This window comes from Phaenicophaeus curvirostris, chromosome 1 (genome assembly GCF_032191515.1).
Source record: "Phaenicophaeus curvirostris isolate KB17595 chromosome 1, BPBGC_Pcur_1.0, whole genome shotgun sequence".
Classification (NCBI taxonomy): Eukaryota; Metazoa; Chordata; class Aves; order Cuculiformes; family Cuculidae; genus Phaenicophaeus; species Phaenicophaeus curvirostris.
In genome coordinates, this window is record NC_091392.1 from 2,015,944 (window position 1) to 3,131,460 (window position 1,115,517).

At 44.3% G+C, this 1,115,517-nt stretch overlaps 2 protein-coding genes across 3 annotated transcripts; both read left to right on the forward strand.

Moving 5' to 3' along the window:
- Positions 1-51,854: 51,854 nt before the first annotated feature.
- On the forward strand, positions 51,855-230,881 carry CHCHD3 (coiled-coil-helix-coiled-coil-helix domain containing 3). Of its 2 annotated transcripts, none has more exons than XM_069865723.1 (8): positions 51,855-52,012; positions 54,661-54,748; positions 83,771-83,855; positions 106,721-106,865; positions 155,871-155,954; positions 193,314-193,384; positions 223,561-223,696; positions 230,154-230,881. In XM_069865723.1, the coding sequence occupies exons 1-8, from the start codon at positions 51,929-51,931 to the stop codon at positions 230,178-230,180; spliced, it is 720 nt and encodes a 239-aa protein (XP_069721824.1). In that variant the 5' UTR covers positions 51,855-51,928; the 3' UTR covers positions 230,181-230,881. The 2 variants fall into 2 exon arrangements, with proteins under 2 accessions (XP_069721824.1, XP_069721905.1); XM_069865804.1 differs by having other exon boundaries at positions 230,157-230,881.
- A 112,961-nt stretch (positions 230,882-343,842) lies between these two features.
- PLXNA4 (plexin A4) lies at positions 343,843-831,940 on the forward strand. Its single transcript, XM_069860812.1, has 32 exons — positions 343,843-343,930; positions 374,893-376,152; positions 395,725-395,907; positions 593,958-594,089; positions 672,470-672,570; positions 711,447-711,570; positions 714,925-715,078; positions 718,043-718,142; positions 720,349-720,463; positions 736,237-736,437; positions 746,577-746,673; positions 749,421-749,611; positions 757,146-757,297; positions 757,934-758,051; positions 764,325-764,461; positions 766,611-766,778; positions 772,403-772,496; positions 774,447-774,686; positions 775,425-775,571; positions 780,778-781,012; positions 781,414-781,556; positions 784,434-784,702; positions 787,153-787,219; positions 789,353-789,499; positions 796,585-796,744; positions 803,950-804,053; positions 806,567-806,666; positions 809,072-809,262; positions 812,892-813,061; positions 815,649-815,861; positions 826,363-826,513; positions 827,237-831,940. The coding sequence occupies exons 2-32, from the start codon at positions 374,974-374,976 to the stop codon at positions 827,330-827,332; spliced, it is 5,679 nt and encodes a 1,892-aa protein (XP_069716913.1). The 5' UTR covers positions 343,843-343,930; positions 374,893-374,973; the 3' UTR covers positions 827,333-831,940.
- The last annotated feature ends 283,577 nt before the right edge of the window (positions 831,941-1,115,517 follow it).

Consider the following 1,115,517-nt stretch of genomic DNA (forward strand, 5'->3'; position numbering starts at 1 on the left):
TTGAAATGTAAGTTGTGGAATTTACATTGGTTTCATTGCTCTTCAGGTGAGAGGTGAACACTGTCTAGACTTTGTCTAACTTCTTGCATAACTTAGACCAGGGGGGTTCACCCAGCGAGTCCTGCAGAGACCTACTACTCAGAAAACCCTCCTCCCCTAGTCCCATCATAACCTGTTCCAGCAGAAGCCTGTCCTTCCTGCTAAAATTGTGTCCCATGAGGCCTGTTTTGTCTTGGCCAGGCCTTCAGCCACTATGCCAGAAGATCCTCAGACCTCTCAACCTTCTTCTGTCTCCGTGACTGCAACATTTTCATGCAACTGTGTGATCTGAGGCTATGTGATGTGAAGAAGGTTCCAGGCTAAAGGGATGGTTAACCCATTACAGAGCCTTCTAGTTATGTGTGCTGTTGCCCTGGCATTCAACAACCTTTTCTTGTGTCCCAGATATTCACAGAAAAATAGGGACTTGTGCCACAGGCATGGGTGGATGAGGCACTGAGGGGTATGGTTTAGTGTTTGATAGGAATGGTTGGACTCGATGATCCGGTGGGTCTCTTCCAACGTGGTTTTTCTATGATTCTGTGAAATATAAACCTGGCTTTGGAGGAACAGTTTGCAGGAGGCAAATGCTTTATATCTCATAATGAATGCACGTGACTTGACAGACCTGGCTATGAATCTCTGAGCTTTAGCCACATATCCAGAACCTGCATCTCTTGTTGAGAAACGTGGTGATGAGAACAAATATTTGTGCTGTAGCTGTGCTCTTGTGAAATTCTACGTATTATAGAATCACAGAATCACAGAATCATTAAGGCCAGAAAAGACCTCTAAGATCATCCAGTCCAACCGTCAGCCTAACACCGCCGTGCCTACTAAATCGTGTCCCCAAGCTACACATCTACACTTTTTTTGAACACCTCCAGGGATGATGACCCCACCACTTCCCTGGGCAGCCTCTTCCGATGCTTGACCACTCTTTCAGTAGAGAATTTTTTCCTAATATCCAAGCTAAACCTCCCATGGTGGAATTTCCAGCCATTTCCTTTCATTCCTGTCACTTGTTCTCAGTAGCAAGAGGGCCTCATGGGGTCACCATGGGACATTGCTCCAAGGAGCAGACTGAAGTTGAAAAGTGGAGAACAGTGAACAACCTTTTTTTGGCGTGTTTTTCTCACTGAGGTAAACAGGAACCGGAGAAGATATAACACAAACTCACTTTCATTTTTCCAAGGGAAAAAGCAATAAGTGCATAGCCTTGGGTTATCAACATCTTGATCGCTCAGTTGCATCTCGGCAACTGGCTGTACTCACTCCAAGCTCAGTAAATTTTGGAACCTTTGGAAAACCGCAGCTGCCTTTGCAATAAGAAACCGTTTGTATGAAGCGGTTTTAGTTCAGTGGGTCCAGAAGTCACCGGGGTGTAATGGCAGGAAAAGCCATGGGGGTATTTCTGAGTGTATTTCTGCCCTCGGTCCTTACACCGACAAGACTCCCCTGCTGCCATGGAGGTAAGGAGGGGCTAGAATATCCATGAGCATTTTATACCCACCACAGCTTGAAATGTAAATCAACACACTGCAGAATGAAAACAAAATCCAGAGGGTTTTCCATTGTTTGGCTTTATTCTTTCCCTGCGTTCCCATGCGGCTCCCAAAAGCTCAGCTCTCCCTGAACTGAGAAAGAGCAGTGAATATAGAAAACAGTCTCAAGCCACTGAGGATCACCAGGCTAGCAGCACGGTAAGTGGAGCAGGGAGGCTGGCACACACATGAAACCTCTGATAATACGGGTTCCACTCTCTCCTCTGTATGGTTTCCCTGTGTGACTTCAGGCAGGATGATGGACCTTAGGAATGCAGGAACATTCTCTTCTTCAGAATCCCTGCAGGCTCTATAAGTGCCTACGTTTTCACCAATAACAATCTCTTGATACATAAAGTTTTCGTTTTGCAACTCAGAAGCATCTTTACCCCAGCAGAGTTCTTAACTGCCCTTGTTCTCACCTAGAATGAAGCAAATTTCTGTCTCTCACTTAAAAAATCTGATGTGAAGTTACCCTTTACCCACCCAATACACACCTGGATGATCACAAGTGTTGTCTGTTGTGGAAGAAGTGGCCTCCTGTGGTAGCACAGGGGTTAGAGTGCTCATTTCTGCCCTGCCTTGAGGGATGCTTCAAACCTGTTGCCTCCTGGGGGGCATCCAACCCTAGACTGAAGTCTGCGAGCACTTAGGAGAGGGAAAAATGCTTTCTTCACTCCCAGGCTGAAGGTCTTTGACTTGCAAAACCCAACTGAGACGCTCATTTGATGCTCAGGGTTGTAACTCACTGCAAGCTAATTCTAAAGTGTCTACTTGGGCTGCACACAGAGCAGCAACAGTGATGTCAGGGTTCAGGAAGGAACTAATGCCATCTGCATTACTAATGAACATCAGGGGTAGGACAGGAGTGTGCCTTGCTATGCACATGAATTTTTCCTTTACAATAGCTCCCTAATATTTACATTTTCTATTTTTTTTTAAAATATGCATTTTGTTCTCTGCAGCGAAGGTTGACTTCCCTGGCAGTAAAGATCCTATCGTGCCTGTGTTAATTGGGAGAGCAGAAAGACAATAGCCTATACTTTCACCAGGGTCTTATGTCAATAAGAAAAAAACTAAATGAACAAAACAAATCAAGATCTGGCATGTAAAATTCCAGCGCTCCAAACTCACGCAGGTTTCAAAAGAAAAGAAAGAAAATTCAAGCCGAGAACAAGGGATGAAGAAAGCCTTGATTAGGAAAGTGGCTCTGAGGGCTTGACGAAGGAATTGCTAGTGCTGAGAGAGCGTGGAGTCAAACACCAAAACCCAACTATCAAAATATAGACAGGTGAAATTATCATATGACAAAACCCAAGCACGGAATAATATCCCACTGGGAATTGTTTTACTGTGCCGCAAGGAGTGGATTTCAGATTGTCTCTGCTTGAAAATCCTTTATGCAAAGACAACCTTTGGCAACTCCTATCTGCATTTGGCATTACAAAACATTAATCCTCAGGGACTGCAAAACTTTTAGGCTAACCACATGGAAACAGCCAGGAGGAGGAGACGTGGTTTTGGAATATGTCTCCGAGGCTTGTAGTATAATGGAAACATTTATGCTGCAATGAGAAAGTGGCAGTAGACCATGTAGAAATGCCTGTGAGAGCTTTAAATAGCTGTCTGGGAGGATAGAGCGTAGGGTAGCATCGACAATGGGATGCCCAGTGCCAGTGGAAAACCTTATCTGAGACAGCAGATATGCTGAAGCGTTCAGCACACAGTATCTCCCCAATTAGCACTAGTGGTGTTCGGCTCTATAGCAAGAGCCTGGTGGCTTGGTTTCTTTGAAGATCTTGACCTCAGCGTCTCCATAAATCAGCTGGGAGGAAATAGGGTCCTTGGCTGGTGGTATCCATGTCTAGCTGCACTCTGGAGGACAGACTGGCCCAGGTGGAGCCTTGGAGCCACAGCATGTGGCCAACAGCACGGAAACATTTGGAGAAGAGGTGTATCCCCAAAAAGAGTCTGGATCAAGAAGGTAAGATAATTGCTTGGCTGATTTTACAAGGAAGAAGGAAGATTGCAACGTAAGGGAAAGAATCAAGTTGGATGCTGGAGGTTGCCCATGGATGACTCCCTGCTATGCTGAAGGAAGGAGACAGCAGCTATCCAGAAGACCTAATCCTGGTGGTCTGGTTTAGGAGCTTGGTTTAGGTTTCCTTTCAGTGACTGGCCAGCTGCCATCACGGCTGGGAAAGGGGCTCTGTTGGGCAGGAGGCCAAGTTGGAGAGTGAGATTTCATAGGATAGGCCGAGTCATTTAGGAGCACCCGATGGTCAAGTGGCTGTGGTGCTCTCCTGCCTTCCTTCCATTCCCTTCTAGATCATTCCCTGAGAGTTCAAGAAATTCTTGCGCTTGCCTCACTGAATCAGTACCAGCACTGGATGCTGAAGCAGGAGACGAGTGACTGATAAAATTTCCTAGGGCATTTACCAAGCTATTCACAGCACGTAAGTCCCAAAATGACTTGGGCCAGAAGATAGAATTGAAGAAAGTAAAGAAATATCAGATTCTGAGGTAGTGAACAACCCTACGAGCAGCAAATCCATGGGGCAGGGTCCTGCTCAAGGGAGACAAAAGCTTTGTTATTGACTCACTGCTCACTTCTGCTAGAGGAGGAAAGTGTTTTCCTGCTGAGAATAATGAATGGCCTGAGCGAAATCATGGCCAGATGGTCCCAATCAGTGGTTGTTTATAGCAAGACCTGGGAGAGCCGATCAGCCAAGCCCCCTGACCCTAATATTGTCTGTAGAAAAATAATCAATTTACAAGGCCAGGATGACTGACCTGTTCGCCTTGTTTGTTGATCCAAGACGTAATGGCTCAATAACTTTAATTATTAAAGCCAGTATAGACAACCATTGATCCTCCCACTTAGTGCCATCTCTCTAGCCTAGATTCCAGGGCTTCAGAGCAACGGCGTCTGTGGAGAAAGAGAGAGAACAAACCACCTTGAATGGCTGATCTTCTGGCATCACCTACATTTTGGATCTCAATATTGAAATTCTGGCCTCCTTACAGTCCACCCATCCCTCCTCCTTAGAGCAACCAAGTGACGACCCTTCTCTGAAAACACAAGTCCTACTTCTAAGCTATCAAGACATTGAAAAGACCATTTATAGAGTTGACCCAGATCATCTTTTCTCTCCAACAGTTCAGAAAGCGATTGGCATAAAGGACATTAATCGAGTTGGCGCCAAGAGGTAATTGAAGACAGTAATTACTCAGTTTTTATAGAGCTGGAAATGTAATAAGGATTTTAAGAAAGTAATAACCGAGGCTTTCTGCAGAGAGATCCCCTGGTGCATGCAGTTTAGCTAAGGGCCTATCTTTCTGAAAATACATTTTCTTGTAGTTATTACATCACTGTCTTGCTGGGACATCTCTCCTGAGCCTTTGTAAATGTAATGGGCTTTGCTAAATCTGAATAGACTGTCTCCCTGCGTTCGGAGTGACTGTGTCGGATTGACACCTCTAATGCAGCAATAATGCAGGAAACAGAAAACACCCACATTTATATGCTTTACCTTCTCTCAGCTCCTGGCTTCCCTCTTCAAACCTGGCAGATTTCTGTCAGTCGCCCAATTTTCTTTCTGCTTTGGAAGCCGAGACAAAAAGGATCTGATTGTGTTTCCCAAACGCACATTCAACTCACGTGGCAGCTCCGAGGCTTTGTGGTCAGAAGTGGATGCAAATTTGCCCAGCAGCCTCAAAGGGTATTTAATCTTGCTGGGCATTTTCTTGCTTAAATCGCAAGATCCTGCAATGGAAGTAAAATCGCTGATGAAATGGCAAATTTATCTTCTCTTAAGCATGATGAAATTTGGCAAAAGCTCCCCCTTTATGCAGAGTACCCTGATTTCGGCTGAGATGCTGGTACAGTCATAGACTCATAGTATCATAGAACCGTTAAGATTGGAAAAGACCTCTAAGAACATCCAGTCCAACTGTCAGCCCAACACAATCGTACCTATTAAACCATGTCCTGATGTGCCACACCCACACATTCTTTGAATACCTCCAGGGATGATGACACCACCACTTCCCTGGGCAGCCTGTTCCAACACTTCACCACTCTTTCATTAAAGAGATTTTTCCTAATATCCAATCCAAACCTCCCCTGGCACAACTTGAGGCCATTTCTTCTTGTCTTGCTTCCTGGGACGTCTTCAGGTTCTATCATGTTTCCTAAAGTGCAGGACTCCTGGATCTCCTTCTTTACCTTAGTACTGATTCCTTACGGACCTGAAGCAAGAACTTGCATTGTCCCATGCATTTGCTTCTCCATTCTTGCTTACTTTTGTCCGAATTATCTACTTATCTCAGTCATGGCGGTGTTGGGCTGACAGTTGGACTTGATGATCTTAGAGGTCTTTTCCAACCTGAATGATTCTGTGATTCCTATCTAGGAGCAATCTTTCCAGAGAGGAAAATCTTCCATGCTCTTTGCTGAGATGGGGTCCACCTGGACTACAACTTAAAGGGTTCTGCTTCAACCTCTTCCCTGCCACACAGCCAGCAAAGTTCTTTGGATCTCCAGGAAGGGAAAGATGTGCATTTTCTGTTTCACATAACTCATCACTGCATCCACTTGATAATCTTGTTAATTTTCATTAAAATCTGGTGAGGGATTCTAAGATCTCTTATTGACCCATTCCAGTATATGCTCAAAATTTATTCAGGTCAATTAGACATCTGCCAGTTTCATACCCAAAGGCCATGACATATGTTTGCTCAACAGGGTACTGCAACAAGGAGAGACTGAATCTGCATCCAGAGTAAGGTGGCACAACGGTGTATCGATATTGTTTTTTAATGAGATTTGCTGGCTTTTGCAGACTTGAAAAACTGTAAATTTATGCTGAAATGTCAACAAATGCCAGTCAAAGAAAGTTCTGTATCATGCCTGAATGCAAAAGAAACAGAGGGATTCAACGAGTCATTTTCATCAGCCTGTTAACTCTAAGAATTACATCCACGTGCATTTGAAACGTAGAATCAGAGAATCACGAGGTTGGAAAAGACCTTTGAGTTCATCAAGCCCAACTGTACCTGTCCGCTACTAAATCATATCCGTAATCACTTCATCTTCCTGTCTTTTAAATACCTCCAGGGATGTTGACTCCACCACTTCCCTGGGCGGCCTTTGCCAGTTCTTGATAACTCTTTTCAGTGAAGAAATTTTTCCTAATGTCCAACTTGAACCTCCGCTAGTGCAGCTTGAGGCCGTTTCCTCTAATCCTATCACCTGGAAGAAGAGACCAACACCCACATCCTTACAACCTCCTTTCAGGTAGTTGTAGACAGTGATAAGGTCTCCCCTCAGCCTCCTTTTCTTTAGGCTGAACAATCCCAGTTCCCTCAGCTGCTCCTTATAAGACTTGTTCTCCAGTCTCTTCACCAGCTTCTTTCTCCTTCTCTGGACTCGCTCTGGGACCTGAATGTCCTTCTGGTAATGAGAGGCCTGAAACTGGACACATTTGGCTACACTTGCCTAAGCTAAAAGTCCTTTCCTGTTGCTCTGTTAAATTTTTTGTCCACTTCAGAGGGAGCCATTCTACCTTTAGGAGACCCTTTCCAACATCTACATCATATTCATGTCTGGGCCACCGGGTGGTGGCGCAGCCAGGAGCAGAATCCAGAAGTCCTGAGTGCCCCGTAGCACCAGACTAACAGGACTCTCCAGGTCCTACACCTGAATCGGGGCCATCCCCAATTTCAGTACATGATGGGGGATGTGATTGAGAGCTGCCCTGAGGAGAAGGACTTGGGGCGGTGCTGGTCGATGAGAAACTCAACGTGAGTTGGCAATGTTCGCTCACAGCCTGGAAGGCCAACTGAGTCCTGGGCTGCATCAAAAGTAGCGTGGCCAGCAGGTCGAGGGAGGTCATTCTGCCCCTCTATTCCTCTCCTGTGACACCTCATCTGGAATATTGTGTCCAGTTCTGGAATCCTCAACATAAGAAGGAGATGGAACTGTTGGAACGGGTCCAGAGGAGGCTACAAAGATGATCAGAGGGCTGGAGAACCTCCTATATGAGGACAGGCTGAGATAGTTGGTCTTGTTCAGCCTGGAGAAGAGAAGGCTCCAAGGAGATCTTATAGTGACCTTCCAGTACTTGAAGGGGGTACGGGGAGGCTGGGGAGGGTCTGTTCACAAAGGCTTGGAGTGATAGGACAAGGGGCAATGGGGATAAACTGGAGAGGGGCAGATTTAGACTAAGGAAGAATTTCTTCACTGTGAGAGTGGTGAGGCACTGGAACAGGTTGCCCAAGGAATCTGGGGCTGCCCCATCCCTGGAGGTGTTTGAGGCCAGGTTGGAGGGGGCTTGGAGCAACCTGATCGAGTGGGAGGTGTCCCTGCCCATGTCAGGAGGGTTGGAAATGGTTGATCTTTAAGGTCCCTTCCGAGCCAAATTATTCTATGATTCTATGATTTACTTACAATGTATAGAGTAAGTATAAACATATACACAATCTGTAGCTATGCATATTAAGTACGTATAAATAGATCGCACACTAATCCCGCTCCCTCAGAACCACATGGTTTCATCAGGATGTTGGACAGAGGTCACTGTCCATTTGATTTGAATGTTTCCAATACTTCTAATTAATTTGGTCTAAAAAGCAGTTTCTTCACCAGTTTAGCTGAGTAGCCCTCTTTGCCAGTTGTCCCAAATGGAGAACATTGTACACATTTTACATAATTAGCTAATTTAACCAGCTAATTTAACATTAGCAGCAAATCTGTGAGTTGAACGCTAGCAAATGAACTCATTAAGGAGAAAAGAACAAGTGCTTTCTCCTCTTCTTTTTTTTTTTTATTTTTTTCCTTTAGTTTTGCACTTTTAGCGAGATGCTCTGGGGAAATCAAGATTTCAGGGAAATTCAGATGATCAAATAAATAGATTTTTATTGATGAATTTAAAAGGCAGCATCAGAATGTCAAAGAACTTTTATAGAAAGATGTCTCACCTGTCCTGCTTTGGAAGGACCCAAGACTAAAGGACCCCACAAAAGAACCAGCAGAGGTTTAGATTGGCTATTAGGAAACATTTATTTAGAGAAAGAGTGGTGAAGCATTGGAAAAAGCTATTTGGGGAAGTGGTGGAATCTCCTTCCCTGGAAGGCTTGAAAAAACGTGTAGACGTGGCCCTTCATGGTTTAGTAGGCACACTGATGTTGTGCTGGTGGTTGTCCTTGATGATCTTAGAGGTGTTTTCCAACCTTAATGATTCTATGATTCTAGCTGAACCTTTCTCACACACCCGTTTCTCACTTCCTAGCTCACATTTTTCCCACCTCTGTGCTCCACACCTCCTACCACTTGAATTGGGTAGGAGAGCATGTGGAAAGCTGTATGATGGGAAGCACCCTAAATAAGGGTATTGCAGCAAGAAAAAGGGTGGAGAGCAAGAGGTTTGGGGCATAAGAAAGTGGGGACACTTCCTGGGGAGCTACGGGACAGGATGATGGAAGAACTTCCATTTTGTTCTCATAATTTATCATTAAGAAACCACTTGTTATAAAACTAAGTGCTAACTAGCCCTTTAGAGGCTTCCACATGAGTGAAAAGGACACAAGGATGTAACAATCTACTCAGTCAAAGGCTTTAAATAATTTAAATAATTACTTCAGATAAAGTGTCACCTCCTGAGGTCCCTTCCAACCTCAATCAGCCTGTGATTCTATGATTTCTTCTCTTTTGCTGGTGTCTGTTTGTAAAATGGAGGTAAAAATACAAGGGTTAAGGATGCATAGATGGCTTAAACATTGAGATGCTCAATTAGACCAGATATGGAGTATGAAAAGTCTCTATTATTTCTGGACACAAGCTCTGCACCTGAACTGTATCTGGATGGACAAAACTGCAGTTTTGTTGGGGTGAAGATCACAGAATCACAGAATCACCAGGTTGGAAGAGACCCACCGGATCATTGAGTCCAACCATTCCATGTTTTTCTTCTAAGGGACTAAGTCACTCCTGAAGGTGACTTGGGTGAGATACCATAGAATTATAGAATGTCCTGAGCTAGAAGGGACCCACAAGGATCAGCAAGTCCAACTCCTGTCCCTGCATAGGACAACTCCAACATTCACACTACGTGTCTGAGGGTGTTGTGCAGACACCTCCTGAATATTGACTGCTTCCCTGGAGAAGAAAAGGTTTAGGCATCTTAGGAGGAGACATAGGAGGACTGAAAGGAGAGGGCAGCTCTCCATCTCACTCCCTCACAGGGTTAACGAAGCACAGTCAGCACGTTTGCATCAACAGCTTCTCAGAAAGGTGGTAACCCAGGGGGAAGAGGCACCTGGTAGACACCACGCTTTGCTGACCCAAATCACAGAATCATGGAATCATGGAATCATGGAATCATAGAATCATCGAATCATCGAATCATAGAATAGTTCGGGTTGGAAGGGACCTTAAAGATCATCCAGTTCCAGCCTCCCTGTGATGGGCAGGGACACATCCCACATACCCTGTTACTTCAGCTGGTGATTCCTCTCTTGTTTGGAATAGCATTGGAATATCCTTGCCGAACTATGAAGCTAAATTAATCCTTGGTTCAGTGTATGCGCGTATGAATAATAGATTTGCTGTGCTAAAACTATCAAAGGCTCTGGCAGGCAGCTGCTTGGCTCCCTTGGGCAAATATCCTAGAAAGGAGCTGCAGCGCCAGACCAGATTTGCATGTTTGATGCGTTGCCGTGTCTCAGTTTCAAAGAAGTCAATCTGTTGGGTCTTAGTTCATCACATGCCTGTTGAAGCTCAGGTTTGGACTGCAGCACGGTGGCAAGGGTGGATATTTTTTTTCTTAAGATATGGAGATATTTTTCTCTCCCAGGAGTACAATTTACATCTTGATTAATCTAAAAGTTGGGGGATTTTATGCTGAGGGGTGCAGGGGGGATTTTTTTTTTTAAGAAGCGTGGGTAACAGTGAAGAGGAAAAGGGAAACGTCTGCTGGAATCGCTTTCATACCAGAAAATCAGCTCTGCTGTAGGCAAATGCTGTGCCTCAGTGGAGCAGAGACGATTTCAGGTAATTAATGTTCTTCCTTTACCAGCATTGGGAAAATCACAGACTTAACAGGAGATATATACAACTTTCTGTCGACGCTTAAAGCCGCTGCGGAAAGGGGGTGATTCATAAGGGAAAGTTTAGAACCCGCATGCAGCAGCTAAGCCCCTAGTCAAGGATGCTGAGTTGTAGCTGATGTGGTTTAAGCCGTTTTCTTCCACCGGTAGAGAGTTGTTCCAGCCATTTTTCTTACTCTGACTCAGACATCTTGCTAACAAACCCATGTTTGGCAAATAGATGCAGTAAATCCCTCACATACCCAAATAGTAGGGAAGCAAGCCTGGCTTTTTGGCTCAAAAAATGCATGCCTCTTCTGGCTGACAGCAGTGAAAGTAATAGGATTTTTTTTTTTTTTTTCATCTCTATGGAGAACTTGATTAGCCAAGAAAGTTTCATCGTGGAGGTCAGAAAGTAAGAGCTGCCAAAAGTCAAGCTGAGCAAGATTCACTCATGGAAATGAAACCAAATATTAAAAAGTCCCTATGAAGGATTTAGATTGAAGACAAACAAGATTTCCCCACCTGCTCCAAACACACAGGCTAAGGAAATAGTTACTCTAAGTAAAAGAATTGTTAAGAAAAGTGATTTTTCTTAGAGATACAGCACTTGCTCCATCTCACTTGCCATCACAGATCACTCTTGGGTTTTTTCATCCACTTTCATTTTTAATCAGCCTACCCAGACCTCCTCTCAGGCACACAACTGCCAATCCACTGCGATGATTTGGCTCAAGTACACGGTAGACTGGCCTGTGCCTCATTGCTCTTATCGTTTGTGCTGTCTCTCCACGCAAAGTCATTGATCTTGCTCAGTCCCTGGTCCTGCAAAGGACTAGAAGTGCAGAAAAACACATAAAAAGTCAATACTATGGTTTCTACAGCTTCCCTGATTCTAATGTAACAAATTTAATTCCAGTCCTCCATCTTCTAAATGTTTTGTTTGTCCTACATTTGATCACATGGGATTAGAGGGAGAGGAACATCTAGGTGTTTCGAAGATGAAGGGTGCATAGAGTGCCGAGGCACTGGAACGGGTTGCCCAGGGAAGCTGTGGATGCCCCCTCAAACCATTCTATGATTCTGATTCTATGATTCTATGATTTTACGTCTCAAGTACATTAATTAGCACCTCTCTACAAATTGCTAATCTCTGTTGTTACCTGATGAAACAACTAAGGAGACTTTGGCAACACCATCCCATGAGACATTATTACCTATCTGCCTATAACAGGCTCTGGGTTTTCTTTCCAAACTCAGCAAACAACGTTGTCTCTGCCGTGAAAAGACTTGAATCTGAGACAGGTAAGCACAGAAAGAAGAGTACATGGTATGTAGTAAAACCCACCAATAAAATGCTTAGAGCCTAAAACCTACCACATTTAAGGGAAAGATTCCCTCTTATCCCTTTCTTTCTGCCACCATTTTTTTTTGATAAACTAACGCTGGTAGATCTCTCAGCTTCCTTGTCTTCAACTAAATCATGTTTCCTCCACTGATAGCTCTACCTAGTTGCTTCTGGAAATGGTGTTTGGGCTCATGACTGCAGTTTGCCATGCGCTAATCTGACAGCTGCTCAGTACTGAAGAATCACAGCATCACAGAATCATAGAACGGTTTGGGTAGGAAGGGACCTTAAAGATCATCCAGTTCCAACCCCCCTGCCATGGGCATGGACACCTCCCACTGGATCAGGTTGCTCAAAGCCTCATCCAGCCTTGCCTTGAACGCCTCCAGGGATGGGGCAACTACAACTTCTCTGGGCAACCTGTGCCAATGCCTCACCACTCTCATAGTGAAGAAATTTCTTCCTAACGTTGCGTTAGATAAGATTAGATAAGATCTAGATCTCCCCTCTTTCAGCTTAAAACCCTTCCCCCTTGTCCTATCCCTGCACTCCCTGATCAAGACCCCCTCCGCAGTTTTCCTGTAGCCCCTTTCAGTACTAGAAGGCTGCTATAAAATCTCCCCACAGCCTTTTCTTCTCTAGGCTGAACAACTCCAACTCTCAGCCTCTCCTCATATGGGAGGTGCTCCAGCTCTCGTATCATCTTCGTGGCCTCCTCTGGACTCGCTACAACATGTACGTGTCTTTCCTGCACTAAGGACTCCAGAACTGAATGCAGAACTCCAGGTGAGGTCTCACCAGAGCAGAGTAGAGGGGCAGAATCCCTTCCTTCACCCTGCTGGGTGTGCTCAGCAACACATCCACAAAAGGTGCCTGAGCAAAGGCAGGAGGCAAAGGTGAGCCTGCACGAGTGGAGATGGAAAACTGAATTATGTTTTCATGTCTGTTTTTGTGATTCCATTCTTCTTAACTAGTTGAGTATCAGATGAGCATCTCCAGAGTTTGATCTGAAACCAGAAATAATCCCTTAATGAACTTTTATACTGGGCCAAGAAAGCTGCCTGAGGAAGAGGTCCCTCTGCCTGTCCTAGGAGCAACCTGACAGTGTCACTAGTTATGACTAACGAGCCTTCCATTTTTACAGATGTAATCTTTACAAACAAATTTTAGAAAACACATACGTGTTTCACAGAATCATAGAATCATAGAATCACCAGGTTGGAAAGGACCCACTGGATCATCAGGTCCAACCATTCCTATCAAACACTAAACCATGCCCCTCAGCGCCTCATTTATCCTTAACAAGAGGAGAAAAGAAAAATATTTACTTTTGTAACTCATTTGATATAATTAACTGGAAGATCTGTGAAGTTACCTATTGATATTCATAGGTCACTTCCTCTATGACTGAAACCATCTCTATTCTAAATGTGAGGAACCTCGTCCCCCGAACTGGAGCTCCACTTCTAACCTGTCTGACCTTTATATCTACAGCTTGATGAGTTAAATCGGTGTCACAGACCACAGAATAGTGAGGTTACTTTGACAGGAGCACAGAGACACTGTCAGTCTGGTTTTCATGCTTCAAGATCTCACTGCTCCTGTAAGATGCAGTTTGCACTCTCTTCACTTGCAACACCTCAGAGCAGCAGAGAGAGCACATGGTGGGATTTAGCTCACCGAGGGGACCAGAAGATTGTTTTGTATGTGCTGCAGTCTTATGAGTGTCAAAAGGATGAACCAAAAAATCAGGCAGAGAATTATTTGAAGGAGCCATGGAGATAATTAAGGGGCTGGAGTACCTCCGCTATGAGGACAGGCTGAGAGAGTTGTGGCCGTTCAGCCTGGAGAAGAGAAGGTTCTGGGGAGACCTTAGAACAGCCTTCCAGTACCTGAAAAGGGCTACAGGAAAGTTTGGGAAGGGCTTTTTATCAGGGAGTGCAGGGACAGGATGAAGGGGGATGATTTTAAGCTGAAAGAGGGGAGGTTCAGATTAGAGATTAAGAAGAAATTTTTTCCTGTGAGAGTGGTGAGTCCCAGAGAAGTCGTGGCTGCCCCATCCCTGGAGGTGTTCAAGGCCAGGTTGGATGGGGCTTTGAGCTCCCTGATCCAGGTGGGAGGTGTCTCTGCCCATGACAGGGGGTTGGAACTGGATGACCCAAACAATTCCATGATTCTATGATTCTTTTCACCTCTACCAACTGAGACTTATAAAGCCATGGCTGGGGGCAGCAATCAAACCCCAAACAAATCCCAAATGCTCTACAAACAAAAGGGTAATTTAATTTAAAATTGATTTGCACTCTTGGTACGAGACACTTGATTTTGTAACATTCAGCAGAAGCATAAATATAAAAAGAGCATCTAAGACTGATTAACATCTGAGTCATGGATTGCTGGGGTATGTTACGCCAGCTGAATTTAGCTATTCAACTGGCACAGTAACTCCTCTACGATATTAAACTTTCCTGGCATAATTTACCACTCCTTCATTCACTCGTGCATATGCTCAGCACACGGTCCCAAAGCTTGCATGATGATTTTGCCATATATAAAAGGCATACTGACTTTTCATCAATAAGATGCGCGTTCTTATTTGACAAGAACAATGTGCTCAAAGAACAGGCTAACAATAGCTTCTATCAATCAAGCGCTCGGTGGAAAATCAAAAATGACAATGAAGCCTACAGCATTAAATAACCCACGGTGCTGGAAATTAATCAGGAATCTGGTGTGCTTGAAAAACAAATGTGTTTTTAATAAATTGGATTTGAGTATCACTTACAAGCCATGGATTACCAGCTGAGTGGAGACTGGTTTGATTTGCACTGATAACCTCTGGGGGAGCTTGTCCATGTCTGTATTGGGGAGGGACTGTTTATAAAGGCTTGTAGTGATAGGACGAGGGGCAATGGGGATAAACTGGAGAGGGGCAGAGTTAGACTAGGCATAAGGAAGAATTTCTTCACTATGAGAGCAATGAGGCCCTGGAACAGGTTACCCAGGGAAGTTGTGGCTGCCCCATCCCTGGAGGCGTTCAAGGCCAGGTTGGATGGGGTTGGAGCCCCTGATCCAGTGGGAGGTGTCCCTGCCTATAGCAGGGAGGTTGGAACCAGATGATCTTTAAGGTCCCTTCCAACTCAAACTGTTCTATGATTCTGTGATATTCCAGCCATTGATGTCACTGTAAACCTGCTGGGCCTGGGGATATATAAGTGACGTGAACACTGTTCTTTTTAATACCTACAGTGCTTATAAAAAAACCAAACCAAGTCTCTGATTCTGCTCCCACGTATCTCCAAAAAAACGAAGGGTTAATAATAACCTCTGAAAAGAAAATACTTCCCAACACATAACAGTTCACCCCCTGAGAAAAAGATGAAAGAGAATGAAGAGTGGATGACATAAATTAGCGGTGTCACTGGCTGTCTGAGCGGAAGAAACTTGGGTGTGACATAAAAAGGGAGGGATAAGACCTCTCCAGAAACAGCACTGAAGGTAAATTACTCCAGTATTTTTAAGGGCTCACTATGAAGCTGATATTAACTCACTACTTCGAGCAAGAGGGAAGTAACTTCGAGCAAGTAACAGCTGTTTTAGCAGCTTTTCCTTCCTGCTTCAAAATTTCCAAAGGCCAAAATGAGAAAAAAATTGTTAATTCTAATAATTAGGCTGGACATTAGGAAAAAATTTTTCACAGAAAGGGTCATTGGGCACTGGAACAGGCTGCCCAGGGAGGTGGTTGACTCACCTTCCCTGGAGGGGTTTAAGGGACGGGTGGACGAGGTGCTAAGGGGCATGGTTTAGTGTTTGATAGGAATGGTTGGACTCAATGATCTGGTGGTTGGACTCAATGATCCAACCTGGTTATTCTATGATTCTATGAATTTTCAGCAAGTTTGCTATCTACCCTCTCCCCACTTCCTCCCATCCTCTCATTCCTATAAAACCAGAGTATTTCGGAGACTTCCTTGGTTACCAGAACAAGGACTGAGTGCTCTCTCACCAAAATCTTGCTTAAACAAAACACTCACTGAGGTCAGGAAAACACTGAAAACCATTCCTGGGATTGGGCTTTTGAAACCAGCACCTGTGAGAAGAATTTCAGCTCCTGCGGACTCCCATTTAAACAGCACAAAACATATGAAGTTAGCCTGGTACTTGGGGAAGTCTTGAGCTTTTCAACTATTTGTAGAATCACTGCATGGTTTGGGTTGGAAGGGACCTTAAATATCACCCAGTTCCAACCCCCCTGCCATGGGCAGGGACGCCTCCCACTGGATCAGGCTGCTCAAGGCTCCATCCAACCTGGCCTTGACACCTCCAGGGATGGGGCAGACATCACTTCTTCCCTGTGCAACCTGTTCCAGTGCCTCATCCCCCTCACAGGAGAACATTGCTTACTAATATCTTATCTCAATTTCCCCTGTTTCTGTTTAAAACCGTTCCCCCTTGCGCTACACCTGCAGTCCCTGATGAAGAGACCTCCCCAGCACTGACTGATGTCTCCTCTTAGGTGACTGAAAATGCAAGAGACAACCATACCTCGGGCTGATAATCTATTTAACCATGACAGAAATATGCAGAAGACCAAAAAGCCAGTGGGGAACGAAGTGAGACTTCCAGTTGTTTCCCATCCTGTGAATAAAACTGAGAGGTGACAAATTAAAACTTGAGGAGAAAAAAAGCTATTTTAGAGAAGATTTCTTTGTTAGTTGGCAGATCTCATAGCCACAAAACAGTGTTGAGGCTTGGAGATTTGAAAGACCCAGACCAAAGATGTGGATCCTATTTTGTCAAATTAAAATAGGCAGCTGCAATAAATCATAAAATAGAATCACTAGGTTGCAAAGGACCCACTGGATCATCAAGTCCAAGCATTCCCATCAATCACTAAACCATGCACCTCAGCACCTCAACCACCCATCCTTTAAACACCTCCAGGGAAGGTGACATTTTGTGAATGCACAAAAGAGCTCAGGGAAGACCATATATCTTCAAGCCCCCAACCACAGCCTGACTCTCAGAGGGGAATAAACTCATCTGAAGACATATAACAGGTGACAGCTGAGCCCAAGTGGCACTGGCCACCCACAAAGACATCACCAGGAATTACACAGCCCACTGGTCTGGTCATCAAGAAACATCTCTAAGAGGCACACGGGAAAACTGGAAAGGGGATCTTGATCTGGATGTGCAGGGATAGGATGAGGCAGGGGTGAAACGATGGTTTTAAGCTGAAAGAAGGGAGATTTAGATGAGATGTTAGGAAGAAATTCTTCACAATGAGGGTGGCGAGGCACTGGCACAGGTTGCCCAGGGAAGTTGTGGCTGCCCCTTCCCTGGAGGTGTTCAAGGCCAGGCTGGATGAGGCTTTGAGCAACCTGATCCAGTGGGAGGTGTCCCTGCCCATGGCAGGGGGGTTGGAACAGGGTGATCTTTAATGTCTCTTCTAACCCAAACCATTCAATGATTCTATGATCCCCATGTGCCTAGCAAAGAATTTTGATTTGAACAGGGAGCTCATTCTTTTTCAGGATGATCACCTCCAGCATAGAATCATAGAATCATAGAATCATAGAATCATAGAATCATAGAATCATAGAATCATAGAATCATAGAATCATAGAATCATAGAATCATAGAATCATAGAATCCTAGAATTGTAGAATCACAGAATTGTACAATCACAGAATGGTTAGGGTTGGAAGGGACCTTAAAGATCATCCAGTTCCAATTCCCCTGCCATAGGCAGGGACATCATCTCTCACCAGATCAGGCTGCCTGAGGCTCCAGTTAGATGCAAACGTGAGTACATTATCTAAGTCGATCTCATTTGCAGCCAAACTCCCATTGACTTCAGTGACAAATATCACTCAGGCCCACAGAGGATTAGCAAACTTCAAAAAATAAATATGCCCAAGCTGCAGAGTTTAAATCCCACTGATCTCAGCCAGACCTGTGAGCTTATCAAAAGAGAAAGCCAGACCTCTAGATCCTATGGTTTCTTGTCCAGCCCAGGCAATCTCGTGCATCCTGGGCTCTGCTCTTCTCAACAATTAGACTGATAATTAAGAAATAACAGCATAATAAAAATGGATAGTTGCTGGCTAGCACCGTTAACATCGGGGATAAATGGAGCAGTAATCTGCAAAGGATGTTATTGCTATTATAAAAATAAAGATCTGTCTCCCCAGCCAATCAATTCAGCAGATATATACCAACAATCAAATTGTTAAAAATGACTTCTATAAATTACCCAGTCTTCCATCTAATGGAGCTCGAAACAGCTGTGAGACAATTTAGAGCTGATATAACCATACGTCGGGAGCGCTTTTTCATCCTGATGCCTTTCCATTCTCTTCAAAGCTGTTGTACTGTTGCAGGCATCTTTGTTTAATGCACCCATGTGAAAACAGACTGTATTTCACACCATGGGTTAGCAAAGTAATTTTGGCAGAAATGCTCAAGAATATATGCATTTAATATGGGTGGAATAATTCAATTTCCTCCCTATTATTTCAGCGATGCAGTTACAATCTCCTTAATTCTTCATTAAACCCTCCGGGGCTTGAGGGATGTTGCTGTGGTTTATGATCTGCCATAGTTCTTTCAAATGAACGTGGAAAGACACACAGAGGAGCAGTTGTAATCGTGTATTTTTTAGTCAGATATACTAGTGATTTCAGCTAAATCAGAGCAATTTAGCACCTTGCTTTGGCCACGGCAGCGCTAGCTACGTGGCGTGTTCACACTGCTGATTGCTGGGCTTAATCACAGAGCATATAATGAGATTTAGGGGTCGCATCCTCTGCCTTTTGCATCTTCATCCTGGCTGTGCCCCAGCCCAGATTGTTCCAGCTGGAAGCCACCAAGTGACCCTTTCCTGCTTGCAAGTTACTATCAGCGTGTTAGTTTGCAGAGAGGACAGGGTGAAATGAGTATTGTCCGTGCTGGCTGCTCTGTTGAGTCCTTTCTGAAGCAAATAAGGAATATCCTGGCTGGGGACAGTAGAGATGTTGCTGTGATCCGTGGGGAGCAGTTGCAGGGTCAGGACTCACATCTCAGGCAATCTACTCCTGCGAGATGCAGGGTAAAAGAGCTGGTGGCCACTCAGTTGGGCTTCTCAGTCCCTGGAAAGCACCTTGACCACTGTTGTCTGAGAAGCCCTCACTAAGTTCTGCTCTCCATTACACGATAAATCCATACCCTACTTCTCCCTGGCTATGAAATTACTGCTGCTTTTTGATGCACGCAGAAGAGAAGAGCTAATTTTCCTGTCTGAACATAATGTATGATTATCTAGGCTCTCTAAATGAATTTTGGACTGTGGTTTAAGTATAGATGGACTTGGAAAGACCCATAGCTGCCAGCAAGCAGACGTTGCCACCATCAGATTACTGCAGAACTGACACTGGATGGGGATAAAGCTGAAAACAGTCTGGTCTAAAAATCTCATCTGTTTGCAAATGTCGCTTTTCCTAATTTTTCCAGTTGGACATGCACAAATGGGAGCGGCTCTTTCTGTGCAGCTCTTGCATTGGCTTGAATTGACTTTGCATGAACCTCACTTTCAAATCTTAACATCAGCTCCAACTTCCCTGTCTTGCTCTGCCTGCTCTACAAACATTTTCTCCTCCCTTGCCTACTTTAAATCCACTTTCAAAACCAATCTTGTCTCTACAACACCACTCTTCCAAATTCATCTGCATTTCCAGCTATTATCCCATCTCTCTTCACTTCCCTTTATCTATGTACTTCTCCGGCATTCATTTTTTCCCCTTCCCATTTACCTGCTTCTCTCCAGTATCCTCTGTCTCCATGGAAACCTCTTTGGAATGATTCCTACCTGAGCAACTGGCCAAAACTTTGCTTCATTTTCATCCCCCATCATGATCTTTCCCTTTGACTTCTTGCTTTCTCTTGGCTTCTGCAAATTGCTGCCACTGTCACCTCTCTGGATGCTCTCTGAATATTTATCTCTCTGCAGCTATCCTCTTCCTTCTCTCACTTTTTCCTATATTTTGGAATCTTTCTCTGTTTCTTTTTACCCATCAATTTGTAGTTCCACTTTAAGGCAGGTTTGAAACTATCCTGTACATCCATGACTTCCAGGGATCCGTCTTCCCTTCTCCAGTCCAAATCTTCTGCCTTGCATCTTCCACCACCTTTCTGAGCTCTCAATTTGCATATTATTTCATCTGAGCAGCCCAAATTACTTACGTGCTTTGGCAGACCTCATTTCATAGTCAAGGCCATGTTTATTCCATCATTCACTTTCACCTTTCACTCATCCTCAGTCGTTTACAACTTTATTTGAATTTCCACCAAGCACTTCAGGAACCTTAGAATTCAGATCAAGCTTCCCAAAGGACTCACTTTCCTCTAAACTCTTTCTATTACCTCTCTTAAATAATACACTTAATAACACCATTCTTTTTCTTGCATTCTGGCTGATTAAACTGGAGATCATGTTTGACTTCCTGGTTTTTCCCTTATTCTACTTCATGCTGCAAAAATCCACCCCTCCGTTATTTGTCCTGACAGCTGAATTACCTTCCCACCTTCCCTAAATCAATACGCCACCATCTACCCTTGCTCCATCACTCCCTAAAATTTGCTATCGCAGCACTGATGACAAGGCACATGCAATTCCTAAGACAAAGTATGTGGAGATATCCAACTAACACTGAGTGACTGGTCATAAGCAACCTGATCCATGCCCCCTATTGTCCGCATCCTCTAGACAGGCTGAGATGCTCCCCTTGTGTTTCAATGGCCTCAAGCTCCACCAGGGGAGGTTTAGGCTGGATATCAGGAAAAAATATTTCACGGAAAGGGTCATTGGGCACTGGAACAGGCTGCCCAGGGAGGGGGTTGAGTCACCTTCCCTGGAGGGGTTTAAGGGACGGGTGGACGAGGTGCTGAGGGACATGGGTTAGTGATTGATGGGAATGGTTGGACTTGATGATCTGGTGGGTCTTTTCCAACCTGGTGATTCTATGATTCTATGATTCTATGATTCTATGATTCTATGATTCTATGATTCTATGATTCTATGATTCTATGAACAGACTTCTTGGTGCACTTTTCCAGACTCTATTAGCAGATAATGAAATTATGAGTCTTAATGGATATTTTAGTGTTTAGCAACCCTTGGTGAGTTTTACCCACTCACACTTTCTGAGGTCCTGGAGAATTTCAGCACCTGCATTCTGCAGCAATGAGCTGTGCAGTTTAACTGTGCCCTGCACAAAGCATTTCTTTCTCTGAACTAGCCACCTCCTCACTTCAACTCTACCCTGGACTGCATCAAAAGCAGAGTGACCAGCAGGTTGAGGGAGGTGATTAACCTCTACTCTGCTCTTGTGAGACCCCACCTGGAGTCCTGCATCCAACTCTGAGGCCTTCAGCATAAGAAGGACATGAACCACAGGAGATCACTCAGATGATCGGGGGCCTGGATTACCTCTCCTTTGAAGAAAGGCTGAAAGAATTGGGTTGTTCAGCCTGGAGAAGAGAAGGCTCTGGGGAGACCTTAGAGCATTCTTCATGTACCTGAAGGAAGCTGAAGAGGGATATTTTACAAGGGCCGGTGGTGATAGGATAAGGGGTAATGCCTTTAAACTGAAAGGATGAACATTTAAAGAAGGAATTCACAGAATCACAGAATCACAGAATAACCAGGCTGGAAGAGACCCACCGGATCACCGAGTCCAACCGTTCCTACCAAACACTAAACCATATCCCTCAGCACCTCGTCCACCCGTGCCTTAAACACCTCCAGGGAAGGTGACTCAACCACCTCCCTGGGCAGCCTGTTCCAGTGCCCAATGACCCTTTCTGTAAAGAATTTTTTCCTAACGTCTAGTCTAAACCTCCCCTGTCGGAGCTTGAGGCCATTCCCTCTTGTCCTGTCCCCTGTCACTTGGGAGAAGAGGCCAGCACCCTCCTCTCTACAACGTCCTTTCAGGTAGTTGTAGAGAGCAATGAGGTCTCCCCTCAGCCTCCTCTTCTCCAGGCTAAACAACCCCAGCTCTCTCAGCCGCTCCTCATAAGGCCTGTTCTCCAGCCCTTTCACCAGCTTTGTTGCTCTTCTCTGGACTCTCTCCAGAGCCTCAACATCCTTCTTGTGGTGAGGGGCCCAGAACTGAACACAGTATTCGAGGAGCGGTCTCACCAGTGCCGAGTACAGAGGGAGGATAACCTCCCTGGACCTGCTGGTCACGCCGTTTCTGATACAAGCCAAGATGCCATTGGCCTTCTTGGCCACCTTCTTTCCTGTGAGGGTGGTGAGGTACCTGGTGGTACAGGTTGCCCGGAGAAGTCATGGATGCTGTGTCCCTGGAGGTGTTCAAGGCCAGACTGGATGAGGCTTTGAGCAACCTGATCCAGTAGAAGGTGTCCTTGACCATGACAGGGAACTGGAACAGGATGGTCTTTCAGGTCCCTACTAACCTAAACCATCATGTGATTCATTCTAAGATGCATCTCAGGTGTGTTGAGCTGCTGATCTTGTCCAAGGATATAAAACAGGTCAAGGGATAGGGAATGGTGATAAATTTGCTAGGCAAACTGACATAATTGGAAGCAAGATGCAAGGTCTCATAGTCCCCTGCTCCCCTGGAGATCATGAAGTGTCACAAAGAAGCAGCTGCGTGTCCAAGAAGTTTGTTTCCTGCGGATGAATCAGTTGTTCTGATTAAGGATATTACCTTGCTTTGCCCCATACAGACATTTGCTGTAATTTAGGATGATTTCAGTGATGACAGTAAGGGTATGAAAACTTTTAGCAGCTGAGCATCTGGCTCATTCATTTGCAAAATGTACAGGGATTACTAGAGGTTAAGCACACTCTATAAATGTCAGATGTCGACAGCATTACACTCAGTGATAATAAACTTGAAGCAGAAGAAAGATCCCTTAAAATATCAACCTTTCACCCAGCAGCGCTCATTTAAGAGTTTAAAAGATGCTGCACATTGCTGGCCCATAAATAATAGTAATGAAAAGGTCAAGCAACCTGTTAGGAAAATCTTATTGTTCAGAGAAAGAGCTTGCTGATCACTGGCAGTACAAAACCCGGTGTTAGAGCTGTTGCTCATTTGTGTCCAGCCCTGCTTCAATTCACGGTGCTAAGCCCTGTACTGGCTGAAATCTGAAAGGATTTTGAAACTATGGTGACTGCACAACTTTCAGTAAAACTTTTAAACCATTTTTTCAGAGTGAGGATTGCAATGTTGTAGATAAGAATGTTTTCCTCTTTAAAAAGAATCGTAGAATGGTTCGTGTTGGAAGGAAAGTGACAAAGTGACTCGGCTGCTGGATGAGGGAAAGGCTGTGGATGTATCTTCCTGGACTTCAGCAAAGCCTTTGACACAGTTTCTCACAGCGTTCTGCTTCAGAAACTGTCACCTGTGGCCTGGCCAGGCGCACACTCTCCTGGGTGGAAAACTGGTTGGCTGGCTGGGCCCAGAGAGTGGTGGGAAATGGAGTTAACTCCAGCTGGAGGCCAGTGACAAGTGGGGTTCCCCAGGGCTCAGTGCTGGGTCCAGCCCTGTTCAATGTCTTTATCAATGACCTGCATGAAGGCATCGAGTGCACCCTTAGCAAGTTTGTGGATGACACTAAGCTGGGTGGAAGTGTCGATCTGCTGGAGGGTCGGGAGGCTCTGCAAAGGGATCTGAACAGGCTGGACCGCTGGGCAGAGTCCAATGGCATGAGGTTTAACAAGGCCAAATGCCGGGTCCTGCACTTGGGGCACAACAACCCTGTGCAGTGCTACAGACTGGGAGAAGTCTGTCTAGAAAGCTGCCTGGAGGAGAGGGACCTGGGGGTGTTGGTTGACAGCGACTGAACATGAGCCAGCAGTGGCCCAGGTGGCCAAGAAAGCCAATGGCATCTGGGCTTGGATCAGAAACGGTGTGGCCAGCAGGTCCAGGGAGGTTATCCTCCCTCTGTACTCGGCACTGGTGAGACCGCTCCTCGAATCCTGTGTTCAGTTCTGGGCCCCTCACCACAAGAAGGATGTTGAGGCTCTGGAGCGAGTCCAGAGAAGAGCAATGAAGCTGGTGAGGGGGCTGGAGAACAAGAGGAGCGGCTGAGAGAGCTGGGGTTGTTTAGCCTGGAGAAGAGGAGGCTGAGGGGAGACCTCATTGCTCTCTACAACTACCTGAAAGGAGGGTGTAGAGAGGAGGGAGCTGGCCTCTTCTCCCAAGTGACAGGGGACAGGACGAGAGGGAACGGCCTTAAGCTCCACCACGGGAGGTTTAGGCTGGACATTAGGAAAAAATTTTTCACAGAAAGGGTCATTGGTCCCTGTCCGAGGCTGCCCAGGGAGGTGGTTGAGTCCCCTTCCCTGGAGGTGTTTAAGGCACGGGTGGATGAGGTGCTGAGGGACATGGGTTAGTGTTTGATAGGAATGGTTGGACTCGATGATCCGGTGGGTCTCTTCCAACCTGGTTATTCTATGGTTCTGTGATTCTATGAACCTTAAAGATCATCCAGTTCCAACGCCCCTGCCATGGACAGGGACACCTTCCACTGGATCATGCTGCTCAAAGCCCCATCCAACCTGGCCTTGAACACCTCCAGGGATGGGGCAGCTTCCCTGGGAAACTTGGACCAGTGCCTTGCCACCCTCACTGGAAAAAAAGTTCTTCCTAATATCTAAATACCTAACTACATAAATTCTTCTACTGTGTGCTTAAAAGCAGAACTACAGTCGAAAGATTCAAAAGGTGCCCACACACTAAAACTGGGAAACCATACTTCTCAGGTTTGCTGCACCAAAAATATAGCTTATTTTAAATTTTAAAAATTAGTTCTGTTTTATGTGTTCAAAAAAAAATTTGGAAAAAAATCAAGTTATATGAAATACTTTCTGACAGTGTGAATCTATTCTGAATATGATTGAAGGCTCAAAAATACATTTACTTAGGCTCTTTCACTGAAGGTCTATCCCTGCTCTTGCAGGGGGGTCAAGACTGTTACCTATTATCATAGAATCATTTGTTTGGAAAAAAAAAACTTTGAGATCATCAAGTCTGACCATACCTGTCCACTGCTAAACCACATCCCTGAGCACCTCATCTCCCAGCTTTTAAGCACCTCCAGGAATGGGGACTCCACCACCTCCCTGGGCAGCCTCTGCCAGGGCCTGAGAACCGAATAAATGTTTCCTGATGTCCAATCTGAACCTCCTCTAGTGCAACTTGAGGCCATTTCCTCTCATCCTATCACCTGTCACTTGGGAGAAGAGACCAACCCCCACCTTGCCACAATCTCCTTGCAGGGAGTTGTAGAGTGATAAGGTCTCCCTTTCAACCCAAAGCATTCTATGTTTCTATGATGGTAAGATTTGTGTCAGCTCCAAAAACCCATTAAGACACCATTAAGGTATGCAACACCCAATTTTGGTTTTGAGCAAGAGTTTGAAATTTAGTAAGGGAGATGCAGTGTTTGTCCCACCTTTCCTCCCTCCTCTAGATTCCAGCTGTAATTCATGTGTCTCTGAGGTCTAGGAAGGGACTTGTATCTCACAGGACTCAGAACCTCATATTGATGAGACCCTGGCACAGGTTGCCCGGGGAAGTTGAGGATGCTCCCTCCCTAGATGCTTTCAAAGCCAGGCTGGATGAGTCTTCGAGCAGCCTGGTCCAGCAGGAGGTGTCTCTGCCCATGGAAGGTGGGTTGGAACTGGATAAGCTTTAGGTTCCTTCCAACCTAAACCAATCTATGGTTCTATGATCTCCTAATCCTCTTCTAACCATCAGACCAATTTAATAAAAACATATTAGTTCATTCAGATGATTCAGTATCTTTTGCACAAAACTGCCAGAAAGCAACATCTCTTTTTCTTTTTTTTCCTTTTTTCCCCCTTGTTCTTTCCAAAACCTGAATATCTATGAGAAACAAAAGGTGAGTAAGAATTACAGCAGGTTTTTTATTCTCCCTGTTAGATTGCAATAAAGATTAGGTAGGTCAGTGCTGTGCTGTTCAAAAGTTTATTTACTTCACGCTGTGATTTCTCCTTGAGAGAGTAAGGGCAAAGTAACCTTTGGATCTTCAAAAGCTGTGGCACTTCTGTGATTACGCCAAGAGAAATTTGTATTTTGTTAGGCTGGCAGCAAGCCGTTCCATCCCGCAAGAGATTCAGCTAATAGCTCAGGTGAGATGAGAAGAGCTCCGGTGCCTTGGATGTTTCTATACTGCATATCATTAATTAATCTACTACAGCCAGCTCCTTCTGAACCATTGTATATTCTCTGCTTATACAGTCTTATCGACCCGACCCTGGGGAAAATCAATTCCTGTAATCTATCTTATTACATTTAAATATATGTACAGAACTTGATATAGTACAACAGCAGTGGGGCCTGAAAGAGGCGAGAAAAAATGTCCAAGAAGGAGGAGGAAAGGCAGGAAAAGCAGATTATACGTTGAGTTATTGGGGTAAACCCTGTAGATCTGCCCTAATTTAGATTGTTCAAATTCATACCATTACAAAATAATGGACGGGGCCGTGAGCAGCCTGGTCTAGTGGGAGGTGTCCCTGCCCATTGCAGAGGGGAACTGGATGATCTTTAACGCCCCTTCCAACTCAAACTATTCTGTGATTCTACGGGCCCTGTGAGAATCATGGTGTGATTCTTATTAGAACATATTTCTGGGCAAAGGAAGGAGAATAAAATAATTAGGAAGGGTTAGCATGGATTTACCAAGCATAAATCATGTCTAACCTTAACCAGGCTCTTCATGGTGATGTAGTGCAGGAGGACAGAAGACAGTGGATATTGAAGCAAGAGAGGTTCAGACTAGAAATAAGGAAAAGCTTTGTCACAATAAGACCAGTCAGAGATTGGAAGAGTTTCCCAGGGAGTCTGAGAAATCTTTATCCTTGGAAATTTTCAAGGTGCAGATGAATAAAACCCTGAGAAACCTCGTCTGATCTCAAGGGTGACCCTCTCTTGAACAGGAGGTTGGAGTACAAGAACACCCGAAGCCCCTTCCAGCCAGGATGAATCTGTGAATCAACAGTGCTACAAGATCATAGGAGTACCTAAGACACAGCTGCTGTGAAGAAGAAGGAAAGCTCCATTCTCTGAGGCCAAAACCATGCAAGCATCCATTGCTCAGACATCCAGTAAATTTTGGTCACCACTCTGGGGAGTCACAGAGTGGTGACCAAAATTTACTGGTGTTTGAGCATGGTGTGCTGGTTTTGGCTGGAATGGAGTTAATTTTCTTCACAGCAGCTAGGATGGGGCTGTTTGGGATTTGTGCTGGGAACAGTGTTGGTAACACGGGGATGTTTTCATTATTGCTGAGCAAGGCTTAACAGTCAAGCCTTTTTCTGCTCCCCATCCCACCAATGAGGAGTATGGGGGATGCCCAAGGAGCTGGGAGGGACACAGATGGGACAGCTGACCCCAGCTGACCAAAGGGATATTCCATGACATAAGACACTATGCTCAGCATATAAAGCTGGGGAGGTAGGGGAAGAAGAAGAAAGGGGGAGATCTTCAGAGTGACCAAGTAACTGTGATGGGACTCTGCTTTCCTGGAGGTGGCTGAACACTTGTTTATGGGAAGGAGTGAATTAATTCCTTGTTTTCCTTTGCTTCTGTGCATATTGCTTTCCCTATGAAACTGTCTTTATCTCAACCCATGAGCTTTCTCAATTTTACCTTTCCAATTCTGTCCTCCGTTCCACTGGGGAGAGTGAGTGAGCGAGCAGCTGTGAGGTGCTGAGCTGCTGGCTGGGGTTAAACCACAACACATGATATGGTACCAAACTGCAAAGAAAACATTTGGTCTTTGCTGGTAAACTGGTCCCTATATAAAAGCATCACATGTGGATAACTAGAAGTAGGAATTCTATTACATCCAAAATGGACAAAAATGATTCTCTAGTCATCAATTTTACTTTCTTCATAGCTTATTGAGTGAAGAGACTAATGAAATAGACCTATTGAGAGATTAGAACTTGGTATGCAGGCACCCAGAAAAATCTTGAATGACAGAGGGCGGGTATGGAGAGGTTGATTCATAGAACAGATGGAACTGTTGATATGAGCTGATTTTTTGCATTAAAGCAGAGAACATGGAAAGGCAGCACAGAGCACCAACGCCTGGTGTTGTCCCATGTTCAGCCCTCCCTTCGCTCGAGGTGGGAAACGGATGAGGCGACCACAGCAAGCTGAATCCATAAATGTCTTCCTGGGTAGTTTGAAGTGGGTGCAAGTGCCTAGGATTGGGTCAGTGTGCATGCAAATGATGTGAAAACACAATTTTACCATGGGAACATGCACAGGTGACGAAGATGTACCAGACAGGTGCCTTTCAGCCTTCTCCTCTAACAGCTTTGCCCCTCTCTTTTGTTTTCTCTTCATAAGCCAACTTTAGAGCAAAGAAATAGGAAGATCTAAAAGCCTTGCTTTGGCTTCCTTCCCTCCAAGAATAGAGACAATGACAAATCCAAGATGCTGCCAGCCCTCCTTCAAGGGCTGGATTGATGTCCCTGCCTCGTGGTTAGACCCAGCTGGGAGAAGGGGAATTAGGCCTTGTCTTTCAATTACTTCTGTTTTGCTCAGGGCCGCACACTGAAGCCTCCCAGCGGAGAAGTCCTTCTTACTGCTTATAATCTCTGAATTGTATTTGAAAATAAAGCTTTTAATTAAAACTGGCATTTCTCAGCTTCCCACTGGCAGCCGACATCTGCCTGCAAAGAAATATCCTTTGTGACACTTGCAGCAGAGAAGCCCAGCGTTAAAGAGAGTAAACTAATTCCCCTCTCTCCTGCCATCGGATGAGATGTGAAAGACAAGCTCCACAACGCTTATGTCCATTAAAGATCCCACAGCATTTTGCAACAGCGAGGGGGTTAACCCCAGTGACCTGGCCACATTCCAGCTCAAGTCATCTCCATCTCAAATCTCCCCCTCCCACAGTTCCTTATGTGACATAATCTCCTTCCCTTCCCACACTCTATCGTTACTGTTGATGCAAAGAGTTAAACAGCCACCCAGTTTGCATGAAGGTGACAGCGTTTCATAGATGGGTCCTTCCACATGCACCCAAAAATAATTTGATGGCATCTTTTTCCGGTCCCAAGGTGATGCCCCTGACCTGAATCATAGAATCATAGAATCATAGAATCATAGAATCATAGAATCATAGAATCATAGAATCACAGAATATTTTGGGTTGGAAGGGACCTTAAAGATCATCCAACCTGTCCTCGAACACTTTCTAAAGACAAACCTTGTGAGAAACTTCATGCCCAAAGCAACATCTAGGCAGAGCCCTCACAGCTGACGGGGAGCATTTCAAATGCTACAACCCAACCATTTCCTTAATGCTGCCTGTATTATCTCACTTAATTAACATTCAAGGATGTAGAGAGTCTTAACAGTATTGGCAAAGTTCTTTAAGGACTTCAATTGCACAATGATACAATTAAAACCTCTTATGACGTCTTTGAAATCTGATGGGGGTCTTTTTGTGTTTTAAGTGAGGATCTTGACATGTAAATTAATTTTTTCATGCCTGTTTTTCCAAGGGTCCTGAGGGCAAGGGTTTTTTTCCTCTGCTCACTGTCGCATATTCTGATGTGAGCTAATTCGCTTCTTGTTCTTCTCCCTGCAGCAGCCTCCACTTCAGGCATTTTATGTACATTTTATGTCCAACCCAAACATTCTGTGTATCAAGTATGTCATGTGTGGCATAATCCTGCTGAGGGAGGATGCACTTCAGTCACAACAACCCCATGCAATGCTACAGCGAAGAGTGGGGAAGCGTGACTGGAGGGATGTCCAACAGCAAAGAACCTGGGGGTGTTGGTAACAGCGGCTGGACATGAGCCAGCAGCAGCCCAGGTGGCCAAGAAGACGAACAGCATCCTGACTTGGATCAAAAATAGTGTGATCAGCAGTGTTAGGGAAGAGATTGTGTACTTGGTGCTGATGAAGCCACACGTTGAATCCTGGGTTCAGTTTTAGGCCCCTCGGTACAAGAAAGACATTGAATGGCTGGAGTGTGTCCAGAAACAGGGAACAGAGCTGGTGAAGGGTCTGGAGAACAAGTTTAATGAGTAGTGGCCAAGAGAACTGGGATTGTTGAACCTGAAGAAGAGGATACTGAGGGGAGACCTCATTGCTCTCTATGACTATCTTAAAGGAGGTTGTAGTGAGGTGGGTGTTGATCTCTTTTCCCAAGTGATAGGTGATAAACGAGAAGAAATGGCCTCAAGCTGTACCAGGGGAGGTTTAGATTGGATATTAGAGAAAATTTCTTTAGTGAAAGAGTGATGAAGTACTAGAAGAGGCTGCCCAGGGCAGTGGTGGAGTCACCATTCCTGGAGGAGTTAAAAAAACATGTAGATGTGGAGCTTTGGAGCATGGTTTAATAGGCATGGTGGTGTTGGGCTGACAGTTGGACTGGATAATCTTAGAGGTCTTTTCCAACCTTAATGATTCTATGATTCTATGACTTATTGACAGCACTTCTGCTGGTCACATTAGAGGTCTATGCTGTGAGTTTTACAAGAAAGTTCCGTGAAGACCTGGAATGAATTTAGACTAGACATAAGGAAGAATTTCTCCACTATAAGAGTGGTGAGGCACTGGCAGAGGATGCCCAGGGAAGTTGTGGATGCTCCTTCCCTGGAGGTGTTCAAGGCCAGGTTGGATGGGGCCTTGGGCAGTCTGGTCTAGTGGGAGGTGTCCCTGCCCATGGCAGGGGGGTTGGAACTGGATGATCTCTGAGGTCCCTTCCAACCCAAACTATTCTATGACTCTATGATTCTATGATTCTGTGATGACATCAACCCCTCAAAAACACAAAAACCAGGTGGGAAATGATAATTCAACACCAGAAGCTAAAAATAAAAAATACTTATCCTCCAGCACTGGTAATCCCAATGTGTCATGGAAGTCAAAGAAAAATAATAAGAAGAAAACAAATGTGGCCTCAGGAATTTGTTCATAAATTTCTATGGCAATAGCACTGCATGTTCTCAAAAATGAAATACCCCCAAATAAGATATTAAACCTCAGAATCATCTCTGCTAATGTAACGTTCCTTTCTGATACAATTGAGATTACCCTGTAGATATTTCATGTTTTTAGTAGCTTTTTGCCTCCCGTCATTAAATATTTAATAGTTCTAATTTATCACTTTAATATTAAGTTGGTTTTGGCTTAGATGTTTGGGCCATGAACTGAATCGCACAGATGAGAGGAGACTGTGCATGTTTTTCAGTTACATAGGGAAGATATGGTAGCTTACATCTCCAATGTACATGTGATCACTTATATCAAGTGAAAATATACTGAGTGAGAACCACTTGGCACCTGCTCTGCCCATTATTTCTATTTCTATTCCCCAAACATTTAAAACTGCTGTAAGAGGCCAATGCTTCAGCATGCCAGCTACCCCACGGACACAAGGAATGGATACAGCATCTCAAAATAGGAACGGACAGATGGTGAAAAGAGGGAAAGTACCCCAGCAATAGGCCCGTCCAGACAACAGATTATCACATCATTAAAACAAGTGTCACTGTGCAGGCATCTAGTTCATAGAAACGTAGAATCGTAGAACGGTTTGGGTCAGAAGGTTCTTTAATGATTATCCTGTTCCAGCACACCTGCCGTGGGCAGGGACACCTCCCACTGGATCAGGGGGCTCATAGCTCCATCCAACCTGAACTTGAGCACCTCCAGGGATGGGGCAGCTACGACTTCCCTGGGCAACATGTGCTGGTGCCTCACCACCCTCACAGTAATGAATATCTTCCTAATATATCATCTAAATCTTCCCTCTTTCAGCTCAAAACCATTCCCCCTCATGCTATCCCTGCACTCCCTGATCAAGAGCCCCCCTCCAGCTTTTCTGGGGCCCTTTTAAGTGCTGGAAGGCTGCTCTGAGGTCTCCTTGGAGCCTTCTCTCTTCTAGGCTAAACAAACTCAACTCTCAGCCTGTCCTCATTTGGGAGGCACTCCAGCCCTCAGATCATCGTCATGGCCTCCTCTGGACTTGCTCCAACAGATCCACGTCCTTCCTGTGCTGAGGATTCCAGAACTGAACACAGGACTCCAGGTGGGGTCTCATGAGAGCAGAGTAGAAGGGCAGAATCCCCTCCCTCACCGTCATGGTCACATTTCTTCTGATGCATGCCAGGATATTGTTGTTTTTTCTGCGCTGCAAGCACACATTGCCAGCTCTGCTATCTTTATGCTGATAAAGCATTCAATCCATTTCTGCACGTCTTTTTCATTATCTGAGCAAAGATGATCCATCTGTCTTCTGTATCAGAACAGAGCCTCTGCCAATGGTCAAGCTCTGTCTCTGCTGCATGACTCCACAAGCCAGACAAAATCCCTCTAACTTAGTTCTATTGGTCATATTTATGTAGAAAGTCTCATAATCTTGTTCAGCCTTTTGCCTTGAAATTTCTGTTAAGACACTTCAGTAAAGTTTTCTTGGTGACTGTGACTGATTTATAGCATTTTTAAACCAATCAACTTCACTGCCTTCAAAGAAAGATGGTGGAGTAATGGATCCTTTCTAGACCTCACAGCACAGTGAGGAGCAACAGCAGAACAAGCGGACTTAGGTACAGGAGGTTTAGGCTGAACATTAGGAAGAAATTTTTCACAGAAAGGGTCATTGGGCACTGGCAGAGGCTGCCCAGGGAGGGGGTTGAGTCACCTTCCCTGGAGGGGTTTAAGGGACAGGTGGACGAGGTGCTGAGGGACATGGTTTAGTGATTGATGGGAATGGTTGGACTCGATGATCTGGTGGGTCTTTTCCAGCCTGGTGATTCTATGATTCTATGTCTTCATTTCAGGCTTGATAACCATGAGCAACTCAGATGCAAACCACTGGTTGTGAGGTAAATTTCTTCGAGGGAAGTGGTGCATTGTCCATCCCTGGAGGTGTTAGAAAAGTGTGTAGACGTGGTAGTTTGGGACATGGTTTAGTAGGCACAGTGGTGTTGGGCTCATAGTTGGACTTGATGATCTTAGAGGTCTTTTCCAACCTCCCTGATTCTATGATTCTGTGATTCTGGAAGGTTGGTTGTGGGTCAGATGTGCCAATTCAGATCCAAAACCAGCACCTACAAGGAGAACTTTACAGCCAACTGCTCTGGAGAGAAAAACAACCTTTCAAGGGTGAAGCAGCTTCATATCTTCTTGGTGTCCTTCTTGGGTCTCTGCACACCAATCAATGTACACAGGTAAAAGCAGTACAGATTGGTCCTAGCCAGTCAGGATCAAATATATAAATAAAATCAGGGAATCTTGGAAAAGACTCGACCATCTCTTATCTCAGTAGGTGGTATCACATCCTACTGAGTGGACACATCTGCAAAAAGAAAATGTTCTTCAAAATCGACTGTAGCAAAATGTGGCCTGTGGCCTATTGTGGGATCAAAAAAAAGTGTGTCTGATATGTGCACTTCCCAAAAGGGATTGAGTGAGAGAAAGAAGAATTATGTTCTCCCCAGTCTCTTTTGAATAATCTTATCCTTAGAGTTTTTTGATGTCCCCAAACAGCAAATGTAATAGAAGTGGACATTTTCCCACAGAGTCCGATGCTTCAGGCCGTGGCTTTCTTTCACTGAGGGTCATTTAATTAATTCAGCCCCACTCTGCTGCCATCAGGATTTGCTGCATATGCTAGACAAGCATTAAAAGAAAAGCACTGTAATCCAAATTTGTATAAAAATCTGAATAGACAGGATTTAAGTTCCATGAAAGGAATAAAAGAACAATCAGCATTTCTACTACCAACCAAAACACAGTCATAGAGTCATAGAATCATAGAGTGGTTTTGGTCAGAATGAACCTCAAAGCCCATCCAGCTCTGACTCCTGCCACGGGCAGGAGCACCTTCCCCTGGACCAGGTTGCTCAAAGCCTCATCCAACCTGGCCTTGAACACCTCCAGGAATGGGGCAGCCACAGTCTCTCTGGGCAACCTGTTCCAGTGCCTCCCCACCCTCATAGGAAAATATTTCTTCCTAAGATCTAACCTAAACCTGCCCTTTACAAGCTCGGTTGTGTGTGGCTGGAGCACTGTTCACTTCTGCAAGCTCCCTGTGATTTACTGTCAGTGAAAACAGGAAAGGAGGACCATCCCCAGACTGCTCTGTGAGAGAGAAATTGAACGTTTGAGTATGATTGACCAATACCTTGGTTACAAGGGTTATGAACAAGTTGGTCTTACATTTCTTCCCATTTACATACAGAAAATCTTTGCATAACTCACTGTGGGAAAAAAAAAAAGTCCTTACAAGACTGGACTGAAAGATGGACACCTCAGCCAGATCTTAGATCTTCCTCAGATTTTACATTTTATATTATACAATGAAGTCTCCAGATCCAAACTTCCCTGTGCTCTAGAATATGGGCAGAAAATATAATTAACAAATGTGATTTTTACCGTCACTAGCTTTGCTGCTGGTTCTGGGGACCAAGGAGGAGGGAGCAGGTGGTGGGGAATGGTGGGATGAAAATGCCTCCAGGTGATCCCAAGAGTGAGGAAGATAGATCCCCACCATGGACATCATGCTCCTGCAAGGAAGACCTCTGGGTGGTGGCAACTTGTAACCTTCTTCCTGGCTGTGGCTGAGCTGGATTGATCCTGTCAACCCTGTGAGTGAGCACACCCAGAGATAAGGGGTAGAGTCTAGGAAAGGGGTTTGTAAAAAAAACCTAAATAATATTATAGATGAGACTTTAAAAACATTAATTAGGAGGTTTTGGAATATTAGACTATCAAACTATTAATTGGAGCGACAAATTCTTGGAATCATTTATAGTGCATGTTTTGCCCCCCACCTCCTCCTGCCCAACAGCAGTTTGGAAGGAGAATAATGGGGTTCTGTTATCTGAGGGCTGAGATCTCATGAAGCTACTTCCATTCTGCTTTGGTGCATAATTTCCACCTCTGAGTTGGCTTTGAGTTTAGCCAGGTACAGATCCAAGGATATCTTACAGCATCTGTCTTTGACTTGGCTTCATCAGTAATATCAGCCCCTCATCCCGCTGAGCGAAATTTCCTACTACAAGCAACAACGTTATTAAGGAACTGTTCACCACCTGATTTTCCAAAGGGAACCCAATACCTCTCTCACCTCTCTTGCATCGAAGCAGCAACCCGGGCTGCATAGATGCCGGAATTTTCCTGCCCCTGGGAACAATCTTTCCCTGAGAACAAAACCCCATAAGGTATGATTTGGCTGCCAATGTCATCTCCAGCATAATCAATTATTGACTTAATTAGAAATCCTTTTAAGTGATGCATAGGGAAGAAAAACCACATTTTTTTCCTAAAGTATTCCTCATTTGTAATTATTATTTCACTTGTGAATCTTCCACACTTCATTGAAAATGCCATATGGAAAACAAATTAGTTTGCTACAGTGACTAATGTTTGCTGCCACTTCTGCTCTGAAGTTTTGGGCCAAGTTTTTAAATCATCAGTCCTTTCTCTGGCAAAACTGCCAGTGAAATTGGTCTGTGTGATCAAAGCAGGAGAACTACTATAGGAAACGACAGCACGTCCCACCTGGTCACCAAGAGGAATCCAAGAATTTAATAGCAAGCAGGTTATTGATTTAAGCAGTTGCCTAAGAATGTTGCATACACTAAATATGATAGAATTGAAATGCTTTCATTAAAACAGTATTTCCTGCTGCATCGTGTGGCTGATTGTGGAGAGATTCACGATCTGTTAGGAGCTTCACAGCCTGGCAAAGCATTTGCACCTTTCTTTAGCTCAGTCTCTCCACTTGGAATTACATTTAGTCCCAAAATATGATTTGTTTAATTATAATTTTGCACCGCATCTATCACGTCAATCCCATCTATTTCCCCTCCACTTGGCTGTTCCCTGATCCTCCAGGGTAACACGGAGTGCATTTATTTCTCACTGTATTCCAGTACCTGAAGGTGCTACAAGAAAGCTGGGGAGGCACTGTTCACAAAGGCTTGGAGTGATACGACAAGAATTTCTTAACTATGAGGGTGGTGAGGCACTGGAACATGTTGCTCAGGGAAGTTGTGGCTGCCCCATCCCTGGAGATGTTCAAGGCCAGGTTGGATGGGGCTTGGAGCAACCTGATCCAGTTGAATGTGTCCCTGCCCATGGCAGGGGAGTTGGAACTGGATGATCTTTAAGGTCCCTTCCAACCTATGGTCCCTTCCAATTCTATGATTCTATGATTTTATGTACCTTGCTTTCACTGAATGTAGGCATTGCTTTTGCAGAATAGTGACTTTCAGGGTTATTTTCATTCTTTTTTTGAAGAGAGGCCTTAAGTTGGATTCTCTCCCACCTTCTGCTGCTTTCTCAGCGTACTGTGTAGTGTTTCCAAACACTCAGTAGTACAAGAAATTCATCTGTTTTGAGCGATTTTGCCCAGGTAGAAGTCATTGGCTCGTCTTCCAGCCACGTCCAGAAGGTTATTGCAACAACCATAAATGATGGGATTTCACTTTTGCTTTCAAATGAACACTTGAATTCTGTGGCATCGGAAGGGACCATCTGGGTACACGTGCGTAAAGTCAGTGAGTTTTTGGCTCCTCTGCCCTGGGAATTTAATGGAAATTTTGATTAAAGTTTCCATGGCTGAGTCCTGCATGAGTAAGTTCCATTTCTAATGGCCATATGGAATTCCCATTGGTGAGAGCTCGTCCGGAGGATGCCAATAGGAACTGCTTTAAAAACGTAGTGACTGGGAACACAGATCAGAGAGAAGGTCTTGGCTTGGTGCAGTAAAACAGTCAACACGAAGCACTGAAGAGTGTAGGAGTTGCCGAGGACTAAGGACTTCGGGGTTTGGACTGTTTGTATCATTATTGGGTGTTATTTATTAATAATAATATATCTAATCACTACTTGGAGGACAGGACAGTTGGCAATAGTAACTCTATTAGACAAAATTATGAGTGTTTCAAAACACCATCTGCTGATGGCTACCTCTAAGCAATGAAAATAGAAACCACATTTGCATGCTGGTTGGCTGTGGAGCACCTCAAGGACTCTGACTAAGAGCACGCTACTGGGCACAAACTTTATGACTGAAAAGACAACTACTTCTTACTCTTCGTGTTCATTTCTACATGGATCTCCTTGCTGCTGCTTCTTCAGTGTTAAATAGACTCCAATACTCGTCAGCTACTGCATCTCTGCAGCACGTAATCATTTATTTACTAACCCTAAATAGAAATATAGGACAGAAATGTTTGCAGTTATCACAGGCAACCACATCATATGGAGTGGAAAGGTCCCTGCTGGTACTACCTCAGCAATCTTTGAAATCAAAGTAGATACATACATTTAAGCTCTCCAGCCTGGATTCAAACCCTGCGTAAAAAATATAGGGCAGAAGACAAATCTTTTTTAACAGAAAACACTGTTAATGTTGCAAAGTAAAGTACTTGAAAATTAGGGAATGCCAGATTGATTGTTGCCATGGAGAAGTCCTTGAGAGCATTAATCACTGCCTTGAGAGCTGGGATGGAAAAGTGTGCAGAAAATAAAGCACAGGGCCACACGTGGAACCACAGTGTGGGAACTAAACATCACATAGCTGCTCATTAACCAAACACCATTATCCCGTGCACTGAAAGTAATTGTCCTGCAGAAAGAAACACTATGGAATCATGCAATTAACATTCCACCGTCACACATATGCACAGCGAATGATCTGGGAGCTCGCCAACACATCTGAACTTTTGACTGCTTGAGTGTGTAACGTCCTTCTTTCACGTGATTGTGTTTGAATGCAAACTTGCCATTTGCTTTTTGTAGAAAAGAAGGGAATTGACAGAAGACACGTCATAGGTCGTACTGCTTTATTTCAGCCCCAGGGTCCTCACTTACAGTGGAAGGAGGGCGATGCTCAGACTACAGAACGCAGGCTTAAATGGCTGGGGATCTGGGTCCCTGCCAGCCACACCTTCACTGAGAGGCAGGTGAGCTCTGTTATGGAACTTCGGTTGTGATCCTCTTTAGAATTATAGAACCATAGAATCATAGAATCACCAGGTTGGAAAAGACCAACCGGATCATTCAGTCCAACCATTCCTATAAAACACTAACCCATGTCCCTCACCCGTCCCTTAAACACCTCCAGGGAAGGTGAATCAACCACCTCCCTGGGCAGCCTCTGCCAGGGACCAATGACCCTTTCTTGCTTGAGGCCATTTCCTTTTGTCCTGTTCCCTGTCATTTGGGACAAGAGGCCAGCACTCTCCTCTCCACAACCTCCTTTCAGGGAGTTGTAGAGAGCAATGAGGTCTCCCCTCAGCCTCCTCTTCTCCAGGCTAAACAACCCCAGCTCTCTCAGCCATTCCTCATAAGGCCTGTTCTCCAGCCCCCTCACCAGCTTTATTGCTCTTCTCTGGACTCGCTCCAGAGCCTCAACATCCTTCTTGTGGTGAGGGGCCCAGAACTGAACACAGGATTCGAGGAGCGGTCTCACCAGTGCCGAGTACAGAGGGAGAATAACCTCCCTGGACCTTTAGGGTAGGAGACCTTCATAGAATCACTAGGTTGGAAAAGACCTCTTAGACCATTGAGTCCAACCATTCCTACCTGCCACTAGACCTTGTTCCTGAGCACCTCGTTTACCCATCTTTTAAATACCTCCAGGGATGGGGACACCTTGTGGTGCACACAATGGCACTGGAGACAAAAGCATGAAGTGCACACAGCATGAACGTGTGAATCAGCCCAGATGTCCAGGACGCTCCATGGAGTGCATCTCCCCACAGTGCAAATGCTGAGGACCTCTCCACTCCGTCATGAGTAGTTGTGTGATCACGAGTAAGACATCCTCCTGCTCTCTGTGTCACTTTTTCCGTCTGTGAAATAGGGGTAATGGTGCTTAACTTTTCAATGTCTTTGTGAGCAGTGGGCAAAAGCTCAATATATTATTATATGGATGCATTTCTCGATGTTAATTAAAGCTTTTCCAAAATACAGCCTGAATTTTGGAGGAATATCTTTGTTTCTCTCTCCCTGCTTTGTTACCTGTTCCCCGTTTCAACTGATTAAAATAAATCTTACTCTTTCATTGCACTTTTCTGTAAGCATTGGCTGCCCTTCACTCACGATTCAGGTTTAATATTTCCAAATTTTATTAACCAGTTATTTGCAAACCGCCAAATCAAACAGATTAGCAAGCAGGACTCAAAACAAGACAAAAGATCCTGTGTTAGTCTCTCGCTGAGTAAATAATCTGCTTGGGTCATGTATAATTAATCAATTTCCTATTTCACAGAGAACTCAACCATTCTTGGCCATCCTGGTAAATAACACAGCGCACTGTATTATCTCTAGGTTGGAAAGCATTCTGCTTGAGAAACTGTCACCTCTGGCCTGGACAGGCGCACACTCTCCTGGGTGGAAAACTGGTTGGATGGAGAGCCCAGAGAGTGGTGGGAAATGGAGTTAACTCCAGCTGGAGACCAGTGACATGTGGGGTTCCCCAGGGCTCCGTGCTGGGTCCAGCCCTGTTCAATGTCTTTATCAATGACCTGGATGAAGGCATCGAGTGCACCCTTAGCAAGTTTGTGGACGACACTAAGCTGGGTGGAAGTGTGGATCTGCTGGAGGGTCGGGAGGCTCCAAAGGGATCTGAACAGGCTGGACCGCTGGGCTGAGTCCAATGGCATGAGGTTTAACAAGGCCAAATGCCGGGTCCTGCACTTGGGGCACAACAACCCTGTGCAGTGCTACAAACTAGGAGAAGTCTGTCTAGAAAGCTGCCTGGAGGAGAGGGACCTGGGGGTGTTGGTTGACAGCGACTGAACATGAGCCAGCAGTGGCCCAGGTGGCCAAGAAGGCCAATGGCATCTTGGCTTGTATCAGAAACGGCGTGACCAGCAGTTCCAGGGAGGTTCTTCTCCCTATGTACTCGGCACTGGTGAGACCGCTCCTCGAATCCTGTGTTCAGTTCTGGGCCCCTCACCACAAGAAGGATGTTGAGGCTCTGGAGCGAGTCCAGAGAAGAGCAACAAAGCTGGTGAGGGGGCTGGAGAACAGGCCTTATGAGGAGCGGCTAAGAGAGCTGGGGGTGTTTAGCCTGGAGAAGAGGAGGCTGAGGGGAGACCTCATTGCTCTCTACAACTCCCTGAAAAGAGGTTGTAGAGAGGAGGGTGCTGGCCTCACTGGAGGGCCAGGACAGGGGACAGGACAAGAAGGAATGGCCTCAAGCTCCACCAGGGGAGTTTTAGGCTGGACATTAGGAAAAAAATTTTCACGGAAAGGGTCATTGGTCCCTGGCAGAGGCTGCCCAGGGAGGAGGTTGATTCACCTTCCCTGGAGGGGTTTAAGGCACAGGTGGACGAGGTGCTAAGGGGTATGGTTTAGTGTTTGATAGGAATGGTTGGACTCGATGATCCAGTGGGTCTCTTCCAACCTGGTTATTCTGTGATTCTGTGGTTCTTCTGTTGGGGATTCCATAACTGGACACAGGAGTCCAGGTGAGGTCTCACAAAAGCAGAGCAGAGGGGCAGAATCCCCTCCCTCCACCTGCTGGTAACAATTCTTCTGATGCAGCCTGGGATGTGGTTGGCTTTCATTCATTGACTTTTCATGTACAGAAACATTCATTTTAAGTTGGTTTATTGTATTTTAATAAGAATGTGATTAATAAAAGCATTTAAGCACGTGCTTTGCTTTAATCATGTTGCTAGATCTGTTGGTGTAGGAAACAGCCCGACCAGAAAATGCAAGAGGACCTTTTCAAGGTTGTGCCAAAGAAAGGACCTGTCAAATTCTTTTCCACTTTAATTCTCATAATCATTTTTATTTTCTTTTCCTACTTTAAGAACACCATGGAAGGGTCAATACTTGACCACCGCTCCCTTTCTGCAAGATTGAGTCAAACTCAGCAACGGACTTGTGCTGAGCAACTGACTTGTGCTGAATGCTTTGGCCTCTGGTGGGAGGAATAATATTCGATAGAAATTGGTGTGACAGGTTGCTTTGAGGCATCTGAGGCTCAGCCAGCTTTCTGGAAATCACAGCTTCAGCACAGACTGGTGGGGTTTTTTGACGCAAGCAGTGAAATATTACGGTTCCCCTAATTATACCCTCTTGTTTCCATAGTATGCCCCAAATCACACCTGAACAGATACCTGACTTTTCAAAGCAGTGCAAGAGTCTGTTCCTTGTCTTGATCATCCATATGCCCATGATGTGCAGATTAGTTGAGGATTGGAGTATTGTGTTCAGTTCTGGAATTCTCAGCATAAGAAGGATAGGGAACTGTTGGAGCGGGGAGAGAGGAGGCTACAAAGATGATGAGAGGGCTGGAGCATCTCTGCTATGGGGACAGGCTGAGAGGGTTGGGGTTTCAGCCTGGAGAAGAGACAGCTCCAGGGAGACTTTATAACCAACCGTCTTCCAGTACCTCGAAGTGGGCTACAAGAAAGCTGGGGAGGGACTTTTTACAAGAGCCTGTAGTGACAGGACGAGGGGGAATGGCTTTGAGTTGGAAGGACGAAGACTTAGATTAGACATTAGGAAGAAATTCTTCCCGATGAGGGTGGTGAGGCATAGGCCCACGTTTCCCAGAGAAGTTGTGGATACCCCATCCCTGGAAGTGTTCAAGGCCAGGTTGGATGGGGTCTTAAGCAGCCTGATCTGGTGGGAGGTGTCCCTGCCCATCGCAGTGGGGTTGGAACTGCGTGATTTTAAGGCCTTTTCCAACTCAAATCATTCTATGGTTCTATGATAATCCACTTTAACCTCCTGACATGGAGTCTCATTCACTTACCAGGAGATGAGGTGCTTGGGGACATGGTTTAGTAGTAGACAAGTACGATTGGAGTCGATGATCTCTAAGGTCTTTTCCAACCTAATGATTCTATGATTCTAACTTCAGCCTGTCTGAAGAAAAACTTGCATTGGCACCCAGGCAGGAGACAGAGGATTTACCTGTTCCTTTGGGTTTGTCCCAATGCCTCGATGATCTGACTCATAAATTGAAATCCTCTTCTTCTAACACCCAATGTCTGTTACACCTTCTTCTATTAGTCTGAAAGGCTGCAATATTTTCTCTTTATGAAAGTGCCTAAAGACTATAATCAAATAACCCATCAGTCGTCTTTTCATCAAGTCAGAAACACTGAACTCTCTGACTCACTCTCAAGCTTCATTTTAACTACTGAATTGTTTCCTGGGCTCTTGTCTGCACTGCATCCACCTCTAGAATATGTTTACGTGTTGGGGGCAGAATGCCATTACTGGTGTCACTCATGTTGCATTCAGTGGTAAATTCACCTCCTTAAATTACTTGCTGTTCTCCTGACTTGTTTAATCTCCTGTTTAATTACTATGGCGCTTTAGCAACTTCGCTGACAGCTTCTTTGAAAATTTACTATTGGAAAAGCAAACAGTGCAAATGGAATACCCTGGATGGCAAATAGAGGACTTTTCCTGATGATTCCCACAGACTATGCCTTGGTTAAAACCACTATAATGAGATAAAAGAAATACAGGCACATTTCAATTAAAGAACTTTGATCTCCCTGGGGCAAATCCTTCGAGAAAATTGTGTAAAGAAGTAATCTGACTGCTACTCCATTTTGGGTTTGGATACGTGAAATTAAGATTTCTTTAAAAAAGGAAATATTTTCTGCTTTACACAATTTGTAGCAAAGTGATGTTGATCCTCTTTGTCTCCAATAAAGCTTAGGTCATCGGATTTCACTAAGGGTTTACCTTTCACAGAATCATAGAATCATTTTGGTTGGAAAAGACTTTTAAGACCATCAAGTCCAACCATCAACCTAGCAGTGCCAACTCCATCACTAAACCATCTCCCTAAGCACCACACCTACACATCTTTTAAGTCCCTCCAGGGATGGTGACTCCACCACTTCCCTGGGCAGCCTCTTCCTTCTTCACTTCAGCTTCTTCACTACTCTTTCAGTAAAGAATTTTGTCCTAATATCCAACCTAAACCTAGGGATGAGATTCATGACAACAGCTGCGTGGAAGTAGAAGAATCTCCCCATGTTACTGATAAATAAAGAGACAGGGCAGAGTATAACTCTCACTACAGAAGGGCAAAGGCTGTTAGTATCTGCATCCAAGCACCCTGAGTTTTTTCTGACCTCTTTTGCTATCTTGCTGGAAGATTGTAAACGACTGCCCCATCCTGTATGACTTTGAGTCTTTCTCTACGTGCTCCCTCAAGGAGATCCCAGCTTGTGTAGTATAAAGTAGTTTTTGTTTTAATCTTTCCTCTCTCTTCTTCCTCTCTTATGCCTTTTTCATGCTGGCTAGACCATCTCCAGGCTGATGCTCTCCTCTTCAGCAGTAAAGGGTTTACATTTCACTTGGGATGTAGCCTTACAGCTGTCCAGAGAAGCAGCCTCCAGGTCCCCATGGGCAGCCTATCCCTCCAAGTCTATACTCTTGCAGAATTCTATGAAACTCACCATAACCATGCAGCTGTTTCCTATTTGTCCACTCTGACCACTGTACAGACCATGACTGGTCTTCCTAGGTGCTGAGGAAACACGAGCAATAAACAGAAATATCAGATTACAGGTTTCCAGAGAAGAATTGTACGCCAGCTAAGAAAAGCTGAAGGAAGGAGGGAGGTGCCTAATGATACGCTGGAAGAAGTGAATATTAACTGAGATTACTTCAGATCTCTCTCTCTCTCTTCAGGCAGAGCAGAAAGGATAGATAATGATCAAAAAAGTGCTTCTGAAAACAGCTCCCAGCCCTTGTGACTCTGGCACCAGTGGAGCGAGGCCAGAGAGACTATCAATGCTGAGTCCCTGAGCCCTTGATGCTCTCGGCAGGAGGCACTTGAATGTGTCCAAGATGATGCTACAGCCCAGTCAAGTTTTCTGATGAATAACTCCACAGGGGGCAAGCGGCCTGTTGAAGGTCATGAAACATTTCTGCTGACATTGATGTTAAATACTAAATCCTTTGGCTTTTGTACTGAAGCAGCTGGAACCCAGCGATGTGCTGCAGTCCCTGCCATTTGTGTGTTGACGAAGGCAACTGCAGCGAAGCCAGGAACAGAAAACCACCTCTGACAGGCAACCCCCCATCTTCAACGATCACCTGAATCCATGGATCTCTTTGTGGCATCTGGTACAATCCACCTGGTACTCTAGTAAGTGACTCATTTTTGCAGTCCCTTAGATCTTAATGTGTATTAAAGAGATATGATCTAGAAAAAAAAAAAACTAATATGCAATGAGGAAACAAAAAGCTTCCTTTTGCCTTGTATTATGAGAAGCATTTTAATTTATTAAAACTAGATAAAGCAGAACTTTTATTCTTTGTTTTCTACAGGCTTTTAGAAATGGATGTGAGATGGGGTTCTGCCCTATGCTACACCAGATTCAGAGACTGCTCTGTATGTCCAAACATGTTTGTTTCTTCCAAGTATTTTTGCTTTTTGTGCAAAAAACCATACATTACACTATTGATGAGACTTTAAAACATCGATTACTTTGGACTACTCAACTGTTAAAATTTATCTGGACTGACAATAAATTCTTATCTCTTCTTATGAGGTGTGTTCTACTGTTGTCCACTACAGGAATTGCAGTGTAACAGCATCCTGAGCCTGTCTCTACCACTGCCAGGTGATGAGGTTTTCCCTCATAATCGTCTTTCTAGAAAGTATCAGGAATGCAGGCTCACTGAGAGCATTGCTGCAAGTACCTGAGTTGTCAGGAGGGACTGAGCTTGATTTCCTTAGCATAGATATTTGCTTGATTGCCTACACCATCTGGAAGCAGTAGAAGGCTGTTAGACCATTTAATTTAGGAATGTAACTTAGATGTCATCTTTAGCAATGTAGCTGCCCTGAGCTGCCTATGTAATTGATAACGAGTCACCTCTAAAGGTAGGTCAGGTTTTGGGTGCCTGAACTATACAAGCCTTAATTGAGTTTAAGACTAGAGGACCATCCATGAGAGGGAGATGTAAACTGTGCTTGGGCCATGCTAGGGGCTTTCTGCTGAGCAGAAACATCACTCAAACCAGATCCTCCAGCCAGCTATAGTGCGACGTTTGTAGTGCTCTCATACACAGATCTCCCATGAGCAGCAGTCTTCACAGCTGTACCAGAGGTGCCTTGCATTTCGCTAGAAGAGCAATTCTGTTAGCTGAAAGTAGTGGTAGGTTGTTGTCATAAACTGGATGAAGCGCTTAGGAGAGAGATGACAGGGTTTGCACTGTGTGCTTCTGTTGAAATAGCCTGAAAAACCCATTTGCACAACATATGCCAGGTACTTTGAGATGTTCTCAGATGCCCTCCAATTGGAAAACATATTTACATGGTCTATAAAACTGAGAATATAACCTAGGCATGGAAAATCTTCCAAGTGACTCACCTGACCAGCTACAGTGGAAAGAATAAATGCAGAGAGCAGCCCGAAAGCAAACCGTAGCCTAATAACTGGGCTACAGGAAAGCTGGGGAGGGACTTCTTACAAGGGCCTGGTGTGACGGGACGAGGGGGAATGGCTTTAAATTGGAAGTGGGAAGATTCAGATTTGACATCAGGAAAAAATTCTTCATGATGAGGGTGATGAGGCACTGGCACAGATTGCCCGGGGAAGTTGTGGCTGCCCTATCCCTGGAGGTGTTCAAGGCCAGGTTGGATGGGGATTTGAGCAGCCTGGTCCAGTGGGAGGTGTCCCTGCCCATAGCAGGGTGTTGGAAGTGGATGGTATTTAAGGTCCTTTCCCACCTAAACCATTCTATGATTCTATGAACTGTACTGTTGAAGCGTAAGTTCAGCTCCCTCTCTGATACATCCATTGTGCCTCAATCGTAGATGTCTCCCCATAGCAAATATTTTAATAATCAGTTCCACAAATGATAATTCGGCTAATTTTTTTTCCAGTGTGTTGGATTCAATTTAGTAGCATATCTGTAATGCACTAGAGAGTAAAAAAAATGTTCTTAGCTTTTCTCCCTATTGGCTCCTGCTCTTGCTCCAAGGTAGATTCGGTCTCAGAAACTCCAGAGGTGGCACAGGCCAAGGGATGCGTGTGGCACATGCCTGGCAACTATGAAAAACAAACCTGAATCCTTGCCAATATTCAACAACAGTCTTTATATGCATAAATATTTTCCCAGAATCACAGAACAGTGGGGATTGGAAGGAACCTCTGGAACTCATCCAGTCCAACCCCACCCTAAAGCAGGGTCAGCTCCAGCAGTTGGCACAGGAACCCATGCAAATGTGTTTGAAGAAGGAGATTCCTCACCCTCCCTGAACAGTCTGTTCCAATGCTTTGTCACCCGCACAGAAAAGAAGATTTTCCTCATGTTGAGGTTTGCCCCTTGTCTTGTCACTGCGTACTGCTGCGAAGAGTCTGGCCCCATCCTCCTGCCACCTGCCAGTCAGATATCGATCAGCATTGATGGGATCCCCTCTCAGTCTTCTCTTCTCCAGGCTAAACAGACACAGGGCTCCCAGCCTTTCCTCCCAAGAGAGATGCTCCTGTTGTCTCATCTTCTCTGTGGCCTCTGCTGGATTCTCTCCAGTCATTCCTTGTCTTTATTGAGCTGGGGAACCCAGAACTGGACACAGGACTCCAGATGGGGCCCCTCTAGGGCAGAGGAGAGGGGGAGGAGAATCTCCGTCACCCTGCTGGCCCAAGGACCCCTTGGCCTCCTTGGCCACCAGGGCACATTGCTTGTTCACAACTAGCTTGTTGTCCACAAGTTTTCAAGGTAGAATGCCTACTGGCACCACTTTTCCTGGCATGGATTAAAGATGAAGCCTTTCCTCTGCAGGAGACTAAGTCCTCTGCTCAGTTTGGGACTTTATTTCTTTTGATGTCAGTGCTCAGCACCACATCACTTCTGGTTTGCAGCTTCATACCTCACTGTATACAGAATGCCAAGAAAATATTTTTTCCTGTGCCTTTGTGCTTCGAGGCCTTTTTTTTGCAGTGCTTGGGAACTCCAGAATTATTCACTTGGAATTGATCAAATCATGTGTCTCTTTTTTTGTATTCATTCAGTCATAAGGAAGGCTGAGTTCATCAGCAGAACAGGCAACCCAGATAAGACAAGTTGGGGAAAGAATTTTTATTGTTCCGAAGATTTAGTAGTCACACATTATAGACTTGAGTAAATTCTAATTGTATTTCTAAGTCTACATTTAATAAATGGACCGTGGAGAAGAAAGAAGAAAACAACAGGGGGCTGTGAGCACTGGGAAGAAAAACAGGAAATGAGACCATGAATCAAATCTGGTTGCAAAGATGACAGTCAGGCCAGCTGCAAATTCTGCAGCTCACTTGCTACTGATGTGAACCACACCAGTCAGATAAAAGCATATCAATATAAACAATCACATATTAATGTGAAAGAATATTAATATACTATGCTTTCAAGTCTATAGGAAAATCTGAGGGTCCTGAACCACATGATTTGCCTTAAGTAAGTAAGATTAGCAACAGCTTGCGGTGGATAAAGCTGCAACGCATGGAATCCAAGTTGCTCTCTGGAAAAAGGTACACGGATCTCTGGGATAATACATGTAGTCTTAACCCAATACTGAGTGCACAGTAGCCAACAGAGAAATAAAGACTAATAAAGGAGGAATTTTTTCATTACAACCCCAACGTTCACACCATGTGGCTGAGGGTATTGTCCAAATGCTTCTTGAATATTGTCACACTTGGTGTCATCACTGCTTCCCTGGGGAGCTGTTCTAGTGCTCCACCACCTTCTGGGTGAAGGACATTTTCGTAATACCCAATACTCTGATGCATCTTTCTCCAGTTCCTCGGGTCCTATCATTGGTTGCCAGAGAAAAGAGATCAGCACCTGCTCCTCCTCCTCCCCTTGTGAGGAAGCAGTAAACTGAGATGAGTTCTTCCCTCAGTCTCTGTTCCTCTAGGCTGAACAGACCACGTGACTTTAGCTGCTCCTCATATAACTTCCCTTCTAGACTCTTCACCAACTTAGTAGCCTCCTCTGGACACTCTCCAGAAGCTTTAGATCCTTTTTATCCTGTAGCGGCCAAAACTGCACCCAGTACTCAAGGTAGGGTCAGACCAGTGCGGAGTAGAGCAGGACAACCACCTCCTTTGATCAGCCAGCAATGCTTGATGCATCCCAAGACATAGTTGTCTCTCTTGGCTGCCAGGACATTCTGCTAGCTCATGTTCAAATAGTTAAATCTCATCTTCCAGCAGAAGGCACTGTTGCATCCAAGAACAAAGAGTAATTTCCAGACTTGGACAACGTGCAGGGTTTGCTATAATGGCCACTGCTGACAAAGAGGAACCTAGGTGCTATCAAAGTCCTGCCATGCTGAACATTTCTAAGAAATAGTGTCCACCAAGGGATGACCAGGTAAAGTAACATGGTACAACCTGCTCACCATGGCAGTGACCGAGCACGATGATCCTCTGTGGAATAAAAACTCACAGCAAGTGTGCAATGAGCCTTTATATGTCAGCTCACCTCTCAAGTGTTCTCGTAGCATATTTTAAATCTTGAGACAAGAGCCTGAGATTTAACAGTAACTTGTTCCTGGGCTCATTAGGATTTATTTGTTTGTGGATGTCTGGCAATGCTGTCCTTCCCTACTCTTTGGGCAATGCTTTATAGTAAAGTGTTAAGTGGCACAAGAAATATTTCTACTACAAATGAACACGTCCAGGGAAGGACAAATCAGGTCTGGACAAAAGCATTGCTTTTTAACAAAGAATCAAGCATTTCTAATCCAGCCATAAAAACGTGTGGGGTATGTGGGAAGGCACAAAGGACCACAAGAAGCGAATGTTTTTAACCTAATAATACAGCTTGTTTTTCAGAAATGCAGTGAAATACCTATATTTTTCCGGTCTGAGATTTTCGGCTTACACAGGTCAGAAATGGGTTTGGATCAAGCAAGACTCAGAAGCAGGTTTCTATTGATTGCTATGTTTTTATTTGTCATTCTGCTCTCGCGTTATCTTTTTTCTTGGTTGAAATATCCCGTCTAGTAACCACTGAAGAGAACCAACACCGAAGACCAATGTCCTGCTAGCTTGGCACCAAATGACTTCGGGCATGTCACTTGGTCATCTATGTCTAGGAAGAGTTTTATTCTGACTGCAGGGCACTGGAAGCATTGGAGGCAATACACATAGAAAAAGCACCTGGCTCGGCTGTGTAGAACTCCTGTAGACTGAGTAACACTACTGAACAGTAACAAATTATTCTATGCTGAGCTTTGTTTTGATGTTTTGATTACTGCTGCTGCCTGCGCTCATTAGTTTAAACTAAGTTGGGGTTTTCTGTGCTGCAGAGCAGTCAAGTCTGTGTAGCATATTGATAGACACTACTCTTAAAATAAGTGTATTGTTTATGTGAACATATGAATTGTTTGAAATTATACACAGAACAACTTCTTTTCCTGTTTGCAAATTGCTTGTGAGAGTTGTGAACTAGACATAAGTTTATTTGCCAGCTGTTATCAAATGATTTTTGGACTGCAATTTTGTTGCAGCCTTTTCAAACATTAATTTCTAATACTTTTTTCATCTAGCAATGTCCTTGAAAGAGCTCTCAAATCAGTTTGACGGTCCACAGAGGAAAGCTTCTGACATATAGATAGCTCTGGCCTGCAGCAAACACTCTTTCATTTCCACCTATTATAGGGGAGCCATAAATTCTGGGGTACCTCAGTCCTTCTCCTTCTACAGTGAGTGAATCTTACAGACTCATCAAAATGATTTTGAGATGGTATTCTGCCCATTTGTTCTCTTCCCCCCTCCTAAAATCTATGCATGTGTTACAGTGTTTTGAAATTTCAAGTCATACAAAACAATCATAAACCATCCTGGTAGAAAATAGCTGTTCTTAAAGCCTTAATTCCTAAATATAAATCCTTCTGTTCAGCAAGGCAGGAGTATTTTCTCAGAACTCTCCCAACGGAGCACACATATAGTAGAAGAGCTGCTTCTGATTTGGAGATGAGCGTTTCCACAAGTTATGTCACTAACAATAAATACAATTTGACTCCCTAAAAAACATTCCCAGCCCAGACAAAAAGAAAATTCAATACCCTCACTTTGTTGGCTCTCACTCAGTACCAAGACAGATAGATGCAGTCCATTTATTCCCTTAAAAACATACAGTTACCAGGTTGCTGAATTCTTAATAATGCCCCCTCACAGAAATAGGTTTACCATCTATAAAACCAGACATAAACATCACGTCACATACCTCAAGAGAATGGCTTGTATGTCCTTGATATATTTTCAAGCAATTTTTATTTGGTGGTAAAGTAGCTATCAGCCAATGCCTCAGCAATATCTTTCGCCCCAAGGAAGGCAAATACTGTTGAAATGTTGGCAGATAGACACTTCACATCCAAATAAAAATTGCTGGAAAATATATCGGGGACATGTGAGCAGTTCTATTGATGCAACAGACACGATGTTTACATTGATTCAGAGAAATAAAATGCGTCGGTTGACACAGTCTGCAATAATCTGTTGTGATCGTTGTGTAAACACTTTGGGACAAATTCCTTGCAAGGCGAGTGGAAAGCTTTGGTGTCACTTTGGGACAAATAGGCTACACTTCCTTGAGCCGAGCAGATGAAAGACTTGGAAGAGAGAAAAAGAAGAGGTAAAATTTCCTAGATAACATGGTTATTATTATTTGTATGTTGTCAGGATCAAGAATTCACCTTCCCTGGAGGTTTTAAGGCACGGGTGGACGAGGTGCTGAGGGGCATGGTTTAGTGTTTGATGGGAATGGTTGGACTCAATGATCCGGAGGGTCTCTTCCAACCTGGTTATTCTATGATTCTATGATTCTATGAATTGCCAGTGGAACACGGGGGCTTCACTGGGTAAAACAAGTGAAGAAGCCAGTTGGTAGGAGAGACAGATGTATGTTCGTTCATTCCACCTACGTATCGTGGAAGCACAGAATCATGGAATGGTTTGGGCTGGAAGGGACCTCAAAGATCATCCGGTTCCAACCCCTCTGCCATGGGCAGGGACACCTCCCACTGGATCAGGGAGCACAAAGCCCCATCCAACCTGGCCCTGAACACCTCCAGGGATGGGGCAGCCACGACTTCTCTGGACAACCTGGGCCAGGGCCTCATTCTCCTCACAGAAAAAAACATTGTTCAGCCTGGAGAAGAGAAGGCACCGAGAAGACCTTACAGTGACCTTCCAGTACCCGAAGGGGCTGAAAGAAAGCTGAGGAGGGACAGTTTACGAAGGCTTGTGGTGATAGGACAAGTGACAATGGGGATAAACAGGAGAGGGGCAGATTTAGACTGGACATAAGGAGGAATTTCTTCACTATGAGAGCAGAGAGGCCTTGTCACAGGTTGCCCAGGGAAGTTGTGGCTGCCCCATCCCCGGAGGTGTTCAAGGCCAGGTTGGATGGGACCATGAGCAGCCTGATCCAGTGGGAGAGGTCCCTGCCCATGGGCAGGGGGGTTGGAACTGGATGATCTTTATGGTCCCTTCCAACCCAACCCATCCTATGATTCTATGAGGGACAGCACAGCCACAACGCAGCAGGGCTGTGTGGGTGAAAGAACTACACTACCCAGCATGCCCCGCGCCAACACGCAGCGCCACCCCCCGCCTCCCCGGCGCTGAGCATCACGGGAATTGTAGTCCTCGCTCCCACGCGGCTCGCACCGAATAAAGTTTCCGCTCCCTTTCCGGGTCCTCCTTCTCTTCTCGGAGGGAGTGTGCGAGGTTTCCAAGGCTACAGCCCCTCCTCCAATGGGCAGCAGGGTTGTAGGGGCAGGGGGCGTGCCGTGTCGAGCTCGGGGCCAATGCGGGGCGGCCTTGTTGCGGGGCGCGTTGGCAGCGGGGAGCGCGAGTCTCCTTGGGGAGCCCCGGGGGCACCGCTCGGCCATGGGGGGCGGTGGGAGCAGCACCCGCCGGGTCACCTTCGAGGCGGATGAGAATGAGAACATCACGGTGGTGAAGGGCGTGCGGGTGAGACAAGGGCTCCCCGGGACACGGGGGGGGGTCACAGCGGGTCCCCCTGGGCCGCCCCCTCTGCCCCCTCGCTGCCTCTGCCCTGCTGGCTCCTGTCCCTGCAGCTCCCACCCCGTCCCCTCCCATCCCGTCCTTCCCTCCTTTCCCCATCCTGTCCCTTTCCATTTCTCTTCCCCTCCTCTTCTCATGCCACTCAGTCCCCTCCCCTCTGCTCCCATGACCTCCCCTCTGCTCCTATCCCCTCCTCTTCCCACCCCCTTCCCCTCCTCACCCCCTCCCCGTCCCCCTCCTCGGCCCCTTCCCCTTCCTCGTCCCCTTCCCGTCCCCTCCCCTCTTCTCTGCTCCTGTCGCCTTACCTTGCCTCCCCTCCCATCCCTTCCCCTCCCCTTCTCTCCCCATCCCATCCCCTTCCTACAGCTCCCATCGCTTCCCCTCCCCTTCTTTTCCTACCCAGTCCTTCCCCTCTGCGCCCGTACCCTCCTATCCCCATCCCTATCCCCATCCTCATTCCCTCCCCTCTTCTCTGCTCCTGTCGCCTTACCTTGCCTCCCTTCCCATCTCTTCCCCTCCCCTTCTCTCCCCATCCCAACCCCTTCCTACAGCTCCTATCGCTTCCCCTCCCCTTATTTTCACACCCCTGCCCTCCCCTCTGTCCCCATCCCCTTCCCCATCCCCTTCCCCATCCCCTTCCCCATCCCCTTCCCCATCCCCTTCCCCTTTCCCCTCCCCTCCTGTCGCTTTGCCTTGCCTCCCCTCCCATCCCTTTCCCTCCCCTTCTCTCTCCATCCCAACCCTGTCTTAGAGCTCTCATCGCTTCCCCTCCCCTTCTTTTCCCATCCCCTCTGTCCCCATGCTCTTCCTTCCCCTCCTCTCTGTTCCTATGCCCTCCCTTCTTCTCTGTTCCCATCTATGTCCTCTCCCCTCTTCTTTGCTCCCTGTCCTGTCCCCCTGTGCTCCCATCCTGTCCCCTGTAATCCCATCCCCTCTCCCACAGGAACTTCCAGCCCTTCCCCCCCTCCCTGCTTGGCTTTCTCCCTTGGATCATCATAGAATTGTGGAATGGTTTGCGTTGGAAGAGACCTTAAAGCCTGTGGTGGACTCCATCCACTAGGTTCCCTTTGTTGCTTCTGTCTCTGACTTGAAGCGACAGAAGTGCCCAGAGATAGACCTCATCATGGATGTCTGCATGACACCAAAACTACAGGCAGAATCATAGAATCACAGAAAGAGATTTTTTGGGGTTAGAAAGGACCTTAAAGCCCATCCAGTTCCATCCCCTTGCCAAGGGCAGGGACACCTTCCATTGGATCAGGTTGCTCAAAGCCTCATCCAGCCTTGTCTTGAACACCTTGTAGTTGATACCAGGGAGGATAAGAAGTTGGCTTTTACTTTTTATCACTGCTCTTGGAGAGGATTCTTGTGGAATGGACCATAAGAGTAGCTGCTGCCTGTTTGAGCGTGCTAATATTTCTCACTTCTGATCATTTAATGCTCTTGTGCAGGTCATGTTATGTGTTCACAGCAGAGTTCATCCACTCTCAAACACACTTAGATGCTAGCGAGGGCTATTGGAATTTCTCTAAAGTATCCTGGATCTTGAAATATTGGGAATAAAAACTGAGTGATATCATGGGATACTAGGAAAATGTAGCTTCACTGAATAAATAATGTTAGTAGAGCATCCCAAAGCGGGGTGAAGCACTTTGTATCAGAGCTCCAGAAATGTTAATGGTTTCAGTATTCCCTGAGGGCCTTTTGCCTGGATACTTAACAAAATCCCACTAAAACTCAGCACAGATTGTACGTAACTGTTTACGTATGTAAAACTAACTGTGTGAAGCTATGAGTTTCAAGGGTTCTTATGCAGAAGTAATTTTACACTTGCGTATTAGATTACTGATTTGGGCAAAATCTCTGTAACATGGATATCTGCTAGTGAGAGACGTTGTGCTGTAGGTTTAGTAAAGAATTTGCTAATTAAAACGAATTCTCGTGGGCCGTCAAACCGGTATTTTAATAGGTTTGATTTTTCAGGAGACCAGTAGAAAGTTATAAGCTGGAAAGCAAAAGCTTTGGTGCTATTAATTCTTCTTAAATTGAATGTTACTCTTATTCTGTTTGATCCTGTGTAATTTGTGACGGTGTTTCGTTAGAATGAACTTTGTGGTTGACTCGCTGCCTACTTGTGTCCCACAAGTGTTCCTGGGGCTTTCCCAGGATGGAGTTCTCCTGGGTTAAGTGCTCTGCAACCTGCATTGTGTGGTATTTGACTGTCATCCAAATAACAGAAGGCAAAAAAATGATTAGATTAATTACAAGCAATGTGTTGAAGGGTGTTGTTACCATGCCCCTGTATCCTATATTTTGTCATATTGGTTTCTTGTTCTGTGTGAGTGCCAAAATGGTCTTGTTCAGTCGTAACTGTTCGCACTCAGCGATAAATGCACAACTCACAAATAAAAGGAAATAGGAAGTTTATTTTGCATTGTGGATAGGATTTTAGCAGCTGTCATGTCTTATTTTGGGGCTTTATGCTCTTTTTATTTTTTTTAAAGTTTTACTTGATTTTTTTGGGGAAAGAGAGGGATGGTGGGGATAAAGGAGGAGATGCAGCCTGACTCTGTACTGGGGGTTGTCTTTTTCAGCTGTCTGACAGCGTCATTGATCGCATGAAGGAACCGTCCTCACCTGGTGGAAGACCACAGTCTCAGCAGCGATCAGCATCTGGTGCAGGTATATCCACGTTTTCTGTCTCTTTGTGAGAGAAAGAAAATAAAATACGCTTTCAGAGCATTGCAGTCAACTCCTACCATTTCATAGAGGTGACGTTTTGACATGAACTATTTTGCTCACCTCCTTTTGGAGAAGGAAATAAGTTTGTAGTCTTTTAGAGGAGTTGTGTTACTCTTTATTCTGACATTGAAATGTAAATCACCTCTGTTTATTAGGGTTGTTTTTCTGCTTTGTTAAAGGTGTTTTTTTCTGAAAAGCAGAAAAAGCAAATATCCGCTCCAAACGTGTGTTCAGTTCTGAAGTGAAAATTCTTGTATATTGAATCAACACTGAATTTTAGCGTAGTGAGTGTCCGTTTAAATCCACTTAAGCAAACATTAAAAGAATAATATGCTGGTTTCCTATCACGGAATGGAACGTAGCAGCTTGCTTTCCCCTGGAGCAGAGAGAGTTGCCTTCCTGCTGCTTCTCTGAAGGTGTCTGTAGTGTAGGTGTCCGTATCCGAGCTGGACTCCCTCTGTGGTAGAGGGAAACTGTTGTTGGTAGAAAGAAAAAGACATTTTGGGGAAAATTCATCTGGCTTATTTGAGAATTCCACTTCAAGATGAGATGGATTGCCTTCTCGGAATACAGGGTTGAAGAGGTTGAGTGTGAGCATCTACTGATACCAAGTGAATCCAACATGGAATGTTTTACAAATATTAGGGCTCCCAAATGATGCTGGTTTAGTTTTCCAATTTATGAATAGGAAGACTGTGGTGTAGTGGTGGCAAGGAGAACACCAGCGCTAAAACTTACCTGAACTGTCACCTGGCTTGTGAAATGTCATCTGCCGAGTGCAACCGCTTAAATTACAATGCTTGATTGAGTAAGGTTTGAGTGGAGCAGGGCTGTAGTTCCCTGCATGGACTGCCAGATTGTCTGTCCTTTTCTTTTGAAATAGTAGCTTTCTTGTTACGTGCGGTGTTTTACTGTGGTAAAGAAATTATTCTAGGTAAAGGACTTCTATGAGGTAGTATTTGAACATCCTCCCTACTTTCATGGCATTGCTTGTTGGTTTTTCATCCTTGACCCTGAGTTATGGAAGCCTTGTGAACAAACATCTATGACTTTTGGGGCGTGGTGACTTGAGATGAAGACTGTGATACCTTTGCTAAGTTACAGTATGTCTAAGTTGTAGAATCGTAGAATCATTTGGTTGGAAAAGACCTTTGAGATCATTGACTCCAGCTATACCTGTTTACTACTAAACCAGATCCCTGAGCGCCTCATCTACCCATCTTTTAAATAACTCTGGGGATGGGGACTCCACCACCTTCCTGGGCAGCCTCTGCCAGTGCCTGAGAACCCTTTTGGTGAGGAAATTTTTCCTCATGTCCAATCTGAACCTCCCCTGGCACAGCTTGAGGCCATTTCGTCTCATTCTCTCGCCTGTCACATGGGAGAAGAGACCAACACCCACCTCGCTACAACCTCCTTTCAGGGAGCTGTAGACAGTCTCCCCTCAGCCTCCTTTTCTCCAGGCTAAACAATCCCATGTCCCTCTGTCACATCTCATCAGGCTTGTTCTCCAGACTCTTCACCAGCTTCATTCCCCTTCTCTAGATGAGCTCCAGCCCCTCAATGTCCTTGTAGAAACTGAACCCAGGACTTGAGGTGCAGCCTCACCAATGCTGAGTACAGGGGCGCAATCTCTTCCCTGGTCCTTTATATCTCAATTCTTTATTTTGTTTCTCTGTGCATGTTAGAAATAATGTTTTTCTTACTTGTTTGGTTTTATGTGTGGAAAAGCCAAATGAATCGTTTGACCCTTTGCAGGCCTGGGAAACCTTATGCGTATTTTTGCTTTAAGAACTAGTGATTTAGGTGAAGTGCTTGTATTTCCCTGGGGAAGCATAATCGGTGTTAGACCTCAGTTGCTAAGATGATTTATGTTTAATAGGATTAAATTATACTTAAGTACGTGTTACCATACTGTCCATTCCTCTTTTATTGCACGTTTTTTTGATGGAGAATTACAAACTTGACATTTCTTTGATGCTCTAACAGCAGGCAACCTGTTTGTTTATTTTGTGGCTACATCTCACTCCTCAGAGTCTGTCTTTGTCTGGAAGGTGTTGTTACAGGAAGGACACTGGCAATAAGCTGCAAATCTGATCACTCGGTATCAAACTGCTGTTTATGGCATTGGCGGCTGGATCCCAAATCTGAGGAGCAGCAGTGCTGGGGCTTGGTTTCTTGGTAAAGCCTCTTGCACTGTAATGAGACATCTCTCTCCAGACAGGTTTTCCCCTTCTGTTTATGCATCTGATGATAGTGACTTGTTTTTCTGACGGAGCAGATCACTTGACTGCTTCTGAAGAGAGTTTTCTAAGGATAGTGCTGTTTGGAGGCTGGATTTTGGATTACCAGCTGGGCAGCTTTTGAACTTGACAGTTTGTTAGCCTGTATTTATATCTTCATATATTCTAGACAAATAACACTTTCCTACAAAAGTAAAGATGTCTAGAGGGGGAAACATTAGAGCTATTAAAACTAGCCCTGTCTTTAAGTCAGTTCTCTGATAGCTTTCGGTGGAGTAATAATGGATTAAGTTACATGAAAGAATGTGTATCTTGTTACTTGCCAATGCACGATGAATTTATTGACTTCAGTTTGGGGTCAGAAAATGAAATTACATACACTTCCAATGAAATCTGACATCTAAATACTGCATCTTAAAGCATCCTAGCTTGCTGGATGGGTTTCTGCCTTCTGTGTAATATTAAATGCACTGAAATATTTAACAAGTGTAAAATCTTTAAAGTACATCTGTAATTCCTAAAGCAGTATTGATAAAAAGTAATTTGGTCAGAGAACAAGAAGGTTTCTTTTTCCTGATTGTGTATTATACCTAAAGCTTTAGTCACAACAGACAAAGGGAACAGTTTAATTCGTTTTAGCTGAGTGGATATCTGAAAAGCTAATGGTCTATTATGGAGAAAAAAAAAAAAGAACAAATGCTTAAATTATCAAGAGTCTCTGCATCTCAGGAGGCCTTTTTTTTCCTTTTCCAGAAACAGATAACACAGGAGGAAACAGAGGGTTTTTCTCTCTTCTTTTAATTTATTTTTACCTGGAGGTGACTGCATGAAATGCATGCACTAAATGTGCTCCAAGAAATGACACTGGTGTTAACATTAACTTGGAGTTTGGCATGATACAGATTTGGTGTAAGAACATGATATGATGGCTGGAGCATCTGCTGTACGAGGACAGGCTAAGAGAGTTGGACTTGTTCAGCCTAGAGAAGAGAAGGCTCTGGGGAGATGCATTTCTTAGCCATTTTCATTTGTTTTGAAAGATACATTTCTTAGCCATTTTCATTTGTGTGGAGTGATGCCTTTTAATTGTGTACTCTTTTGTCTTTTGGTGGAGTTTCTGTGTCCCAGGGTATCTTGGGTTAATCAGAAACAGAATCATAGAATAGTTTGGGTTGGAAGGGACCTTAAAGATCATCTAGTTCTAAGACTCCTGCGATGGGAAGGGACATGTCCCACTAGATCAGGCTGCACAAAGCCCTATCCTCCTCCCACATAAGTAGGTGTTAAGATGTACAGAGATAAGTATTTGAAAAATTAGGTTCCAGTTACAAATGCCAGGATTTAACTGAATGTTAGGGGAGCAAACTTCAGCTGATGAAGAGAGCTATTTGATGGGATTGCATGGGAGGCTGCTCTGAGGGATAAACTCAGTAAAGCTGGGAGGTCCTTGAGGACAACCTCTTTCTACTGCAAGAGAGGTCCATTCCAGTACTCAGGAAAATGAATTGATGTATTGGGAGGTGGCTCTGGTTAATCAGGGAGCTGATGATAGAGGTTGAGTGTGAGAATGAGGTCAGCAGGAGGCAGAAGACTGCAATATGGGTGGATTTGTGGATGAGAGGAGGGGCCGTAGCTGTCATTTATCTCAACTTCAGCAAGGTGTTCTATCCCAGTATTATTATATCCAAGTTATGATATTGCAGTGTGGATGGCTGGACAACATGCTAAGTTAAAAAAAATCTTTGGATGGTCAGAGTCCAAATATTGTGCTTAATGAGTCATACTCTACCTAGAGGCTGGTATCATGTGGGGTTCTGCAGGAGTTTGTCCTGTTTAACAGCTTTATCAGTGTTCTGATAGAGTGTTCTGCAGTTCCAAGCACAAATATGGGTTGGATGGAGAATGGATTGAGAGCACAGCTGAAAAAGAAGGGCTTGGGGTGCTGATGGATATGAAGCTCAACATGAGCCGCCAATGTGTGCTTGCAGCCCAACAGTATCCTGGGCTACATCAGAAGAAGTGTGACCGGCAGGGTGAGGGAGGGGATTCTGCCCCTCTGCTCAGGTCTTGCAAGACCTGCCCTGGAGTCCTGCATCAGTTCTAGAGTCCTCAGCACAGGAAAGACATGGCCCTGTTACAGCGAGTCCAGAGGAGGCCACAAAGATGATCCAAGGACTGGAGCACTTCCCATACAAGGACAGGCTGAGAGAGTTGAGGTTGTCCAGCCTAGAGAAGAGAACGCTTCAGGAAGACCTTATAGCAGCCTTCCTGTACTGAAAGGAGGAAACAGGAAAGCTGGGGAGGTGCTCTTTCTCAGGGTGTGCAGGGCTAGGGCAAGGGGGAATGGATTTAAGCTGAAAAGAGGGTGGATTTAGATGAGATTTTAGGAAGACATTTTTTCCTGTGAGGGCGGTGAGGCACTGGCCCATGTTTCCCAGAGAAGCTGTGGCTGCCCCATCCTTAGAGGTGTTCAGGGCCAGGTTGGATGGCTCTTTGAGTAATGTGGTTCAGTGGGTGGTGTCCCTGCCCATGTCAGGAGGGGTTGGAACTGAATGGTCTTTAAGGTCTCTTCCAACCCAAACCATTCTATGATTCTATGATTCTATGATCTGGAGGTGGAGTACCTGCCCCTCAGTGCAGGTCTTTTGGAGAGACAAGATCACAATATTTGGGAGCACGGCTTCCCTCTGACCTCTGTGGAGGAAAGGGATGCAGAGATATTTGTGAGAAATACTGATGGCTTGTGATAGGCATCGGTCTGAAAATCTTGGAAGCCTCTAATGTAGCTGTTACGGGCAGAATACACTCCAGAGACTGTTTGGCAGTTTTGTTGAGTAAGGTTCATCCTCCTGCTCTTGATAAATGATGCAGATACATCTAGAGGAGGGTCAGCTTCATCAGATCTTTGTTGCTTCTGACATCCAGGCTATAGGTTGCTTGGGGTAGGTGTTTTTTGATGTGGAATCTAAATTTGAGCAAGCCAGGTTGGGTGTTCTTGAATGTGTGATCCTGCAGAGCTCGCTCCTGTGCTTGCTATGTTGTCACTTTGGTGTCACTGAGTTTCTTAGATAACTGTATTTTCAGTGATGTCTATTGATATTCTTCGGGTTAAAGGTTTGCTATTGGTGGAAGTATTTTATTATCAAAAGGTGAAACGTCTTGTAGCTCTCTAGGCTGCTAAAGATGCCAAACTTTAATGCTGTCACTGTAACAGCAAATCTTTAGTTGAGCCTGACATTCATGTCACTGGATTGCAGGAGCATAGGGAAGGTGGAATTGTGCATGGGAGATAGAGCAAATATTGCATAAATTAAAGTTCTCACTGTCTGTGTGACACACAAAGTGTTCTGTGAGCGCTTTCAGGTGCCTAGGTACGTCCTTTTAAAATGAAATTAGAAGGAAAACCCAGCAAATAATGCAACTTAGACTTCTGTTTTTAATTTTAGTTTGTAGTAATTTCAAATTCAGGGCCGTGGAAAGGCTTAGTTCACTCTGTGTCCTGCAAGTACAATGTTAACATCACTGAAAAGGTGGTGTGGAATTAATGGAGCGTTGGGTGGAGACAGTGAGAATATTGGAGTAGGCAAAAAGCCCTAATTTAATTGTTTAAAAGACTTGGATTGTTGTACATGGAAAAAATACGTAATTGTATAAGAGGAACATGTAGAACCCCACAAATGCTTGTGAACAGAGATGTTTTCAGGGGTGAGTGGCAAGACCTGGATGTCCCTGGCATACTGTCTTGGACTGTATTCCCAACACTTGTCCAATTCAACAGCAGCGTTCGACTCTTTGCTGAAGTACCATCTTTGAAATCATCAAGGCTGCACCTTGGACTGACACATTATTGTGTTTTGAGAGCTGATCTGTCCCGTGGAAGGCAGACTTTTCAAACCAGTGTCCACAGGTGAAACAGGGAGAAATAGCAAAAGGTGTTGGAACTTCTCATGCAAATGCCATGTATTTAGGGCTGAAGTCTGATGTTACAATGAACCTCACATAACAGTCTTGTGTCTGATCATCTCTGCTCTGGGAATAACTTGGTGTCCAGTGATCTAAGCTACTCAGAAACACCCTGCATGAAGAGTTTTGTACCAGTTTAGCTTCCGTAGTTGAACCTTGTGCATTCAGAGAGAGGAAGCGGGAGCTTGCACAGAAGAATCAGTGTTGCTTTTCCTTTGGGAGCAGCTCTACAGATTATGGCAAACTGAAGCTTTTCTTTCCTGAATCAGCTTCTTAAACAACTTCACTACTGGTCGTTGAAAGCCAACCGTGTCCTGGTCTGTATCCGAAGAAGTGTGACCAGGAAGGCAATGGAGGTGTTTTTCCCCCTGTGGTCCTATGAGACCAGGCGTGGAGTCCTGCATTCAGTTCTGGAGTCCTCAGCACACGAAGGTCATGGATCTATTAGAGCAAGTCCAGAGGAAGCCATGAAGATGATCCGAGGGCTGGAGCACCATCCCTATGAGGACAAGCCGAGAGAGTTTGTGTTGTCCAGCCTGGAGAAGAGGAGCCTCCGGGGAGACCTTAGAGCAGCCTTCCAGTACTTAAAGGGGCTGCAAGAAAGCTGGGAGGAACTCTTTGTTAGGGAGTGCAGGGACAGGACCAGAGGTAACGATTTTAAGCTGAAAGAGGGAGATTGAGATGAGATCTTAGGAAGAAATGTTTTCCTGTGAGGGTGGTGAGGCACTGGTGCAAGTTGTCCAGAGAAGCCATGGCTGCCCCATCCCTGGAGGTGTTGGAGGCCAGGATGGATGAGGCTGTGAGCAACCTGATCCAGTGGGAGGTGTCCCTGCCCGTGACAGGGGCTTGAAACTGAGTCCCTTCCAATTCAAACCATCCTGTGATTCTATGAAGTGTCAGTGCTGGTGGAAGGGAAGAAGTCCAATTGTGCAATCAACGGAGCTGGAGCGTTTAGGCATGGCTTAAGTGGCCTGGGCTGTATTTTCAGGAGCAGAGTGTTTTGAGGTGAAGGTCAAACAATCCTCAAACTTCCCTAGGCTAGTTTTGTGGGTTTTTTTGTTCTCTGATACTAAAATAATATTTTATGGTGTTTGAAGAAGGATTAATTTTTTCTTTTCTTTAACAAAAAAAATTTACTGGTGAATTAATAATATCAATTAACAAAACCCAACTGAACCAGACACCTGAAATACCTTATTTATATCTCGGTATAGCAGATGACTGCATGAAATACAAAAGCTTAAATATACTTAAAAAATGCTCCAATAAGTGACACTGGTGATAATGTTGACACAGAGTTTGGCATGATCTAAATTTGGTTTAAGTTTGATCATACAGTTAGAAAGACGAAGCAAATGTAGAAGAGGTTTCTCTGTCTCTTCCTTCCTCTCTCCCTCTGTTTCTTCCTTTTATTGTAACAAAATTATCTTGTTCAACTCTGTATGGAAAAAGTGCTCTGTGTGTGGGAGGCGTTTAAGGCTGAAATTGCAGTAATTGATTCCCATCTCCCCTTTCTCCTTCTGTTCCAGCTCTTGCTTTATTTGTTGTTATTCAGTGTTGTAAAGGAACTAAAGAAACAAATTCGGAAGCTTTCCAGCATTCTGCAAATGGAAGAATATAGATTTTTGAGACCTTGTGGCGTTGAGATATGTGTTGTTTTTCTCTTCCTCCTGCATGAAGCTGGGGTGAGAAAGCCAATACGTCCCATCAAGAAGGGAGATTGAGATGGGATAGTAAGAAGAAATGTGAGGGTGGTGAGGCACTGGGGCAGGTTGCCCAGGGACGTAGTGGCTGACCCATCCCTGGAGGTGTCCAAGGCCAGGTTGGATGGGACCTTGGACAGCCTGGTCTAGTGGGAGGTGTCCCTGCCCATGGCAGGGGGGTTGGAACTAGATGATCTTTAAGGTCCCTCACAACCCAAACTATTGCGTGATTCTTTGATTTAGGGGTACTCATTTTACGTCTTCCAAATGCAGTTTAAAGGAAGAGCACTCTGTATCAGGTCCTGTCGTGATCCTGTCCCTAAGTAACCAGGTCTTAGGCTGAGGGAGATTCATTGTGATGAATCTCAGCTTCTTTGGTATTTTTTCCCCTTACAAACGTTTTTCTGCGTGTGTGGCTTTTTGCAGAGAGGCAGCATTTATCTTTCAATGGGTATTCATTTAGACGTGTCATTTTTGTTTCTATATATTCTTAGAAGCAGGTAATTCTTATGTACCGCATACTGTGTGCTTTTTGGTCTCAAGTGGTTTTGGTGAAATTAAATTTCATGCTATTCTGCTTAAGGCTGCGTGTGCTCTATTAGGGTTTACTGAGTGCAGACGTTCGCTCTAAAAACCCTTCAGAGTAGTTGTGCCGTACACATATAAAGCAATTTTTGCCTTAGCATATCCAAAGTGTTTGCTTAGAATTGGCAGGTGAGTTAAAAGTTACAACCACCTGCTTTTTGATGTGGAAGCACAAGATTTGTGTGTACTAAAATGTAATCTTTCAGGAGTTAGCAGAAAATCTTGCTGAAAAAGAGATTGGGCACGGTTCATGGAGCCCTTTGTAAAACAGCATGCAGTAATGAGTTTTAAGGACTAAATGGGTTTGTATTCATGCATGGACTGGGTTCTGTTGCCTGTTATTAGTTCCGTATACTGAATTGTTTGTAGTTAAATCATGGCAAAGTTTTAGACCTTTGAGCATGGCAGTCAGAGCCTTAGGCTGAACTTTGGAAAATGTGGCCAGAGCTTCAAATGTTTCATAGGTTCATAGCCTCTTCCAGTGCTTCTTCACTCTTTCAGTGAAGAAATTTTTCCTGATATCTAATCTGAACGTCCTCTGGTGCAATTTGAGACCTTTTCCTCTCATCCATTGTTAGTTGGGAGGAGAGACCAACACTCACAGTGGCTCCAGCCTCCTTTCAGGGAGCTGCAGAGTGGTGTGGTCTATGCTCAACCTCATCTTCTCCAGAGGAAATAGTCCCTGGACCTCCCTGGTGTTCCTCATAAGACTTATTCTCCAGATCCTTCCCCAGCTTCATTGACCTTCTCTGGACACGGACCAGCAGCTCAGTGTCCTTCTTGTAATGAGGTGCCCAAAGCTGAACACAGGATTCGAGGTCTGGCCTCACCAGTGCTGAGTACAGGGGGACGATCCCTTCCCTACTTCTGCTGGCCACACCATGGCTGATCCAAGCCATTGTGAAGTATTTTCTCCGTATGTCTAGTCTAAATCTGCCCCTTTTCAATTTCTAGCCATTGCCCCTTGTCCTGTCACTACATGCCTTTGCAAAAAGTCCCTCCCCAGCTTTCTTGTAACCCTCTTCAGGTATTGGAAGGTATCCATAAGGTCTTCTCAGAGCCTTCTCTTCTCCAGGCTGAACAACCCCAACTCTCTCAGCCTGTCCTCATGGGAGGTGCTTCAGCCCTCTGATCATCCATGTAGCCCTCATATTCTTATGTTGAGGTTTCAGACTTGTGGAAAGACAGTGGATTTTTGGATTTTGGGCAATATAGGTTTTTTTCTTTCAGTTTGGGATTTTGGTGTGGGTTTTTTTAATGTCGGAATCAAGTAAAATTCTATCTGGCAAAATGATTTTTTTCCCATTCTTTTATTTTTTTTCCCTTCATTTTTTCTTTCTTTCAGTTACATCTATTACTACATCCTTAATTTCAGTTACATCCATTAGAAATCAGAAGGTGCCAGAAGATGATGTGTGTCTGGGACGCATTTGTTGTGCCCTTGTTAGAAATCTCCCACGTGCGTTCTTGCAGAAATCAGGGTTCACACATGCTCAGGTTCTTGGTTCATATTGAGAGTTAATTATGTTGAAGATTGCAAGAGTAGAGATTGAACTATTTAATATTTCCTCTTAAATTTCAGCCTTCTCTGGTTTGTGCTGTGTCTGAGCACCAGAATAAACCCCAGCCGTGTCTCCTTTGTCCTTCAGAGACCTTCCTGGGATTATAGGTCAAAACAGATAACTGATGAAGATAAAAGGGTCTCTAATTTAAAGGATTGTTAGAATAGGAGTCATTTGGAGCAGTTTGAATGATTTTTGTTTTTAATCTTAAAGAGTAAAATCAAATATATTGATAATTTTAATGAAATAAACTCAGTGACTAAATTAGAGCTGTTTGCTTTCATCAGTATTAGTCTTGATAGCGCTGTGCAAAGGAATTGTTGTTCTGCTGTATGGCAGCCTCTCTGATTTTATACTAAAATATATTCTTATCCAAATTATGTCTCTGCTGAGTAGCTGTCAATAAAATAAAGTGAGGGACAAGGGGAGAATGAATACAAGTATTTCTAAATGGAGCCGCCAGTGAAGCGATGAGACATCATTGTGCAGGACAAGGAGACCTCCAAGTAATAAAACCTAGAGGTTTTAATAGTAAATGCCACTTTTCTTTCCATCACAGTTTATTTACCAGTTAGAGAAACTTCAGTGTGATATTAAAGAATGCGTTAAATGTGTGGTTTATTGCATTAAGAGGAAAAGAAAAGCTTTGTTTTATTCTTTCATCTTCAGACAGCAGCGAAGTGTTGCTAAAACTCTTCATCACTTGTCAGATCCGGCAGGTTAAGTATGAAATATTTTATAATGCTGCTTCTGGAAAGCTTTGTGCAGGTTGTTTTTGAGTTAAACAGGATGCAACCACTTAGAGAGTTCATGTCTCCTGCCTTAGGGGAATAGTAGGCAGTTTCAGCTGCTCCTGCAGTGTTTTTTCCAAGACTAGGTAGTGTGTGTGTTGAAATCCTGGATTTTCAATCATGTATGACTAAAGTTTGGGGGAACACCAGACTGAAAATTGCAATTTTCAGATATTGCTACTTGGTTTTTGAATCTAGAGGCAGGACATTGTTTTCTTCTCTTTGGGTGATAGGTTTGTTGGTACTTCTGACGGTGCTTCATCAAGCCAGGTTATCTGATTCACATTTTTAGCTTCATTAACTGTGTTTGTTCATTAACCTAACGTTAGTCATCTGAAAAATAAGCTTCTAATCTAGGATAGTCTTTCAGGCTAGGGGTGAGATATGGTGCTTCATCCTGTCCTATGAAGGACTTCTACTTCCCCTTAATCTCTGGAGCTTTGTACAGAAGGAGTTGAGTGGTTCATCCAAAATGCTTGACTTCCAAAATATTTCTTCTTTTTTTTTTCTTAAGTGACATTTCTGAACATGGGGAGATCATAGAATCATAGAATGGTTTGGGTTGGAAGGGACCTTAAAGACCATCTAGTTCCAACCCCCCTGCCATGGGCATGGACACTTCCCACTGGATCATGTTGCTCAAAGCCCCATCCAGCCTGGCCTTGAACTCTCCCAGGGATGGGGGCAGCCACAACTTCCCTGGGCAACCTGTGCCAGCGTCCCACTGCCCTCATTGTGAAGTATTATTAGGACACCTCTTGCCTGCTAGAACAACTTTTTTCTTCTCCCCTGTACCTCTTTAAGTTCTTGGATTCGCATTTGAGGTGCTACAAGACCTTGCATTTGCTCCTTCATGCTGCATTAATGTGCTGCTTGGTGACTAATCAAAGCATTTTATTTGTAGAACGGAAAGAGATCTCCTTGATTTTGACAATGCTGCTACTAACTGTGTCCTTCTCTACTATCTTGTTTTTCTTACTGCTAACAACTTCAACTTAGGCTGTCTCCACCACTGACAGCTTTTTAGTGTTGTAAATATTAGATCACTTTAGAGACCAGCCATTTGAAACGTTGTTTTTGTTAGCAGATTTCATCACCCCATAGGTGTTAGATGATGTGAGAATTTTAAACATTTCAGCATTTGTCCTTTCTTATGTATAACTGCTCAATAATGAAAATAGTCATAAACATCGTATTTTTTATATTGTTTACCACTGGTTTTCAGTTATCTTACAAGCAGTAACACAGTGCTGGAAATTCTTCAGTTACCACATTTCAAAGTTGACAATACTGTAGCTGCCTGCTGACAATTAAATACAAAGCTGGTTTCGCAGAAGCTGAAAGCTCATTACAACGCTTTGTAAGTCACCTCCTCTTCCCTCGATAGAAATATATCCTTGCTTCTGTGCAAGCAGTGCCAGTCGCCTTGATAGGGGGCTGTAAGAGGCTGCCCAGAGAGGTGGTTAAGTCCCCATCACTGGAGGTGTTTAAAAGATGAGGAGATTAGGTGCTCAGGGATCTGGTTTAGTAGTGGACCGGTGTAGTTGGACTCAATGATCTCAAAGGCCTTTTCCAACCAAGAGATTCTATGATACTTTTGTGGTGCCGAGATTTGAAATGTGCACAGTAGCTGTTTCTAATCTGACTTCTTGTGTCCTACCGTTAATATTACACGAAATAAGTGTTCTGTTGCTTTGTGACTGAACCTTGAGTCTCAGATTATTCTCTAAAACAAACATGCTGCTTTATGGGATGTAGGAATCTGGAAATGTTATCCTCAAGGCAGGAGAAGTACCTACAGATTCTCCTGTGCTTCCCTTTCTGAGTCGGTGATTCTCATCTACAGGACCTTGTTACAGCTGCTCTTTAAATTCTGTTCCCTGTATCCTGCTCGAGTCAGCAGTGAAGAGACTGAATGTGCTGCAGTTCTGCATCTGAGCTGAATGAAGAAATTCAGGAATTACTGTTTTCTCTGCACTGATACCAAACACCCACATATCAGCCTGTTGTTATAACTTGAATGAACAAACAGGAGATTAGATTTGAGCATAGCACAACAGCTGTTAAAGATCCACTTACTTATCACTGCAGGCTCCTCTGTACCTAATTCTCAGTGAAGTGATTGCTTTCAGATTTTGTGCAGTTTCTGTGCCCATGTCATCAATAAATAAAATCAGGACTTGATACAGAGATGGTTACACTTTTTTTACCTGAATACTCAGCATATACTGGAAAATTTTTACTCCCTTTAAAATTTTGCACTGCGTTTATAGATTGCTTTAAGTCATGGAATCATGAAATGGTTTGCATGGGAAGGGAGCTTAAAGGTCGTCCAGTTCCAAGACCCCTTGCCAGTGGCAGAGACACCTTCCACTGGATCAGGTTGCTCAAAGCCCCATCCAACCTGGCTTGGAATGCCTTCAAGGCATTACTATACCATATCCCTGAGCACCTCCTCTCCCTGTCTTTTAAATACTTCCAGGGATGGCAAGTCAACCACCTCCCAGGGCAGACTGCCACAGTGCCTGATAATCTTTTTGGTGAAGGTATTTTTTTCCTGATGTCTAATCTGAACCTACCCTGGTGCAGCTTGGAGCGATTTCCCCTCATCCTCTCACCTGTCACTTGGGAGAAGAGACCAACCCCTACGTCGCTACAACCTCCTTCTCGGGAAGTTGTAGGCAGTGATAAGGTCTCCCCTCAGCCTTCTTTCCTCCAGGCTAAACAGCCCCAGTTCCCTCTGTCACCTCTCATAAGATTTGTTCTCCAACCTCTTCCCCAGCTTCATTGCTCTTCTCTGGACGCGCTCCAGCCCCTCAATTTCCTTCTTGTAGTGATAGACCAAAAGTGAATGCAGGATACGAATTGCTAGGTGCCCTGCAGTTTGAACAACGCTTATATAAATGCAGGGCCTCCTGCCCCACAAGCAGTTGAAACGTGGACATTTGATGGTAAAATTTGATGCCTAGGGCTGCTCTGGGCTTGTATCCCCACTGATGGAAAGAATGTGAAAATATCCTCAGCAGAGGGCTTTCTGATTCAGAGTGATGAGCGGCTTTGGCAACCTTATTCCTGTCCAAAGCGACTGTAATCCAGAGCTGTAATTGAGGAAGATGGACTTTTCAATGCCACTGATTGTCTGCAATCACAGCTGGAGAGTCTGCTTTAAGGATGATGGTAGATGAACTGTACATCAAACTTTGCTATTTATATAGCCTTGACAGTACGGAGACTCCCATTTGGGAGCACTGGCCTGGGCAATAGCACTTAGTAATGCTTTGCAATTAGTGGCGACTTCTAAGTGTAAAACTAAAGAGATCTTTTAGTTTATAAACCATTTTTCCTAGTGATTTTGTGTTGAAATACATGATTATTGCACTATCTGCTATTATGGGAGAAGTTGTTTCATGAAGTCATAGAATGGTTTGGGTTGGAAGGGATGTTAAAGATCATCCAGTTCCAACTGCCCTGCCATGAGCAGGGACACCTCCCACTGGATCAGGCTGCTCAAATTCCCATCCAACCTGGCCTTGAACACCTCCAGGGATGGGGCAGCCACGACCTCCCTGGGCAACCTCTGCCAGCACCTCACCACCCTCATCATGAAGAATTTATCCGTAATGTCTAATCAAAATTTTCCCCCTTCCAATTTAAACCCATTCCTCCTTATTCTATCACTACACCCCCTTGTAAAAAGTCCCTCCTCAGCTTTTTTGTAGCCCCTTCAGGTACTGGAAGCTGCTTTAAGGTCTCCCTGGAGTCTTCTCTTCTCCAGATTGAAAAAGCCCAATTCGTTCAGCCTGTTCTCATAGCAGAGGAGCTCTGATCATCTTTGTGGCCTCCTCTGGACCTGTTCCAACAGTTCCATATCCTTCTTCTGTTGGGGATTCCAGAACTGGACACAGGACTCCAGGTGGGGTCTCACAGGAGCAGGATAGAAGGGGAGTATCCCCTCCCTTGCCCTGCTGGTTGCACTTCTTTTGATGCAGCCTATGTGGTGAAAGGGTTGAGAGTTTAGTACATGTGGTGAAATAATTTAGAGATTATTTTGTCAAAGAAAATAAAGAGATAGCAGTAAATTTCCCCATACTGTCAGATAAAATAGCTTTGCATTAACCTGTAAAGATCAGAAACTTAAATTGTCCTGAAAGAGCACTGCATGCTTAATCCTGTTGAAAGCAGAATCGTAAACTGCTTCCCATTATTGCTTACAATATGATTACTTTTAAATGTTGAATTATGGCATCCTGATGCTTTTATCCATTGTATTCAGTGAGAAAAGGCTTACAGTGTGCGTGCAGAAGGAATTACTCGCAAAGACAGTGGAGATGTCAAGCCTCTCAGCTCTTGGTTTCAATCTCGGGTTATTCTGCCAGTGGTAGTCTTGTAAAGGGCAGTGACACTGATGTGTCATTATTACTTTTCTTAATTATTTAAAATCTATAGGCTGGCAAAATGACTTATGGCTAAACGGTTGCTGAAATAAGTGTGTACATATACAAAATAACTTTGGTTATGGAGGTGATTGAGAAGGATGTGTTGGTAAGAAGGTTTGGTTGAAATGTTTCTTCTCTTGCAGCGCTTCCCTGTGTCTGTCACCTGTTACATCTAACTTACATCCCCTAAGATGGGGTGTTCTGTCTGTCTTAAGTGTGCACATTTTTCGTATTGTAGAATGGTTTGGGTTGGAAGGGACCTTAAAGCCCCTCCAGTTTCAACCTCCCTGCTGTGAATCAGGTTGCTGAAAGCCTCATCCAACCTGGTCTTGAACACCCTCAGGGATGGGGCAGCCATGGGCAGAGACACCTCCTGCTGGACCAGGCTGCGCAAAGCTTCATCCAGCCTGGCCTTGAATACCTTCAAGGATGGGGCATCCACAACTTCTCTGGGCAACCTGGGCCAGTGCCTCATCACTCTCACAGTAAAGCGTTTCTCCATAGTCAGAGCCCCTTCACCAGCTGTGTTGCTCTTAACTCCATTTACCACAACTATTTGCATCCTTTAATTTTCTGTCTTTGTGGTTTGTATGTATCTATTTCTATTGACTTGATATTTTTTTACTAGAATGTAACCTTGGACAGGTTGGGAGTAATGAAAACTCTTTTTTTCATTTAGGTGCAGATCTCAGAAAGGACTGATTCTAGTTAAATGTAGCTGTTTAGCATGAGCAGATAGAACCTGATTCAAAGAATTTCAGGGGAAGGATCTTATGCTGCTCTCCCCTTTTTTTTTCCAGCTCCCCCCATCAGTTCGTTGTTTGATTTACTGCTAAAGTCACAACAGTAATGGGATTCTGAAGAGAGGATCTTCTAGATATAACATGAATTAACTTTCCTTTCTTATTTCTAGATGATGTGCCATCTTGTTTCAAATTTAAATTAGTATAAATTGATTGATACTCACATTTATGTTGTAAAATAAATAATGTAATATATGCGAGAGCGCCTTTGGAAACTAAAATATTTAATATTTTTAAATTATGCACACTTAATTGCATTGTTTTTGTATTTAATTATCCTATGAGCTTGTTAAAGTATTGCTGCACATTACCAGTGTTTAGCAGTTAATACAAATTTCTCTCCTTGGAGGCGTGCTTTGTGTTTGTACTGAATCCACAATAGTAGGAAATGCTTGTAATTCTGAATTTAAATGGAGATCTAGCTGGCTAGAGCCTGAAAATGGATTAAGATTGCTATTTTTTAAAAATTTATAATTAAATTAATAGGGGCCTTGAGCAACTTGGTCCAGTGGGAGGTGTCCCTGCCCGTGGCAGGATGTGGATGATCTTTAAGGTTCCTTCCAACCCAAACCTGTGATTAAAAAACCCCACAACAAACAACAGTTTAAATGCTCCCCATGCCCTGATCCATGGCGCATAATAAAGAAATCTGGGAAGTGTGTAATAAGATCACTCATAGAAGCAACTGTTGTGGCACATGAAGATTCTTGTTTTCCATAGTTCACTCATATGTAAACCAGCAAAGTTCCTGAGGGTCTCCAAGGGATCCCTTTGTTGTTGAGAGAGACGGGGAGAGAAACAGATATTGTGGACTTTAAAGCAAATAAGTTATTTAGGGAGTTTTTTTCTTCAGTGCTGGTGGAATGAAGGGATGGTTTGTTATTTCTTAGTTTGAGCATAAGGAACTTAGACTCAGAACTGGACCTCCAGTAATCTATTTGGAGGTGTTCAAAGCCAGGTTGGATGGGGCTTTGACCAACCTGATGCAGTGGAAGGTGTCCCTGGTCGTGGCAGGACATTGGAACTGGATGATCTTTGAGGTCCCTTCCAACCCAAACCATCCTGTGGTTCTGTTTCAGGGAGGAGACAAGTTTTGTTTCTCTCATTAGCCACTTGAGGCAACTTTGAGAATGTCAGGCATGGTATCAATATTTTCTTGTTGTTTAATAGAGTAATAAATAAATTATGTAAATTTTTTTCCTCCTGAGTCTAATGGAAACTATGCTACTTGAGTGCCTGTCGTCGATATAGTTGGCTACTATTTCTAAATTAAGAGTGATGAATTTGGTATTTTCTTTTTTCTCTGCTTTTCAACTTAAATGTCTACTGTTGATATTGATGTTTTTTTGTGATATATGTAATTCAGATATGGACCAAACTGGACTGTTTGTTACCTATAAATCTAGACTATTTGCATATTACGCATCTTAAATGGGAATGTGGATAGAAGAAGTGGTTTAATTGTGGAAGACCCGTTGTGTGTTTATAGGCTTGTAGCTTGATACTGGAAAGGTACCAAATTGCCGACCTGTGCTTTCCGATTCAATATTTATGGCTATTAGTGTGCAGTTAGGAATTTTCCTTGTGACATCTTCATTAACTTTAACGTCTACAAAGATGCAGTTGCCCTGCCAGCTACTGAGATGGATGATAGGTTTGAAGACAGCCCTAAGGTCCGTTGTCACAAGCGAGCTGGTTAATGCTCATACGTAATGTGCACAGGGACATGAGAACTGTCTCACCGGATCAGATCGATGGCTTGAATGCCCTGATGCTCTGTTGTCAATATTGGATCAGTAGTAAGTAATTGTGAAGTAATTTTTGCAGCAAAAAAGGAGTGTTTGTGTTTCTGGGACTGGTTGGTGCATACTTTGAAGCTGTGTTGTCCAACCCCACTTCAGTGATGTTTAGACTTTTTTTCCTCTCTTGATTTTAATTCTTTTGGGCTTCAAGAAAGTTTGTGACCAAGGTCAAGGGAGGTGATTCTGCCCTTCTACTCTGCTCTTGCGAGACCCTACCTGGAGTCCTGCATCCAGTTCTGGAGTCTGCAACACAGGAAGGACATGGATCTGTTGGAGCAAGTCTGGAGAAGACCACGAAAGATGATCTGAGGGCTGGAGCACCTCCCATATGAGGACAGGCTGAGAGAATTGGGGTTGTTTAGTCTGGAGAAGAGAAGGCTCCAGGGAGGCTTTATAGCAGCCTTCCAGTACTGACAGGGCCTATGGCAAAGTGGGGGACGGGCAGGGATAGGATGAGGTGGAATGGTTTTAAGGTGAAAGAGGGGAGATTGAGGTGAGATCTTAGGAAGACATTTTTTCCTGTGAGGGTGGGGGGGCACTGGGACAGGTTGCTCAGAGAAGTGGTGGCTGTCCCCTCCCTGGAGGTGTTCAAGGCCAGGTTGGATGTGGCTTTGAGCACCCTGGTCCAGTGGGAGGTGTCCCTGTGCATGGCAGGGGGTTGGAACTAGATGATCTTTAATGTCCCTTTCAACCCAAACCATTCTATGGTTCCGTGATTTCAGTCAAGTCTAGGTAAGAGGGGGCTGCAAGGCTCAAGGCCCCAGTTAGTTTTGATGAATCAGTGGCTGGGTAGAAAGGAGGCAGTAAGAGAAATGCCTTTGTGGGGAGGAAGCCTTCAACTGCAGGTGGTTTTGCTGAAGGTTGACCACTCCACACACATGCTGTGGCTGGCAGATTGGCACAGTTTCTGCAAAAGCTGTGTATGGCCAAGCCAAACTAGAAGTCCTCAAGGAAGACAATATTGTAGAATCATAGAATCACCAGGTTGGAAGAGACCCACCGGATCATCGAGTCCAACCATTCCCATGAATCACTAACCCATGTCCGTCAGCGCCTCGTCCACCTGTGCCTTAAACACCTCCAGGGAAGGTGACTCAACCACCTCCCTGGGCAGCCTGTTCCAGTGCCCAGTGACCCTTTCTGTGAAAATTTTTTTCCTAGTGTAGGGACAAGAGAGATCAGCTTGGATTGATGTGAGGGGGCAGACAAATGTGCAGTGTGGATCCGTGAGAAAGCAGTCCGTGTTAGTGCTTCTGACACAAAAAAAATACCCAAGCCCCCAAATCTCTCACGTTTTTATGCTTTGTTTCACAGACTAGATTTTCTAATGTTCCCTTTACCTTAAAAGAAAGAAAATGTTAACGTAAGCTATTGGACAAAATTGTTTGGAGAACTTTTCAGAAGTCATTATTATGTTGAGCTCATAAATTTTGGTGGAACTGAAATAGATCCCAGCAAAACTTATCCTTAATTTTATCTGTTGTGTGGAAAGACTGATAAAATGCTATGCTTGAGGAAGCATGGGGGTGCATCCTATTTTGTCTATTTTTTATATTCTCTCAATCTTTATGTATTATGCACTTACCTTGGACTTTCTCTTCCCATTCTACCTTCTTCTTTTTCATGCTGAGCTGGCCATTAAACAAATTTTATTTGTGTGCAGGACTTGCTTGTGATTGTGGTCGATTTAAAAAACGTCAAAATATGAGATAAAATTGTGTTGTGCTTTCCAACGTGTGTGAAATTCATTTTTCAAACCGGAATTTGTGTTGTGCTGCTCAGCTTGCTTGGCCTCATTTTCTCCCTTTTAAAGTTTTCCTGTATTCCAAAGTCTTGATTATAGTTATCTTAGTCTATTCTTGCGCAGAGTTTGAAGTCTTTGCTTAGCTTTCCCATTACTCGTACTCTCTGTCCTCTGTTTCTAATCGGTGACAGTAATTTACCACTGATTTTATAAATACACTTTCCTCACACTGAGTGGTGATGTAAAGGATGAACCCAATTGCACGCGTAGCTTCTTGTTTGTTGCCTTGTTGATGCTTTCAGACACTAATTTGAAGATTGCGCATTATGGTTTTTTATCTCTTTCACCTGCTTGAGTCCTCTGGGTTGCACTCAAGGTGTCCTTCATTTAAATGGCATGGGATGTCTCTTATGGAATCATGGGGTTGGAAGAGGCCTTTACAGGTCATCCAATCCAATCCCCCTGCAGGAGCAGGAACGTCTTCAACGGGACCAGATTGCGCAGAGCCCAGTCCAACCTGACTTTGAACGGTTCCAGGGATGGAGCCTCAACTACCTCCCTGGGCAACCTGTTGCAGGGTTTTACCACCCTCATTGTAAAGAAATTCTTTCTTATATCCAGTCTATGTCTCCCCTCTCTTAGTTTAAAACCATTGCTCCTTGTCCTGTCACAACAGGCCTTGCTAAACAGTCTGTCTTGATCTTTTCTGGAGCTCCTTTAAGTACTTGAAGGCTGCTATAAGGTCTCCCTGGAACCTTCTCTTCTCTGAGCTGAACAACTCCAACTCTCTCAGCCTGTTCTGTGTGGAAGGTGCTCCGGGCCTTGGGTAATTTTTTTTGGCCTCCTCTGCACTCGCTCCAACATCTCCATGTCTTTCCTATGTTGAGGACTTCCTTGTGGACTTGTTTATTTGAAGGCAGATTTGCTGGTGCAGCCCCAAACACACTGCAGAGCTGCTTGGGTGAAGTAGCGATGGTGTGAAATGTGAGAGGAGAAACTAAGGGACCTGGTCTTGTTAGGCTTGGATTTGCCCTTCCAGCAAGGAAGTCCTTGAGGAGACAGAATCAGTCTCTTCATGATGGTGCATGGCAGGAAGACACTAAACTAGGGACGCACATCGAAAGAGTGAATTTGACCTGTAAGGAGATATCATCAGACACTGAAACATGGTGCCCAGCAGGGCTCTGCTGTTTCCATCCTTGGAGGTAGTTGTTGTAAACGCGGATTTTTATCTCTAAGGAAGGTGGTCAAATGGCATGGAGAACATGGGTATAATTCTGTCCTGGCCTTTGAATCAAGAGTCCTCTCTGAAGGACGTTCTTTTTAGCGGCAAAGCTGAATGAAAAGGAAATGTAGAACTGATTTGTTTTCTTTTATTCCCCCCCCCCCCCCCTGTTTTTTGGTAAATTAATTCTCTGAATATTATTTAGCCAAGTATTTTCTAAAAGCTGTTTGATTGTATCAAACCAAAGTGCCTCTTAGTTAATAACTTAATGCACCTGCTCTTTCAAGAGGATTTAGTTAAGGTGCCTGATAATAAAAGCTGTTTGCATTAATGATCTTTTGCAAGTGCAAGACTAATGGGCGGATTCCCAGCTCTGCAGGCTTAGAGGTTGTGATTAATTTCTTCATATTGTATTCCTGATTTCCCAGGCTAATCTTTCAGAGGCTGCAGGTGTCTGCTATACCTGATCATAGAATCATAGAATAGTTTGGGTTGGAAGGAACCTTAAAGATCATCTAGTTCCAACCCCCCTGCCATGGGGGTTGGAACTGATCCCACTAGATCAGGCTGCCCAAGAAGCCCCATCCATCCTGGACCTGAACATCTCCAGAGATGGGGCATCCACAAGGACAACCTGTTCCACTGCCTCACCACTCCCATCATGAAGAAGTTCCTCCTTCTGTCTAGTCTAAATCTGCCTCTCTCCAATTTATACCTGTTGCTCCTAGTCCTATCACTACAAACCTTTGTAAACAGTCCATCCCCAGCTTTCTTGTAGCCCCTTCAGGTACTAGAAGGTCGCTATAAGATGTCCTTGGAGCCTTCTCTTCTCCAGGCTGAACAAACCCAACTCTCTCAGCCTGTCGTGGTATGGGAGGTGCTCCAGCCCTCAGATCATCTTTAAAACCCTCCTCTGGACCCGTTCCATCTCATGTTGAGGATTCCAGAACTGGACACGATACTCCAGATGAGGTCTCACAAACTGAAGTTAGAAACTGATCCTGCTTTAGCTCAGACCACAACAGAATGAGAGGGAGAAGGTATGGATTTAGATCTTCTGAGAAGCAAGTGTAGAGAAATTGGGGAAACATATTCCGAGAGTAGCTGAGTTGCTCATACCCTTATGCACCAGCCTATAGCAGACTTAGGAGGTGAAATTGCTGATTGCCTCTCCAGAGTATTTGTTACTATGTGAAGCTCTTTGCTTTGCTCCAGTACTGCTGGTGGAGGGCCTCTAAAGTTCTAAGATGAAGGGCGTATTGTATGTCTGAAACCTCTGTGCCTGTTGTTAAGTGTGTCAGTTTTTCAGTACCCTTGGCTGCTCTCTCCTTATCAGCTGTCCCTGCATATCTTTGAAGCCTTTTGGACCCTGGAAAATGTATTGGTTGTATACTTTCTTATTCTGGTTGAAGCACTAAATCAATACCTGTGTCTAGAATAGCTTCCGAAAGCATTTCCGTAGGTTTTGGGGCCTTGAAAGAGTTGCAGAATCACTAAGTTGGAAAAGACCCCCAGGATGATCGAGTTCTACCATTCCTATCAACCACTAGGCCATGCCCCTGAGCACCTCATCCACCCGTCTTTTAAGCAAGGATGCCTCCAGGGAAGGTGACTCAACCACCTCCCTGGGGCAGCCCAATGACCCTTTCTGTGAAAAAACAACCCTAGGTACCTCAGCCGCTCCTTGTAAGTCTTGTTCTCCAGCCCCCTCACCAGCTTCATTGCTCTTCTCTGGACTCGCTCCAGAGCCTCAACATCCTTCTTGTGGTGAGGGGCCCAGAACTGAACACAGTATTCGAGGAGCGGTCTCACCAGTGCCGAGTCCAGAGGGAGAATAACCTCCCTGGACCTGCTGGTCACGCTGTTTCTGATCCAAGCCAAGATGCCATTGGCCTTCTTGGCCACCTGGGCCACTGCTGGCTCATGTTCAGTCGCTGTCAACCAACACCCCGAGGTCCCTCTCCTCCAGGCAGCTTTCTAGACAGACTTCTCCTAGTCTGTAGCACTGCACAGGGTTGTTGTGCCCCAAGTGCAGGACCTGGCATTTGGCCTTGTTAAACCTCATGCCATTGGACTCAGCCCAGCGATCCAGCCTGTTCAGATCCCTTTGGAGCCTCCCTACCCTCCAGCAGATCGACACTTCCACCCAGCTTAGTGTCGTCTGCAGACTTGCTCAGGGTGCACTCGATGCCTTCATCCAGATCATTGATAAAGACATTGAACAGGGCTGGACCCAGCACTGAGCCCTGGGGAACCCCACTTGTCACTGGCCTCCAGCTGGATTTCCCACCATGTCCCACCACTCTCTGGGCCCTCCAGCCAACCAGTTTTCCACCCAGGAGAGTGTGCGCCTGTCCAGGCCAGAGGTGACAGTTTCATAAGCAGAATGCTGTGAGAAACTGTGTCAAAGGCTTTACTGGGGGAGAATAGAAGTGGGAGAATAAGCCTCCTTCAGAGGAGAAGCAGAAGGCAGTGGGATGGATAGGGATCTTGGAGTGTCTTCGTTATCTGGAAAAACCTGAATGAAAAAGTGGTGAAACACAGCCCTGTGGAGAATGCTCTTAGGCTTCCATAACTGCCAGCCCACTCTGAGTTCTTTCAAAACAAAACACAGTCTCTGTGAGGGGTGTCCTCATAACGTTTTGCTGCACACATCTGTCTGCATGCAGAAAGTAACTGGAATGATTTGGCAGAGGACTTGAGTAAATGCGCTGTAACTTGTATTCTGGAGGTCACCTCTCCCCTGTTTGGTGTGTACAGTCACAGATTTTGGCCAGTAGACACGTATTGGATGTGTTACGGTTCCTTCAGATCTGATCTTTGACTCTTGTTTCCTCTTTCTTCCATGCTCTTAAACCTTTCTTTTAAATGTGAAAGAAAAAAATTACCTTTTTCTCTGTGTGCATAGGGAGGGGATTTAACTCTGCCACATGTGTATGTTATCTTGTCCTTGCAGTCCTTGAAAATGGTCTAAATGCTGATCACAGAATCCTAGAATAGTTTGAGTCAGAAGAGACTTTAAAGATCATCTGGTTCCAAGCCCTGCACCATGGGCAGGGATGCCTTTCACTGGATCAGGTGGCTCAAAGCCCCATTCACCCTGGCCTTAAACACCTCCAGGGATGGGGCATCAGCAGCTTCTCTGGGCAACCTGGGCCAGTGTCTCACCACCTTCACAGGAGAAAATGTCTTCCTAGTACCTCATCAAGATCTCCCGTCTTTCGGCTTAAAACCGTTCCCTGTTGTCCTATCCTTGTACTCCTTGATCAAGAGTCCCTCCCCGGCTTTTCTGGAGCCCCTTTCAGTACTGGAAGCTGCTTTAAGGTGTCCCTGGAGCATTCTTTTCTCTGGGCTGAACAACCCCAACTCTCTCACCCTGTCCTTGTATGGGAGGAAATAATTGACTGAATTAGCTGTACTCTTTTTAAGGTTAGAAGGTGCACGAAGCGGGGGAAATGCATCATGCATTTGCACTGTAGTACTGGGCATAAATAACCACGTCTTACAAACTTTTCAAAAAGAGTAGGTGGACAAATATGAAATTTCAAGTTACTGCGTCTGGGAGGCCATCAAAATGTCATTGTCTGTTGTCAGCCACTGCTCAATCTGCTAAGGTGCAGGCAAGAGCTCTGTGGGTTTTATCCCGGAGAGATGTTCTGTGCCTGTGATGTTGTGACGTGGAGCAGTTTGGTCACTCTCTTAAGAATTATGCAACCTGCTGCTAGATCTGAGCATGAAAATGAGCCCGTTGGTCATGCAGCTGGTGGCACTCCATTCCCATTACCCTGGAGAGAATACTGCTTGTCAGACACCTATCAGCATCCACTCTTCACATGCTAAGAGGACAGAAAAGAGTTATTTCTGGCTGTAGGACTATGGCTTTTTGAGTGAAGTTCTCATTACTGACCATCTGTCTAAACTGTCGTGTGATGTGAGCTGTGCGTTAGCACATTCAGACTTGGGAAATGCTGGGGATACGTTCATTTTCCACTCCTTTAGGAGCATAAGAAAGCACTGGGATGCAAGTTTGACCTTCCTCAATGTACTTGCCTGAAAATCTTCCAAATTAGTCTGCTCTAGGATGCACCTACTATGATGTTGACATTGATTTCAGTGTCCTGAAGAACTTGAAATACTAAAGGGGGTGGGGGGTGGTAGCATAATTTTGGGGCACTGCTGCATATTTATCACTGAATCACAGAGTGGTTTGGGTTGGAAGGGACCTTAAAGATCATCCATTTCCAAGCCCTCTGCCATGGGCAGAGACACCTTTCTTCTGGAGCAGGTTGTTCAAAGCCTCATCCAACTGGCGATCAGGCTTATTTTAGCAGCTTTACACCCACCAGGTTCTACTATCCCCCAGTAGTTTAATGGTCAGCTGTCTGTTTTTAATGCCCCATAAGTCTGGGCAGCAACTGCCATCATAGAGAGTTGTTTTTGCTTCTCTCTAGACTCAGTTCCTTTCTTTTTTCCCCCTGATGCTTTTTCTAATAAATTAACTTTTCTCTTTTTAAATGCTTCTTCCCCCAGAACAAATCCCTCCTACTTGTAGAACTGCAATTTGTTACCGAAACATCATAAAGTTCCCATTTGGGAGCTACCCAATTATATCTTACAATAATTCTAGTGAATGATCTATAGCTTCACTTTTATTCCCTATTAGTATTGAGCTGATCGATGGGCAACCTTATTGATTGTTGAGGTCAAATGTCTTTATTGCTGATGCCTGAATCTTTCCTCATTACGACTTAAAGCTGCTCTGTGGTTTGTTAAGAGTTCTTGTACTCAGTTTTGCACACCAGAATGATAAAATTCATGATGTAGGTGCCATTGAACAGTAAACTTATACAACATTTTGTGTATTCTCACATTGAGCAGGACTGCAGTAAGAAACTCCCAATCATGGGTTTTCAGATTATTCTGTGAGTACGGTTGCTGTGATGTGAAATAAATTCTTTCTTTTTATGACAGCTTAATAATTTCTAAATGCACAAATGCAGAACCTTAACCTCTCTTGTTTTGGTTCGTGATGCTTGCTCAGGTGTGACGAGATAAATGTGTGATGGAATACAGAAATAGGATCCTTACGGTTGCCTGGTATTTTGCGGAACTTTTTCCCTCTTCTGACCACACAGTTAACTGTGATGAGCTGATTTAATTTGGAAAGGTACAGGTGTACTGTAACAATTCAGTATCTTCTCAAATGGAGAGTCTCCTCATAGCATCAGAGGAGAAAACAGTGGGATGCTGCCAACTGTCGGTAGGGATGGTGCAACTAAAACAGGGTTTTGCTTTTTCATCCAATCCTTGTGACAGTTACAAGATTTATAACTGCCTCTGAATTTTAAAATCGTAGAATCATAGAATGGTTTGGGTTGGAAGGGACCATTAAAGATCATCCAGTTCCAAACTCCTCCCATGGGCAGGGACCTCCAACTGCATCAGGTTGCTCCAAGCCCCTTCCAGCCTGGCCTTGAACACCTCCAGGGATGGGGCAGGCAGCGCTTCTCTGGGCAACCTGGGTCAGTGCCTCACCACCCTTACATAAAAACGTTTCGTCTTAAGATCTCATCTAAATCTCCCTTCTTTCAGCTTAAAACTGTTCCCCCTCATCCCATCCTTGTGCTCCCTGATGAAGAGCCCCTCTCCAGCTTTCCTGTAGCCCCTTTCATACTGGAAGGCTTCTATAAAGTCTCTTCAGAGCCTTCAGGTACTTAAAGGGGGATCATGTATAAGTTTCATTTATGTTAATATATGGCATTCACACGTGTCTCCAGCCCATGTTTTCCAAAACACAACTCTGCTTCTGCCATCAAAGCATTTTCTGCATCTGGCAGGATGGATATCGATTCGTTCTGCTTTGCTTAAGATGGTTGTAACTGAATTAGTTGGCCAAGACTCCCGTATAGTCGATGAAATTGCTCCATTCATTCATAAAATTCACTGTTTTAAAAGTCTGGTTTAGAATGAGAGGAATTGCAGACTGAACGCTATTACCTATAATGGGAACGTAAGCTAATGATGTTGGACAATTGTTGCAGATGAAGCAAATTCCTGGAGAAGAGCTCACTGAGATAGGCAGCTGTTTGTCACTGGCATTTTTTGTGTGTCTCTGTTGTTAAAAATCTAATTGCTGCCTCTTGTGAAACAAATAACTGGTTCCACAAAGGGGGTACTGGAATCAGAGGATGTACTAGTTTTGTCTTTTAATCACTAGGCGTCCTCTAAGGCACGTTTTCTTTAGCTTTATTTGTCAAAAAAAAAAAAAAGAAGAGGATATATCTGCTTAAATTAGATGGTAGCTCCATGGTGAGAGCAATTCACTGGAGTAGATATGATGTGTGGACTCAAGGAGGCTTTGAGCAACCTGTTTCAGTGGAAGGTCTCCCTGACTATGGCAGAGGGATTGGAACTGGGTGATCTTTAAGGTCCCTGCCAACTCAAACCATTCTATGATCTTAGGAGGATCTGAATTCTGGATGTTCCACTTCCAGGGCAAACGGTTACCTTGCTTTGAAAGAGGAGGCTGATGGCTTTTCCACCTCTGCCCCAGCATCTCCCCAAGTTTCTGACTGCCAGCGGTTGTTGAATGCTGCCTGTACGCATAAATATTTAATGCAAATGCAACCCAAATACCACCCCCTGTACTTGGTCCTGGTGAGGCCACGCCTAGAACCCTTGGTTCAGTTTTGAGCTCCTCAGTCCAAGAAAGACATAGAGGGGCTGGAAAGTGTCTGGAGAAGGGAAACACAGCTAATGAAGGGTCTGGAGCACAAGTGTTACGAGAATCAGCTGAGAAAATTGGGATTGTTCAGTCCAGAGAAGAAGAGGTTGAGAGGAGACCTCATCGCTCTCTACAGCTCCCTGGAAGGAGTTTCTAGTGAGGTGGACATTAGTCTCTTCTCCCAAGAAACAAGTGATAGGATAAGGGGAAATGGCCTCAAGTTGCACTAGGGGAGGTGTAGATTGGATATTAGGAAACATTTCTTTACCAAAAGAATGGTGAAGCATTGGAAGAAGCAGCCCAGGAAACTGGTGGAGTCCACATTCCTGGAGGTGTTAAAAGAGTGGCACGATGGGACATGGCTTAGTAGGCATGATGGTGTTGGGCTGACAGTTGGACTTGATCTTGGAGGTCTTTTCCACCCTTAATGATTCCATGGTTCTATGACTGGGTATTTTCTTTTTGTTCTTTAATTCCTCCCATGTATGGATAGAGATAAAACATACAAAGGCATCTCCAAAGCTGTGGGTTGAAACAACCTTTTTGTTTTGACTTCTTCTGCCAATTTATTGAAACTTGTTTCATTGCCACAACTTCTATTAAAGGAAGTAACAGCAAATAACTCCTGTTGTGGAGGTGGTTAATAGTGAACATTAGCAGTGTAGTGGCTTTCATGACTGAGCCCTTGGCTATCAAAAAGTTGGGAATGGACCTGTAATGTATTTCAAAACCTTGTTGAATAGGTTTTTGGTAATCTTATAGGTGTTTTTCAAGCCTGTAGATTAGTTGCTTTCATACTTTTCCACAGAAAAATACTTGAAGAAGTTGCTTTTTCCATTCTTAACCAGGCTTTCAACTAATTGATTTGAGTGAAGAAAATATTCTTTCTATGTCTCCTTGTTTAAACAAAATGAGGAGAATTTGAGTCAAAACCTTTTTCTAAGAGTAGAAACAGTAAGTATGGATATCTAGGATGTTGCAAGTGCTTTGTTGGGTAAAACTTGATAAATACTTGATTCATTACATGGGAAGGTGTTTTTCTTGTTTCCATATGAATAAAGATGGGTCTCAGTCCCATCCATCCCACCTGCCCTCAGATTTACTTTATAAAGGCACATTGCTTAAGAAAAATGCGTTTAATTTAACATATATTGTATGTTCCAGATTTCACTAATTAAGAAATGATTTAATAAGCCTAATTTTTGAAGGCTTTCTAGTGTTATATGCTAAAGCATGAAAGGTGTTTAAGCCACAAGAAAGCACTCCAATTGCTTTATAGGAAAAAGAAAGTAAAATAGAGCTCTGCTTTATGCAGTTGTTGCTGTAATTAGGAATATGTTGTATTCTGTTAACGTTTCATTTAATTTTCTTTTAATTGTAGCTAATGATGAAGAACTAAAGAAAAGAATAGCTGAAGAACTGGCGTTAGAACGAGCCAGGAGAGACTCTGAAGCTCAGAAGAGAAGGTTGGTTTGTTAATAACAGTATTTAAAACGACCGTGTACTTAATGCTTTCATTAGTGGTATTTATCTGCTTACCATAAACAGCTGAATTTTCTGCCCCAGACAAAATGAGAGGTAAGACCTTTGGGTGATACAGCAAGTTTGGAAACTAAATACATGTTAAAACAACAAATGAACTGCAATTTCTTTGTAAGAGCTGATATAAAATGGTGATCTAAATCCCTTTTGACCTTCTAAGCCTGACTATTTTTTGTAGTCTTTTAAGCTCAGCTTTCATTGATTTCTCTTGAGTCCAAATACTCACTTTGCAGTACAGAGATAGCAGTAGCTTGAGAGCGATGTGGAGGTGAGTTCCTTAACCCCTCTGTTTAATCAAAAGGTAAATTTTAACAGCAGTAGGGATGGTAATTCTTGTTATTCCTGTCAATTCTAGATATTTCTGTGAGCTGTAGTTAGGTTCAGAGCTGCTGTAATAGTACAGCACAGGGCATTGAAGAGACAAAGTGCTGTATTAACACAGTTCATGAGTAGGAAATGCTTTTGAGATCCTTTCTGTCTATGGAAATACTACTTTCCCACACGTGTTTTTTCAGAGACTGTAGTTACTGTGAAATGCTGGGTAGAGTCTTACAGAACTCAACCTTATCACAGAATCACAAAATCATGGAATAGTTAGGTCTGGAAGGGACCTTAAAGATCATCTAGTACCAACCTCCCTGCCATGGGCAGGGACATCCCACCATATCAGGTCACCGAAGGCCCCATCCAACCTGGCATTGAACACCTCCAGGGATGGGGCAGCCACAGCTTCCCTGGGCAACCTGTTCCAGTGTCTAACCACACTCATAGTGAAGAAATTCTTCGTAATGTCTAATCTAAATCTGCTCCTCTCCAGTTTATACCTCTTCCCCTTTTTCTTATCACTGCAAGCCTTTATGAACAGTACCTCCCCAGCTTTCTTGTAGGCTCCTTTCAGGTGGAAAGTCGCTATAAGATCTTGAGGGACTAGTGCTTTAATTCGTGCTTTCTTTCAGTGAATAGAGAATATGAGGCACTGAATGTAAATATTAACCTACATGTTATCCTCCATTCTGGGAATGGGAAGAAAGGCTCATTATGATGGATTTAAATAATTAGAATGTAATTAGTACTACTTAAACTGTCTGCATATCTATCAGTTGTTTCCCGCACCTCATTATATTGTTCTTTAATTGAGTTAGGTTGATAGACTCTATAATCAGATAGGACTACATAAACATCCCAGGAAAAAAAATCGGGCCTTTTTTTGGATCAGCATTAAAGGAAATCAATGTTTTACAGTGCAACCTTTCCACTCCTGAACTGGGCTTTAACAGGAAAACTTATATTACATTTGAGCTTAGTGTTGACGGCACAAGAGTTCAGCTAAATGTGATTACAGTATGGAAATATTTGTTATGTCACTTCAGTATTTTCTCATTTGATACTTCTGGAGCACCTCTGCTATGAGAACAGGCTGAGAGTTGGGGTTGTTCAGCCTGGAGAAGAGAAGGCTCTGGGGTGACCTTAGAGCAGCCTTCCAGTACCTGAAGGGGCTACAGGAAAGCTGGAGAGGGATTTTTTACAAGGGCCTGTAGTGATAGGATGAGGGGGAATGGCTTTATGTTGGAAAAATGAAGATTTAGATTAGACATTAGGAAGAAATTGTTCACGATGAAGGTGGTGATGCTCTGGCAGAGGTTGCCCAGTGGAGCTGTGGCTGCCCCATCCCTGGAGGTGTTCAAGGCCAGGTTGGATGGGACCTGGAGCAGCCTGGTCTAGTGGGAAGCATTGCTGCCCATGGCAGGGTGGTTGAAGCTAGGTGATCTTTAAGGTCCCTTCCAAACCAAACCATTCTATGATTCTATGAGTTTTGAGTAATTTTCATTAAATATTCTCTAATTCAGTTTTCATGGGTTGTACCTGTGGAAGGTAGGGAACAGACTGACGTGTCAAATACCTGATTTTATATTTTGTAGGGAATAATGCTGGCAGTCTTTCCTTTTTTTGGCTGTGGACTAGTGGAAAGATAAAAGAATGCTGTGAAATCTTTTAGTTGTCTTAAAATTAGGTGGAAGAATTTGTGCTTTTGAAATGTAAACTCTAAAATCAAGCTAAAATAAAAATACAGAGAATAAAACGAAGACTCTCAGCTCTTGTTAGCAGCTTTAATCCTTTTCTAGGTTTGATCTTTTTAGGAAGAAGCAAGGATTTTTTTATTATTCCTTTTTCACAGTAAAAAAATCTATCTTAACAGGGTTGTAGAAGCTCTTTTCAAGTTGGACAAAACAACTTTAAAAGATGCAGATGTTTGCTTAGCTGTTATGTGAGGCCTTTATGGGCTGAAGAGTGGTTTTTGTTTGTGTTTGTGTTTTAAAGACATGCAGTAAGTGCTGTAGTAAATGTGGAGCTGTTCTAATCCAGATCCTTTTCTGACAACGAAGTGGACACTGCTCTGCTGATTGCTTTAAGAAAATATTTATGTTGTTTAGGATAGCGTATGCCCCCCTCCTGTCCAGAGAAGAGCAAAAAAGCTGGTGAAGGGGCTGGAGAACAGGCCTTATGAGGAACGGCTGAGAGAGCTGGGGGTGTTTAGCCTGGAGAAGAGGAGGCTGAGGAGAGACCTCATTGCTCTCTACAACTACCTGAAAGGAGGTTGTGGAGAGGAGGGTGCTGGCCTATTCTCCCAAGTGACAGGGGACAGGATGGGAAGGAATGGCCTCAAGCTCCACCAGGGGAAGTTTAGGCTGAACATTAGGAAAAAATTCTTTACAGAAAGGGTCACTGGGCACTGGCAGAGGCTGCCCAGGGAGGTGGTTGAGTCACCTTCCCTGGAGGGGTTTAAGGGACGGGTGGATGAGGTGCTGAGGGACATGGTTTAGTGTTTGATGGGAACGGTTGGACTCGATGATCCGATGGGTCTCTTCCAACCTGGTGATTCCATGATTCTGTGATTGCACTTGAGAAAGCAGTCACTCCACAAGGAAAGGCCATGACAGTGTTCTTTTTCGAGTCAGGATTCATGCTTTTAAATGAAAAAAACAGTCTTCTGTACAACGTTTTATGCCAGTCTTCTGTGCACTCTTCACTTATAGAGTCAGTATGTTTTTTCTCCATCACTGGACTTCAGTTATCAAGCAGGTACGTACTTAAGAGCTAGATGCACATTGCTCAGATAAAGTACTTGATGTCTTGTCTGTCTTCCCAGTGCGGAGCGATTTAGGGAATATAAACATTGATGCTGTGTTGGAAAATGGAACAAAACTTGAGTTCCCAGTTATTCTTAAGCATTTTTTATTTAAGCAGTTATTCTGCTTAAAACAATCAATGGAAAGAAATGGTTAACAGAGAGCAGTTTGAAGTAGTCGCATGACAATAGTGGCCCAAGAAAAATGCAGCGTAATGCGGGTTTCATAACTGACGTTATGATGCAAAGTACAAATGTGCTGGTGCAGTTCCATAGAATCATAAAATGGTTTGGGTTGGAAGGGACCTTAAAGATCATCCAGTTGCAACCCCCGTGGCAGGGGAGATGATTTAAGGCTAGTTAGATTGAAGCATGATGGTGTCTCGTGTCTCTGAGTGTCTCTCGCAGACCTGTGACTCACTGGGTCTCTTTCAGGCCCAGTGCGAGGCTCTTTGATAAGGAAATGAGTGAAAAGAGGCCTGAATGTAAATTTGGAACTTTTCTTTAGGAAAAACAAATCAGAGCGTTGGACTTGTAATTTTATTTACTTACTTTTTTTCTTGGAAGAGGTGCAGTAGGGCTGTAAGCCTGTCATTACTGAATTTAACTGGTGTCCGTGTATTAAAAACTGCTTGATTTGCAGTGTGATCCATTAACAGTTTAATTTGATAACTCACTACCTTCCTTTGTTGACCATCTGTCAAAACCCACAAACAAACTGTTCCTCATATTTTACCTTAAACCACTGTTTTCGAACCGTGTTTTGATGTGAGGTGGTTGGTGGACATAACAGCATCTTTTAAGACACTGGACTATGGTATGTGACATGAAATTAAAGATTTCTGCATTCATTTTATGAGATTTTTTTTTTTTTAATAATAGATGGTGTATTTTGCAAGTGTATGTTTATATTCCCTTCTCAAAAATGTTACAAGAAGGACACTGAGGGGCTGGAATGCATCCAGAGAAGGGCAACGAAGCTGGTGTGGAGGCTAGAGAACAAGTCTTATGAGGAGGGGCTGAGGGACCTGGGGTTGTTTAGCCTGGAGAAAAGGAGGCTGAGGGGAGACCTTATCACTGTCTACAACTCCCTGAAAGGAGGTTGTGGAGAGGTGGATGTTGGTCTCTTCTCCCAGGTGACAGGTGATAGGATGAGAGGAAATGGTCTCAAGCTGCACCAGAACAGGTTCAGATTGGACATCAGGAAAACCTTTTCCACTGCAAGAGTTCTCAGGCTCTGACAGGGGCTTCCCAGGGAGGTGGTTGAAAAGATGGGGAGATGAGGTGCTCAGGGATCTGGTTTAGTAGTGGACAGGTGCATATAAACTTGATGATCTCCAAAGTCTTTTTCAACCAAGTGGTTCTATGATTCCGATCTTTGAGTGAAACAACACTGAAACTTATAAATGTCTGAATCTTGCAACTGTTTGTTGTGTCTCATTCCAAATGTCTATTAGCTAATTTCAGTGCTGTTTTTGTATGCAGTGTACGACCACATTTTGATCTGATTATGAGATGTATCTCACTCATTTCAGACTGTCAAGGAAATTTTAATTTTAACTTGCTATATAATTTATTTATTCACACATGCATACCCAGTGCAGATGGACTACTCGTACTGTAGAAAGTTAAGATCTGTTCTTATTTCTGGGATTTGAGCTAAAGGGTGACTCTTCAAATTGTACTTGAATGCTGTCAGTGCACTCACAATGCATGAATTGCACTGTTCTTGTTTAAAATGACTTCGAACAGTTATACATAAAGTAGTGATTTAGATTCCACGTTAGAACATGTCCTAAATGGCTTACGCACTGGTCATTCATATTATTTCTGCTTCTTCATCCTCTCTTTTCTTGTATAATTGAATGTGGAATTCTCTTTGCTGAGAATATGAAGCTTGCGTAAACTTTTGATTATGTGTGACTCAGATGAGAAGAACTAGGAGGTTCCTCAGGAACTTAAATTTCTGCAGAAATAATGATGAATGTTCACTGGATATTTTGCCCTCAGAATTTAAAATTCCATTTGACTCTCTAGAGTTTCATGATGGTGATGATGTGGTTGAGTGGTTTTAGGTAAGAATCAGTTAGAAGGCCAAACAGGAGTGGTCGGAATCTATTACAGACCAGCCAACCAGAATGAAAAGGCAGATGAAATAGTAGCTGGGGCAAGTCTCAATCACCAGCCCTCGTCGTGGAGGTCGTCGGCCTACCAGATGTCTGCAGAAATGCAATGGAGCGGAGAGGAGACATTGTAGGTGGTTCCTGGAGTGTGTGGAGGAGAACTGCCTGACACAGATGGTGAAGGAACCAATGAGGGAAAGTCCGTGCTGGACCTTTTGTTCAGAAACAGAGAAAGACTTGTGGGTAAAGTGATGGTTGGAGGTTGTCTTGAGCACAGTGATCATGAAATGGTAGAGTTTTTGATTCTTGGAGAAGTGAGGAAGGTGTTCAGCAAAACTACTGCCTTGGACTTCTGTATGGTGGACTTTGGCCTGGCTGGTCGTGTCCCTTTGGAGACAGCCTTGAAGGGCAGAGGAGTACAGGAAAGTGGGACATTCTTCAAGAATGAAGTCTTAAGGGTGCAGAAGCAGGTTGTCCCCATGTGGCAGGAGATAAACTGGCAGAGAATAAGACCAACCTGGCTTGACAGAGTGTTTTGGCTGGAACTCGGGGAAAAAAAAAAAGAGTTTGATCTTTGGGAGATGGAGCAGGTAACTCAGGAAGACTACAGGTGTGTTGTGAGGTTATGCAGGGAGAAAATTAGAATGGCCAAAGCTCAACTAGATCTTAATCTGGCTACAGTACAGGACAGTAAAAAATGTTTCCATAAATATATTAGCAACAAAAGGAGGACTAAGGAGAATCTCCATGCTTAATAAAATGCGAGGGGAAACACAGTCAGAAAAGATGAGGAAGAATCTGAGGTACTTAGCGCTTTCTTTGCCTCAGTCTTTAGTAGTAAGACCACTTGTTTTCCAGCTACTCAGCCCCTGAGCTGGAAGACAAGGACAAGGAACAGAATCAATGTCTTTATCCATGACCTGAATGGGGGAATTGAGTGCTCCCTCAGTCAGTTTGCAGATGACACCAAGTTGTCTTGGGGTGTTGATCTGCTCTAGGGCAGGAAGGCTCTGTAGAGGGTCCTGGACAGGCTAGATCCGTGGGCTGGAGCGTAGGAATGGCCTGCAGAGGGATCTGGAAAGGCTGGATCAATAGGCCAAGGCCAGCTGTGTGGGGTGCAACAAAGCCCAGTGCCAGGTCCTGCATTTGGATCACAGCAAAGCCAGGGAGTGCTCTAAGCTTGGGGAAGAGTGGCTGGAAAGCTGTCTGGTGGAAAAGGACCTGGAGGTGCTGGTCAACAGCAGATGTACATGAGCCGGCAGAGTGCCAAGGTGGCCAAGAAGGCCATCAGCATCCTGATTTGGATCAACCTTGGTGTGGCCAGCAGGGTCAGGGAAGGATTTGTCCCCCTGTACTCAGCCCTGGTGAGGCTGCACCTTGAATACTGTGTCCAGTTTTGGGTGCCTCAGTACAAGAAGGACATTGAGAGGCTGGAGCACATCCAGAGAAGGTCAACAAAGCTGGGGAAGGGTCTGGAGCCCAGGGGTTATGGGGAGTGGCTGAGGGATTGTATTTCCTCCTTAGGTATCTTCTTACAAATATACATCGTTGCTCTATGTCTTGTTACGGCTGTTGAGCTCTCTTTTAATCATTTTGTTGGTGTTGGTGATGCGACAGTCTAAAATAGCTGCTCCTATTGAAGTAATTGGAAGCGTTTCTCCTGATAGCACGGAGATGGCCCTAAGTATACCAGATGGTGTCATGCCTCATGAACTTCAGTGATGAGAAGCTGCTTCTGGTCAGCAAGATGCATCTGCTTCATGGAGTTCTGCAGAGCAATCTGCACAACTCAGTGGACCAGTAGGTGCATTCTGGGATGATGCGACTGCAGTAAACGAGCACACGGGATCACAGGATGCACAGTTAGAATAAAGAGAAGTGCTATTATGGTACAGGGAGTTAGTGCTAAGAAAAAACTTGATCAATTATGAGAGTTTTCCAGATATAACTGTTGTGTTTTGAAGTATGGGGTTGTTTGGGGTTGCTCAGCCTAGAGAAAAGGAGACTGAAGGGGGACCTTATCACAGTCCACAACTTCCTGAAAGGAGATTGTAGCAAGGTGGGTGTTGGTCTCTTCTCCCAAGTGACAGATGATAGGATGAGAGGCTCCAGGGACACCTTAAAGCAGCCTTCCAGTCTTGACAGGGGGCTACAGGAAAGCTGAGGAGGGGCTCCTGATCAGGGAGTGCAGGGATAGGATGAGGGGAAACGGTTTTAAGATGAAAGAGGAGAGGTTGGGATGAGGTCTTAGAAAGATACGTTTTCCTGTGGGGGTGGAGAGGCACTGGCACGGGTTGCCTGGGGAAGTTGTGGCTGCCCCATTCCTGGAAGTTTTCAAGACCAGGTTGGATGGGGCTTTGAGCAACATGATCCAGTGGGAATTGTCCCTGCCCATGGCAGGGGGTTGTAACTGGATGATCTTCAAGGTTCCTTCCAACCCAAACCATTCTATAATGCTACGAACTGTACTGTTTTCTTCCAAGAAAACAATAAGGAAAGTAAATCAAGCCTCTAAGACAGCTTGGTATTTCCAAACCCTCAACCTCAGAAGCAGCAAGACTGTGAATACATTTATGCTTCCTTGGCATTTCACAGCTAAGATCACATGCTAAACTTTTATGATTTTAAAATGTAAAAAGGACAATGCGATCCTATTCCAAAGGAGACCTGCACTTCTATAACACAATGCTCTTTTCCACCGCTGGTTCGCTATAGAGGCATCAATTCCAGCAGCTCACCCGATCACAGTGCTTGTTTTATAGGTAAATCTCTGCTCAAACCCACAATGTCTTCACACTTAATCTTGGCTTCTTCCCCTGCCTGCAAAGGGAGAGTCTTGACCCACCTCGACCCTCCTCATTCGCTCTTCTCCTGTGGCAGATCACTATTATCCTATAATCCTCCAGCCCTCAGTAATATTACAGCTGTTGAGGAATAAATCCACATCTCAATCTTCGGCTGGGTACAAGACCAGACAAAGGAAAATTCTGCTGTGAGAGTGGAAAAAACCTGTTTCCATTGGCAAAGAGGGAATAGCAGGAACTCAAATCTGTGGAAGCAATGCCAGAACTGAAGTGGCCTTCTGGACACTAAAAGGAAATAGTTGTTACTTTGTGTGTTTTTATAAAATCAGTTATACCCAACAAACCTGTCTGATTTGGTTTGTTAAACAAAGAACCTTCACCCCTGCCTCACCTTATCCGTTTTACTCTGTAGAAAAGCCTATTTTGCCATTTTACTCAATTAGTATCTCAAGTCCTCTCTCTACCAACCATACATCTTCAGATATGGAAGGAGAAAGTCATGCAACCTTATACGTCGCATTCAGAAATGGAAGACCCTTATCAGATGTCACATTAGCTTTTCTTTCCAGTTTATATGCATTTTTTTTTACTTATCTTCCTGTTTATCACTTTAAAATATCAAAGCTTTGCTCTCTGAAATAAGTACCCGTGGGTTTTTTTCCGATACATTGAATGTCACATTAAAAAGAAGTAAAGCTTCCCAGCATTTGTGGAATACACTGAAACTGGAAAGTGGTGCATGAGCAAAGATAGAATAATTATCAATAGGCTACACAAATGTTGCAGTACTGACAAGGAAGCTTTATTTCAAAAGTACCTTTCCACTCCAGAGGCTGCGACTCATTTTTTTTTCCTCTAGGAACGATGAGTGAAATGAAGAAATTTCCCTCTAAAACCAGTTTCTCTCAACTGTACTTTTAAATGGTGCTTGAATCTCTCTCTGCAACACTTATTGGTGGAAATCTTGTCAGAGAGGGATGATCAAAGGAGACAAGCTTGATGAAAGTGAGATTTTTGGTGCTTTGAGACTACACCTGGAGTCCTGCATTCAGTTCTAGAGTCCTCAGCAAGGAATGAAATGGATCTGTTAGAGTGACTCCAGAGAACACTACAAAGATGATCCGAGGACTGGAGCATACGAGGAAAGGCTGAGGGAGTTGGACTTGTTTAGCCTGGAGAAGAGAAGGCTCTGGGGAGACCTTAGAGCTGCTTCCAGTACTTAAAGGAACTACAGGAAAGCTGGGAAGGGGCTCTTTATTAGGGGGTGCAGGGATAGGATGAGGGAGAGGCAGTTTTAAGCTAAAAGAGGGGAGATTGAGATGAGATCTTAGGAAGAAACGTTCTCCTGTGAGGATGGTGAGGCACTGGCACAGGTTGTCCAGGGAAGCTCTGCCTGCTCCATCCCTGGAGGTGCTGAAGCCAGGTTGGATGAGGCTTTGAGCAACCTGATGCACTGGGAGGTGTCTCTGCCCATGGGAGAGGGTTGGAACTAGATGAGCTTTATGGTTCTTTGCAATGCAAACCGTTCTATGATTCCAACTCTGCCGTATCAATTTTTTACGTTCCTAAATGTGACTGTCCATTGGGCAATGTCTTTAGCAGGTTTTTTAAAACAATATGGTCACTCATGCCAGATGATTCTAAAACTGTTATTCTTGACTTACCAGAGATCAAGACAATGAGAATAACTTTTAATGCTTCATGGAATTATTTCCACCTTCCTATCTGACTGTCAGCTGTAGAGTAGAACCTCCTGAGTGCTTTCACACTTCATTCTAAACACCATCGTGAAGTCCCTGTGGCAGAAGACCAGATTATAACTATTTTCAAACTAAGTAGCTTTTTGTCCCCCCTGAGAAGAACACTGCAAAAAAAGCCAGTCTCCCAATTTAACACAGCCAATTATCTGGGAAAATATAAACATTTAGGAAGAAAAAAATTCTACTTCAAAGAACGTTTTCACTACATTTACTGCATTAATGAACTAAGTAAGATACATGAATATGCTCTTCATAAATCTACCTCAGTAAGATACAGAGGGAAAATTATAAATAAATCAATCATTTTATGTTTCCTTATGTTCTCTAGATCTATGCCAGTAAACTAGAATAATCATGTTATTAAAACAGAAATCGATAGTAAGCTTTAAAATATACAGGAGCACAAAAAGGTCAAGCCCTGGTATTGATTTTAATATAACGTTTTTGGTGTGTAGTTTCCCAAAGGGTTCTTCTCCAATACTTTTCTTCATTCTTCTTTCGCTTTCCATTTTCACTGGTGAATTCTCTTCTGCAAAAGCTGTCTACTCCACGAAGTTTACTAAGAGCCTGTCATGTATGCAATGGACTGCTGAGATATGACAAAACAAGGTTGGGGGAAGCACTTGGATGCATCAGATATCAATTAAACCATAAAGTGAATTGCAGTTATACAGGGACCCTCCCCAAAGCGTAGCAACAACAAGTAAAATGTGAAGAAGCTGATGGTTTTGTAATAACCTACCACTGAGAGGCACATCCATGCACCAATGTGGGAACATTTTTGAACCTGATTTAGAGTTTAGATTTTCCTCAAACGGATGAGAATGTTTTGAATTACAAAGGTTGCAATAACTTATCCAGCTAATGACGGATAGAATGCCACACGACATGGAGCTCCGCTAGTCAAGTAGAACAGACCCCCATCAGTTTATTACCAGGGAATGTTTGAAAATCTATCATCGATACAAGTCAAGGAAAGCATTTTTCATGTGACTTTCAAGACAAAAGTTACCCAAGTTATCACAGAATCATAGAATGATTAAGGTTGGAAAAGACCTCTAAGATCACCAAGTCCAGCCATCAGTACACTACCACCCTGCCTATGAAACCATGTCCCAAAATGCCACGGCCACAAGTGTTTTTAAACACCTGCAGGGATGGTGACTCCACCACTTCCCTGGGCAGCTTCTTCCAATGTTTGACTGCTCTTTCAGTAAAGAAATTTTTCCTAACATCCTCTAAACCTCCTTTGGAACAACTTGAGGCCATTTCCTCTCATCCTTAAGTTGTCACAAGAGATTAGATGTTCAAAGCACAGCAAAATCTCAGAGCTAGTAAAAGCCATCACAGAATCATAGAATGTTTAGGTTGGAAGAGACCTTAAAGATCATCCAGTTCCAAACCCCTCCCATGGGCAGGGACACCTCCCACTGCATCAGGGTGCTCAAAGTTCCATCCAGCCTGGCTTTCAAGACCTCCAGGGATGGGGCAGCCATGACTTCTCTGGCCAACCTGTGCCAGTGCCTCACCACACCCGCAGGAAAACATTTCTTCCTAAGATCTCATCTCAATCTCGCCTCTTTCAGCTCAAAACCAATCCACTTCATCCAATCCCTGTGCCTCTTGATAAAGAGCCCTTCTCCAGCTTTCTTGTAGCCCCTATAATTACTGGAAGGCTGAACTTTTAGTTACTCTTGGAGTTACTTTCCAAGATTTCTGTTACTGGTCTGAGCCTCCATTTATACCGTTGTGTCTGGTTCTCAGTGGATATGGAGATGAATCTTGAAGACGGGAAGTAGAAATAGAAGAAAGCAGTGCTATAATTCACCTTTATAAACCCAATTTTGAAAGCATTATTTTTCACTTTGATTTTAAAACTTAGCGTCTTAACTGACAAGTGGGATACCAAACTTCATCTTGGTAAGTTTATTTCTTGGAGAGATGGGAGAATGACTTGAAGCCACTGAGTTTTTTTTTGGAGAGAGCATCAACAAAAACAATACTGCTTCGTAGCTTGATATTCAAGTAGGAAAACTATGTCCCCCCGGTGACTGCAAAGAAAACTTTGCTTTCAAACTGCTGAGCTGTTTCATTTTGAAAAGTAGCAAATGAGTAGACATAGCGGAGAAACACAAGTTATTGTTATTATTATTATGATTTTTTTTTTTTTAACTGCCCATTCATTTTAATGGATAATTAATGTCGTTATAATGTCAAAACTGCCTTTGCAGGTCCTGAGAGGAGTGATATTAAGTTTGAAAGTTATTGCAAGTGGAGCAATGTGGGTATTGGGAAAAGCCTTCACTAAATACACATACAAATTATGTAAAACAGTTTTACTGTTCCGACTCAGGTTCTTACGTGCCTCTGGCATAAAGGTAGAAATTCATTCATCTATTTTGTCTTTCTGTAATACTGATCTATATGCACATATTTAAGAAACAGTGGCTTTATGAAGTTTAATTACAAAATCCCCTCAAACAACCTTCCTTCCTACCTACTCAGCCTCCTTCCTCTTCACACCCGTCAGCCTAAGCATCTTTAATGAAGAAAGTCAACTCCTGTCCCCTAGAAGTTATGAGCAGCCATTGGACTGACAAGAATCATAGGATCATTACAGTTGGAAAAGACTTCCAAGATTATCCAGTCCAATTGTCAACCCAGACCCACCGTGCCTACTAAACCATGTCCTGAAGTGACACATCTACATGTGTATTTAACACCTCCAGCGATGGGGTCTCCACCTCTTCCCTTGGCAGCCTCTTCCAGTGCGGTAAATGAATTTTTACCTAATATCCAATCTAAACCTCCTCTGGCAGAACTTGCGGCCATTTCCTCTTGTCCTATCCTTTGTTAGTTGGGAGAAGAGACCAACGCCCACCTCACTAAACCCTCCTTTTAGATAGTTGTAGAGAGCAATAAGGTCACTAAACCCTCCTTTTAGATAGTTGTAGAGAGCAATAAGGTCTCCCCTCAGCCTCCTTTTCTTCAGACTAACCAACCCCAGGTCCTTCAGCTGCTCCTCGCAAGACTTATTCTCCAGCCCCTTCACCATCTCCATTGCCCTTCTTTGTACACACTCCAGCCCCTCGATGTTTTTCTTGTAGTGAAGGACGGGCCCAAAACTGAACCCAGGATTCGAGGTGCAGCCTCACCAATGTTGCGTACAGGGGGACAATCCCTTCTCTGCTGCTGCTGCTCGCATCATTTTTGATCCAAGCCAGGATGCTGTTGGCCTTCATGACCACATGAGCTGCTGCTGGCTCGTGTTCAGCTGCTGTTGACCAACACCCCCAGGTCCTTTTCTGCTGGGCAGCTTTCCAGCCATTCGTCCTCAAGCCTGAAGTGTTACAATGTCAGTGTCCATCTCAAAGTAGATTAGCATGCTGTCTGTTCAGGTGGTGTTAAATGGAAGAGCTGTACGTAATTACAAGTTTTGAAATGATATCTGTGGTCTTTTGATAACATAAAATGATATGGCCATTAGTGGAGACCTTTCAGTTGACAGATGGTAAGCTGAGGCTAGAAGGCAGCTGGAAGAAGAAATGAAGGAATACGTTCAATTGGATGTTAACTGCTTAGACCTTACTGTTCCGGGTGATTTGAGAAGCACAGTGTTTGCAGTGGGGGATAGCTGCGAGAATGGAAAGAAAAGTTTCAGTAAGTGATAATTTGTAATAAATTCAGCGTTTTCTTGGGCTGGATTGCAGAATGCAGCCCAAAGAAAGAGAGCAAGGAGGGTGCTGGCCTCTTCTCCCAAGTGACAGGGGACAGAACAAGAGGAAATGGCCTCAAGCTCCACCAGGGGAGGTTTAGGCTGAACATTAGGAAAAAATTTTTCACAGAAAGTGTCATTGGGCACTGGAACAGGCTACCCAGGGAGGGGGTTGATTCACCTTCCCTGGAGGTGTTTAAGGGATGGGTGGATGAGGTGCTGAGGGACATGGTTTAGTGATTGATAGGAATGGTTGGACTCGATGATCCGGTGGGTCTCTTCCAACCTGGTTGTTCTATGATTCTATGAAAGCAAACCATGTGATACTTTGCCTTCTTTGTTATCATTACGGGGTATGGAAGTGTCAGAAACAACAGGAGAGCTGAGGATGCCTTCTCAGGGAAGTGATGGAATTCCCATGCCTGGAGGTGTTCAAAAATATGTGTACACATGGCACTTTGGGATGTGATTTAGTACGGTGAGGTTGAGCTGATGGTTGGATTTGATGATCTTAAAGGCCTTTTCCAACCTTAGTGATTCTATGAGGGGCTCTCTCAGGAAGTTCAGTAATAGGAGGTCGCGGAACTGTTTAAAGCTGAAAGAGGGGAGATTTAGATGAGATGTTAGGAAGAAGTTCTTTACTGTGAGGCTGGTGAGCATTGGCACAGGTTGCCCAGAGAAGTTGTGTCTGCCACATCCCTGGAGGTGTTTAAGACGAGGTTGGATGAGGCTTGGAATAACCTGATCCAGTGGAAGGTGTCCCTGCCCATTGGAACTGGATGATCTTTAAGGTCCCTTCTGACCCAAACCATTTTATGATTCTACAATAATGCGTAAATAGGGCTTAGAAATTCCTTCAGTTTAGAAGAACTTTTGTGTGTTTCCATTTAGAGACTTTGGTAAAGAAAAATACATTGCCTTTCAGATAGCTTGTGTGTATATCAGTTCTAGTTTTGCAAAGGCAGACGAACTTTAGATAATTTGTCTGACTTTCAGTCAGGTGAATAATCAGTTCCTAGAAATAGAGGAGGAGAAATATCCATTTCACACTTCTCGAACCTCAGTTCAGGTTTAAGTTGTTTTCCTGGTGTCTCTCGCATCTTTTGAAATCCCTTGTCAGCTACAGTGATTTTCAACCCCAGCTTTCCATCGCACTTTCTGCGTGCACTCATTAAATATTGAAACTCGGTACTCAGAAATATTATTCACTCATTAATATTACATTGTGGTCTAAACTGTGTTGTTCAAAACATTTTTGAATGTTATGCAGTATGTCAGAATGCATTAACAAACTCGCCTGTGTCAAACTAAGCAAGAAACCCAATGAACAGTTTCCACTGTAAACACGTTTTACTCTTAATCAGTGTGAGTTTTTTGAGTCAAGGGGGTATTGTGGAAGATGAAGGAAGCTGGATAAAATTAACATTAAAAAAAACCCAACCAACCAGCATTGTAAGAAACCACACAGCTATGGTTTTTTTTTTTTATGCTGGAATGTTTGTTTTATGTCTTAAAATCGTAGAGTTATGGAATGGTTTGGGTTGGAAGGGATCTTAAAGATCATCTGCTTCCAATTCCCTGGATCAGGTTGCTTAGAGCTCCATCCAACCTGGCCTTGAACACCTCCAGGAATGGGACAATAACAACTTCTCTGCTCAACCTGTGCCAGTGCCTCACCACCCTCACAAGAAAACATCCTGATATCTTATCTAAATCTCCCCTCTTTCAGCTTAAAAAGTTTTTCAGCATCTAAATCTCCCCTCTTTTAGCCCCTTGTCTTACCCCTACAATCCCTCATAAAGAGCTCTGACTCGTCTTTCTTGTCTTCTTATATGAAGTTAATATTTAAGGATAATTTCCAACTTTTAAAGACTAATATCTCTTTAGGTTTTTTTCTGCATTTTACAGAGAAGAGGAGAAAATGATTTTCCTGATAGTGGACTTTGAAACAGGACATATTTTGATTTGGGTTGGTTTAATAAAGAAGTTAGTTCCTTAGTTTTGAATGATTTTTTCTTTGATCACCACAGATCCATCAGATTATTTAACTTGGAGACTTTTAATAAAGATATAAAAACCGGCAAGTAATCATTTCTCGGAAAAGTAACAAAAAGAGAATGTTTGATTTTTGATAGCATAATAAATTTTTAATATCCGTAATAAGGGCTGAAAGTGATCTATAGCTGTATTTGATTTTAATATAGTATTGTTTACCATTTTGAGATTTCCTCTATTTCCTGTGGATTCTGGATTAATTTAGAATAAAATGTGTAGTGGCCATTGAAGCACAAGACTAATTTTTTTTAACATTTCACTGGGTGGTGTTGTGTGAATCAAAAAGTGCTTTTTCCTTAATGATAATCTTTAATATCTGCAGGTGTTTTTCAAGGATGATGAAAATGGCAATTTTGAAGTAAACAATAGAGTGTATTCTTCTGGACTGAAAGTTCAATTATTCATCTTGTTAGTGTGGCTAACGTGGCCCATGCTGTGCAAGATTACAGTGCCAAGTCAGAAATTCATGGGACAAAATTAATGATTTTCTTCTCTCTAACTGATTTAAAAAATGGATCTTTAAGGGATTGAAATTGTTTTCAGAGCGCGGTAAAATTTTACCATCCCTTTCTTTCAAATCTGGTTTTGTATTTCTGAAGAGATACAGAAAATGAACAACCTGTACTACAGTTGTTCCTTCATTTTACGGTGTGCAGAACAGACATAGCTTACTGCTTTTAGATCTGGTTCTTAAATTCTTAAATTTCTAATTCTGCTGCACAAATAGGAGCTGGCTGCGGATTTTGCTCTCACTTGTTTTGTTGCATCCCCTACAAAAATTTCCAGTTATTCTTTTTAAGTCATTGCATAATTGAGGAATTAGTCCGTTATTATCATTATGTTTTGTATTATTGTTATGTTGTTATTACTTAATACTGGTTTCATTAGGATAGAATTACTTTAAATTGATATGTACAGAAAATCTCCCTTCCTTTAGGATTTCCTTATGCTTTAAACTATGGTAGATAGTGTTTTAATTGGCTAAACTCCTCTGAAGGTGTAGAAAGTAAAATAAGAGGTCACAGTACTACATATAGGCATATCTGTTCTGGCTTTACTCCAGATTTTGTTGCTTAAGAAGAAACATGTAGTATTATCATCTTGCTTAGTGGAGTAACAGCCCAGATTCTTCTTTTGTGGTCCAAGCTTGTGCTGAAACCGAAGCAGCTTCATTTTCTCTGCTGTTGTTATCCAGTGAGCTAATAATTAAACAATTGTTTAATTATCTTGTTAACTAACTGTAGCTGACTTTCAGTACTGTGGTTGTTCCTTCCTTTTACTGTGTGCAGAACAGACAGATCTTATTCCTTTTAGATCTGCTTGCAATGCACCATTGGTGGGTTATTTTTATTACTGATTTTCCTTGCATTCAGTGCTGAACACTCTTTAAAATCTAGTGTATTTTAGCCAAGACGTTGTAAGATCTTACCTGTTCTCTCATGTCAGAGGGGTGCTTACCATTGCCTGCTACATCCATGTGTAATTCCAACCAGGCATTAGCCCTCAGACTGTAATTGATATTTGGAATTTTATACTTTTCTTACTTTCTACGTAAGCTTTTAAACATAGATGTAGTCATAGAATCATAGAGTGGCTTGTGTTGGAAGGAACCTTATAGCCCATCCAGTTCCAACCCGCCTGCTGTGGGCAGGGACGTCTTCCATTGGATCAGATTGCTCAAAGCAAAACATTCAATGTATTTATTCCTTAATATGCATTAATTTAGGCAACTTTACTTTTCCTCTGCAGTAAATGGCCAAGATGAAGTAAGAAATTGAGGTGATTAATTTTTTCATGGTGCTTGTGATGGTCAAGCAGAAGTGATGGGCTTGTTGCGTGCAAGCTGGGAGTGTCGCCTGTAGCAGGTTTCTTTGGTGACAATATAGAATCATAGAATAACCAGGTTGGAAGAGACCCACCGGATCATTGAGTCCAACCATTCCTATCAAACACTAAACCATGTCCCTTAGCACCTTGTCCACCCGTGCCTTAAACACCTCCAGGGAAGGTGACTCAATCACCTCCCTGGGCAGCCTCTGCCAGGGACCAATGACCCTTTCTGTGAAAAATTTTTTCCTAATGTCCAGCCTAAACCTCCCCTGGTGGAGCTTGAGGCCATTCACTCTTGTCCTGTCCCCTGTCACTTGGGAGAAGAGGCCAGCTCCCTCCTCTCCACAACCTCCTTTCAGGTAGTTGTAGAGAGCAATGAGGTCTCCCCTCAGCCTCCTCTTCTCCAGGCTAAACACCCCCAGCTCTCTCAGCCACTTCAGCCACTCCTCATAAGGCCTGTTCTCCAGCCCCTTCACCAGCTTTTTCTTTTTGTTTAGTAGTGGACAGGTATGGTTGGACTTGATGATCTCAAAGGTCTTTTCCAACCTAGAGATTCTATGATAGTATGATTAAATCAGCTGCTATAACTAAATAGTTGTACACTTCTTGAAACAGTATTTCATAATTAATTTAGAAGTATTTTATCCAAACTATCAACTGGAGAAAAATGTATAGCCAGCAGCCCTCTCTGCTGGTTCAGCACTTTTTTGTAAAGCACTTTCTTTCTGTATAAATGATTAGAGTAATGGATAGTGTCTCTTGTCTGTTAAATAGAGCTCTGTGCTTAAACGTGAAAACCATTGTACTGAGCCTTTAGATTTGTTGTAATTAAAAATGCCATTTTAAGTGGTCTGTTTATGTGGAATTCTAGGAGTAGTGGACTGCACTGACATTTTGTGCTGCTTAACTCATAAATTGCAGATTTGCATCTACCTATTTATTTTTTTACTTTTGGCTAGATAATAATATAATTTATTACTGTAGATTTAGCTGATGTTTGCCTTTATTCAGCAGCAGTAGATGTTGAATGCCAGTAAAATGAATTTGTAATGTCAAGGAAGAAAACTACTAGAAGTTGATGCCAGCAAATGTTTGAGATCAGCCACGGATCTGTCTTGTGTTTGTTTCATTAAGCTCCTACAAGCCACCCAATTATGTAACTCAAATAAATGAAAATTACTTCAAAATCCTACTTATTTTGTGAAAACTCTGGTGAATTTAAATCAGTTGAGACGAGTATTTAGGACTTCTTTTTTTTTTTTTTGTGAATAGAAGTTGCCTAAATGAAGAAGTCTGAGTGTTTCAGGAAGTTAACTAGTTCTTTGAGTAGATAGGAAGGACTTTAAAGTTTTGTTTTAAGATGCTCCTATGAGCAAGACAGTCGTATGTGTTTTTGAAAAATACAAACCAAGTGCTTTTATTGTTTAAATCCTGTAAAATTTGATCATGAAATAGACCTTTCTTTGAGATGACTGGAGTGTCTTGATCTACAGGTTCAATGTAACTACTCATATACATGTTGGAAAAGCTGGATTCACAGACATCAGCAAGCCTTTGAGTTTATAGATATCATAAGACAGGGAATTACATTGGTTTGCAGCTGACGTCTGCGAAGCAGCGAGTGTTTGCTTCTGGAGATGAGCACTTAAATTGCAGAATTGCTTTGGGACATCGAGTAGGACTTGATGAAAGGAGACACATGGTTACACCAGCTGAAATGAAGAGCTGATAAACTCTTCATGTAGAGTAGAAGAGGAGGAAGGTAGAGAAGAGCTGGAATATTCAAAGACAAATTCAAAGAATAGAGAAGACAAAGCTGTGAGAACTCCAGTATTTCAGAGCCAGACCAGAAGAAAAGTTGTAGAACAGCACTCCCAACAAAGGATAGATCAGAAGAGAAGTCTCTGGGAAGACCTTATAGCAGCCTTCCAGTGTCTGAGGGGGTTACATGAAACCTGGGTGGGGTGTCTCTTTATCAGAGGGTGCAGAAATGGATGAGGGGGTACAGTTTTAAGCTGAAAGACGGGAGGTTTAGATTAGTTATTAGAAAGATTTATTTTCCTGTGAGGGTGGTGAGGCACTGGCCCAGGTTGCCCAGAGAAGTCCTAGCTGCCCCATCCCTGTTGATGTTCAAGGCCGCGTTGAATGAGGCTTTGAGCACCCTCATCAAGTGGAAGGTGTCCCTGCTCATGGCCGGGGGTTTGGAACGGATGGGCTTTGACATCCCTTTCAATTTGAATGTTTTCCTTATATCTAATCAAAATTTCGCCTCTTTCAGCTGAAAACCATTACCCTTTGTCCTGTCACTATGCTGTCTGGTAATACTTTAGCAGGAATTTTCTGACTGGTGGGATACAGGTGTTCGTGGCCAGGAATATATTTAAAACTGGAATGGCTACAAAGTAGTATGGAGATATGTGAAATAATTTTAAATGGGCTGGTTGAGGTCAAAATAGCGAGTCTTTCCTTTGGTTCTCTGCTTGTGGGAAATGAGGATTCTATAGCCATCACTTCTGTCACTGGTGTGGCCATACCCACAGCTGTGTCATTGTCTGCTAATTCTATAGGATGTCAGAGCTTGAAAAGCTTTTTAACAGCTCGCTGTAGGGTGGGGAGTCATACGACTCGCGTGTGTAGACGAGATTCCGGGTCATCGTCTAGGAATAAGTTTGCAGCAAAGGATAACGCAGAGTTTTGGCAAAAGTAGAAAAGACCATCCTGTCCCTCTGTAGTGCACTTGGCAGGGAAGCTGAATGTCACAGCAGTCAGGTTAAAACAATCAAAGGATTTATCTTGACATCGGGAGCCCATTATTTTTGCGTCTAAGGAAAACTGATTTTCTTCTTTTTGCAAGGGAGGCTGAGAGAAGACCTTGTGAGGGTTTGTAATTCCAGGGGCACGAAGGAGAACGCTTGAAGATTAACAGAACTTGTATCAAATATGGGAATAATTTGGCAAGAATTAAAATCGTAGAATCGTATGGTTTGGGTTGGAAGGGACCATAAAGCCCATCCAGGTCCAGCCCCCTTGCCATGGGCAGGGACACCTCCCACAGGACCAGGCTCCTCAAGGCCCCATCCAACCCAGCCTTGAACATCTCCAGGGATGGGGCATCTACAGCTTCCCTGGGCAACCTGTGCCAGTGTCTCCCCACTCTCGTCGTGAGGAATTTCTTCCTGATGTCTAATCTAAATCTTCCCCCCTCCAATTTGAAGCTATTCCCCCCCGTCCTGTCAATACACGCCCTTGTAAAAAGTCAGATGTAAATATTTTGGAGAGTTTGCAATGTGGAGACCTCTGGGAGCCTGTCCTACAGCATCTGTCAAGGGGAGACATTTTTAGGGGAAAACCACTTGTGGGAAGCAAAGCCCAGAAAGGATTAGGAAGGAACTTCTCAGGAAGTGCAGAATGCTTTCTCTGCTGCCTCTCACAAGAAAAAGCTGCCGAGACTTGTATTTTGACATTTTTTTTCTTTTTAGGCAAAACATGATTTCTCCAATCGAAAAGACAACCAGCGTGTTTTGACTGTAACATTGATTGTGTGAAGGATTTGTTATATCAATGCTGCTGGAATAATTTGGGGGACCTTGGGAAATCACATAATGGAATTTGGTCCACGTCTGCATAATCTGACGTTTTTTTGCTCAAGTAATTGAAGATGCTGCTTAATAAACTTTTTATCAAGATTCCCAGTTGGTTGCTGCATTTCAGAGGGTTGTGTCTGAGCACAGAAGTAATACATCCTGTAATTGTCTTTTTCCTCCCCACCTCACTTAAATGTTTTCCCTGGGGAAGAATCTAATGTACTGTAATGCTAGTACCTTTTACAAAGTGACCCTACTCATTACGATTTGTTCTCTGAAGCTCCCTTGACAACATATAAATGCACTGAGAATACTTAAGCTTCCTTTCCATCACACATACAAAAAATCTGTGTTTCACGTTGCCATTACTATTCCAAGTTCCCAAGTGCTGACTTGGTGTTCAGTGTCACAACATACATGCAACAGCTAAGTCTTATTAACTGAACCATTTCTATCTATGTGTGTTCATGAAAATGAGATGTGGTTTGCTTATATCGACTGCTGTAGTGAAGATTTCAAATACATTTATGGTTTGTGACTTATAAATGTTGAGAATTTTCCAGGAATGGAGTTGTTTTTATTAACTCTGTTGCAACAAGTTCAATAGCAGCCTTTATCTCAGTCTCTCAAATGGCTGGGAAAGGCTTATTATGGTTGTTTGGTCTTTTTGCAGCTTAGTAAATCATAGAATGGTTTGACTTGGAAGGGACCTTAAAGGTCATCCAGTTCCACCCCCCCTGCCATGCGCAGGGACACCTCCCCACTGGATCATGTTGCTCAAAGCCCCATCCAACCTGGCCTTGAACCCCTCCAGGGATGGGGCATCTACGTCTTCTCTGGGCAACCTGTGCGAGTGCCTCACCACCCTCATCGTGAAGCATTTCATCCTAATTTCTAATCTAAGTCCTCCGCCTTCCAATTTAAAGCCATTCCCCCTTATCCTATCACTACAGGCCCTTGTAAACACTCCGTCCCCAGCTTTCATGTAGCCCCTTCAGGTACTGGATAGAGGTAAATCGATGCAACATTTAGGTTTATTGTATGTGTGGAGATAGGAAAGCATCATTCCAGTAGCTGAAGGGGGCCTACAAGAAAGCTGGAGAGGGACTTTTTATGAACGTTGGTAGTGATAGGACTAGGGGCAATGGGTATAAACTGAAGAGGGGCAGATTTAGACTAGACATAAGGAGGAACTTCTTCAAGATGAGTGGTGAGACACTGGCACAGGGTACCCAGGGAAGTCGTGGCTGCCCCATGCCTGGAGGTGTTCAAGGTCAGGTTGGATGGGGCTTTGAACAACATGACCCAGTGGGAGTTGTCCCTGCCCATGGCAATGGGGCTGGAACTGGGTGATCTTTAAGGTCCTTTCCAACCCAAACTATTCTATGATTCTATGATTTTCACATTGGTGTAAAGAACAGAGGTTTTAGCTGAAAGTCAAAAGAGAAGGGTTTTCTGGTAAAAGGCTCCCCTAAAAACCGAAGAAAAGCAAGCAAGCAACCAACTGAGTTTTGTCCTTATTCTTAAAGATGTAGTTTCATAAAGCTGTTGAATGAGTTGTATTTTCTGTGATTTAATAAATAGTGTTAAGACTTGTTAAATTAGTGTATTCTGATTTCAACGCTTCAGAATAAAACTCTGGACTTTGTGGTAATTATTCATATTCAGATGGTTTTAGGCTGATCACAAATTATTAGACCTACTTTTTTTAAAATGACTGTGCCTTTTTTTCCTTTTAAGTTACATTTGGAAAATATATTTTCAATCTTAATTTCCCTCCACTTTTTGCAGATTAAGGCAAGAACAAATGTATGTACGTGATGAATTTGGGAAACTGCTGGAACAAGAAAGGATTTCTTCAAATGAACATTTGACTCGAGCCATTCTTCGAGAGCGAGCTGCGACGGAGGAGGAGCGTCAGAAGGCGCAGCGTTTTGTAAGTTCAGAACCTTTTATAGAAGCCTCAGATTGTTCAAATAAGTGTGTCTGCAGAGTTGTTTCAGCCTCTTAGCAGAAGAGGAAAGCAGATTTCTTCTTGTTATTTTTCTTTCTTTATTGCTAATTAATACTATGTCATTTTATATCTTATTTTTGATAAATATCCCTGTCTTAAGAACAGCTGATCAGATAGAGCCTAACCTTTCTTAAATTTGCAAATACAACTTGTCTTCTGTGTTTGGGTAATATCAAACATCTTTGTTTCAGAGGGTGGAAGAGTAGTAGTCAGGGTCTATTTACACAATTTAGTTATTCTGTGTTAAGAAGTTAGGGAATACTAGAGAACTTTCTTAGAAATTAATCATTTCGTATTTAAAGGAAACCCATAATATTTCTGGCTAGGAATCTGGCTAACAACAGGAATTGAAAAAGTGTCATTTCACATCTCTCATGTGCTAGAAAAGAGCAACAAATAGTGAAACTCCTCATGATTGTCTTAAACCTTGGAACCAGCTTAATGAAAAATTCCGTATCGAGGAATCATTAGAGCCAATGTAGAAAACCTTCCTGACAAGTAAGTTGTAAAATATAGCTGACTTTTCTCCTCTGAAAACTCACACTGAGTATTTCAGTGCATTTCAAATGTCTGGCAGATTTATAATTTCTTCTTCATAGTGGTTTCTTGCTATGTTGCATCTTTCTTGGCTCCTCTGTGTAATAGTAACTGTTAGATGTGGCGCTTTTTCACAAAAAGGGTCATTGAGCACTGATGATTCTATGATTCTATGGTTTGTAGTAGACTTGGCAGTGTCGGCTTTATGGTTGGACTTGACGGTCTTAAAGGTCTTTTCCAACCTAAATGATTCTGTGATTATACTCTGTGGGGTGATTATACCTTCTTAAAATACTTCTATGAGCATTCCTATTAAAATAAATGGGAGGTGTTCAAGGCCACTTTGGATGAGGCCTTGGGCAGCCTGATCTAGTGGGATGTGTCCGTTCCCATCGCAGGGGGATTGGAGCTAAGTGATCTTTACGATCATCTATCATTTGTGATAACTAGGTGATCTATGATCTTTAAGGTCCCTTCCAACCCAAACTATTCTACGATTCTGTGATTCCATGATTACTTATGTCAGCTTCTGTATAAATACTTATTTGGCCCTCTGTATCTGAAATAAAAATCAAAGATTTCTGAAGTTTACTCATTTTTTATGTAGCAAACCAATCACTTCAATATAAAATAGCACTGTCTGTGCAAGTAAAAATCTATTACCCATTATATTTTACCAACTCACAATCTGAAAACAAATTTTCCCTAACTATACCTGGATATTAGTATCTTTTGCAGGTGTTTCCCAATGTTTTGTCACCTCTAAGTTAACAGATTCATAGAACGGTTTGCATTGAAAGGGACCTTAAAGACCATGCAGTTCCAACCCCCCTGCCGTGGGCAGGGACACCTCCCATTGGATCAGGTTGCTCAAAGCCTCATCTCTGCCTGACCTGGTTATATTATTGTTGAAGAATAATTTGCAGTACAGTGAAAAAAATATTTAATATTTTGTTGTATTAAAATGTGGTAACAAAGGAAAATGGAGTGGAATTAGGACCAAGGATAGAGCCTTAGTGTTATGCCTTAGACCCTTGGATCCTTAAAGTTGTGCGGGAGAGATAAGCGTTTTGTGGCCTCAGCCTAATGAGGAGCGGAAGATTTATAATGGGGAATATTATTTGCATGATTACCAGGGGGATTTCATCTTTCGCATACTACTGTGGTTAGCACTGTGCTCCTCAGAAGCACACAATACCTTTCTCATCAGCCAAATGCTTGAGAGGTTTCTTATTACGGGTATCAAACTGGTTTATTTAGCTATTTATTTAGCTATTATGTCAATTTTATTGTTAATTTTTACTTACTCTGGAATATTTAAGTTAACACTGCCTACATGAAGCAATAGGGAATTTCTGTTAGCTAATTTTGAACCTTATTAGACTGGGAAGTGGTGCTTCAAGGTGTGGGGTGTTGCTTTATGTTCAGTTGGAAGAAGAACATTGAAATGGTGCCAATGAAATGAAGAAAACACCTTAAAATCTTGCAAGTTGTCCCCTCACGTGGAGGACAGCATGACATTTCCCATAGTCCTATCCTTACAAGCCTTTGGAAACAGTCCCTCGAATCCTGTGTTCAGTTCTGGGCCTCTCCCCACAAGAAGGATGTTGAGGCTCTGGAGCGAGTCCAGAGAAGAGCAACGAAGCTGTTGAAGGGACAGGACAACCAGTCTTATGAGGAACGGCTGAGAGAGCTGGGGGTGTTTAGCCTGGAGAAGAGGAGGCTGAGGGGAGACCTCATTGCTCTCTACAACTCCCTGAAAGGAGGTTGTGGAGAGGAGGGAGCTGGCCTCTTCTCCCAAGTGACAGGGGACAGGACGAAAGGGAATGGCCTCAAGCTGCACCAGGGGAGGTTTAGGCTGGACATCAGAAAAGATTTTTTCACAGAAAGGGTCATTGTGCACTGGAACAGGCTGCCCAGGGAGGTGGAGGTCTTTAGAAGATGGGTGGATGAGGTGCTGAAAGGCATAGTTTAGTGGCAGATAGGAATGGTTGGACTTGATGATCCAAGAGGTCTTTTCCAACCTAGTAATTCTATGATCCTGTGTGATTCTGTGTCTTTTCCATGATAGTTTGGTCATTCTTTGAAGAGTGCTGTAGGATAAGGAGGAGGGTGCTGGCCTCTTCTCCCAAGTGACAGGGGACAGGACGAGAGGGAATGGCCTCAAGCTCCGCCAGGGGAGGTTTAGGCTGGACATTAGGAAAAAATTCTTCACAGAAAGGGTCATTGGGCACTGGTAGAGGCTACCCAGGGAGGTGGTTGAGTCACCTTCCCTGGAGGTGTTTAAGGCACGGGTGGATGAGGCGCTGAGGGGCATGGTTTAGTGTTTGATAGGAATGGTTGGACTTGATGATCCGGTGGGTCTCTTCCAACCTGGTTATTCTGTGATTCTGTGATAAAAGAGTAGCAAATAGGTTTGTTTGTCTGTTTCCATAAAATGGGTCTAAATAATAAAACACTGAGTAATTCTCACCTTCCTTGTAAGACCTTCTATATGTAACCTCCTTTACTTTCCTGAAACTGGTGAGTTGTTATTCCCTTGGCTTCATTGCTTGTGCTGTTTGTTCCTAAGCTGAATAATATCTGTAACGTGGGGGGATATATCAGTGTGTATCATTTGTCAGGTAGAATGAGTAATTCTGTGTTCTAGTAAACTGCTACAGTAGTTTTATATTTTATGCAGTCTGTATTTGATCTGGCCTGTCAGATTCTTTTTGGAGAAAAAAAGAACGTTTTGGAAATGTCACTAGCATTATCTACAAAATTAATTCCTTTGCTACTGCTAAATTGTTAAAGTAGCACACAGGAAAAAAAAATTATGCTTAGAAAGGAAGGATTTTATTTTGCTTTATAAAGGTCGCGAATTCAGCTTTAATAAATAGCTATAAAATTGTTAGATTGAATTAATATTGCCCATTTTAAAACAATTTTAACAGCAGCTGCTGCTTAGTTTCAGAGAGAAGAAACTTTTAAGTGGTAATAACCCAAAATCATACAAACAAAAAAACTTCATGAGGGTCTGGAGAACAAGCCTTTTGAGGAGTGGTTGAGGGACCTGGGGTTGTTGAACCTGGAGAAAGGAAGCTGAGGGGAGACCTTCTTACTGCCTACAACTCCCTGAAAGGAGGTTGTAGTGAGGTGGATGTTGGTCTCTTCTCCCAAGTGAGAGGTGATAGGACAAGAGGGACTGGCCTCAAGTTGTGCCTGTGGAGGTTCAGATTGGACATTAGGAAAAATGTCTTTATCAGAAGGGCTCTCAGGCACAGGCAGAGGCTGCCCAGGGAGGTGGTTGAGTCCCCATCCCTGGAGATGTTTGAAAGATGGGGAGATGAGGTGCTCAGGGATCTGGTTTAATAGTGGTCAGGTATGGTTAGAGTTGATGATCTCAAAGGTCTTTTCTAACCAGATGATTCTAACAGGTAAACGAGTAAAAGCTTTGTAGGTACAAAGAACCACAGAAAGTGTAATTTATCTCTAAAAGAATGTTTCACTTCTCAAAAAAATGACACTTAAAGGAAGTCAGCAGAGCTTGGGCAGCAAAGTAAGGGAAAGAGGGGTTAAATTCCTTAAACAACACCTGAAGCAGAATCATACAGTCATAGAATTCTTAAGGTTGGAGAAGACCTCTAAGGACATCCAGTCCAACCATCAGCTGAACAACACCGTTTCTACTAAATCATGTCTGAAGTGCCAAATCTATATGGTTATTCAACCTCTCCAGGGATGGTGGCTCCACCACTGCCCTGGGCAGCCTCTTGCAATGCTTCACAGCTCTTTCGGTGAAGACATTTTTCCTGATATCCAATCTGAACTTCCCCTGTTGCAACTTCAGGCAATTTCCTCTTGTCCTATCACTTGTTCATTGAGAGAAGATACCAGTCGAATGAGGAGGTCTGTGACACTTGTTGGGCTAAATGCTAAAAATCATAAAGTGTGGCAAAAAGTATTTTAAGGAACAGTTAAGACAGATATAAAAGCTCAAGCACATGTACACACACGTGTTTGCACACTCACACCCACTCACCATGGAACAGGGATCCTACCAAAGACTGTAGATGCAGGAGAAGATCGGAGAGTATGAGCAGCGCACAGAAGAGATGAGGACATAGCAGCAAAACACCCAGCATTATTCTTTTCATGTGTTTCTTCTGAGCGAAGAAAATTCTTATGTAAGTTACTATGCTAAGACTTTGCAAGCATCTCAGACAAGGCTCAAATGAAGACTGAGATGTGACATGTCAGCAGAAGATGCTAAGAGAAATGAAGAATTTAACCTGTAACGGCTCTTGAAGCCTGGACGGTATTCATAAAAGCTCTGAAGGGAATTCGGTGTTGATAGATGAGCTAGTGATAGTTGAACTACCTACATGCTGTGTAAGCTGTTAGGGAGATCTCTGCCAGTGCACGTAGACTGGAAAGAGGCTGATGGGTTGTCTGCTTCTTCAAAAACTATTTTGTGGGAGAGCTAGAGGTTTACAAACCAGTAAGTCTGATGTTTGTACCAACCGTGGTAGAAATTACAGTTTAGAGTGGAATTTCTAGACCTTGACCAAAACTGTGGAAATCCCTTGTGGAGTAAGTGTGAGGATTTGTTCAACTGTTGATGCTCGATTCAGCAGAAGTAAATCCAGTGGCTCTTGGTTCCTTCAGTGAGTCCTTCAGATGTCATTGACTTTGAGAAGCATTTCAGACATAGCTTCGTTTTCCTTATCATTTAGATCTAGTCTTTCGTATGTGATGCCAGTGAGACTCTGTGTGCTGAAGAGCTGGTACAGTCTTGCATCTCCTCTGCCTTCTCCCCCATCTCTGGCTGTGTGGTCCTGCTGTCTCCATTGCAGTGGGGCTGGTATTTGATGCTGAAACAAGCTGACTTGAGAGAAGTTCATTCTCCTTTTTTTCCTTTTTGTTTTTTTTCTCCTCCTCTCTGACTCATGATGCAAACCAGCTTATTATTTTATAATTATTTATTATTATTTTGAAGGGTTATCGGTGTTAGGTGTGAGGGATGCTTTCCTGATGAAGAGTTTCTTTACCTCTTTTTCTACCTGTTTTCATCTCTGCACTGCAGTTCACCACATTTTCTGTTGTGTTGGTGCAGGTGTTGTGGACTGAAGGAAATGCATTACAGATCTATCCTGGAGGCCGTCTTCTTGAAATGCAGATGTGCCCACAATCTGCTTTATAGCTTGACTACACAAGTACCTGAATTGAAGAAATTGCAAACTGTGTATAGAGGGCAAGTTGTTGGAGGAAGAAAAGGAAAACTTTGTGAACTGGCCTTGCCACCAAGAAAAGTGGTTTTGTACCTTTAGATATACTTACAGGCAGCTTTCAGACATGAGATTTGCTGAGTATCTTGGTGTTTTCACTGAAGGACAAAGTGCACTCTGTGCTTGAGGTTGTGCTTGAGAACTGCCTGTAGCAGTGCAGCTGATAAAAATAATTCTTTTTTCCATACTTTTGGCATGTATATTTTTTTCTGCCCATCCTTCTTGAATCATAGAATATACTAGAATCGTAGAATCATTAAGATTGGAAAAGCCCTGCAAGATTATCAAGTCCAACCATCATCCCAACACCACTGTGCCTACTAAACCATGTTCCAAAGTGCCACGGCTAGATGCTTTTTGAACACTTCCAGGGGTGGGGATCCCACCACTTCTCTGGGCAGCCTCTTCACCACTCTTTCAGTAAAGAAATTTTTCCCAATAGCCACTCTAAACCTCCCCCAGCACAATGTGAGGCCATTGCCTCTTGTCCTATCACTTGTTACCTGGGAGAAGAGACCAACACCCAGCTTGCTACAACCTCCTTTCAGGGAACTTCAGAGAGTGACCAGGTCTTCCCTCAGGCTCCCCTTCTCCAGACTAAACAGCCCCAGTTTCCTTGGCTGCTTCCATAACCCCTGTGCTCCAGACCCTTCTCCAGCTCCATTGCCCTTTTCTGGTCACACTCCAGCCCCTCAGTGTGTTTGTTGTAATGATGGGCCCCAAACTGAACCCAGGATTTGAGATGCAGCCTCACCGGCACCAGGTACATGGGGACGATCCCTTCCCTGCTCCTGCTGGCCACACTATGGCTGATCCAAGCCAGGATGCTGTTGGCCACCTTGGCCACCTGGGCCACTGCTGACTCATAGAATCATAGAATCACCAGGTTGGAAGAGACCCACTGGATCCTCGAGTCCAACCATTCCTATCAAACACTAAACCATGTCCCTCAGCACCACATCCACCTGTGCCTTAAACACCTCCAGGGAAGGTGACTCAACCACCTCCCTGGGCAGCCTCTGCCAGGGACCAATGTCCCTTTCTGTGAAAATTTTTTTCCTAATGTTCAGCCTAAACCTCCCCTGGCGGAGCTTGAGGCCATTCCCTCTCATCCTGTCACTTGGGAGAAGAGCCCGTCACCCTCCTCTCCACAACCTCCTTTCAGGGAGTTGGAGAGAGCAATGAGGTCTCCCCTCAGCCTCCTCTTCTCCAGGCTAAACAGCCCCATGTTCAGCCATTGTTGCCTGGCACCCCAAGGTTGTTTTCCACCAGGCAGCTTTCCAGCCGCTCTTCCCCAAGCCTGTAGCATTGCTTGGGGTTGTTGTGACTGAAGTGCAGGACCCACCATTTGGTCTTGTTAAACTCAGAGGGATATCAAAGGAAGACTTCAGAGTAAATTAAGTCTTTTATTTCAGTCCAACCATAAAGAATTTCAGGGTGAGGGTGTTCTTGTTTAGCAGAGACTGGTGCAGTTGAAGGCCCTGTACTTCCACCTGCTCTGAGGATGCTTGTTGGGCTAGTTGTAACTCGCACCAGACCAGTCCTGCTTTGCAGTATTTGTTACTGGAAAATTTTGCTGCACTAAAAATTGTGGATAGTTGCGTTGGCATCGTCTTGTTGAGTGGCTTTAAATGTGGTAGCTTTGCTGTAAATAGCTTATTGACGTTCCATCACTCGAGTCGTTATGTGAGTCAGGGTGAGACATAGAGAATGTGGAGTAAAAAAAATCAATAGTTATCCAAAGTGCAGAGGACCTGTTGTATTTCCATCTCTTTATAATGAGCTGGAGTTTACTGTTAACATATTTGCTTCACTGTCTGGACTGAAATGAGCTGTCATTAAGACCCTATATGTTAGAAAATGATTTTATTGAGCTGCCAATGACATTAAAGTTTCATTTCCCTTTGAAGAGGCACAGAAATATTGTTCTGTTCATTTGCTATAACCATAACATTAAAATTTGATTATTTCTGTCATTAGAAATATGTATCCATACTAATACAATTATATTTATTTCCCCATGTAGTGTTCCAGGCTTTCATTGAAGTACCTGTTAGAGAATGAAATTTGTGTTTGAGGAGGTATTTTTTTGTTTTGTAAATTGTTTTCTACACAAGGAGGCCTATTAATGAATTCTGCCTTCAAAAAAATCAATTTAATAGAACTATCCTTATATTAAAAAGCACTTTTTGCACCCTAGGTGGATGTGATGATTAGATTATTGGCTATATTTTCCTAGCAAAATTGTATTTGTGGTATATAATTCTTCTTTTACTTTTCCAAGCACTGAAATCAATAGACAAAATACATTCCTCGATGTATTGGAACTGAACCGTGTTGAGTAATGTGAGGAGCGAATTTGACCTATTGTCATAATTGAATATGTATTGTTAAAATAGAGCATTTTGCTCCTCTTGTGTCTCAACTGTTTAGGTGTTTTCCCCATCATCCATGGGTGGCTGGTCCAAGCCACTATGTGCATGTGCTATACGGTGACCTTTGCTTTAGTGTTGCATTCATTTTTCCTGTCCACAATTCATTAGCTTCGTCAAGAGGAGGTCCCCTATTTTCCATAAGCAGATTATATCCTGACCCTTCCTGCTCTTTCCGAACAGTCCTGCGCTAACCATATTTTAAGGATGACTTCACTAGAAAACACCAGGGGGAAGAATTACTAAATGAGTTAAGGCATTAGTTCTCAAGAGAGAAGAAGTCTGTTTACAAACCTGCAGTATTTATTACATACCTCATTTAGCCCATTCATCATTTTAATAGAAAAATGAATCTTTTTAGATGATTCTGAAATAATTTGAGGTAAACTACATAGCCTGAGGCAAAACATGATTGTTTACCGTAGGGAGGGCCAAGCTGTTTCTGAAAAGTATGATATGATTGGTGACGATAATTTACAATTTATGATAGTGAAAATATTAAAGGCTCATATTTGAAGTAAGATTGGAAACCACATGGTACAAAATTAAATCTACTTGCAGTTGTTTTGTTCTTCAGTTTTATAATTCAGAATGTAGAAATTTCTCTTGAGATCTTCCTGGAAGTAGAGATGTTTTGAGATTTACTCATGAGATTTTTCTCAGGTTTATGTACATGGTTCCTCTTTACCATGCGCTGCTGTTTTTCTGCTTTAGAAATAGCTGTTTTGTTGCAGCAAATAGACTTTTTGCTTTACAGGTCTTCTGAAATGGGCAAAAGTCACCTGCTTTTGGTTGCTTCTGTTGTACAAGACAGGGCTAGATTGGATAGTATAAAAAATGTCTTTACTGAAAGAGTGTGAAGCACTGGAAGAGGCTGCCCAGGGCAGTGGTGGAGTCCCCATCCCTGGAGGTGTTCAAAAAACATGTCACTGTGGCACTTTGGGACATGGTTTAGTAGACAGGTGGTGTTCATCTGATGGTTGGACCTGATGAGCTCGGGGGTCTTTTCCACTGATAGTGATTCTATTATTCTAGAGTAAAAGACAAGAATGCAGGAAGAAATTATTTTTTGAGTACTGAGGATGTGATCTACCTTTTCTTTGATTGATTTTATTTTGAGGGAGAGGAGTTTGGTTGCCTTTTAGGCAAAGAGGTGGAAAAAAGAAGAAGTCATTTACATTTTAAAAACATTAAGCTCCATTGCACTGTAGGTGCTCATCTTCGTTTGAATAAACTTAATATCATGGATATGGCTTATGTGTCTCCTGGCACACATTTCTTCTCTCACTGATTCTGTCCTTCTCTTTCTGGCATTTCTACTCCAGCAGTAAGGTGCTTGGGATTGGAATCTGGCTTTCTGCCTGTTCTAGGAAGTTAAATAGATGAAGTGAAGTTCTACTGTATGAAAAAGAAGCTGTTGCTATGCAAAGAGAGATCAAGAATGGATTTTTTTTTTTTCAGCTGTGCAAGAAATGGGACTTTATACCAAATATTTGCTAATCATAAATGATTTTCTTATCTGGACAAATAGATGTGCCTTGAAGAAATGGTAAAGACCCATTTGCAAGTCTAAAATTACTTTATTGACAAGAGTGAACATTTCCCCCCTTCCTTGTTACAGTTAAACAGTAAAAATAATTTAAAATAGCCTGTGGGTGATAGCACTCTACGTGCTGCAGGCTGTAATCCCAGTACGATCTCTGTCGTGTGAACTGTTGAGCAAATGTTTTATTTCATCTCTCAGACTCCATTAAGTGCCTGCGAACGAGAAGAGGTTGATTACCTGCATGTCTTCCATCCCTTTAAAACATCCATTCTGTCATTTCAAATATTTGTTTTGATGGAACAATACAAATAATTTTCTCCTTCCATCAGGTTTTCGCTTGGCAACATGTTACAGACCTTTATTTGAATTATTTTATATGTAATGGTGCGTTGTGTTTTTTAATCTATGTCAGAGTTTGACAGATACAGAAACCACAGAGAAACCAGAAATATTTGAAGGCAAGTAAGAGATGTACCTCACCTCTGCTATAAGAACAGGCGGAGAGAGCTGGGGTTGTTCAGCTTGGAGACGTGAAGGCTCCAGGGAGACCTTAGAGCAGCTTCCAGTACATGAAGGGGCAACAAGAAAGCTGGGGAGGGACATTTGCAAGGGCCTGGAGTGATAGGAGGAGGGGGAATGGCTTCAAATTGGAAAGGGGAAGATATAGATTAGACATTAGGAAGAAAGTCTTCCTGATTATGGTGGTGAGACACTGGCACAGGTTGTCCAGGGAAGTTGTAGATGACCCCTCCAAGGAGGTGTTCATGGCCAGGTTGGATGGGGCTGTGAGCAACCTGATCCAATGGGAGGTGTCCCTGCTCTTGACAGGGGGTGTTGGAACTGGATAGGCTTTAAGGTCCCTTCCAACCCAAGCCCTTCTATTATTCTATGTACATTGAGCACTTACTCTCTTTAAATATTGCTTTTTGAATGGTGAGAGAAGTGTGTTTTGGTCGTCAAACTGCATTTAAAAGCATGCTGGTTTTTTAATTCTTATATAGCAAATCCCAAGATATTTGACAGAAGCAAAATTAATCACTGTGTTATCTCAGCATCCAGATGAAGATCTAGTGCTTTACAAAGCCTGCTGCTCCATCAATTTGTTCTTTTGGTTGAATTCAAATTGAGTTCATTTTTATAGATTCACTGCATAATACTCTCCTCTCTCCTCCCTCGTTCATTAACCAATTTGTTCTTGCGACTCCCTTTTTATTGAATGGCTAACAAAATTGCCATGCTATCTTTTCAAATGAATATCATCATTCCTTGTCATGCATGGGCAAAAAGTAAGCATATTAATCATTTTTATGTATAGCTTCCCTTCTTTCAGGGAGAAGACCCATTTTTGCCCTCAAGAAATCCTGGAAAGAATGTTCTTACTAACGTTCTCTGGAAGCTTTGAGCGCAATGCTTTACATAAATATTCCTACCCAGACTCTTTTTGATCTCTTCTGGGCCTTTGGAGCATGTCCACTCTCCTCATGACACAGTAAAAGTCAAATCAAAGAGTTGTCAGGACCTGTTCCTGTATATGCCATGGTTCAAATACATGCAGTGAATTAAAACATATTCAAGGACTCACTGGATGAGCGACCTGATGCAGTGGGAGATGTCCATGCCCATGGCAGGGGATCTTTAAGGTCCTTTCCAACTCAAACCATTCTACGACTCAACGTTCATTCAACATAGTCTTGAAACATAGTACAGACAGTCTCCTCCATTTCAACAAAACAAATTTCTGGGTCTTGAGACTCTCACTCAGACTTTGATTTAATATTTACTTTTGTAGAATCACAGTATCATAAAGTGGTTTGGATTGGAAGTGACCGTGAAGGTCATCCAGTCCAACCTCCTTACAGTGAACAGGGAAATCTTGAACTGGGCCAGGTTGCTCAGAGCACCATCCAATGTGATGTTGAATGTTTCCAGGGATGCGGCATCTGCCACTTATCTGGGCAACCTATGCCAGTGCCTCACCAACCTCATTGTTAAAAATTTCTGCCTGTTGCTACAGGCTCTGCTAAAAAGTTTTTCCCTATCCTTCTTAGAAGTCCCCTTTAAGTATTGGAAGGCTGCATTAAGGTCTCCTTGGAGTCTTTCCCAGGATGAATAACCCTAACTCTCTCAGCCTCTCTTCACAGGGGAGGTGTTCCAGGCCTTTGATCGTTTTAGTGGCCTCCTCTGAACCTGCTCCAACAGGTCCATGTGAAGGTCCCTGTTCAGCTTAGTTTAATTTTGGTTAGGCAAATGTTCCTTTGTCCCTCCTTTCGAGTACTCCAGTTATTTTCCCTCCTTTGGGCTGAATTAGAAGACTTACAAGAAAGAATGGTTTGGGGGACAAAAGGGATGGAAATTAAGAGCAATGTGTTTTATTAATCACCAGCTGAATAATTAATGAAAATCCTTATTTCATGATAGCTGTAACTTCTTGGAGGGCTCTTTACTGCATAATGCGGGTGTTTTGTTTAGGAACACCAGCTTAAAGAGGAGCACCAAGACATTGAAAGAGACAGTTTGGAAAGATCTACCCATCTATGTGTATATAAATAACTATTAAAAAGTCACTGTATTGATTTGTGATCTTGATACTATAGCTTTATCATATTACTTTGTGTGCTGTTGTATTTGATATCATCAGAGGATTTGTTATGAGTAGCAGTAAGATGACGGAGTGGTGCATACGGGTGTAATGTTCCTTATGGCTTAATTTGATGGCTTTATTTAGTAGACATCCTTCTTATTTTTTTTTTATAATTCCCCTTAATTCTTTATAGCTTCCCTTTTATTGAGAGCAGTTGAGAATCTGGACGCTGAGTTTTGTTGACAGCAGGTTGAGGGAAGTGATCCTGCCCCTCTATTCCTCTCTTGTGAAACCTCATGTGGAGTATTGTGTCCAGTTCTGGAATCCTCAACATAAGAAGGAGATGGAGCTGCTGAAATGGGTCCAGAGGAGGCTACAAAGATGATCTGAGGGCTGGAGCACCTTCCATATGAGGACAGGCTGAGAGAGTTGGGCTTGTTCTGCCTGGAGAAGAGAAGGCTCCAAGGAGATCTTATAGCAACCTTCCAGGCCCTAAAAGAAAGCTGGAGAGGGACTGTTCACAAAGGCTTGTGGTGACAGGATGAGGGGGAACAGGTATAAACTGGAGAGGGGCATATTTGGACTAGACGTTAGGAGGAATTTCTTCACCATGAGAGTGGTGAGACACTGGCACAGGTTGCCCAGGGAAGTTGTGGCTGCCCCATCCCTGGAGGTGTTTAAGGCCAGGTTGGATGGGCCTTGGGTAACCTGATCTAGTGGGATGTCCCTGCCCAGGGGGGTTGGAACTAGATGATCTTTGAGGTCCTTTCTGACCCAAACTATGTTATGATTCTACGATTCTATGACAGAACCTGTTTAGGAGTGAGTGGGATATGGGCTTTTTACATCTCAGAAATCCTTGAATAATGGAAAATTTCTTTCCTCTGGGTGATACAGAATCATAAAATTATAGAATATTAGGATCATTAAGGTTGGAAAAGACCTCTAAAGTCATTCAGTGCAACCATCAACCCAACAATATGTTGTCTCTCTGTCTTCCAGGCAGCTCTGTGGTGACATTATTTCTTGGGAATGAGAGGAGTGGAGGGAGGAAAGGAAGGAACCTGGAATTTTTGTGTACCTAAGAAGATGAATAGACTGTGTCCAACCAACTCTTATGTTCACAACTATGCCCAACGTTAGATTCTAAATAGTTAATTACTTGTACATCACCTCAGTTAGGAGGAGGCGACTTCCTTGGCGTTCCTTAGGAAATAAAGATTAGTGGTGGATATCCATTTTCATCCGTGATCTACTACTTAAAAATCTTTTGTGTTCAGGAGGCTCATTGCCACTTAATTTTACATCTCCTTCCCATTTAGAAAGTTATCTTCTTGACTCTAAGAACAAAAGCTTTTTCTTTTTTTGTTGTTTTCACTGAGTGCTTATTTTTTAGTGCTCTTAATTAGGGAATGGACCCTGTGCCAGGTTCCTCTACCCTGAGTGCTGTAAAGCATGAAAATGACCTTCCAGCCTTAGTACGAAGGTAATGTTAACGCTATTCTTCTTTATGCATTTCTGAAAGCTTCAATCTGGTGCTGTGTTTGTAGGAGAGAGAAAATATACTTATGGGAAGCTCTGTTAAATATCCCCAAACAAACCAAAAAGCACTTTGATTTTAATATTGGTAAGGCCAAAGTAAGTGAAAGAACCGTCTACATTATCAGCATTTGCAACAATGATGTCATATTCTTCTTTAACCAAAATAGAAACCTAAGTGATGCCTGAGACATTTTTATTTGGTTTGTGTTTTTAATACTTTTTCTGCTCTTTGTGCGCTTTGACATCTTCTCAATTTATTAGAGTAAAATTGGATCACTTGGGTTCCTGCTGTGAGTCATTGAAGGAGTGAAACTTCACTGTCTCCATAAGAGAATTAAATGATGACTGTGAAATAACTGTTGCATTCCTTCTCCTCTCCCCTGAGTTCAACTGCAGTTTTTAAGTTCAAAAAGTTCCTTTTTCTTCAGGAAGAAAAAAATTAACATTAGAATCATAGAATTAGTAAGGTTGGAACAGACCTCTGGGATCATCAAGTTCAACTGTCAGTCTAACACCACCAAGCCTACTAAACCTTGTCCCAAAGTGCCACATCAACATGTTTTTTGAGCACCTCCAGGGATGGTGACTCTACCACTTCTCTGGGCAGCATCTTTAGTGCTTCACCACTCTTTTAGTAAAGAAATTTTTCCTAATATCCAATCTTAACCTTCCCTGGCACAACTTGAGTCCATTTCCTCTCATCCTATCACTTGTTATGTGGGAGAAGAGATCTACAGGTACCTCTACTAGTGGAGTTCGCAGTCTTAAGGCACGAGTCATGCAGAGAGTAAAATCAAGACCCTGAATTTTAGGAAAGCAAACATCCAGCTCTTCAAGGAGTTGGTCAGTAGGACCTCCTGGGAAACTGCCCTCAGGGTCAAGGGGTTAGAACTGAGCTGGCACATCTTTTGTAGAGCACAAGAACTCTCAGTTCCCAGGTGTAAGAAATAAGGAATAGGAGGCAAGAGACTGGAGGAGTTTTTCAGTGTTCAGTTTTGGGAAGCCATGACAAAAGGAGATGGCCGTACTTGCTTGTCATCTTACTTCTCTTTTAATATGGTTGATACTTAGAATTTAGTTGTGAGCTCGGAAGATCCACCATTCTATTAGTATGGTGGGATATTGCATTGTCTTTTTTCATCGATGTTTGAATTCAAATCATGCCTGTAAATAAATAAATAAATAAAAATTCATTACTTCTCATTTTCCTAATTATCATGCAGATAAACAGTGGGGATTGTGACATTAGGATAAGTAAGTGGCTTATGATTTTTCTTCGGAAAAAGAAGCTCTTGCTGTTCCTCCGTTTCCCCCCTTGGGCTATGCAGCGGTAATAAATGAGCAAGTCCAGAGTACTTTATGATAGATAGTTAATGGTGCTGTGCCTGAGCCAACAGGCTTGTTGCCGCAGCAGCTGTCACAATTCATAGTCATTAGCATACCTTTAATGGTTGCATTTCAAAATAATTTCTGCTAGGGCATTTAGCACACACAAAGGAAAAACACCCATGACATTGAAAAAAGGAGTTTTAGGTGTAGGTGAATGTTTTGGCCAAGTGCAGAATTAGTGTTTGCATGAAGGATGTAAGAGTGAGTTGAAAATTAGTAAAGTAAATTTGGAGGTAGAATGATAGAATGGAATAGAATTGTTTGGTTGGAAAAGACCTTTGAGATCATCGAGTCCAATCGTACCTGTCCACTGCTAAACCATATCCCTGAGCACCTCATCTACCTGTCTTTTTAACACCTTCAGGGATGGTGACTAAACCATCTCCCTGGGCAGTCTCTGCCTGTGCTTGATAACCCTTTTAATGAAGAAATTCTTCCTGATGTCTAATCTGAACCTCTCCTGGTGCAACACGGGTTGACTTCTAAAGTCCATTAGTGGCCATGTGTCTGTCTTTAAGCCTGTGAATAACCCAACAAGGAGCCTTCTGCACTGTTTTGCTGGGTGGTTCTGTTACTTGTTCTCAGAGGGGAGAGTATTACTGTATGCAACAGTGCTAGCAGAATTATTTCTAGTGTGGACGGCAACTGAAGGGCTACTAAGTAGTCAAGTCCTAACAGCAGCCTCCTTGTGATGTCTTAAAGTTTGTGCTGTTTTGGTGCAAGAGGAGAAATCTTATGTAGAATATCTATCAAGTTTTCTTTTAATGCTTCTGAAGGTAGGCAGGAAGGATGTTGAAAGGAAGGCTAATGAGTGGGTGTTGGTTCTGTCTTAGTAATGGGGGATCTTCTAAGAGTACTCGGGTAAGTAGGTCAGTTGGATCTTTGTTTTACATTGTAGTAACTCATGTAATACTTTAATTTCCCTTCTCGCTTTCATCTGCCCGTCTGAAGCCTGAGAAAAAAACTCCCTCTGTAGTTATTTCTTTTCAAAGTAATTATGTTGGAAGAAGATACTGAACATGAGAAAAGCATTCTTTGAACATGCTACCTGCAAGTGAGATATCATGCAGCAGAAAAATAGTGCCTGTCATCTTTTTCTTGCCGTTCGGTATTAAGACTGTAAAATCTCTTTGAGGCGGTTTGTATTAATTTTGGAGAGAGGAAAAGAAAAAAGAAATTCCATAAGTATTGAGAAGAATTAAGATCTGCTGATTTTCAGTTGGCTACCCAGACCTGGTGAACTCATTTAATTGTGCTAGTCTTGATTTCTCTACTGTAACCTCAGTTTGTAAGGGCATGATAGGAAGCATTAACTTATCTGAAAACACTGTGTATTCTTTTTTTCGTTTGGTATTTTGTTTGGGTTGGTATGTTCCATTATAGAGGCCTGTAGCATCCATTGGAGGTGGAATATAACAGAAAAAGCTGAGTATAATTATCTATTCAGAGACTGCTGACAATCTGGTGCTCAGTAAAGTGTAAAGGTGATAAATATGTTAGATGTAAAGATTGCATAAACACAGAGTTTGGAGCTGAAGCTCAACAGATAAGAAACATCAGATAAAATAACTTCTGAAATTGTGGGGTTTTTTTCAGTGTTAGTATTGTTTTGATGTAGCTTACTTGACTGTAATTATATTTATTTTGAAAAAACAAATCCTCCTTCTCCTCTTCATCCTTCCAAAGATGTGACAAGGTAATCACTGATCTCCACTCGTTCCCACATTCCCTGGGGCTGGATCATGTTCTGCAGGATTATGGAGTGAGTGTTTGTGGCCACAGAGGGAGACGAAAGTTGATCTTAGAGCATCTTCCCACAAGGGTGACTTCAATCATCCAGGCAGTATGCAGGTTTGAAACTGGGATTTTCCTAAGTTTCTGGAGGAACTGATAGCAGTCCTGTGATTTACCTGAATTTTACAGTTCTCTGTAGGATGCTGTGATAGGATTTTAAGAAAATAATAAATAGGTGTTATAAGTAATTCCTTTAAGTTAGAGTTTATATCGAACAATTTGTAAAATTGTTGCATCTGTCATAATTCTAAATGGGAAAAGTACAGCAAATGTGGAGCTGGCAACGAAAAAAACAGAACTTGTACTACTAGTAAGGAGGAAAAAAGCTATTTTATACTCCATTAAACTGTTACACATCATAAATAATTTATGCTCAGCTTGCTCTGTTCTGTAGCAAAGAAGATAAACTAGACATTTTAGCAGCATTTTAATGAATATAATAGTTTTCCTGACTTTCTCTGTAACAGAAACCTGGTTTCTCCAGTATTCCCTTGGTCCTTTTATGTGTGTTACTGGGTTAGATTATAAGAGTACATTTAAAAGTGAGTTCCTGAGTTCTCTGTGAATTATGCAGGTATCCAGGAATAGATGGAAAATACGGAATCCTAGAATGGTTTGGGTTGAAAAGAATCTTAAAGCTCATCCTAATCCAACCTCCCTGCCATGGGTAGGACCATCCTCCACTGGATCAGGTTGCTCAAAGCCCCATCCAACCTGGCCTTGAACACCTCCAGGGATGGGGCAGCTATGAATTCTCTGGGCATATGTAGTTCATGTACGTAGTTTTGTTCATGTTACTCACCATAATAAATTTATATTGATTATTTCTGTCATCACCTCATGTAGTATTAGGAGGATGTCTGTATTCCTAGACTGGAATATTCCTAAGTTTTCCAGTTTATACTAAACTCTCAGATAATGCGAACTTATAGAGAGTTTTTTTGGCTAAAAATGTTTTTATGTTTTTAAATACTTTCTTTGCTTTCTCAGTGAAATATTCTTTTTCTTTAATTTTAAAAAAAAACCCAAACAAACAACGAAATAACATTGTAAAAAAATTGAAATTGCTTGGAGATAAAAAAAAATGAAATCTTTTGCACTACAGCATTTCTTAAATATGGAATTTTAAAGTTGAGTTTGGCTCAGATTGTCAGAATTATAGATAACTAGCTCTATATTCAGACATTTACGTTTATCTTTATTGTTTGGTGCTGCTGAGCACGTCACATGGGTGTTTTACTGAAATGTGCTACGTGTTCTGAGTGTCTAAATAGCTGAAATTGTACTTCACTTAGTTGCCTCATTTGCTTCTGATAATGAAAGTATAAAATGTGATATTCCTAACAGGTACAGCCTGTTCATGTGAGTGATTGAGAACGAGAACCTAGGAGTCCTATTTCACTTTCCACAGCACCACTGAATTTAAGTGTAAATCCAGAGAGTGCGCTTAGTAGAAATTACAGGTCAGGTTCACATTTTGATAGTGTGTGTTCATCCTTAAACTTATATTAGAAATACCTTGAACTTTTTCTCCATTTTTGTGCAATGAACTGCAATCTTTTTTGGAAGAATTTTCTTTTTTACAATTAGTTATTCTTGCTTATACTCATACAGACTTGATGTTCTATCATCTTCAACTTGCTGAATATTAAAAGAATAATCAAGTAGTTCAGGTCTCTTTGGGAGAGAATGAATCATACAATGGTTTGGATTCAAAGGGACTTTAAAGCCCATCCAATTCCAACGCTCCTGCCATGGGCAGGGACACCTCGCATTGGATCAGGTTGCTCAAAATCTCATCCAACCTGGCCTTGAACACCTCCAGGGATGGGGCAGCCACGACTTTCTGGGCAGCCTGTGCCAGTGCCTCACCACCCTCACAGGAAAAAAATTTTTCCTCATATCTCATCTATATCTCCCCTCTTCCAGCTCAAAACCATTCCCCCTTGTCCTATTCCTGCACTCGCTGATGAGGAGATCCTCCACAGCTTTTATTGAGCCCCTTTCAGTACTGGAAGGTTGCTATAAAGTCTGCCTTGAACCTTCTCCTCTCCAGGCTGAACAACCCCAACTCTCTCAGCCTGTCCTTGTATGGGAGTTGCTCCAGCCCTCAGGTCATCTCCATGGCATTCTCTGGACTTGCTCTAACAGATCCATGTCCTTCCTGTGCTGAGAACTCCAGAAATGGATGCAGGACTCCAGGTGGGGTCTCACAGTAGTAGAATAGAGGGACAGAATCCCCTCCCTCGACCTGCTGGTCCCACTTCTTCGGATGCAGCCCAGGACAAAGGTGTCGTAGAATCATAGAATCATAGACTCACCAGGTTGGAAAAGACCCATCGGATCATCCAGTCCAACCATAATCATTTAGTTACTTGGAGGGGGAAGGGGGGGTCAGGCATACAAGCCTTTCTCTTTATCTGCAACGTGTCCCTGAACCAGTACAAAATGGACAACATTGACACTGAAAATTCTTCTTAGAGCCAGGAGATGAAAGTCACTGCAGAAAAGGCAGAGGAGTTCACACCTCATTAAGGGTTATTGACAAGTTCTTTCTCACTCTGAGAAACCATAACTTGGGGGTCTCTGCAGACTTAGGTAACATCCTATTCCAGGCAACACAATAAATTTCTTTTCAGAATAAGTAGTTTAAACCATTAATTTTATATTAAAAAACCCTTTATTGTGCAGTAAGCGAGGTGGATCGTTGGGAAATCATTGGTGTGAGCCACTTTCATTCAGCCAGTGTCTTCTCGTTCTGGGCTGCAAGCACATGTTGCTGGCTCGTGTAGAGCTTCTTATCCACCAACACCAAAGTCCTTCTTCTCATGGCTGCTCTCAATCCATTCTCCTCCCAGCTTTTAATTGTGCTTGGGATTGTCCTGACCCAGGTGTAGGACCTTGCCTTTTTGAACTTGAATGTGTGTGCTATTGTCTCTTAATTTATATTTTTATATTTGTGTTATTACCTGCTTCTTTAAAACATTTTAAACTTTGCAGATATGATAAAATATTGCTGAAATGAGTTTATAGAGAAATAAATTCATGGGACTGTGCCAGGAGATTACTTTGACTGGGAACTGTCCTCTGACAAATTAGTGGTCGTTCCCTTCATGTAGTACATTGCAGAAACAGCAACCGCCATATTAAATCTTAATCAATAACAATGTTTCACTAATTACAGGAGCGAGTTTATATATTGGATAAATTGCTGTTTGCAAATGTTGTATTATATTAACTAAAACAGCTAATTACCAGCAGCAGAATAAACATAAGGTTTGCTAAAAGCTTCCATCCGTAGCTTGGAGCGGTCTCTGCTGCGTAATATTTCAGTCAATGTGGAAAATAAGGTGATGACATTATAAATACATTTATAATGCAGGACAATTTCTTCTAAAATGCATGTAAGTATTATTGCTTTACTATGAAATACGATTTATTTAATGCATTTCAGCCCCCATAATATTAAGATATAATTGAGATGGGGGGAAAAAAATTGCATGCAGTCAGAGCCTACATGAAAGCGAATCATGGTCTAAATTGCTTGTAATTTTAAAGGCACTTAGGGGAATCGTGAAATTTATATAATGCAGTCTTTGGTTTAAAAAATGTGAAGAAAGCAATTGTCCAGTCTTTCAAGTATTATTTGACTTCAAATATTTTTTTGTATGCTAATGGAAATCTGGCTCAGAATGAATAAACCAAAAGGCAAAAGTTTTACACCCATATCAGGATGAAGAAATGGATCTAGATCTGTTGAGAGATGGACATTTATAGTGAAGATTCAGTAAAACTGCTAACAGCAGAGTGTAATTTGGATAAAGCCGTATAAAGGGAATGGATGATAACAGCAGTGATGCCGCTGATCCTAGACGGGAATAATTTAAATGGTGCTGGGAATTCTGGTGATTATTACTTGGAAAATCACATCTTGCCTTTATGGTTTAATTACCTGCTTACAGTTGCCAGTGATATCGATAAGTCATAAAGCGCCCGAAGAAGTAACATCAGCAACTGCAGCTCTGCCTGAGCAATTCCGATTTTCATGGTAATGGCCACCAAACTGTTTTCACCCTAACCTAATGGAGGCACGAATTGTAGAATCATAGAATAGTTTGGGTTGGAAGGGACCTTAAAGATCATCCAGTTCCAACCCCCCTGCCATGGGCAGGGTCACCTCCCACCAGACCAGGCTGCCCAAGGCTCCATCCAGCCTGGCCTTGAACACCTCCAGGGGTGGGATATACATGACTTCCCTGGGCAACCTGGGCCAGTGCCTCACCGCTCTCATCTTGAAGAAGTTCCTCCTTACATATAGTCTAAAGAAGCAGAATGAAGTACTCAGGAATATGGTTTAGTAATGGACAAATGTGGTTGGACTCAATGATCTCAACGTTTTTTTCTAACCAAATGATTCTATGATAAACTGTCAGCTTGAAAGAAATCAGTAGCATTCATTATCTTCAAGCATGTATTTTGGGTCCAAAGATGTAGTATAGAATTCTTAGGAGCCCATACTTCTCTGGCAAGATTCACTATACCTCAGTATTTGAATAAAATTAGTGCTTGTAAAATAAAGCTTTTGTAGTTTTTATTATATGCAATAATTAAGCTTCTCTTGAAGAAATGACTTCATGCTTCTAGGACATCTGTAATTACTTGTGTCAGATATATTAATAACGCTATAGAGTATAAAACATGTAGCGTTGTGCGTAATTTCTCTTGGCAGCCACAGCATCACATCGCCGAAGCTGGAAGGGGAAGTCAAATCTTCTCCCTGTCGTTTATTTATCTTGTTATCATTTATTTTATCCCTGTCACCCTGGAGGTGTCAAGGCCAACTTGGATGGGGCCTTGAGCAACCTGACCTAGTGGGAGGTGTCCCTGCCCATGGCAGGGGGGTTGGAACTGGATGGTCTTTAAGGTCCCTTCTGACCCAAACCATCCTGTGATTCTATGATTTACTGCCTGGACTCTCTCTGGTCTCTTTGGTGAGTATCTTTTTCTTGATCCCATATACTAGTGCAGCAAGTTACAGGCTTCCGCAGCTCCTCATTGTTTCCCCTTGCTGGAGGTGAGTGTCCCTCACCAGCTTGCCTGGTGAACACTTCCCTAATTTGCTTTGGGCAAAATCTGTTTGCTGAAATACTTTAAATGAACGGTGTGAGCTAAACTGATTCCCTTGCTGCCAGATTCACATGAACAACTCCAGCGGCACGGCAGTGGGATCAGTAACCTTTTCAGTGGGAGCAGCTGCATCTGGAAGATGAAGTTGAGTCTCATTTGACCCAAATTAATTTAAATCTCTTTGAATGATTAGTTACTTTGTTAGTGATGTGGGCTGGAAAATTCTATGAGCCTTTCTAATATTAACTCTAGATTACTGGATGTAATCACTTTTTTAATAAAGGAGAACTTTGAGGCTGGCAAACCACATTGGTTTTATTTTGTTTGATTAATTAAAAAGCATAGTAAGGATGAATAATAAACATAAAGAACTGGTAGCTTGACTGAAACGCTGCTACTCCCTTGCCTCTCTATGCTTCCTATACGCTGTTGCCAAGAGATTTTATGAGGATTGATTAAAATAGTTTGAAATAAGGCACTGTCTATAGAAGCTCAAAGTAATTGGTAGAAGTACTTTTATTAATAAAGAGAGCTTCCATAGAATGAATTCTATCTTGGGGGCTCTCAAAGGGCTTTTACAAGTTAAATATATAATTAAGTATATTATCTCACACTATTCACAGCAATATCTTTTTTCCTGTGGTAGAACACAGTAGCAATTTATGATGTGAAGATCTACTATGGGAAATTTCACTGTTCAATGAGAAAAATACAGTACTAGTATTGTCAAAATTCATTTACCAAGATGACTTTGTGCTAGACAGAACAGAAAGACCAGTATAAGCTCAACGTAAAATGAACCAGCAACATGAGTTTGGACAGGCAAGGCAAGAGCTGCTTTCAGAATAGAGGACATTGAGTTAAAATCCATTTCGTGTGGAGCTTTAATGACTTCTAGTCAGGGACTTAACTATATCTAGCAGTAGTAATTGCAAACCTATTGCTTTTTAACATACTGCTGCAGTGGATAGCCGTGTTTTTGTGTTATGTCTAATCTGGTTTAGCAGTCGATGTTGATTTGGGACCAGCTTTGTGTGGAATCACTGTGTAGCTGCAAAATTCCCAGTGAAAATGTCCACAGCAGCATATGACATGAAGTAGAAACTGGGGCTGTCCCTGGCAGTGAACTGAGGTTGCATTACAGTTCCCTCAAAATGCTCTGCTCTGGCTTGAAATGTTAAACAAAGGTAAAGTTGAAATACAAATGGGTAACATTCTGCAGGAGCTTGCAAAGATGCATGGGTTTTTTAGACCATAGAATAATTAATTAGAATAACAACTTTAAGAAAATGCGTTTTTCTTTAGTAGCTTTTCTTGTCGAAAGACATAGTGGTAGGTTTTTTAATAGAATCATAGGATAGTTTGGATTGGAAGGGACCTTAAAGATCATCTAGTAGACTGATTTGGTTCCTTTTCCATAGTCCTTCTTTGCTCTCATATGCTCTTTTCCCTCTTTTGTCCATCCTGGCGGTGCCAGATTCCTTGGTGAATTGTGGAATCATAGGATGGTTTGTGTTGGAAGAGACCTCCAAGCCCATCCAGTTCCAGCCCCTGTCATCGGTAGGGATGCCTCCCATGGCTCAGAGCCTTATCCAGCCTGGCCTTGAAGATCTCCAGGGATGGGGCAGCCACGACTTCTCTGGGCAACCGATACCAATGCCTCACTGCCCTCACAGGAAAATATTTCTTCCTAAAATCTCGTCTAAATCTCCCCTCTTTCCATTCACCCTTGTCCTGTCTCTGCACTCCTTGATGAAGAGCCCCTCCCCAGCTTTCCTGTAGGCTCATTTTCAGTACTGGAAGGCCACTGTAAGGTCTCCCAGGAGTCTTCTCCAGGCTGAACAACCCCAACTCTGTCAGCCTCTATGGGAGGTGCTCCAGCCCCAAAAGCCAGAGGGGATGGCCCCTGCCCGTCTCCCAGCTTTACTAGGGCTGTAAGTCCTGCCTTATGGAGTTTTGGACTTCGTGGTGCCTGTCTGTTCGCCAATCAGGCTGCTGTGGTAGAAGCGACCTCACAACTGATGTCATCTTTATCTGCTTCTTCTCATTCCTCCTCCCCACACGCTGCTGTAGCACTTGGTGGGTCTGTTCAGGTATGGCAGCAGGAGATTCCTTTCTCTTTCTGTGTGAACACCAAATGCTGCAGGAGAAATGCAGCTGGTTGATGCCAAGGCTATTGTTCCTGGAAACCGCCACCTAACGAGCAAACGTCCATTTAAAAGAAAATTGAAGACGCTGTGTTTCTACACTGAAACAATTTCCTCGGAAATTAGTTTCTAATCTTAAAGGTTTTCTTTCTGTAGCTCCGTGATCTTTGTGCTCTTCACGCCTTTGGCTAGTGGTTGTCATGACTCCATATGTAGTAGGAAATGGGCTTCTTTTCTCATAACACCTACTCGCTCAGCAGGAGTCGTGTTTTGAACTGTATGAACATGGTTACGTGGTGTGCCTTAGTGTATGAGTGCCTATATTTGAACTTCTTTTTTTTTTTTTTGTAATTGTTGATGCAATACGTGAGCGCACTGAATGGGGAAAAATACAGATTTCTTCATACTGCGTGACTTGTGTTGTACTGGGTAAAATCAGACTCAAAAAACAGGAAGAAGTTCTTAGGCTGTGTACCCAACTGCTGGGTTGTCACTACAGAGAACTGATTGTGTTGTGCTGAGGCTTGGATCTAAAATCCTGTTTATAAACACTTATAGAAATCCATTTTTTTATCAAATGTTTGCCTTAGGAAAGATAGAGTTTCAAACAGGTAAAGAACCAAGATAAATGGTCCTTGATATACAAAGATGAAGAAATGGTAGTTTTATTATAGCAGCCTTCCAGTACTTAAAGGAGCTCCAGCAGAGCTGAGGAGGGGTTCTTTATCAGGGAGGGCAGGGATAGGATGATGGGATGAGGGGGGTTGTATTTAAGCTGAAGGAGGGGAGATTGAGATGAGATATTAGGAAGACATATTTTAATGTGAGGGTGGGGAGGCTCTGGCACAGGTTGCCCAGAGAAGTTGTGGCTGCCCCATCCCTAGACGTGTTCAAAACCAGGTTGGATGGGTCTTTGAGCAACTTGATCCAGTGGAACATCCTGTCCATGGCAGGGGGTTGGAACTGGACGGGCTTCTAGGTCCCTTCTGACCCAAACCATTCTATGATTTTGTGATTTTATCACTTAATTGTACAGGAAATGGTTTTGAATGTTGCTGTTTCATTTGTCAGATGGTCTTCATTTGTTTTGTGAGAAGCTGACACCTGCATGCTGAGCACCACTGAAGTTGTAATGGAAGTTAAAGGACTTGGGAGTACAAAACGTGCAAATTAGTACCCAAATTATTGATTCTAATGGCAGTTATGGAAAAAAAACTGTTTTTCCTTCCCGCCCCTTTGCTTAAATAATGAGATTTCTCAGATATAGTTTACTTTAGACCTCAAACGTACTGTTAGCTGAGAATCATAGGATCACAGAATGGTTTGGGTAGGAAGGGACCTCAAAGCCCATCCCGTTCCAACCCCCCTGTCATAGGCAGGGACACCTCCCACTGGATCAGGTTGCACAAAGCCCCATCCAACCTGGCCTTGAACACCTCCAGGGATGGGGCAGTCACTGCTTCTCAGGGCAACCTGTCCCAGTGCCTCACGACCCTCGCAGGAAAAAAATTCTATAAATATGGAATAAATGTGAGTTCTTGGCATAGTGCTGAAAATCCTAAGTATGAGGGATGGATTTGAAATATGTGGTAACATGCGTGCATACATTGATGTGTGTTTGGTGTATTTACATGTATCTGATTTTTTTCCCGTTGACATTTCTGCAAAATAGGAAAGATTCAAGTATTGAAAACAGATAAAATTATTTGGTTTTTTTTTCTTCTTACAGTGCTGGAAGCAATATACAAATATAGGTCCAGTGTCAGAGGAAAAACAGTGTATCTTCTGGAGCAGAAAATCAGAGAGAAACAGATAAGACAGCTGTATGAATGGAGATAGTTTGAACTGTTGTTTTGAAAAGTAAAAACTAATATTCTACCTTTTCCATGTCATAGCTCATAGTTTTCCCCCCCTTCCCTGACTTTCGATGTAATTCCTATCAGGTTGGAATCCCCCATGTGGCGATTCCCTGCAGTACAGCCACCTTCCTGCTTGAATTTTCAGAATTCATCATTCGTATATGTTGCCAGAAATGTAAAAAGAAGGGATTGAGGGCATCTAAGCTGACAAGCTTTGCTTTGAGAGAAAGATATTTTAGAAAACAAATAGAGAGTGTTTTGTCATTTCAGTATTAAAGTAGCTTTTCATTTATTTTTTATGCTTGGGGGCAAAATTATTTCAAAGCTGGAGGGTGTGATTATACACAAAACCAAACCCTCTATATTGAGCCATAATAAATATTTATAAATAGAGATGTTTTAGCTCTTCTTTATTATTTAAAATATATTTTTTTCCTTTGGACATTTGAGTTGGGTGTAATAAAAACAGGGAAAGTGGCTTAGACTAATAGTATCTCTTAATTCAGAAGAAAATGGTATCTTTTAGCAATAAAGACTAATTTTGTCTAGCCCTATGGGGAACTGAGGTGTCTGCGTAACATCCAGTTTAGCAATATCAGTCCTGCATCTCTGCAGATTTCTTGTTTCTGCAGTACAGGTATTGTTTTGTTTGATTTTTTCATGTCCCCATGCATGCAGGTTTATTTTGTGAGTCTGCAGGTGCTGTGGTTTGAGCTAAAGTAGAGTCAGTTTTCTAACTTCAGCTCTGTCTCATCTAAGTAACTTCATTTTCTGAAAATTAACTGCATGGTTTTCAGGCAGGGTTTTTCTCTAGCAGGGATAACATGGGGTGATGGGATGCAGAAAGGCCATTACTTATACTTGCTCCTGCAGTACCCAAGACCATCCTCAAGCTGCTGGAGCTGTTAGTCTAAGACAACGGAGGTTCACACCTGCAGAGAGGGACCAACAGCGAATTCCATCCCATATCCATCATATTCAGTATAAGACTGAGAGATCATGAGGGTCTTGCCCTCTTCTGTGGTGGCTGACGTCCAGTGAGGACCTTTTCTGTCTGTTTGCCCCTTATCCCGCATCTGTTTATTCCTTAATCCAGTTTCTGAGCCCAGCTCCCTCTTGCTGCTGACCCTTTCCCTTGTGCTCTACAGCATTTATGGCGATGTAGTCATCGAGGGGTGGGGGCGCAATGTCATATTTGTATATATTCTTCTCCTTCTCCTTCTCCTTCTCCTTCTCCTTCTCCTTCTCCTTCTCCTTCTCCTTCGCCTTCTCCTTCTCCTTCTCCTTCTCCTTCTCCTTCTCCTTCTCCTCATCTTCCATCTCCTCTTTCTCCTTTTTCTTCTTACTCCTCCTGCTCTCCTCCTCCTTCTCCTCCTCCTCCTATTTTATTAAATCTGTTTTAGTGCAGTTTCCAACCCACGTTATCTTTTTCCTCTCATTTCCCTTTCCCATTTTCCTGGGAGTGTGGGGAGGAAGGGAACTGGGAGTCCAATTGCTTGGTTTCAGCTGCCAAAATTGACTGGACTGGGGCTGAACCATGACAGCAAGTTTTCTTTCCTCCAGCACTTCCCATATGTTACAAAATACACAGAATTATCTGGAAATGACTTTTTTCAGACTTGGTTGGGTGTGATGTTTTGTACTCAGAACTTCTACAACTTTCTTCTTCTTTTTCAGTATTGTGTGTAGTGGAGATTTAATTTTAAAAGAGTGTTTTGTTTTGCTCAGCTGTTTTCACATCTCGTTTATTCGTTCAGCAAAATTAATATTAAGGGCTGCACTTAATGAAAATTTCTTAGAGGAAACTGGACTGTAACCTTAAACCAGTGAGTGCAGCTGATAGCTCAGATAGTGAGTAATGTTGGAGACCAGGCTTCAGCAAACTGAGCCTTCCGTCTGTCATCTTGTCTCCTGTATTTAATTTCCGCTTGCGTGACCTTTCATTATCATTTGGTTGTAATCCATATAACGGTTGTCCATGTGGGAGATAATCATCTACCACCAACATCTGTATTGTAAAATAAAAAGAGATAAATTACCACTTTCCAGACATATTGGACTTCTCAGGGACCGTTTCAACCCAGGTCCACAACAATTCCATGTGCAGAAATTGCAGATGTAGTTGAAAGCTAGGAAGATTTCATCAATACTTGTTTGGAGAGGAGTCATAATTACTTAGAGGGTTTCTTAGGGAAGTGGCAAATCCCTGCTGTAGCGTAAGCTAGTCTTGCCCTCCCAAATGTAGGCATCAGTTTGGATGAGAGGGAGGTTCAGACTGGACATTAGAAATAATGTCTTTGCTGAAGACGTTATCGGCCTCAAGCTCCGCCAGGGGAGCTTTAGGCTGGACATTGGGAAAAAATTCTTCACAGAAAGGGTCATTGGGCACTGGCAGAGGCTGCCCAGGGAGGTGGTTGAGTCCCCTTCCCTGGAGGTGTTTAAGGCATGGGTGGATGAGGTGCTAAGGGGCATGGTTTAGTGTTTGATAGGAGTGGTTGGACTCGATGATCCGGTGGGTCTTTTCCAACCTGGTTATTCTATGATTCTATGATTCTATGATTCTGTGAAAGGGTTCTCAGGCAGTGGCAGAGGCTGCCCAGCAAGGTTTTTGAGTCCCTGTCCCTGGAGGTGATTAAAAGGTGGGGAGATGAATAGCTTAGGGATATGGTTTAGTAGTGGGCAGGTGAGATCTGGCTTGATGATCTCAAAGGTCTTTTCCAATCTAGTGATTCTGTGATTCTGTGATCATTGGCATGGTCAGTAGAAACTCTTAATTAAGTTGTATTTGTTAGTTCTCTCATGCAGGTGATGCCCTGAAGTTCTCCCAGTTCCTCCTGCCCCCACTGAGTTAACATAAGATTGTGCAGACGACAGAGAGCCTTCTCCTTTTAGAAATGATGTGGCTCTTTGATAGATAGCAGATCTATGCTCACAAAATGTAATTAAAAAGCCTGTACAACACATAACCCCTGTGATGTGTCTTTTAGTCTAGAAACCACCAAATTACTGTCTCCTGTCTGCAACGTACACGTGAGAGTTTCTGATATTGCAAGTGAAGAAAAGCTGTGTCATGGTACAAGTAAATTCTGTGCCATAGAGAGGCTTCAAGAAATCTGTACTTTCACAGAATCATAGAATCATAGAATAACCAGGTTGTAAGAGACCCACAGGATCATCAAGTCCAACCATTCCCATCAATCACTAAACCATGTCCCTCAGCACGTCGTCCACCCATCCCTTAAACACCTCCAGGGAAGGTGACTCAACCACCTCCCTGGGCAGCCTCTGCCAGTGCCCAATGACCCTTTCTGTGAAAATTTTTTTCCTAATGTTCAGCCTAAACCTCCCCTCCTTTGTTTTCCCTTTGGTTGTTTGGGTCTCTTGGAATATAAAGGTGATTTTCATTCGTAGCGGAGCTAAAGGAAAACCAGAGGGATACTTTTCCAGGGATGGCTGCTGAAGCAGATAACCCCAAATTGCCAATTATTTTGTTTCTCAATAAATGAGCCATGAACTTAAGGTTCAGGGTTTTCAGCACAGCTTGATGCATGCAGCCTCCTCCTAAACATCACCAGAGCACATTGAAGAACTGAGAATTCTGCAAAGGCTTTGTGGCATTTTTTAAGTGGAGTTGTTTAATATGTGCTGATGATGAGAATAAAATCATTATTTGCAATTTGCCTGTAGCATATGTGAAGTTTAAAACTCTCTTCTGTTAGAGAAGCAGCTCATAAATTGCTCCTCTGCAGAACGTGGGAGTTGGACAGCTGCAGTCACTGTACCCAGAGCTGTGCTGGTCTTTCCAACAGGGAAATGGTTAACAAAGTTGTACTTAGAGTGCAGCCCTGCTAACTTCAGGTCTGCTAGGAATGAGTAAATGAGCGGTAGGACTACCAACTAGAAGCCGTTGATAGTTATTCATAAAGAAAAGCAAAAATACTGCTGTGGAATTACAGAATAGCATAGGTTGGGTGAGACCTTCGGGGATGGTCCAGTCCAGCCCTCCTGCTGGAAACAGGCTCGGCGAGAGCTGCATGCTTTCTTTTCCTCAAAATGTAATTTTAGCAATACATTTAGGAAGGTTAAAGTGATCAAAAGCTTAGTTTTGAAAAGAAAAAACCACAAAACCCCCCAAACTATATTTTGAAGTATGATATTTTCATTGCTTTATGATGGAGATCTTAACATAACCATCATTAGCTATTACTTGGAGCACACACAACTGGTTAAAAGTGACTTCTGTAGACATAAACTCTGTAAGGTGCCCAAGTTAGCATAGAATCATAGAATGAGTGGGCTGCAAGGACCTTAAAGATCATCCAATTCCACCCTCTGCTATGGGCAGGGACACCTCCCGCTAGACCAGGCTGCTCCAAACACCATCCAGCCTGGCCTTGAACAATTCCAGGGAGGGAGCAGCCACAACTTCCCTGGGCAACATTATCAACGTATTTTCAACGTATCAAAATATCTTGATTTTAAGGTATGTTACCTCAGTTGTATATAAGAGTGAACGTTGCTTTGTATTCACAGCATCCTTTTGTAGCAGCCTGTCAAATGCTCTATTAAAATAGAATCATAAAATGGTTTGAGTTGGAATGGACCTTAAAGATCATCTAATTCTGACCCCCCTGCGATGGGCAGGGACACCTCCCACTAGATCAGGCTGCCCAAATAGTCAGATGTCATTTTGTCTTTCTGGAAATAGAGACTGAAATATTGAGGAATGAATTTCAGTTCACCCTGCAATACTAAGAGGTGGAAAAATGAAACTCTTGACCTTCCAGTTCTTAATTTTACAACATAAAAGTTCATGCTTCTTTTTCTATTTTGATTTACTTGTTTAAACCACAGTTGTGTTTGAGCCAGTGACAGAATGACATATTATGTACAACTGATATTTTTATGTGCATTCTTCTTTTCAGTATGATTTTCATACGTGTATAATCATAGAATAGTTAGGTTTGGAAGGGACCTCAAAGATCACCTAGTTCCAAGCCCCCTGCCCTGGGCAGGGACATCCTACTGGACAAGGTTACCCAAGGCCCCATCCAACCTGGCCTTAAACAGCTCCAGGAATGGGACAGCCACAACTTCCCTCATGTCAAGCTTCTCATCAACCAGCACCCCAAGTCCTTCTCTGCAGGGCTTCTCTCAATCACATCATCCCCCATTCTGTACTGAAAAGGGAATCCCCATTGACCCAGGTAATGTAGTAATTAAAAGTAATTTGGGAAGTGTGGTAGGATGAGGGGGAATGGTTTTAAGCTGAAACAGGGAAGATTAAGGTTGGATCTTAGGAAGAAATTGTTTTCCTGTGAGGGTGATGAGAGTTTTGAGTGAGTCTGATTAGTATTGCTTTTTTTTAGGCTTTAAACAAATTTCAAATATTTTTTTTAGAACTATGGAGTTTGTTTTTATTTATAATAACAAAAAAACCCCGAGCACTCAGCATGCAACAATAACCAACCATCCAAATGCCACATGCCTTGTGAGACATCTTAGATGGGAACAAATTAGCTTAATCCTGTTACTTTAAGGTCCAGGACTGAAAAGAGCTGCTGAACAATTGTGGTGAACCTGTGTCACTTTGATCTTTATTGTAACAGGAGAAGCAAAATGACACGCTCAAGTGAAAATCATTTAGAATAGATGAAAGCAGGGCAGAGCACTCCATGGATTAAATGTGTTTAGGAGAGTCAGAGGGTGAAAAATAAATAAAAATTACATATTTCTCCAGCCGTCTTCCCCCATCTCAGATCCTTTTCTCAAATGCAAGCTCTTGCTTTGTTGAATCATAGAATGGTTTGGGTCAGAAGGGACATTAAAGCCTATCCAGTTCCAACCCCCCTGCCATGGGCAGGGACACTTCCCACTAGATCAAGTTCCTCAAAGCCTCATCGAGCCTGGCCTTGAACATCACCAGGAATGGGGCAGCCACAACTTCTCTGTGCAAATTGTGACCCTGCTTCACCAGCTTCAAAGTAATAGTTTAAAAATAAGTAGGGAGGTAGCCCCACTTTCCACAAGATTTCTGATACGATATTGTTAATAAGCAGATAATTAATTGCTTTAAAAATTAATATTTAGAACAGTGGATAAGGTTGTAGACATAATTTCTCTTTTAAATCTAAATTTCCATGCCATTATGCTTTTATGACTGTATAAACCTTAGTGATAATACAAATTATTAACCTATTCCATTTAACTTAGTCTCTTAGATGTTTTTATTCCTTTTTATCCAGTGGTTTTTTTAATACCAAGGCAATGTTTGAATTGCTTACAAGAGTAATTATGAATTTCTGAACATTTTATGTCTTTTTTTCTAGCTCTGAAAATATTAGCAATAATTTTACTTCAGATATGTCGAGGAAAACAGCAGTATGATTGTATCTTTCCCTCCTTCATGCTGTGGGTGCTTCTTAATTTAAGAAAATCCATCAAGATCTTACAAAAACAGAAATCCAGCAGAAAACAAGAAAACTCCCAAGACGCGCCCCACCCCCCGCCCGCAGATGCAGTTCAGAAGCGTGCTCCAACAAATCAGCTTCTGAAACCATAGTTTGTTATTTCCTACCTTCATCCTTTCATAGAATCATAGAATCACCAGGTTGGAAGAGACCCACCGGATCATTGAGTCCAACCACTCCTATTAGACACTAAACCATGTCCCTCAGCACCTCATCCACCCATCCTTCAAACCCCTCCAGGGAAGGTGACTCAACCCCCGCCCTGGGCAGCCTGTTCCAGTGCCCAATGACCCTTTCTGTGAAAAATTTTTTCCTAATGTTCAGCCTAAACCTCCCCAGGTTTGATGATGCCCAGCCTCATCTAGTGCTGCCAGCCCTTCTCAGACCCTCAGCTATAACTTTTCTACTGGCATTGTCATCATCTCTGCTTGATTTTCTCCTTTTTGTTAGTGTTTGGTGATGACCTATCATCCAGTTCCACCCACCTGCCAAGGGCAGGGGCATTTTCCACCAGACCACGGTGCTCCAAGCCTCGTCTAACCTAGTCTTGAACACCTCCAGCGATGGGACAGCCACAACTTCTCTGGGCAACCTGGGCAGTGCCTTACCACCCTCATTATGAAGAATTTCTTCCTAATATCTCATCTAAATCTCCCCTTTTTCAGCTTAAAACCATTCCCCCTCATCCTATCCCTGTACTCCCTGATGACGACCTCTTCCCCAGCTTTCCTGTAGCCCCTTGAAGTACTGGAAGGCTGCTCTACGGGTCACCCTGCAGCCTTCTCTTCTCTAGGCTGAAGAAGCCCAATTCAAAAGCAAACAAGACTTTCTTTAATTTTAATTTATAAGAGGTGAATTTATGCATCTATGGGGATATCATGCAGAGTACAGAGTCATGCCTGCACTTCCTCTTTCGAGTGTATCTGAGCTGGGCTGTACGTCACTGTCAGTAATAACACTTGTGCTCCTTCCACTCCTACACTGTCAGTATTTCAGTGCTTGAATACATTTCAACTTCTGCATGTAGATATATTGCTTCCTCCACCTATAAATTGAGACTGGGGGAAGTACAATGTGGCAGACATCTAATAGTTCTCAATCGCTTAAAGACGTGAAAAATAGCCACTGCCGGAGACTGCCTGTTGCATTCAGAAAGTGGATTCTGGGTGTTCAGTCAGGGGAATAGAGAATGGTTGAGCTTGATGATCTCAAAAGTCTTTTCCAACCTAGTGATTCTATGAACCTAGTTTTTACACGAGGACTTCAGACATGGTACTAACAGGCAGTTAGGATGGCAAGAGCTTCTAACTGGATGATCTTCAAGGTCCCTTCCAACCCAAACCATTCTGTGATTCCATGATTCTATGATTCTATGATTCTATGAACGTTTCTTGTTTGAAAACTCTCTTGCGTTTCCTTACCACTGTGTCAACGCACTGATTCAGCGCTGACTTAAATTAAAATCTGTGGTTGCTACAGTGGTGGCAGCATGGGCTTCATTGTGCTGTCTCATTTGATAACGACGCTGAACCGCATCTCCTCAAGTTGTTAAAGTTTAGCAGGATCTTAGTATATGGTGATGAATGTACCAGCAAATGTCTGAGTATTTTCTCACATACAAATGATTTTTTTGTAATTTTGAGAGTTCAGTGATTGGTACATGGTGAGGTTATAAGGAAAATGAAATTGCTGGTCGAAATTCAGTTCTTTAGTCTCTCCATCCCTGGGCATGTTTATCAGTGTTAAAGAAAGGTTGACTACCAGGTAGGCTGAAATAGCTGTGTTAGCTTGCAGATAGATGCTACTACCTGCAAGATATCACAAGATAATTACATATAATTATATATGGATAAATACATTATATGTATATAATCGATAGGACAAGGGATGATGGTTTTAAGCTGAAAGAGGGGAGATTTAGAATAGATACTAGGAAGAAATTCTTCACTCTGAAGGTGGTGAAGCACTGGTACAGGTTGCCCAGGGAAGTCATGAATGCCCCATCTCAGGAGGTGTTCAAGGCCAGGCTGGTTTAGGCTTTGAGCAACCTGATCCAGTGAGAGGTGCCCCTGCCTGTGTCAGGGGGTTGGAACTGGGTGATCTTTAGGTTCCTTCCAACCCAAACCTTTCTAGGATTTTGTGATTTCTTGTTTTCTGTTGCACAATGTTTTTCTTCTTTGGAAATTCCCCTGTGAAGTCTCTTCATCTATATGGAATGTGTTACTCCTGTAGACCCAAAATTATAAAAAAGGAGAATCTGTTTAGAGTGGTTTTGGATTCTTGCAATTAGGAATGAAGAAGAATTAAAAACGTATTTCAAGAAAGGCATGTGGAAAGTTAATTATATATAACTTTTCTACTGTTTGTCTCTGAAATCTGGCCTACTTTACAATTCACAAAATGATATGAAGACAGGAGGGAAAGTGGATAAAATGAGAGTTCATCCATTCCCTTTTTTCAGCCAGTCTGCCTGGATCGTGTCGCCATGACTTCCGTATCTGACACTAGGGCAAGACATGTGGAAGACAAGGGAAAGTCCTTCAGTCCCTGGTCCAGGTTTTCTTCTCATTTCATTGCAGAGCTGTATCTTGTTTAATAACCCGAAACCTCAACATGGTGTCGTGTACTCTGTGTTATGAGGGATAAATAAACATTTTATTAGATCGTTTTTGCCTATTTATGATCGTTCGTATTTTGTTCCGCAGGAACAGAGAGACAGGACAGAGGGAAGTTGCTCTCCTGCCATTTCTGAATTAATCTGATTTTAACAATTCTTTGCTCTTCTCAATGTCATGTAAATACCAGTAACATTACTTCTGCGAGTACTTGGTATGTCTTGCCACATTTAGAAAATTAAGCACTAATTCTCACTGTGGGCTAGAACGGGCTGTATCGCATAAAAAATAATGTTTAAACATGCAGTAAAATGAAACACTTAACAAATTCAGAGAAGAGCTTTGCTTTGGAGCGCTCAACATGTTGGGCCGTACACAAAAGATTGTGTAAAATTGACATGTTTTAGCAATTCCCAAAATGTAAGAGGGTTTTTTTTTTTTGACATTATTATAAAAGTACTTGGCAGCTTGTATTTTCTTGAAGCTTTCTATTGACTGGGGTGAAATCACTTTTCTGTAAAGCACTTTTAAGTGCTTGCTTTCTGTTGTAGACATTCTCACCCGCGACGTGAAATGGTCACGTAGAAATAATGGTGTTCCTTTATGAAATGTATGGATTGGGTATTCTACAATCACTGTACAGACAGTCCTTGCAAATATTACTGACACCCTGGAAAAGGAAAAGAAGAGGAAAGAAAGCATTTTGTGAGATTGAACGAGCAGTTGGTTGAGGACACAGCTTCTGCACCCAGGACTACACTACAAGTAGTAGTGAGGGTCCCTCATTGAAGTACTGGAGAGTGTCCAGAGAAGGGCAACGAAGCTGGTGAAAGGGCTAGAGAACAAGTTTTAAGAGATCTGGGGTTGTTTAGCGTGGAAAAAGAAGGCTGAGGGGAGACCATATCACTGCCTACAACTCCCTGAAAGGAGGTTGTAGCGAGGTGGCTGCTGATCTTTTCTCCCAAGTAACAGGTGATAGGACTAGAGGAAATGGCCTCAAGTTGTGTCCGTATCTTCAACTTGCTTCTCAGCACTTTTTCTCTTCTTCAGGCTGAAAAATTGTGCTGTTGCTGCATGATTTTTTCTGTCTTAAGAACAATAAGGCTAATGGTAAGAAATATGCTGAGCAGTGAAACTGCCGTCTTTCTTTCTGCACAAGTCATTTGAACCAGTTTGGCATTCTGGTTTCTGTCTCAGCAGTATTTAAATCTACTTGTTAGCTATTTTTTTCCTTGGTGATTAGATATTTTGTTTTATTTTTTTTTTTACCTTGAGTTTCATTTAACATCGTTTCTTTGCACGGTTTAGCTGTTACCAACACACAAATGAGAGGCAGTTCTGCAAGAAGACTTCAAGAAGTGTTCCCATGGATCTGGTTAATCCCTATATAAATTGGCATCTTGATTTTGAATGAAAAAAGTTGGCAAGGATTAATTAGGGCTTTTTTTTCTTTCTTCGTTGTGTAAATACAGCAGCACAACAGCTGATGGAAAGTGGCTGAAATTTTTGACTCAAATAATGGTTTTTTTTGTCATAGACCATGACAAACAGCTAAGTTCTCTGGAGGCACTTGGTACAGGTGGTACAAAAGGGATGAGGAGTTTCATAGAATCCTAGAATAATTACGGTTGGAAAAGACCAATCATTAAGTCCAACAATCAGCCCAACAGCACTGTGCCTACTAAACCGTGTCCTAAAGCACCACATTTACATGTTTTTTGAACGCTTCCAGGCATGGTGACTCCACCACTTCCCTGGTCAGCCTTCTCTGATGCTTCACCACTCTTTTGGTAAAGAATTTTTTTTCTAATATCCAATCTAAACCTCCTCTGGTGCAATTTGAGGCCATTACTTTGTGTCCTGTCCTTTGCTCCTTGGGAGAGGAGATTAACACACACCTCACTACAACCTCCTTTCAAGCAGCTGCAGAGAGTCATGAGGTCTCCTATCAGACTCCTCTTCTCCAGACAAAACAGCCCCAGGTCCCTCAGCTGCTCCTCGTAAGATTTGTGCTCCAGTTTCCTTCTACTCTCTTGTGATTAATATGTGCCAGACTTCAATATTGCCAATTGTCAGAGTGATGAGGTTTACAGTCCTCAAAGGACTCCAGAGTCTTGAGTACCTTCAAGGAATAACTGGGGGTGTTTTCAGAGTTAATACAAACACCTCTTAAGTTTTTTGGGTTTTGCTAAGCGATTGGCTTCACTGATAACTTGTGGCAATGAGTTCTGCAGGTTAATTATGCATTTAATTGGTTTCAAATTTGTTGCTTTTCAATTTCACTGTTCACTGAATATCTCCCTGGTCCTGTATTATGAGAAGGAGTAAATAAAAAAGCCGGGTTCACATGCTCTGAAGATTTAATTATTTTGTATGCCTCTATCATCTGCCCCTCTGTGTACATGAGGTATTCTGATGGGTTTGGTCTCTATGTACCTCCAGCTTCTTGCTTTACTGGTGCTTTTGGCTGTAGTGACCAGAGCTCTGGGAGGATCTGGGAGTTTGTTTAATCTCTGTCAAATAATGTGATCTCAGGGTGTGCTGTCTTCTCTTTTCCTTCTTCATCATAAGTCTCTCTCTTTGTTTGTTCAGCTGCTGTTCCACCTGGGACAAGATTTTATTGGCTTGCCTGCAGGAGTATAAAGTCTTTCTCTAGGGCTTTACGATCAGGATAAAAATGCTTCACGTGGCTGGCGCAAGCTTTTGCTTCCAAGCTGTATCATATTCCATTCATGCTCCCTGGATCCCGAATGTCTTCAGGCTTCTTGATCCTTATGCCTTAAATATAACAGCTTCTTGTGGTCATAGAATCCTAGAATGGTTTGGGTTGGAAGAAACCTTGAAGATCATCCAGTTCCAACCCCCCTGCCATGGGTAGGGACACCTCCCACCAGACCAGGTTGCTCAAAGCCCCATCCAACCTGGCCTTCAACACCTCCAGGGATGGGGCAGCCACAACTTCTCGGGACAACCTGTGCCAGTGCCTCACCACCCTCACAGTACAAATTTCTTTTTAGGATCTTATCTTAATCTCCCCTCTTTCAGCTTAAGAGCGTTCCCCCTCGCCCTACCCCTGCACTCCCTGATCAAGAGTCCCTCTCCAGCTTTCCTGTAGCCCCTTTCAGTACTAGGAGGCTGCTCTAAGGTTTCAACAGAGCCTTCTTTTCTCCAGACTGAACAAGCCCAGCTCAATCAGTCTGTCCTGTGATGTTCTACATGGTCTTCATGAATTAAGATGATCTCTAGTTGCAATCATCTTAATGTATCCGTATTTACTTCAGTCCTCAGGAATCTAAATTGTAAACTGCAACATGGGTGTTGGCCACATAATCTTCTCTAGTCTGTTCTTTTTTGCCATTTATATCCTGTAGTTTTTATTAAATCCTTGAGCATTTTGTTGGATTTTATAATTATTTGCTTTCATCTTTCTTTGTTTAAGATATTGAGTTATTTTGAATATCCCATTAAACAACTGTTTTATTCTTTCCTATTACGAGAATAATTTATAGTAAAATGTAGAACCGTGGTTTTGTAACTGCCAGTCTCTACCCTGCTCTGTAATGACTCTAAATGTTCTGTCAACAAATGCACATGACAAAATTGTAGAGTAAGGGACAGAAATATTGGCATCTGAGTCTCTTAAATATATTTCCAGCCTCTGATTAGTAATTGATATTTATAAATATGTTTTTTTCAGTTGCTCAGTCACAAACACACTCAGGTGTTCACCATCTGACCAGCATGGACTTTACAAAAATGAAATGTTTGTCTCTCTTACTATCTTGTATTAAATCTGCTTTTTCTATCAATTTTACATATTTGTATATAATATCTGTGCTCAGAATATTCTTTATTTCTGTTAGAATAATACAAACACCAGCCGAGCTTGAAGTATAATTATGTTAAACATTGCACAGATGTGTAGTGAGTTCCAGGCTCTGCCCTAGAGACTCGGCAATCAAATGAGAAGAGAAATAAGAAGTGCAATGAATGGAAGTTGGACACAGAAATTCAATGACACGTGTTATAGGATGATACAAAAGGAAGATGCTCACCAATAATCAATACATAAATCAATCCTTGCTCCTTTCAAGGGTTCTCTTCTCCAGGCAGGATGCCTCTGGGGGGTTTATTTCAGAATAAGTTGCTGAAACTTTAAAGAACAATTCTGAAAGACCAGCATTGTAATTTACTCATTGAAACGCAAAGAGCATTAAACGTTGCTGTATCTCCACACAATCTTCCTGCCATTTCCCTCCACTTTCCCAAGGTTTTGATTTCTAATTTTGCTGAATGTCAGCTTGTATTTAATAATTTAAACAGGTAGAGTAATTTTTCTTATCATGAAGGACTTTCACACTTAGTGAAATGGTTTAGAGAAGAGGAGAACTATCTTTTATTTTTTCGAGTTTAGTTTCCAAGGTGCTGCAAAGAACAAAAGAGAAGAGCTAAAAAGTAATGACTTATTCAAAGGGGTAAGTTCTGTATAGGCTTGATGTATATGATATACGTAGGTGCTGGAGCACCTCTGCTATGAGGACAAGCTGAGAGAGCTGGGGTTGTTCAGCCTGGAGAAGAGGAGGCTTTGGTGAGACCTTGTACTGACCTTCCAGTACCTGAAGGAGCTACAAGAAAGCAGCGGAGAGACTTTTTCCAAGGGCCTGTTGTGAGAGGATGAGGGGGAATGGCTTCAAATTGGAAGCGGGAAGATTTAGACTAGACATTAGGAAGAAATTCTTCCTGATGAGGGTGGGGAGGCCCTGGCCCAGGTTGCCCAGGGAAGTGGTGACTGCCCCATCTTTGGAGATGTTCCAAGACCAGGTTGGATGGGGCCTTGAGTTGCCTGGTCCTGTGGGAGGTGTCCCTAACCATGGCACGGGGGGTTGGACCTGGATGGGTTTTAACGTCTCTTCCAACCCAAACCGTTCTATGATTCTTTCTGTGAATCTATGACATACCCATTAATGATAAATATCTTCTTTACTGTGTCAGTTTTTTCTGTATCTTGATGGAAGAGTGTAATTTGTGTGAGCGTTCTTATGCAGGATTTCCAGAACTGACCGAAATCATACTCCTTTGACAGTGCTGAGGTTAAATACCTGAACACTTTGCTATTAATTCATATGCTCCATTGGAAAGGTCTATTCGTTGCTGAATTACAGCTTTTGTCTCAAATCATCTACTCTTTGCATTTTTTTTTAATCATGCTGATTATCTCAAAACAGAGATTTTCTTAATAGTAAACAGTGTGAATGCATTATTTGAAAGGAAGTCAATGAGTTTTTATGTTTTGTTCACTACTAAAGAGAAGAATTCAAGTTAACAACATTAATTTCTCCAAAAATACAGATAATCTATTCTTTTAAAGATGTCTTTAAGTAGTGCCTTCTTGAACATTCAAAAATGAAGATATTGCTTATATTGTATCTCTCAAATTGAGAGACGCCTGATGGAGTTATGAGTGATTCAGTTTTGTGTCTTAAGCAGAAATCAATAACTTGAATAGCAGAGACGACAGAAATGTACTCTCATTTTGTATTCTAAAGTGGATTTACCTTCTTGGGCATCATTATTTTTTGCATTTAGTTGAAATTGGTTACCAGGATAAGAGATTGAGCAGCCAGTTCCAACGCTGCAACTTCTGTTGGATGGAAATGATATCAATTCATATATAGTTTTGATCATTTGATACAAGAAGTAGGACATTCGCAGATGGAAAATTGCACTGGAGAATGTGCAGTCCCTGACACTGCTAGACCCTCTTTCTATGGGATTTCAGATGAGATTGACTTTGAAGTGGGCTTCAATGAGATGCTTAGTTTTCATTCCTTTTATTAGCGCAGCATCTATAAGAATTCTCTGACTGTCTTTAGTCTACTGAATCTTCAGTTTACAAGGCAAAATAATAAGTTGTGGCTCTTATAAATATAATAATATAATGTCAATGTATTGACAAAAGATGCTGGATTCCTGCAACAAGAGTAAAGGTTCCTACCTGGAAAGCTTGGAATCATAGAATGGTTTGGGTTGGAAGGGACATAAAAGATCATCCAGTTCCAACCCCCCTGCCATGTGCAGGGACATCTCCCACCAAACCAGGCTGCTCCAGGCCCCATCCAGCCTGGCCTTGAACACCTCCATGGACGTTACTTCTTATTGGTTTGTTTTTAGACTTCAGTGGTGATACCTAGAGTGAGAGTAACTTCTGGAGGAGTGATGTTTCCTTATGTTTTCCTTTGTTTACATGATGACTTATTTTAATGGACATCAAATACTGCCTCACAGTGCTTTCTAATACCTTTTTTTTATCTTTCTGTTGTTCATTTCATTCAGGAAATTCGAAGTATTTCTCTAAAATTATAGAACAGTATCATAGAATGCTTTCAGTTGTAAGGGACGTTAAAGATCATCTAGTTCAACCCTCCTGCCGTGGGCAGGGACACCTTCCACTGAATCAGGTTTCTCAAAGCCCCATCCAGCCTGGCCTTGAACACCTCCAGGGATGGGGCAGCCACAACTTCTCTGGGCAACCTGGGCCAGGGTCTCACCGCCTTCACAGGAAAACATTTCTTCCTAATGTCTAACCTAAACCTCCCCTCTTTCATCTTAAAAAACATTCCCTCTTATACTATCCCTGCACTCCCTGATGAAGAGCCCCTCCTCAGCCTTTCTATAAGCTCCAATCATTATCATCAGGGCAATTCTGAACACAGTATAAAAGGACACAAATATTTATGGCTTGCTACAATACTGGTAAAGCATCAAAGCTTGTAGTAGAATGTAGTCTTAAATCTACTTACTGGCAGTTGTTTTTTTTCTGAATTATGCAAGATAGTGGTTCCCTTGCTCCATTTTTATGTAGAGAAATCCACTTTGACTCATACCGAGTGGGTCTGTGACTGCTTCTTTAAGATTAGTGGAAAACTGAACATATTTGACATACGACTGAAACATCAGAAGCTGTCAGAAATGGTTATAGACATTATTTGAATTGCTACAAATACCTGGCAGCAGTACAGAAGATAGTCTTTAAAATGTTTGATCTTTTTGGACTGTGCTAGTTAACTGAAAAGCATGTATATAGTTTCAGAAATAAGTCATGCCTTTCTTTTATTCCCGTTGACATGCGTATATGTAGTACAGTTTCTTTAGTGTCTCTTCTCTTTGAACTTAATCACACGAAGTTTAACAAGGGCGAGTGCCAGGTTTGGCACCTGGGACGTGGCAACCCTGGCTGTCCACAAAGACTGGGGTGCGAGAGGCTGGAGATGTGGAAAAGGAGCTGGGGCTTCTTGTTGACAAGTTGAACATGAGCCAACAGTGAGTCCTGGCAGCCAAGAGGACGACCGTGTGCTGAGGAGCATCAAGCACGACACTGCCAGCTCATCAAGGGAGGGGATTGTTCTGCTCTGCTCCACATGGGTGTTGGCCCCATCTAAAGCTACTGGAGAGCATCCAAAGGAGACCACGAAGTTGGTGAAGGGTTTAGAGGGGTTGTTGTATGAGGAGTGGCTGAAGTCACTTGTTAAGTTCAGACAGGAGAAGAGGATATTGAGAGGAGACCTCATTGCAGTCTGCAGCCTCCTCACAAGGGAAGGAAGAGGAGCAGGCACTGATCTCTCTCACAACCAAAGACAGGACCTGGGGGAACGGCAGGGAGATGTGGTACTGAGGTTTAGATTGGATATTAGGAAAAGGTTCTTCACCATGAGGGTGGTGGAGCACTGGAACAGCTCCCCAGAGAAGGAGTCAGTGCCAAGCCTGACAATATTCAAGAAGCATTTGGCTAACGCCCTCAGACACGTGGTGTGAATGTTGGGGTTGTCCTATGCAGGCCTAGGAGTTGGACTGGATGATCCTTGTGGGTCTCTTCCAACTCAGGACATTCTATGATTCTGTGAACTCTTATTGGAGGGAAACATGAGTCTTTTGTGCATGTTGCTAATGAATATAATAGTCATGAATGTATTTTAATTTTTATTTTCAAGAAAAAGAAATCTTCCATACCTGTTGATTTCAAACTGAACAAACCAGATGATTCACCCAGTGAGGAGTAAAGTATGGTGATGAGTGCTACTGTTCTTTAGTACTCATATCGCTCATTCCATAGTAGCTTGGTACAACTGTTTGGTCATTCTGATCTTTGTTTTGTGGACAAGATAAAAAAATAGAATCATAGAATCACTTAGATAGGAAAAGACCTATAAGATCATTGAGTAAAGCTGACACTGCCAAATCCACCACTAAAAAAGTAAGCTCCACGTCTACACATCTTTTAAATACCTCAAGGGATGGTGACACCACCACTTCCCTGAGCTGACTCTTCCAATGCTTGACAACCCTTTCCATGAAGAAATTCTTCCTAATATCCGATCTAAACCTCCCCCGGTGCAGCCTGAGACCATTTCCTCTTGTCTTAACACTTATTACTTGGAAGAAGAGACCAACACCCACCTCACTATGCTGTCCTTTCAGGTAGTTGTAGAAAGTGGTAAGGTGTCTCCTCAGCCTCCTTTTCTCCAGACTAAACAACCCCAGTTCACTCAGCTGGATAGAGCCTTGAAGTACCAGGTCTGGCCTCTTAGTTAATCCTGTTTCAAGCAGGACCTATGTGACCTCCTGAGTTCCTTTTGAGTACCTCATCTGTATGTGTTGACTTGTTTCCCACAGTTTCCTTATTCGGCTTTTTACTTCTAACATCATAATAAAAGCTCTTTTGTTGGGACAAGAACATCAACAAATGTCTGTCTTGATGGACAGCAATGTGCCTCTGGATTTCAGTTGCATTTTCCTGCAGCTTGCAGTAGAAATTGTAATCCATAACTCCTTTGTTTGACACAGTGAATGTTTGAATTTTTTTTCTCCTTGGTCTGTAACTAGATTTAGTAAATGAAGCTTAATGACACATGTTCTGTAGAGACTAGATCCTAACTTGTTTGTAAATTCAATTTTTTCATTGTCTCCATTAGTCTTCTCTCAACGTGATCTTTTTTATCTGCTCTACTCATTCTTTTAGAACTTCATTATTTTTAGAAAACATACTGTAGCACATTTACTGGTAATTACAAAAGCTTGTTTTAATTACAGTTGTCAAAGAATGTGCTTTATGATGCATTATTGTTGCTGCTGTTCCTAATTCGTAACTATTTCTCTACCTCTACAAGTGGGAATTAACATAGCTTTTCCTAAGTGGTGTGTCTGGATCATTTTTTGTGGTGAGGAATGATTTTGTGAGTAGTTACAGCTTCAAAGAGAAATTATATCAGAGGGGAGGGGAGAAGCATATGTTGCAAAGAGTATCCGTAAGTTATTTCTGTTGCCTATTCGGAATGATGAGTGTGGTTGAAATGGAAGGCTGTTGTAATCGAATATATATTAAATGTGGAAATTTAGAATAATTTTTTATTCATAGAATCATAGAATCTTAGAATGGTTTGAGGTGGAAGGGACCTTAAAGCCCATCCAGTTCCTGCCATGTGCAGGGACACCTCCCACTGCATCAGGTTGCTCAAAGCCCCATCCAACCTGACCTTCAACACCTCCAGTGATGGGGCATCCATAACGTCTCTGGGAAACCTGGAGCAGTGCTTCAGCACCCTGACAGGAAAAAAATTCTTCTAAGTATCTAATCTAAATCTCTTTCAGCTTAAAACTGTTCCCTCTCACCGTATCCCTGCACTCCCTGATAAAGAGCCCCTTCCCAGCTTTCCTATAGCCCCCTTCAAGTACTGGGAAGCTTCTATAAGGTCTCCCTGGAGCCTCCTCTAGTGCAGGCTGGACAACCCCAACTTTCTCAGCCAAGCAAACACTTTGTTTATCAGAGTTACTTTGTGAAGAAGCAATGAACCTGTTCGAATATCTCATTTACATCTGAAGTGCAGCATTCACCTAGTTGAATACATGGCTACTGTTAATTATTTTGCTATGGCTGATTGATATTCACTGGGATCGTATTGCTGTGGCCCTGTAAATATATTATTATCGTACAAGTTTTTATTTCTCTTCTGTTGGTGTATTTGTATTGTCTCTAGTACCTGAAACTTGGTGGGGGAACTCTTTACAAATGCATGTAGTGATAGCATGAGGGGGAATGGCTTTAAATTGGAGGGGGAAAGATTTATACTAGACATCAGGAATAAATTCTTCACAATGAGGGTGGTGAGGCACTGGAACAGGTTGCCCAGAGAAGTTGTGGCCTCTCTATCCCTGGAAGTATTCATGGTAGGTTTGGATGGAGCCTTGAGCAGCCTGGTGTAGTGGGAAGTGTCCCTGGTTTGAACTGGGTCATCTTTAATGTCCCTAAGTGGCCTACAGAAAAGCTGGAGAGGGACTGTTCATAAAGGCTTGTGGTGACAGGACGAGGGAGAGCGGGTATAAACTGGAGAGGGGCAGATTTAGACTAGGCATTAGGAAGAATTTTTTCACTATGACAGTGGTGAGACACTGGGACAGGTTGCCAAGGAAAGTTGTGGCTGCCCCATCCCTGGAGATGTTGAAGGCCAGGTTGGATGGAGCCTTGGGTAACCCGATATAGTGGGATGTCCCTGCCCTTGGCAGGGGTGTTGGAACTAGATGATCTTTAAGGTCCCTTCCAACCGAAACTATTCTATGATTCTATGATTCTAACCCAAACCACTGTATGATTCTATGTGTTCTAAAGTTCTCATGAGCATAATGGAACATTAGTTTTACATTTTCTTTGTCACTCACCTGTTTAACTCCACATGCATACATGGGATGTTTGCAAATATTTCAGGGATCATGAGGTGGTTGTACATAAAATATTTGTGTATGAGTGACTGTGTTGATACATTGAAGTTTCATATTCAATATTTGGTAAAGGATGTTTGGGGAGCCACAACCCGCAATGAATTTTCCGCTGTTTCTGCAACCACAGGAAGGGGCAGGTTTGAGAGATGATACACGGATTGGCTAGAAAAAGGTGAAATCACAATCAATACCCAGCACAGTAGTCAGGCTGTAGGATATTTAGTGGAATCAGCTTTGGAGAAAGCTATAATTAATTTTCTGTAGCAAATAAAGAGTGTTTTAAGTGGTAGTGGACAGCGCTTTAGAATGTGCTCCGTGGCGCTACACTGAAGTCTCAGTGGTTAGGGAGGGCAAGGTTTGGTTCATCCAAGTAGAATTGTAATTGAGCTCTGTGTTTTTTGGATGATCAGGAATATTTTTGATGAAGTCCCATGAAAAAAATCCAACTTCCAAGCAGTTATCTGTTACAGATGTGTCTGATGTGCATGTGTTTTTCAGCATTCTTTCAACAATTATATAATAAATTTAATTTGAGTTTTTTTTTATTACATGCTTCAGGATATAGAAAAAAAGGTAAGTACCTGAGGAAAAACCAAAATCCAAAGTTTTTTATTTTATTCTTTAGCTATTTGCTGAATAAAAACTCAATCTTAACAAAGTGGCTGAAGTCCTGGATACCTAAAAGCAAAGCACAGTGCATGGTCTAAGTTTTCTGACATGAACGTGATCTGGAGATACCATCTTGAGTAGTAAGAGTACGTGAGTTTCCCATTTTACATGGCCATGAAGATGATCTGAGGGCTTAAGCACCTCCTATATGAGGGCAGGCTGAGAGAGTTGGAATTGTTCGGTTTGGAGAAGAGAAGGCCTCGTAGAGACCTTACAGCAACCTTCCAGTACCTGAAGGAGCTACAGGAAAGTTGGTGAGGGACTTTTTACAAGGACCTATAGTGATAGGACGAGGGGGAATGGCTTTAAATTGGAAGCAGGAAGATTTAGACTAGACATCAGGAAGAAATTCTTCTTGATGAAGGTAGTGAGGCACTAGCACAGGTTGTCCATAGAAGTCCCCTCCTGGAGGTGTTCAAGGCCATGTTGGTTGTGGCCTCGAGCAGCCTGGTGTAGTGGGTGGGAGGTGTCCCTGCCCATGGCAGGGGACTGAAACTGCGTGATCTTTAAGGTCCCTTCCAACCCAAACCATTCTGTGATTCTGCATGATGCTGGTAAAATAGGAACATTTTGTAGTTGGCTTTGTGGTGTCAGTACCTGGTTGAAAATAATAAGTGAGAGATAAATTATTAATGTTGAATAGGCAGTTGTGGTAATGACCACTGGTGCTTAATTATTATTCACTAAAGATATTTTATTATTAAAACATTACGAGCCTAGAATGAATTAGGACTGATAATTTGGGTGTTAAAAACTCCAGAGCTTATTAAAAATCACTCGTTTAGTAATTCCTCTGGAGGACTAGAGCTTTGTATGTATTATGTGTGTTCATTTAATGTATTTTTGAATTCTTAGTAAGTAAACGCGACATGGGTACATAGTACAGTTGAAAAGCCAAACAAAGGTGAACTTGCTCAGTAGCACTGAAAGCAGCGTCTCTTAAAGAAAAACTCAATTCATAGTAGTATTCAGGAGTATTCAATGTTCAAAATTGTTCTGTATTACTTAGAGCGAGTCTAGAGGAGGACCACAAAGATGATGCAAGGGCTGGAGCACCTCCCATGTGAGGACAGGCTGAGAGAGTTGGGCTTGTCCTGCCTGGAGAAAAAAAGGCTCTAGGGAGACCTTAGAGTGACCTTCCAGTACCTTAAAGGGACCTACAGGAAAGCTGGGGAGGGACTCTTTATGAGGGAGTGCAGGGATGGGATGAGGGGGAATGGTTTTAAGCTGAAAGAGGGACATTCAGATTATATATTAGGAAGAAAGTCGTTCCTGTGAGGGTGGTGAGGCACTGGCACAGGTTGCCTAGAGAAACGGTGGCTGCTCCATCCCTGGAGGTGTTGGAGGCCAGGTTGGATGGGGCTTTGAGCAACCTGATCCAGTGGAACATGTCTCTCCCCCTAGCAGGGGGGCTGGAACTGGATGATCTTTAAGTTCCCTTCAGACCCAAATCATTCTATACTTCAGTGACTTTAAGTTACTGGACATGTGAGTGATCCTACAGTAAAAGGTTTTGGCTTGCTTAGACAGATACTTAACCCATCTAGGAATTTGGAAAGGAATGGTCACTAATTAAAGAGGACAGCACAGTTTCAGATGTCCTGCTTTTGCAAATAGACAAGCATTTGGTTTTTCCAAACTTTCATGTATTTAGAATTAAGCACATCCTAGAGATATTCCTGAATTGGAGCTTTAGAGAAAAAGCAGCCACGTAGAAAATGTTCTTTTTACCATTCCCTACACGGATATGGATGCAAGGTTAGCAATTATGTGAAAATGTCCACTTAGGAACAGTTAACAAATTAATATAAATATTCAATCTCTGTGCATGTGTTTTTGGTAGCTTGAGCAAGTTTCTCTAAGTTCAGAAATGATTATTTAAAGTAAAATAAAAAAAAAATAAATTAACCTCAGTGGGGTTTGCTTGGTTCCATCTTTGTGATGTTTCCAAATAGATTTTGGCCAATTATGGCACAGCTGTTGAGAAGAGAAGGGTACCGAGTACAATAGACAATTTCTTTAAATTTTCAATGCAGCAATCATCCTTTTATTAATTTACGGTTTGTCAAAAACTGGTAGGCTGCAGTTCTCAGTCGCTGTGTGTTCCTTAGTAGTACAATTTATAGGAGATGTTTTGCTCTTTCTTGATCCAGTTTTATCTTTCTGTTTTTTATTTTAGGCCAGGCAGCTGGAAGAGAAGGACAGAGAATTGAAGAAGCATGATGCTTACTACAAGGAGCAGCTGGCGCGACTGGAAGAACGGGTAAGCCTTCTCTCCCTTTTACTGAAGAGGTTTCTGTTCATTTCTGCTAGTGACTTTCTGGTTATGTTTTCCTGTTAAATGAGATGAGTTTCCTAAAGAGATCCTGATTAAAACTGTGGCCAGAAGGTTGTTTTGGTTTTTTTTTGTATTAACTGTTGCTGTTTCTGGCTTAATATTGACAAGTTGGAGGCTTTAATGTTGAGAATATTGCTTTCTTTAGTAAGTGCTCACATTTGCACTGGGATTTCATCTATGCTGGTAATTCCATACAGAGAAATAATGCTAACAAGGTTACTTTTCTGCTAGCACTGATGAGGAGGCAGCGCAAGTGAATGAGTGTCACACCAAGAATTCTTGAAATCACATGTGAACTGTGTTTATATACTGAATTTCTGCGTTAATCAAATCATAGAATCATTTTGTTACAGAAGACCTTTGAGATCATCAAGTCCAACTTTACCTGTCCACTACTAAACCGTATCCCTGAGCACCTCATCTCCCATCTTTTAAACCCCTCCAGGGATGGGGACTCCACCACCTCCCTGGGCAGCCCCTGCCAGTACCTGAGAACCCTTTCGGTAAAGAAATTTTTCTTGATGTCTATATGAACCTCCTCTAGTGCAGCTTCCATTTCTTCTCATCCTCTCACTTGTTACCTGGGAGAAGAGACCAACACCCCCCCTTGCTGCAACCTCCTTTCAGGGAATTGTAAACACTGATAAGGTCTCCCTCAGCCGCCTCTTGTAAGACTTGTTCTCCAGCCCCTTCCCCAGCTTCCTTGCCCTTCTCGGGATGTGCTCCAGCTCCTCAGTGTCCTTGTACTGAGGGGCCCGCACTTGTAGTGTTGTGGTCCGTGGTTGTTTTTCTTGTGTGGTTAGTGGTTCCTCTGGAAGACACCAGTATGTGTAGAGTTTAATGTGAACTGAAGTTGTTTATGCCTTGTTCACAAAGCACTTCAGAGTCCTTTTTTCTCAGTAGACTTGAAGCTAAACTGTACAGAACAGGTTGGTAAGCTGTGTGACGTGCTTACAATGTTCTAAACATATTGCCATTAACATTCTTATTCTTTATAGGGTATTATTTTATAGGATGTTAATTTCAAATAATTACTGCTGTCATCATTTGCGAGATCCCAGGTTGGTTGTAACCTTCAGCCTGAATACATTTGCCTCCTTTCTCCTTCTGCCTTCTTCCTGAAGCTAGCTATTGTTCATTAATTTGGGTTCTTTTTAGTTAGTTTTGAAAACTATTAATATATTATATATTCATTTATGCAGCTTAGCAGTAGAGAAGAAAAACCCTGTTCTTATGGATTAGGAAGAAGAGCCTGTTGCATGAATTGTCAGTGTGCATAATTGGTCATAATGAATATTTTAAATAGAGGCCATATCAGATATGGTCTCAGTGTTTTGTCCTACCTTTTTGAAGATGACATTAATGAAGTCATGTTCTTGGCAATGAAAAATAGTTTGAAAGGATGAGGGTAAATTAGTTTAATGATGCTAAAACTGTGCATTATTTAAACAGTTAAAAATCAAGATCCATCACAAAACACCCTTACAGAATGTGTTCCTTATTCTCAAACAACTGGCTGATGTTAGAGGATAAAGCTCCTGCAGTATCTCATCCAGACTGGCTTCTTGTGGCGTGGTTGAACCTCTGCTGTTACATATCAGCTTTCCATTTTATTGCTCTGGTGCAAATTCTGGTGAAACTCGTGGTAAAGGACGTGTTACAAACCATGACTGCTTGAAAGCTTTTGCTTTACCTTTTTAAGGTGCTATGTAGCAAATAAGGTTCTACCCTTTGTTATTTTTCATACTAAATCAGGTCTCTGATACAGTGTCTTTGCTTGGTCCTGTTAGGTGAAGACTTCCCATGTGGAATTTCATGTTAACGTGCATGTGAATGAATTGTTGTGTGCAAATGGGATGATGAACTTTAAATAACTGCATTTAAGCACTGCTGGAGTGTCATAGAATTACAGAACGGTTTATGTTGGAGGGAACCTTCAAGCATATCCAGTTCCAACCCCCTGCCATGGGCAGGAACACCTCCCACTCGATGAGGTTGCTCAAAGCCCCATCCAACCTGGCCTTGAACACTGCTGGGGATGGGGCAGCTGCTTCTCCGGGCAACCTGTGCCAGTGCCTCACCACCCTCACAAGAAAACATTTCTTCCTAATATCTCATCTAAAATTTCCCTCTTTCAGCTGAAAAACATTCCTCCTCATCCTATCCCTGCACTCCCTGATAAAGAGCCCCTCCCCAGTTTTCCTGTAAGTGTCTCCAAGTGATACGGAATAGGTGTTCTCTACATCTCCTACTTTCCCATCGTGGACTTGTGAGTCTCCAGGACTACAGCAGGCAGTTCTGAACTGACTCTTATGCCCCAGACAGTGTTTGTTCTGTCTTCACAGTGGAGCTTTTGTGATATTAAGGCCTGTCTTTTCATTCTGAGTTTTATTTGTAAGCTAAGGACCCTTTGCATTGCCCAGGTGTCGTCTGGGTTGTTTTTAAAGTACTTGTGCAAATCTCTTCTACACAAAAAAATAGTTGTTCCAGCTCTGAAAGGAGTTGAACCCTGTGCTCCAAATCTGGCTTTGAACTTTTTCAGAGATGTGGAGATTACAGAGTGAAAACCTGCAAAAGGAGAGAGGTTCATCTCTGCTGTAATCCCAGGTTCACTGAGGCTGCTGCCTGCAGCTGTTATTAAGGTCATTTCGGAGTTTCAGGACTGGTGATTTTTGTGTGCTGGGTTTGAAATGGAGCACTAAGAAAAAAGGAAGGTCTAGAAAGGCCCAATGTTTTGGAAATCATAGAGCACGATAAGAGGCTGCTTACTTGTTCCTAACTTGTCCTGATTTCAGGATATGGATCTGTTAGAATGAGTCCAGTGGGCATGAAGATGATCAGAGGGATGGAGCATCTTGAATATGAGGACAAGCTGAGGGAGTTAGAGTTGTCCAGCCTGGAGAAGAGAAGGCTCTGGGGAGAACTTAGAGCTGCCTTCTAGTACTGAAAGGGGGCTACAGGAAAGCTGGGGAGGGACCTGTTATAAGGGGGTGGAGAGATAGGACAAGGGGGAACAGTTTTAAGCCAAAAGACGAGAGACTTGGATGAGATTTTAGGAAGAAATTCATTCCTTTGAGTGTGGTGAGGCACTGGAACAGGTTGCCCGGGGAAGCCTTGGCTGTCCCATCCCTGGAGGTGTTCAAGGCCAAGCTGGATGGGGCCTTGAGCAACCTGATCCAGTGGGAGCTGGAAGATGGGTTTAAAATCCCTTCTAACCTAAACCATTCTATGGTTCTGTGATTCCATGACACAGTGGAATGTACACAAAGTCAGTGCGGGCTGTTCGGAAGAGAAGAGATCGGAATGGGAGGTGAGGTGGGAGTGGAGCTCAGAGAAGTAGTGTCAGCATGAAGAAATGTGCAATATGAATCTGTCACCTGTGACAGAGAACGCTAATTACATTCTCAGATCAGTCTGATCATCAAATAAGCACACTTTAAAAATATTTGAGTTATGTGTATGTGGTATTTCTGTCTGTTGCATCATTGGGTGTCAGGGCTCATCTGTATGATTAATTGGCTTTTTGATTACTTAGCTTTTTTCAATTAGAGGCTTCGTATTTGTGTTCTTCAATGCTGCTGAAAAAACAATGCAGACATTGATAATAAAGGAAGATGACAACAGAACAGATTAGTGTCAGCACAGCGCTCTCCTTATGGAGAAAATTACGATACATATGCAGTGCCAGATGAAGTCTGTCAATTATGAAATATTTCAGTGACTGAGTGAAGATGCTCAACCTTTTCAGAGGATTAATACAGGACAAAATAACTGCACACCAGTGACAGCTGTGATGCTAAAACATAAACAATTCTATTCTCCAGGGCGATATCTGTTCATAAATTTGATTTATGTGCTAAAAACCTTTTGATACTTTCCAAAAACCCAGCGATTCTCCTAACAGCTGCCAGTATTTCTAGGTCAAAGATAGCACATAAGCTATGAGTTATCACATGCAGCAGCACAGCAAAGCAAAATGAGATAGTTCAACAAAGGAGTTAAGGAATAACCTTCTCATACTGTATCTCTGACTAGGATGTAGAGCTGTTATTTAAGACTTTGCACATTAAGCTTTCAGAAAAGCTTGTCGGTGTTTTTCCTTGTCTGCTGACAGGCTCATGGTGCTTCTTGGCTGTGGAAAAAACAGAGATAGCAGTATTCAAATCACTGACATATGTGTACTCTATGTTGTCTTAATTATTTACAATAATGAGGAGGTGTTAGTAGTATTTTAAATAATTTGATTTTTCTTTTAAAATAGCAGAGCAAGAAAAAGTAACTTCTGAAACAGATTGAGCTGTTTGCCAACTGGAAGGACAATCTATGGCCTCATTCTCTATCATAGTCCCATGTGTAACCGCACATTCACTCGGATGCTGCTGTCCTGTTGTATTCCTCGTTGTTCTGTTCCTCTCCTCTACAACCACCATCCTTCCCTTGTGCCACTGGTTTCAATGACAATTCCAAGCCCCAGTGGCTGTAGACTTCATAACCATCTTTGCATCTTTAACATCGCTGTGATATATAGATTCCCATCAACATCAACAGTTGAGTTAATTTTGTCTGCAGAGCAGCTAACAGGTTCTTGCTTTACCCAGGTCCTTTAGCCGTAGAATATTTTTGCTTCCTCTTCTACACCTGCACCTGGGTTGTGGCAATCCCAAGCACAAATGCTGGCTGGGCAGAGAATGGATTGAGACCAGCCCTGAAGAGAAGTTTTTGGGGGCTTTGGTGTATGAGAAGCGCAACATGAACCACCAGTGTGCTCTTGCATCCCAGAAAGCCAACTATATCCTGGGCTGCATCAAAAGTGTGACCAGTGGGGCAAGGAAAGGGATTCTGCTGCTCTACTCTGCTCTTGTGAGACATTCCCTTGAGTCCTGTGTCCAGTTCTGAAGTCCTCAGCACAAGAAGGATATGGAACTGTTGGAGCGAGTCCAGAGGAGGCCACAAAGATTATGCAGGGGCTAGAGCACCTCCCGTAGGAGGGCAGGCTGAGAGAGTTGAGGTTGTTGAGCCTGGAGAAGAGAAGGCTCCAGGGCAACCTTAGAGCAGCTTCCAGTACTGAAAGGGGACCTATGGGAAAGCTGGAGAGGGACTCTTTATGGGGGAGCGCAGGGACAGGATGAGGGGAATGGGTTTAATCTGAAAGAGGGGAGATTCAGATTATATATTAGGGAGAAATTCTTTCCTGGGAGGGTGGTGAGGCCCTGGCACAGGTTACCCAGCGAAATTGTGGCTGCCCCATCCTTGGAGGCGTTCGAGGCCAGGTTGGATGGGGCTTTGAGCAACCTGATCGAGTGGGAGGTGTCCCTGCCCATGGCAAGAGGGTTGGAACTGGATGATCTGTAAATTCCCTTCCAACCCAAACCATTCTAAGAATCTATGGTCAACACATCCGTGTTGAGGTATATTTCTTCATGCTTCCATTGCTTCAAGAATGATGCAGCTCTCCCTGAAAACCTGACCTAGGGAATCCCAACTCTTCATGTTACACTGCTTCATAGCACTATTATGCATCATTATGAGAATCATGCCCCTGGTCACAGGAGCAGAAGGAACTTAATTTTAATACACTGCTCTATGACACAACTGCTTAGTTTATCAGTGTGAATGAGCAAGATGCAGATCCCAATATTAATCAGGTTGTTTCTCACTTGAGCAAAGTTTCCATGCTTGTGAGCTTCCTAGAAATGCTTTCAATACGGACTGAGTAATATGCATGTTAATATGGGTAGACCATAAGGTAATGCAATTATTCTGTTAGCGTTTGGAGCTTTCAGCACTATGTTAGACACGCTACAGATTTTAGCAATCAACAAGTTGCTGCCCTGCTAGTTCTTTCTTGCTGATTCCATAATTCTTGTGCATGTCCTTGCTGACTTCAGTGGCCTTCGTACAGTGTGGCTCCGGCACCGCACAGTGCTCACTGCCACATCAGAGCCGGAGAATAGAGACATAAGTTCTGGAAATGTGATCCTCTTATCTGCATCCTTTTTGTCATGACTGAAATTTTGAGGAAGGATTTGCAAATCGTAGGTTCGGCACTTAATTTGGGGATTCTACTTCCCATGTAGGCTGTCAAGGAGCATTAACCTTAAGGTAAGATGAGCACACAGAGCACAAAGCTGTGAGCTGATGGCACATCCTGTACCAGGTGTTAAATAGCATTATCCATCCTGCTTGCTACGGGAAATAGGATTTTGCTATTATGATGTGTCAGGATTTTCAGAGAAATCAAATTTACCAGACACTAAACTGCCATCCTCACTGCTGAGCAGCTTTATTCTGGGATCTTGCGTTCACACTAATCCTGTTGGTAAGAAAAGCTTATACCAATTGTGTGGGGAAATTATAGTTTAATGATCTCTTCCTTTTTTCTATTCAAGGCTTAGAATGGACCAACATGCTTTGCAGCGAGAACCCCAGTGCTCAGAAAAGATGATACATGGTTCAGCTTCACAGCCAAGTATTGGCTTTTTGTAGGTGTTTATAATGAACATAAGTGCTAGGATGCAAACAATGCAGGTTCTACATTTGTTCACATGCTTCAGAGTCTTGTTTACCTTTTCAAATCTCAACAACCAAATAATCAGAATCTGTTTACTGTGTTTTTTGTAAACTGTAGTTTGCAAGATGTAGATAACAGAGGGGAACCATTATAAAACATTGTAATAACGACAAACATTATTTATTCCCTATATCATATTTTAGCAGTTTAAATATTTTCATTTCTATTTGTTTTAAGTTATCAGTCTATTTAATTTCTTCGGTCTTGCATGACTGTATCAGCAAGAATTTCATAACCACAGGAAGACTCTGCTCTCACCTCTTGTGTTTAGAAGTTTGTATTCGCTACAGCAAACATGTTTACTCTCCACGCGTTTGTACTGCATTCTTTCATGTCTTTCAAAATCAAATAGCAGTGATGTAGGTGTTTTAAGACTTCAGGCTGGAACCAGCAAAGCAGGAAATGGTTTTGGTTGATGATACTATGTGGGGAGCACTTAGGGGAGACACAGGGAAAGTTCATCAAACCTTTTGTCATTGTTCCCATGAAAAAATGGAATTCGCTCTAGCAGTGAGCTGACAGAATCATGGAATCATTGAATGGTTTGGGTTGGAAGGGACCTTAAAGATCATCCAGTTCCAACTCCCCTGCCATGGGAAGGAACACCTCCCACTGGATCAGGTTGCTCAAAGCTTCAACCAGCGTGGTCTTGAACACCACCAGGGATCAGGCATCCATGACTTCTCTGAGCAACAAATTCCAGTGCTTCACCACTCTCATGGGATCTTCATCGTTCTTGTGTTCACATCTTCCAACAAAAAAAATGGGTTCCTTTGAGCACCCACATGATCTTTGGGAAAAGGGAGCCAGGTCTGGCAAATAAGATGGGTGATCAAGCACAGGGATGATGTTATCAGCTCAAAACTGCTTCACAGACAAAGCACTGTGGGCTCGTGCGTTGTCTTGATTGTGAACTCGCTGTTGAGTCTTGCACACTGACATTTTCCGACCCGGGGTACGAAAATGTCTCTGTTTGAACCCTTGTCAACTCACACTGAGTGAAGTGAGCGAGCTGAGCCTTGTTTCACTGTTACAGGTCAGAACATGGTCTATAATCATCTCTTTGTCTCTCCCCTCCCACTCTTTGCTTCTGAACGATAGGCTTGGTCTTGGATTTTTTGGTTGTTTTTTTTGGTCAGATCTCATATATCACAACTTTATTAATGAATTATATTGTTTCTGTGAAGTTCATGAAGCCTTTTCTTTTTTACATAGATACTCAGCTGTGACAGCGGAGTCTTGCCATTTACCCCAAATTGGTGCAGCAGTAGACCTGCATATAAAATCAAGATACATTAATTTCTCATTTTGTACTTGGACCAGGAGACTTTTCTATGGCTGAGCTTATATGCTGCACCGATGAGATAAAAGAAGGAGTTCATCAGAATTTCCCAGTGCTTTGTATTTCCATACTGCTCAGGAAAACCATGTTTTTCCAGTACTGACCAGAGCTTAATGTTTTTGTCAGTTTAGCATAATAAAGCTGTCAACCTAACCTGTGATCTTGCTTCATGTTGCCCATATTAGAAAATTTCTCTCTTCAAATTTCATTATATTTTGGGGATAGAGCTTTTGTTCAACGAGTCTTGCCTGGCAGGTTGAGATTAGGAAACTTGCTCCCAATTACAATATCTGAAACCTCAACCTGATTGACGAAGACAGACTGAGCTGTAGCCTTCTGACTGGAGTGCCGCATTAATGCGTTACCTCCATATCTCACCGAGCCACAATCGTTATTCCCAACAGTTGTTTTTAAACCTTGATTTTATTTTTTTCCTCTCATTATCTTTTATTTACCATTTCCTGAATAAATAGCTAATATGCTAGTTATTAAATACACACCTCACCCATATATTTTTTCCCCACGCCCACCAAAAATGCACAGTGTTTTCTTTCGAGACATTTTGCCATTAATAAATGCCTGTTTCAGTCTCAACTTTCACTATCACATACCCAATCAATAGCAATGCTGAAACGCTGCCTAATAACAAAATAAGGAGTTGTTCCATGCTGAATAGTAAATATTGATGTTTCTCTAAATGTTTGTTTATAGATTATTTTTCCATTCTGTGTGTGTCTCTTCATATAAATGGAGACCAAAAAAAAAGTGTAATAACTAATATTCTTTTTTTTTCCCCTGTGCAGAAAGATGCTTGATAACTTATAACATGTAGCCAGTAATTTCATATACTTTGTTTGCAGTCCTTTTTTTATTTATCCAATATCTGCAAAACCGTTGTTCAGAATGGGTTTTGATTTTTTGGTAGATTCACTTTGAAGCAAAAGATGGATAATTACAGGTTTTTGTTTTGTAAGAATTGACAGAAGACTGGATGCAAACTAATAACTTAGAGTCCTGCAGCAGGGAGGTGTTTATTTGATCTTACAAGACTTTTCAAATAAGCTGTGCTTTCTGTTCCTTTTTTTCCCCTTTATTTTCTCTCTCTAAGCCCTCATCATTCTGACAACTTCATTTTCCAGAGTAGTTTCTGGTTTCCTACATTTTTCTTACGTCACTGGCCATAACTGACTCTGGTATCAAATTCCCCCCCCTCCACTATATTTCATTATTCTTTTTGTCCTAAATTACCGTTTTAAACTCATCCCGAACACCCTTTCTTAGCCTATAGAATGCCCCGGTGTCGTTTCATACAGAATTCCATTAGTGACATTTCCTCAGATATGGGAGAAAGCGTTTCTTTGCAGTGTCACTCCCTACATTATGCAGGGAGAGGTGGGATAGAGTTTGATAGGAAACGCGGATGCTCAAACCCTCTAAAATACAAACTCTTAAAGATATTTGGTAGTAAATAGAGGATTTACTGAGCCAAAAAGCAGGGAAATAATATTTTCCAGGAACTGACTGTTTATATAGTGCTTTGTGTTTATCCAGCTATCATATAGCTTTGTAAAGATGATTTCTTTCATAAACCTATTTCTGTTCCTGCAGCTTTTAAGTCCTCACTGCTTGAACTGTATGTTTTTCCCTAACTTTTCCTCAGTTACACAATTATCACTGCTCTGGATCGTAACATTTGCTGACCCCCTACTGTTCTTTAAGAACAGGAATTTCTTTACGGTCCCATGATAACAGGTCATCACTAATCATTATTTTCCTTTGAGAGTGTTTTGGTTTGTGTTCAGGACACTTGAATCCTGGTGCTTGTGAAGTCTGAACACATACGCGTGTTCTTCTTATGAATGAAAAATACACATGAGGATAAACTGTGATGGGAGTGGGAACACGTGGTGTAAGACACTGGATGCCACCCAGAGGGACCTTGAAAGGGTCGATAAGGTTCAACAAGGCCAAGGATGAGGTGCTGCATCTGGTTGGGGGCAGCCCCAAGCACTGTAACAGGCTGGGAGGAGAATGGATTGAGAGCAGCCCTGTGGAGAAGGTCTTGGAGTGCTGATGGATGAGAAGGTTAACATGGTTAACAGCTGACTGAACATGAGCCAGCAGTGGCCCAGGTGGCCAAGAAGGCCAATGACATCTTGGCTTGTATCAGAAATGGTGTGACCAGCAGGGCCAGGGAGGTTCTTCTCCCACTGTACTCGGCACTGGTGAGACCGCTCCTCGAATCCTGTGTTCAGTTCTGGGCCCCTCACCACAAGAAGGATATTGAGGCTCTGGAATGAGTCCAGAGGAGAGCAACAAAGCTGGTGAAAGGGCTGGAGAACAGGCCTTATGAGGAGCGGCTGAGAGAGCTGGGGTTGTTTAGCCTGGAGAAGAGGAGGCTGAGGGGAGACCTCATTGCTCTCTCCAACTCCCTGAGAGGAGGTTGTGGAGAGGAGGGTGCTGGCCTCTTCTCCCAAGTGACAGGGGACAGGATGAGAGGGAATGGCCTCAAGCTCCACCAGCGGAGGTTTAGGCTGGACATTAGGAAAAAATTTTTCACAGAAAGGGTCATTGGTCCCTGGCAGAGGCTGCCCAGGGAGGTGGTTGATTCACCTTCCCTGGAGGTGTTTAAGGGACGGGTGGACGAGGCGCTGAGGGACATGGTTTAGTGTTTGAAAGGAATGGTTGGACTCGATGATCCAGTGGGTCCCTTCCAACCTGGTTATTCTATGATTCTATGATTCTATGAGCCGGCAACGTGTGCTTGCAGCCCAGCAAGCCAGCAGTAGCTTGGGTTGTACACAAAACAGTGTGGCCACCAGGGCGAGGGAGGGGATTTTGCTCCTCTACGCTGCTCTCGTGAGACCTTCCCTAGAGTCCTGCATTCAGTTCTAGAGTCCCCAGCACAGGAAGGACATGGATCTGTTTGAGTGAGTCCAGAGGAGGCCACAAAGATGATCTGAGGGCTGGAGCACCTCTGCTCTGAAGACAGGCTGAGAGGGTTGGGGTTGTTCAGCCTGGAGAAGAGAAGGCTCTAGTGAGACCTTATAGCAGCCTTGCGGTACTTAAAGGGGGACTGCAAGAAAGGCGGAGAAGGACTCTTTCTCAGGGAGTGCAGGGACGGGACGAGGGGGAACAGTTTTAAGCTGAAAGAGGGGAGATTTAGATGAGATCTTAGGAAGAATTGTTCTGTTTTGATGGTGGTGAAGCACTGGCACAGGTTGCTCAGAGAAATTGTGGCTGCCCCATCCCTGGAGGGGTTCAAGGCCAGGCTGGATGAGGCTTTGAGCAACCTGATCCAGTGGGAGGCATCCCTTCCCACGGCAGGGGGGTTTAACTGGATGATCTTTAATGTCCCTTCCAACTGAAACCAATTCTGTGGTTCTGTGAACACTGAAAACCAAAGCAGTCCAAACCCAGCATGTTGGGCAGCTGCTTTGGGCTCCCTCTTCTTTACTCCATGGCTGAAGTTGTTGTCAGGAGAGCTGGGTAGCACCTTTTGTCTCCTGTTGCTGGCCTTGTCTGATCAAATGATTGGGAATTGCAGTGAGCAGGACCTGCATGAACACACGGCGTGGGAGCAAGTGCATCTTTCCTGTGCTTCAGCTGTCCTATAAGAGCATAAGCCCGATCCTAACTAGGCTAAGCGGGTTGTTCATCCGGCACTACTCACTTTTATGAATACAAATTAGTGCCTGCACACAGTTAAACATAAACATGTCAGCGTTGCCTGAGTCACCCTCAGTGATTGTGTCTGCATCTGTTTTCGTTTATAGTTTCAGCTGCGCTTTTCCCCTTCCCCTTCTTGAGGAGCAAAGCGGAGTATCGTGAGAAAGAATATTTTAATAGGCAAAATGGAACAAAACGAAGAAAATGATCATTTGAATGTTAAATGGCAATGTTTATCGCTTTTCATAGGATGTGGCAAAATGTTTTAACATATGGGTAGTTAATGAATAAGCGGCTTTCATTTCACCCAGGTCTGTTCCATCCTCCCACCCTCTTTCCTTTGCAGAAGTTGGAGTTTGGGAACAAATACTGTACAAAGTTAACACTATGTTTAAGCAAACACTCGGTAAAATAGTTTGCTTGGGTTTCTTTGTTGAGGTGACGTATTTAGAAAACATGCCAGCTCTGGATTGAATCACGTGGCCAGATTTTTAGGATACATGATACTTGAATTAGAATCATCGAATCATTAAGGTTAGAAGAAAACTCTTAATATCATCCAGTCCAACCCTCAGCCCAACACTACTGTGTCTACTAAACTGTGTCCTGAAGTGCTGTGTGGAATCATGGAATCCTAGTATGTCCTGAGCAGGAAAGGACCCACAAGGATCGTCAAATCCAACTCCTGGCCCTGCGTTGGACAACCTCAACATTCACGCAGTGTGTCTGAGGGTTGGCTGATGCTTCTTGAATATTGTCAGGCTTGGCATTGTGACTACTTCCCTGGGGAGCTTTTCCAGTGCTCCACCACCCCCTGGATGAAGAACGTTTTCCTAGTATCCAACCTAACCCTCCTCTGCTGGATCTTCCTCCCATTCCCTCGGTTCATACCATTGGTTGCTAGAGAGAACACATCAGCGCCTGCTCCCCCTCCTCTTGTGAGCTCCCCTTGTGACGAAGCTGTAGACTGCGATGAGATCTCCCCTCAGTCTCAACTTCTCCAGGCTGAACAGACCAAGTGACTTTAGCTGCTCCTAATATGACTTCCCCTCTAAAGCCTTCACCACCTTTGAGAGCCTTCTCTGGCCGCTCTCCAGTAACTTTACATCCTTTTTATCCTGTGGTGCCCAAAACTGCAGCCGGTACTTGAGGTGGGGCCATGTTGATGAGGAGCAGAGCAGGACAAGCTCCTTTGATCAGCATTGACATCCCAGGACCTGGTTGGCCCTCCTGGCTACCAGGTCGCACTGCTGGCTCATGTTTAAATTGTTGTCGACTTGAACTCCATGGAATACATACCTGTCCCTGAGTTTACGTTTGTTCTGTTCTCTGTCATCCGTGCAATTGCATTTAAAACCCAGAAGTGTCTAATTTAAGTGCACCTTCCATTTAAACAAGTATTGATGGCATTGTGTGCATTAAAGCACTCTCTGAGTGCCCTTTTTCTTTAAAACATTCCCTTTTCATCCTAAACAGTAGTTAGCAATTTTTCTCATTATAAAGCAATAATGTTTATGTGAAATGTTGCCACGCTTTTTTGGTAAATAGTCTTGTAAACCTAAAGGCTGAAACAGCCTTCCAGAGCACAGACTGGCTTCATTTTCACTGCTGTCAGTCTGAGTGATATTTTAATATTTTCTGCCCCTAAAAATACTTCAGTCCCGTAACCAATAGATAAATGAGAGAATCCCTGGGAAATGCTGCAGAATGTTTCTATTTGCCAGCACAATAAATGCAGAAGCTAATAAATGTCCTCTTCTATCAGGAGGAGGCGTATAATGAGTAAATGATGGGAAGAGGAATTTGGGAAATAAATGATCAATCCAATCTAAGTCGACAAACAATTTCTTAATAACTTGGCCTTTGGTGGGAGAGAGGGCTCTGCTCGGCTCAGAGGAGCTGCTGTAGCGCTGGAAAAAGGTGCTGATGGTGTTTGTGAGACTGTTTTAGGGTCACTGGACAATAAGCTGTGATTCAGACGCAGCCTTTATCATGTGGAGTTTTGATGGTTCACCCTCTGTGTGTGTGTGTGTGTGTGTGGAAAAGGGACAGTGGATTTAATCCTCATTTCTGTTTCCATAGGGTAAACACAGAGGATGCTGGGTTTTGAGAGAGTCTTGTGTAAAGGACATGGGTCACACCATTCTTGAGGAAATCACAGGATGATTTAGGCTGGAAAAGGCCTTTAAGATCATGGCGTCCAACTGTAAGCCTAACGCTGCCAACTCCACCACTGAACCATGTCCCTAAGCACCATATCCACAAGTCTTTTAAACACCTCCAGGGATGGTGACTCTGCCACTTCTCTGAGCAGCCTCTTCCAATGCTTTACAATCCTTTTGGTAAAGAAATTCATCCTAATATCCAATCTAAACCTACCCTGGCACAACTTGAGTCTGTTTCCTCTCGTCCTATCACTCCTTACTTGGGAGAAGACTGACACCTCATTATAACCTCGTTTCACGGAGCTGTGGAGAGCGATGAGATCTCCCCTCAGCCTCCTCTTCTCCAGACTAAACAACCCCAGTTCCCTCAGCTGCTCAGTGTAAGACTTGTGGACCAGACCCTTCCCCAACTCCCTTCAATGTTCTGTATTGTGTCCTCCTCCTGCTAGACACATAACGTCTTCCTCATCTCATTTTATTGTGCCAGACACCAAGTCCTCCCCAGCAGCTGTTGTGCCTGGTGATGGTATTCTTAATATCAGGGAGAGTCCAGCCATAGAGCTAAACCAGCATCTTAGGATGCATCCACATACATAGCTCGCTGCAAACAGAGGAGATAAGGCAGATGTACTAGTTACAGAATCACAAAATTGTGGAATGGTTTGGGTTGGATGGGACCTTAAAGAGCATGGCAGGAAAACCTCCCACTGCATCAGGCTGCTCTAAGCCTCATCCAGCCTGAACTTGAACAACTCCAGAGAGGGGACTTCTCTGGAGAATCTGTGCCAGCACCTCACCACCCTCACAGGGAAAAAATTCTTCCTAAGATCTCATCTAAATCTCCTCTCTTTCAGCTTAAAACTGTTGCCCCTCGTCCTGTCCCTGCAATCCCTGATGAAGAGTCCCTCAAGACTGATTGTGGCCCAGATCTCAGCTTTGGCCAGGCTTTGCTGCAGGAGGAGTGAAAATGCGTTCTGTGTTGAGAATTGAATACAGAAATCCAGACCTTTTTATTTTCCTGTGTTCAGTGAAACTCCCCAGAAATATAAACATTAGTTTTAAAGGTAGCAGAAGGAACTCGAATTAGACTAGACGTAAGGAGGAATTTCTTCAGTATGAGTGGTGACGCACTGGAACAGGTTGCCCAGGGAAGTTGTAGCTGCCCCATCCCTGGAGGTGTTCAAGGCCATGTTGGATGAGGCTTTGGGCAGCCTGATCTAGTGGGAGGTGTCCCTGCCCATGGCAGGGGGGTTGGAACTAGGTGATCTTTAAGATCCTTTCCAACCCAAACTCTTCTGTGATTCCATGATAATAAATTCTAGATGATCAGGAGTGTTGAAGAAAGAAAACTCGGGACAATAGAAGAGGAGAAGATCAGAATAATGAACTCGGTGACAAGCTTAGTGATAATGTCTTTTCAGCCAGGTTTTTGCTTTGACGAGAGCAAGAACAGTTTGTCTTCGGCATTACACGTATTCCTTTAAAATCCCTGACTCCCCCTTCCTTTAAAAGGAAATGGATGGCATTCAGTTTCTGTATTTGAGATCTTTCCTGGAATAATAATGTGTCATTTTTACACTAACATTTCCAAAGTGAAGGTTTTTGTCTTCTTGTATTCCATTTTAACTGTTTTTCAGGACTTTTATGGGTTCTGTGATATAAACTGCTCGCTATGAAATGGGTCCAGTTCTGCTGTGGAGGGGCTCGTTGTTGCTCTTGTAATTTTTAATTGGGATATTGAAGCAGCGTAGCAAAAGTGATAGTAAACCATAAGTAGCTGGAAGAGGGGACAAAAATGATAATACCAGGCTTGTGGCATGTTCTGCTCCCTTTAAGCAAGTCAGAGAGAATTGAAAGTTCCCCCATCTTATGCCTTCCTAACTGAAAAGCATTATACCTGAAAGCTGAGACTTTTCAATATGTTTCTATTCACATGCATATTTTTCTGCCTCAAAAAGGCCTTTCCTTTTGAAATATGGAAAGATAATCATGTGTTTGAAATAAGGAGATACTCTCCTGGCACTTTTGAAATCTTATTTTTCCCCCGTGTCAGGGAGTTTAACTGTTTGCATTGCAGTGGGCCATAATCGTGTCGGAATATGTATTTATGCACACTAAAACACAAAAACAGAGCTGCAGTAATTAGGAAGCAAATTCAAATGAACCATAGCAGAGGAGTTCAAACATATGTCTGATTCTCAGAGAAGAATTATAACTTTTAAAATGCCTTTCCCTTAATAACATTTTAGTGGTTTCCATATCTGGTACCACTACAATCCAGTTAGAGATCATTCCTGCCGCAAAATGTATTGCTTGCTCGTCTATATGTTTATTAAACACAAACTCCAAAGAAGAGTTTCCTTGTTCCCAATTGACTGCGACAATAACGCAGGATATTTTTTGGTATTTGATACCATATGTATTTTTAAAAGCATGGCAGATAATGGTTGCTGCGTGCCAGCTCAGATGTCTGTTCATGCCAAGCTTGCTGCCGTGTTAATCATGGAATAGTTTGGGTTGGAAGGGACCTTAAAGATCATCTAGTTCCAACCCCCCTGCCATGGGCAGGGACATCCCTCTAGATCAGGTTGCCCAAGGCCCCATCCAGTCTGGCCTTGGACACCTCCAGGGATGGGGCAGCCACAATTTCCTTGACAACCTGTTCCAGTGCCTCCCCACTCCCATAGTGAAGAAATTCTTCCTTATGTCTAGTCTAAATCCACCCCTCTTCAGTTTATCCCCATTGTCCCTTGTCCTATCACTGCAGTCCTTTGTGAACAGTCCCACTCCAGCTTTCTTGTAGCCCCTTCAGGTACTGGAAGGTCACTATAAAGTCTTCTCGGAGCCTTCTGTTCTCCAGGCTGAACAACCGCAACTCTCTCAGCCTGTCCTCATACGGGAGATTCTCCAGCCCTCTGATCATCTTTGTAGCCTCCTCTGGACCCGTTCCAACAGCTCCATACCCTTCTTATGTTGAGGATTCCAGAACTGGACATTATACTCCAGATGAGGTCCCACAAGAGAGGAATAGAGGGGCAGAATAACCTCCCTCAACCTGCTGGCCACATTAATCATAGAATCATAGAATCATAGAATCATAGAATAACCAGGTTGGAAGAGACCCACCGGATCATCGAGTCCAACCATTCCTATCAAACACTAAACCATGCCCCTTAGCACCTCGTCCACCCGTGCCTTAAACACCTCCAGGGAAGGTGACTCAACCCCCTCCTTGGTAGGCTGTTCCAGTGCCCAATGACCCTTTCTGTGAAGAATTTTTTCCTAATGTCCAGCCTAAATCTCCCCTGGTGGAGCTTGAGGCCATTCCCTCTTGTCCTGTCCCCCGTCACTTTGGAGAAGAGGCCAGCTCCCTCCTCTCTACAACCTCCTTTCAGGTAGTTATAGAGAGCAATGAGGTCTATCCTCACTAGCCTATAAGAAGAAGCATAGGAGTGCTTGGCAGTGGTTAACGTGATATAATTACGGCTTTCTACAGGTTTAAATACTTGCATTTTGACCCATGTTAGATAAAGTGACTCTATTTTTTGAATAAATAGCAGTTTTGCCTTTGACTAACAAGTTTGAACAGAGAGTCTGTTTGATAATCCTGTTTCTGTTTCATATCTTAGAAAAATCAACATTTTTTTGATGCATTAGTTTCTCCAAGTGAGGGAAGAACAATGTAATCATCAAAGTATCATACGGAGAGTTAGTTTGCTGCTAAATAGGTAGAAATTTGTTACTGTGAGGGTGATGAGACACTGGCACAGGTTGCCCAGGGAAGTTGTTAGTCCAGGTTAGATGAAGCTTTGAGCAAGCTGATCCAATGGAAGGTGTTCTTGCCCATAGCAGTGGGGTTGGAACTGGATGGTCTGTAAAGTCCCTTCCAACCCAAATAATTTTATGATTCTATGAAATAGCAGAGAAGATATCTCACACTTCAGTGTCTAAAGAAGTAAGGAAGTTAAAATACGCAATCTTTTGTATTAACTGTTTTATTCGACTGAATGTCTACAAATGTGAAGGCATGATTTTGGGTTACTATTTACTCATTTCTTGCTTAACTTGTCTTGCAAAATCTGCATCATAGTTGCATTTTTAACAGCTCTTATTTTTGAAGATAGCAAATTCCTATTTTTCTTATCAGGTAGTTATAGTGCTGCATGTGTAACGCCGTTTAGTGCATTGAAACAGCATAAAGCAAGCTACAAAAGTAGGTATTAAAGACTTCCAGATTGTAGTGAATGCTATCTCATGCATTATTTTCCAGCAAACCCTACTTTGTGGGATTTACAGTAGACTTAGGTGCTGGATGTATGTATGGCTTTTGTGATTACAATGGTAATACAGAGATTTTCACTCTTTCTTCTTATCCCAACCTCCCACTGGGTTTCAGTTACTCAAGCTTTGTATTCAGCAGGTAATGCTGGAAATGAACACAACATGCCAAAGTGATCTTTTTCAGTAGCTCTATATTGTTCAGTAGAGGAGAAAAGGAAAGGTGTTTTGGAATAAGGAAGATGCTACAGGCTTAAATCAAGGCTCCAGGAGCCCCTTTTTCAGGGGGTGCTGTTCATACCATGTGTGGCAGGTGCTCAAGAGCTCTGTCCTTACCCAAAACACCTCAATATAGTTTCTTGTAGTTGAAGTATAATTTCTTGTAGTTGAAGCTGATCATTATAGGAAAAAACTGTTGATATAGAATCATTAAGATTGAAAAAGACCTCTAATACACAGTCCATCAGTGTAACATCACCGTGCCTACTAAGCCACATGCCAAAGTGCCACTTCTATGTGTTTCTTCAGCGCATCCAGGGACGAGGACTCCACCACTTCCCTAGGCAGCCTCTTCTAATGCTTCACTACTCTTTGAGTAAAGGAATTTTTAGAAATATCTAGTCTGAACTTCCCCTGACACAACTTGAGGCCATTTCCACTTGTCCTATCATTTGTTACTTAGAGAAGAGACCAGCATCCACCTCACTACGACCTCCTTTCAGGTAGTTGTAGATGATGATAAGGTCTCCCCTCATCCTCCTCTTCTGTAGTCTAAACAATCCCATTTCTGTCAGCTGATCCTCATGAGGCTTGTTTTACCAGCTTTGTTGCCCTTCTCTGGACATGGTCCAGGAACTCAGAGAATCATAGAGTCATTAAGGTTGGAAAAGACCTGTAAGGTTGGAAAAGACATCAAACTCGATGTTCTTCTTGCGCTAAGGGGCCCAAGACTGAACCCACCATTCAAAGTGTGGCCTCACCAGTGCCAAGTACAGAGGGATGATGTCTTCCCTGGTCCTGCTGGCCACACCATTTCTAATCCAAACCAGGATGCTGTTTGCCTACTTGGCCACCTGAACATACTGCTGGCTCATGTGCAGCCAGATATCTTTGCTCTGTTGTCCCCCTTAATACCAATGAATAGGCAAACTATTTTTTTTTTACATAACATTACTAAATAATGCCTTGCCAGCATAATACGCCCCTTGAAATTAATACAAACCATACTGTATTCCTGACACATTTCAAACAGCTTTCATGAGCTTCCTTCCTTCTTAAGAATTTGCTGCTGCTACTGTCACTGAATTATTTGAAGATTTCTTTAATTACATGCTTTAAATAATGTGCAGAATGCTGAAGACTTGGGAACATCTTGCGGCTAAGCAGGCAGTAGTATTTCTGTAGGCTTTCAACTGAGCAAAACAAAATATTACTGTCTATAGGTGAGATGAATTATCGGATAAGAGTGGAGGCTGGACTTTCTTTTGTTAGAAAATGTGTAGAGGTGTTTTAAAAATGCTTTTTCAAAAGCAGAAAATGACCCTTATGAATTCAGAAAACTTCAGTGATTTTTTGCTTTGAATTGTTGCCATGAACTGACAAGAGATGTTTTCAGATACTTGTAAAAGTGAAAGAACTTCATAAAACCCAGAAAAATCCTTACAAGACCTATGCTTTTTTACTTGAAAAGCAAGATTAAAAAGGTATGTGTGTTTGGAAAACCAAGAGTAAAAAGCGATGTGTGTTTGCACCATACTATGTGTTCTTGAGGTGTTCAGGGCCAGATTGGATGAGGCTTTGAGCAACCTGCTCCAGTGGGAGGTGTCCCTGCCCATGGCAGGGAGGTTGGAACTGGATGATCTTTAAGGTTCCTTCCAACCCAAACCATTCCAAGATTCTAGGTGTAGAATATTTTTGAAGTGGGATTTTTACCAGTGGTAAACAGAGCAAAGATTTATGGACAATATTTGAAGTGCTATCTGGTGTCTTTTTATTTGACTAGTTGATGTATTTAAAGCAAGTTTTCAGACACATCAATATATTTTCATGTGGTTTTGAGTTTACTGGCAATATTTCACTTCTCTTCTTGTTTGGACTTTAAGAAATACTGTAAAAATGGAGACAAGTAAATAGAAAGCATCAGTTTGCAGGTACCATAAATACATTTCCTGGTGATGTGTTCATAGAGTCATAGGATCATATGGTTGGACTGGATGATCCAGTGGGTCTTTTCCAACCTGGTGATTCTATGATTAAAGTTGGAAAATACGTCTGAGATCATCAAGTCCAATCATCAGTCCAACACCACCGTGCCTACTAAATCATGTCCCAAAGTGCCATGCCTACTTGGTTTTTTGAACACCTCCAGGGATGGGGACTCCACCACTTCCCTGGGCAGCTCCTTCCAATGCTTCATCACTCTTTCCATAAAGAAATCTTTCCTAATATCCTACGCAAACATCCCCTGGGTGCAGCTTGAGACCTTTCCCTCTCATCCGATCACTTATTACTTGGGAGAAATCCTTGAGACACACATTTAGTACAAATGAGGAATCATCCTTGGGGTTGTTCACAACTCAACTGGACAAGGTAGTGAGCATCATGATCTTTTTGGACCTGATCTGAGCCAGAGACTAGGATTATGTGGCCTCAGAATGTGCCTCCTATATTATTCTAAGAGCTGGCACTATGAAATTAAGCTTGCTAATTCACCAAATTTACCTTACCACTTGTTACATCTGGAAAATCAATACATAAAACAGCAATACATGCAACACTGCAAAGAGCTACTTAGTATTCAGTAACCTTCAGTGATGTAGATCCTACAAGGTATTTCCAGGTTTTATAATAGCAAAATGGGTGTTTTTCCCATAGATGTTTAAGATAGCTGACCAAATCCAGAGACATGGGAGCTTTTGTTGAGTAGTTTTGGTACTGTGTAGGGAAAAAGAGGAGAAAAAATATTGACTGTATCAAGTACATTCTGAATGCTCCCCCACATTTTATAGATGTAACATGTTATTTAGAATAAAATTCAAAAATCAAAACTTGAAAGTACTCCCATGTATTTATCAGGCAACTGTGTTAATCAATATAGAGATATAATTTATCTTACTAGACATGTTGCTGTAGGGAAAGAAGAATTATAAATAATTGTGGTTAGGTTTCTGGTATTTTGAAAAGAACTGCTCTGTGGAGTCTTCCCTCAGTTTTTATGTATAGTTTTGCTGTTAAATTGGCGTTGTACAAGTGTATAACAAAGTATTTATCAATATAGGCTTGCAGCCCAGAAAGTGAATCATAGCCTGGGCTGCATCCAAAGAAGTGGGATGAGCAGGTCAAGGAAGGGGATTCTGCCCCTCTGCTCTGCTCTCGTGAGACCCCACCTGGAGTCCTGTGTCCAGTTCTGGAATCGTCAGCAAGGAAGGACATGAATCTGTTAGAACGGGTCCAGAAGAGCCCGTAAAGATGATCAGAGGGGTGGAGCACATCCTGTATGAGGACAGGCTGAGAGTTGGGCTTGTTCAGGCTCCGAGGAGACTTTATAGCAGCATTCCCTTACTTAAAAAGGGCCTATAGGAAAGCTGGGGAGGGGCTCTTTATTAAGGAGTGCAGAAAAAGCATGAGGGGGGGTGGTTTTAATCTGAAGGAGGAGAGATTTAGGTTAAATGTTAGGAAGAAATGTTTTCCAGTGAGGGTGCTGAAGCACTGGCCCAGGTTGCCCAGAGAAGTGGTGGCTGCCCCATCCCTGGAGATGTTCAAGGCCAGGCTGGATGAGGCTTTGAGCAACCTGATCCAGTGGGGGGTGTTGCTGCCCATGGCAGAGTGTTGGAACTGGGTGGGCTTTGAGGTCCCTTCCTACCCAAATCAATCTATGATTTTCCACAAAGTTGGTCTCAATTATGGTGTCGTTGTAGATGATCTGTGATGAGTTTCTGTGACACTGAGGCATTTTCTCTAGCTTAGCTTAAAGTGGAAACATCTAGTCTGCATTAAATATCTGGGTTCACACTGTAGCTGCTGGTGATAGATGCCACTGAAAGTTGATCAAACCGTCCTGTCTATTTTGCTGATGATTTTTGAGGAAGCGTAGTTTAAGTACCAATCTATAGTAGCTGAGGTTGAGTGAAATGACTCCCATCCTTAGAGATAAATGCTGTGGAGCACTGCCAGTGTGGGTAGGGTGATTAGACCTGCTTTGTAATAACAAGAGTGAGGAGCAGCTGAGAGAGCTGGGGTTGTTTAGCCTGGAGAAGAGGAGGCTGAGGGGAGACCTCATTGCTCTCTACAACTACCTGAAAGGAGGTTGTAGAGAGGAGGGAGCTGGGCTCTTCTCCCAAGTGACAGGGGACAGGACGAGAGGGAATGGCCTCAAGCTCCACCAGGGGAGGTTTAGGCTGGACATTAGGAAAAAATTTTTCACAGAAAGGGTCATTGGATGCTGGCAGAGGCTGCCCAGGGAGGTGGTTGAGTCACCTTCCCTGGAGGTGTTTAAGGGACGGGTGGACGAGGTGCTGAGGGGCATGGTTTAGTGACTGATAGGAATGGTTGGACTCGATCTGGTGGGTCTTTTCCAACCTGGTGATTCTATGATTCTAACAACAGTGACCTACACTGCCAAATCTGAGCTCCCAACATTTGCATAAATAAGTGGGTGCGATGTGGGGCACAATCTGTAACACAGGCTGCGTTCTCAAGAAACAACTAAAAATCTGTTCAGACTAACGAGGAAGAGATGTCTGCGAAAGGCTGTGGACGGTTGGAGAAATGCAGGTATATAACACAAATGATCATTTTAAGTGGAAAGGGAAACTAAAGACACCAGTGGGGGAATATACATACGCAGGACAGACGGACTGAATGCCTGCAGGGTGGTTGAAAGGCAGAATAACAGCTCTGGACGGAGAGATGCTCTGAGCACTGCAGGAGGGAGAATTGAAATGGATAGCAGGAATTAGTAGAACCTGCAAAGAATGCTGGAAAAAAAGGAGCCCGGTAAAGAGGGGAATCATCCTTAGAGGTCACAAAACATAGTAATAAAACATGAATATCTTTATAAGGCTGCATTTCTATCGTTTGCCCTAGCATATCATCCAGCTGTAGGAAGTTCATGGCACATTGCCTTATTACTTGTGAGCAATAGAACAACGTGTTTGACTTCCAAAGCAATGTATTTGGTGCTAATGATTACGCTGTGGCAGGCTGAGACACTTAATCGGGTTTTTGCACTGATCCTGGATTTTTTTTAGCGGGTTTTTGAGTGAGAGAAGGCCACCTGCCTTAGTTTTGGCTGCATTTCATTCAGAAGGCTGTTTGTGAAGAGAATGGGTCCACTGGGATACACAGTTGTAAAAGCATTGAAAAATTCTCACATTAGTTTGATTTAAACGTGTTTGGAGCTCAGTTTGTTTCTTGCTTCACTAAATATGAGCATAGTTCTCAACCCAGACTGAGTGTAAAACACAGATTTCTTGGATTCAGGTACTTATCAGTCCTCCAAACAAATACTTACAGCGTTTTTCACTGAGCAATTTTTTTATATCCTCAGCATTCTTCTCATACCAGTCCTGGTATTTCCTCACTGCTCTCACTTAGTATTCAAAGCAGCTACAAAAGACCATCCTTAAAGAATTTTAGTCACTTCATAATCACCAAAAATAATTATTGCTACATAGTTTTTTTTAGTTTTGCTTAGATTAAGATTGAAAGACTTGCTCTCTTGATATCTTTTGGCTGGTTTGTCATGGATTGTGAACTTTGCAAAGCAAAAGGATGGGCCAGCAGGTCATGGGAGGTGATTCTCTACTCTGGTCTTGTGAGACCTCACCTGGATTACTGTGTTCAGTTTTGGAGTCCTCAGCACAGGAAGGACATGGATGTGTTAGAGTGGGTCCAGAGGAGGCCACGAAGATGATCCAAGGGCTGGAGCATCTCCCATACAACGACAGACTGAGAGAGTTGAGGTTGTTCAGCCTGGAGAAGAGAAGGCTGCGGAGAGACCTTAGAGCAGCTTCCAGTACTTACAGGGGAGGGGCTCTTTATCCGGGAGTTCAGGGGTAGGATGATGCAGAATGGGTTTAAGCTGAAAGAGGGGAGATTTAGATGACATATTAGGAAGAAATGTTTTCCTGTGAGGGCAGGAAGGTGTTGGCCCAGGTTGCCCAGAGGAGTCATAGATGCCCCGTCTCTGGAGGTGTTCAAGGCCAGACTGGATGAGGCTTTGAGCCCCCTGATGCAGTGGGAAGTGTCCCTGCCCATGGCAGGGGTGTTGTAACTGAGTGGACCTTAAGGTCCCTTCTGACCCAAAGCTTTCCGTTTCTCTGACTTGATGATCCCGACATCATCAAAATCTTTTCACCTGACAGAGATACGAACAACCACATACCAACATTAGAATGTTCGTGCCAGCAGTATTGAAAGACAAACAAAAAAGTTTGTTGGTATCACTAAATCACAGAATCACAGAATCACAGAATAACCAGGTTGGAAGAGACCCACCGGATCACCGAGTCCAACCGTTCCTACCAAACACTAAACCATGTCCCTCAGCACCTCGTCCACCCGTGCCTTAAACACCTCCAGGGAAGGTGACTCAACCACCTCCCTGGGCAGCCTGTTCCAGTGCCCAATGACCCTTTCTGTGAAAATTTTTTTCCTAACGTCTAGCCTAAACCTCCCCTGGCGGAACTTGAGGCCATTCCCTCATGTCCTGTCCCCTGTCACTTGGGAGAAGAGGCCAGCACCCTCCTCTCTACAACCTCCTTTCAGGTAGTTGTAGAGAGCAATGAGGTCACCCCTCAGCCTCCTCTTCTCCAGGCTAAACAACCCCAGCTCTCTCAGCCGCTCCTCATAAGGCCTGTTCTCCAGCCCCCTCACCAGCTTTGTTGCTCTTCTCTGGACTCTCTCCAGAGCCTCAACATCCTTCTTGTGGTGAGGGGCCCAGAACTGAACACAGTATTCAAGGAGCGGTCTCACCAGTGCCGAGTACAGAGGGAGGATAACCTCCCTGGACCTGCTGGTCACGCCGTTTCTGATCCAAGCCAAGATGCCATTGGCCTTCTTGGCCACCTGGGCACACTGCTGGCTCATGTTCAGTCGGCTGTCAACCAACACCCCCAGGTCCCTCTCCTCCAGGCAGCTTTCTAGACAGACTTCTCCCAGTCTGTAGCACTGCATAGGGTTGTTGTGCCCCAAGTGCAGGACCCGGCATTTGGCCTTGTTAAACCTCATGCCATTGGACTCAGCCCAGCGGTCCAGCCTGTTCAGATCCCTTTGCAGAGCCTCCCGACCCTCCAGCAGATCGACACTTCCACCCAGCTTAGTGTCGTCCGCAAACTTGCTAAGGGTGCAAATATGAAAGTGGTCCTGAGTAATAAGCTCATCCTACTTGGATGCTGCAGCTTTTAATTCCACGTTATGAGGGTTTTAGACGTTTGGGTCAAACTTGTTCTTCAGTCTCAGTGGATTATCAGCATTGACTGAGACAGTTACTTGAGCAAGTTACCACAACCTGGTATCAGTTCAGAAAAACAAAGACAAAACCTTTTAAACCTGTGATTTAGGGCCAGGAAGGAGCCTGAGGTGACACTGTTGCCGGAGCAGTTGGCTTGAGAGAGATGGAATATTTTAGAACTTCTTTCAAGAACTTTATTCTTGATCTCTTGAGGGTTGGCACATAAGTATTATTTTTGTGGCAGCATTGTGCTTTTCAAAAAATGGTAATCTCTCACTCATTATGCCCTTAGGCAGCCAATCTCACTGAGCAATGACAGTGGTAGATCTAATAAACATCGCTAACTCCAGCTACTTTCCATTTATTTGAAAGAAGATGGAGCTAATGTGTGATTCTTTATGTTGGGCTTCTGCCACAAGATGAGTTTCACATACAGCTGCAGAGCAGATCATGCATCTAGCAGCCAAAACAGATTTTCATTCTGATATCAGATTTATCACGGAGTGTAAGCATACATATTCATAGACATATTTGGACTGTAAAGAGCCTTGGGAGGTTCAACCTCCTACTCAGAGCAGGATCAACACTGAGGACAGATGAGATTGTTCAGTGTTTTGTCCAGTCAGATCTTTGACACCCTCCATGTCTGGAGATATCACAGCCTCTTCAGATTCCTGTCCATCTCCTTATTATCCTTGGAGGGAAATATTTTTCCTAACATATATTTGTCACTTCTGTTGATTGATTTTATAGAATCGTAGAATGGTTTGAGTCGGAACGGACCTTAAAGACCATCCAGTTCCACCCTCTGTGCTGCAGGCAGGGACACCTTCCACTGGATCACATTGCTCAAAGCCTCATCAAACGTGGCCTCGAACACCTCCGTTTACAACCATTGTCTTTTGTTCTCCCATTGCACATTAGTAAAGAGCCTGTCTTTGACTTGACAGCCTTCTCTTAGGGCTTTTCAGGCTGCTATTAGATCTTCCTCTCCTCCCAGCTGAACAAGTGATGTTCCCTCAGTCTCTCTTCAGAGGCCATGTTCTGCTAATTTGATTTCACCTTCAAACTTCGTGACCACGCACTCCATCTCTGGGTCATTGATAAGGATATTAAACAGAGACTGCTACAGGATGGACCTGTCAGGAGCTCTCCGTGTATCTGGCCTCCAAGCAGAGCCTGATAACCGGGCCAAATTTCCAGCTGTAATTCAGAGAAGTGATTTCATCTTATTCTTTCAGCCACTGTAATGGGATATCTCTCTGCCTCTGAAAGCTGACCAAAATGAGTTTGAAAGAGGAGGTGTTTAAAGTGATTTTCCCAGATCATTCCTCTGACTGCAGAGGATGTACGACATGATCTTAAAATTACGGCTGCTATAGTCCATAGAAGACCTACCTTGAACTCGGAGCTCTGCAAACTGTCTTCCCTTGAGTCTCTAACACTGGGCTTTGTAAAAGTTATCCATACAGCAGATGAGCTGCAACTATGCCTGAATGGCATAGAAGACTTCAGATAAGTTGACTTTGCGCTGCTGTAGCAGAAATCTAAGATTTCTTACTAGCCAGATAGACACGACCATATACATTGAAATAAAATATTGGGGTATCCTTGCAACCCATGGACAGGCACCCAAGGCTCATGCTGATCCTGGTCTGCTTGTGAGCTGGTGTAGTTCCCTGTGGGGCAGCTTTTGCTATGCAGAAGTGGTTGTTGGATCATAGAATCATAGAATGTTTTGGGTTGGAAGGCACCTTAAAGATCATCCACTTCCAACCCCTTGCCATGGGCAGGGACACATCCTACTGGACCAGGCTGCTCAAGGTCCCATCCAACTTGGCCTTGAACGCATCCATGGATCAGGCATCCACAGCTTCTGTGGGCAACCTGTTCTAGTGCATCACCATCCTCATTGTGAAGAATTTCTTCCTTATGTCTAGTCTAAATCTTCCTCCCTGTGCCCTGGGACAAAGGATTAATAGAATCATAGAATCATAGAATAACCAGGTTGGAAGATACCCACCGGATCATCGAGTCCAACCATTCCTATCAAACACTAAACCATGCCCCATAGCACCTTGTCCACCTGTCCTTTAAACACCTCCAGGGAAGGTGACTCAACCACCTCCCTGGGCAGCCTCTGCCAGTGCCCAATGACCCTTTCTGTGAAAAATTTTTTCCTAAAAACTGTTCCTCAACTTATATTTCTTGGGCATTGCCCCCGGCAGCAGAAGGACCCATTCTTATATGCCTCAAAGATGGTACTTGGCAACTTGACATATTCATATGCCCTTCAGAGGGGGGGAAGTCTAAAAGTCTGCTTAGGACATGGAGAAATAATACCTATTGGTACCTTAGGGAGAATGTAATTTATAATGTATAACAGTAAAAGGGATGAGACAGAGAAGGAAAGTCATAAAGAGGAATCACTTAGATGAGGCATCTTGTCATCAGTAGGAGATGTAAATCTAGTTGTGCATTTACACATGCATCTCTAAGATTGAGAACGTTTGTATTAAAGACTGCACTGCAATTACATGCAGATTAGATTATTGGCTGAGTAGCTGTAAGAAGTTTGAATAGATTTGTCCTTTTCACAAAGGATTTAATTTTCTTTGGCATCTCTGAGCGTTAGCAAATTAGAGATCAATGTTCTACTAGGGCAGAAAAGTGAAGGGAACCTTATCTTGGGAGAGACTTTAGAGACATTAATAGTTGCAGTTAAAAGTTATTAGTGGTGCCTGAAAAATAGAACTGGAAATTCAAAAGAAAAGGTCAGAGAAGATGTTGTTTTCCCCATTTTCTGCTGGTAACCAAGTTAAGTTTATAATTCTCTGATTCTATGGTAAGTACTATGCCCCACTTGCTGCACACTGAATCTACACTCTTTGACAAACATACATGTCATGAAATCAAGCAAACGATGTTGGGAAGTGAATTATCTCGCAGCAGAACATTTGCTAGGATGCAGCATCTGTTTCTCCTCCTTTGTTTGAGTAGGTCATTGTACTGTTTCTTTCTCTAGCATCTTCAGCATTATTCTGGGTACCCGATTGCCTTTTCATCTTCTGCAGAAACAGGTATGTGGTGGCCTGGATATCTGAAGTCTTGCCTACAGTCTCCAATAGTTCAGATATCTCTTCAGTTACAGGAGTACTCTGGTGCAGAGCAAATTTCTTCCAGGATACGAGAGGGAGATATCTGTAGAGGTTTTCTAAAGACTTGTGAGTATAGGACACCTGGTGAATGAGAAGCTCAACATCAGCCAGCAACGATTGCAGCCCAGAAAGCCAACTGTATCCTGGGCTGCAACAGAAGAAGTCTGGCCAGCATGTTGAGAGAGATTCTGCCACTCTGCTCACTGTGGTGAGACCTCACCTCGAGTCCCGTGTCTAGCTCTGGAGCCCTCAGCACAACAAAGACATGGAACTGTTGGAGTGAGTCCAGAGGAGGCTGCAAAAATTATCAGAAAGCTGGAGCACCTCCCATCAGGCTGAGAGAGTAGAGTTTGTTCACCCTAGAGAAGAGAAGGCTCCAGGGAGACCTAATAACAGCCTTCCAGTACTTAAAGGAAGTTTACAAGAAAGCTGGAAAGGGATTTTTTACAAGGGCATGTAGTGGTAGGATGAGGGGTAACAATTTTAAGCTGAAAGAGGGGAGATTTAGATGAGATACTAGGAAGAAGTGTTTTTCTGCGAGGGTGGTGAGGTTCTGGCACAGATTGCCCGGAGATGTCATGGCTGCCCCATCCCTGGAGGTGTTCAAGGGCAGGTTGGATGAGGCTCTGCGCAACCTGATCCAGCGGGAGGTGTCCCTGCCTATGGCAGTGGGGTTGGAATTAGATGGGCTTTAAGGTCCCTTCTAACCCAAAGCATTCTATGATTCTATGAGAGGGAATTGCACTTGTATTTCAGCCAACAAAGGAAATACTTAGCTCTAGGCAAACTCTGCCAAAACCCTGAAAATCAGTCTTAGCCTTAACTTGCCACCTGGTGTCCTCTGCAGGCCTTGTCCAAGATCTCATATCGCTACCTTAGCTTTTTTTTTTCTCTTTCAGTTCACCTCTCTCTCCCTGCCTTGTAGGTACTCTTCCCCTTCTTGCACATAAAAAAAATCCTCCTGTGCTATGAAACGTGTCCCCAGATCTGTCTGTGTGTCTTGTCTCTGTGGCTATTTCTGAGTAGCCCCGAACATCCACATTATGTGGTCGAGGTCTCTCATTAAATGGTCTGTTGGTGCTTCTCTGGTGGTTACCTTTGTGCTGCATTTGGGCCTGGAAAACTGATTTGCTCTGGGCAGCAGCCATTCTTTTTGGCAAGATGCTCCATTTGAATAGAATCATAGAATCAAAGAATTATTAAGATTGGAAAAGACCTCTAAGATCATTCAGTCCAAACATCATCCCAACACCAGCATGTCTACTAAGCCATAGATTCATGAAATAGATTTTCATAAAAGCTGAATGCCACCTTATTTTCAGCCCTGTGACAGGTACCGAGAATTTTCTGGTCCATCCAGTGAGTTCTTGTCCTCTGATGAAGGCAAAACAAAGCCAAGGTCAATCAGTCCCCTCATTCAAAAGGGAGTTCAGAACAGCACGTAAAAATCTCAAGAAGAGCACAAGTCAGAGCTGTACGTAGGTTCCCTGAATGCAGAGTTGAACATCCTTTGTTTCATCTCTGGAGCTGAAAAATGCAACAGTTGGCTGAGTGGCGCAGCTGGATCAGATGAGAAAAGTCATAACTGGTATAAAAAATAACTTATCTAAAAAGTCGAGCAAAGGCCTGATTTGATGACATTTCAGAAGAAATTACTTCATTCATGTATCATTTTAATTCCATTTGAGGTAGAAAAGAGATGCAGTATTGCTTGGGAAACTGCGTGATGTTATACGCTTGGTTTTCCATAGCTTATTAAAATCAATTCAGAGACAAATAGAGGTTTTTAATTCCAATAAAGATGCCATAGAAATGGTCGTATATTTATAAAGCTGTAATTTCATATAATTTGGAACTGGGATGTATGCAGACTGCAGGAGGTAATCTTATTCTCCTTTTGTTATTTCACCTTCCCTAATTCCTCCTCTTCTTGCTCACTTGTTGCTTTTGGTGACAGCTTCACAGATCAAGAATGACTGGGCGTTTTAAGTCTTTTCTTCTAAGAGTTAATCTTATGCTTATAAACCATATGGTCTGCTTTATAGTGTGCTTAACAGTGGGGCGTGATCACACACCTCTCATGATGCCCCTTGGAACCCAAAACACCCTCCTGTATCCATTTCCTTTGCATAACTGCTGTACCAGGACTTTTGGGCCAGGGGTGGCTGTGCTGGACTTCGGATCATAGTTGGGGTTGGAAGGGACTTTAAAGATCATCCACTTCCACTTCTACTGCTGTGGGCAGGGACATTTCCAACTGAGTCAGGTTGCTCAAAGCTCCATCCAACCTGGCCTCGAACACCTCCAGGGATGGGGCATCCTCACTTCTCTGGGCAACCTGTGGCAGGGCCTCACCACCCTCCAAGGAAAAAACATTTCAGCCTACTGTCTAATCTAAATCTCCCCTCTTTCTGCCTAAAACTGTTCCTCCTTGTCCTATCCCTGCACTACCTGATAAAGAGCCCCTCCCCAGCTTTCCTGTAGCCCCCTTTAAGGACTGGAAGGCTCCTGTAAGGTCTTCTTGCAACCTTTAGTTCTCTAGGCTAAATAACCCCAACTCTCTCAGCCTGTCGTTGTATAGGAGGTGCTTCAGCCCTCAGATCATCTTTGTGGCCTCCTCTGGACTCACTTAAAGAGATCCTTCACTGAGGGCTCCAGAACTGAACACAGGATTCCAGGTGGGGTCTCACGAGAGCAGCACAGAACAGCAGAATCAGCTCCCTTGTCCTGTTGGTCACAATTTCTTCAATGCAGTCCAGGATATGGTTGGCTCTCTGAGCTGCAAGTGCACATTGCCGGCTCATAGAATCATAAAATTGTAGAATCACCAGGTTGGAAAAGACCTTTTGGATCATCAAGTCCTATCTGTCTATTCCTATCTGCCACTAAACCATGTCCCTGAGCACCTCATCTAGCTGTTTAAATACCTCCGGGGATTGGGACTCAACCACATCCCTGGGCAGCCTCTGCCGGTGCCTGATGACCTTTTTTATGAAAAATTTTTTCCTGATATCCAGTCTGAACCTCCTCTGGTGCAGCTTGAGGCCATTGCCGCTTGACCTATCACCTTTCACTTGGGAGAAGAGGCCAGCTCCCTCCTCTCTACAACCTCCTTTCAGGTCGTTGTGCAGAACAATAAGGTCTCCCCTCAGTGTCCTCTTCTCAAGGCTAAACAACCCCTGGTCCCTCAGCAGCTCCTAGTAAGACTTGTTCACTAGCCCCTTCACCAGCTTCATCGCTCTTGTCTGGACACGTTCCAAAGTCTCAACATCCTTCTTGTGGGGAGGGGCCCAGAACTGAACACAGGATTCAAGGAGCAGTCTCACCAGTGCCGAGTATAGGGGCAGAATAACCTCCTAACCATCCACCAACACCCCCAAGTCCTTCTCTTCAGGGCTACTCCCAATGCATTCTCCATCCAGTCTGTAATTGTGCTTCGGAGCGTCCCAACCCAGGTATAGGACCTTGCACTGCCCTTGTTGAGCTTCAGTTGATTCACAGAGGCTCTCAAATCTGACCAGGTCCGTTTGGGTGGCATCCTTGTCCTCCAGTGTGTCAACTGCACCACACAGCTTGGTGTCATTGGCCAACTTGCTGAGTGTGCTCTCAATCCCACCTACTTCTTGTAGGACTAGTACTGAATGTGGACTGCAGAAGTCTTGAGGCTGGATTCAAACCTGTGAAGCGACTCTACAGGCTTAAGAGCCATTCCTTCTTTCTGGTTTTGTAAATCTCTTTTAAGGCTGTATAGATCGCAGGCTGCGTGTCAACAGAGTGAATAAACCAAAATGCTTCATATTATCCGCAAATGAGTTCGTAAAAGATACTGAGATGAAATGGCCAGAAGTTAAATTAAGGGATAAAAGAAAGCTTAACTTCAGCAGAAAGGGATTAAAAAGAGGCAAAGAAAACTTTCCAATTTGCCATTCAGGGGACATGATAATCTTTGCCTGCCGATGCTTTGAGTCCTTCCGTGGGGGAGGATGACAAGGCAAAAGAAGTCTTTAAATTAAAAAATTCTCCCCTGATTCTCAAAGGTGCCAAACAGCCCAAGCTCTTCGTTCCTTTGGTGGGTGGAGCAGGTGCTGCGCTGCTCTGAAGTCAAGCTGTGCTCATTTTTGTCTTTCACAGCACTAACACGAAGCAAAGGCCAGGTTTCTCTCTTTTGTATGGCAGTCACACGTCTTTTTCTTTGTCAAATAAACTCTTAACTGCATAACTATTAAATTAAATTTAAAAAACTCAAAAACTTAAATAGGTTGCATGAATGTTACTCTCATATTGAATCTGTTCAAGGCTTTAAGAGCCAAGGGGCTTAAAAGAAAAATTTCAATGCCAAGAAGAAGTCATGGTATGTCTGCAGTAAAAACAGTTTCAGCACATTTGTAATAAAATAGTGGGTATATGTGATGTATCTTTAGTGAAATTAAATGAGGGCTCTCAAGTTCTCCTGGTTCTTTTCATAACCTTTTATCAGCTTGGATGACACAAGATCTTTCAGAACTTTACCTGGCTGAAAATCTGAAGATTTTCAGCAGAGACTAAAACGCGCACTTGTGCTTTGAGGTCCCACATGCAGACAAAACAGCTGACCTGGGGTTCTGTAGGAATTTATTTTCTTACACAGACCTTTGAAAGCAGATATGTCTCGCAAAATAATTCTTCTCCGATTCCTACGCAATACGTTCTTGAAGAAGCTTCTGCTCCCACTTTTTTTTTTCTGGAAGATTATTTCAGGGGCAAACAGGACGAAAGTACTTTTGCCCCGATCAGATCTCATTTTTCTCTATCTGAATTATATCATTAGTTAGACTTGCTCTGGCTCTGTATATTCATCAGGTGAAACTGGATGGATTTAAAATTAAAATTTATGTCATCTCTTCTTTAGCTTCTCTTCCACAATGCCATCCTATGCTTCTCTCTTTTCCCTTTTTTGAAAGTAGCTCTTAAAAAAGCACTTTTTCCCCCAAAATGACAAATCCAGTTCTTTCTTTTCAAGGAAGGATACAAAGTATAGAAAATATTACTACTATTCCCTTTATTTGGTCATCCTATGTGTTATCTTTGGGCCATAAACACTTAAGTAAGTAACTTAATATACAGTGGTTGCCTGGAGAAGTTGTGAGTGGGTTTAAGGAGGGGTTTAAGGCCAGGTTGGATGAGGCTTTGGCTAGCCTGATCCAGTGGGAGGTGTCCCTGCCCATAGTTCCTTCCAACCCCAACCATTCTATGATGCTGTGATTCTATATATATATTTATCTGGCGATTGAGGAAAATCTTTATGTTAACAGTCCTATCTTATAGCACCATTTTTTTCTGTATCTAGAGAAATGACCACTGCACTTTTATCTTAAGGATTAGGGAGCACTTTGAAATGAAGCTTCATCTCTGGATTGTAAACAGTATATCTCTAAAAGAGGACCTGAATGAGTTTCAAAGGAAGAGCTGATCCAAGAAACAACATACTTTATCTAAGATAACAAATGATTTCTTGATAGCTTGAGTCTATTGTAGGATTAAAATTTCTTGGCATATGTAGCAGCGCAGTTGATCACTTGAACTGCAATTAAAAAGTAGAACAAGTACACTCAGAATATTGTTTTTGTGTCAGAAACACTCCTTCATGCTCGAAAATGATAAAAAATTGCAATCGATCCTTACAACTGTTGTGTTCATCTTTATTGATCAGGCAAAAGAAAGATAAATCGCAGCCCAAATAAGATTATAGTAAATGTTAGCATCGTAGGGGACTGCAGGATGATAGAGAGCTATTCATCATCTCAAAGGGTGACCTGTCCGCACTCACACCGTAGTCTCTCTGCTGCCTGATCACATGCCTATTGATTGGCTCTCCGTCCAAGGAACCTGGATGTGACTGTCATTGGGCAGCTGGGATTGCTAAATGCAAAGGGGTCACTGGTGTGGGGAGAATTTCATTTTCATTTTCTTACACACCAATGATGATTTATGAAAAAATAAATGAACCTAAGTCACATGTGTGGAACCCTTGATTCCAGTACAAATGAATTATTAGGTCCGAATCTCAGAAGCCGGAGCGCAGTCGACCACTGTGCTCTTTGTGATCTGTGCGTGACCTTTGACTACGGTGGCTGTTACGCAATTTGTTATAATTTGTGATAAAATATTAGACTTGCAATACAATTTTCCCTGTGTTTGGAGTTGGTATTCTTTTCAGTGATATCCGTACTTTTCAAGACTATAATTCACAAGGAATAACCTCAGAAGATGGAATCCTCGAACACAAATGGAAAATAGTTTTCCTTTTGCTTTTGTAGATAGCGCTGCCTCTTTTGGAGTTCCAATCTGGTGTTTTTGCCGTCGTGGGCTGTCTTGCCTGCATTCATCATAACGTGATTTGGCACAGATAAATGTTGCTCAGGACATGTTTACTAACCTCAAATGCTGTGTTCTGTTTTGGGACCCTCACTACAAGAAAGACATTGAGCTGCTGGAGCATGTCTGAAAAACGGCAGTGTAGCTGGGGAAGGGTCTGGAGAACAATTCTTATGAGGAGCATCTGTGGGAAATGGGATTATTTGGCCTGGAGAAAACGTGGCTGAGGGAAGTACTTATTGCTGTCTACAACTGTCTGGTCTCTTCTCCCAAGTAACAAGCAGCAGGACAAGAGGAAATGGCCTCAACTTGTGCCAGGGGAGGTTTAGATTGGATATTAGGTAAAATTGCTCTACTGAAAGAGTAGTGAAGGATTGGAAGGTACTGCCCAGGGCAGTGGTGGAGTTTCCGTCCCTGAAGGTGTTGAAAAGGTGTGTAAACATGGCACTTTTGGACATGGTTTAGCAGGCACAGTGGTGTTGGGCTGATGGTTGGACTGGATGACCTTGGAGGTCTTTTCCAACCTTAACAATTCTATGATTCTGTGATCTTTGACTTGTACGAAAGGGTGATCTCCCTAGCTATGAGTTTGGGGGATGGTAATTTTCTTTTTACCTAACAATGATTTAGGCATATTGCTTTTTCATACATCAATATGGGGTTGTTTAGCCTGCACAAGAGGAGGCTGAGGGGAGACCTCATTGCTCTCTACAACTACCTGAGAGGAGGTTGTGGAGAGGAGGGAGCTGGCCTCTTCTCCCAAGTGACAGGGGACAGGACGAGACGGAATGGCCTCAAGCTCCGCCAGGGGAGGTTTAGGCTGGGCATTAGGAAAAAATTTTTCCTGGAAAGGGTCATTGGATGCTGGCAGAGGCTTCCCAGGGAGGTGGTTGAGTCCCCTTCCCTGGAGGGGTTTAAGGGATGGGTGGATGAGGTGCTGAGGGACATGGGTTAGTGTTTTATAGAAATGGTTGGACTTGATGATCCAGTGGGTCTCTTCCAACCTATGATTCTATGAGTATCTTTAATTAAAAACCTGCTTACTTTACCCAAAATAAAATTTGAATGATGCTTTCTATAGACTGCATTGTGCCATTGATATATGCTAAATGTTTGAATCAGTTTTGTGGCATGAATAACCTTAAACCATGATATTAATAGGTAGATTGTTAAAATAAATATTCAAACTGGTTTTTATGTAATCCTGCAGTGTGTGATTTGTAGAGTTTTGTTGCCATGTTAACATGACTCCCTGCAATGCCGGGCAACTCAAGACCTGCAGAGCTATGGAAGAGTTCTTCCAAGTACCAGCAAAAGCTTTGTACATCTCCATGACCTGTTTGCCCCACCACTCAGAGAAAAATGGTTTTAGAGAACTTTCAAACTGCTTTAACTTTTCTTTATTCCTCCAACTGTGAAGCCAGGTGCTATCATTATTACATCTCAGGTCCAACTGTGCTAAGGCTATAAAAACCTCTTTAAAAATACGAAGTATATATTATCTAGACATGAAGCATCACAACATTATAGTGATTTGTCTTTGAATATCCTACATCCCACTGAGAAACTTGGCCTTTTATAAGTATAGAAAAGTTTTATTGCTTGATGATTCAATCTTGTTTTGCTTGCATTTTGGAAATTAATGATTTGGTGGAACTGAGTGAAAAGCATTCCTCGGTTTAGAGGAGATGAAAATACAATCTGAAGCTGCCTGATTTTGTAAATTAAAATTAGCAACTGATTGAAGAGACCTGGAAGTTTGGAATATTAAAATAACTCCCTGTGAGAGGCATTATCAAGGCAAGGAGCAAAAAAGAAAGTTAAGCCATACTTAATTTAATTGCGCAACTTTGTAGTTTGGCTTGAGTAGCACTTGCAAACTGTATGGGGATATAGGTGTAAATAACAAATAAGGATGTGCAAGGAAGTAAGGATTCAGTAATTTGGAGTTTTTTTGTCATATTTTTTAATGGAGAAGCTTCAAAGGCTCCAGCAGCACCTAGTGCTAAATATGTGATTTTTACTCGGTCTCTCTCTTTAGTTTCCTCCCGAAGAGCCAGCTCCTTTGCACAACCTTCTGGAATCAAGAGGACACACTTATTTTTAAAAAGGCACCTCAAAAAAGTAATCTCTGAAACTTTGTAGAGTAGTTGATTTGAGAGTTAGATTTCAAGACGTTGGAGCAACTTAAATGGATAAAATGTCCAAATTAATGTTATTTACTAGATATTGGCATGCATATAAATGATTTTATACAAAATCTATTTTTTTCTTTGTTTTTTTCTACTTTCCAGAGTGCCCAGTTCTACAAAGTTACCACAGAGCAATACCAAAAAGCTGCTGATGAAGTGTCAGCTCGGTTCAAGTAAGTCTTTTTTACTGTTGTTTTTGAGCCTGGCAGCCAGGTGAGTTCTTATCCACATTAAAATTCACAATAATTCCCCTTCCCTCTGTCATAGATCCGGTTGGTCTGTGCTGGTTATTGAAATGAGCTGTAAGTCAGTGCATGGTAACCATAAGCTAGATAGAAACTGGATGCACAGTTAGTAATGTACTAGTTAATTTTGATTTGATAAGATGCGTAAAATATTCTAAACATATATTCCTTAACATTTTTTTTGTCTTAATGGAGCACCAAAAATGTAGTTCCAACTTTGCATTACAATAGTATTCGTCCTGTGCTTTGCTGATGTGAAAGAATTTAAATTAGCAACTTCATTTTGCCCTTACCAGGGAAGGTCAAATTAAATAATTTTCATTAGTCCTGAGGATGGTTAAATGAAGATACAGTAATTGATGGATCAAAGTGACTCTGACCCTTAGCCTTGGACTCTTCCCTCGCTGCCGGTTCATCCATTAGGCAGAAGGTTCCATTTATCATTTTAGTAAGGATACAGAGAGAACTTTTTACAACCTTTTTGTGTCAGCAGTAACTGAGAAATGCTGTATAAAATGAATTATTCTGTGATGGTTTTTTGGTCTGTGGAGGGATTTTCTTTTGGTTTGAGTTTTGTTTTGTTTTTTATGAGCAAGAAAAGGCTTTTTTGAACTGATGATGATATAAATAAAGTTCTTAACTGTAAGGTAAAAATAATTTTATCACTTAATATCGTGAATTGTTTAATAGTCTCCAGTGTATCATAGAATCATTGAATGGTTTGTGTTGGAAGGGACGTTAAAGATGATCCAGTTCCATCCCCCCTGGACACGTCCCACTGGATCAGGTTGCTCAAAGCCTCATGCAGCCTGGCCTTGAACACCTCCAGAGATGGAGTATATAAAATTTTTGTACTGATTAATGGTCCAGGAGTGCAGGGATAGTATGAAAGGTAACAGTTTTAAGCTGAAAGAGGGGACATTTAGATGAGATATTAGAAAGAAGTGTTGTACTATGAGGCAGTGGCAGAAGTTGCCTTGAGAAGTCATGGATGCCCCATCCCTGGAGGTGTTCAAGGCTAGGTTGGATAGGGCTTTGAGCAACCTGATCCAGTGGAATGTGTCCCTGCTCATGGCAGGAGGTTGGAACTGGATGGACCTTAAGGTCCCTTCTGACCCAAACCATTCTATGATTCTATTATTATATTGAGCACTGAATTCATCTGTCCCTTAAATAAGAGGATCAGGATGACCATTGTCTCTTGTTCTGACTTCAGTGTGATTTGGAGTTTCCCATTATGGATGGGAAGCCTGGTATGTTGTTACTCATTGTCATTTTTTTCACCTGTGATGCGATTCCCATCAAGGGAATCAAGTCTCTCCTTCTGGTATTACACTGGGATATTTTCACATTTTGAAATTTAATTCTTACATAATGTCACTTTCATTTTTCTAAACCAATCTTTTATTTGTTTATAGCTCTAGATGGTTTTTGTGGTCAGAGGTGGGAAATGGTTTTGGGTTTGGTTTCCTCCCTGCCCAATATATAAATAATTTATAAATAATTTCCTAAGTAAATCAAATGGGTTTGGGTTCCTTTTTGCACAGACGGAGCTGGTTTATGTAGCAAGACCCAATCTTTAGCATCAAGCAATATGTAAGAATTTTAAGAAAGCCATTTTATTGTTTTGTTGGAAAAGACCTTTGAGATCGTCGAGTCCAACCATACCTATCCACTGCTAAACCAGGTCCCTGAGCAGGAGGGATTGTTTTGAAGGATGTTTCGGTCTATCTGCATAAACCAAAGAGTATTTATTTTCCGTGAATTTTCTGTGCTTCCTTTGCACTTTAAGCCAAATTTTTTGAAAAATTATTTGGAGTTTTGGTCCATTGCCTTAAAAAACAAAAAAGAAAACCTTATAAAGGGAAAAAAGATATCCGAACTACACACTTAAGCTGTGGTAGGTTTGATAAAGTGCAAGAAATATCAATATTATTTTTAAAAACTGAAAGTTTTCTTTATATAAAATCATTTTAAATGTCATGCCTTTTTATTGAAGGTTTAAACTCATCAGATGCTATTTTATTACTGTCTTTTGTGTGTAACTTGATGGCTAAATTATGAATGATTTAGTGAAACCTAAAGATGATGCTCTTTTGGTGTCACCAGGCACTTCTCATGTTCAGTTTAATTGCATATGAGGATTGAGGACAGAGTTTCAAGCAATGGTGTTTAAAGAGCATGTTTAATTGGCTGTAAAAGAAGAATTAAATAAGGTTGAACTGCTAAATTTTGTTAATGCATAAAGCGATGTGCTACATGTCAGTGTGATTTCAGGTCCTAAGTGCGAGATTAATAGATCTAATTGTGGTGTTACAAAATAGTCTCACTTTATTTTAAACATGCCTAGAATGAGTCACTAAGGCTTATTGAGATAACTTGCATTTCTTCAACTTTTTTAAGCTCCATCTCTTTCAAGGGCAAAGAGAAGTGGATACTTAGAATCAGAGAGTCAGAGAATGCTTTGGGATGGAGCGTCATCTAGTCCAACGACCCTGCAGGAGCAGGAACATCTTTAACTTGATCAGGTTGCTCAGAGTCCCATCGATCCTGACCTTGAATGTTTACAGGGATGGGGCCTCCGCTGTCCCCCTGGGCAATGTGTTCCAGAGTTTCACCACTCCTATTGTAAGGATTTCTTCCTTGTATCCAGTATTAATTACTTAAATGTTTCCTGAATTTTCCTTTTCCTTCCTCCATTTAGCTCCTGAGATTACACCAGCTGTGGCTTCATCAATTTTTAGGCATAATTTCCACCATTAAAAGGGAAAAAGACAAATAACCCACATAGAGTCGTACCAGAGAACCAGCAGGCCTTCTGTGCTTTGTCTGCAGTCCTTATTGATGCCTGCTTACTACCTTCTCTGGCGCTTCCTGGATTAGACCGATATTCCAAACGTTCATGATAAATGTTTCATCTCCATGAGGTCTTGATTCGCATTGATCAAATTCTGAATTATCAAATGGTTCATCTCTTTAAGGCACTAATTCCCATTGATCAAATCCTAAATGACCAGGTTCAGTCAGTTCCTGCAGTACACAAATTACATTAAAAGAACATTACTAGAGCACGCTGCCTTTTCTAATGTCGGAGTTATGTTACCCGGAGTTGCATTATAACCAGAATTATTATATTATGAAGATGTCTCTGTTATAATGAGAAGTTTACACAAGAAGAAAAGAATGCCCTATTACAGGAAGAGCCAGGCTTTGGGCAAAGATCTGAACTTTAACTAATCAAATTGTACATTTGTATTGTGGGTTTTTTTCCTTAATTTGAAGGGCTGGTAGCGGGAAGTTTGGCAGCTGTGGTGGTGACATTTTATTCCCCTGTGGTGTCTAGAGCCAAGTAACATCTTGATTATTCATTTAAGAATAGAGTAAGCGGGTAGGGCAGATTCTGCCTAAAATAAATGTTTTTACTTTGTCGTCTGTGGGTTTTGATTCTTTGTAGTAGAAAACAGACTTCCTAGTTGTTTTAAACTAAAAGAGGATAGACTCAGACTAGATACAAGGAAAAAAAATTTTAATGTGGGTGCGGTGAAACACTAGCACAGGTTGCCTGGAGTGGTGGTAGGTGCCCCATCCCTGGAAACATTCAAGGTCTGTTTGGATGGGGCTATGAACAACCCGATCCAGTTGAAGATGTCCCTGCTTATTGCAGTGGATTCGACTAGATGACCTGTAAATGTTCCTTCCAACGTGACCCATTCTATGATTCTGTGATTCTGTGATTCTGTGCACTATTGCTTTTTGAAACAGTTTGCCATTCCTCTCCCACTCCACTGCTCTCTCTTAGACAACTTGGAGCTGCTTCTTGCTGCTAGTTTCTTGGCAAAAGATGGAAAATCCAGGTCCTTTGTGGGCATTGGATGTTCCTTTTGGTGGTGCTTGTGCAACTCAAAGCCCCATCCCTAGAAACATTCGAGGTCAGGTTGGATGGTGCTCTGAGCAACCTGATCCAGTTGAAGATTGCCCTGCTCACTGCAGAGTTGGACTAGATGACCTTCATGGTCCCTTCCAATCCAAACCATTCTGTGATTCTAAGGGGTGAGGCTTTCCCTGGTATCTCAGTGCATCACTTCTAAAATCCTGTGTCTTGACCAAATTCTGGATATTCTGCATCAGGGCACAGGGTTTATTTGTGTTTGTACGTTGATAGACTTATGGATGAAATTATTAAGCTCTATTATTATGGAGGATTCTTTGCATCATCTGTGTGCCCAGGTGGCTGAGAAGGTCAACGGCATCCTGGCTTGGATCAAAAATGGTGTGGCCAGAAGGAGTAGGAAAGGGATCATGCTCCTGTACTCGGCATTGGTGATACTGCACCTCAAATCCTATGTTCAGTTTTGGTCTGCTCACTACAAGAAAGATTGAGAGGCTGGAGTCCATCCAGAGAAGGGCAGTGGAGCTGGGGAAAGGTCTGGAGCACAGGGTTTATGGGAGCGTCTGAGGGAACTGGAGCTGTTTAATCTGGAGGAGCCTGAGGGATTACTCTCTGCACCTCCCTGAAAGGAGGTTGTAGAGGTGAATGTTGGCCTCTTCTCCCAAGTAACAAGTGATAGGATGAGAGGAAATGGCTTCAAGTTGTACCAGGAGAGGTTTAGAGTGGTTATTAGGACACATTTCTTTACCAAAAGGACTGTCAAGCGTTGGAAGAAGCTTCTCAGGGAAATGATGAAGTCACCATCTCTCTTAAGATTTAAAAGCTTTGTGGTTGTGGTGCTTAGGGACATGGTTTAGTGATGGAATTAGCAGTGGCAGGTTCATGGTTGGACTTGGATCATCTTAAAAAACTTTTCCAACGTAAACTGTTCTGTGATTCTATCTGGAAGTGTGGGTGTTTATCCTGAATTACAGATAGGATTGCTTTATTCCCTTACTATGAGACTTTTGATTATTAACCTTGCCATCAGGAGGAACACCTCTCAGGAGCTGGAGGAGCTCATTTGATTAAACATAGAAAGGGTTGGGATTTGCTCAGGCTGCTTCACACAGTATTGTCTTCACATATTTCAGGCTTTTTAGCAACAGGTTTACAAACCAAATCAATGTGTTTCACATGATCCTTGATTATTTTCATTGCTCCTATCACTGGTGGAAGTTAGAACTCAGTGACAGCCAGGCAACGGGCTATTACAGCCTTGAAAATACGGTCAGCAGGGGGGTTGATTCAGGATAGAGCAAATGGAAATAGATGATAGAACATCAATATTGTGTCTTCCTTTAATTGATGACTTCTGTATCATGAAGCTTGTTATTAATGTTTACTGAAAATGTTTGATGCTTCTTTGTAAATACATAAAAGCATAAAGAGTATTTCCTTTAAGTTGTGTTTTAGCTATTATCCATTTTTAACTGGGAAGTGAAGCTGAGAACATTCGTAATGAAGCCACGTTAAGTGAATAACAGTGACACTGCAATCTTTGCATAGAATTGTCTCACCGAGCAGTGATGCCAATTTTCTGGACATTGAAAAAATTGCAGTAGAGGGAGAAAATAAGCTTTTTTAATGATAACTTTGAACTGAGACCAGGGAAATGTGGGTTTATTTTACTGTTCTTGTTGCCCTTCTGATGTTGGGCACATATGGTGGCTTTTAAGGGACTCTTCTGCACTGTCTGTCAATTAGGGATATTGATAGTTCCTGAATGCAAATCTCTTCAGTCACTCTCATGTTGTACTCACATACTACTGTAACATAGAAATGCATGTTGGATTTACCCAGGCAAATGGTTTTTCTTTGTTTCTGCTTGTGCAGATCTGCTGGGTGAGAAACTTTCAGTTTCCTAGCAGTTCCTTTTGCTACCTTAATTAGCATTAGTTGCTTTTCAAAACCAAAGCTAAAAGCAGAGGCTATAAATTATTTATGAAATACTACATAGTATTTTTCCAGTAACAGAAAATAGAAAGCTATTTAGAAATCCTTGGACAGAGCCTGCAGGCTTTGCCCCCTCCTAGCTGAATTCGCTTTGCTCAGCCAAAGATGATGAGTTCTAAATAGAAATACCCTGAATTAATCTTTTCTCTTACAAATATATAGTGCTTTGTCATGAAACAGTTGTTTCAGTATTGTTTGCCCTGGTGGTAGAATCACAGAATGGTTTGGGTAGGAAGGGTTGAAAGATCATCCAGTTCCAACTCCCTGACATGGACAGGGACACCTCCCACTGGATCTGGTTCCTCAGAGTTTCATCCAACCTGCCCTTGAACAGCTGCAGGGATGGGGCAGCCACACCTTCCATGGGCAACCTGTGCCTAGTGCCTCATCAACTTCACAGGAAAACATTTCTTCCCAATATCACATCTCAATCTCCCCTCTTTCAGCTTAAAACCATTCCCCCTCATCCTATCTCTGCACTCCCTGATAAAGAGCCCCTCAACTTTCTTGTAACCCCCTTGAAGTACTGGAAAGCTGCTCTAAAGTCTCCTCAGAGCCTTTTCTTGCTTGTGGTATTCTTGAATTCTTTTTTGACATTACCACCGGGAACAATGGTGCTGAGTTAGCCACAACATAGAATCATCTCGCTGGGCAACCTGTGGCAAGTGTCTCACCACTTTCATAGTGAAGCAAATCTTCCTTATGTCCAGTCTAAATCTGCCCCTCTCCAGTTTATGCCCATTGCCCCCCGTCCTATCACTACAAGCCTTTGTAAACAATCCCTCCCTAGCTTTCTTGAAGCCTTCTTCAGGTACTGGAAGGTCTATAAGGTCTATAAGGTCTCCTTGGAGCCTTCTCCAGCTGAACAACCCCAACTCTCTCAGCCTGTCCGTACGGGAGGTGCTCCAGCCCTCTGATCATCTTTGTAGCCTCCTCTGGACCCATTCTAACAGTTCCAATGAGTCTACACTCTGGTATGTTTGTAAATTATGCTAGGAGTGCACAGTGTTAAATACCATCAACTCAGCTTAAAACACATCTCTACATCAGAGGTACACGAAGATTTCTCTTTCCTTCTGCTCTTCCACCTTATTCCCTTTTTGTTACCTGGGGCTCCGTAGCTGCACAAATAGTTGTGCTGACAAGGTGCAGAGGGTGGCAAAGCAGTGGGAGTTGCCTGCGGTGACATAAGCAGTGCTGTTGTCTGATACCTAATGGCATTACACTTAACTAGTGAAGTATAAGTGGTGTTTCATGGAATGGATTTGATATTGTGACCCCTCTTTAGTTTTGAACTAGTCTGGATCCAGAATACGTAGAGCTGCTTCGGGTAGGAAGATAAATTAATGGAGAGACTACTAATATTTTCCATCTCTGTTATTTCTCTTGTACCTCCTAAAGGAGGATCAGGAAAATGATCTGAGGGCTGGAGCACCTCCCGTGCGAGGACAAGCTGAGAGAATTGGGGTTGTTCAGCCTGGAGAAGAGAAGGCTGTGAGGAGACGTTGTGGCAGCCTTCTAGTACTTCAAGGAGGCTACAGGAAAGATAAGGATGTACTTTTTAGCCAGACCTGTTGTTACAAGACAAGGATTAATAGTTTTAAACTAAGGGAGAGTAGATTTAGACTGGATATTTGGATGAAATGCTTTCTTGTGAGGGTGATGAGGCACTGGCGCAGGTTGCCCAGAGAAGTTGTAGATGCCCCATCCCTGGAGGTGTTCAAGGCCAAGTTGGATGAGGCTTTGAGCAACCTGATCCAGTGGGAGGTGTCCCTGTGCATGGCAGGGGATTGGAACTGGATGATCTTCAAGGTTCCTTCAAATCCAAACCATTCTTTGATTCTCTGCATTTCTGCCTTTCAGATAGAGTTGCCTAATGCTTCACCAGCTTGGCTTGAAAGGGACTTTGATGGTCAGAGGTTACCCTGTCTCAGTTGCTCTCCAGCCTATAAGCATATATAAGAGGACATCCTTTGAACAGCTTTAGAATATCTGAATTCTATGAACCCTTTATTCGTTGCATTTACCTATGAAATGGTGATCACTTCATAAATGACAACTTTAGTTTTCCCGACAGCAACAGAGATGTTTAGCTTTCTTCCTTTGATCAATACAGTCCATTAGGAATAAGAGTACTCAACAGAGCTGGATGAAATATTAATTGTGTGCTTTTCAGCTAGATGCAGATTCATTCTGAATGAAGTGGGAGCAGGGGATTCTTGTGTAATGTCTGTGTGTTTTTCTATTAAGCCCAGAATACTGAGTCTGTTTGCAAGGGGATGTGTGTTTTCATTGAAAGGTATGAGCTGAAATGTGAACTCTTAACTGTGCTTATTTGGTCAGGAGATGGGTTTGAAGCACTGAATATTTTTTTGGGAGTTATATTACCTTTTAGAATACATTATTCAATGGCTTCAATATCTAATTCTATTAGATAGGACGTTAATTAAGAGGGCCAAGCCAATTCTTTCCATGTTTGCCATAATCCTTTTTTCTCTTTTGTTTCCTTTCTAGAAATCATGGGTACATTCATTAGAGCTCCCCTCAGGCTGTCACCAGTTTTTTACACAGTTAGATACTTTACAGTCTGGAATGGAGAAAGCAATCTTAAAATTAATAAAGCTTTAGTATGCTTTATTAAAGCAAAAAGTCATAGAATCATAGAATGGTTTGGATTGGAAGGGACCTTAAAGATCATTGAGTTCCAACCCTCCTGCCACGGATAGGGACACATCCCATGAGATCAGGTTGTTTGACTTGGAATTTGTTTTATATGAATTAGTACTTGAAGTAATAAAGTATTTCCTGGAAGTTAGGGTAGTTGTAGTAGAATGAAGTTAAAATTGTAGTCGGATAACCCTATGGGCAAGCATGCCTTTTTTTCTGAACGTACCTTTCCTCTTCAGGTGAGTCTGTTTGATGTGTTTGAAGAGGAAAACATGCTCATTTTCCAGAATCATAGAATGGTTTGGGTTGGGAGATGACTTCGTAGACAGCATTGTGCTTCTGGAAAACTTCACTGAGCTCTCTATGCCATGTCAGGGCTCAGCCCCACAACCACTTCTATGGGCACTTCTGTCTAGGAGAAATTAAGGTCTGGATCTGATGTCTGGCTAATCCTGTACCGTGTGAGGCCTGTTTCAAATCTCTCTTTCTTTGGTGGCTTTGGTCAGAGTCTCCTCCCCCTGACCTTTGCAGGGAGCTGTTGGAGATCTGGGGCGGTGAGGCTTGTCATAGAATGGTTTGGATTGGAAGAGACCACGAAGTTCATCCAGTCCAACCCCTCTGGGGTGAACAGGGACGTCTTCAACTCGATCAGGTTGTTCAGAACCCCATCCAGAGTGACTTTGAATGTTTCCAGGGATGAGCATCTACCATCTCTCTGGGCAACCCACTCCAGTGTTTCGCTGCCTTCGATGCAAAAAAAATCTTCATAATATCTAGTCTAAACCTCTCCTCTTTTAGTTTAAAACCGTTACCCTTTGCCCCATTCCTGCAGGCTCTGAACACCACAACTTTTCTGTATTTGCTTACATAGACACGTTAAGTAATTTTATAGACATCCTTATGAGAGCAAGTGAGTGAAACTCTTCCTTCATGCATCAGTGACCGGCAGTTAAATTGGCGTGTTCCCTGGGTTTGTGTGCTGGTAATCAACCAAGTCCCCTGAAAATTGATGGATGCGCTCATTAAGGGCAGTTCTTGCTGCTGGCTGCAGTTTCCTGAGCCGCTCATGACCAACGAGGACTGACTCTTCGCAGCACAGTTGGCATGTAACGCTCTGCAGCGGTACATCTGGCTTCGTGCTCCCTTTCAAGGACTAAAGCCTCTTGTTTTAATGCGTTAAGCAGCCTTTGTTGGGATTTTGTATAAACACGAGTAAATTATTTCCCAATTACAGTATTAAATCAAGGAAGGTCAAAACCCACAGTCTCTTCTTTTTTATTATTAATTTGTTCTGTATTTTGTAATCTACTGTTGCTGAGATTTACAAATACTGTTTTTAAGGAGTTTTTTTTTTATGAGTCCAAGCCATCTGTAGGCTCAAAGAGTACAAATCTCACAGCCCCTACTTTGGAGCACACAACAGCAAATCTCTCTTTCTGGAAGGAAGCACGTTTTGCAGAGTTGATAGTATATATATTTTAAGCAGCATCCACCTGTTTCTGGTTACTGGGTGAAGAATGAATCACCAATTACCTTTACGTGTTAGAACATGACACTTCATGTTGCAGAACCTTGTGCTGTCTGTTTAGTTAAGGCCCCCAACTATGTAACCATCCGTTCTGAAATCATGGGGTGGAAAGACAGCAATCCTTGATCAGTCGCTAATATTTGTGTGTGTGCAAGCTGCGGGAAGGGAGGTCAGTGCCACCGACCTTTGTTTTCCCATCAGAGCTCTTGAACAAGATGAAGTGATGGAAGCAGGATGCCAGCACATCAGCACGATCTCATTACTTCGGAAGCTGCATGCACAGATGCTGCTGTTGCTGCATCGAGCATCACTGATTTACATTCACAACACCTCCATTACAGCTCATTTGCTGCTACTTTTAATTAACCAGTCCTTCTCTTTTTTTTTTTTTTCCCCTCCCTTCCAATAGTGTTGGGCTAAATCAGGGAAAAAAATAAACCAGACTCATTCTGCTTAGACTCCATCTAAGTGAAATCACAGTCATAAAACCAAAGAAGACATTAAACATTTTGGGAAATACTACCAAATTATAAGCTTTGTTGCAAAGCGCTGTCCCACTCAGAAAATCAGGTTTGTAAAAATATGAAGAAGTCAAGGGAGGTGATTGTGCCCCTCTATTCCTCTCTTCTGAGACCTCATCTGGAGTATTGTGTCCAGTTCTGGAATGCTTAACATAAGGATATGGAACAGTTGGAATGGGTCCAAAGGAAGCTGCAAGGATGATCAGAGGGCTGGAGCACCTCCCATATGAGGACAGGCTGAGAGAGTTGGGGTTGTTCATCCTGGAGAAGAGAAGGCTCCGAGAAGACCTTATAGCGACCTTCCAGTACCTGAAGGGGCTACCAGAAATCTGGAGAGGTACTGTTTACAAAGGCTTGTAGTGACTGGACGACGGGGAATGGGGATAAACTGAAGAGCGGTGGATTTAGACTAGACGTAAGGAAGAATTTCTTGACTATGAGAGTGGTGATGCACTGGAACAGGCCATCAAGAAAATTGTGGATGTCCCATCCCTGGAGGTGTCCAAGGACAGGTTGGATGGGGCCTTGCGCACCCTGATCTAGAGTGATGTCCCTGCCCATGGCAGGTGGGTTGGAACTAGATGGTCCTTAAGGTTCCTTCCAACCCAAACTATTCTATGATTCCACATCTTATAAAGTTGTTAAGCTGTCTTGTTGCTTCCTGGTTCATATAAAATTAGTTCAAAATAAAACTTTCTCTTTAAATGTTGTTAGTAAAAAATATTATCGGACTTGAAAATTGTGGCATCAGGCCACAACCTTGCACCTGAACTAACCCTTACCTTACTCTGTAGCTCTGAAAGGCTAAGTGGTATAAAAAATACTCTATTTTTTCTGCTGTCAAAAGTTGGCGAGACATTAGCCATGCGGAGAACAGGTATGCTCTAATAGCTCCTTCTCTGAGCAGAGCTGCACTTTTAATTGCAATTTATCTTCCACTGTTGCTTTTTATCTTCCTGTTTGCTTAGGGCAGTCCGAATTGAGATCAGTCTCCATTAGATTTGGACCTTGGTTAGCGGTCAGGGTTTCATAACATGTCCATCATGTCTGGAGCGTTCCACAGGTTTCTCTGTGTCTTCTGGCACTCACCCAAGCAACCTGTTGCTTTTTCATTTACCACCGTAAACTAAAGGTCTCATTCTGAAAACATCAGAACAGCAGAAGTACTGGTGGTGGTACTGGAACTGGATTGCATTTATTTTATGCTGGTCTTCACATGTTTGTGTCTCAGCATGTTGCAGATATTGGAGATGCAGAGTGCAGAGCTGCAGCTGGCAACATCTGGAGAAGGGGCTGTTGCAGTTCTTGACATGTGGGAGGGTGGTACCTGGGTGGTGGAGTGGGATTATCATGTTCATAGAATCATAGAATCACTAGGTTGGAAAAGACCCACCGGATCATCGAGTCTAACCATTCCCATCAATCACTAACCCATGTCCCTCAGCACCTCGTCCACTCATCCCTTAAACCCCTCCAGGGAAGGTGACTCAACCCTCTCCCTGGGCAGCCTCTGCCAGTGCCCAATGACCCTTTCCGTGAAAAGGGTGTCACTCCTCTGTTTCAATAGAGGAAGAAGTTCATTCTTTTGCTGTCATTCTGTGCTGCTTGCAGGTGCAAACAGATAAATCATAGAATCATAGAATGGTTTGGGTTGGAAGGGACCTTAAAGCCCATCCAGTTCCAACCCCCCTGCCATTGGACACCTCCCACTGGATCAGGTTGCTCAAAGGCTCATCCATCCTGGCCTAAACATCTCCAGGAATGAAATAAATGAAATTCTGCCAGGCTGCACTTTATTAACTTTTATTTTTGTTTGTTGAATAAAGCAAAATTGTGCAGCAGGAAGTTGGCAACAGTTATACCACATGGATGCTGGACCCTGAAGAAACCTGTATAGGTCTGTGTAGGATTTATGCTTTTTCATGTATTAGAATACCTGACAAATTGCCCGCCTAATGTAAATTTAGCTTTAATTAGTCCATCCAGGTAGTACTGTAATAAATATAACGATAGAACCTCTATAGATGTGACATAACAGCGTGTGGTTATTCCTTAAGGTTAGTGGATTTGGCTGAGGTCAGTGGGTAATATGTACTGAATTTGAGTCTAGAATTAAAAGGTCAGTTACTGTCATATTTTAACACAAATTTTAATGTCTGTTCTTCCTAAGAGAGCCTTTTTTTTTCTCAAGTGACCTGATTGGGTTTGGGTCTCATTTGTAGGTAAGAGGTTAGAATAGTCCAGGAGCATTTGTTTTCTATCCTAACTACCATCAAGCAATGATATTTTGGCTTTCTCTGTTGATCCTGTCAGTAGGACTTCCAGCATAAGATAATTTTGTTTTTTAAAAACATAATGTTGTTTCTTAAGCAGTTCTGTTCTCTCCGAGTTGGCCAAGGCACCACAATATACATTTTCATGTAGCTTTGAACAGCGGAGCAGCATGAGTCCTATTCTCATGAACATTACTTCTTCCGCCTACCCGTTAAGTTATTTTGTTAGCAGTTATTCTCTACTAAACAGAGAACAGTTGACATTTTGATAACTGAATTTTAGGTAGTAGAATCATAGAATCATGGGACGATTTGGATGGGAAGAGATCTCAAAGACCATCCAGTTCCAACTCTCTGCCATGGGCAGGGACACCTCCCAGTGGATCAGGTTGCTCAGAGCCTCGTCCAGTCTGGCCTTGAACACCTCCAGGGATGGGGCAGCCACAACTTCTCTGGGCAGCCTGTGCCATTGTCTCACTACCCTCACAGGAAAAAATGTCTTCCTAATATCTCATCTAAATCTCCCCGCGTACGGCTTAAACCCATTCCCCCTCATCCTGTCCCTGTGCTCCATGATCAAGAGCCCCTCCTCAGCTTTTCTGTAGGCCCCCTTTAAGTACTGGAAGGGAACAAAGAGTTGTCTTCCTTAACTGACCATTTTGAAATTATTTTGCAAAAGATACAAATCTTAAAAGGAAAATTTTTCTCATTTTAGTCTGAAAATTATACCGATTTTTCCCAATGGGCATCTCTCAAAACACAACTGTGTAAGTCAATGAACTGATCAGAAAGTAGCTGTGCCAGCTGCTCACAGAGCAGCTGATGTGACTGCGCACGTGCTTTGCTCAGAGACCAAAGTAGGAGACCAAAGCTCCAATCCATAGACTGCAAAATCCTAATTGTAACGGGGCTGTACATCTCATGGCTTGGAAGAATGAGCTCCTTCCCTTTCATAGAATCATAGAATCATAGAATCACCAGGTTGGAGAAGACCCATCGGATCGTTGAGTCCAACCATGACAGTGCCGTGTTAGCCGTGGAGCTAAGAGTTTGCCTGAGTGCCATGTACTCGGGTCGCACAGGATAGTCTGTCTCTCTAGCAGGAAATTCAAGTTTTGTTTCTTTGCCTTAAAATACTATTCCGTTATTTAATGCATGTCCTGTAAAGGAGGATTTTTTCACAGAATCATAGCATGTCCTGAGTTGGAAGGGACCCAAAAGGATCGTCTCCTGGATCAAGCCCAGCTCCTGTTCCTGCAGAGGACAACCCCAACATTCACACTATGTGGCTGAGGATGTTATCCAAGTGCTTCAGGAATATTGTCAGGCTTAGCACTGTGGCTGCTTCCCTAGGGAGTTGTTCCAGTGCTCCACTTTCCTCTGGGTGAAGAACCTTTTCCTAATACCCAACCTAAACCGCCTTGGCACATCTTCCTTCCATTCCCTCTCATCCTATCGTTGAAGAGTCTGTGTTTTCTTTGAAACTGGTCCCGTTATTCTCAGTACTTCTCAATGCAAAATACTGAATTCTATTCTGAACCTACTTCTTGATTCTTTCAATGCTTGTCACTGCATTTTTAAAGCGTGAGTCCTGATGTCTGTAGGAGAAAATGCATATATTGGCCATGAAATGTCCTAACCAATTTTTTAAAGGCTTTACATTATCTCTTAAATGCCTTTTCAGATTTGCTTGAATATGATCTGCATTCTTAAGCAAATCAAAACTCATTTCCTCCTGGTTTTGCAAAGGGGATTTCCTAAATACTTCTTGTTTGGTTTGGCATTGTAGAACATTTTGCCTTGTGTAAACGTGCCCTGATATTTATGTTCTATGTTGCATACTTAGTAGCATGAAAATCACGCCACCTTCTAACCCTAAAAGACCATAATGCACAAAGCTGTTCAATAGGAGAAATTTCTCCCTGTTGTGGTTTATGGAGCAGTTAAGTGTTAGTGGGTTTTGTCAATGCAAGTGCTGTGTGCCTCTATAGAGGATCTATAACTGAAATTGGAAAACTTGCCAGTGTTTAAAAGAAGAACCATAAAGATGCACTCTCTCTCCCTGTCCTCTGCCATTCCATTCATCTGCCTGCAGTATAAAATCAAAGTATAGGTCTGAAACATTTAAAATACATGTTTAAGCCTGGGGAAAGGAACTGAACACAATAGATAAAACTAATATCTGTATCTTTAAGGAGACCACTCAAGTGCCGTGTCTGTGGCTATAAACTTTATAAAGATGGACTCCCCTGTCAAGGCTGTGTTAAGATGGATAATATTCTGCAGCAAATGCTACGCTGTGCCGTATGCATTACTGGAAGCAGAAGAAGATCGGGATCGAAAGGTTTTGTGAGACAGGCTTTATAGATCCGTGCGTAATAGACTGCCTCTCTGTCTGCATTGCTTTACTGTTAGTGAAATCTTGTTCTTGCATGGGCTGATGAAATGCAGTCCCTTTTCTTCCATCATGTATATTTTCTGTCATATATATTCTCCTTTTGCCTTCAATAGACACAGTACTTTGGCAAAAAAATTGTTAGAAGCCCCTGAATAAAAAGGTGCAGTCAACACAGTCAGTGTAGATTTTAAAACCAAGTTATTTAGAGATAAATTCAGTGTTAAATCCAGTTCCTTGGCTTTTTTTTTACTAAATATTTTGGCTTCTTTAGGTGAAGAAATGCAGATATTCTTCTTGATAGTCTATAAAAGAGGTTTTGGTGGGTTTTCAGGAGAATTGATTAAGGATGAAGCTGATTTAGAATCACAGAATCGTAGAATCACTTTGGTTTGAAAAGACCTCTAAGATCACCCCATCCAACCATCACCCCAACACCACTGTGCCTACTAAACTATGTCCCCAAATGCCATGTCTACACATTTTTTGAACCCTTCCAGGTTCCAATGCCTCTTCCAATGCTTCACTACTCTCTAAGTAAGGCAATTTTTCCTAATATCCAATCTAATCCTCCCCTGGTGCAACTTGAGGCCATTCCCTCTTGTCCTGTCACTTTTTACTTAGAAGAGACCAACACATACCTTACTACAATCTCCTTTCAGGGAGGTGCAGAGATTGATGAGGTTTCCCATCAGCCTCCTTTTCTCCAGACTGAAAGTTCCCAGGTCCCTCAACCACTCCTCATAACCCCTGTGCTCCAGACCGTTCCCCAGCTCTGTTGCCCTTCTTTGGGTGAGCTCCAGCACCTCAGTGTCTTTCTTAGACTTAGGTGCCCAAAACTGAACATAGATTTGAGATGCAGCTTTACCAGCGCCAAGTATAGGGGGATGATCTCCTGCTGGCCACACCATGGCTGATCCGAGCCAGGATGATGTTGGTCTTGGCCACCTGGGCCACCGCTGGCTCATGTTCAGCAGCTGTTGACCAACAGCCTCAGGTCCTTTCCTGCTGGGCAGCTTTCCAGACGCTCTTCTGCAAGCTTGTGGTGTTGCATGGGGTTGTTTTGACTGAAGTGCAGGACCCAGTACTTGGCCTTGTTAAACCTCATACTATTGATCTTGGCCCATTGATCCAGTTTGTAATGGCTCTGTTCCTAATTCTCTTTGCTTTAAACTTGGAGGCTTGTACTACTCTCTGGTTGCTGAACATGCCACTGGGTGGAGCAGAAGTTGGCTTCAAAGTTCTCAGTACCTGCCAAACCTCCTGTTTAGGCAGATAGAGTTGTTGTTGCTTTTTGGATTCCTGCACTACAGATGTGTGAAGGTCGAGCTCCACCATCATCCTCTTGATCTGGATATGCAGTGCATACTTAATTGTTTTCAGGTAGTATCCAAATTAATAAAGATCAAACATTCGCCCTTCTCCTTAAGAAGGTGTGTTTGCTACTGAAATATTTGTTAATACAGTCAGACTTAGTGTTCAATGCTTGAACATAAAAGTTGTAGTAACTTAGATCTCTGCTAAAAGCAACTACTGAAGTCCAGATAGTTTTCACTTAGAATCATCATAGAATGCTTTGGGTTGGAAGAGACCTTTAAAAGCCCTCTAGTCCATGCTCTCTGCAATAAGCAGGAATATCTTTAACTCGATTGGATTGCTCAGTGCCCCATCCAACCTGGCTTTGAATGTTTCCAGGGATGGGACATCCACCACCTCTCTTGGCAACCTGTACCAGTGCCTCACCACCCTCATAGTTAAGAAATTCTTCCTTATGTCTAGTCTAAATTTGCCCCTGTCCAGTTTTTCACCACCCTCAGTATAAAAAATATCTTCCTTTGATCTAGTCTGAATCTCCCCTCTTTTAGTTTCAAACCATTCCCACCTGTCCTATCCACTTCTTGCTGTATTTTCTTGGACACGATGTCCATTTACCTGAGGTCTCTGTTTTGTGTGTGAAAATTCCTATTGTAGTACAACAGACATTTCCCAAGCGAGACCTGCTGTAACGTGTAATCATTTTATCGTATATTGAAAGAAATGAGAAAAGCAGTTATTTCTTTAAAACTTTCCTTTCCACTTAACATAGGTCCCAGTTTCAAGGCATTTAGGAGATCCATTAAGCCACTGGCTTGCTCCTGTGCATGCATTAGTAACAAACTCAGTGTAATATGGAACAGGCTTGCTATATCATGGACACATTTATGAAGATTGATAACAGCCAGGGTTCAGTGTTAACTTTTATTGTCAAACAGGCTGCAGGAGAAACTGCCTGGTATTGCTTTTGCTTTGATTTATGAAAAGGTTGCTGCATGAAAAAGACATCACATGAAATAGCTCTGCTGGCAGTAGCATTATAAAATAGGGCTGAAAGTAGACCAAACAATAACCAACTATAATTATGTTCATTATTGTCTCTCTCAGCTCTCTGTACCTTTCGCAGGGTGCTTGCACTCGCTGCCGATTTAGCTTTAAAGTGGACTCACCTTTCCCACCACGTGGGATGAGGATGATAAGATCCTGCTGTTCTGTGTAGGCAGTACCCCCAGAAGAGACCTTTTTTGTTTGTGCCATGAAATGAAAGAGGTCATTTAGATTTTACCTACTTGCAGGAGTGATGCTAGGAGGAGGAGGAAAGGTCTTTGCAAAAAAAAATTGCTGTTTCCGATACAATTTCCATCACTGAGGTATTTTGCGTTAAGTTGTTACCATTCTCCTGTAAGTGTTATTTCAGACTGTGTTTTGCTTAGACCCCTTAAAAACAAAGCAAAAAAAAATCCAGTATGATGACAAAGATCACCAGTTTTCATCCGTAGCTGGCAAGAAGAACTATTTTCTTTCTTTTAGCTTAGTATCATCCTTTGTAACAAGATGTGCTGCTGCAGGAGCGAGTGGAATTCTTCAGTTAGCAGCAATTAGCAGTAAAACTTCAGTAAGAACCAGTTGAAATCAAGGTGCGTGACCTAACTGGGAACAATCGTAGTGGCTGATCTAAAGTTTGTCAAACTTCAGATACTTTAAAATCCATTCCTCTACCAAACTTGTCTGAAGACCTGGGCAAAGAAAATCAGACACTTAGAAATCGGGGTGATAAAACACAAGGCATCAAAACCACTTTCTTGGGTCAGACTGAAGTTCCATTAAATAATCCACTGCCTAATTAATGCTTCCAGCACACAGCAGGTCATGCATGGAATCATAGAGTGGTTTAGGTTGGAAGTGACCTTAAAGATCATCCAGTTCCAACCCCCTGCCATGGGCAGGGACACCTCCCACTGGATCAGGTTGCTCAAAGCCTCATCTGTCCTGGTCATGAACACCTCCAGGGATGGGGCAGCCACAACTTCTCTGGCTAACCTGTGCCACTGCCTCCCCACCCTCCCAGGAAAACATTTCTTCCTAATATGTCATCTAAATCTCCCCTCTTTCAGCTTGAAATCATTCCCTGTCATCCTGTCCCTGCACTCCCTGATAAAGAGCTCCTCTCCAGCTTTCCTGTAGGTTCCTTTCATGTACTAGAAGGCTGCTATAAGTTCTCCCTGCAGTCTTCTGAGTCTTCAACTCTCTAAGCCTGTTCTCGTATGGGAGATGCTCCAGCGCCCAGATCATCTTCAGGGCCTCTTATGGATTTGGTGTAACGGATCCATCTCCTTCCTGTGCTGTGGACTCCAGAACTGAATGCAGAATTCCAGCTGGGGTCTCAAGAGAGTGGAGTAGAGGGAAAGAATCCTCTCTCTCCAACTGCTGGTCACACTTCTTTTGATGCAGCCCGTGATATGGTTGGTGTTCAGGTCTGCGGGTGCACATTGCCAGCAAATGTCGCACTTCTCATCCACCAGCAGCCCCAGGTCCTTCGCTTCAGGGCTTCTTTCAGTGCATTGTCCATCCAGCCTCTATTTGAGCTTGGAATTGCCCCCATCCAGGTGCAGCACCTTGCACTTGGCCTTGTTGAACTTCATGAGGTTCGCACAGGTCCACCTCTCAATCCTGTCCAGGAGCCTCCAGGTGACCTGATTTATGATTCGTTCATGGCGAGAGATGCATTTTCCTTAGTAGGATGCTACGAGGGATGATCAGGGCATTATGTTTTAATATTTCTGTAACACATTGTACCAGCACATTAAAAGGAAGATATATTATACCAAGGTCCAGTACCCACTTATTATCAGCGTGTTTGCAGGGTGATTATTACTCTTTGTATGAGTTTGCTAACACGTTATTGTTGTTGCAGCCCAGCTGATTACATTTTATGAAAAGGGTAGCTCGCCACAGCCTTGTGCCGGACCTGGGGAAGTGCACGTAGCCTTTGCAGCTTATCAGAGTGAATCCAAACCTTTTTTTGTTTAATAACTTCATGCCCAAATGAAAAATTGGCATTTATTCTACTATCTCTTAAGATTGCAACCTTCAGTTCCCTCAAGTAATCATTGCCTACAGGAGCAGTGATGCTTGAGGTGTTTAACTGTTGATTGCTTTTTCTGTACACTACTTCTACTCATGATAGCTTGTATTTTTGTGGTCAGTAACAGGCTTTTGGACCTCTTATGACTGAAGAAAATAGTTAAACATATATCGCTCTGGAGAGTAATATTTGGATAATAACGTGCCACAAGTCAATGTCTTGTGATGCTTCGCATTGAGTGCAGTGGTTGACCTTTGCTGTAGATAAGAAATGGTCTCCTTATCAGAACACATTATATAGCACCTATATAAAGGGAAAGCTGTTTTTTTTAGTGTAGTAGTGCAAGGTGCTGTGAAGATTTTATTACACAATTTTTGGATGATTGTGTTACTCATGAGTTTACAAAGCCTGAAGTGAGTTAGTGTAGCTCTTGGGAAATAAGTGGTGGTAATAAATCTACAACATGATACGCTGGCATGTGTTGGTTTATGCCGTAGATATTTATCTAGTGGGAGGTGTCCCTACCTATTGCAGATGGATTGGAACTGGATGATCTTTAAGGTTCCTTCCAACCTAAAGCATTCCAGGATTAACAGAATATCAATAGAAATATCAATAGAAATGGATAAAATTCAATATTTTTGCCACTTTCATATAGAAGTAGGTTTCAAACTGTTGCAAAATTATTTTTTCTTTTAAATAGTAGTAGTCTATCATATTTTTACGTAGTATATAATGCTGTTTAATATATCCAAGTAGTCCTGGAACAGCAATTTTGAAACCACTGGCATCAAGTCATTATGAGAAATGTTAGCCAAAGATCAGTTAGATTTCCCAAAGACTGGGTATGTCTTATCTTGAGCTCTAGGTAGATGGGAAGAGTATGGCAATTCCCTTGCTTCTTGAACAGCTATAGTGCCAGAAAGCCCCCCAAAATTCATAGTGGAAAGAAATGGCACAACTTGTTGGTGTTTGCTGACTTTTCTGCTCAAACAGCTGAGTGAAGGGATCTCCCCAGTCTTCATTAAATAATTTCTTGGATGGAGTAATGAGAAGGAGCTCAAGTGATGCCACATGCAAACTCTAAAAATAATTTGTGGTCTGCATTTACATTATGGGAGTTGAAATGCAAGCGTTGAGATGCTGGTCAAGTATGCATAAAAATGGGGGGGTTTGCTCAATTCAGACTGAGCAGGTTGGATTGTTGTGATGGGATTAGTTTGTTTTTTGTTCTGCTGAGTGGTTATGTGTGTCTGAGACTGCAGAACCATAGAATGGTTTGTATTGAAAGGGACCATGAAGGTTATCTAGTCCAACTCCCCTGTAGTGAGCAGGGGCATCTTCAACCAGAGCAGGTCGCTCAGAGCCCCATCCAACCTGATCTTGAATGTTTCTAGGGAAGGGGCATCGACCACATCTCTGGGCCACCTGTTCCAGTGCTTCACCACTCTCAGTGATAAAAATGTTTTTCTATTATCTAGTCTAAACTTGTCCTCTTCTAGTTTAAAGCCATTACGCCTTGTCCTGTTGCTACAGATCCTGCTGAAAAGTTTTTCTCCATCTTTCTTAGAAGCCCCCCTTATATATTGAAAGGCCGCAATAAGGTCTCCTCTGAGTCTTCTCTTCTCCAAGATGAACAACCCCAACTCTCTCAGTCTCTCTTCATAGGGGACATGTTCCAGGCCTTCGATTATTTTAGTGGCCCTTCTCTGACCTGCTCCAACAGGTCCATGTCTTTCCTTTGCTGAGGGCTCCAGAGCTGGAGATGATTGTTCTTCTTTTAACTTGCCAAAGAAAGGAATGGTTTTGATCGGTCAAGACCAAGAAGATTTTGTATTAAATATAAAACACATTGATAAATCACATTCCTATAAAATATTCCATGTAGATAAAAATACTCCTTCCAGAGTTTCTTCTGATTAAAGACTGTAGTAGCTATCTTTTCTACACTTTAAAGGCATGCCTACCCCTGTTAGAAGCCTAAAATTTGTATCATTATCATCCGTATCATTGTTTATTTTAATATCTCTGTATTCAATAGAAACTGTTCCCTAAGCTAAGGAAAAACCCCTGTATCCTGAATTTGGATAATTCCAGCATGTGATTCCCTTTGCAGCTGCAAGGACCAGCTGTGTGTAAGGTACCTTTGTATAATAATATGTTGGTGTGGTTTGTATTTTAAGGGAGTTTTTGTTCTTTTTCTCAGGGAGGGGAATTTTATAAATGAACGGTGATTTGGGATAATAAAAGTCAATGAATATCAATTTGAATAAAACTGTTCCATCTAATTTTGCCTGTCAGGGTTGATGGGAGTCTTCTATTCCTTTGAAGATTTGCTCCTCAAGCTATTTGGAGTATAAGCAGTCACTGCAGGTCAGATCAGAGGTACTCCAGATTTGTCGGGCAAGGACTAGAAATGGATATTTAAGGAACGCTGTAAAAATAGGGGAAGTATGCGGTGATGCCGTTTCAGCTTCAAACAGGTAGTGCTTTACCTTCAAGCAGCAGGGCTTTCCCGAGCCAAACATTGTATTTCTGCGTATAATCTCTACAGGGACTCCTCTTACGTTTCTGTATAACTTATCTTTTAAACCAAAATGTGCTTATGATAGCCCCAATATCCTCTAGCAGCAAGTACCAGCTTTTCACTAGGTATTATTTGGAAAAGACCTGAATTATTCTTTTGTTGCAAATCTACTGCTAGAAAACCTCACGGGCTGCCTCTCTTCTGTCTGCCATTGATGATTTGATTCATTGATGATTTGATTCATTGATGATTTCATGGTTCCATGTCACATTCACTTGCAATTGTCTTTCTTGAGGCTGAAGAGATCTAGTCCTAATGTAATGTCCTAAGACTCTGAAGACTTCACCTTGGCAACCATCGCTTTGATTAGGATTCACAACCAGGAAATTTTTGCTGATCCTCATCCTAATTTCTTCCTGTTCTAAGTCCCAGCCCAACAAGGGGTTTAAGAATGTGCATAATTTTGCACATGCAAATGTGGAATTACTCACTTCTTGAAGTTCTGCTCATACTTATATGCTTTGCCAGATTTGAGATCGTCAGTTCTCTCTTTTAATGTGATGGTCTTTCCTCCCTGTATGCAATAAGTAATTTCATAGAATTACAGCATCACGAGTCCAGAGGAGGCCGTGAAGATGATCAGAGGGCTGGAGCACCTCCCGTATGAGGACAGGCTGAGAGAGTTGGGCTTGTACAGCCTAGAGAAAAGGAGGCACTGTGGGGACCTTATAGCAGCTTTGTGGTACTTAAAGGGGAGCTACAAGAAAAAAAGGGAAAGGGTTTCTCAGGGAGTGCAGGATGAGGGGGAATGGTTTTAAGGTGAAAGAGGGGAGATTGAGATGAGATCTTAGGAAGAAATGTTTTGCTGTGAGGGTGGTGAGGCTCCGGCACAGGTTGCCCAGGAAAGTTGTGGCTGTCCCATCCCTGGAGGTGTTCAAGGCCAGGCTGGCTGAGGCTTTGAGCAGCCTAATTCAGTGGGAGGTGTCTCTGCCCATGGCAGGGGGCTTGGAACTAGATAGGCTTTAAGATCGCTTCCAACCCAAACCATTCTATCTTTCTATGAATATGAATATGAGCTGATCACTGGTAGCACAAAAGACACATATAGCAGCAGGCAGAGTAGGCTGTATTCTGAATTCTGCATAAGTCGTTTGTTTAATATTACTACACACATTTAACATTCTCAACTGTAGAGCAGAAACCACTGTTGTTCTCTTCCACCCTTTTGTCACAGATTTTTTAGGCAAATTCCTTCTTTTACGCCTCTTGGAAAAGTCACACTATGTAGTCAAGTGTAAATAAAAGCAAGAATCAACGCTACAGTACTTGATCTTTTGCTGGCAGCACTTCCCACACGGTAATTTTGAGGGCTCTGTGTGGGCACGGTTTCAGTATGGACTGCTTCACAACATCAGTTGTAGATATTCAGAAATCAGATCTGTGCTATTACTTCCAAATGATTTTTAGAAGAACATAACCATTTGGTTTGTGCTTTACATGTTTTATAAGGCGCTTTCAAGTCATCACCTACTTAATGTGCGAAGACAGTTTTTAAAAATAATCTAATATAAAGCGTAAATTAATTTAAAAACTAAAAATAATGGTGCAGCAGTAAAGACCTTCATTACCATCTGCCCTCTTGTATTTTTTACCCCTGTTATCTGTTTTGCAACTGTTTTCTATCCTATAAAGAGGTCCTGCAAATTCACTCAGCAGAGATGCTGTTGCAAGGGGCTCTTTTTGGATGAGGTAATCTTAATAAACCCGTCACTGCCAGCTTTTTGTGTCATGATCGAAAGCATCTCTGTTTTGCTGCTGTTTCAAACTTGTCGCTTATGCTTCATCGTTGAGCTGACCTCTCTAGGTCTTCTCAGCTAGGCTTACATTTTGCTCTTGCTGAGTTAAGGCAGAGTATCTCTCTTGTCCATCTTCTCAGCTAAATCCATCACAACTCAGGCTACCAGTTACTGCAAATATTTTTGATAGCCCCATAGCCGTGAGAATTTTAGAAGTTATCCTGATGAATGCAGTGCTGCAGAGAGGTAGTTTTCTACCCCTGATTCACATCAACTTTCATCCTGCCACTGGCTTCCCCATCAACGTTATCCCATGCAAGTCACATATCTTCACTTTTGAAGCCCACAGTGTCCCATTTCAGCTTCCCTACTGTTTCCAGTTCCCTATTTATTTTCTCTCTGAACCGCTCGTGATGCCGTCTTCCATCCCTCACTCATCCACTTTTCAAATAAGCACCAAGTTTCACTGTTTCTCAACAATGAGCCAACAGTGGCCCAGGTGGCCAAGAAGGCTTGTGTCAGAAACAGTGTGGCCAGCAGGAGCAAGGGAGAGATTGTGCCCCTGTGCTCAGCATTGATGAGGCCGCACCTCAAATCCTGGGTTCAGTTTTGGGCCCCTCACTACAAGAAGGACATTGAGGGGCTGGAGCGTGTCCAGAGAAGGGCAACGAAGCTGGGAAAGGGGCTGGAGAACAAGTGTTATGAGGGGTGGTTGAGGGACCTGGGGTTGTTTAGCCTGGAGAAGAGGAGACTGAGGGGAGACCTTATCACTGTCTACAATTTCCTGAAAGGAGGTTGTAGTGAGGTGGGTGTTGGCCTCTTTCTCCCAACTGGCAAGTGATAGGATGAGAGGAAATGGCCTCAAATTCAGATTAGACATTAGGAAAAATTTCTTCACAGAAAGGGTTCTCAGGCACTGGCAGAGGCTGCCCAGGGTGGTGGAGTTGCCGTCCCTGGAGGGGCTTAGAAGATGAGTAGGTGAAGGGCTCACAGATATTGTTCAGTAGCAGACATGTACCGTTGGGCTTTATTATATCACAGATCTTTTCCAACCAAGTGATTCTATAATTCTACAGTTCTATCATCCAAAAGAAATTTCTGCTACACTGGACAACATTAATTGATTAACTTCCCTCATATCCCTCTAAAATTCCTCTCAGTTGCTCATCAAGCTCTTGAAAATAGTTAGACTCTTACTGTTCTTAGTGCAGGTTGCCTATTGCAGAGTACAGATTGCTTCAGTTTTCTTGTTTCACCATCAGTTTGTTGCTGCTTAGTGTGGTTGGGGTCTGGTCACCACACGGCTCCTCTACGACATCAGCAGGAGTAAATAAAATGGATCAGGGCATCATCTCCAGTGCTGTCACGCGAGGGAGCATTGGATCTCATAGAATCACAGGATGGTTTGGTTTGGAAGAGACCTTAAAGATCATCAAGTTCCAATCGCTCTCTCATTGGCATGGCCAGCTTCCACCGCATCAGGTTGCTCAATGCCCTAGCCATGACTTTTCTGGCCAACCTGTGCCTCACTACACTCACAGGAAAAGATTTCTTCCTAATATCTCATCTAAATCTTCTCTCTTTTAGCTTAAACTGTTCCCCCGCATCCTATCCTTGTGCTCCCTAATAAACACCCCCTCCCCAGCTTTCCTGTAGCTCCCCTTTCAGTACTGGAAGGCTGCTGTAAGGTCTGCACAGACCCTTCTTTTCTCCAGGCTGAACAAGCCCAACTCTCCCAACCCATCCTCATACGGGAGGGGCTCCAACCCTTGGATCATCTTTGTGGTCCTCCTCTGGACTCACTGTAACAGATCCATGTCCCTCCTTTGCTGACAACTCCAGAACTGAGTGCAAGACCCCAAGTGAGGTCTCACGAGAGCAGAGTAGAGGGGGAGAATTTGTTCCATTGTCCTTCTGGTCACACTGCTTTGAATGCAGCCCAGGACATGGTTGGTTTTCTGGGCTGCAAGCACACATTGCCAGCTCATGTGGAGCTGCTCATCCAACAGCACCCACAGCATCAGCATCCTTACATCAGTAGGAGTAGATAAAACAGATAAATGGTATCTTCTCCTGTGCTCTCCCATGCTGGTGCATTTAGTCTCATTGGTAGCACGTTGATTTACAGGGTTTTGTTTTGGAGCTAACACTTCCTTGGGCAAACACCAGGCATGACTCGGGGAACGACCCTTGCTGAGGACTGTCCGAGTTTGCGGTTTGGATGTGGATGTGCTGAGCTGCTTGTTGGAAGGGGAAGGCAAGATGCAGCTTGCGCTGTATTGTGCTGCTTGGCCTCGCACTCAGAGGATCGTCTCTCATCTCTTTTATGTAGTAGTACAAAGCTAGCCTTAGGTGCCAAGGGTTACACAAACGAAAACAGATGCTTTTGATAGGTGTCAGTATTTTAATGAGGAATGAAATTAAGCCCTGGATACTTCTGGCCACCTAATGGCACTATTTTTTGTATTGCACGCTGGTTTTTTTGTTGCTGTTTTTTTCCCTGGATTTCATGACAATTGCCTGAAGTCTTGATCTGGTGGGATTATGCCAGATAGCTGCACAGTTGGAAACTCATCAGCGATTCAGATTCCTTCAGTCAGAATGTCAGTTTTATCACAAAACTTGCAAAGCTTACCGTGGTGATTTCAAATTTCCTCTTTAGTAGACATTTTGTTTGAATGCCATGAAGGGGCTCCTTTCTCGACGCCCCCAGGAGTACAATAAGCTATGCTCTTTGAGAGATGAGTACAAAGTTACCTTCATTAAATTTTCTCTTCGTGCTTTAGCATGGAATATTTCTTTTTAAAACTCTCTCTCATTTTCTTTTGTGTCTTCATCCTATTACCTTTATGAGATTGCCATGCATCAGCTTGATGGAAAAGGTGGGTGCGCGGCTCCCTTGGAGGTTTATTCCAGCACACAAATATTCTGCTGGCGTGTGAGGTGCTTGAGGAGCAGCTGGGAAAGCAAAAGTAGATCAAGTAATTGTAAACTTAATAAAAACACGCCGTTACTAGCGTGCCGTGTGGCGCACAGTGCAGATCAGACTGCTGCTCATATTGACTTTTACTAAGAAAGTCATTTTAGATTTCATGTGTGTTGATTCTGTAGTTATTGAGTGGCACTGAATGGAGATAGAGATCTGTCAGGGTTCCCTGGCAGTTCAGGTTCTCTACTAGGTTGTGCATTTTTCCTTCAGTTTAATTGTGAAATTGCTAAGTGATTATAAAATAAATAAAAATAGTGGGGGATGACATGACTGAGAGCAGCCCTGCAGAGAAGGACTTGTAGGTGCAGACTGATGAGAAGGTTGACCCATAGCAGAGGGTTTAGAACTGGATGAGCTTTGAGGTCCCTTCCAACCCAAACCGTTCTGTGATTCTATGCTTTATCCATTCAGGTATTTTAAGCCTATGTGGTTTTACTACAGCTTTTGCACTATCTGTCTTTTCTCAAAAGGTTTTTCTTTGGTCAGGTCCCACAGACCCCGAAATGCTTCTTTAAAATTATCCTTACTTATAGGAACATGAGAGACATTCTCTTTTATGGTGATATTTCATTTCCTTTTTGAGGAGTTTCCTTGCTGTTGGCTGTTTCTGACCATCCACCTGAGAGTCCTGTCATCTATCACCAAACAGAAATCAATCGCAAACCCTTCAGTGGAGTTACCATAATGGACATTGCAACCTTCTCTCTTGAACGAGAGATGCTGCAGCGCGTGGTTTATGGCCATCTAATGTTAGACAGTAATCTCATTTAGTGTTTTCCCAAAAGTGCAAATAGTGCATTAGGATAGCGTAACAAGCACAACAGATCAATACGGAGATGGTGCTCTCCTTCAACAGATTAATCCAAGAAAATGGACTTGGTTGACTTGAAGGAAGTGGCCCTGTTCGCATTGACCTGCATCAGCGCTGCAGTGCCTGGAAGGACAGGCAGTGGGGCTGAGAGCATGTTTTGAGATGTCGTAGTATGAAAACAAGTAAGCGGGGGGGGAGACAATGTCTTTTACAGGGCTCTGATATGGATGGCAACGTAGAGTCCATTGAAGCATTCAAATAAAGAATAATACTTGGACTTCAAATGGTCATTAATGGCACGGCTCAGGGAAAATAAGCGATCAAAAAAGCTCCTTAATGTGGGTTAAAGTATAGCCATTGAAATGGCTTTAAATACGTTGACAGTATTTATGTAGCAAGTGTGCAGCAACCCATTTCCTTCGCTCTTCACCTTTGTGTAAGACGCACTCTATGAAATCGCTTTAAAATCTTTTGTGAATAAAGGCACAGCTAGGTTTACTTTTTGTATGTTTTGTTAACTCACTTTCTATTGTACTGGTTTATCAATCCAGACCAGGGTTTCAGGCATTTAAAACGCGCTCTGGTTTAGCTGGGTGTAAATCATCACCACTGTGAGTCTTAGGTGTACAAAGAGTGAACGTGGTGCTTCCTTTCGTACTCCGTCCCTATACAGACCTTTCCGTAATCAGTCGATGTGCAGCAGTTTATGGTCGTACATTTTGATGCCTAACATGCTTTTGAAGCGCTTGCTGATATCAGCAGAGGGGGGATTAAGGGAAAATCCTCATCTGTAAGAGTCTACAGAAGTTTGAACTACCAGATCATAAAGTGCGTAAGAACCTGGGACTGCATTTACATGCTGTTTGGGGCATTTCACAGATGTGCAGTAATGAATGAAAAGAATAAGAGAGATGTTTTATATAGGTATATACTGTAAAATCAAGGCGACCTGATGTTCTTTTTTCTGGTACTACATCTTAAGTGATATCCAAGAAGTCAGTTCCCCTAAGGAAGCACATTGTGCTTAGTGTTTCACTTTCATACCGTAGTAAAATAGAGATCAGCCTTGGCCAATCAGCAAAATAAGGAGAAACAGGTTATTCATTTGAGGGTACTGTGCCCTATGAGTCTTTTTTTTTTTTTTTACCTTATTGAACTAAAAATAATATGGGCTGGAATGGATGTTACAGCAGCCAATGCCGGGCTTTACTGGTAGGGTAAAAGGGAAGGTGCATTAAGCAAATGGTTCTTTTCAAGGTTTATCAACTATAAGTGGTTTTCTAAATGTCCATATGTTTTTTTTCTACCACTGAAATATTTTATTTTTGGTTTGAAAGGGGTTTAACTGTGATTTGATTCGCTCTTTTATAGAAATGAGTACTTTATAAAGTTGATGTATTTAGAAGTATTTGTGTTAGCTTAAGATTTCAATGGGCATTTCATCTCTAAAAAATGCCACCAACCCTCTTACTCATGTAACAGGAAAGTATTGTATCCTGATTTTAATTCTGTGGCACTATCATTGTGGATAACATTTTATAGATCAATGCAAGTGACAACATTTTTGTCCAGAAGAGGCTGGATTTTACAGGACACAGTAAAGAATCTTCCATTCCTTTGGCTTCCAATGAAGGCAAAAAGTATATTGCATCAGCCAAAAAGATGGCAAAATAAATGAATCCGTACAGTAAAGAAACAGACAAAATTCCTAAATAACTTGCACATCTGGCATCAGGATTAGAGTTGAGGTGATGGGAAGAAGGATGCACCAGAAATAGAGGCTATCATCAGATCAGCAGAAGTAGGTTGTGTAATTTGCTGATGGTAGCAGGGTTTTTATATTCTCGAGGTCAGCCCAACGGGTGATTTCACTTTTATGCAGGAGCAATATTTAATAAGTAGCAAGATGATATGTTCAGAGGGCTACACAGAGATGAAGATTTCCCGTGGTTCTGTGACTGTTTTTCTATTGTGAATGAAATCAGATACATGTCGTTAATGCTGGGATCTCCACTTAAAGATGTGCGTTCATATGTTGATTTTCTCTGCCAGCTGGAACCTGACTGCTGAACCAGGAGGACACTCATGGACCTAGTAGCCAAACCTCTGCAGCTCACGTTGATGTGTCCGATCTTACACACATTGTAGTAAAAATAGCTCTAGAAACAGCCTTTATTTATTACTTCTAAGTGTTATCATTCACTTCTATCATTTAGTTTACTTCTTTAAAAGAAAAACAAAATAAAAAACGAGTTGCATCTTTCCTGAAATCTTTTTGAGTAGGAAACCAAAATGTTCTTTTCTGTTTCTGCAGGAGATATGAGTCTCATCCAATCTGCGCTGATCTGCAGGATAAAATTCTACAATGTTATCGGCAACACGCTCAGGAGACCCTCAGCTGCTCTGCCCTGGCTAACCAGTACCTGCGTTGTGTCAATACTGCCAAACAGGTGAGCTAGGAACATTGTCACTGAATTAATCACAGAATCATAAAATAGTTTGGGTTGGAAGGGACCTTAAAGATCATCCGGTTCCAACCCCCCTCCCAACCTGTCCTTGTATGGGAGGTGCTCCAGCCCTCTGATCATTTTTGTAGCCCTCCTCTGTGCCTGTTCCAACAGCTCCATCTCCTTCTTATGAGGATTCTAGAACTGGACACAATACTCCCGATGAGGTCTCACAAGAGAGGAATAGAGGGGCAGAATCACCTCCCTCACCCTGCTGGCCACGCTTCTTCTGATGCAGCCCAGTACATGGTTGGTCTTCTGGGGTGAAAACACACATTCCCAGCTCATGTCGAGCTTCTTATCAGTCAGCTCCCCCAAGTCCTTCTCCTCAGGGCTGCTCTCCATACCACAGGGCTGCTCTCAATGATGGAATGAAGAAGAGAGGAAGACTATTGGACTTCACAAGTTCTGTGAAGTCCACTTTTTGTTTATTTAGATGCTAGGGTTTCCATCTCTTCCCTTGGGATAGTTTAGTGCAGCAGCTATTGGTGTTGCCAGATGTTTTGTGGTGTCCACAGTCTTAGTGGGGCAATTAAACGACGTGGTACAACGTGTCGTGAATAAAACCGCTTCCAGTAAGAAGTGAATGGATGCATTCAACTAGATTGCTCACCGCTTGGATGTCTTGATTTCTTTTATGTTGTGTGCTTTGAAAATCTAACACCACTGTGTGCCTCATCTTGCCCTCTTCTCATCCAGTTTGCTAGGCTATGGTTTGTTACTTTGGATTATAAACTTTAATGCTTTATTAGAGCAGCATACGGGAAAATAATAGCGATAAATCCATCTTTCAGTTAAAAGAAGCTTAAATTCCTAAATATGATTCTTATTCACCAGCTTACATCTTTCAAATACAGAGATGTACACGTTGACCTTGATTCTGTTCTTACAGAAGCCAGTTGCAAATGTGCTTATGGGCTGTATGCGCAGTGTGTGCTAGAAGTCCTTAAATAAGTCTGTTGATCTTTATTTCTGCTAAAATCACTAAGCTACTGTTTGAATATGCGAAAAGATGTGCTCTAATGTGTTAGCAGGGACCTAGCAAGCACGTCTGGTGTTTGATAATGATAATTTTCACTTGAGTTAATTCTGCCTGCACAGAACAGTAGTAAGACTTTGACTGCAATCCTTCACCGTGACCTTTTTGCTGCTGCACTGGTGCAGTCTTGTCCTGGTATTACTGAAGATCTCACTGGAGTTAACACTGCTCATGGTCTAGAGCTCTGTAAAACATGGTAGGAGCCAGTAGTTGTGTGGCAGTGCTAAAGGTGTTCCTCAGTCTGCAACACTCAATGCATTTGTGCAGTCCTATTATTGTTAATGCTCACTTTTATGGAGTTATAGAAAGATTTGGGGTGGAAGGGACCTTAAAGATCATCCAGTTCCATCCCCCCTGCCATGGGCAGGGACACCTTCTCCTGGATCAGGTTGCTCAGAGCCTCATCCAGCCTGGTCTTGAACCACCTCCACAACTTCTCTGAGCGACCTGCAATTCTTTTATTTAATTCTTACTATGACAAGCCATAATTGGTGTCCATAGTATTTCTAGTTTGATATTTGTATGCCGACATCCAGTTTGAAGTTACTGGACAATGGGTGGGGTTGAGACATTTAGAAAAAAGGCCAGTGAATAATAAATACTAGGGGGTTATGTGGTGGACTAGATTTTCACCATAGCTGGCATCATCAGGAACACTAATTTACTCTATTTATAGAATCACAGAATCCTAGAATGGTTTAGATTGGAAGGGAGATATATTATATATATAATTTCATAATATTTTTAAAGTAATTATGAAGTTTAGATAAATTTCTTATAAATGTTTAAGAAGTTTGTATCTGATAGGAATTTCCTCAGAAGGCTATGGTAAGGATGAATTAATTCATGTTCAGAAGGTGCAGGAAAAGGAGATTGCATAAATACGATCATTACATTTTTAAACCCTTTTAAACACCTTTTTTTTTTTTTTTGCTGTTGTTGAAGATCTTCAACCAAGCCTGTCAAGTAGTTAAAAGTGTTTCCTAAATGCTTCTTATTCTCTTTCACACATGCTTCAAGATGAGAATTCAGAGAGGTTTCTCTCGTATGATAACAGAAAAAGAGAAGCCTTTTATGATGGAAATATTTGCAAGCAGGAGCAGTTGTTTTTTGTAATGAACGTCAGTCCTATGCAGCTCGTCGTCCATGTGTTGCAGCTGTAATTGTAATTATTTTTACTCTCTGATTGCCCAGAAGTCCAGACAAACAGTTACTTTGAAATAATTGCTAGATGCTGTTATAAAATCTTGCAAAATTACCTTCTGTGTGTGCTTGGTTGGAAGACGGAGGAGTGGAATAAATAGCAGCTTCAGAAATGAAAAAGTTACCTGACACCGGCTACAAGAAACAAACAAAGAAGGAAATTTGCTAGAGGGAATAGACCGAGATATTGAAAACCAAATAAGTTAACTAATCCGATTTCCTGGCGGTGAGTCTGGGCACTTGTGCTCAGGCTGAGCACACTCTGTGCTTTTCATAAATTGAATTTATTGACTCCTCTTTCTTTCCTATCTTGCTTATAATTATCTCACTCTCTCTTCTGTATGGTCCTTATTTCTCATCCTGTCTGTAATCTCATGTCTTTATCTGTCCTTTTCTCCCCTTGTTAGAAAGGCCCAGAGAAGCTGTTAATTCAGAGGAGTTTGACACATTGTTGTATCTTCCCTTCAAATCTTTTCCCAAAGTCATGAGAAGCTAGCGAGATAGATTAAACTCTATTATTAATATTTGCATTTTATTATAATAGTAATGGAGAGAAAAACCTACTTAATGGAGCCATTAAGGAGAAGATATTAGGATTGTCTGTGCTTTTTGTGCTCCCAAGAGTAGCTCCAACCACAGCAGCCACTGCACTAATAAGGACCATCCAGTGGCATTTTTATCACTTGTCCTGCTCTGCCGTCTGCTGATACGGACAAGGTGGCTGTTAAAGTACCCCCCTTTTTTTTTCTTTCCTTTTTTTGCCCCCCCTTGGCTACAGGGAGTCCTAATTCCTATACGGAAACACACCTCCTCTATAGCTTAATGAAATCTGTGCAACAGCTTCCTATTAGACCATTGTATTTCACAGGGATGTAAGTCTCTGCGGGTCGGTTAGATTTGCAAGTGCTTCAAAGAAAGATACCGACAGCTGCTGGTGTCTGACAGCCAGGCTGCAAAACGTTATCCTGCAGCCTCTTCAGCCTTGCTGTAACCATTATTGTAATTTGTAGGATGGAGGGGCCATTTATCATGCATCCTAGTCAGAATAAAACCATTATTTCAGCCAAATCCACCAGTATTTTTACTAGATAGATCATCCAATCTAATAGAAAATTATGTAAAATTAGTGTAGCTGGCAACGCTGTGCTGAAACACAGTAAAAAGGCATTGATTTTTATGGCCACTGTTTACCACCACCTTGATTGAAGGAAGGTTGTTACAGAAGAATCAGACCAGGTTCCCTTCATTGGTGTCATGAAAAAAAAGCACAAGGAAAATATTTTAAATACATTAATTTCTTAGGTGAAGTGGAAGAAGTCATAGAATCAGGACTCCAGGACCCCCTTTTTCAAAGGATGCTGTTCCTATTAGTGATTGATAGGAATGGTTGGACTCGATGATCCGGTGGGTCTTTTCCAACCTGATGATTCTATGATTCTCTGATTCTATTCTATCCTGTGTGTCAGGTGCTCAGGACCTCTGTCTTCAGGCAAGACACCTTGATATAGTTTCCTGTAGTTGAAGCTGTTCAATTATAGGAAAACCTGTTGGTATAGAATCATAGAATCATTAAGGTTGGAAAAGGCCTCTAAGATCATCAAGTCTAACCATCAGTCCAGTATCACCTTGCCAACTAAACCATGTCCCTAAGTGCCATGACTACACATTTTTTAACACCTCCAGTCATGAAGACTCCAACACTTCCCTGGAGAGCTGGTTCCAATGCTTCACCACTCTTTCAGTAAAGAATCTTTACCTAATATCCAGTTTAAACCTTCCCTGGTCCAACTTGCGGCCTTTTCCTTTTGTCCTATCACTTGTTACTTAGGAAAAGAGAACAACACCCACCTCGCTATAGCTTCCTTTCAGGTAGTTGCAGAGGGCAATGAGAAATCCCCTCAACCTTCTCTTTTCAGTAAATGAACAGTTAAAAGTCAGTAAAGAGCAGTAAAAAACTCCAAGCATGTAGACAAAACTGAAGGAAGCCCTGGGACGCTCCCATTTGTCTCAAGGTGAATTTTTGTGAGCAGAAATATGCATGCAGTGAACAAAAATCTGAAATTCCTTTCCATAGGATGCTAAATAAAAGTAACACAATTTTTCTCAGATCTTTTGGGAATTTCCTGCGTTAACATATGCAGTGTTAAATTTACATAAAGTTAATATTCAGCCCAGCGATGGCTTCAAGCAAGTTTCTGTAATGCCACAGCAAAAAAAGAGTGTTCCAGGTAAAGTAGCCTTCATCAGTTTTACAGAGATCTCTCTGGGGTTGCTGTCAAACTGAGATCGGAGATTTCATTAACTAATGGAAGTTTCCCTTATTTTTGTTTGTAATAGCACACAGGGAGCATAAACCTGACTCCTTTATTTTGTCAGTGAGTGTCTGGAGAATATTTGTGATGACAAGGACACTTACCATCTTTTCATGTGCACACTGTCCTTCTCCTTGGTACACTTCAATTCTTGCGGAAACCCTGAAAGAGGGGAGATTTAGGTGAGATCTTAGGAAGAAATGTTTTCCTGCGAGGGTGATGAGGCACCGATACAGGAGAAGTCATGGATGCCTCCTCCCTGGCGTTGTTCCAGGCCAGATGGGGCTTTGAGCAACCTGATCCATTGCAATGCGTCCCTGCCCATGGTGGAACTGGATGATCTTTAAAGTCCCTTCCAAATCAACCCATTCAATGATTCTGTTATTCTATGAAACACTGTTTGATCACCTAGTGATTCTGTGATCTTGTTGAATGGTTCACCAGTTTATTTTTAGAAATTCTGTAAGAATCTGGTTGAAGACATACATGACAACAGGTTTTTCATTTCCTTTAATTTTAACTTTCCTAAGCCCTAACTTCTGTGACTCTGACAATGACTTTAGACTCACAAGACACAATGCCCTTCCCGTCCAGGTACTACTGCTCAAATACGTGAATCAGTGGTTTGTAGATCTCCTGTAAAATTTTCAGGGCTTGCTCCTGATGTAAGGCCTAAGAATTATCAAATCCCTTTGTACCATTTCTTACAAGGATACTCATAGTTACTGTCTTCCCATTTTCTGTATTTTGAAGGTAAGAACTTGGATCAACACTGTAGTTCTTCAGTGAACATAGATGGCCTCCAGCCTGCTTTAAATGCCTAGCCTGTCGGTGTCCTATTAGATCCCACTTTTCTATTCTCCTTACTGATCTAGACAAGTAGTATCCATAGAATCATAGAATCAGTAAGGTTGGAAAAGACCTCTAAGGTCATCAAGTACAACCATCCGCCTAACGCCACCATACCTACTGAATTGTCAATGTCTACACATTCTTTGAACCCCTCCAGGGATGGTGACATGATCATTTCCCTGGGCAGCCTGTTCCAGTGCTTCACCACCCTCTCAGTAAAGAAATTTTTTATAATACCCAACCTAAACCTCCCCTGGCGCAACTTCAGGCCATTTCCTCTCATCCTAGTTACCTGGGAGAAGAGACTAACACCATATCCATACGTATACTTGTTTCTGCAGACCCTTTATTTCTCAATCATGGCTGTAGTAAGTTCTTAGTAGAGCCCTACACACTGTCCTTGCAAGTCTACATGTTCATGGTGGAGACCAAGATCTCTCTGAAAAGTCAAGACCTTGATGACGGAGCTCTCTGATATGGCAGGAGGAATAACTCTTGGACTACTTGACAGGTCTTTATTTTTAGGTCAGTGCAACATGTTCAGACTGTTGAGGTTTTGTTTATGACTCAGAACAGAGCGAAGAGGTAGGTAGGGAAGATACTTAGTCTTGTATGACTTTCGGATGTATTTTCTCAACTATGTAATTGCTGGGAATGGGATTTATCTGATTGCAAGGTCAGGTGTTTTAATTTTTTAATAGCCATAGCATGGCTACAGCCATGATAGCATTCGGATGGATGAAATGGAATAAATCCTGCAAGTCTTCAAGCCTCTGGGTGGCTGGCTTGCTGAGTCCTCAAGTAGCTTCATTCTGCCTCCGCGTCTTGTCTCTGTGATGATGTGTGTGTTGACAATGTTTCTCTTTCTACATTTTATTTTTTTAAAAAAAAAGGCCATTCTTAAGGAATTGTAGACAAACTTCTCTGGAATAACTCAGTTATTGAAATATGTGTTTTTCTTTCTCTCTTCCCCTCCTCCCCACTGTTTTCTTAGCAGAGCATGCTTGGAAGAGGAGGGTAAAGACAATGTCCAAATCAGTCACAAGACCATCAACTTTAATTTCAGCAGAAGAGCGTTTTTCCCCAAGAATGACATGACAGCCCATTTACAGGGCAGACCAATAAAGAGAAGAACTGGAAGAGCCATTTCAAGAGCAGCAGCCATCACGGCTCAATCAGTGTGACCATTTGAAAAGCCAAGACCTGTATCTTATTACATCAGAAATCACACATCCGAAGATACTGTTCGGTCTTAGTAAAATCCACTTAGAGGTGATTGAAGGAAGGAAAAGAAAAGAACCTTTTACTGACCTTAGAAAGGGGAAATATCCTTCAAATGCTGCTATTTCATTGTAGAATCTCCTCCAAAACTTCTCACTGTCGAAGGCAGCGGTATGTAACACTTGGTGTGCCGGGATGTGGTGGTACAGGGAGCTGGTCAGCAGCTGCTCCTCACTGTACAGCCTGTGTTTGCTGCTCGTATTAGAGTTTTCCTTGTTATGTATAATGACTTAAATTGTGCTTTAACTTATTTCCCAAATTATGTAACGTAATGAAGTCTCTCCCTAGGCTTTCTGCTGGAATGATGGTAACGATCCAACACTTAAGATGTAACATGGTCTCTATTTACGTGAGATGATTCTGTTGTGCTCCTCACTCCTATCAAGTCCTGACGAATATGCCTCGCTCTTTACCAACAATAAATGTATTTTATGCACCAGATTGATATTTCAGTCTGTCTCTCTTTCCACTTCTCTGAGGCGGATGGTGTTCCCTCTGCCATGTCAATCATGTTTTTCCAGCAGATGTTATTGCTGAAACTTTAAAGAATAGACTTTTATTCATAACCAACCTTGGTTTCAGGAATGGTATTTAGATATAGCTGTTTTCCATCACTGCAACCTAAAAGGATCCCATGTGATAGCGTGCTCTGATTCATGCACCACCAGAGTTTCCTTTCTGGGAAGGTACTTGTGAATGAAGGGTCATACAGTGCCCAAAACTCCAAATCATCTTTATGCAAGCACCCAGTTTCATTTGGTTTTGTTCAGATAACAACTGCTGCATTCATCTTACCAAGCAATCTTGGGGAAGTTTTTTACACAGTTGTAATAGTAACAGTGTCAAATGAGCAATGTATCCAGAGCCTTTTGCTATTTATTTACCTGTTTCTATAATTGGCTGCATTTGAACTGCATCCTACTGTACAACTGTGAGTGCACCTGCAGATCTCATTTATATTCAAAATATTGCCAGTAACTCTCCTATTCTGATTATCGAGTTGCTTTGTGAGTGCTGTTTAATTAAGAAAGGGTATTTTTAATGCTACAAAAAGCAAGTAGGCTTTTTAATGTGTGAAGCAACTGTGATGTCAGTAGTAGAGGAAGATCCTTGAGTTCATCATCAGGTACCAGGTAAACTGCTTGAGAGAAATAATAGGACATAAGCGACATGTTTACATGGTGACTTGCTGTAGTGTTTACAAATCAGCTAACTCACAAATTCTCCTTTATAATGTTCTCTTTTGTAACAGAGAGCCAAGAAGTTGGCAGATCCCTCCTTGCCAGACTTAGAATTGGCAGCAAAATGCAGCACAGAGGAAAAGCAGATGTTTTTAAGGCCAGATGATTCTGTAAAATCAGGCGAAGAGCTATGTTGGGAAAGAAGGTCTCTGTTATTGCCAAATGTTTATTGGTTTCCCGTCCTGACAGCCTTGAGCAATGAAAGTCACTCTTGCTTGCTTAGTTCCAACTGTGTTTCAGGCTTCATTTGAGATGCTGTGTTCTTTAAACATCTTCTGGATCATTGGTAGTAGCATCTCTATGATGTGTTGCTGGACCTCTGGGGATGCTGATGGCGACAAACAGGGGGTAAACTTTAAAACTGTCCACATTGTGGACAACTTTAGCCTTTAAAGTAGAGTAGTAATTCTGAATTTTTCACAAATGAGCTTCAGTTTACCACCTATTCTGCCTTTGCCACCCCTCTAATGTAACTGCATCCTAGTCCTTTTGTCAGTCTGACCTCTTTCCTTCCTCTCTTCCCTCTTGCAGGGAAGATAAGATAACAGAGATAAGCAGGACATGCTTCTTCTGAAAACAGAGTTGAGAGATGATGTTGGATGTTTCTGCTCAAGAAAGCACTAAGTATGCCTAAATAGAAACACTTTCCATCTTTTGTTTCCAAACTGAACTAATAAAGAAATAGTTAAAAAACCAAGGTTCATAGGATCTGAAGAAACACAAGCAAGAGGAGTGTGTGTCTGCAACTTGCTGTTCTTGGTACTGGAGGGAAGGAGAAAAAGTGCTGTGTCTAGTAGGTTCTAGACAATTTTCTTCCAGCCAAGGCACACCTTGTAGCTGCATTTCAAGACTGAAAATAAATTTTAGCTTTCCCATTTCTTTCTTTTTTTCAGAATAGAAAACCTGTGGGAAGGTCTCCCTCCTTCTCAGCAAGAACCAGATCTTTCTATGATGGCTCACGGCCAAACTGAGAATTTGAACTCAGCTTAATGTATCCTGATATCAGGTGGCTTCATAGAATGGTTCGGGTCAGAAAGGACCTTGAAGCCCATTCAGTTCCATCCCCTCTGCCCTGGGCAGGGACACCTCCCACTGGATCAGGATGCTCAAAGCCTCATCCAACCTGGCCGTGAACACCTCCAGGGATGGTGTTCTCTAGGGATGATAGATAAAGGCATAGAATCATAAAGTCGTCCAACCATTAGCATGACAAACTTTACCTATGGTAGAGAATCATTTCAGATGTGGTTGTTGATCAGTGACAGGCTCTGATCAGCTGTAAGAGGGCAATTCTACCTAGGGTTTTAAAGGGCAAAGCCGTATTGTAACAGCTAAATCAAAGCTTTTCATTGTTCTTTGCTCTGTGTCTGTGGAACAAATCACGAGCCTTTCAGTGGTGTGTCAAAATAATCACTGCTACCTGACTCTCATGTAATTTAACAGCATCTGACTCTTTCATATACTAGACCCCCTTTCCTGAGGAGTTGTCTGTGTCTGAGACAGATCACGTAACCTTGCACTGTTGGGTTTCCTGTTCGGATATTCCTGCATTACGTTTTTAAGCAGATATTTGGAATTAGCTTTAATATGGAAATGGCTGTGGGTTGGGATAAATTTTACATCTCAGACGACCACGGCTTTGCTTTCTTTCAGATCTTGTGCCCTTTTTGAGAGACTCTAAAGAGGGAATGGAGCTCAGGTGGACTCCATCTGGAGTCATATGTAATCTCTAAAGCTGAAGAAGTGATAGGAGGGGGAGACTTTCTCATTTCTGTCCTGTTTCTTTCCAAAATAACAAAAATTCTAGACAAAATTCTTCTCTGCAAACTGTTTCAAGGTCTTCCCTCCAGCTGCGAATGCTGAACAAGTTTGAGCAAGGCGAACTGATTATTTCTAGCGTTTTCTTTGTATGCATCTTTCTATACTGTGAGCACCTAGAGATCCCTCACCAAAACTAGCCATTCATCACAGGAGCTGTCGCTGGGACAGAGAGAGGCAGCCTTACTCCCCACATTACAGGGACAGGGAAAGCCAAGGCTGAGTCATTTGCCCACTGTGCTGAATCTCATTTACAGGACCCAGAAATCATCAGGGATTTGTCCCGTGCCAGTTGACAACACAATGCAGCTCACCTGCCCATAGTAAATCCTATTTGATCAAGAGGTGGGTGTTGCCACTTCAAATCAGATGAGGAGTTAGATTTGGGTGTCTTCTCACCTGCTGGCAAATGGCTGTGGAAGTGAATTTTGTGAGCTGGTCAGCTCATGATTTTTTAAGGTTTCTGCTGAGCTGACACTGGATTTTGGAAGTTGGCTGAAGCCACAAGACCTGGAAGAAGAGAGAAAGAGAGGGGGTGTGCAAGGTGGGCATCCATCCTACTGCCTGTCTGCTCATGCTGTAGCATTTCTACATACAAAATCATCCACAGGTCATGATCAGCATAAGCAAAACTGTTTGTGTTCATGTTTTTAAAATGATCCTTCTCCCTTAAAGAGCTGTCGTCACGGCTAAGTACCTGTTGTCACACTGAAGTTCAGGAGAGTGGCTGACAGAACTAAGGTAAGATTCACTTAAAGGCCTGGAAAATGAAAAAGGAGTAAGCTTGGGGAGAGGAAGTAAGTGGATGGTGATGTTCATATTGGATTTTGCTGGATGAACGTGCTGGCCGTTTTCAACTCTGTGTTGGAAAGTAATGTCTGTCATCTCAAGTCACCTTCCTTTTTGCTTTCAGCTGCTGCTCTCTTCAGAGGGAGCAATACTGAATAGGGCCTAGAGCAGTCTCATCTCTGGTTTCATCATCAGCGTGGTGGTGATCCCACAACGCTACGCTGAAGATATTCTCACCAAAGAAACGTATGTGCAGCAAAGGTACCGTGCCCTTCCATAGTCTGCCTGGCAGCCAAAAAGTTGCTGCAATGCAAACTTGTGTTCAGCAATCAAGGAGCTTGATCAGCATCCCTGAGGAAGAGGGAGATATCCTGAAGATGGTGTGAAGAGGACCCGGGTCTTCAAGTCGTTGTGAAAGAACCAGGCAGGTTCCCAGAGACCATGGGGCGCTGATCCAGGGCTGCACTGCAAGAATGTGAACAAAGACACTGCTCAGTAATTAGAGAGGTAATTAGTTTTTTAATTACTAAGGTAATTAGTTTGATTTTCTCTCAAGCCAGTGACTGCTGGGAAGAGAACACTCAGCCATTGTGGTGGAGGGAGTACCTTGAATTGCAGTGCTGCTGCAACACCTGCCAGGTTAACTCTTCTCCCTCCTGTACAGGAAGCAGCATCTGGTATATTGCTAAGATTGGAGTGGTTTGGAGGAAAAACAACCCTAGAAGGTCTGCTTGTCAGAGGGCTTGTGCCTGAAAGCTTTTGAGCCACCTTCCAATGACATCTTGTGCCATCGGGAGAGGATCTAAGGCAGCAGAGAGCTCAGCAGTGATGTATTTGTCACAAGGATTTTACATACTGTTAAGAGCTGGTGAGGGGGATGGAGGCCTTATGAGGAGCAGCTGAGAGAGCTGGGGTTGTTTAGCCTGGAGAAGAGGAGGCTGAGGGGAGACCTCATTGCTCTCTCCAACTACCTGAAAGGAGGTTGTGGAGAGGAGGGAGCTGGGCTCTTCTCCCAAGGGACAGGGGACAGGATGAAAGGGAATGGCCTCAAGCTCCACCAGGGGAGGCTCAGGCTGGACATTAGGAAAGGATTTTTCCCAGAAAGGGTCATTGGTCCCTGGCAGAGGCTGCCCAGGGAGGGGGTTGAGTCACCTTCCCTGGAGGTGTTTAAGGGATGGGTGGACGAGGTGCTGAGGGACATTGTTTATTATTTGGAAGGAATGAATCAGAGAATAACCAGGTTGGAAGAGACCCACCGGATCATCGAGTCCAACCATTCCTGTCAAACACTAAACCATTCTCCTTAGCACCTTAAACACCTCCAGGGAAGGTGAATCAACCACCTCCCTGGGCAGCCTCTGCCAGGGACCAATGACCCTTTCTGTGAAAAATTTTTTCCTAATGTCCAGCCTAAACCACCCCTGGTGGAGCTTGAGGCCATTCCCTCTTGTCCTGTCCCCTGTCACTTGGGAGAAGAGGACAGCTCCCTCCTCTCCACAACCTCCTTTCAGGGAGTTGTAGAGAGCAATGAGGTCTCCCTTCAGCCTCCTCTTCTCCAGGCTAAACACCCCCAGCTCTCTCAGCCGCTCCTCATAAGGCCTGTTCTCCAGCCCCTTCACCAGCTTTGTTGCTCTTCTCTGGACTCGCTCCAGAGCCTCAACATCCTTCTTGTGGTGAGGGGCCCAGAACTGAACATAGTATTCGAGTTCGAGTGGTTGGACTGGATGATCCGGTGGGTCTCTTCCAACCTGGTGATTTTATGATTCTATGATTCTGTGACACCTTTTTGGTAACTGTTTCACTGTCCCCGTGGCATTGCTGCTCTTGAGAGATGTGGGTTGTTCCACTGCTCCTTGTACTGGATGCTGCCCATCCCTTCAGTCATGGGCTGCTTTGCTTGTTAAACAAGCATTTCTAGCAGCTTGGCGTGCACGTCGGCAAGCAGAGGTATTTTCTCTTCAGCTGTCATATGAAACCACAGTTATTTGCTGACCAGCCTCGACAGGAAAACCATCCCTCCTTCCTTTCCAGTCCCACAGATGGATGGGGGCAGAGCAGCTGTTATCCCAAAGTGAGGGTCACTGCATAGATCAAACTCCCAGGGCTCATTTGGGAGATGGCAGCACTGGAGCTGCAAGAAGCAGATCAAATTCCCAAGTAAACCGCAAGCTAAGCGTGTTCTTCTTCATGTGCATATGTTGCTTATATAGAAGTAGGAGGGATTAAAGTGACTTAGCAAATGTTGGAGTCCACTATTCCATAAATCAAGAAATTCTCATGTTCTTTAAACTAGGTCACAAGGAGAAGGGTCAAAAAGAATATCTGAGGGCTGGGGCACCTCCTGTACACGGACAGGATGAGAGTTGGGGTTGTTCAGCTTGGGGAAGAGAAGGCTCCGAGATCTTACAGCGACCTTTCAGTACTTAAAGGGGGCTGCAGGCAAGCTGGGGAGGGGCTCTGGATCAGGGAGTGCAGGGATAGGAGAGGGGGAATGGCTGTAAACTGAAAGAGGGGAGATTTAGATGGAATATTAGAAGGAAATTCTTCCTTGTGAGGGTGATGAGGCACTGGAACAGGTTTCCCAGGGAAGCTGTGGCTGCCCTTTCCCTGGAGGTGTTCAAGGCCAGGCTGGATGGGGCTTGGAGCAACCTGATCCAGTGTGAGGTGCCCCTGCCCATGGCAGGGGGGTTGGAACTGGATGATCATTAAGGTCCCTTCTGACCCAAACAATTCTGTGGTTCTATGATCTCCTTCCAAAGTCGTTCAGAGGTTTGTTTGATTGAGCTTAGTTCTTAGGGGCTTAGTTCTGCAGAGGGTTTAGCAGAAGAAGTATAGGAGGGGCAAGAGATGAGATACTGACAACCCATTAATGAACAGGAAAATTTTTTGCTAGAGTGTCTTTGAGAATTTACTGGATCTCCTCCCTATATCTTATGTCAGGTAGTAAGAGATTTTATTCCCTTTTCAGTTTTAATGTTATTAACACTTGGGCTGTTTTGAAAAGGTCAAAGTCTGCTTGAATGTCTTCTAATGTGACTCTTAAAAACAAGCAAACAAGAAATCTATATTACACTATAGCTGCCCTTAAATAGCAGAGCCTGATGTTTTATAAGGGACGTATTTGCAGGTGTAAAGGAGCTGATAGCAAGTGAGTGCTTATTTATAGGGAATGTTCTCATGATCTCTTTAGTTTTACTTAAAATTACTTGCTCCTGGAATCAGGTGGACAAGTGAAAATCACTGGTATTGCCTGAGATTAGGTTTGCAGTGAGAAGTCTGTAAGCAGGATCATAATACAGCTCCAGCAGCACAGAAAAGGAAGAACGAGCAGAGTATTTATGTGTTAGTGGTTTTACTCCTTAGAAGCTGATCTTGTTGCTGTTAGTAGGACTAGTGTGAAGTGCTGGAGAAATGCTGAGGATGGGACATGTGAGCAGGTAGATGATAAGACACCAGCTTGGTAGGCAGTACCCTTCTTTCTTTAACACCAAACAGGAAGGAAATGATAGAATCATAGAATGGTTTGTGTTGGAAGGGACCTTAAAGATCATCCAGTTCCATCCCCCTGCCAGGGGCAGGGACACCTCCCACTGGATCAGGCTCCTCAAGGCTTCATTCAACCTGGACTCAAACACCTCCAGGGATGGGGCAGCCACAACTTCCCTGGGCAACCTGTTCCTGTGCCTCATCACCCTCAGTGTGAAGAATTTCTTCCTTATGTCTCATCTAAATCTTCCCTCCTTCTATTTAAGGCCATTCTCCCTCATCCTGTCACTCCAGACCCTTGTAAAAACTCCCTCCCCAGCTTTCCTGTAGCCCCTTTGGGCACTGGAAAGCCAATCTAGGGTCTCCCTGGAGCCTTCCCTTCTCCAGGCTGAACAAACCCAACTCTCTCAGCCTGTTTTGTCCTCAGACCAGAGGTGCTCCAGCCCTCTGATCATCACAGCCCCTTTCAACAATTCCATCTCCTTATGTTGGGGGTTCCAGAACTGGACACAATACTCCAGGTGGAGTGAAATCTCCCCACTCCTGTTCCTTGGTCCCAATTTGCCATCTCAGAGGAGCAATGAGGGAGCGGCACAGCAAACATGGACCTGTGTTATTTGTTTTTGCAGGTTTGGGGGAAAGTCGTGGAGGAGAGGCACGGTGTGAAAAGCAAGAGAATATTAAATAGCCTCCAGTAAAACAAGAGGTGGTTGTGAATCCACTTCAAGCTCTCAGAATGGGTGATGTGTGGCTGCTGCTAATGTTACCGTAAGCGGCGCGTGTTCTGGGATCTGCCTATCGACCTGAGCGCGCTGCCTTTGTAGTGCAGAGTCTGGCAAAATCATTCACTCAGTGTACTGTGCATTTTCCTTGAATGGAGAATGCACCCATCAGGGAGCCTGTAAAACAGCATCATTATGAATCAGTATCAAGTCTCGCCTTGTTGGGTTTGGGGTTGTTTTTTTTTTGCTTTAAATGGAAGCCTTTTAATCTGACGTTGTGGTACTTTTAGGGGTTTAGAATGAAGCAGATTGCTGCTGCTGCAGCTTGGTCTGCTGTTACCAAGAAACCAAATAGCATAACAAATCCATGTGTATTAAACCTCAGTGACTCAAGGTTCCTTGGAGAGGCAGTGCTTTCTGCTGTGTTGGACCCCCTGCTACCTGGGGTCAGCCTTTATCGTAGAATCATAGAATCACCAGGATGGAAGAGACCCACCGGATCATCGAGTCCAACCATCCCCATCAATCACTAACCCATGTCCCTCAGCGCCTCGTCCACCCGTCCCTTAAACCCCTCCAGGGAAGGGGACTCAACCCCCTCCGTGGGCAGCCTCGGACAGGGACCAATCACCCTTTCTGTGAAAAATCTTTTCCTAACGTTCAGCCTGAACCTCCCCTGGTGGAGCTTGAGGCCATTCCCTCTCGTCCTGTCCCCCGCCACTTGGGAGAAGAGCCCAGCACCCTCCTCTCTACAACCTCCTCTCAGGGAGTTGGAGAGAGCAATGAGGTCTCCCCTCAGCCTCCTCTTCTCCAGGAGCAACCTCTTTCTCCCTCTTCCCTGAGGGGAGACCTCATTGCTCTCTACAGCTCCCTGAAAGGAGGTTGTGGAGAGGAGGGAGCTGGGCTCTTCTCCCAAGTGACAGGGGACAGGACGAGAGGGAATGGCCTCAAGCTCCGCCAGGGGAGGTTTAGGCTGGACATTAGGAAAAAATTTTTCACAGAAAGGGTCATTGGGCACTGTCCGAGGCTGCCCAGGGAGGTGGTTGAGTCACCTTCCCTGGAGGGGTTTAAGGGACAGGTGGACGAGGTGCTGAGGGACATGGTTTGGTGTTTGATAGGAACAGTTGGACTCAGTGATCCGGTGGGTCTTTTCCAACCTGGTTATTCTATGATTCTATGATATTCTGCCCCTGCAAGTATCTTCAGCCCCTCCATGCTCTACTCCTGAATTTCAGGCCTTGACTCTGCTACCGGTTCTTAAGCAACTCCTTCCCTCAGACAGAATGTACTCACCACTTGATTTATGGGATTACAAAGAGAGTTATTTTGCCATGGTTCATCTCTGCTGTCTCTGGGGAGGCTCATTTCCTCCTTGCCATGAGAGAGGATGGAGAAGGAGCAGGCTCTGGGCTTCAAGGTAGGCTCTAAGTGGACTCCTTCACTTTTAAATCAGGTTTCTGCTCAAAGGTTAATCATTTCACCTCTGATCCTCCTTAAAAGTGGTGATTAATCCCCCCGTACATATGGTAGGCACAAAATAACGACATGGCACTGGGCATTTTTCCCCCAGTAATGAGAGCTATTCATAACCCAGCATCCTTTAAAGCCTCCAGTTACCGTGCAGAAGACAGCATTGTTCATAAAAACAATTCAACGGTGTTTTGTTTCCTAGTTTTTGGTGGGGAGAAAGTCTTCAGAGAAAAGTAATTGTTGGCTTAAAACTTCAGCCTGCATTCAGCAGCAATCCATCACCTCCATGTGTGTTTTGAAGCTTTGGTTACTCAATATTCAGGCTGGGAATACTCAGTAGGAAAGAATGGACTAGGGGCAGCATGAAATATTGCCATGAATTTCTCTCTAACTTGCTTTCATTTCATGCCTTTCTCTTTGCGGAGGGACTGGTGGAGGGAAAAGGAACAATCACAATTCTTTTTTATGTTCTCATCCTAGGAAGAGTGGTAGGAATGCAGTCATGTGGGGATCCACAGTCCAGCTCCCTGGTGTCCACCCTGGGATGCTAAAATATCCCCAGTCCCTGTAGAAGGTTTGTGATTCTGCAACAAGGACCAAAATGGCCTTGAAATTCATAGAATCATGGAATGGTTTGGGTTCCAGCTCTTCTGCCACTGGATCAGGTTGCTCAAAGCTACATTCCACCTGGTCTTGGATGGGCCATGGATGACTCCTCTGGGAAATTTATGCTAGTGCCTCATCATCCTCATAGGAAAACATTTCTTCCTAAAATCTCATCTCAGTCTCCCCTCTTTCAGCTTAAAACCATTTACCTGTACTCCCTGATAAAGAGCCCTTCCCTGACTTTGCTGTAGGCAAGAGTGGGAATTGGCTTCTCCTGCTGTGGTTTATCAGAGTGCAGATCATTTTCTGTCCTGGAGCTAAGCTTCCTAGACCCTAAAGCCCAGAGGCAGCACAGTCATTCCTTTTTTACAGGAACAGAGATCCTGACACAGCCAAGCCCAGTTCCTCAGAAATGCTTTGGGTTTCTTTGTGCCACTGAAATCAATGAGCATTCAATGCCTCATTACCTTTGCAGATGGGGATCAGACCAACTCCTTATGCAGTTAATGAGCATCTTACTGTTTCTGCTTCCACAGCAGCAGCACAAGAAGCCAGAGTACAACCCAGGCATCTCAATCCATAACCCTCTGCATGGACAGCGTAATGTTTTTCCACCTGGTAATGAAATTTAAACAAAGCTTTTTATTGTCCTGACATAAGGAATGTATTTGGTTACAGGTCTGCAGCTCTTGTGTTACTCAGTGGGGCTGGTTTTTGCCCTCGTGTACGTGTGGGTTTAATAGACAGGGCAGTGCCAGGTGGAGGAGAAGAGGTTTAGCAAAAGGCAAAGTCTTTATAGACAGCATTTTACTGCTGGAAAACTTCACTAGGTTTATGGTGCACGGCTGGTGGCCGTGGGCTGGAAAGCAAAGTGCCTGAGCTCCCCGTGCCAAGTCAGGGCACAGCCCTGTGATGATTTCTGTGGGCACTTTTGTAGGTCCAGGAGAAATTAAGGTCTGGATGTGATGTCTGGCTAATCCTGTGCTGTGCATAGGCCTGTTTCAAATCTCTCTTTCCTTGGTGGCTGTTTTTGGTGGTTTCCTCCACCTGCCCTTTGCAGGGAGCTATTTGGAGATGTCGGGGAAGTGAGGCTTATCATAGAATCACAGAATCACCAGGATGGAAAAGACCCACCAGATCATCGAGTCCAACCATTCCTATCAATCACTAAACCTTGACCCTTAGCACCTCATCCACCCGTCCCTTAAACACCTCCAGGGAAGGTGACTCAACGCCCTCCCTGGGCAGCCTCTGCCAGTGCCCAATGACCCTTTCTGTGAAAAATATTTTCCTAATGTTCAGGCTGAACCCCCCCTGGTGGAGCTTGAGGCCATTCCCTCTCATCCTGTCCCCTGTCACCTGGGAAAAGAGGCCAGCACCCTCCTCTCCACAACCTCCTTTCAGGTAGTTGTAGAGAGCAATGAGGTCTCCCCTCAGCCTCCTCTTCCCCAGGCTAAACAACCCCAGCTCTCTCAGCCGTTCCTCATAAGGCCTGGTCTCCAGCCCCTTCACCAACTTCATTGCTCTTCTCTGGACTCGTTCCAGAGCCTCAACATCCTTCTTGTGGTGAGGGGCCCAGAACAAGAACATCTTCAACTTGATCAGGTTGCTCAGAGCCCCATCCAACCTGACCTTGAGTGTTTCCAGGGGTGGGACATCTATCACCTCTCTGGGCAACCTGTTCCAGTGTTTCACCACCCTGAGCATAGAAAATGTCTTTCTAATATCTAGTCTAAACCTCTCCTCTTTCAGTTTAAAGCCATTACCCCTTGTCCTACTGCTATAAACCCTGCTAAAAAAGGAAAATGAAGATGGAGCAAGGCTGGAAAACTGGAGCTGGAGTTCTTGTGCTTTCTCTGTCTCCATGACGCCTTTCTGAAGGGTGTGTTGTTTCATCAAGGCCATAAAAAATGGTTGTTTAGGAACCAAAAATCCTGTCAGACCCTGTCTGGGTCATGCGAGAACTTCACAATGGGCAACATGGTCCCCAGCTGAGGAAACCCGAGCAAAGAGATTTCCAACCCAAACCCTGAGTTGATAGGAATGGTTGGACTCGATGATCTGGTGGGTCTCTTCCAACCTGGTTATTCTGTGATTCTGTGATCTCTGTTAAATAGACCTGGTCTGTAGTTTCAGATGACCATCAGCAACCTTGGCGAGTGTAAATAGAAATGGGACTGACAGTAACTTTGTCCCCACGTCTAGGAAATCTCCCTTTAAAATAGACTCGGAAAGAAGCCAACTGAGAGTGAAATGCTAAAGAAGGAAACACAAAAGACTGCTGGTACCTAATACAAATTTACATCATAAAGGCAATTTCAGGCACCAGAGTCTCAGAGACAAGCTTGCATTTGGGACCGACTTTGGTTTCATGTTGATTTGCTGTAGTTACTGGTACCTAAGTGGATGTTCAATGCCAAGCCTTTCATTTCTTGATGATAATTTTTAAAAGCTATTATTGATCAATTTGGTTTCAAAGCTTGCTATAGCTCCAGGAAGCTACCACTACACTGCTTCACATATGTACTCATCTCTCCTCAAACTCTACCTGTTCCTTTTTTGCCATTTTCCATCCCATGGAGAGAAACAAATCAAGTCCTCACTAAAGGAAAAGGCATATTTATTTGTTCTTGTGCAAACAAAGTCTGAAATCTGTTTCTGTGCATCCTTAACCTGTTTTTTTCTGACCTCAGTGTCTGGAGAGATGTGGCGATAAATGGCTTGCTGGCTGGAAGAGGAGTATTCAAAGTGTGTGTTTGATGGGATGGAGGGGGAGTTGGAGGAAGAAGCAGCGTTAACTCAAGGGATCCCAGCTAGAGGTGATAACAGAGGGTGGTACAACAATAAAATGAAGTTACCCTGATCTTTTCTTTTCCTTGACTTTTCTCTCTGTTTCCACCATCTCTCAAAAGCCTGGTGTGACCACAGTAGCTGACAGCTGATGGCACCTTGGTGTTACAGAGCAATCTTCCCTCAAAACAAAGAGGTTTATAATAGCTGTGGCAAGGATAAATACTAAATAACAGGGTTTCTCCTGGATACAGAGGTCCTCTGAGCCTTCTGCAATGTTAGCAGCTACACAAGAGTCCAGTTCGATCTGTCTCAAAGCAGGAAAGTTTTGAACTGTGGGATGATGGAGCAGGAATGATCAGTGTCTGGACAATGGCCTCTCTCATCTTCATCTCACTCTTGCTTTTCAGTGAAAAAAGAGGTGGAAGAAAGGGGGAATTTAATGGATTTGTATGTATTTTGCAAAATTTTCCAAAGGAAGTCCTCTCACGATGGCCAGGAAGGGATTATTGAGCACTGTAACCAGCAATTTAGCTTGGTGTTCCACCACGGTGCATGGATGCTCTGTATCTCCTGAGGTTAGGAGAAGACACTCAGTTCAGAGAGTTTTCCAGACTCTGCTGTGTGTAATGCTACCTGCATTTATTCATCCAGGCTTTGCTAAATCCAAATCCCATCTCTCCACTCCATGCAACAGGCAAACCTTAAAAATCTTCATGTTCAGTGTGACAAGGGAAAGAAGCTAAGGCAAAAGCCAGGCAAGCTGAAAGGTCATATTGCCTCAAGAACTAGCCTGGGGCTCCTGTCTAACAGGAGCTGTGAGGTCCTGATCCCTTCTCCTGCTGCCACATGTAGCAATTGGAGATGCAGCCACCTCTGTGAGCATTCCAGGGATCAAATCCACAGCTTCCCCATGAGAACCACCTCAGATCCACAGCTGCTGGGACAGGCACAGCCTGGCAGAGATGCTTGGGCACCAGGATTTGCCCTGGAGAAAGCTGGAGCTACTCTCCTCTTTTTCTTTTAACTGCAGAAATGACAAGTTTGCTCGTTTATTAAGACTTGAATCACTTTTTTGGCCCCAATGTCCTGTTATGCATCTGATGACTGAAATGCAAATGGAGCCATCTCATTGCTCTGCTTTATAGAATCATACAATGGTTTGGGTTGGAAGGGACCTTAAAGATCATCCAGTTCCAACCCCCCTGCCATGAGCAGGGACACCTCCCACTGATTCAGGTTGCTCAGAGCCCCATCCAACCTGGCCTCGAACACCTCCAGGGATGGGGCAGCCACAATTTCCCTGGGTAACCTGCTCCATTGCCTCACCACCCTCAGCGTGAAGAATTTCTTCTTAATGTTTAATCTGTATCTTCCACTGTCCAATTTAAAGCCATTTGCTCCTTCTTCTCCAGACAGTTTGGACGTCTCACTCTTCTGTCTGCTGGTAGATGCTGATAGGGATGGGATCCCATCACTGAGGCTCCTGGGAATTGCAAACACCCGTGTAGGGGTCTGCATACATCCGTGCTGTTCTGGAGGAGGCTGCCAGCTCCTCTTTTCTTGCCAGCTGAGCAGGGCTTGGCATCACAAACTACTGCAACCTGAGCCAGATAATTGATTGATAATCTGTGGCAAAAGCTGGCCTGTAAATCTGAGTTATAGGGTGGATCACAGTGCAGAGTGATTGAACGGGTTGTCGCTTGGGGCACTATAACGGTTTATGCCTGGTAATATCTTGTAGAATAAAAATAAAATCTGACATAACATCCTGAATTATCATCTGATAAAGAGCAGGATTCTTGGCTGTATGCAGCCTGGTATGCAGTGATGTCGATGTCGTTACTATTGGCCATAATTAGCTCCCTTGTTGGCAGTCTCAGGGAAGAGGCTGAGCATTGAATTTGCTTTTGGATACTCGACTACTCTTTTGCCTTAAGCAACAGGTTCAAGACAGGCAGATGAGGATGTTCCCAGTGCAGGCAGAGTTACCTTTTGGTGCTGTTAATTCAAACCCTCTCACCAGGATTAAATAGCAACTGCAAAAGTTTCACTCAGCTCTTTGTAATGGAAAGGAAGGAACAAATCAGCGTTTCTTACACCCCCACAAGCCTGTTTATTGGATTAGATTGATGCTTCTGGGAACAACCTGTTTGCATATGAGCTAAACTGTAGTCTTGCTAAACATCTTCATTAATTAACTCCATCTGGCTTGCCTGCTTTTAAATATAAAAGATATATTGCTTTGATCATTTGCTGTTTACATATTTCTTGCAGTATGGTAAAACAAAGCAGCAAACACACAATAAATACCGTGCAGAACAAAACAAACACAAAAACCCTGAAACATGTTGAAAAGACTGCTGAACACCTACAAAATGTGAATCCTACTCAAGTGTAAGCTCAGTTTCCCTTGAGGACTCCTGAGTATCAATAGTAAACTAAATGTATGGTTTAAGGTGGATTTTACCCCCTTCAAGCATTTCTTCAGCATCTCCAAAAGACAAAGGGGATGCACCAAAAATCATTTCCCTGCAGATTTGATTCTGCAAGAACTTGCATCTGCTGCTTGAGCTGGCGGAGGGGAGAGAAACTGTGAACATGGAGTCTGGATTCCAGGTCCATCCTTCCTTCACCACCTTCCTGGGAGACAGAAGAATGGGATTTAGAATCATGGGTTTTTGGAACACCTCCAGGGATGGAGACTCCACTAATTCCCTGGCCAGCCTCTTCCATGCTTCACCACCCTTTCTAATTTTTTCTAATATCAAATCTAAACCTCCCCTGATCATTTTCACTGCTCCCTCTGAATGACCTTTGAAATTTGGGTCTTTTCTCTTCCCAGGTCAGTGTTGGCTCAAGCGTGGCATCGATAGAAGAGACCTGCATTGTGATAGGCAGATGCACGGGGACAGCAGATATGGGTGTGCATTATGCAGTGCTAAGCAGGATATTTGATCTGGATATTTCAGCTGTACTGCTTGCCTTGCCTTCATCCCTGCTCTAGCTAATTTGAGCAGCAGGGCTCCTGGTCCTCTGTCTCCAGGAGCAGATACCCCATGATGAGTAACCCCATAGTGAATGAGCAAAGGGAATTTTCTTCTGACCTTTTATCAGTTTGCAGCATTCCTGGCTGACACCTTTCCACCTCCTACTTCCCAGGATGCACTTGCAGGCTCTTCAGAGGCTGCCCAGGCTTCCAACTTAATGCCAGATCTAACACAGGGATAGGCTCACGGTTCCTAGGCTGAGATGTGCAGAGCCTGATCTCATCCCATTTGCAGAGCCCTGAGGACCTGGGCCACTCCTTCTCTGCTGCTGGGCTGGTCCTCTCCTGGGAAAGGTATGGCCAGTCCAAATGTGCAGAGCCATCCCCAGCCAGCTGGGATGCTGGGGAAGGGGTTTCCATGACGACAAGGCAGCACTTTGAAAAATCTCTCAGCGCACACTTTTCTCCAGTCCGGTTGGCTTGGGTGCCAGGAGGAGATGCAAGAGCCAGGCTATCCCCCTGTCCTCCCCACAGATACACCCTGTCATCACATCTGCCCTATCCACTCTGGGCTGCCAGACAGCTCTGCTTGCATAGATGTCCCATGCCCCCCTCTCATCTTGCTTCCCTGGAAAGCATTATACCAAAATCCCTTGCTTGCCTGCTTGATGCTTTCCTTTCCACTTGCCAGCTTGCTCCTTAGGCTGCTCTCATGCCTGCTTAATGGACACATCCCTCTTTACTCACTGTCTCCTCCGTGCCACAGTCATGGACAGCATCCACATGGAGTCTCTTGCTTTCTCTCCATCTCTCTTCTCTCCACAGCTCACAAAGATGCAATGAGGTGACTGCCAGAGGCAGATATGAGGTTGAATGTTGGATCATCCAGACCCTTTGGTCCAGTAGGATGTTTGGTGATATGAAATCTGTTAGCCAGCCACAGACATAGCGTCACGCTAAGCTCTTCCCTTTGTACTCTTCGGGTTCTGCAGACCCTGTGTGTCCACATCCCATGTGAGCCATCGCAGCAAAAATGCCTTCTGCTACTCCAGTCCATGAAGAGATCTCCTCTTTCTTCCCAACACTGCAGAGAGGCTGTAAATTGTCTGTAAAAAAGAAAAAAAAACCTGCATCAGGTACTGAATTTTGGTATGTAGGGGGACAATTGTGTGGGCTTTGTTATCGCTCCTCCAAAACTGTCCTGAAGGTGAACAAGGCTTTGCTCTCTGCCAGGAGCTTTGCAGCTACCAGCTGATGTCTGGTGACAGCAGACGGATGGCACTCAAGGGGCTACACTCCTGTCAGCTTCTAGAGCTCATGATGAGTCTGAGTGTCCACTTTCCATGCAGATATTCATCCTTCAGCGCTCCTTTCCTCCCTCTCTGTTATAAATACAGTTGGATGACTTCTACCCTTGGTGATGTCCTGGTGGGAAGTGAACTCTACAGCGAGGTGGCATTTTCAAAGGAGAGGCTGCAGAAGAGCCCAGGGCTCTTTGGCTTTGTCATTGTCACAAGTAACATGGGACAGAGGTCATTCACCGGTCCTGAGACACAGCATGGCATAGTTGTGTCCTCATGCTTAAATTTTCTTGTTCTCCAAAATAGGGTGGCCAAACATGATCTATGTTCTGGTAAGGGTCTTTTGGCCTATGTAGACTGCTAGTGTCTGGGAAGCTGCTCATCGTGGTCTGACTGTGACAGATAGCCCTCCAGTAGCTTAAAAGTATGCGTAATTGTGTGCTAGAGTTTGATCCCGTGCCCTGACCTTGTCTAGTTTGCTGTAATAGATGTAGCTTTGTATGTCTGCTCCTGTCAGGGCAGCCGTGGGTCGCGGTGGTGAATGACAATAGGGTTTGGATTGACCGAAGGACACATCTGTTCACAGCCACTGGGCTCTCCCCAGCGGTGAATCTTCGTGTGTGCTCTTATTAAAAAGGCAAACATTTATTCCAGTTGTTTCCTAAGTATTCTGGAGGGATGAAAAGGATTTAAGTCTTAAAGATAGACATACAATGTGATATTGGGGTCTCCTACAATGAAGGTGTGGAGCAAGGGAAGTTGGGGGTTGTAGCTGTCAGGGGATCAGAACTCAGCTTTTGAGATGGGGTGAGCAGCATGGGGTGCTCAGGGAGAGTTTTGAGGTGGCAGAGCCTGGTAGCTGGTGTGCAATGTTTCTCATCTCCTTCCTAATCGGCTCCGTGTTGGTGGAAAGGGAATATCAGCAGATGAGCCTAAGCATGGTGGGGACCAATACCACTTTGGACACATGTTTATGTGGTAATGACATGGAATCAAAGCACCACTTTACATAGTTCAATGCTTCCTGCAATTTCAAACAGTCTGGTAAAATAACAAAATAGCCTTTTCTTTGCATCCAGAGCTGCTGGGCATTAATCTGCAGTGCTTGGGGCACGGGTGCATTTTCTGCAGAGGAAGAAGCACTGTCAGTCCAGGTTGGATGTAGAGACTTCTTGGCCTGAAAGGCTGGTGAAGGAGTTTCATTCAGGAGCTGTCTCAGAAAAGATTTTAGGCTTTTTAGATGAAGCCTCTGCGTCCAGAAGGGATGTCACATCCTTTCCCAACCTGGAGCTGGATGAACTCTGCTTCACCCTTCCCTGACAGATGTTTGGCCACTGAACAAAGTCTGATTTTTGTCCATTAAAGGGAAATTATTTGCCATCATTGAAGCATCTCTGGTCACGCCTTTGTGGTTAGCACCACATGGACTGGCATAAAACACATTCCCTGTGTCCAAGAGTTTACAGTCCTGCTAGTATCCTTGATAAGTTCATCTTCCACACCTTCTGTTTTCATATCAGCATTAGTTAAAAAGTCCTGCACTAATTCCCCAGGTCTTGGACATAAAAGGGAAGGGAATTGCTGGAATTGGTCTCAGCACAGATGGATGGCCTCCCAGCAGGACATAGATCTCTGTGGTCTTGGAGAAGAAGTTCAGAAGAAGAGCTGCAGCCCCTAATGGTGACTCGGCTTCTATCCTTCCCCATTTTTAGGAAAAGGGTGTGGTTTATCCCTTCTGTTGGCAGGGGAAGGGAAATGAGTGCAAATGCTCTGTGGTCCCAAACAAGCATCAGTAGGAAAAATCCGACTGCCTTGATCCCAAGCTGGCTTGCCTCCTCCTCTCCCCCAGTGCTCTGAACATCCCCAACCTCTATTACTGACCTGCACTGTGGAGGTGATGACTCTCCCCTTCCTCACAGCCTGGAGAGGGGGTTAGTTAGTTAATGTTTGCACAGCACCTGTACCCTGTTGTAGAAGTGCTGAGTATTAATCGATAGGTCTCGGACCACCCTGCATGGATAAATAGATGAGTGAAGGAGAGACAGCCCATCCTCCTGTTTCTATTTACAGCTTCCTGACACCTGCCATCCTTCTAAAAGGAACGGCTGATGCTGTCTTTGATGCCACTTGATTGCTTCCAGTCCAGGACCTTGCAGTTGCTTGAACTTCAAGGTGAAACAGTGACGGGTTCCTCATTGAGCAGCAGAGGAGAAGGACAGGGAGAGCTTGGAAGAAAAACCTGGTGGTACGTGCTGAGTTATGCCTTCAAACAGCTGTGATGTGCACAAACTGCAGACAGATGCAGCAGGAATCCAGTGCTCCCCATAATGTGTCTACCGGTCATCATGGGGAACATGAGAGTGATCATGGGGCTAGCTCCAGGTTATGTCCTTTCACTGGGTCTTGCAGACGTGTGAGGAGCTCCTGCTTCAGCCCCTCTGTGCCTCATGAGCTGGGGGAATGATCTGAAAGGGCTGCGGGATTAGAAATGAGTTTGTGGTTTTAAATCTGAGTTTAACCCTGAGGCCCTCCTGGTCTCCTTTTGTGAGCCCTGGGGATACTTGGGAGCCTGTTTCTTACTGATTTCAGTGGATCTCTGCATTAGTGTTTCTGGCCAAAATTCAGAGCAGCTGAACTGGGAGCTGGAGCCTTTCTCTCCAGCAGCACCCAAATCCAAACGTGCATTATTCCAGACAAAGACAGAAGTACCAACTGGGGTCTGCAGACAGCCTAAACCAAGTACTCTTTGAGAGGTTAAATGCCTCCTGCAGGATGGGAAAATGTCACTATAGGACTCGTGCATCAGCACATAGGGAGAGGTTTTGCAGGGTTAAGTACTTCTTCCTTAAATCTATTTGTTTTAAAATTTTCCCCTGTACTTAGGCACTTCAAAATGCTTACAGCTATCTGATAGATATGGTCTTAATAAGCTTAATAAACTTGTGCAAGTGTTGTTTCCTAGGATGGATTATCTGTGAATTTGCAGTAAGAAGAAGATAGCTGAGCCTGGATGAACTAGCAGGCTGTGAACCACCCTCTTGTTTGAGATAGGTAGGCTGGGGAGAAGACAGCTGCCTTCTTTGATATCGCAGAATCCCAGTATCAGGTAAAACTGAATAACCAACCTCTGTCAAATTCAGCTGATTTTTATGATGCCCAACCCCCCCTCAAATGATGCAAATCACTGAACAGAATGAAAAAGAATCAGTCTTAAACAGAGCTTAATAAACTTAAGACTGTCACTCTAGCAGTAATGCATGCGCTTCAGTGTATCTGTCTCCTTAATAAAGCAGTGACACGGAGAGATAGACAGAAGGTCCTGGAGAATCTCTTCTGTATCCCATCAGACTTAAAAAGAAAGCAATGGTATAAGGTTGCCTGTGGCCAGGCTTGTTACCCTCTCTCTATCCCCATCTACAAGAGAATATATGGAGGCTGGGAGCACCGGACTGATCACAGCCCCAGAAATTTCCCATTGCTTTCTCCAGTGTGGCCAGCTTTGCCAGAACTGGATCTCAAGGAATGCACTGGGATGAGACCCCACCCAGCAGACGACAGCAGAGCTTGTGCCAGGCAGAAATTGGTGCATCTTTTGCTGTTTTTTCTTCCCTGTGGCATTGTTTCCACTTTTTCCTTATCAAAGGAGAAGTCTGGAGAAGAGGAGGCTGAGGGGAGACCTCATTGCTCTCTACAAATACCTGAAAGGAGGTTGTGGAGAGGAGGATGCTGGCCTCTTCTCCCAAGTGACAGGGGACAGGACGAGAGGGAATGGTCTCAAGCTCCACCAGGGGAGGTTTAGGCTGGACATTAGGAAAAAATTTTTCATGGGAAGGGTCATTGGGCACTGGAACAGGCTGCACAGGGAGGGGGTTGAGTCCCCTTCCCTGGAGGTGTTTAAGGCACAGGTGGACGAGGCGCTAGGGGGCATGGTTTGGTGTTTGGTAGGAATGGTTGGACTCGATGATCCAATGGGTTTCGTCCAACCTAGTGATTCTATGATTCTATGAAATGTTCAGCTGTCTGCTTCAAAAGTCTAGCCTGGATTTAGTCTTTCTCCTGCAAGCTCAGCCATGGGGTAATATTTACCCCTTCCATGTCCCTTCCTGAAAGTGGAGCTTGAACTTTTCCTTTAAGATGCATCAGGAGACTTTGTGTGTCCCAGTGATGATGCTGAAAGCAGCTTGGAAGTATTTGCCTCTTGGGGAAGGGAGAGGGACCTCGTGTCCTGTTACACGGATGTCCCAGTTTATATTAATCCAGCTGCTGCCATAGATCTAAAGCACTGCCAGCGTTTGGACTCAAACAGGCGTGTGTCTGAGTGTGATAGATGTGTTGATTTTTTCTTTCTTTCGGGAGTTCAAACACTTTGCATTGATTTGTGTCTTCGTTTGTATATCGTATGAGCAGCTCACACTGAAGGCAGCTCTGCCTGTCGTCCATCAAATCTGCCAAGTGCTTTGTCTTCATTTCGACTTGGCTGCTCCTCCGTGGGCTTGTGGCCGGGCTTCTGCCAGACGGCGGTGGGTCTAAATCTGCTGCTGGGAACACTTCACTGCAGGCTTACAAACTAGGAATAAAACCACGACATTAGAACAAACTCTGTGCTCACCACACTGGCTGCTGAGCACAGCCCATCGTCTGGGGCTCCAGGAGGGCTTGTGTCTCATGGAAGGAGGTGGGTGAGTTCCTTTGGGTGTGTGGATGGTGTGATGCATCTGTGTTCAGACAAGACCTTTACATCCCCAATGTGGAGAGATTTAGCTCTCCCCTCCTAAATTCTGCCATGTGGCTGCACTTTATAATCCTTGATTTCCCCTGTTTCTATTAAACACAGAAGAAAATCAAGGTGATCGCTGGTGTTTGTGCTAAAAGTACCTCTAATAACATCCTGGAAGCACCAGTTACTGGGATGGGAACTTATTTGGGAAAACAGGCCTATTCTCAGCTTCTTTTTTGGTACCTGATCTGTGATGAATACAGCAGTTTTCTTCCATGAGACTGGTTTTGGATTTTTCTCTCTTCACAGGGAATCTGGACAGGGAGAACCTGGAGCACTTGGTTCTCATAGGATGCTCTTTTTTCTTTAATGTCTCAACAGCTTTTGGGTTTATGCAGGTATCTCAGTCTAACAAAATACCTTATTGCTCCAGAAACTAAAGGTGTTGTCAGTGCCCATCATGTGTCCCACAACTTCTGCAGACTCTCCTCAGCTTAGGAGATCCGTACCCACTGATGTCTGTAGGTGAGCTAAGGATGCTGTAGCTTTCTGCATCCATTGCATATAAACCAGCCTTCATATTCAGCCCGACACATTTCCCAACATCTCCCAGCATTTGCTGTATCAGCAATGAGAGAAGTTCCTGGTATGGGAAAGCCATGGGACAAGGTCCCCTGGACAGTTCTAAATTACCCGTGGCTGCTCCCAGTGCAGTCTGACAAGAGCATGAGACTTGACTCCACCTTGGTCCTGCGATGCTGTCCTAAAAAGTTGTATTTAGAAGCAAAACTCACTGCAGCCACACTGGAGTATGTGAATGCGTGTAGTTAGAAATCTCTCCACCACCAGACCTCCTCAAGCATAGTAAGTGCTATTCAAATACCATCTCTCATCTACGTACAAAACCCTGCAGACCTCTTGCTGGTGCAATTCACTCTGGATCCAGCCAAGTGTGATTTGTACAAAGGTGCTAACTGCTCCCAGTGTTGGTGGCCGTGGCAGAAGTTCCAGGAGCTCAGTTATCCAGGGAAGCTTGTTCTCCTTCCCCTGCAGAGACGCACCGAGGCTCTGTGAGATCAGTGCTAATGTAGCAGTGTTGCTCTGGAGACAGAAAACACTTGCTGTAAAACCCTGTTACATGAAAAGGATCTCCAGTGAGAAATAACCTGTTTGGAGACCCTAAGATATTCCTTCCCAAGTTAGGCTAATACAAGATGAGCAGCTGGAGCATGTCCAAAGAGAGGCAACAAGGGTGGTGAAGGGTGTGGAGCACAAATCTTAAGAGAAGTGGCAGGCAGAGCTGGGGTTATTTAGTCTGAAGTAAAGGAGGCTGAGGAGGGACAATATTGCTGTTTACAACTTCCTGAACGAAGGTTGCAGTGAGGTAGGTTTTGGTCTCCTTCATAGTAACAAGTGATAGGAGGAAAGGAAATGGCCTCAAGTTGTGCCAGGGGAGGTTTAGATTGAATATTAGGAAATATTACTTCCCTAGAAGTGTTGTCAAGCACTGGAAGAGGCTGTCAAGGCAAGCGGTGGAGTTATCATCCCTCGAGATATTTAAAAGAAGCATAGATGTGGCCCTTAGAGACATGGTTTAGTGATGGAGTTCCTAGTGTTGGGTTTATGGTTGGATTCAATGATCTTAAAGGACTTTTCCAACCTAAACAATTCTGTGATTCTGTGACGTCTCTTCCTCTGTCACAAGCCAGTCCAAGCTCTGGTCTTGAAAGCATCCACCAGAGATGGTGTGGCTTTATGTAACATGGTTGGACTCTATGATCCGATGGGTCTTTTCCAACCTGGTGATTCTATGATTCTATGAAACCCACCAATTTCCAGGAAAACCAGTTAAATGGGGCACTGGGGAAACGGGGGACCTTCTCAGGCTGCAGATGGCAACATTTTGGGCTGTCTGCCTTGTTTTATGTTCTGCTAATGCCTGGAAGATGTCTACAGGATGGATGATTTGAGCTTGGGGTGGGGGGCACGTGTCCATTGTGGCCAGGCCATTACCAGCTTGTGCTAAACAAAAGGTCAGATTTGTGAGCTGAAGTCCGAGGCTCTCAGACCTGAGTTACTGGAGGGAGAATCAATCCTGCTATTATAATGATAATTCTGAGCTGCCGCATTCCCTCCTGCCATCTAGGGAGATTTATTATGAGTAGAAATGAAGCTATATTCATTAAGAAGCAGTGGTGGGAAAAGTCAAGAAAAAGCCCCCACTGCAAGAAATTTGGAGACAAAGCACCTGGGTTGGTGGGCACTGAGCCACCTTCTTTGGGGAGATGTCAGGATAGGAGGTGAAGGAGCCCAGTTTGGCTGTATTGGATGTTGCCTCTGTTCGAGGTGTGCCGTTTTTTTATTTGCTTTGCTTGGAGTTTTGTTGTTTGTGGGGACTTTGGATTGTTTGTGTTATTTCTTGTTTTTAAACATTATGTTTTTCACTTTTTTTTTACTTTGAAGGTTGAGGGGTCTTCCAGATTAAAGGTGTTTAGAGGGGAATTTTTTAGAGGGGAAGACGTATGAGGAACAGCTAAAGTCACTTTGTCGGTGACTGTGGAGACTGAGGGGAGAACTTATTGCAGTCTACTGCTTCCTCACAAGGGCAGGAGGAGGAGCAGACACTGATCTCTTCTCTCTGGTGACCAAAGATAGGATCTGAGGGAATGGCAGGGAGATGTGCTGGTGAGGGTTAGGTTGGATAATGGGAAAAGGTTCTTCTCCCAGAGAGTGGTGGAGCACTGGAACAGCACCCAGGGAAACAATCACGGCTCCGAGCCTGACAGTATTTAAGAATCATTTGGAAAACACCCTCAGCCACATGGTGTGAATGTTGGGGTTGTCCTATGCATGGCCAGGAGTTGGACTTGATGATCCTTGTGGGTCCCTTCCAACTCAGGACATTCTGTGATTCTAAATTCTTTCTTTCTTTTTCTTTAGTTGTTTGTTTTTGTTGAGTTTTGGGGGGTTTTTTGTTTGTTTTTGTTTTTGTTTTTTTTTAATTTCAAAGGATATAAGTTGAAGCCTTAGAGAGGCTGGGGGGTCACATAACGGCATAATGGCATTTGATTTTGTTTTTACAGCAAGGGGCTAAGCCCTCGTTGTCTAAAAACCCACATCTTCAAGCATCCTTGCCTGCTTTCTCACGCCACCCATCCCCAGGGTAACTCTGGCTTTTAAGCCCCAGCAACATGATGCAGCAGCTGATGTTTGCAACCTCAGCCGTGCTGTAAGCAGAGCACCCCAAGGCTCCCCAGCTCACAGGCAACCCCCTTTCCTCACCCTACGGATTAGAAACTTGAGCTCGCATAGCCCTGCATTTGCTGTTGCACCGGTCCCATGTAGCTTAGCAACAGTTGCATCCTTATTTGCCAACATTTATGCTTCAAGGAGGAGGTAGGGATGGCTCAGTGAGTGTGTGAGTACTGAGCTGCCCTGGCCATGGATGCTCACCTGGAAATTCTGGGTTTTGCTGGATGGATTGAAGAATCATAGAATCATAGAATCACCAGGTTGGAAAAGACCCATCGGATCATCGAGTCCAACCATTCCTATCAAACACTAAACCATGCCCCTCAGTGCCTCGTCCACCTGTCCCTTAAACCCCTCCAGGGAAGGTGACTCAACCCCATCCCTGGGCAGCCTCTGCCAGGGACCAATGACCCTTTCTGGGAAAAATTTTTTCCTGACATTCAGCCTGACCCTCCCCTGGCGGAGCTTGAGGCCATTCCCTCTCGTCCTGTCCCCTGTCCCTTGGGAGAAGAGCCCAGCTCCCTCCTCTCCACAACCTCCTTTCAGGTAGTTGTAGAGAGCAATGAGGTCTCCCCTCAGCCTCCTCGTCTCCAGGCTAAACAACCCCAGGTCCCTCAGACTTGTTCTCCAGCCTTCTCACCAGCTTTGTTGCTCTTCTCTGGACTCTTTCCAGAGCCTCAACATCCTTCTTGTGGTGAGGGGCCCAGAACTGAACACAGGATTCGAGGAGCGGTCTCACCAGTGCCGAGTACAGAGGGAGAAGAACCTCCCTGGATCTGCTGGTCACACCATTTCTGATCCAAGCCAAGATGCCATTGGCAGAAGCTGGCAGAGCAAATTCCAGCCTCTACATCCCAAGAAACAGCTTTGTGGACAGGCAGCCTGGGCAAGTTGGCAGCCATAGGCATGTTTGCAGGTGGATGCTCCTGCAGTACATGCAGGGAAATCACAGGTTCATCTTCCTGGGATACAATGGAGGGTTTTTCCAGCACAAGAGAATAAGAAATACCAGAATCCTGGGAGGAAACAAGATCTGACCTATTTTTATCTTATGAACTGTCTACAGATGAATACTTGATTCCCCAGAGGAAAGCAAATTTTCCAGGCCAAATGTGACATGTCACGTGAGGAAGGATGTGATTTTCCACCCTGAAGTGTAAAACTCTCATAGCCCTCTCTGCCTGCACGTAGCTGACTTGGCGGTTGCAAAGATGTATTTAGCTTTACAATTCAGACCCAGGGCTGAACCAAGTGGACGTGGAGTGGTTTAGCCTGGCTTTAAATTGTCCTGGGCAGCCTAGTGTGGTGAATATCTCAGGGGGTAAGCTCAGCACATGGTGCCTGTATGCAGCATTGGGCAGCGAGCTAATAGCCATAAATGAATATAAAATGAGATTGGATACTTTTGTAATGTAACACAGTGATGGCACAGAAAAAAGAAAGTAGAAAGTGACTCTTGTAAACATGTAGATCATCTGGGTAATCAATGCTCACACATCAGGATCTCATCTAATCACAGGGCTAGGAGGAAATTGTCCTTTCAGGCCACTTGTTGCAGCCCTGGTTGATTCTTTTTCTTAGCTTTTTGAAGTATCATCAGCCCCAGCCTTGTCTGGGAGATTGCTGAAGACGAAGGGTTTGGTGCTAAGCTCTCTAACTTGCCTTGGTGTTGATGCACATCCATTGAGCCCTTGGTGAGGACCTGATTGGGTCCATCCTCATCAGTTTGTCCGGGATTCTGATAGGCAGCTGTGGGATCAGAGGTGATCTCTTATTCTGGAAGCAGATTCAAGAGATGGAAGGATGTTCTTCTATGTTAACTCTTGAACTTTTATCATTCGAGCCCTGCTCCAACCAATGCGTCTCCTCCTGGCCCTGAGGACAATTCTCTCTTCCTCTGTGTGGGCTTGGAGCAAGCAGGTTCCTTTCAGCGATGGGTGAATGAGCTCTCCTGATGCAATATTTCCCATTATCACATCAATACGCTGCATTATAAATTGCTTTCACAACACTGTGATGGTGGCTGCAATCATCTCTCATGGCTCTGCCTCTGCTCATGCCAGGTCTTGTTTTTACCTTGCAAAAAGCTGCTTTTGCAGGGAACTGACATGCTTAAATTTTTCCTGGGTTTCCTTGACTCAGGTAGGATGGGAAAAAAACCAAAAACAGTGTGGAGGCCGGAGCTCAGCATCTTGTCCTTCTCTCCTATGCATCTCTAAGTCAACTTCCACACTTGCTGCATTCCTTTATCTACAAAACTTCAGTGCTGCTGGGTGTTTTCAGCCACAAGGGTTTGAGCAAGTGGCTCAGAGTTTCATTTAGCCACAGGCTTAAATTTTTGTGAGACATTTTATCCTTGCAAGGACTGTACTCTGACCTGTAATGATCCTCCTAATGAGATGGGAGAAAAGGAAGGACAGAAAGCTGCTGTGACTTAGTCCATATTTTAGATTTTTGGGAGATTCCTGAAGATGAGCAAGGAGGAATGTGGATTTTCTTTGTTTTTTACTTTGTCTATTTATTAATCCTATTTCTTGCTATAAAAACAAACAAATGAGAGGTAGCAGCACGCATCTCAAGTACTGAAGTGCTCTACCCCAGGAAATTACAAAGATATTTATTACTTGCTTGGGTACCCAAGTTTTTTAAGTGCATGGAGGTTTCCTGGGCACATATCAAAGCAAAATAGCACAAAGGAGTAGTAGGAAGGGCAAAGATGAAGGAGGGAGGTAGGGAGGAGGGTACTGCTTTCTTTCATGCCTTTCATTTGGGTCTCCTGAGGGTTCTTTGGTCAACCAGAAGTTACCCTGTGTGGCTTGAATGTGCAGCTTCCTTTAAAAACCAGCTCCCCTGATCATGCCGATGTGCCTTTGGGGAGGGTTTTCTGACACAGCAGACCCCCCCTTGCAATCCAAAGCACTCCAGTTGGCCGCTCACTTTAATGTGCCTCTTGCTTCTGTTTGAAGGATGCAACAAAATCCAGCCTGCTGCAGAACTCCAGGATTCTGCTTTGCTTTGCAGCAGACTGGGATAAAAGTGCGCTGCCAAAACATATGTACAAACACAACTCTCTGGAGGCCGCTTTTGTAAGCATCGCTTGGGGTGGGGGGACCACAGCTTTAACTTCACATTGATTTTTAAGGTAGTTGATGCACCTTCATGTTGTTCTTTTGGTTCTTTTCAGTTGTTCTGTAGGACACAGACAAAGATCCAAGGACGTTTCCTTAATCATTGTATTCCACTGTGGTTGAGGTATTTACTATAAATTCTTTATCCCATTCGTGCCTTATTACACTCAGATTAACTCTTTGGTGGGTCATTAGGAAATCACACAGTAAAGTGAGCGATCTTGAAAGAGAAGGATTCTGACTTGGAGCATTTCCTGGCTAAACTCTGGAGTCAGGAGATGAAGGCTTTGAATGCTCATTTATCGGCAGCTCTTTCCTATGCATATCACAATTTGCCAGGTGTAAACACTAGGATTTGTAATCACTGGATACATAAAAACTGTATTTCATATATTATTCACATATTGAATCTTTTTTTTTCTCTTCTTCTTTGTTTATGTACAACTTCTTCCAAGCCTGAGATTCCTATGAATGGAGAAGAAGCCTGGAATTGTGGGCTGACAAAATAAACAGGTCAAGAAGGGATAGCCTAGGTGGTCACCACCATGCTCTTGTGCTCTTTCCTCTGATTTGAAAATCAAAACTCCATTAGTTTAACTGACAACTGAAGTTGCTCAAGAAAGATACAAGGTGTTCTTTGTCCAACAGGAATTTCATTTAATTAATCAATTTAGAAAACTAGATCTGATTATCTCAGTGCATGTAGCAAACATTTACAAGTTCTTTCTCATTAGAGTAAAACCAAAGTCTTAATTACCTCCATTTATTGTTTATCTTTTTATAAATGGAATATCAAACTGCGACCATGAGCAAGATAAAAAGCAGAATATAGGAAGACAGAGCAGGGAATAACTATTTGCCCTCCAGACGAAATATTCAGCAGGAATGTGCCCAGCAATGGACAATTGGCTTGAGTGAAAACAACTTTGGATGCTGAACACAAAGATATGAAAGCTCCTGCTGAAAATTTCATCAAAACCTTCCTGTGCAAACTGTTTCTTTTGAATTACTGGCATTTTGCAATGAATAACAATATCACTGAAAAAGTCCTATTGGAATATTTGCAACAAAGTCCCCTGAGCCTATGTATTAATCCAGGTAGTATGTTCATTTTTATCAGGTTTATTCTTCCCTAGAGGCTGAGCCAAAGAGCTTCCAATTTACCCAGGTCATTAGTGATTTACATGATAATTGGATCTAAGTTGATTTTAACTATTTGCTTTAAATCTCTGGGGATTTGTATTCTTAGACATTTTAATGCCATTGGAAATTTCACTGATTAAGCAAAGCCAAGTATATGTACTTAATTAGTCCTGAAACCAATTAGTCCTTTGTCAGTCAAATTAATCTTGTATCTGGACCTTAAATGAGCTCTAATAATTTGGGCATTGACCTTTGTGGGCTTGAAAGAGAAGTCAGACCATTGCTTACAGTCATCCTGGGGGAGAACACATTCACCAAGGCTGGGAGCGTGATCAGCTTTGTCTTCTCTTGTTCTTTCTGCCAATAAATGATCTGAAATATGGTTGTAGGTGATGATCTCAATGGAAAGTAGCTACGGAGCTGATGATGAAACAGCTGAAAAGCCCTAGTCTTTTGAAGGCAGCAAGGCAATAACCATGGTAAATGGCAACATAGGGTCTTCCTGCCCTACTGGCAAAGCCCAAGAGGGTCTTTCTAGTTCTAGAACAGAATGACAGGACCCGCTGGTTGTCTGTGGTTGTTTGACTGAAGCCTGGATGTGGTAAAAGTGATGTCTTTTACATGCATAATGCAAGTTAATATCTTTTTACAGTCTTCTACATTAGGATTTGGATGAATACTCCTTCCCTCCCTGCAGGACCTCCTAGGATGGTGAGGACTCACCGTGACAACCCTACCTTTCCGCTGGAGATGACTGGTGAATTTTACCCTAGGACCCAGAAGGACACTGTCATGGAGAGCATCACCCATTCACTAGTAATACATGAGTATTTTCCTAAATTGGGCATGATCCATTTTTGTTCACAGTAAGATTTTGGGTGTTACACCCGAACTATCAGCAAAGCTTGTCTGTGATGTTTATGAACTGGAGGCTGTCTCTTTAGGTTGGGTTTAGCAGTCTGAGACTTGAGAACTGCTGGATTGCTCAGAAAAATCATCAATGCCTCATCCCTGGAGATGTTCGAGGCCAGGCTGGATGAAGCTTTGAGCAAACTGATCCAGTAGAAGTTGTCCCTGGCCATGGAAGGTAGGGTGGGACTTGATGATCTTTAAGGTCTCTTCCAACCCAAATCATTCTATGATTCTATGATCTTTTCTCTTTATTTTTGATTTGAGAGGGATTGTTTTTCCTTCCTTGTTTTCAGTTTCAAATTTGTTTCCTAACAATGCATTTAGTATGTCTGAGCTTGTTCATGGTGACAGCTATATCGCTTGAGTTTGTGATGGGCTTCCTAGTGTTTCTTTTGGATATCTAAGGTGTACTGAGAGCAGAACTAGTAACTGTGGCTCTGCTTTGTACAAATTGTAGTAGAGATGCCAGAAGAGTTCCCTACATTCTTCAGTCCTTCTTCCCTTCCTTCGTAGTACTTAGCAATCCTGTCCTGATATACGTTTTCACCCTTTCTTATTCTAATGCATTTAAGGGGTTTGTTGTCTCTGTTCTCATGTAAAGGCCTCCAGCCATCATTCTGGAAAGCTACAGTGGTGGAGCCCCCAGGAATTACTTGTGAATCCCCGATGACATCAGAGGAGTGTCCTTCTTTGCCTGGGAGAAATTTAGCTTGATTTTCTTGCTATTTAAATGAGGCTGCAGGCATTTACGAGATAATTGCAAACTCTGTTCTTTGATTATGTGTTGAAAAAGCAACCTCCACCTCTGTGAAGGTGAGAAACTTTGCACAGAGTGGAACTAGTAAATCTCTTTAGGTAGTGGGTTCGGAGCTGGTATCTGAGTTGATATTATTTATGTGTTGCTTGAGGATCCACACAGACCTTTTGGGTGGAGGTTTCACACCATTGTATTTCCTGATGCTCATTGTCACAAATCCAGCCCAGGATGGGATCACATTTTGTCATTCATGAGAGTTCAGCATTGTCAGCTTCTCTAAGGACTAGAACTATTCCAGTCCAGCCCTGCTCCAGTACGAACCAACCCTGCATTTCCCATCACACCGTCATGCCAGCATTTTCCATTAAAGGCAATGAATCCCTCCCTTCTCACCAATCTTAGTGGTTTATTTAGCTTGTATCTGTTCTGGAAGCCACAATTAAGAGTACAGAAATATTGACTGTAATGATAAAGTAATACTTTGACTCCCAGTAAAAGAGGGTTCCTGCAGGGACTGGGACAAGTGGAGGAACCCCAATCTCTTGAGTATCTGAGACTTGAAGAGGGTAGGAGTTGGAGACGTTATGGACAAGATATCTCTTTAGAAATGGACTGAATTTGCGTCCTAATCCCAGATGAGAAAAGGGGCAGGGAAGGAAAGGAGGAAGCTGGAGGGTGGCAGGTGGACAGGAGATGCCAGAAATGGTGGCATGACTGGGGTGTGCAGGAGCAATAGATGGAGGGTCATCAGTAAGACTGATGTCCCAGGAAATGAGAAGGAATGTGTGGATGTGGAATCAAGATTTAACCTCTGAGGAGGAGGGGGAGGCTGTGCTCTGGAGAGTTGTGGTGTGATGATGAAGATGGTACGGCAGTAAAGTTCCTTATGTTTGCTCCAAGACTCTGGCCATCTGAGATGCTAGAAAGTCCATAACTGTATTTTAGGCTCAAGTGCATCAATACAGGCTCCAGCCAAATTGCATCCTCCACCCTTTGATCCTTCTACTGCTACCAGTGCTTCCAGCGGATATTCATCAGGGTACGACCCCACACAGCCTGGAAATAGAAAGACCAAGTAATTTTGCCAAGGGTCGGGGAGGAAGTCTGCAATGGAACCAAGAATAGAGCTGCATTCTGCTCGACCCTCCCAGTCGCGTGCTGCCTTCCCTCTCCTATTCTTCCTCCCAGCAAGCGGCAAGACAAATACTCAAACACATCAAATCCACTGAGATCAGAAGTCAAGTCAAAGGTCAGTGCTTGGGCACAAAGATGCTTCTATTTACAAGGCACTAATCTGGGCTGCCGCTGAACATAAAAGTTGTTTTCACCATATAGATGAGGTCCAGAGTGGAAGGTTGTGGCCGCACAATGATTAGCTACTTTGGGAAAATGAAACTTAGAAGGATCAGAGCACGCACGAATGAAGTGCAAGTTGTGGCTCCGTTGACAGGACAACATATTCTACTGACATGGTCACCAGGAGAATCGATGACCAACCAAAGTCTTCCTTCCAACCCCATCTCTCAGTGTAACTTGGCACTGCCTGAGCAATGTAGACCTTCTGCTGACCATGTGAATGCTCCACAACCTGAGCTTTCATCCCTGTAAATCTATGCACCACGAGTCCCATCATTTTTGGGAGAGGGCTTGCAGGGCTTAGTCGGGTTACAACCACACGGAGGAATCCTGTGGTCTAATTGTCCTTGTTGCCATCAGCTCCAACACTATTAACTTCCCCCATCCTACCTCGGTGACTAGAAGTCATTGTCTTTGAGGAGATGTGTAGAATTGTCCTTCTGATCCAGTAAGATCTAGAGGGTCCCCTATATTTAGTATAATCATTTTTGGAAGATGAAGAGGGCAGCAGTCCAGTGTAGACCCACCAGAAGGAAATGTAGGGAGGGCAGACAGGAGAAGGAAGCAGAACCAGCTCCACTGGCTTTGTGGTTCAACTCAAGTTCTCTCTCTGCAGCATCTCTTTAGTTAACTTGTACTCTGGTGAAGCAATTTTTGCTGCCCTCACACAATTTTTTCACCATCTTGGTGTGCTACCTCCTTAAAGGGCTTTGTGGGGGTCCTTGGAGGCCAGATTTAAAGGCCTGTGCTGAGGGACTGCCTGAAGCAGTGTGGTTTTCTGAGCCCCTCTGCATTTGAAGCCCTTTACTTGCTTTACAGAAAGGGATCTGGAGCTCTGAGTCATGCTCTCACACTTTAGCATTTGTTGCCTGCATAGTCTTAGCTAGTTTTTAACCTCTGAAGGTCCTTAAAACACATAAGTATTAATTAATGACTTTTCTTATTCCTCCTTTTATAACCACGCCACCGTGGAAGTCGGGAGAAGAGGGACCTTGCCTTCCTTTAATTCCTGCAGCCTCATCTCTTTCCTCAGCCTAATCCCACGTCCTTCTAAACTGGTCATTGTCTCACCCTGTATGAGGCTATGAACTCGACGCTGCAGGAGAGAATTTGGCAGGTACTCTCCGGTTAGGGGTTTCTGTAACCAAATGATGACACGTCCCCCCTTAATATGAGCCTTTTTTCAAGCTTGACACCAGCAGAGAAGCAGCTCAGCTTGTTCACAGATGCAGAGGTGGAGGAGAATGGACCAGTTGACCAAAGAACCCGCTGTACTGTCCACAACAGCTACAGGTGGAGGGATGTGCTGGATGTACTTTTGCTGACCGTGCCTGTCATTGGTCAGTGTGCAAGAAGCAATATTATGAAATGCAGCCTGCAAATACACTACGCAGTCTGCAGCCTCTTGTCCTCCATCCAGCTGGAGAGGAGCCGTCTACAGAGCACTTGGATTTAATTCACTCCCGAGTCTGGATGAATTGTCTGCTTCTGCATGCCTGTTGCCATTAGAAGCCCTCTTCTCAAATGTCTGAGATCTGTCATTTATTATATATAGGAAACTATAAGATGAAATCTATAGCTGCAGCTTCAGTGAAGGATAATTCACAAGGGCTTGCCTGGTGGAGCCGGGAGCTAATGCTGTTAAAATGTGACTCTTCCTGCAAAAAGCAACCCTTTAATGACTCTCAAATGCAGCTCATACAACAATCACATCACTTACATCCTCTCCAAAGATCCGGACTCTGCTAAATGGATTAACTGCTTACTGAACTCTCCCAATGTGGTGGCCAAGCTCCGACCTTATAATGGACCAATTAAAAGGTCATCATTACTTATGGTAGCGACTTCCTTACATGAAAGATTCCACATTCCCATCTGGCACTGCAAGCCACTGCAGGCAAATACTGACATTTTAATGTGTCAATAATGGAGCAATAAATTGATCTTTTAGATTCCTCTCTTTGCTTTCTGGAAGGCATTGAAGAGTTAATATGAGAGGTGCTTGCAAAGCTGGGAAGCACAGGCAGCAATAATATCTTGTTGTCAATGCTTTATCACTAACAAAACTCTTTCCATCGTGGGGGAGATGCCTTGTCACCTGGTCTGGCACTGAGCAGGGCCAGGCTGGATTCATACCAGGCAACTCCTGCACCCACCAAGCTGGTGCCACCCTTTGGCTTGCCAGCTAGAAAAAAATGTCTCGTGTCATTCCCAAGCAGCACAAAGCAAACAAGCCACCATCAAGCCTTATCCACAGAGATTATTGCATCCTGGTCCTGACCCATCTCGCAACAGGAAGCTTCCCAAGTCCTCGCAGATGTGGTATCCCTCAGTCCATGCTTAGATCTTGATGTCTAGTGACAGGAGAGCCCAAGGCATTCCGTCATGTTACAGCTTTTTATATCAAGCCACCCAGATGGCTGATTTCAGGGACGCCTGTTTTTCTCCAGGCTGTTTAAAGAAACCCTGCTGAGAATGAGAGATGAAACCTTTGTCATCTTTGGAAGGCTTGACCATCCTCTTTTTTTTTTTTTTGTATTATTTCTTTGGCAAGCAATGAGGGGGTTAATTCCTAGCAGAAACATTGCAATCCTTCTGCTGTCACTTGCCTGTCTGGTCCCTAACCTTGAATGATGCACCCTGGCATCCCAAGGGGCTTCCTCTGATTGATTGATCCTTATCTAAGTTGGCGGATGAGGGAGGATATTTACTACGTAGCAGAGAGCCCTTCAGAAAGATGTTTTATTAAGGCTACTCACAAAACAGGAAATGCAATAAAGCACCGAGAGACAAATGAAGAGAGGTAAATATACCGTCCTGCCTATCGCGCCAGCCTAACAGCTATAATATACTGGCCTGCACACTCACACAGGTCACTCTTTAGCCATCACCTGAAGAAAGAAATAACTTCTGTTTTCTAGCTGATGTATTGACCCAATAAAAGGTATTATTACATTGCCTATCACTACTGACTACAGGAGAGCATTTTGAAGAGAGTGATGACTCCCTTTGGAGAATCACAGAGCAGGAATAAGTGTGTATGGATGCGAACACATCAGTCACAGAGAGATTCCTCCATCTGGAGGGAGCAGGGCTCTCCAAAGACATTCGATTGGGCTGCGGCGTAATAGGAGCAGCTTCTCTTTTCTAGGGTAAGTTTTGGGGAATGTGAAACAAAGCTTTTTGCCTTTTTAGTTAGGGTGTGATCTGTGAGCAGCAAAGAAAGTTTAGATCCCAAAGATGGCTGTTCACCACGCACGGGTGTATTTTTTAGCCAAGCAAGCTCGGAGTCTGTTTTTATCATCAAACTTACTCCTACAGATGATGCGGGGTGAGCCACTGGGTCAGAAACGTGCTCTTTGCCATCCAGAGGTATACATGCATGCACATTCACACACACGCGCACACATGCTCCTGCTCACCTTTCCCCACACGGTATACGCTTCTTCCATAGTAATAAGGAAGCAGGGGATTTAACATCTTCCGAGTTTTCTCCCAGGTTTTGCTATTTGTTTGATCCAGTGACTCTGTATGTGAAATGCATGAGCAACCCAGACTCCTCTCCAGCTCCTTTCCCTCCCTTTAGATATTCTGAGGCTACAGCTTCAGCCATCCCATCTTCGCTTTCCCCCTGGTCCTGCAACTCTCGGTGTAGCAGACTGGCACCATTTAGGAGCTAAAAAGTGATTTCACCTCCTAGCCAGCATTTAAAGCGGCATGTAAGGACTTTTCTCAGGTGATGGAGGAGACGGCAGCGCTGTGGGTGAGGTATACCACCCATGTTGTCCCATCTGCAGGACACGGGGCTCTGGTGCACAGGGTAGAGGTAATTTCCCACCTGGTTTCTGCATTGCTGGTCAATAGGGTCACACCTATACCATCAGTACAGGGGCCCAGGGGTACCAAATGATTCGCTGCTGCATGGCCTCGCTCCTGGAGCTTATTACCTAGAATTACACATAACAAGGTCTCGGTTGATGTAAGAGCACAGGCATAGGTCTGTTTTTGACAGCATAATCCTTCCCACCTCCACTCCTGCCATAAGGCTCATGAGACACGCTTCAAGGCATGACCCAAGGGGATTAGCTGGACGTGGGTTTGTTCCCTCTGTTGGAGTTGTATGGATTACATGGAGGGGCACGTGGCTGATTACTCAGTACCGATTATCTCATTCACAAAAATGTTCCTTTTGAAACTTCAAATGGTGCTTCTGAGCTTTGTGATTGAAGGAGGAGTCACAGGGAGACAGAGAGGGATGCTAAGCAATTCAATTCAGAACTTCTGTGGCCAAATGCACTGGAATTGCTATGGTAATTATAAAGCATGTTGCACATTTCCATCACTTTATGCCTGCAAGGCTTGCAAATACCACTCCCCTTCCCCTCTTTATTATGTTTTATTTTTTATAAGGGTTTATATTATATATATATTATATATGTGCAGGCACATGCACGCTGAAAGAAGCTAATAGCAGCTTTAAATTCCAAAGGTTTTTTCCCTTCCCATAAATCATGGAGTAAATTTGCTATAAAAACCCTGAACAAGCTCTCCCTCCCCACCCCATCACATTGGTGGCTTGAGAGAGAAATAGGGCAGAATGTTTGGCTTACACTGATCAGCACGGACTCCGCTGCCAGCCGCTGTGCCCCAAACTTATTTGCAGCTCAGAGGTCAGAGCTGGTTCAGCAGCAGCCTGAGGTAATTCCAGGCGAGATGCTGGCTGTAACCTAGAGGTAAAGAAGAAAAGGAGAGGAGCTGGCAGAGAGGGAGCATTAATGAAGAAATTTCCACTGTTCAAGTTCTGAATGAATGCTGCTGGTGGTCTTTAGTCTTTAGTTACTTCTAACAAGTCCTTGTGTTGCTGGATATAGAAGCAAATACCAGGCAGGTTTACAAATAGCCTGTGCTTAGGGCTTGATGTCCTCCCAACAGACATGATCATGCTGAGCGCTCTGTTTTCCTCCTTCTTCTCTTATTTCTCATTCTCATCCATTCTCAGCCCATGCCATCTCTCTTCTCCATGGGAGCTAGGAAGAGGCAGAGCGGTACCCACTCAGTGCTAGTCCCCGGCATGGAGGTACCAGAGCTGGAGCACAAGGCAAGCCAGAAAAGTGCATCCCCTACCAACCTCCTCATGCAAAAGTCATAAAATCATAGAGTCATTTAGACCGGGAAAGACCTTTAAGACCATGTAAACCTAACACTGCTGAGGCCACCGCTAAACCATGTCCCAGAATGCTGCCTCTAGGCTTCTTTAAAATCCCTCCAGGGATTGTGACTCAACTGCTTTCCTGGGCAGCCTGGTCCAATGCTTGACAACCCTTTTGGTGAAGAAATTTTTCCTAACATCCAATCTAAAGCTCCTCTGTCACAACTTGATGCCATTTCCTCTTGTACTATCACTTGTTACTTTTGAGAAGAGACCAACACCCACCTCATTACAACCTCCTTTCAGGTAGTTGTAGAGCAATAATGTCTCCCCTGAGCCTTATCTTCTCCAAACTGTACAATCTCAGCTCCCTCGGCTGCTCCAGCTCCTGCAGTGAAACTGGCCTTTCACTTCTTACATCTCCAGGCTGGAGGAGCCAAACTATGCTTCACTAGTCTCCATGCAGGCTCCTCTCTGCCTGGAAGTCTTCCAGTGTTTCCCTTTTAGGATGTGGCTACACTGAACTATGAGAGGCTTTTGGGGCTTTGATGCATTAGGACTCTGCCTCTCTTCTCCATGCATCAAATGCAGAAGGAAGGAAAGTAGATGGAACATCAGGATATTCATCATGCTCCTTTCTGATCACTTTAGGGTGGATTATGTATCTTAAGGACATGGTCAGGTGATGGATGCTGGTATGTCTAAATGAATTTTCTAGGGTCCTCAGAGGCATGGGTTCAAGCATGTTTGTCAGATAGGCTGAGGGCTGCTAAGCAATGAATGCATCATAGTTTTGACACTATGGCCCATCAGAAGGGAGTCTCCTTTCGTTCAAGCAGACAGTGACTTTCCACGGTAGCAAAAAAGACCTGAGGTCTGTTTCCATGCCCACAGTCTCATGAGTATTCATGCAGGTAGCTGGGTTCTTCCGGATAGCTATGGTTTATCAGCTTGAAATGAAGGATTCGTATCCTATACCCAGACCTCCAGAACACTTCAAACTTGAAGTTTTTCTTTCTGTTTTACTTTTCTCCTCATCTCTTTGCTTCTGAGCTAGTACTTGCATTTTTTTCCTTCACTCTCTGGTCTGACTTTTGTATCAGTGCAGAACTTTCTCTGACCTGGGCTAGATAGTGCAGGGCCCACAGCCCCAGCAGCAAGAGGGAAACTACTGCCACGTTACTCTAAGCCAGCATAGCCTGTGGATGTCAAGGAAACATGGGCAGGGAGCTCTGAGAGGAGCCTTGCACTCCATTCAGCTCACCCTCTGCCACCTCTCTGCAAAATCCTCCCTTCCAAATTCCCCTGCAGGCATTGTGGGCAAAGATGATAAGAAAGGCAGAGCTGTGAACTAGTAAAACTATGAGAACAGGCTGAGATTAACTCGGCAGTTCAAGACGTACAACTGAGAAGCAACTAGGACATCACAGAAATTGCTGCCAACAAGTCCATGTTCTGCAGAAAGAGCAAGATGTTGATCAGCTCCAGGTTGGCACCAGCAGTGTCTGTAAGAAATGTACTGATCTAGGGATTTGTACCAATGAGGAAGCACAGTGGAAATGGTAGTGAAGAGCTAGGAGGATGCACTTGGGTGGAAATAAGTCACAAGTCAGTTATCCTTGGGAAGGAAGGTTTTCCACGTACTCCATCAAACATCCCAGCAGAGTGGAGGGCATCGGGTATCAGGAGCTCGGAGCTACCTCTGTCCACTCTGGGTCATGTAGGTAGAAGTTCATGCTGGCATGTAGATATTGTCCTGCTAAATAGCCTTTTGGTCTGGGAGGAACAAGAGAGACTTGGGAAACTGCAGGTCAACTTCTGATTTAGCCAGTTTTCCTACATCACTTGGAGGAAGGGCTGCAGAGATGGGGGCTACGATTCACGTGGCAAAATCTTAGGTACTATTTGGATGGCTACATGGAGTGGAAATTAGTAGAAACCAAAATCATAGAATCATAGAATCACACAATCACTAGGTTCGAAAGGACCTGCTGGATCATCAATCACTAAACCATGTCCCTCAGCACCTCATCTACCCATCTTTTAAACACCTCCAGGGAATGTGAGTCAGCCATCTCCCTATGCAGCCTATTCCACTGCCCAATGACCCTTTCTGTGAAAAAGTTTTTCTTGATGTCAAGCCTGAATCTCCCCTGGTGGAGCTTTAGGCCATTCCCTCTTGTCCTGTCCCCTGTCACTTGGGAGAAGAGCCCAGCTCCCTCCTCTCCACAACCTCCTTTCAGGTAGTCATAGAGAGCAATGAGGTCTCCCCTCAGCCTCCTCTTCTCCAGGCTAAACAACCCCAGCTCTCTCAGCCACTCCTCATAAGACTTGTTCTCCAGCCCCCTCACCAGCTTGGTTGCTCTTCTCTGGACTCGCTCCAGAGCCTCAACATCCTTCTTGTGGGGAGGGGCCCAGAACTGAACACAGGATTTGAGGAGCGGTCTCACCAGTGCCGAGTACAGTGGGAGAAGAACCTCCCTGGACCTGCTGGTCACGCCGTTTCTGATACAAGCCAAGGTGTCATTGGCCTTCTTGGCCACCTGGGCCACTGCTGGCTCATGTTCAGTCGCTGTCAACCAACACCCCCGGTCCCTCTCCTCCAGGCAGCTTTCTAGACAGACTTCTCCCAGTCTGTAGCACTGCACAGGGTTGTTGTGCTCCAAGTGCAGGACCCGGCATTTGGCCTTGTTAAACCTCATCCCGTTGGTCTCAGCCCAGCGGTCCAGCCTGTTCAGATCCCTTTGGAGCCTCCCGACCCTCCAGCAGATCGACACTTCCACCCAGCTTAGTGTCGTCTGCAAACTTGCTCAGGGTGCACTCGATGCCTTCATCCAGGTCATTGATGAAGACATTGAACAGGGCTGGACCCAGCACGGAGCCCTGGGGAACCCCACTTGTCACTGGCCTCCAGCTGGATTTCACACCATTTCCCACCACTCTCTGGGCCCGGCCATCCAACCAGTTTTCCACCCAGGAGAGTGTGCGCCTGTCCAGGCCAGAGGTGACAGTTTTCGAAGCAGAACGCTGTGAGAAACTGTGTCAAAGGCTTTACTGAAGTCCAGGAAGATACATCCACAGCCTTCCCCTCATCCAGCAGCCGAGTGACTTTGTCATAGAAGACGATCAGGTTTATTATTAAAGATTCCATTCAAAAGGCAACTTTAAGCTTTAACCTTGCCTCACTTCCCTTTGAAGGATTTATTTCCTTTTTTTTTCCTTAGAGGACCCGTCCACTCCATCTCCTCTGAAGTATCACTTGGATGTGACATTCGCTCTTCAGCTTCTGCCACATTATACCTCCAAGGAAGCCATTTCAATAATGACACATCAGTGCCCTTAAGTACTCTAAAGTGTTTTAAAAAACAGACCTAAGTGCTTGATTTACCTTAAGACATCCCATGCATGCCCCCAACAGATTAGAGATTCTCGTCTTTTTCTTCTAGTTCCCCAACAATTAAAATCGTCCTGTACTTTTTGCCCATAATGCCCAGCATGATTAAAAAGCCATTTTTATTTTGTAGTGGCTTGATGATTTATAGACAATGAGATTTTTATCAGTAGAGCACCACATTAAGAAAATGCTTGTTAATTATCTGCTGGTTAATATGATAATTTAGCAAAAAAACCCAACACCTATTAAGAGCTTCTCATTAGGTGAAATGCTTCTCTTTTTTAACACACAAAGTGTCCAAGTTAATGAGGTTCACCTTCGATTTGTAGTTTGCTCAGAGATTAAAAGCTCCCTGCGTTTATAACTCGTCACATCCCTCCATTTGTAAAAGCCGACACAAGCCAAGCTTGAATACCTGACAGCTGCAGTGTCTCTTCAAAGGAAAGATGACAAAAGCCCATCTCCCTTCATGAAAGCCTTTCCAGCCCAACGCACCTCTCCGTCAGTCCCCTGCTGTTCCTATTTGTGCAGAGCTGGCGCTACTGAGGTGGAAGTTAGACAGAACCAGAAGCGAACCAGATGCCCATGGTTTTAGGGACAATTTGAGAACTACTTTGCCAGCTCTGTGCCATTGAGACCAACCTCTGATCTCACTGACATCAGTGCAAAACTGACTAAGTTCACTGAAACTGGTGGAGTTCGTCACCTCCAGAAAAATCAAACCTTGTCTACATGAATTAGATTTCCTTCCTTTCATTCTCCATTTGAGAAAAACTACTTTTAGGGGTAAATATGCAGCCGTTTTGGGGAGTTTTGCCCTAGGAACTGTGGTGAGGTGGATCTTGCATTCTGGAAAGGTGACCCTTTCATGAGATGCCTCCTGTGAGTGCTGCAAATCTTAAGCTTTATGGTACGTGTTCAGATACATCTTCATCCTTTTCTCCTCTATCTGGGCACCTTCTCCTGGATAAGGTTATGTGACAGTGCTTGATGTTTTTTTCCTACAGGACTACATAGTTTTCATAGAGTTTGAGAGCCTGTGTTTGTAGGCAGGTGGTGGGAAGCAGCTATTGCTCTTGGGGAGTCATTTTGCAATTCAGAGGTAAATCTTATACGCTTTGTCCAGTTGGAGAATGCTCTCAAATCCCAGTAAATAGTTTTAAATACCATCTCTGCTTCTTCCTTTTGAAGCAGGTAGCAAATTCCATCTGCATGCTAAAAGCAAGTAATGTCCAGCATGTGTATGCGAACAAATACTAGAAATCTTTAGGGAAAATATTTGCAATCAGACTCTTCTCCCTCCAGATTAACACTTTCTGTTGCTGTGGATTTTTATCTCCACCATTTCTTCCACTTTGCCACCCACAATGAATATTCAGGCTGACTTTGTATTAACCTAGTGATGAAAAGAAATTCCTTCATCTTCCCCTTTTACACCCTTCCTTTTCATCCTTCATCTCTTCAGCCCTTGCCTCTATCAGAACAGATCAGCCAGTTTAATTTCATAGTGGCCTGCGGATTAAAGATTGTATCAAGACTGTGAAATGGGTGTGACAATCAGATTGCGGGGGCCCACGTTTATCTCACTTGGCAAGTAGCAGCTTAGATAAGCTCTGTGCTGCAGAGAAGGTTCTCTTTTTGTTTTGGTTTTGTTTTTTTTCATATCAGTCTTGCAAACTCATCCTGAAATTCGAGATGCAAGTTGGGTCCTCTCTGTCTTACAACACGTCACTAGTAATAAAAGCTCAGCAGTCCAAATGAAAAACTTCTTGACAGCTCTGTAAAATATACTGTCTTCAAATTATGCCTTTGGGGACTCATCTCCCACCTCGCTGCTGTCAAGAGGCTGGTGAAGGTGTAGCTGCCTGGAAACAAGTCAAAAATTGGAGTGGGCAACTGGAAGGAGTGAAATCCAGTGCATGCTGTATTTGATTAATGCCAGGGCGATGAGAAGGAGAAGAAAGAACTTCCTTTTGTTGGTGCAGTTCACAAATCTGTCTCTGAAAAAAGGCAGCAGCTGCAGCGTGAAGGAAGAAGGCACTTTATGCACTGCCCTTTTTTAGGACGGATCACTTTAAACAGTTTAGTCATGCTGCTTTAATCATCTTCTGCAAAGCCTGAGCAATCACAGTCTCCTCACGCAAATCTTGTAAGTGAGCCCCCCTAGACTGTACGGTCATGTAAATAAATAATTACATCAAAAATTCTACATTAAAAGGACATTAAAGCTATAAAGGCAAACTCTTGAAAGTTGGGAAAGGGCAGGATGTTGGCTGCCGGTGCCCACGTGGGTACGTGCATTAGGAGAAGGGCTCTAATTGCACAACGGTAGAGGACAGGAGGCTATCATCTAGGCTGCCTCTCATGAGATGCTCCCATGGCCTGGAAAATCACCTTTCTCATACATCTGGCTGGTTACATGCTCGGTACTTGTTTCTCTGGCATTTCATTACACTGAACATACTAATGAATGCAATTAAACAACTGTGGTTTAGACAGGGTCTGAAAAGTTCTTCAGAGAGTGCAGGAAATGTGGTTTGCAGTTATCTCACCTGCAAAGTAAAGCAGGTTTGTTAACAGTTCATAAACCTCTATGATTTTTTAAATACGACAATGGATGGAGACGTGCATTCCTTACAGACGAGGTGCAGACCAGGCAATTTATTGCCCTGTTGCAATAGAACATGGAGTCAGGAACCTCCCAAGAGGCAGCAGAGCCCCTGGTTCACCATGGCAGGTGAGCCTATCCAGGGAAATCCATGGATTACTTCTCTGTTAAAGCCATAGCTCAGGGAGATGACCTTGAGAATCAGAGAATGGTTTGAGTTAGATGGGACCTTAAGATCATTCAGTTCAAACCCCTCTGCCATGGGTAGGGGCACCTCCTACTAGACCATATTGCTCAAGGTCCCATCCAACCTGACCTGGAACACCTTCAGGGATGGAGCAGCCAGAACTTGCCTGGCAACCTGTTCCAGTGCCTCACCACACTCAGTGTGAAGTATTTCTTCCTAATGTCTAATCCAAGTCTTCCCCCCTCCAATTTACAGCCATCTCCCCTCATCCTATCACTCCGTGCCCTTGTAAAAGGTCCCTCCCCAGCTTTCCTGTAGCCCCTTTGGGTACTGAAAGGCTGCTCCAAGGTCTCCCCAGAGCCTTCTCTTCTCTACACTGAACAACCCCAATACTCTCAGCTTGTCCTTATAACAGACAAACCTCACCTAAATTCAAAGCTGCGTCGAACTTTGGAGTTGGCCTTTCTTTGAGTGGGGAGATGGTCAGAGACCTCCAGAAGTCCTTTCCCACCCCTGTTGTTCTGTGATTCTGTGCTGTTTCCTGTTGAGTGTCACATTTTTGCCTAAAACTTCAGGGTTTACCAGATCTGCAGCTTCTTAAGGGAAGCAAATCTCATCGGTATTTTCTTAAACAGGCTCTACCTCCTTTGCTGCGGAGGAGGTATGAAGGATGGAGTTTGCAACAGAGGCCAATGGCATCAGGTGGAAGCAATGAAGAGGGTGAGATACTGAAAGGGAGAAAAGCTGGTACAGAGTTGCAGGCAGGAAAATGTAGAGCCAGTTCAAAACTTTGTCACAAGTTGATTTTCTGAATGGAAAAGCATGATTGGCAGGAAAACTTTTGATGATTAGCATAGGGTTTTAAGTGACAGCTAAATTTGAAGATAGGAAACCCAGAAGCTCAAAGGTGTGTGATAATCCCAATACCTCTTACCTAAGGAATATTTCATTTATTTATCTTTTTCTATAACTTGGAAGAGTTTATGGAGAGTTTGATTCTGCTTGATTCAGAGCAGGGATTAAAGTTTGGCTTAAGCTTGTTCCAGAAATACAACCTAACCACGACTCTCCTTCTTTTTGCCCCCTGGTCCATTGCAGAAGGTCTCAGATTCATGAAAACATTTTAACAATGAAATCTTGATTATTCATTTCTCCTCATTCAAAAGAGAATTTTTGTTTTGTTGCAGCTCTGACTTTACCATTCTACCCTTCATCACGCGCATACAGAAAGTAATTTAGGCTAAAATCTGTGTTGACCATTCATTGAAATCAAGCAGCCTACTTTGTAAAAATGTTGAATAGTTAAAATTGCAACTGAAATGAATGGCACCTTAAGAGATATGACAAAGAAAGCTCTAAAAAAGGCTAACCTTTTGGAAAAAACTGGGTCATGGCAAGCTCAAATCAAACAGTCATAATGGATATATGTTTTTTATCTCTGTGTCTCAGCTCGTGGCATTTACTGTGAGGATCATACTACAGTTTCATCTCAGGAGGGTGTTTTGAAAGTAAATTCATTCATAGTAGTGAAACTTGTGGCATGAAGGATCAGCAGAGAAAAGAATTCGAAATTTATAATGCTGCCTTTTGAGCAAGGCTCATATGCTGTGCAGAAAAATAAGGGATGTGGTTATCCATTGAATAACAGGGCGAAACCTGGTGCCTGACTCAATAAGCACATTGTATCCTGTGAGCCAAGTTCTGGAGACAAAACCCATGCAACCGTGTAATTAAGATTATAATATAACGAGTATATATGAAAGGGGTTGAACTAAAGTATGCACACTGGCAATTTTGGCATTTCCTAGCTTTGATTTTAAAAATCCAATATTCTTTTCTCTCAGGGTTGTAAATAACTCCCTCTTGTCTTTTCTCCTGCTTCTAAGGGAAAAAGTTACATTTCCATGAGTTTCTTCCTTGTCACAAGGATTCATCTCTCAGATTCAGCCTGCAGACCTCCTATGATTGTGGCAACCCTAATGGAATGACAGCGTGCTCTGTGGTGATCAGCATGTGAGGAGTAGAAAAGTCCCATTTATGTCTGCTGACAGCAGCGAATGTGAGCAGAAGGCTGCCTCTTGTGCTGGCAGGGGAACACGGGCCAGGGCTTGGGCTGACAGCACCAACATGTGGTCGTCCAAGTTCTAAGCATGATTCTTGGTGAAGTTTTGGCCTAGGCTTATTAGTAGAGTCCCAAAATGATGTCTTGGGATGGTGTCTAGTGCAGCAAATGTCTGCTGCATCATCACCTCAGCTCCTCTCAACCAAGGCAACATTTATTACTGAGAGGGTGGTCAAACACTGGAAGAAGCTTGGTTGATGCCCCAAGCCTGTTAGTGTTTTAGAGATATTTGGACAATGCCCTTAAAAACACCCTTTAGTTTTTGGTCAACCCTGAAGTGGTCAGGCAGTTGGACTAAGTGATCATTGTAGGGTCCATCTAAATGAACTCTTCTCTTCTCTTCTCTTCTCTTCTCTTCTCTTCTCTTCTCTTCTCTTCTCTTCTCTTCTCTTCTCTTCTCTTCTCTTCTCTTCTCTTCTCTTCTCTTCTCTTCTCTTCTCTTCTCTTCTCTTCTCTTCTCTTCTCTTCTCTTCTCTTCTCTTCTCTTCTCTTCTCTTCTCTTCTCTTCTCTTCTCTTCTCTTCTCTTCTCTTCTCTTCTCTTCTCTTCTCTTCTCTTTTTCTTCAGACATTTCCTGGGAAGACAAAATGGGCCCTAATAAGTTTATGGAGAAAAATTTCCTTGCTCCAAGTTCTTGTCCTAAATAAGATGGGACTGCTGCAAGACAAATCCCAAGTTGCTCTTGCTGTGATGGGATAGCAAGTCTTCAACTGTCCTTGGTTTACCCAGTTGCTTTCCTTGATGGGAAGGAGCACGGTTAGTGCAATTAAAGGGCTCGGAGGATGTAGTCACTATGTATTAAGAAGCACTTCCTGAGTACCTGGAAAGCTGATTTTTTTGGAGGTTTTTAACTTACCCAATACACAACCACCAGGGAGTAGGAAAAGGCTTTCCCCAGACATCAGAATGACATCATCTCTCTTTTTCTCATGTCAAATCCCTAATCCAAAGCAAGGAAAAGACAGCATTGCTCTTTCCTTCTTTTCTTCTTACACAAAAGATTCAACAAGAATTTTTTTAATGGTTTGTTTGATGTGTTTTGACTTGGAATGAGTTGCGCTTATTTCTTATTGAAACCTGAGTTTCCTCCCCTCCTCCCTGCTTCCACCTCCTCTGGCAAATAATAACACAAATAGCTAACTAACCAGCCTGCAGCAGACACCCAGCTTGGGAAGCATCAGCTGGGCCAATTAAACTTTGGCAAAGTAATAAAGATCAGAAAACAGGGTGTAAGCAGCAGGAGCGGCCTGACAGCTTTAAGTAGCAGCTGAGAATGATGCTTGGAATCAGGAGAAGCTGGAGAAAATGAGTCTCCTTCTAACTGTCTTAAGGGTTGTTAGCTGAGCCCATTGTTGCCCTCACCTGCTTCCCCTGCTGACCTCTTGGGAAGGTCTGACCCTGAGACATTATATTACATCACCGTACAATGACGGTAAATGGTGATTCTGTCCGTCAAGTCCAGATCTCATTCCTTTGTGTTACTAATTCAGTGTCATTTAAAATGCACTTAGCTCAGAGACTGCTCTTACCCCCGTGCATCACTTCACACTTAGCCACATTAAATTTCATATTCTACTCTGTGCCTATTCACCTCCACTATTATGATCAGCCTGCAAAGCGGTTACGTCCTTCCGTGTCTTAACCACTGCCCTTATTTCATTATCTCCAGCAAATTCAATGATCTCCCATGCCTCAATCATTAATAAAAACCATTACATGCTACCAGCCCGTATCAAGATCTTTGTGAGATTTTATTTTCCAGCTCTGCAGAATGTCTATGACTACAAACCACTTTTCTACAAGACCAGATACCAAAAAAATGAAAAGGAAAAAAATGTCATGCCTGCCTTAGTTTCTGTCTATATAGATGGACAATGCTGCACAAAAGCCTCTTCCCTTGCTGGCCGAAGGGTCTTCTGCTCACAGGATGCTGCAGCTGTGGAGGATTATTTCAACCATGTACTTTTACCTAGCAATGATGAATAGCTGAGATCACAATTGTTTATGGTGTTGGACTCGTGCTAGGTGTTATCGTTTCTGTTTATGGGTCCCAAACGAGGTCAGAGATATTGTTTTAATCCCTATAAATCCAGACTGAGTGATCGTCTATATCCCAAAGAGAGACACTGCTGATTTGGCACTGTATTTGATGAGGAGAAGCTGACAGGCCAGTCCCCTGCTTTAAACTGACCTAACTTTGCTGAGTCTTGAGCTAAATGTGTGACATGCTGGTGCTGTCTTGTCATGCATCTGCAAGGTGTCTGCATTGCTGGTCAGTAACCAGGAGAGTGGTGGCACATAATCTGGGTAGAAAGCACTATTCCCTGCTATGATCTTCAAATAAAAGTCATTTTCTCTTGTGCAACTACCTCCAAAAGACTGCAGTTCCAGTATTAGTAACCTGGCTTGGTATTAACCTGGATGACTTTCACAAACCATAGTTTGTTCAGGAAAGAACAGCAAGAGGCTCAAGGAGCAGATGTGCATTTTGTCTAGGGAATGACAAGTAGGAGCATGTCCTAAGAGAATACAGATCTTGGAAGAGAGAAGGAGAGAGAACTGTGTTGTGCAGTAAAGTGGATTATGTCTAGGAGAGAACAGTACCTCAGGTTAAATATCAGAGATATCAGTTCCTGATGATCACAACAGTCTCTAAGAAAAAATGATAGACACTCCAGCACTTGGAGTATTTAAATTTATTGCTAAAGGGACAATCCTTCTGTGCTATAGCGATCCTGCCTCTGGCTGGAGGCCACAGTGGTGTTCTGAGTCCTGGAGCTAATTTCCAATGTGTTTTTGGAAAGTTAGTTCACCTCCCTGTGTCTCTTGTTCCTTTTACACATTGTCTTGACTATTTGAATTCTAAGCTTTAAAGAGCAAAGATGATCTACTTAATCTTGTGCCTACATTAGAAGACTGTGATTTTTTGCACTACTGAAATAAAAACTGCATTTTTGAAGATGCTCTGAGGAGCAGACCTGCCACAGGGAGACAGGCTGCCTGAAAGGAAAGTTGATTTTATGAATACAATATAAAGTTTGCCCTTGGGAGCCTTCTGTCTGCTGTTGCTAATGATCAGTGATTTTCCTGTTCATCCGGTATCGAAAGCAACAGGGAAAAGCAGCAAACAGCCCAGCTGCATTATGAATGAGATGGACACGTAGCTGGGAGTGAGACAGTTTGCCCCGTGTCACTAAGATGTCACCCTCTCTGCTTGCCTGCCCTGGGAAGTCATATCAGTCACTACTCCCATGGCAGCTGTCCCTTCTTACTAATTGGCTCTGTAGATGTGGAAGCTGTTTGCTGGCTTGAATACTGAATGTGCAGACCCTGGGTCCTCCTCTGATGGGCAGACCCTCCGGGGGGGTTGGTGAAGCAGGGCTGGAAGAAAGGCTGCCCATCATCAGAAGGAGCAAAGGAGCATCAAGGTTTGGTTTTACTGCAGGGAAAGGCGTATTTGTGGAGGTTTGAAGCTTCATTATTGATCAGCACCTAAAAGGCTCTAAGAAACAAAGGCTTCCTCCTCTTTAAAGTTCACTTGCAGAAAATGGTATAACTTGTTCCTTGGGTGTCTGCTTCCCAGGGAAAGGTTGATGTGGTGTGTGTTCCCACTTTGCACAGACCATTCGAGGGTGGGAACAATACTTTGTAGTGTGGAGGAGGAAGCACTTTAAGCGGAGACAAATTTCTCTCTTTAGATGCTTTCTCCACCTAAACTGAGAGGGAGGGTCAAGGCTGGACTGAGAAGGAGAGAACATTTCTGTCTAATCAAGTCCACTGAGTGTCTGCCACAGAAATCCTTCACAGGGGTGAAGGCTTCCTTCACAGGGACTCCCTATGGGTAAGTCACTTGGCCAACTTGCATTTATTTTCTTTGGTAGCATGTATGGAAAACAAGGAACATGGAAGGGGCAGAAATGAACATTAGGCACCACATTATGGAAAGTGAGAGAGCAGCAGGCACAGTTGAATTGGTAGTGGTGAGGCTGCAGCTTAGATATCATGTTCAATTTTGGGACCCTCACTCCAAGAAAGACATTGAGGTGCTGGAATTGTGTCCCGAGAAGGGCAACGAGGCTGGTGAAGGGTCTGGAGAACAAGTTCATGAAAACTGGCTGAGGGAACTGGGGTTGTTTAGCCTGGAGAAAAGGTGGCTGAGGGACCACGTTATAGCTCTCTACAACTACCTGAAAGGAGGTTGTAGTGAGGTGGATGATGCTCTCCCAATTAAAGAGTGATAAGACATAAAGAAATGGTCTCTAGTTGTGCCAGAGGAAGTTTAAATAGGGTATTATGGAATAATACTTCTCCAAAAGGGTTGTCAAGCACTGGAAGAGGCTGCCAAGGGAAGTGGTGGAGTCACCATCCCTGGGGATATTTAAAAGAAGCATAGATGTGGCCCGTAGGGACACTGTTTAGTAATGAACTTGGCAGCGTCAGGTTTATGGTTGGACTCAATGATCTTAAAGGTCTCTTCCAATCTAAAAGTGATTCTGTGATTTCATGATTTTTTGAATCCCTGAACAGGGACAGAGACCAAGGGGCAGAGGAAGGCTGGATTAGAAACTGAGGGATATGGACTGTGATGGGTTCAGAGCAAGGTACAGGACACATCTTCAAAGCTGTCCACATCACAGAGATGTTTTTTGCAAGCAGCTACTTGGTGGCTGGTGCTGAATATAAGTCTAGTGGGATCTGGTTTGGGTTTAGCAGGCAAGCAGCAACAGTCTGCTTGCAGAAAGGATTTGTCCCTGTCTTGCAGTTTCTCATTATGTTATTTTAGCACCAACCAAGTAGCCAGTGTGATATGAGACAGATCTTGCCCTAGAAAGCCTTCACTGCAGTTGTTTCTCTGCCATGCACCATAGCTGCTCACAGCTTGGCAGAGATTAAATTCCCAACCTTTCTACCCTCAAAGCTCTGCAGTTTGAGCTATTGGAAGGCTTGTTTGCTGATTGCTATATGGGCTCTGAGAAAGTCATGTGGTTACATGGTTTGGATTGCATCTCCTAATGGGGTTTTAGAGCGTATTTTTTCAGAGCTGGTTTGTTACAGTGCTGTGGTCATTTCATTTTTAGAAGTTGTTGATAATTTTTCATAATTCACTATGCCTCTGCTGAGCCTCTCTCTAAGATTTCTGTGTGGTTTAAGAGAGGATTTTTCTCCATAAGAAAACCCTTGTCCCCTCCTGCTCCCGGTCCTAGGGTTTCCCTCAATGAATTTAATAAAAATGCTCTTCAGGCTTTTTATCAACGGAGAAAAATGAGCCTGCCTGCCTTTCTCAGCTCTGCAAACTTTCCAGCTGATTTCTTGACACTGAAACCAATTCTGTTCTAATGCCCTGTGATGTTGGAATTGTGACTTTGAATTTGCTGCATGCTGAGGGCAAACGGGACAGAAAGAAAGTTCCCATGTAGATTCTCATAATTGCACTTGGGGTGCACAAATAAAATGCAAGCGTGGCATTGCGACAAGCTGACTGGAGCAGATGGATTCCCCACTGGCTTCTGCTGGACTGAGCTGAAACTGCTCCAATGTGCTTTGTGTGCCCTACACCAATGACTTCTGATGGATTTTTCCTTTAACCCAGATAATAGGTCCATAATTCTGTGTCTGAGCTCCAGCTCAAGGGAACAGCACAGAATGAACTGTGGATTTGCTGGTTTGTTTTTTTTTTTTCTCTAAATGGATCACATTCCAGAATTTGTCCTTGGGATGCACAGGTTTCTTGATACCTGTATTTTATGGCTTGGGAGGTTTTAGAAGGGGATTTGATGAGGCGGCTCCACTAGATGAAGCCCAGTTGATGATTTGGCCCTGGAAAGGATTCTGTACCTTCAGAAGCCAGTTCCTTCATGGACTTTGTCCATTGTCTTGGGGAGACACACTTTGGGTATGTACGATTGCACAACCAGTAGCAACCATTGCATTTTTGGTGAAGTGACTGCCTGGAGAGGCGATGGTCCATGTGCCCACCTTGTCCCCACCTAGAACCTTATGAGATTTCAGTTCTCTGCCATCTTCCCATAAGTCTCCAGCTAAACTACTTTTAAGCTTGAGCTGTGGCATCCAGTCTGTTGTCTCTGCCATGGTGTGTTAGCCAGGATACTGATGCTTGTAGTCTTCTTAGAATCATAGAATCATAGAATCACCAGGTTGGAAGAGGCCCACCAGATCATCGAGTCCAACCATTCCTATCAAATACTAAATCATGTCCCTCAGCACCTCGTCCACCCATCCCTTAAGCACCTCCAGTGAAGGTGACTCAACCACCTCCCTGGGCAGCCTGTTCTAGTGCCCCATTTGCCACCAGGGCTCTGCAGGATCTCAGGTAATTTAGAAATACTAACAAACCTGGAGGTCCTTGCATTGGGATCAGCACAAAGGGAAGGACTCAGAACTGATTCAGCGGACTCTTGAGACATAACTATAGGTGCATCAGCCTTGCATGCTCATAGGTTGTTGCCAGGTGAGGAACATGAAGCGCTCACTGAACAGCAGGTTACACTGAGATGGGGAAAGGGAATGCTGGTGGAGCAAGGACTGCAAAGCTTGGTTGAAAGCCAAACCCATTTCTTATCTGGTCTCCAGTCCCATGCAGCTCTGGCTGCAGCAGTGACATGCAGTCATAACCACTGAATCCTCTCTGCTAACGACAGCCGCTCGGTGGTGTGTCACAGCCGCTCGGTGGTGTGTCTCACCCTGAGCTGAACTGAGTTAACAATCTGTTCCCAGTGAGCCAAGATGTGTCTGCTTATTTACCAGACTTCAAGCCTCTGGCAAGCTGCCTGTTCCACATGTAGATGGGAACTGTATTAACTCTATCATTGCCACCCACAGGGTGAATAAGTAGTGCTAGGAAGTGCCCTTGGTCCTCCTCTCATACTCTACGGCTATTTATCTTCCTAAATGCCTGAGGGTTGTTCTGGAGGATTGAGAAGTACTTTATGGCTGTAGAGTGGGACAGTAAATTTTGTTTGTCCACTGTTTCCTCAGAAGAAGGTCATATCTACATTATGATTTCCAAGAAGGACTTGGGTACAAACTGCAATACGCAACAGGCTTTCCTGTAGTGATTGGCAGCTCAGGTCATGTGTAGTGTAGGACCACAACATACATGTATAGTTGAAGAAGGGAGGTAAGCATCGTGTCGCAGAGGGTTGCTCAGACAGTTTGCCCACCTCTCTGCATTAACATCAGGAGATGAAGGTCTGACCGTCCTGGGTAGCAGAAAGCCAGAGTCACCCCTCTCTTGAACCAAAACACCATGATATAGCCCTAAATTAATCCCCCACACCTGGGGAGGCAGCTTAAATACTGGCATGTCCATCACATGGTTGCATGTCCTAGTGGCTGAGTGGTCTCTACAGCAGGGGGTTTGTCTTCAGACTTATGACGGCAACGAGTGGTAGGACCTCTGCACCTCCCAGACTATAGGAACAAAGTTATTCCGTATTTTGCTTGTTTCACCTTCCAAGTTGTTTCATATCACAATCCCTCCTGATTCCTACGTTTCTCACTCCAAACTAGTTCTCCTACAATGCAAAGAAAATGTATTATTACATCTGTAAGGGATATATCTCAGTAAACTCGATCAAGTCAAGTGATCATGAGACCAGGTGTCTCAGCACAGCTCGCATCCACATAACCAGACTCTGTTTTCCTGCAAAGCAGGATAGCTCTATCCAAACAAACGGATGGAGATATTCTTTGGCATGAACTTTTCTCCACAATGAGTGTGAGTATTGTCCTCACACAAAAGACATCCTTAATTCTCTCTAAAATTGAGTCTAGTATATAAGCTTGAGGTTTTGGAAGTACTGGATCAGTGCTGAAGGGTAAAGACTTGCATTTCAGTCCTGTGCTCTCTGAATGGGAAGATTAACCAGTTGTTTAGCCTGGAGAAGAGGAAGCTGAGGGGAGACCTTATTACTGTTTAAAACTACCTAAAAGTAGGTTGCAGAGAGGTGAGTGTTGGTGTCTTCTCCCAGGTGATAGGTGATAGGACAAGAGGGAATGGCATCAATCTACGTCAGAGGAAGTTTAGATTGGACATTGGGAAAAATTTCTTCATAGAAAGGGTTGTCAAGCATTGGAACAGGCTGCCCAGGGAGGTGGTTAAGTCACCATCCCTGGAGGTGTTTAAAAGGCGAGTAGATGATATGTTTGGGGACATGATTTAGTAGTAGACAGGTATGGTTGGAGTTGGTGATCTCTAAGGTCTTTTCCAACCTAATGATTCTATGATTCTATGATTTGAATTGCCTGATCATACTTTGCTCCTGGGAAAGTCACTCAAGAAAATGCTTATTGCTGTCCCTTTTTACTGCAGCAGTGAGCCAAAACTGCTCACAAATAGCACTTCTCCTGCCCCCTCCAAGCTGGGAACTCAGAAGCAGAAGCAGCAGGATGTTAAACCACTCGCAAATAGCAATACCTCCCTGAGAGCCCAAGCCTGGGACAAGCACAGAGTGAAATTGTAATTAATGCAGTTCCACATCACTTGACTCCTTTCTCTGCAACATCATGTTGCAAACGCTGATTCTTCTCCCCAATAGGGATTTACTAATTTGAAGATACTTCATATGTATCAGAGGAGCCCACAAGAAGGCAGATATTGTCATGGGAGTCTGCTATAGACCACCCAGCCAAGAAGAAGAAGCTGATGAACTCTTCTATAAACAACTCGGAGAAGTCTCAAGCTCACTAGCTCTTGTCCTTGTGGGAGACCTCAGTCTTCCGGATGTCTTCTGGAAGTACAATATGGCAGAAAGGAAGCAGTCTAGGAGGTTCCTGGAGTGCGTGGAAGACAACTTCCTCACACAACTGGTGAGTGAGCTGACAAGGAAGGAGCTCTCCTGGACCTGCTGTTTGTCAACAGAGAAGGCCTTGTGGGGGGTGTGAAGGTTGGAGGACGCCTGGGACAAAGCGATCATGAGATGGTAGAATTTTCATTTCTAGGTGAGGTGAGGAGGGGGATTAGCAGAACAGTCATATTAAAATTCCAGAGGGCAGACTCTGGACTGCTCAGAAGGCTGGTTGACAAAGTCCCATGGGAAACAGTCCTTAAGGGTATGGAGCCCACGAGGGCTGGGAGCTCTTCAAAAAGGAAATCCTAGCAGCTCAGGAGAAAGCCATCCCCATGTTCTGGAAAAGGAGCCATCGTGGAAAAAAACCAGCTTGGTTGAGCAGGGAGATCTTGAGGGACGTCAAAAAGAAGAAGAATGTCTATGAGCTTTGGAAGAAGGGACAGGCATCTTGGGTGGACTACAGGGAGGAAGTGAGATTGTGCATAGAAAAAATCAGGAGAGCTGGCCTCTTCTCCCAAGTGACAGGCGACAGGGCAAGGGGGAATGGCCTTAAGTGCCACCAAGGCAGGTTCAGACATGACATCAGGAAAAAATATTCTATGGAAAGGGTCATTGGGCACTAGAACAGGCTGCCCAGGGAGGTGGTTGAGTCACCATCCCTGGAAGTATTTAAGAGATGGGTGGATGAGGTGCTGCAGGGCATGGTTTAGTGATTGATAGGAATGGTTGGACTCGATGATCCAGTGGGTCTTTTCCAACCTAGTGATTCTGTATTTGTATATATACATCTACATACTGCATATATATGTATTATACATATATATCTCAGATTTCTTCTGCTTTTCAAGGCTATGAACCAATGTATGAGTGTCTGTCTTGTGGTTTCAGGCCATATGAAGTTTTCAGTAGAAACTTACAAGAGTTTATCTTTTCCTTTTAAAGCTTGGCAGACAATGTCTTTTGTATATACATGAACACTTCCCAGGTCAAAAGTGAACATAACAATCCAAATGTAAAAGTAAAGCCAAAAGTGGATCTTCTTTGACTGCTCATCCCTGACAAATCAAAAGGAATTGTAACCGGCACTCCCATTCTGTGCAAATCTCTCCTCATATTTCTGTCTGTTTCTAAGAAATAAGTGTATTATTATGTAAAACCCACTTGAGACGAACAGCAGACCCTCCCACGGTCTGGCTGATTACTTTCCAGAGGGCAGCAGTATTTTGTAAGTGCATATCCACCAGATGAAAATGGTTACTGCCCTCCTTCATTAGAGACTCCAGTTTGCTCTTACCTGGCATAAGCTTCTTATTCCTCTGAGCGTGCTGAATTTGTCTTTCATCTCATCTACGCTTTCAAGAACTAAGACTAATTCTGTCTGTAGGCTTATGAAGCTCTGTCCACACAGAAAGCACTAACTAAAAGAGCGTGGATTTGCTGTATGACATACGGGTCATACCGATGCATATGTCTAAGACAATGACTGTCTGAAATACACCACCAAAATATATTCATCCACAGAGGGAGAGGTCAGGGTAGAAAATGAAGAAATGTCCTTTTAAGGATGCAGGATGAATTTGGGCAATAGGATATACAGTAATTGCTTGGACAGGAGTCTGTCCAAACTGGTGCCCATACTTTTTCCCTCTTCTTTAGTGACAGTAGAATCATAGAACTTTTTAGGCTGGAAAAAAAACTGTTAAGTACAACCACAAACCTAACGCTGCCAAGTCCACTACTAAACCGTGTCCCTAAGAGCCACATCTACAGTTCTTTTAAATACCTCCAAGGATGGTGATTCAACCACTTCCCTGCACAGCCTGTTCCAGTGCCTGAGAACCCTTTCAGTGAAGGAATATTTTCTAATATTCAATATAAACCTCTGGCACAACTTGAGGCCATTTCTTCTCATCCTGTCACTTGCTACTTGGGAGAAGAGACCAACTCCCACATTGCTACAACCTTCTTTCAGGTAGTTGTAGGGAGCAATAAGGTCTCCCCCCAGCCTTCTTGTCCCCAGACTAAAAATCCCAGTTCCCTCAGCAGCTCTTCATAAGACTTGTTCTCCACAGCATTAATGGTATGACCTGCCTTCTTCATACATCTCTCATAATCGTGAGGTCAAAATGCATTCATATGTGGCCTGCTGGGGAGATAGATGGTAGATCTCAGGTATGTGTGCCTCCTTCTGTGCCCTTGGAGGTTAAGCACTACGTATGGAAAGGCAAGGTGAAGAAAAGAGAGGGGGATGCTTCTTATAATGGAAGCTCTTCCCCCCGCCGCCTCCCTTTGGAAGAGAAATTGTTTCCAGTAAGTGAGCAGGAAGACTAGCCCCTGCCACCAGAGAGTATTTAGAAGTAATTGAATCACTGGATTAGCTAATGCAGCATCCATTAGGAGTCCATGCTGTTCCCAGAGGACTTTGCAGCTGTAAAGGAGTGCAAGGAAGCCCTGAGTATTTCATGAACGAACATAAACCTCCTGCTTCCAGGCTATAACTTGCTTCCCAGGTGACGTTATAGAGGTGTTGTTGGCCCTCCTCCATTTCCCTCGGCACAAGATCTGAGTTTGTCCAGATGGCCCTGAAAGGTAAAGAGAAGCCAAAGCAGTTGCTCACTCCTGCTACAGCTGATGTGGGGGTAGGGGAAGTGACAGCAGAGCTCCCAACTTGGCTCCTTTCTGGGTTGAGAAGAGCAGTTGGAGGGTGCAGAAGCACTTGGGCATATCTGGACTGGGAAGGCTGGTGTAGGGAGAAGCAGCCGGCACCAGACTTGGCCCAGGGCACGGCGCGCCTGGCAGAAGGCAGGAAGGAGTGGGTGTGCAATGTGATGAAAGATTTAAACACAGAAGGCCAAGTCCTCAGCCAGGGGAAATATGGCTTGCTGAGGATCCACTGACAGCTATTTCCATTCAGTGGCCGAAGCTTGTGCTAGCCACAGTGTTATTTCAAGCTGGTTTCTGGCACTAAATCCATAGTGAGAATTTTCTGTGTTTTGAGCTGGTTCTCTTCCCTAACTAGCAGCACCAGCCTCCAGATGCTACAAACTTAGTCTGTGCTTTGAGTGCTGGTGGAGGATAAAAGAAGAGACAGTTTGGATGATGGGGCAGAGATCTGAGTGCCATAGGTGGGTCTGAGGCTCCACCTGCTTCCAGATGGATTTGCTGGTCTCACAGTGGGTAAAATTGCTTTAAACTGTGTAGCCTTCCTGCCAAGACCATGCTTTCAAAGTGGAGCAGTGCAATTTCAGCTGTATGAGAGGTTTAAATCTCAGCAAAACAATACACGTGCCTGCTAATCCTAATTCACTTATCCAAGATGCTCTATCCTTCCTCCCACTTGCAAGTGTCATTATTTAACAAGTGCAATAGCTAAAAGTTTGCATCACTGAGTCTTTTCCAAACTGAGAGCTGGCGAGCCATTTCTCTGCCTCCCTCTCTCCCACGTTGACCAGTTCACACATGCAAAGATGCCTTGCCTTGTGTTGCAGTGGGAAGGACCCTATGGCAATGTAAATATAGATGCACATAGGGAAGCAAATGCTACCCTTGTAAATTTTGCCACCAGCAGCTGTGGTGAGACACACTATTGCTTAGCAGGAGATTAGTTTTGTAGGCTCTGTGCATCTAAAAGGAGAATCATCTATTGTTTGCCATTTAAGATTTATTGCATCTCCTTTTAGACTGAATAATTTATCCTGAATGAGCCCTGAAACCCTTTGCCAGATAAAGGGAGAAAAACACTCCCCAGAAAAGAGCGTCACCTTAATAACAAATAACCAGCAGGCAACAAACAGAGCGGAGGGGGTAGGTGATGGGTGGTGGCTGGTTGCACTGTTGGAGACCTCAATGGTTATGTATCTTTTGTCATTACTTTATAATGATGAACTCCATCATTAGGAGCCATTCATTACAGCTTAGCCCGTGTGATCTGATGCTGATTTGCTAGGATCCAATTTAGCATTTCACTCTGGGCTCCATTCCATAACCATTTGGATTTGGATGTAAAAGGCAGTTTGATGCCGCCTTGATAGTGTTTTAAACTGCTGTAAAAAATGCTGGCGTGGCAGTTCAATAGTTATCTGACTAGGGGCGACACCACGGGCTTGCACGTTGAGGCAGCTGCTTTTCTTTGTCCTCGAAGTCAAGTGTGTGGGTGTGGGGGTAGCTTGTGCCTGGTTTTGGATCATTTACATGGTGAAGCAGTTGGGTGGACAGTGCAAGGAGAAAGGTGACCCTGCAACAATCACTGGGTCTCAATCAAATGGAGGAAACTTCAAAGGTAAAACAGCAGGAGACTGTTCTCTACCACCGAGATGTGTGCATGGGCACAGCTTCTAGTTGCATCCCAGTTTAAGAGAAACGTAGTCTGAAATTTCCTGTGTTTTTGGGGAAAGAAAATTACGGGTTCAAGACCCATCTCAATGAAATATTTCCCATTTCTTGTTAACCCTTGGAGATCAAGCTCTTCCCACTGCTGATTCACTGGGGCTGGGTGTATGGATTTTGAATAAAGGGAGACTTGTCCTAAATCCCATCATCAATCTGCTTTTATTCGAGCATCCCTTGTCATCCTCCTCTCCCCCCTCCCCTGGCTTTGATATCTGACTTTAATGCTACTTTTGAACTTTCCAGTTCTTGAATCAAATACAGCAAAGCACTCCTGTTTCCATCCAAGGGAAACTGAGGAGAGGGAAGATTCTCCTATGACCTCAGAGTCATCAGACATATGGAGCAAATATCTGAGGACAGCTTTTCTCTAGAATACCTCCTGAATATCTTGAGTTACTTTAGTCTAAAAGCAGTGTCTATAGACCATGGAGCTTTCTAAAAATGGCTCCTACTCATTCAGTTTGAATAATTTTCACTTCTTCCAAGGACACTTAATTTTATTAAACCAATGCCATCAATCTCCTCCAGATTTTCTACGCTAATGCGAATCAGAGTTAGAAGATGTTTGAACATATGCTTAACTTGAAGCTACCTAACCATGATGTATGTCATCCTGTTGAAGAGGTGCAGCCATCATGGAGAAAAGAATGGGTCTTGAATCAATAAGTTAGAGAATGCATTGTTTTATAATTATCTGTTTCTGTACACATTCTTTCTAGGTATCTGCAACTCCCCATCATTGGATAGTGGGCTTCAACAAAGGAGATATCTTTGTATAGACCCACTGCAGCCAGGTTATTTGATGTTATTATGACAGATGATACGAGGAGCTGTGGAGGATGAAGACCACTTTGGGGCTTATCACCTTCCCCTCTGTTTCAAGTTGGTCCTGCAATGTTATATGGAACCAGAATGGAATCAGACATGCACTGTGTAAAGGTATGGGTAGGTGTATAGTTTCCCATCTCCTGCATCCAAACAGCATGAAGCATCAAAGTCCCGTGAAAGGTATGATGGGTCTACCAGCATCACGTACAGTAGACTGCAGATGAAGCTACTAGTTTGCTCACTTCTTTCTCGGTAACCATAGTAAACGTCTGCTCTGTAATGAAAGACAAAGACCATGTGGTAAGAATGAAAACTAATAAAAGCATCATCGTTCTGCACATTAGGGAGGCAAGTCCACCTCAGACCAGGAATTAAAACATTTGTACCAAAGGAAACAGGTGGCCCAAGAGACCAAGGGCTTGAAATGAGAAACAGAAAGACCTACTAGATCATCTCATGGCCAGTATAAGATTTTTTCCATACTTGCAGAGGGCAACCCATTTTCTAAACAATTCTAAGTGACCAGGGTATTTTCCTACCCTTTTGGCAGAGTGCTCCATGGTGCCTTCCGAGAAATACGTCAGAATAAAGCTCTTATTTTCCTTTACTTTGTTCCATCCAAGTATATTATCTTCAGATCTATTCTCAATAGACTTAGAGGCTCCTTGATATTCAGGACTCAAAGTACTTGTAAATGTGCTTTGATATCCACTAATGTTTTTCCTGTATGTCCTACAAGTTCCTTTGGCTTGACCATGATTAGTAAGGGAATACCAAAGGCTTTCACCTCCAGGTCGCTGTCTCACAAGCCAATCCAGACTAGGTCAGTGGCCAACTGAATGATATTACTATTCGACAGCTGTTGTATGGGTTACATGACAGGGAGTGCTGTCCAGGTCAGATGGTCTCATGTCCAAGTCAGATAGGATCTCTTTTCAACTGCTTGAGCAAAGATGAGCAGAAATGACAGAGCAAAAAGGAGAAATTGCATTGCTGAAATAATCCAGTATCTCTCCTGTCATTCAAAGACAGGACTCCAAGTTTCCTTCATAAGAATTATTTTTAAAGAAAGAGGGAAAGACAGTAGGAAAAAGTTCATTTGTTTTAAAATGGAGTACCACTGTAGTTACAGCCAGACGAAGAAGGTTCAATCTCTACCTTCTCAGATGTTTTTTGGAGGATATACGTGAAAATATTAATTTGCAGAGAGAATGACTGAGAATGAGAAACATTAGTTCCAATGTACCTGCTTGTAATGCCTAGGAAGATTGGCTCCATTTTCTCTAGACTATCTTGTTAGTCTGCATCTTCCTCTATCATCACAGTCTCCTTGAAAATGGTTAGTGGTATATTGTTAAAGATGCATTCCAGACAGGGGGTCTCATACTCTGGGAGAATGGGGCTAAAAGCAAGTGAGTGATACTCCCATCCAAACACTTCAGATTTTGGGCACTGAGATGGTGAGATTTGTTGTTAAAATTACTATTGGTAAAATAGTGTAGTTGGGAAAAAAATATGATTGGTTTGAGAAAAAATTCATGATTTTCAATTATTCCTAAATGCACCACTGAAAAAGGAACATGTGGAATCTAACAGAACAACAGGCTGCAAAGATATATATAGGATTCAGAAGATGGCAGCACAAGGGCTGCTATTCCATAGGTCCCTGTAACACTTTGACTAAGCTACGGTCTCCAAGACTTGCAAATAATTCAGATTTTCACAAGTGCCTGACCCTTCAGAATTCCCAGAATTTCAGACCAGTTCAGTACCCAGGCTGCTGAGCTGTCCTGAAAATCTTCCTTCCTTTGCAAAGTATCTTTGGAAAATCTAGTGAGTCTCTTCCCAGACACTATGATGTACTCTTAAGTCAACACTTTTCCTAGGAAATGGGGAAACATAAATTTAATCCATAGTTAAACACAAGAGTGGATGGTTGGAGAAACAGGTCCATGTGGCCTGATGCTCTGCAGGCACAAAGAGGATACTACAGAGTTGGAAGCTGGTTTGGGAAATGAGTTTTTGCCAGCTATTGGTTCCCACTTGAAGATGACTTTTGAATGATACAGTAAAGATGTGGTTATCGTAGAATCATAGAACGGTTTGGGTTGGAAGGGACTTGAAAGATCACACAGTTCCAACCCGCCTGCCATGGGCAGGGACACCTTCCACTGGATCAGGTTGCTCAAAGCCCCATCCAACCTGGTCTTGAACATCTCCAGGGGTGGAGAATACACAACTTCCCTGGGGAACCTATTCCAGTGCCTTAGCACTCTCATGACATTAACACACACAAGTAACACACCATCCTTATGACATATAACTTAACAAATGTGGAAACCCTTTAAAAAGTGCCTTGTAGATGAGCTCAGGGACAAGAACTGCCTGCCACCAGCTATACCCTATCTTCAAAACTGTATGTTATTGCATTTCCAGGTGTTATCTGCTTACTTTATATACTTCATAAACGTTTTGGGCATGTACAGCACCATGCACTATAGTGTCTGCATCAAAGCTGAAAGCATTAAGGTCACTTGTAATACAAATTAAAACCTGTGTGAATGCATAGACTCTAGATGGGGACAACAAAGTGTTGTGCTGGGCAAGGAAAGAATGCTTGTGGTCTCCTGGGGGTCAAATCTCAGCTACTTCAATGTGTGAATGGCAGCTTGTTGGTGTGGTTCAAAGATGTCATGTTATTGCTGTAACTTGGGGAAACCAAGAATACTTTGAAGGGCTGTGTAAGATGGTTATTTGTGGACTGCAGAGGTTGTCACCAGTGAAGGCTGCTTTGCAAGCAAAGCGACAGAAATCAACCACTACAGGACTTGGAGGAGAACTCTGAATGTTTCTTGGGCTTTTACCTATCAATTTTACTGAGTTTTAGTTTAACTGCTTGAGAAAAGCCTTTTCCATTGCTATCTCCCTGTTTCTGCAGGCTCTGAATCCCTGGGAGCATCATTGCAGGTGTGAGCCAAATAAGTGCATCAGCTGCTGGAATTTTCCGAGGGGAGATTTGTCTAGTTCTGTTCCAGCCCAGGCACTTAACTGTATGGACAAAAATGGGGAAGAAAATATTCTTTTTGTTTGTTCGGCAGGGGATTTCTGTTTAATCAGCAGTTGTTTTCAAAACCAAACACTGGTTGCCATGAGCCAAGGTCCAGGAACATAAATATCTGGGCCCTCTTCCAGGACCGTGGCTGAGCTCCAAACTGTTTGTGAGGAGGGAGGAATTGGGAAAGTGGCTCCCGATGTTCTGCAGTTGGCAGGACTTGTGTTTGCAGCAACACTGTGACAGTATTCATCTTCTCTGGTCCATAGCGTAAGATTTGGGTTGCTTTGTAAAGAGCTTCCATTATGCGTGATGAAGCTGCTACCTTGGCCACACAAAAATGGACCACGGCGTCTTACATCCCAAGAGGAGGATCAAGTGCAAACACTCCAGAGAGTTTTGATTGAGTCCCTACATAATGCCAGAAACGGTTTCTGATGGCTGTAGTTTTATTGATATAGATGAGGGTTCCTGCACATTGGGTACTTTGGGAACTGTGCTCTCCTCTCTTGGGCACTTAGTCAGAAGTCGTATAGCTTTTTCCATGAGATTCTCAGCTTTGCTTGCTTATTTCAGTTGCTGTTGCTATTAAAAAAAAAAAAAGTAAAAACAAAAAAAAACAAAAAAACCCCAAGACCCCAAGAAAAAGAAGAAAAAAGAGCAGGTTCTCTGAAGTGCATGTTTTTAATAGAAAATGATTTAGTACAAAACAAAAATGTATGTCTGTTCTCCTAAAAAACTAAGAAATACACTATTTCCAAGTGTCTATTTTTTCAACAAAACCTCAACGTGTTGTACAGGAATGATGGATAAACAAATACAATTGTTTTGCTGCTAGCTGAGGTGCTGATCTCTCTGGCAAATCTAGCCGTAAGCAAGTGGTCAGGTTAAAAAAACCTAGAGTGGAGCTGCGATTGAAATCTATACTTTCTGAGCTGCTAGCAAGTGTTTTAACCAAAGTCTCTCTTGCCATTCATAGTTTTCCAGCTTCTGTCATGCTCTACATGCTCATGTAGCAGCAGAAATGAAGTAACTTCACTGCAGTGTTATTATATTTCTGTACCTGGGTATCTTCAGGGACTTACTCCATTCCGCATCAATTCCTACTGTCTTTTCTCCCATCTATGTCTATTCCAGCAGTCCAGACATCATCCTTCTCTCTCCTCCTATTCAGGCTTAGCACGAGTGACTTGAGCATCCATCAGTTTTGAAGTTCTGTCGTACTGTTGTTTCCTTTTCTAGGTCTTTTAATAGAAAAAACATTCTCCTCCCTATCCCCCTGTTTATACTCTGTGGTTGGTCTTGCTGCTGTCTGCTGTCTCATGCAATACTTCTACTCCGTGATGATGTTGTTGCTTTCCATGCATAATAATAACAATTCGAGGCCCCAGTTGAAATCAAAAGCCGGTTGAGATGGGAATCAGAATGAGAGTTACCATCAGCAGCAAGAAGACTCATCATCCAAGAGTTGCTTGCGTTATTTTTCTCCTCCTATCCACTGAAAACTTTATATGGCTTCAGGAGATGGTGCTCTATGCTTTGTGTGTGTGTGGCTTTCTGGGTCTCTTTGCTGTTTTTCTTTGCTGCTATTGTTTGTAATTTCTCTGAAAATCCTGAAAAATGTCAAGTTTCTGTCAGTGTTCAAAGGAAGAGACTTGATGCAGCATATTCAGATTCAGATACTGTGGTAGCCATTGTCCCAGGAGACTGGAAAACATGATTGTAAGAGACCTAGGTTGGCAAGTACATTTCAAATCTTACCATATCTTTTCCCTATTAATAAATAAACAATCCAAAATCTTGAAAGAAACACTGATCAGAGAAGGTAGTTCAAGAATTTGAATACCTAAGTGCTTCCTTTGAGGTGTAGAGACAAGGCCACTGTGTAAGTAAGCGAGGGCATCCCAAACCTTTCCCAATCGCTGATATTTCTGGTGATTTGGGATAATTCTCCGTCTTTTTTTCCTATTTTTTCTGTTTAGATTCTACATTCTTCCAAGTTGGGGATACATATACTGTCTGGCGTGCACCTTGGCTGCAAATCAGCTTCATGTTTGTGTGAACACAAGATTTCTCTCGTTCTTTCACCAGCATCTCACTCTAGTCCCAGTGAGAGGGTTTCGCTGCACTGGCCACATGACAGGGGTGATGAGGGTTGAGAGACCTTTTGGTACCAACCCTAAAGGTGCAGAACTGGAGTGTCTTTCTGTGCAGAAAACCAGCTTCAAGGTCTGGAGAACAAGTCTTATGAGAAGAGGTTGAGGGAACCGGGATTGTTTAGTCGGGAGAAGTGGAGGCTGAGGGGAGAACATATCACTATTTACAACTATGTGAAAGGAGGTGGTAGTGAGGTGCGTGCTGGTCTCTTCTCCCAAGTAACACGTGATTGAGCGAGAGGAAATGGACTTAAGTTGTGCCAGGGGAGGTTTAGGCTGGATATTAGGAAAAAACCTCTTTACTGAATGATTGGTGAAGCTCTGGAAGAGGCTGCCCAGGGGAGTGGTGGAGTCCCCATCCCTGGAGGCACTCAAAATGCATGTAGATGTGGCACTTTGAGATATGGTTTAGTAAGCACCGTGGTGTTGATCTGACATTAGGACTTGATGATCTTAGAGGTCTTTTCCAACCTTATGATTCTATGATTCTATCAGGTGTGTTTTCCTGCCCTTCCCAGTCCAGTTACCTGCAGATTTTAACATGGTTAATAGTGGTGAAACAAACAGGCCTGTGTTTTGGGGAAAAAAAATTCTGGTGGCTTACCTGAGATTACTCAGAAGATCAGTAGCAGAGGCAGTGATGAAACTAAAGTTCAGATAAGGTCTTTTATGATATATTCGTCTCCTCCACACTTCGGTACTGCATTTGTTCAGGCAGGCTGATATTACAAACAGGTGTGGATGAAGCTACCATAGATAGTGTTGACAAGGGGCAAGCTGGGCAAACAGCCCTGTTGAAAACTATTTGTCGGGCAAATGAAGGTGGGAGAGAGAGTGGGGAATTTACATTTGTGTAATCTTTCCCCACATTCATCTCTTTACATCTCAGCTAGAAGGAGAGAATTGAAGCTAGAAAAATTTGCTTTGGATCAACTGATGCTTTATTTAAATTAGAATAAAAAATCTGTTCTGTATTTTCTCTAGATGAGTATCAAAAGGTGACATAACTGACAATCCAGCCCACTACAACTTTGCCTCCTATTTGGATCTAAAATGGAAGAAATGTCAGTAATTTTCTTACTGTGGGCATAAAAGGGACTGTGGGTCTCTAATCACTGCCTGTGGGTTTGACTCAGCCATCCATAAGCTGCAATATCCACTCATTTATTCCTTTTCATTCAATTGTCTCCAAATTGCTTCAAACAAGCTCCATGGCTGCTGGGGAAGGAGAAACGCTGCCTGCTTCTAGTCGGAGTGGACAGGAGTGAAACAGGAGCTCTGTGTTGCCTGCCCTAGTCCTTACCTTCCTTCACTCTGCAGAGGAAGGGTGGTCGAGGACACTTCCATGGAGCATGCAAAGCTGGCGACAACCCACTGTTTGTTGCTCTGGGGCTTGCACAGCCCATTAAATGCATTGCTGAGCATGTCTGAGTTTTGTGTGAGGTGTAAAGCTGCTTTCTGTGCATTTGGATGAGGAGCAGAGCAGAGGCAGGGCACTGCTATTCTGGGACAAAGCTCTTTAGGTTTAGATGGAAGATGTGAGCACAGAGTTATAGAATTATAGAATATCCTGAGTTGGAAGGGACCCACAAGGATCATCAAGTCCAACTCCTGTTCCTGCATAGGACAACCCCAACATTCACACCATGTGGCTGAGGATGTTTTCCAAATGGCACTGTGACTCCTTCCCTGGGGAGCTGTTCCAGTGCTCCACCACCCTCTGACTGAAGAACCTTTTCCTAATATCCAACCTAACCCTGCCCTGGCATATCTTCCTGCCATTCCCTCACGTTCTGTCATTGGTCACCAGAGAGAAGAGATGAGTTCCTGCTCCTCCTTCTTCCCCTGTGTGGAAGCTGTAGACTATGATGAGAACTCCTTTCAAGTCTTCTCTTCTTGCGGCTGAACAAGCCAAGTGACTTTAGCCATTCCTCATACGCCTTCCCCTCTAAACCCTTCACTAACTTGCTGGGTTGCAATGCAAGGGATGGAGGCAATTTCCTTCAAAAAGACAGGAATCCACAGCACACTTTATGCATTTCCCTGATTCCTACATGCATACCAAGCACAGAGCAGCTGGATTTCTGCCAGCAGCGTTGCAATAGCAATCCAAGGTGTGGTTGTTTTTTTTTTGTTTTCCAAAGGTTAATAAGACTTCTGGGTTCGCAGCCTCTGCCTAGAAAGCCAAAGGGATGCATCTACATGTTCCACTTAGCTCCCTGGATACCTCCTATACCTTGGTCCTGATGCTGCTCATACTGCCTGTCTATTAGCTCACCTACCATTTCACATTTGTGTGCAAATATCCTTGTGCCTTTGAGACAAAGCCTGAACATTTTTGGGGGGATAGCTTTTCTATTTTCAGACATTTTGGAGAAACAAGATCCACCAAGCATAATTATTATGTTTTAGAGCCATGGGCAAGGCATGGGTCTGGTGCTCTGCAGTGTGAACGTGGCCAGTCCACCACCGAGGTTCTAGCCGTGAGGCAGTGCTCGTGGGACTTGATCACCGGCAGGAAAAAAATGAGTTTATCCAGCTGTTTTTCCTCTGTCTTACACGTGACAAGCCATGCACTACTGATGTCTTTTCTAATCCCTCTCCACATCAGCTGACACAAGGAGAAACATCTTAAGATGCTTTCTGAATTGCAGGCTGGTGATCTGAACACAAACTTCCCAGAAACTGGTCTCTCCCACTGTATAACTTTGCTGGTCCTCTCACGATCTGCACTTTGCTAGGAGCAAGCAGCAGAACTGAGGCATAAAAGATCTTTGTCATGCTTCTGCTCGATCACTGGGCTAAGTATGGACCCACCAAAGATGGGAATGGTAGCTCTATGCAGGGAGGCTTTGCAAAGCAACCCCCTCATTTTCTCCAGCACTTGCAGGGCTCCAGTGAGCAAAGCAGCTAGAGCAGAAAATACTGCATTGCACCAAAGGCACAGAAACAGGGAGAGAGAGAGAGAAATCCAACAGTCTGACAAGCAAAGGCTGTGACCGTCCCACTCCTGACAGGTTGCTGTGTGGTGCAGTGGAGGGAGGCAGAAGTGTGAACTGTGCTCCAAAAAGCACCATTCCATTCCTGTGAATGTTTATCGTGGTGCATTTCATGATAAGCTGCCCTGAAAGCTACTTTCTCAGCTCAGGCACCTTTGGCATCTGCAGACAGAAAAGGAAACATTTCCAGCTTGCTTCCTGGAAATGAGAACTGCAATATTGGCTCGGTAGAGGGAAAGGGTCAGTGGAGACAATGACAGCCCATTTTCTACAAGCAGTTTCTCTGCTGAGCTTTCCAATTTCAGTCTGCTTGGCTCTACCGTAGCCGTAAGACCTCTTCGCTCTCTGCCCTTGCCATCCCACAATGAGCTGGGTCAGTTGCACCTCCTCCATCCATCTACCACTGCAGAAAGTCTCTTTAGATAAGGATAACAGTAGCTAACCAAAAGCAGAGGTGCAGAGATGCTGGCAAACACCAGCAGCTGAGGCTGCTCACCTTTTCCTCAGTTCCCTCCTCCCCAGCAGCCTGAGACTGGCTCTGGTTCACACTATCCCTACTGAAACTGAAGTGAGCTGCTTCTGGCACAGAGACAGCTGAGTGCTGGAGGAGTCGGAGAGCGGACTGCTGCCCATCCTATTGGACTTGGTCATGAATCCAGTCTCTAGAACTGACCCTAGAAAACCTGCAAAGCCAAAGGAGGAGTGCTTCCTAGCTGCATGGATGGGGGAAAGAGAAAAAAAAATAGGAATAAAAAAAGTATATTGCTTTTATATTGCCAATGATTGAGCTGGTAATCGGGAGCTATAGCAAAACAGATGTTTCAAAATAAGCCTCACAGCCATTGATTTGATCTCCCAGCTTGATCTCTTGGCAATAGTTTCCTTATGCTGGTGCAAGAACAGGTATGAGCCTCCTCCCGGTTCCCGCGCCGGTCACTTCTACACAGTGAGGTCTCAACAGTACCTGGGAAGCTCTACATTTCCACAGGAAAGGCTGCTGTGGTCTTGCTCTTTCATAGCTGGCAGAGTGGGGCGAGAAATCCTACTTCCATCTCACATGTGTGGAAAGCCAGCAAAGGCATGTTGGGACCCATGGAGACAAAGGTTATGTATGAAGTCACTGTCAGGTCTTTGTCTAGTATAAAATCATGGAATCATAGAATGGCTTGTGTTGGAAGGGACCTTAAAGACCATGCAGTTCCAACACTCCTGCCATTGGCAAGGTCAACTTCCACTGAATAAGGTTGCTCACAGCTTCATTCAGCCTGGCTTTGAACACCTCCAGGGATGGGGCTTCCATGACTTCTTTGGGCAAACTGTGCATGTGCCTTTATCTTAAAACCATTCCCCCCCATCCTACCCCTGCACTCCCTGACAAAGACCCCCTCCCTAGCTTTTCTTGAGCCCCTTTTAAATATTGGAAGGCTGCTTTAAGGTCTCCACAGAGCCTTCTCTTCTCTAAACTGAACAACCCTGACTCTGTCAGCCTGTCCTTACAGGGAAGGTGCTCCAGCCCTTGGATCATCTTCATGGCACTCCTCTGGGCTTGCTCTAACAAATGCATGTCCTTCCTTTGCTGAAGTATCCAGGGCAACTGGCTGTTTACTCTCTGCTAAAGACCATCTTGGTATTATTAAAAGCAATTACAACTGGGGGACAACTCAGGTCTCATATTCAGACTAGTGATTTAAATTGCAGGTGGTTAAATTTGAGGTCGCATCTTTTTCTTCTCTTGACATCATGTATTACAATGGAGGTGAGTCCCTTAAGAGCCCTTGGCTGATGATGCTCCATCACTGTGATACCAAAGGCACCTAGAATAGGCTGTCTGAACATGACCCTTTGTCTTGCAGACGTGCTTAATATCCTTGCACACAAAGCATAAACAATAAGGTTTGTCTCAAAAGTAGTTTGAATACCTAGGCAGTGTCCAGGTAGGAAATGGAGGCAAGAAGGAGGGTTGAAGGTAGGAAAAAACAAACAAACAGAACAAAAATCATGAATTTAAGCTGTGAGAGGCAATAATATCTCCTGCAGAGACAGTAAACGGAGATGAGCTGTTTCCAACAAGCACCTGGTAACAGATCCTTGAATCAGTGAAAACTCAGAGTAAGGAGGAGGAGGGGGGCAGGAGTACAAAATGTATCATCTTAACAGAGAAAATTAAGTGAACCTTTTTCTTCTCATCTTCTTCATTGCCATTGTTCATCTGAACATCAAAATCACACAATATTGTGTCTCAGGGAAGACAAATCACAATGCCAGCAATAAATGAGGAGGGGTGCATTCAAAGCCTTCTTGTGCATGGATTCCTGAGGTAAGCAGCAAGGTTTCAATCCTGCAAATATATGGGATAACACCAAATCCATGGTAGTCTGGATGGGTGATGGATGCACGTGCAATTGGCAGTCCTTGCCCAGAGGTTTCAGCACCCCAAGAGAGGGTGGAGCAGAGACAATGTGATATAAAAAGGAGTGGTCACAAAATACCATGAAACCATATTGTCTGATGGCTGCTCTTTGACTTTGGATTAATGCTGGAGGAACCCAGACAAAGGGCAAGAATGCTGCCCAGTTAAATCGATAAGCCCATAATACAAGAGACCATTCTTGCTCTGTGAAAACTCTTTTGAGATGCTCCTAGTCATTCTTTGCATTTTCCTCCTGCTTTTCCTTTGAAAACGAGGGAAAAAATTAAAATCATAGAATAACTTGGGTCAGAAGGGGACTTAAAGATCCAGCTCAAACCCATGGGTTGTGGGCCACGACACCTTCGACTAGATCGGGTTGCTTGAAGCCTCATCCAACCTGGTCTTGAACACCTCCAGAGATGGGGCAATATTGTATCGTATCGTATCGTATCGTATCGTATCGTATCATATATCATCATATCAATATCTTGCGACTTCTGTTCTACAGTTTATCTAGACTGGGATTTTCTGAAGTCTTGAAACAACTTAGGACTCTTTCATGAGACATGACTCCAATATCTCCTTTTAGGGTCTCACAGCAAAATGGTACAGATGTTTTATCACAGTTAATCAGACTTTTTCCCTCTGTAGTCATTTGAGAAGGACAAGCTTTTCCAGAGGTCAGGCTGACTAATCTGTTTACCATCTAACTACTGTGTATTTTAAGAGGAGACTCACTTATTTGTGGTTATTTATCTTGAGGGAGCATCAGGTGATCACTTTGGACATGGCTGGTGGGTAGGAAACCTATTCTTTGCATCTACAGAGTGAAGCACAGCAACAAATAAGGGCTGTGCCAACGGTGACTTTAAACTGCTCAGCTATTGAGGAGGCAGATGCTGTGTGGGGAAACAGTCACTTGCTTTTTGGTTTGTCCAAGGGCAGACAATGACAATGGGTTAATATGGAGATGCTCTTGTGCGTGCATGTTCTTAATTGTGAATGTCTGGCTGGAGACTCGAGGTTCAAACCTTGCCATTAGCAGAAGGGATGGGTCAGGAGCGCATCAATGTTCTTGCTGTTTCATGCGGACCCCAGAGATTTGTGCTTCCAGTGTAGGAAATGCCAGGATCAACTCCCTCCATCAGCCAGACGAGAGGCAATTATACCTGAAGGGCAAGTGGCAGGTACCAGTAGCTTCCTCACATGTTCTGCCGCCTTCCCTTATGGCCCATTAATATCTCTGCCACATTATCCATCTTCCACAAACTTCCCTGGGCTGGGACCTTGCTTGTTTGTGTCAGTACCTCTGGATAAATCAGCTAGAGGTGTCCAACCTTCCCAGCCTGAGGGCTGAGCACACTTTTTCACAAAGGCCACAGGGTCATCAATGATGCTGTAACTAAGCCAAGGCTCGGCCAGCTGAGCTCCAGCACTTCTCTCCCTGAGGTCTGCGAGCCCTGCTGTGAAAGGTGACAGCTGAAGCTGCCCTCTTCCTTGGCATGTCACAGTGGGCTATCTGCAAAAGCATGGCTCGGGACTCCTCCTAGGACATATGAGGACCTTTTCCCCCATCCTAGTGTGGGATGCTAAGGTTCAGGTCTATGCTCTGACACCTGCAGTCTCCATAAGCCAGATCAATACCTTCGACAGTGTGAGCAAAGATCCCTTGCATAGCTCACTTTCTGCTCTCAGCTCCTCCAAGGCCACCTCAGAGCAGCCGAGCTCGGGGAAGTTTGGAGTCAGATGTGAGAAGGAAAACGGCTGCCAGCATCGACAGCATTGTTCACTGAAGCTGAGCATGTCTCAGCATCCGTCACCATCTGAGCAGCATCTCTGACACACCATGCACTGTGCGGGAGGACCTTGCACTGCATATTCAGTGGGTTGGTCCTTGCATTTCCAGGGGATGGTGGTGAGAGGCTTCTAGATGCCAAGAAGTTTTCTCCATGTCTGCTGAACCTCTCTGGACTTGGCCACCATGCACCTACAAGGGTGATATTGCTGTGCTCATTGCTGTTTACAACTGCTCTGTGTGAGTTCACCCTGTTTTCCTGGAGGAATTAGTTGGCTTGGTAGTGAGTAAAGGAAACACAAAATGTTTTCAAGAAAGATGAATGTGAATGTGTGATGCAGTTGCCATAGACGAGCCTCTAACTGATTCCCACTCAAACACGTTCATTGAACAGACACTGTTCTCAGCTCCTTTTTTTACATCTTTCTCCCTGCCCCCTGTTCACCACCACCCCTTAAATCCCACGCCTGCAGTTTTCCATGCAGCCAGAGGACTGATGTGTTTATTAGCACTGTAACAGGCTGTGATTCTTAATTCTCATGCTGATTTTTTGAATCACTGGCCAAGTTATTTGCCCAACTCCCTGTATGTCAAGTCCTGCTCGTGTAAAACAAGCAGGGGATGATGCTGAGAAAATAAATATGGCACTGGCTGGCTGTACATAAAAATAGCAGTGATGGTGGGGAAATTCAAGCACCAAGCTGTGTGCTTGTTTTGCTAAGGATTTGCAATGAATTGTGCTTATTTCATTCAGATTCTGTGAAGCTTTGTGGGAAATCATCCTGGGGCTACAGTCATCCATCCTGGCCTTTAGAAAAGCATCAAGTTATGCTGCTTTATACTAGCTGAAGAAATACTCCCCTGTTAAAACGGATTTTCTCTCTTTTGCAAGCTACCCAGAGCTAGGATAACACAGGATATCCCCATCCTATGGACAGGGACTGCTGTTATTGAGGATCTTTGCACATCATTAGTTTGAGCACTATAATTGCAATCACTGATCCCCTCTGCCCTGCAGAGGAAACCCAGCTTTCATATTTCTCTCCCAGCACAGTGAAAAATGAAAGAAGAAGAGGTGGAGAATGCAGGAAGGATTTGCTTCAGGACCTGAAATAGTCTTAGAAACAGGGCAGGAAAAAAAATCAGAGCTTGGCCTGCAGGAGGAAGGAGGGAGATCACTGTGGCTGTACTCTGTCACCCTGATGCTTCTTGGTGATGCAGCAGAAGTCTCAGATGGATGTGGCTGCTCTTGCATATATACCTGCTTGGTGGTCCTTGCTTCTGTCCAACACTATAAACATGATTTCCCCCATTTCTCCCTCCCATTCATCTGAAAAGAGCAATATGAGACAGACCAAAGTCGAGGCTCTCTTGGGGTGCTTAGGGAGACATGGGTGCTTTCTCAGCAGGATGGGGATGGAAGGGATGTTTTCCTGAAGGCTCGTCTGGCCTCGTCAACAACATCACAGGCATTGCTCACAGATTTTGGAGGGAGATATTGCATCGTCAGGGCAGATCCCCTTTTCTTGCTGCCACCATTAATCTTTATACCCTCACTGGGACTGCAGGAGCTGATTTGGAAGTAAAAGAATAAGGGTGAGCAGCTGCCTCCATCTTAGGAGGGAAGGGCAGATATTGCTCCATAACAAGCTCAATTTTTTTGAGCAGGGATGATTTTGAAAAACTGCTAAATAACCTCAGTTGAAAATAGCGCTTGGAAACCCAACCCCACTTCCAAAAATCACCCACAACTTCCAGAAGGTTCTCTTTAGCCCAGATGTTTCAGTGACACGATTTTCAACGTGGTTCCACAAGCAGCCCTCCTGGCCCACTTTACCTGTGGGAATAAGGAGCAGGAGGCAGAGTTTCCTAAGTGGGCTTTGCAGCAGGAAAAGAGATTTTAAGAAATACCCCTGTATCAAGATGCTCAAACTAAGAGCTCCCATTGGTGTAGGAGAGGAAATCCAAGGAGCTGGGATGATGATCTTGACCACAGGAAAGCCCTGAAAAGCTGTAATCTCGAAACTTTTCATTTCAAGGAAACACTTTGCATAAAATATAACTTTGCCTTGTGCTTCAAAAGCATCCTCATGCTTTGTGCAAATCAATAATTCTTCAAGAGATTAAGAAAAATAACCCTCATCCAATAGCAAGTTGCTCCTCTAGGGTGTCTACAGACAACAGCACATCTGCTGGGCAGTAAATATCGAGGAAGAGGTGGCTGGTGCTGCCAAAAACTGCACTACTGGGACAGTCCCCTTCGGGGAACAAGGCCCATCTGTGGAGCGTCCATCATTTGGGACGGTGCCATTAGAGATCATAAATAAAAGGGGACATGTGGACCTCCAGGGAAATAAGCCCTGGTTCCGAGCACAATGCAAAAAGACAGCCGCTTTCTTTTTATCTACAACAATGCTGCGTGCCCATCTGACCCCTGCTCACACATGCATACGCATGCTGATGTGTGTGTACTGTTTCAGGGCAGATTTTTCACCTCAAGCAGCGGGAAATACACAAGCAAGTTCAAAGCAACAAGAACGAAACTCATTCTTTTCTTGATAAACCAGTCGCCTCAAGCCATTTCAGACCTTGTAATACATGTAGAGATGTGTGGATCCACCCCTTTGCTCCAAAACTGGAGATGTAGGTAATATAACCAGGTATCTTCTGCAAGCAAAGGAAAATAAGCCTCCTGACTTGGGTGTTTCCTCTAAGCAGAGGAACCAAGGAAATCAGTTTTACAGTCTACCAAAATCTGTAGGCAGCACAAGAGCAAATTCATCTCCTTTCATGTTTTCTCGCATTGAAATGTACCCAGCACTGCTGAGAGTCATTGCAGCAACCTCACTATCTGTTTGTCTGTCTTAATCATTGCAGTCCCATTATTTCACATTCTGTCTCTCCTCTGCCTTTTTTTGTGCTTTTAACATTTCAGTATTGATATTTCCTTTCCACTTTTAGGTAGGATGATGCTGTAGCTGATAACTGCCACCTTAACCAAAGTTGCAGTCAATATCAATAGATCCAGCAGGCTCCAGCTGTCAGTCTCTCTTCTGTCTGCTCTATTTAATTTTCCATATTTTTCATCCCCCAAGGAAGATTTCATTCCTCTACTCCCCTTCCTTCCCAAGCCCCAGCCCAAGCAGAATGGGCAGCATTTATTTTTGCAATTCACTAAAGCAGCTACTAGATGACCAGCAAAATGCTGGTATAAACCATTCACAGATGTCAACAACTGACCACTGCAAGAGATGAGGTCCGAGGAGAGATTCATCTCACCATCACACTGAGCTTATCCATGCTCCACTGAGAGCCATTCATTTCACCCTAAGAGATGACATCCAAGCTTGGGCAGATGAACTTTATGCTCTGAGTGCCTCGTTCTGTCCCTTGAATCTCAAGGTAATCAGGGTGGATTTGGTCAGCTAGAAATACCTCCGTGGCGTAAATGGGATGGACTCCAGGCTGCTTTCAGTGCTCGGTGGGAGTACATCTTGGCTTGTATCAGAAGTGGCGTGACCAGCCGGTCCAGGGAGGTTGCTCTTTACGACTACCTGTAAGGAGGTTGTGGAGAGGAGGGAGTTGGCCTCTTCTTCCAAGTGACAGACAGGACAAGAAGGAATGGCCTCAAGTTCCACTAGGGGAGGTTCAGGCTTGACATCAGGAAAAAGTTTTTCATGGAAAGGGTCATTAGGCACTCAAACAGGCTGCCCAGGGAAGTGGTTGAGTTACCTTTCCTGGAGGTGTTTAAAAGATGGGTGACGAGGCGCTGAGGGGCATGGTTTAGTGATTGATAGGAATGTTTGGACTCGATGATCCTGTGGGTCTTTTCCAACCTAGTGATTCTGTGATTCTGTAATGTCCAGGAGTTTGAGGGGTACATGGACAGGCAGAGTGGCTGAGCTTGGAGTCTGCCTGAGAGCACATAAAGAATAAATTCAAGAAGAGACTAGAAAGAATTTCTTTGGTCAAAACGTGTACTTAAGGAGCCAAATAAATACTCTTAGATATAAAAGTGCTGCAACCCAAGGAATCAGGAGCATAAACTTTGCCTCTATCACCAAATAAATAAATAAATAAATCATCCTTTCCTTATGTCTGTGAGAAAAGAAAAGAAAAATACAGCACAGACATGTAACTCATCTCATCAAATTCAGACCAGCTAAAGTTTGGGTGTCCAGGCTGAGCAAACCTTAGGTCTCCCTCCAGAAAAGGAAGGTTTCATTGTAGCCTAAGATTAGCATCTGGGCTGAAACATCCCATGGAGATGTTGCTTTCTTTCCATCCTCTATTTGAGAAACCAAACGGAGTTTTTATTCAAATGAAAATAAGGGTTTCTGAGTTTATTATCAAATCCTTTCAGTCTTTTTCTGGGAGCTCCCTGTGAAGGTTGTCTCAAAGCCATGGCTGATTCAGTGTCCTGTGATAACCTTCAGTGTCAGACAATATAAACCAGCTTACATATCAGCCTAACCTCTGAGGACCTACCCAGAAAGCAAGAAGGATTCCCACAGCCCACGTGCCTCAGGCTGTTGAGACACCTAGAGCAGTTAGATTAAAACTCAATATTCCTTTCAGTGCAGTTATGCTGGTGGGGAAAAGCATCACAAAGGCAAACGCATCACACAAGCTGAAGAAGCAGCATGCAGAAAAGCTTGATGAAAGAAAGTCTCAGAGCGCCTTGCTGAGAAAGGGTTTGCGCTCAGAGCAAGGGAATCCTGTCTGGTAGTTTGATTACTTTTGTAATCAGCAAAATAGGCTGAAGGAATTGCATCTCTTTAGCCAAGAAAAAAAGAAGCCAAGTGAAAGCAGAATCATAGTCTTCCAAGAGACTAAAGATACTTTAAAAAGTTATGAGAATGTTTCGTCTAGTCCACTGGGAGAAAAAAAAAAAAGCAGAAATTAGCTTAATTTTCAGCAAATAAGATTTAGTTTGCATGCTAGGGGAGACTAGAAGTCATGTTCACAACAGAACACTGAAAGTGCTTAACAAAGGAGGCTGTAAATTTCCTTGATAAGGGGTTTTTTTTTTCACAAATTATTTGGGTAATCTTCTGTTGAGCATGATCTATATGTCCCCGATTCAGCTTTGGTCCAGGGGACTTAACTTTATTTCTGTGATTCTGTGGCTTGGATACAATCTTGGATACTTTCTCCTTGCGGAGAAAGATTATTGCCTTAAAAAAATACTGATGCTGCTGTTAATTTCTCTTCTTAGTAGGAGCTTTGGGATTTTGGGGTAGCCGCTTGCAAGGGGTAACTGCAAAATACTTCATTCCCTCTTAGGGTTACTTATCCTCTCTGCACATCCTGACTGCAGGATGGTAAGATTGACTTCAGGCTGAAACACCCAGTCTGGGACTATTCTCCAATTCTATCTATATCTCTCTATATTTTAATTTCTATAGGCAAACTCAGGGTTATACCCTGCTTTTATCTTTACCAGAGTTCTCTGAGCTTCTCTGCTGGGAAAAGCTGTCAGATTTAGATGCAATTCAGTCCACCTTAAAGCGCCCTTAAGTGCAAATATTCTCCAAAGGGTAAAACTGGACTGGTCCTGCATGGGCTGACTTGATGGCAAAAGGTTCTGGAGTCTGCTACCGACCTTGTGGCTCCCACTTCCATAGTCATGTATCTTTTTAATGACTTGGCTAGAGATGCTGCCTGCAAGGCAGCCTTGGGAATTCTTCCCTTTTTGAAAGGCCAGGTTAGGAAGATAAAGATATTCAGTGATCAGTATATGCTAATGCTAAGCTATCACGTTACTGACAATTGTCAGGTTACTTCCCTTTAGACTGGTTGTATCTGGTGTTTCTGTACAGTGTATTATAGGCTAATTAATGCTGTTAATGATAATGGTTCTACTGCAAGAAGCCTGCAGTATTATCTCTATTTATCTTCTTGTCACCCTCCTTTTAACAAACCATTAAAGGCAAGCAGGCTATCTAATGGAGCTATCAGCCCCCAGCACACTAATTCACTTACATCCATATGGAAATAGAAAGCACTCTACAGATGTAGGATGGATGCTTACGCTAATTATGGAGACTACACATTGGTATTCTGGCTTTCATTGTATGCCTTTTCCGTTGCACTTTGAGCCATGATCCAACTCTTCTCAAAGTTGGAAGGCAATTTATCTTCTGCAGTGCACATCTTTGCGGTTTGGATTTCAATCTGTCATCTTTAATATCAGTTGGAGACACAGATATTGTACATTCTTCTAAACCACAAATCAGCAAAGCTGCTCCTTCTTTTTTCAATCTACCGCGAAGCAATTACAGTGGTTGGAGACCATTTGTATTACTGGTACTGCAAAGAAGAGGGTAAGTGATATTTCATTTGGGGAAACTAATACTCAGTTGAGATGTTCTTTCCAGGTCAGTCACTACCCCCAAGTGAGAGAGCAGCAAATTCTCAACATTGGCTCCTTGACAAAAAGAAAAGGGGTCTTTTGTTTTTCTGTGGTGGTGGAAAGAGCCACAGACACCTTTCCCAGGGGAGAAATGATCACAGCAAAAGAAATCCATTGGACAGATAAAAGCAAACTATCCTTATGCTCAAAGGCAGCATAAATAGAAGCTGGGGAGGTCTGAGGCACATGCTGCAGAAATCACCCTTTCTGATTTGTGTCTCTTTGGCAAAATAGCTTAATATTTTTCTCAAATGCAGGGCTGAAAGCTGACTTTGTAAAGAGAATGTTTAAATAGAAAGAGTTTGAAGAAGATGTAGGGATAATCTTCAGGGATCAGATATTACGGCAAGAAACTTTGGAGAATATAGGTACAATTCAGTCACTAATCTTACCACTGCTAAACCTAAATGCTAAAAGAAAATACTTCAGGATTTGAAAAGCACTGATACCTGGGGTTCTTCTACAGCCCTCTGGTTTCACACCCTTGAGGGCTCACGTGTTCTAGCTTTGCTCCTTAGTGAAATTGGCACGGCGTTTGCTTTTTAACATACAAGCCGTTCACTGGTTCAAGACACCACTAGACGTTGTGAGGCTGGCAGTAAAATCACAAAAGCTGGCAGAGCCACACTACCACCTTCCACCAGTCCTCTGCGAACTGCGAGTCTGTTATTTTTTTTTTTCATACTTTTACACCTGGGGAGCTACGATTCCTGTGGATTTCCTTCTGGCTGCCGTGCAAGTGAGAGCCAAGTCTCATCTGTATGCAGCACAGAAGACTCACTTCATGCAACAGCAGTGAAAGACAGATGCACAACCCCAGTTCTCATCAGCTGAGGACAGGGAGTCAGGAACAGCAAAGTACTGTGAGATGTGAATCAACAGTGTAAAATAAAATAAAAAAAAAATCAATTAAATTAGTCATAGAGAAGACTTGCAGTGCACCAAAACACCCACTTCGGATGTGGTTTCCCCAGTTACATACTGAGGATGGAATCATAGAATGGTTTTGGTTGGAAGGGACCTTAAAGCCCATCCAGTTCCACGCCCTGTGCTGTGGGCACGGACAATTTACACTAGGTCGGGTTGCTCAACACCCCATCCAACCTGGCCTTGGACACATCCAGGGAGGGATGGGGGCATCCACAGCTGCTCTTGACAACCTGAGCCAGTGCCTCACCACCTTCACAGTAAAAAATGTCTTCCTAATATCTCTTATTACTCTCCCCTCTTTCAGCTTAAAACCATTCCACCTTATCCTATCCATGCAAGCCTTGATAAAGAGCCCCTCCCCAGCTTTCCTGTAGCCCCCTTTAAGTACTGAGAGGCTGCTATAAGGTTCCCCAGAGCCTTCTCTTCTCCAGGCTGAACAACCCCAACTCTCTCAGCGGGTACTCATATGAAAGATGCAGATCATCTTCGTGGCCTCCTCTGGACTCACTCCAACAAAACTATGTCTTTTTTGTGTCGAGTATAGTTGCAACCTATCTTGTGAAGGAGCTATAGAAATACCGAAGCTGACAGGTACTGTGCAGGTATTGAAAAGTTACAGTGAAATAAGAAGATGCTTCTCCTTCGGCAGCACAACACCTTACCTTACCTTTTCCCTGCATCTCAAGACTGAGTAGCAAGAAAACAGCTTATGCTTTTTTCCCAAAACATCAAATCAATAGGAAATGCATGATTTTTTTTCCTTCATACAGCTATCAGCTTGTGCACCATGGAAAAAGGGGAATTCCTGCTGTCTCTAAAATACTTAGCTCACATGATAACCTCATCTGAATCCTTCCCCTGACACAAAACTCAAACCACTGATTATTTTTGGAAAACTGAGCAGGGCAGAACTGGTGGGCAGTGCCCATCAGATCCCAAACTAACACTCTTCTTCAAGTAGCAAAGCCCCATCAAAACGATGTGTCTTACCTTTAAGTCCTAATACCAGTTGTAACTCAGGGACAGAAGAGAAAGATGCTAAAACTCTGTAGCTAACCTGAAAAACTGGAACTAAGAGCTCAAGCTTTTCAGAGCTTCGTTATGTTTGAGTATGATTAAGTCTAGTGCAAACAGCCTGGATGACAAATGGGGAAATGTGCCTGGTAGGTGGGTTTACAGACCTGAAACTGTGGGTCTGATTCATATTCTGGTTGTTCCATCAGTTGCTCTGGGTGTACACAGACACAAATATACTCATATCCAGCCCTGTGTTTGAAGGGCTACGATGTCGGTGTCCTCTATACGCAGAAGACGTGAGAAATTGTTCTCATTAGTGAGTCATAAGACTACAGCAATAAAAAAATATAAATCTGCACAGACCTTCCTTCCCCTAAGGCTCTAAAAGTGCCAGACAAATGTTTTAGCTTCCTTCTAGATCTAGTCAGTGAATCAGTACTCAACATTTAATAACAACAACAACAAAAGTCATAGAGTCAGGTTATGGTCACATCTCCTTGCTGGTTTATTGTGTGCACCCAGATGCGCTCCTAAATAATCCATGCAATTTTTTCTCAGTGCCTTCTACATGCTTGTCACCTTGTTGTCTCCAGCTATTTGCTCATTTGTTTTCCCTGCTAAGTATGTTGTACATTTTGCTCTCTACAACTCCCTGAAAGGAGGTTGTGGAGAGGAGGGAGCTGGGCTCTTCTCCCAAGTGACAGGGGACAGGACAAGAGGGAATGGCCTCAAGCTCCACTAGGGGAGGTTTTGGCTGGACATTAGGAAAAAAATTTTCACGGAAAGGGTCATTGGGTACTAGAACAGGCTGCCCAGGGAGGTGGTTGATTCACCTTCCCTGGAGGGGTTTAAGGGACGGGTGGACGAGGTGCTGAGGAAGATGGTTTAGTGATTGATGGCAATGGTTAGAGTCGATGATCCAGTGAGTCTCTTCCAACCTGGTGATTCTATGATTCTATGATTTTGGAATGTACTTGTATTGCAAGCAAGAGACATTATTTCAACACATGTGGGAATACCAAAGTTGGCCTTGGACTAACTTTCTTGGTGTAGCATCACTGTCCTGGGCCCAGATGCAAGAAACAGAAAGGCACTCTATGTCCTGTGACCAAGAAGTGCTTGTTACTCCTCTTTTCCATCTTTATAACCACATTATCCATTATGCAATCTCATGTCTCTGCTTTTAACAGCTGTGATGTTGTAAATTGGTACTGGTTTACTCCTGAACAAGCCAGAATCTTAGAATCACAGAATCACCAGGTTGGAAAAGACCCATCGGATCATCGAGTCCAAGCCATTCCACAAGGAAACCTTGATAAGTGACATATGGCATATCCCTTGCTCACAATACCATCCAACAGCAGGCAAATGTACCCCTTGGCTCTCTCTGTTAAGGTGGATGTGCAGCATATGGATGAGAGATGTCTAGCACAATTATGTTATAAACTTTATGGTTATCTACCTACAATCCTTCACAAAAGCCATAAATGCTAGAAATAATTGCATATATGTCCAATGTCCTAAAAGTCCATAGAAATGTTTGCTATATCAAAGATCTTGAAATCCGGACCTTGAGGCTTCCCAGAAGAACCCCTACGGTCTTTATGGACTGGAGAAATGAGGCAAATGGGTGATCTAGGACCAAAGGAGAACATCACAGAAATTCCTCAGTAAAAGAACAAGGAAGGAAGGATTTGAGGAGAGGTGTCTTTGATGGGCTTAGTTGTTTAACTTCATGAACACACTGGATCTGTTTCTCATTTGTACAAAGGTCTCATGACATCATTCACCTGAATAAAGCTGTTTTAAGGTGTGTTCACTATCCCTTAAAGTGGCCCCCAAAAGGCTTTCCTGAAAGAATTGAGTCAATCTCTCCAGTTCCCCCACATTTTTAATTCCCCTTTTCACTCTCAAAAAGCTCTCCAAGTTAATTCATTGGGAAGAAAAATAAGAAAAAGGTCTATTCCAATGGACCATTAAATTATGATTTTAACTCACGAGGGCCAGAAAATGTAGAGTTAAATCTCCCAAAGCTCAGTGTTATATTCTTAAGCATTGAAAGGCCCTGTGTCCTAGCATGATGATATGGAGAAGGGGTCAAAATTACAGTGGTCCAGGGAGCTTTAACTCTTCAGCCTTGAAGCAAAATCTGATCTTTACACCAATGCACTTCTCCCTCACTTACCAACATATTTGAAGCATTGTAAAGAGAAAACAAACCCAATTTCTAATAGTCTCAGTGTGTTTTATGTGCTAAATACTACTCTGTTTAATAACACATGCTTTGCTAATATCATACGTTAGGTTTAATGGTCCAATTTATGAAAATCTATCCCAAAACTACACTTTCAGTGCGCCTTCATTGTTCATCTAAAATTGATATAAACAGGTGTATGAGGAAAGGGAGACAGAGACAGACTTTAACCGAGGTGGTGGAAGGTTGTTCCTGAACCACTCATGGCTGCTTCCAGAGGTTAGAGAAATTAAATTTTAAATGGAAAAAGAGATGGGTGGGGAAAGACTGGGCATAAACTGAGAGTAGGAAGAAGAGTTCACTTGTCTGTTGGTATTTCAGTCTGTAAGGTGCCTTTTAGGGTGATATAAGGTCCTTCTTCCAATCACCTGATGCATATTTTTTCCCTTTCTTCTTTGAAGATGAGCCTCCATCAAACCAAATCCTCTTCAGACTTTCACATCTGCCGTTTCTCAGAGTCCCACCAAGCCTTGGAAAACTCCAGTGATTCCCTGCAGATGCTCTGGGATGCTTGGTGTCTTGGTGCAGGAATGAGGGCATTAGGTGAGATACAGGAACCAGCGGCGCTTGTTGGATGTTAGGTCTGTACAGTATTTATAGGAAAGAGTTTCATGTAAGTTATAGAGGGTTTGAGCTGCTGGATGAAATCTTTGCTCTGGAGAAGACAGTGCAGACAAGTTACTTCCCACCCCTGTGTGCACACACATACATGCACCATCCTTTTCCTAGACCTATTTCCAAATCTGCAGCTGATTCCATGTAGCCTGAGATGTGTAATGCCCCTGCTGCCCTCATCTTTCTCTCCATGCACAAAAAAGAACAAACATTGTTTCTCCATCCTCCCTGATGTGCCTTGAGATCCACCTGAACACCAAACTGCTGGTCCTGCTTTCCTAGGGCATGGAGGTAAAAAAACACTGTAAAAATGCAAAAAGCAGAAGGACATGGGGCAATATTATAGTGTAAGCAGATTACTGCCTCCCAGATAAAAGCTTTTCCTCTCCATCGTGACCCACAAAGCAGGTGTGATTTATTGATTTAGGCCAGTCTACATCTATCCAGCAAAAAACCCTGAGAATGGACAATACAGACATACACTCTTCGGAGTCACTGGAAGCCTTTTGACCTATCAATACCCGCGAAATCAGAATTAACCTATCGGGACTGCTCATTTAAAACCTTTGCCCAATCCTATGCGGCACTATAATAGTCGCATTGACCTTCGGCCAAACACAATCTTACATGCTGCTTCTGCATCCCACTGTGACACTTGTTGACTGGCCCCATGATGTGAAAATATCCATGTGCCTGCCTCTCTTCCCTGTAAGAAAAGAGCTTGAATTACAGTACTGAGAAGGCAATGATCTTCATGAATTAATCCACCAACACATCACACAAATTTAGCCATGTCCATAAAATTGGATTTCCTGATAGCTGGGGGGATTTGCACTGTGCTCAGCCCTGACTCAGGTATTACGAGCATTCAGCTGTGCAAACAGCAGAGATGACAGCACGCAGCTGCCTGCAGAAAATGCTCAAAGAAGCCCTAAGTGCTGTGTACATTCGGCACTTGTTAGTGATGCTGGCCAGGCTTGCAGCAAGAAAAAGGACCATGGGCCAGAACCAAAAAATGCGCTGGAGATGAGTTTGTATTTTCCTGACTTCTTTTGACTCACAAGAACCCAATAACAGGGTTAATGCTCCTTTCCACTTCTGGATGATTAAAAAATAATCTGAGAAGGTCTTTTTCAGCTATTTTTTTCCCCACAGTTGCTTTTTACCTTAGAAATAGGAAAACCATGAAGGAGCAGCAATGTGCAGACAGAGGGGGTCCCAGCTGCACATTGGTGGGTTTCTTGCCCTTCACCAGAGAGATTAGTAAGTCAGTAACAAAACTCCTTCCTCCTACCTTGTTCTTGAGCATTCAAGCCGAAGTGGAGCTAAAAATAAAACAAATGCCAACTGGAAGATGAATTATAATTCCTGTCTCCTTCTCTTCTTCTTCTCCTTCTCTAATTCACTGTCCATCTCTTTTGACATCTTGGCCCTTCTAGCCACAGATTTATCAAGTAGCTGGCTTTTTCAAAGAAGAAATCGTGGACGTACTTCCTAAGAACAGTATTTCTATGGTGCTATCCATCTTACCAGCCCTTTGCAGCCATTGACTGATTGAGCTTCTAAATAATGCCATGAAGTGGGGAAGCTGGTTGGATTTGATGATCCAGTGGGTCTCACCCAACCTGGTTATTCTATGATTCTATGATTTAGATTGTTAGAGGTAGGAGGTGAATCCAGCTTCAAGTGGTTTAACAAGCTGAGGGAGTTCGGGTTGCTCAGCCTGGAGCAAAGAAGGCTGTGGGGAGACCTTATAGCAGCCTTCCAATGCTGAAAGGGGGATACAGAAAAGCTGTGGACAGTCCTTTTAGCAAGACCTGTTGTAAAAGGACAAGGAGTAATGGTTTTAAACTGAGGGAGGGTAGATTTAGCCTGTGTATAAGGAAGAGATTTCTTACAATGAGGGTGCTGAAACACTGGCACAGGTTGCCTGGGGAGGCAGTGGGGGCTCCATCCCTGGAAACACTCTAGGCCAGGTTGAATGAGGCTTTGAGCTACCAGATTGAGTTAAATATGTCCATTCTCCTGCATGGAGGGTTGGACTAGATGACCTATAAAATTCCCTTCCAAGGCTAAGCATTTTATGATTCTACAGTGCTGCAGAGCAAGTTGTCAGATGCAAGGGTGGGCTATAGCAAGTTAGGACCATGGATATTGAAAACCTAATCTCTCCTATTTCCCCGTAAATATTGGTCAGTTTGTGGCTTGGAGCCAGAAATTAGATCATGGTAATGCAACATGACTGCAATACTTAAAGAAGAGATGGCTGAGAGTGGATGCAGTAGGCATCTATAAAACCATAAGTGCCACTGAGGGATGAAGAGACAAAGCTTGTTCACCATCCTTTCAGATACAAGAACAAGAAGGCATCAGTTGTGGCAGGCGGACAGTACTTTCCGGAAAGCAAGATGAAAACAAACACAAGGACATCTTTCAGATGGCAAGTTGTTCTGCTGGCTGCCTTCTCATGGCAGACATTTACAAAAGTTCAAAAAGCCACTGGAAAAATTTCTGAAAGGAAAGCAAAAATTCTAAATGCCTTCAAAATATAGAGGTCTCTTTTGCAGGCTTCTACAGTGGAGCCCTGCTGGATAGGACATTGTCATGGTGATTCTGAGATTTAGGCCATGAAGAATGCTGGGTAATATCTCTACCATCCATCCATCCATCCATCCATCCATCCATCCATCCATCCATCCATCCATCCAGGACTTCTGCTACTTTCAAATCCTGTCTGAGGCTGCTGATTCATTCTCAAACCCACTATGAAAGACTCTAACTGTACCAGGGAATGCTTCTGAACTGCATGATTGCAGCACAAATAATACCTGTGGGAGATGTTCTGCTGGGTAGCAGAGGGGCAAAAGACCAGTCTTCACACTTCTAATCCTGCAGGAATAGGTTAGCCTCACAGGCAGGCTGTGGACATGCACGTGTGAGGGAAAACTGCAAAAACCACTTCCCAAAATGCACCTGCTATGCGACTAAATAAAGCTGCAATGGTCTGGCAGCTTTTGCTGCCACTAAACTTGCCTGTTATTTAGGTTTAATAGCAGAGGCAGAGCTGGGTATCAAACCACAGAGAATGGATTTGGGCTCAGTCCCATCCACGAACCACCGAGTGTGATGATCTGCTGCTGAGCCAAGCCTTTAGACTTAAATGTGCTCACTGGGGAGACTTATAGTGAAAGGAGAGCAGAGAGAGCAGCATGGGAGCCACCTCTGCCATCCAGATGCAAACTGAATTATCCCTTAAAATACCTCATTGACATAAAGGCAGGAACGTACTAGGATTTCTCTCTTTTGAATATGCCAGGAATTCTCTTTTTTTGCTACTGTAGGCTGTACATTAGCAAACACAAATCGCTTCCTGCCAAACTTCAGCCAAATGCTGTCTTTATTTCTTCAATTCGCAGTTTTATGCAGTGTTGAGCACCTATTAGCCAAATGGATTAAGGCTGCTTCAGCATCTATTCTGCAGTAACAGCTTCTCCTGTTCGCAATACCGCATCGGGATGCTGGTGGCTCTTGAGCTTCAGTTGCTGCATTTTGCTGTCACACCCCTGCAGCTCTTACGAAGCCACAGAGAGAAGCAGCAGTGCAACACAGCTCTTGGGTGGGCATGTGTGTTTGCCCTGCTATCTGTCCTCTCCTCCTGCCTTCACAGCCTCTTGTAAGAGGGCAGCCTGCATCCCGTGATGGAGATGGGAGATGAGAGGAGAGAATGCAGCCCCAAATCGCTCCTGCTTTGTTTTCTGGGGTTTGTTTTGTTTTGTTTGTTTATTGGAAATATTTCTAAAGACCCTATTTCTTATGTAATTACTCTGTGCCTTGTTAATTCCTACTGTAGATACCCTTTGTTCCTTTCTGGGTACCTGGACATCACAGAGGATTAGAGGAGTCCATCTCTAAGGAGATGAAATTGCACCTTTTATGCTCTATTTCCATGGGAGCAAACCCCTAGATGGTTCATTTTTTTTTGGAGTTCACATCAGGGGGTAGCAGACCTTTTGCAGAAGGTCTGAGTTGAACCCCTCAGCCCAACACCCTTCCTTCTGCTGCTGTTGGACACATCCTGGGACAGAAGGAGGCAGTAGGAGTGGTGGGCTGTGGTTGCAGCTCATGAAGACACCAGGAGTGGGTCTCAGAACAGAGTGCTGATTTATAGAATCATAGAATCACCAGGTTGGAAGAGGCACACTGGATCATCGAGTCCAACCATTCCTATCAAACACTAAACCATGCTCCTCAGCACCTGGTCTACCTGTCCCTTAAACACCTCCAGGGAAGGTGAATCAACCCTCTCCCTGGGCAGCCTCTGCCAGGGACCAATGACCCTTTCTGTGAAAAATTTTTTCCTAACGTCCAGCCAAAACCTCCCCTGGCAGAGCTTGAGGCCATTCTCTCTCGTCCTGTCCCCTGTCACTTGGGAGAAGAGCCCAGCTCCCTCCTCTCCACAACCTCCTTTCAGGTAGTTGTAGAGAGCAATGAGGTCTCCCCTCAGCCTCCTCTTCTCCAGGCTAAACACCCCCAGCTCTCTCAGCTGTTCCTCATAAGGCCTGTTCTCCAGCCCCCTCACCAGCTTTGTTGCTCTTCTCTGGACTCGCTCCAGAGCCTCAACATCCTTCTTGTGGGGAGGGGCCCAGAACTGACCCCAGGATTCAAGGAGCGGTCTCACCAGTGCTGGGTCCAGAGGGAGAAGAACCTCCCTGGCCCTGCTGGTCACGCTGTTTCTGATCCAAGCCAAGATGCTGTTGGCTTTCTTGGCCGCCTGGGCACGCTCCTGTTTCAGCAGAGGAGGGGAGGGGGCACTGCAGGTTTTGCAAGCCTGAAACTGTCAGAGGTAATTTCAACTTTTAATCTCATCCCCATTTCACTTTGTACTGTCACATTAGGCATTGCCAGGATGAGGGCTGCTGTCATGCCCCAGGGGAATGTCTGGGGAGCTGGAAGGGAAGGATGCCTCACACCTCCCTCCTCCAAGGTGCGTCCCTGGCCCCATGGCAAGTCTGGTGGCACGACAACCTCCGTCTGACAACAAAACACCATCCCTGAGCAGAGCTGAAAATGAGGCTGCAGAATATGCTCTTAGCTGTGCTGCCTCCAGCTATTTCAGGCTTTGGAGGAAAAGACTAAAACTCTGAAATTACTGAAGAGCTAGAGCATTACATGAAATAAATAATAATAATAGCAGAGTTATTCTTGTGTGACTTGTGCCCTTTTGTATCTGATTAATGCTTACCTAGGACACAGCTCAGGGAAGCTGTGTGTGAGGCTGCACACCCCTCCCCACTCTCTAAGAGCAGACAATCCACTCCAGCATCGCTCTCACGGTTACCATGATACTGTTATTGTTAGCTGCTTCTTCCCTCTCTGTCCCCAATGACTTTAGGCAGATTAGAGCAGAGAGATGATGGATGGATGGATTAGATGCTGCACACCTACTTCAGGTTTATAAAGCAGTATTTTTCTGTCCTATTTGGATACATCTCTCTCATTGTGAGCACAAAAGAGAGAATAACGGGGAACTATTGTTGCAGGGCAGTGACTCTGGTTTACACGTACATGCAGCACGAATCCATTCATGGCATTTTAAGAAGAAAAAAACCAAACAGCAAGTTGACAAATATAATCAATTACAGCAGGCCAGCTGCAAGGTGAAGTGGAATAACAGTGTGTTTCACCATTCAAGGTTCACTGAAGGTCCCAGGCAGGGAAAAAGGAAAGATTGCTGCTGGCCTTTAAGGAGAGTTACCTCTTCTCTGCTCAAAGCTGAGTCCCACATAATCCAATTTCACATCCTGACTTTAAAATGTTATTGGATCTTCCTGGAATTGACAAATGTTGAAACCCTCAGCTAGGAAACTGTGAGCTAGAAAGAAACCCAGGTCTCCAACCTGTATTTACAGGGCTGGAGTAACATAGATGAGCCTTTGAGTAAAGCTTACAATTAAAACTGTCCTCTCTGGGGTTGAATCTGCTATTGAGGGGCTAAGTTGTGCTGCTGAGCTTTGAACTCAGCTCTTGGTTTAGTCATGGGATCTCCAGGTCTTCAGGAATCACTTGCTGTCCCTGTGTCCCCCAGTGGCTGGAGAGTGCATTTGAAAACCACTTAGTGTGACCCTTCTGCCTGTGTGGTCACCTTGTTGTTTGCACACCAGCAGCCTCTATAGACAAGCCTAGTGGTGACCCTTACACCCACAGGAGTGTGGGAAGCATGACGTCAATGTTTGTATTCATAAGATTGTTGGGGGGATGCTTTTGCTGCAGCTGGAACAGCAGCGCTGGCTGAAAATAGTCAAACCCTGAGGTCTGGCTTGGATGGCCAGGTGACTTCAACAGACATAGCAGTCATGCTCTTGCTCCCTGGCAAAATTGCCCCATGGACCTTCTCCTTCAGCTTTCTCTTACTTCTTCATTTCTGGAGAAGACATCCCTGGAGGAAAACCAGTGTGGATTCTTAAGGGTACAAGGTGGTGGAGTCCTGATGTGATGCTGATGGTCAGTTCCTAAACTGAGTGGTTTACCCAGTCATCCGAGGAGTCCTGAGGTGGCTCTGGGCCTCCCTTTCTTCCATAGGACTTTATTTTACTTACATAGAATTGTTAAATCTTAATGTGGTAACAGTGTCCATAAATTGCATTCAGGGGTTCTCCTCCTGCACCAATAAGACTTTTGAGGAGCACCACATTGCCCCTGGAAGCAATGCTGCTTCTAGGGCTCTACCTGGATGATCTGCAGAAAGCTGGAAGATCGTACATACAGCACAAATAATTGAGGGTTAAATTTAACCACACACCAATGATTTCTCTCTTCTGTGTGTGTGCTGGGGATAGCATTCCCACAAAAGGAGGGGGCAGCTGGGTGCCACAACAGCGTTATTCCTTGCCACTGTCCTTTTGCTCAGTGTCGGTGCTGATCTGATCATCACAATCTGCATTGGAGCAGGGTCCAAGGTCAACCAGGGAAAAAGAGCCTAGAGGGAAAAGACAAAATAGAAAAAAGTAATCAATTGGAACATATGATTCTATGATCTGGGGGACCAGCTTTACACAGGAGGCATCAGCTGTGCTGGAGCTTTAGGAAACTCTTGGTTGGGGCTGAAGTTGCAGGCAAGCAGTGGTGCCTTGTGGCTTGCTGCACTGCAGGTTGCCCACCTGAGTTACGGCGTCTATAAACTGCTTATTTTATTACTGAGGCTAATGAGCTCTGGGCCCCCTAGGTAGAGCCTCGCAATTACGCAGCTTCTTATGATGCTGCTTTAGGGATTGCATGGAATTTTTCCTCTCATGAGCCACTGCCTTAGCACCTTCACTGATGAAGGCTGACCAAGCCTCCCAGTTGGGATGCCAGTACCATCAGATCTTAGCTATTTCTCCCCTCTACCCAAAACCAGATAATTACAAGTGGCCAGAAAGACCTATCTGATCATCAGAGACATGCTAGGAACCTGTTGGAGTAGCTGGTCCTTCTAGCAGCATTGTCACAGCAGATAGAGGAGAAGGGATGAATATTTCTGAATTTTCACTCGTCTGAAAACCCTACAGTGACTTATTTTACAAATATAGGCCCAGGATTTCCAGGAGAGGAGCTGTATTAGGGAAGATCTGGCACACCCTAAATAATAATCATCATTATTAGTGTAATTATATTAATTACTATAATTACAAGGAGGGCAAGACACTACAGGAATCACAGATGAGCAGGGTACTATATAGGTGCCAAGCGTTACTGGCTTTTCCCTTCCTCTCTGCAGTCTTAAGTCAGCTGCATTGCTTGCAAAGCAGGAGGAAACAGCTCCAGAAACACACACACACACACACACACACGCTTCTGCTGTACGTGTGTGTCAAGATCAGAGTGTCAGGTAGAAAATGCTGCCAGAGCCTGGTAGGCAAAAATTGACAAGGGAATCCAGTGTTATCTGGAACTGCTCTCTCCAGAGAGGCTGAAAATCTTTGATAGGTTCACTCCAGGGGAAATAACTTCGGAGGATAAGAGGCATTGATGTGTGCTGAGCAAAAGGCAACCCGTGTGCACGCCGGCATGGCAGCAGGGTTGGAGCTGACATGCATTCTTTTCTTTTTCTCTCTCCTTTTAGCTCTGCTCCCTTTCCCTTTGGTTTTTTTTGTTTTTTTGGTTTTTTTTTTTAAATTTATTTTTTTATTTAATTTTTCAAAGCAGCCCTTGGTCTCCCAGAAACGGTGAATGTTCTGAAGAATCGAGTTACGCCAGTGCCTCCACGGAGTGGGGGAAGTGAAGAGCGGGAGATGGAGAGAAGAAGGGAGGGGGAATGTCAATAGGCATATCTGAAAAGCAAACCTGGGGAATGACTGTGTATCTAGTATGTGTGTGTGTACATGCTGGTGGAACCTCCAATGGAGCAGAGGAAACATTTTCCTGTATTTGAGAAGGAAGAAAAGGTGGAGCCTCTTTTGTCAGGAAAATCTGCAGCAATATTCTAGTCCTTTTATAACTCAGTGGTCTGTCCTTGCATCACCAGGAGTCAGATGATGTTCCCGGCGCAGCACAGCCCACACCATCCTGTGAGGGTTTGGAGCATCTTTTATGCTGTCCAACTTCTCTTTTGCTGCAAAACCCAAACCTAGGGGAGTGCAGCTCCTCGAGGATACTGCAGCCCCAAATTCTGGTCCCCAATTCTGGCACGATGCATTAAAGCCAAGGTTTGGAGCAGCTCTTTTGCCAGATAAGGCAACTCAATCTTGGTCAGGAGCTTGTGCTGATTTGAGATTAGTGGAAATCACGCTGCTGAGACACGGTTCTCCCCTGAATAGTTTTATTCTATTGCACCACGGGAGCTGTTTAGGGAAGCTAGCAGTTGTTTGTGGGTTATTTTGAGTGAGGCTTTTCTCAGCTAACTGCAGCTTGCGGAGAGGTAGGCGGTTATGTCTGAGCTGCTTTTTCACTGCTACTTTCCTTTACGGTTGGGAAAGAGAGATGGTTCCTTCCAGAGCACAATTCATCTCTCCCAGCTGGGCTGAATTGCACCCGGGAAGTTCTTCTTTCTCTCCATCAACTATAAAAGGCGTCTAGACAACTCGTTCAGATTTATGCATCCGAACTGATGACACATAAAGCTAGACGGATGAAACCCGGCCAGGCATCATTCTCTCCCTTTCACACTGCGAGAGTTTTTTCAGCCTGCTACGACTTCTTCTTCTCCTGCTAGGCAGAAAGGGCTGGAGAAAGTGGTGCCATGGGAATGTAAACACTGTGGGGACATGGGAAACCTTGTGGGCAGGTGCAGTGTGGTCTCTGAATGCTGCTACAGATGTCCAAAGAAGCTCTGTGAAGTGACTGCAAACCTTTCATTTTTGGATGAGCCCACACAAACCTGAACCCACAGAAAGGGTCATTGGGCACTGGCAGAGGCTGCCCAGGGAGGTGGTTGAGTCACCTTCCCTGGAGGGGTTTAAGGGATGGGAGGACGAGGCATTGAGGGACATGGGTTAGTGTTTGATAGGAATGGTTGGACTTGATGATCCAGTGGGTTTCTTCCAACCTGGTGATTCTATGATAAACAAATAAAATAAGGTAAAAACAAAGCAACGTTTCAATGTTACCATTGCTTTCAAACTCTTTTGTAGCACTATGACAGAATAAAAAACTCCAGGAGGGAGTTATTAATATCTTATCATGGTCTTTGATTAAAAAATATTGACAAACACCAGTGTAGAGCTCTCAGACAGACTGTCAAATGGCAGCTTCAGGTGGAGAGATGCAATTGCCGTGTTCATTTCTGCATCAGAGCTGCTGGAAAATGTTGGGAACTACTCTTTGTGAACTTTTAGGCCATAACCAATCACTTCAAGGGAACGTGTTCCTCTGCAACCAGTGGATCAAGGCTGGCGCAGATGGATGATGGACCATGGTGAGCAGCATCATTGATACCCCCCTGCTCTAATGACAGGATTGCTGCCAGGGAACTCTTCCCCAGGACGTAGCAAGGTGATGGCAGTGGTGCTTGTGTTTTTTCAGGCTAAGCCAGGTCACACTCGCTCTGTGAACAGGTAGGGGATGCCAAATGCTGTTCAGATAACTTCTTTAGAAAATAGCTCTCCTCTCGCCACATCATTTCTGAACCACTGCCCCTAATAGAGTGCGCTGAGAGGTGTGATGGGGGCAGAGCCTTTTGTAGGAATGCAATGAACTCAAAGCAATGTGTGATCATTACAGCCTCTCCTCACATTGGCCAACACCCTAATCTCTCTACACTTGGTGCATTGCAATCCCCACTGCCTTATCTTCTCTGTCTCAGTAGACCTGACCTGAACAACGAGACAGTTGTTTAAACTCCCTTTTTTGAATCCAATTAACATTGTCCATAGATGCCCACATAGGATTTTTTTTGCACATCAGGGTGAGTAGCCATACCTAGCTGAGCATTTATGAAAGCAAGAAGACAAAATGATGTTTCTTTGCCAGTCTTTCCTTTTCTTAAAGATTCAGAGGTGAAAGGGAAGAGCTTTTTGAAATCAACATACACTAAGATAGTTTCAGTGATCTCCAGTATTTCATGTTGGTGAAATCTACCCCAATCAATATTTCTTTGCTTGTTGTTGCATTTATTTCTGCCATGGAGCTTAAAAAAGTAATTTTTTTCATGGGATTAGTACTGACAGTATATCTGCAAACCCTTTATATATCTTTATATCTTTAGTTTGGGGACTACTAAATGCAACTGGGAATTGCTCCCGTTGAAGATGACTCTGCATACGTAAACAACCATCGTGGTTAGCATGGACAACCTCGGGAAACCCAGCCACAAGGCACAAGAGCAGAAACCCATGGTCTCTGTGATATAATGAATAGGTCATGACTGTCAAAATCTGAAATAAACTATGGGAGTGAGTGAATGTAATAGGAGATGGCAGCGAGAAACCTGTACCAAAGCAAAACTTTCTCCTTGCAGATAATGGGAAGAGCACAACCCAAAACAAGAAAACAAGGTGGCCTGTGGTTTCTTCTTCTTTTTTTTTAATTTTCTATTTTTTTTTTTAATTTAATTGAATGTGTTTGCATAGTGTCATTAACATATTATCTGGCATTCATGAATATGCATCAGTGAGTTATTAGCTTCACTACACCACTAGCTTGGCACAGGCAAGCAGCACATGCAGGGAATGTAAAGAGCATGATATAGAGGGAAATACAGACTTTCCTTGGATGCTTATACCCTCAGATGCAGATTCTCTCAGATGAGAAACAGCAGGAGGGTCCATCCTGGTCATCTTTACCTCCCAGGGGAAGATGAGAGAGATTCACACAGGCAGGAGAAGACCTAATTGTACTCTCTGGTGTGGTACAAGGTAGGTACTTTGGTTTTCAACAAGCTAAAATACAGGAAAAGGTCATTTCCAGGTCCAGGGGCCTTTGCTTTTTAAGTTCCCTGTTTTACTGCAAGCACTGTTTCCCAGAGAGACTAAAGGGGCTGTTCACCTCTATCCTGTGTTCCCAGTTCTATGCAGCATCCTCAAGCAGAGCCTGGCTAAACCAGTCCCCTGCGTGCAATATGTGTAAAATACCAGTTCTACCAGAGATTTCCTGGTTTTACCAATCCCAGAAGTCTGAAGAAGGCAAACCATTGCTTTTATACATAATATTGCAGTAAATTTTACGTGTGCCAAGCAGAATTACTACTCCATTTTTCTGGGAGGTGTGCAAATCCAACTGCACACCCTGCTTTCCAGCAGCTCCTAGTCCGAATGCACAAAAGCTTTAATTCAGTCTGTAGAGAGACTGCAGTGGAAGATGTGGCAGGAACTGCTCTTCTGGTTAACATAAACCAGTGTTTTAAACACAAAACCATCTCTCTTTTCTGTGGCTCTTACGGTCTCCTAGGATCAAGCATGATTACTCAATAAGTACGGTTGATTTATTGCTGTGGAGCTCTCCTAAGGATAATGACTGCAGTATTTAAGGCCAACTGAATGACCATGGAGAACCTCTGCATCAACATTTTTCCATCCTAAGTAAATAAGTACAGTAAGTGTCTTCACCGTAAGCATTAACAACTGGGATGAGTACACAAAACAGCCTCCTGTTGTTTGAAATTAACTTGGATTTCATTTCTAGGGTAGCTTTGACTTTACTGAGCTCTAAGTTACTCTATTATTGTTCATGGGGCCTCATAGGGCAGAAATCTTATCACAAGTATTTCTTAATTTGGCCACCTTATCACAAGTATTTCTTAATTTGGCCAATCTGTCAGAAGCATCTCTCCTGGAACAGTGATCTCATGTCAGAGTGGTGGAACTCCCCAGTAGGAGATAGGGTGCATTTGCTGCGTAGCTGAGAGCTGGTGCAAGCTCTGCAGCATGGGCAGATATATCTCAATTTCCTCAGGATGGCTAAATTGCTGAGATGAGTCTGCTTCTCCGGAGTATGAGGAGCTCAGGCAGAGCTGTGCATTGCAGGTAATACAGACCCTTTCAGCAAAGTGCTTGCAGCGTCAGTATTTTTGGGGAAGTCATCTGAAAGTTCGAAAGCTGGCTTGGAAGCTGTGTTCCTGTCCCAAGGGACGTCTTACAGACTTAGAAGAAAAAAAAGATTACACAAATCCTGCCTTGACTTTGGAAAACTATCAAAACCTCAAAAATCTTCCTGGATTGACTTCTTAAAACAGTGTGGGTTGAGTTATGTGAAACATTTCCTTCCTAGAAGGAGGCAGGCTGAAGCTGGAAAAGTCTTTCCCAATAACACTCAGCAAACCTGTAGCTTCTAACTTCTTCCAGTACCCAGGAACACTGGAGATCCTTGATTCTTGTTCAGGATGCGACGTGTCCTCTCTGGCTGAGTGAGAACAGGCTACGTACAGGCAGACTTTTTGCCTGCTATCAGCTTCCACCTGGATTATGTGGGATTTGATTCAGAAAAATAGTTGAGCAACAGGTATTTACAAACAAACAGTTCTCAGTGAGGGATTGCATTGACCTTATAAACTGTGTGAGTGATTTTGCGGGCTCCTTCCCTCCCTCGCTGTAATTAGCTCCATGCGAGGCTTTGCAGTCCATTTCTTGTAGTCTACATTTATACACGCTTTAGTCCATAAACATGCATTTAATGTCCCCTTTGAAATTATTTCCTGCCCATATTTAAAGCTTTGCATCATCTTAGGGCAGCAACTGGATGAAAATTAATTGAAAACATTAAGATCAGCTTTTCTTTCAAAGAAAAAGTCTTTGCTGGAATGTGTCTTTTTTGAATTACACAATCCCTGGGATGCCTCTGCCATTGGTATGTTTTAATGTGGTAACAAAATTACAACCCATTGAGGTTTTCCAGTGAGTTGTAATATTACATTTCTGACCATGCGGGGCCACAGAGACCCAGCAACACACGACTTGCTGGAGGGACTTACATCCACAGGCTGCTTTCGGACATCAATTATGCTCCTACGTGTCCCTTAGAATTGCAAATGGATCTGGGACTTTTTCTCATCTTACCCAAGTGCAGCAATTATAATCCCTTGCTGTTGCTGATTTAACATCAAAAAGGTAGCTTCAAGTTGGCACTGGATGGAGTGAGGGCTGACTACTGATACAGAATAAATTTTGGCTGAACTAGGTGACTTATTTTCTCGTTTTAAACAATTTTATGAATCACCTGCCCAAGTCTGCATGAGATTTAACATGTTTGTGTCAATATTTTCTATGAGTGGAACTGGTATGAAAAAAGATGAGATTTTAAAAAAGAAATCAATAGTCCAGGTTGATCTCAGCTATGCACTTTCCCAAACATCGTATTGTAATTACTAATTATTTTCTGCTATGAGGAGTGAGTCCACTGACATAGAATGCATTTATACTGTGGTAAATATGATGCTTTTAAGGAGAGTTGATATTGTGTGCAAGCATGGCTTTTTTCTCCTTCTTCACTTTCCCCCTGAAAAATAGTGGTAAAACAGGATTGCAAACCTAAAGATGCTGAGCTCGGTGTTAGTTGGAATTTGATTAAGGGCACGCATGGGGCACTACGGGATTCCTGGCCATAGCATAGCTAACAACTCTGGGACCTCTCATCCAGACCCATCCCTTGGGAAACGCTTAAGAAAGGAGTGCGTGTCTCCATTAACTGGCACTTCTAGGACTCTCGAGAGCTTTTTGTCCACAGTGAGAGACCTGGTGGTCTTTTCCTACTGAACTCTTGGCCTTCATTCACATCCAACACTGCACCTGTCAGCCATATAAGTGAACTTTTCCTTACAGCTCACTCCTGACGCTGTGGTTTGGTTTAATTACAGATGCTTCTGCTCCTTTTGAGCATGGATTCTAATTAGATGTAAGTGGCAAAGAAAGAAAGCATAAGAGCTGATGTGAGTTGCTGCTTGAGAAATATAGCCTGGAATAAAAGAAATTGGGGTCGTCACCTGACTACATTTCTGTAATGCTGGTTGTTGATTAGCTTGTGTTTACATGAGTGGCTACAGTTCCTGCCTCCATGGGAGGTTTGCAGCTCCTCATCAACAACAGGCAACAATGAATGCTGGGCAATGGGCATCTTGTGGTGTATTTATAAATTCATAGTTTTTAATTGTCTGGAGGAGCTTCAGGACTCTTGGTGGTGGAAGAAATATTGATGACTATAACATTGTTACAACCCTGTGCTGAAAACTGAGGCATGGCCAGGGTGAAGCATAAGAACAATGCCTAAATCAGACAAACGTATACTTTGAGTATGATGCATTGTCCTCAGAATGATGGAGACATGGTTTTGATGCTCAGCTCAACCCAGTTCTTTCATGCCACAGGGTAATGCAGAAGTATCTTTCATGTCCTGCAGTCACACAACCTGGTGGACATTTCAAAATTGTGCCCTGCCACGTTTTTGCAGAAAATGCTCATGAACTTGCTTCCCCCTGACTGTTGCTGCTGCACTAGAGTGAGACACGAGGCTATGTCCAGTCTTATTTGGCTGATTGCTTCAGAAAACCGCGGTTGCAGAGTAGCATATGAGCATAAACCATCCTCTGTGACCCAAGCAGGACATCTTCCCTCTCTTCACTTGAATGGACCATCAGAAAAGAGAAGCTCCTTTTCTCTGCATGCATAATCAGAGGTGCAGCATTGCAGGATATTCTTTGATGACATGCTTTGATTCCTCCCAGCAAAGCAGAAACCATCTGTACTGTTATGCTGCTTGAAAGTAAGACTGTGGAAATCCTTACTAAGGACAGCAGGGATGCAAGAAGTTTGGGGGGGTCTCAGGAACAAGCTCAAGGACACTATAGACTGGATTAGTAGACAACTAGACAGATAAATTGTTGGTTGAATGGCTGGACTCAGAGGGCAATGGTTGAGTGCTTGGGTTCTGCCTAGAAGCTGGTGACAAGCAGAGCACAGAGGATCCATCCTGTTCAACATATTTATCAACAAATTGGAGATGATAGAGCGCACCAAGCCATGGGGAGATAGAAGCTTTGCCTACACCACACTGAGCCCTGGTACAGAAAATCCTCAGATGTCTCTGTCTGAGATAGCATGTTTTCCAGAAGGTTCAGAGAAACTTTTGTTGGAAAGGATCTCTGGAGGCTTCTAGAAGTAACCCTCTTCAAAACAGGGACAACCCTGTATTTAGATCAGGTTGCTCAAGATCTTGTTCAGTGTTGATGTCTGATGATGGACATTCAATCTTTGGGCATCTACACCATGCACAATCACTCTGTGAATAATTTTTTCTTTACATGCAGCTGGACATTTCCTTGATGTATTTGTGACTGTTGCCTCTTGTTCACCATGGAATCATGAGAAGAGACTGGCTCTGTTTTCCCTGCAACTTCCAGAGTGAGGCAGCAATTAGATCTGTCCTGTGCTTCCTATTCTGGCTGAAGAAATGCAGCTTTCTAGTTATGTCATGTGCTCCAGTCCCCTGCAATTTTTGTAGCCCTCCATAAGGCTTCCTCCATTTATTTGGTATTTCTGTTGTACTGAGGGACTCAAAGCTGGGCACAGTGTTCCAGATGTGGTCTCAGAGTGCTCAGCAGAAGGAATAACCACTGTTCTTGACCAGTTGCCAATGTACTTGCTAATACAGACGAGAATGGTCTTTGCCTTCAACAAGTGAAGGGCACAAAGCTAATGTAAGTTCAGCTTGCTGCCCATCAGAAGAAAGACCTTCTTTCCGTAGATCCCTCAGACAAGTCCCCAACTTGTCATGCTACAAATGGTTGTCTCAGATTCAGGATTTTGCATCTTTCTTGTTGAACTTCATGAGGTTCCCACAGACTCATTTTTCCAGCCTGCCAGGATCTCTCTAAATTACAGCCTTGCCCTACATCAATTTGGTGCCAACTGCAAACTTTCTAGATTGCTTTCCGTCCTCTTGGCCAGCCCAGTGATGAACCCAGTATTGACCCCTGAGGAACACTGTATGTAACTGGCCACAAATTAATCTTAATCATTGAGCCGAAAGGCTCAGCCAGTTTTTCACACACTTTCAAGTAGCTGACACATCCCTTCCTCATCTCCCCTGTTTCTCTAAGAAGAGGGTGTAGGAAAGGACATTAAAGTACTTACTAAATCAAGGAAAACAACGTGCCCTGCCCTCCCCTTGTCCACAGAATGAGTCAAACCATCACAGAAAGCAACCGATTTAGTCATGCATGGCTGGTCCTTGGTAAACCCATGTTGACTATTTCCAACCACCTTCTTGTCCTGGGCCTGTGGAAGTGGTTTCCTGCTGTAGTCAGCTTGGAGCTGCTCAAGGTCTGGAAGTTATCATGGGTGGAGTATCATCATCATCGTCATCATCGTGATCAAAATACCTGAAATGTTGAAGAAAGAGTCAATGCAGCTGCCATGGAGCTACTCCATTCTCACTACTACTACTACTACTACTCACTTCTCTGTGATGTAGGTGTGACTTTGACTTAAGAGACATGTGTGGCAGAGCTGACGCCTGAATCCGCTTCTGCAAGCCTTGATTCATGGAATCACAGAATTGTTAAGGTTGGAAAAGACCTCTAAGATCATCAGTACCAACTAAAATTGATTCAACAAGTACCATCGGACAGTGACTTTAACTGATCATGACCAAAGTCAACAAGCCTCCAGCACCAGGGAGATGAGAGTCTGCCTGAGAAGAACAGCTTGCAAGAGGAAGGCTTTGATGAGAAACAGAGAATGAGCCAAGCTGACAAAGAATTAATTGCTACTAGGCCAAAAAAAAAACCAAACCAAAAACACAAACAAATTGAAAAAGTCTGTTGGTTCTTGTAGCTGAGGTTTGTGTACTGCCACAAGCACAAGATCAGATTCATTGTTGCACAGAGACATGGATGTTGAGTGGGTTTCTGTCTACGCAGTAGTCATAAGTTTAAAAAATTTATTGATTTTATAATTAAAGAACTCTGCAATACACAGAGTTAAAAGTCATGCAAACATATACACAGGGACCACACAAAGATAAACAAACATTTATATTTAACACAGCATAAGTGCAATAATCATCCATAAAAGTAGTAATCACCAACTGTTTAATATAGATCAGTAGCAAACAAAAGAATAGATGGAATGGAAATTATTATTTGTACTAGAGGAGCTGTAGAGGCCACAACCAAGAACACATCTCTGTTATGCCAGGCAGCACCCACATACATAATGCAAGGCAGCCCTTGATGCAAACAGCTCCCAAAGTAAGACCAGACTCTAGAAGAGGAGCAGTGGAAGTAGCAACATGCTCCCACCTCAAGGTCACCAACCTGCCAGGTCAAATCATAGAATCATAGAATCATAGAATAACCAGGTTGGAAGAGACCCACCGGATCATCGAGTCCAATCTAAGCCCTTCTCATGCCCAGATCCATCTCCACCACACAGTGTATGAATGAGATTAAACTAGAAGGCAGTTTTATTTCAAGTACGTAATAACATTGTCAGGAAAAATAATGCAATTTCTTCCTTGGCTGTTTTGGCAATGCTTGAAGTTCTTTTTCAGCCTGTGGCTGTAGGAGAACTGAGTTCGTGGACCACAGGGACACCTGTGTGTGGGGAGAGCCTCTCCATCTCTCCTTCAACACTTTTCTGCTCTTTAGAAATCACAAACTGTTCACTGAGCAGGAACTGTGAACAAGGTGTCCCAGCAAGAAGCTTGCAGGGTCATTTTTCTTCTGCCACATCAGTGACAGAGTAGGATTCATCTCATTTAACCAGAGATGTTTATATTTAAGATTCTCCCCTCAGAGCTTCCTTTGATGCTTAGCAAAAAAAGAAAAATAGTCCTTTTTAGCCTTTTGAGGAACATTCAGACATTTTATCCAAGGCATGACAGCCCCTGAATGTCAGCTGAGGAATATCTGCAGCCGGGTGGTGCCTGAGCTGAATGCCAAGGACAACTGTCTTGTAGGTGTTGCAAACCCAAACCCTCCCTCTTCCCAGCCAACGCGTGGATTTGGAGAGCACGCTCCCACCTGCCATGAGAGCATCACAAGGAGCCGTAGGAAGGCTGGGGAATTGGACAGACTTGGCCTCAGTCACCATCTTCTTCATTTGACCCTTTCTCCCGCATGGAGCATTTTCTCTGCAAGATGTTGCATCTTTAGCGTGATCCTCTGAAGAGTGTTTCATGGTTTCCCAAGCTCCTTGAAAATAATGGAGATCAATTTATCACCTTAAATTACTGCAGGATCTTAAAGCTGTAAGAAAAGAATTGCATTATATTTCTCCTGTTGCACATCCTCTCTGCATCTGCTCTAGACAGGGCTGTGATCCCAGGACACGCAGCATATGTAGGGTTTCACATTTTCTAATTCCCCCAACTATAAATAGATTTTTCAGAAATAAAGACAACTCCTGTAGCTTTCTAATTAAATGTTAAAAGCCCTTGATTAAAGAGCCATAAATCATGGACAGGCCTTTAAATTCCTATAATGTCTTATGGCCTGGCATGTACCATTTGCAATGTCACATTCATTTGGCTGAAATGTTAAAAGACAGGTACCTCCAAATATTGGCCATCAGCCAATATGTAAAGGTAAAGGATAATAAGGAGGGAGTGAAAGCAACACTTAAGTCAGGCTAATAAAAATACAGTGGCAGGACAACCCCTGAGGATTAGGATTTGTGTCCTAAAGGAAATTTTATTTCTTTAAGATGCACAGAAAGTGTAGTGTGGAATAAGCTGTAGACAGATTAAAATGTAATTTTAGCCATATAGCTTTATCCTGGCCCATCCTGTGTCCCATGTGGTGGGTGATGGCAGGGCTGTGGTACCCGCGGAGCTGGTGATTCTTCTCACAGACATTTATGGTTCAAACCTGCTGCCTTAGAGAAGTTCCTCAAAGAATTCACTTTGCAGTGATACAGGAGCAAGCTCCTCTACTGAAGTGCTTCCAGTCTTATCATAGAATCATAGAATGTTCTGAGTTGGAAGGAATCCACAAGGACCATCCAATCCAACTCCTGTTCTGGCAGAGTACAACCCCAACATTCACATCATTTGTCTGAGGGTGTTGACCAAATGCTTCTTGAATATTGCCAGGCTTGGAGCCACGACTGCTTCCCTGAGGAGCTGTTCCAGTGCTCCTTCACCCTCTTTTCCTAATATCCAACCTAGATCTCCCCTGGCACATTTTCTTGCCATTCCCTCAGGTCCTATCATTGGTCACCAGAAAGAAGAGATGAACATCTGCTCCTCCACCTTCTCTTGTGAGGAAGCTGTAGAGCATGATAAGGTCTCTCCTCAGCCTCCTCTTCTCCAGGCTGAACAAGCCAAGTGACTTTAGTCACTTCTGGTATGGCTTCCCCTCTAAACCCATCATCAACTATGTGGCCTTCTCTGGACAGACAGATGACCATGGGCTGGAGCAAAGCATGGATGCAGAGCATCCAGTGTAGGCCCACGTTCAATGAGGTTAGCCGTGGTTGTACCTATTTCAGCTAAGCCCCATCTGATGCTCTTAGAATCATAGAATCACCAGGTTGGAAGAGACCCACTGGATCATCGAGTCCAACCATTCCTATCAAACACTAAACCATGTCCCTTAGCACCTCGTCCACCCGTGCCTTAAACCCCTCCAGGGAAGGGGTCTCAACCCCCTCCCTGGGCAGCCTGTTCCAGTGCCCAGTGACCCTTTCTGTGAAAAACTTTTTCCTAATGTTCAGCCTAAATCTCCCCTGGTGGAGCTTGAGGCCATTCCCTCTTGTCCTGTCCCCTGTCACTTGGGAGAAGAGGCCAGCTCCCTCCTCTCTACAACCTCCTTTCACTTGCCACGATGCTGTTCCTGATGTCCTGGGCTGCTTGTGGAACATGGGAAAACATCCATCCATCCTCACTGGCCATGAAGATCTGCACACCTGGGATCTGATCCTGCTGTCTGCATGCAGCATGCCTAGTCTGTGCGAGAGCACCTGGTCTGGGATGTACCAGGAGAACACCTGTGAAACATAACCTTGTTCTGGAAAGCCCCCCAAGCCTTGTGGTTGGTCAATCAGAGCATGCAGCGCTGCTCTTTGCACCAGCCAAACAGATGAAGCAGGGCTCACCCCTTTTTTGAATTTTCCACTGCAGATGAATTTAATACAATGTCTCAAAATGTGGCAAGGAATTTAATTATTTGGAAAAGATGTGAAGGAAGGGAGAGTCAAACCTGCTGGATAATTTATTCATTACTAATATTTCCAGAGGCTGTAATTGAGGTGCTCTTTTAATTGTCCGAGCCACTCCAAAAAGCAGCTTTTCTAATAATGGATTGGAAAGTAACTGTCATTCAACTGTATAAATCCCTATCAAAGTTGGCTTTTGACTGGCTGATGGTATCACCCAGTGCCTTGACTTTATTTTAGCTTATTAAAATTGATCCTAAATAAACCTGATATGCCCCAAATTATTTTCCTTAAATTAATTTGAATGCAATTTGTTCTCAGCTAAATTTGCTGCCATGTTGAATCTCACAGTGCAAACACGAGTTTGTTGGGTCACTCTAATTAATTTGATTTTCTATCTCAGCCCTCCTACCCATCACCAGCACTAAATGGAATTATTTAGAAATAACAAACATAATTCTGGTGCAACAGTAAGCCTTGACAGGACCAAGCTTCGCTTCTTAAGAGAAAAAAATAATACACAACATGTTGAGGTGGTTTATTTTTGATTAAATGCTTTGACTTTGCCTCGAGATTTATCTTTCAGAGACAGCTCGAGATCAGACAAAATGCATCACTCCATTAACATTATCTCTCTGTACATTTGAGTGGGGCTCCCCAGATAATAAAGGGTTACAAGATGTGTGGCCAGCTTACACCTCCAGTGGCTTTTATTTCTTGGTGGGGATTTGCACAAAAGGTGTTAGGAGGCAGAGAAGGAGGGGGGAGGGATGCTGCTGCCAAGTTACTTGGGTGAGAAGTCAAATGGCTTCAAAGAGACTGAGTGGAGCTGTTTAATTCAAAGGCCCTAATGGAGACATCGAGGCCTGGAGCTGTACAAAATGACCTGGGTTTAAAGAGATAATGTTAAGTCATTTTATTCAAAGGCCATGACTGAAGTGCTGAGCAACTTCACAAGGCGAGATAGCCCCTGCATCCGAAGAGCTTTGTCTGGGTAGAAACAGAAATGGGAAAGCAGGAGATGCGGCAAGTGACCAGAAAAATGGGAGGAATTTGGAATGAAAAGACTCCTGAGAGGAGCATGTGATGGTTTGGGAGAACAGTGAAGATAACTGAAATAATCTGGGGTTCAAGAAAAACGAGTTGTGCTCCTTTTCACCTGTCCCTGAATGAAGGAGATCTCACGAAGCTGAGAAATGGAGAAAGCAGAGAGGTGGAGATCTCAGTGGGATTTCAAAACGAAGTCAATACCAGTGATGAAAACATAGACAGGAGTAACCTGAAAAGTATTTGCCTATAGAAAGGAAACCTCTTGTCCCAGATTTTGCTTACGCGAGTGTGGGTAGTGGCTCTAATCATCCTCAGTGGCTATGGTCAAAGGCTGAATTTCAGTTTTCATAGACCATTATCCTGATTTTTTTTTTTTTTTAATTTGAAGACACTTAGAGGTGAAAGGAGATAAAACCCCTTAGTTTTAGAAGAAAAAGAGGTTAGAGCTTGCACTCTTGAGTTGTTGCACCATTAGTTTAAAGCACTGCTCAGGAGTCATAGCTCTTTGAAGCCACCCTCCAGCACAGTCCACTTCTACCACAGATGAATCCACCTGATGCAGGATAAAAAGAAAGCAAATCAATGTTGTTTTGTACAGGTCCTACTGGTAAACAAAGCAGAGAAGGCGTCTGTCTTGTTTTTACGCGTGTATACATATGAGTTTTTTGAAGCTTTTAGGAAGGACTGGTTGAATAAGCCTCACTGCAGCTTTACAAAGAGAACATGCTCTTGTGAAGATGGGAGGATTTAAGGGGTGCTGCATAAGAGGGGTAAGAGCATTGCTGTCTGTAAGCACAGGGTACCAGAGTGACCATGCCCCAGCTAAGAAGTCACATTGTTCATTGGGGAAATGGCTTTTGCTTCCCTGTCCTGTTTCTCTTTCTTCAATTGCTCTGCTCCACTCCCCTCGTGTTTTCTGTCATTTCTCCTTCTGTTCTTCCTTTCCGATACCATGGTGATGAAGCTGACATGTAAGAATAGCTATTCTTCACTGGGGTTCCCACAACATCCCTAGCTGAGCTTATGCTTCTTCCCCCTCTGTCTCCCACGTTCACTAAGTGGGTAACTCTACATGTGCTGCCAACCCCCCACACTATAATATCTGGGCTAGCCTTCCGCCTTCTCATTTTCTCTCTTCCTCCCTCTATCCCTCATATTTCCATGCAGTTGCCTTAAAAATCACAAGTTGCAACCATAAAAAAAAAAAAATCATAAATGTTTTGTTTGGTTTGTTTCTTTTTCTGTTTTTTTTTTTTTTCTTTTAGTCTGGTGTTCTAACAAAACAAATCTTTTGCCACTGTGCTGCCTACTGGTGCCCACTGCTGATTTCAACCACGTTTGACAGGCAGCAAGATGATCTTGTTCCTCAAAGTTTTGCAGAAGTAGGTGGCTGGGCAGACATTCTCCGAGAGAGGGAAATGCCAAAGCTACGTAGCAGAGAGGCTTTATAAATACCCTTTATTCAGAAGCAACTCTGATTGACATCCACAGCTAGCTGCGAGATTTGGTAGGCTGTAAAGTATATTTTGCATTTCCTTTTCCCACTATCTGAAGGAGGCAAAGTTCCTGAAACACCTTCCCAGATTTATTACCAGAAGCAAGGGCTGGGCAGTTCTGTATCATCCTAGGAAAACCCCTGCAGGTTGAGCCTGGCTCCTATCCTCTCTCCTGCATTTGTGGTACCACTGGAGCATCACCCAGGAGCTGCATCACAGCAGCAAACCTGACCTATGCTTTCAAATCCCAGAATAAAGTCCTAATCTCTGGATTAGGCCCTTCCCCTATTTAGGACATCCTGTTTTCCATTGTATTTCTTCTGATTTAAGCTCTGCTTCTCCCTAGCTGAATCCAGCAGCACCTTCCAATGTTGTGTGCCTCCAGTGTCAGCATCCAGCCTTCCCTTCTCACTTTCCAGTCTTCAGTTCCTACTGCACATCCCTGTCCTGCTTTCCTCACCTCTCTACTCATTTCTCCATCTCATCTCTCCACCTCTGAAACCGTCTTGCTCCTTATCTCCCTCCTCCCCCACCACCAAGTGCTCTCCAGCCCTCCTGAGCAGCAATTTATTTCTCTTCCCACTTGCATTGTCCTCCAAAATTAAAAAACAATGAATTTGTCTGACTTCTTCTGGCTGCATCTTATCGCTTCACCTGCCTGCTTCCATATTATTCCCTTTCGCTTGTCTCCTGTGGTTTGAAGGAGCCCCTCTCAGGCACCCTCTCATTTAATTCGACAGCCCCAGCCTGTGTTTTATACTCCCCTTATCATTATGGCCTGACTGCTCCCCTGGCTCTCATTTCACCCTGCCAGAGTCCATCTGCCCCTCTTCTGTGGCCGTCCCCCTTCTGTTTTGTTTGGACAAATGACAGCCTGGGTGTGACTGGCGGTGATAATAGTCGACAAATATTTGAAGGGAGAAGGAGAAAAATTGTTCATTGGGGAGTTTCAAGCGGGAGGGCAGGGGGTGAGTGGAGGGATGGCTCCTGGGCTGGCAGGAGGAGGCTGGGACACGGAGAGGATGGTTGGACTGGGAAGATATGCAGATAATGCTGTTGCCCTAAGCACATCATAAATCCCCTCTGGACAGACAGGGGATGTGGGAGTGAGCATCTTTCTCATCCCTGGGTCTGCTTGGAAGGACAGGCTCTACTCAGCAAGGGCGCGTTGCTGGTGAGGTGGAAACAAGGAGGGATGGACTGAAGTATGGGGGACAGAGAAGAAGGAATGTGAAGGGAGGAAAACGTGTTGAACGGGTGCTGAGGGACATGGTTTAGCATTTGATAGCAAAGGTTGGAGTTGATGATCCGGTGGGCCTCTTCCAACCCAGTTATTCTATGATTCTATGAAATTACAACAAAGAGGGGAAATTTGGGCTGAATCACTCTGGAAAGCTTCCTGTTGCTCAACTGGGGTTAGTGACCTAGATGCTAACATGAACTGGAGTATACACTGATGGGAAGGAGCCCTGGAGATAAAGACAAGGGAGGGGACACTTGAATCCTACAGATCTGTGGCTCCTGCCAGTTGTTGGGTTTGTTCCCTTGGACAGAGTGAAAGGGGATTTTTTTTCTTCCTGAGAAAAACATCCAAATAAGTGATAAAAAAATAAGGGCAAGTCTCATCTCTCACTGACACTGCATCGTAGCTGCTACAGGGCTAGGAAAAGGAGGAGACTTTAGATAAGTCACAGAAATGTTATTTAATAGGTGTTCTACTGAAAAAAATGTACTGAAAAAAAGCACATCTGCAAGGACTGGCAGGGAGGTGCCACAAGTTGTGCAGCAAAGCAGTGGCAGAGGAGAAAGGGCACCCTGCATAGCTCTGACCCATTCTGGGATGCTTCAGTGTGCAAACCCTTGAGATTCTACTCAATTGCTGGACAAAGGAGAAACGAAGGATGGTTTGGATAGATCCTCTCAAGGGCTTTTTCACTACCTGTCATTAGAAATGGCTTGCAAAGAGGCTCTGACCAAAGGGGAAGGCAGTGGCTGGTGACCAAGAAACACAATCCTTCTCTGCCCTTACAAGATTTTTCTACTCTGGCAGGGTTTTTTTTTTCATAGCACTTTTGTCTCATTTTCTATCAACATGACCCTTTTTGAAGCTGATAAAACTGCCAAAAAGCTGATAGCGCGACAACCCTGACAGCCTCACCCAGACCGAAAACTGCCCTTAGGTGCAGAGCTCATGCTGTCTCTCCCTGTTGTGTGTCAACAATGACTCAAATGAATGAAAACAGCTCACAATGAATTTTTCTACCCTCCAAATGTGTGATGAAGACATCCTTTGTCAGCAACAGGAATGGTGACAGCTACCAGGAGACACCAATTTTCTTTTGGGTCTCAACAGAGTGGGGCAAGTTGCTTAAAACCTCCAACACTTGAAAGACTGGAGGGCAGCAGGGGGTGAAAAAGAGACCTAGAGGAACAAGCTCAGAAGCTAGCAGCCCTCTCCCAGGGCTGTTTTTTTCCGATTTTACCCGGTTTCAGGGATTTCCAGGGCTGCCACCCCGCTCAGTGCCTGCAGGTGGAGCTGCAATGTAGGTTTTAAGCGATGCCTGCGCTCGTCAGAAGCCCCGAGCTATAACCAGCAGCGCAGGCTGGGAGCAACTTAAATACCAGGTTGGTTTAACAAACTTGTAAAATGGTAGGGAAAAACAGAAAACAGCAGATAAAAACCCCAGCTGACTTCTTACAGTAACCTCTTTTCTTTTCTTTTCTTTTCTTTTCTTTTCTTTTCTTTTCTTTTCTTTTCTTTTCTTTTCTTTTCTTTTCTTTTCTTTTCTTTTCTTTTCTTTTCTTTTCTTTTCTTTTCTTTTCTTTTCTTTTCTTTTCTTTTCTTTTCTTTTCTTTTCTTCCCTTCCCTTCCCTTCCCTTCCCTTCCCTTCCCTTCCCTTCCCTTCCCTTCCCTTCCCTTCCCTTCCCTTCCCTTCCCTTCCCTTCCCTTCCCTTCCCTTCCCTTCCCTTCCCTTCCCTTCCCTTCCCTTCCCTTCCCTTCCCTTCCCTTCCCTTCCCTTCCCTTCCCTTCCCTTCCCTTCCCTTCCCTTCCCTTCCCTTCCCTTCCCTTCCCTTCCCTTCCCTTCCCTTCCCTTCCCTTCCCTTCCCTTCCCTTCCCTTCCCTTCCCTTCCCTTCCCTTCCCTTCCCTTCCCTTCCCTTCCCTTCCCTTCCCTTCCCTTCCCTTCCCTTCCCTTCCCTTCCCTTCCCTTCCCTTCCCTTCCCTTCCCTTCCCTTCCCTTTTGTCTCTCTCTTTCTCGCTCTCTCCTTCTCACTTTCCTTCTCTCTTTCCTTCTCTTTTTCTCTCTTTCTCTCTTTCTTTCTCTTTCTCTTTCTCTCTTTCTCTCTTTCTCTCTTTCTCTCTCTCTTTCTCTCTCTCTTTTTCTCTTTCTCTCTTTCCTTCTTTCCTTCTTTCTTGCTTTCCTGCTTTCTTGCTTTCTTTCTTGCTTTCTCCCCTGCTTTCTCCCTGGGAACAGCTGAGTCTTAAAGCCTACAGATGTACATACTCAGAAAAATCAGTGTTTTCTGTTCTTTGGCTGTTGTTGGAAGTAATCCCTGTGTGTAGCTTAGATAACAAGATATGAAATGAAAGGATGCATGTGTTGTTTGCCACGGTCTTTCTTACCAGCAGGGACTGCAGGCTGTGGTGATGCTGTTGATCCAGGACTTTACAAGCCATGGGGATCAAAGTGGGTGTTTTGGGGCTGGCGGTTGGCAAGCAAATTAGGTATAGGAGGTTGTTTGGATGCAGACAGCATGATTTTGCCTCTCCCTAGATGATGCTAAGAGCAGCTTCGATGCTGTTGGTGCGGAGTCCCAGGTGGGATTCCCCCCTGGGAGCAGCGAGGGTGCTCAACGTCTCTCTGGAGGGACCCATGATCTCTGCTGTCAACGTGGCCAGGGGCAAAATATCCACTTGATGACAACTGGGTGAGCCTAAGCCCTCCTTGTCCTTGGGCCCTTTTACTGCAGCTATTCACAGGTCAGAGGAGGTCATTTGGGTTTTCCAGCCCTAACCCTTTTCCGCCCCCACTGCCTAGTTCATGAAAAGGCCTATAAATAAAGTCTCATTTGTCACTCGCTCCTTTATGAACCCAAACAGCGCAGGGCTACGTTGGCTCATGCCATTGTCTTAAGAAGCAGAAAGAATTCGTATTAATTTCTTCCCCCCTGCCAGAGAGTGGGAAGTAATCTTGGTGTATCCAGATTATCCCTTTATAGCAGAACAGCCCGGCTTTAAATGCAAGACCAAATTTGCCAGAGATTTTCATATGTTTTATTAAATGGAGCTGCAAGCCAGACTGGACATTAAATAATACCATACTGTTCACAACAGCAGTGATCTTTAGAGGTTACTAACCTGCCATTGTATCTTTCAGATTTCTGTCTCGCTCTTCCGTTGTCATTTTGCTGTGTTATTACTCTTCAGGCTTCACATAGTATTCATTTCTCTGAATGAAAACAAATGACTCCTTGCAAGAGGCAGAAGATAAAGAATAATAAATACATTTTATGCACCACCTTAAAAAAAAAAAAAAAAAAGGGCTCTGAATCCCCATCCATCCATCAGGAAATGTAAACCAGAGCTCAGGCAAAACACGCGCGCACACACAGGCACGCGCTAGGGAGATAAAACTTGTTTTAAGGAAAACATGATATTGTTTAAAAATAAATATCTTAGGGCATGCAAATAGACAGCCCCTGGCCCCCATGTATTGTGGCATAAATTTGCAGATAATTAGAAATACAAAGCTTGGGTTAAGCCTGATTTTCTGTGAATGGTAAAGGCTGTGGGGAGGAGGGGGAGTCCTGCTGTGTTTGGTGCTGTACAACCTACCTCCTGAGCGGCAATCCCTGCCTCTGATATTGCTGGCTGCGAGCAGTGGGACCCCCTTTACCAGCCACCTCCTGCATCCCTGCTGGATGCTTTCCTCTTGTATGAGGTATCGGGAAGCAGGATCACCCTCAGGGATTTCCCTTCCCTGTCCTGGAAGTAGGGGAGATCTCCCCAGCTGCTTCCCCATCTCTTCCCCTCTTCCCCAGACCTTTGCACGGTGCCCATTCTCACGGCGTCGGGGCTCCCCCCGTCTCTGCAAGGAGGCAGCCCTGTTGCTACGAAGAGCTACCAACACCCTGAGAGCACCGTTTTCCTTCCCACCATCTGCTGCCTGCTCTGCTTTCAGCTTGTGGAGAGCCCAGATATTACCTGCAGAGAGGAGTTCAGGTCTCTGCATGGTGGGAGCGAACTTATAGAGTGAGAACTGTTGGACTCGATGATCCGGTGGGTCTCTTCCAACGTGGTTATTCTATGATTCTGTGATTCAGCCAGGCCAGCAGCCTGCTGGACATGAAACTCAGGCAGTAAGCACTAATAGCTTTCGAAAAAATACTATTATTCCTGCGGCTGCCAGGAATTAAATGAAGACCCGGAGAGCAGAGCAGCTTGCAGCCGCTCTCTAGGATTACTGCTCACCCAAGCTGAGAGATTGATCTTCCTCTGAGCCTCCCTACGCCCACTCTGATCGGCTCCCCTCCTCGTTTTGTCCTAGCGGGAGGAGAACGGCAGGGAGAGGGGAAGAGGAGGCAGATGCCAACCAACCCCACGATGCTGGGAAGGGCTTTTCTGGGGAGGTGATGGAGAGAGCCAGCAAGATGCGTTTGATTTCTTGAGGTTTTGTGTTTTGATTTTTTTTCTTTTTTTTTTTTTTTTTTTCCTTTTGGGCAGCGACATTTCCCAATTAGCCCAATCAGGCAAGAGATCCTAGGTGTCAGTAGTGAGTAGGAGCGAGGGAAGGCGCCCGGAGGAGAAATCGAGGCAGCCGGAGTTGCAGCCGTGGGAGAAGCGGCAGCGGCCGCAGCCCCGGAGGCGGCGGCGGCTCCATCCCTGCATCCCTGTCCCCGTCCCCCACCCCCTGCAAACTTTGGGACGGCGAAAACCGACTTGGGGGTCCCACTCTAGAGGCAAGCGGCGCCCCTCTGCCTTCTGCCAGAGGTGGGTGGGCTGGCGAAAGGAGGAGCAGCTGGCCACTCGCTTTGAAAAAGCCAAAGCCAAAAAAAAAAAAAAGAGATAAAACAGAACAGGAAGAACAGGAAGGGATTTTATTATATTTTTAATGATTATTATTTTTATTATTACTATCTCTCGCTTTGCCACCGCACTTCCACACCGCTCCCGCTTTTTCTAATTTTTTTTTTTTTTGGAAGAGGGGTGTGTGTATCCGTGTTTGCAAAAGAGCTTGGGTGTCAAAGCCCGCTCCGCAGCCACCATTGGAGAGGAAAGCTCGGGAGGAAGGGCTGGCGAGACAGCCGCAGTGCGAGAGCCGGGCATGGACCCGTAGAGCATCCCTCGCCTGCATCCCGCTTGCCAGCTCGGCTGCCGGTCTCCCCCCGCCTTGCTGATTTAGAGGCGGGGGGGGGGGGGAGGAAGGGCTGGGGGAGGGAGGGAAGGGGTGATTTGGGAGGGGGGGGAGTGAAAACTGGAGCTGCGTTTCTCCCCCCTCCCTACCTCCCCCCCCGTCGCTCTGGGCGAGCCAGACACGGTTTGCCCAGTGCAGGGAGAGGGGCTCCGTGTTCCGCCTCCGTGGAGTATTTGGGATTGGAGAGAGACACACACGCGCGCACACACACACACACACACACACACACAGACCATCTGCAGTGTCAATGCGGCGCCTGCTCTGAAGACTGAAGTGGGGGGAAAAGGAGAGGAGGAAAAAAAATTATATATATATATATATATATCTCAAAACCCACCCAAAGCAAGCGAGGAACCTTCCCAGGTAAGGAGCCCCCCGCCCCGCCCGGGCAGCGGGGACTGGCGGGAGGATGCTCCGGAGGATGCCTCGGGAGGGATGCAGCGGTACCTGCCCTCCACACCTGGGAGGAATCGGGGGGAGGGCTGGGAGGCTCCCCCACCCCCCCGCAGCTTCTCCCCACCCCTGGGTGATGGGGAGGGGGTCGGGGCTGGCGGGCAGGGACCCCCGCGGGCAGCGGGGCTGAGCTGGGGGTGCTCGGGCACAGCCCCTCCGCCCCTCTCGGAGGATGCTGTGGGGACCCCCGGCATCCCTGACTCATCTCCATCCCCAGAGCGAAGGGGACGCGGTGCCCGGAGTGTCGTGTGTGTGTCCCCCAAGCCCCCCCGGGTCCCCGGTGGCTTTTCCTTCATGCACAAGGCTCAACTTTTCTCCCCGGAGGTAGCGGCTCCAGTGTCGCAGCCTGTCCCTAAGCACCCCCAGCCATCCCTGGCTGCGGATTTTCCTTCCCTCGCGGGGGAGGGGGGTATTTTCCCCTACTCGGTGCCCCAGAGCCTTCCCCGGGCGTTGGGCTGGAGGCATTTGCAAACTTTTCATGCTCCTGATAAGGTTGCAGCTGGATGGGGCTGGAGGCTGAGCCTTTTTCCCGGGGAGGATCAGAGATGGGGACAAGTGCCACCCTCGGGGGGGATCACCTAGGAGAGAACAGGGGACCCCCCCATCATTTCCCTTCTTGCAAGGTGCTGGAGAGTTTTGACTGCCCAAAATCCCGGCTGCAGAGTCAGCAGTGATAAAACCTCCCTCCCTCCGTGCATGTGTGTGTGCTGACACCGAAACCTGCGTATTGATGCTCTTCGTTTATCAGACATATGCCCTTAAATTATGTAGACAGGGAGAAGTGATCTAAACACCGAGCCGCACATGGTTTTGGTGGAAATATAATACTCCGGCAGCAGATGAGTTCCTCCCAGATAAACAAACCCGCTTGCTCAGCCCCAGCAGGGCTAAGTGCTCTTTGGGTTTGTAGTGGCTGCGTGTGCCTGCTACATACCCAGCCCAAAGGAAACCCTCCTCCTGGGGCCCCATCTGCTCCCCGGACTGGGAAGGGATACAGCATTTACCGTGTTGGATTTGGGTGTACGACCTTCAGGACTTGCCTTCGTGGAAGGGATCAGGTGGAAAATGCGTGGCCGTGCTCCTCTCCCGTAAAACTTCCACCCTGCGTCTGCTCCACTTTGCTTTCCAGCTCAGCTGCTGGGCAGCTGTGCCAAAGAGCTCACTGGAAACGCACCTGATTTTTCATGGCTTCCCTCCGCCACCGGGATGCGATATCTAGGATGCAAGGCTTTGGGGAAAACAGAAAGGATCTGAGGCTTCCCCGGTCATGAGCGGTTCAGAGAGGGGAGGTTTGGAGCGGGAGCCGTGGGACTGCTGGAGGATGCTCTTATTCTGGGGAACAATGATGATATCAGGGAATTTTTACAGCCGATGCAACCTCTCGCAGCCTCCTAGGGACTTATCTTAAGCATGCACCAGCCCTGCACAAATATCTTGGAAGGCGTGAAGCATGCTAACTTATTTTCTTTATCTGTCCTCTGTTTCACTCGGGTCTTGTTCATGGAAGCTGGTTAAATCCGCGAGCGGGTAGGGCTAGTGGAGCATGGGGTTGCTTTGCCTTCACGGTCTCTGTGATTTTAATTACAGCGTGTGCCTCCCAGTGTGAGATTAGGTGATTCCTCCCCCTGGTTAAGCCACTGTCTTAAGGTCTCAGGGATGCGAGCAGGGGTTTGTTTGTGGTTTAATTGCCTTGGGAAACGCGTGTGTGTTTGTTTGTGCGTGGGACCCTTCACTAGAGCCGGGCTTCAAGCGGTGCAACAGATGTGTGTCTGCATTTCGCGTGCAGCCAGGTTCAAACGTGCAAACCCACCCCAGTCACGAAAGCCTGGGATTTTCTCCCCTCCTCTGCCCAGACCCATCCTCCGTGGGGGTGTCTCCTTTGCGAAAGGACCAGTTGAAGGCTTTTCCTTTCTGTCCCATCTTAAATGCGCGGCGCTTGGTGATATCAATAAGATGCAAAATAAATGACAGCTGCATGATCTAAGTGTTGTTTATGTCCAAGATGGGTGTTTTTAAATACAAGCTGATGATCAATCACAGTGCTGTTGGGAAGCTTTTGCTTGATGATCAGAACTGCCTTGTAGGCACTGAAGGCTGGTGTTAAGTCTGTTCAGTGTGCAAGCTGGCACCTGGCTAGCAGAAGGGCGAGTGCTGCTGCAAATCCTAAGAGAGACGCTAAACTTCTCCATGGGGAGAGGAAATATTTGAGCCTTTCCTCATGCATTCACCTGCCAGCATCCCTCTCTCCACCCGCAGCGAGCCTAGTGCTAGACAGCCTGTGGATGTATCAAAGCGAAGGGCTCACCACAGGCACGAGAGCGACTGAGATCTGCTGCCGCAAAGGCAGAAACCGTCTTTGGCAGCCAGATCCCAGGGGGCAGCGGGTTGTTGGAGCTGGTTTTGTGTTGACTCCTCTACTTTTACCAGGTGAGGAGGGGAGGAGGGATGCTGGAACCCCTTTTGTGTTCTACCTTTTTCCTTTCACTGCTTTGCATTATCTCTGTCTCCCCATTTCTTCAGTGTTGAACGCTTGCAATAAAACCTACCTCCTTCCTGGAGTGCTGGGGTTTGATTTGTGCGCTCCCAACCCCAGGGTGAAAAGCCTTGCAAGGTATTAAGATGCTTGTGTACGCTGAGGGTTAATGCTGTGTAGCAAATAATTTCTTGTTTGAAAGGGAACTGTGAAAAGCTCCGTAAAAAGCTGAGACCGATGAAGTGCTCCGTGGTAGGAACCTGTGTGAGGAGGGTGTTAAAGCTTTTGAGTTTTGGAGTTAGCGGTGCCAGAGTTTGTGGCTTGGCATTGCCTACAGGTGTTTTTTAGCAAAATCGCATGCTGTCCTGGGGGTTGCTTGGCTCTTCTTGATTTATTATTCACAATATCCCCTTAAAGTGAGGTCCTGCGTGGCTGAGACTGAGACCACAAGTCAACCCTTTACAACCGCAGCGCTAGGACTCAAAAGTCTCATCTCTTGCCCATGAATCCCTCTCCCCAGCTAGGGGTGCAATTAGGATAATGACTGTTTCCCATAGCAGAGCCCTCAAACTGCTCGATGCTCAAATAAAAAGCCCTTTCTGGTCCGTACCAGTTTGACAAAAGGCTTCAGAGAGCTCTTTCTTACTTCTTCCTTCTTGCTTGGAAGACTCAGCTAATGGACACCAGAGGCTCCAGGCGCCCAAGGCAATGAGACTTCCCGTCTGTGCAGAGAGTCTGGGCAACCTACTGACATACTGCAGGGTATCAGTGATGAGCGTGTTTCCCTGCATGACTGCCTTCTGGCGAAAAACGCTTTATATCCCTTAAGTTTGAGCTCTCAAGGAGCCTACAACAACAACAGAAAAATATACTGAAATAAATACATGGGGCTCCTTAGATGTTTATCACTTGATCTCTGAAGTATTTTAAAACAGTGGTACAGGCTGGGAAACTGAGGCACGGAGAGGCAAAGGGCTCAGTCTGCATTTAACAATGAGAATTTTTACTCATTGCCATGAAATACAAACTGAATCCCGAGTGGTACTTGGAGATGAGAACGGTGAGTGTTCCCCTGCCCTTGAGCCTGTGCTTCAACAGCCAAGAACAGCGCTTGGTCAGAACAGGACACTTTGAAGCTTGAATTTTTTCCAGCTAAAATGACAAATGAGTGCTTTAAAATGAGAAAATATCGTCTTGGATTAGCACATTGGCCAGGATACAGCTGTGCTCCCATGAACCTTGATTCCTATCTCTTTAAAACTGAGTACTTTTAGTCTTCTTTGGGAATGGAGAGATCATCGCAAAAAATGAGATGTGTTGTGATACTGATAGATGTGGTGATTTTCTGGAACTGGCGTTCCTCTTTGGCTCATCCTACTGGAACTGTCTGGTTTTCTTTGCTCTTTGTTGGTGCATGTGCTCTACTAAATTTGCCTGGTCTTTGCTTGGTTGCACCTTGTCAGGTGCTAAGCAGCCACCCAGGTAAGAGATGCCAAGTCTCTGCCCTGCATCCCCTGCAATGGGAGCCAATGAAACGTGGCATCCATCCTGCAATCCTTTCATTTGGAAAAAAACCTCAAAACCCCTCTGTGAGCCCTTGGAGAGGCTCTGAAGACTTCGAACAGGTACTCCTGTATTTAGAAACCAAACGTTCACTTCATTTGAGACACTTGTAGTCCCTGCAGCTCAGTGCTCCTACAGACAGGAACCTTGCTGGGGACACATGTTCTTCAAAGGTGATTCCTGGAGCAGTGTCCCCATGGAGGAAGTTTTGCTGTAGTTGAATGTTCCCACCTGTTTCTAACTCGAATACTAATGTTTGTAGAAGGCTCCAAGTTCTCAGGGCTGAAGGAGAGCACTGATTGGGTTGACACCTCCATCCCTACTATGCTGCCGATCAGCAAGTAGCTTTGACCTTACTTAGGGGGAATTTCACTAGAAAGAGCGAAGTCATTTGCAGAGTCTGTGGCTTGCTTTTAATCCAGGCTTGGCTGCCGAGAAGACTTTCCAGTCTTAAATACCAGACCTGTATTTCAAGAAGCTGAGGTTCACAGGCTTCTTTTACATAGGAATAAAGAAAAACTGCCACTGAGTGTAGCTGGATTTGCACTGACGACCCAGAAGGAAGACCTTGCATTGCCATCTCTCTTGGTTTTCATGTCTGATCTCTGAGTTTCCTTCCAGCTATATTATCTACGTATGCATAGTCTGTCAGGGCTTTCCCACCAAGCCACTGGCAATAAATTTACGGGATCTGACTGGCAGTTGAATTTGCCTTGTCCTTCTGACAGAACGAATGTGTGGATCTAATGCAGATAATATGGGATAGGTTTCCATTACAGGCATTTGCATGATATATACTCACACACTCCCCCTTCCTCTGAGCTCGTGTGAGGGCTGGAGGAATAAATCTTGATGCTTGGTGAACCCTTGCAGCCAATGTTGAACCAAATGCATGTAAATATTTGCAAAATGAGCCACCCTGACCTGCTTGTTATTTCTCCTTGAACATAAAACACTACATGGGGGAGGAAATGCAAAGGTGGTGGAGGGTTTTTTTAATCCTGATATTGTTTTCCTTTGAAATAGTGAAGTGATCCTGGACTTGTGGACTGCATGTAGATGGTTAATATTTATATACTTGTTTCTTCTGAAGTGAGGAACGTGCACTTGCTACCAGCAGCCCCCCGATGCTCATTCATGAAGAGTCTGTCTACAGAGTGTCTCGGCATTAAACTGTTTGGTGATTTGAGTTTAGAGTTATAGGAATCGGAGCGACGAATTAGCAGTAAATCAAAGCCCGAATAGCTTCGTACTCAACTGCAGCAAGATTTAAATTAAAAATATCTTGCCGAGATGAAGTACTCATAAGTCAAGCACTGGTGTTGTGTCAGTTTGAGCTTCGGTGGCAAGAGCTCAACCCCTTTGAAACAGAAACCACGAGGAGCCCACATATTGATCCCCAGCTGAACTGGGAAATTGCCACTTCATTTCTTCCATTAAATGTTTTTTCTTTCCTTTCCTTTTCGTCTCGCCCCTGCTGCCCGCAGGGAAGGTGGTGGGAAGTTGGGAAAAGGTTTTCAGATTCACTGCACGTGCGTGTGTCCCTGTTTGACTTGGTTAGAACATATTTGATTGTGAAAAGGGTTTTATTTATTTTTTTTGTGACCAGGGATTTGTCTATAATGTAGTGCTGGAAAGAAAACTCACTTAGAGACTAAGGAGGTGTATCCTGTTACAATTGCCTGTTGATGGGATGGCAAGTGCTCAGTGTGCAACGCAGCTTTATTTTACTTTAGGGAAACTCATTCTGGGCTGCCAAAGGGAGACTTTGATTTGCCAGAGAGCTGCCCTATGGCCCTGAGCAAGTCTCTTGGCTTCTTGTCTCCTCATCTGTCAAATGGGGGTGGTCTTGTAGAAGTGACTGTCCCTTTAACCATCATCTAATAGTTGTTTTGCTCAAACAACCTTTATAAATGACTCACTTTTTCTAAGTGAGGGAACTCACTCACTAGCTTGAGGAATAGCATCACGTACATGGTTAATAGCCACTAAGAGCCACTGTCTCATCCCTGGGCAGTGTCACCACCTTCAGCTGACTGGGAAAAAGCTTTCAGAGATGGTGAGGGGCAGGTGAATGTTCTACACTAGGGGAAACGGCTCTGTCACCATGGCCCTGTTGGGAAAAGGAGGTGAGCAGGGAATGCAGCCATGCCAGTTGTGGAGCTAATCAAAAACTTTTGCTTGGATTTTTGTTTAGTGAGCAATTCAAGGCACACTTCCACCCCCTCTTCCTTCCCTCCGCCCTGCAACTCCATACTCTAATTAGGATGGACACGTTTGCTTGACTTGTTATCTCAAGAGAAGTGAGTTTCTGAGTTGTTTGGGGAAATTGCTTTTATTTGTCAGGGGTTTTGTACGCATTTCTGGTTCTTGCTAATAGCAGAGAAGCATGTGGAGTTTTGAAGCTGTTACCCTGAAACTGGTGTATGATGGGAGGATGGTATCTGCGTGTCTAGTTTTAGGGATCTCCTCTTTTTTGTTGCATCTCACCCTTTGCACTCTCCCCTTCGTGACGTCCTTCAGGCCAGAGGTGGGGGCAGTGTCCCCTGCCACAGACCCCTTTCCTTCCAGCTACCCTGGAGCCCTGGGACCTATTTGGAGGATTGCATTGACCTCAGTGTCTGGTGCTTTTGAGGCTGCATAACCCCATCACCTCTTGAACCCTAGGCTCTGCCTCTCCAGAGCGTGCAGCCACCTCCCCTAGCCACCTCTCCTGGGGAGAGGACAGTGGTCTGGGACAGCCTGGAGGGTGAGCTGTTGGTTCAGGTCCTGGCTGTGTCACCACCAAAGCCACCTTCAGGAGGGCATTTGCCTCCTCACCCTGAAGACGGCAGGATCAGCTCTGAGTTTTCCCTCTGCGCTTAGCTGCTATGGTGATGAGTTGCTATAGAAACACATAGTTAGCATTATTATTTATTATTGAAAGGTGCTTCTTTTCATCTCTTAAACGTCGGGTCATGCCAAGAAGCTTGATGCTGGGTGTAGGATGCTGCCCACCCTGTCCACACAGGTTGATGGGTTACGCTTCCCGGCAGTCCAGGCTTTAGCCACGGTGGAGGCAAGGAACCGTGCTGTGCTGGCCCAGCAGGCTGATCTGGTTAAACAAATCCCCCCAGTATGTTCCCGTCACAGGTTCCTTCCTTCGTCAGATCCATCCTTTGGAGGGGGATTTGAGCGAAGCGTTTCATTATAATGAGCTTAGTTATTTCCAAACTAGTAATCGCATGTCACCATTTGGTGCAAAGGGTTTGCGTTAAGTTCTTTAATAATATGTCTATTCATCCATCACAAATACTATATTCACAGGACCTTGTAGTGATTGCCTGGTAAATACCTTCTCTTATCTCTTCGCATGTGCTGTTCCTTGTTGTTTGCTGAAGCCCCCCAGCTCTCTGCAAACCCGTCCCTCTGCTCTGGGAGGCAGGGAAGCTCTTCTGGTGCTCCTGTCCCGGGCTCCTGCTCTGCCTGAACCCCCCTGCAGCTGGGCACCCAGCCAGGCTGTGCAGGGAAGGACCCTTGCAGCATGCAAGATGCCAAGGAGAGCAAATGGTGCTAAGGATAGAGCTAACTCTCACTTTCCAGCTGCTGTGGGTGGGGCAAAGCACATTTTGGGGGCTTCTCTTGCTTCCCAGAAATGGGTGTGATGACTAGGAGCAGGTATATTCTGTAGTCTGGGTGCTGAGCAATGCTCTGGCTGAGAGTTGCCACAGGGGGTCCTGCAAGGAGCCCGTTTATACAGAAATCTGAACGCATCCATCGGTTTGGGGAATGCATAGCTGCGAGGTACAGCAGGGATGGAAAGCCAGATGCTTGGGTGCCCTGCCTGCAGCCACCAGCTTCATGGCTTCCCCGCGAAGCTGGCAGTGCTGCAGAGGTGGCTCTGCAAGGAAACCTCCCTCTATCCGTGTCCTTCACACCCCGACAGCCCTGAAGATGCTGCAGCTGCTGCAGAAGGGTGGCTTGGGGGGGCCAGGAGGTGGGTGGCTGAGAGGATGATGAGATGTCTGGAAGCACTGGGAGGAACAGGGCTGCTTTCCCTCTCTGTCTGGGACAGTTACAGTGTAAACTGGAGGTGGAGGGCTCAGTTTTGCTTGCAGCAGCGATAAGCTGTGCGTTTCTTCCTTCTTCCCCATCCTAGCTCCAAAGAACTCCCTGGTGGATTTGGGAAAAAAAAAAAAAAAGGAAAAGAAAGAATAAAAAGAGAAAAAAATAAAAGAAAGCAACATAGTTTTTTTTTGATGCAGACTTAACAGCTTGGAGGTGAAGTTTCAGGGCTAGTTGATGGAGCTGGAGGGGGATTGCTCAGCCCCTCCTCTCACACTTGCTGCAGGTGCAGGGCTGGGCTCTCTGTGCAGCCGCTGCAGATGCTCCCCTGGGGGATGCACCCCTGTGGGGTGGGATGCAGGAATGGCTGGACCAGTGTAGGATGCTGGGTATGGAGGCACTAAAGAAGGGGAAAATCTCTGCTGTTGCTTGCAGAACATGGTTGTTGAAGTTCCCTGAATCCCTCCTGGTCTCCACCTTCCCCAACCTGCCAGGCTGAGGCTGGGAAACATCCTTTCCAGCCTTTGAGGAAACAAAAGGAGGCTTTTTAAAGCACTCCCTCGAGCAGGAATAAAACACCTTCCTTTGCAGAGCCTGTTTCATTGCTTGAAGTCAATCCCTTTGGGCTTTGTGTTCTTCTTCTTCGAAGCTGTGCTCCCTGCAGAGAAGAGAAAAATACACCCGGGGTGTGTGTGTGTGCAAGAACGGTGCTGGGAAGGGTGAGTGAGAGGAGAAGCATCCTTGGAAGTGTAGGTTGGAGGTAGAGGGACAGGTGAGGCAGGTCCACGGTGGGGGTCTGGAGGGCTTATTGCTCGCCCTTTCTGCCAGAAACCCCTGCAAACTGTTCCACAAGTGCAGTGTTCAGTCGTTAGCATTAAGGTCACGTCCAGCCCATCTCAGGGGTGTTAATGGTCAGGAGCATGCTACTGGGGTGGGAGATGCTCCTGCATGTCCTGTATATGCCAACTCCTCCTCTACTTCTGGTGCAATGAAAAATCGCACTAGTTGGGACCTTCCTTAAAGGACTGGGAATGGCTGTGGAAACGAAAGCTTGCTGTGTTTTAGTAGGGTCACTCATGTTGATGTGGTCCTGGAGGGGTCATGCTTCATTTCTGTTACTCCTTTTTCTCCATCCTGAGCTGCAGCCAGCTGCTTGGATACTGGGTTGGGCTGCTGATGCATTTGGAGAGAAATCATCCAAGGGATGGCATGGGCTTGACACTGGTGTAGGATGCCTCCTTGGATCCCACTAGCGGTGAGACCATCGAGTCTCAGATTTCTTTCCAAATCCCTGCCAAGAGAAGAGTCATTTTGGCTCATAGACTCGGAACATCTTCCATTTATCCCTGCTGGGCCTCTGTGGTGGCTCCAAGAGATGAGGATCTTCTTGCTTTGGCCCAGGGAGGACAGGAGGCTTGGGGCATCCTTGCAGCTGCACCAGACCCCCAGACTGGGGAGATGGAGAAGGGAGATAGGCAAGTTATGTGCAGCAGGAGCTGGGTGCTAGAACCAATGCCTATGAGAGCCATTCAGGAGGGGTTTTTTTATCTCCTGGACAACAGAGTTGCTGCCCTTGTCTGCTTCAGCAAGGCAAACAGCTTAAAGGGATGCTCTGAATGAAGGTAATAACTTTTAGGACAAATTTTGCTTTGCACAATATCTGAAAGAAAGCAGGAAAAGGAAATGGCAAGCGGGCATAATTAGGTAAGTATTATCCATTAGGAAGGGGAAGGAGACATCAAGTCGATTTCCATTTCCTTCTTATTTTACATGCCTGATTTTAACACCTCTCCAGGAGGTGGTGTGTGAAGTAGGTCTCTCCTTAGCTTGGAGAAGTAAATAATCAGAACATGATGTGCCTGAAGCTCTTCCCAAGCTTTCCAAATCTGGACTAAGCTGAGGATTTTTAGCAACTTCACAAGTCTGAGCTTTCCAGCATCCACGAGACCTGATAGGGATTTATTTCCCACCTTCACAATGGGAAACCATGGTGCAAGTGGGCAGCGGGGCTTGTGGCTTCTCATCGTAACCTGCTTGTCTGTACATATTTCTCTTTGTTTTACCTGTTCTACGTGAAATCAGGGATAACCCCTTTTCTCCTGGTTGCTTCCAAGTGTAAACCTGGGTGTTTGCAGTGTGAATCCCAGGCTGCCCAGGGAGGTGGTTGAGTCACCTTCCTTGGAGGGGTTTAAGGCACGGGTGGACGAGGTGCTGAGGGACATGGTTTAGTGTTTGGTAGGAATGGTTGGACTCGATGATCCAGTGGGTCTTTTCCAACCTGGTGATTCTATGATTCTATGATTCTATGAATCCATAGAGGTACCCTGTGCTGCACTGGGAAGTGTGGTAGGGCTGAGTCCCCACAAGCCACCACCTGGTCCACCCCTGCCTGATCCCAGCTTGTCTCCATCTCCTCTTGGCCATGGGACCTCCTCTTCATTCCCATGTACTCTCCCAGCTGGGCTTTCTGTTACCTCTTAGGATAACACATCGCAGCATGGGCTGCAATTACGGAGCCATCAGCGGGTGCCTGGAATATGTTTTGGCAAGGATGCGGGGTGGCTTGTGCACCAGCCTGCGGGAGAAGTGCTTGCCTCCCCCCTCGCCTGCCCCCGTGCTCTGTAGTTGGTAAGTGGTGTTATTAAAGGCTGTCGGGAACTGCTGTCATTGGCACAGTCAACGGCTGACACAAGGCAGCCCTCAGACTTTGACTCATCTGCAGCTCACACACATGCGCGCGCACACACACACTCTCTCTCTCTGTTATGCATCAGCCAGAGAAAAACAGTTTCTTACCCTTTTCCCAGCTGTTTGGGCCCTTTTTTGCATTCAGTTCAGAGAAGAAGCCTTTATTGTCCCAGAATATAAGGAGAAGATTTGGGTTGCATCATACTGCTTGCATGTGCCCAGCTCTCCTTCATTTGTAGTTGAAGTTGGGGTCCCTTTTTTCTTAAACACACCTACATGCATGCATCTATAAATGTATATATATTTATAAATATACATATACATATACATAAACCATACACATTTATACTCGCATTTCTACACACAAATGCAAAATGCACATGGTTAGAAAATGCTAATCTGTTCGCTTTGCACATTTTACAGATTGACGCTGATTTTTCCCACAGTTCAGGGAAGGTCTTGAAGGTCAAGGATGAGATTCCTAGGGAAGGAAAGCAGCTCAGCTGCACACGAAAGGTTTAGGAGGGATTTAGGGCAAATCCTGCTCTCCTTTTTCCTCCCTTGATCAGATGCTGGAGTTGGGGTGGGGGGGAGAGTTTTTTCCTAGCTTGTAGGGAGGAGAAGGAAACGAGGAAAAGGTTTGAGGTTTTGCTCCACTGCAGAACTGGGGATAAATGGTGCAATCTTGGAAAACCCTTTGTATCTGGGAATGTGGCTTCCTGTGAACTTGGTTGCTCTAATAGTTTTCAGGAGCTGTAGGTCTCATGCAGGCTCTGCTGCTTGCAAAGAGGTCACTGAGAGGCTGTCAGAAGTAGAGGATGAAGGCTGTGCATCACTTCTTGTCCCTCCAAGTGGCTTGGCTGGAGCTCGGCCACGAGCACTCAAGTGGGGCAGCACAAGGTGCCATGATCCTGGAGGAGATCCCAAGCAGATTGCACCTCCGTGACAATCTGCTTTCCCAGTCCTTGGTCATTCCCACACTTGTGCTTATGCAGACATCTCCATGGCTCTCACCGGTCCATGCACAGACTGTGTTGAGCGGCATTTCCAACCCAGCAACTGCCTCATGCGGCCACGCAGGCTGCTTTCCTGCTCTGCCTCCCCTCCTTCTGGGTAGGTGTGTATGTAGGATAATTTGAGGCTTTGCCATATCTGCACTAGTATATGAAAAAGTTACAGTGTGATGCTTAAAGGCTGTGCGCCTTAGACATGCAAAAGTGAGTTGGAAGAGAAACATATGGCCCCTTCCATGTGGCAGTTTCCCTTAGTGGTTGTCCTCTCCCCTGTCTTGTTCCTCCTTCCCTGGTAAAGCAGGAAGCAGTAATGGATTTATTTCATAATAAGCAAAAAGGTCTCCAGGTGCAGCTTTGTGCTTGCCTGTCTCTTCTCTGCTCTCTGCCAGTGGGTGCCTGGCTTTGCCACCCATAATTAGACTCTTCCAAGGTCTCCTTGTTGCTGGGCTGAGGCAGAAGGCTTTACAGCAACTGCCTATTCTTAAACACAGGAAAAAAGAATCCCTTCCTCAGCTCAGTGTTAAGAGGGAGTGGATTTTAAAATGTTTCCTTTTGCTGCTGAAGTGGGACAGTCAGAAGAAGGGGACTAAACTGGACCATGATGATGCCATTATGTGAAAGGGAAGGTGGATGGGGAGGTGGAGGATGCGTGTGTCAACGTTCCCACACAGAGGAAGGAATCAAATATCTGCTCTGTATCAAATATCATGCTCGATTCCTGTGGGACTGAGTTACTTATGAGGAGGAAGCCGACCTCCTGTACTTATGAATTGAATCTCTAGTTTGTTTTGGTTTTGCTCGTTCCTCCCCGGCCTGTTACACAGTGCGATGCTTCATTTCACAGGAAATAACATTTTCTTCATTTTCTTCTTTGGTGTGGGATTTTTTTAAAATGCTGCTTGTGATGAACATGCTTTCTTAGAATCATAGATTGCTTTGGGTTGGAAAGGACCTCGAAGATCATCCGGTTTCAACCCCTCTGCCCTGGGCAGGGACACCTCCCACTGGATCAGGTTGCTCAAAGCCTCATCCAACCTGGCCTTCAACACCTCCAGGGATGGGGCAGCCACTACCTCTCTGGACAACCTGTTCAGTGCCTCACCACCCTCACAGGAAAAAATGTCTCCCTAATTAATAATCTAAGTCTCCCTTCTTTCAGCTTAAAACTATTACCTCTCATCCTGTCACTACATTCCCTGATGAAAGGCCCCTCCCCAGCTTTCCAATAGCCCCCCTTTTAAGTACTTGGAGGCTGCTCTAAGGTCTCCCTGGAGCCTTCTCTTCTCCAGGCTGAACAACACCAATTCTCTCAGCCTGTCCTTGCATGGGAGGTGTCCCAGCCCTTGGATCATTTGCATGGCCCTCTGGATTCACTTCAACAGATCTATGTCTTTATTGTGTGGAGGACTACTTTCCCCGTAGGGTTTTTTGCTTTATAGATGGTTCTGTGCACTGGACGTGGATGTTGCTGCCCATGTCTGTGTGGGACTATAAGCTGTGCTGGAGTCAGGGGATATTCCCCTATCACAGCTGCTGAGTGTGAACAAGCTGGACAAGCATATTATTATTATATTCGTAGTCACACTCCAGCAATTTCAAGAATTAAATGTAGTCAGAATTTCCCTTCCTGCTGCACAGTTCTATCCTTCTTCTTCCTGTCTGTCTTATCACCAGCCTTCTGTAAATCCTTTCCTGCAAGAGCTGGTCTTGAGCATCTTTAGAGCAGCAAGTCCTTTGGAGTCCACCACCTCCTTTTCCTTCCTCTTCTGCTGACAGAAAGCTGAGTTTTGGAAACTCAAGAGCTCTGTGTTTCCTATGTGTAGGTCTCTTGGATATATCTGAAACTACTTTGCTGAAGTCCACAGGTGACTTCTGAAAACCTTGGCTGTTGCATTCGCGTGTGTGTATATATGTGTATAATCTGTTCTCTCTTCCCTCCTGTTTTCTTTCTCTGTCGGGAATCCAGCTGTGCAACACGTGGCATTTGTAGGACTTGGAAGGTAGGAAGATCAAGCAAACACAGAGCTTTCAGTGAGAAGAGATAAATTTCCAGAATAAATTCAAGACACGCAGGCCCAGTCTGTTTTAGTTCTAAAACCCCAGTGACAGTGATGTGTGGGAGCTGTAGATATAAAGCCATGGAGAGAAGAAGAGTTTATTTGTGTTAATTCTAATACCTTGGTAAAGAAACCTCTGTTCTGAGTTCATGATGCTTGGCACAACGTTGGTCTGCATGGTCTGTGCTAGAGAATCTGCCTCTTGAGCGCTACCTTCATGCATGATTTTCTTTAACTAAGGGAGGGTAGATTTAAACTGGATATAAAGAAGAATTTTTTTACGATAAGGGTGGTGAAACATAGGCACAGGTTGCTCAGGAAAATGATAGAGGCTCCAAGCCTGGAAACATTCAAAATCAGGTTGGACGGGGCTCTGAGCAACCTGATCCAGTGGGAGGTGTCCCTGTCCATTGGACTAGATGACCTGTAAAGGTCTCTTCCAATGGAAGACGTTCTATGAAATGATGATTCTATGATTTGAAGGCAAAGAAAACAAAAGGAATTATCTGCCTTGAATGACAGAGAGAGAGAGTTGCAGCTAGAAGAGGAAAGTGCCGGATTTCTGGGGGTGTATGGCATGCAGCTGGCCGCAGAGGAGAAATATCTTGTTATTAATAACCCATTGAATTGTGATAGCATTTTTACACCTCTGTACATTGCTACAATTTTTATCCCGGCTCTGCGCCGTCTGGCAGAACCACAGCTGTGAGCTGTGGGCTCCCTTCTGCAGGCAGCCGATGAGGATTTCCTATTTACCACAGGCAGAGGACAAGTCAGAATTTGATGGATCCGCAGAACTGAGCCATGGCCAAGGACTTGCTGGAGCATGGTTTACTTTAGTTCACATGGCAAGTTCTGTGTTTCCTGAGTGTGTTTGCTGACACTGACCTAGCAAGGGTGAATCCAGTGAAGAGATTTGTTTGGTGGGATTTCTGCTTTTTGGAGAAGTCTGTGTCCCTATTTAGCACTAAGCTTTTGTTTTATTAAGTAAAAGAAATAAATAAGAAGTGGTACCTGCATATGCTCTCCAGGTCTTTCCTGATAAGCTCAGCAGCACCCAGTACAAGCTGAGGCTGAATTCAGCTGAACACCATCCCCTATAACCCTTCATTTCCTTTCCTCTCCCCCACTGCCTTTTTCCTCTAGTCAGAGGAAGAGATTTACAGACTGTAACTTTTGAAGTGTGGGCAAATTCCAGCCCAACCTCCCATCTGAGGGGATGCTGCATGTCATTAAAATCCATCTGCAGCCATCCAAGCCTGCCCAGCCAGCTCCAAGCCGTGTGTCCTAGCCATGCAGGAGCCAGGACAAAGCTTTGCATGCTCCAGCCCCTTGCCCAAAGCCCCCGAGGGCTGGAGCACAGATGATGCTCTCCTCGAGTAGAGGGGATGCTCTCCTTGAGTAGAGGAGATGCTCTCACACTGAGTCATATCACAGTTGTGATTGCATCCCTAAAGGGCAGAAGTGCATGGGCAGAGGCTTGTGTGCTTTTTACAGTATTTGAGACTTGTGCAGCACTCAGAGGATCCACAGGATCCTGTGTGGTGAGGGAAGAAAGCAACAAATTCTGTTTTGGAGGGGATGAGTGGAGAGGTGGAGGCAGTGGGAAAAAGAGGTGAGGCTTGCCCTCTGCAGTGCAGCTCAGGGGGCTGGAGGGCACGTAAAAACCACTTCTCTGTGGGTTTTACTCTTTCAGCACCTGTGCATCTGTTCTGTAGTGTTTCTTCAGGTCTTACAACCTGTCTTATCAAGGCCTCCATTTACAATGAGCAGGATTTTATGAACAGAGATGACCTTCCCACGCCCCCGCATTAGAAATGCCCCATGTCTCAGACACAGGTGCCTTCAGACTTTGTGCGAGTAGAGATGAACAAAGCAGATGCTGTTTAGATGAGGGTTAAATTAGAGTTTGGGGTGACATTTTGCTTGCAGATGACTTCAAGTAAACAAGTTACTTTCTTCTGGGTTGTAGGACCCAGATCTGAAACCACTGGTTATTGTAAGCACATAAACGATCTTTTGCAGACTGAAAGGGCTCATATGCCTAGTTTTGGTGCTGGGTTTTCTCTGTAACACCTATCCTAACACAGCTAATACTTTGGGATGATAGATTTACAATTATGAGTCTGTGCAAATAGCTAAAACTATTGCATCACCCTCCTTGTGGCTGCTTTAGAGTGATTTGTTGGTTTGTTGATAGCACTAGGCATTTGTTCGTGCAAACGAAAGGTCAGATCCTGCAAAGTGTGGAGCACTTGCAGCTTCCATCCCTGTCTGAGAGTCTGGGCCAGGGAAGCTATTTATGGAAGGAGAGATTTTGCCTTTTGCAGGTGTGCTCTGCATCAGTAGCAAGCTGTCTACAAAGTGCCATTGTTGATGGCAGCCTAGCAGTGTCTTCTTTCGAGGTTTGTCAGTACAGGGAAGCGCATGTATAAATTGCAGAAAGCTTTAGCAGCAAAGTAGTCAGAGCAGACACCCCCTCCCTTCCTTCCATCGGCTCGGCAGGCTGGGTGCCAGCAGCAGGATGCTGCACTCTCTATCATTTCAGGAAGCACATCCATGCAGACTCACAGCTGAACACAGTGACCACTGAACTATTTAAAGTAGCTTTAACAACGACACTTGAGTGTATAATGCACCTATTCTGCTGATGCTGGCAAAGAGCTGGTAAAGTGGATGGGTTTAAGACTGATGGGAATTTACTGCTCTGGAGCCATTAGGATGTGTGTGTATGTTCTAAAACATGCACCAAAGGAGGTGGTAATAGAGAAAACAAGCTCTTTATAGCTGATATAGGTTCTCCAAGTGCTGCATATGTGGCTCTGCAGAATAGTCGTCTTGTTGCTGTGGCACTGAGCTGCATATTAAATGCATGGACTGCATTTCTCTCTCTGTGTGACCTTGGCCAAGTCCTCAACTCCCTGGACCTCTGTCTCCCTGGTGTGTTTCTAGGCTGAATCTTCTTGAGGTGAGGACCTGCTCTCACTAGGTATGTTTTGATTAGAGCCACTGGTTGTCCTTGCAAGCAGCAATGGGTTATTTTACTGGGGGGATGCAGTAGGGCCCTTCAGGACAGGGTTTATGTGCTAGTGTGAGACATGGTGGGATGGTGAAATAACTGCAGCATCATTTCATCAGGCTCTGTGCCATTCTGTCCTCCCATGCCACTCATGTAGTTTTAATAGTCTGTAAGTAAGGGCTGCTGCTTATGATTCTATTAAGTCTTATAATTTGGTAACTTACTCCAGGCTTGATGTTAAATGCTGGTGTTAAGAAGGAATTAGAAGGAGATAGTGTTGTTCTTTGCTCAGAAAGGCCTCCTGCAATCTCTTTGCAATGCACATAGAAGGGGTGGGAAAGGCACTGGATATGTCTGCAATAGTTCAGCAACTACTTGCTCTTTTTTCCTTTCTTTTCCCTTTTAAAGTAGCATTTTTTTTTTGGTTTTGATATGCATTTTCTAAGCTCTTGAGCAAGGCAAAAATGAAAATTTTTCCCCAGAACTTTAACCCTGGGTAAATGATTTGACCTCCAGATTTGTCAGAAGCTCTAGGAAACCCATCTTAGGGGAACTGGGAGACTCAAGAGCTGTGAGATCAATGTCCCATTCGTAGGAGGGGATGTTTCAGTGGTTACATCACTTGCAAATCTGCAATCTGCCCACATTTTCCAGTCTCTGCTCATATCCCTTTTCCTAAGTTGTCTCTGCTCTGTTTTCGCCCCCCTCCTCCACTTACCAACCTCCCATTCCTTGTGTCAGAGCATGCTCCGCTTCTGCTTTCCAGTTGGGTTAATTAAGCTGAGCTGTAGCTTAAGTCCATCGGGGAGCACAGAAGAGTTTTCCCCAGCAGCCGTGCTTAGCACCACAACAGCTTCCAGCTGACACAGCGAATAAACATAGGGAAAACCTGCTTAGTTTCTTCATCCCTGATGTTGAGCATGTTTTATTCCTCCTGTGGTGATAGCCCAAATGCTGTGTGATCAATCCTGGGAGCAACGGAAAAGGCAAAACCTTTACTTGCAATTTATGTCTTATTAGGTGCTGTAACATGGTCAAATTTAGACAGAATTTCAGGCATGGCCAGAAGATGCTCATGACAGCTTGGGAGGACCTCCTCAATTTTTGCTACCTTCTCCAGAGCGTGGAAGCTTCTCAATAAGACAGTGGAAAAAGTATAAGCAAGGTCAAACACAGGGAAAAAAAAATAGAATCAATAACTTGCAAAAACTTTTCTCCTAATTTAGTTCTCAGAATCGCCCAAGCTATTCTGAATGCAACTTTCTACGGCGATGTTAGCCTGAGGCAGACACCGAGCTCAGGAAGTTGCCCCCTGAGCAGTTCTGGTCTGTCAAAGTAATGAGGACCTTAAAACCGAGTTTTCGTACAGAACATGTCAGGCAACCTGAGCTATAGGTGTTGCTGCTAATGCTTGGTGTAATTATGCATGCATACACTGCCCTGCACTGGGAGTACAGGAATTGCATAATTTTGTGCAGAAATAAACGTGTCGGTATGCTGTACAGGATAGATTTGTGTATCTCTTTGCAAATGCAGCCTCTATGTGTGTATACAACATCAGCTCGCTCCTAATCTTCCTGTTAACAAACATAGCATGTGATTATCTTTTTTACCTCTATTAGCACAATTCTGTCTTTTGTCTGTATCTGATCCTGGCCATAGGTATCCTGTCTAGCTCAGCGGTATCTTGAGGCTGTCAAGCGTGATTTGGAGCTAGTTATCGTGCAGCAACAACCAGGCAGGGCTCTAAGAATAACTTCCCATTAGCCTTTGTAATTGTTGGCAGCAGCCAGGCTTGTCCTCTGCCTTGCGGTGACAAAGTCACTGGAAGACCAAATTAATAGTAGATTAGTAATAGTTTATCCAGGTATTTTTTTTTTGGAAGGTATTTTTTTCTCTGCTGAAAGCACCTGTTGTGGTCTTCCTGCGTTGTCTGTAAAACGGGGCATCATGGGACTGTGGTGGGAAAGGTGTCAGACTGTTGTTTTTTTTTAATTTTATTTTTTTCTCCAGAAATGCTCACAAAGTTGCTGCTTATCAGGGCTGTGTCCACACTGCTTCATTATAGCTATTGGCAGAATGAATAGAGTCAATCCCCCTTGCTGCTGCTGGGCTTGAAATTGTGTCTCAGCAGGATGTCTCTGCTAGTTTAAGTAAGGGGTTCTCTATCAGAGCCCTGGTCGTTCATTTGCCTTTCGGATTGGGTGGCATCTCAGCTGCCCTTCAAAAATCCAATTCAATTGGGGACAGAAGGTTTTAGCCAAAGCATTCTGAAGCAGAAGTCCTCTGAAGAGGACATCTCTCATTTGGGCTGATCTTGAGTGGTTTTTCTCAGGAGGAATCTTGGTGCGAACGCAGCAGCTGCACTGAGCCCTGCTTCATTTTGAACTTGACAAAAAGTACTTTTATGCCAGAATGATTAGAAGTTATAAGCAAATTTAATGCAGTTTTTATTGTATTTGTAAGGGAAAGCCACATAAGGCTTGCAGTAGATTAATATAGTTTAAAAAATATCTGATTTATGTTGTATTGTTTCATTTATAAAGAAGAGGTCATGCTCTGTAGCAGTCTCATATCTGCAGAAGATGCCTGGAATTTAAGGACGGTGAACTTTGGGGCAGAAGTATGGACTATTCAGGTCTTCCAACATCTTTTAAAGATCTGCTTTCAAGCCTGTGGAGTCAGCAGGAACTGATTACTTCAGCTAACACGTGCAAATTATGAACTAACCAGTTTGGGACCTAATTGCCCTTGGTGTTACAAAACATGGAAAAAAGAGTTTCTCTCATCTAACCTGCTCAAAGGCTGAAAGAGAGACCCTGGTTGTTGGAAGAGCTGTCATGTTAAACGCAAAGTGCTAAAATAAATAGCTTGTGTCTGCCCAGGAGGTTCATGGGTGCAGAAAGACCCACTCAGAAGACCAAACGTGTACAGAAAATGAAACAAGGAGACGTCTAATGTATGAGGTTTTTTTTCACAATCTCCAGTACAGATGTCACTATAAAAATATTACTAATGATTGCAGTAAATTGAAGCTTTCCTTTAGGTTTAGGAGAGCAAATGCCAGTCAGCATTGCTCCTTCCTGCTAGTGATAATGTCTATGTTGGACTCAAGATCTGGCTAGGATCTGATACAGTCCAGCCATCCTAGTTCTGTGGAACTGTACTCGCTCATCTGCTCTCTTTAGCCACTGACAAGGGAAGCTGAAGATGAAGGATTTGCTGTGTCAGACAATTTCACTGGCCTCATCCACGGCTGGTAGTTGCTGCTCCAAAGTGGGTTGGATACCTGCCATGAATGAAAGGAGGAAATTTTATGCTGAATAAAGCATAAAGGGAGACTCCATTCTCACCTCTGCTGCAAATCCTGCATCACTGAAGAGAAATCATCAAACCTTTATCTGCCCCTTTCCTCCTGGTAATATAGTAATGTTAGTGGCACTTTCTTTATGCTCCTATACCTACTGTGTGTTCAGCCTACTTCTGACTGTAAGATTTGATACAGCTGCAGGATTGATGGTCCTGACTGTAGAGGATCCCAGATATCTGTGAGTGCATAGCATGCTTTTCATTAATCACAGTGAGCTGGCCAGCTACACACTCTTCATAGAATCATATAATAGTTTGGGTTGGAAGGGACCCTCAAAAGTCATCCAGCGATGAACGGAGACACCTTCAACTCAGTCAGGTTGCTCAGAGCCCTGTCTAGCCTGACCTTGAATGCTTCCAGGGACGGGTCATCCACCGCCTCTCTGGGACACCTGTGCCAGCGTTTCACCACATTCATCGTAAAATATTTCTTCCTTATATCTATTTTGAATCTAACCTCTTTTAGTTTAAAACCATTACCTCTGGTCCTACTGCTACATGCCCTATTGAAAAGTCTGTTCCCATCTTTCTTATCTGAGAGAACTTCCCATACTCTCTGAACCATCAGGTATGGGTCATTGGTAATTGAAGCTGATCTGGTTTGCAGATAGGTTGGTCCTATGCAGCACCAGCTCTACATCCCTCTGAAGCTTTATTTCCAAACATTATTCCCCATCCTGGTATCACCTCTGATTTTCCCAGTCCAGTTGCTTTTACCCTGTCTCTCAGACTGCTCTGCGACTGCTGCCTTTTGAATATGCAGCAAAATCTCAGACTTTGAAGTCTGGGAGTTCTGACTTGGCTTCTTTGCAATTGGTTTCACCACCCCCAAATATCAGTCTTGATGCTCCAATAGCCAATAGATCAAGTTCTAAAGGTTTTTTCGGTTTTGTTTTTTTTTTTTTTTGGTTTCTTTTTTTCCTTTAAGTCCCATGTTTTATCCTTGCTGGCCTCTCATGTAAATCTAGAGAGAGAAATAGCCAGAGATCACAAAGTCATTGTGAATGAGGAGTTAGTCTCTGTGCCAGGCTTTTGGGAGACAGCTGGACTATGGTCTCTGTCTTACAAAATTTGGCTCTTCGTGGTTTTATACAGTGCTAATTACAAGACTTCAACCTGAGGGAGAGGACTTGTGTCTCACAGGTCTTTCTAAGTTTGCAAAGCTGGGGAAAACATCCTCCTGCTAGCATCCAATGCAACATAAACCATGCTATACATCCTCAGCCAACAGGAAAGTAATTGCCTAATGACTCACAGAGAAATCTGGGGTCAGGGCCCTTTCCTTGCTATTTGAGGGCCAAAGTGGTGTTTTAGGGATCCCTTCTGGACCAGGTCTAGAAAATATAAAGACTTCTTTCGGGTACTCTCTAAGGCCCCCAAAGCCTTGATGGGAGTTTTTAAGTGTAAGTTTGACTTCTGAGGAAGGAACCACACTTATCTTCAAGGCTGTCCTAAAATACTCTGATTGATATACAAGCTGGGGAGATATGCTGGGCTGAAACTCAGTTCATTTTCTTTTCAATATTCATGATCCCTTTAGGGGCAGAGGATGTGTTTATTTCTCTTTGTGTCCAGAGCCACAGTCTGATCAGGGTCTCCTTACCTGTGAGGTAGCTTTTCAATTCTTGGCCAGCTTGACACCACAAACCCTACGAGAGTTGCACCTCATTGAAATACGGTAGAGAAACACTTGGTAGTGAGGAGAACAGGGCCCCAGGAGTGTATGGTAGCTTTGTTGGGAGACAAGAATGAGACTGAAACAGAAGTCAACCTGACCCCTGGGTTCTGGCAGTGCTTCACTTTTCTCAGTGCTTTGGAACGGTGTGTTCTCATACACGTTTCTCTCACAAGGAGAGTGGTGAGGCACTGGAAGAGGTTCTCAAGGAAGTTGTGGCTGCCCCATCCCTGAAGGTGTTCAAGACCAGGTTGGGTGGTGCCTTGGGCAGCCTGATCTACTGGGAGGTGTCCCTGCCCATGGCAGGGGAGTTAGAACTAGATGATTTTTAAGGTCCTTTCCAACCCAAACTATTCTACAATTCTATGATTCTCAAGGTAGGATCAACAAAGTTGGGCAGCGTTGTGACATAGTTTGCTTAAAATCAATGACCTTTTGTGCTCTTGCATGCTCTTGCTACAACAGTTTGTTTGTCTGGGGGTTTACATTCCCCCAGTTACATTGATAAAGAATAATTTTAATAGATTTAGCTTCAGAATACTTTCAGGCAAGTTTGCTCCCGAGAGAATTTAACCTCAGTCTCTGAATTTATAGGTGATTTCCATGACTTCAAAACTGCATTCTTATTTCTGTGGCACTGAATATTTGAGTTCTTTCATTCAAGGCTCTGCGTAGCAAAGCACTAGAGGAACCGAGAAACCATTACAAAACCAAACCTCCTTTTTCTCCCTCTTAAGGACAAAGGAGTGCAGCTCTGTCCTGCTTTTGCTGATAGAAAACCAAATCTGAAATGCAGGCAGAGATGTCATCCACATACAGTTTATCACATGGGGGAATTAGGATAAAAGGGACAAAGTCCTACTCATGGCAAGTGTTAATCCCCTCACTTAATATGCTTCTGGCAGATGCACAGGTAATGAGGTGATGGGCACTGTCTGAGTGCCTGAATAAAATAATTTGTGTGATAGAGAAAGGCCATGTTGTGCCGCTAGAACTTAAGTGCCTTGCAAACAACCCACTTCTGAAATTAAACAGTTTATTTGGGACAAGCTTCAGCTTGTTCTGGGATCTGTTCATTGCAGCGAGTTCCGAAGAAAAGATGGCCTGGCATGGGATGTCCTCAAAGCGAGACTTGCCTTCAGCTTCCATCAGGCGTTGGACAGGTTGTAAGTTCAGGGAGAAAGGATTTAGCCGAAGTTGGAAGCCGCTCTTTGTTGGGGGAGCTGTCAACAATGTCTCTCTATGAGTTTTCTCGCCATGTCGGCTCCCAAAGGAAAGCTTCTATCCATGGTGATCAGGGTTTATTAAAGGAAGCCAGGAAAAAAAAAATCTTTAGCTGGGATTAAAGGGATTTTGTAGCTGCACTTGGTGCTGAATAGCTGTATGCTGGCTCTGTCACTGGGCGTCTGCCTTGTCAGCATCTGTGCCCAGCTTCCCGCATCATGGGAAATGAATAGCTGTGCCTAAGTGGAGCAAAAGTAAACAGAGGAGTGTGCCGCTTGATTAATGCTGAGCGTCATTAACCACCTAGCATTGGCATTGCCCGGGAGTTCTGGGTGCTGCTGGCTTCCTCCTAGCTAGGAGGTTCCTGATGGAGAACTCACTAATCTTGTCCTATCAGCCCGTGCGACCCTAGGGTTGTGTCAGACCCACTCTGCGGGAGGAGATGGTGGATATTCTCCCCCTTCCAGTGCTGTTTTCTGCACGTTTTGTTTCTGTTCTAGAGTTAAGCATTTAGGTTTGCTCTGATCCCTTGACTGGACCTGGACCTGGGGCAGGGATGTGCTTCTATGGCTCTTTGCAGTCAGGCTCTCACGTGTGACTCATCTTGCCGGTGACCTTGCTGCCAACATGTGGCTGTGGCAGGGGACCTGGTGATGTGAATCTGTCTGCCACCTTTGATGGCAGAAATGTTGTGTGTGTGTGAGCCAAATGGAGAGATGTTGTCATCTCCCATGTTCACCCAGTGATAAGTTCCTTCCAAGAGCTGTCATTGCAGGGGGGTGGATTTGTGCCCATCTCCAGTAGAGGGACGCGACTATGGTTTTGTAACCTTGTCAATCGAAACTGAATGCCCTGTCCCTCTCTTTCCCCTTTCACTCTACATTTCTTCCCAAGTCCTCTCCTCTTCTCAAGTGACAGACCAGTCCTTTGTGTCCTCTTTATTCCTGAATTATTCCTACTTCCTCGGCCATAGTACATCCTTCTTGACTCTCTCCCCTTGAAACCTGGTGCATTTTAAGGATGTGTTCACCATTCCCTACCATTCCCATCTAATAACAGCCACCAGCAAGTTAAAAGAACTTAGGAATATTTCTTCCTCTTAGGCTTTTTTTGCATCCAAACTTTTATTTTTTTCCCAGGGCCATATCTATTTACTATAGGGTTGCATGTTGTAGAGTCTTGGGATCGTATTCTGGAGACCCCTGAGCAGAACCAAGCTGCATCCTCTTAATTCATTGGTCTCTAACCTTTGCTGGAAATAGTCGATAACAATAAAAAAATAACTACGCCATAGAGTAGAACCATAACCTCCTGTCCTCCAGGAGAAAACAAGCCCTTAAACCAAAACGTGTGAATTCAAGGGGTCTTAAAGAGAATGTGTTATTTGCAAGCTATAGAGTTGAGCTAGTTCCACAGGCAAGAGAGCAGTGTGAGACCTTATGTGGGAGCTGACACTGAAACCTTCCTCTAACCATGGATGGAACCCTGTCTGAAACCACTGGATTTGCAAGAAGGCTTCCTCTGCTTTGATTTCATGTCCAGACTAGGTTCATATCTGGTGTAGCTCCAGTTCTGAAAAAAAGAATGATACTTTCAGGCACTGGAACGAGATGCCCAGGGAGGTGGTTGAGTCACCATTCCTGGAGGTATTTAGAAGACCGGTAGGCGAGGTGCTCAAGGACATGGTTTAGGGGCAGATAGGAATGGTTGGACTTGATGATCCAAGAGGTCTTTTCAAACCTGGTGATTCTGTGATTTGCTTTGAGTGTCTGCATGTCATGAAGGCTGTGTAGCACCATCACAATTGTGGTCAGATGAGGAGGTAGACAGTATCTTGGCTTTTTTAAGCCATGGGGCAATGAAGGCCAAGTGCAGAGTCCTGCACGTGGGACACAACAATCCTGTGCAGCAATACAGGTTTGGGGAGGAGTGACTGGAAAGTTGCCTGGAGGAGAAGGACCTGGGGATGTTGATTGACAGCAGCTGAAAATGAGCCAGCAGTGGTGCAGGTGGCCAAAAAGGCCAATAGCATCTTGGCCTTTATCAAAAAAAGTGTGGGCAGTAGGGACAGGGAAGCGATTGTGCCACTTGACTCAGCATTGGTGCGGCCGTATATTGACAAATTTGTTCAATTTTGGGCCCTTTATTCCAAGAAAGACATTGAGGTCCTGGAGTGTGTCCAGAGAAGAGTAATGAAGCTGGTGAATGGGCTGTAGAACAAGTCTTGTGAGGAGCAGCTAAGGGAATAGGAGCTGTTTAGCTTGGAGAAAAGGAGGCTGGGGGGGGACCTTATCACTCTCTTCAACTCCCTGAAAGGAGGTTGTAGCAAGGCGGGTGTTGGTCTCTTCTCTCAAGCGGCAGGTGATGGGATGAGAGAGAATGCCCTCAAGTTGCACAAGGGAAAGTTCAGATTGGATATTAGGAAAAATTTCTTCACTTTTAAAGTGTTCTCAGGGACTGGCAGAGGCTGCCCAGGGAGGTGGTGGAGTCCCCATCCATTTAAAAGATGAGTAGATTAAGTGCTTAGGGATATGATTCAGTAGTAGACAGGTACGGTTGGGCTTGATGAACTCAAAGGTTTTTTCCAAAGTAATGATTCTATGAAGAGATTCACCCAGGAGAACCAATCTTAAGGAAAAGCTTCGTATTGTTATGACCTGTAATATGCCCTCAGTACTACCACTGTATGTGAAGGGTGCAGCAGAGCAAGGGGGGACAGCTGTTCCTGACAGAGAGGAAAAGCAGGGCTGCTTGCTGCCAAAAATTCTTTCCCTACAGATTCTTGGGGCTGTAGAGGCTCTGTGACCTTCCCAGGGACCTTGCATTTTGCAGATGACTCTAAGCTAGGTGGAAATGTCGATCTGCTGGAGGGTAGGGAGACTCTACAAAGGGATCTGAACAGGCTGGACCACTGGGCTGAGACCAACAGGATGAGGTTTAACAAGGCCAAGTGCCGGGTCCTGCACTTGGGGCACAACAACCCTGTGCAGCTACAGACTAGGAGAAGTCTGTCTAGAAAGCTGCCTGGAGGAGAGGGACCTGGGGGTGTTGGTTGACAGTGACTGAACATGAGGCAGCAGTGGCCCAGGTGGCCAAGAAGGCCAATGGCATCTTGGCTTGGATCAGAAACGGCGTGACCAGCAGGTCCAGGGAGGTTATTCTCCCTCTGGACTCGGCACTGGTGAGACCGCTCCTCGAATCCTGGGGTCAGTTCTGGGCCCCTCACCACAAGAAGGATGTTGAGGCTCTGGAGCGAGTCCAGAGAAGAGCAACAAAGCTGGTGAGGGGGCTGGAGAACAGGCCTTATGAGGAGCGGCTGAGAGAGCTGGGGGTGTTTAGCCTGGAGAAGAGGAGGCTGAGGGGAGGCCTCATTGCTCTCTACAACTACCTGAAAGGAGGTCGTGGAAAGGAGGGTGCTGGCCTCTTCTCCCAAGTGACAGGGGACAGGACAAGAGGGAATGGCCTCAAGCTCCGCCAGGGGAGGTTTAGGCTGGACATTAGGAAAAAGTTTTTCACAGAAAGGGTGATTGGTCCCTGGCAGAGGCTGCCCAGGGAGGTGGTTGATTTACCTTCCCTCCCTTAAACACCTCCCAGGGAGGTGTTTAAGGCACGGGTGGACGAGGTGCTGGGGGGCGTGGTTTAATGTTTGATAGGGATGGTTGGACTGGTATGGTATAGAATCGTAGAATCATAGAATAACCAGGTTGGAAGGGACCTCAAAGATAATCTAGTTCCAAACCCCTGCCATGGGCAGGGACACCTCCCACTGGATCAGATTACCCAAGGTCCCATCCAACCTGGCCTTGAACATCTCCAGGGATGGGGCATCCACAGCTTCCCTGGGCAACCTATTTTTGGATCTCACCACTCTCATGGTGAAGAAATTCTCCCTAACATCTAGTCTAATCCTGCCCCTCTCCAGTTTATACCTAGCATGTGCTGGCGAAGAGGCTGTTGTGGCAGGAGCCACGTAGAAGGACAGTCTGGTCTGACACAGGAGCCCTACATGATGGGTCATGGCTTTGCTGTTGGCCATGTCTCTGGGGAAAAAGGCAAATGAGCCTAGTCATTGCGGGAAGGCAGTTTGGTTTTATTTTGGTTATACTCAGCTCAGAGCCTAAGCCCAGACCTCACTGCCTGCTCTCTGTGGCCTTTTGTTTATTTGCTTTTTTCTTATGATATAATCACTCTCTTGTAGATGGAGCAGCCTAAGAGGCTGGGTATTGCCATGGCACTGTATTATTTGTCTTCCCAGCTGCTATGATTTCTGCTACCCAGACATGGGTAATAAAAAGACATGCATAACCCCTTCTCCTTGGTTCATCCTCTAAAGGGTAGCACAAACCTTGCTTTGTTCTGCAAGCTAAACAACCAGTCCTCCTTGCCTCTGCCCTCTGCTGTTATTTATTAGTTAAGCTAAATTATTAATTATAGCCCTTCGAGGCTCAAGTACTGACTGGCACTCCAGGACAGAGGCTTCAGGGCAAATAGCACAAGCAGATGGGAGAGAAGGAGAGAATGCCAGCAATGTTCAGAGAGAAAAACCTGCTTCCAGGGTCACTCAGATGGCCGATGGAAGATGGTGAGATAGCCCCAGGCTCCCAGTCTCCCTCCTTTGTCACAAGAAGCTGCTCCTGTTCTTGGTGGCTCTTGAAGCTCTTTTTTTCTGCAGATGAACATCTTCCCCCATGAGGTTCACTCTTTTTTGAAGTGCGCTTGTCTGCTACAAAAGGGAATCCAGCCTTGCTGGAGCTTCTCACTGGGATCTCTCTGATTTCCAGACCAAATTTGCTGACTTTTCCTGGAAGTCAGTCACAATTCTCACCTGCTCAGGCCTCAAAGATTTCATGTATGGAGTGTATATCCTCTTATTTTGTGTTGGCCACTTATTTTAATGGGTCGATTTCCTCCTGTTGCTGCAACTCTGCCCTTGGGTGTTGTGATGACCTTTGGGCTTCTGTTGCAGAAGAGGGGGCTGTTCGTTCCCTCTTCATTCTCTGAGTCATGGTAGTTCCCATTTCTCTGTCCTGCAGCTGTGCTGAGTCTGCACAGAGCAAAATATATGAGAGGAACGAAATATAGTAAAATATAGGGGTAAAATAGATACCTTTTTAGTACTTGAAAAGAATAATTTCTTCCTAGATCTGTCTAGTGCCTGATCAAACCAGTGACTGTTAGAAATATGGATCGTAACTCATATCTGACAGGAGTTGGTGTTCAGGGTCACCACGTGATGTTTCTGAACACAGGACTCAAACAGGGACAGCTTCTCTCTTCTGCTGCTCTCTCCAGGACGGCCTCTTTTGAAGGAGGAATGGTTGTGCGGGAAGACCTCATCCCAACACCGCTCTATCTATCATAATAAAAGTTATTAAAAGCCTACGTGACCAGCCTGCATATCCCTGCGGAGCGAATCCTCTCCTACTTGCTAGACAGTCTTGCAAACTCTGCAGTATAAGCTTGATTTTATTAAATATTTGCTTGACCAGAAAGGCAAAGCAGAACAGGGTAAACACTACTAAAGTAAATGTGAAATGACCTTTGTCTGTCATCTATCCAACGCCTGGGGCTGCTGCGATAGAGAGGGCAGTGGGAGGTGAAGGTGATCATAAAACAGCTCTCAAATTCTGGCTACTGTGAGAATTTTGAAATATTTGGGGTGGCATAGAAGTGGTGGATTTTCTGCAAGTCTAGATTTACCCTTTCTACTACCAGATCTAATCTAGTTTACAGGTCAAAAGAAGACAGGGTTTATTCTCTTTATTATTTCTTGACGTAAATTTTTCAGTTCCACTGGTGTTAGCCGAGATTTGAAAAATCTGTGAATCCAGATTTGTGTCACTGCCGTGTCTATCTCCCTGCTGGGATCTGCAGTTATTTTCCCTTGCATCCTGCTTGTGCAGGGCTGGCTGTCATCACCTTGGCTCAGCTAGTTACACCCCTGATTTCAGCAATGTCAGGTTGTGAGAGAGGTGATAGGACACTGGCCTGCGGCAGTGGAGCTGAGGTTTGTCTTGAGTCCTTTTTAAAATCAAGAAAATTTTGTGAAAATCTGATCTGGATGTTGAAGAGGGGTGGAGGAAGGAAAGACTTGAATGCTTCAGCCTGGCCACCAGTAACAAGGCTTGTGCATTCACACTTACCAAGGAGCTTGGCTGGTGAGACCTGAGGTGGTAGGACTCCGTTTCCCGTGCATTCTGTGGGGCCTTAAAGGACAAAGCTCTTCTTGATACAAAAGCAGCCATGAAAAAGTGAAGGAAGAGAGAGCAGATGGATGTGTTGAATAGGAAGATGCATTTCCACAGCATGAGGATGAGGCTAGGTGGTGTGATCACCAAATTACGGAAGCTGTTTGAACCCATACTGCTTCCACCACCTTGGTTAAAACCTGGGAAATTTAAAGTGACTGAGTGATGCAAGGAACGGCTGAGAGAGCTGGGGTTGTTTAGCCTGGAGAAGAGGAGGCTGAGGGGAGACCTCATTGCTCTCTACAACTACCTGAAAGGAGGTTGTAGAGAGGAGGGTGCTGGCCTCTTCTCCCAAGTGACAGGGGACAGGACGAGAGGGAATGGCCTCAAGCTCCGCCAGGGGAGGTTCAGGCTGAACATTAGGAAAACATTTTTCATGGAAAGGGTCATTGGGCGCTGGCAGAGGCTGCCCAGGGAGGGGCTTGATTCACCTTCCCTGGAGGGGTTTAAGGGACGGGTGGACGAGGTGCTGAGGGACATGGTTTAGTATTTGATAGGAATGGTTGGACTCGATGATCCGGTGGGTCTTTTCCAACCTGGTGATTCTGTGATTCTATGATTCTATGAAGTCTTTCCTTCTGTTTGGGAAGTCACCGGGCTGGTGTCTGGGTTGTTACTTTTCCTGCTTCATGGTCCTTTTGATTTTATTGCTGCTAATAGTTCAGCAGCCCCAGTCTCCTCATCTGAGGTGTCCAGGGAACAGTATCTCTCTTTCAGACAGTGTTTTCTTGACTAGGCAATAGATGGAGGGTGGCCGTGTGGTGAAAACTCAGGGAAGGAAGGAGACGTGGTACTCAGTTTGCTCCATACTTGGCTGCTTGCCCTTTGTTGTTGTGGCTGTGAGGGCTGGCACACCACAACCCCTACATCTGTACTCCAAGCTGGACTGGCACGATCCAGCTTTGATCTGGAAGCCACAGAGAGCCTGTTCAAACAGACCCAGTCTGGACCGAGGTCTCCATGAAAGGATGTTAATGTCAGACCAGAGCTGGTTTCTTCCTGGCAAATTTTAAGGGCTGCAAAAGAACTCAGCATCCATCTGGACCTGTCCCTGTAGGCAGGTCCCTGACCTTCTCAAGATTTCAGTCCCTCATCCAGAAGAGCAGGATAATAATCCTTCTCCTGTCCTGTCTTCTTAGGTAGAAAATGCACAATTGGGTCAAAGTTGGCAGTACAAACAGCAGTACTGCCTGATATTTCTACCATGAATCTTTTGCACTGGTTTCCACTGAATTTTTATGCTGCACCACAGGGCACATGAGTGTGTAATGGAGAGTTAAAGGGTGCTGATTTATTATTCTGCTCTGTGACTTCTGCTTTTTCTACCAGCATCTTTTCTTTCAGGAGGGCTCCCTTTGTGCTGGCTTTAAGTAGAGAGCTCAGAGAAAGGGAGGATTAGCAATTAAATACGCTCTGATGATGGCATGCTTGTGAAGGAGGGAGGAGGAAGGAATACTCCATAGTAATGTACTTTTGTTTTCTGTTCTCTTTGCTTGTAGGACAAAATCTGCCTGGGAATTGGTTTTCTGAAGACACAACTTTTAATCCACATTCCCTTGGAAATACAAACCTTTCTAATCATGTCACCAGCCATGTGGAAGTGGACTTGTCTGGTTTCTCATCTCCTGCTATCCACCACAGTATTGCCTCTTGGTAGGCAGCAGCCTCTTCACCCAAAGAGGTCCTTCATCACTTTCACTGGAGACCAAGTGGAGGGGAACTTCAACCATTTGGTGGTTGATGAAAGAACTGGGCACATTTACTTGGGAGCTGTCAACAGGATCTACAAACTCTCCAGTGACCTGAAGGTCTTGGTAACCCACCAGACTGGTCCTGATGAAGATAATCCCAAGTGTTACCCTCCCAGGATAGTCCAAACCTGCAATGAACCCTTGACACTCACTAATAACATAAACAAAATGCTTCTCATAGACTACAAGGAGAATCGGTTGATAGCCTGTGGGAGTCTTTACCAGGGCATCTGCAAGCTTTTGAGGCTGGATGACCTTTTCAAGCTGGGAGAGCCCTTCCACAAGAAGGAGCATTATCTCTCTGGGGTGAATGAGAGTGGCTCTGTTTTTGGAGTCATTGTTTCTTACAGCAACATGGATGACAAGTTGTTCATCGCCACTGCTGTGGATGGCAAACCTGAGTATTTCCCCACTATTTCCAGCAGAAAGCTCACCAAAAACTCTGAGGCAGATGGGATGTTTGCATATGTCTTTCATGATGAGTTTGTGGCCTCTATGATCAAGATCCCCTCAGACACATTTACCATCATCCCGGACTTTGACATCTACTACATCTATGGCTTCAGCAGTGGTAACTTTGTCTATTTCCTAACTCTGCAGCCTGAGATGATCTCACCACCTGGCTCCACCACAAAGGAGCAGGTTTATACCTCCAAGCTGGTCCGGCTTTGTAAAGAGGACACAGCCTTTAACTCCTATGTTGAGGTGCCCATTGGCTGTGAGAAGAACGGGGTGGAGTACCGTTTGCTCCAGGCAGCCTACTTGTCTAAGGCTGGAGCCATCTTAGCAAGCTCTTTGGGTGTTGGCCCTGAGGATGATATCCTCTTCACGGTCTTCTCCAAGGGGCAGAAAAGGAAGATGAAGTCCTTGGATGAGTCTGCTCTTTGCATCTTTGTCCTGAAAAAGATCAACGATCGCATCAAAGACAGACTGCAGTCCTGCTACAGGGGAGAGGGGACGTTAGATCTGGCCTGGCTGAAAGTCAAGGATATTCCCTGTAGCAGTGCGGTAAGTGAAGCCCCTAAGTAGCCAACCTTAACCTCATGTGTCCCTGGATCAACAACTAGAGCAGGAACCAAGGAACTGAGACTGCCTTGTCACAGTGCTGGCTCTGCCTCCAGCTCTCTGCACCACCTTATTTAACCAGTTCATGCCTCAGTTTGCTCATGGACTAACTGAGGAAGGTGTCACTTTCTGACCTCCCCAGGCATGTTATGTTTGCTGATGGACTAAGCCAAAGGACTCTGAAATCTTTAGGAGGAATTTGCCCGTTGTTGTTATTTCACTGTGCAATTTGTTAGGGGTGAAATCACATTTCCTCATGCAGTCTTGGCTCCAACCTAAACCAAAACAGGACTTAGATAATGGCTTGTGGTGGTTTCTGTGTCCGCTGGTGTAATTTTATTTCCCCAAGCTGAAATCAGAGCACGATTTGTTCAGGGAGCTTTGTGAAGCCAGGGCTTCATTTCTTCTAGAGCTGAGAAGCACTGGTCATTAACCATCAAAGTCCCTCATCTTCCATTTTCCAGCAAGCTCTGTGTTGCCTCTGTGCTGAAAAATTAAGTCCTGGCTACAATTCAATGATTAAATCCTGCAGGCTTTAAGGGCAGGGTTGGGTGAGGCTGGTCTACCTGACCTATAAACGCTATTAAGAAATTGTCTTAGTTTATTCTGTTGGTTCACTAAAGTGTCATTGCAGAAGTCTGCATCAGCCCAGCCAGTGTACGGCTGGCTTTGATACCATCCACAGAAATCAGCATTACAGCCAGCACTGCACCCTGGCTGCTGTAATAGCTGCCTCTCTGGGCTTTGATTTCCTTCCTTAATTAGCTCTTTCAAGTGAGAGGCAAGTTCAAGTCTGAGCAAAGAGAATACGGAGAAACACCAGAGCATTTTCCTGCCCCGTAATCTCAAGGCAGAGTCAGAGCTTGGGATATAGGATTGCTCCGGCTTCCCTTTGTACTCAAGCCTCCTTTGCTTGGGGATCCCTGCTGTTGCTCCTTTGCAGGACAAGGACAGACCAAGAGGAACACAGACAGAAATTTCAGTCCAGGGATAGTAATCCTGCCTTGTCCTGCCCTAACTCCCCTTTACACCAGCACCCTCTGCATTGGTGCATGACCTTGCACTGCTCTCACACTCCAACACCAAACGTGCGGTGGGGCAAGCCCTTCATTTCAGTCAGGATCTCTTCTGCCTAGACCTGCAAAGCTCCCTGTGGAGTATTGCACAGGGAGAAAGGCTGTGCCCAAATCTGGCTTTGATTTTTTTTGTTTAGCCTCAAGGCCTCTGCACATTCAAAGAGCTGCCTTTAGATTTAAGCTGGGAGCTTCCCACTGGAGTTACTTTCCTGGACTGTTAAGCCTCTCCATGCATTTGCAAATCTGCTCTGCTTGTCCTCCATACTAACATTTGCAATACTGGAGCTCTCAAATCAGGAGGTTTGAAACCTCTCAGTCACCTGGCTTCTGTGGCTTTAGACAGGAGCAAAACTGCCATCAGCTTTCTTGTGTCTCTTGGGATAAGTCCTGGACCAATAAAACTGAATTTGGAGGGACAGGACTGCAGAGTCGGGGAGAGGACAAGGAGTCAGGGACTGAGTAACACAGTGGGAAAAACTGTTAAAGTATATTTGTGATTCATTTCTTCACTGTGAATCAGAGTTGCTAACACTTCCCAGCTGGATAAAAAGCCTGGAGAACCTTGAACTAAAAACAGGACTCTGAAAAGTGTAACTAAGTGGGCTGCCCTCTCCTTAAATGAGTGTACTTAGAGCTGCTGGCAAGCCCTGCCTGAGATCAGCTGTGCTGCCCGAGGGAAGAGGTATTAGTGACTTGGCTGCTATAAGGATTGCAGAGTCCAGCTGCTAAGCTTGGAAAGTATTTGATGGTTGGTGAAGTATTTTGGAGCCTGGATATACATCTGTGAGGGCCTCGTCTCCTTTGCTGATGTCCTGCTTGCCAGCCATCCTCCAGCACTGTGCTCTGCCTCTTAGCACAAGTATTTGAAGCAGCTTTAAAACCAATTACAAAGCCATCAGTGAGACTTACCCTGGTTTTGTGTGGATGTCAAATATTTCTCTGCTGGTGCAAATAGAGGCTTAACCTGCCTGTGATAAATGCTGGACCTGAACTTCAGCTCTGCTGCTCTGCCTTCAGCAGACAAAATCCTGCATGTGAACAGATACAGCTGATGTGCCTGGCATTGAGCAGATGGGTAGAGATGAGCTGTGGGAGGCTTTCGCTGAGCATTGCAGAGAAACACTGTTAGAAGACATATTCCAGCCCTTCTTTGTGGTCTTAACTGTAGGACCATGGATTATGGAGCTGGGCTCACTGCATTGTCCTCACATCTTGGTGTGTGGTCAAGTCTGGCTCTTGGTAACTATTTTTTCTCATAGGGAAATAATTGACTCAGAGGGGATCCACATGTTATGATGCTTCTTCTCCTGCCCTGGTGTAATGCTTGCTCAAGGCTTCTGCAGGGCAAGAGAGGTTCCTAGGGGACCAGTCCCAGCACAGCTCTCCTAACCTGCAATACACACAAGTGGTTACAGGGATGTAGGGGAATGGTGCTCTTGGCTGGAGTAGTGCAGTGCAAAGTCTCCAGCTTCTCCTATCAGGCAGCTTTGGTGGTGGGGCTGAAGGTGTGAAAGCTGGATTTAAGATAGATAGGACCTGGCAGCAAGCTGGGCTAGAAGCACTGAGTCTCATGGTCAACATGAGGCAGGAGGCATTGGGTTTCCAGATGTCCTGCAGAGTTGGATGTTCTTGAGACTTTCGCTCGTCTGGTTTGCAAACCCAATGTGAAGGCAAAGTGTGGAAAGACAACTGTGGAATGAGCCTGTCCTGGTGTTCTCTGGTGCCAGCCATGTGTTCATGTTGCAGATGTTAGCAGCGTGATAGAAGAATTTCCAGAATGGGAAATATAGAAGCCCAGGACTAATAGAGAGTCCTCAATGTTCACTCTTCCTCTTTCCCTGTGTTATAGCTAGCGTCCTATTAATCTTCTGCATAAATCAGGAAAAAATGATGGATTTTTATGTCTGGGCAGTTGATTTGCATATTGGCGATGTTCACACAGGTCATGAACAGTCCCAGATAATACCTCTCCGGTGTTCCTCTCTGCAAATACAGGATAATAGCTAATATTTGAACAGTACAGTTGACCCCAAATGCTTAGAAATTCATATAATCAGAGAAAAATGAGACTGAGGAAAGAAAGAGTCTTATGAGGTCATCTGATTTGCCCTTCTGCCCTCCTTATAACATCTCTGACAGATGTTTGTCTCACCTGTTCTTAACCTCTGGCAACAGAGATTCTTCTCTCTCCCTATGTGATCCATCCTTGCTGCTAGGGAGCTTTCCCTCATGTCTGATATTAATCTCCTTTCCTGATACTGAAGCCATTCCTACTTATATAGCCACAGAGAGCAACTTCATCCCCTTTGCCTGTCTGGCATTGTGGGTCACCAAATGTGACCACATCGGCGGTACAATGTGGAGCATCAATGTATGGAGCAGCGAGAGCGAGCCTGTATGGACATGCAGGGTGCTTCATGTTGGATAAAGAAGTCTGTGGGTTAAATATGCTTTGCAAACTTTGTAATTAACTGTATTAACCGCTGGGGAATATCTAGATTCATTTTCTTTAAGGCAGTTTTGGAGAAGGATGGAGATGTAGATATAGGACTTGGTCATTGCGGGTTTTGTTGATTTTCAGTAACATGGAATAGGTTTAACAATAAGTGCATTTTGAAGCCCAGTGATAATTTCACTGCCAGGATGCTCAGTAGTAGAGGCAGAGGAGCCTTCCCATCTGCCTTGGGTAGCAGGCAGGTGGACCACTCTGTGGGACATGCAAACATGGGTGAAGAAGAGAAGGGTGTTGGAGACCAAGCTCAGAGCATCATCAGGGTGCCGGGGCCAGGGGGATATAAAAGGAATGGGGAATCCTTGCTGGAGACTTGAGCTGCAATCCCAACCACAATGAATTGTTGGCACATGATCCCGGCTGTCAGTTTAGGAGCTGGTTGCAACCCAAGGCTGCTGTTCTGGTAGACCCTGGTCTCCTCATCAGCCTGTTCTGCCTCGCAACATCACCTGCTGCTCTGCAGCCTAACAGACTCCAGTCCCTGAAATCAAAAGGTGTCACCTCCTTTGCTGTAGCTTTTACCGGATACACAGCACAAATATCTGTCCAAGATAATCAACGTGTCTGTCCCTAACTATTGCTTGGCTTCTGCCTTTTGCTGGTATTTTCTTTTCCTTTTGGCAGGAAATGGAGTTTGACTGTTTAAATTACTGTATTCAATCTCTTCCTGTTTTTCATGGCAGCGCTGCCACTTGGGGGAGAAAAGAAATGTTTTCAAAGCTGAACAGCCAACAAAAGGCCATGTGTAAAGAGCTGGGCAATATTTTCCCAACACTTTCCTAAGAGAGAGCAGGCGAGGTAGGTGTCTGGGACCTGACTCATCGTCTGACAATTGGCATGGCTATAAGGTCTTCCTGCGCTTCTGATGCTTCAAGGCACACCTAAGTCAGCAGCTCCCAAAAACATCCTTGCAGTTGTCGGTGCCTAGATCCCCAAGGGTCCTACATCTCCTCCATACATCTATTCCTCAAGTTGTTCCTCTTTCTGCTTTCCCTGAATCCCCCCTAACCATGCTATACGCTTGGTGCCCACCAACTAAGCACTATTGCACTTTAGTGATTTAGCTGACTGCAGGAGTAGATTGTGGAGGGCATGTTGCTGATTAGACATAGAATCATAGAATCACCAGGTTGGAAAAGACCAATCGGATCATCAAGTCCAAGCATTCCTATCAAATACTAAACCATGCCCCTCAGCACCTCGTCCACCTGTGCCTTAAACACCTCCAGGGAAGGTGACTCAACCACCTCCCTGGGCAGCCTCTGCCAGGGACCAATGACCCTTTCCATGAAAAATGTTTTCCTAATGTCCAGCTTGAAGCTCCCCTGGCAGAGCTTGAGGCCATTCCCTCTCATCCTGTCCCCTGTCACTTGGGAGAAGAGCCCAGCTCCCTCCTCTCCACAACCTCCTTTCAGGTACTTGTAGAGAGCAATGAGGTCTCCCCTCAGCCTCCTCTTCTCCAGGCTAAACAACCCCAGCTCTCTCAGCCGTTCCTCATAGGGCCTGTTCTCCAGTCCCTTCACCATCTTCGTTGCTCTTCTCTGGACTCACTCCAGAGCCTCAACATCCTTCTTGTGGGGAGGGGCCCAGAACTGAACACAGGATTCGAGGAGAGGTTTCACCAGTGCCGAGTCCAGAGGGAGGATAACCTCCCTGGACCTGCTGGTCTCACCATTTCTGATACAAGCCAAGATGCCACTGGCCTTCTTGGCCACCTGGGCCACTGCTGGCTCATGTTCAGTCACTGTCAACCAACACCCCCAGGTCCCTCTCCTCCAGGCAGCTTTCTAGACAGACTTCTCCTAGTCTGTAGCTGCCCAGGGTTGTTGTGCCCCGACATTTGGCCGTTGCCTCATGCCGTTGGTCTCAGCCCAGCGGTCCAGCCTGTTCAGATCCTTGCATGCTTGGATGCATAAGCATTTTGCTTTGGCTGCATGAACACCTTCCCTCAGGATGAATGCTGCTTGGCCCATGGGTTGGGTGCATGGCCTCTCTTCTGCTCCATGGCATCAGGTTTGGAAGGGCCATTTCTAGCTCAGGTGGCAGAAAAGCTTTTTATATTGTATAGGACAGTCATTGTGACTCTGGGCAAGGCCACTGTCGGTGACGGAGTGGCCATGATTTTCCTACAAACAGCCTATTTCATGATTTTGCTTTTAATCCCAGGGGCTGTGTTTGTCATCACTGGTGTTAACAACACACAGGTCTGACAGACACCAAGGTGAGGAGAGACATTACCCCTTTTTTACAGAAGGGTTGGCTAAGGCACAGTAAAACACAACTTGCAGCGCAGTTGCAGCTCAGGGACTCCTGTACCTCATTGCTGTGCTCAACATTCCCAACTGTTGTAGGAAAAAGGAATATCTCCCATGCTATTGTGTTGCTCTCTAGCATGGAGGACAGCAAAACAGATTCAGTTAGAAAGAAGGAAACAGGCTGGAGTTGCTGGAAAGAAGAGACATTTTGAGGGAAGAAAATAACTTAATTAAAAATCGGGAATTGTCATCTCTATCTGCCATTTCTCTCATTGTTTTCCCTTAAAAGGGAAAGGTTGGGATGAAAAGGAGGGTTAACTTTCTCTTAGCCCCTGGGAAGAGGAATACCTGGAAGGAGGTCTGTGTGGTGCTGCTGCTTTGACATTTTGCACACCCAGCCCCTGCCCGTTTCTCCTGGCTGGGATGGCTGGGACATGAGCCTGCTGCTTTCCCAGGGGAATGACTCACAGTCACAGGAACGAGCTATCGGTTTCATTAGACCTCGTAGTGTCACTGCTTGCCAGTCGGGCCATCCTAAGTAAATCTCTGTGGGAGTCAATGCCACTCGTGTTTGCACAATAGGTCTTTTTGTTCATCTCTACTCGGTAGAGCATGCACGAGAGTTTTGCGGACGTGTCATTACTCTAAATTATACAGACTGCTCATGGGCAGTTGAGGTCAGTTCTTGGTCAGCTTTTAATAGTGTTTTCCTCTTCTTGCTCTGAAGATACTAACAAGAGCAGGAACAACAACGACAAAAAAGACACAGTGCAGGCTGTGCAAAGGCAGCAGCCTCAGAAATACGGTAATGCCTCTTGGGGAATGCTCACTGGAGACTCGAAGACGGAGCAAACAGGCTTATTACTGCCAGATCTGTGTTTGTATAATTGGTCACATCAGTTTGTGTTGGATGGGAGCGTGTGTGCATATGTGCGGAGCGTGTTGTCAGAGGGACTCGCTGATCCCAGCAACTTTGATAAGAGGCGACAAGCGTCCTCTTGCTGATGCTGGGAGCTGGAGTGGGTGGAGGGCTTTACTGGGGAGGCGACACAGGCAAGGGGTAGGGTGCTGGCTTAGAAATCTCTGCAACTAAGCTCTGCAATTTGAAAAATCTTCCCACATGCACCTTCCCATTCCTCATTTCTCTGTCTCCAGCAGGCCTGACCATCATCTCCTCTGCAAAGCTGGTTTTGCTTTGGTGTGAAAGACACTTAATTGGAGAGAAATGTCATGTTACCTCGCTACATGAGGAAGCTCAGATGAAAGTGGAGCAGGGAGCTCTCTCCAGCCATGTGGCTGATTATTGTCAGCACTGGAAGTGACCAGAGATGTCTGAGGCCATGCTCCTCAGGCTAATGGAAAGCAGCTAAGTTCAAACCTCCACTGCTCTGAGCAAGGTCTTGGCCCCTCTGTAACTGGAATTAGGAAAGTCTCCCCACCTCTTCTGCTGTGATGTGACCAGGCAGCCTCATTAACTAATTAGCACTAATTCATTGATTAACGTCCCCCATGTTCATGCCAGGGAAACAACGGTTGGTATCTAATGGAGTTGCAGGAACAAGACTCTCTTGGATTTTCCATCAATGTGCCTATGGCTGAGCAGTGCTGGATGAGCACTATAGGTCTTCTCCAGCATCTGCGTGAGCAATCAGTTCAGCCTGTTTATAGCTGCTGGCAACATCCCAGTCATCTGGACATCCCCAGAAGTCCATGGCTAATTCAGATGTGCATCCATATGATACTCTGGTGAGAGCTCACTTGCAGGGGCTTCTGAGGCACCATGTGTGCTTATCTTCACTTTTTTCTCTGTGATGGTCTTTCTTCCTGCATGCCAGATCTCTGCTTTGAGCCAGCAGGGATAAGGACACTTCCCTGCCTCTGTAAAGTGCTCTGTACTCCAGGTGAGAAAAGTGGCTTTGGAGGCCCTGGGGAAGAGAAAAGAAAAAAATCTTAAGCACGTACATCAACTGAAGCGTGCACTTAAAGGCTATAAACCAGGGCCTAATCGCACAGAGAGGATGATTGCAGTTGAGGTATTAAGTATGTTCCTCAGTATTAAACACCTGCCCTTGAAAGGATACTTTCAGATCAGTGTGCATGCAGAAATAATGCTGGTGGTAATTAGTTGCATTCTTATTACACCCCTGCCCCGTAGCCTCTCCTTCCAAAATCCTCATTTTGTCCCGGAGGCAAAACAAACAAACAAACAAAAGGCATGCTTTGGAAACAGTCTCCTTCTCAAAATCATTTATTTACTTTCCAAGCATAAAGCAAGAGGAAATCCTACGCCTTTAAGTGGCTGGGTGCCAAACCTGTGTGCACAGTGCAGTTCTTTCCAGGCTCCTCGCATCTGGTTGACCCCACTCACACAAAATGTTCATTGAGGACAGAGAAGAGACCAAAGCTGCTGAGTTGCTGTTGTGTCTGAGATATTTCAAGTGTTGTTCCCTCCCCCACTGTCAGTCCCATCTCTGGACCACGCTGGCTGTTTCTGAGCAGCTCAGCATCTTTCAGCATCAGTCTAATGTCCTGGTGGTGGCTGCTTCTGCAGGTGATCAAGGTACCAGCTTCTCCACCACTGTGCATGATACTTGCCTGCATTTCTTGCCACATGGACAATTAGATTTGCTTCTGGGAACTGATCTTCTCTGCCTCCTCTGCCAGTATCCCAGGCTGTTTTTTCTTCTGTGGTTGAGCCTTGTGGCTGCCCGTGGCTCAGCCTTGCATTTTTGGAGGGCTCCATGTGATCTCCTCACATTCTCTTCCACGCTGGCAGCTCAGCTACTTTACAAACTTGACCTCGTGTTGCCTCTCCGGGAGGTTTTGCTGTGTGGTCCAAGGGGAATGCTTGTGCAACAGCTTTTTTTTCTTTTTTATAAAAAGAAGCAAGCAAACCCCAACCATCCTGGATGAACCAGAAGCAAAGTGACTCCATCTCCCTGACTGAGCCTGATGCTATTTAAAGTACCTCCAGACTTGGGGCAGCTGAGCGTGTGAGTTTGTACAATAACCATTCTGTTGAGGAGGGGGTCGAGGGTATGCTGGATTCAGCATTGCTTTCTGAGCTAAATCCTGCACAGACCCTTTCTCAGTTGCCTGATGCAAGTGTAGCTGTCAGGGTGAAAAACAGTGCAGGGTCTGTCTTAATACTCAGAGAGTCACCTAAGATGTTTAGCCTCTGGGAACAATCTGATGCACGTGTCTATTTATTCTATATTCCAGCACATAGATAACACAAGCCTTCCTTCCCCTACTCCCCAAAATAAGTCTGTTTTTCTGTTTATCCAAACTGCATGGATATATGGATCTCCATTATATTAGGCAGGATTAATAGATGTTGGAAACATCTACACTGACGACTGGCTGGTGTGAAGATGTGGACAATCAAGCATCTGTAGGAACTGGGGTTGTTTATTCTGAAGAAGTGGAGGCTGAGGGGAGAATTCAGCAACCTCCCTCACTCAGGGAGGTGGTTGAATCACCATCCCTGGAGGTATTTAAAAGATGGGTGGGTGAGCTGCTGAGAGGCATGGTTTAATGGTTGATGAGAATGTTTGGACTCAATGATCCTGGGGTTCTTTTCCAACCTAATGATTCTGTGATCCTGTGATTCATCGTCTTCTACAACCTATCTGAAAGGAGTTTGTAGTGAGGTGGATGTTGGTCTCTTCTCCCAAGAAACAAGTGATAGGATGAGAGGAAACTGCTCCAAGTTGTACCAGGGGATGTTTAGACTGGATATTAAGAAAAAATTCTTTATTGAAAGAGTGGTGAAGTACTGGAAGAGGCTGCCCAGGGAAGTAGTTGAGTCACCATTCCTGGGGGTGTTTAGAAAAACATGTGGCACTGTGGGACATTGTTTATTAGACACGGTGGTGGTGAGCTTATGGTTGGACTGGATGAGCTTAAAGGTCTTTTCCAGCCTTAATGATTCTGTGATTCTGTGGGAAAGGCAATTGTCCATACAGAGAGATGTCCAAGTTTCATCTGACCATATTTATGCCCCAGACACCCCCAGCCTGGCACCTGCATGGCTGTGTTAGCGTGGGATATATTTTTTCTGTAAGTTTGCATGAGAGGCAGTTTATTAGTAGTGCTCAGTCTCTGGTGTGACAACAGCTTTGGGACAAAATGTAGTGTTTGCAGAGCCAACGTGGACCTGGCTGGGTAGATTTATCCAAGTTCAGGATGAGCTGGGTACTTGAGTGTCCTGCACATCTACCTCTGAACTGCCCTTCTCTTGCTCTGCTTTGTTACACAGATAAATGTCAGTAAGTGGATGAACGTGGCTTGCTGAAATGCAGAACTTTGTAGCATCTTTCTCTGGCAGAAAGCTTCACAATACACAGGACTTAACATCCTCCCTGTGCCACCAGCACCCAGTCGCTTAAATTTAAGAGCTATGAAACATTGCAGCCCCACTGTTTTCTGCCATATGGTGCAGAGTCTAATAGTGTTTAAAGCAGTTCTTGAAAAGCAGGAAAGGCAAGACAAACAGATATGCAAGCAACTACATGGTAGCATTGCAGAAAGAGAGACACCTCTGTTTCCTCTGTGCAGTATTGGAACCGGCATAGCTGATAGAGCATGTGGGTGACATTAGATCAGTAGGAGAAACATAGTATTTTCCGTTTCAATGTCATTACCCTGTCATTGTCAGTGTTCCAAAATATAATAGGATTTGTTCAGCTGATTTATTCTGTAAACAAGTGATATTAGCCCGGCGCGTATTTAGACACAGAGAGAGAATGGGAGAGGCTGAGTGAGGGAGTGTGCAGGAGGGAATAATAGAAACGTATTCTTTCTAATGAGGGAATGACCCAGCACTTATAAATGAGTTGGGGCTATTGGTGGGGATCCTGCGCCACGAAACACGGGGCTGTAATTGCAATGGTATCCCTGCTTCTGAGGGCCGACTGCAGCCTTCCACTTGCACAGTCCCACTTTGAGATGCAGCAGGAGTTTGAGCTTAATGGCTTGAGTGAATTTGTACTGGCCTGACACAAGTGTTCTGAATTCCTCAGGTACCAAGATTTGCACAGATAGAGGCAGCAAGTGGTAGATTTTTCTTTTCAGAGCTTGAGTGCTTTAGTTCATTGTTTAAACCGATAACCAGGCTTCTTTTTATTCATTTTCCATGAGATGATAGGACCAGACACATCTCTGTTCTGCCTGATAGAGATGCGCAGCCCTAGATTTCATCATGACTCTCCATTATTTGGTGAGCAAGCTGTGGGGTCTTGTACCCAGCCAAGCTCTCTCAATTTCCCTTTGCTGAGGAGCAATCACACATACATGTCATTCATTACAGCACTTAGCTTACCTTTGCAGGACTGTGGTGAGGCTTAATTAATGCTTTTAAGCAGCTCTGGGATCTCCAAGTGAAGGTGTTTCCTGCATGCAAAGCAGTGTTGTTGTTTAATTTATATAGCACTGTTGGTGCGTGTGGCACTTTGCAGCCCAAATGATAATTTTGTCTGTGTAACAAAATAATAATTATAGTAATTGTGATTCTGTGGAGAATCTCTGGTGGTGACGATGTAGGGGAGGCAGCTGGACTCTAGCCGGCAAGGTGCTGGTGTGCGTCACTGGAATGAGAATGAGGGGTATCTGGCAGCTGCCAGAAATGCTCCAGAAGTGATGGTTTAACCATTCTCCTGCCAGAAATCATTGAGAGACAATGGGCCAGGCATGTTGTCTGTGAGAGGGAGGACGGGTCAGCAAGAGAAGACTGCTACACCCTTCAACATTGGCTCCAGCAAACAGAAGTCTTATTGTTGTGGAGATACTAGAAGGGCCCTCTAGTGTGGCTGTTGTGTCTGTCTGGTGAAGATGGATGTGAGACTTCGTAATTTGGGGAAAGGAATGTCTATGGGATGGACGCATCTGAGAGACACCCATGTTATGGCAAGGATGCTCAGGATTATGGGGCACAGCTGCCAGAGGACAGAGATCCATTCTCTTCTTACTCCTCTTTCACCAGTTGACGTCTTAGAGGAATTCATTATATAGACAACCTTTGGCTGATCATGGAAATGCAACGTTCTTTAGGATAAAACGCAGCAGCTGGTGAGCACTTCTCCCTCTCTCAAAGGTGTCAATCTGCATACACAGAAAACCCTTATCACCCAAGGTTTTCTCTCTGTGGGATTCTTACAACCCATGTCATCTACAGCAGCACCAGAGGAAGTCAGTGCTGCTCTGTTTCAGGTGCATAACACAGCTTTGCTGCTGGAATATGTTCTTACAGAAGAGCTCTAGCAGCTTATTTGATCAATATTTCACTTCTGAAAAATCCCTAAATGTTGATTTACCTCACAGATGATGGCAGTTTCAAAGGCAGAGCCTCCACATGCAATAATCTCTTTTTGGGGGGGTGCATGTGTGAAAAATTTTAAGTGAATTTTTAAAGCTCATGGAAAACATCAAGCTGAGAGCCATGGAGATCATATTGCTCTGTTTATCCTTCAGTGCCTCATTCATATGATCCTCCATCCTCTGAGCCAGCAGAGGGAAGTTTATTGGACTGTAGAAGAACTCTGCTTCCTTTTACACTCACACTCGTTGCTCTTCAAGTCCCATCCATCCTTCTTGATTGCACATACACCTGCCAGTTGTGAGGGGATGAACCTCGGTGACCACACACATCAGGGATCTGATTTTCACCACAGCTTGCATGGTTTGGTTAGCTAATGCAGAGATTTGGAATCGAAACATCATGATTTTTTTGAGGAGGTGGAAATGACTTATGCCAAAGGAAGGTTTGGCTGACACAACGGTGATGTTTGGGATGCAGGATGTGAATACATCCATAAATAAGAGTGTTTTTGCTATCATGATCTGACACTCTGCATTGCTGCTAGAGTTGCTGTCATCCTTTTCTGTCTATATTAGACCCTTGGAGTCTAACCAAGGTACTCAAAATATCACTTAAGTTACAATATCCAAATCAGAGGGTGTAAATATCCCACTGAAAATTATTCCCAGATATCTGAGTCTGTTCTGCACTTGTTTACCTTGACATTGTGTGACTATTATTCCTGGCAAACGCTTGAAGCTGAAGTTGGCATGGGAGCTGAGGGGTACGGTGAGAAGGTATCAGTACATTATCTGCCAGTTAAATAAATTCATTCTTTCAGGCTAGATATTTAGTTGCATCTTCACTTGTAGGAATGTCTTCACAGTAGGAGTGTCTTCTATGCAAGTGACACAGAAGGAACTACGTTCTTTTGCTGAGGATGGTATTATACACTTGCTCTCTGTGATGTGCTTCTCTGCATAGTCAGTCTTGGACTTTCCTTCATGGGGGTATGAGCTGTTTCTCTGTGCTGCTTCCAGAGCAGAAATGCTGCTGCTGACCACTCCCATGACAGTAATAAAGCAACACTCATAGCGAAAGTGGGAGCAAGAGTTTGAGAACAAGCAACGGGCTGAAAGGCATTTGCAGTGACTGCTCACTAGGCTTGTGGGTATGACAGAGTCACCAGACTCTGAAAGCTGTGGTCTGCGCCCACAGGGTCTGCAGTAGGAAATAAGAAAAGCAAACTTACTGACAATACTGCTTAAATATTGAGATTTAGAATATTTTTAGGGCTTCACTAATTGATGTGCTTTGTACACATCTCTCAGCACAATAATCGCTCGGAAAGTTAGGACTTAGAGGATGTTAAATTTATGGCAACAATTGCTTCTTATTAATAATTTACCAGCTCTGCTAAGCAAAAAGCCTGAAGACTAAAGAAACCTGTTGGTCTCTGTAAGAAAGGCCTCCTCTTCTTCAGGAAATTGCAAATTTTATGATGTGGAGGTACATGGTATAGACTGTTTGGAAGCCTTACACTCACAGTGTAGCAGGAACATAAATGCAGGCATAAGAGAGTCTGTACTACATTAAGATTCTTCAGCCCTCTGGAAACTTGACACCAGTCCTTGAACTGATGCTTAAACTACATACCTAAAAACCAAACGTCTGTACCAGTTCTAGTCAATTTGAGTAAATTTCCCCCCGTTCATGCATTCCTGAATTATGTTTGAATGAAACCCTCTTAGCATAGTGGGTGCAATTTCCCTGTAATTGGTAAAGTTACTGTAACTGCACTGTCATTTGTATATGGTGACATGTAATTGCATGGTAACCATTGTGGTTGCACAAGTGAAAAGCAGCGTGCAATTATAATGTATTTCCAAATACTGGCTCTTTATCCAGCTTCCATTATATCACAGAGCACCCTGGGGAAATGGCACTGGATATTTTTGTATGTCATTAGACTGCAGGCTAACTGCTAAAGGGTTGGCTGGTGATCTATGCTATCTTTGGTCAGTGGCCCAGGGTTCCCATCTTTTTGTCCACAAAATTTCCCCGTGGCTTTGAATTGCAGATGACAAAGGTCTAGAGCCATTGATGCTCTCTGGGCAGTCCTGCAGCCTTTTCCTGACCCACTGTCAGGAATGCATGTGATGTGGAAGACAGTTACTGGCATCAAGTTATGTGAATGATGTGGCATGAGGTGAAAGTCATGAAAGTTATGGCTGGACTCAATTATCTCAATGTATCTTTTCCAACAAAATGACTCTGTGATTCAGAGGGGCTGTCTCCATCCTGGACTAGGACCTCATAGCTAGCACTGCCAGTGGATTGAAATGTGGTGATTCTGCTGAAGTTCACATCATAGATGGTGGGGAGAAGGTCAGATGAGCTGAAGTCCACAGGTCTCATAAAAGTCAGAAGAGAGATTTGGAGGCAGTATGGCCAGAAGCAGAGATACTGCAAGAAGTCAGTGGCTGAGACAATCTGGCTGAAGGAAGGCAAGGTACTAATGCCAGGAATAGTAAAAAAAAAAAATCTAATCAGAAGTTCACAAAGCAGGGAAGACCATGCTGATACCATCAAGAGCTGCATCAAAAGAAGCGTTGCCAGCAGGTTGAGGGAGGTGATTCTGACTATTCCTCTCTTGTGAGACCTCATCTGGAGTGTTGTGTCCAGTTCTGGAATCCTCAACATAAGAAGGATATGGAGCTGTTGGAATGGGTCCAGAGGAAGGCTGCAAAGATGATCAGAGGGCTGGAGCTCCTCCCATATGAGGACAGGCTGAGAGAGTTGGGCTTGTTCAGCCTGGAGAAGAGAAGCAGAACTTACAGCAACCTTCCAGTACCTGAAAGGGGCTACAAGAAAGCTGGGGAGGGACTGTTTACAAAGGCTTATAGTGATAGGACCAGGGGGAACATGTATAAACTGGAGAGGGGCAGATTTAGGCTAGACTTAAGGAAGGATTTCTTCACCATGAGAGCGGTGAGGTACTGGCACAGGTTTCCTAGGGAAGCTGTGGCTTCCCCATCCCTGAAGGTGTTTAAGACCAGGTTGGATGGGGCCTTGGGCAGCCTGATCTAGTAGAATGTCCCTGCCCATGGCAGGGAGTTGGAACGGGATGATCTTTAAGTCCCTTCCAACCCAAACTACTTCATGATTCTAAGAGAGCCTGCATAGGCAAATAGGAGAAAAACAAATGTTTGGTATCACACTGCTGCTGCTGGAGTTTAAAGACTTGTTTACAAGGAGATGGTTCCCATCATTTGCAGCTCTGCTGGGTGGTGATTTATGGTTCTCCCCTTTACAAGGTGATCTAGACCCTAAATTTCCTAGCTTGTGTCTCTTCAGGTACTGCAAAGTTCATGGTGACAGATTATCCTAGTGCTTCCTTCTCTCTAGATTTTAAATTACTTGCTAAGTAGGATACATGTTCACCCTCACTCAGTCCTTGCTGTAAAGAAAGAAAGAAGATCTTGCAGTCAGGTGATGGAGAAGACCTTGAATATCTCCTTGCAAAGACTTGAACGCATATTACTGTTGATTTCTTACTGCTGTTGGTTCCCTGGCCCTGCTGGCAACCCAGCCAGCTGTAATGTATGCATCCCCTCCATCGTCTGGCACAGCCAAGCCTGAGATAACACGAGTGAGAAGCCAAGTACCTGCCACCACATGAAGACAGGGCTGTTAGGTATTAGCTGTAAATCAAAGGCGAGACTTGGCCGTTGGGACAGCCTTTATCCCCAGTGAGTCTGCGGAATTGCTTTGGAGCCTGCTGAGATATCTGGAAAAAGGCCCCGGTGCTTTGATTGGGGAGGAAGATTTTGCTGGAGTGAAAGCAAGGAGGAACAGGAGATGGCTAATCCTTATCAAAGCTTTTCCCAAAATATGGATTAGGCTGTATTTGATTATCAGGGTCTGTGTTAGAGGCAAATTGCTAAAGCAGATGTTTAAGGGAAAGTAGCATTTTATTATGAACACTGTTTACACAAATCTCCTAATATCTGGTGCTTCAGCCCTTCACACTGTGCTAAAGTGCTCGCTTCTGCTGGAGAACCAGATGAGGATGGGGAAGGAGGTGTTATAACAAGGGTTCTAACCCTTCTGCTGAGTTTGGGGGTTCTGGGGGGCTCAGCGAATCCCCAGAGGACTGAGCCAGCATTAGCTTTGTAAAAGCATGTTCTCCAGGAGGGCTTGGATGTGTTAATTATTTATTTGATAGGCTTAATGCTGGAGAAGGCAGGTGCCTGCCAGAAACGTCCTGTAAATCAGGCCCATTCTTTGCACATCCTTCCTATTTCACTACCGAATGTAACTCTTGGCCACGGTGTCACGGCTTCAGATGAACCCTCTGGTTGCTGATGCAGGGAGTAGCAGCAGAAGCAGACTGCAGCCTCTCACCAGCTGGCTTTGGTCTGCACGTCAACCCAAGATGGAGAGGCAGCTGGTGGGACTCAGGAGGGCATTTATGCCCTGGGAGCTGCCAATCATTCTCACATGAAGATATTTTGGATATGTAAAGCACCTTATAAACCTGTGTTTAGCAGCTTCCCTGGGGTAGAGGTTTGGTGAGTAATATTCCCTCTTTTACAGGTGGGAATCTGGTGTGGGATGATGAACTGATTGATTCCAGTCCAACATCTTGACCACAAAGGTCTCCCTTCCCTTCTGAGTTACTTATAGACTGTGCTGTGAATTTCTGAGTTAGATTTTAACTGCTTAGGATGCGAGAATTGCTGCTCCTGTTTCTACATCTTTAGATCTTCTCTTTGCCCCTCCCTGATATCCCAGCTGGTGTGGCAGCAGTGTTGCAAGAGAGTAAATTCATGTCCTCACCTCCACTTTCATTCTGGAAAGTTGTTAACGTGAAATTGCCAAGCAGAGAAGCTCCAGAGAGTTTAACGTGGCTACTTTATATTGCTGCTAAGAGTGTCTGGAATTGAAAATAAACCTGTGCTTGCAACTCCTGACCCTTTCATCATAAATCCAAACTTCCTTATGTGTTTCTCTTTGCTGAAGAAGATGACTGTATTTCTGTCTTTACAAAGGCGCGTGTGCAGCTCAGAGCCACAGCTGCACAGAAGCTGGGTGATGTTTATTTGTAGGGTTTCACTTGCTGGTATTTTTTTTTCGCAGACGATCCTCAGAGGAAATAACCCAAACGTATTAAAGGAAAATGTTTTTCATGTGGTGTGTGCCTTGCTGGCCTTGCTCCTGTTCTCGGGGCATGGTTGTCCACATTGAAAACCACAATTCTATGATTGCTTCTTCTGCACCTGTGCAAGAGCATATGAGTGAATACCATGGCCTTATCACACACTAACATGGGTGTCTTGGAGACTGGGTATGCTACAATGGTCCTATAGCTCATCTGAATTGTGTCACGAAAGAGAAAGTGCTAATTTCACTCTTCAGCCTTGCCCTGGTGCTTGCATCGCAGAATCATGTAGTAGTTTGGATTGGAAGGGACCCTTAAAAATCATCTAATCCAACTCCCCTGCAGCTGAGCAGGGACATTTTCAACTCAATCAGGTTGCTTGGAGTCTTATCCCATCTCACACTGAATGTTTCCAGGGATGGGGCACCTACAACCACTTGGGAAACCTGTTCTTTTGTTTTACCATCCACAGTATAAAACCAATTTCTTCCTTGTATGTGGTCTGAATATACCCACTTTTAGTTTAATACCATTACCTCTAGCCCTGTCACAACAGACCCTACTAAAAAGTCTGTCTTCACCTTTCTTATAAGCCCTTCTTATAAGGCTGAGTTCTTCTGTAAATAATGTCAGGGAAATGAGATTAAATAAATGGGCTTAAATTTAGGTTTGTGTCTGTAGGGGGAAATCCCATCATTTCAGTTCCATTTAGTGTAGGTCTGAGTTCAGCTGAAGCTGGATATGGTCTGATGGGGGAGGAACTAACCTGTGGCAATTGGATTAATTAACTTTCAACAGGTTGAGCGATGTACTGCAGATCAGCCACAGGTCATTGTGCTTGATTCTGGGATCTCGGAGTCTATATCCTCTCAGGGTTTTGTAGGGAGATGAGAGCTCACTCTGGCTATGTGAGCTCTGATACACATCTACAGCAATCACATACTCTAGCAAATGTATCCTGGCTGTTGATTGAGTGTGTTACAAAGGGCTCAGTGCTATATCCTTACAGCCCTGCAGACTTAGAGCTGCCTGGGGAGCAAAAAGAAGTACCTTGTATCTCCCCACTAAACAGTGCAAGCAGCTCCTTCCTCAGATTCAAGGTCCTGCATCACGGATCCTTTCTGATCCCCGAGTGCTTCAGCTGGACTAGTTGGGTTTGGCTGTTCTGCAGGGAGGGGAATGTGTGGAAGGCTGTGCTACACCACGGAGACTGCCTTGGACTGCACCCCCTCTGCTTGATTGCTCTCCTTTCACTGCTTGTTGATGTAATTTTCTGTTGTTTGAGACAAGCTTGTTCTTGATCCCATAAGAATGATGTGCATAGTTTTTTTCTTTCTTTCTTTTTTCTTTCTTTTTTCTTTCTTTTTTCTTTCTTTTTTCTTTCTTTTTTCTTTCTTTTTTCTTTCTTTTTTCTTTCTTTTTTCTTTTTTCTCTCTTTCTATTTCTTTCTATTTTCTCTCTTCCTCCCTCTCTCTCTTCCTCCCTCTCTCTCTTCCTCCCTCTCTCTCTTCCTCCCTCTCTCTCTTCCTCCCTCTCTCTCCTTTTTTCTCTCTCTCTCTCCTTTTTTCTCTCTCTCTCTCCTTTTTTCTCTCTCTCTCCTTTTTTCTCTCTCTCTCTCCTTTTTTCTCTCTCTCTCTCCTTTTTTCTCTCTCTCTCTCCTTTTTTCTCTCTCTCTCGCTTTTTCTTTCACTTTCTCTCACGTTTTCTTTCTCTCTCTCGCGTTTTCTTTCTCTCTCTCGCGTTTTCTTTCTCTCTCTCGCGTTTTCTTTCTCTCTCTCGCGTTTTCTTTCTCTCTCTCGCGTTTTCTTTCTCTCTCTCGCGTTTTCTTTCTCTCTCTCGCGTTTTCTTTCTCTCTCTCTTTTTTGACAGATCTAGATAAATTGAAAGCATTTATAGCAGACTTTCTCTTTGATTGCTAGGTCTTGACTGGTAAAACTTACTGGTAAAGCAGTAGGAAAAGGGCTTAACGTAATATATCCTGCTGGGCTGTCATTCAAGAGAAGCAAGTTTCCAGTTCTCCTTCTGTCTGTAACTCATCACACAACTTTGGACATTTTTTTTCCGCCTATGTATTTTTCCATTGATATGTCAGCCTGCATAAATTACAGACGTATTATGCACTGGTGTCCCAGCTTGGGATGAATACTTTCCAAATGGCTAAACAATCGATGCCTTCATTTTTTTCACACTCTCTTTCTTTTTGTTTATAGCTGTTAACAATTGATGACAATTTCTGTGGCCTGGATATGAATGCCCCCTTGGGAGTATCATCTATGGTGCGAGGACTTCCCATTTTCACTGAGGATGGAGATAGAATGACATCTGTGATTGCCTACGTCTACAAGAATCACTCCCTGGCTTTTGTGGGCACCAAGACTGGGAAGCTCAAGAAGGTAAGACCTAATGTGGTCTTCTAACTCAGTGTTTTGTGTTCTTATGGAGATTTGCAGTGTTTCATTGAGCTTGAGTGTAGTCCTTATCCTAAGGTGCATCACCTGTTTTGAGGATAGCAAATATTATTTTGGCTGGAAAAAAATTGTTTTCACCCTTGAGGTATAGAGCTGATGTGAAAAAGGATAAAAACCTTCTTCCAAATTGTTGTTCATCAACACATGAACATTTCTGAAGTCGAAATGTGGACACAGTCACATACAGAGTTGATGCAATTTACATCCAATAGAATATATTTATGTTCAGGCTGCCTCCAAGTAGTTGATCACAGGGTATCTGTACGTGCTGGGTAAAAAAAAAACATGACCATGGCTGAAATCTGTTAAGAAAAAGGTTTAATGCTCTGGAAGTCTTTCTTCAGAGCAATGTGACCGGGCTGTGATTTCACCACAAGCCCAGCATGGGATTAGCAGTTGCTCTGTTTAGGTCAGGCTGGGTGCTTGTACTGAAAGAAGAGAGATTTCATCAAAAGAAAGCTCTGTCTTGAATGATAATGAGCATTATGTTTGTGGTTGATGCCACATAAACCCAAATACAATTAAGAGTTTATTTATGTTCTTCATTGTGCATTCTCACTAAAAAATATGTCTGTTGTATGGCTGTAGCTCTGTAGTTTGCCTTGTAAGGCAACAGTAGAGAAACTTGAGAGGTAGAAGCTGAGAATCATCAACCTGTGGTTTTCTCAAGAGTTATTGGAAGTGACCTTCTCATGCTAATGTTGGACACTGCCTCTATTTCAACTCTTAAGTGCCAGTCTGGTGATACTTGCCTGAATGTTAAGCCCAGAGGTGTTGCAAAATATTATGTGTGAGTGGAGGTTGTGTCTTTGTTGCAATAATGGAGCTGGGTGAGAAGCTGGGAAAGGAGGTTGGGCAGAGACTTAAGGGTTGGGTGCTGATTCCTCTTAGAATTCCTTGTGCAAATAAAAACTTCCAGATTCGGGAAAGGAAGATGCTATGGAAAAGTGACCTATTATGCGTGTGTAGGATGGACAGAGCAGAGAGGGGAAAGGAAGGGAGTAATTTGTTCATGGATGGTCTTAAATATGCTATGAAGTCTCTGGTTTTGTTGTTCTACATATTTCTTCTCTTAAATAGAAAATCAGGATTGTAAATTCAGATGGCATTGCCTCTGTGCTGAGGGAGGTCTGCAAAGGGAACAGGATCCTGCCTACTGGCAAATGTCTCTGGCTTTGTTGAACAAAGGAGAGGCTGCTGATGCTTTTGAAAAGAGAATTTTCTTTTTCTTTCTTTCTTTTTTTTTTTTAAGTCTATTTAGGCATGTGGCAAAGGAGCCAAACTGTTTTTTCAAACAGTTGTAATAAAAATAATCTTCTCCCCTGACTAATTAGCTTTTGCTTCCCTGTCATCTGTGATATCATAATAAACCGTTTAGTTCTCCAATCAGTCTCTGGGGGTGGTGGTGGGGAGTAGGGTAGCAGAGATCAGTAACTCTCCAAAAGATCTGAACAGTGAAAAATAACTGCTGCTTCCCTGCACTCACAAGCTTTTGTTTTTTTACTTTTGGCTTCAGTTGAACCAAACTCAGACACAGCTCTGTCTTTGCCTTTGCAGGTCACATTGTAGAATCCAAGATCTGATTCCTTTTAATATGAGAAAGTAGGAGTGAGAAAGCTTTTAGTGCTTTTCAGAGCGTGGTAGAGAGCAGGGACAGCCTTATAGGGTAAAGAATGAGAAGAGGGGAGCTGAACTGGCTGATGTAATTGGAGAAAGCTACAATTTATTCCTGTGCTGAATATTCTGCCTGTGATAGTTGTTGGTGCTTTGGTCCTGTTTATCAGGGCAGAGCTGGAGTCTCAGGTGAGATCTTCCTTGGCTGAGTAAGTCTTCACTAGAAGGGCTGAAAGCAAAGCAAAACAGGGCTTCTGCACGTGTGTGGTTGTTTTGGACCTGTTGATCCAGGCTCTTGGAAACCTTCAGCTCCTGCAGGTTCAGATCCATATTTCATGACTTTTGCAATCACTGACTGTTCTCCGTACGTTGACCTCCTCCAGGACTGCTGGGGGTATATTTGCTGAGGACACTGGTCTGTTTTCTGTTCTTGTGCCAGTTTAGCACTCAAGATTTTTGCTTAACGCTCTTTGGCCCCCATCAAGACTTCACGGGTCTTTTGAAACTTTGTTTTCCATCCTGGCTCACCAATCAGGTACTTTTGAATAGGAAGCATTCATATTGCAACTCCAGCATAATCTATTATGTTAGCATGAAGCTGGATTTATGTTTATAAAACAATGCCTGTGGGTGAACTGGAATAAACTTTGCAGGATTAGATGAAGCTCAATTTACTAATGGTCAAAGCCCAGGAGCTGCCTTTTTTTTCTGCTTGCTGGGTCTTACCATGCGTGGCCTGTGCTGCTGTTTCTCCTGGTGCAATGCTGCTACTCAGTCAATCTACAGTGAAGTAGTTTGGATAGGATGAAGAGAGGAGTTATGAGATTATCTTCAAGATAGCAGAACCTACTGGTTTTGGAGAAACTTTCCCTATTTTTCCCCCAGTTTCATTCTTTTTCTGCGTGTGTGTATTTTTATTTGAAAGTGGCAGACTGTATATCAGATTTTGATGCACGCAATCCATGAATACTCTGCAAAATACCCACAGTCATAAAGCAATATCTGTTAGCTGATATACAAATGTCACATATGTCAAAGGAATTTATCCAGTGGCACACACAACTGAAGTAAAATATTGTGCTTTAGAGGAACGTATCATTAAAATGAAAACTAGCAGCATATCAGGAATCTGCCCATGTAACCAAGACAACAAAGAGCGAAAGAAAAGGGAAAAACAAGATAGAGATAGGGTAGGAAAAAAGTGAGTGAAACAGAATGACAAGGTTAGCCCCAGCTATTTCACTGCCACAGGCAAAATACATTTTGCAACCCTCGCTCATTCACAGAGCTACATGTGCAGACCAACAGGAAGGCACTGCATAATGTGCTGTAGAAATATACCCTCCAATTCTCCTGGCTCGTCCACAGCGCAGTCTGGCCCTGCAGAATGAAGTTATAAATAGGATAAAAATGCAGAGCTATGGAAAAGAAAAAAAATTCCTTTGTCCATATTTCATGTAGAGAAACCAGCACCCTTGGATTAAAGGCCTGAGTGGGGCTGGTGGCATCTTGGGAATGGGGAGGGGTGGCCCAGGGATAAGTGAGTTGGGAGGTAGCTTCGTTTAGTTCTTTGCACTACCAGAAACTTCTGATGTGCCTACATACCTTATTTTTCCTCCTGCAAAAGGTAGGAAGTATTTTACTTGGTCAAAGAAGGGTTGGAGCACTGAAAGTTGTGACGTTTGTGATCGTATCAAACAGCTAAACTAGACACAACAGATGGGGTGGAAAAACAGCTCCTGACCACTTGTGGGCTTAAAAGATCCTGTGGTGCTTTTTATTGAGAAATATTTCATCTTGCAGTGCTTTGATCAGGTCCCAGTATCTGTAATTACCTCCTGTGCTGGCTGGCCCATGGTGTTCCCTGTGTTTCCGTACCATGCTAGTAAGAATTGCCACAGCTTTAGTGTTCTCCAGGGTGCCTGGTGGGCTTCATGGGCAGAGGGAGATCTTGTGTTTGATGGGAAGCGCTTCGAACAAAACCTGTGGCTAAAAGTCAATCGGCCCCTCTGTGAATTTGTAGTGATTTTTTTTTTGTTTTTCAGGAGACACAAGAGCATCACTTGAGTTTAATGAATGTCTGTTTTGTCTCTCTGCACGCAGCAGCACAGCCAACCATTGGGAACTGGAGTTAATTCTGAGTATGTGCTTCCTACGAACCACTGTGCTGTAAAACAGCCAGGTGCCAGAATCTACCAGCTTATATTTCCTTTGCACAATCTTTCATTACACGCTTAGCTCTTTACTCCAGTAGCAGGAGAAAGCTAGAGATGTACCCATGGAGATGTTTTGCACGGTTTTGTATGCTTGTTTTGAATCTTTTTTCCAGTGTGTCTGGCCAAATTATGTGCCACTAATACCTGTCATCAGTAAGGAAGCGTAGCAGTATTCAGTATTCCTTGTATTCCTTCCCTAGGCATTTAATTTATGGGTCATTGCTTTTGTGCAGATAGCTTCCAGTCAAATAAATACAACTTACCTGCAATTATTCTGTGTGTAGATGCGGGTGTAAAGGGCGATTTGAGTTTACAAATGTCAGCCTGGGAACAGCCCTAGGAACTGCATGAAACAAAGCTTTTTGTCCATTTTGAAATGTTTATTTGAAAATGGAGTAGTAGCAATTTGCATTTATTTGAAACTTTCCCACAAGAAATAGGGTTTTTTTTTTATTTCATCAAAATATTTCCCTCAAAGCCTTTTCTCTGCTAAATTCCTTGCAGAGAAAGAAAATTTGGCTTAAAACCCAATTCATTCTCTCTGTGGCCTGTATTTAATTTTTTTGTAAAACCGTATCAGTTTGAGGTCTTTGAAGGGCTTTTTAGATTTGGGCTGCCATTTGGGGTGAAGGTTTTAGTTCAGATCAGACAGCTGTGAAATCTGGCCAACGCTTCCCATCAGGTATCCGCTCTATTTAGTAGAAAATTCTCAGTATCGGCCAGTTTCATGAACCGCCTTCTGGATTAACTTGAACACTCAAGACTTGACTCTATTTGGATCCAGAGACAAAAAAACATTGGGAGGTTTTTAGATCTGAGAGCTTGGATTTGCAGTTTTCATTTTGGCCCAGCTCACAGCTGCCTTGTAGAAGGCTGGCTTCCTCAGATAGATAATTGCGTTGGAAAGAACATGCCAGTCAGAGCTCCTGCTGGTTTGTGGCCACGTAGCTGTGGTTACCTTGTCCTGTTAGCTGGTTGATAGGTGTCCAGGCTGGATGCTGCCACGCTGTTTATAACCCACCTTTCATAAAAGGGAGTAGGAACCACTGGCATCCAGTGAAGGAATCAGCTTGGAGAAGGTGCAACTTGGTCTACAGCATTGTCAGAACTACTTCAGTAAGCAGGATGCCTAACCCTGAGGATGTGTCATCGTTGCTGTGTTGGATCCTCTTGCTGCAGTCATTGCCCTCTCATGTATGGGGCAAGATCCTTTCCCAGAGCAGGGCTCATCTGGTTTAGCAAGACAGAGCAGCTGAATCCTGGTGGGACTGGAAATGTCTGTTCCTTCCACAAAGCTGGATTGTGTTCAAGTGCCATAAGGTTTAACAAGGCCAAATGCCGGGTCCTGCACTTGGGGCACAACAACCCTGTGCAGTGCTACAGACTAGGAGAAGTCTGGCTGGAAAGCTGCCTGGAGGAGAGGGACCTGGGGGTGTTGGTTGACAGCGACTGACCATGAGCCAGCAGTGGCCCAGGTGGCCAAGAAGGCCAATGGCATCTTGGCTTGGATCAGACACGGTGAGACCAGGAGGTCCAGGGAGGTTATCCTCCCTCTGTACTCGGCACTGGTGAGACCGCTGCTCGAATCCTGTGTTCAGTTCTGGGCCCCTCACCATAAGAAGGATGTTGAGGCTCTGGAGCGAGTCCAGAGAAGAGCAACAAAGCTGGTGAAGGGGCTGGAGAACAGGCCTTATGAGGAACGGCTGAGAGAGGTGGGGTTGTTTAGCCTGGAGAAGAGGAGGCTGAGGGGAGACCTCATTGCTCTCTATAACTACTTGAAAGGAGGTTGTGGAGAGGAGGGAGCTGGGCTCTTCTCCCAAGTGACAGGGGACAGGACATGAGGGAATGGCCTCAAGCTCCACCAGGGGAGGTTTAGGCTGAACATTAGGAAAAAAATTTTTCACAGAACGGGTCATTGGTCCCTGGCAGAGACTGCCCAGGGAGGTGGTTGATTCGCCTTCCCTGGAGGTGTTTAAGGGACGGGTGAACGAGGTGCTGATGGACATGGTTTAGTGTTTGATAGGAATGGTTGGACTCGATGATCCGATGGGTCTCTTCCAACTTGGTGGTTCTATGATTCTATGAGTGGGCAACAGAGGAGTGAGATGGAGTTTTTAATGCAAAAAATTTGAGCAAGGTAAAATCGTGCAAGAAACAGGCAGAGGAACTCACAGGCAATAGAGTGGATGGGTTGGTGATACCATAACATACCCACATAGAAAAGAGCATCTTCCTGTTCTCCTCTCTTTCCTCACCTACTAACCAAGGACCTGGAGCTAATGAGAGAGTCCTGGGTTTGCCATGCACACGTTTGCAGTCTCACCATAAGTGTAGGCAAAAACAGAGCTCCTCACTGTTTCTCCAGGCAAGGGGGTTTCTAAATACACATAAGATGATAAACCCTTTTTGATATTCCCTGGAGGATATTCTGCTGCTGACAGCTCTGTGTGAATGTCAGCAGGGAAACTCTGCTTCCTTCTCCTTCCCTCTGCTGCTTTGAAAGAGTCAGGGTTTTTTTTTTTATTATTTTATTTTTTTCCACCAACTGTTTGGCAAGTGGACTTGACTGCTCTGAAAACGTGCTGTACATGCTCTGACTTCTGCTGGGAAGCTGGTTTCTGCAAGAGGGTCTTGTTCACCCTGGTCTCTCCTCATAGCTTCCTAAATCAGTGGGAGTCCATGTGTTTCACTCACTTGTGATGGAGCGAAACTGCTTCCAATCTGTATTTGATGTCTGTGAAGGATTCAGTTGTCTGTGTCCTACATTGGTATGCTGTCCCTCTCTGAGAGATCATTGCCAGCTTAGAAGCCTGAAGAATAGTTTGGTTTTCTGGCTGTAGCATTTGGAAAACTATGATTTTTAGTAGCTATGGTGTACTTGGCACTCGCCACTGGTGTTGGGTGTACCAGCAGGGAACCCTGAAAGGGATGGCGATGGGAATCTATGTGGACATTCAGCAGAGACACGTGTATATTTACTGGGTTGGGTAAAAGATATTGGCTGGTGATACTGGAGTCCAACATGACCTAAAAGTATTGGGTGATTGGATGCTCTCTCCACAGTTGAAATCAAAGATGCAGGAGTGGTGCATCCTGATCATAGGCAGCTGTGCTCTCTCCCTTCCCTGCTGCTCTGAAATCTTGCATGTGAGTGGACATCTTTCTGTTGCACCTCACCTTTCATGAGCTAGAGGTCAAATTAGGTGGAGAGGACGTTCCTCTGTGCATCTGTTCATCCCAGAGCTGCAGTCAGTGGGAAGGATCTGGCAGAAGAGCAGGGCTGCCATCCAAAGGGACCTAAACAGGATGGAGCAATGGGGTTGACACGAACTCGTTTAAGGAGAGGCGTGAAGTCCTGCAACTGGAAAAGATAGAGCTCTTGCAGCAATTCAAGCTGAGGACTTCCTGGCTGCAGAGTGGCTCTCTAGAAAAGGACCTGGTGGTCCAGGTAAACGGAAAGTTGCATGAGGCATGTCTATGCCTAAGCAGCAAAGGAGGCCAATAACATCCTCAGCCATACAGATAGGAGCATTGGTAATAGATTCAGGGGAAGGTGATCATCTTAAGCTCAATTGCAAGACTGTATCTAGATATTGTGTTCAGCTTTAGACCCCTCAGTACAAAAAAAAAAAAATATTGATCAATTTGAGCAAGTTCAGGAGAGGATGAAGAGATTAGCCAGGAGCTGGACAACCTGCCCTGTGTTGAGAGGATGAGAGAAATGAGCTTATTCAGGCTGGAGAAGGGGAAACTTGGAGGGACCTAACAGCAGCATTTTCATGCCTAAAAGGTTATTAAGAAGATGGAGATGGCTCTTCGTGTTGGTGACTGGTGGGAGGATGTGACAAAGTGCGTATAAGTTGATGTGAAAGCCCTTCCAACTGGGTATAAAGAAAAGGTTTTGCCCCTGAGGACAAGCAAGCATTGAAACAGGTTGCTCATGGAGGTTGTGTAGTTTCCATTCTTGGAGGTTTTCAAGGCCTGAATGAACAAAACAACCTGGTCTGACCTCACCTCTGACCCTGCTTTGAAGAGGAGGTTGGACTAGAAACCTCCTGAGGTTCCTTCCAGCCTGGGTTACCCTGTGATCCATCCTCCACTGCAAAGCCCCAGACCCTAACCCACATCAGAGGGCTTGTATCCAGACTCTGTTGCTAAACTGGTGCATCTGATGCTTGTTTAAAATACACACTAATTGCTCTGTCACTGCTGGTGGGCGCTTTGCTCCTCACACCTCTTATTTCCATTGCCTTGTGACTTCAAGCTATGACTTGTCAGCGTAACACACTGCAGTTAACGCGTTGCTTGTTGTAGTATCTAACTGCAGTAAGAAAACTCCTTTTTTTTTTTTCTGCTAGGAAGGTTGCTGTTCCCAGCAAGAGCCAGAGCCTGCTTTTTGGCAGAAAGCAATTAATTTTCCATGTCTCTCCCTCAAGTACCCCTCTCTGCTTTGCAACTACTCAGTAGTCTCTGTGTTGGTGTGCAGAGTTTGGCTGAGCTGTGCTTTTGCTGGGTGCCTTTCATACACGTGTTAAGTGCTGCTCTCTCTCTTTTTTTTTTCCTTTTGAGATTCTAGTTTAACAGTGCCTCAGAGTCTTGTCAGAGATGGGATCTTCTGACCATGCAATGAGATTTGCAAGACTATCTAATCTCTCTAGATGCAATCTATACTTCAAAGTCCAGTGGTGCTTGCTGGCTGGTACCGTGCATTCTGCATTAGTGGTGCTGTACCGTGAATTTTTATTTCTGACTCTAGGAGAAATAACAGGCTCCAGTAGACCCATTGCAGCAGGGAAGGTTGCAGGTTGTGCCATGATGTCTTCGAATTCTTCCTTTAAGAAGCTGCAGCTTGAGTTTGACAGATATCCAGTCACAAAGCAGCTGTAATGGATTTCCTTGCAGTGGGCTGAGGATGCACCTTTGGCAGGCAGGGAGGTGTTAGTGGCAAAATTAGGCACAAAGGGACAGATAATAACATCCTGCTGCAGATAATCTTGCTGAAATCCATGGGTCCTGCTGCCTCCTTGGAGACAGTTCGCAGTGATGCTTGTTGTCACTTGCTTGGTTGTGGTGGGTGACTTTCTGTATGGTGCAAGTAGCTGTGTAAGACGTGGAATATTCAGGCTGCAGTACTTGGCGTTGCTGTGCTGTTGATGGAAACCATTCAGGGTTTGAATAAAAGGAAAAGCTGATACTTCCTTGTTCCCCCAGGTCTATGTACTTCTGTTTGTCCTTCTGTTCTCTGAAAAGTCTTCTGGATGGGATATCAAGTGGTCAGCCTGAGTCTTCACCTGCTGTTTCTCTCCAAGGTGACAAAGAGATGCTATTTACCTCCCCGTATGTTCCATCTAACGCCTGGACGGACACCCAGCCAAAATAGCTCTTGACGCGCCTTCCTCCTCCCTATCCTCTTCCCTTTTGGCTGATATAATGACTTTCCAGGGAGCCCTTGAAGTGCCTCTTGCATCTGGCTTTGATTTGAATGCCTTTTGCCTGCTGAGCCTTCTTAGGAGAAGTCGGCTTAAGTGCGATTCTCCTAATTAGTTTTGCTTTAATTTAATCTTTTGAATAAGATTTATCAAAAAGAGAAAACCTTCTACTCATTCCCTCATTTTATCAGCTTGTTTTCATGCATGGTCTCTGGGTTTATTTCTCTATTTCCCTTGTCTTTAGATAGGACATCATTTGCATATTTGATTAAGCTCCGTATGTTATCAGAGAGCCAGTTGAAAGAACAGCAAGTCCCTGATAAGGCACTGTGCATCCATCTCTTCCTTTCGCCATCCTTCACTCTATCCCCTCACCATCCTGCAAACATATCTGTGTCCAAAATCACCTCTATAGCCTGCCTCACCTCTGCCTTCTCCTGTTGGCCAGGTGACAGGTCTCTAGTTCAGCACTAGATGTAGGATGATGTAAACATCACAATTTGACTGCTCCCAACTTCAGGAAGGAAGGAGAAAGGGTGTAGAGGATGGGAACCGAGTACTGGCGTGGGTGTAAACCAATACAATGAGGTCCAGATTCAGATCCCTGTGCTCTCTGGGGTATGTGTTGTATGAAACCTGCTTGTTCCCATTGTTCACTCATTAAGTTTTCCAGGGCTTTGTTGAGAATCTCAGCTGGGCTCTTTGCTGCAGCCTGGACCCACACCTTTAGCTCATTTTTCAGGAGCTGGAAGTGGTTTCTGTGCAGAGACAACAGGGTAGGGTCAGAGTGGCTGGATCCATATATTTTCCCTGAAATGTGTTTTAAAATGTGTATTTTTATGTGTGTGCATGAAAAAGATACTGTTTAGAAGTTTAAACTCATGCTTTTCAGGCTTTGTTTTCTGGCTATTGCTCTGTGAAAACAATTTGCCTTATAGTGTTTTTCCCAGCCCACCTCTAGGAACACTTTAATTTAAAATAAGTTTTGCGTCCCCCTGAGGAAATGTAAGAAAATCCTTAGTTTAATTGTATTTCTTCTCCTTGTCACTGAGCTTACACTGGAGGAAGCCTTGGTTAGTTTGTGACCCATAGCTGGGCATTTCTGGGGGTGATTAAGGACTTAATTCCTGGTGTGAGGCAAAGGCAGGATGGGTTTGTAACAGCAAAAAAAAGTAGTGTGATTAGCTATGTTACTAGAGTTGGAGGAGGGACCACAGCTTGCATAAGAATGGCTTGGTTAATCAAAAGAGAACCATTCTCTTAAGTGGTGTCCAAAGTGTATGAACAAGAGGTTTGATTTATGAACTAGCTCTTAATTAAAAGGCACAAAGGAATGTGCCTCTCTTTTGTTAGGATAAGCAACTTCTGGCTTCAGCTAATTTGAAGAGCCTCTCTCCACTTCTTCCCTGCGTACGCCCAGTCTTCGCAGTGTTCAGCAGCCCCTCAGCATCAGCGTGGTGGTTGCAGACCCATTAGGGGGCCTTAATGTCATCTACATATCCACCACTTGTGAATCCTGCTGGTGGTATTTGTGAAGCCAAAGAGAAATGAAGCAGAAATAAGACCCCTCCCTCTGCCCCTGTTCCCCTCCAACTTCAACGCTTTCCCCTTGTGCTTCTTTCACTTTAGTTTAAAGACCTTGGCTTTCTATGCTTCATCATTTCTCTCATTCCATCTTAGTGGCAGCCTGCTTTGAGAGCAATCAAGCTTTGATGGATTGCTGGTTGTTACTCATGTGTGTGAAACTTGGGGGGAAGCATGAGAAAGTTGTAGACCCCAACCCATATGGTGCCTGTGGGAGTGAGGACGTGTGATGATATGCAGGGTTCGGAAATTTGTTCCTGCTTGGTCTGACGCTTGTCTTGGTTTATTTATTTTTTTTTTTCCTCCAAAACCCTGTCAGTAGCCTTTCACCGCTCCTAAGTGAAACAATACGGAAGGGCTGCAGGTCCTTGGCCTTTTCTGAAATTAGAAAACTATCATTGCTGGCTGAGGGGTAGAAATACAAGGCTAAAAGCTAGTTCCCATCAGTTACTCAAAGCTGTGGCTCCAGCAAAGCCTTCCTGGGGCTCTGTGCCCAGGGTGACCAGAAAACATCTTGCTAGCTGTGATAGCAGCAGCTAACCCCATGGATTTAGTTGTAACCTGATAGCATCAAATCTATATTAATGTCAATAATGCCTTTTCCATGAACTTGACTATGTCACTGCATGGCTTTCTTCATACTGACCACTGTTCTACCAGCTGTGAACCTAGAGATGATCATAATCTCCTAATTATAAAAGAAGTTGAGATGGAACAGTATTTCAATGCAAGACCCCAAAAGGAAATAGATGTGCTAGTTCAGTTGGCATCCGTACTCAACTAGAGACAGCAGGACTATGTTAATGGAGATATCCCTTCCATGCCATAGAAGACCTGTCCTAGTAAGAGTTGCTCTTGTATATCATTGATGAGAAGCTCAACATGAGCTGGCAATGAGCGCTTGCAGCACAGAAGACAATTATATCCTGGGCTGCACCAGAAGAAGCACGGCCAGCAGGTTGAGGGAGGTGACTCTGCTCCTCTACTCCAGTCTTGTGAGACCTCATCAGAACTGTGCCCAGTCCTCAACATAAGAAGGATATGGAACTGTTGGAATGGATCCAGAGGAGGCTACAAAGATGATCAGTGGGCTAGAGCAGCTCTGCTGTGACAAGACAGGCTGAGAGAGTTGGGGTTGTTTGGCCTGTAGAAGAGAAGGCTGTGAGGAGACCTTATAGCGGCCCTCCAGCACCTGTAGGGAGTCTACAAGAAAGCTGTGGAGGGATTTTTTACAGGGGCATGTAGTGATGGAATGAGGGGTAATGGCTTTAAATTGGAGGGGGGAAAATTTAGCCTAGACATTAGGAAGAAATTCTCCATGATTAGGGTGGTGAGACACTGGCACAGGTTGCCAGGGGAAGTTGTGGATGCCCTATTCCTGGAAGAGTTCAAGGTGAGGTTAGATGGGGCTCTGAGCAACCTGGTCTGATGGGAAGAGTCCATGCCCATTGGAAGGGGGTTGGAGCTGGATAATCTTTAAGGTCCCTTCCAACCCAAACCATTCCATGATCCTGTGATTTTATATCAGCAGAATTCCATGAAGCATGTATCAATGCCTCGAAGCTGCGATCCCTCTTTGTGCAGTGAGCCTGGATGTGTGTTGGAAACAGGTTGAGCCCTTCCAGGCTCCAATGGGAGATGGGTTGGGACTCTTAGGGTGCCAAGAGAAGCAAAGTCTAGAGAGAAAAGTTGGGAGCCAATCATCTGTGGGTTTCAGCTCTGGTTACGCTTTGTCACACTGAACATGTTCTGCTGATGATTCACAGGGCTGGGATGCTTTGGATAACAAAACACAACCTCCTAAGGGACTTCGGTGGGTTTTGGAAGCTTTGCTGATGGTTGTTTTTCTAGCTGATGTGGTACATTGGCAAAGGACCACAGCACGCTTATATCTATGGCATCCTGGAAATGCAAACCGCTGTTTCTACTGCTGGCCACACTGGTGTCCCACCCTGCTGGGACATTCATGGTTGTGATCTGGAGTTGAGACTGGCAATGTATTCCAATGATGTCAGGGAAAAGGCTATCACCAAGACTGGCAGAGACCTAGTCATATTAATTTTTTAGAACAGTTCTGATGAAATCTAATTAAAAGTAGCAACCAGAACAGTGAAGATCTCCCTGTGTTTGCCTCATTTGTCATATGGTTGATTAAGGCTGGGTTATCAGGGAGGGAAATCTGTGACTTGTGATATCTGCTGGGGTGGATGTGGTTTCACACACTACAGGCACTTTGATCTTTTTCCCCCACTGCTTACAAGTTTCTGTGAGTTTCTCCTGAGTTTCATATGCAACTGATTTATCCCCTTGGGGTCTAAGGGAACATGTTGATGATCGAGCTAACCTGAGTGATAAGGACGTCATGCACGCTAATGCATTTCTCCTGCCCTTCAGACAGCATCTCTGTGTTGGTAAGTGATAGGACCTTGGCATCCTGTTAGTTTTGAATATTTGTCAGTCTCTTACAATGAGTATAACTATTCTGCTGCTTTCTTACAAATGGAGAAAATTTTACAAAAAGAATTAATAAAAAAAACCCCACAAGACCTGTGCCAAATCAAAAGTGATTCCTTCTCCCTCCTCTTTCAACAAAACAAACAAACCTCCAAAGCTCTGAAAGATTTGATGGTCTATGTAACAACCAATTATGGTTATTTGACCTCCTCACTCCCCCTTTTATCCTTCTTTTTTTTCCTTCTTGTTTAATTAGCTCTCTTCTTACAGGTATTTCTATTGCGAGATAGAAAAGTCAAAATCTTCAGATGCTTTCAAGCCTCTCCTCTTCCTTTTGATGATGTAAATTAATTTCCCAAAACCCACCTTAATTCTGGATTTTTAGCTAATTTTCTATTCATGGAGTGAAAGAAAACATTTCTGAATTCGTGTATCTCTTTTCCTTGCATGTCTTCTTAGCATGCAATAGATGGAGAGGTGCAAGATCTTCTGAGGCTGCTGCATTTAGGCTTGTTGTTAAACTACTTCTGCTGGGTTAGCATTTTTGTCTGCTTGGAAGCTGGAGAACTGAACTCACCTGGGAGCCCAGCAGTGAATTAAATTATCATAAAATAGTGGGAAAAGAAAAGATTTTTAGGATTGTGAATAGTGCAGGGCTACCCTGGTGTATTACATCTGTTCGTTTAGAGATGTAATACAGCTTCAGCTTTGGGCCACGTGCCTGAGAGATTCTTATTTTGAGGAAAAGGGGGTGCTTGGGCTGGAGGAATGCAGGTAAATTTAACAGCTAAATGCTGAAGGTCCTGAATGCATCTTGACACTAACTGTTAGTAACTGCAATAGCAAGCTAGAACTGAGCATTGATTATTAATTCATTATTTTTAAACCAGCCTCTCATTTTTAGGGGAACCTAACTGTTTTTTTAGAAGGCTGGAGGTGCTGCAAAACAGTGATGGAGAGCGAGAGATGAACAGCTCTGTTGCAATTAATATTCTGATGCTCTGTCTTTAACAAATTAGGCATGTATGTGCCAATGCAGGGCTGTTCACCAAGGTGGTGTGTCCCACTGTGCTAAAAAGCATTTGCCTTTCGTTTGAACCAGGGGAACTTGCTAGAGGGTATCTGAGCTCTACCCTCTTTGTAAAGCTCTGAGCAGTCCCAGGTTACAGTGGGGCAACAATCAACAGGGCCTGAATAACCACAAGCTTGTTACACTAACATCTGCTAGTTCTAGATATCCAGCATGGATATTATGGATTTTTTTTTTTATCCCCTGGGTTTTCACCTTGATCATGCCTTGCAGCCCCTGCCTGTCTCCTGCTCTATGATGTAGCCCAGGCCACCACTGTGCTGCTTTCTTCCCTGTTAAGAAAATCTCAGACGCTTTCCTCTAAAGCTCACACTGACATTGCCATGGAAGTGCTGCCCTTCTCTGTGCTGCAGAAGGCAAGCCCTGCTAGGAAAGATGATATCACTGGCACTAAATATACACCAGCCACCAGGCCCCTTGCCCATGTCAGCGATGCTCTGGCAGACTCTGATGTGACTTACTTTCTATGTTTTATCAATTCTGTAGGCAGCAGGTGATTTCATTAACCACTCTTTAACTGCTTTCAGAGAGCCTAGCTATTATTTGTTTGCTTTCACTCTCCTGATGGAAGCATGCTGGTAGCCTCCTTGCAGTTCCCTCCTTCAAGATGCATGGATCAGCTTTGTGACTCGGATCTAAACCTACTTCTTTAATTTTTTATTATTAGTAGAGCTGCAAAATTTGCAATTGGAGTCAAATTTCCAGAAAGTCCAATTTTGGGCCTTCAGCCTAGGGTGCTGTGGTGGGATCTGCTCACAGTTGTGTTCCCTGTGTGCTCTCTGGGTGATCTTCGACTCATCTGTCCACTCTCCCTATTTCTCCTGCAGTTATTAAAATGATGAAGATGGGATTTGGAAGAAGGTTTTTAGGAAAAGACCGAGTTCCTGCTTGAACATTGTCTGAACTCAGGGTGGTGTCTTAGCAAGATTTTCCCTATATATGTTCACTGACTTAGCCAGTGTATGTTGCCCTTGGATCTTCCTCACAGCTGCTGCATATGGACTACATATGACCCTTTTTCCTCTACTCTCTTGTTGTCTGGACCCTTTCTTCCAATAGGTACCTTGCCTGGCTGTCCTTTTAATTTCCTCTTTAGGATATTTCAGTTTTCCCTTCTCCATCTCCTTTGTTCGTTACCCGTAATAAAAACAATAATAATAAGTCACTCAGCCCTTCACAGTTTTGTTACAGCTGGGTGGCTCTTTGGGCTTGCTCATCTTGGATGTCCATGTATGGTTTGATCTGAGCACCAGTCCAAGACGCAAGAAGCTTGAGTTCAGTTCTTGCTCTGCTACTGACTTTTATGGACGCACCATGGGTCCATGGGATGGGGATTCATCTCGTTAAATGTAGATATCTCCATCCACAGGAGGTATTGTCAACTCCCTTTCCCAGTGAGAAAAATAAGACCTTTTAAGACACAACTCTCATGCTGCAGGAGACAGAAATCACCCTAAAATAGGGTGGATGCATTGTGTCCTAAAAACGTCTCTTTCTCTCTATTAACAGTAAAGGGAGCTGAGGGCAACTTGTTCAGATGTAAATACCTGTTATATCTCTGTTCCTTGTCTATAACTGACAGTAATGGTGTTTCCGTGCTTTGTCAGGGGTCTGATGAACAATTAGCAGTTCTGAGGTGCTCCTACATTATGAAAATAGAAAAACTCACTGCAGTGTTATCTTATCCATGGTTTTCCTGCTGGAATTTGATTAACATGCTCACATGGGGCTATTTCTTTTAGTCTTTGGTACTGTCCTGTATTTCCTTCATTCTAATACTGTTACCTTATCCAACCTCTTCTGTGAAGCTCAGATGATCTTACCTGGCCAGGGAGTGGGCCATACACCTAAAGGTTGCAAGGTTTCAATACAAAATGGGGGATGATGTGATTGAGAGCTGCCCTGTGGAGGATTTGGGGGCGCTGATTGATGAGGAGCTTGACATGAGCTGTCAATGTGCACTCACAGCCCAGAAGGCCAGTTGTGTCCTGGGATACATTCAAAGAAGTGTGGCCAGCAGGGTGAGGGAGGGGATTCTGCCCTTCTATTCCTCTCTTGTGAGACTTCATCTGGAGTATTGTGTCCTGTTCTGGAATCCTCAACATAAGGAGGAGATGGAACTGTTGGAACAGCTCCAGAGGAGGCTGCAGGGATGATCAGAGGGCTGGAGCACCTCTGCTATGAGGACAGGCTGAGAGAGTTGGGCTTGTTCAGCCTGGAGTAGAGAAGGCTCCAAGGAGAACTTATAGTGACCTTCCAGTACCAGAAGGGGCTCCAGGAAAGCTGTGGAGGGACTTTTTACAAGGACCTGTAGTGATAGGACTAGGGGTGATGGGTATAAACTGAAGAGGAGCAGATTTAGACTAGACATAAGTAGCAATTTCTTCAGTATGAGAGTGATGAGGCACTGGCACAGGTTGCCCTCATGGCTCCCCCGGAGGTGTTCAAGGCCAGGTAGGTGGGACCTTGGGTAACCTGGTTTGGTGGGATATGTCCCTGCCCATGGCAGGGGGTTTGGCACTGGATGATCTTTAGGGTCTTTTCCAACCCAAACGATTCTATGATTCTGTGATTCTAATATACAGGAGATAGCTTGAGAGTGGGGACATAGGGCTGCAACATCAACTCCATATGGTTTAGGAGATGGGGAGGGTCTCCCAACAGACCAAACACGTGCATCCTTAAGTGATTGATTCTTTTTGATGTTGTTACAAATGCTCCCTAAACTGCTAAAAGCTTAAGGAAAAAAAACAAAACAAAAACTCTTTAAGCTCATTTAAAAGAGAAAGGGAGTCTGCAGAATTTATGACATCTGCAGTGACCAGGGGACTTCCAACAAATTTAGAGAGTCACAAGTGAATGAGCAGGCTGGTCTCTCATTGGGATCACACCTCTGACAGTGGCAGTGATGTAATGCAGGTGAATTTTGCTGCTGCCTGTTGGAGAGGCATCACATCACCTTGTAGCAGCACCACATGATGCTCTGGGCGATGGGGCACAGTTCGCCAGCATATTTTGTAAAGCCCAAAATAGTTCCACGTGGTTTGGAGACTCAAGTTAGTTGGATGGGTTGGATTAAAGAAGAGAGGAAGTATTTAGGCATGCAAAGATGCAATCAAGATACTTTCAAAAGTGTAGGTGTGTGTTTTTCCTGTTGCTGGAGGTCCTCATACCCAGGATTCTGGAAACAGAAGGGCACAAGTAACTGGAGCAGGCAGATGCCAAAGGGGAAAATGTGGAAAGGAGCAAGTTGCTTAGAAGGATCTGAATGAAGTGGAGCAGGTGGTTGATGGGAAAGGCCAGATCAGACTGGAGGTGATACAGAGAACATGAGGGCATGAAGAGTAGTCAGAAAAAACTCAGTATGACATAACGGCAGAGCAGGAACCCTTGATCTATTCCTGGCTCTCTTGCTGATTGCAGCATGACCTCAGGCAAAATGCTTTCCTTTCTTCATGCCTCCTGCACTCTTCTCTACGTAGCCTGCGAGTTCTTCAGGGAATGGACTGTCAGCTGCAATGAGCATGTCCTGCACCGAGCACAGTTGTTCTTTGATTTCATCTTGAGGCTTCACAGGCTGCTGTGCCGTTAGTTCAAAGGTGGATGTTGTTGGGGTTCAGCTGCTTTGAGATGCAAAATTTTCAATTGCAAGACTTCATTGCTGATGCCAGTTCTGGCTCCTTCCACAGGACACATGCTTGTGTGTTTGTGCAAAGGGTTTGACTGAGCTATTTCAAAATGTGGTTTTCTTAGACCCTCGTGCATCTCTGATTTCCCTGCCATGCGGGACGAAGGAATGCTGCGCTTTGGCCTCCCTGCTCCCTCCCAACAGGTTGATCATAAATTACGTTCTGATGTAGGTATTGAATTTCACTCCAGCTGCTGGAGCTGTGGCACATCTGTGGTCCTCCTGTGGTTAATGGCTTCATGAAAATAAAGCAATAAAGGTTATGAAGGCTGTGTTTTAACCTCATGGCCCTCATTCTACTTGACAGGAGAGTTTCTCTGGAACAGTTAAAAACTCACTGCCTGCATTTTAAATATCTCCCAGTAATGTGCCATCTTTGAGAAGCTTTGATGAAATTACTTTATTTTTGAAACTTAAAGCTGAAGCATATTTTTTTCCTCTCTTTTGGTTTTTTCTTCAAGAAAGATGAATTGACTCTTTAAGATAAACAAACCTGTCACTGAATTATGCTATGATTTAACTGTTACATTCAACAGAGAAGTCAGAAGGAAAAAAAAAATCTTACTTAACTTGAAATCTTTCAGTGTAAGTCTGCAATGCTCTTCTAAGGGATGTAGGCAGGCGTACAGTGGGGATGATTTGTCTGTGAAGAGCAGTTCACAGCTCTGGTCACTAGTGAGCTATTCAAGGGAGAGTGTTTCCACTCTCACAAACCTACTCTCTGTTGTAAGAAGACATGGTCATGAAAGTTGAGATGTGACTTTGGATGCTGAGCTTTTGCTGCATCAGAAATGCTGGCATTCTATCATGTGTGCGTCCTTAGAAATCAAGCCCTTTTTGGGGGTCTTCTCCCAGTTCTCTTCTCCTGATGAATATTCCTTAAAAATCTAAGCTGCTTTTTTAAAGTGAAGTGAAGTCTTAGTGCTCCAATCAAAACTGTGATTGTCCCTGGTTGGTGTTGTGGACACTATTTAATGTGCCACTTGGAGATTGTCCAACTGTAGGATTTGGCTGTACAGTAGATCAAATCAATAATGCATTTATTCTCCAAGCTCTGCTGACAGGTGTGGAAGTGGTATTGTCCTTGAGTTCCAGAGAGAGAAGAACTCTTCAGGCTCTGTACTTAGATGCCTAAAGTAGATTTACCTGGAAAAGACGTAGATATTTAATTTTAAGAAAGCGGTCCAGATCACATCCTAGCCAGGATGTCCTTGTATATATAGACAGTGGAGTTCAAATCATTGCCTGTACCACTCCCTGGAGGTGGCTTTCCATCTATTTTCTATACAAGCTAACACAAAAGCTTATGGGGAGAGTCATGAAAAGCCCTGCTGTGCAGATATCCTGCAAGAGTGTATGACTCTGTGTGAGATTTCTCAACAGAAAGTCTAAACTTGCAAAACTACGCAAGTTATGGCACTGGGCAGGAGTGAACCTTACGGTCCCTTGGATTAACAGCAAGATTAGAGGGGCTTTTCTCTGACCCTGTTTCCACCCCGAATTGTGTTTTACCACTGTTATGGTTGTACACAGACCCTATCTTCTTCAAAATCTACTGATACTGCTTTATGTGCCAAATCTTGCTGAAAGGTAGGTAAGACATGCTAGATACCCAGTCAGAGAAGGTAAACCATCTCCTATTTATTTATTTATTTAACTCTTGCTATTAACTGACCCTTTGCTGATCTGTTAAGAAGCGTATTGGCTTCCTCTCTACAGGTCTTCCAAGAGATTTGCTGCTTAAACACGCTTGGCATAAATACTGAGAGGGGCCCTGGGACAGTTTTTGAGGAACATGGGGTCTGCTGTTAGAGCTAATGAGCTTGTTATGAGACATACACTGGTATCTCTAGTGGCTCTGTCCTTTGCCACTGTGTCCAGCCTGCCTGCAATTAGGAACAAGGTCTGTGACATTGTGCTTTGTACTAAATCTGCAATGAGACAAAAATGTCTGATTTTCACTGAACGTAGCAGAAACTTGTGATCCGTAGAGTAAGAACAGATTTTTCCTCTTTATGACTTGAATTCGTTAGAAGTCCCCAAGGACTGACTTTTTAAAATTGGAGGGTTTTTTCTCCTTTTTTTTTTCTTTGTCTTATTTTTTTTTCTTTCTTATTTTTTTTTCTCCTTTTTAACAGAACTGCTGCCCATTTTTTCTAGGGATTTAGAAATCAGAATGGTGTTAGCCCAGGTAGTTGAGGCTATAACCCTGGAGAGAATGCTTATGAGGATGTGTTAAGTAAGTGATATTGATATATTGACAGGGTAGAAGGCAAAAGACGAGTATCTCAGTGGCTGATAGGTGAGGACACATAGATCTAGATCCATGTTTCTTACCTGTCCAAGTTAAGTCTTGTACTGTATCAGTAAGAGGTAGTGAAACAATGTGCAAATCCAAGGTACCTCTGCTAATGATGCCCTCTTTTTTTGCTCATGATCAGTGAAATTAGAGAATACAGGGATGGAATTGACTTCAATGAGTCTTTGTATCTCATATCCCACGAGGAAAAGCCACTGTAGCTAAACTGTTAATCTGTTCAGGTTAACTTGGCCATCGTAAGGTCTCAAAGAGCCCAGGTGTCTAGGGGTCTCTGCCTGACTTGGATCATTTCTGACTGTTGGGTTTGCAGGTTTTGCCTTTATTTTATTTTGTTGGATGTTGCCAACAGGCAAGCTCTCTCCTACATCTGAGGACAGACTCTTCTAGAGGATTGTCTACCCATTGTCAGACAATTAATCTGCATTGCCACATTCAGTTCAGTCCTATTCACTCCCTGCAGTCCATTATTGCCACCTTTCTCTCTACCCTAAATATCACCCAAGATGCTCTTTCATTTTACACTGGAAACTTTAAATGGATAGATATTAATTGGTATCATTACAACAAACGGTCATAGTCACGTTGCAATTCAAGTGAAAATTTCATGTTGCCATTTAAATGATGAGGGTATTTTTTTTTTAATACCACTGACAGCTACTTGTGTTTAATTCATTTTGATTTCGTTAGGAGAGGGAAGTTATCAGGATTGCATCATTAAAAATGCATGCTTGGATTATTCATGCATGTTTCATATATCCCTGTGTATGATCCATCATAATTCAGCATTAGCCAATGGGGATACCAAGTGGAAAGGGTCTGCTGAGCGTACATGTAATTCAATTACACCCATGACGTCACATTGATTGGATTCTTAATGACACCTCCAAGCCTTGTCATGAGCAGGACTGGGTAAAATGAAGTTTTCCAGTGAGGCTGCCTGTGCCTGGGAACACAAGTTTTGTGTTACAGCTGCAGATTTGAGGAAGTTTGGATTCAACAGGAACTGGGCAGCTGCTTTGGAGCTGAAGGCCAGATGTGAACCAGCTCATGCAGTGTGGCAAGAACCTTGACTGCTATAGCAGTTGTGCTGCTTGGGCTCTAATAAAGAAATCTTATGTTCTCCCTGCTGTTTGCTGGTGTTATTAAAGTGCTTTCACCAGTACAGCAGTTCCCATGGCAGAGGGACAACGTATCATTCTTAAGTCATCCTAATCCAGTGTAACTCTGCTCACAGTGCGACACTGGATTGGTTAAAACCACTTTCTCATTGGTGAGTGACTGTGGAGCAGTGCATGGAGCTATTTCTTGCAGCTGAAAAGGGAGATAGGAGATGTAGCTGGTGGCACCTTTATCCTTTCCTTTTTTCACAAAGCCTGATTTAGGACAAATTGGTAATTTTATCTTTCCCCACTCACCTTCTTCACCCTTTCACCCCTTTCATGGACTGACTCTCTCCTTTCCAGAGCCTGCTTGCAATATACTTAATGAGAAAGTGCCATTCCTGGGGTCAAGGTGGCTGCAGGGCAGAAGTCAGGTAACATAGTGAGGTCCATTATTTTAACAGCAAAGGTGGGCATCATTCCTCATGCTCTGAGCACTCTGAGATAAGCCCCTGACAGTCATCCATGTTATTCCTACTACTCTGAACCTTCAAAGTCATGCAGCAACAAGGGAGTGGAAAAAGGATGGAGGAAGAAGTAAGAAGGGTAAGAAGACCCTTGTTGGTTAGTGGAGCTGGGGAGATTGGGATATGTGTTGGAGAAAGGAGTGTGGATAGCCCCTTCTAGCCTGTTGTCAGCAGCATCTCCTTGGGAGCCAGCTTCACCTCTATAGGGATGATAAAGTCTTTGTTGGCTGCTTGAACGATGTATCCTGTACAGCAACTGGTTGCTGATCTCAGTTTGAGTGTCCTGGCACTGCTGCTCCTTGCTATTAGTCAACTGGAGCAAGGAGCAGTGATGCAGAGTTCTCTTTGATGTTCCTTTAAAAAAAGGAAGACTGCACCCCTTGCTGCCTCTCATTTCAATATATTTAATGTTAACTTGCTCTCTGTGATTGTGTCCCATGCACTCATATCCCTTAGCACTTTTTAAGCTCTAGTGAATTACAGCCCAACAGTGGAATGTCTCCATTTCATTGGTTCTGCATCACATGCTCAGAGAACTCAAAAAAATCTGTTTCAGATCAGGGTCAGGAGAAGAAATCACTCCTGCTTCTGACTCCTAGACCTGTACTTTAAGCACATGAGCATTCAAACTACCAATCCTATTGATTTTCAATTATGGCTCAAATGGAAGCGGTTGTAGCTTTGTGTTAACCCTCGGGAGACTTTGCCCTGTCGTCTCTAGTGAGGAGCTGGGGAAGAAATCCTGTGCTGATGTGGATCTGTGGTCATGTGGTGAAATGCGCTCCTGGACAAAAATGGGTTTCACCACAGCTTGTTAAAATAACAAAATCCTCTTTATGGGGATGGGCATTCTTGGATCCGCTGCGGGGGGCAATAAATGGGTGTGTGGCATGAAGAAATCCTATCTATAAATACAGAGTTATTGTGGCGTGGGAGAAAGTTATTGTTGGCATGAGTATGGGGAATGTTTAAATTGTGTGAAGAGACTTATTTTAACTGGCAGCTGTGCTGGACCTTGCTAAAGTGTTAGGAGTAGTCCTGGCAGAGCTGGGTTAGCAAACAGAAGGCAGATGAAAAGTTTGAAGCTGCAAAACTCACACCCTACTTTCCCTGATTTTTAGGTTGATCTGTATTTGTTAACAACAAACATGTATGCACATGCTCTGTGTTTCAAGAGTGCTTTCCTTGTTGGGTCTGCTAGCTGGAAATTAAAAGGAGTTAAATGATTTGTCAAACCAGATTAAGACTATGGCACATTCCCTGCAGAAATGAAATCCAAGGATTCTAGTTCTCAGCAGCCTGGCCAACAGCTAGAACCAATTTTACGAGATTTGGACTCATCTTGAACTTGATCTGCCTTGAACGATGTCTCTGTTCATGCATCCAATTGATGTATGTGTTTTCCATCAGCTTTACGTGAGAGCCACTAATTATGTTATTTATAACAGTCTGCTGATTGCCTGCCTGCAGCAGGGCAGCTGGAGCCAGTGTTGGGTTACAATCACCTGCTCCCATCCCAGTTCCCCTTTACTGCATTGGAGCAAGGACTGGATTACAGAATGGGGTGGGGTGGTGACCCTAAACCATTGCTGCTCCGGCTGTCCTCATCTTCACCTTCTCCTCAGGGCAGACCCTGCAGGGAATGAAATGCAGTAAAGTCCTGAAGTATAACCTGGATGCTCTCTGTAAGGATTAAAGGCAATACTCTCCAAGGCAATTTTGTGGCACTACTCCTTTTCTGTCTACCTTAAGCCAAAACCATTTGTTTTTAATATTATTAAAAATATGCATCATGTCTGGGCAGGAGCAGGACCTCTTTGGGGTGGGAACTGTGTTGTCCTCTTGAACATCCAGCAGACCTTTTTGGGATGCTACAAATATGCCCAAAACATCTCCAAATGATAGGAGGAGAGGATCTCAGCTAACTGGAAATGGGGTCCTCATGATGGAGGCAGCAGGCTGCTCTGAACTGGCAATTTTATCTCACTTATTCTCCCTGGTGGGGCAGCAAGTGATCCTACCTGCTTATTTGCTGTCTTAGCAGCAGCACCTGGCATTACCACATTTGTTACATCTCCTCACAGTGCTGATATGACAGGAAATCTCCCAGGGTTTTTGATAGGATAAAGAATAGGAAATTAGCAAAACCTCAACACTCAAGTCTCTGTGACTCTTTCCAACCCAAACACCAGCTCTGCTGTGTCCTGGAACAGTTAGAGTGGTGAAGGTGACCGCACTCCTCCCTGATGTGTATTTGGAGGGCGCAAACTCTGTTTATGTGCATTAGCACTACTGACCATAACCAGAGGTCAGTGGCCAGATCAGTATGGAAAAATAAATGAATTTTTTTTTGCAAGGGAAACTGCTGAGAGTATATTTATTTCTTTTGAGTCTGTGTGTGCGTGTGAGGAGGCATACGCAGGGGTAGTGGAGGTAGAAGGGCAACAGCTTGATTACATGATCCCTTTCTGTGCTTATTGAGTATCAATTGGAAACAGCTCCCCGCAGTGGCTCTGCTTCAAACCCTTCTGCTTGTAGCTGACTCTGCATCCCAGTGGGAGGCCCTGGCTTCCCAGAAGAGTCAGCTACAAGCTGACTTGAGTTCATAACCTTCCCTCCCTGCCCTTGCAGCTCCTGGAGCTGTAGTTTCTGGAAGAGCTGTGTTACCACAGTGAACTCCCTCCTCCCTCTACCATGCTGGTGAAATGCCCTTTGTAAGGCTCCAAGCTTTTGATTTTTGCATGAGCTGAGTTGGGGTGAACTTAGTGAGACTGACAAAACATCATGAATAAGTTAGGAGGAAAGCTGTACTCAGTGCTCAGGGCATACACAGGCAGAGAAAGCAGGCTTGGTGCTCAACCAGCCACTCGAGTGCCTCCCTAGCTCCATTTTATACCCTTTTTGGATGCTATATTGGTTGAGATTGAACTTTTCACGTGGGTGCCAATCTTCATGGGTCTTCACCAGTCCTGTGCTTCTGCAGTCATGGTGGGCTTCAGATGAGCGGCCTGTAAATCTCTCTGGCATCACCTATGAACATTTTGGTGGACTACCCTGACAGTCCAATGTCTAAGAGATCTCTTCCCTCAAGCACAGCATCCTCAACATGGAGAGTTCATGACACAGCTTTGTGTCTCCTCAGTATTTCTACCATCACATCATACCATTGCTTAAGGCTCTTCTTGGAGTCTCTGGTCCTCCGAAGACAAGACAGACATCTCTAATGGCCGAAGTGGACAGTTTGATCATCTCATTTCACTATCTGAACCATCAGACATGCATGACTCTGTGAGTATTTCTTTTTCTTAAGAGTAGTGATTTTCCCAGGAGATGCAGAATCTTCAGTCTTGAGATGAAGTGAAGTTTCTCTTTGTGTTCTTCCTAAAGCTGTCTTTGCGAAAGTATTGCTCAAATGAGGAGCTAACTTTCACTTTCTAGGAACATCTATGCTCCTCTTTTACTCATGCGCTCATGCTTTTTCATTCTGAAGACCAGGCCTTCTTAATTTCAAGGCTGTTTTTGTGCTGGTGGGCAGCGACACTTTTCTCAACTCTCAGCCTCTGGTGTGTCAGTAGGATCTTTTTCATCTCTTTTACAGTTTAGTACTTCTCGTGGCTCCCCCTATTCCATTCTTCCTGAATGGCTTTCAGAGTCCCTCGTCACCGTGATTTCATTCATGCTATCCCCGGAGGGTCATTCCCAGTCACCTCTCTGCAGTTATTTCTGCACAGTTGGGGCTTTGTTATGAAAACCAAAACTCTCTATCTGATTCATTTCCAGAGCTGCTGGATTTGTTCCTGATTTCTTCTTTGGATTCATTTCAAATCACAGTAGGTCAGGGAAAAAGGTACAACAGTGTCCTCTCCAAAATGTGCCCTGCTTCACACCAGAATGACTTTTCTGACCCCACACTGCTACATCTGGACATGCTGAAGCGCCAGAGCTCTGCCATGCTGCAAAGAGGTGTAGGACTGGAAGGGATATCTTGGGTTAAATCCATGCCATTGCTAGTGTTGCATTGTGTGATTCTGTTTGCAGACCTCTTGAACACCATCCTCGCCTTCATTTCCTTCTTCTGTTTTCCGAGCCCAAGGGCTTCTTATTGTTGGTGGGCTGTTATAGCTGTTGCGTAGGAGAGACCGTCTGAGGTGGATGCTAAACTGAGGACAGGGTTATCCCAGCAGCACCACAGCTGAGCTAAGGACCAGACTGAGGTGGACCCAGAAATGTGCCTCTTCCAGCAACTTAAGTCCTTGCTGGAGCATGAAGGTGACATCATAGGAGCTGGGCCAAAGGGACTTCTCTACATTGAGTGCACCCTTAGCAAATTTGTGGATAATACTAAGCTGAGTGGAAGCGTGGACCTGCTGGAGGGTAGGGAGGCTCTGCAAAGGGATCTGAACAGGCTGGACCACTGGGCTGAGACCAATGGGATGAGGTTTAACAAGGCCAAATGCCGGGTCCTACACTTGGGGCACAACAACCCTGTGCAGTGCTACAGACGGGGAGAAGTCTGTCTAGAAAGCTGCCTGGAGGAGAGGGACCTGGGGGTGTTGGTTGACAGCGACTGAACGTGAACCAGCAGTGTGCCCAGGTGGCCAAGAAGGCCAATGGCATCTTGGCTTGGATCAGAAATGGTGTGACCAGCAGGTCCAGGGAGGTTCTTCTCCCTATGTACTCGGCACTGGTGAGACCGCTCCTTGAATCCTGTGTTCAGTGCTGGGCCCCTCACCACAAGAAGGATGTTGAGGCTCTGGAGTGAGTCCAGAGAAGAGCAACGAAGCTGGTGAGGGGGCTGGAGAACAGGCCTTATGAGGAACGGCCGAGAGAGCTGGGGTTGTTTAGCCTGGAGAAGAGGAGGCTGAGGGGAGACCTCATTGCTCTCTACAACTACTTGAAAGGAGGTTGTGGAGAGGAGGGAGCTGGCCTCTTCTTCCAAGTGAGGGGGGACAGGACAAGAGGAAATGGCCTCAAGCTCCGCCAGGGGTGATTTAGTCTGGACATTAGGAAAACATTTTTCACAGAAAGGGTCATTGGTCCCTGTCCGAGGCTGCCCAGGGAGGTGGTTGAGTCACCTTCCCTGGAGGTGTTTAAGGGATGGGTGAACGAGGCGCTGAGGAACATGGTTTAGTGTTTGATAGGAACGGTTGGACTCGATGATCTGGTGGGTCTTTTCCAACCTGGTTATTCTATGATTCTTGCAAGGTGTCCACTGGATACAGCTGCTTGTTTAAAAGTAATATAACCTCTGAGGGGCCTGCAAATAACTGTCTCAAACCTCACAGGCTTGCTGCAATGGGAATTGACCCCAGCCTTGGAGTGACGCGTGACAACCAGTGCTTACAAAGCAGCACACTGCTAACAGCACTTAAAAATTGCCTCTTCCTTGGCTTCTTAATAAAGAGCAGCAAAACCTGGGCGTTAAATATGTCTTTTCTATAAGTGCCTCAACCAGAAATATTTGATAGAGACATATGCTCACCTCGCACACATGCACGAAGCAGACAAATTTGATGAAAGGATTTGTTAGCAGAGACACTATGTTACGTGCTCCTGCTGCTGCGTCCTCTGATTTTGTTTGGAAGGTGAAGGTTACCTTTTTTTGCTTTTGGTTTGGTTTGTGTAAGTGTGTTTCTGGTGACTGCTTTACATTTTGCTGTCTTCCAGAGAAGCTGATTCAGCAGTTCAGCACCAGCCGCTGCTCAGAGGAATTTGCACGGGTTTTGTTTATTATTTTGAGCACAGCCAGTTCTGCTTTGCTATTAATTGACAAGCAGGAAATGTTTCTTGAACTTCTTAGCTAGCTGAGCCTGTTGGTGGGACCCTGCTGTCGAGGAGGGGAAGCTCGTAGCAAACTTGCATTTGAATGATTAGCAAACAGAATGTGATTTCAGTGCAAATGTATCTCTTGATATTCGAGGTGTCAAATACTCTGCGTAATGATCATGTTTTAAATATAGTTTATAACTTTCTCCTCATGCATATACCGCCTACTCTGTGTGCATTGTGGAATATACATACAGTGTGGCTGTGTATAAATGATGTCGCTGTATAATTACACCTCCAGAGGAAGAGATCTGTCTGTTTTTATTTTAAAAAACATATATCTGTGTATTTAAAGAAAGCGTATTACACAGATGGAATCTCTTTTAGGTCATATTTCAATAGTAATTATCGCTTAATTATGCCGTGGCAGTTTTATTTTATTTTATCTTATTTTATTTTAGCTACCTCTAATAATTACTGACTTTCTAAGCAGGAAGGTCATGGCACAGATGTGAGTAAACACATTGTAAACTGGATGTAGTAAATAAATCTGCTAAACAGTAGCAGTGGTATTAAGCACAGTAAGTGTGCAAGGACTGAGAGAATAGTCTTGTCACTAATGTTCTGTTTATATGAATTATTGGCATCTGTGTAATGAAAGATCAGACCACAATAGTTGTGTAGAATTGTCTTTGATGTGGGATTAAATTCCCAGTAAGTGCAGCGTAACTACAGCATTTTTTATTCCCTCATACCACCTTGACCAGCTCTGCCAGTGCCTTTAGCTTGGATTTGTAAGGCTGTATCATCTATTCCCATCCTTGTTACTGTTGTGCTAGGGTGTTGTGCGTCTGCTGAGATTTTCCCGAGCTTATTGCCTGGACCTGGGATGTGCTGGAGGAAAAATCAATCTGCACTTACCCTGCTTCTTGTGCCATAAAAACCAAGGTCTGATTGCTTTTGGAGTCGGGAGACAAGCCTCGGACGCACTTAATATCACCCAAATCTTACCCTAGAACTTGAGACTGCGACAATTGCTTCAGTTTTATTTATTTAGACTCCTGTTTGAAGAAAATTTGAGGGCTGGAGCTGGGCGGCTGCTCAGTGTAGGGAAATTCAGGAGGAGTCTTTGACAAATACTGCGAGGGACAGAGCTTGAGCATAGGAGGGGGATGAGTCTGTGGAGGAGCTCATGGCTATGCCAAGGATTAAATGCAGATGAGAGGTAATCCCAAACCAACAGGTGGGATGGCTTGAATTTGCAGGATGGAGAGCCTGCTCTGAAGTGAGGGATTTAGCTTCTGAGGTGCCAGTTCCTTCACGACAGAGCAGTTTAATTTGGATGAGTGTCTAGGCTGCATGTAGCCGTTGTTTGTTTTAGCTGACCGGGTAATGTCCTGGTCCTGTTAAAATCGGTGTTGGAGCAAACAGCACTGGGATGTCTGCCCACGCTGGGAGAGAGGTGGTTTACACGTTGTGATGGAGGAGTAAAGCATCCCTTTTTGGGAGACTGTTTGTGGGAGAAGGGGTATGAATTTTTCTCTGTCACCTGCTTCCGTTGTGCTTTCTGCACCACTGCTCACGTCTTCGTTATCTCCTGTATAGTGTGGTTTTTTTTTTCCTTCCTTCAAACTCCTCCCCACCAACTGTGCTGGCTCCTGAGGAAATATAGCATGGCCTGACACGTTTCTGTCTGCAGCCCCCCTCCTGCGTGGCTGGGCTTCTCACACCTACCTGCTGGGAAGAACAGACATGGGAACAGCTTTTCTTGCTTCTTGGCTTTCTGTGCTAGTACAAAGTGATCCCTCTCCGAGCCCTCAAAGGTGGCATGTTGGTGTGAGACAGGGGAGATCTTTTGTGTCAAGACAGGGTGATAGGACAGAAAAAGCATCAATTTAGTGTTTCAGGGGCTGCTGGTTGAACTGGCTGCTTGAACACCATTTTTATCCACAGGTTCATTGAATATATGTGATTCTGCAGGACAGATATATGACTGAATTGAGGAAGCTCAGAGCTTTTCCTGCCCCATGCCTCTGGGATCAAACTCTCTGTCACACTTGGTCTATCATAGAATCACTGGGTTAGAAAAGGCCTCTCAGATCATCGAGTCCAACCATTCCTATCTGCCACTAAACTATGCCCCTGAGCACCATGTCTACCTGTCTTTTAAATACCTCCAGGAATGGTGACTCAACCACCTCCCTGGGCAGCCTCTGCCAGTGCCTGATAACCCTTTCTGTAAAAAATGTCCAGTTTGAACCTCCTCTGGTGCAGCTTGAGGCCATTCGCCCTTGTCCTATCACCTGCCACTTGGGAGAAGAGACAAGCACCCACCTCTCTACAACCTCCTTTCAGGTAACTGTAGAGAGTAGTAAGGTCTCCCCTCAGCCTCCTCCTCTCAAGGCTAATCAATCCCAATTCCCTCGGCTGCTCCTCATAAGACTTGTTCTCCAGCCCCTTCACCAGCTTTGTTGCTCTTCTCTGGACATGCTTTTATTATCTCATCACTTTGTTAGGATGGTGGGATGGGTTGAGGTGGTTGGATATCTCTTTGGACAACAGCAGCACTTTTCTGCTTCGCGTATTGTTGGTCTTATTTCAACCTTGTACAAGTGATTCCTTAACAAACAATCTTAAGGGAATTTTACATCCAAAGAACCTCCAGGACCAGTCCTGGATGATGCTGGGGCTTTGAGCAGGCGAGAGGTAGCATAGGAGGAGCTTTTGAAGCTCCATCAGGGAAACCCTTGGGTCCTGGCCCCTCCCTCCCTCCCTTCACATATCATTGTTCAAAACCATTTGTGAGCAGCCAGTGAGACTGTGGCTGGCAACACCTCACAAACGTCCTGTGCTTGCACTGCTGTTCTACACTGATAATACATCCCAAGATCAGCATTTAGAATTAATTCAATTAAAAGGGCCTCATCATTCATTTATGAGGAAAGGAGGCTTATAAAGAGCTGTACACAGGGATCATCTCTGTGTGTGCTGTGGTACGGATGGAGTTTGTTTCTAGCTGGGTACTGTGCTCATGGTGTCTCTTGGCCCATGGAGGGGACCTGGACAACTCCAGGTATGAGGAGGGCATCAGATGGGTTTAGAAAAAGTGTCAGCAGAGGAGTCTGACCAAGTACTAAGCTGTGATTTTTGTATAAGATATGATGCTTCTGGATCAAATCTCAATCGTGTTGTTACGGCAGTGAAGTGCAGGGTACTTCATGGATATGCACAGGCATATCCGTTTCTGCAATCACTGGTTCAGTCCTTCTTTGCATATGTGTTTGTGTGATAGGTCCAAATTTTCTTTGTCTTTCCAGCTAGCTGTGTGACCAAAGAAATGTTTTTTCTTGGTTCTGCAGGACCATATTCTGTCTCTTATGGGTTCTACCTTTCTGTCCGTGTCCCCGCTTACTTCCTGCCCTTCATTTCCCCAGTTATCATAGGAAAGCTCCTTGATGGGGCAGTTTACTTTGAGTTAGACATCACTGCTGTGCTGGCCGCAGCTTTGGGCAGGGGTCTTGCTGGGTGAAGATATCCCTAATTACTCTATTTGTTTAGCTGGAATGGGCATGCTTAGAACACACAGCAAGTGGAAGAAGACGTCTGATCATACTCTCCATCCAAAGCAGAGAAACAGTGGTTAACAGTGGAAGAGCTCTCTTCTTTATCTTCTATGTCCACTCTGAGTCTGTGGCAGTTCTATCTGTTCTCATCATCAGGGAGTCTTTTTCCATATTAGGATATGGGCTTATATTGTTCAACTTGCCAGAACATGGATTTTTAGCTTTCCAGACATATAGTGAGGATTCTGGCTCACAGTCTTTCTCTCAGGTTGAGTTGGGTGGGGAGGTAACTGCTCTGTTTCTGTGCCTGGGAAAGGTTGAATTTTCTGGCCCTTGCAAAACTTGCCTGGCCATGCAAGAATGACCCTTAACACCTGGTACACTCTGGAGCCAAGTAAATGTACTTGGTAAGTCAAAGTCCACTAGATGACAATAGAGATGGATCATATTGCCTCATGGACAAAGCTACATATGAGAATGATTTCTAGACTATTTTGCTTCAAATACCCTTCCCCCTTTTTTTGTGGCTGGTTGAGATTCTCCATTAACCTTCCTAGATCCATGCTATCAGCAGGATAAAGGAAATGAAGCAACTTGCTGAGTCCAGTTCATGGTGGCAACTGCTGGCATTCCATGCTTCCTAGAACTGACTTGACAGGGATCTGTTCCTGGGCTTTGTCCTCTTCCTTCCTTATATATGAATAGAAACGTATTTTGACAGGCCAGTGATGCAGAAAATAACTTGCTGCTCTTCAGCTGTTGCATTCCTTGACCCCAGTTAGAACGTGGTGCATGTAGAAGTGTCAGCTTCTTGCTTTCTTTCTACTCTCCATCCACCTGACCAAAATTCCCATTATAAAGATGACACTTGAGCACTTCATGGGGTGGAAATCATTGCTGACCAAATAGAGAATCAGAGCAGATCTAAAGTCCATCTCATCTGGTGTTTTCCTGGCTTCCATTTCTGAAGAAGGTGCAGGAAGCTGTCAGGAAGAATTTACGAGGTATTTCAATCTGTGGGAATGTTTCCCCTTGACTCGTCTGCATAGGATTGTATCTGTCTATATAGGGTTGGCTTATGCCCTGAAAGGATGAAGCTCTGTGTCCCTTGTGGACCTCCAGCTTGATATTAATTTCTTTTGAACAGTTAGTGTCCTCATAGCTGAAGCTGTGGAAGATGAGCAAAGGAGCCTGTGGGCTGGGAATGAGGGAGTCCATGCCATATTTCCATGGAATTCAGGACCACCAAAAACTGCACAGGTTCCTCCATTACCCCATGATCCTACCCTTCATGTAGAGGACCCACTGGTGGCTTACCTCCCTAGGAACAGCTGAATTGCAATGCCCTTCTGTTATCTTATGAGCATGGCATAAAAACTCATGCATTCTCTCAGGACAAGAAAGCAGAAAATGGAGCTTGACTTGTGTCTGAGATCTGTCTGAATTTTTCTTCCTCTGCTTTGGTTGTTGAGTCGTTGGTACTGGATGTCAGGCATGTTTCAAATCACAGCTGCCTTGTGTTCTCTGATGCACAACCTCTCATCAGGTTATCTGTGTGATTCAATGGGATGAGAGGAGGACAGAGCTCTAGACTGTGACTCATTCAGTCTTTTCCCAGTGCTGCTATAATTCAAGTGGAAATTTCAGAAAATGATAAAACCTTCAGGCATGTTAAATATGCCAGGCTTTAAGTGCATACGAATGAATCCAGAGCTCATTTTGAACTTGGAAAAACTGGGTAAGCTTGCTGCGATCTTATTGCCTCTGCTTATTGCAGACTATCAGACTCTTTGAAAAGCCTCTGCATAGTGAGGGGGCTATTGCATAGAATGGAATGAGAAAAGCATCAGGCCTTCTCCTAAAGGTAACCTCACATCCAGTAATTAATTAGCCTGAAGAAGAGTGTTTGAAGAATTTTGCAGGATGCTTCTGCCTTCATTCATTGTCCTGAATTATTTTATCTTGGTTAAATTCAGGACCAGCACAGGGAAACAGATGAGCATGTGGAGTGCAACAGTTTGTAACTGCACCTACGCTTAATGCAGGGTTTTCTTCCCTGCTAGGTGCCCGGGGACCTTGTGTAATCACTGAGGATGACCCTGGCCATGACTTCCCCTCCTCCTCAGGCTTTTATTATTCTTCCACATGCTCTGTGCTCTCTGGACAGTAATGCTGGCTTCCTCTGTGCTCCCTTTGACATCCCCTCTGGTCTTATTAGGCAGATGCTGGGTTGAAGGTGGAATATCCTCTTGCCATCAGATGATAGAACCCAATGCAAGGGTCATTGCATTCAGCACTGCAGTGACTTCCCATGATTCTGCCTAAGTTCTGTTTCTAATAATGCCACTTGCCTTGACTTGAGGTGCTAAGGGGCATGGTTTAGTGTTTGATAGGAATGGTTGGACTCGATGATCCGGTGGGTCTCTTCCAACCTGGTTATTCTATGATTCTATGACTTTCTCTGCAGAGTAGGGCACAGGGATGACCCTTCATTTGTTAATGTTGGAATGGGTCTGGAGGAGGCCCATGAAGATGGTTAGAGGGCTGAAGCACCTGTGCTATGAGGACAGGCTGAGAGACTTGAGGTTGTCCCTCCTGGAGAAGGGAAGGCTCTGGGGGGACCTTATAGTGGCCTTCCAGTACCTGAAGGGGGCCTACAAGAAAGCTGGTGGAGGGACCTTTCACTAGGGCATGTAGTGATAGAATGGGGGGATAAATTAGGGGAGGGAAGACTTAGATTAGACATTAGGAAGAAATTATTCACTATGAGAGTGATGAGGCACTGGCACGGGTTGCCCAGGGAAGTTGTGGCTGCTCCATTCCTGGAGGTGTTCAAGGCCAGGTTGGATGGGGCCTTGAGCAGCCCGGTCCAGTGGAAAGTGTCCCTGCTCATGGCAGGGGTGTTGGAACTGGATGATGTTTAATGCTCCTTCCAACCCAAAGTATTTTATGATTCTATGGTTCATCCAAGCCTGAATTTTTGCTGTGCTGCACAGGAGTTTCAGAAACTCTCCAGTACCTCAAGAGATGAGATCCCACTACAAATTCAGTGAAGGAAGTCCAAGCTGTGATTACAAGCTGTTACATCACTATTTCTATTTTAAATAACTAGAAGTATAACCCATGCAAAAAAACCCACCACAACTTGGGTTTTTTTTGTCTTGTAACAGCAAAAAATCTTTTTTTTCCCACTGAACACTAGCAAGCACAACTGCTGTCGTATGCTGCTTCCAAAACATCCAAATGAAACACAAGTCTCTCTCTTTCGTAATTCCTTGGTGAGAAGCGTATGATGCCAAGGTGTTGTACAGTCTCAGATCTGAGTAGGTCTTTAATATGAATGAAGTGTGTAATACATGAGTGACGGGTGGCGGCGTGACATTGATTGAACTGTGGTGGCTTCACACAGAAGAGACTTTTGTCTCTGCAGTTGGAATGAGTGGCAGCTAAAGATCTGCGTAATAATTTGTGCCACGAGAGAGGAAAAATAATATGGTAAGACAGAGTAGAGCCCTCTGAACAGATCAGTCTCTTCCTTTGTTTTCTTCTACACTCTATATTGATACTAAAGATTATTCCTCTTGGAGGGACAATGCATGGACAGCTGAGGAAGAATGCTGGTATGAAGAAGGTTCAGAAACTCCCCCTTTCTCTTATCATCTTCTTGAGAGAACATAAGCCAAAACAGAGAAAGGAAAGCTATTTTTGCAAATAGTGCTGTCAACAAAAACCTGTCTTTGCTCTCTGGCTGGAGGGCTTGGAACAGGGTGAAAAATTGTTGCAGTGTTTACTTTACAGAAGATAAGCTTTAAGCTGAATATTTTTTTAAATTTTTTTTTTTGGCTGACAGTAATCAGGGAATTTTTTTCTTAAATAAGAAAATAACTGTCCAATCTCCAGCTTCATTTTAACCTGAAAAATGTTGATAGCTCGACAATAGTTTGAAAAAGAATTTCTAGGTGAGAACCTCATGAATGTCTCAAAAGTTGATTAAGAAGGAGGGGAGATGCTAAGTCAAAGTTTTCCAGCTGAAAATAGTGATTTATTACCCAGCTATCTTTTCAAATGACAAAATATATAACTAATTAGATACAATTCATCACCAGAACTTGAAGCTGCCACTGGAGTAAGTTAGAAGATTTTTATGAACAATCCGTAGTCTCAAATTCTGATCTAAATGTAGCATAATGTGTATTGAGAGTTAGTCAAACGCACTGAGACACTGGGAAAGGCTTAATAAGATTCTGAAATTCTGCCCCCCTGTAGAATTTTTTTCTAATGAAGGATTTGAAAAGGGCATTTTAGAATGATGTTTTATACCGTACCAGTCTTTTTCCCATAAAACATCAGCTATAATAATTATTTTTATGCAGATCCTGAGGCACAGAGAGATTAAATGACTTTCTCAAGGTCAGACAGTGAGTCAGAGGCAAAACTAGTGAATGAATTTGAGTTTTGATTCAGGGTCTATGGTGTCCACAAGTAGGCCTCACTTCTTTAATCACTAAGGCTAGATGCACTCAATATTTCTGGGTCTAATGTCAAAGCACCTCCTAACCTAGTTGTTTTTTGGAAGAGAACTGTAATCCTAGGAGTGGATATCATGCTCCCAACCATCTCTGGTTGATCCTTAGAATGAGCATGACCAGCATGAATTTACCAGTGAGTATATTGTCCATAATGGGTCAACTCCCACGGGATGGTTGTGGTGGTGAAGAGCTTCTAATTGGCTAGTTTGTCACTCCATATCCTCGATGAATGTTGTGGGAAGGGCTCAGGCAGAGGCTTTCACATGTGGCTTTCTGCTAATAAAGACTCCTGCTTAATTTTACATACCCAGTGGATGCTAATCACTGCCTTCTTGGGGTCACCTGGAGATTAGAAGTTCTGCAACATTTCTGCCTTTAGGAACTTCTGTAGTGATGAGTCTTGCATTGCTGCTGCTTCTGGCCAGTACTGGGTAGGGATTTGCTCTCCAGCCGTTTTGCAAATCCTTCTAATCAGCCTAGTTCAGCCGAATCATGTCCCAGGGGACACATAAACTGTAGCAGTTTTACACTCATTCAGTGAAGTCAGTCAGCTACATTCCTCTACACTGTTTGTGCCTCCTGATAGCTCATTATGAGTTATTAGCTATGGAAAAGACACATTGCTAAAATGTTGTAGCTAGTTTAGTCTCCTGATCATTGCAGGTTTGCTTCCAAATATGTTTTGTTCTGTTTTAAGTGGCTTGAATGCTGGTCCTTCTGACATTTCCCTCAGGCCTCTCTCCTGTGCTCTGATAGATCTTGCTGTCAGGAAGTTATTCCTCATACTCAGGCTACTTCTTATCAGTCTGTCACTTTTTCAACTCATTGGGCTAATAGTTTTCCCATTACTGGAGCTGTCTCCGTGTCCTTTCCGCCCTGATCTCCCCAGGGGAGCCTCTTTCTTCTTGCACTAAAAGGGGGTCAGATGAGATGACTTTACAGGTCTTTTTCTCCCCTCCTGCTCTAACTTGTTGGAGTCTGAGATATTTTGGATGTGACCTATGATGAACTCTGACAGAGTGTATGAAAGAACGGATTTGATAAAATAAGCAATGAAGGTATTGGTAGCCATAAATTCCACAGGTTTAGACATTCCCATAAATTTGAGAATTGTGTATGAGAAGGGGTGAAACAGGATGTCTTCTGTCCCGGACACACATGACTTTAGGGGGAGGGGAAAGCAGCCGCAGAAAAAAGGCTGTTATTCTAGTGCTGCAAAATAGTTTCTCAGGCCTGTAGCAGTGTTTTCTGAGGATAAGAAGAGATGGGAAGGAGAACACAGGAAAAACAAAACCAGAGAGATCACTCCTGATACTCATCTGAGGAACCGAGGAATGGCTGAAAGCCCCTTCTCCACATAGAGTCAGTCCAAGGCTGGGACACTATTGACTGTCTAAGGCTCAAAAAGGCAGCTGTCATAAAGGCATCGAGGCTCCAGATGTGCACAGATGTTATGTGGAGTTGTGCCCCAATGTGCACCAGCATTTAGCATCATCAACACTGTCCTGCATTCTCAGTCTTCTCTCTGGAGGACACCTCACGAGCCAAGCAGCTGGGCTGGAGAGGAGAACAGTAGTGCTCACTGCTGATTAAGCAATAATGAAATTAATAGCCTCTTAACATTCTTCCACTAACCACAACATCAGCATGTCAGTACGTATTTACAACATAAGTTACATAAATGTCATTTTGGTACACTGAGCACTTCATATTTGCAATTCTCTACCGCAGCAATAAAATTAATCAGCCAGTCGGAGGAGAAACACACCCGTGAGATATTGTCATTAATGACACTCAGTCAGGCTTTCGAAGATCTATATGAGAGGAAGATGAGCAAAGAGGGGCTCGCAATCCTGCACTGAGATGCCCTCAGGTCTCTGCACGAGACCACTTTCAGTCCAGCTGAATGAAGTCTCAGTTTTCCAGCTGGCAAAAGGAGGACATTAGGAAGGGTTTGAAAACAAGTCAATCATCTTCTCTTCAAGATCTCATAGTAAGCACCAAATCAGCGTGCTGTCCAGGGCTTTCCATGATTTGTATTTTAAGGCCTGAAATAGTTTCATTTTTCTTGAGGAGATTGCTTCCTGCAGTAAAAGATCATAGAATCACCAGGTTGGAAGAGACCCACCAGATCATCTAGTTCAACCATTCCTATCAAACACTAAACCATGTCCCTCAGCACCTCATCCACCTGTCCCTTAAACACCTCCAGGGAAGGTGACTCAACCCCCTCCCTGGGCAGCCTGTTCCAGTGCCCAATGACCCTTTCTGTGAAAATATTTTCCTGCCTAGCATCCTGAATCCTGGGCATCCAGAGGTCCTTTTTTGCCACCAGATGTCTTAATTCTGCGCTGGTAGTGCATACAGATGGCTTTGGCGCTCTGGTGCTTTGTTTTAAAGTCTTGAATTAGTATCTGGTTTTGATATTGGTATCCTCAACTAGTCACTTACAAGGAGAGCTGATCTCGGATATTATAGAAACACTAAAGTTGGAATAAAACTCTAAGATCATCCAGTTTAACCATCTGGCCGCGCCACTGTGGCTACTAAACCATATTATGAAGTGTCATGCCATTCTGTATTCTGACCTTCTCCAGGGAAGGGGTCTCCGCCACTTCCCTGGGCGGCCTGTTCCAGTGCTTCATTGCTTGTTTGGTAAAGAAATACTTCCTAAAATCCAATCTAAACCTCCCCTGGTGCAACTTAAGGCCATTTCCTCTCATCCCATGGCTTATTACTTGGGAGAAAAGACCACATATGATCTGGTTCATAGGGATGTGAAGGCACTTAACCACTGAAGCTGCCAAAACCTCATTTTTTTGTAAGACTCAATATGCTGAAATGTCCTGAGAACTTTGCAGCAGGATGCAGTTCCTGCTGAAGGCAGTGCAAAAAATCCTGCTGATTTCTGTAGGAGCTGTACAGAGCCTGAATGGGCTTTTAATCATGTTTTCTTCTCTAATGAGAAGATAGTTAGACTTTTGAAAGTGACATGTTTACATGGATTGTTTTATTGGCATTGATCTCAGCACTCAGAGAGACCCTGCCATGCAACAGTGCGAGCAAATTATTTACTGCTGTTGTCCTTCTTTTTCCCTCTGTGAGATCCTAAACCTTACTATGCAAGCCAGATATGTCAGGATCCATGAATATTTGTCAGTGTGTGAGACCCGCTAAATGGCTCTCTACACAAGGAAAGAATATGACAGCGTTTGAAAGTATTTTGTTGTGGTTTCAGATATAACAGCAGCCGTGGCAAATACGCGTTTGTCTATTAAAATGACAAAATCACCCAGGAAAAAGAAAGAATCCCAGCATTTGAAGGATTAAATAGTGCATTGACTGCCTACAGCATAACGGGCCCTTTGAAGGTCTGGATGTGATAAAAATGCACATGCCCGTCTGACACGCAGCAAGCATTGAAGTCAATAGAATTACATCAGGGATGGATTTCAGTTTGGCCCCTTCCTCCTTACTTTCTGCTTTCAAATTATGATTTCGAGGGAAAGCATTGTAAATCATATATAGTATAGGGAAATGTTGGGACTATGTAAACTAATACAGGTGCCTGCGCTCCTGCAAGCTCTTGAGTCCTAGCTGAAGAACTGATGAGCAGGAGTGGTTTCAGTGAGAAATCTTAAAGGGTTCAAATCAACCAGAAGTGTCAGTCAAGTAGCCCGACAATGCTGGGAAATCAATGCTGAATTCTCAAAGAAGAGCGTGCAGGGAAAATGATACCATTTGTTTGCAATTCTAATACAATGAATCAACAGATCGCTTGCAAAATGCTCCTGATGAAAATGCGCATAATAGATGTGCAGGGAGAGAGACAAGGTATCTGTGCTAGTGAGGATAGTGAGGAGAGGGGGGATCTGAATCTAGGGTTTGCTTCTGAAATTTCTGAATGTTTTGGTATCACTGAGATGGATCTGTTATCCATAAAGTCCAGGGAGAGCCTGGCAGTGAAAGATGTAAATTTTTGCCAGGGGAGAAGAGATTGTGATAAAGAAGCAGTTATTGTTATGGAGGGGTCAACTGTTTCATAAAAATAGCAATCATGAAAGCATGGTATAAAGCCTGAATGAATTAAAGATGATCTAAAAACAGAGATGGATTTCCTAATAGACAGCCCCAGCATTATTCCTCTGTTATCTTTTCCTGCTGAGAAATTCAGCTTCTAGCACTGTTTGATTTTTTTGGTTGACTTTTGGTGGGTTCTTTTTGGGGGTGCAGGGAGACATTTTCATGGAAAGTGGATAGAGATCAATTGCTCATTGTCTTTTCCAGTGTAAGAGCTAGGGACTTTCTGAGGGAACTAGCAGATGTCAGGTTCAAAACAAATGGAAACTTGTTCTTGGGGGAAAGAAGTCATCTCTTTGGTCACAAAACCTAATTGACTGGTGGAACTTCCTGCTGCAGGACATATTCTGGGTTCAAAAAAACCGGCAGACGAATTTGTAGAGAAGTAATCAATGGTGGTCCATTAACTGTGAAGTTTCTACATTTGACTTGGGACATCCTTCAGCCTAGAACTCTTTGAAAAAGTATTTTGGGCACATTTTGGTGCATGTTTACCCTTTTCCTCTACTTTTCTCTTTGCATCTGCTGTTGAACCCTGCCAGAGGCAGCTATTTGCAAGCTGGGTCATTTACTAGACCCAGTAAGACCTCTCTTACTGTGTAAAAATCCAGGATTGTCTTCTCCCTCCTCAGCAGAAGTTGTTTAAGTGGGCACGTTGCTACTTCTGCTGTAATGCAATGTGACTTTCCAGGCTGTATGAACATAAGATGTCATAGAATCATAGAATAGTTTGGGTTGGTAGGGACCTTAAACATCATCTAGTTCCAACCCTCCTTGCATGGGCAGACACATGTCCCACTAGACCAGACTGTCTTTTTCACGTTCAGGAGGTACCTAACTGTGCTTTCAAGAGCAGTGAGAAAGTGGATGCTGCATTTATACAAAATTAATCACCATTTTTCTATAAAGTTAAGATCTGAGCCAAAGCTGACAGGAGTTTCTGGATTTGTCAGTCATTGAATAGGGCTGAATCTCAGATTTTCAGTCCCAAAAGACGGGTATGGGCAGCTTGCCTCAGGCTGTTGGCTGGAAAGGAGACAGTGTCACCTCTGGATGAAAGAAGCAGAATGACAGGTTTTAATTATATTCAAATTATTAATTTCTCGGCAATACAAAGGAGAAGAAAAACCTAGATTCTCCTCCAAGTTGGAACAAAACAATTAGGGTGTCATAGGCGAATAGATAGTGTAGGATGACATGTTAGGAATCTGAATAAAACTTATGAGACACGTGACCCCAAGGATTACCTGTCATTTGTGCTCATTCTGGGAAAAGTGTTGTGGATGAGGAAAAAGTTGTGTCTGAGTGCTGAAGTTGTTGGTGACCTTACTTCTGCTTCTTCTGGAGTCTCCTCTGTCTAGGCTGTGATGGAAGTTGCTCAAAATTTGCTGCAATATGGTATACATCCTCAAGGAAGGATAGAAGTAAGGCATTCCCTGTGAATGATGCTCACATCCACAGTAACAGACTGGAAGTAGAATCATAGAATAACCAGGTTGGAAGAGACCCACCAGACCTTCGAGTCCAACCATTCCCATCAATCACTAAACCATGCCCCTCAGCACCTCGTCCACCTGTGCCTTAAACACCTTCAGGGAAGGTGACTCAACCACCTCCCTGGGCAGCCTGTTCCAGTGCCCAATGACCTTTTCTGTGAAAAAAATTTTCCTAATGTCCAGTCTAAACCTTCCCTGGCGGAGCTTGAGGCCATTCCCTCTCGTCCTGTCCCCTGTCACTTGGGAGAAGAGCCCAGCTCCCTCCTCTCCACAACCTCCTTTCAGGTAGTTGGAGAAAGCAATGAGGTCTCCCCTCAGCCTCCTCTTCTCCAGGCTAAACACCCACAGCTCTCTCAGCCGTTCCTCATAAGGCCTGTTCTCCAGCCCCCTCACCAGCTTTGTTGCTCTTCTCTGGACTCTCTCCAGAGCCTCAACATCCTTCTTGTGGTGAGGGACCCAGAACTGGACTCAGTATTCAAGGAGCGGTCTCACCAGTGTCAAGTACAGAGGGAGAATAACCTCCCTGGACCTGCTGGTCACGCTGTTTCTGATACAAGCCAGTATAAAAATATATATATTTATATATAATAAGTAGCAGTATAATAGGACAGAAGTCCTGCTGTGCAGCCTATTTATCCCACAGCCGGTGTGTAAAAAGCACCAGAACAGAGATCTGAAGCGCTGGAATGATGTACCATCATGTTTCTACTCTTTTTTACTCCAGGTCCAGAAGGATGCCCATTGCTTTCTTCCTGAAAGAACCGTTGGGTAGCAGCATAACAAACTCCTTGTAGAATTGGCCCAGAGTATATGTAGTCTTCTCTTTCCTCTGACATGCAAATAGGTATATTCTGTCTTTAAATATAGGTTGAGATGATGGGAAAACTTTGTGGATAACTTCTTATTCAGTGTCAGAGAAGGTGGCTCTCTCCCCTCTCTATACGAGAGCCAGCTTTTTCTCTCTCAAAGCAAGTTTCATGGATTCCTGAATTCCTCCTAAGACTTTCATGCCTAGCTCAGAAAAAAAAGAAAGAAGAATAGTGTCAGTTGCAACTATTTCCCTAGGCTCCCTCCAGCTTTCCCAGGCAAGGACCAACATGGAAGGCAGAATTCAGTGTTTAAGGGTACGTGGGCATTGTGAATCTCCACGACTGAACTTACGCTCTGCTCCCTTGGCTCTGGCAAACTCCATCGAAGCAGGACAGGAAATTGGGTTCCCTGACCCTTCTTTTCTCCTTGGGAGGCTGCCTAGAAGAGTAGAACTAATTTGTGTTGGGGTAGGATTCTGCTAATTATATTTTTTCCCCCCACATAGCTGTAATTTTTTTTCTCTTTCCTCTTTATTAATCTTCCCAGGCCCATCTCCATTTTCCAATGCTTTCAACTTTTTCCATTTTCTCTTTTTGCCTCTAGCTTCCCCAAATGCTCAAAGCAAAAAGTGTATTTTTAGCCCATATGTATTGGATGTTGGGTTCAAGAGGACAACAGAGACAAACTCCATGACAAAGAACATGTATGGACAAACCACAGGAGAAAAAAACAGACAACTCAGGAAGACAAACTCATGTGTATTATGGGAATTCTGATTTCTTCTTTAGCTAGACAATTCAGCTACACACACTGTCCTGGGGATTTCTTCTGCTTCTACTCACTGGAACCAAAAAGCTTGTGGAATCAGCTCTGATTTCAGGCTAAAGTAAGGTGAACTTATCATAGAATGATTTGAGTTGGAAAGGACCTTAGATATCATCCAGTTCCAACCCTTTGCCATGAGCAGGGACACCTTTCACCGGATCAGGTTGCTCAAAGTCTCATCCTATTTGGCCTTGAACACCTCCAGGGATGGGGCATCCATGACTTCTCTGGGCAACCTGTGCCAGTGCCTCACCACCATCACAGGAAAACATTTCTTCTTAATATCTCATCTCAATCTCTTCTCTTTCAGCTTAAACCCGTTTCCTTTTGTCCTATCTCTGCACACCCTGCTAAAAAGCCTCTCTCCAGCTTTCCTGTAGGACTCTTTAGGTGCTGGAAAACAGCTATGAGGTCTCCATGGAGACTTCTCTTCTCCAGGCTGAACAATCCAAATTCTCTCAGCCTGTCCTTCTATGAGAAGTTCTCCAGCCATTGAGTCAACTTTGTGGCCACCTCTGGACTTGGTCTAACAGATCCATGTCCTTCCTCTGCTGAAGACTCCAGAACTGAACACTGTACTCAGGTTAAGGTCTCACGGGACAGAGTTACTCATGGTAAAACCTTTTTTTCTTGTCTCCATTAAAAGTTGTATTGTTACAGGTACTTGGTGATCTTCATCAGCTGGAGTGAGACAGATTCATCGATGTCTAGCATTGCCTTTCACTGTCACACAACTGCTGTAAGTGCTGCCCACCTGGGTCAATTGTAAGACCAGTTTAAGGCACCATGCTACCTGGTGAGCAGAAGCTTGGGGAAAAGTAAGAATAAAGGCCAGCTTCGTTTTCCCAGCTTCCACTAGTGTGTGTTGTAAGGAATAGTCTTGGATCAAGAATTTCCACAGTGATAGTTTTGTTCCCTCTTCTGCTTTTGGCAAAGTGTCTCCTAAGGCCCATTGTCTTAATTCTGGTTCTCAATTCAGTCTTTGGGTTTTGCCTCTTTTTTTCATGAGAGGCTGCTATGGTTTCTTAGCATCCTTATGTTCATGGGGGTGACTGCTTTCTCCTGGGAAGACAGATGTAGGAACTGCCCTCTTCTTTTCTTTTTTCCATTCTTTTTCCATCCTCCTAGCTACAAAAAATGAGACCTGCTGTCCCAGAGAGGAGGAGAAAAGCAGGGTGGATGACTTGAGTAGGGCTATCCAGAGGGAAGATGGAAAGGCAGGAATTTGCTGATGGCAGTGAATTGTTTCCATCACTTGTGTTTTGGAGAGTACCAGCAGATGGGCTGAAGCTGGATTCATTGCTGATTCTTTTCTAGATAAAAAGCCCTTGACTGTTTCATGGGTTTATACTAAAAGTAAATGTTGCACTAAGCTGTTTGACAGCTGGACACGGGTGTTGTTATCACCTTTGTCCTCCTACTTTAAATTTCCATTTTTATTTAAAGCTATTCTCTTCTAGTAAATGAAAAACATAGAGTTATCTCAAAAGTTCTCACTGACTTATCTCTTTCAGGGTCTGTAACACAGGTAACTGGGGGAAAATCAAGTAACAGTGAGAATGTGAAGGAAGTTCAGAGCAGGCAAAAAACAGCCTCAGATCTAAGTGGAAGGAGAGTTAAGATGCCTCCAATAGCTATGAGATGGAGTCCTGCCAGAGAGTTACGTGCAGGAGCAAAATAAACAAGGCTCCCCCTGAAGTCAAATCTCTCTTCTGCTCTTTTAGAAAAGGCAAAAACATATCAGCTGTAGGAGAAAGGGACAGTGCAGGCTGTAGTTGTAGTTAATACTCAAGATGTGAGGAGGACATGAAGAGACGGAAGAGCTGGAGATTCCTTCTTTCCTATCAGCACTTGGTGAAAATTCATTACTGATGTGTCTGCTTGAATACAGACTCGGAGGGGTAAAGGCTGGCCTATCACAAACTCACTGCAAGCAGTCAGCTCCCTCCTGTCTAGGTTACATGGCAGGTGAATAATCTCTTTCAAACAGTTGCTTTTATTCATGGAGATTGAAGCTTTCTTTTGAAGCATCAAATACGACCATGGAATTATGGGTGGTGTGCACAGGAGAAATCATCCTTTTTGTCACTGCTGAATTGCTCAGAAGGGAAAAACATACAGCTCCCAGGAGCAGTTCAACTTTTGTGCGGATTTGATAAAACCATCCCTGCTCCTTGTTGGTTTTTATTTTCTTTCAATGTTATTTAACTGCATCTGTAATAAAGAGAAAGGATTTCCACTGGCGGTTGCTAGCTCGAGTTCTGCTGGGGAAAGCATTTTGCTTTGCATGTTGTTTCCCCCTCTCCTCTAGCATGATACGTGGCTCTTACCTTCAGGCTGTTTGGACTTTTTTTCCTCTCCCCTCTCTTACCTTTCCCCCCTCTTCCTTCTCTCCCCTCTCCCCAAGAGTTTTTCTTTTCTACAGCGATAAACACAATGACTTTTTCATGAACGTGGAAAAGCCAATAACTCAGAAGTACTTCCAAAGCCCATCTCTTCACACAAAGGACAGTTAATAACTGCCCATGTGGGAGATATTTGATTGATTCTATGCAGTAGCATTGCAGGGAATTGTGATGAGATGTTTTCTTCTTGTTTGATAGTTTTTTTTAAAGTAGAAGTGTATAAGGGAGAATTACTTACTTCATGCTCAAGGATATCATATTAAACTTGTCTTCCACAGGTGTAACTATTTTCTGATTCAGCTGATGATCCCTCATCCTTAAGTGAAATTAGTGTCCTCTGCCATGGTATAAATTACATCAGACCCTTTTTTGGCAGTTTCAGGCTGGTTGGTTCAGAGACAGCACTGCAAAAAGGTGACCAAGTTGGTTTTATTGGGGGACAACTTCCTCTCTTTCCAGAGTTGGCTGTTGTGTATCATAATGTAATTTCCTATGCAGAGTCAAGCTTATGTTGTTTGACAGACCTAGACAAATGTAATATCCCACCAGAATCCAAGGTGGCTTTTCTGTAGTTTTACTCACTCTTATTTCCTTATTTATTCTACTTTGAAGTGAAGGGGTTTCTTACTTAATAATAGACCATACTGAGATCCCAGTGCTGTGTGATAGTGAAGGATTTGTTTCTGCTGGGCATGGAAATGAGCACCAGTCAACAGCAACATATCAGTCATTTGTGTGCTGCAACATGCGTTTTCAGAAATTCTCCCCTTTCACATTTTTCAGTTAGTTTTTATAGAATGATGGAATGGTTTGAGTTGGAAGGGACCTTAAAGGTCATCCAGTTCCAACCCCCCTGCCATGGGCAAGGACACCTCCCACTGGACCAGGTTGCTCAAAGCCTCATCCAACCTAGTCTTGAACAACTTAGGGATGGGGCAGCCGCTACTTTCCTGGACAACCTAAGCCTGTGCATCCCCAACCTCACAGAAAACTTTTCTTCCCAATATCTAATCTAAATCTCTCTTCTTTCATCTTCAAGCCATTGCCCCTCATCTTATCCCTCTCCAGCCTCCAGAGGCCCTCTCCAGCTTCCCTGTAGGCCCCCTTTGGATACTGGAAGGCTGCTATAGCATCTCCCCAGAATATTCTCTTCTGCAGGCTGAGCAATCCTAATTCTCTCAACCTGTGCTCATATGGGAGGTGCTCTAGCACTTTGTTCTTTGTGTACAATTGGAAATTACCCTGGGTAGAGGATTTGCCCATGAAGACAAAAGCTGCTTACTCCTTGGTGCAGATTAGATGAAATAAGGATCATGTGAGAACCCAGATTTCCACGTGGATCACACAAAGGTAGTGGGTTCAGGAACTAGTCTTGGCCATCATGAAATGGGAAAGGCAGAGGATTGTGGGAAGGGATAGGATGTAGCAGAGCTGCACTTGTCAGTCCTTTGCCAGTAGAGATTCAAGGCTGAGAGAGCAGACAGGGGCTCATGTTTGTAATGAATAAACTTGCTGGGAAACACATCTTTTAAATCACAATTTATGCCTGTGTTTCTGCTTCTGTATCTTTCATTCTTTTAGTTGTTGCTTTCCTCTTTCTAAACAACTAGGGATGGAATGATACCTGAATTCAAAGACAAGCAAAGAGCTGGAGATAACATTGCCCAGCCCTGTTATGCAACTGAATGAATGTACTTGGTTTTGGGCCACATAGTATTTTTTCTTCTCTAGCTGAGCATCTGAATCTTCATTTCTCACCACCTGATGAAATTCAAGCAGGAGCTGAAGTCTCCACCTCAGAGGCCAGAGTCTTGTAGTAAGGTCCATGATACAAGGAGCTGAGAGAAGCTGCATCTACCAGAGATGGGTGTGGGATCTAGGTGACAACACACTAGACAGGCTGTTATGACTTCAGGGTTTTATTTATGCCTTTGCCACCAAATTGCTCGAAAACACTGATCAAAGCACTTGACCTGGTGTTTAGGTTCATCATTTCAGAAAATTGAGGCTGGTTGTTCTGTAAACATACATGTCACAAAGAGGAAAGTTTGAGCTCTCCAGGATGGAATAGGAAGGCTATACTGAAGGTGTTGCTTTCTAACATTGACTAACAAAATTTTGGGGTTTTTGCTTGGTTTGGGGTTTTCTTATTTGTTTGTTTCTCATGAATATGCTAGTCTAACCTTGTTGATGCAATCTAAACCACAGACCAACAATCTCATACCCATGCATGTACCCTGTGCAGTGGTAGAATGATTATGCATGACAGTTAATTCCCAGCTGGCGGATAGCATGGTCTAGCACGTTGGGCATTGAGGTGTTGGGAGACAGAGTTATTCTCTTCTACTGCTTACCTTGTGCATAATACTGTGGAAAAATGCCACAACATTTAGATTTTTGTACATTTTTTTTCTTCTATTCCCAGAAATGCCTACTTAGGTGGAGGTTTTTTCAGTCAGGGGCCACTTCCAACAGTGTACAGTGCCTGGCACAATGGGACCCTGCTCTTGGTTATGACCTCTAAATGTTGCCGTAATAATAATAATAGTATGTGGCTTTTGGCACATCATCTATTAATCACAGCAGCTGTCAGGCAAAGCATTAAATGGGAATAGCTCCCCGCAAGAAAAAACAAATACAACAACACGCTGTGGCTCGTGGAGCATGCATCTACGCTCTGGGGGGTGCCAGAGAAGGAAGGAAGGGCTAAGCTGTGACATTTCACTCAAATTTGTTAACCTTGGCTGGTGTTCAGACGCACAGTGTTCAGCTGAGGCAGTGATGAGGAGGGGCATCTCTGGAGAGAGCAAGCTTTGTTAAATATTTACAGTGAGCAGAAGCTGAAGTGAAGGTGCACAGAGGCATTGGGGACAGAGCTTGCCAGTAGGGAAGAGGCATTCATGAGGAGCTGCTGGGCTGGTTTATACGATGCTACTGTATTTAGTGTCTGTGGTGGCTTTTTCTTCCCCAAATCTGCCTGTGTACTTTCTGAAACTGTGCAGATCTTGAGCATCCAAGGTACCGTGCGGCAGGGAAAGCATGTTGTGCAAAGAAATAGCTCCCATCATATTAAGCCCACCCCCCTTCAGCTTTGTTGGATGATCCCTGTTGGAAAGAGCAGTGAGCTTTGTCAGGTACTTCAATTCAAGCCTGTGAAATTTGGGCTGTGGTGGTCCAGTGTCACAGACTATTTGTTTTTTAGGTGTGTCGTAGATACTTCCTAGAAGCAGGATGGGTGAATGTGTTCAAAATTCACTCTTCTGTGACAGTCCCTGAAAACTGCTTCATGTTTAAGCTTGCAAAATTCTCTGGTGCTAAACCGGTCCATCTGCAGAAAGCAAACTGGTCTGTTATAGCATCTGCAGAAAGCAAATCCAAACAAAGTGAGATTGCGGTCAATTTGTGTTTATTTGAATTGCTGGAGTAGTCCTAGTCATGGATCAGGGCTAAACATGTACAAATACTTGGTTTGAGGTTCATTGGCTGAAAGCAAAAACACATTGAAAAAGCATTTGGTTGATCTAAAAGTTTTTGTTCCAGTTTTCTGTTGGAATAAGGACAATTAGTAAAAGCAACAAAAGAGTGTATTGCTTATACAGAATCCAGTTAAATATTTGAAGCTTAATGAAATATTTTTTTCTTCACTTTGATATTTTCTAATTGTTGTAATTTTTAAAATCAGTTACAAATTCCTTCAAAAATAAAATCACAGAGTCATAGAAAGGTTTGGGTTGGAAGGAACCTTAAAGATCATTGAATTCCAACCCCCTTGCCATGAGGATGGACACCTCCCGCTGGATCAGGTTGCTAAAAGCCCCATCCAACCTGGCCTGGAAAACCTCCAGGGATGGGGCAGCCGCGACTTCTCTGGGCAACCTGTGCCAGTGCCTCACCATCCTCATGGGAAAATAAGTTCTTCCTAATATCTCATCTAAATCTCCCCTAATTCAGCTGAAAACTGCTCCCCCTCATCCCATCCCTGCACTCGCTGATAAAGAGCCCCTCCCCAGCTTTCCTGTACCCCACTTCAAGTACTAGAAGGCTGCTCTAAGGTCTTTCCAGAGCCTCTCTAGTCTGAACAAACTCCAAATAAAATATCAACACCTTTGTTAAAGTCTTCAAAGAAAACTTCTTGAAGTTTTCAAAACTGTTCAGAAGAGGCTGGGTTTTTTTTTTCTGTGGGTAATACTTATCCTGTGTTGATTGACAACTGTATACAAGCCAAAATCTCTGTCCAGTTTTAATCTGGATTCCAGTGTGACAGATGCTGTATAAATAGTGAACCTGAAGACTTTTAACAAAATTTTGTGCCTCTTTCTGCTCAAGGAATTCTTTTGTAGAACTGCTTCAGACCAGAGACCCAAGGTCATTAGGCAGTTTTGATTGCTTGGGTTACACTATTTAAATTTGCACTGCAAAATCCCAGGAGAGTTGAGGTGAACGTGAACTGGAAGTTGATTTTAAGCCATCTCAACCAGGCATGCTGTTCTGGAGTTGAACCCGAACTGAATTTAAACATTTCCTTCTTGGATTCCTTACAAATAACATTACAAACTACATGGAAACTGCCATGGGGTATCATCTTGCAATCTGGCAACTTGCAGGCTCCAGGTAGCAAAGAACAAAGTGCACTTGAACTTAGACCAGGGGAAATAACCATTTCTGCTGTTGAGGATTGAGCTATTCACCTCCTCCGTGTGTCACCCCCATGCAGCTCCATTGACGCTCTGTATGGTACCAACCATACCAGCTGCCTATGAACCTTTCCCACTGCTCCTGTCTCCACCTTGGTTTGATGTCTGCAGGCAGCACTGGCATCTCATGGGTTTTGGGGCAGCTTTGCAATTCACCAAGGGCTAAGCTTGCAGACAGCAGGTCGAGGAGGCTCTGAAGCTGCTTGAATTGAGATATTTTTGGAAGGGGAAGTTAAGTTAAGGGTGGTTACAGAGGTGGGCACTGCTCTGCACTCCCTCTGTGGCATTGCATAGGTATCACAGCAGCTTGGCTCCGGCTACCAAAGCCCACGATAAAAAATAACCACCATAATTTCCCAAAGGTTTCCCTTGCCTCTAGAGGTGCAGGGCCTCATCCATGCCAGTGCAGACACACAGGAAGGAAGAGTAGACCCCAGCAGACTTTATTGGCAAATGCTGCCACTGATTAAAACAGGCTTGAGCTGCTGTAGGAATGGGAGGTTGCCATGGAAACAGTCTCTTGATGTGTCCAGGTTTTGAAACCAATTTTTCCTCCTCTCCTCCCCTCAACGCTTCTTTTATTTTTTTTTTTTCTGTTGTTTTGTTGGAGATTTGCTCTCCTGGGGTGGTGCGGTGTAGCTGGACCCTTGGGAACAGGAAGGAATGGGGAGGAAATGCTCAGCTCAGGGAGAACTGTTCAAGTGGGAGCTGATGATCCAGCAATAGGGCAAAGCTTGTAGGGCAGAGTGGGGTCTGAGTGGACCCTGGAGGGTGACTATGCTGGCAGGGTACTGATCACCAAAGGGAGCAACGGAGAATATCCCAGGGAAATTCTTCTTCCAAAGGCAACCAACTGGAATGTTCTTAGCATCTAAAGGGCTCTGCATCAGGTGGGTCTCTCGCTGAGGTGTTTTATCTAAAATAATCACTTTCTCTCCATCATCTTGCTGTGCTTGGCAACTGTGCAATGATGGGAAGCCATCTTTTGAACAATGGGAAATGAAGCAAGTGCCATAAGGAGTGTTTCTGAAACACAAAATGCACCCACTCCTCCTTCCCCCTACTCCCTTGGCTCCCTACCTTGGGAGAGAGGCTTCAGTTTGCTCAAGTGATGTAAAAAAAAACCCTACCCTGTGACAGCTGTTAGTATGCAGCTGTGTTGAAGAGCCATTGATGACTGGTGCAAGGCTTTGAGGAGCATTTTCCTTATAGAACATTCAGCCCACGTTTCGTACATGGATTTTCAGAAATTTTTACTGTTCTCCTGGTTTGTTTTCATTTGTGTTTTCTTTCAATCACAGAAGCTTATTCATAAACATAGAGTCCTCCCTGTGTGAGCCTTTCTTCCACTTTTGCTTTGGTCCCCTCTCTGGGAAGCTTCCTGGCTCTTTCCCAGGCCCATCCCAAGTGTTTCAAATTCTGTATGTGAACTCCTCCCTGCAAGAGCTTGCATATGTAACTGCATCTGGAATGAGCTTGGGGACCCCTAAACGCAGTGTGTCCATTCAATCCTGTTCTAAAGATCTTTCTATCACCATCTCCAAACTTGTGTGACTACTCAAGCTTTGTTTCCGGGTGGGAACATAGCAAAACAGGCTGGTTAATGTTGTTTCAAAGCAGAGTGTCCAGACTGGAGACACTACAGCCTGGAGAAGAGGGGACTAAGGGGAGACCCCATCACAGTTTACTGTTTCCTCACAAGAGAAGGAGAAGGAGCAGGCATTGATCTCTTTACTCTGGTGACCAATGATAGGACCTGAGGGAATGGCAGGGAGATGTGCTGGTGATGTTTAGGTTGGATATTAGGAAAAGGCTCTTCACTCAGAGGGTGGTAGAGCACTGGAACAGCTCCCCAGGGAAGCAGCAATGGTGCCAAGCCTGACAATATTCCAGAAGCATTTGGACAACACCGTCAGAAACATGATGCAACCGTTGGTGTTGTCCTATGCAGGGACAGGAGTTGGACTCGATGATCCTTGTGGGTCCCTTCCAACTCAGGCCATTTTATTTATCCATGATTCTGTGACTGATTTGCAGTTTAGGCCCTTTCTGAAATCCAAGCTAACCTTCTACAGATCTAAAATCCATGCAGTTGCTGATAATTTTACTCACCAAGTGGCATCTTGTGTCCCAGTCCAGAATTCCTCAGCAGTTAATGGTTGAGAAACACATCCTCAAGTAATATAGTTCTACCTAATTTATATACCCAAGTGAGCTGCCTGGCCATCCTTGGGCTTTCACTGACAATGCAGAGACATTAATATGCCTGCGGGTTGTCTGTCTCTCTGTCTCTATCTTGGACCTGAACTGCTCTCTCAAAGTACCTTCTTCATCTCATCACCTGATGCAGCAGCATCTGGTGATGAGTATCCTTAGTCACCTTAAATTTATGTGATATAAATCCAAGTCTGAATATTCACTGTGATGATGAATGTCAGATGAGTTAATTTGGAAATGTCTGTATTGCTTATCTCCATGATTCCACAAGTTTGGGTTGCGCTGTCTGATTTGTTTTAAATGATAGAATGGGTGTTTTTGTACAAGGATCCCTTAATGCTTCACCTGCCCAGCCAGACCTGATAAGTGGGGAGTGCAGAAGGCCATCATCCAAACTGGAGAAGGAACCTCCAAAAAGCCGCTTTTCCAGCCCTTCTGCTCCTATTCCAAGATCATATGAATGTCTCTACATCCACACGTGTGTTATCTTCCATGCCCGATTTTAAAATTTCAAGCCCTTCTGCAAAGCTTGGACAGTTTCTCACTTTCATTGCATCTTGAAAGGGAATGCAGAAGCCCTAGAGTCCTTCAGCAGGAACGTCTCAATCAAAGGTGTCATGAAAGGGGTTTAATTTCAAAAGCTCTGAATTACACCTAGATCAGGAAGGACGTGGTAATGGTGGATTTGCTGAGCTCAGGAGGTTAAAGAATGAAGGGGAATTCACAGTTAACATCTGTGACACTGAGTCAGGATGAGAGAGCATTCGTAGTCAGAGCAAATATCAAAGGAATTTCCCAGATCTCATGCTTTTGGGAGATTTTTAATTACTCTGATGTTTGTTAAGAGTCGCTTACGGCCAAATAAGTGGATTCTTAAATTTGAAGATGCTTCTCTGCTCCCAGAAATAATGGCTGAGCAGCAAATCATCCCCGGCATGTATGGCAAGGAAGATGCAGTGAGCTTAGAGCTTCTCTGAAGCCGGATCAAATATCAGTTCACATAGCAGTCCCTGCCTCCAGCCATATGAGGATGATGATAGGAGAATTGCTTTGAAATCCTCCGAAGAAAAGCATTCAAGACAGTGTTCTCCTGGGTAAATGTCTCCTTTCCTGGCATTATATTCTCTGGTAGCTCTAATGCAAGAGGTGGCAGGTGGGGAACCTGTTGTAGAGGGAGGGATGAGGGAATAGGATAGGTGGAATTAAGCAGGTGTTTAGCAAAGCAAACAACAGACATTCAGTGATGGCTTTCTTAGATTCACCTCCAAGCCACCAGAAGTAATCTAAACTCTGGTGTCACAGCAGGTAATGTGGAAAAATACTGAAAGAATGGGTGGCCTGGGCCACACAGATAAAATATCAATCAGGACTTTGAAAGGAGGGGTTGAGGAGGGCTCGTATAGACTGTGTTAACTACAGATGTGTGCACACAACCAGAACTGCAGCTCCTTTCAGGGAGGTGGTCTGGTTGGAGGGACCGGGTTTTTGTTAGGGGAGTGTATGTACTGTGGACACAGAATGTCTTTCAGTGTGCAGAGCTGCTCTCAGTGGCTCGAGTTCCTTACAGTTTCATGATATCATTCTGCTGGCACATCGGAGCCTTGCTTAGCTGGAGCCTATTGCATAAGCCTCACTGGGGACCTCGAAAGCAGATTAATTCCTTGAGCGTCTTCCTTCTTGCCGCCGGTGAAGTCTGCTGCTCAAATGCGATCCAGGGAGACAGCTGAGCAGGGCTGAGTCTGAAACGTCCCCCCGACAGATAAGACATAGGAGAAAGGAAGATATTCTTCTCTTCCAAGCCTAAGACAACTGTCTTTTTGGATGAAACCCCTTCTAGTGGCAGCTTGCAGAGTCCAGCTACAGAAGGGACCTCTATCCAGGCATCTTGCGATGATGATGGTGAGACAGTTAAGTTAAGGCAAAGGCAGAGTGTGATTAAGTCCCTCTCCCTCCCTCAAGGCAGAGCTCGGCCTGCAAAAATGCTTTGGATGCGGTGGCCTGTAATTATGTAATTCTTCCTCGTTATCTTTTCTAATTGTTCTCAGCGCTGTTTCCTAAACTGATTGGAAACAATGGCAGACAGGGATGAAGTGGGAGGCAGATGTGAGCATGGCAGGCTGCCAGCGTAGTACAACGCTTTCCAGAAAAGGAGACAGAGAAGGAAAAAAAAGAAAAAAAAACAAACCAACACCAATCCGTGGTGGAGACTTGGATGCCAGGACCTGAATCGAGGGGACACCTGAACCATTGCCAGGCTGGGAGGAGCTGGCAGGGGATGTCTCATTCAGGCTTATATATATGTGATCTGTATTGCATTCAAGAAGTTTCAAGCCTTCCCCTATCCCCAGTACACCTCTCCTTCCCGAGAGCTTTGCTGTTTTCCAGTACTCGAATGACGCAGGTTGAGCCCCCACGGGGCAGCTTTGCCCATGGCCAGGAGATGCTGTGGTCTTCTCCCCCTTGGCATTGACTAGTTTTTTTTTGCTTGTGGGGAGGAGATATACTAGAAAAAGGAGGAAAGTTTACCTTGTTGCATTTGAGGCTGACTGAACAGGGCAGAAGGAGGAGCCTGGGGACGAGATATTGCAATGAGATTTCTTCATGTTTGGCAGCTGGTTTCAGGGGAACCGTGGGGTGCAGCTCCCCAGAAGCCAGTTGTTGACTCTCATTTTCTCTGCAAATGTCTGCTGCTCTTCACCCGCTGCAATCTCCCCATGTGGGTGAGGGTTTTTTTTGCAATGATGTGCGTCACAGAGGTATTTGGGGATCCAGCAGAGACCTGGTCTAACAACCCTCTGCTCTTCTTTCCCTGACAGTCCTCTTTTGCCAGCACAGTGGGAAGTGAGGTTTGTAGGACTGCTGCTATCATATTTTTCTAGAGAAAGCCAAAACAAACCCTGATCTTTCAGGCATTAAGTCTTAGTATTGGTTTCTCACGGCAGGGGGAATGAATATCTGTGGGGTGACATGGCATCCCGCAGAGTGGGATCCCCAAACAGCAGCATCACGACCTCTGTGAGGAGCAGGGCTGGCTTAGAGGACAGGAGGCATGTTTACAGAAAGCAGACCCCGTTCATCCCTGTGGGATCCGTGACGGGCACGGGAGGAGGCTTTGGGTCACCCCTGGATGCTGGTGCTGACTTGCTGTCCTCATCCCAGTCTCCTGGTGCTTAATTTCCATCTGGGGCCTGGATTCCTGACAGCACTGTCAGCTGGGAGCTCAGGGAGTCACTGATAAAGCAGGGACAGTCAAGGGGGAAGGAGGAATTTATCAGAGCCATCCTCTCCTCCTCCAAACCCAGTGCTGTTGCTCTGGTTTTCCATCAGTGCTGACTTCTCTGCATGCCTGCAGGCTGCTGCTGCCAGCACTGTCCCAGCTGGCCAACCTCTCTGCCTTCTGTGCACGGCTCTCCAGGATGGAGAGGAGAAATGCTGCCTGAGGCTTGCCCTCAGTATTGGATCAGAGGCTTTCTCACTGCTGTGGGTTGAGCAGGGTCAGAGAGATTGGACTGTTAGGACCGAGAGCTGCAGTCTTCGGCTGCATCACCAGCTTGTGTAGGAATGTGAGGGTTTTGAGCTGCAGTGACCAGTCACCTCTGGGCAGAAGCAGATGAGGAAGAGCCAGGAGGAGCAGCTGGAAAGCAGTGGAAGTTTAGAAAGGAAATACAGAAAGATGGTCAACCCCTAGTTCCTCCTGGTTCCTAAGAGAAATTATCCAGTCCATGCCTGGAGGTAAATAGGGGCTGGGGCCTAGGGGCGTAGGCAAAGAGTGAACACCCATGGGGCCTCTTTAAAGGAGGGACGGGTTATTGCATCAATCTGTGCCCTGATGGCCCAAACAACCCACCTGCAGGGAACTGGAAGGAAATATCTTGGAGAGTGGTATTTTGCAGCCTATGTGTTTCAAACCTGTCATAGAATCATAGAATCAGCAAGTTGGAAAAGACCCACCGGGTCATCGAGTCCAACCATTCCTATCAAACATTAAACCATGTCCCTCAGCACCTCGTCCACCCATCCCTTAGTCCCTTAAACCCTTCCAGGGAAGGTGAATCAACCACCTCCCTGGGCAGCCTCTGCCAGGGACCAATGACCCTTTCTGTGAAAAATTTTTTCCTAATGTCCAGCCTAAACCTCCCCTGATGGAGCTTGAGGCCATTCCCTCTTGTCCTGTCCCCTGTCACTTGGAAGAAGAGCCCAGCTCCCTCCTCTCTACAACCTCCTTTCAGGTAGTTGTAGAGAACAATGAGGTCTCCCCCCAGCCTCCTCTTCTCCAGGCTAAACACCCCCAGCTCTCTCAGCTGCTACTCGTAAGACCTGCTCTCCAGCCCCTTCCCCAGCTTCGTTGCTCTTCTCTGGACTCGCTCCTTCTTGTGGTGAGAGGCCCAGAACTGAACACAGGATTCGAGGAGCGGTCTCACCAGTGCCGAGTACAGAGGGAGAAGAACCTCCCTGGACCTGCTGGTCACGCCGTTTCTGATCCAAGCCAAGATGCCATTGGCCTTCTTGGCCACCTGGGCCACAGCTGGCTCATGTTCAGTCGCTGTCAACGAACACCCCTGGTCCCTCTCCTCCAGGCAGCTTTCTAGACAGACTTCTCCTAGTCTGTAGCACTGCACAGGGTTGTTGTGCCCCAAGTGAGCAACAAAGCAACAAAAGCAACAAAGCTGGTGAAAGGGCTGGAGAACAGGCCTTATGAGGAGCGGCTGAGAGAGCTGGGGTTGTTTAGCCTGGAGAAGAGGAGGCTGAGGGGTGACCTCATTGCTCTCTACAACTACCTGAAAGGACGTTGTAGAGAGGAGGGTGCTGGCCTCTTCTCCCAAGTGACAGGGGACAGGACAAGAGGGAATGGCCTCAAGCTCCGACAGGGGAGGTTTAGGCTAGACGTTAGGAAAAAATTCTTTACAGAAAGGGTCATTGGGCACTGGAACAGGCTGCCCAGGGAGGTGGTTGAGTCACCTTCCCTGGAGGTGTTTAAGGCACGGGTGGACGAGGTGCTGAGGGATATGGTTTAGTGTTTGGTAGGAACGGTTGGACTCGGTGATCCGGTGGGTCTCTTCCAACCTGGTTATTCTGTGATTCTGTGATTCTGTGAAGTGCAGGACCCGGCATTTGGCCTTGTTAAACCTCATGCCATTGGACTCTGCCCAGCGGTCCAGCCTGTTCAGATCCCTTTGCAGAGCCTCCCTACCCTCCAGCAGATCCACACGTCTAACCAGAAGTCATAGAATCATAGAATAACCGGGTTGGAAGAGACCCACTGGATCATTGAGTCCAACCATTCCTATCAAATACTAAACCATGCCCCTTAGCACCTCGTCCACCTGTGACTTAAACAACGCCAGGGAAGGTGACTCAACCACCTTCCTGGGCAGCCTGTTCCAGTGCCCAATGACCCTTTCTTTGAAGAATTTTTTCCTAATGTCCAGCCTGAACCTCCCCTGGTGGAGCCTGAGGCCATTCCCTCTTGTCCTGTCCCCTGTCACCTGGGAGAAGAGGCCAGCACCCTCCTCTCTACAACCTCCTTTCATCTCCTCCAGACCTGTCTGCCGCTGTCTTTTTTTGCCAGAGGAGGCTGTTCCCAGTATAACTAAGGGTGGCAAAAAGAAAGCCAAAACTCCTAGCTGTCATTGTGTCAGCTAAAGGATAGATATTAACATTAGCTGACTCTCTTAAGTGTACACGGATAACCATCCAAGGATGCAAACCTTACCTTGTTGTTGCCCTGCTTCCTTTGTAGCTCTGCACAACTCATTGCATGTTTTCTGTCACGTAATAATGCCAGAAATCACTGTCCCCACTGCCTCATGGAGGAAGATGGCCTCTTGTCATCTGAGGTGAGAACACACCAGCAGTCAGGAAAAAAATTGGGAAATGTGCTGTCAAAGCATGATTTGATCCCATCTGAGAGCAATACCGTGTGATAGGGAAAGGCTTGATGGGTGATTTGCAAGCTGGATGTAGCCCTTGGCACTGCCCTTTCTACTCTTATCTCCTATGATCTCTGCAGCTCTGGCTGCACCAGGGGTGGGGGAATGACAAACAGATGAATCACAGCTCCTAGCAAATACCTACCTGTGTGTCACTCTACCAGATGTGCTCACCAGGAGCAGCTGCTGTGTGTCTGGGGGAAGAATTTGTTTTTTCTTGAACCCAAATCATAGGAACCTTAAAGATCATCCACACCATAAGTAGGGACATGTCCCATTGGACCGGGCTGCTCGAAGTCCCATCCAACCGGTCCAAGAACACCTCTAGGGATGGGACATCTATGACTTCTCCGGGCAACCTGTTAGAGTCCCTCACCACCCTCAGAGGAAAAAGTTTCTTCCTAAAACCTCATCTAAATCTCCCCTCTTTCAGTTTAAAGCCATTCCCCCTTGTTCTGTCCCTGCATTCCCTGATAAAGAGAGCCTCCCCCTCTGCTTTTCTGCAGCCTGCTTTAAGCACTGGAAGGCCTCTACAAGGTCTCCTTGGAGCCTTCTCTTCTCCAGGCTGAAAAACCCCAACTCTCTCAATCTGTCCTCATATAGGAGGTGTTCCAGCCCTAGATCATCTCCTCTGGACTTACTCTAAGATCTATGTCCTTCCTGTGCTGAGGGCTCCAGGTGCTGAAGAGCTGAACTGTTTTGTCAAAGGCTGAAGAAGGACCCTTAGCTATCTCCTGAAAGCATCCTGGAGTTTCTCAGTGCTGAAAGGCACACAACTAGATGGCTGGCAGTTATTTTCTTTTAGGGTGGCCTACTGGTTATTCCTCTGCAGCGGCTCTTGTTGTAGGCTGCATAAAAATACATTTTCTTCCTTTGGCTTGGGAAAAAGATTTTTTTTTACCACAGAAGGTCCCATAATGACATAACTCAGGGGAAAACTTTATAACTCCTCATTTTTAATTCCATTTTTGGTTATGGAATTGTCCTTTTTCTTGTGTTATGAGGCAGAAAGAACAAAAGAACCCTCCATAATTTTTAATACACCTTTATCAGCCTTTCCAGTTGTCTCCTTTCTGAAACATTAGAGCTCTTGCTAATCCATCTTCATGAGCAAATTTTTGCCATGACCTTGATTAATCTCATCACAGTTCTCTAGACTATCTTTAGGTGGACCGTTGCCTCTCAGGGTGGGTGGCAATTCTGTACACAGAGGCAAGTCTGTAGTACTTCAGACACGGTCAGAATGTTTTGTCTGACAATACAACATAGAATCATTAAGGTTGGAAAAAAACTGTAAGGTCATCAAGTCCAACCATCAACACAACACCACCATGCCTACTAAATCATGTCCCAAAGTGCCTCATCCATATGTTTCTTGAACACCTCCAGACATGGTGATTCCATCCCTTCCCTGGGCAGCCTGTTCCAATTCTTCACCACCCTTTCAGTAAAAAAAGTTTTCTAATATTCAATCTAAACCTCCCTTGGTGCAACTTGAGGCCATTTCCTCTCTTTCTGTTTGTTACTTAGGAGAAGACACCAGCACCCACCTCGCTGCAACCTCCTTTTAGGTAGGTTGCATTTAGGTTTAGGAGGTTCCACCTCTCATACAAATAGGGAAGACCACCTAATACTGTATTAAGACCCTCCTCAAAGAGGTTATTGACAGTGGATTTCGACCAGAAAATGGGAGCTAAGTGGGATGTTTTCCCCTGCATCACCCCCTAAGCCAGGACCTCAACAAGACACGGCACTGGGATTCAGAGGCTGGTGTCAAGGTGTAAGGGCTCTGGAAGAATCCTCACCTGCTACAGCAGTGGAGGGAGCGTGTGTGAATAGGGAGGAAATCTCAGTTCCTTCCCAGCTGCAAACACTACCTTGAGGCACATGTATCTCAAGAAGAAACAAATTATTCTCCCTCAATTTCCAGAAATTAATTAATGGGGGGCGGGGGAGGGTGAGGTGTATATGTGCTTTGCTTTTATGAGATATTTGCGTTACTTTCTCTCTTCTGCAGAGCACAGTCTAAGGACTTGCTGCTGGGAAATACAATCAGAGCAACTCATGTTATTTCGATGTGTTTCATACAGTTGTTTTTCTTCTGTTATTAATCTTTTTTTTTTTTTTCCCTTTCTCCTCCTTTCTTTCTCAGACTAGAACAAATACAGTGTGACTGGCAGAAAATTGGCAGGCTTCAACGATCTAGAGGCAGTGATTTTTCTTCTAAGTAGCTTAATGGAGTCTATATTTTTTTATTGTTTTCTCAGCCTGCAGGTTGATCGAGTATTTAGAAAAAGAGAGAGAGGAAGAATTCAGCAAGCTCTCTTCCTTCCTCCTTTTAGAAGCCCAGTTTAGAAAGTCCATGAACTTACAAGAACTCTTCTGGGTCATCCATGTTTTGGAAGCATGCTGAGTTGGTCACAGATGTTAATGAAGAAGGTTGAATTACATTCCAGGCTCAGCTTTTAAACAGAAATAAATTTAAACATAAATTTAAACAGAAACCAGCTTGCCTGCACCAGCACCCATGTTCAAACATCCTCACACGACTCCATTCTCTCTTCTCCCTCCATCCCTTCCCCTGCTTTTTGGCTGGGATCTTCTTTGTCTGTTCCTGTTAAAACTCCTTCAGGGTCCTTTTCCCTGTAGGCAAGAATGCAGTGGCACCAAAGCTAATTTCTCCTCCTGCTCTACTCTGAGGACCATTTGCCACCGCAAAGAAATAAATGGGCCATGTCAAGCCTAGGGCTGGAGTGCTCTAAGTGATGTCCACAAATGTCCATTTTGATATGATGGCAGGGCTGTTGGTCAGACTGCTTGGGGGCATCCTGAACACCTCCTGCAGCTCTACTGGTTCTGCTGGGAGAGCTTGAAGATGAGAGGCCATTGGCTCAAAGAGCATAGACCTGCACCCTCTTCTGTCCCAGGCGATCCACAGGATGGCTACTCAAAGCCTTAGAATCATAGAATAACCAGGTTGGAAGAGACCCATCGGATCACCGAGTCCAACCATTCCTATCAAACACTAAACCATGTCCCTCAGCACCTCGTCCACCCGTCCCTTAAACACCTCCAGGGAAGGTGACTCAACCCCCTCCCTGGGCAGCCTCGGACAGGGACCAATGACCCTTTCTGTGAAAAATTTTTTCCTAATGTTCAGTCTAATCCTCCCCTGGAGGAACTTGAGGCCATTCTCTCTCGTCCTGTCCCCTGTCCCTTGGGAGAAGAGCCCAGCTCCCTCCTCTCCACAACCTCCTTTCAGGGATTTGGAGAGAGCAATGAGGTCTCCCCTCAGCCTCCTCTTCTCCAGGCTAAGCACCCCCAGCTCTTTCAGCTGCTCCTCCTTTTTGTGCTTTGCTGTGGAAGTCTTCTCTGGGGTTGGTTCTGGTTTGCTTTGATGCTCTCAGGGATACCCCCAAAATTCATTTTATCTCAATTAATTTTCTATGAGGGAATTGCTCTACCACCTGGTGATGAAGCGGTCTCTGGTCCGCAGCCGTGCTCTCTCCTGTCATCATCTCCACAGGTTTCCTGAGCTGAGCAGTCAAATGGGAAATCCTCAGGAACTCATGGGTGGTGCGAAAGGGTGTTAATGACCTAATGCTTGTTCCTTCTCTGCTTTAGTGCAGCAAACAGAGGCTATGGAATATACAGGGAAAATCAGTCCTCAGTCGTGAGAAAGATCAGTGTCTCAGCTTCTGCTCATAAAGGAATACAGAGTAATTGCCTCCAGAGTTGGGAAATTCCAGCTCCTCATTTCCAGCCAGGTTCCTAAGTAGGACCTTGCTTTGTTCTGTTTACCTGAATCCCCTAGCTGTCTGGGGATTTGCAACTCATTTTACACAGTGCAAATCCTAAGGGTTTTTTTCAGGAGCAATGTTTTTATTTGTTTGCTTGTTTTAATGCCTTTCTCTTTGGGGAGTCTAAGTAAATATGCTATTTTTTTCACGATGAATAAGCTTTGCTGGCTCAGTTTGTCTTTGTGAAAGATTATAACAACCTGCCAAAGACTCTGTGTTTTGCTTCTGTGGCTTCAGTCTGATTGCTAGTGGTCCTGCAATCCTCATAGGTTGGTCTCGACTCCATCCTGCAAATCCATGTGGGGATTCCTTAGCTGGTAATGACTCCCTTCTTCTGTGTCTCCCCTTACTACATCATTGAAACTGCTGGCAAATAGGTTGCAACCTTTAAAATGAGCATTCAGAGCTGTCTGTAGGTGTAAGCTAGTGAGGCAATACATTCAGCATGGTTTGTCATCTAGCCGTGCTCCTCATTGAGGCAGACTTAATTTTTGCATGTGCTGATAAGGAGCCTTGAGCAAACCCAGCGCTAGCTCAGTGATGCCGTCCTCTGTGTCTGAAGGACCTCAGGAGAGCCTTGAGGAGGGCTCCCAGTGCCGAGGGTGCCTGGATGGGGATGTTCTTTTCCTCTGGAGACAAAACTGATTTCAGCTGATGTCATATAATCCTTGGGGTGCACAGTCTCTTGGCTCCTGATCACCTAAAATCCAGGCCAGTGTAAGAGGCTCTTCTGCAAATGCTGGCCTGATGCTCAGCTGTGACCTTGTCTCACAGAAATTTCTTGAGCAGTGAGGTATGGACTTTTACAGACAACTCAGAGCTTAAAAGGGAAATCCTTCATGTGATGAAGATATATTGAATGACTAATTTGATTTAAAATGAAGGCTCAGAACCACATTGTAAGGGGCTCTGCTCTGATGTTTTCAAGGAGCTTGATTTTTCCTGGCTTTAACTAGTCTGCACAAGTCAATACTGCCATGAGCACTACATGAGAGGGGCTGAGCTGTATCTGTGCTCTCAGATGCTTTGACATTGGTCTCAAGCTATATGTGGCTAAGTGATGCCTGCTAGGGAAGGAGTACAAGGTATCCGTCTTCTTGGATCTTGCTGTGACAACATGCACCCCTGAATGAAACCACTCAGTTGAGTACCTACTGCCTTGCAGAAATGCAGCTCAAATGGGCTGAGCAGATAGTCACATCTCCAGCAGACACTCCTGGTGCTAGTGCAAGTGCTGCCAAGGTCCATCACAATGCCCGTCCTTTCATTTGCCCATCCAGATCCACACTAAACCCTGCCACAAAACCCAATACCCTTATAATCTTCATCACTTTGCCATTTAAAAGCATCTGTTTCAGGTGTAGCTCTTTGGGAAGCCTGCTCATCACTTAGGAAGGATTTGGAAGGCAGAAGTGATGCAGTGAGAATCCCAATGTGAAGTTAATTCCAAGGGTTTATTTTTCGAAATTTGAAAGTGGCAACTTGTTGGCCTTGAAGATTTTTCACCAGCATCGGAATAATCCAGAGGGAGAGATTTTCTTCTTTTTTACTCAGACCATGGGATAATTAGCAGATTTTAATGACTGCTTGAGAAAGCTATCTAATTAGCTATTAAAAACACCCCTCACCCCCTCCCTTTTACCCAGTCCCTAAATGAAAGCCACAAAATAGCCAGTCATCTCTCTGACCGGATGCGTCTTAGAGATATGTTTCTTTTCAAGCTAATTGTGTGTGTTGGGGAGAACTCTGATTGGGAATGCAATGGGATGAAAAGTGATCTATGCTGTTTCTGCATAAATGTTAGGCACAGACACAGCCTGTTGCATGAATTATACAATCATTTACGTTGGAAAAGGCCCTTAAGATCATTGAGTCCAACTGTTAATTTAGCACTACTACTAACTTGCTCATGAGCAATCTGTCCTTACAACTACCTGAAAGGAGGTTGTGGAGAGGAGGGTGCTGGGCTCTTCTCCCAAGTGACAGGGGACAGGACAAGACAGAATGGCCTCAAGCTCTGCCAAGGGAGGTTTAGGCTGAAGATCAGGAAAAACATTTTCCCAGAAAGGATCATTGGGCACTGGCAGAGGCTGCCCAGGGAGGTGGTTGATTCACCTTCCCTGGAGGTGTTTAAGGGATGGGTAGACAAGGTGCTAAGGGGCATGGTTTAGTGTTTGATAGGAATGGTTGGACTTGATGATCCAGTGGGTCTTTTCCAACCTGGTGATTCCATGATTCTATGTGCCTGTACCTGCTGGTTAATGTCACAGAGAGCCATCTTGACTGAAGTCCCAAGGTGCACTATGAGTCTAGTCTCTGCTACAAGGATGCTGGTACCATGTTGTAGTTGCAACTTAGAGCCAGGAGTGTTTGCTGCCATGGACACTGTTTGTTAAAGCCGCATCCACATTAGATTTAGTGACATCTTGTCAGCCAGGCTGCTCTGCTTCACCTATCTGTCCTTGGAGGTGTTCCCTTTCTGTCCACGTTTAATACTAAGGTGAAGGGGGAAATTGTAATTGTAAAAATGTAATCTGTGTTTCCTGCATGTGTCTGTCCTGCGTGACTATGGACAAATCCAGAAATAGCCCCCGGCACCTCCTGTGTCTTTGCTAGTGGAGCCAGTGACAACTGTTCTTGCTCACTCCAGCAGATGTAGACAGCTTTTCAGAACAAAATAGCTCCCCTCCTGCTGGCTATGAACTCTGATGCTTTTTAGTTCAGCTCTAGGCACATTCCCCTCTGTTTATTAGTTCTCCTTTGCCTTTTCTAGGGGCTGGTGATTGCTCTTGCCAGTATCTCTTCTCCCCTCTTCCCTTCTCCGTCAGTGGCAATGTAGTTTCAAAGCCTTGAATAGAAAAGTACAAAATGACAGTAGGAGAGAACTAAGGCAGCTTTCACGTTACAAGATGACGTCCTCTCTTGTCACTTACCATTCCTTTAAAGAACATTAATGCTCTGCAATCCATCAAGCTGGGGTGGATGCCTCTGCTCAAGGCTGTGTACTCTCCTCACCTGCTTGCATGACACATCTTGCCCTGCCACTCTGGAGAAAGAGGTTCTTTGCTGTTTTCTGGGGAGGTTCTGCTCTGCCGTTTATATAAAGACGATGGACTTCACTGTGACAGAAATCAAAGTGTGTGCTTAATGTATGGTACGTGCAGAAAGGGCTCGATAGATAACAACCTTTGTGTATAGCAGAGTCTGTCTCCTCTTTTAGCCCTGTCGTCAGCCACAGAAAGGCTGCGTGTTCCCTTCTGACCCTAACGATTCTGTGATTCTATGCTGTCACACTCCTTTCTTAGGTCTTTGTGAGCATGACTTGAGATCCTGATTGGAGTATATTGGTGTAGCTTCAACGAGGTTTCATGGGGTAGTTTAGGTGTTGCTTCTCTTGAAAAGTCCCATCCAAAACACAAGAACACAGAGAGGTTAAGACTATCTACCTAGCTGATTTCCTTTTCCAACCCATCCTCTGCAGCACTCTGATCTCACAGTCTGTTGTTATGGAAATAATACAATTACAGTCATTGTGAATAAAGAGGAAATACAGTCTGCCAGAGGGAAAAAAGGAAAACCAGTTTTCTGTTTTCTTAAGTATTTGGGGAGAGAAAAAGTGGGAGAGGGAGGCAGATGAGTGCCACAGGGCAGGACTATGTTTGTTTCCAGCTGTATTAACTTTTCCCCAGAACATTCAGATCAGATTTTCTTCTTCTATAGACAATGGTCACATCTTGATCAGTATATTTACTGGTGCTCTCTGCGTGGATAATTAATAGTCCTTAATCAAGCCAGCGGATGTGGACAGCTTTTCAAAATAGAACAAGTCCCCAGCCTACAGCTGTGGGTTATAATGCTTTTTTTTACTTTCACTCTTGACACGTTTCTTCTCTTCATTAGTGGTCCTTCAGTCTTCAGGGGGCTGCTGGTATCTTCTGCCATCAACCTTCCCTTCCACACCACTGCTTCCAGCTTGGTTCTCATGGAGACCTGTTTCTAAGTTGTCATGTCATACAGTCACAAACTATCCACTCTCGCAAACCTCTGAAGTTTCTTTTTTTTCAAACTAGGAGACCAAACAAGATAATGTGATGAGGCTGTGCCTGAGCTGCTGTGGTGGAGGAGGGTTGATGGGAGAGACCCTACTGAGCCCAAATACTGCTTTTTCTTCAAGAGGGTAGCGTGACCCGTTGTTCACACTGGTGCCCCGTGTACTGTTCTGATCTGAGAAGCAGATCAAATATCTGGTCAGCCAGGTGGATCCGCCTGGTTGGCCAGATGGGATCCTTGGGATCCCAGAGCAAAAGGAGTTTGCAGTTAATGCTACAAATGCAGGACATACTAATGTCACAGATGAGCAACCATCCAGGGCATGGCTACAGCACACCACAGCCAGACAAAGAAGATAAAGGCTTGTGGGCTGTTACTGGTCACTGTATTGAGTGTAAGATTGCTTTCTTTCTTTTAGCTGATTTTCTTGCCTTTCCTTTTTAAGTACAAGTGCAAAGAACATGCAAGACATGAGATTTAGAGCCATTGACCTTGCTAGTGCCAACACATCAAACATTTAGCATGATGGTGCCTTTGTAGAGACAGTGTAAAAAGAGACGTGAAACAATGAGGGATGAGACGGAGAGTAGGAGATGGGGTTTCTGTTTGAGGGGTGGTTACCAAGTCTGTGTCATTTAGGAGAAACTCTTTTTCTTTTCTGTACATTGTTTTAAACAATCTTCAAACAGGAAAGATGAAACTTTCATTTTAACTGTCATAGGGACAGGGAGTATTCTTGTTTCTGGAAGCATCTGACTTGGAGTTATCACTGATTTCTCTGAAGATGAAAATGTTCTTTTCTTTAAGCTATTTGTTGTCAAGCAAAGACTTGAATGCCTCTGGTCACTCAGGCCTCGGGTAGTGATCCATTCCTGAGGCCAGTTTGCAAACGACTGCGTACTGCTCAATCCGACAGCATTTGCTTCTCTCTCCTCCTTCCACCCAAAAGATGCTTCAGGGAGAGAAAGACACAGAGAAACAGAGTGCTCTGAAAGGGTTGTCTCAGTTCCCAGCAGTCACATTGCACACATCAAAGCCAGCCAAGTGGAACTGGTGGCACTCTCCAGAAGAGCCTGCTCTAAATTAAGCAAAACTGGAGAAACTTTGTAAACAAGCGTTGGTTGCTCCAGACCACAGGAGGGAGAGGCAGCAAGTCTGCTCAGTCTTGTGGAGACAACCAGAGTGGAACGCAGCCCCCTAAATTGGTTTTGCTGAGACCTGCTTTCATGTAGCGGGTCTCCCAATCAATTTGTCTGTCTTGGAAAGGCAGATGCCCTCTGGGCCAATGTGAGGACCAAGGGCCTTAATGTGAAAAGAAGGAAAAGAAGGTGACAAGATACATTGGTGCAAAACAAGCAGAGAATGAGATGATGAGAGTTTTGCTTGGGGAATTTCTTGGTTTTGAGTGTCCCATGTCAAACCATCCTTTATTGCGCTGCGACCACCTTACTCTATTCTGGATAACAGAATACAGTTTGACTGGGGTGGATATTCACCTTATTTATACCTTTTTAATATCGATTTTAGAGCTCTGGGCAGAGCAATGAGGCTTTTGTTTGAACTAGAGTCACCGTTTTCCCTTTCTGGTCACATAGCTGACCAAAGTCAGGTTTTTTTTGATATTTGTCTGGCTACCTTCCTAAAGAAATTCTAGAGGTAGCAGGAGGTTAAATTTGCCAGATAGGGTAAGTTGCCACGTGGGCAGGGTACATTGTGTCTACTTGCAATGCTTTCTCTTTGACTCTAATATATTTACTAAAGATGCTGTAGAGCTACCTGGTGATTTGATCTGTAGGCACTGAGAGCAAAGAAGGACAAGCCCACGTGTCCTAGCTCATCTCCAGTCTCTTTCTGCTCATTTGATTTCTTGCTTCCCTTCTTTCCAGCTAATAATAATCTGTCTTATGTGCAAAGTTATCATTCATTCACTGTGTCCCATCCTGAAGAAAACCACATGCCACTTGTGACATGGGGATCTTTCAAGATAAAAGAGCCCTGCAAGAAAATGCATTTACTGTATAGCATTTCATTATAATTACAAGTTTTTTTCTGAATTGGGTTCCACACCAAGAATTTGAACTAATTTTGATTATCCAGAGGTTTTAAAACTCTTCAACTCCGGTTTCTGCTTGCATGAATAATACTCCTCTCTTCTGTTACTCATATTCCTCAGCAAACCCTTCTGGCAGAAAACAACTTCTTCAATATACTCCATTTCTCTAACTATTGGCAGGAAGGCATTATGCAGTGTCACACACCAAACACAGGGGTATGACTTTTCCTGCAAAGAAAAAGCTTCCTAATGCTTTTTTGTTTGTTTGTTTAGGGAGAAGCACTGGCATCTTACTGATGTACTGCATTATTCAGAGTGCCACCTTTAATTCTTACAGATTGCTTAAAGGAGGATGCTAAACAATGCTTATTCCTCCCTTAAGGGGCTCTTACCCAGTTCAGTATAGTCCTAAATATGCAGAAGTGGAATGGGAAAAGAAAGTCAGGAAGGACTTCAGCCAGTTGCTGGTTTCCTTATTAACCATCACAATTTGAGGCAACATCAAAGGGGGATGTGGTTGTCTCTGTGTGAGACAGAAAATAGCTTTTAGGTTCTGATGGATCCTGCTAGGCTTTGCCAAGGGCAGGGCTGCTGTGGCTTGCCTAGAAAAACTGCTGCAGCCAGCACACATCTTAACTCTTTTAATGTCTGAGCTACATGCTGCATCCAGACATTGAACGTGGAGGTGAGGGGTGAAGGTATTTGAATTGGTCTGCTCAGGTACGTGGCCGTCTTGAGCTTCAGGGTTTGACTATTTCACCAATAACTCTTCTGCCACCAGTGTTTGTGTTCAATTTATTGGAGAATAACCTTAATTCAACGATATTGCTAAGGCTATCCCTCTGATAGACCTTTGGGTGTCGATCAATTACAAGTGCTGTGAAATACTGAACGCAATAAAGACAATGCTATGTCTAGTGCATTATTTAGTTGTGTGCACTTCCGTTGTATATAAAACAAAAGAGAAGTGCTAGGTACAATAACAATATATGTATGCTCTTCTAAAGGACTAATGTGGATTTAGCCATGGTAATGTTTATCCAGACTGATGGAAGGCTACGAGTGTGTCAGGTCTGCAAGAAGGTGTAAAATAACTTCTATTAAATCAATAGAAGAATTGAAAAGAAATGGGCATCCAGTTTTGTATAGAAATCTCTTCCTGAGATCTCAAAAAACCAGCAAAATCTCAGTTAAATACTAGTTAGACACAATTATTGTTCTTCCTTTAATCTAATTAAGCCTTCAATTTAGAGAGAAAAGCAATTAGCATCTGAAAAGCTGAGAAGGGTGGTAGAAATAGTGGAGGAGGCAGGTCTGCAGACGTAGTGGGAGAGAGAATAAAAATGGGTTTAGTATCAGTGCAGAAGGGAGATGCCATCTGCATAGCTGTAGATGGGTAAAACCAATAGCTCTGTGTAGTTCATGGTGTTTAATTTCAGTGGAACCAGGGATTTTAGTAAACCAAACTGGTTTGAAGATATTTCGTAAATTCAGGAATGAAAAATCGAAGAAGGATTATTTTCTGTGAAAAATATTCTTCCCATCAGTTCAGTTTGTGATCTGTTTTAGTTCATTTTGTGGTAGAGTTGTGGTTTTGTGCTTGCTGTGTAGTTTCCATAAGGACATTTTGTTCTCTGGATGCAATGCACTGTGTTTTGGAATGATCATGCATAGGATCCAGGGCTTTGTATGGATGCCTTGTAGAGCAGTTACAGCACATTTTGAGTTTCTTCCTAGAGAAACAAGGCAAAATGGAAAATGCCAGGGTCTGGTTTCATTTGTCATTTTTTGGTGTGCAGAAAGTTTAATGGAAGAAGTGATCACTTTGGCTAGACTATCAGGCTGCTTGGAAGCTGGGGACACAGAGTGTAGAAGTGTTGCTTACAAGACAGAGCTTTTAATTATTTGGCATTGTCTGCATAAATTCCAGCATGGGATAACAGAAGTGTGTCCAGCAGGTTGAAGGAGGCGATTCTGCCCTTCTACTCTGCTCTCATGAGACCTCACCTGGAGTCCTGCATTGAGTTGTAGAGTCCTCAGCATAGGAAGGACGTGGATCTGTTGGAGCAAGTCCAGAGGAGGCCATGAAGATGGTGCAAGAACTGGAACGCCTCCCATGCAAGGACAGGCTGAGAGAGTTTGAGTTGTTCATCCTAGAGAAGAGAAGGCTCCAGGGAGACCTTAGAGCAGTGCTTCAGTATTTAAGGTGAAAGAAAGATTTACACTAGGCATTAGGAAGAATTTCTTCACCATGAGAGTGGTGAGACACTGCAACAGGTTGCCCAGGGAAGTTGTGGCTGCCTCATCCCTGGGTGTTTTAGACCAGGTTGGATGGGGCCTTGGGTAGCCTGGCCCAGTGGGATGTCCCTGCTCATGGCAGGGGGATTGGAACTTGATGATCTTTATATCCTTTCCAACCCCAATTATTCTATGGTTCTATGACTTAAAGGGGGGCTGCAGGAAAGCTGGAGAGGAGCTCTTTATCAGAGAGTTCAGGGATGGGATGAAGGGTAATGTTTTTAAGCTGAAAGAGGGGAGATTTAGATTAGATATTGGGAAGAAATATTTTCCTGTGAGGGTGATGAGGCACCAGCACAGGTTGCCCAGAGAATGTTCAAGATCAGGTTGGAGTCATCTGATCTGGTTGAGGTGTCCCTGCCCATGGCAGGGTGGTTGGAATTTGATGGTATTTAAGGTCCCTTCCAACACTAACTATTCTATGATTCTATAATTTGGTGGCAAGAAATTGAGCGATGCTTTTAGTAGTGTAGTGTTGTTGTTCAAAGTAAATACAATTGCAGCCTCAGAAACTTGTTAAAAGAATAAGGCAAAATGACCACACCAGGGAATATTATTGCAAGGGTCCTAATACAAGGACGTGAACATAGTGATTCTGAGGCGTTTAGAGAACATGTCACTGCATAAGGATGGTTTTGAGATCTCTGATCTGATCCCATCTTAGCAGTATCTGCAGAAAAGTTTGGAGTTATTCTAGCAATAGGCATGTTCATAGAATCATTTAGGCTGGAAACATAGAATCACTAAGTTTAGAAAAGAAGTCTAAGACCCTCCAGCCCAACTCCACTGTGCCTACTTAATAATGTCACATAATGCCACGTATACACCTTTTTTGAACATGTCCAAGAAAGGAGACACCACCCTGGGCAGCTTGTGCCAATGTTTGACTACTCTTTCAGTAGAGAAATTTTTCCTAATATCTGATCTAAACCTCCCCTGGCACAACTTAAGGCCATTTTCTGTTGCTCTATCACTTGTTACTTGGGAGAAGAGACAAACACATACCTCGCTACAGCATTGTTTCAGGTAATTTTGGAGAGGGATGAGGTCTTCCCTCAGCCTCTTCTTCTCCAGGCTAAACAATTCCAGTTCCCTCAGCCGCTCCTCGTAAGACTTATTCTCTGGACCTTTCTCCAGGCCTGTTGCCCCTCCCTGTTCATGCTTCAGTCCCTCAATGCCTTTCCCGTACTGAGGGTCCCAAAACTGAACACAGTTGGGATGGCACTAAGGGAAGTGTTGACTTGGCAGTGAAAAGCTGCTGTACAAACTGCAAAATTATGAACCCACCTCTGCCATAAGAAGGTTCCAGCCTGGAGAGCACTGGGGTGGAATTATGTCGAGTGTGTTTCACACAGAGACGTATTTCAAAAAGTATCATAGAAGTAATTAAAAAACATCAATAACATAATAAACATCAATAACATTGATCAATAACATCAATGTGATAAAAACACATAACTGGACACGCCTGGTGGAAACCTCTGTCTGCAGGAAGCAATGAATAAAGACCCATAAAGAATTGAAATGAATTTTTAATCTTTTACTACCTGAATGAGATTCACAAGAAAGTTGCTGATTTTTGCATGAAAAGATGACCTTGTCCTGGAACCAGATAAACCTCCAAAGTCTTCCTGCCCATTGGAATTACTTTATTGGAGTTGTGCAAATGATTTACTGGGTCCTCAGTCAAGGCATTTTGCTGGAAGCAGTGTACTTTCCTGAAGTTAAGGAATGCAAACCATTAACTTTCCTGTAACCTTTAAGCTAAGAATGTTTGAACTAGGTTAGTATTTGGACAGGAGTCTTAAAACCTCAAAGCAGAAGAAGCTGGAGTTGTGCAAGAACTGAATGGATGGCATTTGCTTCTCAAAGTGAGGGAGTCTGGATTGCACTAGAGTTCTGGCATGATATTAAGCAAGAGCCGTTAAAATATTAGTCCTGACTTCTTTGTGGTTGTTTTAAAGCAATAATGCCCCATAGCCAAAGCCAGCAGACTGAGGTTATGAACCTCAGCATCCTGGCCAAATCCAGCTTAGGTTTTCAAAACAACTTGAGTAGTATTAACTGTTCTGCAGGCATTATCAAAGTTCTTGGATTTATGGACCCTATCCATTTTCTCATTAGGAATGTCATACACAAAGTTCTCCCTCTAGCATCTACATATGAATTTACTTTTCTTTGTCATCTTTTTGTGTGGCTGTAGAAGTTGCCTCTGGACCACAGACTGAAAAACACTGAGTCATAATATTCTCCAGTTCTTCAGCTGTTGTGTGTGAAAGAGTATCAAGTGGAGCATATAGATATGATGTGAAGGGTGCGCGGAAACCTCTTTTGGGGAATGTCCTCATGTGAACTAGGGCTGAAATTCACAATCATTTTAGGAGGTTTAGACTATGATCTTCACTAAATGACTCCTCTTTTTATTCCCTGTCTCTGCACTTTAATATTTGTCTCTATGAAGGGAAGAGTTAGGACGAAGTTTGTGAAGAGGAATGGGAATTGGAAAGATTGGAGGGCAAAATGATTTGTGCACAGCTGAATATACTCCAGATGTTCACTGTTTCCCAGTAATGTCAAATTTACTCTGAATGTTACTCCATGCAGACTGCTGTGGACTTTCACAGCGTCTAGATCAGTGTGGTGGGGAAGATTGCAGTAGCAGTCAGATGCAGTCCTGGATGGATATCACTACTGGTGGAAACCAGTTGGCAGGTGGATGACCAGCAGTTTTAGAGCAGGCATTCGCAACAGCTGCACACAAAAAGCAAAGATCTGTTTGGGTGTAAAATTGGCTGTGACATGATGCTCTCAGAGTCAGTTGGCACTTTTGGAAAAAGCTTCTATGAGTGGCTCTTGGGTTTTCATTTTTGGAGGATTTAGAGTAATGGTTGTCATCTGGCATGGTAATTGTGATTGACATACTAACGCCAACGGATCAAGATTGGGTTTTAATAATTTAAGAGGAGATGCAGAATGATCTCTGTTTCCCAGGTGTACTGGGAGGTACTGGAGGTTGCATGGGCACCCTGAAGATTGGAAAGGCAGTAGGGGTTAAGGGATGCTGAATGAACAGTGCAGCTTAGAGAGGAAAAAAGCTTTCTGTTAACATCAGGAAAATTGGTGTAGGTGTATTATGGGATTGGAGAATGAGGATATGGTTGTTACACATTTGTGTATGAAGCAAGGAATCATCACAGGAGTGGTTTGTTGTGAGGGGCAAAGGGATGGAAAAACTTAAGGCAAAGCAATAAAGAGGAGAGTCACTCAGATCCTGTGAGCATGTGGGGCTACAGATGGCTGCTTCCTGGGTCAGGAGCTCTGGCAGGACTGGGATCCCTTGTCTTCCCTTGTGTAATAAAAATTTCAGCTGCCCTGATACTGTACTGATTTCTGCCTATCTGAAATCCCTTTCTGATCACTGAAAAACATTTTAAACTTGTGTTCCTGCCCTCAAACTTCTCCTCACTGGTTTTGGATTGATTTATTCAGCCTCTGTCCTATCACATCCAAGCAGCAGCTTTGGTACCTTCATGTTGTCTGGTGGTGGCTGTGGATCCCTCCCAGGGCTCTAATATTTTTGGCTTGACCATTTCCATTCCCCATCCCGAAAACACGTTGTTTGGCAGAAACAGGAGAAACCATAGTGTGTGACAGCTATCCTAGGTCAGATCTTTGCTCCTCAGCTTCTTGTGAGCAGTCTAACACTGTGATTGCATGGCAACTAGTCTGAGGACAACTTAAACTGAAGGATAACATCCTTTTGACTTTCCATACCTTAGGTCAAGTCCCTAGTAGAAGGCTGTTTGTAGAGTCAGCCTCTGAGATGGGAGCTGTATTTTCACTCAGATCTCTTATGGATTGGTCCATGGGACAACTGAGTATTGTTTGCGTGTGATATTTCCCAAGACAGCTACTTTTAAATGCTCCTGCTTAGTCCACACTTGTCTCCTCCAAAATTTTCTGTTTTCTCGTAGCTGCATTTCATTAGAAGCTGCGATGTTGCTGCTCCCTCGCTAAAATGCCTCTGTTCTCCAAAGCCTTTTTTTGGAGGATTTGCCCTAAGACCCTTCCATTGTAGAATAGTCCCAGTGGTCCCAGGAGGGACCCTGGTTCTGCTGAGCAGTTTGCTCTTGCTTTCACCTTGCAGTGTGCCTGGAAAGCCAAAGGTAAAGCACTAGCCTCTTTTAGGACAAGGCCTGCAGCTCAGGTTTGTGTCCTTTGCCATGCAGCCAAGAAGTGTCTCATGGTGCACCTTTGGGAGGAGGTTGCAAAATCAGCTGGCAAAGCAGCAGCTCTTTAGAAAGATCTCCAGTGACTGGATTATTATAAATCAGCTGCTTCTGTGGGTGCTGGCAACAAGGATCTAAGCCCTGGTGTGCTAGGGAGTTTGGAGAGCCTTCCTCTGACCTTTACATATCTCAGAGCTCCCTGCAGGGGCTAAGTTGCAGAGTAGCTGAAGTTCACTATCTTTTGCCAACAGGCAGATGACTGCAGTCACTACACTTTCCTGAGGACTTCTTTCATGAGTGACATTTCCAAATCCAGCATGAAATCCCAGACCATGTGAGCAAAGCTAGCTAAACACGAGCCTGAAGAGAAAAGCCTGAGGAGTTTCATTCCACTTTAAGGGAATCTGGATGTGGATGAGGAAGCAACTGCAAATGCTCCGTTTAGCTCAGTTTGGGTTGTAGCTGATAGTCCTGAAGCGTGTTCAGAAAATGAGAATTGCAAGTGGAATGGGAACTGGATCCCTATGGTTTTGAAAGCAATAGCTTTGGGATGGAAAAGCAGCACAGGTGTGAAAATCCTCAGTAATACTGAAGTGAGTATTGCCAAAGACACCTGTCCATCCCTGACCACTGTTCTGTGAGCTAGGCTCCACAAGGTATAACGAGATGAGACTTTTCCACAACCTGACACTCAAGACAAACCCAGTTTATTTCAAGTCTGCCAAAGCTGTTGCATCTCTGCTTCAGCTCCCCGTTGGCAGATTCCTGCTGGTGCCATACGGAGGAGTCTTGCAGAATTAAACAGCAAACTTTTCATTTTAACCATCTTCTGGCCTGAGGAATTTCATACCTACAGTAGAGGTCTCAGGGGATGTCAAAAAATAACTAAATATAGCAACTCAGTGCAGAGAGGCTCATCCTCAGCTATGCCATCCCTATGACACCTGGTTGCATGCTTATAACCACCTGGTTTTCTCTCTGCTAAAGTCCATAGAATGTTTCTGTATTATGCACTCTGATGGCTGCCTCAAAAACTGCTTTTTATCCTCTGAAGTTCCAGTTTGTCAAGTTGGCTTTTTTTTTTCCCCTCTGCATTGTGAAGCTATTCCAGAGAGTCAGAGGGATAAGAGGGCTAAAGCTGATGGCTTGGGACTTGATAAATATTTTCCCTCTGGAAGATTTAGTGTTTGCAGAAGGTATGTGATTGATTTCGCTGGTCACTTAATTGAAGTAAAATGAAAAGCGAATTTCCAATAAACTAAACCATTATTCATCTGTGATCACAAATCTGTACCCAGGGAGCCCTCGGCAAATCTCTCTCCCTATGTGTATTGTCAGTGCAAGGGATGAGAGAATCTCTTTTTCATTCGTATGCACCGGAGGTGACCGCAAGCAGTGGTGGTGCAGCAGAGCACGTAAGAGCTGTTAAGGATTTTCATTCAGCTTTGGAGTGAATGGTGGTGTGCAGTAAACACTCAGATATTGTAGTGACAGGAGATCAAATAAATATCTAGGTAGATGGATGGCTGGAGAGGAAAGCAGAGTTGGAGTCTACTCACTCTTCCTTCTGTTCCTTGACACATTGGGGGAAGTTTTGCTTGAGCCTGGTCAGAGTTTCAACATTAACCTCATCAGGGCTGGGGTTTAACTACTGGGTTTCCAGCTCAGTGAAATGAGATGGAAAAAAAAGGAAAACATAGTGCTTAATTGCAGCTCATCCTGGGATCGAGTGTGTCAACTTTCAGACAGGGACAAGGGAAGTTTAGATTGGATATTAGGGAATATTTGTTTACTGAACGAGTGGTAAAGAGGCTGCCCTGGGAAGTGGTGGAGTCACCATCCCTGGAGGGGTTAAAAAACCATGTAGATGTGGTACTTCAGGACATAGTTTTGTAGGCATATTGGTATTGTGGTGGTGGTTGGACTTGATGGTATTAGAGGTCTTTTCCAACCTTAACAATTCTCTGATTCCATGACAACACTATATTCTGTGCAGATGCTATTGTGATGAGTGCTACATGCAGACAGAGGCTGGATTGCTTTTTATTTCCATTTTCAGTGCGGTTGGAGCCAGGGAAGGCACAGCCCACATCCCTGCCAGGCCCCCAGTGCCAAGTCTACCTGGCCAGGACCCAATGCTCTCTCCTCTTGAATTATATCATCAGAGAGGAGCTGATGATGAGAAATGGTGACAAGAGCTTGCCAGAAATGTGGCAGAGGGTTTATGCAGCCAGGTAAAATGTCACTGAAGGGTTAGTGTTAATAGAGGAGTATCCTCTCTGTGAGGAAATTTTGGACAGTGAAGGATGGGCTGTTTTCCTACTTCTTATACTGCAGCAGTTTCATATGAAAGCCCCAGATATTCCTTTCAGAAGTCCTGCTGTGTTGCATGAGAGCAGGGTGGTACCTTGTTAGGAAAATGATAGAAGTTTGGGGACTAATATTTAAAATACAGCTCCTATAAAATATAAGCAGTGTTACTTCCACATGTCTAAGCCAACCACCACACATGGCTTGAATCATTGCTGGGAGTGGGTGTAATGACCATCTTGAAGGAGCAGAACACCTTCAGCACTGAAGTCACATTGCCTGAGGTACAGGTGTGACCTCAGCAGCCCTAAAAAATGGGATATTCTTCTTGATGCAGCACAAGCATAGTAAGAGATCATAGAATCATAGAATCACCAGGTTGGAAAAGACCCACCGGATCATCAAGTCCAAGCATTCCTATCAAAAACTAAACCATGCCCCTCAGCACCTCCTCCACCCACTCCTTAAACCCCTCCAGGGAAGGTGAATCAACCACCTCCCTGGGCAGCCTGTTCCAGTGTCCAATGACCCTTTCCGTGAAAAATCTTTTCCTGATGTCCAGCCTAAATCTCCCCTGGTGGAGCTTGAGGTCATTTCCTCTCGTCCTGTCCCCTGTCACTTGGGAGAAGAGGCCAGCACCCTCCTCTCTACGACCTCCTTTCAGGTAGTTGTAGAGAGCAATGAGGTCTCCCCTCAGCCTCCTCTTCTCCAGGCTAAACACCCCCAGCTCTCTCAGCCTCTCCTCATATGGCTTGTTCTCCAGCCCCCTCCTGATGCTGAGATCACTGATGCAAAAGAGAAATCTTTGTGTTGAATTGAGATCCCACAGTTAAAAACCCACCTGACTGCAGTGAATTAGTGATGGTCTCTGTTTCTGCAGCAAACGGATTGTATAAAGAAATTAAAGCAAAGCAAATGTAAAGCCTGAGTTCCTTGTTCACAGAGTTAAGGTTAGTCTTCAGCGTGTGAGACTGGCTTCAGATTTCAGACTTCATGTTTCTGAGACTGGCTTTTGTCATGCTTTTTTTGGCAACAAACCCTGTCCCCCCTTCCCTCTTTCCCTGTAGCATTTCAGCACAGACTTCCAGGACATCCCACCCAGGCGAGCAGGCTGCCTTTCGCAGAGATACACTTGCCAAGATCTTATAACCAGAAAGTAGAGGAGCCCAAGAAGCCAACATACTGCAGCTCAGGGATGAGCTCTCTGCAGCTAGAAGTCAGCTCTAACTACAGACTGCGTGGCAGCAGCAATGAACAATTCTGGCTAATCCAATTAACTTCATTTTACAATAATCATGTGCATCAACTCTCCTTGATTATTCATGTAAAAACACACAATGGCAGGAGAAATTTTTTGAGGGGGGATGGCTATGGGGTTTGTTTCATTAAAATAAGTAGGCTCTGCAGTGAAAATATTTCTGCTCTGAGCTAGTTCTGGTTTCACAATTTTGAATCATAGAATCACCAGGTTGGAAAAGACCCACTGGATCATCCAGTCCAACCTTTCCTATCAAATACTAAACCATGCCCTTCACCCATCCTGATGGTGCTGGAAACAAGTGACCTGCTTGTATGCTTCATCATCCGTGAAACTGGGGGTTCTGCTTGGGGAACAGCACAAGTTTCTCACCTTGCTCCAAAGAGACACTCTTTTTTAGAGAATTAGAAACTCATGGAAGGATCATGCCCCCCAGGTGAGAGCATGTTCAGGTGCATGCACAGCCAGAGCATTTCTGTCCAGTGTAATCAGAGGGTACAGACTGTGTTATGTTTTTGGTGGGTGTGTGAATATATGTCTTGTGGCATCTGGAATATTTGTATGGTGACTTGCAGGTGACTGTTTGAAACAAGCTGGGCTTGGAGGGGATAAACCCTTGCTGATATGTGTTGTGGCTTGGAATATCGGTGCCTTTGGAAGCATGTACCCTTGGCTGAAGAGCCAAACCTTGGTTGCCCCAGCAGTCTTGTCTCTCAGAGTCTGTCCAGTTGCCTGGCACTGCTCATTTTTATCTAGCCAGACCACAGCCTGCTGAGGAAGGAGGGGTGCGAGTGATGGGAAAGTTAGTTACATTTTTCAGTGGCTTCCCCTTGGCTCCGCTACCATCGACCTTGGCTGAACCCACTGCGCTCACAAAAATGAGATCTATTTCTCATTGCAAGCCTGGGTCCCAAGGCCTGTCATGTTTTTCAAGAGGAATGCTTAAAGGTCTATCAGCCTTCACGTGCCAAGAAGGGCTGGAGAGCAGGTCCAGTGAGACCCACCTGAGTTCCTTGGATCTTTAAGATGAAACAGTAAAGGAGCTGCTGTATGGAGAGCTGTTACTCTCAGCAACTCTGAACATCTTGTCTTTGCCTCCAAAAATTTGTTCCCTGCTGGATATTTCTGCTTTGCTCCAGCCAGCTCGAGGTTATAGATAAGGAAGTAAAAAGCATATATGTTTTTAAACAGAGCTGCCTGAGAGGGGGCTTTGCACGCAAACAATGATCCAGGGAGTAGAAAGTGCCAGCTACATTCTACACCATGTACAAATGCTGCAGCTCAGCTGCTGTGGCTGGGAGGGAGCAGCAGTGGCAGCCAGGGTCTCCTGAAGCACCATCAGCTGCAAATCCAACAGCTTTCATTCTTCCAGCATTATTGTGTCTGACAGTGTGGCCCTTGTCCTCCAAAATGCATCCAAACAAGTGGGGACCGAAACAGCCACCTTCTGCTGCTGGTGTGGCTTGTCTCATGGTTGTATAGAGAGGTTATAAAATGTGGTAGTGTTAGAGCAGCCTCTGGTTGTATTAGAGCAGGCTGGCTTTGGGGGATATAGATCGTATCAAAGCCAACTTTGCTTCTCCTCCATGACACTCGTCCCAGCCTCTCACAGTGGCAGCAATCTCTGAGCTCCACTTAGTTCCCTGGAGTCACATCACAGCAAGGCATGTCCTACAGGGAACAGTAGTGTAAGTCAATGGCAGGTTATTTCTTCACTGCAAGATTATTTTGTCCAACCTGACTGTTCCTGCTGAGGGTAATGGAGTTCCCTCTCTTCCCCCTCCCTTGGAGAATCTTTCAGAGTGTAATGGATTTTATTCTCAGTTTATTTTCTGTAGATACCACTGAAGTTTTTTCCAGACATCCCACATGATAATCAGTCAATATCTTTCTTTAGAGTCATTTCATTCTCCTGTTTTCCACCCTTCCTGCTTATCTGAGCTGAGCTGAGCTCAATAGCCGAGCCCTATTGAACTCCACACACTCTTTTTCCAGTCTGTAGAAAGCTGGATTAGCTTTTCAGTAGCCTGGGTCATCTTGGGAGAAAAAAGGTATGTTAGAGGGCAACCAATTTATTTGCTTAATATTCTGAGAGCGGCAGCCTTTTGGTTCCCCGGTTGCATGTGCCTGTGTATAATAACTCTTCTGGGAAGCAGGGGTGGATAGATTGGGAAGTATCTTTAAAACAAGCATGCACTCTGCGTGGTGGATAAAGTAATTTGATTTGCTGTATGTACAGAAAGCAGCAGAGTGCATGGAAAATTGCTCTCACAGATCAAGAGGTCTGAGTTGCTTGTCAGCAAGTTCTGCAGAGGGCAGAAAGTTATCCTGCTCCCAGCGTTGCAGGTGGGAGAAAGCCTTCAAGGACATCATATCTCATGATATTCAGTCGGTATCATATTGGCATCTATGTTTGCTGTGGAGTCTGATATGACATCTAGGTCTCTCGAGACTCAAACTGGGACCTGGATACTTGGAGCATCCTTCATCTTCAGTTAACAGGTGGAGTTTGGCCTTTTCCTATGATTGGAAAGATAACATATGTGGTGCTGTAGGCATCTTTTCCCAAAAAGCCAATGGAGGCTTGGTTTTAACCCAGCAGTTGCCACTGTCTGTAAAGTATACTACAAGCTCTTTAGCTTAATACCCAAAAGGATGCAGCCACACACCTCTCGAGTGGCACTAATAACACAGTGTAAAACGAAATTAATCCATCTGCTAAACCTCAACATGTCATCAGATAATTATCAGCAACATACAATCTCCTCCAAGGAAGATCTTATTCTGTTAAAGAGAAATTAGCCTACACTTTAGCTGCAAGAATGACAATGTGCTCTTTATAAGAGATTTCAAGTCTTGGAGTTAAAGCCTACAGTGATTTCTGACAAGCAGCTTTTTGGCTAGAAAACTCTAATGCTTATTTTTAAATAATACAATTATAATTACTTTCATAGAATCATAGAATGGTTTGGGTTGCAAGAGACTCTTTAGATGCTATTTAGTCTTGTGCTGATAAGGGTCCTTTAGTGGTCAAGCCTTTCTACCTAGCACAACAGTCAGAGCTCATGGACTCACCACAAGGGTGAGTGGCTGGACTAAGTCTGCCTAGAAGATTCAACTTGCAAGTACCACCCGGTCTGAGTAGTTAATGGATCCATCCCGTACTTTCAAGGTATATGAATTCAGAGGTTGCACTGGCTTGGTAGGGAGAACATCATCATTAAATAAATGAATATTTCCTGGGGCAATCCACTGGCTTGTCTGGTGATTGGAAGGATCCTCCTTCTCTCACTTTCCCCACTTTTGGCAACAAGGAACATTTTACTCACCCTCTCTCCCAGGCACCCCGAGGGCCTTCATCTGGTGACATCAAGTGCATGATATCAAGTTTTTCACTGTATTTATTGATGTGATGGTCACCACCCTAGTGCACTTCTGGCAGCCGATACTATCCAGTACTGTTTCCCATGTGGATCAACTTCAGTTCTTTTGCATGATGAACCTTTAAATAAAATAAGCAGTCATTTTTCCTTTTTATAAGACCCTGTAGTGTTGTCATGTGAGTTCTAGTGGAGGAATGATGCTTTTTGCAACCCCTCTCCAGCTCTGATTAGCCTCTATGAAATACTCATTGTGTCCTTTGTGCTTTCATTCTGTGGGAACCAGCTCTGAATCTTTGTTTGCAGTGCCTGGGAACATGGGATGTTGGTACCAAACCCCATCCTGCCTGATTTCATGTCCACTTTGGTGCAACCAATGTAAACTTGTTCTGCACAGATAGCTGGTGTTGAAGTTGTCCCTTTTTCCCGTGCTGTTGAAGGTGAACCAGTTCTGCCATGAACAGAAGCTGCTTTTCACGGATGTAACTGAGACTCGACTCAAGGTCCTCATGGTCTGTCTTCTCCTTGGATGACAAGGCTTGCCAACCTCAGCTGATCATCTGAATCGCAGCTGAAATCTCAGCCTCTCTTACTTCCATGCACATCACAAATCAAGTGGCCATGTGTGCTGTGTTTTGGTTGAGCTGCTTGCTCATAAAGCATCAACATGAAGCCCCACCAGAGATACGACATCTGGCTGGAAGAAGCCTTGGTCTACTCTGTCTCACAGCATCTCCCACCAGTCTGCCAGCAGAGTTTCCAGTGATTCCAGATTAGTGAAATCTGCTCTTTCCATGAAAAGGCACTGGGAAATAACTTCAATTTTGACCAGGTCTAACAGGAGGGAGGGGGCTCCTAGATTTTCTGTTCACATAAGTTTTATGGAAGCAGGTGTCTGAGTACAAGAGGGAAAGTTAAATTACAGCTGCCACTTAGGGCAAAGCTCAGCACGAGTACAACCACATTAGAGGACACCAGAGATACCACACTACATGGAGCTGGCAGGAAAATGTGTGCCGAGTGAACAGAACAAGGATATGGTTTATAGGCTAAGCTACATGCCAAGGTATTTGCTAATGTATGTGTGGCCAGCTGTTCACACTTGGGAAAGCAGGGACTGAGAAATTCCCCTTGCATGTGCAGCAGGAGGAGATGAGGTGTGCAGAGCCCCTGAATTATGGTGAGAGTCCATGAGTTTTTCTCCAGAGACTTAGGAGAATGGATTTTAAATAGTTTTTTATAAAGATGAAATTCTTGAGTGTGGGGAATCCCAGCTCTGTCCTAGCCCATGAGAACTGACCAGCTAAGGGGAGAAATGCATGGACGTCAACAGCATCTGGAACTCTCTTTCCAAGGATGGGATATTATTTATTCTTTTCTCTTGGCTGGCAGAGGAAAAAAGGAGATACTCACTAGGATGCCTACAGCTCTCTTGTCCTGCTGGGAACATGAGAATATTCCTGTTGGGGCTGATTTTACAGGCAGAAAGTAGAGAGTTCCACAGTTTAATGGGATGTGCCAAGCAATGGTAAGGTGAACACAGCGTGAGCTGCAGTGCAGATCTCTTGAGCCGTGCCTCAGTTTCCCCATGCTGCGTCTGGCAGTGGTGCTGCATGCAGTTCATAAAGAAGCTCATTTCGTTCATCATCCTGCTCTACTTTGGGAGACTTTAATTTGAAATTGTAGCTCATGGACAGCCTAGAGCCCTTTGGTCATGGGGAAGACCTCTGCCTGGGCTTACCTTTCCATCCTTGCAATGTGTATCTCTCTTCCTGATGCAGCATCCCAATGCAGTCTTGCAAGTTTTTTTAGGATGTCAAGACTGAGACTGTCTCCAATTACCTGTAAGAGACGGAGGGGAAGGGACACATGATGGGCAGGAGGTTCCCAGAGAACTGTTGTGCTATTCCCATCTCCCCACTATCCAGCTTCTAGCACTTTTTATTTGGCTTCCACAGAACACCTATTGGAACCCACCAAACCACTTCAAACCCCTTGAAATCTCTGGGCCTTGTGAGTCTATTCCTGCAGGGCTTGATGTCCATGACAAATGCATTGCCAAGCTTTAGCCTTGCACCTACAGCTCAGCCCCATAGGAAGCTTCCTCTGCTCTCTTCTAGAAAAAGAGATACCTGAAATATCACCCAGATCGTGTGACATGAGACCGAAGGTGCAGGCAGGGTGGGCAGAGGAGGAAGCATCTCTTTTTCTTTTCAAGGCAAGCAGAGCAGGAGTTCCAAATTGATTTGCGAAGGTCGCAGCGCAGCAGATCAGGCTCCAGCAGGCTTTTTGCCTGCCCCGACAGGCTGTGCACTGCAGCTAATCCCTTTCTGCTGCACAACTCACCTCTTCGCACTCCTCCCTGCCTCTGACTTTCTGTTCAGCGACTGATTTCCACCCCCCCACCTCCCACCTTCTCCTTTCCCCTCTGCAAATTTCACATCTTCTTTTAAGTTCGCCTGGTAATTTCTTCTGCAATGACAAACCTGTCCTGTAATTCCCTAGATTTGTGGGTGATCTATACCAGGGGGGAATGAATCCTGCTCAGCTGCTTGTATTATGGGATCATAGAATCACAGAACAGTTTGGATCAAAAGGAACCTTAAAGCCCATCCAGTTCCAACCCCCCTGCTATGGGCAGGGACACCTTCCACTAGATCATGTTGCTCAAAGCCTCATCCAACCTGGCCTTGAACACCTCCAGGGATGGAGCATCCACAATTTCTCTAGGCAACCTGTGCCAGGACCTCACCAGCTTCACAGTAAAAAAAAATCTTCTTAATATCTAATCTAAATCATAGAATCATAGAATGGTTTGGGTTGGGAGGGACCTTAAAGCCCATTCAGTTCCAACCTCCCTGCCATGGGCTGGGACACCTTCCACTGGACGAGGCTGCCCAAGGCCCCATCCTACCTGGCCTTGAACATCTCCAGGGATGGGGCAGCCACAGCTTCCCGGGGCAACTTGTGCCAGCATCTCACCACTCTCATAGTGAAGAAATTCCTCTTTATGTCTAGACTAGATCTGCTCCTCTCCAGTTTATAACCATTACCCCTTGTCCTGTCACTACAAGCTGTTGTAAACAGTCCCTCCTTGGCTTTCTTCTAGCCCCTTTAGGTATCGGAAGGTCACTATAAGGTCTCCTTGGAGCCTTCTCTTCTCCAGGCTGAACAACCCCAACTCTCTCAGCCTGTCCCCTCTTTCATCTTAAAACCTTTTCCCCTTGTCCTATCCCTGCACTCCCTGATCAAGACCCCCTCCTCAGCTTTCCTATAGGTCCCCTTTAAGTGTCATATAACCATGCATTGCACAAATGATGATTGGTAACCAATGGTTCCTGGACAGTAGTGTGGATGGGGGTAGACACTCCTTTGCCAACACTGCAATGCTGTGAACATTTTTGGAACACAGAGCTTTATGGTTATGTTCTGGGATCTCCACAAATCACAGAAAAAATTAGGTTTGAGGGGTCTCTGGTGGATCTCCAGATCCAATTCTGCAAAGTTTCACATCTGAAAGAGGTTTTTTTTCAGTGTGAGGAAAGCAACAACAGCCAACAGAAAGAAGCACACCGCTTTCTTTCCTCTTCTCCAAATAACAGCTTCTTTTAAGGAAAGGGAGACACAAGTCTGCTGTATATTTGCTGGGTTTCCAACTGGATGCAGATGCTGGAGCGGAGACTGGCTGCTCTGTAGTGTTTTCAAAACCTCCTTTTAGCCTTGGGCACATGCTGGCATCGTGTTTTCAAGTAGATCCGTAATTTTCCAGTGGATTCTTTTTTGAAACAAGGTGACATGTTTCCATGTCAAAACTTTATGTGACGACTTATTGATTTTGATGCGGGGCTTTTGTGCTAAGGAAGAGAAAGGTAGTGACTGCTTTTTCTTCAACTGAGATCATGCAGCTTAACTTTTTAAATGAATTTTTGTCTTGCAAAGGGTGGTTTTTTTGCCATGCTCATTTAAAAGAAAACCAAAGCAAAGCCTCCCTGCTGACACTAAGCAAGCCTCCCAGTCTCAGTGACAGGAATTTTCCAAATGTGACATTCTATCCAGCTGAGTAAACACAAGCAGAAGCCCAAATTTGTGAAATTTGCTGTGAAACAGAAGTTGAGATCCCACATAACTCTAATTTCCAGCTGCAGAGTGCAGCATCTTGAGGTTTCAGACCTAAACTTTCCTGCGACTCAGGTGGGAGTTGGAATTTTGTATCAGGTCCATTCTTGAGAGGAAGATCCTGAGTTCCCAGGCTGTGGCAAATTCAGTTCTGCTGGAAGTAATTTTCCTTGAAACCTCAACCCTTGCCAGTGATATTTCTTCTCTTGGATTTTCCAGCCTCTCTGCTCCTTTTAGGCTGAAAGAATCCTTGAGATCAGGCATGGAGGCATACTGCAGGGAAGGATGTAGGTGTCTAAAACTCATGAATACATTGATGTGTCTTTTGCTGTCTGATCCAAAACCTCTCTTCATGTTGATAGAATGTCTTCAGTACATTTCTGCTCATGTGTCTGATCTGGGGTCTGCTAATTATTCTACATTATTAACTGCTTGGTAAAGTTACTGTACATTGTTATGTGTGTGTATTTGTTAGTCCAATGATGCAGCCAACTGGTGTGTCCTCCTACCCTTCATGTTTCTCACTGGCTTTGCTCTCCCAGGCAAAGCATAGGCTATAAAGGAACCCGTCAGTCTGCTTAACAGAAGTGACACCACTGGCCACAGCCCCTCTGGTCACCTCCACAATTAAACTGTGATGAAGGCCAATCCTGACTGAGCAGAAGGACATGGTAGGTTCATCAGTTGGACTCATTTTAGATAGAAGCTGAGTGCACTGACCTCCAAATTTGAGGTTGCTGATGATTTCCTGAGGTCTCCCTCCCACACTGACGGCTGTATAGATAATCCAGCCATCAGCCTGGCTTGGCTTACCAGGCTATATCAGGGACAGAAAGCTCTTCCTCGTGTCTGTCCCCACAGTTTAATTTCTATCTCGCAGATGATGACCAGACATGGTTTGAAGTTGCTTGGTCTATTGTTCATCCCCAGTCAGTGGTTTAGATGCAATTCCCGTGCTGGTAGAAATGCACATATTAACCTGTACAAAGGCTTTGAAATAAACTCCGATCTGGTTTATTTGCTTATCTACAGAAATAACTACTCACTCCTCATGAAAACACAGTCTTGGAAGAGTCTCGACCTGCCTTTCTCACTGCCAGCTACTGCTAGTCAAAAATCTACTGAGATTAGATGTAGAAACATAGGGTATAGCCATTCTTGTGCAGTTTTTTCATCATCTGGATGCCCCTCTCCCTACAATGTTGTCTGAGACTTAACCTATGGCATGAACATTTAAAATAAAGCTTGTTCTACTGAGCCTCCCATTTAAGCATCTGTAATTATTTCAAAGAGCAATAAAAGAAACCTCAGAAGCCTTATGGAGGCTGGGAGGTCACTGAATGATCCAGGAAACAGTATGTTTTCTACGGAAAATGTTGTCCTTTTATCCAAAGACTTAAGATGGTTTTAGTTTGGTTTCATTTGCTTCTTTACTGTCACAAATCAAATAAATGGGGGAAATTGGGCTTCTTGCAAATGGTTCATTCAAAACCCCTGTTCCCCATCCTAATAATGCTTGATGGGAAATTTTCAATTAGCCCCCATCATTATGAACATTTTGCAAATTAGGGAAACTCAGGCACAGAAGTGTAATCATTTGTTTATGGGCCTTCTGCATGTCAGAAAGCAGATTATGGCTGTCCCCTGGGCAATTCTGATGGGCCTGGCCTCTGGGTTTGCTGGAGCTACAGATCTCCATGCAGATTCATTTTGAGTGTGAAAGGTTGTTTTTTCGAGACTAGTTTTAATTTCTTTCGTCTTTAAAGTGCCAACTCTAAAACTGATCAGGGAATCCAGCCTTTTCTTGTGTGTGGATCCTCTGGACATTGAAGGTCTAGAGGTTCCTCATGGTCTGGCTGTTCTGGACTCAAATCCAGGCAAGGTGGCAAGTGTAGTGTATTTGGCTTCAGCTTCCCAGTCAGACCTACCTGATGTGGTATAGGGCCTGGATATAATTTGTTCTCCTGAACTACACTTTGAAATTAGAAGAAAATGTATATTTAACCCTGCCAGCTCACTCAGTCAGACTACATACAGCAAATCACTGGCCACGTCGCTGTTCATGCTCCTCTCCAGTTTGAGTGGCATCAGTGTTTTAGCCACATCCTCACAGCTGAAGAACCTGCCTTCTGTCCCCACATCACTCTCTCTTGCAGTTGATGCACTTCCACTCATAAAGCTGTGTTTTGCTTTGGGTTTTGGGCTTGGAAAGTGTCATCCTTATTGGTACCAACACGTTTTTGGGGAAACATGGGTGGAAGAGGAGGTTGCCATTCCTGGGTGTAAAATGTTCTTCCTTAGGACCTCAAGGCTGCTGCTGTTCCTCCTCTCCCTTTTATGGGGATCCCTTTCCCACAGGTACCTCTCTTAAGCCCTGCAATCCTGTAGTTCGGCTGATAAGGGAGACATCCTGGCTCAGGCATTTTGCATTTCAGTTGTTGTCCCAGCTGTTGCGCACACTGCAACAACAGAACTCAATCCATTTACACATTCACAGCCAGAAGTTCATGCTGGTGAATGTCCCTGCACATTTCGGTTTGCTTGATGTCATTGGTATGTACAAATAAGTACCGATGCCTTCACATCTACTGGTGACCATGGAACTCCAAGTCTGCTGGGGATAAATTCCTCCAGCCACAGATTTAAGGCCGTCATTCCACAGACTCCCTCTCATTTATCCATCTTGCTGTTGCTTCCTTGTCTACTGCTTTCCTAGCCAATTGCAGCATAACGTCTGAGACAGTGACTGTTTCCAAAGCAGAGGAAAAGAACCCCAAACCCTGTATCTCCTTTATGGCTCATGCAGAACTCTGGAGCAGCTTTGATTTAAGCTATAACATCTGGCAGGTGATCAGTCCATAAATACCCTAATCACTGGTAGAGTTTTGAATTAACATGTCATGAGATCTTTTTTTCCTTCTTGTTTTATTTTCTTTTTTTTCCATTTTTTTTAGTGAATCAGGTAGGAAAGGAAAAATAAAGTACAAACAACTGCGTTGCAGTTACAGAGATAGATTCAGCATTGCTTAGTGCCTGCTCATGCTTTATTAATTGTAATAGCAGTGCTACGCCTCATAGGTGTCGAGCTGGCTCAGAATCCCTGGAGAACCTCATCTGTTTGTGTTTGCAAGGAGAGACATAGCCAGAGTTGTTTCGACAGATCCTGAGATGCGCTAATTAGAAGTTAAAGATCCACTTCCCGGCACGAGATGAGAATGCATTAGAGTGCGGAGCATTTTCTAATGCTTTGACTTTTTAAAAGCACACGCTGCATTAAAGCCGGTGATGTTTCTTTGATCCACACCACCAAAATAATTCCAGGGACAAACACAAATGAGGGATAATAACTAATTTAACTGGAATTATTGGTGAGCGAGACTGTAGAAGATTAGGATTTCCAGAGCAGACTGTAATTGCTGGGAGATTGGGGTCTGATGCCTGTTTATCTATTCTATTCATCTCTCCCCGCATCTGTCCTTCTTCTCGATCAGCTGCCCATTAGCCATCATTTAACTACTGTTTCCGTCTTTTCTGCCTTCGGTGTCTCACCCTTTCTGCCTGCTTGTTAGCTAGAACAGATGTAAGAAAATTGCATTCTGCGTAGAAGGCAAATGCAAGCTCGAATGAGCCAGATTTTGGTTTCGTGTGTTCTGGTGTAACTTTGTGGAAGTAGGAGAAACACTTCTGGGTTTGGAGTAGCACCATGGGCAGCAAAATTGAGCCGTCACCACTGGTATACTGCTCACTACCTCTTTAAACCTTCTCTACAGGGTGTTGGTAGATGAGTGAGGTCCCCAGGCTAGGTTTTAAGACATTAGGATCCTGTCTGGGGCGATGTCCGTTTCTGGTGAAGCACCGTCACTCCTCTAGCTGCTTCTTTCCTATTTCTTCAACCTCCTTTTGCAAGCATGATCTGGTGTTCAAGTGCCATTTGTAGGGGAATGCCAAAGAATTAAGAGGCAGAACAAGTCTATGTTGCACACAGTGTAGTTTCGGTCAATGACAATTTTGCATCTGGTGACCCATCCATCAATCATCCACCTCTTGTGCTGACCTGCTGTATGCCTCTTTCTACTACTGATTCTCCAGATGATCTCCCATCCCTCTACCTGTTATCTGCCTCCCTTTCACATCTACCCCAGACTGTTAATTTAGAGTCCATTTACCTATTCACTGTTGATTTTGCATATTAAAATCTCTGCCCATCTTTACTTAGCTAATGGGGATATTCGTTGGATGTCATTTTGTAATAGAACATTAATTAGACTTTTATAATAGGATCCCTTTGGAATCACACATTGCATCCACAAGATGCTTAATATCCCACATTTTATTCCTGTGGAAACCAAAGGAATTAGACATGTTTTCACTCTGGTCTTGAAGACTGACCACCGAGCTCACAAAACATGAGGTATACCTAATAAATGGGGCAGCGTATCTTCCTGTTTGTCATAAAAAAGCTCCCTCAAGTCAACCTAGGGGGAACATACATGTGATACAGAAGGAATAATGAAATGAAATTAAGGAGATATATTGATGTGCCTATGTAAACTGAAGAAAACACGTGCCCCGGGGACCTCTGGGAATCTGCGCTTGAGTATTCTTTAAGCTTCCATGGATTTTTGTCCGTCTGTTGAAACTATTGTTAACCCCTGAGGAAATTTAGTGCCCAGGATCAATGAACATAACACACAGATGCCTAATAATAGAAAATGGGATTGACGTGTTGCTCTGGTAAAATCACCCCAGCAGTTAATTCTGCTGCCACAACAAGCATGTCGATAAGGTTCCCTGCTGATTCACGGAAGGATTTGGGGATACAGCGTTGCATCTGGGAAGACAACAGAGCTGCGTTTGCCTCAGCTTTGCAATCCCAGGAGTGTTGGAAATAAGTGGAAATATATCTCCAGCAAGGAGTGTGTCTTCTTTAGAACAGATTTTCTTGCTGAATCAGAGACAGCACATGTCAGGGCATTGGCATCCCACTCTCAAACTGTTGCAAGACGTTACCCGAAGTCCCTGCAGCCTCAGCTTCTCCTCCCCTTTCCAGCTATTCCTGGCTGCTTCTGGGCATTTTCTTATTGTGTCTGAGTTGGAAGACAGAAAGAAAGATTTCACTGGATTTCTGTTCCCTCTGGATACAATCTTGCACTGATTTTGGAATATGAAGATCTAGGATTGCTTGTTTTTCAGGAATAACAGGCACTGAATAAAAGGTGTTCATCTTTGCCTGGCCCTTGTGTGGTGGAACTGAGACGATGTGTGAAAGGAAGAGAGATTCACTTTGTGGGAGACAGAATCTGAGAGGCAGTTCTCTGTTCTGCAGTAAAACATCCCAAATGATGTTTTGGGACCCTTTGGAAGGTGAGCTGGTGCCCCATCCAGACTCAGCACATCATGGGCATCTCAGTCCTGCTTAGAGCTGATCAAATTGCCTGCGAGCTTCTTTTCAGGTGATGAAGTATGTTGTACAGGTACATACTGTGGCACTGTAGATCTTCCATTCCAGGTCCCAGGTCATCAGTCTGAGCTGGGATTTGCCTCCTGAATGTGTCTGGCACACGGAGACATGGAGCAGGCGAGACAGCAGCATTGCATTGGGCTGGTGTAGCCCATCTTTGGGTCCTGTACTCAAGGGTTCCTTGTTCTCCATGGAACACAAGCAGGCAGTGGAGTTGGTATTGTGTTTGGAGAGAAAACTGACTGGCCATCTTGACTTAAAGATGCTAATCAGGAAGGTCCTTCCAGTTTTCCTTGATTGAACTCAGTACTCTCGGGCAGCATCGTGTTCAGTGCTACTGTGGGATCCAGAGTAGGCCAAGTCCTCGTGCTCCCTGCTGTTCACTGGGAAGCTTCTCTGATTTCTGACTGCTTGCAATGATTTCGCTTGCTCTGGATTGTGCTGTTTACTCACAGAGAAAATACAGGTCCTGAGCAAGAAGCTTTACCTTTACCCTCAAGCTACCAACCCATGCAGGAACCTCAGGGCTGATAATTCAAAGCTGGTGAAGGGAAAACTACTGGAGTTTTCCAGGTGCTGCTCCCCTGACCAGGCAGATTTTGCACCGCTACATGTCATAGAATCATAGAATGGTTTGGGCTGGAAGGGACCTTTAAAGGTCATCTCGTACAATCCTCTGCTGTGTGCAGGGTCGGCTTCAGAGCCCCATCCAGCCTGACCTCCAATATTTCCAGGGACAGAGCATCTACCACCTCTCTGGGCAACCTGTTCCAGGGTTACACTACCTTCATTGTAAAACATTTCTTCCTTATATCTAGATTTCACGGGCTTGAATGCTTTGGTGTTTGTTCAGTGTCTGTCCTTGTTTTGAAGTTGATCTTTTTTCTTCCTTAAGCTTCAAGCTCTTTGAGGCAGTCAGCTGTTAGTTGCTAGGCTGCAGCAAGCCTGTGGTACAGACACACAACGTGCTGATGTAGCTGGGTTGTATCTGGGAAATTTGTGTCTGGATCCAAATTTCAGATGCTCACAGATTTCAGGGCGGTTTGGATCTGACTCTTCAGTTCTTCCCCTTCAAGGGAGATGAATCTCTAGTGTCCTCTCTTCCTCAGCCCTTCCCAGACATAGGGATTTTGGGGTTGTGGATCAGACCCATCCCTATGTCTCTAAATAACAAAAAGGGGATTAGCCTATTTCTGGGGGTGGGAGGTGGAGGGAGGAGTGGGCTCTGCAGGAGACTCTCTGGGACCCATATGTCGAATAGATGGTTAATTTTTGCAGTTGGGCAAAGACCAGCAATCTGCCTTGTGCTGAGGCTGCTAGGATGCCGTCTCACTGGGTGCCCCAGATCCCATCCTGCCCTTAGTTTATTAAGGATCAGGAAAGAAATTGCTGATGGTGCCTATTGCACTGAGGAGGGGGGAGAAGCGGGGAGTGTCTGTGCAAGTCTATTACATCTGGGCTTCTTTCCAGCATGAATAAAAATGTTCTGTATGGTATGTCCAGAGTTATCAACATTTTTTTTTTATTCTTGTCAATTAATCTAATCTCAATGAGACGCTACTGTTGTTGGAATAATAGCCTTGAATGTAAGGTCTTATTCCTCATCTGCTTTGTGGACTAGATGTCAGTGTTGTTGGTCTGGAAATGATGCTGTTGATTTACTCCGAGCTGAATCAAGCCCTCTTTGACCAAAGCACTGAGAGCCTTGTTGAGGTAGCTCACTTCTGAGAGCAGGCAATGTTGTTACAGGACTAGGAGAGAGCATTGTAGCCCCTTGCTCATTCAGATGCTGGCTCTGCTGCCTGGACCCCTGCCTCTAACCTCATCCTGCCCCTTGGCACCTCTTGCCCTTTTTCCCGTACTGTTTATTTTTCCTTCCCTCAGATGAAAGGCAGAGAATCAAACCGCACGAATGCTGTATTGTTCATGGCTTATTGAACAATTAGTTTCAGCTCAGGGTCTAATCTTCCGGCATTTCTTTTCTTTCCTTTGTATGCCTTGCGTGCCGTGGAAACTTGTTGGCTGCAGGACTTGTGTGGCACTGACAGACTGGCTCAGGACTTGGCTCAGGGGGATGCTGAGCCCAGAGCAAAGTGGGTGTGGAGAGCTCTGGCTGCTTAGAGAAGGGGATGATTTAGGACTGTAAACAAAAATAAAAAAAAAAGGATACAACCCCCCGCTTTGGGGGGTATGATAATGCCTCCTGCTCAGGGTTGGTTATACCCTTCTGGTATTCCTCTTTCCCAAGGTCCGAGGTTTCAAACTTTTTAAATGCTTTTCAGGGGTCTCTGTGATTCCTTTGACATGTGCTGTGCGTCAGGACTGCAGGTGATTCCTCAGAGTGGGGCTCCCTGCAAAGCCATCAGGGTGTACAGAGCCTGGTGGGTGCCAGGATGCGTCTTTGCAGAGAGGGACGGTGCCAGCACTCACTTTCCTGGCACCAGCGTGGGGCTGCACGTGCTCTTTGCTGCCTTCTGAATGAGGTTTGATGCTGCGTGCCAGGCTTGGCATGTTTGCATTGAGAGGAGGAAGCAGTTGCACATCATCTCTGCAACATGTCCCAGAACGCTTGCAGAGTTTGGGGCTGGTGGAGGTACCTGGCTCTGTGGGGGTGACCCACAGCCATGAGCCCTCGCTCACGGGGGCAGGAGCAGAAAGCTGTGCCTCCGCTCCTGCCCAGAATCTTGTTCATTTGGATTCTGCTCCAATCTAACTGCAATCTGCCACATTTCCCATCCCCGGGGCTTGTGACCCTGATGTTTGTTTGAGATTCTTCCAAGGGTTGTTGCAATTTCTGACCTCTCCCAGCACAGGCTTGCACATGGACCTATCAGACCTTCTCACATCTATTCATCCAGAGTCTTCACACCCCTGTGCATTCACAGAAGAGCATTTTGCTCGCTTTTTTTCTCCCACATTTGGGCTCCTCCTGCCCTCTGTACTTGAGTTCTGCTATCTTGATACTGTTCACTACTCCATACAGAGGGTTCAGTTCACGTGACCACCCCATTAGCTGCTCTAACTAAAGCCTCAGGCAAATAGTCATTGAGGATTTATTTTTATTAAAAAAAAAAAAAAAGTCGGATTAAGTATTCTGATGAACAAGAATAACATTAGCAGCTGTGCCTGCTCAGCCAACATGATCCTATCCCTCATATCATAAGCTGATTGCCTGTATGGGTCAGTAAGTTGTCCCAGCAACCCCCTCCAATAATGCTTTGCATATTCTTTTCATAGTACTGTAGTTTGTGAAATGCCTGGGGAGGGCTGCAATAGCTGATGAGTCTTCATGGCTACAGAAGTCCCTTCTTCAGATGCATTTGAGTGTCAGTTGAACATACCTTAGGGCTGTGATTGCAAGAGACCACCTTGCAAAGGTCCCATGTGTGGATGGTTTCTTGTCCCCACAGCAAAGCAGCATCTCCCACCCTTCTAGCTGAAGTCCACGAAGGAGGTTGTGGAGAGACTAGGGAACCTCAGCTCAGAATTCACTTAGTGGGAAGAGATGACCCTGGGGCTTTCTTCTTATAAAATATGAAGCATTTACCAGGGTGAAAGGTGGGCACGAGGGGGTCAGTGGAGGGGAAGAGGGTGCAACAAAGCTGCTGTCACATACTAGGGAGCAGGGAATGGGTGAAAAATCTCTGCCATCATCTGACTTGAAGCCAAGCATTTTACTTGGGTCACTCTCATTGCAAGGTCCTCAGTTATTACAAGAAGTGGTCCCAGCCTGGGAAACAAATCCCTTTCTCTGCCTCCAAGGTACCCAGAATTAGGACTGCTCCTTGCACAGGTTTCTTCCCCGTGGTAAACAGTTCACAGGCTCACGCTCTCCCTGCTGCCTGGCAGCCGGCGTTTGTGTTCTACCGTTCATATTAATGATATCAACAGTCACCTTAAACCCTGCTAATGCTAAACCCTGAGCTGGCATCGGGCTGGTGAGTAGCTTCTGCTTCACAGGGGCTTGCCAAAAGCTGTGGGATGCCCTTTGAAGATGGGGAAGCAAGTGCCATAAAATTATGCAGCTTTATTAGTGGTATTATTGTTTGTTCTCTGCAAACATCTGAGACTCTTCTTTATCCCTCAACCTCGTTCCAACTCCCATGCTTAAAAACGGTGGCAGCTTTCAGGAATCTGCAATCAGAGGCACAATTCAGCAGCCCCAGACTGCAGGTGAACATCCCAGGGGATGCATACTTGTCCACTTCCAAGATACATCTCTCCAGGAGGGCGATGTATGCATCTGAAGCTGCTGTGCCACATAGTTCTGCTGCCAAGAGATAAATCACAGCATGGACATGAAGGCTGACAAAGGGCAGCATCTCCCTGGGATGCCAGCCCTTGGGAGCTCATCACTGGGAACAGAGAAAGTCCAGTTTTTCTGGCCAAGTGGAAAGTGGTCCCTCCCCTGCAGGTCCTGCCATAAAATGTGGGAAGGGGAATGAGGATTTGCTGGCTTCCTGTGGTTCTTTACTCACTTATTTATGGTCTTTAAGGACTGGGTTTGCCAAAGAGAACACTTTACCTGCTGGAAGTGGGCATTGTACCGCAGAGCCTGGTGTGGTGCATCAGGGGCACTGCTGAGCTGCACTTTCCTGCTCAAGGCTGGTGTAAGTTCTTTAACCAAAAGGCAGTACCCACATAGGCATCCCTAGCTGCTAAATGAGAATCTGGGGTTTTTGGCTTCGGGAGGATTTTGTTAGCAATGTTTACAGTGTATAAAAACATGACTGTGACTTCTGTCCATCCGCCTGTTTGGGCTTTCCTCTGCAGCTTACCCCCAGGATATCTTGCATTATTTTAGAACGTCTGTTTTAGTGCAGCAGACTAGAAAAGAAATATTTTTTCTCTCTGAAATCTCCTAACTATTTCTAGTCAATGCAGGATTTTCAGCTGTTTCCTCTCGACAGGAAGAGAAGTGTGTATGTGTCTTCAGATGGGGATGGATGCAGTAGAAAGTGCTGTGTGATGATGTTTCTGTCCCTGTTCTGCAGGGAGAATCCTGTTCCTTCTAAATGAAGATGGGCAGCTGCTCTGTTCCACAAAAGCAGCACTGTTCTGGTGCTTCAGGGAGTTGCTCCATGAATACTTCTTGGTTCTCCTGGTCACTCATTATCATGGTTTATGAGCCTAAAGCTGGCTAGACTGTAGCAGGCAAACAGAATAAAGAGAGCCTCTCCCAGCTTGGAGTAAGTATCCCGTGTCCTACATGGTCAGTTGGAGATGCCTGTGAGAACAGAGCAAGAGTAGGGAGTGAACCTGGTAACTAGACCCTTAGTTTCCATCAAGTGGAAAATGAAGGACACATGCAAGAAGTTGTGTGGGGATGGTCATGTTGAATTGCTGTGGATGATCTCTCACCCACACATGTATTTAACCCTCTTCTGAATCCCTCTCTCTTTCTTTGGCCATTCTGGATAAATGCTGTTGACACCCAAGGCACACTAGGGAAATTCCTGTGCCATATTCTAATGCAGGAGAAAATTGGAAGAAAAAAAAACAGGCAGAAAAAGGAGCAAAAGTCCCACTTCTGACATGGAAGATTAAATAATTAGCAAATGTGGCAGGAAAGACGAAGAAAAACAAGTGCAATGATTCATGTTTTATGTCTCCTACTGTACAGAACACTTTAAAGTGTCAGACAGCACGACAGTCACTCTTTAAAGCCAATTAAAGTTTTATAATAAATGGAAGCCTTTTTTTTTAATGTTTCTCTCCATGTGGTGGTGATGTAGTTCACTGTAGAGAGCCTAGAAGTCCGCAAGCAAATGGGTACAGAGGGCTGCTTTTCAAAAGCCTCTTTTAAGTCAATTGTTTACCTTCCTTAAATTCACCTCAGGTGGGGAAAGTAGCCATAATCTTGTGTTGTTTTGTTGTACTTTTCATTCGAGGAGATTACAGCCAATAAGATGCAGAGGGTAGGGAGAGGTGTTCTCTTTCAATGGTTGGACAAGGTGGTTCCAGAGCTCGGGGATTGTTGGAGCAAATTGTGAGCCGGGCACAGATTTTCGGACGCCCATTGCCAGGGAATTCATTTGGAGAACACAGGTTACTCTAATCTCCGTGGGTGAAAGTGGGTTTTGAGATTGGATGGGGGTCCAATTAAGTGAAGCAGAGTAATTCTGGGGGCCAGGAGAGCGAAGGCTGTGAAGAGAGAATGAACTGGAAACTATTTTCTTTGTGCACCACCCGCCATGGGGAGACTGATGATGCTGTGTTTAATTCTGGAGTCCTCAGCACAAGAAGGAGCTGGATTTGTTGGAATGAGTCCCCAGGAGGCCACAAAGATGTTCAGAGGGCTGGAGCACCTCTGCTATGATGAAAGGCTGAGAGAGTTGTGATTGTTCAGCCTGGAGAAGGGAAGGCTGCAGGATGACGTTATAGCAGTCTTCCAGTACTTAAAGAGGGCTACAGGAAAGCTGGGGAGGGGCTCTTTATCAGAGAGTGTAGGGATAGGATGAGTGGTAACTGTTTTTAGCTGAAAGAGGGGAAATTTAGATGAGATATTGGGAAGAAATATTTTCCCTGTGAGGGTGGTGAGGCACTGGCACAGGTTGCCCAGAGAAGTCGTGGAAGCCCCATCGCTGGAGGTGTTCAAGGCCAGGTTGGTTGGGGCTTGGAGCAACCTGGTCCAGTAGGAGGTGTCCCTGCCTGCGGCAGAAGGGCTGGAACTGGATGATCTTTAAGATCCCTTCCAAAGCAAACCATTGATTCTGTTGTTCTTGACCTCTTGGACTGGCAATACTGGAAAATGTTATAAATTGGCAGAAGCTCTGGTGGAGGCTGTACTGAGGGGGCAGTTGGGACTGTGGTTATTGTAGCCCTTTTTCCTTCAGTTCCAAGCTTCCCAATAGGTAGCATTGGTATGAGGAGCTGTTTCACAGGACTCATTTTCTAAACTCATCTTTGTCTGCTTCAGAGCTCATTGTTATTTTGTCTTTGTATTAATGATGCTTCTTGACAAAGAAAAGGGATTTCCTCCGCTCCAGACCCTGGGATAAGATCAGGTTCATACTTCTGTATAAAGAGATCAGTCTTTCCCCAAGCCCAGGGAAGAAGCCATGGATGTAACTGCTCTTTCAGGCACTGAAGTCTTCATCCTCCTCTTTTTCCATTTACTTTCCCATCAATGGCACTCATTTATGCATCTTTATCACACACACGCATAACTACACCTCCAATCAATTGAAATTTTAATCCAATTAACATTAAAAGAAAATGAAAGGACACTGAAATTGGAGGTCTCCCTTGCATAGCTTCCATTCCCCCTTGGCTGAAATAGCTCTATGAACCTCATCAGGCGGTAGCCCATGATTTCCTGAGCAGCATCGTGTTTTGGAGTGGGCACCTCAGATGCAGAAAAACAGCTTCTTTGTCAGCTATATCCTTGGCTTTATTCGGGTAGGTGATAAAATTATTCCACTGCCTTCCTGCCAGAGGGGAGTTGGAGGAGCCGTGTTCCTGCTATTAGGCAAAGATCCTTTTAATTGGATGGGGTGAATATTCACTCTTTAATAGCGATGGGGCTCTAATCCTTCCTTATGTGGCTGCAGCCCCCCTCCCGAATGGTTTTTAATGACCCGTTGTCTAGATCATTAATACCACAAGTGCTGACACTGGTAGGAAACACAACAATCAAAGGGAGACCCTGAAAGGTCTGGGAGCAACAACAGTTTCCATCTCCCCTTTGTTGTGGAAAAAGCAGGCAGGGATGCCCTGCAAAACCAAATCAGCAGCAAGGTTTTGGCCTCCTGTGGGGGGCCAGGGGAGGGTTAACTCCAGCAAATTGCAGAAGCTCAATTAGTTCAATTAGGAGCTTGAAAACTAAAGCAGCTCTTCCTATATCCCTGTATAGGACCTTAGGCTCTGCCTGCAGGCTCGGAAGCCTTCCACACTGCCCTGCTCCCTGGGCTTGCAGCTTTTGAGGGCAGCCTACAGTTAAAGAGTCAGATTCCCATCATTGCTCCAGCCTGGGCTAGAGGCACTATGTTGAAATCCATGACATTGCTCCAGTGTATTCTTGGAGGAAGAATCTGGTCCAGAGAGTCCTGACTGGGAGAGATTTCATAAATGGATCAGAAGGAAAATGGTAAAAACCTTTTTTTTTCTTAATTTTTCAGTCTTCTTTTGAGTGCCTTCCCAGTAGTGCACGAGCAATAAGCACTAGTCACGTCCATCCATCCACCCCCAACTGTAATTTTTTTGCTGTGTGACAGCACCTGCCTTTTGATAGTCTCAGAAGGAGATGAAGGTATTTGCATAACAGATCTGTAGCTGTCTAGAGAGTACCACATTGCTGACATGTCGTAGAATGTGTACATTGAGAGCTACTAAATTCCTATTGCTCTAAAACCACCCAGTGTATTAAGAGCTAATGAATTACTACCTGATGAATTAATCAGCTGTTGCAAAGAGCCAGTGTTGGCAATGCCCTTCTTTCCCTCCTCTTGTAGCTTATTGAATTTTGCATCTTTTAGCCTCATGCTCTAGATCTTGGGAAACGCTTCGCAGTGGCCATATGTCATGGTGTGTGTAGTAGATGCTCTGCAGACCCCCTGCATTAAAGGTATCTGTGGTGACATGGAGCTGGACATGACCAATGTGACTTTTTTTCTGATGTTTTAGGATTAAAACAGGAGATTTTGTTCATGATGCTCTTGGGATGGTCTCTGGCTCTACTGAGTCTATAACTGCGGCATCTCTGTGCTGCCCTGCTCTGAGTCTGCGTGTGCTTCAAACAGTATGACCCATTACAACCAAAACTGACCCAAACTCCCCAGCCACTTGCTCTCACATCACTGCATCCCCCTTGTGATGTTTGTACAGCCAGGTCAGTGATAGCTGTGGAAAAATGCAAGGACTGAAATAGTACAATTCTTTTTTTTTCCTAATAATTTTCCAGCTGGATCAAGTTTGCTTCATGGCACAGATTTGTGCTAACACAAAGGAAAGGTGGCATGGAGACAGGGGCAAGCAACCAAAGCAGGGAAAGGACACAGGGAAGGGTTCTGGTCTATTCTACATTGCTACAACTAGGAGTGAAAAGCTGCTTTCCCTGCAACAAGGTAACATCTAGCTATGGATGGTAAGAAATGACATATCTTTCTGGGTTACATTAGATGAGTGAAAAGTGTTTGCCTAAGCTAGAATTTATTGATAAAACAGGGGTTAACTATCCTCAAGTCTTTGGGAATGTTAGCTTCAATTTTTTCTGTCCCTTCCCATCTGATTTATACCAGCATGGGTACTACTCATCGAGGTGCCCCAGCTGCAATCTCTTGCTGGTGCAGCACAGGACTGGGCTCAGTGCTGTTATCTTCTTGCAGCGAGATACAGGATGCTACTCTGGGGAAAAAATATATTTACTCCCAAGCTTTCTTCTTTATAAGCTTCCCACCACCAAATGTTTATCTTCCCAGTCCCCTTGCACTGCAGACAGTGTTTGTGCAGCTTTTATTACCTGAGCTGTTCTGGGAGAGGAAGTTCTGGACCACTGGTGAACCACACGTCTCTCTAGAAGTCAAGCGACTGCCTGTCTGTCTTTTTGTGCTCATGCAGGCTGCCTCTGTGAGCTGCTGCAGGAAGAGAGACAGACTCCTCCTGCAGACCACGGAAAGATGCCTTTCTCTCCCACCCCTATCAGTCCTTTTCAGATCCACATGGCTGGCATTACCATGCTGCACATTAACACAACCCCTTTTGTTGGCCAAGTGTCCCACACTGCTGGATTAGATGCCATCTGGAGGCAGCCTGCTTCAGCCTGACACCTTGATGGATGGTGTCATAGGTGATATGATGTTGACACCTCCTTATCTTTCTATGCCCGGCTGCCCCAACCTTGACACATTTATTAGATCGGCATCTGTTTGCGATGGCTTCTCAGCATCTGCTCTTGGTTACCATGGCATGCACTGAGCTGTGTGGACTGGCAGGGGTGTAGAAGCTGGGACGTTGGAGGAGTTTAGGCTTATAAGGTATAAGTGTGATACTGGGTTGAATTATAATTACACCAGTCTCCTTTCACAGGCCCTCTAGCCTTGAAGGAAGTACTCATATCAATGCATTCATTTTCCTGGAAGGTATGAACCTCCAGGCTGGGGTTTTCTTTTGCTTTGTAAAATCAGGGACACTTCAAGGTGAAAAATGGTCCAGAGAGTGAGGCCGTGACACTGCCCCAGGATAGCTCACTGCTCAGGCGTTGTCTCCTCTCTAAACTGCAGAAAACAGGCTGTGCTTGTTAAGTTTTCATCTGTTTTCAGGCTGCATTTGTCCTGCATGCATTGTATGAACATTATATTCTTGAAAACAAACACATGGGAATTCACGTGTGCCTTACTGCGGAGCCCTAAGTAACACAAGAAACCTTTTCTACGCAGAGTTCAACAGGCTGCTGAGCTGCAGCCTCTATCAACCAGCTCTTTCTCAGAGCAGAAATGCGTTAAGACATCTGCGTATAACTTCCATATACAGGGAGCATACGAAGGCATGTTCTTCCCTCCACAGAGCTGGAGATAGTCCTGCATTTATCCGTGGCTCCTGGATTCTGGCAGGCTTCTCCATGCTGAAAGACTCCGACTGTGTCTACTTTGCAGGTGCCATACAGTAACTGTCTACAAGCACAGACTTCCCATCAAGGGCTGTTGTATGGCCAAGAAACCCAGATGTCCACAGCGTATGCGCACGGTGGCTGCGCATGGCAGGCACAGTCAGTTAGATCTGTATGTGCGCACAGGTTGCATATGTAACTTGTAGCCACACCAAGCATGTGGAAAACTAAGGAGTGATGCAGATCAGTCTAGAAAGAGAGTATGCACCTTGGGGGTCAAAATGGGAATGTCAAAGTCCTGTTGTCTTGACAGATAGGGGAGAGCTGGGAATCCTAAGAAATGCCACTGTGGTTTGCTATAATATCACAGCCCTTTTTGAGCTATTTGTCCAGAAGAGCTCCTGTCTGTGTAGTTATGCCTCAATACTCCCTCTCTCACTAGTTCCCAGGTACACTCCCGTTCTGGAATCCTCAGCACAGGAACAATGTGGATGTGTTAGAATATGTTCAACGGAGGCCATGAAGCTGATCTGAGGGCTGGAGCACCTCCCATATGAGGACAGGCTGACAGAGTTGGGATTGTTCAGCTCTGCAGAGACCCTATAGCAGCCTTCCAGTACTGAAAGGGGCTCCAGGAAAGCTGGGGAGGGACTCCTTGTCAGGGAGTGCAGGGATAGGATAAGGGGGCATGTTTTTTAAGCTGAAAGAGGGAAAAATTCGATGGGATATTAGGAAGAAATATTTTCCTGTGAGGATAGTGAGACACAGGCACAGGTTGCCCAGAGAAGTCATGAATGCCCCATCCCTGGAGATGTTCAAGGCCAGGTTGGATGAGTCTATGAGCAACCTGATCCAGTGGAAGGTGTCCCTGCCCATGACAGGAGTGTTGGAACTAGGTGATCTTTAAGCTCCCTTCCAACTCAAACCATTCTCTGATTCTATGAAGTCCATAAACTCGCCACCACAATCTGTCTGGGAACATGCTCCTGGGACCATGAAGAGTGGGGTCTCCTTCGTAAAGGCGTCTCTTTGGCAATAAGATGAAAGAAGAGAATGGGCTGTGTCTTTTAAGAGCGTCTAGCAGAAAATCTGATCTTTGGAAGTAGTTATTGTAACTTTTCACAGTACATCTAGACAAATAAAAGACACAACCACATGAACAGGGGCAGCTTTATGGGCCAGCAGAGACTATTTCTTGACTTATTTGCTTGATCTCCTGGAAGACAGCCTCTCTTTTCTGCTTCTGATGACTATTTAAACCTCTGTTGTTTTTTTTTTGCCAGGCCATGTTTAATCATAACCCACCAGTGACAACATTTTAAAAGTTTGTCCTCAATAAGTGATTCAGTGCCGAGCATTGTGGATACTGGCAGCAGTTTTCAAATGTACTGGGTGAAAGGGGTTCTGCGTGGTATCCACTGGGCAAGGGTTGAATTATGCTGATGTGAGGACATTAACAGACCATCAAGGGCATGTTGTGTAGCTAGAACTGAGCACCTGGTCTGAAATGTCTCCTTTGAGATACCAGTGCTGATGCTGTATAGATCAGACTGATGAAGCCCCAAGCAATGGCCTTAACAATTACTACAGACTAAACCCAGCTTCTCAGGCTCAATGTGTATGTTTTCTATCAGCTCCTCTTGTTTAATCTACTTGATTGCTGTTTGCTTGACCTTCTTCCCCTATACGTTGCATACCATCTTCTCCTGTCCCCACCATTCTTCTCCTCTCCTTCACTTCCCTTTGTGCTCTGACCCTGTTAACGTGTGGCCATCCCTTCTCTAACATTGATCTCTCTTTGTCTTCATTCATTCTTGTACACCCTCCTTCTCATGTCCTTCCCCCAATCTGTTCAAGGCGCTGTTCCTGTTGCAGACACTATCTCAGCTCTGGAACAGCACATGACATTCCTGGCAGTCGTTTTGAGCTTGGCTGCTGTCCCCAAGTTGTCTAAGGCTCTTCTGAGAATGATGAGAAGCTGCTGTGTGCCTTCAAAGTCACAGCTAATTGCATTAGCTCCAGATCACGTAACTCCTGTAGATGACAGCTGCCAAATTTAGGAGCACTAGTGAAGTCTTATAGAAGATGATGGGGATGGTGTGCTGGATTCAGAATAAAGTAAATCCTGGGTGCTGTCAAAGGCATTGGTGGCTGGTTCTTCTATTTTTTCAAGGTGTCTGTTTCCTCTTATTCTCTCTCTAGGGGGGCTGTCTATATTATCAACCCATTCTTGATCCCAGCGTTGCCCACCATGTCCATTGAAAATGCTGTGGGGGTATCAGTCTAGAAAAAGTTTTCCAGAGCAGTGCGCACTTAATTCTTCCACATGGATCCAGTCTCTGTCCCTCCAGTGGCTGGAGGATGCATGTGCCTCCATATGTTCTCAGCGTGCCACAGTGCAGGTGGCTTGTGACCACTCCTAGAAGGGGTGTCACAAGGGGTTGTGTAGTTCCTAGTGTATCTTTGCATAAATAGAGCACCCTTGAGCTAAAAACACAGGGCAGCATGACAGCATGCAGGCTGTGTAGCTTGTCTTGCTTCATGCTGTTTGAGAACAGCATGAAGGTGCTGGAGGTGTTTAAGGCACGGGTGGACGATGTGCTAAGGGGCATGGTTTAATGTTTGAAAGGAATGGTTGGACTCGATGACCCGGTGGGTCTCTTCCAACCTGGTTATTCTATTCTATGAAACCTGCTTAACCTCACAGTGCAGGTGTATGTCATCATTTCTGTTCTTCTTCCTGTAGTTCTAGTGTTCTCAGAAAACAAACTACAGCTTTCAAACCACCTCAAAACCCAAAACACTTGCATCAGAGGCATCCGGGTGTTAAATACCGACTCTGAGAGCATACTTCACTCCTCTCAGTCACGGTGCTTTTATATTCCTGAATTTGCACAACTTGGGAGAAACAGGATGAAATTCATCCACCTCCACCAAAACCTTGAGGAGGTTTGGACTAAGGCCATTTCCCTCTCCCTGTTTCCTTGACACTGAAGCCATAGCTGAGAGCTTTTCTTTCTGTAGTCAGTCTCACAAAGATCAGCTGCCGTGTTTGCCTCTGCTGATGGAGGATATTAGCAATACCTGAACTTAAGAACACAGTCGTCTCTAGGGAGGTCACACAGCAAGGTTCATGTAAGGTGGTATCCTTTTCCTTCAAGATCATTGATGATTCTTCTGTCTGGAGTATTCCTCTAACATGAGAGCAAAACAAGCATCCACAATGCAACAGGAGATCTAAACTCAGTTCTTGCAGTGCTGAAATGAAGTCCATGATCACCCAGTCCTTGTAGCTAGAGGGCAAAAATGTCACAGATGGAGTGATCAGGAGTAAGACAGAATTTTATCTTATGAGATCTCATACAGCTCTGTTTCACTTTGTCTCTGTGCCAGATAAAACTTCACACCCAAGTATCACAAAATCCTGTGGTTTAATTTGGGGACAGAAGAGACATGAATATTAAGAGGCAAGAATTAAATATAGCTCTTGGCCATCTGATTGTATGACTTCTATTTTCCTATTCCCTGAACTCATACTGTTCTCTTTGGAGGAGCCCAGAAGAGATCTAATTGCTTGTTTAGCTCTGGCCCCATGGGATGACCCAGGAGAACTGGTAAGGCTTGTCCATTTCCACGTCACCTGAGCTCTCTGGGTTCTGGAAAGCAGGATGATTGGTGTGAATGCATTTCTATTTGCCCTGTTTGGATACTACAGCAAAAGATTTTTTTTTTTCTGTAGGACACAGCATTCCCACAGAGGCCTCTTTGCAGATACCACAGTTCATGTTCATTTTTGCCATGAAACTGGCCTCTGAGAGGTCAGTTAATCTCGTCAGACAGACATTTTAAGATGAGGATCATTCACTCATTTAAAAGAGCTTTGAGTTCATTAATTATTGCTGCGTGTATAGTAGTTGCATCTGCTGGATTGTTGCATTGGCAACCCAGGGAGATTATGGCTGAGATATTCCAAGCCACCTAAGAGATTTAAGAGAAAGGAAAAAAAAAACAAAACCCAAGTAAACCCCTCCTGCTAGTTTGAAGGGAAATTATTTTAAATCCCTTAATCGGCTCTAAGATGAACCTCTAAGCAAGATGTTCAAGGTTACACAGAGAACCTATCACAAGGGGGCTGCTAACCTAAATCTGTGGGACTTCAACCATACAGCATGTTTTGTTCACCTGGCTTTGGGAACAGGTAATCCCTCCAGTCACTTCTCCCCGCAGCTGGGGAGGGACCATAAGGATCCAACTCCCAGCAGTGTCGCCTCCTCCATCCATTTGTAATGCAGTTCAGAATAAAATAAAATTTTTAAAAAGACCCTAAAGAGCTATATCTAAGGAAAGTGCATGCAAAAGTAATTGCTTAGCTCTCCATGTAGAAGGTAGGAAGAATGGCAGCGGCTGCCCTGCCTGGACTGTTTGTTGCTGTGAGTATCTCCACCATGTCTCCCACATTTTCCATTCAGACGGCTCAAGTCTACGTTAATCTCCCTTCCAAGCCTTTTCAAATCCTTTGGTTTATAATCCCTGGGTGGTGAGCGATCACCCTTGTTAGAGAAGGAAGAACGGAGGTGCAGATCTTGCAGGGAGCCAGATGTGAACACTTGATGGTATTTCCCTGGTTTTACTGCTGAGAACTCACACTGAGGGCTTTCTGATCAATAATTGTAGGCACAGCTGCTGCTGCAAGGTCTAAGTTACTGATTTTGTTAGTGCAGAGAGGACCAGGGATATAAATAGCCCAGCAGATACAGTTGTGGAAACCATGTTCTGGCTATGGACTGTGTTTATATTCAGGGCAGGGAACAGGGATGCTTGGAGGGAAGCATTTCGAAGGTGACTCCCAGATCTCCTGATGACTAATAGCTGCAAACTGATACAGCGGATTCTTTCCAGCATGAAGCAGACCGAGGGATGTCAGCAGGGCTGGAAGGTGATGTGAGGGCATTTCATGCCAGGGGGGTTTCAATCAGTGCCTACTGTACTGTCACATGGAGACAGAGCTGTTTAGCATCTATATCAGGCACTGGGAGGTGAAGCTTGTGTGCTAGACGCTGCCGTGGTCTCTCTGTATGTGGGGAAGGTCAGTTAGTGTAGTTTACTCTGCATTAATTCTCTGGAGATATAAAGGAGTCTGTTAATTATATCCTTTTTTCTCAAGGATGATCACGAATGTTTTAAAAGTGCCACGAAATCCTTTTATATGGACTGAATCCTCCCAGGCTGGCACTGCCAGATGAATTGTAAACAGAGAACGGAAAACGTAGTTTATAAGGGAGAGATTTTTAACACAGATTTAAGGAGAGGCATTATGCTGTGGTTTTAAGCCATGATGGGCAAATCTCAGAGGATTCATTAACTGTTGGAGACTCAGCTCTTCTCTGGCAACACACAAGCCTGTGGGATACTTGCCGGTGAACCAAACGTACCCAGTTTGCCTCTGAGATATTTAGGTGTGCCACTAAGCCAGATTTCACATCTGAAAACACTTTCTCATGTGCTCAGATGGCTCAACTTCTGGCTGAGATGGAGCTGTGAAGAAACTGTGAAAGGAAAAGCAAGGTAATGGATCAGTTTAGAAACTGTCTTGCAAAGCAGAAGCAATGTTGTGGGGTGGGAAAACTCAGTTTGCTTTTCAGGTCAGCTCTGATTTTACTTGTCATCGCTTGGGCAGCCTCTGTAAAGACATCACTGTCTTAGCCTGGACGTGACTTGTTGATGTCTTGTGTCTTCCAGTGCCATCTGGCCCACGTTTAGATGAGTATCTCCAGGGGTCTGCAGGAAGCTAGACATTGGTTGGGCAAAGCTTCAGAGAAATCACATCTTCGTCTTTGATGAGCTGCGCTCAGAAAGGAAATCCCAGCACTTGCAGAACCCCAATATCTTTTGAGAGTGTCATAGTGGTGTCATGTGGGCAAGCTGGCAGAGTTGACTAGTGTGTCTTGAATCGACCTAGCCAGCCTGTGTGGGTATGTGGAGCATCCCACATTGACAAAAGAGGAGGGACATTTAAATAAGGGATAGACCAAACAGATCTGAACGCTGCTGAGTGGCAGGTATGAAGCCCAGACCAAGAACAGATCGGGATTATATGTTTTCTGTTGAGATGAACTCTGATTTAGAATTGCATGAACTTTGAACAAGTGATAAGAAAAATATAGAGCCTTGCCTAAGGTCCAAGCCTGCCCTTTCTGTCTGTAGGAAGCTGCAGCCACACTGGAACAGGTTTAGTATTTATCTGACAGCCCTGAAGTCTAGAGTTGACTCGATCGTTAAGACAATACCTAAAGTTGTAATGAAGATACATGTTTATACTTCCCATCTCTAAATCCTTTACACAGGAAAGACCTGGGCTCTGAATTTCATCATCCAGCCTCTGTCTTTTTTTGAGTCTTTGTTTCTTTTTCAGTCTGGATTCCCCTTCCTGCTCCCCTCCAGACAGAGCCACAGAGATTTTGCTGGGCACAGTGGTTGTTTCACAGTAAAAAAAAAAAAAATATATATATATATATATATATATAAATCTCACTTCGCTGCTGTTGTGGGACTGAAGCTCAGGAGAAGCTGGTTTAAACTGGGCTCACATCTGAAATAGGAGCCAGGCTAGAGGGAATACTGCCTGACTCTTCCCTCCCTCTTGGTGTTTTTCTCATTGCCCTTATCTCTCTTCCTAGAAGAGATTTAAGGACAGATCTTTAAGATGCAACATCATTGTGCCATGTCTGCAGTCCTGTCTTTGGCTTGCAGTAAGCATTGGCTTTTGTCCAAAGACTCACACCAAGTCCAGCATCATTTGGACAAACTGCCAGAAACAATCCTCAGATCTCTCTGCTCTTAAGTTAATTCAGTGCTCTCAATGGATTAATTTCAGAGCAAAAGACAGATACGGGGAAGCATAATTACCTCTCTTCCACATGTATCTGTTCCCTCAGCCTGCACATGATTTTTGCATTGCAGAAAGTTTCAGCACTGACTAAACTCCTGCTGTGCTGCCTAATGAACTAAAAAAAATATGGAAGAATAAAACAGAAAAAAGGAAAGGAAAAAATGAGAGGGGGGAAAAAAGGAAAAAAAAAAAAGAAACCCCCCCCCCCAAAAAAAATGGAAAACACTAGAAATGAAAGAGAGAGAGAGAGGTTTAGAGCATCGCTGTACAGACAAGTAATGAAGCGAAATGGGGAGAGAAATTGCACCTAGACTGTTACCTCTAGCTCAAAATCCCACCATAAAACCACATTTCAGTTTGCTTATTTGTGTGTTGGGGCCCTGTGTAATGAGCAGTCTGGACACAGTCTGGGCATCCCAGCATGAGACTTGAAGCATGGAGAGAAACTCAAAGAGACTTGATATTCTGAAGAGCTTCCAGCGTGGAGGGGACAAGGAGACTACCAGCTCAACTGCTTCCCCTCCAGTTTTCCCTTAGGGAAAACACCCTCTTTGCTTCATTTAACACCCTGTGGTCTGAATTCCTCTGCTTGGGTTGGATTTGGGTACCAACCTCCCCACTCACTATAAAACCATGACACAGCCCCTGGTGCGTGGCCAGGTGGCCCTGCCGGCCTGACTCCAGGCTGCTTGGAAAGTGAGGTGCTGCTGCAAGCGACTTTCCTTCCAGGCACACATGCAGGCGGCTGTTTTTAGAAGCAAGCAGATGATGTGCTAATTAGAAACAGGGTACGAGCCATCCGGGTTGGTTTCAAGTGTCGTTCCTTCTATCAGGACTCAGATGGTAAGGGAGCTCCCTGGCTGTGGAACAGAGCATCCCTCTTTATTGGTCGGAACAAAAGTCCTGCAGACAGAGCTGGGAAAAGAGCACTGGATTTGGAGGCAAATAAAGGCCACATCAGTTTTACCAGCTCTGTGGGAGGAGGAGGAGAAAGTTGAAGCTAAGACTTTGGGATTTGTGGTGTAACCTCATGAGTACTGAGAGTACCAGCTTGCACTGTTGGACTTGGTCCTTTACATCAGGGCAGGAAACCTTCTGCCCTTGGATCAGAGAGTTGGATGCTTTTGTTTCATAGGACATTGTTTAGTAGTAGGCTTGATGGTGTTAGGTTAACAGACTCAATGATCTGAAGGGTCTTTTCCAACCTAAATGGTTCTATGATTCTATTCTGTTCTGTGATTCATGGTTGCCAGCACAGCACAGGTCAGTATCTAGCATTGGTGAATGGTGCAGGGATGGACATGAATATAGGGTTTGTCAAAGCTGTTCTTCCATCCTCAGGAGGCAAACAGCTTCTTGTACCTGTTTACTTCTCAATTTTGGCTATTGATTTTGATTCTGTTCTCCTGAATTGCTGATGCTACCCAAAGGCAAGAATAAAATAAGACAGAGGAGGGGAGGGGTCCAGATTTACCCCAGATATTAAACCTGGATCCTCTTAGTGGCTCCAGGCTCACCTCTAGTTTACTTCACATGTTATTTTGTGGATAAACTGCAAGTTTCCTTTTGCACCCATTATTCTCGTGCCTCTCCTAAGGACTAAAATATATCATGTAGAAACAGCCCATCTGGGGAATCCCTGCATATCACAAAAAAGAGGAGAAAAGATTTGCTTCAATTCCAGCAATTTTCAGTTGTCTGTTAACACAGGGGAGTGAAAAACTCTTTGAGGGCTTTGTCTATAGCCCTTTGAAGACAGTGGGAAACTCCTGCTACTTTGGGAGACTGCAGGCAATATAGAGTAATTTTCTTACATCAGCGTTGGGTGGGTTTTATTTTGATTCTGGAAAGCACCCCCTCCTCCTGCGAAGGTCAATGTCCACCTATTACTTTTTCCTTTCCCCATGGTCACTTCTGTTCTCTCTTTTTCATATTTGCCATTGAGTTCTATGGAAGTATCAGATTTCCCCTAGTGGTATTCATGGGGGGGTTGCCAAACACAAAATTTTATGCCTTGTGGTTCATAAGAGATTTGTCAATAGACCCCACAGAGGAAGAAAAGAAATTGAGCACCTACACACAAGTCTTCTCAGTAAAGCATTCTGCTCCTGAATGAAAAGAGGGTGGTGGTTTCCACAGACAGTTCTGCAAGAAGGAGAGAGAAAAGTCTCTGGGCGGTTAAACTGTGGTTGCACCCTTTCACAGTGCAAATTCACACAGAATCGCATGATTTATCATGTTCCTGATTAAAAATGCAATTACATTTCCATGATGGACTCCGGTAGATGAATGAGGAGCAGATAAAGAAGCTTTCCCTTTTCAGGTCAGACCATCAAGCCGCTACCTTCCACAACCCCCCAGTTCACTTCATCCTGATCCATGGAGTGGCATGAAATCCACCTGGCTCCTTCAGATGGATCGCTTGCTCCTTCCCCTGTCCTCTGCCCAGTGACCTGCACAAACCCTATTGCCTCCTTGCTTTAAATGGTCTCCTGTAGCTTTTGGGGTAACTACTTTTCCCTCACTCTTATAGCTGTGACTTTTCTTGATGGAAAGGATAATAAGTATGTCGGCACTTTCAAAAAAACTCCAACCCAACACAAACACAACCCAACCAAACAAGAAAACACCCAAAAGTGATAAAAAAAATCTGCATTGGAGTAAAGTGAACTAAAGTTCCCCTTGCAGAGCAGCAAGAAGTTCTACAGTCTTCTCTCTTCCAGTGTAATCAGAAAAGCATTTATTGTTTGGTAAGAGAATCAGCACTTACAAAGGGAAAATAAATGATGAGAAGTGGAGCTGGAGGCAGGAATCATCTTCTAGCAAAGGGGAATGAAGCCTGCAGCTCTATTCGGTTAATATGTTTTCACGAAGTGAGTGTGCTTGTGCGTTTGATATGAGATCCTAATCCAACTGACGTTGTTTGCAGGGAGTTTCTAGAGGTGTTACCACAGAGAGTAAGTCACTTGCAGAGCAGGTGTTATTTCTAAAACAAAGATTATGGTTTATGGCATTGCAATTACAGAGTTCTTTCCAGCAATGTTATTGCTACTGCTGTTCTGCATCCAGACAATGTTTGGGTTTCATTTTGAAGAAGAAATTGATGATGCAGTTATGATCCCTTTGATGAAATCTACCTCTCATAGAAAGGATGCATAAAGTTCTGTTCCCTGAATATATCTGATCATCAAACAACAGGAGTAAACTTGTTTGTGGTTCCTTTTCCTAGTTAGCACTTTCCCTCCACCCTTCCAGCTGCCTATGAAGACCCCAGGATGATTTCTTCATGTTTGTTTCTGGTGTTTCAACAAATCCCCAGTGTTTGAATCCACGTGCCTTGCAACAGGGCTGTGGCCCTGGGGCTCCTGTTCCTGATTGACTCTGCACATGGACTTAGTTTAGGGCATTGCCTTCTATTGCTTCTTCTCTTTTCCTCCCCTGGCTGGGTCCAAAGCATAAAGCAGTCCTCAGGCTTGCCAAATTTAATGAGATTTCATTCAACCCTTGGTGCATTATTATTTATAGAGGCTTCCAGGAGGCAAACTTATAACTGATGTTCACCAGAGCAGATGTTCTTTAGAGAGGGCTGTTATATGCAGGCAGCGTCTAAAATATCTGTTACTCTGAGCGAGATTTTAGGGCAGATGTTGCTTTTTATGAACCCAATCCTGCTGTCTTCACTATTATCGGTGTAGCTCTAAGCCTGCCAGTAGGCTTGCAGTCTGGGGAGGAAAACACAGTAGGACTTTGGTGTTTCCAAACCATAGCCATTTGGAAAAAATAGATTTGATTCCTAGAGATACTGGGGTTTTAGCCCACATCTGAGCTGCTGTATCTCACTGGGGTTTGGCAATGCACAGCCCAGGGAGATGGGAGTGGAAGAACAGGAGAGGTAGATGTTGGCTCTGACACTGCTGCTTACCAGGAGCTTTGAGGGAAGAACGTTTAGTCAGGTTCCCATCTAGTTTGCTTGAAAAATCAAGCTGCCAGATTTGGAGCTTAAAGCGTACTGTAAATATTCAGGGAAGAACTGCTCTTGTCTGGCTGTGCCAGCACTGCAGGCCCTCTGTAACCAGCGGTCAAACTCCCACAGAATCACAGAATCACAGAATCACAGAATAACCAGGTTGGAAGAGACCCACCGGATCACCGAGTCCAACCGTTCCTACCAAACACTAAACCATATCCCTCAGCACCTCGTCCACCCGTGCCTTAAACACCTCCAGGGAAGGTGACTCAACCACCTCCCTGGGCAGCCTGTTCCAGTGCCCAATGACCCTTTCTGTAAAGAATTTTTTCCTAACGTCTAGCCTAAACCTCCCCTGGCGGAGCTTGAGGCCATTCCCTCTTGTCCTGTCCCCTGTCACTTGGGAGAAGAGGCCAGCACCCTCCTCTCTACAACGTCCTTTCAGGTAGTTGTAGAGAGCAATGAGGTCACCCCTCAGCCTCCTCTTCTCCAGGCTAAACAACCCCAGCTCTCTCAGCCGCTCCTCATAAGGCCTGTTCTCCAGCCCTTTCACCAGCTTTGTTGCTCTTCTCTGGACTCGCTCCAGAGCCTCAACATCCTTCTTGTGGTGAGGGGCCCAGAACTGAACACAGTATTCGAGGAGCGGTCTCACCAGTGCCGAGTACAGAGGGAGGATAACCTCCCTGGACCTGCTGGTCACGCCGTTTCTGATACAAGCCAAGATGCCATTGGCCTTCTTGGCCACCTGGGCACACTGCTGGCTCATATTCAGTCGGCTGTCAACCAACCCCCCCAGGTCCCTCTCCTCCAGGCAGCTTTCTAGACAGACTTCTCCCAGTCTGTAGCACTGCATAGGGTTGTTGTGCCCCAAGTGCAGGACCCGGCATTTGGCCTTGTTAAACCTCATGCCATTGGACTCTGCCCAGCGGTCCAGCCTGTTCAGATCCCTTTGCAGAGCCTCCCGACCCTCCAGCAGATCGACACTTCCACCCAGCTTAGTGTCATCCGCAAACTTGCTAAGGGTGCATTCGATGCCTTCATCCAGGTCATTGATGAAGACATTGAACAGGGCTGGACCCAGCACTGAGCCCTGGGGAACCCCACTTGTCACTGGCCTCCAGCTGGATTTCACACCATTTACCACCACTCTCTGGGCCCGGCCATCCAACCAGTTTTCCACCCAGGAGAGTGTGCGCCTGTCCAGCCCAGAGGCTGACAGTTTCTCAAGCAGAACGCTGTGAGAAACTGTGTCAAAGGCTTTGCTGAAGTCCAGGAAGACCACATCCACAGCCTTTCCCTCATCCAGTAGCCGGGTCACTTTGTCATAGAAGGCGATCAGGTTAGTCTGGCAAGACCTGCCTTTAGTGAACCCATGTTGACTGGGCCTGATCACCCGGTTCTCTTGCATGTGCTTCATGATAGCACTCAAGATCACCTGTTCCATGACTTTCCCTGGCACTGAGGTCAGACTGACAGGCCTGTAGTTTCCTGGGTCCTCCCTGCGGCCCTTTTTGTAGATGGGCACAACATCAGCCAGCCTCCAGTCCAGTGGGACTTCCCCAGTCTTCCAGGACTGTTGGAAGATGATGGAAAGGGGTTTGGCCAGCACATCCGCCAGCTCCTTCAGTACCCTAGCTTCCAGGAGTATTGCTAGTTATAGTCTTCTCTTTCTTAATAGAGACCTGAAGGTGCCTGAGAAATCATAAGCAAAGCCTGGTTCCTAATGGTCAATCATATTAGAAACACAGTTCCAGTTCAGCAGCACCAAACCTTTTATGACTGATAATGGAGCTTCTGGATGCATTCGACTGGAAAAGTAGAAACCAGATTGAAATAAAGATGCTACCTGCCTCTGCCAGGCTTGGTGAGTTGGTTTGCTGTGTTATGCGCCGGGGCTCACAACCTATCTTGAATGAATCTGGCCTCTACAGCTGTTGGGACTTCACCAGAGCATGTCTGGCCAGAGATTACATATCTGGATACTGGGCTGATGCATTGTGCTGGCTTTTAAGTCCTGCAGCTGCCTGTCTGTTTCTGAGTCTTGAGCAGGTCAAAAGGATAGAAAACTTAATTTTTTGAGTGTGTTCTTAATCTAAAGTTAGGAATTTTGGCCACATCATTAACCAGCTTGACTACTGAATTTTACCTCAGTGGAATAAAGTGTGTGAGAGAAAGCCAAGACTGTCCATGTTTGTGAACAGTGAATCACACTCTGGGTCTTCCCTTGAGGTTTTGATGAGAGCCAACCAGACATTACCTGTCCAAAATAGCTTTGTTTGTTATTATTATCGGTTTTAGGACAAAGCCAGCTTTTTTTAATTGAGCCTTTTTTATTTTCGAAAGAATGTGGACTAGGCATAGATTTCTGGTATTTCTGTCAAAAGTAAAAAAATAAAGGAAAGTAAAAAAGAGAAGAATACTGAAAAAGAAAAGATACCAGCTGAGAATGGTGGTTGCTGTGGTTTGGTGGTCTTTCATCCTGCTTTACTCTAGGAACAACAACCCCTCAATAAATTCTTTCTCATTTGCCACGATGCAGTATTTCCTGCCATTCACTGTGATGTATCGGGAGGGACAGTGCGAATCCGGAGACCTCAGATTGCACAGGGCTATCTAAAATTGTAGCTTTAAATGAGCCATCTTAGTAACACTCCTAGGTAACAGGGAAACGTTTTGTTTGGGGACTTTCTCTGGACATCTATGTAGTTGGACATTTGCCTCCCCACTACATGCTTAGCAACTTTCAGCTGTAGCTATAATCTATTTTTGCTGTGTGTTTTCTAGCAAACTCCTTTACCTCTCTGTGCTTTCAGTAACCCCCTTGTACAAAACTGCAATGCCCTAGGAGAGGTCGTATGAAGTCTAGATTGTCTCTAAAAGCATTGTGATATCTCCACAGGGTGCAGTCATCCTATACCTCTGCAATCCGTGGAGAGGAATGGGAATTTCTAAATAGCAAACCATTTCATTCCAATGTCAGCATCTAAAACAGCTCAGGCTGGATGGCGCCCAGAGATTACCCGTTTCTTTGCTGCTTACTGAGGGATCTGAGACTGAGCAGCTCAGATGAAGAAATGCACAGTGGAGTCTGTGTTACTAGACATAGCTAAGAAGTTTGGTGGGGTCACTGAGGGCTTTGGAGGCAGCATGCGTGCTTGGTCATAAACAAACCACAGGGAAGATTTGAGAATGAACCAGCCTCACGCTTTCCTAAAGGTGACCCAAGGCCAAGGACTGTTTCCATTGACGCACTTGGTGCACAGCTCCACTTCCATTCCCCCTTCTGGCTCTATGGTCTCAAACTGGGCTGCTATCCCAGGTTGTAGAGCACTTCATAGAATCATAGAATCACCAGGTTGGAAAAGACCCACCGGACCATCGAGTCCAACCATTTCTATCAAACACTAAACCACGTCCCTCAGTGCCTCGCCAACCCGTCCCTTAAACACCTCCCTGGGCAGCCTCTGCCAGTGCCCAATGACCCTTTCTGTGAAAAATTTTTTCCTAATGTTCAGCCTAAACCTCCCCTGGCGGAGCTTGAGGCCATTCCCTCTTGTCCTGTCCCCTGTCACTTGGGAGAAGAGCCCAGCTCCCTCCTCTCCACAACCTCCTTTCAGGCAGTTGGAGAGAGCAATGAGGTCTCCCCTCAGCCTCCTCTTCTCCAGGCTAAACACCCCCAGCTCTCTCAGCCGCTCCTCATAAGGCCTGTTCTCCAGCCCCTTCACCAGCTTTGTTGCTCTTCTCTGGACTCGCCCCAGAGCCTCAACATCCTTCTTGAGGCACATGCAGTCTTTACATGTAGAAACAAGGCATTGTCATGGCTTTGGTGTTGAGATTATTGGTTGTGAGTTTTTTCTCTGATTGCCTGTGGTCCGCTTTCAGCCCTTCTGCCAGCCTAGAAAGACTTATATCCTCTGTGCCCTGGTGACCTGGCCTCAGCACCTTTGCTGCGAAAGGCATCCCGCGTATTGATCAGGAACATGATGAGGATGCTTTCTCTGCCTGTCCATCCATGCGCACAACACGTACACGGGCACACATTGACATGCAAGATTTCCCTTTCTGGTCTTAACCTAGGCATTTATAATTCCTCTCGCGCTCCTTGTGCTTTCTTCTTAAAGAAGGCAAATAAAAGTGTGAATAATCAATTTCCTAACTGGAATTAAAAACGGCTCCAGTTAAAATAAGGGAAAGCGTGAACCAGCATGTAAAGTAGGATAGAGAGGTTATCTGAGCTCCGATTAGTATCCTGCTCATGTAGGAGAACAATTAACGTGTGCATGAGAATGATTAAGCAGAAGGTAAATTACATAAAATTCACCCATTCAAGAAAACAGTTCAGCTTATGGACAGGGCTGCTATGATAGTTTTTATGGCTCAGTTGAAACACAGCAAGTACTGTCAGAAAGGTTGTGGTCTCTCAGGCCAAAATAGAGTGATAAAGATCAAGTCTTATCTTAGGCTTTTATCAGAGGTCGAGCTATTCAGTCCAAATAAAGGAAGAACTGAGGATGGTTTTAGTGAGCTCTTTAAAGGGAGCCTGTAAATCACATGAGCTCATATGGAGCATGATGTGGCTCCTAGATCCAGAGCTGGAATGGGGTTTTGTGGCTTGTATGACTCACACATGGATATTTCTTGGGGCAAATCTTCTCCTTTGAGCCATTCCTGGGTAGAGTAATGAACATAATGGCTCCTTGTCTGTTTGGGATGCTCTTTGAAATATTCCTCTGAAAACTACTAGACAAATGGGAAACATAATGGCATCTGTGGCAAACAAGTTATTTTTGGGAACCTGAGGGATGCAGAAGGCTTGTTGTCCATGAATCCTGTGCAGAGCTGTTTACCTAGGTTGGTAAGAGAGGTCATGAGAGCTGTGAGCTGAAAAGTGGCCAATTTAAGGAAGGGTGAGTCCAGTGGTTAGAGAACAAACAGTGCAACAGGAGATGTTTGGCTGCGACTCCATTTGGAAGATTTTCAAGGTATCTCTAGTGAAAGCAGATAATGGATTTTGAAGGTGATCTCAACTATAAGAGCGACTCTGCTCATTAAAGTCTCCATAGCCAGTATAGCAAATCACAGCAGGCACCTTCCAGGAGTTTTGACAACACACATCAACCATCAACAAGGATAAAATAAGGACAAGTCAAAGGCTAGTATTGATTGTAGGAGCCTTCGAATTAAATTCTTGTTGGCCCACTCAGCATGTGAAGCTCAAGTCACTTTCAAAATGCCTCTTCTATGTGGCTGTAAGGCTTGGTGATATAAATCCATTAAAAAAAATAGATAAAAAAAGCAAAAAGAAAAAAAATAGATTGGCTTTTGCCGTAATCAATAAACAGAGAAAGGGAAATAGAAACATAGAGGTAATTGGAGAAGTGTGTGTGTAGGGGGAGCCACTCCAAGATATTTATCATGGAAGAGGGTTTTAAATGAAGAACAAAGCAGCCATTTTTAGTTAAGACATATTAAGAAGTAATAATAGGCAAAAATCTAATTCTTAAGCTTAAAGTTCTCCTAATGAAGGCTTTGTGTGGAGTGAAAATATTATCTCAGTGCTGTCAGATAGTTTTAAGGTAAAAACCTACTAAGTTTGGCACGATTTAAAGAAAAGTCATGATTTTATCAGGTCTCTGAAGTCTTTCTTGCCTTTTTCTTTTTTTCTTATTTGGACTTAATATATTTCTCTGCAGAGCTGGAAAGCTCTCATAATAGTACAACTCAGATTTATCAGAATAAGATCCTGCAATTAGCTGAAATGGGCCAGCCTTGTCTACCATCCCTGCAGAACAAAGTACCTAAAGCAACTCAATTCCAGCACCCCAGACTGGGTCAATTTGGATGCAGAAGTTACAATTTCACAGTGTGATTGCTTGCAACTTTCTTAGCATTTATAGAGTCATAGAATTGTAGAGTGGTTCAGGTTGGGAAGGACCCTACAGACCACCTAGTTTCAACCCCTCTGCCATGGATCCCTTCCACTGGATTATGTTGCTCAAAGTCTTATCGCTCACTAGGGTATGATTCGGGGAGTGCCTTGTCGAGGTGATGTCCCCATCCACAGGTTTAGCATCAGCTAAATATTCCTAGTCTCTGGGAGCAAGATGTGCCATTTTCCTCTTCCCAGGGACTGGTAAATCTCCTTTTCTTTGCTACACTTTAGCTCTGTGTGCAGATTTTGCCCACATTCTCCCATGGGCGTTTTCTGTATGATTGTTTTCATATGGAAGGATTTTATAATAATTTTATATGGGGTCAAATGGCAACCAGGGAGGCTGTGGACCATCAAACTCATAGGCCTTATGTACTGACCTCAGTAATAAAACTCTGTCTTCTCCTTCTGAGAATCCCAGGGGAAGATGAGGAAGAAATGAAGAAAGAAAAAAAAATAGGAAAAAAAAGTAGAAACCAGAAAGAGCTCTTTCAAAATTCATGAAAGAGGAAAGTGAGGTTTTGTTGACATTCATGTTTGATGAAGAGCAAGCGTGCAGGCAGGATGAGTTACTCCGTAAGCAAACACTGCTGTAGGCTGTATTCCACTCTTCCTGCTCAAATCAAGTGATATAATTAGCTCCTGAAAGCTTCAAAGCATGGGGTGCAATAGCAGGGGTACGAGAGTTGAGATTCCTATTTACCAGGTGGGCAGCATTCAGCTTTGGGGAGAAATCTTAGATGGCAGTGGAAGAATAGGATCTTGGGGCAGCACTTTGCTTTGTGGGTGGGAGAGGAGGCGGATAATGTAAGGTCTGCCCGACCTGCTGCAGAATCAGCGAGTGGAAAGGAGTTGATTTCATCCTTTGCTATTCCCGTATGAAGAATGAAAGGGCAGGGGATGTTAAGTAAAGTCCATTGAATTAGATTAAAGGAGATTAGCTCTTATGCTGTTGCTAGACTAGGAGATCAGTTGACCAGTTTTTACTAATTTTCTCTCTTGGGTTTCAGTGTTATCTGAGATTGATCAAAACTCTTGGAGCATTGTATCTGGGAGGCGACTGCCTCCCGGACCTCGGATCTAACCAGTGCAATTCTGAGTCTTGATGAGTTGCATCTTGCTCAACGCCCCTTTGGTTACAAAGCCTGTGTTCACTTGACACGGCTTTAAAAGTACTCATTCAAAAAGGCTTTCTTCCTTCCAGATGTATTTTGAAACCAGGGCAAAGTCTGAATAAGTTGTTTCAGCAGCTTGATGGGTGATGCTGTGGGCTTGGGATACCCTATTGTGCCTATTGATGTAGAAAATGGGAAAAGATATGTTAAGATTGCCATTTTCTGATAAGTTATTGGTTGTATTTTTTTTTTAATCAGGGGAATAGAAAAGAGTTATCTTTAATCTTCTGCTTAGTTGTTGACACATAAAAATTCTTCCAGAATACAACAGTATAAATGTAAAGGGAGCGAGTTTTTACAGAAGACAAGTCTCTTGGGAGGCAGTTTCCACTGTTCTAATTTAAGAGGATGAGGCCGTGGTTAATGCTTTGGGCTGCAATTTAGGAGATCAAGGTGCAATTCCCAATTCTGATATAAAATACCCATCATGTGTCCTCAAAGGTCCTGTCTGTTGCTGAGTAGGACTTTTTACAGAAGCACAACGTGGGTGCAAACCAGCACAAACCAAGGAGTTCCTGTTTTGCAATAATTATTGGAGTTCTGCAAGGAGCAGGATGAGTGCATTGGGCTTTCAGTCTTGACTCAATTGACCTATCTGTGATGGGAGGTAGTCATTCCCTCTCTGCACTTGGTATCTTCAAAGTATATGAGAGATATATGACAGATGTAATTGCTTATCAAGGCTGTGGTGCTGATTTTGGGTATTACAGAGGAAGAGTGTTTAAAGCTGTTGTTTTCTGCGCTATCTGAGTTTCCCTTCTTGAAGTTGTGTGGAGTGGCACACTGATGGAGGTGATGGTGTTCTCCGGTACAAGAGGGTAACTCAAAAGCAAGCAACTGTAGTTAGGGAGCTTTCAAGTTGCCCTTGCTGCCGAGAAAAAACTGTGGAAAATACAATTTGTACTTCCCGTGGAGACCTGCTCCCTCCACAAGCCTCCATACCTTATCGCATAGTAACACTGAAAGCAGGAAAACAAGACCTTCTGTGTCCTCTGCCAAAGAGGACTCTTAACCCTTCTCTGCCTCAACTTACCCACCTTCATAGGCAGGACAGGGTCTTGCTGGTTTTCTAGGGGAGGTAGAAGTTCTCTAGGGTTTGTCAAATGCTTTGTGGATTAAATGAGCCTTGTGGTCCCTTCCAGCTCAGGTTATTCTATGTGGTCAGTGCAGAAGGGGCACAGCCTAGTGCTCAGGATTTATCACCTTCCTTTGCAGCCTAAACTAACCTACTTGGGTATTTGCTTTGAGCTTATTTTCATCCACCTGTTCCGAATGGTTGTACAGTGACTTCCCCCAGCACACTGCCTGGGCTTTGGGTGGGCTTCTTTTCCGTGTAACAATCTCTCCTGGTCTGTAAGCAGTGGACTACTTTGACATTGACTGGGATGACTGGTCCAGGAAGATCCAGGAAGTCCTGCCAGTTAATCCTGGTCATCTCTGACTGTGAGATCCTATATTCGGAAGCCTGCAGCTGTGGACAGAAATTGCTAAATTGATGCTCAGCAGGGCACCACAGATCCATTATGTCTCATTTAACTGCCCCCTATGTTCTCCCTTCTGCAGCAACAACCTGACTTTGCCTCCTGGAAACGCATGGAGAGATAGCACAGGGCAGGACACGGTGCAAACGAAATAAGAAGTTGGTTGAACTGAGTTTTACAGCCAGAACAAGAACTTTCTTCTGTGCTGCATCAGCTTCAGAAATGCCTCTTGATGAGCTGCTCTAAGAACATATAATTTAATAGTGTACCTCTTTATTTAAAAACCCAATTAAACCAAAACCCCAAAAAACCCAGTGCTCTTGAATAGAGTTGTTGTGAAGAATATTTCTCAATATTGCAATGCATCCCATTTCAGTAATATTTCTTTCTTAAAGAGCTGGTGATTGGTGTTGTGTGACAGAGGATCACCCTTGAAATTATAAGCGAAGTCCACTTATGGAATCATATGTGACAACAAAAACGAATTTATCAGGACCAGTGATCCTGATGAACGTTATATCCCTATCCTAATGAAAACCTTAAGGAGTTCTGCAGGGAATAGAGATGGAGTGATTTACAAAAACAGATACACTTGCAAAATGAAAAATAATTTAAACCCCCAACAAAAATACACAAATAAATCACATGCAAAATCTTGAAATACCTTTTTATTTTAATTTATTTGCTACTTTCAACAAAGAAAAGTGTTTATTATATTCTTTCCCTCGCCCCTTCACAACTGCATGCATGTGTCTCTGATTTGGACTGGCTGATTGGATCATTAATTGAATACAGTGAGGTCTTTTCAGGTCTTGGAAAAGGTGGGGGGAAAAAAGGAAGTATTTTCTATTGTTGTTTATATTCCCTCATCCAGGGGAATGGACAATCCACTCCATCTCTTCCAAAGGGCTCAGACCACCTGAGTCTAAGTTTAGATCATATCCTGCTACATTAAACTCCACACATAATACGTTGGCCACATGGGAAAATTTAAGGAAAATGAGATTTTATTAAAACCAGGAGACCGCCTGACTGCAGAGGGATATAATAACAGTGGTTTGAGGTTCTTATCTCACATGAAAGTTTCACATTTCCCTGGTTTCCTTCATGCTACTATGACATTCCTCTCCTTCAATTCTGTATAGGTGTCTAGCTATTTAATACAATGGCTAAAAAGGCAGCACAATTAATTAAAAAATCATCCAAAATGTTTTAGTGTTTAATTAGGGTCCCATAGACTTTTTAACTTAGAGCAATGGCATAAAATATTCCCACTGAGGTGCCTGGTGAGTCATGTAATTCACCTCCCAAGTGGGAAGAAGATGCCATGTCGGAGAAAAAAGTGGGTTTATATGTCAAGAAGAATGGATGGTCTTGTGTGTTATGCCTGAATTCCTTCTGCTTTCATGTTTTTTTTATCAAAAATGATTTTATCAAAGATGTTGCTCAATAAAGCTTTTGCAAGTTTTGAAGGAGCCAGTGGATGCCTGGGCTTCAGGGTGAACCAGGCTCACTGCAACCCTTGGCTGGTTTGCTCTGAAAGAGCAACAGGTACCTTGCTACGAGGCTGAACAAGCCTCGTCATGCAGTCTGTTGGAGCTGAAGGGGTCATATGCTTCATGCTGAGATCTTTAGGTTTCCACTCTTCCCTATCTCCATACAGTCAGACATTCATGTTTGAAGCTGAGTGTCCTGTTCTGCACTGGCCAAACCACCTGTGCACATCTTGAGACAGAATTTCTTGCAGCTGCTGGGAGGTCAGTGGGCTTAGAATCACTAGGTTGGAAAGGACCCACTGGATCATGGAGTCCAACCATTCCCATCAATCACTAGACCATGCCCCTCAGCACCTTATCCACCAGTCTTTTAAACACCTCCAAGGGAAGGTGATTCAACCACAACCCTGGGCAGCCTGTTCCAGTGCTTCTGACAGCCTTGGCTCTACTCAAAAAGTTGTTCTCATTGGACTCCAGCAGATTTTCTTTAGATCAGTGTGGTGGTACATACCAGAAAGGGGGACAAATCCAGTCTGGCACTGACCCTGTTGAAAGTTGCAGATGGAAGTGAAAAATCTCTGTAATGCATCTTCCCAGCAGCATAATACAAACCTCCCTAGTGAACTTCCTTCCTGAAGCCTGAGGGTTTTTCGTTCTTTTATTTTTTCTTCCCCTACTTTTATCTCCCTCACTTGTATAATTACAGAAGTCACCAAAATTCACTGGAAACCATGTACTTGATCACCCCAGTCTTTGGAGACCCTCCTCACCCTTTCTCAGAGAACATCCCTCCAGCACTTTCCATAGGCGCTCTGATCCATGCGTCACTCTGCCCCAAGTCTGTTGCATTAATTATATTCCTGAGAGCCGTGTGTTAGCAAGGAGCTCTCTGGAGACAGAGACAGGGAAACCCCTGGCATTCCCAGATAGTATTCGAGTCAGGTGAAGGCTGCAAAAGGATTTGCTAATAAATTTCGTTCTCCGTTGCTTCTAGCGATGAAGAATTTCATAGCATTACTGGTCTACATCTGCGCTTCTTAGACCATTCCCAGGGCCTTGCCATGGACAGATTAGATATTAGATTTGTCATTCTGAAGAAATTATATGAAAACTAAATGCCTTTGATGAGCTTTATGTTCAAAGCAATGCATTCAGGGCAGGGAATGTGCATTGGCTATACAGTTTGCATAGTTATTACTTTTTATCAGTCCGAGTCTCTTATCCCTTAAACTGTTTCTTTTATATCCTTGTCTGCGTTACTCCAGTACTGGCATTTTACACAGCCTGTTGACATAATGTCTCAGGGAAAGAAATGCAACTGCTAGGGCTCTGCTAGTCTCACCTTGAAGTCAGGGGGACTTTTCCTCAGTCGCCAATCTGGGGAGTCATGGGTTGCCTTCTCTGGGGATTGCCTGTTTACAGAGTAAGCAAGGTATTTAATTATGTTTCTTGCACCCTGGTGGTTTGCTGGGAATTGTAATCAAAGAGGAGGCTTAGTGGAAAGCATAATACAGCCTGTGCAACTGATTTTTGCCTGAGGGGAAGATGAGAGTTGAAAGGAGCAGCAGTGGTCAGAAAAACAAACACACAACTGAAACTAATGAGACAGTTGCCTCTTCCTATGCTGGAGCTCCTGTAGAGACATCAGTCCTACCTTGCATGGTCCATAAGACCTTGTTTGGTTGTAAGGTCGTTTCTTTTCCTCTTGTAACAAACCTAACAGAGCAGAGGTGAAAAGGTGGGGACAATATGTTGCTTTTAGGGAGTCTATGGTATTCTGAACAAGCTTCCCTTGCTCTGGTCCTGTGTCACTCTCCTAGGCTGTTATTCTATGGACCCTAAGAATATACAAATGGATGGTGAACTCTTGATTTTAAAGATAGATGTTGTGTTCTGGTGTGTTTCCTTGTGGGAAAAACACCTGAGGTGGCAGCAGTGTATAGATGATGAGCTGCAGAAAGGCTCATGGAAAGGCAAGAGAAGAGTTTTTCGTGATTTGACTTGATATGTCCTGAGGAATAGGAGTCTGACTGGTTTTGGCCACCAGCATACTCAACAGCTGCAAATGTCAGAGGGCTTTTTGCAAAGCAGGGCTCCCTGATGTGTCTTCTCTTTGTTCCACGTGCTCATTTCAGAACATAAATATGTAACAACCAAAATGCTAATGAATTCCTCCCACTGATATCCCTCCTTCCACATACGCACATACAAACAATTCACAACCCACACGCAGACGTATTGCCCAGGCATTACGTGAACCCAGCGCCGTTTAGCTCACTGCTGGGAGAGCTAGGGGTTACATTTTGGGTAAGATGCTCCACGTGCTGGATCACTGACAGAAGTAAATATCCAAGGGCATGTGGTATGATGAGTTGTAAATAGTCTTCTGCACTGGACCGCTCTTTGTTCATGCTGTGGCCTGCAATTGCAGTGGTTATTGATGGAAAATGTGCATATCTGGGGAAATATAGACTCTCTTTCTGCTACCATGGTGTTTAGCATTACATTTAAGGTTGCTCATCTTCTTGGAATAGGAAACCCAGGCTTAGCCACGGATTAGTCTGCAGTGCATGCTCACACAGTCGCCTAGATAGACAGGAACTTTCGTGTGTAAGAAAGTCCTCTCCTTTGGATTGTAGCATTCAATTTTTCATTCAAAGCTTAGGCAAGAGGTGGATATACTTATGGGTCATGTACCTCTAGAATGAGGATTACTGGGTGGCTGGGAGACACAAGACCGCTACAACATATCTTGGGATGGAAACTGTGGAAGCAGGAGAGAGGACACATGTCAGCAGCCACAGTGGGATGAGGTTGAAGTGAAGGATCACTCTCATCCTCCTATGTGTCTCACCACAAAGAATCACAGAATCACTAGGTTGGAAAAGATCCACAGGATCATCGAGTCCAAACATTCCCATCAATCACTAACCCACGTCCCTCAGCACCTCATCCATCCGTCTTTTAAAAACCTCCAGGATGGTGACTCAACCCCCTCCCTGAGCAGCCTTTACCAGTGTCCAATGACCCTTTCCGTGAAAAAATTTTTCCTGATGTCCAGCCTAAACCTCCCCTGGCGGAGCCTGAGGCCATTCCCTCTCATCCTGTCCCCTGCCACCTGGGAGAAGAGGCCAGCACCCTCCTCTCCACAACCTTCTTTCAGGTAGTTGTAGAGAGCAATGAGGTCACCTCTCAGCCTCCTCTTCTCCAGGCTAAACAACCCCAGCTCTCTCAGCTGCTCCTCATAAGGCCTGTTCTCCAGCTCACTCACCAGCTTTGTCGCTCTTCTCTGGACTCACATCACAGAAAGGGTGATTGGTCCCTGGCAGAGGCTGCCCAGGGAGGTGGTTGATTCACCTTCCCTGGAGGGGTTTAAGGGACGGGTGGACGAGGTGCTGAGGGACATGGTTTAGTGTTTGATAGGAATGGTTGGACTCGGTGATCCTGTGGGTCTCTTCCAATCTGGTGATTCTATGATTCTATGAATCTGATTCTATGATTCTGTGAAATGCTCTCTGACTTGTCCAACACACATGGTAGCAGACCTGGGAATGCAAGGGGGCTCATGCACCCATATTTCTTCCATACACACCAGGCAGCCAGTGATCAAAGCTTTATATTCTGCATAAATTGCTTCGGTCACTCACAGCAGATGCTGTTCTCTTGCCAATAAAGGCAGCTTCAGGGATGCTGCGAGGCAGAGTATCCCTGTACCCTCTGTAAGCAGATAAAGTTTGCACTAGTTGCCACAACAGCCTGGCTGCTATGTGCTGGGGGAAGGGAGGGAAGTCAGCCCAGTTATTTCATGTTATTGGAAATATTGCTTTTGCAATCCAGCATTTGGTTTTCATTTGGTGGCGGCGCTCAGCTCATTTCTGCTGGCACTTCACTTCTGATCCAATTGAGTTATCGATGCAGGCAAGGAGAAGGAAGCAAACAAGATCGTTGTCATTTTTTTTGTGGCTTTTTTTTTTCCCCCTACCTCCCTTTCGCTTCTTTACTTTCAAAGATCAAAAGAGGACAAAATAAAACTTTATATATAATGAAACACAGGCAGAGGGAAAAATGGCAGCACACAAAATTGTTTTCAGTCTTCTTCTAAAGTTGCTGCTGGTATCTTTGATTTAGGCACCACAGCTTTAATCAGGGTGTTGGAGACGACACAAAAAATTATTCATCTAACCAAGTCCCCCTTTCACTCTCTTTCTCTCTGTTTTCCTGTCTCTCTTTTTTTATTAATGTGGGTTTAAAAAAGATTCTCAAAATACATTGCTGGCTCAATTTTGTTTTTCCATCTAATAACCCAAAGCAGGATCAGCTATTTTGCCACTGACAGATCTGTCTCGAAACTAGATTGACTTTCTTGCTGAATTCATCCATCATGCATGGCAAAAAAATAAGAAAACTAAAAATAAAAAATATATTTCTTTTCCATGGGCTCATCACTCCTTGCAGTAGTGTTTGCTTGATCTCATCCGTGCCATGAGAATTCCACTCCCAGCGTGGCATAAAGAAGACACTAGTGGAATGGCACAGAGAGAGGCTTCAACGGAGCAGTCCGTTTGCAAGATGTTTTTTTAAGACATCTTCTTAGAACAACCAGTCTTGCTTATGCCTCCAAGTGAGAACTGAAGCAAACTTGGGCAGAAATCTCAGTGTGTTCTCCTTGAGTGCCTTGTGGGATTGCTCTGTACCTTTCATAGAATCATAGAATCACTAGGTTGAAAAAGACCTCTGAGATCATCAACTCCAGCAGTACCTGCCCACTACTAAACCATATCCCTAAGCACTTCATCTACCCATCTTTTAAATGCCTCCAGGGATGGGGCCTCAACCATCTCCCCGGGCAGCTTCTTCCAGTGCCCAAGAACCCTTTCAGTGAAGAAATTTTTCCTAATGTCCAATCTGGACCTCCTCTGGCACAGCTCAAGGACATTTCTTAGCAACTGAGCCTTGTTCTGAGGAGGCCAAACTACATTGCTGTTGAGCAGCTGATGTCCGTGAGCTACACCACATACTGTGGCCCCTGGAGAAGTGTTCTGGCTGGAGCTGGAAGATGCACATGGAAAACAGCATGTGCTGAGTAATCCTTGTCCTGAATATTATCTGTGTTTCCAGCAGATAGCAGCGTAGGGACTTCCCGAGGTGAAGGTTTTATCCTGAATAGTGTTTAATAGCCTGTAATGGACTCATTCTCCTTCAAGTCATCCAATTTTTCATTTTTTTTTAACTTCATTCATATTTTTTGGCTTGCCTGACATCTTGCCCCGACCAATTCTTTAATTTAATTATACACTGCATGAAAAAGTACTTAATTTCTTTTGTCTTCAACCTGTTGCCTGCGAATTTCACTGCCTGGTTGCTCACTGCTACATGCTGGGAAGGGAATAGCCATTTACTCTCTCCCTTCTCTGATCTGTGCTTTTGCAGACTTCTCATCGGTTGTCTCTTCTCCAGGCTAAAAGCTGCTAGTCCATTTAGTATCTCCTTTTCTGAAGTTGTTTTGTACTTCTGCTTATTTTATGCCCCCCTTCTGCATAAATATAGGATACATACCTGTTTGTGTTCGACCTTCCCTCATGCTGGGTGTAGCACATCAATTATGCATGGTAACAACCTGGAGCTATCTGACTCCTGCTTTCTCCAGTAAGGGACAGGCATTATCCAGTTGGATGTGAGGAGAAGGAAGGGGAGAAAATTAACAAAAAGGATTTTGAAGAATCCTATCAAATATCCAGGCAGGTGGTAGGAGTTTGATCACAGTCTTTAACCCCTGTTTGTCAGATCTCTGTGGTGCTCGCTGTGCAGATTGATGCCAAGCAAGCAGTGAGGTGGGTTGATTTCTTCTTCTCTCTTAGGACCTGTTTTCTTCCCTGATTCATCTCTTAGGTAACTTCTTTTTTTTTTTCTGTAATCTCTGCCTCTTGCTTTCCTAAAAGCCAGCTCAGATAGGACAAGGAAAAGTTGCGTAAGGGAGAGGAAACCCTCATAATTTGGTAGTAAATGTGCATCATAAGGGGAAACAGGGACATGGTATCTGTAACTGCAGGGCCCCAAAGGGAATATATTTGTTAAACATTATAATTACCCTTCAATACTGAACTCTATAGCAATTGAATCCACGGTGATGCACATTATCATTTCTGAAATGATGCTTTCATTTAGATAAGGCATGCAATTATACATCTTGATTAGGTCACTGTTCCCAGGAGCTTTGGGTTATTTATGATGAGTTGCCCCTTTTGTAAATTATGTGGTGAGACTGTGAATAAAGACATACTCCCTCCCTCTGCTACATTACCCCTTCCCACTCCTCCACAGACCCTTTTGCTCCTCTTGGTCTTCTCTCATTACATACCTTTGTGCAGGCAAGGTCAAAAATCCAGTAATCAGAGAGAGAAAAATGTTGGGTATATGCTGGAGGCATTACATGAGAAGTCAGATCTGGGAGGTCTGCTCATCCCTTGGTTTCTCTGCAGGTCCTGCTGGCTTCCGTAGCGGTGGTATTACGGCTGGGATTCCCATCCCTGTATTTAAGACCTCTAAAAACTGTCATCTTTTGCACAGCAGTAATCTGAGTTTTCTCTGTGATCAATGGCACTTCCTGAGGGTGATGTACAATACTTCATCTTAAACAGTGACCTGAAGACATGGTTTCCAGCTAGGCCCATAAGCTGTTGGTTCCCCAGTGCTTTAATAACTATATTGGAAACATGTAGGACTCCCCTTCCCTCTTCATTCCTACTGGGGGACAGTTTTATTGAACTACTGTTGAAATACTGCCAGTTTCCAAAACGTAAGTGAAAGTGAGGTCTTCTCTTGTTACTTAACTGGGTACCATGTGAAGTGTTGATTGCATCAAGAAAAGTGGGTATGAAAGCTCCTGGGGAAGAGAAGTGATGAGAAAAGGATCAAAGTGACAAGGGGAAGGTGATACTCTGGGCTGTTTCTGGAACAAGTTTGAAGAGTACCTCCATGCTGGAAACTGAAGTTGACTTTTGTTTTTATAGGCAGTCATATTAAAACCAAATTTGGGGAGAGAGGATTGAGGAAGTATTCTTAGGCTGCAGGAAAGCTGCTTCACAGAATCACAGAATCACAGAATAACCAGGTTGGAAGAGACCCACCGGATCACCGAGTCCAACCGTTCCTACCAAACACTAAACCATATCCCTCAGCACCTCGTCCACCCGTGCCTTAAACACCTCCAGGGAAGGTGACTCAACCACCTCCCTGGGCAGCCTGTTCCAGTGCCCAATGACCCTTTCTGTAAAGAATTTTTTCCTAATGTCCAGCCTAAATCTCCCCTGGCGGAGCTTGAGGCCATTCCCTCTTGTCCTGTCCCCTGTCACTTGGGAGAAGAGGCCAGCACCCTCCTCTCTACAACGTCCTTTCAGGTAGTTGTAGAGAGCAATGAGGTCACCCCTCAGCCTCCTCTTCTCCAGGCTAAACAACCCCAGCTCTCTCAGCCGCTCCTCATAAGGCCTGTTCTCCAGCCCTTTCACCAGCTTTGTTGCTCTTCTCTGTACTCTCTCCAGAGCCTCAACATCCTTCTTGTGGTGAGGGGCCCAGAACTGAACACAGGATTCGAGGAGCGGTCTCACCAGTGCCGAGTACAGAGGGAGGATAACCTCCCTGGACCTGCTGGTCACGCCGTTTCTGATACAAGCCAAGATGCCATTGGCCTTCTTGGCCACCTGGGCACACTGCTGGCTCATGTTCAGTCGGCTGTCAACCAACACCCCCAGGTCCCTCTCCTCCAGGCAGCTTTCTAGACAGACTTCTCCCAGTCTGTAGCTGCACAGGGTTGTTGTGCCCCAAGTGCAGGACCCGGCATTTGGCCTTGTTAAACCTCATGCCATTGGACTCTGCCCAGCGGTCCAGCCTGTTCAGATCCCTTTGCAGAGCCTCCCGACCCTCCAGCAGATCGACACTTCCACCCAGCTTAGTGTCATCCGCAAACTTGCTAAGGGTGCACTCGATGCCTTCATCCAGGTCATTGATGAAGACATTGAACAGGGCTGGACCCAGCACTGAGCCCTGGGGAACCCCACTTGTCACTGGCCTCCAGCTGGATTTCACACCATTTACCACCACTCTCTGGGCCCGGCCATCCAACCAGTTTTCCACCCAGGAGAGTGTGCGCCTGTCCAGCCCAGAGGCTGACAGTTTTTCAAGCAGAACGCTGTGAGAAACTGTGTCAAAGGCTTTGCTGAAGTCCAGGAAGACCACATCCACAGCCTTTCCCTCATCCAGTAGCCGGGTCACTTTGTCATAGAAGGCGATCAGGTTAGTCTGGCAAGACCTGCCTTTTGTGAACCCATGTTGACTGGGCCTGATCACCCGGTTCTCTTGCATGTGCTTCATGATAGCACTCAAGATCACCTGTTCCATGACTTTCCCTGGCACTGCTTCTATTATGTTGTCCTGTAGAATAAGGATCTTATCATAGAATCATAGAATCAATTAAGTTGGAAAAGAACTTTAAGACCATTGAGTACAACTGTAAACCTAACACTGTCAAGTCCACCACTATACCATGTCCCTAAACACCACATCTGCATGTCTTTTAAATACCTCCAGGGATGGTGACTGTACCACTTCACTGGACAGCCTGTTCCAATGCTTGACAACCCTTTCCATGAAGAAATTTTTCCTAAAATCTAGTTTAACCTCTGCCCCAGTGCAACTTGAGGCTCTTCCTCTAGTCCTATCACTTGTTGCTTGATCTCCTCATCCAGATCATTGATAAAGATATTAAAATGTTAAATCGAACTCTTAACCCAGAAATTTTAATTTTGATTATTGTTGGTACCCAAAGGAAACCCTGAATGTATTGATCAGCTAGGCATAGGAATGAGAAGTGTGGCAAATTCACTAGGCTCACAAAACACTGAGCAGGACCAGTGCAGTCCTGAAAGGCAAGAGGCTGTCAAGGATAATCCTACTTGGGAGGGGGGCAAGATGGGGCTGTGATAGTGATAGGATTTTAAACAGTTCTCAGTTGTCTTAAGTGTTTCCATCTGCCACCTTCAAAACATGCCTTGGGGCCAAAGTGGAAACATAATGAAAGACCATTCCAGATGACGCAAAGGGTCCTTCCTAACTCGGTCTCCTCTGCGTCTACAGTTCCTCAAAGTATACAGAACATCATAAGCAGATTACTGTAACCTTGATCTTCCTCTCTTGCAGGTCTCTGACACTTTCTCTACCTCTATTCACTACAGCAGCTCATAATCACCTGTCTGGGATATCAAAATGGTGTTTTCTCACTTGGTGCAATTGGGCAACCCACTCTACCCTCTCTATGTGTAGAAGCAAAAGCGGGGAAAGGAGAGGTGCTGATATGTCAAATGGGACAATGTTTCCCATCTGCAAATATTTACATACAATAATTATCCATTTTTGAGATTAAAAGAGCTGTCCACGTGTGAAAAGCAAACTGTCTTATCTCTCTTTTTAAAGAATATGTTTAGAAAGTTTGACCGAGCATGAAAGTTCATCTTTCAATGTTGCTACTTGTAATCCAGTAAGAAATATTTACTGTGTTATAATTGGTATCATTAAGCTTAGGTGACAATTATTAATATTACTAATTAAACTGCTATAAACCTAGTTTACAGTTACAAAACCACATCATGTCCTGAATTGCCTGCCTACATATTTTGGCATCAGGGGGTGGATAAAAGAAAATTCAAATGCAAATGATATGAACATACTTTAATCAGAGGATCAGAGAAATCAGACACAGAGAAGGCTTATTAGGTCTGTTCCGTTCTCCAGGGATGGGAGGCGAGATTGTCTCCCCACAGAGACTCCCAGGAGCTTTGGCCAGTCTAACTCTTAATGCCTCAAGCAACAGGACCTCTCCTACATCCCCAGAGAGATCAGCCCACAGACTGAGACTGCCCACAGCCTTGCTATTCAGCCTATATTTACGTGCTAAGACAGAAATGAGCTGCTGCAAAGTAGTCTTTATCAAAGTGTTAGGATGATATCCAAGGGCAGAGGAGGAAAGAAATGCATTTTTAAGTCATCTCTAAAGCTGCAAGTTAATGCAGCAGGACTTTAAAATCATCTCCCTCCTCTTGCTTTGGTTTTCTGGCATAACTGGACTAGTCTTGGCACAGCTGGCAATAACTCACCGTGTGCAGCAGCAGAGCACTGGAGGAAGTTTAGTGCAGCTGAGCATCCAGAAGTTCAAATATTTGACCTAATTTCTCTACAGCTGGAAAATCCATCTTCTGTCTAGAATTTCCTTGACTTCGGCTACTTCAGAAATACCATGAGGGCAGCATTTTCCCTGATGCGTTGGTATTTGGGTCCCATCTGGAGCCAGAAATTGCAGAATCATGTGGAGCATTTAAAATAGGAATGCCCCAAGGAGCAAGCTCCTGCTTGCTTCAACTTTGTGCTCGCTTTTCCTATTTTGATTACCTGTTTTTCACTGGGTTGAATGGAAGTTGGACCATCTGGGCCTGAGGCTGGAGGCAGAGCAGCCTCTTTCATCATGGAGTGTTTCTGAAAGGAGCCCTGTCGGGGTACGTTCATTGCAGAAATTACTTTAAAGCCTCCCTAGTCCACTCCATGGCCCATCTGTGGCTCATCTGCAGAGCTGCACTTGTCACCAAAAACTCCTAGACCTCCCAGCTAGGCTTTTCTCAGTCTGAATTGAAGGAAAAAGAGATTCCGACAGCCACTGAGAAATAACTCCCCAAAGCAAGTTCACAATTTCTGTGATATCTATATTACAAAGATGGCTTTGTTTATTGCAGGCAAGGTAAGTCATAGGATCATGGAATGGTTTAGATTGGAGGGATCATGAAGGTCATCTCTAGTCTGACCTCCCTGCAGTAAGCAGGGACATTTTCAACTAGATCAGGCTGCTCACAGCCCCATCGATCTGATCTTGAATGTTTCCAGGGGTTTGGCAACAACTACCAACCTGGGCAACCTGGGCAACCACTCACAGCATAAAAGATTTCTTCCTAACATCGAGTTTAAACTTCCCCTTTTTTAGTTTAAAACCATTACCCCTTGTCCTATTGCTACAAGCCCTGCTAAAATGTTCTTCCCCATCTTTCTTATAAGCCCCCTTTAAGTGCTGAAAGGCCACAATAAGGTCTCCTCGGAGTCTTCTCTTCTCCAAGCTGAACAACTCCAACTCTTTAAGGCCCTCTTCATAAGGGCGGGTGTTCCAGACCTTTGATCATTTTTGTGATTGTCCTCTGGACCCTCTCCAACATGTCCAGAGAGACCTTTAGGTTTTTTAGGTTTCTGTTCACAATTGAGACTCCCAGCCAGCAAAGCCAGCTTTACTCCTGACACTCAGCATCAATTTGGGGTTCCCAACGTTGTTTTTCTTTCACTTGGCTATGTTCCCTCAGGGGCTCCACAATAAAATCATCTGAGCTTTTCTAATGGATATGGTTAAAGTCTTGCACGAAGATTAAGATCTCAGTAAAGCTGGAATTATTTCTCCTGTTCAAGCCACTATCCTGTAGCTTTCAGCGGCCACAGAGTCACCACTGCATGGCAGCTCTTCAGTGGAGATGAGTGAGTGTCAGAGAGCCAGGACTATGGGGACATGCCATGCCCCATTGAGATCACTTGCAAGGCATGTGGCAGCAGAGCAACATCAAAAGCTTTGCAGCTGCTTGGAAGCCTTAATGCGTTACCAGAGCATGTTGCCACCCTGAATCCATCAACCTCATTTGGCCTGTCTGAGTTTCCTAGATACATCTTGAAGTAATCCCAAAAGTATCAGGAAAGGAATAAAGTTTGTTTAATCCGATGAAAAATATCACCGGCTAAATGTTTGCGCTAATGGGATGCAGCTGCAGAGCTGTGACATCAAATCTTGCCTCACACACACGTGCACACTCGTTCACACACACACCATGCATGGACACATGCACCCATATGTGGAAACTGCTGTACCAAAATTCTTGCTAAGATCTGCTTTTTGAAAATGTTAATCCCCACCTGGGAGCATCCTTTGAAATTTCTTTGAAGAGTAGCACAAAACTCCTTTCTTTTCCTAACATTCTCCTAATGATGACCACATGTGTCTGATGACTACATGACTGGGCAAGTCCAGAGGTTTATTCAGCATCCCCCAAAACTTAGGAAGCTGTGTGCTCGGAGAGAAAAGACTCTGAAGCTTATCTAGGAGCAAAATGACCTTGGAAGAATAGACCTCGAAGCATCTTAGAATGCTTTGGGTTGGAAGGGACCTTTGCAGGTCACCTAATCCATCTCCCCTGCAGGAACAGGGACAGCTTTAACCAGATCAGGTTGCTCAGAGGCCCACCTGACCTGACCTTGAATGTTTTCAGGGATGGGGTGTCCACTACCTCCCTGGGCAACCTGGGCCAGTTTCTCACCATCCTCATTATAAGAAATTTCTTCCTTACATTCAGTCTAAATCTACCCTCTCCTACTTTAAAACCATTTCTCCTTACCCTGTTAAAACAAGCCTTGCTAAAAAGTCAGTCTCCAGCTTTCCTATAGGCCCCAGGAAGACCATGAGCTTGGCTTAACGTAGACTTAAACTGCCTCCTGCTTGCAGGAGTTAGATTATGAGACCTCCATCCCTGATGCAGCCGTAGTAAAGTGGTTGGTGTTATAAGAAAAGAGTTGTATTTGTATGACAAAGTTGTCTCAATATAATAGAGGATGTGCAGAAGCTTATAACATCGCGTACCAGGCACAAAGCAGACTTTTGCATGGTGGAAGGTTTCTTTGTGCCCGTGGGGATTCAGAAGATCTTAGATACCGTTTGGTAGAGCCTTATTACTGGAAATCAGTCGTGGTCCATTAGGTGCCAGATAAGGGACATCTCATATAGTGCAGGCTGAATGATCACTCAATCTCTGCCTTTATTAAATCCGAGGTGCAGTGCATCCCATTCAATATTTAAGTGGGTTTTATTTTCTCTTCTCCAGCTTCTGTATCTCACATGGCATGAGGAGAACTGGAGAAACACACATACAAGAAAGCAAAATTACCTGTTCCTGTAATGGCTCTGATTGTGACTTGGGGACAGATGAGCATAAACCCCGTTATGTTTTTCAGCATCTCAAGACACGAGTGCAAAACTCTGTCTGTTCCTGTCTCAGAGCTGGTCCCAATTTCTCGGAGAAATGAGAGGTACCACATGGCTGTGCCACAAAGAGAGCTGAGAGAGCCCCTGACCTCCAAGCTCCTGTGAGCCTCCCGTGTCTAATCAGGCGACGCGTGAAAAAACCCAGGTCATAGGAGTGACTCCTGACTCACATTTCCAGCACACGAGGAGCAGCGGGGTTATGTTTTCATTATTGCCTGTGGCTTTGGTACTCTCAGCTTTTTGGAGGTTAAGTCAAGGTCTTGGCTTTGAGATTTTGTTATTGTGACTTTTCACGGGCAAATAATTTATATGAAGTCTAGCAGGCAGCTTGTGTCCAAGAAAATGCCAATTTTGCCCAAGCTGTGAGCGAACAAGAGCTCTGGCCATGGCAGAGAGGCTTTGGCTAGCAAGCAGCAGTGACTGTGTTGTTTTGGCAGCCACCTTGCTTATCAGGTTGATATAGGAGGCTATAAGCAATTTCATCTGGATTTGAACGGGTTACCCAGCCCGTTTGGCTGCTTGGGATTCACGCCAAGGGAAAGCAGAGGAGTTGTGAGGAGAATACCCAATTTCCCCCTGCAAGGACTGATTTTAGTTTAATGCAGCCTCCTCGCCCTTAAATCCAATTAAAGGCCTATATTATGTCAGTGGAAATTTATGCCAATCCTAATATAGTCTAATAAGCCTTAAAATAGCACTTTGCTAGTGAAAAACCCTGTGGTTTAATTTGATTCTGAGCCTAATAACAGGCTTAATACGAGGGAATTGGCCCTTTTTTATTTTTTAACGGGGCTCCACATGCTTGCTCCCTTTTTAGGAGTGGAATGGTTTTCTCCAAAGCATGGACAGGGCACGGCTTACCTCAGCAGGTTGCCGCCTTGCCAGTTGCTTCATTTGTTGGCAGTGGGAAGTCTCTCTAAAGACATCCAGGTTGGGATCTGTAATGCAAAGCAATGAACACCAGCCTGCAAAGTGCCTGCTTTCTCTTTCAGATTTTCTGTTCCTGACCTTCCTTACTCAGTTGCAGTGCAGGATATGATCTTCTCCTATGGTCACAGAGACAAGCCACCTTTTTGAAGATTTTTTTTTAGTTTCAGAGACATTTTTCATGTTTATCCACACACCAAAAACTTGATTTTCCTGCTCTCATTCTCTGTGTCTCGATCATTCCACCATTCTCTTCATGGTTCCTGAAAGCTGCAGCCTTGTGTTGATCACAAATTTCTGCCCCGTGGCCATCACCTCTCTATCCATGTCTTTAGCTTTGTGCTTCCTCTGGCCCCACTCTCTCTCAGGATTTCCACTGCTGAACTTCACTGTGCCCTCCTGTTATTCCAGCATTGATATTTCAGTGAGCAGCCATGGTGCCCTTTCCCATTGCTTGGAAGATCTTCAAGGTTTCCCACAAATTTAGGATGTTTCCAAATATGTCTTTCAGATAACTGCATAATTATCCCAGAAATTGTTCTCTCCAATTCCATTTTTGGGATAACTATATAAATCCCTAGGTGCTTTAGGCTTGTTAGACCACAGCCTCCTCCTCCTCCAGCATTAACACCTCACTGAATCATCGAATATTTCAACTTGGAAGGAACCATAAAGATCAGCAAGTCCAGCTCCCTGCTCCTTGCAGGACTATCTGAAACTAAACCATATATGACTATGAGGGTTGTCCAGACAATCCTTGAACCCTGACAGGCTTGGTGAGACTTCCTTTCCTTGTACAGTCTTCCCAGGATGTAAAGATTAAGCAATGGTCAGCCTGGGGATGCTTTGAAGGGGCTTGTCTGGATGGGGATCTGATTTTTTTCAAGACATGAGCTGTGCAGAGAGCACATGACCATGTGGGAAGGATGTTCTACTGCCCGTGCCCATGAGCAAGGCTCATGATGGGCAGCAGATGGGGTCTTGCGGACCAGCTGAGTAGAGGCATCCCCTCAAAGCCCAAGAGAAGGGTATGAGTTCATCCTGTAGTTGCAGGAACGTATTTCATAGACTCATGGAATCATAGAAAAACCAGGTTGGAAGAGACCCACTGGATCATCGATTCCAACCATTCCTATCAAACACTAAACCATGTCCCTCAGCACCTCGTCCACCTGTGCCTTAAACACCTCCAGGGAAGGTGAATCAACCCCCTCCCTGGGCAGCCTGTTCCACTGCCCAATGACCCTTTCTGTGAAAAATTTTTTCCTAATGTCCAGCCTAAATCTCCCCTGGTGGAGCTTGAGGCCATTCCCTCTCATCCTGTCGCTTGTCACCTGGGAGAAGAGGCCAGCTCCCTCCTCTCCACAACCTCCTTTTAGGTAGTTGTAAAGAGCACTGAAGTCTCCTCTCAGCCCCTAATGCTTGGACATCCTTCTTTGTGGTAAACTATTTTTTCAACCCACTTCCTATGAGGCAGTGTCCTGATCTTAAGGGAAGCTGTCAGCCTCAGCCACATACGCTGCTCTCCTTTACTCGCTGTCCTGAACTGCTGCTTAGCTTTATTGCACACTGTTAAACAGCTGGTGCTCTGTAGTCCTGAAATGACTGAATTTTTGTAGTGGGTGGAGTGATTTTGATATAGCACTTACTAAAACGCATTGACATAAAAGCCTCAGCAGACATCTGAAAGGCCCTTTGTGCTTGCAAGTTTTTACTATTATTTTTTGATTAAGAACAATAGTAAACAGAGGTCCTCAAAGCTGCCTTTAGGAAAAAAAAAAAAAGTCTTATTTGACATTAAAATCAGAGAGAGCACTTTTTTTTTTTTGAGTACTTAATAGATTTGGGTGCCTAAGTCCTTTTAAATCATGCAGTCTGACTCCCCAGCTGGCACAGCTCCACTCTCTTGCCTAAACCGAAGGCAAGAAACCCTCCCCACTGGGTTCAATTCGTCCCTGGGTTACTCTCTTGGCATCAAACAGATTTACATTGGTAGGAAATTTGGCCCAGAGCCCTAACGAGCGACACCATGGCTCTACAGTCCCAGGTGACAGTTTGTGTCTCCAGGACTTCTTATTCCTGCCGCTCTTCTGTAAAGGGGGGCAAAGAGACTTCATGCTGCCACTTCTTTATCCCCCTTGCTCCCCAGCCCAGCCCAGTCCCCTGTCTACCTAGAGGCAGTGATCGGTTAAGGGAGCTTTGTTAATGCCGTAATCCTCACGTGTGCTCAGCTTCACAAAGCTGCCACTTTCTCGCCCTGGCCGCACTCGCGGATCCCTAATGTCCCGTGTCCAATCGATTGCCGTGCTTGCTCTGGCTCCCGGCTTTGAGCAGTTTCTCCAGCGAGGGCCAGATTGCTCTGGCAAAGCTCATCCATCCTTCGGGGATGGGGGCAGAAGGCAAAGGGGTGGGGGATGGACGCCTGAGATTGGGCATTTGAGGTTGGGGGGGGAGGGAGAGCTGCCAGGCAGCAAGGAAAGAAGAGGCTGGGCTAATGCAAGGCAATTGTGAGCTGGTGAAGGGCATCTTCTTCACCCCAAAGCCAAATGCCCTTCCCTGTTGATGGTATTGCCGAGCTAGGTCTCAAGGAGTACACGGTATTTAATTGCACTGCTGTTCATGCCCACTGAATGCCTAGCTGACCCTTTCTTACTCATCCAGCCTCCTGAATTCATTCTGAAACCCCAGACTCCTGCGTATACTCAGTGGCCAAATACATGAAAATGAAATTAATCTGCCAAAGATAATGCTTCCTCTCTCTGCCCGCAAGTTTGCAGTTTCAATTCCTGTGCTAATCCTTCCCATAGCTCAGGATAGACAGGTTTCCAAATTTTCTTGGGCCTAAAAATTTCTTTAGATCTAGGGACACAAGGAGATGGAGAAATGAAAGTTCTCTAATCCAAAGGACTGGGTCTGCTTTAGCACATCATATTTATTTCTAGTCCAGGAAGCACCTAAATGCTGCATATAAAATTGTGATTTTTTTTATGCATAGTGAAGCTGTTCGGAGTTCTTTTAAAGGTTTTTATGGATACTTCTGTGCTCGGCACATTTAAGCCCAGGGTGACTCAGTCATCTAGTTTCACAGAGGACAAGAATACTAGTCCCAATAAATTGCTTTACAAATTTCCTGAAAGGTTTCTAAAGTTCCTTAAATGGCTCTGGATTATAGAGGCAAGATAAAGGTATGGGAGAAGCAAGGGGGAAATAATATTTTTATTTCCAAAGCAGGGCACTGAGAGCCTCACGCGTTAGGAAAGTGCACTCTTATCCTCATCTAGTTAAAGCTTTGTGTAGCACCACGGCTCATGAACATATGAATGTGCATGTGGGTCCTTTGCCTGTGCTGCTGTGTTCAGCACTACTGAGATTGTACCTTGAATGATGTGTTCAGTTTTGGACCCCTCAGTACAAGAAAAACATTGAGCTGCTGAAGTGTGTCCAGAGAAGGACAACGAGGCCGGTGAAGGGTCTACAGAACACGTTTTATGACAGAACTTGGATTGTTTATTCTGGAGATGAGGAGATTGTAGAGAGATCTCATTGCTCTCTATGACTACCTGAAAGGAGGTTTTAGTGAGGTGGGAGTTGGTCTCTTCTCCCATTTGATAGGATGAGAGAAAATGGCTTCAAGTTGTGCCAGTAGAGGTTTAGATTGGATCTTAGGAAAATTTTTTTTACTGAAAGAGTGATGAAGCATTGGAAGTGCACAGGGTAGTGGTGGAATCACCATCCCTGGAGGGGTTCAAAAACCGTGTAGATGGGGCAGTTTGGGACATGGTTCAGTAGGCATGGTAGTGTCATGTTGATGACTGGACTGGATGATCTTAGAGGTCTTCTCCAACCTCAACAATTCTATGATTCTATGATTTATCATGCTATTAATGAGGCCGTTACCTGGCATAGTCAAATATGATATGAATCAGAAAAACACATTGAAGTCAATGTCACCAAAAGGCCATTGTCTTCCCATTTGGGGAGACTAATTTCAGGAGGAAACATCTCATTTGCTGACTGTGGATAGCAATGCCTTCCAGAAATGGGTGTTCCAGTTGAATCCACTGTGGGAGGTTGCACTCTGAACCCTGTCTCAACCACTGTGTGGCACATAACTTCGCCCCAAAATACCTCTTTTCCTACAGCTCTCCTTGCATGCCACCACTCTTATTTATAGCCAGTCCTTCCCTTAGAGGATTTTGAAATGGAAAAGAAAATAATAATAAAAAAATCTTTCTGTTGTTTGCTTTCCTGTGAAGCCAGGGCAGCCTTTTCTAGACTGAGGCAATTTTTTCAGGTAGGCTTCCCAAGCTGAGCCCATGGCCAATGACACCTAAGGGGTTACTCTGGAGATTGCCTATAAAACCACACACTGCTTTATCATCTCCTCCTGGGTCATTTTGTAACAGACCCTTGCTGGTAAGGCAGAGTCGGGGCTAAGGCTAACACTTACTAGTGATCTGATCACCTTGAGCAGCCTGGAAACATTGCTTGAACCACCTGCTTTTGTGTGTTTTTGCCATTTGGGCCTGTGAATATTTAATTGCAATGTAAATGTAAAAGTACTCACACATTTGAGGGGGCTTTGGATCAGATTGGGATTTGGATTTAATTAGGCGAGTAACAAGTTCCTAAATTCATACGTATGGTGTGCCCCTTTAACCTCAACAAGATTTTAAGTGTAATGCTCTGCCTAATAAAAATCAGTTTCCCCACAGACTGTATTTAACTGACCCATGGCATTTATAAAATTAGGGAAATTAGGTACTTAGCAAATAACATTTGCTGGTATAGTTATCTCACTGTTAGATTATTTCTTTTAAAGAAAATAAGATTTTGTCATGACTAGAGAGAAAAGAAGTTGTTGCCTTTTTCTTTCTTGGTGACTTGGAAACAATTTTCTCATTGATAGGAGAGAATCATAGAATCATGGAATCATAGAATAACCAGGTTGGAAGAGACCCACCAGATCATCCAATAAAACCATTCCTATCAAACACTAAACCATGCCCCTCAGCACCTCGCCCACCCGTGCCTTAAACACCTCCAGGGAAGGTGAATCAACCACCTCCCTGGGCAGCCTGTTCCAGTGCCCAATGACCCTTTCTGTGAAAAATTTTTTCCTAATGTCCAGCCTGAAACTCCCCTGGTGGAGCTTGAGGCCATTCCCTCTTGTCCTGTCCCCTGTCACTTGGGAGAAGAGGCCATCAGTCTCCTCTCTACAACCTCCTTTCAGGTAGTTATAGAGAGCAATGAGGTCTCCCCTCAGCCTCCTCTTCTCCAGGCTAAACACCCCCAGCTCTCTCAGCCGTTCCTCGTAAGGCCTGTTCTCCAGCCCCTTCCCCAGCTTCGTTGCTCTTCTCTGGACTCGCTCCAGAGCCTCAACATCCTTCTTGTGGTGAGGGGCCCAGAACTGAACACAGGATTCGAGGAGCGGTCTCACCAGTGCCGAGTCCAGAGGGAGAAGAACCTTCCTGGACCTGCTGGTCACACCGTTTCTGATCCAAGCCAAGATGCCATTGGCGATATATGCAAAGTGATGGTTGCCACCATCATGAATCAGACACAAAAATTAGCAGATTTTAAAACTATTCTAAATCTGAACTCTTTTTTGATTTATGGTTTCTCTGTCTTTGTGCTTGATTTCCATCCTCATGTTGATTTCTTCTTTTATTCTGAAACCTCCAGGCCAGTGTTTTCTATGTTTGGTAGCATATATATAAAATGGGTGGCTGTTTAAAGACTGGCCCTCCTCATTTTGAAGTATGTGAGGTCACATTTTCCGACTTTCCCTCACCCACCCAAGGACTTAGAGCTTCCTTTTACACAAATAAGCTAATATTAGCATTCCAAGTTAATCACTTGGATCCAGCAGCTGGAGACTTCTGAATAAACTCCAAAGTACTGTGAAAATCTCCCTTTAAATCTGGAAAGTGGACAGGCAACAGTGCATTCCACGCAGTAGCTTGGACAAAGCCAAACTTGCTTGAAGGCTCCAGGTCAGTCCTCATTCTAGTGATGGTTTAGTTACCATAGAGACAACCAGGTCTCGCTTCATCCTTCAACACTTGCGTTATTCACCAGCAACCCCTCCGGATTAAAGTTTGAGGGTTTTGGATCATTCTTTTTATTTTTATCAGTGGTGTAGCACACCGTCTAATCCTAGTTGTACCTCTCAGGAAGGGAAAAAAAAAGACAAAAAAGCCAACCTCCTTCCCCCACATTTGTTGTAGGCCAATTATCCGAGGCAGTGACAAGTAGAAAAATGAATTAACCATAGCTTTGTAATGTCAGCGTTATTTATCTTGTATAAGCTTTGCCCAGCTCAGCTGTGGATCAGCAAAGGAGCTCTTTTATTCTTCTCCCCTCTCTTTGATGCTGTTTTTTTTTTTCTTTTCTTCCTTCTTTCCCTTCTCTTGATATAGGTCCTTTGCTCCGCCACACCATCATTACAAAATCTTTTTCTTCTGCTCTAAACCAGGAGGGTTTTTCCAGATCAGATGAGGGGCCGGTGAGGAGAGGCCCTGCAGGAGGTGAGGGAGGGGGTCTCCAAGCTCTCATCTTTCTCCATCCTTACCCTCTACCCCTGTGATAATGAAACCACTCTGTTGGGTTTATTTTCTCTGATCTCTTAACTCACACAAAAAGTAGGTGCTGAGACTGGAAGCGGCCCCGATACTATTTTTTTCCCTCTGCTTTTTCTCATGCATAGTTTGCTGAGTCTATACCCTCTTTCACCTGCTGCAGTAGAGGCTTTCAAAAGAGAAAATGGCACTTGCTGGCAGGAGGCAGGAAAGCAAGGGCCGTTAAACCAGGATCCAGTCTGAAAGCAACACCCTGGCAGGAAGCCCACAAACACTTCAGATTTGAAGCACCAAGTCACGGAGCAAAGAGGCAAAAAGTGCATCCTTGTAAAGCAATAGTCAAGCTGCACCTGCTCAAAACTACTGTAGCCAGTACAGTGCGACACTTCAAAGCTGCCAGGGAATCAGACACTGGAATAAGATACCCCTCTCAGGGTGTAAAACTATCTAAATCTTGCACTGAGGCAGCTGGAGTGCTGACTGATGCGGGGAGCAAGCCTGGAGGATAATATGTGTATGTCCCAATGACAGTGATGGGAAAGAAATAAATTACCTTGCAAGTGTGTTTGTCCCTGTATGAGTGTTGCTGGGTTCCCTGGCTGGATTTGGAGACTTCACTGTGTGCATTTCTCCTTCCGACAACTGTAGCCTATGGAGATACAAAGCCCTACAAATGCATTAATAAATAAACCAGATTCTTTGTTTCAGAGGTGATACTTTGGTTTGATGGTTCAGCTAGTTTAGTTTTCTCTGTTGTAAGTAAAGTTATTTTACGTCTCTGAATGTATCGTGGAGGTGTAGGCAAGCTCAGTTCAGCCAACACATCAGGAGTTCTCCTGGAGAAGAGGGGAATGTGGCATGCAGAGTGTCAACTGGCAGTAAATCTGTTTAAAGCTCTTTTGTTGTTCCAAGCAATTGCTGAATAACTTCTCTGAATTACTTCCAGTTGATATCCCTTATATGAAAAGCTCACCAAAAGCTTATTATGTTCAAAAGTCAGAAGATACGGATTCTCACATGCTAAACATCCATTAGCATCTGGATAAAGGCAACTCTGAGGATCTAATTTCTATAAGGGCAGCTTTTTGTAGACATGCAGATGTAATTTCCTTTATATGAATCATCTCTGGTGCATCCTTAAAATAAGTGATGATAAATTGTTTTTAATAAGATATAGTAGGTGACGCCAGACATGAGATGGGCATGGCAGTAGACAAAACCTAAACACTATTCATGTTGTTAAATAATTGTGAAGAGGAGGGGAAAAAGATCATAATTTTTAGGTGATTTTCAGCTCCACACTTCTAGGGTTAATTTTGGAGAGACTGGAACTTTGAATGGTGAGAAGAATAGCTCTACCCTCCCTGCCTTTACATGCTCTCATTGCACTCCTTGCCATGAGACTGCTGAGTGGGCATTTCAGTGGATTTTTGTTTTAAACGTGATGCCGTTGTTAATATTCTAGGTAAAATGTTGCGGCAGCAGTTTGAAAGCTGGCTAGCATGGCCCTGCTGCTCTTTAATTAGTGATACTTGGATACTGGGGAAGGCTGCGTAGATGACCTCTCTAAGTCCACTTACAACATGACCCCCTCAACACCAGCATTGAACAGCTGCCCACAAACAGTTTCTCATTTTAGAAGGAACAAGAGACTGTACAGCTGGATCCCACGAAGGTGAAATTATTCACCTTTGCCTAGCTGCTAGAAATGCTTTTAAAATAACCAGTTATGTCAATGCACCAATTACTCGGTGGTTACAACCTCCAGAAGGTAATTCATATCTGAATTGCTCTGGAAAGGTGCCTGTCTTTTTTTTTTCTGTTGACTGGGATGTCAACAGAATGGGAAGTCTAAGATGACTTTATTCCCAACTCAGCCTTGTAGTAAATGTCTAAAACTCAGTGGGGTGAAAGCAAGCCACCAACAACTCTGTTGTCTCTCCCAAGAAAAATGAATGATTTCATTTTTCTATGTTAAGATCATTTGTAGTTAAAGGGATGGTCAAATCTCAGAAAGAGACAAATGTGGACCATGGAATAGTGTAGAAAAGTAAAAATTTATGCCACAAAGCTTTTCATAATCTCCTATTGGAACAAGATTGAATTTGAGGTAAAGGACTTATGACATAAGTAACAATAATATTACTTATGATGGAGTCAAGCCAGAGCCCCAGAATCTCCTATCCTTCAGTTTTGAGGAGCTTTCAACCATGAACTAGACTGTTAGTCTAGCTACTGCAGACATGATGTCCTGCACCAAAATCCATCGTCCAAACTGCCACCAGTCGGCTGGTGTCTGTGATCTGAGCTTCCAAGATTTAGTCCCTACTAGTATTGCTTTCTTTTGAGTAGCCAGCCCTTGAGATGGCTTCAGGCATGTTCACATTTGAGGTGTGATTGTTGTTGCTAAACGTTATTAGCTACAGTGAATGGGAGCAGAGAGCTGGCTGGACTGGTGTCAGGCATAGTTGTGCAGAGACTCTACAGGGTCTGTGCCCTGGACGTCCATCCAGGCTGACTGACCCATTGCTTTGTCCTACTCCAGCTAGCTGAAGGTTGTACCTTTTAGAATCATAGACTCACCAGGTTGGAAGAGACCCACTGGATCATCGAGTCCAACCATTCCTATCAAACACTAAACCATGTCCCTCAGCACCTCGTCCACCTGTCCCTTAAACACCTCCAGGGAAGGGGACTCAACCCCCTCCCTGGGAAGCCTCTGCCAGTGTCCAGTGACCCTTCCTGTGAAAAATTTTTTCCTAATGTTCAGCCTAAACCACCCCTGGCGGAGCTTGAGGCCATTCCCTCTTGTCCTGTCCCCTGTCACTTGGGAGAAGAGACCATCACCCTCCTCTCTAACACCTCCTTTCAGGTAGTTGTAGAGAGCAATGAGGTCTCCCCTCAGCCTCCTCTTCTCCAGGCTAAACACCCCCAGCTCTCTCAGCTGTTCCTCATAAGGCCTGTTCTCCAGCCCCCTCACCAGCTTTGTTGCTCTTCTCTGGACTCGCTCCAGAGCCTCAACATCCTTCTTGTGGTGAGGGGTCCAGAACTGACCCTAGGATTCAAGGAGCGGTCTCACCAGTGCCAAGTCCAGAGGGTGAAGAACTTCCCTGGACCTGCTGGTCACGCTGTTTCTGATCCAAGCCAAGATGCCCTTGGCCTTCTTGGCCACCTGGGCCACTGCTGGCTCATGTTCAGTCGCTGTCAACCAACACCCCCAGGTCCCTCTCCTCCAGGCAGCTTTCCAGCCAGACTTCTCCTAGTCTGTAGCACTGCGTAGGGTTGTTGTGCAGACACTGGGTTTGCAGACACTGCTGGCCTCACTCTGTTCATGCTCCAGGCCAACTGCACATAACCCACTATAAACTGAAAGCCACAGAGGGCTGATGGTTTAATTTTCATCCCACATGTCCACCCATGCCACTGCAGCCCAAAGCATGGATGGATGTGGCAGACGTCAATTGCTCAGCACGGGCTGGGAGGGGATTTCATCCCTCCCTTTGAGAAGGCTGGTGTGACATTCTAAATCAATCGATGGGCCTCTGTGTGTGTTTATATGCCCGTGTGTTAATTTATCCGGGGTGACAAGCTTAACTGAACTTACATTAACCCTTTGACCAGCCATCATAGATAACATCTGGGTAGGATGCACCTGCGCTACTGCTGGCCATAACCTCACGTGCTTAGATTTGGCTGCATTGGCAGAGAGATGGCAGTGGGAAGAGGCAGCAAAAGAACCAGCAGGGAAAGAAATGATTGCTGATTCAGGCCAGTAACATTTGGTGTCATCCAGGCTCTTTGCCACTGGGGATTTACCCAGGGCTGATCTTACCTCTGCATTCAGGAGCTCAAGCGATTCAGCCAGCAAAGCATCCAAAACCTCAGCATCACCCAAAGAAAACGTTTTTATCCATTTCGCTTCCTGTATCTTCTCAGTCTCCTGTCTTTTCATCCTGCTTGGTGCTGGCAGAAGTGGGTGTGCAGGCTGCCATGCGGGCAGCATTTTCCATATCCAGGGGAATAAAAAAATATCTCTGAATATTGGCTGCTCCCTGGTGCTCCTAGCCTTGACTCCCCACTGTTTTGAGCCGGGCAGTACCATACCTTGCAGGCAAAGGATCAAACAACATTGTTGCCCTTGTCAGCGAGCTGTCACCAGGGTCCTGGGTGCAGCTGGGCATATGGGCAGGACACTACTTATTTACTCATTGCTGAGGGTTCATTATCTCCAGATCCCATTCAGATGGTAGTTTCTAGGTCCCAGGGGAAGCCAGTTCAGCACAGCATATGACACGATGCCCTGGGCAGGAGGTGGATGGCAGCATCCCTAACTGCACATCGCACACAGCAGAGAGGAAGAGTGAAGGGACAGGGGCCAGGCACGCATGTGGATGAAGGAGCCAAAAGCATCAGTGGTGATAGGGCTAGGAATGCAAACTGCTCCTTTTTTCACACCGTAAGAGAGCACGGCTGTTTAAGTCTCATAGGGAGGGCCACCCGCCAGTGCTTACCAAAGGGCAGCTCCCCTGTTTTATCAGCTTCTTGTGCCTCTGCCATCCCTAAAAATCTGCTCTTCCAAGCCTTGCCTGTTTGCATCCTCGGGCTGGAGAAGGACCAAGAATTTGGGACCTGCTGTAGTTCAGGAGAAAGGGATCTTGCATTGCCTGCTTAGATCTTCCCTTCACTGGGCATATAAAAGTGTGTTTAACACATGTTAATTACTTGATGGATGTTTAAATATACATGTTCTTCTTGACCCGGACATATCTTTGATGGTGTTTATGTAGTGGTAGTAAACTCACTCTGAAGACATAGCTTTGTTTGCATACTTATTTTCTCTGTGTTCACAGCTTATTTAGGCACCCTGGGAGCATCTGTGAGAATTTGTGATGCTGAATAAACTTTCAGTTGCTGTCATGTCTCACCCCAGAATTGAGTGCATTTCTTCAGAGGTTTAAGTGATTTTCTATAATTCCTAGTTTATATCAACCTTGATGTTCTCAGATGTCTGCTTAGTTGTCTCCTCACTTAACATTACTATAAGTTTACTTTAAAGGTTATCCAGCTCCAACTCCTGTGCCATGGGCAGGAACACTTTCCACTGGATTAGGTTGCTCAAAGCCTCATCCAGCCTGGCCTTGAACACCTTCAGGGACGGGGCAGCCACAGCTTTTCTGGGCAACCTGTGCCAGTGCCTCTCTACACTCATAGGAAAACCTTTCTTCTGCATATCCAATCTAAATTTCCCTCTTTCAGATTAAAAGAGTTACCACTTATCCCTGCACTCCCTGATAAAGAACCCCTCCCCAGCTTTCCAGTAAGTCCCCTCTAAGCACTGGAAGGTGCTATAAAGTCTCCCCAGAGCCTTCTCTTCTCTAGGCTGAAAAAGCAAAACTTTCTCAGCTTGTCCTCGTATGGGAGGTGCTCCAGCTCTCTGATCATCTCTGTGGCCTCCTCTGGACTCGCTCTAACAGATCCATGTCAGATGTACCCATTTGAAGTATAGATCTGGCATACTGGTGCATATCGATTAGCTTCTAGCATTGTATGTACGTTGGCTGTAAATCCACTGGAGGCATGGGGGATGAAAGTTACTTAAAAACAATCTATGCTATATTAAGTTTTATGTGTTATCAGGTGCAAAATGATTGGCTTTCTAGAAATAAACTCAGAGGGACAGGAGTTTTGAGCGTGTTGTATATTAGGGCAGCATGGTGCAAAAAGAAATGTAAGACTAGAGCCTCAAGGAGTTAAATGAATACTTTGGAGCTTAAGAACCTCCTGATGCTTCACGGGAAGAAGGGAAAATATTCTATTTTGAGACCATACTGCTCACACATCAGATGTTTTCTCCAGTTCTCTCTCTCTGTAATTTTTTTTTTAAATTATCATCGGGGGCAATTTGCATGAAAGGGATCTTTGTATCTGAAGTGCCCATCTGCTGTGCAGCTTGCCCCCCCCTGACGACATAGCCATCTGCTTTTGACATCACAACCATCTTCACTGCCACACCACACAGGGCTGTGGGCGAGGCAGCCAATGATGCTTTATTAACACCTTGCCTTAATGTCGTCTTGCTATTTGAAAGGATTCCCAGGCGCTTTCCCGCTGCGAGCGATTATCTAGACAGGGATGAGCTGGCTCAGGAGGGCACGTCTAGAGTGGCCTGGGGGAGGTGGTGGTGACACTACAAGGCATGAAGCAGACTAGAAGAGCCATAAGCTGGTTTGAATAAGGACTGTGATTTTTCCTTTGCCTTTGTATGACACCTCGTGTGAAGGAGAAGCCCCACTGGGGCTGCCACCTGGGAATTGAAATAATAATAATTATGAGGCTGATGATAACACTTACAAAGCAGTGTTTGATTAGCTTCACTTGCATCTGCTCAAGATGCTTCTAATTACATAGCAGAGTCCCGGTGTCATTCATTCTCCAAACTAAACATGGATTGCCCTTCATAGCTCATCCCACCTTGAGCAGGCATCACTGCCCAAAACAAACCTCAGGAAGCAGAATATCCACTAGAGACCTTGCTCTTTCTGTGTGACTGATTTACCTGGTCAGGGCTTAGATACTACATGGGTAGCCACAATAGATCCAAAAATAAGTGTTTCCAACAGCCCAGATGGTGATGGCTCAATGAAAATAGTGCCACCTTCTGAACCACCAGCTCTTCTCTCACTGTGTGTCAGCCGGTGGGTAACAGCACGAGCTGTTACAATTGCTGCACATGTGAATTTGCTGCCATGAATTAAGAGAGATGCCTTCAGGTTAGGACTATGATGCAGCTGGGTTTCTGGGTATATATTTTCATTTTCGTACCTGAAAACATTATCGTTATCATGGTGGCATTTGAGGTTTGGGCTTTTCAAGCATGGTCTCATCCTTTTTTTTTTTCCTCCATATAAACCCACTGGGGATTCTTCTTTGTGAAGAAGCAGAACTACCGTGGGGCATATTGGTCTGGCTGCATCCACCCAGAAACCCTGGGCACCTCCCAGGTTCCTGTAAAGATCAGCTGTGCAGCAATGCTCTGTAAATCCAACTTGATGGGAAGGGCGATGCTCTGCACAACCCACTGCAAAGTGGTTCGGGGGATCCCTTTTCATTTCTCAGAGCATGAAAGCACTGCTGAAACTGCTTTTTCCTCATTTTTTAGTCACAAAAAAAATGCAGGGTGATCCTAACTGAAAAACTTGTACCAAACTCAGGGCAATTTTTCTCAATGAAAGCAATCTGCAAGCAAGATGTGGGTTGGAATTTCAAAAATGCTTTGTGTTTATGGTTTTGAAATTCAATTTCTGAATTGAATTATTCCTCTACAAACCAAGCTTATCTTCAAAATTTACCTAAATCAAGCAACCAACTGTTATAATACTGAATAATATTGGCACGATAGTGACATTGGTTGTGATGATAATAATAGGAACCATTGCAAAGGGGGAGAAAAAAGATGTTTTGTTTCAGGTTAAACAAATTGTTTTGTTTTATATGACCCTTTTTCCTTCACAAATCTTTCAATTCCATAAGAAAAGTAGAGGAAACAAATGGCATGGATTAACCATGACAGAAATTAAGAGCAACAAGAGGCATTTTGCTTGGCTTGCAACCAGGACTTTTGAGCCTGGGAACGACCACGGCATTTATGTATGTGCATGTGCACAGACACACTCCTCACTACACTTGATCAAGGGAGAGAAGTTAAACACTGGAGTTAAGTGCTTCTGAGCAAGTTCCCAGCCTTTCCAGCTTCTCCTGCTTTGCATGGGAAATGCCGATGCATGTCCTTAAATTCCTCTTGAATTAAGACCTATTTTCCACCCCCCCTGCCCATAGCAGGGGGAATTGAAAGAAGCAGCATGGCAAATTGTTCCCCCAAGTTTTCCTTGCCAGTCAGCAGGTTCATTAATCTCATTGCAGAGCTGCTGCTGCACCAGGTGCACAGCTTATTGTAATATTGCCTACCATCCCTGCCAGGAGAGGAGGCAAAGGGAGGCTCATGTTGGATGATAACGCTCATATAATCCACTTACTGGAGGTAGTTTTTCAGTTTAGTTTGAATACACTTTCTCCCTCTGATCGTGTCTCCGTCAGCGCAGGCACCACTCTGAGCGACTGGAAACTCTTAATCCTTTGCAAGCATCTGTCAAATTGTTTTCCCATCTGGGACCCCCCTTCTTGCAAGCCGGCAAGCCTGCATTGAATTCAGTGGGAGATGAAAGCAAGCAGCACCTTGCAGGATCAAACATGTATTTATGAACAGGATAGGAGCTATGCAGATACTTTGAAGGGTAAGGTGCTCATCCTCCTTCTCAGTCTTGGGGGGAGCAGGAAGGAAATAGTTTTCTTCCAAAATCTGGCTTGGAGAATATCACAATCAAAGAACAAATCTGTGAGTAGTCAAATGCTGAAGTATCCCCCCTCCTTGCCCTCTTCAGGCATGCTAAGCCTCATCAGCGACATGGCAAACTGGAGCGGCGAGCATGCCGATACTGGTGGGAGCTGGCAGGATGCCGGGGCTGCACGCAAAGCTGGGGGGCTGGTGCCATGTGGGTGCCAGGCAGACTGGGAGCAGGTGTTGGAAAGTCAGAGGGGATGGGTTTATTTGCAAAGAGGAGCATAGAGGTGGGGAAGCAGACAGCCTCCCATCTTCACCCCACCCCCCACCCCCAGGATGATGCGTGGGGCTTTTCTTCTTAGCCTAAGAGTGAAAATAGGCAAATGATGGAGTTATTCAAGTCTATTGAAAGTGGTGCACAAAAGCTTCTTCAGGCTGCAGACAAGAAGCGCAGCTTCAACGTGGTGCTGGGGTTCTGGGGGCATTTCTAGCTGTATGCTGGGATTTTAATCTGCCTACCCTTGTTAGTGACTGGTCCTTTTCTGTACAAGAGTGGCTCTGGCATCATTTCTTTAGTTGGTTGCATTAAATTGACTCAGTTTTATTGCTTTCTTAAACAACAGATTATTGGAGGCTTTTGGTTAGCCTTGATGCCTTGATCTATTACTGGGCTTGTAATGTTTAAAACAGAAAATGCTGCAGTTATCCCTTTTTTCTCCTTGGGAAGTCCAAAGAACTGATGCTTCCCAGACTGTGGATGTCACAAAACATCATCCATTTGTTTTCTCCTTTTCTAGCATTTTAACACATTTTGCTTTCACAGAGGTTCAAAAGTTCGCTCAGCAACAGTTGGTTCTCTGAGCTTGTTGTGAAGGCCTGTGGGTAAACTAAAACAAAAAAACCCAAGCAATACCACTATATGGCTGCAGGACATAGCAGTTAACAAGCCACATTTAATGCTTTTAATATTACTAAAATTTTGCAAGCATGAAAACACAAAAACTCTAGCATATACACGTTTTCTGCTTCTTTACCATATGCCAATATGTTCTGTGAGTAGTTAGAAGTAAAGCCTGACCTTCATGTCGTCCGCTTTCTGGTTTTATTTTAATATGACCCAGCAGCCAGGATCAAAGCATTGGTACATCGAGACAGGCTAAAAACATAAAAAATCCTGTTTGTCCTTCAACACACTTTATTATGCAGTTGGAAGAGCACTTTGGAGAATGGCTGGGTGAAAGGCTGGATTAGCAGATGTTGCCCACATCACGTTGACAACCCTGCATTTACGATCAGTGCCACTTTCAGATCTGAAAGCCAAGTGCTGTGCACCGCTCTCTTAAATGCTTGCAGACGTTTTAAGCAGTGGCCTGACATATGGAAACTAAAATTGTGTGGAATGCACTCAGACGGCAAAGCTACTAAGCAGAGACCACTGCAGAGGACAGACATGGTCTGCTGGATCATGTGGGTAGTTAACAAATCATGAAAGCTTTAGAGAAAGCCCCTCCAGGCAAAGTAGGTGGACAGTGCCATGAGACCACCTCTGCTGCTATGGGAAGCTTAACTCATTGCAAAACCTTGTATGCTCAGTGGTTGTGTCAGTTGCAAAGGAGGGCGAGCCAAGAGCATCAAGAGATGCTTAAAGCAAATAATGGATGTGCTGGGTTTCACCTTGTTCTAAGTTAGGAGTGGGCAGTGCTACCCTACCTGGCAGGGCAGCTGGGCTCAGCTGGAGGCTCTTGGGCAGAGGTGCTACCTTCTAGTTTGGTGTTGGGACAGCACCCAGCCTGTTTTGTCTTGAGGCTCTTAAAGGTGAGCAAAATTCCCCTGAAGCATAATAATTATGATGGATCCAATGAACAGCCCTGAGTTCATTGACATTGCCAAGAGCAGGGTTCAATCTGGATACCAGCATCGTTATGTGTTTATCCATGGATTGTGGCACACAGCAGTCCCGGGGTGCAGCCTTCTATCATTTCCCGATGTTGGTGGAGGTTGCCCCATGGGTCCCTTCTGCAGCCACAGAGCTGATCTATAGAGCACCTTAGGCTGGACATTAGGAAAAAATTTTTCACAGAAAGGGTCACTGGGCACTGGAACAGGCTGCCCAGGGAGGTGGTTGTGTCACCTTCCCTGGAGGTGTTTAAGGCACGGGTGGATGAGGTGCTGAGGGGCATGGTTTAGTGTTTGATAGGAATGGTTGGACTCGATGATCCAGTGGGTCTCTTCCAACCTGGTTGTTCTATGATTCTATGATCTCAGCCAGATTGCTGACACAGGGGCCGAGCTGCTCGCTCAACACCGAGTTCATGCTGTGTATCACCAGACCTGTCAGCAGCCCGCAGGAGCATTTTGCGCAAAATGAAGGGAGGTGGCAGACTGTCAAAGTTTCATCTGTGCTTTACTGACTCCTCAGCCAGCTTCCAGAGAGGGTCTGAAGCATCTTCTGGGCTGTCGGCCATGCAAGAGAGCTGGAAGGCTGGAGTATGTTTCTTGGCATTGCCTCTGGCTGCCGGGTTTCCTCTATCAATGCTTCTGGAGCCAGGATGGTGTGTACTGCTGCAAGCAGCTTGCAGGTTTTCTCTGTGTTAGGATGCTAAATACCATCTCTGGCTGCGGAGTGACCAGTTGTTTCATTTCTAATATATTTGTCACTGTGGCTTCAGCCCCAGCCAATCTGAGGTATCTCAAGATTAAGCCCAGACCTGCTTCAAGGGTTACCAAGAACCATCCTCAGTAAGCAGAGTTGAGACAGTCACCCTTGTTAGGTAGCAAGAATTTAGTTAAGCATAAGAGGAAGCTATGTTATGTCATTCAGTGACAATAGAAGTGTCTGTGGCTTGTTTTATACTCTAGTTTTTATACTCTAGAGCTAGGATTTGTAGGTCCCAGTCTGATTTATTGCTTGACAACATAGCAGTGCTCCTGTGCCTCCATGCAGCACAGATCCCACAGAGTGTCTGCCCTCAAAAACCAAAACCAGCAACATCCCCCTGTGGGGATTTATGAGGCAGGAGGGCTGGCAACGTAGTGCTCAATCCCACAAGGCACAAGCACAGCCCCAGTCCTTATTTCTTTCACTGTGGAGGGTCCTCTTAATGGTAATAAATGCTGCGCCGCATCGAACTTTAAAGACCGTTGGAGCAGATTTCTCCAGTCTGGAGCAAGGAGGTGTGCGAGATGCACGTCTTAGGCCACATGGTAAGGAGGGACCAGGACTTGTGTGAGAGATGCATGCACAGATGCACAATCAAGGGACAGACGTGCCCCTTGGCAAGGGGCAGGGTAGCAGGAGAGAAGATGCAGACCCCAACAGCTGCTTTTCTGCCTCCACCTCTACCTATAGGTCCACCCTATATTTTACAGGAATTTTACTGTGGCTGCAGATCAGTGGCCCTGAGTGAAGGATGACCAACGCTTGCTGTTGGTTGGAGCCTATACAGTGTGTTCCCATCTTCTATTTAGGTTTTGCCTAATAGGGATTCAGCTCACGTGTGCTGCAGTGTGACCTGATATGCAGCACATGGGGACAACTGAGGGGTGCTAGTGTAGAGATACATCTTACGGTCCCCAGCGCCAGTCCTGAGGATGGCACGGAAAAAAAGAAGTATTAAGATGGTGTGAAATATATGCCATGAATTTCCTCTTAAATGGAGATTTCATTTGCCACCAGAGCCCTCTCTGGCACTTTCTTTGAAGAGAGGCACATGTGCACACGCTTATGTTCCCACAGACTGCTCCCTCCTGGGGTGTACTGTGACCTGCTAATACCACCTTGGAGGTGTTAAACTGCATCTGCACTAGGTGCTAAAAGGTGTTTCATCATGTTAACTGCGTGGAATAAAAGAAAGCATCCAAACAAAAAGCACTTATTTCTCCTCTCTTGCCAAGGTTTGTCCACTCTGTGTGGCTGGGCCATTTCCCTTGTTGCTCTTGGTGTTTTCAAGTATTGTCATGCTGGAAGACATTTAACAGCCTTCACTCCAAGCTTGTATGGAATAAGTAGTTTTAACATTTATAATTTCCCAGCTGTAGCTGTGTTTGAATTTAATTGTGATTTCAGTCAGTGCCGTCTCATTTGGGAACTTACCAGTGCATTTACACTTGGTCTGGCTTCTCTTGATTAGATCGTCACCTCGATGTCACCCCATCTGACCCCTGTGTCCAGACCTTGCTAACTGCAGAAAAGCTTTTTTACTATAAAACTTTTTTGCTGTAAGGGTGGTTGAACGCTGGAATAAGTTGCCCAGAGTGTTTATGGAGTTTTTGCACTTTGAGATATTCAAACCTGACTGCACAATGTCCTAGTCAACCTAGTCTAGTTGACCCTTCTGTAGGAAAGGAGTTGGACTAGATGGTCTCCAGAGGTGCCTCCAACCTGAACTACCTTGATTCTGTGATATGGAGAGATCTCTATCCAGGTAACATGCATTGGATGGTAACTTCCAGGGAATGAATGCTTACTGACTTGCTTTATATGTGTTATGAACCCCATCCGTATCTGGATCAGATGAGGAGTACTTGGAAAGAAACCAGGTGCAAAAGGCTCTTTTGCACTGATGCACACCTACAACAAGGAGGTGAGGATTAGGATGTGCTATGATAGCATCAACAGGAGGTGAAGGGAAAGCATAGCCCCTTAGAGAAGCAGCTGATTTCACACTGTACCACCAAGGTGATGCACAGCTCACCATGATAGAGGGGAAACCACTGTGGGTGTGAAGGCCTGGAGAGTCATATGTACAATCAAGACCTTTGGACATATTTTAGGCTGTTTCTGTGCATGGACAGGCTGAAGCAGACATGGTCCGTTCTTGGCCTGTGTGGCTAGCGCTGACTTGGGTTTCACTGGGCAAGGCAGGTAATATACTTGTTTTCTGCAATGGACAGAGGTAGCTGGACAGAGATAAAACTTGACATATTTCTATACTCACACATCTGTAAATCACATTGGATGTAATTACACATGCCAATGTTTGGAGGGAGTCTATGAAAACACACTGTATGCATGGAGTGCACACTACGGAGTGTCCAGCTCTGGAAGACTCAACATAAGAAGGAGATGGAGCTGTTGGAATATGTGCAGAGGAGGCTACAAAATGATCAGAGGGCTGGAGCACCTCCCATACGAGGACAAGGCTCTGAGGAGACCTTATTGTGACCTTCCAGTACCTGAAGGGGGCCACAAGAAAGCTGGGAAGGAACAGTTTAGACTGTTTATATAGGCTTGTAGTGATAGGACGAGGGGCAATGGGTATAAACTGGAGAGGGGCAGATTTAGACTAGATATAAAGAAAAATTTCTTCACTATGAGAGTGGCGAGGCACTGGAACAGGTTGCCTTTGTGAATACCCAGTCCCTGGAGGTGTTCAAGGTCAGGTTGGATGGTGCCTTGGGCAGCCTGATTTAGTGGGACGTGTCCCTGCCCTCGTCAGGGGGGTTGGAACTGGATGGGCTTTAAGGTCCCTTCCATCCCAAACTATCCTATGATTTTATGATTCTAAGTTTCTAGTGTTCTATGCCCTCCTCTGCACACTAGCTGTTAGAAGAAGCAGGATGCTCCATGCAGTTGTGTGTGCAGTATATGCTATTGCCATTCCTAATGTGCAAGTGGCCATGGACAAGAGGTGTAATTCTGTACCCCTGAGCATCAGAGGAATGCATTCAGTCTTGTGCATTTGTATGCAGGAGTTTGTATGTATGTATAAGCACAAGGTCTCCTGTGCTTTGGCCTGTGACTGCACATAGTGGTGAGTCTCTTGGTCTAGGCTTGGAATAAGCCTTGTTTTCCCAGGGCAGCCTCTTGTGTGTTTTCCTTATTTTGCCAGTTAACTGAAAAAAACCCCAGTGGAGCCGCAGGGACCTGACTGGAACATTAATGTTGTGTGCCCTGCAGTCACACTGCTGCAGCTTTTCTGTTGCATATTATCCAGCGCTGCAGCATTGTGACTGCTGTGGACTCTTATCAGAGTATGAAAGTGGAGGATGAGAAGCAGCTTTTCAATCCATATTCTCCATGGTTCTCTCCCAGGTGTGGGTAAGCCAGGTGTGGTGATAGCCACAAGCAGGTATTCACCACCTTCCCTGGCTGCAGATCCATTCACTGCCTTCCCGGCTTGTCCTTGGATTGCAGGACCTACTGCCTTTACTCCTAGACCAGAGATCAGGCTGCTCAGGGCAAACCCTTGGAGCACTCCTAGGCAGAGCTGCTCATTTGAACGAGGCCAGAAGCAGCTCCTGCTGCTATATCCCAACCTGCAAACACCCAGGGAGGCAAATAACTATCAATCACAAGAAAATAAAGCCATTAGCATTCTCTTCCGTACTGCTAATGAAGCTAATTAAGCTGCAGGCAAAGAGGCAGAGGTTGAACTGGTAGGAAGTCATGGAGAACATAAGATGATTTCCTCAGAACAAGACTTTCCTGGTTTCCTTCATTACCAGGGCCTTTGATCCTTAAACAGGCTTCCAGGAAGGGGCTGACAGGGTAGTGGGAAGCTCAGCCAAGGGCCTGCAGGATGTACTAAAACTGCAACAGGTTGAGGAGAGGGCTTTTAGGGAACAGCACAGAGCTGTTCCTCCTCTCTGAAAGGAGTTTCGTCCTGTATCAATGGAGCTTAATTTTTCTTTACTGTCAGTGGTTTCCTCCTGCTGTGGGGAAATCCCTGCTGGCAGGGAAATCTTACCTGTCCTTCCACCGGGATAGCAGCCTGCAGTTCCCACAACCAGTGGCTCTGCAACTGGAAGCCCAGGGAGAACACGGTGTCCTGTCTGAGTTCCATCTTTGTCACAGCTCTCTGGTCCCGCTCAGGGTTTCCCCAAGACTGGGATGGTGTTGGAGCACTGTGAGGGAAGGCTGTAGTCTGCAAGGTCAGTTTTGCTGGAATCTCAACCACATCAAGAACCAGTCTTTCCTTTACCACCCACTCCAATACCATCCTAGTGCCCCAGGATTCCACAGGATCCTGTATCCCAAGGAGGTGGATTGGGCTATGCTGTGGTGTAAGGCACTGTTATGAGCCAAAAGCCCAGTCTCTCTGTCCATCCACACCCTTGAAAGGTGTGTTGCACCCTTGGAAGAAGGGTCCTTGCACTTTTGTTGATGTCTAAACCACCCCTTGACTGGCCTGCGGGTTTGCGCTGCCTGACGGGTAGCTGCAATCCTCTGGTACTTTGCTACTGCACAGCAAATTGGAAACGTGACTTGTATATCACACTGCAATCTCTCCTCCCCTCCAACAAAACAAAAAAAACCCCAGACCGCCAGCAAACCACCCAACAAATAAATCAGCCTCCTGTTGGGATGGTGGCTGAGGGTGATGACTTGCACGCGGCGCCTCTCCCTCTGTGCAGGCGGAGGATGCTCAGAGATTCCTTGCTTGAGAGGCACTTCCCCTCCCACATGGTCCTCAAAAGCTCCCCCAGCAGATGTGGGAGGAGGAGGAGGAGGAGGCAATTACTTTCAAGGCAAGATGTGCCAGTTGATCCTAGTTAGCAGAGGTGTCTGGCGCCTGAGAGCGATGTCTATGAATGAACTGAATTGATAAAGCTGCTGTCACACGCTACGGATGAGGCGACTGCACTTGTATCAATGCACACCTCACCCGAACTTGAGGATTTCTGTCCCAAATACACGAGGCTGTGAAAGGAGAGCTGCTGCACAATGCAGCTGCTGTGGTCTCACCTCATTGTGGATTCCCAGGGAGTGCAAAAGTGGGAGGGGGAGCAGGTGCATGCTTTGGAGGAGGTGGGACCAGCCATTATCAGCCTGAGCATTAATTGTCGAATTAGCATCACACTGTGTAACAGGAGTAAATAAGAGTCAGCAGTTTGGGTTTCTTGCAGAAAACTGCTATTTTGAGGGCTCTGTCTGTTCTGCTCTCTGTTGCAGAGCCAGGCAGGAGTAGCTGGTGTTGTCTGAAATAGCATGGATGGTTTTTTCCACTCTTGCACCACTCCCACTGTGCAAAGCAGGGAGGAAAGTGGGATGGACATGCAGAGCTGTCCCAGACATAGTTTCTGCAAAACTGCTTATACCCATCCCTAGAGGTATTCAAAGCCAGTTTGGATGAGGCAATCTGATCCAGTGGAAGGTGTTCCTGCCCATGACAGAGGGGTTGGAAGTGGATGGACTTTAATGTCCCTTCCAGTCCAAATCATTCTATGATTAAGGCATTATAGTGGTTTCAGATTGCAGAGAAGTAGCTCTCCGTGCTTTTGGTGATTTCTGTGGGGTTTCTTTTGGTCAGAGTTATCAGTAGCTTCTGAGAACCTGCTATGCATTCCATGCTAAGAGGCAGTTGCTTTTCAAGAGTGAAGTGATACTTACAGCTGAACCACCCTTTTCTCCAGGCATCTTCATCTATGAATTTTTGCAGGTCCGTTGGGATGATTATAAGGTATTTATAGTTGAAGAGATGGATGACTTAGTCCTAAGCATATGAATGATATGCAGTGATGGCAGCCTTAAGCACAGACAGCTAGAGGTCACATTTGATTACATAAAGACTGGATTTCAGCCGAAGCAGCTGGGAGAGATGTTTCTCCCTCCTTGAGAAATGACAAGTACAAAAACATCCTTCCTGACTTGGGTTCCTGAGGCAGCCAAGAGCAGAGTGGCCTCTGTGTCTGAAACAGGGTAGTGTGCCAGTGGCTCTGCTATCCTTGGCAGGGGGAAGCAACTTGTTAGTGGTGGCAGCACAGCCCAGCTGGCAGGGTTGAGAGGCCACGACAAGCAGAACGTCCCCAGCATTCGTTTTCCTGTCAGCTTCCAGTGAGCACATTAGGACGTATCTCATTCTGTGCTGATTGCTCTCCTGCGTTATTAATTTGTGGCTGTATAAACTCCTGCTGCTATTATATAGTGAGATGATGCAGAACAAAGCTGCTTATTAACACGTGGAGGAGTGCTGGATGCTCATGGGACAGCTCCTATTGCCTCATATGGGAAAGGACTCGGCTCCCATCACTGTCATGTTGATGAGGGCTTGGCCAGTCCCTCCAGAAGGAAGCCCCAAGGCTCAGGCATCCCCCATGCCTGGAGGTTTGAGGGCTGTTAGTTATAGGGTTTCGCACTTTGTCCCGTACACCCACAATGGAAATGATGTGGGTTGGGTCTCCTGCTCTAAATGAATGTGTTGGCATCTTCTCTGCTGTCAACCCTTCTCTTGGCCTGTCAAGAGGCACAGTCATCTGTATGGCTGGAACAAGCTGGGAAAGACCTCTTTATATGTCCTTCCCACGACGGCGAGGGGAAGGAATGAAACAGGAAAAGAGACAGGAAGGTGCTGAGCGGAAAGACAGACTTGGAGCTGAAAGTTCAGAACGTCCTGCAAGATACATAGGTGTGAGGAGAACAGAGCAGGTGAGAGCAAGGTGTGAAGGCCACCTCTGGGACTGGGTCTGAGCTGTTGAAGTTTGCTAGCCTGGTTCCCTTTATTATAAAGACATCACAGAGCCAAACAGATTTATCATCAGCTTTTCTGCTTGATGCTGCTCAGTTGTACAACTGTCGGAACTGACTGACAAATCAGTGACCAGCCCCTAGCCAAGAAAGAAGCCAAGATTGGAGCTGGGAGTGACCAGCTCCTGGTGGGACATGAGACCAGGAGCCACGTGGATTACAGTTACTGTGGTCCTCTGGCTTTGCTATATGATTGGAGAGAGAGGGAGTGCAGTCAATGAGGAACAGGGGACAGGACAAGAGGGAATGGCCTCAAGCTCCACCAGGGGAGGTTTAGGCTAGACGTTAGGAAAAAATTCTTTACAGAAAGGGTCATTGGGCACTGGAACAGGCTGCCCAGGGAGGTGGTTGATTCACCTTCCCTGGAGGTGTTTAAGGCACGGGTGGATGAGGTGCTGAGGGATATGGTTTAGTGTTTGATGGGAACGGTTGGACTCGATGATCCGGTGGGTCTCTTCCAACCTGGTTATTCTGTGATTCTGTGATTCTGTGAAAACTCAAATGCTCAAATGTGGTGAGGCTACATCCCGGTGGAGAGAAGGGGTGGAGGTGTTTCCAGCCAGGAGGACAAAGGTCTCTTGCTTATCAACTTGTGGTACCTTCCTCTGAAAGAGTCTTTCTCATTCTCAGCATTTAAATCCTGCAGCCCCAGGAAAATCTTAGCTTCTTTCTGTCTGCAGTCTTCCTGCCATCAGTGTGATGCTCAGCCAGGCCTAGCTTTTCAGGACAACATGACAAAGCTGCCTTGTCAGGCCCTGTCCAGGTGAGCTGCAGCAGGATTTCCCACACCCTTGGTTCTTGTAAACAAGCCTGAGAAAAAAAGGGAGGGCTGTAAGTCCGACTCTCATGCCAGACCTGAACAATGGTGGGGAAGGGATGTCAGCTTTGGCCGTGCAGGCAGAGCAAAGGCACTCCTCAGTGGGCAGGAGAGAACACATCAACATCAGCTCTTTATGTTTTACTGCCCTCGAGCTGGAGGGGCAATGGCAGGCATGAAATTTCGCTGCCACTCCTGTCAGCCTGATGGACAGAGTAGCCCCTTGCCCCCTCCTGAGGTTATGGGGAGGCCAAGTAGAATGGAAGAGAATCATACCCAGAAGGGAGAAGCACCTTCATGTCTGGGGTCCCTTCTGTGGCTGGTGCTGGATTTGTCATACAAAGTTATATCAATGGTGTTGAACACAACCTCAGTTCTTTGCACGACAAGGTTCAATGAATTGTGCTTGCATTTCATATATGCCCTACAGATAACGAACCTAGAGCACAGCTACTCCCCAGGTTCTTTGTCACCTTTCTAACAGTCATCATTGGTCTGCGAAGGCTGTACCTCATTTTCTACATCATCAGCAAATCTGCCTGAATTCCTGTCATGAGCACAACCAATGTCTTTGATATTTGGGAAAAACAGATCCCATTTAAAACTAGACCAGATGTGATATGGTGGACATATGCTGCATATTTATGCAAGTCTTGCTGTCACCTGTAATAATACTTGATATTGTGAAGCATGAGGTTTTAATCATAGTGATGTGAGTGACCTGGGTCTTACCATCTGTACAATTATCCACACCTCCAGCAGCAGTGTTTGACCCATCAGAGACAGGGAGACATGTAGGTATCGCAGCCAGGGTGCAGTGCATCTATTTTCTCCAAGCTGTCATTCAGTTCAGGGTTGATCACAGGTTGGTGCTCTCCAGGTGCAAAAGTATGTTTCATACACCTTGATGGAGGCCCAAATGGTCCTGAGCTTACTGCCTTCTACTTTATGTTTTAAACCAGAAACCCTGGTGCGTGAATTTCTCCGGAGTAACAAGTGATAGGGTAAGAGGAAATGGCCTCAAGTTGCTCCAGGGGAGGTTTAAACTAGATATTAGGAAATATTACTTCACAGAAAGGGTTTCCAAGCATTGGAAAAGGCTGCCCAGAGAAGTGATTGAGTCACCATCCCTGGAGGTATTTAAAAGACCTGTAGATGTGGCACTTTGGAACATTGTTCCTGGTGGACTTTGTAGTATTATGTTTATGGTTGGACTTGATTATCTTAAAGGCCTTCTTCAACCTAAACAATACTGTGATTCTGTGAATACAGGAGCCACTGTGTTCACAAGCTGACAGTCTCCAACCTGACTACGTGACAATGGACATTTGCATCCCACTGGGAAAGGAGTGACACATTCAAAGGTATTGAGAGCTACCAGCTTGGAGAAGTTGATACCAAACAAAGGAATGGTCCTAGGGATAATGTCCCATGTTAGCTGCTAACCAGACGGGTAGCAATGCCCCAGGGCAGTCTCAAAGAAATGAATCCCAAGGTCCAGTAATTCTTTGGTGTGCATTTGGAGTGCCAGTCCTTCTGTATAACTAGTTGTGCTGGATAAGTGTTTCTGATCAAAACCTCTGGCTGATGTTTACACTTGCTTCTGAGGACCTGGTATGTAGTCAAGCTCCCAGCAGTCGATAACTCATCTGAAATTGCTGACTCTTGAGCTTAGTGGTTTCGTTACTTTGAGAAGCCGTTTCCAGCATACAACTTTCTCAAAGTGATCATACAGAGATGCTACGACTTTCCCTGTTAACTAGCAGGAGAGTTCAGGCTGTGCTTCAGAATAATTACATGCAAGCCACAGAGTCTGAACAAAGGTGGAAGATCCTACACTATGTATGGATGTGCTCTGCTGTTCCTATCTGTGTCCTTGAGACATTTCAGTACCTTTCAGAAAAAGAATTATCAGGTGCAAATGCTGGCTGCAGTCCCCTTGTCTCCTAGGTGCTGTTTCTCATAAGATTTAGGCTTCTATCTGGCTAGGAAGAGAACAGGGGTTATTCAAGGCTTTTTGCTGTAGGAGGTTGGGATGTTGTCAAGTCAGGTTGTTGCACAGGAGCCTCAGGACAGGCCCTTATGGGGTGTATGTCAACCTTTTCTGTAGGAAGAACAGACTCTCATACCATTGCATTGGCATGAATGTTAACCAAAAGGATGCATGGTCCTTGCAGTCTACTGAAATGCGCTGAATGTCCCTCATGTCTCAAAGCCCTAAAATCCCTCTGTTTCTGCAGTGGCTGAGAGCTCTGCTTTTGGAGGTGAACCACTGCATCCTTGAAACACAAGCTTCAAAGCCATGTGGGCTATAAAGTGAAGATACCTGTCAGGGGGTAAACAGGAGACGTATTGAGGTTTTGGAAAAGCAATAATTCTAGAAATATCTCAAGGAAGAGTAAGTCCTTTCCCTGTTGGCCGACAATCTCCAAATACAGCAGTCTTCTGTATTTTAAAAACCCGTTGTTTGTTATAAGAAACCTGGGAGCAGGCTGAAAATATGGGATTCTAGGCAGCATTAATAAGAGTTGGTTTCACTGCATGCTGTAGAGTCGAACAGAAATATGGGGAGCCAATGCCAGAGTAGCAAGTTTCTTTCGCTATGATTACAGAATCATAAAGTCATAGAATTATAGAAAGATTTGGGGTGGAAGGAACCTTAAACATCATCCAGATTCAATGCCCCAACCATAGACAGGAACACTTCCCATGAGACCCGGCTGCCCGAGGCTCCATCCAACCTCACCTTGAACACTTCCAGGGAGCAGACATGCACAACTTCTGTGGGCAACCTGTGCCTATGTCTCAACACCCTCAATGTTGAGAGTTTCTTCCTAATGTCTTATCTAAATCTTTCCTCTTCCAACTCAAAGCCATTACCCCTCATTACATGCTCTTCTAAAAAAATCCCTTCTCAGCTTTTCTGTATCCTCCTTTAAGTACTGGAAGGTCACTATAAGATCTCCTCTGAGCCATGTCAGGCTGAACAACCCCAATTCTCTCAGCCTGTCTTCATAGCAGAGGCTCAGAGCCCTCTGATCATCTTCATAGCCATCTCTGGACCTGTTCCAACAGTTCCATATCCTTCTTGTGTTGGGGATTCCAGAACTGGGCACAGGACTCCAGGTAGGGTCTCATGAGAGTGGATTAGAGAGGGAGAATCACCTCCCTCGACCTACTGGGCACCGAGCCTGCCAACAGGTAGAATCTTACTGGGGTGAGTTTAGTTCTCCTTCCAGCCTGTCTTCTGCTCCTTCACTGTTAACATTCAGAGGAGGATCTTTGGAAGAAGCATGAACATCAGCCCAAATATTTTCCAGCCCATCATGACATCAGAAAGTGACAACGGAGGGAGCGGAAATGTTTTGCTGGAGGATGCCCCACGGGTAAGGGATTTGGCTCTCCATCATGCTCCCATGAGCCAAGCCATGAGCCAGCAGGGGTGATGGTAGCTGGGAACTGCAAGAGAGACTGATGTAATTAGTGGTACCACGTTGTGCTCAAAGCACTGCAGCCTAAGCCTGGATTTTCAGCACTGCGGCAACCAGAACTGTGTCCCACTGGAACAGCTTTGCTGGGTGGGTCTGTCTTCGCTCTCTGCTGATAGGGCCACTACAAGACACGGAACAGCCCAGCTAGAAGCTCCTTCCAGCAATGTTCTTCCTTAGAGCTGTAGGAATTTAACAGTCAGGCCTCACATTTCTCCAGGGTCAGGCTGTAACTACAGCTAGCAGCCAGTTGAGATGCCTTTTAGGCTACTTATAGATAAAAGCATAATGTATTTCAGTAATTAGTGTCTTGTCACCGACCAAGGCTCTTTGGATGCTGAAATCACCCCAGACTAACTGAGCCACTAAGATGTTAGATATAGGTTTAAGCCATGTATCAGCCTGGTGGTCTGTATGGGAGACCATCCTGTACTAGCAGACATAGGTACCAAAGAGACACTCATTTCAGTCCGGCCTGTTCTCCTAGCCCCTTTTTGGCAAACTTTAGAGGGGATTTGGATCCTGTAACAGGGATCATCTTCTGGAATCAGGTAGGAGAGGGTTGCTGTGTTCCATGCCCTGCACAGATGTATCAGGGAAAGGAATGGTGCCTCCCTGCTCACAGATTTTCCAGCAGCCTGTTGTTCTGGGGTGATGTCAGGGAGGTGGCTTTGCCAGGGAAATCACAAAGGCAGCCACAAGTGGGACTTAAAATAGCTCTTTATGCGAGGCAGAGGGAGAGGGGAGAGGCAGGGGGAGGACTCTGCCTGCCACATTGACAACTTTCTGAGGGAGGCTAAACTCTTGCTTGTCAATTCTCTGCCTCTTTCCCAGCTGAAAAACCTGGAGGGGAGGAGGGATCCGGTACTCCTTGGATGCTGCAAACCTTCCTGCCTTGCAGGAGACTTCCATTCAGATAGGAGGAGGGAACAAAATCAAAGCAGCATCTTGGAGGAGGGACTGGGACTGGTGGATGAGTTTGTGCAGGAGCCAAGTCCCCCTTCCCATGTTTCCTCTCTCCCTGCAGCATTGCCTGAGATGGCAGAGGCATCCTGGTGCTTGGCTGGCCCAGCCAATTTTCTGCAGAAGCCAAGGTTGTAGTCTCCAAGGATGTATGAAGAGGCTGTTTGAGTAAAGAAAGTGGCCACCGCACTGAGGGCTCTGTGGCTGTGCAGCTGTGGGGCTTCATGCTTCTGCATATTAGGAATTACCTGGAGGCAGCATGGGCTGTGCCAATGCTTTCCTGGGAAAGGTTGGGCTTCTGGAAGTGTTCAAGGCCACGCTGGGTGAGGCTTTGAGCAAACTAGTCAAATAGAAGGTGTGCTTCCCCATGGCAGTGGAGTTGGACTGGTTGATCTTTAAAGTCTCTTCCAATCCAAATCATCCTATGATTCCATGATTATATGAAAGGAGTGAAGCCATCTTCTGCACCGGGCAATATCTTTAGGCACTTGCAAATCAGAACGGATCACAGCTGGTTTCCTAGTAGGATGCAAAAGTTCTCCAAGGTGCTTTATGGGGCAATTTTCTAACCCAATAGGTCACATCAGAGATCTCCGATCTCCACTGGGGTGCTTCAAATCCAGTCCATTTTGTCTCTCCCACAGCAAACACCAGTGGTGATAACAGGCTCTGGGTTGAGGCTGAGTTGGTTGGCTGAATCTTTTTCTTTAGTCAGCAGATGGTTTATCCTGTTCAAAAGTAGATGCTTAGAGTTGAAGGACAAAACAGCTTCCAGAGCTGCTTATCTCCATTGCACCGTATGGGAGCCTAGAGGAGGCACTCTGCTAACACTAAGTTTGAGATGCGTGAAGTTGAATGCCAGCACATTTCTCTTGGGTCTGAGTAGAGGAGACATCCTTTGGAGGGTTGCCAGTTTGGGGCCCCTCCTAACACACACAGCTGTAATAGCAGGAGCAGTTTATGGCCCATACGTGTATTGCTAGCTATCTGCATGCTTTTTTGGGAACAGCCAGCAGATATACGGCTTTGCAGCTCCCTGGCTGTGATTGTTTCCTGCTCTTTGCAGGCTAGCAAATCCAGGACCTATATTCCACCGTCTCCCCTCCAACTATTTTTTTTTCCTCCTTTTCTTTTGCCAAATTGCGAACTGTGTCTTGTAGGTGTGCTGATCCTTGTCTTACACTCATAAATATTCAGTGTCTGCTGTAGGAGCCTTTGGGCTGAAGCATGTCACATAGCAAGAATCCTGACTTTGCTGTGCACAGAGCATTACAGGAGCTTCTTTGACCCACCTCTCAGGGGGATAATGCTCCAATACTGCACGCTTGTGTCCTTAAAATCAAACACTCCAGCCAGACAAACCTTTGACAGATCAGGGCTGGGGTGGTTTGCAGTGGTGAGTGACTGCATGGGGAGGGCAGGCTTTGAAAAACACTTCTGGCACAGAGACATAATGAAGCACCTCATCTTTATCTCCTCTGAGATGTGGCATCTACCCTCTATGTGACTTTGTCACAGCACCATCTCCTTTGCTGCCCTTTGGCTGTCCTAGACCCAAAGATGCCTTCAGTCTGCACTATCTGGTTCGTGTCTCTTGCACTCTGAGTGATGCCAGACTTGCTTCGGCTCGCTAACCTGTTCCAGCCTTGTTGCTAGTTGCTTCTCTTTGGGAAAGTGGTTGAATGCATGACTGAACGTTACTCATTGCAATGGGACATGTGTGCATACTTAATTCAAACATCCTGTTCAAGTCTTTCGCCTATTTGGGGCCCTGCTTTGGAGGCTCCACACTCATCTGTTATTACCCCACAACTCTAAGCCCATGCTATGCTGCAGCCAACTTTCTTGGATTGAATTCATGAGGGCTTATATAAGATCACTGCTCTTCTTCATCTCCTGATCCAACTTGAGATTTGAACACAGAGAGCAGCATAACTCTTAGGCTTCCTTGTCCTACCTATTCAACCTTGCTGACCTCTAGTCTATTGACTTTCTTGCCTGAATCATTGTCACTCAAGCTCCCCCTCAAATTTCCCATGAAATAGTGCATTTTGGAGAAAGAGCTGGGAAGGAGGTTTTATAACGTGTTTATATATATGTGTGTGCTAAGATCTAACCCTAGGAGGCTGGCAGGTATTGCTGCAAATGCCTCTTGGCTCTTGTTCCACCTCTGGGTAGCTACTGTCTCTTGCCAATTTATCATGAATTAAGTATCCCCGCCCCTGTGCTCTCCTTCACCCTCCACCTGCCTTTCAGAGGAATGCACTGGCCTTGTGCCTCCTGGCTGCAATCTAACTGCAACCTATGCTGCATCTGCAGACAGATACTCTGCAACGTGAAATACAGCATTGTTTTTACTTCTCTGAGTGGCCCTGGGCAAAGCAGCTGTAGTGTAACTCACTGCCTCTGTGCAAGGTACGTGTCCTCCAGCTCTGTGCTGGAGAGATGGAAGGGGCTGATCCTTTTACATCAGGCTGCACAGGGCTTGGAAGATATAGAAGAGCACAGACTTGCTGCTACTGCTGTAAAGATATGTCATCAATGTGAGGTTGCTTGTGTGTGAGGTTTCATGGAGAATAGCGGGTTCAGCATTCAGAAGTTGTTTTGCTTCTGGTGCTGCTGCAGTCTGCCGTGGCTCAGTCTGAGCAAGAGCCTGTTAAATACTTAAGTGTGCCCTTAACTATTGGCAGGACAAAACTGTGCCCATATTCATGCTGTTTATGTTCAAGGTTACTAATACGATCTCCATTTCTCAGTCAGGATTGCCAATGACTGAGGAAGATTGGTTCTAATTTCCTATCATGCCCTCATTGTTTTTTGCCTTGCCTATGCCAGCAGCATGTGGAACAGCAGTCCTATTGCCAGCCTGCAGAAGCAAACCTTTTCTGACTGCCTTAATTACAAACCCCCTTGCAGAGAGGAACTCAGAAATGGCCATTGTGGTTAAACTTAAGGTCCCTCATCCATGCTTGTGCTTTTCTCTAAGAGTTGCCATCAGCAGATGTGGATAGAGTGTATGGAAAAAGCAAGCACAGAGACATCCTCACTTGCATCACACATGCAGCTACAGGAATTTGTGTCTTCTTGAACTGGTGAAACCAGTAGAAACTCCAGCATATCCTGCATGCATTTATTTTCACTTGCTGACATAATTTATTTTGTATATGATGTCTTTGTTTTCCAGAAAGAAGGTGCGTGTCAGTTGACTCTCACGATGCACTAAGTACCCTAGATTTGTACATACTCACATGCATGGCTTGTCATCTGAACTGGTTCTCCTTTGTGTGCTGAGGGAGAGAAACTGCCCCGGGATGAGCACTGTTGTCCTTGTACAATGACCAGTAGGAAATATCCCCGAGGAGGAAAAGTAACTATCAAAGACTAACAGTGCAGAAGATGTAGGAATGCTGCATTGCAGGACTGATGTGTTGAGGGTGGATGCAAGCAAGTACAGGCTTGGCCATTCAGCATGACTGCTGTCACAGATATCTAGATTTAGATTAGCTATTAGGAAGATTTTTTACTATGAGGGTAGTGAGGCACTGGCACAGGTTGCCTAGAGAAGACATGGATAACACATGCCTGGAGATGTTCAAGGTCAGGTTGGATGATGCTTTGAGCAAGCTGATCCAGTGGGAGGTGTTGCTGCCTACAGCAGGGAAGTTGGAACTGGATGATCTTTATGGCCTCAAGCTCCGCCAGGGGAGGTTTAGGCTGGACATTAGGAAAAAATTCTTTACAGAAAGGGTCATTGGGCACTGGAACAGGCTGCCCAGGGAGGGGGTTGAGTCACCTTCCCTGGAGGTGTTTAAGGCACGGGTGGACGAGGTGCTAAGGGGAAGGGTTTAGTGTTTGATAGGAATGGTTGGACTCAATGATCCGGTGGGTCTCTTCCAACCTGGTTATTCTATGATTCTATGATTCTATGATTAAGGTCCCTTCCAACCCAAATAATTCTATGATTCTATATGGTTCTATGATTCTAAGACAGGAAGAATAGTTTATTTGTTTCTTGGTTTAGACAAAACCACGCTGCTTTTTTATATGTCAGCTATTCCTCATACTCACTTAGATTCAGGCCAGCTGGGTCCTACGCCCAGGCATCGAGGCTCAGACCCCATTTTCCCTATGCTGCTCCTTGGTTCTTTGATCTAGAGAAGGTGCTGAGATTCATTCAGGTGGGTAAAGAAGCTGCTGGCAGAGTACAACACCTTCCTCCCTTCTCCCAGCTGAAGGGAAAAAGGCCTGTGCAAGAGGATGCTCTGAGGATCAGCGCACACTTTCTTTTCTTCCTGTGCTGGTGTCCCCCTTGGGATGTTATTGAGGTGTTTGGTGGCTACATGGCACGTGGAAGAGACTCCAAACCCTCCAAGTCCTTGCAGGGCTTGTGGCCACTGTGTGGAGCAGTAGGACATGCTCTGATGTGGACTCGTTGCACAGCACTGCTACCTCATGGCATGATTTGGAGCATGATCTTCAGTTGCTTGAAGGCTTGGACCTCAGGCCTGCTCCCTCTGGGATTGGAATTCAGGGTAAACTAGTCTTATTTTTGTTCTTCTGATTATTCAGAGTGGATAGACTGAGAAGCCCTGCTCATTTCTGACGTGCCCCTTCTATGTCTTTAGTATTCAAAACTGTTAGTGTTTGTCATACCGTACGCCTCCCTCCCCCCCACGTCAACACAGTCATATGGGAGAGGAATTTTTTTCTGGCTGGTTTATTATCTGCAAATCTCCTTGGTTGTCTCCATTTTGCATTTTAACAAGAAACAAGCATTTTATAATAACTGCAGAAATTAAACTCTGATGGACTCTCAAACTATTAACCTGAAGGAAATGTAACAATAAATTAAACATATTAATGAAGCTGTACTACAGACTCTGAATTCGTTAGGTAAATTGTACAGTTATTAACAATTAACTCATCTTAGAGTAATCCAACATCAGGGAGATTTGGGAGGTAAGGACCAGGGGAGAGTGGATACCAGCAGTTATCGTCCGTTCTTGTATCAGGATGGGTCCATTGTATGTCAAGGCTTGTCATAGAATCATAGAATCACTAGGTTGGAAGAGACCCACCGGGTCACTGAGTCCAACCATTCCTATCAAATACTAAATCATGCCCCTCAGTGCCTCGTCCACCAGTGCCTTGTATGGCTAACCATAATAATTATCCTTAGGCCAAGTTGCTGAAGAGAAGTTTAATGCAGATAGATTTATTCCAACTTCAATATTAACGAGGAGGACTTTCATGTGGCTGCCATGTGTTGTTTGGTGAGCAGTAGATGTTGAATTGTTTGAAGGATCATGTTCTGCAGTTTATGTAAAAGAAACATGGTGGCAGGGCAGATATCTCAAAAAGGTTGTTCTTGCCAGTAGTGTTACCTTGTCTATGCATTGTGATGTCCTGGTCCTTGCTGGGAAAAGGGTCTTGTGTGGTATTTGTGATGGACTCTAGGAAATGGTTTCCATTGACTCACATTCTCCACCTGGTTCACATCTCCTGCCAAGCACAAAGGTCCTTTGGAGTGCTGGTGCTATTTAATCATGCCAGGTAGACTGCAGATGGATAAGGCTGAAGCAGAAATTTGTGATACTAAGCCCAAATCTGTGACAACAGGACACCACCTGATTCCTCCAAAGCCTTGCCACAATTGTCCCCCATCTGCACAAGAAAGCACAATCATTGTGGCCCATGGTGTCTGAGGAAAGGAGGAGAGCATTCTTCATTTTGCTGTGGCACTAGGAAAAACAGGGTGCATGCCTGGAGTAATGGGGTGTAGCATCTCGTACTAGGGAATTAGGGAGTGCAGCAGGTGGATAAATGTACTCATGAGTGCTGAGTCTCCCTGGTGGTGCAGGTGGCTGCTAATTTGAACAGTATCCATTATTTGAATGAAGGCAGCAGGGGTGAGGAACAGGGATTTATCAGTTTTAGGAGGTGGCTTTGGGTCCCTGCCAGCTCAGTGGGGTTGGGAGCAGCTCCTCTCTTCCAAAGCAGCAGCTGCAGATCTGGTCCCAGCCAGAACCTCCTCTATGCACAGGGGTGTTCACAGTAAATGGTGGAAAATAGGTCTGGGAGATACCTAGGAGCTTGTCTAACTTATCCTGCTGAAGGCAGGATCTACTCTACCTGTATTCCCCTTACAGCATCTTCTTCAGCCTGTTCATCAAACTACCAGGCTTCCCTGACAAGCTGTTCCCTGGCTCCTTTCTTTACCTTTGTAGCTAGAAAGTTTCTCCAATGCCTAAAGCCAGCCTTCTTACTGTTACCAACAGACTACACACAGCAGACGTGGAGAAAAGTTTATTCTCTTCCTTATTTCTCCTCCACGTTTGAAGCTGATTATCTTGTTTCCCCTCCATCTTCTCTAAACAGCCCCAATTCCTCCTGCCTTGCCACAAAAGTTCTGGTTCCTGAGGTCCCACAAGAGTTTTGTCCTCTTGAGCTGGCCTCCTGAGTGCCCCACTCATGGCCTCAGCGGTGCCATCACTGCTGGACTGTTGGACTCGATGGTCTGGTGGGTCTCTTCCAACCTGGTTATTCCATGATTCTATGATTCTAAGCACATGTCTGTCGTTCCTTCACAGCCGGGAGGTTTTGTTTCCTGCACCAACCCAGCACTCTTGACTTAAGCACATGGTGTGTGCTACACCCATGGCCTCAGTCCTGCACTGCTCTGCTTATCTGCCTCCGTGCACTCAGTTGTTGTCTCCTGAGAGTATTTGCTCTTCCTGAGTTCAAATCCATTTTCTTTTCTGAACCATTTCTTGAATTCATCCAGCTTTATTTGTGTTCCAAGTTTCCACTCTCCAGCATGCTCACAGCCTTTCCTGATTTAATAGCTTCTTCCTTAATCCTGATCATTCAGGGAAATACCCACTAATGTGACCCAAAGGGCCTGCATATATCTTCCTCCAGCTCCCAGGAGCTTGATGCGTTCTGCAAAAGCTCAGGCTGTCTTTGGTTGCTCTGAACTAACTCTGCACTTTGTCCTCCCTTTCAAGGACAGGCTGGATGGGGCTTTGAGCAGCCTCATCTAGTGGGAGGTGTCCCTGCCCATGGCAGGGGGATTGGAACTGGATGACCTTTAAGGTCCCTTCCAACCCAAACCGTTCTAAGTTTCTATAAGTCTGATTCTATGCTCTGAAAAGTAGGCATTGAATTCCCAGGGGTAGCAGGTGGGATGTAATGTCTCTTGGAGACTGCTCACCTACATGTGCTTTCCTCTACATCTCTTTATGGGAAGGACTCCTTCTCTTACTACCAGCATCCTAAAGCACCCTATGGCATCCAGCACTCTTTCCTGAGCAGTATGAATCCCCCATGGGCAGGATCTGTGGGGCAGTAGGCAAGTGTGGCAGGACGGTTTTGGACCAGGCAAGGGGATCTGGGTCAGGGAATTCTTCTGTACTCTTGGTCTTGAAAAGCAGTGAAGAGTTTTACTCGGCAAGGTGCCAAACACCCTTTGAAGTGTCAATCACGTCATTTGGCATTGATTTTTCTTTTAAGGTCTGCTCCCCTCCTGAGCACCAGGCTTTCTGCTGACAGGCAATCTTGCGTGGGAATTTTGAGTCTGTGCAATGCAAAGTGCTGCAGAGACCCACACAGGACTTGGGTTCCTGGAAATGAGGTGATCCCTGCTCCCTGTATAAGTGTGTTGTTATACTCTGCTGCTGTGCTGGCTGTTAAACACGCATCGTACCAGCACTGGCTTGGTTGCATGGTACTGGGAGCATTTATTGGCAGGGAATGGAGATTAACAGCTGATTTTACCGCCAATGCTGTGGGATAGGGTGAACAAAGTTTTGACATAGACCAGTAGGATTTTCCCTATGTCCTTGGATGATTTTCATTTTGTGTCTATGGTTCTGCTGGACTTACCAGCAAGCATTCATATCACTATCCTCTCTGAGATAAATTTTAACTGCTTACATCTCATAACAAAGATTCTGCTTTTACTCAAGGTAGATGTCTCTGCATTTAAATCATGATTTGTTTTTTTATAGGACTGACAGCTGGGAAGTGCTAGGTGCCTTTAGCTTTATAATTACCTCTGTCTGTCTTCTCTGTGTGTTCATGCACACACACAAGTGCAGTTGTGCGCCAAGCTGAAGAGGAAGCAGTGAGTGCAAGCAACAGCTGAATGCAGTATGTGACAAGTCAGGAGGAATTGTTTTTCTTTAACCATCTTTTTATGTACATCTCCGTGCTGCTCTTCCCTGCTGCAGCATCACACGAATGAATATCCCCAGAAATCCCTACCTACAAGGAAGTTGTGGAGAGGAGTGAGCTGGCCTCTTCTCCCAAGTGGCAGGGGACAGGACGAGAGGGAATGTCCTCAAGCTCCACCAGGGGAGGTTCAGGCTGAACATTAGGAAAAAATTTTTCACAGAAAGGGTCATTGGGCACTGGAACAGGCTGCCCAGGGAGGGCAGTCACCTTCCCTGAGGTGTTTAAGGGACAGGTGGACGAGGTGCTGAGGGACATGGTTTAGTGTTTGATAGGAATGGTTGGACTCGGTGATCCAATGGGTCTTTTCCAACCTGGTGATTCTATGATTCTATGAAATCCTCAGCATGTTTGGGAGAAATGGAGGTTTGCTAATTATTGGCTCTGCCTGTATTGAACTTACTCTCTGCCTGGGGATTGTGGATCATGGCAAATTTCCCCGGGGTTTGGGGTGATGAGACTCTTATGGGAACACTCAATACAAGAAGGACATTGAGGTTTTGGAGTGTGTCCAGAGGAGAACAATGAAGCTGGTGAGGGGTCTGGAGCACAGGGGTTATTGGGAGTGGCTGAGGGAACTAATTTCATTAAGCCTAGAGGAGGTGAGGGTAGACTTTATCACTCCCTACAGTTATCTGAAAGTAGGTTGTAGCAAGGTAGGTGCTAGTCTGTTCTCCCAAGTAACAAGTGATACGACAAAAGGAGATGGCCTCAAGCTGTGCCAGGGGAGGTTTAGATTGGATATTAGAAAAACTTCCTTTACTGTAATAGTGGTGAAACACTGGAAGAGACTGCTCAGGGAAATGGTGGAGTCACCATTCCTGGAGATGTTCAAAAAACGTGTAGGCTGTAGCGGAACTTCAGGACATGGTATAGTAGGCAGAGTGGTGTTGGGATGATACTTGGACTCAATGATCTTAGAGGTCTTTTCCAACCTCAATGATTCTATGATTCAATGTTTCTATGGGGAGGATATCTTCAAGTTATTCTTTATGGCCTGCAAGGCAGAGAAGCACTGGAGATGGCAGGGACTAGGGGTTGAACCAGAAATGAGTAGAAATGTGTTGCAGCAATCCTCTGCTTTCCACCGTCCCTTGCACTGTTACATTCCCTGCATTCCCTGCACCATCTCAGCTGCACTTCGTGGTTTTGAACTAAAAAGGTCTGAGGAGCCTTCTACTACACAGACATTTCCATTTTCCATCTTTAGACATACATCCAGCATAGAAAAGTTTGCTGACCACAGAGATTGGATCCTCATGGCTATCTCGGCCGGCACAAGCTGGGGAGAGGAGGGATGAGATTTTGTGAACGAAGGTTTTTGCCGTCAATCTATGATCACAAGGAAGAGCTGTGATGGAGCAAGGTTTGAAGAGGCTTCAGCTTGTAGTTGTTTCCTTTTCCTTTTAATGTGTTTGCTCTCTAATGTGTGTTGACACAGTAAATACACATGTTTGTACAAACATCCCAGCAGAGGGTTGCTTTGAAAGCCCCTTGCAGGGGATGGGAAATGTGCACGGCAGATGTCAGGAGGCGACCCGCTGCCTGGTGCGTGCCGCTTCTGCCAGTGGTTCTGGAAATGGTCCCCATCAGGAGGAATTCACTGGGACAGTGTGAGACAGAGCATACTTTTCTTGGATTTTTTTTGGACTGCTGTAGAAAGATAGAGGTGCCGAGTGCTGGTTAGGTGCAAAATAGTGTCCATTACCCATTGCTGAGTGTTGCATTGTGGATCCAAACTGTTACTGAGTACAGGCTGATGGTGAGCAAGCTTTTACAAGGCAGACATAGTGTGGGAGATAGATCCCTAGGGGAACTGGGTAGACCTCCCCTAAATAAGGCACTTAGATGTTGATGAAGCAGAGATTGATGGGAAATGATGGATGGATCAAAAACTTTTTTAAGAGGTGCTGCCAAAAATACCTTCTGACCAAGCACAGTACAGCACTTGTTGAATGGAACAGTAAGGAACTTGTCCATAACCAGGTTCTGCTAGATTTCTTCATGGCTGGTTAATGTGTTTTGCATCTAGAGCTATGCTTACAGTTGCCTCATCACCTCATTTCCAATCATAAAGTGTAGGATCCAGGGTCACAGGGGCCTCCAAATGGGTTTAAGTATGTTAAAACTGACCCCATTGACATTCAAAGACTTATGAGCTACAGATGAGCCCATTTGGTTTACAGACTGAATTCCAACAATATACAGCTGGACTACATCCTTCATTGTACACTAAAAGTTGTTTCAGTGCTGGCCACAGGCTGGTCGTGCTTGAAGCTTAACACAAACAAGGTGAAGGAGATTTTAGAGAGTACAGGGTACACAGGAATGGTTGAATAGAATTGATAGGAATGGTTGGACTTGATGATCCGGTGGGTCTCTTCCAACCTGGTTATTCTATGATTCTGTGATTCTATGATATGATGCAACTTCACTAGGTAAAGCCATGCATTCAATGTAAATTTGTCTGAGCAGCCTATGAGCACTCTTATCACTCCCAGCTGATTAACAGGCTGTTATTACTCTTGATATAGGGTGAATTGTCCACCTTGCTATACTGCAACACTGTGGTATAACTGGGAAACCATTAATTCATGGGAAGCTCCAGCTTGGACAAGTCACGTATGCATCCAACAGGAATGTAGACTGTAAATCCTTTGTTTCTTACTGTCAGATCTACACAAATAGCGAGCTCTGTTAGCTCTTACCTGCAGGCTGCCCAGTGGCCTTTTTTCCTGCTCATTTAAAAGAAGAGAGAGCTCTGTGTTTGCAGCTCTTCAAGCTCCCCAGAAGTTGGTTCATAATTGTGTAATAACGTAACACCCCAAGATAGACAGATTTCAAAGTATAATTCTCCAGCCCTCTTCTTGTAATGTAAGATACTGAGCAAAAACTGCCCTCACAATTAAGTATCCGTGTCATAAACTATCCACACACACCTTTTCCCACAGAGACAGAAAGGAAAGGGTGGATGCCCCACCTGCAAGAGATGCCAGATAGTCACTCAGGCTGAAATTTGTCACATCTGATGCTGGCCATCAGCACTGAATCAAAATGAGTTGCCATTTATAGATAATGGAGAGAGACTGGCATCTCCAGAAGGAAATTCACTCCATCTGCCTGAGACACCTATTTAGGATGGCACAAATTGCCCCATGGCGAAACCTGTCTCTTTCCATTGACTGGAGGGGAAGCCTGCCTGACTCATTAGGCGAGATGTCTAATATTCGGGAAGACCATGTTAAACAAGATGAATCCCACATTTAGTGCATGCCTGGAAGGCACGCAGGTAACTGATGACAGCAAAATGTCTCTGGAGCCAGACAGAGCAGAGATGCTCAGTCCTCATCCATTTGTTTTTAGGTTGGTTTGGCTTGCCACTCCCCAGTTGTTGCATCCTGCAATATCCTGCTTGAACAAAGTTACCAGACGTGGCACCTTGTTTTGTCATGGTCTGGGAAATAGATGGAAGCAGTGTTATTAGAAGTGTGGGATCTTAAGGACTTCTCCCACATCATTCCATCTTCAATGCAGCTCCTTTGCTGTGCTCCTCAGACTCTGCAAGGGAGGGTGATTTTGTTGCCCCCACTTTACATGTGGGACACTTGAGGCCCAGGTGGCCAAGAAGGTCAATGGCATCTTGGCTTGTATCAGAAATGGCGTAGCCAGCAGGTCCAACGAGGTTATTCTCCCTCTGGACTTGGTGCTGGTGAGACCGCTCCTCGAATACTGGGGTCAGTTCTGGGCCCCTCACCACAAGAAGGATGTTGAGGCTCTGGAGCGAGTCCAGAGAAGAGCAACGAAGCTGGTGAGGGGGCTGGAGAACAAGTCTGAGGGACCTGGGGTTGTTTAGCCTGGAGAAGAGGAGGCTGAGGGGAGACTTCATTGCTCTCTATAACTACTTAAAAGGAGGTTGTGGAGAGGAGGGTGCTGGCCTCTTCTCCCAAGTGACACGGGACAGGACGAGAGGGAATGGCCTCAAGCTCCACCAGGGGAGGTTTAGGCTGAACATTAGGGAAAAAATATTCACAGAAAGGGTCATTGGGCAGTGGCAGAGGCTGCCCAGGGAGGTGGTTGATTCACCTTCCCTGGAAGTGTTTACAGGATGGGTTGACGAGGTGCTGAGGGACATGGTTTAGTGTTTGATAGGAATGTTTGTATTCGATGATCCGGCAGGTCTCTTCCAACCTGGTGATTCTATGATTCTATGAAAATGGGATGAGTGACAGCAAAGTGTGTTTGTGGGTCTGGCACAAGACTTGACCCACTGTGCCTCCTAATTCTCCTTTCAAACAAAGGGAATTATGTCTGGCCGTGCATATGACTATGGGACATTTTACTGTTGTTTCCCTCCCTAGGTGAAACTGGAAAGTCAAGTGGGAGTTTTTAACTCATGGTTGGGATGTGGCAAAGCTCTTTGTTGATCACCAGGAACACCCAATCAATGAACTAATGAGGCAGTGAAGGAGTTTTGGGGGGTCTGAATTCGCTGTCCCCAATCCCACTTAAGTCCCCTTGCTTGTAGTTCAAGGGTGTTGGCTTCAGATCTTCAGAGCCACGGAAATTTGGAATATTAGCCCATCTCTTTGTCACCCATGTCACCTTTGGGTTTGTTTCCTCTTCTGGACCTTCAACTCCCCCTCAGACTCCCCTGTGCCAGGACATGCCACCAGCTCATGGATCATTTTGGATTATTTCTCCACCAGGCAAGAACTGATGTTGCCTGTCTTAGAATCTCAGAGTCCTGGGCTGGTGGAGCAAACCCCGTGCAGCAGCTTATGCTTCAAGGCTCTCCTTTGCTCATGGAAACTCTGACGGGGGGACAGGGCAGGATGAGACCCACCTCAAAGCTTTGCTTCAGTGCTGAGGTATCTCAAGGTGTTGGGATTCCTCTAGGAGACCCACTCCTTTTAGTTGCTGACACCCTGTGGCTGTCAGGAAGAAATGCAGTGACTTCCACAGAAGGGTTGGGCAAACTTGGGTTTAAAAAATATTCTTCCAGGAAAAAGAAAAAAAGCCACTCCTCTCAGAATAAAAAAGAAAAGGGAACAAATCCCCCAGACTCTTCCCAGATGTGCTTTTTAGACCTGCCGCAGGGACAAAGTTTGCAGCTGGCTTGTGGCTTCTCTGCTTCACTCCTAAGGCCGTGGGCTGAGGGCAAGAAGCTTTGAAGGTCTCCCCATTTGGAGGATGGGTGGGGGAAGACAACTGCAAACAAAAATATAGGACATGGCCACATCCTCAACAACAAAAAAAACCCCACCTTCTTTAAATCTTTCCCCTTGCTGCTCCATGTCCCTCCTCTCAGTTTGTTTGCCACCAACTGCCGAGATGCTTCCACACAGGATAATATTTTCCCCTCTGTATTTTCTTTCCCAACTGCCAAGAGATCTGTGTACAGAGACAAGTTTCTCCCTTATAAAAGCAACCAGCTATTTCTTTTCCAACAGAGCATAATGAAAGTGGAAAAAGAAAAGTAATAAGAAAAAGGAGAGGCATGATCATACTCCTCAACACAGAAGGGCTGGGCAGGGGGAGGTTTTGGCCAGGGAAAATAATTGGCACTGTAATAAGTTTTAGCTTCAGCCTTTGAAGATGAGAGAAGAATCAGTCAATTGTCATGAAGGGACTGGCCATGTGCCTTTAAACCACAAAGCCTGCAAAGATAGCCCGGAGTCCCAAAAATAAAGGCTTCACACTGCCTTCCTCTGTCACTCCCGGAAAGAAATGGTAATACAGTGGGAACTATTACAGTCATGATAAGCACCGATGAATACAGAAGGGTGGAGGCAATGGGAGGAGGTTGGCTCCTGGGGCAGCTGGTCATGCTCTGAGCTCCATCACCCAGCCTGGTGTTGCCTGCGGAGGCGAGCTCTGCACCTGGGACATGGCTCTTCCCTTCTGGCATGGAAATGAAGCACCTGAGCCAACGCAGTATTGCTCCCCATGGCCTGTTTTGTAGCCTCTCCTTTGTCTCTCCCTGTTTTAAACATCCCAAGGAGGGCTGGAGGGCTCAGGCTCTGGTCAGGGCTATGAACAATATCAGTGTCCCACAAGGCACCAGAGTGGGGTTTTACTGCACATCCATCTCTGCATGATGGAGCTGTGCTTTTGGCATCCCTTGTGGAGGTCTCCTCACCACAAGAAGGATGTTGAGGCTCTGGAGCGAGTCCAGCGAAGAGCAACGAAGCTGGGGAAGGGGCTGGAGAACAGGCCTTATGAGGAGCGGCTGTGAAATCTGGGGTTGTTTAGCCTGGAGAAGAGGAGGCTGAGGGGAGACCTCATTGCTCTCTCCAACTACCTGAAAGGAGGTTGTGGAGAGGAGGGTGCTGGGCTCTTCTCCCAAGTGACAGGGGACAGGACGAGAAGAAATGGCCCCAAGCTCCGCCAGGGGAGGTTTAGGCTGGATGTTAGGAAAAAATTTTTCAGAGAAAGGGTCATTGGGCACTGGAACAGGCTGCCCAGGGAGGTGCTTGATTCACCTTCCCTGGAGGTTTTTAAGGGACGGGTGGACGAGGTGCTGAGGGACATGGTTTAGTGATTGATAGGAATGGTTGGACTCGATGATCCGGTGGGTCTGTTCCAACTTGGTGATTCTATGATTCTATGATCTCTTTGGGATAACTGGTGGCCCGCTTTCACCACTGTAAACTGCTTTGAGACTGCAAAAATCCAGTGCTGGAAGCTGCATGGTGCAGGACCCAGCAATAAAAGGGCAGGATGAGACAACCAGCTAGTGAAGGATGCCCTTTCAGATAGTCCTGGGGCTGGGATGGGGACAATGGGCAGCAGTGGAGACAGTGGGTGGCAGTGGGACAGCTACTGCAGCTGCGCCATCTGCTGCACATGTAGAGAATCTCCGTCCAAAAAGGAGCATTTTGGGCTCCAAAAACAATTGACAGCTCATCCCCAATCCCTTCTCCTTCCCATTTCTTTCGCTCTGGATGCACAGGAATTGTTGCTCACCTCCTTCACTTTTTTGTCATCTCCCAAGAACCAAGAAAACCTTGAGTGAAACTTGGTAAAGTTTGGTTAAGTAACTATTTTAAAGCCTTATTTTACTCCCCTCCTGTCTTACAAGTAAGGTCTTTAGAGAGAGAAAACAAATAAGCTCCAGGCACTTGTAAATTTATTTTCCCAAGGCTCTGTGAAGCATCCTCAGGGAAGTGTGAAGATCTCCAAACCTGAGGTTTCTGCATTTTGTTTCCGTTTCATTGAAATGATCTAATTTCACCCGAACAAAATCTTGGAAACATGGAAAACTTTCCCTCAAAAGGTGATCAGCCTTTGGAAAAAAAGTAAACCAATGGTGATTCCGGTAAGGGGGGAATGTTTTCACTCAGATGCTCAATATTTCATATATTTCAAGTTCTTGTTTGGTTGAAGATCAGTGTGTACCTCAAAATCCATGGGGCTTTGCTTGTTATATCTTCCTGACTTGGAATTATACTAAATAACACTCCAAACTTCGTGAGTGTAAAGCACCAGCATTGACCTGTTCTGGCAGGACTTCTAGGAAAAGGAGTTACTCCTGCTTGGGAAGTTTGAGGTCTTGTTTCTTTTCTCACAGTCACCAGTCCTCATCAGTTCCTCTGGAGTCCTTGCTGCTAAAAGGAAGGTGTGGAGAGGAGGGTGCTGGCCTCTTCTCCCAAGGGACAGGGGACAGGACGAGAGGCAATGGCCTCAAGCTCCACCGGGGGAGGTTTAGGCTGAACATTAGGAAAAAATTTTTCACTGGAAGGGTCATTGGGCACTGGCAGAGGCTGCCCAGGGAGGGGGTTGAATCCCCTTCCCTGGAGGTGTTTAAGGATGGATGAGGCGCTGAGGGGCATGGTTTAGTGATTGATGGGAATGGTTGGACTCGATGATCCTGTGGGTCTTTTCCAACCTGGTGATTCTATGATTCTATGATGATGTGTAAATCTGGCCTAACTTAGTTGATTTAGTCCACCAAAAAGCTGGAGGTGACCACGGAAAGAAGCGGTTGTTCTTAGGAGTGATTTATCTGAAGCCTGAACTGTTGCTTCAGTGAAAGAGGGGGTTAAGCTCTTACATCCCTTATCATTCAATCACTGTACCACCATCTGTGCTGTGTGGCTGTGGAGGGATGCCTCAGCTAGGACCCTGCTCAGAGGTAACCTGTGCAAGGACAAAACGAGGACAGCCGTGTGAACTGAGGAGAAGAACAGTACAGATGAAAGGGGAGGTAATTATGCGTCTCAATGCCCTCCCTCCCAAGCAGCACTTGGCAGGTAAATCTGATCCCCGAGTCTTTTGTGTCGTGACTGGCACTTGCTGTATTGATGCTGAACTCCTGACCTTGCTTTGTCTTGCACCGCAACCTTATGTCAAAATGGCTTTGGGTCGAGTTTCATTGCCCGGGTTACCTCGAGGTCCCAAAGGAAAGCGATCCCTTGTCTCCTGTTAATAACATGCTCTTTTTGTCTCTCCCTGGCCCATCGGAGATAGGTGAGGGCTATGGAAATATGAGAAGATCATGCCCAGGGTATTCTTCCAGCACCTTTTCTTCACCAACAGTTTCAACTGGGTTTGTTGCATGCTCTCTGCCTTGCTTGACATGTTCAGCCTAGAGATGGAAGATCCTGGTTGAGTTCCTCAGGGACCTGAAACATAGCAGTGCCATCTCTGGGCAAGTGGTCCTAAGCATTTCCTCAAATTCTGCTATCCAAGCTCCTACCCACAGCAGTGGTGTCTTAGACATGGTTTGTACTCTGCTAGTGGCCTCTTAGGAACACTAGCACTTTGTTCCCAGAAGTTTTCCAGCAGGATATGTTAATTGATCTCCACTTATACGTGGCCAGGTATAAGCTGCTTGTACAGATGTAACGAGCTGTGTAGGTACATAGCAAGCCCCAAGCGCTTAGAGGACAGAAGACTCCATTAACTCCTTCTGGGATGCCCTTTGTAGGGCTCAGACATCTCAAACCCTTACATTTAGTAGACTACCTAGAGCAACTAGCTGTCTTGCCTTAGACAGGACATTTCTCTTGTACTTACAAAATAAACAAAAGATCTGGTTTCTCTGAACCAGAATAAACACCTGTGGTCCATCATACCAACTTAACCAGTTTAGATGTAGGTGTACCTGCAGATGTAGGGGCACCAAGTGAGTTGCAGACCTGCAGTTGGTAAAGAGCTTGAGTCCCGTTGGAAGGTGGTACCTGTTATTAGCTCTGCTTTGACTTGGCTGTGGTCCTTGAGCATGACTTGGCTCAGCCACAGCATCCCTAGAGATGATCAGCTAGCGAGTTCACGGCAGTTCCATCAGGTGAGGTGTTTTGAGGATGGTTCAATGCTATAGGATTGTGTTAGACTCAAGAAAGCTGTTCTAACTCCTTTGATGGGGCAAATTTAACTCCCCAACGACATAATCTAGGATTTGGCTCCTAGCTCAGCAGCCAAGTCTCAACCTGAATAGCTCAGGCAGCCTTTCTCCTCTCCCAAGAGTCCACTGCCTCTGCCTAAGTGGAATAATATGTCAGCACTCGCCTGCTAAATCCCTTTGGCTCTCTTAATTCTCTCTTGATCGTGCCTTGTACCTTGCCCTCTTGTGCCATACAACTCCTTTAGGACAGTTCCCAGCAGACCTTCTAATCCTTTTAAGTGCACACAGAGGGCTCTGTTTCCTCTGTGGAGTGGTCAGCTTCACTCTTACAGACCCGAGTTGATGCTCTGCAGACTCTGGGGTGTGCTGAGTTGGGAGGAAATCACTGCCTACCTTGACTGCTGCATTTCTACCTTGTGCCTCTTTATATGTGAAGACTGATGGTCCTGGCTGGTGATTTACCAGCATTAAAAATGTGCCTACTACACTGTTACTTTTAGATTCATTTGAATTACTTTTAGATAATTCAATCAAGGGCTTTGAATACACATTTGACTAATTCTGACTGATGTACAAGGAACCTCTGTGATTAAGGGTCTGAATATACGTGCTCTTCTTATGCTATTGGAGGTAATAATTACTTCTCTTCCACAGTACTTTTCCTTTGAGGGTTTCCAATACTGGTGGATGCACATTGCTTTGATGGTATTTTTTGGTTCCAAGAACCTCTATTTAACCTTTTCTGCAGCTGTGGAAGCTGTCCCCTAAAAATCATAGGTGTTTCAATGAAAACTGTGGAGACTCAAACTCTGATAGGAATGGTTGGACTCAATGACCCAGTGGGTCTTTTCCAACCTGGTGATTCTATGATTCTATGATAGTGTGCATGATGTCTCTGAAGTCATGTGTCCAGTTCATAGCTCAGCTAAGGTTTAAGATTCTGGTTTTTCCAAGTCCCTTCCTCTAACCCTGGAGCCAAATAAGAGGATGAAGGAGGATAGAGATCATTCCATGTTACCAGCTCAAGCTGGAGTAAGAGACTGAGCAAAAGAGGTTGCTGGGAAGGAGGACTCCACGTATACATTGATCCACTGCTCCATATCCAGTGACCTCTGATGTAATTCACCACGCTGGACTTGGCCCCATGTTTTCATCTTGTTTTCACCGTGGAGAAGCAGAGTTTTGCTCTCTATGCTTAAGGATATTTTTCTTCTTTCTCATTGTGTGTTCCCTCTGTATCCTAGGAACCTTCATGCTCCTGTCCTAGAGCTCAGAGGCCCTATGCCCCCTTCTCTTTACTCTCTTAGATGAGGTGGAATGAGGACCTTAGCTGCTAATGCTTTTCTCCTGACATCCACGTTTGCTCATGTGGCAACATCAGAAGTGGCTGCATTTCTGTGAAGGTGCAAGAACAGCTCTCAGCACAGGTGGCTGGATGCTTGGGGGTCCTAGAGGGACAGACTTGATGAAGCCAAGTGGCTGCATAGAGTACATAGTGTCATTTGGAAGCTACCACAAGCTGAGGTGGTTTATAGTCCTTTCAGGAAGGACTGAGGAGATGGAGAGGGATGAAATGAGAAGGGATGTTTGGTGTGGGCTTTTCTGCAGGACTTCAGAGGGGTGGATGTCTCTCCAGTCGACAGTGACTAGGAACACCTTGTAGTTCAGTGCTGGAGGCTGCAGGTGATATTGGAAAAGACCAACAAATTGTCTGGTGGCCTTGGAAGACAAAAAAGCATGAGAGATGGCTTTGGGTCACCAATGAAGTACCAGCTGATGGGAGATGAGAGGAAGCTTTGGGTAGGCAAAGGCCTTTGTGAGACACAGCTGAGTGGCGATAGCTGCCGAGGGGTCTTTTGTCTTTTGGGTTTGGCTAATGGAGGAGATGACACTTGCTGGGAACGCTGCTACTCATTTGGGACTGGATGATGAGAAAGGTGGTCTTGCCAAAACTGGCAGGCAGAGTGACATGTCCCTTGGTCAGATATAAGAGACAAAATCAGAGGAACCATTCGTTGGTGGATCAGCACATAAGAACAACGTTCAGTGGAGGATCAGTCTATGACAGGTGTATAGAAGAGGCCTTGTCCACTCTTTCAGAGCTCAATCAATTTTCTGTCTGCTTGAATGAAAGGGCAGAAAAGGCAAATGCGGAGCTTTGTCTCCAGATGGTACTTTCTTTCTAGCTGAGGCAATATTGGAAGATAAGCATTCACTCTTTCTCCTTTTTTTTCCCCTTTTTATTTTTTCCTGTGGATAAACATAGATTATGAAGGCTAGAAAGGCTTCAAGGGATGTTTTTTATCTGATATTAAGTTCTTAATAGGTCACCTTGGCATTGAGAAGCCCAGGAGCTGAAAGAGTCTGCAATTGAATTACAATAATATTTGCAAAGCACAACCCTGTCAGTGGGGCTGGGGCCCAGAGATATGTAGGACCTCATTATCTTGACCCTAGCCCCAGGGATGTCAACTGACAAAAAAAGGACTGGACAGAGAGTCTGGGCTGGCTGATTTCTTTGGAGAGTTTCTCTTTCAGGTTCCCCTTTCCCCTGGCCTTGGAGATAACACATCCCTGCTTTGCTGACAGGAATTGTTCCCAAGCAATGACTCCATCCACTTTTCCAGCTTGTAGCACTTAACAAGGGAATGAGTAAAAAGCTCCAGTCCCCAGATTTCTCTGTTTTCAGTTATGTACTCACAGGCTCTCACTCTCTGCATCTCTCTATAGTCATTTAGCACCAATACCTGGCACAAATATCAGTGCAAGAACAAAGTATCTTCCTTGACCATTGATATAATATCTGGGTTGCAGTTTTTGATTTGTTTGGTTTAGAGAAAATAATGAAAGTGCCCAAATCTTCAGCAAAGCAGGAGCTTTAGTCCACATCTGATACACCGCAAAGGGAAATTGCAAATGCATCTGTAGATCTCAAAGATTGAATGTGACAGGCTATGATTGAGCTTGTTGCCCTTGATGATGCCTGGAGCTGCACAGGGCATCATGCCATCCGAGGTGTGTGTAAAAGCCTGTATTTAGAGCACATTCCTTGTGTTGCCTGATACAAGGAGCAGGTCCTTTTGAGAGGATGCCTGTGCTGTCCATGTGTTTTCCCACCCCAGACTCTGCTGGGTGGGAATATACACTTGGTGCATGTATGTCTTCACCTTTATATAACCCCATGTCCCCTTGCTCATCATCAGGATCCCATGGCACATTGGTGAGCACATCCTCACTCCAGGTAGATGAGCCTTGGTGGGCAGAGTGTGTCTCTGGGTGCCTCCACACCCCTGCCTGCCTTGCTTGCTTGAATATTTCCACCTTCTTTCATCCTGCTGTGTTGACGTGTGCTCTGCTGCCTGTGCCAATCTGTATGTTGCTGTGTGCTCTCCTCCACATGTGTCCATCTGGGTGCCCGGGTCTCTGCACGCATGCACGCCTCCCTTTGCCAAAGGGCAGCTGGCTTCCTTTCAAGTGACACTGTGTCGTGAGGATCCGTGGGCGTCTCAAAGCTCACCCCGTCTGGCTGCGGTTAAAGGGACCTTTGTGGTGCTGCTCTGCACCCCCTGCCGCGGGGCTCCCAGTCCTCTGGGTCACAGCATTCCCGACATGGTAGGATGAGCTCATCCCTTGAAAGAATCTGGTCCATCAGCCCTGTGAACAGGAACTTATGAAGGACTTGTATTCATAATCCCAGCTATTTTGCAATCCATCTGTCCTCATACAATCCTATATTACTATCTTCCTCAGTCTCTGAATAATTCCATGTAAAGATTTCTATTCCAGGCCAACTATGTTGATATCTTTGTCGCTGGTCAGTCCCATTTACACACACACTGTGCTTCTGGGTATTTCTGAACATAAAGCATGCAAGGCTTTGAGCCTTGCTGGCAGCGCTGCTTGTCTGAATTGCTTTTCTCTACAGTTTGACCCCTGCTTAAGAACTGGCCAGTTAGGCAAGCACTTTGGTTTTCACACCTCATGAGCTGCCACCTATGTTTTTATATATAAAAGTTGAATTTTCATACGTTTTGTTTTTTGTTTTTGTTTTTTTTTCATCGTTGTTCCCTTAATCCCCATCAAAACCCACCCTAACTGAAAGCATATATTTACATTCTCTTCATGAAGAACCAGAATTGGTGGCAGCAAGAGGGTCAATTTTTAAGAGATAATTCTTGCCTCCGGACCTCAAAACACTGACCAAGTAAATGAAGTTTCACCAGTCTGGGAGAAATAAAAGAGCCTGGAGATCTGTACCTTTCTTGTCATGGCCAGTTGCTTTATGTACATCTGAACTCCTGCACCCTGGAGAACTGGAACTACTCCATGATGTATCAGAAGACCTACAGTGCTAGTAGGTCCAGGGAATTCCTTTTCAGCCCTTGCAACAGGATGCTGTGAGGAGAAGGAAATGACTTTATTGCCGTAGAGTAGCCATTGGTGTGCTGCAGGGAGTCAGATCCAGTACCCAAAAGCTCCATCGCAGCAGACATGAATGGAGTGGCACTAGGATGACCTTTGAGATTATCCACTGGGATCAAAAATGTGAGCATCCAGCAGCAGAATTCTCTCTGTGAGCACTGAACTTTGCTTCTGAGAATGTCAAATAGAGAATCCTTATCCTCCACAGAGGACCTGGAGTTGCTCTATAGAGCACCAGTGGTAGGATATATGCCTAAGAAAGCAACACATGGATGAAGAAGGTCTGCTCTGTTGCCAGAGGGACTGAAATCCTACGGAACTTGGGAAGGAGGCATGAAGGCTATACAGACTTCTTAGGAGAAGGAGCGGGGTTGTCCCGTACTTCTCTCTTCTCTTTGCTCTGGCAGAAAGGTCAATAGTGGCAGGTCTGTCCTGAGTTTAGTTTCGTTCTCCCAAAGTACTCTCTCAGCTGGGCAATTCTTGTAAAAGAATGAAGCCAAAAGTTTACATTTAAAATCTGGTGTCTAGATTGCTCAAATGCCCTCTTTGTTTAGCCAAACACATGCCTGATGCAGACATCAGCTCTTAGAGGTGCACCACTGTCAGCATGAAGTTTCCTAGGACATAATTCCCAGTTTATACTTTGAATGCCCTCCTTCCTTTTCCACTGATACAGGGCAAAACATAATTTTTGAGAGGCAAGTGAATTTTATTTTAGGTTGCAGGGTTGGGATAAGTAGAGAACAACTGCTCAGAGACAATGAAAGTACATGTACCCCAGATGTCCAGGACTAAGGTGGCCAGGAGCTGTTATGCCTCATGGAGAGGAGGGAGGAGGAGTAAGTTTGGGGCTTTAGCTTTTGCACTGAGCAGCACAACTCCATCCTTGGTGGGGACTGGACAGCAAAAGCCTCAGCCCACACCATAGGTGAGTGCCAGCAGCCTTTTAATAGATCTCCTGGCAGGGATTGTTGCTGAACGCTGATCACTTGGCAGGCCATTACCTTGAAAAATGAGCTCTGCCGAGCTTGCCTTGTGTTGTTACAAACTAATGATTTGCATTGATTAGCACATGGCTTATGAGTGTCTAATTTATCAATCAGGGAGTGCCAGGGGAGCATGTGTAAACCATGCTTTCAAATATGATGTCATCTGTCAATTGACTCATGAATGTAAAAGCTGCATAAACCTGACATGCTCTCCCTGGTGAGGCTGAGAAAGGACCAAGACATCTCTTTCCCTTTCCCCTTGTGCCCAACTCTGTATTTGTTTCAATTTGAGGGGAGCCCTACAGTTAAGGTACAGCCTGGCTGGCCACACTTCAAACTGTAATTATTATTTTTATGGTGCTGGGAGCAGCAGTTATAAACCCACTGTTTAAGGAGCTGTCCAAGCCCAGAATGAAGGGCTGGTCTTTTATTTATTTCTAATTTAGATCATAAATACATCACAGCCGGGAATATCTCTTTCTATAAATGCAGGTGGGGAACCACAGTGGTATGGCACAGCAGTCACGTGCTGTGAAAGAAAGGAGTCCTCTGTCAGCTAGAAGTTCATCTCCTGGCTTGCAGGACTCACTGACCCAAAGCAGAAGGTTCATTGCAACATATTCCAGAACATTGCATCCTTAATCCATGGAGAGACACTGACCCTCATGAAATCGAAGCACCTATGCCATGAACCAAAAGCAGATGGCCATCAACATTTTGGAAGAAACACCTTCTCCTGGCCCTGCTGAAGTAAGAGGAATCCTTCTCTGCCCCAGTGTGCTGCATCTGCCCTGGGAGGAAGATCTCCTGTACAGCAGTCAGGCACTGTTTGACCTAATTTCGCAGCTTGGCTGGATTACATGAGAGGTCAGTGGGTGACTCCTCTGCAGGGATTAGACCCTGTGCTCCTGCCTGGTGCAGCCACCCGTGCTTCCTGCCAGAGCCCATCCGAGGGCGTGAGGAGGGAGGATTACTGTGCAGAGCCTGCAGATGATAGGGATTAGGCAGCAGTATTTTAGCGAAGCTGTTTTTTGAAAACCCTATATTTGCTGTTTGTAATCGTGTGGATGGAGAACAGGGGAAGAACCGTTCTCCTTCGCTGTTTTAATTCTGTAGCAAATAAATCTTGCTTGCTTGTAATCACAAGGTTTAAATCTTCTGGGTAAAAGAAATGTAAACCAGGAACCTGAAGGGTTTGCAAGACCATTCCGCTTTAGTATCCCTTCTGTTGTGTGGAGCAGGTGTGTGCACTCAGGTGATCATATGGATTCTGTGGAGTAAGCGTGCTGTGCCTGTAGGTGGCTTCTGCAGGGCTATATTTACAACTTTGGGTCTATGGATATAATTAGATGAGTGATCCCACAGACACTGATGAGCTTGGAACAGAGTTTGAGAGGTGAGTCTTACCAGGATAAAAGCTGGGGGGCACTTCATGTTTAGGGTGTGGCTCTCCCTTGGAAGCAAAAAGCTTGGATTGACCCTCATCTCCTCTCCAAGTCAGTTAGCATCACCTCAGATGACAGAGGCTGGCGTCATGACACGTTGGGGTCTGGATAGCATTGAAAGCATGAGTGCTGAGGAGATTAAACACCTGGTTCTCCTGGATTCCGCTCTCCATATGGCTGAAGGTGCTCTGAGATCTGTATTTGAATGGGCTGGTATTGTCTATGCAAGCAAAGCCTTAAAGCATCTATTAGACATGAAAAAGAAATACCTCACCCCTTGCTTTTTCAATTAGTGTTTCTAAGGGCCTTTTGGATCGGGAGATAGACGGGGCTATTGAAATGTCACGTCTTATTAGAAATTGATCTCCTGTTAATAGGCTTTAGACAAATTAGAACAGATTATTTGACTGGAAAACACATGCCAAAATGGAGGAAATAGGAACATGGAATGTCCTCAGCCCCTTCCCTGTCTTTGCCAAGATCGATAGAGCTACATCATGTAACCCGAATCAATGGAAAAGCAGAAATAGATGATCATCATAACAGCCTGACATTAGATCATAGACTGTCTGCTGCTTTGCCCACTTGCCATGCCAGGAACAGCAGCTTGCAGTTCCAGCATCCGCTGGGGGACATTAGGTTCATAAAACAGGGAGGAACTGATATTGGAGAAACAATGAAGTATTAGAGGCCCCTGTGCAGTCATAAGGCTGTGGCTAGATACTGCTCAGAGCAGCCTGGATTGATGTGCTGGGCTCCAGGGCTGCTTGGAACTCCTAAAAATGAGGTTTGCAGATCCTTAATCCAATAGTGAGAAATAATGGTGGTGATTTCCATGAGAAGCCCTGGGAGAAGGAGAGGCAAGGAGGACAAAGGAAGGATGCCTTAGGATATGAGGAGGACAGAGATTGTCCTGCCAAGTCTGGCATTCCCTGCTCCAAAATATTTCTTCTCCTTTTAAGAGACAGTGCCACATCTATATTTGCTCCCTTCCTCCCAGAAGCTGACAGCGTGGATGGATTCTGTGACCTGCAGGGCTTTGCCTTTGAAATCCACCCTTACAATCTTCTTGGCAGCCACTCATTCACCTCCCCCGGGAACTGGGGCAATTTCATGGCCAAAATAAACCACCAGTATGACTTGAGCAGGAGCTGCTGGAGCGGCGGCTGGAAATGTTGGGGACAGTGATGATGAATTCCCTTTTACTTCATCAGCCTGGGGGCTGCTGACATGGCAGAAAAGCAGAGTGGCGGGGAGGGACCAGTTGGCTGAGTGAGCTATGGTTCACCAATTCTTCTGCTTAGTTATTCATTTAATTGTTTGTAATTAACGACCATCCAAACAGTGTCTGCTCCTGCTGCCTGCCTGGCTGACCATCACGATCCTGCTCCTGACCACATTCTCAGGAGCCCTGGATGGGTTTCAAATGCTTGTTACAAAGGAGTTAATGAAAAGGGTCTTGTTTTGACTCTGGTGGGCAAGGAATGATACTCAGGGCAGAACATGACAGTTTTAGAAGAGTAGGAAACAGCTGAGCTCAATTGGCACAATGGAAATGATCCATTCTTTTGCTACCAATGACCAGTCCAAACTGCTGGGAAAATAAAATAGAGGTGAAGTGATAACAGGAGTCCTTGTTCAGGAATGTGCTTCTGAAATCAGTCTGAAAACAATTTTGATGACAATTTTGTTGTCCATGCTTAATTTGCTCTGATTCATACAGCATCTTAAACTGTATGAACGGGATTCTTCTTGGATAAAACAAACCTGGATGACGCTAACATGCTCCAAATGCTGATTCAGTTTATGGTATCGGGCTTTAATGGGTCTGAAGTAAAGTTCCTGACATACATCTAGTATGGATGCTGGATTTTAGCCTAAACAGTGTTCCTTTACAGATAGCTCATGGTTTGTCTTCCAGCAATGGGACTAAGAGCTTGCCAGCACCAATCCCTTCTTTGTCCTCCGACCCTATTGCTTTTCTTTGACCCTTTCTCATTCCTGTCTATGATTCAGGGTTTATTGTCTCCCCTTCTTTGCTAACCATATGATCCCAACCTCTAAATCCCATCTTCCTCTTAGAAGTGTGGTTGAGGCATCTGACACCTGCTTGCCTGGGAGACTGTGCTCAAGCGTCACCCTCCTGTGGATCCAACAGCAGCTGGGGAGACCCAGATAATGCTGAAAAGCACCAGGAGAGTGATGGAAGTTATCTTTTACCTTCTTTCATCTATCAGACCCATGGGCTCCTTGCCAGGATGCCTGTAGGTCTGGCCATGGTCAGGGTAGGAGCTGAGGGAAGGCCAGAGCCTGTGTCTTTAAAGATTAATAGTATTGTTTGCTCATTAAGGAGATCGTTTTGAAGTCAGTGCTAGCCAGAACATTCAAGTACAAGCATCTGTTTGCTACTGGGAGAGGATATTTATTGTCTGATACTTCAATGGATGTAAATAAACAGCCAGACCTAGATAATGTTCAGACAAACAAACAAACAGCTGCCAGAATAGGTCCCCTGGTAGTTGACCTTCGGGAAGAATCATGCTGATGTTTTAATAGCAGCCGGCTTTGCAGAATGAAGCCCAGAGAGTACAGCCTTCCAGGAAGCAGGATTAACATGCAGCCTGAGACTGTTGGTCCCTGGGAGCTCTGCTCATGTGTCGGATTAAAGAAGGCAGAGGAGCTTGGGGGTGCTGAGTAGAACAACTTGTCATCCAAGGAGCATGTGCCTGTCCAGCACAGACCTGTTGGAAGTGGGAAGAGGTATTTCTGCAGTGGAGGTGGTGAGTATGTTTGTGGAGGAGCGTGCACACATGTGGTGGTGGTAGTTGTGATGGGCTGATCATGTTGAAACCCACCTATAGTCCTGGAATCCTTTTTCTCCATTATTTCATAGAATCATAGAATAACCAGGTTGGAAGAGATCCACCGGATCATCGAGTTCAACCATTCCTATCAAACACTAAACCATGTCCCTTAGCACCTCGTCCACCCGTCCCTTAAACACCTCCAGGGAAGGTGACTCAACCACCTTCCTGGGCAGCAGCCTGTTCCAGTGCCCAATGACCCTTTCTATGAATTTTTTTTCCTAATGTCCAGCCTAAACCTCCCCTGGCGGAGCTTGAGGCCATTCCCTCTTATCCTGTCCCCTGTCACTTGGGAGAAGAGGCCAGATCCCTCCTCTCCACAACCTCCTTTCAGGTAGTTGTAGAGAGCAATGAGGTCTCCCCTCAGCCTCCTCTTCTCCAGGCTAAACAACCCCAGCTCTCTCAGCCGTTCCTCATAAGGCCTGTTCTCCAGGCCCTTCCCCAGCTTTGTTGCTCTTCTCTGGACTCTCTCCAGAGCCTCAACATCCTTCTTGTGGTGAGGGGCCCAGAACTGAACACAGGATTCGAGGAGCGGTCTCACCAGTACCGAGTCCAGAGGGAGAAGAACATCCCTGGACCTGCTGGTCACGCCGTTTCTGATCCAAGCCAAGATGCCATTGACCTTCTTGGCCACCTGGGCCACTGCTGGCTCATGTTCAGTCACTGTCAACCAACACCCCTAGGTCCCTCTCCTCCAGGCAGCTTTCCAGACAGACTTCTCCTAGTCTGTAGCACTGCACAGGGTTGTTGTGCCCCAAGTGCAGGACCTGGCATTTGGCCTTGTTAAACCTCATGCCATTTGACTCTGCCCAGCGGTCATTTGCTCTCCTCCCTCAGCGGTATTTGCTCTCCTCCCTCTTACCTTGCAGAAGTACTCATGTTTCTCAGGTAGTTTCAAGGAGAATACTCCACTGGACTGTCAGTCAGGCTTTAATCCCACAGCCTAATAAAAGCATCTTGAATATAAAAATACCTATACTTCAATCAGAGGGAAAGTCTATCATGCTCAGTACCCCAGCTTAATGTGAAACTTGTGGCTGATGCCAGCAAAGAAGAGCAGGAACAGAGAAAACTGTTGGTGCGTGCTTCAAATTCCCTACATTTGGCAACTTTGGGAGCTTTCTGAGGAGAGATTGTATCCGTGTCCCTGACTTCAGATATGATCACTTGCAGGCTTTGATGAGAATCTTCTCATTTCCTATTCGCAGACCCTTCTTTTGATTTATTTTTTTTTTCACTAACCCAAATGCCCTGGTCCTAGTGAATGCCTTGGAGCCAGGAATAAATATCGAGGAGAAATTGCTGTTGAGTCTTTTGATGCTCAGGACTGTGAAGAATGTGTAGGGAAGGTGGAAATCCTCTAGGCTCTGTGCCTGGGGTTGAACATAAGAAATCCAGAGTTTAAGGCCAGTAAAGGAATGACTTGAGTTAAGGGCTGGACTTCTGGCTGGAAGCTACGATAATCACCTCTTTTCTGGCGCAGGGCTTGAACAATCTGTGCAGCATGGGTTAATGTCTACCAGATATTCTGGCCACCTTCTGGATTTTCTTTTTCCTTAGCTACCAGCTTTAACGAGAGAGAGATTGCTGCACTTATTGTTGTTGGACTGTGTGTGTGTGAGCGCACGTGTGGTGTTTGCACATGGACAGTGGAATCAGCCCTGTTCTTCCCTCCTTCTCTCCCCCTTTACAAAATAATGACTTTGCAGGCAATTAGGCCAGCAATAGCTGTTAAATGACTTCCGAGTATCTCTGTTTTCCTGGTGTGAAACCTCTGCAATCTTTTACCTGCACCAAATGCATAGGGGAGATCCCTGGGGGCTGTGCCTCCTGTCTGCATGGTTTGTTAACTCCAGCCGGCTGTTTCTCCAGCCTGCCTCTTCCATCTCTGAGCTCTTTCTCTTTTAATGGGGCCTGGCAAAGGCTGAGGACAGTGACTGAGCCCTGGGGTGATAATTGGCTGCTTACATATCTAGCAGCCTAGAGATCTGACCCTGATGATGCTGAAAAATCAAGGTCAAAACAGCAAAGATGTAAGGTTTGTTTAGCACAGTGATCAGCAGAGAGAGGGGGGATATTCTGCAGCCCTCTGATGGGGATGAGAAGCCACGAGGGACTGAGGGGAGAGACAGAGCTGATCCAGCAGACAGAGTTCTGCAACTGCTCCCTGACAGTGAGAATTTGGTGTAAGGAATTCTCTTTGGGAAATAGGAAAGGCTCCTGCCGCAGGGGCATTTGAGCCACACTGGACACAGTTCCAACAGGGAGATTCCTGCATTTCTCAACCTGCAGCACTTTCTGTCTCCTTTCTTTCTGCTGATTGTCCTTAGAGGAATGACTCATTCTGAACCCATTGGCCTTTTTGCCCTTGACCTCATGAGTGATTCACATCAGAGTCCACTTTCAAGAAGAGAGACTGTGAGGAACTGAATTCAGCCATGAAGGACTATGGACATGAGCAAACCATTTTTTTCCCAGCAGTCAGAGCCAGCGGGAGGCACAGATGCTCAGGGCTAGGCTTCAGGCCCTGCCCTCTTTGTGTGTCGATGCTGTGGAGTGTGTTGCCGTCATCACTAGATCCATCAAGATGACAAACTAACTGCAAATCCCCCAGTGTCTTTTGGCCAGCCCAAGAGCCAATGCCTGCACGTGCACCCACTTCTGCGGAGGCTGATGGATAGCACATAGGATCTGAGCATCCCTAAAGACCCTCCATACACTTTGCTTTCTCAGAGAGCCTTGGCAACTCCTCTATGCCTCGTTTCCCCTATCTGGGAGAATAAGAGTTCTCTGTTGAAATCAGGAACTGCAGAGATTGAGGAAGGACCAAGATAAGAATCTGTATATCGTGGCTGCCTTTCACTCATACAGGTTTTCCAGACCCTTTGTCATTCCGTTTCTTCTTTTCTCTTTGCCTTTCTGATACAGCAGATGATTCAGGCTCAGTTTCTTGGCTGAAAGGTTGATACAGAAGGAACAAGCTAGTGGACTGTGTGCCAGGGAACACTGGGAATAGGTCTTGATGCCATAATTTCTTCATGGCTTGTTATTTCTTTTGGATGTGAAGGGTGCATTTTGCTCAGCTATCAAACCACACAAGTGCAAACCAGGAACTGAGCCTCTTTGGTCTGCCTTTGGTCAGGAAAATATGGAGATCACAATGTTGAGCATGAAGCAGATCTGCTACAACTTTGTTTCTTCTAGGAAAGGGTACTGTAAAGTTTGTGTTGCTGCAGGATAGAAGATTTCCTGAAACTGAAAGGCAGCATATCCAAAACATAGCAAGGGAGGTGAGGAACATGGATGTACCTTTGAAAAACATGGTCATGGGGGCTTGAAGAAGTACAGAGCTTCACATGATCCTATGACTCTACAGTTCTATGATTCTATGATCTAGAAGGACGCAATACACCTATGGATAGCCAAATTATTCTGAATTGTGGTTATATTGTTGAAAGGGATTAGAAGGCTTCTCCAGCTGGTTTTCAGCCCAGTCTCTAGAAATGAGTCTTTGACAAAGTAAAGAGAGCTCTAGTGTTTTGTGCACTTTCTTCTGTATCACTCGGTCACTGTCAGGGATAGATTGCGACTGCACATCTGGTTCCTTCTCGTAATTCCTGTTATTGATGTTCCTAAGTGACACCTTGTTATGAGATGTGGCTGGAATCATAAGGTGCCATAGTTGTACAGGACTGATTTCAATATCTGATATATGTAATCAACAAGAGAAATAGTCTGTGTTGTACTGTACACTCTGCAATAATACATTGCACCGTGAAATATTAGCAATAAGAACAATAATACTGTCTGACTAGAATTTGGGTGAGTCAGTCCTGAAGACTCTCATGAGGTTTTTTATCTTTTGCTCATCATCGCCACAAATTCTACCCATTTTGCCATCATTTTCAGCTCGGTAGATTTGCCCAGGCAATGACAGTAACACTGTGATAGGGTGAGATAAAAGCAAGCAGGCTCCGAATTGTTCTTGTGCAGGGCTCTAGTGTTGATGGGACCGGCAGAAGAAGTTAAACCTGCCTTATCCGTTAAGTGAGGAGTCAAGGGAACAAAGAAAAAGTTCATGCTGCAATGACAGTGCTGGTTGTCCGAAAGACATGGACCACAATGCATTTCTCCAATGATTATTCTACAGTCACAGTAGAAGAAGAAAAAAATACTCACATTCTCTCCCTGCATCTGTTTTTGCTCTGCAGATCCGTGTGGATGGCACCTCCAAGAACACGCTGGAGTATGAGATTGTGCAGGTGGTGGATACTGGCCCCATATTACGGGATATGGCTTTCTCAATGGATCATGAACACCTCTACCTCATGTCGGAGAAGCAGGTAAGAAACCCTGTTAGTCCATGGTGCTTCGAAAGCTTTTAGCTTGATCATGCTGTGGGCATGAGAATTGCACATGAAGTTCTGACAGTGAACGAGGTTCCTACAAAGATATGTTCCATTGTTGATCTAATGACTTTCGTGCTTAGAAACCATTGTATTTATAAACTGAAGCGATTTTTGAAGGGCCAGGGGCAGAGAACTAAAGGGGCAAAAGCCACAAGCAGCATCACCTTATGCAGTACTTGTCCTACTGGCTACATGACAAAGAGTTGCTGCTGCATCTGCTGTGTGCTACATTGCTCTCCACCCCCGTTCAAACTGTGGCTACATCTGCCACAGATACGGATAAGTGTAACACTGAATCATTTGGCTCCAACTGGAGTATTTGGAGTTGCTGGAACCTCTTCGAGACACAGTGATCGAGAGTGTAGGACGCTGCTTGCAAGAGTGGAGGCCAAGTTTAGTGTGATGTTCTTGTTGTGTTGTTAGGATTATTCTTGAAAATACTACCAGCCAGATTCCAGAGAAGGACCAATCTGGGTGTTTAGCATGGAAGTCTGACTGGTTTCAGCAGAATGCTTGGCCTCAGGAAGTTTGCTGCTTGAGATGGGAGGAATTAGTTTTGCATGATAGTTTATAATTAGTCTTGTGGACATACAGGGACTTGAATTATCATGACCGGTTGATTCATGCATGCTCATGAGGAGCTTTAGATCCACAGAAAAAAGGACCGATAAGGGATTGTGGTAGGGTGATGGCATGTGCCCTACAGTGCAACCACAGTTCAACTAGAGGCCATCAGTCCAAGTGTAACAAGTTCACCCATATATTAAGCTTCAATGATTCATTAAGCAACTATTAGCTACCTGACCTTGGATCATGTAAGGTGCACCAAACATAGAGTACCCACTGGAGCAAGTCCAGAGAAGCGCTACGAAGCCGGTGAGGGGGCTGGAGAACAGGACTTATGAGGAGCGGCTGAGAGAGCTGGGGGTGTTTAGCCTGGTAGAAGAGGAGGCTGAAGGGAGACCTCATTGCTCTTCACAACTACCTGAAAGGAGGTTGTGGAGAAGAGGGTGCTGGGCTCTTCTCCTAGGTGACAGGGGACAGGACAAGAGGGAATGGCCTCAAGCTCCACCAGGGGAGGTTTAGGCTGAACATTAGGAAAAAATTTTCACGGAAAGGGTCATTGGGCAGTGGAACAGGCTGCCCAGGGAGGTGATTGGGTCACCTTAGGGCACAGGTGGATGAGGTCCTGAGGGATATGGTTTAGTGTTTGATAGGAATGGTTGGACTCTATGATCTGGTGGGTCTTTTCCAACCTGGTGATTCTATGATTCTACAATTCTATGATTCTACAATTCTATGATTCTTCTCCCTTTGCAAAAACAGTGGTTATAGTTTCCAATCTATGACTGTAATTTCTTCTGCTTGAATAACTTTATTTTAAATGTTTTGTGTCACTGTGATGTCTCCAACCCTCTCCCTGACCTATGGATCTTATACCTCAAACTTGGAGTGGGTAGGGGAGCAACTCTGTACATTCGTCTTTATTAAAGAGGCTGTGTGATGAGAGACAGGTCATGATGACAGAGCTGGGATTGCTTTCTTATCTGCTCCATGCTGGGAAAGGATGGGATGTCACCTCCAATGCTGAAGTGAAAACAGTCCCAGTCACCTGTTGGAATGGAGTGAGAGGCTGGAGGAAGGCGATGCATGTGAGCTCCTGCAAGACTTTTGTCACGACACTGTTCTTTTTTCTCATCTCTTTACTATGTGAATCCTTTCTTTTCTTTGAGTAGAATGGAGCTTCCTGCATGCTCAAAGCCCTAAAGAGTGACAATATGCCAATAATAAACCCATTGAATTCATATTTGCCCAGAGTGACCTTTTTGTGCAGCCTCATTTGACAACAGGTGACCTCAGATACCACCACTGATTTTGCACAGCCCTTCAGATTTGCAGACATATTTGGCTCTTTTGGTTTAGTTTATATGATACACCCAGGAGCTGTCTTTATTCTCTCTAGGAGAGGGCAATGGAACAGCACTGCTCACTCACTAACTTCCTTAAGAAGTGAGATTGGGAACCAGAAGAGGAACTTGTTTTCCCTCCAGCAACTTCCCAGAACATATTATTGCTGTTATGTTGAATACTCACACTCCTCTGGCAATTATAAAATGAGCAGTTTTAATTTATGGCTGACTATTTCAAAGCAAAAGGCTTTGGCAGGTTTTTTTTAGGGATACAAGTTGTTGATGGAGCCCTATAGGGAATGCAGGAACCTTGAGTCCCCTGTGATCCATTCGATGTCCTCCTCTCACCCATCTTTGAAACTCTGGAGTGTTTGTATGAGAGACGTTACTGAAAAGGGCATGGACTATTATTATTTAAAATCTGATCCAATTTTGTGAAACACTCAACACTACAGAGGCCTTTGCCTGTCTCTGATTTTATCTGCAACATAGCAAGCAATATGAATGACAGCACTGCCATCACAGCAATGCAGTTGCTATCTGTGTGCTCATGATATAATACACTTCAAGGGCTTGAATGAATTAACATTTTCAGTGTTTCTGTAGCTGAGAGTGGGCACAGGGGTTTGTCTTCAGTGGAGGCAGGACTATGAACAGTGTGGAGTAGTGCAGGCTGGCCTTGAGAGTGAAAACCCCATCCACTTGCAAGCCACACTATACAGTTCCTTTCATAAACGGATGAAGATCTGACTTATCAGAGGTTTTCACTGCCCACAGAAATCCCCTGGTATTGTGACATCTGTGGAGATGATAGGCAGGAGGATGATGGCTTGACACGACCTTTTCAAAGGAAAGCAGGGGACAGGGCTTGTCCTATCCTTGGGAAAGCAGGACATTTCTTCTACCTCTGTCTGCTGAGCAAAACCCTGGCTGTGCCCCAGAGATAAGACTGATTCTGTTGGGTGTGTAGGGGCTCCATTAAAAGCAGTTTTGCCAGGCTTGGCTCCATCACTTACCAGTCCTTAACAGGAATGGAAGGTCCAATGATAAAGCAGATTTCTCCAACTTGTCCGAGTCCTGTCGTGGCTATGGCAGTGACAGCAAGTTTTGCTCTCACCATACCCCAAATTATTCTGCATAGAGGTTAGGGCTCAGCTCAGCAAGACAGCCATTAACTTGGAACACCTTAAAAAGCTGGTGCAGTAAACCTGGTACAAGGAAAGACTTTCTCATGCTGCAAAAAAAATATATGCCCTGGCCTTTTTAAGGTCAGCATCAGCACACTTTCCTCAAAGCACTGCAGGCACTTGGGTTGCACATGGGGCTTTTCATCTGGAGCTGAACTCCCTGGGCTCCAAGGAGAATGCCAGAGGGCAGACTTTGGACTGTTCAGAAGGCTGGTTGATAAAGTCCCATAGGAGACAGTCCTTAAGGGCAAGGGAGCCCATGAGGGCTGGGAGCTCTTCAAAAAAGAAATCCTAGCTGCTCAGGAGCAAGCCGTCCTCATGTTCTGGATAAGGAGCCATTGGGGAAAACAACCAGCTTGCTTGAGCTGGGAGGTCTGGAGGGACATCAAAAAGAAGAGGAATGTCTGTGAACTTTGGAAGAAGGGACAAGCATCTTGGGTGGATGACAGGGAGGAAGTGAGATGGTGCAGAGGAAAAATCAGGGAGGCTAAAGCCCGACTAGAGCTCAGATTGGCCAAATCGGTGAAAGACAACAAAAAATCTTTCTATAAATACATTAACAATAAAAGGAAGACCAGGGAGAATATTCAGTCCTTATTGGATGCAAAGGGAACAACTGTGACAAAGGGTGAGGACGAGGCTGAGGTACTTAATGCCTTCTTTGCCTCAGTCTTTAATAGTAAGGAAAGTTATTCCCTATGTGTACATACCCAGGAGTTAGAGGGGCAGAACAAAGCTTCCATGATTCAAGAGGAGGTGGTCAGAGACTTGCTTGCCCAGCTAGACGCCCACAATGGTTTAGTGGTTGATAGGAATGGTTGGACTCAATGATCCTGGGGGTCTTTTCCAACCGAGTGATTCTGTGATTCTGTAATGGGGGAACCTAGCTCAGTCCTGTGGTCTGTGGCTGAAGCAGGTCCTTTCCTGCAGCTCCTGTTAACACACAGGTAACAGGCAGCACTTGTTGGCACCATCAAAACATGCTGTGCTCTCAAGAGCTGGATGCAGCAACTTTTCACCAGCAGAAGGGCTGCACTATATAGAAATATATATTTTATATGGAGATTGATTGAAAAGAGAGAGGGGAAGATTTGTCGCCAGAGCGCAGAGGAACAGTATGAAAAGGTCCCATTATTTAGCAGAGGTGCAGGCGTACGCGTGTTTTAAGAGTGAAAGTGTGCTTCAACTCCCTGTTGACAGAGTGGAGGAGGATTGCTGCATGCATGGGATCTGTCAGGATTTATCAAGAGAGCTACCATTTAGCCCCAGGTTTTTCAAAGGCTCTGAGTGACTTCCAAGCCAGACGGTGTTTCCTATTGAATGGGGGGGGTTGTGTGGCCAAGGTGTGGAGAGGACTGCTCTGGGGTGTCATCTCCTCGCTTACCTGTCTGTATGACACTTTTTCCTGTATTGAGATGTTACCTCAGGGTTATGGGAGTATCAGTACATTGGAGGCTTTAGGCTGTTTCTTTTTCCTTCTTTGTTTATGATGCACAGAAAGTGGAGAACCCTCTGCCTCACGTGCTGACCTAAGGAGATGAGGAGCAGATGGCACATGCTGCTGGAGGAGCAGAGGAAGGAAGTTTTCAGTGTCTCTGCATCTTCTTGTGCCTCATGACATATGTACATACCTCTTCAGGACCCTTTTCGTCCTCTAATCCTCTCTTTGACTCTCTCCACTCAAGTGAGAAGCTCAAGCCTACAAGCTTCCTGGAGCTCTCTGCAGGACTTGAGATGCTTCTTTTACCCCTTCCTCATTATTCCCACCTCTCTCTCTGATCCCACCTCACTTTGTGACACTGTCCTCTCATTTGCAGCTTGCACTTGCTTTTCCATTACTCCTCCACTCTTGGCATCCCTTTTCCTTTGCTCTCTTCTCTTCCAGCTGCCACCATGCTGCTGGCTGACCATGCCTCCTCACCTTCTTGATGCTTAAGCGTTGCCATGCATACAAAGCCCAGCTCTACATGTCAGGATGTCTAGGATGGTCGTTTTCTTGTTATGGCTTTGGACTAGTATGTGTAAGGTCACCTCCATCACTCCCTAAATATATGTTTCAGCATGTTGGACTCCTAAGTCTTTCCTAGTACTAGAGGTGTTTTGGAAAGCTGACACAGCACCTGGAAGCAACTCCAAGACACAAGAATCTCAGCTCCTCCCTTTGATACAGAGGGATCAAAGGAAAGAACTAGAGAAAATGAACTTAAAGGCTGAAAAACGAGAAGGCAAACAGCAAGAGGCCCCAACTTCATGTTATTAAAATCCCAAGGCTTTGAGCTGCCTCCTACTTTTGGTTTACTAATGTCTAGGGAAGACTCTGTTCTGCAAACAGATTATGAGTAACCCTACATTTGACTCAAAGAAGGCGATTTGTTGTCCCTCTCTCTGCAAGCAAGTTTGTTTCATGCAGGTGAGTCAGCTTCATGTTCCAGCAGAAAGTTGTGCTTCCTCCCTGTAAACCAACAGAAAGTCATCCATGATCTGAGAATAAATCACATCTGTGCAGCACTATCATTCCCTAAAACCATTACAGTATGTCGAAGGTTAGCCTTGTAAGGTCATGCGTAGCAGAAGCTGATAGGTATTTTAGGGGATCTTTTAAACTTTGCCAATGAAATATCAAATAAATATGTACTTCAACAAAAACGTGGCAGAAACCACATTTGGTAAAAATTAAGTGACAGTATCACAAATCATGTTGACAGGGTCTTTTTGGCCTTTCTCTGCCTGTTTCTCATTAAAATAAGGAAGGCTTATACCTATTTGTCTCCTGGGATTTATTCTTCCCTTCATCACCGAGTCACTATCTGCAACAGAATTATTGTGTGGAAATTAGCTGGAAAGGAAGAGGTGGTTTCTGGATAGTTTACTTCTGATTTCATGACCACTGATTAAGATCTTGTCTGCTGCTTGTGTTATCATATCAATTAGTTAAAGCAATCATTAATAACTTTACTTAATTATAGCTTAATTTCTTCAAATGTGGTCTTTACACAAAATTTCAATTAACATTAACTCCTAGGTTTGGAGAGGCTCTTTCCAGGGGATTGTCAGTTTGAGGCTGTCACCAGAAACACTGGCTCAAGATCACAAGTTTTAAAAATAACTAAAGAGTTTTTCCTTTTAATTTGCATTTGTTTGTTTGTAAGCCATCAGATTTTGTGCAGACCGTGTTTTTCATCATTGGTCCAGAACCAGAAAAAAATTGTTTTAAAATAGCGAGCTGAAATTGTCTAATAAGTGTGACTTTTTGACCCGAGGATTTAAAAGCACCAGAAAAATGCTTGAATTGTAAATTTTGACACTGCTGTTGCAGATTTATATCGTTTGACTCTGCTGTATTGTCAGCTCTTGGAGATTGACTGTCATCTTGTAGAAGGGGTTATGGTACAAGGTGTGGAAGGTGTTTGCTCTGTACACATCCACTTTTTGGAGATGGGCAGGTCTTCTGCAGGACTCTGATGTTCAAATCCTGAAAGCCAGGAAGGTAGGAAGATAGTTGACAACATATTCTCTTCCTTGGAGTAATTGGCTGCTGCTAGACTCGACTGACATCCTAGGTAAAATCAGGGTCATCGGAGCTTCTAAGGGGCCCAAGTCAAGAGTTGAACTGCGTGTTCTCTTTGCAAAGATTTATGATGTTATGTCCTCTAAACCCCCAAAAGAAGCAGGCACCAAACTGCCTGTTTCATTGCCCGGCTGCTCTTGGGTAGCACTGAAAAAAACAGGGAAGAACAGTCTCTAGAGTTCAGCCAGTCTCTAGATAGCAGTGAGTGTAATCCCAGCTGGCAGCAAAGGCAAGTTTTGTTCTCTTTGACTGTTCTTCCCTGCCCTTAAAATACCACTCATCACCCTCAGCAATATCAGGGGCTGAACTCCACTCTCCCTTGCGCTTGCTTTCGCCCAATTAAGACCATGTTAAATAAGGTCAGATGCTTTCTGAGAAATGACTGCATGGATGGAAAAACCTGCATGGATGCTCAGCTAAGGATGGAAAAGACACCGTATGAGTAGCTAAGTTTCTCAGCCAAGAATGATAAAAGCAATTTGGCCCACCGGCAAAACTGCAGCACGTTGTGTGCTGACTCTTTTGAAATAATTCTTCATCAGCAAAAGGCATATTATTGCAAAAAGTCATAGTTTAGCTTGATTTTAACTCATTTGCTGCTAGCACATAGATATCCAAGGAGTAAGCATTTGTGGGCTAATTAACAGAGAAGGGAGTCCCTTAACTTCCTGCTGGGTTTGTTATGTGTTCCAGCAAGGGATGTAAATAACTCAGAAGGCTGGGGTGAGCAGGTGAGGAACCAATTCAAGGTCTTGGAGATGTCCCAATTGAGCCATTTATGGCAAAGGAAGAAATTCTGCTGGGGACTGTCTCCATCCCGTGAGATGCATGGACATCTGGAATTTCATCTCTCACTGCCCCTCAGCCATGAGCTTTTTACACTTGAATTAAGCTCTTTTTATGCTTTGGAAATGCTTTTGTAAGCTAGTTGCATTCTGTATTCAAGTGTCCCACTTTGCCCTGAAACAAGTACTATGCCAGTACAATGGAAGGGAGAAAATCTTTGTAGTTGAGAAGTATTCCAGGATTTGGGAGACCTAGACTCATACCCCACTTTGCTCACAGACTCCTTGTATGGCTGTGGGCAAATCGCTGTTGACTCTATTTGTCCTGAAGGTAATGAAGGTGTTTCTAAGATCAGGATATCTTTTGGAGCTCTCTGCAACTCCGACCACTGGCTGTGGAACACTGAGGTTTCCTTCTGGCACCTGAGGCTAGTGTGAATGTCCTGATGAGAACTGGAAGGCTTTACTGTATCCCAAATTCAGAAGAGCTTCAGGACCTTCATACCCATGTTCCAATATATGAAGAGTAGTTGAATCTAAGCATGAATTCCCTAATTAATATTTGGCTCAGTGAATGTAGGCATTGGTTTCTGAGGGGAAGAAATCATTCCTCACTCTTGCTATGTAATCAGGTGGTATCTCGTCTGGGCGTGATAGAGATGGAAATTCTTCTTGGGAGAGTAATTATTCTCTTTGTAGCTATCTTATAGTGGACATTAAGTTATAGCTTTCTGGAGCCCATCTAGAGGAAAGTAGACAAGCCCACACTTGGCTTTGCGTATCGATGCCAGGATCCTGTTTCTGTCAGACTTGCTTCATCCCAGAGAAATGAGTTCCCTGCAAGCACATTGTATTAATCACTGGCATCCAGCTGGAGAGGAGTATATCAGAGCAACCGCTCAAGTACTTCCAATAAAAGTATCTTAAGCATGGACAGTCTAAACCCTGCTTGCTGGCAAGACGTGAACTCATTTAACTGCCATCTGAATCAGAACACTGCTGGTGACATTACGTGGCTGATGAGCAGAGAGGGCTGAGAGATACATCCTTGGTCATGATGCATGATTGTGATAGAGTATCATGTCAAAGCTGCCTCCCAATCACTTCTTGACCAGCCTTTGGGGTGCATTTATATCCATACAGATTAACACAGTTTTGTGTCTGATACAGTCGTTCTCGTTAAAAATACAAACTATGTTAAGTCGCAGCAATGGTATATTTGTGCCTAAACTCTACAGTCATTCCCTCTTCAATGCATGAAATGTTTCGGGGTAGAAGTACAGCTTTCACACCACCACCCATAGATCTGTGTTTCGCTTGAACTTCAGCAACGCCTAATGTCAGCATTCAGCTTGCGCAAGAGTCATCCCCATGCCAGGATGCCTCCAAAGGCATCTTAAAGAGGCAGTACAGGAGCTGGAGGATGCATAGAGGCCTTTGAAAGTGCTGTGTTCCTGTAGAGGATGGTTTAATTTGTCTTTGGGGCTCCATGCCGTAAGGTATCCATATGGTGGACACAATTGTAGGGGATTGCCTGGAGTTGTGACATGAGGAATGAAGTAGGTTGGTCAGTCTAAGTAGCAGCCAGTTCTTCCTCCTCTACTCTGTTTTTTTCGATGAGAACATTGATCCTTCTAAATCACAGGGCTCAGCTTTCACAAAGTAATAGTTACCCCCTGCCTTGCACAGAGGACAAAAACTGACTAAAACCAGAGGAAAGAGTGAGCAATGCCCATAACTGCAAGAAAGCATTTTGAGAGTCGTTCTCTGGGTGAGAAGCTGCAGGGACTATTGATCCTCAGGAGTGGGTGATGGGTGGGAAGCTGTGCAGACGTGTCCCCTGGGGCACAGTGCTACCCGGCACACCACATGCAGGTCATCTGGCACTATTGATTGTGGTGTTGTTCCTCTGCTGCATGGCCTCTCTGACTCAAACACAGACTGCTCAGACAAGTTACTGTGTTGTTTGGGGAAAATGAGGTGGATCTGTGGAGTTAAATACATTGCTCTTCTTATTTTCAATGAAAAATCCACTCCGGTATCCCTGAATCCTGCCAGACTGGAAGGTTGTGGTTTCAGCTGGGTGTAGGTCAGAGTATTCAGGACAGCTCAAGGAATTTAACTGGCAATCTGAAAATCTCCATCCTCCCCTCCCCCAGTCCCTGACCGTGTAATAGACCCAGAAGAAGGGGAGAAAAAAGAGGAAACCTAAGAAGCTGGTGATTACATGTGAAGACAGGCAGATCTGTAATCCTGGACTCCATTAAACATCTGTCTCCTCCAATCTCACTGACAGCCAGGTCTCCTCCTCTCTGCTGCCTCAAACAGACCTTACATTTGCAGGTCACTTGAAAGCACCCGTTGTTAATCACCCTCCTTCTTTGGTATTCCAATCCAGCCCAGCCTGGTGCACCAGTGCTCCCAAGGAGGGAGGATATGGGCAAGACAGAGACCCTGGCTCCAAGGTATAGTCACTTCCATACCTCTTGGGTTTAAGCTTTTAAGTCTAACACATGCTTGAGTGCTTTCCCAGACTGGTGCCCCGTGGCTGTTGGGCACTCTTCTCTTAATCATTGCATTTTAAATATACTTAACAAGTTGTTTCTATTGCAGGCTCATGTATCTTATTACTTTCTTTGATGCAAGTGTTTCCTCTCTTGGGGGAGTTCCTTACATCACAAGTGCACAGAGTTATCATTTTCTAATGCCTTTTCTATTTTTCATGTGATACCTCTGAACTTCTAAGCATGATCCTTGTTAGTGGAGATTAATAGGCATTTCATTGTTAGATTCAGGAATAACCTTTCTAAGTGCTCCAGAATTTGTTGTGTCTTCTGCACTCATGGCTTTGAGCCTTGCTTCGTTTAGGCCCCTGATAAATATCTTTCATCACTTTGTATTACTTCATATAGTCATTATCATCGTAGGCATGTGTCCTAGGAACAGGAAAATGAAATTAATTTCAGAACCTGCCCTTGAAAGGCAAATTAGCTCCTATATTCTTTTCTATTAAAAAAAAAAAACTTCAACATCATAGTATGACGTTGAAGTTTTTTTTCTTTTTTTAGGGTTTTCGTGTGTTTACCTGTTTTTGTGATTTTCCAGTTTGTGATTGGAGACAAGTGTACTCAACCCTGAAAATTATCTTCTTGTTTTATTTCCTAACTGGCAAGGGAGTAATGAGAATCCTTGAGACCTAATTTAGTTTGTCTTGCCTTGTTTTTCTTTTAGAAAGATATTTTGAACCAGCAAATTGAACACTTGCTCAATACTCTGTTGTATAGAGTATAACTGTATTTTTCCTTTTAGTATAGGCTTGGTTCTTCTTAGCCACTTGTGTAGATGGACAACATGGAGAAGACTCCACAAAGACCTTAGAGTCTACCTTAGAGTACCTAAAGGGTAAGCTGAAGGGATAGCTCTTTATCAGGGACTGCAGGGATGGGACGAGAGGGAATGGATTTTAGCTGAAAGAGGGGAGTATTAGATGAGATCTTAGGAAGAAATAGTTCCTGTGAGGATGGGGAGTCACCAGCACAGGTTGCCCAGAGAAGTCATGGATTCCCCACCCCTGGATGTGTTCAAGATCAGGCTGGATGGGGCTTTGAGAAACTTGACCCTGTGGAAGGCATCCCTGCCTATGGCAGGGGTGTTGGAACTAGATAACCTTAAAGGTCGCTTCCTGATCAAACCATTCTATGATTTTATGATTTTCCCAGCATCTAAATTAATAAATACAATAAAGTATTCTGGCACTGAGAAAAAATTCTGCAGCATGGCCCATTCCTGTAGATCTCAGCTCTCTTACTCTTCCAAAAGAAGAGTATCTCCATCCAGACAATGTAGAGAATAAACCCAAGCCATTCCTGGACATTGTTTGAGAGACTGCAATTTGGACATCAAACCCATGCAAGAGGCCAAGAAGAATTTGACAGTGCAGACTGTCAGGGCTCAGCTGCACCACTCCAGCTGCAGGAGGATCCAGTCGGGTTTTCCCCTACACCGCTGGTCGTCCTGAAGCTTTTAACCCTCAGAAGGGAAGCCTTGTGTGGTGTTAACTTTTATAGGGAGTTTTCAGGCCCAGCAGTTAGAGAGATCCTCTTCTGGCTTCCTCATGATATAAACTCATCTGCCAGCTGCTGGATGGAGAAGAGGTACATAACCCCCTGATTGCTATTTCTGCATTCCCTATAATTGTTTCTGAAAACAGTGTTGACATTTAGGCAAGGCTCTTCAGGCGGCTTCTACTGCAAATACTGAGCACTTTGAGCCTGCCCATGCACTCTGTCTGGGCTGAAGTGTTTCAAGCTCTGCTACAGCCAGCTCTGAGTGAAATGCCGGTAAGGGACATGATGTATTTCACGCACAGGATGAGTGTCAAAATGAGCCAAGAGAGATTTGAAAACCCTCTCGTCTTCAAAACAGATGAGAAGATGTTTTTCTTTTCCTTCTGAAAGGTTCTGTGTGCTCCGTGATAGCTGGACTTGATGATCTTAGTGGTCTTTTCCAACTTTAATGATTCTATGATTCTGTTTTTCAAGAACAGCCCTCCCAGGGTCTCCTTGGCTTGCAGCATTCTTACAGCTACCATATCTATTACTAGGCAAGGAGGGGCGAAGAAGCAGTTAGCAGAGCTCATAGCATACTTTTTAGCAACTTATGCTGTACAGCCTATTGGTCCTTAAACCTGAGCAGTTTTGCTTTCTTTGTGTCCTGAGCTGTCATCCTTGAAACCAAAAGGCATTTGGCAACTCAGAAACTAGTGCAAAGAAAGACAGTTCTTGCTCTCTGTGAGCTGCTTAATGTGTAAAGAAAAACCATCTCCTTCCACACTAAGACTCCATGGAAGGGTTGTGAGTTCACACATCTATGCTATAATTGCCTTCAAAGTGGCCTTTTTCTTTGCTGGATTTTTTTTCCTCTGTCTCCAAGAGCATTCTCTGTCCCTGAAACTTTCACCTTAGGCCATTAACAGTCAAGATGGTCATTACAAACCACTTGGCAGTGACTGATTGTGGGGGTCTCTTTTGCTGCGGAAAATGTGGAACTGATTGTCTGGGTGACCCCGTTTGACCTCAGGAATTCTACATTTAACCTGGCTTTAGACATAATAAACTCCAGTAATTAGCAGAGAAATTCAGCAGTGACACGTCTAATTGATTGGAAATGCCAGTCCCCAATGAGACAAGAAGCTGTGGCGGGGGAAGCAGCAGCACAGGCTGTGAGGGGGTCATCACTGGGATGCTGTCAGGAGGCAGGAAAATGCAGGAAAGGAATGTGAGACGTGTTGTAGGTTTGCTTTTCTTTCCAGCTGAGCATGCTGCAGGTTTGCTTTTCTTTCCAGCTAATGGACTTGGTGAATATGCTATCCATCACTAATTACTGATCCATTTACTCAGCACTTTCCCAAGGCTGAGCTCACACCTTTGGGAAAACACATCTAATCTTTGCACAGTCCATCTTAACTGTGTGCTTACAAAGAAAGAAAAACAAAACACCTTCTGTGATCCTCACCCCAAAATGCAGCGGTTTGTGTCCCACCAAGGAGGCAGGTATATGGAGCACGTTGTCTTTTTCATGTTGTGGGTTGATGATATGTTATCTCCTGTTTTGATATGAATCTGATATCCCCTTCAAGGTCTTGTATTTGCGCTTCTAGACTGATGACAGTTGAAAAAATTAAAAGATTTAAACTTAATTTCTTAGGGTGACCTTAAGGCTGGCTGATTTACTGCCTTTTTTCATGGCACAGACTCAGAACCACTTCTGTTCACATCTTGGAGGATGTAACTCTGTGACAGGGGACTAGGAGTGGCTTTAGGAACAGAGAAGGAATTGCCTTTATCTGCTGTTGTTGCTTTTTTTCTTGTTTCAAAACATGATCTCCCTGGCTTCTGCAAGCAGTGAACTGGTAGCCACATGGACTTTAGGTTACATGCCTATGAGTACTAGGAAACATGACCAGGCACTGGAGGTGGATTTTCTCATTGTCTCATTAAACTGGTGTGACGGCAGTTGGCACATCCTTACTGTGGGACCAGTGAGCTGTCTCCCAGACAGTCCTGGACACAGTCCGGGGATGACGATGGCCAGAGACTGTTTCTGAGAGGCAGTTTGATTACAGCTACTTCATTCACAGGCTAAGAGAGTTTATTGATGTGTGCATCTGCTATTCTAGACTCTCTGACCTTAGGATCAGGGAGTAATGCAGGGCACATTAAATATACCAGTGCAGATAAAACTTTACAGAGTAGTACAAAAAAAGTGTCCTGTGATTTGTGTAGGTGGGCAGAGACTCCATACTACTTCGCAGGATGGGAGATGTTGCAAGCTGTCAGCTTGAGCATTTTGTGGTTTTAGCTTGTAATTCTGATTAAGCATTTGAAATATTGGTTAAAAACTGAGGTCTGTTCTATAAAGAGGGGCAGCAGAGGAGAAGAGTGAGTACATATCTGGGGAAAGCCCACAGAGCCCACTGGAGCAGACTTGCTGTGTGCAGTGGGGTTGCTGAGCCAGCAGCGTCCTCTGGTTGAAGCTGTCTATGGGTGCAGAGGCATTCCTGGAGTTGGCTGTCCTGCTGCAGGGATAGCTTCTTGTTAGCCTGACCACAAGGACCTCATTTTTGTATGATGCAAGGTGATTTTCTGTGTGGTAAGAAGTACAGGAGGGACTGGGAAGGTCACCTGTGATGTTCTCCAGAGCCATTGATGGTGCTGTCCAAAGAGCAGTTGGATACAGGAGAAGGCTGCCCTTCACTCATGTTTATGTGCCAATCTTCTCAGCTATGTTGAAATTACCAGGCAAACAGAGCCAGCACAAGCCCAGCAGTACCACATAATTATTAGCACCATTTCTACCATGGGTTTACTCTGTAAACCAGGCAGCATTCCTCCAGGCAGTGCCGAGGCAAAGCTCAAGGGAATATCATGAGCAGGACTGGGCCCTGGGGCAGTAGGAAAGTATCAACCACTTCTTCAGGAAAAAAAGGAAAGAAAGGACAATTTAGAGATGTAGACACTGCCACTTGCTAGCAAGTCTTTAGAAGGGTCCTTGGTCTGTTGTATTTGATAATAATGAGAATGCAAGGGGGAACAGTTTTAAGGTGAAATAGGGGATGCATTAACTATTAGGAAGAACTTTTTCGCTGCGAGGGTGGTAAAGCACTGGCACAGGTTGCCCAGAGAAGTCATGGATGCCTCATCCCTGGAGATGTTGAAGATCAAGTTGGATGGGACTTTGAGCAATCTGATCCAGCGGGAGGTGTTCCTGTCCATGGCATGAGGGTTGAAACCGGATGGACTTTAAGGTTCCTTCCAAACCAAACTGTTCTTTGATTCTATGATAATGTAAACAAGGCCTAGGAGAGTGTTAGCAGCGGCTATCAGACTGTGAAGACTACCCGTTTGTTAATGCAGTGAAAATCACAGTTTTGTTGGGGGTTCACTGGCTTTCACAACCCACTGGTATCTCCTGCTGCTCTTTAGTGTGGGAAGTTGAGGCTCTGGAGCGAGTCCAGAGAAGAGTGACAAAGCTGGTGAGGGGGCTGGAGAACAGCCCTTATGAGGAACGGCTGAAAGAGCTGGGGGTGTTTAGCCTGGAGAAGAGGAGGCTGAGGGGAGACCTCATTGCTCTCTACAACTACCTGAAAGGAGGTTGTAGAGAGGAGGGTGCTGGCCTCTTCTCCCGGGTGACAGGGGACAGGACGAGAGGGAATGGCCTCAAGCTCCACCAGGGGAGGTTTAGGCTGAACATTAGGAAAAAATTTTTCACAGAAAGGGTTATTGGGCACTGGAATAGGCTGCCCAGGGAGGTGGTTGATTCACCTTCCCTGGAGGTGTTTAAGGGATGGGCGGACGAGGTGCTGAGGGGCATGGTTTAGTGTTTGATAGGAATGGTTGGACTCGATGATCCAGTGGGTCTTTTCCAACCTGGTGGTTCTATGACTCTAAGTTCACCCGCATCTGTGCATTCCAGCTCCTTCAGGGCTGGTTTGCTTGAGGTGCACCAACTCCTCCCAGCAAAGGGAGCCTCTGAAAGCTGAGCCAAGGCTTTAGAGACACTTCTATACCCTGAATCAATAAATTAAAAAGGAAAAAGAAATACAGTGACAACAACATATGCACTGTACCATCCTGCAGAGATTGCAGAGTCTCAAAACAAACATTAGATGTGTAAACAGTGTATCAGCATTCCTTGGTGATGGTAGCTGCACATCCATTTATTGCCTTCTGATCATTTATTTTCATTAATTTTCATCGCTAAAGAGATAAAAGTGCTTGTGGCAGATATCGTAGGCCCTCCATGCTCCCACACAAGCTAAACAGTCCCCCTTTCTCTTTTCTAGACTTTCTCTTTAAACTGACAATCCATCCTTCTACTCACAACTGTGGCACAAAGTTTACACAATCAACCATGTGCAGTTACTCCTCCCCCTCTCTTCAGTGCTCAGACAGCTTTGAGGTGTTATTGTTTCGAATTAGAGAAACATCAGCTTGTGGTGCAAAAAGATCTTTTACATACTGAGGTATTTGTATTTGATGTGTGTGTTTGCATTTCTGTGTGTCTTTCTTTGCTTCCTCATGCAACTCTTTAGGAGAAGGAAGGAGAATTCAAGCCTGATAAAGGACTGTAGGTTCGAATCATTTTTTCTTAAAGCAAAGGGATAATTTGTAGGTTTTAGAATTGACAGTTTTGCCCCAGGGTCCTAGAAAAATAGCAAGCTTCTTTTCCGGGCAGATGAAATTTTCTTGCTCAGCTGTGCATTTCAATGGGACAATTTCATCTTTTTTTTTGCTTGCATTTGTTATTTTTCTTTTTCTGCCATCCCGCATCTCCGAGATATTAACTTTATTTTTTTTATTTCGCCAAGTGAAAAGTCAGCCTGAATTTAATGCTCTGTCTGTGGGAAAAAATATTTGTTCTGGCTCTATGGTTCACTCTTAGGCTAGGATGCTGCTCTTTCTCCTGCTGGCCATGAGAATGGTCATGCGTGACACAGACCTGATGTAGCTGTTTATTGACTATTTGATTTCTTGAAAGATTTCTTAAAAGACTACAATTTTTTCCCAAATACCCTTTCTCTGGGATGGAACTGAGAGCAGGCTGTGGGTGAATGAGTTGCTTTAGTGGCAGGAGCCCTGTTGCATCTTTCCCCCTTCATGTAACACGTCTGTTGTGAGTTGTCATGGGTGACTGGAAGGATGATGCATGAAATCATCATATATAGGACTCATAAAAAACCTACATCTACTGCATGGCCAGCAGATTGAGGGAGGTGATTCTGCCCCTCTATTCCTCTCTTGTGAGACTCCACCTGGAGTATTATGTCTGGTTCCAGAATCCCCAACAGAAGAAGGATATGGAACTGTTGGAATGGATCCAGGGGAGGCCATGAAGATGATCAGAGGGCTGGAGCATCTCACATACGAGGACAGGCTGAGAGAGTTTGGGTTGTTCAGCCTGGAGAAGAGAAGGCTCCGAGGAGATCATATAACGACCTTCCAGTACCTGAAGGGGGGCTACAAGAAAGCTGGGAAGGACTTCTAACAAGGTCGTGCAGTGATAGGACAAGGGGGAATGGCTTTGAATTGGAAGGGGACAATTTGGATTAAACATTAGGAAGAATTTATCTATAATGAGGGTGGTGAGGCACTGTCACAGGTTGCCCAGGGAAGTTGTGGGTGTTTCCATCCCAGAAGTGTTCAAGGCCGGATTGGATGAGGCTTTGAGCAACCTGATCCAGTGGGAGGTGTCCCTGCCTATGGCAGGGGGTTGGAACTGGATGATCTTTAAAGATCCTTCCAACCCAACCCATTCAATGATTCTATGATTCTATATATGTGGATCTGCTGTACTGTTCACACCAGGTCACACAGTAAGAGTAAAGCCGTGTCACACAGACATTACCTGGCACCCCTCTGAGTTACATCCCTCCTTGTAAAGCTTAAAAGAAGAGTCAGCATTGCAGCAAAGTAAGAAATTCTCCACCAGCATGGGTCAGACGTATTTTTGCAAACCTCAAAGTAGAGAAGAAAGCAAACAGCTATTCAGGTTTTTGGTTTTTTGTTTTTTTTTCTAAGTGTAAAGAATAAAACGTATAACCTGGCATATGACTGAACCAACAGGCAGCATTTTGTAAATAGATACCCGTGATTATGTAAGACCTCAAAGAGTTTTATAAAACATGAACCTTGTTCTGCAACCCCTCTTTACGCTCAATATTTCTGAAGTTACTGACATCTTTGGGTGCTCCATTATATACTTTCATGTATTTTTTTATATATATATATATCTATGCACATAAACCATAAATTATCACCTTATCTGGCAGTGAAACACATCTGGGATGGAAGGCAGCATGTGTTTGGCAGTGCATAGTAGCATTACACTAATGTATCTGCAAATGCACCAGGAGGCAAGGGGCTATTTGGATAATGGAGTGGCTGGGCTAATAGAATTAGCCTTGCATTCACAGTCTGAGTGGGGAGGAAGGAAACCATCCCTTTTAGTCTTCCCAAGCATCTTTTGACATCTTATTCCTCCATGACAGCCCAGGGAGGAAAGGAGAGAAGGGGGAGTCTTAAAGCAAAGTGAAAATGTGCTTATTGCACTAACACAGGGAACAAGAGGGGGGAACCAAGTCACTGGGTGGTGGTGCTTTCATCTGGGTAAGATGTATGAGCACAGAATCCAGGAGTTCTGAGCCACTGTCATGCTTCACGAACCACCCTTCCCTCCAAAGGGGCAAGGTTGGAAATGCATTTGTCACTTGAGCTCCAGACAGCAAACGACGCTTATTTAATTAACTCGGTGAGCCCTGCTGGCCTTGTCTATGAGAGCTCAGGACATCATGATGTGTGGGTGAGTGGGGGCAGGGTGCAGACTGAGAGAGGAAGAGGGCAAAGACACATGGCTATTGGACAGTCAGAAGCTATCTCAAAGCACTTTGCTGCTCACAATCAAAAGCCCTTTACAATTAGTCTTGATGTGATTTACATTTACTTTAAGGCATATGCATAATGGCATATAATGCACAGGAAATGCAGACGCAAGCTTCTGAAAGCTTTCGGGGACTGACAATTCCCATGGAGCATGAAATCTCCCCTTTAGTGCAGTTGGAAGCTCATCCAGCTTTTACAAACTGTGGGTTCATAGGCTAAGATGCCAGAAATCTTCCTACCAATCTCTCTGTCTTTGACAGCTGTATTTATGAAGTGCCCATTATCGTGGTCTCTGGACTTATCCTTTCTTTTCCTCCTTTGCTATGGATTTATTGGGACCTTGGACTTACTCGTTGCTCGGTCACCTCCCCCAGGCAGGAAGATTTTAATCTCTAAGAGCAAAACGCAGAGGAAAGACCAGGGGCTGCTGAAACCTGGACCGCCTCTGCAGGCAGCTTTCATGAGCAGGTTTGCTGTGAGAGAGTTCAGTCCTACTTGTAGAAAGTCACCTTGGCCAAGAGGCTGTGAAATTTTAATGCTCCCCACCAAATATTGACTCTCCGAGGGTGTCTGAGTAAGCTTTTTGTGGAGAAGTCGATACTTGTCTGACGTTTCGGTGGATAATGTTGCTTTTCACTGAATTTTCATTGGACTCTGCTGGCCCTTTCCAGACTCATTGCACAGTATCAGAAGCAAGATTAAAATATGTGATTAGGAGGAAGCTTTCCTTCTGGAGGGTCTTTAGGTGTTGTCTACTTCTTCCTGCCTTAACGAGACTTTCTGCTGGGTGCCCCCTTCTCAACTCAGCAGTGCATCTTCACTCATCCTTGAACCAGGGTGTAATCACTTTCAGTTAAGAATAATTTTCCATTTGGCTTTTCATGCCTCTGTTAAGGAGTATGTACAGCCAAAACTTAGGTGCTCAGATCCCACCAGTGACGAAGGCAGCAGAAATATCTCAATAAATGCAAACGTAACAGCAATTTTGCATGACAAGTGGTGTTCTTCTGCCCACTGGAGGTGATGGCAGAACAATCAATCTTGTCTGTCTATCACGAGCTGACTTGCATGAGTCTGATCTGTTCTGCTAGTTAAAGAAGCACCAGGTCAGATTTTAGGTAGAGCTGTAGCCATGTATGTTTAGTTGAAGACACACATGTAGATGACTTGCTGTACTCCAGCTACCTACCTAAATTTTGCAGCAAAGGCTCTATTCTGCCCCTGTGGCATGATAATTCTGCCATCCTGGTCAATTTGTCACCTGTCTTATCAAGGTCTAAGATGTAGAAGGATCCCAGTGGTGTGAAAATATAGCTATCAATGTTAATAATAATAAATGATAATATATAATCTTAAGGTTTTAGTGTTAGCAAAAGCACTGCTGCAGGCTGGATTTTGATAGTTTAACATCTGTTTGGGACTTAGTCTAAGCTCGCTGTGCCTCCTAAAGAAGACTAATCTGGTAAACATTGTAGCACTAATATACTTAACAATTAAAGCACTTGTTTCTGGTTGAAGTTAAAATTCATTGTATTTACATTTGCAAGGCGTACAGGGCAGATTTCAAAACAAGTGATAGAAAGAGCTAATTTATGTTTCTGTTTGTGCTTGAAGGGGTTAGAAAATAAATCCAGGTGTACAAGAAGAGGTAGAAGCGTTTAATTTCAGCTTGGGCATTTGAGAACTGTGGGTTTCTGGACTTCAAATGAATGCAAAGGAATTGTTTTCAGGAGTAAAAGGCACAGAACTTGTGGATACATCTGCATTGCTGTTTCACATTTATTCAGATCAGGAGTGAAGTTCTGTAACGAATCTCCCAGTTGTTCCTACTTACCAGCTTTCCTTTTCATCTTAGAAAGCCTCATACTCTATGACGCAAACTCCTTCTGAATAGATTGAACCTGCAGGTATGCTCCAAGGTCACAGCCAATCCTAAAACCTGTTCAGTTCAAGGTACGAAAGTGGGTACATCTTGAAGTAACCCTCCTGAGATGTGTGCAATGTGCGCACTGGAAACAGGCAATGTCTTCTTTGGACATATTTTGTGAGTCCCTTGGGGATCTTCACTGCTCAGCGTTGATCTTGTCCCACCCAGAAGCTTGGACTAGTGGTTGATGTCTTCACAGATCTGCGACATGCCTGAAAGGCATCCAGATCTGGGACTCAGTAGTGGGTATCCACCACCAAAGCAAGGCAGAATCAGACAGCCTGGTCTGGCAGTAGGTCTGTTCAAAATTTATGTGGCCAAGAAAGAGAGTGAGTGATGCTCATCTGAGCAGTGTCATATTTAAAAGATGTCTCCATTTAAGTGGAGGTCACAGTGCATACTCTCCTTGAGTGGCACCCTTTCATAAAAAAGCTTTTTCATTAATTAAAATCCCTTAACCTTACATCGTGCTCAGGGTTTGGTATAGAAGCTTCATTTTTCTGATCGATATGTATTACCATATTTCCTAGAAAGAAGCTTTCACTCCCTCAATTAGCGGATAAAAATAATTGCGTGCATTTGAAAGCATTTTGTGCCTCTAATACCCATTAACTAGATCAGAGCTGCAATTTTTCTGTGTTTATGGACAGAAGTCCATATCACTTACCCAGAGGAACATAAAACATTGTTTGGTCTCATTCAAATGACATTTCAATAAAAGCCGGGGGAAATGATGACTCTGTCCTGCCTTTCTTTTATTTTTTGTTTAAGGTTAAGAGAAAGGGAATAAACTAATGAGAAATGCCCTAGCCTGTGAATCAGGAGTTTTGGTGTTGAAATTTCTGCATAGACTCTGTGTGAAGTCACCAATGGCCACGTACAGCTCCTTGCAGCAGGATCTGGCATTTATATTTATGTAGCACCCTGGGCCATTGATTTTGATGAGATTTCCAGGCAGAAACATGGTTATTAATTTATCCGCAATATTAATGGAATTGGACAGGAGCAGAGAAATGTTTTATCTCAGAAACACTGCCCTCCCCTCCAGCTTTCAACACTCTTGGAGGCCTTTAGGCATCATGGGCACTTAGCGTCTGGGGGCAGAGCCCTGCAGGTGGACTCACACACCAGCAAAACTTCCTCCTTTCTTCCCGCTGGGCTGGAATAAATATTCTTGTTTCAAACCCTTTGTACTGACAACCTAAAAATTAATTGCCTGTGCATATGAGAGGTGAATGACCAGATGCCCAGGGAAGCACAACAGAATTATTGAGCGATTCTGCTATAATTAAGTGCATCAGAGAGCTGGGATTGGTGAGATCCTGTGCTTGATGCCAGTAACGTCATTGAGAGGACATGAAGGGAAGACTACTGCCAAAGGATGATGGAAACTGTTCAAGGAATATAGAAAGCTATTTTAATGCTGGCTTCCTTTGAGAAAGCTGGAGCAATAGCCAATAACCATAAAATCACTGGGGCAAAGCTGCAAACACACCAGGGGCATCCCTCAAGCACTTAACTCTGAGAAGGGAGACCTTTTATCAGTGAAAGGGAGCACAACAGAGCATGTCCCAGCTTAGCCACACTCCTTCCCAGCCCTGTTGGCAGCTAAATACCAGGCAGTTGTTGTCCCAGTTCTTCCTCTACTGACTGAGAAAAAAGAAAAGGAAATGAAGGAGAGAGAGACTTGTTGGTTGAGAACTAAAATTAAAATGGCTTAAATAGAGCAATGACAATAAAAAGAAAAAATAATGATATTAATAAAAAAATATGTAAAAACATATGAAACCAAAGCTGAGTTCCCCCAGTGATGATCATTCTGAGGCTGCAGGGAAGAATTCCATACTGGACTCAGCGAGAGATAGGAACTGGATTCAGCAGCTGGACACAGAACCCAGAATATGAGATGACTTTCTTGAACTTAGTAGTACGCCTCAAACATGAAGGAGTGGCAGGAAAACTACTGCTAACCCTCTAGTAACTAAAGCTAGGTACAGTATGTTAGCCTCAAATTCATAGTCTCAAAAAAAAATCCAAACCATCACCACTGCTATAGAATATGTGGCTAGGGATCCCAGAGGAAAACGTGCTGAGAAAGAACTCCAGAGGAACTAGAAAAATCAGTGGTCCATAGCAAAGTTCTTCAAGGATATTTGAGGAGGTCTTTCTCCAAGTGCATCAAGCACATAAAGATACAATGAACTTATGGAAATGGCTCCCTGGATGAGCAGAGGTGTGGAAGCTCCTTGGTTTGGTTCTTTGGAACAAATTGAAGAAGAGATATGGACACTTGTCCAGAAGTTTCATTCTTCTTCGCTATTTACATTCTCCTCTAACCTTCTGGATAGTGTGACTGCACACGATTCAGCAGCTGTTGCTCACCTGGGACAGGACTGTGCTCTCCACCATAGGAACCTCTGTGATAGGAATGATAGAAAACACATGGTGTAATATATCTAAAAGCTCAAAGACTATTTTTGTGCTGAATTTCAGGATAGCCAGAAAAACGTTTGCAAAGAACTGACTATGATACAAAAGAACTTCTGCTGATCCTAAGATGTCAGAGGATGACCAGATCATCAGCACAGGAAGGACATGAATCTGTTAGAGCAGATCCAGAGGAGGGCCATGAAGATAATCCAAAGGCTGGATCACCTCCCGTATGAGAACAGACTGAGACAGTTGGTGTTCTTCAGGCTAGAGAAGAGATAGCTTCAGGGAGACCTTAAAGCAGCCTCCCAGTATTTAAAGCTGGGAGGGGATTTTTATCAGGGATTGCAGGGATAGGATGAGGGGTGAGGATTTTAATCTGAAAGAGGGGAGATTTAGATTAGTTATTAGTAAGAATTTTTTCCCTGTGGGGTTAGTGGGGCACTGGCACAGGTTGCTCAGAAGTCATGGATGCCCCATCTCTGGAAGTGTTCTAGGCCAGGTCAAATGAGGCTTTGAGCAGCCTGGTCCAGTGGAAGGTCCTCTGTCCATGTCAGGGGGTTGGAACTGGATGATCTTTAAGGTCCTTTCCAACCCAACCCATTCAACGATTCTATGATTCTATGATGTGTAGCATGGATATAAACAATTCAGAGCCGCAGATCAAGTGCTAAGGATTTAGAAATAGTGGAGGGTGGAATTCACGTTTGATTGTTGACTGAAGGAAAAGAAAATGCAGATTATCTAGCTACATGTATTATCATGGCTGAAACCTCAAAGGTGCTGTCAAGTCTTGGTAGAGGTACAATAGAAAGGCTTGGTATAGCCTATGAATGGAATGAAAAAAGACCAGCAAAAGGGTAGTAAAAATGAAAAAGAACTTCAAATCAGTGGAGATTTTGGCAGAGCCAGCATGGTGTTGCTACCAATCAGCATGAGACTACTGGGAGCCTTTGGGCAGTATTAGGACAGGGGCCAGACAGGAAACTGCAATAAAAAAAATTAAGAGCATCCAGGGTTCTTCACTGAAGCTGGGTGTATAGAGACCTTGCAGGACAGCCCTAATCACGATGTATCTTCATTTGCTGTGGCAGTCCAGGGCAGTGGCCCAAGTTTAGCGCGGTATCTCAGTGCCTGAAGGTATAGAAGTGATCATCTGGCAAAGATCAGCTCCAGCCTAGTTAAGCAGAAAGTGAACAGCCATCTATAATATCTAAAGCAAACTGTACCTCTGTCTTTTACGTGCCCACAAAGGCACTGGATTTCTGCACTGCTCCTCTAATTTTTACAGCATCTACTTATTTCTGTGGTGTGCATAAACTTGCAGTGTGTTCATAAAAATATAAGATCACAGCGTGGTCTGCTTTATATCTGGATATATATGTAGACACACAATGTTTCTCCCAGCATGCAGAATGAATAAATTCTGGCATAATTTTTCATTTTTGCTTTTATGAACTTCGAGAAAAAAAAAAAGACCTCAAAAACTAATAAATAATTTATTCCTATAAAGTTGCTGTTTACTACGCTGTGTGCTGGACCTTAGCTAGCCCAGTCAGCATGTGGGATCCTGGATATCTCTATCTTGTTTCTCGTTATTTAGATACTTTTTTAGGGAATCCATGAAGTCTCTGTGTGTCTATATGCCTCCATGTGAGAGAATGTGTATATGAAGGGAAGTATAAAAAGAGACACGGTTTCTTTCTATTTCTACATGCTTTCTGCATGTGTGAAAAAAAAGAAAAGAAAAAGGTCTCACCCTCTGTTTTAGACGTGCAGGCTCGCTTTATAATGTAACACAAATGATGGATTCAGGATACCTCTTCAGAATAGGACTGTTCACTGGTTGTCAGTAGAATTCCTGGAGAGCTTTTCTTATCATCCTAAAAAGGCCTTTAAAATATACCAGATAAATTTTGTCCTTTTTATATGCATACAATATAAACACAAACGTGTTTTTATGTAGTTGACCATAATAATGTGGATTTGTGTAACTAATGCATTACAACTTTGCTGACTGTGCACATACAGGTAACTCTACAAAGTAGGATTGTGCACAAACAACACAAATACATGTGTATGTGTCTAACCACAAGATATATGACATTATGTTACAGCACGTAATAAGGCACTAGGAAAAAAAAGAGAAGGAAAGGAACAAAGAGTGAATCTGTGTATCTCTTTTGAGGGTGTTACTTGAAGTACCAAAAAAAGTGACACTTAGGGTTATCTTCCCAGCTTGTTGGAACTGTTGAGGAGCTAAAGTTACCTATGTGCTAGCATCTTGCTCTGTGTTATGTAGCTTAAGCTGTAAGGCTCTAATCCACCTGGTCAGAGCTAAAGGTAGCTTTTCGCTGTCTTTGTGAAGCCCTATCCACCTTAGTGTCCATCAGTCTGTTGTAATCACTGTTTGCATCCTGATGAAGTTTCTCTCTGATGTTGGGACTTGGTGTCGCAGAGGCACCCACAAAACAGACAATCAGCCATTGAAAATAATGAAGATTTACTTAGCACTCCAACAAAAAACAATAAACAACAAATTTGGATGTTGTTTGGAAATTATTAATACACAACTGCCTTGAGAATTCCTAAGTTTTGGGAACAATCCTTTAGAAGGATGATCCAAAATGTGCACAAACTCTCTCTCATGAAAGGAAATCTCTCACTCAGGGGTACAGTATCCTAGAGATAGACATTTCTCTCACCCAAAGAGGCAAGAGCTCATTCAAGTATCTATCAAGAAGAAATAGTCACTCATGGATAGGATGGTTTGGGCACTCAGTCTCAGGGAAGTTGCCTCAGTGTCACAATCCAAGGGGAGAGTTTCCAGTCACAACTTGCTGCTCCATGGACAATCACGCAAAGGGGTCTCTGGTGGGACCCCATAATATACCACAGCTGAATGTGATCTGTGGGCATTCTGTTTGGTTGGAGACACAATTTCTGGGACTGTGTACATGACTACAGTTCCTACCTCCTTCCCATAACGGCAAGGTGGGAAGAATGGGGAATGGCGGGTTCAACAGTCCTGGTCTTTAAGTCTTCAATCTGCCTTGTATTTCTCAGGTTCTTATTAGGCCTTAATCTTTGCCAGGTAGTAGTCCATAATCTTTACGTGGTCCTTGTCAGGGTGGTCACACTTGCCACATTTGGTTGTGGAAATGGTCACACAGTTCTCAGTGGGTTGACTCACAAACACGTGATTTACACACAAGGGCAGGAGATGCAGTGCAAGTACAAGCCATTAGCAACCAAGATGCTGGGATAGGCTTTAAGCAACAGGGCTTTGCTGCTGAACCCCAAGGTAAATAATTTCTATTTTTTCTCATTGTTATTCTGATCTTTAGGAGATCATTAATTTCACCTCCAGTGCCTGGAAGCACCCTTAGCATTTTCTACTACTCTTGTCCATTTAGGCTTTGGCCAAAAAGTCTTTTACTACTTGTCTGCACAGAGCAGTGGGATTCTTTTCTCTTCAGGGGACTCTTGCTGTATAAATAAACTAACACAGATAAATGATTACTTTGCCACTGGGCTTGTTCAATGGTTAATGCCTAAATGAAACAACCCACAAATTCATGCAGAGACGCATGTAAAACGGTGAGTTGGGAAGAGGAATGCCTGAACTCTTTCCCTTGTTAATTCTAGCAGCTGGTTTGCATTAGTAAAGACAGACTAAAACCTGAGAAAGGAGCGTGGGATATGACATCCCTGTAAGATCAGGTCTTATGGAAATGAGAATACAGCTAGGGAAAACAAAAAAAGAGGGGGGAAAACATGCTCTGGGTTGCTGTTGCTCTAGATTATTGCTGCCAGTTACTCAGGCACGCTCTGTGTGATTACCTCTTCTAAGTAAGCCTGGATCTGTATTTCCCTTAATGTGCCATGGCTGCTTCTCCTGACCTCTTTCACGCTGCCTATTACCTCAGCTCCACTTTTCCTCCTTTCTGATCGAATTATTAAAGCACACAGTGGAGTCTCTTGGCTCAACAAAATTTAATGATAGTGACAACAGAGGAGGATAATAAAGATAAATCAGCTGCTCCCAGGAAGGAAAGATGAAGTAACAACAGAGTGAGTTGGAAGGCTACACCATGAAGTGACCCTGGCAAGTGCATGGTCCTAGTCATCCCTTTCATCTCAACATCTGCATTTCTTCTTTTCAGAGGATTTGACAGGGACAAGTACAGAGTAGAGGTGACCAAGACACTGGAGATTTCTGCCTGAGGAATGTGCTTGCTGGGGATCTTGGACACACCATTCTACCTCTTCTGTGTTTCCTCCTCAAAGATGTAGGTTGAGAACAGACCAGGAAAAGTCTCTTTTTTTATGCAGACTGTTAAGAACATGTCAGCTGTGGGGTTTTCATCTCATCTGTAGTCCTGTATACTAATGTGATCCACACAGTTAGTAAAGTTAAATCATAGAATGGTTTGGATTAGATAGGACCTCGGGCATCATATATTTCTAGGGGTTCAGGGGCACCTTCCACTAGACTATATTTCTCAAAGCCCCAAATGGTGTTTCTAAAAGGACTCCAGTAAAAGCAGCTTCTTTCTCAATGCCTTGAAATCCCTGTGTTCATCAAATCATGTTAATTGAGCTTTTTCCAATAAGTTGTTCTCATGGAAGCCAATGAAACCAGGTTCATGTCTGTGTTTAGCTGGAAACCATGCTTTATGAGAGAACTATGAGAGGGTGTCATGCCTAGCCTTGCTCCCCAGCTAAGGCTGGTTGAGGGATCCAAGGCTTTAGTGAATGGCATTCGGAGTGTGATGGCCACAGAGGTCATCCCACCTCCCAGATACCATAAGAGAGAAGTAATTAAACTGGACCTGAGCTTCACACCTCACCCAGACCTCCTCAAACAAGAAACCGGTTCTTGGGACTGCAATAACTGTACCTACCACCTCTGCCTCCCCCTAAAGACAAGCAGAAACAGAACCTGGCATGGCTGTACCTATTGTAACCTCTTTTCTGACAGTCACCATGTTTCCAGTTGCAGAGCATTTGCTCTTTAATGATAACTCTTGAAAAAACCCCACCCTTCTAATTGCAATCACATCCCCAGTCTCTCCCCTGCCACCAGGTTGTTAAATTGTTAAATGTTTGTTGCATTGATCTAAACAGCTGAGCATGAAACAGTGAGCTGTAGTTGAGACCTCCTGCAAGCTCAATAAACTTAATGGACATCCTCAAGAACTTTAACTGGGAAGATTTAGCTCCCAAAGAAGAAGCAAACAAACACCCGGAGCAGCTTTGTCTGCCTATTGTCCCTCATTTTGCCAGAAACAGCTGTTCATGCTGGGATTAGCTCAGAGGCTGATTCACAAGAACAAAATCAGGAGATCATTACATCTCAGTGCAGGCTCCAACTGCTTCAGGCTGCACAGGGAGAGAGAAAATTAACTGGAGTAGCAGCCCAATCTGTAGAAGAACCGCGCAACCATTGTGTGTGACAGACAAGTGGGAGAAGGGAGCACCTCTGCTCTGCAGGATGAGTGCTACAGGTCTTGGAATGGAGCTGCAGCCTGGGGGACAGAGGAGACAGCTGCTGAGAAGACAGAGGTGGCTTGTCATGCCGATTGTCTTGCTCAAGTGCGTTCCCTTAGTGGAGCCAGTTTGTTCAGGATTCATGCAGGCCAGACAAATGCTCAGAATGGGAGGAAAAATTGATTATTTTACAAAGACCCTAATTACTGAGGAATTCTACATTCCTCCAGACACTGAGTGCAGTACTGCTGGTGTGGGGAATGAATTATTTCCTCATCTTTTTGGGAGAGGTGGAAGCATCTTTGCCCTTGTGTGCATTTCTTTTCTAAGAGTAATCTTTGCATCAGTTTAGAGGCTTGGTTGGTAAAATGAGTGGTCTGGGTTGGAAAGTAATGTTGGACTAACTGTAAGAGCTGGTAAAACCCCTGAATAGAGAGTGTGTGCAGAGACACAAGAGAACATCAGATGAGTGCTCTTCATCCTCAGTTGATTGTTGTCATGAATAAAGAAGGAGCATCTTTCTACCCAATAGGACAATTTAATGTGGTATGGACTGTCAGATGGAATATAGCAAGAAAACAGCTACCGATTTAGCACAAAATACAGCTTTATAACAACATATTTTGTAACAATGAGGAAAGCTCTAGAGGGAAAAAGAGCAGAGAAGGAAGTTAAAATGTTGCTTGGACAGGCTTTCACAGTAAAGCTGTGTTTGTAACTCAAGGGATCCTCTGCACTCATGCTGCTCGGAGGATGGCTTGTGGTTGGAAACAGCTCTGCAGCCGGCTCTTGTAAGACCTGAGGAGCTCACAGGGCTGTGCCACACAAACTCTCACTCCCAGTTTAATGCTGATGTGAACTCAGGGTCACCTTTCTCTGTGTTTCTGTCTTTCAGGCTAGGACTTCCTTCCCCCTTCAGCCCTGTAACATAATAAACAATGACCTGAAATGATCAGTAAGCCCATTCCTCCATGGGTAAGTCATCATTGCCTGGAACAGAGCAGTCTGCACTTTTCATCATCTACTGATGGCTGATGCCAAGTCTTTTATTTTTCCTTTTTCTTTTTTTTTTTTTTTCGAACTACTCATAAAATAACTCACTAGTGTCATGCCCCAATAACCAAACCAAAGACCACAGGAAATCTCCACTGAAAACAAGACCCAGGCTTGCTGCATCAAGGTTTAGATTAACTCAGTCTGTCTGATGATGATATTTATAAGCCATACAAACTGACCTTTTGCCTTTTGCCAAAGTGTGACCACAATGCATGCAATTGAGATTGCATACAGGATAAAATGCAGTCAGCTCCAAGGAGGTTTGCTCACAGCAGCAACATGTGTGGGACAGCCAGATGAAAGACATAGAGCCCAGGCGAAATGTCAGGAGCAAGCAATGGCATTGCAGCTTGGTTTACTATAATTAATGCTCCTAAAGCTCAGTCTACCCATCAATACTGGCCGATGACCTGGACTTGTGGTTTTTTACTCAGCCTCACCAGTTCTGTCTTGCAGGAACTCTATGTACATACTGGTATATACATGCTGGCACCATCTCTTTCTTTTCCAGTTGGGAAACAGGTGAGAGTTGATGTTTCCCCTGGGTCGGTCACCAAGTGTTATTCTGGGCACCTTCCAGAACTAATTCATTACTTGTCATCTTGCAGAGTGAGAACAATGAAAGGCTCTGCCCATGCTGTATTGATCCCTCAACTTGATTAGTTGGTGTATTGAATACTCCTGCTTTTCTAATCTAATTAATGCAAGATAAATACTCTGTGTTGAGGCCTAGAGTCACGTTCTAAGAGTAATCAGGGAGTAGGACTGATTAAAACCAGAAGGCTTCAGCGATAATTTATGGACTACTTGACACTGCTGGCAGGTCGGGGTATTTTTGGAGGGCTTCTTGTGGTCTCAAAATTCCCTCTTTGGCAGGCTCTACATCCGAATTCCTCCTCATCCCTCAGCATGATAGCTTCAGATTTGAAGGGATTTAACCTCTGGGGTGAGACACCACCAAGGGGGTCAGGACATCTGGTTTCACATCCCACCAACAGTCGGACACTGTGCCAGAAAGGCAGAAAAGACACTGTCTTTATAATCCTGAGAATATCACCAAATAGCATGGTTTGTTAAAATTATAGTGCTGGGCATGGGAGGAGTTTTTTCTGCTTTAAAAATGTGTAAGAAGACACAAATAAATGATGGAGATGTAGCTTAACTCCAGATTATCCCTGCTTCAGTCCAGGCCTTGGTATTTCAAGACAAGTCAATACTCTGGATCAAGAGGTAAAACTGGAGTAGGAAAGCTGAGAATATTAATTCATGTCACGTGCATGAATTAATTAACTCAACTCTACTATGACTTAAGTAACACTCACAATTACTGTTATCATTAAAAAGACAAAGTTGTAGGGGGAGTTTTCAAGGCCAGCTAGAATCATAGAATCATAGAATAACCAGGTTGGAAGAGACCCACCGGATCATTGAGTCCAACCATAGACGTAGTGTGTGCTGCAGACCTTATGAACTGCTGGGGATGAGCTTAGTTCCAGTCACCTCTTAAGGCAGATCCTTTCTCTTATGGGAGGTAAAGAATAGTCATAAGGGATTAATTTTCCCCCTGCTTTGTGTTGTCCTCCATCGACTGAGCCTCTTAAACTCCCTAGATAGATGATGTTCATCCCACACACACCTTGATAAACATCTGGGTGCAGATTTACCTCCTGCAGCCCCTCTCTGAGCCTAGGAACACATTGCAACATAGACTATACAGGCTATGGAGGAGAAGTAATGAGTAGAAGGGTGGAAATACAGTGAAGGCTATGGAGAAACTGGTCTTGAATGTCTCTGGGGTCCACAAAAGATTGGGAAAACAGTCTGCTGTGCGATAAAGGAAAAGTGTAGTGGGCAGTGAGGGTTGGGCCAAGGTCCATCTCCCCTAAACGCAATCACATTATGCCCGGGATGGTGTGAAAATATCTTCAGGGAATGGGGAGCAGGGGCACAGGGTCACTGATAGGAATGGCAGGGCCATTTATTCAAATTTCTTTTCTCGGCATAGGAGTTTTCCCAGGTGAGAGCACAACATACACAGCCAGGGGAAGGCAAGGGCAAGTTCAGCAGCCAGATGTAATTGCATTTTCCTCCACAACTGCCCCCAGGGCTAAGCCAAGGCCCTTCTGTGCCTGTCTCTCTCCTTACAATGCATCATAGAGAATTGGTGTAAAATTCAGTTAAAAGGCCACTCTCAGGTCTCAGCTGCTGTGGCATAATTTAAGGATGAATTTTTCCTCTCCTGTATACGCCTGACAGGTTTTGTCATCCAGTCCCATATGGCTGGGTTGCATTTCTTCTCTCGGCTTGGTCATTGGTCTCTCATCACAGCCCTGCTAGCTGCTTGTGAGCTGTTTCTGAACAAGGCTGCACTTCAGGCTCCGTGTTTTACAGCAGTGTCATTACAGAAAGATATCTCTTCCTACACATGTAAAAGGGAGCTCAAGATTGATGGGGTGTTGGAGTGGGTAATCACAAATCCAGCTGCCCTGAGGTAGCTGAGAACAGAGATGGTGCAGGGCAGGGGGGAAAGGGTAGTGGGGCCTGAGGGAGCTTTGTAGGTTACATTTATCACACTTTTGGCAGAGAGATGCAATTTGTATGGACGGAGCATAAATCCTGTTCGAGTTGCACGAGACTCCATATGGGCAATTGAGCACCTGGGTGTGCTGCGATGCTGGAAACTGGGGCCATGGTGCTGCTGTGGTCATCCTGCGAGGTCTTTAACTCTTCCTTATGCCTTTTTATGCACTGATTCTTTCCTTTCATATTTTGGTGACCTCTGTCCTCTGCCCAACTAAGAGCCAGCCCCTCTCTTTGAACAATATGGAGCTGTTGGAACAGGTCCAGAGGAGGGCTACCAGGATGATAAGAGAGCTGGAGCACCTCTGCTATGAGGACAGGCTGAGAGAGCTGGGGTGGTTCAGCCTGGAGAAGAGAAGGCTCCAGGGAGACCTTGTAGCGACCTTGCAATACCTGAAGGGGCTACAAGAAAGCTGGGGAGGGACTGTTTACAAAGGCTTGTAGGGATAGGCTGAGGAGCAATAGGTATAAACTGGAGAGGGGCAGATTTAGACTAGACAGGAAGAATTTCTTCACTATGAGAGTTAAGAGACATTGGAGCAGGTTGTGCAAGGAAGTTGTGGATGCCTCATCCCTGGAGGTTCTCTAGGCCAGGTTGGATGGGGCCTCAGGCAGCCTGATCTAATGAGATGTGTCCCTGCCCATGGCAGGGGCGTTGGAACTACATGATCTTTAAGGTCCCTTCCAACCCAAACTATTCTATGATTCTATGATTGCTTTCAAAACTCTTCATTGTTGCCAAGATGTTGCAACAAGTAATGTTGATAGCATGGTCCAGCAGAGACCTTGCAAGTGATCTGGTTTTGTTTATCCCCAAACCATGGAGAACATCTCTTATCTCCTCAGCCATCCCAGTGACAACCCCTCCATGCCATGCACCATGGAGATGTCTCCACATAAGCACCCTCTTGCTTCATCAGTGCTGGCCACAGGTCTACCTGCACTCAGCCTTTCATACAGAGAAGGTGTAATTTTTCACGGAAAGGGTCATTGGGCACTGGAACAGGCTGCCCAGGGAGGTGGTTGAGTCACCTTCCCTGGAGGTGTTTAAAAGATGGGTGGATGAGGTGCTCAGGGACATGATTTAGTGGCTGATAGGAATGGTTGGACTGGATGATCCTGGAGGTCTTTTCCAACCTTGTGATTCTGCAATTCTGTAATTGCAATTTCTGACCCTGAGAGTCATCACTAAGCTTGTGTCACAAGTACGTGGGATCCCGTGGGCTGTTAATTGTACCTGCACATGTTTCCACCCTACCCTACCTCATATACCACAAAAGGCATTAGTGCCTGTGTATCACCAACATCATGCTGGTGGGTTTTTGAGCATGATGGTTGCTTTCAAGGTTGCTTTTGGATTAGGGTAGAGCTGTTGTAAAATATGGTACTACTCGTCTGGGGATGGATTTACTGAGGATAAGGATACTGTTATACTGGTTGTTGCTGGGTTACATGCTGTACCACCACACTCTTCCTGGCAATCTACAGTGCATATCCCCTCTGTATCTATTTATCTTCCTCCTAACATCTGATAGAAAGGCTTGTCTGCTTCTTCGTAATCCCAAAACACTCTCTTTCTTTTGGTCTTATGTCTTGGAATATGGAATAGTAATTTCTTCATCATTCATTCCCTGTCATTGTACAGTCAGTCTTCTCTGAATTTAGGGCACCCTTTATGCACCCCAGTTTCCACTTCCAATTTACAGCTGCAGATTTGCTATTTGGCAAGAGTCTGCAGACATACACATAGACGGGTTCTAGGAACTTGGAATAAGCATTGGAAATTAAATAATAAATATAGACACTCACCCCATCCCGACATATTCTACATGTTGCTTCAGCAAACGTTGAATAAATCACCAAGCTATGTGGTAATAAATCTTTCATGAGATTAAGACCATCTGAACTTCAGTGATTGTGTAGCGAATGTATAAATTTCACATGCAGATATGGAGTAAGAAAAAAAATCTTTAGATTAGTTATTAACTTTGGAAACACTTGATGAGTTTTGATTCATTAAGTGTTCCACAGTCTTGTTAATTTAATAAGTACCGATGAGGTTGTAATGTAAGACAACAATCAGTAATTTGGAGGGGAAAAATAATAAAGTAGTCATTACACAGCAGAATGTTTAATCAAAGGATGTGGAAACTTACAGTTCCACATTAATTTGAAAAGGTTGGATATTTAAAATTAATATTAGCTCTGACACACGGAGGCTTTCTTTACAAGCAGATAGGGCTTATATAATTGCTTAGAACAGAATTAAAATGCCTGTAATTTTAACGTCTTCACCTCTTTAACTGGATCACCAGGCTCCATAGGTAGAATAGAAACATAGCTAAACCAGTCATGGTCCTTCAAATCACTGAGTAAAACTCACCTGTAGAAATGGGGTTCCTTGTAGCATTAGGGTGACAAATTACTATGTAATTAGGCTCCTGTTGTGGAGAGCAGTTAAGCATCTGCTTGAATGTAAACAGGTACTGAAGTACCACCCTGAATGGGAAAATCCATTGGGAGGAGTCTGAATACTTCATTGAATTTTGGACTGCTAAACATATTGACAATTCAGAACCTGAGCAGGACTAAATGTTTAGGAGAAACCTGGTTAATGCTCAGTGCTCCTGAGTCTTGCTTTGGTTCTGGTTCCATCTGGCCTTATCTTAGAGGTACATTGTGTCTCATGCAGCATCGCTGCTTTTCACCAGCTGCCCCTTGCCTTCTGATTGGTCTATACCTTATTTTGTGTTAAACCTGTCAGTATTAAAAAAAAGGAACTAAGATAGAGAACAAAGTTTCTGCATGACTTTTCCTAATGATCCCACAGTAGTTTTGGATCTTTCACATATTTCAATAAAATAAGACTTTAATGGCCTGAGGTTGTGCCAGGGGAGGTTTAGACTGGCTATCAGGAAAAGTTTCCTTACTAAAAGTGTGGTCAAACATTGGAAGAGGCTGCCCAGGGAAGAGGTGGAGTCACTATTCCTGGAGCTGTTTGAAAAATGAGTAGATGTGGGACATGGTTTAGTAGGCACAATGATGTTTGGCTAAGAGTTGGACTTGATGATCTTGGAGGTCTTTTCCAACTCTAATGATTCTGTGAGTCTAAGACACAGCTAATGGGGTGGGTGTTGTAATGACTGATAGTAGACGATGTCCTCTGCTTGGGAAAAGGTAAAAGATCTTAGCCTAGAAGCAATCTGGAGAAAATACAAAAGTGAAGTACATTGGAAACCTGTTGCAGAATGACTTGCAAACAGCGTGTTTGCTCAGCCTACAGCAAAACCCCAATACCCAACCAAAATTGTCAAGTATTTGGGCATTGTTCCATAACCACGTGTAAGAAAGACTGTGTGCAGACAGAGCTGTCATAAAGAGATGGGAAGAGTTAATCAGTTTTTATAGCTTTGTTCTTCACTCATCTCTGTCTACTAATTTGGTAGGGTTACAACAGTATCACAGAAGCAACAATGACTCCCTCAACGGGCAATGTGACCTTCCAGGTAATGTGGTAATGGAGTTTCAGAAACCACAGGGATATGTGAATGTCACGTGTTGATTTGACAGCATGGTGATAGGATATCTAAGGTGATGTTCTGGGAAATCTCCTCCAGAGTCATTCTCAGGGCTTAACAAAGGACAAAGAAATGACCAGTCATTCATGAATCCATCACACATCTTGCTATGTAAGAAACTTGGAAATTTCAGCAATTAGCAAATCTCAAACTCTGGTGTTCTTTTGCTGTCCTGTGTTTGAATGGGGAGAGCTTCCATGAAACTAAAACATAGCAGGTGAGATTCAATTCGTTTGTGTCTACCATGGAAACATCTCCATCTGACTTGTCACCTAAGACACCACTGACAAGTGTTGGAGACACAGTTATTTTTATGCTGTGACCCATCTTTGGTGTCTGCACTAGGAAATACAGACAAGTTCCTATGTCTCCCCAGTGTCCAAAGAGGGAGCCTAAGCAGTTTGCTTACGTGTAGCCATTGGCATTTCACCCATGGAATTTTTATCTACAACCACATGTCCATGTTTGCATCTTTCTGTGCCTATAGGTGCGTGTTCATAGCAAGAAGGAGAAAAAGGATAAGTGCACATTTCTGCTGAGTGTCCAGACCCAAGATAACAAAACCAAGTCATTGTATAAGCATTTCTGAAGCCAAGGAAGCTGGATGTGTTCTTCTTAGAGCTGCTGATGCTTCAGGTTTTCTTGGGCAAACCCTATAACTCTTTGACTGAGTATTTTCATATTCCTCCTTATCCCAATGGGGTACAATCTACCCATGACTGTTTGGTGTGGTTGTATGGAAGACAGGGTAACACTCTCCATCTAAAGAGAGTGGGAATGATGGTCTGACAAGCAACAGGAACAGATAAATGTGGTATAATTTGTCCTCTGTCTGGACTCAACATAAGTAACCATGACAAATCTGTCCAGCAACCGTTTCTCACTTCTATAAGCGGCTGTCCAGAGTTTCTCCCTGCTGAGGGCATTGAGAGCAAAGAGAGCAATTGCCTCCAAATGCCTATTTGCTGGGAAAGCCAACTTTTGATTCAGCTTGGAGATCACCATTAACATGCTGAAGGGGTGAACTAATGAGGTGGGTTTCAGGCCTGTGTGGGCTCAGTGTTTGCTTTGCTGCTGCTGCACATGTACCCTGGGACTCCCAAGTACAGACAAGAGCTAACTCTGACAAATCAAGAGCAGAAACCTTGTCCAGTTTGCAATACTCTTTCGTTCTGCTTCCAGCACACAAATCATCAGCTCTAGTCCTTGCATGAAAAAGGATTTTTCTTTCGACAGAAACTCTACCTCTTCCTACGCTCCCTGGAAAGCAGTGAAGTATTCTGGAAAGAGAAAATCCCAGACAAAACAAAGTTGGTCTATTTGAAGAAGTCTGTAAGTCAGTTTGGGAGAGAAGAGCATATGGTTTTGTGTATTTCAACCTCTCTGGAGAACAGCCACCCTCTAAAGACATTTTCCTGCACTTTGGATGCATATTTTATCTTGTAAGCTGTTAGGTAAAGGGCTGCTGTCTTTAACCTCTCTAATATATAGTGGTTTCTTTTGTTCAGTTCCTTGCAAAAGACTAAAATAAAATTATTTTTTTTCTTTACAGATCACTTGAACCATGTTCATTGTTTGTTTTAATAACATTGAGGTAAAGGGACAAAAAAAACCAAGAGAATTTTCTGAATTTCTGTGTGATCACAGTCAGCAGATTTATTATTTTATCAAGGACTGGCACATGTAGCAAGGGAAAAATTGTTTATTATCAGCTTTCCTTCTAACTTCTACTCCTGCACAACTGCAACTTTCTCTCAGATTTTGGCACTATTTCCTTTGCCCACTAAACGTTTTGCTCTGTATTTTTGATCTGGTTTTCATTGATTACACTCTCGGATTGATGGGTATTTTTAAATGATCCACATTCTTTCAAATAAAGTTCTCCCTAAGATTTTTTTTATGGTTATTTTTATTATGTACTTCCATGGCACCAGGAGATGAATAGTGATAAGGAAGCGAGGGTGCCTAATATTTATAAGATTATTGCAAACTATCATGTATCCTCGGGTGGTTATATGCTCAGCAAAGAGACTTATTAGGGAGTGAATAGCAGTTTCCAAATATATCTGTGTGGATGGATGGATCATTTGTATGCTCTACTGATTTTCCCACAAAAGAGGAAAGCAGATTTTCCAACAAGAACTGAATGTCTGAGTTTTACAATGATCACTTGATGTAGCTATGCACTTTGTTCTTCCTGTGACAACTGTATTAATTTCATGCAATGTTCAGGCAAGCTGGAGGGCAGGCGGTGTTCAGTGCTGACCTGCAGCATCACGTACTGCTCTTGTCCTGCCAGCTCTTCTAGATCGTGTACCAGTGGATAAGGAGGGAAAAGGAGGTCGTCTTAGAGAGGGATGAGATGAATTGCAGTAAAATGTGTGTCTTTTCTTTGGCAAAAGTCATGAGATCTTCTACAACAATGGAGTAGGAATGAAAGGACTGGCTTTGAAGAGGAAAAATAGAGGTAGTGAAAAGGTATAAAAGCCGGTAATGATCCTGTAATGATCATGGGAAGAAGGAAAAAGGTTGATGTGGATGAGGAAAGATTAAACTGGTGGTGGCTGAAATGTGTTTGATAAGAAGACTAGTGAAGAAAAAGAAGAGATAGGAGTTTGGAGATCTGTGTGCTGTTTGGGTGCTGGCATGTTTGTACAGGTACCTGGTTAAACAGTAAATTGTTAAAACAGTTATTTTGAGATAAGAATTGATAACTCAATTTCTTACACTTTTTTATTTTATATTGGAGAAAAGAAAAAGAAAAGAACAGCATATCCTGCAACTGAAACTCTAACCACAGAGCTTTCTCTGATCTGAAATTGAATTATTAGGGCCCTGTCTGTGCAGCCTAATAGTCATATCTAGGCAGGGAAAGATCTGGATTTGAGAAACTAAGTCAAATTAAAGGAAAGAAGGGTCTTGCACTTTGGAGCGATGCTACCGTGACCACCTGCAAGCTTGGAGCACCATTTTTATTTTCTATTTGAACTTTTCTAAAAGTTTGTCAAAGTTTCTTTTTATACAGAAAAGTTGAGGGCAGCTTAAAAAAAATACAGTAGTGCAAAACACTTTTCCCTTTTACCTCTCTATATAAATTCATCAGGGCAAATCCATTAGTAAGAATGAATGATGATGTGCATGGACAGATGTTTTCAAGTAACAGGTATCAAGCTATATCAGTGGGTGGAACCAAGAGTTCCTGGTTATTTTGGCCTGTGTGATGTGGGAGTGAGTACTGTCCTCACTCTGAGACTCTTCCAGGATGAAATCTCATTCTTCTAGCCAAATGGTTTTGGTACCTGACCAGTGTGTCTTATTGTGGAGGAGAAAGAACAGCTAGTGTCCAGTTTCCAGCTAAGAAACCACTCATCTTTGAACAGGGAGGGGTGGGCAATGATGAATTTGTCTACAGCTGTATCATACCTATAGAAAACATTTCAGAAAGAAGGAGAAACTCTGATCTTCGTAGAATCATGGAGTGGTTTGTGTTGGAAGGGACCTTAAAGTACATTTAATTCCAACCCTCTTGCCATGGGCAGGGACACCTCTCACTAAATCAGGCTGCTTAAAGCCCCATCCAAGCTGACCTTGAACGCTTCCAGGGAGGGGGCAGCCACAACCTCCCTGGGCAACCTCTGCCAGTGTCTCACCACCCTCATCATCAAGAATTTCTTCCTTATGTTTAGTCTAAATCTTCCCTTCTCTAATTTATAGCCATTTTCCCTAGTTCTATCACTACAAGCCTTTGTAAAAAGTCCCTCTGCAGCTTTCCTGTAGCTCCCTTCAGGTACTGAAAGGTCGCTATAACATCTCCTTAGAGTCTTCTCTTCTTTGAGTTGAACGACCCCAACTCTTGCAGCCTGTCTTCATATGGGAGGTGCTCCAGCCCTCTAATCATCTTTGTAGCCCTCTAATGGACTCCTTCCAACAGTTCCACATGGTTCTTATGTTGAGGATTCCAGAACTGGGCACGGTACTCCAGGTAGGGTCTCACAAGAGCTGAATAGAGGGACAGAATCATCTCCCTTGACCTGCTGGCTGTATTTCTTTTGGTACAGCCCAGAATTCAGTGAAGAGGTGGAGAAAGGAGTCCTCAAGTAGGAGCTGATAACTTTCAGAGTGATGAGGAGTTTCCCAGGGTGTGTCTTCATTGACCATCATTGTTGCTTCGTCCATGTTGTGGTTCAGACAGTGCTCACATACTGGTGAAATTAACTAGTACAAGGGCGGAAGGAAAGGGCTCAAAGCACTTTTATGTGGCTGGGTGGTAGGTCTACAGGGAAGTCTGGCATCTTGTCTAGAGGGAGGATGCTCTGACCTCAGAAAGCTGAGGGATTCATGCAGCTCATGAAGTACCAAGCATAGCCACAGGCTAGGAACAGCCAGGAGCAATATTTTCTTACTGTCCTCCCAGGACTGGGGGCCAAGGTCATTTTTGGTGTCAGACAGTCTGAGTGTAGGAGCAGAGCTACATTTATCTCACTCAGCACACAGGCTCAGCTTTTTGACCCTTGAGGAATCAGCCTCGAGCCAGTGGGCATAGGGGACAATTACATTCTTGGTGCACAGTGCTTGGCCATGCCATGGAGTAATTGGATGCTGCAATGAGTCAGTGCATAGCAGCAGCTCTAGTGATCGAGGTGGCTGTTCCTATGAGTATTTGCAAAGCAGACGTTGGCCCGGAATTGACTCCATCTGTTTCAGAAGCAGGGAGTGTGCTGCCTATGTTGTATAATGCCAGAGATTTCACACTGAGCTGAGCAGTCCTGGTTCACTTTCCAACAAATTCTGCCTTCTACAAGTCATTGCAGGACAGCTGTCCCAGAGAGAACAGTCTGCTGTGTGCTGGACAGAAGCATGGACCTGTCCAGACTGGTAGACAGTTTCCTCAAACAAAGCCTGCAGGAATTTCTCAAATCTCTCTGTAGCCTCAAACCATATTTGACATACCAACTGTAATAACTTTAAGAGGACAGTAAACAATCCAGCCTGCTGCTTTTCAGCCCTGCCAGGCCCTGGCTGTCCCTGCAACCAGCAGAGAAATGCAAGAATTTTCTTAAAACCACCTACTGTATACATGTGCTGAATGCATATTTCATGACGGTTTCTCTCCATTCACTATACAGGGTGCCAAAGTCTGGTATTCCTGGGTAACACGGTGTCTGAATGGGTCATGACTGTCATAAAGCTGGATGTTAAGCATCTAACTATGGCTCAGGCACCACAGTTGTTGGGCTGATAGCCTACGGTTGCTACAACACCCTCTAAGATGGTGCAGAGACGCCAGAGACCATAAGATGGACTTACTTGCATCGTGGAGGGAGAGCGGCTGGACAACTGCCCAGTGGAAAAGGACCTGGAGATGCACATCAACAGCAGATGAACATGAACCAGCAGTATGCCCAGGTGGCCAAGAAGGCCAACAGCAAGGCTTGGATCAGAAATTGTGTGGCCAGCAGTACTAAGAAAGTGATTATCCTGTACTCGGCACTGGTGAGGCAGTACCTCAAATCCTGGGTTCAGTTTGGGGCCCCTCACTGCAAGAATGATATTGAGGGGAGACCTTATACCTGTCTACACCTACCTTAAAGGAGGCTTTAGCAAGGTGGCTGCTGAGTAACAAGCAATAGGATGAGAGGAAATGTCCTCAGGCTGCATCAGCAAAGGTTTAGATTGGATATGAGAAAAATTTCTTTACAGAAAGAGTGATGAATCGTTAGAAGAGGCAGCCCTGGGAAATGGTGGAGTCACTTTCTCTGCAGGTTTTCACAAAACACGGAGATGTGGGACTTCGGGACATGGTTTAGTGGGCACAGTGGTGTTGGGCTGATAGTTGGACTTGATGGTGTTAGAGATCTTTTCCAACCTTAATTATTCTAAGATTCTAGGTATTAGAAAGATGCTGTAAGGTCTTCCTGGAGCCTTGTTTTCCCCAGGTTGAACAACCCTAACTCTCTCAGCCCATTCTCATAGCAGAGGTGCTCCAGCCCTCTGATCATCTTCATAGTCCATGTTAATAGGGGATCCATTTTTTTTTAGCTATTTTTCTTTTATTCATATTCATAACTTCCTCTTTCACTGATTTCTCCCTTATTCCTGTTCACTGCCCCCACAACATTGCTCACAACATTTTTTGGAAGGAGTAAGATAGCAAGTGAAGGCTCAGTGCGTTTCACGCATGCAAAACTTTCCAGACTGCTGCATTTGCCATCCACATCCTGGAAATTAGATGCAAGATGGATCTTCCTTTCTCTGACTTGTTTGACAAACTTAATGTGCAGCTACATAAATTATTTTCCCTCCAGGCAGTGGAAATGTCACACTGTGTCTCTGCCAGTGACAAGGACATATTTATGCAGGGTGCTTCTTACCAGACCGCATTTTAGGGACCTCTCTCCTATCAAGTACCCCTGTGTCCTCCCTCGTTGGACACTGCATGGGATCTCAAGCACACTGTGCACACATGCATGGCACGGGGTGGAATACACAGCACTACGTGTAGTGTGCATAATGAACATTGTTATTGCAAAGTTCATGTGATCTGGAGCGCACATCTAGATCTAGATTATGAACAGAAGATAATTACATGACATAGGGCATATGCTCATAAAATATGTCATAGCATCATGGCATCATGGCATCATAGAATCATAGAAAAGTGTGGGTTGGAAAGGAACTTAAAGATCATCTAGTTCCAACTCCACTTCCATGGTCAGTGACACGTCCCACTAGATCAGGCTGCCCAAGGCCCCATCCAACCTGGCCTTGAACCCCTCCAGGGATGGGGCATATAGTACATAAGCTCCCTAAAACACATGGCACATGCAAGTTTGCATAATAGAGTAGATGTGATGTAAGCATAATGTTGCTAAAGCTATGTGTCACCACAAGGACAGTGTGCACCTCATTTCTGCATCCTGTGATCAGCGTGCAAATGCCTGTGTACATGGTCTACAGATGCACACCAACATCCTGTCTTCAAACGCATCCGTGCACAGATGACTGAGCAGAAATGCCACTTGTCATAAATATGACACTTGTTTGTATACACATAAATGTACCATGTGCTTCATTACGTGATGGGAGAGACACATCACACGTGTACATCAAACACCCATAACGCGTGTCTCACGCACTCGTATAGCATATACATTTAGAAAGCTATATCCATAACACATATTTTTATGGCAGGCGCATGAACAGATGCCCAGTACATATGGATCTATATCACAAGCATAACACACATACAGAACGGGCACATTAGGCTGGGCATAAGGAAAGTGCTGGCTCTTTTCCCCTATCTGCAGAGGAAGTGCCTTCTCGGCATTAGCTTGATTCTCTTTTATTAGTTTTCTGGGAAAAGCAATGCATTATAGATGTCAGTTCATGTCGTACGGCACATTCCTTGCCTTTTCTTAAATAACTGCCCTTAAAGAAATAATATGTCTTAGAGGTGGCTTTACACAGAAGCAAAGATTATAAGTCTGAAGGGTAGCACATAAAAATAAATCACAGGGTAAATGGTGAATCATGCACTAAAATATGCTGGAAGTTGGGGTTTTCATTTTAGTAGCATGGATCAACGTGCTTCCAGTAGGGCCAGAGATGCCTGACAAGTCCAAAGAATCATGTTGTTTTGCTTGTCTCTTCTGATACTCAATCCTTTCCTTTAAACATAAGAGAACTGGCAATTTCTGTTGATGTCTAATGCCCATTTGAAAATAGTCTAATTGCACGCTGAGGTGGTGAATATGGGCTTCTAGCCCCTTATCTCCATTGACTGCATAGGGAGACCAGCATCAGGCAGCTCTGGCTGAGTGTTGGCTTGAGTCTTCTGTTGTTTCTTCAAAGAAAAGTAGAGTAAGTGATGTTCAAAACCCTCCTAGGTGCCACACTAAAATGTAGACACCTCAGACACTTATATTGATTTATTCCAGGGTGCATTTTTAAAGTGATGTATTTAAATCAACCTAGCATTTTATGTGCATGATGTTATATCCATTTAATCATAGCTTGTATATCTTTTTAGTTGCTGTTAGACTATCCAGAGTACCAGTTTAGTTAAAGGAAAAATAAAAAGGAATTTAAAACTGAAATAAACATCAAGAAACAAAATGCTCTGTTTTAACTATGAGAGTTTAATTGAGATTCCTATAAACCTTGTCCGTAGACAGATCCAAATTATTTCAGCTGAGCTTCTGCAGACACATAAGATGTTCTCATCACTGTATTGTGTGAGCATTAATTCCCTGAACTCAAACACATTATTTACGGTGCTGAAGTTTTGTCCCATATTGTGTAAACTCTGGTGATGAAAGTCACATTTTATAGAATCATAGAATGGTTTGGTTTGGAAGGGACCTTAAAGATCATCCAGTCTGAACACCCCTGACATGGACAGGGGCACCTCCCACTGGATCAGGTTGCTCAAAGCACAATCCAGATGGCCTTGCACACCTCCAGGGATGGGGCATCCTTGACTTCCCCGGGGAACCTGTGCCAGTGCCTCACCAGCCTCACAGGAAAACATTTCTTCATAATATCTAATCTAAATCTCTCCTCTTTCAACTTAAAACCTTTATCCCTTGTCCTATCCTGCACTGCCTGATAAAGAGCCTCTCCCCAGCTTTTCTATAGGCCTCCTGTAAGTACTGGAAGACTGCTGTAAGGTGTCCCTGGAGCCTTCTTCTCTCTAGGCTGAACATTTCTAGCATACTGTAAGAGGACAAAAAATGAAAATAGAAGTTTGAAATGTAGTGCATAGAACAATACAGTTTTCCTGGTTTTTTTACTGGTTTTTTTTTTTTTACTAAGCAAAATGAATAAATGGAAACTAAAAGTAAGAACTGTGGGCAAAGTTTATCCTAGGATCAGGAGTTGGAATCAGTTCTGCAAGCAGCATTTGCAGAACCAGTCCTTCGTGCTTTACATCTTGTCACCAACACCTAGTGTGTATCAGCATTTTGGAGTTAGCTGCAACACATGCCTTGGGGAATAAACACAAGGTTACAGCTAAACCAGGGGTCTATATATAACTCAAATGACGGAATGCACTAGCTGTAAGCTGTAACTTGTCAGGTATTTTCTCTAATGAAGGTTGATCTCTGAGAAGTTGACACCAGGGAGGTCTGCAGTCCAGATGCTCCAGCAGATTCTCAGGCTGGGAGTTTTAATTCTGTGGTTCACCTGGTGTCAGCTCTACGTGTCTCTTTGTGGCACAGACGTGTTCCATGAAGTTCTCTGCAGCCTCCCACCACCATGAATCTGCAGTTGTCCCAGTCCAGGATCTGACAATAACTAATTATTTGCTGATGTAGGTCTGGCCAGTTCTTTATGTCTGATCTCCATTCTAGCTTTGTGGTCAGCTCAGGTCCATGTCAAATCTATCGTATTGGAAACCGGCTGCTATGAGCAACGTAAGAATTATTTCTCCTAGAGATCATTAAAGGATAGTTTTTTGTGGAGGAAGGGCTATTTAATTATCAATGAGCTCTGGAAATCAGGAAATAGTTAGAAGCCAGTGAAAAACTCTCTTTGTCTCCCATGGGAGAAGGAAGTCTTCAGCTTTACTTAGCACAGATCTCCTGCACCCTCCGAAATAAAAAAAATACAAAGAAACCCTACTGTCAGAGAAGCAGATATGGTCCCATTTCCCAATGTGCTGAGCGGCCTTGGTGGAAATGCAGAAAATCAGATCACTACCTGCAACCTTCACATTGACCTCCTGGTCTTCAGGCCCTGCTATTCCTGTCTTGAGATCTTTATCCTAATCTGATGCTCAACTTTCTTCTTTCCATGCAGTGTCCTTTCCCTTCCTCATTATGCCACTGTTTCTGGCTCTGGTACCTAAAAGATTATCTGTATAACCCATACATGGCTCAGCACAGTCAGTCCCCTAAACTTGCTCCTTTTGATTTCTGGGATGAGATCAGCTTTACAGAAATGGATCCAGAAGCTGGTTTCCAGATGTCTTTTCCAAGTAGCATGTCATAAAGTCCCATTCCTTGTCTCTTCAGCTGGCTTTGAGCAATTCCTTTTGTTTGTACACTCATTTTTCTAAGTAACATTCCTTTTGATGGCCTGATAGCGGATTACTTTCTCCTGGTCTTTATGGCTCTATTCTTTATTTCTTCTTTTTCAACCAGCCAAGGTATTTTCGGGCTAAATGCTGGAGCACTTGTTGCTCGGTATTTAACATAATTGCCTTTAGAACCTAGGCAGTTACCCATTACGGTATTAACAAACTGTAATAATAATCAATGATGAATAACTGCCATGCAGCTAACAGGGAATCGGTTAATCATGTATTAAATTGAATAATGCCTAGGACTCTTGGAGTTCTTGCTGAGTCTGCCTCTGTGTTGAGACAAACCAATTCATTGCCGCCAACAGGATCCCTACCTGACACGAAAAGGTATAGTATAGCAAGATCAGGATTATGAACCTTAAGGTGCCCTCCATTTCATCCACTTTCTCTGCTGCCTTAGGAGCCGTTGCACCCATATTTATATTCCAGACTTTGCTATTCAACCAGCAGACATGGATCAGGTGAATGGTGGGTTAAGGTCTAGGTATCAAAATGAACAAATCCATATAAATTAATTAAAATAAGACCTAGGACTTCCTTTGGCAAGCAGTTCTCCTTCAGTTAATTGAATTTTGAACCGAAATCTCTGCCAGCTTATTCATGCAAAGTTGTGTGAATATCTGGGCAGCATTTACCCTCCTTGGAAAATTACATTTGTTTGTATTTGCTATGCTTTTCCAGAAGCCCTCCAAAGGTTCATTTGGGAATTGGGTCCAGATAAATATGCTGAACGGATAAGTTTATTTCAGACAGCTGGGGTCTAGAAGTTTCACTCATTGTCCTCTGATTCTGACCCCACTGTCACCACCTAGTATGTGGAAATTGTGGTTATTTTCCATCCAACAGCAACTGGGAGAGTGTTCAGGAGGATATTCATCTACAAACCACGCAGGCTTCTGTGTTATGTTGCCTGCCTACAGTCTCCATTCTCCATCTGCTGCGCAGCCTCCCATTATGCAAATGAAGGAAGCTTGCTTAAAGTTTATTTCTTAATTTAATAAATGTAATTTAATAAATCTTAATGTAATACACTTCTAGTGAATGAAAGGATAGCTTACTGCATAAAGTAGCATCAGCTGTCAGACAGCTCGCTGAGGATCTCAGACTGGATTGTTTTTTAAGAAGTCAGGCATCGCTTTGCCAAATCTGATCTGGAGCCAGCTATGCCTGTGTCTTGCTTTTGATCATGACCAGAAGTAAAAATTAACTGACCTGTCACTAAATTGGAGCCAGGATAAGGACCAGGTGCAAGCAACTGGGAGTTATGTGCAATGCGACACTACATGTGGTTTTCTGGTTGGGGCTGCGGTGTCGCATCTTGTTCATCTCTCTTCTCTGTCCCTACACAACAGATTTCATTTCAGCTATTTTTCCCCTGTTTGTCAGTAAAAAGCAGAAGCGAGCGCGCATTACGTTTATCCACTTTTGCAGCATTAATTTCCTGGTAATCCTACCAAGATTTGAATGTACAAAACACCAGAGAAAGGTGTTTGAAAGGACCTTCTTTCTGGAAGGAGTTGAGACAACTTAGCTTCTTGATCCCTGCTTCCCAAGAAGATACGCAGTGTCTGATGAGGCTTCAACAGAATTGTAGAATGGTTTGGGTTGGAAGGGACCATAAAGTCCATCTAGTTCCAACCCCACTACCATGGGCAGAGACACCTCCCACTGGATGAGGTTGCTCCAAGCCCCATCCAGTCTGGCCTTGAACATTTCAAAGGATGAGACATCCACAGCTTCTTTGGGCAACTTACCCTGGTGTTTCATCTCCCTCAGTGTTGAATTTCTTCCTTATATCTAACATAAATCTGACTTGTTTCAGCTTAAAGCTATCACGCCTTGTCCTATCACTTCACGGCTTAGTAAAAAGTCCCTTTTGTAGGCCTTCTTTAGGTACTAGAAAGGTGCTATGAGTTATCCCCAGAGCCTTCTATTCTCCAGGTTGAAGAGCTTGAATTCTCTCAGCCTGTCCTCATAGGAGAGGTGTTTCAGCTGTCTGATCATCTTCATGGCCATCCTCTGGACTCAGCCTAACAGATCCGTGTCCTTGTTGTGTTGTGGGGCCCCAGAACTGAACTCAAGTCTCCAGGTGAGATCTCACAAAAGCAGATTAGAGGGGCAGAATTACCTTCCTTGACCTGCTAGTCACACATCTTTGATGCAGCCCAGGATACGGTTGGCTTTCTGGGCTGCAAGCACACACTGCTGGCTCATGTTTAGCTTCTCAACAACCAGCACCCCTAAGTCCTTTCCCTCGTGGCTGCTCTCAATCCATTCTCCACCCAGCGTGTATTTGTACTTGGGATTGCCTGAACTCAGATACAGGACCTTGCACTCGAGTTTCATAAGGTTCACACAGCCCACCTCTCAAGCCTGTCAAGGTCCCTCTGGATGGTGTCCCTTCCTTCCAGCGTGTGAACCTCACCATAGAGCTTGGTGTCATTGGTGGACTTGCTGAGGGTGCATTCAGTCCCCATGTCCAACAAAGATGTTAAACAGCACTGGTTCCAGTCACCTAGTCACTTATTTTGATCTCCTGCCAAAAAAACCTCCACAAATTTCACTAGAGGCTTCCATGAATTAACTCCTCTTTGAAACAGAGCAGAGGGCTAAAAGGCCCTCAAATGTTTTTAATGATAGTAAAATGTGTCTCCACTGAGGTGATACATTAATATGACCATTCTAGGCAACCTGAACATTGAAGGCCAGCACAGTTCTTGCCTTGATAGCCAGTTCTTGAGTGGGGTTTAAACACTGAATCCAACATCGTCCTGGAGACAACAGTGATGATTTAATAGGAGATCATGACATCTTCCATTAAGGATCCCTAAAGGAGATTTAAGATTTCTATAGAGGAGGCTTTACTGACACTGCTGTATATCATGGATGTTCAGACATGGGTTCAGCCTGTGGAAAGTAAGACGTAGTAAACATGCTGACAGTTAGAAAGGGGGCTAAAAATGGTAAAATATACCATCCATAAGAAAAGTTTCCCTAGCAAATAACTAGCATATATCCTGCAACTGAAGCAGTAAACTGAAATGGAAAATGACGTACTGAAACTCTGGCAAAAGCAAAGGGGAAAGAAGCAAGTAATTGGACTCCTATTATTTGGACTCCATCTCTGCAAAGATGACTGTTCTGACCTGTCTGCAGCAGTGATGATGATAACCTCACTCAGAAGTATGGAAAAACTGACTTTTGACTCAAATGTTTTTCCCATTTTTTCCCATTCTTTTTCTTTTTTTTTCATTATCATTTAAAAAATACCAAATAAAATAAAACAACCACCCTGCCCTCATCAGGAATATTGGGGTCAAATATACAGCTACGTAAAAGATATGTACTGAAAAGCAAATGTATGTGCTGAGAAGCCAGTTGCTGAATGATGAGTTACATACACATGGAACCAGCATACATATGCAAAAAGAGATTGTGAAGCAGTTTGTATGAGGTGTCAACAAATGCAGATATTTTTGGTCACAGACTCAATTCTACATTTTTTTTGCCTCACCAACTTTTTGTCAGTTTTTACTCTTGTTCTCTATTTTTCCAGTAAGAAAAAAAGTATATGTCTCTATGTGTAGATCTGTTCAAGTAAAAATAAAAGGAAATGAGATTTTTTTCTGTCTACCAAAGGAAACAAAACCCACTTTTTCATTGTATAAGCTAAACAAAGGTTCATTTTTTAAAGAAAATTCACCTTCTGTGTGGGGAAAAAATATTTTTTTCCTCTTAAAAGCATGGAAAATCTATCACTGTTTATCCCTGGAACTTCCATGTGAGCATCATTATTTGTCCTGCTGAAGCAAAAGTTTTGTCTTTGAAAGCCAAGAGATAATGTCAACTGTTGATGCCAGTGGATGTAGTCACCGGTGCATGGAACACAGAGTTGCCCTACGCACCCCAGGGAGGTACCTTGAGTCAATATTAGTGACAGGGGACAGGACAAGAGGGAATGGCCTCAAGCTCTGCCAGGGGAGGTTTAGGCTGGACATTAGGAAAAAATTCTTCACAGAAAGGGTCATTGGGCACTGGAACAGGCTGCCCAGGGAGGTGGTTGAGTCACCTTCCCTGGAGGTGTTTAAGGCACGGGTGGATGAGGTGCTAAGGGGAATGGTTTAGTGTTTGATAGGAATGGTTGGACTCGATGATCCGGTGGGTCTCTTCCAACCTGGTTATTCTATGATTCTATGATTCTATGATTATGAAGGAGATGTTCAAGATATTCCCTTGCTATGCAAACACTGCCTTGCTTCTGCCATGAAGGAAGATCTTTAATGGAATGGATGTAGATAAATCTGTACCATTTAACATGGGGTGTGGGCACAAAACTTGTTTGCACCTACTCCTTCTCATTCTGTGGGTGCTGTATTGCTAATGCCGCTGCAGCCCTGCTCTAACCGTAAGTGGGAGTTTCTGCTCGTGCTTTATTGGTGCATTGATAGATGTGCTCTCCTTGGCCATATCTGAACGATAATTTTATTTCCCCCCGTCTAATTCAGTGGGTGAGAGATGGACATTCAAAGTAGCCAAGAGAAATGACTTCACAACCCACCTGCCCACCCAGGTGAGCACCTGCTGTTCCTTCAAAAGGCCCATTATTCTGCCTGCTGTTCCCTTGCTAGGTATTAGGGATATTAGGAAGATAAAAGAGAAAATTGCTCTCACTCTTGAGTTTGAGTGTGTGGGAGGCATGTTTAAGAGCTCAAATTTCTGGTCCAAAGCTCTTTTCAACAATCTGGCAAATCCTTTAACTATTTCCTGCAGATGCCTACTATAAAACTTCCAAGAAAAGCATGGGAAAACAGCGCCCAGCTAATACTAACATCTTGGAAGGGCACTGAACATTGAAATTTACTCTGCTTCTGTGGAAACTAGACCATGGCAGTAGGCACCACCTATGAAAGATCAATGATATCCTCCCTTGCAATCACTCAAACACTGAAAATGCTTGGGAAAATCCTCCTTGTGTATCAGACTAAAGTGTTGTAAGAGGACACAGCAGAGCTGTGGGTGGGTGTAAAGCACGGAGACTTCCAACAGCTACCCAGAACAGAAAAAGGGCAATATAGATGTGTTTGAAAAAAAACACTGGTCCCACTCAAGACTGCATCACACCTAGAAGGCACCTTTGGTCCTGCAATCTGGCTCATTTCCAGTGTGGTCTTATTGATACAAGGTTGGGTCTTCCCTGTCCTCTTGGGTCATGACTGTATGCACAGGTTCCTGCCCCAAATGGAGATGCAGCTTACACCTTATGCCTTATGGCAGCAGAGAACAAAGTCAGCCTTCTGAGGTTACAGTGAAAGTGATACAGGTTCTGGAACCTACATCCATCAAGGAATCAGCTGCGTGTCTTAGGTGGAGAACGAATAGGGGAAGACACAGCATGAACAGATGGACTGTGAGGGGGAAACTTATCGTCTTTAATAACTCCGGTGGATTTAGCACTAGAAGAAACTGCCAGAGCGCCAGCAAGGATCTGTTAACACCTCCAGCAGTAAGGTCTGGCTCGTCCCTTTGCTGACCTTGTGTCTCTGTCAGCCTCTCCTTGTGTTCAACTGGGTGCTCACAACGTATCAGGGAGATAAAAGAACTATCTTTGCAAGAAATATCTCTGTTGGCCGCCGAGGAAACCCTTTTTCTTCACTGGCAATGGACAGTACTTTGTTTTCTCCATATGAGTCTGGTTTTGGCTGACTCCCTTGGATCTGGATACAATTACTGGCTTCAGGATGGAGGAGGGTGTATGGGGGAAGCCTCTGGGCTGTGTCTTCTTCCCAAAGTCACTGTCTTTCACCTCTTTGTTATTGGAACTGCTCTACACATTTCTCCTGCATCTTTCCAAAGACAATCCAAGGTGGGGAGTTACTATTTACTTGAGAAGGCTGCTCATTAGTACCCTGTCTGACATATTAAACAGAGAGGAATGAGAGCAAGGGAGAACATCTTTGATATACAGGACTGGGTGTATCTGTCTCTAGGTGCTTTTGGATAGTTTGCTGAAGACAATTCTTTACCAGTCTCTCAGGTTTAGTTTTGCAAGACCTGGCCTAGGTTTGCAAGGGAAGATTTAGAAAGCCCTTGGCAGTTATGCATCAGAAAAAAAAGGCAAACACCAGGCTATTATTTGAATTAGACTTTTCTCAGGAGGGGCATATATATATAAGTCTCCAGGGTTTGGCTCGGTAATAGTGTAAGAGTAGATTCTCAAAGGACTCAGCCACATGTCCCTTGTGGTGTAGGACAGTGTCTAGGGAAAGGGTCTGAGCTGACAAGACCGGAGTGTCATGCTTGTTTCTGTCACAGAGAGTCTGTGTGATGATGGCTTTTTCCTGTGTGCTGGATCTCCAATCATTTAAGCTTTTTCTTCCTCTTAGTGTCAGTGCTAGCAACCCTTTATATCCCTTTGTGGATCTGGCTATGAAGGTGCCTGAATACCTATTAGACTGGGCTTTATTTGACTACGGTGGCCTTTCCAAGAGTGCCTGAAGTGCCATATTTGGCAGGGCTTGTATTCCTTCTGAAAAAAAAAGGTTTATCCATCATGGTACAGAAGCCAAATACCTTTTGGATCTGGCGTCTGTGCTCAGTAGTGACCATCAGTACCCAACTGTACTTGTGGATACAACTTGCTGTTGATGTCTCATCCCTAAGCTGGGATATACGCATATCTCTGTCCAATCATCTGTTCAGGACTAAGCTATGACTCTGCAGCGAATAGCACTGGGCACAGTGGAGCTCCTTGGCTGTTTTGCAGTAGAAGATGCCAATTTAATCCTTGTACAACTCCTCTCCTGGTTTTGACTTGGTCAGCTCCCTCTGGTGACAGTGGCATAGCTGGGGGAAGCAGAGAATGGAACGACTTATCCAGGCCAGCAGCATTTTTTATGGTCTGGATCCTCAGAAATCCTATTTCTTGGCATGAGAGCTGGCTACAGGAGAGGGGTGTCTTGTCTCTACCTTTGACAGCTGGAAGATACCTCCCCTACTCAGTGTACCTCCAGCACACAGAGCAGGGACCTGCTCAAACCTTGTCTTGCATGCTACCACCACCTCAGTAGCAGCCTGATCCCTCTTCTCACTTTGAGCTGGTCTTGAAAAATGTTGGAATTCATGGTGCATCCTCTAACTTAAAGGTGGAAAGAAGAAACAAGTCACTCTGCTATTACTGTGACTTTTCCCAGACCCAAACCATTGAGATCTTTGATATAGCACACATCCAAATTATAATGATGATGAATAATCATATATTTAGGTAGGCTTGTTGCAATAGGAAGAATGATGCACTGTGTACTCTCCTTTCACTCCAGCTGCGAAGGATTAGTTAGTTTTGCAGGTTGATCCATCATTTACCCTAACAAAGGGGTACTATGAAAGGTTTTCCAGCCACTTTCCTCACCACCATCCTAAATATAAAAAATAAGAGCTCTTGCAAGACGTCACGGGTAAATCAAGTTTCATCTAATGTTGTTTGTTTAAAACTGACTCCAGTTCCATTCATCTCCCTTTTATGCCTTCAATAATACAAAAGATAATGACATTGATGAATATTGTCCAGTGAATGCAGGGAGAGGCCCAGTGGGAAAATGAGTCATTATCTCTCCCTCCCTCCACTTCCAGGTGCAACCTTCTGTCTGTGTCTCTGAGAGGTCCCCAGTGATTTATTGATACGGCAATCTGATTTTAGTAATTAAAATTGATTTTCAGCTTAAGCTTTGTAAATACACTGATCCATAACAAACTTGGGTCATGCTTTGGGGTAGTAGGAAGGGGGAAAAAGAGAACGGGGATGCCAGGAGGAGTGGTGTGGGTGACAGCCACAGCGCTGATGGAGGAGAGAGGCAGGATGAGATTACGGGGGCAAGCGGCCAGCGGACTGTGAGCTGGACTGGAGGCTGCAGGGCATCCAACAAAAGCCTTACACGGTGCCTGGGAACACTGCTGATCTCTGACCCAATCACCATTGTTGCTGAACAGCAGTGAGGCTGCATTGAACCTAGATTCCAATGTTATCGGCCCTGACAACTCCAAGGGCTGCCAAGAAAAGCAGCTGGAGCAGGGACCAAAATGTTTCTTTCTGCTGAGACGTTACATAGAAATGAAACAGAAGGAGCAACTGGCTTCTTGCGAGAGCTTTGAGGACTGTGATAGGAATCCAGACGCTCAGGTCTTTTCCTTAGCCTGCTTTCGATGTAAATCCACAAAAATGAGTCTGTTGGCTGCAGAAGAAGGGCTGAAAGCACATCATCTAGTGGCTAGAGGGCTCTGCACCTGCAGCAAACGCCCAATCTGCCCACTCCTCAATGCATCTCTCTCTCCCAAACAAAACCTCTCCTCTTTCCCTGTGAGGGTGGCCTCTCCCTGTGGCAAAGGTAATTGTCGTGCTGAGGCTGTGCTCATCCTGCACAAAAATTCCTCTGCTTTGAACATGCTCTGTGGCAGCTTGAGCTAAAGCCTGGCCCTAGGAGATCTGTGCTACTTTTGGCACTTATTTGTTTGAGATCAAGCACATTTTCCTTCCTGCTCGTGCCAGCAAAGTTTGGTTTCCCTTCTGTGAGTAGCCTTGAGGACTGCAGATCATACAGCTTGTGCAGCCAGGCTGCCTTTGAATTGCACCTCCTTCTGGAGGAGGAATGATCTCCCTGGGCTGTTCTGATCCCTGGGGCTAATAAACTGAGCTCTTGTGGGAGATTTGTATGTTGCGGAAGACTGGGAGCTCTCTAAAATCCGAGCAGAAGAGATCCCCAAGCGTGAACCCCTCCACCTCCTTCATTCCCAGGCCGAGCACTTAAATAACTCACTTTTGAGGTTGAGAATGAACATGGCAAGCCAGCCCACACACTGGCTGTTTTCTGCTACTGAGCCATTTTTCTAAGCCAGCCCACTTTTATAGCACGACTTCTTCCATTAGCTGATAATCTCACTGTACAACTTCACCAATTGCTTTTGGGAAATCCAAGTGCATAACATCTATTACATTTCCCTTGCCTACCTTGGCAGTAATACTGTAGCTTCAAAGAACTCCAACAAGTTAGTTAAGCAAAAGACCTCCTGCTTGTAAATCCATGCTGGCTGTCTGCTCTAATCCAATTATACTTTACAAGGTGCTCCCTCACTAAATCCTGAAAAATTGTTTCTGATATTTTTACCCACAATTTATGTTAAGCTACTCGGTGTATAATTGCTTGTCTAATCGCATGCTCCTATTTTTGAATAATGGTGTTAGGTTTGACATTTTTGCAGCACTCCTGTGTCATCTGAGAACTGCTAAAATATTATTACTTAAGACTTCACTCAGTTGCACGATCCTTGCCTTTGAAGCTGGTGGAGTTCAGCTGATTGCACCAAGCCTGCATCGATGCTGTGGAAGGCTTTTGTTTTCACTAATGTCCACTTGTCAGGTCTTTTTGATTAAGAATGGGCAAAAAATGGATATAAAGTAGTATAAGTCCTACTCACAGTAGTAGATCTGCTTCAAGTATGAGTATGAGCACAGGGAATCACAGAATCACAGAATCACAGAATAACCAGGTTGGAAGAGACCCACCGGATCACCGAGTCCAACCGTTCCTAGCAAACACTAAACCATATCCCTCAGCACCTCGTCCACCCGTGCCTTAAACACCTCCAGGGAAGGTGACTCAACCACGTCCCTGGGCAGCCTGTTCCAGTGCCCAATGACCCTTTCTGTAAAGAATTTTTTCCTAACGTCTAGCCTAAACCTCCCCTGGCGGATCTTGAGGCCATTCCCTCTTGTCCTGTCCCCTGTCACTTGGGAGAAGAGGCCAGCACCCTCCTCTCTACAACGTCCTTTCAGGTAGTTGTAGAGAGCAATGAGGTCACCCCTCAGCCTCCTCTTCTCCAGGCTAAACAACCCCAGCTCTCTCAGCCGCTCCTCATAAGGCCTGTTCTCCAGCCCTTTCACCAGCTTTGTTGCTCTTCTCTGGGCTCTCTCCAGAGCCTCAACATCCTTCTTGTGGTGAGGGGCCCAGAACTGAACACAGTATTCGAGGAGCGGTCTCACCAGTGCCGAGTACAGAGGGAGGATAACCTCCCTGGACCTGCTGGTCACGCCGTTTCTGATCCAAGCCAAGATGCCATCGACCTTCTTGGCCACCTGGGCCACTGCTGGCTCATGTTCAGTCGCTGTCAACCAACACCCCCAGGTCCCTCTCCTCCAGGCAGCTTTCTAGACAGACTTCTCCTAGTCTGTAGCACTGCATAGGGTTGTTGTGCCCCAAGTGCAGGACCCGGCATTTGGCCTTGTTAAACCTCATGCCATTGGACTCTGCCCAGCGGTCCAGCCTGTTCAGATCCCTTTGCAGAGCCTCCCGACCCTCCAGCAGATCGACACTTCCACCCAGCTTAGTGTCGTCCGCAAACTTGCTCAGGGTGCACTCGATGCCTTCATCCAGATCATTGATGAAGACATTGAACAGGGCTGGACCCAGCACTGAGCCCTGGGGAACCCCACTTGTCACTGGCCTCCAGCTGGATTTCACACCATTTACCACCACTCTCTGGGCCCGGCCATCCAACCAGTTTTCCACCCAGGAGAGTGTGCGCCTGTCCAGCCCAGAGGTGACAGTTTCTCAAGCAGAACGCTGTGAGAAAATGAACTAAATTTAATTGTGGGGAACCTTGAACAAAGGATGTGGGGCTTTTTGCTAGGGATCCTAGCATCAGTAATGAAGCACAAAGAACAAAGAAGTGGAGATCTTCACCCTAGAATATGGAGTTCTTGCCACCAAAGTCTGTGTTTTTTTCATATTCGGCAGGTCCAACACATAATACACCTGACCTGAGAGGGTGAATGCAAGTTCAAAGGATACTAGCAGGCTGTAGGCAATATCAGAGGTGGGAGAAGGGTTGGCAGAGGTTTATTTGCTTGTCCTTTTGCTGTTTCCAAAGGCAGTAGCAATTTCACATGCAAATGACTCTGTCTCTAACAGTGGGATCAGTTGAGAATATTTTCACACAGTACTGGCAGGGAGTTTTGTTGAGATGTCACATCATCGCATAACCAAGATTTAGTGAATAATCCGTGATGTATAATCTAGCAACACGATGGTTTTGAGCCAGATGAAGAAAAGTGGCATCCTCTCACTTGCAGCCAGGCAACAAAAGGGATGGAATTTAAGTAGGGAGCAACATATGCTTTTGAACCTTAAATAGACTGGTCTTTAAAAATGAAGAGGAAGAGTGGTGATTCCTCATGTTGGAATCCTTCCTAGCCAAATATCACATTTGTTATCTTCAGCCTTTCCTTAAAGTTTAACTGAAAAATGAAAAGAGCAGAACAGCTTCTCTAGCAAATACCTTCTCTGAAGGCCTAGGTTTTTAACCTCTAGGAAAGATTAAACACATCCCCAAAACAGCCTTCACATTGTATAAACTATTTTAGGATAGCTGGAACCATTATTGTGGTTCTTTTTATGGGTTTTTGGTTTTTTTAGTGTTTTGTGGGTTTTTCGTGGGTTTGTTGGGTTTTTGTTTGGATTTTTATGGGGCTTTTTATAATTTCGTGTCTTTCCTATCTACATGAAGTGTAAAATATGTGAATTATGGCCTTCTGAAAATGAGGTTCATAATGGAAACCAAGTGACCCTTAACTATGACACAGAGAAGATCATCTATAGTGTTACTGGGGAAAAGGCAAGCACTGATGATGGAAGCCTGTTCTTGCAGGGTCCCCAGGCACACATAAATTTCTTCATGCCATCGCTTCCATTTACCATGTAATAGAGGAGCTTTCCACTGAGATGGGGCTATCTCTGATAGAGGTGTCTCATCCTGCTTATCAAAGCAATTCTACAATGCAAAGTTGCCTGGCAAATTAACAGTTTTTCTCTAGAACTTCTAATCCATCTTTAATACTGATTTTGTTTTCATTCTTCTTATCTCCCATCCCTTGGTTTATCACTCTTCAGGCTTACATCTCCAGGAAGGGATGCTGCTGGTGGTCCATTCCTTCTTTACTGGCCCAGAGATGGATTGGGTACATCTTGCCTGGCCTTGCTGCGCTGGTCAGACTGAAATGTCTCTAGCCCAGAAAACATTTTCTAGTAAGGGGCACTGAAGAACACGTAGCAGAGAGCTTCAAAAGAGTAATCTCAGGATTTCAGGAGGCATAGTTGGACTCATGCATTTCATATGAGCTTCTCACCTCTGCTGCTTTGTTTTCCTTGACTGTCTATTCCCTTGACAAACCACCTATGCAGAAAAGGCTTATTCTCTTCTGGATGCTGCCTATAAACTTGGAAACTCGCAGGGGAACTGGAAAGAGGTGAGCACAGAGATTTTATTTAGCCTCTCAAAGTCGTGAGTAGATAAAATCAGAGCTGTTAGGCTGCATGTTACATTCAGAGCACTTTGATAGACCCACCTCTTTCATATGATCAAATCTCATATGCTGCCCAGCTCCTTCCAGCAGATGAGCTATTAAGTCCTGCCTATGAAGCAGCCGGGCATTTTTAATGGAAATTAATATGTCGCTTACCCCAGTGGCAACTGTGCCCTATTAGCTTAGTATTTTCTGCTCCACTCTGTCCCTGAAGAAGACACTGTCCTCACTTTACGGCAACAGGATATGTCAGAGCAGTGCTTACAAGCAGGACTTGTTGGCAGGGTGAATGTGGTTAGCGTCTTCCCCAGCCTGAGCTCCCACGGATGAGGTGAACTCCTGCAACACAAGCACTGCTGCGGAGATCTGAGTTTCCAGTACTGCCGGACAAAGAAATAGTGATTGCATGGACCTAGGGAAAGCAAAATGGAAAAGGTAAAAATGAAAAACAGTTTGTTAAAGGTGGAACTGCACTCCAACCCCATTCCTTTCCCAATAGATTGTCTGTGGGTTTTGTCCTGAGCTTATCAACAGCCAGCAGCTAGAGGAGCTAAAGGATGCTCTGGGAATTCAGCTTTGTTTACCAAGCTTGGGACTGCTTGTCTAACTACCAGTAAATGTTGTTTTAATTTCCTTCCCTTTTGTGGACAGATTGAAGAGCATCTCTCAATCTCACCTTTTCTTCTCCTTGCCTCCAGAATTCATGAAGGGTGAAAATTAATTGTCTTCACTCACCATTTTTGCCATTGAAAATATGAGGCTATCTTGGCTTTAGGTGGTTGGTTATAATAGAGGCAATGATTTCCCAAGCAGGAACAGAATAGCTGGTGCAGCAGATAGTTCTCCCGGACTTCTGCTTGTTAATGAGTTATTAATGTTGGTCCACAATATATGTTTGTCCAAATGATGGTCTATTGAAGCCAGCTCTGTCTCAGACCCTTCATCCTCAGTGCATTGGGTCTGAGTTCCTGTTCACATCCTACACCTGCAACTCTCCCAGATAAACTGCTATCACAGGTATTTTGAGCGTAACACCTGATCCTTTAATTCCTTTTCTGGGGAAAGGTTTATTTGGAGAAGATTATTCTTTCTCCTCCAAAACCAGCTCAGCATTTCAAAGTTGAGGTGCACAACTTGCAAATTACTCGAAGTTTTCTACTCCCTCTCTGATGTGCTGAGCCTAATAACTACTCATTGCAATCTATCAATGAATTGAATTCAGCGAAGCAGCATCTCTCCATGGAAATTTCTTCCGCTGACACTTTCCCAGCCAACCACAACTTGATCTGCAGTTTAGTCCTTGCAGTGGGCTCTGGCAGTGACTTTACTGGTTCATTGCAGGAGAGAATTTCCCCAGGACAATGAATAAGATGGTTAGTTATCTTTTTCCCCTCAAGCTTTCATTCTAAACAGCATCCATGGAGATACATTTGCAAGTAAAGGTAGAAAAGGAAAAAAAAATGGTTTTGAGCTTAGTGCTTTAATGTGATTTTTAATTCAAAAAATAAATTAGCCTAGAAGTTTAGAAGAAGTCTGTTGTTCTTCAGATTATAAACCAGTCTCTAGGTATTAGAGAATACAGAGATACATAATACGAGGCCCTTCCTTTTGTAGGATGCTTGCACCTTTAATGAAACATCTGGCTCAACTTGACAGCAGAAATAAGAGACAGACAGGGGTGGATATTAGGTTTTATTAAGTCTGTGAATTCCTCCGTAATTAAGGAAGCATTTTATACAAACTGAAATTCTAACTCACGCTTTAATTTCAGTTATTTTGTCAATATGGTTTCTTAGTGAGTCTTTATGCTTAAAAGCACCCCTGGGCATTTGCTACCCATCTGTGTGATGATAGGGTAGCTGGTGGCCTCTGGCTCTGGTTTTTTTTGCTGTATCTATCTCGTCATTCAAAGAATAAACCTTCTGATAAATGGCAGTGTCAACAATAAGGTTAATATTTTTAAAAGCTGGATAGATCTTTATTTAGCTGCCATTTTGTGGCAGTCATGCAGTCATATTAGGAGGAGTTTGCCAGTTTCTAGGTTGACTAATTGGTCTCCATGCTATCCTTTTCAAGAAGAGCCATGCATCAACCCCTGCCTGACAAACTGTACAAAAAATAAAAAAGAATCACAAACAAAGCCAAGGAAATGGAGGAGCTAATATTAAACTATGACTAAATACTCTGTTGAAATGGAATTTTACTGAGATCAGGCCACTAAATCAGACCTATTACGAGTCATAGGAAAATTAATTCTTTATATTCTTTTATGGAAGGATTGAGATTTCTGTAGAAAACAGACATGATTTGGGGGGAACTGCTGAGTAATCTAGCGCTTCATTCAAAGAAAACAGTTTTTGATGAATTTTAATGGTGTACTTTGAATTAAATTCAGGAATTCTGAAGAGGTCAATTAGTAAGAATAACCAGAGATAGTGTCATTGATACTACAGGGAATTTAAATAGAGAAGCCCTTTCCATAACTCCCTATATAAGAAAGTTTAGGATTTTTGTTAATTGAGGACTTAGTAATGGAAGATTGCAAAATTTTCAACGATGAAAAAAAGCAATAGAAAAGAAGTTGCTGTTCTTCCTATTAACACCCTGTGCCTGGGTAAGAGCAGGCACAGGACAATGTGATTTGATTTTGGTTGTTTGGACTTCCATAAGTTGCAATCAGAGCTTTGTTCGGAGCCTTGTTGATGCGTTACTTTTTCCGTTTCCCTTGGTTTCTTTTATTCATGAAGATCACTGTTTTCTGGGACATCTCCCAACATCTTGGAGAAAATCTGTAGGAGAGGATCAGAGGCTTTTTTGAAGCCCTGTTACCCAGTCTAATCAGATGGGAAATCAATTAGTTAATCTCAACTCAGTAAATAACTCTTACATCACCAATAAATATTCTTCTCTTTACCAGTGTTGCAAGTATCGCAGATGCTTTAGATCTTAATGTGCTGCAAAACAGCAGAAAATTCAGATTCATGCACTAAAAATTGAGGGTGCTGAAATGGTCATTTCACTGTGAAGTGTCTTAAAATCCTGTACTGCCAATACTTCACAAAAGTACTAATAAAAAACCTCAGGAAAAATACGTGGAAAAGGGGACTCTAACCCAGCAAACTAATTGCTGGAACATTCACGCATCAGCAGAAAACAAAACACATCCAGGGCGATGATAAACTTCATTTCCACTGTCTGTATGGCTAATCTAGAAGGAGCAATTCATACTTGTCTTGCAAATATGGCAATTACTGTAGCAGCCCCATTACAGACCTGGTCACTGGGTCAGGCAACTTGTCTTTTGAAATCTATATCCTGATAGAGAAAATGTAGTTTAAGGCTGAGCAAGATGAGACCCATTTGCAATAATAATAATAACAATCATAACAATAAAAAGTTTTCACTTCACGTAAGGTCTTTATGCCTAGCTAAGCTCTTTTCAGCACAGGTTGACCATTATCATTGAAACTATTTGATGAGTATTTAGAAATTCATAGAACTGAAAGCCAAAGGAGATCGACGTGATTGTCTAATGTGATCTGCATAACTCAGGTCACAGAACACTCCTCAGGGAGATGTCTGCTCTGAGCCCCAGCTCAGCAATACTGCATATCTTTAGGAAAACAAACCGAGTTAAATGTTTCCAGGGATTCAACTCATGCCTTTCTAAACATCCACCACTAGCACCGGGCAATTCCCCTAGTCTCAGAGTTTCACAACATCCTTGTGAGCTGCAGATACGCTCTAATACTTGCATGTAGAAAAAACGGGTGCTTCAGACTCCTCCATCTCCCAAAAAAGCTCCCTCCATAAGCAAGGAAAAGAATTAATTCTGTAGTGAACTGGAGATTAAATAATTTGTGCAGATATGGGTCTCTGGACATGGAGAGACTCAAGCTGTGCTCCTGTCTGGCTGGGCTTCCCTCCTTCACGGAGACAATTTCTGTCTCCAAAGATGTAAATCTCCAGACAGAAGGATGTTTGGACATGCTGAATAAGGAGTAATATCTGAAACAAGTTAAAAAATGAGTATGAAATATAACTCTTCCTTTACCTCCTTTGGGACAGATACCTATAAAATCTATGTATCCTCTGGAGAAGATAAAGGAATGAGGGCATGTGCTCTTGTCTTTTTCTCAAACATGAGCCAAAAAGGTGATATTATAGCTTACAAACTTAAAGCTGGAGATTTACAGCTCTCCTCGGGTAAAAATCCCAGGCAACTGGAAGGAAATGCTCCTCCTCACCTATTATTTTGGTGAGATGTGAAACTGATCCTCAGATATCCTCTGGTTTTATTCGATGCTCCTAATTTTCTTCTCTTCATAAATGCTGAGAAAACCTCTTTCCTGATTGTACGGGTGAGGGTTTTTTCTCAACGCCTGCTGTTTGGTTAATAAACCAGGGGCAGGGATTGCTGTTTCTGGAAGAGGCAGGCTATAATCCTTGGTAAGCAGAGGTGATATTGTTCCTCCAGGACGTACATTATTGCTGCCACAGTGCATGTGTGTGGATAGGTAAGATACAGACAGACAGATATCGTAGATCGCTGAAAGACTGAGGAAAGCTGTAGTTATAATTTTACGGTTCACTGGTGTGAAATGGAATCCGGTAAATAAAAAAACGTTCCCCACAGCCCCTTTCTGTACAGTATAAATCCAGCAGCACTTGAAAATGCTGTTAGCTGGCCACCAGGGTCGCTCGTATGCATGCACAGGAGTGCAGGTACGTGTCTGCATGCGTGAGGAGGAGCATGATGCCAGGTCCTCTGGTCTTCTTTGCTGATTCCAGGGGTACTGCAAGCCTGTTGTGGCTGAAAGGAGGCCAGATCCAGTGCACAGACCTCAGGAGAGGGGATTCCAGCTACCTCAGCTTCACGTGGACCAGGCTGTTCTTCAGAGGGACACCTTCTCTAAAACCAAGATACTTGTGGCCACAGCAGTATTTAGAGAGTGGCTCGATTGCTTTAATGCAGCTGGTGTCACCTCTCATGCCAATAAAGGCAAAAATGTGTTTAACCTTCGGACAGCCATTTGAACACTGTGCCTGACTTTCTTTTAGTCCCTGATGCTTTTTGTTCCCTGTACCCTTCCTGAATGGCTCTGAAGTCCACAGGTGAAGAACACTGGCCCTTCTGCGCATGTGTTTGCATTAGCTGGAGAAAAGGAAGAGTAAAGAGAGCGATGTGGCTGTCACTGCTACTGGGACAGTGTAGTCATGCAATCATACAATCATAGAATAGTTTGGGTTGGAAGGAAGCTTAAAGATCACCTAGTTCCACGGGGAGGGACACATCCCACTAGATCAGGCTGCCCAAGGCCCAATCCAACCTGGCCTTGAACAGTCAGATGCCTCAAGCTCTACAAGGAGACTCCAGACTCTTTGAAAACACTGTCTTCTTTTTGGGATACTGGTGACACCGAGACAAAAGGGTCTAGGAGGATCAGCAGGGTCCTGCCATGGGGCACAAGTGTCACTTGAAATACTGGCAGGGCAAATGTGAGCCAGCCCTGGCCAGGAGGTGCTGGTGGTGCCCTGGGAGCAAGGGATTTCCACTGTTTGAGATGCTGGAGGTAGGCAGGAGGAATGAACCTTCTGAACTGCACAGCACGGCTTGTGTTTCAGAGGAGCTCTCCAAGGGTCTGGCCCTGCTTTGTGCTTTCATGTCTTTCCTCTTATGCCAAACAGGCCTTCCTTCTTCTTTGTGGCCAGGGACAAAAGGGTATTTCGCAGTTGGCATTCTTGCTTTTTTTGCATGGAGTAGTGTGCACTGTGAAAGGCACCTGAGCAAATTCCCCAGTCCAAATCAGATTGCAGCCTTTTGTAAACGATGCCCACAAGGGAGGCGGGTGTAATAAGAGATGTGGAGCCACTGTGGCTTTGATCTTTGAGGCAGAGGGCTCCTTTAAGATGCTTCAGTGGGTTAATCCTGCTCTCTTTCAAGATGCCAGTTTGGGAACCACCTGGATGGAGTTGGCAAAGGCTTTGTGCCGTCCCTTGGGTCTCCGTGTTTTATACACAGGCCAGCTGGCAGTGTTCAACTTGCAGATGTCCAACACCCCCTCAGACCCGGTCCTTGCCCTCCTGGGAAGTGTTTCTACTAAGCAGAGGTTTTTGTGAGTTCAACGCTTGGTAGCAAGGAGCTGAAATGGGATCTAGCTGTTTCATACCATAACCAGTGTTAAGGGCCTTAAATCAGGTTGGAATCAGTTATCTCCAGGGACCAAAGTTCTGTTTCGCTACAGATCCTCATGCCAAATATTTTTCCTCAAGAAATCTAGCACCATATATGTCTTTCCATAAAAAGAAAGGTGCAGTAGGAGTCTCAGCCTTCTGCTTTGGCTAGAGAAAATTAAGAAAAAAAACACAGGAGTGCAAAGGAAGGAAAGACTGATGGGAGAAATGAAGCACTTTGTATTCTCCTGTACAACCCTAGGGATCCATGCAAAGGCCTAAATTCAGATATTGTCGTCGGTCAGGAGAAAGGATGACCCACAGAAAGTTTTGGATGCCAGCAAAAACAGTTATATTAATGTTGCTGCATCTCTGCAGTGCTTGTAGTCACAGAGCAACCACAATTTTGGGGTTCATGTCAGCCTCAGAAACCACATCCCCTAACAGTTCCACGGGTTTCCAGTGACCAGATTTATTCTATCTATCCTTAGGCTGTACACTGAGGCATTTGAGACAGATGTAAATCTACAATACACAGGCATTGGATAGTGCAGGGCTTGTCTGAGGGTGACTTTGCTCACCTGAGACCTTAAATGCACAACATAGAATATGTTAGGGAATGTAGCAATCCTTTACGTGCATCAGTGAGACCCCTGCTTTAGTAATCCATGATTTCAATAGAGGCTGGGGGAAAATGTGATTCAGAGCAGCCCTGTAGAGAAGGAATCATAGAATCATAGAATAACCAGGTTGGAAGAGACCCACCAGATCATCGAGTCCAACCATTCCTATAAAACACTAAACCATGTCCCTTAGCACCTCATCCACCCGTCCCTTAAACACCTCCAGGGAAGGTGACTCAACCATGTCCCTGGGCAGCCTGTTCCAGTGCCCAATGACCCTTTCTGTGAAGAATTTTTTCCTAATGTCCAGCCTAAACCTCCCCTGGCGGATCTTGAGGCCATTCCCTCTTGTCCTGTCCCCTGTCATTTGGGAGAAGAGGCCAGAAGGACTTGGGGTGCTGATTGATGAGAAGCTCAACAAGAGCCGGCAATGTATTCTCACAGCCCAGAAGGCCAATCGTGTCTGGGGCTGCATCAAAATAAGCTTGGCCAGCAGGGTGAAGGAGGGGATTCTCCCCTCTACTCCTCTCTCGTGAGACCCCACCTGGAGTATTGTGTCCAATTTTGGAATCCCCAGTGTAAGAAGCATATGGAAGTGTTGGAATGGATCCAGAGGAGGCTACAAAGATGATCAGAGGGCTGGAGCACCTCTGCCGTGTGAGTAGGTTGAAAGAGTTGGGCTTGTTCAGCCTGGAGAAGAGAAGGCTCCAAGGAAACCTTAGAGCAGCCTGCCAGTACCTGAACAGGGCCTACAAGAAAGCTGTGGAGGAGCTATTTGCAGGGGCTGGGAGTGACAGGATGAGGGGGAATGGCTTTAGGTTGGAAAGGGGAAGATGTAGATTAGACATTAGGAAGAATTTCTTCACAATGAAGGTGGTGAGGCATTGGCACATGTTGCCCAGGGAAGCTGTGGATACCCACTCCATGGAGATGTTCAAGGCCAGGTTGGATGAGGCTTGGAGCAATCTGATCCAGTGGGAGGGGTCCCTGCCCATGGCAGGAGAGATGGAAGTAGGTGATCTTAAAGGTGCCTTCCAACCCAAACCATTCTATGAGTCATTGATTCTGTGGTGGTTAGAAGGGGTAATGTTAAGTAGTAATGTCCCTGTATAAGTCTGAAGCTTCTGATCCCTCCTTCTGAATTGGGCCAAATGGCAGTTGGGTAGCATGTTTTTGTGAAAAATAAAGCATTTTTCACTCTTTGAGGAAATAGATGATTCATTCTGTACGGAAATAATTAACTTTTATTGTGTGGATGCTCTGTCTTTACTTTTCCATGCAGCACTTGAGTCAGCACCATAGCCTGTTCCCATTTTTTTTTCTTTAAAAAGTTAAAAATAGCAAAAAAAGTATCTATGAAGTGTCTTAATTCTTGGCAGCTCTCAGAGAGCCTGAGGGTTTTCCTAGTAGTATTCTCGAGGGATCAATATTGGACCCAAAGCTGTTGAAAAATTTCATAAATGAGCGGGAAGCTGATATTAGATCCCACAGATTAAATATTCGGTGGTGCATTGATTAGCTCAGTGTTAATGATGATGAGGACAGAGCAGCTGGGTGACTTTGGCTCCCTCAAACAAAACAAATACAAACTTTTCTGTCTTGTAAGAAGGAATGTAGGTCAGGCTGGAAAGTGGGTGACGTGTCCTAGAAAGCAATGACTGAAATGGGTGAGCGGGTCATTTCTTTGCATCCTTGCAAAGGGTTTCTCTTAGTCCAGCCTGTAGCAGAAACAGGCTGACACCGCTCTGCATCCTTGGAGCAGCATAAGACAGTGGACAAGTAGTAGTCATACTCTGTGGTCAGCTCTGGAGTCTCCTTTTGTGATAGAATGCTGAAATATAAGAAAAGAAATACTGAAGACCCACAGAAATTGTTTGTAGGGAGCAAGAAGGTGTGATTTTCTCAAAGAATCTCAGTCTGTTAATTTATCAGAAGGAATATTGAGGAACGGCTCTGTTCTCATGTCTGAGCATCTTCACAGGCTTAAAGGGCTCTTCAGTCTAGAGAAGAAAACTGGAATAGCAATCAGTGCTTATAAGCTGAAGCCTGATGCACTCACATGAAAAGTAAGACATGTACAAGTTTTTTCTGGAGTGAGTCATTAACCACTGGAACAAACTGCCTGTGAAATGGAGGATTTTCTATTTCTTGGTATCTTTGTGTTGAATTAGTAGGTCTTTCTAGGCAACATGCTTTAGCTAAAGCCAGATCATTTGGTTCAGTATAAAGGCAGATGGGAGAAATTTAGTGGCCTGTAATGCACATGAGGTGAGAACAGATGATCTAATGGTCCCCTCTGACCATAAATGCTATGCGTTTATATGATCCCTGAATTAAATGTCCTTGAACTTTCATTTTGTGGAAAGATGAATGTCTGTGAAAGCTGGGAAAACACGGGTAGTGCTTGCTGCACTAGGTTATTAATTTAATCCATTGAATTATGGACACTCAGGGCTGGGATGGAGCAGCCCTACTTGAACTTAATGGTAATTCTGCATTTCAAGCCCTCCGCAGATTTAGGTGCTGCAGAGAGGGAGCTGGGCTTTGCTAGGAACTTCTCACTTATTCCATGCTGAAATTAACAGCAGAGGTATCTGTAGGCAAATACATACGCTCAAAAATAGTTTCTTGCATCTCTGCCTGGTCGTTGTCTTTTTGGCAGCACTAATTACCACCAAATCTTGAGAGTGCACTGAGCTCTCACAGGCGTCAGCTGAACAGTAAGCTCTCTCTGGTTTTCTCTTATTTAATAATCTAAGACACACATTTAAAGGCTTGGGAAGAGCCTGCTTTACATTTTTTCCCTGGATTTTGATTAACTCTTGACTGAAACACCCAGTAACACTGTTAGTTGTGAGGCAGATGTATAGCAATAGTCCTGGAAAGACCCCATGTTGTGTCTCTAAGTTGCAGCTCAGGATCAACTGCAAACAAAGGTTATCAGGGCACTCTGCCTCAAATGTTAAGTTTTTGGTTTGCAGATTAGGGTCTGGAAGTCTTATAAGGAGCGGCTGAGGGAACTGGGATTGTTTAGCTTGGAGAAGAGCAGTCTGAAAGGAGACCTTATTACTCCCTACAGCTACCTAAAAGGCAGGTGTTTGTCTCATGTCCCAAGTGACAAGAGATAGGATGAGAAGAAACGGCCTCAAGTTGTGTCAGGGGAGTTTTAAACTGGATGTTAAGAAAAAAATTCTTTACTAAAAGAATGATTAAGCATTGGAACAGGCTGCCCAGGGAAGTGGTGGAGTCACCACCGCTGGAGGTGTTCAAAAAATGAGGAGATGTGGCTCTTCTGGACATGGTTTAGTAGGCAGGTTGATATTGTGTTGATAGTTGGACTTGATGATCTTAGATGTCTCTTCCAACCTTAACAATTCTATGAGCTTGTGATTTTATGAATAACCAGCATCAAATTGTAACTCTTCAGCTGATGCTATGACTCCAACTGATGCTGCCTGTGACAGGCTGCTGAGCTTGTATCAGCTGAGATTTGATGGCACTGGATGAACAACGACATAAAAGAAGAGGAAAGTGATGAGAAGAGAGATGTGGAAGGCAGGGGAGTATGTGTGAAGGTATCTGGGAACAAAACAAACGTCCGTTTTCATGGCAAGGTGAAGTGTCTCCTCTGAGGAGCTATATGAAGCTTAGTATGCTCACAGCACTAAAAGCAATCAAGTGAACACAGCTTTAGAAGTTACCTGCCATTTGTTGAACCCACAATAAAGCACTTTTAATCACAGTTTCAGCTGATGTATTTTCTTTCACAACTGGGATGAACTTGAAGGATATGCACAGTCATATGCCTCAAACTGAGAGGTGTTACCCTGTTAAAGGCAGTAGCTTGATTGCTTTGGTGATATGGTTAGTGCCTGAGGGCCCAGGGAGGAGAGAGGTGAAGAAGTCTATAGAGAGATGGCTTAGGCTACCAAGTAGCCTCTCCTTTTGTCCAACATTTGGCTAACAAGGGTAAATAAATGGTCAGGAGAGAAAGGGAACCAGGATGAGCAGAGGTTTGGAATGGTTTTCATGTAGAAAGTGCCTGAAGAAGCAGGAACTCCTCATCCTGGGACGAGGTGAGCTAGGGTATATGGTAGAGATTGGTGAAATTATGAATGGCAGGAGGGTGATGGATAGGAAGTGACTGTTCGCCACCTCTGTAAATACAGGAATTACAGGGCATGAAATTAAACTGTTGAAAATCCAACCCTGAACAAATGAAGGGAGGTGATTCCTTCAAGCAGCAGGCTCTGGACCTCTGAAAGTCCCTGTCAAAGCATGCTGTGGATGCAAAAATTCAATGTAATTTCAAGTATAAACTGGAAAATTAAAGAAAGATCTATCAGGGTTGTGGCACAGAGCCACATAAGTCTCAGAAGTTTCCCTGAATGAAAATATGCGAAGGCTGAGTAGTTACTGAGGACAGATCATAAATGCTTACCTTATTCTTATGCTTTTCTTAGCACCTTAAGGCCATGGCTGAAGACAAGGAGCTGGCATTGTTGATGCCAACCAGTACAACTGTTATTATGTGCTATTATGGGGAATTTTAACTCCAATCACAAGCGAAGAAAAGGGATTTTTCAACCTGTCTGTCTGCCATGCTTTCTGTAGCTTGATAGGGCTTGTAGGTGTTGTGTAATCCTGCACAAGGGAATTACATCAACACCATCAATCCTTAATGAACTGCATGGGTCATCAAACGGTGGAGCTAGAATTCTGTGAGGGAGTGTGGGCAGCTGAGGAGAGAGATGGGGCAAAGATCCTCTGAACATGGGGATGAAGATATCTTAACCCAGGGAGAAGATACAGGTATAAAGGTGGGATTTGGAGTGGTGGTAGTGTTGCACTGATAAGGAAGGGACAACAATGAGACGTAATAGGATACCTGAGAGTGCTGCTAAGGTGAATGAATCTGCAGGAAGATGCTCCTTGATAACTGAGGGTGAGGATGGGAACATCTGGAAGGATGATGGAGCAAGGTTACCTGGAAAGAAGCCTTCATCATTAGAAAAAAAACTATGAACTTCTCTCTGTGTCTTTAACTGCTCACGCCTCCACCAGTAGCCTTGAAGTGCTTCTGGACTTTTAGAAAGGCCATTTCAGTGACATAAATTCCATTAGTGGTCCCAATTAAATCTATATATAGTCTTTCTAGAGCTTAGGTGACAATATATTTCTTGCTCTGCAGCCATGCTTCAGTAACCACACAGGCACCAGCTCTCATTAAGCCTTGGCTGGCCCTGTGTTAATTGTGACATGAGGTTCTCTATTTTGAAGGCTTTTGAACACAAACATTTAGCTAAACCTCATTTGTTTTGCTGTTTGCAAACTGAAACACTTGACCGTGGAATGTGGATTTAGTGTTAAACAAGGCAGGGGAAATCTGAAGCTACCTGGACCTGGCAGGGTGAAACATGGGCTGAAAACTACAGGCAGAGAAATTTAAACAGAGCTGATGGTTTTATAGGTGGGTAAGAAGGTGACTGGTATCATCAGGCTTTGGTAACATCACTCGATGCTCATTCCACATCTCCTACCTGGCAAACATTGATTGTTACAAGGGACAAGCATTCCTAATATAATTCCTGCCTTGTATAGAGAGCATATCAGCATGTTGATGGGATGCATGTTGCTATCTCAGTTGAGGAATTGTTTGGTATTCTTGGTAAGGAAAAAAATACGTGAATTCGGAGGAAAGCTGAGTGATATTCAGCGCTGAAACCTTAAGGTTGCCAGCCATACTCACAGCAGGACAGTGTGTCCCTAGCTTCTCCTTGAGTATTGATGCTTTTGGGAGGAGTCATTGTGGTGTGGTAGACTTCTCTAAAGAAGGGACAGCACAGGGTGCAGACTGAGCAGTTGTGAAGAGGGAATCTGGGATGCTGCCAAGCCTTCAAGAAAAAGACTAAGATAATCTCTGTTATCAGAGTGTCTGTTCCTTTGTAAATAAAGCCCGAACAGAGAGCAGGAATGAGCTTGGATGCAGCAAAGCACAAGGACTGTATTTACAGAGCAGATGGTGAAAGGCACTTCTTCAAACACAGTCCGTGTCATCACACAAGGTCGTTTGAGTTCCTAGAACAGTTTTCCAGCTATACAACACAGTGGATTTCCTCTGCCACTCTCCCAGTGATTACAGAAAGTGCATTTTATATTGTGACTGGTTATTCTGATGTTACAATTAGGAAGGGAGGAAAGCTTAGCATGTTTGGAGATTGTTTGGGATGGCGAGATTAGAGGAATAGAAGAAAATTAAGTATGGCATTGATGTGGGATTCACCTCACTGACTGTTTGTCATGTACATGCCGAATGTCTCTGTCTGACCTGGCTGTCTAGACTACTTTATATGCAGTGGAAAGAAACAGGCTCATTCAGGGTGTGATTTATCTTATCCCTGGGTAGCCATCTAAGAGAATCATAGAGTCATAGAATGGTTTGAGTTGGAAGGGACTACAAAGATCATCCAGTTCCAGCCCCCCTGCCATGGGCAAGGACACCTCCCACTGGACCAGGCTGCTCAAGGTCCCATCCAAACTGCTCTTGAACTGCCAGTGAGGGCACATCCACGTCTTCCCCAAGCGGACAAATCCTACCCTGCAAAAGGTTTCTCCTTCAACAGAGCTTGGGGTTTCTAGCTTAGACTTAAACTCTGATGTTGCAGACAAATTTTGGTGAGAGGGAAAAAACCCTTCCTTTGCATACCTCCCATGGCAGAGATGTTCCCCACAAGCTGCAAGATTTGCAGTCATGATGGATCAGAAATGAATCCCAGCCTACTCAATGTAGAAGATGCCTAACCTGTTTTTTCTGAGTCAGCTGTAAAGCAGGGTCCTGCCAAGGGAGGCATGCAGAAGAGAATTGCACTGTAAGCAGTGCAAACAAAATTATGCTGCTGTAGGTGGACCAATAGCAATCTCATGGTGAGAACATCTGATGGGAACTGACATCTCTCAGCCTTATCCCAAGGGTTTCTGGGGTTATTGCAGGGAGGTTGTGGGCATCGAGTCTTTATCTCTTCTAGCTTTACTTCTGTTCATTTATTGGCACATGGTTGTGGCTGAGGATTCGCTCTGGCAACACCAGAGTAAAGATGTTCACCAAAAATGTGCAGGACAGCTCAGGGCAGCAAAGAGGAGAGGAGGAGAAGCAGCACAGACACAGTTGTAGGTAGGAATATATTTGGACAGGTAATTTACCCTGCCACACAGTGGGACATTGACCCCCAGTTTAATTATTGTGTCATTTGTCCTTGACAGCTACTGCTGCTTCCAATTAACTTTTCTTAATTAAAGCCTCCAATTTTCCAAGTATGTAAGCTGGATTTACTGGGAACACTGCTACAATGAAGAGGAAGAGCTTGGGGGTGCCTGATGAGAAATGACATTCCCTTTCCCAGTGGGACTGGCAAGCTATTTATTTACCATGCTGGCGTGGCAGGCTGGAATCAAACCCAGATCCTCATCTCTATCCCTTTAGGAGCACCTCCTCTCCCTCCAGTTTTACAGCATCTGCATGTTTGTGAACACTGTTTCTAGCAGTATAGGCAAGAAGTGCTTCAGCTCCCTGGGCTTTTCTGTGTCCCTGCTTTCTGCTGCATTTTCAGGTCAGGTGAATGAGGCACAGGGCCTCAAACAGGAGAGAGGAATTCAAAGTCCCTGTGTTCACAATTCAGGCCAAATTAAAATTGACACACTGGGATGCCCTGCAGGTGACCAAAGATCCTCAGTGACTCTGTTAAGGGTGCAGAATCTGGTGACATCAATGGTCTCTTAGGTGCTTTTTGCTTGCTCTGTTTAATAAACTGTATTATCATGAACACTCTGTTAAAGGTTTTGAAATCAAATAAGCTCCTCTCTTAATCTTTTTTTACTGGGCTGGCTGAATCGTGAAAGATAGCAACATTTACAGAACACACGTGGCTTGACAGAGTCACTGTTCAGTGTTTTGGAAATGTATCTTTTGACTGTTGGGAAGAAAATTGGCTACTTAAGATGCCTTTTTGTACATTTAAATTAACTTAGTCCATCAGACTGAATAAATCCTGCTGCTGTATTAACATCCAATTATAACAGCAGAGATTGAGCAATGATTCACGTTTTGACCAGAATGTTGGCAGTTTAAGGGGGAAAAAAAAGTAATCTATATTGAAATAAAAAAGTCAAAAATGGGAGCCAGAAAATTATGACTGAGCACATAGCGGGAGCTTTTGTGAATATATAATGGCAGAGCAGGAGCCAAATTTCTAACAGGATTAGCTGTTACTGTCTATCAGATCCAAAAACCTCAATCATTTTGTTTTAAATGACTTTCTATAATTCATTCATGCTAGAAATAGAGTGTGGAAGTAAGGCTGGGAGCTGGAAAAGCTGCAGTTGGGAATTTAGGCTAGATCAGAGGTGAGGACAGCCCCGGGGTTGTGTGAAAAGCCCTGAAGTCGTGTGTAGCAGGTGAGCTCTGAAGTGTACAGCAGTTTGCAGATTTAGCCAGACTTTTTCAAGATGTCCTTGTGAGCCAGAAACTCATGAATGATGTCTTTGGGGAACCGTGAATGAATGTGTTGATGAAGTGAAATATCTTTTCAAATCCTGCTGCAGCTACGGCAGCTGGACGTGCTCATTGTTTCCTTGCTGCCCTTGAGAAGGACATCAGATTCCCTTACCACTTGTCCAACCCTGGCTCCGACATCACGCCTCAGTCTGGATAGGTGTGAGCAGGGGTCAGTGCAGATGGTGAAACTGCCTGAGGGGTGCGGGTCTTGACCTTATCACAGAATCACAGATGCATTTAGGCTGAAAAAGACCTTTAAGAACCTGGAGTGCAACTGTAACCCTAACAGTGCCAAGTCCACTGCTAAACCATGTCCCTAAGAGCCACGTCTATGTGGTTTTTAAATAGCTTCGGGGATGGTGACTCAACCACTTCTCTGGGCAGCCTCTTCCAATGCTTGACAATCCTTTCTCTCAAGAAATATTTTCTAATATCCAGTCGAAACCTCCTCTGGCACTACATGAAGCCATTTCCTCTCATCCTATCACTTGTTTCTTAGAAGAGGTCAACACCCACCTCACTACAACCTCCTTTCAGATAGTTGTAAAGAGCAATAAGCTCTCCCCTCAGCTTTCTTTTCTCCGGACTGAATAACCACAGTTCCCTCAGACTCTCCTCTTAAGATTTTTTCTCCAGACCCTTCACCAGCTTCGTGTCCCATCTTTGCAGCCATTCCAGCAACTTCATGTCTTTCTTGTACTGAGGGGCTCAAAACTGAACACAGTATTTGAGATGTGGCCTCACCAGTGCTGAGTCCAGAGGGACAAGCTCTTCTCTAGTTCTGCTGGTCACACTAGTTTCCACCTGCTGGTCTCCCCTCTTCAAGAAAGGTGCTAGTGGTGAGGCTTTTGGGTCTTTCATATGCTCCAACACATAAAAGTGATCTTGGAAATCCTGTAGTGGGCTGGCTGCTCTGGAAATGCTGTCTACCTCACAGATGATGAGGGGAGACCTCATTGCTCTCTACAGCTACCTGAAAGGAGGTTGTGGAGAGGAGGGTGCTGGCCTCTTCTCCCAAGTGACAGGGGACGGGATGAGAGGGAATGGCCCCAAGCTCTGCCAGGGGAGGTTTAGGCTGAACATTTGGGAAAAAAAAATCATGTAAAGGGTCATTGGACACTGGAACGGTCTGCCCATGGAGGGGGTTGAGTCACCTTCCCTGGAGGTGTTTAAGGGATGGGTGGATGAGGTGCTAAGGGACATGGTTTAGTGTTTGACAGGAATGATTGGACTCGATGATCCAGTGGGTCTTTTCCAACCTAGTGATTCTATGATTCTATGATTAGACATCATCTGTCCCTCTGGTCTGCTATAGACAGAGCCTTGGAAGCATAGCAGGTCCTAGATCTCCACCAGGAGACTTCATTTCAGTAGTTCAATTAACCCGAAGTCTAAATATGTTGTTCTTAATAACTCAAAGTTCAATAGTCAGCTCTTTCCTGGACTTCTTGCATGAAGTTGCTCAGATACCTGAAGCTCTCATCTTCATAGACATTTAGATATCACCTAATTCAGCTACATGAAATGTCACATTCAGCCTTAGCTCCCATTGATAAAGTGGAGATGTGCCTTATCACATATGAGACAGAAGCCATTAAAACAACAGTGGTCTCCTCTTATATCCATATATTGCCCTAGTACAGTGAGGCCAAAATGTCAGTTAAGCTGTGACCATTAAGGGATATAAATGACTCTAACCTGGCTCATAGTGCCCCAAACTGAAGGACACCTTGCTTTTTTTGATCCTCTCTCTGGTGAAACCCTGGTTATATTTGCTGCAAAATGTTGAATCCAAGTTCCACCTTGCTGAAGGACTAGAAGTAGGGAGGCTCACTGAGGTTAGAAAATGACCTTGAAAAATCTTTTAGACTTGCAAAGATGGAGAATGGGTGTAAGGAGTAATCACAGTCTGGTTTACAATGGAGATTTCAACCTTCAGTGCCGCCTAAGCGCTTCATCACAGTGAGTAATGGCAAAGCACTGAAATTGGGAGGTTACATGGACTTTTCTTTTTCAGATATTTTAGGGACAGCATAAAAAGCTGACTGCTCCCATGGGGCACGGTCAGTTCTCAAAACTTTCAACTCAGAAAACTGAGCTGAATTAATTACAGCTTATGTTCCAAAGGAAAATAAGACCTCTGATCTGTCTTATTTGCTTGATGTTCTTTTTCTTTTCAGCTGACGACCCCTAGGTGGCTTTCCTTTCAGTTGCAGCTCCTTTGTTTTTTGTAGTTTCTTTCTTTATTAATTAGAATGTCTGACACTTGCAGCCCAAGACATTTATCAGCGTGGTACAATTTTAATTAATCTCACAATAAAGCTACTTGAGGTGAACTCGTAAAAGGTCTCGTATAGCAGGAATAGTACATAGCAACAGAAGCAGTGACACAGGACATCTACTACTCTGGTACACTTGACAGGGTGTGGAAAGTAGCTTGGTGCAAGCTCATACTGCATAGCTGTGCTCTCAGGAATGACCACACAAGCAAGGTGTGCTCCTACACAACGTACAAACTATATCCTATAGAGACTGAGCACCATAAAAACACTGAAAAGGAAACATTTCTGCAAATATGAAGATCTGGATTCCCAGAAGGTTCTTCTTGCCTCTGAAAAAGGCTTGGATAGAACTTGACAGCTAATTAAATAATAATAATACTAAGAAAACCTATAGAGACTGTTTTTTATCTACTCTTTTTGTAGCAATTTGTGAAGAAATAACAAATTTCAGTCCTCTAGGACTTCATTCTTGTACATATATCATAGTCACAAGTGGATTTTGACTAGGAACATTCAAACCTAACATCACTAGATATTCGAAAAGTGTGTGTTCTAATCTAAACTTCTTAACCAAGGCTTATTTCTATAAGACACATAAACTAGCTCAGAAACTGATGTCCAGAAACACTACAGCTAATAAAGATAAACTGAGGAGCACAATATGTTAAACGGAAGGTAGTTTGGGTAGGAACTGCAAAGCCAATGCCAACTGTGATAATAAATTTGTGATAACAAAGTGCAGATGACACAATTGATTGGATCCGGATTAAGGAAGACCAGATTAATATCTTTCAAAACTGAATTATCTGCCTCTCCTAAGAAGTACTCTGATGTTCATAGTGCAGACACGGTCAAGCCAGATGTAATCAAGGAAAAATAATTCACAATATATTTTTCTCAGGTGGTAATAACAGTTACGAAAGGTTGACATAAGAAATTATATGTTCTCCACCCCTTGATGTCTTCTTGTAAAACATTTGTATGTCTTTTGGAAGTTGGATGCAACACAGACTATTAGGTTCAACATAAGTGTAATTGGCTGAAATCCTGGAGCATAGAGCTTGTCCTTGATGAACTCTTGATACCTTCTTAACTTGAAGTTTCAGCTAGATGGAACAAGTACATTCATGGCCAAGCCATCTTTGAAATGTCTTGATACGGAAGTCTGAATAACTTGCTCCCTGTTTTGATCATATTCGTTGCTCTGTGGTCTGTCGTTATTATGTTTATACTCTCATGGCAATATATTCAATCTGAGAAGGGTGTTTCAGGTTGGGAGGGATGTGTTAGCCGTTCTCCCTTTTGCATTTAAAGCTTCCAGTAGCTGCAGTTGGTTTCTTTGGGTGACTTCACACAGGCAGTGGTACAATGATAAATAAATCCCATCATATTTCTATTTAAAGTTTTCTAAAGCAACTGCCACCTGCCAGACATAAAAATACATATTTTTGGCTTTGGTTCATAGACTACATTCTACCATGTAGGGTGTCTGTACAGAGCTTAGGAAGACAATTTCTGGTACACAAAAGGTCTTCATAAATAGCTGGAACTTTACCTGGTATGTATTTATATATAAAAGCCAGTTCTTGGTTCATCTAGAGATGCAATGAGAATGGGTCCTAATATTGTCGCTTCACAGCTTAAACTCTCTTGAATGTTTTACCATGTAAAAAAAATGTCATTAGGATCCAGGTGTATTCCCTTGTCATTTGTCACGAGTAACTGTTCTGCAGCTTACCGTTGGCAGTTCTCAGTGGTGTTTCATCAGGGTAATACCACACTACATAGTCTAAAGGAATAAACTCTCCCTGCTGACATGAGCAGGGGTGAATGTACTGGCAATTGACTTTATATTCTGGAAGCTCTCTGAAGCTTATTCAATGGAAAAAAGACTATCAGGTCATTGGGCCCAAGGTGTATGTTTGCCTTCAAAAGAAGCAAGAGGCTTACAAAACCTAATGGGAATCAAAAGGTTCTGCTCTTTTAGATAAGAGGTCAGGCTAGGCAGTCCCTTCTATCTTTGAAATCACTTACTGAAATGCTTTAATTAAAAGGAAGAAAGAAAAAAAAGAGAGATAATAAAATGCTGTGTTTTGGCAGTAGATGGTTGTTTAAGGTCCACCTCTAAAGCCTTCTGAGCTGGAAAGTCAAGGTAACAGCAAGCTCCTTCAAAACCCAGGCTGGTAGCCTCTGTCCTCTTCCTTCTGGGAGCAGCCCCTCCAGAGATGGAATATCTGATGGTTTGAAAAATGCCTGGGCAACATGGAATGGAGCTAATGCTCTCCTGGGACCAGGAGGTAGTACAGGAGGGCCATGGGAGGGAGACAAAGACATTATGAGACCTCAGATCTCACTGGAAGCCAGAAAGTAACAGGGTCTATAACCAGAGCATAGGAAAATATCCAGATCTAGCAAGTTTCACTTGCTGCAGAAGATGACACATTGTTCAATGGCCTTAAGGTGCCGGGTCACCACAATCTGCAGGCTGCGCAATTTGCTGATTCCCAATGAAACTGTGCAAGTGAGGTCATCTGGCAGTGAAGCATGAGAGACTGTGGGGAAGAGAGGGAGGCCACAGTGGAGGTGTCGATCTCTACAGGGGTTGCACCAGGTTGAGTGCTAGGGTCATTTGCAGCCACATCCCCCAGTCTTCCCCAGGTCTGCAGAGCTATATCTGTCTAGGAAGACGTACACCAGGGGAAGAGAACAAGGAAGGTGGCCCCTCCATGAAGTCATTATGGGTGTTACAGAGCCCTTTGGAAAACCTGACAAGTTATCCCCTTTCCTCCTGCAGCTCACCCGCGTGCCTGTGGAGTCGTGTAGCCAGTACGAGACCTGCAGCGAGTGCCTGGGCTCAGGCGACCCTCACTGTGGATGGTGTGTTCTTCACAATACGTAAGTACCTGCTGGTGTTTGCCACCACCCCAGCCCTGCTTTTTCCCCAACCATCTTCCCTCAATGCTGTGATAAGCAGATCTTCTCTGGGTGACACTTAGATTCTTGTTTCCATTGCATAAGGCAGTTTGGCTCAGACACTTGTCTCAGCACCTCCAACTTTCCACTCCTGATCTGAACTTTTCCTCTTTCAGACTTATCATGGTCTCCATTGTCCTCAGAGAGGAATCAGGTCCCTGTAAGCATCATGGAGTTTACTCCAAAATAGATTTCAAGGGGCCCTTGTGTTTTGTATGCTCGTTGTGGTAAAATGTTTACTCTGAAGTTGAACATTTGTCCTCTATGGGTCAACTCGCCTGTGTCAAATAAGCACAAATGAACCAAACTCCTCATTTGGTTTATCTAGTGAGGATACCAAGCAAATATGTCTGTATTCACATCTTTGGGCTTTTAAGGGCAGGAAGGAGCCTTAATTCATGATTTTGTTATTCAAGAGCGTTGTCTTAACCAGTGCCTCACAAGAAGCACTGGATCCAGGTGTCCTCCGGACCAGGGGATTAGTTTGTTGACTTTCCTGCTTTGCAGGCTTTTTAATGATGCTATTGATCTTGAAGTTTCCTCTCCGCAGCTTTCACTGGCAGTGATCTCCTCCTGCAGAGAGCCCTCTGCCAAAGCTATGGAGAAGGAAGTGTCAGGTTGGCTGAGCTCCTGGCTATGAGTGGCAGGGTGGTCTCATTTGCCAAGAACCTCTCAGCGGAGACAGTGGCTGGAAAGTGCATTGGATCTGTCTAACCAAACATCTCCAGCTGAGCGTGGCTCTGCAGGATGCTGTCACTCCAAGTCTCACAGTGTCCTTGGCAGCAGTGAAGGGATTTTCTGACGGACCCTGCTATTGCAGTGTGTCTGTCTTCTCCCACTGAGTTCACCACTGAACTCTTTGTGTTGCATTGCAAAATTTCCTGATGGCGACAGTGATCCAGTGGAAGCAATCCTCTTTGCTGCTTCTTCTTTCTGGAACAGAAGAAAAGGGAACAAACTTGTACCATATTCCAAGTCTTCTTTGGATGTTCATTAGCTTGGGTGAACCTCATCCAAAGCCATGACTGTCTGTTTAATTTCAGATCAGATCTATCTGACCCTGCACAAAACTTGCCCAAACACTTGACTCAGCTCAGGAATTGTTGGAGGCATCCTTAGAAAAGTAGTCCTGAATTGTGGTGTGGAAGGCATGAACCCATGCAGATTTCACTCTCAACCCTGCTGACCTGAGGATATTCCATATACTTCTCTGTATTATATTTACATGGCATCTTACCCTGCATCTATCCTACATGATGTGTTTTGCTTTTAATTCATGGACAGCACATACTATGTGCAAGCAGTATAGGCAAGCATGAATTTGGCCATTGATTGCACCACAGCAGTGCTAGATATTTCATCTCCTGCCATCCAGGGTCAGTTGCAACAAACAATCAATACACCCAGCAATAAATTCCCTAAAGGAGGGAAAAAGGGCAGAGACAACTGCAGGTTTGCCAGTAGCTCATTGGGAAGGAGTGTCAGAAATGTGATGGCTGGCAAGGAGTGAGGGTGGCAGCATCGACTTGATTAGAACAAGAAGACCCTCTGTGAACTTGGTCATTCAAGGGGAAGTTTGGCCTCACAGTCTGGATCTGGTCGATGGCAGGATCCCCACATCCTCTCAGCTCTGGTCCCTTAACCTCTGGCTCCTTATCTGAAAAAGAGTCATCGCTTATTTATGTACCTTGTAGCAGGGTCACTGAGATTACTTCCCTGTGTCCTTTTTGAAGCAGCTGGAAGACAAATGTTATCAAATACCATTCCAGCCTGTGTCTTCCTTCTAGTTTCCATAGCAGTCAATAAATCTGATTTTCAGTACTAGTTTGGAAGAGGTTTTCAGTGCAGCCTCAGATTTACTACTCTGGGTCTCAGTTTCCTCATCCTTTTAGGTAGCCTTGAGAGCAGAAGAACCAATTATATCCCATTAAACAAGGTTTGGCTGTGCAGGATATTCAGAGTAAGAGTGTCATAATACTAAGTCTCTTATTAAAACTTTTTGCACATCAGAAACCCTTAAAATTCATGGACAACACAGACAGAATAGGGAATGACATGACTGAGAGCAGCCCTTCAGAGAAGGACTTGTGGGTGCTGGTTGATGAGGAGCTCGACGTGAGCCAGCAATGTGCACTCTCAGCCCAGAAGGCCAAATGTATCAGGGGCTGCATCAGAAGAAGCGTCGCCAGCAAGTTGAGGGAAGTGATTCTGCCCCTCTATTCCTCTCTTGTGAGACCTCATCTGGAGCACTGTGTCCATTTCTGGAATCCTCAATGTAAGAAACATATGGAACTGTTGTAACTAGTCCAGAGGAGGCTAAGAGGATGATCCGAGGGCTGGAGCACCTTCCATATGAGAACAGGCTGAAAGAGTTGGGCTTGTTCAGCCTGGAGAAGAGAAGGCTCGGAGGAGATCTTATAGCGACCTGAAAGGAGCCTACAAGAAAGCTGGATAGGGACTATTCATAAAGGCTTGTGGTGATAGGATGAGGGGGAATGGATATAAACTGGAGAAGGGAAGATTTAGACAACACATTAGGAAGAATTTCTTCACCATGAGAGTGGTGAGACACTGGAACAGGCTGCCCAGGGAAGTTGTGGCTGCCCCATCCCTGGAGGTGTTCAAGGCCAGGTTGAATGGGGCCTTGGGTAACCTGATATAGTGGGATGTCCCTGTCCATGGCAGAAGGATTGGAACTAGATGATCTTTAAGGTCCCTTCCAACCCTAACTATTCTATGATTCTATAATTCATCAACAGGCTTTTCCTTACATGGGATGCATCATCAGTGACTCCTGCACAAGAATCTCTGGGGAAATGTGCCAGCAGCATTTCCCTTCGTGAGTGCTAACTCTCCCCTCTTCCCTCCCAGTCAGGAATCCCTAGAGTTTTGTGGTGCATGCCGAATCCAGCCATGCTGATATGGGAGCAGCTTTGTGAAAAGGATGGTAGAGGCAGACAGGCTGTGCAAGACCTGGAAACCAGGTTGCCTGTGGGCAAAGCCATGTCTCTCATTTATCTTTCTCCTCCAGTTTAATCCATCAAGAAGAACACAGGCAGACTGGGAGACAGGTAAAAACTGCCAGATGTGGTAAAACTTGTATCCTTTTGTCTCTCCCATGTGGATCTCTCTTATTTTGGGATTCACAGTTCAAGGGCTAATGCAGACCCTTTTCCACAGACCCTCATTTCCAAGCTATACTCAGCTCCTACTACATGAGAGGTCTGGGGATGCCTGGGGACTGCTCTCCATCCATCATTTTGTGGCAGAGCTGGGCTGTCTGCACGGAGGGCGGTGTGCCAGGGCACAGGAATCAATTTCCATGGCTCCACTGTCCTAAGCTTACACCAAGAAACTCGAGTCCGCTGGGAGAGGAAGAGACAGACAGACCCACAGACGGCTGCAGGAGAAAGGAGGGGAGGCAGGGGGGGATTGATTGGCTTCTGCCCTGAGAAGTGGAGAGCTGATATAGAGCAGGTCACCAGAGCTTTTCATCTCTGTATCTTTAGCCCCGATCTTGTCCCCCCCCCCTTCTCTTTCCCTCTTATAGCTCAGCTCCCCTCCTGGGCTCTGTTCAGGCCTCTTTAGGCAGCGATGAATCATTTAGTTGGTGTAAATTGAAAATGTGGCGCTCGGTTGCTGCACGGGTCTCCAGGGGAGCGAGGGGCTGGGGCTGGAGCATGAGGGAGGGACAAGGCTGAAAAGCTAATAGCTGGCACTGAGGCACTCGGTGCTTGGTCGCAAGGTCAAAGCAATGTCACTAGCTCGAACTGGGGGCTGCAGAGAGAGATGAGAGCTGAGCAAAGTTTTCTCCAAGCCTGAAATGAATAGCAGCTTCCTCTTATGTCAGATGCAGCAGTGCCCAAAGATGCCATCCAAACTCCTCTATACCTCCCAGCAAGTTTATTCTGTCTGCATCTGTATACAAACTATTAGCCTCTTCTATCTCCTTTCCCCCTCAAATGCAGAAGGGCAGATAGAGCTGAGGCTCTTTGCCCGCAAAGGAGGGATAAACCCTTCTGCAGCTGCATGAGCCCTCGCTGTCCCTGTCTAGCTCAGCACCAGCCACAGTGCAGACATGCACAAGCAATGCACAGGTGGTGACCATGCAAGTTTTCAACTTTGCTTGGTATCTCTGAGTTGTGCTTAACACCCCAACTGCCAGCCGAAAGGATACTTGGGGCAGAAGAGCAGCAGCATCCCTATAAGGACAGGCAACACTTTATAAAGCGGAAATACGCTGACCTTGCTGGCTGCCGAAGGGCCCTGTTCCAGGTTCTTTTGTATTAGCTGACACTTCAAGATTTTGGCTGTGCTGCCTTGTTTCATCCTCATGTAACCTCTGTTTAATTCTGGGATGCAGAGTCAAACATGCACAAGCTGTCCTTAAGGGAGGATGCACCCCCCAGGCACCAGACTCCTTCTGCTCTGGAATCTGCTCTTGCTGGGAACTCCTTGGCGGGCAGATCATTAGTTGCTACCAGAGAGGGGAAAAAAGTCCCATTTTCTAGAGGACTTCTGCTATTTCAAAACTTTTTTTTTTTCCCAACTTGTAGTGGCCAATTATTTTTATAATAAAAAAAATCTTGAAAACCATTTTAGGAAGGATTGATACCATTTAGTATTTGGAGAATGATTTATTTAGACTTCAGAAGTTCTTTTGGGGGGATTTTATTTCAGTTTTTTTTTAGGAGATGGCTTAAAATTTCAGAATAAGAAGTCATTCTTAGCAAAGCGTTACTTTTTTTTTGTGTTGGTTTGTTGGTTTTTTTTTTAATAAAATGAAACATTCTATGATTCTATGATTTGGGCATCTGCGATTTCCTCCTTCCCCAGGAGACTTTGACCGCTCTAGAGACTGAGTAAAGCAGGTTGCCAACAGACACCATTAATATGGAGGAACTGGCATTTCCTACGAAGGGAAGAGAGTTTGTTTAAGCATCACCAGCCTGTCCTACAGTGGAGGTAGCAGAGCCAGGAGTCGGCTCTGCTGTCTGCACTCCTTTGCTCATCTCTGAGGAGCTGCACATGTCCTTTGTGTGCATCTTGGTTTTGTCTGGGATAATTTTCTTCCCTGTAGCTGATGTGTTTTTGAGTCAGTTTGAGAATAATGTCGATAACACATACTGTTTTAGTTGCTTTTGTCCTGTTCAGAGGGGTTTTATGTGGTCCTCTTGCAGCAGACACCTAGCCCAGGATCTTGGAAGTTGCCTTCCACGTCTTCCTTCTTTCCAGTTCTTCCCGTCTGCCTTGTGGCTGCAGGATACTCGTGTAGCCAGGAATTACAATTCTTGTTTCTAACATGATATGGAGTAAAAAAAGCACTTAAACAAGTTGTTTTCTAGGGAGTGAGGGATTAGTGCTGAGTGGGAGGGAGGTTTGTTATCCGTGCTTAGACTCATTGCCAGACTAGGAAAAAAAAAGTAAGAGTTACAAAGTGCAGCTCCCGCTGTCTCGTCTCAGCAGGTAACCCGATGCGATGCTACTTGCAGAGGTTCATTGATCGTCCCTGGCTTTAACTTTCTTGGTCAAAGTCTTCTGAATCACTAGAGAGTCTCGGGTAACTTAAGCCACCTACAGATGCTGCAATAAGACCTTTTTTGAAGGGTCTTTTTCTTGTTTGACTTTCTGCCTTCTGAAAGACTGTGACTCTTTCAGGCTGAGGGATTTTTTTCTTTCTTTCCCCTTCACCTCCTCTCTTTTGCTTCCTAGATTTTCCTCCACTTATGCAGGGGAGGAGAGGATATCACAAGTGCTGTATGGGGAAGGGGCACTGGGAAGGGATGCATGAATCAGGCTTCAGAGACCCAACAGGGCAAGAGGGTAAAATATCACGCTCAGTCCTGTACAACTCTGAGCTCTAATGTGTAGAATCATAGAATCATAGAATCATAGAATAACCAGGTTGGAAGAGACCCACCGGATCATCGAGTCCAACCATTCCTATCAAACACTAAACCATGCCCCTTAGCACTTCGTCCACCCGTGCCTTAAACACCTCCAGGGAAGGTGAGTCAACCACCTCCCTGAGTAGCCTGTTCCAGTGCCCAATGACCCTTTCTGTGAAAAATTTTTTCCTAATGTCCAGCCAAGTGTAGTGTAGTGAGTGTACAAGTGTGTAGTGAGAAAATAATTATTTACTGATTCTTACAGGGACTTGTGATCCCATAGACCTTCAGCGTCCACTACAAGAACCCATGCCCCCACCTATCCCTGCTTTATACTCTCCATGTTGTTATGTCCCAAAGTGCAAACCAGAGTCCCTTCAATAAGGTAGCAATTTGCAGGTGTTTCGCATTTGCCTGGCATGATAAATTGTAAAATCATAGAATAGTTTGGGTTGGAGAGGACCTTAAAGATCATCCAGTTCCAACCCTCATGCCATGGACAAGGACACTTCCCACTGGACCAGGCTGCTCAAGGCCCCATCCAACCCAGCCTTGAACACTTCCAGGGAGGGGGAATCCACAACTTCCCTGGGCAACCTGTTCCAGGGCCTCAGCACCCTCATCACAGAGAATTTCTTCCTAATGTTTAATCTTTATCTTCCCTGCTCCAATTTAAAGCCATTCCCCCTTGTCCTATCACTGCAGGCTCTTGTAAACAAGTCCCTCTCCAGCTTTCTTGTAGGGCCCCTTCAGGTACTAGAAGGTCACTAAACGTTCTCCCGGGAGCCTTCTCTTCTCCAGGCTGAACAGGCGCAACTCTCTCAGCCTGTCCTCATAGCAGAGGTGCTCCAGCCCTCTTCACAGGGCCATCTTCACAGCCTCCTCTGGACCTGTTCCAACAGTTCCATATGCTTCTTCTGTTGGGGATTCCAGAACTGGACACAATACTCCAGGTGGGGTTTTATGAGAGTGGCGTAGAGGGGTAAGTAAGTCTTTGTGGTCATGGTTGGGACATTTTTTTTCATAGGAAAACAGTCTGTATCCTTTCCTGCCTTAGTATTACCTTGCCATGAGTCAGCTCTTGCTGCCCTCAAATACCTGGGAGACATGCCAAAGCTACATGACAGTTGTCCCAGTCTTCCCAGAGGTGGATCAGCCACACAGAAGACAAACGGCCTCCAACTCAAATCCTGCTTTGCCTTGGAAGCTTGTAGCTGGCAGGGATGATCTTCCCCATCAGGGGAGAAGCTCACAGCTACCTCAATTGCTGCGTTCAATAACCCTTTGTCTGAGGTACTTGGGGGCATTTCTCATCGCAACCAGAGATTTCCAGGTAAATGCCATAGGTACACAATGGGGAGAAAAACATAAATGCTAGTAGGGGACGTAATTGCAGGAAATCTGAAATCTTTCATTTGGTTTGAAAGCCCCCAATCAGTTGTTTGGCAGTGTTAACACTGCCAGTCAATGGTGGCAAAGATAGGAGTGGACCACCTGTCAAGATGTCTTGTCTTCAAACAGTGCTTGGTTTGATGCCTCCCCCAGTCACAGATGACACAGGTGACACAGATGATAGCTGTGTGCATGGCCTTTGAACCTCTTCCATCTGATAGCAAGGGAAAGTGGAGTAATCTTCCCATGATTGGCCTTGGCACAGAGTGATTCCCACTTCTTCTCAGGTAGTTATTGTAACTGGAGAAGGCATTTCAGCCTTCTCAAAGAAGGAAGCACACAGTAGGGGGGCTCTGTAGAGTGACATTGGCCTATTAATCATTCTGCGTTGAGACTAGATAATCTTTAATCTCTCTGCTGAGGTATGGCTAAAGTACCCATCATTTCACACATAAGCATTGCCTCTCCTTTGGAGCAGAGGAAATAGCCCCAAATGTGACAGCTCTCCAATGGCCTTTTGAAATGAGATCAGGGCTCTTAGTCCAGAGAGCAGGAGGAAATTCTTGGGATGGGGAGCATGTGTATTGATGGTGATAAAGCCCCGAGTGAAACAGAGGCTCCTGGGAATCCCATTTCACTACAGATGGGTGATGACATAGAATAAACCACTCTGAACCCGGCCTTTACCTTTGATAAAAGAGCTGGTCACAAGTCCTGGAGATCTGACGCATCGCTGTACCTGCATGTTGTGTGTCCTGCATGTCCTTTCACTCCCTAGATGCCATCATATCTCTTTTGGGAGCAGTTTTGCTGCACCAGTCTACCTAGCAGTGCAGGGCAGAGCTATGCCCTTCACAGGTTGATTATCTCAGTGACCATGACTGCTCGAGGCAACTCAGGGACAGCACTGGGCACTGTGGACCCCAGGCGTGTGGTAATTGTGTTTTGATAACAACTTTCTTCCTTGATTAGCTTATCTTGCTAGAGGGCAGTGGGGAGGGGTAAGAAGATAATTAGTTTGTGCAGTGGGTTCCAGCAGAATCTTTCTCCTGATACAAACCTGCGAGTTAGGTGTCCTATTTGGGGTTTGTCTCTGTCACGGAAAGATAAGCAGCTCAGGGTTAGCACAGCAGAAAATTCAGTCTTTTCAGAGAAGGATCTTGGAGGTTTCTTCTTCTCTGATGAGAAACAAAGGACACAGGCTGCCATGGGCTAGGAGGTGTGTCTCTTGTCCTAGGACATGCAATGAGAAAGAGACAGTGGTGTTCAGTGGTCCCCAGGGGCCTTCTAAAGGACCTGAGAGGTTGTGAATAACACAAAGAAGTGGGGATTGGTGTGGCCTGAAGGTCTTTGGCACTGTTGTAAGACAAGATCTGGGACAGTTTCTGTCTGGGAAAAGCAAGTTCTAGGTCCCTTGGTGCATTTAGAAAGGGATGCCAGCATGATCCATTGGTTACAAGATTTTCCTTAGGTACTAATTTCTCTGCTCTGCTATAGGCATCTTGCATGGTTTCAGACAAGTTACTCAGGATGGCATTTGTGTCATCTGCTACTAGGTTTCTTATTGAAGCAACCACTGGAGAGAGGAGTTTTTTTGTGAACACAGTCACTCTAACCCTGAGATGTTTAAGGCAGTGGGGTGAATTGCCCTCTGGAAGTGCCAGTTTCTTTTAGCGGCTGTTGGGGAAATTGAAATGACTATATTGAACAATGCCTAACTTACAATGACTCCAGTCCTTAATTTCCCTGTGTTTTAGTACCTTGTTTGTAAGAGAGAGGTAACACTTCCCCACCTCAGTGAAGTCTAAGGTCTTAAAGCACTTTGGATTATGAGTATCTTCCAAACGTCCTGTAGGCAGCTGGACTTGATGACTGCAGGCTCCCAGACAGAATGGGTTATAAAGCATGATAATAATATTTTCATCTCACCAGGGGCTGAATAAGTTTTGAGTTTGTTTGATTAAAGCAGAAGGAGTCATAACAGACATGGCAAGATGCAAACACACGTGTAGTTCCTTGTTTAACTTAATGAACATACCCAAATCACATCGTGCCCTTTTCTGGCTGTTAGAGCAGAGGTGGCACCAGAAGGGTTAAGGCAGACAGGAGAGCAAGGAATGAAGCAAATGTCCTGTTTAGCCCTCCCAGATCTCATTCCCAATTCCACCTGCCCCTCTGGCCTCAGGCAGTAAAGGAGATCTACATTTTAATTGAGACATGTTAAGAAAATAAGTCAATCTAGCTCACCCATGCCTGGAAGGCTTCTCCCTTGTTAGTTTGGTGCAGATGCTGAGTGCATATTTGAGGGTGGTGTGAGCAGGTATTTGTAATAGATCTGTTATAGGTTCCCTTTTTCCATCCCTGCTTGATTCCTGCATCTGAGCACGAGGGCAGAAAGCTGGAACTGTCAAGAAAAAGCAGAGCTGAAAATGGCAGGACCTCATTTAGATCTTCTCTCTCTCTTGCAAGTAGGAGTGGTATGCAGAACCCAGGCACAAAATGCATCAAGACATGCAGAGGTGCTGCTGTGCCTGGCAGTGCTGTGCACTGGCCCTTGAGAACCTTGGGAATCAAGTCTTTGCAAGAGGGTCTCCTCTGCTTGCAGTTGCAACCTCTCTCCCTTCCCTCTGTTCTTTGGTAGCAGGAGTAGAAATGAGGCCAAGATGCTCCAGGTGAAGACTTGCCTGCAGCTGGATGGAGAAGGAAAGGGGTTAGTGAGGTATCTTTAGTCTTTCACTTGTACTAAAAGGGCCCCATTCTTATGGCCCAGGGCCAAGGAGGGGAGATGGTTGTTTTGTTGCAACACAAACCTTCACCACCACAGAGACGTTTTTGTCTGCAGACTTTCTCAGCTGCTGCAGGGAGATGGGAGTTGCCATGAGATGTCCTTTCCCTTGGCACCCCAGCAGCTGGGAACAGGCAGCCAGAAGCGTCCTGCCTCCAGCACTCGCTTGGAAGGAAGGTATTTGCCAGCCAGCCTTCCCAAATGAGCACTGGATTATTTTGTGCAGTGTAAAGGGGCAGGATTTCAATTCAGATAGCACTTTCCTATTTTGTCTGTTCCTTGTCTTTTAGACCTTGCCTGGCCTGATAAGGTATTATCAGAGTGGAGCATCTCTGTTGGAGACGCCACTGAGATGTGACTGGGCCAGAGGTGGCTTTTCTCCACTCCTTGCAAGCTTCCCTGGCCCCCTTCCACCCAGTGCCTCCAAAGAGCCAGCCAGCTAATAATTATAGGAAGATGCTGGGATGCTTCCCAAAAGCTTTGGCTCTGTTCTTTTCTTACGGAGAAGAAAAACTGCAAACTTGGATAAGAATAAATTATTCTGATCCCTTCCTCATTTTTTTCCCAGTCCCAACCCTGCAAACAAGCTTGCAAGTAACTTTGAATGTGTAAGTGACCCAGAAAATAGAATGATTTTTCTGTCTTAAGCCTATTGTCTCATAAAACTTATTTTCAGGTATGGAGCTAAATTCTATAGTCTGTCTGGGTAGGATCTCAGTATACTTAGATATGAATGTGATTTTCTGCGTAGTAGGGTCTTCATTCTGACTAGTACTGCTAGAGCACCAGTAAGTCTCTGCAGTCTGTTCCCCTCTCTGCTCTCAAGGACCCAAGACTTCCCCTCCCAGCTTTAACTGATGGAGGATCTGGTGGGGTTGGTGAGATAGAAAGGAGAGCAGACCCGTTACTGAGTGTGATACTTAATCTGCTATCGACTGGGGTGAGTTGGAGAGGGCAGTCTTCCCTCCTACCCCCATTCCTAAATTAAAAACTAAGAGGAGAAGTAAATGCTTTGACTTTTCACTCTGCCTGGATGTTTAGGGAATTTATCATTAATGAAAAAAAAATCAGATGCTTAAGAGTGAAAACTTATGTGGAATGAATTATAGGAAAATCAATTAATTCTAACAGTATCTGTTAAATATTGCACTCTGGAGCTTTACAGGAGTGCACTGCTGATCTGATATGATCATGACATCATTAACATAATATAAAGAATCAAAAAATCAATAGCTTGCTGAAGCCCAAAATTAAGGCCAAGCACTGTTGTGCCATATCTTTAAATATCTGAAATAGCAACTTGTCCCTGTCATGTCTGAGCTATTTGCAGATGAAACATGTCTCAGAATGTAGATAGGAATTTGTTGGCCCACCAGTCACTCCTGCAGCTACTCCCTTGGGATACTTGGCATGAAAGTTAGCTCGTGTTTTCCAACAGCATGGACACAAACAGAGCAGAAAATCTGATCAGGGATACATTGGCATAAGCCTGGAGGGACTGCAGAGCAGACAGAGAGTCACTACATTGGTAGACAGACAGGTGCATCTCTGTAGGATGGAAACACAGTCGAGGCGTCTTCGCCTGTTGACTTCATTTACATTTTGTTAATGTTATGGAGTTTCTTTTGCCTAAGGTATCAGGCTAAGATACTGCAACTCTTCTACCTGCATTGGAAAAAAAAAAAAAAAAGAAAGAAATGGAAATAGGAGAAGCTCTCAGAAGAGCTTGCAGAACTGCTTCGGCAGGAATGGACTGACACGGCTCTCAATGAATGTAGAAAACAAAAGTGATCAGAGGTAGGACTACTGTTTATGTGGGTTTAGGGACTGAATTCCTATGAAAGAGAAATGGTGGTTAAGACCTGGACAATCTTGGCCCAGGAGGGAATGGATGTAGACTGGGCATTTAGTGTGTAAGGTGGAAGAAGGTTTATGGCTGGGAGGAGAATGAGTGTCTGAAGTAATCTTCCACTGACTTTAGCAAGTGTTAAAAATACAGCTAGTTTTATGATAAAGCTTGATAAAATTTCAGTATAAGCTTCTATGGAGGGATTGTCTGCAGAAGCACTAAAGCAAATCAGGTGGCCCTTTCCAGCTCTGTGTTTTCTGTGTGATGGAATCCCTTTTCAGCTCCACTTAGGATTCTAACCGTGACCTGGCACGTCTCTGTACACATACGTCTCTTATGAGCTGGGTGCTGAGACCCCCATTACAGCCCAAGTTGATCCTGCTCCCCATCAGTACTGTCAGTGGAGTCTAGAGAGAGACACAGCTCATCTTAAAGTAGATAGAAGGCCTTTTTTTGCTTTGACCAAATCCTCCACAGGTTCTGTGTCACAGCTGCCAACCCTGAGTTGCTATCTTGAGTAAACTATATGTGGTCAACAAAACAGACCTCTTGTGTTAGGTGAATCAGTTCTTTGAGCTTTGCTGACTGTGCTGTATAAATCCCATGTCTGGGGAGCTCAGATATCAGCTTGAACTCTTAAAGATTTACATAAAAATCTAAAAACCTCAATCCCAATCTTAATCCCAGCACTGCTACTTCTGGATCTCAGATTTTCCAGCTGGTACCATGATCCTAATGGTCCTTTGGTTTGCCAAGTCTCCAGGAAGAGTGGAGCTTTGGGTCATGATGTCAAACATCAGCTTTTGCCTCATGGGCAGATGTTATTTAGGTGCAAATGTTACTGACAGCTCATGGTCTTTAGGGAGAAGTGTGGTCAGATCAGGGTGGTCAAATCGGAAGGACTTGAGGTGACAAGGAAATTTATTGAGGAAACTTATAGCAACATGATAGAGCGATCAGTCTGTCAAGTTAGTGGGAAGGATGTCCACTTATGGTAATTTAAGAGGAAGGAGTGACACATAACATGTGGTTAACAGTTGGAGAAATGATGAAGATCTCCTCCTAGATGATACCTGCGTGTCCCCTCACATCAAGGACACGTCGTCAGGGGCAGAGATCCCAGGTGACAGAGAAAAGAAACCTGAACTGTAGGAGATTTGATCAGCAAGCAAACATGGAGCTGTGTTTCTGAGGACAGTGAGGAATGTTCAGGGTTTGCCTGCAAGGCAGAGACACGACAGATGTCATGGGGCATCCAGAGAGACTCCAACCCGAGGAATCCTGGGCTCTTGGTCCATATAATCCACACTTGTATTAGTAGATAATACAACTCCAGGATATGTTATTAAGCACTGGAAGAAAACTACCTGCGGTGCAAATTTATTAGAGCATAAGTTTGGCTTTGGCCATCTATCACTCCTTCGAACAATTCCTGGACATGTTTGGGTATTAAATAGGTCAGGGAGGATTTCCACTAGGTGTTTTGGAAGTTCATAGAGTTTATTAGCATGAATGTGATCAGACACGTCACTTGGCGCCGGGATCAGAAAATGTTTCCTAGTATTGTTTAATATACTAATGGGATGTTGCCACAACTCCTGATGGCAAGGAGACAGTAGGGGGAAAATCCTGGAGGAAAGACACAAGCTGTTAAGATAACAGGCTAAGTATCAAGACTTTTATAGAAGTATTTTCTTAAATGCAAAGCCGGGCACAGAGACAGTATTTCAATGCACAGTTAAGAAAACAGAGTAGGAAAAGTTTATGAAGAATAAGGAAATCTTTTCAAAGAATGGGAGCTGACACAGGAAGGAATCTGGCTGTTGCCAGCTAAATAAAAAGTAGGCATGAAAGAGGTTTTGAAGGTTAAAACTCATTATCTAAAGGTGAAGTCATAACGTATCTTTATCCTTGAAAAGTGGTTGGATTGGAACTTGATAAAATTCAGGTAAAAACCAGTAAAAATCAGTCTGAACAAATGCCCCCTTTAATCAGGGCACAGGAAAACAAGCAACCAAGCAAAATTAAATATGTACTTGCTTCTGTGCACATGAACAGTCTGCTATAAATGAAAATGCTAACAAGATACACAGCCGAAAAACGTGACACAAGGAATCTCATCTGTGACATAAATCACATAGAAACAACATAGAAGGCCAAAATGGTAAAGAAAAGGCTTTCATGTTAAAGGAAATGTAAAATTAAGGAAAGAAAAATAGAGTCAATTTGTGCACAAGTGACAAGCTATCTCTAGGGAAGGGAATGGTGTCAGGGCTGGTTTATTGACCATTAGAAGATGGCGAAAGCAACTGTGACATGCTGAGACGAAACCAAAAAGCTGAGAGAGCAGACTACACAGTAATGAGAGACTTCAAGTGGCCTCATATGCACCGAGCAAATGTCACAACACTTGGAGATTGTACCCAGTAAATCCACTAAAAGAGAAACAAATCTGGATTTACTTTTAGGATTTACTTGCGGGATATGCTGCAGGGCACAGCTATCAATGCGTTGCTCTGTAAGAGTGACCACATGGTTCTCAAATTCAGTGTCCTGTAGAAGAAAAACAAAATAAAATAAAGTAAAACAAATAAATAAATAAATAAGAATTACAGTGATGTTCAGCTTCAAAATGGGAACAATATAAAAGTGAGAAAGCTGGTTAAAAGGAGCAGCCGCAAGGTAAAGAGCTTCATGGTATCCTGGAGACTACATAAAGACATCATATAAGAGATTTATTGTCAAGTTATAGGACCTATGAAAAGACCTGAAAGTGGATAAAAAAGAATGAAAAAAAAACCAAACCAACCTTACAAATGTCTGCTTAAACAGCAAAGTAAGGAGACACCATTCAAAACTGGAAGTTGTACTCAAAGGAAAGAATAATAAAAAGATCATTAACCTTATTGTGTGAGTTGCAAACTAATCATAAGTCAGCCCACATAGGAAACACATTGCTAGCCTTATAAAAATGAATGATTCAGATTTAACAAGGCTCCCCTGGAAGTTTACTTTCCAAAGGGCACAGGCTGTCTGAAGTGCCTGCCACCAAAGGTTTAGGAAAAAAATGCTTTTAGAGCATAAAAGTGTTATTCATAGAATCATTAAGGTTGGAAAAGACCTCTAAGATCATCCAGCTGAACCATCAGCACAATGTCACCATGCCTATTTAACCATGTCCTGAAGTGCCACATCTTCACATATTTTTCAGACTTCCAGGAATGGAGATTCCATCACTTCCCTGGGCAGCCTGATCCAATACTTCACCGCTCTTCCATTAAAGAAGTTTTTCCTAATACCCAATCTAAATCTGCCCTGGCAAAACTTGAGACCATTTCTTCTCATCCTATTACTTGTTACTTGATTTCTTTTTTAAGTTGGACTCATGAAGGACCCAAGAACTAGAATCTAGAAATGTGACTTTTTTTTTTACCTTTCAATTTGGTTGAATCATGATTATAGAATAGACTGAAAGAAAGAAGCATATGACATGCTGGGGGATGGGAGTGGGTGTCACAAGTCTATTATTGTTCTTTAAATAAATCAAAGTCCATGTGATAGAGATGATGTGGTTAATAGAGAGGAATTAATACTTTTCCCATAGTGAAGAATTTAAACTATGCTATCATGGGACAGGAAGAAGAGTCTTCTGATAGATTAGCAACCAGTTCAAAGATGGGAAACAAAAATCAGGAATAAAGAGTTATGGTGGAGGGAAGGAATACTCAGGGGGATCCCGTAGGACCATGTATATTTGATGTTTTCATAAATGAGGTAAAACTGGGTAAAGAGTGAATTAGAAAAGGTGACTAGTGCTAGATTTTTCAGATTTTTCAAAAGTAAAAATGTCTGCAAGGACTTGTAGAAGGAATATACGAAACGAAGTGTCAGGGTAATAAAATGGCAAGTGTGGCTCAGGTAGCTGTAGCCCAAGGTGTTCAGTGATCAGCTGCAGGGAAGAAGGTAGTGAAGTCAACCTGGGTAATTCCCTGCAGACCTCAAACAATGTGTATAATGTGAGGCATGTTTTGGAAATGAATGGAGAACTCAACAGAGAGTATCATTATATGGCAATCCATGGTGCTCTCCCATGCTGCCTACCCTGGGTACTTTTGATCATGCCAAGTTAAAATGAATATAGTCAAACCAGCAAGGCAGTGGGAAGTGTGGGAAGCAGGAATACGGGTTTCTAATGATCTTTATACAAGGAGAGATTGTATGACTTGTCGATTTTCATCTTAAAAAAAAGATGACTGAGAGGGCTATAATGCATCCAGACAATCATGAGTGTAATGAAGAAAGTGAATAGGGGATGATTACTCACTATTTCTCACAACACAGGATCTAGGGAACTTTATATGAGATTATCAAGAGGAATATTAAAACAAACAGAAGAAAGGACATTTTCATATAATGCTTCATTCATCCATGCAACAATGTGAAGTGTATTACAGAGGCCAGAAATACTACTGTCTGGAAAGCAATTAGACAAATTAATGAAAGAAAGATCTGTTGAGACCTGTTCAATACAGTGACATCGCTGCAGTCTCTAGATCAGACAGTCCCTGTGTCACTGCTTGCTGGAAGCTGGGAGTTTAAACCAGGAGAAGTTTCACTCTATAATGGCTGTTTTATTATCATAGAATCATAGAATCATAGAATAACCAGGTTGGAAGAGACCCACCGGATCATCAAGTCCAACCATTCCTATCAAACACTAAACCATGCCCCTTAGCACCTCATCCACCCGTGCCTTAAACACCTCCAGGGAAGGTGACTCAACAACCTCCCGAAGATTATCTTTCTACCCAAGTGTCTACTAAGTCAGAGACAGAATGAATGACTATCTGCATATTCAAACTGAGTTGCTGCAGCCATTTCTGCATCCCTGTGTTTTCAAAGGCCTCTCACCGTGAGTTTGAGCAGGTCTTGAAAATGGTCACCTAACCTGTGGCCTTATTAGCACAGAAACAAGTAATAACAGTGTCATTGACGTAGAGTATGATGAGTATCTCTGACATGTCCATCCAGCCAGCATGTGTTTGGAAGCCCTTTGCAGACATGTAATTGCTAAAATCCTCTTCACCCTGCTCAGTGTGCCTTGATGTTGGCTTTGGCTCTGGTGTTGCCGTGGTTGGCTGGTTTGGCTCTTTGGCACGGTGTTGGAGCTAGGCAGTATTTGGCATTTGCCCCATGCTGTCTGGAGTGGGGGCTTCTCTTCCATTCAGCCACCCCGTGGCTCTGCTCAGAAACTCCATCTCCCTCTCAGCAGCTGTGCCTTCTGTTGGACAGCGGTCCAGCACCAAGCTGAATTATGTTTGATTAGCTCAGTAACTGCATGAAGGGGAAGCCAAGATTGTTGCAGAAGCCTTTCAGCAGCAACAGTGGGGAGCCTAAATATCCATTAAAATGTGTGCTCAGCTCATCTCCAGTCAGTTATTTTGCTGTCTCACTCTGTCTTGTCCTTTGTTTTCCTGCTTTTGATTGCAGTTGATGAAGCTTGTATCAGTGTTGTCATGGTGAGTCTGTTAAGAAGTGGTCTTTTCCCTTGGGATCAGGCATCAGGATTCCTGGTTTCTGTTTAAAACTCTGCCATTGAGGCATGATGGGCAAGTGGTGTTTCTTCTGTAGATCTCAGGTTCTTCAGTCTGAAAAATAGTGACTAAAAATTTTACTTCCTCCAGGCATACAGGGTGGACATCTACTGGATTTATTGATTTCGTCTGGATGTGTGATGGGTGATGCTTTAAGGATGGATTTTGAATGACAATTTTATCCTCTCATCTAAACGATTCTAGCATGAGGTGTGTCGGTGTCACAGCCACAAGCTGGTATAAAATCCAACCTGCCAGTCATTGTGACAAGGTCATGAGAGATAGGAGAATGGAAAAGTCCCTGAGCTGTGGACCGTCTTCAGGGAATTAGTGGATGGATCCTTCTGGACCTGAGACTTATTTCCTCCTAGATTTGAGAAATACCTGAACATGGATGTTAGTGCATCTCTCATTGTCATGTGAGAGCTATGCCCGTTGTGAGCTCTTGGATGGATACACTGGTTTAGTTGGTGGCATTCATTCTGATAAGACCGAGAATAGAGGAAGAGTTATTTTAACAAGATAGGTTTCATCTGCCGAAGAGGGATTTGACTTGCTGCTGCTAGCTCTGCTTTCACAGCTACCTCCAGACATCGACTTCTTGGTACTGAGGATCCCCTTTCCTTGCATGTGATAATTGCTAATGATTTTAGTGTGAAAGTAAGGAAAGAAATCTATAAAGTAAACACAAGCTGAGATTGAGCTGTGTCTGAAGGGGTGGAAGAAAGCTAGAAGAAAGGGAAAAAAACAAACCTGGTAGCAGCATAGAAATAAACACTGCCTGCCTGCATCACCCAGCATGGTCCAGTCCCTGTAACTGGAAGCGCAGTCTCTCATCCTGCGTTACAAGAAAAAACCCTGGCTGCAGTGTGCTTTCTCAAGATGCTCCAAAAGAGTTATGTTTTAAATATCTTTGAATTTCTTGTGATTTTCTCACTTGCCTCTACCCAGGTCCGCATACGCAGCATTGCAAATTGGCACTATCATTCACCTGATAAACTGAAGCATGCGTCTCGTGTTGAGGGAGGGAACTAGGGCTCCCATTGCCTGGCTTCTCTTCCGAGTCTATCCATTTCCTCCTTTGCAAGACCTTAGAAAGAAATCCCTAATCCTTTCCTTTAAACATCAGTGTATCCACGAAATCAGAAGGAACAGTTCAAGGTTATTATAGAAACACAAGAAAAATACATTTTTTATTTCAGAGTCTGCTTGCAAATAGAGGATTTCTGGTTGGGAACGGGGATTTGCTCTCTCATAAAGCACGATCCAGCTGATGGGTTTTAGAGCCATGCCAACAAATCACTACATGGGTATTGTCCATACTTTAATTAGGTATTGAATCATTGCCTAGAAATGAGGCCTCCACATACATCTGAGGTCAGCATCCCCCACCCGGTGTGCCTGAGCTGGCTGCTTTGGTGAAGGCAGAAGGTTTGTACCTGCCCGTGACCTTCCTCTAATTATTTGGAATCTATATTATGGACCTTGCTGCACAAGACAACCAGTGCCAGGTGTTCAAATTAATAAGCTGAACCAAGTTCTCCAATCAGTGCTCTGGGCTGTTTGCCATTCCTCTTTCTCTTCCACGTCTGATAAAATAACCTTGGGCTTTGGACATAAGTATTTTGCATGTGTGCTATTGACAGTATTTTTCAAGTGTTCTGTTTTGTTCTGTTTTGTGGAAAAGTGATAAAGTGAGGGAAAGAAGTAATTAGAAAGTTGGTGCTGGGGAAGGAGAGTTTCCAAAGGCAGTTGCAAGCACCCACTGGAGATCAAGGTCTAGTTTACAGTCATGCTGGTAATTTGTAGTTCTGTTGAAATCAAAATACAAGAAGATACAGTAATACCAAGATTTTAACCCATACTGGCACATATTCAGTCATGGGGTGAGCAAGAACAACTCCCCAGCTACTAAGCATTTGCCCATGAGTCCGAATAAAGTGCTGTTTAATAGCAGGCTGTGCGTGTGGGAACATCTCATCATTATGACCAATGTAGTTAAATCCACCTACTGCAGGTAAAGCAATTTGCAGGTTAACGGAGGGAGGATAGGTGCGGGAAAAGGATTGAGCAGAGTGGCTCCTTGGGAGAGAACTGGTAATAACCTGTCACCTGAGACTGCCATCGGGGAAATCCCTGACACGGAGATTCATTTGCTTGTGGTGTACTCTTTCTAATAGAAGAGGCAGAAACACATCAATAAGGCATGTAAGAGAGGACTGGAAAATAGCCTGTAAAAGATGCTTGAAAAACATACACGGAGCACAAGGAGTGACTTGGGACATATGTCCCAATTCCATGTTTTCTGATTGAATAAGTAGGAGGTGCCCATGGTGCCCATGGTGCCCATATAAGCGTCCATGCCACTTACAGCTAAAACTTTTGTGCTGGGCCTATTGTGTTATTAATTTGCTGGTTTCATGGGGAAAGATAGTGTCTGTGTTTATCGGGGCTGAAGGGGTTCTAGTGTCATTGGCAGTGGTTGGAGGAGCAGCTCGGCCATCCTCTGCCTCCTAAGAAAGATCACGGTTGCCTTTACCCCACGGAGTACCCCACTGGGAATCATAGAATGATTGCAGATGGAACAAAACCCTCTAAGATCTTCACACTCTCTTCAGCAGGGTCTTGTTTCAGTGCTGGGGGTTGAAGATTTATTCACTTCTCTCTAGACAGCTAGATAGGTATCTGTATACCTTGTGTGCATATATACACAAACCTCACACATTTACTGTATTCAAATGCTATGTAAACTCATATTAACATGCTTTAATGTAAACAGGAGCTCTGTGGATGATTTCTTCTCCATACAGATTTCCCTTTCATTCATGCACTCATGGCATATCTGGAGTCACATCCTCTTTATGGCTGTTTGCTCCTAGTTCAGTTGTTCTTCCTCCTTTTGGTTCACAGCATCCTCATTGTGCATCCTTATTGTCTGCTAAACAATGTTTTTTTCCACCAGGTCAAGGGACATAGACAAAAAATAGAAATAGTTTTCATCCCCTTCTTGAGAATGTGATAATTGGTTAATGTCTCTAATTTTCATGGAGACCTCTGGAGGAAGGTGTCTATTGCCCTCATTCTACGGAGGGGACTTTCTTCGTCATTTGCTTAAACAGGACTTTGTTTCTTATTTCAATCACTTCTTCTTTGATCAAAGTGCCTGTTGCAAACACATTGAAAAGAGCAACTATGAAGATGACATTTCTGCTTGAACTGAGAGAGGAGAAAAGTTCCCAGTCCCAGATAAAAGGCAAGCAGGGAATGATCCAGATCATCTGTCAGTCTGCCTATCTGTCAATTGATCTATCCATCTCTATCTATCTATCTATCCATCCATCCATCACACTGCTATCATGCATGCATAATAATCCTGGTTATAGAAGACGTATCTCAAGGCATCTCTTCAGTCCTTGCCATCGGATTAGAAATTTATTCAGAACATAGGGAGAGTTGTTGGTGAGCTTGCTGTTGTGTGGATACTCTAACAGATTTTTTATTGCGCTTTCCATACAGAGATTGCAAAACCCCAGCAATCCTAATGCTGCATTTACTTCATCAATTCTTGTGACTGCTAATGCTGATGCTATTCTGTTTGGCAGCCTCCATTAAGAATGGTTTGCCCCATGATATTAACAGACAGTGAAGCTTTGTGCTGATGGATAAAGCATGGTGTAAAACCTGATTGGAATCAATCAGAGCAATTGTCTGGATGTATGGTGGTTAATAGGAAACGTCCTGCATATTATTGGCTGTTTTATATAGCAAACAGATTAGCTTTCTGCTGCCTTTTGTGGCTTACATCCTTTCCTGAGCTGCTGGGGGAGGTGATGGATCTGCCGGGAAGCTCAAGAGACACCGTGCTGGCATTGCATCCTGTGTCAGTCTAGGAGACGTGGAGCTTGGAGAAGAGCCCTGTATTTTGTATTTGTCTCAATGACTAACCTGCATTTATGTCTGTTGCTCACAACTGGGCAAAGGGACGCTGTCAGCCTGTTTCATGACCGATGCCAAGCCAAGGCCAGGGCTTTGGGGGGCAACGTGCAGCAGAAACCAGGAGCGAGACTGAAGCTTGAGTCTTGTGTGCATTGCAGACTCACACACTGACAGTTAAACATAATACTGAAGCCACTCAAGTCAGCCTGATGTCCCCACAGCTGACCTGCTAGTTTAAGTTTGGAAGAAAGTCTGAAAAGAAACTCGTCAGGAGCCCATCATCCCTCAGCATCCAAGTGTTGGCCCCAGCTCACATGCAGAACTGAATACGAGCAAGCCCATGCACAGCACAGACCGATTCAGCTAGGGATCAGAACAATCCATCCTGAAGCAGGCTTCACAGACAATAGCAAGGCACTGTGAGATGCCACTCACACCCTAGGAGGACCTAGATAGTGTCTGGTTGACCAGACTCTCTCTGATCAGAGAGTCTAGAGTCAAACTAAAGCCACTGTGATTGCAGAAAGCAAGCGGATCATAGCACCTGGTGTATTTACATATAAACTAGCACTGACCTTGTTTTCCAGCATCCTCTTCATAAGGGAGAGGCATAAAGCATATAAAGGTCACAGCTTCCTCAACGAAGCATCTTCCCAGTCACCAACCACCTGGCAGCTGTGGGTGCATCCTCTGCTCTGCAGGAGGGGGGCTCTGTACCCCCAAATGTTACTGAGGGCGTGTTTGGAGAGGATCAGCGACTCAGTGAGGAGTGGGCTTGCTTAGGGCAGTTTTCCTAAGCAGCCTCTGGTTGCTGAGGACTAGGAGCTCTTTCCCTGAAACAAGGATTGGGTGTTTTTTCTCTCTGTTTTGGTGCATTTATTGTTAGTAAGGATAATAAATCCCCACAAAGCACAGGGAAATATCACTTGCATTTCATGAGTAAGGGACTCACTCTTGCCTGAGGTCATCAGTAGTGCCTTTAATTTAAATTCAGTGCTAGAAACTTCTGAATCCCTGGGAAGAGATCTTTCTTGTAAACATAGCAGGCTGTGCAGGCAGAGGAGAGGGAGACCAGGCTTTGGCTGGGAGAGGCCAGCTCCCCTTGGTGGTCAGAGCTCTAGCTACCATCTGAAGTGCACCAGGCTGGGATCCTAATGAAAGAGCATTTCAAGCACTCTTTTCTTTCCTCAGTGAGTAGAATACTATTAACCTTTAAGGCAAAATTATATTTCGTGCCTCTGGGAAGCAGTAACATTTTACTGAGCTGCACTGGGGAATCAGGTAAACAATTGTTAACTCTTTCCAGCCCTATTTCAAGGCCATTTTGGGGCTTCTGTGTGTGAATATGTGTGCAAATCCTGACAAGCAGCTGAGCAGAGCTCTGTGCTCAGGAACCCCTAGCTGCCAGAGATCTGCTGTCTCCTGCTGCAATTCAGCCTGCACGTCCCCACCTTTTTGTTCATTAACTGCTATTCAGTTGAACCCATGGTCCTGGCATCCTGGGGCCAAACGCTCTGCATTGCTATTTTGCCATTTCCCAGGTCCACACAGTTGCTGGGCAACAGGTCTGGCTTTTGACAGCTGAGGACATGGTTTGTTGAGAGTCAGGCCATAGGACACCGTTTATGAGCTTGTACTGTGATACATCTCACAACTGGGGACAAAGCTGCTGTACGTGGCACTGCTATTAAATAATGCCATAAGGGTGAGCTGTGCTGTCTCTGAATTGCGTATCCAACTGTGATTAGAAGCTGCTTCACCCAACAAATCTATGATTGCAGCTTTGACAGTCTAGAGGCTTTGACAAAGTCGTGTCTTGCCCTTGGACAGTGTGTGGGATCGCAATATACCAGAGACGTGCATTTTGCTGTAGGGGCGAAGTAGGCTGTGAACTCCACTGAGCATTGCACAAGACCTTCTAAACCCATCAAGTGCTGGGATCTATTCCTGAGAATATTCCTAAAGAAAACTAAAAAGTGAGATCTTTCCTTCCCTTTTTCCCGCTTTCCAATCTCTTCAGCAGCACATTACTCCCCTCACTTCCAGCCAGTGCAATCCACTGGACCTGCCCAACACCAGGCACTGTAGGTTGAGCAGCCAGGGGTGGCGAGGGAGCTCTGAACTGCTTGATCCTTGGCAAGGTGAAAGCAGGAGCCACAATCCGAGGACAAAGTCAACATCTTGGGTGGAAAATTAAATCAATGAAGCAGTGTGAGCCAGGAAGCAAACGATGCAACAGCAGCAAAGCTGCCTTCCAAATTGAAATGTGTTTGCTGGGGATTGTCCACTGGCTTGGGGAGTTATTTCCATTTCTTTAGTTATGAATTAATTTCTAGAGAACTTAATCATCCCCTCCCTTCTCCCCTCCACAACCTCATCTTCCCTTCTTCTAATTTTCCACTTGACTAGGGATTCTCTGACAGTGAAAATTCAGGCTTAGAGGAGGTCCATGCAAGCTGCTCCGTTAGACTGGATAATCTCATTGGAATCAGTGGCTTGGATAATAACACCTTCACCTCATGTGCCGCACCAGATTCGAATGATGCTTAGCACCCTGGCCTGTGGGGATGGCTATGGCAGGGAAGAAGGGATGGGTTGGAGCCTGCACCAGATGCTTCTGTCTCCTGGCTCTGCCAGCCTACCCACGCTTCCAAGAACACATCTGTAGTCTGAGATAAATTCTGGTCCAAGCCTCTCTGACGCTGAGACATTCACACTGTCAGGAGTAGAGGCATCCTGAGCTCCGCAATTGTCTGTACAAGTGGAGCCCAGATTCACACTGTATCTGAGTGATGAAAATTTTTGATGTATCAGTGGGTTAGGGATGAGTGAAGATGATCATGCCACAGCCTGTCCCACCAGCTGGTGTCCCAGCTTCTGCTTTCCCTAAGCAAGTTGTGCAGATCATCTAAGTGGGGCTTAATGCACTTCAGCCTGTTGCCAAGTCCATCCTTTATCTTCACAATATAAGCACACAACCTAGACCTTTATATACCATCACCTCCCTACATGCAGAGCATAATACTGACTCTAGATACAACGAGGCTGTCTCAAAGAGTCCTCATTCTGTTTCATAACCCACCTGAGAGCACAAACACACCACGGGCTCCATTTCTGCCTGGCCTTTTCCTCAGTGCAGGGTGCCAGACTATTGTCTGCCTTCTAGATGTAACTAAAAGAATGAGTCCTGCAACCAGTCCGTAAGATGGATGTTTTGAATCTAGGATCCTGGATTGGACTGTTTCAACAGTTCCATATGCTTCTTCTGTTGGGGATTCCAGAACTGGACACAGGACTCCAGGTGAGGTCTCATGAGAGAGAAGTAGAGGGAGTAGAAGAAGTATGACCTTCTCACGGTGACGTCCATCGCAGCCGCCAGCGCAACCTGATCATCCGGCATGCTCCATCATCTCAGAAATGCCTAGAGAGGAATACTGTGCGAGTTCTCTCCAAAAACAATATGCTTTTAAATGTAAGAAAACTAGGAAAACCTGTGTAGGAGATGGACCCCTGGAATGTATAATAAATGGCTGTGTTGCTGTGCATCTGACAACCAGCCTGCCAGAGATCATTCACAGAATCACAACAGTTTTTCAGCATTTAACCCATCATTTCCAGCTATGCACGGATGAGGAGACATTGTTGAAGCCAACAGACTTTTCAGTGCAGCTGGAGCTTCAGCTGAGCTCTCCAGCAAAGCCACAGCTTAATGTTCAGCAGGGAGAAAAAAACATAGGCAGAGGGGAACAGAGTTGGTTCTCTCTCTTTTTCTTTTCTTTTTTTTTCTTTTTTTTTCTTTTTTTTTTCTTTTTTTTTTTCTTTTTTTTTTCTTTTTTTTTTTGCCTGGAACAGGCTTGGGAAAGAAGGACAGTGCGACTAAGATTAAAATATTTCCTGGTCTGTTTTTACTCCTGTTCCTTTGTTCCCCAGATTCCCTTTCCTAGTGCACAGCGTAAAGGACCTGAGTTGTGAAAGTCAGGATGAGGCATACTTTTAGTAAGTTTTTTACTGTTATTTGTTGAGGTGAAATGCTGACTTAGGTAGCTGGGAAGCTTTAGCTCTGACCAAAAGCCTGCACATCAGTCATTTGAGGGCCTGAAAGCTACCATGTAAGCAAATTTTATCCTTTACTTACGATTTATGAGACAATTCACCTGTTGAAGGCTGGGCATCCAGGGCTTTGTGCATGCTCCAAAGAGACAAATGTCCTAGAGATGGATTGGGACTTCAAACACAGTCTGAGTGGGGTTGGTGAGACTGCACAGGTGCCTTTCTCCTTCAGGCAGCAGAATCCCATCCCAGTGATTACAAATCACATTAAGAAAGCCAAGTGTGGGCTGAGGTTCCTTAGTTTATTTTGCTCCTGTGAGGCTTAACTCTCTGCATGGAGTGGCTCTCCTTTCCAATCATAGTCACAGGGCAGCTGGAGACCTTACTTTTGAGGTCTGCATGTTAACAGGGGCTTGATATAATTCTCTCTGTGCTATCTTGCAGGGTTTTTTCAGGCTTCTAATTGTACTCATGGGGAAATTGTACTCTAATTGTAGCATGGGGAAAGTTTGTGTCCAGAGGGAAGAACTGTCTCTACCAGCAGCAGCATGTGACATTGTCTGTAGGCTCTGCTGTCAAGGGACACAGGTGGATGGATGGGTGCATGAGCAGGAGAAGGAAAGGGAAGGAGATGGACAGTGGCATGAAAAAGGAGATATTGATGAAGGTTGAAAGGAACAGTGGGGAGGCAGAGCCCGTTTAGGGAAACTCTGTGGGTTTCTCTATGCCCTGTAACATTCTGGGTAAAACTTTTTGGGGCAAGGAGTTTCTAGAGGTTCAGGATTCTGATAGAGAGTGTTCAAGTCCAATCGGTCTATCTCATGGAAATGTTTTCTCTTTTCTTTCTGTGCTTCCCTGAGTCAGAACAGCAGATGCTAATAGCAAAAGAGCAATTAAATCACATCCTGGCTGATTCAGTATCTGTATAAGTGGGGGACCACTTACAGCGTACTTCTCATAATTCCCCAAACGTCCACACAAACCTTCTTGAACACAGATGCTGCGCTCCTGATTTGCAATTTTCCTGCCTTTTTCATCCTTTAAGAGGTTAAGCTGAAGTGGCACCAAAGCCTCCCACCCATCTTTTGGGACTCTTGAGTCTCACTGCAGTCTTCACAGTGGTTCATAGGAAAGCCTTTGATTTGGACTAGCACTGATCTCTGAGCAATACACTCAAAATTTTACCTTTCTGGAGTCATGGGCACCTTGCATCATTTTCACCAACAGGTACTCAGAATTTGGGCTACAGTGACAGCGAAAAGACCAATTAGATTTCTTTGGAGCTACATGAGAGAAGCTTCCATGAGGAATTCAGGGATGATGTTCCCAAGCATTTGAATCAGGCCACAAACAAAGAGCTTCATCCCCTTTGAACAATTTATTTGCATCAGCCCTTGCAGAGGAGAGCATGTTGGAGTGCAGGAGACCGTAGGTGTTATCTACCCAGGTTCTGTGGAAGACACCCACAAATATTATTAGCATGAATAGGAAGCACCATGATAGGATGCTCTCTGGGAAAAGTAATTTTGTTCATTAATTACTTGCTTATCTAGCAACCTAGTTCCCTTTCTCTTGCATTTTCCTTTTTAATTTTCTTTAAAATGACTGTAAGTGAATTCAGAGCTGGGAAAGTTGTTTTACTGCCTCCTCAGAGACAGAAGCTTGTATTGCTCAGGTAGCCTACAGCTGAATCTTCAGGGGGTTTTCCATCTCATCTGAAGCCCAGTCTTTTGTGGGCAGATGGCAGAGTGTGGCTGTAGGCAGATGCCTGTGACTTCTTTATGTGGACCACCTCAGTGCTATGGACTGACAGCAGTTTCCATGCATAACTTCAGCTTGACTTTTGCCTGCTGGTTGTGGTTTTGTGCTCTGAGATTCTCCCCTCTGCCTTTAGCTTTCAGGCTTGTGTTGTGCCTGGTTAGCTCAGCAACAAAAAGAGTCAGAGGGCTGTGATCTAGCATAGCAGAGACTCTGCAGCTTCAGAGATGTCCTTTCCTTGTGGCCTTGACCCTTGCAGGAGGTTAGAAAGGGTCAGTAGATGAAGGCAAACAATACCCGTCAGCCCATATGTCAAACACGCATCTTGCCTTTTTTCAGCCTGCTCTACAATGTGGAACAGATGTCTTCAGGGACCTGTGTATTTGCAGTACAATCGCTGCTACTCACTGCTTTAAGTGAATTTGCAGTATCAGGTGGGAATCCAGAAATGCCACGATTTGTCAGGGCAGACCAGCTTCATGGCACGAGTCTCACTGGAAACTGAAGAAAATGAAAGTAGAATTGCCTAGGCTGAAATGCCACCATCACCTGCAGCTTGAGGATGGGACCTACTTGGAACCCAGTCCTCACCACAAAGTTGTTCAGTCCCAGAGGCTGACTGATGATGTAGACATTGTTGGGGCTTTTATAGAATCATAGAATCATTAAGATTGAAAAAGACCTCGAAGATCATCAAGTCCAACCATCAGCACGATACCAGCATACCTACTAAACCATGTCATGAAGCTCCACACCTACATATTTTTTGAGCACTTTCAGGGAAGGCAACTCCAGTACTTCTCTGGTCAACCTGTTCCAATACTTCACCACTCTTTCAGTGAAGAAGTATTTCCTAATATCAAATCTAAACCTCCCCTGGAGCAACTTTAGGCCATTTTCTCTCATCCTATCACTTTTTACTTGGGAAAAGATACTAGATAATATTCCTGTAATGCTGAACAGGACCAGCTGAGGGATGTATTTCCACATCAACTTCCACAGACACCCTCTCTCCTTTCCATTCTCTCTGCGCCAGCAAACAATTTCCAATTCTCATTGTACAAAGGCACCAAGTTTCAAGGGATTTGCATGTAAAATGCTCCTGTTCACCTCAGGCTTGAATGAGCCATCAAAATGCTCATCAGGGATCTGCCTCCAGAGGCACACACATGTGTACACACAAATTGCTTGTCCGTGGCTGCACCCCAGCAGTGTGTGAGCTGATGTGGTCCTTGGGCCACCTCCGAACCTTTATGCACAGACAGCAGAGCTGGTTGCATTTACTTGGCCAACCCATGCTCCCCTCCCCAGCAAGATTAGCATGGACAAGACAATCTGCAGCTCAGGAAAATTGGGGAGGGGGGAAGAAGGAGAAAGGGCATGAAATCCCCCAAAGCAGGGGGGAGGGATGCTGTTTATGGAGTGTCTGGCTTTGTAGGGCGGGAGATGGAGGAGTAAATCCCTTGCACCCACGCCCTGCGGGGCTCCAGGGGTGGGTTTATTCAATTGCTGTGGATAGAAGGAGGAGCCCACCTGGGGACAGAGATAACGGGTGGTGGTGGGATTGCTGTTCTGCAGCATAAGCCGAGAGAGTTATCAGGGCAGAAACTCGGCTTCTATTACCATGCATTAGAATAGATTAGCAGGCAGAGCAATTAGCATCCTCACTGTATTTGGCTAAGTGACAGGGTTGGTGGTGGCAGGCAGGAGGCATGCCGGGAGCTTTGACAGGGTGGTGTTTCCCTCCCCATCCGGCAGCCCAAGCTTGCTGGGACATTGAAAAGAGCAGGAGTGGGAGTGAGCTTTGATAGTGGTCTCAAACTTTTTATGGGTTTTGGTCCCTGAAACATTGCCCTAGGGAGGTGTGAAGCTCCAGGCTGTGAATTTCAGCTTTCTTGAGTTATTTTTTCCATGTCTCTTTGACACAATCCACAGACCTCTGTGTTCCAAAATGCCACAAGTTAAAAATCCTGGAGCCTTGGCTTCCATGGGCCATTCCAATAGCTTTTCTTCTATCTTTGCCGACATTCATTTTTGATGCTTTTTGGAGCAGGTTTTGCAGGGAGGTGGGGCTGTTTGTGATTACAGCCAAAGATGAAAACAAGGATTCAACTCCTTCCTTGGATGGAAATGAATTTGCTGAGAAAACTTCCCCTCCTCTCACCATTAGGACAAGTTTCCAAGGAATGATCCTATGCATGATCTCAGCTTGGATTTGTCCTTCTTTCCCCACAGTATTTCTTGCCTTTCTGTCCTGAATGGAGCATCCCAGGCAGTGGATAAAATTTAACCCCTTCATGCCAGAGAGAGCTAAATTTCAGCTATCTCCTAACAGGGATGGAGGACAACCTGGAGACCAGAAAGAGTAGACAAGGAGGAATGGCTATTCAACACATCACCACATAAAGTTTAAGGTCAATTATGTCTACATCTCGACATTTATAGCATTCCTATTCTTAGGACCCCAAGGGAACCTGGAAATGTCAAAACATTGCTAAAACTGACCTTAAACTTTACATGCAAGTGGGATTGAATCTCCTTCCTTTTCCTTACTTCAGCCAGAAAATTGCTTTGACTCCAGCAGAGGGAAAGGCAAATTTCAGCTTCTCCCTCCTTCCCCAGCCATGCTCCCCCCTTGTGATAAGTCCTCCTCAGGAAACACTAAGCCAGCTCTATACGTTGGTCAGACTTTGGTTAGAACAAATCTCTTATTGCATCCCCAGATCCCTTTAATTGCTTTGTTCCTGTCTCATCCTTCTTCCCATCTGGGAAACCAAAAACTTTTCATCAACAAATGAAGTTGTCGTATTGGACCTTATCCTGAAAGAGGTCCCAGACTGATGAGACTGATCCAGACTATAACAGTCAGATAGCTTGAATCTCCAGAGACATTAAATTTCTTCCAGAGAAACGAATATTTGTCTGTGTCCTGCAGTCACTTTCCAGGACTCCTGTTCCCAGCCGTAGCTGAAAATGCCATTAGGATGGTTAGCACTCGGCTTCCACTGAGCTCCCTCTGCTGTCCACCTTGCAAAAGGCATCACCTGGCTCATCTTCGAGTAGACATCCCCGCCAGCCTCTGAGCAAGGACTTCGGGCCAAGCAGGGACAGGGAGTTTTGGGCCATATCTATGCAATATTTGTACCGGGATGGCAGGCTGGAGAGGACAGGTAGGGCTCAGTGCTGGGTCCAGCCCTGTTCAATGTCTTTATCAATGACCTGGATGAAGGCATCGAGTGCACCCTTAGCAAGTCTGCAGATGACACTAAGCTGGGTGGAAGTGTCGATCTACTGGAGGGTCGGGAGGCTCCAAAGGGATCTGAACAGGCTGGACCGCTGGGCAGAGTCCAATGGCATGAGGTTTAACAAGGCCAAATGCCGGGTCCTGCACTTGGGGCACAACAACCCTGTGCAGCTACAGACTAGGAGAAGTCTGTCTGGAAACTGCCTGGAGGAGAGGGACCTGGGGGTGTTGGTTGACAGCGACTGAACATGAGCCAGCAGTGGCCCAGGTGGCCAAGAAGGCCAATGGCATCTTGACTTGTATCAGAAACGGCGTGACCAGCAGGTCCAGGGAGGTTATCCTCCCTCTGTACTCGGCACTGGTGAGACTGCTCCTCGAATCCTGTGTTCAGTTCTGGGCACCTCACCATAAGAAGGATGTTGAGGCTCTGGAGCGAGTCCAGAGAAGAGCAACGAAGCTGGTGAGGGGGCTGGAGAGCAGATCTTACGAGGAATGGCTGAGAGAGCTGGGGTTGTTTAGCCTGGAGAAGAGGAGGCTGAGGGGAGACCTCATTGCTCTCTATAACTACCTGAAAGGAGGTTGGGGAGAGGAGGGTGCTGGCCTCTTCCCCCAAGTGACAGGGGACAGGACGAGAGGGAATGGCCTCAAGCTCTGCCAGGGGAGATTCAGGTTGAACATTAGGAAAAAAAAAATCATGGAAAGGGTCATTGGGCACTGGCAGAGGCTGCCCAGGGAGGTGGTTGATTCACCTTCCCTGGAGGTGTTTAAGGCACAGGTGGATGAGGTGCTGAGGGACATGGTTTAGTGTTTGATAGGAATGGTTGGACTCGATTATCCGGTGGGTCTCTTCTAACCTGGTGATTCTATGATTCTATGATTCTATGATTCTATGATTCTATGAAATGATCGCCTTCCAGATGCTGCCTGGCTTTGTGCAGAGAGAGGAAAACCTGAGTGATGCAGTGGTAGCAGAAGTCTCCCTGTCACCAACCAGGCTCTCTTGTTTGCTCTAGATTTGCCCAGGACACAAATTCTGCTGTGGTACAAGACCAAAGACTTTGAGGAACAGTCATCCTTTCTGTTATTTCATTTTGGAGGAAGAGCTCCTTCCCCTTGGGGGCAAGGAGCATGGCTACTGGACCCTGTCTGCACCTCGTGCTATATTTCAGAGTCCCAATTTGTTGGTCTGTGCTTGAGCTGGGGACAGGGAAGCCTCTTCTGTTTGACCCTTTCTAGCCACCTGCAAGTGTAATCTGCTTCACCATGGGCTCTTGATGAGCTGGGAAATCTCAGATTTCCCTTTGGAGATGAAGACATAGAAGAAACAGAAAATCATTGTCTCTTGCCCTTTCTTGCTCCAGGACAGCTGGGATCATATGGGTTTCTCGACATTTTCAAACTGAGATCTAAATAAAATTTCCCTGAAAATTTCCCTTCATTCCCTCTTTCTTCCTCCATGGGAATTTTCCTGAACGAATGTAGTTTCCAAACACACCTGGACGAAGAGACCAGAGAAGGTGTCAGAAAGGTTAGACTGTGAAGCATGGGAAGGGATAGGAGTGCTTGTGGCTCAAACCATGGGCGTGTTTACACCAGCCCTGAATATTGCTCTCCTCACAGAGAGTCTGGCATGTTCATACTGCCTGCTGGACCCTTCACCTCCACCTTCCTCCCACGTCTCCATTCCAGCTCCACCAAGGTTCATGTTCACGTTCCCCATATCCTGTTTTCTCTTGGTTGGACATGAGGAGATCAGGACATACATGACAACCCTTGTGATAAGAGTCAGTGAGACAGATAAACAACCTGAGAAGAAGCAAAATGGTTGGACTCGGATGATCTGGTGGGTCTCTTCCAACCTGGTGATTCCATGATTCTATGAAAAAAGGGCAGGACTGAATGTTTGGGTGAATTTAAGGGGAAGTGCTGAAGAAACAGAAGAAAAGCATGGGCAGTTGCATCCAAGTACAAAAACAGAACTGGGAGGGGATGAGTAAAGGGATAGGGTGATATCTCCAGTTTGCACAAGCCGAGAACCCCAATGTAAGTGACCCCTTACCATGACAAAATGCCCAGAAATCATAGAATCATAGAATCACCAGGTTGGAAGAGACCCACCGGATCATCGAGTCCAACCATTCCTATCAAACACTAAACCACGTCCCTCAGAACCTCGTCCACCCATCCCTTAAACACCTCCAGGGAAGGTGACTCAACCACCTCCCTGGGCAGCCTGTGCCTGTGCACAGCAGGTCCAGGAGGGCAATGAACAAGCTGGGGAGATAAATGAAGATGCCAAAATGAACCCTGTGTCCCATCCTCCCCTGGCGACGTGTCCTTGCTGGAGCGAAGAGGTGTGAACTGCTACCCACCTGCCATCTCGAGTTTACCAGCACTGGTGGGAAGGTGTATGGAAAGGGTGGCTGTGATTATTCCATCAAAGAATGAGTGCATTTGTCCCCTGTGGGAAATGTCATCATTTGGAATCAGAAAAGAAAGCTGAAATGTCAAAACCTTTTGCAAAACAGCAATGCCCACAAATTACCTGCTTGGAGATGGTGGAAGGCTGTCATTTTGGTTGGCTGACTGGACCCAAACCGTTAAGCTGTCTCTCATGCTGCTTCCTCTGACCTTCGGTATCAAATACAGATGCTTCATGTCCCTCTTATTCCCTGCAAGGCCACTTTTTGAATATTGCAAAGCAAAAGCAGTCAAAAGAAAACTGCTGTGCATCAAATGGTGAGGCTCCTCCAAAAAAGATTAATTTGATTGGATTTTATTTCTAGGAATTCAGGGTTTTTTTAATGGAAAGATTTTTTTTTTCTGAATAAAAAAATTGTATAATGTGCTAATTGCCATTTGTGAAAAAAAAGCCCCTCTGTTCTGAGCAGTGTCTGATCAGATCCAATCATCACTCTTTTGTCCTGAAAATTGTTTTTAATTGACAAAATTGCAGATAAGACCTTTTCCATTGCCAGAAAATTAACATCTTTTTTTTTTGTCTCGTATTAGAAAAGTTGTATATTTTGTCCGCTTTTGGGAAAATGAATTTTTTTTAAAAAAAAGAGAGAATCAAAATGTCTTTTTTCAACAGCTATGGATGTAAATAAGACAGACTCAGTCAGGACTATGTGTTGTTTCTCTGGCTGCACTATTTCTAACTCCCTAACAAATAAAGGAAAGAAAGAAGGGAAAAAAGAACTGCAGAAACTTACTTCTTGGCTTTTTCCTCCCAGGACTATTTGTCTCTGTCTGTTTTGTCCATGCAGGGTTTCAGTTAGTTTGGTCTCCAGCAGAGACCACCAGATCTGGCTAATGGTGTGAATTAGCAGAACAACTTTGCACCTCTCCCAGAAGCCTTGTGGCCCCAGGCCACCACATGGGTCTGTGAAGCAGCTGAGCACCTCCAACACTACAAGTCCAAATTATAAGAGAAACTCATTACATGATCTTATCAGGGTTTTGCATGCTTTAGAAAATAACTAGCACTAGAAAGACGGGGCACAGGGTCCATCAAGCCTTTTAAGTTCATTTAATTTGCCATCACAAGTGATACTACGGGCTGCCTTGCTGGCAGGTCTGACTAAGGGAAAAGTCCATAGCTCATGAGACTGTGAAGTAGTTTGAACCTAGTGAATGACCAGAGAGAAGGACAGAGGTCTTGGTCTGTGGATTTCTCAGTGCAGTGTCTCCATTTTGGTGCAAGAAATGGGAGCTGCAGAGCTGCAGTGGCACTCTGGATGAGATCTTAAGAGCGTCTACAGCTCTTCCAACCTCTCAGCGAACTACTTGGAAGGGGAGAGCACACTAGAACCTTAACCTTCTGGAATAGTACCTTACCCCTTTGAATCTGGTGCCTGTAGAATGTGGCCCCAGCAGTTTGTTTTAGGTGCGAGATGCCCGACCTGGGAAGTCACCATGATCTGTTGAGTCCCAAACTAGGACTCATCACCAGGACACATGGGCTTTGTTTTTCTCTCTGGCGTGCATGCATCTGTGCCTCACTTCCCTGTCTCTGCACGGTAATGTTTCAACCTCACAGAGGTGTCGTGAAGTTTAATTAGCTCCAGGAAAAGCCCTTTGAGGTCCTCAGATGAGAGATGCTGTAGAAGCGCAAAGTATTAATTTAACATTATTAAAATAATTGGTTAGTGGATGGTGAACAGAGGGTGAGTGTTAACAGTATTTATTCTTAATGGGAGATGAGGAGGAAATAGCATTCCTCATGGTTCAGCGGTAGGACTGGTTTCTCAGTGTTTGTGCTAATGGTTTGGACAGAAGCAGGAGACTTGCAATTGTTAAAGATGCAGTTGATAATGAAATAGCAGGTGTTTTTGAGATGTACAGAGAAGTGCCATGTCTACACCATAATCTTATGCAAATGAGCTCAGGAGTGGAATATGCTCTTTTAGATGTCTTAAGTGTAATGTGATGCCGCTGGGTGGGAGTTACACATCAGCTAATTACAGCATGAATAGCATTGAATTAGGTTATATGGCAGTGGAAAGTGATCTCGGCGTATTGACAGACCCAGCCTGTTAGGGTTACTGGTATTTTACTAAAATGAAAGAGTTATTGGCAGTACAAGTTTGGGGTTTTTTTCTGCATAAGCCATAATAGACACACCAGATGAGAGCGCAGCAGAGTCACAACAATCTCCTGTGGCCCAAAGACATGCTGACTCTCAACAGGACAATAGAAATGATTAGTTAGGGTTGGGATTTGTCATTATCCCGTTCGCAGTCCAGCTGTTGTGTGCAGGCAGCTGCCTTCCAGGTGACCACTTTTCTAAGGCAAGGACTTGCGTCTGGAAGTACTTATTTATTAAAAATCCCATTTACCTTTATTTACAATCTGCTGAACTTACTTTTTGGGCTGCACTGTCCCCTCTAGGCAAGCTGCCTTCAGCAGCTGGGTACTTTGTCACATTTGTTTCTGCATTTCAGCCAACACCATTCAGGGATTTGAGAGGCTGATGCTGGAGGGCACTACTTTGCTCTGCACACTCTGAAACAATTTTCTCTGCTGTTTCCCCCCACTCTTGAGGGAGGGCAGAACAATTTTTGGTAGTTCAAAGGAAGACTGGAGGGGGAAGGTAACTTTATGACAGATCTATACCTTTTTCTGCTGCCCTGAAAAGCCACTATATTTTGCCTCTGAAGAATCTCAGTTGTAGTTGCTGGGCAGAAACCCAGGAGGCTGTGGTGTGCAAACCCATAGGATGCTCCACATGTTCCGGCTCATCATAGATCAGGTGGTCAAGGAAGAGGAGATGAGGGAAAGCAAAAGGCTCTGCAGAAGAGCCCTCATCACTCCCTTCTGTGTGGGCAAAACTGCAAAACGCCACTGGCAGGCAGCTCCATCCCTTTAGAATTGATTTATGCAGCAGCTGGGATCAGTTACCTGGGATGAATTATGCTGCTACCTCAAGGGTCTGTGATGCTGACTTGAGAGCCTGAACCCTACCTGTGACCCAGACCTCAGCTTCATTGCGTTCAGCTTGGCAGAGCCCCCAAGCTCCCCCATCATCAGGCACAGCTCGGGGTTTGAGTTCCCCCCCCATTTTGTTTTAAATTAAGAAATTGCATAGAAATAGTCAGTCAAAGTCAAAAGTTAGAAAGTGGAAGAATTGAGGTCATCCATGGAAGAAAGGAATAATAAAGTGTTATCTTGCAATTAAAGTCTGGCTTGCAGTATGTCATTGCAGGGAGCAGATTTAGGAGCGCAGAAGCTTCTTTCATTCTGGCAGTACCTAATTCCTGAGAGCCTGACACTGCAACCTTAACATTATATTAAACCCAGGCTTAGTTTGGTTTGGGTTTTAATTATTTGGATAGAAACACACCTTACAGCAGATATCAAGGCTGCAAGATGCATCAGTCTAAGATAGAGTGAGTTTTTGGCCTGAAGAGCTCCATGTCTTTAATGTGTGTGGCAGTAAACAGTGGGATAAAATATTGATTATTACGTTCCAACTCAACGATGGGGCTGGGAATTCAAAACACATTCCTAGATGCTTGACCTATACCCATGAGTAGTCCTCCTGTGCAAATGTGCTGGATGTCTTTGCAGCCTACTGTGCAATTACGCTTGAACGGACCCTGGCTATCTGCCCGATTAATCTTAGAAAATCCAGACACTTCTGTCACGCTGCAGCTGGAGGAAATAAATGGGAGGTATCTGGACATCTTGAAGAATTCGGGCCCTTGTGTTTTGACATCAAGCCCAAAAGGGTTTCCTTCCAAGCTGTTCTCAGGATGGGAGTTCCCACGCCTTGCAGATCTTTGATGGGATCGCTGTGTTTATTTGTTTTATAGAAGCGCTTACAAAAATCTCAGCTCAGCATTTTGCCTTGGCTTTCGTTCCGCAATAGGGGACTTAACAGTTTTGGGAGTAGTTAATCAGCTATCCATCCGACCCTCTGGAGGCTACACATTTAAAATTCCTGATCCAGTACACGACAGCGCTAAAAGGGACTTAATGGGATAAAGGCTCCTAGGGAACAGAGAGCAGGAGCCGCAATGCTGCTTTCTCTCTTAAATCTGCAAAGCAAACCAAGAGCGTGCTGAGAATGGCAGAGATCTCCCTTTATGATTCCCGCTACTGGAAACACAAAACTTTCCTCTACCAGAAATTTGAGTTTGAAATTAGGGTGCTCATTCAGCCTTCCAGTACTCAAAAGGGGAAAAGGGGAAAGCTGGGGAGGGGCTTCTTATCAGGGAGTGTAGTGATTGGATGAAAGATAATGAAGCTTCTTAGAAGCTGCAAGAGGGGAGATTTAGATTGATATTAGGAAGAAATGTTTTTCTGTGAAGGTGGTGAGGCACTGGCACAGTCTGCCCAGAGAAATCACGGATGCCTCAACATTGGAGGTGTTCAAAGCCAGGTTAGACGAGGCTTTTGAACAATGTGATTCAGTGGAATGTGTCCCTACCCATGGCAGAGGGGTTGGAATTGGATGATCTTTAAGGTTCCTTCTGACCCAAACCACCCTATGGTTCTGTGATTCTATAATTTTCTCTATTGTCAGCCACTAGAGAGAAGCGAAGCTCTAATGTTTTAGGTTACACCCCAATCTTTGTAATATTCTGGCTCAAACAGATATTGGGTTATTTTTGCATGCATTACCTTAGATCCCTGACTGCAAATACAGACACAATCTCTGCTCCAAGGAGCAAGGACAATGAGGAGTGATCTTGGAGCTAACCCTCCAGCAGCCCCTGCGTGCTCTTACAACTAAGACTCCGAAGTCTGGGAGTAGGTGAATAATTTAACATCCACACTTAGTCTTTATAGCTGATTTTAATGGGGGGTAATAGCACTGCTAATAACAAAATCCATTGAAGACACCCTGTGCAAGTCCATAACATTAGCTTAATGGCAAAAGGTAATTGGCATGCAGTTGGAGCTGTCCTTTTGTATTAACCCTGTGGATTTCCAGGCAGACATCTTCCTTGAAGCGATGGCCTTGGAAGTGCATGTGGAGTAAAATACAGATATATTATGCTAAGCAAATGCAAATCTGGATTGAAACAGGGCCCTTTGCTACCAATTCACATTGCTAGCTTGTGTTTACACTGGACAGACAAGACAAGAAACAGTAACGGTGCTGCAAACACTGACAACAACTTTTGTGTGATGTAAACATCATGGGCTTGTGCACGCAGGTGCTGTGCACCTACCACTTTCACTGAACTGTCAATAATTGGGAATACCAGAATTTTTAAGATTCAACCCTGGGCACCTCTAGTCAGGCATTTTCGAACCAAATACTAAAAAACCCTCTACCTGCCAGGGACTCCTTAGCAGCTGCTGGGTGATGGATTGGAGGGTTGCCCCTTCCCAGCAGAGAGGTACTGGCAGTCCAGCAGCACCACAGATTTGCAAGCTCTTCAGCAGGACCAAAGAATATGGATTACACACAGTTACTCTAAAAGGACTTCCCTGCGTAAGATGTCCCATTGCCCTCAGACAGGACAGTATTCAGGGCTGTAGGCTTGCCCAGGTGAAGGTTATGCTGTACTTGCTATATGGGTAGAGAGACAGAGCATTTCCAGAGCTGTGCATCCTAGCCAAGAGAAGGGACTTTCACCCAACAACCCTCCCCCTTTCATGATGTCCTTGCAACTCTCCAGACTGAAGCTGAGCAATCCCACAGCTGCTAGCACTGGGGGCAGAGACCAAAGGGTACAGTGTTGACTTACCATCCAAAATGATTGCTCCTTCCAAGTCTCAGGGTTCTCCTCACAATCCTAGCCCGGCTTTGTTTTAACTCTGTCCCTCTCTGTTCCCATTTGCTCAGGTGCACGAGGAAGGAGCGATGTGAACGCTCCAGCGAGCCTCGGAGATTCGCCTCGGAAATGAAGCAGTGTGTGCGGCTTACGGTGCATCCCAACAACATCTCCGTCTCCCAGTACAACGTATTGGTGAGGAGCGTTAATCCTTGTCCCCTTCAGGTTTAATCTGCTCATGCAGTCTCACAGACCCAGGTATGTGTAGCCTGGGTTCAGCATGAGTGGGAAGGACTGGCATCTTGATGCAGGAGGTTGTCCAAAGTCCATTAATGTCTCCAGCAACATTTGTGGCACAGGAAAATATTCAGCATGAGATGACATTTTGGCCTTGATTATCCCCTGTCTAGAAATGTGGAAGAGGTCTCCCTGTTTGCTATGAGGAGATGAGGGCAGGTCTGAAGGGGCTTCATTCCTTGCCAGTGTTGTGTGCATACAGTGAAGCTGTTCAGTCTCCTGGGAGAGGGTTTTGTGTATGGCTGGGCTTGTACTTCAGGCAAGGAAGTGAAGTAATGAAATGACAACCTAGGATAAGGACAAGTGAAGGATATCATGTCTTAATTCAATAAGCTCCAGTTTTCTATCATCTTGAGTGGAACTTTGTCTTTCTTAAGCCACCAAGAAATTCACCCCACTCCTGCTCTGCACTGAATAGGCGGAGCAGAGAGGATGCTACACAGAAGAAACTAAGGCTGCCAGGCTTCAGGCTTTCATGACCTTCCTCAGCCTTTATGGCCTTGAACTACTCAAATTAAGGGCCAACAAAGCCACACAGTAAATGCTGGCAGAACAGTAGATGATACTGATAGTTTTCTGTATTTGAGGCAAGAAAACTCCGTTGAAGGTCTAACCAGTTTGTGGTTTCTCTCCTGACTCGTGACAGCAGTACCTTACATGGTGAGATCCCAACACCCTCTTAGAAGAAGGGAGAGATGTATTTCACCCAGGCTACTAGGGCTTTGCCCTTTTGACCATCCTAATTTGGTCTGAAATTGAGATGATAACCCAGGCCTCAAAAGCTCCGTCTCTGGATGAGTTATTCACTAGCCCCATATCTTGAAAGATCTAAATGGTGTAGCTCAAAGTGCAGCTGCCAGACATCTTCCAGGTGACAGGTTTTGGAGTGCTAGGGTTTCTTCAGTGATAATGAAACCAGCCTTTCAAAGCCTGCATGTCCAATCATTGCTGCTTTGTTTCAGCCTCTTAACTTTGCTGTGAACTTTACTTTCCTAGGCTTCAAACAAAACTGATCTGAGACATCTTGAGTCCTTTGTTCTTCTGGGAGTTCAAGGTTTCTCTTTCTTATTCTCTCAGTAGTCATTGGATTCTTTCGTATTGGAATAAATCCTGGGGGACTAGGTGGCTCAAGACAATTGAAATTTATAACAGATTAGAAGACCATTACCCCTAGGTTACTCTAGCAGGGCAAGTCAACCCAGAGCTGCTGGGACCAGGAGTTGCCATTGCCTGTTGCCCAATAATCTGCATGAACCATTCCCCGGGAGTCTTGACCCAGTCCCTGATAGACTGGTGGTCCAAGTCATCCACAGTCACCACAGATAATCTGGTAAATAAGGAGGGGAACACCAATGAGTGAGTGGCTGATGGTGTTCTTACTGAGTCTCACCTGGGTCAGTGATATTGAGTTCTTGCCTACAGAGGCAGAGAAGTTATCTGTGTGACCAAACAATATTTTACACTTTAAGCACTAAAAAGACTCAGAAAATTGTATTGGAGTTAGTTTCAGTCCAGAAACTTGGAAAACAGAATCTCTTTCACTCAAGGGCTGCTGCTCTGGGGTCTCTGAGAAGAGATACTTTATGGGGGGAAGGCGCCATTCTTCCCTCATCACAACAGTTCCAGAGCGGGTGTGTGGGACTTCTTGTCTGCTCAGAGTGTGCACTGGTTCATGATGTTTGTTGTAGAGCACTACTGGTCTATCTATTAGTGTTATCTTCTGCCTGGCACACCTTCATCCTGCATTGCTCATGCTCAGAGCAAAGTATTTGTTAAGCAGAATAGCTTCCCCTTCTCCATTACTGGTAGTGTATTAATGAGCTGGCAGAATGGATTTAGTCCAAGTGCTGAATCCATCCAAATAATTAAAGCCTTTTTCTACTCCTCAACCAGTACAAAAAATATTTACTATTTCCATTGCCCCAAAATGACAGAACTGCCCTAAAGGCTTTTGTCAGCCAGGGCTAAAGCCCGTCTGCTCAGCCTTTTTCCCTGACAATGTCTAGTTTGAAGAAATAGCTCCAAGCGTTCTCTAAGTGAGGAAAACACAGTGTGGGAGTGCAGTAAGCATTATCTTATGTTAACATCCTCTCCTGCTTTGTCACCTGGACTGATTTCCTCTGTTCTTTGTGCTGGCAGAAACAGCACTGCAGCATGCATTTGTGTCTCTTTTCAGTGACTGTCACCTCAAAAGGGGTCCCATCTGTCTTATGGAAGAGGCAAGTGTGGAGAGCATCTGCATTTGTGCCTATGTCAAGTAGCTGGCTCTAGTAGTTGGTCACAAAACCTCTGAATTTATACTAACCAGTAGGTCATCAGCAGGTACTAGAAGTACTCTGTGTTCTGCCTTCTGTGTTCAGACATGATCTAGTGGGTTGGGCAGGTCCCTCAGTGATGGAAAGCAGTGATGCAAGACCTTAGCTAGTCTGGGAAGGTAGCAGCATGAGGGTCCTTCTCCAGAGAATAAACATGGTAGAAACCAGTCATGAGATTCCTTTTCCTCATGACCGTGGGCAATGACATAGCAATGCAAGAAGGTATTGTGAACTGTAAGAACGTGGGCAATTTCTCCTTCACACTTTTTTTTTATGTTTGGCTTCCCAATAAAACATGTCCCCAGGACCAGCTGCTTCTTTGGTGGGATGGGAAGGAGAGGTTTGTTGTTCCTTTAGAGACAGCTGTTTTTTGTGGTGGTCTGAAGGCTGTAACTAGACTCTCCTTACACAGGAACTTGGTGACAGAGCGCTCCTCCATCTGCTGATGCTAGGAGAGCAGGCCGTAGAGAGTTAGACTGGAGCGCTACAGTTTCTCTGTAGCCTGCAGAGTGCCTCTTGTGAGTAGTAGTCACCTTCCTCAGAAACCGCGTGCCCTGGGGCCACCAAAGCCCCAGTCTTCACAGCTGACTCCAAAGACTCCCTGCCTAACCTTACACTTGCATGACAGATAGTGAGCACCCCCTCCTCTCCACTGACCCAGCGAGCACTGGGATGCAGTGCAGTCGTCCCTGCATAGCCACGTACCACTTGTGTCAGCATCAGCATCTCATCCCCTTCCCCCTCCACACACACATCCCTCTCCTGAATCGCTGCTTTCTGTTGAAGGAGGATGCTCTCTCTAGCAAGAGGCTCTTTGTCCAACCTCTCCAGTGTAATTCTCTCCTGCTGCCCCAGCTCTGTTTTTTGGCTTAGCATTCTCTCTTTTCTTTTTTTTTTTTTCCTATCTCTTCTTCCCTCCCTCTATCTCTCCTTGCAGCTGGTCTTGGAGACCTACAATGTCCCTGAGCTGTCAGCAGGAGTCAATTGCACCTTTGAGGACCTCTCAGAGATGGATGGCTTGGTGGTGGGCAGTCAGATCCAATGCATCTCACCAGCTGCCAAAGAAGTGCCCCAGATCATCACAGAGAATGGTGGGTATCTCACAACTCCTCTGTCTGCACCGCATCTTCCTCCTTTCCACCACCTCTCCCTCTTTTCCTCACCCCACATCCCTGTGTCCCTTTCTGCTTTCTCCTAGAGCAGAGTTTGGCCCATGGGAGCCCAAGGACAAAGTATGCAGTGCACAGGGAGTAGGTGGCATGCTATGCTGGGACTTGCTGGTGGAGCTGCACGACAGCACACCCGTAGCATGAGTTTTCAGTGTGTGTGCTTATGTGTGCTCACGTGTGCAAGTGTTCAGCTGCAATACCAGTATCTGTGGTAAGGTGCTTGTGTGTATGATAGTAAGTGTTTTCAGACTGCCACCGAGTGGCTGTTGCATATATCTAGTAAAGACAAGAGATGGGTGTGGGATATTTGCTCAACTTCTGTCCAGGCTGGTGTTATACAGCCCAGAGAATGAGGCTGTACATCCTCTCAACACACACCTTTCCACGCAGCAGCCTGAAAGTCCCACAGACCTGAACGATTCTGTCTGTAATTTCACGCTGCTCCTCCCAGATTTAGATCTGTGTGGTCAGTTCCTTGTCGCTGTCCCAGGCTGTTACTGCCTTCAGATCTTCTGGATTTGTTACTGCCTCCATCTCCCAGAATGGTCCAGCACAGAAAAATACGTTGTCTCCAAGGATGCTCCTTCCACCCACGACTTCCTGACCTTTTTTGTTTCCCCTTCCTAATACCTTTTCTAGGTGTAGAATCATAGACTCATAGAATCATCAGGTTGGAAGAGACCCACTGGATCATCAAGTCCAACCATTCTTATCAAACACTAAACCATGACCCTCAGCACCTCATCCACCCGTCCTTAAAAACCTCCAAGGAAGGTGACTCAACCACCTCCCTGGGCAGTCTGTTCAAGTGACCAATGACCCTTTACATGAAAAATTTTTTCCTAATGTTCAGCCTGACCCTCCCTTGGTGGAGTTCGAGGCCATTTCCTCTCGTCCTGTCCCCTGTCACTTGGGTACCTTCAAGGTACCTTCAAGAGCACCTGTGGCTCTTTGCAGGGGCTTCATATAGAAAGGTTAACCCTTCTGATAACCCCAAGAGGTGCAGAGTGGATGCTGCCATTTTTGTCCTTGGTTTCTTGTTTCCGTAAAGTTTGTCTCCGAGGATCCTCAGGCCACAGAAAATGAAGTGAAACAAACAGTCCCTATCATCTCCTCCCTGCTGTCCCCAAGCTGCACACAGCTGAATGTGCCCTCCTTTGCAGTCCCAAAACAAGCCCCCAGTGGCTTTTACCATTTAAAGGTCCCACTGAGTTCTCAGTCATGTTCGCCTACCAAGATAGATGCCAAAAGCTATTTCCTTGATGTGGACATCTGTCCCAGGCCAGGCTATAATCAACTAGGAAACAAAAATAGCAGTGGAAGCTGGAGGCAGGACAAGAGAGAGATTTATGTGAAGCCTGGTTTCCAGAGAAGCTGGGCACCTGCGGCTTGTATCAACTTCAGCAGCTGGTGCTCTGCACCTCTGCAAAGACCAAGTCCTCCACGCGTGGTGCCAGAAGCTGGATTTGAACCAAAGGATGTGTGTCTTTGTAGCACATCTGATCCCTGGAGCCATCCAGTCCTCACATCCTGTTTTAAAATATATGCAAGATGCTGGCAAAGCTGTTAAATATGAAGCAGTTAACAGAGCTGTCAAAGCCGGCGGCAGCAGATGGGCAGCAGAGTTGAACACTGGCAGCAAAATGTATTTAGTGAAGTGTGTGGTCTGTGTGTGCGTGTGTGTGCGCCTGTAGGTTGGATGAGTGTGCACACAGGCGCACGCTGTGATAAATTGTCAAGTTTGCTTTGGCCTGATTGATTAATGAATCTTTCAGGTGAGATGGAAAATAATAGAGGTGAAAGGGCCAGCCAGGTTGAAGTCCTGAATTAAACATGGGTCCCTTCTCCACCAAATTACTACAGTTACTGCACCCACTCATTACCCACACCTGATGGGTTCTGAATGGGGCTTCTGGCATTGTGAGAAGAGGTAACAGTTGATTGCCCAGCATGGGAGCAGTAGGAAAGGGAATGAGGAGATGCTATCTAAGAGCTGAGATGCTCTGCTGTGGATAGGTCTGCTATGGAAATGGATTGGTCTTGCATTGGTGCAATGGTTTGTGGGCGTCCCTCATGCTGAGATGAGTTCTTTGTAGCCAAAGGCTTAGGTGAACAGAGTGAGTGGACCTGGAGGACCTGTTCACGTGGGAATCAGCATTCCTGAGGGAGCACCTACCCTATCCTCACTGTTATGGTACCTGTCCTCCTTATTCCTCCATCCTGCTTTACCAAGGTATAACCTCTCTGGGGCAGAATGTGGAGGTGGCCTTCTTCAGGCATGCCTGTCCTGGATATTTGGCCTTATTCGGAGACATTAAACAATGAACGTAAGGAGAATGTAGATTTCTCTATTGCCTGTGGAAAGCAGATATATTTATCCTTTAGGCAATATATACACAGGCCACCAATGTTTGGCTTCAGCAGTCAAATCTTTCACACGCTTCTTCCTTCAAAGGACATCAAAAGAGTCAGCAGCAGGGATGAACTATAAGGATAGTACTTCATTTGAATGGTTTCCTAGTTCCAGACATCTGCATCCTCTCTTTGAGATTAGCTTTCCTTCTTGATGACATCAGTCACTATATTTTTGAAATTAGTGAGATGTGGTCTAGACCTGTCATCACTACCCAGCCCAGATTCTGCTCCCAGGTACAATAATTTCCAGTGGTGAAGACACACTTCATCACACCAGTACTTTAATAGAGGGGAGATGTACCTGCTGGAGAACCAGGCTCTACAAGGATCTTGTTACACTTCCTACAGCTATTGAGGATATATTAGCCAAGGCAGTGTGGGATAACTCCAGGTTCAACTGGCGACATGGCCAACAGGGCTTAACTGGGCTAACAAAGCAGTCACACACTGACGTGTCTATTTTTTTCCCAGGAGACCATCACATTGTCCAGCTTCAGCTCAAGTCCAAGGAAACGGGTATGACCTTTGCCAGCACCAGCTTCGTCTTCTACAATTGCAGCGTCCACAACTCGTATGTTCACTTCCTTTGGTATCTACTTTACATCCCATCCCTGCATGTGCCACAGAACGGACTGCTAACTGGGGCACATCTCCCTTAAGACACAATCATTAGGTGTGGAGATGTCCAGGGGTCAGGGTCGGGGTCACTTGGGTGATGGTCAGAATGGTGAGGGTTGCTCCTGGAAAGACCAAGAATAGTCTTGTTGCCATTTGTTCTGCTAATGACCTTCATTGCATGAGGGCATTGTCTTCAGGAGTGGTACATCTACGTGTGCCCCTCAAGTAGGGAAGCATCACATCAGTGGGAATTTGCCAGGGAATTGAGTCAAAAGTGAATCATGCCCTCAGCAAATGGTCCCCTCATCTTCCTAGTAAGCATTTTTTTTTTTGTGGATGATTGGATCCTGCCCACACATGTGCACCTTTAACCCCCATCCGTACTGTCAATCCCACCAGCTGGAGCCTGCTCCAGGTAGTTAGCATGGTCTTGGACCCTCAGGGAATACCCGATTGATTCCTTCAAGACCGCATTTTCTGTAGTGCAACTCCTTTCTTTCCCGGAACCCCATTTTTGGGGGGTTTAGCTGGCACTTGGGGCTGCTCAGGAGCTGCCCCACCAGAGCAGATCTTCAGCTTTCCTGCAGAAAGATGCTCTTCCAGCAGGTTGCTCCATCCCTGAGCAATGCTGAGCAGCTCAGTCCCCACCACTGAGCCATCAGAAGTGCCAAAAGCAGATAATTACTGTGGCTCAGCAATTCACAAGGAAAGGCAAATCTTATTTCCGTGTTCCTGCTGCTTTGACAAATAGTGTCAGAAAGCAAGTGTTGGGGGGGGAGAGCGGGAGAGATGGTGGTGTTAAATATTTATGGCATGTTTGGGTTTCTTACTTGACAAACCATAATACACTATCCATTTTTAATTTGATCAGAGCAAGCACTTGTTACCAATTCGAAGAACAGCTCGCTGTACCAGTGCTGAAAGTGGATTGGAGTTACACGGGGACAGGGGAGAGCATATGCATCTCCCTGTTGGGCTCAGCCAGGCTCTACTAGAAGCAATTTTTTCCCTCCTGCCCATTAAAAACCCACTGACACATAAGGGCTAGCAAAATTTAACCCCTCTCCCCCAAGTCCCCTTGAAGTACTTCAGAGCATGCAGCTACATGAAGATTTCCAGCACTGTGAGTGACCAGGAGTTGCTAACACCCACTGCTTGTTTTGTGCAGGGAGCTTATTATGGATCAGTTTGCTGTTGAGCAGGCATTGTATTAAATTAAAAAAAAAAATTAAGTGTGATGTAGGTATAAGTCAGTGCTGTAACACAGCCAGGAGAGGTGTTTGCAGCTCTTATTCTACAGAGTCTATGGGACATAGGAAAGAAAAACCTTGTAGGATGAAGGGAATGGCTCTTTTCTACAGCCTAAGAAGGTGACTTCCTAAATGCACCCTCTGCTTGCTGGGTAGCTGCTACAATTGTTTTTATATCTCTGCTGAGAGAAAGAAAAGAAGAATAAAGATATTTGCAGGAGCGGCATCACCCTGAGAGAACTCAGACTAATAAGCTTGTGGGACACACAGAGAGAAAATTCCTTCCTTCATCGTTGGATTTCTGACCTTGGTGTATCCCAGTTTGTGTTTGGCCTCTGTATGACGTGTGAGAGTGGGAGGATTAGCCAGATGGGACTGCTGGTGCACAGCAACTGCCCTCCATGGGCATCACCCACCCACCAACTCCTCCTTGGCCACTTTCCCATGATACATTCACATCTCCCATGGAACTGGTGCAGTCCAGAGCAGAGACAGTGAGGCTGTAACAGCTTCTACCTATCCCCTGAACTTCTACTTTTTGTTGCACTCAGGATCTTTTCATGGGCCAAAAGGGGAATGTGCCTTATGTATGAAGCAGAGATCATGCTGATACTATGATTAAAAGCTGTAACACGACAATCAAGATACAACAAATGTTTATTATTACACTATATTATGATTATATTAAAGAAAACTAAATTATCTAGCTAACATGAGACACTTGCAATCACAACGGCAACCAGCTCAGGCCTTGGCAACTCCAGCATCATCCTGAGACATGATAATGTTCAGACTGTGTAAATCCTGTGTCCTGCTAGTGATGTCAAAAGCAATGTTTGCTGGGATGTACTTCCCTCTGAGAAACTCTATCAACCTGGCCAAGCGAATACTCTTTCTCTCTATCTCCAGGTGTCTGTCATGTGTGGAGAGCCCTTACCGGTGTCACTGGTGCAAGTACCGCCACGTCTGCACTCACGACCCTAGCTCCTGCTCCTTCCAGGAGGGACGAGTCAAGCTGCCTGAGGTAGGTAGGGGTGTGGGGCATCTGCTGTGTAGGTGGATTTCTGAGAGCTGATGTTGCCAGACCAACAGTCCAGGAAAGCTTTCTTCACCTCCACCTCTTCTGCTCACCATCCAGGTACCCCTGACCATTCCCTCTGCAGATAGCTCCTCTCTGGTCTGCCGCACCTCCAAGGAGCTTCCCTCTCTCTCCCATACACTACAAAGGAGTGTATGACCTTGAAAAAAAACTGCAAACTCCCATGGAATTCCTCCCACCGAGGAACTGGGAGGAATGGGAAACACTGTGCATGCACCTCCTCCAGAAAAGAAAGAGGTCGTCTCTAAGCAGATACCCCAGGCTGCTGAGATCTGGGGAAGGTTTAGAGTGATGTCCACAGTGTCAGTGGATTTCAGCCATGCTTTGAGCACTTCAGTGGCTTGAGTGACCAGCAGGTCCAGGAAGGTTATTCTCCCTCTGGACTCAGCACTGGTGAGACCGCTCCTCAAATCCTGGGGTCAGTTCTGGGCCCCTCCCCACATGAAGGATGTTGAGGCTCTGGAGAGAGTCCAGAGAAGAGCAACAAAGCTGGTGAGGGGGCTGGAGAACAGGCCTTATGAGGAGCAGCTGAGAGAGCTGGGGTTGTTTAGCCTGGAGAAGAGGAGGCTGAGGGGAGACCTCATTGCTCTCTACAACTACCTGAAAGGAGGTTGTGGAGAGGAGGGTGCTGGCCTCTTCTCCCAAGTGACAGGGGACAGAATGTGAGGAAATTGCCTCAAGCTGCACCAGGGGAGGTTTAGGCTGGACATTAGGAAAAAATTTTTCACAGAAAGGGTCATTGGGCACTGGAACAGGCTGCCCAGGGAGGTGGTTGATTCACCTTCCCTGGAGGTGTTTAAGGGACGGGTGGACGAGGTGCTGAGGGACATGGTTTAGTGATTGATAAGAATGGTTGGACTCGATTATCCGATGGGTCTTTTCCAACCTGGTGATTCTATGATTCTATGATTCTGTGCCTAATGACTAGTACATCTAACTGCCTCCAGAGGAGGCCAGGAATACCTTACTGCCAGTCACTGAGCTGAACTGGACCTTGGGGCTTAATACAGAGCTGGCTGCTGTGCTGCAAAGGCTGTCTGGCTTGTATTGTAACTAACGAGCACTTGCAGACAAGTGGAGCTTGGAAGAATACAAATAGGAAGCCACTTAATTACTTCCTGGTCAGAAATGGTCTGAAAGCATCCTCGCCTGTCTGGTAAATGACCTAAGATGGCTCATTGTTTTCCCAGCCCAAGGGACTAGTATCCATTAAAAGTTCTGATATCTGTTGAACCACTGGGCACAGAGGCAGCTGCTGAAGTCTCAGGTATCACGTGTTGCATTCAGAGGATGAAATCCTTGCTGCACCCTGTGCTGCTTGCTGAGTTGTGTGTCTCTAATGTGTTCTCCCACCTACTCGTAGCCCATGCCAGTTTGCTGTCCCAAAGAACACACATGTAGCGGCTTCACACTCCTATGGCATCCCCTGTTCCCTCCCGCCCCTTCTATATGTGCTGGTTGAGATGTCCTGGAGGAGACATACTGAACTGCTGTGGCATTGGGACAGGCCATAAATATTCATGAGCAGGGAGGCTGCCAATTCTTCATCTACCAGGATTTAGTGTTTGCTGTAAACCTGCTGGAAAACTTACTGAGGGTCTGGAGAACTTGACAGTCTCTGATGGGTGGTGAAGTGGAGCAGGAAGACAGCCCAGGGTTCAGCCCTTCTGGTAGGCTACCCTGACCAGCCAGACTCACATAAACTCTTGGCAGGGTTTAGCTGGTCCTATTGGTCAGAGGTCTCTGATCTCCAGATGAGGAACTGGAGGTACCTCGACCTCTTGCTCAGGTGGCATTCCTTGGGGCACTTTGTTTCAGCGTCCTGCTATGCCATGTCACCTCTGGCAGATTTCTCCAGCGTGTCTTTTATGCCAAGCACAGCACTTTCCTTCCCAGCTCTCATCTCTTCTTTTCTTCAGTCCTCTGCCCAAAGTAAGAACCTACAAATACCAGTGGATCTTCCCATCCCTCAACCCCTTTTGCATCCCCGATATTTGTAACACTTGCTCCCATCAGAAAGGAGTTCACGCGAAACTCTGTGGCACTGTAATTCCTGAGGAAAGGGACTGCAGATGGCACAGGTCCTGGCCTGGTCTTTAACTCTGCCAAGATCTTGATCTGCAGAATGCCGGAGGAAGCAGTTGACTTACTGTCCTCTCCAGATCTGCCTATTTTAGCATGCCTTTTCCATCACTGCTTTATCACCTCTCACTAGGTTTCTTTCTTAAAGGTATCATCTGCTGACTAGAAGATAGTTCCGATCTCGGGGTTTTTTTCTGTCAGTAGAGACTGCTCTTTCTCACTTCTATCCCCTTTAAACAGGGGGTTTCCTGCTGAGCTTCAAATATTCCTCTCTGATTTTGCAAAGCTGCTCTGTGCAATTTGCATGGCAGCAGAGACACAAAAACCTGACCTTAGAAGACAGCTATTGATCTACAAGGCAATGATAGCATCATGTGTCACATGTACGTTACAGTGGTCATTGCTAATGAGGGCTGCAGCCCTCTTGGCTTCTGCAGCAAAAATAATCTCTGGGAAGAAACCTCTTTCCAATGAGAGACAACACTTGGCAGTCAGCTGCTCAGCTCAGGAGCTGTTTTTGCTGTCTGCTGCATGGAGGAAACATTTCTCAGCACTTGAACAATTGGACAGTATCTTCAAGAATAATCGTCTTGCAAAACCCAAAACTTTCAGAGGAGCTTTCTGCCTGGCAATGTGAGAAATGCTCTGTAGCTTCAAGGTCCTTCTCATTGCTGTCAGTGTGTTTGTGGCCCTGGCCCTCAAGGACAGTAAAGCTGGGGAAGGATGGCATTACAAGTGCATTCTGACAAACACAGATTTACATTCACCCTGTGGCCATAAAAGTTTTGTCAAATGGCACTTTGAACAAATACTGTGCATAACTCCCACGCTTCTCTTGAGAAGCCATCTTCTCACTGACTCATCTCTCTCACAGAAATTTTCACTGTCTATTTTTTACTTCCACCTTTAATTCTTTCCTTTTCTATCCTGTACTCTTGTCTATTGATTGAGTGGGTTCTTTGAACAATAGATGCCATCTGATATCTCGAAGCCAAGCATGGCTCTTCATTGCCCATCCAGACTTCCACCCCATACCTGGTGACCCAAAAGATTGACAGGACTGAGGTCCATTTCCAGCACTCCCAATGTTATCTTCAGTAGTGCTCAAAACACACCATTACCTTGAGTGGGCCTGTTTTTACTGACCTTTCATCTCATCCTGAAATGTTCCTTTTGATCCATTCTTCTACAAGCACTTGGACTGTAGGAGGATGAGGAAGGAAGGTGTTTGCTACTATCCAGACATTGGTACCTGCTAAATCAGTAGGTCCTCAAGAAAGGGGAAACTGTACTACCAGCGCAGGATGGATGGACCATCCCATTTGCAGTCCTTCCATGAGTCTGCTGAGCAGATTAGCATGGCCAGCTTCCAGAATCATATGGTCTAATTGCACCAAGAGACTCCTTGCCAAGCAAACAAATATTGGTGTTACTCTGTCTAATGGACCGATGCCAGAAACTCCTTCACTCTGTAATCACCATGCTGGCATGTCTAGCCTGCTCCCCTCCCCACACTATGGCTTTCACCTCTCTTGCAGATACATCCACCTCCATCTATTTTATATTTTTTTCCTCTCTTTGCCTGTACAGGATCTTGCCATCATGTGGAAAGAGGCTTTCCACTCTTCAGGTGGCCTGGGCTGCAAAGGAACCAATTGGGCTGATACTCATCACCCCTGGACCAGCCCAGAATAATTTGAAAGAAGGCTTGTGTCCTTATGTAGTTCTGATTCTATCATTTTTCCTTAGCACATTTAACAAGTTTCTGGATTCTAATGCATTTACCTGTCTTGCTTTCAAGTCGTCTTCATGTGCTCTGAGAGGATCCTGTTTTTTTCCTTACCTCTAGTATGAATCTGAGACTGATCCAATGGGACAGCAGAAAGGCTTTGACCATGCCCCATGCTGTCCAGAAGACAAAATGCTATTTCTCTCTGTACATCCTGTGATCTACCGTCCTGAGGGACCTTCGAATTACACAGTGGATAACTGTGATCAGCTGCCCTACTGCTGCTTGATAAAATTAAACCAGAGATGGAGGAAGGACAGAAAATGCATGTTCCTCACTGTCAACAAAGAGGCACGACTTTCTTACTTGTTGCCTGTCAAGTGCTTCGTGAATCAGCTCTGCCCATAACAGAGCTGAATCAACTAGTTTGGGAGCCTTGGGGAAGCCGTTGTTTGCTCCTGGTGAAGAACTCCAGCATGATTATAAAGCATGAGTATTTATGATTATGGCACTGAGCTCAATCAAATAGGGTTGACAATGTCTCTGGATGATTTGCAGCAGAAATATTTCACCTTGGCGTATAATTTCCCTTTATAGCAGGTTTTTGAAAGACAAGTCCACTAGCTTGAAATATACTGAGTAACTTCTTGCTTTATAAAGGGGAGCTGATATTATTCTATTGAGGGAAGGAAGGGAAAGAATGAGGAAAAAGAAAGAACTTTTAATACTGAAGTGGATTGGATTTTTTCCCTGAAATGATGGCAGAACTGGGGAGAAAGAGTCTCAAAGATAGAGGGAAGCAAGGCAAGTTTCCTTTTTTTTTCCTTAGCTGTCCTGCCTTTGCTTTTGATGTTTCTGACTGTAGCTAAAGTCATAGTGCAGGCTTAGCATCGCATTGCAAAGCATTGCATTGCAGATGAACACTGTCTGTGAAATCAACCCTTACTTACTTGACACAATCACCAAATAAGAGAGCTCAGTCATTTTGTTCCACCAATAGGCAAGGCAGTCAACAAGTAGTGGAAGGAAACTGAGGCGTGGAGGAGTAAAACAACTGATCTGAGTATGTCCACTGTGATAGAAGCTGCACAAACAGCACTTGCCTCCTGGTATCTGTTACCCAATACATCCGATTGCATCGTCTGTCTTGTCTTATTCAGACCTGCTCTTATCCAGAGGGGTAGTGGTCATGTCAGTGTTTCACAGACATCTGTACGAGGATGGGGTAGCCTACTTGAGCCGATGGGATAAAGGATTATGTCTTCTTTTGTGCCTTCTTCTCTAAGATGAACACTATCTTGTTCCAGGCCTTGCAAGGATTTTAGCTTTATGTGGCGGAAAGGGAGGAGAAAAAAATATGGCAAAAGCCAAAAGAAAACGTAGATAAAAAATCTGTTATCCACTGGGTTTAAAAGATACATAATCATTTAATTACCTTAAAGGAGGTTTTCATCTTTCCCTGCTCAGCCGATTTACGTGTGCGTGTGTTTTTCTTCCTCCCCCAAACAAGATTTTTATTAAAAGGATTTTCATCTGCTGCCTAAAAAGAGAACAGAAGAAAAGATCTCGCACCAAAGTGTTTTATGTTGAGTTATACGTGCTAATGACTGTAAAGCCCACATAAAAGAAACAACTGCTTCAAATATTAATTTTTCAAAAGCAGTGTGAGCAACATGCTGGTGAGCAGCTGCCAAAGAGAGGAGTGCTGCTTCACCCACCGCTTGCTTGTGTGTTCACAGAATCACAGAATCACAGAATAACCAGGTTGGAAGAGACCCACCGGATCACCGAGTCCAACCGTTCCTACCAAACACTAAACCATATCCCTCAGCACCTCGTCCACCCGTGCCTTAAACACCTCCAGGGAAGGTGACTCAACCACCTCCCTGGGCAGCCTGTTCCAGTGCCCAATGACCCTTTCTGTAAAGAATTTTTTCCTAACGTCTAGCCTAAACCTCCCTGTCGGAGCTTGAGGCCATAAGATGTTATGCATAAGATGTTATGCATAACACCATAAGGTGTTATGCAGAACGAAGAGCTGGACCAGTGGCCTCTGCCGTGTAGTGCACTAATTTAGCTCTGACCAACCGTTTCTCCTCCTTGGGCCTGCCTTCTCTTCTCTTCTCTTCTCTTCTCTTCTCTTCTCTTCTCTTCTCTTCTCTTCTCTTCTCTTCTCTTCTCTTCTCTTCTCTTCTCTTCTTCTCTTCTCTTCTCTTCTCTTCTCTTCTCTTCTCTTCTCTTCTCTTCTCTTCTCTTCTCTTCTCTTCTCTTCTCTTCTCTTCTCTTCTCTTCTCTTCTCTTCTCTTCTCTTCTCTTCTCTTCCTTCTCTTCTCTTCTCTTCCCCTCTCCCTCTCCCTCTCCCTCTCCCTCTCCCTCTCCCATGTTTCCTCATCACAGACTTTGTAGTAAACTCAGCATCTCCCTTCCCCATGTGCCAGTGCCTCTCAGTCTGGCTCAGGGAGGGCTTTGCCCCAGGGTCTCAAAAAAGGACACGAGTTTTTTAGGGCCTCCAAAAGTCTTGGTTTGTCCATTTTGCAAGGTACAGAATGAATGCACAGTGACGACCTCCTCCTAGAATGCACCCCAGTTGAAATGCCTAGATGGATGCAGCGGGGAGGGGTAGAGGACATGCAGGAACATCAGGTGACCATTGTCAAATCCTTCTGCACTTGCATGGGCAAAGCTTTGGTGATGCATCTTCGGCTGTTTCTGTGGTAACTGCTTAGTTTCCCTCCTGCTCTTGTTTCCAACCTTCCTTAACCCAGACAGAGAGGTAGCTTCTGGAAGCATCTGCCCAGGGAGGAGAGAAAAAACATCTCTGCTCAAATTAGTGTCTCTCTCATTTCTTGGGAACTCTATTGGCAGTGAGGCCAATACCAGAGCACCAAATTCTTCTCTGCTTGTTGATCATCCACTCGCATATGCTGGCACCTGTCTATCATTAAAAGGAGGGTACAAGGTGTAGTTTCTATGGCAACTGCAGGCAACCTGCTGCCTTCAAGTGCTGTGAGCAGGCAGGAGGACAAGCAAGAGAAGCGAGAGGATCAGGAGCAGCTCTAGACAGACAGCTACTGCAGCAGCAGCAGCCACCCCATGCAGGTGGGTTCTGGCATAGTAATGTACACATTTCACCTGCTTTTACGCAGCACAGAGGTTTATTGTTTATCATCTATTTAGCTCATAAAAGCGTTACCAAGCACATGTGATGGAGTTCACCCTTGTTGGCATCATGTACAGGGAGAGGCAGGGGCAACGTGGGAGGAGGCTATAGCTGATGATTTGGACCACTCTGTGGTTTGGCATTTTAGCCCTTATCCACTGTTACAGCCCTTTCCAAGAAATGGAAGTGCATCCTGTACTAGGTACATGCTCTTCAGAGCGGACGCTTCAGATAATAATAAGAGGAAATTAAATACAGAAATTGAAGGCCAGGTGGACAGCTTTCCCCTTGTTCATGGAGCATGAAAATACTGCTTAGAGGCAACATCAGGTGGTATATGAGTCCATGGGTTTTATTTCAGCAGATGAGAGTTCTGTTTCTCGCTCTGATTTAGTTTGGGCATATTCATCTTTCTGTACCTCTGTTTCTCTCACACCCTCTTCTAATTTGGGTAAGTACTTTCTGTTAATAGGTGCTTGTACAGTACTTAGTATCTGGAGCTGTGATCTCACATTGGGGGCTGTTTTTAAGAAGTCTTTGAGCATGTACAAGTAAATTAGATAATTCACTGTTGTCTGCAAGTCATACTGATTTGCGCTGAGGTGAAGAAAAAGATAGAAAGCCTGCGTGTGAAGTGGCTTCTTCTGTTATTTTTGGGTAACTTTTGTCATCTCTGAGCCTTTCTGCCCTGCAGTCATCCAGCTGGCAGGGGAAAAGGCTGGTAACTTGTTCAATTTCTGCAGGAAATTTTATCAGAATTTCTGATTATTATGGTGGTAGATCTGCAGGAAATCTATCCTGGTTACGGGCAGCTCTATCATTTCTCCCCTTGCTGAGACGTCCAACCAAATCACAACAGCAACTGAGAATTGATGGAAAAAGGGCTCCCTGTGAGCCGTTCATCCTACTTTAATATACATGTTGTTTTCCTAGAGCTTGGCTTCTTAAGCCATGATGCGAGTGACTAACCAAGGACCTGTTCATGTGATTTCTAGGAGCACCTTGGGGACATTAGACATGAGTTTAAATGGAGATGTAAGAAGCATTCAATACTGCATGCCTCCTAAATGTTACTGATAACAGTTGGGCTGCTCATCTTTGTAATGCAAGATCATTTATCTTGCAGGTCAGAGTGATCTTACAATGCAACAGGGTAAAGTTCATCTGTCCCCACCAACACAGCACCCTTGAAATAACATCAGGAAGAGCTTATGTTGTTTCGGTAGCCTAGCCATTGTAATGCCTCAACTGGCTACTGGTTTTTCTAGCTATATGGACATCTGTAAGGACTTCTAAGATCTGCATGGCACCCTGAAGTTGGAGTAAGGAAATACAATTCCCCATTCAGACTTAGTCCAGGGTGATAAACTGTCTCTGAAGAAGGAACATTCTATTTGTAGCGTCAGCTGCATTCACTGCTTTGGGACATGCACGCTTTTGGGACCTGGCCAAGGAGAAACATTCTCTGGATGTTGAAGCTGCAGATAAGTGGTGAAGCTGGAATGTAGTGTCTTCTGCCCTGCTTAGGGGATCTACAGAAGTCTGAGCCCCAACCCTCCTCCCTGCCTTGTCTTTGAGCATGAATCCGTTTGCTTTGCCTGGGATGTTATCTTATGCTGTCATGATCTCAATGAGGAGGAGGGTGATGAAAGCCATGATGCCATGGTCTTGACCTTCCCACTGTGGAAGCCAAAGTATTACGGCTTTCTGGGCTTCTGTCCTGGTTTCCAAAGGAAGCGGGTTTGTATCAACGTGGCCTGTGGGTGCAACCTCTGGTCCATCTGCTGGTCTCTCTCCTCTGTTGACTTCTGAACACATTTTCCAATCTTGGCCTGGTTGGGCCAAAGTCTAGAGCACTCAAACTCTGTAAAAATGGGCAGTTTTAAATGAGAAATAGACTTTTGGTCCTCTCTTACAAATCAAGTGCTAAACCCTTATTAGACACCAGAAATTCCCACGTGATAATTTTATCATGAGAGTCCCTCTCCATTCTGATGGAGTCTTGATTGGAGTATGCCGCTTTCACATACAAAACCCATTTGTTGGCACTGATGGATAGGAAACTTGGCTTTGTTACACAGTTCACTGATAGCTACCTGGATGAGCAGTAAGGGATATTATCACAATGCTCAAAATCTGCAGCTTCATTGAGCTGCTAGGGTGCCATGCATAGATGTACAGTACTTCGGCATACATGAAAGGTCTTGTCAGCTTCAGATGAAAGTCCTTACAGAAGGACAAAATGCTGGCTAGTCAGAGGATGTAGATTTATATAGTAATAATTAAAGAAGAAACTCATTATTGTTTTATAAGCCGCCTGTGCTTTGTCCCATGCTTTCCATGGCTTTGCACAATATGGTTTTACTCATCGTTTTATTCTGAAGGGCTGTCTTGTTTAACCAGGGTTTTCCTTTAACAAGTGACGGACTTTGGACAACTAATACATAGTTATCTCATCTCTTGCATGCACACCATTTTCCTCCATGCTCATATCCATATTTCTTACAGTTTCAAAACCAGGCATTTACTTGGGAAACACCAGAATTGAGACTGCTTGCTTGTCTCCAGTACCCCTGCTCCTTTGAGGAGATATACCTAATGACACAGTCATCCTCCTTTTTTTTGTCACTAGTCCACTCCCTTCATCCAGTGACCAGAAGGCTCCTGTTCTCTGGATCATTACTTCTTCTTCTGAGAGTGTGTCAGGGCTGAAAGAAAGCTAATGTTGTGTCTCTATTTAAAAAGAATAAATGTGGTGCTTGGATAATTATGGCAACCTGACCTTGATCCTTTTGAAATAATGGACCAGCTGAGAAAGACTCTATTAATAAAGAATTAAAGGAGGGTAAAATCATTAATGTTGATCAGCAGAGATCTGTGGAGTGACTTCAAAGGCAGAACAGTCCTAGGTTGGGATCAAGCTTTCAACAGACCTGGGTCATTTTCCAGCACTGCCTGTGTGGCCTTGAGGGAGTCATTTTGCTCCCAATCAACAGGATTCAGCAGTGAGCCATGTAAGAGGACGTTAATTATCTTCATTTAACTTCTCCCTTTCAAGTACTTACTCTCTCATGATCAGCATCACTCATGGCTCTGGCTTTCACAAGACTGAAGCCAGGGACCCAAGAGGCCATCGGGGCTCAGTTAATGATCTTTTATTGATCTGTTGGTCTCCCTTCCTCCAGCAGTGATATCTGTACACTAATCTGTGCAAACCACCATTAAAGTGTGGGTCTGCTACAGTGCACAGAGCTTAAATAGGGCCAAAACTCTACCATAGGCTGAGCATCATCAGGCCAGCTACCATTTCCTTGGCACCATAATCACTTGAAATATCTGACAAAAGAGAGCTGGTATTTGCTCCTGAGTGCATGGAAGAGTCTCAACTAGAAAGGAGCTGCCAGAAATGACAGCGATGCAAGGACTCAATTATTCCTTTTTTGTTTCTTTAGGTGTTTACACTTTCCATAAATCCTGTTGCTTTCTCCTCATCAGCTGCCTTAAAGGTTCTGAGCATTTTCTTCATGTATTATTACTTTTGCTGTGCCAATAAATAAGCACACCATCAATCAAAATAACAACATTGTAAACTTAAGAAGTGCAGATAAAATATATGGTGCATTAAAAAATTCTTTGACCAGGTGAGCTTTTTTGTAGCTGGTTTGATTACTGCTAGTGCCAATGTAAATTTGGGGGAAGTATATCCAGAAATTTATAGAGCTTGGAATCCTGCCTACAAAGCATTGACCTGATTCCACTTTATAACCTAATAACATTCCCTGGTACTGCTAGTGTAAATTTTAAATATAATTTTTATGATGCTAAGAATTAGTGGTGTAATAATGTAAACACAACGTGGACTGTAACTCACCCCTTCCCCTCCTGCGCTGGGAATGCCAAGCTCCTTGCTGCTTTGGTCTCCAGATTATCCCAGAGCTTGGAAGTTGTGCAAGTATTCAAATGTGATTCATTGAAAGAACCAGCTTGTCATCCCCAGACCCTGAATCCCTCTGTTTGCAGCAGTACAGGGTAGCTGCTAAACAAGCATCTGATTTCGCTCGGGTGGTGTCCCAGCCGTGATCTTGGGTGACTGTGCTGAGGTGTGAGAAACAAGTTTAGGCACCATATTCTAGGCAGTGATACAAAAAGCAGGAAAACAGCAACTTGGCATTTTCTAGGCAGCAATCTACTAAACCATGTCCCAAGGCACCACATCTATGTGTTTTTTGAACATTTCAAGGGATGATGATTCCATCACTTCCCTGGGCAGCCTCTTCCAGTGCTTCACCACTCTTTCAGTAAAGAAAATTCTCCTAATATCCAATTTAAATCTCCCCTGGCATAAGTAGATCAAAATAGATTAGACCCATTTTCCTTTGGAAAATGGAAAATGTTTTGATGAGACTTGGGCTCATCAGTAACAGAGAGAGAAACTGTGTAGAATAAGGTTAGAAGAAAACCCACACAATATCACAAGACTGTGAAAGATGCCTACAGGCTTCATCTCTAGGAGAGGGTGATAACTCAGAGTATCTGGTCAGTCTCCAGCTTATACTGGAAAACTGTGTGGAGAAATCCCCGTGAAATCATAACTATATATGTATGAAGCATCGTAAAAGAATCAAATTAATTAGTTCAGGGCTAAGACCATGTAGCCTCAGAGAGGTGTCATCACCCTCTTTAACAGAATTCTCATGATGACCGTCAGCAGGGACTCACGCAAGTATAGCCATGATGAGAGCCATAACACATATGCGAAAAAAAAGGAGAAGAAAAGGTTCTCATATTTCTGAGACTTCATTATTTCTGCAGGCTGTAGCAAAACACGTTTTGCAGGCATTCTTTGAGGAGTTATAAATAAAGAAAATTAAACTACAATCGACCCAATGAGTGCAGCCCATTTTATGCAGTGCTTTCACTGCAAAAGCTCTCTGACTTGATAACTGGCAAAATTTGGTGATTTGAGGTGTGCATCACTGCTGATACGAATAATTGGCAAGAGTAGAGGATATTATTTTAAACAGATTGACTCATTTGAAAGCATTTAAGGAATAGAATTAAGCTACACATACAAAATGAATTAACAAGCGTCCGCTTTCAAATGTGTTGCCCTGGTACAGATTAAACTGGATTTTAGCTCTTCTGGAATCTGAACCAGCTCCCTTTAGAGTTGGGGCAAAGGCTTAATTTATTATAAGACAAAAGGGATGGGATTGTGCCTTTCCTTGGTACAGTTGGTGGCAATGAATGTTTTTGTTTCCCCTACATCATGTGAAATCTGTTCTTTTCCAACCTATGTGGTGTCTACTGCATAGGAAGGGTGAAGAGAAACTGCCTCCACTAGAAAGTGCCCAGAACAACTCTTTTAAGGACCTTTGTTCTTGGATCCTGCTGCAGAGTCAACTCTGAGCAGTTTGATGTTTTGCTCTCAAAAATACAAACCTGACCAGCCACCCAAATTTGACACAGGCTGCAAAATGATTACTATGTTTGAATTCAAACCCAGAGCCTAGTCCAAGCTCTGAGGTTTTATGCAGTACATCATCCAATGAAATTGCCTTTCCCCCCCTGTTTCAATTAGAAAGAACATTAGGTCAATCAGATAAAGCCACATTGGGAGGATTTCCTCTTTATGGCGCTTGCCTCTTCAATTATCTATAATGAACTTCCTCACAGTACTGCAAAGCTTTTTATATGCAAACGAATCCTGTTTTGGGGCTGCTGCAATCATTGCTTGTTAATGAACTTGAAACAAGTGTTATCGGAAAGGTTACAGCACCAGTAGTGGGGGGGAAGGGATAAAGCTAGACAAGAAAGACCAGCCTGAAGAGCTGGGATTGGCCTGCAGGTAACATAGTGGACTATCTCCAACCCTCATCCTCCAGCCCTCTTTAGAGGCTTTTCTGTTTGACAGACATCAAGCAAAATGCCCACTCTTGGGAAACGGCTGCTCTGTGGCAGATAGGGCTTTCCCATCCTCCTGTCCTACTGATTCATTCTGCCAATGCATCTCTCTCAACTCCTATGAATAATGAAGATGTTGCCAAGGTCTTTCCTTAAACCAAGACAGAGAGAAGGAGCTGATTCAGAGGCCTCAGAATATCTTGGGAAGGTGAAGGAGAAGATTTAGGAGGTGTTGAAGCCATGCAGTCCCAAACAGTATCTACACACAGTACCTACTGGTTTGATCAGAACTGGAAGCTGTCATTCTTGTTTTAATATAGCCTAGACCACCTCCTTCCCTCTGGGTTTTTACAGGTTTACGACAGCTAGGGTTAGATCATGCCTCATTCTCTCACTCTGAGCAGCTACTTAACCCTGTAGGTAAGTCTTAACACACATGTGACTTTATAGGGCAGGATCATTGGAGTAGAGGTTGTGAAGACCTTCTAGACTGTCAAGCCTTGCCCTTTTGTCAAGAAAAACACTTCTCTGACATTTTAACCATTGTGTTTCAACATTACTAGTTCCCTGGAGACAGGACACAGCAAGAGCAGAGAGCGTAGGAACAGTTTGTAGCTCCTCAAGTACTTCTGGTGGTCAGACACAGCCTCTTTCCACACTGGCTGTTTCTTTTGTGTGATGGGACATAAGGCAACTTCCACTGCTCATATAGTCAGCCTTCTGGAGCTTCCTCACAGCTGTCTATGTTGAAATGCTGCTCAACACCAGAATCCCCAAGACTGCAGAGATTCAGAGTGGCAAAGGTCGTCATTGCAATGCAGTGCCACATGCACTTGCCACCTACAATCCTTACAACATCCAGATAGGTTAATGTGATGGCCTGTTATGCCTCAGTCCTTGATAGCACATGTTAAGCTAGGCCATGTGACAGATTAAAGCAGATAAAATGGCACCAGACCCAAGATGTTTCACCTCCATCCAGCTCTAGTGACTGTGTCCACGGCTGTCCTAGTTCTGGTGGTAGCTGGGGCAAAGCAAATTGAAGTCCACCAGCATCTGTCCGGTACTTGCGGTGTTAGCATCACCCTATAAGTGCACATGAAAAATCAGGTTGCCCCAGGGGGCTCTTCAGTCTGGTGTCCCTTCTGGGACACACAGACCTTCACTGGGGACCAAAGAAGGCTTCTGGACTTCACAGGAGTAACACGCTAGGTGGTTACTGGTTTTTGTTCCTGCCTCTGGCCATGGATCAGGTCATACCCACAGTGTGACAATTGATGGCTCTTGTAATTCTATTCCTGGCTGATGTAACTGCAGATGGTTTAGTGTTTGATAGGAATGGTTGGACTCGATGATCCGGTGGGTCTCTTCCAACCTGGTTATTCTATGATTCTATGATTCTATGATTCTATGTTACACGCCTAATCCTTTTCCTTATCTTTCTAAGATATTTGCCTTAGTAAGATTTTTCCACCATCTGCTCTAATAAGCTCCCAGGGTCTCATGAACCATAAATTCCATTTTTGAGCCGTTCAACCCCTACTTTCAAGCCCTACATCAGTCATTTTCCTCCTGCCATATCTTGCACACATCTACAGATTAAGTTTCATTCCAGTCTCTGCTTGCACCAATTGGACCTGGTTTTAATGTTAGGCAGGAAAGACTGAAATGGTGTTGCTCTCTGGTCTGGACAGCGTGGCTGCACCATCATGAAACAATGGTGCTCTACAGAGGGCAGGCAGCATGCCAAATACAGCACAGAGAAGGAAAAATAAAAGGGGGACAGACTTTCTCTTAGCATATAGTTGTTGAGAAGTCTTAGAAGAGGAGATAGCCAGCCCCTCGCAAATGATGAAGACAGCATGGTCTGTGCATATGGCATGCTTATGTTTCGTAGCCTGTTGTAATGGTTTTTTTTTTTTAAGGAATCCCATTTTATGTCAAACTCCCTTGGATTAGCCAGGAGAACGCTGCAGTAATTTCCTAAAGAGTTGATAGCTTCCTAGAATACATGAATTTGACAGCTTGCATTTGCCTAATTGTACTATGAAGAAGCAGTGCGTTGCCACTCTAACTAAAGCCATGGAAGTTAAAGAGAATATAGCCTTCTACATCACAGCTTCGGGCATCCAGACCTCTACCTGTGTGAGGGACCCACCAAGAGGCACTGGATTTGCAACATACACTTAGCATTGCTCCTTTTTTGTGAAATGGTGGCAAACCTTTCCAAGGGATCTCCACATGCTGTGTAACAGTTGTTTCTTGGGAGCTGGTTCCATTTGTAATAAATATTCTGTTCCATTCTAAGTCAAAACAAACTCTTTTTAACAACCCAGTCTCTGTAGCTTACAAAGTGTCTTGCTGGAGCTAGCTGGAGCTGTGCCTTTTGTACACTGGTGTGTTGGCTGTTGGGAAGGCAAGGAATTACACTTTATTCACTTTTCATGTCATGTCATTGCAACTGGGCTAAGTCCCAGGAAGGGACACGATTGCTTTCCCACTACCTGATTAACAGGGCAGGTATTAAAAGGCACCAGAGGTAGCTTCCTTAGGTCTGAAAAGTTGAAAGTCTGTAGTGTGAACAAGGGAGATAGGAAAGGATGGTCTGGAAAAGAAATCCTTCCTTCCTCACCTGTTTATCTGAGCCTTCCCAGTAATGCTTCTTGAATAGCCTTGTAATAGGCTGAGGCCCAGGGAGATGCAAAGGCTTTGTAATCAGTTGAAGTGAAGCATGAAGTGAGAAGGTTGAGAAGCATCAGAGGACTCCACGTGGGGCTGGAAAACCCATGTGCTGACTTGGCGCATTGTATTCTATCTCCTTAGGACTGTCCCCAACTCCTCCAGGCAGAGAAGATCCTGGTACCGGTGGAAGTGATCAAACCAATCACGCTGAAGGCCAAGAACCTGCCCCAACCACAGTCGGGCCAGCGAGGCTACGAATGCATCTTGAACATCCAGGGCAATGAGCAGCGTGTGCCTGCCTTGAGGTTCAACAGCTCCAGTGTGCAGTGCCAGAACACTTCGGTGAGTAAGCCCTGCATGCTCGGTAGAGGTGGAGGGGCCAGGGAGGACCAGGATTGCCTACAACACTATCCTAATGGGATATGGGTTGTGTTGTGCCCTTTCTTACCTTATTGCCTACCTGATTGCAGCCACAGCAAAGGAAAGGCTGATTGGCAGCTTGCAAACTGCCCTTTTTGCTCTTTGGGCTGGCTGGTGTCACGACACAATCGTTGCATCTGCCCTTGAATCCCATGGTTTGGCCAAGCTGGAGCACCTCAGCCATGACACATAGTCATTATCATCAGCTTAATCTGCCCACATCCTCACAGCGCCACATCCTTGTGGGTGCTCAGAAGGGTTTTCAAAGTTTCAAGTGTTCATGTCAACTCTGAGAGTTCAGTTTATTATGTGGGGTTTTGGTGATAAGACATATAAAACCCCACCTAAACAGTCTGACAGATGCCAGAATTTAATGGGTCAAAAGAAGAGTGAAATACCGAAGACTTGAGTCAAACCAGCCACTGACTCATTGCATGACCTTTGGTTAGTTGCTTTGCCTCTGCCCACCTCCTTTACCCATCTGCAGAGCAGAACAATTAACCCCTCTCCTAGGAAGCCTTTGTGAGTCATGGTGGTGTTGTCAGCACCTCAGTGCTAGTCCTGGGGCTAAACACTGGTGTTTGCCAGGAGCCATGCATACAGAATCATAGAATCATAGAATCACTAGGTTGGAAAACACCTTTGAGATCATGAAGTCCAACCATACCTGCCCACTACTAAATCATATCCCTAAGCTTATCTACCCATCTCTTAAATATCTACCCATCTCTTAAATACTACCAGGGACGGTGACTCAACCACCTCCCTGGGCAGCCTCTGCCAGTGCTTAAGAACCCTTTTGGTTAAGAAATTTTTCAGAATGTCCAATCTGAGCCTGCCCTGGTGCAACTTGAGGAAATTTCCTCTCATCTTATCACCTGTCTCTTGGGAAAAGAGACCAACACCCACCTCTCTACAGCCTCCTTTCGGGGAGCTGTAGACAGTGATAAGGTCTCCCCTCAGCCTTCTCTTCTCTAGATTAAACAACCCTAGTTCCCTCAGCTGCACCTCATAAGATTTGTTCTCTAACATATGTCTGATGGTGGTCTCTTACACTGTTTCTCCAGAGGTTTCTCCAGGAGATTCACATCTCCCACACACACATTTGAGTATTTTTTCATTGCTGTTACTACAAGATGATTTATTAGTCAAAGAGCTAATTACAGGCTTTAGCCACTTCACTGCAGCTCTGCCACTCCATGTCGGGCAGCGCTTGTAGAAATCCGTCACAACATATTCTGCCGCATTAAGCAGTGTGCTGAAATTATATGCAGCTCACACATTTTACAATATGTTGCAAACAAGCAACTTCCCAGTGACATTCTCATATTTCTTTCTCTGTCCCCCGCTCCCTCTCTCTGTTTGTCATTACTGGCTAGTGGCCTGTGAGCATCCAGATTAGAGATTTCACAGAAATGGATGGCTGGAGAAATTACGAAGGCATTGTACTTGTTTTTAAAGACAACTTGTTTCCTTTTACAATAGTGAAAGCCTGTGGCTAAAATGATATTGCAGGGACATGGACAGAGTCTACATAGCTGTCCAAAACACCTTAGAGTAAGGGAGATATCAGCCACAAATTCTGTGGCACACATAGACATCAACATGAATCATCCCAGGATAATTCTAAGCACAGCTGGGCTGAGTGACAGCCTTAGCAGTCCTAGAGGGTCTGTCTCAGCACCTCAGTTTGTGGTATCCACTTAATGAGCCTGGTGCACGCTGAAAGAAGTTGCTAGTGTCTAGGACCACAGAAGTGGTTTCAATGAATCTTCTTATGGGACACCTGTGACAGCACCAGATTGATTTTAATACTTATTTTGATGCCAGAACACTCAAGGCTACTCCTGAGCTGGACAGGGTGGCAGGGCTGAGTTTCAGGCTAATTCCAAGACACTCTGTGACCTTGCTGCTGTGTGGTGTCTGCAGGATGCCTGTCCCATATTTAGTGGTGGCTCAGGTGAACCTCTTTCTTCTCCAGGGAGGGAGGCTTATTTTGGAATAAATTCAACTCTTTCCTATCCTGTTTCCTGCCTCCTCTCTCCCTTTCCTTCTTTTTCCTTCTCTTTCATTTTCTTCTCTTCACTTTTCTTCTCTTTTCTTTTGAATGTATTTCCACTCTCTGGTTTGAGTTCTTTTTTTTTTTTTCCTGAGAAATATTATTTCATTGTTGCTCTGAATCTGCCAGACACTCAGAGAAAGAAATGTGGAAGGGAGAGACAGACAAAAGAATGAAACATCCACACAGATACAAAAAGGGAACAGAGAAGCCCTGGCTCTGTTTAAGCAGGTGGCAGAGGGCACAGACAACAGGTAAGGAGTGCTGTAGATATGTCTCCATCATGATTATTTCCTTCCCTGCCAGAATTAGCATTCAGTCTGGAGCCACTGCAATACAATGAGCCTCTGCTCTAAGGGTCATCTGGCCTTGGAAACAGCCATATGAGCTTGTTTGCAAATTGAATCAGCTCCCTTCGGCAGAGCTTTTTTACTCAGCAGAGTTGCTGGATGAGAGACTGAATGTAGCACCTGCATTGCAGGCTTGGAGAAGGTCCAAAGGAGGGTGGGAGGATGTGTTGTGATGGTGTGTCCCTGAAGGGATGCTATCCTGCCAGCAGATCTTTCTGTTGGTGATGCATGCTAGACTAAGCAATCATTCTTGGCTTATTTGCCTTTGTAAGCCTCAAGATCTACCCCCTCCCATCATACACTCTGCACCGACAAGCTCAAATTCAGCTCTGGCAGAATAACTTCTGCAAAATGCAGGTGTTTTCATGTTTTCACACAGAATCGCATCAGGAAAAAGCCTTAACTCTTGCTTTCCACTGCCTGGTCCATTAGGATTTATCCCACAGTAGCTGAGATCAGAACCATCTTAAGCAGGTGCTTTTCTAAGTGGCTCCAACTTCAGCTAAGAGATGGTATAAGGACACCCAGGTGGGACCAGCCTACCTGGTGGTCTGTCAGTAATGTCATATCCACCACCAATGGTGCCTAGGTGCTTGCTCCAGTCAATAGCTAGTTCTGTCTCTCCCTGTCTTTCCTGGAGATATTTCATTTGATAACAGTAATAAGTCACTACAGGCAGCATGCTTCGGGACAATTATTACTCTTGTCAAGTGGTTTGAGACTCTCAGCTCTGGGCTTTGTCCTCTATCACACCACCCAAGGCATGCAATTATCACTCAGAGAGACCCTGCCTGCCATTCCTTATTGCACTTACTCTAGCTCTGCCAACAGCCTGGACAAAGAGTGATGGGAGGAAATAAAAAGGAGGAGAGCTATGGAGGCATATAAATAAGTAAGTAAAAACATCAGTAGAAATGACTGAAATTGCTTGATCTATTAAGGCAGAGACCAATCTCCCCAGTGGGAAGCAGTGGTATCCCCAGCATTTACAGTGAGCCCAATGAGGTTGAACGAGGCCAAATGCTGAGTCCTGCACTTGGGGCACAACAACCCTATGCAGTGCTACAGACTAGGGGAAGAGTGGCTAGAGAGCTGCCTGGAGGAGAGGGACCTGGGGTGTTGATAGACAGCAACTGAACATGAGCCAGTAGTGTGCCCAGGTGGCCAAGAAGGCCAATAGCATCTTGGCTTGGATCAGAAGTGGTGTGGCCAGCAGGTCCAGGGAGGTTATTCTGCCCCTGGACTCGGCAATGGTGAGACTGCAGCTCGAATATTGTGTTCAGTTCTGGGCCCCTCCCCACAAGAAGGATGTTGAGGCTGCGGAGCGAGTCCAGAGAAGAGCAACAAAGCTGGTGAAGGAGCTAAAAACCAAGTCTTACGAGGAGTGGCTGAGGGAACTGGAGTTGTTTAGCCTGGAGAAGAGGAGGCTGAGGGGAGACCTCATTGCTCTCTATAACTACCTGAAAGGAGATTGTAGAGAGGAGGGTGCTGGCCTCTTCTCCCAAGTGACAGGGGACAGGACAAGGGGCAGTGGCCTCAAACTCCGTCAGGGGAGGTTCAGTCTGGACATCAGAAAAAAAAATTTCACAGAAAGGGTCATTGGGCAGTGGAACAGGCTGCCCAGGGAGGTGGTTGAGTCACCATCCCTGGAGGTGTTTAAAAGATGGGTGGATGAGGTGCTGAGGGGCATGGCTTAGTGGCAGATAGCAATGGTTGGACTCAGTCCTGGAGGTCTTTTCCAACTTAGTGATTGTGTGATTAGCAACCTTCAGCATGAGGAATAGGGAGGTGCATGAGAGATGACCACCTGGCCATGCCATGATCATTGTCATTCCCTCCTTCAATGACTAAGCCCAATTTTTATTTTTTTTTTTTGTGAGCCTGCCCACTACCTGGTCTCAGCATGCACAAGGAGCACACCCTGATTTATAGCAGCAAAATCCCTGCTGATAATTTGCCTCCAACCCTTCAGAGGTCCATGGTTCGTGATATCTGAGGTGGTACAGCTGAAAGTGCTGTGTAATTTAGACCTAGGAAAAGCAAATATGTGATATTCATCACATTATTGCACTTAAGCAAAAGATCTCAGTGGCGTTTGACTCTGTGGTGTGGCTCACACAATGGAGAGAGTGATAAAAAAGAAAACAGAGCTGGGAAAAATGAGGAGCTGTTCACAGAAACCATGGGAAAACACACTGGCCAAAGGAAGACAAGAACAGGGCTGAGAGATGTACGTATTATGATGCATTGTTATTATTTATCTTCATTCAAATATCACAGAGAATCCCCTATTATGATGTGGGTTTTGCTATCACAGGTAATACTCAGCCATGAAAATTCAGTCCAAGGCCTGGGAATCAAACAGTCCAAGGAGATGGGATAGCTGTGAGCAAGAAGGTTTTTGTGGCTGGAAAATTGATGCAAAGAGGAATTAAATGATTTGCACAGGATTGTACAAGGAGTTGGTGGCAGAGCCAAATGCAGGGATCAATCCCCATACTCAAGCTCTAATCACAGGAGTTGTTTTTCGTGCTGTCAGGAAAAACAGACTAACACTAAAATACTACTAAAATGCTGCTTGTCTGCAGATATTTCCCCACTTTTGGTCACGCTTGAAGTACAAGGGGGAAACATCATGCAATCACTTTTGCTTTATTTTCCTGTGTGTACCCAAGCCAAAATGCCAAAAGGCTTTACCCAGTGATACAGCATCCCAGCTGGATGCAGCAAGAGGTCAAGTATGGCTATGAATTTTCACAAACTGCACAACTCAGAGGTCTGTGAAGCTGAGTTCCTCTAGTACAGGATGCCTGTAGTCTGGGGATGCCCAGAGGAACAGGAAATTTGCAGATATCTGAAATGCAAAGTGTCCTTCCACAATGGCAGCTAATGTTCGCATAGCAGTTGCAGAAGAAATAGCTGCGGTTTTGTAGCTATCCTTTTGGCCTGAGATAGTGAACATCCAGTAGACAACCAACATGTTTATAGTGGGCTGCATACAATATGTTAAACCACTAAGAACATAGCAAAATGGCCAAGTGATGTGCTGAGTGCAGCCCATGTTGCAATATTATTTGATGTGAATTGAGAGTTTAACAGACAACGAGCTGGTACCTGGGAGTTCAGAACACACTGCGCTGTTCCTGTGAATTACAACAGCTCCTTCTAGCAGCTTTTTGGCATTTCTGATGAAAGCCAGTCTGCCTTTCTGGAATGGCAGCCTCTTTTTCTCAGTTTGGGCCTCTAAATTGCCTGTAATTTTCTGCTCTGATTTGATTTGCATGGTGGGAATCCACCTTTGGCAGATTTAGAGGTCAGATTTACATCTTTTCAGCAGTTTTTCCTGTTTTGGAGAAAGTTGTTTAAGGCAATCTATACATACAAGCCCCAACGTTATGAACGCTCTTAGTGGGAGTATCCAGGAAGCTCTGCTGTTAGCCCTGGAGATCGATACTCTGTTCTTTTTTCCTTCTCTGAAACATATTTCCATGTTATTGTTACAGCTGAGTGAATCCTTTTGAAAGACTCCTATTGAGTTCAGTGGGCTTTGAACAGGGGTCAGAATGAGTTAGCAGCTCCTGTGGTCTGAAGAGGACGGAGCATTTACTCGCTGTTACTTTGCAAATTGCTCTGTTTCGCTGCTGTGCAGCCCACCAGGTGTCTGAGATGGACAGGTATGGGGAGCATCCTCATTCCAGCCCCAAGCTGGCTTTATCCTTGGAGGTCTTGCATGGGGATCCTGTTGTTTACTCCCTCACATCCTTTTCCAGTTCTGGATGAATTCTGCTGAGTTAACAAGTCTAATATGTGTTTGCCCCCAGTGCTGCAGAAGGGTAAGATCTAAAATCCCAGCTGGGCTCTTGCTGCTGGCACTCGGATCCTCAGTGGGATGAAAGGCTCTGGGGGACTCCAGCTGCCTGTCCCTTGGTGGCTCTGTCTAGGCTCTGCTAACAGCTAAATCCCAACACACACAAATGAGGCTCTGCTGAGGAAGAAAGTAGTAATTTCTCAGGCACCTACAGACTCAACTTCTGACTTAAAGGTGACAAGTAGTTGTGTATAAATGTTCTTTTCCATTCCCAATCAGCATTTGCAAAGTGGTGTGCAAAACAAGCATTTGCGAAGCTCTTGAGTGGCAGAAGATTAATTATTCTCTACTTTTTATGTGCTTCCCTTCTCACTCACATCTCCCCATCCTCGCTTCTAGCTCCAAAAAGCTGTGAAAAGGCAGTGCTGTGAGTCCAAGCGGCTCTGCATCATCTTGCATCTTGCTGGCAGTGACACCGAGAAGTGTCATAAAAATGCTAATAGTGAACGAGACTGGTGGGTACAGCCCTATTGAAAAGGACTCTGCTAACCTGCGGCTGCTCTTTACTTCCATGGTAACCACAATGCTTATAGCCATAAATACCTTACAACTGGATTCTAATCATAGGGTCTTGCAGATTAGAGGCTAATTGTGTTTAGTTTGTCCAAAGAGAAATTACAGTGCAACTAGCACTCACTCTGCTGTAATGGACAGAAATCACCATATATGATTTATTCTGCAATTATTTGGCAATTAAAGAATACAGAAAAACCTACCTTTAAAGAGTCAGAGTTTTGGCATCTCTGGAAAACGACACTGAGATTTTAAGTGATGGGGAAGTCTTCAGTGGCCTCTAAGACATATCCAGCCAAATCAAACAGCTTACTGAGCTATATTTAACCTTGTAATTGGGAAAACCTGTTTTTATTTAAAAGTCAGAGTTTCTTCGGCTATAGATCCCAGTGCAATGGGAGATTCCTGATGGTAAATTCTTATGCGTACTGTGTTCAGTAATAGTAGCAGCCATGAAATGTGTCGTTCCTTCTTGCCTTATTCCCATTCCATCCGTTAAGCAACCATAAAGATAGAGAATAAGGATAAGAATGATATGGAACTGTTGGAATGGGAGAGCTACAAGGATGATCAGAAGAATGGAACACCTCTGCCACGAGAACAGGCTGAGAGAGTTGGGGTTGTTCAGCCTCAAGAAGACAAGGCTCCAGGAAGACCTTGTAGCAGCCTTCCAGTATCTGAAGGGACTACAGGAAAGCTGGGGAGGGACGTTTTACAAAGGCATGTAGTAATATGGCGAGGGGGAATGGCTTTAAATTGGAAGGGGGAAGATTTAGACTGGACATTAGGAGGAAACTCTTCACGGTGAGGGTGGTGAGAAACTGGTCCAGGTTGCCCAGCGAAGTCGTGGCTGCCCCATCCCTGGAGGTGTTCAAGGCCAGGTTGGATGAGGCTTTGAGCAACCTGATCCAGTGGGAGGTGTCCCAGCCCGTGGCAGGGGGGTTGAAACTGGATGGTCTGTAAGGTCCCTTCTGACATAAACCATTCTATGATTCTACAGTTCTATGATTCTATGATCTCCTGTCCCCTTATGAGGCATTTTGCTTTTGGTGAAGTGTCACATGGAAGCTGTTGACAGAGGTGGGCAGCGGGATCAGATGGGCAACTGGGTGAACTCCATGTGAACCGGCTTGTAATAACCCAAAATCTAGCTGAAAAAATACACTAAGCACTATGTGTCAGGGAGATCTCCGAGTGGAGCGGGCCTCCAGAGATCAGCTTCCATTTCCTTCCTTAAGGGCAGATCTGTGTACCTCTAGTGTGCCTGACAAGTGTTTGCTTAAGTCTGTCCAACCCTCTCAGAAGTTATCCATGGCTTTCTGAATACGTATTTGCTGGAAACTGGATACTCTCTACTCCAGCTGAAGCTTTTCTGGTTCTAAGTAGGGAAACGGAATTGCCTCCTGGGGCTGACATATGTAACAAACTCTATCTAGCACGTCCCAAAATGAGATTTGCTTGGTTTTTGGCAGCAATATGGCACTGTTGATTCACAATCTGTTTATGATCTTCAGTAGTCCCCAGATCCTTTCCTACAGCACTGGCCAGTCACTCCAATTTCATATTTGTTTGCATTGATATCTCCTACTGAAGAATACTCAGTACTTGCCTGTATTGAATTTCACTTTGTTGATTTTGGCCCAGTTCTACAATTTTTGCTTTTGTATTTCCTTGCACCAGAACAGTGTCATTCATGAAATCTGTAGTCTATCATCCAAGTCAATAGTGAAAATACTATGCAACGTCAGACCCAGGAAAATGTTCCACTTGAATCATACAATCATAGAATCATTAAGGTTGGAAAAGACCTCTAAGATCATCAAGTCCAACCATCAATGCAATACCAACATGCCTACTAAACTACGTCCTGAAATGCCTTATCTATACATTTTTTGAATATCTGCAGGGATGGTGACTCCACCACTTCCATAGGCATCCTCTTCCAATGCCTGACAACCCTTTCAGTGAAGTAATAGTTCCTAATATCCAATCCAAATCTTCCCTGATGCAACTTGAGGCCATTTACTCTTGGCCTGCCACTTGTTAGTTGATTGAAGAGATCAGCACCCACCTTGCTACAATCTCATTTCATGTGGTTGTAGAAAGCTTCAGACACCTCCAGAGTAAACAATCCCAGTTCCTGCAGCCACTCCTCATGCTCCAAAACACCCTCCCAGCCAGACACTGCCTTATTTGACTTTTTTTTTTTTTTCCTTTTGGCAATTTTTGCATATGCTTATGGTGGTTTGTTTAGATCATCTTCCCCTAGTTTGTTTACAGGAATCTCCCATAGGACAGTAGCAACTACTCTACTGAAATCAAGCTCAATCACATTTGCTACCTCCCCTCTATCCACAAGCCATTAGGCCTGTCAAAAAAAGGAAATTAAATCGGGTTGACACAATTTGTTCTTGACAAATCTATGCTGGCTGATTTTTATCACCTTATCATCTTGCAGGTGCTTATAAATTGATTGTTTAATAATTCCGTGTACTTTCTTTCTGGGAAGCGAAGTTAGGCTGACAGGTCTATAATTACACAGAACCTGCTTTCCCCCCCTTTTTAAGGTATTTCCATGATATGCCTGTTCTGTTCTTTCTGAGACCTCACTCAGCTTCTAAAAGTTCTTCAAGAATATCACCAATGTAGATAACTTTACATATACACTCAGCATCTATGGACTACACAGCCGAGGTATATTGGGATGGTAGATACACAGTGCATAATGTGCTCCTTAGAGGTGCACCCAAGAGTTGGTAAAATACTCTTTTAGAGCTGCATTCAACACCAAAGCAGATTTCCAAGCTAAGCCACATCACATGCAACCACACTGAAAACATGCAATATTCACCTAACAGTCAAGTAGACTATTGAGAGGGCACAGCTTCCTCTAGTGAGAACCACAACTTTGAGAGCATCCTGTGACTATCTGGCATGTATGGGTGTTAGGGAGGTAGCTGACAGCTCTGTTTCTCTTGTTGACAACTCCTGGCACCACCTCTTTTCACTCAGAGGGTAGAGGAGCACTGGAACTGCTCCCCAGGGAAGTAGTCATGGTGCCAAGCCTGATGATATTCAAGAACAATTTGGATAATGCCCTCATGGTATGAATTTTGGGGCTGTCCTATGTAGAGACAGGAGTGGGACTCGATGATTCTTGTGGGTCCATTGCAACTCAGGACACTTTATGATTCTCTCATCGCCTTCCCACCTCTAGGCACCTTCTAAGGCTGGGTCTGAGGTTTTTCTGTCTTTCCTCTCCCATTTCTAGTATTCGTACGAAGGGATGGAGATTAACAGCCTGCCGGTGCAGCTGACGGTTGTGTGGAACGGGAATTTCAACATTGACAACCCAGCGCAGAACAAAGGTAAAGAGTTATTTCAACTTGTCCTTGGAAGCGGTAACCTTAGCAACGGGCCACATTGCTCTCTGCACTTAACAAAGCTGCCACCATCTCCCCGTGCTGTCTGGTGCATACTTGTTCTCTGCACTTTGCAAATTACCAATGTCTTTGTGTGCTTTGTGTTTCCCCCACCCAACTTCTCTCTTTGCACCTGAGAAATATGACTTTCCCTCCCGCTTTTGTTTCTTTCCTTCTTCCTTCATCATCTTTGCTTCCTGCTTCTCCCCACATTTTTGTGTCTTGTTTTCATGCCCCTCCTTCTCCAGCTTGCTTCCCCTCTTTATTTCTCTTGCAGTGAGGCTTTTCAAGTTAACGTGCCAGGAGATCTGGGGCTTTCAGCTCAGAGGCAATGTAGTAATGAACAGGAGAAGGGAGAGGGGGAGGAGAAAGGCTGCAGGTTGAACAAAATAAAATTATAATGGGAGAAGACTGAAAATCACCTCCTGCCCTGAGCCTGGCTCTGTTTAACTACCACCAGTGGCACAGAAACGATGTGCCCCTCACAGTTGGATATTATCCATCCAGCAATGACCCTGAGGCAGGAATTTTTGCTGGAGATAGGCGGTCCATTCACATCTTCTTCCTTCTTGTCCATCACTCTCAGCCACTCTGAGGCCTTTTCCCCAGCGAACCCCTTGGCTGCTAGGCATTTACAGCTCAAACCTGCAGACTCTCTCCTTCTCACATCAGCACCTGTCAGAAGTTTCTCCCTCCCTCGCTTTACCTTCTCTTATCTTGGACACTTTCCACATCTTCTCCCACTCAATGTCTCCCTGTCAGCTACTCGCATGCTATTCTCACACCAATCCTCATGCTGAGGGGTGCTGGGTGAGATTTCCACCAACACTACATTGAAGCTGGAAAGCAATATAGAAGGAAACTCTTCTCTCCAAGGCACGAGCTCTTCTTGTCCTTCTTTTTCTGTACCCACCTCTGTGATGTCGTTCTCCACTGGCTTGAATAGCCAGTAGGTTTTAAAACCCAGTCTGAATGCAAAAGGTCCTACACTGTCCTCCCCAAAACTGTGGTTCTTGGAAGATAAATGCCATGGACAATGCTAGCTTTTAAGAGTGCGGGTTGAAGATCTGGTTTTAGGCACTTGCCCTGGTCCTGCATAGTTTTGTGCTACCATTATAGCCTGAGTGTTCTTGATGCACCATGGTCCACTCAAGTGTGTGAGCCATTTTTGGGCAGTACTGATTTGTCCTAGATGATACAGGAGTAAAATCAATCTCTTAATCATGATGATTGCATCTTCAGGCATGTCTGTGCTGGTCACGTAAACCAGACTGGGGGATCATCTCTGGTGCTTAGTCTTCAGCCCAGTCTCTTGCAAGTTCTTGGATTATTCAAACCCAGAAATGTTATAAGGAAAAATCTGAGAAGTGTAATTGGCTGCTGGCTATCCCAAATGAGTACTTTGGATGATAACATCTCATTTGGGGTTAGGAGGAGAGCTTAGGCATGTGCACATGGGTATACCACATGGAGACCTACCACGTGCACTCAAGAATCACACAGAATCACAGAATCACAGAAAAAACAGGTTGGAAGAGACCCACCGGATCATTGAGTCCAACCCTTCCTATCAAACACTAAACCATGCCCCTTAGCACCTCGTCCACCCGTGCCTTAAACCCCTCCAGGGAAGGTGAATCAACCACCTCCCTGGGCAGCCTCTGCCACTGCCCAATGACCCTTTCTGTGAAAATTTTTTCCTAATGTCCAGCCTAAACCTCCCCTGGTGGAGCTTGAGGCCATTCCCTCTTGTCCTGTCCCCTGTCACTTGGGAGAAGAGGCCAGCACCCTCCTCTCTACAACCTCCTTTCAGGTAGTTGTAGAGAGCAATGAGGTCTCCCCTCAGCCTCCTCTTCTCCAGGCTAAACAACCCCAGCTGTTGGGACACAACAGACCTCTCTTTATTGGCATAAAATGTCAAGGCTATAAGCAAACACAAAACCCTAGCAGGGCTTTGGAGAGTGCTGCAAACAAGCAGAACTTCTTCTCTGTAAAACTGAGAGGCAAAAGCAAGAGCAGGATTAGACCCAGTGCCTTTCTAAGTGCAGTTGATCTGGGGTACGGTACCTTCAAGCAACTAAGATGACACTACTTTCATAGCCAGTATCACATGGGCTGGGCTGGTAGACTGAAAGGTTAGACAAAGACACTCACTGATAGCACTGCAAGCAAAGCAACTTGGCAAATTTGAATAATCTAACAGAAAATTAAGGAAAGAGCTGTATCCCAGGAGGCCTGTAGCACACTGTGATTGACAGCTGTTTTGCAAACTTTTCTTGCACTCAACCTGGAGAAACAAAAATTTGTGGAGTATTGCCTTGCATTTGTCCATATTTGATGCTTTGTGTGATGGAGGTATGAAGAGATAGACAGACCTTTTCAGCACACATATCCAAAGCCTTTGAGCTTTGGAACTGTGTAGAGTAATGACCACAGACTTTAGTGACCTACTGACACAGCAAAACAGAAGTACGGAGGTAAAATCCCTTGTCTTCATAGAATCGTAGTATCATAGAATGGATGTAAACATTTTTCCCCCAATATTTACACCCAGAAAGGTCTCACCCTGACTGTGGGATGAGCAACTCGGAACAGTTACCCCTCTCTCAGTCCTCATTCTACTCTCTGATATCTCATCCGTCTCCTGTGTTGTCTGCATCTCTCAGGTCCTATTTGTTTTTCTCTCACTCCAGTTCACCTGTACAAGTGTGGAGCCATGCGGGACAGTTGTGGACTGTGCCTGAAAGCCGACCCGGACTTTGAGTGTGGCTGGTGCGAGGGACAGAGCCAGTGCACACTGAAGCAGCACTGCCCAGCCCAGGACAGCCAGTGGCTGGAGTTGTCCAGCACCAAGGGCAAATGCACCAACCCCAAGATCACAGATGTAAGTGATGGATCTGCAAGAAGATGGGGTATTCCCTGCTATACAGTGTCCTTGGTTTCTTTTCCTGATTTGTCTTTTGGTTGGTGAGGGGAAGGTCGTGGCTGAGCTCTGCTCCCAAGCAACCTTGGAGATGGGAGGCCATGGTGACTTTCAAAGGTAGGCACACAACTTCAGCTGTCTACAACATATTGGGTAAGCAGAGTGTCAGTTCCCACCGTAGTCAATAATGTGAACATGAATCAGTTACACAAACACAGTCTGCTAGTGCATTCCAAGGGACATTGGAACATCTGACCTGCCCACACAGAGCTGGTAGATGTGTCATAAAGACTTTAGGAGCAGCTGAAGCTGAGACAAGATGCTCTGGGGCACGTCAAATGGATGGTGTGAGGGTAATCAATGAGACCAACTGTCTCTTGAAACAGTCCCTCTTGCCAGCCTGGCTGAGAAGAACGTGTTGAGTGATCCCAGAGTGATTTGAGCTTTGCTGACGGAAGGTCAAGGAAGGGGGCAGGTTGTACTTCATACTTCCCAGCAGCACGACATGGACAAAGTCAATGTCCAGAATAAAACAAGACTCCACTGATCCTAGCAAAGTAACACTCTTCTGCTTGCCTGTCTGACTTTGCATGGTGAAAGAAGTCCCTATAGAGCAAACAAAACTGTATGGTTGTCAGCTTTCCCTGTTTGAGGGCTCAAGGAAAAGCAGGATCAAGCACTAATCAAGCTTGGAACTGTCCTATTAAGTCATAAAGAGACAATGAAGGCAAGACTGAGGCAAAAGATCTGCAAAATAATGGTGTTCTTTAGAAGGCTTTCTATGGAATGTGTTGACTGGGATGAAAGAAAAGCTGGGGCAAAGGTACAAAGGGGACGCAGCACGGGAAAACCATAGAGAAAGGGAGAAGATTAGGGGAAAGAGGGTAATGGAGGGAAATCAAGTCTCCAGTCTAACGTGAGTTTTTTTGCTGTCTTAGGACACATTTGCCATAATGACAGGCACTATTTTCAGGGTCACAGGACAAGCAGCAGGACAGATCTAAGCCTTAATGATGAGAGCTACCTCCTTACCAACTGCATCCTGCCTTAAGCATTTCTTGGTCACTGTGCCTTGTTAACATGAGTATCCTTTCAGGGTGGCTAGAGTTGTATTCTGCAAATGAGGAAAGAAAGGAGGAAAGAGGAAAGAGGGATAAGGAAGAGAAAGGGAAATGCAAAGGAGGAAAGTATGGCTTCCATGGTTCTGATTTACTATGAAATATTAGGTGGATTATTTCATACAAAGGAATAAAAGCTTTTCCAGGTGTATGCAGTTAAGAATCAAAAAATGTGTGCGCTGTGGAATGCCCTTGGGTGGAAATCTTGTGAAAATGAAGGCTGGATAAAATCTAGTTTTCCCAGATGCCATTGAAAGGAGCCCCTCTTTCTGTGTTTCAATTCGTCTCCCTGCCACCCATCAGTACCCAAAGTACTGACCGAGTTGGACTGCTAGTGTGCCACCCTCATCCTGAGTTTTCAAGGGTGGAGGTCTCTGCTGCACTTGGATTTATCTGAGGTGGGTATTTTTGGCCCCACTTGAACCACCTGAAGCTGTGAAAGCAAATGCAGAGACAGCCAGGATGAGCAACTTTTGCAAGTTCATCTTTGAGATCTTGAAAATTATGAGGAGACTGGATGAAACCTTGTTTGAAACTTTTCAGATTCTCATTTTTGGGAAAGACTCAGACATTTTGCACAGATTCATGGAATTTGGTATTGGGAGGGTGATGGATGATCAGCTAAAGCAGAAGTCCAAAACACAAGGACCTGACCATGCAGTAGTATGGTGTTCTGAAAGTCCATCCACATTTATCTGTCACAATTTGACCCCAAGCCTGCATATGCAGTCTCTTCATGAAGTGCAAAGCACTCACTGTCTACCATACAGCTCCGCAAGGGATGCATTTCTGATTCTGCAGGCATTTCCTCCAACAACTCCCAAAGCTCAAACAGATCATTGCAATATTTGCTCATGAAATATTCCAACTGCCTGGTGCAATCGTAAGTAGCTCTTGGAAAGTCTTTTTCTGAGCCATTAGCATGGAAGTAATCTCAAGTGACTGGATGTATGTTGCAGCTAATGGTAGGTCTGGTAAGAGCATGAATATTCAGATGAGGATCGAGGACACTATCTGCACTGGTGAATGAGGAGAAGCAACACACGTACTTACACTTACACAGATACAGGCACACACCCAACACAAAGCTTCCCATAACCTGTAATTATTTATTAGCTCTTGCATTTATATTACCACTCTGGAATTAAAGGACTTAGAGGCTCACCGAGCCACAAAACGTTCTTTAAGAGCAACAAGCCACTGCATTATGCTGATGTGAATAGAGGGAGTAAATTGTGATGCTGTATCATAGCTTTGGGTCTTCAAGAGAAAGCTGAGGCTTCCCGGCAGTTTTTGTTTCCATGCAAGCATTTTCGCCTCCAAAACTGACAGGTCTTGTTTCACTTTTTTATATCTGTGATAGAAACACCCCCCTTCTTTCTCACTGTGAAAACAGAGTAGTAACACCTTGTTCTTCTACATATCGGGGGAGACGAAGTGGGGTGAGTTGAGATGCAGAGGTGCTGTGCTGGCTTCATTCTGGGAAGTTTCCTGTTAATGTTTTTTTCAGACATAGCAAGAATTTTTATAAATCTTACACTTTAGAAAGACATGGAAGGAGGATGAGAATGTTTCCAAGAAGCTTTTGTGATTTCTGCAGTGAAACTTTCATCTCAAAGTCACCGCTCATCCTAAAGAAAATGACTTTTCTAGCAAGTTCTGGTCAACAGCAAGTTGAACTTGAGCCAGCAGTGTGCTCTGGCAGCCTAGAGGGCAACGGTGTCCTGGGGTGCATCAAGCACAGCATTGCCAGCTGGTAGACAGAGGGGATTGTCCTGCTCTACTCTGCAGTGGTGTTGCCCCACATTGAGCACTGGGTGCAGTTTTGGGCACCACAGTATAAAAGGATATCAAGCTACTGGAGAATGTCCAGAGGAGGGGGGTCACAAAGCTGGTGAAGGGTTTAGAGAGGAAGTCCTGTGAGGAGCATCTAAAATCATTTGCTCTGTTCATCCTGGAGAAGAGGAGACTCATAGCAGTTTGCTGCTTCCTCACAAGGTAAGGAGAAAGAGCTGATCTCTCCTCTCTGGTGACAAATGATAGGTCCCTAGGGAACGGCAGGAAGATGTGCAAGGGGAGGTTTAGGTTGGATATTAGGAAAAGATTCTCCACTCAGAGTGCGGTGGAGCACTGGAACAGGCTCCCCAGGGAGGCAGTGATAATGCCAAACCCAAAAATATTCAGGAAGCATTTGGATAACTCCCTCAGATAAATGGTGTGAATGTTTGGGTTATCCTATGCAGTGACAGGAGTTGTACTTTATAATCCTTGTAGTCCTTTCCAAATCAGGGCATTCCATGATTCTGTGATTCTATGTTGTTCCTTTTCACTACTAAGCCTTCCTTTCTCCAGGGTAGTGACATTAGTCACACGAGAAAAAAAATCTTGCTATGAGATGTATTGCCCATGATAGCAAGCTCTTTCAAGCATCAGTGAACCCCAATTAACCACAGATCTAACTTACTAGACACTCACCTTACAAGAAAAGATGAAAATCATTTCACAGCAAGTTTAATACTACAAAAGTGAACCTGAGTATTCCATGGGAAACTCAGTTCTCTTACAAAGTATTATTAATACATAAGGAAATATAATAAAATATGGAAATTATAGTTTATCTTTCTTTTGCCCATTATGAGTATATAGAATCATAGAATAGTTCGGGTTGGAAGGGACTTTAAATATCATTTAGTTCCAACCCACTTGTCATTGGCAGGGACATCCCACTAGATCAGGTTACCCAAGGCCCCATCCAACCTGGCCTTAAACATCTCCAGGGATGGGGCATCCACAGCTTCTCTTGGCAACCTGTTCCAGTGTCTCACCACTCATGGTGAAGAAATTCTTCCTAATGTCTTCTCTAAATCTGCCCTTCTTCAGTTTATATAATTCCCCCTCATCCTATCACCACAAGCCTTTATGAATGGTCTCTATCCAGCTTTTTTGTAGGCTCTTTTCAGCTAATGGAAGGTTGCTATGAGATCTCCTCGGAGCCTTCTCTTCTCCAGGCTGAACAAGCCCAACTCTCTCAGTCTGTCCTCTGAGGGAAGGTGCTCCAGCCCCCTATCATCTTTGTAGCCTCCTCTGGACCTGTTCCAACAGCTCCATATCCTTCTTGTGTTGAGGATTCTAGAACGGGGCCAAGTACTCCAGATGAGGTCTCACAAGTGAGGAATAGAGGGGCAGAATCCCCTCCCTCACCCTGCTGGCCACGCTTCTTTTGATGCAGCCCAGGACACGATTGGCCTTCTGGGCTGCGAGTCCACATTGTCGGCTCATGTCGAGCTTCTCATCAACCAGCACCCTCAAGTCCTTCTCTCGAGGGCTATTCTCAATCATGTCATCCCTCATCGTGTACTGAAAATGGGGATTGCCGCCTAACATATTAGATTGCATTTGGTATGGTGATATATTCTAGCCTTCCAGCATCGTTCATGTAGTGTTTTATCAGGAGAGGATTAACTGACGTTAGCAAAATAAGTATTTCAAATAGAAAACTTCGCTTGAATAGATATTTATTAATAATTCAGAATAAAAAATACTTTGGAATTGCCATTTTTGGAAAATAGTTCAAGTTTTCAATGTTGAGTCCCCAGCTGAGACAATCAGTGTTAGTTTCTCCTGGAATAGAAATTGCATTATCATTTTCATTTTCAAGATATATCCCTCATTCCTGGAAAATAACTCCAAATGCCTCTCTCTTTCTTTCTTTTTTTATCCATTTTCTACTTACCTATCAATCGCAATACCACAAACCATCCAAAGGTCAAATTTCCAGCCAATCCAAATAAATATTTCACCTGTCAGATTTATGAATGTTGTGCTATTTTATTTTTAGGATTTAAGTATCTTGTTGACTTTTGGAGTAGGAATATGATTCTGATTTTCTTAGTTCAAGTGGTATTTGGGTTTTTTTTGATCCAAGACCAGGCTGCTGCATGGATCTTGTGTTGTAGAGGTTACAAACAACCTTACAGGTTCAAGAGCTTGGCAAAATGCCTCATAAGGGGACAGGAGATCATAGAATCATAGAATCATGATGTCATAGATTGATTTGGGTTGGAAAAGACTTTAAAGCCCATCTAGTTCCAACCCCCCTGTCATGAGCAGGGACACCTCCCACTGGACCAGGCTGCTCAAGGCTCATCCAACCCAGCCTTGAACACTTCCAGGGATGGGGCAGCCACGACTTCCTTGGGCAACCTGTTCCAGGGTCTCGCCACCCTCACCATGAATAATTTCTTCCTGATGTCTAATCTAAATCTTCCCCGCTCCAATTTAAAGCCATCATCTGTGCTATTATCTTATTAACCTCTGTTGATTCCCTGTATAGTCGGAGCAAAGACACACTCATTCAGGAGATGGTTCCAGGACGTAAAATTAAATAACCTAAAATCAAATGTCCCCTAAAGGTGCCAGAGTCTCTTTCTTCTGACTAAAGGTGGATCTTCTAAAAATTGGCCTCTGGGTGGAAATTAGGCTGACCATGGTGTGAGACTCAGCACAGGGAAGCAGTCAAGTGCCTCAACTTTCCCTGCCAGTCTGACTGCCGTGCAAGGATCTAGCTGCCAGCCCTAGATTCCCACTTGGCAGAGCCATCAGCCAGTGGGTATGGACCTCAAACAGGGAATTCCCCCTTCCTCAGTGCTGAAGGAGTCTTGCCAATGCTGGCAGATGGCAGCCATGGCATCATGAATGGGCAGCAGGGAATGCCCTTTGAAAGCCGTGTTTGAAGCCCCTTTGAACTAGCCAGTTGTATTGCAAAGCATTTGGGCACGCTGAATAATTGGAAGGGCAGAACTGAGGTAATTAAGGGCTAGCCCCACAATTTCCATGTTGTTTCAATGTTGAGGAGACAACTCCAATGCTAATTTCCACCTGGCTCTGAACAGGGATGATGGATGCGATGCAAAACGCTTTTCCACATACACGTTCCCTTTGCATGGGCCAGAGATATTGCAGAAATGGACAATTCTGGGTGCAGGGTGGAGTGAGGGGAAGAGGTGAGCTCTGGAGTCCAGGTGGTGCTTTGACTCTGCTGCCCAACACAGTCTCTGCTGAGCAAGATGCAGTAATCCAGAGGAGGGCCATAAGGATGATCCAAGAGCTGGAGCACCTCTGTTATACAAGGACAGGCTGAGAGAGTTGGGCTTGTTCAGCCTAGAGAAGAGAAGATGCTGGGGAAACCATATAACAGCCTTTCAGTACTTAAAGGGGACTACAGGAAAGCTAAGGAGGGATTCTTTATCAGGGAGTGAAGGGACAGGATGAGAGGGAATAATTTTAAGATGAAAAAGAGGATATTTAGATGAGGTATCTGGAAGAAATATTTTCCTGTGAGGGTGGTGAGTCACTGGCCCAGTTTGCCCAGAGAAGTCATGGATGCCCCAACCTTGGAGGTGTTCAAGGCCAAGCTGGATGAGGCTTTGAGCAGCCTGATCCAGTGGAAGGCGCATCTGCTCATGGCTGTGGGGTTGGAACTGGATAACCTTTAAGGTCCCTTCTGACCTAAACCATTCTATGACTCTATGGTCCTGTCCCTACTAGGTTCTGGTAAAGGTCCAGACTGGGATGCTATCACCATGCCACCAGCCACCAGAATGGTTGGGATAGCCTTTCATCTTACGTTGGGGTGCATGTGCCTCTCACTTCACAAATAAGCCATCCACACTCCTATTCCTGCCCTTCCCCTGGCCCCAGATCTACCATGAGGGCAGCTGGGATTCTTTCAGAAATACGTGTTGGCATACAGAAACTGCTGCTGCTGTCTCAGTCATCATCCACCTACTCTGCACCTAATCCAACATGCTGTTTCTGTTGTGTCTTGGCTGTTTTTTTCAGGTGGACATTTTCAGATGAATTTGTGATGCGTGACCAATACTTACTTCCAGAATAGATAAAAAAATTTCATGTGCTTTGGGGTGGGAATGTAAGATTTAAAGTGACTAGCTGAAGCCGTTTATATCCTTTTCTTGTTCTGCTATTTATTTCCACCGTGCCTCACTCTAGTCCCTCCATGGCTCATGTATATGATGTGCAGAGCTCAGGCGTACCACCAGAAACCCCTGTTCCCACCTAGAAAACATCTCCTACTCATCTCTGGAGGTTTTGCACGTAGTCAAAAGAGAATAAATGAGACGTGGAGCAGAATTTTGTATACTCTGATGTTGGGGCAAATGTGATATTTAATTGCAAGGGAGCTGGACCAAGCGGTGTGTCTGGAGTAGGATAATCCCCTTAGTTGTTCAGTATTCATAATTTAGAGTGTCTCTAGTGGTCACGAAGAGACATGATATTACCTTTTCTTTCACCTGAGAGGATGCTGATGTCTTCATATAGGTGGTTTGATCATTCTTCTCCTTGGCTTGTTTCTCCAGATCAATCCTGTGACAGGCCCCCGTGAAGGAGGGACCAAAGTGACCATCCGCGGGGAGAATCTGGGGCTGGAGTTCAGAGATATTGCATCTCACGTCAAAGTGGCTGGAGTGGAGTGCAAACCGCTGGTGGAAGGGTACATCCCAGCAGAGCAGTAAGTTGAGTGCATGGCATACAGTGAGTCACAGTGCATTTAATAACAGTCATTGCTACCTGTGGGGTCTTCTAAGGAGTCCATTCTACCAGCCTTGGAAGTGAGGAATGGAAGATGCCGTTCTCCCCTTACAACTTAGAAGCTAATAATCCCTTTATTGCTGTATTTGGATTGCCTATTTAGGTAACGTTCGTGGCATATGCCCTAAAGTTGTCCTTTATCTTTCACCTAACAGCCACAACAAGGATGTTCAGTTCCAGTTTGAAGGGCAGTAGTCCCAAGAAGCAGCTTACTCCATACAGGAGTGATCATTAAGCCTCAAAGCTGCAAAGCTGTCCACCGTGCAAGGCTGGAGGACAGAGGGACCCCTGGGGTCAGACCTCAGCATTTGCATGCACATTTAAGTGAAGTTAGGTTGATTTATATCAGCTAAGTGTTTGTATCACCAAGCGCCAAAAGCCACCACTCTTTATATAATAACTTAGCCCATATTTTGTGTCCTGGATTGTAAAGGAGAAGATGGGTTATGTCTACAGTCCATTCCCCAACAATGTGGGCTGTTTGCTCCGAATCCTACTTACACAGGCCACCAAAAAATCCCTCAAAACTTTCTTCTGGTTGATTCTTTCTCCACAGGATAGTCTGTGAGATGGGGGAGGCCAAGCCCAGTCAGCATGCTGGATTCGTGGAGATCTGCGTGGCTGAGTGCAAACCAGAATTCATGGCCAGGTCTTCACAGCTCTACTACTTTATGGTAAGGTCCTGCGAGCGAGAAGTTCTCCTTGGTGTTGAAGTTCCTTGGGCACTGATCCACTTTGCTGTATCTATCCATTGTCCTTGACCAGATTCAGTCTTTGAGCTCTTCAGTGCCATTCTGAGTGCACATAGTTGTTCCTTTCATTTCCTTTCAAAATCTTGTTATGAGCAAAAATAGCTTCCCTAATTAATGTTTTAACAATCTAATAATAGTCCAGATTATTAGTCCAGTTACAGTTACATACAGCCATGGTCCAAATTAGTACAGAAAATCCTCATTAATAGCTAAAAATGCTATATAAGAAAGGAAAAAAAAAGAGAAAGAAGAAAAGGAAAAGTGTTTCCTAATAACTTACTTTTCCCTGATGTGATGCTCACCCTGCCACCATCCCTCTAGGGCCCACAGACAAAGGTACTGTTGTTCTCCAGCAGAAACATTGAGGTTGTCATTGTAGTCATCACTATTCTAAGGTCTTCTGCAAGTAGAGTGTGATTTTTCATGGTGGACTCTCTCTTGGGCCCCTCCAGATGCGTTTTCATCTCTTCTCTCCTCACTGCCTGCTCCTTTCTCTGTGGTTCCTAGGACCAGTGGCAGAGCTGCCCATCACCCAGCCTGGGTACACGAAGGGCTGGTGTTGTCTGGGCAGTGCCTGCCTTCTGCTAGCAAAGACAAAAAATCCCACTTACTAAGCCACAGTAAGTCACCATAGCAGTGGCAGGTATTTCTACAAGATGTGACATTCAAAGGATGTTTGCATTAAGTGGGCTTCTGAGTGTCCAGGAAAAGCAATGCTGCACACCAGCAGCACGAGATCAGGAGGGACCAGTTCATCACCCAGGTTGTGGGTGAGCTGTAGAGTATGACTGGGGTTCAGTGCAAGTGAGCAACAGTTTTTGATGCTCTATAGTGAAAGGATAGACACCAGCAAGCTTGAACTTTAGGTAGCTTTCACAAGTGATGCCTGCACACATGGTTAAGGGTGGGATCTCCCCCCAGTATTCATGCTTGAAGGGATGGGCTCAGGACAGCAGACATCTGCTGTCTCAGAGCTGTGGTTAAGCACACCTCTGAAGTTCTTGTGTCGTTACCTTCAGCTCAGCCCAGTTTCTTTCAAGCCTCATTTACAGCATCTGACTTAAGTCCAAGATGTTCCTCTCTAAGTCCATGGGATTGGATACCATAAATACCACACCTTGGTTTATTTTACATGATTTCCTCTTGTCACTGCACAACATCACACATCTGGCAGTGGGAAGGGTGGGTGCTTTGATGGGAGAACTTGGCTATGAGGAATTTGGAGATGAAATCAAAAGACCCTGAAGATGGTGAACAATGACATCACACATGCAACTTCCACTCATTTCCCTGCAGAAGGCTATTCTCCCAAAATAGGCAGTTTCTTGAGCCTCAGATGTTAGAGATGTCCAAAGAAGAAAAGGAATGGGATGCCTTTGGTGGGCAGCCACCTTTAGCAGACTGCCTGGAGTCAACACTGTGTGCTGATGGTGCTCAAAGAGCAGCCGTGCTCCTCTTTTTAGAGAGGCTGCTGCGGCTGGGAAATTTGCTTGCTACACCATCTGTCTGGGATATCCACTGGAAAGGCTATCAGAGAGGCTCTCAGCTTAATTCTGCACTACTACTGGTGCAAGCTGAGCCTCAGACTTTTGTTTTGCCATAGGAGAGCTGCAGAGAGCCCAACACATGTTGCACACTTGACTTGTTTTTCTCCACTCTCCCCCTTTCTGCCAAAGCTCTTTGACCAAGAGACCTGCTCATTCCTCTAAGGCCCCTTGCTGGGGACATGTAAGAATTTCCTGGCCTTCATCTGTGGAGATCTGTGCAGATTTGAGATGCGAGGCTCTCTTTGTTCCCATCAAAAGCTCTCAACTCCTGCAAGGGAATGAGTCTTTTCTGAGATAATTCACATGCCTGGCAATTTTTTATGGTAAACAGAAGTGGTAATTAAAGCAACTATCTTGGATTTCTCCCTCAAGCTACAGAGATTTCTCTGTTCTCTGTATTTCCTAATGTCACTCAGGTGCTGTGGCCGTGGAAACACCTTGAAAGATACCCCCACTAGGCAGACAGAAGGTCTCTTGCAAGGCATTACACTTCAGCATGTGACCTTTGCTACTCTTGGTGTTACTGTCCGATTTTGATCATCCGTGTCCGTCTGTGACAGCTCTTCCCTCCGCTTGTTGGCTTTCCAGCTGCCAGCTATCCCAGCTGTGCATAAGCGTGAAGTCAACAGGGTTTTCTCTGCGGAATACCTTGATACCTTTGTGCTAGACAGAAAAAAATACAGATGCTCACCAGCCTGCCCATCATACGCCTTCTCTCATGTCCGTTGCTTTCATAGCGGGAGCTGTGTTTGTTGGCACAGCTTAGCTTCCTCTGATACTTCTGCCAGGACAGTAGAGATGCTGTTGCAGGCATCACAACATGCCTTGGCATCCTTCAGCAGTGGGTGGCAGCTTTAAGAGAAGAAAGATGTTTGAAAACTAGGAAAGAATGTTGCACGGGAGGTAGATATTGCTTTCTGATGCATAGTAAATGCTCTGGAAAACTGATTTTCAACGGGTTTAAAGAAAATACAGTCAAATTTGTCCCCTTCCCCTCTCCTGCAAGAACTAGATGTGATCATATTTTGAACTCAACAGAGTATTTAATTTCAGAGGCTTAAAAAAGTGGTAGCTTAGTTTAGAAATGCCACAACAGTTCTTCTCTTCATTGCTAATCCTAACTTGTAAATTCAGGGTGCCGATGGTTTGTTCTAAACTCATCTGTGATCAAAAATGCAAATTGCATTAGGGGGTTCAATAAGCCAAAAGGGAAACAAAGCTTTTCATTGCAAGCTGAAATAAAATTTATGATGATTAAATGAGAATGATTTTTTTTAAAAAAAAAACATTTTAGTCATTTTGTTTCTATGATTATTGCTATGCTCTTTAAACCCCCATTGTACCCTTCCCCCCCCCAAGATTTCCCCTTCACTTTTCAATTCAGATGGTAAAGCAAGTTCACCTTTATTCTGGATTTGAGTGTGAATATTATGACTCTGTGCAGGTGATGTGAACCCCTCTGACTGCATCTTTTCCGGGTCTGCTCCTAAACTCCTTTTCCCAGGAGAGTCTTTGCAACAGATCTTTCCAACTCTATCCTGGGCTGCCACAGAAGATGTGTAACCAGCAGGCTGAGGGAGGCAATTCTGCCCCTCTACTCTCATGAGACCCCACCTGCAATCCTGCATTCAGTTCTAAAGTCCTTAGCACAAGAAGGACATGGATCTGTTGGAGCAAGTCCGGAGAAGGCCATAAAGTTGATGTGAGGCCTGGAGCACCTCCCATATGAGGAGAGGGTGAAAGAGTTGGGCTTGTTCTGCCTAGAGAAGAGAAGGCTCCAGGGAGACCTTATAGCAACCTTCTAGTACTTAAAGGGGGGTCCAGGAAAGCTGGGGAGGAGCTCTTTATGAGGCATTGCAGGGACAGGACAAGGTGCAACAGTTTTAAGCTGAAAGAGGGGAGGTTAAGGTTAGATATCAGCAAGAGATATTTTCCTGTAGCTCAGGTTGCCCAGAGAATTCATGGATGCCCCATCTCTGGAGGTATTCAGTGCCAGGTTGGATGAGGGTTCAAGCAACCTGATCCAGTGAAAGGCATCCTTGCCAAGGCCAGGAGGGTTGGAACTGGGATTCTTTATAGTCACTTCTAATCCAAAACATTCTATAATTCTATTATCCTTCCTCTCCTGCTGCTAATGCTGAACCTACAGAAAGGAAACGCAGGTGCACAAGTTGCATCTGAGTCATGCAGGAGAAATGAAGTGGGAACCAAGGTCTTGGCATGTACCATGAGGTCAGTTTAGACACAGTTCTGATTGCAGCTTCTCTATGGACAGCCTGTACAGAGGAGGCACTGGAGGAAAGTAAACAGCTGGGGAGCAGAGGAAAGTGTGCAAGCCCATAGGAAGGCACAGGGTATTTCCTGGCCTCTTTCCCCTGTTGCCATTGCCCACTTCAGCCTGTTACAGATCCAATAGATCCCCTTGCATTTTCCATCACCTTTCACCACCAAGGAAACGGTAAGCAGTCTGGAGGGGTTTTTTTTACTGCAGTTTTACTGCAGACAGGTTGTGACTAATGGTTTATCACAACTTTGAAAGCTTGTCCACAAACCCTTCTGTAAGATGGGCATGAGAGACAGCAACGCTCTGCCAAGGGGCGTTACTGATGTAGATCGGGTCTGCAAGGGTCCTCAAAAGGGCATGGCCAGCTTATCTCACCATCAAGAAGTGGGACAAGGGCTTTGGTTCTTTAACTGAAATGCACCTCTCTGGTTTGTGAAGCACCTACTATTCCAGTGCTGTTGTGTAGACTATGTGCATCAACTTGGCCATTCTCAATTCATTTTCTCCCACGTGGGACATCATCTCCCAGCAGCAGCCATCAGAGTCAGAACGGGTGCGGATGGCCATCAATAACGGATTAAAGAGGAGCTGCCTTCACAACATGAAGCAGCACTCAAAAATTAGAGAAGCACTTCATACTGAAATGTATCTTTTGTATCCACATACTCTCCCTGCATTTTTTAATCCAAATAATAGTTGCTAGAGAATATCCCCCCAAAAAAGTGTAAGAAACAGGTCATTTCTTGTTTCTTAATGTCTTTTTTCTTCTTCTTTTTCCTCCTAACCTTCAGCAATTAATAGGTGAGGGACTTCTTGAGGCAAAACCTCTTCCAAACCAACATGTCAAATCCAGTCAAGTTTAAACATAAGACGTGTTCAGCTCTGACAACAGATTTTTCTACAGAGCTGTATGTCTGATTTTCATGTTCAGCTCTTTTTCCACACGGTAGCTTCACTTTGAACAAAAGCAAAGTGGAAACCTTGCCGCTGTTTTTCAAAATGATTTGCCAGAGGGGGATAGGGACAGAGAGCGCTCTGTGGGTGTGAAAGAAGGAGCCACCGTGTGTGTCAGGTGGTTTTATATACAGGGATTAATGGTCTCCAAAGCTCAATAAGGTGACTGCATGATGTGCCTGCTCATTCAGAGGAGCTAAGCAGAGCTTCGAGCATTTGTGTCATCATTCTTAAAGAGAGGGGAAAAAATAATCTTCATTTAAATGCATATAGTAGCTTTTCACTTGGGACTGAGTGGAAAGTTTTTCTATTAAAATGCAAATGAAAGAATAAACTATAACTCCAAATTTCACCCTGAAAATGGATGTCTCCTCTCTGCATTGTGGTAACAGGATGATCTGTGCCTTCAGAGTACAAGTATTTTATCTTAATTTGGGAAAGAAGGGAGATCAGGAGGGTAAGAAAAAGGTGTTTGAAATTTGGGGCCCCTAAAGGAATTGTGCCCCTTTTTGACGCATTAACACAACATCATGTTATGTTTGGGAAAGAGCCTTGGAAAATCAGCCAGGAAAAGGAAAAATGGTGTTCATCTGAACAGTGCTTCTTTCGTGGCTGTAGTATTTTTGAGTACATCTCAACATGAACATTGCTGTGCTGTATCAGTGCAGGAAACACTAGACTGTCTCAGCATCCAAGTCTGATAACAAAAAGAGAAAGATTTGGGGTTGTGCAGTGGGCATGTGAGAGACACAAGACATGAGCTCAGATGCTTTGCTGAACCACAGCTCTTCTTCTTCCCAGGGAAAAAGCCTGTGAGCACAGAGGCAGGTTTTAGGCACCTCTGGACCTTTACAGCTGGTTCTGTTCCCTTGTCAGATCAATAGAGTTCAGAGTAATCTTTTAAAGACTTGACCATTTTCATCACTTGTGAGTTCCACAGTTTGGAGGTGGAAAGTCCCCATTAAGTTCCAATCAGTCAGTTCAAGACCCAGTTTATCTTGCAGAGGTGGTGTTGCATGATGGCAAAAAGACATCTGAGCTGTGCCAGACAAGCAGTGGAGAAGGTACATCATGGATCCAGCTGCTCAATTCCTGGAACTGACTTTGCAAGCACAGAATATTTCTGAGCAGGTACAAGGGCAGGCCTAGTACGACAGGGGTGAGGGGAACAGGCTAGGATTAGGTCTGGAATTATCGCACAAAACTTGTCATTCAAGCAGGGTGTCTATGATAGGACTGTGGAATCACTCTAGGCTCCTCTGTAGGGTGGAAGTTATGGTCATCTTCTGAAGTCCAGCTAACACGTGATTAACCCCTGACGGTGCTTACTTCTTTCCATCTCTAAAACAAGTAAGGGAAGGTACTTATGCTCCTCTATTGTGTTTTCAACATTACCTTTTGTCTTTACAGACCCTGACACTTTCTGATCTCAAGCCGAAGCGGGGACCAGTGTCAGGTGGCACCCAGGTGACAATAACAGGCAACAACCTTAATGCGGGCAGCAATGTCATTGTGAACTTTGGGCGACAACCCTGCCTCTTCTACAGGTACAGAGGAGTCCTTCGTACTGTACCTGCCTGAGTCTGAAAGATGTGAGCAATTATAGTCAAGAAACTTCTTCAGCCCAGACACCCTGTCCCTCATGACATGACACCATGTCCCTCTGGAGAGAGTCCAGAGAAGAGCAACAAAGCTGGTGAAAGGGCTGGAGAACAGGCCTTATGAGGAGCGGCTGAGAGAGCTGGAGTTGTTTAGCCTGGAGAAGAGGAGGCTGAGGGGTGACCTCATTGCTCTCTACAACTACCTGAAAGGACGTTGTAGAGAGGAGGGTGCTGGCTTCTTCTCCCAAGTGACAGGGGACAGGACAAGAGGGAATGGCCTCAAGCTCCGACAGGGGAGGTTTAGGCTAGACGTTAGGAAAAAATTCTTTACAGAAAGGGTCATTGGGCACTGGAACAGGCTGCCCAGGGAGGTGGTTGAGTCACCTTCCCTGGAGGTGTTTAAGGCACGGGTGGACGAGGTGCTGAGGGATATGGTTTAGTGTTTGGTAGGAACGGTTGGACTCGGTGATCCGGTGGGTCTCTTCCAACCTGGTTATTCTGTGATTCTGTGATTCATGTGCCTTGTCTGGCTGGTGGCCACGTCTATTCAGCGATGGGACTTGTGCATTCTGCACCGTGCACAATCTTACTGTGCATGTTTTAGGGTGGGAGAATAGGATTTATTTCATTGTTTTGATTTGTATTTGATGTGCTTTTTTCCATGGTCCCTTGTCAAATTTCACTACAATTCTCCATGCTCCCATTCCTTCCTACTTGCTCTGGGAGTACGTACTTTAAAAGATTCATTTTCACGTCCCTGGCTTTAGCGGTGGTGACAAAGAAAATCTGACAACACCAGTTCTAAGTATTAAAACACCTCCCTTTTATCCTAGAATAGTCCTGTCATGCTAAGAAATAGATGATTTGCAACATTTCAGCTCTGGGTTGGCTTCTGTTCAATTACAGTTCAGAGTGGCTTAATGTCAGTGTTACCTGCTGAATGTTCCCTGATCTCTGTGAGAATAAGTCTGAATCCCTTTCCCAGGGGATCCTGCAGCTCAAAACTACCAAGCACAATGTAAATTGCTGCCAATATTGGTGGAGGCTGAAGATGAAGTTGGCACATTTCTCCCAGCCTATCCTTGGCAGGAGAAGAACTCATTTACAGGAGACCTGGTGCCACTGTCTTGGGGCAATGCCCTTCCCAATGCTGGCTACAGGGATCCTGTTTAGCTGCTTGTTGAGACAGTGGTATGATTTAGCATCTATTATTCAGGAGGGTGATGTCACAAATTGTGATTTAAAAGACCAAGTGGGAACCACAGCTGCTTGGAGATGCTTACTGAAGAGGCTGGGATATTTAGGAGGGAGTTAGTGTCATTTTTCAGGTGAATTTGGAGAGTACTTGGATGATGCAGTCAGTGAAGGTGCATCCATACGTCAAGGGAAGGATGCCCCCTGGTTTATCCTTTCTAGGGGTATCAGATGAGGCTACATCACAAGTCACAGGAATGGAAAGATTAGGAGTTTTGGAGCCTGAATTTTTGGCTCTTTATAGAAGGTAAAGACCACTGCAGAATTCAGACTTCAGACTCATTTTGAGCTCTCCCCAAAAGCAAAGGTTTATGCAGAGTTCTCTTCCAGTATAACCATAAAATGCTTCCCACTATATTAGCAACTTCCATGCGAAAAACCCAGGCATGCTGCAAACTGCACTTAACAAAGCTTATAGTCCTAATGCAAAGTAAGTTTTATTATCCCAGACTGGAAAACTGAGGTGCAACCCTCTCCTTTTATGAGCTGTTGCTGCATATGTCTGCAGGCAGGAAGGAAATATCCATCAAACATTTAATCACACAGAAATAATTCTGGAGAGAGGTCTGGTTTGCACTTCCCCTGGAATTCAGTTTTCACTCTGAGACCTGAGAATCTGATGGCCCTTGTGGTTTTATTTAAACAAGTGAGAAGCTAATGTCACTTCCTCAGATAAATGTGTCACACATCTTACAGAATATTCCTATAGTGGTGTGTTTCACCACTTCACAGTGCATAGGTTAAGGTCATAGGACAGAATATTAAGTGGCTGGGCTCTTTCTGGCACCGTTGGTTTGCTGCTGGTAGCATCTGGTTTATGTTTACTTGCTTCCTATCACAGGAGATCCACCAAACATATTGTCTGTAACACTACTGCCTCAGATGAAGGTTTTGAGAAGGTAAAGGTGTCTGTGAGAGTGGACAAAGCCAAGATACATCAAGAGTTGCAGTATGAATATGTGGAGGATCCAACTATCCTGAGGATTGAGCCTGAGTGGAGCATCTTCAGGTAAGCAGTCCATGGACACCTCCTACCACCTCCCTTTATTTTCTGAAGCAGCATTGGTGTGTTTGTGTTGATCCTTGATACAGGAAAGTGCTTTCCAGACACTATATTCACTAAGAAACATTTCTGCAGAGCTGTTTCCTAGACCCCAGGAACCACAAGTGCTGGTGGACTTACCTCTTTGGAGGACTTAGCAGGCCACCAGTGTGTTGTGCATTCTTTGTAACACCTTGGATGCTCAGTGTGTGTCCGTGCTTATAGAGTCATAGAATCATTAATGTTGAAAAGATTTCTAAGATCATCAAGTCAAACTGTCAGCCCATCATCACCATGTCTACTAAACCATGTCCTGAAGTGCCATATCTACATGCTTTTCATGTGTACCACTAGGACAAAAATTTCCATAATCTAGTTAGGGATGGACAGGGTCCTTACTTCAAATAAACCCTGTGTATTCCAAGTCTAGATAATCCTGCACATCATCATCACTAGCAGAGAAAATCTTCCTGGATTAATGCAGGAAAATCCAGTTGCCAATGCTGACAAGAAGCTTGCCTTGAAAATTTCATGTTTTAATTACAAAGGGAAGTACAGAACGTTTCCAACCTAGTGTTGAAGCTTTCTTCCTTATTACTACTGCTTTGGGTTTATCTCTAGTACCAGGTCATGACTGTTGTGGACCCCATTGGGCTGGGTCCATAGCTTTGCATGGCACCCAGACCAATCACTGATCTTTTCAACCCAAGCATGAACGCCATAAATGTGCTTAGAAAAGTGAATATCCCTTGGGTTTGAAAGCAGCAGTTCCCACAATCTTCGTGCATTTGCTGGCTTAGGACGGCGTTGCTTGTTTAAGTGTCATACCTGAAAGCCTCAGGGCTGCATCCTGAGATGAAATACAAAGTGAGCCATGGTCCCTGCCCTATCAAACAGCCTTCCTCCTCGTTAGGCATCCCTTTTCCTCTTCACTCCAGTGATGCTGCTTTGGTGAATTCAGAGGGTTCACATGAAGGTGTCTAAGAGGAGCATTTGCCCTGGCTGTGGAAAGCATGAAAGCAATACCCAAATGCTCTCAGAAGCCTGATAGAAATGGCCTCGGGAAGAGAGAAATCAGTCATTAAATGCACTGGTATTTCCCTGAAAGGATACAAAATAAAAAATCTTAGTCACTCCTCATTCATCCATAGCAGCTCTCTGCTCCTCTGTCGAACTGTGGACTGATTGGAGCATCTGGGGATTAGGAGTAGGGCTTGTAAATCCCACAAATTCAGCTCCCATCCAGAAGATGTTTTCACAAATCAATTAGTGTCTTTAATTACCATGAGGGAATTTACCGATTTAGCTGAATTGAACACAATTCACTGGACTTGAAGCTTTAGTGTCTGGATTTTCCATTTGGGGGTTTTATTTTCAGTCAGAGATCAGGTTATCAGTGAAATGAGAAATTGCTTTACTCCCTTCCTTATTAAAGAGAGTCCACTGCCAGTTAAAAAGGTGCAAGACTGACGGCCTAGGAGAGCGAATTTCCCTATTATCCCCAGGAAAGATGCAGCACAGGGACCTTCCTCTGCCTGGCCTTAGGTCTGTCTGGGACGAGAAGTTTTCCAGAACCCATTTATTCCTTGGTTTCTTTGCTGAACCTGCCAGCAAGAGACAAAGAAGTATCCAAGGAGATGCTTTGCCCTGCCCAGGGGTGCAGAGATTCTGCATCCTCTTGCATGGAGCCTTGGATCTCCCGTCCTACCTCCCAGCATAAAGGAAATGAAGAAGAGGTGTTTGTTTAGTGGATGCCAGCTTACTTCTAGGGACAGGCTGGATAACTAGAACTCTAGCATTCTCATCATTCAGATCCAACCTTTAACCTTTGCTCTCTCTGGTTTCTCTGAAATCAGAAAGCATCCACCTGAGCAGCAGCATCTAATTTTAACCAGGCTTGCACATCTCCACCTTCATCCTCTTTCTTTTGCACTTTTGAATCATTCCAATGGGGTGTAACCTTGGAGGAGGGTACAGAAAGAAAAGGTGGAACATCCAGGATTACGGCTGTTTGGGGATGGTTTTAAGGGCTATAACTGTTCACCTGTGGAGCAACATCCAGTAGGTCACAATGGAGACAAACATCAACATAAAGCTGAATGAAATTGCCACCAACTCAGGACTTGAGAACCAAACAAGAAATAAGTTAGTCAAGACACGTGGATCTGGAGATAAACTGAGGAGGCTGTTTCTCAGTATATTTGTCGTGCAGTATGATTCATTACAGCAAATCCACTCTGCTTCTCTGATTCATCACTCCTGACTATGGGGCTAAGCTGTTTTGAGGGATAGATGATTACTGCTAAACCAGCTTTGCAAAATTAGTGAATGAATGTACGAAGCCTGGCTTAAAACCTTCTCAAGTGCCATTTTCCAGGACAATAAAGAAAAGATTACTCCTAATTTACTCCCATAGCCAGAGTCATGGTGGGCTGGCAAGTAGCTAGAATTTTATGAGACTCCATTAATATTTTTGATCTGGGTTTGATTTTAGTTACATCGACTAATCATCCGAGTCTGGAGACAGAATTTATGTTCAGAGATTTTGGGAAAATAAAGAGTTAAATTGGGAAATGTTATAGTCTGGGCATCTCAGTTATTTTGCTGGGCAGCAGCATCTCTCTGGGTTCTGATCCAACCTGGATGAGAAGTGGTTGTGACCCATGACTGGGAATTCAGCTGTGGACACAGAAGACAAGAGCTACTGGTTTTCATGCAAAGGCAAACAAGAATTGTATCTGCTTAATTTACAAGCCAGAGGGAGGTTGGGAGTTATTTCTGTCTTCAGTAATCAAAACTGCTTTGGCTTTTTTTTTTTTTTTTTTTTTGCAAAGAAGTGATGCCTCTCTAATCCAGTGCTGTCACTGTGCTTAATAACAGGGGTCTGAGCCTGCAAGCTCGGTTTCCAAACTAAACATGGAATTTTTAACACATGGGTTTAAAACTGTGTGCAAAGATTTGGTTGATTAAATGAAAGGATTTATGTGTATATACACACATTCATATCTTTGTACATAGGCACATGTTTGATACATCTGTAACACGTAAAACTTTCAACTGAATAAAGACACAAAATCCCTTCTACTGTAGTTTGAATCAGCAGAGATTCATAATAAAAATAGTAATAAATAATAATATAGATTATGAAGGCCCACAACCAAAAATCCAGAAGAACCAGGACAGCGGAGAAAGAACAACTTGCTTTTTAGGTGAGCAAGTTCTCTTTGGGTGATATCAGGAATGCGTGATGTGAAGGTGAAATTTGAGGAGACGGCATTTTTTCTGTAAGGCAGGGAGAGTGAGCTCTCTTGTAAGAGTATTTGTGCCTTCAGAAGAGAACCCGTATGTTCAAGAGAGCTCAAATATCTAAGTGGATTTTATAGATATGGCAAAACATGCTTTTGCCCTATAAAATTTCCCATTAGAATTTCCCAACACAGCTGATGGTTTCAGAGAGCAAGAACTTGAGGTGGTCTGCAAATCTCAAGGCGTTATCCTAACCATAGATCAGTCCATACAGGCATTGCTTGAATGAAAGACCATAAGGAACCTCTCAGAAAAGTGTCACGGAAGCACCTGCCAAAAGATACGGTTGTGACAATGCTCTTTGGCAGAGTTCATGGCTTGTAACTTCAAAAATTTACAGGCTTCTTGTTCACGCAGGTTATGTTTAAACTACTAAGTATTTAATTCAGGTCTATTCTCTGGTCTTAAAGACAGTATATGTTCATAGCCCTTATCTATACCATCAATGATCTTTCCTTCTCCAAAGGCAGTTTAGCTTCATGTGTCTTGCTTGCTGGGATGCTGTCACTTCAACCATGACCAGGCATTTTCCAGGGCACTGCTAAGAGCTTATCAGCATCAATGACCACCAACCAGTATTTGAGCTGATGTCCTGGCCGTTTGGTTTATCCGTATGGACGTAGCTAGAGGGGCTGAAGCACAATCCCTTATATCTGTGGCCAGCTCACCGAAAACTGATAGGTAACACTGATGAGCAGATATGTATATTTGCATTCATTCCTACCTGTCCCATCTGAATAATAATGGAAGATAAATGAGGAACATGGAAAACAAAGTTCAGAACTAGGGGAGATCTGCTGTCCAACACTGGCTTTTTCCTTATAGTGTGCTTGTTCTCCAGTGTTTTCTTATTTATAATGCACTTGTTCCACCTTTTGTGTATGTGTAGGTTTATCTAGAGACAGGAAAGGGATTCTGAGTTTTCTTTACCCAATCACACTGGTTTCCACATGGCCTCCCCTCCAATTCTCAGCAGAGCACTCCAGGAAATAAACTGCAGCCTGGACAGCTTCCAAGGGGAATTGTGGAGGCAGGTGCCAAAACTGATGAGAGCATTCCTCACCCTGAGAAACCCTCAGAGACGGGGCTGTCCCTTGATGACATTTCCTCATCCTGCCCTGGCTGTGTAAGCCCAGGCAGCTGAGAATTTTGCTTTCTCAGATAACTCTTCCCCTTTCAGCCCCTGCACCATGTTGCCTCTGCCGCAATGCTGCAAAGGGAGGGCTCACAGAGCAATACTATTTTGATTTGGGATGGCCAAATCCGTCTACGGTGAACACTTTCCCTTAATACAACGTTCAAAGCCAGCCCATGCATCAGCTCCTACTGAAGCCTGGGAATGCTCCTTTACAGTTTTCTTCTTCCCTCCCCTCTACTTCCCAGAGTCCCACAAACAGCACTGCTGGCTGCAGCTGGAAAAGGCAAAGGAAAGACGAGTGTTTCTGAAAGTTGTTTCCTTCTAGTGACATTGACTGCAGGGAATGAGAAGGGCTCCATCTCCATCTCCCCATCTCAAGCTAGACTGAAAGAGATGTTACAAGTGTGAGAATATCTACTAGATGCAGGGTTGTGTCTTGTGCGAGTCGACTTTCTCAGGAGATCAGCCCTTGTCTGAGCAAAGGGACATGGTGACTGGAAATCTCTGTTCTGTCCTATGTTTGATCTGACACACATAGCAGAGCTTATCCGCTTGAGTCATCAAATGGAAACTGAACAAACGTTCAATCCACACCATATCTAAAGATTTTGTCTCTGTTTCTTCTGGGTGCTACAGGATTAGGTTCCTAACAGCACTGAGGTGACATTGTCTTATGAAGGGAGATGATTTTATAGCAGGTTTAATATGCAAGACAGCACTATAGACCTCTACTAAGGTAGCACTGAATCCTCAAGAGCCGCTTGCACAAGACTATCAGGTTTTTTCAGGCTCCCTTCCTTCAGTGATATTGGAGATATGGTCTGTAGAGCATTCTGAAGAGCCTCTCTTAAATTTCCCACCGAAGCTTGCGAGTGCTGAGTCCTAACAATGAAAACCAGACAGATGTTGCTTGATGTGACAATTCTAGCAAGCATGCAGTTTTACTTCTTTCTCACTTTATAAAGGAGTTGTAATTATTTTGTTGCATTTTGATTTGTTTTTCCTTCCCTTCCTATGGGACTGTGGGATGAGGTCAAATGCTTTGCAATCAGCCTTTAGGAGCACAGTTCACTCATCGCTGGTGCAATTAGTCCTGGTGTCTGTTATTAGCTGCGATCATGCACTTCTTTCATTTCTTCTTCTCTAGTGGCAACACACCCATTGCAGTGTGGGGAACTCACCTAGACCTGATCCAGAACCCTCAGATCCGGGCAAAGCACGGTGGAAAGGAACATGTCAATGTGAGTATGTCTCCTGAGCTTGTGATGACATGAAGGTGCATGTCCAAGGTGGTGATGGAGATGGCTAACAGCTCTAGAGGTTGAAATCTCCTATTGCATCCAGAAAATAGCAGGCAACTTACTTTCAGAAAGGTCATCCCATCCTTTCTCCATGAAGGAGTACGAGACCAAAGACGGAATGGAGAAATTCATCATGAAAGGCCACTCAGCTTCTGAGACTGTTGTTTCTCAAAGATAACTGTCTTCACTCTTAGCCAGCATACAACCTAACTTTATTTCTTAGCTGTGCCTGTGCATGACCAAAATTCAGGTTCTTAGCTGTGTGTGCTGAGATCAGAAGGGGCTGTGAGTAATACTCTTTGATACTGCTGCGTCCATCCCCTGGATTATTTGGGTTATTTCAGGAGTGTATCCAGGTTTAACCAGCTAGATTTGCAGTCTATTTCAATTTTCAGTGACCACTGAGGAATTGGAAGCAGAATTATAGAGGCCAGTAAGACTCTATCAAGGCCTGGGAGGACAATTTACTTGGAAAAAAGAGCCAATTACCAGTAGGTGCCAAGAAGCTCCAGATAGAGCTGTTAAAAGTGTGAGTTTAGCACCTTGAATTAGGAGACTCAGGAGCAGGAAGTACTTTCTGGTACCTACAGTAGCTTGGAGGATGGTGAGATGCAACAGCATCTGGAAAGGTGTCTGCTGTGTAGAGACATTTTCTTGAAGCATCCCAGAAGAAGAGGCTCCAAAAGTAAAAAATACAGGAGGACTATTTGAGGTGAAGGCAAAAACTCCAGGTCCTCTGCATTTGTCAGATTTTAAGATTAATCCATGGATTTTCCACATGATGTTTTCAAAGGACTTTACAGATGTTAAAATTATCTACTGCCTCATAAGCAATGGTGAAACGATGGTAGATCCTAAAAGAAAATGCAGGAATTTGAGGTAGATTAATTTGTATCTGCAGTTTTCAGACTGAAACACATGCATTTTGGTCTTATCCCAGCTCTACCATGAATCCAAAGCATTTTTGTCATCTCTCACACCACACCAGATTCAGGAAATATCTGTTGAGATTGGTTTCTGGGTCTGTTACGGATCTTTACTGGCAATCTTACAGTCCCTTGTGAACTCTGGGAAAACCCTGGTCCAACTGATTATTCATATTCATAGGTATGTTTTGGTAATGTGTTGTATTTCCTGACACAGCACAGCCAAATATTTATCTAGCGTTCCTGCACAATTAGAAGCCTGCATGACTTCATCTTATTCTTCCAGCAGACTCCATCTCTTGTCTGACACAGTGATCTCAAATAATCAGGCCAATGTGCTGATGATGAAGCCTGTTCATCATCTAAAACTTTCTCATGTAGAACTGCCAGTGAGTTTTGTGTTGGGACGTATTCTGTTGCCTTTTCTTCCCTGTAGGAGCTGTTACATCAAAGAACATCTGATTTATATTACAATATGAAACTGTCTGGTCCAAGTCACTTATCTCTCTATTGATTTGAGCCAAAGCAATGTTAACACTTGAACTATGCTAGCTGTGATAATGAGTGCTCTCAATGCTAGAAGTATCCAACTAGTTTGGAGAAGATTCTCATATCAAGGACATCTGGGATCCCACAGAGATGGTGCAGTTTCCCCATGGAGCCTCTTGGTTCCTGGTGAGACCATGACATAGAAAGTGGAATTTTCCAGTCCTCAGGGCAACCAGCCATCCATTTTCTAGTCATTTAAAAAATGAGTTGGGATAAACACCTTTCACAATCTATTACCCATTTCTCAAATACACAAAAAACCAAGTCTTTGGCAGGGCTAGAACCAAACTTCAGGTCTGCTCCTCCCTGTGCTCCAGGAGTCAGCAGGCTAGCATTTCACTGGGAGGTATCTGCCCACCAGGAGGGCTGAGGGCATTTTCAATAATCTTTCCTTGTGTTGGATTTCTTTCTCCAGAACTGTGAGGTGCAGAACAGCACAGAGATGACCTGTCAGGCTCCAGCATTGGTTGTTGACCCCAATCACCAGTCTGAGCTTGCCGAGCGTCCAGAGGAGTTTGGTTTCATTCTTGACAATGTACAATCCCTGCTGATTCTCAACAAAACCAACTTCACCTACTACCCAAACCCAGTCTTTGAGGTTTTCAATCCTTCGGGGATCCTGGAACTGAAGCCGGGAAGTCCCATCATACTGAAGGTGAGATGGGGGCTAAGGACTGGATGAAGGACAAACACATGCTGCCTATTGCCTCTCTGTGTCTACTAGCACCCCAAAATTCACAGTGGTATCCTGATTGCACCCCAGAAATTTTGTTAGCTCATTACATTTACCATATCACACTATATCAGAGTCACCTTCTGCAAACACAGGTCACTACTCAGTGTCTCCATAAATGCAAAATATAAATTCCTGCTGCAGCTACCTGTGTGCAGCCTAAATTTGTACTCACTGCTGTTCACTAGAGCAGAGCATTTTCTATCACTGCAATAGGGCTGGCAATTAAATATCCAAATCTATTTCTTTGTTGGGTTTTCAAGATCTTCCTTTCACCCCTGGTCAAATTCTGCACCTGTCCTTTGTCATTTCTATAATCTGGACAGCAATACAGAGAAGGAATTCTATGATCAAACATTTCCATTGAGGTGATATCGAAAATGCAAGACTTACATGCAACATTTCTCATTTAGTTCCAGAGAGAGAGGAGCAGGACAGGCTTTTTTTAACTGATGATAGTCTGAAGCTATCCATGCTGTCCTCTGCATGACTTCTAAACTGGCTTTTCCTCCCTGTGTTAGCAAATGGCAAACCACAAATGCAATGTTAAAACTTGTGTCATGGGAGCAAACTAGAAGCAGAGGACAAACTGTTTCCTAATGTAGGGGGGTTTTTTTTGTTTCTTTTTTTTTGTGGGGGTTGATATTCTTTTCTATCCAGGGCAAGAACCTGATCCCACCAGTGGCAGGAGGGAATGCCAAGCTGAACTACACTGTTTTGGTTGGTGAGAAGCCCTGTGCAGTGACTGTATCAGATGTGCAGCTACTGTGTGAGTCCCCAAACCTCATTGGACGGCACAAGGTGATGGTAAGTGGTGCTTGAACCTCATCAGCCTTTCCTCCCTACATGAGTTGGGAGGGCACACCAATGCTGAAGAGCTGGCAGATATCTCCCAGGAGTTTACATCACCATTTACTTTGCGTAGATCCCATAAGCATCTGGAGTTCTTCTTTATATAGTATCTCCATCAAGACTATCTTGGAGAAACAGAAAAGCAGAAGAGAAACTTGGAGATCTCTATGGACAGTGAGGAAACTTTTGTAATCAAAACCCTTTAGGAAAGTTTGCCTCTCTTCTGCTTTTGTACAGACTGAACTCCAGATGCTTATGTGAGTTCACATGTTTCCTACAGCAATTGCTAACAGACATTGGCTAAAAGTTTCCTTTAGATAGGACAAATTGCAGGATATGGATGGTAGTATGACTGGACTTCGAGGTTTTGACATCTATACAACTTAGTACACTCTTGCATATCCCTCCGGGAACCTGTGAAAAATGGACCTACCGATTATATCAGAGTGAGCTTCTCCTCTCACCGCTGATTGATTCACTCCTTCTTTGCTTTCCTCTCAGTGATTTGCATTCCTCAATGCTGTTGCTTGATAAACAGCACATCAGGAAACTCATCTGAGTTCTGCTGAGCTGTGGGTGGAAACACAGTGAAAGCTAACAACTGACATCAGACGTACAGATGATCAATGTTTCTCATTCCTTGTGATCAACTTTTGCCACCTCTCTGTTGCCCTCCAAAATCTGTGTCTGTCAGATATCTATTTATTTCATTGCCGTGGAAGTCACAGAGACTGATGGAGACACACTGTACAGCTCTTTAAAAAGAGAGTTTTCTGGAGACTTGTAGAAAATAGAGAGTTTATGGTGACAACTTTGAGTCTCGTTTGTGACTCCTGCTGGGACACCTCATACCGGCTACTTAATTTCTCTGTGCCAAAATTGGTCATCTGGAAAATAGAGGTAATAATCCTTTTCAGCCATGCAAGTATACTGTGGCTCTTGATTCATTGTAAAGCACATTAAGACACTCCAAGAGGAGCAATAATGAAGTGAAAGATTTTCTCTATGTGAATACCAAAGCTTTTGAACAAGGCAATATATGTTCCCTGTCATTTTCATGAATATAATTAAACATATGGTTAGTCAGAGATGGACAAAGCCAATCCTAGACAGAGAAAACTCGAAGTCAGGTGAGAAATAGTCAACCCCTGGGAATCAGGGAGAATGAACATCTGGTCAGGTCTTACTAATTGGGAAGTCTCTCCTGCTCCTGGGACAGTCTAAGTGAAGCCACAGAGTGAAAAATAACCCCTTTTCAAGAACACTGATCAAACAAGAGATGCTACTGGAAATGTGGGAAGATGATCGCATTGAAGCCTGCTAATGAGCATCAGTGATAGGGGCAAGTTACAGATTTCTCATTCAACTGCCAACACTGAGTCAAGTTTTTGACAGCATCTGGGACGAGAACCAAATACAGAAGGTCACCTACGATGGAGGTGGGTGCTCAAGGATGGAATTTGCATCTGGAACTTACCAGGGGAACAGCTGGTCTGGGAAATGCCTCCTCCAGCATGGCACAGCATCTGTGTTGCTTGGGTCGGTACAAAATGTATCGCCATGATTCTCATGACTGTCACTTTGATGGTCAGGATAAATGACAGGTAGCTCTCCTAGGTCCTCCTCCTATTTCTGCCAATGATTTACTGTGTGACTTTGAGTAAAATGCTGAACAAATCCTTTCTTGTAAAGTGGGGTGACCTAGATCTTAAAGGAGACTATGGGACTGAATCAACATTGCAAAACTGAGATTATTTCTAAAGGAAGAAACAGTGATAGTGACACACATTGGTGTCAACTAGTTTTTGCTCTAGTTCAGCTTTCTTCTATACAATGACTGAGTCAAATATTTGAAAAAATAGACAAGAACTAAAAGGCTTCATCAGTGGTTCATATGGATTGACTAAAACCCAGAGGAAGGCTCTTTTCAAAGGAAAAGAAAGAGGAATGGAAGATCCGTGATAAATTGTTGGAGAAGGCCTGAAATGAAGAGATGTAGTACATTTGAAGGGTTACTTGTATCTAATGTAGGCACTTACCTATGGAAAGTCACATTGGACTCTGTATAGTGAATGGAGAGGTGGTCAAATATAGCGATTGAAATGCAGGGTACGATTAATCTCATCTAACAGTAGACACATTTGACCGGGGCAAGCTTATACCAGGAAAAACACTACCACAGATAAGTTTTGCACAATAGGAACTAAATAAACTCTCATGTGAAGCTGCTGCAGGTGGTCCATAACTTTGCTGAAAAAAACTGGGCTTGGTCATAGTGTCATTTGGAACAAAACAATGGTTACTAGGCTTACTGGTGGCCAAACTTTTGTTTTTCATAATATGGAGAGCTCATGTTCAGTCTTCCAGAACGTATAAATAGCTTCCTTCAAAAACATTTAGTGGCCCAAGAAATAAAGTAGGGCTATATATGATATTTGCTTGTTTTTCTTTTAAATGCTTATAATAGTACTGCAGCATTGCAGGTTTTCTTCTTCAAGAGACAAATTCCCTCAGATCATGGCAGTTTGATTCATAGACTGTGAGATCTTCCCAGTGTTGAAACCAGCTTTAGAGAAGAATGCACGGGGGCTAATTTTGTTTGAGACCTACCTCTAGGAGTCTAGATCCCCTTGTAGCTAACGGAGAGTGGGAACTTCCATTGAATAAAATGTCTCGTCGTAATGTCAAAGCAGGTGTCAAAAGCAGCTCACATAAATCACATTCTGAAAGTGCTTTTTCTCTGTATTGACTCTGAAAGCATTCTGTAATGTCTAACTCAGATGTGCATGTTGGATGTTTGGTGAGAGGAGTGCCACCCATGGAGATGGGCTGTTCTGTGAGCTTTGAAGACAGACCTGCACTGGGTATTGGGACAGGGTTGTTTGATTCTAGTCTGATACTTCTTGAATGGACTCATCTGACTGCAAGACTTGGAGTAAAATGGTCACTGTCGGAAACAGAAAATGAAATATAATGAATATATTTATTGATCCAGCGTGACAGAGAGGAAATTGTGCATACTGATGAGCAAATTTTGCTGGGAGGACTTGGAACAATGGTCTAGGGCAATAACTTTCAGTCAACAGATTATCATGTGAGCTTGGCAGTTCATCTTCTCAGGTGAGCATGCTACTTACCAGTACCAAAACTCTGGCCTTCAGAGACGTTATAAATACATTGGACCTTGTATCTTAGAATAGGTGGGAAAAGTAGTTACTGATGCATCCTCAACTTACATGGGTGCTAGATTGTCCCTTGGCCACTGAAGGTGCTCTACAAGTCATCAATGTCGTTCCACAGGAATGGTCATCTTGAAACTCTATTACCTGGTCAGAGATTTGGTTTCATTTCTCAGTGTGGATGCTGTGATCTTTCTAGAACCCATCTCAAAGCGGCACATGAGGACCTTGGGGATGGAAATTAGATATTTCCAGACATTCATTTTTGTCCTTTCCAAGACCTAAATGTTAAAGTTAGGTGGCTTTAGCCAGGACCCACTGACAAGCAGCCTAAAGTTGATGCTAGAGCAAATCAGACATCTTCTCAGGGGTTATTACTGGGACTAGAATAATTTCTAGGAATTGGTGGGGCATAGAGGTTCATGTACACAGCAAGGGCTGTCGTGGTGAGGGGCAAAAGTAGTTGGAAAACTTTTCATTAATTCGTGACTCTCTGCTCTGTAGTCTCTTCCTTGGGCTCCAACCCTCCTTCCTTGGGCCAGTTTCTTCCCTCTGTAACCTAAAGAGGAAACCTGAGTAGGTGCCTGAGCTGAGGTGTGGGAGCCCTGGGATTAAAGTGTATGCAGGCAGGCTGGAGGCAGACTGATTAACTGAGAGCCAGTGGGATGAAGGACACCAGACTGGGATGTGGGGGACGTTTTCACTAGCGGCTGTGGCAGCTGGGGAAGTGAAGGAGAGCTCCTTGGAAGGAGGAAGAAAAAGGTTCAATTACATGCTGCAATGGTCCCAGCAGCAGAGGGGGAAGCATGTAGCCCTGGAGTCTTGGCCGCATTTCTTCCTAGCTGCAAGATCTTGTACATTTTGCAGGACCTGCTGAGCCTTTCTGTGACGAAGCTCATCTCAGGTGAAGTGATGGGGCTGATCACCAGGCTGTGATCCTTCAAGCTCTTTGCATGGCAAATTCCTAGGTTCATGTTGTTCTATAATCAGTGTTCCCCTACCATAATACAGTCCGAGAAGCCTCCTTTTTATACTTCAAGATAGCCAGCAGTGCTTCTCCCCTTGCCACTCAAATTTATCCTACTCTACAAATAGACTTGAACAAACTTGTAGTAGCCTCAGGCAAGCAGTGGCCTGTGGGATTACTGCTGGAAGAGGCATTTGTGTGGTAAAAATGGGCTTCTAACAGACTTGCTTCAGCAGGGCATTTTGTTGGGCTTGCAGCAGTATTATGTGCAGCCTTTCTTTCTGGCTGTTAAAAGCAAGGTCCTCACAGAGCAGCTTGTTCCAGAGGCTGGCAGCAGCCCTTCAAGCCTCTGGGAGTGCATGGAGAGCAGAAAGCTGTGTTCAGCTCCCTGTCCTACTGGTGAGCTTCCCCGGTCACCCGGCCAATGTGTAGCTAGGAGAGTGCCTGTAACAAGCACGGGCCAGGCTCTTTGGGTTTATGGATTTTTTCCCTATCCCAGTGGCTTCCAGATACACTTTTCTCCATGTGAAGAAAAGCAAATTGTGATGCTGATTTTTACATGCCCACTGTTCTGACTGCTGCTATGCCAGCTGTCTGGGTCAGATGTCCCCTGTCTCATTATGAGCTTAGTACCTATCAGACCATAAGCATGAGCTGTGTGTCCTGTGTGCATTTTGGGTTTAAGTGTCATCAGGGCAGTCCAGCACAACATAGACTTTTGGGGCAGCGAATAGAAACCACAGAATGAACCTCAAACTGCTTTGTAGCATTGGGACTAGCAAGATTTGTCTCATTAGAAGTCCTTTGTTGGTTGGATCTGTGTTTAATCTACCAATAGAGGTGCTTTTATATGACATTTTAGATGGATTTTAACTGTTCTCTGTCCAAGTGCCTTTTTTAACTTGGGAGGGAAGAGGAGGTTGTCATTCAGCCTTGGTTGGGAGGTTGATGGAATTTTAATGTGTTCCTGCTTGTTCAGCAATTTCAATGCAACTTTTCCCTGCCTTCCCTCTAGGCTCGTGTAGGAGGGATGGAGTTCTCCCCAGGGATGGTCTACATCTCTCCTGACAGCCCTCTCAGTTTGCCAGCTATCGTCAGCATTGCAGTGGCTGGTGGCCTGCTCATCATCTTCATCGTGGCTGTGTTGATTGCATACAAGCGCAAATCCAGAGAAAGCGACCTCACCCTCAAGCGTCTGCAGATGCAGATGGACAACCTGGAGTCTAGGGTGGCACTGGAGTGCAAAGAAGGTAGGATGAGGAAGGAAGGCTGACACTGTGTCTGTGCTGGTAGAAGGGAGAGATCCAGCCACAAAATTTTGAGCCAGAATATCACCAAGGAACAGGAATAATGAACCCTGTCTGGCTTAAGCCTGGATCTAATCTGATTTTGCCTGTTTTGCCTAAATCCAGCATTCCTCCACCCCGTCCAAGTTGTTAACTCACAGTCCAGAGAGCACCTTGGCATATGTTCCTGGGGAAAGGCTGTGATGTAGGAGAGGTGAAACTGCTTTTGTCCATCATCTTCCTTTCCACATGTTACTTCTCCACTTAAACCTTAGCCTCATGTACATGGAATGAGGGCTTTTCCTATCACAGTGATAGAGATGTGGGCTGTCATTGATATATGAATCATTCCTTTTTTGTGCCAGCATTTGCAGAGCTACAGACAGATATTCATGAGCTGACAAGTGATCTGGATGGAGCTGGGATCCCTTTCCTCGATTACCGAACCTATACCATGAGGGTGCTTTTCCCTGGCATTGAAGATCATCCAGTCCTGAGGGATCTGGAGGTCAGTAATCAACATCTGCTGCTTCTGGCTCCTCCCACGCCTTCCTGAATCCAAGAGATGTTGTGTCAGTGGTGGGGATGTGATGGCTCACTGTGCTGTGCCTCGTTAAAAATCCAGGTTGAAAGAGGAAGATGATTGCTGCTATCCTGGATGTTAAATTCTGTTTGACTACTCATCTATTTGGAAGAGTCTCATAGATCTACATGCATTATGCCTACTGTATTAGGCTCCTCCTTAGTCTTCACTGGGGGTTTGTTTTTCAGGTAGGATTTATTAGTTACAGATGTGCAGGGGCCAAGAAGAAATCAATCGCAGAGCAGCATTAATGGTTGGACTCGATGATCCAGTGGGTCTCTTCCAACCTGGTTATTCTATGATGCTATGACAACTGCCTGTGTCACTCCAGTTTGCACAACACTCACACTACAGAGAAGCCTTTTTTTTTTTTTTCCCCAGTAACACCTATAGAAACTACCTGTGGTCACTGAAGGAGTTTCACTTCTGCCTTGCTTTGCGGTTGCAGGGAAATTAGAAAACCACGGCATCAGTCTGCTCACACCCTGCCCACATCTGCCTCCTCTGCCCCAGCTCTCCAGAACACTGTGATGGGAGGACAGTGAGAATTTGCCCAGCACTGCTGGAGTCTGTGTACAGCCTGTGTTACCTCAATGGTGACAATGAGTTTGAGGAGACCCTGGGTGAGGTCTGCCCATGCTGCGAAATTCCTTCAGGCTTTGGCAGATGGACAGGTTCTGCTCTAGGGATACCTGCGCCAGAGAAGCAAGGGATAGACCATGGCCAAGGCCAGAGAGGTCATTGGCTGTGCTCTCTGCAGAGTCTTTGCCAAGTTCTCAGCTTCAGAGAGGCTCTGGCATAGACTGGTGAGATTGCTAAAGCCCAGACCTGTGGTTAGTTGGCAGAGAGGAGGAACAGGAGCTGGCGCAAGCAATGCCATGCTTGGCTGACTGTGTAATCAGAGGTGCCTGGTTGTCTTTGCTCCTTCCCTTCGAGAGAGTCAAAATTCATCAAACTATATGGAAAGAACTGGTCTGTAAGCAACGAGGACTGGCGGGATTGGGTAGGAGGCTGAGTTACACACTGATTACTGCAGGTATTCACCTTTGGAGTGCAAGCAGAGTGGCCTTGAGCTGCTTTCCCTCAGGAAGACCAGCTCAGCAGCTTCAACAAATGAGCACAAGAGTCAAGGGGTGATGAATCTCTCTCACACATCTATACACAGATTCAAGCAGTTGCGTCATACCCACAGCCAATTACAATCCCTACTTCATGAACTTCAGCCAGCTGATCAGAAAATCGCATCTGACCCCTGTAGAGGCTTTAGCAAGGATGCTCCCATATGCAGATACATACAGAGAGACACAGAGCTAATGTTTCAGTCTGCCACCTTTGATCTCGTCTTCCTTTCATTTCATTCATCTTGGGTTTGTTTTTATTTTTTCCCTTTAATCCTCTATAAAGCTTCAACAATTCTTTCAGTACCAACATCTTTGGCTACCAGCATGTCAGGGAAGGCAGTTCCCATTCTGCTCCCTTACCTGTACCGCCTAGAAGGAGTTGCTATTTATTGGAAAAGGCTTCAGCATGGATCTCACAGTGAGCAGGTCTTATGTATTTTCAGATCATTTGCTAATTAACTGCTCCAGATGCAGTATAAAATACTTGACTAGCTATTTTTTTTACTATTATTTCTCCATAATAACCTGGGGACAGACAATATTAAATGTTCAAGCAAGTGAGTTAAAAATAATTATTGGCAGATTGGGTGGTAGTGGTTGGTTGGTTGTCTCAATCTATTTACTAAGTAATTGATTTGCTGTATGCAAAAAGAGTTAAGAGCTTTAATTTCCAAATTGAAAAAGTAACGACTCTTTAAGGGGCCCTGCATTACTTGATTGTTTAAGCATGCCAACCTGTTCTGTATTAAAGGGACAAATGTGGCTGGTTATTAAGCATACATGCCTCAGTGATGTATTGCTTGATGTTGAGACCCTTCAGCTCCCAGGGAAGCTTTTATAAAGGCTGGAACAGCTTCAGAATGAGTTTGGTGTTCTCAATGTAGGTTTCATTTTCATCTTGAGCGTGGAGGACCAGAAAGGGTAAAGCCCACTGTAGACTGTGGAGCCCAAGGTGTAGTGGTGAGGTCCAAAAGGTGAGGTCCTACTGCAGTCGGACCTCTAAGACGGGTCCCAACTCAGGGTGTCCTCTCACACCTTCATCTACCATGTTCTTCAAATCAAGGTCCAGCTGTATGCTCACCATCTCAGCTACTGTCTAACTGCATCTCTCAATCTCCTCAAAACATGACCCTGTTCTCTCTTGCCCATTCAATTTCTTGAATTCAGCTTCTTAAAGCTGAACCCCAAATGTAGGTAAGCAGTTTTTTTTTTCAGGGATTAAAAAGAGGTGCTTGGTGGACATAGACTGAGACTTTAGTCTGACTACAATAAAAATCCAGCATGGTATAGTACATCCAGGCATTAGCAATCTCTTTTTGATGTACTATTCATTGTGGGAAACAAAGGATTGGAAAGTAATCACTGGGCTGTGGCTAGGAGGTCTCTCAGGCATCCTAATCATCAGGTGATATTTGGAGTTTCTTCCTTTTTATTGGACCATCCTCTAATGCAGAAAGAAGGACACACATGCCTGCTAGATGACAGACTTTTTTTTTTAAATTGTTTCTGCTGTTTGAAGCAACTTTTCCTTTTTCCCTGACTCAGAACTGACTTCTACTTGATGTTACAGAGTATGGTTAGAGGAGCTGGATGGATGAGGACAGAGAGAGTGTGACCCTTTGGAAGAGGTCTCCCAGCAGGCAGTGACTGAAAGGTGTAAATTCCCTTTCTTCTTGTACAGGTCCCTGGTTATAGACAGGAACGGGTGGAGAAGGGTCTGAAGCTCTTTGCCCAGCTCATCAACAACAAGGTTTTCCTGCTGTCCTTCATTCGAACGCTGGAGTCCCAGCGCAGCTTCTCTATGCGGGACCGTGGCAATGTGGCCTCACTAATCATGACGGTGCTGCAGAGCAAGCTGGAGTATGCTACTGATGTCCTCAAACAGCTCTTGGCTGACCTCATAGACAAGAATCTGGAGAGCAAGAATCACCCTAAGTTGCTGCTCCGGAGGTAAGTACGCCTGGGGCTGGAGTGAGCTGGTCTGGGCAACCAGTACCCTACTGTCTAGCATAAGCATGCTAGTCACCTATAGAGGAAAGGGGAAAATGAGCTTGATTTTTTTGTTTCTGCAGCAGGCTGTGAAATCAGGAGGTTGTACAGACAGAGTTTATGTAACCCTGTAGGGCTGGCATGAAGTTGTTTGCAGAGAGGGGTGAAAAAGGCAAGTAGAGCTGAATGAAGACTGAATTGCTCTGGTTTTCTGCTCATTTAAGACTTTTTGACAGAGAATTCCTTTCAGCAACTATGGCTGTAGATCATGCTCCACCTACTCCCTAACCAAAACAGTCAATGATTCAGAGCTACAGAACTGAACTACCTCTGGATTTTAATGTGGATCTTCCAGAAAGCTTCATAAGGGCAGCAAGAGCCCATGCCTCCTAATCAATATTTTGGGCTCTTTGTGTTCTTAAGACATTCATTCATGCTTACATTTCCTTTTAACCTGGCAACTCCAATGGCATTGTCGAAGACTTACGAATATGCCATGTAGAATAAGTTGTGTTTTATCCCTGGTAAATTAGCCGCTCCATTCTCCTACCTGGGATGTCGACTGCTGTGCTGTGTTTCTTGTTCATAAGTTAACTATGGACATGCGGAGAGTCTTCTTCAGCTGCATTGTGAGATTTTCAGTCTCTCCCTGAGCAATGAAGCTGAGAGAGTGTTGAATCCAGTAGCAGAGCTGAGCAGGGCAACAGAACTGATTTCCTATAAGGCGAAAGTTTGGGCTGGTGCTTCTTGGCCAGGACAAAGTTTTAACCACTGGGGTTGTATGGAAACCTTCAAATTAGAAATCCTCTGCTTTGTAATTAATGTGTTTTCCCTGCCTAAGGAAATGCTGCCTCTTCTCCCCTAGGATCATATTCATCCCCTTTTCATGGACTGAACCAACCCTTCTGCTTCAAGCTGGGGCCTTGAGTAAAATTGAAGGGAGTCTAGTGGAGATGAATAGCCTTTGCCACTGCTCAAAGTCAACTTTGAGGAGCCCTCAGCTGATTGTGAAGGACAGCTGAGGCAGCAGAGAGATCTGTGTTGCTTGCTGGGAGGGTTTTAATCTGGTATAAAGCTTGTTTTGGATAGCCAGCAAAAAAAAAAAGGAGGAGAAGGCACTTCCTGGCATTCAGAGTGGCAAAGCCAGGGGCTGAGTCTGGACTTTTCTTTGGTGTCACTTGACTCCCTGATGTGATTCAAGCCCTCCAGCCTGAACTGGTGACTTCACTCTAGCTGGCCCCAAGCTTCCTCTCTGCAGCTCTTCTCTGATGTCGAATGGCACGGCCTCCTTCCAACTGTCTCCTCTTTTCATTTTCTCCTTTTTCTTCCCCTTTCTCAATCTCTTTATCTTCCCTGACCGTTCATTCCTATCTTGTCCCTAGCATCCCGTTTTCCCTCTTTTCTAACTCTAACCCTCTCTGTTGGAAATGAAATGTGGCCTCTGGAAGGAGAGCCAATGAACAAAGAAGGCACACCCACTATGAACTGGGACCATAGCACCTCTTTCTCTGGTTGCAGGCAAGAGAACCACTGCCTGGGTCCAAACATACAGCTCCAAGTATGTAAAACCTTCCCCTTGCAAGTCCCGTGTTCCAGAGGTAGCAAGATCAACTTTATGTTGCAGTCTAGGGAACATAAAAAGAAAGCTGCGGCTCTAAGTAAGAACCTCTGGATGGCTTTGATGGCAGCCAGGATAAGGACAATCAACTTTAATTAATCCATACAGGGACTCTTGCTTTCTTCTCAAGCAACACCAGTGCATGTGCTGAAGCCAACACAGGTTTACCCTGTGCTCCTGGTGTCCAAACCCTATTTACAGGTCTGAGTCTGTCCTTCTGTAGGAAAATTTCACCCTGAAGAACTGAGATGTGTTTTTGCCTGGTCGAGGACAGAATATTCAAGCGCAATGGGGTGAGCACTGGGAATATACCACCTTGACGTATGAGGAGCATAATCATTCTGAGACAGCAGGGAAATAATTAGTGGCAGATAACTATTCTATGGTGATTTAGATTTGTCTTTCTTAAGCATTTAAGCAACTTGTCATGTTCCCTACTCTGAGCTCCTCACATATGATCTATCTATCCTTCCTGAACTCCCCTGAGAAGGTTCCTTCAAATGTTGTCATCACAATTTCACCGGGGAAGAAAGAGGGAAACAGAGATATGGGGACTTCCTTAGTCAGAGGAGAATCAACAGGGCAGTAAGGGTTTGCCTGAAGGTGTCCTAAATCCAAAGCTAAACCAGAGAGCCTAGAACATGCTTAATCCTGATGGTGTCAAACCAGGCTTTTGATGAGGCTCAGATATCTGGGTAGTAAGATGGACAGAACTAATCTTTTGAGTATCCCTTTGAAATGACTGGCATAACTAACTCTTTTGCAATTTATTTTTCTCCTGGGCTGATTCTAGGACAGAATCTGTAGCTGAGAAAATGCTCACCAACTGGTTCACCTTCCTTCTGTACAAGTTCCTCAAGGTAAGAGGAGTGACATGCCTGGATGAGCAGCTCCTTTAATGCATTTCTTCTTGACAAGGTTTGGTTGAGGCAAAAATTTCCCAGGTAAAAAGGAAAAGGTTTTTATTCTCAGGAGAGAGCTCACTGCCTAATTGGAGAGGAGCTGTTTTCTGATTCATGGAGAACAAAGAGGGACAGTTTGTTAGAGAGGCAACCTGTTGGTCCTATTCCTGTATAGAGGTGGGATCTAAGGATCAGAGCATGAAGGATTTCAGAGCCTAGTGGGGATCAATATTGAAATTGCTCTCCTTTTACTAGTAGACTCAGATCTCCATCATGTGGTGACCCAGATTTTCACTGTATAGTAACCAGACATCTCCTACCATACCAGTACAGATGCAGGACTTGGGTCCAGTGCCTCCATCATACTTAACCTGCTTTACCCACACCATAACCAGATCCCTACTTAGTTAAATATAAGGTCAGACCCAAGCTTTTCTTGTCCTAAGTCTGCGTCAAGCCTGCCCTGGGCATGGCCATAGACAGAGTCCAGAAGGTCAGATACAATAAACCATATAAACCTGACTGCTGCATCCAAAGCTCAGCAGGGGCTGAGGCCGTTGCTGCTTTGTATCCCAGTGGGAGATAGCACTGCCTGGATGCTCATCAGCAAAAGAGTGAAAAGACCCTCTCATTCCTTCTGGAGGACTTCCTTGGGGTGGTGGGTGGAGAAAAAGAAAGAGGCTTTCAGCCTCTGAGACCTGCCACTGACCGCTGGGTGATGGAAGTTTCCTCTTGGAGACCACACGGAGCTTCAGGCATGCTAATTGCTAAGGCAACAAACTCAGGGTCAGCCGTTTTGGAAGGAGCTGGTCTCTGCACCTCTCCCTGACTCCCAGTGCACTTATAAGCCATACCTACAACTTATAGCCCCCTTTGGACAGTAAAGCCACCCTCTGCCTGGCAATTCAAGGCTTTACAAATCACTCTCATTCCCCCAAGCCTTCCCCAGGCACAATCTGTCCAAGGATGAACACATGGGAAAGTTTTGAAGGTCCCTGGAAGGTAATTTCAGTGACTTCAGTATCAGATTCCTGCTTTCAGCTGAAAGGAAAGGATATAAGGAGGTGACTCTCTAAAGCGCTGCCTTTATAATAGGCTTTTTTCCCCCCACTCAGCTACTTGTCTTCTTGCCTTAGCCTGAACTGAGGCCTGATAAGGGCAAGAGACAGGCACAAAGAAGCAATATGCTGCTGGCAGATAAGCTAATTAAGTGGGAGACAGGTGTAGGAACTGAGAAAGGGACCACTTTGCTTCATATTATTAACTTGTTTTTTCTGGGATTTACACCAGAAGAAAATGACCTCGCTCATTGAGATGGGACACACTGCAAGAGGAGAGGGCAAGGTGGGGAGGAGGGGAGGAAGGATGGAGAGATGAAGGGGAAGGGAGGTAATAGAAGAAAGCACAAAGAGGGATGCATGGCGGCAAATGCGCAGAGGGAGGGCAGCAAGGGAGGAGAGGCTAGGAAAAGTGTGGGAAAAGGAGTGCAATTAATGCGAATGTTTGAAAGGAAAAATTAGGGAGAGATGTGCTTTGCTGGCTGTGCCTGTGGGCTGCTCATTGCTGTCCTGTGCTGTGCTCCACGCATTTGACATCATCGATGTAACCATACATATCCAGGGGTGCATCTCCCCGGGATCACAGAGCAGCTGCTGCCTAAGAAATCTTCTTTGCCTCCAGTATGAGAGTGCTTAGGGAGAGTGTGGACTCTGCTAAGACACTCAGGACACTCAGTCCATCTCCCTGTCAGACCTCTCACTAGGTCTTCTGGGATCCATCCCATCACCTGGTCCAGCGTAAAGTTCCGGGCTGGTGGCCACCCCTTGAACATGTCCTACAAGGTTCTGCTAGCCTAAATATTGCCAGAAAGTACTGGCACCTTTGTTCCGTGACAGGACACTCAAGAGGGCTGATTGCACGTGGAGGGTCACCTCTGTTCATAGGCTTTATTGAATAAACTGATTCCCACTGATGCATCATTCTTTAGTGGTCAGGGTTGGCAAACTGTAGCAGTCATTGAAATGTTATGTATGTTGGGTTCTCACATCTGCTCCTCCTGTTTCGGCTCATGGTTTTCTCTCATCCCTGCAGGAGTGCGCTGGTGAACCTCTCTTCTCCCTTTTTTGTGCCATCAAGCAGCAGATGGAAAAGGGTCCCATCGACTCAATCACTGGGGAGGCCCGATACTCACTGAGTGAGGACAAGCTTATCCGGCAGCAGATTGATTACAAGACATTGGTGAGTGCACTGAACACACTTTCCTATAGGCTTGTCCAACCTCTTCTAGCAAAAAGGAGTTTAGAGAAGACACTGAGGGGCATGCTGACTCACTGGAACAATTTATTCTTGCAGCCCAGCACGGTAACCTTGCTGAAGACTAACTAGTTGCAGCCTCTAACATAACAAGGTTTGTGACTGAAGCATCTGCTTGCAAAGCATGTTTACAGTTTCTTACAGGTTCTTTCCCCATGCTCAGAGCATCTCCAGATCCTTAAAGGTATTGCCTATTCTCTGAAAGCATCTGCATTCATTGCAGGGTAGGCTGACAATGCCATTGCTTGGATTAGGTGAGGTCCAGGAGCACTGGAAGACAAGCAGGCACCTCGTGTCACAAATACACCTGTGGATGTGAAGACAATAGATACAGGCCATTTATTCTGTTCTGTTACACAAAATACTTTCTAATATTTACCCCTTTTCCCTGGAGTGATATCCACCCTTACAACATCTCTCTGAGTTGCAAGTCAAAGGTAACAGTCTTCCCATAGCACAAAGGTGTGGTCGTCACTGCAAGTTGTCACCACCCTGAACTTTTCCCTGGCAGGATTGTGATGGAGATTTCCTCCTCCGTACTCTTGGCACCACCTGGGAGTATTCTGGTCCCTTCTCTCCCCATCATCTGCTCCCTCTTTCCTGATCCTCAGCACCAACCACAGGGCTGGCCAGCACCAAGTCTGGGCACACAAAGGGTTGCTTCTTGCTGGGCAGTGTCTACCCAGGGTGTTGGCCCTTAGCCATGTGGGATGTCCCCAGCACTGAACTCAGGCTAGTTGGGCACAAGGCCCTTGGCCATGGGACACTTGTTGTCACAGGGACACCCAGCTCAGGGAATGGCAAGCCCAGAGCCATCCTGAGACCTTGAGGTGATGCCTCAGTGCAAAGCCCTTCTGCAAGTGACAGCATAAATAGTTTTTCATGAGGCTGTATTGCAAGAATCTTCTCTAGAATAATCCTCACAAGAATAAAAAAAATAAATAAATCTGTTTCCCCAGTGAAACCTTCAGCATCAAGGAGTATGCAAAAGGCACAGAATGGAGAAACCTGTTAGATCTTTAGTACTGATTCAGCCATTCCACTCTAGCAAACACAAGTCAAAGAAAACTAAACTTGATTTAAAGATTTCAAGGGAAAGAAAGTTAATCCCTGTCGCTGAGTCAATTGCTTCAACATGTACTTGTCTGCATGGTGAAAGACCTACATTGCATACGCCCAGCTTTGATTCCCACTCTGAGATTGCATCCTTTTTCCTCTTGATCGAAGAGCATCAGTTGAAGAGCATTAGATATCTTTTCTTAGTATAAGTGTTCATGGGCCTTCACTTTTTCCTGGATAAACTAAATCCACTGAGCTTCTAAGTCTCTGTGGGATGAAAAACACTTTCTAAATCTTCGACAATCCTTGTAATTTCTTTATTTCTTGTGTCTTTGTTCTCAAACGACCTTAAACTCCAAATTTTAGGATGGTGAGAAGACTCTCTAAACTTATCAGATTATTTGATTTGCGCCTTCAGTTGAGGGATGTTCATCTAAATTTAGCTACACTTGAGAGCTGTGGCCAGTTGATGTTAGTTCCTTGACCTTAGATCTAAGCTCAGGTTGGCTGATGCGAGAAATCCCTGCTTTTCCTCCGTAACTACCGACATTCTAGGGCCAAGCTTTGATTGATTCCAAGTCTGATGAGGGGGTCGACTTTATTCTTAAATAAGACCACAATTTTATTTTTGCAAATGAAAAACGTGACTTTCCCATTAAACCAGCAATGTAATGCTTCTTTTCTCTTCCGTGTGGTTGTCTAGCAATTTGGAGGCCTGATCTCCCAGGGAGAGAGTGAGCAAAGGGGAAAAAATAGCAGGCGCAGAGTGATCACTTTCACCAAAGGAAATCCTTCCGATCCTTTTAGGCTTGATATAAAGCAGCCAGCAAAGGGTAGTAATTATACATCAGCCTGAACAAAGCTCGCCTCAATTCACTTTGTGTCATTTGATGTTAATCAGCTCTCCCTCTTACATCTCAAGAGCAGACAAATATATCCCGATAGGAATCTCAGCAGATTTACAGAGATCAGCTCCGGCGAAGGAGATTAAGAAGAAGCAGAATATGGATAGGATTATTCTTCCCTTCTGCTTCTTTTTATTTCTGTTTTATTTAGTCCTTCATCTACCTTCCTTAAGCAGTCTGTCATCTCTTATTGAAACTATATAATAATGAAATAAAGCAAGAACTGATATAGTATTTATAATATAGGAATTCCCTCGGCATCTCCCGCTCTTTACCAAATACACCTGGTCACCATTCTGAGTTTGCAGCGTGGGTGGCTAAAACTCATTGTGTTGTTCATGTTCCATGAGTGCTAGATGACTGCTTGACTGAGTTAAATCACAATTCCAGCAGTGCAGCACATTGAAATAGGCTGTTTATCATCATTATTGCATGAAATCTAAGCCTGGGCTTCTTTAGGAAAACATTTGTTCTTTATCCTTCATTAATCATGACCAAATATTTTAAGTCATGGTTTCAAATATGGTTTGAGTGAAAAGCAGATCCAAAGAAATTGACTTGTCCAGGGAGAAAAAAGAAGACCAGGCACTTTCAGACATCTGGAATTACTGATTTTACAATATACACCTCATTCAATAAATTCAGATTGTTTCAGTCTGTTTTCTTTCCAAACCAGATAGCTCTGATTTTCTGTCCACCAGGTCCTACAATTCTCTAAGGAAGGAGCCTTAATGTCCTAGGGTCATTGCAGTCTATAACAATTTCTGTGCTTACAAGGGATTTTTCAGTACAGTAGAAACTAAGCCATTTACAGATGTGATTTGCTAGAATAAATGTGTTACAACTGAACAGTAGGTCTTCTCCCAAGCTGTATACCTCAGAGAAACACCCTCTCATGTTAATGTTTTCACTAGCAGTCAGCGCTCCTCATCTGTGGTCTGTAGTGTTATTAAAAACCCAGCTAGAATATTCCATCTCGGAGAGACAGGAAGATCTCATCCCTGCTGACTAGCATCTGCCTTTGCCAGAATCCATGACTTGTAAGCCATTTGCCAAACCAGAGTCCAGATGCAAAACCTTGTTCCTTACTGCCACTGGTCCACTGTCACTGGGAGATGAAAGACCATCCATCTCCAGTGTCAGCTTCGATTCAGTTGCTACAAATAGTGCAGAGGAGCAAAGACCTCAATGTGTGTCGGAAGCTGTCAAGAGTATTGGCTAATTAATGCTTGGAGGCAGTAGGTGGGAGCAGCCTGGTACATCTTGAGCAGCGGTACGCTCTGCGTGGTCCCCGCACACCTCGGTGGCTCCAGCGCCGAGAGCCTGATCAGATCATCTCTCCTGGCAACACCTTCCATATGGATAAAGATGCTTTGAGTTGTCTTTGTTTATGGCTTTTCAGGGAATTTTGGTGGCACAGAGGAAGCCACTACCAAGATATAAAGGCTTTCCTATACTTGGCCTTTCTGAGAGTCTGTCTCCACCTTGCTCAGTGCCAAGCCTCGCTGTATGCTAGCTGCTTGGACCTTTCTTATTCCAGTCTATTGGATTAGATAAAGATACCTGTCCCCTGGGCAGAAATAGTTGTGATGTCCTGGTCTCAGGATAGACCATTCAAACCCTGCAGAGAACTCAGAGCTAGGGCCCCCACATGAGTAATCACAGGCTGTGCCTTTATGATTTAAGTGCCAGTAATCTGTAGTGGAAATCAGGGTTTATCTGTGCTAAGCATTGTGTGTATATATACACTTAAGGACAGCTCATGGCTAGAAGGGTGGGCAGACAAAAAGGGCCCAAGGATGTAGAAAAAGGTCAGTAAACACAAATCCAGTGACAAGACAAGCCCCAAGGTTACACAGAATCAAGTGGGAAAGCAGGGCTCAGAGATTACTACTTTGCTGATTTCCAGTCCTGTATCTTTCCATGCTGAACCCACAACTGGTGTTGTCCTTATGCTATACTGAAACAGACCTCAATGTATGACAAAATAGAAACAAGTGCTGATGTCCTCTCAGTGGAAAAACATCCAGCATCTCCTTGAGTGGCACTGAAGTCTCATCTCCTCTTCATCCACTTTGCTAGCTCTGCCCCACAGGACTCAAAGGCAGGTGGAGTGGGTGATGGAGCAGTAACATTGAGTGCATTCAGGACATCAGCATTTCTAAGCTTCCCTTTAACTGGCTGATCATGCAGGAATACAACACAGGTCATCTCAGGGATCTTTTCCCCACCAATTGACATCAAAAATTGTGTTCACATAGAAGGTTATAAATTGAGAGGGGCAGATTTAGACTAGGCATAAGGAGGAATTTCTTCACAATGAGGGTAGTAAGACACTGGCCCAGGTTCCCCAGGGGAGCTGTGGCTGCCCCATTCCTGGAGGTGTTCAAGGCCAGGTTGGATGGGACCTTGGGCAGCCTGATCTAGTGGGAGGTGGGAAGATTCCCATGGAAGGGGGAAGAATAACTTGCTCCATTGGAAACACCTCATTATGTTTGGAAACTTCAGTCTGTTTGAAAAGAAGCAGGGATTTTCAGTCTGTGGTGTAAAGATGACTACTATAGGACCCATGACAATCTCCAAAGAACAGCTATTTAGTGTGTACAATACAGAGGTGCACTCTGCTAAACTCCTGAATCTTTGTACTCAGAAAAGTTTAGTGTTCCACAAGAGAACAATTGAAAAACACTGAGAGTTGATACGAAGCTTGGGACGTATATATCAAAGCCACTGTGCTCTGGGAAGGCTCTTGGCTTCTATAAACAATGATTGGATTACCTAAAAAGTTGAAAGGAGCCTCTTGACTGTCTTTGAAATGAACACACTGGTGTCCAGGGACTGGCAGCTACTACCAGCTGCCCCCACCTATGCTTGAGGCAACCACAACCAAACCTCTCTCTGCACAGACCATTGAAATAGTGCCTTCCCTGCTCTGTTTCTCCAGCTGAACTGGAAAAGAGGAAAGCAAAGACTATTGCAGTCAGGGCATGAATGGTAATGGCTCACCCAGCAAGAGTTTTTCTGCCACCTTCCAAAGTTGTCACACTGTGAAATTCAAGACCAATCAAGTTGTAAGAGCAAATCACCATTGCCAGCCTCCAGACAGGTGATCTGTGTTGTATCGTGTGTACTGGCATCGTGGATGCTGGTCAGCACCTGCAGGAGATATTGACCCTTCGGGACCAGCAGCAAGATGCCCGGTGGAGTAACCCAAATTATCTTAAATAGCACTAAACTATGTGGGAAACTGAACTGAGCCTTAGGTGTTTGCATCACACCACAGAGCTTGCTCTGACTGGCATCAACTCAGACCAACTTTGCTGAGCTCAGATCACTGAGAGAGACCTGTAGAGTAACTTGGTCTCCGGAACTATGTGTGAACCCTATAACACTCTCAAAAGAGCTGGCCTAGCCTGCCATCACTGTTTCATTTCCCTACAGATGTGTAATGAGAGGAGGGCAACTAATAACCTCTACACCAGGTACATTGCAACATCTCTTTTTATGTGAAGTTCTGTGATCCTTTGAGATGAAAGATGCCACAGAACTGTAAATCTCTGCCATTGTTATTCTCTGAATTGATGCTTCTTCAATACTCCTGGAAGTGACATATAAATAATAGCATTATGATCTAATCAGTATCTCATATTTACATCTCCCCTTTCATCCAGAAAGATCACAGAGCTCTTTGTAAGCAATATCTTCACAAGTCCCTCTTAGCCGAACATAACAGCACCAAAGGGAGCCTGGTGAGCCAATATATAATTACACTGATACAATTTCACCCAGTTTCAAACCACTTCGAGATCCCACTGTGTCTTAGTAGGTTAAGATGGAAAGTGATGGTGAGTCCAGTAGCCATCGTGTGCTACAGAAGGGAATTTGCAGTCAAGGTGGAATTTGTCTAAAATGAACATGTCTGCACTTGTAAAAGTGGGATTGGAACACAAGGAGCATCACTGAACACTCCTTCCAAGATCGAAGGTGTGCAAAGTTTATAAAAATATATAGATTCCACAGTCCTGTACCCAGGAGAGAACAGAATACTCAACAGAGGCACAGCCAAGAGTTAGTGGGCAGATTGATGTTTAAACACTCCTTCACCACCCCATATGCTTTGTATCTGCTCTTGGTCAGAGCCTCTGAGGAAAATTATATTCTCTTTCCAGGAAATGGGTCAGTTGTCTTGTTCTGTACATGGAAGCAAAAGGGGTCTTTATTGTTGTTTCGTGATTCTTTTCTTAAGAAACCCTCCATTTCAAATTAATAATATTTGTCTGAAGATTCAGATTAGACATTAGGAAAAAATTCTTCACTGAAAGGGTTCTCAGGCACTGGCAGAGGCTGCCCAGGGAGGTGGTGGAGTCCCCATCCCTGGAGGTACTTAAAATATGGTCAGATGAGGTGCTCAGGGATATGGTTTGGTAGTGGACAGGTATGGTTGGACTCGATGATCTCAAAGGTCTTTTCCAACCAAGCCAACCTATGATTCTATGATATGTAAAGAGTGTGTCAATGACCATTGTCTGGTACTATTTGTTAAACACCATTTTTACTGAAAACACCAGAAGCTGAGCTGGCACACGTGGACTTCCTTTTATTAATGCAGCAATGATATGAAAGAGATGAAGCTCAATTATAAGGGTCTGTTTCTGCAGGTATAGTAATTGGATCTCACAGAGACAAGTGGCATGAGACAGAAGTTCAGAAAGACCTTCACATCAACCCCAACTCACTGGCTGCAACATCTGGGAGCCCACAGCACTTAGCTGAGAGCCAAATCCTGAGTTACCTTTAATCCACTGGACGCAGACAGTGGTAAAGGGTTGAGAGCAGCACAGGCATGTGTAGGTGCAATCCCTCTGTGTGAAACCAAATGTCTGTTTTCCTTCATTGAAAGAATATTCTTGGTATACATTTTCCAATTCATTGCACCCTAGATCCCTCTGGCTTGTAGGATACAGGAATCTGCACGAAGGTGGCTGTGTAAGGGTGGCTGCAGGTTATCTGTGAAATCCACAGTGGATCTCATTGCTTCTCTCTCAGGTCCTGAGCTGTGTGAACCCCGACAACGTGAACAGCCCTGAGATCCCGGTGAAGATCCTGAATTGTGATACCATTACGCAGGTCAAGGAAAAGATCCTTGATGCCATCTTCAAGAACGTGCCCTGCTCCCACCGGCCCAAAGCTGCTGATATGGACCTGGGTATGTGAGTGCACAACGGGCCCTGATTATCCCCGGGCAGTGGGGAGATAGGAGATGGGAGGCAGCCACACTTAATCTGTGTCGCATCTCTAGACTGGGTGTACCTTTGGTGTTTCTGCAAGGTAGATCAGCAGCAATGGTGAGAGTGCAGAAAAGGGCGGTTAAATCAATTCATATGCTCCCGGTTTATGATATCTTTGGCCCTGAGGATGTGAAAAGACCAGTAGCTATCCTACTTTTCTGCCCACAGAATTCAGCTTGGACAAGGGTATTGAAAAGGCTTGATTGAGGCTGTTTTTGTTGTTCTGCCAAAGACCCCTGGGAAAAGAGCACCAAATACCCAGGGTGATGTTATCAGCAATGTTCAGGCTGCAGAGCTTTATCCCTAGCTCTTCTCTGAATAGAGAAGGTTTGGATTATATGTAACTTCTTGCTGAGATTGTCACAGGCCAAGCAGTATTAATTACTCATTGTGCTGGCACAGGAAAGGGAATGAAGCACCATCTATTCAGTGGGCTGCATCCATCTCAGACTTGACCGCTTCCTTCTCCTGTCAGCACATCAATACCAACAGCAGGGCTAGGAAATGTTGCTCTGAGCCTTCCTTTCTGCAGAGGACTTGCGGATCTTAAGGAAAGAGTAGTCCTTCTGTTTAAGTATTCATATTATTTTTCCTCAATAGTTCGGTCTTCCGTGCATTGCTCTGCTTTGAGGGTGGAAAGAGCTGCACCAGCTTCACTTGTATTTCTAAGCAGTTTTGCTGTCAAGCTCTGAGGCACAGAAGGAGTTGTACAGCCCAGTGCAGGGGTGTTTCTGAAGCCAAAATTGATTTCAGCCCAAAATCTGGAGCAAGGATTCTAGGAGGCGTGAGATGTCTGAAGTCGGGGGCCAGAGGCAGAAGGGATACTACATGTGGAGGCTACTATGAAATGATGCAGAAAAAATCTTCTCAAGGCATGAGAGGTGTCTGGTAGGGAGCTGAGGACTATTTTGTGGCTGCATCTGCCAGAATTTGCCCTCAGTGAACTTCAGTGAAAGAGGCTTGAGTGAGAAATGATGGAGTCTATAAAACCTTGCAAAGTAGAAGAGGAACCAAAAGGAGAAGGAATCGATTGACGCCAAGAAAAAAGATCACAGCAGTAATGGAGGCAGGAATGAGAGGTCAGGGATTAAAGTTAAGTGTCTGTATGTGTGCGCATATGAGTAAGGGAGGAGAGGATTCCTGACAGAAATTGCAGCAAGATTCCTGCTCATGAAAGGCAGATAGAATAACGCAACAAGCTGCCAAAAGCAGCAACAATGAAGAACAGATCACATACCTCATCAAGAAAGCACCCAAGATGATTTTGGAGCTGCTGTGAGTCAGCAGGGGAATGGTGAGTGCTCAGATGAGCATGAGGGCAGGCAGGGCAGGGTGCCAGGGAACAGTAGTCCAGGGGAGAAGGGTTTACAACAAGATCTCTTGACCTGTCTGGTGCTGGATGGCAGCCACAGAGCCCATTATGTTCAGAAATCAGACTGGGTATGAGTGGAAAGCAGTTTGTTCTACTGTGGGGATGAGTGATGCACCCACAATGGGAGGGCAGCAGGAATTTTACCCGCATGTGGCAAATATAAGGGATAAATTGGAGTCTGAAGATTTTACTGTAGCTCTGACAACTGACAGATACAGAAATGTGTGTGCACGCAGGGTCCCAGCTGAAGCCTGATGATTTTACATCCATGACTATTCCTGTTTTAAGAAATATTGACCTGCTGAGTGGTGCTGAGCAATTTCCAGGAAGTATTTATGAGTGTACCCTCAGAGGATAGAACTGACTGCGTTGACAGGACACTGCTTAATGAGCAGCTGTTTGGCTACTAACACTGATGTTCCAGATGGGGCAAAAAAACCCAAAAAGCAAACCAAAACACAAAAAAACCCCCAAAACCTAATATAGTAGAAGAGTCTTGCCAGCTGCAATATAGTTGCAGGCTCCTTTAGCACAGCAGCAGCTAGGTAGGAGGAGAAGGGCTGGCATGGGTAAAGCAGAAACAAGAGGAGATGCATGTCTAGCTCCAGCCCAGCCTTTTTGCATGAAAAGATGTTTGTTGGCACCTAGCACCCTTCAGTGACAGTGAAGGCAGCAAGGGGAGAGCAGAAAGCACTGCTGGTCATTAGAAAGCAGTGCAGAGCTCTCAGAATCAACCTGCCCCAGGCTGAATGCTCAGGTCCACAGAGGTGGCTGGATCAGCTCTGCCTGCCCATGCTAAACAGTAGAACAGAGCAGACGACTGTAATCTGGCTCTGAAAGAGATGGTTTTCTAAATCCCAACACCTTTTTTCTGTTATCATTACACTCTTCTAGGCTTTCTGTCCATACTAAGGCCAGACTACTCACATGGAATAAAACAAACAAGCTAATGAGTTATCTTGAGTTGTTAAATGCAGGGCAGCTGCAGGCAGAGTTATTTGTATGTGTTGCAAATGTCATAATGTTTTTCAGTTACCGAGACAACTCATGGAGGGGGTTGTCAGATGAAAGCACTTATTTTGGACACCCTGAGGTTACATTTTAGTCCAAAACCCAAATTGCAGCCCTCTGAGTAAAGGCTTCTTTTCTGCAGTGGCTATTTTTGTTATTATTATCTTTTAAAACCCTCATCATAAATAAAATACCCCATATTTGGGAAAGCATTAGGGTATAAGGATCATGTAACAAAAATCTGGTTTCATGCTGGGTTATTCACTCTTCCCTGTGTTCCAGTTGCCTTTTTTTTGAAATGGACTGCTGAGGTGATGGCAGCTGTGAGGTTGAGTGCCCTGCACTCAAGTGATGTTGTCTCAGGCTCATTGTGGACCATGTCAGGGGAAGCTTTCACTGCCTCACCAATGGTTCAGTTCTGATGTGAGGGGTTTAACCTTTAGGAGCCATTTAAACTGAGTCTAACTCTAGTATATGCACAGTAAGACAACTTGGATATGCAAGATGAAATATTTCCCAGGCATCTTCCATCTATGCATTCTGATACTAATTAATTTTCCCCAGCTACAGTGGTCTTTCTCCACCCCAGAAGCAGAGTTGGGTTTCTGCTCTCTTCCTAGAGCTCATCACGTCCTAGATATTCACCCATTTTTACTTCCTACTCGTCTGGTTGTACTGCAGCCTGCAGCATAGAGACAAAGGGTTTATTCTCCTGTTGCCTGTACCGGTCTGTCTCTAAGATGGAAATTATTGGGAAGACAAAAAAAAATTGTAGGACTAAAAGCAACCCCCTCAGCTTTTCAGACAAATCCTTCATGAGCACAAATGATCCTCGGTGTAAGAAGGACATGGAACTGCTGGAATGGGTCCAGAGGAGGCTACAAACATGATTAGAGGGCTGGAGCACCTCTGCTATGAGGACAGACTGAGAGAGTTGGGCTTGTTCAGCCTGGAGAAGAGAAGGCTCCAGACCTTATAGTGGCCTTTCAGTACCTGAAGGGTATCCAATAAAGCTGGGGAGGGACTTTTTACGAGAGTCTGTAGTGACAGGATAAGGGGTAATGGCCTTAAATTGGAGAGTGGAGGATTTAGACTAGACATTAGGAAGAAATTCTTCACAATAAGAGTGGTGAGATGCTGGCATAGGTTGCCCAAGGAAGTGGTGGATGTCCCCTCCCTTTAAATGTTCAAGGCCAGGTTGGATGGGGCTTTGAGGAACCTGATTCAGTGGGAGATGTCCCTGCCCATGGCAGAGGGGTTGGAGCTGGATGATCTTTAAGGTCCTTTCCAATCCAAACTGTTCTATGATTCTACAAGACAGGTATCAAGCCTGGATAAGCCACACATATTTGTTCCACATACCATTGCTGTGTACAACTAGCCACAAACAGTTTCCCAGTCCTTGATGGAGGACTTAGGGTTTTTAGGAAAAAGTTGGGGAGCACATTATATGACATGAACCATTAACCGAAACAGATTATGTGCATTTGGACCTAGAAGTGCTGGTGAACGATGGAGCAACAGATAATGACTAGTCCAGGTGAAGACACCTGGGCTAAACTGGCTGGTCTTCTATTCACTTCAGTATTTAAATTCCTCCTGAAAAATGTTGCCTCTGCTGCACTTGTCTCCCTTGTGCAATGGGCATCCTCAGGACGATGTGGACCAGACAAAAAGCATGAGGAAGATGTAAAATTTTCTGTAGGATTTGAGGTGCAGGAGGACATCTCCCCATATCCCAGCTCCTTGTAGAGTCATTCCCTGGCCAGGCATTGCTACAGCTCAAAGAAGCTCCTGTTTGTCAAAGGCCCCTGGAATTTCCTTTTTCTCAGTCAAGTTGAAAAGAAAGGTTGTTTCTTAAAAAAAAAAAAAAAGAAAAGAAAAAAGAAAAAAAAAAGAGAAGTAATTCCTGCGTGCAATAAAAAGATACACTATCTGCTGAATGAAATATAAAGGCTTCACAGCAGCTGTCTCCTGAGTTTGCATTTACCGCTGCTCCTGATTGGAAGGGTTGATAAAGATAATGGGATTTTTTACCTCCCTCCCCCTCTCCCTCTCTCTCTCCAGAAGGTGGAATTGTAACAAATTGGATTGGAATATGTCTCTCTTTTGTGCTGGCTCACAGAGGAGTGCACAAATCTGATGAGAGAGGGGACAGGGTGCTGCCAGAGAGGACAAAGCTAACAGTTTTTACTTAGTGCTGTGAATATGGATGTCAGGGTCACCTTTTCCTCCTTTGCACCCTCCCTTCCCATTCCTTTACTTGCAGCCATCGCATTTCCTTGCAGATCAGCATGGGATCACCTCAGATGACACTTGAATGAAAATTGTGCCTTTCCTACATATCAGAGCCAAGTGCAACACCGAGAACTTGCACATCGTTCCCGATACCTTGGGTCAGTGTGTCCCTCCCCAAAGACGAGTTAGGAGAGAAGAGGACTATAGGAATGTTCTCTCACTGGAGGGAAGAGATCAAAGAGACACTGTCCACAAGAAACCATGAGGAAGGCACAGAAGAGAGACGCTCTGTGACAGTACAAGTGGCTTAGGCACCTTGTGAAAGCACTATTGGCATTTTGTGCTCTTCTAAGCAATTTCTTGGACCAGAGGGTGTCCAGGAATCCAGTCCAGTTTGGAAAGAGCAGAGAACATCACCCTAATACACCACAAGGATAACGTAGGTGGGGATCTAAGGAGCTGGAGTAAATGAAAGGCAGTTCAGGATCAGTGCTAAGCCAATGTAACCCTTGCTCATTCTCCGAGTGTCTCCAGCCAAAGTAACACCCAGCAATAAACACGGCAGCTGACCTCTTCCTGCTAATTTAAATGAATAATAAAGGCAAGGGCAGCTTTCCCAATACATTTTAATTATGTGATAAGAAAACTGCTGAAACCAAAAGAAATTTGCAACGGTCCTTGCATTTTTATATTAGGAGAAATAAGCAGGGGTAGCAGGTGATGTCTCCATATCCAAGAGTTCATTTCAATTAACTCCCACAAATGAATAGGCTTTCTGCTTTGGCTCTGACTAAACTGGATGTGGTTGGGTCACTGTGACATGAAAACCAAAAATGTAGCTCTGAGTGGTCCAGGTTGCCTGTGATTAAGCCACAGCATTCCTTGGTGTCACCAAGTGATAACAAGTTTCTCTCTTTTGGGCCATTTTTATATGTTTCTTGCTGAAAGGCAAGTCTGTGAGTCCTCTGTAAGGAAAGTTGTGACAATCTTTGACATAGAGGATCCTTCAGGATTTGAGTGGTACCCTGGGAAGTCATGGGGTTCCCCTGTGTTACCGAAGGAGAGAAGCATTCAAGTTTGAGGCTGGAGAATTTTAACCTAGAAAAAAAGGAGGCTAAGGGGAGATCTTATCACTTTCTACAACTCCCTGAAAGGAGGTTGTAGGAAAATGAATGTTCTCTTCTTCCAAGTGACAGGTGATAGGACAAGAGGGAATTCCCTTAATTTGTGCCAGGGGAGGCTCATATTGGCCATTAGGAAAAAAATTTTCACTGAAAGGACTATTGGGCACTGGCAGAGACTGCCAGGGATGTGGTGGAGTCCCCATCCCTAAAGGTGTTTAAAAGACAGGCAGATGAAGTGCTTAGGGATATGATTTAGTAGTGGACAAGTACAGCTGAGCTTGATGATCTCAAAGGTCTTTTCTAGCCCAGTGATTCTATGATTCTGTGAGCTGGATGTGGTCAGAAACTGGAACCCTTCTGCCCATGGGCATGCTGCTGAAGGCTGATAGAGATTACATGCTCCATAGAGCTGGGTATTGGTGCTGCTCTGGCTCTTCTCTGCATTGTACCTCTCCTGTGCCTAAAGCTAGGGGCTTCCTGCACTCCATCGCTTCTGGATTTGAGTAACAAAAAGGACTGAGCAAGCACTAAAGGAGGTGAACCAAGCCCAGTAAAGGGTCTGGTGCTGTGCTGAACGAGACACTGCTCTGCCCAGGGAAGCCCTCTCCATGGTGAGGACTTGGGAGTTAGAGATGACTGATAAATCGATAGAGGGGGTGTGTGTGTGCACCTAAAGGAAAGGGAACCAGGGATGAAGTTACATCCCTAACACACTCATTTGCTCCCATAGTGATGACTAACACAAGCAAGGACAGGTAGATCTTGGAAAAAGCCATGTTGGAACAGGAAGAGAGCCAGGGAGCAAGCTAAGAGTTAAGCACCATGAATAATTAGAGCGCTAAAGCCCTGTGCCTTGCTGTGTTCAGCCCTGGCAATGGATCAGCAGGTCTCTGGTCATTAGTTTATATATCTGTATAGAGCTCACTTCTGTGTCCTAGCCTTTAGCCTCTCGTCTCTGAAGGCAACCGGTCTGTGTTCTGGTATCTGTGTGGCGTCACTCTCTAAATACGTTGGTGTTTCCTATGCAAGATTTGTTTTGTGATGGCAATATCATTTTAATAAAGGTACAGAAAGTGTTCTGGATGACCTAGGACTTCACTCTGAACTTTGCTATGTGGCTATTAGTTTTGCACACTTTCCTAAGCCATCTTTCTGAACTTCTAATGGTTCACCTGTCTTCTCCTTCCCTCTGAGAAGAAGGGTCTGTACATTTGTGCACTTGTATGTTGTATGTAGTTGGAAGCACCTGATGGAGCATAATGGCAATGACTGTCATATCACTACACAGATGCAGCCTGTACGTGTGTGACCCAATGGATTTTGGACATAGCGGCTCAATCCCAGAACTCAGAGTTCAATGTCTCTGTTCTCCTTGCAGAGTGGCGGCAAGCTAGTGGGGCAAGAATGATCCTTCAGGATGAAGACATCACAACCAAGATAGAGAATGACTGGAAGAGGCTCAACACACTCGCACACTATCAGGTAACGGTGTGAGCTAGTGGGTGGAAGGCAGATCAGCTAAGAAAGGCATCATTCTCTAAGATGCAAAGATAAACAACAGAATCATAGAAGCATAGAATGGTTTGGATTGGAAGGGACTTTAAAAATCATCCAGTTCCAACCCCCGTGCCATGGGCAGGGACACCTGCCACTATATCAGGTTGCTCAAGTTGAGTGGGTAATAACTGGATAGAGCTCCTGTGTTGAGTACATCCATGCTGCTCCATTGCCCTTGTAGTAATTATCAAACACATCATTAAACATGAAGCCAAGGAAACAAAAAAAAAACTATGTCTCTCTCAAAGGAGGAGCAGCCTTAGTAAGTGGAGAATTCAAAAAAGGAGATGCAGTCAGTAGGACAGCACAAGTCAGCATTTTTCAGGTAGACAAGTAGAAAACAAGTCCTTCAATCCCTCTTTTTCCAGTGCATCAAAGGCCTTTTATATCTAGAAGAGTTCAGAAAGATGGAAGAGTGAGAAATGGAAGGGAAGGAGACTTAGAGTCTGGAAGAAGGAGGAAAAAAGCAGCATGACTGGAGACCATGGCACAGTGGAGTTGGCACTGACCTGGGAACACTTGATTTAGAGCCCTGTCCTGGTCTGTGTGACCTACCTTGGGACAGGACTTCTGTGATCTCTGCATGACCTTGAGAGGGCTAAAGATATCCAAAAATATCTTACAGAAGTGATTGATTTAATAAAAAAAATGGAGTTTTGGTCAAAAGCTGAAACGCTCCTCCCCTCCCTTGGCCAAAAAGAACCTCACCTCATTAAGCTTAATCCAATGCTGACAATTTTGTCATTTCCACAATCATTCCTTAGCAATCTATGTTTCATAATAAGATTTAGGTTGGGTTTGGTTTTTTTTTTTTCATTTAAGAGGTGACCTGAGGAGGCAGCAAGCAATAACTTGAAAAGGAAACAAAATCTTTCACTTCAGATTGAAGCATTGCTGGCTGAATCCAGAACACCTTTTCCAGGTGGAGCAAGGATGTTTTGTATTTTATTTCCCCCCAAAACCAGGCATAACTTTCTTTCCCTTCTGTGCTTTTTCGAGTTGTTTGCTTAACTTAGTTATATGGAGTAGAACAGGTTCTCAGCTGCCAGGGTTTTGAGCTCTGCATCATTTACCCTATATGTCCTGAGGGCAGGCATGGAGGATACTGGAACAGCCACTGATATTCCCATTGCCTCAGTTTCCCCATCTGTACTGTGGAGCTAAAACTACAAAGAGTCAATAATTGCCTTTCATGATTGCAGAGGGGCTATTTAATTAGCCTCTACAGTGCTTTGAAGATGAAAAACTCTACGCAAGTGCTAATTATTGTTATTACACAGACAAGAGTTAGATGATGTTAGTAGGGATTTTTTTTTCACCTATCTCCTTTTTATGATATCTTATTTATCACAGATATTCCTAATATGGCTCCTTTGAACAACTGGCTTGTTAACACTTCTAATACAGGACCCACATGAATAGCCTAGCTGTAGAAATGGGAACTCTGACTCGTTTCAGAAAGCTCTGTTGTCTGGAAATACTGTCCCATGATATCCTGGAGCACAGCCACTCCAAATTTGCTGCTTTCCTGTCTGAGACCCTCTGACACAGCAAAATGAAAGATGTTGTGGTAGTCCCTTCAGTACACCAGTGCATTCATCACATGGAAAGGAGAGACTGTGCAGAGAGAGGCTGACAGGATCAATTGAAGCGGAAAAAACATCTATCCATTTCTGAGCTACGTTCCTGGATATCACCTGCAATTGAAGGTGATAGGATGAGGGGCAATGGTTTTAAGCTGAAAGAGGGGAGATTTAGATTAGATATTGGGAAGAAGTTTATTACTGTGAGGTCTGTGAGGCACTGGGACAGGTTCCCCAGAGAAGTCACAGCTGCCCCATCGCTGGAGGTGTTCAAGACAGGGTTGGATAAGGCTTTGAGCAACCTGATCCAGTGGGAGGTGACCCTGCCCATGGCAGAGGGTTGGAACTGAGTGATCTTTAATGTACTTTCCAACCCAAACCATTCCATGATTCTATGAATTGGAAAGAACATGAAATTTATATCAATTTTATCAACTTTACAGGATATCCTATCCTTGATGTGTGAAATACTTCTGATGATTTTATTCTTCTAATATTCCTGTCCTGCATGAGAGTTTCCTTGTGAAGAAGCTACTGTTGCTTTTACTGAAGTTAATGCAAAGGCTTATATTGTCATCACTAGGCTTTGAATCAGGACCTGAATGGACCTGTTTTGTCATCAGTTGTTCTGTTGCCCAAGTGTAGCCTTCTATCAGTATAACAGGAGTTTTTGTCCCTTTTTTTGTTAATAAACCCCCTGAAGAAGTCATTTGAAGGCTTGGGCCAGAACTTCTGTCCTGCCTACAATGACACTGGTTTACGGCTCAGCTTCTGCTGCTGGGATTTCTCTTGCCCTTGGCACGCTCCTCAGCCAGTTCTCAGAAGCTTATTGATAAAGTCCCTTTCTTTATACAGGTTCCAGATGGATCTGTGGTAGCTTTAGTCTCCAAGCAAGTCACTGCCTACAATGCAGTCAACAACTCAACAGTCTCTCGTACCTCAGCCAGCAAGTATGGTAAGGATATATATGCTGGTATGGATTGAGAGCACACTGGAGGACAGATCCCCAAAATCATAGTGGTTACAAGGCACTAAATATAGCAGAGAGAGTGATAGGCAGATGACTAGTTAATGTGATTGCTCGAGGGATGGGAGAAAAAGAGGATTTAGACATCTAAAACTTTGGCATCTGGTCTAAGCTGTTGATCCAAGTGGCTGGATTGCTGTTATGAAGTATTCCTCCTGCATTAACGGAAGGAGAAGCCTACATTTTAGATCACTGAATCTCACTCATAGAGTTTTCACAGGGAGAGGCAAAGGACAAGCACTGCACACTGCATGGGTCCAGTTGTCCTGGTGGGAAAAGTCCTTGGAGCACAGTCTGTTGTGAAGATAAATCTGTGGCACAGATGAGAAGCTGGTGGGACCACAAGCAACCACAATCTATGTAGGGGATGGCCTGTCTACAGGTACATCTCAGCGTGGGTGTTGTGTGTCCCAGCCAGTTATCTTATCCCCAGTGAATTTGCACCTAGTATAATAAGGCAAATGGCTTATTGAGGTCTTTTATCAACGTACCTCAAGGCAGGGGATGGTTGTTCTCACTTTACCCCAGAGACAACTGAGCATGAGACAGCTGTCAAATAGAGATCAGATGAAAGTGGTTCTGTAGAGCCAAACAGAGACCTCGTGAGTCTCACCCACACCATGACACACCTTTCTCCCCTGTGCTAGGACATGTCTCACTATGGTGATCCCGGAGGGCAAAGCAAAACCTCTCTAATGTGCAAGCAGAGTGCTGCAAAGCCACCCTCCAGTCTGGACGCAGCTGTCAGATCAGTTTGTTATTATTTTTTAATTTATGAAAACATTTCCAATCCTTCTTAGTCCCTTTAGCTTGAGGGAAAGTACATCTACTCAGTGTCCAGAGGAGCCCCCTTCCACTTTCTCCAAGGACATAAGCAATCCACCAGGCCTTATTAATATTCATCCTCTTTGCTATGTTGTTGCAATTACTGAAAGACATGGTGACCTTTGAAAAGGAAGACTTGAAGGGGGTTAATTTCTGTTGGATTTCTTGAATTCTTTTGCCATTTGATTTTTCAGGAAAAGAGAGCGGGGAAGAATGCAGGGGGAGGAGAAGATGTGGTGGGTCAGAAGTGATCGTTAATTGCAATTAAGAAAACAGCATCCAGAGAGAAAAATGATATTCCATCTGATAATTAATATGTAGAGATTGGTAATGCATTAATGAGGTTGATTCAGATCTTGCTACAGAAAGGTGCAACGCTCTTCTGTTAATTATGGTTGGAAAAGACTCTATCTGCAGCATTGCTGGAAGGTCAGGGAGAGGGGAATGCCTCATGCCATCACTCAGAGGCAAAGTGAGGTAAAATCTGAAAGCTGTAGGTGTCCTTGGAAAGGAAATTTGTGCAGAGCCACCTGGGGTTCTGGTTTACTTTCTGTCAAAACAAAATTTTGGAGCAGTGAGTGAAGAGGATGATTGTGCAGGCGTTATAAGATTATTTTAATACTAAACGAAAGAGGGGACAGGGCTGCTCCTAAGCCTGTGGATGGGGATCTAGGAAAAAGGTCACATTAGCTACATCAATATTATTATGCCAAAAGGCTATGGCCTGTTTTCTGGACATAATCCCAAGCAGGATGGCATGCAATGACTAACATCCATGAAGCTAAAATAAGTTGTACACACACTGGTTATCATAAGGAACAAGTACTATCTTGTGAACCAGTTCTGGGCAATGTCTGATACTGATAGTGCAGGTTGTCCCAAGCCAAAGCTTTGCCAGGGGTCACGATAAGAGGTAAAGAGCATGGGCAACTGAAATTCAATGCTTTAGCATTGCTCTATTTATTAGTGTAGACATTGACATCATGTCTGGCTTGGCTGCTATCCCTTGTCTTTGCTAAGCAAATCACTCACTCATAAAATAAAGCTCTGATAATAAGGCTTGGTCTGCACAGCTGCTTTGGGAGCTTCTCTGTCTCACCCTGTAATTCAACCTGGAGATATGCCCTTGCTGCCTATTGTTACAAAATGATGGAAATTTGTTTAATACTAATATGGAAATGTTGAGCTTTTGAGAGCAGGGACATCACAGTATTTCTAGTCTTCCCAGTCTGGAGTCCCATATTAATATCTTCGCAGGGTGGATTCACCAGTTATGACTGTCTCAGCCCCACATCAGGATCTGTAGGAGTATCCACACCATATGCTGATGAAATCCTTTATTAGGTGGCATGTCCTTAGCAAATTTCCCTGGTGAAACCATCTATCCCAAGACGAGTGCTACTACAGCTGAGACATGGTTTAGTATTTGATAGGAATGGTTGGACTCGATGATCTGGTGGGTCTCTTCCAACCTGGTGATTCTATGATTCTATGATCTCTCTTTGCAGAAAACATGATCCGTTACACAGGCAGCCCAGACAGTCTTCGTTCCCGCACCCCCATGATCACCCCTGACCTTGAGAGTGGAGTCAAGATGTGGCACTTGGTGAAGAATCATGAGCATGGTGACCAAAAAGAGGGTGACCGGGGCAGCAAGATGGTTTCTGAGATCTACCTGACAAGGCTGCTTGCCACCAAGGTACATGCTGGGACTGGGGAAGAGGGTGAGAATTGGATTTTTATAGGCTGCAGTGGAACGTCTTTCCTACAAGAAATGAGAGACTGCTCAAAGGGTGCCAAAGGGGGATAAAGAGAAGGGGAAAACAGAGCAAGAGATGTGCTCCAAGCATGGAGGGAAGGAGCTTGAGTTTAGAAAGTGGGTCAAAAAAGGAACATTGGTAAGCACTGAAGAATAAAGAATCCAGAGCCATGGAACTGATGGAGTAATTCAGTACAGGGTTAGATGAGTGTTGGACTGTTGATTACACTGTCTTGTAGCTTGTAGCCAAACTGAGCAAATGAAGAGGCACGGAGTAAATATGCCCAGATCACATTCCAAGCATGTGTCACACCTCATAGTCTGAGATGGACTGTTATGAAGCAGAAACCCGAGTTCCATGCTGCAAGTCCTTCTTCTCTACCTTACCCCTGGGCCCATAAAGACTCTTGTGCTGATGACTTGGCAGGGGGTTAAGTTGACCATGTTGTGGCTAGTATGTGGCCAGCTCCAAAGAAAGCAGACAGAGCTAGATGCCCATCCCCTCTGAGACATGGAAAGCTCAGGATCTCCAAAGAGAAAATACAGATTGTCAGGTTTGGGCAGAGCAGAAACTGAATCTTCAGACATATCTCCCATGTCACAGCTGACACATGGCAAGTTTTACAGAGAGGGCAAAGGCTGTGTTGGGAAGTTAGCAAGATCCCACCTGCTCAATCCATATTCCCCAAAATTCTGAAAACCAGCCTCCTACGTGGGTGCCTGCCAGAGCCAGAAAAACTTCTCTAGTGGAGCAATATCTGAGGGTTTAGCCTAAGTGGGGATGCAGGACTGTGGGGAGGATACTTGCACAAGTGGAGATCACTCAAACTGACAGGTCCAAAACTTCCTGCAGTGGACTCTGGCTCCACAACAGCAACAGAAAGTGGCTTAATTGCCACTGGCTGCACAAAAAGAACTCACTGTCACTCACCATCATGCTGTCCCTTCCCTGAAAAGGGCATGGCCAGGTCTTGCTGCAGCTGGCTCACTGTGGCGTTGACAAAAGCTCTCAGATCTTTCACATTCTTTCATCTCTAACCGAGACTGTCTTCCACCCAACTCACTTGTAAAGGCTCCACAAGAGCATGGGCAAAAGCAGTTGTCTGAGTTTATATTTATTTGCTCTTCTACCCTGTGGAAGGTGGTCTCCTTGGGGGAGTCTGCACTAATGAAGAGACAGCAATGATATTCTTTTGCACCCCAGCAGAGACTAGGACAGGTCAGGAAGAAGACAGTTTAGTCAGGGAAAGACTCCTTTTGCAGTTCTGCTGTCCTCTTGCAGCACAGACCATCTTTATGCCCAGATCTCTAACATGAGAGTTATTTCAATGCCTCCCAGAAGTAGAAAATATAGGGTAGCAGTAACTCAGGACTGGCTGATCACAGGATTATCTCATGCTGTTCTGTGTCATAAAACAGCCTGAGCTTCCTCCCAATAGTCCTTGACTATTACCATTTCTTGTCAGGGTGTTAATAGGCACAAACACAATTTCATGTGTTCATGGAAACGCTGTCTGAGTTTGTCCATCGGACATGTCTCCATCAGATGCTTAAGTCCTACCACAAAATTTTACTTACACATTTGTTCCTCAATTCATTTTACCTCTAATGTTTGACTCTTCCAGCATCATCACTCAGCCTGTCTATGCTGCAGTGGGATTTGGAGATGAAGTGTCTTTGTCTTTAGACCTTGGTACATGCCCAGCTCCTTGGCATCATGATGCTTTTACGGATCACACAACGTAAAAAGAAAATGATGCTCCCCAGGGCCTGGGGCCCAGCTGGTGTAAACCAGCAAGCATTGAACCAGTGCTGATTTACGCTGTCTGGGGATACATCCCCTATCCCACCACTGAATCCCTTTTGCTTTCTGTTCTGGATCACAAATTCAACATTTGTTTTTGGGGTTTTTTTTGTGTGGAAGGAAAGCAGCTGTGGAAGTTGCACAGAGAGCAGGAAGGCTGGGGGTTTATTGTGTCCCCTCTTGGGCTAAGCAATTTTCTTTCCTCATCATGACTATCTGAGGGAGAGAAAGAGGAAAGAGAGCGATTGCTGGTAATACAATCCCAGGGAACACTTAGTTAAACTGACAATGAATTCTATTCTGGTAAATCCCTGACCTCTGAGAATGAGAGTCTCTTGCCTAAAAGCCTCCAAGGTTTTCTTTGTGTTTGTGTGGGTGAGCATGTAGAGACCTAATTCCCTCCAGAAGCTCAACCTGAGGGCAGCTCTTCCATGTCAGACCAACAAGATTTACCCTCCGGGGCCCTTTCTGAGTCAGACATGTGCTGCAGGGCTTTATTCACCCGGTAGGAGTTCGCACAAGAAAAAGGTACCTCTGTTTATTTCCCAAAGAATAAATCAGGTGGTGAATCAGCAAGAGACACTAGTTTTCTAATTAAGTATTTGTTAGAGCTATGTAAACTTAAGCCATTCTGGTGGAACTTGGTGCTTTCTTTCTAGTAAGGAGAATTTCTTTCTGGGTTTGCAGAGAAAAGGGAGGATTTTATTTTTCGGAAGAGGAAATCTTGCATATCAGGAAACATTTGTTGAAGATTTGATTGCTGTTTGGTTATTTTAGCAGCTGCATGTTTTATTCACATATAGAGTCTTTGAGGCTCTGGTGGCAGAGCAGAGGTTCAAATGTGGGCTAGAGCTCCCCATTCAGTAGGGGAAGCATGTTTTGCCTGATTTTCCCCCAAAACCAGCCTGCAGCTCATCTGGTTATCACAGATCCTAGCTGCTCTCTTCTCCTTCTGATACTCCAGCTCTTTAAATTCTTGCTAAAGCCAACTGTCCACACCAGCTTGTTTCTCCAAGCACAGGATCTGGGATTCTCCTCCTTCCAGGTGAGCATAAGGAGACATCTGCAGTCTCTACAGTGGACAATACTGATGTCTGCAGGGCAGTACCTACCACATCCATGCATGGCTTTAGTTTACCTTGGTTTCAAGCCAATGGGTAATAAAAAATGAGGAGGCCTATTGGGGTTTAAAATGAAGTTCATGTTATTTATTATAATACACATATAAAACAGCCATCTCTCTCCAGGTACTCTTGTCCCATTTGTCTCAATGACACCTTCTGCTCTGCTTTACAATCATCTGACTTCTATTACCATCTTAGGGATCAGCCTTGGATGAAAGCTAGCATAGAAAATGGCTAGATTTTGTCTCATGCATGTACTAAAGCAGTCAAGGATATAATGCAGAGGAGAGGAATCTTAACAGGAACAGATCAGAGCCTCTCCATCACCATACACCAGAGATAGAGCAAGGGATCCCACCACAGCTCAGCCACCCACCATGGCAAGGAGCTCTAGTAGCACAGAGGACAGGCAGCATCTTGACCTCCCCTGTCTGACTGTTAACCAGATGTAATGGATATTGTGAAGATGCACATACCTGACATTTCCAGCTCATGTCACAGCATATATCAGTTGGTTCCTGCTTTTCAATCAAAGTTCCTGTGCCTAATCCACTGACACATTGTTTTCAGTGGAATATCAAAATTCAACATCATCTTACTACTTGGTATCTCATAATTTCTTTCCTTCTTTCTCCCAACAGGGAACCCTCCAGAAATTTGTAGATGACCTCTTTGAGACCATCTTCAGCACTGCTCACCGTGGCAGTGCACTCCCCTTGGCTATCAAATACATGTTTGATTTCCTGGATGAGCAGGCTGACAAACACAACATCCATGACCCCCACGTGCGGCACACCTGGAAGAGCAATTGGTGAGTGAGACACCACAGTACATTCCAGCCCCAGGTCCTGGACTGGAAGGAGAGAAGATTTGAGATATAGGTGCTGGGGGAGCTAAGGATCCTGGCATATGGTTCAGAGCACCAATTTCAGTCTTCCCAAGCCAATGGGGAAATCAGAAGTGCCCACAATCTAAAGATGCTCTCAAGGATGGAGTGTTTGGCTTAAACAAGTCCTGTTTTGCCCTGTATTACACTGGGGTGGCAGTGTTACTTAGGGACTTCAAGAAGATGCAGGATGAAAAATTGGAATTGCTGTAGTACCCAGCCTCATAAAGATGTCTGGGAAGGCATGGGAGAGAATTCAGCACTGTTGTCTTTATCTAGACTGAGTGCTTAAACTCTCATTATAGTCAGGAAGGAGCTAGAGCTCCACTTCTTTGCCCACATATAGGCATCTAGGGCCATCTGAGATATTTTGAGGTACCTCAGACTTCTGCAGGGGTTGTGCAGCATCCACAGGAGACTTGTACTCTCCTGGGCTGGCAGTTGGAGAATAGGAAAGCAGCTCAAAAGTTACTAAGCACTTCAAGGATCTGGAGCCGAATGTGAGTCTCCTTTGGAGTGAGTGACAAAGTCTGACATCAGCCCCCTGCTCTAGCTGCCAGGCAGCAGCCCCTCTTCATACATGTGATGGAACAGCAGGGAAGAGCCAGGGCTGGGGGAGAGAAAGACCTCTGCAGCACCTCTCTACTTGAGTTTCCCTGTTGGAAAGAGTCCCCTGGGGAATCGCTCCCTCCCCTTCTCCTGCTCAAATACAGGGACTATAAAAGGAAAAGCAGAGGAGAGCCACGGGGCTCCCAGCTCATGCATTTTTTCCTTTTACCAGCCATGCTGATGGCAGATCGTCACAGCACAGTGACATAAAAAAAGAAACCCCATGCACCAAAGAGGCTTTCAACTAATGAAACATTAGCATATTATTAACATTATCTGCAGCACTAATCTAAGGCTGATTGCAGCCACTCAGACTAAATGAGCAGGAGGTTTATTTAAGGGGGGAGGGGAGACGGCAGAGTGTGTGTGTATGTGGGAAAAAGGGCAGTATGAAGAAATCTGTTCAATCAGATTAAATTAACTCAAAGTCACATCATGGGCTTCATTATTCCCAGCTAGGGACATCGCCTCCCCAGCCCCTCCCCACACCCGTACACACGCTCAGGCACACACACATACACTCATTTCATCTCCACTGTGTCTGTCCCTACTATGTAAACACCTGCAGAAGAAGTTCTGCACGGTTCGTTCATCCACCCCATCCCAGAAGGGATGAACCTCCATGCTCAGCCTAAAATGTTTCCTTCTCACAACTCCATCAGGTCTCATTATCAGCATCTACCACATGTCCTGAACTTGGTTGATGGGATTACCTGTGTGGGACTTCCCTTGAATTAGTTCTGTGATTTTCCTGGCTCAGTGGAACATAGTGGTTTGGGAAAACATGGTGTCACCCCTACGTCAGGCCGTGCTAAACTGCTTGCTGTTACCCAAAATATATTGGGGTTGGAGATGAATTTTTTATGTTACTATGAACACATGCAGGCCACAAACAAATGGAAGGAACTGAGGAGTTTATCTCGAAGGTCAGGTGAACTTGTTACACTGCAGAATAACCTCCTCTTGGGAAGCTGCAGACACTGAAGGTAGAATTAACGGTCTACTGGCAGGCTGGGAGAGTTTGGCTCTGTGATCAGTGACACATCTCAGCTCCTAGGCCATGATCATATGAATGCATTTGCCCTGACAAAAAGGCTTGAGGTAAAGGCTGGAGGTAGATACCTCAGGGCATCTCATAGAAATGAACAGCTCTTTTGAGAAAAAGCAGGGAGAAAGGGGACTTTGAATTTCAATGGGAATAACATATCCTTGGTTAGGGCAGATATATTTTCATTTCAAAGGTTGCAACACTTGTTCCCCAGTTCCTTGGTTTTCCTTGAGGCAACAGGATTTTCTCTGTCACGTAACAACGGCTTCAATGTGCTGGGATCATATGGAGGCTTGGGCTTGAGCTGTGGAGCATGACAATACACGGTGTCCACAGCACGGAGTGCATACCATTAACACTCCTAGTCTCAGCCTGGGAGACCTCTACCTACCTTTCTCCTGATGGAATTGCTATGAGGGCTGAAAGCCAAGTCCCTCAATGACAACTGTACCCTGTAAATATTTTGGATGCACTGCTTGTCCTCAGGTGATGAAGCAGCCATCAAATGCAACTTGCAACCTAATGTGGAGAAGTTAGGAGACCTTTTAATCACCTCAATTATACTCCCATTAATATATGTGCAACTTCAATAAGATGGCTTTGCCTGTAAGACTGACAAAATCTGGCTTTTAAGGATAACTGGGATAAAAAACATTTCTGAGGTGGCTTCAGTGCTGTTCTTGAGTCCTGTGGGGAAGGAATTTATTGTATATCAAGGCTTATCCCAGAATTCTTACATCCACACAATGATTTTTGATTCGCAACAACCATCTCTCATTGTAACCTTGCACAACAAAGCCCATGAACCACGCACTGACTAATTCACCTTTTCCACCCTTCCCACCCCTCTTGCAGTCTGCCATTACGGTTCTGGGTTAACATGATCAAGAATCCACAGTTCGTCTTTGACATCCACAAGAACAGCATCACAGATGCCTGCCTTTCAGTAGTGGCTCAGACTTTCATGGACTCCTGTTCGACCTCAGAGCATCGTCTTGGAAAAGACTCACCCTCCAACAAGCTTCTCTATGCCAAGGACATTCCCAGCTACAAGAACTGGGTGGAAAGGTGAGTTTTAGTTCTAGAAATAGGAATGACGGAAGCAAGTGATACCATGAGGCCGAGCTTTATGAATGGAGGTAGGAGGCATCATCAGTATTGCTTTTGGTAGCTTTTTTTTTCATTTGGTTATTGCCTAAGTAGAAAGCTCTGTGTTAACCTTTTGTTCCCACTTGCCTTGCAGCAGAGATCAAAATTTAATTAGAGGTGTGAACTGAAGGTGTTTGTCATCATTGTTTCTCTTGTGGAGAAACTGTTGAGAAGCAACAGAGAGAAGGAAGGGAAGGTGATGTGTTTGAGCCCTCTGAAGTATGTAGGCTTCTAAGTCTTTCTACACAGACCAGAAGTGGTTTACTGTTCTCAGTCTCTTCCCTGCCTACAACTTAAGGGCCATACGATTATCTCCCCTTATTCTGAGTCCAGTAGCTTTCCTTAGAGGCTCTTCTGTGCTCTGGATGAGATGCCACAAGACTGACAGGCTGGTGACTGCAGCTCTGAACGTATTTTCTGAAAGGTCAGAGGTCTTTCTAAGTATTTTATCCTCATCTGTAAAACCTGTAGCTGTACTGTTCAACCTACTGCACTGAAGGTCAGTGTCTGCCAAACCTAATCTGCAGGGAATATAACCAAGACAACTATTCCTGCAGTATCTAGGGGCTTCAGTTTCTCTAATATTTTCTGCAGGACTAGCACATAGCACATGTTGCACTCTACGCAGCAGGAGCCTGTCTGCTGGATCAAGCCTTGCAGAAGCTTTGTTTTTTCAATATGCTACACTAGCTTGGCATTATTGACAGGTTTGGGAGCTGCACAGATGGAGAATGATTACATCTCTGTAAATACAAAGATGGGTTTATCTTACAGGTCATTCCTACGCAATGCCATTGAGTTTTAAGCAATGATTTTTCTGGATGACTTCGTAGACACTGTCAAAAATTGGTGCCATGTCATGTACGTTATATGAGACCTCAACTATTGTAGGCACACTGCAATGTAAACCACTCTATTTCCTTCAGTGGGGTTATTTTTCTCTCATTTTGTGAAAAGAGAGCATAGCTGATCAAAGAGCTCTGCCCTCTAGTCAGCATGAGGTGACACTTTTTACAATAATGCTCCCGTTGGTCTCTGATTTGTCTGGACAATTATTTTTAGATGTAGTGAAACACTTCTGCAAATGTCGTTTCTAGGCAACCTGTAAGGCTCTTACAAGCTACCTTGCTTAATTATGACCTACTTCTGGTGCTGTGTCCAAATTTCTCAGTGTGAATTGAGGATGACTTCTGGTTTGACCTGAATAGGAGGAAAGAGATATTTGTGATTCATTTAGAAATCAAGTTTGCAACAACAGTGACCAAAAGGAGTCATACTCTACTGACACTTTAGCAACCTTGCACAGCGGGATGGTTGGTTTCTGTGAACAAATACTTCATTTGACATTTGAGCCTGCTTGACTTTTTACCTTTGGAGATGTCATATTTGAGTGACAAACTGAGGCATGCAGGTGCAGAATAAAGTATTTCATATAATTGTAGAATTATTAAGGTTGAAAAAGACCTCTAAGATTGTCAACTCTAACCATCAAGACAACACCAACGTGGTTCCTAAACCATGTCCCAAAGCACCCTATCTACACATTTTTTTAACACTTCCAGGGATAGTGATTCCACCACTTCCCTGGGCAACCTGTTCCAATGTTTGACCATTGTTTGAGTAAAGAAATTTTTCCTAATATCTAATCTAAACCTCCCCTGATGTGACTTGAGGCCACTTCCTCTTGTCCTATCACTTGTTATTTGACAGAAGTGACCAGCGCCCACCTGTCTACAATCTCCTTTCAGGTAGCTGTAGATAGCAAAAAGGTTGCCGCTCAGCCTCCTGAGTTGCTCCTCAGCATCCTTCCAGTTCCCTTAGCTGCTCCTCATAAGACTTGTTCCTTATGCAAGATCCGCCCCCCCCGTTTGTTTTTTTTTGGATAAACAAAAGGCTGCATTTTATAGGGTTTTCTTTTCCAGTATTGATTTCATGTTATAACTTTTGGAGCTAAATCTTATTGCCCAGAGATCTTTAGCAATAGGTGCTGCATTTGCCTGGAGGTTTTCCTGAACAACTGGGCTCGCAAACGATGTGCACCACACCTCCTGCTGCTAGTAAACAGCACTGGATTTCTGTGCCCAGCATGTGCTGGGTTGTTATCTTCATTGATATCCAACAACATGAACTGAAGCCTAAGGGGAGGCTGCAGGTTTTGGAATATGGTTAGAACATCTGCTCTGCTTATATATTTCTTTGTTAATTCCACTAACTCAAGGCAGTGGCACCTGGATGCTCTGGAAGATCAAAGAAAAAACATATCAAGGATAAATAGAATAGAATTTCAATACTGCTCTGAGGTAATTATTTCCTTTTCTCTGTTCCCTCATACTTTGAGGGTGTTATTCCAACTCTAATGGCTTCCAGTACTGGTTGAAGCTATTTCCGTAGTCAGCATCAGCAGGAGACAGCATCCTTCAAGACCACTAGTCTTCTTCAAAGAGTGAATCATAAGATAAAAACATTTTCAGTTGAGGAGTTTGGGAAGCAGTTGAGTAAATCAGAGGAACTTGAAATCAAATTAACTTCTTTGATGAAGAAGAATCTACAAGAGGGCAATTAGGCAGTGGTAGATTGTACCCCTTCTTGAAGGCTACCTAGAGTGAAGACAGGCTTCTCCCTTTCTACATGTCTGTTGTAATGGTAGCTGAGCTGGGTTACTCCAAGCCTTCCCTTTGCCACTCTTGATTTCTCAGTTTGGAGTGTGCCTTTAGGAGTCACAAAACTCAAAGCAGGGAATGACCTGGATGCAAGAAACAGGCATGGGTGAAAGTACATACCTCCAATCCTTCAAAAATTAGCTTTCCACGTCTTTAGAGAGTGAATGTATGTTGGGAAGGGAATAGCTATGGATTCTGGCCTGATCAATGATCTACCTCCACATTGTAGTTAACTGGGAGTTTGATTTCAACAGTCCTTTTTCAACGCTGTTGGAAGCAGAGGTGGACTTTGCTGAAACGATTTAGATGAGAACTCCCATTTTTTTTAGAAAATCAGGTTCAACATTCAAATTACACACTCAAGGCTCTTTCACTGTGAAAATGCATGGCTAAAAAAGTATCTAAGTACAGCCAGAACTTGGATTTCCTACAGCAGAAAATGAGGCCTGTCTGAGGCTGGAGAATTAACCCAGGAAATGGGGACAGACTATTTGGCTTTTGTTGAAGTCACGAAGAGTCAGACTGTAGTTCTAAAACAAGGTGGAGGCTTTTCAATTATCATGAGTCTATTGAAAAAGAGAAAAAGAATGGGAACCGTAGACCAGATTCTCATTTGACTTCTGTTAGTAAAACTCCATAGGCTTTGCTGAATTTATATTAGAGCAGCTTCAGATCTGCATCTTTTCAAGTTTACTTCAAATGCCCCCTTTGAGCCTAGAAATCTGGAGAACTTCGGAGCATTTGATGCAATCCCCAAGCAATACAAAGGGGAGCCTGTTCTAATTGGGACTGTCTCATTAACATTCAACACCACACTGAAAAGATGACAAAGGGCTGTGGCTGACCTTTCATTTCTCTCCATGCTGCCAAGCTTATGATAACACTTGTTTGAACTTCATTAACACCATTTAATTGCCTGCATCACAATCAATACCATGTTTCCCTACCGAAGCTTGACATGAAGAAAGGTTTGTGGGAGACTGAAAAGGGGCAGAGCACAAAAAGCAGAAGCCAAAGAGTTTTTCCACAGCACACTGGTGCCTCAAATACCTGCAGTGTTACAAGAAGAGAAACTGGTGTTCTTTTTCTCATCCCTGCAGGGATTTGGTCTCCTTTTGGCTGCTTATTATGCATTAAAAATAACCCCTCAAAGAAAAGCTGAAAGTCAATGAAGACATTGCAAAAATTCTTAACACCTCAAGAGTCTTCCAATGATCACCATCAAAAACACACTAAGAAACATTGAAACATTGGGACTAAGAAACACTGAAAGTGACCTGATCTGTGGGATTCAGAATTGTAACATCTGCAGTTTGTTACGTTAACTTGGGTACAATCACCACCTGACCTACCTGTTTGTACCCAAATCCTGGCTCTGTGATTTCATCTTTTTTACTTTTCCTGAAGCAACTATGATTTGCATGGTGTTAGCCACTAGATGTTGGGGTCTTAGTCTTGTTAGAAAATGCTGTGGGAGTATGTTTGGAGTGTACAGAATGGATTGTCCCCATTCTGCACCTAACCTACGCAACACGTCCATCTGGTTCCAGGACTCTGTAGTCAATAGATGGTCTCTTCCAGTGCAGTGCTTGCGGCATCTGTTGGCTACTTTGCAGCTGGCTTTAGAAAGAGAGACAAACAGAACTGGTTTAATACAATAAAGATTATAAGCTCCATGTACTTTAACACTGTAAGCTACTGGAGTTTTAAACAGAAACATTGGGGTTCCCCCAAGGGCTTTAAAAGAGAGCATCAAATGACAAGTGCATGTGCTAGCTCTACATTAAAAAACACAGTTCTCTTCCCTGCCAGAAAAAAAGGTTCAAGATACAGCAACTGAGGGTCAAGGTAAGCGGGTGATGTCAGTGGAGATAATAAAAAACTGTGCTGGCAGGGGTCTCAGGAGGTCAACCCAACCATTTCCTGCCTCAGGGCTGGATCAGCTCTGTCTAATGTCTTCTTGACAGATGCTTGTCAACCCCCTTCTTAAAGGCCTCCAATGACTGAGCCTCTGTTCTCCTCAGGTAATCCATTCCTGTGTTTCCCCACCCTTCCCATCAGAGTGTTTTCCCTCATGGCCAGCTAAAATCTACCTTTCTGTAACTAAAGCCCATGCTGTCTCATTACATTCCCAGTTTCATGGGGTAAAAATGCCTCTCTATTGCAGATTTTGGTCTATCATCTGGTTCGCTTGTCTTTCTTCATCTTTAGTCTCCAAAAACCTCCTTATATTTTCTCATCGCAGTAACATGCTGCTCTTACATAGTGCAGTTTTCAGCAGGCAAGGCTAAAATCTGTCTGTATCCAGAGGGTGCAGCCTCAAACCCACACATCCTCTGCACTGAGATGATGCTGGATGGTTTCTTCTCTTGGAGGAACTACCTGTGCACCAATCCACTCTTTGGCCATTGACTCAGTGCTGCCCACTCATCTACCATTTATTCTGAGATGAAAAGCAGCAGCAAATATATAAAATAAAATATATAATATAATATATAAATATATAAAATAAAATATATATAATAAAAATATATAAAATATACATATAAAATAAAATCAGTTGCCTCGGCTAGTGCTTGCATAGACAGAATCATTCCCTCAAGCTCTGCAAGGCGAATCTCTAGAAGAACTGGTAGGTCTTCAGCTAACTTTAGGACCAGTAGCTTTTGCTTAGCTGTCATGCTGTTACTGCCAAAGCCCAGTGAGTGTCCAACAGCCTGGCCTTGAACTTCTACAAAATAGGATTAATGTGGGCTAACAGAGTTGTGTGGCTGTCTGTAGCTGAATCAGCACAAAAGCAAACTTTGCAGCTCAGATGCCTCCCAGCAAACTAAAACTGTCACACCGTGTCAACAGAAGAATTGACAGCATGTCCTTGCATTGCTTCACTTCATCCCATAAAAGAGCTGGCCACTAGGTTGTTCCCAAGCTTTCCTTAAGCCTTTCTCTGCTACAGTAGTCCCCTGCATCCTTTTCATACATCACTTCCTCCTTCAGTGGTCTAGATACAGCCGGCTATTGCATAACCCTAATTATGTTATTGCTGTAATTGTGTCTGCCGCTGCAGCACATGGATTCGTTACAAGCTTTTCATATGCTAAAATGATTATTAATGAGTGCAGTCCCAACCCAGCGATGGCACAACAGCCATGACAAAAAGATCTTTTGGAAAGCAATTAGCTCCATGCTAAGCTGCCTAAACCACTGCCCTGCTGGAAAATTTCAGACAGGAGAGGAAGCACTGGCAATATGGCTTTTCTCTTCTCTTTTGATGAGTTGATGAGTTAATGAGTTACTGAATGGCAGCACAGTCATTCTCGTGAAACATCTTCACTAAGGAGGCTTTCCCGGTTTGTACCAAAGGGAAGAGCATTTATCCATGGCTAAATAGAGGACAAGAGTATTCTCAGATCATGTTTATGGTTTTTTCCTTAGGAAAACAAAACAAAACAAAGACAACCCAGAGAAAGAGGAAGATACGAAAACAACAAGAACAGGGAGGTGGTTGAGTCACCTTCCCTGGAGGTGTTTAAGGCACGGGTGGACAAAGTGCTGAGGGGCATGGTTTAGTGTTCGATAGGAATGGTTGGACTCTATGATCCAGTGGGTCTCTTCCAACCTGGTGATTCTGTGATTCTATGATTCTATTTTTTGAGAATAAGTAGGAGCACCACCGTTTTTAGGTGCACCCAAAAGCCTTCTCCATACAATAATGGCAGTGGACAATAGCCCAGACTGTCCTTTTCAAGCCAGACTTGGGTGAGTTACTGTGCTAATGATACCTACAAAGTCACATCCTATGGCCCTCACATCTTCTATTTGAATTGCTGATGTGCGTGAGTGAAGCATTTCCCAAATTTCTTGAGGGCTTCTGTTCTCTAATGAACAAATTTCCTGCCACATCAGAGAATGAGTAATCTCAAGGTAAGAACTCAGCCTCCTCCTGTGATTTAGAGGAAATGCAAGCACATAAGAAATCTTCTTTTGATATACATCTAAGGATCTCCTGGAAACAGCTGGAATAGGATCCACTGGAGATAACAGAAACAGGAGTACAGAAGAAGTAGCAAATCTACAGCACCAGGCCAGTGAGTGGTGCACATCTGACCAAGCAGTGACTGTCTTCTACTTTAGTCTTCTAAAGAAGTCTGATGGGAAGCTTGGAAAAAATGTAGTGACCAGCTCTTTTCTGGGATGAAGTGAAGCAATGCAAGGACATGCCGAGCCTTTGGAGGCAGGCTAGATATCTAGCTACCTTTCTCTCTCATTCAGAAGGAATCTGGCTTAGTCTTATATTCCCAACCCTCTTCTGGATAATGCAGCCCCTGGGGTTGTGGAAGTGTGAGTCAATGGCACGCCCATGTCTCAGGTGAGATCTGGTGGCCCTCAGCTTTGGGGTGCTCCCCAGGAGCATTGTGGTGAAAAAATATCATGCTCCCCTTGCATTGCCTCACAATTCTGCTGCGGTGTAAGTGAGAGCTGTCAGCTGCAAGGACGAAGGGTAGCAGCACACAGGCAGCCCTCCAAATGCCAGCAGTGTAAATGTAAGGACCTCTGGGGTTCAGTGACAGCTTCACAGTGGTTTTGAAGACACTAGGGGTATGCAAATGGCAGAGAAGCCCTAAGTACCTCTGAGGATCTGGGCTTAAATAGAAGGTAAATAAAGACTCAGCAGGGATGTTGTCATCTCCCTGCTAGGATGCTTTAATATACACATTCATAATTTCTTCAGATAGCACAATAATGACTTCATTAGAAATGCTTCTGTATAAATAAGTCATTTGACCACGGCAGAGGATGGTAGGATATTACATGTCTTCTCCCTATACTAGCAGCTAGTTTTGATTATTGGTACACGTTTGGTTTTATTTCCTTTTTTTTTTTCTTTTCTATCATCTCCTGTAAAGCACATTTCCACAGTATCTTGGTTTGTAGTCTTAATAGAAATGACTGCTGAGGTGTGTGATGGCCAGTTGCATCTCAGGGAAACCAGGACACTTCAGTATGGTGGTGGGTAATGGCCCATGAACCCAGAATATTGAGATCACAGCTTGAGAGTCTGTCATAGATAGAGAGGCCTCCACGTCCCGAAACTCAGATTCTTGTATCCTATCCTTTGTTCCAGGGAGCATTACTTGTTGCTTTCGTTGTTCAGATTAGTCGTGGGAGTTGGGAGAATATCTCTGCGGGGCTGGAAAGGGACCAGGGATCTTTCAAACCTTCATGAGTCACAGACCCAGGGGAGCTTTGCTTCCAGGTGAAAGCAAGGCAGGACAAACTCGGAAAAACAGATGATATGTGTCTCTGTGTTTCACTTTTTGGAAGTGGCCCACCCCTGCACACACTATCCTGCCACCATTTGACGACTTGCCAAACCAAAGATGCAAACGAATATTTCAGCGTCTTGTCAGAGCCAGGCTGGCAAATACAACACAGGACCTCAGCTTTCCTCCACTGATCTCATTTATTTTTGCTGTGATGTAATCCCTTCCACTTTTCATTTCTCCCAGCAGGAAGGTACCTATGCAATATTCATGAGGAGCTGGGCTCTTCTCCATGGGCTCTTCATAGGCACCATAAATCAATGTATTTCGCTGCATTACAGGCTGGTTTTCCTCACAAATCTATGAACTGTGGTGCTTGCACATGGGTGTAGGGATTTTTGGGTGCCAAGGCACACTTTGTTTCTCAGCCATAAGACTCCAAGTTTCTCAACAATGCAGTTTGTCTCTGAAGTGTCTGCAATAACATTGTCATGGATGCCACCAGTCCTTGACTCTTCTACTTGTCAGAAGTAAATGCAACACAGGTCTGATTTTGTCCATCTGCTGATGCTGAGAGTTGTTTGAGTTTTTAGGGAGTGGCAAAAGCTCTAGAAATATTTATTCATCCTGCTTATTATATCCTGCTGGAAGTAGTTCTGCAGGACAGATCCTCATGAGGTTCCCAGATGCTCCTTATAGACAACTCTTCAGATCTGCTTGGGATTTGGTGGTAGGCAAAGTGTATAGCAAAATCAAGCCCAGACTAATCATGACTGGAGTAATGGGAATGTGCAATAAAAATCCTGAGATAGACCAGGATTTTTGGCTGGTCCTGAGCACAGAAGACAAGATGCAAAGACTCCAGGGAAAGCAATGTTGTTATGCTTATTGGAAGTTGCAGTAAAGGTAATGAAGTTTGTTTATGATGAGCCAGAATCTAGCTCTGGAAGCAGTCAGGCTGAAAGACTGCATGGAGCTGGAAATAGGACCTCTATCTCCTATGCCTTTCTCTCCCAAGGATTACATCAACCCCACTCTGCAAAACCAGCAGCAACTCAGACCAATCTATTGCAATAAATCAGGATGGGAGTGCAGACAGCAAAACAGGAGCCTCCTAGTGTGGAGGGGTTTCCTCCCAGAGCTCCTGCATTGTTCTCTCTTTCTTCGGAGACTTTGGCAGCTGCTTGTCCTGCTCTGTCATAAAAAGTATTTTCCCATTTGCCTGTCTGAAGGATCCTTATCATACCACACTTCAGTGTCCAATTTCTCTGCAGTGGAAAACAAGCTCCATCTCAGCAGGTGTCTCAATGCTGTTTACAGGACACCTGTCAGCTCTTTTGGCTCCTTCTACCCTCTGCCTCCTAATTATAAAATTGTGGATTGCTGCAGTTATGGGTTTTTTTCTTTTTTTTTTTCCTTGTGCACAAAATGTCAAATTGTAGAAATTAAAAATGTAAATGATGGCATCTAATTAACTAGTTGACAGCAGAGCACAGCTGCGAGTGACAGTGACTGATTACCTTCCTCAAACCTTGTCCTCCAAGACCTACCTTACCCGGGGGACGAAGGACATCGAAAATAGCAACTACCTTAAAGTGATATTGCTCTGCTGATGAAGCCTGATGGGCAATGGTTCTGGGGGCTCCATACCCTGTGGACAAAGCCCTAGACCTCTTGAGTTCAAGGAGAATGTTATTGACTGGAGGTGTTCAAGGGCAGGTTGGATGGGGCCTTGGGCATCCTGATCTAGTGGGAGCTGTCCCTGCCCATGGCAGGGGGGTTGGAAATAGATAATCTTTAAGGTCCCTTCCAACCCAAACTATTCTATGATTTTATGACTCTATGACTCCTAAGGGCGGCAGATTTTCCCTGTTAGAGTGAGAATGAGGGTGTTTTGAAACCTGTTGCCACAACTGCGACATCAGATCAGCTTAAAATTTGGGGCAAGAGGGAAATGTTGAGCATCAGAGAAGCTCCTGGGGCAGGCTGGATTCAGTGTGGGAGGTGGATGATGGTAACGCTGGACGCAGATGCGCTAATGACAATAGTGCGAGAAAGCATGCAAAGTTGTTTGGTTTTTTTATTCTCTGTGGGAGAGAAATCCTGTGGTCAGTGAGATCAGTGAGAATCCTGTACGGGATTGGAGGTAGTGCTCAATGTCCTTCAGGGCCCGATAAGGGAATCCAGCATCAACAGGTACTGCCTGCTTCTTCGACAGCAACTTTCTCCATTTACAGCATGTTCTTTGGGGTGTCAGTCTCAGAGTAGGGTTGAATGGATACAACGTATGTCTGGTATCCAGAAATGGTGCTTCAGTAATTTCCACTTTAACCTAAATTATCTTCCTTGCTGTAGAAGAGCATAACCAGGTATATCGTTGATCCACAAGAAGAGCCCAAGAGTGCTAAGTGTGTCCTTTCTCCTTATTGCTGATGGCTTTCATGTCTTGACTCCCTGCTTCTCCCCTCAACAAACAACTGTATTTCTCTCTCTCAGGTACTATTCAGACATCACCAAAATGCCAGCAATCAGTGACCAGGACATGAATGCATACTTGGCTGAGCAGTCCCGCATGCATATGAATGAGTTCAACACTATGAGTGCACTCTCAGAGATATACTCCTATGTTGGGAAATACAGCGAAGAGGTAAGAGCCTTGGACAGGGAAAGAACAGTTCTGAAGGACCATGGTACATCTCAACTATTCTCAAATCCCAATATGTGTCACAGATGCCTACCTTCATCCAGTTTAAGGGGATGATGGATTAAAAGAATGAAAACCTGGGGCCTGGAAAGGGAGGGTCTGGGATTACTTGTCTCCCTATTATTCTTCAACCTGGATCCCTGTAATTTTTGTCTCCTATTATTAGTCAATCAGTTTTAGCTGGCTCGCAGTAGTCAATGATCAGATGTTAGCTTACTACAGAAGAATACTATATGAGCTTGTTTAAGCATATGTAGCCAGTGCAAATTTAGATACCCTAAAGCACCCAAGGATGGCCCAACAAGCATGATGCAGGACTTAAAGGTGATCAACATGGTTCTGTGTGTTGAAGATCAGGTGAGATACCTTAGGGCATCTCAAGAGGCATGACAAGCTGATGAATAAAGCTACAAAACAGCTGAGATCCAAGACAGGAATTTAGTTGATTAGTTGCAATCTAGAGGATTGCATTTAGTCAGATAGACACCAAACTGGCTGCCTATTTCCCCACTGTCTGACTAACCTGTTTTGCATGATCTAAGGCAAGCCCGGGGCCTGCCTTAGAGAAAAATAACCCTCATCAGCTGATGAAAGATGCTAGAACCAGTTCTCTGGGGCAAAAAGAACCCTAAAATCCATATCAAATCTTTCTTTCTTCTTTTCCAGATTCTTGGAGCCCTTGATCAAGATGACCAGGCTGGGAAACAGAAACTTGCCTACAAACTTGAACAAGTCATAACCCTCATGAGCATAGACAGCTGAGAACTGTCCTGCCAGGGACACCCTGGGAGGGATAAACCAAGTCGTGCCTCACTCAAGATCATCATCTTTACCAAGTGCAAGTTTTGATCGGCTGTAAGCAGAGTCACCTGAACAGCTCTCCTCTCCCTCATTTATTTCACTTTCAAAATCTATGGACAAAGCGACAAAGCCCCAGGGGTTAAAAGAAAGGACTGCAGAGGAAATTGCCTCTGGGGATATCAAGACATTTGGGTGGAGCTTTCCTTTTCATAGCTTCCCCTCTGCCTTTGCCCTAGAGAAAAACTATTACACATAACCCCTTCCCACCCTCACCCTCCCCCAACATCACATCATCACTCTGCAGATGGGAAAGTGGGAGGTAACTTCTGTCATGCTGCTTTAACTGCCCTCCAAGGGCTGTAGTTGCCTTTGGAGCGGGCATGGAAATGAACTCAGTATTACTAAAAGTCTCCCCAAGGGGAAGACGGCCTGCCTACAGGGATCCTGGAGGGCAGGAATAAATCAAGATCCTCTCCTGCAGAGCCATTGCAACTCTATCTCTTGATAGTGAACCACTGGGAGAGGATCCCTGAGGCTCCCCCAGAAATGCCACAGCTCCGTCCAGGGTGGAACCATTGTGGCTCTTTACTGCTTGGGCAAACAGCGGTGTAGCTGCTGTCTTGGGGCAGGGGAAGGGTTAAGAGGGGAAGATAACACTAATGCTCCCCTGCCCATGTGTTTCATATGGTTATTCTTATTTTTCAAAGAGACCTGTGTCCCTCTCCATCTTTCCCATTGTGTCCTGTTGGTTGTAAGCATTGCAGCAAAAATGCGCTCTCTGCTCAGTGGCATCTGTCTGTGGTGGTTCTATTCCTTCTGGCAATGGACAGCACAGTATGTCCCTCATTCCCACCTCAGCTTGGAAATCAAGGGCCATAAGTCTCATTTTGTTCCAGGCAAGGAGCTCAGCCTCAAAAACCAACCAGAGGGATTTTTTTAAAGCTGTTAGTTCTTACTATTTTATTTCCTCAACCGGAGCAAAGCTGTTGTTTTCTCATGGTGGAATAACAGAAGGAAGCTGAAGGGCTTGCCAGGAAGCAAGGTTGTGCATAGGACTGATGGTAGAAGCTTCCTTCAAAGCCAATCCTGAGAAGAAATTTCACTACACTTTTTGGAAGGTAATCCAAATGAAACACTGCAAAATATTCTTCTACCTAGATACCCTCAGTCAAACTGCATGTCTTCTGGAGGTCTCTGAACCAATGTAAGTCCATCTGCCTTTTGGTGCCAATTCCTGACCTTTCTCTTCTCCATTTTTGGAACGAACAGACCTTGCTGAAGGCACAATTGCTGCCTGGGAAGGATTTTGTCCCTCTATGCACTTCCTATGCCTTCTGAGATCACTGTCACCACAGGACAAATGTGCGTGATTACCCTGTCCTATCCTCTTCTCAGCTCCTTCAGAACAACATCTCAACCTGTTTCAAGGCCAACCAAAGAAGAGTGAGCTCCTATGTCTCTTCTGTGCTTGGCTATTTTTATCATGTGGCTGCCGGCCTGGATAACACCATAGTTGGACATAGCGGGAGACCCTCAGGGTCTGGAGAACTTTGCATCTTGTACACCATGGAGGAAAGAGCTGGGTCTACGTTCATCTCAACAGAAACGAACAGTGCTCACTAGCAGATGGAGGAGCGGCGTGATGCCACGGAGTATTGGCCCACAGACATCTTGCACCATCCTCAGAGCTACAGCCTGGATCTACCTTGCACCTGGAGGGAGGAAAGGGTAAAGACAGGGTGTGTAAATTGATTACAGAGTGCATTTGGTTTTATTCATGCCTCTTGCTAGCAAACCAGAACCTCTTCAGAGCAACGGATCATGAGTGCGTCTAATGGGGGATGTGGTGCAAATAGGAGTTAGTTAGCAAGCAGGTTTCGTTGAGCCAAGCAGATACACATGTAGGCAAGTCTTTCTAAAACCATTTAAAGAACAGCAGCCCAAAACCGGATGTGTCTGTGGGGAGAATATCACAAGATTTATATTGAAACAGCAAACTTAGGGACACGTCTTGGTTTTAAAACCCCAGACATTTATCTCTTGATTATAATTATTATTATTTTGTGTGTGTGCGTGTGTGTATGTATCTGTGTGCGCGTGTGCGTTATTTCCTTTTTAGTTTTGCTTGCTTTCTGTTTGATTGCTGAGCCGATGGACTCATCATGCACCTTATGGATATCTCAGCATTTTTAAGAGGCCTGCGCATTAGGGATGATTTGGGTTTGGTTGGTTCTGCCATGGTTTTGCTGATCCATTTAGTAATGTCGGCGCATGTTCCAGATCCATTGATTATGGCTGTGAAAGTGGGGTGGAAGTCCCACCAGAGCCAGTGGTAAGAAAATTACAGCAACAACACAAACACAATATTTTTTATAAGTACATAAAAAAGGAAAATTAAAAAAAAAAAAGGAAGAAACCAAAGGTTTTGACAAACAAAGTGCCACAAAAGATAAATATGGACCCTATTGTCATGCCTTGTACTCACAGCTGGATGGTAGGAGTCTAAGGACAAATAGCTGGCTTGGAGGGAAGTGGTTATGAGTGATGGGCTATACTGCCTGGACATGCGCACATGAAAGGAAGAAGAAGCTGTTTTGGGGAAAAAATCATATCAAAGTGAACTGGTATAACCCTACCCTGTTCCTAAAGTCAGAGGAACACCACAGGGACAATTTAAGACTTGTTTATTTTTTATGTTTTCAGGGCTGTGTTTTTGTTTTGTTCTGGCTGTTTTCCATTGTTATCACTTTATTTGTTCTTGCTGGTACGGAGTCCTTCATCTGTAATATATATAAATATATTTTCAAGGAAAACTTGAACACCTCAGAGACATTGAGAATGAAACTCTTAGGGGAAATGGGAAGCACAGTGAGATTAATGTCATAACCCTTCCCAGGTTCCCATTTAAGCATTTCTGTTTTCTCTCCACCTTCTTCTTTCTCCCATCCCCAAGATCTGAAAGAAAGTCTGTGTTTTGCTTCTCTTTCATCTCCTCCTTACTTTTCTTTTTGTTTTGTTTTGTTGTTTGGTTTTTTTTTTCCTTTTAATTGGTGTTTGAACTGGTTTTGGTTTTCGCTTGGAAAATGTGCCAGAATTGTGATGTAAATGCGTGGGCTTCTTCCCCTGTCCCCTTCAGTGCCCTTCCTATTTCCAACCACTTTCCCAGCATCTCCTGGTCTATGAGAGGCATTGGCATCTTTCTTCCCAGCCTCAACTGTTGAGCTAGCTATTTTTAAAGTGCATGTAAAATACAACTAAAAACAAAGACACAAGCAGAAGAATGAGCCCTAGTACAACATGGATGTGTTCTTTTCCTCTTCCTTTGATTTCCATCCCCCTCCTCCCTTTCCACACTTGACCAAAAATGCCTAATAGGTGGTATTTCACACTATTTTTCAAGCCACACAGAGACAACTGGAGCCAGAGTCCACAGAATTCAATAGAAAGGCTCCTAATATCCAGAACATGCCAGATGATAGACTGATGTCTATAAGAATTTCTCAAACACTGTAATCAATAAAATGAATGCTGACACTTTCAGCACCATCAGAAATGGTGAAAGGGAATTCATGAAGACTTCCTGTGGTCCTACCAAGAGAGCTAAGATTATTTCTTCACTGCAGAATTTGCATCTGGCTTAGAGGAACAAAAGGTGAACAACCCCTCTGCAAACACACCATGCCCTCCTCCCTGTGAGTGTACTCACCTATCAGTGTCACAGGATCTGAGACATAATCCATCATGTCTTGTGTTTTTACAAACTGAGCCTTCCAGTAAACGCTGTTGTGGGAAAAGTTGTGTGTTATCTGGAAGAAGGTGCTAGAAATTTTTAGCACTTGAACAGACAGCACAGGAGAACTACCATAAAAAAGAAATGCACTCAAGGGCACCTTCCTCTCCCAACATGCCCCAGTTCTTCTCTACCCTTCATTCTGTCCTGAACATACCTAAAGGTTTGGTCCAATACAGCATATACCAGCCTTGCTCTGTTGGGTAAGAGAACTATGTCAATTTTCTTATCTCCAGTTGTCTTCTCGTGCATGTTTAACATTGGAGACCATAAAAAATTGATACGACATGAAGATTTACAAGCAGAATTTTGGTTGGTATTTGCTTTAATTGAAAAGTGCTTATCAAAGTTTCCAGATTAGTCCACCATGAAGGGAGAAAGACCAAGCAAATAATAAAATTGTCATCATCATTTAAATAATGCCGGTGAAAACTGATACAGTGTGTTGAATCCAATGGCTGCTCTCACTCTTGGTCAACCAACACAATGTTTACATATTCCTTCCACATTTCCAAAAGCCTGGGAGTTCTGCAGCAACCCAAGTACAAAAAAGATAACATCAAGAGGAAAATTCATAGAATCATAGAATATCAGATCAGAAGGGAACTCAAGGATCATCTGGTTCAGCATGTCTTGGCAAAAGCACAGTCTAGCCAAGACAGGCCAGCACCCTGTCCAGCTAAATCTTAAATGTTCATTGTTGGGGAAACCACCACTTCCCTGGGGAGGTTATTCCAATGGCTGATTGTCCTCATTGTGAAAAATTTCCCTCGTTTCTAATCAGAATCTTCCCAGGAATAACTTGTGCCCATCACCCTTAGTCTTTTTCAGATAACTCCTTGTAAAAAGGGAGTCTCTGTCTTCTTTTTAGCCACCCTTTAAGTACTGGGTTATGGTGATAAGGTGTCCCCCAATGATTCTTTTCTGAAGGCTGACCAAACCCAGTTCTCTCAGGATTTCATCCTATGCCAGGCTTCCCAGTCCTTTGACCACCTTTGTGGCCCTTCTTTGGACCCTTTCCAGGATTGTCCAAGACTTTTTTGTATAGCGGGGACAAAAACTGAATATAGTGTTCCAGGTGTGGCCTGACAAGTGCTGAGTAGAGTGGGGTAATGACTGCTTTATCTCTGTTGGTGATGCCTTTGTTGATGTAACCCAGTGTCCTGTTGGCTTTCTTTGCCACAGCAGCACACTGTTCGCTCATATTGAGCTTTTTGTCTACCGGAACCCCTAGGTCACCTTCCACAGAGTTGATTTCTAGCTGAGTAGAACCCAGCCTGTGCTGCACTCCTGGATTATGTTTCCCAGGTGCAAGACTTTACACTTGTTCTTGTTGAATATCATAAGGTTCTTGTTAACTCACTCTTTCAGCCTATCCAGATCTTCCTGCAGGGTGGCTCTCCTTTCCAAAGTGTCCACTTCCCCATCAAGTTCGGTACCATCAGCAACGTTCATCAGGGTACACTTGTTTCCATCATCCAGATCACGTAAGAAGATACTAAATAGCTTTGGATCCAGTATCATCCCTGTAGGATCCCACTCGTGACAGGTTGCCAGTTTGAAAAGGAGCTACTTACAACCACCCTTTGGGTGTGAATTGTCAGCCAGTTCCCACCTTCCACACAGTCTTCTTGTCTAGATGCATCAGTTTTTCTAGGAGGAGGCTGTGGGAAATCGTATCAAGAGCCTTGGAGAAATCCAGGGCAATGTCCGCCACTTACTCCTCATCAACTGAGCAGGTTACTTTGTTATAGTAGGCAATCAAATTTGTCCAGCATGATTTGCCTTTGGTGAAGCTGTGCTGGCTTTTCCCAATCATCTGCTTCATTTGATCTCTAACAGTCCCCAGGAGGATTAATTCCATAACTTTCCCAGGGACTGAAGTAAGACTGACAGGACTATAATTTTCTGTACCCTCCAGTAAGCCCTTCTTGTAGATGAGGGTGATATTAGCCTTCTTCCAGTGTTCTAGAATGTCCCCTGACCTCCATGACTTCTCAAAGATTATGGAGTGTGGCCTCACAATGATGTCAGCCGTTCTTTTTCACACCCTTGGGTGGATATTGTCAGGTCTTGTCCATTTGTAGATGTCAAACTCCTGTAACAGTTTGTATACCAACTCTTCCTTCATTGATGATGGGACTTTGCATCAGTGTTTAAAAGTAAGTCAAAACACAAAATGTATATCAGTTCTTCCCTAAGACTTTAGTGCTTTGGGAAGAGACACTATTATGTGGAAGACTCTTTTAGAGAAAGACTGGAAACTTAAAAGGGCTGAGTTCCAGGGCTTCTCATAGTGGGGCATCTATTTGTGTTTCCACAAGGGACCCTCCAATCCAAGGATGATCTTACACAAGAAAAAAAAGTCTGGCCTGCTGGAGATGACAAGAACAGTTCTCACATCACCAAGACATCAATAAAACAAGACATACTTCCCCTTTTCCAGCACCCTGTAGAATTACTCATTAACTACATTTATCTCATAGCATGGAGATATTGTTTGCTGCTGTAATAGGAATGAGAGAGAGGAAGAAAGCTGACCCTGCTTCCCAAACTCCTAGGGAAGGCTCTGGCATTCCAGAGGTTTTGTCCTCTGTAGAAATGTATTGCTTTCTGTGGTGGCCGTGACTGATATGGGAAGATGCCTTGACCAGATAAGCACTGTTTATCAAAATCTTGTTAGTCCTATCAAAGTTTTTCTAGTCTCTTTCGTTTCCTTGGTTCAGCATTTAGCTGATGCAGCCAGACAGAGGACAATGTATAGAAATGTGCATGTTGGTCCCACCAGATTTGTGTGGGTTTGAGTGGCTCACCAAGTATTGCATCCAGGAATCCGTGTCTGGGTATCCCTCATCCTTGAATGAGGAAATCAGTATAAAATCCAGTTCTTGAAGCAGTGATGTTGTCTAAACTCCTCTGTACCTATGAAAACCTCTCCTGGAATGACCAGGGGAGTCCAGGAATGGATCTTTTTCCCCAAATTATGATAATTTAAACTATCACAGTACATTGTGTTTCTACGTTGACAGATGTTGGGTAGAGAAGCATGGCATAGCCTCAGTGATCCCAGGGCAATTTGCTCTGTGTATCTGACATGTAGTAAAAGATAGAGAGGTCTTGGGGTGTCCTAGCTCTTCTCATCCAACCTTGGCATGCTGTGAAGCAGGCAACTGATGAAGTAAGCAAACCTCAATGTCATGGTGTAAACCTAAGACTCTTGGCCATTGACAGCTTGAGTTTTCCTTCTTTGCACCCAATGCAGTCCCTGTTTCAGAGTATCAGTGGGTCCATAGAGTCCTGCAGTTCTCCCTCACCTCTGCCACTGTTCTATATCCCCTTCCTCCAAAAAAAGTTGTGATGTCTTACAGGGGATAACCATTCGGTGGAGAATACGTTGAAAACAGAGCTGGTCAACCATGTTTTATTTGGGATGGCTCCAAGAAGCACCCAGGGGGACAAATTAATTTGTAGAAGGAAGTCAAAAAAAAAAAAAAAAAGAAGAAGAAGAAGAAAATAAAATAAAAGAAAGATTTACACTTGGAAAAAATAAAACCATCAAAAAAAAACCCAGCAAGGATATAAAGCTGCTTAGTCTGATCAATCTGTCACGTGTGTGATTTCTGTTGTCGTTGTTGCTGTTTGTTCATTGGGTTTTATTTTATGTTAATCTTCTGTTCTAAAAGTGGAGAGTTTACCTCAAGAAATTCTTTCTGCTTGGATCACCTCAAAGACACTCACAGCAGAGAGCAGTGTTCAGGGAAGCTCAGTAAAGCAAACCTAGGTGTAGAAAACAGGGGGAAAGCCAGGACGCTTAGGGTCTTTCAGCATTCCTTTCTCTTGCTGATGTGGTCTGGTGTGGTTCCTTGACTTTAAGGGCAGCATTTCCCAGTAGGAGAGGTTCCTGTTGACTTTCAGATAGACTGAAAGCCACAAGCCAGTTGGAGAAATCAATGCACATGTACAACCTTGCAGTCCTTTCTGAAGTATCTTAAGAAAAACTTGGTGTTATTTAAAATTTTTACCCTGCTCTTTCTCCAATCCCTGGAGAAAACCCACTCTCCAGCCCAGAATGGGGTAAGGAAGCAGAGAGATTAGGTGCTAGCTAAATTCTCCCAGTGTTTTCCCCAAGGGATCAAGATGAGAGGCAACTGGATTATTTAATGTCACAAGACAGGCCCTTCCTAGTGTCTGACCCTGTGTCTTGGACATACACATGAACCCAGAAGTCTCATTCTCTGTTTTGCTAAAGCTTCCACCTTAAATACAAAATCAATGTAAAGACATATCCTTTCACTACAGTGTTACTAACAGCCTCAAAGAGATGTCAAGACAGCATTAGAAAGGAGGTTGGGTTCCTTTTTCTTAGGTTGTTGTTGTTGTTGGTTTGATTTTCTTTTGAATTGATCCTAGTTAAAAAGTAAATAAAGTCTATACTATTTAAATTGGAATCCCGTTGTTACTTGGTAAAGGCAAAGCTTCTGTACCTTTGTTACAATTAATTGTATACCTGTGTATGTAAATATAAGGCATTCCTATTTTGCAGTCCAAACAAAACAAAAAAAAAAGAAAAAAAACCTATTTGTAATATAGAATAAAGTTTATTAAAAAAATAAAGAAATAAAAATGCCCCAGGCTGTGATTGCTGCTCCTTGTGGCCAAATGGAACCAGAGAGAGGGAGCTGAAGTGAAGGGGAAGCATGAGACTGGAGACCATGTAAGTGCTCAGAGAAAGTCCACTTCACACAAACACCACAGGAGCCGTCTTCCAAGTTCAAGGTCTCTCACCATCCACAGTACTGCTCTAAAATTTCCTTAGTGCTCTGGGAAGGCAGCTCATGTTGACCTTTTGGGCTTGGTTTCATACTCATGCCCATGGGCTGGGCTGGTGAAGTGTGGTTGGAAGTGAATCCCAACTGAGTAAACCCCAGCTATGTGTTCAGAGAGGGTAAAAGCTCAGGGATCTGAACGCTCACTACAACAAACGACTATGAAAAGCCTTCTTCCACCAGTCTACCACCCCCTCCTTCCTCCCTTCCTCCCTTCCTCCCTTCCTCCCTCCCTCCCTCCCTCCCTTCCTTCCTTCCTTCCTTCCTTCCTTCCTTCCTTCCTTCCTTCCTTCCTTCCTTCCTTCCTTCCTTCCTTCCTTCCTTCCTTCCTTCTAAACCCATTCTATGATTCTATGATTCTATGAAATCATCTGTCCTCAGTGTCTATATCCCTGGCTGGAAGAACACAGAATCATAGAACTATCAAAGATCATCTAGTTCCAACCACCCTGCCACGCGCAGGGACACCTGTCACTGGATCAGGCTGCTGGAGGCCCCATCCAACCTTGCCTGGAAGACTTCTAGGGATGGGGCATCCACAACTTCCCTGAGCAACCTGGGACAGTGTCTCACAACCCTCACCATGAAGAATTTCTTCCTAATGTTTAATCTAAATCCTCCCCCTTCCAATTTAAATTAATTGATGTATGCCTCCCCAAGGCAGAGGGAAGGATCAGCTGCCTGTGGGCAGATCTGCTTTCCTCTTGCTGCCAGGCATGGTCTCTCTTCTCTGCATGTTGTCTTCAAAGCTGAAGATATCCCCTAGGCAATGAGAAATGCAACCTCCCTCTTTCTCCTGCATCCTATCCTTGCTCTGATACTACACAAGACAAGAAGGAGAAGCTGATGGACTCTCCAGCTTCTAGACAGCTGATCTCATAGCAGGAGGGAGAAATCCTTTTTTTCCTTTCCCATGTCTGCTCCTTAACCACTGTGCTCCCTTATCTTGTGCATGTCATCTTATGATACCATCTTTTGAACTGCTGTTGCAAAGAGTAAATCTTTAATGAAGGAGATAAGATTCCCTGGGACTGATCGCAGGCTTGGCTAAGCCTGTGCTTGGCTTGTGCTGCTGAGACACAGATCTGCATGGTTTAACATATCAGCCTCATCATGTACCCCAAAGGACAGGAAACTTGACCCGAGACACCTCAGCTGAAGGCAAAATGGAGATAAAAGATTCATAGGTGTTTTTCATTGATCATGCTCTGGAAAAGCCAAACTGGTATAAGAAGAGCCGGGTCCCGCCAGAGGTAGAAAGGGGAAGACGCAGGGGGAGACACTACTGAAACTGCATCGTTCATAATTCAGCACTCTCACAGCGATGAGATGGGTCAGAGTGGGTCAGAGCTGGGTACCTGCTCCCTTCTTGTGTCCCTAATCCTCCAGCAGACTCACAGACAGCGCTGCACGCAGCCATCAGCCTCCCACTCCCCACAAAGCAGGGCAAAGCTCTTATCTTCACCACCTTTTTGCCAAAGTCAGTTCTGCGAGTCTCAACTCACAGCAGAGCATGGAAAGGATGTAAGAAAGTGTGTTTTATTAAAGGGAAGTGAGTCAAAAGAAGTTGTGACAGCTTTTGCAATAGGCTTAGAATCATAGAATAGTTAGGGTTGGAAGGGACCTTAAAGATCATCCAATTCCAGTCACTGCTACGGGCAAGGACATCTCACTACCTGCCCAAGGTCCCATCCAACCTGGCCTTAAACACCTCCAGTGATGGGGCAGCCACAACTTCCGTGGGCAACCTGGGCCGGTGCCTCACCACTCTCATGGTGAAGAAATTTTTCCCAATGTCTAATACAAATCTGCTCCTCTCCAGTTTATACCTGTTCCCCCACATCCTGCCACCAGCAGCCTTTGTGAACCGTCCCTCCCCAGCTTTCTTGTAGCTCCTTTCAGGTACTGGAAGGTTGCTATAAGATTTCTTCGGAGCCTTCTCTTCTCCAGGCTGAACAAGCCCAGCTCTCTCAGCCTGTCCTTGTATGGGAACTGCTCCGGCCCTCTGATCATCTTTGTAGCCTCCTCTGGAGCCGTTCCAAAAGTTCCATATCCTTCTTATGTTGAGGATTCCAGAACTGGACACAATATTCCACATGAGGTCTCACAAGAGAGGAACAGAGGAGCACAATCACCTCCCTCGACCTGCTGACCACCCTCGTTTGATGCAGCCCAGGACACAATTGGTCTTCTGGGCTGTGAGAGCACATTGCCATCTGGTATCAAGCTTCTCATTGACCAGCACCCCAAGTCCTTCTCTACAGGGCAGCTCTCAATCACGTCATCCCCAATCGTGTACTGAAATCGAAGATTGCCCCAACCCAGGTGTAGGACCTTGCCCTTGGCCTCATTGAACCTCATGAGGTTCTCACAGCCCCACTCCTCCAGCCTGTCCAGGTCCCTCTGGATCACATCCCATCCTTCCACTGTGGCAGCTACACCACTCAGCTTGGTGTCATCTGCAAACTTGCTGAGGATTCACTCAATCTCACTATCATCATTATTGATGAAGATATTAAACATCTTCAGCCTGATGCTGCTTAGCAAGTGGCTGGCTACCTATAGATGAGCAGCATACGTACACCGACAGACTAACTACATCCAGACATGGAAATGAGACATCTCTGTCCAGCTACTCCTTGGGACGTAGCAAAGGAATTGTCCTTATCACCCAGGAGAGCTCAAATCCGTCTGTCATTATGTCCCAGCAGGAGATACTCAACCACAACAATGTGTTCCCTAAGTAGGTATCACCAATCAGACAACTCCAGGCAGCAGAGTGAACTGCAGGAACTGATGCTAGATAGTTTTGTGTGCAAATAAGTGCTTCAGGTTTCAGCTAGCCTGAATTACTAGTTTATATAGGGAAAAACAAAAAAAAAAAGAAAACAAAAAAATCTAAAGAAAAGAGTATTGAAGGCTTTTTTGTTTTGGAATATTTTTTTGAACCTAAACTAAAACATCTCACAAAAGCTGCCTTCCAAGAGCCAGAAACAGCACAGCACCATCTATTGCCACAAAAACACCCTTCCAAGCATTAAATGGGGCCGAAATTATATAGCAGAGCCAAACAAACAGATTTCAGGCTTGTGGCAACTCTCTGCTGTGAACTACAAGCTCAAAATGTTTGCTTTCAAGGGGATTAAAAGTGTGGGTTTGCTACTACTTAGTGGAACGTTTACCTATTGACTCAATGAGAATTGCGAGACTAGGAATGAGGAAGAAAACCTCTGACATGAGTATATCTGTAGCAGGACATGGCATCAGTCTGGTGCCTGCTGGGACACTGGAGATCCTGAGAGACCTTAGCTCAGTCCTGTTGGCTATGTTTGTGACTGCTCATCAGAGACAGCACAACTGTGCTGGAGACACCAGTCACTCCTCCTAGTTTCAGCCTCCAAAATGACTCTGTTCAGCTCCCAAATGGTCTAAGCTGTATATTGAAGACCAATTAGTTATTCACAAAGCAGGCAGGAGCCATCTTTCCATTTCTTCACTAGGATCGTTGCTGTTTCTCAGTCCACGTTGGATTCTTTCACCCCCAGGGTGAAGGAAAAGAAGCATTTTCAAAGCTTTCCTGCTTTTACTGCCCGCTAGAGGTGATGTCCACTTTCTGCATCTCAGTCCATCCCTCCTTCAAGCTCCTTCACTGAGAAAATGCTGGCCATTTGCCTCAGCTCTGTGACATCTCTGGTATAAATAACATGCCCTAAGTGCCCTTGGAAAACCTGGCAGGGGAGAGGGCAGGGCAAAGCTAAGAGCAGGTCTTCATTTCTCAGGGGAAAGCTGGGGGCTGGTCTGTATCTCAGCTCCCCAAAGCAATCCCAGATGTCAGCTGCAAAGGACTATTTCCAGCAACCTGGAGAGCATTCAATTTGCCTTTATGATTTCCTGGTTCACTTACTTGCTTCCTGACACTTCACAGGTTTGGCTGCCTGCGTTGTATTAAGCTGTTCTCCCCACCAGTCCCGTTCCTGGAGGTTTTTGTGGTTCAGTAGAGTGTAACTTGATCATCAGCTTTTTTGAGCCCACTGGATGCCACTTGTACAGGGAACTGACAGACCCTCCCTTCCTTGTGTTTGGCCTCAGGTCCATTATCCTCACCAAGGCAGTAAAGGGAACCATAGCTCTGAAAAAATTGCCTGCATAGACCTGTATCAATGTGTGCCAGAATGCCGTAGGGCAAAAAAAAAATGAGGTTTTATTCAGAGCCATCCTAGCAGAATCTCTGCAAAATCACCTCTTTAAGGTGCTCAGGGAAATGGTTTAGTGATTGATGGAAATGGTTGGACTCGATGATCCAGTGGGTCCTTTTCAACCTAGTGATTCTATGATTCTTTTCATACTGGGGAGTTATAGAATCATATAATGGTTTGGGTTGGAAGGGACTTTAAAGAACACCCAGTTCCACCCCCCCTGCCATGGACAGAGACATCTCCCACTGGACAAGGCTGCTCAAAGCCTCATCCAGCCTGGCCTCGAACACTTCCACGGAGGGGGCATCTGCAGCTTCCCTGGGCAAACTGGGCCAGTGCCTCACCACACTCACGGTGAAGAATTTCTTCCTATTGTCTAATCTAAATTTCCTCCCCTCCAATTTAAAGCCATTCCCCCTTGTCTTGTCACTACAGGCCCTTGTAAAAAGTCCCTCTCCAGCTTTCCTGTAGTCCCTTCAGGTACTGGAAGGCCTCTATAAGGTCTCCTCAGAGCCTTCTGTTCTCCAGGCTGAACAAGCCCAACCCTTTCCGCCTGTCCTCATAGCAGAGGTTCTCCATTCCTCTGACCATCTTTGTGGCCCTGTCTAAGTGGCTGTGGGTGTTTTCTTCTCTGCAAGTTGTCTTGTCTCCCTGCACAGTCACCATGAAAAATGAGTCTTTTCAGGACACGATTCATCTCATTGCAAACTCGATGGCTCAAATAGATCAGTGACTGACAAAGGTAAATGCTTTTTTCCTCTCCTTGACCCTAAGGAGGACAAGGAAAGGTAACCCAGCTGTGAATAGTTGTACTATGCCCTTCTAAAGCCAAGTGGGATAAATTCTACCAGGGGATCTGCTTTGACCTTTCTTGCTGTAATTGTTTTGGGAAAGGAAATGTCTCTTGCTATAAATGCAGCAGAGCCATGAACTCCTCTGTGCTGTGCTGTATGTTCCCACAACCCAGCAAGCATTTGGAAAGAAAGCAGGAATCATTTTGGTCTTTTGCCTTCAGCTAAGACCTTCAAAGAAAAAATTTGAAAGGAGAATAACTGTTTTGTTTTTATTATTATTTCCTTCTCTGCATTTCCTGCCTTCTCATAAATTCCAATGGGAAATGTACTCACTGACCTTATAACTCCCACAACCAAACGCGATGCCGAGACATCTCCACAGGCCAGTTTTCTTCCAGTACGCCATATGGGATGCAGCCCTTGTTCCTACAACACAGGCAAGCAGATCACCAGTTAGTCACAATTCATGACACACAAACATTTTATGGGTAGGAACATGACAAGGAGATAACACCACCAGGCATTGTTTTTCCTGGCTACATCTGTGCTAGTAAATAAAATAAGGCCAAGGTGGAGTATCGAGGACTATGTTTAAATTGTCTGTGATGCTTAGCATTTAGGATGCTCCCCAGAACAGTTTTGGACAGTGCCAGCTAACGCCTCTCTCAGCAAATGCAGTTTGGGAAGAGCATGTACAAAGGATTTTTTACCTTCAGGGGTAAAACTGTGTTCAGTCTGGCTCTCTGTGCCCTATATGTTTCACTAAGACAAGTATACAGAGCTACAGCAGAGAAAGGCATATTGGGAAAGATTCTTCTGGGTCAGGAAATATTTGCAATTAAATATTGGAAAAGGAACTGCTTAAAAGATTTGGTCTGTTATGACTCTCAGAGTGTGATGCTTTCCTTTCCAGAGTTTGTATGTGGCTATAGGAGAGTGAGCCTTAAGAAATGTATGTAGTTGACTTTGAAGTTAAATTTGAATTTTGAAACACAGACTTTTGAGGGCACAAAGATGTTGCCAGAAAGAAATCTATGCACTAGAGCAAGTGATGCATCCTAGGGCATCCCCCTTTTGTCGCTCAGACACTACTGACTGTTTTCATGTCGGTCTTGTAAGTGCTGCCTTGTCCAGTTTGATTAACTCTTTGCAGGAAGGGTGCCAGAATATAGACCCTGAGATAGTCAGTACCTGTTCTTCTTTTAATGCATGTGGCATGTCTACAGGTGTGGTCATAAGCTAGATTTCCCATCCTGAGTTAGGTCTCCCTCACTTGATGCAGTACAGGGTAGACCTACAAGCAGCCTACAGCCCCTTGATGTCACTAGAGAGAGATAAATGGAAAACCTCCAGGATTCAAGACACCAGGGTCACCTCGATGGTCATGTCGTGGCTCCTGTTTTGTGCCCTTCTTTCTTTCTGATGGATGGCAGTGAAAGAAGGCTGCAGACACTGATCCAATTACATTAACGACATCGAAGCCTACTCTCTGCTTTCACAGTAACCAAGCCAAACCAGAATGCTCTCGCCAGGGAAACTGTCTCATAAAACTGCCCTGCTTTGGATTAGAAAAGGCAATTTGATTAAGTCCCCAGCAGGGCAAAACACAACACCGAACTCGATTTCAACTACCACATCAGAGACATCTGGTGAATTAGACCCAGAAGAGGCGGCAGCTGTGAGTTAAGGGGCTGGAATTCCATCAAGGGCTTCTGGGGAGGTCATAAACCAGCAAACAGCTCTTGCAACCTCCCCCTTCTTCCCATCCACCATCCACAAATAGAATTACTGCCCCATAATTCAAGTGGGGTCTGTTTGTCTGCAAAAGGACAAATGCAAGGAGCCATCTGGGGGGATGTCAGGCTGTAAATCTGTTCTTTTTTCCTGCCATCCTTCCATCTCCTGCTTCACAGGATGACACTTCCTGCCTGCACCCAGGTCTCCTCACTTTCCCTACCCATCCTGTCTTCTACCTTTCATCTCCTTGCTCCTTCCTTTCCCTCTGAATAGAGACATAAAAGCAGTTTCTGTCTTACAAACCAGTCCTCCAATCAGCCACTCACATCCAACTCCCTTCCCTGCATTCAGGAGAGTCTGTTCCTCACTGTTTTTTTATTCACAAACTGTTTCCTAGGACAAGTCATATTGCAAATATCTAAGCCACAGTAAACCTTCTCAATGAAAGGGCTATCCTGGTTCTTTTCAAGTTGAGCCAAACTAGGTTGTTTCCCTTAACTGCATTCTTTGATGATTTAGGGGGTAAGAGGGCACCCCAACCCGTTATGATTTTTCTGGTACTTACATGAAGGCATTCAATGTGAAAAGCAGAAAGCCAGTCTGGAATGTTTCAGCATTACAAGTTAGACAAGTTAAAGTGATTCCAACCTGAGCTTCACAGGTGGTCCATGCTTCCCAAAACTTGCCTTCAATGGCTGATAACCACCCAGTCTGCAAATTCCTTGTAAGTTAAAACTGTCAGGCATCATAAAATACCCTCCACACAAGTTCAGAGAGAGGAAACTAAATCTGAGTTGAAAGTTGGAGCTTCCAAAAGGGAAGTGATCTGCTAGAGTCAGACACAAATTTGGGACTAGAGCCTGCTGGTCCAAAGCTCAGGTGATGTGTTAGATCACATCACCTCTTCCAAGAAAGCAGCTGGTCAGTGTGATAAGAAAAAAAAAAAAAAAGGGCTTGTGCACTTTAAACTCTATTAATACCCCCCCCTTCTTCTTCCACCAGAACTTCTACAACTTACTGAATTTAGGAATTTAATGTGATAATTGCCCTAATCAAGAAGTTCAGCCTGGGGGTGCTGGACATTGTACATTAGAAATGGCCAGGCACAGTTTCACACCAACTCAGAGATTTCTATGCTTTACTTGTTATTTTCATTAGTTTTCATGTATTTTATGATAAAAATGTTCCCAAACTCCCTCTAGGTCAGGAGGGAGCTTTACTGATGTCAAACCACAGCGAAATGAGTAGCATATTTGTCAAGTTTATTTAAGGTGAGGTAGCTTACATGCTTATGTGAATTTAAAGCTTAAAGACCAAAGAGTTTGCTCTGTTCAGACTCAAGTAGTATCTCCAGAACTTTGGAAAAGATTTTTTCTGACAGGTGATGCAAATTTTGAAGGTACCTTGTGCTACTCGCTGCGATAACACAGTCTTAGCACACTAACATAGTTGTTTCACCAGGAAAAAATGCTCCAATGCAGAACTACACACAGGGTCATACATGGGCTTTAACTCAGTCGTGGTTATGAGGTTAAAAAAAACACACGTTGTTGGTATTGCACTTAGGAATGGTGCTTCTCCTGGGTTCCATAAGAAGGGAGATTTTCCATAACACGTGAAGAAAGGTTCTGATAGATTGTTTTAAAATATCATCTCAAAGATTTTATTCTCCTAGTCTGGCCAACCAGGATGCAAATGTTTGTCATCTACATTTCTGCATGTTTGCTTGTTTATTTACTGCCCATTTCTGAAAGTCGTTTCACATGATTAACTGCATTGTCTTCCTGCTCCTCACTTGTGGCTTCTTCAGTGTTCCTCCAATGTTCCTCATGGAGATGACTGTAGTAGTAGGGGCTCTGCTGCAATCTCATTCCAAAAAATCATGTACTAAAATTTAGGGAGAAAGGAGCAAGTGTGGGGAAAAGAAAGAAATTAATTGGGCAAGTAAATAAGAGCCAAATCGTAAAAGCTGATATATTATGAGTCAAAACATCTGGAAAAAATAAATTAAAGACACTCCGATCTTTTTAAAAAGGCAATTCATACTAAAACAGCAAATGCCTTGGTGAATCCTAGTAGAAAAATACTTTGTAAACTGGATTGTGCCCTGTGATCCACATTGTAGTTTTTCATATATATATGTATGAATTCTTTAATTGCTAAGATTACCCCATGTAATATTTAACAATTCTGTCACTTTGGGAAGTTGATTGTAAGAGAAAGGCGTAAAATATTGTTCCACATTTCTAGGCTGGGGAATTGCCTCAGAAGCTTGCTTAGATTTACTTTTTTTTTTCCTTGTTATTTCTTACCCCCTTTATAAATCTTTTATTTTTCTTCCTTAGGACAGAATTTCAATTAGCAGAAGTATAATGCTATCAGGAGGCACTGAGCATCCTTGGAGATAAATCTAGGTGGGAGTTGTCAATGGAATATCTGAAATAGTCTGACAGCAGAGGTACTGTAAAGCTTAGATTACTCTTTAAAAAAAAATAATAACAATCAGTTTGCCTTTCAGAGAGGGAATGAAAGGGGCGGGAAGGAGGCTGGTTATTGAATTGCTATGTTCAAGTGTGAAAGAGCATGATAAAAGAAAGGAGATGGTATATTAAGGACACCCAGAGTGCTGAATCTGACTGAGAAAATGTATAGATAAACTTCTAGGTGCATTCTATAGCCACCTTTAGGCCTGGTGGATGTTTTCATCAGGTGACTGAAAAAGTTTCTTATTGAGCCTTCACTCCTCAGGGGAATGAAATGGTTTAAAGACACTCGTGAGAGCTACAGAAGCCCATGTGGAGTAGAGGACATTGAGATGTGCTGTAGAGCAGCCATGGCCTGAGCACACAGGAGTGTGTTTGGTCATTTCTGATTATTAAAAACAAGAGTATCAAGATAAGACAGCCTCCTTTCCCCATGTGACCCTGCTGACTGTTCACTTGTAAAGGACTTTAAAAGAAATGACACATCCGTGCTACCTAAATATATCTAGATAAAAGGAGGACATTTCTCAAAATGTACGAGATTTCAAAGTGCACCTGATGCCTATAAACACTTTGATGTGTTGGACAGCTCTTCATTTAAGTCTTCAATGAAATTCCTCCCCAGTTTTGGAATCCTCAACATAAGAAGGATATGGAACTGTTGGAACGGGTCCAGAGGAGGCTACAAAGATGATCCGAGGGCTGGAGCACCTCCCATACAAAGACAGGCTGAGAGAGTTGGGTTTGTTCAGCCTGGAGAAGAGAAGGCTCTGATGAGATGTTATAGCAACCTTCCAATACCTGAAGGGGCTACAAGAAAGCTGGGGATGGACTGTTTACAAAGGCTTGGAGTGATAGGACAAGGGCCAATAGGTAAAAACTGGAGAGGGACAGATTTAGACTAGACATAAGAAGGAATTTCTTCAATATGAGACTGGTGAGGCACTGGCCTAGGTTGCCCAGGGAAGTTGTGACTGCCCCCTCTCGGGAAGTGTTCAAGGCCAGGTTGGATGGGCCCTTGGGCAACCTGATCTAGTGGGACGTGTCCCTGCCCATGGCAGAGGGGTTGGAACTAGATGATCTTCAAGTTCCCTTCAAACCCAAACTATTCTATGAGTCTACAATTCTAAGATTTGCTAGGCTTTGCCTTACTGGTTAATCAGAACTGTGCTGTACCACAAGTACAACTGCTGATAGCTGCATGGGAAGCTGGGAGAAAGACCACCATTTCCATGAAATTGCTGTATCTGTAGTGTATGGAGTTTTAAGATCATTTTGTTGTCTTGAGTGTGGATATTCCAACAGGAAGGGTGTCAGGAATAATAAAGATATTGGTGGGAACGGATGTGATGGGGTCATTTCTCATGAGCTCCATTCCTCCCTCCCATCACACCTCTAGATGAAGGGACAATGTCTTTAGCTCCAACCCACCCAATCAGGGAGCACCTGGCTCGAGAGTTGGCATCACCTTCCAGCAGGGACAAATCAAAACATGGATGAGAGAAGGTCTATCTGGGCTTACTCAGTGCTAACTTACATTGTCATATCTATTCCCAGCCCCTATATTTGATGCAATGAGAGCATCCAATCATTGGCCACGATGGCTGCTGTGATCCCCATCTCAGGCCCTGGTGGTTCTGTGCTGGGAATATGTTATATTTGATATGTTCAGAGGAATGGGCAGAAGCAGATGTCCTGTGATCAGAAGAATTTGACAGTACACAACTCTGCCTTCACCTTCAAACTGCTGACCTTTCTCCTTCACCTGGCAGACTGAGAGGGCTTATATCACCATAAAGGATGCTTAATAATGATCCTGGCATGAGGCATCGCAGGTCTGTGACTGCTGTTTGAACTCAGAGCTGGAGAAGCTATTGAGGCTTTCAGAGATAAGACACACATGGCCCAGATTTCACCAGCCCCTTTATCTGCTCACATCTGGTTATCTTCAACACAATCTGGTTGTTGCAGCACAATCGCTGGCTAATTGTATAGTGGCCTCAGCAGTGTTGGGGTTAGAGGCACGCTGAGAGGGCCCCTACTAATCTATTCCAGAGGCCTAAAGGAGCCAGGAATGCTCCTTGATGATGACTTCAGATTAGCTTGGGCCAGGCAAAATAAAAGATCATAGAATCATAGAATAACCAGGTTGGAAGAGACCCACCAGATCATCGAGTCCAACCATTCCTATCAAACACTAAACCATGTCCCTCAGCGCCTCGTCCACCCGTGCCTTAAACACCTCCAGGGAAGGTGACTCAACCACCTCCCTGGGCAGCCTCTGCCAGTGCCCAATGACCCTTTCTGTGAAGAATTTTTTCCTAATGTCCAGCCTAAATCTCCCCTGGTGGAGCTTGAGGCCATTCCCTCTTGTCCTGTCCCCTGTCCCTTGGGAGAAGAGGCCAGCTCCCTCCCCTCTACAACCTCCTTTTAGGTAGTTGTAGAGAGCAATGAGGTCTCCCCTCAGCCTCCTCTTCTCCAGGCTAAACAACCCCAGCTCTCTCAATGCCATCACCTGGCCAAAATGTTCTGGCTGCAGGAAGCATGGACACCAGGAGAAAGGGCTCATACCATTGCAGATCTTGACTCCACAGAAGAAGACATGGGATGGTTTGTGACACACTTTTAGAACTCATAAGGAGGTAAAATCTGAGGTCTGGACTCAGCTCGGCAGGGCACTACGTGCAGTCTAGTCTCCACTGAGGGTTTTCTTTTCAGTATTTACAATCTAATTCTAGATAGAAGTGGTTAAGAAAATAAAACGCTTGCTTTTAAGACACAGGAGATAGCAAGACATCTGTGCTGGTTTTAGTGGGGATAGAGTTACTTTTCTACATAGTAACTAGGATGGGACTATGTTTTGGATTTGTGCTGGGAACAGTGTTGGTAACACAGGGATGTTTTCATTATTGCTGAACAGAGCTTATAAAGAGCCAAGGCCTTTTCTGCCCCTTATCCCACCTCACCAGTGAGAGGGCTCAGGGTGCACAAGGAGTTGGGAGTGGACACAGCCAGGACAGCTGACCAAGGGATATTCCATGCCATAGGATGTCATGCTTAGCAAGAACACTAGAGGAAATGTTGGCTGCGGGGGGCTGCTGCTTGGGGACTGGCTGGACATTGGTCAGTTGGTGGTGAGCAATTTTACTTGCATTGCGTGTCTCTCAGGTTTTGTTTATCTGTCTTTGCTATTTCCCTCTTCAGTGTAATTTTTATTTTTATTTTTATTTTTTTAATTTCCATCATTATTATCTTCTCTGTTATCGACCCATGAGTTTTCTCACTTTTACCCTTCCAGTCCTCTTCATCCATCCCATTGGTGTGGGAGCGAGCAAGCTGTGGTGCTTAGTTGCTGTATAGGATTAAACCATTATATCTTACATGGTGACTTTATGATAGATTCGGACTTTAAAATCATATTTCCTTAGTCACTATTGCAACTGAATTGGTATTTCCACACCTAAAATATTGCTCTGGTATTCAATCTCCTCTCTGTTTTGTTTGTTTGTTTGTTTTTTTATTAATAAGCTTGCTTGAGAATAGGTCTGCAATAACTTGAGATCCATACTATTGCCAGTATCGCCTTTGCTAAACACCTTCAGGATAGATATCTACAACAGAAAAGGATGCAGAGCTTCAGCCATCTGGTCAGTATCTTTCAATAATCACAACCAGCAAAGAGAGGAGAGAAAAAAGTCTGTCCAGTTGGGAGGCAGAAACAACAATCGTAGTTAGAACAAGCAGTCATCACTCTCCCCAGCAATTCAGACCCTAGAAATCATTGTCACAAAAGCACTGGAAAGGACGTGACAAACAAATAGTTGGTTAAGAATACGATATAATTCACAAAAAGAATGTCAAATGCTCCGTCTGTGGGATGAATTGAACTTCCCAAATAATCTGCCTAGTCACAGAATTCAAGCCTGCGTGGGGCTGGTAGAAGTTCTTGAAGAACAAACTCTTTCCTGAGTCTTTCTTCGAGGTTGGCTTCTGAGTTCTTAAGAACAGCAGTTTTTTTCCTGGTGACAGAGTGGGAACCCCTCTACATCTTTATCTCAGAAGAGTGGGACAATATGTAACTAAAAATAGTGACATCAAAGGAGAGGAAACCACTGTCTTCTAGCACAGAGAGAAAATGTATTAATCTGGAGACATGCTGTCAGCAGGAAAAGAGGGAATACAAGGAAGATTTCAGAGTTACCCATTGGCTTGTGGTGCAGTTTACTGGGATCTATGGATTGGCTGAAGTCCAGTATTAACCCTTTAGGTGCTGCAAAGAGAGCTCATCTCAACCATCGTTTTTCCCTGCTCCTGATGTCCCCTCCCTGTTGCTGAGAAAAAAAAAGTCCTGTTCTGCTCTCTCTTAGTGACAAGAGAGGTGGTGAAAAATCCCCAAATTCTTTCTAAAGCTGGGTAGCCAGTAAGTGTTAGTGGAGCAATGTTTCCTGTCCCTGTCACAGCATGATCCTGGGAAAGAATTCCTGTCATCTGCCTTTATCCATCTCTACTAACACTTCCTAGGCAGCACTTAGAAAGGTCTTATGGAAATTGCTGTTGGGCAGTCTGATCTAGTGGAAGGTGTCCCCACTCATTGCAGGGGGGTTGGAACTAGATGATCATTAAAGTCCCTTCCAACTCAAACTATTCTATGATTCTGTATACAGTATAAGCCTTGCAGAATTGAAATACTTCAGCTCTGCTCCTTTCCTTGGTGCCTAAGCTCAGAACTGCATGAGGACACCTTACAAATTAAATATATTTCAAGACCATATAATCTTCATAGAATCATAGAATCATAGAATCACCAGGTTGGAAGAGACCCACCGGATCATCAAGTCCAACCATTCCTATCAAACACTAAATCATGCCCCTTAGCACCTCCTCCACCCGTGCCTTAAACCCCTCCAGGGAAGGTGACTCAACCACCTCCCCGGGCAGCCTCTGCCACTGCCCAGTGACCCTTTCTGTGAAAAATTTTTTCCTAATGTCCAGCCTAAACTTCCCCTGGCGGAGCTTGAGGCCATTCCCTCTTGTCCTGTCCCCTGTCCCTTGGGAGAAGAGGCCAGCACCCTCCTCTCCACAACCTCCTTTCAGGTAGTTGTAGAGAGCAATGAGGTCTCCCCTCAGCCTCCTCTTCTCCAGGCTAAACAACCCCAGCTCTCTCAGCCACTCCTCATAAGACCTGCTCTCCAGCCCCTTCACCAGCTTTGTTGCTCTTCTCTGGACTCGCTCCAGAGCCTCAACATCATTCTTGTGGTGAGGGGCCCAGAACTGAACACAGGATTCGAGGAGCGGTCTCACCAGTGTTGAGTAGAGAGGGAGAATAACCTCCCTGGACCTGCTGGTCGCACCGTGTCTGATACAAGCCAAGATGCCATTGGCCTTCTTGGCCACCTGGGCACACTGCTGGCTCATGTTCAGTCGGCTGTCAACCAACACACCCAGGTCCCTCTCCTCCAGAAAAGCCATCTTGATGGATTACTTTGCTCTAAGACATCAGCAGATATTTTGGGGTTTACGAGACTGGAGATGAGACAAGACCTTAAACCTCAGATACCGTCTCTACACTGACTTGACCATTGAGTCCAAACTTACCAACCATCTGCATCATAAAGGTTCTGTGCACTGTGGCCTCTGGAGTAAAGCTGCCTATGTTGCATCAGGCAGGTAGGACCACACCAGTTATAGGGTGGACACACCATACTTGTCATGACCAGATCTTCGAGGCCAGCTTCATTGGTGGCAATTTCTCTGGTCTACCCTAGAAAAACGGAGATCAGAGGTGACCTGATGATGGAAGGCAGATTGAGTCCACAGGCACCCAAATCAGAAAACTGCCTGTAGGGTTTGTCTTAAAGAAGGAAGGAGAAGGTTTGCATCTGTGCTACTTGCCCAAGGGTGAAATTACACAAGTCTCAGAAGCAGCAAATCACGATCAAAGGGAAGAAAATTGGGAAAAGAGAGACAAGAGAAGTGGGAACAGTGCATGCTAAGGCAGTTCTCCAGGTCTTATTCTTCTTTTTGCTAAAGCTTTCACGTTCAGAGCACGCTGGGGCATGCCACTTCTCTCCTCTTCCCTGTCTTCTAAACTGACCCCTTCTTTCTGCCCTGGACTCAATACACAAGGTGCTGGAAAAGACTTAAAAGCATCCCTCCAGTGGTCCAGGGAAAGAAGCGCTCCCTTGACTGGGCTGGTCCTAGTGTACCTAGCACCTTGAAACCAGCCTTCTTCCCAGATATACCTGAGCCACATCACTTTCAGATGCACAGTCAGCTAAAGAATAGAGGAGAAGCCTTTCTTCTTGTTGCATATCCCATTGCTCCACTATTTTTTACATTCTTTGCTGGGTTCAAAGGAACTTACACATCTTATTACACAGCCTCTGTCTGCAGCTAATTGCATTAATCCTCCAAAGAGATCGGAGGCAAGCCTGTCCTGGCTGTGATGTACCTCTGCCTGTCTCCACTCCCCCAAGCTGCCTACAGCACACAAGTACAAGCTATTTATCCTAGAATGGTGGAAATCTGTCCTTTCTCCACTCAGTAACATCTCCTGAAGGACATCACCTTTCCAGAGATCATCTCAAGCCTGCAGGGAAGGGATATGGTTCACATTGGTACCCAGCCTTTCCTATCCTGCACCCTTTCTTGGATCTCTCTGCTTCAGACTTGTCCTCCTGCTTGCTTGCTCATTCTAGCTGATACCCCATCTCCTCAGCTCCCTGGCCTCCTTACATCATTTTGAAGTGAAATGCAGCATGCCCTTGCTCTTGCACTGGATCCTGAATGCAGGTGGTCAGTTATTGCACCTCCCATGCTGGACGAGGACTTGGAACACTGTGTCAATCCTGAAAATACCTGCTCTTGCCCTACAGTATTGGAGAAGGGTCACTATTGCCAAATCCTTTGCAGATGAACAAGGAGATCTCAGATTATTTTGACATCCCAGTCACCTCCTCCTGAACACAAGAAGCAATGATGTCTAGTTCATCAATAAGGCTGATCCTTCAGCTACATTCAACAGCGATATTTTAATTACAACAGCCCCCACAGGGCTGGTAAAGGTCACAGGGGATACACGTGAAACAGAAACCTGTGATTCTCTGCAGGCACACATGGAGACCAGGCAGTTTATCCAGGGTGTTAAAAAATGGTTTAGAAAGTGAGTTCCAAGAATTATCCCCTCTACACTGTGAATGGCTTTTAAATGAGAAACACAAAAAAAAAAAAAAAAAGAAAAAAAAGAGGAGAAGACAAATACAGGGACAATGTTCAGCACTGAGAAACAGACAGGGAATGAGCAACAACCTTTGGAAGAAGAACAAACCCCAAAATATATGGGACTCAGAAGGCTATAGGACATAAAATTTTGTGGTATAAAGTTCTGCTTCAAACTTTACTAAGTCCTCCTTTCGGCTTCCCACACAGCTTTGCTCTCTGCCCAGGGAATGTGTACTGCAGCAGGGCTCTTCTCTCATACTGCAGTGTTTGTATATTGGAAACACTTCACGCACTTCTGCTAAGGGATCTGTCCTAGCTCAGTGCTCACAGTCCAGAAAAATTGCCAGGGATGGGTGATGGCTGAGAGAAGCCTCAAGGGGATAACAAAGATGACAGCAGTATTACTGCAGAGGGTATGTTTGGCTTCCTAGTTCAGCCTCAAGAAATAAAGGCTGCTTTCTCCTCACAAACAGAAAAATCTGTTTATTTCCCAGATGGGAAAAGAAGAGGAAGCAATTTGGACTGACAAAGAAATATCTCAGCATTTGCTAAGAAATTGCCTAGGAAGTCTGCCTGCAGATTGATTGTACATTTTTTTAGGTAGATCCACAATATTAGCAAGATCACATAACGTGCGTGCACTCTACAGCAATCAAGTGAGACAGTTTCCCCAAGGACCCCGAACTCAGCTGCAGTGCAAGTGGAAGCAAACAGGCTCATAATGACTGATTGCTTGAAACATGTTCATTACTTCTTGGGAACATCAGCTTACAGAAGAGCTTATGGGCTATGAGTCCTCCAGCCTAGCAAAGCAAGACGAGACTGAGTAGGAAGAAGGTGAAATCACAGCTAAGGTGATGGAATGACCCATGGTTCTCACTAGTTGGGTAGATGATAGTTTCATGAATGCTACAAGCTGGGTCTTTTCATTTTAGTTATCAATATCAAACTCATTTAAAGGCACTTCATGTTCAGTGCTCCCACCTGTCTTCTAGCAGTAGATCCAGAGTGCTTTCATTTTTCTGGTCACCTAGGAACATCTTTTACCCAGTGTCATGAGGCTTCTTAGTCATCTTTCAGTAGGGGAGCTGAAAAGAGCTCCACTGCATTCATGTTCATTAACTTGTTTGTTGTATACTGCAAGTAGGCTACAGACCTCATTCCCTGCAACATCTGATGGTTGGAGATGTTTAATTATACAGTATTTTTAGTAGTCAAGAGGGCTCTGGTGGCCAAATATCACAATTTGATAAACTCACATAGTCTCTGATAATTTTAAAGGTCCCTTCCAACCCAAACCATTCCATGATTCTATGAATTTTGCAGAGCACATTCTCTGAAGAATGTCTTGCCATACCTATGCCGAATTATAATGTATATCTAACTTCTCTGCGTATAGTTTTCTTCATTGACAGAGTGCATTTTGTGCAGTTTCCATAAGTTTCCAGTGCAGAAAAATGTTTTGATCTTTTATTGTGCTCTTAAATCTGGCACAAATATATCATGTGCTTTCAATTTGGCTGCACATCATGGGCACTTGGTTTTATAGCTCACAGTGATTAAACTAGAATAAAATTAATATAATTGCACTAATCAAGCGTGTGCTGAAATATTGGGTGAAAAAGGGTGGCAAACCCAAAATTTCTGGTATTAGAGCGCCGTAAGTAGTGTTTCAAGGGAGTAACAAGTTTTGGTCTCTAGAGAAATACATGGCGTACAGAAAATTAAGTGCAAACCTCACCTATTGTTTGGAAAGGGAAAATTCTGGGAAAGTAACAAGAAGCAGCTTTCTTGTTGTTGTCAGATTAATCACACCTTCCTACAGTTTCAGAAAAGATCAGGTTGCTGTAAGAGATGTACATACTGGTTGTACAGTGTTTCAGTCAGGAACCACCCTGTGTGGCGCTGGTCCTGATTAGGACCTTTAAGTGCTGTTATTATCATTAATAACAATCAGGGTCACTGAAACGGAGGCGTAACAAGGCTGCTGTTGCACTGCAGTTGCTTATACAGGGTGCCTCATAAGAAAGAGAAGGAAAAATTATTCACTCGGTGATGCAAACATATCTCACCACGACAGCATTGTCATTCTATATTTAATAAGCAGTTGAAAAAGTACAGGATTTTTCTGGCCAGCATTAATCAAGTTAACTTGGCATCGGGAAGTTTCAGACTTCTGAGTTTATGTGTTTACTAAGATAATTTCCAGGTCTTGGTTCACAGAAGGAAGGAAGGAAGCATCCTGAAGGCCAAACGTATCCTGGGCTGCATCAAAAGCAGCGTGGCCAGCAGGTTGAGGGAAGTGATTCTGCCCCTCTATTCCTCTCTTGTGAGACTCATCTGGAGTATTGTGTCCAGTTCTGGAACCCTCAGCGTAAGAAGGAGATGGAACTGTTGGTACAGGTCAGAGGAGGCTACAAAGATGATCAGAGGGTTGGAGCATCTCCCATCTGAGGACAGGATAAGAGAGTTGGGCTTGTTCAGCCTGGAGAAGAGAAGGTTTCGAGGAGATCTTATAGTGACCTTCCAGTACCTGAAAGGCCCTAAAAGAAAGCTGGAGAGGGACTATTCATAAAAGCTTGTGGTGATAAGACAAGAGGGAACAGATCTAAACTGGAGAAGGGCAGATTTAGACTAGACATTAGGAAGAATTTCTTCACCATGAGTGTGGTGAGACACTGGCACAGGTTGCCCAGGGAGGTTGTGGCTGCCCCATCCCCAGAGATGTTTAAGGCCAGGTTGGATGGGGCCTTGGGTAACTTGATCTAGTTGGATGTCCCTGCCCATGGCAGAGTGGTTGGAACTAGATGATCTTGAAGTTCCCTTCCAACCCAAACCATTCCATGATTCCATGATTCCTTGATTCCCCAAACTGTCCCCAGGGTGTATGTGATAGATCAATCCCCGTTTCTTCATAGCTGAAGAAAGAATTAAAGGGTTTTTCAGTCGGAGAACTCCTGTATCCAGAATTTCCCCAGGTTTGGCTCTCTGCTCCACAAAATCCTAAACTATTCCTATAGCTCTTGATCCCACAAAAGAGTCACACACATTTACATGTGGTTTGTCAGGCACCTCGAACTGGAAAAAGCATAGTGAAAATAAAACTGTCTTAAGGCCACAGTGTGCCATAGCCAAGTGCTATGCTAGGTGAATGCCTGGAAAAGGCTTTCTCAAACAATGAGGACATGGCCTTTCTTCACCATGGCCACCACTCCTTGGGACAAATACCTTCAGCGCTGCAAATGAAACTGCATTTATTTGGCTTAGCAAGATATCGATATTGAGCACAACTGGCTTTTATCAAGCCTCAATACCCACCTGCCTGCTTCTCTTTCCTATGAGGCTGAGGTAGGATCAGACCCACTGCTTAAGCTCTACATCAGTACCACATCTTCTTGCCTCAAACTATCTCCAGCATCAACCTTGCTGCATCACTTCGCTAGCTATGTTTCATCCCATCACCTCCAGCAGCTTTCCCTCATGCCACCCACATGCCCTGCACCCCTAGAAACTGTCTCTATCTCCAGCCTCCAGGGAATGGTCCTTCCCCTGGGTACCACATGTGGTAGCTTGTGTCCATCAGTGTTCAGAGAGGGATGGTCCACATAGAATCATAGAATCACCAGGTTGGAAAAGACCCACCAGATCATCGAGTCCAACCATTCCTATCTAATACTAAATCATAGAATCACCAGGTTGGAAAAGACCCACCAGATCATCGAGTCCAACCATTCCTATCTAATACTAAATCATGCCCCTCAGCACCTCGTCCATCTGTCGTTTAAACACCTCCAGGTGGAGGTGGAGGTGTTAAACACCTCCAGGGTGTAGGCGTTTAATGTGCTGGTGGAGTTTCTTCCTAGAGTCATCTCCTTCACCCACAGATGCTTCATGCACCATTTATTCCTCCTCTGCCCTCAAACCCTTGAGAAAGTTACTGCGAGCGCCTCAATGGGAACAAGCTGAGCACTGAAACCACCATCCATCACGGTGGCAGACACGCTGCAGAAGGACTTCATGGCACAGCGCCAGAGCTAATGGCCTGAGACGCTGCCTGCTCTTGCTCTGAGCTGCTTTAAAGTGCAGGTGCGGATGCTAATTGCAGTTTGCCCTGTCTCTGTGAAGGAAGGAGGGAGGTAGTTCAAGGGAGAAGGGAGATTGTTAATGGTAGAACTTGGTTGCAAAACTGCCATCAGCTCTTTAGTCAGTTCGCAGCCAAAGTCCAATGACTGAAATCCTTCCTGTGGTTTGGGGTTCTGTTCCTACTCAAAGACTGGGCCTATGAATGACTATGTTCTCTCATATCCTCTAGCAGTGGACTAGCCAAGCAGCTGGACAGTCTCTTTGCTCTGGTTCATCACAAGAAATAACGTAAGCATGGCATATAGGTCTGGAATAAAAAACACCCCTAGATCTTACTCTAGATCTGGAAATACCTGTTCTCCCTTGTTTAACTTCTGCTGAATACTCTATAATACTCCTCACTGGTTCTGGATGCTTGTTCACCTCTGAAGTCCTCTGAAGGCAGCAGGACTCCATCAACAGGACGAAGTAGAGACTGGCTTGCTGAATCTAGTCTTTGCTGCCTGTAGCTTTGTCTTCGAAGACAGCCAGACAGAGAAAGTTTCTTTTCTTTCCTATTTTATTTCCTTCTTCCACAGCCTTCAGATAAATACTGCTATACAGCGCTTATTTTTTAAATGGCCTGTCTTGCAAAGGGAGAAATGATCTTGTCAAAGCTGAATAAAAACCCACTTTCACCATGAATCTGTAAGGTAACAAAAATGAAAGGGAACTGTAAAATGCCATGGTACCAAAATGTACTGCCTTCACAGTCTAATCCTGCACTCAGCTCAATGACTGTTTCCTCCATCATCTCAGCACTTGGGAGTTTATCTAATCATCATTACTGGCACTTACCATGATGTGTTCACAGACATATTTGCTGCTACTCACTTGGACGGACAGTTTGGTTATTCCTAAAATGGGACTGAGACTGATCCTGTGCAATTGCATCCTTGTCAGAGAGCTCAGAAAGAAATCTTTAAAGGATGCCAACAACTGAGTGCATCTTATGTATGTGAGGTGAAACTTTGGAGATCGCCTTTGTTTTCCAGTCAGGTGAAAAGCCAAATAGTTGCTGATTCACCATAAAAATTATGCGAATACACTGAATTATCTGAACTTATATTTGGGCTTGATGATCTGAAAATTCTTTGTCAACCTAGTGATTTTATGATTCTATGACCAGAACTGGGTCTGTAGGAGATCTTCTGCATCACTACCAGCATCCAGCAGATGCTCAGTAGAAGAGTGCATGAAACAACCATCTATTTCATCTACCAGGAGCCATGGAAGACTCTTCAGTACCTTTAGGCGATATTAAATGCCTGTGATGTACCATCTGAAAAAAGGGGGATCAGGAGAGACCTGTAAAACATAAAGAGTATTTAACCACAAGCAGTACATCCTTCTATGAAAACAGCTCGATAAAGCTCTCAGCAACGTATCCAGTGGCCTGAGTAGCACCTTAAAAATGCTTCCCCCTGATCATGGGAGAGTTTGTTGTTGCTGTACCTGCATTCTATTTTCACCTTTTCCTAAACATACCTTTTCTACATGTCAGAACCACACCTGCATCCTCCTTTCCTGCTCCCCGAAGCCACAACAACACTAGAGGCTGTGATGACTGCTTTCTTCAGATGAAGCCAGCCTCATCCAGCTCCAAGTTCAGTTTGCATCAGATTCCAGAGTCAATCCTCCCTTTTGAAGCTGGGTTTTGGGGGGGGGGGGGGGGGAAGCAAGGGAGAAGTTAGCAGCATTTAAAAACAATCAAACCAGAGAACAACATTTAAATGAAGCCATTTAAAGCCAGAGCCTCCCAGCTGTCTGGGTGTCCCTGCTGAGCCCACTGCAAAACATAGCTCAGGACACTCCTGTCACTGGCTGCAGGCTAGCAGAGAAGATGCATTAGCCAGGATCGTCCAGAGCATGATTAATTTTTTTCCTCCTCATTGGGATGCTACTGCAGTTGCAACAGATGTTCAAGAGCCTTCTGGCAGTGACAGTTACCTGCATGGTCCCGACTCCTTACCAGGCAAGTAATGGTAACAGTCACAGATTCCCAGGGCTGTGTCAGCTGCATTTTTTTCTTTCCCCACCTCCCTCCACTCCTCTGGAAAGTTCTGCATATTTTCTGAAAAATATTTCTTTATGAGATATGATGTGTTTGAATCACACATTGACCCTATCCCAGGGTTCACATGGTTGCATCAGAGTGTTGGGGGAAACATCCTCCTTTTTGATCACCCCAACCTGGAGCTTCCTGTTAGAAGAGCAGGAGAAATGCTATACCAGAGCAACAGGACCTGTGACTGGTGTATAAAATAGGTCAGTGAAGCATGTTTCATGCCATGTGACAGATCCACGGGGATGGGAGTGAAGGACCTGTCTTCTGCCTCTGGCAATAATTTTATTTCGCAGCAGAACAGGGAGCTCAGCATCAATCCTGCACTTACAGGCAAGTGGGGAGCTTTCCTTGCACTGTCCTTACTGACAGCAGAGCACAGCTGAACACCTGCAGCAAGACTGAGCTTGCACCCACTGAGTGGCTGTGATCACCAAGCAAGTGGTGGGAGAAGCCATTCCATAGGAAAAGGAGTGATCAGCACTGCAGGATAAGTCCTCTGTATGCCTGTTACTGCTCCTCTATATTGCTTTCCCTGTATATAAATGTGGATGATAATTCTTCCCTGCAATGCTAGATGCCTTGGCATTAAGACCAGAAGGGCCACTCTGATCCTGTCTGACCTCCAGAGAAATCTGACTGCACACTCTTAGCCCAGGAGCTAGTACACAAGGCAGAGCAAAGTTTATAGATCACTCTACCTATAAAGATCTCAAGGGCAGAAGCTCCCCCTTCCAAGATGATTTGTTACGCTGATGATCCATCTCACAAAAAAAAACCACTACAAGTTTGTTTCTTATTTTCATTTTAAATCTTGCCACCTTCTCCTTCCTACCCCTCATTTTGCCTTTGTCTGCCAGCTGTGTTCAGACATAGCTGTCAAGAGCCTTCAATGGAAAACCCTGCAGCTCCTCCTCCTCCAATGCACTCTGTTTACAAATCAGCGATGAACTTATTTGTGTAGCATTACAGAGCTGCAGACCGTGCTCAGCAGGCAAAAAAGTCACATACAATTCTCCCTGCTTCTTATATTACATCTAGCAAGGTGTACCTCGCTGTCAGAGCTGAAATCTTAGCAGCAATGATGAGAAAAATTACTCCTCATGCTGCACTGGGCATAAAAGCCTGGGAGATGGGAGAAATGTCATGTGCATATAAAATATTTCTGGGCTCTATGGATAACGTATGGATAGAGAGAGAGGCAGCTGTGAAACATTAGGGATCCAGCAGATCCTCTTTTCCAAGACTCTGGAAGACTCTGTGGGTGTTGCTACCTTTCATTTGACTCTTCGCTCTCATTCAAAGGGGAAAATAACAACAGGGCTCATCCAACCTGTCTTTAGCCCGATCCAGGGCACATAGCTTCTTCTCATCCTGGATAATCTTTATAGTCAACAGCCATAACTCTGGAGTCATGAACTGAGAAGCCTTATTCACCCCACCAGCAGGAAAAGCAGCTGAGGGTGACTATGAGAGATGCACGTCCCATCGATGCCCTCATGCAGCCAGAGAAATTTCAGTCAGGTATTGGGGTTGCAGAGAAAGCCTGCAACTGTGAATCAGATGAAAACAGAGACAGCAGCATCTGCAGAGGGCATGAATATACATCTCTGAGGCACAGCTGCCTTCACTCATCTCAAGGGGTTGTTAACTCTAAGCTATGTTACATGTCATGATTGCCAGTTGTTTCGATGCTGATTAAAAAATGCATAAAAGGAACTTCTGTGAGCCAAAGTTGTGCTAGCAATGCTTCATTACGGTATGAGAACTGATGGATTCTGTCTTATGCGTGATCTTGGGAATAATACCCAACCTCTTCCATCTGTTTTCCACTCCTATATACACCCTGATAGCTGCCTCTTCCTCTATAACTGATGTGAAATTGAGTTTCTTTGCAGGTCAGCACAATCTTGTCTCATGTTGGTAGGGAGGTAAATGCAATGTGCAATTTGGGACACCCATGTTCTATAAATTAACTTGTGCTAGAACAAGTGCAACTAAGGGCTGATCAGATGACTGAGGAGCAGCAAAGCCTATTTTAAGAGAGGAGACTTACTGTGTTGCATTTCCTGAAGCAAATTATCATGCAAAAAAATTTCACTGGACTACATAAAAACTAGAGAAGCTGGCAAAAAACTCTTCAACTAGCTGACAGGAAGGGCAGGGCTGCAGAGACCATGAACATGTAACGAGAAAGATCAGAGAGCCTGTGAATACATTTAGGCTGAAAACTAGGTCAAACCATCAGAATCTGGAAGATCTGGAGCTTGTTATCAAAGGAGGAGATGAGACAAGAAACCAAACTACTTAAATGGAATTTGATGCCTTCGTTTAGAATCCCAGAATCATTAAGGTTGGAAAAGACCTCCAAGACCATCAAGTCAACCATCAGCCCAACACCACTGTGCCTACTAAACCGTGGGTTTAACAGATTATGCAGCATAGTTCTTACAGGTGCAGTGGACCATCTCACCTGGTCTTGTGTTCCTTAAAACCACTCATCTTGTCTCTGCTTTATCTTCTACTTCCATGTCAATGTGCACAATAAAAGAGGCATGTAATCTACAGCAACCAAAAACAACCTGGGTGAAGCCAGTCCAATGCAGACGTAAGGTAAGGTTTAATACTCAGGCTTGGAAAGAAGAATCAGGTAGATGTGTCTCACATCCCAGACAATTATCTGATTAATGCCTAGAGCCAGAGGGAGTCAAAGGGAGGACTTCATAATTCCTAGGACACTAATCTCACAATCATTTAATGTCTATGAGAGAAAGAATCCTTCTTTTTCCATGAGGGGGTATGACTGAAAAATGTAAGTGGCAAACCAACCAGCTATCAATTAACTTTATGAGTCAGCTTTTCTCTTGCTGTGCCATTGAATTCATAGTCCAGTCCAGCCCACAGCACCATTTCTACCGTCCTTTTCTGCTTGAAGAGTAAACGTGCTTTCATACCTCTTTGTCAAGCCTTTTCTCAGCACCCTAACATTTTAGTCATGCTCCTGTCTACCTTGCAACATGACAGAGAGCTTTCCTGCTTATTGCTGGTTGTTAGAAGACATTTCTCCTTCTTCTGACCTCTGTGGTATGAGCTTATTCATGCAGAGAAAGTGGATGCATATCCTATTATCCCTTGAAATATTTTATAGCTTTTGCTAAGGCTTTGGGCCCTTCATAGTTTGTACCTAATTTTAGGATCACAATACCTCTATGGAGAGAGTGCTGGGATGTTATCTCAAAATTACCCTGAAATCCAGAAGAAGATAAATGCAAATATTTATTTATGAAATCTAAACTACACAAAAAAGGTAGCAAAAATATCCAAAAAAAAAAAAACACAAGCAAAAAATACTCCACATAAAACAAAAACCCAGACCATAATTTTTACCTAGAATTTAAATGATATTTTTCTCTGAATGGCTCAACTAGCAGAAGAACAAAGAATTCCCTGGCTTTCTACACAGCTCTTACTTCCTGGAGGTGCCATTACACCTATGAACTTTTCCAGAGACCTTCTAAATCTATGCTCTTGTACAAAAGACCATCAAATACCAATTCCTGCCCCTAGACATCTGACATCAACTGGTTTGGATCACACTGAATAGGGCTAACTGCCTGTAGGGCAGAGACAGCAAATTTTGGAAGACAGAGTGGTCCAGAGCAGATTCAGGGAGTGTTGTGCTCCATGTCCTTTTATAGGCTAAAGGGATACATCTGGAGGCAAATCCCTATATTTGGTCTTGCTAGAGTCAAATAAAACTCTTATCAAAAGGCAATAAACAGATTTTATTAGCCCAGTTACACTAGTGCAGTCCAAAGTTGTTCAGAAAAGTCTCAATAATACCGTTAAAAGTGTTAGACTAGAATATGTCCCATTGTCTCTTCTTTCCTCTGAGATGAAGTTCACTCTGCAGCCCTTGGCCATGTGTGGTGTCCTCAGCACCGACCTCAGCCAAGCGGAGCACGAGGCCCTTGACCACAGCACATTAGTGATAACAAGGACATCCAACTCAGGACATGGCCGGCCCAGAGCAGGGTGTTCTATACACTGAAAATATTCTTTTCATGCTGCATTCAGGACATAACTGAACAGCATAATTTCCATTAATTTTTAAGAAACTGAGATTTGAAAACAGCTCTAGAGTAATGTGATTTAAAGCTAGGTTCTTGATTAATGTGATTTTACCTGCCAAAATCAAATTGTGAAGTCAAGCATTAGAGAACTCAAATCCTTTTCTTTATTTGCTACTTTGTCATGGTTATTTTTCAGATAGGAGCTGCAAGTGTGACCAAAGGATGTACCATTTTTTGTTTTAACTTTACTCTTCAGTGAACTCATTGTATCATAAATTTTTTCTCAGACAAGATCAGATTATTTTACTTGTATAACTGCACCATTAAAGAAAGAGAAAAAAAGCAAAAAAACCCTCAACACAAAGAAAACACTATAACTTTTTGCAAAAGGAAATAAAAGCAGTTATCTTTCAGTTCCTGAAAGTATCATCTCTATCTTCATCATCTTTCAGGATTTTGAAAATTATAACTGAGCAATCTTCTTCTGCCATAATATTTAATTTCTAATAACCAGAAAACATCTTAAGACTCACTCAGGTTGTACAGCCATCCATTTAATGGTGACATTCCTCGGTATTTTCATATATTCTACTATAAGATCTATTAAGTATCCTCTGTCATTCAGAAACCCTTTGCCAGATGAGGAAAAGTGATTTAAAACTTAGTTACATAACCTGCAGAACTGAATGACAACAAATGTGTAGCATACTTCACTCTATGAAGCACTATATGAACTTAGCAATTATCCTGAATCTATATGAACTTAGCAATTATCCTGAATCTAATATTCCTATTATTTGTTGGTAAGTTGTAGACAAAATGGTTTCTCCCAAGGCTGATATTTTCATTATCATCTGCAAATGAAGGTGCATTGCCAAAGTTCAAACCATTTGAACGCAGTGCACTTCTTACATTTTTAAATATTCCTAATGCCATTTTTATTGCTCTCTTGAAAATAATTAGGCAGCAAATGGATTATTCCCTTTTCAATGAACAACTATTAGAAACATTTTGAAATTTCATGCTTTCAGGCACCAGTGGCCACAGAGAAAAATATGCCCTTTCCAACCGAGCCCTTAATTATTTTATCAATTGAAAGATGAACTAATACATTGTCAGCAATACACAAAGCATCATCCTCTAAATCTGTATAATTTTATCAATGGGCTAATCTTGAAAAATAATTAACTGCCCCTATCCAGTAATCTATACAAAGAGCTATGAATAATACTGCAATGCACCTCTGTTGCTCCTCCAGAATAAGAAAAGCTTTAAGGGTTGTGTTTTCAGAAACAGCAACAGAACTATTTTTAACATCTTTTATACTTCCATGCTTTTCTGTATTTGCCAGTCCACAAGTGACTGGGAAACAGTATCTATGAAAGATGAAGTTAACCTTTTGCTTTGTCTATTGATCCATTTCCATCTGTTTGGAACTAGCAGAGGATACTGTCTGGGTGTGTTTTGACTTGCTGATTGATGGAGTCTGATGCAGTCATGATCATGATACATGTGGGGACATAATTCAATTAACTAGTGAAAAACATACAAGTAGTACTCAGTTTTAATGCAAGGTCATGATTCCTTTTCTTGCTTCATTCTCTCTATCTGTTGGTCCAACAATTTCTAGAAAATATATTACATGTGGACAAGATTCTGTGCATGATAAACACGTGAGATAAAGTTTTCTTTGAAGACCAAGAAGTTTAATGTCTAAGGCTACCCCCATGGCAATTCTTTCTGCAGACTGGATCTGTTCTGGAAAGCACAGTTTGTACATTTGGTGTAAGAAATCATTCATGCGCAACATTTGTAAGAAAGGGTCAGATTCTTGCTTAAGAAAAAAGATCGGAAACAACAAATTGGGCTTCATTTAAGAGATGGACGGTCACATACTGAGGACTCCAGTGATCAGCCAGACCAAGTGCACTCCTACATATTCAGTTACCATGGAGACAGGCACGTTTTATGAACCTCTTCCCCAAAAAATCACCCCAATTAGATCTGCCTTCATGCATCACATATGCTTGAACTGCTCCCTGAGGTTCCTTAAGTAATTGTGACTGATTCATTCTCCTTAGTGACATCTAAAGAAATAACCTTTACTTCCCGCTTCCTGGTCCAAATTTAATTCTAGTATCATCTACCCATAGTTGCGCCACAGCGAAAAATGGGTCACTCGCTGCTGTTCTCCGTAGCACTCTTGGTTAAAAAGCTCCAATTCAAAATTCCCATCAGTGATCACCCAGGGAGAAATGTCAGTCAGACAGCATGGAAATGAACAAAGTTTAGAGGAGGAGTCTCAGAAGGAGAAGAGGGCATCAGTGTGTCTATCGCATGCTGCTTGACAGTTACAGAGATTGCTCTTAACGAAAGCACTGGTGTTTCACAGCATGATCCCTCTCAGCGTGACAGAGGGAGAATCAAGTAGCTTTGTCTGGAGCAGGGACTGGGACAGGCCAGCTCTTTTGCTTCCCTTTTTATTCTGTGTTCTTCAGTGCAGCTCAGAGAGCATGAAGGTTGCATATCTATCCTCAACATAGCACTACAACGTCGCTCAAAAATTATCTCCCAGGATGTCCATCATCTTCAGACAAAATCTTACAAGACTTTAAGGTCCTCCTGTGTTTTCAGATAAAGAAAAATGAGAACAGGCCTTATGAGGAACGGCTGAGAGAGCTGGGGTTGTCTAGCCTGGAGAAGAGGAGGCTCAGGGAAGACCTCATTGCTGTCTATAACTACCTGAAAGGAGGTTGTGGAGAGGAGGGTGCTGGCCTCTTCTCCCAAGGGACAGGGGACAGGACAAGAGGGAATGGCCTCAAGCTCCGCCAAGGGAGGTTTAGGCTGGACATTAGGAAAAAATTCTTCACAGAAAGGGTCATTGGGCACTGGCAGAGGCTGCCCGGGGAGGTGGTTGAGTCACCTTCCCTGGAGGTGTGTAAGGCATGGGTGGACGAGGTGCTGAGGGACATAGTTTAGTGTTTGATAGGAGTGGTTGGACTCGATGATCCGGTGGGTCTCTTCCAACCTGGTTATTCTATGATTCTATGATTGAAATCTTAGAAGATGTTAATGGGATTCTTTTGACTAAATGTAGACACCTGTACTATAGGTGTTCACATGTGAATCAGTCTAGACTCTGTAACCTTTGAATGGATCCTGGAACTTCCAGTGCATGACTAATCTCACCTGAATGCAGAGCTACAGATTGGGGCTGGTGCATATTTTACTTCACTGCCTGTAAGAGAAGAGTTTATCTCAGCTGGAGGTAATGAAATTAAGGGCTTCACTCACATGTAAACATCTATGAATTTAGCCCCCTGGTGGGACTTAGCTCAATATGCACCAGTTCATATTGACTGTTAACGGTACTGTTTGGGAAGTTGTAATGACGCTGGGTTATTTAGTTTCAAATAGAAATGTTGCTTTTAGTGATTAATCTTTAGTGAATTGTTGCGAATTTCAGCAGGGGTTGATAAAATTAACATTTTAGAAAGCAGAGAGTGCATTATGTTAATTAACCACAATCATAAAGGAAGGAGAGCGCTTCTCCAAAAGTTGCACTGTTCTGATTTACAAGGATTTCAGCTGATTTTGCTGAATTACTATTAAAAGCTTGCATTAAAGTATAAGGCGATTGCATAACTGTATTATAACTGGTTATAAAAAGAATAATGGGAACTCTTCTGGAGGATAAAGCAATTTATTTTTTTCCCCAGATTTTATGATGATTTTGAAGCTGAATGCCACAGGATTACAATGTTGGCCTCTACAAGCTAACACACAAGCAACTTCTTTTGACTATTCAACCTTGAGAGTCTGCAATCACATTAAGAGTTTCTTAACGCAATAAACCGATTCAAAGAACATGGAGGATTATTTTTATCTCTCTTTCTGGACTGATATTACTTTAAATGCTTTACCAAACACCAGAACAACAGTTCATACTTTGTAATGGTGATTTTGAAATCAGATGGGATTCTGTTCTTCACGGGGAGCTTGTCACAGGGATACATATTCACCCCTTGTATTAAGTCAAGGCCAGAAAACATCTTTTACATAGTTTAAGCCACCCAAGACATAAGAATGACTCTTAGCTTTGAATTTATGAACCCCATTAAATTTCCCATGAAAAGTCTTTTCTTTTAGTAAATCATTCCCTAGGAGGAGATGACTGCACAAAGCATCCTTGGAGGAGCGGGAACACAGCATTGCTTTATAGGGTTCCTGATAAAAATTAATTAGCAAAACTTACTGTGTAAATTCAAGAATATGCAAATGAAAACAAATCTGAAAGCATGTGTGCTGACTGAGCTGATGCTGAATTAATGTTATATTATGCATAAAATACATAAATAGTTTACCTGTTTAATGAAATATTAAAAGGTTTTTTTAGGTAATTTGGTATAGTAATGATTCCATTAAATATACATACATAGATACAAAATATTTCATATCATTTATTGCATCTATGTATTTCATGTTTAAAGTTTATACATTCCAAGGAATAATAATAATACTTTTTCTATTTTAATTAAGGTTTCTGCTATGGCTCTGATTATTCTCAATAATGGTGAAGTATATTGCTTGAAAGAGAGTGAATTGGGAGGGAGAGATGAACTTTATTGGACGTTGTTTCATATTGTTGAACAAGAATTACCTACATGTGGGTCGCAGGCAATAATTTTCCCTTGGAGTGCTCCAATACAGACACTTCTACATAGCTGGCAGCTGTTGATTTGTGGATACCCCAGGGACAGCAGTTACAAGGTGTGTGTATATTTACTCTTGTTAAGCTAAGACATGATTTGTTGTTCATAACATGGACCTCTATTTGTGTGCAAATGTGCTGCGCTTAAGATAACAACTCTACTTATTGCCAGGAAGAGAGAAAAGAGTGGCAAAATTGTTGAAAAGAGTCCTGGACAATTATCCACCCTTTCTGGCAAGGCTGGGCAGCAGCTCTGGTGTTCAGTAAGGCTGAGGCAGAACAAAGCCCAGCATGGTTATTACAGCTGGAATTCATTTTGTCTAAACTTAGAAGCACAAAGTAGAGCCTGTACCTGGACCAGTCACACTCAGACCTTTCAGCATATCATAGAATCATAGACTAGGTTTAGAAGGGACCTTAAAGATCATCTAGTTCAAACCCCACTGCCATGGGCCAGGACATCTCCCACTAGGTGAGGCTGCCCAAGGCCCCATCCAACCTGGCCTTGAACACCTCCAGGGATGGGGCAGCCACAACTTCCCAGGGCAACCTGTGCCAGTGCCTCACCACTGTCATACTTTGAGAAATTCCTCCTTACGCCTAGTCTAGATCTGCCCCTCTCCAGTTTACATCCATTGCCCCTAGTCCTATCACTACAAGCCTTTGTGAACAGTCCCTCCCCAGCTTTCTTGTAGGCCCCCTTCAGGTACTGGAAGGTCACTATATGGTCTTCTAGGAGCATTCTCTTCTTCAGGCTGAACAACCCCAATTCTCTCAGCCTGTCTTTGTACGAGAGGCTCTAGCCCTCTAATAATCTTTGTAGCCCTCCTCTGCACCAGTCCCAAGAGCTCCACATCCTTCTTACACTGAGGATTCTAGAACTGGACACAATACTCCAGATGAGGTCTCACAAGAGAGGAATAGAGTGTAGAATCACTTTCCTTAATCTGCTGGCCACGCTTCTTTTCATAGAATCATAGAATCATAGAATAACCAAGTTGGAAGAGACCCACCGGATCATCGAGTCCAACCAGTCCTATCAAACACTAAACCATGCCCCTTAGCACCTCATCCACCCATGCCTTAAACACCTCCAGGGAAGGTGACTCAACCACCTCCCTGGGCAGCCTGTTCCAGTGCCCAATGACCCTTTCCGGGAAAAATTTTTTCCTAATGTCCAGCCTAAACCTCCCCTGGAGGAGCTTGAGGCCATTCCCTCTCACCCTGTCCCCTGTCACTTGGGAGAAGAGGCCAGCTCCCTCCTCTCTACAACCTCCTTTCAGGGAGTTGGAGAGAGCAATGAGGTCTCCCCTGAGCCTCCTCTTCTCCAGGCTAAACAACCCCAGCTTTTGATGCAGCCCAGGACACGGTTGGCCTTCTAGGCTGTGAGCACACATTGCTGGCTCATATTTTGCTTCTCATCAATCAGTACACCAAGTACTCTGCAGGGCTGCTCTCAATCACATCATCCCCCACCCTGTATTGAAGCCACATAACTCATCATTTCCCCTTGAGGCAGCCACTGCAGGATGAGGCAAGAGGTGTTGGAAAGCATTCCTTTCTCCCACTGCTCACAGGGTTAGTCCAAGTAATCAGGCAAGGATTGGCTTTGTTAACAGTTGCTTGCTAATTAAATTGGGATTAATGGGCAAATGGAAGCTCCCCAAGCAGCTCAGAAGCAGCAACCCTCAGGGCTTGCTTTGCCCTGGTGCTAAGCTATGGTTCTATTGACCACCACTGATATTTTCAAGGTAAATATCTACCCAGGGTTTGGTAGATTGGGATGGCTAAGGAATGAGCAGCAAGGGTTACAAAGCATATAACAAAGCAGTCTCATTGACTGTGGCTATTTTTGAGCTCTCAGGTGCTCTTACCTGCTAACACACGTGGTTGCCATGCAGTCAGCTTGCAATTCTGTTCACAGAGGTTATTTTTCCACTGATTCATCAAATGAACCCTAGTTTCCACCTATACCCAGTGCAACCTCCTTCCACTACAGTAGGAACAATTACCTGCTATTCACAGCCACCATTCCAAGGGCAGTTTTCAGCCTGTGGTTGCCTGTGTCTCACCGCATGCCAATACCACTTTAACCAGCTCAGGATCAGCTCAGCTGCCTCTCCTCCCCTTTCTGGCCCTGAGATCCTGTAGCATGTCAAGAGGAGACCAGCTCCAGATGGTCCAGAGACATCAAGCTGCAATTCATTAGGTTATGACTGGGCTCCGTACTCATTGCTGGCCCCCATCTGCGCTGTTAGCCTCACTCTCTGTCTTTCACCCCTTGCTGTTAATGCAAAGAATGTCATCCCGCCCCAACTTTTTCATGTTCTGACTGTGGATTTTAATTACTCTTTGTAAATTAGATCAAAAGAGATGAGGAAGGAAGGAACACTGAAAAGATGTAGGGAGACTTCAGCCAAGCAGAACTGCTTTGTTCTATGTTTTTAAGAGTGCTGAGAGAAAAGTGGCACTTATCTCTCCAGCGAAGAACCTAGCTGTTGTAGCGCTTGAAGGCTTTTAATGTCAGTTCTGGACCGGGGTCCAGCCAGATTGCTAACGCACCATCCTGCAGATGAGCCATAAATCCAGCATAATGGTTGTCCATAAACTTGATGGTTTTGTTGTGTCCTCGCACAAATTGCATGGCTGTAGCCTGTGGGATTGGCTGTTTTGAACCTCAGAGTGGCTGTCTTCACAAACCTTCAATGTTTCACCCTTTAAGCATTTCTCTGGATGGACCCGTACTTATCCCTCTCTGGTTTTCTGCTGCTCCCATGGCAGAGTAGGCATCATCAAATTCAGTTCCTCACATAAGGCCAGGAACTGGAGCTAACTCACTGGTCTAGAAGCAGGCACTCCTCATTGGTCGTGCAGATTATCTACTTCATTATGAGCTGTCGTAACTTACACCCTGCTCCAACTCCAGCAACTCACACAGTGGGCACAAGGAAAGCTGTTGCACCACATTTAGAGGCAGGACAATAACAAGATGCTACTCCCTCTTAGCCAGGAAAATGGTTTTATTGATTTTCCACTTCTTTATGCTTGTATTGTTTTCCTAATACGAGTTGTATAGCAATTGCTTTGCATAAAGGACATGTATGTGGATAATTTCGTGAGACATCTGAAATGGAGGAAGATGAATCCCATTGCTATTCCACTTGGGCAAGTGGTCAATTAACATTGCTTTTCCCTATCACCATTGTTACGGATTTATGCAGTAATAAGGGTAACAAAGAAGAGATTTAATATCAAACATTTCACCCAAAGCATTATAATCTACCTTTCCATCATTTGACTTACAACATAGGTCTGACTCACAAAAAGCACAATATATCAGTCTGCCTTCAGGCAACTTCATGGGAGCCGTGTGGACCCATTTCATGGAGGCTGGGGACAGAGAGCACTAGTCATGTTACCGGGGAGATTTAGCCCCTGAGAAAAGCTTAGTTAAGGACAAAGGCATCAGGGTGCTGGAACAGGGTGAAGTCCCTTCATCACCAGAGATCTAGGAACAAAGTTGGACAAGCAATGGTTAAGGGCATGGTTTAAGTCAAGAGGAGTCTAGATGACCTGTGAGTGCCTACCCCACTCTATTCTCAATGTTTCCTTGGATTTTTTGTGTGTTGCCAATGTCTTGCTTTGTTTCATGAACAAGATCCTCACTGCTGAAACTCAAGACCTGTTGACTGTCTCTGATCCACTGTCACTGGCTCAGATGCCAGAACCAGGATGAATTTTCCCACCTGTCCTGTCCATTTTTTGTTCTGTTCTGTTCTGTCCATGTGCTGTTCTTGGTGGTGGTTATGCTCCCTGCAAAGCAGTGACCAGGCTTGCTGCAAGGATCAGAACAAACCTCTTCATTTCCCCTTATGCTTCAAGGTGTTTCCTAGTATCAATACAAATTTCTCTGCTGATATTTAACCCCATATCTTTCTGTCCAATGGCCATGCAGATTCCTACCTTTACAGCATGAAAAGGGGCTGCAAGGTAAGGGGACCTAAGAATGTTACCTAAATTTGAGGTCATATCCACTCCAAAGGGAAGTAATCATGCTGTTGCCAGAGCAATAGTTGGGAACCAGCACAGCTACCTGTGCAGAGCAATGAAATATAGAGAAAAACAGGTATCTTGTTTATTTTCCTTTTTCAGGTGGGAAAAAATGAATCTTATAAAAATTTCATGAGTTGGGTCACATAGGAATTCTGTAACAAAACCAGAAGCTACAATCCAAATCTTAAGTGAGCCTAGAGGAGTTGTAATAGCTTAGTTGTAAAAACTTTCTTCTTTACCAGCGGCTGCAAATGACAATTGTACATTCAAATAAACAAAAACCTTGCAAAAACATACAAAGCTACAAAAAATTCCCTTCCTTGGTCACAAAGCATGGCCACCTGAAACCTGCACAAAATCCAGGCACAGGTAGAAATGTCTAGGGCAAGTTTTAGTGGTACTTGGCAGTTTTAGGCTTACAGTCAGACTCAATGACCTTAAAGGTCTTTTCCAACTTAAATGATTCTACAATTTTATGTCAAAGGCATGCTAGAGCTCTTACATGGAAGGTGGCTACCTGGCTGGCAGTCACATTAATATAGTTGTGTATTCCCTGGGTGTTACTTCAGAGCCAGTGTTGATTTACAGTTCCAGCTTTGAATTACCTGATGCTGAAAAATGAAGGGTATAGTTGATTTCCCTCACTTTGTTCCCCACCAGAACACCAAACGGTGTCCATATCATCTAATTCCTGACTGGAGAGCAGCACTGCTGTGATTTCCACACAATCCACTGGCTGGGTTGGATCTTGAGAGAGAACACAAATCTGGGCCTGGGAGAGCCAAGGCAGAAATTTTTACCACTGCAGGGACACACATAAAATAACTAATTCCTCCTCTCCTGAACCTAAGGAAACTGATATTAGATGATGTGGTGCTCATATTAAGGCTTCACAGCCTGTATCCTCTTGAATTCAGGGGTTCCCTTCTAGCCACACAGTCTGTGTTCACATCTACCTTCATATCTTGTGAGAGGAAAAACACAAACTGTGGGTCCCCAGGGACAGAGAACTTGATTCAAGTCCTCTAGGTTTAGACAGAGAATAGGAAAAAGCAAAAGTTAATATTGCCCTCCCATGTTATTTTATCAAAGAAAAGGGGATTAGCAAGTAGGAGATGAAGTCTCCACTGCATTAGCCATCTGGCAGTTCTAGTTAATGTAGACATAATCATGAAGCTCTTTCTGATCTGCCAGCCTGCGCGCTAGTGGACAGGGAGATAAGGTCATGTTGCAACCCTGAGCCCTTCAAAGAGCTAACCAAACCCTCCGTGCCTTTTCAAACCCCTCTCTCATGAACCGAAACCGAGAAAAGAAAATAACTCAACCCAACAACACCCTAAGAGACTGATTTATTCTAAGCTGTCAGGAAAAAGAGGAGACAATGTGAACTGGAGACAACAAATGCAATTAAAAGAAGAAGGGAGAGAGGTCTTCCTTGTAATCGTTGTTTCCGGAAGGCAATATGCTGTGGATTATAACGTCTCAGGCCCGGAGCGGTACCATATGGTGAAGCTCTGTTCATTCGACATTAAATCCTGGCATTTTGCAGCTGTCAAGATAAAGCTGTTTATATGAGTAACATTGTAGTTTGTTTATAGGGAAATAATATGTAGCGAGTTATTATTAATCAAGGTGTCCAAAACCTGCTGCAGGCACTTGAAATAGATGGAGTTTCATGGCAGAAGCTTTGTCTCTTAAATTATTGCTGTATTTTTTTCTTCCTTTTTTTTTTTCTTTTCTTCTTCTATGTGTCTGTATGTGCTGCTGTTTATCCCTCCTCCCCAGGGCACATGCAGAGTTGGGAAGTGGTAATCTCATCCCCAGGCAGCTCCCTGGTCCTCCCTACTCTTCAGGGAAAGCTAAAGAAGAGGGCTGGCATCATCCTTCAGCTGAGAGATGATGTCTTTGCTGCACTGACCTGTCTGGGTACAAGGGTGCACTTTCCAGGGCAGGATACACCCCTTCTTCCCCAGATAATTCCTTTTGAAGGTCTGCAGGCATTGGTTCTTTAAGTTTTCATTGCTAGAGATGGCAGTCATGCTGTAATTAGCAGGATGGCACTTGTGAAAATCTACAATCTCTTGCCTCCACAGTTTATAAAGCCAGTTTGAGCTACATCATAGGGTCCTAGAGTGGGAGAGAAGCCCAAATGCCATGTTTCTGTGAAGTTTTTTCCTAACGCTGCTGGTCTACTTTTGCCAGGTAACCTGATGCTGCACCTCATTATCACAACAACCCTGCTAACAGTTCTCTGCCTTGCTCAGCAACCCCGTTCTACAAACAAACTGTGCAATGAAGAGCTGGCATGGCAAGAACAGCATCTAAAGTTGTATTGCAAGACCTCAGGACTTCAGTCACTCTGCTGGCTAGTGGTCATCTACGAGCAAACTCTGGAAATGGGGATTGCATCACAGAAACCCAGTTTGCGAGTACCCCCACTGTCATAGACCTTTGGAGAGGTGTCTGTGTGCCCTACCTGCTGGCTTCTCCTTTTGGTTGGATGCTCTTGCTGTGTTGGGAACAGGTCTTTGCACACATTTGTCTAAAACTTGGTCTTCAAAATGCACATAGCAGGAGTTACCTAGCAGTCACTGGAGGAAAGACAAATAACAAGCTCTATTCCTTGCCAACCCTCTTCACAGGGGGGCTATAAAACTTGATTATTTAAGGGCAGAAAAAGGGTGGTTTATAGCAGAATATCTCCTTGAAAATCAATGCAGTTACACTAGATGTCGCGTATTGTTCTGAGATCCTCCTGGGAAAAGTTTTACAACCAGCCTTTTCTCCCTCTGCAAGTTTCCTGTGCCTCAGCCTCCTGTTTTGGCTCTTTAATGACTGAACATTTCAACAGGGTACCCAAATTTCACTCTGTAACTTTGAACAAGCTTTCTATCAAGCTCTGGCACACAAATACACAAGGCAAGCTTTGGATTTGGCTTAATACATACACATACACACCAACACACACCAAAACACACACGCACATGCACGCACATTATACTCTTTCTGAATGGTAATGTAACAGCCTTTTAATCTGCAGATTCATCACTGTTATCCTTTCCCCACAAGCCCCAGAGGAGATTTATACTTCCTTCTCTGCCCCTATCAACGCTTGTTGCTGATTAGTCGATATTTTCATGTTCATCCTTCAGAATAAAATGCCTGGCAAAGGCAGCCACCCCATCTTCCTGGATGAGACACTTATAGGAAACAATTCTATTCATAGGATGCTGTTAACAGGGGCTGCAGGGAGAGTTATTGATAATCAATCCAGAAATCACATTTGTAAATAGCCCCTGTAGCTGCTTAATTAAGCACAGCATTCTGACATTAAACATTAAGGCACTATAAGGTCTATTTGTCTTCAAAGAAAATATCCCAATCATATATTTGCAATTCTGTGCTAAGCCATCCTGATCTTAGCTGCCTTCAGTGGATTTGTAGGATAAAGTGATTTAAACAATGGTAAGTAACTTCTGGAGTAAGTGCGGAATCAATGAGAAAGGCAAAGAAATATTTGCCTTTAATGCTCTGCTGAACAAATTGTTTCTCTCTATCAAATTCCCTGTTGCATCTGTCACCCTGGCTGTGATCTGCAAACCTCTGAGGAACTAGGTATCTTTTCTTTCCTTATAGAGAGCTTGGAATCATAGAATCATAGAATCACTAGGTTGGAAAAGGCCTTTGAGATCATTGAATCCTGACATACCTGTCCACTACTAAACCATATCTCTAAGCGCTTAATCTACCCATCATTTAAACACCTCCAGGGGATGGGGACTCAACCACCTCCCCGGGCAGCCTCTGCCAGTGCCCAATAAACCTTTTGGTGAAGAATTTTTTCCTAATGTCTAATCTGAACCTCCCCTGTTGCAACTTAAGGCCATTCCCTCTCGAATATCAGTCAATTTATTCCTGCCAGAGGGACAAGGCTGAAAAGGAGGGTTTCAGAGCCACATAGGAGATGATAGGAGGGTCATTCCTGTTGCCACCATCAAGTAGGAATGATGGGGACAGTGGTGCCTGCCCTGTTCCCAGAGGTAGCACCATGTCATCCCCTAGCTCGGCCAAGTAGGAAACGGAGTCATAGCTGTTCGGCTGCTCTTAGTACCTACCTCCTTGCTTGGTGCTGAGGGAAGGGTTCACAATATATTCCCCCATCCTTATTATTGTTGTTATTATTATTTTCTTCTTATTCTTATCATTAACATCATCATCGTCTTTTCCACACTCCCTCCTAACAAATGTGCAAATTGGAAACATCTTCGGTGATTATTTTTTAACTACTTATCATCTGATTTATCTTGCAGGTCCTCACACTTCATTTCCTCTACTATTTCCATCTCCAGTGAAAATTCAGTTCTGGTGAGTGTGATCAGCTGCTCCTTGGAGACCGTGATGAGTCTTGGGAGCTTCTCAGTCACTTCAATGTCCTTTCCAAAATCCACCTGTTTCCCGGGTGGATTCTCAGGTTTCCAGAGAGCCAACAGCTGGGAGAGAGATAATTAATTGCAAATTTCCAAGAGATAGTCAAACATGTATCGTTTTACCTAAACAAATCCACAACTGTCAAGCTTTTGTCTCCTTTCTCTCCATTTTTCCCCGAAGTCACAAAACAGATTGGGGTTTTTTATGTGTAAATTTTGTTTGTGTCTAAAAATGGTGTGAAGATGTGCAGACAATGCCACAAAAATGAGGCTAGGAAACCAGAACAAGATTGTGACTTTATCCTAGATTATTATATCCATTTGCATGTTAGTGAAGGCTTTAGTTATCTAGAATAACTTCTTCCTCCCAGACTTTTTTATCTCCCCACCGCCAAAAAGTCTTGAAGAGTGCTGTGATGGTGGCACTTTTTCAGTGAACAAAGCTGTCATGACATTCAGGGCTGACTTCAGATCTCCCTCCTGCAAGAGTGAAATAGATCATAACAGATCTTAATCCCCAGTTGTGAGAGTCACAGAATCATTAAGGTTGGAAAAACCCTCTAAGGTCATCAAGTCCAACCATCAGCCCATCACCACCATGCCTACCAAAACTTGTCTCGAAGAATTCAGGAAGGGAAGGAAAGAGACTAGCATGGCTGAGTCAAACTAAGGCCAAGAAGGAAATGCACAAGCAGTGGAAACAGGGACAGATGTCCTGGGAAGAATATAGGGATGCTGCCTGTTTCTGTAGGGATGGGGTCAGGAAGACCAAGGTGCAGCCAGAGCAGAACTTGGCAAAGGGTGCAAAGAATAAAAAGAAGGGCTTCTACAGCTATGTTGGCCAGAAGAGGAAAGTCAAAGAAAGTGTATTCCCCCTTGATGAACACAACTGGCAAACTGGTAGCAACAGAAAAGGACAAGGCTGAAGTACTCAACAACTTTTTTTGCCTTAGTCTTCACTGGCAAGCTCTTTTCCCACGCCTGTCAAGTGTGTAGACCAGAAGAAGGGAACTGGGAGAGCAATGTCCCTCCCACTGCAAGAGAAGATCAGCGTCTTGACCATATGAGGAATCTGGACATATGTAAGGCCGTGGAACCTGACGAGATGCATTCCAGATTCCTGAACGACTTGGCCGATCTAATTGCCAATTACATGATATTTGAAAAGTCATGGCTGCCAGGGGAACTCTCTGGTGACTGGAAAAAGGGAAATCTGTTTTTAAAAAGGGGAGAAAGGAGGATCCTGGGAACCACCAACCTGTTGGCCTCAATTCTGTGCCAGGGAACATCATAGAAAATATCGTCCTAGAAGCTGCGTGAAGGTAAATGATGGACAAGGAGGTAATTTGAGGAAACCAGCACAGCTTCACCAAGGACAAGTCCTGCCTGACCAGCCTAGATGTCTTCTATGAACAAGCGATCACATCAGTAGACAAAGGAATAGTTATGGATGTCATTTATCTGCACTTCTGTAAGGCCTTTGACATGGTGTCCCAACACATCCTTCCCTCTAAATTGGAGAGATATGGATTTGATGGGTGGACTGTTTAGTGCATTTGAGGTTAGTTTGATGATTGCATACAGACAGTAATGGTCAATGACTCAATGTCCAGATGGAGGCTGATGACAAATGATGTTCCTCAGGAGTCTGTACTGGGAGGGTGATCAAGAGTACCCTCACCAATTTTGCAGACAACACGAATTGAGTGGTGTGGTTGACACATCTGAAGAGTGGTAAACCAGCAAAGTGCACTCACAGCCCAGAAAGAGAACCATATCCTGGGCCGAACCAAAACCAGCATGACCAGTATATCAAGGGAGGTGATTCTGCCCCTGTGCTTTACTCTCATGAGACCCCACCTGGTGTCCTATACTCAGTTCTGGAGTCCTCAGCACAGCAAATACATGGATCTGTTGGAATGGGTCCAGAGGAGGCCACAAAAATGGTCATAGGGATGGAGCACCTCTCCTATGAAGAAAGTCTGAGAGAGTTGGGGTTGTTCAGCCTGGAAAAGGCTCTGAAGAAACATTATTGTGGCATTTCAGTACCTAAAGGGGGCTTATAAGAATGATGGAGTCAAAGTTTTTACTAGGTCCTGTAGTGATAAGACAAGAGGTAACGGTTTTGAACTAAAATAATGTAGATTTATACTGGATATAAGGAAGAAATTTTTTCAATGAGGGTGATGAAGCACTGGAACAGGTTGCCTAGAGAACAGTAGATGCTCTATCCCTGGAAACATTCAAGGTCAGGTTGAAGGGGGCTTTAAGCAACTTGTCCAAGTTGAAGATGTCCTTGCTTACTGCAGAGGTGTTGAACTAGAAGACCTTTAAAACTGCCTTCCAACTTAAACCACTCTATGATTCTCTATGGTAAATCTGAAGTAACGTTGTGCAAATCAAATGGCAGGAGAGTTTCCAGAACAAGGAAGAATTTGCATGGCCCTTACTGATCGTGGGAGCAGCCAGGACCTTGAGTTGTCTACAAGTAGGTACTGGGTATCATTTTAGATATCCTATTCCCTACCTGGCCCGGTACCGAAGGACATGTAGGCTGTGTCACATCTGCTAACCTAGAACATCTCAAACTGCACAAGATGCCTGTGAGCAAGGAAATTTATACTACGTTTCTTGCCAGAAATGAAGATGTATTTTTTGAGACTATGTCAGAGTCCTGTGAAACAAAGCCAAGCTCTGCTGGGCTAAACAATTAGTTGTGGAAAACCTATATCATACCCAGCCTTTTCAGAACTACAATCCCATAATGGGGAAAAACCCGGAGAGATGAGTCCATCTTAGGGATACAGATTGTGATAGCTCTTTGTTAAATGAATAGGGTCATTTTTATCAGCAGTTCCCACCATTTGTTGTCCATCCTGGCAGCGTGAGAGATTGAGCCAGAAATAACTGCTGTGTCAAAGGGGTTGGTGGCAGTGGGAGCTGGTCATAGTTCAGTGGGCTGTGACACCTCCCCCCGATCCCAGTCTTCCTACCTTTCATTAATCTGCTGGTGACAAGGGCACATAAAGCACTCAGTCCTGCTCTCTCCCAGAGAAGGAGGCAGCAGTGATGTGAAAAGCTGTGTTGGAAGCAAACAGCACCTGCGGTAGGTAAATCCTTGGATTATACCAAGGTTTGTGTGCCCTGCTGACTCTCAACACATCCTCTGGCAAGGTACATTTCATAGGACAGGTAGGAGGGATAAGGAAAAGAGCAAATATGGGAAAGAAAAATATGAAATGAAACATAAAATAACAAAAAGAGAGGCAGAAAACGGTAGAAAAATAAGAGAAGGAGGAAGGGAAGGTAGAACAAAGGGAAGAGAGGGAGGGAGGAAGGAGGGAAAGAAGGAAAGAAACATTTCTTCCAGTGCAATGGTTTTGTTTATTAAACATTTTGGATGACTGTAGAAAGAAATGCCTCCATTGGAAAGCCATCTCCTTGTCTAAATTGAGTTATAGCCACTGGATGTGTGACAGAAATGGGGAAAAGCCCTTCCACATTCCCAGGGGCCCCAGCCAGTTCCCACAGTGCTTGCTCCTCATCTGAGGGTAACATCATCCCAAGGCCATGTGGGATGCATGCCTCCTATTCCCTCCTATGATTACTTTTGGCAGCCCAAATCCCTGCTGTAAAAACTGGAATACAACATATTGTTGACTCTGCACCATGCTCCTAACTCTCACTTCTTTCCTCTGCCAGTCCTTTACTTACACCAGCTCTGACCTGAGATACCTGAAGTATTTATGCCCTCAGGTGGGATCCGTTTAATATGGGAGACAACCAGTCGTTAGATAGATGGGAGCAGATGGACACCACAGAGGAACATACCCATCTCACCTTCATCTCCTTCCTGCTAGATTCCTCCTCTACAAGAGACCCAAGCAGCATCCAGCACCCCAGGGAAGTCTAACACCAGAATTGCCCTACCCCAGGATGAGGTGTCTGTTCCACAGACCCTGTGGGATTAAAATCTTGCAAAACCAATGAATGTTTCTGTTTTCCAGGCCAGGTTGGATGGAGCCTTGTGCAGCCTATCTAGTGGGGTGTCCCTGCCCATGGCAGAGGAGTTGGAACGGGATGATCTTTAAGGTCTCTTCCAACCCAAATTATTCTATGATTCTATATTTTTCTTTGCCAATATCTGGACTCTTTTTTTCCTCCTTTTTCCATTCTCCAGAATCACATTCACTTCTCTTCTTCTTAATTCCCATCTCTGTTATTCGTTGTTACCTGTTTTGGAACTTCTCAATGAAGAAATTAAGAGCAACTGTTCTTCACAAGTATGATAAGATAAATCAAACAACAATAAGAAGTATTAGAAGGAGAAGAGGAACATGAGGAAGTGAGAAGAACTAAAAAGGTCTCTCCCCATATTCAGACAGCTCACCTGAACCAGAGGAGAAAAAGGACAGTACATATTTTGAACTGAAAAGTAGTCTCAGTTTCTTGGAAGTCCTAAACCCAAGTGGTGTTTTGTGACTGGGTCCCAAGATTGCAGCAGGGACTGATCCTGCCATAGACAAGCCTTCAATGGCCCATCCCAGTCCAACATGTGTCATGCCCCAATCTAGTTCCTAGGTTGCCCAACATGATAAATACAATTGTAAACCCACCCTTTCTATTCCAGTAGAGGAGATTTGATTTGTTTGCTGTGTTGTCTGGTCAGGCTCCACTTCATATCTACAGCTGTAGCACAGAAGATCCCACCCAGACAGAAGAAAGCCTACACAGATTTCCCAAGCACCTACTGACCTGTCATGCTGCAAGGGAGAAAATCCAAGGAGGTGAAGCTCAGCTGTCATGACAGTCCAAGCCAGGTGACCTCCATTTCATAAGAGAGAACATGGGCTGGTGATGTGGTTTCAATGCTACACGGGTAAAGCTTATGACAAGAGAAGATGCACTGAAGATGCTGGGACATGGTTTTAGTTTTGCGAGTGTAACTTTGGAGAGAACTGCTCCAAAAACATGTGCCTGGATGATGGACAGAAGATGAGGTTACGCAGGTTAATGCAGTCACATGTAGCTATGGCTTAGCCACCCTGAGTACCAGAACATAAGTGTTGGTTGATACTGCTTCCTATCCCCTAGATCAGTGAAGTAACTTACCCCTCTGAGGTGTCATTTACCCTTCTGCTGTTGGACAGCAGTAATAGATGATAGAATCATAGAATAGTTAGGTTGGAAAAGACCTTTGTGAACATGATGCTCAGGGATTTCTTTTGCCTTTTGCGCCAGAGGATGGAGTGAGTAAAAGTGTAGTGACAGCATTTCTGGGCGATACCTACAGCCAATGACTAGAATGACATCTCTTCTGTTGTTCCGTTTCTCCTCTTATGGCCTCAAAGTCTTCCTCACTGGAGCCATAAATGTTGCCTTGCAGTTAGTAAACTTTGGTGTCATAAAGGGTTTGCAGTGAGGAGTGTTCAGTTTCTTCTTTGTATTTTCGACAGTATTTTTCATCTACAAAACAAGAGGTGAACACAGCTGTTTCCTGCTGATATCAATTACCAGTCCCTTGCTATGCTGTAACATACTTGAGGTCAGAAAATGGAAAAGTTTACCATATCCACTGCAGAGGAGCAGGAAGGCTGAATCAGGTAGGCAGTCAGTGCCCAAATTAACCTCCCAACAACCTGTAGATATTAGGAAGAAACTCTTCATGGTGAGGGTGGTAAGACAGTGGAACAGGTTGCCCAGGTAAGTTGTGGATACCCCCTCCCTAGAAATGTTCAAGGATGGACTGGATGGGGCCTTGAGCAGCCTGATCCAGTGGGAGGTGTCCCTGCTCATGGCAAGGGGGGTTGGAACTGAATGATCTTTAAGGTCCCTTCCAACCCCAAAAATTATATCAATCTGTGAACTTCAAAATTCCCTGTAATATCATTGATGATGATAGCAGGCCAGTATTAGATCTCGCCTGTCTTCTTTCTCTTTCCTTCAAGATGTTTAGGATGCCAGGATGTTTATTAGCAGGACTACTTGGATGCTCTCTGAAATTATTTCCTAAACTATCAGTCCGATTCCTATAACAGATGTTTAAACAACCTGGGGTCCAGTTCTCTGAACTCTAATGCTCCACTGTCCTCTGTCTTGCATGTTGAGTCCTGGGTTCATATCAAATTACTCTTTCCATGTAAAACTTATGCATCTCCTATGAATGGACTTTGGCTCAATTAAGTTTAAGAGTGGGAGTAAGCTTCAGACATGAACACCTAAGCTTTGGAGTTTGGGATGTATCGTTCTCCATACAAACTGTGTTCCCATCCTCCTACCAAATCTAATAAAAGCCTAAAATCATTAAAAAGCACTAAGTCTTACCCTACAAAAGACTCCAGCATTTTGTGAGCTGTGGGTTTAATTGACTTTAGTGATGAAATCTTCATAAACATACATGTGAGCCTGTTTGTATACCCCTCCTTGTTTGCAGCATCATAAATGCCACTGAATGCTGTGTATATGCAGTTAAGTTCCTCTTCCTTCCTCAGATATTTTTAATGTACAAGTCTGCACCTGAGCTAGATGTCCTGGCTCCCTTTGCAGACAACTGAGATTGAGTCAATATCCTCAGTGGAGTTTAAGCTGTCGTTCAGCTGATGAAAAGTGGATGTCATCTCTAGAAGAGATGAATCACACTACATTTCGTTGCCCACACTGACTGTCTCTTTTGATAGAGCCAGCTGAGGATGACATGCTCAGAGACAGATTCTGCATTGTAATCGTTGGATACCATCCCTAGATAATTGTCTAGACTCCTTCCACAATAACCGATGAGACTGGCACCTATGGGCAGTGAGACCATGCCTCCGTCTTAGATGTTTAACATGATGAAGACACCCATCTTCTTTCTACTGACTGCAGAGGGGACACAGACTCTCTGCTCTTGCACTTCTCACCTAGACAACCTATTAATCTGTTGCAAGCTGTGGGACATCACCATCACCATGGTCAATTAGTGCTGGTCATCCACAAATCTTGCTTTCTAAAACAGCTCCTTGTAAGTGTGTGAGGAACCCTGGAGATGTCATATGTGGATTGAGAAGCTCCTGCTTTTACAGGCAGATTTAACTTGCTCTGTAGTTTTGTTCAGATAAATTAAAGCCCGACTCTCACTGCAGTCTACAGAGGTCACTGAAGGTGTTGAAATGGGCATGATGCAGCTTGACTCTCTTTTATGTCTCAGTGCTCTTCCACCAACACAACTGACATCCTGCAGGATGGGAAGTACAGGCTGATGATCAATGCCATTCAGCCTCAAAACAGGAGGGAAAATTAGGAAATATATATATATTGAGGGAAGAACTATTTTGATTCATGCCAGGTGCAGATTTGCCTTACTTCAGGCCTGTGCGTGCCCATAGAAGCAGAAGATGAAGCAACTGTTGTGAACGATTCAGTAAAGGAATACAAATGCACATTTATTTATTAAGACTTCCCTTTGGCTTTGCCACCACAACCCTCTGCAAAAATACCCCTGTTGTTCTCCTCAGAGGGATTATTTTTTTTTATTTCTTTCTCCACTGAAAATTGAGAAATATGTTATGTGAAATATCAGGACTAATTAGACCAAATGGCGCTCAGATCTGTTGCTAGTTTTCTGGAGGGTTGATGACAGCTTAGGAGACTTTATTTTTCTTTCTTTTTAACTAATTACGAACAAGTCTTCACATGGCTGCAAATTCCTATGGAGATGTTAATGAATAAGTGATGGCTGTGGGAATGGAGAAAGTGTGAGAGCATGTGTTTGTGTTCTGTGTGGAAGGGTATGGGCTTGAGAAAGGAGTAGGTCTCCATGGTGGGCTAGCTTTTGAATGCACAGCACATGTAGGGAGGAAAACAAACTTGGAAGCAAAAAACATGCTGCCTGCAGCCCTAGTATGGTCGTATGGACAGGGAGGAGTGCCTGCTTTTTAAAGGATGTGCCGATGTCATGTTCTTGGTTTTCTGGAGTGCGCAGTAGTTAGGGTAGAGTTTTCAAGGGTGGGGATGTTGATGTGTTGCTCTTGCGGTGGGAGGGAGGGTTTGTGCAAAGAGCTATGGGTCGGAGTGCTGGTGTTGCTGCAGATGTGTGGGAGAATAAGGGGTCTGGAAGCAAAGCTGGCTGGCCGCAAGGAGAGGAGCTGTGAGGTGTCCAAGGCACTGCAAGCCTGAGGAGTGCAGCCAGAGCTGGCTTGTTTGACTGAGAAAGACAACAAAAAAAGCCAGAAGTGGCTGCAGAAAGCGTCAAGGTTGCACTTAGGGAGACCTCAGCTCCTAGTAGGGTAGCTGAGCTGAGCAAGGTGATTAATCTCCCCTGTCCAGGCACTGAGACTTGGGGTTTGTGTCTTGTGAATAAATCTCTACTGCGCACTGAATCCAGAGGTATCTTAATCCAAGGTTGGCTCCCAAAAGGGAGGGCTGTTAGACTGTGCCCCTTAGGGCACTTAGAATCATAGAATCACCAGGTTGGAAAAGGCTCATTGGATCATTGAGTCCAAAAGCTCCATTAGAGGCTGGGCAGTAAATGAATTGAGAGCAGCCCTGAAGAGAAGGACCTGGGGGTACTGATGGATGAGTAGCTCAGCATGAGCTGGCAATGTGTGCTTTCTGCCTGAAAAGCCAATCATAGGGCCTGCATCAAAAGAAGTGGGACCAGCAGGTCAAGGGAGGTGATTCTATCCTTCTACTCAGTTCTTGTGAGATGTCATGTGGAGTCCTGAGTTCAGTTTTTGAGTCCTCATCTCAGGAAAGACGTAGATCTCTTCGAGTCCAGAGAAGGCCACAGAGATGATTCAAGGACTGGAGCACCTCCCATATGAAGACAGGCTGAGAAAATTGAGGAAGAGAAGAGAAGAGAAGAGAAGAGAAGAGAAGAGAAGAGAAGAGAAGAGAAGAGAAGAGAAGAGAAGAGAAGAGAAGAGAAGAGAAGAGAAGAGAAGAGAAGAGAAGAGAAGAGAAGAGAAGAGAAGAGAAGAGAAGAGAAGAGAAGAGAAGAGAAGAGAAGAGAAGAGAAGAGAAGAGAAGAGAAGAGAAGAGAAGAGAAGAGAAGAGAAGAGAAGAGAAGAGAAGAGAGAAGAGAAGAGAAGAGAAGAGAAGAGAAGAGAAGAGAATGCTCCAGGGAGACTTTATATCAGCTTTCCAGTACCTAAAGGAGCTGCAGGAAAGCTGGGGAGGGGCTCCTTATCAGGAAGTACAAGAATAGGATGAGGGGTACAGTTTTAAGCTGAAAAAGGAGAGATTTAGATGAGATATTAGGAAGAAGCTTTTTCCTGTGAGGATGAGGCACTGGCAGAGGTTGTCCAGAGAAGTTGTCGATGCTCTCCTCACTGGAGATGTTCAAGGTCAGGTTGGATGAGGCCATGGGCAACCTGATCTTCTAGAAAGTGCCTGTGCCCATGACAGAGGGGTTGGAACTGGATGATCTTTAAGGTCCCTTCCAACCCCAACTGTTCTATGATTCTATGACAGTGGCCCAGCTATGTAGAGGTGCTTTGAAATATCACAAGCAAACACAAAATTCCACTGTAGTGTCCTTTCTCCATTGTCCTAGTTCTGACAGAGAGAAAAAACCTGCAGTTTCTCCCACCAGAGGTGAGCTTGTGGGAATCTGGGAATCCAAGCCTTGTTCCTAGCTCACAGAGGTTCCTCAGCAGCAGGATGAGCAGAACCCCTGTCAACCTTGTAGTTCATCAACTCATACCTCTCACTCAAACTTTGGCCCAGTCCTGGACCCTCTCTGCTTTCATCTGAGTGTTTCCTCTGGTGTTTGTTCCCTGCACACTGAGCTAACTCTTACATTAAGAGACCTGAAAATACCATAGCAGAACTAAAGCAATTTTTGTAATGTAGTTTTAACAAGGGCTGTAATAAGGGAGAATTAAAAACGTGCCAGTCTCATCACAATTTGGTGTTCCCACAACCTTCCAGAGGTACTGTGAGATGAGGCATAGAGCATCCTCTCTGCTGTTCCCTTCTTTCTCTTGTCACAATAAGGGTGAAGCAGGGGGGAAGGGATAAATTAACCCAAATCCACCAGCACTTCCTCCAGGGCTGTCTGTGGTTCACAATTACTCCAGTACTGAAGGACGAGTTAGAGAGGAGTTAACCAGTCAGGGAAGAAAGATCATTAGTTCCTAATCCATCCAGATCAAGTCTATCTAGTAGATCCTACAATGGATAAAGTGAAATCTAGGATATAAAGAGACCGTTGTTGCAGGAAAATTATATGGGTCTGGGAAATGGCCTCTGAATGCAGCTGCTGAGAAGAGGAGCTCTGTGATGGAGCAGCCAGCACCATGGCAGGAGAATAAGGCAGGGAGGTGCATGAGACCAGATCAGAAGCAACAACCTCAAATGAAAGCCAGAAAAGCTTTCTTAAAAGCTCAAGATGTGATAAGCCAGGTATTTTGAGATGGGATAAAGCAGGCGTATAAAAGAGGTGATTTTGGTTCCTAAACAAATGTCTCACCAAGGTGCAATCACATCACATCTCTGCAAATCTGAGAGAGGGAGCTGAGGTCACACAATCCTCATCCCCAGTTTTTCTCTGTTTTTTACACTACAGGCTGTTTCTCTTCTTTGCAGCCTCCACTGACCTCCCAGCTGCTGCTTACGATGCTGGCACGTGAATCGTTCAAGAAAAGTCTGTCCGTGTCACTGCCCTTCCACAACTGGTGCAGACCAGGTGTATCAACGCATCCACCGAAGCCGCAGAAACCAGATGTTCCATCTGCTGGTAAGGGTCACTGTCTCTTTACCTCCTTTTCTTCCCTCTTCTCCACTGTGTATATAAGTGCCATGATCAATAACACCATCACCTTATATCCTTCTCCAGGTGATGGGCTTTCAGAGGTACCCAGTAGGTACTGGTAATTCTCCCTCTCGCTGCCTCAGAGCAGATGAGTGGTGCTGGGGGAGCTCTGTGGTTGAAACACGATGACTTGTTGCTTTATGAACTCAGAGCAGGCTGGGAAGTTGCCAGCAAGCAGCGAGTCCACACCCTTGATTCTATTAGACACAGATGTGCAGGAAGCCTGTTTGTCACCAGGTCTCAGTGCATGCCATGCTTCAACTAGGACAGCAGGGCTGTGGCCACTGTGAATCATCAAGCCTAACAGCTAGAGCAACCCAAAAACTCGTTAGTGAGAGATGAGGTGATGGAACATATTCCTTCTGTTTCTGGAGCCCTTGAACAGAGCATGACTTGTAAAAATGCTATAATTAGACCCTTTTAGTCCAGTCAAAACATAAGACTTGCAAAGGCAGGAAGAGTTCCACATTTCATGTATAAATAGATTGTTGTGAAGAAGCCTAGTGAGCATTTCAGCAGCAACCAGACCAACATGTGTCATTAGCATCAGCATACGCAGGGAGGCTGAGTACCACATTTTTTTGCAGGATGCGGGAAGATTTGTTCATTCAGAAAAGCTGGATTTCACTCTGGGGACAGATACAGAATGTCTGATCAGGATTGTACTCTGGGGTCAGCATGGTTTAGGATATAGTTTTATTTTCAGCACAAAGATTTTCCTAGACACTTAGAATAAGGTGGACTTTCTTGTTTGCCTGCCATGCTGCAGAGGGAAGCTGTAAAGATGTCAGAGGCGAGATCAGGACAAAAAAAAAGCAAACATCTGAAAATGAGAACAGCATTGCAACAACTTAGACAAGTCAAACTACTTGAAAACACCAAGTAGTACGAGTTCCCTGACTGGTAAGGAAAAGGATGGCAAGGAAAGCATTATACCATCCTCCAGATTAAAAACAAGTGTCAGAGGCTCGCACTTCCATTAAGAGGCAAAGTCCCCACTGCTAAACATTTGCAGGTTGTGCTTTGGTAGTAGACCTCAGCTATAAATGCTAGTATCACATCTCATTGACTACAGACCTCTACAAAGCACCCTCCGGACTTCATAGCATGACAGCAAGTGCAGATCCTACATACTGTTCTTCTATAAGATATCTGAAAGGGAAAGGAGGCTTAAGAAATTGTTAAAGTACGGAAGAAGGTAGGAGGAGGCCATTACCACATGGCAAACCCTGATGTGCTACGTGCTACTCTGTGCATCTTTTCTTTAGAATATCACAGGACCAAAACCACAGGAAAATATATTCTTTGAAAAGAGGTTCTTGTGTTCATCATTAAAAAGGTCTGTGGGAAGTTGTGGCAAAGGGGATGAACCCAAACACAAAATGAAGTGAAAACCAGCTTGGCTTTCAATTAGGTTCTCATGAAACCAAGATGAACCGGCCTCTGATCCTAGAAGTTAATGAGAAATATTCTTTCTTCTTTTCTGACTTTGGAACAGTTTGGAGGCAACAGCCCTAGCAGAGTTCAGACATCTCTGGTACCTGCCTATATTTAGAAAAACAGTGGGTATCAGATAGCCCATCTGGCCTGGAGGTCAGAGGAGCTGTGAAGCTTTTTTTCTAATTGCATTACCAAGTGCCATTGGAGATGCTCTGGGGTGCTTAAGTCTGACGGATATAGCCCAGGACCAACTGGTGAGCTGCGCCTTTCTGGTTTGGTATTAGAGGCCAGGCAGGACACCCTGGGCCATCTCAAATGGGACTTAATGTCTGTGTATGGGCAACTGGATCCTACCTACTGCATCACAGTCATGATTAAGTGCAGCTTATTGTCTCAGTGGAAGCCTTCATCTATCTTCATCTATTTTCTGCTTTCTTCAGCTACTGATAGGATAGCTGAACTTGCTTCTGCCACAATGTCAGACATGGACTGAATGGTGATGCAGAATAACTTGAGGTCCTGCCAGAGACAAGAGAAGGCTATGTGCTGACATATCCATGCTGCTCTTCATCATTACAATCAACCATATAGACTAGCATGTTTTCATAATTGTAAGGCAGATGAAAAAGCCCATATCTCACCTGGCTTTCCCATCTTAATCCCACACTCCCCCCAAGGAATTGGCTCAAGTGGAGCTGCCTCAGTCTGGAGAGGTGGTTATGGACCTTGGCTGCCATGTTCAGATGTCAGCAATGCCTTGCGATCATCTTAGAGATGCGTGTACTTTACTTCTAGATCCATTGCTTTTACCCATCAGATCTGCATTTTGTAGTGCAGACCCTGGCAAGGGTTGGACTCAATGATCCGGTGGGTCTCTTCCAACCTGGTGATTCTATGATTCTAAGGGGTCCCTAAAGAGATGACTCTTTTCCACACCTTCCAGATATGTGCATGCTTCTTTCTAAGTAAGAACATCATCGATATAACAAGGCTTCATTTGTAGAATAACAAAATATTTTAGATTGGAATGGTCGTCCAGAGTTCACCTAACATAACCTTCTGCTCGAAGTGGAAGAGGTTTTGTCCAAACATGTGTTCATCTTGAGACTTTGTAGGCTCAGTTTTAGTGCCATAATTGATCCAACACAGTCTCTTGCTTGGTTGTAGAGTGTCCTCTGTCCTGCTGGTAGACAAGGGATCAATATTGGGTAGCCTTATGATGCCAGCAGCCATGGGAGTTTCCTTTAACTGAGTCTTTTAATATGATTTGTCCCAATGACAAACAAGATCCTAATCCCACTTCCTCCCAGAAGCCATGAATGACATGCAGCCCACTCAGTACGATTTGTCCAACACTAGCAGAAGACCACAGACTTCACACTAGCACAATACCACAAGGTCTCAGGACATCTCTGGGCTTGCCATGCCCTGAGCTGTTTGTACCTGTTATTATAAGTGTCCTATGGCCAAGGGCATCATGCCCAACCTTCCTGACCTCAATGTTGGATACATCCTGCATGGCCAAGGGCTGTTGCCCCAAGGCAAGCACTGCCCAGCAAACACCAGATTTTGTGTGCCCAGTCTGGATGCTGGGAAGCTCTGCTGCTAGTGCTGGGCAGGTGGTGGGGAGAGAAGGGATGAAAATTCCCCTTGAGGCACCAGAGTAAGGAGGAAGAAACCTGACCATGAAAATCACACTCTTCCTGCTGAAAATTTCAGGGTGGTGATGACCAGCATAGCAAGTCTGGAGATGAGACATGGGCTTTTTCTTCTTCCTTACAATTATGAAAATATGCTCCATGATCCGGTGGGTCTCTTCCAACCTGGTTATTCTATGATTCTATGATTCTATGACTACGGTGACAGCCCTCAAGTTTCTGCTGTAGATCACTGGTGCCTTTCACCAGTGTCATAACAGAGAAAACTGAAGTTATTTTGCATAACAATTTTGCCTTTTATTATTAATGATGCTTATCTATGGTACTTTGGATTCTGTTAATACTTTTGTAACTGGACTAAAAATAAGTGTTATATTTTGATCCAGCTGTTAAGACTTTAATTAGTCTTACAATAAAAGGGTCATTTCCTACAGATACAGTGTGTTCTTTTTGCCAGTAACAAGATCTTGAGGGTCAAAAAATGGAGGGGCACTGAGCCTGCAGATCCTCCTCTCTGTGATCAGCCACTTTTTGGTTTTCTAAATAACATGAAAATGCAAATCACAGGCCCGGTCTTGTTGCTCATTACTCTTAACAGTCCTTTCCCAAACTGGTATATTATTTTCCATAAGGCTCAAGTAGAGCTGGGAAAAATGTTTGCAGGTTTGTGTCCTTTAAAATAAAAATTCTATGATTGGGGGACAAAAATGTAATGAAAAAGATTGGATCAAGATACCCTGCTCGTTAAAGTTGGGAAACAGTACAATCTGAAAAGTCTTAACTCTTAATCTAAAAATAAAGTGTGCCTTTTCTTCTCCTTTTTACTTCTTCACATCAATGCTTACTGCTGCAGGAGTGATCTTGACAGACCTTAAAAACACTGCAGACACCCTGACTTTATTGGAATTCCCTCTTACAAAAATATCTTTGCTGAAGACAAAGTGTGCTGGGCATTGAAAGCGCTCAGCTGTGGGCTGTAGCTCTGAAACAGGCAGCACAGATTTGCTTTCAGATCCCCGTTTTTGAAAACAGAGCAACTGTTTTAAGGAAGAACATTGCCAACTGGCTGAGGAGGGTGATCCTTTCTCTCTGCTCACGCCTGTCAAGGCCACATCTGGAGAGCTATCTCTAGTCTGGGTTCCCTGGTACAAGAGGGAAATGGATCTACTGGACAGAGTCCAGCAAAGGACCACAAAGATGGTGAATGAATTGGAGCATCTGGTATACAAAGAGAAGCCAAGAAAGCTGGGACTGAAGCCTGGAAAAGAGAAGGTTCATCTTACAAAGAGGGTATTCTCAATGTGTATACACACCTGACAGGAGGATACAAAGAAAACAGAGCCAGACTTTTCTCAGTGGTGCCCAGTGAACAGATATGAGGCAATAGCCACCAACGGAAATACAAAAAAATATGTTTAAAATAATAAAAAATGCGTTTTTTTCTCGTGAGGGTGGTTGAACACTGGAGGAGGTTACTCTGAGAGGCTGTGGAGTTTCCATCTCAGGAGATACTCAAAACCCAACCAGCCAAGGTCCTGTTCAACCTGCTCTAGCTGACCTTGCTTTGAGCAGAACAGTTGGACAAGATGAGGTCCAGACGTCCTGCCATCCTCATCCATTCTGTGGTTCTGTCCTTCTCCACTGATGCTGGAAGGATCTGTGTGCCCTGGGCTCTAGGGTGGGAAAGTAGAGCTCACACTGTTTAACATGAGGCCCACAGCTACCTGTGCAGACAGCACAGTTTGTCTTCAAATGTCAATTGATTCATTTGAGATGCTCACCAAGAAAAATCTAATCAGGAGAGTTTGTTTGGTTTCCCAGCAGCCTTGGAGACAATGGCACAAAATCACATTTGTAGTATATACACCAAGGATGAGAAATAAGTATGGAAAAAAACACATTTGGAGCTAGATTATCAGTCTTGTGAAGAAGTTCCAGCATCTCTACATTCATTGGGGAATCATAGAATCACTAGGTTGGAAAAGACCTTTGAGATCATCAAGCCAAACCCTATCTGTTACTATTAAATCTTATCCCTAAGGACTTCATCTACCTGTCTTTTAAATACTTCCAGGAATGGGGACTCAACCACATCCCTGGGCAGCCTCTTCCAGTGCCTGATAACCCTTTTGGTGAAGAAATTTTTCAAACATCCAGTATGAACCTCCCCTGGTGCAACTTGAGGCCATTTGCTCTCACCCTATCACCTGTCACTTGGGAGAAGAGACTGACACCCACTTCACTACAACCTCCTTTCAAATAGTTGTAGACAGTGATAAGGTTTCCCCTCAGCATCCTTTTCTCTAGGCTAAACAACCCCAATTCCCTCAGCTGCTTCTCATAAAACTTGCTCTCCAGCTCGTTTACCAGCTTTATTTCTCTACTCTGGACAAGCTCCAGGACCTCAATGTCTTTCTTGTAGTGAGGGGCCCAAAATTGACCCCAGGATTTGAAGTGTGGCCTCACCAATGCTGAGTACAGGAGCAGAATCACTTTTCTAGTCCTGCTGGCCAAGCTGCTTTTGATACAAGCCAAGATGCCATTGGCCTTCTTGGCCACTTGGGCACACTGCTGTCTCATACTCAGCAGGCTGCCAACCAGCACTCCCAGGTCCTTCTCCACCAGGCAGCTCAACAGTGGTTGAGTTGAAAAACTAGAGTTATATCCCAAACCACAGCCTAAAGGCTTAGTCATCCACAAAGGCATATAAATGTCAGCATGAAAGTAGCCATGCATGGCTAGTAGAAGTTATTAGACTCTTGGTGTTCTTGTGATATCCAGAAATAAGAGATATCATACAGAATCTAACAAAGTAGGATATGGAAGAAGAAGAGATCTGTCTGTGAGGGAATTGCTTTGATGTTAACTAGCTCTTTGATATATTTCCATCTTCCTACCACCTGAAACCTGCACAACCATACTTGAAACACTTACTCGGCTGGAAATAAGCTGAAAACCAATAGATCTTCTCCATTAATAAAAGCACTTTTCTGAATACACCTGGGGTAAGCAGCAGGGAGGATGAAGAGGTACTTAAGAAAAACAACACTGTTAACATCAGTAAAAATGAGTAAAAATCTATTTATCATAGACCAGGGATTGTTTTAGAGTGAGAATTAGAAGAAAAACTCTCACCATCTGCTGTAGATAAGCCTCCATGTAGGACCAGTCCAGAGAAGAAACAGAAGTATTAAGATGTCTCTTAATCACTTGATATGATGGAGTGAATGTGACCAGGGCGAGATGATCCTAACAATGCAGTTTAACGTAGTCCATACTGCAAGGATAATTTCTGAGAAGAACTACAGGAATGACCTCATCTCAGCAAGACAAATTCCAACTCTCCATTTAATGAAAGCTCTGACTTGGATTCCAAGTACTCCTGAAACTAGATAGATTTGTGCTGGGAGGACATCACTTCACCTTGCAGGAGAAAGGCAGAGTTGTTTTTACAGAAGCCATAAACCCAAGTTTCTGCAGATTGCACCCCTATTTATTGTCAATGTTGCTGTGAAGGCTGATATGATAGTTCAGACTTCATGTTCTAGGAAATATGCTTTGCCTTTTACAGAAATCTGTAACATCAGGAATTTAACACTCTCAAGGGCAAACAGATGGGAGGAACCTCTCTTAAATGCCATCTGCAGCAATGCTATAATTTTGTAACTCTTCCTGACATGAAAGATCATCCCTTTTCAAGTCAAAAGAAGCCTGATCTGGGGGAGAAATAAAAGCAAATCTGAGCTTGCATCCCTGGTTGCTCCGTATTGACATACAAAGAGGAGCTAAATACTGTGGATCCAATTTTGGAACACTGGTGGGTGTCATAAATAGGTGCAGATATTTATGATGGCATGTAGGAGCATGATGGCTGGCAAGTCACTTGGGTCATTTGGTCACCTCCAGTGACCACTTCATACTACCCGATTTGCACATTGAATTCAGGAAGGGGTAATATTCTCCTTGGAAATTCCTCTCTCTCTTTCCATTAATAGAAAGGCCCTGGAAGATCAGCTTAGACCAGATGCCTGTTACCTGAATGAAGCTGTATGTTGAATCCAAGCCTACCCAACTTACCCAAGACCATGGAGAAGTGGAGAACTGAGCTGAATCCCAGCTGGCTTCTCTCATCTCAGAACCCCCATCCACTAGGTTCAGCTTCTTCAATGATGCCCATAGCTTGTCAGTCACCACAAAAGAGAACACATGAGCTCATAGCTGTTTCTTGAGCCTAAACCCTGAGATTTTCAGGAAGATTCAGCAGTCTTGAGCAATGAGGCACCCAAGAAGCATGGGTTTGTAGTGCAATGTGAATCCCTTTATCCTGTAGCTTCCTCCTGTACCTGGCAGCAGCAATACTGCTGAGTCCATTTTCTCCTCTCGAGCATGAAGTTTGGTAACTTGCTATGAATCATAGAATCATAGAATAACCAGGTTGGAAGAGACCCACCGGATCATCGAGTCCAACCGTTCCTATCAAACACTAAACATGTCCCTTAGCACCTCGTCCACCCGTGCCTTAAACCCCTCCAGGGGAGGTGACTCAACCACCTCCCTGGGCAGCCTCTTCCAGTGCCCAATGACCCTTTCCGGGAAAAATTTTTTCCTAATGTCCAGCCTAAACCTCCCCTGGCGGAGCTTGAGGCCATTCCCTCTCGTCCTGTCCCCTGTCACTTGGGAGAAGAGGCCAGCACCCTCGTTTCCACAACGTCCTTTCAGGTAGTTGTAGAGAGCAACGAGGTCACCCCTCAGCCTCCTCTTCTCCAGGCTAAACACCCCCAGCTCTCTCAGCCGCTCCTCATAAGACCTGTTCTCCAGCCCCCTCACCAGCTTTGTTGCTCTGCTCTGGACTCTCTCCAGAGCCTCAACATCCTTCTTGTGGGGAGGGGCCCAGAACTGAACCCAGGATTCGAGGAGCGGTCTCACCAGTGCTGAGTACAGAGGGAGGATAACCTCCCTGGACCTGCTGGTCATGCTGTTTCTGATCCAAGCCAAGATGCCATTGGCCTTCTTGGCCACCTGGGCCACTGCTGGCTCATGTTCAGTCGGCTGTCAACCAACACCCCCAGGTCCCTCTCCTCCAGGCAGCTTTCTAGACAGACTTCTCCTAGTCTGTAGCACTGCATAGGGTTGTTGTGCCCCAAGTGCAGGACCCGGCATTTGGCCTTGTTAAACCTCATGCCATTGGCCTCAGCCCAGCAGTTCCAGCCTGTTCAGATCCTTTTGCAGAGCCTCCCTACCCTCCAGCAGATCGACACTTCCACCCAGCTTAGTGTCATGAGACTTTGCTGTGCCTTTAGCATCCAGGTGGTTCCCGCTCAGTCTGAGGGCTACAATCCACACTGCTGCTACCACCCCAGTGATTTACTGGGGTTCTGAAATAGCAAAATCCAGATCCTAAATAACTCCTGTTGGAGATACAGACAGAAAATCTGCAACTTCCCACTACAAGGAGGCAAAGGCTCATCACCCAGGACACTGCAAGATCGTTCATACTATTCACCCTGGCTAACCAGGAAACATATGCCAGTGATACTGTCCCAACTGAAGACTTCTGGTCCCTGCAGAGCTCAGAGCTACAGACTAGACAAAATGTATTTATCTCAGAAGCAAAATGGCAGAAAGGGAAGCTGGGGGTGATCTGAACATTTACATTTCAATCTCCTTCATCTACTATAGAGAAAACAAGTTTTAGAGCCAGGTGGAAGGGAGAAAGTGAGGAGGGGGGAGGTGGCAGTAGACGAGTTTCTCAGCGGAGGGCAGACTTCTCTGCTTCTGCTTAATTGATTAATTCCTTCTTAGTAGAGTCATTTGTTTGATGTGCTTTTCCATAAAAGCAGTTCAGAAAGTTCATGGGAGTTAATCCGTGAAGATGGCTGGAGCTGCAAAGCCAAGCATCTGATTAAAGGACAAGGCGATCGCTTACAGCTTAGCTGCTTTCAAAGTTGTTCCCAAAGTCTTTGCTAACCTTCATATTTCAAAGTTCATTTCTTGGCATTGGGGAATTTAAAGGAGAAGGTTTCTTTTTAACACTATTATTATTATTGCAATCAAAAAGCGAGTAAAATAAATTCAGAGGAAGGCCACACACAATGTCACATGCACACTAGTAAAAAGAAGCAGATGAAAAGATACACAGGCAAGTGCACACACACACAGAAGCTCCCATTTCACAGCTTATTCAAAGCAGCTTGCTCTGAATTCAGTACAGGCACTCACCACTCACAGATAAAGGCAAAGTCATTATTTGTGTCAGTCCTACCTGCCTGTACCGCAGAACTTAGAGAAACAAATAGCATAAGTGTGTTTTCTCTGTAGGAGTTTGCATTACCACTGCTTCTAATGGATCCTGGCCATCAAGATGGGAAGGTGGGCAACTACCCCTGAGGGAGACGTAACTCAGGTGTGTTGGTGCTGACTGATATAATGAGGTGACTGAAATCCAGTGATGATGCTATACAAGGTAGTAATGATGAGGGCTGATGTGGAAAAATTGCAGAGGGACGTCATGCTGCTGAGTGGTTTTATGATAAAATAGCATCTGAAATTCAGTGGAAATAACTACAGGATGGTACACATGTGGAAATAAAGCAATTCTAACTTTACACAGAGTGTTGAGCTGTGAATGGAGTATTGCTTGCTCAGAAATGAGTTGGTGTTTATAACAAGCAGTTCTATGAATACTTCACTTCAGTGCTCAATGGCAGTGACAAAAATCAAATTGAATTTTAAGAATTAATAGAAAAGGTATAGACATCAAAATATAAAGAATTATTATGTCCCTGAATAAATCAACATGTGTGAGATTCTTTAATGTTTTGGGTAGTTCCAATGTCCCCACTCCCAGAAAGGATGCAGCAGAACTAGAAAAGATACGTAGAAGGACAATAGACTGATCAAAGGTATAGAACAAGGAAGTACTAGAGGAATATTTAATCTGAATAAGAGATGACAGAAGCAGAGTATGTTAATGCCCTATCAGATTATGAGTGGCATGAAGAGGATGAAAGAGAGCAACTACTTTTTGTTTCTTTGAAAAGAAAAAAAAGGGTGCTTGAGATGATAGAAAGTCAGAACAAAGAACCTACTTCACACAGTGCAGCTGATCTGCAGTTAATACCCCATTGCCAAAAAGCACAAGTGTTAAAAAAATTACTTGATATAAAAAACTTAAACAACTTAATGGGAAATAAGTCATGGAGTTCCTAGTAAATACAAAGATACCTCAGGAATGTTTGTGATTCTGTCCTCTGGAGGCTGCATAAATGCAGACATTACTCTGTATTTGATCTTTTACTTTTCCCTATAGCAGGTTAGGTAGACCTACAGTGTGATCCATGATGTAAGTTACAAGTGCTTGCTTTATGTGTTAATTTCCAAGCTTCTCCAATGGATGGAAACTTCATTCTGTCCTTGGCACAGTCAGCCCCACTCTCCCAACCACGGTCATCTCAGAGTCATTAGAATTCACCTCAAGAGATGTCCATCTTACCAGCACAAACTTTGTGGGATGATGCATCACATCCTACACTAGGTTGTTACACAGAACTTCTTCTCTTGTGCACATTTCTTCATTGTCTTGTGACCATATATCTTAGATGGCAACTCAATGCTTGTGTTTAAGGTCTTGGGGATTTGTAGTGGCCCTTTGGGAAAGCAAGATTTGGGCACGTTTTCTGGATCATCTTCAAGCACCCTAAAGCGGTTTTTGTCCACGAGTACTTAACATTTACAGTGGTGTTATACAGGTTTTTAACACCTAGAAATCTTCTCAAGTTCTTGGAGATATGACTACGAATCCAACCTCACTGCTTTACAGTCGTGCTATACAGTTGACGTTGCCTTTAAGTATTACAGTCATATCAAAAGAGGAAAATGTTTTAACAGTACAAAATAGTATTGACCATGCCAGAATTCAACCCTATGAAGGACCGTGTAAGGCTCCAGAAGATGTAAAGCCACAGTGGAAAGGGCATGAGATCTGCATTGCTACCTTTTCTGTTTGACCTTGTCCGTGGCACAACACCTCCTTTTACTTCAGCTTCTGCATATAGCAAAGCTTCCCTATTTATGATGCAGCTGTTTCTCTTTCAAGAGAACTGAGTTAAAAGGTGATCAAAACTGATAATGGCATGACCATTTTTTGCTTGAGTATAGATAACGTCCACACATGTCAAATGCAATTTTAATAGTAGGGATGACAGTCATTATAGTCCCTCAGTTTCAGCCGAGACTAACTCAAAAAGCTCAGCTGCTTGGTCCTACCAGGAGATCAGTGAAGATCAAAGTTTTTTGACAGTTCACAGCGTCAGCATCTGATGGTTGATCAGTCTGAAAAAGGATTTGTTGGGTCTCTGTGGGGTAGAATCACAAAGGTTGTCACTTGGATTACAAAATGAGAAATCCAGAGGTACACAGCAGATCAGCGCGTATCACTGATGGCTCTGGGTGGATGTGTGAAGTCTGGCTATCTAGCATGAGGAAACATCTGCTGGCTTCTACGTCTTCTTAGACCAGGCATTCATGCGAAAGTTAACATTCAGGAGCTGACCTTGTTTATGCCTTGAGGCCTTATTTTTATATTCTGTATGCTACTGGGAGACACGCCAGAGTCCTGAACTCCAGTTCCAGATGGGAGCTGAGGGGTTGGGAACAGCTGTAGACTGTTATGTGTCCTAGTATAAAGGGTATTATGATCCCTTTTGAAATCTGGCAGTAGATGAAGCGCTCTGTGGAGATGCAGACCAGCTTTGTTGAAGATTTGTAACTCCTCCAGAGTTAGCACCATATAAGAGGAAAAGGGTTCCAAAATCAAAAGAACACTTTGGAGTTGGACTGGTCAGGAAACTCTTCAGTTCTTAAATTATCCCAACTAGCACTCCTCACTTGATTGAAGTACCCAGTTAAGGACCATGATCACTAGTACATCTAACAAGAGCTTACACCTCTACAGAATGAAGGAGTTAATGAATAGGAGCAAACAGGCTCATCTCTGCTGGGACTGGGACATCTCACTTAGCTTCGATCAACAGCAAGGCAGTTGTCAATATAGAATCATAGAATCATAGAATAACCAGGTTGGAAGAGACCCACCGGATCATCGAGTCCAACCATTCCTATCAAACACCAAACCATTCGCCTCAGCACCTCATCCACCCGTGCCCTAAACACCTCCAGGGAAGGTGACCCAACCTATGTGAGCTAGTGACTCTACATTCTCCTTATAGTCAGAGTAGACTAACAAGATGTATTATATATGGCCTAAGGCACCTATTTCAGGAGAAAGAACCCCAAACATGTGTCTTAAAAGTATTAACTTTTCTCTATCTAAAAGTGACCAATGGAACAGGCTGTTCAGAGAAGTCGTGGTTGCCCCATCCCTGGAAGTCTTTAAGGCCAAATTGAATGGGGCTTTGAGGAACCTGATCTAATGGAAGGTGTCCCTTCCCATGGCAGAGAAGTTGAAACTGGATGACCTTTGAGGTGACTTCCAACCAAAATTATTCTCTGTTTCTACGAAAATGTCTTTAAAATGCCAGTTGAAACAGAAGAGTTGACTCAGTCCAAAGTTGCTAGACACAAATCCTCGTGATGAAACCTCCTTGCTCTGGCCAGGTTTCAGAATATGCCAGCCCATTTTTTCAAAACTGCAGTCCATAAGAAGAGCTGTGCTTCTGTTTTGATTTGTGTTTCTTTTCTTTTCCTTTCAATCCAGGAAAAAAAAAACAAAACAAAAAAAAACCCAAACACAGTTGCAGAGTGTTAGTGACCTAGTCTAAGTAGGTAGAAGATTCAGATATATTTTACTGGCATCCAGCAGAAAAAGAAAAGCATATATGCTAGGGACAAAGCTGGACATTTTCATTGGTAAGGCAGAAAATAGCTTGAAGAAGGCAGAGCACTTTTGAATGAATAGAAATGCCAGAGCTCAAGCCCTGTAGTCGAACTGGGTCATAGAATGACTGTGAACAGGTCTTGTCTAAGTGTCCTACAAATACCCTGGTTCGTTTCCTCTCTCTTCATCTCACATGAAGCATTGGTTGAGGTAGAGGTCAATAGTTATGCTGGATCCACGGTGCCCATTTGCAAGCCAAATCACCTTAATCATAACACTGAAAGGACTCTTAATCTTCAGTCCTGTAATGGTGATGAGAGGCAACATGGACTAGAGAGCCTGCACCACCTATACTTGTGCCAAAACAATCCTAGAAACATGTAGGTTGGGTGTGAAGGCAGAAAAGATGGTCACCAACGTTGATACATGGGGCAAAGTGTTGCAGGGTAATTCAATAACTTTAAGGTCACTCATTCAGTAGAAGCTCAGGTCATGTAACCTTCACAACAGTCCATCATACCTGTTCTTTGCTTTTTATAGGATTCCCCAGTCCCTGGGTGGAGAGCAGCACAAGCAACATGCAAGCTGGGGTTGCATGCAGAAATTTGGAAGTAGCATGTGTTTAATACAGTGGACAGCTGGACTTGTTAAACAACATTATCTTCAGTGGGGAAAATACTCTGTTCATTTTGTTTCCCATACGCTCAGTATAGAAAAGACATTGATCTGTTGGAGTGTGTTCAGAGGAGGGCAATGAAGTTGATGAGGGGGCTGGAGAACAAATCTTATGAGGAGTGGCTGAGGGAACTGGGATTGTCAGCCTCGGAAAGAGGAGGCTGAGGAGAGACCTTATTCCTCTCTATAACTACCTGAAAGGAGGTTGTGGCGAGATGGGTGCTGGTCTCTTCTCCCAAGGAACAAGTGACAGGATGAGAGGAAATGGCCTCAAGTTGCACCAGAGGAGATTCATATTGGATATTAGGAAAATTTCTTCACCAAAAGGGTTATCAGGCACTGGAAGAGGCTGCCCGGGGAGAGAATCATAGAATAACCACGTTGGAAGAGACCCACTGGATCATCGAGTCCAACCATTCCTATCAAACACTAAACCATGCCCCTTAGCACCTCGGGGCTAAGGATGTGGTTGAGTCCCCACAAACACCCCTGGAGGTGGCACTTTGGAACATGGTTTAGTTGGCATGGCAGTCAGTGTTGAGTTGACTGTTGGACTTGATGATCATATAGGTCTCTTGTGACCTTAATAATTCTATGTTTCTATGAAAATAACTCTGCCCAGAAGGATACTAAAGCTCTGAGTAAAAATGCGTGTGTTTTATTGCAGTTTAGCTAATCTATATTAGTCTGATTTACTTTCCTGTGACAACAAGTGCACGGACACCTGGGACTTTAGAACAAAAAGGCACCACCAGGTGCATTTGTAACAAAAGACAAATGAAGTGCAATGTGTTGCCCACCTTTCTCCCTTCCTCCCATCAGACTTTCACCCAGTTCAGATTCAGAGAAGTGTTTACTTCGGGAGTGAATATGTAGAAGGTTACTATTCTCTTGACTGATACTATCTCCAAGCACACAGCATGCAGACTGAGGTCAGCAGAGGTAGCTGAATAGGAACAGATACTTTTATCTTGGTTTACTGTTCTGGACAGAGAAATCAGGAGGGGTATCAGACTTCCTGCTTTTACCTTTATCATATCTTTTTTTCAGTATGTGACACCATCCTATTGGTAAAGGTCAAGGTGATCTTAACTCCTTTCTGACTCATTGAATATTAGCAATGGCCAGAGGCAGGAGAAGCCAGTGATTTGATCTGACAGGCCAGGAGGTAGCACACCAGAGGTACAGCAGGACACGAGATGTAGAAATGGGTGATGCCATGATCCATTGTGACAAGAAGAGAGTTTCAGATGGATGGACCAATGGCCTGAAATGACCCGGTAAGGGCAGGATAAACATATCCATGTCCTGATCCAGCATTAAAAATCTTTGGGTTGTGTTCATTCCCATTTCAATGGGACAAATCTGAACTAACCTTCCTTAGCTCACTATATGATCACATATTTATTGCATAAGACCTCATGACATCATGAAGAAAGCCGCTCCCTTTCCTAAGTCCATCAATTCTGTGACCAGAAGATGGTTCTTAATTGATGAACTAATTTCTTTCCTTCCCTGTTGCAAATCTGGCAATTCCTTCCAGTTAACTCAGTCTCTGCTCCAACAAAGCAAATTTGTTACAGGACAAACCCAGGTCTTGTGAATATCCTTGTCCCTGGTGCAGGGCTGGTAAGATGACTTTCTTGGTGGATAAGCCAAGACTTGTGATTCAAAGGGAACTCCACAGCAGGTACCATCTGCCCCACACTGCTCTGCTGCACTTCTGTTGCTCCATAACTCTCTGTCTAAAGATTCAGGGTACTTGTGGACTGCAGACCATGCCAGATCTAGCATGTGGCAATCAAAGCAGGAGAGATGCATGATTGTATGATGTGATTGAGAGCAGTCCTGTAGAGAAGGACTTAGGGTTGCTAGCTGAGAGGCTTGACATGAGCCAGCAGTGTGTGCTCACAGCCCAGAAGACCAATCGTATCCTGGGCTGCATCAAAAGAAGTGATTCAGCCTCTCTATTCCCCTCTTGTGAGACCTCATCTGGAGTACTGTGTCCAGTTCAGGAATCCTCACCATAAGAAGGAGATGCAACTGTTGGAGTGGGTCCAGAGGAGGCTACGAAGATGATCCAAGGGCACCTTCTGTGTGAGAACAGGCTGAGAGAGTTGGGTTTGTTCAGCCTGGAGAAGAGAAGGCTTCAAGGAGATCTTATAGTGACCTTCCAGTACCTGAAAGGAGCCTGCAAGAAAGCTGGTGAGGGACTATTCATAAAAGCTTGTGGACATAGGACAAGGAGGAACAGATGTAAGCTGGAGAATGGCAGATTTAGACTAGTCATTAGGAAGAATTTCTTCACCATGAGAGTGATGAGACACTGGAACAGGTCGTCAAGGGAAGCTGGGGATGCCCCATCCCTAGAGGTGTTCAAGGCCAGGTTGGATGGGGCCTTGGGCAACCTGATCTAGTTTAATGTTCCTGCCCATGGCAGGGGTGTTGGAATTAGATGATCTTTAAGGCCTCTTCCAACCCAGACTATTCTAACATGCCGTCGCAAGGACTCTGCTCTTCAGATCTCTGCTCGTGTTAAAAAGAAACATGAGGCAGGAGCCTGTGGTGTCTTCCACTCCACATGTGCTGCTTGGCTAACCGGTGACTTGCATTTGGCCAAAATCAAGATTGCATTCAAAGACACCAGGTTTGCTCCCAGGTAATTTTTCCTGGCCTTCCTTCCAAACAGCTGTTTCTCATGTGTTCAAAATCCAAGTGTTTTGAGAAAAAGGGTCTCTATTCCTCCTCTATTCCTCCTAAAGGCAGGACAGCTGGTAGCTATTTCATTTCAGCCCTCTTGCCTTCCCATCCTATGAAATTTCATGCCAGCTGTGGTCACCTGTTTGATTTCTCTTTGAGTGGCTGCCTTCCTCCACAAATTTATTTTGATTATTTAAGCTTGTCTTGTCTGGCAGGGAGGTAATCTCTTAGTGGTGTGAGTTCAGAGCACTGGCTTTCTCTTTTTCCCCCGCATTGAGTCTAATTTTGTCGTTCTCTGCCTTCCCCAAAAATAACCTTCAGACCCAATTCTGAACTGTCATATTCATTACATCACAGCTGTCTGCAGACGGGGCTTATCACTTGCAATCCTCTCAGTTACACTTGTGATTAAAACTGATTGCAAATGTGATCCTGGCTGTTCAGCCTGGAAATTGGGAACGTCTTTATAATTTCTGACAGCGGATCATAAGGCCTTAGATGAGCCTGGCAGGGCTGCAGAGGTAGGACGATGTCTTTGAAAGCCAATGGGAGTGGGAGAAGAATATATATCTGTGAGAAAGAGAGAGGAGTTAGTGATATGGTAAAAATAAAACAATAAATTCTAGGAAATTATTGAAATCTGGGGAATTTAGGGAGTGAAACCTAAGCTCAGCTCTTGACTGCAAGGACCAGCCCTAGGAACAGTTGCAGGAGACAGTTGTATAGCAGAGAATACCACATGCAGCTCAAGGCAGGGCTCTGTGGAGGCATGTCCTCCACTCACTTTTGAGCACCAGTAACTCCTGGAATCAGTGTAGCTATTCCCAGGAAAAGAACTTTGTGTCTTAATGACAGCCGTAGTGACACAGCTTATTCTCCAGGACTCTTCTCCACTTCTTCATCTATGACTGCTCCATCCTATTTATTTTGCATGCCTGGAGTCTTTTATCCCCTGTTCTTTAGAGTAAGGCTGTAAAATTAAACTTTGTTGAGCAACAGAGCCTTATATGTGCTCAGACAGCTTGAATATTGCTCCAAAACCTAGAAAGGGCTCCAGTATCATTCTTTCAGCCGGAAACTTGGCTTAATTTCATCATTTTATATACTTAAAATTAACTAGGGACTTCATATTTATTTAATATTTATATTGCAAGCCACTTGCTTTTCCCCGCCTACTCTTGTCAATCATATCGAAACTTGTGCTGAACTAAAGCCTAATTTCCAGAGTGTGTTCTGAATATACTGAAAATCCACCACTTCCCCTGGGAGCTTGTTCCAGAATTTTAAATCCTCTCCCTGTTTCACCTTATTCTTTATTTCCTCCAGGCTGACTAGAGTTATGCTTTTCTTCATTCCCCCCTCAGAAACTCCTCCAACATCATAAGGAGATGACCTATCAGACTTGATTTCTATAAACTGAATAGCATGTTTGAAATGTCTTCTAGTCAGAGATTTTCCTCCAGACTTTTGAGTCATTTTTGTTGCACTTTTCTCATGTCTATCCACACACTGGATGTTCCCTTGCAGGCACAGGCATCAGAATTGGGTCCTCCCATTTCCTGCATACCCAGAGAAAAAATAACGTGCCTCATCTAACTCAACATGCCCCAGCTCATGAATCTGAGAACTGCATTAGCTCTTCTAGTGAATTTAGGTCATTGCTCTGAGGCCTTGTTTCAAATCATTGGACTCATGGCTGTCTTGGAATTGTTTTTTTTCTAGCACAGGACCTCCTGCCCGTGCTCCAAGCTTTATTTGTTCAGAAAGCAAACTTTTGCAGACAGCTATCTCTATGCCCTGGCATCATCTAACTCAAGGAACAGACTGAATTGCCTCTGGTAGAAGCCCAGTAACTACAGTTGTCCTGTAGACAGCAGAGACATCCAAAATAGTCTGGAGATTCCTTCTTCCTCTTTATCAGCAGTAGGCTTGCAAGATCTTCCTTAGAAATCAGAGCTCAGCTGAAATCAGCCTGTGTCTATGTAGCCGTTCATCTGTTGTAATGTATTTTTCTAATGTTCCATGTAGAGCTCATTTCCCATCATTACATCTGTCTTATCTTTTAAGCAGACCCTGTTGACAGGGGAAAGAAATAGCTCCGCCTTGAGGGCGGTTCACTCTAAATTATGGGTAGGATTCGCCAAGTTAAGGTTGTGTTTTGGCAGAAGGCATCTGTATCTTCAATAAAATGTCTCCACTCTTTGGGATAATCTTCACCATAATTATTTTTGAAGGCTAGAAAAGGAAGACTTCATACCATTTGCTGCCCTCCCCTTCAAGAAACTTGTTTCCTAGCTTTACTTTTTTTGCCTTCCTTCATTTCCTGCCTTCATTTCCTCTGCTTTCCAAAGAAGCAAAATTTTCTGGCTTTGCAAGTGAAACCCAGGGTGAAAGGTTTTTATTACCAGAAAAGAAACCCTCTGTCTCTTGGTGAAGTGTGGCATCTATATAACAGCAAAGGGAAATGTTATTATTTTTTCAGAACAGCCCAGAGTCAACCCCTGCCTCAAAACAAGCTGCATTAATTGGGACACTAAGCAGAGCACGATATTATTTGGATAATAAAGTAACAGGGAAATTTAACAAATGGAACATGTGCGGGGCATGCGATAGACCCTGCCACAAGATGCCTGCCTTGCAAATCCTGGCTTGAAGTGTATGGTTGCCAACAAATCTTTGCTGTCATCTTGGCAATGGTACAAATAACATAGACATCTGATATTTTCCTTTGACTCCTGCCCTGGAAGTCCCTCCTCTCATCCTTGCCACTATATTTATGGCCTCAAGCTCCGCCAGGGGAGGTTTAGGCTAGACATTAGGAAGAAATTCTTCACAGAAAGGGTCATTGGGCACTGGAACAGGCTGCCCAGGGAGGTGGTTGAGTCACCTTCCCTGGAGGTGTTTAAGGCACGGGTGGACGAGGTGCTAAGGGGCATGGTTTAGTGTTTGATAGGAATGGTTGGACTCGATGATCCAGTGGGTCTCTTCCAACCTGGTGATTCTATGATTCTATGATAAGTATTGCTGCTCTGCAGATCATGCACCACAGACACAGTCTGGATGCATTTGTGGTTGTTGTTGTTGCAGTGACTTCACTGCTCTGGAGGCTGTAACCTCACCTTGAAGACCTGTGTGGACTGCCTTAAGATGGATAGAAAATGATGGAGGAGAGATGCCTGGGTCTACAGACAGTTCAAAATGAAAACAAACTATGTAGAATTGAATCTGTAGGAGACAGATGATTGCCTCCTGTAAAGACAGAGTTTGGAGGAAGAGATCATTTCCACACCTGCTGTGGGACCTGCAAACAATCCCTCTACGGCAGACAGTCATACGATTCTTATACAAGTGGGCTGAGGTGGAATAAAAATGATGGGAGTTTGCATCGTCAGGACCACAAGTTCCCTACAGCCTTTTATTATTTAGGCCTACAAATCCAGCCTGGCTACCCAAAGCAGACCCCTGCTTTTAAAAAGCATAGAAAATGAGGCTCAGATTCCACCACAGTATGCCTAGGATGTTCGATTTCAGTGTCTAAGCCAGAATTAACATGCAACTTGCAACCAAGAGGCTGCTAGTGACAAGCAGCAGCTTTGAAGGTCACCTCTCCCCCAAGTAAATAAATAAACAGTAAATAAGGAAGCAGGCAGCGATGAATAAACCAGGCAAAGCAAGAGACATTCCACTGGCTTGGACTTGATTTTTTTTTTATTTCTTCTTCGTTCTCTTCACTTTCATTTCCCCAAAGGTCAGTGCTAATAGGAGACCCCTCTTATTGCTCATGCATACTGCAGCATCCTCTCCAGCCTGCCTATCGCAGACACCCTGATACCAATTCAGAGCCTAAGCTGAGAGCATAAACAGTGTCATCCCCACAGCTGATTACTTTAATGAGACCTTCTATCAGTACCAGGGCATGACAGTTGGGACGATCTGTTGCAAATACTGTGTTTGCCTCTAGACCAGAATCTCTGCCTTTCCTGCTAAAGAGAAATCGTGATGCCAGGTATTTGTTTTCCATGCTCCTCTTTGCCATGCCTAATGAGATCCTGGCTCTGCAGGCTAGAAGTTGACTTTTCCCAACATGTCTTCCAGCTTGGCCACATGGCCAGAGAAGGCACAGTCTGAAATCACTCTGGGAGCTGCGCCAAAGCTATTTCTGATTGTTTTTGCGCCATGCTGGACCCATCTGCTGGATCTGAAGAGATGCTCATAGGAGGAGGTACTGGAGATAGGGAACTTTTCACATCTTTCTCTTTAGCTGAGCATGCACACAGCCAGGTGGGAACTCTGACTCACTTCTTAAGGTGCATGGTCTCTCGGGCATCCATCCTACATGTGTGCTCTTGGGCTTGCTTCCAGAGTGAACCAGTGGCTTGTTGTAGGCAGAAATCTAGGCAAGCTGACAGGATAATTTCACTGAGATACTCTCCAGAGAGACACAATGTTCATGTCACAGTAACTGCATCCAGTGCTGTCCCAGTGGGCCCTGCTCACTCAGACAAGTTTCTGTCGCACCCCAGGTCATAAAACATATTCTAAAATAACACATTGAAGGGCATGACATACCTCGTGGCCAAACATCATAGCTTCACTGGGACCAAATAGTCAATGACACTGGCTACTCACGCACATTGCCCAGCAGAAGCCAGAGCTGGATCACAGAGACGTATTTTTAATTCCTAAAGGAATATGCCCTCTGAGCACACTCATCCCCTGAACATACAGATCTTGTCCTCCTTGGTCTGCTTGCTCACTGGACTATCACTTTTTAGATGAAATCCACCAATTAATCTATGGTAGAAGAGGTTGAGCAGACTCAGCATCTCACTCTGCTGCTATCCACTTCACCCATTTGTGCTGGATGGGTTATATATAGAATCATAAAATCATAGAATACACACACAAATATACTTTTATATATATATATGTATATATTAATATGGGGTCCTGAATATACTGGGGTCCCAGAAGGCCTAGAAGATTTCTGCTTCTTCTGTGATGGGTACATATAAGTGTTGTGTTCAAGTCTGTCTAAAGACAGAGTGGGTGTTGTATGGTCATGCTATAGCTGGACTGGAATCAGCAATGTGGAGAGGAGCTCTCATACAAATCCGTATGTTCTCATCTGCTTGCAAACCTAGGGTTCATCTTGCAATGTAAAGAAAGACAAGGATGCCTGCTTTGGGAAAACTGAGGTAATCCTAAACCCATCAAAGAGCTCTATAATTTTAAGAAGAGATAAATCCTCTGAACAAAGTGTCCCTAAGGGAATGAGGGACAGCAGGAACAAACAACAGCACTTGTAGATACTGCAACAATTAGCTAAAACTGGGGTTTGGTATTAAATAAATAATTTGATGGTGTTTGCTTCTCCCCATTGCAGCCCAATGCCACAGCTCCTTCATGTCATGACCAGACATAACAGACTCTTACCCCATGAATTATATGCAAATGACTGGGAGAAAACAAGATGAAACATCTGTTAACAACTCACCTCATGGACCCAACCCAGACTGATTCATCACCCCAGCTCCTTTCAAGCACTGCAAGTGAGATGTTTCAACCAGGAGCACTGTCACTTCCAGCTTTTCCAATAGCCCAGGAGGGACAAGGCAGGCCCCAATATAAAGAAGAACCGAGTGAAACTCTTCATCCCCCCACCCACAGGTGCGGTGGGGTGGCCTCAGTCTTGACCCTCCCTGCATGGCTGGCATGTGCCTCTGTCTCCACAACTGGCCAGGGTCATCTCCACAGAAAATGGAAACTGGCTGGCAGGAAACCAGACTATCTTCTCCTTATTTCCTCACTATTGAATCTTGCCCAATTAACATGATGATAATTGTTACCCCGTGGGCCAGACATGATTAATCAGCAATTTTCTTCTTCCTTCCTTTTTTTTTTTTTAAGAACAGCTGGGAAATGTCATTGTCTCCTTCAGTTGAGTTTTAAAAGCTCCTCCATCTGGACAATCTAATTCCTGATGTAAATACAGAGAAAAGAGGGAAGAGAAGAATGGTGTCCCAGGGGAGCCTGTCCACCCTCCAGGTCCCCCCATCTTTGCCTGAGGTGACTCTCTCCCCCTTCCCTCATCATCACGGCCTTTAGGAACAGAGCCAACCACTCCACTGAAGGGGAACTGAATAGGTGACTGTAAATTGAAATTAGCATCTAGCAGCAAGGAATACAAAGCAATGATTAATGGCTTTTTAATGCTCCACTGTTTTACACTCAGAGCACTTTGTTTTAATGGTGTATGCAGGGGATGGAGCATACAAAGTGTGCATATGTGGGAATACAGCTTTGTACACGCATATCTTTTTCACTCTGTGTAATTTTCACCATTAAGAAGATCCAGCACTCTTTAGCTTAGAATTACAGAGTAAAGCCTTGTATCTAGTTCATCTCATCTAGCACATAGCAACTAAAAATGGAATGGAACAAAGTCATTAGAAGAAATGTCCTTTAACTAGCAGTTACCCAGATAATTGTTTTTCTTCTTTCAGTTTAATTATAATGTGGACTGCTTGATTAATTAAATAAGTCTCTGTAGCTTCTCCAACCCTTGCCATAAGGAAGGTTTCAGTTAGGCTTACTGAATGATAATTATTTGTCTTGCAGCCTCTTTAAGAGATATGTCTTCTTCAGGACCATCTCCATGAATAACGGTTTCAGTTGTTCATCATTTTATGTGTTGACATATGCTACTTGTTATATACATCACTTGGCTTGATAAGCAGAAGTGTCATGCATTCTTCAGTCATTTTTAAACAATTTTTTTCTCATTTTTTTAGTTAAAAAAGTAGCTTTGATAAGCATTTTCAAATTTATATCGCACAATTTGATAATACCAGGTTGGAGATGAAGTTCATCTACTGTGACTGGAGCCAATGTCTAATCAGGGGCTGTGATTTGCAGCAGGGTTGATCGAGTTCAAATTGGATGGAACTGTGATCGAGTGGGATAGCTGTTAATGATCCTCTCTGCTCAGCTAGCTATTTCACTGGCTGTTGGATGTCTGCAGAGTAGACCTTTACTCATGATCTAGTGGACTAGACTTCTTTGTAGTCTATGGGAAAAAATAGGTACTTCAGGAATGATCACGTCTTCTGAAGCAGAGATCTAGAATAACTCAGATGATTAATGTTTCCCTTGAAGTTCAGGTGGTGATGTCCAACAGTAGATACCAGCAGTCAGCTGAGATGATCTCCACCCTTCCATTCAGGCTGATCATACAACTTTTGCTTTTAGGAACTTGATTAAAAATATTTCTGTTCAGTAGTGTACCGCTAAAGGCTTCTAGTAGACTAGGTTCCCATATTTCCCTATGAAATTATTCCAGCCAGAGGAATAATCTACATCAAGCAGCAGGCTGTTAGAAAGAGAGCATTACAATGGACCCAAGCAGGCAAGTGGCCCCTCCAGGAAAATGAAGCATGTTGTATTTTGTAACTCAACACCACATTGACCCTACCGAGGTTTCTTTTTCATTCTGCAGGAAAAAATGAAGGGAGATTTATACCTGGGAATATCACTTGATTCAAATTGAATGACGGGTATAATTATGTATAAAAGCTCCTCTATAACAGAAAAAAAACAACTCCAAATCACTTTAAGAATCTGGTTTGTGGGTTAAAAATGGAAAACAAAGACAGTATACTCTTCAGTCAGACAGAGAAGATGTCTATAAGCATTTCTATTGATTAGTAACCATGGCCAATCTTTAAGTTACACAAATAAGTATTTGATAGAAGGAGGAACTGTAAGACCACATTGCAAGATACATGACCTGGAGCAGGACTCATGCTGCTGCTGTTTAACTCTTTGATCCCCTCTGCTGTCTTTATAAACAGCTACTGGCAAAAAGTCTTTCCCAGGCTCTAACAGCAGCTGGTAACCTTGAAGACACAGCTAGATACCTTGGAGCAGTGCAGAGGTCCAGCTGGGGTTTCTGGAAGTGAGGTTCTTCTGAAGCATCCTATGTTGTTCTGGATGGCAGAATATACGCAAGACTGCTTCAATCTCATCTGGGAAATCTGACAACACTGGGAACTCTACCAAGCATGAGAATAGCAAACATGATGCTGTGATGGCTAACAAATGCAGGGGAAAAATCCAAAGGAGGTAAATCATCAGTCCATGCATCCCATAAAACCTATACTACCAGAATTTTGAGTTAACACATCCCTGCCACAGACCATTCTGTTTACATATATATATGTATTTTTATATATATACACGTATATATATATAAGAGGTGGGGGGATATTTGGGATCCATCTGTGGCATTGTCAATGGTTAACGCTCTGACACATATTTGAGATCTTGAGCTTGTCTTTGGAAAGACTTTGGCAAAGCAATAAAACACTTCCATGAGTGATGTTGTTTTCATGGCTATCATGCTGATGACAGCATTAATGTTTTGCAAACAATGGGAAAAGTGATTGTGGGAGAAGGGACTTATAATTGGTCTGATGAGGTTTGAAAACACACCGCATCTCCCAAAACGTCATGCTGTTGTGCCTGAGCATGAGCTCAGGAATTGTTAGCGACCACGAAAGACAGCTTATCTCTACCTGTGCTGTTACTATAGCAGTCCCATTTTGCTTTGGATACATTCCTCCCACTTTCTAGCTGTCTGGAGAGATGGTGAAAGCGTGCACGTGTGTCCACTCACTGGTGTTTTCTCTCTGTCCCGTCCCATCCCATATATACAGATACCACTTATCCACAGGCACATATAGTGTTGTTTATCACAACTGAGGATGATTTTCCTACGTGAAAATGGGAAGTACTCCAAAGACACCTGGGATGCACAGGTTGGGTTACAAATCTATCACATCAGATCCCGATGACCACGAAATGCAGCAGACTCATAAATTTCAGACTTCTCATTCTCATTCCTGAACCCTTTTTTTTTCCTTGCTGTGGTGCTGCAGACCTGTGGATGCTTTGGAAGAGGCACCACTTGTCAATGTGGAGTAATTCTCACTCTTTAATTTTCCTATAAAAACAGACTGTACTCTCTACATCTTTTATGCACAGAAGTGACCCCCATGACAGCATATCAGCATCGTTAGAGAGATGGCAAGTGCTCAGATATCCCCTGTCCTTTTCCTCTCTGTAGGAAGCACACAGTCCAACATGGCATAAATCTTTATTCTGCTGCTTAGAGGCTGTTTGTTTATCACCCTTTGCTTCAACTTGCCTCTTTACTCAAGTCTTCCTCTGCTAACAAGGGGTCTTCATGGCTGTCACTTGCAAAGGGATCTGCTCTTCCAGACATGATGTATTACATGCTCAATTTATTATGGCCAACGAACAGATCTGCAAATGGCATGACCAGATCTGCAAACAGCATGACAAACTGCACTTCAGTGCAAGCTCCTTCCCTTCAGTATTAATCTTCTCCTCCACAGTCCCCTGACTCTCCCCATTAGCTCTATTGCTATTACAATACTCACTCCCACTTTCACCTCCCCACAGCTCTCGTTTTCCCTTTTCTGTGGCTCCAACATCAGAGTTGCTCAGATGACAATCTGAGATTCACAGCTCACTCTCCTCCCTCTTAGCACAGGGATTCAGGACCTAACAGCAACAGGCAAATAGATTATCTCCTAATGCAGGAAAGGTTTCTCTTAGCCACTCAGGATCAAAGGCATATTTGCCAGCAGTTCTTTATCCAGATAGTACTGGGCACAGGCACATATCCCATTGAAGATATTACAATAAAGGGTTATTTGAACATAAATGATAGCAATGATCAGTCTCTTGTAACAAAAATAATGCTAATATTACTACTACTAACAAAACAAATCTATTCACGTGATTGGCTGGTGAGTGGGCTGAGTTCCCATGGCAACTGTCGGCAGTGAAGCTTGTAGGAAGAAAGTAAGTATTCTGCTTGAAATGGTTCAGATTTCTGCCACAAAGTTTATACAGCATAGAAACATGCATCAGATTCCTTCATTATATTCAAAAAGTGCTCCCCACCTGCTCCAGCAGCCCCCTCGAAACTATTTATCCATTTTTGGCCTGTATTTACATTTGAGGTGGGGAAAACGCACAAGAGATCATAGTGAAGGGCATCCCAGATGCTGGATGCTTTCACCTGAGCTGTCTACCTTCATCCCCTTTTCAGTGCTCATCACTGTAGGCATTTTGCTTCCACCTGAGTTTCGACCAAGAGCTAACCTTCTGGTGTCTGCTGATTAATTAGGATGCGGCACAGACAGCCCTGACCCTGCCTGACCATCCCCACTCAGCCTGAGGAGCGTGCGTGAGTCAGTGCTGTAGACATTTGAGTCTTGGGACTGGTTTGGACTTTAGCTTGGCCAACAGTGGGGAGAGATGATTTGTGCATAGTGGAAGAGAGAAACTTTTCTTTTATCCAGCTCTGCCCCTCCACAAAAACCTCCAGAGACTGTATTTTTGAGCATCACTACAGCCTGTAAAGGGCAAGGGCATTGAGGCTGCAGTAGGAAAGCCAGGAGTGCTCTGCCTGCTTCTGTAGATAAGCAAAATCCTTACCTGGGGTCTGAATTGAACCCTCTATGGAATCTTCAAGACAATTCTGATCCAAATACGAGGAAGATGAAGGCTGTTTTACACCTGAGCTGACAAGTCACACAGAGAGCAATAAGGGTGCAGACCGTGTACCAAAACCTGTCTATGCCCCTTCTGCCTTTCACACAGTTCCTTTCAGGACACAGGGGAGATTTGGGTCCATTGGCATAATGGAATTAGAAAGAAACTCAGAACGCTTCAATATAAAGGACCTCTGGAAATAACTTGCCTCTGTACAGATACAGGCTCTTCTGAGGTACAGGGGAGTTCTGGTAGTTGCAGCTTAAGGGTGAGACAAAGCCAGTTAAGTTTGGTTGGTCATTTTTTTCCCCAGAAATTTTCATGGAAAAAATAATAAAACAGCCTTTCTGCAGTTCCTTGTTCCAATTTAAATCTCCCTCCCCAATCCACCTCCCTCTCTCTCTCCTGCTTTGGTATCATTTTTCACAAGGCTGGTTCTGCAATGATCCTTGACACTCAGAATAAGCATACATGCATTGGATTATTAAGCAATCTATGTGTGAATGGCAGCACCCAACAAAACCAGGCACTGATGTGAAATATTAATGTGCTTGACATTGGCAGCAGGGAGATTGGGAAGATTCTTCTTTTGTTCTCCACAACATGTAGAGTCAACAATGTGGTTGCTACACACATCCAAACTTAGTGCCCCACATGTGGTTAGAGGGAGGTGGACTCACTAGGATGTGCTGGTGATGAAGCGTAGCCAACAGCTCTCCTAGACTCACCGGATAGATCCACCATGGAAAGGAAGCTAAAGTCTTTTTGAAAAACGCAGCCACCCAACATCCTACCCATCATATCTACAGGAGCAAGGGTGCACTCACATGCAAAGTTTGTAGAGGGGTGGAGGATATCAGACACTTTCTCTGAACAGTGCTTGGAAGTAAGACTAGATCCCTATGTCTAGTATGAAGGTCACTGGGTGTGAAAATGGGTTTGGCTTCACACTTGGCTTGCAAGGTCGAGACATCTAGTCCATCTCTGTCTGTGCCATATCTTTTGCTGTTTTGAGGAGGTGGAAAAAGATAAATGTGTCATTTATCTGCTGTGAAACAGAGACATAGAGGCTCGTCCAGGGAATCCAAAGAAAAGGAAGATTCACTGGCTTCATTAAAAGCTATGCCTGCATCTACTTCTAAGCTGTGCACCCTATACAATTGTTCTGGTTTGAGCTAAAGTCAAATCAGTTTTCTAATGTCAGCTAAGTCTTGTCTATGTAACTTAATTTTCTGGAAGTTAACTGCAGGTTTTTCAGGCAGTGTCTCTCTCTAGAAGCAATAACATGGGGTACTGGATGCAGAAAGGCCATTCCTTATTCTTAGAGTAACCAAAGCCGCCTTCGAGCTGATGGATGCCATAAGTAAAAGAGGAGAAAAAAGGTCACATCTGCAGGGAGAGGTGGATAGGGCAGGTGACCCCAAACTGACCAACAATTTATTCCATCCCATATATGTCATACTCAGTATAAACAAGAGAGATAATGACCGTCAATGTCTCTTCCTTAATGGCTGACATCCAGTGAGGAACTTGTCTGTCTGTTTGCCCCTGGTCCCAGATCTGTGTGTTCCTGAATCCAGTTCCTGAGTCCACCTCCCTTATACCAGACACACACTCTACTGGGTGGAAAACTGGTTGGATGGCCAGGCCTAGAGAGTAATGGGAAATGAAGTTAACTCCAGCTGGAGGCCAGTGACAAGTGGTGCCCCCAGGGCGCAGTGCTGGGCCCAGCCCTGTTCAATGTCTTTATCAATGACCTGGATGAAGGCATCGAGTGCACCCTTAGCAAGTTTGCGGATGACACTAAGCTGGGTGGAAGGGTGGATCTACTGGAGGGTCGGGAGGCTCCAAAGGGATCTGAACAGGCTGGACCGCTGGGCAGAGTCCAATGGCATGAGGTTTAACAAGGCCAAATGCCGGGTCCTGCACTTGGGGCACAACAACCCTACGCAGCTCCAGACTAGGAGAAGTCCTGGTGGTGTTGGTTGACAGCGACTGAACATGAGCCAGCAGTGGCCCAGGTGGCCAAGAAGGCCAATGGCATCTTGGCTTGTATCAGAAACAGTGTGACCAGCAGGTCCAGGGAGGTTATTCTCCCTCTGTACTCGGCACTGGTGAGACCGCTCCTCGAATCCTGTGTTCAGTTCTGGGCCCCTCACCACCAGAAGGATGTTGAGGCTCTGGAGCAAGTCCAGAGAAGAGCAACAAAGCTGGTGAAGGGGCTGGAGAAGAAGTCTTAAGAGGATCGGCTGAGGGAGCTGGAGTTATTTAGCCTGGAGAAGAGGAGGCTGAGGGGTGACTTTGTTGTTCTCTACAGCTATCTGAAAGGAGGTTGTAGAGAGGAGGGTGCTGGCCTCTTCTCCCAAGTGAAAGGGGACAGAAAAAGAAGGAATGTCCTCAAGCTGCATCAGGGGAGGTTCAGACTAGATGTCAGAAAGATATCAAGCTGCCCAGGGAGGGGATTGAGTCACCATCCCTGGAGGTCTTTAAAAGACAGTTAGACGATGTGCTGAGGGGCATGGTTTAGTGATTGATAGGAATGGTTGGACTCAATAATCTGAGACATCTTTTCCAACCTGGTGATTCTATGATTCTATGAAAAAAAAATCCCAAATCAATTCTAGTTAGAGCTTCTTTCAGAAGAGTTCTGATTAATCAGATCTTGGCAATACCTATCTCTTCCTTTACCAAGAAGAGAGCTATAGATGCCTGCCTCTGAAACAGACAAATAAAACTGGATTAACCCCAGCCAGGAAAACTGTAGTTAGATCTGGACCTGAACGTGTACCCACTCAACACAACCTGACTGCTAAAAGTTACTCTGCGGCTACCTTCATGTGGAAAATCACCAGTGCAGGAATGTTCCAAGGCATTGGAACATAGGTCCTTGCAGAGTTTTGATGTTAGGATGGCTGCTGAAATAGGTTTCATCCATGCCAACTTGCATGCTCCCATGCAATTCCCAAACATGATTAGAGGATAAGTGTTGGCCATGGATATTCCCAACAGGCAGTTGATTTGCAGCCATCTCAAGCAGCATCTTAGCCAAAAGTCCAAAGAACCGGGGTTTGTGTGTATGTTTGTTTTTAACTAATTTGTATGGATGTAAACTGTGGAGAAATTTGAAATAGATACGGCACAAATATTGAAGAAGCAATTTATCTTGAGCACAAAGACTTCAGAGTCTAAGGGAACAGGCAACAAGAAGATAGTGAGGGCAAGAGAGGCAGTGGCTGGGCTGGTGGATTAATTGATGTCTTAGAACACCTACAGTCTATATCTTGTGCCTTCTGAAGATTCAACTTTTATCTGAAACAGCAGACAGGCAAGACTCTCAGAAAGGAAACAATGTTCCCTGAAATTAGAAAGAAAAATGTCCAAGCAGTGAGACAAAGAGGAAAACGGATGGACCATATCCTGGCCCTCTGCTGTCGCCAGCATTTCTCTGTAAACCCCAGGGAAGGTGACAACAGTCCCTCGTTTTCAAACTGGCCTCATGGGAACCCCACTGTCAGGTTTCCCCTCCCTCCTGTCCTCTTCTGGCAGGTGACAGTGGGGCATTTTTGAGTTATATGGAGGTTATCAGATGATCTCTTGCTCCACAAACAAGAAGGGTGCAAACTAATCATTTTGAAACCAGCCCCTGGTTGGTTTCACGTGGACTGCAAAAAGCTGAGGAAACCATAACCTGGAGTACTGGATTCAGTTCTGGAGTCTTCAGAAAAGTGAGGATATAGCTCTGTTAGAGTGAGTCCAGAGGAGTCCATGAAAATGATCCGAGGGTTGGAACACCTCCCATATGAGGACAAGCTGAGAGAGTTGGGGTTGTTCAGCCTAGAGAAGGGAAGGCTCTGGGGAGACCTTGTAGCAGTCTCACAGTACTTAAAGGGTGTCTACAGGAAAGCTGGTGAGGGAGTGCAGAGATAGGATGAGAGATTATGGTTTTAATCTGAAAGACGGGAGCTTTAGATGAGATCTTAGGAAGAAATGTTTTCCTGTGAGGGTGGTGAGGCACTCACACAGGGTGCCCAGGGAAGTCATGGATGCCCCATCCCTGAATGTGTTCAAGGACAGGTTGGATGAGGCTTTGAGCAACCTGATTCAGTGGGAGGTGTCTCTGCCCATGGCAGGGTAATTGGAACTAGGTGATCTTTAAGGTCCTTTCCAACCCAAACCATCCTATGATTCTATAAGACAGGCTTTAAAAAATAGCCTTTTTTTTTTTAACTTTCTTAAAAATGTAGAGGAGGCATGAATTGTGTTTGAACATGTCGTCTCTGACTTGTCCAACTGAGATTCTGATGGAAGGAAAACATGGTGGTACCGTGTGATGCTAAGGAGGAAAGCAGGACAGGGATTGGGCAAGAAGGTGACCTGAAGATGTCTGGCAGCAGGGAGAACCTGGAGGTGACAATATGAACATGAGGCATCAGCAGAGAGGGACAGGAGTGAGCAGTCCACCAACTAGGGGTATCAAACTTCCGTGTAGCTCCTCCAAATTGACTGAGAGGGATTAAAGACAACATTATTATGTACATAGCAGAACGCTGCTCCTCCATGGTCCCCTGGTTGTGATATTTCTGGGAAAGCTGGATTGCTGGAGAGAAAAAATGTCTTTCTGAGTTTGTTCACTTATTGGAATTATTGCCCTGTCTTCTAAATTCATCCCAAAATGAGAGGAAAGGGGGGACAGTGACCATTATGGAGAGAAACTGGAGGGATAAGCACTGATCTGGCCAGGAGCAAGGGGTACTTCCTTTTGGCAGGGGTTCTCAGACCAGTCAGTGAGCCACGTGTTTTTACCTCCTCAGCAGCAGTAAAAGGGCTTAAGGCAGTCTAAATCAGACAAAAACAGTACAAAAGCTGTGGAGAACACAGCTTAAGGTGCATGTAATGAAACTTCTCTTAAGGGAGGAAGGTATGGAGTAAATTCAGCCATTACTTGCTGGCTCCATCTGTCAAGTTGAAGAGTTCCAGCCTTGGTCTACAGGCAAGTCAAGGTCAGAGACAGAGAGGAGTGTCAGCATTGTTCTGGTTCCTAAGTGCTCAGGAGTGTCTCTCACATCCTTTTGGGGGCAAGGGGTAAATCCAGAGGGCTCACCTCTGCTCCAGCCACTGCTTATGCATTTTGCATGAGTGAGTCATTGGACAAAACCAGAAGCACAGTTTGGAAAAGAAGCCAGGACTGAAGCCTGTTTTAACTGCTGTGTGACAAAGCCAGCATAGCCTAGTTGATTTGTGGTCCCTCTCTGTGGAAAAGGGTCCCACACCAGCCTCCGACCTGGTGTTGTGGTAGGAGAAAGGAGCAATGGGACTTACAGCCACCTCAGGGCAGGGATGGATAGTGTATGTGGGAGTACTTTGCAAATCTTCATTTGTAGAGAGGACAGGGTAATACAAACCCTGGGCTGACAGACCTTCACCTGTGTCAGTACTTAGTCAGAGTTCAGTTTGGGGTTTCATTGCAGCTGCCTTTGAGGCTTTTCAGGGCACCAGGAAAGATATACCCAACAGAAGAGATGAGCAATTAGCAGCTCCTGAATCAGCAAGGAGCCTGGAGTGTCCAGAAAGTCACATACAGGATAATCCTCCTGCCCCTTGCCCATCTGCTGATACGTACCGAATTAAGAGGACAGCAGAATCTTAAAATAGTTTGAGTTGGAAAGGATCTCAAAGATCATCCAGCTCCAAGCCCCTTGACATGGGCAGGGACACCTCCCACTAGATCAGGCTGCCCAAGTGCCCATCCAACTTGGCCTTGAACACCTCCAGGGATGAGGCATCCACAACTTCCCTGGAAAACCTGGGCCAGTGCCTCACCATTATCATGGTGAATGCACAGGAGACTGCACAGCTTGCATGGAGAAAACTGAAGGTCTTACTGAACTTTTGCAAAATCCATGTAGGACCTCATCAGAGTCTTTCTAAGCCATGGGCTGAGTGAAGGTGGACAGAAGATCATCCTTTCTACCACACAAATGGATCTTGCCAAGCGAAGCACTAGGCTGAGAGAAGTCTGCAGTTCTTCAGGGATGGTTGAGATGAGGAGGCAGTTGACTGAGGCTCACCTCTCTGGTCTTCTGCAGAGGAGTTCACATTCCCCATCTCTCACTCCAAACATTTCTCTGTTTCTCCCTTCCTTCCTCCCTTTCCTTGCAAACAGCAGCGACTCACACCGCTGGGATACTTTGGATGTGTCTCACACATCCAAAATACCAACAAAAAATCATTATCAGTGCGGAGCTTTATCTGCTCGCCTTACCCTGAGGAATGCACTTCCTTTCCTTGGGTTCAGTTGAGACCAGATTCTGTCACAGGGTATTTTCCCTGCTTCACAATCCAAGGGTTGTCTAATTAATGTTATCAGCAGTGATGCAATCATCATCTGGAGGAAGCATAACGTGTGTTACTTACTTTGACAGGATTCAAACATCAAGTCTGATTTTTGCCTCTCTTTATTATACTATTTTTTTTAAATGTGCTGCAGAAATGTGTCACTCCTTGTGATTATGCTAAGGAAAAAAATTACAGAAGTGACACAAATTACTAATTATTTTATTATGCGCTGATTAAAAGAAAAGCACAATAAAAGAATGGAAAGCTAGAAGTTGCTTCAGCAAATTCTGTTTTTAAAGAAGTAATTATTGGGTTTCAAATGTACTAAATTAAGTAATTCTCTGCCAGGTTTCTTGCTCTCTTTTAATCTTCATTCTTGGCTACATGGCTGACTTTGCAGTGAATACTCTGCTCAGGTGCTAAGCTCAGGCCCATATTATTATTAGTTATTAGGAGTATGGCAGCATTCCCTGCCAAACACGGAGCTGTGCTGCCTGGACTAGGTGCTACACAGACACTGAGATGTGAGGCCAGAAGAGATTCTGGGCTAAACAGGCAAGGCAGCCAATGCTTCTACTTTTTGTAGAGATATCTCATGGGTCATCTTAGCTGATATGTGCTGGAAACTGTGCACGTGGTACAGCAGAGGGGCGTGGGCAACATCACATCAGAAAAATAAAATCAGTTTTGCAGCTGGGCTTGATGTTTTTGAAGGATCTACAGGAATAGAGTCTGGAGGTGTCCCAGTGTGCAACCAGCACGGTGCTAATGGGTGATGTTCTCTGGGCTATTGGGATTTCCCTGGCAAGGGATTTTTCCCCCAGCCTCACAGTGGTAGAGGTATTTTTCCTCCAACAGGGATGTGGGAAAGCAAAATGGGATGTTTTTATCCCCCTTAGGGAGGTGCTTAGGTGCCAGAGAAACCAGACAGAGTGGCAGGGGTGTCGGTACAACCAAATCATGCCCATGCAGGGGCTCCTAGGACACTCCCAGGACTCTTGGGGGCTTTAAATCATGATGAGCACCCCAGGAGACATCTAGCTAAAGTCTCCCAAGAGCAATGGTGAGTCTCTGGGATAGTATTTGGGGTGACCACGCAAGGATATGGGAAGGCTGGAGGAAGTGGCAGGCACACAGTCTGTATCCTACCAAGGAAGAAGTGAGAGCATAAAAGTCAACAGAAGGGATCCTGATTTGTGGCAGGATGGGGAGTGTGAAGCCTCCTTGGAGACACTGTTCCTCAAGCCAAGTCCCTCTAGGATACAACAGGGAATATAACTCTGAGCCAGGATTCATGCAGGGGCTGATCCATGGTCTGGGGTGAAAGGAACTCAGATTTCTTCTTTTTGATGGGGTCTCAAGTCCAGGGAAGGTGGCCACTTGGCAATACCACTCTCTGAAGATAATCAGAGTGACTTTAAGTAACACAATGGAAGGAAAATCTCTGATTTTGAAGGATCTGCTCAGTATTTCACGTAGTTCTTTCTCTCAAATCCAAGGCTGAAAGGGAATGTTTCATATCATCTTGGATCACAGAAATTCATGCTGACAGTTTAACAGCCTGCTTCTTTACAATGTTTAGGCACACTGTACCAGGATAACTATCACCCAACTTTATGCCATGTTCAGTACGTCCTGTTTCTCTTCTTCTTTCCTGTCATACAGATTTTGGTAAGCCTGTGCACCCCACACTCTCCCAGGACCTCCCCTCTCTTCCTCCCCTGTAATTAAATGAGAACCATTGACAGCTGCTGTCAAAACCAGTTCCAACTCTCCAGAAATCTTCAGCAAATAATAAGAGAAGCTCTGAAATAAGAAGTCAGATGAATTCAATAGAAGGGAAGACAAATTCTCAGCAGCCCTAAGGGACTTTAGTTCAGAGAAGAGCCACTGACACCGTACAAGAGAAAGGCAAAGCAATGCCTAAATATTTTTGCTGTCTGGCGAGACACCAAGAACAACATGCAGAGTAGGGGAGGGTTTTGCAAGGAAATTCTTCACCACTTTTTACCTTCAGAGCTCTGTCAGATGCATTGCACAGTGTGTCTGACCTGGGATAACAACTCTAACTCAAGGGATCCTTAAGTGAGAGGGTGCACCCACCATTGCCCTCTGTAGGGTCTGGATAAAGTCATCAGGGAGACAAATGGGGCTGGCTGAAGCACAGAATAGGATAACTTTTGGAGTGACCTTTCTGACACTGTTTTCCTCACCAAGAGTTTGAAACAGCATCGCATCAGAAAGGATTTGCTGTGGACATTTCTTTAAGCAAGGAATTTGACAGATATTCTTGCTCTGCTGAACTTGCTTTGCTGACTGCTTGAAGTCCTTTAAACAATGGTATTATGATAAAAAGAAGTCACATAACTAAAAACATCATAATTGCTAAAAACATTCTCATTAACAAAAAAGTTCTCCTTTCAAATTTCCCTATTCAAGCAGCTCTATAAGCTCTTAAGCCTTCAAGCACCAGTAAATGACATCTTTGCTAAGAATGGCTAGTTTACATCAGCAAAGAGATTGCAGAGGGAAGCTGGGTTTACCACAGATGGAGGGGGAATTGTTTGATGTCAGCACAGACTGAGATTCTCAGCTTCCAAAAGGAATTCCTCTTTGCTTATTCAAACTCATATGTAAAATTTGAGAGGTTCAAAAGCTCAAAGCCAAGATGCTGGGATGATGCTAAGAGGAAGTGATCTCTTTCAGGAGGATGTGACTTTCCACTTGTGGAATTGCATGTGCAATTACATCCCAGGGCTCAGAATGAGTCACCTGACAGGAGGACACATGAAAAATAAAGGACTTCTGTGTTGGGGAACATTTGTCAATGAGAGCCAGACAAGACCTCAACCAAAATGACTTTAAATTCAGTCAAATCCTTCCAAATTAAGGTCCACTTGGTACACAGGTTCCAGATTGGCCTAAACATTGTCCTTTGCAGGCATTCAGTAAACAGTTTGACCTTTGACTATTCCAAATCCTGAAGATAACATAACAGCAGCCTTCCCAGGATCCAGTCATGTGTCTGGGACCATCCCCTCAGTGTTAGGTGGGATAGGCAAACCATACCCGCAATACCATATCCCATCTATATAGATGTGGTGTTAGCAGAGTGCTCTAGGGCTAATTTCACTGGGCTCATTCCACCATAGCTGAGGAGAATGCTCTATCATCAGTGTGGTGTCATCAGGCAGCTGTGATGGCCCTAAGCCTTTCTTGCTAACGAGAAAACATGTTTTATATCTCAGCATGGCACTCAAGGCTTAATTCATGCCTATCTCCAAAACATTTTCACCTGCAGGCTTCAAAACTGATCCCATAGCCTAAACCAGGACACGTGCTGCTGTGCTAGTCTAGAATAAAACTACCTGGAGGACACTTCTATATTTGCTTTCCTCTATCCTAAAATGGTTACTCAAGAAAAACCTCCAAGTGTCTTTTTTTTTTTTTTCTGGTGTGAGATGCACACTGCCAGTGTCCTTCTTGGCCCTACAGTCAAAGGTAGCAGTCACTCCCAATAGAAAAACAGTGATATTGTGAGTTGTCATCACCTTGATGTCTTAAAAGAAGGAGCGTGAAGTTCATGCCTGGGTTTCTTCCTCCCCAGAGGTCTCTCCAGAGACATATTCATCCTCTTCTCCCCATCACCTGCTCCCTCCTTCCTGGTCCCCAGAACCAGTGGCTAAGTGATGCCAGTGATGGCTAAAACTGAACAGAGAAGGGGCTTGCAGCCAAAGCTACTTGCCAGTGTAGACAGACCTAAAGCACAAGGTAAGAGACGGGAAATGATAAGAAAAAAATTGAAAAAATAAACTATGTCTGTTAATGACTCTGGAGGTGCACAAGAAATGGATTTACTTTACATGAAAGCTGGAAAAGAACCCAAAGATGAGAAAGCAAGGTGGTTACTTCTGACCCAAAGAAATTATTTTAGAAGGTAAATAAACATAGAAAATACAGAAGAGTCATGTTCGTGACTCACTGACCTGAAACTAAGCAGTTTTGTTTGCATTTTAAATATTAAAAGCAAAGTGTTTCGGTCAACATGGAACAAATGATGTTCTTCCATTTTAATATTTTCAATTTTGATCCTCGTCCTCTTAGAAATTTGGGTCATTTTTTTTAATGGAAATCATACTTCAGAACAACTGAAACATTCTTTTGAAATTGTCCAAGCACAAGTTTTTCTGACACTTCCCTTTTGTGTTTTCATTTCTAGCCTAATTTACTCATTAAACTCAATGTCAGTTTACAAATAATTTCAGATTTCTTCCAAACTCTCTTTTTTGAGGCTATGTACTACTCTCTGTATACATATATATGTGTGCGTGTATACTTTTCTATATCTCTATATGGATTGTGATTAAATTCTCAGTTGTGCAGAAAGATTCATAAGGACACTGAGGCTTGAGAGATTGCCTGATCAGGAGGGGGTAGGATAGGCTCGTGATAACTTATATCTTTGCAGCTGCAATGACATCTAAGCTTGAGCAAGGAGAAGGCATTTCAGACGTCCTGTTGCCCGTTGCTACAAGACTCTGGCTCCCTGGAGAGACAAGGCAGAGCATCCCAAATAGCAAGTGTCTGAATACTGCCCTCCGTCCTCTCTGCAGTCACTGCATACTGCTTGTCCCAGATGGCACAGGGGAATAGTCGTTTCTTTTCTGACTCAACCAAGCCTACGCAAGCTACACATTTCCCACTCCCCCCACTGCTGAAATGCAAACAATCCATTAGGGCTTCACTGACTGAATCTGACATTTCCCAGGTGCAGATTAACACCCCCTCGAGGCCTCAACACTGTGAAAATCAAGTAATCATTTGCAAGTCATCGTTTGCACATCACTTCCCATCACTGGTCTCAGTAATAAGGAGCTGTAGCACCTGCCAGCCCAGTGCTCAGTGCCCACCGGTGTGGTTTGCCAAGGTGTTTGACTTAGCATGGGAGGGATGAACTGGGGAACAGTGGCATGTCATTCATGACACAAAATGTTGAAGGATGATATTGATTTAGGGTACTGCCACCTTCCCCCGCTTATTCCTTTAGGCTATGGATTGATAATGTGTTGTCTTTGGAGATGGAAGCAGCTTTAGGTGTCCTTTTCACTTGCTAGTTGTCTCTGTCTGATCCTGTCCTCTTAGGAGGGCTAACTCAAGGTTGTACGGGCCATGCTATGAAGCAGAAAACTGACTCACCTCTAAAAAATCTGCCTTTTTCTACAGACTTCTTGAGTGCCTCCTTCCAAAACCAGACCCCTCCTTGCACTTGTTGACCCTGTGGACACTACTGGCTGTGCCAGTATAACTGCAAGATAGGAAGGGATAACAGTAAGAGGGTGTAGAAGCAAGAACATCCTGAGCTCATGTCTCTAAATCACACCTCACTGTAGACCAGACTTGACCCAACAACCTGTGAGCTTGGACATACCCTAGTGAACTTGCTGTTCACCTTGAAGTGTTGGGTGAGCACTGCTCAGGCCATGTCAGTCCAAACTAGCTTGGCCAGCATGGGTGTCGTAGTTAAATTGTTGGAGCTAATCTAGGAAAGAGGTTGGGAAAAAAGCTTGAGGAGAAATTACAGGTGATACCTACCCTATCACAGCTGGACTGAGACAAGGACATGTGCTCACATCTTTCCTAAACCTTCATGGAGACTTGTTAAGTGCTACCCCTCGAGAAGCAACATGTCTATAGCTGGATGTTAATGTGACACCAGAATGGGTCATCTTGTTCCAGTTTTGTTTCATCCAACACTTAGATGAAACATGAAGTTGGGGCAGCTCTGGTGAGCCAGGACTGCATCTGAATGCAAGTGCATTTGCAGCCCTGTTTTCTGTGCTGGAAAAGTTCTTCCACGGATGGAATGAAGTTTCAAAACCCCGGGAACTGGGATCTGGCCCCAGCCATTGCACATATACTCCATGGACAGAGTACCATGAATTTACCTGCACCTCCCTTTCCTGATTTCAAAAATATAGTTCAATTTTGCAGTCTCACATAGTTCAGAAGGGAAAAAACGTTAAGACAAACAATGCCTGAATGAACATCCCCCACAAAGGATCAAATAAAAGCTGCATCTGGTCTTTAAAATACGAAACTTTCCCTGACCTGCAAAAACATTTTGTTTCCTTCCTTGGAGAAGTCCTTCACTCAAAGTAGAAAAGCACAGTCCCTCAGGCTGAGGTGAGCTGTGCAGCTTAGCTCTGTATCTATGAACTACTCATAATCTTCTTTTGTTTCTGAGCTGTCCTAAATAACAAAAACCTTCCTCTGCAACCCAGCACACCCATAACATGCATGAGCTTATACTGGAAAGCACTGGGATGCTCATAGGCCTGTAAACCCTAATGGTGCATGATGAAGTATGAGCACCCCTGCTCCCTGGCACACTCAACCCAGCCCTTGCAGGTACTCCCACCAGTGTTATTCACCTCCTGCATGTCTCTTGTCTTATTCTGAAGGAGCAGAGGAAATCATCTCCTTTTACAACTCACCAATTGGGCCCTGAGTTGTTTTCCTCCACATCCATCCCTGCTAATGTTGATCATCTCCACAATGGTTATACCCTGGACTATCTTCCAGTTCTTGGTACCTTCATCATTTGCTTAGCCAGGCACACATTGCTCCACACAAGCCTCACGAATATATATCCATTCAAAGGCTCTCCCACAGGCAGACAGAGAAGCTTACAGACCCCATACTTTACTAAGTGAATAGGAGAGGTGGGTAGAAGGAAATAGTCAAAAGAACCATTGCTTGAATTAATGAAGGACAATTACAGAGATGATAGAAGTTAAAGAATAAGGATAGCCACAGCAGGTCAGACAGAAGACTGCTGCAGCTCAGTGTCTTGTTGCCAAAAAGAGTCAGCAGTAGGTGTCAAGAGACTATATAAAGAAAGTGTTAAGTGTGGAGTGATTCTTTTCAAAATGGTCTTTCAGCCCCCAGTGAGCTACAACTCATGGACTTCTTGAGAAAGAGCTTTTATACTTAACGGCTGTGGATGGGGTTTTGTGTCCATAAATTTGCCTGGTCATTTAACTGTGCGACCGTTAATGGAAACATTGATGTGGGTTCAGGAGATGTATGCTCTTTGACATTCCATGTTGCAGGGCAATCTCATGCAACGTGTTTCAGGCTTCATCCAGCTTATGACACATAGCTGCCTAGTGCCACTGCAGACACCCAGGTTTTGTGGGATATTAGCAAGGAAGTGGTACACGTAGCACCAGCCCTCATGGTCTGTGGTTGGAGAGGCATACTGGGACCTCCTGCCCCACTCTCCCATTTCTTCTTTTCCACCTCTGGACTTGTTGTTTGCTACACAGAGTCTGTACCTCCTTTGCAGCCTAATTTCATCCCTCCATACACATGCAAAAACCTGCACAAGGGTCTGTCATGCAGAGGGCTTTTAATAGCCCCACACTTCACTGGAGTTAAATTCAGGGTGGATGATGGGGTTGTTGAATCTCATACTATAGCTAGGGGCTAGCTGATCGGTGAAAGCTCTTTGGATGCCACATCCTTCTGCATTAGCACAGATAAAGGTCTAATCCTGCCCTTCTTTCTCCTTGCACTGGGATGCTGTGGGGATTATCTCACCATTTTCCGAAGAGGCTGAAATCTTTCTATGAGGTTGACAGGCGCTTGCCACCACTGGAAATTAGCTTCTGTAGAGTCTGCAGAAGATGCATTCATTACCTCATGCCCCTTGAGGCCCACAGTGCTGGAAGCAAGCATGAGGCTGGTATGGCAGCTCCCTGGGATGACAAACAGGGCTCCGCACCGAGCTCAAAGAATGTCCAGGGGCAGAGGTACATCCCCATCTCTTCCCCAGCCAAACCGTCCTTGCCAAAGTCATCAGGCACGTTGCAACCCTGTCCCTTTCCCTGAGGCAGCTGCTGCTGAACACCCCACAGAGTTAATTCATTCTACCTGAACACAAACAAGCTCTCCCCTGCACTCCCATTAGTGCTATTTGAAAGCCATGATTCTCCACCTTGGCTTCCTGGCATCCTGCTGCTCCTTCTTGCGCAGCACAGGCTTCTCCAGGGTAGCTTCTGTCATTTAAAACAACAGGGAGGCAGGGACTTAAAAAGCCAACAAACTCAAATTCAGATGCTTCCTGATGGACCTAAAGATTTATTCCTTCCCTGCCTGCCCCATAAAAAGACCTTCCCCAAATTGTACAGGATTATGAAATACATTGGGTAAGTAGATGCTTCTTCCTCTGTTCTGATAAGTCTCAGTGAAGAAAGGCTTTTTTGGTTGGTTTCAAACATATTTCTAGTAATTACTCTAGTAAGATGATCTGCCTAAGGGAGTATCTCTAAACTTTGGAGTATACGAGTGCTTCTGCAGTGTTTAACAAGCCACACAGCCCCATGAAGCAGTGGTTGCTGCTAGCCTTTTTGCAGCTAGGAAAGCTAGAGGAAGATGTGTTCACAGACATGTGGGAAATCAGTGACAGAGCCAGGGATTTGCACCGAGTGCCAAGCTGGTCCCTAATACTCTGTCCTAATAACTCAAAACTTCCTTCTGTATCCAAAAATAAAAAGGTTTGGAAGCAGCGGGAACGTGCTTTCTCCCCTCCTGCATGCAAATCTATGGCTGTGCCATGGTATTACTCCTTTAAAAGGACCAGCATTTCCCTTGCAGCATCCCTGTGCTTACAAAGGCAGCAGCAGGGGTGACAGTAACAGCTCTGAAAGAGGATCCAGAGCGGGATGTAAATGATTGTTCAGCTAGAAGTGTGAGGAGATTGAAAGGGAGTGAGCAAAACTGGATTCGTTGCCTGGCAATTAGCTCTAAATGAATGCAAAATCATATGGTGCAATTGGGCTTGGAAGGGAGAGGTCATTCTGGCAGCTGGAGTCAATGAGATCTGTGGAGAACAAATCCCCCTGTCTGAGGCAGGGAGTATGGAGCAGATCAGCTCAGCTCACGTGTTTCCTGGACACCTGAGAAAATTACTAACTCCAGTACTGTTGAGTAAAGGCTTTGGGGAGGAAGGGCAGGACAGTGGTCTTTTTTTCCTGAATACACATATATAGAGAGGCAAGACCAACCTGGGCCATCCAGCTGCAACCCCAACATTTTAATAATTCATGGTCCTTGTAATTTCCTCATCCCAGTTTCCCCAGAGGCCATTCCAGCCAACCTGCTGCCTCACCTCACTGGCAAGCAACAGAATCATACAATCATCGAATCACCAGGTTGGAAAAGACCCAGAAAAGATCAGAAGTCACTGCCCTCAAAGTCTAGGTACCTCCAAGCCCTGATGACACTGAAATTTGTGGTGCTTGTCAATGCAGCCTGGGTATCAGGATTATTTTCCTTCCTTACCACGCGTGCCCCTTCTCCAGCTCCTATCTTCCTGGCTCTCCCTGGCTTCCCAGAGAGAGTCCAAGATTTTTGCTGAGCTTGGTGTGTGCCAGAGCATTCTGAACAAAACTTGGTGCAGAATGAGAGGAGAGACAGTGTCTTGTTGTCATGTGATACAACTCCAACTTGCATCTCCTCCCCATCTTTAAAGGGCCAGAGAGGGACTTTGTTCTGAGCCAGCACTCTATTCAAACAGAACACTTTCTGATGCCTAGAAACTCATTGCCAGGCAGCCTAATGTTGAACCCCTCTATCCCAGCCTTTCAGGGGAGAGACACTCTCCCTCCTGCTTGCTGCTTCCCCTCTGCATTCGTCCTCCTCCTCTCCCACAGCTGAGGAAAAGTACCCAAAACCTCCCTGCTATGTGTAAAAGTCTTGAACTGCCTCCCACCTAAAGCATGGTGCTAGAGAGCCCAGGTCCAACCTAACAGGCCGCCCAGGGAGGTGGTTGAGTCACCTTCCCTGAAGGTGTTTAAGGGACGGGTGGACAAGGCACTGAGGGACATGGTTTAGTATTTGATAGGATTGGTTGGACTCAATGATCCTGTGGGTCTTTTCCAACCTGGAGATTCTATGATTCTATGATTCTATACTTGTTCTCATGCTGGGGACATATATGCCCTGGTGCAGGCTTATAACAAAACTCAGCCAGAACGTCTCTGGTATTGTCACATTGTCACAATCTATCAATCCAAGTAGTTTTGCAGTTCAGGAGCTGAAGGCTTCCTTACACCTCACAGCCTTACTCAAACAGTTTTCAGCTGCAGTTGAAATTGCTCACCTGGGTGATGCTTGGACATTGTTCCAGCAATTCCCTGGAGGTTTTTAAGGAACGGGTGGATGAGGTGCTGAGGGGCATGGTTTAGTTATTGATAGGCATGGCTGGACTCTATGATCTGGTGGGTCTTTTCCAACCTGGTTATTCTATGATTCTGTGATTCAAGAACAAAGTTTTAGCCCTGGCCATTCCCTCTAGGCAGTGTGTTTGCAGCCAGCCTAATCTGGAGTCCAAGGGAATTTGCTAGCAAAAAACTTTGCTAGCTGCCTCTCCATGACAGCTGGTCTAAGATATGGGGACACCCACCACTATGTTTGATTTAACTGGTAATTGCATCTTGATGACGTTGTCGCCGCAGATCTGAGCTTGATATCCAGGGTAGTCCACCCAGGGAAAGATGTTCTTCAGCCTTACACATGAGCCCTGCCAGCCCTGTTGGCTAGAGGATGTCAAAGCAAGGCTGGTGAGAGGAGTCATGGTCCCTCAACAGAGACTGTCCTCACCTTTCTGATACTCTGAGGAGCCAGAGGTCAAAGCAGCGTGATGAAAAGAGAGTGTGTACAACAGAGAGTATGAAATAGAGTAGATACTCTGGGAAGGGAAGAAGTTGAACATGAATGTTTTCCTTGAGGGTTACCAGTATTCACTGCACAGAGATTCACCTGGGTTGGAAATCTGCTAAGCATAAGCATAAGGAGACCGTGAGCTGGCAATAGATGTCGTAGTCATTATTTTCAGCTCAAGCTAGGGCCATCCATCACTCAAACCACAGACACTGCAGACAGAGCATCAGCCAGATCCTGTTTACCTGAGGACAGAGCAAAGAAAGTGGATGGTCTGTATAACACCTACATGCCAGTAGCTACATTGGCACTTCACAGCCCTGAGAGCAGAGCTCCATGTGGCACAATAGCCCTCGGAGACATTCAGTCTCTGCTGAAGAAAACTGTGCCACTGGTGCTAGGGTCCTGTGCGAAACCCATCTCAAAATGTTAGTCCTGCAAACTAGGCTCAATATCTCCTGTACGTAGCTGAGATGAATGCTCCTGGTGATCAATCCATCCCAACACATCTTTACCACTATTTTCATCCCTTTAGGCCTCTGGTGACAGACTCTTGCCATTAGATATGATGGAGAGGGTTGTTGCCCCTACACAGGCATGCTCACATGCTCTAGGAGTAATGAAAGCAATGAAATAAATCACCAAAAGAACAAGTGGCTGTGATGAATTAGTAGGTGTTAAATGAACAAAGCAGATGAGCTGGCCAGGTCACTGCTAGTCTTTTTCCTTAGCAAAGATGCGAAGGCAATGGGCAGTGGGGTTTGCAGTGCCTTTAATTCCCCTTTCATACTTTGCCAGGAGTGCTTTCAGAGTCACTTTGTCGACTGATTTTGTCAGCCACCATTCTCGAGATAGCAAAGCTGCTTTAGTTGTCTTTATTGTGGTGCCTACAGAAGGCAATTCCAAAGCATCTGTATTCATTCCAAGCAGCATTAGGTAGCTGATGATTCAGCCAGCTGCCGGCAGAGAGCTGCTCTCTCCTTGAGATGACTGAGTAACACAGGAATAACCTGGGGACTTTGCTCCCCTTTGGTGTGCCTTTAAGTTTATTTATTTATTTTGGGTGGATCCCATTTATCACATACCTGCAGGAGCTGAGTTTTAAGCATGTTGTCCCCTTGGGCAAGGAGAGCGGAACAAGAATGCTACTCATTTACTTTGGACAGCTTTGTTTTACCGCTTTAAGATGAAACCTCATTTTAGCTAGGAAGCAGGACTGGGGGATTGGAAGTTGTGTGCTAGGAAAGCAACACTGGGGTTTCTGGATGCGGACCTGAGTAGATGCGCAAGGAAAGGTGAAGCTGGAAAAGTCAGACAGTGGAGAGAGAATGAGAAATTTTTCTTCCTCAGCAGACTGATGTGGTAGGTGCTGAGAGTTCCTGAGCTCACCCCTGCTGGAGTGAAGTCTTCTGGAGGCAAACAAAGGTGAATTGTAGCAACAAACCCTGAAGTTTTAAGGGGTGCAAAGTGGGGATCTTGGTTGCACTCAATAAGCCAGGCTTACATCTCATAGCTGCTGGCAAACCAGTGAGTCACAAAGCAGATGAATCTGCTCTGAAGCCTTCAGGAGTCCTGAAAATACTTCCCAGGGTTGGATGCATTTCTGCTAATGCTTCCTGCATGCAAGTTCAGTGTCTTTTTTAAGCTGTTGGCCTCACCCCCATCTCTACACTATGGAAAGAGATAGGGACATTTCAGCCCTCCTGAGAGAGGTGTCTGAGATAAGTGGATTTGAATCACCCTAAAGCAGCTCTGATTTCACTCCACTGATTACAGAGGGAATTTGATGACAGCTTGAGACCAGAGTCTAGGCTTCAGTCACAGTTCCTCTACCCCCACTCTGGCACTCAGTATTCGACCTGCCTTTTCTCAGGGAGCCGTAAACTGATTTCTGAACGTCTGTTTGCCATTTCTCTGTGCTTTCCCAGTGGTTCCATGCACAATACAAGCCTGCCCTGATCACAGACCATTTTTCCACTGGGGGCCCTGCAGATTTTATATATTCCCCATGCTCCCTGGCTAGGAGGCTGGTGGTTTTCCAAATATCTCTGTGGCTGCATGAATGGGCAGGAGAGGAAGACACCTCTCTCTTGGAGCCTCAGCAAGACGAGCCTTGCACAGGCAATTTTCAGGAGTTAAAAACCCTACCAGGACTTCGACAGGGATACAGAGCAGCAGGGAAAGGAGTATCCTGTTGTGACACTCAATACATTTTACCATAGGAGGTTTAGATACCAAATCCCAGGTCTAGAGTCTTTCACAAAAGTTGTTCCTCCCATGCCTGTCCTAAGGGTGAAGTCCATTTCTGCCTCTCCACATGATCAGTACTCATAGCTTACAGATGGAAAGTAGATAACACAAGGCAGAAAGCAGTGCTTATCCAAAAGTCCTTTTTATTCTGTGAAGTAGAGTTCTCTCACTTTCTAAAAGCACTTTTCCCACTTTGGAGGACAATGCTAGTTGCCTTACTGCCCCACAACTCACCACAGTAATTTTTTTCTCTGTGGAGCTTTGGAAGAGCAGATCTTTTCTCCATCACCAATTCAAGACAGAAAAACTTAGCTTCCTACTCTAAACCTCCTTTTCCTCAAGGAGTACTTCTGCGTGGAGGTCTGGGGGAATTGATGCAGTTTGCAGGGGCAGAGCACAGGGTGTATTAACTCCCTCTCAAGACAACCTCCAGGTGAGCAAATAATCAACTCCTTTCATGTCCACGTCCTTGCACTGACTCTCTTCCTGACCTTTCCCCATCAATACATGTTTAATTTCCTACCAGATACATTTCAGAGGGGGAGAAATGAAGTTGTCCTTTAGGGTTAGGAAGTGATGCCAAGGCTACCCTTGGAGACAGGTCACAGCACATCTCCTCTGTCCAATTCTGGCTTCACTGGGAAGAAAGCCCCTTCTTTCTGCAAGGCAGGGAACAGAAGAGAGAAGGGGGAGAGAGAGGGAGCATTTCAGGCTTGTAATTCTGTTACAATGCAGCGAATCGATTTGCTGCGGCTCAGAGGCCTGTTTGTTTTTGCAGGAACAGAGGAATGAGTCCGACAACGGTGGCGTGACGAAGCTCAAGCCTGCTCTCTGATCCCAAATGCAGCACAGGGATGTGAAGGGAGGGTACCACACAAACACTTTTAGAGGTGCTGGCACAAATCCAGTTTGTAGCATCTTGCACGCAGGTGAGATCGGGTTAAGGAGGAGTGAGTACCCCAGCCAGACCCTACCAGGCACCCTGCCACACTGGAAGAAAAATCTTCTTTTGCCAAAGTTTTTTCTGGCTGCAAGGGTAGGAACTGCCTCTTTGGGATGCAACCCTGAACGTGGACATCTGAAACAGCCTTTTTGATGGCCCAGAAGAGGGGGAAACTGGTTGAGGTGGCTGGTGGCTAAGCTGAAGGAACAGGATATCTAGGGCTAGTGACTGCTTGCTTCACACTTGAGAAAAACTAGTGAATCCAGGTTGAATATTTACACAGAATTTCTACAACATGAGCAGGAGGAGAGAGAAATGGAGGGGAAATGTAGGGCAGAGGGTTAGTTGTACCCCTCAACAGCCCCTGTCCTTCAAAGAGGTAGATGGGCATCCATCAGCTCTCTTGTGTGTGCCGCCAGCCCTGGCCACCAAGCTCCATCAGAAACAAACACAGTGGTAAGGACTTAGGACTCATAATGACATCCTGTCCAATCTCCATTAACTCTCAAAATCTGTCCAAAATCCTCCTATGGCATCTCCATCTGAAACTGGTGATGTGCTTGGCATTGGGAAGACAATAATAGATCTGTGTGGGCTGTTGTGTTGGGGTAACCTGTGTGCTCTGTCCACTGCTCTTGGCAGTGGCCTGGAGAGTGATAAAGCCCAACAAAGATGGATAAGGGGCAAAAATAATGTTTTAAAACATACCAGGTGGTTGGACTTGGCTGAAAACCCTACTTCCCTTGACAGCTGTTATGCTTCGCATTGAACACCTCACTGGAGGAGAAAGCATGAAAACCATCCTACTCCTTCTTCAAGGCAGACAGAGAGTCCATTTTAGTGTCCTGGTGGTCTTCATCAAGGCACCATCTGGCTGGAGAACCCATGGGGTAATAGAGAGGACGGGTAGAGCTGCCCAAGTGTTTCTAAATGGCTCAGGACCACAGGGCTCTGGAGGGACAGGGTTAAGGGCTGCCTTCCTGCAAGATACTTGAACACATCCAATGCTTGGAGCTATCTAGCATTACTGGTCTATGAAGAATGGGCAGCACGGAGGACAAAGGCAAAATACTTGAAGAATGTGAGTGCTGCAGCTCCAGGTGGGGATTCATCAGCATAATGAAGCTAAGTTTCCCTTTCTGAGTTGAGGGAAGACCTTTAGGAGCATGGCACAGCATCCTACTGTGCAGCTTGCAACATGAAATCTTCATTTTCAACATGTTTTTGAAAACAAGATAGTCATAATGCCAGAAGGGCGCTAGAAGAGGAAGCAGAAATGAGCTTCCTTTGGCCAAGCACTTCTTTTCTCTTGGAACCTTTATTACATTTCCAATGTTGCTGTTAGGAACAGAAGACTTTGCTTCACAGGGGCATTCTGTAGACCATCGTGCTGTTTTCAGTTCAACCTCGTCTTATTTTTAAGACAGCCCTGAGGGTACTGGAGTGACTTGCTGAGACAAAGCGTTCAAGATGGGAAATTGCAGAGATACCCCATGGAGCTCTTAGGAACCAAGGATACAAGAAAGTGAGCTGTGTTCGCTGCCTATCACATTCCTTCTGTATCCTGTTATGACATAGTCGCAGGCAAAAAAAGAACTGTCTTCTGAGGAGCCCCTCTCTGATGCAGGCCAATGGAAGTGAAGAAGCCTGCAACTCCAGGGCTGTCTCTTACTGTCACAGATGACACTCAGAAGGAAGACCCTTTGGCACTTTGGCTGGAAACAGTGGGGGAAGTTTCCCCAAAACAGGGCACTGAGGGAGGCTGAAAGTGAAAACTCAAGCTTTACAAAGCTCTTTCAGTTGTCACTTTTCCTGGGTATACCTGATGGCCTTTGCCTAGGTAACAGTCTTGATGAGATACTTCTGAGACCTTCTTGCAGTTACACGGTTATGCTTGGTCATGTCCTGTGTCTCAGACAAAGGGCACAGAGCTGGAGACGTACACAGCAAAGGGGGAAAGGATGATGCCCATACAAGAAAGTATTGAACATGGTTCCAGGCCCCTCACCACAAGAAGGAAGTTGAGGCTCTGGAGCGAGTCCAGAGAAGAACAATGAAGCTGGTGAAGGGGCTGGAGAACAGGCCTTATGAGGAGCGGCTGAGAGAGCTGGGGGTGTTTAGCCTGGAGAAGAGGAGGCTGAGGGGTGACCTCATTGCTCTCTACAACTACCTGAAAGGACGTTGTAGAGAGGAGGGAGCTGGGCTCTTCTCCCAAGTGACAGGGGACAGGACAAGAGGGAATGGCCTCAAGCTTCACCGGGGAGGTTTAGGCTGGACATTAGGAAAAAAATTTTCACAGAAAGGGTCATTGGGCACTGGCAGAGGCTGCCCAGGGAGGGGGTTGAGTCACTTTCCCTGGAGGTGTTTAAGGGACGAGGCGCTGAGGGACATGGTTTAGTGTTTGATAGGAATTGTTGGACTCGATGATCCAATGGGTCTTTTCCAACCTGGTGATTCTACGATTCTATGGTTATACTGAATGTCACTTGTGGCGTGCTTCTGTCCCTCCAGGCAGACATGAGTCTTTACTACTTACTTCCAGTGTGAGTCATTGCATTAGACTCCCTTAGTCAAAGGCTCCTGGCTAAGGAAAGAGCTTTGGCTGCCTGGTTTCTGACGCTGATGACTTTGAGGGTGTTCCCTACCTCTCTGCGCTTCATAGAATCACTGGGTTGGAAAAGACCTTTGAGATCATCAAGCCCAACCATATCTGTCCACTACTAAATAATACCTCTAAACACTTCATCTACCTGTGTTTAAAACACCTGCAGGAATAGGGACTCAACCACCTCCCTGGGCAGCCTCTTCCAGCACCTGAGAACCTCTCGGTGAAGGAATTTTTCCTAATGTCCAGTCTGAACCTCCCCTGGTGCAACTTGAGGTCATTCCCTCTTGTCCTATCACATGCCCAGTGATATTATGGTTGGACTCGATGATCTGGTGGGTCTCTTCCAACCTGGTGATTCTATGATTCTATGATTATCTGTCACCAATCACTTCCCACCAGTGCAGGGGTTCTGCCAGCTGTCCTGCTAATGAGGCAAGGGCTGACCACTGCACTGTCATTCTCTTGCATTACCAAAGGGGAGTTGATGTCTACAAAGCATTTAAGAAGTTTGCAGAGGTGCTGCCATTTACCAGGTGGGATCGCTTCAACCTGGCCTTGGAAGCCTGGAAGGAAAAAGGACAATCAAGCAATTTCCCCTGCTGCAGGCAAGGAGATGCCTGCAGAAAGTCAGGAGAGCAACTAGCTGCAACACCCACCAGTGAACCCCAGCCCTGCTGACCCCCAGTCCCTGCAGGTGAGGGGTTTGGTATAACTACGGTGGAGGGTTCCCTCTGCTGGCCTGAAAACTCACGGCTCCCAGCACACAGAAAGGATTTCGGTGCAGGGAAATGCCTGTTTATGAGACTGAAATGCCGAGGCTCCCGACCTCCTCCCACAGCAGCACCCCTACCCCTGTGCAGATTCCTATTCCCCCAGTGCTGAAGCTCCCTGTCCCCTTTCCCAAGCCTCACCAGAGCTGCTTATTCCCAATAATTCATGCATTCTGATTTAGAGATGCTGCTCTCTTCCTCACAGAGGCAAAATTCCAGATGTGCAAGGAGGATGCATCTAACTAGCAAAAAAACACCGCTCCCTGTCTGTATGGCCACAATTAAGGTACAGACCCCAACCCTGAGAGCAGTTAAGGACCCTGCATGATGGCCAGGAGAGTCACAGGCTGTCTAGGACCTGAGAACACAGGCTTGCAGGAGAGACACCACTCTGCAGTCCTTTGGGCAGTGAACATTGGGTGGGTGATTTAGGAAAAGGTAAAAACAATGCAAAGGGGACCTATCTCTGTCCACAGGAAGCATTAATATGCAAGAGGAGGAGTAGAAGAGAGATAAAAGTTTACTGAAAGTAAGTTAACCAGCCCAAGCAGAAGCACCACGTTTCAGAGGTCAGTGCATGCAATGACTGATAGAAATAAAGGTGAAACACCTCCCGTCTGATCACTTCCCACTATCTCTTCTCCATCTTTCCTCCCTTACATGAGCACCTCTTTTCTTCCCTCCTCTCTCTCCTTCCCGCTTCCCACCTCTGTCTCTATTACTATCAAAGTGGAATTTATGAAGAGCTTGAGGCACTGGCGATTTCCTGGATTTCAATATAACTTCTTGCAATCTTAAGTGAACAGCTTGGTTGCTTCTGCCTGTCAGAGAATTTAAATTGCAAATTGAATAGTGAAATGCAGCAGCCAAGGGTCTGTATCAGTGACTTTGGAGAGCAGAGATATCGCTTAGCAACTAGAGAGAGAGAGAGAGGGATGGAGGCCACAGTAAACACAGCAATGAGGTATCTAGATTTTGGGACACCCTTTGCTTCAGCACAGCGGAGTGGCGGTAGATCTGGAATTCCGGGAAGGTTGCCTACGTGGAGGCTGGTGTTGGTGTTTTGCCTAGGATGCTGGTACCAAGAGAAGTTGCAAGAACAAGTACTATCACCTCCCATCTCTATGTAGCGGTGTATCATATCTCCTTCTTCACCCCAGCTGAAGCCCAGCCCAGTGAAGCCTGAGGACAAGGTGTTGCAGCGTTAAGTCACTTCCTAAAGGAAATCACCAGCTTTGCTCTTACCAGTTCTCTCTTTGGCATTAGGGATTTGGCACAAGTCACAGTGAGAACTGGGAGAAGTGGGTAAAACTTTCTGGCCTCTTTACAAGGGGTGCAGAAGAAATAATCCATTAGTGAGCTGAAGGATGGGGCTTATAAAGGAAACACCGAGAGTCCTGCTACCTAAAAGGAAGTTGTGGAGAGGAGGGTGCTGGCCTCTTCTCCCAAGTGACAGGGGACAGGACAAGAGGGAATGGCCTCAAGCTCCACCAGGGGAGGTTCAGGCTGGACATTAGGAAAAAAATTTTCACAGAAAGGGTCATCGGGCACTGGCAGAGGCTGCCCAGGGAGGTGGTTGAGTCACCTTCCCTGGAGGTGTTTAAGGCACAGGTGGATGAGGCGCTGAGGGACATGGTTTAGTGTTTGATAGGAAGGGTTGGACTCGATGATCCGGTGGGTCTCTTCCAACCTGCTGATTCTATGATTCTATGTTTCTATGATTCCTGGGTTTGTTCAGCCTGGAGAAGGCTGGCAGCTTTCAAGAGGATCTCTCTGCTTTCTACCCACCACCTATAACAGATGACAAAAAAAGTCAGAGCTAGATTGTCTCCAGAGATGCACAGCACAATGGCAAGAGGTGGCAGTCAGGGGTTGCAGTGAGGGAAGTTCCAGGTGAAAATGAGAACAAATTCTTCACAGTTTGGCTAAGCACCAGGACTGGGGCCACATGGGTGGTGCAAAACCACATGGGAAATCTTTAAAACTCACGTGCACAAAGTCCAGCATTGATGTTGGCCTTACTTTGAGATGAAGGTTGAACTAAGCACCTCTAGAGGTCCCTTTCAACCTATACTATTCTACATTTCTATCCAGTGGCTCTTTTTTTTTTTTCTTAAAGATGCTGAAAACTGACTGCAATTCTACCAGAAATGGGAACAGAGAAGGGTCCCGATCAATCAGTTAATCTTCCTATAAAAAGGGCCTACAAGAAAGCTGTTGAGGGACTTTTTACAAAGGCATTTAGTGATAGGGCAAGGGGGAATGTCTAGGAATTGGAGAGGGGAAGATTTAGACTAGACATAAGGAGGAAATTCTTAACAATGAGGGTGATGAGGAACTACAACAGGTTGTCCAGGGAAGTTGTAGCTGCCCCATCCCTGGAGATGTTCATGACAAGGTTGGATGGGGTCTTGAACAGCCTGATCTAGTCGGAGGTGTCCCTCTGCCCATGGCAGGGGGTTTGGGACTGGATGATCTTTAAGGTCCCTTGCAACACAAACCATTCTATGATTCTTTGATTCTTCCTTCCTCTGGCAGGTTGAGGGACCATCCAAACCAATGCTGTCATCTGTTTGCTGGAGCTTTTCTTGCAGCCCTTCAGGGAGGGAAACTCCACATCCTCCATGGAGAGTCTGTTCCGGTACTTCCTGTCATTGCTGTTAGAAGATGTTTTCTAACATTAGTCTTGCCTAAATGAGCTTCAGTAAACTTTAAACCCACAATGGTAACGGTTGGCTTGCACTTACTGCTCAATAACATAGGCCTTCAATGCAAATGTCATCTAAAGACACAATAAACTAATATCCTGCAGCAGCGAGTTTCACCAGTCTGTTGTACTCTTCATTAAAAGTAGTAATGGCTCTTAATGAAGAATTAAAAAGGCCAAGAGGGAAGTAATTCTCTTTGTATGTTCTTCCGGATTACAACCCCTAAATCTTGCATGGAAAAGTCATTACTCAAGTCCATCTCATTCTACGTATCTCTAATATGTAGAAACAGAGCTCTGTGACTCAGTAAACCTCATTCAATGCCCTGTGATCGTATATATCTTTTCTATATAGATTCTAGGTGCAACAGGTGAGATTTATCAGAGCTGTTTCCCCATACGATCTGTTAAAGGAGAGTAATAGGCATTGTCCAGGTGCTGTTCATCTCATCTTTTTCATGTATCTATTTCCAGATGAGATGGATTGCTCCATAATAAATTCTTTTCTTCTGTAAAAGGGATGAAAAAAGCTGTCTTGGAAGAAGGTGCCTGCAGTGTTGATTTTGAAGGTTTAGCAAAATGAGCCTCAGCCCACATATTGCACACAGGCTGGAAATCAGAGGTCATAGAGAAATGACCACAACAGCCTGGGGTAGGGTGTGGGGTTGAAATCTCTGCGTGCTCACAAGAAAAGACCTGATAGAGTACTTGGAGCCAGTGGAAGATACCGTATTTTGAGAAATACTATTCCATCAATATAGAGGATTTGTTTCCACGGAGGCTATGCTGAAGCAATTCCTTGGTATGCTATTTAGGGGACTACTCTTAGCACAAGTACAATGTGTTCCTAAGCAGCACTGTCCAAGAAAACCTTTGCAAGGAATTTTTGGGTGGAAGTCTAAGGCCAGCAGACACAAAATGCACCAATAAAGGCTATTCAGGGAGTCTGTGACAGAGTATTAAACGTGTTTCTCCGATGTTCCAGAATAATTCTCTAACCTCAAAACACCTCCCCTGTCATTAAAAACCTTCATGGTTTGTAACTTAGAAGGAGGAGGGATGTTTATATGTCCATCCCTCATCTCCATGGGTACAGAATTATTTGCTGCCTGGCCTAAAATGCTGGCATTACTTCAGCTGTTAGGAACCAGTGAGTCTCACCCCAGAATCAACTGCAATTTCCTAGTGGTGTGCAATTCACTTAAATCCCACACTTCCTTTAGAAGGGTGTTGACATTTACTCAGCTGCTTGTCAAATGTCTGGAGATGTTAACATCTCAAACAAGAGCTGTTGTCATTAAAGGAACACAGTCTATTGCAAAGACAGGTAGTTAGCATGACTTTGAGAGAGGTGTTTGATGAGAGGATATTTTATGTGCTTTTACATTCCCCTTCCAGCAAACAGCTAGTGCCAGGGTAGCATATTGCACATCAGACGGCAGAAGAGTTTTGTGGGATAAGCAAAGAACATTTAGATAGGGAAGACCAGCAGAGATATGGAAAAAGCCCTGTCTCTGTCGTTCAAGACATATATTCATTTTCCGAAAGAAGTATCAATGACACTCAGATCTGGCTCCCTTAGTCAGCATTCAGATGCCTCATCAGAATTCCTAAAATGGGAGACAAATAGATGTTTCCAGGACCTAGGCAATTTTGCTACTTCAAGGTGAGCTGAGTGGCCTCCTCGTGGTATAACAATTACAACCTAATTAGTCTTCGATTTCCTCAGTTCCCCCCATGAGAACACCAGTACTGTGATTTCTCCATTGAGCTTGGGCCTTGGCCTGCTTTTTATCATCTATGAACATCTCAAGTTTAGAGAGTTCTTGACATCATTCTCCACAAACTGCCTCCACATAAATTATATTCTTGTACCCAGGAAAGCCCAGTCTTCATGCCCAACCCTTCGATCGCCAAAGCAGCCTGAGGGCAGTGAAGCAACATCTGCAGGAGCTGCAAGGGTCCCTGGCATGGACCCCACCACCACAGAGGTTTTGAGAGTCAAACCAGATGCTGAACTCACAGCCTCATCTCCCCAGCTCTGGCACCACTGTGGAGGTTTGCACAGGCACGAGCAGTGCCATATGCCTGGGCTGGAGTTTCAGAGCCCTGTGATTTTAAATCCCCTATGTCTCATTTTCCAAGACCCAGCTGCTGACAGGGGGGCTCTTTCCCTGCAGGCTGAGGTTAATTGGCTTGTGCTTTTAAGAGGATAAAGCTGCAGAGACTCAGAGTCAGGGCTGTTCTCCAGATTTCCATTATAATCTACATTGCAGGAAAATAGCTTTCCTGATCAAATCATCTGTCCTTTCAGTACAGAGGATAAAGAACTGGTGATGTGGGAAGTCTGCAGAGTGGGAAATCTGTAGAGTGTCTGTGCATGACCTTGCTGGAGAGAGGAGGAAGAAACAGCAAAGACTTTTCTCTGCTGTGAGGAAGCACGAGTGAGGTGCATGAAGGCACAGCCTTTTTCCAGTGTCCCAGAAGGGAAAGGAGGACACGCCTGTAGTGGCTGATCCACAGCAGCGGCAAGCAGTATTAGGGCCATTTCTTAGCTTGGTGTTGCAAATCTCTCAACGATCAAATGGGGGAACAAATTAGAACATGAGACTAGGAACTCACTGGAAAGCAGCATGAGCCCTTGGATAAAGCCCAAAGAACTGGTAGGATTTGTCTCACTCGTGGCCTTTGAGAAATGGCTAAACGTTGTCCAAGTCAAAGCCAATTTTCAAACAAACATGAGAAGGAGAGAAAGAAGGAGGGAGGAGATGCTCTGGCAGGCAAGAGGTGGTGGTGGTACATCCCCAGAACCAGGGGTCCAACTGCTTGCGTCAAGGCTATAGTTCATTCTCCAGAAAGCCTAGAGGATCACAATCGCTTTCAGGACTGATGGCTATTTTGCAAAAGAAGCAGCTACCTGAAGACAAACCAACTGTGGGGAGAAGGACTGTGTAGAAGCTAGTCTGGGACAGAGAGGCTGTTTAACTTCTTCATTCCCCACTAGTGGAAAGGGAATAGCGAGAATTATTTTTCAGATATGTCTGTTTCAAACTCCTCATTTTGCTCTTGGTCAGCACCTAGCTTAGTATTCAACCCCCATTCCAGCAGAAACTGCAAGGAAAGTCTTTCCCCAAGCACCCACAACACTCCTGGCCCTTTCAGCTCCCTTTTCTAGAAATGCTTACTAATGGACTTGGCACCTGGACCCCTATGTGCATTCCCATCCCAGACAGAGCTCTCAAAATCACACAGCTGCTTAGTTGTACCTTCTATACAGCAAGCTTTTATGGCATAGAGGGTAAATGTAGGCAACATTCAAAGCAGTTCACCTAATCATTTTTGTTCTCCCAAAAATTCCTTTTTTGGGGTAGTTCTAAACACAAGACAAAAAATCCTCTTGATAAACAGACAGAACCAAAACACCTTGAAAGTCAAAGCCAATAGTGAAGTTTCTCAACTGTTTAGGTCTTTTTACAGTACCAGTTGTGATAGCCACAACCTGTTTTCCACAGAAAAAGATGAGTATCTTGCAATATGCAGATATGAGACTCTGACAGCAAAAATTCATGACCCCATCAGGTATGTTGAGACAGTCCTAAAAAACAGGAGGAGTCCTGAAAGCATTTTCATTGTGCTGAGGCCAGGATCAGGGAGGAGCTAACTTTCAATTGAAAGGCTGACAATCAGGTTTGCCTGGAGCATCTTCCCCTGAAGTTTCTTTTCTGCAGCCACTAGTTCAGACACACTAGAAAAGGGCTTCAGCTTTTCCTTTCTCCTCCAGTCTTTACCTGACATGCTTCAAATAACCATGCAAATCATCACCAAGACTGACATAGCTTTCGCTATGCAGTACAGATGTAAATTCACAGAAAAGCCTCCCTTTCTGAGCATCCCATTATGACTTGTTGACACTCAAAATAGTCGCTTACCTCACCTCTGCAGTTCAGCACTTCAGCTTCAGGGAACAGAAATCCAAGGATTGGCACAACGCCCTCTCTCCATCCATCCTATAATAGTGCTTAAGACTGGGAGGAAAAACAAATGTTGAGATTTCTCACGCTGTATATTCTCGCTGCTAGGCTTCTAGCCATAAAGATTACAAGGTGTGTGTCACAGGGATGATTTGTAAGAGGAGGGAGGATGTTTACCTACGGTAAATTACAGTCTGCTTCTTTGTGTTCTCCTGAAATTTCAATTACTGAGCTATTCTTTTATTTCTAGCTTTCCTATAGGTTTTTCTCATTTAGACAATGAGTACCACAGTTCAAGTTTGTTCCTGTGTGTTTTAAGGTTTTATACTACCCTCATTTTATCTCAGTGCTTTATACTCTGCATGTGTTTCTGTTTTCACATTTTCTGCTTTAAGCTATTATATAATATCTTGCTCTTGATTAAGTTGCTGCTGCAGCTCCAGGATGGACTGTTTGGGTTCAGGAAAAGGACTGCAGGCTTTCTGAAATGTTGCAGCTATTTTCCTCCACAAGGAATCATTTTCTGACCTCAGCTGCCAACACCATCACTGGGAGAGTGATCAGTGAGCTGAAAATGAGGATTCTGAGGGCAAACATTGACACGTAAACTTACAAATAGGGTGTATTACACAGGCAAGGAGGAATGGTGTAACAGTCTTGGTTACATTGTGGAGACTTGGCTGCAGAGACTGATAGAGCAGAGGATTGACACAGACCCAGTTCAGAGCAAGGAAAACTTTTTGTCTGTTCAGTAGGACTGAGGCAGAATCTACAGAAAACAGGACAGTCTTTTTATCAGATTCCCAGCCTATAAAATCATCTCCCTCTTCTGGCTAAGCAAGCTTATAATTAGCTCTGGATGCTAGGTTAGTCGTAAGATCAAGGGAATCTAATATACTTGACTCATCCCAGCTAAGCCTGGTAGGTATTTAAGTGCTAGTTTTCTATTCCTTAGTCACTTTAGCATCTCATAAGCACAGGAGTGACATGGATCTGTTAGAGCAAGTCCAGAGGAATCCATGAAGATGATCAAAGGGCTGGAGCACCTCCTGTACAAGGACAGGCTGAAAGAGTTGTGTTTATTCAGCTTAGAGGTTGCCTAGGAAGACATGGATGCCCCATCCCTGGAGGTGTTCAAGAACAGGTTGGATGAGGCTTTGAGCAACCTGATCCAGTGGAAGATGTCTCTACCCATGCAGGGGAGGTGGAACTGTATGAGCTTTAATATCTCATCCAAACCAAACCATTCTATGATGATATGACTATGTTATCAGGGCTCTCCAGTGTCAGAACCAGTTTTGTACATTCTCCATGCAGATCTTGCAAATAAAGAATGAGTAATTTTGGCTCATAAATAGACTTGTTCTGATTATTGCGGTGGTTAACAATCTCTATTTTGTGTTGGAGCATAACTCTGACCATACACAACTTGGCGAGTTTCCTAGTGTTGTTGTTGTCTGAGATAATGTTTATGATTGAGTTCAGCAAGTCGTACATTTTCTTATCTTTCCACATGTCTATGAATGCCAGCGTTTGGAGTCAATCCAGCAGAATCCCAAGATGATTTGTCAGAGAGAGACCAACAAGAGAATATGAAAAGGCAAAAGGTAATGGCAATGGGAACAATATGTAATTTCTTCCACAGTCATCCAGCATGAATGCACAGTGGTCAACATCTTCCAAGCACTACAAGCTCTGAATTGTGGAGTCCAGAAACAAACTAAATAAATGACATAAAAAAATTACCTCTGTACACTAAGTCTAGTGGGAAATGGCTTTGCCCTGATGTTTTCCTCTTCATAGAATCATAGAATAGTTTGAGTTGAAAGGAACCATGAAGTTCATCCCATTCCAACCCCCCTGCCATGGACAGGGACACCCCACTAGATCAGGCTGCCCAAAGCCCCATCCTACCTGGCCTTGAACACCTCTAGGGATGGGGCAGCCTCAACTTTCCTGAACAACTGGTTCCAGTGGCTCACCAACCTCATCGTGAAGAAGTTCCTCCTTTTGTCTAGTCTAAATCTCCTCCTCTCCCCAGTTTATAGCCATTGCCCCTAGTCCTATCACTACAAGCCTTTGTAAACAGTCCCTGTACAACCATAATAGACTAGAAATGAGCTCAGTAAAAGATACTGAATATTCATTAAATTCTTCTAATCCAATTGTATTTCTCATTAACTATAGACTGTTGAGATCATTTTAGACGCAGGAGCACCAGTGCTGAAATCCAAACACATCTGGGACCTTCTTCATGGTAATCTGTTATCAGAACTGGCAGTCTGGTCTTCAATCATAGCAAGATGTGGATTTCAGCGGCATTCACTGTACACATGATGGAAGGACTGGATAGCAAAGTACAGGGCTCTCTTGTGTGTTATGCAAGCTTCAGGATACTGGTAAATGTTGTTCTCTATTCACCCTACCAGAAAAGTGGGAATGGCACAAGAGACTTACCAGAAATACCGGAGAACTTTGCAATCACCACATGAAAAATGCTTTCAGATCCTGGGTAGAAAAAAATGGGAGCTGAGCAAAGCATCTTCCTCACTAAATTCCTTAGCCATGGTAATTCTACACGGTCATCATTCATAGGAAGAATGTTTTAGTTAGGAGGGAATAATCACATTTTGCTGCCAAAACATGAAATCCAATTATGCTGTGAACTAAAGGCTATTTTAAAGGGTTTATCATTTCTCAGCTTTATCCTCATCAGCTGCAAAAGTGAGTTTTGTTCCCTTCTTTCCTTCACTTTTGAATGGGCTTAATCTTTTCTTTTCGCCTTTCCAACTTCTTCGAGTGCCAGAATTCCTTTCTCCATGACAGAGTTAACAGTTAGACTTTGCTTTAGAGGTTCCCTCACACCTTCAATATTTCCTCACAGAAATAAAGACAACCTTGTTAGCCCCGCTCTGACTTTATTGTTTTTCATTGACTATGAAATGCAAAAACATGGGGGTGTTGAAAATAGGATTTTCTGCCTGCTTCCTCCTCTTGAAGAGACTTTGTGGCTAGACTTTGGCTCTAGTCCTTGCAAAATATCCATCCATGATAAAGCAGTCATTTAAAAATATGTGCTTCCTTTTCTTTCCATTATTTCCTTTCTCCTTTTCCTTCCCTTTTTCTTTTTTTCTTTCTCTCTTGAACAATAAATAGCATAGCTATGTAAGTATGGAAATAGAGTGTTCATCGTATCTCAAGCTCCTGTCCTTCTATTACATTAAAATGGAAGGACAAAACTAATGTCTGAGAATTTAAAAGCAGAAGAATTGTGGGCTTTTTTTCCTGTTGTTGCGCCAGATTTTTAATATGTGCAAAGGTTTGGGAAACAAGTCATTGAGGAGAGGCACTCCTGAAAATGAGACAAGAAAGGAGCTGAGGTGAGGATGGGATTTGATTCAGTCTTTTTCTCCTGAGTTTCAGATTTGAAGGGAAAATTATCTATCCCATGTCAGTAGTGAATAATGCTAGAAACAGTTGTTATAAAGAACAGCAAGGATGGTTCGGAATCAGAACCTGTCTTCTGGGGCATCGGTGTTTTACAGACTAGCTGGGAGATGATGGCAATGGGTAGAGCTGTCACCCTTGAATTTCTAAAGACACGTGTCTGTCAGGAACTAATTAGGTGGAAATGACGCCACCTTGCTATCTTTGCAGCTCTAATTTTCAATGGCTGATGAAATCCCTTGCTGCATTAAGTCTCTCTATGTCAGCTTTTGCCTATACAAACTGTAAATCCTCCTTTGTAGGTCCTACCTCACCCTTCCCCTTGCATAATGCCTGTATCCTGGAAATGTAGAGTCTTTCCTACTGGTGGAGACCACATCACTGTCAACTATATAAGAGTTGAGTGCATGTTCAAGCAGTGATCTCTGCTCTTGACTTCATCAACACTGACACTCTATGAGGCTGGGAATCAGGTCAGGAGTGCAAATTAACACCATAGCGGCATCCAGTTCTAATCATAATTACAGACAGCAGTAGGAGACCCTGAGAAACAAGATGTGTCAATACATACAGACATGAATAAGACTGGATACTTGACAGTTTTCACATGAACACTGCATCTTGTGGCGTCAGTCTTTCTTTTCCCGTAGAATAAATTGGAGAGCTCCTGAAACCCAAACTGGATTCAGAACCCGATGTTCAAAGATCCTGGGGCTATTGAAGAGTCTTCTCTGTCTACAACAACAGAGACCTCTCTCTTTTCCAACTCCTGTAGTTGCAGTAGCCCTAGTCTGAATCCCATGACAGTTGGAAAGATCAAGATGGATGAGCTCCAAGCCTTTCCTCCCTGAATCTTTGATTCATTAGTTAATGTCTGAAAAGCACTTTGGAGCTCAAGAGTGTTAAGTGCTACTATTATTAGAGACCTTTCATATGAATCTTGATTGAAAAAGATAATTGTTACCTTTCATTCCTTTTTTTTTTTTTTGCCTTTTATTAAAGAGAATGGTAAATGGCTTCCTCCAGAAGTAGAAAGGAAGAGCTGGATATGGTACTGACATAAGAAGATGATGGTGTAGTGCTGATGAATAACACTAAGAATAGAAAGAAGAGGGAAAACACAATGAGGGACTCCATCTGTCAATGTTCTAAGGAAGCAATAAAATTTATGAACAGGGCTCCTAGCATGTGCATCTCTGCTGAACGAGGAGCTATGTATATCATGTGTGTGAAAAAAAAAGAAACTATTTGCTCATGTTTCAGCAAACTATTCAGCTGCCCTATCACAGGTATTCTGCCCCGGAGTCACTGTCTGACACTCAGAAGGACATGGAGGTCTTGTATGTCTTGCTCCTTACCAGCCAGCCCTGCATGCTTCTCTCTCATCCCCTGAGTCACCTCACATGGAACTGCATACCTATCGTCAGAAAACTCTACCTGGGATGGGATTCAGCTAAGTAAATGTAGGGGTGTGTTTTTATTTTAGAATCTGAGTCATATCCCACCTGGCCTCCAGTTGCCATTGCAAAAGGATAAAGACATCAAAGTCCTGTTTCGTATCTGCCAGTTCCATCCTAGTGGGCTGAGGACCTCTGGAAACATCAAATGATCAGAGGAGTTCAGGGAACTATCCATCTTTTTCTAGGGTAGACACCTGTCTTGGTCAGTGAACCTGCAATGACTGTGTTGTCTAAAACTCCACTAGTTATGAGGAGTGCTCAGTCAGTTCGCACAGGGTCATCTGAACCGTGGAAATTCTTGACATCTGAATCTGAACTACATCTGAATCTGAACTGAATTCCACCTCTGTAGCACAGACGTCTCCACCAAATGAAGTCACCAAACACTGGTGTTACAATTACTTCAAAGACAAAGTCAGAATTAGGCACAGTTCCTTTTGTCCTAAGGCCGACAGCTAAAATCAGGGAAGATGTCCAAAGCCTCTGCAAGCCCCACATCCATGGAAGTATTCTAAACTTGATGGGATGAGACCTTAAGGAACCAAATCTCATCAGCTTTACATTTGTCATGGTAGATGAGTGCAGACTGGGTATCCATCTCGTTCCATTGACTGTAAACGGAGACAAGGGAGCTGCTGATTCAGAGGCGTCTACACCAGAGACACAGCAAGTTAAGTGGGTTCAATATCATGCGACTAGCTTGAATGTCCTTCACAGATGTAAATAAGGCAAGCCTGCAACTGGGGAGAAAGCAGGACTTGCTAATAGTGATGAATGAATCACTCACCAGAGGTCTTTCTCTCTCTGCACTCAAAGTCGATAGAGTTTGGATAGCTCAAATAAGCTTGCATTTTTACATATGGAAAAAAAAATCTATCCATCTTTTGCCTTTAGGAAAATTTATTAAGATGCATTTGAAGGATTTTGTGTGCTTGTGGCTGCTGAGACTTAACCTGAAGCTTTAGGCAGGAAATCCTGAACTTGCTTGAATTGCATGCCTAGCGCTCTCCTGACCTTTCTGTATGCACAAGCAACTATTCTGAGCCACTTGAATCCACAGAAAGATGTGTTCTAATACCTGAAACACACTCAGACCTGGAAGATAAGCAGATACCCCCTGGAGATCTGCAGGCCAGGTATCAGCTGAAAGTCAGGTAGTTGGAGATTGCCAGCCTATAAAAGGTAAAGATGAAAGTTCCTACAGGGCACAATCTAATGCCTATTTAGTACATTGGGGAACAAGTCTGACTGCTCAGGTTTACCTGTCTCTATGCCTTGTCTGACTCCATATCACGGTTTTCTCCACCCCACACAGGATTTCCATGGAAAGAAAACAAAAGAAAGTGACCCAAACAGGAGTTATTATGTTCTTTGTGCTGATTCCTATTCAGTGGAGACCAAAAGTGTTGGAAATCCAGTTTTCTGCAAGATACATTAGCTTTTCCTAAGACCATGGAAATAACCATGCCTCAGCTGGCCCTAAGTCACACTGGAGCAAACAGACAGACACAGTGCGAAATTAGCTTTTAAACACAAAATAAAAGAGCATAGCTCTTCTCCTGGAGCCCTACAGCCTCTTTTGCCCTGCATCGCAGAATCACAAGGTTGGAAAAGACCCACAGGATCATCAAGTCCAACCATTCCTATCAAACTCTAAACCATGCCCCTCAGCACCTCCTCCACCTGTGCCTTAAACACCTCCAGGGAAGGTGAATCAACCACCTCCCTGGGCAACCTGTTCCAATGCCCAATGACTCTTTCTGTGAAAAAATTTTTCCTAATGTCCAGCCTAAGCCTCCCCTGGCGGAGCTTGAGGCCATTCCCTCTCATCCTGTCCCCTGTCCCTTGGGAGAAGAGTCCAGCACCCTCCTCTCCACAACCTCCTTTCAGGTAGTTGTAGAGAGCAATGAGGTCTCCCCTCAGCCTCCTCTTCTCCAGGCTAAACAACCCCAGCTCTCTCAGCTTCTCCTCGTAAGTCTTGTTCTCCAGCCCCTTCACCAGCTTCATTGCTCTTCTCTGGACACTCTCCTGAGCCTCCTGACTAAGGCATAGAAGGCATTAAGTACCTCAGCCTTGTCCTCATCCCCTGCCACTGTAGTTCCTTCTGCATCCAATAGGGACTGAACATTCACCCTAGTCCTCCTTTTATTGTTAAGGTATTTATAGAAAGATTTTTTTGTTATCTTTCACAGACTTTTGTTATCTTTCATAGACCAATATCCCCAACAGCAATATTCCTCTTCTCTCTCCAGCTTCATGTTGTCTCTGATGGTTTCACCATGCTGGCACTCTCCTTTTAGCCTTCTTTATGGAAGCAAAAATCGTAGAATCAGAGAATCACTCGGATGGAAAAGACCTTTGAGATCATCAAGCCCAACTGCGCTTGCCCACTACTAAATCACAGACCTAAGGACTTCATCTATCCATCTTTTAAATGCCTCCAGGTATGGGGACTCAACCACCTCCCTGGACAGCCTCTGCCAGTGCCTGAGGCCCTTTTAGTGAATAAAATTTTCCTAATGTCCAACCTGAATCTCCCCCAGTGCAATTTGAGGCCATTCCCACTCACCCTATCACTCGGGAGAAGAGACATTCCTTCCTTTCAGGCAGTTGTAGACAGTGATAAGGTCTCCCCTCAGCCTCCTTTTCTCTAGGCTAAACAACCCGAGTTCCCTCAGCTGCTCCTTGCAAGACTTGCTTTCCAGCCTCTTCACCAACTTCATTGCTTTTCTCTGGACATGCTCAAGGTCCTCAATGTCTTTCTTGTAAAAAAGGGCCCTAAAATGAACCCAGGATTCAAGGTGCAGCCTCACCAAAGAAACAAAGAAACAAAGTCAAAAAAACTCCTTCATCTCCCATTGATCATCCCTGTCTGGATCCTTTCACTTTTGGTTAATGGGACCTGGAGATGCTCATTTTGCACAGCTGTCCTCACAGAATGAATATCATTTACAGACACTGAAGATATTACTCTCACAAAATAAATTTGCTGAACTGCTATTGCTCTATCTTCCCATTTTTATCGAGCCGGGGTTGCATTAACATTAATGAGACTTTAAAGGAAAAGGAGGGGGGGAAAAGAAAGAAAGCAAGAAAGGTCTTCCTAAGCAAATAATAACTATTCAGTCACAAGTCAGAGGGAAATTATGGCTCTTCTTCATGTTTGAATCTTTCCACTGGATTTCACTCTTGGTTTTGCCAAATTATGTGCAAATGATGGAATTTGATATGTGTGTGTATGTCTGTGTATATATATATATATGAATGTGCGTTGCAAAACTGAACATGTTCTTAGCCTTAAAATTATTTCCTCTTTCAATGATTCTATATCTTGGTTCTTACTTTCATTCTATTTCTCTCTGTGCAATGCCAATGAGAGGTAATTCCTTTCTCCCAGGAATTACCAGGACCAGGGCAAAAAATACATTCCACGACTGGTCGAACTGTCTGCAGGGACAAACCAGAAATTCCTGGTTTATAGAGGAATGCCCCCTCAGAATCTAGGCCCCATTGCACTGGTCTTTCTATTGAGACTGGAAAATGGTAGCACCATCCATAAAGCACCATAAAGATCTCCTTTATCAGATTGTGCACAAATAATCTAGTTTTATACTTCAGGATTTAAATAAAAGGTAAATTAAGGAAGCTGAAGGCAAGAAGAAAAAAGGAAAACAGACAACAGTTCAAGAGCTTTAACAGGGTCAAGACATCCTCAGGATTATCCTTCAGTCATGCAGGATCTTGTGGCTCATGGGTCTTTCTAGCAGTTCCTTTCCAGGGACCCTTAGGACGTTGGTAGCAGAAGGGTCCCCAGCCCTAACTATTAAGCATCCACAGCCCTGCAGCCTGCAAATGAGGTTCCATTCCTTAACAGGCTGAACTCCCTCTGCCAACACTGACACACATGCTTGGCCCTACTGAGACTTGCAGCCCTTACAGCCCTTTGTTGGCCTCCTGTGATATAGCTGATATTACACAGCATTCTTCAGAAATCGGAAGAAATGCTACATGCAAATTGCAAAGCTGGATATGCAAGGCGAGAAGCCTTTTCCTGAGGTCAAACTCCTCATTTGGTCCTGGCTCTTTGGTGACAGCAATGTGCAGCGGAGATCTCCTACCATGCAGATGAACCCATCAATTTTTCTTATCCTCATTGATGGAGCTGCACAAAGAAACTAGAAAAGCTTTGTTTTATTTGCAGCCTATATGGCTAGTTCTCTTCTGTTTTCTTCTCCTGTTCCTCCAGGTTCACGATCAGCTGCAAAATACACAGCTCTTGTGAAGCAGCAAAAGTACAGATGTCAAGAGAAAATTGAAAGTTGCTTGGACATTCTTGATGAGCAATCTTAAGGGAAGTTATTCCTGTCTCACGGATGGGCTCAGCTTGTGCATATCACACTGGGGGTCTGACAAGGTGGTGTGAGAGTGGGCAGCCAAAGCTGTGATGCTCACCCTTCCCACTTCAGAAAAACAGGCTGACAGCACTTGATCTAAAGGAGAACTCTGCTGAGACAGACAACTCAAGGATACGTCTGTGTTTGTTTCTGTAAAAAGTAGTATATGCTGGGTTGCTAAAAAATAAATGACATTTTGAAGAAATAAAATAAAGTCCAAGCTGGGATTTCCCCTTCTCCCAGGAAATACAAAACAAAGCTAGCCACCAAAATCTCATGGCAAAGATTTTCTTAGGGAAATCAACTTGTTCTTATTCCTTTGGAACAAGAAAGTGTTTCCCGCAATGTAATTCCCTCCACCCTGACTCATTGCCTTTGGTTACCTTTTTCTGCCATGTTTTCCATATGTTTCTAGCAGGCAGATGATGTGGCAGCACCTAAGGAACACACATTGGTTGCTGATAGAAAAACAGAACAGTCCTGTATGGGAGACGTGCACTGCATTTACCACCAGAAACTTAAAAAACACCATTTCTTCTTCCCAGACTCACTTTCAGGCCATGTCCACTGCTTTCATCCCATGTCTGCTGCTCATCAGGAGGTGGATACACAGCTTTGCTTAGGAAAGTCACACAGTGATCACATTCCACAGTTACAGTTCCTTTATCCAGCCTTCTGCAAACCATAGGACCCATCTCTAAACATGAATAACCACTAACCTGATGCGTTACATGGAACATGTGATGCTCTGGACCTGTTCAAAACCATTTCCAAGGTCTAAGAAAGCAATCTTGATTTTGTCATTAAAGCTGGGCTCCTCTGAACTTTAACCCATGTCTTCCTGGACCATGACCACAGATTTGAGCTGGAATGAGGCTCAGAATTCCTCAAAGTCTGCAATTTGTCCCCATCCCTGCTGCAAATGAAGTCATATTGAACCTAGGTTTAAACAAACTGCTTTTTATTTCCAATTTATCCAAAGCCTCTATTTGAAATCCTTGGCTAGAACTACTCCAGACCAGAGGCTACAGACTCATTCTCAACTTCTTCATTTGTTCAGTAATGTTCTTGGTAAACCTCACCCCTGTTTCAAAGCTTGCTACAACATCCCTGGACCCTGGAGCTTTGCATAGCTTTGGGTTTCCAAATGAAAGCCTAGTGCAGGTTCATTGTTTGACAACTTTGTTTGAATCTGACCTAAGCCCCAAAGCCCAGGATGTAAGGCAGTGTCAGGATTACTTCTGCATTTGGCAGGAAAAATACATATGAAAAGAACAATTAACATTTTGTAAACGTGCCAAAGAACAGACTCATCCTCATGTTGATGAAAGGCAACTAGCAACTGCTGTTTACCTTGATATGGATGTGCTAATGTGGGCCAGTTCTGATAGCAGAGCATATTCTTAGCCTTAAAGCAGCACAATGACAGATGAGAGGTCCTCCTCTAATTTCCCATCGTTTCCATTAGCAGTAAAAGCAGATAAAGCCAGCAGCAAGATCTTGCAGTTTGACTCATACCTCGTAGATAATAATACAAATTGCAGCAACAGAAGTGGAAGAAGTTCTCAGCAGGTGAGTGGATAAATGGAGTTGAACTCAGTTCCATGGGACAACACCAAATGCCACCCCCAAGGGAAACCCAGGTCCTGGTCAGATCTCTGTTGCTTTTACCAGTCATTAATATGCATGTCCATCTGGGGCTGCAGACTGCCATCGACACCCTGTCATGTTGCTGTCATCAAATGTGATACAATACATCATCAAAGAATAAAAATGTTGAGGTTATGCAAGTCTCAAAAAAAAAAAAAATTTTACCTGCATGTTCTGCATTTTCCAGCTGGAAAAGTTCAAAGAGCTCTGACACTCGAAGCAGACCCCAGACTACTGTCTCCATAGGTCTCTTCACCAGCATCCTGCTTCCCACCCTCTATCCTCCTGGAGAAGAGGAGGCTGAGGGGAGACCTCATTGCTCTCTATAACTACCTGAAAGGAAGTTGTGGAGAGGAGGGAGCTGGCCTCTTCTCCCAAGTGACAGGGGACAGGACAAGAGGGAATGGCCTCAAGCTCCACCAGGGGAGGTTTAGGCTAGACATTAGGAAAAATTTTTTCACAGAAAGGGTCATTGGGCACTGGAACAGGCTGCCCAGGGAGGTGGTTGAGTCACCTTCCCTGGAGGTGTTTAAGGCACAGGTGGACGAGGTGCTAAGGGACATGGTTTAGTGTTTGATAGGAATGGTTGGACTCGATGATCCGGTGGGTCTCTTCCAACCTGGTGATTCTATGATTCTATGATTCTATCGTCAAAGCCTTGCTTCATCTAGACCCCTTAGTATAAAACAGTGTTGGTGGATATTCATCAGCGATCAGCCCAATTCCCCTTCTACCTTCCTCTTACTCTGGGGCAGGTTGACTGTCCCCTCCAACTTTGTTGTCATTCCCTCCAAGGGAACCCACCATGCCCCTGGCTAATTGAATGATATGGAGAGAGAGGACACAATCATCTCCTGATGAGTCCATGGTGGGACCATGCTGTCCACAGCAGAAGAAGTTGGCTTGCCTCGTCTGTCTTTTTATTTAGTCTCAGGCCTCCCTGAAAAACTTCAGGTCTGTAGAAAGGCAGTGAGCTACAAGCAAAATTTCACCAACGAATACACAGTTCTACAACATCCATTCGAGATGGAATAGGAGACACTACAATAATAAAGACGGATGGGTGCATAGACAGACAGACAGGTATGTGGATAAACAGATAGACAGATGATAGGCTGCATCCTGTATATTAAAGTTGCAGACAATCCATCATCCAGTCTCTCTCCCCTTTTTTTACCCCTCTTCTTTTTTAAATTACTCATATTGCTGCAGTGGAATTTATTACAATGTAAGAAATAATGATTTTTTAAAGGTATTTTTTACTTTTTAAGCAGAGGTGTGAGGGGTCCCTGAAAATAAATGGATGAAGATGTGAAAGCTTATTGGATTGTCACATCGGATACATTATCCCCAGGGCTCTGAATGAAGAATTAGACCATGGAGATCTTATTTGACACTAGATGTTTCAATTTCTCCAAGAACATTAGGCATGTTGGATTCTGCACTGAATTCAATAATAAACAACAGCGCTGACCCTCCCCCTTCCCCTTTTACCCCTTAGCATTTTAAGTCAGACACATGTTATTAAGATTTATTTTACATTTTTATTATTGCACTCACAAGAAAAGAGACATCATATTTGCATAATTCATTTTTATACAAACCTTTATGTATTACTTACAGCTGCCGATTCTCCCCCCTTTAATATATGTGTTTATATGGCAGTAAAACAATGGCATTCGAACAATACACAGAAAATGATTTACTTCAACCTTGCAGGTATTGCTGTATATTTATTAACCCCTGGGAATTATTTTGATTGAAATCCGTTTGGATAATGCTCATCAAGGGACTGAGGCTGTGTACTTGCTAGCAGTGTTCCAAATAGAAGGCAAGAGCTCAGCATCAGACCTTCTTGGTGGCCAGTGGATGGTCATTTGGCCACAGTGGTGGTTGGGGCATTTTTATTGTTAAATGCATCTAGTTGGGACCACAGTGCTGGACACAGGATGAGTGTTGAGACATGGTCCCTGGGAAGATGAACATCTAGGATGAGCATCTGCATGCCCATTAGGAGTATTGTCTGGGGAGATCTCCATATCCTCCTGGCCAGACCACCACAGCCACATAAACAGCTCCTTGTTGTCCCATGGACACATACCTCACCAGACATATGTGCACCATCTTCATCTTTCTTCACCTTTTGAGCTTCTCAGAGATGCTTGTGGTAGACAATGTGGTAGCTGGTAGCTCTCCAGGTCCTTTTCTTAGGTAGACAAAATCTCCCTCAGACACATACAGGGCCATTACCTCAATATAGTCTTTTTCTCTACATTTTCACACACTGCAGTCAGTGGTGGTGCTGGTGGTGGTGGTGAAGGTGGTTGTCATGGTAACTCCCTTTTCCCTTTCTGCTAATTTTGCAGGATTTCTTTCTACAGACACAAATTGTGAATGTGCTTCCTTTCCTTGCTCACCCTTTTAAATAACAGCTATTAGGAATATTCCAGGAATGTAAAATTTGCCTGGCTAAGAGCTTCTCTGGGTGCCTGATACTGAAACAATACCTACTTCTGATTGCTACACCCTGCAGATACTTTCCAGGGCAGCACAAGAAGTCTCAAGGCAGAAGAATTTCCCCATCAAAGAAGTTCTTCCCTCATCTCCAATTAGAGCTGTGGTGGGTTCTACCCCTTGTGCTTGTCCAACCTAAAGAAACTTCCATCTTTCTTGTCCTTCACCGTCCAGTCCTCCTTCAAGATCTAAACTCGTGGTCTTCTGGCCATATTGGGGCAGCCTGTTTCACAAATAAGTTACGGATTAGCCAAACTCAGCATCTAGTTTCTCACTTTACCATTGTTGCTCTCATTTGGGAAGAGGCTTAGAATTCCTATAATACTCAGCATAAGATTTATGCACATTCTCTTTATTACCTGTTACTTTAGATCCCTTCTTTTACTCTTTAAAAACATCTTTCCTAACAGTTTCCAGGAGCTTTCCCTGGTTCTTTCAGCATTAACTCTGTGGTGTCATTACAAATCAGCATAGTCTTTTATCAATCACTCCCACACCAGCCGTCTGTAATACAACACTGCTGGAAGCATGGTACAGAGATCCGGGGCTGAAATGCATCAGGGCATTCATCTAGCTGTCTTAAAATAAGGTATGGAGCTTAAGAAAGCCATCAAAATCCCTGTTGCAGGACACACAGATAAACAGACATCCTCTCCCCAGAGCAATTCCAGCTAGTGACCTATCCTAGGATGGGGGGAATGGCCTCTCTCTGCCCCTGTCAACTAAGGGGAGGACCTTGACATGGATCCAAGAGCAGAGGTTTGCCCCGTACCACACAAAAACGCAGTAGTGGAGTCAGAAATAATATCCCACCTTCCAATTTCAAGCCACAGGCATCTTCCAAAAGATATCCCAAAGTGGCTTTTTCCTTAGTAAAAGCATCCTCAGATGCACTTTCTCTGCATGGTCTGGCATTATATCAAAGACTCTGTTTGCCGTCAACTAAAAATGATGTCCTGGTGTGTCTGGTGAGGAAGGCTGGCTTTTTTGACAAATGATTCACTCATTTCACAGAAATCTCCAGGAAATTTAAAAGGAAAAAAAAAGTCTTTAGACCTTTCTTACTTAAAAACCCCACAGATAAGGGATTCCCAAAGAAGTAGACAAATGGTGTTATTAAATTGTTCCATCAGGGACACAGCAGATGAATCTGGATTTAGTTCTTCACTTCAAGAAATTTAATCTCCAAATCTCTCTCCAGCTTGTTTCTCTTTGCTAGAAACATAGGTGGTCATTTTTATGCCACCAGCAGAGGCTCCTAAGATGGACTTAGTTGTGCTCTATGATACTTAAGGTCAAGGGAACAATGAAGAATAAGGACCATATTTACTCCAATGTGCTGGGTTTAACAACACTTCCATCAGGAAAGGCTCCCAGGAGTGTTCTTCACGTCTCTCCTGAAGTCAAAGTGAAAATCCATTCACCCAGCTAGGGATTTATCTCACCTAACCTCTCCCATCTGAGAGCAAACATCACCCTCTGAGCCAGCTGTCTTGATGTTCTTTATAATCACAGGAGAGGAATAGGTACTTCTGGAGTGAGATTTGTCTGCTCTGTTTTAGACATCTCTGTCTCTTAAGATGAGATGCACTGCACACCAGCAAGGCATGTTTCTCTCCAATGATGAAAAACAGGCTCACCGATACTGTCAAAATCCTGTTGCTGGACAAAGGGAAGACTATACATAAGGGCTAAAAAGTTATCCTTACAGCAATAAGTGTTTTAGAAGTCTAGTAGACCAAATTATCAAATTAGTACAATAAAGCTTTATTAATAATGCTATATGGAAACATTCCCACCTTCCCAGTATTCATATCCTACCTCTGGTGCTGTTCAACCTGCCAGCGTCCCTCTTTGTCCCAGGGCTGACAGCCCCAATGTCCCCATAGCAGGATGGAAGGGGCTTGGGGGTGGGATTACAAGTCATCACCACCCTGAGGTCTTCCCTGGCAGGAGTGTGATGTCTACAGTGGGGCTTCTTTCTCCTCAGTAGAGGAGAGACACATAGAGGTGTCTTCAGGGTATGTAATTAATGCTATTCCCAGTGACACTAACCACAGGGCACTGACCTCTTCTTGTTCAGCCTCCCCATACAAGGGACAGACACTGTTCTGTTCTTTCCATGATGTCCTCTAATCTCCATCTTAAAAGATGCCCCAGTCATTCCTTCTCGATTTTCGTCACTGAGCCATGGAATAATTCACTTTTCAAGAATCTATGGCACTTTTTGCTCCAACACAGCACTGGGGTCAATAGAAAAATTTCTCCTGTCAGTTAGATGAAGCTGCTTTGGAAGAGAAACATTTTCCTTGAAAAATCTCCAGTTGATAATAATGCTGAAATAAGAGAATACCTCCCTTTCTTAAGTTGTTTCCGACCCCTCTAAGCTCAGTAGCTGTTACAAGCTGAAATTTCAGATGCCAGGAGCATTTTTCTCCTGACAAAAAAGAGAGGTCAGAATCCTGTGTTAGCTCCACTTACCTGTCATTAAAGTTGATGGGAAGCCTCCTATTCCCTCAGCACACAGAATCACATTTCATGGACAAGGTATTTTAGAAAATATTACGCTAGAGTTTGATCCTACCGTGTTTCAGACCATGTAGAGATGTGCCTTCAGCTTTGAAAGGAAAAGGAGAAGGCACTTAATCAATAGCCATGTGAGTGATAAGCACATAAAATAGATGAAGTTGGCCAGGTTGTATAATCATCAGTAGGACCACATAGGTAATGTATTATTTACGAGGAAGCATGACCATGGTGGGGATGGTTTTTATGAGGGTCAAGACTGCTTAAGAAGTATCTCCTTTTGGTTAGTTATTGCATGCAGGCTCTTACCTGGAGCATTTACAGTAAGTAATTAGGATGAGGGGGGAAAATCTCAGTGAACATTTTTTACTGTGTTCTGAAAAGTTCAGAAACAGGATATTTTGACTTCCAAAATCTCCTGTCCAGAGCATACAGATGTATAAAATGCCTGAAGATTATGCAGTAAGACCTTTTCCTATTTTTCCCCACAATGAAACCATTTTAGACTAAAGAAAGGAGGGAGCTGGCCTCTTCTCCCAAGTGACACGGGACAAGACAAGAGGGAATGGCCTCAAGCTCCACCAGGGGAGGTTTAGGCTGCACATTAGGAAAAAATTTTTCACAGAAAGTGTCATTGGGCACTGGCAGAGGCTGCCCAGGGAGGTGGTTGAGTCACCTTCCCTGGAGGTGTTTAAGGCACGGGTGGACGAGGTGCTAAGGGGCATGGTTTAGTGTTTGATAGGAATGGTTGGACTCGATGATCTGGTGGGTCTCTTCCAACCTGGTTATTCTATGATTCTATGATTCTAAATATTGTTGCTATAGAACTTGTACAAAATCAGCTGAAATCTATAGTCTGAACCTACTCTCAAATAACTTCTGCTTCATCCACCACAAACAGCAATCCCAACAAATCCTTTGCAGGTTTAAGCCTGCCAGATTTTAGCTTTGTTACTACACCTGTGCAATGCTGAACGGAGATGAATGCTCAGGATACACTTCTGGCTCCAGCTGTGCTTCTTGAAGTGGTTACTGCTCCCAAATGCACCTGCAACTCTTTATCACCTCTCTCCTGCTTCTTCCTCATATAGATCACTCAGTGTGCTTGGGCAACTGCTTCCTAACCCACTGCATTTGGTATGAACTGGATTAGCAGAAATGTACTTGTGAAACTGGTTAAAACAATCTGGCTCACTTAGGCTGTAACACATTAGGGAGCAAGCTCACAAGCAGCTCAATGCAGCGAATGCAGCGAGCATTCATAAGAGGTGATGGCAACCTCCAACGGAGACCGTGGCAGCGGCAGTACTCTCTTCAGACCACTTGGAGGGATGTTTGTTTCATATAGACAGGATTAAATACTGAAAATTTATTTAACCAACTCCCTTTTGTAGCAAAAAAGAAATAGAGTACGTAATAATCCCAGTTATCACAATAAAAGGCAGGGATACTCATTCTCCTTTGGCATTTATTGACTATGATGACTGTGCTCTTACGAGACAACGGTGCTCTTCTTGCACGTGCATCACAAGAAAAGAAAATATACTAGAACTTAATCTGGATCAGTATGAGCAAATCATCTCATTTCAGATCATAGGCTTTACATCTGGAATGGGCAGATGCTGTATGAAAAAGCCACCAAAGTGTCCTCTCAATTCTAGGATGTTGTACGCTAGATGCCATTCAAGGCCCAGAAGAGCCAAACAGGAGCTGTCACTTGAATTGCCATTCTCATGGTTACTCTCTCTCCAGAGTTTGTGGTGACAGAATTAATGTGGTTCTAAAGGTAATTTGAAAGCGTCGAGAGAGGCGAATTATCGCATGAAAATGCAAATTATGCCTTATCTGGGCTGTTCCACAGCTGCTATGATTCATCATCATTTCTTCATCTGTTTTTTTTTTTTTTTCTTTTCCAGGTGAGATCTCAATAAAATGAGGAGGGGGAGGGGGAGAGTGGAAGAGCAGAGCTTCATTTGCCAGAAGAGATTTATGGCTCCTTTTATCCAAATGTAAAACGCCCTTCAACAGAGAAGGAATATTAAATGTTTAAAATCACTATCTATCATTCAACCCTCATCTGATGGTGACCACAAATTCCTGGCACGTATAGCACAGGTACCTCTGCCTTGTCTCCCACAATATCCTCTCATTCAGGGGATCAGCATCTTCAAACCAGCTCTCCACAGTCATCCCTCCACACCAGATGTACCAAGACATGTTCTACCTCAGAGGCAACTCCAATAGTGTAAAGCAGCATTACACTTCCACCTTCACTGGACCTATGAAACTTTGTCCAGCAGAACACCTACAAGTATCTTCTCCACATTTCTCCTATCTAAGCTCCTATATTAAATGGAGTTCATGTTGTCTTGAGTTTACAACATCCCAGCAACTACACTTTTCTGTGTAGTGGAATATGGTATCTACAGACCTGCTTACCTTTACATTGGTTGCATGGTTGCTAATGAGTGAGTGGTACCAGGGAAGAGAAGGAGGGTCTGATTGCTCACACTTCCAAAAGAAGGTTGTGGCCATTCCACTGCTTACAATATGAACAGAAGATGAACCTTGTGGGGTGTGGAGGTTTTTGGTCAACCTAGCACTCACACAAGGGTAACCAACAATCTGTGTCTTTGGACCTGAATGAGATTACTACAGAGTGAAGAAGGAACCCTAGAGGGGTGGATTCCACCAGGTAACAAGATGATGGAGCCCGTGTCTGCACAAAATCAACTCTAATGGCATGTGCTTGGAATCACCTACTGCTGAAATCATCAAGACGTGTGCATAGAGATACTCAATAGCAGCAGGAAAGATAATGTTTTGCACATCCTGAGATGTGCAACCTCACTCCAGAATTCCTCTGTCTTAATAGTCCAGACCAAGCATTGTCCAGAGAGATAATTAACCCCGTGGATGCTGTGAGATTTTTCCTCATTTAATTTTAACACATGTTTAGATGGATTTTTTAAGAGAACAAGTCAGACTCAGTGCTCCCAGCACTGCCTCTCTGGTCAGACACTGGAGTGACACAGGATCAAGGGGACTTAGGGTAACCACCTGCTAGGCACCACATCTCAGGGAGATATTACAACATGACTAGTTGGCAGACTGAGCTCTAGATTTTGCCTCCGCAGTTAGCACATTGAGTTCATGCCATATTTGCACTGGAATTGTGAATGTGGCTTGTAAAAGTGCAGTACAGAATGTATTTTTAAGTGCTTCATTTATTCCCCTCCAGATTCTTTCCACTAAGTCTGTGAGCACACAAATTTTTAGCCTGAATTTTGAGTGTAGGCAACAGTGACAGTGACACTACTTACAGCACGCAACTTTCCCCAAGCATCACTGAGTTTTACTTTTCTTATCTTTATGGTCAAAACAAGGAAACCAGGAAAAAAGAAGAAAGACAGGCCTCTCACAGACTTCTGATGAGTTGTCACTGCAAAGCATATTAGGATCAGAAGACACCATGCAGTGTAAGTGCTTTCAGTTTTCAGCTGGAAGTGACATGGTGTAACAGAGTCCAGCTGGAGTAACTGCACTTGCTAAGGATAATGCTCAGTTCGGAAGAGCCTCCAAATGCAAGTTCCAACACTTTTAAGAAACAAAGCAACTGTTCAATGCAGATTATGCAAAGAAAACAAAAATATAGTTATATAAAAAAGATACACCGTAACACTGTATAATCATCTTGTGTATTTATGTAGGCATATATTTGTGCTACTGTTATTGCATCTGAGCTACTAATACAAAATACAGACAAAGTACCTTATATCATGCAGGTGCACAGTGTCAGTAAGTGTATCACTTATGGACAGTTTATCTGTATTTTCCATTGGCAGTTGACATTGCAGATTATCCATGATATGCACAGACAAAATGGCAATTAAGCATCAATATCTTGAGATCACAGTGCTGGCTGGCTCCTGCACAGGGTACCCTTCCAGCAGCAGCGCTGAGAGCATGACCAGAAAGGAGAGATTTGCCATTATCTCCGTCCTGCACTGTGTGAGTATCCATATCCAGCACCACTTAGGAACCACTCCAACAAGTGATCATCTTAACAGGGTCAGCACCTTTCCCCCCCAGGACCCTGTAACAAACTTAGCATCAGCTTCTAACTAATTGAATTGGAGCATGATCAACAGTCTAATTGAAGACTATCTCGCATCCATTTCAAGATCGTATTATTTCCCAATTTGCTTTCTGAGCTTCTGTTCACAGATTTAGGAAAAAGGCAAAGAATAAAAAAAAAAAAATAGAAGTGAAAAAAAAGAAAGGGGGAAAAAGCAGCTTTACTTAACAGTTGCTATTTTGGTATCAAAAGGAGTATGCATTGTTGATTAGAGTGAGAGATCATTATCCCTCTTAGGAGCCCCTGAAGGTCGTTGTGTTAACCTTCAAATCACTCTGTAACTGGAGGCAGATTTTTTTCTTCTGCTGAGCCACACTGGGAGAGGAAAAAAAAAAGAAAAACAACTCAAAGGAAAATAGTCCAGGTCAGCTTCTGCAGACTGGAAAAAAAAAGGAGTGGGAGGGTGGGATTAACTGTGGATGTTGTTGTGTATTGTTAAAGTGTCATCAAAGCAGGGAGGCAAGGGTGTAGGGAGATGGAACTAAACAGATCTAAATATTTTATCCACCAGGTGCCCTGTCGTGACTTGACAGCAACAGGCAGGCACCTTGTGTAACTCTAAGCACAAATACAGGCTGGGCAGAGAATGGGTTGAGGGCAGCCCTGAAGAGAAGGGACTGAGGGTGCTAGTGGATGAGAAGCTCAATATGACCTGGCAATGTGTTCTTGCAGCCCAGAAAGCCAGCATCAGTACAAGTGTAACCAGCAGGTTGAGGGAGGCGATTGTGCCCCTCTACTTTGCTCTCATGAGAACTCACCTGTAGTACTGCACTCATTTCTGGGGTCCTCAAAACAGGAAAGACATAGATCTGTTGGAGTAAGTCCAGAGGAGGCCCACAAAGATGATCAGAGGGCTGGAGCACCTCTGCTATGAAGACAGGCTGAGACAGTTGGAGTTGTTCAGCCTGGAGAAGACTCTAGGGAGAACTTATAGCAGCCTTGTAACTCTTAAAGGGGGCTACAGGAAAGCTGGGGAAGGGCTGTTTATCAGGAAGTGTAGTGATAGGATGAGGGGCAATGGTTTTAAGCAGAAAGAGAGGAGATTTAGATAAGATATTAGGAAGAATTTTTTTCCTGTGAGAGGGGTGAGACACTGGCACATGTTGCCTAGAGAAGCCATGGATGCCCCATCCCTGGAGGTGTTCAAGACCATGCTGGATGAGGCTTTGAGCAACCTGATTCAGTGGAATATGTCCCTGTCCATGGCAGGGGGATGGAACTGCGTGATCTTTAAGGTCCCTTCTGACCCAAAACATTCTATGATTCTAGGAACTCTACAAACAGCTCAAAACCAGTTTGTCAGATAGCAGTAGCTCATTAAACACTAATGTATGGAAAGACATTTGTATGTTTGCTCAAACAGGAAGACAGTTAGTTTACATCCCACAAACTGTCCATGACAAGTTAATTCTGATCAATAAATAGGGAGAGTCTTCGCTATTTTGCATGAGTTGATAATGCTGCTCGTTCTTTTTTTTTGTCATTCTTGTACCACAGATCCCAGTTTTGAATTTTGAAAGCACTACAGGGTTCTCTACTGTGTTATCAGCAATCAAGGCTCTCAGGAAACTGGTAAAGAGACAAATCCACCTCTTTAGATATGCAGTACATGATATACTTCCCACTGACGTGTTTCTTTGACCCACAAACCAAGACCTTGATGATCACAGGGTCACAGGGAAAAGGACAAACTAGAAGGGTCTCTTGCTTATGGAAGTAGCCAGATATAATATCTCTTCCTTAGACACTAAGGAAGAGAGGAGACCTGCCATGATGGAGAGATTCTGGCTTCCACACTGCTCAGTCTTGCCTAGACAAGTTACCAATGCAGAGGACATTGACAAGAAGGACTGAAATCCAGGAGAAAATAAACCCATGGCCAAGTGCACTGCAAATGGCCTCTCCATCTGTAGCTGCTCTCAGAACTCCCCTAGCTTCTTTGACTTCTTGATTTAAATCATGTGGGCAGAGGTCCAGACCTTATATTTTTCTTCTCTTACACTTACACCTCTCCCTCTGCTCTGACCCCTCATCACTTACTTTCCATGCTCATTCCCCCATGCAAACCCCTGATGCACGTGTGTGATCCAGCTTGCCCCACGATGATGTTGGCTTTCTCTATTAGCTGTTAGAAACAGCCTGTTTCTGTGCAAGGATAAAGCTCCTTTTTAAAACACTGGATCTACCTGTCGCCATCCAGTTTCTTCCCTGTGGTGCCACTGCCCTTGATTTGCTAATCCTCCTCGGACAACTTCTATTCTAAGTCAATCAATATGTCAATTTAGCATTCACCTTTTGTTGCATCTTAAATCCTTATAATCCCTGTCCTTGCTTCTACATGTTAAATAAATAAAGCTCACATTTCCTCCTGTCTCTCCCTGCTTCTTGTGCCTCGTGAAGAGCAGACCCTGAGGTGACATCTCCCAGGCAAGACATACAGATGCAAATCACTGGGACAGGTAATGTGTGCAGGTGAGTCACCTCAGCCTGAAGAAAACATGAAAAATCCCTAAAAATGAGGAGAGGAGGTCATCCCTATCTTTACCCTCCCCTCTCATGGCCACCTCAGCTAAGAGGTGAAACATTGCAGTAGGAGAGTGTTTTCAGGGACAGCACTGTTTTTGCTGCCATTTGAGGTAAAAACATTTCGAAAGGTCTGAAAGGAGTGGAGAAAATTCAAGTGCACCCTGCTAGGTTTTAATTGCACATTTCTGATGTTATGGGAGTCCTACTTTTCTCTGCAGACAATTCCTTTCTCTGTTGTGCTCTGCAGGCTATGAAGATGCCACGCCAAAGAGGCGTTCACTTAGGTGTTTTTTTTTAACACAAGACATATTCCACAGGTAGAGGCACAGACAAGGATAAAGGTAGGGAATTACAATTGCTCACCTCAAGTATGGGTAAGAAAAATTTCATCCACAGGTGAATGAGAAACCCACTCATTTATTCACTATGTGACTGCTGCTTTCTTGGAAATGAAAACTAAAGATGACAAAATACTTTTGATTTGGCACAATAATTCGCATTTTTCCACTATATCCCCACACGAGCACAATTTCCCTTTTCTGATGTTGTTAGGGACTGGATATAAAGGTAGGGGGACACATTGTTTTACACATTCATCAGTATCTGCTAGGACCAGACACTTAGCATTATGAAAATGTCTTCCACATTAAAGAGAAGATGGGGCTGTGAAGGAGATGACAGCTTAGTATGCTGGATAACACTTTGGCCCAACTCACTTCACTGTTGGCCTTTTTTCTTACACAGTCTGGGTTTCTATTGTGTATAGGAGCTTCATATTCACAGAATGACATCTGGTCCCTACCAAACACCCTTTGGAAAACTGTTTCCCTTAACTACCCATAGAATCATAGAATCACAGAGTCACCAGGTTGGAAAAGACCCACCAGATCAATGAGTCCGACCATTCCTATCAAACACTAAACCATGTCCCTCAGCACCTCGTCCATCCATCCCTTAAACCCCTCCAGGGAAAGTGACTCAACCTCCTCCCTGGGCAGCCTGTTCCAGTGCCCAATGACCCTTTCCGTGAAAACTTTTTTCCTAATATTCAGCCTAAACCTCCCCTGGTGGAGCTTGAGGCCATTCCCTCTTGTCCTGTCCCCCCAGATCTATACCAAACTGTCTCACCACCAATACTTCCATCCCCACCTCTGTGTTCCTGCTGTACAAACTCACTGCTGATGTGTCTTCTAGCAAAGACCTTCACTTTAAAATTGTCTCCATGTTGGTGCTCTATAATACCCAAAAGTTTTTTTGGAAAAGCCTTGAAATTAGAGGGATTAGATGAGGAAAACAGTATTAAGTGGTTCAGAGGAAATTAATTGACACTACTCCTTCACCACTGATGCCTGAGATTTATTTTGTGTGGAATCCAACACACATCTCCACTGGCTCTTGACTCGTGGAAGTACAAGGGAACAGCTCTGTCTCCAGCCAGGGTTTGGTACTGGTGCATACACATCCTACTCATTCATCAGAGGGTGCCAGGGCTTGACATTTATACAGCAAGGTACTCTGGCCTAACAGAGGAGCATTGAAATAAAACAAAATAAATGACAGAAGAATTGTATAGGCAATTGAAAACAGCTCCACAGAAAAGATAGGCTCTTCCATCAGATGCTGCATGTGAATAACGATCTCTCTGGGCCAGGGATTATCCTATTCATATTGACAGAGCATCGTGGGGGGTCCTGCTTTCTGACTCCAAATCTTCACTGTTACTGAGCCACAAGTAGTGAGTTCCTGACTGGGTGAACTAGAGGAATTGAGTTCACATACCTGAAGAAAGTGCTTGTAACTTCACCTCTTAAAACACCTTGCCTTGCTCGTCTGTGACTGAGAGCCGTGTTCTCAGCACTCCAGTGTCTGCAGCCTCCCATTCTGTACACAAAGTGCTGTAAATCCCTGGGGATATTACTGCTTTGTATCCTCAGTTTCCTGTTGAACTCCACAAATGTGGGCTTTGATGTCATTTCAACCAATATCAAAAAAATATAAACCTTAAACAAACAGCTAAGTGGCAGAAGAGGGGGATTTACTTTCTTTGTGGGGAACAGGTCTTCCCAAGATTGTGGAAAGAGAATAGAAGAACTTTGTAATCCCTATGGAAAGGACAATTAGAAATATTGAGATATAAAACTCTGATTTTGGTCTGGGCTGCTGCTTTCCTCCTGACACTGCCCAGCATCCATCCCTCAGCCCAGACACTTCAGGCAGCTGCGCTTCTCACACTGACTCAGGAACATGGGCTTTTCCAATTAATTGTCAGGAAGAGCAATGTATTATTTTCCAGCACTCAAGTCATTTAGGAATCGACAGATCTCAGTGATCTGCTTGGCATGTTAAACTCTAAGTCAGTGTCAAGGAGGTGCGTGATGCTGGCTTTACCACAGCTTGCAGAGCAGCTGCAACAGCAGAGGGACCTGAGGTAGGAGGGTGCTGCCGCATCTGTGAAATAGGAGGAGAAAATTACACAGTCAAGCCTCATTTGGGAACTTTGTTATGTTACTATTAATCTATACCAAGTTTGTCACTGGCAGAGACCCAGTTTGGACAGCCATACCCTGACTGACATGGTCAAGAGCAGCTAACTAACTACTGAATTGTGCTGGCTGTGGTGGGGGTTATGCCCCACTGATAACTTGGAGAAATCCATCTCCTGACTAATGCTGCTGAGCTTTATAGGTGCTCTACTACCTGGTAGTAGACACCTTTTGACCATGATCCAACACAGCGAGGACCTGGGCAGGAAGTTTTAGATGCATCCAAGGTGCTCATCACTCACACCACTGCCAATCTTATGCCCTGGTCGTATTGATGGTGATAAATCATAAAACCATAGAATCATAGAATCACCAGGTTGGAAAAGACCCACCAGATCATCGAGTCCAACCATTCCTGTCAAACACTAAACCATGCCCCTCAGCACCTCGTCCACCCGTCCCTTAAACACTTCCAGGGAAGGTGACTCAACCCCCTCCCTGGGCAGCCTCTGCCAGTGCCCAATGACCCTTTCCGTGAAAAATTTCCCTCTCGTCCTGTCCCCTGCCACTTGGGAGAAGAGGCCAGCACTCTCCTCTCCACAACCTCCTTTCAGGTAGTTGGAGAGAGCAATGAGGTCTCCCCTCAGCTTCCTCTTCTCCAGGCTAAACAACCGAAGCTCTCTCAGCCGTTCCTCATAAGGACATAATCTCCCACTTCAATCCATCAATATTTTCCTTCCAGCACCTTTTCCTCTATAACCTAGGCCTCAGTATCAGCCATCCTCTGGTCAACACATCATGTCCCAGATAAGTATTTCTAAGCAGAAAGCGTGCAGCTGAGGCGTGCTCTTTACATCACATGTGTATGCCTGGGGACTTGAAAGGGGGTAAATGGGTTTCTTTGCAGGCTCCTCCTGTGCTCCTGGGGAGATGATGTGTTTTTTTGCCTGTCTTCAACTGCAGAACAAGAGCTAAGTGTTATTGATCTGAGTCATAGAGGGAATATTTCTGAGCAGTTCACCCTGGCATTAGTCCATCACTTAGCTGGTATTTATTATTCAAGGCTGGCAAGGGATTCCTGGCATCATGCCCTGGCCAGATAGCAAACTAATGACGAAGGAATTGAGTGAGTCAAGGGCAAATTATGAGGGGAATGGAGGAAAGAAGGGGAAGAAATTGCAAAGAAGATTTTCCCTTCTCAAATTAACTCAGGTGGCTCCCAAAGCCTCTCACTGTAAACTTGCCCCTGCGTACACTAAAAGCCCAAAGCAGGATGCACACATGGAGCTTGGCAGATGGTCAGCTTGAGCTGATTTTTAACTAAAAGTTAAGGTAAAAATGCAGAAAAATAGGACAAGAGCAGGACATGAACAGGAAAAAGCTTCATCTAATGGTGAAGCATGAAGGGTGCATGCAATGGAGTAAAGTGGCAGCTGTGTGGACACTTACAGAATGGAAAGGGCCAGTTCCTCAAAGCTGGAAGATCTAAGAGGAGGATGCATGACAGTATGTGTCCTGCTAAGTGAATAGTGTCATTTGGGTTATTCCCATCACTCCAGATGGGTTTGTCCTGCCTTATGATTAATAGAAAGATGTATAGCCATGTTGGCAGATCTATGCAGTCTCTTCTGAAGGCTCCTGTCAAAAATTATCTTTTATTTCTTGCTAGGCAGGGCCAAGCTAATTTGACATGACCCGATGCAACAACTCCACTTGAAAGCTCATCAGAACAACAGCACATCAGATGCAAAGCAGGTATCTCTGTTTGCATAAAGGGCTAGGGAGTAACTGAGTCTGAAGCAGGACAGAAAGCTTTAGTGATCATCTCTGGTGTCCTTGCCAAAGCAAAATAATCAGGGAAAACACAGCCTCAACAGCCCATTTCTGTGACAATTTACAATTCCTGACTAATGGCCATCCAAGAGCACAGAGGTGATTCAGAACAAAATCAGGGATCATTCTCTTGTGATTTGGAGACAGAGGCTGCAAACTCTTCAAAGACAGATCAGACGAATAAAATATTTACAGTGTTAGCTCCCAACTTGCCATCTACATGCCAGTTTTTAAGGGCACTTTGCACAGCTCCTGGATTAAAGAAAATAAACAACAGCACATCATGCGACATGAAGTAGACTGAATGAGAGTATTGTAAAGGGCTTGTAAGAAGGGGCAGAGGATGTCCTAAGAGGAAGGACTTATGTGTCTGCTTAGCCTAGAGCCAGACTTTGAAGCTGAGTTGCTCCAAAGCAGGAACAGATCAAACCCTCCATGAGGTTGCAGAAAAATCCAGAAAAATCAGCTTCTGGAAATTCAGCAGCCTGGGCAGAGCTTTTTAGAAGTTGAGCAAGCAGCACCTCTTTGTCCTGGACTAGGCTGTAAACTTGTCTATATTTTTCCCAGCAATAATTAGACTAGTTTAAAAGCTCTTGTAAACTTTGCACTAAAATAACATTAGTAGAAAGGAGTGAAAAAAAAAATTGCTTAGGCTTCGTCAGATTAAATAGCCCTGTCTGCTAGGGTACAATGAATTTTCCTGTTATTGGTCTCTAGGTTCACTGTTGACATGGTGGACTAACAGACCAGCACATTTGCTTGGTTTTCCACTAGCTAAAAATTACATTAAGTTCAAGTGGGACAATAATAATGATAGTAATAATAACACACCATTCTTGCAGACAAACAGCTACAAGGCTAGTCCAGCTCTCACTGATTCTTCAAGAGCTCCCAGTCCCTGGGTTTTCACATCTGAGCCTTTGTGTTTCCTCCTTCTAAACATTTTCACCCTTTCCCAACTGTTCCTAGCAAGACCTGTGCAAAAAAATATCCCTGTTTGACTTCTACCTTAGAAATAATATTTGATTTTTTCAGATCACTAGTCTAAGCCTGAAAATAGGCACATTATAAATGCTGGTCTGAAAATGCCATATAAGCAGCTTTCCAGTTGCTGCTAAAACAAAACAAACCCAAGCAAACAGACAGAAAAGCCACACAACAACAACAACAACAACAGCAAGAAATCTATTTAGATTCCTAGCCTGCTAGTTTGTTAGGTAAAGGTGACACCAGCTGAAGACCTGGTGCTTTTCTCTTTGTGGTACCAAAAAGGATGCCCTAACCTTTCGCATCAGTTATTCTCTGGATATGAAGTATAGAGAACAAGGCTGGAAAAGTCAGCAAGAAAACCGAAGTAGTGATGGATGCCTGTTCCCATAAGCTGCAAAGGCACCTTTTCCCAAGAATTGTACAACATTGCGCTATTTCTCATCCTCACTGCTGCCTTTCAGAAAGCAAGGACCGTGGAAATTAAACAATCAGTGTGCCTTGATAATTAAGTTGGCAACTAATGTGAGCTCAGTAGGTTTGGGCTGAAAGAAGGTATATTTTAATTATTAGTGTCCAATTAAATATTGAATAAGTTCCATTATTGTAGGGGGATTTTCTGTCTCTCAGGGACCCTCAAAAGAGTTAATTAGAGAGCCTGCACAATTGTAGACACGGTGTGTATGTGTCTCCACCTCCTTCAGTGCTACTACAGATCCCAGTGCCAAAATGCAGGTATTTTCCACTATCTGAACATGAAACAAGACTTTTCTGTGATCTTTAAATTATCGAGTTGTAATCTATTTTCAGCAGCATGAATCTTGGTATAAACTGTGAAACAGAAAGCTGATCCCATGCTGCTGTGGCTGGAGTAACTGGCTAATTTAAAACAAGCATGTGCATGCCCTTACCAGTCTGTAGCCAGAGCAGTGACCACAGTATGGACACATCCCCACATTGGTAAAAACACATCCAGCAGGGTTCTCCTCCCTGGCTGGACATGGCTCCTGTTGCTGAGCTTAATCTCACATACCTTATTCTGAGTTAAATTCCCACCATGCCATTCATAAGCTTTTCAACAGCAATGAAAAAGTGTCTAGCTATATATATTTAGGAATGGACCACAGCCCTCTCTCTTGGTTTTCCACATAATTTAATTGCTGACGTGCTCCCTGATTTTTGGCTCATGCTGAAGAGCCCACTCTCAGACATCAAACAGGTATAACACGGGGATAACACAGTTGGGGACTGCTATCAGTAAGTTGTTTTGATGTAGCATAGCCTTGTTAATACAGATAACAAAGCCCAGCCCTGTCATTCCAACACATGACATACCAGTGTCAAGGGTACAGGAAGACAGTGTCTGGACATTCCATCTGCTAAAATAGATGTAGCCTGTGATTTTATGCCAGGTTTGGATGCAGAGGTGCGGAATTAGGGTGGTGATTCTGCCGCACTACTCTGCTCTCATGAGACCTCACCTGGAGTACTGAGTTCTGTTCTGGAGTCCTCAGCACAGGAAGGACAGGAGTGAGTCCAGAAGAGGCCACAAAGATGATCAGATGGCTGGAGCAACTCCCATATGACGACAGGCTGAGAGAGTTGGGGTTGTTCAGTCTGGAGAAGAGAAGGCTCCAGAGAGACCTTACAGCAGCCTTCCAGTACTTAAAAAGGACCTACAGAAAAGCTGGGGGGGGGGGTGTCTTTGTCAGGGATTGCAGTGACAGCATGAGCAGGAATGGTTTTAAGCTGAAAGAGATTTAGATTAGATAGTAGGAAGAATTTTTTTCGTGTGAGGGTGGTGAGGCATTGGCACTGGTTGCCCAGAGAAGTCATGGGTGCCCCATCTGTGGAGGTGTTTGGGGACAGGTTGGATGAGGCTTTGAGCAATCTGATCCAGCAGAAGGCGAGCCTGCCCGTGGCAGTGGGGGTGGAACTGGGTCGTCTTTAAGGTCCCTTCCAACTCAAGCCATTCCATGGATCTGTGGTTCTATGATAATTAGCCAAACAGAGGTGATGGCCACTCAGGAGCCAGCATACCAGTCCAAACCCATGACCTGTCAGCATTTAAGAATAGCCTGAATGTTCAGCATCAGAGGGAAGAAAAGCAACCCAACATATCATCTGGAAAGGCAGTGCAATCCCCTCTTTTCGTGGGGAAAAGGATGATGCAACCCCAGCAGGCAATCAATTGCATGTGTCATCCATCAAGCTGCTGTGAAAGCAAGCTACAAATGGAGAGCTTGGCATTAAGACAAGATGCATGGAAGAGACAGAGATGGGGAAACAGTCCATGGGGGGCTATTCCTCAGGCAGCCCCATCTAGGAAATAGGATTATTGATAATGATGACGTAATTCACTAAGAGTCATGTCAGACTGAAGTGGTCCTCCTAGATGACAAGGGCATGCTGGGGAAGAGGTGGGGGAGAGGTCCCAGCTGGGCCTTGGTCTTCGTTTGCTGCCCAGCCCAATCTCACCAATGGGAAAGTGAGTATGCTGGGAGTGGTGATTACAGTCTTCTAGAGTGAAATTATTTCTTTTCTCTTGAAGGAATCCCTAATTTTTACAAACAACATTTCAGACTGAAACTGAATTTACCTCCAACAGATAGTTTGTCTGTATTTTCAAGCCTTCTGTTATGCCATAGCCCATCTGTAATGCATTCATCCTCAGAGAAAAATCCATCCCAAGGGAACCAACACAAAATACTGCCAAGCTCCATGGACAGCATTGGTAGAAAAGGTTCTAAATCCAAATCTCTGGCTACCGTAATCACTATGTGATGAGCCAGACTCTCTAATAGTCAGGAACCTTCACATGTTGATGAGCAAGCAAAACCTGCCCCTTTCAAATCCCCATTGAAAAAGCTTATAGCTAGGCTGGCCAAAAATTAGAGTCACTCCAGTTTCTTCAGTAGTGTATAAAGGACTTACAAGTCCTTTAAACCCCCTACAACACAGGATAAATTACTTTCTAACTTCTCCCATAAATGTATTGGCAAATAAAAAGTGTCCTTTGACCTCAGTGGTTTAAAAAAGAAATTAATTCTTGTTTTAGCGAGAAACAAAGCTAAAAATAATCTGAACAGTGAAGTTATTACTGTAGTTCCCAACAGTTAGGGCTATGTACTGTTCTCAACTAGAAATTACAAAGCAGTTATCTCTCAATTCACACCAGCAGAAACCAGAACACGTTTTCAATGACAGCCTTTTCAAATGTTTTGGGACATCTGAAAGAGAGATGATAATAATTAGATTAATAACTCTAATTATTAATGATGGCCATTGTGGTACAGTTTCTCTCAAGCAGAAAAATGAAGTGACATATAAGCTGACTGTGATGCAGTCTGATTCTGTTCACAGCTCTGTCCCTTCTTAGGGGAATCCACTGTCGATTAAATGGTGATGGTCAGAGGCAGCTGATGTGAATCATCCTGTAAGAAGTGTCATAATTAAGCAGTCTCACTCTTTACTCTGTGTTTTGCAGATAAAGCCATTTCTTGGCCCTCCGTTAGATGAGGTCCTGTATAGCCCTAATGCAAAAAAATATCTTCCATGCACCACAATAAAATAAAAATACTCAAAAATGTACACCTGAACTCAAATTTCCAAGCCTGAACTCAAATTCCCAAGCCCATCTTTTCCCTAGTTCATAGAGAAACTTCTTACACTGAGTTTATTTTTCTTCTCCATCAGACAAGTAGTTCTGGGAACAGAGACTCTCTTTGTGAAGAAGGCAGCAAATTGATCCCATTTAAAGTTCTTCTTCCTACATGACCAACCCAATTTAAAGTGCTATGAATCTGAGTTTTGGCTTCCCCGGTAGAAAAGATGTAAACCAAAATTTTGGCTTTTTTGGGGGGGGGGGGAGAGTTGTGTTGGATTTCTTCACTGATGCTGTTTGCATTATGTTTTGTTTTTAATAACACACATACATAATTGCTTCTTCTGGATAAAGGCAGCTCAACAGCTGCTGCTGTTTATTGATTTGTTTATCTTCATTTACCTTTTCAGAAAAAAAAAAAACAAACAAACAGGGAGCACAGTTTGTGTCCTTCCTGTGGCCAGAATCAAGCAGCAGGGATTCTAGGCATGTGCATCTTGATGGAGAGAAAGACCTTGAAGAACATGAGAGGGACAGCTTTCGAACACCTGATGACCATACTACTTCAGTTGCAAAATTGCAGACAGAATAGAAATGCTGTGGATACAGGACAGTGGCACGAGCAACGGAGAAGTAGAAGTCCACTCATTGCCATCACAAATTGTGATGGGTCTGACCCTCATCTTCATAGAATCATAGAATCATAGAATCACCAGGTTGGAAAAGACCCACCGGATCATCGAGCCCAACCATTCCTGTCATTCCTTGGCACTATAGAGGAGTGACTGTGCTGCCTCTGCAGTGCATGTGCCAGTGCAGAGTGGGTAAGGGACTCAAAGCACAATATTTTTAAGATTCTATAGAGAAAAAAAAGGCTGTTGTTAGCCTCTAGTGCAAAACCTGAGAGCAACGACTTTAAGGAGGAAAAGTAAGTTTATTTAGGCTTCAGGAATTATAACAGGATACTGGCTCATAAACCACTTCAGATGAGAGGTTAAACTTGGAGAATGGTCATTCTCATGTGCCCTGTTCTCATACTTACCTCTGCTGCTCATGTCTGAAGACACAATACTGGGGTAAACGGTCAGTTTGAGCCAATGTGGCCATTCTTGTGTTATTCTGGTGAGAGTTCATATTACTCGATAACAGCCACTTCTGAATGACAGTGACTATTCCCACACTCTAAAGGAGAGACAAGACTCACTGATCAAGACACCTGAATTTAGGTGTCTCTTAAAAAAGTTTCTGTGAGTCAAATGTCTTTGTCATTTGAGATGCCCAGAAATATCCCGCCTGACTTCAGCCTTTATTTCCAAAGGGCTCAGATCACCAGCACATCCAGTGTCATATCTGTTCATCCCGTGGTGAAGAACTGGGTACTGCAGGGAGTCTCAAAGAGCATTACGTGGCATTATGCTTAGGCAAACTCAGTGTAGCCAGTGGAGTTTGTAAGGGTTCCCTTTGTTAAATAAGGCAGCACTTCAACTTAAACTTGTGTCAGGGACCCACAAAACATTTATGGTGTTGAGCATGGGTAGGGTTGTTCAGCAAGAACCTCTCTAAGGCTGATATCACTTGTCCTGCTCTAAGAACTTCTCTGTTAAGCATTTGCTGAGGAGGCTACAAACCCCTATAACATTCCCTTCTCCAGATATTTTCCTATCCCTCTTTTCACAAGGAGCCAGAAGTTTCCTGGGTTTTGTCATTGGGACTTTCACACATGTGCCCAGGTGGCCAAGAAGGCCAATGGCATCTTGGCTTGGATCAGAAACGGCGTGACCAGCAGGTCCAGGGAGGTTATCCTCCCTCTGTACTCGGCACTGGTGAGACCGCTCCTTGAATCCTGTGTTCAGTTCTGGGCCCCTCACCACAAGAAGGATGTTGAGGCTCTGGAGAGAGTCCAGAGAAGAGCAACAAAGCTGGTGAAGGGGCTGGAGAACAGGCCTTATGAGGAGTGGCTGAGAGAGCTGGGGTTGTTTAGCCTGGAGAAGAGGAGGCTGAGGGGAGACCTCATTGCTCTCTATAACTACCTAAAAGGAGGTTGTGGAGAGGAGGGTGCTGGGCTCTTCTCCCAAGTGACAGGGGACAGGACAAGAGGGAATGGCCTCAAGCTCCACCAGGGGAGGTTTAGGCTGAACATTAGGAAAAAATTTTTCACAGAAAGGCTCATTGGACACTGGAACAGGCTGCCCAGGGAGGTGGTTGATTCACCTTCCCTGGAGGTGTTTAAGGCACGGGTGGACGAGGTGCTAAGGGGCATGGTTTAGTGTTTGATAGGAATGGTTGGACTCGATGATCTGGTGGGTCTCTTCCAACCTGGTTATTCTATGATTCTATGATTCTATGTCTGCAGGAACCTCAATTGTCCAGCCTCGTGGCCTACTGGGGTAACACAGCTTCAGATTTCTGTAGCTAAATGCCATTATTCCAATGAAAGGTGTAGCACATCTAAAGAGACAGTCCTTGACCCATGCTCACCCCACAACTAGGCTTGGGCACTGTCTGGGAGTGCTAACTAGCACTTCTGGAAAGGGTAACAAGAATGTGCTCCAGACTGGGTCAAGCCTCATTTATTGTCCAAGTATGGGCCTAGTGAGCCCACTCCCTGCCATTCCTTATGTGCATTCACATCTCCAGATGCAAATCTAAAATCACTTAGATTTCTCGAACGCTTTGTAATATTGGGGAAGCAGGTTCTAGACAGAGAAAATCCTGCTCAAAACTGAGCAGCACTTTTACTGAGTGGTCCATGGTTAGACTCTCAGATGAATTGTCAAAGGGAAAATAGCTCGAATTCTAATGGGAAAACAAGAACCTGCATGTTTATAACAAGACTTACAAAACTTCTTTGTATATTTGTGCATATGTCTACTTGTTTGCATGTCTCTAATCGGTTACAATTTCTTCTTTGATTCTGACCGGTTCCTGTCACATCTGATGCAGAGTTAATGGCATCAAAGGGTGGAATTCTGACAAGTTTGGAGGTGACTGGCAGCCAAATAGAGGACACAAGCTAAATTTGCTTTGAGGGAAAGCTTGCAAAATGAGTTTACCCCTTACAAGCCACCTGAGAATCCACATGGGAGTGAGCAACGCTAATCCTTGGGAAATGAAGCTTCCTGAGTGCAGCAATGTGGTGGAATGATTTGCTTCATTAAAAGGAAAAGGCAGAATTTTCCTCTGTTCCCCGTATTCTGCCATCTGGATGCTTCCCTAACCTCCTCAGAAAGTTATATCCCTGATGTGATGAAGGAAGCAATGAGCAAGGGCAAATGGTCTGTCAACATTAAGAAGTCTTACTCTTGTTTTAAGGTTTTCTTAAATTTTTTCTTAATTTTCTGCTGTAATGTTAGGCAAAGCAGAGCTGATATCTAACCTTTTCCATGTAACCAGCATTCTGTTTGGAGTCTCAGCCTGATCGTACCAACCAGAAGAACAAGGTGGAGCAGCCAACTGCCTCCCAGGTCCCTCTTTCTCACGCCACTCTGCCCTCTAGGTTGAGTGGCACGAGTGCCTCGGTGCAACCCTTAAATGCAAAAGACCTGAGGACTGAAGCGCCTAATCCCCAGAAAGTGTTTCTGCTCGCTTCAACCATGAGTTTCTGTTGAAACTGTAGCAAGAGGTGCCTGCTGGAGAGAGAAATCCCTTGGTAGTCCAAAGGAGACCTGTCAACATCAGAAAACCATGGCCATTTAGCATCAATCATAATGACTGATATTGTCAAGGAAGAGAAGGAGGGACCAGTCAACGATGGCTTGGGGACCTGGAACAAATCAGTATGTCACTGGGACAATGGTTGTTCCTGCACTTTAACACTGGCTGGAGCAAAGCTAGGAGTCATTAATTGACTTTTAGCTTTAGCTATAATCCTGATGTCTTTTAGAAGTCAATTAACCACCAGTAATAGGTGGCTAATTGTGTTGAATGTCCTTTCAGATGAGATGTAAGACAGAAACCCAACCACGCTGTGGGCATTAAGGGTCTCTCTGCATTTTGCACAAGAGCAGAGAGTGACAAGGGCAGCTTTCTCTGGCCCTTTTCCAGCATCCTTCATTACACTACACCTTATGTCTGTGTTGGATAATTTTTTACTGTAGCTATACCTTCATTATAGCTTTTATCTTATGCTTTTATCTGTCCAGGGTGTACAGAGTTGTTTTATTGCAATTACATTAAAGGTCAGGGCAGAAGTATCTCACAGGTGCACATTATGTAGTGTAAAACCAGTGCAGTCTTTCAATATAGGATAGAGTGAGAAACACAGCTGACAGCTCCTTCCATGAACTGCAGAGTCAATGAAATCAACTCTTTCAAAGAACAGCTCCTCCTGCTTGATTGTCTCCAGGTGAAAACAAGTCCAGGTATTCAATGTAAGCTGGAGCTTTCCCAGAGGGAAGGGCATGGTTGCATCTATACTGTCAATGTCAATATTCAAGCATTAATTACACGGATGCACAGACTGTTCGGGGGTCACAGGGACCCCTATGTGAGTTATACTCTCTCTAATAAAATAACCTCAACATAAGAAGGACATGGAAGTGTTGGAATGGGTCCAGAGGAGGGTTGGGGTACCTCTGCTATGGAGCTGGATGATTGTTAAGGTCCCTTCCAAACCAAAACACACACATAATTCTGTGATTCTATAATTCCCTGATAATAGTAGCTAAGGTCATACTACTGCCACTCCATTGAGGAGATGCTGAAAGTTGTATCTGTCCCCTACCTGCCTGATTTATGTCAGTAAATGTGTAGGAATTTTATATCTTTTATATATCTGCATTCTGACGATCATGGCTGACAGAAACAGGGACAGAACAAAATGAGAAATATGTAACCCCGAACTGCATGAGCTTGTTTTTGCTTAGGCAATGAGACCAAAAACAGGCTGCAAAGAAACCTAAGAGCCTCATAAGGATGACACTTCTTCATGGTCTCTGAAGTCACATCCTGCCCCTAGTAAAGCCACAAAGAGTTATTGCTTTTCAAGAAGCCATTTCAGATCTCTCATTACACTTGTTTACTCTTCCTTGACCTATTTTCCACTCAGTTCCTCCACTTTTGGGATGAGACCAGGACTACACACGGTATTCAAAACCTGCTTGACTTGACCTATATGGACAATGTGCAGATATTTGAATGGGATTCTCTCTCACACTTGTCTCTAACCCCAAGAACATGGGTGTCTGTCATTGGGCACATTTCTGCTCCAGCCTTACTGTTGAATGCTATTATACTTCTCTTCAAGTATCTCTTCTATGCACTAAAAACTTTCAATTCATGCATTCCGGACTCTGTTGTTGTTGTAGTCCATCTCAGTCCACGTCTCCCATGTGCTGGTGAAGAACCTGGTTTAGAATCAGAGGGTGCTTTGAGTTGGAAGGAAACTTAAAGATCATCCAGTTCCAACCTCTCTGCCGTGGCCATGGACACCTTCCAGTGGATCAGGTTGCTCAAAGCCCCATCCAAACTAGCCTTGAACACCTCCAGGGATGGAGCATCCACAACTTTTGGTCCAGTACGATTTAATCACTCTTTCCCACCATAGAGTAAAGCTTCAAATGTAATGAAAAGAAACCATCGCTACCCATGACTGCCTAGGATGCACATGCGTCACCACCAGGGAAGAGGTTCCTCAGGAGCCCTTGCATCCCACAGTGAGCATTTCCTAAACAACAGTGGTGATTGCAGAAAATCTGTCTTACTACAAATTCCTCTTCATTTCCGCTCCTCCATCTGCTGTATGAATTAACCTCCGGTGCACTGTCATTCCCCATGCTTGTAAGCAAAGGGACACAGAGTATACTGCACCTCTTACACGCCTACGTCAAATTCTTTCTCTGTGGAAATCAAAATATCATCTGAAATACATAGCAATTGAAAGGGGCCAGTATTTGAAACCATCTCCTATGACTGCAGACCCTTGGGAGGAAGAGCAGCCCCCTTGATCTCCTCTCAGTCCCTTTCTCCTCTAATCCAGGGAAAAAGGCAGACCATCTCTCTGGCTCACTGCATAATCCAATGAAAACTTCAACCTGTTTACTAGGAAATCATAGAATCATAGAATCACAGAATCACTAGGTTGGAAAAGGCCCACCGGATCATCGAGTCCAACCATTCCTATCAATCACTAAACCATGCCCCTCAGCACCTCATCCACCCATCCCTTAAACACCTCCAGGGAAGGTGAATCAACCACCTCCCTGGGCAGCCTGTGCCAGTGCCCAGTGACCCTTTCTGTAAAGAATTTTTTCCTAACGTCTAGCCTAAACCTCCCCTGGCGGAGCTTGAGGCCATTCCCTCTCATCCTGTCCCCTGTCACTTGGGAGAAGAGGCCAGCACCCTCCTCTCTACAACCTCCTTTCAGGTAGTTGTAGAGAGCAATGAGGTCTCCCTTCAGCCTCCTCTTCTCCAGGCTAAACAACCCCAGCTCTCTCAGCCGTTCCTCATAAGACTTGTCCTCCAGCCCCTTCACCAGCTTCGTTGCTCTTCTCTGGACTCTCTCCAGAGCCTCAACATCCTTCTTGTGGTGAGGGGCCCAGAACTGAACACAGGATTCGAGAAGCGGTCTCACCAGAGCTGAGTACAGAGGGAGAATAACCTCCCTGGAAATGATCTCACTGTGCAGCAAAAGATGCCAGACTGGTCTAATACAAACCATCAGTCGCAGGCTGGTAGAGAACAGAAGGATTCACAGAGAACTAAGACCTCATCTTTTGATTTCTTTATGTGTGACCATTGATTTCTCTCACGTTTAACAGTATCAATTGACAACAATGGATGAAGATTTTCCCTTTGCTGCCTCTCTGACAGCCAATACACTTATTAGAGAAAGACGTGTTAAATTTCCCTCTTGCCATCCTTAAGAAGTTACACTGTGAAGGAGATGAGCCAGCGGAATGCTAGGGCCAGAACTTGTGTGTCCTTAGAACTCCTCAGACTGGCAGTGTGATAGTAAACAAACACCGCTGCCTATCCCAGTACAGTAGGATAGGGAAGATAAACTTTGCAGTGCTGCTCTAGTAAGTCAGGGAGGTGTTAATAGGAACTGGCAGCTGTAGAAGGTCATCAAGGTCAGAGCTTTTGTTTGCCTGCATGCCTGGCAATCACAAAGTGGAGACTGAACAAGGGAGTTCTTGGTAGAACTGCTGGAGACCTGTGGAGTCCTACTGACAAGCCCCTGGGCAGACTGGCTTAGAGCTTGAAATGGGGCATCCTGACGATAAGAAAGAGCAAGCAGGGAATGTCTGGTTTGGGATCGATCCTGGTCATCCTGCCATGGAGCTTTAACAAAGATCGTTGCTTGTCTCTGGAAAGTCAAAGAAGTTACCATGATCCCAGCATTTTTGCACAAATAGATTAACAGCAACTTGCTATCCCTATAGGAAGTAGAGTGTCCTCAAGAATGGAGGCGAGCCACCAGTCTCCACCTCTCCTAAGCCACACACGCTACCCATTAGCTCCCTCCACACTCTGAGATACTGAGATATTCAGCATCACCTTTTACTTCTGCAAGAATACTTTTGTAAGTGTTGGCAGAAATATTTTCCATGAACAATGCTGATGATCTTTTTTAAACAATATGTTTCCCCAGAGCCTCTGAAAGTCAACCAATCCCTGTAATTTTTTTCACTAGATCTTCCAAGATTCTGTTCTATGCCCAAGTAGATCATAAGCTTTTCTCTTTTGCTACTGTTGTAAATTTAGATGGATGAAATTTTACTCTCCAGAAGCAGATGAATTTCAAAGGAAAGGACTAACTGTTTGTAAAGACCCAGCAGAAGGAAAGATGCGCTGTCATTGCCCAGTTGGATTTCTACAGTTGTGAGATGCAACTCCGATGTAGTCATTACAAACGAGAAATGTTGCAGCTCACAGTATCAGCCAGCTGCATCAAGACCAAAGATGTGCTCACAAAACCTTCAGACATTGTACCTACCACAGTGGACAGATTGAAAACCCATCATTGCAACATTTAATGTATTTTCCCAGGGCAAGAAGATAACTACAAAGTAAGGCTACAGCCATGACCAAGGTTTGTGATTGCATGACATCCAACTCAGCCCACCTTATAATTTCAGCAAGTCAGAGTCTTGCATCTTCTGCTTCAGTACCTCCTTATGTTTTGATAGCAGATTGGAGACAGAGCAGCACAGATCAGGACAAGTGACACCAGCATTCAAGTGCTTGACTGATAAGAAAGTCACTCAGAAAGTCACTACAGGAAAACCAGATTGTGTGTTTAAGATGCACTTCCTCAGTGTGGGGGGAGTATTGCTCTGCAGAAGAGGAAAGGAGAAAGTGAAAATAGCTCCCTGAGCAGAGATTATTGTCTCAGTAATTTCCATTCCTCACAGTTATGCAAAACATTGCACCTGCAGAGTGCTGGTCCCGGCAGTCATGAACGTATGGGGATTTCTGCTAAATCCTGCTTCAACATCAAGCAGAGGGCTCATTTTACTATGTTCAAAGGCAGACATGAAGCAGCAGGAGCCCACAGACCTGTATTTTCATTCAGCCTTGCTGTGCTGCCTTAAGGAAATCACATGATCCCACAGAGCCTCAGTTTCCTTTCTACGGAGCGGAAATGAGAAACAAAATTGACATTTACCAGAATATGGCAATGAATTCACAAAGAACCATGGATAGCATGTTCCCTTATTTTATGACATTCGGTTCAGCTGCCTAAACAGATGAAGTGCTGCTTCAGACATCACAGCACCATTCCCTCCCTTTTTATCTAGCAGAGTCAATTCAGGATGATCTCTTAGTTCAACCTGCAGGTTACACCCTGCAGTGAGCCTGGCTGAGACAGAGTTAACTTTCCCTATAGCAGGCATCATAGTACTGTGCTTTGTATTGGCAGCTAGAAAAAAAACCATGCATGGTTCTTGCTTTTGCTTTATTAAACTGCCTTTATCTCAGCCCATGAATTTTTTTCTATCTTATTTTCTCTTCCATCTGTCCTGCTGAGGGAAGGCGGGATGGAGCAGCCTGGTGGGCACCTGACATCTAGGCAAGGTTAACCCACTACGCATCCAGAGGCACTACCTGAATTAAGGAACGACTGTTAGGAGACTTTTCTTCTTGTCTCTAGTCCCTTAAATCAATATTTGGCTTGACTGTTATAAAACACCTTGCCCAGGTGGCCAAGAAGACCAATGGCATCTTGGCTTGGATCAGAAATGGTGTGACCAGCAGGTCCAGGGAGGTTCTTCTCCCTCTGGACTCGGCACTGGTGAGACCGCTCCTCGAATACTGTGTTCAGTTCTGGGCCCCTCACCACAAGAAGGATGTTGAGGCTCTGGAGCGAGTGCAGAGAAGAGCAATGAAGCTGGTGAGGGGGCTGGAGGAAAAGTCTTATGAGGAACAGCTGAGAGAGCTGGGTTTGTTTAGCCTGGAGAAGAGGAGGCTGAGGGGAGACCTCATTGCACTCTAAAACTACCTAAAAGGAGGTTGTAGAGAGGAGGGTGCTGGCCTCTTCTCCCAAGTGGCAGTGGACAGGACAAGAGGGAATGGCCTCAAGCTCCACCAGGAGAGGTCCAGGCTGAACATTAGGAAAAAAATTTTCCCGGAAAGGGTCATTGGTCACTGGCAGAGGCTGCCCAGAGAGGTGGTTGATTCACCTTTCCTGGAGGTGTTTAAGGGACGGATGGACGAGGTGCTGAGGGACATGGTTTAGTGTTTGATAGGAATGGTTGGACTCGATGATCTGGTGGGTCTTTTCCAACCTGGTGATTCTATGATTCTATGAAAAAGATCAATATGTTGTTCCAAGAGCATATTGGAAAAAGAAGATGGGCATAATAAGCCAAGCACAGCCTTCACTTCATTCTGAGGTGGTTAGACTGCAGAGCTGCCATTGTAGGTGCTCTTCCCTTGTGCCGGGACATACATGACTCCTCAGAAGGCAATACCTTGTTGAAATTGGTATGATCATGTCTCCCTCTAGAGACTGTCCTCTACACCCTCCAACAGTTAGGATTCACATTCTCCTCGTGCTCAGACATTTCAAAGAGCAGGGATTGGGCTGTGCATCCAGCAGGCTGGAGGTCGTGTCCTAGTGGATATACTCCCATGAACCATGTTAGCAACGCTTTCCCCAGTGCTGCAGCAGTGACAGGCACTGCTGGAGGCATATCACAAGCATATAAACAGCATGTATATCCCTCTGACAGGGAGAAGACTAGCAATTTGGAGCTCTTCAGAGGAAGGAGAGCAATCATTTTCAGGAGAGCAAGTAGAAGGCGGAATCACATGGCTGGTTCACCCAGCCACGTCTGTAGCTGGTTTCAATGCAGAATAGACAAATTTGTGTCCATGATTAAAATCATAGTGAGTTTGGAGTTGAATCTAGCTTGCAGGACTTGTTTTCCCTCTGTTCAAGTGACTGAACACTTTTTTGGAAGGTGACCGTGTTTAGGGGAAGCTCAGAGCCTAACCAGGTTAGGCAGATAAAAGGGGAAAGCTGGAAGCAGAGAGATTTGTTAAAGGGAAACTGAGGTACCAGTGGGAACCAAGGCCAAGTCTGCAAAGTTTTATGGGATCTAACGCCACCTGATTGCCCTGAGATACATACATAGGAATGATCAGTGATACTAGACCTAGTGGAAATCTGTGCTTTTCTGGAGAGGCTTCTGGGGAAGTGCTAGGATAACTCTAATAAATTTCTGCCTTTGACCAGTTGAACTGTGTCCACTGCACTTGCTGATTTACAAGACACTGGGTAGAAACAACTGAACTGACCAGAAGTAAGAGTTGGTTTAGATTGTCCTTCATGCCTTGAATGGAGATGCTGCGCTGTTATCTGACGACTACATCCATATCCAGAATGCAACTCATATCACTTACTTCTAGAGATGCAAAATCCATATCCAGATTTAGAAGGCATCCGCTATATTCAATAGAGAGAGGGGCTGACCTCCTCCATTGACTGCTTTAGATAATTTATCCCTCAGATGATTTCTCAGTTCCTATCTAGATCAGAAGGGAGAGATGAGATTAATTCGTAGATTAGACGTTCATGTGTAGGTGTTGATATCCACAGATGATACAGGATGATTCAGTTGCCTAAACATGTGTCTAGTGACATCTGAGATACCCTGAGATATTTGACGTGGACCTAGCAGGCATATTACAGCCTTGGAGAGATGTCTTCTTCTAGAGCAGAATTTGGAGACCAGTTGAAGGCCGTAGGGCATCTTCAAGGTTGTTGGACATGTGTGTTTACCTATCTGAGTTCTAAGACATCTGCATCTGGATCTGAGTCCATTCAGAATGTCAGGATAGCTGATCCCACTGATAATACCATGGTTATGACAGGTCTGAGTTCCAAGCTGAGACCTGGTAGTGAATTTTCTCCTGCTCCAAGGATGTTGCCTTGTCCTTTCCTCTGAGTGAGTACTCCCTTGTTTGCACAAAAAAATACTCCTTCACAACTAAGATGAGATGACAATTAGAGGTAAGGGGCTGCTCTGATGCTGTGACGAATCCACATCCAAGTCCTTCCTGGGCCAAGACAGCCTTGACTGCAGCTGTCTCACGTCCCAGGTGAGTTCCTTGATGTCCACAGTAGAAAGCATTTCCTTTCTCTTGCACACCTCTCTGGGGAGCATTTCAAGGGCCTTGCTTTCATCTTGATGCAGAATAAAAATGTATTTTATGTTTCAATTACTTTTTTTTCACAGATGAATTCTTGATTTTTCTTCTGCCTGATGTTCAAGATCATTCCTAGCACCTGTATTTGTACAACAGCATCAATCCTCAGGGGCCACAAGGACTAAAGAAGGAGAACAAGCTGTGTCAGAGCATTGGGAAACTGAGAAGAAAACTGGCAGATAGCCCAGCTTTTTAAAGAGGCACATGAGATTCTAGGCTGGGGAGACATGGTGGAAGATGAGGGTCTGTCAGGGATCCCTCAAGCTGCAAGTAGTCTCTAGTTTAATAAGAGGATTAAACCCAACAGCAGGGTTGGTCTCTCCATGCGCTGTGCAACACACCTGTGCAAATGAGCACAGGGACCACAAATCAGCCACTTTACCTGCTCCTTCCCTTTCTTTGTCAAGACCAGCAGTGCCGGATACATTAACTTACAGCTGTGGGAAATCTCTGTCACTGATCCCATGAAGGATCTTAGGCCAGCGCTCCCTCATCCCACGCCTCATCTGAACTGCCTGTGAAGTGTCCTCGCCATTAAAGGCTGGCTGGCCATGCTGTTAGGCACTTGGAGATAAAGACACTTCCAGCATTCTAAGTTACACTCCCAGCATGATGCAGACAGAGAGGGATACAGTGAGGGCAGCACAGGTCAGAAAGTCCATGCTACCTTGCACCTCAGAGACCTCGAAAGGTTCACTACCCAAAGAATGGGGCCAGCCGCAGCTGCAGATGAAACCAGAGAGGTTTCACAGAGAGGCATTCCTGCTTTAAACAATTCTAAAGTTTCTTCTCAAACAAGGATTAAAACAACACAAATAACAATGGAGAAAGAAAGGGGGGGAAGGAGTGAGAAGCAGCACAAAAAATACACCGTAAAGAAGCAGACAGCAGCATTGCCTGGGAATTGTCTGAGCTGGCGTTAGTGCTTTGGGGTGCTTGGAATATCTTCTTCGCACACCACACACCAGCGCGCACATATATAAACACACATCCCTATAAGCAGTGATAGTGTTTTGTAATTAAAGGTGCCCCACAGCAAGTCTGTGCTCAACAGAATAATACTATAATCTTTACAAATCCCTTTGCTTCCTTGAAAAGATGCAGCTAAGTCAAAGACAGAGGCATAGGAAAAAAATAATAGCACCAAAGGCACTCAGGATGCAATAAAACAGAGGATTAGATCTACATTACTTTCATTACATTATATTGTATTTTTATTATTAGGTCCACAGTTATCATTTAATCTTATAGCTGCTGTGTCTGATAGAGTGGAACAAAAACAAATGGAATTCATCCCCCACACACACACCAAGGAATTGGAGATTAAGGAAAGATTAACATCACGTGTAAATGAATGAAAAATGTAAATTGCAAAAAAAAAAAGGAAAGAAAAGGATATGTGTTGGGGCTGGGGAAGACCAGGAAAGCCTCCTGCCCTGGTGTGAGGCTAACTCTCCTTTATCTTTGTCCACTTCGATATAGCAGGAAGGGAGAACCAGGGGCCTTGTCCTCATCTTCCTCTGTGTATTTCAGACTGGTGGTCCACACTGAAGGTTTGAATCTCACTTGCACTGAGGATCCACTGCTGATGGAAACAGCCTGCGGTGCAGAGCAGTTACCCAGGACAGACAAAACAGGGTTCAAAGCATCCCACGGCTCTCAAAACTGAGGGTAGATGCTGAAACCGGTAGTGTGGAGAAACCAGGGTTCATCTCCATTCTCACAGTGGGAGGAATCAGTCCCCTTTCATACCTTTGGAGGCTTAAATCTGTTGTCTCTGACTCCGTGCAGGAGAAGCACAGCAAGGTCTTTACAAGAACAAAAAACAGGTAGCAATTCAGGAGGTCCATCATCCTGCTCCAAGTACAGGAAACTCAACAGCTGCAGACTAGTCAATATTCATGCTTTTGGAGGATTAATTTCTGGAGGAGGGAAATGGCTGACACAAGCCAGGTATTTCTTGGCTGCAATCCTATTTACCAAGAGCATTCACAAAGGATTTACAAACCTAAAGGGGGATTTATAGGGAATTTAGGCACCTAACTCTAAAACGGTGATCCTGAAAATCCCCACTCATCCACCTCCTAATCCCAGAGGCTCCTGAGCTACATGGGTACCATTTTTTCCCCCTTAAAGTTCTGTCTATAGGCATGTACAGAAAATCCTCGGTCACAGAATCACTGTATCATGGCAAACCTGAGCATCTCCTACCCAGACATCCCCATGCTACATGGGTGCCATTTTTTCCTCCTTAAAGCTCTGCCTATAGGCATGCACAGAAGATCCTCGGTCACAGAATCACAGAATCACTGTATCGTGGCAAACCTGAACATCTCCTACCCAGAAATCCCCATGCTCTTTATATTACCTGCCCTGAGCATCCCTTCATACCTCAGCAGTCTCAAGAGACCCTGAGGCGCTCTGCACACTAAAGAGCTGTTGCTGCTTTATTTTGAAACACAACAGCTCCTTCTTGCCTCCATCTGTACAATAACTTGGGAGAGCCTCTTGGACTGAGAAGGTCCAGAGCACAGTTACTCCTCCACCTGAATCAAACTCTTGCTTTCTGGTGAAGATAGAGAGTATAAATTAAGATGTGTTGCTTGAGTTGGGGCTTTTTTTGCATTAGCTCCACAGAAACAAGAAGTAGCCTCCTCCCTCAGCCAGAGTACCCTAAAGCTGGTGTTCGTGATAGTTTAAGGTGTTATTTCAGGACATAGAAGAGGTGGACATGAGTGTTTTCAAGCAAAAGCAGCACAAGAACACTGTCTTAGAGTATGACAGGAACATTACCTGAGTACTGAATGAAAGCAGTCCTGCAGCCCATGCCAGGCTGGGTACTGGGCAGATCTTCCAGAGAAGAAGATGCTGGGGAACAGAGAGAAGATGATGCAGAGAGCAGGGGTTGGAGATACCCCTGGTGGCACCCAAGAGTGAGGAGGAAGAAATTTCACTGTGGACGTTCTGGGTGGTGATGACATTCCGTAGAACTCTTCCTGACTTTGCCTGAAGAGGTCAAAGCTGTCAGCCCTGTGATGCAAAAGGACACTGGAAGTGTGAGCAACACAACAGAGGAAGTGTGACGTATCAGATACATTGTGTAACTAATTATACTTTTCTTTACAGACAAAATAATGTAGATGATTGGAGAGTTAAAGTATTATGCTAATAGACACTATTTTTTTCTCCATTTATGTAGTTTTTCCATTTAGCACATAACAAGTTTATAACTGTAACTGTGCTTCTGCTGAAGTTATGAGATCTGTTCAGGTATTTCACACTCAGGAGTAAAATCTGATCTGTAGTCACCAAGGGCATCTGAGCTCCAGATGTGTGGGGCTTTACAGGGACCTCTGTCCTCAGCATTTCCTCTTGATAGGTACCTGTGGATGCCATTGCATGGTGCTCACCTTCCTATCTGCCCAAGAGCTATGGCTGGGGTTCACCTAAGCCAATATAAATGGTTGAAACAGTTCTGAAGGAACTCAGAAAATGAGGTATTTAATTCCTAAGTAGTTAAATGCGGTGACGGAGTGTGTTCTCTGCCTGGGTCTCTTTTCACATTGCCTACCTGCTGGCTTGGCCATTGCTTGGGGTAGTGGATTCTGTTGCTTTCAGTTATCACACTATAAAATGGTTTAATTGGTCTTTTCACCCTGTTTGAAGTGAGGTGATGATCATTCCTTATATGTACCTGCAAACGTCTCTCTTGCAGAACTGCTTGGTATTGGCCACCAACTCATTTCAGATTAGCAGCAGTGCAGCTGACTCCAGCTGTTCATGCCTCGAAGCAAAACCTGATTGAGTTTTTTGATTGTATTGAGGTTTCTCTGTACAAGATTTCTCTGTACAAGTTGTCTGCATGGCCAACAGGTCCTCTTTCACCCTTCTTACCTTAGGGTGCCTTCTAGTTAGTGCATCTGAACTACATCACGAGTCACCTTGACAGCAAGATCCTGATTTATCTTTAAATGGCACCTTTTCTTCTCCCTTTTCATTAGTTATTCAATGTTTTATATTACCCACACACATGTGGCAACTGTCCTGTGCACAATGTTGTAATCAGCAAGGACAGGAAAAGGAAAATGAATTTGCAAAGAAGTGAGGAGTTAACGACACTTACATTCCTCTAGCTGAATTATTCTGGTGGCCTGTAGAATTATCACAGGGCAAGGAGGAGAGTGTCAGAAGATCCTAAATGTTCATACCAGGCATGAGGCTGTCCGTCTCCTGTGATTCCTAATTTTTATATCAAGTAGAAAAAAAAGACCAAACCCTCAAGCCTTCAGACATCAAGTGAGGAAGCCAAAACCAATTTCAGCCTGTTTGTATGGCCAGACACATTTCATGATTATAAGAAAGCTTTAAGTGACCACGTAGAGAGCAGCTTGCAACTCTTACAATCAGTCATGTCTCCTATTTTGTACTGTGATTATTTATCATCTGCCTTTCAGCAGTGCCTAAGGATGCAAGCAGGATCAGAATCCCACCAGACTCATGGGAGCACACCCAAACACTAAGATCTGTTCACTAACAAGGCAAATACTGTTATCTAACTTAGAAAATAACTAACAGGGAACTAAAAGCATGAGGAAAAGATAACTTTAAGTCAGGAAAGGTGAAATAGTTTCTTCAATTCTTCAGCAAGCTGAGAACTTGAAAACTTTGGAGCAATCAGCCACTGCATGGGGTAAAGGAGGATGTGTGAAGTTCTAGTTTCACTTAAAGTCATTTAAGAGTTCACTGAGGGTTTGGTCAAAACCCCATTGAAATCAGCAAAAGCCTTTCGACTGGCTTCTTTCCCCTCAAGAATAGTGCTGCAAAGAAGAGACTGCAAGTTTCAACTACAGAGAGTTGCAAATCACTGGGCATCAAAGTTTGAAAACCCTCTGAACACACCTCCCTCCAGCAAATACTTAGCTGTTAGCTTTTGTAGTGGAAGGAAGTATAAGCTACCTGAAGTTCTGTTTGCAAACACATTTCTCTGTGTGATGTTACGGAGACATGCATGAGTATAAAAGCAGCAGCCAAGATGTACATTAATGGGTGATGCTTATTATGAATGCAAAAGCCTATAGAGCAGGAGCAGTGCTTCCCTGAGGTAGGAAGGAGTTGCGAGCTGCTACAGGTGTGGTGGGACGGGGCAGCTTGCTGTTACTGAAGCCAGCTGCCACCAGCCATCTTCTCTGGCTTCCCTCCTCCACCTCATCTTCCAAGCTTTACCGTTCCACTCACATCCTTCAATCGAACCCTTTTTTTTGCCTAGGCTGAGATGATGCATCTCACAAAGCCAGACAGGAGTGTGAGAACCTCTGTGGGTCTTGGTTAGACTTCTGCCATTGTAAGGAACTGTGCTGCCATGGCAAACCTCATAAGGTTCAACAAGGCTAAGAGTGAGGTCCTGCACATGGGTTGGGCCAATCCCAAGCACAACCACAAGCTGGGAGGAGAATGGATTGAGAGCGGCCCTGAGGAGAAGGACTTGGGGGTGCTGGTGGATGAAAAGCTCAACATGACCCAGCAAAGTGAGCTTGCAGCCAGAAAGCCAAATGTATCCTGGGCTGCATCAAAAGAAGCACTGGACAGGGCTTTGAGCAATCTGATCCACTGGGACGTGTCCCTGCCAACGATAGGGGGCTTGGAATTGAATGATCTTTAAGGTCCCTTCCAACCCAAACCGTTCTGAGATTCTATGATTATAGTTAAGAAATTTCTTCCAAGATCTTCCTGGGCATTGAGATTAGGCTGACTGGTCTTTTATTTTTCTTCTTCTTTCTAAGACAGTTGTCATGCTCACCATTCTCCTGTCCTCTGAGACCTCACCTGCCATCCCTGAATTATTGAACAAAATAAATTAGCTGCTCAGAACCACTTCCTTAAGCATTCAAGATGATTCTGCAAGGTCCTGATGGGTCAGATGCATCCTTGTTATCTCCACGCTGCTTAATCCGGTCTTCTCTCTTGGGACTCTTTCTTTTGCAACAATTTTGTAATTAAAAGTATTATCTATTGATCACAATTAATCTTTTTTTTTTCTAATAAGAAGATAGGAATTTCCTACTATCTTTCTGAAAGTACAGTCCACTTTCACCATCTCTGCATCACAGACTACGTTTATCTCCCCAATGAAACAATGGGTTTGTACTTCCTTGTGTCTTCCTCTTATTTTGACTGATTTTGAGATTTTCTGTTATTGCTGTTTCTGTTGTTAACTAATTTTTATTCATCCTCTCAGTTAACATTCTTGGTTCATTGCTTTTATTCCTCCACAGCTGGGTTTTTCCATAATTTTTGTATTAAATTTGCAGACTTCTTTTGACTTTATCTGTAATTTTTTGTTTGGTGGTTTGTTGTTTTCTGTTTGGTTTTGGTTTTGTTGGTTTTTGTTGGGTTTTTTTTTTCCTTCTGGACAAGCCAGACTCTCAAAGCATTCCTGTGCTTTTCTTTTCTCCAGCATAACTGAATGGTTTGGGTTGGAAGGCACCTTAAAGATAATCCGACCATCAAGTTCCAACCCCCCTGCTATGGTCAGCCACACTTTTCACTGGACCAGGCTGCTCAAAGTCCCATCCAACCTGGTCTTAAACATCTCCAGGGATGGGGCAGCCACGACTTGTGCCAGTGTCTTACCACCCTTGTAGGAAAAAAAATTCTTCCTAATATCTAATCTAAATCTCCTCTCATTTAGCTTAAAGTGCTGATATGTATTTGACAGACTCTTTCAGCAAGAGCCAATATTTATGTCATTGCTCCTGAGATTTTCTACTGAGGAAGCAATATTATTTCACATTTGTTACCCACTTTGTTAAGCCTGTTTCTCTTTTGCTGTTCTTACTCCTTCACTTCTTTACAAGTGACAGTTTCTGTCTCTGAGACAGCCTGGTAAGAAGTTACTTTTCACCTTTAGATTTTCAGAATTTTTCCCCATGTCTCTTTTCTTCCCCTTCTGAAACAAACAAACAAAAAAGCCTTAAAATTTCTGCTGTCACGAAGTCACATACAGCTACATTCACTCTCCAATAACTACCTGACCCATTCAAATCCCCTGGGTCTTATTTGGTCTTGTCTTCTGGATGCCTATTTCAGCTGCCTAGAAATTATGGTTCCTGCTTATCCCTACCCCACAACTGCACTGTGGAATTAAGTTGCCACTATTTTTTAGCCCACTTGCCACCACACTACTTCAAAGTAATCTGAAATGGTCCTCACAAAATCCACTAATGCCACTCCCACCACCATCAAGGACTCGGGTATCTGCTGCATTAGCGAGAGCAATACCTTGAGATCATCATGAAACCTTCACCAGTGGCTCATGAGACTTCAAGAAATCCTTTCTACGGTGCTTGTCCTCATCCTAGAAAGGTCTGGCAGCTGAGCATTATAAGGACATCTCACCTATTTCCAGGACGTGCACATGCCAACAAGAGCTGGCTGCTTTAAGGTACGGTAAGTGAGAAGAAAAGGTTCATTTGATTAATGATCTTAATTTTTTGGTGACTCCATTTAGTAGCAAAGGCCTGAATGGCGAAGACACTTGAAAAATTCACACAGTTGTCCTTGGTATGTGGTAGTCAGTGGAATCCTGTTGGAGGCTGTCAGTCCAATATGCTTTGTTCAGTGGTTGTTTCATCTTTCCTCCATACATGGATTTCAACCCATAGTTAAAAGTGTTTCCAAACCATCAGCTGTGATCAAGCTTGCACTGTCCTGATCCTCAGAGGACATTAACCTACTTCAGGGATTTACACAGAGGCCAAGGCAATATAAGTTGTAGTAATGATTATGTAAGATCAAGAAGACCCACAGGCAGAAGACAAAGCTAGAAACAAAATCACTCAAAAAATGTATGTTTGAATGACTAATAGGGAGACAATGAGGAATTGAGTTCAGTTTGTCTAATCAAAGACAAACATCAAGAACTTTTCAAAGGACTCCCAGCAAGGACACATTGAGAGCTGCCTAGAGATAGGTGGCTCCCTTGCATGTATGCACAGAGCTCTTCCACACCAACAGGCTCATTGATATCTGTAAAACGTCACGGTCATTCAAAACAAAGGACATACTCACCTACAAAAATAAGTCTTCTCTCTTCAGAATGTTTTCCCATCTCACAAACCTGCATCAGCACACACATTATGATAGCTTGACCTTCCACACTAAAAGCAGTAAATCCAACCACATACGAAGAGGAGTAACAAATTCCAAGTGGTACGTGCACAAAATCTGTCTGAGACCTTATGACTGAGGTCATTTGTGATATTATTGGATGTAGGCTTCTATTTTTAGAGCAATATAGGTTGTCACACCCATTGGCTTTCCCCTGCTCTCGTGTCCCAGAAGAGATCTCATGAGTGAAAAGGAGGGTGGGGAGGAGAGAGGGGCTTGGAATTATAATGCAAAAAGTCATGTGGTCCATTTTTTTGGGCCATCTTGGCAAGTGAATAGATTTATCTTGTCCCTAAGGCCCAGTGGCAGAATTAGAGAAGGCACAAAATACCTCCCCTCTCATTTAAACAGAAATGTAACCTACTTCCTCCTTTCCCTTTTTCCCCTTGCACCAAAATCTCCCAGCAGCAGGAACTAATTTCAGCAGATCAACACAATGCATCCTTTAACAAATCAAGTTCTGGAAGACGTCTTTGCTTTATTGATTTTAGAGAATTCCTGTTACAGCTTTGACCCTAGGAATTGTTGTAGCATGAAGAATGACAACATGACTGCCCACTGCAGCATCAGATCAAAGAAAGCAGCTTGCATCCCTGTGACCACTTCCAAGAAGTATGGCAGCTTTATGATGTGGCTTCTTGCAGGATTTAGCTACTGGTGTGGTGACCCAAGAGGTCTCACTTGGTTCTTTGTCCTCTGTTCCCTTGTCATGAGTCCAGAAAGGAGGAGGATGGATTCACCACACAATACTTAGATACCTGGACATGGAGCAGCTTTGATTATGAGGCCAGGAGGAAACAAAATGAAACTGGGGCACTTGCCTCCTGGACCCAACTTGCTGGATTTTTTTCTCTTAAACATTCCGTTGTCTTGGATGGAAGGACATGTATTTGTCAGAGTGAGTTGAGAAGAGGGCTACAAAGGTGATTAGAGAGCTGGAGCATCTCTGATATGAGTACAGGCTGAGAGAGTTGGAGAGGAGAGGAGAGGAGAGGAGAGGAGAGGAGAGGAGAGGAGAGGAGAGGAGAGGAGAGGAGAGGAGAGGGGAGGGGAGGGGAGGGGAGGGGAGGGGAGGGGAGGGGAGGGGAGGGGAGGGGAGGGGAGGGGAGGGGAGGGGAGGGGAGGGGAGGGGAGGGGAGGGGAGGGGAGGGGAGGGGAGGGGAGGGGAGGGGAGGGGAGGGGAGGGGAGGGGAGGGGAGGGGAGGGGAGGGGAGGGGAGGGGAGGGGAGGGGAGGGGAGGGGAGGGGAGGGGAGGGGAGGGGAGGGGAGGGGAGGGGAGGGGAGGGGAGGGGAGGGGAGGGGTACTTAAAGGAGACCTACAGGAAAACTGGCAAGGGACTCTTTCCCAGGGATTGCAGTGATAACATGAGCAGGAATGGTTTTAAGATGAAAGAGGGGAGATTTAGATTACACATTAGGAAGAATTCTTTTCCTGTGAGGCTGTTGTGGTACTGTCACAGCTTCCTCAGAGAAGTCATGGATGCCCCAGCCCTGGTGGTGTTCAAGGACAGACTAAATGAGGCTTTGAGCAACCTGATCCAGTGGAAGGTGTGCAGGTGGATTGTAAGTAGATTATCTTTAACATTCTTTCTGATCCAACCCATTTTATGATTCCATGAAGCACACCGGGTCCCAAAGCAGGTCACTCTGGGGTGGCTCCTGCATGTAAATTATGTCAACAAGAAGAAAAATTAGCTTCATAGCCACCCTTAAGCAGTCATATCAACAAAGAAAGTGAGAACAGAAGTGATTTCTCTTTGCTTCAGGTCTCCCTGCTTAGTCACCAGAAAGACAGTCCTCAGGTCATAAGTAGACACTTGCCCCAAAGAATGAGGATTTACTGTAGTCTCCACTGTCTATAAAAGGATCAGGTCAGCTGTCTCTGCCTACACTTATTCATTTAAATCCCATCTGGAGTGACAGCATAGTTCTGCTTCCCTCACAGTTTAAAAGGTCGATGTAATCTCTGAGAATACTAGCAATTGTTGTTAGCATTTGCTGATAACCCAGACATGTATTATTTTCTCTGAACGGCAATAATGTATGTTTGTTTTTCCCTGTACAGGACTCTTTTTAATCTTTTTATTTTGACCCTGAAAGACCTGCCTGTGTTAGTCCATGAAATCAGCTTAACAACTTTCCCATCCTTTCACTTCTGCTTTATGAAAATAATTTCCCTATTGGTTCCACTTTCCTCCTTCATCCCCTCAATTTCACATTTGTTATTGATGTCGTTGGTTATTCCTGTCTCTCACCCTGTTCCCCAGCAGTTCTGGTTCCCTGCAGAGAAATTACAGATTGCAGTAATAATTAGTTTGTAGTGTTATCTGCTTCTGTCCCTCTAATAGCTATCAGAATAAAGCTGTCACCCAGCACTGACCGTCTCATGTAATCAGAATAACATAAAAATAACCTTCCTTAGTGCTGGCAGTGTTTTTCTTGCTTTGTTTCCTTAATTGTGTTTGTTAATCAGAAAACACAACTAATTTTCCTGCTTCATATCTATATATTCTTTTTTTTCTTTTTTCTCATCTCCAAGATGAGATCAAGATCTTGTTCCTCTTTATTTGGCTATTTCTTACCACCTTCCTGTTAAAGAAACCTGCATTGATCCTCATAGGAGGGAACTCTGGATCTGCATTTATTGGTTTGCTCGTTTTTACAAGTTATCCTGGTTTTATGCTGACTATGAATTTAACCCATTTTGGATATGGGATTGCACTGCTTTTAAATCATCTGAGTGTAAAAGAACTTTGGTCCTTGAAGTCTGTTCTCACTCCATCCCTCACTCCTATGAGTGATGCCAGGTGACATGTGTATGCCACGTGTCATCTGGCACACAACACGTGTCATCTGGCACACAACACTCATTGTCTTGGTTTCCTCAGCTACATCACTAGCTTGTTGCATGGTGCTGTCTCCTGGGTTCTTCAAACCAGACTTCTGCTGTGACAGCTTTGTAGCCCTGATCAGGATTTTCAAGTACACCCAGTTTCAGTAGGAAGTAGTTTGAGGAAATTCTGGCTCTTTCGAGTGCTAAATGTGTTTCTGTGTGGACAAAATATGCTTCCTGTGGATGCTGGGTAATACAAGGTTTACTGAGAATCAGCCCTCCCAGGAAGCATTACCTGAACGCCCTCAGAAAACAACTTATGTGCATATGGTTTTCTGATTGAAGTAGTTCCTGCAGGAGTTCTTCCTTCCCTTGGAGCTGCTTGTGCTAGTCTCCAGTTCCCTCAGGATGAGCCCAGCCAAGATTAAAAGTCTCATCTGGACTCCAACAGAGGTAGTGGTGGTCACAGATGAAAGAAGGCATTTGGATTTACCATTACTTTAAGATGTATTTCCCTGGTTTTGCAACATATAATGGTAATTAAATTAGTGAGTGATTAATCAATGAGGTTTCCCTTGCCATAGAATCAAGGGCACATTGCTTCTCAAGTTCATCCCCTGAAAGAGCTTCTGCAGATAGTATTGTCACAAATTTTTCAAGGAAGAGTGATGCACAAGCCAGGATTCACCTTGTGTAATCACAGATGTCCTAAGTAAGGGGATGCTTGCCAGTTGAGAGAGATTCACATTTTCACAGGAATTTCAGGCACAATGCACAAGATACATGAATGTGAAGCACAAGGCACTCTTGGCTTGCAGCAGTGTAAGCAGTGGCACTGCAAGACAACATCGTCCCCACCAAACCCAACAACTTTCCCTGTCAGCCAAACTCAGGCTCACATCTGGTTGCATGAACACAAGATCAGGTATCAAAAATATAGGAGCAAAAATTCCACTGCAAAGCACATCCAGAAGCAAAGGAAATCTCCCAGTTTAGGACCTTAGAAGAGCCATGGAGGTGTTTCATGGACACTCCAGCAACAAAAAAAACCCAAATTTCCTCTGCTACAAGGCGCACTGCATAAGGAGACTAAGAGGAACTGAGTAGTAGTCCCTCATCACAGCTGAAGCGGTGGGAGCACATTTCAGGGCTGTCCACAAAGTCCTTTCTTAGACTTCATCAAAGCAGAGATTAACATTTGCAAAACACTGGAGTCTGGGCCTGTTCTGGGTACAGGACCACAGGAATTTCTTAATTCAAAATAGCTAGATTGCTCAGCTGTCAAATGTGAGACGTATTTCAGGAAACCACTTATGTTCAGTCCACTGGCTGAAACATCAGGAGGGTTTGCTTCAAATTCAAAGTAGTTGCAATCAACTGATAGAATTATTATTCTATGCCACAATTATCCACTTGGTTGCTATTACAACCCCCACCAGCTTTAAAATTCAACATCAATCTGTCCGAGTGCTAAACCCAATAGCAAAGGGAAAGATAAGGGAGCAGAGAAAATGGGCTGAAAAAGAAAGTAGGAACAGCTTCAACAGGAATAGGACATCAGTTGGGATAATACATTGCATGTATACTATGTGGAGGAGGGCAGAAGCATTCTAGAAGAATAATTAAATGTTGTCACAGATCACAGGATGAGTGTCTGCAAGATTTGGGATGAAGTCATTCCTCTTGAGTCAGCGTGAGGACGGCTTCATCTAGAGCTATGCTCTTCCCAAAACTGGTAGAGCAATTGGAGAGTCTGGAAGAGGACCACAAAGCCCAGAAAATAGATTCTGCTGGGAAAATCAGTGCTTCTTAACTGAAAGGAGACAGGACTGTGAGATGACTTGGCAATGGCATTCAAGCAAGCAAAAATATTCTTAAGAATCAAAGGCAACAGACTGCTCCCTCTGCCTACTGCTGATAGGGGATTTCATGGAGGATGCAATAAAGACCTTAAACTGCAAAGCAAGAAACACAAGTCAGATATTAGAAGGCTATCTAATGCTCAAGAAAATGACTTTAACCTGTGTAAACTTTTCCTCATTGAAGGGTCTACTGTAAAAGTAGGTTATAGGTATATCTACTGTGAAGGTAGGTTATAGGTATACCTACAAGAAAAATTCAGATATCATGGACTCTGTTCTGGGCAGAGACAAAATTATGAACCTCTGCTTTTCTTGTTTATGTTTAAGCACCCACTGGTGGGAGTTTAATAACCTCGTTATTCTATGATTCTATGATTCTATAAGGATGTCTTTAGGCTTCTACAGATGGCAATAAGTAGCTTGTAACTTGCATCGGCTTTCAAGATCAACTTGTAGTCACCGGTGAACAAGACACAAAGATGTCAATTATCATGATACAGCCCAACATAAAGAGTCAGAAGAGTTGGAGCCATTAAACTAATGGAGCAGGATCCACTAAGTGCTGGATGTATAAATTTCTTGTGTCTTGCTGAGAAATTTGCAAAATATTTCCTCAAATCAACAGCAGACTTACCCTGGGCCCCTGCCTAACCAATGAGGGGGTAAACAAATACACTAGTTTAGGAAGATACCTGTCCTCCAGAGCACTCCATGCAAACTATAATAATCTCAACACACCCATCAAGGTCTCACACCGAGGCCATGGCTAACTCTGAAATTCAGGGTGCTTGCACACTGAAAATATATTTGGGAGCAACTGCACAGGCCCAAAGGAAGTAATGCAATAAAAACAAACCTATTTTTTTCATTTTATGAAAGGGGAAACTTACGTACAAAGGAGCTGTCTGAAACATTCTAGTAGGAAAAAAAGTTGCTGGAGGACCAGAAATGCACTCTTTCAATGCTGACTCCTACTGTGGTGTTTTCATGCCGAAGTATCTTGACCATGAGGCTGCAAATGGATGTCTCTTCTTTTCTTTCTGAAGTGCCCTGTTTTTCACAAATGATAAATGAAGAAGCAGCCTAGGAAACCTACTTTTGACATGACGATTTCTTCCTATGTTCTTTCCCTTCTGGCCAAATGAATGTTGCCACCCAGTGACAATCCTCCCAGTTTCTCTTGGAAGCCATCCTAACTCACCTTCTCTGCTCATAATTTTCCATCATCACAGTCTCAGGGTAAAGATAACATCCCGGAAATAAGCTTCAGGTTGTAATTACAATATATATTGGTTTATAAATTTGATTGTTTAGCAGGGCAGACTGAAGTGAACATTCATGGGAAGAGGAGGAAAGCAATCAGATTAGAAACCTGTTGGAACAAAGGAGGCTTGGAATTAAAACACAAAAGAAAACAGAAGTGATCTAGATAGAAATAGAAAGATACCACATACGGTCATTTTAATACTAGTGTCAAATTCAGCCTGGACTATTCTTTTCAGACTGCAAGAACTGAACATTTTTTAAAAGTTGATTCAGTACGGACAAAAATATCAAAAGGTTCATAGATACAAAGTTTTCCCCAAAGAGTTAAGGGATTGGACCTTTTTCCCCATCAGCTTTTATCTGGAGAACAGCTGCATAGGGTACCAATGAAAGGAGATGTTCTTACATTGGAGAAATGCAGCCTGGTTTGGGCTTAGGGTTTGTTTGTTTGTTTGTTTCTGATGTTTGTGGGTTTTTTCAGAGTGGTAGTGAGATCATCTAAGCTGAATGGACATTAGTCTTCTCTCATTTGTCAGTGACTCAGTGGGATGAGTCAAGTTGGGGTAGATGCCATGGGTGGTTGACCAGCCTTAGTCCCCTGATGAGAAAACACAGATTTGTATTAAGAGTAACATGGACACACTTGCAGTTTGTGTGTATCTGTCATAGCAGGATCTTGGCAACTGGCTTGATAAATTGCTTCAAACGTGTAGGGGAAAGTTTTCATGAGCAGCTGTGTTCACTGGAAGATGCTGCGTAAACTTGCAGGAAGCATTGGTAAAGAGCTAAAAACATAACAGATTTTCCTTTTGTTGTCTGATTGGAGGATGAAGCAATTTATACTCATTCTGTCCTTCATCTCTGCAGCCAGTTTGACAGACTTGGAAAACAATATCTTCAAGCTTATCAATTCTGTCCTCCTGTGTTGCAGTTTACCCTATTTCTTATGACTGTGCCGCAGAAGAGCCTCTGAGAACTTGGGTGCTTACATTCATCTTATGTGAGCATATCTAGCACAGATTAAACACCTCTCTACTTAGAGACCTATGGAAGAAACTTTGGTCAGAAGAGTTAAACTTGGGTATGTGAAAACTGGTAGAGGTTCGAGGCACCTCTGGCGACAGTCAAGTCAAATTCCATTATTCATGCAGGGTTAGCTAGAACATGTCGGTCAGGATTGTCTCATAGAATCACGGAATCAAAGAATCGTAAAATGCTTTGGGTTAGAAAGGAACTTAAATATCATTCAGTGCCACCCCACCTGCCATGGGCAGGGACACCTTCTACTGGACCAGGCTGTCCAAGGCCACATCCAGCTTGGCCTTCAACATGTAAAGGAGGGGGCATCCATGACTTCCCTGGGTGCCAGTGCCTCACTACTCTCAGAGTGAAAAATTTCTTCCTAATGTTTAATCTAAATCTCGCCCCTTCCAAGTTAAAGACATTCCCCCTTGTCCTATCACTACAGGCCCTCTCTGGACTACTTATAGTAGTGTTTGATGCCCCTTTTAGTCAAAAAGGTTTGGGGTTTTTTTTATGTTTAAATGGAATTTCCTATGTTCCAGGATTTTGTATATTGCCTCTTGCCTTGTCAGTGGGTACTGCTCAGAAAAGTCTGGCCTTCTTTTCTTTGCTGTTGTCCAGCATGTATTTATAGATACAGAGAAGAATGCTCTGAGTCCTATCCATACTGCTCAGTCCCAGGTCTTTCAGCCTCTACTCAAACGAGAAGTGTTCCAAGCCCTTAACCACCATTTTGGCTCATTGCTGGATTTGCTCTGTCTTGTACCGCGGAGCCTAGAATTGGACCCAGCACTCCAGTTTTGTCTCATCACTGTTGAGAAGAAAGACAGGGTCTTTAAAAGAAAAGAAACCCAAACCAAAGCTAACCCAACCGAACAACCCATCGAAAGCCCCCTCTTAATCTGCTTTTACCATTAATGGCATATGCTGTCCTAGTGTTCACTAAGATATTCACTAGAACAACTGCCATTTAGACTTAATGGAAAGTGGATTTATATTTCTCTGCCTCTATGCCACATGCAGATCAAAGTTGTGGTGGATCTGCCATATGCAACATGACCTACGCAGTGAAATAGGTCCCTCTTTCTTACAGGAACAATAGCTTGCACCGTACCTTGTTCTGTAACCTGCATGCCTTCAGAGGAAAGAGACTGTAAAAAATCTGATATTGAGCTGCAGAAACTTTTCTTATTTTGGCTCAAAAGGACCGGATTCATAGCCAAAGTATAAACCAAGATTGCAGCTCCCATAGTGATGTGAAGCTTTCCCTTCCTGCTGCACTGCTGCAAAAGTCAAACTTTTTTCCCAGGGACATTACAAAAAGCCTAGCTAACAGGCTGCAAACATGGAGTTTTCTAATAGCTTCAAGCATTTTAGGGGATATTATTGCCACAAGTCCAGCTATCTTGCCTTAAATACAGCATGTAATTCTCCTCCAGAAATAATCTTTGAAAAGAGATACTTCAAAAAAGTTGACGTGGAACAGATTTTAAACTTTCTCTTCAGTGTTTCTCACCCAAACACAGCAACAGTAGAAGGCACGTGAAAACAAAAGCCTCATGTTTCCATTATGAACACTAATCGTGTACGAATTTGTATGCAAACCCTCTTTGAGTCTTCCTGTGGATTTTGTGCATGCACAGTTGTACGGTGGTGACCCAGGCAGCAGGCATGGATACCTCTGCTCTTTGGCAGATGGCACTGAAACCTCCTGATCCCATGGCAGAAGCCAGGATCTTGGAGTCAGCAGCAGGTCTTTCCTGAGGGACTGTAGAATCATACTTCCCTTCTCTCTCCAGTATCCCAGATCTAAAACCAAAGCGAAGCAGTTCCCATTTCTAATCTACTCCCTCACACATCAGCAAACCATTGGATTTTACCCAGATACCGTGTCTTGGAAACCTTCAAGTGACCTAAATACACGGTGCTTTACTACCATGTGCAATCACTGAGAGAATATAGTAACTTGCCCAGTTCAGATGCAGCACAAAGGAAAGGAGAAAGTATCTGTTACACCAACACATGCATCTGGAAGAAATGGACAAGCCCCAGGGCACACAAAGCCCCCATCACATTTTTTCCAAGCAATTAAAAAAATAATACACTGATAAAATCATAGAATCATAAAATCACAGAATCACAGATTCACAGAATCACAGAATGTCCTGAGTTGGAAGGGACCCACAAGGATCTTCAAGTCCAACTCCTGTCTCTGCATAGGAAAACCCCAAAATTCACACCATAAGTCTCAGGGCATTGGCCAAATGCTTCTTGAATATTGTCAGGTTTGGTTCCATGACCGTTTCCTTGGGGAGCTGTTCTAGTGTTCCACTGCCTACTGGATGAAGATCCTTTTCCTAAAATCAAACCTAAACCTCCCCTGGCAAATCCTTGGTGCCAAAAGCAGAGTCCTCTCCATTACAGCACTGAGAGATTATGTTCTTTTCCTCTCTAACAGCTGAGAGAGGAGGGCAAAGTGATAGAGAAGGCATAGGAAAAAGAACCTCTCTTGTCTTGGATAAGAAGACATCCTCAGAAGCAGAAGAAATAGTAGGATGGGTAGACAACAGCTAGTGGCTGTCAAGCACCCTATGGAATTTTCTTTTTTTCTCAGATCTGTTCTCAATATATTGCCGACCTTCTCATAACATCATAGTAGCAGCTGGCAATAAGGGATAGTCTTCTAGAGCATCTTGGAGAAGATCAAGAGCTGCAAAGTCTTTGGATGATAAACTGGAAGGAGAAGGTTGCAGTTCTGGGCAGCCTGCTCATGCCACTGCTGTTGTGGGATATAAACCAGAAGCCTTTACTTCAGGAATGCTAACCTAGCATCTTTCGCCAGTGCTAAATGACTTACCAGATGATTCTACTTGAGAACTGTAAAAACCTGAGCATGTCATATGCATTATTTATAGCAGTTTCCTTGACTTCCAGATGCTCGTCACAATTCATCTGCATCTCACTCAGCTCAACTCCAGATAGCCAAAGGCTGCACGAGGGCTTGAATTTCAACCAAATGCCAGGCCACCATGACCAACATGACTCTGCTAGCACCTGGAAAGGTCACTAATGGTTTGCTCCCACTGCACGTTCCTGTACTTGCAAGCCTCATCTGACCTCACTAGTACAAACACATACTAGAAAAATGCTGATGACTTTGGGAAACCTCTACCTCATTTATGCCAGCAGGGAGAAGAAACAAAGCCACAGCATCTCATCCATGCTGCTGCTTCTCTATTGCTTTCAGGAGATGCATGACAGTCTTTTAGAGGTGTCTATAAATTACATGAATTATATTTCTTCCAGGTCTATTGCAACCACACGGGGTTTAGCCTGGGTTCAAGTCACTTCAAATCATGCTACAGCTGAGTCCTGCAACAGGTGAAAACAGCTTACCTCCCTAGAAGCTCAAGGCAGATTTGCCCCTTAGTTGCAGCCTGTTAATAACCACAATATGTGGAGAAAAAACATGTTTTATGAACTCTGTATCATCATGTTACTTTGCGTGTCTAATGCAGAATCTGTGACTTACTCCGTGTCTCAGTTTCCCCATCACTTAAATGCAATTAAGTTGGCGAAGGGGCTGGAGAACAGGCCTTATGAGGAACGGCTGAGAGAGCTGGGGGTGTTTAGCCTGGAGAAGAGGAGGCTGAGGGGAGACCTCATTGCTCTCTACAACTACCTGAGAGGAGGTTGTGGAGAGGAGGGAGCTGGGCTCTTCTACCAAGTGACATGGGACAGGACAAGAGGGAATGGCCTCAAGCTCCACCAGGGGAGGTTTAGGCTGAACATTAGGAAAAAATTTTTCCAGAAAGGGTCACTGGGCACTGGAACGAGCTGCCCAGGGAGGTGGTTGAGTCACCTTCCCTGGAGGTGTTTAAGGCACAGGTGGATGAGGTGCTAAGGGGCATGGTTTAGTGTTTGATAGGAATGGTTGGACTCGATGATCCGGTGGGTCTTTTCCATCCTGGTGATTCTATGATTCATCTAATGTAATTTCTTTACTCCAAACCAATGCCTGCAGGGCTTAACTGTTGTCCAAGATGCTCTGCCATAGTGCAGCTTTGGAGTGAAGAGCCAAGAAGGACTCTCAGTATAGAATCATAGAACCAGAGAATGGCTTCAGTCGGAAGGGACCTTAAAGATCATCCAGTTCCAACTCCCCTACCATGGGCAGGGACACCTCCCACTGGATCAGGTCGCTTAAAACCTCATCCAACCTGGCCTTGAACAGCTCCAGGGATGAGGCATCCATGATTTTCCTGTACAGTCTGTGCCAGTGCCTCACTGCTCTCACAATAAAAAAAATTTTCCTAATGTGTAATCTAAATCTCCCCTCTTTCAGCTTAAAACCATTACCCCACTGTCTGAAGCAAGCTAAACCAGAGTCATTTCCCTCTCATAGTTCTCTCTGGATTTTTCTTTATCAAAACCAACACCAATTGTGTTGGTGCATCTCTGAAATGAGTGAGCCCCACAGCTCACAAGGTCCAGACCTCCCCCAGAACTGGTAGGCAGCATCTGCACATGAGACCGTCCTTTGGACACTGTATCCTTCTCCTGACACTTCCCAGGCTCCCAGATCATACTGTTACCTGCTCTGGCTTTGATCTCTCACATATTTACAGGGTCAGACTAGGGCAATGGATTATGTCTATTGCTTATGCTCAAACTTGATGGTTTTCTAATACCTCCAGAATACCACCTGGCATACACACCTTTCCTCTAACGACCGCTTGTGCGCCTCGCCCCCCTAAAAAAACCACCAGTGAATCACCGTTAATTGAAAGTAAATTGAGTCTGAAAAAGAAGGAAGACATCTGCATATGATGTTGTTTTATTATTACAATTAGGCAAATGAGGTTTTCAAGCAAACTTGAAATAAATTTGGGAGAATTTATGCCAGCATTAGGACAAACATAATAAAAAGCCATTAGCAGGTTTATTGCAGGAAAGCAAATCCATTTAGTGCTTTATCAGAATAGGAACAGTAGAGTCAGGTACTGTTGTCTTCAGGCATTCACAGGGCTAAAAGCCCCTTTAGAAAGCTCTGTTTGATTGGACAGGGTGATGAGTTATTTTGCTGTGCTCGTGGTTCTTTGGGAAAGCAAGCCCAGATGCAGGCAGCTTAAATTCCCAGCTTAAATTTGCTGCTCATTAGAGACTAGGTAATGGTGAGTTCAGCCGTTCAGACAACGTAAGGAAAGTGCTGCGGAGGGAGCTATCGGAAGGCATCCTGTAAGAAGCACTGGACATAAGGACTTGTTGGGAGATGAGTCAGGATGAGCGAGGGCTTCAGATGTTTACAGGAAACTAGTGTTATTCTGTGAAATTGTCCCTGAAGGGTTGGAAAACTGCAAACTCTGGGAAGATTTTAAAGCAACAGCGTCTCTCTAGCCAAAATTTGTGCCTGCACACATACACAAGCACACAGTGAGAAACTCTACATTCAAACCAGAGACAAACTCCAGACATTTGATGGATCTCTTCATAACTGTAAAAACCCTCTTAAATTTATTATAAATTATCTCCCTGCAGTAACATTTTCACTTTCCCCTTCTTGAGACCATTCTGCATTACAGCCAGCTGGCATCGCCTGCGGCTCCAGGGTGGCACTGAAGACCCTGGAGAGCTGCTGAGTTTCCCAGGACAGATTAGAGCTGTTCTCCATATACGAGGCTCCAGGGCTACTTAACAAGCAGATGTCAGGGGTTAACAGGAGCCAGGCACTCTGCCTGTGTCTGCTTCATGTCAGCAAGGCTGCCTTTACTTTGTTATAGCCCAGATCTTAATGCTTGTTGATATTTGGAATGAGTTTGCACACTGAGTGTCTTGGAGAAGGAGGGGAAATACTGGAAATGCATATATCCCTCTTGGTCTCACGACTCTGCTCAGCTGAACTCAACCTTATTTCACTGGGCCATATTCAGAACATGCTGAAGGGTACAGATGGCACCAGCTAGAGGCAATGGGTTGAAGGGAGTGATACAAGATGAAACCCAAATCTGCCCTTATACATCTTCTTCCAAAGCCAGTGCAGAATGATTGGCGGCACACTGAGAGCATTACCTCCTTGCTTCACCTTGTGTGCAAAATTGTCTGATTTTTACTGCTCTTTTACTACATTATTACAAAAGGTTTTTAAATTGAGACTTTTTTTTTTTTTTTTTAGATTTATATGATAAAATTTTCAGTCTGGAATGGCTCACATTTCAGTTTTGTCTTGCATAACATCAAGCATCATGGGAATGAGATTTTATTTACTGTAGTGCTATCATAGAATCACCAGGTTGGAAAAGACCCACCAGATCATCGAGTCCAACCATTCCTATCAAACACTAAACCATGCCTCTTAGCACCTCGTCCACCCCTTAAACCCCTCCAGGGAAGGTGACTCATCCACCTCCCTGGGCAGCCTCTGCCAGTGCCCAATGACCCTTTCCATGAAAAATTTTTTCCTAATGTCCAGCCTAAATCTCCCCTGGTGGAGCTTGAGGCCATTCCCTCTTGTCCTGTCCCCCGTCACTTGGGAGAAGAGGCCAACACCCTCCTCTCCACAACCTCCTTTCAGGTAGCTGGAGAGAGCAATGAGGTCTCCCCTCAGCCTCCTCTTCTCCAGGCTAAACAACCCCAGCTCTCTCAGCCGTTCCTCATAAGGCCTGTTCCTCATAAAGCGTAACACCAAGCATCATGGGACTGAGATTTTATTTACTGTAGTGCTACAACATTGAATGTGTAAGCCCTAGCACTATTTTCCTCTTCTGTATCATTACACGTACCATGTCTTCAACCTCCACCACAAATAGCACTGGCAGGGACTCATCTGTGGCTCCAGAGGAAAGTGGTGGAAAGATCACACTGGGCAGGGAGGTGGACCTGCACAGGATTTTTGACAGGAACCAGTCCAACATTTGTTGTCAAACTTGGATGGGCTTTGACATTAACAAAGCTTACTGTGTACACCCACATCAGCATTTCTCACTTCAGGGACTGCTTTGGGTACAGAAAGTGGGAGCCATGTGAGGGAGAAAGCTACCTTCAGAGGAACAACCTCATAAAAAATGTTTAAATATTAAAGAAACATGGAAACATTATAAAAACAAACAAGCTAACTGCTAGTATCCACAGTTGTAATTACCAGGCTGCCTTTTTCCAGCTCACTTAAATCTGTCTGTTCAGCTATGATTTACAGGGCAAACAGTGGAAGGGCGCAGAGTGGAAAGCACAGTTCAGGATGCTCTGCCAGTGTTGTCTCTCTCAACATCTGTGCCTTTTGATGTGGTTACAGATACCCTGCCAGGCTGGATTTCATGCCACCTAGCACAGTTTACTTGATCCATTTGAGATGTAGACACGAACTAATCATGTCCTGGGTGTGCCTGTCTCCCTCCAATGATGGTAAAGGAGTCAAGGCTTTGTTGAGCATAGGTAAACATGTCTTTCAAGCCAAATGAATCTTCAGCAGAAGTTCCCTAGGGCTAACTAGAAAAAGTGTGTCAATATCCAAGAAAAAAGAAGGACAGGTCACAAAAAGAGACAGAAAACATTTGGGAAGAAGAAGGGAGAGGGCATGTTTTATCGTGGTAGAAGAAAGGAAGATAGTTACAATGACACTGCAGAGAAAAAAACATCAACTAAAGGGAGATTTAAGCTTAGCTCAGCTACTATCATGAAACCTTGAAATCATAGAACCATAGAATTACTAGGTTGGAAGAGACCCACCAGATCATCGAGTCCAACCGTTCCTATCAAACACTAAACCATGCCCCTTAGCACCTCGTCCACCCGTGCCTTAAACACCTCCAGGGAAGGTGACTCAACCACCTCCCTGGGCAGCCTCTGCCAGTGCCCAATGACACTTTCTGTGAAAAATTTCTTCCTAATGTCCAGCCTAAATCTCCCCTGGTGGAGCTTGAGGCCATTCCCTCTCATCCTGTCCCCTGCTATTTGCTAGAAGGAAGAGTCTGAGCAGTTTGCAGATCATTATGAGCACGTTCTTGGGGTTTGTATGTGTTATTTCAGTTAAGCTTTGCCCTATATCACGTATGTGTCTGTATGCATGTAAGATACTTAATATTGTAAATTGTATTGTAAATAAAAAATTGTATTGTAAATAGGGCATAATGTTTATTGTTAACACTATCCCTACTGCCCATGATGCAGAAAGCTTGGCTTACACTAGGAGTCTAGCCAGGGCCGTGACACTGACCAGCAGTGGCCCATACTGCTAAAATCTAAGCATAGGAGCTGCAACATCTTCCCTGTGTCCACACAACTCTTCTCTGAACCATGCTAGAGCACAGCTCAGGGTCTATCCCAGACCAGGGCCATTCCCAATAGAGAGCATGGACCAAGTCCCTGTGACGTGGGGACAAGAGAGCTCAGCAGTACGGATGCAAGCCGCAGTGTACCAACTGGCCTCAGGATCAAAGAACTGGTCCTGGTTTGTTTTACTTCTAGCTCGGTCTATCACTGTGCTCGAAAGACCCAGAGTGACTCTTTAGCCACCTTCATTAAGAGCACCACGTTGTCCTCCTTGGAAAAGTGCTTGCGGGAGGCTGCAGCTCCTCTGTTTGCATTTACAGCCTGGCATTTACAGAGGTTTTCTGAGAGGCAAATGTAATCTCTCTTCTGGCTTCCCAGGAGAGCCCCCAGCTAGCAGATCTATGGCAAGGCCACAACTTAGACCTTTTGCTACCGCTATCTACTCAAACAGAATTTGTGAGCAGAGAAAAAGTCAGAGAGCGCCTTGTTCTTTAGCCTAGGGATACAAGAGTCCTAGTTTCCTGCAGCTTGGTCGTATGAGAGTGAAACCATGACCTGAGGAACAGCAGCAGCTTCACGGCTAACAGGGTTTTGCTGCAATTTTTAAAAAAGAGAAAGGAAAAGAAAAAACTGGATTATTTATTGTTTCGAGGGGGAAAAGCAACTTTCAGTCATTTTGACAAGGTCTCTGAAATATATCTGCAAAGTTGCAGCTAGCAAACCTTCCAAGTGACGAAGCCATAGCAACCTGTGCCAGAGACTAAAGGGTATGATCAATGTTTGCAATTAAAATCTCTTTTGTTTTGTACTATTCACATACAGCGACCCTTGCATTTTGGTCAACAGAGCGTACTCCATGAAATGTTCGGCTCCAGCTTTGTTCTGTGCCCTGTTCATTCTCTTAAGGCAGGAAACAAAAGCTTTCTCATCCAGCATATTGTCTAAACCCTGCTCGCTATTGTTTGCAGCAACAACAGTGAATACAAGGTCCCCTCGCCTTTATTTTTTAATTCCCCTCAATACAGTCTTCAAGATGAAATTAGCAGCCGATACTCTGATTGTGTTTTCAGAGCCGTAATAATGCGAGCACAAGGAGAGAACAATGCAACGACACATTATTAAAGAAAAAAATAATTAAAATCTCAACAGAAATTATACTCATATTTGTAAAATAAAAGAGTCTGTGCTCGTTCTTATTTCCCAGTTAGCCTTTTGCAGCAGCTTTTCCTAATAACAGTTTGATTTGATTTAAATACAAACAAACTAGTAGTATGTTTTCCAGCACTCTGTCTGCAAAAGCCACAGAGCTCCTCAGCTTGTAGCAGACTTAGCCCAGTTAGCTTTATGATGTGGGAACCGTAATCACTATATCTTTATATGATGATCTGCCTTTCCTCTTCCACATTCCACAGGGAAGGAAGGACCTTCAGCACTGCAGAGCAACTCTCTGTCATTTGAACCACACGATCTTGTAGAAATGCAAAGCTATTATCACCCAGCAAATACATCATCCTACTGAATTAAAAAAAAAAAAAGAGTAAAAAGAAAGGAGAGTCTGGGGAACTAAGGACAAATCAGTTTGACTTCTATGTTCAAAAAAATCTTTGAATGAAGAGTCAAGCAATCTGTCTCTTAGCACTTAGAAAATAGCAAGGGGATAAGTAGCATCCGGCCTCAATTTCCCAGGAACAAATCATGTCCAACCAACCTAATTTCCTCCTGTGACAGCGTAATGATCCTTGCGGGTCAGGGGAGCAGCAGCAGATGTAAGACAGCTTAACCTCAGTAAAGCTCTTGACATGCTCACGCAACATCTTCTCCATCAATAAATACCTTAGGTGCTTGATCACCCTAAGCTAGCAATTGATCAGATCAAAAATCAGCCAAATAATTTGGTTTAGTTGCCCACAGTCCATTTAGGGGTCCCTCTCTACCACATTTCATCTTACCATGTCAAATATTTCAGGGAATTTCCAAGGGAGAGGAGAAAGACAAAGAAAGTGGGATAGAGCCAGCAAGGGGATTGGAGACCTGGCTGGAGTCTGGAGCAGAACCAGTGTTAGGAAGGGCATGAGGTGCACCACTTTAAACTAGCAGTGAGAAGCACTGACCACACACAGGTCACTTCCCCAGAGTGCTGATGTGGAGGTGCAGATGCTCAGGGAAGCCTCCAAAGAATCAAAAATACCCCCAAACCATGTTAATGTCTGTTCTGACACGTGCAGTTTTTCACGTTGAAGCTACAGGATGGAGCAAAAGACACTGACTAGGTCAAGGATAATAGATAACAGACAAGAGGTCATGAGTTTGAAGCAGCATCCCATTGGATGTAGCCCCTTGGTGGAGTGTGGGAGGACTGATCCTGGCTTTCTGCTTAAATGAAAAAAAGCAGGAAGGCTCATACCACTGACTAAAACTGCAATGCAGTCTTCTGCAAGTTTGTCCAACCCCACATATCAGCTTTTGGCCTGATGGAGAAAAATCACTTCTGGACTGGAAACAATATAAAAGACTAAAAAAAAATATCTTTTACATCTGGCTTCAAGACGTATTTAAAAATAAAATATGAAATCCCAGACAGTGAGATTGAAGTAAAATACCAACTCCCTTCCCTCCTGCACTCAAGTTGGGAGCTATTGATGGCTTAAAGACCTTGTCTTAATTTTCTCCATGACTAATCTATTCAGTTTTCACTTAAGGAACCCTCAATAGTATAATGAGACAGCTGTTGCCTTCTCTCCCTCCCCCTAGTCCCCCAGCTAGGAAATTAAATTTAAAACCACTGCTTTAAATAGGCCTGGCACTGTCTCATCTTCTCTTGAGTTGCTCTTGGGAGCATCTTACCCATAAGTGCAGATGTCAGGTCAATCAGAATTCACCCAGCTCTCTGGGTTTGCCTGAGCTGGTAGTTTGTAAAGAAATAGAGATACAGAAGTTGTAAATCCTACCCCTATGTGCTGCTGGTTGAGCTGGGATTTTTTTGTTTGTTTGTTTATATACGGTAGATGGTCTTGTGTTGAGATTTTAAGATAGATTATGGGACATTGGAGCATGAATCTCCTGTTGGCTTCATGAGAGTGATGCTTCATATCATCCTGGAGAAAAATGAAGAGTGAGATATGAGTGGGAAAAGATCCTTCCTCAGCACTCTGAGCTTTACTCTTTCTGGATGTGGCCCTAATATAGTGTTGGGGACCTTTCCTAAGCCAACAGAATAGCACTCACATGGTCAAACCCCTCATGTCCCCCTTTCCCCTTCTTAAAGCATGGATGCAATCACTGACATCCTTGATGGGATGATGTGAGTCAAAAAGCTCATAGGGTTCGAGTTCTGTCCAGTAAATGCTGGAGATAGAAGCAAGTACAAGAAAAAGTGGTTTGCTTTATGAGACACCTCATTTCTGTCAGCCCCATGTCCCTTTGTAGGCTGTTTCCCAGCTTCTGACTTCCTTCTCTCCATCACTGGACAGAGAAATTTGCCAACAAAGCCATGACAATACCTACCAGAGAGAGATGGGGTTTATCTGTGGATCCAGGGGCAAAGAAAGAAACCCCAAAGAAAAGTTAGAGTGCAAGGCATTAACTAGAAGTTATGAAATTGCCTCTCCTTAGTTACTCTAAGCTGCTACAGACTAAAAATCTGTGCTCCACTATTGTTTCGCGTGGCCTCCACGGTGAGATCTGCTATCTGAGACTGGAGACCTGCTCTCCCATGGTCATCAGAGAGGGTGCAAAAGCTGTCTTCAGTCTTTAGTTTTCAAGAAAAGCAATTCAGTCAAATGTGCCTTCACAATTGCTCCCCTAATTCTGAAATTAATAGCTTCAGACAGAAAATGATAGGCATTTCAGTGCAACATGGGGAAAATATTCCTCTGCTTCTTGCTTCTATGCTCTGATTAGGAGAAAATCACAGGAACAATAACGCAGTTTCTGCTGCTTCACCTTTTACATGAGCATTGTGTTTTACCCTCTCACCATGGCTCCTTTTTTCATGCTGCTCCCCTCTCTTCTGCTGCATTTCCCTTCTTTCACTTATTTTTAACTCCCTTTGATCTCTCAGCACAGTGTCTTGTAGCCTGTTTAGCTCACTTTTCAGCATAAGCCAAATCAGCTCCATTGAAAGAAATTTTCCTTAAAGGGAAGAAATACAGAGCATGTGGGAGTTACGCTGTCACAAAACGTCCCCCTGCTTTCTGAGGGGCTGACTGGAGCGCTTCTAGGTCAGACTGCCAAGCAGAAAGACAGAAGGAGATTCGCAACTAATCACCATGTCTGTGTTTGCAAAAGGTGCAAAACTAAGTCTTGCGTGAGTTCCACAAACGTGAAGGCTCTTCCCCTTTGGGTGAGGAACAAGGGAGCTTCCCTTCAGGGTTAAGCCAATTGAAGCATCCCGGAGTTGGTCTTACTCTTTTATCTCTTTTCTGTATATACTTGACACCCACTCACATCCCGTATTCACCTATCCTTACCTCAAGAAGTTCAGAGCATCTCCTGCAGAGGAGGTAAAAGAACATTTATTGCCACCTCCTCATGAGGGTCTTATTCCAGTTCATTCTCATGCCTGCCCAATCCTTTAGCAAAAGCAAATCTTCACTCTTACTCTTTCGTGGTGCATCTACAGTGCAAATTCATATCTGCACTCAGTGTCTCAAGGGTTTCCTAGATCTTCCCAACAACTCTAGCAACAACAAGGTCTGATTCAGAGACCCCAGGCAGCTCAATAGTCACTTGTCCTCAAATAAGACAGCATAGGAACCAAAAATATATAGACTTCTCACTGACTTTACTAACATCCCAATTAACTATATTATATCAAGAAAGAACCCAGAAGGTCAACTTATCAGATTCCTCAGGTCCATAGACAACTGTATTCCAAAGGTAAAAAAGACATTGCATTGCATTTTTTATGCCATATCCTTACTGACCTACCCCTTCCTTATGTCATGTTTTTATGACACCTTCTTATGGCATATATAAGGAGATGGTTGATGCTACAGAACATCCTACATTGCAGTAGTATAAATCACTGCAGCCACAATTTACCTGGAAGGTCATCATGTCTACAAAAGGATAGAGGAGAGGTTTTGGGGAAGAGTAAGTAGGATTAAATTCTTGATAAATAGCTCTTGTAAATAAAGCCCATGAAATTATACTTTCTTACATTAGAAAGGGGAGGAAAAGGCATAGACAAGAGGATGTGCATAAAAGGAGGGAGGTAGGCTAAGAATGGCTCCCCTCTCTGTCTTGTATGACAAGAATGAGACAGATATATCCAATGCAAAGGAAATCTCTTGTCATCCAAAGTGTAATTGGACTGAGCGACTCATTTCCTTAAGATATCAATGAGGCCAGGAACTCAGCCAGACCCAAAGATGGTTTGGACATTTATAAAGATAACCCGAACATCTGAAGTTGTAATAGTTAATGTTAAAAAAACTCTCAAGAGGGAATCTAATGTCCTATGTTTCAGACTTTAAATTAATCTCTTAGCTATGAAGAGGATACCTCACTATGGGGGAGCAAATTATTTTCCCTACATGCCTTGGTGTGTATTGACACTTTTGTTGGAAAATTCTACCAATGACTACAGCCAGAAATAGCGTCCTGCATTAGACAGTACAGATCACCGGGTACTGGAAGAATCCCTGCGTGAAAGGAGAAAAAAACATCCCTAAACTGTTCATCTGATGGTCCTGCTCAGGTGCTACAGAGAGAGGAGGAGGCAACCCCTCCATAGGATGGTAAAACCATGCAGTTCCCAACTCATACTTTTTCTACCACAATACTAGATTTCTCTACTATACTAGATTTCATACTAGATTTCTCCATGCAATCAACCTTTAGGGCTTGGCAAGGACACCAAAGAGTATTTGTGCACCTCAGATCAAAAGGAATGCATCATTTATCCTTGCTGATCCTGTAGTCCATCCTTGGGTGCCCAGGAACTCTGACTGACTCAGTCCTCTCGGAAAAGGGGAAACTTTAAACATCTTTGCCTTTATTCTGCTTCTGCATTACTAGCCCTAGAGCTCTCATTCCAATTTTAGAGGTTTATGGCTTGAGACAGAGCATTACCTGGTGTGGGCTCTGTGTATAAATCAGCCAGCATATCATTACACTAAACAGAGGGATTTTACAGCTCGGGGATTTGAAGGCCAGCAGATCTCATTGCAAAAATCTGCATTGTTGTGTGGAAATCAGATTCATCATTTCAATGTGTTAATCAGTTACCTCCACTGAGCCTGGAGAAGCTCTTTTACATGTGACTTAGGTGACTTCTCAGGTCCTCAAAATAAGAGTAAGCATTTGTCTATGACATTCTTTCTTCAGGAGTGACCCATGGTCATGGGATGAAGGGTGCTGGTGTTCCTCAGTTCATTTTAAACAGCACAATATTCCCTGGGATCAGAGTGGTCGGTGAGGAGACTGCTCAAATCTCAAACATCTCTTGCTCCAGGTATCTCTAACCAGCAAGCCTCAGGACTTCATCTCCCATATTTCCTCTTGGCAGTCGCTATCCAAGCACCACCTCCTATTCTTGATGGACAAAGAGAACTTCACAGAGCCAAGGAGCATATTTTAATGGACTGTCCATTTCCCAGTGGAAAAGGCCAGAAGCCCCCAGCTTTGGTTGGATGATGGGAAATTTTAGATGCATTCTAGTTACAGAAAAAAATAAGAATGTCCTTTATATGAGGGTAACTAATCCTGCTTAGGCTGTAAAGCTCCAGATGAACAGTCGATTCTACTTGCTTGTCAGATCGTAATCTGACATGCTGATAATGAAGAAAGGGAGGAGAAATCAGAAGGAGAAAATCAAGAAGAAAGCTATGTCATCACGGGGGGTGGGAGAAGGTTTGCAGGGGAGGGGGAGAAGGGGAGAGGGAAAGAGCAAGGGAGCATGGACAGGCTTTAAAAAGAAATTGAATATTAGGAGGCGGAAAATAAAATGGAGACAGGCTGCACTGAAAGCAATACAGGCTGGAGATAGAGAGAGACAAAGAATGACAGCAGATCAGTTTAAGCATGAAAGAATAGAAAGAAAAAGAATAATAATGTTGGCTTGTAAAGCTGAAATCAGATTATAGTTTCCCCCAGTGAATTAACTCTCATGTAATGTAGTGCAGGGGGCTTTACAGAGCTCGTGTGATTTCCCCATTGGGTGGCACTGGGACATTAAACTGAGATGTGTGTGTGTGTTTCATTATAACCCTGCAGATGCGTATGTTAGATCTCTCAGAGGGCACCCATGCCTGAGCTACGTTCTGGATATTTCTCTGTAGAGCGAGACGTTAAATGTGTTTGGGGTTTGGAGGAAGGCACACAGGGAAATGGATGTATGTATGTGTGTTTGTGAGGGTCCACCGTTAAATGTCACTGTGTGTTTGTGTCAGGCAGTAAATAAGAATGTGCAGCACCCTTCCAAAACCCCAGGGTTTCTCCTCAGGATGAGTCTAATAGGGAGCCACCTGCAGATCGAGGTCCCAAGGACTCAAGAAGCTGCTGGCCCAATTCCCAGCAGGTGGCATGTCCCAGCACCAGGATGGAGGAGTCAGCTGGTGATTAGGTAGATGGCAAGAGAGCTCATAATTTCTTGTCTCCCACCCAACACACTGAACAAGGATGGGATTGTGGTGAGGGCAGTGGGAAGCCAACTTACAGCACAGCACCCTCTCCTTCATGGAGTTTTGACTGAAGAAGAGGAGCCTGAATGGAAGCCAAAATCCTTTCCTTCTCACCCATTCCCACAATTTTCAGAGCCAAACAAGTCCAGCTTTTGGCTTTGCTTTCTCCAGCTTTCTGGGGTGAGATGAACATCAGGTCAACAAACAGCCCTGAGATCTGCTCCCCTTCCTCTTCCACCCTCCTGATAAATCTCCTCACTTACTGCCTCATGGCCAAAGACATATCCTGTTCATTCTGCCCAAGTAGGCTGCAAGTGCATGATTCGAGACGATCATTGCAAACATCTGAGCTTTTCCAGTGATTATCTGTTGCAAGAGGACCGGCAAGATTAATTTTTTTACCATGAGCATAGTTAAACAGTGGAAGAGGTTGCCCAGAGAGGAAGGAGGTAGATGTGCCATTCCTAGAAACAGTCAAGGCCAGATTGGATGGGGCTTTGAGCAAACTGATCAAGTCAAAGATGTTCCTGCAGGCTTGTTGGACTAGATGACCTTTAAAGGTCTCTTCCAACTCAAACTATTTTGTGATTCTGCATAGAAGCCTTCATCTTCATAAGACCCACTGGACTACCTGCCACTGAGGTTCCCAGAGTATCCGCAAATGGGAATCTGAGAAGGAGCTATGGAACTAAGGGCCAAATGAAGAAAAAGGTGTTCAAAAAGCAGTAATGAACTCTCCATGAGGAATGAAAGTATAATCTAGAATGCTACAGAGATGACTGGGAAGACACACAATGAAGGCTATAACATCATGAATGTCATGGAAAGGACGAAAGGATAATTATTTCTCATGGTCTTTTCCAGCACAAGAACTTGATTACACTTGAAGGTGTAATTGAGGTGTGGAATTTCTTGCCATTAGATATATAGTTGGTTCCAAGCTAACAATGGCTTGGGGAAGAGCAGAGAAGTTCAAAGAAAAATCTGGTCAGTATTATTAAATCCATGGAGGATATATCTAGCCCTGGAAGTCCCTGAGTCCCAAATGGCTGGAGGCAGGGACAGTACCAGGGAGAAAATACCACAGACCCTTGTCTTGTCCTTATGCATAACTCGTATGCCCATAGCCAGTTTTGGAGACACTGAGTTAGGAAGAGTGGACCTGTGCAGCTGTTCTGTGTCATCTCTAACAGGGCAAATATTGCTCCTTTACTCAATGAAATACCATTTCCTGAGTTTTGTGCACCTTGGAAACTGAGTCACACTGACTATGGCTACCTGATATGTCTAAGCAGGGCTATTTCCAAATACAATGTTCTCCCCTCCTGCTTTGAACAGACAGGATCTCACCTGCCCAAGCACACCCCGGGAGGTGTTTGCAAGCTAATTTAGATGTACAACAGAGAGCAGGAAAGGCTCGCTGCAAAGTAAGTATAAATGGAGAAGCTGAGGCTGGTGTCTGAGAGACAACCTGAGGTTGTTTAGCCTGGAGAAGAGGAGACTGAGGGGAGACCTCATTGCTCTCTACAACTACCTGAAAGGAGGTTGTGGAGAGGAGGGAGCTGGCCTCTTCTCCCAAGTGACATGGGACAGGACAAGAGGGAATGGCCTCAAGCTCTGCCAGGGGAGGTTTAGGCTGAACATTAGGAAAATTTTTTTTCCAGAAAGGGTCATTGGGCACTGGAACCGGCTGCCCAGGGGGGTGGTTGATTCACCTTCCCTGGAGGAGTTTAAGGGATGGGTGGACGAGGTGCTGAGGGGCATGGGTTAGTATTTGATAGGAATGGTTGGACTCGATGATCCAACAGGTCTTTTCCAACCTGGTGATTCTATGATTCTAAGTGCTGCATAACTGTGGGATGTCTGAGAAACATTAAGAGTCATAGCTTCTCTTTGATAGAGCAAAGCTGTGCAAGTGTGAATGGTGTTAGATCATTTGAAACCAGAGAAAGACTTGACTTTTCCTTGCACAATCATAGTCTGTGTATGGCAAAGAGATGATTTGAGTCTTGCAGTGTTTTCTGTGTGCCTTTCTCATGGCTCCCCTCTCTTCTGTATTCAGGACACAAAGCAATCCCCAGCGTGCTTTAGATAAAGGCAGGACCATCCATACCCTTGTGACACTGTGTTGTGATACAATGACATGCCCAATCCAACTTTCTTCAGCAACTTTGCAGGACAGAGTGCCTGGAAAATGTACTGTCCTCTGCAGCAGCCGTGGGATAATTAACCCTGTCACTTGTGGTTATATGGAGTGCTTTGTTCCACCAGCCTGAAGCTCTGGGCTTTGGTATTGCTTCTTTTTGGCCATTTCCTCCCAGATCCTTCTGTCTGCTAGAAAGCAAGGTGATAAATTGCTCTCTGCTAACCACTCTCTGCATTTGTGCAACACCTTTAGAAAAAGTTATCATTAGAAGAACTGCAGATGATGCTGAACTTCAATTAGGCCTCACAAATTAGTTGTGCAGGGTGACATTTTCCAATCATGCAACATTAGCATCCTCCCTAATTATGAAAATGTAAAGCTAACTTCTGTTTCATAATAAATTAGGCTTGTTCTCTCGGTATCTAAAACACACAAGATGCACACAGTCCAATTGCATCTGCTTCTTATCTTCCTGTCTTGCTGCTGCTCAGGAACAGTCACAACCCCAGTAACCTCCCTCTCCTCTAAAGGTCAAATATCCTGCCTGGGAGCATGTCTGATAACACTGGGCAAGGGACGGGAAATCAGCCAGATGGGGCAAAGAGATGCTGAGGGAATTGGGATCTATTAGCCCGTTTGGGCTGGTGGGCACAGCCTTAGATGTTCTCTCACGAGACAGCATCATTCTCTGGGGAGGAAGGAGAAAGAGCAGGAGAAATATAGAATCATAGAATAACCAGGTTGGAAGACACCCACTGGATCATCGAGTCCAACCATTCCTATCAAACACTAAACCATGGACGAAACATCCCCTCCTCTCCTTCCTCCACTGAACTTCACCTCTAGTTTACTCAACTCACTTATTCACTCCTGAGAGAGGTATTGGATTCTCCCTTCCATCATAGATTCATGGAATCATAGACTTATTAAAGTTGGAAAAAATTCTACGATCACCAAATCCAACTCACCCAACACCACTGTGCCCACCAAACCATGTCCCAAAGTGCCACATCTAGTGTTGACACACCCACAACAAATTAAGATTGCAGGCATGTTACCACATACCTGGCTGTATATTTTCCCAGCATATCCAGAAGAGCATACAGGTAGCAGGATATAAACAAAAAAAAGAGGGGGCAAGAATAACAAGCTTTCCTACCAGAGAACAGTTTCTGTAAACAACACAATTACTCAAGAAAAGAAAAAAAGCCAGATGTTGTTTGTACAGTCAGAAGAGTAAGAAGAAAGGTCCTGCCTCGAGCCTTTCTACAACATTTGGGAAATGTCTCTCTCTGTTTAAAAGACAATACTTAGAGATGCCACATTATAATTTACTGCTGAAAAAGGGATCAGAAACTACCTGGCTCACGCTAGATAAGTTTTGCAGCTCCTCTGTGTGTTTCATGGAGACCAGCACATACTGTGTGCTGATGGCAAGCATGATATCTTCTTTGTGCCTATCTTAGAGAAATTCTCAGCCACAGATCCACCACTTCAACCTTCCTCAGCTCCCAAGCTATTCCATGTCACTAAAAATAGTGGGTCCTCTCTGAAGAACCTGGGAACAGATGGGTTTTCATCCTGTGTGAGCTTATGTTTATTGAATCGGTAGGTTCAAACAATGCTAAAGATGCCTAAAAACAAGGCATCTAATTATTGCATCTTTGCATTAGAAGTAACGGTAGCTGCAGAGAGTAGCTGACAAGCAGCTAAATAATAGACTAACAAGCAGGATAACTAGAATCTCTCACAGCATTAATGAAGGTCAGGATAAGACACCTGCATATTTTAAAGAATGAGATGTGAGCATCTGAAAATGCCCAGATGTGACATTTAAAGACAGAGATCATAAACTGAGAGCAAACACTGCTAAGAACTGGAGCCCAGAAGTGCACAGGATATATGGGTAAAAGAAGTGAAAGCAACTAAAAACCTGAAAGTAGGGAAAGCTTGGAGTCACTGGAGAAACTGGAGAATAAGTAGCCTCTGGAGTCCCAAGAGCAGTCCAAGGGAGAAGCCAATTCTGTTGTGCAATAGCCTCCACGATGTTGCTGATATTTTCCAAAAGCTGTAGAAAGACAGACTGCCTTTGGCTTGTCACCTATGGAAAGGGGGAACAGCTGAAGCGGGAGAAGGGCATTGGCAGTGTTCTGTTTCTATAAAGTAACCTAATTCACCATAAGCACACTGCAGAGGCACTTAAATAGGGCAAGGGAAAGCACTGCATAACAAGCTCGCTGCAAAGCCTGGGGAACAAAACGGTGGAAACCTCAGGCAGAGCGACACAGAGAACAGGATGCAAACAGCAGCTCTCCTGCTTTCAGGTCCAGTTTACAGCTGAAGTTTCATTTATTGCTGCAAAAGCAAAAAAAAAAAAATCAAGCTGGTTTGGTTCAGTAACCAATTGAAGGCTAAGCCTTTACTTTAGGAGCCAAGGGTGTTTGAAGGGTAATGTCCTTCCCAAAACCACCAGCATAAGCACTAGAAAGGGTATTGGGCAAATCTGTTATTGCTGGGCAATGAAAGTCCAAGTTGTGAGCTGTTCGCAACACAGCCACTACTCTCAGTGCTCCTTCTCTATTCCATGTGTTGTGTGTACACAAAAACCTAAAAATAACACAATTATGCATTAATAAAGCAAGAAATGTTAACAAGAGGGGAGGAAGATTTGTTCCCCACACACAGTAGGATGTTTCCTCTGCCTGTTCTTTTCCCATGCTCTGAAATAATCCGATTTTTATCTGCCACAGTTATGTTTTTTGGCAATAAATTCAATTGCAGCAGCAAGCCGACAAGCATTTTGAATAATGAGTTTGTTTTCAGGGTCAAAGGGTTTTGCTTGCTCATCCCAGTTTGGAAAAAGCTGCCTTTGTGTTAGCAATGCCAAAAGGGAGCCAAAGCTGCAAAGCACACTAGGAAGGATCAATACCTTAAATGCATTAACACTGGTAAGTTGCAAATGAAGTCAGTGGCTGCTGAGCATCACTGATTTCACAGTAAGTCTCAGTTCAGTTGGTTAATTTCTCTGAAGGATCAATGCCACAGCTGATGGTTACTGAAGTTTCTTCCTTCACCAAGCGCAAGGGGTGTTTGAAATGAACTCCACAGGGGATCACAAACCAACTCGTCCGTGTAAATAAGAGAAGCATGGGTGTGTAATTCTCTTAATCTGTCAAGACTAGCACAGAAAAGACATGAATCATAAAAGCTGAACTAAACCAGCTTCAAGTTTTGGATCCAAATTTCACAGTTCCTCACATTACAGGGGTCAATCTAAACTGCCAGATCTCAACTTGCTCCTGCTCTCGAGGAAACTGGACTTGAAAGCCATGCAAGTATTTTATAAAGTGAGCAACTCTTGCAATACTGGTTCTTTTATGATGTTAGGCCTTCTAGGTAATCTTATGGAGTTCCTGTAAGCTGCTGATTTTAAACAAATTGGCCTGTTTGGGTTGTTTTTTAACAATGTGTTTGTGGTCAAGTGGCCCTTACAGAAGAAAGCTGTCTGTAGGCAGAGCATATGACTCCCCCACCAAGCAAGCAAGAAAGGGGATATACGTGTGAGAAAATGCAGGTCTAAGAGGTGATCGAAGAATGTATGTTGAGAGAAGAAGAGAGAAACCAAAGGACTGGAGGGAAGGAAGAGGTAATGATGCAACTGAAGCAGAGAAACTCTACCTGGAAACACAGCAACTTCGGGTAGCATCAGCAGGTAAAATGGAGAACAGAAGAATTCATCCTGTGGTATGGATATTGTGTGGCTATTAGCAAAAAAAACCCTCACCAATTAAACCTCAAAGGAGTCAGGAACTAAGTATGATGAATTGCATTTTAAGTTATGTGATAATTAAGCTAGTCTTAACTTTCTGAAGGAGAGACTAACTCCTGCAATTCCTTTTTATCCACGAAGGCTTCATTGTAACTCTGTATTTGCCATGGATTTGGATGCAAGTCATTTAAAGGACAAGAATGCCTAGCAGAGGATTCCAGCTGAATTTAAGGCTCTAAAAACGCAAGTCTGCAACCCACTTACCTCTCCTGTTAGGTACCTGAAGAACTATTCACCTTAGCTTTCAGGTGTAAACAGAAGCACACCTACCTAGAAACAGAGCAATGGAAATATTCATCCAAAAGAGACATTGTTCTGATCATTGTTCTTATTTTAGTTTTCAGGTTTTTCTCTAATTGTCAAAACTCCAATCAAACAAGATTCCCAGCTTTTCTTAGAGACAATTACTATCTCACAGAAATATTCATACTGCAACCCTGTCACAAGAAGAACCTTTGCATCCTTCCTGTTGATTATTTCCAGCCCCAAAGGATATGAATGTTACAGGGCAGACCCCTTCTGAAAGACATAGATTTAAATAACAGCTGAGCTTTCCAAGTTTTGCCTTCTGGAAATATTATTCCAGAGCCTTTCTTTCCCATCTTATGAAGACTTGAAAAATACTCCCTTCCTTTTTAAACAGAAGACATGAATTACGAGTAATCTTGTGATCCCTGTAAAGGTGGTGGATCTTAAAATAGAGTTACTTGCTGTACTTGAAATTTCTTGACTAAAACAAAAAGGAAAAAATAGACACTTTTCCATGCATATTTTCACCCAAAAAACCCCATCTTGTATTTTGGGATAGGTGGCCTTAGTGTAAAGAAAAAAAGTATAATGAGGCTTGTGATAAAATTGGAGAGCTGTCAACACTGTGTGTTCTTGCTGTACGTTAACAATCACGTAGAAAGTAGAAAGGACTAAGGGTGTTTTCATGTATGAAGAGAACAGGTGGGAAGTTTGCAAATTGCTGACAACATTTTCAAAATTTGACGAAGAAAAAAGAAGAAGCAACAAAAAAATGTTTGTCCTCCACCAAAAAAGTGTGTATTTGCCCTCGCCTTCTCTTTATCTCCAAAAACTAAGGATGATGTGCTAGGTTGTTGTTCTCTCACACTGATATTACAACATTTTCAAAAAGGGAAAATGCATTATAATTACCACTAGTGTCAGTGCTACTAAGGTCTTCAACTCAAATTCTGTTCAGCTGTCAGCATAAGGAGGCCTGTTCACCTCAGATGGGATCACCTATGGCTCAGTTACATCTTGACATGGAGAATAGGGAAGGAACCCTTCAGGAAGTGTCCTTTGAGGGAACAGACCACATAATTTTAAGAATAACAAAAATAAGACTTCCTGGGTAAGGTCAAGTCAAGGGATTTGATGACAGAAGAGCTATAAGAACTGCCAAGCCCCTGGTCCATGCTTAACACTTGATTATTTTGCCAATCACGTCTCTAGGAGAGACATTGTTGGCTGGGTATTTCCATCTACACGACAGGAAGACTTAGGAGCTGATGCTCATGAAACATCAGAGAAATGTTTTCCCAGAGAGTAAAATTATTTCTAAAACTCCTTAGCTGGACCTTGGGTGGCACTCAGAGGGTAGAGACTGTTGAGTTTTTTCTCATTTCCAGATGGCCTCATTCTCCACAGAGATGCATAAGGCTTTGGAGAAACCCACAAAGGTTCAGGTCTTGATGCTGACACCTCCTGGGAACAACAGCCACAGACTAATTGTGTGGGGATGTTTCCCTTCATCTGTTTGGAGTTTAACACCTGGACACCCCAATGAATATCTTCCTTTCTCTTTTATAGACTTTCTACATTTGGCAGAGGAATGAAAAGGTTTACACTAGCAACAATTGCAAGAAGAAAGTATGTGGGTAGTTAGAAGAAAAGTGCTGCAAGGTTTGAGAGGGTTTTGGGTAGCTTAACACTTAGTTAACCAGCTATTAATTAAATAAAACATGATTTTTTTTTACAAAAGTACCTGCAGTGCCCCCTAATGCTCTTCCTATCTATTTATACAAGTCTGAATTAAGGAACAAGATATTTTCAAAATCACCAGCATCAACTCCTTTATCCTCTGAGGTGTGCCGAGCCAAGTTCTCAACCTTGATTGACCCCTCTTAATTAATGGTACCAAATAATATCATTGGAAACAGTAGTTGAGGGATTTTTCTTCATGAAAAGATCCATGAGCCATTTTTTGAGATGAAACCACATAGTCCTATTTCTCTGAGGTAATTATTACAAACTGAGGCGAAAAAGTTGAAATACATTTATTTTATCACATGAATAACACTAATTCCAAAAGCTTGTTAAAAAAAATGACAGAAGCAAGAGTAATTCACCCTCCTTCATCCTTCACAGCTTTACACTTTCCTAAATTCTTTCCCGTGGGCGTTGTTTCTTCTCTCTGAACTAGGTCTGACCAATAGTGAAAAGTCATCCGTCACTCCTTTTTCCCAGCCCATCAGCAAGTGAAGAGATGACCATCTATTTTCTGTTACATGATACCTTCCACACTCCCACGAGACCCTCCCTCTAACTTAGTTTAAACACCTGCTAAAATGAAGAACTGCCACAAAGATAAGAGATGAAACTACTGCAGATCTTGATTTCTTGAATGTTCAGCACTTATTGGACAACCTTTTCTCAGCTTCGCTATCAAGAACAGCACTCCTGTTCCTGGGTTAGGAGTGCTCAAGATGAAATATTTTAATGTCCTAAGTAAAACCAACTGATTCTACCTAGAATCACTGTCTGCCAGAGGAACTAAGTAGACCTCTTTAGCAATAGGATGGCCTTATATTTCGGTGATATTGATCTAGTGAAGCTGAAGTGTTAGTCTGGTCATATTTCTGCTTGCAAAAATCTTCGATGCCATGTAAAATTACTGAGTAGACAGGCTGTGAATTACAATCTATAGCTATTAGCAGACTACACTGTTAAAAAAGATTTGCTTTAAACCTCTAAAAGTGGCACATGTGGGCTTGATTCTGTTCTTACTATTCTGAATCAGGAGAAAATACGATTTTTGTAGAATTTCTTTCTTTGTAAGTAAGAATGACTAGAATTAGGCCTCAACAATAACCACGTGTCATCCATGATAGGCTTATAAATGTCAGTTCAACGTACTGGGACATGCAATCTGCACTCATGTGCAGACAGTTTTGGCTTACTATTACACCAAACACATGGTAGTTGTTGGAATACACAGTTTGAACAGAAGCAATGTACATTTTTATTTCCTACACATCTCTGAGCATTGAAAAAACACATGATGCCATAAAGAAGATGTTTAGTCTTATATGAAATGAAGTATTTACAAATTGACTTCTTAGGTCCCCATTACCAATGGACGTGAGATCCTCAGACTCCCACACACACCCCTAAACTCCCAGGATCCTCACTATCAGATAATGCTGAACAAGGCTGTGCGTTCATTCACCTTCCAGGATTTGCACATGTTATCACAAAATCAAAGTTGGCATAGGTGTTGAGTCATTGTTCAAAGCCAAGAAGGTCTCTGACTTCTCCAGGCTTTCAACATGCCATTTAATATGAAGCCTCCTAAACTCACTGCCATCCTTCACATCTTTATAATAACTTCTAATACACATAGTAGCTCTCATCCCTATAATGATGTCCTTGTATTCAGACCATCTTTAGAAAACACATGTTGTGTTCAAAAAAGCTTGTTTATGGGTAAAGGGGAACAACACCTTGTAAATACAAGCAAAGCCAAGAATTCTATACCCTGATGAAGTTTGCTGTTGATACCAAACTGAATCAAGAAATGGACACTTCAGAAGGGAGAGCCACCCTGTGGGAAGACCTGCATAGACTGGAAGATTGGACTGACAAAAGCCTTATGAAGTTCAGCAGGGACAAGTGTAAGGTCTTGCACCTAGGAAACATAATCCAGGAGTGCAACACAGGCTGGGATCTACTCAGCTGGGAATCAACTCTGTGGGAAGTGACCTGGGCGTCCTGGTGGACAACAAGCTCAATATGAGTGAAGTGTGTGCTGCAAAGAAAGCCAATGGGACGCTGGGTTGTATCAACAAATCATCACTAGCAGATAAAGAAGACATTATCCCACTCTACTCAGTATTTGTCAGGCTATGCCTGGCACATTGTGTTCAGTTTTGGTCCCTGCTATACAAAAACAAGTCTTGGACAGGCCTGAAGAGGGTCCAGAGAAAGGCCACAAAGAGGATCAAAGGACTGGGAAGCCTGGCATAGGAGGAGAGGCTGAGAGAACTGGATTTGTTCAGCTTTGAGAAAATAAGCCTTGGGGGACATCTTATCACCATACTCCAGTATTTAAAGGGTGGCTAAAAATAAGACAGAGACTCCCTTTTTACAAGAAGTCGTCTGGAAAAGACAAGGGGTAAAGGGTAGAAGGTACTCCTGGGGATATTCTGATTGGGCACAAGAGGAACATTTTTCACAATGAGAACAATCAGCCATTGGAATAATCTCCCTGTGAAAGTGGTGGTTTCCCCAACACTGAACACTTAAGATCACACTTAATCCTCCAAAAGAAACATGGGAGCACTGCAAGGATGGGACAGCCCAGGAAGGCAGATGGGAAAATTATGAGTTTGGCTTTATTGTCTGGTTATCACTTGGTCTCACATGGTGCAGGTTAAGAGACAACCAGTTTTGATTAGATACAAACTCATAGAATTACCAAGGGAAAGCAAAAGGTTAATCTCATGAAGCCTCATCTTCTGCTCCTAAATCCATTCTCACTGTAGTAAAGTGCTGTGGGAGTCTGGCTGGATGAAAAAGAGGAAACTCAAAAAATTGTAGGGAAATCTGGCCTCCAGGATGGGGTAACACCATGCTGCTCTCTTAAAAGGAGGAAGGACAAGAAGTCATAAAGATGGGAAGCCTTACAGAAACCTTCAGGACTAGTTCACCCTCTGGACAAAAGTAAGTCCAGTGGCCTCATTAAACAAGGCCATGCTGGGGGGTGGCAACTCCTTTATAAAAAACAGTAATTCCTTTCCGACACCTATGAACAAGGGCAACGGTACTGACCTTCCTTTGGAAAAGCACACAGGGATTTAAGGACAGAAAGTGCTGCCTCAGCACTGTTATTTTTATTCAGAGGGAGTGCTTCAGAGGAAGAAGGCTTTTTAGTACATCTTTTTTTTTTTTTTTACAGCTGTTCATCCAAGTCTACTAAGAATATTCAGTTCTTATCCTTTCTAGGCTGTGTAAAGCAACACATGCCACACCTGTGCCTCTGTGTCTCACCTGATATCATTTTTCATTTGCATGAGAACCTACCTATGATGCAGGGTAATTAATTAGAAAAGCCCCAGCAGACTTGGTATAGGATTTCAGGATGGTGTAATGTTGCTTTCCTCACTTTGAAGGGAGGAAGTCATTCCTTAAAAGTGTTTAGAGAAACAAGCTGCTCAGCTGGCCCTTGACAAGGTCCTCCCTGTGTCCTGGCCACATTTCACTTGGAGATTTCTTTGTTCTCCCCTTTCTGCCAGGGAACAGGGACTGAAGCAGAGGGACTGAGGCATCACAGAAGAAGCAGATCCCTTCAGATTTCCAGACCCATTTTGCTGATTCAAAGATGTGGGTGTTTTATTTGGATAATTAGCTGCAGCTTTTATCTGAACTGAGCCTCGGGCACTCCCATCTTTCTTTCTCCATTGTTGGCTTCTATGCTCCTGCTATGGAGTCCTGGGATTGTTTTATTTCTCCTGTGGCCTGTTACAAATTCAGATCAGATAGCTGGGCTGACCTGGGCTTGTTATGATTTTCCTCCTCCCTAGAGCCACCTGGATCAGGAAAGCATCACAGGTAGAGACCACTCTGGCTAAATGTGCAAAGTGTATTCTGCAGAGACTATGGTAGAAATCTGTTCCTTTACCCTACAACTGCTTTCTCCTTCCCATCCTATGTAACATCAAAAGCCTGGATTGCTCATTAAATTATTTAACTGGGGGAAACCATTTGTTTCCCCCGATTTGTTTACAGATAGAAGAGAATATTTTTTAAGACTAGAGAAAACAGCACATTTTGCCCTGCAGCAGCTGCAACGTGCTTTTACATTAGAGAGATGGATAACTTATAGCAGAACACTCCCAGCCCATCTCTGAAGTGCTAAACACCCACTCATTTGAGAGTCAATCCTTCTGCACGCTCCCTACAAAACAAGGGATGATTTACAAAGCTGGGGATGGCAAAGCAATACTTGTGGCTACAGCCAGTGAAGGCTTTGCCTTCTCTCACTAGTAGTGGAAGAGGTGGGTCATAGAATCATAGAATGGTTTGGGTTTGAAGGGACCTTTAAGGTCCCTTCAAACCCAAACCATTCCATGATTCTATGATTCTAGGCTGCACGAGACCCCATCCAACCTGGCCTTCAGCACCCCCAGGGATGGGGCAGCCACAGCTTCCCTGGGCAACCTGTGCCAGTGCCTCACCTCTCTCATAGTGAAGAAATTCCTCCTTACGTCTAGTCTAAATCTTTCCCTCTTCAGTTTATACCCATTGCCCCTAGCCTTATCACTACAAGCCTTTGTAAAAAATCCCTTCTCAGGTTTCTTGTAGGCACCGGTCACATACTGGAAGGTTGCTATTAGGTCTCCTCAGAGCGTTCTCTTCTCCAGCCTGAACAACCCCAACTGTCCTTGTATGGAAGGTGCTCCAGCCCTCTGATCATCTTTATAGCCTCCTCGGGACCTGTTCCAACAGCTCCATCTCCTTCTTACTTTGGGGATTCCAGAGCTGGACACAGAACTCCAGATGAGGTCTCACAAGAGAGGAATAGAGGGGCAGAATCACCTCCCTTGACCTGCTGGTCAGGCTTCTTTTGATGCAGCCTGGGATACGGTTGGCCTTCTAGGCTGTACGCACACATTGCTGGCTCATATCGAGCTTCTTATCAAACAGCAAGCTTCTCATCACTCAGCAATCAGAGTCGTGAAGGTTGACTTGGGGATGCATAAATGGTTGTCTTGCTTTGGGGAGATTCTGGTAACAGTGAGGGTGACTTTTGGGATTACAACTTAATCTGTTCAAAGAGTCCTGAAATCTCAAGTCCTGTTGGAGCTCCCCATCCTTCTAGCTAGAATCAAGAATGCTCTCCCAGTTTCAATCCCCTGCAGAAAGCTGCATGTCCAACCCGCAGGTCAGAGGAGGAACGCCTTGAGTGCGGGATTTGGCCTGCAAAGCAATTTTGTCCTCCTCTTGCATTAGAATTTTGGTTTATCAACCAACTCAAATGCATGAAGGATGTTGTGGAGCATATGAGTCCAAGCGGAGGGGGATGACAGGGTGAACTGATGATTGTTAAGCTCCTATTGGTCTGAGTAGCAACTAAAATGATCTGCAAAACATGGAAGTTTTGGGAATCCCTGAAAAAAGAGAGGGGTGCAATCCTAGGCTGGAAGCCTCTCAGCATGGGAATGGGTACTGTGAGGACTGTTTGTGTACTTGTGGAGAATAAATAGATGGCTGAGGAGAAACATGGAAGGATCTCTGTATGCAGAGCCAGCAATTCAAACTCATTCTGTGGCATATGGGTTCATATCTCTAGACTGGGGTTTCTGTACCACACCTCCAATACTGCAGTGTTGCCAAGGGCTAGGGGGGAGGGGAAAGGCAGAGAAAATGGAGAGAGAAACACTCTTACAGGAGCTGGCATTTTAATATTGAAAGGTTGTGAAATCTAATAAGAGCTACAAGGGAGGTTGATGTATTTTTTCCTCATGCTACGATGAAATTTGGATTCAATAAGTAAATGTGACAGAATATGCAATTTCCCATAGATTTCATGCATCAGGGCACTTCCTGTGTAATAACCTTAAACCAGTATTTTTTTTACTTACCCCAGCTAAGATCTCTTGCCTCCATCTTATCTGAATAATAGTTCATCCCCATAAAGTGAAGCCTACCACTTTAGCTGCACCTTATCACTGCCTGATGGTACATGGTGAACAAAAGTAAATATTTTTTTTCCTCTCTTTTCCCCATAAATGATATCTTCCTGCTTCTTCTTGTAAGAAATAAGCCTGAACTATGAATGCACGGGGAAAGAGTAGTGCCTATTTGGCTTAGTCTCTTTTATCATGCTCAGGTGTAAAAGGCCTTTAAAATGTGTTTCATTAAGACCTCTTGGAGATGCCTTTTGTTTTCAAGGTCATATTGACCACTGTAGAAGTGATGGGAAAACTGCAGCAAACCTGCTCCCCTCCCCTGGGAGGAACCTGTCACCTACATGTATTTTTCTAAGTGGCATCACATCTGGACATAGGCTCATCACCTTGATCCACAGAGTCTGTCTTTGGAGTGGGACCAAATTTTGAGTTTAGACTTGCTTTGAATGGGGGGGGTTGGGCCAGATGATCTTCAGAGACACTTCAATTATTTTATGACTTTGTGCATAGTTGTGCTTTAAGACCCTTGATGCTAAGGGTGAAGTGGAGGTGTGGGCAGATAAAGGGTACAGGGACATAATCACAAGTGCTCAAATGCCTTCATTTTCACCCATTATTGCCTGTCAGCAGTAATGGCCTGTCCCTGCAACCCTCCTCCTCTTCACCAATTTTGCCAAGTGAGCTTCTCCCACGAGCTGTTCATATGCTCTTAACTCCCTCTCCACTGCAAAAAAAGAAAAATGCTCTTGCTTAATATACTAAACTGAACTTCATATCTCCACGTGTCTCCACGAGGACCTGAAACAAGTTAGTTCAGACTGCTGCCTGTTCTTAACCATCTGAAGTCGTGAAGTTAAGTAGGATTATTAATCAATAAACAATCTCACTTTAAACAAACACCTTTTACTTCGCAGCTGAGAGGAGGCAGAAGCACACAGGCAAGCAGTTCCAGAAGTCCAGGTTAACTTATTGAGGTTCCCAGTGCTTTGGTTGCTTGGCATGGTGAGAGCATGACCTTCTGTTCTCTGTCACCCTTCCTCCTGCCAACCCCAGATGGCTCTGGTTGCCAGCTTAGACAGCACATTGAGAATCAAGGGATACTCAGGATAGCTAAAAACTACCTCCTTCCCCCTCTGCTCCAGGTACAGCACCAGCATAGCAGAGAATTAAATCCCCATCACTACCAGGTTTGAAAACCGCAGTAATAAAATGTGCATAATGATGCCCTCCCTCCTTCCTCACCATCAAAAGACTCAGTCTTTGTTATTGCAGGCAGTTTGATTTTGTCTTATCGCTTTCAAGCTGAGTATATGATGATTTTATTGGTTCACAGTGTTATTCTGCCTGCCCTTGGGAGGCAGAGGTTTAGATGACAGCACTGGGGAGAAAGGTGAATAGTGGGTTTCAGCTGTCCTCCAGCCACGCTCAATTAAAAGAGAAAACCCACAAAACAAATATGCTAATATGGAACACAAAAGGAAACCTTGCATAATTTAAAAAAAGCCACTAACACTCACTCCAGCATGAGAAGGGTCAGACTTGGATCTAGCACTGCAAGCCACAGTGTCCCTCCTACTAACGCTTGGCTTGAATTTCAGCTCGGGATTTGAGTGTCTAAATTTAATGGCCCATCTGATTCAATGGAACTTGTTGTCATTGCCAGTTAACTTGAGTTGATATCAAGATAACGGCTTATGAGCAGTTTCTGTGTGGTCCTGATCACTGGTATTGATTTCAATAAGGTATGGGCTGGATCATTGACACTCTAATTCTGAAATCAATGGAGCTGGGACAATTCACTCCGCCTGAACGTCGGGGAAATCAGGTACATGCCTTTAACAATAAACCAGCCATTTAAATTATTTGTGCAGTTCTTCAGGGAGTGCTGGCAGGCAAAGCAGAGATCCTGCAGATGTAGATAAAATGCTAGGAAAGTGAAAATTCAGATGTCTTGAGTAGAGGGATGGAAGGAAGGGAATTTACTGATTATCACTCAAAGCACTGTTAGGTGTTTTTATTGAAGGGCAGTGAGAGAGAGTCAGGCAATCCCATCCTGGGGGATATGAGCAAGAAGGACAGCACACACATTCTTTCGGGATGAAGGTCTTAGGTGTAGAGGCAAAGACAAAGTGCCTTTGAGTTGTGAGTCCCGCAGGATAAATCAGAGTATATTGAATCTAACATTGATAATGTCTCCTGTTCCTGGCATCCCATCCCGAGACTGAGCTTCCCTGACAGTGCAGCAAATAAAGGAAAGCAGAGCAGAAGATATCAAGGAGAAGGAAGGGCAGGTAAGGGAGGAGCTGGAGATTCACCTGCCATTCCTGGTGCACACTGCAGCTGTGATGAAAATACATGACTCGTAATCGAAGTGGAGACCTGAATGAGTGGCATCAATCAAGTGTCCTCTGAAAATGTTCTTTTTCCTTTCATCAGAGTCAAGAGAAGGCATGGTGCCTCCAAATATGAGTCTGAGAGCCCATTGCATGCACAAGATGAAGGTAAACCCAATTGTGGTTGATGACAGGCTTAGGGCTGGCACTTGTTACCAGAGCAACAGCAATTCTGGTGGACACCTAGCCAACACTTACCAGGAAACGATCCTTTAGTGAAGGCTGCAGCACAATAAAGAGAAAAACCTCTTGCACTGAGGCCTCTGAGATGTTTCCTTTCTCACACTCCAGCAGACAGTGATGGCTACACACTGAAGAAATACCTTGCTGCAATTAAACTCACTCTCTTGTAGAGTCAAGTATTAACTCAGAGGTCAATCTTAACGCTTTTTGCCCCCATATTTTTGAGAGGATAGACAGAAAACTGTTACACTGGTAACATCTGTCCATCATTTAGCATCCACCAAGCAGAGAGGTTCTACAGTGAGGACTTCAGTTGCAGTTCAGAGGATAGTGTGAAGGGGATATCATAGTTTACGGTTGTCTCTTACCTTCCAAGCTGCCTAGAGTACTTGGGAATGCAAGTAAAGAAGCGAATTGGAAAGCAAAGGAAGAATAAATTCATGATCGCCTGAGTGTGCCCAGACTGTTGGATCATCTTTGCTTAGAGTCTGCACTGCTATAAAGTTTACTGTGCTTTCTACCTGTGGTCTATATCTGGACACAAACATGGAACTGCAATGTCACTCTTCCTCTCAATGATCGAATGTGACTGCTTTATAAAGTCGCAGTTTGTTTCTCTATGTCTGTGCTTGCTCTTATAAATGTTCTCCTTTGCTGCGGAACCTCAAATTCTCAGCCCATTCTATGTCCATCTCCCCTGAAGCTTTGCACATTTTTTGCGAACAGATTTTTCCCTGCCAATGCCTAAGCAGTGCCTTTTTCCTGAATCATTAGACAAGGTGATGTGCAGGGAGAGGTGGAGCAACACAGCTAACCACCTTGCCTAACTCTGTGTGTTCCCAGCGGATGTGGGAAGTGATATATTTCCACTAGGAAATTACATGTTGTCATTTCATTCACTGCGCTCCATCCCGTGCTTTGTGGGAAACTCCCTTGAAATATATCTGAGAGAACTAAGCTGAAGGGACAGCTGTGAAGGCACATTATTCTCTTGTAAACTGGAGGTAGCCTTCAGAATTGTTCCTCAGGTCATCCATAGAGTTTTCTTCAAGGTCCCTCCAAAGATGATATTTAGGAAAGCAGAGTAAGGAGCAAAACCCCTTTCTCTTTAAAATTAAGCCTGATCTGAGACACAATGCAAATCCAGGTGTTGGCCATGATTCCCAAGTGCTCCAGGCTGTGCCTGGGCTGAATTTTGTCTCCAGATGTTCATCCTCACATCCAAGGCTGAGATTTGTTACCAGATGCCCACACTTCTCTCCAAATTCCCCAGCGAGGGGAAACAAAGAGTGGAGGTGAACAGCAGCTCTTTAGAGGAGGAGCAAGAGATGAACAGCAGGAAAGCAGAAGCATTTGGGATGAGCCTTGCAGCTTTCACACATGCTCCTCTGAATCCCATGCAGGTGTTCTCAGTGACAATGCCCACGTCCCTTGTCATTTGCTATTTAAAAACATTCTCACGAAAGGAGGCTTGTTCACACTAGCATTCAAGGAATTCCCATTTTTCCAGCAAACTTTCACATATGCCTAAGAGCAAGGGCAGCAAAAAAAAAAAAAAAGATGATTCCTTTTTTTTCTTCTTTGCTTCTCATCTTTCATCCCCGCTTTCTCAACTTTCGGCCATCCATTTGGTAGCAAAATCTCTTGCCACCATTAGCCCTGGGGTGAGGAACAGCGAGGAACCATTTGGAAACAGCCCACTGGTTTTAAGCTGTTTATCCAAACTAGCTGGAGAATAGTTATGAATAACAATAAGCATTCACTGAGATCAGAATCCATTCAGGGGCAAATGAAAAGAGCTACATTTATCCCTCTGCAATGAATAATTCAGCCCTCCTGAACCTGGAAAATAGCCTATTAGTGTACTTTATAGAGGAGGATGGAGATCAGAGCCACTGAGGTGTTTGTAGATGCCTCTAAGATGGTTTAGGTGGCCAAGTTAAAGGCAATTGGGAGAGAGTTTGGAGGGGTATTAAATGCAGGACTTCAGTGTTCTCAGGATCCAGTTAGCCCCTTACATTGTGAGCAAGTCTAATAAAGTAGAAAGCCTCAGCTAAAATGATCTGAACTGGCTTGCACATGGCAAATCAGAGGGAAAATATTTTAGAGCTGGACTTATTACACTGCGATCAGTCCAACAAAGATTGTGCCAGAGAAGACAAGGGATTTTTTTCCTGGCTTTTAAGTTAAAGGGAAAGCACAGATCTATAAAAGACACATAAGACAGGTTTTTTAAGACAGAAAACAGTTTTCAGTAGCTCTGTTGCTCACATCTTTAAGTACAGTATTTCAGCTGTCCCTTTTTTCATTAAACGTGTGAGCGTTATTTCTAGTGGTGACAGCTTCAGATTCCCTAATTTTCTTTTGGACCTGGAATTCCCTTCTCTGCCTGAGCTTGATGCTGTTTCACAATGCCAGACTCATCACCTCAATTCTCCTGAGCTTTGACAGATGGAATTAGGATATAGCAGTGCTGCAGGAAGACTGCAGATGGTGAGTTTCAAACCACTGAATTCAGCACCAAAATGCTTGTAATTCCCATTTTAAATGGAGCTGGCTTCCCTGGGGAAAGTGCCAGGCTCTCCTAAGTGTTGTAATGAGCTGCTAGAGGGAGACACACTCTTAAAAGCCTAGCACAGTGTTAATAAAGGGTATCAAGAGCAACTTGCCTTTTCTGTTGGAGTAAAGCTAAGATTGGAGAGAAAATGGCACAAGGTTTCTTCATCTGCAAGTTTCACTGAACTGCACCTAAACAGCTGGCTGTTTCCCGAGACAGAAGTTTCTTTATATGTGTCTGCAGAAAATAGAGCTGTCATAGATTTCCTCACTGAAAGCCAGGTAGGAATAGTAGCAATAATAGCACTAATAGCAAAATAACAGTAGCAATTGTAACAGCAATAATAATGCAATAGGTTGGCCTCAAACTAGAGTCTTTGTTCAAGGAAATGATCCAGATTGCAGGGGTGAAGGATGGGACTTTTTTTTTTAAAGCTGGATTCATTATTAGTCAAATTCAGTGCAGTTGCATGAACGTTTATTCTGAAACAAGAAAGGGACCAGGGCATTAGCAGGAGCATTCTGGGAAGCAGGTGAGAACTGTTTCCTTGAGCATCAGTGCATTATAAACTGTATCGAAACCTATTGTAGTAATGCTTTGTTTGAAAAGACAGAAAGATGTATAAGTGGAATGTAACAATGGAAAAAGGAAAATAGGGAAAATCCTCCAAATTTTCCCAAAAAAAAAAGACAGTAAGAACCAACCAGTGGGTTCATGAATCAGAAAATGTATTTTGACAAACTTTTTTTTTTTTTTTGATGCTGAGGTTCTGTCATAAGTTTCGTACAGGGTTATAAGGATGAGGGAGGGAGGCAGAAGGAGTTCCCTTTGGCTGTGGCTGCAGGGAGCTGCCAGCTGCCCACAGGACCATGGTGGGGTACCCTGACTACATGTGTTTCCTTACCTTTGGGTCTAACCTTGTAGAAAGTTGTTGCCTCCTGTGGCATGGCTATTGGTATCAGCAGGGCTGGTATGTTCCTGTGACACAGCTATTCTCGTCTACCTTTCAAGAGAGAAGAAACAAATAATAATAATAATAATAATAATAATAATAATAATAATAATAATATGGTAATGCTGTGGAGGAAAATTTAGTAGCTGTAGCAGCATTTGAAAGAACACAATCTCAGCAGGAATTGAGGAATTAAAAGCAGGAATAAAGGAATTAAAAGCAGAAGGTCCTACTCACCATCTGATCTGTGCTGCTGCTTGCTGCTGAGATTTGTGGGTTTCAAGGCTAAACTCCGCAAGAAAATTGCTTGTCAAGTCGACCCAAAGTAATATTTCACATCTTTGGAATTAAAGACATGTCCAGTGTCAAACTGTGCATCCACAAGTAGCTGACAGCGCTGAGGACATTTCAGCATGAACTGTAAGACTCATGTTTTTCTTTTTCTGAAATGGCACAGGTTGCCCAGAGAGGTTGCGGAGTCTCCAACCTTGGAGGTACTCAAAAGCAGTCTGGATATGGTCCTAGGCAACCAGCTCTGTGCGACGCTTTATGAGCAGAGGTGTTGTAACAGATGACCTCCAGATGTGTTTCTGAGTGGGGAAGAACTTTATATCCTGCAAGAGTTCAAAGGCAGCTCTGCTTTGTGTCAGGATGAATTCAAACTCTTTAAGTTTCGCCCCTAAAGTGCAAATGAGAGAAAGAGAACTTTCTCTCTTCCCTCCATTGGTACTCAGGTGTTCTCCTGGCATTTGCAACACCAAGCATCATGTCTCTGATGCGCTAGATACAGAAATTTTCCCATCCAAGGCATAGCCTGTGGGTTGATGTCTCCAATTGGAGCCTTCACTTTGTAGGAATTAACAAAGGTATCTGCTGGTTCATACCCTGAATTTCCATTGTCACAGGTGAGAGTGGGTTTATGAGACTGTTGGCTCTCCTGGAGCATGGGACGCATGCTGCCTCTGTGAGCAGAAACTCCCTGTAGGTACAATGGTGGATCCTCCCCTGAAAATGAAAGCTGCGATAAACCAGTAGTTTTTAAAGCAAAATTATTTCCCTGAAACATCTTTTTCGTAGCTCCTGTGCTGTGTGGAAGCTGAGCAGAGAATGAGGAGGTACCCAGAAAGGAAAGGAGAGGGTTTAACGCTGGCTGGACATTGTAAGATTCTGGGAAAGGCAGTGATTCCCTGTTCAATAAACTGAGCAAAATGTGCAGGAAAAAAAAGACTTGGGGAAAAGTACACCACTGCCCAAGGGGTTTGAGGCAGGCATCCTGATGATTCCTGATGCATCTTGATGATGGCATCCTAATGATCCTATCCTGCTATCCTTCACTGTTCCCTTTAGTCATTCCCACGCCCTCAAATCCACAACTAACTCTTTTCCCTGCTACTAGGGCTGATACAAGACCACAGAGATGATTCTATAAGTAAAATCTACACAATACCCCTCCCCAGGGCACAGGACACCTCTGACTGGTGGGATGCTGCATTGACAGCAAATAACTTGGGCATAGTGAGGCTGGGGAATAAAACTCAGATGTAAGAGCCCTCCTGACTTCTCCTGGACATTGAGGAGGTCTGACTTGCTGCAGTGGCTTGAAGCAGTGTAAAACTTAAGCGTCTGGTGCAGATGCTGTGCAAAGATACCGAAGTTATTGAGGCCACAAGACAGAGCAATAAATCACATTGTGTTGCAGGGATGATTTTGTTATCTTTATGATGTAAAACCCCTCCCCCCCCACTCCCCTCGTGTCTATATGACTTGCGGCAGAAGCAGCCCACTGCATTTTTGTAAATGAAATCATCACGGACAGCAGCAACTCAGATCTTGAAATAGATGGAGGGGAGAATAGTGTATCTAGAGCATACAGGCATACTCCTGGTTTAATTTTGCAGGTATAAGGTGATGCAATGCACCCTTTCCTCTCTCTTCTGGCATCCAGCTCATGGGAAGAAAAAGCTCTGGGTGTGATACAGTTAGCCATTTTTCTTCCAAGAGCTCTCCCTCATGGGTTTGAAATGGATGTGAGCAATGCTTGCAAGAGCTAGGTGCTCCCCAAAACAGCTTCTGTCCTGTGAACTGATTTCTGAAGTACTTTGAAGAGTAGGTACTTGCTCCAAAGTCCACTAAGACCCACAGACATCTTTCCATCATTTCCAGTGAGTTTTAGATCAGAGGTGAAAATAAATAAGTCAGTGAGGAAGAATTCTATATGGGGAAGGCTAGTCACCCTGGCAGGTAGTTTGACAGAGCAGATGCTACAGACAGGACCACAGGCGAGCTGGTAAGGGAAAGCTCAATATCAGCCAGTAATGTGTGTTTTCAGCTCAGAAGGCTAACCATACCCTGGGCTGCATCAAAAGAAATCTGACCATGAAGTCAAGGGCGGTGATTCTCCCCCTCTAATCTACTCTTGTGAGACCTCACCTGTAGCCCTGTGTTCAGTTCTGGAGTCCTCAGCACAGAAAGGACATGAATCTGTTGAAGCAAGACCAGAGGAGGCCACTAAGATGATCAGAGGGATGGAGCATCTCCTATACGAGGACAGGCTGAGAGAGTTGGGATTGTTCAGCCTGGAGAAGAGAAGGCTCCAGGGGAGACCTTAGAGCAGCTTCCAGTGCTGAAGGGGGCTCCAGGGAAGCTGGGGAGGGACTCTTTATTCAGGGAGTGCAGGGATACGGTGAGGGGGAATAGTTTTAAGCTGAAAGAGGGGAGATTTAGATTAGGTATGAGGAAGAAATGCTTTCCTGTGAGGCTGAGGAGGCACTGGCACAGGTTGCCCAGAGAAGTCATAGATGCCCCATCCCTGGAGGTGTTCAAAGCCAGGCTGGAGCAACCTGATCCATTGGGAGGTGTCCCTGCCCATGGCAGAGGGGTTGGAACTGGATGATCTTTAAGGTCCCTTCCAACCCAAACCATTCTATGACTCTATGATTCTATGAAAGCACAAAGACAAGAATTAGCATTTGCTAGAGCTGAATGAAATTTGGGAAACAAAACTAAATATTTTTCATGTTGTTGGGGTTTTTTTCCACAGTCTGTGGTGAATCTGCCTTATATTTGCAAATGTTCTTCACAAGAAAGGGGCTGTTTTCAGCAGGGTGGGAGAGTTTCAATAGCAACATAGCAAAATTTGAATGAGAGTAAAGACAAGAACAGGACCACCAGCAGATTCCTTCCCACTTGGTTACATATTTGCCCCAGGAACATATGAAAAAAGAAACACACTTCCCAGGCAAAATCATTTCTTTTCAGTAAAGTTCATTATTGAATCACAAGCAATTAATTCTCCAAAACTAAAATCATGAAAATCCTTTGTAGTCAGAAGTACTCATAAATTCATCTATTACCCCATAAAAATATGGTCAGGTTATTTGACAAGACCCCACACTTCACCCCTTCCACAATGAAGAAGAACAGGGCTGGCTTCTGGTGACAGCTGGAGTTGACGTTATTTGAACAGTTCATTATTACATTTCCATTTTCATTTTTTCATCACCTTTTGGCTGAAATTCTATAGGTCTGGCCAGCTTGACATAAATACGTGAGGAAATAAGAAACCAAAAAAAATCCCAACTTACTCATTTTTTTTTAGAATATGATTACAAAGTTAAATAAAAGCTTACATTTCCTCTTCCAAATAAATGATTATGATTTAAACAAACAGGCTGAGAGGGGGAGACTAACGGTTTTGAAAAGAGCTTAGATGGAGGATTGCATCTTTCTCAGGAAATTGGGACTGACCTGGCTGATGCTTCTGCTGGAAAGGTCACCCCACAAGGACAAAACTGTTGTGCCAATTTACAAAAAGTGATGAGGGATAATAATAAAGATATACAAAAGATAAAAGACAGGCTGAGAGAGTTGGGGTTGTTCATCCTGGAGAAGAGAAAGCTCTGGGGAGACCTTAGAGCATATAGGAGAGATGGGGACAGACCTTCTAGCAAGGCATGTTGTGGCAGGACAAGGAGTAATAGTTTAAAACTAATTGAGGGCAGATTTAAACTGGATGTAAGGAAGACAGTTTTTACAATGAGGATGATGAAACACTGGAACAAGTTTCCCAGAGGGGTAGTGGATGCCCCATCCCTAGAAACATTCAAGGTCAAGTCGAAAGGGCTCTGAGCAACCTGATCCAGTGAAAAATGTCCTTGTTCCTAAAAGTGGGTTGGACAAGATGAGCTGTAAAGGTCCTTTCCAACTCAAAGCATTCTACAATTCTATGATTAATAACAAAATAGCTTGTCCCAATGAAACATTGCCAAATAATTGGTGAGAAATTAGAAAAGTGAAAGAGATATATTCTCCCACATCACTTTTTCTCTGCCTCATTAAGGGTGTCTACCTCATACTGCAGATAAAGACATCAGGTATGGCTACAGTTTGTGGAAATATGGTCAGCAAGTCATGTTACAAGCAGGTTAAGAAAGATGTCAGTAAACCCTACACTTCCTTTTATGAGCATCCAAGACGCTCATCCACCCTTTACATTTATTTATCAGCTAGTGCTCATAGATTCTGAGTTCAGCCCTGAGAGTTCAAATTCCTGCCTTCAGCCCAGCCTATTTCCACACAAGCTCTGCCAATGGCCAGCAATAGCCTCTTGACCTCACTGTTAATTATGGAATTACATCCTATAAAAAGGTCATAGTGCCTTGAAGGAGCAAACTGCGCTCTGTAAATTGCTCAAAATGACACTAAAAGTCAGCCGAGATGTTCAGCCTATGTAGAGATGTCATTAAAGTTTAGCAATTACCTGATTCTTCCCTGAAACCCACCCGAAGCACTCATCTTCCCTAGCAATCAACCACTCCCATTTTATTAGTATGATAAATGATCACAGAGAGACATGTAGAATGAATATTATCCTTGCTGAAGGAGCCACGGCAAAGGATGCCAAGACAAAGGAAATTTGGGCATATGATAATTTTTGAGGTTTGCCACTCACAAGGCTCAGGAGTTGACTTCTTGCAAGTATATACATATCTTTTTGCTTTTGTCCTTCAAGTATTCTGCTCCTGGCAAGCAGGCCAGCACAGCTAAGCAAAATTTGAAGTGGTTAACCTCTCCAACTACCACAGCCACCACCTCCCAGCTCTACAGGGAGATATCTCCCAGTTCCTTTGAGCCCCAGCTGTAGGCACAGATAGGACAAAGCAATGCAAGATGCTAAATGTGCCTCCAGAGCCTGCAGGAGTGCACTGTGCTCAAGACTGTGCTGGTACCCAGTGTCCTCAAACCTTCATCAGTAGATCCCTTTCTGTCTGCCAGACCGGAGCATGAACATCCCAGAGTAGGAATCAAAGATGCCAGGAGGTGAAATGGCTTTGCCAAAGCAGGCTGGCAAACCAAGTGACAGCTTTGAGAATGAATTCTGGTTTCACCACTTGGCTTTTGAGACAGGACGGTCCCTTGAAAGCGCAGTGTCCCCTACTCTTGCCAACAGTTTTGTCTCTCAAAATAAAGGCACAACATTTAGACCTTTACAGGCAAAACTAGTTACAAAAAGGCAATGATTTAGCTCTCAGCTGAACCAAAAGCCTGCAATTCATGCAAAACCTGCAAAGCGAAAAAGAAGAAAAAAAGCCCAGCTGTTACAGTTTTCCTTTGTGGGGAGAAATGAATTTATGTAATAAATGGGCTGAGGAGCAGTTATCGGGGCATGGACGGGGCTGTCAGAAGAAAACCATTTCCCTTGCAAATCCCTTGGCAGAAAGTTTCAAGCTTGCTTCAGGGTAAGGGCTCTGGTGAAATGGGCTTGTGACAGCTACCAAAGCATTTTTACTGTGCCCCTAATTTAGTTCCCCAAATTAAAAAAAAAAAAAAAAAAGTGGAGATGCCTTGGGGGAGTTTGTGTTTTGTGTGTGTGTTGAATATTGGTCTAGGTAAACCCCAAAGAGTCCAGCTAACCTTGGAGCTATCACTATGAGAGGAAGAAACTGTCAGCTGTATGTATCACACACTTACCCTTCCTGCACATGCGCCCACACATGCACACACACACTCACAAAGCACTTGATGGATGAGACAATTTGAAGTTTTTGACAACAGCATTTTGTTGTGGGGGAAAAATTGTTTTTTAGCAAGTTGCAGATAAATGAGTAGAGTTTACTGGAGTGCAGGGAATGTGGAAGGCAACAGAAAGTCAATAATTTGTGACGTGAATGGCAAATGCAAGCAGCCATTTTTAAAATTAAACCACAGAGAAAATCTGTTTTTTACTTCCTTTAACATTATTTGGAAGGGATGGGATGGGATGGGGTGGGGTGGGGTGGGATGGGATGGAATGGGATGGGATGGGATGGGATGGGATGGGATGGGATGGGATGGGATGGGATGGGGTGGGGTGGGATGGGGTGGGGTGGGATGGGGTGGGATGCGGTGGGATGGGATGGGATGGGGTGGGATGGGATGGGATGGGATGGCAAGGAAATATAAGGTAAGAAGTAATTTTTTTAATATGAAGGTGGTGATGCAGTGGAACAGGTTGACCAGAGAAGTTGTGGATGCCCTATCCCCAAAAGTGTTCAAAGCCAGATTGCATGAGTCTAGAAGTCATGGGTGCCCTAACCCTGGCATTGTTCAAGGCCGGGTTGGATGAGGCTTTGAGCAACCTGATCCAGTGGAATGTGTGCTTGCCTACGGCAGTGGGGTTAGAACTAAACAATCTTTGAGGTCCATTACAACCCAAGACATTCTATGAGTCTATGAAGGCAAGGCAAGAGGATTGAAGAAAGAGTGAGCTCACTGGCATGAGATGCTGTCAAAAAATATTGGTTCTAGGCCCAGTCTGAGTATCTGCTGCAGGAGCTTCTTTCCTAACCACTTGGTCTACTTGCTGACTCCCAACAGTAAGGATGGTTTTTGACTTGTGGACATGTTGACCAGGACATTAAGTGACTAGGTGGAAGAGTAATGAGGTGATGCCCCTCAAAGGCAGGAGTTTCAGAAGACCACCGCTTGACCTCTTTCCCTTGGGGCATTTTGTCAAAGTCAGAACTGGAAGGGACTCAGCTGCCTTTTGTCAGATCTCCAGGCTGATCACCACTGCACAGCATTTTTGTGGTATCATTTGTTATATTTGTTATATTCACATATATGGAGTCCATAGCCTTATGGATGCAAAGTAAATCCATATAAGCTAGACCTTACTAGCTAACAGGACAGGCTAAAAACATCCTTTTTCTTACAAGGGAGGAACAGGCACGCAAGCACTGGTACAGGCCACCCAGAGAAGTAATGGATGCCCCATCCCTGGAGGTGTTCAAGGCCAGGCTGGATGAGCCTTTGAGCAACCTGATCCAGTGGGAGGTGTCCCTGCTTACAGCAAGGAGTTTGGAACTAGATGCTATTTGTGGCCTCTTCAAACTAAAACCATTCTGTGATTACATCATCCTATGAAATCAGCAAAAGAAACCAGCACCTTTGTGCAGGGAGAGGTGGAGCCAGGAGTTTCTCTTGGAGGCAGTAGATTTGTCTTCTGGAGATGTGACCTTCGGGATCTGTCCAAGGGTGTCATTTAAGGTAGAAGAAACCCATCACTGAAACCTCTAGTGCACAAATTGTTACGCACAACAGGAGGAAGATGAAGAAAAGACACAAAGGACAGCTGAAAATAGGAATGAAAAAGAGAAGAATGATATATTGGTTGCAAATATGTATTCCAGGAGTGATGCAAGGAAGGTATTAATGTCATCCTAGTATTGACATGGGTTTGAAAATCTGAAAACCAGCATAAGACTTTTCATGGTCTGTTAAATCACATGATGAAAATAATTTTGCGCAGAAATGATTTTGTATGAATGATCATTGTTTTCCAAGAAAACAGACCAATAATTGGAATTAATACAACAGAATGGAAAATTGGTAATAATAAATCTAGCCGTTAGATTATTGCAGCCTAATTATTCAGAGTGTTAGTCACTAATGGCCTGAGACACCCCCATCACAGATAATGCAAGTAGTCAGTAAAAATGAGATTGCAAATAAGTGGACTGAATTACTCACAAGTAGGAATAATGATAAATAAAAAATATATTTTACAGTTTTCATATCTCCAATCTGTGACTCTCAAAGAACTTAATGAATTCACACAACCCTTTGGTATCATATTTTGGTAACCTTTAAAATGCTGTGTTTCTAAGTGAATTAGACAGAATGTCCAATGATTGCTCAATTTCTGCCTATTAGGCACTTTGCCCTCTATAATCTCCAGATGAAAATCCCACTGTTCTCTGACCTTGGACTTGAAACTTCTTGAAAGTCCTGACAAATCTTCAGATTCTAGCAGGTTTTGATAGTATTGGCCATGATTCAGCAAACTGACCCATGGTTTCCATCCTGCCCACTCCTACATACACAAAGTCGTCACTTGATCTATCTTTGAATCTCTCTTTACCAAGTCTCAGCAAGGGAACCATTCCCCTGCTAATTTACCTTGCTTTCCTCTTGCCATTTCCACTTTGTTTATGCAATTGTGTGATTCCTGCAAAGAAGTAGAAACCACACCGAACTGTGTGGTCACAACTTATTTCAGCCTACAACAGCCATTTAAGTTAAATGAACTTCAGGTCTCCACAAGTCAGCCCAAGTTCTCATGAACATCACCCAAGAGAATTAAGTTCTTCTAGAGAGTGATTAACAATGTTTAAGACACTTAACAGTGTGGACATCACCTTCACTATCACCTACATGATCCTTTTACTAACAACAAGCAGTCATAGAATCATAGAATCACCAGGTTGGAAGAGACCCACCAGATCATCGAGTCCAACCATTCCCACCAATCTCTAAACCATTTCCCTCAGTACCTCATCCACCCGTACCTTGAACACCTCCAGGGAAGGCGAGTCAACCACCTCCCTGGACAGACCATTCCATTGCCTAATGACCCTTTCAGTGAAAAATTTTTTCCTAACGTCCAGCCTAAACCTCCCCTGGTGGAGGATGAGGCCATTCCCTCTCGTCCTGTCCCCTGTCACTTGGTAGAAGAGGCCAGCACCCTCCTCTCCACAACCTCCTTTCAGGTAGTTGTAGAGAGCAATGAGGTCTCCCCTCAGCCTCCTCTTCTCCAGGCTAAACAACCCCAGCTCTCTCAGCTGCTCCTCATAAGACCTGCTCTCCAGCCCCCTCATCAGCTTTGTTGCTCTTCTCTGGACTCTTTCCAGAGCCTCAACATCCTTCTTGTGGTGAGGGGCCCAGAACTGAACACAGGATTCGAGGAGCGGTCTCACCAGTGCTGAGTACAGAGGGAGAATAACCTCCCTGGACCTGCTGGTCACGCCATTTCTGATCCAAGCCAAGATGCCATTGGCCTTCTTGGCCACCTGGGCACACTGCTGGGTCATGTTCAGTTGCTGTCAACCAACACCCCCAGGTCCCTCTCCTCCAGGCAGCTCTCCAGCCAGACTTCTCCTAGCCTGTAGCACTGTATAGGGCTGTTGTGCCCCAAGTGCAGGAGAAACAAGAGGACCTTGCTCCCTGCAGCCGCTTCTCCAGGAGTGCTACTGATGGTCCTGCTCAGAGCATGGCTTGAGGATACTCTGTGTTGTAGATTCACAGTAAAGTATGGCACAATATTTATGTCCAGTGTTGGACTTCTGCACTCTAACTCAGGAGCTCTTCTTAGACTAGGGCACAACTCTCTCTCAATTCTCCTCTTTCAGCAGTCATTTTTCCAGGATATTAGAGGAAACCCCACTAGCAGGTACCAGCACATGTCATCTGTGGGGAGTTTCATGGTATACTGGTTTAGGCTGGGATAAAGTCAAATTTCTTTATGGTAGCTTATACAGGGTTATGTCTTATTGTTAATTATATGTTGGTACTACATGACATATGTCAGAGTCCATCAAAGTGATTAGCCCTTGTACCCATTGAAAGGGTCACTGACATCCCAATGGAGTACAGTCCCTTTGCTGTGTGTCCCCATGTGAAGTGCACCCTAAAGGCTCCTTAAATTTAAGCGATTCTTTGAAGTTGTTTAGTATATGAGTACTGAGTCTGGTAGGGAGTCTTTGAGGTACGGCTTTAAGCACAGAAAAGCTGAATGAGATGTTTGCCACCATCCTGGATAGTCCAGCTTCTGATCCCTAGCCTTAACTCAAACCTAGACACTTCTTTATGTTTTCCTTTTCGGAAGCTGGACAACTGGTTTTACTACTTCACATTTTGCAGTGTGTATTCTTCTTTTGTTGTGAAGAGTGACAAACAGCTGAAGCTAGATATCAAAATCTTGATTGACTTGAGTTATTAATTTATTTGATAACCTACTTATTTGTCATGGGAAGGTAAAAAATGGTCTCTGACCTATTGTAATAAGCTAATAGATTTTGTGTTCCATCTTTAGAGAAAGAAAGGGTGGAAAAGAGATGAGAAATCCATAAATATATTCATGCTTCAATCCACTCCAAATGATTAAACACCCCCCACGTTTGTAAAAAGAGAGTGCAAAGGAATTCTTGGAGTTCCTGGTAAGCAAATTATTCATTAATAAAGAACACTTCATTCTGGATAGAAACACCTTCTGTTTGATTCTTTACAATGCAGAAGCATCATCAGCTGCCTGGCATGGAACTTCTGAAAGGTCAAGATTAGCATTAATCATATTTTGGAATGCTGATAAAGGGTGGTTTTGCTTCTAGCCAAAAAAAAAAAATTAAAAAAAAAATCAAGGCTTCATTTTTGTATTCCAAGCACATTATTCAAAGCAAGAGAAAAACAATTTCCAACTGATTTAGAAAGAGAAAACTTGATTCTCTGCTGATTGGCAACCAGTTATTATTGCTCTTTATTATTTGTATGCCAGTAGCCTGAGGAGGTACCGACGTGATAAACACTGTGTGCACATATTGGAATGGAAAGTTTCTTGCCTAAACAGAGTAAATGTTGGGAGGAGAGAGAAGGAGCAGAGAGAAGCAGCAGATGGGTGGAGTGGTTCACTTAAGGCTCAAGGTTACTCTACAGGACAGCAGCAAACGTGACAAGGTAGTCCCAGTCTATACAATACTTATCTGGTGGTTGTGTTCTTAGATTGGAGGTGAAAATGTTGACCTCTACTTCTGGAGCACAGGTCCTCATTGGATACTACATTGTATTAGTTGTACATTTGTTTCTGTACCATATCATCTTGATTTGCCCCTGACAGAAAGACCACACGGGGCCAGCAGAAGGAAGAGCTAGAGCTTTGTCACAAGCATCCACATCCAAGGCAGATGTTAGCGAGGACAGCGTTGTTTTGGGACCTAAACACTAGCCTTCTATGGAGCTTGAATGATAGAATCATAGAATCACCAGGTTGGAAAAGACCCACTGGATCATCAAGTCCAACCATTCCCAGCAAATACTAAACCACGCCCCTCAGCACCTCATCCACCCGTCCCTTAAACACCTCCAGGGAAGGTTTCAGCTTTCTCTGTATCATTTACCAGAGAGCTTGTCTCACTTGGGACAGAGTCAAAGTGTCTCTGTAGTACACTGTAGTAGTGATCTGAACTTGGAACCTCATTCACAAGGTGAACACAGTATTTGTGGTTAGATGAGTGTTTACCTGAGATGTGAGGAAAAGTGCAAGACCTCTCAAGGGAAAGGAGAAAAGCAGAGAAAGAAGGAACAGAGCACCAGGAAAGACAGATGGAGCACAGGGAAAGCTTAGGAGATGGCTGGTGGTGGTCCCAAGAGCCCCACTGCCCATAAGGCCATTTCCAGCACAGCAGCTATAAAATATAAGGTTTCCTTGGAGGTCAGTAGCAAAAGTTCAACCATATGATAAATTTTTTTCCTAATGTTCAGCCTAAACCTCCACCAGGGGAGGTTTATGCTGGACATTAGGAAAAAAATTTTCACATAAAGGGTCATCGGGCACTGGGACAGGCTGCCCAGGGAGGTGATTGATTCACCTTCCCTAGAGGTGTTTAAGGCATGGGTGGATGAGGTGCTGAGGGGCATGGTTTAGTATTAGATAGGAATTGTTGGACTTAATGATCCGGTGGGTCTTTTCCAACCTGGTGATTCTATGATTCTGTGATTCTATGATATTACCTGATCACCACCCATGTGTGTCATCACTGAATCTTTGTCTTTCATCATGGCTGCCTGGTTGGGATGGCTTGTTATCTCCATAATAAGAACCATTCCTGGATGACCTAAGCAAATTTGTAGCTTCTGCACCATTAGCAATGATGACAATACAGTAGGTTTCCAGCAAGGCTCACAGCTTCTGGCTCACTGATGAATAAGGCAGCACAGGAAAGCTCTACACAGCAAGACATCTTATTGAGAGGTGGCTAAGAGAAAACTGTCTAGACAGTACTTCAGCAACTAGTGGAGGGTCATATATTCACCAGGGCTCTTCTTATCCCTCTATCCAGTCTCCCAAGTCACCGCTCTTCCACAATGTCCTTCAGAAGAGGTTATTCTGCAACAATTGACAACAGTTGTGCAAAGGCATAGAAGCAGTTGTTCACCACTTGTAAAAGACTGATGCAAAAGCAACTGTTTTCACTGGGAAGTGGTATTTCCTTCTGTCACACCCGGCTGAAGATGGAAAATGCTCAGGAGTGGACAATGACACAGTGCTGGATTTTTCCATGTCTGAGTTTCTGACAAAAGGGGAGAAACGGGATCTGAGGAGACTTGGGAAAGTAATTAACTATAAAACAAACCCAGCCACCGGCATCTTGGCATTAGCAAGGCTGCTGTCTCCAATACTCTGTTCATGCAACTGAATTTATGAAATAAAAGTGTGTGTGTGAACAGAGAGGGTTCATAACACAGACATAGTTCTTTCTGTGCACCAGGACTCTGGAGAAGAGAAGACATCGATACACCCCTGTGTTATCAATCTACAATGCTGAACTAAAGAAAAGCTAGGTCCAAGATAAAATTAACATTTTCCTCTTCCATCTTTAGTCCCAGCAAGCTGTGTGCATCTCCACAAACCTGGACACTCTGCACAGCCCACATAGCTGTCTGTTGGGAAGAGCTTTCACCTTGTGGCTGCATGGAGCCACAGGGCATGTTCCCTCTCGCACTTGATGGAGACAGCCAGGCAGTATGTTTTCCACTTATTTTCATGCTAACTTATCCAGGGAGTGGGTAACCAGATGTTTTAATTCTGGATAAATTGCTTCTCCCTGCAAGAACTGCTGTAAAAAAAAAGCCTGGAGGGGGAAAAACATAGCACAGTTTGTTCAGTGCTACTTCAAGGAAAGCAGGCATTTGGGGTAATGACTTTCAGAGGAGGAGTGCAGGCATGGCATGAGTTGGAGGAGAGACCCTAAACTGCCTGTCTGCTCTGATGAGCTCAAAGAAAGCAGCCACCAAGATGCCAAAGAGATGATAATAAATGCAACTGCTCTGTGAGAGGCAAGGGCTATGGCTCATGTAGTGTTAAGGTAAATATAGAAGTTGCTTTGGGTGTGTTGCCTCTGGAGCTCTGACCTGTGCAGGATGAGGGGTTTCCTCTCAAGAATAGTACTGAGCTGTTTAGTTTGAGACTGTGGGAGTTGATGCTCTTACTCCTGAAAGTCTGGGGTTCACTTCCCAGCAAAGAGAAGGATGATAATGCCCGCAAAGTGAAAAATACCCCTATGACTCAAACCATGGGAGGCATCAGCCCTTGTGCAAAGCTCTAACTTTGGCATGCAACTGATGTGACTGAATTAGGAGCTCTGATGTCTTGTTACTCCTAGTGTTCAATGAAGAGGTAAGAAGGACTTTCAGGGGTGGATTGAAACATCTTCTCATAGATCATTGCTCTCTTCAATGTTACCAGAGGCATCCCAGGGCAGAGTTTCTGCTACTACCAGTCTGAGAAATTGGGCCTTAGAGTAGTTCAGAATATGTTTTGTGACCTCCATCCCAGGTCCCTGGGAAACAAGGCTGTTAGGCTGTCCATACCAGCATCGCTCTTTGGAAAAACTGCAATTTGTTGCAGAGCAGTAATGTGAAACAGATGAGCTACATAACCCAACAGGCCGTTTCAGCTACATTTCTGCAAATGCAGGCTTGAACATATGGCTGGTTTTATGTTTGGGGTGTGCAGAAGGAGAAAGAAACCCCCAAAACTAAACCCCTGTTCTTTATCATTTAATTGGTGTGGATGCTTAGAGTATAAACATTACACTGTGGAGAAAAGAGGGCAAATTTTCTTAATGTCCAGTAGTGTCTAGACCCAAAGCAATAAATGTTCATGCTCTCCTGTACACCACATTGTAATGGCATTATGCAGGGGAAAACCTGTCAAATGGGCTGAAAAATGGAGTTTTCACCTTTTTAAAACTAATTTGATAAGTTTATTATCCTATGAGATGGGGAAGTGGTTGGAGACAAGCCACACACTAATGCCTTGTTGAATGTTCTTCAGGTTATTTTCCACAGCAACTGGAATCAGTCAGGAGTTCTGTATTATCTCATTATAATTGTCCCAGGAGAGGTACTTCAATAATTTTTACTACCATGGGGAATGAAAATGCATGTTTTATTTGCTAATTTCATAGTAATGTCTTCAACTATATAACAAACTTTCAATGAGCTGAAGAGTGGACCATCATTATGCACTCTCTTTGAAAACATGGGATGCACAGCATGCCAGAATCTATCAGCAAATGCACTTACACTGGGAACAGGAGCAGGGAAGTCCCTTGATGTGCATTTTAAACAGCAACAGGGGTAGAAAGGTATACCACAGCAGTGGCCTGGCCTATTATTCATCAGCAAAGTCAGGTCCATCCTCCAAGACCTCTTCCAGACTGGTGTTCCCTAATTTCATTTTACAGGGGATGGTGTCTTAGCCACAGAAGGACTGATGTTGGCCCAGATTTTAGCACCTCTTGACAGCTCTATTTCACTTGTTGCCTATGTGAGCTGCAATTTATCTCAGCCCCCAGGCTGTGTCATAGCTAAAAATAGTGATGAGATGACCTCCTAGCCTCCTGGCTGGGCTCACAAACAAACCTCAGATGAACCTTCATGAACCTTTCTGTCTTCCTGCATCTATGATAGCTCCTTATAGCATCACATGTTTCTGTATTCTGACAAGCCCAGCATCCTAATACACTTATGTCTGAGGACAATTTCCAAAGGAAACTTGAGGCAACACCAGTGCCGTGCAGATAACTCCCCTAAAGAACACAGAAACCAAAGATAAACAAAAAAAGAAGGGGAAAAAAGTTATTATTTGTTAGGCAGGAAAAAATCACTTCTATTCAAGCACTGGAGCACCCACAGTGTGGTCAGTGCCATGATGGATAAGCTGAGGAAGAAATGACATATAGCTCTGGGAGCTAAGAACCACCAAAGGAGGGAAAGAAAGAGTGGAAGAATAAACACAAGATAAAAAGGCCAAGTTTCTGAGCACAGGATCTTGTAACAGACATTTCAGCAGACATAAAGTGGAGCTGCTCAAGAAGGGTCTAGTACAGGGACTCAGCAGTCAGTTTTGGCTGACCTCAAGAGATAAATTTTGGAGTGTCCTGCATTCAACCACTGGTCTCAAAATGCTTTGACTGTTTATATCTAAATTTTTATTTCATATCTTCTGTTAAGTAGTGGTGCTGGGACCAAACTCCAGTCAATACAACCTTCTGAATATTGCTGGATCAACATGAAGAAGATGAAGAGAAGGCAATGGTTCATGAATTCTTGTAATACCAAAACTGGTGGGTTTCCAGTGACAATATTGGGCTGACCAGAAGCAAAGGGCATCCACATAGCATGTAGCTAAACTGTGGTAATCCTAGGAAATACAAGGAGCAGCTCAAAGAGGAAAAGTCAGTCAGGGGCTTCTAAACACAGCGATAACAGCTATTGCTCAACCCCCTTATCCTCTTACCGGAGGCTGGGAGAACATATTGGAGAAGTATCACTGTAGGCTGCCACATGCTGACACTATTCCCCAGGCATCTGCTGTTAGTCATTTTGGAGGCAGAAAGCCTCGTCTGACCCTCTACAGCCCATCTGATGCTCACAGCATTCATGGAGCAACACAGTTTTCAATATGATAGCTAAATGTCTGTCTGCTTCTTCTGCAGTGGCAGGCTGTTGTAAGCTTTGAGACCTTGCTTAAAGCCTATGAGCTGCATACTCAAAATCTCCATGCTTTCAGTCACTGCCTTTATTACATTCTGTGCATTTTCTATGCCAGAAATTATATTGTATGGTTGCCCCCAGAGCAATTTGTATGCTATGACTCAAAAAGAGCCCCAGGCAATTGCTGGCCTGATTTAAAGGAGTGAGAAAAAAATTAAATATCTAAGTCTGTTGAGAATAGTTGTCTTCTAGATCCAGAGAGCACTCCCCCTAGATTTTCTTTATTCACACTCTGCTGGAGGTTACCACCCCTCAAGGAAGAATCCATTTTCTCACTTCTTGATTTGTTGCAGTCAAAATACAATTTGTTAGTAAAGATCTACTGGTTAGACTGTATAAACTAAGTCCACTCAATTTCAATGATGTAGATGAGGACAACCTCATTGGAGAGCTCCATTAGCTGAAAAAAGGAAAAGTCTGTCTTTACTAGAGGACAGTCTGTTTTATAGACTAACAGAATACAATAATAGCTTGGAAAATAGCTCATGCTCTAGCAGGGCCAAATAGATTAGATTATTTAGACTTTGTCCACTCAAGGTGTACGTTGCCTCTAAATCTTCCACTGTACCTCTGAGAAGATGGGCTCTGTCTCCTCTAGGCTTCCACTAGATATTTGCAGATGGCAATACGATGCCCACAAGCCTTCTCTTCTGCAGGGTGAGCAGGCCCAGCTCTCAGCCTCTCCTCCTCTGTTACGTGCTCCAGGGTCTTGAACAACTTGGCAACCCTCCACAGGACTTCCTCCACTACACTCATGTGTTTCTTGTTCTGGGAAAACCAGAATTGGACACAATACTCCAGTAGTGGTCTTACAAGTGCTAATCAGAGGAGAACAATCACTTCCCTTGAAGAATCACTTCTTCCTCTGAAGAATCACTGTCTAACACTGCTTTACATGCAATTTGTCACAAGAATTCACTTCTGCCTCATGTACAACCTTCTGTCTGCCAAAACCCCCAGGTCCTTTTTGTAAAGCTGCTTCCTGGCCAGCTGGCAACAACCCACATTGTCGCACGGGGTTATAGAGTCCTAGATGCAAGGTTTCAATCATGGCTTGAGTGGTAAGAGTAGTTAAGAGCCCTTACATTTCTTTAAGTTCTCTTAATTAAGAGCTAATTTAACTTTCAAGGCTTTGTGTCGTCTCTTGAGATTACCTAGTGAGTAGTTTGTCTTCAAGCACAGTGGTGCCACCAGATCCTACTTCAAATCCTCAGTGCTCACAGTAAGTGCCGAAGAAACCATTAACGCACTTCATTGGGAGGCTTCCTCACACAGCTGCAAGAGAGATTGTGAGGGTGCACATTCAGGTAATGAGGTCCCTGAAACATATTCCTTCAGAGCAAAAAAAGCCCACTCCAACTCTCTAAAAGGTGCAGACATTCTCCCATATTATCATTCAACAAGCAGCAATTTTCACACAGATTCTATCAAATAGACTGGTTTCTAGCACACAGATATGTTGCTTGCTTTAGCAGCCATAAGTGTCAGGACTAGAGTTAATTGCAAATTGATTGAATGGGGGTTACATTAAAAGAAGATGCCAGAAGTTACAAACTCTGGGTTGAGAAAATGGCTGGGTTGAGAAAATGATTTGTGCTCGTTCTCCTCCTCTCATTAAAGTTCTTTGTGAATATCCATGGACCAACAACTGATACTGTCTTGACATTCCCTCTGTTTACCAAGGGAAAAAGCTAAGCCACAGGAAAATGTAAAACCATAATGTTTCCCTAAAAAATGTTAAGATGTAGCACCTCATTCCATCTTGAGTACTAGGCAGTCATGTACCTGCATAAAAGTGTCCTCTGACATAACGCATAGAGCTGCCTTTCTTCGAAAATATCTTGATGCAACTTTGTGAAGAATCAAGATCACATTTGAGGATTTTGCTGGGTAGCAGACAAATTAAAAAGTCTAGGGGATTGTTATTCTTAATATATATGAGCTCTTGAGTTGACTGGTAACTCACTGCTTATACCTTCTTCCCTTTGCCTGATGTGGTACATCTCCCAGATAATCTCAGTTTTAAATTATACCCTGAGTTTATTAACCGTGGCACCAGAGAAAACTATCCATTATCATCCTTTTCCTTCCTAGGGCTGATGATTTCTGCAAGTCATCTCAAAATCTCTTCTTTTCTATTAAGAACAAACTCAACTGCATCAACTCTACTCCATCAAACTTTCTTCTTGGTTAAAGGTTTCTAAACCACTCCATGGGCTGCGATTCCTTCTTGCTTCATCCTTTGCTTATTGTGGAATGGGAAACTGAAACAAGAGTGCAGGATGGGGATTGACGGGTTTTTGAAAGTATATCAGGAAATGTAAAATTTCTCAGAGCTAGACCATGAGGTTTTCCTTACTGGGAGTAGGAGTTGATCCTCTGCTAGAAGAACACAATAAATGGAAATTAAAGTAGGCAGCCACCAGCTAGACGATCACAGCACTGCAGATCAATGAGGGTCAACCCCGGATGTCCACTGTGGGATGAGGTTCAGCTCTATCAGGTGATGCTCATGGTGGTCTCTTACATCTCCTATAACTTCATTCTAGTACAAGCCTTTTCTCAGTTGAAGGGAAAAGCCGGCCATTCTTCCTTGGGGGCAATGGAGCTTTAATGTTGTATCTGTCTTTAGGGTTGGGTTTAGTGCATGCTGCAGGTAGCTTAGCCTAGGTGGATTCAACGCCTTGCTGAGCCGTTAAGTAAAGAATATGCAGTTTCCAGCCTAGATTTGGCCTGACCAGCGTACCTAGAGACTTGCAATGTATAGGTTTGCAGTACAATGATGGATTTATCAGGGACTGTAGTCATGGGATGAGGGAGAATGGTTTTAAACTGAAAGAGGGGAAATTTGGATTAGATATTAGGAAGAATTTTTTTACTATGAGGGTGGTGAGACACTGGCACATGTTGTCCAAAGAAGCTGTGGATGCCCCATCCCTGGAGGTGTTGACGGTCAGGCTAGATGAGACTTTGAGCAGCATCATCCAGTGGGAGGTGTCCCTGCCCATGGCAGGGGAATTGGAAATAGGTAATCTTTAAGATCCTTTCAACCCAAACCATCCTATGACTGTATGATTTAGTGATATCAAATGAACAACCCAGATGTCTGCGTGCAGTTCTGACACTACTTGCTGATGGCAGTAGGATAGATCATGGCATCAGCATCCTGCTTTGGCTTATGGACAGAGTAAAAGGGTTCACCAGATTTGATGCTGTACAAATCTCATTGTACTTGAACAAATCACCTCAATAAAAATTTTACAAATAACTCCACAAGTACTAATGAGAAGGCTTGGCTCAAACTGTGGTATAGATTGAACTACTCTAAGAATCCAACCTCAGGTTTCACTGGAGGCTTAGAAAGCTGAACCTCAGCTCTCCATCTGTAAAAAGAAGAAGGTGATACTCCCTTCCTCTTCATCCATAAACATTTTACCTGACCAATTCAACTCAGTCTTGGAGCTGTACTCCTCTTTTGCCATGTATCCAAAGAACTGCTACTATAGTCTCAACCAGGACTTTTCTAACACACATTTAGTTCAGTAGGTTTGTACGTGCTTGTGTGACACATGAAACTTGTCAGACCATCTCATACACACAACTGAGATATACCCCATGATTTCAGAGCAAGATATCCACTTTTCTGTTTTGATCATCAAACACAAAAGAAGCTTGTTTCTCCTCCCTTTGCACAAGCAGAAAAAAGAAATTTTTAATTTCTTATCTGACGTGCACGACTTCTGACAAAGAAGTGCTGTCACACACAAATACTTAGCATTGCTTTATAATGTTGCAGCAGGGCTCAAAGTAATTACCATGCGATATCTTGCTGCATCACTAATAGGTGCTCACTGCGAGACCATCTGTACCAACCTAGGAGACAAATATCCCCATGCTGCCCTGCTCCTGGTGACTCTTTGAATCTTGGTGATTAAGTCATTCCCCAGCTCTCCACAGCTGCAGCCCTGCCGACAGAGCTTCGCAATGAAAACTCATTTTGGAAAAATTATTGAGGTTTAAGATCAAGACCCAGCAGTTTGCTGTCCAAAGCCATTGAGAGACTTCATTTGATTTAATGGTAATTTGTTATATTCATTTCAACAGCATGAGCTCCCTAAAGTGATGACCTCTGTTGTGCCAACAAAAAGTAAGACGTCAATAGGAGTTTAGGTCAAAAGCTATCTTTAGACTCAAAAAAAGTTCTGCTGAAAGGTTAATCTTATTTTCAGTTCTTTGGAAAATGAAAGTAACATGTTTTGTCTTGCACTGTAATTGATTTTTTTTTCCTCATTAATTCCCAATCTGTTTGTTAAGTGCTGAGATTCTTCTGCGATAACTCTTTGCAGAAATATATGGGTTTGGGTTACAGAGTCCTCCTCTCTTGCTTTTAAGTTTGCAGCTTGAGAGCATCTCACCCTGGTAATGACTGGCAGATATCTCTAGTTTCAGAGAACCTCTAGAAAAAGAACCAGCAATAGGATGGATAGGAATTTACAGGAATAAAAGGCATCAGAAGAGGCAGCTTTTAACTGGCACTGCTGAAAGACCCACAGCCTATGGCCTTCAGTGGTTAAAATTTCTTCTCTTCATTCTGAAACAGGAGTCACGTCAGGAGAAAAGGTGCAGTGTCTAGGAAATTTCTTTTATTCCCTTAAGTTCTTAGATGAAATATTTTGACTCCATCAAACACAATGACCAAATCTCTCCCAAATAGCCTGAAGAAATTTATTTCACCCCTTCATTCAGTGCTGCTTGCAGGGATTACCTTTCCATTAAAGAAATTAACAGCTGGAAAACAAAAAATCTTTCTGATTTATTAGTAGAAGACTGACATAAATATGCATTTGAGTATAAAGCAATGAATCTTCATGTAAGAACCCTTCAGAAACTAGATCCTGTGACAAGCGTCTGGGACATAGGCAACGAGACAGAACATACTATTACACTGGGAAAAGTGTCATCTACAGATACTTCTTATCATCACTGTTGAAAAATATCAGTCTATGCCATCACATTTATGTTCAGTGATTAGCTAAATTTGCAAGATCCTCAGCAAGGCATCCACTTTTAAGGTCGGTTGCTAGGAAGATGACTCTTGTCTCCAGCATTAAGGACAAGACTTGTAAAGCACATCCACCCATGTGCTGGGTTTCTAGTCCATCACTCACCAGAATGGCATCTCTTAGCTCAGTGTAAAAAGTCAATGATCCTACAAACCTAGATGGCTAAATTTTATGCAATTGCCCAGGTAGCGATAAAGCAACTCAATTACCAGAAAATGTGATTAATGGTGGAAATGTCCCCTGACTGCAAACCTATGCCTGCTTCCCATGCTGTTTGGAGGGCAGGGGTCTAAAGCTAGGGAAACTATGCTGCTCTACTGTTCATAAAATAGGAAGATCAATGATTGGGTGTTATGTCCTGGGCTTTCCATGCACACCTGTACTTCAAGCCAACTGCTTGCTCTATGCAGTGCTCAGCTGCTGCTGAAGAAGCTGTACACAACCTACCTGTGATCCTTTGTCCCTAACCCAGCTTGCTCCTTGACACAAACAGCTTCATCACTGAAGGAGGGAAAAGTTTGCATCTTGAGATTCAACGTGCAAGTACAATATCTGAAACTTTTGTTTCCTTTTGGACAGAAAAGGTTTCAAGTATATTCTCAAAGAGTCTGACATGCACTGAAGGGACAACATGCTCGCAGCTCTGGAACACTGGTGATTTATATTTCATGCTTCTGATAACCTCTTCAAACAGCTGACACTCTCACTTTCTGTCTCCTACAAAAAAACTACTTCTTTTTGGATTCAGCCATTTTCTCTCCTTGTAGCTTACAACAACTTTTCTACAACCATGTCAAACATACAAAATACTGTAAATTATAAATCACAGTGTGGAAACAGTACACATTTCTATCAATGCCAGTGGGTTCCTTCTTTTTTTATATTGTTTAGGTTTTTCTTAGGGATTGCTTATCACCTTTGCAGACAAATATATTGGGAAATATAAGGACAAAGGTCATACCCAGGTGCAAGGAAGCAGCCTCCACCCTCACAGTGAGTCTTTGCAATATCCTAATCACAAACTTTCCCTTCCCATCTTAGATATTGTTTTCTCTTTCTTCTCTCAAAGCTTGTAAAAAAAAGGAGAAAGAACAGGTATTACATGACTAAAATTCACAGTCCCTCCAGGCATACATAGAGAATTCATAGAAACGTAGAATGGTTTGTGTTGGAAGGGACCTTAAAGATCATCCATTTCTACCCCTCCAGCCATGGTCAGGGACACTTTTCACTGGATCAGGTTGCTCAGAGTCTCATCCAGCCAGGACTTCAACACATCCACAGGTGGGACATCCATGACCCTCACAGGAAAATATTTCCTCCTAACACCTCATGAAAATCCACACTTTCAGCTTAAATCCATTCCCCCTGTTCCTGTCCCTACACTCCCTGGTAAAGAGCCCCACCCCAACTTTCCTACAGGCTCCCTTTAAGTACTAGAAGGCTGCTATAAGGTCTCCCTGACCACTTGCTTGGGTCTCCTATTTCCCATTACAGACTGGATACTGGCCCAGAATATTTATTCAGTGCCCCACGCTGAAGATCGGACTGTAATTGCCAGTAGAGAAGCTTAGTCGTGTTTCCACTGTTTTCAGAGTTTATAGTAGGAAAATTTTATTTTTAAAATACTTCTAACACTTAAAGCATCTTATTTGTTTGCTTAAATTATTCTTCGTGTTCTCTTTTCTGTTTTATGATTTCCAACATCTTCTAAAATTTTTAAACATCTCCATCTTTGGAAAAGTTCTAGATTAACAGACTTAGAATTTCACTTTTTTGTTTGTTTGTTTGTTTATTTAACTATTTCCAGTATGGGAAACAGTTTGGGAGGAAACATGGAAGAGGAAAACCTAATATAATAAGAATTTTTAAAAGGGTATGAAAAGTCAACATATTACTTTCTGTGCTAAGCAGGAAGCAGAAGATTGAGGAAGGAAAAAACTTTACACTGAAGCTGAAATAATTTTGAAATAAGAAGTCTTTCTGTAATGGCCTTCACAAAAATGTTGTTTGAAAAGCCATTTTTTCTTCACCAAAAACAGTGCAAGAAAAAGGTGTTAATGAGATAGAGACACACACGCAGGGTTGATTTGGACTTTACATATACAGCATCATACTAATTTTGCTGAAGCAAGTTATTCATTGCCCCTGGGAGAACCAGGTTTCCCATTATAAGACAGGAAAAAAACAGAATCACAATTAACCAAACTCTCCTGTTGGGTTTTCTTACAGATTTGTTTTACAATTAGCTGCCTTGTGACTTTGGTATTTTATTAGACAAAACAATAGGTCAGCACAAAGTTTCTTGAGCCTGAAATCCTAGATTATATCAGACAAATATGCTGACATGCCACTTTAACCAGTAATGTATGATCCTCATGAGACTCAGACTCTCTTCCTCAAGACCAGCCTCTGAAATCCACACAAGATACAACTGAGACACCCACCCACTGGTGCAAACACATTTCTTCTGGATTTGAGGCTCCAGAATGCTGAATAAAGAAGCTATTCTTGTTCTCCATTCTGAAATACCTCTGAAAATCAGGCCATATAGATAGCACACAGTCCTCCACACCTGGTCCTCATCTCCCATACAGGATGATGCTAGAGCTCCAGAAGAGGCAGGGAAATGCCTAATGCCTTACTTTGAGATAGCTGCATTTAAGAGTATTGCCTGTTTTTCATCCTTCCTGGAAGTCAGCCTGTATTCATGGGTACAGGACAGCAGGTAGAGCATCATACAAAAGCACAAGAACAGGCATATGGAGTCAGACCCAAGGACCTACTGTCTTCCTGCCTTCTCTCTGATGCTGATGAGCAATGTATGCTTCAGGAAGTGTGTAAGGATGCAATCCTATAATACCACTCTCAACAACAGAGCTCCAGTACTGTTTTTGTGCAGAAATACATGTGTGTTTTTGAGCCAAGGAGGTCAGTGTTACAGAGAAGGGGTTTAGAATGTGTAAAAGAGGCAACCCTGGTTTCCTGAGGAGGAAGAGCTCAGTTGACTCTGAAACTTCCCTTCAAGTAGCAATGAAACCCATCATCTGATTGTAACTAAATATCATTGAATCATAGAATCATAGCATAACCAGGTCGGAGGAGACCCACCGGATCATCAAGTCCAACCATTCCTATCAAACACTAAATGAGACACAATGCATCTTAAAGATAAGTTTTCAGGAGAAGGGAGAAGAGAGACCGATTAAAAGGATTTGGCTCACCCCAAATGAAGTCATGTGGTTCTGCTAGAAACAAAACTCCTTTAATTCTGGTGTCATGGGACAAGTTGTTTTTGATGAGAAAAGTGTGATTCATCCGCATGGTACCACTCGCACTTTTGGATTAGCCAAATGCCCACCCCTCCTCCCACCTTACTTTTGTTTTGCAAGCTCTTCTCTTCAGTGTAAGTACCATGATAGATCTCTGGATGAATATTATTGCAATACACTGCTGCTGTTCTTATCTATTCATCATCCCTTTGCTGAGACTTATCTGGGGATTTAAAGTCTCCTTGATTGTAATGATCGTCAGGAATTAAGGGTATAAAGGAGATCTTTAAGTCCTCTATGCCTTCTAGGCATTTTTGTATCTGAAGCTAAAAATGGAGTAAACATTAATTATGCTGAAAAAAAGTATACCATTAACTCTTCAAGCATCCACACAGACTTTGTTAACATGGAGTAGAAATTATTTAAAATACTAGAAGCTTGGAATAAATGTTAGTGGCCTGTGATTCAGATAATCAAGGATAAAAAGGAGAGAGTTTGAATGTCTGCCAAAGGTCTTACTTTGGGATAAATCCCAGCCAGAATAATGAACAGACTTGAAGATGTTCAGCCACACATCTGTGGGAGGTATCTCCTAGAAGGGAGTGCACAGATATGAACGCTGGTTGTGCCTTTCTGTGAACCGTGGCTGCAGCTCTGCATGTACATCCCTCTGGCATCTGCAACATGCCCTGATTTCTGGATTTCAGAAAGTGACTTTTCATAAAATCACAGAATGGCTTGGATCAGAAGGCACCTTAAAGCCCATCCATTTCCAACCTCCTTCCATAGGCAGGGACATCTCCCACTGGATCAAGTTGCTCAGAGCCTCATCCACCTTGGTCTTGAACACCTCCAGGGATGCAGCACCCATAACTTCTCTGGACAACCTGTGCACGTGTCTCATCACCCTCACAGGAAAATATTTCTTCTTAATATCTGATCTAAACATCCCCTCTTTCAACTTAAAACAGTTCCCCCTCATCCTGTGCCTGCACTCCTTGATAAAGAGCCCCTTGCCATCTTTCCTGTAGGCTCCCTTTAAGTACTGGAATGGTGCTCTACAGTTTTCCCTTCCCTTCCCTTCCCTTCCCTTCCCTTCCCTTCCCTTCCCTTCCCTTCCCTTCCCTTCCCTTCCCTTCCCTTCCCTTCCCTTCCCTTCCCTTCCCTTCCCTTCCCTTCCCTTCCCTTCCCTTCCCTTCCCTTCCCTTCCCTTCCCTTCCCTTCCCTTCCCTTCCCTTCCCTTCCCGCTGAATAAGCCAAACCCTCTCAGCCTGTCCTCATATGGGAGGTGTTCCTTTTACTATCCCCATTCAAGTACTGGGTGGAGAGAGGAAGACCATGTCCTACATTTACTGTCCTGACAAGAAGACATTGAGGAAAAGTGATCTACTTCATCAGTCTTGACCAGTCTTGGTTCGTGGTGAACTATACAAGGATTCCATCTAAAGAATAAGAATCAATGATCATTCACATTACTCCCCTACTTCTTATCTCTCCCAAATGGGGTTTCACCCACGTTTTTAGATCTGACTGCTCTGCCCCTGAGTGGGAACTGGTAAAACAGAAAAAGTGAGTGGTTCCTGCTCCTCCGAGTCCTTCGGCCCCTAATTCAGACCCATGAAGATGCTCCTCATGCTATGTACTCTCAAGATATCAACGTCTAAGACAATCTAATATCAGCATTTTTCCTTCCTCAATCGAGCACAGACCTTCTGCTTCTGTGGGCAGAGCAAGGGCACATCTGGGATGCACTTGCAGAAAAGGAAGCAAGCTGGGTTTGGAGATGGGTATGGAAGGGACTATTTCTATTAAATCAATGGGGAAGCTCTGTTTGAGAATCCTGAGCTAAAATGGAAATGCCAGACATCTGGTTATTGCTTCTGGTTATCGTTGCTCCTTTTGTTCCCTATGGGGAAAACCAAACAGAGAACTGAAACAACCAATAACTCCAAGTTTAACATGAGGAGATAGAGAGTTCATAATTCCTGCCAGATGCTTCAGTGACAGGGTCAGAGAGGAGCAGACTTGCTCTCCAACTAGACAGAGTAGCAAGATTTTCTTTCAGAGTTGACGGGGCCTGGAGTCCCATAAAAGACCATATGCTCAGACAGCCACAGTACAAGGCACACAACTGTTGTCTAGGAGGATCTGCAATTCTTCTCCCTTTTTTCCTATTGCTCAGTTCAGAAAAATAGCATCACAAGAGATTTTTTTCCCTATTAGCAGACTGAGCCATGGCATGGTGAGTCAGCCAGCTTACGTTAAGATAGTAATTAGTAAATTCTGTGCACTACTAGTGGATGGCTAGGTGTGCTAAGAGACCCTTCTCTTTAAAACCTCTCAAAAAATACTAAGTATACAGTGCTGTAATGCAAAGAAGAAGTCTCTGGAGAGACCCACATGCAAAAAGAAGGCTTTAATGGCTATAAACTGGAGAGGGGCAGATTTAGACTAGACATAAGGAGGAATTTCTTCATGAGGAGAGTGGTGAGGCACTGGCACAGGTTTCCCAGGGAAGTTGTGGCTGCCCCATCCCTGGAGGTGTTCAAGGCCAGGTTGGATGGAGCCTTGGGCAGCCTGATCTAGTAGGAGGTGTCCCTGCCCATGGCATGGGGGTTGGAATTAGATGATCTTTAAGGTCTCTTCCAACCCAAACTGTTCTATGATTCTATGATTCCATGGAAGAGCACCGCTTGGTGGCCGTCCAAAGAGGAGTGCTGGTTACAGGTAGTGACTCCCAGGGATGTTAATTTACTCTGCATGTTTTAGGGCTGAGTTAGAGCTAGGAGCAGCACTGGCACATACCAGAGTGACTGGCTACTGTGTAGAAGCTCAGCTCCCAGACCTAATTCCATGAGAGATGCCAGTACAGGAGCTTGACATTTGAGAGGGTAAAGGTAAGTCATCTCATGCTTTCCAGTCCTTACAAAATGACATCTGGGAGGACATGAACCACAGTGACAATTTCTCAGAAATCAACCATCACAATTCAAACAAACATTTTAACATGCCTTTCCCTCTCGTTCCCCAGAACTGTGAAGACCAGACTGTGTTGCTTCTTTACAGTTCTGGGGGATAAGAGGGAAAGGCACGTGAGCCTGCAACACCGTCAAAATCTTGAAGACATAATCCGTTAAATTGAGCTCCCAGCTATGAAGGACCAGGCCCTCATCAGGAAAGTCTCCTCATCTCCCAAACCTGAACCCTCATAAGATGCAACAACCAGCAACAGGTCAGACTAGGAAGGTATGGGAGATCCGTGGTCATTTCCCCACATTACCCCAGTTTCTCAGTGTGAATTGGGTCAGGCTGGAAGAAGAGGGGATAAATGTCTTCCTGTATGTGCCTTGTTTCTTCAGTTATCTCCGACTATGTCTTCCTACAGGGACAAAGAAGACCTGTCACACCAGGCACCCAGGTCCAGCCAAGGCTTCAGTCCAAGACTAAGGTAAACAGGAGTGAATGAGGAGGTCAGTTCCAGAGTGGGCTGTGACATTCTAGCTCACCCCATCTAATCCTTAACACTCCTTAAATCCTCATTAAAAAAAAAGCATCCAAGTTTCTCTTTTGGGGTGGATTTTTCTTCCTCCCCAGGGACACTCCTTTACACAATCTTTTTTCCTCTCCCTATACAACAAGGTTTTCTTTATAATAGGGTTAGGAAAGAAGAGGATTTTTAGCTATTGCTTACTTTACAGACCATTTCTCATTCTCCCTAGTGCTCCCGGTAATATTTACTGAAAGACAAAGCTATTCATCTTAGCACATTCCCAGCCAAGTGTGGTTTGAAGCAGTTCACTAGCACTGTCAGAAGAGATATTACTCACTATAAAAAGCTGCCTTATTCCCTCAGGTTTCTGTACTCAACGCGTGACCCTTTTTTGCTGAAAGATTGGCACAATGATTGCTTACTTCTAGTCACCTGGAACTTTTCTGGCTTGAAGACATTTTATTGAAATTCACATTGTACCAGTCAATCACCCTCCCACCACCATATGTTGTTATAGTAGGAGGAAGCCCAGCGAGTTGTTCATTGTGCTTGTTAAACTGCAGGCTGGGTGACCTTATAAGAAACATCACCACCACGCTCTGTGGAGTGATGGTAGGAGCAGCTGGGACAACTTGTGTTTGGCTTGAATGCTTTTGCTTGCAAACTTCAGACTTGCTCCTGTTTGTCGTATCCCCAGGCAGATCCCTTCTTGCTCATGCTTGTTATCTGATGGAAGTGAAAGCTTTTGTGGTCACTTCCAATGGAGTGGTATTTGGGAGACAGTGGGAGAGCAGCGAAAACAGCCTGGAGGTATTGGTCCTGCAGCTCAATAAGCACTCACTTTGGAGTCAGCAAATATAAATGAGGAAGCAAGAGAGGATCAGCCCAGTGAGCGCTTCAACCCACTTCAGAACAGCAAAGAGAAATGCAGAAGATGGGATGTTCACAAGCTGCCAACTGAACATCTTCCACCTGGCCAGGATGAAGCTCTGGATGCAGTACTGGAAAGACCTGTCTTAGCCTGAAGGTCCTGGAGAGAAGAGCTGCCACAACAAATTTTGTGTGACTGTTATTCAGAGAGGAGAGACACTTCCTGCAAGATTTCTGTCACCCAGGTGTTTTCTTATAAACCCACTCAGTTATCTCCAGGCCAGCTTGAATACGACAGCAGTTTTCCTTGCCTTGATGCAGATTGCAAAGACATTGGTGGGATCTTCCTGCTTCAGATAAGCAGTCTCCAGCCTAGAAACCAAGACATCTTCCCCATGCACACCCTGCAAGGACAGGGGTCCTGCAGGGCTGTCTGTGGTGAAGGTTCTTGTTTTTCAGTAGTCAATGCAAGTACAATTTCTAAGATCCACCATGGTCTTTACAAAGGGAGTAGGAGTCAATTTTTTTTTTTATATAGCACCATCTCAGCTTGTAGTTCCAGTAAACCCACACACCTTTATTGATTTCCATTTAGTCTAGCTTAGGTCTAAGGAAGATTTGGGGAAGAAACTGCAAATGCCCACTAACCAGGGTCCTAGATATGGCTCCATGTGAGAATCCTGTCTGAATCCTGTCGCAGCCTCTGCTGGATGAGAGTTGTTCCCCATGTTTCATTCCTGTCTTTCTCAGCCTCCTCTCTCCTCCCCTCTGTCCTCTGGGATACCCTCCTCCCATGTAAATTCCAGCAGACGATTTTACCTGTTGGCTGCAGATATCACTACCTCAGTCCTACCTCACTCCTACGCCCTTGCATTCATTCTTTTTGCCCTGAGGTTGTTCCTGAGCCTTGAAAGAGCAGCTACTTTTGTAGAAGTAGGAAACCAGCCTGGGGACAGCCACAGTCAGTGCCTCCTTGCTGATTTTATAGGCACTGTCACAGAGAAAACAGACGGCCTTTGCTACATGCAAATCACATATGCACATGCATGTAGAAGAAGCCTGAGCAGGCAAGTAATTACCTGCAGAGGGAATGGGAATTTGTTTCTGTGCCTGTAGAAGATGGATCTGAGCACCCACGGGCTTTGGAAGGATTTAATAACTCCTCCTAGGTATAGGAATATGCACTCCGTAATGCCAGCAGCCATCTGAGCTGAGCAGTCACGCAGGCAATGTGACTTGATTACTGTATGCCCTGACTTCCCAGGGCTAAAACACAGACATTATCAGACTGTTTCTGTGCCAGTAAATAAAGCAGTCCACGGATCACCTCCTGGCCCAGGGGGCACAGCTCCCTTCCATGCAACTAAACTTTTTTCCCCACACCAGAACAAGGCAGCCTTGCCCATTCTGCTTGCTGGGATGCCCTTGGCCTGTATTATCCCTTGGACATTGTCTGTGACAGTGTTTAGCTGAGCTTCATCAAAAACAGTGCCAACGAGCACACTAGCAAAGCCTGTGGATGATTGTAAACAGCTTTTGGACCAGTGCTCTGGCCCTGTTTATCTGGCTGGTATAGGAATAGCTTCACTCTTACTGTACACTAGCTATTCCTTGTTCATCTGGCTATCCCCATCTGTCTGCCTTCAGCCTTGCTACAACATCCTTGGACTCTCCTAAGCTAAAGAGCTCCAGCTGTGCCCCAAGATGGGCTTGGACACCCATCTGCACCTCTCAGCACAGCACTTCTGTCTATGAAGTGTGCACACGTGAAGGGACCAGACCTGGATCTGAGTAACTTACTAACATCCAGACTCAGGTCAGATCTCTAAAAGGCCTTTGGAGGGCAGGGAGTCAGTCACTACTTTTGACTGTAGTGCATTCAAAAGATATGACCCTTTCCTGTCTTGTAAAAGCAACAGGCTTCCCAAAAACCTTTCCACAGATCGATTTGGAATGTAGTAATGCAGCATCTTTACCAGGGAAAGGAGCCGTGTGCTTCCCTTTGAATTCAACTATTTGGAAGATCCAAAGAGCTGAGTTCTGTGCTACCTCTCCCTCCAGTTTCCCAGGGAGATGAGTCTCCCACTGTCAGCAGGAAGCACTGTTCACACCTCGGTTCTGCTATCGACTTTCTGACAAAGCTTGGGAAAACAAATCCTTTCCCCAGGATTTTCCCAGCTTAATTGCTAAGATAACCCTTTCCCTCATGCACTCGTGGCCTTTGGTTACTCTTCAAAAAACATCTAGCACCCAGTTTCGGTACCTAGAGACTACTGCACCAGGTTTTGTGCTTAAGGGTGTTCTACCTTCCTGCTGTAAGAACAGTCCAGTTTTTCCTGACTGGAACTATTTGGGAACAAGTCACTCTCTATTTGTCCTTGTTACTTCATATCTTTGCAGCAAATTTTATTTCCTGATTCTAATATCACGGGAGCACTTCCAATTCTTATTCTCCAGCACCTTGTGTGTATGTATCCCCGTCATTCCTTTTTTTTTTTTTTTTTTGTATTTCCAGACTTTCCAAAGATGACTGAAATAACAAAAGGATGGTACTAAAAGCATGGTACTAAAAGCAACTGCATCATCCTCACATTTGCTCATAAGAAACTGCAAGAAGAACTGAGCAGCAATTTTCAGAGGCAGGTGTGGGTCTGAAGTCCCTCAAGGATGGGAGAAGCTGTCTCAGGTGTCCACACTGACATCTGCTACATGGAAATTGAGCCAGAACATGAGACTGGTCATTAGCTTCATTAACTGCTCAAATGCTGGGTGATGTAAATGCACAAACAGATTCATCATGTGGGTTTTGTACTTGGAGACTGAGTCTATTCTGTTTGGGAGCATCTCTTTAACAACTTATGGACAAGATCTGGGGCTGGATCAAGGAAGGTCAGTGAAGGGGGAGAATGACATCAGAACGTGGCGGCTAAAGGAGCCTTTAAACAATGGGCATGAATCCAGCCCACTGCACTGACCTTCCTGCCTGGGGGAGGCAGGGAGCGTGGCCCCGAGCAAAGCAGGAACGGTGGAGGCACATTTATTATTTTATTGCTTTCACAAGAAATGAAAATATTATTAATGAGTGTAATTTATAAGCAGGGGCGCAGACAAAACCATGCTTTTCATGAGCTGCTGTGCACTGCCTCGCCAGGGCAAGGGAGGAAGCGATGGCTAGATACCGGCTATTGTGTCTGGTTTGCAAGGTTACTTGTTCTGATAGAGCTTCATTTCACATCTATCTTGGAAAACAAATTCCCTTTCAGGCCTTTTCATAATGAAGAATAAAGAGGCTATTGTTACAGAAAGCTAATTGTGCTTTTAAGCCATTTTCTGCAGCCAAGCTCTGTGAGAAGCCCATGAGCTCAGGCTGCTGCAGAAGCAGCAATGCAAGCCTCCAGCATACCTGTGACTACCAAAGGAGACATCTACTTGCCCAGGAGTGAGAAATCACTCTGTGACAGCTCTTAATTGTGTTTCAGGAAACTGCCTTGATTTTTTCCCATGGGAGTGTGGGTGGAGTTTCTATTATTGTCACAGTGAGACATTCACCCTGTCTAAGGAGATACAGTCTTCAGGGAAACCATGTGCTGCTGCAGACAGGTGAACTTCCACTCCAGCTAGCGCGCTGGTTTTGTTTACCCAAATTCATGCATCATTTGACCTGCTCTGAATAACATATAATGGTTAAAAACTTAACTGTTCTTGATTTTCTTTCCTGAAATACCATTATATCCTTTAACGTTAGTAGTGCTGATTTATATTTAGAAATGTTTCAGCCATGTTAGAGTGGTTTTAAGACAATTTAAAGTCAGGAAATGTTACCCAGAGGGAATAAAGGAAGAGCAATCATTAAGGATGCTTGTCATTAGACTTTTAACCTTCGTGCTTTCCCTGTCTCTTCCTGCCAGGCAGCTCCAGCAAGGATCATTCTTTCTGCAGCTTGTTCATTTATCTCTATCTTTCTGGTCTCACTAGAGTCAAACACCAATTAATGCTATTAAAGCACAGTTGTTATATAAGTCTCTTCAACAGAAGCATCTTCTCCCTGCCGTCTTTATCATTTTTCTCTGTCTCTTAAAATCCCACCAGTGCAGACAAACTGCATTTTCTTGAACTGCATCAGGCAGCCTGGCCATGTTTTGCTCTTTCTGGTGACCCAGAGTGACAGGCCAGTCTGCTGCCAACTGAGCAAACAGGACAACTGCCAGCACCTCCACCTTCAGTCATCTGGCCCACATCCTAAACTAAGGGTCAGATTCCTCAACATCAAAACACTGGCTTAAAATTGACTAAATAAAGATGTAAAGTGATAACACAGGATTGTTTTCCTTGCATCCTGAGTTTTCACTGTTAGGTTACACTAGGATAAACATTTTCTGGCTTCTGCAGACTGGGCAGGACAGACCCTAAATCATGAAGACATTCTTAAAATTTCTGTCTATTTGAATATTTTGGGGTTTGTGGTTTTTTTTTTCATTTGTATGCAAGGATATCCTTGAACCACAAGGATCTTTAAAAGAAAAGAGTAGGTGTTGTGATACTCACAAAAAAAGTCACGGTGACAAGTATGCACTGAAAGACACATGGGCTTGTCTCTTCTTGCTCCAGTTTCATCTCCTACTTCAGTGCCACCAGCAAACTGTTAGGTAGATATGGGTACTCCCCAGTCATCCCCCAGCAGTGCTGTGTGAGGCTCATCTCCCTGGAGAGCAGAACATGCATCGCAGGTGCACTTTGCACCCCTGCAAACCCGGACCAGCCCCACTTTTCCCATCACTGGGCATTTCTACACACTCCGTGGTGAAAGAGCAGCCCTCTGCTAGAAGCAGCCCCTGATTACAAGACCCTAATTACAGGGTCAGTATCACTGCCCTGGGAATTTCAGAGCTGGTCAGTCATGTCAAATGGGTTCCAATTCATACACTGATAAAGCTGAAGTTCTCCCTGAGTTTTTTAAAAGCCTGACTTTCAGGCTTTTTCAGCCCCTGCTGGTCTCTCTGAGTAGTGGCCAATCCAATAAACATGACTCTGTTGGAGGCATCTCTCTCTCACCTCAAAACCTGAAGTTTCACAGAATCTCCAGGGTTTATCCCATAAAGGACCCAGGGCAACATTATTTGGCAAAGATTTGTGCTATTGCCAAAGATGCTACTTAATGCTTTGCTCAAGACTGGATCCAGTCTGGACTCAGACTCAGCATCTCTCTGCAATTGCATTGCTGCCAGGAGCAGGTCCCGATTCCCCCATCTGGACTGAGACAGGATGCCTGATTCGCTACGACATAAACACTCTGTAAAAGCACTGTTAGCAACAGCATTATCTCCCTCTGCTGAGGGTGTATAAGGCACAGTGACAGTCAAAGGGCTTTAACGTAAAAGACATCTAAATGAGGTCTCAAAGAAAAGACGTGCTACAAGTTTGTGCGGCGATAATCACTTTAGGGAGAAATCTAGTTACTCTCACATCACAATCCATCTCCATAATCCACTTAATGCTGAAAGTTGGTTTGTTTTTTTTCCCCTCTGCTCTGGTTCCTCCCTCACAACCAGACAACAAGAAGTCTCAGGAGCTACACTGACATCTCTGCAGGCTGATGCTGTCTCACATCTACCCTAGCCTGCAGTCTTATCTTCCTGCTGGGGTCATATCTCGGAGGAGATGCAAAATGTGGCAGTGGCAAATATCATGGACTGGGAAGAAGTTTCTCAGAGAAAGCCTTTAAACCTGTAACTGTAGCTAAGAAAGTCTCTGCACTCAGGGGAAGGTGGTGAAGGAGCCTTTCAGGGTGGAGGACTAAACAGATCAAAGAAGCTGAGACCTTTGTGGAGAACGACATTGACATTGCTGGAGGAGGGGACCCACCAGCGATGAAAGGATTTTCTTCAGAGAATCACATCTCCAGTCCAAGCCTCCAGGTCACAGGGAGACTTGATATCAGTCGTAGCAGGAGAAATTATGTGTCTCAAAACCTAACATGGCTGTGTAGGATTTTGGCTTATTTTGATTAACTGCAGTAGGGCACCTTCTTAACTGACCAAGCTGAGTGCATTGAAGAAGTGAGTTGGCTCAGTCAAATGTACCCAAATAAAACACAACATAACTTAGCAGAGGTGCCCATCCTTGGCATGGCTTTAACCATCAGCAGGAGTGGATAGGGGCTCTCCAGGGGTTACAGTGACACTGTTTTATTTCTCATTGCCAAAGCCTGTGGTCAAATAGAGAATCATAGAATCACCAGGATGGAAAAGACCCACTGGATCACTGAGTCCAACCATTCCTATCAAACACTAAACCATGCCCCTCAGCACCTCGTCCACCCGTGCCTTAAACACCTCCAGGGAAGGTGACTCAACCACCTCCCTGGGCAGCCTGTTCCAGTGCCCAATGACCCTTTCTGTGAAAATTATTTTCCTAATGTCCAGCCTAAACATCCCCTGGCAGAGCTTGAGGCCATTCCCTCTCGTCCTGTCCCTTGTCACTTGGGAGAAGAGGCCAGCTCCCTCCTCTCTACAACCTCCTTTCAGGTAGTTATAGAGAACAATACGGTCTCCCCTCAGCCTCCTCTTCTCCAGGCTAAGTATATGGCTTCATCTCCCCTGCAAGGCAGATTCTTCCAACAGTAGGTGCTATGTCTTCTTAAACCATCCTAACTTGTCCATCTGTGATCAGATCCACTCTTTCTAAGGCTTATCACCGTCAAGAGAATTGTCTTCCCTTAGCTGCAGATGAGCCATTCTGCGTGACCCACCACACAGACACAAGAGAGAGTGACACAGGATTTAGGGGGAGCTGGAACCTTCCTGAATCCAAGTGATATAGCTATCAAGCATCACCCTCAAGACATAAATCCCAGGACATCTTTTGGCTGGGCTGTTCATCTCAACAGATGTTTAATGCCACCAAGCCCTTGCAGCAGCAGCTTTCCATTCCTCTTCACAAACCCCATTTTTAGAAGGGTGAATAGTCAGAACCCATATATCATCAAGTTTTTTACTTAATTTTGGACTCGCCACAGCAACCACATGAAGAGAAACAGGAATTGGCAAAGGTTTACCATCCAACATTTGGTTTGAGAATTAAACAACTCTGCTAGAGTAAGGTCTCCATTATATGAAGGGATGGATCTGTCTCCAGACGAGAGAAAGAATCAGGCTACAAGTTATGTTTATCCACTGCCATTCTGCAGATGGATGATTTTGGTGCTAAAGCATGAGCTTTGTGCTATTCCCACTCTTTCATCAACACAGACAAAGCCTTTATGGCTTTTCCCAGCTCCCATCCAATGTCAACACAGAGATTTGCAGGGGTTTCAAGGGTCATTAGAAACAGCGCAGAACCTCTTTGGGACTTCATTTCTTCATCAATACCACTAACCTCACAGTGAATCTTCATTCTTTACTCCAGGCAAGCAATATTGTATCATCAGAGAGATGGCATGAGCAAAGGCCAAAGTCATCATGCTCATAAAGGTGCCATTAACAAGCACAGACACAAAAATCAATGCAGTGCACTTCATGCCTTTAAGCTCCATGCCCACACTGACCCCCATTATCTGACACACCCTTTACAACCCACTCTGTTCCCTGCAAATAGAGGTAGACACCTCCCAGTAAACTGGCTACCTCTTCCCATAGCTCTATTATTGTGAAACAGATAGCTCTGAAAGAAAACAAGTTTGTAAAACGAGAAGGAAAGACACAGAGCCTTATTTAAAATTAATGCCAGCCCCAAAGGTTGCTTCTCTTGTCTCTGTAGTTCACGTTTATTGCAGCAGTGCTGTGGTTTCCATAACCTCTTGGAGTCAAAGGAGACAGAACTCAGTACTAGCAGGACTTTCTGGTCTTCCCATGGCTGAATGTAAGAGTTGTAATTAGAGCTGCTACTGATTCTGCAAAAAGTGTTTGAGCTGCCAGCTGATCTCCACCTTGAGTGCTGCCACAGCTCAAAACAGGAGATTTGCAGTCAAGCTGGAAGATGGGGAATACATAAGATGGTGAGGGAATTTCAATATTTCTTTTGCCCATTTTTGTGGGTGGACAGGTTTTCCTCTCTTATGGTAGCCTAGTTCCAGTCACTGGACCACTCTAAGATCTCCTGTGGCTCAGGACCTCTGTCGTATGACAGCCTGCAGGAACCGGGTGAATTCCAGGATAAATGTGTTGCCAACACCATTGTTGGTCACAAAAACCAGCAGATGTGGAAGGACGTAATCCCACTGACATCAGTGGCTGAGGCAGCCTATTACCTACAACAAAGAAAAGAAAGTGATGTGGCTTGCCAAACCTCACAAGCAAAGGTGAGTTGGAGGTGATCACCAATCATCCTTCTATATGTGTGTGAACCTTTCTTAGGCACGCCACTACCTGTTTTCAGAGGGACCACTGCTTGTACAAAACTAGGGGGTCATTGACTCTAGAACTGTTTGAGGATAAGTCTGATGGGCTGCTGTCTGGTCTCAGAGGCACTTAAATCAACTGATGTCACCAGTTTATATCATAAAAATCACTTCTCAGTGAATTCTGGGAGTGGTTTTAGGTGTGATTCTTGATCTTTCAGGCATCTTTTCCTAGAGGTCTTTTTAGTCCAGGATCCCTATGTAATATACATCCATTATTTGATATCCTTACAAATTCAGCTGTTCATCCATAGATAAATCCCTGTCTTTTCCCCATTTTACTTTTCTTTTTGTCCCATCTCATGGCAGGAATAAGAGACAATGAGAAAAATTTTTCACAGAAAGGGTCATTGGGCACTGGAACAGGCTGCCCAGGGAGGGGGTTGAGTCACCTTCCCTGGAGGGGTTTAAGACACGGGTGGACGAGGTGCTGAGGGACATGGTTTAGTGTTTGATAGGAATGGTTGGACTCGATGATCCTGTGGGTCTTTTCCAACCTGGTGATTCTATGATTCTATGAATGCTTCATTTTTCCCTTCTAGGTTTAGCTTTTTTCACAGCATGAAATGCTCTTCAGGTCTGTCTCTCAGTGTCCTGTAGTTAGCCTCTTCTGCCTGAGCTAACTGAAAACCATTAAAAGTATCAAGTGATTCACAACCAGCAACTGACAGAAATAAAGCCACCGCCTGACTGACTTCCATTTTCTGCAGGCACCCATGGCTTGCAGAGGCAGGCAAAGTACTGCTTAAGAAATATCTCTCTGTCTCCCCTGCATTTTCCAAGAGTTTTGATTCTGGTAGGTCTCCCAGATATCCCACTCTTCACCTACAAAGTGCTTCTTTCTTTGCTTTGCTCTAATTATCACAAGCTGCTCAGAAATCCATCAAATGTGGATTGTTTGACAGAGGTTAGACTTTTCCCTTAGTGCCTAAACTCTCAGCACTGCAAATTAAAGGGGGCAATGTGATTTAACAAACCTACTCTAGACCTGAGTAAGGGTACAAATCCCCAAAGGTGATAAGGAGACAGGCACAGAGGGAGGGAACCCTGCCAGGAAAGAAGTTATGAGACTTCCCTCGATTTGGAAAGTCGAGTTGTGTTTCAGGAAGAATAAGAAAACCGAAGTTTTTTCCCCTCTCCACTTAAGGACTACTTCTAAAAGGAGATACTGTCCTAAAAGGTCACAGTTTCCTTCCTGCACTAGGTTTGGCTGGTCAATGCATCTCTCAGAAATACTGGGGTAGAGGTCCTGCAGCAAATAAGCTGCACTTCAAAGAGAGATGCTCACTCAGAGCAGGAGATATGACAGATTCTGTCAATTTGTCTTTGAGAGTCTCTCTGGAGATGTTCCTCAATAATAGCTCAGGAGAATAAATTCAGATGCATTAGGGAAACAGGCAGAGAGAGGCTCTAGTTCAGTCAAAACTCATAGGAGGCAATAGCCCCTTATTTCACTGCTGTGTTTTGCAAACCACTGCCTGTTGTCATCAGGTTACAGGTCTCAGAAGGTCCTGGGGCCACTAACCATTATTGTTTGCCTAAAACACTATATGAGGATTTTCTCTGAGGGTGAGTCTTGGAAGAACTAAGTGATTTGCTGTAGGTTATAGCCTTCCACCCAGACACTCTTTCTAGCTCCTTCAGCAGCCAAAGCAAATATCTCAACAGGAGTTCAGGGAAGAAGAAGAAGAGAACAGCTTCCTGAGTAGAGGAAGGAGTTCCTCTTACTAGGAGGAAGAGAGGAGCACTATGACGCTAAACTGGAAGGGATAAATGGGATTTTCAGGGGATTATGTGTAGAGAAAACAGAACAGGAAACATCAATGGGATTTGGCAGGATAAGACAAGCCAATGGGCTTGCGAAATACAGGTGGTGGGAGTACAGTGAGCAGTTTCCCTTTCCCCTTTTGGTGCCAAATTTGTCTTCACACATCTCTATTGACTCTCCCATGGGAGCAGGAATAGGAAGCTGTTACAGAATTTCAAACAACCAACTCCATATTCTCCTGCATAACTGCACAGGCAGGTTAAGACTCTGTGACAAGCAGATAACGCTGAGACAACCTTCTGCCTGCTGCTCTGCTAGCTCTAGATTAGCTTTGTTGCCATCAAGGCCAGAAGTGTGTGTTGAATCAGAAATCTGCCAGCCACTTCCAATCATTTGTATTCCTTACCTCTGCTCCTCCTTACTGGGCCCCCACACACAAGTCCACCAGAGGCTGTAGTACTTAAGGTTCTGGGTTCACCTGGGGACTTCTAAATCCAAGAAGGGGGATGTCAAATCAGGGATGGGAAAGTCTGATATGTTTCCTTATCCCATTTCCTCATTAAATACCCAATGACTATATCATAGTGAAGAACAAAGGAGATCAGCCACACCAGACTCCATGACTCCAGCTTGCCCAGAGGCTCACAGCACCTGCATTTTGCTCACGAAGAGTTGTGGGCACCCCTTTTCTCAGCCCAACTCAGGCTATATCTTTCCACATACCATGAAAGTGGTCTCCTTTGAGACACTGTGGTGAAAGGATCTCATGCACCACCCTTTGGTCTTCACGTGGCTCCATCTGTGCGCCTCAGATGTAACATATACACAAGGCACATACACAGGTGGATACATAGATGAGGCAGTTTTCTCAATGTCTTCAGAGCTCCACAGCCTTTCTAGAGTTGCTGTTCCAATGAACCTACCATGTACTTCATTCATGCTGAGTATAGGTACTCAAAGCAGATATCTGGTATCCTTTAAGGACAGTATTGGTCTATAAACCCTATGCCCTAGTTGAAAAAGTAGAAGGAATTTGGGTTCCTTCAAAGCATTTCATGAAGTAAATATTAATGCAGTCTAGAGGGGCTCTGAGAAGATCTTCAAAGGAGATGGTGGCACAGTCAAACAGAAGTTACATAGTGGTGGGGCAGACCATAGTGCAGCTTTCAGACAGAGCACTGGGATCAGGATTACCACTAGAGCCCTGGTAGCAAAACAGATAGAAGCAGAAAGTGATCTCTGCCCACCCATGCACACAAACCTCCTCTAGCAACTGCCTCAGGTCAAAAACATGAGTGAGCAAAACCATGAGCATCGTGTTGGGCATACAGACCAGCTTCGTGACAACACCTAGCAACTTCTTGGGAAAGGCAAGTCAAATCACAGCTCTACACACACAAAAATATTAAAACAGAAATTTCCTTCCATGTCCCCTCATGTTCCCTCAACTTGAACGTGTGAGTAAGCAGGTGATGATCAGCAAGTCTAGGACAGGAGTTTAGGAATGACTCAGCGTGACAACTGCTGCTAACCCCTACATGAAGTCCCCAGCCCACCCCTCAGCCTGCTGCCTCCACGCCTCTCTGCTTCCCAAACCCATCTTTTGTAATGCTAAATAATAACAGGCCTTGTTCCCTGCCTTGCCTACTTTTCATCTAAATTAAAATTCAGCTAATCTCATAAACGAGCTCATCCTGGTGCCACCGTGTTCTTTGCATGCCCCCTAACAACATTAGGAACTTATCTGGGGGAACAAAAGGGCATTACTCCATGCAGGGAATGAAGAGTTAGTGCAGGGGTGGGGCATGCTTTGCAATTGCCCTCATAATCTCTTGTTTGTGTGCAATTAGTGTCTTTAATCTCCATCTCATTGCAACCGTAGCAGTGTGCAAGTGTGGGTATGGATATCTGCATAGATGCAGAGATGTGGAAAAGACAGCAGTACGCAGGTCAGGAGCGCACCAAAGGAGGTGAAGTGAGTTCACAAGAGTGGAGCAAAGAGGTCTCAGAATGGGTACAAACCAAAAAATTTAGGGCATGAACACTCGGGATTTCAGTCAGTGACAGAGCATGCCAGACAAGGAGGTTGCTGGTGTGGAAGAAGACCAAATATGCTCCTTGGAAGGGACAACAGAGCTTCAGACCATCTCCAGAGAGACACTCCTGGGGACAGGTGTGCAGGACCATACAGCAGTGAAAAACAGGAGATGGGATTTAGTTCTCCTCCTGACCTCTTAACGCTAAAGAGATATCAAATACAAAGGGAATGGGAGGAAAATACAGCCAAAAAAAAAAGGAAAAGACTTTTTGTATACCTCTTTTCCAAATTCAGCTTCCAATCCTAATTTAGTTTGACAAACACTTCTGTGCGCAAAAGTCATAAAGCTTAGTTTCCTACAGAGCTTAGATCCATGGCTGGATTATGTCACGTCTAATAGTGTCTGAATGATACTTTTCCTCTACCCACTGTACACATCACTACCAACTTTAATTCTATTTCAGTTGCTAATTTTGTCAGGAGGAATGCCTGAGAGTCACCCATTGCAATGTCTAGCACCTTCAGGATATTGCTGCAGATGCAAATGGTACTTTGTCTACCAGTTGTGGAGGGGTCCTACAGGACTGGAAAGATGTTGAGATATAAATGAGTGGGTCAGAGGACTTCTGAGAGTTTGGGAGGGGAATGTTTGGGGTTAGGGCTACTCTATGTGATACCCAGAATACCTAACAGGGAATGAAGCAACACAATTATTTGATCAATCCGATGGCCAAAAAGGAAAGCTAAAAACATCAATATCCACATGCTCATCCAGCCTTACCATTCCTGTTTAATTCAGTGACAGAACTTCCCGTCTTCAATTCAGTTATTTCTACCACTGACAAGACTCAAAAAAACCCCCACATTTTTTCTCCTTCTCTTTTTCATCTAGAGATTGTTAGTTCCCTCTTATTCTTTCAGATAATTTGAGAAAGGAGCTTTCTTCATATCTCACCAGATTTGGAACAATGCAGAAGAATGTATTTTTCTCTTTCAGACTCTCCTCCTGAGAGATAGGCCATTGCAGTCATTCATCTTCAAGTTTCTGGTTGTGTGTCCTTGGGGTGTCGACAAAAGAAGAGGTCATGTTTTTCGTTGCTGAGACAAAGCCTGAAGAAGTGAGGCATCCAGGCACTGATCCATTACAACTCAGCTTCTTGTTTCCCATCTGATCTTCCCAGCACCCCACATATTGGATTGTTATTATTATTTTTAGGGCCTGCTCCCAGGACACAGGCGTATTTGTCACTCGGTGGGGTTGCCAGCACCAAGCACTTCAGTATCAATGTTGCTTCATCTCCGAAGTGCAGCTACACAGGAGCAGAGTGTGTTTTTTATTGAATTTCTGGGTTTGATCTCACAGGCCTTTGTGATGAGGGGAGCGTGTGTTGCTTTGACTGAGATCAGAACCACAGCAGCACTTTGTATATTGATTAGTTGAGGGAATTGCTTTGGCTTGGTTTTGTAGCCCATTGTGGAAGAGTTTCTATGTGACGGACATATGTAGGTTTGCAGATTTGGGGGAGTAGGAATATAGGTAAGCTAGGTTTAGCCAGAATTTAAAATGGGAGACCTTCAAAATCTCTCCTTAAAATTAAACTTGTGGCTTTACTATATTTGGATTCTTAAATCCCTGGGAATAATTTCTCTGAAGTTCATGTCATAAGAAACCTTCCCAATTTTTAAGCGTAGCCATTTCATAGAATCATAGAATCACAGAATCACAGAATAACCAGGTTGGAAGAGACCCACCGGATCATCGAGTCCAACCATTCCTATTAAACACTAAACCATGTCCCTCAGCACCTCGTCCACCCGTGCCTTAAACACCTCCAGGGAAGGTGACTCAACCACCTCCCTGGGCAGCCTCTGCCAGTGCCCAATGACCCTTTCTGTGAAGAATTTTTTCCTAAAAAATGTGTGTGTTCATCTTGCAGAAGTTTGTTAGTCAATGTTCAAATCATCATTTCTTTTTCTAAAACTGTATAAAGACATAAACTTGTCATGAGTTCAGTATCAGCCTTATCTAGCAAAATCATAGAATCATCATAGAATCATAGAATGGGTTGGGTTGGAAGGGACCTCAAACACTCAGTGACTAGTCAAGCTGTGAAAATAAAGCTGTAAGTTGAAGGAGGGTAATCAAAGTCAAATCTCCTCCATGTGGAGAGTGATGAATACCCAGAAGCACATGAAATGCAGACTTTAGGATGTGTTTACACAGTTAGTGATCACCAGGATGTGCGCGATTCCAAGAGTTTGTGACTGTGGCTTTATAAAAAGGACACAGCTCAGATACTGTGTACACAGACAAGCTGAAGAACATGGGGTTTTCTTCCATGCACAATTACGTCGCCCCATTCCAGATCCTATCCAAGTGCCCGCTCCCTTCTGAGACAATGCATTAAAGCATGAGAAAAGTGTTACTTAACATTGAAATTCATCATTAATCCCTCCGTCTTTTATTGTCGCAACATTAGCCATAATGAACTCTTCTTACATTGGTGTCGATTTGGTGTGCCACTTGCCCTAGAAGTGCTTCATAACTTAGCATTAATTAATGGTGACTTATTGCAAATTGTGTTACAGAGCTGATAGCACTTCTGGGTAAGTAAGTGTCACCAACTGCAGCCATCAAACTTGCTGCAGTAGCCAGACATCATACAGGATTAATTGCTGTATCGCACAGACATCACCTTCGGATCTGCACAGGAAGGGAAGGAAAGTTCATGGCTTGGGTTTTTAACTTTGTTCAGTTTTCAGCTCTGCAATCAATGCCCAGCTTGGCCTTGGGCAAAGTGATTGGGACACATGCACCTTTCCATGGTGCCACGATTGGAGCTGCATGAGGATTGGAGCAGGTTGAAGTCCCCGGTGTTAAGTGATTTAACCTTCTTCAAGAGCCACCCTGCTTCTCCCTAGACCTGGTTGTATTTCCACTATGTCTGCAAGGTTCCTGCCAGGTGTCTCCACTTCATGGAGCTTTGTCTTCTAAAGGATTTTCCTACCTTAGCTCACCCAGACTCTGATGTGTCACTGCCTGCTCCCAAATCCAACTGGAACCAAAACCTCCTCTAGCAACCAGGTCCATAGTTAAGCTGGACCTGAAGGTACACATGTACAGCTCCTGAGGGACAGATTGTAGCCAAACTGATGCTGATCACCATGATAACATTAACGGTTATCTCTGATCGGCCCTCCTACACTTCTGTGAATACTGTGGTGGCAAATCCATAGCTTCATGCTAACTAAACACTTGTGTGATTATGTTCTTACTACTACTCTCCTAGCTTCCAAAACAGGGAATCCTCATCCAAATTGGCTGTCACAGATGTTGTTTGGTCTATGCCAAGTGCTTAAGCTTCCTGATGCTGAGATCCATGGGCCAGAACTTTTCGATTTACTAGAATACAGGTACTGTGTGTCACAGCTGTCAATCTATAACATACACACAGTAGCTTCTACCTACTTGAAAGAACAGCTAAGATGTTAAATACTCTGGAAGATGCAAAGGAAGAGAGGTGGGAAGACAAGACATGAAGGAGACAAGATAAATCAGGAGATAGTCGCAAAAAAATAGAAAGATAGAAAAATGGATGAATAGGCAGATACCTACCAAATAGAATTATAGAATCGTAGAATGGTTTGGATTGGAAGGGACCTTAATGATCACTCAGTTGAAACCCCTGTACCATGGTCAGGGACACCTTCCACCAGACCAGGCTGCTCAAGGCCCCATCCAACCTGACCCTGAACACTTCCAGGGAGGGGGCACCCACAATTTCACTGGGCAACCTGTGCCACTGCCTTACCATCCTCATCATGAAGAATTTCTTCCTAATGTCTAATCTAAATTTTTCCCTTTCAATTTAAAGCCAGTCCCCCATGTCCTATCACTCCATACCCTTGTAAAAAGTCCCTCCCCATCTTTCTTGTAGGCTCCCTGCTGCCAAATAGCTGCCAGATACCCTCTGCCTTGACCACTCAGGGATGGGGCGAGTCACAGAGGAGAATTTAACACAAATTGTGTGCTGGGGAAAATGACCACCAAGATTCTATACACAGATATGCAAGACCAGATGAAGCACTTGCTATGAAGTGACATACTTCACCGACTGGCTGGTAACTTTCAAGCGTACCACTCTTCCCCAGGAGCTAAAAACATGTAAGAAAAGAGAAGCACTAGCACAAGCTCTCTGTATCTGGAATCAAAGCCGTACCAGTCTCAGGTCTTGGTGGTTTTCTGAGCTCTCTGCACCACTGACAAGGGAGTCACAAAAGACTAGGTTCATGGATTTATTTCCTTCAGATCCCTTTATCACCAACAGGGCTCAAATCATCCCCACCAAAAGCAACAGGAATTTATTCCAAAAGGCATAAAGTCATATCAGACTGGTTATCAAAGGAGTTTGAGAGTGAAAACTCATTTGTAAGCATTTTGGATATCTAGGGGTAAGACTTGACTTCCAGGTGATAGCATCCACATTTAGGTGTCTCTCCATAGGTGTCTCTGTGTGAGCTGTCTGTTTGAGGTCTTGGGGTGGTCACTGGAGGTGTAGTTGATGCAGTCAATGGGGTCTGACTGTGATGGTATTAATTATAGCTGATGATACCATACCACCTCCCAAGGAAAGACCCCTGTGTTAGATGCCTTCATGGGAATGCTGAATAGCAGGCCTGCAATTGTTCAGATGACTTGTCTTCCACAATGAATTCAGCAGTTTTAGAAGATAGCCTGAGACTCAGCAACTCCTCACTTACAATGACTTGCCAGAGACTAAAAGATAAAATAAGAGAAACTTTCATAAACAACAGGAAAAGAGTATAGCTCGTTATAAGTGACAGCTTCAATTAGCAGAACGAACTGTGCCTTTTGGCTTAACAGGTCTGGGGCTCTAGTTCCAGTTTTAGTACTGCTGTGTGCTATAAATATAATATAATGCTAAACATATCTGCTCTCCTCAGAGAAGGAACTCAACCGCCCCCTTTGCAGATATTAAAAATGCAGGCAGAAGCTGGTGTTTAATGAGTTGACTTGCAAGGTACTAAAGCCAGCTACCACCTGTCAGTGTCTTCAGATGTGCTTCTAGGCCTTAATTAAGAGCTGCCCTTTGTTTAATTTCATTCCTTCTCTCTCCAGCCCCACCTACCTCCTCCCTCCTTTTTTGGTTTGGGTTGTTTCAGAAAACAGAAAGCAGCCCCAGGGAGATGCTTTCGAAAGTCAATCAGAAATTCATTTCAGGAGGGAGCTCAGTCACAACTTCTCATTTATTCGTCACCGGCTAGTGACTTCTAAACTAATCGGTGGGACAAAAGCAGCCAGCCAAGCATGCAAATCAGATTACCAATTTGCACCTTTGTGAAAGGGATTAGCTGCTCTGCCTGGTGTGGATGCTCTAAGAAATCAATCTGCATCTGTCAAAAATTGTAACCTTACTTGTGTCCCTGACTCCATACTTGGGTTGGTTAAGATAATAATAATTAATTAACAGGCTGCTTTAGATTGCATCTTCTCCCGTATGGGATTAATCTTGTATTTCCTTAGGGAGCTGATTTTCCAGGCTGGCTGTGAATTTATTCTTTGCTGCTGTAATACATGATGGTGTTTGCATGCTTTCAGGGTCACAGCTACAGCAGGGAAAGCATAGTGGTTAAAGCAGTGGAGTCGGTTTAGGATTGTGTCCAAATCCCATAAATGCCACATGTGACTTCAGATAAGTCACTTAATCGCCCTTTCTCACACCCTATATTTACCGGATCAGTCAAGGCAAGCGGATTTACAGGGATGATTCATCCCAAAAAGAGCCAAGGGACATTGCTTCTATTCCTGACTCCGCTTTGAAACTTGGGTAAAGTCACTTTACTTGCACATCCTGGCTTCCCAGCTGCAGAGGGAGGGCAGCATCTGCTCTTCACTAAAACCTGAGTGGCAGCCCTCAACCAAGGCACTTCTCTTGCAGGCGTCCCCAACCCTTAGCATCCTTAGGAGAGGAGGTAAGTTTTGTGGACAGAGGGGTTTCAGCAGGGTGTCATGCTTCTGTACTCAAATGGGAAAGTGTCACTTGCAGGTGGCAGCTCTAAATTACAGATTCCCAGAGCAATGTTTAGACAGCAACCAGGTATGAGTTAAGCCCCAGGTACTAAATGCTGGGACAAGCCTGAGCTTCTCCTACAAAGCAGAAATAAGCTCTTGGCTGAGGAATGGTCCCACACACATGTTGGGAAGGAAGGGGTGAAGATACCAAATAAAACTCACTGTAATGCTGGTAATGTAGCGGCTGGTGATGGTGCAGAAAGTAACTTTTCTAAGCCCTATTTGCGAATAAAACAAGACAACAACCTTTCCACTCATTAACTGAAATCTTCGGGCAAAGCAACCAAGTTGTCATTACCAGTAAGCTCCCCTTCTTTCTCCTTTCCTGTTCACCTTCTCAGACCAAAGCCCTGGCAAGGAGACCTTGCAAGCTGCTGAAACGGGCAGCCCCGCTTGGAAGATACAGGCTCCTTTCTCCCATGCCCTGCTGATGTGACAACCTGTTTAAGTCCAGCAAACGTCATTTTCCACAGCATGACATCCCATACCTTGCAAAGCTTTTCTCCATGGAAGGAGATGGAAAGGGGAGAGGAGGGGGAGAGGCAGGGGAAGCAGCTGTCAGAAGAAGCACGCAGTGCTCAGCATGTCCTTTCAGGTGTGAAAGGGAACATATCCACTCTCCTCCTCCACCCATCTCCAGTGTGCACCCAGGCAGAACCGGGCAGCTGCTGTGCATTATGAGCATGGAGATCTGTCAGAAGCACTCAAGCCCCAGGACCACGTCTTAATAGAGGAGATGCTGAAGGGACTTGCATGTTCTGCCACAGCAGCTCCGTGGCCGCAGTAGCTAAATCTGTGGTGAGACAACAGCATTCAGATGGCTTGCTTGAAAAGCGGCTGCAAAGTCAGACTATGTTTATCTCTTTGCACATCCTAGATTCTGTAGAAAGCATCCAAATATTCCCTTTTTCCTTCTCTTTTCTCCCTAATTACCCTAACATGGTTCACTTCTTTTCCCAGTACAGCCAATCCCAGTAACATCCAGGATATGGTTGATGGTCCTTGCACAATATAGCAAACAGAAACCTCGATGGTGTTGGCTCTTGTCCTACTAAAGACCCTCAGGGCCTGATTCTTCTTCAGGAAAAATCCGTTATAACATTGCAATAACAATGTGCATGCAGAGACTTCATAGAAAGCTCCTATGTGTCAACCCTTTTCCTTGTAATGGTAAATTATGGCTTTTGTGGGCTCAAAATAGTCCCTAGACCTCAAGTTGTCATGTCTCTCTGACATGCTCAGACATCCTTCCTTTTGCGTAGCACCTGGATAAAACATCAAACAGTGTCTGTACAGAGTATGGACTGGGCTCCCAGCCAGAGTGCTCACAATCCCTGGAGGGAACAATTTTTTAGACCCCTTCTGCATGTTGCTGTGCAGTTCAGATGTTCCCGACTTCAGAGTTGGGCAGATCCCTCTGACCTGGCCACAAACCTGTCATCACAACTTCACATCTCTATGGATCTTTCTCTGGTTCTGTAGCACCCCCGTGCAAGATCTGCTATCTGAGATGTCTGTCCTAGTACTTCTAAGCTACATACCAGGTTTCCAGGTAAGACTTTCTGCATTACCATTCCACCTGGTATGGAGGAGGGTGGCAGAGAATCATAGAATCACAGAATCATAGAATCATAAAGAGGTGCTAAGTAACCTGTTTGGGGATACTCTGTGCACAAAGAGTGATCTTGTTGTGGGAGCAGAGTTCATCTTGATGCAATTTACCCCATGTCTGGTTTGGAGCCACTTTGGATAAGGAAACTCCGCATGCCACTGCAACACACAGGGTGGGTACATCCCTGACCACAGCAGCATGATTTCCTTTCCAATTTGTACATAACAATTCCACTAGATGATACTTTTCTGTGTATTTAACCTTTCAGCCTCTCTATGCAGAGTCTCACCTGCAGTGCTGAACACATAAAGTTACCTGAATGTTCCCAAATCCTTAGTTTCTTCCTTTTTCACTACAACCTCTTCCAGAGGAAGAGTGTTTCCAGCATCCCTCACACCAGGGAAGGTAGACAGTGAAGTTTAAGTCCTTGTTGCTGCTTCATCATGTAAGCAACACCCACCATCTCCTCTCTCAGTCAGACTATTACTGTCTTTTTGTCCTCTATTTCCTCTCAGCAGAAGGACCCAGGCAGTGCTGCAATTCAAACAAAACCCTGTCATCACAAGCCTGACTCGTCTGGCCTTGGACCTGTCTGTATAACAAGGACAAGAACCACGGTCTGGTCATGTCAGCCTGGGATCAGCGAGTGTCTCCTGCTCAATGCACACACACAGCACCTGGCATTTGCATTTACCTTCAAACATAGAGTGAACGTGCAAGAAGAAGCAGCAAGACAGGGTTGGGATGGGGTGAAAACGTTGGAGGAAAAGGAGCAGAACAGGATTTGTGACGAGCGTGTCAGACAAAATATTAACTTGGGTCAAAACATCAGGAAGGAGCAGATAAAGGCCCAAAGGAAGTCCTGGGCACACTTGCACATCAGGTCCAGCTGCCCCTGTGACTACTTAGATCTCATCAAACCAGGAATGACATCTCCCTTTGAGCCAAAGTATTTCTCTCTCTGGAGCTCCAGCGACAGCCCATCAGTGTACATCTATTAAGCAGTTTGTTATTGTGACAGCTGACATGGTGATTGCTCAGTATGAATTGCAATTACCGTCCAAGTACAATGCATTTAAACCTATCAAATAGGCGGCTTTAACAAACCAACAATTCTGCTCAGAGGGCTGTGCTCCTCCTGGGAGAACGAGGCTCCTGAAGAGCTAATAGCTCCTCTTCCAAAAGGGACCTGTGCCCAGACAACAGCAGGGATGGGCTTTTGTAGGGAAGAATGCTCAGGTGTTAAGCAGAGAAAAATATTTTTACTTGTTCCTTTGGCAGATGCAAAGAGAAATGGGAGTACTCCTGGACCAGAGCTTTCCCACTCAATAACCCCACAGGCTAACAGGGAAGGTCTCCTCCATATCCTTTCCCCACACTGAGGGAATCAGATGCTAAAATCTAGTGGGAGCTGGAAGGAATTTGAATGAAAAAAAAAAAAAGGAAGAAAAAAAATAAAAAAGGTGTGTGATAACTGTTTTTGGTGGTGTACAAGTTCTCCAGACTGAAATATACATGAGAATCACTCCTCAGCACCCTTTCTGTGAGCTTTCACTCTGGAGCCACAGGATGGAGGGAGTTATAAATCCTCTGAAGCCAAGAATCCAATAATGCTCCCCAGACACACCCCAGAAGGTTCCCACACGGTGAAATAAGCTCATTTCCTGGCAGCAGCCATAGGATGCAGTTGGAACAAATCTGGTGCAAAACATGCCCATCCCTCCTGCATGCTGAGCACAGCTGAGCCTTGATCCTGCTGCAGAGTGGCACAGGAGGAGAAGCTGCCGTGCATTGATAGGCCTGGAGGTGAACAGTGAATTAGTTTGGTTGCCCACAGGTTGATTTTCTAGCAGATAGGAAGTCTTCTTATGTGGAGAAGACTCTCAGGAGCACAGTGAGAGTGTGGACATTGTAAGAACTCCTAATGGCCCTCCTTCCTCCAGCAAAGCTGTGAGAAGGAGATACATCCAAGATACCAAATACATTCAGACCCGTGCATTTGCAGAGACAATCAGCATTTGCAGAGACAACCAGCATGGGCTGCACTTTTTGCTGTCCCAGAACTCACAGACTGAGTTTGATGCCTAGGACGAATGGTGAGTCTACTCATTAAACAAGACACAAAAGATATTGTCCCTTCTTTCTTGCACCCTGATATAGCCCCATGTGGCACATAAGTTGGTATTGAAGGACTGTAGAAGCACTGAACATGGAGAAAGAGGCTGGATTTGCAACCCCTGATCAGTTTTGTCCTGCTTACTCCTCACCTCACCAAACTACATAGCTTCATCCATCTGTGTCTTCTCAAGAGCCATCTGCAGTTGAGTCCCTGCACTCACGCATCTTTTATGGTTGTGGTGGAAATGGAAAGTACTTGACATCTTTAGAGCCCTCTGCAAATCCGCTAGCATGACTGACTCCACTTCACCCTCTTCCTCATTTTTTCTTTTCTGAAAACACAATTTCTGGGACAATAATTGCCAGCCGACACGTACCCAAGAAGATTTGTTCTTTGGTCTGATACTGCATCTCTTTAAATTCACATCTCTTAACAACTCTTCTCAGTGGCTTTGACTGTCCAGGCAATTTTAACCTCCTCCTTGTAGTGCGCAAAGTCCACTGCTTTGATTTGTCTCACAGGGTAGGATTCATCTTACCCGATATTAGATGTCTACCACGTTGATCATCTGCTGCTAAGCTGGTCACCTTCAGCTCCCTTTATAGTCTGCAGAGAGAAACGAGCACTGCCAGGACATGAGTCATCTGACCTATTTGAGATGTCTGCTTCAGAATGAGATTAATCGTGCTTTGGAAGCACCTGTTTTTCTCCGACTAAAGCAGAGGTCTAGACAACCAGCTCAGCTGAATTCAACCTCAAGGTCTTTTTAGGTGCTTGTCTCCCCGGGATCATTGGCTGTAATGAACCCTCCAGCAATTTTCTCAGGCTTGCTGTATCTGATATATACTTTGGCCCATGCTGTGTTTCAGACAGCTAATGATGATAACTATGACCTAATGAGAGCAAGGGCTGCTGTTGTCTCCTGCAAAAGCAAATCTTATTTCTGCGCTTCAGAGGCAGTGGGAGAAGGAACATAAAGGTACCAGGCTAGGGAGTTATGCTTGAGTACTGAACATGGGTAGATTTGAAGGTATTTCTATATTGCCCAGATGATGAGGATCCTGCTCAAACAGTACAGAAGAGATGTCAGAGAGCGTGGGCAATTTAAGGGTATGATTGAATTGCAAAATGCTGAGGATGCTGATTGTGTTCTGTCTGCTCTTCCTGACAGTGCTGGCTCTCAGCCTTGCCAAAGTCAGGGCTCAAACTGGGAAACAGGAGGAAATCTGGGTTCTCAGAGCTGAATGTGTTCTGGGGAACATCTCCTTAGAGCATGCAGTGCCCTGGACATGCAGCTTTGTGCTGACCATAGACACCTGCACTGGCACCCTTTGGAAGGAACTTCAGGTGTGTGAGGTGGCTCAAGTGTTGGAAGCAAACAGCCATGCATTCTAGTCAGGCTTCCATTCTGGATGGTGGGGAGAACAGGACACCACAAGCATGCATCTACTGGACATCCCAGACATGCCACTGAAGGTCTGCAGCCAACATATGAGCTGATGAACTGCAATGGCAGTTGCCTCTTGGCTTGTATCAGAAACGGCGTGGCCAGCAGGTCCAGGGAGGTTATTCTCCCTCTCTACTCGGCACTGGTGAGACTGCTCCTCAAATCCTGTGTTCAGTTCTGGGCCCCTCACCACAAGAAGGATGTTGAGGCTCTGGAGCGAGTCCAGGGAAGAGCAACAAAGCTGGTGAAGGGGCTGGAGAACAGGCCTTATGCGGAACGGCTGAGAGAGCTGGGGTTGTTTAGCCTGGAGAAGAGGAGGCTGAGGGGAGACCTCATTGCTCTCTACAACTACCTGAAAAGAGGTTGTAGAGAGGAGGCTGCTGGGCTCTTCTCCCAAGTGACAGGGGACAGGACAAGAGGGAATGGCCTCAAGCTCCGCCAGGGGAGGTTTAGGCTGAACATTAGGAAAAAATTTTTCACAGAAAGGGTCATTGGGCACTGGAACAGGCTGCCCAGGGAGGTGGTTGAATCACCTTCCCTGGAGGTGTTTAAGGGCCAGGTGGACGAGGTGCTGAGGGACATGGTTTAGTGTTTGATAGGAATGGTTGGACTCGATGATCCTGTGGGTCTTTTCCATCCTGGTGATTCTATGATTCTATGATTTACCCTACTTTTATCAGAGTACTCCACGCAAAGGATTCAGGGGGTCTGTGTCAGAGCAGAGGTATGCAATAGTGGAACTTTGGAACTATTTGGAATATTTTTCCTCTGGGAATATCTCTTAATGTTAAAAAATATGCATTGGCCACCACCTCACCCTCTTGGGACTCCTTCATTCACACCTACATTTGCACCTGAAGGTGCAAATTCCCTCTGTTTGTGCTGATACAGAGAACGCTGTCTAGCAGCAGCTTATGTAGGCAGTTGCCCATTAAACTGACTTGACTGAACCCTGGTGAAATTGGGCAGTGAAGCATTTCACCTCTATCAGAGACCCTTGGATTGATCCCTACATTTCTGTACTTACTGTGGCAGTTGAGGTGTTGCCCTTGAGCCAGAGATTTCTGGGAAGTTTCTTGGACCTCCGTCCTGGACAGGTTGCAGATGCTGTTTACCAGCTCTGAGCCTCTGCAGGATAAAATCTGCGAATCAGTAGCTGTGGCCAGCAGCATCCAGGTGCCTGAAACTGTGCCTTCCAGCACCATCCTCCTTCTCAACCGTCACCCAATGCAGTAACTTTAACTGCATTAATTAGGCACTGTTTACTCTCTCCAGGTCTCGCATCATCACTGGAATACTCATCTAAATCTGGTGGCCAAACAAATTAAAACTAATGAGGCCATTAGGGTCATATTAACATACAAGGAAAATGGGAGAGCTTCCGGAGGAGGCTTCATTGCCAGACAGGGCACGTGCCATGCTGCATGCTGCCAGCAAAGCCTGATTTCCAAAGAGTATCAGGGAGAACAGAAACAGATAACTAGATGCATGGAGTAAACAGCACCAAATCCGGGGTGCAGCAGGACAAGGTTCCCTGCTGCCTCCTGGGATGTTTAATACTGGCATATATGGTGGAAGCCATAAACTTGGATGACTGGTGGTAGAGATTTGAGCGAATGATTGGGACTTGGCATTCAACTCCAAGTATTCTTGTCTCAGCTCTCTACACAGGTCACTTGACCTCCCCTGGGAAATAGGTTTGGCGACTCAACAGAGGCTTTGGACAGAAGGTTACACGATTAATTCTTGTGCTGGTGGTTGCCTAGCCACAAAGTCAAGGAAGAAGAGGGAGCAGGGTGTGAAGCCAGCCTCACCCTCTCTCCAATGCCTTTGGCTACAGGCATGCTTGCATTAGCATCTCTGCTGGCCCAAGAGCTCACCTGGGTGGAGGAGAGATCTTACACACAAGGGGGAAGGTGTCTTGGTTTTCACAAATCCTCATGGGTGCTGGATGGGTTGTTGGGAGAGCATGATGCAATGGGAAAATAAGCAGTAATCAAAGAAACACAACTGATACAGAAATGAGGATGGATCCTCTAAGGGAATAACAAGCCAGTATAGAAAGTTCATCCATGCTGAGATGAGTCCTGCAGGCACTCACCTGTTGGGAGTGCCAACATCCATTTCTGCTTGAAAATGGGGAAGAAATTCTCATGCTAGCTCTCCAAGGCAAGAACCAGAGCCTTCCTGTTCCTCCTCTGCCTCTGAAGCACAGATGAAGGGGAATGATCCATAACAGCTTTTCCTCCCCATCCACCCATCTCATTTCCTGGGATCCATGATGTTGTCATGCAGGAGGCTTAAAACTGCAGCTGGAGAAAGCACTATGTAACTGGGTTTGTGGGACACCTCAGCTCTCCTACTGACTGCACAGGCTTTTACCTGCTCCATGGCCCCGTGTGTTTGTCATCCAGCTCACACTTGCTTGCAGGATCTGCAGCCACTGGAGGAGAGAAGAAAATGCTTGCTCCATGGGTTGATGTCTCTGCCAACAGCCACGTTTTCCCAGTTCATCCTCTGCACCAGAAGGACAACGCCACTACAAACAGATCATCCTCCCAGGCAGCAAAAATAAACCCCAGTCTGTCAGGAAATGGGACCGGTTATAGGCAAATACCAGCAGAAGCTGTAGTTGCATGGCGATAATTTCTACTGGATGGACACAGTATGGAATAAAATGCTGTTTCCCAGGTTTTGTGAAAGGGGACAAGGGGAAATTTTGCTAAGGATCATGCAGATGGTCTGTAGGTATAATGCCAGGAAATATGAGGTTTTAGGACCTAAATACACTCTTCCACCTTGGATGTGGGATGTGAGGTTTGTTGGCAGACACAAAAAGTAGGTTTTAGTAATTGTTTGTCACACTGTTTCTAAAATAAAGAGCAAGGACTGTTGTCTCCTAAGGCTCTGTGGGTTCCATGAACTAGCACCACCTCATCCCAAAACAATGTGTATGCAGGGTTCTGGCAGCACCTGGAATATAAATTCAGGATGATGAGTGTGATAGAATATAGGGCACCAACTTGCAGAGCATCACAGACAGCGTTTCTTCCCTTTGAATAAGTGATGAGAAAACAAACCAGTTCATCAATCTAATTCTCGATGGGAAAAGGTTGCAAGTACTTAGCACCTCTCAAGATAGGTGATCAGTAGCATGACTTGGTAGTGGTAATGCCAGCCACAGTGAATACTCTGAGCATCCCTGAAGGAGAAATATAGAGACTTAGAGAGCGAGAAGCTGGAAGCAGTGGTTCTAGGAAGAGTGATTTCTGCTTAAGCAGCACGGGATGATCTCTCAGAGGAAGGGACACAAGGGATGATGGCACTTCAAAGGACCGTAAGCCAAGATCATCTAAGTAGCCGGGGCATCTCAGGACCTGCTCACTGGTTTCAGAGCCTTGGTAAGGACTTCTAGCTAGATATGGCCATCTCTGCTCCTTGTTCTTCAGGCATCAAAGGGGCAATGGCTTGGGAAAGGCAGGAGAAAAGATTTTAGGAGAAGTTAGGCTCTTCAGCTAGGCTCAGAGGGCAAGAAAAATGTTTTGATTAATACAAGTAAATTTGTTACCCATGCTACAGATGTGCCAGTGATCCCTGACAGCCACATGCCTGGAAGTAGCTGGGATCTTGGGTGCTCCGTCCAGTGGCTTGTCTTGCCAACAGAGTTTGAAGCTCAGTAGATTGTTCACTCCAAAACAACTTATTTATTGGATGCTGCTGTATTTCCCTTTGTGGAATAACTGACAGAAGACTATTGTTTTCTGAGATTTATGTATTTCACCATTTTGCTTTACAATTAATTCCTTTCCCGCTGTGGAAGTAGCGCAAAGAAGAGATTATTTGTTGTTCAGCCATTCAAGCTGGTGGTACACAAAACACCTAAATTCTACAGTGTCATTTCTGTTTTCTTGGATGGATAAGGGTCACTTTTAGGACCTCTTTTTTTGTAAGAATGAATGCTTAAATAAGAAGTTTTAAAATGTATTTCCCACAAGCAGTAATGTAAATGAGAACAGCATTTACAGAAATCTCTGAAGAAGACCACTGGATCATCCCTACTTGTCTTGCTTTCTGGAGATCATCCAAGTGTGAGCTAATTCTTCTGGTTTTTTTCAGTGCTATAAGGCCTTACAAACATCTCCAGAGGTTCTTATGCATTTGTAAAAGCCCTTAAAACCTATGTATTGGCAAATAAGGAGGACTGACGTTTTGTGATAATAATATCACACGTAACCTAGGTGCCAGGGTGGCTCAGGTGACAGTGGTTAGGTCACTAAGCTTTTCACCTACATGCGAACAGCTTAAACTTCATCTCAGATGACATCAGCAGGAATCTTTTGCCAGCTCATGATAGAAAAGTGACATTTTATGGGACATCAACCAGCTCTTAGGTTCTCTATGACGAAGTTAATGATGTAATAGGCAACCAACCGGGAATCTTTCCTCACTACCAGAGGAAGTCTGTGCCTTTAAGTCAACATAGAGGCTTGAAGATGAGCCAATACTAAGGGATGAATATATAGTGGTGATGTTTTTTTCTGCAGACACAGGAAGGAATATGGGAATATAAAGAATATATTCACCCTGGAGGAGAGAAGGCTGCAGGGAGAACCTATAGCAGCCTATAGGAAAGATTGGGACAGAATTTTTAGTAAGACCTATTGAGACAGGAAAAGGAGTAATGGTTCTAAATTAGGGGAGCGTAGATTTAGCTTGGATATAAGGAAGACATTTTTTACAGAGAGGATGCTGAAACACTGGTACAGATTGCCGAGGGAAGTAGTAGAGGGCCCATCCCTGAAAATACTGAAGGTCAAGTTGGATGGGGCGCTGAGCAACCTAATCTAGTTGAAGATGTTCCTGCTCCTGCAGGGGCATGGAACTAGGAGACCTGTAAAATTCCCTCCCAACCTAAAGCGTTCTATGATTCTATGAATATGGGCCCTTGAGAGAGGCAAAGCCAGTTTTCCCCAGCCATCAGCATGAAGCACTTTTCCAGGATTTTAACTGGTAGAAAAGCAACACAGAGTTTAGAGAATCTGTGGATGGTATCAAACCCTCCATCTATCCATCCAGTGCACAGCTGCAGTGCAATCTCCAGATACTCTCCATCTGGTGCATGGGAGAGCTATGAGCAGATTTCATATCTGCCTAATCGCCTTGCCTCAGCTCCCTAGCAACTTTAAGTAAAAAGGAGGAAGAGAAAAGAAATGCCGTGATGGGAGAGATAGTTTACTTTTAGGGCTGTGTAAGGAATAACCAAGCTGGATGTCATTGTGCTGCAGAAGTGACCTACTTTAGCTTTATCTGGCTTATCTCTGTTTGCAACGGTTTATTGATGGCAGGAGATACTGCTAAGTGTGTGGTGCTTCTGGAATATAAATGAAGGTCGAACCCAGCCCTTCTGCCTGGATAAACTCTGGCAGAGACCAGGAGCAGTGCCTCCACTCATCTCCTGGCCATTAGCTGGCAGAACTAATGCAAGGAGGTGATGGGCTCTGAGGCAGTGACCACAGAAGCGTTACTGCTGTGCTTTCTAATGAGCAGACAGCAATTAAGCAATGAGCCATGCAGGTGGAGAGTGAGAGGGAGAAATGCTGATTTAGTCACAGAGAAAGCCTGGCCCAGGTAGGGTAAAGTTTTCCTCAGTCATTCATCGAATTTCATCAGGCTAGGAGAGCAGCAGGAGGAAAGACAGCTGCTAGAAAACAGCAGCTCCAAGTGGAATATTGTATTCTCTCTAAGATGGATAGTCAGCTGGACAACATATGCATATTTCTGTCTCCCATTGTCCAGCCACAGCTATGTGTTAGCCCACTGTTGACACGATTCTCCACATGAGCATCAAGCTGTGCTCCTGGTGTGCTCTTTGTTCTCCTACAAAACTACCCAACTCTGAGGTTAAGCCTAGAAAAACCCATTAACCAAAGCCAGGGACAAAGTTGCTAGCACCGTTCTTGGAAGAGCTTTGGGCAATGGCACCAGTACCCTCACAAGCAAAGCCCTGGCAAGGTTGAAGAGCTAACACATACCCTGCATGATCCCATTAGCCCATGTGATGGAGGAGAAGAAAGGGAGATATATGGATCACTGAAGAAGTACCAGTCCGGCTCCACAACTTGTTTATGGGTTCCTGCTTCCCACTTGCACAGGGCTGGTGTCAGATATGGCAATAAGCTCCTCATCCTCTCTTCTCCTGCTCCCTTTTCCCTTGCTGGAGAGAGTCCCTGCCACACCTGTGTTTGCTCATCAGCTCACAGCATGCTCAGTAATTGCCCACAAGAAAACATGGGTGCAGATGTGGTGGGGAGACGGGATGCACACATAAAATGAGATTTTTGTTTTCCAAACAGAAACCAGGATTTAATTACAGCCTCGATGAACGGTTATTAAAACTCCCTTTGCTTTGTTGTTTTTCTTTCCCCTATTGTCTCCCAGCCCTCCGCATTATTGAATCATCAGCTCCTGTTGTCTTGTATGGATACTTTCATTAAAGAAGATAAAGCAAAGAACTGCAAACACGGTTTGGACCCAAACAATATCTTTCCCTTCTCTCTTTTTCTTTCACCACAAATTTTCCTTCTTCTGATGATGAAAAGTAGAATTAGAGAGAGTAATCACCCATATTTTCTGTCTGTTTTGACTCCCAGTAAGCAGGAATTCCCAGTCCTCTGCCCAGGAAGAAGAGAGAAGGAAGGAAAAGGGGAATTCACTGCTGGTTTTAGGGCAGGATGCCCTGTGAGGTGCATTTGAGCCCAACAAGAGGCATTATATGCTGTAACTATCCATAATGGGTTGACCTTCTCATAAAGGTTGCTGAATTCAGACCCTGCCAACACTGCAACTCCCTATATGTCTTCATCGTACAGGAATGTATTCTTGCCTGAAAACAAGAGAGTATCTTCCTGCTCTGTTTGTGCAGTGCCTGGTCCCACTCAGGCCTGTTCTTTTAGGTGACCATAATAAACTCAGTAATCACGGAGGTTATCTTGTCGAAGGGTTTGGATGTCCCTTTTCCTACCAGCCATACTAACCCTGTAATAGAACCACAGAATCACAGAACCATAGAATCATTAGGTTGGAAAAGACCCACCGGATCATCGAGTCCAACCGTTCCCATCAATCACTAAACCATGTCCCTCAGCACCTCATCCACCCATCCTTTAAACACCTCCAGGGAAGGGGACTCAATCACCTCCCTGGGCAGCCTGTTCCAGTGCCCAATGACCCTTTACATGAAAATTTTTTTCCTAGTGTCCAGCCTGAACCTCCCCTGGTGGAACTTGAGGCTATTCCTTCTTGTCCTGTCCCCTGTCACTTGGGAGAAGAGGCCAGCTCCCTGTAGTTCAAAGACTCCTCATTATTTGCAGGAACAGCATACAGCTAGCTGCCCTGGGCTTTTGTTCTTGACTTATTCTTTGGTTATGAATATGGATTGACATCCTCATCGCACTCCTTGAGGGGATGAAGGAGATAAAGTTTGTCCCAAACCTGGAATATGGTGGCCAGCATTGATCTCTGGAAGGACTCTTTGCTGACTCCACCATCCCACCTCCCCAAGGACGTAGAGGGACTGTAAGCTGTGTCTCTACAAGGTCCCTGAACTATTCACGCTGCAATATATGTCTCTGCACAGCTCCCAGTGCTGGTGTCTCCTTTGTTCTGCCTCCCCAGCAGCTTCATGTGCTCAGTGCCCAGCATCCCCAGGCACTGCAGCATGGATCCTTTTAAGGGGAAATGTCAGGGCTCCTGGAATTGCGGGCAACAGACCAGCCAACTAGACATCTCCCATAACCAAATATCTAACCAAAGGTGCCAGATATTCTCTTTATCTCACCACAACAATGCATGGGAATGGGAGTTTCACTTCATCCTCCTGCAACATTCCTACCCAGAAAATACACCCCTCATTTCAATCTGTGCTTCAAAGGGTCCACCCGAGCTGCATTTAAAATGCAGTAGTTAAATCTCATCCATGTCTAGTATTACTGTGAGGCTGTCCAGGGCAGAGAGCACCAAGAAAGCTTTGCTGCTACATGAGAATTCATTAGCACACTGTGTTAGCCCTGGGTATGCATCAAAAATGTTAATCGGATGTTTTCCCACTTCCCCTCCCCTCAGTTTTAATCCCTTTATCAGAATCCCCATAGGCTTGACATATGCACCCCAAGCCCACTCACATATCTTGGTACTATCTCTGCCGTCATTCGCGAGGAACCAGCCGGTGCCTGAGCTCCTCTGCTGTCTGTTGGGTCTTCATAGTTGATTCCATCTACTTCCAGCATAATCCCTGCTCATAATTACAAATATCATGCATGGGAGACCATGGGGGCCATCTGCAGAGATAACAACTGCCCTCTTTGATGACCAGAGCAGCCAAAGATGGCTCCAGCTCTTTTCCAGCTTCCTTACACAAATACGAAGGGCATAAAGTTATGTATTTACACAGCACCTTAACTCTGTTCTTGCCAGGGGCAGTGACCTTGCCCTGGCTTGAAACAAAAAGGTGTTTCTTTGCATGAGCCCTGAAGCCTGTTTGCCAGTCCCATGGGTGGCAGCTTTGTCTAAATCCTGTGCACTTATTGGAATAATTTGAAGAAGAACACATGCATTGATTGGGAGTTGAGATGAATCCTGAAGGCAGTCAAGGAGACCCGCACCCGGGTACAAACACTCTCCAGAAAGCAGTTTCCCATACAGAAATACACATAAATAGTTCTGGAGATGATTATTCTGGCAGCATAAAACCAGCTGAGGTAATCTTGGCTGAGTGGAAGGGAAAGGAGTTGGCACAGTAAAAGGATAGTCCTTGAAAGCATAAACACGAAGTGTGACAGGACCACTTAATGGGATTCTCCCACTTGCCAAAGCCTTGGGAATATTTCATTTCCAGGAGGAAGTGGCTTCTTCTCTCACTGGCCGGTTAAGACCATGGCAGATCATCATCAGTCAGATGGTTCTTGATCTCAATTACCCTGTGGACAATCGTGGGCTCAATTCTGTATCCGGCTGCATGGATATACGCCAGAATGCATTTCTCCATCACCCAGCTGTCATCCTTCCACCACACACTGTCAGACTATTCCCAGTATTCCCCACATCCTCACACTGGGACTCCAATTGTGTGGTGGTACCTTCTTTCCCTGTGCACCAGACACTCCCTAAGGATATTCACTGATGCATCACAGCACCTCCCCAGCCTCGTTTTCCCAAATGTACCTTGACTTAGTTCTGCTTTGGAACCAGACAAAATGCACAACTCCTAGTAATACTATGGATTTGCTACCAGAAGAGCTACTATCCATCATTAGGCCACACCTCGAATACTGTGTGAACTTTTGGGCCTCTCACTATAAGAAAGACATCAAGGTCCTTGAGTGTGTCCAGAGAAGAGCAATGAAGCTCGTGAAGGGGCTGGAGAACAAGTCTTATAGGGGACAGCTGAGGGAACTGAGATTGTTTAGCCTGGAGAAGAGGAGGCTGAGGGGAGACCTCATTGCTCTCTACAATTACCTAAAAGGAGGTTGTAGAGAGGTGGCTGTTGGTCTCTTCTCCCAGATGACAGGTGATAGGACAAGAGGGAATGGCCTCAAGCTGCGTCAGGAGAAGTTTGATTGGACATTAGGAAAAATTTTGTCACAGAAAGGGTTATCAAGCACTGTCAGAGGCTGCCCAGGATGGTGGTTGAGTCCCCATCCCTGGACATGTTTAAAAGGTGGGTAGATTAAGTGCTTGGGAATGTGAGTTAGTAGTGGATAGGTATGGCTGGAGTTGATGATCTCAAAGGTCTTTTCCAACCTTATGATTCCATGATTTTATGATCAGCTGACTGGCAACAACCATGGAATGCCAGGATCTACTGTGGGGACACTGGCCACCTAAGCTACACAGCTTTACCAGGGCTTCTGCCAGGATGGCAAAATTACCCCCTTCTTCACTAGATCGTTCAACAGAAGGAGAAATATGCATTTGAGTGCCCTCAGTGCAGACAACAGCATTTGACCAGTGGTTTCTCTGTCCCAGGACACAAACTCAGAGCAGGTACAGTAGCCAGATCTAGACCACAGAAAATGCTATTTCATTGTTAAGCATCCTAGCAGCGAGGAAGGGACCCACTAACACTCTTGCAGAAAATGCCAAGTGTGAATCAAACTGGTCCATTTGCCCTCAAGGCTGAAGAGGAGTCTCTGGCCAATTTTATTTACCAATACAAACATAGCCTTTGATCCCTTGTAGTCACTGGAGACTTTGCCTGTGCAGCATGCAGAATTTACAGTCCAACTTGTCTCATCCTAAAACAAACACCTACGCGTGGCCCAGTGACTCACACCCTAAATCCTGCTGATGGTATGAATTAGATCTCCATTGTCTATGGTGGGAACATAGATGTCAGCTCACAAGACACCCACATTACAGACACTTGAAGAGATTAATTCCACTTTAGCTCTCAGTTCAAGGGGCAGCATGACAACAGGGTCTTGTTGACACTTCACGCATCACAGCTGGGTCCTGCAATAAAGGCCTCCAACCACATTCAATCCATCCCCGCCACCAGTTATGAAGGCAGTGAGTGAGCTGTTTACAACTCCTGTTCACAGTTTTCAGAAGACTTTACATTAGAGTTTCTACTGTTTGCAAGGATCTTTAGTTCCTACCTTCTTCGTCCTTCCCTCCCCCTAGCCTGGGGATCTTTTTTCCTGACTATTCCAAAGGAAAAATCCTCTTGATTTTGGATTGGTGTCTGTGTAAGCAGCAGAGAGATGACAGTAGCACTCTGAGTAATCACTAGTGATGTTTCCCAAGCATACACATCCCCTTTTCCCACCCTTGTTCCAGAAGTTCCTCTCCTTTATCACCCTCATTTTCATCCGACTATTTATTGTGGAATAACTCATTACCATTCCTCCTAGGACACCTTTAATAAGAGCCTATGCTTGCATATTAAATATTAAATTTATAAGTTGTATAATCCTTCTAATGAAGTTGAATTTAATCTAGAGCTCCAAATTAGAAAGAAATAAGTGGGGGGAAAAAAAAAAAAACCAAGAAGGGGAAGAAAAAAATGAGGACAGCCAAGCATGGCACAGCATATCTGTGTGTGCCAACCACCCTGCAGTTTCATTGTCTGTGTGCAAAGGCAGAGGGTCTGGCCACCATGGGGATGAAAGAAGTCAAAGGCTCTGCACAGTCCTTTGAAGATTCATTTCATGCCACTCACAGGCAGCACAGCCAGCGGCAAGATGTCCGGCAATCACAGTCCCATCCTGAAGTCTGACAAACCTGGATTTCTTTCCTGCTCTAACACAGACTCCCTGGCTGAGTATGAGCATGGCAGAAGGGCTCAGATGCACAAAGGGACTTAGGAGCTGTGTCTTATTTGAGACAGAGTTTAGCTGCCAGCCAAATGATTCAGAAAGCTTGCAACTTTGGGGAGTTTAGGTCCATGTGTCTTCCCAGCCTTTGGATTTCATATAAAGTTTGAGTTCCTCATAAAAGTCAGAAAAGCCAGTTCCAAAGAATTTGTGTTTTGTTTTGGTCCTGGGAAGCAGTGCCTGCACACGGGTAATTCCTCCTGCAGCCCTTTCTCAGTAGCTACATGAAAGCTTTTAGGTCCTGTGATGGTAGCTGATGGCCAAAAAAATTGGCAAGGGCCACATTTCCTGTCTTACTGTTCATGGAGAAAAAGAGAGATCAGCTCTTCCCTTCAGGCTGCAGAGGTCCTGTGTATCTGCCAAGGGCCTTCAACTTGAAAAGCAAAGAGATCATGCCAGGATGCTTCAGGAACAGAAACTTCAACTTTTACTCCTTTGTGTTGTTATGCCTTTCTGATGCCCAGAGAAGCAGGCAGGTCTGTGGGGTCTGTCATTCATAAACTGTCTTTTTACTTGTGGAGTTTCTTATTTTGTTCTTAAAACAGCTGGATTTCCCACCTCACCTACCCCATCCAGCAGCCTTTGGTAAACACTCTCCTCTTTCCATAAAGGAACCCAGCACATCTTAAAAGCAAAAATAAGATATCCATCATTCCAGAAGCTAGAGAGGCGGGGGAGAGTTGTTCTCCAGCCTGCTAAAGGCAGGCTGTTTAAGTGTCAATGTGTCTCTGCCCAAGGAAATGCAGTTTTGAGAAGGTGGTGACTGACTGAGGACAACAGAAGGGAAGTATCTGGCAACTTGGGCACTGCAGTAGCTTGGCTAGGTTGTATGTGCCCACCAGCACAGTCAGAGGAGTTGTACCCCAAATTTATTTCCACATCATCTGGAAGAAAACTCCCCAGGGATGTTCCAAGCACAGCTGGAAGAAAACTCCTTTGAGGCGTCTCCAGCACACATGGAAGCACCCAAGGGATACCCCTGACACAACTGGAGGTCACCAAAATGCTTTCAGCACATCAGAGAGAAAACGATGATCATAATGTTCTCACCATCACCTGGCAGCACTTAAAGAAAACCCCACGAGGACATACCTGGAGATATCTGGATGTATCTGGTGGCACATCTGGAGATATATTCTACCAAGATGCTCTGAGCCCATCTGGCAGCACTGGAGGAGTTAAAGAGCACAGTAACTGGAGTGCTGAGAAAGAGAAAAGGAATTAAATCTCCTAACAGCATAACGCTCCTTCCTTCCACTGGGTGAGCAAACCCACTGCCTGCAAGGAGGTAGAGAAACCTCTCCTTCTGTCGATTGTATTCCACCCAAGTTGTGCTCTTGCCTTTTTTTTTTTCTGTTGGTAGCAGGTCCTTGCAGGGCCAAAAAAGAAAATAACACTCTTACTGGCATTTTCTTCAAAGTCCATATTGTATGCATTGCTTTTCACAGGGAATTGGATTTTCAAATTCACCGGCTCTAAAGGTCAAGGATAACAGGCTATCAGCATTTAATATGCATTCCAGGGAAAAGAAAAACTATAAAATTGGAAATAAAGGCTGCGTGAAAATTCATTTCCAAAAACCCAGATCAAAACATCTCTCTTCCCTCCCTATGAATTGGCATCTGTTCTTTGTTGTTGTATCCGAAATGTATTAAAAGTCTCCTGCTAGCATCGTGGCTAAGTCAACATCTGTAGCATTGATTCCTGACACACACTCCTGAAGGTGATACAGCAAGGAGGGGGGCAGGAGCCAGGCCTTTTGTTCAGCATCAAAACAACAGCAACAGCAACAAAGATAATTTTAGCCTTTTGTGGCGTGTGTGCATGCGTGCACATGCCTGCTAGAGTTGCTGAGGTGGGTGGAAGAGAAAGGAGTTTTTCAGCACAGACTTCAAACAATTCTCTGCTGCAAGAGGGACTGGGAGGAGCAGAGGTAAAGAAGAATAAAAAGCCCTAAAGCTGACCATGTTCTCTTTTCAACCACATCAGCCATTCTCAGGAAGGGCAACCGATCACCTTGAGTTTTGCTGTATACCAGGATATGAATAAGATTGAAAAGGAAAGAGGAAGGAAATTTGCTCAGAATCTCATATGCTGACCAACTGGATGATTGCCGTCTTCCTTGGAAGTTCCAGAGTTAACACCCAAAAGAGTTCCCCATTGTCTTGAAGGTCTCTAGCACTTGAAGTGACCCTTGTCCTCACTGGAGGAATAACTGTTCTCCTAGGAACAAGTAATGTCACTTAATACAAGCATTTAGCCAAGAAGGTTTCCAGGCTGAACAGTCATCTGGGGTCCCCTGATAGTGGGTGGATAGAGACAGATACTTCTCAGAGGTTATTAGACTGGCTGGAGAGAGGTAGAAGAAAATCTTCCCTGAAAATCATAGAATCATTAGGTTGGAAAAGACCTTAGAGTTCATCAGCTCCAACCATACCTGTTTACTACTAAATCATGTTCCCAAGCATCTGTCTTTCCACTGCCTTCTCCAGGGACCCTAGACAACCTGCTCAAACTAGAAATTTTGCTTATCACCTGCTGATAAGGACCTCTCCCTTCGAAAGCTGCTCAAGTCCGGTACTCCAAAATCTTCTTGCATTCATCAGAAAAATCAGTCACTGCCTCTCAATTAAAACCCACCCTGTGACAGACCCCGAAAACCAATTTCCACTCACATCACTTCACCCCTCTGAGCATGGCAGCAGGGACTCACACACTGAAACACAAACTGAAATACCAGAACTGAAGTGGTGCCAGAGTCCAAGCCCTCGTCATAGCTATCATCATGACTACAGGTGTGCCACAGGTATTAAGTCATCTTGAACTAAGGGAAAAAACAGGGCACAAGTAAAAAGATCTCAAAGACTCCTAATTCCCTTTTTACAGCCTTATCTACTGTGCCTCGTGTCCTATAAAGCATTCAACACAAGGAAAACCTATTGAAAATGTGCTAAGTGACTTAAAAACCACAGCTACCCAAAAATGACTTATAATGAGTTGATACTTGGTGGAGAGAAGAAGATGGAGGAAAACTTGATTGAAAAGATTCTGCAGTCACCCTTCATGGTCAAGTGCAAATTGGGATCAGCATGTCCATGCTCCCTTTGTCTAAGCAAAGAAGTGCATGCGTATCACCAGCTCTGCTCCAGCACAGGAGCTGCTGGCACTGATGTCTTTGAGTCATAGAACAGGTACATGATATTTTTCAGTGAGTTTTTAGGTCCCATAGGATTTCCTCTCTATTAGTTTCCATCAAGACCCCCAGTACCATGACAGCATGTGTCCTGATAGATGCCTATTTGATGGGCTGCATCTCCAAAGCAGGGATGTGCTCTTCTGTCACCCAACACACTTGCCTGCAGGAGGTTTCTTAGCATCACCTCTGAGGACATCCAGCTTTCAAGGCATGACAGCCAGATCTAGCTTTCAAGGGAATTTTGAATCTGTGGACTTTCATTTTGCTCTCTCCTTTTGAAGCTCAGCATAGAGCCCCCTCCAACCCATCTTGCAGTGATATCATATGGTCTACAGAGAATATGATCCTAGCTCCTTCTTAAGGAGAGCTTATGTTGTTTGCATAAGAAATAGTGAGATCAGGAGTGGTCTGAGCCCAGCCTGCTTCCTGGGATACACAAGTATCAGGAGTTGCACCAAAGAATCCCTCACTCATGTCCAGTCTGGATGTAAGCAGCATGCGTAAGCATTCCCTGATGTTCATCCAAGACACTTAATTTCCACTCCTCATAGCCCAGGACGTCATGGCAGGCTTGGGAACAACAGGCACCTTGTGCTTCACTTTTCTTCCTTTCCACGTGGATCCTCAGGAGGCTGACAATGAATTCCTCAGTGATGTTAGTCGCAGCTGCAATTCAGGTTGTCTTTGTCTGCCCATCATCTCCAGCAGCCTGTACCTCCTTCCCATGGAGAAGAGCCCTCCCGCAAGCCCTCATGACAGAATGCTTTGAGATCTCCACAGAGAAGGGGTTAACATGCCCCTCTCTAAGGCAGGGCCAGACACCCAAGATTAATCTCTCAGCAGCTGATATGAATTAAGACAGTTTCTCCAGTAAAGCATAGGAGAAGCTGGTTGCTATTAAAGGAGTATTTATGAGGGTGTTTGGAGGAGTTATTATATTGGAAAGACTTCTCCTTTTCCAAGATCAAGGACTTGGATGGACAGCAGGTCTACAGCCCAAAGCACTACCTTGTGAGGGAAGAGGGCTGAGACCAAACTACTGGAAATAATAGGTTAGAAATCAGATGCAGCACCACAGAGCAAAGATCTGCAGAGTGAATTGAGTTGGGTTGTGTAGCACAGGGCTCTCCAGCATAGTAAAGAAATGTTTGAATTTTCTAAAGACTTATTGGGTGGGTCAGGCTGAAATAAAGCTTGACCCCACTATGAATTAACTTAGAGGTTCCCACTGAAACCATCAGACCATGAACTTAACCCAAGCCAAAGGAGTCCTTTTTTGGTGTCCCTGATTCCCCAGAGGAACATTTTGTCTCAGGATTCTAGGTATTAGTAAGCCTGCAAAAGTGCTATCTGTTTTCATCGTCCATCTGTAGTTCTGAAACACACATAGCCCGCTGCTCCATCTCCAGTTAGGCTCTCCCTTGAAAGAATGCCAAGCCTGGCTGGATCTAGAGTCAATATTTCCAGACACTTGGGGATGTTCTGTTCAGGAAAACACAGTTTATTCAGGAAAAAGCATTTCCCTCCCTCGCTCTTTCCACTTGCTCTGAATTCTGCCTAGAGTGATAATTACTGATTGCTTCAGTAGCTAAAGTCAAGAGGAATTAAAAAGAAAGCAGTGGAGGAGTGGTATTGAGCAGCAATAAATATCCAAAAAGAGCACTACTGTGTGCAGTGCTGGGCCAGCCCAGGGGCACTGACCCAAGGGAACTGGGACTGTTTAGCCTGGAGAGGAAAAGGCTGAGGGGAGACCTCATTGCTCTCTCCAACTACCTGAAAGGACGCTGTAGTGAAGTGGGTGCTGGTCTCTTCTCCCAAGTAATAAGTGATAGGATAAGCGGAAATGGCCTCAAGTTGTGCCAGGGGAGCTTTAGAATGGATATCAGGAAACAAATTCCTTACTGAAAGAGTGGTGAAGCATTGAAACAAGGTGCCCAGGGAAGCATTGGAGCCACTATGCCTTGAGGTGTTCAAAAAATGTGTAGATGAGGCGATCCGTGATATGGTTTAGTAGGCATCGTTTTGTAACTTTGTGCAGCTAGTAGAAGAACAATTCTTTTCATTTGTCCCTGAAGCTCTCCCAGAAAGCTAAGTTGCATAGTTAGTTTAATTTCCAGCAAGGGTTGCTGATATTTGGAAAATTGTCCTCATATCCAGGCTGTGAAACAGCAGAGGAGGCTCTTGGGAAAACAGTAGCATATTTTGTACTGGAACAGGTTAACATATCTAACAGACACAGAGATTAATTTAATGCACCCTATCTTACGAGCACAGGCAGTCACATGGAGTCTTCGTGACATGTGTTGGGATTTCTGGATATCAGCTGTGTTCTGCTCTGCTTGGGCTGGGGGATGGCCAGAAAACTGGAGGGTTACCCAGAATGGCAAAGCATCCTAAGTAACAGTATTTTCACCATAGAAACAGAGACAATCGGTCATTTGGGGAGATATGGTTGGACTCGATGATCCGATGGGTCTTTTCCAACCTGGTGATTCTATGATTCTGTGATTCTATCTCCAGTAGGTCCATGGTACAAGGCAGTGGGATATCTTTTCCTGGCTTATGTTATCTGGATCCTCTGGTTTCCTGAGGATACCTGTGGACCCTGAGATCCCCAGGATGCGACGTGACTACGAGAACCGTGCTAGGCATCTCACTGTCTTCCTGTTGCTATACCCAGTCTTGCTTCATACTGGAGGCACTGAACTGCAGAGCAACAATACATCTGCAGCAGAGTACTTCGAATAACAGCCTATGGGTAAGGATTTTACCTGGCCCTGGTGCAAAACCAGCTCTGCCGCAGTCTGCTCATAGGCCACATTGCTGAACCCCTCTGAGCTTCAGCTGCCTCCCTGTGAAATGAGAAGGATGATGTCCCTTTTCTCCCCACAGCCCATGGGGTTTTCAGGTAGGGAATACCTGCTGCTGCCTTTGTGTGCCAGGTGCTGTGCTGCGGTCTTGCCTGAGACTCTGAAGTGCTGCTGTAATCGCTGCTGTTACGGTTATTGCTTTGTGCATGTGGTTTAGGTGAAGGAAAATGTTTAACCCTTCCAACTACACTGGAAAAGCAGCCGCTTTTAGTGGAAAGTGGCAAACTTTACATTGGGCTGTCTGATTGGGAAAGAAGAAGACCGTGGGCATTGCAAACTGAAGGTGGGTGGTAGGTAAGTAGGCAGGTAGTAATTGCTCCATCCTGGCCAGGGACTGGGTCTCTATTCTCTGCCTAAGTAAGGGCATCCATACAGCTCCTAGCCTTGTGACAGGATGAGAATAAATGGCTTCAAGTTGTGCCAGGTATGCTTAGGTTGGACGTTAGGACAAATTTCTTCATGGAAAGGATCATCGAGCATTGGAACATGTTACCCAGGAAAGTGGTTGAGTCACCATCCCTGGAGGTGTTTAAAAGACGTGTAGGTGTTGTGCTTAGGGATGTGGTTTAGTGGTTGACTTGGGAACACTAGGTTAATGGTTGGACTTGATGATCTTAAAGGTCTTTTCCAGTCTAAATGATTCTATGATTCTGTGCTTGTGCTTCCTTTCTGCTGTGGAAATGCTCTCTGGTCAGTGCCCTCTCCTCTTTTTTCTCCCCTCTTATCATGAGATAAGAGATGATGCCAGAGGTGATTTCTCTCAGTATTTCCTGAAGAGGAATGAGGCCACAGGCAGCAGCTGCTCCCTTGTGCAGCCCCGGTACTGTGCCTGGATCCTGCTTCAGTTCTTCTTCATGCGCTTCGGATATCAGGGCTGGTTCCCATCACATGTAGGATAGAGAACATCAAGAAGGCATCATGACTGCATTGCACAACTGGGCCTAAACATGCAAACCTATAACATCTCAGCTCCATCAGAGCCCAATACAGCCCTCACTTTGAAAGGGAGCACAGAACCTGCCACCCCTACTCCATTGTGGGTCTGCAGTCTCCTCCGTGACAGAAGGCAAGGGGTAGATCCATACTCATCAGCAGATAGCATTGCCATATTAAGGGGTCAAAAAATGCCTAGTAATCCCTCCAGAAAGAGGTCTCCCCCATGACAGCGAGGAGAAGGACCTCTATGCAGAGATTTGATTTCACTAGGGAAGCAGAGAATCAAGCAGTTAAAAGTGGTTTTTTTTCTTGCTTGGGCAACTGGGCTTTTTCAGTTGCTTTTTTGCTTTTTCTTTTTTTTCCTGAGCAATAGCATAGCCACTGCCTGCATACTAAGCACCCTGCAGCACTCTAATTATCCTAGCAGCACACGCAGCCCCTGCTTTTGCTGATGACTGGAGGGAACTACAGGGAAGGCAGAAAGAGATTAGAGAGATACAGTGGGCAATGGGAACACGATGCAGCAACCATCTGACCAGGTCAAGCCTGAAATCCCACTGCAACCCTGAATGGAGGGCTGGGAGTGAATAGTCATGCTGGAAAAAGAAGGATCTTGCCCTGGGTCTACCTCATGGTTGGACTCGATGATCCGGTGGGTCTCTTCCAACCTGGTTAATTCTATGATTCTATGATTCTATGATTTAATCTGCCCGGAGGTCTCGAATGCTCACTGAGAGGTGATGAGTTTCTCCCATCATGTGACACATGAGGCTGTGATGGTGGCACCACAGCTTCTTCTGCAGGGTTATGGATCAGTCCCACATCCCACCAGTCAAATACCAGTAAATGGAGGCTCTTGAATGCTGAGGGCTGTGACGTGAGGAGCCAGGGAGGCTGAGATAAGGAATGGACCACCACTTTTTGATGGTGTCCTGTGTGAGTTGAACTATGACAATGAGGATGTTGTTTTCAGGAACAACACAAACCACCAAAGCACTCTGGAGCACATATATTGTGGAGCTCTGGGAGAAACAGCCAGAAGCCTTTGGTAGGGAATTGTCTTATCAGGTTGCCAGGCAAAAAAAAAAAAAAGCAAAATGGAGCCATTCTCTTCCCTCTTACCTGTTACTCACCAAAGGCAAACTGGATCTCTGCAGTGATTGTTTCTCATTGAATCTGTTCTAGTTCCTAGGGCTTTAATTAAGGCCCTACTGGAGTCTTGGAGGATGCTCACAGAAAGTCACCTCAGAAAAGGCCTATTACATTTCCAGCCTCAAACAAAGAAAATGCTGAAATGAGGGAACTCAGAGCTGAAATCCCATCAGGTTTCAGCCAGGGACTAGACAAGAGAACCCTTCTTTGCAACAGACTCTGATTGTTATGGGTGTCTGCCAGAGCCCTGTCAGCAACGGGGCATGGCCAGAGTCCAGTTCTGTGTGATGGATGTCTTCAAAATGAAGACAGCCTCTGGCTGAGGCAGTCTTAGATGCAAGAGATGATGAACTCGGTGGAACATACAAATAAATCAAGGCTAGAAAGGACCTATTAGGTCACTCTGAGCTTCTATGTTGCCCGTAGCAGGAAATCATAGTCAGCACTACTTGCATAAATTATGCTGATCCCTCCAGAACTTCCTTCTGCATTCATTTTTATTAGGGGACAATCCACTGTCCCCTTAGGGTGAGGAATTCAGTGACCCTTTTTGTAGGTTATTCCAATAACTAGTCTCAAAATCAGTCTTTAATATTATTTCCCTATATTTCTTATTTTTGTAAGTCCTCTTTATTGAAAGCAGCAACTCCATTTCAGTGACCAGATGGAAGAGGAATATGAGCAGGATACATGCAGTGTTGTAACCTATTTATTTGTCCATTGAAAGGTATGTTTCCCCAAATTTTCTGCCATCTGCAGCTTTGATTATAATAATTAAGTCTTGGAGGGACCTTGAGACGTGTTACCACACAGTGCCCAGTACCAACCCTGTCCAGGCAGTTCCAGACTGATGTGCATCTAATGTAATGTGAGATTCCTCCAGTCCCTCTCAGACCAACTAGCCCAGTGTCACAGCAGAAAACGTCTCCCAGTTCTCCATTTGAACATCCTTCAATTTTATTGTCCAGCTCTATGTCTTACTCTATTCCTTTCTGCTCTGTTTTAGTCTCCTACAGGTTGAAAAGTGATGTCATATCCCTTCCTCAATGGACAAAACACTCCTACTTCTCCCACTTTTCCTCAAGGAGAGGGAGCCCTGGGATCACTCTCCTCTCTCTTCTTTCTGATGGGTCCATCTGAATGTCATAACTGAAGGCGTCCCATTCCTCCCTCAAGTAGAAGAATTGTTTTGAGATTAAGTAGCCACAATCAAGGTTGTTGTAGTCAATCTTCTGTCTGTGGAGGCATCAGAAGGTTGTGCTGTCACCTAAAATATCTCTAACCACTTTAATACCTGAAAAGATACATATTTTTTACCCTCATAACCAGCCATGCATGATGCATCCAAGCTACTGTTTACTACCCTGGCAAGAGCAATCTACTGCATTTCCAACAAATGTAAAACAAACCGCCTTTTCTTTTCTTTCTTCTTTTTCTTTTTCTTTTTTTTTTGTTTTCACTTTTTTCCTTTCCTTTTTTATTCTTTTCATAAAAGCAATAAGCCCTGAATAATCTCAACATCACCATTGGCTTTATTGGTTAATCAAAAGCCTTTCTTTCCCTTCTGAACATAAGCCAAGCTCTTAACTTCATATTTAATAGGCAGATATTTTCTCCAAATGCCCTTTTTTCATTCCCATAAGCTAACTGTGCTATGGATATGGTTTCTTTTTCCTGTTAAAATGGGGTCTTTACCTACCCATAGGTTCCAGATGATTTAAATCCCTCTTTTTCAAGAAATGTAGACAGACAGTGTCCTTAAGCAAAAGACATCTGTCCTCAATACCTCTACTTTGGTTCTAACCGGGTTTTTTACCCTAGAAAAAATGAGAATGTTGGCACTGTTTCCTGAATGTAATCTTATACATGTGTGTGTGTGTCTGTCTGTATTTTCTGCTTAAGTCCCAGTGAATATCCACCACCAGGTCTGCAGAGCCCTTTCACTACCAAGCTCTGTCCTTCTTTGTAAGGAGTGGACACTTAAAATCATCCATCTACTACTCCAGCCTGGGCACCAACACACAGTGGGTGGTTTCACCATGTGTCCCAACACCATAGGGTGAGTTCTTAGAGCAGTATTTTGGAATGGAACACATCAAAATAGAAGTGTTAGGTGATGACTTTTCTAGACAGGCATTCCCAGCAGGCAAGCTCTTAACCCCATTCTGTGCTGGGCATGGAAATATCAGGAGGAAGGGGTGCTGGCTCAGGGCCTTTCATGCAGCTCCAAGTTCTTGGTCCTCATGCAACTTCTTGCAGTAGTTGCTTTTATTTTCTTCTGCCACTGTCCAGCCAAAGCCATTCACACATCTGTCAGTAACACACGTAAGAAAAATCATACCTTCTTAGCAATAGAAACTCAATGATAGATCCACCAGCCTGGACACCAGCGTCACTGCTCTGCCTTCTGGGTAGAGAGCGTCAGCTCCCAAACTCTCTTCCAGCTTGATATCACAGAACTACATCTTGGGAATTTTAGGCTCTGCACTGTCTGTCTGATTCAGGCTTTCACAAGCAAGCAAGCAACAAGAATATCAGCACTTTAGATGGCTTCAGAAGCATCCGTCTTCTGCAGAAAAGCACTTCATAAATGAATGTTTTTCACTTGCAGCTTGGATTATTTTTTTCATCTCCCTTGCTTGTATTTTTCTGAGCTCATTACTGGCTTGGCTGTTAATCCCTTCCACGACTCTGTGCCTCATCTTCAGGGGCAGTTTAGCAGTCCCTCTGCCTGTAAAAAGGCCTTCAGATCTGGCATCACAAAGCATTAATTATGGATCTGCAGTATCAACACTGTGCCGCTTACCACATCCACAAGCTGCAAGAAATCAACAGGCAGTTTGTGACAACTGCTCCTTCACAAGGTGGAGTCACAAAACCTCTGCACGTTTTTTTGGGAGAGAGGTCTGACGTATGGGGGGTCACCAGTGGCTTGCAATGCTATTATTTGAAGTGGAAGGAATGTCTTTCCACTGACCAGCTCAGCTCATGTATGAGGCAGTTGTGGGGTTGTCTTTGTGCTTGAGCATCCAGGGACAAGCAAACCTTTGGAGCTGACCCCAGGCAGCAGCATCCTGGCCCCATCAAAATGTGGTTTCACAAAACCATCAGAAGAAACCATATAAACTTTTTGACCTTCACCCTTCCTCACTCATACAATGTCCTTGATGTCAGTCTGGCTCTTGTACAAAATCTCAGTGTGTGCCAGTTCTGCTTTCCAAAGAGGAATAAAATAAACCCAACCAAAAAAAAAAAAAAAAGCCTCTGGCTTTCTACCAGATTAATTTCTTGAACTGGTCCAGGCAAATATCCACATTAGGTCAGAGGGAAGTAAATCAGTAGACATATTTTATTGATTTAATGTAGTTGTGTTCTAGTACTACCTGGTGTCCTCAGGCAGCTCCTCCTGCTTTGTGCTAAATGCTGCCTGAAGCCTCCTCAGACTCCAGCCCCAGCTCTTCAAGGGAGCTCATAGCCGTCACAGATAAGATTGGAGAAATTTTACAGCATGTGCACGGCCAGGTTAAAAGCTAGTGCTAAAGGCAAAGCCATAAACCACATTTCCTGTGTCCACAGCATCCTCGTCCTCCTCCCCAGGCAGGCTGACATCAGATCCCATCGCTGTGCTAGCCTTCCACTCACTTAGAATATAGACTGGTTTGAGTTAGAAGGGACCATAAAGATCATCTAATTCCAACCCCCCTGCCATGGGCATGGACACCTCCCACTACATCAGGCGGCTCAAGTCCCCATCCAACCTGGCCTTCGACACCTCCAGGAATGGGGCAGCCACAACTTCCCTGGGCAGTTTCAAGATATATGAAAATTTCCCATAAGTTTTATCTCTATGTTAAGAGCTTGGCAGCTCCACATTTCGATCTTCCACCACCAGCAAAGCATCTAACAACTGTGGTATTTATTTTAATTACCTCCAGCAAGCACGAAAGCAAGCAATGAAGTGGGCAAGATACCAGCTGTAAGATAAAACCATCACCACCTCCACTCTCCCAGGCAGGGTCTTACTTGTGAAGTACCCGAGCACTGCACATCATAGCAGTTTGTGAATGTGGTTTGTGAGGAAACGCAGAAGGTAGCAGCAGCTCATCGGGTTACGTGTTGGAACTGCCTGTGGAGGGTTCACAGAAGCTTGATGGCATAAAGATGTTTTACTTTTTTACTGAGTGAGAAGGAGGGAAGAGTGGAAGAAGATGCTTTATGGGGTCTGGCCCAACTGCTACCCAAAAGAGAGCTGCTACCCATGGACACTGCAGAAAACACAAAACTTCAGGAACTTTTATTCAGCTGTGAGTATATATTGAAGTTAGACCAGAGACAGAGGGTGTTGCTGCCCTCTCCTGCTGCAAGCAAGTACCCACCTTTCTCTTTGCCAAAGCAAAGGCACAAATGGAGTAGAATCTTGGTCCCAAATGTCCACCTCCCTTAGTCCCTGAGCTCCCAAATGTAAGATTTCTCCATAGCCTGCTCAAGATAAAGCCACCCACTACCTTATACTTAGCAGCTGGCAAAAAAAAAAAAGAGCAGAGGGTGTGCAAAAGGAACCCTTTGGGTATGTCCTGAAAAAGGTGGGGGGAAGTACCCTGCAAAAATCTCCATTTGGTGGAGATTTTGCTTGAAGCAAGGAAATAAGGTCCCAGTTTCCATCCAGTGCTGGCTTTCTCCCCACTTCAGCCTTGTGTGCAGTCCCTGGGACAGATTCAGTTTCCACCTGGGTGTTGTCTGTCAGTCCATGTGCCCCAGGGAAGGGTCAGGATCTTTCAGACAGAAGCTGAATTTCTCGGTGGGGAAAGCCACCACCTTGTGCTTCGCAATGCTCTGCTGCAGCACGTTGCTGCCATCGTGAGTTCAGAGGCAGAGACTGCCTGCAGGGAACAGAGACACCAAGACACCTGTGCAAAGGTGTTAAATGATTCCCCAGAGCAGGGGTCAGCACTTCATTCCTGGGGTCTTGCAGGAGTAGGTGAAGGACTGCAAGAAGAACCTGGCTCTGAAGGGTTGAGTCACTTTCCCTGGAGGTGTTTAAGGGACGGGTGGACAAGGCGCTGAGGGACATAGTTCAGTGTTTGATGGGAATGGTTGGACTCGATGATCCTGTGGGTCTCTTCCAACCTGGTTATTCTATGATTCTATGATTCTAAGAAGAGACTTCCTGGACCTTCTTCTGTCCTTACCCTGCCCTGCTTACCTCAATCTGATCCCAGCTCACAAACTAGTTCTTCCAGGCTACTCACACACATTCAGTTCTACTCTCCACTGTCCTTTCCTGCTCATCATTGTCACTCCCTCTACGGACAGTGCCTGTGGTGAAGAACAATGGACCAGGCACAGCAGTGCCATGTATGTAACAGTGAGCTGGAAAGGAAATCAGAATAACCTGGACTATTTATTTCTCCTTTTAACAGCATCATCTTCATATCTGTCATTTTTCTTTCTTGCTTTTTTAATCCTGAGGAAGATTAGGATGGCATGAAGCTCTTCCCTCTTTAAGGGAATGTGCTTGCATAGCCCTTAACTCAAATAACCAGTGTGCTGAGTTTGTAGTGGAAGTGCTTCTCACAACCATTCAGCAGGCATTTCAGGTAAATGAAAAATGCAAATTAAACCAGGTCTG

Bases quoted from the DNA above. Each gene is read 5' to 3' on its own strand.
- CHCHD3 (XM_069865723.1), top strand. From the start codon at position 51,929: ATGGGGGGCGGTGGGAGCAGCACCCGCCGGGTCACCTTCGAGGCGGAT. The intron at 54,749-83,770 runs GTATATCCACGT...TTTTAATTGTAG, and splicing joins GCGATCAGCATCTGGTGCAG to CTAATGATGAAGAACTAAAG. The intron at 83,856-106,720 runs GTTGGTTTGTTA...CACTTTTTGCAG, and splicing joins TCTGAAGCTCAGAAGAGAAG to ATTAAGGCAAGAACAAATGT.
- PLXNA4 (XM_069860812.1), top strand. From the start codon at position 374,974: ATGTCACCAGCCATGTGGAAGTGGACTTGTCTGGTTTCTCATCTCCTG. The intron at 672,571-711,446 runs GTAAGTACCTGC...CCATTTGCTCAG, and splicing joins TGGTGTGTTCTTCACAATAC to GTGCACGAGGAAGGAGCGAT. The intron at 720,464-736,236 runs GTAGGTAGGGGT...CTATCTCCTTAG, and splicing joins GACGAGTCAAGCTGCCTGAG to GACTGTCCCCAACTCCTCCA.